Source organism: Paroedura picta, chromosome 3 (genome assembly GCF_049243985.1).
Source record: "Paroedura picta isolate Pp20150507F chromosome 3, Ppicta_v3.0, whole genome shotgun sequence".
NCBI lineage: Eukaryota > Metazoa > Chordata > Lepidosauria > Squamata > Gekkonidae > Paroedura > Paroedura picta.
Window position 1 is genome coordinate 53298715 of NC_135371.1, and position 919467 is coordinate 54218181.

Consider the following 919467-nt stretch of genomic DNA (forward strand, 5'->3'; position numbering starts at 1 on the left):
CACATTATAAAACCAGCAGTAGGCTCAAGACATTAACAACTCACAAAATTAAACTACTAAATTAAACTACTAAACAAAATTAAACTACTAAATTAAACAATCATTGCATCCTTCTGCAGGAGCATTACATATACCCTTTTATGTCCACTGAAATGAGTAGGCCTGAAAGGCATAATTCTGTTTAGGATTGTGCTGATATATAACATTTTTTTTACAAAGTTCCAAAAGCTGTTTTCAACTAAACAGGTAAACTCAGTAGTCAAACTAATCCAGCCTTTCTTATTTTTTCCCCATTAAGAAATCCCTGAAACATTCATCAGGCCTCAAGAACCTCCCGAAATGGTATGATTGTGCAGAATATGGTTTGGAAGCATAACTGTGTACATGCCCTCCCAGGACCCTTCCCCTCCCCACCCCGTCCAGGACCATCATTAACCATTTTGTGTAGGGCGGATGAATCAATATGAGCATATGGGCTTATAACCTGATAAATATTTAACAATTTTAAAAACTATATTGTTGTTGTTGTTGTTGTTAGGTGTGAAGTCGAGTCCAACCCATCGCGACCCCATGGACAATGATACTCCAGGCCTTCCTGTCCTCTAGCATTCCCTGGAATACATTTAAGTTTGTACCGACTGCTTCAGTGACTCCATCCAGCCATCACATTCTCTGTTGTCCCCTTCTTCTTTTGCCCTCAATTGCTCCCAGCATTAGGCCCTTCTCCAGGGAGTCCTTTCCTCTCATGAGGTGGCCAAAGTATTTGAGTTTCATCTTCAGGATCTGGCCTTCTAAGGAGCAGCTGATCTCTAGGACTGACCGGTTTGTTCGCCTTGCAGTCCAAGGGACTCGCAAGAGTCTTCTCCAGCACCAGAGTTCAAAAGCCTCAATTCTTTGACCCTCGGCCTTCCTTATGGTCCAACTTTCACTGCCATATAATGCAACTGGGAATACCATAGCCTTGACTAGACACACTTTTGTTGGCAGGATGATGTCTCTGCTTTTTAGGATGCTGTCTAGATTTGCCATAGCTTTCCTCCCTAGGAGCAAGCGTCTTTTAATTTCTTTGCTGCAGTCCCCATCTGCAGTGATCTTGGGATCCTGGGATCTTGGAACCCAGGAAAATAAAATCTGTCACTATCTCCATTTCTTCCCCATCTATTTGCCAGGAATTGAGAGGGCCAGATGCTATGATCTTCGTTTTCCTTATGTTGAGTTTCAAACCAACTTTTGCACTCTCCTCCTTCACCCGCATCAAGAGGCTCTTTAGTTCCTCTTCGCTTTCTGACATTAGATTGGTATCATCTGCATATCTGAGGTTGTTGATATTTCTCCCTGCAATCTTGATCCCAATTTGTGACTCATCTAACCTTCCCTTTAAAACTATATATTTAACTAATGAACTCCCAACCATTCAGGAAATCCTTCCAGGGCCTTCAGGCCTGGTTAAGAAAGCTTGATCTACTTCATCCAATAGCATTTCTATCCTCCTCTTCTAACTTTTCAAGCTCTGGGGAAATTTATTCCTGGAAAGGATTTACCTGTGTTAATTGCTGCATGGCTTGGGCTGCTGAAGTGGTAAGGAAGAAAGGAACAAGATCAGCCTTTCTGCTTCTTGCATGACTGAAACTCTTCTTACAGAAGGTAAAGAAAGGAGCTTTCTTCTTCCCATCCCCTCCACTGTATTCACCTGGCCTGTGCATCTATTACAAGGTTTCCCTACCAGTGTACCACAAGAGCCACTCAGATGTATCATGGCATGGGGGATTCCAAGATGGTGGCTATACAGAACTGGCAGCCCCTGCGGCAGCACTGCCGCTTCTTCCCCTGTGGCTGGAGCAAGTTGATCTGATGGGTCTTCTGTTGGGTGTCAGGGCTGTCTTTAGTGGAGGGAGGCATATTTTAATGTTAATGTTAATTTTAATGTTAATGGTTTTTTTTATTTGCACATGGAGCATTGCAGGCGAAATGTGGTGGGTGAGACAATGGAGACTGGGTTTTATGTGTATTTTATTTATTTCTTAAATTTATATGCATATTTTATTTTATTTTAAAATTGTATTTGTATATGGGAAGTGACAGGGGACATGGCCAGCTGACATCACTCCTGTGGTACCTCGAAGTCTGAAAAATATTTCAGGTGCACCTCAATGGTCAAAAGGTTGGAAAAGGCTGCTAGATTAGCAACTGCAAGCCCCTTGATCCCAGGGAAATTTATTCTTGGGTTGGAAAGAATTGCATGTCTTCAGAGAGCTCTATGAGGGAGGAAAGGGTGGGAGACCTCACTATCCATGTGCCTACACATCACAGGGGTTAAATGACTTGCATGTGCTAATATATGCAACTCATATATGCAACTACTGTATGTCATCTCTCTGTGATAGATCAGTATTGTATGTGTAGAAAAGCTAGCTGTGTTTAAAATTACAGGATCTTCCCCCCTCCCTTGGGAACTCGACCCAGGCACAGTTCAAAGGAGCCAAAATAACCTTTTGGTCTTCAAGGAAAGGGTAAGTGTAGGAACTACAGGGCACTAAGGAAGGGGGAGGCCTCTGTCCCCAACCTTGGAGGAAGGACTGTAGCAATGTCAAGACTGTGCCCTGTATACCCAGGTCAACAAAGCATTCTGGGAGAGAGCTTTTGTACCACCAGACAGCAGGTGGTCTCCCAGCAGGTGATATCAAGTAATTTAGAATAAGAGGATCCTTTATAATACTAAGAGTGAAGTGTGGATGCCACAGGTAAGATTAACAAGGTGCATACAATCATTTCATGTCTCTAGTCTTTGCCAGTCCTTCTATGTCCCCCATGAAAGGGGTCATAGCCCAAAGTGTTGTGCTCTTATTACACCCTTCTCATTGACCACCAATATGCTCTGGAAGGCTCACAGAGTCAAAAATTCCCTTCCAGCAACTGGCATTTAGAAGCATCTTGCGAAGATGGCGGCAGCATGTTGCTTCTTCCGGCAAGCATCTTAAGATAAGCTGAATTTATCTTTTTATTCTACTTATTCTATTCCACAGACAGAGCTCAGCATAATATCTGTTTATAGCTGGCACAGGGTGGAATTTTGTAAATATTTTCAATTTCTTGAGCCAAGAAGGGAGTGCAAAGGGATAAGACGATTATATCGGCAATGGGAGGCAAGAAACGCCAACGCTCTCCATCAGAGGAGACCAAGTCAGGGAAACAGCTGAAAATGGATTTTTATTTGAAAAACAAGGACTCTGAAGACTTTTTATGTTTGTTCCCCACATCCAGTAGATACTCAGTACTGAGCTCGGAACAAGGAAATGAAACAGAAGGGGTTCGGCATAGAGAGGGCGATGATAGAAGGCAGCCAGCTTCTACAACGCCAAGAGGGTCCTGTGGAGGAATTCCTGAAAGCTCAGAATTCAATAACAAGAGAAATAATTCAAGTAGCTGGGATTTGTTAGCTAAGCAAACTGCTGTGGTCACAGAGACAGTGATAAATTTTATATGAAATTAGACCAAATAAATTTAAATTTGGAAAAGATAAAATCATCATTGAACTCTGTTACTAGTAAGATACTCTCCCAAAAAACTGTGCAAGACGGCCGAGGCTAGGGGCAACAGTGAAGAAGCAACTCCTGATAAAGCTCCAAGAACTTTAAAAGAAAATGCCATCATGGGAAAACACTCCTCTGACTCCAAACAACTTCCAGCTATGCCTTACCCAACATCTAGTAAAAACACTCGGCGTCCTCAGCCTCGAATGATAGCACTACTTATTGGCAATTTAAAAGCAAATGTAGGCAGATGGGGCTGCAGAGAAGAAGTGGCACGCTCCCTAAGTCAGGGCCATTTCGCACGGCTTCAAAATAGCACAATGGTTGCTAATTGAAAACGCTACTAATTTGCCTTAACGCACGACGTCGCAGACAATCTGCAACACTCCTGAAACCAATCAGCAAAAAGCGCTTCGTTGTAGCGCTTTTAGGGGAATCCAGAAAAGTGGATTCACCCTCCGGATAGCGATACACTCCTGCAACCAATCTGCAACACTAGCGCTAAAGACCTGTGCGTTACCATTGTTGCGGGTTCTTCAAAGTCCCTCCTCCTGAGCCTGTCCTCCAAACTTCCGGCAAAGCGATCGCCATTTTTTTTTCTCCGAGCGAGCGGGGATAAACGCACCAGCGAGCCTCTTTCTGTTTAGAGGCTTCCCTGGCTTCAGTCCTTCACCTTTAGTCACTAAGCACAAACCACATAAAAGCCCGTTTGCTGAAATAAAGTCCCTTTATTTTTTACACATTAATTCAGCCGAAAATCGGGCCCGTGAGAGGGGGGGGGATTTTTTTTTTATCACTCGAGGCAGCGTGCCAACGATCATACAATCAAACGACAGCTCACATTAGGCAGCTGGATGGGTCTCTCCGTTGCAACGAATCTACCTAGATTCGTTGCTATGGGTCTGTTTTTTTTTTTTTTAAACCTTTCTTAAAGGGAAAGGGGCTGTTTGGGAGCATGCTAATGGCTGCCCATTGGCTGCTTGACGGCAAGGGGCGGGACGAGCTTGGCAATAGCGCTTCCTTTCTAGCGATTTCTGCCGAGACCGGAAGCCTGTGGGAAACGCTAAAAAACGCAACTGATTCCACTACAAAGGCAGGTATGCATAACGACGAATTCCACTATTTTAAATGGCGATTTTTCATTCCGCAAACAATTTGCAACAAAGATCCCCGTGCGTAAAGGCTCTCAGATTTTGCATAAAAATCATGCTGGTTTGGGGATTGAGAATATGCAATGGTTACCAAGCAAGCCTTTACTTAAGAGAGTAATCATCACCTTTGCCTCTGACAGTCTTTCCTCTCTACTCCTGAGTCGACAAAGGTATTTAAGGAACTTTCATATCTTCCTCACTAGAGTCTTCGTGGATAGTGAATGTCCTCCTCTCTGCAAGCTAAGAACCCCCCGAACTAAGCCAAGAGGTATAATTAAAGGGCCAGCGGCACAAGGAAAAAGAGAGAAGGTGTCAACTGTTCATAAAATGCTACCTGGAAGTAGCAATTACAACAAGAAAGGGGCAGTAACAGGGGCAGGAACAGAAGGTGATTAGACAATGCTTAACAACTAACCAGTGGATTTCAACTTTAAACTCAAGGAAATGCTCCAGAAACCTAAATACATCCCCTATTCAGATCCCAGAAACAAACAATGTTAATCATGGAGAGAACCTAATAAATCCAGACTCCTCCTATGCTTCCAAGGGAGAAAGATCAATTTATTTTAGTTCAATGCCCCCCTTGGAATCAACCTCCTGCTCACTAATGAATGTGAGTTTGAAGAAACCAGAGATAGCCCAACATCTTGGAGAGGTGAAGGCAGGGGCAAACAAGATGAGAATGGAAGGAAAAGACTGTGAAATAAAAATTCAAGAAGTGAAAACTATGGAACCCCTAACTTCACCACAGCAATGATGATGGGATGATTAGCAATGGGATGATTACGAACTGGACTCACGGGTCCTCCATAACATATTTCCCAGCCAAAAGCTCCAAAATCAACTCAATGCCAAATCTCTGGCCCAGGAATTATTAGAGATGGGAAGTATGGATTATGAGGTTTCAATTATGGATTATGAGGTTTCAAAATCAGGAGAAATGCAAGGCCCCTCAAATGGTACAGCTAGAGCTCCCACTTGTCCTCTATTTAAAAAACATCACATGAGGGCAGAGGAATTGAAACCGCCGACAGATATGTCTCTAATCTCCACCACTTATCACACTTCAGATTGCATTGGACCACATATTACCTTGGCGATCTCAGAGGGGATCACAGCACAGGTGGAAGACCCCAAAAATACAGATGATGGCGAGAACAATGGAATTGAGTCAGTAGTGAACCTTCCCCCACCAGAAACAGCCTTCTCTGCATGACTAGTTGAGAGAAAACATACCAAAACTACAAACAACACCTTAGACATCTTATCATGGAATGTTGCAGGGTGGTTCCGTTGCCTTGCTGAGGGCTCGAGTATTCCTTTTTTTAGGAGAAAGTATGACATTATTGCCTTACAGGAGACCTGGACTGATGTGCCCCTAATCCTGAATGGTTATCAGGCCTTCGAATTAGCAGCTCTGCCTGGCTTAGGGCCAGGTAGATTGAAGGGAGGGTTAGGTATTTTAATTTCAACACAATTAAATGTTAAATGCACAGAAGTTGCGCCGCTCAAGCCTTTTGCGATGGCAGTTCATCTTGGTTGGGAGAGAGGGTCTATTCTTTTTATAAATGTTTACTTGCCCCCGGGGAGGAAGAAGAAAGAAGTGAAGGAGGTCTGGGTCAAACTAGAGCGTTACATATCCTATTTGTTATTGGAGCATCCCATGGCTAGAATAGTGCTGGCAGGAGACTTAAATGCACGCTTAGGACCTGATGATCCTTCTCTTGGAAAAAAGTTTCCAGTGTTGCTTGAAGATCCCGAAGATGCATTAGTCTGTTTTCCCCTATCAAGAATTTCTAGGGATCAACATTCGAATTTTGCAGGGTCTTGCCTTATGAGTTTTGCTTTAAAACAAAATCTATACATACTCAATGGCTCGGTACAAGCTGACTATCCAGGGGCCTATACGTACGTGGCAGGCTCCAGATGTAGCACCATAGATTATATCTGCTAGTCTGCTCATCCCTATTAGTACAAGTTAAGAACTTTCAAATTCTTCCCTATTTAGAAGGTGATCATTTCCCTTTTTTTCTGCAGATTTCTAGCCCCTCAACACCACCTCACCTAGAAACACGGTGGCCAATAGAACTCGACGTGTTCTCTAGGACAAGGTGTAGAGTGAAGTGGTCCCCTCATCTACAGTCTTCGGTAAAGGAAGTTCTGGAAAACTATGATCTGCAGCTGTTTAGATCGGCCTGTGCCAATCCTGCAGAAAGTCACGATCCAGTAACAGACCTTGAAGATCTCATCTTAAAGTTGGGGTCCATTTTGTTTAAACCAGCTCAGGAAAGGGATAGCAAAAAAAGGGCTCCAAGATCTCTAAACCTTGGTTCGATAGTGAATGTATGACTGCAAAAAAAAAAAAAAAACCTTACTAAGGCTTATACAAACTTTGTTAAAGCTCTAGGGAACCCAAGTCAGGAAGTCCGGGACAGCTTGCTAACTCATTAAAAAAGCTATAAAAATTAGTTATCCGAAAGAAAAAAGAGTTCACAGGGATGCAGTGGAGAGTCTTAATTCAGGCAACTAGAGACAAAAACCCATCTCATAAAAGCACCTGGGTTCTGTCATGACTTTGGGAGTTCCCAGTGACAGGAGATGAAGAGTGTGCTGGCATCCCAAACTGATTAGTCTCCCCCAGCTCACAAAGAACTTATATCAGTAGAGGTGTCTTCCCAGCCCAAGGAAATTGCTGGTGCACTAACCAATGTCCACTTCTACTTTTTCCTTCTGTTACTCAAACAAGAAGTGCACACATATTATTAATTTACATTCCATCCTGTTTCAGGATCTATTTTGACTTACCCACACTTTGTATCAGTGTAGATTTGGCTCATTTCAACCTAATTAAAGTATATTAATCGTGTTACTCTTTATGCCCATGAAGATTCAGCTGACAATAACCTAATCAAGGTAGTTTCCCCACTTTTTCCCACCAAAGTTTGACAGCCGTCAACTTTACAACAGCCAGTGAGATTCAGATCTTTTATCTTGATCTAGGATTGCAGAAATCCCACCTACCTTGGGGATCTGTCCATAAAAGAAGGATCCCATGCTCCTCAAATCCCTGATCCAGAACTCTGCTATCAGAACACTGGTTTCTTGCTGAGAATTCCTGCTGCACTGTGCAGGCTTTGTCTCCTCAGAAGCTTTTTCTCCTGTGCAGGATGGCTCCTTGCTCTGCTCTTTGGACCTCAGCTGTGTTTGCCCTTGGACCTCTCCAGAACACAAGCCCAGGATTTCAGTTCATATGTCCATTCCCTGAAAAAAATTCCCATTTCCTCTCTCCAATCTTTTATGAGAATGCTATTGATGTGTGCATGTGTGGGTATTGAGGAAATTAGTTCTTATGTGCCCAGTGTAGGTTCTTTACTTATTTTTATTTCTTTTACTCATTCTCTCTCACTTTCTTTCTCAGTATTTTTATTTTAGGGCACCATTATTGTGATCCCCCTCCCCAGTATATATAGGCCAAGGTCCCATATTATTCCTTTCTGGAATCCTTTTTAAAGCTTGCTTATTTATTTATTTATTTATTTATTTACTTACTTATTTATTTATTTATTTATTTATTTATTTACCGCCCTCCTCGGGGCTCAGGGCGGTTTACATAAGGACAAGCAACAATACATAAAACAATCTATAAACATGTGAATAACTTTAATAACTAATGGTTGTAACCGTATAACAATGTAACAGTTTAAGACAATACAACAATGCAACAATACAAACAGGTCCAGAGCATGTTGGTGGAATTCTGAGGGTGGGCAGGGGGGGAGCAGGGGTCTTTCAGTCACCGTTGGTTACGTCTGGTCTCAACCAAATGCCTGGTGGAAGAGCTCCTTTTTGCAGGCCCTGCGGAACTGTTTCCCCTTCTCCAGATCCAGTTTGGGTAACACAAAGCATAATATTCTGTGCATAGAATTCCCAGACTGCTGATCTTTTTTCTTAGTGAGCCCTTCCTCTGCCTAGTAGAGAGTTCTCAAAATCACAGAATCACGTTATCATAGAGTTGGAAGGGGCCATACAGGCCATCTAGTCCAACCCCCTGCTCAACACAGGATCAGCCCAATGCATCCTAAAGCATCCAAGAAAAGTGTGTATCCAGCCTTTGCTTGAAGACTGCCAGTGAGGGGGAGCTCACCACCTCCTTAGGCAGCCTATTCCACTGCTGAACTACTCTGACTGTGAAAATGTTTTTCCTGATCGTTGTACTTGTAGTTTAAAACCATTACTGCGCATCCTTTCCTCTGCAGCCAACAGAAACAGCATCCTGCCCTCCTCCAAGTGACAACCTTTCAAGTACTTAAAGAGGGCTATCATGTCCCCTCTCAACCTCCTTTTCTCCAGGCTGAACATTCCCAAGTCCCTCAACCTATCTTCATAGGGCTTGGTCCCTTGGCCCCAGATCATCCTCGTCGCTCTCCTCTGTACCCTTTCAATTTTATCTACATCCTTCTTGAAGTGAGGCCTCCAGAACCGCACACAGTACTCCAGGTTTTCAAATGTCCAAAATGTGGATAATTGATTGCATAGTTAGAAGAAAAACTCCAATATATGTTCTAAGGTAATATGCTTCTGAAATCAATCAGACTGACTTACAGCGATAGTCCTGATCCAGAGATTCACAATATTAGGACTTGACATGACCAGACAAAAACAAGAAAAACCATGAAACAATTTGGGGTTATAAAGGGCTACAATTTTATTAAATGAGTTTGAATCACTCAAAATTTATTAGATTTGAAATTAGATTGTATTTCAGCATATTATCACACGAACCCCATGTATCTAAGAGAACTGAAATTAAGTATTTGATCCTGCGGTATTTCCTTTCCACTGGACAATCAATTATTTGGAGAACAGTTAAAATGACTGGTCTCCATTGTAACAAAACATCATAACCAACAAAATGCTCAACATGTTTAATTCCATGCTGAATGGTTGCTATTCCCTACTACAATTCTTTTCCTTAGGGGAAATCATCCAGCATTGAGGATACCATTATTAATCTTCTAGGTATAATTTCCTAAGTGGATATTGCTACAGACTATTCTAGATCTTCCTTATTCTATCACATTTATTTTCTACTGGGAAAAAAGGCAAATAGTCACTCAAATAAGCAAAGTTCTGTGCAAGGTAAGGGGAAAGTAAGAAACAGGTATCACATGGATATCAAAAATCAAATTAGGTTGCAAATGTCTGTCACTATTTTTACAGTAATGTTTAAGTTCCCATCCATATTCATTATGCATTCCTAAATAGTTACATACTTCTAGTATCTTTGAGGTCAAAAGACATAGAGGTCTATAGTTTAGGATTACGACTATATGCTTATCCAGTTTTAGTTCCTCATCTAGCGGCATAATCCAAAATTACACTGTAATCATTAAATTATCAGCAAAGCCCAATATGCAATGGTAAGGAGAAAAACATTAATTTTTGAGTATATAAGCTGGCAGTTTCTGAGATGGTTCATATTCATGTGCTTAGAAATCCAGCTTCTGTTTCCTCCCCATATTATATGTATGCTTTTGAATCAAAGCACGATAACAAAATAGAAGTTGCAGTGCAACCATTAATATTATGCATATTTGTGTTTCTCTAGTGTGATAAAACACATGTGCTGACCCACTACTACAATGTGGAGTGCAAATATCCAAATCTGTCATGCTCAGAACCTGCTTGGAAAAGAAGGAATACCCAAGTTTCTTAACAAATTTTCTGGAAGTATCCAAGAGCAAAAGACACAATGTAGAAAGCTCCACAGAAATAAATGGAGAAGTTACAAAAACGCTTTTAGGACACCCAAGCTTTCAAAGTGGTAATCTCCCAATGACATACTTTCAGATGGTCATTATTAAGCCTAATTACCTGGGAAAAGATGAGTGTTCAAGTCCCAGAATCCTGTACTTGACACCTGTTCAAGCTGTGACAAACTGCAAAAAGACAAAGAAATAATATACTTCATTATCTTAAAGTTCCACACAGCTCAAGAAGGCCAGAGAAACCAGGAAACAGGAGTCAAGAAAATGGCAGAAATTATGTGTACTAACCTTGGTCAACAAGTGATGGAGACATTTTCATCAGCCCTGAACTCAATCAGCTGCTGGCTTTCAAGTGATCATGAACATAATATAATTTCTGATAAAAGAATGGTAAGGCAAAGTGGGGAAGGCACTGGCAAACCACCCCGTATTGAGTCTGCCATGAAAACGCTAGAGGACGTCACCCCAAGGGTCAGACATGACTCGGTGCTTGCACAGGGGATACCTGTACCTTTACCTTTTAAGGCAAAGTTAAATACCTAAGTCTGTGTTCCAATTCAGAATACAATTATGTCAGCTATGTCTAAACAACTGAAATCTTCACAGCCATAGGGACTTCCTGCAAATAATTCTGTGTGTTGCATGAGCACAACAGGGATGCCTTTTACTACTCTTCCAAAACACATTTTATCAAAATCAATTTCTGAAACTTGGAATATGATTTAAATTTTTCATGGGATTTCAAGTGTAGGATTGGGCATTGTTTTCTATCTGGATGTTTGCATATGTGTATGTGAACTTGGGTTTAAGTATAATGATTTGCTTTTGCAAATCAGAAATCAATTTTTCATTTTCAGGTATTGCCAAGTATGTTTTTAATAAAGCATTTGACAATTTGAATGAAATTAACAGAATTAAAACAGAAGATAAATTATATTGGTAAAACAATAAATATCAACTGAATACCAAATGACAGAGTAATTGCTTCATTTCAATACTGCATGGCTATTCTTTCTAGGCTTTCAATAATTTCTTAATTTTAAGTATATTTGTGCTGGTCTATGATTTTATATTTTACTTTTTAAACCAGCTTGTGCATATTTTCCAGAGAGGTGGCACATTTTCTAAATGAATAGCAATATTTATGAAATAAGAAGAGTTGGTTCTTATATTCTACTTTTCTCTACCAGGAGTCTCAAAGTGAGTTACAATTGCCTTCTCTTCCCTCTCCCCACAACAGACACCCTGTGAGGTGGGTGAGGCTGAGAGAGCCCTGATATTACTGCTCAGTCAGAACAGCTTTATCAGTGCTGTTGTGATCCCAAGGTCACCCAGCTGGCTGCATGTGGGTGAGCAGGGAATCAAACCCAGCTCACCAGATTAGAAGTCTGCGCTCCTAACCACTACACCAAACTGGCTTTCTAGCTTCATTCTTGAAAAGGGACAAAATAAGTACTAGACTTCTGAAAGGGATTATGCTGATTTCAATGAACTTAACTGTTACAGCGAAAAGATATAAGTATGTTCTCCTTTTGTAAGCTGAACACCTTTCTTCAGACCTGTTCACACTCTAAAATAGAAAGTAGCAGGAGATAATTCTTATTAACCAATACAGAAATGAATGACAAAATGTTCTACCACTAAGCCACAGCCCCAAGCAGGGGCTGTGGCTTAGTGACAGAGCATCTGCTTGGCATTAAGAAACTTCCAGGTGCAATCCCCAGCATTTATATACAAGGATTCAGTTAATAGGTGAGGATAAACACCTGAGATCCTGAAGAGCTGCTGTCAACCCAAATAAACAATACTTACTCTGATGAGATGAAGAGTCTGATTCAATATACATCATCTTCATATATACATATATATTTTTTAATTTTATTATAGGTTGGTTCCTTCATTTGCAACTGGATTTGTTCTCCAAAGACATTGTCATAACTAATTAGTAAGGACCTCCAGAAAGCAAATTTTATTTGTGGAAAAATTCTCTGAAAGGTCTTATAGACTGGCACGGTTGCTGGGTGGGAATAACTGGATTAAAATACACCATGTAGATTTTCAGCAACTTTCATTCTATATATTCTATTACCAAATAAGGTCTGTAAAAGTAAGAATTTAAATAATAATAGATGCCTTTTTTAGAGTTTGACTGTTAAGCTACTTTGGATATCTGAAAAACATAGGGCTTAAAAGACTCTAGCTATTGTGTCTAGTTTCCCACAGGGATTGTGACTTAATATACAATTTGACCTCCTTCCCCCAATAATAATTTCACATTTTGAAAAGTGAAAATGCAACTATCTGCTAAGAATTTGAATTTATGTATTTATTTATAATAATTATGATGGGCTAAGTCCAAAAAGGTAAAATCAAAATGGACAGATAACTGTCATGTTAGCTCAATATCAGTATTACAGCTACTGTGGATGTATGAATACAAATTCATTGCAGTTATTAATGAGAATGATTTTCCCATCAATTCTGTCACTCAGAAAAAAAAACTTTCACTGTGCCTAATGGTTCAATGTAGATTTATTTCATGTATTATCTTCCCAAATGGAATGGATAATTTTGCTACATTCCTTCTTCAAGTTTTGTGATCAGGTGTATTACAATTCCTCCCTCCCTTTCTTTTGTCTAACAAAAGCTTTAATGGCTCAATGCCTTGAGCTATATGACAATTGGAAATTTCTTTTGTAATCTATATTTGTTTCCCAAAGAACAAAAGGAGTACAAAAAAATTACAACATCCAAAGAGGATTTTGATCTGAGAGTAGGAACAAGACCTGCTAGGAGTAGAATCGTAGAAATCCACCATCCATGATAAAATGAAGTGACATCTTAGGCTGGAGTATGAGAGTCATTCAAAAAGAATATGAGAGACTGCATCTATTTTATCAAGGGAGGAAGAGCAAATTGTGCCAGTTTAGGGAAAACGAAATAAGTGGCCTCTCATAACTGAGCAGAGGCTGCTTACAGATGTCTCTTTCCCCATACATTTTATCACCTCTGACTTATACTAACCCCCACCCCTTGGCAAGCCCAATGAAGTTTAGTCATCCGTGTGGTCTCACATGAATTAAATCAAAGACCTTCCTCAGCTGATACACATGTTGTGATTAGTCACCACTTGGAAAATCCACTTGTCCACACTCAACCAAATACGCCCCCCCCCAAACCCTCATATGCCTCCCCACAAGTATCTTTTTCTTGAGATAGTCTGTGTCAAACTCAGAGCACCACCACTGTAATATAATCAATATATGAAAAGTTTTTAATAAAATATTGACCCCAAACCTTCAGTGTGTCAACTCCCAACAATATTTATGACTGTCTTCTATCAAGTATACTAGTGGATAGCGTGTTGTATTGACTGAAAATGGAAATAATGAAGGATGTTATATTCAAGCTTTTATTTTGTTCATGCTGCTTTGTGAATTTATTTTTTTTTCAATTCCACTTGTGCTCCTGCCAGGAGGTATTTATCAGACAGTAAGCAGCAAGAGTAAAGCGGTATCATTTGTTTCAAACTATAAAATAATGTACATCACATGTTTTACTTTTGTGTGTTCTTGTTTTTGAAACCACAAACATTCCAGCATCACACTGTAGGAACAATAGAAAGCATAACCTTTTGCATAGTATTAAATGAACAGAGACAGTAGGTTCTTTATTTACAATTATTTTCTAGATTTTAAAAAATTCATAAAAACAGATGAATAATAACCCCTAATGAATGGATTGCCAAATGTACTGCTATATTGTTCCCCACAAACCTCATGCTTTTAGGTACAGCACGTAGGAAGCAAGCATTGTATGTAATTGCAGTGAATCTCAACATATAGATCATTTTGGTTTTTTGATCCATTATTTCTGTCATAGAGAGGCCAGGCAATAAAGAAAGGAAATATGATGAACAACCTGAAGTTGAAAGGTCATTATATGTCATTTCTTTCTTTCTTAAAAAATAGTCATTTATCATGTACATAATGCACGGTTTCTATTGACAGAAGCCGACGTTTCCTAGGCATCACAGTTTGTGTATATACTATTTCATTTTCTTTTTCTATATATACACAGAATAAAGTGTTTGTTCCTTTTAAACAGTTTTTTTCAAGTTTGCAAAATGTTCCTTACTGGTCATTAAGAAACTGTCTTACAATGTGCACTGCACACACACATAAATGAAATGAAAGCAAGAAAAGTCTTTGTGAAAAAATAAATAAAAAGCAAACCATCCATAATAAGATGTCAAAAACAAAAAAAGCTTCCAGTACTAAGAATGTTATAGTTGCTTGAGTCCAAAGCTACATGCTTCCCCAGTATACAGGCTTTTTTTCTTCTTCTTCCTGAAATGTGGAATCTCAAGTAAAATATAGAACCTCAGTATTACACAAAAGTTAGTCATTTGCAATGCAAAGTGGGCCCTTACTAACATTCTACGAATAAGCTGAACTCAGCTCAGTGGGGTTTTCATGCTAGCTTTCAGAGCTAAGAAACGCCTAACACTGTTTGTAGAACAGAGGATTGTGCAAGCCTGGGAAGGTTTACTGTTCAGCCAGACGTCTGGATCAGAGTGAGCCATGTGGAGCCAAAAGACACTTAAAGCATCTTTTAAAAGTCCAGAAGCTGGCAATTCAAGCTGGCTAGAGCATTACCTGGTTGAATAGTCATGATGAACATTAGTCATTTCAAATTGCAGTTTGGCCAGGAATCTCATCTTGTAGGAAGAGTTTCTGGCTTGGAATAATTCTTCAGGCTGCAGAGTTGTTCCATCTTATTAACCAACTTTAAAACAGTAGATAATAGAACAGCAAGTGAAGTTTTTGAGCTAATTAAAAGGACCCAGACTCCCCCACCTCAAAATTTTCTGGCATCATTGATACTATTAATCAAAATGTCCTTTTGTACTGTACAAGTTTATGGAAAAGATTGTAAGCTGAAAAGTCTTGAAGCAAACCTTGTATTAAATACAAAAGTCATTTATGAAAAAATCTGTGACCCACAAAGTGCTTAGCATTCAAGTGGTTGACCTAAGAGTTATAGATGCTTTTAAGTTACCAGGGCTGTTACCATCTTGAAATTTTTCTTTTTTTTAAAAAAGCACTCATCCAACAGATTTACAGATGTTCACAATGGCTTTTCTTATCAAAAGTACAATACATCGGGGGGAAAGGCAAAATAGGCAATTTGTCTAATATATACTAATGTGACTATAGGAAGACAAGCTTGGTTTAAAAATAATCACACAAAGCACATTTCAGTATACATTTCGTAAAGTTTCATTCAGTTCTACATAGTGCAGAAAATGATATCTTTAAAAAAAAAAGTCAAAGCAACAAACCGTAGTGGTTCTCATCCAAAATGCTAACAGCCCATATATTGCAAGAAATAAATTCCTAACATTCTATTAGAAAAGAATCAGCACACTGTATTTCAATACTAGTTTCATCTTCATACATAGCCAAATATAACTTATTTTTGAGCTGATATTCAGTAACTTCACTGAGCTTTATTTTTTTAAAAAATATATGTTTAAGAAGCCATTGCAGTACACTTAAATAAGGAAATGGCCTAGTCATTGAGTATTGCATCAAAACAAGGTCAAACAATTTGTTAAAAAAGAGAGAAAGAGAGAGCAAAAAACCTGATCATTTAAATTTGTATTTAAAACAAAGGAAGCCATTCTGTTTCATTGCCTTCTCTATGGGATCACAATGCTACATCCAGTATGTTATATTTTGGCTTCTTTTGTTATCTGCTAGCATTATCTACATTTAAAAAAACCCCGAAAACCTAACAGGCAAAATCAGATCACAGTTGTAATAAAACATCCAGGGTGCCATATTACAGAAATTTTCATGGAATTGAGCAATTTGTATATTATCTCGGCAGGAAGTGCTGTCTTAATCCTACAAATAGTTAAGGATATTATCTACAGGTCTGTAAACAAATTACATTCTTTATTTTTAGGACATAAATAAGTTAAAATAGAGCAATTTGAGCAGAAAAGGCAACATGCCAACAAAGAAATATATATATATATATATATATATATATATATATATATATATATATATATATATATATATATATATATATATATATATAATGGATATATACACATGTATAGTTATAATCATGTATATATTTATATGTATATATCTCTCTATATAGTCTCATAAATGCTTATTAGGTTCCTCTGTCCAACTGGTGCAAATCTACTGTGCAAGTTAAGCTTTGCAACTTCAAAAAGTTATTTAAATTAATCTATACAACTGAGTCCATGCCACACAAGCATTAAAATAAAAAAACTCACAGACCAGTGAATTGGATAAATAGCCTCAAAGAAGTCCTTTGCATTTCCTGCTTAAGGAATAAAAAGAAGGGAGAGCTGGAAGTGGACAGTACATTCATGCAGGAGGGCATTGGTATTGTTTTCATTTTGTTTTGTTTTCTGCAGGGCCACAAGAAAGGAATATATAAATCAGCCATTCATTCTTTCCCCCAAATCACCATGATCAATGATTAGTTTTCGTTCCTTTTTTTCAAAGCAGATAGGAGTTCAAACAGCTTCTCAGCCAGCATTGTTTATACATATTTTCTATGTATATATTAATATTTATATAATATTTTTGCAGTGACGTTTTCAGCTAAAGTGATGTCTCCAGGCTATGAATCGGGCTTCCTGGACTCGAAGAGGTAGCTGATTTACTTGTGTCAGTTGTAAGGTTTATTCCACTGTCGATAGCACTGTTGTTCTTGTTCAGCGAAGACGGTGGACTTGGGTTTTGCTTGAGCGCAGGGTCTTCTAGTTCTGTGTCATCAATGAGAGGAATATGGGGCTGGGAATCTTCTATCCTAAATTCAGGATGAGTCATAAAGTTGTGAATGGATGTTCTAGATTCTGGTTTTTCTAAACCTTCATAGAGAGAGCTACGGAATGCCTTCACGACGCGGATCTGAAGTGGGGGGCGGGGGGGGGAGAAACAACAGGAGAAATGTCAGTGCGAGCTGTCCTTGCAAACTCTCATACAGTGATTCTTGGGGAAGGGGGTGAGAAAATGTTGCGTATGGTTACGGCAGAGCAGGCAGCTGTAGTCCATAGTCTCTGGATGCTAAATGCATAAACAAATGGCCCAGTTTTGTGCATTTTGAGTGTCTGAATCAACTGCAATGTTAAAACCGTATGAGTTTAAGGCCATCAGAAAACTGATGGGAAGCATTGTTTAAAGAAAGCGAACATCAGCTCATGAAAGACATCCTAGTAAAAGACAAGCCATGTTAATTCCAATGCAAATGTAGAACCATGCATGTTGATAGTTTTGCCGTGAATAAGTTAGAAAGCTTATTATGTCTTATTTGAAAAGCCTTATTTGTATAGGGAGGAAAAAAAACACAAAACAAATCACACATCTCAAACAAGAAAGCATAAAACAGACACAGTTGGATGGATAGGTATGAGAGACAGACACAGGAGCCAAATGGAAGAACAGAAAATGTGTCTGTTTTTTAAAAGCAAGTCCTAAATGAAGCAGCCAGGAGCACACAAAAAGCCAAGCAAACAAAATATTTAAGCAAAAAACATGCTATTTAGAAAAAAGTCACAACTATCACAAACACAGCTAACTGGCACACAACAACTACACTTGGAAGCCTGGATAATGTGAACATGTATTTGTTGATCAAACTTTTGTTTTTATTTTGCCTTCATGCATATGTGAGGTAAACACTCGAGTATAGACCCACTGTTCTAGCCATTAAAAAAATAAACAGAAAACCTTATTAATAAGCAAGTAACACTAGAAAATCATACAGTGGTTACTGGGTTTCATATAAATGAGTTACAAATAAAACTCCTTAATTTTCTGTGTCTCAAAATTGTGAACATTTTATGCCTCTTCTGCAGTACTTGAATTATGTCCATTTGATTACACCAAGATATTTGTATCCTTTGCTCTTTGAACCACAGAACAAGAGGGAAAGCCAACCAAAGGAGCTCTTCAGTAAGATGTTATGACATCATACTAATTTACTCTGCCCTGCCATTAGGTGCAAGAGCTGAAGAAGGGGCTGCTGGGTCAGGAAAGGGCTGTTAATTTCACCAGCACTGAAATAGGAGAGCATCCTGAGTATATTCTTAAGAGTTTCTCTTAAATGTTACTAGTGAGAAAAGACAGAATTTCTGAAGAGGAGATCCATAGAGAAATAAACAGAATGGCAAATATGTCAACTCTTGGGAGATGTATTGTGACTCAGAATGAATTCTGGGGTTGTTGATCTTTTGTTTGGTTCCTTAATAATGAATGATTAATGCTAATCAGAATGAGATACCACTAGTGCATGCTTGTGGCAGAACTGTTGCAAGTATTCCACTGGCTAGCATGTGTGCTGGTTAGGCCTCATTGGATGGAAACTGTCATGCCTAACATGTCCAAAATTTGTAAATCCTCCTCAAAACAAGATCCTGAACCCCCAAACTCCAAGGTATATTAGAAAAATCTGCAAGAGAATTGCTAAAAATTCTGAAAGAAGTCTCTGTGAATCCATTTCTACCTCGGCAAAAGTAGATTCAATTAGATTTTTTTTTAAGATGGCACAATGGAGCTCTGCCCTTAATGGCCAAGCTAGACCAAATTCATCAGATCTCAGAAGCTAAGCAGAGTTGGCCCTGATTAATATTTTGATGACCATTTTTGCACTGGGAACTTTGCTGCCCTGGCTCCCATATAGGAATACAAATCCAGAGCGAACAAGGTACACCAGGCCAAATGCTCCCCTGTGTGGAAGCAGAAAGAGGCAGGGCAACCTGCCCTGTCTAAGACTCCAGCCTGCAGTCTGGTGTGAAGCCTCCAATGCAGAAGCAGTCGATGGGAGGCCACCAAGGAAATAAAGGGTTGCAACACAGAGATAAGCAATGGCAAATCACCTCTAAACCTCTCTTGCCTTGAAAACTCTTAAGAGGTCATCTTAATTCAGCATGGCTGGATGGCACTTCCTACCACCATAATGGAGAAAGTGATAACAAATGACTTTGAAACTTTTGACAACTTTGCCATATGGCAGCTGTATTAAATGGAGAAGACATTAGCTTTTAACCCCTTGCACTATGATATACCTAGTGTTATGTCCCCACCTCTTTGGGTTTCCAAGGCATTAGTGGTGACTGCTTCATGTTGTTAGGAGTCATCATGCAGTAAGCTCTTAAGTGGCTCTTAGCATCCAGTTCCAGGTGATTAGGTATCACTCTTAGGCTGAAATCCTAAACATGCCTACTTGAACGTGAGTCCCACTAAATATTGGCATTTCCTACTGCTCAAACATGCTTAGAATCAAGTAGTTAGGGACAGCTTCTTAGCAGCCAGAATGGCAATATCGTTATTCGGACAGAAGTTATTATTGCAGAACTGAAACAAGAGTATTGCACTTTAGCAAACATTTCTTCCTCTGCCATAAAATGCAGCCCTCATTTGATAATCTCTTGGGGTTAATTATTGTTAGGAACTGGGGTTTACAAAGTAGAGGCAATGTATTCCCTGACACATACGTAAGTGGTTCACCTCTCTCACCCTGTGCTTTGCAACCAGGTGAGTCTCTTCACAAACCAAATCAGCTACAACAATTGTGCCATTTTATTTAAAAAATCTACTACTATTATTATTATTTATGAAGCACTTCTTTGTAATAGCTGTGGTATCAAATGGGCAGACAGTTTTGACAGGCTGAAACAGCAGCGAGGGTCATATCTTCACACGCTGACCTAGCTTAGTTTCAACTGCCTTAAATGATTTCAGCATGTAGTCAACCCCAACTGTGCATGATGAGGGCATTGTTACTAGGAATCAGGGATAGTTATCTAAACAAAACAAAAAAAGATGTCAAAGTAGCTGTCCATTAGAATTGTAAGCAGCACTGAAACAGTGCAAACAAAACAAAAACAAAGGGTGTGTATGTAAAGTTTTCACTTTCTCTCTCAAAGCCCCTTTCCTGCAACAAGATTTGTTTGCCCTACTCAGTATACACTCCAGTAGGCTCTGCTTTGTGAAATATTTATGATTAAAAAATCCAATCTGTCTTTTTGCTTTGACCACCCCATTGCTGACATGCAGCAGTAAAGAATGCCTTGAACAGGTAGTTAGAGAGCTCAGAAAAGGACAGAGAGAAAGAAAAGCATGCTTCAGAAGGAATGTTCATGGCCTTATGAATTCATTGCTCTGAATATCTAAAACATTCAGCGGTTAAGTCTAACCTTAATCCTGGTTTTACAAGCCTGCATCTTGAATTAAGTTTTGCCAAGTGAATCTGTCAATTTTAGTTCTTAAAGAGACAAAGCACAGTCCAAAAACTAACATCCCAACTCAGAGTGAGATTGTATGTGAGAGAAGGCAACTGTGAAAACTCTGTGCATAAAACTGTGTTTTAGAAGCATAGATCTCCTACATGCATTTCATAGGAAATTTAAAGCATTAATACTTTGACTTTATTTGTTATAAAAGTATTTATATTCTGAGATTCTGACTGGGCTGGAGTTTGCTGAAAACAATCCAATGATTTTCCTCTCTGGCAGGTTAGGCCCAGTTCCATAAGTTTAACCATAGAGCCTATCAGCTCTCTATCATTAACCTATAAAATCCTATGTTTAGGATTATATAGTTTATCAGGAAGGATGTGTCCTCCATTCATATCAGTGTTTCTTCTCATGGATAATCAACCAAGAAATCAGAAAAAGATAATAGGGTCTTCCTAGGGTTGCTGGGCTGAGCTTGGAAACCAGTGGGAATGTTGGGGATGGAGGCATTGGCGGTATCTCAACACCACTTCATGGGGAAATCTGTGATGTAGGAATCTGTGTTCGAGGAAAACCATAGTTTCCAGCCATTCTTAGAAATACCCTACGTAACTAACAGGTTTGCCCCAGAAGTAACTATGATCACCACTGATGTCACTGTTTCCCCCTTCGGAGCAGGAACAGGTCAAGAATGCCAGGAAGAGGCAGCTGTAGACCTCCCCTCCCCTTTGAGAGCCAGTTTGGTGTAGTGGTTAGGAGTGCGGACTTCTAATCTGGCATGCTGGGTTCGATTCTGCACTCCCCCACATGCAACCAGCTGGGTGACCTTGGGCTCGCCACGGCACTGATAAAACTGTTCTGACCGGGCAGTGATATCAGGGCTCTCTCAGCCTCACCCACCCCACAGGGTGTCTGTTGTGGGGAGAGGAATGGGAAGGCGACTGTAAGCTGCTTTGAGCCTCCTTCGGGTAGGGAAAAGCGGCATATAAGAACCAACTCTTCTTCTTCTTTTCAAAGAAAATATATTTGACAATTTGTTATAGTTTTAGAACCATAACTACACTTAGAGTGTGGAAAACAATGTTCCTGCTCAAACCAGCAACAGGATGATGCACATGCAGTTTACCTGTGGAGGTTAAGCTACAATTTGGGGATTCTATGGGTAAGCCTTCTGAGAAAGTGAACAAGCACATGCCATTCTGCGTTACAGTTTATATATATATTTTTAGCTGTCTCTGTCTTTATGTTTTGCTCAGAAATCATCAACATTAAGACCCCCTAGCACTGTTTTAAAGGAAATATATAAATTATGCAAATTAACAAGAGCACTGAACTGAGACTTGTTTGAGTAAAAGTACTAGACTATACATTTCTGACCTAAAGTTTAAAAGGAATCTACATTATTGTTCAAGTGTTAATTTTACTCTTATCATATGTATATATGGTGGACAGACCAGAAATATACTGCAACTACATGGCAATCGTGTAATGGATTGTGTTTATGAATGGACAATGCCAAGGTGTGACAAACAATGAGGTACAGCTCCCTTTTCTCACAGTAATGGATGCAACAGAAAGAATGAACTGTTCTTAACAAAGGACTTTGGGTAGGGTAGGGGACAACACTTCAAGACATTTTGACATAACTTATAAGTTTCCACTTCTTTCTTCTCTGTAGCTGTAATAAAAAGTATTTCCATTTGCCCCACCCTGAAAGTTATTTCATATTTCATAAAGATATTTGCATCAGGCAAAAAAAGAAAAATCTAGTTTTTAGATACTGCAGATTTGGATCACCATTGGAAAAAAAAAAAGAAATCTGATGATGTCTAGAATACCACTCTTAAGTACAATAGCGCCACTTAAATACGTAGTTTTCAGGTCAACAGATGTTAGATAGTAGGTAGCATATGGGCTTATACTCGAATGTTTACCTGGCTTCATATAAGCCAAGTATCTGGAGTTTGGTTCACATTCATGTCAGGCTCAAGGTTAAAGACTCACAACCTCTTTTTATTTCACTCTCTCCTGCTGAACCCTTTTGTCCAGTGATCTCTAGCCCTCTGGGAAAACAAACACATTTAATATTCAGAAAGTAAAGAGTAGGGCACTGCAAAAGCAAATAATTCAATTCTATAGAAATGACAGTAAGGAGATTAGTTTATAAAACAAAGCTTTGCCAAGAGATGCCAACTCTTAGAGTTAACTGATGCTGTTTTTGATTAGGGTTGTGGTTATACAAAGGCAAGTCTGATGCTGAATTACTGGGTCCTGGTTTTCCCCATTCAGAAGTATGTTCAGAATACTGAAAAAATTGAAGGACATCATGTTTTCTGATGTCCTTATATGAATATCTTAGGAGCATTAGCATACAACTCCTGAAATGAGATCACAATATGTATAGCCACCGCAGTTTCTGTGATTAGTGACACCTGGACTGATTCTGCATGAGGAATTTGCTCCTAGATATCCTCTTGTTGCTTGTGGTTTTTAGTGCAGCTTCCACATGACATCAGCAGCAGACCGGAGCTCTCAAGAGGCTGGCATGAGTTTTCCCCAGATTTGCTTCAAGATGAGGAAAATTGCAAAATCATGATTTGCCACTTCTTGCTGCACTGTGATCCAGAAAGCAAACAGGGGCAAGCCTTTGTGAAGGGACAAATGTACAATAGTCCCTGTAGCATTTTGCTCACCCTTGCACCTGCCCTCCCCTCTCCATTTCTGGATTGAGTTTTTTTTTTAAATGATGTGGTCCACATTGCTGCAGGACTGCAAAGCTATGTGCCCTCCATAAAAACAAAATATTATCCTCACTGTGCTGGGTAATTTTGTTATTGGGCAGCCAAAACACATTTCTGCATGTGTTTTCTTGTGGCGGGGTACGAATGGGGAAAGAGGGGGAGAGGCATTTAATGAAGCTGCTCTCTTCCTATTAGCTTGGCATCCATGCTCTGTGTTTTAAATCATTACTGTGAATGCACAATTGGGGTCCAGTTCCCATGGCCAGCCTATCAAAAATGTACTGGGAAATAGAGAGACTATTATGAGAATCCTGAAAAGAGATCTAAGGGGGGAATGTTTCATTGTTGTGGCATGATCCTGTGGTTATGCGAATGTGTTAGTTTAAAAAAAATATTCTAGTGTTTCCCCATAGCAATTAATTTCAGGGCTTAGGAGGGGGGAGTTTGAGTCCTCAAAACAACCATTATGATGGGATCAATAGCTTGTGGTGATTGACAAGCTAAAGAGCAGGGGGAGAAATGCGGGTTGTTCACCCTTGCTGCCTCATTGGCCTATTATGCACGGCCGCCGAAACAGCGATTTCGGGTCACATGAAAAGCGCAGAGGGGGAAGACGCGAAGCAAACTGCTTACGCACGGGATGCAACGGCGGCAAAACCCAGAGTAACTGATTATGCTGCTTCTGGTTGCGCCCTGGTCGCCCGGAAGCTCCGCTTTCTTCCGTGTTTCGCTAACCCGGCTTTTTCAGCAACATGCACCGAATCTGCGGCCAGTTGCAGCCGGTGCCGTGTGTTATCAGTGATTTTAGGCGATGCCATTCCACCCCAAATGCGGACCTTCCCCTCCGTGCATAATGGGCCATTGTGAGGCAAAAAGCCATGAAGAGACAGCAGGCAAACGTGGGAAGAGTCTCTTGCAGGAAGCTTGCAAACCCACGGCTTTCAACTGTGTTACCACACCAGAACCCCCTCAATCCATGGAAACACATGTCCTCTCTACAGACAAATGAATTTATGCAGGCTGCAAGCCGATAGAATTGACATGTGATGTCTATTTGCAGGTTTGTACCGGAAATTATATATTGCAGTGATTTTTCTATTTTTTTCCTCCCACTGGCCTTCTGAGCAGTGATGGGAGTTAGAAACTTGAAGTGGGACAAGCTGGTAGCCTTTAGGTAACCTTGAGGCGTCTGTATGGCCTTCAGTATTTTTCAATTATCTGAACCTATTTTAAAAGGAAAATAAAGCAAATGCAGGAATTGAAGTACTGTTAACGTGACAGCATGGCAGACAAAGGATAATGTGTTGTGTTTAGACTTATGACATAAGGACAAGTTCATATTCTTCCAAACTTACTGTAGTTCCTCTACATTTGGTGGGGATTCTGGGATGATGCATGCTCACACTATTTGCATATATTATGTCTTAAGCATACATGTTACAAAAAGCAGAGAAACAATACCATACAAAAATATAGAATTCCTGAAGTATAATATAAATATACTCTGAAATTAATTCTAACCTTATGGATTAATCCATATACATTTCAAATACAAGAACACTAAAAATAATGTGCAAGTTTAACTAAATGCCAAATGCCCCTTTTATCTATGAAGCTTAGATAAAAGACCAAACACATTTAAACAATTGTCTTCCTCAGTGGTCATAAAATAAATAGCAACACACAGGCTTGAAATATTTCTGTTAAGAATGAATGTCAAGAGTCTTTTTACATTATACTTCAGAATTTTTGTATTTAATTATGGTACTGATTCTCCACAATTCTCTTTTTGAGCTTTGCTTTTTTGTTGTAGTGGCTTCCTTTTTGCTTGATTGCATACCACAGCAGAACAAGCACAATTCTTCAAAAAGGGATTGTCAGAGTCAAGTAAACATTGATATGTATGGGTATTATTCCAGTTATATGCCCACTTGGAACGCAGGCTGCAGAGAGAGCAATATATTCAAAACCAGTTTAATAAAAAAACAAAACAAAATAAATTTTACTCAGCTGTTCATTTCCACTTCTCATACATATATATATATATATCTTTGTATAACCAAACCCTTAACCAAAAAGCTTTACAGAAGTGCCACATTTTTTAAAATTTAGCTCTTAAAATGTTCAAATGTAAACTAATACCTATTTAATTGGATTTTTGAGAACAACATACAGGTTTCTCAGTTTTTAATGTGATAGAATGATAAAAGAGATGATGGGATTGGTAGAAAAAAGACATGTGGGTAGAAGTATATATTAACAATTCTGAGCGTGTAAGTAGAGTTAGCCTCCAATGCCAGCCACAGCACACATAACAATCGCAGTGATGTTAGTTCAAGGGGACAGTGTATGTAGCTTTCATTATTCAATTTCTTGTATGCTGGTCCCTGCCTGCCTTCTGGAAAAAAATTCTGGAGCATCTGATTTGGTGTAGCTTGGAAAAGATCCAACCTTCATTCATTGATTTTAACGAGGTAAATAAGTCAAAACAGAATAAAAATCTCTGATGTGTAATTATTTTGTAAAGTTTAGTGTAATTAACAGAACAATCCTAAACAAAATTTGAGTCCAGTGGCACCATTAAGACCAAAAATGTTTTATTTGAGGTATATATACTTCTTCAGGTACAGTGCCTGTACATGAGAGCTTCTACCTTGAATAAAACCTTGTTGGCATTAAAGGTGCCACTGGATTCAAATTTTGTTCTGTTGCTTCAGACCAACATGGCTATCAACCTGAATCTACAGTCATAAACAAAGTTTAAGTTAAGATCAACTAAGTTTAATTCTGGGTTTCAGCTTTCTTGTGCATGCATAGTCACACACTTTTAAAAGTATGGAGCAAGCAACATATGTGGAGGTGATAGCCTTTGATCTCTAATAGCAGCATTTTGGGTTCTCTTTGTAAAGTACACTGAATTCTAGGGGATTGATTGGCTGTTTTGACAAAGGATTATCATTGGCTGTATTTGGTTGTGACACAGTATACTGATGTAACAGAATTGATTTTTGCTATATATTCCCTGTCGTGTAAGAAGATCATAGTCTGACGAATGGTGCTTGCACTCGAAAGCTCACGCCTTGAATAAATCTTTGTTGGTCTTAAAGGTGCTACTGGACTCTGATTTTATTGCGCTACTTCAGACTAACACAGCTACTCATTTGAATCTACTTTTAAAACCATTCATTTCAATGGCCTTAGAAGAGGATACCCCTGCTTAGGATTGCAGTGATAGGAATCACATAATGATGAATGCAACAACTGTCCTTCATAGAAATTGTAAAAGCAATACGGGTGCCAAGGCAAACAAATTGGCCACCTGACAGTGACTTAGCTTGTAGGGGTATACATTATAAAGAAAAATGTCTTATAATTTTGAGCCAGGCTTTTTTTTTCTGGGGGGGGGGGGTGCTATTGTGATTGCTTATTTTTCACTAGAATTTGAGATTCCAATGTGATTGCTTATTTTTCAATAGGATTGGAAATTCAAATCCATGTAGATTGTCAGGTTTCAGAATTCAGGAACATTGTTTTCAATGGGAAATATGTATCAGGGTCTGAGGCTGCTGTTTGTGAAAGCAATGGCATCAAATTTGCACATGCCACAGTCCTCCCTCTAGACTAAAGACCCCTCATCCAAGTCTCAAGCAGAATGAACAAAAGGCTTCAGTTTTACAGACCCCCTAAAGCTGGTCTCTCTCTCTCTCTCTCTCTCTCTGCAGCTGCACTTCTCTCTACTGCTTCCTAAAGTGAGAGTCAAGCAGCTGTCAGCAGGAGAGCTCCAGCAGGCCACAGTATGGGGGGGGGGGGGGAGCAGTCTACGCTCACTTCGTTTTCTTATTCTTGCAGCAACAGCGACAATATATTTTTTTAAATTTCCACTGAAAACTCTGCCTTCGTTATACTTTAGCGTTGTGGTCTGTTTCCTTTCATAATGTGTAAGTAGGTACCTTCACAGACTTTTATTTCCTATGGGGAATGTTTTGGAGGATCTGGGGCGCCTGTTTTTCAACAATTGACACCAAAGGTAACTCAGGGTGTGACCTGGCCACTAAAGAACCCAAAGGGTGCATTCTACAGTCCCCTGAATAAGGTGCCACTGCGCTCTATTTTCCCAGCATAGTACTTGCAGAGAACAGAAGGGTTCGACCACCACCATAAAGGAAGAGGAAAAGAGAACTTCAGCTGTCTGTGGTCTGTCTCCAAAGGAGATTGGCTGGAAGTATTCTGTGGGGCGGGGGGGGGGGGGAGACTAATGCTTTGGAATTTTATAGAAGCTTTGGGTTAGAATAGGGACACCCACTTTGAGACACCAGTAATCTTATCCCTCAAAAACAAAATCTTAATAGTACAAAAAAGTCCAGTGATTACTCAGGTCCCAAGGTGCTTCATGAAACATCCTAGGCACTGTGATCTTAATATATGTGAAGGACAGGAAAAGTTCAGGTATCAAAAGCAGAAGATTTTGCAAGCTTCCACGTTTTCCCTGCCATCATAACAAGACAAAATACTGGAATTCTGTGCATGGACCTTTTGTGTCTTTACAGTTCTACTAAGAGAGCCAGTTTGGTGTAGTGGTTAGGAGTGCGGACTTCTAATCTGGCATGCCAGGTTCGATTCTGCACTCCCCCACATGCAGCCAGCTGGGTGACCTTGGGCTTGCCACGGCACTGATAAAACTGTTCTGACCGAGCAGTGATATCAGGGCTCTCTCAGCCTCACCCACCACACAGGGTGTCTGTTGTGGGGAGAGGAAAGGGAAGGTGACTGTAAGCCGCTTTGAGCCTCCTTCGGGTAGGGAAAAGCAGCATATAAGAACCAACTCTTCTTCTTCTTCTTCTAAGAACAGATACAGAAAAGTATGAATTTCAATGGGATAGCGTTGCTGGGAGAGGAATCTTAAGCTTTTCCCTTGTGCCGTTTTCTCTGTGAATCATCCTTACAGCTGATAGTTATTCTGATAGAGAAAACATGAACATGTCCACGTTTTCCCTATTGAAGCAAGTAATAAAAACACTAGACTGGTATCTGTTGACACTCAACTGTTGGAATAATTTAGGGATGATGCATAGGAAAATCATTTCCATTATTCCAGTAATTTTTTAGCCCCCCCCCCCGTTTGGAGAAAGAATATACTAGGGCACGGGGCGTGAGCTACCAATCTGTTAATCGAAAGGACTGATAAGCTTGGGTCTTTATTACTTTTATTTACATTTAGCAGCCCATTCCAAACTTGGGGAAACTGATTCCCTGGGGTTGCAGGATCCTTACTGTATAGTAGCCATACAGTTGGCAAACTGCAGTGAAGAGTGGTGAGGCTATGAAATAGCCCTCCTTACATCTTGTTGTTACTAGAGCTGTGCTAATGAAAGAGGGAGGAGAGAGTAAATTTACCCTTATCCCCCATGGCAGGTATCCAGTGCACATCTATTGGCCCACATGGGTCTGCATTTCTAGAAATCAATTTTTCCAGAGCTGGAATATTTATACAAGAAGATCAGTGTATCCACCCTGCTCTTGCAAACATAGTGGATATAGATACCTATTTTGGATAGGGCTGCACTCACTTTGAAGGAACAGGTAGTCAGGGTGGGTGGGTGTTCTTGGACCCAGGTCTACTGCTGGATAAACAGGTGGCAGCTCTTGCTCAGAGTGCCTTTTACCAGCTTTGCCTGGTGAACCAGCTGCAGCCTTTCCTGGGTATTAAAGATCTGGGCACTGGGGTGCATGCCATGGTTATAGCTAGATTTCTGCAGTGCAGTCTACATAGGGCTGCCCTTTTAAAATGCTCAGGAATTTCAGCTGATGCAGCATGCAGCAGCCAGGATGTTGACTGGAGTGGACCACAGGGACTAAAGAATTCCAGCTTTGGCCCATCTACACTGGCTCCTGTTTTGTTTCTGGCTTCAACTAAAGGTGCTGATGTTCCCTCTAAAGTCCTATATGGTTTGGGACTAGTGATCCCTGTCCCCAAGGAAGTCAATTTGACCTCAGCCAAGGCCAGAGCCTTCTCTGTCCTGGCCTCCACCTGTTGAAACGAGCTCTGAGAGATCAGGGCCCTAACAGAACTAAAACAGTTCTGCAGGACCTGCAGAAGGGAGCTTTTCCACCAGGCATTTGGTTGAGGTCGACTCCCAAACCTCCATTCCTTGAACCCATACGATGGATCTGACCAACCATTGGTCTGTTAGATTGTTTACTCAGAATGTTATTTTATCTTTTTATTGTTATTATTATTGTTGTTACGTTTCATTCATTATAATTACCACATTTGATGTGTTGTTCTTGTTTACATTCCATATGAACTGCCCTGAGCCTTAGGAGAGAGTGGTATACAAATGTAATAAATAAATAAATCTGAAGGACTGCCTATCCCCTTAGAAACCTAACTGTTATGGTCATCTTACAAAGTCTTGCTTTAGGTATCCTCTGAGATTAGGTGGGTGGCAACCAGGGAGTGGGACTTTTTGTAGCCATCTTCCACCAGTGTGGTGAAGACTTTTTCATTTCAATGTCCTCAGTGATCCTCTTTTCCTGCTCTTTTCAATTGTTCTTTTTATGAACTTAAATTTTACATATTGTCTGTATATTAACTTGGTTTTAATTGTTCAGAAGAGGTGTTTGTTTGATTTTAATAGTTCTTAGGATGTCTCTTTATTAAACTTTGTAACTCTATTAGCTGTCTTGATGTCCCTGACGGGGGCTGAAGGACAAGATTTTGTAACTAAATAATTTTGTAAATAAATATTTGTAAATAAATACACACTTGGGTGTATTTGTGAATCATTTTGCATCCTACTACATGTATGAGTAGAGGTCTTATCTTGATGGTCTATAGAGAAAAGCATCCTTAGAAAGTTGAGACAATAGTAAAAGTAGTTTGAAAAGTTTTAGGAGAAATATGAGCATACAAACAATTCAGAGATGTGTCATTGAGAGACAGTTTAACTTGTGAAGAGATTGCCATTCAGACCTTAAGGGCAGCTATTGACAAATATGTTAGAAAGAATGAGGATCTGTAAAGAAAAGTGCTTCCAAATCCCCCAACTTTTGCAAATATTCTAGCTAGGTGACTTAATGTAAGGGGTGAGAAAAAGGGATTCAGTGTCTCAATCCTTCCTGAATGACTGCCTCGTAAATTGGCATCTCTGTAATCAGATGCATTAAGAATACACACTCACGCCCAGCTGCCGCAGCAGGTGTGCTGGTAGGAGAGGAAAGAGCATTGGATAACGAAACGTGGCTAGGGCTAGAAATATTGGTTACATCCTGGTTCTGGCTGGTGACGGAGGATTGTCTCCTGAGAGCTCCCTGAAAGGAAGTGCCACTCTTGAAAGTATTGACTACTTCGATCTGCAATGGAGGAAAGAATGAGACAAGTTGCTTGAGGAAAGGATACAAGCTTTGCAACTGACAGGAATAATATTTTTAGTCATTTTCAGCTGCTCATACAAATGAAATTTCAGTTAATGACAGTTACTTTAAAAATGGAGAACCATAGACAAGCAGTTTCTGTGTAGGGCTAGTTATGAAGCACCATCACAACCGTGCCAATTTATTACAGTAGATTCCAAATGGTTATGGTGAGGAGAACAATGTCGCCAGGACTGTGCCATTCAAGGGCTGGGCTGGCCCTGCCTTGTTATGTTCCAGACATTCCTACAGACTAAAGGGTTGGATCTATACTAGAACTAGAATGAATTCATGCAAATGATTTTTGCCACTTCCCCCTCCATACTGCAGTCCCCCTAAACCTACTGAGAAGATACTTTTAAGGGTTCATGAGAACAACATGAGATGTGGTTTACAAAACTGAAGCCAGGTGGCAGAAACTGCTCCCTTGCTTCTTTTTGCGCAAGGCACATAAGAATTTGAGCTTGAGTTGTGAATGGAAATTTCTATGGATTTTTTCCTGGGTTTTTCATTCATGTCACATGCTCCTGACTCATCAGGTGGCCTTAGGGACTGCAGGGGGGAGGCAGTAAAGATCATTTCCACTCGCTTGCTCCATTCACAGTAATACAGAATCCAACCTTGTACATATATTATTTCTTTTGTGTAGATTTTATTCAAAGTGGAAGGGGAAATGCATTCACTTGCAAAGTTTTATAGATATATCATTAAACATTAAAGTAGACTGACAGAACAAAAGTTTTTGATTAATAAATATCTGTAATCATGACTTCATATTAGCTTTTAACAGCATTAAAATAGTAAATTTTGATCCTCTAAGTTTCTTATATAGAACAATGTGAAAGCTTAGAAGTTTTTTTTTTAAAATATGTTTCATCTACAAATAATTTACAACTTTGTCTGTCAGGAACACCAGTCAAAATCTCATTTCCCCCATGTTTAAAATATATATATTTTAAAAATCTGCCAATTTGCTATCCAAAGTCTGCAACCAGAGGCTCCTGCCTCTACTCCCAGAGAGGGGGATTTGCACTCACTATTTGGACTAATCCTTACATGCCATGTTTCTTGGATACAAAGATCAGTAAATACCATGCCACAAATTTTATTATTAGAAATATCAGATATGTTCAGTTGAGAAAGAATAAGAGAAATCTTTCAGAAATCTTTCTGTTTGTTGTTAAGGGTCATTCTAGTCACTATGGCATGCTGACTGCAAGCCAATCACAGAAAAACGTAAAATAAATTTGAATAGAGCCAAATGGTAGTTGTTTAACAATCTAGAAGGAATTAGGTGAATATAAATATAAATATATTAATATTGTAGAAAAAATTACTTCATACAACTAGTCTATGAAATCTCAAGAAAAGAAGATGAGCTGAGTTTTATAATCCACTTTTCTCCAAGTGGTCTCAAAGTTGTTTACCATCTCCTTTTGTCTCTCTACAACAGGCACCTTGTGTGGTAGGTAATGTTGAGAGAGTTTTGAGAGGATTATGCCTGGTCCAAGGTCACCCAGCAGGTTTTATGTTGAGGAGTAGGGGATCAAATCCAGTTTTCCAGCTCAGAGTTTACCACTCTTAGCCACGATACCACACTGGCTCTCTACACATAAATAACCCTATTAGTAGAAATATGAGTAAATCAAGTGTGGTATCATGTCTTTCCACTCATTATTTAAAATGAGGATGTAAACAAACCATAAACTCAACAAACGTTGAGGCTCATGTTGATGTAGTGGTTAGGAGTGTGGACTTCTAATCTGGCGAGCCTGGTTGATTCTCTGTTCCCCCACATGCAGCCAAGCTGGGTGATCTTGGGCTCGCCACAGCACTGATAAAGCTGTTCTGACTGAGCAGTAATATCAGGGCTCTCTCAGCCTCACCTACTTCACAGGGTGTCTGTTGTGGGGAGAGGAAAGGGAAGTGACTGTAAGCCGATTTGAGACTCCTTCTAGTAGAAAAAAGATAGAGAAAACAAACTCTTCTTCTTCTAATCAATTGAATATTGAACCTACAGCCATTTTGTTGTACCATTGAAAGTTGATTATGTGGCTTGTTACAGCAATACTGTGGATTACTCTGAGGAAGGTCTTGGGAACCAGCTGCATGAATTAAGTTGGGATCCTTGCCAGTATCAACTGCATTCAAGGAATCACAAAAAATTATTTATGTTTAATTTGGGCCTCAGCTTCTAGACAGGAGTATTGTAGTACCTTAAAGTGGCACATCTTCAAAAGCTCTACTCCCTCAGTGTTTATGCTGAAGTAAATTTTTGTTAATTTTCAGAGAAAAATAAACAATTTAGGAACCTACAGGAAAACTCAGGGATGTGAGACAGTGAAGAAATGCTCTTTCTCAAAATAACAGCTGCTAGCATATCCAAACCAAAGTATAGGAAGCTACAAGTAGGTGGATTCCCAAGGAGTATTAAAATATAACAGGATAGATGACAACACTTTCTTCTGAAACACAGAGATCCCTCTTGAGGTTGTAGACCTACTAAAATGACCTTGAACAGGAATGCCAAAAGCATTGACTCTTGGCTCCAAATCAAAGTTAGCTCCACATTTTCAAGTCTTCTTCAACAAATTTCCAGCAGGTTGTATTTTAAAGTGCCAGAAGACTCCTGTTTATCTAGGCTGCAAAAGACTTTCTACCCCTCTGTAATCAATAGGCCATAAACTTCCGCTATATAGTATGACAAATCCATACATAAGGCCATGAAAACTTAATTTTGATGAACCCGTATTGGTTCAAATAAATTGCAATCATGTTATTCAGGATACTCGCTTTTTAACATTATGAAATAAGCCTTCTTACATTATAGTTTTTAATACAGAATCAATTCTAAGTAATGTAGAATTGTGGCACACTCTCCAATAGAGACAATGAAAGAGTACTTATGACTCCTGGTTAAGAGCCGACTATGGACATGCCATTCTTAGAAGATACAAATAATTAATCCTAACATTATTTCATGGGATAGAACATATGATAAAGTTTAAACTTCATTAAATCTATCCATTTTTAAAGTGCCAAAAGTATCTTCTTTGGTTTTGTGTTTTTTTCAAGTAAATAGGTACAACATAAGAAGAGATTACAAGAATGACTGCACAAATTAAACCAAATTAAACTAGAAAATAATTAATTAATGCTACATTCATCTATATCAGGCTTTCTCAACCAGAGTTTCATGAAACCCTGGGAGTTCTTGATGGCCCTACAAAGGCTTCCCGAATGGGTGGGAATTAGTTACGTTTTAAAATTTGTTAAACATCTTTTGGGTGATATGACCATATATGGCCATGTTGACTTGCCCTCCCATCCCAAAATGGTCAATGAGTGAGACTGAAGGGGATGGGAATGGGAGGGGCTCCAGTTGGGTGTGTATAAAGCTTTGTTTCCCAATCATATTCTGCATGATAATGCCACTTCTGGGCTTTCTCAAAGCCTGAAGAATGTTTCAGGGATTTCTCAATGGAAGAAAAGCTGAGAAAGGCTGAGCTATATTATGACAGCAATATCAATGCAGTCCTAAGGCATCTACTAAACAAACACACTGTTTAATTCTGTTAGTCTGTAAACTACTTAAGATAGTAATTAAGTTCCATGCTAACATAACAGGGACATATGCTGATAAATCTAGACATTCCGTGTTAGTGTAAACCCAATGTCAGCTTGTAACTTAGTTACTATCCTAAGATAGTGATAAGGACATGCCAGGGTACAGCAGGTTTTAGTCAGAATCTGGATTCCTCCGCTCATGCCTCTTATGGTGCTGGTGTAATATTACCTCAGTTAATATTACCTCAGTTGCAACACAGGCAACGATATACATTCTCCTATTGAACTCAATATTAAGTGAAAACCAAAGTAGTCCTACCATACTTAACACAGCTACCATATGGTTTAGGATAGCAATTAAGTCTGCAATCAATGACAGCTCTTTCTGCCATGATAAGGCATGATGTTATAGCTCTCTGGCATTACGTCGAGCACACTTAGAATTATTTTACTTATTGTACTTATTGTACTTAGAATACACATTTTGATTATCGAAAATCTAAAACAATGAATGTTTTTCATGTTTATCTAACAGTTTTATAAACCTACGCAGTAAAAAATAGAAACAGAAATCAGAACAGCATTAATGTCTAAAACAGTATTTAACATATCAGCCAGCATAAAGAAATGCAACATATACTGTTTCTGCACTAGCAATAACATTCAGATTTGCATTTTTAAATGGCCAGCTTTTCTTTCCATTTCTGCATTAAAATTCACTGGTTCAGGTGCAGTCTTGAATTGCCATCTGACTTACCACATGTTTTGAGAATTCAGGGTTACAGTGATTTTATCATTCAAGTCAGAATCTTATTTGGGGCTGCCCAATGCAGAAATGTGTACATTTCCTTCATGCCTGCCATTTTGAGTTGTTTGGGCATGCCCCTTGCCTTGTCATTTTCTTCTCTTCTTCTCCCCATCCTGTGGGAAAGGTGCCCAAGCAGTGCCTTCTTCCATCAGCTGTGCATCTAACTCCTCCCCCCAAGCCTTCTCAGGAGCATCATCTAATTCACAGATGGCTTGAAAAAAATGGTGCCTGCATGCACCTTTCTTTTAATTGTGCCCCTTCATTCCAGCATTCTGTGTCCTCAGTCACCTCCCCACCTTCCCCCACAAGATACTGTATGTTATTTTGTAAAAACCAGAGTTTATTGTGTTACAACGCTGCTGCATTGTAATGCACAAGACTGCTTTTTTAATAGAAACAGAGAAAGTGGTGGGAGGTTGCTGCTGGGGGCATGACAGTGTGCTTCCAAGTGGATTTGGGCAGGGCAGGCTGGCAGCATCCCCAGACTGCCCAAAATCAGTCTTGCATGTTACAATGCAGCAGTATTGTAATGCAATGATCTAGGTTTTTTAAAAAGATAACATACAGTGTTTCGGCGGAGGCAACTGCGAGCACAGAATGCTGGAATGAAGGGGTGCGATTAAGAAGAAGAAGAAGAAGAAGAAGAAGAGTTGGTTCTTATATGCCGCTTTTCCCTACCCGAAGGAGGCTCAAAGCGGCTTACAGTCGCCTTCCCATTCCTCTCCCCACAACAGACACCCTGTGGGGTGGGTGAGGCTGAGAGAGCGCTGATATCACTGCCCGGTCAGAACAGTTTTATCAGTGCCGTGGCGAGCCCAAGGTCACCCAGCTGGCTGCATGTGGGGGAGCACAGAATCGAACCTGACATGCCAGATTAGAAGTCCGCACTCCTAACCACTACACCAAACTGGCTCTCATGAAGCCCTTAAAAGAAAGGTGCGAGCAGACACCATTTTTCAAAAAAAATTTTTTGTTAAGGGCAAGGGGAACAAAGGATCATGGGAGGCTGCCTCTCCATGTGGAAAACATATGGTGAATTTCAGCTTGGGAAATGAGTGGAGGAAAGCCCAAATGCGGAAAGCAAATTTCAGCTTGCAGCATCCAATCAAAATACAAATTGAAGCTAAGAGATGTTATGTGTCCTAGTGCAGAAACAGAGACATTTTGTGCTTCTCAAAAGATAGCTTCCCAGCAAACATCCAAAATTATATCAACCCTCCTTTTCTATTCCACACTAGAACGGTTCCCTTTTAAATCCCACCAGAATTCCAGCAAAGTTGGTGCCTTCTTTACCCTCTCAGAGAGGCTATTCTATAAAACAAAATAACACTTTATACAAACATATAAGTATTCCTTTAAAGACACAAACAAAAGCTGATGATTTAAGGACAATGCACCCCATTTAGAAAAGCACAGGAAAAGGAACCCATTCTCAAACTCTACTTGATGGAAATGTCTCCCTCATTCTGCAAGATTTATCTGTTATATATTAGTAAAAAAAATCTTACCCTGTTCCACAGTTACTAGGCTATAGCAATATCCCACCCAGGCAAAAGAAATTATGCATAATGCAACAAGGGGGGATTCTTATGGAAAAATCCTCTTTGGAAGCCTTTTGGAAAAGTTCAAAGAAGATGCCTATTCTCCCAAATCCATAGCTTATATCATTAGCAGAATACTTGCTGGTTGTTGTTAATTACAAAACACTGAACATTACTCTCCTCTCTCAGCTGTTTGTAGACAACCCTACAACAAGATTAGAGGACAAGATGGATCCCATTCTCTGCTGGGCTGAAGTCCCACCTCCAAACCTCTAGGAATATTTCCAAACCAGGAGTAGCCAACCTCCAGGTGGGGCCTGGAGAGCTCCTGGAATTACAGCTCATCTGCAGAGTATAAAGATCAGCTGTTTCCCTATCTGTTGCAAGTGGTTAACCCTTGACAAGGCCAGAAGCATGACACTAAAAGTCACAAGGCTCTTGGACCTTGTATCTAAGCCCATAAATCTCAGCCTGTGGCACTCTAGTAGACTAGGAATGGGGCTGGTAAAGGCCCTGAACATCCTTTGGCTGCCACAGCCTATCACAATCCCAGAAGAGGTTGTAATGGAGCAAATATTGCAAGGAAAGCACAGGGTGAGCACATACCCACCTCTTGGGGAAAACACATCACTGCTGACCAGCTAGCCGCTACCTGAGAAGACACTGGCAGCAGCCTGGAAATGAATTATTCCTCCCCAGAGTGACACAGCAGCTTGCATGGCAGCTCAGCTGCAAGCACATCCCCGGCTCCATAAAGGAAGGCCAGCCAGTGTAGCCCAGTGTGCACGGGGCCCACTGTCACTTTTGACTGTGTGCATGGGGCCCTCTGGCACTCCTGACCTTGTCTGAAGCCAGGGGTATGTCACAAAAGTCTGCCCAATGCCCAATGACACATCAAGGAAAAGGATGGAACACCTAGAAAAGATCCTGCCTTCACCCGGCTCTACCTAGACTGCCAGTTGATCAGCCATTGTCATAGGAATGGGGGGAGAAAAGGCAGGGACAGGGTTGATTTATCCATGTAGCATGTCCTATTGGCTCCACATGGTGCCTTCCTCCCATGGATCAGTGTCACAGTGTCTCTCTTCCCCCCTTTCTCCTCTCAAAGGATAGAGTGACACCTCTTACCACTGTGGGGGGCTCCTCTGCCCCCAGTTTGATTGCTCGAGCTGCTATTGTACTCTGCTAGGGCCCTGTGAATCCTTAACCCACTCCTGGGCAGAGACACATCCCTATTATAGATTGGATGCAGGGGGTGGGGTTGGATGGGAGGTATGGCCACAACCCTTTAAATAGGAGACATCCCTCCGAAGAAGTAACTGCTCTTTAATCCCATATTTGGGCACAGAATCACTCTTCCTCCCTACATTTTTCCTCATGAGGAGACAGAATGTACATTTCTCCTCCTACACACACACAGAAACCGATATGAAAAATGAGTCACCTGTGCTTCTCTATCATCACTGAATTAGAATAAGAAAAGAACCTCACTGTTAAGAAATTTAGAAGTACAGAATTATAAACAGATGTTCACTGTCTCAGAAACGGTGACTTCCTTGCAAAGAACTCAAGGACCCTTATGTTTCTCACATTGGTTTAGACATTTATGAAGCAAGTAAAATACAAGTTTGCTATCACAAGGACACAATAAAGTTACTTGGCATTTTTAATAATTCTATAAGATGCGCTTGTATAAATTAGCTAGTAAAAAGAAGCAAGTAGTAACTATATTTTATAAACAAAGTGAACTGATAACTACTTATGTCTACATAAACAGGTCTAAAATTTGTCTTTGGAAGGCATAGTTATCAAAAATATAATGAGCCAATGTCTCAAAATCCACTTTTTCTGTTATCCATCATTTTATTCAATCCCGTTCCTCAGAAATCTCTGCAAAGAAAGTTTAAAGCAATGATGTGCACAGGATGTGCAAATATGGACATAGTGTAGATAGAATAAATCAGAGTCAAGTAGCAGATTTGCCATGGAGGGGCATTCTTCTTCTGTTCACAAGACTCTGAACTTCTAGTTTTCTGGGGACCTGGCAAGAGATGGATGTTTGTCATTTTAGCTGCTGTAGGGACAAACAAGATGATGGAGACAAAATTCCCTGTCTACTGGAAATTCAGGTTGAACCTTGATTTCTTTTAGCCACTGCCTTCACCTATGGTGGAGAAACAGGTGGAGGCAGAAGTGTCCAATCATTTGTACTTCATATTCTTCATAAATGGCTTTATCAAATATATTAGAAATACAAATGGTCTGGAGAGTTGCTCTACCGTCTTCTTCTGTCTTTCCAGGAGTGTTTAAGCTAATGGGAGGTTTCTGTAAATACTCAATTCACAACTATGTTAAGCATTCTAATTTTACATTTTAATTTCTTCATCTGATGAATTGCAGAATTCATACAGGGATTTTCAGTGCACTCCTAATCAGCATTGGTGAGTCCAAATGTTCCATATATATGGTAACTATCCTGTACTGCTTCTTGTTAATTTCATCTCCCCAGACCCCAATGGACAAGTTGAAACTGCTGTCAAAGCTCTTTCTGAATCGATAGCTTATTGATGCCACATGAATACAGAAGGGATAGGTAACAAATGGGAGCAGAATGGGACATGACAGAAACTTACTGGTAGGGAAGGTACCAACAACTCCTACCACAATACTTCTACATCTAAGTAGAAAGGAAATTGAAGAGTATCGGTTAGCAAGAAAACATAATTATTGTTTATTTTGTTTTAAATAGTGAACAAGAGGAATAATTTTCTATGGATCATGAAGATAAAGGTATACAGAAGAACTAAAGGTTATTTCTCAGTCTACAAGAGGAACCGAGAGCAATATGTGCTCCTTGCTGTTTACACTCACCACAACCAGAAAGACATCCTGACAGAAATGTCAACAGACAACACTCCTCCTATAGCCACCAGGGAGAAAATAATTCACATTTAGAGGATGACTCAGGGATCGTAATAACTCCCACCTGAGCATACAATTACAGATTTTCTCTTTTGGAGAGTGCTCCTCAATCACTGTTCTGATCCAAGTTAGGCAATTCAGTATTGAATAACTTACCCAGCAAAAAAGTGGACACTTATTCAGATTTGCAGAGTGATCCCAATCTACCCCATTTTCTTTTGTACATTTCATTTTATGATTTCCAGAACTGAGTATTGATTATATATATATATTCCTTTTGCATTGGCTAGCATTTACATGAAAACCGGCTGTTTCTTTAATTGTAAAACTGAGATCCAATAAACTGAAGCTCATTCCAGACAAGATGGAGGTAGTGTTGGGTTAATGACAATGCTGCTCACTGACTGAAGAATCAGTCTGCCCTGGAATGGGTTACACACTCTCCTTAAAGAAGCGTGTTCATAGCTTGGAGGTGCTGCTAGATCTTGGCCTACAGTTGGAGGCCTAGATCTCATCTGTGGCATTTATCACCTTTTCTCATTTGCAGCTGATATACCACTCTAACTGCTCCTCGAAAACTGTGATCTAGTCACACTGACACATGCTCTTATGACATCTAATTTAGATTACTGTAATGTGCTCTATACGGGACTGCTTTTGAAAACTGACTGAAAACTCATCCAAAATGTGGCAATTAGACTACCATCAGGGACAGGATTGTAGCATCCCAGCACTGAAAGATCTAGCACTAGCTGCCCATTTGTTTATAAGCTCTTCAAAAACCATTTATGCACTGGGAACTTCACTGCCCCAGCTCTCATGCAGGAGCACAAATCGGGGATGGATTAGGTGCACTAGGCCAAATGCTCCCCCGTGTGGGTGTAGGAAGAGGTGGGGCAATCTGCCATGACTAAAACTCCAGCCTGCAGAACAGCATGAAACCTCCAGTGCATAAACGGTCAAAGAGATAGTTCTTCTTCAATGCCCTAAATAGCTTGGATCCAGGGTGCTTGAAGGATCATCTCCTCCCATTTTGTCCAGCCTTCCAGCTAAAACCTTTCCCACAAGCCTTGTATTCGGGCCTTCAGAAGTGAGACAGGTGGTGAGCAGAGGCAGGTTTTTTTTTTTACCTTGCCTGTGAAATGTTATTCCCCCTGAGGCTCACGTAACATCCACACTCCTTTTTTAAGACACCAGGCCAAAATGTTTACCCTGTTTTTTAAACTAAAGGGACTGAACTTTTAACATCATTAAATACTCTGTTGGTCTGAGAAAAGACCCATTTAAAGCTCCTTCATGATATATCTGTTGCTTTATACAACCACTGTCATCACATCCTTTTAGTTTATTTCATTGAATATTGAAAATTTTATATTACTTAAAAATGTTAAAATGTTATCTTCATTCTGGTCTGTGACCATATCAATAAACTTGAGTTGACTTTTTGCTTTATGCTCTCCTGTGTTTTGAATGGTGGGTCATAAATGTTATTCCTTTATGATATTGCATGTTTTTTGTGAGCTACTCAGGCAGGTTCCCTGAAGAAATTTTCCATATATGCTTGCACAGAACACAAAAAAATAATTGGTATTAAACATATATTTTCATGTGACAATGTTGCTCAGTAATACATCACTTGTGCATCTTAAACTTACTTCCATATTCTTTTACATACTCACAAATATATCTCATGCATAATTTTTATCTACATTCATTAGAAAAACAACTACAGACTAGATTTATAATAAATGCCAAAATATCCACTGGAATTCTGATATCAAACTGATACCCAAGTCCTATTCATTTAAACTGAATATATCCATACTACAACACTTGAGCAATTTTTTCTTAGTCTTTAACTCTCAAACATTTTGCTGACAAAGTAAAGAGAGAGATTAAAACAATGTAAAGTTGGTTACAGACATTAAATACCAAAGCTCCGTTTTTTTGGCAATGTAGAAATCTAATCTGTTATTTAAAAAAAAATAATGTTAGGGTTTTTTGAAAGATGTTTTGATACAAAACAGTTTCATTTTCATTTTGCTGTAGACAGTAATACAAGATTACTCTGTTTCTACGCATTTTATAATGTACTATGAAAACACTTATATCACAGTATATCACAGTACTTAAAGTTTTGAAGGAACAAAATGATAGCTCTAACAGTATATGAACAGTTTTTAATATATTTATTTCAAATTCCTAGAAGTCCAGTACTAATCCATTCTGTGTTTGGTCCTTTATGATGTTTCTCCCAAGCCCAATAACCACAGTAGCTTCAGTGCATCCTCCACTGAGGTCCACAGACAGGGGCTGTTCTATTCATATCAGCATTATAGAATTCTCCACATGTGCAATAGCCTGACCATGCAGAACATTACCTCCTCAGGATCTAAATGGAACAACTCTTGCTCTTATCTATCATATCTAAGCCACACAGAACTTTGCATGTGGTTTTTGCTTATACTTCGTATTATTGTCTTTCCAAAATGTAGAACAAATTGCCAGAAACAATCTACTAGCAAATTTATCCCCATCTCTTTGGTACAACATACCTGGGTTTGGATTCTATTAAGCCCTCTGAACCAGAGGATTTGTCCACGTCGAAGTTCTCGCTCTGCATGATCAATTTCTTCCACGTCTTCATTCAGCTCCTCTTCAGGCACCTCTGGCTTTTCTGTGAGCCCTCCTGCTTCCTTTAGAAACTTTAGCCTACTTGTTGGGATGGTTGCAATAACCTGAAAAAGAAGTAAACATTTTAAAAATTAAGAAAATGGACATTGAATGCATAGAAGGAATATGAAAATCAAATTCTTGCTGTAGAACCAATAAATCATGAGTTTAATTTTATTTAAGGCATATACAGTCATTTGTTGAGTAAGTCCTACCAGCCCAAATTCCCTTAAAATCTGAAGGATTCTGCATGGACAGATGATCCATCAGATATTCTAAATAAGAGATTTCTGATGTACTAAAATTTAGATTTCAAGTGTAGGCCAGGAATTGTTTACAGATGCAGTACTGGTCTCCAGGACCTGCATAGTCCTTAACTTCAAGGATCCTTGATCTTGATTAGCAGATGTCTCCAGGAGAAACCAAGATATTATTGGTACCGCTCTAAAAATATTTTCATTTAAGCTTTCTTGTGCTCCACTTATAAGAACAGTAACATCACTCCATGAAGCAGATCAAATTAGTCATAAACAAATCACATTATATTGGTATCTGAGTTGGCACCTGAGGATAATTTTATATTGCTCTAAAAATAGAGTGTAATCCACTGTTCTGTTAACAGAACAGGTATATGATGTTTATTTATTTAGAATTGCATTTATAGCCTGCCACTCCCACACAGGGTGAGTAACCACAATAGCCCACAATAAAATCCCCCTAAAACAATAAAGCCCAATAAAACCCACCATTGGCGGTGATAAATAAAATCCTTCCCCAACTCTACAGGCTTCATTGCTGTGCCTTAGGGGGCATATCAGTAGGGATAGCCCAATGACCTGGCTGGCTCAGGGAGGGGCCCAGATCTTAATTGCACTGGACTCCACCAAAGACCTGGTGGAAGAGCTCCGTTTTACAGGCCTTGCAGGAACTGACTGTCAGGGCCCTCATCTCTCCCGGGAGCTCAGTCCACCAGGTCAGAGCCAGGACTGAAAAAGCCCTGGCCCTGGTTAAGGCCAGGGGTGCTTCCCTCGGGCCAGTTAACTCCAACAGATTTGCACCCACAGAGTGAAGTGCCCTGCGGGGGCGAGAACAAGATAGGTTGTCCTGCAGATATGATGGGCCCAGATTGTGGATGGCCTTAAAGGTTAACGCCAAAACCTTGAATTTGATCTGGGCTGCAACTGGCAGCCAAAACAGGCTGGATATGGGTCTTCCAAGGGGACCCTAGCAGCTGCATTCTAAACTAGCTGTAATTTTTAGGTCAGGGACCAGGGTAGGCCTGCATACAGCAAGTTACAGAAGTCCAATCTGGAGGTGACCGTTGCATGGATGACTGTAGCCAAGGAATCCTTTCACATTGACTAGTGAACAAAGGAAGAACAGTCTCTTCCACCTCATCAGGGTGTGATCAGCCAAAGTCAGCCCTCATGTATATGGCTCCCTACTTGATTGGAGAACACTAACGTGGATGCTAAAAATGCAAACTGGGACACGATTAATGCTTGCTTTGACTAGGGCCTGTTTTTGACAATTTAGAGGCCACCATTCATTTGGCTCACTGGTCCATACATGTGACTAATAGTCCACACAGAATCCATTTCTATGTCTGTTAAGGTTCTGTCTATGTAAAGAAGCAAAAATTACTAGTCACATTATATATTTATTATATGATGTATTAAAAAATTGCCGACAATTGTCAAAGGTGGAAACACTGAAACACATTTGGTCAGTGGCGTTGAGGCACTAATATGTTCATCAGATTCAATATTATCTGAGGCTATGTATAAAGACTTGAGGTGTTTAAACTTACATTGTATTATTAATATAGTAGTTAAGCCCGCTATACCTGAAATACAGCGGGCGCTACGAGGGCTCTCCCCGCCCCCTCCTATTCTAGCTCCTTCTCCTGCTGTGAAGCCGTCTCCCCCCCCATCCCTGCCCAGGCTCTCCCTGCCCCCAACTGGCCCAGCTTCCTGGCTTCGCGGCACACCGACCCAGCTTATTCCCTGGCCGCGAAGCGGTCTCCCCACTTCCCTGCCCAGGCTCTCCCCAACCCCTCCCGACCCAGCTCCTTCCCAGGCAATGAAGCCATCTCCCCCCCTCCCAGGCCAGGCTGTCCCCGCCCCCTCCCAGGCCAGCTTCCTGGCTTCGTGGCTGGGGAAGGAGCTGGGCTGGTGCATCTGGGACATGGCAGCCCAGCTCTTGGGTGGGCTGTGAAGGCCTTTTTTCCTCCCCTCCCGGGCCAGTTTCCTGTGGGCCTACCTCACCTCTCAGCGGCCAGCACAGGAATGGCCGCTGTAGGGCAAAGGTGGGGCATGTGGGGGTGGGTGGGTTGGTTGGCGCTTTGCGCTTCCCAACTGGTCAGTCCTGGAGCAAGGGGCCAATCAACAGCCATGCTGTGCGTGGCTGCTGATTGGCCCCTTGATCCCGGACTGACAAGCAGAGGGCCCAATCAGGAGGCGCCAAGTGAAACGCCTCCCAATTGGGCCCTCCACTTGTCAGTCCCGGGCCAGGGGCCAATCGTTGCTCCCCCATCCCGGACAGCACCCCCCCCACCCCTTACTGTTTTATTTATACTGCTCCACGGAGCGGTTACATATAATGTTATTTTTTATGCCTACATCATTTTAGACACTCTACAGTAGGGTTGTGCATGGCCAAATTAGCCATTCTAAGCTGATGCAGCCAGTGCCACTCTGCGGGGGGGAGACGCAGACTCCATCTGACGCACTGGTGTCCGTGCCTTCCCAACCCCCCCCCCCCCTTCATGGCGCGGCCCTGGCTGCGTCGGCCTGAAACGGCCGATTCATACTCTGCTGCGCACAACCCCACTCTACAGTTCCTCATCGGGCCTACAGATATTTCCCTTTTGTTAACCAAGAAAAGGTCTGCCCCATACTACTTGTGAAAGAGAAATGTCATTATTCAATAGAGGTTGTAAAGCATCAATGATGCATTTAATTGTTTTGAGTTGAGAGCTGCAGGTGACCACTAGTGGTGTTCTGTTATTGTCTCTTTTGGGTCTGTCTTGCAGCAGCTTTTCTGGGTACCATTTTGGCTTTCTTCATCTGTTTCTAGACATCATCAGGTAGAATAGGAAGTTGTTACAATACTCCCTGGGAACAGAAATATTGGCTTCTCATCTCAGTGCACATGCCAAGTCACTCATTTCTCATTTATACCTAGAAACTGAATGTTGTTAGTCTTAAAGGGGCCACTGAACTCAAGCTCAGTTCTCACATCTCTTGGTTATTCCTTTTTTATCTGCCTGCCAATTTGCTGCTATTTACTTACTATATTAAATGTGTTATCCCAATTTTAGCTGTATTTATTGCTTCGTTACTTGTGCATCTTAACGCTATTGAGCCCTTCCTGACAACTAACCCCCGCCCCTCTCACCTATATGTAACATTTATAGAAATCTGTTTCAATGCAACTGAAGGAGTGTACATCTAGTCATGTTAAGTCTCTCAGTTCCTGCTTAAACCCAGAATTAAACTACATGGGACTTGCAAGTGCCCCTGGACTCAAACTTTATTCTCAACAGATCTGCATGCTAATTTACAGCCAACTATTTGTATCTGTATGCTAATTTAGTGCCATTCACAGGTCTTAACTGCCTTAATCCAGTCTCAGCTTTAATCACTCAGTTTCTTACACATATGATTAGCTCTTCCTGGAAATTAACCCTCTCCCCTACCTATATGTAATGGCTGAGGAAATTTTGTTCTGTTGTATATGAAGAAGTGTGCATGCATACAAAAGCTTATACCTTGAATAAAACTTTGTGGGTCTTAAAGGTGCCACTGGATCCAAAATTTACCCTCTTTTGGCTGTTGTGAGTTTTCCAGGCTGTGTGCCCATGGTCTGGTAGTTTTGCCAGTAACTGTGGTTGGCATCCTCAGAGGTAAGACACAGAAAGATGGGAATCTCTCTTTACTCTCTTTCTTTGTCATTGTACTCTGGGGTACCCCTACTGGTACACATAGACCAAAGGTTTCACATTATTCCTTTCTGGAACCCTTTTATAGCTAATTTCCCCTTCTCTGGGTCCAGTTTGGGTTACAATAAGGGATTTGGGATGCCTCCCTCATGTAGATTTCAAACCTGTAACATTTTCAGATATGTGCTTAGTTTACATTATTTCATTTAATATCGATAATAAAATAGGTCAGCGTTTAAAGTTATAAGCAGTTACAAAAAATCTCTAATATAAGAGCATAAATCCTTAATTTAGAAATCTATCATTACCTTTGTAATTTAAGGAGGTGTCTGACACTTACCTGCCCCCACACAAGTTCACCCAGTCCAATAAATACACACCACATCCACTGGTCAAGTTGTAACGGAGAACAGCTAAAAGGTTTTCCACCAAACTGTACAATTACTATCTGTGGAAGGAAAACAGCAAGAGAGAAAATATGCCATTACTTAGCAAAAGAAAGAAAAAGAGGCTTGTCTAAGATTTTTAAAACATTCTGTGGGTGTTAGCACTTTTTCTTAAACATTAATATTTTCCTTAATTATTTTACCCTGATCTCTGCAAGAGATTAGTATGAAAATTGTGTAATGAGTTATGGACAAATGGCCTATATATCCTGATAGTTTTCATTTGGCTGAAGTAACTTGTATCTAAATTCCAAATAAACTAATGATGGAAGTTAGTCATGACAAAATTATTTCCAGCTTCTTTCAGTGTTACTTAGCCATCAACAAAATTAGCTGAATGAGGCCTTCCTTCCTAAGGACAATTCCATATCTACTCTGCAACTATAGTGTGCTAAAGAAAAATGTCAGCATAAAAGCTCTGAATAAAGCCCAGCCATATTTTACTTACTATATTCTGGTTTTGAATGTACTGTAGCTGATAATACTACAATTGTTTTTTTTTTCTGACCACATAATAGTTGTCACTCTAAAATTAGAAGTGACATAATTAATCTGCTCAGAGAGTTTATTCTCTCCGACCTGGGACAAATCATGGGTTAACAAGGAGACTATGGGAACTGATAAGACTGTAAAGTAAGGATGGGACAGACAGACCAGATCTGAGGATACAGAACAATGGAAATAACCAAAATATTCAGGAAATGCTTTGTTAAGGAAATACACCTTCTGAGGAAGGAGAAGAAGGGGTTAAAGATGCAGTACGGGGCGCTGCTTCATCACAGAGAACAGAGTGACAAAAAGAAATGGGAGAAAAATGTAAAATGCATCAGGAAACTAATCTGGGTGGAAAGAATGAAAAACAGAATACAAGTCTGTTTATGGCACATGGAAGGGGGTAGAGTGGATAATAGAATTAGGAGCAGAGACCTGAAGAGCCTTAGGTATAAGTTCCAGAACCTTAGTGCTATCATCAAGTTGAACAGTTGGCGGTGGGGAGTGGAGCATACAAACACTCAAAGAAACACCTTTTCCCTTCGTCTCCCCACAATAGACAACCTGTGAGGGATGTGGGGCTGTGAGAGGTCTGAGAGAACTGGGAATGGGCCACAGTGACCCGGCAGGCCTCAGGTGTCTCAAAGCATTTTCCAATCATCTTCCCTTCCTCTCCCCATAGCAGATTCCCCATGAGGGAGGTGGGGTAGAGAGCCTCAGAGGGAAGCTGGCAACCCTAAGAGGAAGTCTCTCTGTGCACAGCAGTCTTGACCTTAGTAAGGTTTTTTATACTGTTTTTTTATTTGCCAGGCCAAGGTTGAAGAAAGTCAAAACAGTTCCCATGTCTCTCCAGCCATTTACTTGTTCACTATTTACAGTTTCAGGCTGTAAATATTTATTTAGATCTTCCTGCACTTTCCAGACTCACAGGACTGATGCTGGTCTGTCTGTCTGCACCCCAGAATACAAACAGTTGCTGGTGAGGGCTGGCCATAGCCCAGGAGGAATAAACCTGCACCACTCCCTCCCAACTGCAGGCAAAAATGGCTCCTTTGAAGGCTGGATTCTGAGGCATTGTACGATTTTGAAGTCCCACCTCCAAACCTCTAGGAATATTTCCAAACCAGGGGTAGCCAACCTCCAGGTGGGGCCTGGAGAGCTCCTGGAATTACAGCTCATCTGCAGAGTATAAAGATCAGCTCCCCAGGCAGAAAGGGCTACTTTGGACGGGGTTGTGGTAAAAAAGAAACATTTAAGGCCTCCCACACAGGTTGTTGAATTGAAAAACTTGAGGCCTACTGCTCAGGGTTGTTGTGCAGATGAAACAGGAGACAAAAGAACCTCCGCAGTTTCGTCTGCAGAATAACGCTGTGCAGTGGCCTCAAATCTGCAGATAGTTGCAAAGAAGAAATACACATGCCTCGGCCATGTCTAACCCCCGGCCAGAGCAGTATTTTGAGAAGGGGCTTTTCTGTGGCCTCCCGTTCAGCCAACTCTTTGGCAGAAGGGGAAAGTCCCCCCTCAAAAGGAATGCCCACCCCCATGTCCTCAGACTCCCCTGCATTGCTCTCAGTAATGCCTCCCTCCCCTCAGTCAGGGGTTGTCAGAGGTTCCTTCGCAGCAGGCCTGAAGGGAGGGGGGGGGAGAGCACTCATCAGCCTCCTGCCAGCTCTTTCAGGGTTCTGAAGCAAAGTAAAAGAAGTTACAGTTGGACACAACAGTTAGGACAGCCTTGGGGTGAAAAGGGCTGGCATAGCCTGTCGAAGCCTCCGTTCTCATCCCCCTTGGCAGCACTCCTCCTCTCCCTGTGGTGATCAGGGGCAGATTGACAACGATGTCTCCAGATTGCCCCGGACTGGGCTGGGTGGGCAGGCCCTGTCAGAACTTTGGCTTTGTGCCTTCTGACTGGCTGGAACTGGTCTGTCCTGGTGAGGGCCGAATAGCGCCTTCCAATTGGGCCCTCACCTGGGCTGGCCCTGCCCACTCTCCGCCCACTTAGGCCTTAGCCTTTTATGTTTATACAGCGACAGCTGTATAAAGATCATGAACAATGGATCTTTACGCCATTGGTCAGTTTCGGTTTAATTTCTGTAGAAGAACACTTGCATAATTTTATGGTTGGGAGGTCACCGTAACATGAGGAACTTTATTAAAGGGTCGCAGCATTAGGAAGGGTGAGAACCACTGTTCTAAGGCATTCTATAAAGCAAGGCCATGGGAGTATGGATTTGGAGGCCAAAACAGTCCTCTTTTGGACTGGAGGAAACGTCATTTTCAAAAGATCCTTAGGTAGGAAAAAGGGCAAAACAAGCAACCCATCATTTGCCTCTTTTGTTTCAAATAGCCACCTGGCATAAAGAAGACTTGTCCCTGTGCCCAACTTTCTTAATTCCAGTTCAATGCCAGCAGAGTCAGGGCAAGACATATATATAACAATCCTCAGTCTTCCCATTTTTGGTAGGATTGGCATTTTTCCAAAGGCAATTTCTTTCTGTATTCCTTACATTCTGCTGCTTTCCTTGAATGCGGAATCTACCTTTTCTATGAGTAGCTCCAATGCTATAGATATTGGGCTGTGAACTACCATGGGAATCAGCAAGAATATCAATAACAATCTAACAAACAAACAAACAAACCCCAAAGAGGTTCAGAACCATAATTTTGACACACAAATTTTCCAACAAAGAGACACTAAATCCACAAGAAGCCATTTCCCCCACTCTATTGTAATATATTGCAAATGAAACTATACGAAGATAAAAGTCCTGCATAATATTTTTAAAGTCAATGAACAGTTGCCGTTGTCTTTGCTTTTCTTCCTAAGTGACAGAATAACGCATGGCTCATCTCTATGATCAAGATGAAAGGAACCTCAATGTGTATGCTGTGATCAGTGGGAGAAGGGAAACACAAAAGCTCATCCTGATTCTCCCAGCATGAATGTGCCAAAGGCTAGTTCTTTTCAGCAGCAGGAGAGAAGGCTAATCTGTTTCTGGGCTGTACAACTGTACAGGATGCATCTGGGAGCTCACATGATTAAATGTTTCCCCATGCCAAAAGGAAAAAAATCCTTTCTGTAGAAAAACAGCAGATCACAGAGAAAACTTGGCTAGAATCTGTCCTCCTAACATCATCTTCTCTCTCTCTCTCTCTCTCTCTCTCTCTCTCTCTCTCTCTCTCTCTCTGGTATGAGATTCATAAGCCTATAAATTGAGGCTGGAGGAAGCCTAGATGAGATCAGGAGTGCAAGAGGAGAGAAATTAGCTTGACAATGCTGAGAAATCACTGGGATAATCATTCCAGTCCCTCAATGCACCTTCAAAAATGACCATGCACAGAGAGCACAGAAAAGCTGCATATTCCCATTCTGTCCTTGATAATGGTATAGAATTCCAAGCTTACTTATTAATAATATACTTTATGTTATGCTGCCTCACATATCTAGATCTATCTTTAGTACTGTTGGGTCAATAACAAGAATTTCATAAAGGATATGATAGGTGGCAGCACCCTGGCTCAGATATCTGCTAAACTGAAGAAGAAAGGCTACTATTATTATTATTTTATTATTTATTAAATCTCTATACCACTCTTCCCATATGACTCAAGGTGGTGCACATGATAGCAAAATAAAGGTCTCTCCATAATACAAATACATGAAAAGAAGAGATCATGTAAGGGAGGATACAGATAGATCAAATGGAAATGATCAAGAAACCAAACAGTGAAGCAAAAAATCAAAATACCATATTTGTCGGCGTATAAGACGACTGGGCCACCCCCCAACATTTCCACTCAAAATATAGAGTTTGTTACCTCGACGTATAAGACTACCCCCTCTTCCACACACCAAATAAAATGTAAAAGAGCATCGGAAGGGGGGAGGGGAGGAGAGAGGGAGAAAGAGAGAGAGCCATAAAAAAATAAAAGAAAGCAAGAAACTATGCTCGGATTAGTGATTACCTCCCTTCCCCCCAAAAAGGCGAGGGTCATCTCTCTCTCTCAGAGGCGGCACCTCTGTGCATTGAACTGAAACAGCTTAACTGCAAACAGAGAGGGAGCGAGCAAGCGAGCGGAGGGCTGCATGCCGGGCTGGCTGCATATGCTCTCTTCCTGAATGGGGGCGGCTTCAAAACACCAGAAACCGCGGGAGGGGAGCAGAGGCTGGCACTCCCCCCCCAACATCCTCCTCCTTTCCACTCCTTTGCCACTGGCTCACCCGGCTGGCCCATCGGGAGCTCTCTCTCTCTCCCCCCTCCCGCTTCAGAGTATTTTGTGGGAGGGAGGGTTCGTCGCTGCCGCAGTGAGGTGGGGCGTGCACGCAGGCACAAGTTTGGCGGGCCCAGCGAGTTCTGAGCCGAGAGGAGTTCACAAGACAGCAGCAGAGTTGGTGAGCCCAGTGGGGGGGGGGGGGAGCGCAGCCGCTGCCGCCTCGGCGTCCCTTAATTCTGGTCACCTTAAACTATGGGCACCGGGCAAGCATCGGGAGGCCATTATGGGCAGCTATGTCTATCCCAATTGAAGTGCACCCGGCGTATAAGACGACCCCCCACTTAGAGGCATGTTTTTTAGGGGTAAAAAGTCATCTTATACGCCGGCAAATACGGTAGGTGCCTTTAATAGTGGGCATATGATCAATTTTTTTAAAATACTTGTATCACAATTCCTGGCCTGGATAGCCCAGGCTGCTCCATTTGCATCACACTGTGGAAGCTAAATGAGGTTGAACTTGATCAGTATTTTGTTGGGAAATCACTACAGAATACCAGGGTCATTACACAATAGTAGGCAATGCCCCCCCCCCTCATGTTATGCTTGTGCAAAATCTGCTTAAGATACCAGACTCCAAAGAAGACAAATTGGCCTCAACTAGTCTGGGGGAATGCTCTCCCAAGTGAGATCAGGGTCCTGTGGGCCTTAAAACAGTTCTGCAGGGCCTGCAAGACTGAGCTATTCCAACAGGGTTATGGTTGAGGCCTATATCAACTGGCCTCTTGATATAAATAACAAACATCTGTACATACACGCAGTAACCAACACTGACCCATTATGCACGGTGGCAGCTACGCTGGGCTGACGCGGTTTTGCCCCAATATTCCCTGTGTATGCCAGGGGGAGAGTCTCCCCCAGTGCATGCTGCTTACGCTGACACAATGGCCCCATGCATACTATGTGGGGCCGGAAGTGCCGGGAGTGCTCTGCTGCTGTGGCAGCGGTGGCAGGAGGGATCGGGGGCATTGGTCCCCCACTGCACGATGGTGGGGAGCAGCATGCTGCTCTCCCACCATGGTCGGGGTGGGGAACGCCTCTGTCATCTCCGCAGAGCCGCGGAGCTGGCAGGGGCAAGAGGTGTCCTCCAATTATGCACAGGGCTAGCCCTCGCTTGCACCCACAGTGGTTCCCGGCCTACGGAAGAATCTGCATTTTCATAACGCAGGTCTTCCAAGGGCCTGGGTCAGGCCAGGCCTCGATTTTCTCAAAAGCCTGGTCGCCACCATCACGGGCATTCTGGCCTGTGCATAATCGGTTACTGAAGTGCTTTACCACCCCCTCCCTCATACTGGAGTGCTCTGTTGAGTATTTTTAATGTAATGATTATTTTAAAATGTTTAAAAATTTTTAACCATTGTTTTCATATAGGATGTATTGTAACTCACCCTGAACCCCTGGGGAAGGGCAGCATATACATGTGAAAATAAATAAATAAATGGTAAGTCACCTCCGAAAACCTCATGCCTTGAATGCCCTGAAGGGCTGCGACTTGATGGCAATTTTTTAAAAAATCACAATTAATTTAGATATCCATAGAATAGTTCTAGGAGAAAAAGACCTTACATAATACATTGCTGTGTTGGCATGTGTAATTATTACCTGCACACCAAATGTTCCCAGTACAATAGTGCAAAATATAGGATTTCTAAAGATGCCATCAAAAACATTCCTTTCGCCATGGATCTTGCGTGCATTGATTTCATTGAACAGCTGCATCATTACAAAGGTATTGAAGATGATGGTGTAATGCTCAGAAGGCGGAGAGTGGAGTGGGGCATTCCTGCCACTGTCAATCTTGAATATTTTTTCACCTTATAAGAAATAGGAAACAGAACATTAAGCACAACTTGTGTTTCAATTTGCAATCTGTCTATAGCCATACATTCTTTCCAGAGCACAAATAACAGCACCATGTCAACAAATAATGATTCTGATGATTAACAACAAATTTTAAAAACAACTATTTAGGGGAAAGCCCTCTTTGCTAAAATCCTGCCTCTAATTCCAAGCTTTTGCCACAAAAAATAGGAAGAGATTTGAGAGTCCTAAATTGGGTAATAATGTTTTGTCACATGCATGTGCTTTAAATATCACTTCAACTTGTAATACAGCATTTCCTAATTGCCCAAGCCACTGTGCTGTGCTCCCTTTTCTGGCCTTTCATTTATAGCATGGGTCTTAACATGCTGAATAGTCTGCTCAAACATGGCTGGCTTATTATTCAGAAAGTTTTTTCTCCAGCTGGTTGTACAAAATGCTTCGTTTCTCCTCTCCCTTGGGCATATGTAGCTGCCTCGTGCTACAGATGACTGGTCAGCAGAGGGAGCCAGGCCACTGTTCTGGAAATTACAGTGCCCAATGAAAAATTCCAAACCTAACTCAAGTCAATTTTAGCTATCAGTAAGGAAAGACAGTTTATTAGAACAAGTAAATGCTTAAGCTAATAAATTTCTAAGTATGTACCAACAGTGCCTACAAGCCTCAGCTGCCTGGTCTATGGAATGCAGACTATGCAAACATGGGACCTGCTTGGAATACTCTCATTATTAATCAATTGCAGTGAGTATTATTAGCAATTAAAATTCATATTTCAAAGCTCATACCAAAAGCAGTTTGGGATATGCAATAAGCTATTGAAAGTTACACTTCATTTTCAAAAACTCCCAAGACACATGTATAGTAGCTCTCTAGATTACGCTCATATTTAGGACACTAAACACAATTTCTTCTGAAGAGAGATCGTAACTCTAATCTAATATGATCTACTCCAGGAGTGTTGGGAGATGAAAGTTAACTGAGCTTACCAACAAAGAGGAGGGTAAAAATGAGAATGAGCTGGTATACAGCATGGCCCAGAATGTTCTTCATCATAGTGCGTGAGATAAGAGCCTTGTTTCTGCCATATGGTTTCCTGAGCAACAGGGATTCTGTGGGAGGTTCTGTTGCCAGAGCCAGAGAGGCAAAGGTGTCCATAATCAAATTGACCCAGAGCATTTGTACAGCTTTCAATGGAGAATCCTTAAGAGAGAGAATACAGAAAGAAAAATCTCCATGTCAGCATGGCAAAGTGGTTAGGACCATGTTTAGATCTTCAGTTCTCTCACAAAACTCACAGGGTCACTTTGGGTAAGTCACTCTCTCTTAGCCTGCTCCCATAGGGCATTTGTTGTGAAAAGGAGAGAAGAACAATGTTATAAGCTTCCTTTGGTCCCCGCCAGGGAGAAAAGCATGACACACAATCCTGGGCCTGCCACATCCAAAGCCAACCCTCTATTTATTTGACCATATTAAGTGCCCTCCCTCACAACTTAAAACAGGCTTTACTATATTATTAGCAGAAAATGATGTCTAATTGATACATTACAACCTTCACTCAGAGAAATCAGAAAAAAATATTTTTCTTGTCACATCATGTGCTGGGTATAACGGCTGAGAGTCTTATCAGCTAGCATCTCCATGCTGGCACCGCACATCCCTGACAGCAGTCAGATATGAAGGCACTGCCTGGTGATGCGCTCCATCTGACTCTTAATGTATTACTACGTTGGCTCTGAGCAGTAAAGAGAAACAAGCTTGTTACAGCACAACAGACCTTCTACAAAATCTAAAACCCAGCATCCTGGGCAAGCTGGAAGATACTGTTTTGCTAATCAGAATTTGAGACAACCACTAGAAGGAGCTATTTGCTCACTGAATCTGAGAGAAAGAAGGCTGAAGTCATGCACTGCTTCAGAATGGGCCATGCTTTCTTTAAAAAAGAAGAAAAAAAGAACCTAATTCCGATCTAAGTTGAGAATTTGATTTATATAAATCAGATGGGATAAACTCCTCTCCTGGTGCTTTTCTTGCAGTTAGTGCATTGACCAGTTGAGTACATTCTAACATTGAAGACAAGGAAATGAATCTTATTAAAATACATTTATCAATTTATTTAAATAATTGCTTATTTTCAATATCTCCTTGCCAAAGGTTATAATGATTTATCAGCTGAATAAGATTGCATTTGTATTTAAAAGTAGGCATGGTCAAAGACACAAAATGAAGGGAAAGAGTAAAATTTGCAGCCATAAAGGTATAACCAGCACTAGTCTGGGATGATCTTGCGGCTTCTCTTCATTGCCACGGCATAATGGGAGCCCATGATGGATGCTTGTAGTTAAATTGTATTTTGTTTTGTATATGTTTGTGCGCTTAATTTATAAACTGCTTTAAGTATTGCGTGTAGGAGGAAATTCAAGTTAAAATATTTCATTTCAATAATAAATAAAATGAGTCAGCAGACTTGCATACAAACCATCCTAAAGTACATTTTAAAATTCACCTGTTTCTTTGCCTTGGTAATGCTAACCACAGGTAATACTAACCACAATGTTCCTTATTTAAACACAAATACTAATTTAAGTAGTGAAAGTTACATCAGTAGTGAAGCACAACATTGAATGCTGACAAATAATGTTGTTGCGGCTTGAAATAAAGTTGTGTCTTGCATCCAAACCATAACTTACATCCCATTGTACATCCATACTGCAGGCAATAAATGTTCCCTCAGTAAGTCGTTCTGAAGGCAGCCTCATGTGACATGGTGTTTTAATGGGAAGAAACACTCAAAGCCGGAATGTATAACTTGCTGTCTAAACAGGTGCAGCCTATTCCAACACCTCAGGCCTCTGACACATCACTCCCACATCATTGTCTTGCATGTGTTAAACAGGCCTTGAAGCTAGCTGGATTTTTGCCAGGCGGCAATCCTAAGCACAGAATTTGTGCTGCTTTCCTCTTGTTAGCTCAGCACAAGATGCTGATGCTCCTGAAGCAGCATAAGAGACTGTTTACTTCTTCACAGGTTGAGAAGATCAGTTCAGCAGTCCTGTGACAACTTTCCCATTCAGCTTAATTCTGCCACACAAAAGGCTATTTATTATAATGTTAGTGACTACCACAAATGACTCCTGTGCTTGAGATAGCTGTTTAACAGGAACAGCGGCATCATCTTTCAGAAACAGTGCAACTGAGCACATGATAAATGGGCCTGAAGGACAAAGAGATATTGAGAATGAAGGCTAAGCTCTAGGCAGATATTAGGTACTGCACCAACATGCCTGGAGTTTGACTATGACCTGTGAGGCTATTGTTTGTTGCTTCTCCTGAATTACAAAACTTCCAAACATTTTTGCCCTTTCAGTGAGCAACTCGACATCTATACAGTCTTGCAAAGAAAGAGCTCACATGCATACTGACTGACTGACTGAAGAATATTTCTTGCCTTGAAAGCAAATGGAAATTTAAAATTTTTCATGGGAGATTGAAGGAAATGTGTTGAAACAATATGACCATAAACACAATTACATCCTAAATCACTTGTAGTTATCATCTTAGCATGATGTAACTCTAACTAGGGCTGTATGTAGTGGTTTTTCCTCCCCAAACTGATAGCTTAAGTGTTCATCCTTTCCCTCTGTTCTCTTCCCGAGCAAAATCTGTATTTGTAGTTATAAAAAAGTTATCTGTTGTACAAGTGTCAGTGAAACCCAAGGGACCTCCAGTATATGATGAAAAGCCAGTTCCTTACTCTGATCATCTTCTAAATTACAGTCTATAATTGGCAGCCATCACTTTTGGCACAGCAATGCAGTCTCACTGTCTCACAGTGCCAATGGCCCCACGTTGCTAAGGTGCCTCTAATAATTATCCATCATCTACTGCAATACACAGTGCAGTCAAGTGTAAAATCTCATTCTAAAACCAACCCTAAGCATTAAACACACATTAGTTTTGGCACCTGGCAGAATGGAATTTCCACTGCTGCTTGTCTCTCATTCTGATTAGTTCCTAAGAAGTTAGCAAACATGTGTCTGAATATGAATTTCGTCACCTGTTAAAGATGCAAGTCAGTTACATTGCACAAGTAAAAGGTGAGATGCTACTTTAGGCTATTCTCACAGTCTGTGACTCACTAATCAAAGAAGGATCTATTTTTTTGTTTTGGCAGCTAATGGGAATTTTTTTAAATGTGGCCTCCAAGGTAAGGTGTTGATGTTGTGATCCTCCTAGAGTCAACTTTTCACAGATTTGTTTTTTAAAGCCAAACCTTGGAAGATGTTATCAAAGACAGGGATCCTGTTTTTAAAAGATTATCTAAACTTTACCTTGGAAAGCACATTGAAGTGTTAGTTACCAAAGGCTGTGAGGGCATCGTTGTTCTCCTGATGCATAGTCACAGTCCATACTTGGAAAATTCTTTACATTAGAAAGGAGACTTAGGATTCCACATACTGTATTTCTTAGGCGTACACTAGGATGCAGACTCTACATGCACAAATTTCTCTGACTGCAATGGCAATTAACCAACAATAGGATTATGGGAAGTGCATATGTAAGTGCAATATATAGTGTTACGCAGAAATGCAGCTAAACATTTATAATCCCCATAGGTCTGCAAGGATTCTTAATTTAATACTTGACTAGCCTGTACATATTTTAAATGTTATTAATTTTTATTTCAACATACTGTTTTATTAAAATAATAGCATTGTATTATATAAAAGGTAAAGGTAAAGGAATCCCCTGTGCAAGCACCGGGTCATGCCTGACCCTTGGGGTGACGCCCTCTAGTGTTTTCTTGGCAGACTCAATATGGGGTGGTTTGCCAGTGCCTTCCCCAGTCATTACCGTTTACCCCCCAGCAAGCTGGGTACTCATTTTACCGACCTTGGAAGGATGGAAGGCTGAGTCAACCTTGAGCCGGCTGCTGGGATTGAACTCCCAGCCTCATTGGCAGAGCTTTCAGACTGCATGTCTGCTGCCTTACCACTCTGTGCCACAACATACCTAACCTCTATATACCTAAACCCTATGTTTAAGCAAATGACACAACAGAAAATGAATCCCATCAATAAAAGTATATGGCTTCTCTGACGGAATTTTGTGAACATGAAGCACAGAACTATTAATCAAGAGACAAGCAAGATCTGTTACAAATCTACCCTTCCATATCTGATTCTTCCAGTCGTTTGCTTGTCAGTAGTAGTGACAACGGTGTGCGTGAGAAGATCATCACAGGCTCAGTGTGCTCTTGCTTCCTCCCCCTCTCTCATGGTCTTGATTGGCAAGCTCTAGGGAGAACTAAATGCCTGCATGCCTTCTACCTTTGGAAATGTTACAGACTATGCGCTGTAGCCCGTCTGCAACCAATGCCGAGCCAGGCAGATCTGTTCACATATATAATTACAAGCACGCTGCCAGTGTATCTTGGACCTTTCCAAAGGGTAAAGGCAAAATCCTGTGTTTTCTGTGATCTTTCCCTACCAATAACTACTCCGAAATTATAGATAACAGGGCATCAGTTTAGCAAAGCATAGATCACATGTGAATAAGCTTCCCAGAATGCCCAGAACTGTGGCTGCCTTGTTTCTATCTGTGGCTGGTTAAACACATTAGGGCAGTGAACAGGTTTCCCCTTGTATCTGGTTGTATTTTCCTGCAACAATTCACACAAGCAGCTTGAATTTTCCCAGTTCAGAAGAACCACAGACCGCAACTGAACCCAGGCCCCAAGAAGAAATAAATAGTTCTAACCTTTGAACAGTTTGAAAAATTTAGAAGAGTAATTTGGGAGGAGTTCCAGTTGTGTGGCTTCTGATACAGACAGCCTCAAGTTTCACTTGACCATATCATGATGACAAGGTAAACGTATTCTTTACAGTATACTTAATGACTTATTCATTATTTTCCTCATAGACTGAATTTTCCTGTTGCTCCAGGGTGAATGCTTTATGGGAATAGCAGCACTGTTCACAGAAGTTCCACCTCCTGTTTTAGCATGTCGCATCCCAAACTGTTCATATATATACTTTGTCAAATCCATTTTCCCATCTTTCCTATTACTTAATAATTTAGACAGTCCATCCAACTATCAGATGACAATAAATAATTGATATGATAAATAATGATTTATAATAGAATCTGTTTCTGGTCACATTTTAAATCTGATTTGCATTAGATAGCCAGATTCGAGAGGCCCCTTTAAGACCAACATTTTTATTAAAAGTGTAAACTTTTGTGTGCATGCATATTTCTTCGGATAAGCCAGTTACTGAATGTTGAAATGCTGGCACTATGTTTCAGAAATGTGAGGGCAACTGAGTTCATCAGCAATTCCCAAACTCATCTTGAAAAGTTATTCCTGTTTCCCTGTAATATTATCAGATATATTTTTTTAGAGTTCTGATTCAGGGCAAAGACATAAAGGTTCAAGAGCTGCGGTATGTAGTCATGGCCGATACAATGACCTCTGATAATGTCACTCCAGGGGTTGCCATTTTCTGTAATTTCTATACAATTAAAACTAAACAAAAAATCTCCAATGTGGGTGCCACTTTGTGGAATGACCTCCCTGATGAGGGCAGGAAAGCTCTCCTGACTTTCCATATGTTACCCAAAATGGAATTATTAAACAGACTGAGACCATTTCTACACAAGCCAATTTCCTTGGCTCACCCTCTCTTTGCTCGTGGGGTTTATTCATGCTTCCAGACGATGTCACCTCCCTCCCTGAGCTTTCCTGGGGCTGGAGTGACTCTGCCTACTCGTTGTCCTGCGATAAGGGAACGTGGATAAATCCACAGTCCCTTTCTTATTGTGGGAGACAATGAGCAGCAAGTCACAGCAGGGATGTCAGGAAGGGAGAACTCGGGCTGTCCCTTTCCCAACCCTCCTAACTATCCACACCCCTGTCCTTCTCCCCCTGCCTTTTTCAAAGAACATTTGACAGTTCTAGTATAATAAAATTACACCCAGTCCACTTAATGTGTGCATTGCCTAAATCATGTTTAGCTGGAGGGGTAACTGGAGCTGAGGGAGACAGACACATTCTTTCTTTCTTTCTTTCTTTCTTTCTTTCTTTCTTTCTTTCTTTCTTTCTTTCTTTCTTTCTTTCTTTCTTTCTTTCTTTCTTTCTTTCTTTCTTTCTTTCTTTCTTTCTTTCTTTCTTTCTTTCTTTCTTCCATTATTTTTTTAGGGACTGTAGCCTGACCATGTGGGAGGGAGCCAAGGCAGAGAGGTGGCTTGCTTTGCTGCTTTTTCCTTCACCCCACTGCACTACTCTGTATGGAGCCACTCTGCAGAGCTAAGGAAAAGTGGCCGCTTTCTCCTTTGCTTCGCTGCGCTGCTCGCAAATTGAGCTTGCCTGCAAATGGGGGAGAGACACGATAATAATGTTTGGCTAACTTTAAATCATTACATGTTGTTGCGGCTCTGCACTGCTATGCAGATCTTGATTAAAAAAATTTTTTTTTCTATGTTTAGGGAAGTTGGGGGGGGCACTAGGATCTGAGAATACGGCAATGACAGATGATTTTGACTGTTTTGTTCTGCACAGGCAAATATGGCTGTATTGTAACAAAATGGTTGAAATTGTGGCCTACACTACCATATTGCTACCTATCACTGTAAACATGCTCCAGAGCTCAAGGTTGACTCAGCCTTCCATCCTTCCGAGGTCGGTAAAATGAGAACCCAGCTTGTTGGGGGGTAAACGGTAATGACTGGGGAAGGCACTGGCAAACCACCCCGTATTGAGTCTGCCATGAAAACACTAGAGGGCGTCACCCCAAGGGTCAGACATGACTCGGTGCTTGCACAGGGGATACCTTTACCTTTACCTTTTATACCACTTCAAGTATCATGTTTAAAAGCTCATGCTTTGTTTCAGCTTTGTTTGAAATGCCTTCTTGTTTGCTGACTTCGATAGTCTAAACCCTATTATATTGTTCATTGGATGTCCCATCCTGCTGATAATGCTTGACTTATTCTGTGTAATTTGTGTTGTGTATAATGGCATTCCTCATCGCTGGACTGCCACACAGTGGCCAAGTACCCATGGTGTCCAACCTTGGTCTAGGCTTAGCCAAGCCAGACACCAGGCTCTCTTGTCAGCCAGGAACCAGGCCTGGCCAGACCACCATTTTCTGTGCATTTCAGCCTGCCAGAAACCACTGGGTGAAACCTGAATGTCTGCAGTGACCTTGACTTGAACTCGGCTCTCCCCCACCCTAGTTCCATTGTATTGCTGATTAGTGGTCAAGAGAGCCTGTTTGTTTAAAGGCTTCCTTGCCCAGGTTCATTGTCTTTACCTATGATTCATCCATGACACTCTGTCAGGAGGAAGTTTACTCTAGATCAGGGGTGGCCACACTGTGGCTCTTCAGATGTTAATGGACTACAATTCCCATAAGCATTGGCCAATTGGCCATGCTGGCAGGGGCTCATGGGAATTGTAGTCCATTAACATCTGAAGAGCCACAGTTTAGCCACTGCTATTCTAGATAGTCTCTAGCAGCCTCTGGAAGATTCCTATTATGCCACAATGGCCCCTTTTCTCCTGAACCGATATCACCCATCCTGAGACATCACCTAAACCTATTAAGAGCCATCTCCCTTTTGTCTTGTCCCAGGCAAACTCATCATGTGTACATGAAGTTTCCAGAATGTACCACCCAGTGTTGGCAAGCCAAATTGCCACTCTGGACCTTCAGACCCATCCATCCACTGGTCTGTTGTTTTGTCCTTTCTCTGTCTCTGCCTCTTCAAGATCAGTAAATATTTTTCTATTAGCCCACTTCCCTGACTCTATTCACTTCCACTGCTTATTTTCTTCTGTTAGTGTGTTAGTGAGCTTGTTGTATGTAAGTCTAAAGTCCATTTGATTTACTTTTTGTCTATCACAAAGCTTGCTTATTTTTATTAGCTACATGTTGTCTGCCTCAAGTTCTTAAGGAGACAATAATCTTGCCTAATATAGGCATTTTCGATTTTCTAATAGTTACCCACTTCTTGCAAAGCTATTCCGCACATACACTCGCCTCCTGACATGCATTTCAGGTAACAACTGCCTTGAGTCTCAGTAAGAAGGGTGGACTCTAAGCAACCAAACAGATAAACAGATAAATAGATAAACAAACAAACAAATAAATAACATGCAACACAAGGATGAGTCGTGACATTAGGTGCCCTAGAAGTCTCTTGTTTTGGCACTGCAGAGCAGAGTTACCTACTATCAAACAAACAATTAATGCAAATGAATTGGAATGAGGTGGGAGAATATACTAGAAATAAGCTTTGACATTTTTGCCTGCAACGCACCATGGTAGCCAATGCAATGGTTTCTTCCAATTCATCCCTTCAGAATTCTTGTTCAAGCCCGACCAGAAAGGGCTCCTTATATTTGGTAGCAGCCGCAAGAGCCTCCCAGTGCCAATGACTACACGGCCATTGTTCACAGGATTGGCCTCTAGGTACCCACAGTTGATTCTCATTTGTTTAGCAACACACATATTTAGCCTTACCTGGGTAATGCAAGCACCAGTGAAAGCAACGATCACGGCCACCACATTGACTGTGAGCTGGAACTGCAGGAACTTGGAGATACTGTCATAAACATTACGGCCCCACATGACAGCTTTCACAATACTACTGAAATTGTCATCTGTTAGGATAATATCAGACGCTTCTTTCGCCACGTCAGTTCCTGCAATACCCTGAAAAATGTGGAAGTGATGGCAAGGAAAACTTTTTAGTACAGAAAGAGAAAGATATTTAAATCTATTGAGACCAAAGAATAACACCACCTGTGCCCAACTGCTTGTGATCACCCTTGCGTCTCTTCTCCCAAAGCCCCAGCTAACTGTGTAATAATAAGAAAAAGTAGGCCTGAAACAGCAGCAGGTTGAGGGACAATGGAATAGCCTTGCAAAAAAATTGGACATTTTTATTTGCCCCCAACAAAGCATCACATTCAACTTTAAAGTAAAAGTAGGGGACTATTCCTCTTAATCCCAAAGATGAGCATGCTCTCAGATGTACCATCGCAAAGCCAACATCCGCTTTCTTAAGTGCTGGTCCATCATTAGTTCCGTCGCCAGTTACTGCTACAACCTGCCTCTGCTCCACTTGTGTACTGTCAATAATACCTGCAAAATATAGCAACACATTTTAAGTTATTGTGTGGTTTAAATAGGATTTCACAAGCTGGTGCTGCTACTTGCTAATTCAAAGGGATGTAAGCATTACCACAGGTAGACAAATTGTTCGCAATCCCTAAAGTGATATATATATAGGCATGGCATGACCTACAATCTGGTGTTAGGAGCACTGGTTCTCTGCAACTGGTCTCCTGTGGACTGAACTCATTGTTTCTACTATTCAGATAAATGGGTAGTCCTCAAGACATGCTTTTCTTGTTCAGTCTTGCCCTTCCAGTCAGTTTCTTGGTCACAAACATACAGTAGCATACACAAAAATTTCCACAGTAGCAACCGCTGATGAAACAGGTGGAAGCTCATCCTTCGGGTTTCATTTCCATGCTTTCAGCTCTATTCTCTACAAACATGTTGTCCTAAGAAGTGAGTTACCATGAGCTGGATCCTTCAGATCCATTCCGTAAAAGTGGCATTTTCCTGTAGTGCAAGCAACCTTCAGCTGATACAAGAGGTTCTTCTGTAAGTTAGTAAATATGGAACCACAGGAGACAATCCTGTGAGTTTTCAAAAATGTAGGAAGTTGTCCAGATATCAATAATTAGATCTGTAGCTTTGATATTATATATAGAGGTATTACTTATTTTCTTGATTTTTCTCTCTTTCAAAGAACTTCCTGTCCACTAATTCATACAATGCCCACCAGAGGGTATCAATGTGCCAATGAGGTTAGGATCACAAACGGACTGGCATTTTCAGCAAGGTAGATGAAAGGGAGCACTAGGTATTTTCAGTGATAGTCAGAAATATATACCTTTCAAAATGTTTCCTGTGCTTTGCATTATAATAATTATATATCATCACAAAGAGTAGCACATAAAGTTATGTCTAAATAGCAATTTTCTCAGTGAAGGTGGGAGCATGTATGTGTATTTTTATGTGCAGGTAGGTGGTTGGGAAAAATTATCAGAGTGTAACCACCCTGCTTTGGTTTCAAACTATTATTTCTGTGCCACTTTCACAGAACACAGTCACAAATTCTCTCACACAGGGTCAAGGAGATCATTCAACTAACTTTTAAGAGCTCATGTTTGACTCATTACATCCTATGTAGGATGATAGGGAAAGAGAAAGGGCTCTTGAGATCAAAACTTCCTTCTCTTCTCACCCTGGCTGGAGTCTGCAGAATCAAAGTAGATATAACTTAATTGCAGAAAACCAAATTATTAAAAAAGATTCAGAAACCTGACTTTGCCTAGATCCTGCTTGGGCACACAGCATGCACGGGCCAGTTTAATTCATTCGCAATTCTATTTTCTCTGTTCATCTGAGATACCTTTACTCCCTTTCCCATTCAATCATTTCACTTCAGCACTACATTAGTGTTCAGCTGCAGATGTTAAACCTTGCTTGCAAAATGGTTACATACAGATGTGTGCATATAGAAAGCACCCATTAGCACAAAAGAAAGATGAAATTGGAAAGTCTCTTTCCCACTAAGCAGACAGACATAAAAACATTAAAACATTTCAAAATCACACATCACTTAAAATAATGCATAAAATCAGTAAAAACATACAAATCTCAAAAGGTTGTCTTATGACTGTATGTGTGTTTTATGCCTAAAGCACATCTTATGCATCAAAGATAAGAGCCCAGTTTGTCCTACAAACAGTACATTCGGTCAAAACAATTTAATGTTTCAAATAGTTTTGTGTAACTTTCAAGGACACTTGGAATACAAAAGCCAGAGAGCAATAAGAAGTTCTACTTCCAGTACTCAGGCATTTCAGTTCCCTGCACCATGTCCTTACCGCAACTTAAACTGTAGTTATATAAGGCATTCAAGGCTGCATTATTTTTGTCACAATTGTACGCTGCACAATCAATCTTCTTTAAATTCCAGGGTTTGCTGTTCTTTAACTCTACTGACTTTGTCTTCTCTACAAAGATTTTCATCATAATGTCTATCCTTTGAATGAGCAGCCCCAGAGGATTTAGTTACTTTGGTTTAGAAGCTACCAAATGTTTAACTCCTGGAACGAATTTTCCAGAGTTAACTGAGGGAATATGTAGCCCAATCTGAAAGATGCTTTAACTCCATGAACACTTAAGCAAGCTTTCGAATGGTAGAAAAATGACAAGTTGGACTCATAGTATTGTACAACGTACGGGAAGGGAGGCCAGATATTGTATCTGTGGAAAATTTTATGAAGTGCTATATTATAATTGTTAATGTCTAGATCAATGACTATGGACCTTACATACAGAATTTCTTAAACTCTTATGACAGATTGACATTTATTTATTTACTTCTCATATTTATATACCGCCCTCCCCTGTAGCTCAGGGGAGTTTACATGGAACATGGGGGAACTAGGAACATGGGTTATTGATTGGTTGTGGCTGCTTTTCAAGCACCCCATATCAGCCTGTCTAGGATTTTCTGAGAGAGCCTGATTTATCCTTCCTCATTTTTTCATTCTTTACCTGACACTCAGCTGCTGTCAGCATTTCCTTCCCTTTGAAGCACCTTGTGTTCTCATCAGGCTCTTTCTCAAAATAATATTTTTCCAATGTTATAATGTCAATTTTTCTGCATACCTGGGAAGTTTCCAAAGTATGTAGAACCCCTCTTCTAGTCTGTGTGTGGCCCTATTGTTGAGGTCCCATCATCCATACAGTAATCAGCCAGTTGACGGATGATGTGAATCAGCCCTATAAATATGAAGTTAAATGACCCTGGAAGGTAGTATGTATATGAAGTCACAAGAGAACTATATGCATATGAATAATCTAAATTTACCTTTTACCAAAGTGTGCTTATCAGTGGGAGACGAACGAGCAAGGACACGAAGTTTTGGCCAGATCTTGTCAATTCGTTCCTGCTCAATCTGAAAACAATAATGGTGATACATTTGTCAGCCTTTCAGAAACAGCTGTATATTTCAGTGGCTTTTTATAAATTAAAATATTGATCCTGATAGTCCCCCCTTTTCCTCCAGTATTTAACATCCAATAATACCCAAGGATCTTTGCTTTACCTGTTCACAACTATCTTTCTCTCCCCTTGTCACTCATTCTCAGGCATTATTGCTTAAGTAACATTTTTTTTTTCAGACCAAATACATATAAACATGTGCACACATGTGTACACACACACGTTGTGGCACAGATTCAAAACTGATATTATATAAAACATTAATTCCCCCCAAATCCTTACCAAATATTGTATAATGAATATTTGTTAACTAGCTTTTGCACTTGTGCACATAAAACTTTCATCATTAAACACTCTCATGTGAAGGCTAAAGTGAAGGAACCATTTTTGGAAGACAGGACAACTTTTCCATTCCCATGTTTTAGATATTAGGTGATAGTTCCTTAGGAGTACTGAGCTGGATTACACCATGCACTAGAGGGAGGAGACTGTGCAGACAGGTCTTTCTTTCCCCTTCCTTCTCAAGCAGCATTTTGGATGCACTCAAAACCCTCTGTCACAAATCAAGGGACCACATGAACAAAGAGCCACTAGCAAAGAGGGGCAATTTCTCCTTACATCTTGCAGTCCTATATGGCAAATGGCATTTTTGTTCAACAGGCTCCTGCTCTGGCCTTCAAAAGAAACTGTTTATTTATTTATTTAGAAGTGTTTTTATTGTGCATCTCCCGAGACCTGCTTTCAACTAATAAAACAAAGCCATTAAAATACATCCACTGAAACTCCACTAAAATATATCCATTAAAAACAGGCTTATGGTGTTACAACACACCCACTTTAAAGGCCAATACCATTAAACCAAGCCAGAAGATAACAACAACATAAAATACATACTAAGCAGCCTAAAATGATGTAGATTAAATTATCTTTGAGCAACAAGCGGACCATAAAATCTTAGAAAGAGAAACCTCCTTAGTTCTTTCCGTCTCCTTTAATGCTACGGCTTTTTGGCCTTAGCCTTAAGCCAAAAAACTCTTTAGATAAAAGCTTTAATAAAAAATATGATGTTTTAACATAATCCCTAAAAGAAAGACAGGTAGGCCAGCTCATTCCCCCAGGTTGGGGCCAGGACCGAAAAGGCCCTGGCCCAGATTGAGACCAGGCAAACCTTTCTCAGGCTGGGGACCAACAATATTAGCTCCCACAGAGTGAAGCACTCTAGGTGGGGCATAAAGAGCTAAGCAGTCCCTCAGATAAGTGGGGGCCAAGCTGCGAATGGCCTTGAAGGTTAATACCAATACCCTGAACTTTGCTTTGCTTTTGGGCCAAAACTGAAGGTTGTAAGAAGCTTAGTTTCTTTACAGCAGTTTTTCATTTTCCAATTTGCCTTTAATAACCCAACTCAAAAAGAAATAACTTGTTTACCAAGTAACAGTAGTGGTGACTTTAATATAGTAGTGGTAGAAAGTGCAATCAAGTCAGAGTTGACTTATGTCTACTTCACAGGCTTTTCAAGGCAAGGGATGTTCAGAGGTGGTTTGCCATTGCCTGCTCCTATACCATGAAGTGGGATTTCCTTGGTGGTCTCCCATCCAAATACTATCCATGGCTGACCCTGCTAAGCTTCTGAGGGCTGGGCTATCCAGATCTGGGAGCTTCACTATACGTAAGATTTAAAACCATTTTGCTACTTTCTTTTAATTATTTACCTAAAATATCTGTGGATCCACTTTTCATCCAAATAACTGGAACCCAAGACAGATAACATTAAAGCAAACACAACATAACATATTGTAAACTAACAAGATTAAAAACCCACAAAGTCCAATGGCCTTGCAAGAACTTCCCAGGCATGCAGAAGTACTCTTCTAGGGCAGCACTTGACACCACAGAGTTGCCATTGTAGAAATGGCAATCAGAACGAGGCCACTATACAAGATAAACACACTGGATTTCATTCTCCACTGCACAACTGTACAGTATACATCATATAATGGCATCATTTACAGTCCACGGTTTTGTGTTTAGCTTACCTCTCCCTTCTCATTTCGGATCCTTCGGTTGAATTCCTTTCCCTCGATACAGAGGAAGTCTTCTCCAGGATGTATGATTCCACACTTTATGGCAATGGCACGAGCTGTATTGATGTTGTCTCCTGTGACCATGCGGACTGTAATTCCAGCTCGCTGGCACTTTCTTATAGCTTCTGGCACCTAATAAAACAGTGAGTTGGAGTGGAGAGGGAAAGAAATACAAATTAAAACAAGCTGATCACATTCTTATTATAATATTTCCAAACTAGTATTTTGAAATGGTAAAAATAAAACCAGTTTCTAACTTCTCCATTGTGATCTTATAGCAACAACAGAGGCAGTACAATTAGTACAGTCATTCTTTCGGAACAACATCATAGATTTGCAGACAGAATGGTATGATGTCATGCCAGAAAACAACAAATTTTAACCAGCAAAGCCTACTAGCCATGTAAGATTATATCACATGTCAGACTGAAAAGGTCCTTATTATTTACTGATATGTTTATGTTATCTTTTCACCCACTTTTGATACAAAATCCAAAAATTAACACAATGTCAGAACAAAGGTGCATATACACACCTTGCCTGGTTTGATATGCCCCATAAAAAGCACAATCTGGAAATTTTACCAACCCTGCTCAGAAGTATTAGCTGCATTATTATATTGAACAGACTAGGATCAAATTGCTATATTGAAAGCAGGATTGGGAACTAAGGCAAGTAAATGTAGCTCACATATAACAATTGGTCACCAAGTTCTGGAATTCAGTGTGGGAACATACAAGACAGAATGGATGACATATTGACACAGAGTTCTATGGTAATACACTGCACATCTTGTTTTAACACAACATGTTTTTATTCTCAGTTTCTAAATCTCTTAAACTATTTAAAACGTAGGCCTTGGCATGTTAGCAGCATATATAGCTCCTTCCACATGATGTCGCCAACATCCCAACGCTGTCAAGTAGTCAGGTCACAATCTGGCCATTTTTAAATCGCAATTTTGGGAATCCAGAAAACTGGATTTACTATCCTAAATCGGGTGAACCACTGGTGAGCCACCAGTGAGCCACCTGGGATAAGATTGTACGGAGGAGGAAACGCACAATAGTCTCAGCAGCCTTTCCCACCCTCCCCCCTGCCCTCCCCATTTCCTGCTTTGAGTAATTTTTCTTTTTTTTAAATGGCACAGTCCATGTTGCAGCAGGACCACAATCCTACATTATCCAAGGTGAAATAAAATCTTCTTTAAAATGTCCACGGTCTTCTTGGGATCAGGCAGGCAAAATACAGCCCCATTTTTGTTTTCTGGAGGTGGGAAATGAACTGGGAAAGGGGGAGGCAGGCAGTGGGTGATCGAGCAGCTCTCTCTCGATCATTTAGCCATTTATGCACTTTGTTTTTGAGCCCACCATTAGCACAAAAGGTCTTCTTGAGCACCAGGGACAATATGCAGCATCTCAGAACCCACCCAGATAGAAATAAAGTACAAAAAATTACAAATTCCTCCCCAAAGGGGGGAGGGATGTTGTATTGTTCTGGCAATGGGGCAGTGTTGATTTTATTAAAGATGCATCTGTGTCATGGCATTACCACATAGCAATGCAGAAGTGCCTTTAAAAAAAAAGGTAAAGGTATCCCCATGTGCAAGCACCGAGTCATGTCTGACCCTTGGGGTGACGCCCTCTAGCATTTTCATGGCAGACTCAATACAGGGTGGTTTGCCAGTGCCTTCCCCAGTCATTACCATTTTACCCCCCAGCAAGCTGGGTACTCATTTTACCGACCTCGGAAGGATGGAAGGCTGAGTCAACCTTGAGCTGGCTGCTGGGATCGAACTCCCAGTCTCATGGGCAGAGCTTTCAGACTGCATGTCTGCTGCCTTATCACTCTGCACCACATGAGACTCTAGAAGTGCCTTTAAAAACACAATAATTAATTTAGAGAATGGGGGGGGGGGAGAAAGCTTCAGTTCATAAGAGAACTGCTGTGCTGTGATTGGTGGCTTGCTGTGATTGATAAGCCAATGAGGGTAGGGAGAAGTTCAGCTTGTTTTCCCTTGCAGCCGTGTCAGGAGGAAAAAAGCCTAGACGGGCTTTTTTGCCAGCAAGAAGCCACTTGTTTAACCTCTCCATGGAGAAACAGTCTAAGAATACATTATGGAGTACTTGATTAGGTCTCATTAGATTCTCACCCTGCAGTCTGCTTAACAGTCCCCTGTATAATGGTCACCTGCAGGCTCATCTCAATTCCCATGCAACCAATACCTGATTCAAATTGTGACTGTAACACTCATGGAGAAAAGCTTTAGCCTCCCCACAATAGTGCAGCCAAGACTCACTGAGGCCGCATGTTGACACATCGTGGGGGTGGATGCAGAGAGGCGTGTCACCAGCACATGCAGAAGAATGGGCGAGCACAGTGGCAGCACGCTGCCACGACTCTGCAAGGGGTGGGGCCGAAGTGCCTACTTAATGCACCATGTGCTCAGCCACCGCCTCTTTGCCCTGGTTCTTTGGTGAATAATTTCCCTCCCTCTCACTCTGTTTTATGATGTTAGTGTTGGGTTGATCATTGAAGTTCCTGTCACAGCTGCAGGGGTGTGCCATGAGAGAGAACTTGTTGGCAGGGGCCCTGTCTGTGTACAGGAGTCCCTGGAGGTTGGCGGGACTTTCTGAGAGGCGGCACAGCAACAAGGAAGCCACTCGGCTGGGTAGGCTTAAACAGACCCGTTGGGTGGGGGACCTGGAGGTAGCCCACTGAGTTTGGTACCCTTTGGCTCCTCCACAAAAAGGTCTTCTCCCTGGTAAAGCAGGCTGCTGAGAGGCAGAGAGATCTGACTTTCTGGCTGGGAACATGCAGGAGCTCCAGGGTGCCTCTCAGAGCCTGGGGTTGGGAACCAGTCAGCTGACTGGCAGGTCAGGCTCTCTTCTCATTGGTGCCAACCTTGGTTAAGTGTTGAAAATAAAACCTGTGGCCATTTAAAAGCCAGTACATCCGTGTTGCATCTCATTACAGCCCACATGCCCCACTGCAAGTCAATACCATCTTCTTTACCCCAAATGGGAGACCACTATTTGGCTTGCTGAGGATGCAAACAGGTCTGTATCTTGCATTTCTCAACAGGACAACTAGCATACCTCCACCAAAGGTTCAGAAAATGGAGTGGGGAAAAGGCCAAGCCCTTTTCCTGTGAACACATTTTGCTAATTGTTCATGATGCTAATTGGTTAATGTGGGCATGGGAACTGAGGACAACTTGCAAACTTTGTATGACTGCTATCTGGGACTCCACCTGAGTACTCTGTAGTAGTTTAGGAAAGGGGTAGTCAACCTGTGGTCCTCCAGATGTCCATGGACTACAATTCCCATGAGCCCCCTGCCAGCAAATGCTGGCAGGGGGCTCATGGGAATTGTAGTCCATGGACATCTGGAGGACCACAGGTTGACTCCCCTTGGTTTAAGAGACCTGAGAGACTAGATATGTATACACGACAAGTATTCCTAACAAATGGCACTGACATCTACATAGAGGCCCAAAGGACTGGAGCTTCTCAGGAAATGCACTTTAATAGACAGAATGGAGCATTTCATTACTTATAACTTAATGCCATTTCCCTCCCTGCTCCAGACAGATTTATTGCTAGCATTATAGTGAAAAATCAGTTATTTACAAAGGAAACAAGAGATATTTGTTATTTAAATTAACTTACCCTGTCTGAAGACAAATATCAAGGAGAAATATCGAAAACTATTTTATACATTACTAGCTTTTATTTTAAAACAATAAATTGTGTTCATGTTCAGGTCCACCAGGGCTACTTTTTATTCCTTCTATAGTGTGAGGGAGAAAAGCCATCGTTTATGTCACACACACACATACTTAATTACATTCCAGTTTGGCTTTTATTCTTCTTGCATGTAGCAATCACAGGAAACAAATATCTGGCACAAAAGTCATCTGTATCAGAAATAGCTCAGATGGGTCCAGTAGTGGGGAAAATCTTACTGCATGGATGTCACTATGGGTTATTGTAACTTCTGCCTTGCCCTGCCTGCTAATAGGTTGTCATGAGCCAGCCAGCTGGCTGCACCCATGGAGGAATCATTGCTTGTGTGTGTTCCAAAGACTGTTTTGTCAAACACCAGGTGTAGCCTTGAACAAGCATATTTTAAAAACAGAGGAATCTGACCATTGTACAAGTCCATGTGTCTTTGTTGAAAGGACCGATGTATTTCAGTGTTATGTATAGCAGGACCCTGCTCTATAGACTTGCTAAAAAAGGCAGTGGTTCGCCCGCTACTTAAAAAAACATCTCTGGACCCACGACAGCTTTCCAACTACTGCCCGTCTTGCACTTAGCGTTTCTGGGGAAGATGTTTGACAAGGCTGTTGCGGACCAACTAGCAGCATACTTGGAAGAAACTTTGGTCCTGGACCCATCTTAGTCACGTTTCCAGCTTGGCCATGGGGTAGACACAGCGTGGGTCACACTGATGGATAACCTCCATCACCAGTTGGATTGGGGCAGGTCGGTGCTGTTTATATTACTAGACTTTTCAGCAGCATTCAACACAGTCGACCATGAGCTTCCTCACCGATGCCAGGACCAGAGGGATTGCCCTTCAGTGGCTGTCCAGAATCACAGAAAGAGGATAGCACTAGGAGAGAGCTCATTAAGCCACCACCAATTTGCTTGTGGAGTCCCTCAGGGATCAGTTCTCTCTCCAATCTTATTCAATATCATTATGTGCCCTCTTGCTGGTGTGGAGATTTGGGCTAGGTTGCCATCAATATGCCAATGACACCCAGCTCTTCCTCCTGATGGATGGCTGCCCTGACTCTCCCCCAGAAACATTAGCCAGCTGCCTGGAAGCAGTGAAGAGGTGGCTCAAGCAAATTTGTCTTAAGCTCAACCCTTCAGTGACGGAGGTCCTATGGCTGAGTAGGATATGTCCTAGCGAAGAAGAGTGCCTACCCAACCTGGATAGAGTATGGCTATCAGCGGCACACTCCGCCAGGAACCTGGGAGTGATTCTTGATGCTTCCCTCCCTTTGGAGGCTCAGCTCACATTGGTAGTGCAGCTGGCATTTTACTACCCAAGCCAAACTACTGGAGCCCTACTTGGCCCTGGAACACCTAGCCATAGTGATCCACATGACAGTCACCTCTAGATTGGACTTCTGCAACTCGCTCTATGCTGGCATACCCTTATCCTTGATCTGGAAACTGCAACTGGTCCTTAAAGGAGCTGTCAGGGTCCTCACAGCACCTAAAACCATCCTCCAGCAGCTGTGCTGGCTTCTGGTCCAATTCCTGTTCAGGCTTAAGGTTTTGGTTATCACCTTTAAGGACTACATGGTCTGGGCACAGTGTACCTGAGGGATTGCCTCTCTGTCTACACCCCCGAAAGAGCCTTATGCTCTAGCACTTCCAGCTTTCCTCCCAAACACACATAAAAACTCTGGCTTTGCCAAGCCAAAGTGTGCTTCTGATTCAGATCCATTCAGATAATTCTATGCTCTGGTCATGTTGCTCTCTGCCTATACCCTCTTCAGGACTGGTAAATATGATTGCAATCCTTTCCCCCTTTTTTATTTTCCTATCTGCTTGCCTGTTAGCATGTCAGATATGTTTGTCTATTTCTCTTTATTATTTTCTTTCTAATAAAGGTTGTTCATTATTTTACTATAACTATCTGTTGTTGTCTGCCTTGAGGTCTAACAGGTATAATCACCTTGTAAATGTTGGCAAATGAACCATTCGCTATGTTATCAACCTCTTGCAAAACAATTCCCCACTGCTCATAGACACATGTCTTGGACATGTGTGTGCATTTCTGGTAACATCAGCAAATAATATTTTCAGTTCCTTTTTAATAAGTTATCAGAGGAGAAGAGGAAGGATGCAGGAAGAAAACATCCAGGACCACAAACAGCATAATCATTTAGATGGAAACTGAATATCCTTCCCCACTTACAAGCCCATCTTTTAAGTAATTAAACGTTTAAATGTCTGGAAACAAAACAATTTTTATATTAATAAGGTTATACTAGAATCAATACTTTTAATTCTACATCTAATGTATCGATAATATATATTCTTGATTAACAAATTACGTTTTTCCAACAAACAGCATGATGCTCAAAAGGCTGAGTTATCACTACCTATCTATGATATTTGATGCCAGCCTATCCTCTCAGGGTGGCATATAGGGCTCTCTCCTCTTCCCTTTTAACTTCACAAGTCTGAGAGGTGGGCTAGGCTGAGAAATAGAAACTGATTAAAGATTAACCAGAAAGCATCATAGCAGAGTTTAGATTTGAGCCTGGCACTGAAACCCTAAATGTAAGAATGCAACTCTGCTTAGAATTGCACTGTGGGTCTTCTACTTGTAGTTCATTACTATAACCATTATATCACACTGGCTCTGAAAATAGATGCCTTCATTAACTCTCAAATGGTTTTCAGAGGTATCCTACTGACTGAGCCAAATAATTCAAACTGCAAATTACCACTTTATAATAAAATAAAAATCTAATTTTCACTTGAACCATAGGGCTCTCCAACTAAAAATCTAACGAAATGATACTGTGAATCATTTGAAATAACGTATTAGCAATTTTCTATTCAAAAAGGATAATAATTCTATGTAAGCAATAGGTCATTCCAGGGCATACTCGTTTATCTTCAAATCTCAGGTCTTTCATGCATCCAGAAAAAATTTATACCGTATTTGCCGGCATATAAGACAACTTTTTCGCCCTGAAAAACATGCCTCCAAGTGGGGGGGTCGTCTTATATGCCGGGTGCACTTCAGTTGGGATAGACATAGCTGCCCATAGTGGCCTCCCGATGCTCGCCCAGTGCCCATAGTTTAAGGTGACCAGAATTAAGGGACACTGAGGTGGCGGTGGCGGCGTCCCCCCCCCCACTGGGCTCACCAACTCTGCTGCTGTCTTGTATACTCCTCCCGGCTCGGAACTTGCAGGGCCCGCCAAACTTGTGCCTGCGTGCACGCCCCACCTCGCCACGGCAGCGATGGGCCCTCTCTCACACATAAGACTCTGAAGCGGGAGGGGGGAGAGAGAGCTGCCGATGGGCCGGCCGGGTGAGCCAGTGGCAAAGGAGTGGAAAGGAGGAGGATGCTGGGGGGGGAGGTGCCAGCCTCCGCTCCCCTCCCTTCCCTTGGTGTTTTGAAGCCGCCCCCATTCAGGAAGAGAGCACACGCGGCCAGCCTGGCACGCAGGGAATGCTACTTCTTGATCTGCCCTCCGCTCGCTTGCTCGCTCCCTCTTTGTTTGCAGTTAAATAAGCAGAGGAAGCTGTTTCAGTTCAATGCCTCTGAGAGATAGAGAGAGAGTTACACCTCTCCTCTCGCCTTTTTTTGGGGAAGGGGGGTAATCACTAATCCGAGCATAGTTTCTTGCTTTCTTTTCTTTTTTTATGGCTCTCTCTCATTCTCCTTCTCTCCTCCCCCACCCCACCCCCCTTCTGATGCTCTTTTACGTTTTATTTGGTGTGTGGAAGAGGGGATAGTCTTATATGTCAAGTATATAACAAACTCTATATGTTGAGTGGAAATGTTGGGGGGTGGTCTTATACGCCCAGTCGTCTTATACACCAGCAAATACGGTAACTATAATTTAGGTTTTTAAAAAGAGACTCTTTGTTTTATTTCTGCTTTTCCCCTACGGTTCACCCAGCTTGGCTTTACAGTATGTCTTCTCCTGCTGCATTTATCTTCATAACCCACCCACCCCTTCCAAGAATGGCTGGCCCAGGGTCATCCAGTGAGCTTCCATGGCATAGCTGTGATTTGAACCTGGGTCTCTCAGATCCTAGACAAACATTCTAACCATTATAACATGCTGTCTAAGTGCAGGGCTGGCAGAAGTAATCATTAAAATACAATAAGAAAACTTCAAATTTAAACTTTCATTTTAGTGAGTTTCCCTTAATGGGCTGCTTAAAGTACCTATTAACAACATAAATCACTGATATTAAAACAAAGCAAAAACAAAATGGCATTGACATGTGATTTATAAGACTTGAAAGAATTTGTACTCTAATACAAATGGGAAATAGGGAGATTAATATTGCCTACAGGAAGGCACTATTAAGCAAAGGCCCAGTCCTGGGGTTCTTTTTATGCCCCATTTTTCACTACTCAAAGGAGTCCCAAACAGTTTACAAACACCTTTCCCTCCCTCTCCTCACAACAGATACCCCGTAAGGTTGATGGGGCTATCCAACATGCATTTCCTTGGTGTCCAACTCCTAGAAAAAATCAGAACTTTAGATTTCAAGTAATTGATCAGTAAAGCGTTGTATTGACAATATGAGTAAAAACAACTGAGAAATCTTAAAAGACCAACTCTTCAATAGGAGAGGATGGCTGTATCATCCGCATACAAAAACAGGGGTATTGCACGGGAGCCAGCCTTTGGAGGGTGCCTGTTGATCTGATCAAAATTCTGGAGCAATTCAGACAAATACAAATTAAAAAGATGTGGGGCAAAAACGCTGCCTTGTTTCACTCCTTTAGCAACAGGCACTTTGTCAGTTAAGTGGCCCTGAGCAGAATATTTAACTTGACATGCAGTGCCAGTATGGAGTTTCCTGAGTAGAAACAGTAAGCGTGGATCAATATTTAAATGCTTCAGTTTTTCCCAAAGGGCCTCCTTTGGGACTGAGTCAAAGACATTTTTCAGATCCATGAATGCAACAAATAGTTTTTTTTTGTTCCAAGATTCATGTATTTTGTGACTAAAGAAGCTAAAAGCAAACATGATCTAAAGTGGATTTTCCCTTGGAAAAACCAATTTGTTCTGTGCCAATAATTCCTGAGGAATGCACCCATGCACTAAGTTGCCATTCAAGATGTTTTGGATAAAGTTTGCCCACTACAGAAAGTAGACTAATTGGGCAAAAAAATTCAGGAAGGTTCGGATTACCTTTTTAAAAAAATTGGATGATGAATTAATTGAGCCATGAATCTGGAATTATTCCAAAGTGATCTATGAGAGGAAACAGGTTGGCAAGGGGGAGGGACCACCAGGAAGATACATTTTTCATGATCTCAGCAGGAAGGCCACCTGGTCTAGGGGATTTATGTGCTTTTAATTCATCGACTAACTCCATAATTTCATTGGAACTCACCGGAGGCCAGTTGGGGATATTAGATGGTACTGTATCAGAGTTCTTAGTTAGGGCTGTGGTTGGGACATAAAGATAGCACAATAATAATTGGTCCAGATTTGGGGTGTGATATTAGAAGAGGGGCAATCAGACTTAAAGCCAAACCAACCAGCAATCGAATGACAAAAAATATTAGTGTTATTGGATTTTAGGGCTAGTATGGGTTTTCCCATTTTTTTTTTGAAAATACATTTTTTTTGGTCTCAGTAATAACTTGAAAAGACTTTTTCTATGCAAAATAATTTTTCATCAAGTCTGAATCATTAGAGATGTGAGATTCTCTAAAAACAGACCTTAATCTTTTCTTCTCCTTATGACACTCAAGGTCAAACCAAGATGAAGGTCTAGAAGATGGGGAGGAAAAAGGCTTAGCCCATAAAATTCTTGGTGCTCCCATGTGTGTGCCCTATAGTGTGTTGTGTGCTGAGTTTGGCCAACATTTTTTAGAAACCAAGGCTTGGCTGATAATTTTTAAATTTTGGCTTAAAGTACTTTTTAGAGTGGAGTTGCAAAGCTATCTCTTTTATTTACACAATGCAGCTCATGGTTTCTCAGTATTGAATCTAAAATTGTAGAACTTGGATTTTCAATGAATTTTTTCCTTATGTTTAATGAGTCTGAAATCTTCAATATTCTGAAACAAAGATTTGGACCGAACGGTCCAAAATGTTTCCAGCACAACCCTGTGTATGTTCTCCCGCTGCCCTGGGGTCTGATCAAATCATGGGAAAATGGTGAATTATTTTTATAATTTTATTAATCCATCCCTCCGTAGAGCTTTCATGCTGGCAAGAATGAGCTGTCATCCCTTGAACATCCTAGCAACAAGATACCAGCAGATACCAGCACACAACTTAGATTGTGAACTTCATGTGAATCTTCGCAGAAAATTTTGCAATCCTCTACTTTGTCCCAGGGGTTTAGTAAATGATGAAGCTAGTTCCTGCTCAATGATCTCTCTGCACAGACCACATTGTGTGTAGCTGAATTTTTAATGGTTGTTTATCGCGTCAGAACTAAGACATTTTAATCAGCCGATTTTACTCTGTTTTAGTTTATAATATTAGACTATTTTACCCTATTATATTTTTACCCTGCTTGGCTATATTTGCCTCTTATTGTTTTATGCCAATACAGGTTTATTATTATTATTAAATCACATTAGAATTTATAATCAAAACTGCCTTCTTAACCTTATGGAGGGAGCTCAATTTTTTGGGTGGCTGGTAGGTTTTGGATGGTGTCTTTTCTTTATTGTAGGTAGGGAGGCCAGCTTTCTTGGTACTAATTTCCTGGCCTCAGCTGTGGGCCTGGTAGAACAACTGTTCAAGGTCTTCAGGGAAAGCGTTCCACCAGGTTGGAGCCAGGACTGAGTAAGCCCTGGCTCTTGTTGAGGCCAGTTTTACTTAATGCATACTACTTACTATAATGGAATGTCACAAAGGCCAATTCTGCATAGGTGGAAAAGGCTGAGAGGACGCCCATATAGAAGCAGGGCTAATCCCCGCTTCCACATAATGTTGCCACCGAGCTGGCCACCTCCTGAGCCTGGTGTGTGTTAGGTCACTGTTGCCCCATTTTAAGGGAATGTGGATATTTTCTGCATTCCCTTAAGCACTCCATTGGCCAATTGTTCCTAGCCTGGTGGAGGCCTGTGTGGATGGGAAGGAGCCGGGTCTCCCCATCCTATGGAGACCCAAAGAGGGCAAAAAATGCTCCACTTGGCTCTGTGGTGCTTTCTGGCACTACAGGGCCAAATGGTTGTTTTTTGTTTTTGTTGTTGTTTTTTGCAGGAAAGTAACCCCACCATCACCCCTGGACAGCAGAACCTTTCCGCTGCAACTGTGTCCCCCATGGGCAACAAAGAAGCAGCAAAGCAGCATGACTTGCACAGCCACCACCATGTGGATTGGCCCAAAGGTAACATTTCAGAAAACTAAAAAAAATTGAGCGTACCTTCAAGCAAATACACATCCAATTCCAAGGGGGTGGTATAGAAATTTAATAAATAATAATAATTAAAACATTTAAATGAAGGTTTGTAATCTCAGTAATTATTTTTAAAGCAATTTAAATTACCAAAATATAGTTTAACCAAAGAAGAATTTATGTTTACATCTGAAATTACCATACAACATTTCAAATAGCAGCCGGATCAATCTGTGACTGATGCAGGATGCTTAAAGTTGATGAGGCTCTATTTCATCCTGACATGCCAGACACATAATGGAATGGAAAAAATATGTCAGACAGGCCTTTTATAATTACCTAGTGTTTCTTTATAGACTATTACCAGTAATGAGGTCTCGCATCATCATAGCAAGTGTACCCATTCATGTCTTGCAATAAACAAGGTTCTCGGGGGAATATCAATAAACAATGTATCAAAGCAAGTTGTTTGACACTGGGGCTTGAAGAAATACAGAGTGGGGACTATTCATCAGTAACTATTCAATGTATTTAAGGCCACATTGCAGCTTAGTGTTCTCTGAATTGCAAAGAAGACCTTCTACATGTTATGTTGCGACTTCTTGCTTCACATTCTATTTTTAACTGAGGGAGGAAACAAAGGGCCAAGAGATAAGTAAATAATGAACAGTAATATATTTTGAATGGTTCGACATATGAGTGACACAGATTGCATGAAAGTATTAAATGAACTGTGTACGTATTTGAAGGAGGAATTAGAGAGATATAATTGATTCAAAGTGCAAGCACAGATTTTTAAGCCCTATGGAACTACATGAGCTATAGTTCCAGTCACTGAAAGCAAATTGCAATAGTAAAAAAAGGGTCATGTATTAGAAATGATTAGGTACTAGAAATTATTAGGACGAAGATCAAAAGCAGCTAAACACACTTACAGAGGAGTAAATCCTGCTGAACTCAGACTTATTTCTGACTAAAATGCTTAGGCTCATGCCTGTATCCTGCAATGGAAGTGGGTCTCCAAAAAGATTTGTAGAGGGGCATCTCAGTTCCTCTTTTCCCACTATTTCCTCTTTCCCTCCCTGGAAGACCCTGTAGTTTCTCCCCTCTTCTTATGTCTCTTCTTCTCACCCACCAGCCAACCTACTTATAACTGTTCTCCCCCATATTCCTCTTTCTTTCTTTCTTTCTTTCTTTCTTTCTTTCTTTCTTTCTTTCTTTCTTTCTTTCTTTCTTTCTTTCTTTCTTTCTTTCTTTCTCTCTTTCTTTCTTTCTTTCTTTCTTTCCCTAACCTAGCAGCCTATCCCTGGATAACTTCTGGCTGAGTTGATCAGTGACTGTTACCAGGCCAGGCCCAACTGCATGGTTCTAGCTATGGCAGGTCCAAATGTGCAAAAGGAAACCTGCAAGTACCTGCAGTGGTACCTCACTTTCCCCTGTTTACCCTCACCACAGTATTCTCTATTTTCCACCTCCTTATGATCTTCACCTTTCCTTAAATCTTCCTCTCCTTTCCATCTACCCACCAACCAACTTTTATCTGCTGCCATCTTTTATTTTTCATTGACTTCATTTCCATCATTTCCCACAATAGGACCCAAGCCCTCATTCATTTCTTATTCATTTTATCCTCACAGCAAACCTGGGAAGTAGTTTAGAGTTAGAGTGACAGAATGGGGATTTGACCTGAGTCAGATCCTAGTCTGACACTCTAAACTCTAATTGCACTGTTTTTTGTAGGGTGGCTGCCACTGAACAGTACTGAGGAGCTGGGCTTGGGTGAATCGTACAAATTATATGATATCAATTGCTGCCAGACCTTGTTCTAATAAATCCTATGTCAAAGCTCTAGAAAGGGCTCTTTTCCCTCACTCTGGTTTTTATTTACAGAAAACAAGCTTGATAATGCAGTCATGGTTGCCAAGCAACAGCTACCAAGGGGATACATTTCTTAAAGTAACAGGTGCTCATCTTATCATTTTGGGTTCCACCTACCCAGCTACTTTTCCATCTCAATAGTGGGGCAGAACAGAGTTTACTAATTGGGAGTCTGGATACCTAACCAGCAGCTTTGTCACCTCAATAGCAATGGAAGCATGTACTTGGTAGTTACTTCATCTACTCTTCTGTCCACCTGCATTGTCACCACAATGGTGACTGCTCCCCTGCAGTATATTTTGTGAGGGATTTAACCCCTCCTCCATTTTTTTAAAGTCTTAAGAATTTTCTACAAGCCAGGAGAGTTCCCAAGTTTCTCGTTAAATCTTACTTCTGTGTAAATGGCCCTGATATGCAGACAGGACAAATTCTAATGAGAAACTTGTAAAATATGTTGGTTTGTAGGTAGAATGCCAGGCTACTGGGCAAACGATCTCAGCAGTGAGTACATGTAGCAGGAGACAAGACTGAGAAACCCTTCAGAAAACCCCAATTTATATACACAAAGCAGACAATAGGTCTCCCTGCCCATGCATGCAATTGGCCAAATTAGCATTAATTTGTTTAAACTGAATGGTCAATTACATGTCTGCTTAGATCCTGCCTCGGACCTCAAGCTCAGTCCTCAGCAGATCCACATACACAACAAGACCTATTAAAAATTATAAACCAGTAAATTTCCAGGTCCAGATGGTATAAAACCCAAGAGTTCTTAAGGAACTCTAATGTGAGACATGTGATCTACCGACCTATATGTGCAACATCTCACTAAATTCAGCCATTTTACTAGAATACTAGGAATAGTAAATACTATACAAATTTTTAAAAGGAGGCCAGAAGAAAACCAGGACATTACATGCCTAACATCTGTCCCAAGTTAGCCTAACATCTGTCCCAAGCAAATGTGTAGAAACTGTAATCAAAGATGATTAGGCACACAGAAGAACAAAGTCCGCTGAGGGAAAATCAGCTAAGGCTTCTGCAAAGGGAAGTCCTGCCTCACCAATTGTTTGGAGTTCTTTGACAAAGTGAACATGCATGAAGACAACAGTGACAAAGTAGACATTACATATCTGGGCTTTCAAAAGATTTTTTACAAGGTACCTTACCAAAGGCTCCTGAGTGAACTTAGCATTCACGGGATAAGAGGACAGGTTCTTTATGCATTAAAAATTGATTAAATAGCAAAAAGCAAAGAGCAGGAATCAATGCACCGTTACAGGGAAGTAAGCAAAAACTCGATCGTATTGGGACCACTACAATTTAATTTATTCATAAATTATATGGAACTAGGAATGTGCAACACAGTGGACAGGTCTGCAGTTGACAGAAAATTATTCAGAATTGTGAAAAACAAGGATGACTGTGAAAAGCACAAGGAGGATTTCTACAAATCGGGTGTGTGGGTGGCAAATGAATGCTGGTAATGGGAACAAATTTTCGGGAACAAAAAATCTTCATATTATGATGATGGGGGTCTGAACTGACTGAGACTGAGAGGGAAAATGCTCTTTGGGTCATAGTGGATAGTTCAATCAATGTGTCGACCCAGTCTGCTGTACAAGTAAAAAACGCAAACTCTATGTTGCGGATTCTTAGGAAGAGGACTGACAGTAGTAGAACTCAAGGACATTCATTGATGCTTATTTGGCAGTAATTCAAAATGGACAAAAGGAAATACTCCTGTACACAATGAGTAATTAAAATGTGGAATTTGCTGCCAGAGGATGTTATGACTGCCACAAGAACAAACAGCTTCAAAAGGGGAATCCATAGATTCATAGAGAATAGATCTACGTGGGCTACTAGCCATGGTGACTAAAAGGAACATCTACATTCAGAGGCAGTAAACCTCTGAATACCAGCTTCTCAAAAAAACAGTGGTGGATGGTTTCAGCTTCCATATTCCGCTGTTGGCCCTACTCAGGAACCAACTGGCCACTCTGAGAGGCAGGATGTTGGAGTCAATGGACCAGCAGATCTCTTCTTATTCTCTTTTCTGTATTCATAATTTTCCTTATAGAAAATTAATGCATTTATATTTATCAATCTCATAAATATGATACATAGTACAATTTTATATTCTATGTAAATAATTAATGATCCTTTTTATTTGTGTTGTCTGTGCAGTCAAATAGGTTTATGTTTGATGTAAAAAACCAAATACTGCGCAAAATTCATTTCTTCTCAAAATTCACATTTCTTCCAAACCTCTCTAACTAAAAATATATATTCTCATGGTTTCAAAATTTCTAGAAATTTTACCTTTTTAGCAGTTATAAAGGTATTCCATATGTTGTCAAAAATACTCTGCTTTCCCTTATGTTCTTTGATACTGACTTTAGTGGCCCTCCATCATTGCTAGGAAATCAACAATTTAAATTCCTTAAGATATTCAAGGGAATGTCACCCATTATGTCTTATACCAAGTGGTGAGTACGACTCAGGAGTAGGGTTATGTCTCTTCTAAATGTTTACACAACAAATTGTTCCAATGCACAGTCATTTAAGAACCTTTCTATGTTCTTTTATTCTCTTTTTTTGAGGCAAGGATTGTAATTGAGGTGTACACAACCAATAAATAAAGCTGTAATCCTAAACTAGGAACCTGACTTCCATTTCATTTCATTAATTGCTGAGCAAACATGTTGAAGACTGTTTTGCATATAACAAAACGAAAATAATTTTGAAAGGGCTGACAGAATAGTGGTTGCTGAAGGTAAAATTCATGTTACAATGAAATTACTCCAGGGAAAGTTATTGCAAATTAATTCTCAATTAGACTAAAATTGATTTTATACTTAGTGGTGAAATTACTTAGGATCAGGGCTTAAATATAGTATACCTCGGGTCTTACAGGATCTTCTATGCCAACCACACAAATGCAGGTCAGGTCAGTTAAAATATCATTTTCGTTGTCCCATTCTGGCTCAGGATTGTTGGAGAAGTCTCGATATGCAATACATATGGTTCTCAGTCCATCACAAGCCATTGGTTCAATCACCTTCTTTACCATCTCATCCCTGTCACGGGGTCTAAAGATGCGAAGCTCACCTGCTCCATTAAGAATCTTAGAACACCTGGAAAGAAAATATATAATCAACAACTGGATGGCTATAAATAAAAAATACAGATCAAATGTGAGGAATATATGCTATATGTGGTATGAAAAGATTAACTTGAAAATTGATTACCCCTTTAGGCCAAATGATTAATGGAATATCACTTGGCATTTATTAATTTTTTAAAAAGCTATTTGTCATCTATTTACAAAGAAGAATTTGGAGGAAGAACTGCTTTCTGAATGTGTGCTAAAGCAGCCTAGCCCTTCAAAGACTTCAAGGTGCAACGGTTGGATTTGAAGGGCTGGGCTCAGATTTTTGCAGAGCCCCAAGACTTATCCATTGACCCTATGAAGGTGTCAGTCAATAAAACTGTGAACAATTATGGCATTCTTACTCACATAACAACCAATGTAAGTACTATTGAATATTTAGAATATTAAAAGTGCTTTAAATATTATTCATAATAATTCAGTTCTGAGCAAGGTTAACAGAGAACTAAAAAACAAACTTGCCCATTATCTACGAAGAAGTTCTCCTACACAGGACCACTTAAATGAATGGTACCTTTTTAAAGGCACAATAAAACTGTCAAGAGCTACCACTCGATTCACATGAACTTCTGGAGAAGATGGATTTGTCCTTGGAGAACATATGAAGGTTTTATGCTATTTTCTTGCTGAACATTTGAAGACCTTAGTATTTGAGTTTTATTAGTGTAATAATAAGAACTGGAATTTAGTAAGTAACAGCATTTAGTGTAGAAGTGTACATACTTCTTTAGGACAATTTCTGAAGCTCCTTTGCTGTACATTCGGAAGCTACCATCTGGCAATTTAATGACAGTGCTCATTGACTTTCTCACAGAGTTAAATGTGTATACTTTGTACAGCTTCTCTTCAGGGATCTGAGTCCGGATAGGCTGATAATCCTGCTTTAGGTCCAAGACAAACCCCAATAAGCCACATTCTGTCTTGTTGCCAACCTGACGAGGTAGACCACCTTCCTTTTCTGGTGGCTAAGAAAAAAGAAAACTGGATTTCAAAACTTTTCTTATGTCCAGCAGTACAGCATACTGATGTAAATTGTTACATGCAGTTTTATTTTATATTCCTTTTCCCGAGTTTTATTTTGGGGGGTTAAGTAGAAACAGTTTTGTTATGAAAGCCTAGAACTGAATGAAGCACTGGCAAGGAGGGACATATGACCTTTTCCTCCTGTACTGTTTTACCCCACCATTCAAAATTGCTTTCTCCAATTGTTTTTCACCTTGATGGAGATAAAATATTGGAACCTCTGCCCTTTCCTATACACAGAGAAAATCCTGTGTGTGTGTGTGTGTGTGTATGAAAAATTGTGAAAGGGTTCAATAATCCCTTTCCTATGAGATTGTTACTCAAGACTGCACGGAAAGATATTATACGTGTAGCTTATGTCTTAGAGTGCTGTAAAGTTCTTAAGCCATCACAGCTTGAATTAAAAACTTTTGTACCCAAATGCTGTTATTCATCTTGAAGACATGCCTAGAGGTTACTCAGAATTTTGCTAGGCAGCTATGTTCTAGAACAAATGCAATCCAGTTCAAAGCTTGCAAGTGAGTCATTGGACCATTTAGGGTAAGCCATGATTTCTCAGACTCAGTTCCCCATCTGTAACATGGGGACAGCAATAATGGCCCATTGATTTCTTTGTTTCATTGATAGTGCAACTTTCACACTGAGATTCAAGGCAAATAAAATTTAGCAATACAACAGAAGCATGATAAAACATATTAACATTGTAATAAGAATGGCTGCAAACAAGCACTGCAATAAAAACAGTGTGAGAAATGACATAATACATAGAAATACTGGATTGGAAAAATGGGAAAGAACACAGAAAGGCAAGAAATGCATATAATAAACAATGCAATAAATTACCATTCTGGAGGATTGTTTTATGGATTACTGAGATAACATATCAAACGTGCTAGAATACTGCTGAAAGCCAAACCTCATTATTTCTCTCCTTTTGTGACCTTCAGCAAGTTAAGAGTTAATTTAAATCAATGTATTTATCTTACAGTGTTTAAGGGAGATAGTTTACCTGAGAAAATGTGAAGACAGATATAGGGGAGAGTGCTTTGATTTAATCAGTGTAGCACCTATCTGACTACAGGTCAGCTAAAATTGAATCCAGTAGCATTCTGGAGACCAAGAAGGATAGCTTTCAAGAATAAAGCTCCATTTATCAGCTTTGAGTTGGAATGGAGGTCTCTGAGTCCTTATATTGCAGTCAGAAAGTAGAACACGTGTTTGGTGTAGTGGTTAGGAGTGTGGACTTCTAATCTGGCATGCTGGGTTCGATTCTGCACTCTCCCACATGCAGTCAGCTGGGTGACCTTGGGCTCGCCACGGCACTGATAAAATTGCTCTGACCGAGCAGTGATATCAGGGCTCTCTCAGCCTCACCCACCTCACAGGGCGTCTGTTGTGGGGAGAGGAAAGGGAAGGCAACTGTAAGCGGCTTTGAGTTTCCTTCGGGTAGAGAAAAGCGGTATATAAGAACCAACTCTTCTTCTTCAAAGAGGAAACTCGGGATGCAGAGGTAAACCAGAGGGGAAATACTTGGAAGCAGAAAACTAGCATCTGCAATGAGATAAGAATCCTATATTTCTATTCAGCCAGGGAGGGGGGTGGTAGTCTATCATTCTCAACTTGTGAATGAAGTTCAGCAGTCTCACATTGCAGTCAACCCTTGAAATCTCTCTGTTTGGGAACTGTCACTCTTATGTTAGTAATGGAATAACACCGAAGATTAAAATGAATCCTGAGTTCCTTCTTTGGAACACCGCTCCTACCTTCTGACTAGGATATAAGGTCTCAGCAATTTCCATTCTGACTTATATCTAACAAAGGGAGTTTTGACTTTTCAAAGTTTATACCCCCAAAATCCTGTTCATCTCTAAGATTCTACTGGACTGGAATCCAGCAGTTCCACTGCAGATCAACATGGCTACCTTCTTAAATTATAGGTCAATTATCCTTGATAGTTTCTTCTGAAAAATGCTGCCGGAGAAGGAAGAATGAATGCAGAACCAATTGTGCTAGATCAGACCTTCACTAGATTTCACATGGGAGGGGATGATATTTAAAAAGAGGATGGGAAATACTGCAGCAGCTTGAGACAGCAATTTATTTTTGTTCTTATGATAAGGAAAGTTGCTGACAACTTATCTCACTTTGGATTTAGAAAAAATAATTGAAGCTCTGATTGCTGTTAAGGAAACATTCAAAACATGCAAATATGGCAAACCACAATGCAGGAAAACCTTAATATGCATAACCCTGTAGGTAATAATCCCAACATGTTTCAAACCAGCAGGTGAAGTTATTCATCATTTTCTGTTAGCAAGTAACTACTGTACAGCAAATCTGGAAAACTCAACAATGGCCACAGGATTGGAAAAGGTCAGTTTACATTCCAATCCAAAAGAAGGGCAATGCCAAAGAATGTTCAAACTACCGCACCATTGCACTCATTTCTCATGCTAGCAAAGTGATGCTCAAAATTTTACAAGCTAGGCTCCAGCAATATGTGGACTGAGAACTTCCAGAAGTACAGGCAGGATTTCGAAGAGGCAGAGGAACTAGAGATCAAATTGCCAACATATGCTGGATCATGGAGAAAGCTAGGGAGTTCTTAAAGAGATGGGAATACCAGAGCATCTTATTTGTCTCTTGAGAAATTTATATGCAGGTCAAGAAGCAACAGTGAGAACTGAACATGGAATCACTGATGGGTTCAAAATTGAGAAAGGATTCGGCAAGGCTGTATACTGTCGCCTTGCCTATTTAACTTGTATGCGGAGCACATCATGAGAAAGGTGGGATTAGAGGAGTCACAAATTAGGATCAAGATTGCAGGGAGAAATATCAACAACCTCAGATATGCAGATGATACCACTCTAATGGCAAAAAGTGAAGAGGAACTAAAGAGCCTCTTGATGAGGGTGAAGGAGGAGAGTGCAAAAGTTGGCTTGAAACTCAGCATCAAGAAAACAAAGATCATGGCATCCGGCCCTCTCAATTCCTGGCAAATAGATGGGGAAGAAATGGAGATAGTGACAGATTTTATTTTCCTGGGCTCCAAGATCATTGCAGATGGGGACTGCAGCAAAGAAATTCAAAGACACTTGCTCCTGGGGAGTAAAGCTATGGCAAATCTAGACAGCATCCTAAAATTAACTTACCTTTATGTTCCCAACTCTTCTAATTTCTGCCCTTCCCTCCCCATTTCCAGCTATATAGATTTACTTTTACTCCATTTATATCATTTTTTTTTCCACAGTGGGAACCCAAAGAGCTCACCTCATTCTCTTCTCCATTTTATTCTCACAAAAACCCTGTGAGGTATGTCAGGTTGAGATTCGTGCGACTGGCTCCAAGACACCCAGTGAGTTCCCACATCACAATGAGGATTTGAGCCTGAATTCCACAGATCATGGTCCTAAACTGTACCACGTTGGTGTTCATGGGGTGGCTGCTCTTGAGCAATTTGCAACAGCAACTTCCTCCAATTCAAAACATGCAAAAGCCTAAACTCTGGCAGGGGATAATAAAAACTGAGCCACTAAACATGGTTCTGACATAGCCTTGATCAGTACAAAATCTCCTCATATCCCCACATAGACATTACAAGGAAACTCTGTATTATGTTATGCTAGACTATTTAGTTCTGGCTTAAAATAGTCCTTTTATTTAATTGAATGGCTGACAGCACATGGAGAAATATGAACATGGAAGTTTTGAAATAGGCCTTAAAGTCTGCGAGCCCCTTTCACAGTACTGGCACAGTACTGTAACCTTTGCACAGTGCATTAAAGTGAAGAATACAGAGGTGAAAATTAGCCGTGACCCTACTGGTCTTGCAGTGTTTTAGTACATGCAAACTGTGTGCTAAAACTTCCTTTAGTTATGGTCTGTAGTTTGAGATACTCTTGTTTGCATTTTAAACAACGGCTGCTTTAATGCATGTGTGTTAACTCTCTCAGTTAATAAAATAAGAGACTAAATTCTCCATAAATATCTATTATTTATTCTTTAGAATAGGATACTCACTACCTCTAGTCAGTACCATGTCAAGCAATTAGATGATTTACTAAGTGATGATTTACTCTTCTTTGAGAAATCTCCTTTGGTGCTATGTCCTGGATTGACTAGAGCAGGCGTAGTCAACCTGGCAGGGGCTAATGGGAATTGTAGTCCATGAACATCTGGAGGACCACAGATTGACTACCCCTGGACTAGAGGACTCCTAACCTGAAGTATCTAATTCTTCAAGAGTAAAAAGCCATATGAAGAACAAACTGGTGATAATGGTTGCAGCCTCTCAAATGCTGCACTACAATAATTCACCGTTCAAGTTCAAAACCAAAAAGGTTATTTAATCAAATGTTTTTAAAACCACTAAAATCTCTTATTGGTATCCTATAGAAATCAAATCTAAGAAGTTTTCAAGGTATTTCAAAAACAAATGTTGAATGAAGTTCAAACTCGCTGTCAATGGAGGAAAAATGGGCTTCCATGTATGCAAAAGATCATGTGCTTGCATTTCATGCAGCTGCCCCCTCAGTGTGCACTGATCCACAACTTTCTACAACCTTGAATACTAAATAGGTTATTCTCTTTGCAGAAATTTCAGAAGTATTCTATGCGGCTTCTAGCCTCACTTTTTAAAAAAAATCGTTATATTATTTTTCCCACTAAAAAGGAATTTAAGGCAGCTTACATTATATTTATTTATTAAATTAATATACCACCGCTCCCAGCAAGCTGGTTTGCAGCAGTTCACAATAAAACATAACATAAAACACAGTTCAATCCTAAAAACATCATACTATTAAATCCCCAAAATATAACATTCTACATGGCGGTAACAATATAAAATATATACTCCTCAATGACTCAAAGCCCTGTTACCAGGTGACACCAACCAAAGTTGGTGATGAAATAACCATTGCAAAACATAAAAATATATAAAGCTAGAGGCAAAGCCCATTGCACCCAGGAATACAATGGGCAATAGTACAGACACCTGCACTGTGACCTTCTTAGGTTTTAGCCCCCCCCCCCTTGTGTGGTTAAATTCTAATCTCAAGAGCTGGGTTTATTTCCTGACTCCTCCATATACAGCCAACTGAATGCCTGGAAACCTTCAGGAATAATAACTGATTACCAAGGAAGAAGAAGAACTGATCAGGAAGGAAAAGAAAGAGAGGATGGAAGAAAGGGAGGAAAAAGATAGAGAAAGAAAAAGGAGAGAGAGAGAGAGAGAGAGGAATAAAGGAAAGAAAGTGAGGGAGTGAAGGAGAGAGAGGGAGAAAGACGAAGAGAAACAGACTGATGGAAGGAATGAAGGGAGGGAGGAAGCGGAGGGAGAGATGGAGTGAGAAAGAAAGAGGAAGAAAAGACTGAAGGAAGGAATGAAAGAGAGACACAGAGAAAAAGCAGAAAAAGAGAGAAAGAGAGAAAGAGAAACAGAAAGGGAGAAAGAGAAAGCAAGAGTGGAAGTAAGGAAAGATAGAAAAAAGAAGGAATGGAAAGGAGACAGAAAAAGAAGGGAAGGTAGAAAGAAAGAAAGAGGGGAAGAAGGGAAGGGGAGAGGAAAGAGAAATGAAGGGAAAAGATGGTAAAAGGAAGGATGAAAGAGAAAGAAATATAGAATGAGAAAGAAAAAGAGGGGATGAAGGGAAGGAGTGAGAAAGGAATAAAGGAGGGAACAAAGGAGAAAGAGAGATATGGAAGAAGGAAGAAGAAAGTTAGGAGGGAAGGGAGAAAGGAAGGATCAAAGAGAATATAAAAGAGAGAAAGACAGGCCGAAACAGAGAAAGCAAGAGAAACAGAAAGTGAGAAAGGAAGAGTGGGGAGGGAAGGAAGGCATCAGTTCTCCTGGAGAAAACAGCTGGCTCCCCCAAACCCCCCTTCCCATACAGCAGTGTCACCAATTGTCCCCACCTACCTATCCAACACCATATCTTCCAAAGGTCAGGGTGGGCAGGCCATGGAGAGGTGGGCTGCCACCTTCCTGCTCCCACATCTCCCAAACGCTGGGGCAGGCAGGGAAGGCCTCTTTCACACCCCCTCCCACACATCTCACTCCCCCACACCTCCCAATGGCCCCCATGGGGGCTACCTTCCCCCCCCCAAAAAAACCCACATCTGCCAATGGCCAAGCTGCGTGGGGAAGGCCATGGGAGTGGGCTGCTTCCTTCCCACCTTCCCATCTCCCAAAGGGAAGGCTGTGAGGGGGCTCCCTCCTTCCTGCCCCCCCATATCTCCCAGGGAAAGTTGTGGGCAGGTTGCCTCTTTCCCACCCACCCATCCACAACTCCCAAGGGCCAAGCTGAGAGGGGAAGGCCAGGCTGGGAGGGGAAGGCTACTCAGAGGAAGCCCCTCTGAGTAGAGGGATGGTGGGGGGAAGCAAAGAACGTTCTGATTGTTGGCTGCAGGGCCATGGGGAGATGTTGTGAGCTCAGGTCCTGTTAGTGAGGACTCCTTGAAGGAAAAACTTTGGAATTCTATGAGGTAACCATAAATTGGTTGCAATGACGGCAAAAACAAATATTTAATTTGGGGACCTAAACCACAACTGTGTTAGAAAACAGAATTTATTTACTGTGGGGAGTCGACTGAAGATGGCGCCATAAAAAGCTGGACTTCTGTTCAGCTCTTAAGCCATGCTGAGGGTCAGGAGCTTCTGCACCTGGCTGACCTGAGCAGATACGCAAATCTGCTCGCCGGTCGCCCCAGGAACCGGGAATGGCATCCTGAGGGTCCTACAGATCCGTGGGGAGGTAGGGGGACCAAACTCCCCGGATTAATAGCGGCGTGTGCTCAAGGTCACGATGGTGTCCTTGTCGCAAACAACTTTACAAGCTTGAAACGACCAGCTGACCCTACATTCTTCCCAGACCATCTTTTACCAGATTGACAGGAGCGTTGACAGAAGCTGAAAGTCTACAACAGTAAGGATTGAAAGCTTTCTGGCTCTTCCCTTTCTTTTTCCACAAGCTCTTCCCCCCCCCTCCTCAACCAATTTACAAGTGAATTCCCTCTTTCGCCGACTGAGAGACTCCCAGCTAATTATACCCACTAACCAAACAAAGAGAGAGTTCAGTGGGGGTAGCTGACTTGATACGGAGATCGACAAACTGATAATTTGGGATCGCCCGTGCTCCCACGAGACCTCACGAGACTTTCTGTTTTTAATTTGTGACTGCCTGGAACTATGGAGAAATTAACTAAGGCACAGCTTTTCCATTTGTTATTCGAAGGGAACTCAAAGATACTGAAAGCAGTCAATAAGCTGGAAAAGGAAATCCGTGGGATTAAGGGGGAGCTTTTGGACGGAGCTGACGGCCCGGAGAGAGCAGCTGATACAGCTTTGCCAATAATAAATCAAACGAAAACTCAATGTTTGGAAGTTAATCAACAGGAGGGGGAGAGAGCCAGAGATGTAAAAACCCAAAGTACCTTTGAAGAACCTGGGAAAACAGATTCAAGGAAGGAAAGCACCGAAAACCTGGAAGTCTATTCAGAGCAGGAAATGATTTGGATCAGCAAAATAAAAAGAGTCTATTCAAAAGCAACAGCAACCAGGAAGCTATCAGGAGATATTCCTGTGCGACCAGAGGAAGAGATCCAGATTGATAAAGTATTCAGAGCCTACTCAAAGGCGACTGCAAGCAAGAATCAAGTAAGAGATTTCTTTGGCCCTGACAGAAGGACAATCAGAAACACTCTACTATGGAAAAAACACAATTTCATTTTCTGCGACCACCTGAAGGATGAGTTGAACAATGGAGTATTCTCCTGGCTTCCTGTGGGAAAGACAGCAGCAGTAACTTTTAGGACAGGACCAATATATGAAGGGAACTGACTTTATATCATCTAAGACAATAATAGAATATATCCTTATAATAGATTATACTCTCATATGTATCAACAACTACTTTGCTAAGAAAGATGGTAATAACTCCTAGATCAGGATTAATATGCGATGGGAATTGAATATGTATGTCAATATGTATGCTAAAAGAGGATGACAAACCATACTTCATAGGCATTAACAAGACGGCAGTAGTAACTCTTGGGTCAGGGCCAATTCATGAAGGAGACTGACCTAATATCATTTAAGATAATAACAGAATGTATTCTTATAACAGATCATACTCTCATATGTATTAACAATCACTCGGCTAAGAAAAATGGTAAAAACCTCTAGATTAGGAATAATATGTGATGGGAACTGAATATGTATGTTAAAAGAGAAGGCAAACCATATCAGCTGGTCATTTTTTCTTCTCAATTTCTCTGTAAATGCTTTATATAATAATAAATAATAAAATTATATATAAAAAAAAGAATTTATTTACTGTGCAAAATTGCCCAGAATGCAAAGAGAAGGAATGTAAGGAGTTCTGAAGTTCAGCTTTTGTCTAACTGGGTTGTAGAAAACGGTATGTTTGCCTGCCAAACAGTGAATGTCATTATATCCTTAAATACACCAACACACCACAACTACTTGCAGCATTCTCTAAAACCCAAAACAATGTTTCCGTGATCTTCTCTGATGAACCACTACAAAAGACTTGAACAATGAATCAGAGTATCATTTACCAATGGCTAAGTATATCATCCAGGAAACCTTGATTAAAAAGTCCTGATCTCAGAGAAAACATTATTTCCTGGGAATGAAATGCCACAAATTTCAGGACAGATATGAGTTTTCCTTTATCAAGTCACAGAGGCAAGATGACCATTTGGCAACCTGCAAGATAGGCACAAGATAGATGGCTATTTGCATTTCCTGAGATGGATTATAAAAGTTTTGGGGTAATGTGCCTTTATTTGATTGGAGAGAGATGAAAGGCAGCACACGTGGGGGCTTAAAACCAATTTCAGGCTAGGTCAATGTGAAACCTTCCCAGCTAGGGAGGGTCTGACACATTGTGAGAAACAGTTGTGAACTAAGAACCAGGAAACATCTGGAAAATACAGTGATGTCTGCTTCTATTTCAAAGTGCCAGTGGGCTTGTGTCAATTCCACTGAGGAAAATGTCAATGTTATTTTTATTCCTTTCCTTAGCTCAGCAACATTTTGCAGTGTTCTGATATAAGTGTTTTGAGGACTCTTTTGCTCAAGTGAATCAAAATTAATTCAAAATTTTTGGCTTAACATCCAAAAGAAATTCCTGACAGTACAGTGATTTCTCAGTGGAACAGGCTTCCTCAGGTGGGTTCTCCTTCTTTGGAAGTTTCTAAGCAGAGGCTAGATAGCCATCTGACAGAAATGCTGATTGTGTGAACTCAGGCAGATGGTAAGTGGGTGGGGGCAGAAGGGCTTGGCTCTTGTGACCCTTTCTTGCATGTCCAGGAAAATGCTGATTACTACTTTGGGGCCAAAAAACGAATTTCCCCAGAACAGACTGACCAGGGATTCTGGGTTTTTTTTGGGGGGGGGCATCATCTGGACATGGAATTTGGTCACTATGGGTGGGCAGGTAGTTGTGAATTTCCTGCATTCTGCAGCGGGTTGGACTAGATGACCCTGGAGTCCCTTCCAACTGTATGATTCTATGATTCTGGAGGTTTGCCACCCAAACTGCTTGAGATAGTAAATTGCCCTGCTTTCCAATTTGCATGTTGGACACATCTTCTGGTATACCTCATCAAACAGAAATGTAGACGGATGTGATGTCCGATATCTTGCCCACAAAGCATGCCAGAAGATGGAGGGCCCAGCCAGCGGCTTCACTAGACCCTGGGGCCTGGGCAGCCGTAGAGTGACCCACTGGGGCCAGGGCAGCCTCTGTACCAACTGCAAGGAGCTAAGACAGCGGCTGCCCCACCCCCAGGGCATATAAAGTGTTTGTGCCAGCCCCTGGGCAACTGCTGTGCAGCCCGCGGGACCAAGGCAGCAAAAGAGGAGCAGGTAAGAGGGAGGGGAAAGGGAATGAATGAGTGTGCATGCGCATATTGACATGTGTGTGTATACTCGCACGTGTGCATGCGTACTCGCGGTTGTTCATGTGTGTGTGTGACTCACGGGGAAGGAGGAGCAGGTCAGCGGGAGGGGGAAGGGAGTGAATGAGTGTGTGTTTGATTGCTTGGAAGGAGTTGGGAAACCCATAGGTAAACGGGGAAATGGGACGGGTGAAGGGAAGAGTCTCTCTATGCCTTTGCACATGAGAGGGTGCAGAGGGAGCAGAAGGAGGTTGGGAAACCAACAGGTAAGGGGGAAACCAGTGGGGAGGGGAGGGAAAAGTGTCTCTGTATGTCTCTGTGTGCATGTGTTTGTGATGGAGGGAGGGAGCTGACAAAGTCGCTCCAAAGAAGGTATGTGTCTCACATACCCTCTGAGTCAGGACAATTTTTTTTGAGGCCTCACCATTATTGTCCCAGTATTTATTTATTTATCTATCTGTCACATTTATATGTTGCTCCCCCTCCCCATGAAGGCTCAGGGCAGCTCACAACATTATTAAATACAATAGATTAAAATATGTTACTAAAATATTTTAAATATTAAGTTATTCAAATTTCTTAAAGCCCTAGGAGCAGCCACTCTCTCTATTTAGAAAAAAAAAGATTTCCATGCTTTGTTAGTTCTTTTTTATTAACTTCAAATAAATATTTGCTGTTACATCAGTTTAGAATCTTATCTTACTGCCAGTATATAGTGCAAGTTAAAATGTCTGCTTCGATTGGTTCTGGTCCGACTCTCTGGGACAACAGAAAATAACTCTGCTCCATCCTCTATGTCAGGGGTAGTCAACCTGTGGTCCTTCAGATGTTCATGGACTACAATTCCCATGAGCAAACGCTGGCAGGGGCTCATGGGAATTATAGTCCATGGACATCTGGAGGACCACAGGTTGACTACCCCTGCTCTATGTGACAACCCTTCAGTACCTGAGATGAAGTATGCTGCCTGTGGCAAGGTAGAAGGTGAACCTACAGCAGATTGTGTTCCTCCTGGGCAATATGGGAGAAAACACGTGGCCAGAAATTGTAAGACAGGTGATTAATCAGTGGCTTTTATATGCTTTCCTTCTTGGAAGCACAATGGCAGGCAGATCTGCACATAATAATGATTGCAAGCCTCATCCGTTGCCTCCTCCCTTACTCCACAGGATTTTTTTAGGCATTTAAGGTGCCATTAAACTCAAATCTTATACTATTAAGATAATTGTGAATTAGTTTATAATTTATGCAAGTAATCACTGGAGGGGGGATGATACGGTGATATTATTTTTAAGGCACTCGAAGAGTCTCAAAAGCTGATATTTAAATGTTAAGTATTTCTATAATATCTATTAATTATATTGATAACAATTTTCTCTTCTCCCTTTAGGAGAATTCTCTGCAAGAATTTGCACTTATATATTAATATCTATTTTAAAATATAGTCTTCTGAACTAAAACATTAAGCAAATTCTAATTAGTTCTGCAGTGTTCTTTAAGCCAATGAAGTAAGTATCTTTATTTTTTTCAGTTTTGGTTTAGGGATATTAAAATCATGGGAATCTCCTAGAAAAAAACTCAAGCAATGTGTAATATATTTCCAGATGCAGCTCAGGTACAAACACTTAGGCCTATATTCAGTACACATACCCATGCATGTCTCGCCGTGCGTTGCATTTAAAATATTTTTATCTTTTGAATTAAGCTACCGATTGAAAGAATTTCAAGCATTATCTGAACCAGAAAATTGTCTCTCTCCAGGCAGCTGATTTCCAGAGTAAATAACTTTATTCAAAGAAAGCCAGAATTCTAAAACACTGATTCATATATTTAGGCAACAGACATTTTAACATGCTCTATATACTAGCAGTAAGATTCCAAACTGATCTAACAGCAAATATTTATTTGAAGTTAATAAAAAAAGAACTAGCAAAGCATGGGGATCTTTTTCCAAATAGTTTATGAGGGCATGAAGCTTATAATCTATATATGGGGAAAGTATCCATTTAAATTAACCTATTTACATTTTAATAGATTTGGGGATTTCTCCTCCCCCAACTAATTAATTTGAATGAGTGAACAAGTAATGAATGATGGAAGACCTAGCAGCATAAATTTTCAGACCTGTCCTTCTTCTGTATCCCATTATAGCTGAAGCCCTGTAACTGAAGGGATTCTTCCCCCCCCCAAAAAAAACACATGTGTTGTTATACCTCTTTGATCTTGACATATATCCTGAATGTAATCCTTTGTTGTGCTCAGTCATGCCTTGTGTAAAAGACTCTCTGACTCAAGAAAACCTAGTTCTACACTCCACATGCTTCCAAATTTATGTAGCTGAGAGGTTTCCCTTGTGGATTACTAGCTGCTCCAACATTTGAGATCTGTACCTGACAATCTGAACCTCTTCTTGGCTATAAGCTTCCATTTTCTCCTGCCCTTTTGGCCTCTTATTTCACCTTCTTTTAGCAATGTAATACACAATTATCTCATGGTTACTAGTGTGTTTTACTTCTTTAGCTAGGTGTTAAGCTTTCAGTTTCTTTTACCAAAGCAGAAAGCTAGGTTTCATTCTTATGATTACCTAGAGTGTATTTGGTCCAGAGTGGAAAATGGGCCTCTGTGCTACAGACATGTCTCTTCTCAACCATGTGTGATAACAAATGGGCCTACTTAAGCTGCAGATAATTCTCAAAGGAAGCCCTATTTAATTCTGCACCAAAATTAAAGTTCTGTGCACTGCTGCAACCTATTTTTACATGCACAATAAAAAGAGATGGGACTGTGGTGGCAGAATGGATTGTGATATGTCAGACTATACACGGGATATTATATTTTGAATTAAAAAAAAAACTTCTGTAATCTTTACTAGAAGAAACACACCAGTACTACTGTCCAAGTGAGAGCCTTTCTTTTTGATGTGCTATCTCAGGGTGGCTTTTATGTGGGAAAATGATATCCCTTTTGTGGCATTTGGTATAGACAATCTGTTCAATCACCTCAAGACCTCCACCAACTGCATGTACAGTCCAAGTCTCCTTACTTAAAAAGAAACAGATTTTTCAAAAGATGAATCAGATGGCATCCTTCTCTCCTGCTTTATCTGTAGCATTTGCCAATGCAATAATGAGCATTTGATGCTACATCTGAATGCAATCATAAATCCTGGAAAGCAAGCATACATTAAAACTTCCTCAACCCATAGACAGATAAAACTGTGAATCATGGCTATGAGTTATCACCAGAATATGAAAGAGTCATGGTACCTTGTTTAGCAAAAGAAATCTTGGCCTGGAGCACACTAGCAGACCCGGAAAACAGAAGCAATACTAATAACAATACCTGCTGAGCAAATCTAATATCTGCAAATTACAACTGTAGCCCTGAATTGTTGCGTGATAACCAGTGGACAACTGATATGCTGAATACAGGGTATTTTTGTGGGTGTCTTAGTGATCCTGGGGCCAATCTTTACCTGTTCTAGAATATTTGATAAATGACCTATTTCAGTGCAGATGGTTGATATAGGGGTAGAATTTTTCAGAGACGGCCATATTTGATAAATGCCCTGTTTCAGTATAGATGGGAGCTGGTCGATATGGGGGTGGAATTTTTCAGAGAGTCAACATCTGGCAAGGATGCTCAGTGCCATTATTTACTGAAATCAAGGGTGAATATGACACCTGGCACAAAAAAAGGGGAGGTTGCTCACAAAAGCTAAATAATCCTTCTGGACTCCAAAATGTTCTTGTGAATTTTAGGAACCAAACACATTCTCAGTTGAGGCTGCAGTAGGAGTTTGAAATGGAAAGTTTCTTGAAGCTGTTGCCCAGATTGCTCCTTGTCAATATTTCCCACCCTGGGGCAGAAAGCAGACATATGGTTTACCACAGAACTGGGTGGACCAGACGATGGCTAGAAAGATGCTGATGGGAAATTCATAATGAATTTGATACTGCATGCTATATGCCGATGGGAAGACCTTTGAAGTGGTAGTGATAATGGCAAAGAATATTATTTGTCTGAAAATATTGTGTCAGCTAGTCAATAACTAATCTCAGTTGTTCAAGATATTTTGGCATCTGCTGACTCCTAAACCTGAGTCTTTATTCAGAAACAATTAGCTGTGACACTTTTGAATTTTTTTTTTATGTGTGTGTGTGTGCGGATAAAATAACATGACTGTGCTCTGGATGCCAGCTGTAATACGGGCCAGACAGAAAGAATGCTTAATATATCATCTGGTTTGCATATGGAACATTTTGACCCAGTTACTATGATGAATCTTGACAGGATGCTGGGACTCATAAAGGCTATCACTTGTGCCCTAGACCCTTCCTCATCCTAGCTGCTAAAATTATGTAAAGACCATACTAGCAAGCTCCTCAGGACTCTCATAAATCAGTCACACACTCAGGGCCACTTCCCCTAGCTACTTGATGAGGCAGTTATCCACTACTTAAAATCATTCCAACACAAAAATCATCTCGCCAATAATGACCCAGTCTCTAATCTGCCCTTTCCAGACAAAGAAAGAATAGTAACAGACCAACTCCAGGCTTTCTTGGATAACTCATGTGCTCTGGACACTTTACAATTTGGTTTCAGGCAAGGCTATAGGATGGAGCTGGTGACCTCTATCTGAATGTAGACAAAGGCCTTACTTTGTTCTTACTAGATCTACTGGCATGAAACTACAGTGTATCATGTCATTCTGTAGAGATATTTTGAGACTGAAGCAGGTATCAGAGGATGTGCCTTTGAGTGGTTTTAATTGTTCTCATGGATCAGATTTAATGAGTTGCTATTGGGGACCACCTGTGTTCAGTGTGGGAGTTCCCTTGTAGGATTCCACAGGGCCCAATATTATGCTGTATGCTATTCATCCTCTATGTAAAGCCTTTAAGAAAAAGCATTTATAGTTTTGGAACTGGATGCTATCTATTCGTATATGATGCTCAGATCTATATCTTGCTATCCAAATATCCTGGTGATATGAAAGAGGTCTTGAGACAATGCCTAACAGCTGTGGTCAAATGACCCAAAATGAACAAACTGAAACTGAACAAGATGGAAGTGATGCTGTCCGGGAAGCCAGTGCTCTTGATGGGGTTCAGCTGACCCTAGCTGAATCAGTTAAGAGCCAAAGGTTATTGCTGCTGGAGAAGCAAGTTATTGCAACAGCAAAAAAAGCTTTCTTCCAATTCAGTCTGACCCACAAGACATCCCCTTACCTTGACATGGCCAATATGGCCATCTGGATCCATGCCATAGTAACAAGATTAGACTCTCCCTTGAAGTCATCTCAGACTTCAGTTGATGCAGAATGCCAGTGAATTGGCTGCCCATCAGTTACTGGCTATCACATTCAAATCCTTTTATAGTTTTGATTTGTCATATCTGCAAGACCACTTCTCTCCCTATACTACACAATGGCAGCATCGTTCATCTAAGCAGGGCCTTCTGCAGGTGTCAACTTGCAAATAGGAAAGATCAACCAATGCCTGTACGTTCCTTGTTGTGGAATACACCTCATGTGATGGCTTGCCTCAGGAGGTTAGGAAGGCTCCCACTCTTCTGGCCTTCTGTATACTATGCGAAACTGCAACATTTAGGAGGGCTTTTTTATACATGGTTGTATTGTAATGAAATGGTTCAGATGCTTTGGCAAAGGGACAGGGACTGTGAACTATATCACTGAGTACTGACAGTTGCTGTATATTTGTTTCAACTATGTAATTTCTGCATATTTTTACATATCAGGTTTAACTGTTTATGCTTGGTTTTAGCTGTTTCATATTTCTGCATGTTTTCAGATTTCTGCAATCCAAACCCTATTACACTGCTTCTTGAATGCCCCATCCTGTTGATCACTTTGATTTACAGTTGAATCCATCTTGAGTCTCAACAAAAAAAGGCATACTAAATAGTATAAATAGTATAAATAATATCTGAAAATCTGAAATCTCTTATATAATGGTTAAACACAGAGAGAGAGACAAAATAACACAGTCAAACAATACTAGATCCTTGGTTACAAACTCCAATTGTTGGTGTTTTGAATAAATTTTGAAATTTTCAGAACAAAAAGTAATATAGAGTAGAATATGGATAGCTACCTTACAAGTAGTCATAACATATCTTTGGATGCAAGAGTTTCCTGATAATACGGGCGTATGAAAATGTAACCAAAAAGTGAAGCATTAATCTTAATGACTATTAAATATCACAGAATGAACAGCTAAGGGCATACATTTTGTGGCATGCATGTTTGGCATCAAAACATACCATTTTCAACTGTGGCAGTCAAACAAAGACTGCAAATTCACTGAACAACCCAAATTCCTGCTGAATAGGTGTGCCTTCAGCTTGGCAAGCACTGTACATATACAAAAGCACTGCCAATCAATGAGATCAGCAGTCTTCAATGTCTTTAAGTCTACTTCGATGAACAGTGAAATATATGATTTTTAAATATAAAAATAACATTTTAATGAATTATTTATTGGATCTGTGACTTGTTTCATTGCCTATTTAAACCATTGCCTATTGAGTAAGGTGGCCAGTCCTGCCTTTTGGGCATTTGCCCCGTGTCCCGCAGCATTTTCTAATTGTCCCGCAGCGTTCTCCAATTTTTTAAAATTTTGTTTTTATTATTTTTTAATTTTTTTGGCCGCACGCCCAGCAGGCAGCCCAGCAGGCAAGCCAGGCTCAGGAGGCCCCTGCGCAGGTGTCTGGGTTCCGGGACAGTGCTTCTGGGCCGGCTCTGCTGCCACCTGCTCGGGCAGCTTTTCCCGGGCCGCTGCCACTCTGAGGCCAGTCAGGGGGGGAGGGCCTGCCTGCCGCTGTTGCCACCTCTGGTGCTGCCGTCGCCATCACCATCCTTCTGAGGCCAGCCGGGGGGGGGGGGGAGGGCCCGCCTGCTGCTGCCACTGCCGCCCTTCTGAGGCCAGTCGGGGAGGGGGGAGGGGGGGAGGGTCCACCTGCCTTGTGGCCCCGGAAATCTGGTCATGTTACTATTGAGTGGCATAAAGTGCAGCATTGAGGAAGTGAAGCAGAACTCCATCAGGCTACGTGAGAACATGTACATATGAAAAACTCCTTGCACTGCCCTGTCCTGTTAAGAAGGAATATGTATAGTCGTTTCTCCCTGAACAACCACAAAGGAATCTTAAAGCAGTCCATCAAAAACAGTCCATCAAAAACAATTAGCAAACAGGAAGTGAGTAGAACCAGCAGTTGTTCATGTATTCTGACTTTTATATTACACATTAGGATAAGATTGAAAATTTAGCATTAGAAGTTAGTTCTGTAGAACTACACACTGTTATTGCATGGTTCTGGGATTTAGTGCTTGATGGTCATTCTACAGCAATTTATGTTCCTTGGCCTAACGTCTATAGAATATGCAGAAAGCACATAAATAGGTGGTATTATTACTGTGAAGTACAATGGATATCATTTCAACTACATTTGTCCTGGGGGTGGGGGGAGAAATGATAATCAATGGCAATGTAACTGCAGTTTCTGAGTTAGCTGTTTAGACAGGTAACAATCCTATACAGAGTTTCTTATCCAGAAAAATGGAACCTCCCCACATTTGCTGAGGTAACAATAATGCTGAAGGAGAGACAGTCTGAGAGGGAAAGAAACAGAAACCAGTTTTGCTTTGTTAAGCACACAACTTGCTGAGACTTTTACAAGTGTCCTACTGCCCTATCCTTGGCTGATTCTTTATTTACTCTTTTTTTTCTGCTGTTGTTCCTGTTGAATTTAGATCGTTTTGAACCCGAGTCTTTGTGCTTCTCCATCCCCCCCCACCTACGACTTGAAACAGAAACCCATCTGCACTTGAACACAAGGCTGCTCTTCCTAAAGGAGAAAGGAAGCAGGTGGGCAGGCGAGCTGAGCTAGCAGCAGCCTCTCACAGAATGACCAAAACAGACTTCTGTAGAGTCTTCAATCTTCTATCAATTCAGTTTCAGCAAAAATAATCATGAGCTTTGTATCACAGCTTCTATAAACTGCTTTTGCTAATATGCCAAGTGTATTCAGTGGAAAAGTCAACGGGGGTGTGACAGTATCCCTGTTCAGGCAGCATGGAAGAGTAGAGATATGGAAAGGCAGAGAAACAAGCTGGCTCAACCCCCTCCCCTCCCTGATCTGAGGCCTTGCAGGTTCTCCACTGCAGGGAAGATCATGGCAGAGCAAGGACAATGTGGTTTTGATCTAGGGGAGCATCACAGTGGTTTTAATTACTGCAAGCCACCTTAAGTATAGCAGAAAGGGCATGAAAATCTATGAATATATACATTTGAAAATACTGTGAGATCACACATACCTAGACTACAATTTAACACATCTCTCTTAAGTAGAAAAAGTGATGGAGGGTTTCTGTCTCATGCAGACACAATTGCTTGTTTCACAATAAAATTCTAATCTTAATTAGCAACTATGTATACATCATTTTCAGTCTGCACCAAACCGCTATTTCAGTCTATGCTCTGTCTCCCTGCCACAGAAAGAAGGGGAAAAAAGCATTTGATACAAGAAAACCTCAAGTGTATAACCTATTTCACAGCAATATAATTTATTCATAGCTTCTTACATAATACTAAAGATAACATTCTACATGCAGTTTATAGTGCTGAGCTGAAATTGGGTGTTGGGAGAAGGGGGATATTGTTTTTCACAAAACATTTTTTGGCTTTTTCATTATGTGCTCTTTTATCGGTAATTTTTCACACCTCTTTGCAGAGGACTGAAAAACTCTGAGAAAGGGACTATTACAGAAAACAGATATTGTACCCCCACTGTGAAAGGAACTGGGACAGCATTCCATATCCCAATTTTGAGCTGGACCAGGGCTACAGTTTTAGCATGAAGAACTTGTAGGCAGTAAAACCTCCAAGCGAGCAGAGCCTAGTTAGTAGGTACAGATCCTATCTCCCCACCTGCACTTCAGAGTAGAGCAAGGGTCTTCCTCTGCCCAGAATGATTTTATTATGCAGGGAAATCCAATTAGTATTATTACGTCAGGTATAGTGACTGAATGCAGGTAGTGAAGAGAAAAGAGCTATAACAATGACACATCAGTAGCACATAATCAAGCTATTTACAAGGCAAAAATGCAAGAAAATTAGATGAGGTTAGGTGGGGTGAAAGGCTTTTGTTGTTGCTGGAAATGGCATTTTCATAGTGCTAGTGATTGGAAACATAAAATAACTGACTTTAAAAATATTCAGATACACAAATGTATTTTCATCAAACTTTTGTTCTTATTTTGGCTCCCATGGTGATCACCATTGAGTTTTTTATTTTTTTTAAGAACATATAAACATAATATATATAAACAAAGATAATCAAAATGGGTACAATTCTTCTCCTTTCAATGGTCAGGGAGCAAAACCCACTTACCAGAATCTTTGTAGTATAAGCACTGTTGAGAGCAATGGCATTAACCAGCAATTCCAGAGTTTTGGCTGGAATGGAATCTGGACCAGGGATCTCTTTGTAGTGGACATCTGCAACATAGGCTTGCACTACAGTCATTCGATTAGTTGTTAATGTCCCTGTCTTGTCAGAGCAGATAGCTGTAGCATTACCCATAGTCTCACATGCGTCTAAATGACGGACCAAATTGTTGTCTTTCATCATTTTCTGAAGGAAAGAAATATCAAATCTTATTATAGTAAAGAAGGCATTGTGGTAGGCACATAATGACTGCTTGATTTTAAATGTGATATCCATTAGCAATTCCGCTAAATCACATTTGGCTTTCTAAAACATATTCAATCACATCAGACATACATTTCTACATACTTCCTCAAAGAAAGCTATTATGCACTATTTAAAAGGAACACAATTAGATGAGGATTCAGAGAAGAGACAATCAACTAATTTAACTATATAACAGTTTTTACTTGACACCAATGTAAAAAAAAATTGAAATAACAATATGAAATGACAAATGGAAAGATCTAAAAGTTAGTTTGCAGGTTAAATAAGTTACCTTGCTGCCCTCTGCTGGAACACAGATTTCACACAATCTGAGCTATTTTGACAGAAGCTATAAGGACCCCCCCCCCCTTCAAGGATCGCTGCCTTGCTGTGGCAAGGGGGCTTGCGTAGCTCAGTGAAGCTATGAGCTATGCCGTGCAGGGACACCCAAGATGGACAGGTCATAGCAGAGAGCTCTGACAAAAGGTGATCCACTGGAGAAGGAAATGGCAACCCACTCCGGTATCTTTGCCATGAAAACCCAATGAAAAAGTTCAAAAGGCGAAACGATATGATGCTGGAAGATGAGCCCCTCAGGTCGGAAGGTGTCCAATATTCTACTGGGGATGAGCAGACGGATAGTACGAGTAGCGCCAGAATGAATGAAGCGACTGGGCCAAAGCCGAAAGGACGCTTAGTTGTGGAAGTAATTGGTGGCGGAAAGACAGTCCGATGCTGTGAAGATTTTTATTCCATAGGAACCTGGAATGTCAGATCCATGAATCAAGGCAAGCGGGAAGTGGTTAAACAAGAGATGACAAGACTGAACATCAACATTTTAGGAATCAGTAAACTAAAATGGAGAGGAAAGGGTGAATTTAATTCAGATGACCATCAGGTATACTACTGTGGACAAGAATCTTGCTGAAGAAATGGAGTAGTCTTCATAATCAATAAGAGAGTAGGAAAAGCAGTCTTAGGATACAATCCCCAAAATGACAGAATGATCTCAGTTCGAATCCAAGGAAAATCATTCAACATCACAGTAATCCAGGTCTATGCCCCAACCACTGCTGCTGAAGAGGATGAAGTTGATCAGTTCAATGAAGCCCTACAACACCTTCTAGAACAAATGCCAAAAATGATGTGCATATCATCATGGGGGATTGGAAGTACGAAGCCAAAAGATAACTGGGATAACAGGCAAGTTTGGCTTTGGAGTACAAAATGAAGCAGGGCACAGGCTGGTAGAATTTTGTCAAGAGAATACAATGTTCATAGCAAACACTCTTTTCCAAAAACCGAAGAAACGACTCTACACATGGACATCACCAGATGGTCAACACAGAAATCAGACTATGTGCTCTGCAGCCAAAGATGGAGAAGTTCTATACAGTCAGTAAAAACAAGACCAGGAGCTGATTGTGGTTCAGATTATCAGCTTCTTGTTGCAAAATTTAGGCTTAAATTGAAGAAAGTAGGAAAAGCACTAGGCCAGTCAGGTATGAACTAAATCATATCCCCGACAAATATACAGTAGAGGTGACAAATAGATTTAAGGAATTAGATCTGATAGACAGAGTGCCTGAAGAACTATGGATGGAGGTTCGCAACATTGTACAAGAGGTAGGAACTAAAACCATCCCAAAGAAAAAGAAATGCATGAAATCAAAATGGCTGTCTGAGGAAGCTTTACAAATAGCTAAGGAGAGAAGGGAAGTGAAAGGCAAGGGAGAAAGAGAAAGATACACCCAATTGAATGCAGAATTCCAGAGAAAAGCCAGAAGAGATAAGAATGCCTTCTTAAATGAACAGTGCAAACAAATAGAAGAAAACAATAAAATGGGAAGGACCAGAGATCTTTTCAGGAAAATTGGAGATATGAAGAGAACGTTTCATGCAAAGATGGGTATGATAAGGGACCAAAATGGTAAGGACCTCACAGAAGCAGAAGAGATTTTTAAAAGGTGGCAAAATTATACAGAACTATACAAGAGCGATCTTAACATCCCTGATAACCACAATGGGGCAGTTACTGACCTGGAGCCAGACATCCTAGAATGTGAAGTCAAATGGGCCTTAGGAAGTCTGAGCAACAATAAAGCTAGTGGTAGTGACAGCATTCCAGTTGAACTATTCAAAATCTTAAAAGACGATGCAGTACAAGTGCTACACTCAATATGCCAGCAAATTTGGAAGACTCAACAATGGCCACAGGATTGGAAAAGGTCAGTTTATATTCCAATCCCAAAGAAGGGCAATGCCAAAGAATGTTCAAACTACCACACCATTGCACTCATTCTCATGCTAGCAAAGTTATGCTCAAAATTTTACAAGCTAGGCTCCAGCAATATGTGGACCGAGAACTTCCAGAAGTACAGGCAGGATTTCGAAGAGGCAGAGGAACTAGATATCAAATTGCCAACATACGCTGGATCACGGAGAAAGCTAGGGAGTTCCAGAAGAACATTTACTTCTGCTTCATTGATTATGCTAAAGCCTTTGATTGTGTGGAGCACAACAAATTGTGGCTAGTTCTTAAAGAGATGGGAATACCAAAGCATCTTATTTGTCTCTTGAGAAATTTATATGCAGGTCAAGAAGCAACAGTGAGAACTGAACATGGAATCACTGATGGGTTCAAAATTGAGAAAGGAGTTCGGCAAGGCTGTATACTGTCGCCTTGCCTATTTAACTTGTACGCGGAGCACATCATGAGAAAGGCAGGATTAGAGGAGTCACAAATTGGGATCAAGATTGCAGGGAGAAATATCAACAACCTCAGATATGCAGATGATACCACTCTAATGGCAGAAAGTGAAGAGGAACGAAAGAGCCTCTTGATGCGGGTGAAGGAGGAGAGTGCAAAAGTTGGCTTGAAACTCAACATCAAGAAAACTAAGATCATGGCATCCGGCCCTCTCAATTCCTGGCAAATAGATGGGGAAGAAATGGAGATAGTGACAGATTTTATTTTCCTGGATTCCAAGATCACTGCAGATGGGGACTGCAGCAAAGAAATGAAAAGACGCTTGCTCCTGGGGAGGAAAGCTATGACAAATCTAGACAGCATCCTAAAAAGCAGAGACATCACCCTGCCAACAAAAGTGCGTTTAGTCAAGGCTATGGTATTCCCAGTTGCAATGTATGGCTATGAAAGTTGGATCATAAGGAAGGCCGAGCATCAAAGAATTGAGGCTTTTGAACTCTGGTGCTGGAGAAGACTCTTGCGAGTCCCTTGGACTGCAAGGCGAACAAACCGGTCAGTCCTAGAGGAGATCAGCCCTGACTGCTCCTTAGAAGGCCAGATCCTGAAGATGAAACTCAAATACTTTGGCCACCTCATGAGAAGTAAGGACTCCCTGGAGAAGAGCCTAATACTGGGAGCGATCGAGGGCAAAAGAAGGGGACGACAGAGAGTGAGGTGGCTGGATGGAGTAACTGAAGCAGTAGGTGCAAACTTAAATGAACTCCAGGGAATGTTATAGGACAGGAAGGCCTGGAGGATCATTGTCCATGGGGTCGCGATGGGTCGGACACGACTTCGCACCTAACAACAACAAATAAGGAACCCCTGCCTATAGCTACAGATTAATAATATTCTACTGTTAATATTGTATGTTACTATTCTATAAAACAAACCCCAACTATGATGAATTGGGGTTGTGGGAGGGTAATAATTCCCTGCCTTGAATAGGTCATATCAACTCAGCTCTGGTAAAACATTAGTTGCTTCCTGTTCATATATTCTTGAACATTAGCAATCCAGCACTGTAGCACAAGTGATAGTATTCATGGGGCCCATAGCACAAGAGCCAGTTTATGGGTTCACAGGGCCTTGGTGAGATGTACAAGTGCAATGCCCCAATATCTAAGGGGTCCTTCACATTTATGTGGCTTGTGGTCCACACACATGGTCAATGAGCGATATGAATGCAATGCACATGAATATCATTTTTTTTCCCGTTTTTTCCCTCTACTCCCTAGCTATCACAGTGTGAATGCTTCCTAACCGTACAGCACTGTGGAGGCCCTGGAACTGTGGGGCCCATAGCATGTGCTACAAGTGCTACTGGGATAAAGTGCTACTGGAAATGATTACTATAGTTCTTGGCTAGATGACAACAAAAGTGAGCATGTAGACCAGAGTGGTACAGTGCAGAACAGGAATATTTTACCTTTCCACAGGAAAATTCAGGGCAATTTGTATTTCCAGAATATGATAAGCTCATAGAAGCTTGAACAGGTTAATCCCAAATTTTATTTAACTGATGGCCAGCTGCTCAACACTCTATGGTTTCTGAAGAGCAACAAAGCACACTCAATCACTATCAGACCACTTTTTGGAAGAAGAGGTTATTACTTTTTTTGTTTAAATTACTGCCGGAAACCACCGACTGTCTCCAAGTGTGCCTGATTCTTTGTCAGACCCTGGGGAGATGTACTATATGAGGGGGGGGGGATATTCTCACCTTTCTTTTCAGCAATATTAGGCATGTGAAGGATTTCAAGATTTAAAGAAAAATTACACTGACTCATCCACTGGCAAACTAAATTATATTAAAGAAGTGTTTCTTTTTGACTTACCTTTACAGAGTAAGCAAGGGAAATAGTGACAGCAAGAGGAAGTCCTTCTGGGACAGCAACTACAAGCACAGTCACACCAATGATGAAGAATTTCACAAAATACTGAACATAGACTGGAGTGCATTCAGGCAGCCATTGCTTATCCTGGACTACAAAGTTGTCAATACAAAAGTATAGTACTAAAATAATGACTGTGATGGCAGACATCACCAAACCTGAAACAGAAAAAAATCTGTTGTTGAGAGCAAATTAAAAAGATATTGTGAGGCAAAAACAATTACTTTTTTACAAAAAGTAAAACTGGTGATATTTAATGTCTCCATTAATGATCTGGAGGGGCTGAGCAGTGCAGCAACCAAACTGGCAGATGATACTAAATTATTCAGAATGGTAGAAACCACAGCAAATTGTACAGGAGCTAGTGTTGTGTAGTGGTTAAGAGCGGCAGCTTCTAATCCAGCGAGCTGGGTTTGATTCCCTGCTCTTCCACATACAGCCAGCTGGGTGGCTAGTCACATCCCTGATACTGCTGTTCTCAAAAAGGAGTGATATCAGGGCACTCTAAGCCCCACCTACCTCACAGTGTGCCTGTTGTGGGCAGAGGAAGGGAAGGTGATTGTAAGCTACTTTGAGACCATTTCTGCACTGGGAACTTCACTGCCCTGGCTCCTGTGCGGGAACACAAATCTGGGGCAGACAAGATACACTGGAACAAATGCTCCCCGTACAGGAGCAGGAAGATGCAGGGCAATCTGCCCCAGGTCAAACTCCAGCTTGCAGCCGACTGTGAAGCCTCCAGTGTGGAAACAGCAAGATACAAATCCAGCAAGGTACAAATCCAGCTCTTTTTCTTTCTAAATTGGGTAAGGAGTAGCTTTCTAAATTTAGTAAGTGGCCAACTATGTGGCAAAAATGTTTAAATCATAGAATCATAGAGTTGGAAGGGGCCATACGGGCCATCTAGTCCAACCCCCTGCTCTATGCAGGATCAGGCCAAAGCATCCCAAAGCAAATTACAATTAATGTGCATAATTGTAAGAGAATGCATATTGGAACCAAAAATTTAAAATATATGCTGGAGTGGTATGAGAAGGCTGTGGAGAGCACAGTGCACAGTGGCAGTGAAAAGGCAAACTCCACACTAGGGCTGAATCTGCACGGAGTTTTTATTCCAATCCCAGGTCGATTCCGTCCCTGCCGTCTCCACTGAATACGAATTCTACTTTGATTTTCTGATTTAAATTTTTCCTCTGCAACAAGCATAACTGATCTGGAGTGACTATACCTTTCCCCTGCAATATCCTAGAGTGGATATAACCCTCAATATTTGAAAAAGCAGCATGAGAAAGCATTCAGTTCTTTGCTTGCTGCTGAGCCTCTGATGTTGTAGAAAAGCCCTGATTTGCCAGGGCTTCCATTCAAAGGCTTCCTCATTCTGAGGTTTAAAGTTTGCCGTAAAGGGGAAGCCCTAACTTCCCTCAGCAGAGATTTGCCTCTTGGTTTTTTTCTCCCTCCTCTCTTGTCTCCAATCCTTTCCCCAACCCCCCTTCAAGAAAAGAAAGAAAGAGGCTCCTGCTGCACTTGGCTCTCCCCTCCCCTTCTGAGCTTCCCTAACCACATGCAGAACACTTTTCTGTTTCAATGGGGAGTGGGAGGGAGAGGAAGACCTGAGTTCAAATCGATCTGAATTCAGCAGGATCTGCAACGGAATAAACAAAGTAAGTGCAGAATCAGCCCAGGAATGATTAGGAATGAAAATCAAGTGGCCAATATTATAGCACCCTTGTGTAAAGCTATCTTGTATCCTAATTTGAAAAAATGTGTGTAGACTTGGTTAGTATTTCTCAAAAATGTCACTGCAGAACTGTAAAAAAACAAAAACAAAGGAGGGCAACCAAGACGATTAGGGGGTTGGAGCATCTTTCCTATAAAGGAAGGCTGTAGAGACAGGGACACGTTAGTCTAGGGCTGAGGGAATATATGATAGAGGTTTATAAACTTATAAACGGGGTGGAGAAAGTTTATAGAAGGAGCTTTTCCTCTCTTTCCCATAATACTAGAACGCAAGGAAGCAGATTCACAACAAAAGGGAATACTTCTTTATGTAATGAGTAATTCAATGGGAATTCACTGCCAGAGGAGAGAGTAATGGCTATGGGCACAGATAGTTTTAAAAGGGGTTAGACAGAATCATGGAAGAGAGGTCCATCAGTGGATCCTAGGCATGATGTCTGAAGGGACTTCCATGTCCAAAGATCTCTGAATACCAATGGGGGGAGGCAGCAGCTGGGGAGGGCTATGGCCTCTATTCCCCCTTTGACTATGAGGGCAATTGGTTGACTGCTGTGTGAATCAGGATGCTGGACTAGATCCTGGACCACTAGTCTGATTCAGCAGGCTCTTCTTATGTTCTTGTATATATATATACACAAGTTCACTGTCACTGTCCCTCTATCCCAACAATACTATTAGTCCTGGAAGGGGAAAAGGAGGATGACTTCCAGGGATCATAACAATGTGAAAGGTTTTGATCAGCTATGGTTAAAATCGTCTCCCCTGCATCTCTGCCTCTAATTGAATCAAGACACAGCATGTGTCTCTGTATCACAAGTCATAGGCATTACTTTGAGGGGTTCTGGTGCATTTTTCTCCTGTATTTCACCGTATCATATCATATATAATAAATACTGTATGGAACACATCCATTGTTAAGCACATTTGTCTAAGTTATACAGATCTCATTGCCAATAAAGGTGAACTCTCTCAAGTGTGCTTCTCCTAGGCTTTTATGCCACATGTAAACCATACCTGCTTTGCCAATCTGGACAGCCAATTTTGTCAGCTTTCCCTGGAGGACCGATTTCTCTTTCTTGTGCATGTTAGCTTTCCTCTTGTCTTTGTCATCTCCTTCTCCCCCTTCTGCACTCTTCAGTGGCTGCATCTCCATTGCAGCCGCACCATCCTGTTGTTTGGCTGGCAGAGCAGGGGGAAAAATGTTATTTAAGAACTTTAATTTGCTGTCACTTTAAAATTTAGAATTTAGAAAACGGGATTTCTGGATAATTACAGTCTTAATTTCATTGGTACTTTTTTTTTGAGGTCTTGTAATCCTTTGAAACAATAACATGGATTATTTTGGACAGGATTCTAAACACCTGCAGAGTCTTCACAGCAGAAAGGACTCAGGAAATAGCACAGAAAGACCAGCGTTGGTGTCTCCATTTGCAAGGTAATAGTTTGTAGTAGTTATTGTTTTGTTTTGTTTTTTTACAAGTAAGGTTTCAATTTCCACTCTGCCATGGTAGCTTTGCGGGTGACCCAGGGCCAGTCAAACACTCTCAGCCTAACCTACCATACAAGGCTCTCCATTGGGGAGAAAGATATGGTATAAATGAAGTAAAATGCTTAAAGCAGAACAGAGAAGAAACAGAAGGCAAGAAATAAACTCGCCTCTGCCTACGACCAGTTTTAACCATTTCTGCTGCCAGCAGACCTATGCAATCAAGAAGAAAAAAACATGGATTTCTTGTAAATAAAGTCCAATCTGAAAATGAAATCCAATGGCAATGGCAAATCATGTCTAATTAATGAACATAAACTTATCAGCAGCTTACCTTATTCAATGTATTAAATATCAACAATATTATAATTTGTATGGCAAAGCTCCCAATCTCCAAAGTCAGTAAGGCATATCACTTTGGCATCAGCTCCAAAGTTATGGGGAATTTGCCATAAAATTATATTTTTGATATTTAATACATTGAATAAGGTCAGCTGCTGATGAGATTCTGCTCATTAATTAGACATTATTAATTTATGAAAAGCCCAATTTATTACCGTGTTGTAATTCTAATATTCATAAATACTGCCTTGCTTCAGGTTTGTAATTTGCAACCACTGATGAAGATTAGGAAAGTGGGATAAATAATACCTGGGGCTCTGTTTTAGTTGCTGATACATTGGGCAAGTTACTGTTGATATATTGAATAAGGAGGACCACAGTTAATAATAATAAAACCATTGAGAGGACATTACAATTGCCATTGGATTTCGTTTTTAGATTTATTTATTTATTTATTTCTTCAATTTGTATCCCACCACTCCCCAATGGGCTCGTGGTGGGTAACATGGTCTTAAAACCCCATTAAAACACCCCCATTAAAAGACTTAAAAACCCATAACATGGCGGATAATCTTCCAACCTACTTCCCCATCCCAACTAGAGGCGCTGAGAGCATGGGGCGGCATGTCCACAGGCCCACAACCTCCCTTCGCTGGGGGGGTAGCCAATCTCCTCCATTGGTCCCAGCCTCAACCATAAACCTGGCGGAAGAGCTCCATTTTGCAGGCCCTGCGGAAAGATGTCGAATCCCGCAGGGCCCGCAGCTCACCTGGGAGCTCATTCCACCAGGTAGGGGCCAGGACCGAAAAGGCCCTGGCCCTGGTCGAGGCTAGGCGTGCTTCCCTTGGGCCGGGAATGACCAATAGGTTTTCCCCCACAGAGCGTAAGGCCCTGCGGGGAACATAGGGCGGTAGGCGGTCCCGCAGGTATGTGGAGCCCAACCCACGTATAACCTTGAAGGTTAGAACCAGCACCTTGAACTGAATCCAGGCAGCAATGGGCAACCAATGCAGCTGCCTCAGCACAGGCTGGATGTGGGCCTTCCAAGGTGTCCCAGTGAGGACCCTAGCAGCCGCATTCTGCACTAGCTAAAATTTCCGGATCAAGGACAAGGGTAGGCCCACGTAGAGAGAGTTACAGTAATCTATTCTGGAGGTGATCACTGGATCACTGTGGCCAAGTGTTCAGGGGGACAGTTAGGGCGCTAGTAGCTGGGCCTGCTGAAGATGGAAGAATGCCTGGCCCGCTACTCTTTTGACTTGTGCCTCCATAGTCAGGGGGGTATCATAGTCACCCCCAAATTCCTGGCTTGGGGCGCGATGGTACGTTGCACTCCTGCCAAGGTGGGTAAGCGCGCTTTCTGATCCTGCCCCCTACTACCCAGATTGGACCTATTCAATTGAAGCAAGTCTGTCTACGAGGAAAATGGCTAATTAAAATTAGTCTGGGAAGGTTGTGGAGGAGTTATGCCCTCCTGTTCCTTCATACTCTGCCCACCCGGACTGGGTTCAGGCCCCAATTGCACTTCAGTAATTCACTTTCGTAGACCCTGTAATCCATCCACAATGCTGTCCTAAACAGATACATAGCCATCTATACCTCCAAAAGAGTTAGGTTGACACTGCTAATCAATTTATAAATTATGTGATAGTAGAAAAATAGCACTCAAAAGTATCCCTGTTGCTATGATCAAAAGAACTGACAAAGCACTGAGGCAAGGGAAAGGCCAGTGTTGAAATACTGGCTGCGTTCAATACTACGAGTTCCTCACATTTTCCACACCCCTCTCTCACATACTCCTTAGCAAAATGATGATGTACTAATAATAAGAAAGATTCTACAAGAACACAATGTATTGCAAACTTCCCCTGTGTAATCTCCATTGTAATGGATGGGAGTATGGTGCTGCACAACTCATGTTAATGGGGTTGCTCAGGAGACATGTTCAGTGAACTCTGCTCACAGTATATTACGGAGTTTACTGGACAAGTTCAAAAGTGCACTATTATAGCTGTTCCCTGAAGGCTACTTAAAAACCAATCAATTTCACTTTTCCCAAGCAGAACTGAAAGTGTTATTTCCAATATTGTGCCATCTAACTGAAAGCGTAAGTGCTTATTTTTTGTATTCTCTGCTGTTCATGTATCTATGTATTTCAGAAATAAATGAAGATGTGTTCAGATTTTCAATAGCACTCACATTCTTTCTGCAAAGCAAAACATGTCAAAACACTGCCATTAGACAACTGAAGTTAACACACACACACACAAAAAGGGAAAATAGGGGGGGGGGAAGACTGATATTATTTAGGAGAATAAAGAATCCATCCTGATCTATAATTTGCAGAGGAAATAAATATAGTTATATTTAACAGAAGACAGAAATATGTTTAGTAGCTAATCCCCAATTGTAGTCCAAATATTGTGTCTCTGTGGGAGAGAACCACACTTGCCGCTTTTACTGCAGCCATCCTCACAAGGCGCTGATAATAGTCAAGATGGCTGCAAATGAAAAATCATTGTGTATGTTCCATTGTGCCATAGCTGCACCACAGACTTTGAAAAAATCTCCGGCTAGGTGTTCATTTCTCCTCTGCATGTTCACATAACTTCCTATATTTCAACTTATGTAGGTTAAAGTTGCACAGTAAACTGCATTTTAAAAAATGCCTTCATAATCATAAAATGGTGGATCGTGGAAGACAAAGTGGTAGAGAATGGAAAACACAGGGCAAGTTGCAACTCCTACGCTGGCATTGGGTTGCTATGGTCCTCAGAGAAGGCATAATACAGAAGATGAGAAGCAGGTCTGTAAACACAATCAATGTCCTGAAATTTTCATGATGGTGTAATGGGTTGAAACATGTTGGAAAACATGGTGAAACCATATGTTGAAACCATTATGGCCTGATACTCCAGTTTTAGCAAGATAGACAATGTATGCACATAACATCTCTCTCAGGGGAATATATTTATATTCCATACAAATATATATGTATATACACAGAAACAGATGATCTGCAAGGACTCGGAATGGGGGAAATTTCCTCTTTGCTTCCCTCAGAGCCTACATAACCTATCCGCTTTTCCTGATTCCTTTTCTTCTTCACATCCATCAACCAAGCTACCTAGATGAGCCATTGAACCTGTGGTAGCAAATTGTATGGTGTCTGTTGCTGGCCCTGGACCTGATGAGTCCTCTCTTGAAGACCAAATCAGTCCTGAAAAGAACTTTGCCCCCTCTCCCTATCTTTTACTCACACAAACGAAATTTTGAAGGTTCACACTACTTTTGCGGTTGCCTAATAACATTCATTGAAGACAGGTGCTGCTTCTGTTCCGGGATTTTAAACCCATGCACCCCCCTCTATTAAAAAAAAAGATTTTAGATTTTTCTGCAAACCTGGAATATTTTTTCAGTTTGTAGACAGAACTGTCATGTCTGTTCATAGCTCCAGTCTCTAGATTCAAGTATCCACAGATTTGTTCACGTGAATTAAATATATCAATGATATGGAACAACAAAACAGATTCCAATGGGAAATGATGCTCTCTATTGGACTGTTTCTTCTACTATAGAAATGTACAGCACTTACTGTTGTTTTCAAGCAACATATTCCACAGACTCCAAAGTTATTATCTGTTGAACTAAATTCAAGCACATTTTAAAAATCTGCCTAATAGGAAAGAAGATTACCTTTGTTCTGGCTGTTCTCCATATTTCCATCCTGCATTTTGCCTATATGATAAAAAGTGTAGCAGACAACAAAGAACAGACAGTAAAAAATCAGTACAAAGAGACAGAATGTGACAGGGGGAGGGGGGTGTTAAATAAAATAAAAAGGGCCAAAATGTCATGAGCATGTTCTAAATAAAGTTAATGGCAAATCATTATGGAGTATTTATATGCATGAAAACAATTCCTGATCATAAATTCACAACCCAGTTTATCAGTTTACTACTGAAGTCTACTCTGTTACACAAATAATAATAATAATAATTTATTATACTTGTTACCAACCCTTTCTCTATAGACTCAGGGTGGATTACATCAAACAACACGACACAATAAAAAATACAAAATTTACAAAAATATAGTTTAGAATAAATAATTAAAATCATAACAGCTAAAACAGTTTTTCCCTTCAGTGTCTACTTCTTCTCTTTCGGTGGTGGGAGAGGGAGAGGGCAGAGAGATTTTAACAGTCTCAGATGAATGGACGGGGCTTTGATAGGGCCAATAGTTTGCAAATATTGAACTTCAAATAAATACATCCTATATAGACTTGCCTGCTATGAAATACCTGGTTATTGCTTAAGATCCTTCAATGAGTCAAAGTGCACACCCTTCTTTATCAACACGCTTATGTAAGAATTTATTAGCTATTTTCAAAGTATCCCAAGCAGTACACAATAAAATTGGTTGAAACCAAATATAACAGTAAACAAACAAGAAGGGAAGCAAATAGAAGCAACTGACAAAACAAAATAGAGCAATCAGAGAGTTATCTAAAAATAAAAAGATATAACCAATCTATAAAATCTGGACATCAATTCAAATCAATTAATTCAAGTCAATTCAAGCCAAATTAATTCAAGCCACTCTTCTATGGCTATACTATTTTTAAAACATTACTCAGTTAAAGATAAGCAATATTTTTCATTTTCTGTTACAATAAATGGAGGTGGGGGATGAGGAGTCATGGTGGTAATGAAGGAATAATCAACCAGGAAACTGAGCTATAGAAATATAGGATTAAGTGAATAGAAATTTACTTTTGGAACTCATAAATTCAAAGTATCGCACCCTATCATAATTTAATACTATAAAATGCTAAGTTCCAGACTGAGAGTTCAGCTAGCTAAAACCAAGATCCTAGAAGCATAAACGCTCCATGTCAATTGTTCTATTGAGTTGAATTTTGATTCTGTGCAGGGAATATTTTGGATGTTTACCGCATGGAGGTCAGTGTGCCAGGCTGCAGCCTCCTGTTTGAGCCAGGGCAGCTTGCCCCAGCTATTTCTGTTCCAACACAGGGGAGCCTTTTGGCAGCTGGACCCAGTCTGCCCAGGCTTTGTGCTCCCACAAGAATAGGTGGGGCAATGAGGTTCCGCCACACTATGGGGCAATGGGGAAAGCTTTGGTTTGTTGGTTTATGAACGTGGTATTGGGTGGGGATTCGATATAATGTTCCTAAACAAAAATTTGCCTAAATAATTTTTAAAAATGCACAGCACCACGGAGCTGCCTGGGGCATTTTACATCCCTTCCGGGATGCCGTAGTAAGGGAGGAGCCAGGCTTGGATGGCCCGACTCCACGGCCCAGGCCTGGTATAGGTCCCTTTGCTACACAGGGCCAAAAGCGAGGCATAGCCTGACTCAGGCAACAGAGGACCTAAATTGGGCTATTCCTGAAATAGTTCCAAGTCATTGCCGATGGCAAGCAAAACCAGGAATCTGCCCCAAAGCCAGAGCACAGGATGCTGATTACAGCCACAAGCAATCACCCCCTCCCCAGCAGTAGCTAAACCAGCTAGTTCCTACCAAATCACAGCCCTTCAGCACTAAAACCTCACACAGGATGCTCTACAGGAAGCATAGGAGAGAGCAAAGTCCATGCCATGGGGACAATGTGTATCATGTGGTATCAGGTACCACAAACTGTTCTGACCGGACAGTGATATCAGCGCTCTCTCAGCCTCACCCACCCCACAGGGTGTCTGTTGTGGGGAGAGGAATGGGAAGGTGACTGTAAGCCGCTTTGAGCCTCCTTCGGGTAGGGAAAAGCGGCATATAAGAACCAACTCTTCTTCTTCCTCTTCATCTTTGGAGGCTCAACCTGAAGGGGCAACCACATATTGACAAAGTAGGCAGAGATGGGAATCTAGCTGCCCCAGCTCAGGATTCTATATATGCCTGCTCCATCCCTTCACTTGAACCCAGGTGGGGCTTCAACAATTCTAAGTCCCACACCCAAGGTCAGCGATATCGGCACATGAAAGGACCTGAGACAGGCCCACCCAGCACTATGTTCTATGTCATGCCAGGTCCCCAGTGGCTGGCATGGCATCTGTGCTATTTGCCATAATTGCAGGTGTTTTTGTTTAGCATCTGTGCATGTGATGAGTCAGCAGGGAGACCTAGGTGCATGATAGTGGAATTCCAGTACTTCTGCTTAGTCTCCAGTTCCAGCCCAGTTCCTGGAGCATCCTGGAGCACCCTGTTTCCCTATGGCCCCTGGAAGTAGTGCTCACACCCTTTCTTGCCCTATCTGTTCTCCCAACTATGAGTGCCCCTTAGGGCTGCCCCTTCACACATCCAACAGTATGGGCTCTTAGTCAGGGACACCCATGCTGGGATATCTGTTGTCGGTCTTTCCAATATCACTACACTTTGGATTTATTCAGCTACAGAATATAGCAGAGGTCCATAGGAACGGCATGATAGATGGTCCAAAGTTGCGTGTGGCTTCAGTAGCATGGTGTGTGTGTGTGTGTGGTGGGGGGGGGATTCTGGATCTAGAGTTTTTTTTCCAGATTTCTGATCTTTTTCAGGGCCATTATTCCTTATGGGAAAGACTGAGGGTGTTGCTTTTGAATATATGGTTGTTTTTAAAGGATTTCAGGTTGGGGGAGTTGTTTTTAGAAGAAACAGGCACCAAAACTGCAGTGGAGCTTCTGGTGTCAGTTCTTTAAATAACCCTCAAGTTTCAAGTTGATGGACCAAGAGGTCCAATTTTATGGGCTCATGAACAGGGTGCCCTGAGCCATTTGTCATGACTCACCATTCAGCTCAGTCAGCCTCTCCAGTGCCTCAAGACACATCAAGCCAATGATGAGTTTGGTGATGACTCAGAAGCAGATGAGGAATGCCTTGACCCATTGACTGAGAGAATGCCTGGGTTGCAAACCCTGCCCGGAGCTTACAGCTGAAGCTGTCAAGAAGCACAAACTTTTCTCAGGAATTAAATCCGCCTCTGAGGAGGAAGGAATATCTACACCAACATTGCTAGAGCATCAAAGGAAAAAGAGGCAAAGGCAGAAGAGAATGCAACATTAAGTGCTCACACCTGGAAAAACTGCTGGCTCCTTTTAAAGGACAAGAAACAAGTGGATAGGGATGGGCTGCTACAGTCTCATAAATACTGAGTGGTTACAGCCTGCTCTTCATTGGCAACAGCTTTAATTCCAACTCCCTGGTTTTCTCTGTGACTCCATGGATCAGCCTTTCTTCCTGACTCCTTGTGCTTCCATGTTCATTCCAGACCTTACATCACCTCTTGGACTCACTCTAAATTCTGGCACCTTGTGCTATGACTTGTTCTCGCCTTAGCTATGTTTATTGGGCTCATCTTATATCCTGACTCCTCGTGCTTTGACCTTTTAATCTGAACAGACAATAACTCTTGGAACATTGATTCTTGGCATTGGTGCCTTGGGACTTGACCACAGTTGGGATTGCCCTCCAAACCCAGGTGTCAGGGGCCTTACTGGGACTTACTGGCACTGGGCCTGTTGCCTTGGCCATGAACGACAACACTGTTCTCCATTATTTCTTGGGGAAAGAGACCTGCAAGCTGCTTCCCTGGCAAAAAGCCATGCCTGTAAGTAGCAATCATTGAGAACAAGCAGCAGGTCCAATTAAACCACTGTATGGATTGACAGTCCCAACACAAACACAAGCCAATGTGTCAATCCAAACAGAACCAAAATCAAACTAGAGAAACTCTGAAGTGGAAGCTGAAGTGAAGGAGAGCATTTTTTCAGCAGAACCAGTTTCAATGTACAGAATACCCAGAAGAATGAGGAACACTCTGTTAATGCAAGCAAGAGATGACTAATGTCAAACGAAAGAATCTCTGCAATACAAACTGAAATGGGGACATTTTTACAAGCCTAGCACAGTCAGTTGTAGTGCACAGAATGCCACTGTCAAAATTCAACCTCAGGAGGACTAATGTCAAAGCAAAGAATCTCTGCGGTACAAACTGAAGAGCAGGACATTTTTTTTCAAGGCCAGAACAACCTACTATAGTGTACAGAATGCCCAGCAAAACCAGAGCCACATGGCTGGTCAAGCTTAACAGGATATGTGCAGTATAAACTGCAGGGGGAATGGAGTATTTTTACAAGCCTAGCACAACCAGTTGTGGTGTACAAGATGCACAGAACCCATAGCCATTGTGGCAGTTGAAATTTAATGTATCTCACTCTGGATCAGGACTGAAATATCAAATCGGACTAAGGAGTATTAAAAACAATTATTGTTAGAGCATTTTCAAACTATATCAGCCCATCAAATGAGAAACATATTTCTATTTATTTCTGTCTGTGTAAAGCCACTCAAATGTTTTAACAGAATCTAAAAAATAGTATACCAAATGTTGAATTTTAACACATCTGCCTAGAAAAATCTATCGCTAAACATGCTGTTGCAAAATTCACCAAATAAACATAGAAATTCTGAATCAGGCTCTCAGAAATCCGGTCAATGACAATTAAAAGTTGTTTGGTGGATTTGTATTGATGAGAACATAGAGTATCAACATATCATAGGCACATAATGTAATTATGTATTAGTTTTGAGAGGATACTTGAGCATATCTGTAACAGTTTATGCTGTATAAATAAAAGGGTAAGGGATAGGTGGGTGGAGACTGGGCAGGGTCTGTCCGGACTTTGGGCCAATTGGGATGCACGCACTACATTCCAATTGGCACAACATCTAGACAGGCTCCCCCCCCCCCAGCCCAGCCAAAGGCAATCTGGTGACATTGCCCAAGCCGCTGAGGGAGACAGAAGTACATGGGCCTCCTGGGTGAGGGAAGGGGACAATCACAGAGCGTCTGCCCCTGACTGCTCCTGGGAGAGGTCAGTAGGGGTGCCAAGGGGGGGGGGATGAAGGCTTGGACAGGCCATGCTAGCCCCTTTCGCCCGAGGACTGTCTTAACTGTCGTGTCCAACAACTTCCCTTACTTTACCACAGACCACTGACAGAGCTGGCAGGTGGCTGGTGAGTCTTCTCCTCCTCCTTCCCTTCAGACCTGTTGTGAAGGAAGCCTCTAACAGTTCCTGACTGAGGGGAGGGAGGCGTTCTAAGAGCAATGCAGAAGAGTCTGTGGAGGGTACTTGTACTTTCCTTTTGAGGGGGGAAGCTTTCCCCTTCTGCCATATAGTTGGTAGACAGGGAGACCATAGAAAAGCCCCTTCTCACTTAAAGTACTGCTGTGGCTGGCCTCGCTGCTGGAAGGAAGAAACAGCCAAGCCATGTGTATTTCTTATTTGTGACTCTATGCAGATTTGAGGCCTACTGCACAGGGTTGTTGTGCAGACAAAACTGGATGCCGCTGCAGAGGTCCTTTTGTCTCCTGTTTCATCTGCACAACAACCCTGTGCAGTAGGCCTCAAGTGTTTCAACTCCACAACAACCTGCATGGTAGGCCTTAAATGTGACCCTACATTTCCCCCTCGGTATCCAGTAGTGAATATAAGCCTTGATATTTGAAAAACCACCACCAGTAAGTTAAGATTTCTACTTTATGTGAACTAACTTACTGCTCTGTACCTGCAATGCTGATGTAGCAAAGCAGTCTTCCCTCATTGGCCAGGGTGTCAGTTCAAAAACTTCCTGGTTCCCATTTGCAAGGCTTCTCTCCCTGTTTTAAAGTGACTGTGCTCCAAAAGCCCACACTTCTCTCAGCAGATATTTGCCTCGTTCTCGGGGAGGCTGCTGCTGGCTTGTGCATTAAAGGAGAAGAAATAAAGCACTAGTGCTGGCTGGACTTCATCTGACCCCCCCCCCCCCAACCAGTTCAAGAAAGGTAGTTCAGCTTCATGACCACCACTCCCCTCCCCACTCTGAGCTTCCCCAATCAAGTGCAGATGGCTTTTTGTTTCAATTTGGGAGGTGGGGTGAGGAAGGAGAAAGACCTGGGTTCAAATCGATCTGAATTCAGTAGGATCAACAGCAGAAAAAAAAGTAAGTGCATAATCAGCCCTGGATTGCATCATATATAAGTATGATAAATAAATAAATAAATAAATAAATAAATAAATATTCATCATTCATCACCCTATAGTACATTGTACATTGAGGGAAGGACAGAGCTCTAAAGAAGAGTACCTACAGGTTACTAGGCACTGTAGATCAATCATAAGAAAGGCCAAAGCTGAGAGTGAGCTAAGATTGGTCAGGGAAGCCCATTGTAACAAGAAAAGATTTTTCAGTTATGTGAGGAGCAAACGTAAAGTAAAGGAGGCAATAGGCCCACTGTTGGGTGCGGATGGACAAACTCTAACGGAAGATGCAGAGAATGTTATTCCGATTTTCAAAAAAGGGAGGAAGGATGACCCGGGAAACTACAGACCAGTGAGTCTGACCTCTGTTGTGGGGAAGATAATGGAACAGATATTAAAGGGAGCGATCTGCAAACATCTGGAGGACAATTTGGTGATCCAAGGAAGTCAGCATGGATTTGTCTCCAACAGGTCCTGCCAGACCAACCTGGTTTCCTTTTTTGACCAAGTAACAGGTTTGCTGGATCGTGGAAATTCGGTTGATGTCATTTACTTGGAATTTAGTAAAGCTTTTGACAAGGTTCCCCATGATGTTCTGATGGATAAATTGAAGGACTGCAATCTGGATTTTCAGATAGTCAGGTGGATAGGGAATTGGTTAGAGAACCGCACTCAAAGAGTTGTTGTCAATGGTGTTTCATCAGACTGGAGAGAGGTGAGTAGCGGGGTACCTCAGGGTTCGGTGCTCGGCCCGGTACTTTTTAACAGAAGGGATACGCTTCTAGGTAGCACTGTGTGTGAACGAGACCTTGGGGTACTTGTGGATTGTAAACTAAACATGAGCAGGCAGTGTGATGCAGCGGTAAAAAAGGCAAATGCCATTTTGGGCTGTATCAACAGAGGCATCACATCAAAATCACAAGATGTCATAGTCCAATTGTATACGGCACTGGTCAGACCACACCTGGAGTACTGTGTGCAGTTCTGGAGGCATCACTTCAAGAAGGACGTAGATAAAATTGAAAGGGTACAGAGGAGAGCGATGAAGATGATCTGGGGCCAAGGGACCAAGCCCTATGAAGATAGGTTGAGGGACTTGGGAATGTTCAGCCTGGAGAAAAGGAGGTTGAGAGGGGACATGATAGCCCTCTTTAAGTATTTGAAAGGTTGTCACTTGGAGGAGGGCAGGATGCTGTTTCTGCTGGCTGCAGAGGAGAGGACACGCAGTAATGGGTTTAAACTTCAAGTACAACGATTTAGGCTAGATATCAGGAAAAAGTTTTTCACAGTCAGAGTAGTTCAGCAGTGGAATAGGCTGCCTAAGGAGGTGGTGAGCTCCCCCTCACTGGAAGTCTTCAAGCAAAGGTTGGATACACACTTTTCTTGGATGCTTTAGGATGCTTAGGGCTAATCCTGCGTTGAGCAGGGGGTTGGACTAGATGGCCTGTATGGCCCCTTCCAACTCTATGATTCTATACTAAATCTTGTGATGTAAGCAAGGCTGAGGAATAATGGGTCTCTAAGGTCCACCATGTGAACATCATGGTGGAGTGTAAATTTGAATCCAGTCACTAGTCCTAGTCTGACACTTTACTAAACACCATAGTGGCATGTTCTAAATGACTAAGTATATGCACGAAAAGAGTTAATATTCAGAACTTTCACAAACAAATACTAGTTCATTCAGTTATATTATTGTTCCCATAGGGCAATGTGCCTTGACACAGGATAGCTGTTTTTTCTCAAACTAGCTTTGCCAGGTATAGCCTAGCAAATGGGAGGAGTCAGAGGATGGAGACAAGGAAGACACTATCAGCAATATGGTGATGTCACCTGAGGAAAATCAAGAAGTGACACCACACCACTCTAGGAATCACTGGAATGCTATGGTAAAACCATATTGTTTCTGGCAATTCCTAGAGATGCCTGGCATTTGCCTGATGGTGATTTAAATTTTTTTTTCTCCTGCCATGGCCTAAGTGGTGCCTGGAAGAGGAAGTTGCCAGTGAGAGGTCTCCTGCCATAGTAGGAGACTTGACACTCCCCAAACCTATATTTGTGTTGTGTTTTAAAAAAACATGCACTAGACATATAATATTTGGTCTTGGAAGACTGTAGTTAACTGGATTTTTAAAAAATGAACCACTATGTTCTTCTAAAATAAAACAGGAATCCAATGACAGCTTAAGAAGTAAAATAATGTGCCTTCAAGTCTCATGGCAACTCTAGCCAAAGGCCATTCAGGGCGAGAGATGAGCAGAGATGGTTTGCCATTGTCTTCCTACCTGTAGCAATTCAAGTCTTCCTTGGTGGTCTCCCATCCAAGTACTGATCAATCCTACTTCACTCAGGAGTCCTGATGAGCTCCAGCCAAATTGGGCTATTCAGATTGCTAACGGCATTTTAAGGACAACCAAAATTTAATCCAGTAAAAGCTTCCATGACTCAGACTCACTTCTTCTGATGCATAAAGTGTTCATCCATTAAGCAGGTGTTGTTTTGCTATAGGATACTCTGACTCACTATGCCTCCCTTTCCGATTCTAAAGCAGAAGAATCTTAAATCTCTTTAAATACAGCAGCACTGGTGATCTTTTGTTCTGAAAACATTAAATTATGCATTTTTTTCAAAGCATCCCAGATCACTTATAGTTTACAAATCTTCACATGTACATGTTTTAGAGCATGAGATTTTTGCACTAGATACATTTTTATAGCTTTCACAATACTATCTTATATCAACTCCATACAACATAGAGATTTTGAGATTTTTGTCTATAATGCTCACTGAGTCTTGATGCACCTTAAATATTTAACACCTACTGGATGGTATTTGAGTAGTATTAACATCTATTTGTTTCCACATACATTAGTTTTGCTATATTTCACTAGAAGATTACTTTGGTCTTTGTGGCATTTTTCAGTCAAACCTTTCCCATTTTGAAGCCATGCATCCTGTTATCAGTCCTCCAAGCAACTGTACAGAAGTGGGAAAATCTGCCAAAATGTGCAGGTGTTCTTTGACCAGACTGGACCTCAAAACAGGCACAATATGGATTGTACTCCAGGAATTAATGCCATAGCCAGCATAAAAAAACAGTTCTTTTTTAGGCCAGACATCTTTCAGCATCCTCATTTTTCCTGGTGTAAGAAGTAGACTATAAAAATGGCATCATTAACTGTTTATGTGTATGGGAAATATAACAAACAAACATGGTGTCAATGTAGTCAGAACTGACTCACAGCTGATAGGGGATTAGCTGTCAGTCAGGTTCTTGTCCACCCTACCCACTGAGCATAATAGCAGGGGACATGAGAAGAAGCAGACTCAAAAGTAGAAGTTGCAAATGGGAGATATCTTCTCTCTAATCCAGACTGGAAGGAAAGATCCAGTGTTTTTAATCACTGCATTGCTAAAAGGAGAGCTCATTTCTTCCCCACTATTGCTTCAAGCTAGGCAAGGACAAATGCAATGTTTTTAATCTCTGCATTTCAAAAGACAGAGTTTCTTCCTTCTCTCTCTTCCATGTCGGGTGTGCAGAGAAGCAATGCTTCTGAACATCCCACTAAAAAAATAAGAAAAGCAAAGCTTCCTCAGTACCAGATCAGAAGCCAGCAGCCAGATTATCCTTTATCAGTCTGTTATCAGCTTCTGATCATTGCAAGTAGTCTGTTCCTGTGAAGAAACATGAATAGACTGAACGGGAAGGCTAAACAGCTCATCAATTAATTGGCTGCCTGAGCAAAGAGAAGGAAACAAAACTCACAGGAGTTCAAGCATCTCTAGGCAATTTTCCCTTGTCCTCAACCCCCATCAAGTTGGCCTCCAGAATTCTTAGGCATTTAAGCTTTTTCTTAAAGCAGAAATTGGGTGTTATTGTCTAAGATAATAATTCTTATGTAGGGGCTGATAAGAATAGCTTTTCTCTTACTCACTAGTACCATCTCTAAGCATAATTATGCCAATAGAAGTTTACTCACTGGCATAATGAAAAATGAGCTCTCCTGAGATAAATGGCACATATTTACAGGCAGTTGCTTTGGACATGGAAACAGTAATGGAATTTGAGAAAGGTGTTTTATCTTGTTTTAATTGTTTTTTTAACTACTGTTGTTATTTCTTTTTTATTCTCATTTTAATCATCATGTATTACTCACCATGTTGTTAGCAGCTCTGAGCCGCCTTGTTGGGAGGGATGGTCCCAGAAATCCAAATAATAAATAAAATTTAAGATTACACAATAGATACTAATTTGAGGCTTGATAGTTTAAAACAATGATTTGACATATAGTCTGAACAGGCAAATGAATGATTTTTACTCCTTGGATCCAACTTAAGAGATACTGAGTATAAATGTATATTCAGGAGACTACAAGGATATGGTTGGCTTGCCTCTAGAGACCTATGTCTCACCTGTAAAGCTACTTAATTAATTAGATTTATTAACTGCTCCTCTCTGCATCCAGACTCAGGGTGGTATACAACATACATTTCACCAAGAGTAATACAGTTTTGACAATGGACATATCTAACTATACAGCTATGGTAATAAACAATAAAACAATAACATTCTATCTGGATGTCCCATCTTATATCTAATTCTAGGAGTCATAGAGTACTCTGGAGTAGCGGTTCCCAACCTTTTTAAGGGTGGCGAAGAGCCGGCAGCCCAGGTGTCGCGCATGCGCGTTAGCGTCCCTGGTGGTGAAAACGCGCATGCGCGGCAGCTCCGAGAATGCGCGTTTGTGCCCGCCGGCATGCCGGCGGCCGCGCCTACCTCTTCCCCCCTAACAAAAAGCTAGCCGGGCCGCGAGTGAAGCAGCTGCTTTGGTGGCCGCTTCTCTCGCGGCCTGGTGAGCTTCTCGCTGTGTGTGGGGGGGAGGCAGGCGTGGTAGCCCGTCACCAAGGCCTTTGTGGCCCAGTAGCAGGCTGAAGACCGGGGGTTAACAACCCCCGCTCTGGAGGATATTATTGAACATATAATAGTAAAATAAAATATTTCTTGCTAACTGGGCCACAATACAGATAGGAGTGGTGAGACTGATTTATGAGTAGCTCAGGCCAATTAGCTCTAGTTACAGACTTCATAATAAGTAGAAAAGTAACATAGAAGGCTGGAAGGAGAAAGATTCTGTGGCAGACCAAGCAGCCTATCTTTACAGAATGAATCCAGAACCAGAGAAACCGTTCAAGTAATAAATGATGCCTGCTAAGATTTTCAGGCAAGGTGCCATTGAAGAATAATTTCCTGTGACAGTTAATATGGGGAAAGGTCTGGGAGTATTATGAGGACAAAGCTAAAGGGATTTCCCCCTTAAGCACTCTTTTATCACTTTCAATGTAAGCTGTGGAAAAGACCAGGTGGCCACAGCTAGATCTATGAGACTGAGCACCGAAGCTGGTAGGAGAATGAAGCTGTGTCACAAGAGGTTTTGAATTTTGAATATTCAGGAGAAACACAGCCCTTTTACTATTCCCTTTTGACACAGTAGGAAAAATTCATATGTAGGCTCCTTTGCAGGGGATGGTGGCAGGAGCCCTAACATCACACCTGTCCATTTACCTCTTATATTAATATATATATAATCTTCCAGAGCTCACCTTGCTTTTCACCTTAGAATTTTTCTGCTATCCATGTTTACTACTTATTTAAGTACAAAGAACAAAACATAAAAGGAAGAAGAAAGATGATAACAGCCAAAGGGATCTGTGTTTTATAATGGTGTACTGGACACGACAAGCTACACTCAAATAATGCTTTATGCAAATAACTGTAAAGACAGAAATTATGCTGTAATGCAGTTGTCCCCAAACTTTTTATCACCGGGGACTGGTCAATGCTTGACAATTTTACTGAGGCCCGGGGGGGGGGGTAGTCTTTTGCCGAGGGACGTCGCTGCCTCCACCTGAGCCCCTGCTCCACTTGCTTTCCCGCCGGCACCCCTGACTTCCCACCACCTGTTGGGGGCACTGCCAGCAGCAGCTATGCAGTGCCATGCTGAGGGGGAGCCCCAGCTATGGCAGCCGCTGGAGAGCACCAAAGGTGAGCCAGCGGCAGAGTAGCAGGGCAGCCCCCGAGGCAGAAGCCAGGGAGGCGGACGAGGAGGAGCCGCGGCCCAGTACCGACTGATCCACGGTCCGGTCCCGGTCCCAGTCCCTGGACCGGGGGTTGGGGACCACTGCTGTAGTGTATACTTAGCACCCCCAGAGTCCTGACTTTCAAGACAGAAATTAGTTGATCAGAAACTGTCCAAAACTAAACATACTTCATGAAACACATTGTTATAAATTCTGTGATGCAAACCTCTTTTAAAGTCTTAGTAATGCTTTTTTTAAGGCCATATTGAGAAGCTTTTCTGGATCGACAGCAGTCTTTTCCCCATAGACAATGAAAGCACCTTAGCAAGCATTCTTTGTTTATACAAGATCTTTTGAACATTAGAACATTGTGGTCTCTCAGACTATTTTCAATCCATGTAGCTCATATGTGAATTTTGAAATTTCAGAACATTCTGATAGCCGTATGATTCAGAAGGGGAAGTGGTTAGGGATGTGGTATAATGATAACAGCGTCTTTTAAGCATTGTTTCTGAAAGAGGGTAAACACCGATTTTTCCCATGTCACAGTGCTGAAAACACTTCTTTGTAATGCAGAGATGTCAGCGTGTTTTTGGTCTCCTCCCCTTTTCTGTTCACAGTCCTTCATCTACCAATGGGAGCTCTGCCTTTGTCAGCGATCTCATGAACATGCCATTTGCCCTGGCAACTGAGCCATATGTAAATTAGTAGAAATTACCCTGTGGTATTTATGGCAGTGACTACAAAGCTATACCTCTGATCAGTGACAGGGGCACAAGTCCCCAAAACGCAAATTCCAAGGGGGAGGCAAGAGAAGGCTTAGAGCACAGCCACAATTTTAAAAGGTGGGGACGGGGAGGGAAGGCACACGGCACAGCTGCAGAGCAGACGAACTCAAAATTTAAAGGGACAAAACCTGCTCCCTCCCTTGTGCTGAGTCAAGAATTCTCAGTGAAAACTATGGGAAACACAGTGGATCTGCAACCGCATTCAGCATCTCTTATTGTCCTAGGAAGGTGAGGGGGGGGGGGGGATTTGTTCTTGGTTTGCTGTATCCCTCCCAGTGCTTTGGCATTAAGGTGCCCTCAAATTTCCTGATACCTCCTGCCTGCTGGAGGGGGGATTTGTGTTTTCACTGATCTAGAAAGGTGCCTTACTCACAAGGTGACTGTGTCTTGAATAACAAGAATGCCCATTGGAAACCATGGGAGATGCTGGAAGACCCGTTTGAAATAAGGGGCAGCAAGAATGCCAAGTGACTTGCATGGGCTCCATTGAAATGTATTATAGTAGGAAAACCGTTGCAAAGAAAGCATGGAAAGGATTATCCATTACACTCAGATAAACTACTCTGGAATGGCAGGGCACATGGTGGAATGACAGCCACTGGGAGAACCACACGGGATGGTCGCAGGGGCGAGGGAGGGGTGGGAGCTGAAGATGGCAACATTGGGGGATGTACTAAAACTAATGAGAAACCATGGAGACACTGGAAGACCCATTGGGAGGGGCTAGGCAGATACAACGACTCAGATTTTCTGTGATGTAGAACTGCTTTGGACGTTGTATTTGATAATTTCCTGCAGAATGCAGAACCACAAACATTTTAAAATACAATGGAGTATATTTAAAACGTTTAAATTTAAAACATTGCAATTTAAAACAGTTTTTATTTGGGAATGCAGAATATGCCCAGGTTTGGTGAGCCTAAAAGCAGTTTAGATTTGCTTGCCTCAAAAAGCAGCCGTCTTGCCTATGGTAAAACTGCCTTTTGAAGTTAATGGGAATTTGCAACTTGACATGAATTTCCAGCACAGAAGTTGTAACACAACAGCTGCTCAAAAGCAAAGTTTAAAAACCGCACAGTAAATTGTTTGCATAAAACTAAGCAGTTATTTGGCTTCTGGCTAGATTTGAGCTTGGCTTACATTCCTGGTTAGGTTTCTTTCTTACCTCCTTGAGTACTGTTTACATTGTCCTTATTCCCAAAGGCAGTGGTCCCCAACCTTTTTATCACTGAGGACCGGTCAACGCTTGACAATTTTACTGAGGCCCGGGGGGGGGGGTAGTCTTTTGCCAAGGGATGTTGCTGCTGACGCCTGAGCCCCTGCTCCACTCACTTTCCTGCCGGTGCCCCTGGCTTCCCGCTGCCCGCTGGGGGGCGCTGCCAGCAGGAGCTGCGCAGTGCCATGCCGAGGGGGAGCCCCAGCCATGGTGGCCACTAGAGAGCATCAAAGGTGAGCCAGCAGCAGAATGGCAGGGCAGCCCCCAAGGCAGCAGCCGGGGAGGAGGACAAGGAGGAGCCGTGGCCCAGTACCGACTGATCCACAGACCGGTCCCAGTCCCCGGACCGGGGGTTGGGGACCACTGCTTAAAGGCACCACATTCACTGGGGAGTTCTCATGCAGAAGCCCCATTGCAACAAACAGAAGCTGTGAAAGAACACGTTACACTCTTATAGGGTTCCTGGCTCATTCTGCCAGGGCTTATGCAGCAAAGCTCTCCCAATGTATCAATGTGTCAGACTGGCAGATAACATTTTCATTCTGCTGAATAAGAAACATCCACAGGCATGTCGGCCTCCATGACTCCAGAAAATACAATATTTCAGAGTTGGGAGATGAGGCTAAGTTGTATGTGTATAAATATATTGTAAGTAATAACATAAGCATAATACAACATCCCTATTTTATCACTGTTAATGGTGCTCACAAGAAATCATTATATAGATCCTAGAAGCATGAAAATTAATGTAACAGCTGTTATAGTACTTTACAACACAAGAGTCCTATCCAGACATGAACCACCCACATAGATGTACTACAAATGTATCTCCTTAAGAGGTATTTTATAGAATGGGCATGCCAAGAAATGGAGTGAAGAAACTGGCCTAAGACACATCCAATGTTTCAAAACAGAACTTATAATTTGGAAATAGATGAATCCATATCCAAGCACATGCACAAGAGGACATGGAAACATTTTGCTGCTTAATGTGAATCTGCTGCTTTGGTCAGCACTGACTGGGAAGGGGACAGGATGTGGGAAAGCAGCACACCAGCACTACACTGATACTGGTTGGTTTTAAGCCAGATTCCTGACCCCAGCAGAATTGTTTCCCAAAGCTACATGGAGACCATGAATGCTTATGAGAGTGCCACACTGGAAGAGTAGAATGAAAAACGTTTAAAATCATGCTTTCTTTGAAAGATACATGAAAAAGCATGGCAGCAACAGTTTGACACTGAAAACCTTGTGAGTATGCATGTGTGTGTGAGAGAGAGGGAATGGATTTAACTTAATGAACTCGTAAATCACTTATGATCGTTTTAAACAATGAGGTGGTTTTTTAAATCCTTAATCCTGCTTGTTTTCTCCCCATTTTTGCTTCAATGAGAAATGAAGATTTGACTGGCTAGTAAGACAATTTGTGGCGCCTCTTATAAGCTGCGGTAAAATAAGAGCTCTCACAAGAGAATCGCATGCACATACGACATCTGTGCAGTTCAAAAGAGAAATAGGGAAGCTTATATAGTCAGGAGAAAAATCCATCAAATAAAAACAAGCTAGGTGTTCTTAACGTACCATTGACTAAGCTGGCATTTGCATTATCAGTGGCATTTGCACCTGCTGCCCCATCTGTAGTTGAAGGAGGGTGGAAGGAAGGATGGGAAGAATCTACTGAGTAATAATGAATAAAAGAAAAAAGGATAAATCATAATAATATGAACAATTTCACATGACAGAAACAATAACATTTATGGACTAATATGGCTTTTGTGGGGGTTTCTCTGAAACAACTGTTTTAAATTAAGTAACGGAATGTCTAAAAATGAATGTTATTACAAGAATGTTACAAAAGTGGTAAACAAAAAACTCATACATGAAATATTATAAAAGGAAATGTGAAAGACATTTAACAGAGTTAACAGAGTTGGTGAGAACTAATTTTACACAGTACTATGTACTTCTGAATCTGTGCTCCTCTATGCAGGCATTTTAATTTTTTTTTAAGTAGGCATTTTAATTGAAGAAAAAATTAGGATTAAGTAACTGCACTTTCAAAAACCATCTTAGTTTAAAAAAAAACAATCCACATATCACTATTTCTAGAATGAAACTACTTTATGTATGCATCTAAAAAGTGCCTATTTAATAACCATTTTCCACATCTGGTGCTCTGCAATAAATTCAGTTCAAGGTCTACAAAATATTTTTTGTTACCAATATGCTGTTTTTCTTTGGATGGTGACAGAAAAGAAAATCACAATGTTAATTGTCAGTTTTCCTCATAAAAGGGAATAGGTCAGTCAAGGCGTTCCTTAAAATCAGAAGGAAGCAAATATTCCCAGCAGATTTTTATGTTGATTGAGCTCATCTGGGCCAGAGCTGAGTGAACAGTCCACAACAAATAATAAATCTGAAGTCTTTTTTTGTTGTTGCTATTTTGGCATTTATTAATTTATCCAGCACAAAACATTTCAAGCTGATTCTGAACTGAACATTCCAAACACTTTAGAGGGCTTTTTTCCCCCTTCAAATTTTGGAATTTAGGTTTTGGAGAAAATAGTTCAGTTTACTAACCTCAGTTCCAAACTGACATGATATGGTATAGCTAATTGATGGTATAAATTGACATGGTATGTTATAACTAACTGAAACCCTTAATTTAATATGTGTAAGAAAGCATGCAAATGTATATGATTCTTCTACCTGTCTGAAAGCCATGTGTTTATAGCAAAAGAATATAGGGGATAGAGTTCATTGCAGTTTGGGAAACTGATCCAAATCAAAAGATTTATACAAATAATTCTATGTGCCCAATGAAGTGGATCAAGATGAATAGCCCAGTTTGTCTGTAGCAGTAGAAAACAGAAAGAGTTTGGTAGCACCTTATAGACTATCAACATTTGTGACAGCTTTGGTTAGTCAGATACAGCTAGAATGTGAGTCTATCTGTACTAATGCGTTGGAAAGTAGAGTGATTTCAGTTGCCAAATGACAATAGCAGGCTTGATTGGATTAGGTGCAATGTGCAGAGGGGTGGAATGGGGTAAAGACATCAGCATTAATAATGAGACAGCGAACTTTGCTCTCATAGACCTATTATGCATGGCAGCAGTCACGCTGGGCTGCCGCTGTGCCATTGCAGCAGGGTGGGATGCCCCATTGTTCCCCACGTATGCACGGGGGAGGGCTTCCCCCAGTGTACGCGGCCTGCCCTGCCATAACGGCTGCATGCGCACAATGTGGGTCTAGAAGCGTCGGGTATGCTTTGTGACAGTGGTAGGGGCAGTGGGGGGGAGTGGGGTGCAGGGGGCCCCCACCACACTATGGCAGGGGAGTGGCATGCCACTCCCCCGCCTAGGTGGGGGTGGGGAATACCCCATCCAGCTCCATGATTCCACGAACCTGGCAGGGGTGAGTGGGGTCCCTGCGGGGATGCAATAAGTTGGGGGAAGACAGGGACACAAAGGCCTGGCTCTTCAATTACGCACAGGGCTGGCTGATCCTAGGCCCCAATGGAGCCTGTGGCATCTCAGGGAATGAAGAATATTCCATATTCCCTTACCACAGGGCATCTGCGGGCATGAGTCGGGCCAGGGCTTGGTAGTCGGGCCCGGGATGGTAGTGACATTGGGCATAATTGGGATAAGCCATGTAGTCCTGTCACCACCAGCCCAGGCATTCCGCCCCGTCCATAATCGGTCATATAGATTCTAGAAATACCATAACTGGACCCAGCAACACCAGAAGTACCATCTCAGGTTCATACTCCTGCTCATCCTCTAATGTGATTTATGTCATCATGTTTCAGCAATGCCCTTCCTATATAGGAAAAACAGGCCAGTCCCTACAATAAAGAATAAATGCACACAAGTCTGACATTAGAAACCACAGCATTAAAACCCGGGGGGGGGGGGGGGATTTTTAACTTTCTAGGACATTCAGTTGTTGACCTAAGAGTAGCGGTTCTCTTGCTAAGGAATTTCAAAGGGAGATTTTTGAATTGCAACTGATAATGAAGCTCAAGATAATGCAATCTCCGGGACTGTATTAAGACCTAGGTTTCGTGATACATTACCAATGTTGATTTCTCCACACCTACACACCCAATCAAGCCTATTATTTTTATTTACCTGCTATTGTCATTCAGCATCTGAAATCAAGATTCTTGGCTTCTTGAGATTCTTGGGCTTACAGTATGACCTGGATGGCAGACTGAATGCTTCCTGCTTCCATGAAAAGAGCAATGCAGACTAGATTAACAGCCAAAGGGCTCTTTGAGACAAATTTAGTTAAAAGAGAGATACAGAGATAGCTCACGCATTCCTCTAATGACTGCTTTCTCTATTCAGGTGACAAGAAATTGATGTTTCTTGCAACTGAGACAGAGGTGGGAATTTTAATTTAACTCCACTCTGTGTTTGCATACTCAAAATTGTATACTCAAAAATGATTGATGAGGAATGGACTTGATTGATGGACAGAGATTTTATCTGTAAGGATAACACATTGCTATGGTGTGAATCTTTTTTCTCTGACTCTAAATGGAGACATGTTTATAGACTAACTTGTGGAAAGTGAAGAAGTCCAGTTTTTTGAGATTACTGGGAAATCTTGTTCTTTAACAAGAAACTATTTTGTTGCATTTTGTTTGAGTTTGTTTTACTTACAAAATCAGATGGAACTGATGAGGGATTTAAGGTTTGAAAGAAAGTAAAATGTCTGGGTATTACATTGTCAAATATGAATTGTATGTTATTTCAGAATAATTATGTAAAGGTTTTGAATTAATTGAAAAAAGACATGATGAAATAGAAAAAAATACACCAATCACCGCTGGGTAGAATTTCAGTGATAAAAATGAATGTGCTTTCCAAAATGTTATTTTTATTTCAGACAATACCTGTTTTGATCTTTGATGTATCATTCAAACAAAGGCAGAAAGGTGTATCTAAATTTGTCTGGGAAAGTAAAAAACCAAAAGTAAAACTTAAATTTTTGCAAGATCCAAAGGAATGAGATGATTTGGGTTTACTTAACTGTATTTTGTGGTCAGCCTCAGACAACCTTTACTAGCATACATGTTTTGTGGTCTGCTGTTTAGTTTGGATGAAAGACTGTGATGAATTGAAGAATAAATGGCTATTGGACTTCAAAGATTTGATCTGATATTTGGATGGCACATGTGTCTTTGGTATGACAAAACAAAGATTAATACAGAATTTAAAAATAATTTTTTAGATGTGCCATTTAAAAAATATGGAACAAAAATAAATGCAGGTTATGGGCAAAACCACCATTATGAATTTCTACACAAGGTTTCTGCAGGAGATAAATTATGTTTAAAAATAAATTGTTAACATATGTTGCTATACTGGACTTTTCACAAGGAAACTAAAATGAAGACACGAGAAAACTTGATAGATGAAGAATACTCTTGTCAATGGTTCCTTTATGTACAATTATTAGAAAGATTTAAGGCAGATAAAAAGCACATGGTTTTTACCAATAAGATTGTTTTGGAAATACAATTATGTACAGATTATGAACATATCACACCTAAGATATGTAAAATTTGGTTGAAATTTGAGACAGAAGAATCTGTGAAAGAATGTATAGTAAAATGGGCAAAAATGTTGGATATGATATATCAATGGAACAATGGGGGGAAATGTGGATGAAGAGTCTCATTATATTTACATTAAACCCTAATCTCAAGGAGAACTTTTATAAAATTATGTATCTATGATACTAGTTGCCTGAAAAGTTATCAACAAAGTATAAAAATATACCCACTACTTGTTGAAAATGTGATCAACACGAAGGGGCATTTTTCATCTTTGGTGGACATGTAGGAAGGGAATTTTTAAATATACAAATACATGATTTAATCCAGAAGATATTAAAGACTGAGATACACAAACATTTATTTTGAGATTAATGGAATTTGGAAAAAGGGAACTTTTATTCTCTATATAGCTACAACAATGAGACTGTTATATATTTGTTTGTTTATTTATTTGTCATATTTATAACCACCGCTCACCAATTAAACTCACAGCATTTTTTAAATAAAACAACAAAAACCAGTATAACCAAAAAAAACCCCTTAAAATGTTAAACTTGAACAATAAACATTAAAAGATGGCGATACAGTGTTCTAACCCCCCACCCTCTCCCTCTGTCCAACTAGGGGCCAAAAACTCTCATTGGGAGTGAGGGTCTGGATTTAGCCTCTATTAAGGGATCCACCAATGTTCAAAAATGGAAAAGCTCATTATTACCTATGACTGAAAAATGGTTGCTAAAGATGGTTGAACTGGCTGAAGGGGCCAAACTTACTGCTTTAATTAAAGAAACTAGAACAGCAGCAATTTTGACAGTTGGAAGCCTTTTATGGACTTTCTGCATGACACAAACCAAAATGAAATGATCGTCTATGGTTTGGGGACTAAGGGGAAAACGATGAAAGTATAGAAAAAAGAGTTATCTTAAATTTTTATATATATTATCATAGTGTAACTGAAAGCAATAATCATCACTGATAGCATTGGAAGCCTCTCTAAATCTCTTCTGTTTTTTCTTTTTATCTCTTACTTCTTTGTTTTTTGTAACTTTTTTCTTTCCTATGTTGTATTTTTAAAAACTCTGGATAAAAGTTTTATAAAAATATTAAAATATTTTCCCTCTCCAGGGTATAAGGACAGATGTACTCATATTCTGGAGATTCTGAGAACTGAGAACGGTAATGACTGCGGAAGGCACTGGCAAACCACCCCGTATTGAGTCTGCCATGAAAACGCTAGAGGGCGTCACTCCAAGGGACAGACATGATCCAGTGCTTGCACAGGGGATACCTTTACCTTTATAGGTACCACAAAATTTGGTTTGCCAGTGCCTTCCCCAGTCATTACTGTTTACTCCCCAGCAAGCTGGATACTCATTTTACCGACCTCGGAAGGATGGAAGGCTGTCAGCCTCATGGGCAGACAGCTTGAGACAGCATTTCTGCTGCCTTACCACCCTGCGCCACAAGAGGCTCTTACCTTTACCTTTAAAGGTAAAGGTAAAGGTAAAGGTATCCCCTGTGCAAGCACCGAGTCATGTCTGACCCTTGGGGTGACGCCCTCCAGCGTTTTCATGGCAGACTCAATACGGGGTGGTTTGCCAGTGCCTTCCCCAGTCATGACCGTTTACCCCCCAGCAAGCTGGGTACTCATTTTACCGACCTCGGAAGGATGGAAGGCTGAGTCAACCTTGAGCCGGCTGCTGGGATTGAACTCCCAGCCTCATGGGCAAAGCTTTCAGACGGCTGCCTTATCACTCTGCGCCACAAGAGGCTCTACCTTTACCTTTACATTACTCATATTCTAGCTGTATCTGAAGAAGTGAGCAGGGACTCACAAAAGCTCATAACCTGCCACAAATTTTGTTAGTCTTTAAGGTGCCATTGGACTCTTGCTCTTTTTGATGTGCTCAGTGGGACTTCAGATATGAATTTTCACAACCACCATATCAGAATCAGAAATCATTTATGAAGCACAGAGGAGTTAAAAGGAAAATGTTCAAAGGAAAAATCCCACTGCATTTGCTCAGGCCCTTGGACATGCTTAAAGTAGTTCTCTGAATCCAGTTCAATTTATTGTACATTTAAAATTCCCTGTAGCACCAAAGAGATTATAATGACACTGTTCTGTTTGGTGAAACTGATTTTCAGTATATATTTGGATATTCACAGTAATCATTGCAGATTGTATTAAAACATGTGATATACTGTAACTTTGCAACCAAACTTGAAATGCACTGTTCTGAAGAATTTAAAGCAGTATAGACAGAATGACCTCACATAATAGGGGTCATACACAACCCAATCAGAATTTCCCTTATAGTTTCAATTATACCGAATACACTTTTTTTTTGTTTTTGGCTTTTTGACCATTCACTCAGGTCTAATATGCAGAACCATTTGCGGGAGAATTCCAGTTAAAAGCTTCAACCTTTTCTTTCTTACTCTACCTGGAAGCTGATGTCCATCCTCCCTTTTCATACCTGTACAATGATTTTTACAAAATGTTAATGAAGGAGAAAGGTATACACCTAGAGAAGGCTAACATGCAAACAGGTATAACTTTTAGGGTTTCAGAAAACTTCAGGCAGACATACAATAAATGTATGCTGCTAGTGCCAAGAACTCAGGGATATAATCCAGTGAGCTTTGTTGCTGCATCATTGAACCTCATGATGGAATCCTATATAAGCCCTATTTGAGGGAACAGAGAAGGCACAAGGAATGGGACTTGGGAAACTGCAGTTCCATGAAATCTGTCTTAAACCATACGAGACTTACTAGAATGATTGTGTAGCAGAAATTTTAAAAAGCATTTTGTTAGATGCTTAGTTGGATGTGTAATGTTATTTTATGGAAGTTATATGACAAATGCAACCCCTTTTTACTTAGTTGACAATTCAGACAGGCAGGTTGCCCCTTTTTAAACCAAAAATATGGAGGAAGAATGAACTAAATATTTTTTTTCAAGAAACAAGATATATTTACAGAGTTAAGAGCATGATTTTCTAACAGAAAAGCAGGCACAAACTGTAGGCAGTGATGTGCTGTCTAAAAGTAGGCAGCCAGTGTTTTTTTTTAAATTCACACAATATTGGCCTAAATTAAATTAACAGTAACTATAACACTTTGAGTCACCCATTGCTGATACCCTGTACAATAGATTTTAATCCCCAGTGATCATATCAGAGTCATTTTTCAGCAAGAAACAGAGAAAAGTAGCCTGAATGCAACCGCCACAGCTTCAGTCAAACCCAGAGCTCAATATATATTGATGGATGTAGAAAATATCGTAAAAAACCTATTCATCATGTCTAAAATCAAATGGGCTGTGGCTTAGTGGCAGAGCATATACTTGGTATGTGGAAGGCTCCAGATCCAGTTCTCAGAATCTCCAGTTAAAAGGATCAGGTAATATGTAAGGCCTCAGGCTAAGACACTGGGGAGCTGCTGCCAGTTTGAGTAGGCAGTGCTGACTCTGATGGATCAAGGCTCTGATTCAGTACAAGGCAGCATTGTGTGTGTCTGTGCGATGTCCTATAGAAAAACTATACTGACCATACATTCTAGACATCCCCTTTTTACACTGTCCATATTAAAAACCTCTGAAAATGAATCTGGCTAGGAGAGAAATGGGACATGTGTTTTTTAAAGTTCCACTATGAATCACTACATATTAAACTTGTCTACAATAATGAAATATGTGCAAAGGTTTGACATAATTTCACGTGAGGAAAGAAATATTCCATGTGTTTTTCTACTCTATACATGATTTTATAACAAACCTGTGTTCAATTGTATACATATAGTAGAATCCCAATTAGGGTTGAGCGATTTGGCCCGAATGGTGTCCAAATCGGTCGAATCGAGCTCGATTTGAGCACAATCAATTCAGGACGGTCCAAATCAACTTCAATCAGCATCTGAATTGCCCGAATCAATTTGATGGGAACCAACATCAGTCTAGAGAGTCGGTCCCATAGGATATAATAGGATGGGGGCACCCTCTTTGGAAGCCCCTAGGATTAGACACCTTGGTCCAATATTCTTGAAAATTGGAGGTGAGGGGAGTCACAGAAGACCCTCCTGGAGCTACCCTATAAGTTTGAAGGGTGTAACTTACACTCCTCCCCCCAGCCTCTGGGAAAGGCGGGGAAGCAGGATTTCCAATGCAACTCAATGGTGCCATTGACTTCCGTTGGCTCTGAATCGATTTGGACAATTTGGCTGAATACAAATCGATCTGAATTGATCAAATCTGAAACTGAATTGGTCCAAATCGGCTTCATCCAAATCTGAATCGGTCCGAATCAGCTTCATTCGAATCTGAATCAGTCCAAATCGGCTTCATTCAAATCTGAATCCCAAGTACGCGTGGGGGATGGAATCCTTTGGTGCATGCTGACCACCCCAATGTTGTGTGTGCGCACACACAATGCCAGGACCGGAAGAGCCAATTGTGCCATGCAGCAGCAGCAAGGGGAGCATTGGGGTCCCATCACACAATGGGAGTGGGATGACAGACCACCCCATTTGGCTCTGCGGTGCCATGAAGCTGTCTGTGGCGGTCTGTGTCCCTGCAGAAACACTGTAGGTTGGTGGAGGAGCCAAGTCCTGCTCTTCCATTATGCATGGGTCCAGCCCAGTAGGGCCACTGATGGTGACCATAGCAACACAGGGAACACAGAAGTATCCGTGTTTCCTTACTGTGGGCCATCAGAGGCTCTGGGCCAGGGCTGGGAGGCGGCCAGGATGGTGGTGACAATGTGCATAATTGGGAATTGGCCCCACTGCCCCTTTGCCACCAGCCTGGACTTTCTACCCCCATGCATAACTGGTCCCAGTGAAGTATGTTTTATAAAGGAAACAAACATTTTAATTTATTTAAATGAGACATACAGGAAGACGGCTTGAAAGAATTGTGAAGAAAGATTTAAGGATGTATATGACAAAGTCTATTATTGATTCTCCAGTACTTGTAATCTAGGAAGATTTTATTTTCTCCAGGCTTTGTCATTTATTACTAGTTCAAAAGGCTTGAGTACTACGCACATGGAAACCATGTAGGAGCCACCTGAGATCAGAGCGGCTTTCTAACCAATAAAGATTTCTCATAGTTAACATCTGACCCTGCTGATGGACATCCTGATGGCATCTGGGTTTTGACCACTGTGTAACCCAGAGTTTTGGACTGGATGGGCCTGATTCAACATGGCTTTGGTTATCTTCAATCAGATCACCTGTAGGCAGTGGGCTAGATCCTAAGACTATCTTCCTCTAAGACTATCTTCCTCTGAAAAAGACTCTTTCCTCTGGAGCATGATTCCTATTCTAGTATAAGGACATTGTGGGATCCAACCCAGTGTGTACAAGTTCCTCATCAACTACAAAATTAGACATTATTAGCAAACATTTAATAAATATTGTTTGCTGTCTAGCCTTAAGTAGAATGCCTGTTTAAATATAACTGGTGGAAGAAAAGAATGGTATAATTTTAAGATGTGTGTGTGTGTGTGTGTGTGTGTGTGTGTGTATAATGAAAATGTGATTCTACAAAATAGATCTGCTTGAGTGGTTAGACTGAAGCTGAGTCAGGCACAACTTTTCTCTTCCTTCTTCACAAATTACAAGGTGTAAACTGTTGGAAATATATATACTCTTGAGTCTGTGGTTCTTCCAGGTCAGAACGTGTAAATTCAAGTGCTTTTTTGAAAGCTACATTCTCAATGCTGATCTTTGTAAGGAAAGATTGAGGACTTGTGGTTGAACTTGTACCTTTCTTATCCTTCTTCTCCTCTTCTTCTCCACCAGCACCTAATAGAGTGAAGATGATCCCTGTCTGAGAATTAACTCCCACAGCAGTAACAAGCATTCTTCCTGAGCCTTCCATAACATGGGTACCTAAAAAATGTAAAATACAGACATCAGTAATTTGCATTTTAGTAATTAGTATTTTATTTGGTACAAATGGTACAAAGGATTTAAAAGAATAGTTGAGCGACAAATTGGTATTTTAAGGCTATGACCTAATCTTCAGTTAAAAATTGCTTAATATCATGGAAATCAACATGCCTAAACATGCCAAACTGTTCACTAGTTTGTGGCCTACCTTTTCAAAATGGTAACTGATATAGTAGCTAACAGCGCAAGCTGTGAATCAAGAAATCCACATTTCAAATATAATCTCAGACAAGGATTCATATGGGAGGCATTCAGAGGCCATGATAAACCATAGATAGATTATTGAATAAGCCAAAGTAAGATGAATGATAATAATTAAACACAGTCTGCTTGGAAATCCTGGTTTTTACTGCTTCTAGTCAGAAGCAAGGGAAGCAGGAACAGTGATGCAACTGAATTTTTAAAAATTTAGATTTCAAAAAAGACAAACACCCAGCGTTGAATTGCATATCAGTATTAGGATCTGGGGAATTGGATTATACCTACAATTTGCATGCAAACTTGATACTGTTGCCAAATTGCCTACACTGTGTTCAACCTGAGAGCTAGACTCTGACCACGTTGCACTTGCTGAACCCAAACCTCCTCTCACCAGCGCTCCAGGCTGGTCTTCCCTGTACCTCTGATGTTCCGGAACAGATTGAGAGATTATGTCTGAGGGTGAGGAAAGAGAAACCAACTGCTGAGATGTTTTAAAATACCAGAGATCAATAACACCTTCTTAAAATTTAGATCTGAACATCCATGTATCAATTAAGGCAGTCAGTTAAATTATTTCAATTGTGAGTTTTCATTCCATAAAAAAGTACACATTATATACCTAAACAGAAAGAAGTGCAAGAAAATAACTCTCCTCCTATACTATAGCTTGTAAGAAACTGGACATTATATGAACATCCAATTGCCATGTTTGATTGAAACTGTATCTATATAGCAGAGCACTGTCACTCCTAAAGGGAACAGACAGGTATCCCTGAGAAACTCACACAGAAGACATGGTGTTGTGATCAGTCTCTACTGTTTGGTTGTCTCCAGATATATCATGATAGTTCTCTTTTCAATTTTCATTAATGCTACATCATAATTTGCATGGACCTGTCTTCTGCACTGGTTTAATTTCTTTTTTCTTTTTCTTTTTTGCCTAAAACCGCAGCATAAAGTATCATTTACTTCAGATTAATTAACCATGAGGATTAGAAACATTATTTGTTTGTTTATTTATTTATTTATTTATTTATTTATTTATTTATTTATTTATTTATTTATTTATTTATTATATGTATATACCGCCCTCCCCGAGAGCTCAGGGCGGTTTACAGAAAACAGGAAAAGATACAGAAAAATTACTTTATCACCTATATGGAGTGGAAAGACCATATGACCCCCAATGTTTTCTCACTATAAATATTCTCTCTTTTTGTCAATTATGCATAATTTAACCTCCTGCTGCTATAATCTCTGCTACTATCTAAATTTATCCTTCAGGCTCTTTTCCTAGTATGTCACCTTTGTTGTCCCATTACCATACTAAACTCAGCAACAGGTAGAGAGATGTCACACATTTTGAAATACCTTGTTACGGTTTGCTAGGTGTCCTAGACCTTTGTTATCTTTGAGAGATTTTGGGGGAATCAGGTTCTAGCCATTTTTTTCTCCATGGATCTAATTCTATGAGCTTCTGTACCAAGTCAGAAGTTTAGAGTGTCCTCTCTCCATGTGAACACTTTTGTTTAGCTGCAGAACATCACCTAAGATTACACATTTAAGGCACGGGCATACTGCAACCTTTCTTCTACTGATGAGTCATTTTATGTATATTTATTATGTCATAGAGAAAAACTATGATTTCCAAAATTAAGTTTCCTAAAATAGAGAGCAGGTATATGCAAAGTGACGGGGTGGGGGTGGGGTAATAGTTCTTGTTTTTTGTGACCCTAAGCAGAGGCCATAATAGCAAGTAAACATAAATTCCTACATGTGAAGGAATTATTATATACCTAAACATGTGAACATGTGTGCAGGTAAAATAATCATTGTGACAAAACCACTACCAAATACCTAAAATACATTAAAATCAAGGATGTATTCAAGCAAATATTATCTTCATGTTCTGTGAAATCAAAAGAACACAGAGCCTCTTAGGCTGGAAGCTTGCTCTTATGCTCTTTTTGTTTAGCACAAAGTGTGCACCGACAGAGAACCAAGAGTGAGTTTGAGTTGTTTTTCTCCAGGCAATGACTGACCTGATTCCTTAATATAGCTGCCTTTTTATTTTAGAAAACTAATAAAGACTGTATAACCACAAGGTTCTTTGCTTCTAAACATACTATTATGTCTTTATTTCAGGTCCATGCTTTGTTCTGGTGTGGCTATACAGGTCTGGATTAAATGAAGTACTAAATCCAGAACTATACATTAAATCTGTTTCAGAAGTGGTGAACCTAGGACTGTGCTGTATCTAGAGTTGCCAGGGCCTCTAGCCACCATCTCTAGGAGGTTTTTGGGCAGGGCCTGGGAAAGGTCACAAGTGACCTGGAAGTGAGGTTACTTCCAGACACCACCTAGGCAACCCCCCCCCCATTTTCATAGTTAATGAAACATAAAGATTAGAGGGGTTCTTAGCTCAAAAGTTACATCACTTCTGGTTCAGTTGTTCTTCCTCTCCTTCCTCTACTGCATAGGGCATGATTGAGGATATACTGATTTGGGAAACCTTTGATCTATTTCTATGCTTGGATTATACCTACAATTTCCAAAGGTTAAATGGGAGAGGGATTTTTATCAATTCCCTCCATCTATGTAGAGTAGCCAGCTGAACACTGGCAATTGGCAAGAGGTTTAGTGGATGGGGCATGCAGATTGGTGTCATGAATATGCTGGGATGTCTCTTATGGCACAAACATGGAATTCATGTCATCATATCAGGACAATGCCTGCTTCTCCCCCCATTTATATTTCACTGTTCTAGTAAGTGGTGGCAAACACTAGGCCCATGTTCCGTTCACCCTATAATCACAAAAGCCCCAAATTCCTCTGTATTATTCCTTCCTCAGAAGTTCTTTCTTTTGAGTAACCAGGATGCTAAATCATGGTTTAATTTTGGTATAGAATATTAGTTGCTGGTAAAAAGTCAATTAATCATCATCATCATTATTGTTTTATTTATTCCCCACCACTCCCAAGACTGGCTCATGGCGGGTTACAGACATCCAATTTTAAAAATCCCATTAAAACCCCATTAAAATGGACAACATATCACAATAAAACAGACAACATGGCAGAGTATTTCCAACTACCCAATCCCCCACCCCTACCTCTGGAGGGAAGGAAAGAGTGTCAAGATAACACTGATTCCTGCTTGACACTAGGGGGGCCCAGTCACTGCCTCTGGCCTCAACCACAGACCTGGTGGAAGAGTGCCGTTTTGCAGGCCCACTATGATAGCCACTGTTATCATAGGAGAGGCTGCCTTGAGAGAGAGGATTTGTTCATCTCACTCTTACTGGCTATTCTACTTCTACACAGTGCATTTTTTGTCTTTGTGAATGAAGTAGGGGAAATTAAAAGGACAATATTTGTCATGCCAACCACATGCTGTTGATTTTGCAGGCCTAGGAAGCCATTCTGTTTGTCAAGAGCTTCTTGTGATAGGTGAGTTACTGTACACAGAAAGTTCATGTTGAACCAGACTAATGGCTGCAGCTTTCCAGCATAATATAGCAGTTAGTGCATCAGACTAGAACCTGGGAGGACTGTTGTGGAATCTTAGGCGAGACTCTTAACTCAAACCTATCTCATGAGATTGTTGCAAAGACAAAATGGGGAAGAAGATGTAAATTGTGTTGAAAGCCCAGAAAGCCCTAAATAAATCACTAACTGTAATTTCAGGCAGAAAGTGGTCTTTCCCAGTATCTGTAAACTGAGTTTCACTTGCTGGAAACATCAGAGATCAACCCTGGTTTCTAATGCAAGTAATCTCTCGCTTCCTCACTAATTTTGGATTCCGTATGCTCACCATGTCTGATCACTCCAACAGTATGGGGATTTTTTAAAATATAAAATTGATAGTGTAGCCCAAAACACTTTGAATGAATGCAGTCCTGACATGCTGATGTGAATGGAAAAACTCAATTGATTCTAATGGTTGTGGATGGTGCCTTAGGCAGCAATTGTAAGTACATTTACTTGGGAACAAGTTGTTCTGAAATGAATGGAATAAATGTGTTTGGGCTTGTGATGTAAGCCTTATCAGATAAAGAACAGAATGGAAGGTATGATTATTAGTCTTCTTTATTTTCCTCCTCGTTATCACAATACAGAATAAACTAGTTATTAAATGCTTTATAAAATGTAAACATTAATTAATATAACTATAAAATTACATTACTCCATAAAAACACTAAAGCCCTATTTAATGTACTCTTAATTAATTGATAAAAGGCTAACAATAACATTGTGATTTGATTTTTTATTATTATTTATATTTCGTTTTATATCCCACTGGTCCCAGCAAGCTGGCTAATTGCAAGTCACACTAAAAACCCCAATAAAACATACAATATTACCTCATTAAAAAAAAAAAACCTATGATAGTGACAGTCCCAAATCCCATAGCGCTAGTTATTGTCCGGTCTCAGGGGGAACCACGAGTGACAGCCCATCACTCACAGCGATGGTCAGCTGGTGGGGACTACCAAATTCTAGATCTTTCTTATGGTACAGAGTCCACTTTATCAGAGATATGAAGTACTGCAATTCTGGTTCCCTATTGATTTGTTGATATTGTGTATATAAAATTTTGGATGATAATATTGTGAAATTATTTACTTATATTTTTATTTATACAGTGCTACTAGCAACCTTGCAACAGCCATAGATATCTGATGATTTGGAAAGATTTGTGAAGAGTAAGTAATGACACATTCATAAAGGTTTTTGTATATACATATGCCTTTTTTGTATTATCCTTGTAAGATATTGTGTAGTTTATTTTTATAACTGCCACTGAGGAAAGCATTGATATATAATCAGTACATGCTTTGACAATTTTTTACTTTTCCACCTGTTATTGACAATTGTTTACCCTGTAAGAAGTATATACCCAGAAGTAAAGGTACAAGATTTGCACTATACAAGCCTGTCAATCAATTTCTTCGCTTCTTGGTTGCATGCTCCACTGACAAGTCATTCTCATTTTGCTAATACTTCAGTATCAAGTCTACAACCCAGCCTCTCTCTTTTTTACCATCGAAAAACTCCTCAAACATTCTTCAGGCTTTGAGAAACCCCAGAAGTAGTGGATCATACAGAATATAGTTGGGAAGCATCTCTGTGTACACACCCACCCAGGGCCCCTTCCCTTCCCACCCCCAGAGCCATTTTAAGAGGGGGGGGGGCAGGTTGACATGACCATATATATATAAATAATTAACTCCCACTCATTCAGGAAACCCTTTCAAGGTCATCAAGAAACCTCATGGTTTCATGAAATCCTGGTTGAGAAAGCCTGCTATAACCATATAGCCCTCCCCCTATTTTATTTTCTAAAGTTTCATACATATGGAGTTTGATACATATGGAAACAAAACATATCCTTTTGTCAGGTTATTAAATGCACAGATGGTGTCGCAAAAATACTATTAAAAACATCAGCAGTGTTACTTATCATTAATTTACATTTTCTACTTTCTATTAAGTCTAACAAAACAACTAGCTATGGAGATGGTTTTCTCCTGGAGTACATTTATCCTGCATACCCCCCTGCCCCAACAAAAGAGTTTTTTTTTAGGGACTATTAGGGACTCCATTTGTATCACTTTGTAACTATTCTTAGCTATCGAAGTATTAAATTACAAACTTGCTTTTCATCTCCAGTATATGAGCCAGAAATCACCAAACCAGGAGAGCAGCTAAAGAGGGCATTTCATCCATCCTAATGATTTGTGCCAAGAAACAGATCACAACAGGAAGAATATGAAAATAAAAAAGCAACCTAATACATCTCAATGCACCTGCCTCTGACAGGCATATGAAACTGTAGGTTTAAAAAATCAGTAAGCCTGAATTTCCCAATTTATGTTGCCTTAAAATATCTATGGTCAAAAAAAGTAGATGTAACACCAGAAATTTCTGCAACAAGACAACAACATATCTTGCAGCTGTTATCTATTATAATCTATATCCTTCCACATTATCAGCACAAATTTACAGCAACTTTGGCAGGTCTGAATTCAGGCTGCCCACCTGAATCTGCTTTCCTAGAATTAGTTCTGTTTCATTTTTGAATTGTCACTTAGGCTGATAAAAAATGTCATACTATGTCATATTATTCTACAAATTCCTGTTCAGTGATCATTCACTCAGAGAAAAAGGTACAGACAAAAAAATATTCTTTTTGCCATTAGTGTCAACTCCTGGAATGTTTCAGGCAATCCTGCATGAAGAGTTTAGTCAGTACTCCATATTTAAAATACTGCTTAGACTTAAATAAAGCTATACTAGTGAGGGAAGGAAGAAGGAAAGAATTATATTATTATGATAACATGGAGTTTGTATTTAGCTGGAATGATCATTCGCCACTGACAGACTTTGGAATTTAAAAATTTTATATATATACTAAAGATTCTCATTGCTTTATTTTGCAACAAGCATCCATTCTTTTCTGAGTGAATATGGGATATTGGAGCATCACAAAAAGGCCCTGACTTTAAAGATTAATGACACATTTTATATTGGTGATCTACCAACTTATTGAAATAATTTCAGGCTATTGTTCACATTTTTACTCTTCTTATTCTCCAAGAAGCCCAAAGCAGCACATGTGATTTTTGTTTCTCCTGGTCTGTAATTATAGCTTTGAGGACAAACCAATTTGCCCACAAACCACCTCTATTGTAATAAACTGGAAGCTTGATAAACAAGGAAACTTTCAATCTGAAAACAGTCATAACTTCACTCTTTACTTCACCATGAAAGAAATTAAGCAATTGATAATAAAACAGAGAAAATCTCTTTAGGAGACAAAATATTGAATTGAATTCACCTTACCAGAAAGCAACATTGGATCTTTGTCAACAGATTTGCGGACTTGATCTGACTCTCCAGTTAATGAGCTTTCATCTATCTTAAGGTCATTTCCTTGAATAAATATCCCATCAGCAGGTAGAAGGTCACCTATTTAAAAAAAATCAAATTGTGAAAAAATAATATGGATTTAAGCCACAATGCAAGAATTTTAATTTTTACAGTAATCATGAACATATAAATCTCAAAACATCTGTACACCGCCCGTGGCGCCGCGGGCGCCACGGACTAAATAAAATAGTAAGGGGTTCTGGGGCGGGATGTGTCCGGGATGAGGAAGGGTCCGGATTGGACCCTTCCTCATGACAGACAATCAGAGGGACCAATCGGCAGGCGCGAAGCGCCTGCCGATTGGTCCCTCTGATTCCCAGCCTCAGTAACTGCGAGCCGCGCGCAGCGCGGCTCGCAGTTGCTCCCGGCCTGACGAGTCAGGCCGGCCCCTGAGGGAGCCCCCGGCAAGACTCCAGCCGCCGAGACTCCAGCCGCCGAGAGGGAACCACGGCCGGGCCGCGCCCACGCAGCCCGATCCGCGGGCGCGGCTCACGGGTGCGGCCCGATCCGCGGGCGCGGCCGGGCGGTCCGATCCGCGGGCGCGGCCGGGCGCGGCCCGATCCGCGGGCGCGGCCGGGCGCGGCCCCGCGGGCGCGGCCGGGCGTGGCCCCGCGGGCGCGGCCGGGCGCGGCCTGATCCGCGGCCGTGGCCTCCTGGAAGCAGCGGAAAGAACCAACCCCCCCCCCAGCCGCAGAAGATCAAATAAACGCACAGGACCCGCCGCAGCCCAGCACACCACGCCTGGGACTCCCCACCAAAAACCAGGAGACGCCGAGGAGCCGCCACCCGCCTCCTCTTTCAGGTACCCTGTCCCTTGCTCTGTCCCTCGCCTGCCCCTCCCTCTGGTCCCTGCCTGCTAGCGCCCATTGTCTTCTGGATACAATGGGCTTTTTTACTAGTATTATAATAATTAATATAAAATTAGATCCATTTAACACATTTGACCCAAAGAAGCAATCCTAACCTTCCCAGGGTCCTGCAATATCAATCATCTGCCAGCTTGCACTTTAGTAAACATATACTTGAGTATGTAAACTTATACTCAAGGAAAATTAAAGCTGTTCATAAGCTTTATAAGCTTATGTTCATAAGCAGAAAAATATATTTTATGAGCCACTCCTCAGTAAATTAGACAAGTATGACATTTTACCTATTACAAATCCTCCTAAGGATTTCCACAAAATGTTCCAGGTTTAGTTTTCTAACATCTTTATTCCATATATTATTGCTACAATACTGGTGATACATGATCCAATTCCAATGGTTTTATCCATGATTTGGAATTAGAGTTGCCAACCTCCAATCATGGCTGGAGATCTCCTGCTATTGCAACTGATATCCAGATGACAGAGATCGGTTTGCCAGGAGAAATGGCTCATTTGGAAGGTGGACTATATCCTATTATATCCTATTGAAATCCCTCCTCTTCCAAGACTTCACACTCACCAGGTTCCATCCCAAAAATCTCCAATTATTTCTCAACCTGGAGCTGGCAACCCTATTTGGAATGCAGTCATGTGCCCTAATCAAGATTTGTGTGAGGTCATATGGGGTCATTGCTGGTGGAGGTCAGTCTAAGCAAGAAAAGTAATCTGTATAGAACAGCTCTAACTATTGATACAAATAGGAAACTGCTCCAATTGTTGAAGTGTACTGTGTCTTCATCAGACAATCAACCATCTATAAACTCTGTGAACTCTTTGTATTAGTTTTAACAATGCTAGACAATGTCTGTGAGTTATTTACATATACATAACTAAAATAAAGTAAAACGTAATCCTACATCCCTACATCAGTACTACCTATCTTTTTACACAATGGAACTGAATCACTGGAATGTCATCACAAATAAATTAGCTAGTATGTATTCTTTTTCTCAGTGTTGTCCTTCACTATTTCAGATTACATTGTCACTTCTTCACTGCTATAATGGTTATTCCCTGTTGCATTATTCAACAAGCCACTAAAGCAGGTCTGGGGATGCAGAGACATATTTTCAAGAATGTATGCAGGCAAACAAAAAAACTTACCATATTTTATCTGTGCAATGTCACCAACTACTATTTCTGCTACTGGGATCTGAATAACCTGTCCACCCCGGATGACAGTAAACTTCTGTTCTTGCTCAATACGACTTTGAAGTCCACGAAATTGCTTCTCTTTGCTCCAGTCATTAAAGGCAGTGACCAGTACCACGCAAATAACAGAGAGCAGGATGGCAGCACCTTCAATCCAGCCAGCCTCTGCCTCCCCCTCATCTTCACCTCCTGCTGATGAGGCAGCACAATCTTTGGGACAAAAAAGTAGATTGATTTTAATTTTTGTTTTTATACATTTTTATTTAGTTAAAAACAACATAACACAATACCTGCTACATTGCTGTGAATATGTTCCTGCTGTTTAAAATGGCGCTGTAGGAAACAATCATGTTGCATTACTTCCCCTTGCTAGTGCTTAAATCCAAAAGTATGGACTGGTTCTGAAATCCCTTCCCACTTGAAAGTTGCAGTTCTGCTTTTAGCCTTCAGGATGCCTCCCCTCCCCCTTGTGTTCTTATTCAACAACAAGGTCTAGTTTGTGGGATGCACATGAGGGGCAGGCTTTTAATCATACAGCTAAGAAAGCTGACCGCCAGGATGGCAGGGGTCCATTGACAAGGAGCAGTATCACTACTTAGCCTGATCTTGACCAGTGGAAGTTTGCTTACACCATTTGGAAGTCCCTTTGGTTGGCCCAATTATTCCAGTAGAGCTGTTGCCTACCTCCAGATACCCCTCCCCCTCTCAGAATGAAGAGTACAATATGTGAGACTAGTAATCAAGCCTGCTGCGACTAATGCAGCGGCCGCTAGGGCAGGCAGCCCCGGCATTCGCGTGGAGTGCGGCTGCTGGGGGCTGCCTCGGCCGACGGCCTGACGCGTCGGAGGCGCTTTGCGCCTCCCGACGCGTCAGGGCGCCGGCAAGGAAGCACTGTCATTTATATGACTTCTAATTCATTGTCTCTTCACACTTCCTCTTCCCTCTGAGTTAATGAAACTCTGACAGTCAAGTGACAACAAAAAGACCAATCAGAAGATTTCTAATTACTGTCAACCATCATCATTTCTATATAGTGAGCAGCCTTTGACTAGCTAATATCTGCCAGTTAAAGCGGTTCCTCAGTGAAACAGGCTTCCTTGGGAGGTGGTGGGTATTCCTTCTTTAGAAAATTTAAGCAGAGGCTCTATAGACATCTGGCAGAAATGCTGATTCTGTGAATTTAGGTAGATTGGGGGTGGGTGGCCAGAAGGGATTGTGTTGGTGCTTGGCTCTTGTAGTCCTTTCTTGCATGCCCAGGGAAATGCCGATCACCACTTTGGAGTGAGGAGGCAAATTTCTTCCAGGACAGACTGGCCAGGGATTCTGTGTTGTTGTTTTGTTTTTTGTTTTGTTTTTTTTGAAGCATCATCATCTGGGCATGGAGCTGGGAGTCACAGGGAGTGGGCAGGTAGCTGTGAGTTTCCTGCATTTTGTAGGGGATTGGACTATATGAGCCTGGAGGTCACTTCCAATTCTATGATTTTATGATACTGCAACTCACTTCCAGGAGCCATGTTGTCAATTACTATCAACTAAGAAAGCTCCATGACTATCTGTGTGCTATCCCAAAAAATACAACTCCAGCATCAATTTCAAGGCATGAAAAACCAGCTAACCACAAGTCCTGCTGGGCAACCACCTTCCCCAGTTCTGGAACATAGGGAATGGATTAAAATGGTATTCAGAAGACTGATAGATGGAAAGCCACATACTAAGTTATCTTATTAACATTTTGTTTAAGTATATAATATTCTGTTATTTCAAAAATATATTCTCCCTGAATTGTGTAAGCCTTGTACCAGGTAAGATATTCTGACACATGAAAAAACTAAACACACACTATTTGTTTTGGAGAATTTGGATCTGGTAGTATGCAAGATAGCACAATGCAAAAAAAGAACAAAACAAAACTCCTTAAATTCAAAATCAGTGCCTGAAGGAACAAGTAGACAAGGTCCCCAGGGACAACTCAAGAATGCTGCAGCCATTTAATCTTAGGATTACTATTACTTTAAAAATGTTGTGGGAGCCTGATTCTGCTTAAGAACAAGGCATGGGGGAGGGGAGGTTCTGGAAAAATGGCATGTAGTGAATCAGGAGCCCTTCCTTTCTCTTGTGCTGTGGTCCTGAGCAGGTCCCATAGCATTTATAAGTAATAAAAATACTGAGATAAAATGGCTACAGCATTCCTAGTTGTCTCTGGAATTCCTACTGTCAAGTTGTGCCCTGAGGCTACAAGGTTAGTCATATTTTTTTCCTTGTTACTGAAAGAAAGATCAAATCATACACCTGTCTAAGGGTATTTTCACGTTTTCATTTGCTCTGTGTTAACTAGTTAGGGAATATATGTGCCATAATGTCAAATTAATATATTCTCAATATACAGTAGATTACTGGTTATTCAGTACTGGAAGTCCTATTTCTAGTGGATTGTGCTACCTATTAGTGAACACATTTCATTGTCATAATTCAAATTAATCTTTTGTTTGGTTTTCCTTTTTTCTATATTTGTGGTGCCTGTTTACATAACCTCTTTGGTACCTAATATTTTTATTTTAATCCAGTTTTTATCTATAGCTGTTTTCACTCTGTGTGAAGCAATATAAAAATGGTGGTTTTCTACAGCATTTTATATCCATTTGTGCTCTTGATGGCCCAGGCTAAGCATAGTTGGCCCTGATTAGCATTTTGATAGGAGATCACCAAAGAATCCAGGGCTGCTATACAGAGGAAGACAATGGCAAACCACTTTCATTTGTCTTTTGACTTGAAAATCCATCATGTCAGCTGTGATTTGGTGGCACTTTACACTCATGAGTCATCTCTGAAATGCCTTTTCTGTTTCAAGATGGGCTCCTTTTTCTAGTACCGCACATATTAAAAAATTGGTCCAACTTTTGTGAGACAGTAAAATATAGCAGAAATATGTATCAGGTTTTTTTTTTAAAGGAGGGAGAAGAACCAACTGGAAATGGGCAGGAAAACAAAAATGGTTGCATATACAGACTAGTCACAGACATTTGAAACCATACTCTCCAGACCAGGGATTCCCAACCAAGGGTCCGCGGGAGCTCCAGAGAGGGCCTGAGGTTTTTCTCCTCCTGCCTTAATGAACTTGGAAACAAGCTAGGGAATTGGCTGCCTTTGCCTAGGGGGCTCAAAGTAAAAATCAAAGTGGTGTGTTATGCGGGGTCCGGGTTGTCTTCTCAGCACCTGCCCTTAATTCTGGCCTACATGAGGCAGTGATGATAGTAGTAGTAAAGGCGGGGGGGGAGTGCAAGGGGGGCAAAGGGTGCGGGTTATTATAACATCACTTCTGGGGGCATTGCAGGGAGGCATGGCCAGCTGACATCACTTCTGGAGGTCCTCAAAGTCTGAAAATTCAGCCCCATGGCTGAAAAAGGCTGCTGCAGACAATGAGAAATGAAGAGAACACTTAAGAATTGGAGGGAATTATTTAACCCCTCAATTTAACACCTTTTTGTGAATGGTAAAAAAAAAAATCTGTTTACACTCGGCAGACAAAACAGTTGTGACTAATGTTTTCTTTTTTTTAAGTAGCAGCCAGCAGCCAAAACTATTTACACAGGCTGTGTGGAAAGTGCCTTCACCACAAGTAAATAGTCTTTCAACACATAGACTCTTCTACCCCAAAGATCACTTATCAAAAAACCCCAAAACAAAAACATTTCCCTCCCCTTCACATAAGCAACAACCATTTGCTAATGATAAGGAGAGTGGCTTTGCTAATGAATAACTGTATCATGAACAGGAAGGCAAGAGGCTTCTGAGTCATACATGATTCCTGTTTACTGCACAAGTAGTTGCAACCAAGCGGTCCTGAATTTGAGTAGGATTCAAATCCTTTTCCATTTCCATTAAACTACTTAAAAGCTACATTTCCAACATTGTTTAAAAATAATTACAAAAACTACTTTTGAACTATTTAATGTGAAAAACAGAAAGGCTAATATCCACTCAAGTACACATTCATAGTGTGTGGCCAATGAAATAAAATTGAAGATACAATCTCCAAAGCTTTCAGCGGGTGCAACATTTATCTGGTACAGTGGAGATTTTCAAAGGTCCCTCCAATTTAATGATTGGGCTGAAGGTTTAAACAAAAAATTTCATTTAAAATGTATATTTTGTGGTGATGGAACATTACAGTTGCCCCAAGACCTAACCATTTGCAGCTATTCCTTTCTTCATTGTCAAGAGTTTTGAGTTTCAGATGAAGGAATGAGGTTTAAAGAAAGCAAAAAGGCTTTAAGAACTAGGAAAGATTGGGTTACTCATGTATAGCCATAATAGCTCCACAAAACTTCTTATGTTTTTTGGTTAGTAGTTATTATTGTACATCTCTTAATCTTGTCTTTTGTTTTATATTTTAACAGCTTTATTGCTTTTATGGCTTTATTGCTTTTATGGCTCATTTTATCCTTATAAAATAGTCAACAACAGTTAATGCTTTTAAATTTTGACATTTATGGCGGAGAAGTTTTAAGTTTTATTGTTGATGCATTTTTAACCTTTTAATGTATTACCTTCCCTTTTACAAACTGCTATTGTATAGTAGTGCATCTAAAATTTTGGTCTAAATGACCGTAAATAAAGATTGGATTGAAAAAGGCTCTATCATGGTTGAAAAATAATTGATGTAGGAAACTGAAGACCTCCATGCCAAGGATGGTTCAGATGAGACTTTTGGTGTACAGGAACATGAATGAATTCTATAGATCAGATCCCATCCCAAACTAACACTAATATGGCTTGTTCACTGGGCTGAAATATAATCTACTGTACTTCCAAGGAACAATTCACCAGGGCTTTCACTTAAAACAAATTTATTCCCACAGTAGCATATCCTGTTCCCATCCAACACTAACTTGTGATTGTTCTTTATATTATCCAGCTTACTGTTTTCTACGTTGGCTGCTGTGCTGGTGGTGGTGGTGTACTCTTCCTTAACTGCAGCTAGTTTGCTTTCTTTCCAACACCCACTTAGATGCTGGGATGAAAGTGCTGAGACTACAAAGAAGAATGGAGGGCTGCTGAAGAGGATGGATCCATCCACCAATCCGGGGCACTGCTGGTACACAGAGGCAGATCAGCATGATCCACTGCTTGCATCCCTAAGACCCATTATGCACGGGGATTTTAGCGCACATTCGGGGTGGAATGGCGGCGACTAAAATCACCGATAACGCACGGAGCCGGATGCAACCGGCCGCAGCTTCGGTGCATGCCGCCGAAAAAGCCGCGTCAGTGAAACGCGGAAGAAAGCGCAGCTTCCGGATGACCGGGGCGCAACCAGAAGCGGCGCCCGGATCGCCGCGTGCATAATCGGTTACCCTGGGTTTTGCCGCCGTCGCACCCCGCCCCGTGCATAACCGGTGTGCGTCGCGTCTTCCTACCTCACTGCCACGCACATAGTCCAACATCTGCCAGTGAAACATAAACTGATCTCCCTTTAAAGAGTTAAAACCACTGTGAAATGAATGGAATGAGGCCAAACTGACATAATTAAGAACAAATCATATTAAACTGACTAAATATTTCCATGGTGCTGCCTAATATATTGGTACAACCTTGAGACTGCTTCACTTAAAAAAAAGATTTTGAATGGTGCCAATGATGTCGGTGAATTTCATAATATATATCCTGATACTATCAAACTCAAAATGATAATTTACAGATTCCATATACTGCTGTATTGACACTGTATTGACACTGATGACTAGGCATATTTAATCTAACCAATTTCATAACAAAGGAGCCATAGTCATCAGCTACAAATGGATTCAAGCTGTGGCCTTCCAGGATTTGGACTGGAATCTTGTTCCATGAACCAATATTTTGCAGTTAAAATATCCAGGAGCCTTGCATTACCTTACAGAGTCATAACATTTTATTGTAGCATAACCTAATCCAGATCATGCTTCTTTAGATTCTATGACCATTTACATACTGGAGGTTTCATGCAGGGCTGCAGGCTGGAGTTTTAGTCATGGCAGGTTGCCCCACCTCTTCCTGCACCCACACGGGGGAGAATTTGGCCTAGTGCTCCTCATCCGCCCCCGATTTGTGCTCCTGCATGGGAGCTGGGGCAATGAAGTTCCCAGTGCATAAACGATCTATGAATGCATCATCACTAGCATCTCAAGAGGGTAATGAAAACAAGTCTTGTTTATTTTTGTTGCAATGGACGATGATGATATTATCCATTCAGTCGTGTCCGACCCTTGGCGATTCAATAGGAAAGTTTTCGAACATTGCGACCTGTTTATTACCTATCCAGGTAAAGGCTTACATGTTAAGAATCAAGCTGCAAAGCACTTTGTTGGCAACCACACCTGGGATCAGGCTCCTCCAGCCACACAAGGCTCCTCTGGAAAGAGTGAATACTAGAACTCAATACCTTAATTCTGACAAGACTGTATTACATCTGCACAGGAGAACACAAGATGAACCCTACTGGATGCATTTAATTTATGACCGTGTATTCTATTTGGCCCAGTCACCAGCCAGGTGCCCTAGGAAGCCCACAAACAGGTTATCAAGGCAAGAGCTCCCTCCTGCTGTTGCTCTCCTAGTTACCATGAGGTTTTCTTTGTGTTCCTGTGGTTTGCAGTGCTGCAACAGAGACTGATGGTAAAGAGAGACAATATTCTAGTGAATGTAAAAAGGCTTGAGGCATAGTTTGTCTTTCAACACTATGCTGTGTATTGGAGGGGGAACTCAATATAAGGGAGCAGACCAGGATATAAGGAGGAATCACAGAACTATCCAAGCCTTTTGTTTCCATTATATTACTGCTGCTTCAGAATTTAAAAAGTGAAAGGACAGTGAGATCCAGGAGATCCTGCAGATAATATTCGCACAGATATGTTAGTTATTATCCCTGAACCTTCCTGCTGCTTGCCACTCACTGCCTGCGGCTGAAGACATAGTTAACTGCCACCCCCCACCCTCCAAACAGCATTGTTACAAAAAAATGCCTTAAGAGAAGATTTCTAGAGGGTAGGTATTGCAGAATATATTTGAAAAAAGGAATACATAAGATGTGAAAACATACAGCAACACACGGCAAAAGCTGTGTAGTCAAAGATGCTTCTAATTCCAGATATATCTCAGCCACAGAACAACTGTATCTTATCTGCCTGCATCTTCTGTCTTGTATACTTCTTACCACAGTGATAGTCACTAACAGCACAATCCTAAACACAGTTAATGGTTTTAGAAGAGTGGCGCCGTTTAGGATTGTACTGTAAAATTGTCCACTTCACTACAGCATTTAAATACATTTCAGAAAAGGCTACTGGACTGGACTGAGCAAACACGCATTTTAAACATATTGCTTTAAATACATTTCAAGCCATTCAAAGTGTCTTAATACTGTTGAGTGATTGATCGGTCATGTGACCAATTTAGCAACATGAAAATCATGAGTGCTAGGACTGAACACTATTGCTTCAGGGGGAAAAATAACACTGTTTAATTCTCACATGTAACTATAACAGTTTGGTGTTACTTAAAAATAATTTTTTCCTTTGATTACAATTGAGAAAGAGAAGTAGATATTAAATGTTTTTTTTAATATTTCTTAGTCAGCCTGCCTATCTGCCTGTCTTTCTTTGTGTGTATAGATATAACGAAATCTCACATATGTGATTTGGCCTGCATGCATATTGAACATAATATAATTCAATATTTGGTGTAAATTAATCTAATTGTTTGATAACTAGTAATGTCCATCAGTTTAGCAGGAAAAATTCAAAAATTAATTTCACATTTGATCTTATCAATTTTAAGCATTTGTTTCCTGGGTGAAATATGTTTGCTTATAGAGCATGTAAGACTCTCCCTAGCCAGTACCATATAATTAATTCCTTTGAATGACCCACACCCTTTGGACCAAGAAATCTGCAAGTTCCGCAGAATAGCCCGAGATTTGCACAAAAATATATATAAAAGTTAGGTATTAAAATAAACTCCAAACCAGATGCTGCTGAAAAAACCCTTTAAAAACCTTTACCGTAGTCTTGTCTAGCAATAGAGCATGCCACTGAAAAGGTGTATGTTTGTTTTAAAGATAGGGATTAACTGATAGGCTGGGCATACATTGGCCAACTAGGTGAATTGGGGAGAGGGGCTGAAAACAGACATTAGACCACTTTGGAGGGAGGGTAGCAAGTGGGAGAAGCCACAAGATGGAAGAATAAAGCAAGGGATGGAAAAGGAAATGGGATGTCTTCACCACAGCCAGTTCTCACAGGTCCCTCACTTATTCTCTACCATTTCTATTAAGAATAGAAATTAAGAACAGACATTCTAAATGCACTTAATTCACCAATTCACTTAATGAGGTAAAAGTAAAGTGCAAGCACCGAGTCATGTCTGACCTTTGGGGTGACGCCCTCTAGCGTTTTCTTGGCAGACTCAATACAGGGTGGTTTGCCATTCCCTTCCCCAGTCATTACCATTTTACCCCCCAGCAAGCTGGGTACTCATTTTACCGACCTTGGAAGGATGGAAGGCTGAGTCAACCTTGAGCCAACTGTTGGGATCGAACTCCCAACCTTATGGGCAGAAAGCTTCAGACAGCATATCGCTGCCTTACCACCCTGCGTCACAAGAGGCTCTTAATTCACTCAATAGAAATTCTTCATTCACTGATAAAATAGCCCTTAACTACACCATAACTACAATCCATAACCCGCGTGAACAGACTGGATGCTGGATTAGATGCAGCAATGTTTTTATCCAGCAGAATTCTTATGTTTTTATCATATACAAAAGGTAAACACAGAGTCATATTCCAGGAGTTCCATACGCAGATCTCCAGCATCACATTTAACCTAGTCCTAGGAGTAACTGCTAAAGTGAAAGGGCCTGAGAGTGAAACTCTCTTCTGCAAATTACTCTTTGGCAAGATGTCAAATATCATTGCAAAAGATGTAACTAAAACTCTGGTATATGAGTTCAGCAAACATAAAAAAGGGTATGGAAAAGGTCACAGTTACAGAAATATTCTGAAAGAATCAAGGATCACCCTTCAGTTACTCAAACATAACAAAAGAATGGCTGCACATCCCAAATGCTCAGAGAAGTTGAAAGACACAGTACACTATCACGACGGCACAATAATGGACTTCACATTCACTGAAGCTCAGCCTCGTTTCTCTTGCAGCCTCTTTACTCCAGAAGCAGCAACAGCATGAAAGGCAGAACTGGAGGTTGGAGGAGGTAATAAGCGATCACTTTTTCAAGTGCTCTGCTTCAGCATAGACACAGAAGTGAATGAAAATTCACAGCACATTCACCCAGTCCTAATAAAAGCAAGGCTATTAAGCCTGCAAGTGTTTGAAGTGTCACATCTTCAGCATCCAGCCACTACATAAAAGCTCTCCCTACTGGTCTCGTTCCACAGGAACAGTTACATCAAAGAAGCTCAGGAGATGCCACTGTCCCAATTTGACAAGTGACATGTTGGACGTTACTTTAACTGGGAATCAAGGCCAACATTACTGTAGTATACATATCAGCACAGTAGGCCTCACTAGTATCACTTTCACTTTTGAATATGAGTTACCATTTTTATGTAGAGTGTAATATTTTACTTTGCATGTGATTGTTGCCCCTACTTGGAGATACACAAATGGAGCACAGCCAGGTATCTGAATGTGTGCTTTGCAAGCTGAAAGTCTTAAGTGCAAACTCTAGGCTCTCTAGTTAAGGTCCATTAACCTCGGAACATTCAGCCAGCACAAGAAGGCAGCACTGATTAGACAGGTTAAAAGTTTCATTCAGTATGTCACCTCCACATGCATATTAACTATTTGCCATTGAGACAATGAGCATGCCTGGTATTTTTATAGAAGAACACAGGCAAAACTTGAGTTAACACTAATTTTGGAATTCATCCATACTGAGGAGTATTTTGAATAACTAAATTTTATCCAGGGCAGAGTCTGCACTTTCTTTATTCCATTGTCAATCCTGTTGAATTCAGATCGCTTTGAACTCGGGTCTTCTTCTCCCCCCGTCCTCCCCATTGAAACAGGAAAGTCTTCTGCACGTGGTTAGGGAGGCTCAGAAGGTGGGGGGGGGGGCCAAGCCTCTTTCTTTCTTTTCTTGAAGGGGGGGTGGGAGAGAGGAGCCAGGCAGGGAGTCTCTTTCTTTTCTTGGAGGGGTGGGGGAGAGGATCGAAAAAGGCAGAGAAGGGAGGAAAAATCCAGGACCCAGAGAAATTGAGAGAAATTAGGGGCTTCTCCTTTAAGGCAAGTGTGTCACATGACCAGGTTTAGCCTATCAGAGGTTCTCTACCACGGAGCTTTCTTTCCCATCTGGATATTGAGGATTAACAGCACTCTGAGATATCGCACAATAAAGGTAGTGTCACTCCGGATCAATCCTTCTTGCTGCAGAAGGAAAATTTAAGTCGCCCAAAATCCAAACGGAAATCGCATTCTGTGTAGAGGGCAGGGACTGAATCGATCTGGGGTTGGAATAAAAGCTCCGTGCAGTTTACACCCAGGAGTGGAGTGATACACTGATTGCAAGTGGATTACTAACAAATTTAGGACTTTTCCACACATTTGATGCACTCCCGCTTTTCTTGGGACTCGGCCTATAAACATTGTTACTGCTCTGGGCTGGGTTCTTCCATATGTCTGCTCTCCATCTCTAATTTCATAGTTGTGGAGTCAGTTTTTTTTCTTCTGTTTATCCCTTCGATAATAAGGATTTTCATGGAATGGTTCTGTCATCAGTGATGTCATTAGTGGCATCACACAACCTTCCCATTTAAAAAAAAGACACTAAAATATTATATCTCTGGAGCATTGTAACAAGACTTAGTAGGTTCTCTGAATTCCCAGATTTTGTTGGGTTTTTTGAAAATTAATAAAATTAATGTCATTGAAAAAAATTTAACAATTAAAATTTTCCTGCAGGCATTTCTTCATGAGGAAAAGGCAAATTGGGAATTCAGAGAACCTGTTAAGTCTATTGTTACAATGCTCTAGCGGTCTATTGAAATTTTAGTACCATTTTTTAAAAGGACAAAGAAATCACTTGTCTGCAGGGAGGATGCTACAGTCCAATCATCAAAAAGTGGGCTGGAAGGGGATGAGAGTGTGCAGGACAAATAAAACCACCAGAAACATTATGTATGAGGGGAAAGCTGACTCAAAACTGATTTCCATAAAATAGTCAGGGTAAAAGAGGTTGCAAAAGAATCCCCCACCTCACCGAAAGAGGGAGGGAAAGAAAAAAAACCTGAAGTAACAAAGAGACAAAAGATGAGCGAGGAAACTGGTGGATAAACTAAAGCAGTATTGGGCTGGAACTGAAGGAAAAACTTCATGAGGAAAAAGCATATATTTAGGGATGAAAATTAAAATCAGTCTGCAATGTAGTCAGCATAATGCGTGCCACCTTCCACTAAACAGAACTGGGTTTTTCTGTGTATATGGTGTCCTTCAGCACTTACGGCTGCTAAATGGATATCATAAATCCAGAATTGTTTCTATCACTATGTTAAAAATAGCTTTTAATATGATTTATAAAGTTACATGTAAATTGCTTTTAACTGTTACCAACTCTTTTGAATGCAGGTAGGTAAAAACATAAATAGGACTGCAATCTAGGAAATATTACCCATTTTGAGGACAAGATATTTTCAAGATCCAGACAGTGACAGAAAAAGCTGCCCCCACTGTAGAAACAACAGTGGATGGATCCACACAAGGACAGCATCTGTACATCTGTCTCAATGGATCACTCACTGCTTCCAGTGCGGGAAATGGAACTCTCATGTGCATGGGCAATATCAGCAATGATTGTGTTGGATAAATCACACATATGGCCACAATGCAATGCGCAAGCATGTTGGCTATCACAAAAAGCACCAGATGGGCTACATATGTACAGCATCATCCACTAATGTACAGCATCATCCACTTTTTCTTTCTACACTAAAAGCTAAACTAGACATTTGCCTTTTTTAGAGCAGGGTTCTCCAGCATGGTGCCTGCCACCCACCCACCCTGAGTTCTTAGAAATTAAGGGCAATTTCCCATCAGTCTTCCCCACAGACCAATGCTATACTGATGCTTCAAAATCAATTTCAGCAGCAGTCAGTGCACAGGCAATCATGACATAAGCTGGTGCCTGCCTTAACTATTACCTTTCCACCCCATCTGACATGGGGGAAAACCCATGATTCCTTTGCACAAGAGAGATTCCCTTTTTCGAGTTTCCTCTCTCTATTTTTAAATCCTTCTTCTGAATCCCCTCTTAGGTTTTGTGTGAATGTGGTTTCTCTCCACTGTTTGTGGGGAGGTGCAAATGCAAATGTTCACCTTCGCTGGGGGATGGGAAGGGCTGCCGCATTCTGCGCATGAGGCCACGTTCCTTGGACGCCTCCTCAGCAGGGGCTGGTAAGGGTGGTCAGGTATCTGTGGAGGAGGCAGACATGCCTCTCAGCCCCTGCAAGTGGTGAGGAGGCAGGGCAGGTCCACAGGCTCTCCACAGAAGAGACAGCTGGCATTTTCATCAGCCACAAGCAGGGAGGAGGCAGTGGACACTAGTGTGGGCTCCATGGAGAAGGCAGCCAGTCACACAGTGTCCCCACTGTAGAAACAACAGTGGGAGGTGGGGGTGTGGGGAAGAGTCTCTGACTGGCTCTCGGTGAGAGAGGGCCCTCCCAGTGACAGTCAATCAGAGCCCCTCGATGCTTCTTGATGGCATTCCAGCTTCTCTGAGTGACCCTCAGTGGGGGGAAGACCCTCCTCCCAAAGGATAATCAGAGGTCAGGCAGGTCATTGGAAGCATGGTTACAATTGAGTAGTTGATGTTCATAGTGTCATAACGATAGCATCTTTTTATTTAAAAAGTGGTTTCCCTGTCCTAAACTGAAATTATTCTGAAAAGCACAATGGGACTTACTGGAGATTTGGGGAGGAGAGGATGTCAGCAGGGTATAATACCAGAGTCCATCTTCTAATGCTGGTATTCTCTTTAGTCTGGGGAGAAGTTGTAATTTCAGGATATTTCCTGGCCCTATCTGTAGGTTAGCAACTTTAACTTCTAACTAACCTTGATTGGAATGCAGAACTGAAATTCTCAAAGCACCTAAGTGGAATTTCTGTTGAAATTATCATTCTGAAGTGATGGTATAGAATGAATGAATGAATGAATGAATGAATGAATGAATGAATGAATGAATGAATGAATGAATGAATGAATGAACGAACAAGCAAATAAACAAACAAGCAGAGTTATTTCATTCTAAGCCCATTGACTTCAACAAAGTGTGTCACTCTGGCTGAGAATAGCTCTGTAACTATACTTTATACTGGTCTGTAGATTGTCATAAGTAGTTTAATATATTAATTATGTTGACTTCTAGAAATCACCAATTTCTAATGTAATAATGCCCAACTAAGCATCATTAGACGTCTCTCTAATTTCAAACAAATGCCCACAATTTTCACTTCATAAAATTCTATAACTCTTTATATTCAAATAGATGAAGGGGAAAAATGGTTTTTAAATCTATGCAAATAGTCAATTGAAATAGATGCAAATGAATTCTAGTGCAACATTTTTGTCAGAATAGGCATAATAGTGCCTGCTGTAAAAGGTAACTTAAAATGTTTATGTAAAATGTGGGGAAATGAATACTTTATAATATATTTCAGCAGTTTGTTATCAGATGGGAGAGAGATTGGGAATGGCATGCATATTCTCCTGAGGGATGTTTTTCTTCACACAGAGTACTGAGCAGGTCATTAGCACACAAAATAAATTCCACTCTCATTATGAAGGAAAATGGATAATGAATCTTATTAGTATGTATACAAAGGTATTAGGAAAGGAGTTATTTCACAGATGGGAAGGGGACCAGAGAATAAATGACCTGTAAAAACATAGCCAAGACGTTAAAATATGGAACATAATCTCTGAGCTGTATTTATTTATGTATCTACAAGGGAGTTAATGTTATTTCATATAACGTATTTTAAGAAGATCTATTCCCCCTGAGATGAATTGGAGAAACATAACAGTCAGTTTAAACATAGAAGTATAATATTCTAAAATCTCAAATCAAATGTCCCACTGAAACTACGATTTATTCACAAGTAAACATTTTAGGATTGTACCCTGTTAAAATAACAGCCTCTTTCAACAAATCATGGATTGTTTTGATTGAGTTTTGCATGTAATGGAAGAAGGGAAGAAGAGAGGTGTCTGACATACCATGGAGGATAAATGCATAGATCTGTAAATAGATTGGCAACACTGTCAGATTTGAGAGCCATGGGAAAGATAAATAAATGTAAACGCCCCCCTCCTTTTCCACAAGGAATCATACTATCACACCCATATGTCCTGTAGTCCAGGAATCACAACTGGACCCAGGGAAGCATGTCTGACTTCAACCAGGGCCAGATCATTCTCTGTTCTGGCCCCCACCTGGGGGAATGATTTCCAAGAAGTCTGGGCTCTGTTGGAGCTTGCCTTGTGAAAGGGCAATCCTACATTGACTAACCTAAGGGTTACAGTTGATATGTTAACGTTTCAGCCATTAATATTATTGTTGACTGGCAGGGGAGCAGTAAAACATGGCCACAGCTTTATTGTTGCCCTCCACAAGTAGGGCTGTCCCAGCACAAGATGGGAGCCCTCAAACCCTCAGGTGTCTGGCTGCTCAATGCTAAAATACAAGGGTGCCCTGGGACCGCACCGTTCCCAGCCGTGAGAGCAGGTCCCTTGCCCCTGGAGTCCCTTCCCAGAGAAGTGATCCACTTGGGGGGCCAACAGGCACTTATCTCATTTGGCTATCCCATGGGTTGCTTGATAGCGAGCCCCTGGCCTCCAAGCCAGCCAGCCACGCTTGTTGCCAGTCTCTTAATGAAACCCCCTCCTCAGGGAGTCCAGTAAGCAAACTGGACTCCTTGCCAATTGGCTCCCTCTCGTGCCCTACACTGCAGCTGTGATATGAACTTGCAAACTGTAATTATGAACTTAAAACAATATAAACCTATTCAACATCCAAACTAGGTAATAATACAATCCCACATTAACTGATAACAACAAGTGTGGGAAGGAGGGAAGCTGCTCCAGCTCTCCTGGACAGAGAGGCTGGGCCCGGACCACATGACAGTTTTTATACATGCCTGTGGGCCCACCTCTCACCCCAGGCACTGCGCACATTCCTGCCAAGGCCCAGATGCACCACATTTCTTCTGGCTGGCCTCCCACAGTGTCAAGCAGCGGTCCCTGGTGAGACGCAGCCACTCATTATCTCCGGATATTATTACTGTTCCTGCTATTGCTAATATTATTACTTGATGCAGTTATTTGGAGCTATACTGTACATGTTTTTTATGGTTTCCATGTTCTTTGTAAGCACCCTGAGCCTCAAGGGAAGAGTGGTATATAAATATAAGAAATAATTAATTAATTAATTAATTAAACTGTCCTTAGAAATTCTAGAGCACAGTCACTGTAGATATTGCTAGATTTTTCGAGGCTCAAATATCAATAAGATTAACATATTGTGTTAAAGATTTAAAAAATAGCTAGCAATAAGCCCATCCACTGGGGGTTATATCAAACAGACATATATGACTTTTGACTTTTTGAAGGACAATATAGTAAGGTGTGTGCTAATATGAAGTAGGAACTGGGAGACGCTGCTCCTCCCATGATCCAATTTTCCATGGAAACTTCTGGGGTGACTTCTGTTTCTCAGTCTCTTAGCAAAATATTCCACAGGGCTCTTGTGAAGACAAGTGGTGGCGGGACTTACCCCAGCCACCCGTTGGCCGGGAAGGGGCCGGCGTGAACGGAGCGGCTCGCTCCTGTGGTGCCGGCAGCACAAGCAGTGTGACGAGGGAGGGCGGTTTAGCCTAGCTAGGCTCCGCCCTCCTGCTTCCCTCCACTCGCAGCTGGGACAGGCAAGTGGCTGGACGGTTGCAGCCTTGCTCCGGAGCAAGTAGAACAGGCGGTAGGCCTTGGGCGGCGGGAAGCGATCCGTGGGGGGGGGTTAGGAATAGGAGTGGCTGCCATCACTCAGTTGCTCGCCAGCGCAGCGGGGATCCGGGAGCGGGCCGGGCCTAGCGAGCGCGCACACACATTAAAAAAAAATTAGGGCTTCCAATGGGGCAGACCAGCCGCGCATAAGAACAGCGTGGGGTCAGGTATATGGCCCCTAAGAGCAGGCCCTGGGGTGGCAAGGCCACCAGGAAGTCTGCGGCTGGGTGCACCAGAACGGCCGGGGGTATTGGGCCCACAGAAGGGCAAAGCGGCATGCCCTCAGAGGGCCGTCGACCACAACGCCGGGCCAGTGCATCTAAGGGCCGGGAGGCCTGGTTGCTGGTCGTGCCCACTCCTCGGGGGGTGGGGAATAGCGACCCCGGCAGCATTAGGCCAGGCACATCCAGGGACAAAATAGCTCCTACCAGGCAAAGGAGGGATGCAAGCCCTGGCGGGGGTAAGGAAAGTAGAAGGTCTCGGTCCCTTGGGGTTAAACAGCCTCCAGCAGGCGTCAGGCCCCGCGAGGCAGAGCCGGTCGGACGGCGCCGGGCCAGCTTCAGCATGCAATGGAGCTCCAGGATGCGGGCGCTAATTAGTAGTTCTGAAGAGGAATCCAATGGCGGAGATATTTCTCCTGTCGAGCGGCCAGCGCCTAGAGGGCACCATAGATCTAGGTAGCCTCCATCCAGGTCATCAGCCAGGTCTACAGAACCGGGACCCAGCAGGGTTCGACGCAGGGCCAGCTGGGGCAATGCAGAGCACAGCCATTCTTCCTCCGGCAGTGCTGACTGCTCCAATACTCGGGGGTCTAACTGCTCATCATCACGGGAGGGGGACAGGATGGAGGCACAAGACAGGTCTCCTCGGGACAGCGCATCCTACTGGCAGGGTTATGTGCAGACCTTGGAGCATTTTTCGGAGTCTAAGACCAGATGCCAGGAGCCTTCTCGATCCAACTCCTCATAAGGGTCCAGCACAAGTGATAACTTATCTGTTTGAGTCTCAAAACAAAGGGGACGAAAGCACGGAGCCGGGCGCTCGAAGCACCAGGGAGCTTCCAGCCACAAACGCAGATGCTGCGCGAGTAACAGCCTTTTGTCGGGTGAGACCTCTTCTGGGGAAGAGGAGACAGACATCCGGCATGAGGGCTGGTATTGGTTGGAGGGGTCATATGTGCTAGGGATACCGGCATGGATGGACGCTAGGCGTTCCAAATCAAAACACCTTCTAGATGAGGCTGGGATCCGTGAAAAGGATAGGCGTCCACCTATAAAATTTAAGGCGCCCAAAGCGCCACCTGGGGTGCACCTCAGGCCAAAGATCCATGAGAGGGCCTTGGAGGGCTATTTCGTGGATCTATTTGCATTGATCCGGGGACGGGGTGATGGCGGTGACACGGGCAGCCATAGAGATAAGAAAAGGCAAAAAGAATCCACCACATCCGAAAGAACTTTCGAGAACTGGATGAGAGGCTTTACTGAATATCTAGCCCTCATCGTGGGTTCCTATCCAGAGAGGGCCTGGCATCTAGTTCGCTATGAGGCCCACATTCTGGAGGCGCGTAACCAAGCAGGCAATGACGCCGCTATGGCTTACGAAAGGGTTTTCAGGGAAATGGCATCCCAGAACCCTGATACCAGGTGGGACCTAAAGGACACGGACCTATGGATGGTTTACGTGGGGCCCAGTGTGCACAGACCCTCAGACAGAAGTCGCTCAGGGGGTTCCGGGAGGCGTTCAGTAGGACTGCCTTGCTGGGAGTTTAATAATGAAGGCTGCTGACGCAGACGTTGCAGATTCGAACATAAGTACAAGTCGTGTGGCGGGGGTCATCCCCTCCCTTCTTGCACAAAACCAAGCTCACAGGCGCCCTTTCGAGGGGCCCGGCCTACCGGGAAGAAAGACGGAGGGTTGGGGACAGCCATTTCCAACTATAACAAAGCTGCATAAGGCAGGAACTGACCCACTCCGCTGCTTGGCCCTGACACTGGTAAGTTCGCCAGAATTGGCTAAATGGTTGTTACACTACCCAGATAGGGCAGCAGCAGAATACATTATGCAGGGTTTTTCAGATGGTTTTTGGATCCCGTATATGGGGCCGCGGGTTGCCACCCAGTGCGACAATTTGAAATCGTCACGTGCCATGCCGGAAGTAGTGGCCAAGAAACTTGAGAAAGAGTGCAGGGAGGGAAGGATGGCCGGTCCATTCGACAGGCAGCCCCTGCCACATCTCCGGGTGTCCCCGCTGAGGGTGGTGCCAAAAAAGGAGCATGGTGAGTTTCGATTAATTCACCACTTATCATATCCCAGAGGGTCATCGGTTAATGACGGCATCAATCATGAACTTTGCACCATGCGCTACGCCCCCTTCGACCACGCGGTTGCATTGGTGAGTGCGGGCAGGGGGCCCTCATGGCCAAATGCGACATACAGTCTGCGTTTCGGTTGTTGCCCATGTACCCGGGAGACTTTGAACTGCTAGGCTTGCAATTTCAAGATCAATGGTACGTGGACAAGGCCATGCCCATGGGATGCTCCATAGCTTGCGCAGCATTCGAGACGTTCAGCAAGTTTCTGGAATGGGCAGTTCAGCAGCAGGGGGGCTTCACGGAGGTCACTCATTATTTCGATGACTTTTTTTCACGGGGCTACGTAATTCGGAAGCCTGAGCATCTCGCTTAGCCACTTTTCAAGCCCTGGCAGCCACTTTGGGGGTTCCTCTAGCTGCCAACAAGACCGAGGGGCCCGTCACATGTTTATCATATTTGGGGATAGAAATGGACTCCATACAGGGGATGTCCAGGTTACCCGCTGACAAGATACGAGCTCTGCAGCGGTTATTGTCAGACATGGTCGGGCGCTCAAAATGCACATTGAAAGAGATGCAGCGGTTGCTGGGGCATCTCAACTTCGCATGTAAGGTTATCACGCCAGGCCGAGCATTCTGTGCCCGCCTCGCACACGCCATGTCAGGTGTTAAGCTTCCGCACCAACACATCTGCGTCTCAAGGCACATAAAAAGTGACCTGCAAGTGTGGTTAGACTTTTTGGAGTCTTTTAACGGCGTGGAGATATGGCAATCACCGCTGTCCTTAGCTGACTGTCTGCAGGTTCATTCCGATGCCTCTGGAGCCTTGGGCTTCAAGGTGTTTTATGAGAAACGCTGGTGTGCAAAGCGGTGGCCAAAGGCATGGGGGGAGGAGGTCTGGCGGGATCTCACATTTTTGGAGTTGTTCCCCATCGTGATCGCAGTATCAATTTGGGCCAGTTTGTTTGCCAACAAAAGGGTCACCTTCTGGTGTGACAACCAGGGGGTGATTCATGTGGTAAATAAGCAGACGTCTCGCTCGCCGCAAGTCATGAACCTAGTGCGTAAGTTTGTCCTTATATGCCTCCGTTTAAACGTTACGTTCAGGGCATCTCATGTTTCCGGCATTCACTACGAGGTGGCCGATGCCCTCTCTCATTTTCAGGATGAGACGTTTCGGCAGTTGGCCCCCAGAGCGAACCAGGACCCGGACGAATTTCCGGAAGACCTCTGGGAACTTGGTGGCGCTTGATCCTGCAAGGCGTGATAGGATCCCTGGCTCCCTCCACTATGCATTCCTCAGTGGTTGTCCTTCTTTAAATTATATTATATATATGTGGCCTTTGGCTCTCAGGTTTGGGGAGGTCTGTTCAAAAGACTCTTTTGAACAGACCTCCCCAAACCTGAGAGCCAAAGGCCACATATATATAATATAATTTAAAGAAGGACAACCACTGAGGAAAACAAAATTGAAAACGGTTTAATCTAGAGGCCGTTCTGGTTGTGCTTATACACATAAAAATATAAGAAGAGATAAGAAACGTTTATTTGTATTTATTGTTAAATTGTTTAATATAGCCCGGGATAGGTTCTTCTTCTTCTGTTATAATAATTTTGAACCGTCCCTTTCTTTTCGTGGTCCCTCCACTATGTAAGCATATGAGGGAGCAGCCCAAAGTTTCACGTCATTTGCGGCGACGTTGGGCCATCAGTGGCCCATGAATGAAAGACTTTTGCTTCAATTTTTGGCCCATCTGCGGGTTCGAGGTTTATCCCCCAAAACCATGAGAGTTACGCTAGCCGGGCTATCTTTTCACAGCCAGTTGAGAGGGGGCTGGGACCTGGGTCCTCTATTTTGGCACGCAGGGCCATACAAGGCTGTGGGAGGGCCTCTCCAGCAGTCTCAGATGCCAGGCGGCCCATTACGAAAGCATTACTGGCCCGGCTTTTGCAATCCCTGCCTAGGGTATGTTTTGATACTTAAGAGGTGTTTCTGGCTGGGGCCGCTTTCACCATGGCTTTCTTTGGAGCCTTTCGCTGAAGCGAATTGGTGGCTCCTTCTAAAAAAGGTGTAGGTAAGGCACATTTCATGATGGGTGACATCCACGTCACCTCGGCGGGCCTGCAGGTCATGCTTTGCAGATCCAAAATGGATCAGGCGGGACGCGGCACAGCTGTGTTCATCCCTCCATTGCCTGAACGGGAGATATGCCCGGTGATATGGGTTTCCAGGTATTTAATGCTCCGGCCTGATGGGGAGGGGGCCTTCTTTATCCACAAGAATCAGGAGTGCCTCTCTAGGTGTCAGTTGTCATGCATTTTAAAAACTTGCATAAGCGCAGTGGGAATGAAAGCCGAATTGTTTGGCACCCACTCCTTCCGCATTGGGGCAGCCACACAGGCACATCAGGATGGAGCCGGGCAATCCCAGATCATGCATTTGGGGAGGTTGCGTTCGGGGGGGTTTCGACGGTACATCCGCCCTGATATGACTGACTAACTTGTCCCCTGTCTTAGGGTTATGCTTGCCGGAAAAGATGGTGTTCATTGTGGGGCACAGCGTCGTTTACTGGGCCGGCAAATACGCGGCAGAATCCGGCTGGAATGTACATCTTGGTCTGGAAGAGCATATCCCATGCATCTGGAGGGGTCATCGTGGCATGAAATGGTGCTCCTTGTTCAACATAACATCCAAGGCGGTGCATCGGTGGGGTCCACCCGTTATCATGGTTATTGAGCTCGACGAAAATGACATTCCAGAAACATCAGGATGCCGTTTGATTCAGCTGATGCCTGACAATTTGCATACGCTACGTTATCGGCTGCCTAAAACGTTTATTCTTTGGTCGACATTGTTGAGTCGGTGAAGTTGGCGAAGTGTTAAGAAGGCTTAGATCGTAAATTGAGCAAAGAACAAAGTTAATTGTTCTGTTATTAAAGTGGTTGAGAATTTGGGAGGTGGGATCATACATCACCCCGATATAGACTGGCAGGTGGCGGCGTTATACAGCCCAGATGGGGTGCACCTGTCTGACTGGGGTCACGATCTTTGGCTACAAGATGTCAGGTGGGCCATCATTTCTGCTCTGCAGGATTTAGAGTTGACGGGAACATTAACTCATTCTGTGGCGGGGTAGGCATACAGCAATAAGCCTGTTATGGGGAGCCGGTGTGCGATCGGCCTCCCCAAGGGGGTCGGGGCCCCCATAAATGGGGGCGGTCAGTAAAAAGCTAGGGCATGCCCAGCGGGGTATGCCTCTGTAGCTTGTTTGATGACCAGATGGTCCTGGGGGTAACCAAGGAGGTTCGCGCCCTATGGCCCCCCCATCTGGACCATCTCCCTAGTAGGAGTCCAATAGACGGAGTAACGTAATCCCCAGCGGGGGTGTGTTGATGAACTCTGATGGGTGTGGACTCTGGGGAGGCAGTGCGTTCACTGCTTAGGTCAGGCTCATACTGGGTGCTGCGCCAACCCTCCAGCGGGAGTTGTTTCAATAAACGCCGTGGCCAGTTATTTGCCAAAGATGCTGAGTCGCGTATTATTCACGCCGAAGTGGCCCTATACCGGCCAAAAGGGAAAGGAGAACCAAGTGTACTTGTCTGAGATCCTTGGACAAAGAGTAGAATAAAAATACTAAGCAGGTGGAAACATACACAATAAAAATTGGGATTATACACAAAGAAAATAAGGTTTGTGGAAGAGACAATAATATATTATTTCAGAATTTACTAATGTTATCGCTAGCTAGGAATGGAATAAGCCAGGAAGGGGAGGAGCCTTTAGATGCAGAAGGGTGCAGTATATGTGGAAAGCAGAAGAGGAAAGAAATAGTGCCCTTCCAGGAAGCTTGAACCTTAATCATAGGCTTTTAACACATATTCTTGTATAAGAATTATTTCAGGGCTGTGTTATCAAATGGGGAATTCATTTTGGACCCTCATCTTTGAAGCTCGTGCTCAGAGTGTTTAACAGGAGACTTCCTGAGTCACCAATAAGAGAAAAGAGATGGATTTTGGGGGTGGAAAGCTGTGAAGGAGAGTAAAACAAATTATTGGGACTTTAAAAGATCATTGTTGTGTTGTATTCTAGAATTTTGTTATATGATAGGATGTTCAGTGAAAAGCCAAAATATTTTATACTCTTTGAATTGTTGCATTCCAAGTTCTGTCCCACAGGACCCACAAATTGTGGTTACACTAGCTTCAGCTGATACACTGCTAATATGCTTCCCGCATTGTGTAACTCTTGCCAGTAAGCACAGAACACATATGAATAGGGGTGGGTACATCATGTAAGCACCCAACATTTCCACTGAAATATAAGTTGAACTGAAAAACAAAATGTTACACTGAGACAATTTCCTCAAACATTTAGGGGAAAACATACAAAATTAGAGACATCAGAACAGCACATAAATATTACATTGCTTCCTGGAATATTTATTTATTTATTTGAATGTTTATGCTGCTTCTCCCGAGGTTACCGGCTTGTGACAACTTCCAATATTCATTACAAATACAATAAAATATAATTCAACCAGTTAAAACATTATAAAATACATAATAAAAGCCTGTTAACAGTCAGCAGCAACCCCATACTTCTATAGCTCAGATAGCTGATTTACCATTTGGGTGCTGCAATTTGGCGAGGGGAATCCCTAGGTGTTCCTGGCCCCACCCAGCCTCAACCATACATCTGGAGGAAGAGCTTCATCGTACAACTCTATCAGGGTCCTGAGATCCTCCGGAAGCTCATCCACCAGGTGGGGGTCAGGACCAGAAAGGCCCTGACCCTGATCGAGGCCAGGGAACCAAGGCTGAAATTAATAGGATTCAATAAATAGAAATAGTTTTACCTTCACCTCCCTCTCCAGGAGGATGATAAAATGAGAGCCCAAGAGATATGATGGCTGCGATTTCCAAGATGATAAGAGTCACATCCTGTAATGCTTCCCAGACTAACTGTAGGAAAGTTTTTGGCTTCTTTGGAGGTATAAAGTTTTTCCCAAAAATTAGCTTTCTTTTATCTAAGTCAGCATCAGTGCCAGGTAATCCTAGAAATAAGGAAACATAAATGGTTTAATAGTGACTGCCAAGCATATTAGCCTCAACATTACTGCATTTTCAAAACAAAACTTCAAATTTCATTTCTAGTGTGTTGGACTTTTCTTCTTGGGAAAACCAGATGTGGGCAACCTATTAAAAAAGAGACTTTTTGTATGTTTATTGAAACACTGGCTATGACTGATTCCATATTTTTCTAAAAGATTACTTTTACTGAATTATACAATGATCTTACAGAAAGAGTAATACAACTATAAATAGAAAATAAAATTGTTTAGCATTGGAAAATGCTGAAACAACAATGACAACAACAAAACACTGATTAAGCAAGCAGGTTTATGCCATAAAAATGAAATCAATCTACATGATGAAGGAGACAAAGTCACTGGGTATGTTAAATAGCAAAAAGGCTATCCTTATTTGACATGCTCTTTTTAAACATTCAAAATGATTCATTCTCACATATCACACTGTGAAATACATTGTTATTATCTCACTGACAGATGAGGAACTGACTAAAAATGTTCTGTACCAAAAAATATTCAGAACATTTTTGACTGGAAAAGGGCCTAAGTGAACACTGTTTGCCCCAGAATAAGATCTCTATACAGCCCATGGTGCAGAAAAATAACAGTTCAGGGCCTGCTTCAGTTAAATTTACAATGTAGGGGGATACAATTCCCCCTCCTTACAGTTTTGGCAATCAAAATCCCCAGCACCTGATTTTTATCAGACCAGAAGGGGGGAAATAACAACCGAGGACTGTGTGAAGCGGTATTATTTGTTTTGCACAGATTTCTTATGCAAGATATTTTTTTAAAATCTAACTTCCAGTCTACAAGATTCTCCCCTGGCTATGTCAGCATGCTCTTCCATGTATGAAATCTTTCATCTCCAGCTTTGTTGAATCTCATCAACCTTTTCCAATTTTCCTACTGTATAGGAAGGGTTGCCAATTTTCAGATGAGGCCCAGAAAACGTCAGAATCACAACTAATCTCAGGTGATAAATATCAGTTCCCCTCCAGAAAATGCCTGCTTTGGAGAATGGACTACGTGGCATTATAACCTGCTGAAGTCTCTTACCCCACCCCAAAAAAACCTTGCACTCCCCAGACTCCAGCCTCAAATCTCCAGGATTTTCCAAGCTCTGAATTGGCAACCGTAAGTCAGTGGTACATTCTGATAACAGCAGAAATACTGCCTCTCCCTGCACAGCTAGCCCATCTTGTTAAACTCCCTTCTAATCTTCCGAATGCCAAATTATGCAGCAGTGAAGGTATAAAATAGATTAAGAGAATAAAATTACTGCAGCATTCAAAAACTGTATGTTTCTTAACTTCTCTGGTGGTCCCTCTTGCATATGCCAGCCTTTCCTGAGAGCAGTTTAATAAGTAATGGAGGTAGTAGGGCAGAGAAGGTATCATTGCCACATAACCTTGTGAGATATTTCCATGCTCCTCTCCCAAACACGAATGCACTTTCCTCTCACATTACATAGACATTTAGCACTACTTGCCCATACCTTACCATCACATTGTGCCTAGACTCAGACTCTCAAGCCCATCCTGTACTTCAAATACAACTCCCTAGTCAAAAGGAGGCAAAAGAAGTGGTGACCATTTAACAATGATATTAAATGATAAAAGAGTTGGTTTTAATATCTCTTTTATTAATATTGAACTTCCAAGATAACAACATCTGCTCACAAAAAGCAAGACCTGATATGATGGATAGAGTCCACCTGCCAAAGCAGCCATTTTCAGTCAGCTGGCTGGGTGTGTGTGGTTAATAAATATAATAAAATATAATAATACATTTTCTCCACAGCAGTTTAACACCTGTGGTATGGAGATCAGTTGTAATTCTAAATGACCTCACCTGGAAGCTGACAATCCCAACGTATCCTAATACAGATGTATTAAACATACATATGAATTTGAAATATCATGATTACTCTAATGATTTAAAGCAGTTCCTTTAGTCTTTGATGCCAGGGAGTGCACTGGAATTGCCCCTTTCAGTTCTGCTACTGCACTCTCCCCCATACTGTCGTTTTAGTCCAGAAACAAAAGCCATAACATAATTAAGTATCTGTCACAAACCGTTCATGGCATAGTGAACAAATAAGCCCTCTGAATCAGCTTCATTTTCCATGCTACACAAGGTGGGGAGGGAGAGAACAATCAGAGACAACTCCATACTAGCAAATCTGGGTAAACCCAAACAGCAGTGACTTCTTGTGGCATTATATTCAATGCGTTAAGACAGCATTCCTCTTCCCTCATAGATGGAAAAACACGAGCAGCTGCTAGAAAGCACAATGTGTTTTAAAGCTGTTTAGGAACATGATTTGAAAATGATGTGTATGGATTTTTGCCCGAAAGCATAACTGAGTAAATATATGCTGTTATTTTTTTTTAAGGAAATGCTTATATCATCAATCTTAACTAAAAGACACTGCAGAGCACTAAACAACAGAATGGGTTATTCTGCAGCACTGACATGAGGTCATGACCCCTCGAAGGTAATAAAAGAATGGTGGGGCTTACAGGAATGCATAGATACGTTCAGTGAAAATGGAAGAGTGGTGACTGTCACTGAGACAAAGAGTACATTATAACAGCGCAAGAAGAGAGCAGTCACCACAGTCTAACTAAGATACTATAAACAGAGACTGATGCAGAGCTCCTGTGCATCAATATTCATCCCTTCAAAATCATCAGATTTTACAAGTGACCATACATCTGTTATTCATCCCCATCAAAAGTAGTAACGAGGGGTGTGAATTCAGCATGGTGTGGTCCTTAAGAATGAGGGCTTCTGTTCTGGAGAGCTGGGTTTTATTACAGCTAGCTGGGTGACCTTGGGCTAGTTACAATTCTCTTCAAATTATTTTCACAGAGCAGTTCTGTTAGGGCTCTTTCAACCCCACCTACCTCACAGGATGTCTGTTGTGGGGAGAGGAAGGGAAATATATTTGTAAGCCGCTTTGGGACTCCTTCATGTAGTGAAAAGTGGTGTATAAAAAAACAGCTTTTCTTCTTTTCCTAAACCAAGCCAAAGAAAACCCCAAAATACCTTACTAGTAAAGTTAATACTGTACTTGTATGTTGATGGTATTATTTAAGTGAATTAAAGGTTCTCTCATCTGATGAAATACCAGCATAGCTGAACCTGAATAAAATAATTTGTTCCAATTTTTATTGGAGGATAATCAGCTCTACCAGTCAGCTGGGGCAGTGGGACTTCACTGTTGCACATAGATCCTAAAGACAGATTCTCCTGTGGTGCACTCATCCACATGCAGCCTGCTGAGTAACCTTGGACTCACCACAGCACTGATAGAGCTGTCCTGGAGTGATATCAGGGCTATCTCAGCCTCACCTACCTCACAGGGGGAAATAAATTGTTATTCCTTACAATTTCTGTACGCTCTTTACTTTGCCAGTTCACCATTAAGTGGGAGTAGTCCACATCCACTCTTTTTTACTAGGCTTTCTTCCTTTCTAATAATGCTCACCCTCTTTATCCTCCTGCTCTGTAGCTTGGGGTATAAATCTCTTTATTTAACACTTAATGCATCCAATGAAATTAACTGTGGATAATGAAAGCTTCTGTCCCAATACATCTGTTAGTTTTTAACTGTTACAACACTCAAGGGTATCCCCCCCCCAATGAAAGCAGGGAACCTGCTAAGTCTATTGTTACAACACTCCAGTGATACAACAATATTCTGGTGTGTTTTTATTTTAAAAAGTAAAATTACCATTCATCTTTACAGAGGAGGGAGGAGAGGGAGTGGTCTGACTGCCACAATTCAATAATTAAAAAGTAGTCTGGAGGTGGTTGGGCGTGTGCAGGACAAATAACACTGACAGAAACATTATGCACAAGGGGGGGGGGGAAACAACTCTATCAGAAAAAGATGGGGGTAAAAGTGGCCTCAAAAGGAACAGAAAATAACCCGGAGGAAAACACACAAAAGAAGTGAAATCTTCAAGCCCAAAAATGTGTGTAGAAATCAGGAGATATACCAAAGCCGTATGGAGCCAAAGGTGCTGAAAAAGTCACCTGTAGATAAGCATTCTCTCCCTCTCCCCAGTGAACCAGAGGGCTGCTCTGAGAGCAGAATGGAACTTAAGGAAACCAAATGCATCATACTGAGCAAAGGGTGGGGCGTTAAGGTGTGATGTGATAACAGCATAGTGTTGGATGAACCTATTAGGTGCCGTCTTTCTTTTCTTAGTTACCAGTCACATTCATTTAATCACATTCATTTAAGGCATTGCCTTCTTTTGCAATTCACTGTCATCCCACCCCTTCTTTCTCCTTCTATTATTCTGTGGCACAATCTTTCAAGTAACAGCAAATACAGACAACTTTTAAAAATTGCTGGTGCAATGCAACAGGCTGCCCAGAGATTCTCCTGAGCTCAGGGATACAGTGACAACATCTCTTAACATGAACCGTCATTATTCATTTACAGCTTCAGTGTCACTGAGGGATAAACATTATTTATTAATGCAGTCCTTTAAGCCTAACTCAGCATCATCTATAAAGAAGCCGATGCCTGAATACAAATTCATAAACATTTAGAGAATATTGCAGATATTCTGCCCCAGACTGATTACAGCCCTTGGGATTAAACACATTTATGGGGAATAGGTCCATTCATGTCTAAGCCCCAATGATTAAATGGAACCTCTATGCTGAGAGACTACAGCCTTTGGAATATCCGTACTGGAGGATCTCCAGGCCTTCTCTTCTGGGACAACTTCTGATATCATCTGACTGACACACTATAAAATAGGACACAGGATGAGATGGATCATTAGTCTGATCCCACATTCCTGGGCTCATTTTGTTAATGATGGAAACCTTCCCTCACACCCAGAAAGTTTTCTAAGTAACTTCAATATAAGAAGCAAATTCACATGTGCTATCCTTTGCGTGCGCGCACACACACGCACACACACACACTTTATTATTTAATAGAACACTCAATGCATGGCTGGCAGTCTTCTGCACCTCTTGACACACACTGATCTCTGGTCTGAGATAATAGCCCCTGGTGCTTGACTACCACAGCAGGTTGTAAATCTCACTGAAATCAATGACATGTCTGTGTAACTGAGTGTTGGATTGCAGACATAATAATTGTTAATAAAGTGGAAGTGCTTTTATGTTTTAATTGCTCTGATACCTAGTGTGTTCATTTTCAGTTGTCAAGTCAGACAAATTGTCAGTTTACTATTGTCATGGGAAACACATTCTCTGATCCATCAACCCAGAGTTGTCTATAAACACAGCTGTGACATTTTTCTTTGCGCATCTTTAGATTTGCCCTCACTTGGAAGGTGGTCTTATTGAAACCAACTCTTATTTTTAACATATAAAAAGTTGTTAGCACTCCTAAAGTAATTTAGGCCTCAGGCCACCTCAGAAAATAGAAAAAAGGGCAAATAAAAGCACCCTCCCCACACACACACACACACACACACACACACATGTATGCACATCTCTTTCATACTCAGAGAAGAGATGCCATAAGGCCAAGAGAAGGAAAGAATCAGCTTGAAGGAGGAAACTACTGCTAAAATTTATTATAATGCGAAATGAGGTTTCCAAAAAGCTTAGCCTAAAAGCAAATAATTTTGGCTACCTAAGATCACTTCAGATTTCAGCCACAAGAAATTGTCAGCCTTTGTGGTAACAAAAAAAAATTATTGAAGACATAAAGGGATTTTCTTAAACTAAATGTCTAACAATTCCAAGAGAACAAGCTAGTCTCTTTCCTGAATTCATTATATGGACAAAAAATTCATCCCCTGAATTCCAACGCATCTGTAAGCCAATAGTCAATTGGAGTACTGATACAATCATAGGTTACAATAAGCTTTGTCTCAGAAAAACATCAGTCAAAGACATAAATGTTTCTTCTATCCAGAAAATAGCAGATAAAACAATTGTTTCACTCCATAGGACCTGCCGTCCCCCTTATAAATAGGAAATATTGTATATACAAAGTTTGAGTCCAGTGGCACATTTAAGACCAACAAAATTTTATTCAAGGTATAAGGTTTTGGGTACAAGCATACTTCAGATATCCGAAGAAGTGTACAGGCACACAAAAGCTGATACTTTAAAAGTACCACTAGCCTCAAACTTCGTTCTTCAGCCACCCACTCCATATCAGGCTTTTCCATTTAACCTACCCTCACCATTGAAATGACAGCACACATTCGTCAAGATGGTAGCTATGGTGCAATTAATCCCTGTTTGGGAGAGCCAGCTTGATGTAGCGGTTAGGAGCGCAGACTTCTAATCTGGTGAGTCGGGTTTGATTACCCACTCCTCCACATGCAGCCAGCTGGGTGACCTTGGGCTTGCAACAGCACTGGAGAGGAAAGGGAACGTGATCGTAAGCCACTTTGAGACTCCTCCTGGTAGAAAAAAGTGGCATATAAGAACTAATTCCTCCTTCTCCTCCTCCTCCTCGGTCATCTATCTAATCTCTGTCTTTCTCCCACTATAGTGCATAGTCCTCACATTCTTTCACCCCATCGGTCTGACACTGCTCCCGGATACGCACAGAATCATAGAGTTGGAAGGGGCCATAGAGGCCATCTAGTCTAATCCCCTGCTCAACGCAGGATCATCCCAAAGCATCCTAAAGCATCCAAGAAAAGTGTGTATCCAACCTTTGTTTGAAGACTGCCAGTGAGGGGGAGCTCACCACCTCCTTAGGCAGCCTAATCCACTGCTGAACTACTCTGACTGTGAAAATTTTTTCCTGATATCTAGCATATATATCATTGTACTTGTAGTTTAAACCCATTACTGTGCGTCTTTTCCTCTGCAGTCAACGGAAACAGCATCCTGCCCTCCTCCAAGTGACAACCTTTCAACTATTTAAAGAGGGCTATCATGTCCCCTCTCAACTTCCTTTTCTCCAGGCTGAACATACCCAAGTCCCTCAACCTATCTTCATAGGGCTTGGTCCCTTGGCCCCAGATCATCCTCATCGCTCTCCTCTATACCCTTTCAATTTTATCTATGTCCTTCTTGAAGTGAGGCCTCCAGAACTGCACACAGTACTCCAGGTGTGGTCTGGACCAGTGCCGTATACTATGACATCTTGTGATTTTGATGTGATGCCCCTGTTGATACAGCCCAAAATGGCATTCGCCTTTTTTTACCGCTGCATCACACTGCCTGCTCATGTTTAGTTTACAATCCACAAGTACCCCAAGGTCTCGTTCACACACAGTGTTACCTAGAAGCGTATCCCCCATCCAGTAGGCATGCTTTTCATTTTTCTGACCCAGATGCAGAACTTTACACTTATCTTTATTAAATTGCATCTTGTTCTCATTTGCCCATTTTTCCATTGTGTTCAGATCTCGTTGAACTCTATCTTCCGAAGTATTTGCCAGTCCTCCCAATTTGGTGTCATCTGCAAACTTGATGAGTAGTCCCTCCACCCCCTCATCTAGATCATTAATAAATATGTTAAAAAGTACCGGACTGAGCCCCGAGCCCTGAGGTACCCTGCTACTCAACTCCCTCCAGTCTGATGAAACACCATTGACAATAACTCTTTGAGTGCAGTTCTCTAACCAATTCCCTATCCACCTAACTATCTGAAAATCCAGATTGCAGTTCTTCAATTTATCCATAAGAACATCATGGGGAACCTTATCAAAAGCTTTACTAAAATCCAAGTAAACAACATCAACCAAATTTCCTTGGTCAAAAAAGGAGACCAGGTTGGTCTGACAGGACCTGTTGGAGACAAATCCATGTTGACTTCCTTGGATCACCAAATTGTCCTCCAGATTAGTGATCCCCAACCTGTGGGCTCCGGACCACATGTGCTCCGACTAATTGGAGGTGGGCCCCAAAGGACACCTTCCCCCCTCCGGCCCTTTACTTCATCCCCCCCGGCCCTTTACAACACACTTCGGGTGTCATTGTTTCCCATCACTCCCAGATGGGACTATCTCGTTGCAGAGAAACAAGCTCAGGGTTCCCATTGATTTGTCATTGTCATGAGATAAAATTTCCATGAAAATAAAATGTTCCTTATGTTCATTGTTGTGGCGTGTCTGTATCTTATTTTGAAGGGATGTTTAAACATTACCATAGCGATCAGAGAGCGTTAGGGCAGTAGTTGAGAGTAGAGGAGTAAACTACCCACCCCACCGGGCCTCAGTAAAAGGCGTTGAGTGGTCCCCGGCGTTGAGTGGTCCCCAGTCATAAAAAGGTTGGGGACCACTGCTCCAGATGTTTGCAGATCGCTCCCTTTAATATCTGCTCCATTATCTTCCCCCCAACAGAGGTCAGACTCACTGGTCTGTAGTTTCCCGGGTCATCCTTCCTCCTTTTTTTGAAGATCGGAATAACGTTTGGTCTCTTCCAGTCCTCCAGGATATCTCCAGTCCTTAAAGAGGTCCCGAAGATGATGGACAAGGGTTCTGCAAGTTCTTCAGAAAGTTCTTTGAGCACTCTCGGGTGCATTTCACCCAGCCCAGGGGATTTGAACTCATCCAGTGCAGCTAAATGCCTTTCAACAACCTCCCTGTCCATGTCAACCTGCCACCCAGACACTATCCCTTGGCTACTGCCATCTCTAGATGTGCCTAAACCCTTTGACCGGTGGGAAAAAAACAGATGTAAAATAGGCACTGAGCCTTTCTGCTTTCTCTGCATCCTCCGTTAGAGTTTGTCCATTTGCACCCAACAGTGGGCCCATTGCCTCCTTTACTTTACGTTTGCTCCTCACATAACTGAAAAATCTTTTCTTGTTACAATGGGCTTCCCTGGCCAATCTTAGCTCACTCTCAGCTTTGGCCTTTCTGATGATTGATCTACAGTGCTTAGTAACCTGTAGGTACTCTTCTTTAGAGCTCTGTCCTTCCCTCCATTTCCTGAACATCTCCCTTTCTTTCCTCTTGAAGTTCTCCGTTCATCCAAATAGGCTTCTTAGAGCTCCTGTAGTGTTTTCATCTTTCTGGGATAATCATGGATTGAGCATGCAATAGCTCTTGTTTGAGTAGCACCCACCCTTAACATGCTCCCTTCCCTTCCAACATTCTCATCCATGGTATGACACTCAGCATGTCTCTGAGTTTATTAAAGTTTGCCCTACGAAAATCCAACATCCGCGTCTGGCTACAAGCTTCCTTGCCCCCCCCATCTCAAAAGGAATTGGTCACTTCCCCCTAGGGTCCCCACCTCCTTCACCCCATCTACCAACTCTTGCCTGTTGGTCAGTATTAAGTCCAGTATGGCTGAATCTCTTGTGGGTTCATCTACCATTTGATAAACGAAATTTTCAGCCAGGCAGGTCAGAAAGTTGCATGACTGAATTTTCAGCCAGGCAGGTCAGAAAGTAGCATGATTCTCCCTTTGTCTTTCCCAAAGCCCTTTTCTATATCCCCTGCTTCCCTGGATCCTGTTTTCCGCATTCTATTTCTCAATGTCTGCAGCATAATTCTTCCTTAGATCCCCAAGTCTTCTTCTGAACAGTATCTGTCTTATCTTTCCCTCTCTCATTTAGCTTTCTTTTGGTCATGTTCTTCTGATACATGCACAAATCTGTACAACTCTCTCATGGACTAGCTATGGGTAAGACATAATGGAGCATCTTAATTATCAAAGATTTTAGCAATTGCTGAATTAGGACTTCCCAAAATAGATATCTGAAGTATTTTAACTTAACAAAAGTTTTGATTACCAACTGTCTTGCAAATCTGCTTTCTGTCTTGCTTTCAATCTATCACCTTATATAGGACCCCTATAAAAAGAGTTCTGGATCCATTCCAGTCCAGTTTCCGACTAGGCCATGGGTTGGTAACAGCTTTTGTTGCTCTGACAGATGATCTCCAAAGACAGCTGGATCCAGGCAGACTGGTGCTGCTAGTGCTTCTAGATCTCACAACAATGTTTGCTCTTATAGCTCATTAGCTTCTGGCTTACAGCCTTACTGACATGGGGATATGAAGGTCAGCCTTACAGTGGCTGGTCTCCTTTCCTTAGAATCAGAGAGTCACTACTGGGGAAAATCAATCACACAGCTGCCAACTCCAGTGTGGAGTATCACAGGGCATGATTCTCTCCCTGATACTATTCAACATTTTTATATACATTCTTGTCTGGTTTGTCCAGCGGTTCGGACTTGGGTGTCAGCAATGTGCAAATATCAGCCAGCTCTACCTGTTAATGAGCAGCCAGGCATATACCCCGCCCAATTCCTTGAACAAGTGTCTGGGAGATGGGAAAGCTGCCTGAAGCTTAACCCCCTGAAGAGGTTAAGGTACAATGAAGTACAAGAGAAGGGGCACAAGATATGGTCACACTCAAACCCCTTCCAACTTCCATCCCATCCCTTGGGTGACTGAGGTGGAGGCTAGGGTTAAAAAGTTACCTCTGACAATGATGCTGTGCAATGTCAGGTCTATCAAAAACAAAAACACAACTCTGCAAGTGTACTTTGCAGAGCACAAAGTAGACCTTGCAGGTGTGATAGAAACCTGTGTCAGGGAAGGAGAAACTTCCCTGTCACCCTTAAAGAACTAGCCCCTGCTGGATTCTACATCCTTCAGTTATGGATTGCGGGGCAGGGAGGAGGGGTAGGAATCTTAATCCAGGAAGATTACTCCTTCAGGGCACTTCCCATGCTGTCAATATCAGGAACTGAATGTATGAAAAAGAATGACAGCTGTGCTACTTTTGACACCTGTGCCTCCATAGAGAGGTAGTTGTCTAGGATCATACCCAAATTTCTGACAGAGTGAGCCACTGTGCCCATCCAGGTTGGACAATTGTGCTTTCTCGCTTCGATCTTTTCTCCCCAGCCACAGGACCTCTGTCTTTCAAGTGTTTGAGCTTCAGATGATTTTGCTTGAGCCATCCCATCATTGCTTCCAGGTATCTGGCTAAATATTCTGGAGATGACTCCAGGTGGCCATCCATCAGGAGGAAGAGCTGGGTACCATCTACATATTGACTTCGCAACTAACAACAACGCATTCCTTGCCATGACGAGGGGAGGAGCTAGCCTATTGCAGAGGCATGACGATTGGTCTACAGAATTCCCTACAAAAGAAGCCCAACTCAGAGGCAATCACAGACATGTTGTCAGACAAAAGCACAGAAATAACTTCTGTTGTGTCCAGATTTGCTTGGAGAGCAATCAAAACAAGGAAGACCTGGGTGGATTCGGAGCAACTTAGATAGAGATAGTCTCAATTGCTTGAGATAATGCTTGTGAGTTTTACAACCAGAATGATTCTTATAGCTGGAATGTTTTTATCTTTTATAATATTTTAGTTATCAATGATTTTTTTATCTTGTTAATGCCAGATGTTTTTATGTACCTTGTAATTTGACTACTGGTCTAGTACCGTAATAATAAAGACTTGACTGGAAGAGTAGTTCAGCAGTGGAATAGGCTGCTTAAGGAGGTGGTGAACTCCCCCTCACTGGCAGTCTTCAAACAAAGGTTGGATACACACATCTACATATTGATAGCACCCAAGCCTTAACCTCCACACAAAATAGCTCAGCAGGCATCTTTCCATTTTTGCCAGTCTAAGCTACCTGAACCCAAAAGACCTAGCCACCGTGATCTATATGACAGTCACCTCCAGGCTAGATTACTGTAAATTTTATGTGGGCCTATCGTTGCCCCTGACACAGAAATTAAAACTGGTCCAGAATGTGCTTCCCTGCCAAGAGCCCACATTTTGCCTGTTCTCCAGCAGCTACACTGGTTGCTGATTGGTTTTAACTTTCACGGCCTTACGGGGTCTGTGAGCTGCTATCTTAAGGACTGCCTCTCTGAGTATACCCCCCAAAGAACACACCACTCTGCTAATGCCAACTTGTTTGTGATCCCCAGCCCCAGAGAAGTGTGCCTGGTTTCAACCTGATGGAACGAATTGCCAGCCGAGATCTAGGCCTTTATGGAACTCTCAAAGTTCAGAAGGGCCTGTAAAATGGCACTCTTCCACTAGTGATATGGTTGAGGCGAAGGCCAACACTCATCAACATCTGAATGGACCCCACCCCCACCCCCTCTCTTCTCCATCTAAGCCTGGGTTGAAACTTCTGGTCAATCTGCCCCCAGGTTTTAGTGATGGTGCATGCTCTTGTTTTTGTTTTTAATTGATTCTTTTAAATGTGCATGTGTTTATTTTATCTATGAACTTTTAACTGTTGTTAGGACTATTGTTAGAGAGGGGCAATCTAGAAATAAAAATATAACAATAACAATAATGTCAATATTTAAAGGAATATATCATACTATTTGTTTATTAGATTTTTATACCACCCTTCCATAAGGCTCAGGGCAGATCTGCAATCTGTGATTACAAAGGTTCATGTGTCAATGGCCACACACATGTTATTTCCCAGGATCTCAGGGTATCTGGACTTTATTGCATTTTGATTATCAGCATTCATTGAATTAATTAAAACTTACAGTTTACTGTAAATTATAAAAATTGGGTGGAAACATAACATCAGCCAGCACTGAAAGGATAAAACAAGTTAATTTTATTCCATTTAATTAACCTCTCTTAGACATTCTTCTTCACAAACACAACTCCTTAAGATTGACAGAGAATACTATTTAAATGTCCCATGGTCCTAAATCTTACATATGTCAGGCTGCTTCTCATCTCTTTAGCTTGTCCTTGAGAAAGATCTGTTCAGTGGTGACTCATCCATTTCTAGCATTCATTTGGCAGTCATAAAATTGAGGCCATAAAAATAATCATACAGGGGACTCTCTGTGTCAGGGGCAGTTTGGGGATTCTGACAACAATAACCACAAAAGATGGGTGAAGCAAGGACTGATAAATCAAAAAACTATGGGAGTTCCATTTTTTTTCTCAAACATGAAATGAATTTTCATTTAATTTTAAATATCAGAATGCCAGAAACATTATGATGCTATTTCTTTTATTAATATCATGCCTTTCTCCTGAATGACCCATAATGGCTTGCATTGTTTTCCTTTTCTACATTTTATTCTCATAACAACAACCCTGCTACCATGGCAGAGTTGGTTTGCACTTAGGTCTCCCAGATCTTAGACTTAAGCACTGAAAGAATACACGGCTTTGTACTTTCGTAATTTCTTGCTCATTTTGTTCTTTCCCCATTCCTGTTCTTCTTATCACTCAGCTCCCTTGTTCTATCCTCAAAATAGCCTCCTGCTCAGCTGAATTCCTGTTTTCCCTTGGCCATCATTTCTGTCTTGTCCCCAATTGGCTACTGTGCTAAAGCTCTCTAACTCACAGCTTTATGTCTGATCTTCATGCTTCTTGCCTGACCCATAAAATTTCATTCTATTTGGGTTCCAAGATTTCAGTATCCAGGCTTTCCCCACTGTTGCATCATGCTAAACTATTCAGTGACTCCTCTCTTTCCATGACAGCATCGAAGTGTCAGAATGAGGAAGTTTCTGCACAAACATGCTCTAAACCAGTGGTCCCCAACCTTTTTATCACCGGGGACCACTCAACGCCAGGGACCACTCACCGGGGACCACTCAACTCCTTTTACTGAGGCCCGGCGGGTGGGGGGGGTAGTTTACTCCTCTACTCTCAACCACTGCCCTAACGCTCTCTGATCGCTATGGTAATGTTTAAACATCCCTTCAAAATAAGATACAGACACGCCACAACAATGAACATAAGGAACATTTTATTTTCATGGAAATTTTATCTCATGACAATGACAAATCAATGGGAACCCTGAGCTTGTTTCTCTGCAATGAGATAGTCCCATCTGGGAGTGATGGGAGACAATGACACCTGAACTGTGTTGTAAAGGGCCAGGGGGGATGAAGTAAAGGGCCAGGGGGGGGAGAAGGCATCCTTCGGGGCCCACCTCCAATTAGTCGAAGGACCACATGTGGTCCGTTGCCCACAGGTTGGGGATCGCTACTCTAAACTACACTTAAAATTCTTACACCCTTACTGCAAGCATATAACATAATACTAGAAGACAACATTGTAGATGGTATCCTCTGTGACTACACTGGTCTTTATAAACTAGCAAGACAAAAAGTTGTTATGCTTGCATTTGTTTTTTTTCCTAGTTGCTCAGTTTAACATAGTCTGGTCTGAAAATAATCTGTTTGGCTTATTCCTGGCTCCTTTACTGTGAGGCTTTCCTGCTATCATGTACAGGGTTGCAAAAACAGAACAGAATCTTTTCAACTGTGGCATGCCATTGACCACAGATGATTTCCATACAACACAGTCAATTGGCTGAAATAACCAGAAGAGAAAATTAACTGTCCTTTTGCAAAAACTACTGACATCACAGCTAAAGACATTCCTCCAAGAGCATAATATACTTGAGCGGTTGTAATTTCATCCATCTAAAAGAAACCATATAGGACGTAACATCCTAATAATGCAAGGATATATCTGTGACCATTGGTAGTGTCAATGAATGGTGTTCATTTTCTAGGAGTAATTTCAGACACACAATAAAAAAAACTCACCACAGCAGTCAAGGTCAAGCTGACCTGCACTAGAGCTGAACAATGAGCAACGAAGAAGCTGTTTACATTGTGCTTTTCAAAGGTTCCCTCCATTGCCTTTTATGGTTTTTATTTGCATAATTTCTGGGTCAAAACTTATTTACTCTTTGGTAGGTCTTGCGGTTACATAGTCTCATTCTGTCTATGGTATGTAGGCTTTATTGTTAGTTCTTACCAGTTTAGGTCACAGGCAGCCACATTTTAAAAAACTTCTGAGCCACAAATAAAAATCTTCAGAGGTCTCATAATCACAAGATTTACAGATGGCATGTTTTTGTTGTTAAAATAACTCAGTGTCTCCTCTCAGCAAATCCACAATGCACCAAATTTTAGAAATAATGATTTTAGATAAACTGAAAGGGTTGGAGAAAGAGGAAAACTGGAGAGTTGATTTAATTCATGAGGGGAGATGGAGGTATAAAGAAACACAGCAGAACTTCCAGTTATGAAACAGACTGTGAAAAATTAAGTAATGCAAATCTGAATGAATAAGACTAAATGACCCTTTTCCTGGATGTTTGGTAGCCAAGCAGGAGAGCAACCTGCTACTGCTTACATACTCCTGGGGAAGTAACAATGGATCAACTGGATTGACCAATAAAATTTTTATGATCTATTCTATAGCACTTGGTTCCCTTCCTGAAGCTGCATTCCTATACAATCTTGTTAGGAGTAAAGGCCATTGTGCACAGTTGGCCTAACTTCTCAGTATATGTGTACAAGAGAGGACTGTAATCCTAACTCTAAGTGTACATGCATAGGTTAATGTTAGAATTATAAGAGCTGCTGAAATAATAAAAGATTTCACTGCTTGAATAAATATGCATATGATCAGACAATGTCCATCTATTTCCTCTCTTAGCAGAGCTGATCTGCTTTGCAAGGAGCAAACATGGGATTTAGAGCAAGCTTGGCCCTTGAGAAGAAGCCAGGAAAGAAGGTTAAGCAAGCAGAACTGAGTGAAGAGGGCAAACATGGTAGGGAATTCTGTCCTATTTGTGGAAGTGTTGACTGTACAAGACTAATAAAGGGAAGCAGTACCAAGCAAAAGCACACTATCATTGATCTGGCTTCTCTATTCACCTCACCACACCCTTCCCACTTCAGCCTAGTGATAGCTAAAAGGAGGGAGAACTATGTGGGATTGTGGCCTACCCAGTTTAGTGTAGTGGTTAGGAGTGCGGACTTCTAATCTGGCATGCCAGGTTCGATTCTGCACTCCCCCAGCTTGGGTGACCTTGGGCTCACCACGGCACTGATAAAACCGTTCTGACTGAGCAGTGATATCACAGCTCTTTTAGCCTCACCCACCTCACAGGGTGTCTGTTGTGGGGAGAGGAAAGGGAAGGCGACTGTAAGCCACTTTGAGCCCCCTTCAGGTAGAGAAAAGCAGCATATAAGAACCAACTCTTCTTTTCTTCATGGGACATACCAAATCATGGTTTGTAAAAAGATGGGACAGCACAAGAATGAATGGCTACTGCAGAGGATAGAAAAAAAGCCAATAATTGCATGAGGGGCAAGAAAAGCCACCTCAGTGCTATGGGACCTACAATATATGGTTGCCTACAAGATGCATTTTACTTACCAAAGGGCAGTATGCAGTTCCCAAACTACACTCTCCCTGGTGTCGGTGAACAGGCCCTTGGAGAGTGTCATGAGCCTTTAAGTAGACTTCCCTTAGGGCATAGCACACTGTGGTGGAGAGTACAATTAATCTAATTGGAGAGGTCAAATAATCAAATGATTCATTTTTTTCAGCAGCAGCAAACCTAACTGTCTGGCTTTAAGGTCAAACATAATGCTATACATGTTTTTCTTGGCTGGCAAGAAGAAGCTTACCTGATTTTTCCATAATGAAACTGCTTGTCAGCATTAGATTCCCTAAGTAACAAGGCAAATTCAATGTAAGTGACAAACCGCTTTCTTTAAATTGCTGGGCAGCCTACTAGACCTGAATCCTGTAAACGGCTCAAGATAGTTCTGCCATATTATCTTAGACTACATCCTTCAGCCTATAGGCTCTTCCTTCAGGCTACAGCAGAAGTACTTGGGCATCAAAGCTTGTGGATTTTATAAAGTCTTACATTAAGATCTTGGATTAGAGACAGGCAAATCCTCCCAAATTCACCTCAAAATTGGTTTAATAGTTATTTGCAAGTGGGAAAATAAGCTCTTTTCCCCAAAGGTCAGTTCTCAAACTCCCTCCTCCTCTGTCCAGTACTTTCCTTCAGAAAGCATGATTTCACCTCCTCTACAGCAGCCTAAAATGCCCCTCAAAATATTGCTCCCGAGGGAAATCAGAGCACCAAGAACAGCACATAGGAACAGTCAAAGGTCTGCAACAAGAGGCAGGAACTGGCAAAATTCACCCACCCCTTGGGTCAGTGGACATTTCCCAATGGACACAGATATATCCATGAATATGTCCAATCTCCTTTAAAAGTTGTCTATGCCTGTGGACAGTACTGCCTCTGGTAGCAAATTCCACATATGATGAACTTAATGGCTCATTTTCACAACAGGAATCCATATTTTGCTATATCTGAATGCAATTAAGTGCTTATTTAATCTGTATTTGATTCTCACAGATCGAATTCTAAATTTCTACCTACCATATTTTTGTGTTCAAATTAAAATTTTTATCATACATCATAATTAATTTTTCTGGTGGAAATCCTCTCTCACTTTAAACGTTTGATTTCTTCTGGGAAACATATGCTATTCAATATTAAATATTTGAAATAAAATGCTGAAGAGGCAATTGAGCTTAATTATTTAGTTTCTGACACCTAGCCATCTTTATAAAATGCAGTGTCTCACTGCAGATCTAAAAGATTTCTCTATAAATAAGCCATGATCTTTGAAGCCATAACACTTAAAAAAAATACTGTTTTATGCAAAGCACAGAAAGTACTTCTGTACTTCAAAAAGCATATGACAAAACAATGATAGGATGTATAACCAAAGCACTCCTCATTAAAATTGGTGCCTAAAGTAAAGATGAGGGATTCAAACCTCTGGCAGAATTCAATGGCATTCTTCGATAATAATTTGAGCACCAGTAATTAAAAGACAATTACAGCAACATTAAGACAATTTGTACTTATTTACCACATACCTGTCCTATCATTAATATAAACTGAATGTGTTCTGAGGTAATGATATAAACCTCCTGAGAGGAGAGACTAATTATGCAGAGTATATAATAGGATGCTGTTGGGTTAATTTTTGTAAACAGGTATGCTGGTGAACTAGACAGAATTTACAGCTTAAGTAACCGTTACTTCAGGAGATTTGTTCTATTATATGGAAATTTGGGGGCCTGTCTTTCAACTCAGCAGATATCCATCTTTAACTAAAGCGTTTCAGAGAGGTGAGTCCTTTCCAGTACCATGTGTAGTACCTGGGATGCTTGTGTATTTGTTTAACAGCATCTCCAGTTCACACCCATGTAGGCTGATCAACACCAACCCTTCTGTGTAATCTGTGTAATCAGGAGCTCCCCAATTGTTCTCCATGTCACAGGACACTTGTAGAAAATGGTGGTGCAGTTGCTGGAATAGGGCCAGTGACACCTGGACTCAAATCGCCACTTGCCCTGCAAATGGGCCAGTCATTCTATCTCAGCCTAAGCCAGGGGTTCAGGAGGTGTTTAGCAGCCTTTCCCCTTCTGCATTAATGGATTCAGCCACAAGCTAGGGAACCATCCACTGACATTGCTTCCCCTTCCCTCTGCCAAATGTGAGTTCTCCTGTGGTTCCTACTTTCATCTTAAACCACTTGCTGTCTCTCCTTCTTCAGTCCTCCTTGAGTCTGCCTGTTAATGTGGGCAGTGATGTCACTTATGGTGACACGTCACCTCTGGGTGGTATGGCAAAGAGAGGCATGGCCACCTGACTTGCCTGCAGCAATGAATAGGCATTCAATCGTGTAGGCAAAGCCAAAAATAATTTTTTCCCACAGTTTAAACACAAAGCATGCCTCTCTAATGTCCCCCCCCCAAAAAAATGAATAATTAGATTAATTTTAAAAATATTCAAGACTTATGATTCCATAATGGATGGCTTTCAAAAAGTACTATGCATCTAATCATTTAAAAAAACAACAACAACAGTGTACCAATCTCAGATTAGGAACATACCATACGATATCTAAAAGATGGAACCCCTTAGTAAAGAGACTGGATGAAGAGGGATATTTTGGCCCAGAACCTAAAAGAAGATGCTAGGCAAGCCTCAAGGAGGAAGGTCTTCCAAAGGCAATATGTCACCACCCAAAAATCCCTGTTTTTGGTCACTACACACCTTACAGGTGGGGGCACTGATAGCAAAGCTTGAGAAAGAATATCTGCTGGCTAGACAAATGGGAAGAGATGGTCCTTCTCAAGCCATTTGTGGCCTTACTGGTCATCAATTATCAGTACTCTGAATTGTATCTGGAAACAATACAGATTTTTGTGCAGATCAGGAGAGGTGCTGGCTGGCTCCCTGGTCCCTGCACTACCCCTGCAGTGTGCAGAGAAAAGAGATCAATGTCCTAAAGTTATCTTGCAAAATGCTATTGGTGTGTCTATTGTGTTTCTGTACAAATAATGCACTATTTTTGTTTACTAAATAATTTGTTTTCAACTTCTGTTTTTTCCTTTATCTCACATGGCAAATATTAAGATACCTATCTTTAAACCACTTGGGGAGTGATATCATATTTGGTTAAGGCTCTTGTGGGCGGAGAGTGGGTGGGGCTGGTACAGGTGAGGGCCCAATCGGAAGGCGCCCTCACCTGGACAGGCCAGAGTTCTAGCCAATCGGGAGGTGCAAAGCGTTGTGAGGCTGGAAGTGTTGTGAGGCGCTGCCATCACTTTGGTGCCTAGAGGCAGCGGATGTGCTCTGTGGGCCACGGGGAAGCCGGGGCCTTGGCAGGGGGCAAGAAGCCGGGATGGCTTACCCGTGGCCACCGAGCACACCTCAGGGCAACTAGCCATGGGCCAAAAAACAGGGGACAGTGCAGCATAATGTCTTCCATATGGTAACAGTCATACTGATCAACCAGACACCAGGAACACCATAGCATAGGGCCCTCAATGCCCTTTGTGAGGGAACAAAGAACTCAGATTCCCCTCCATTTCTGCAGCAACCATCAGGATCTTACACCGACAGAGAAGAATGAGTCTCAGTGAGGGGAACAATGCTAGCTGGATTCAGGCACCAAAGAACTTATTTATCCATCTTATGGCAAGGGCCTCCAGAGGACATCAAACTGCCTGCCTCCTCCTTGGTTGCCTTGGGAACTCTCATGGAGATAGCTCTGGAGTGAGACTACCCCTCCCTGGGCTCCCTATAAGAAATTCCTTTGTGAGGGAAAACTCCATCTACCCTAACTGAAGACTTCCTATTCCTGTTTTCATTGGTGAGCCACAGCCAGCAGGAGGAACATCTGAACCACCCACAACTCTCCCTGCCAGTTGGGGAAACCAAAATCACGTGTGTTGGAATGGAGTCTTCAGTGTTTGCCACTACCACAACTACCAAGAAGATGCATCTCAACTCTAACTCTGTACTGTTGTCCCCCCCACCCCATGCTTGTTGTCCTATGTCCCTAATTTGAGAAAGCACCATGGTGGTCAGCCATGAGGCATATAGAGGCCTCTGGCTGCTTAGGGTTAAGTCCAGGGACTTACGGTCCTATTTTAAATCATATAGTCTCAAATGATGGCAGTCTCTTGATGTGGCAGGGTAATTTGAAGTGATTGACTTTCATAAACAAATTGACCTACAGGACAAAAATATTAAATCTGTACTACATGTACATAACACAGAGACTGGTTTCCTTGATGTGATGGTGAACAAGGACAATGGTAAGTGACACACAAGTCTATAAAAGAAATCTGCAGATGAAAAATCTCTCCTAAAGCATGACAGCTAAAATTCCAAACCATTTGAAGACCATTTAGGCTTACAGGTAGATGATCAGACTGAGGTGAAACTGTGCTGAATTTGATGATTTTTATAGAAGAGGTTTCATTTCTAGTTGACAATTTAATTGTGGGGATCTCCGCAAGTTCTGCAATCAGTCTATTCCAAAGCCATCTTAGAGATAACTTCAAGAAACATTTACAGCCTTTTAACCATGTTAGTGTCAGTCTTCAGAAAAGCAACTATAGGAACCTATGGATGAAAAAATACCAGTTCTCTCTTTTAAGAGAACATTTAATCTGAGATATCAACTGACACAGAGTAATACCTTTTCTAACTGTGACTTTATCAGGAACTAGTCTTGCCCTCCATTTTTTCCTGTGGAATTTGCATGTATTGTAAGTATACCTTTAGTATGAACGTTTTTATAAAACCTATAGATAACAAAAAAAAACTCAATAATTTTGTCTTTTTCGTATCTTTTAGCTGGTGACTGGTAGAGCAGTGCGGCTGGTATATTTTGAATTTTACTACATACACCTCCAAATCTGATAATTTTTATTATCAAGGGTCCATGCTATAAGTAGTAGATTAAGAAAACATTGAGGAAAGTATATATTGTTTAACATAACTGCCTTTAAAACTGCCTTTAAAATCTGCCTTTGAAAACGAGGTGCTCCTCTAGTCAATCATTTTATAATAGTACTAGCAGTAGAGCCCACTGTCTAAAAAATACAGTGGGCCCTAGGGGAGGGTTTACTTCCCCTCCCCCCCATGTAGCAAAACGCTCTCCAGGCCCCGGGGCTTGGAGAGCGTTTTAAGGCGGCGTACAGGTTTTAAAATGCTCTCCAAGCCCCGGGGAAGGCGATCCGCGCGGATCGCCTTCCCTGGGGCTTGAGGAGTGTTTTGCTACATGGGGGGGAGGGGAAGCAGTTGGCCAACCAATTGGTTGTTGGCCGGGCAAGCAGCCAATCGGCAGCTTGGGGGTAGACTGACCAGCGGAGGAGCCAATAATGGCCGCTGTGGAGCGAAGGAAAGAGAATAGATAGTCAAAACGATAAATTGTTATTTAGAAAGGAAGCTGAATAGATTTAGAGATTGAAAACCTTGGTTCCTCATGGGTTAAATGAAGGACTAGATTTTTTTTGCAATCAGCATAAACAACAAACCTGCTGCATTCTGCATTTTTTCTCTCTGAGCTTGGCAGCTGTGGGGAATATGCTGTAGCCAATTGTCCCTCCAACTCTCGGCAGGGGGAAGAACTAGCCTACCACAAGAGATGGGAAGTTGTAGAGGGATCCACCCCCTCTTTAGGCTGAGGATAGACTGGTCTTGGGTCCAGGCAGGTAAGGACCTGGGCAGTGGAAAACAGGATGCTGGGGGTGAACACTGAACCCCATCTCCTTTTTTTGAGTTACTGACATAAAATGAGAGGGCAAGCAGCCTGTCTGGCAAGGAAGTGGCCTGGTTGAAAAGAGCCCAAGCATGATCATGACATTCTGTATTCTAAGTAGCACACGCTTAAGGACCACAAATGTAGCATTAAATGTCCACAAGGCCATTTTTGGCCACATTGCCCCAAGGCAGCATTAGATAGTCTTATAAAAAGCAGTATGCAGCATTAGGGAAACATAGATAATTGCGTGTTTAAAATAAAGATTTCATTGAAGGTATTATGATGATGACTGGGGAAATTGTTCAAAAAGTAATAAGGCTGTCTTACTACCCATACAAAGAGAATCTTTGCCATTTTTCTGCCAAGATTCACAGCAGTCACAGATACATTTAGCTCATTTGAGAATTCATCACCACAGTACAGCTGTTTTCTCAGCCAGAGAAAAGCATCAACCTCCTGGGGAGCCTTAATTAAATAAAAGGCAATTTTAGAAGGCGGGAGGAGTATTGTTAAGTCACCAGCTTTACTATTTGTATGCCATTTTCCATTTACTGCCTTTGCTGTGATTATCTTCACAAATTACATCTCAAACAAAAAAGCCAAAAGCAGCTATAGTACATCTTTTTTTAAATTGCTTGGTTTTTGAACTGGTCCTTTATAGAACAGGGTTAACAGGTTGTGTTATTCTGGGTTACAAATTCCATTGTACACAGTACCAGCAAGTGACCTCAGAGGCCCACTGGCCTGAAACTACCCTTGCTCACACAACTCCCATCTGTGCCCCCTGCGCCCTGCCCAAAGACAAAGTAGCTAATCCTCCTTGCTACTCCAGGGTTCCATGTTCTATGTGACCTGCATAACACAAGAAAATTCATAATGATTTTTCCATAATCCCTCGTTTGATCTCTTATGTTATTCACAGATCACTATAAATGTATGTGGTAACTGTGACTGCTATCTGCCAAAGAAAACAAGACAACTTATTATTTACTTCTTCATCTATTCTGGTAAGACAGAGGAGAAAACTAAAACAAGCATCTACAGCTTTACTGGTCTATCCAAAATCGAAAAAAGGATTGGAATCTGAATAATGCCTTTCATATTAGGACCAATCACATGGACAAAAAAGATTAGGTAAACTTTTGAATTCACTATAATTCTTCATCAGGCTGGATTTTGCAAAATTTACAAAGACAGAAAGGTAGAAAGCAGATTCTTCAGTCTAAGGCAGGGATCGCCAACCCCCGGGTTGCGGCCCGGTACCAGGCCGTGAAAGCCTCGTTACCGGGCCACGGGGGGGGGGGGGGGAGGTGCCTCGGCCGCCAAAGCTGCTTAAAATACAATCAGTTGGGTTGTCTGGAGTTCCCTCCCACCATGCTGAAGCCATTTATAAAACAACTGGGAGCGATTTCCTTCCAGGATTCACAAACTGGGAAAGTGGTGCTTTATAAGGAGGGGGGGAGGAGCTCACCCCAGCCTTCATGCTTTGCAGCAGCAGGAGCAGAATTGCTGTAATTAAACCTTCCCGAGGTTGATTCACAGCCAGGACTGCGGGGGAGGGGGAGCAGGAAGGAGAGAGAGGAGCCCATAACAATCGCGAAGCAGGTTTCAAAGAGGGAGTGAAGCGCTTTTAATCCCGCCGGATAGCCAAGCGTCACTTTCTCTGGCAGCGGCAGAAGCCAAAAGAGTGCAGAAGATTTTGGGTTCTTTTTTTCAAGGGGGGAGGGAGGGAGGAGGGGGGAGGAGGGGAGAGGAAGGGAGGGGGGATGATGTGCCTCAACGCCGAGGTTGATTCACAGCCAGGATTGCGGGGGGGGGGGGGGGGAGAAGCAGGAAGGCGAGAGAGGAGCCCATAATAATTGTGCAGTGGCAGAAGCCAAAAGAGTGCAGGGGATTTTGGGGTGGTTTATTTTTTTAGCTGGGCTTGGAAGAGGAAGAGCCATCAGTTCCCTGCTTTGCTTCCTGCCTCCTGCTACACTTCAGCAGAGCTGACTCCGTGAAACTTTGCAATCTGCAGCCGCTTCCCGCTGTAGGTCCTTCAAGGGGGGAGGGGAGGGGAGGGGAGGGGAAGGGACGGGAGGGGAGGGAGGATGTGCCCCAGGCAAGCCAGCCGCCGCACACCAGTCTCATGAAGGTGAGAGGAGGCAGCAATGCAATGGCTGGGCAGTGGGGAGACGGCAGAGGAGAGCTGCGAGGCCTTTTTGGGGGGGTGGGGAAGGCGAGGGACGGAGGCATGGCAGACGGTGCGCAAATGTGCATGCACGGAAGCTCTGCGCATGCGCATTTGCGCTGCAGCTCCGTGCATGCGTGGTGCCTGGGCCTCCCTCTTCCCTCTCCCTCACAGACCGGTCCCCAGCTGTTAAAAGGTTGGGGGCCACTGGTGTAAGGTTTCATACATCATCTGAGGGATACCAGCAGGTATTTGACTGCTTGTTAGCATGATGTCATCTTAGATGCTTTCTTCTGTATTGTTTCTAGCTCTGTGATGTCCTTTTTGAGATATTATACAAACAGTATCTTTATACAGCTGTTAGTGTATAAACATTAAAGGCTAAGGCCTAAGTGGGCGGAGAGTGGGTGGGGCCGGTCCGGGTGAGGGCCCAATCGGAAGGCGTTAAGAGCCTTCCAATTGGGCCTTCACCAGGACAGACCAGAGTTCCAGCCAGTCAGGAGGCACAAAGCCAAAGTTCTGACAGGGCCAAAGTTTTGACAGGGACCACCCAACCAACCAGGCCAGGGGCAATCTGGGGACATTGCTGCCAATCTGCCCCTGACGACCACAGGGAGAGGAGGTCAGTATGGCTGCCAAGAGGGCTCAGAACAGAGGCTTGGACAGGCTATGCCAGCCCTTTTCGCCCCAAGGCTGCCCTAACTGTCATGCCCAACTGTAACTTCCTTCACTTTGCCTTAGAACCCTGACAAAGTTGGCAGGAGGCTGGTGAGTACTCTCCACCCTTCCCTCCGCCCTCTCTTCAGGCCTGCTGTGAAGGAACCTCAGACAGCCCCTGACTGAGGGGAGGGAGGCTTTTCCGAGAACAATGCAGGGAAGTCTGAGGACATGGGGGTGGACATTCCTTTTGAAGGGGAGGGGGGACGTTCCCCTTCTGCCAAACAGTTGGTTGACAGGGAGGCCAAAGAAAAGCCCCTTCTCACTTAAAATACTGCTCTGGCCGGGCGTTAGACACAGCCAAGCCATGTGTATTTCTTCTTTGCAACTCTCTGCAGATTTGAGGCTACTACACAGTGTTATTCTGCAGACAAAACTGGATGCTGTTGAGGAGGTTCCTTTGTCTTCTGTTTCATCTGCACAACAACCCTGTGCAGTAGGCCTCAAGTCTTTCAATTCAACAACAACCTGTGTGGGAGGCCTTAAATGTTTCTTCTCTACCACAACCCTGTCCAAAGCCCCTTCTGCCTGGGGAGCTGATCTTTATACTCTGCAGATAAGCTGCAGGTTGGCTACCCCTGAGTTGGAAATATTCCTGGAGGTTTGGAGGTGGGACTTCAAAATCGTACAGTGTCTCAAAGGAGCCATTTTTGCCTGCAGTTGGGAGGGAGTGGTTCAGGTGTGTCCCTCCTGGGCTATGACCAGCCCTTACCAGTAACTGTTTGTATTCTGGGGTGCAGACAGACAGACCAGCATCAGTGCCGTGAGTCTGGAAAGTGCAGGAAGATCTAAATAAATATTTACAGCCTGAAACTGTAAATCATGAACAAGTAAATGGCTGGAGAGACATGGAAACTAAAGTGACTTTTTAAAACCATGGCCTGGCAAATAAAAAGCCAGTATAAAAACCAGTATAAAAAAAAAAAAAAAAAGGTCAAGACTGCTGTGCACAGAGATACTTCCTCTTAGAGTTGCCAGCTTCCATGTGAGGCTCTCTACCCCCACCTCCCTCATGGGGAGTCTGCTATGGGGAGAGGAAGGGAAGAGGATTGGAAAATGCTTTGAGACACCTGAGGCCTGCTGGGTCACTGTGGCCCATTCCCAATTCTCTCAAACCCCTCGCAGCCCCACATCCATCACAGGTTGTGTATTGTGTGGAGACGAAGGGAAAAGATGTTTGCAAACAGCTTTGAGACTCCTTTGGGTAGTAAACAACAGGGTACAAAAATCCAGTTCTTCTTCTAAGGAGCAACCATGAAAGAAGCATGTGGCCACATAACATTTTATCAACGAAAATGAAAAAATGGAAAAGAAGGAACAGGGTGGACTGTGTACTGTGACTACCCAATGTGTATTAGGGCAGGGGGCATTTCGGTGTTTGTGGCCTAATTCACACAAGAAGGGAAATGATGCAGAACTGGGAGGAATTGGTTTCCATGTAATCTCCCCCTAAGAAGCATCTCCAGTCTGATTTTCCCTTCACACATCTGAAGACATGGCTGTGGAAAGCCCATCTGTAACCACTATGCCACAATTCCCAAAGGTCAGTCCTCTGCCACACTCCAGAAACATTACAAACCACAGGTTCTTGACACCTGTATCTCAACACCCATGCCCTCATTTGCTACCACAACCTCCCCCACAACACACACATTCAACCCCATGCCCTTACAGACTGGACAACTCCTCCCCTTCCTCTTCCCACTGCCAAGCTCTAGCCCCCATTGTATTCTCAGATACAATGGGCTTTGCCCCTAGTTTCAGATAAGACTAAAGCATAGATCTATACAAAGATATTATAATATTGTCCATTTTCTTTTTAATCACTTTCCTAACACAGAGTTTGCCTTTTCTTTTTTACTGCTGCAGCACATTGGGTTGACAGTTTCATTGACCTATCTACTATACTATACTATAGTATATGGTACTACTGGGTGATTACCAAAAAAAAATGAAGTTGATAGCCTTGACAATCACTCATGGGCAAACCATGGGAGCCATTATTCACAATGATCTAACTGCTCATATGGTCATTTCAAATTCATTTCAAAAATTTTACTTGTTTTGTTCAATTTTTATCTCCTGTTTCAATAGGAAACATTTCCAATTTTACGATTTCCAGCTTCTAACTAAGATAGAAGTTTTTAGGGACTGTAATCCATAGTGCCAACTCTAAGAACCTCCCTACATGCTTGCCTATTGGTTGCCAAATATCTCACTCCGACCCCTCTATCACTGTAAGTAGACAGGCAGAGTTGCTCAGGAGGCAGACAAAGATATTTGGCACTCCCAGAAGTAGGCAATGTTACACACTGGGCAGCATTTGGCCAGAGAAAGATATCTGGCATGCCAAGAAAGCAAGCAGCAGTATTATACACCACCAGTGGGCAGCCAGGCAGAATTAAAAAGGGGACACAAAGGGATACTAGGAACACAGAATGCTAAATGATTGAATGGAAACAACTGGCATTTGGCACTCCCAAGAAGACAAAGAACAAAACAGAGATTGCAGAGATGGCATTTGAGAACCCCTGCCTTGAACATTGCGCATATTTTGCTCATGGTATACGACATGCTATCTGGATGCTTGGCAGAAATTACTTCAATTAGTGTGTGTGTTCGTGCACACACATGCACTCTAAAGCAGTGGTCCCCAACCTTTTTATCACTGGGGACCACTCAATGCCAGGGACCACTCACCGGGGACCACTCAACGCCTTTTACTGAGGCCCGGCGGGTGGGGGGGTAGTTTACTCCTCTATTCTCAACCACTGCCCTAACGCTCTCTGATCGCTATTGGTAATGTTTAAACATCCCTTCAAAATAAGATACAGACACGCCACAACAATAAACATAAGGAACATTTTATTTTCATGGAAATTTTAACTCATAACAATGACAAGTCAATGGGAACCCTGACCTTGTTTCTCTGCAACAAGACAGTTTGAATCCAGTGGAACCTTTAGGACTAATGAAGTATCTGAAACTGCTGGGGGTGGGGCTCTTTCAGCATGTGAAATGGTGCATGGAGAGGGGAAATGCACCATGGGCTTGATCAGGATCCAGCCTTGTGACATTTTGGAATGGCTGAATAAATCTCTAGAATGGCTTCAGTATCCATGGGTCAGACCTGTGGATGCTGTAAAACCTTGTTTGGCCCTAAATTGGCAATCTCTACCAATTTCCCTGATCCACCATCATTTTGTGGAGGTGGGCTGCAATGTGAAGATGAAGCGGGGACGTTTCATTATGCTGATGGAGAACTTTGGTCTGGATCAAATCCCATACAACAACAATAAAGCCCCTTTATTATCGTGTCATTTTCCTACATTTTATAAAATCCACAATGATAACATCAGAGTCTATGCATGATGAAAGGCACAGAAAAATCTCAAAAGCAAACTATTCATCTGACCCCAAAGGCTTGCATTTAAAGCCAGGATAAACCACCCCAGTGGTACATGTAGCAGCTAATGTGGTACATGTAGCAGCTCAATGTACTAAGAATCTTTGATTTTGTCTCCATAAACCACAATGTGTCAATGTGTGATGGTATGGTAATTGCTGTTTCCCAAAGTGAAATGCAAAGGCTGTAATGGTATTGCTTCTGCTGTTGACGATCTTTTAAAAATGCCAAAGGTACAATAAGGATTATAGTCATCAAGGAACTAACATGCTTTTCAGACACATCCTCACCCAGTTCCAATTGCCTTTGAGTTCAGGGCTTCTCCTCAGGGAGGGGCCGGGAAGGGAGGTAGCCGGCAAGCAAACGAGCGCTCCTTAATTGCTGGGACTCCAGGTGGGCGGGGAAGCTGAGGTGGCGCTTCTGCTCAGCCAGACTAGCTTGCTGGGGCCGGGAAGGGAGGCAGCCATCGCCAAGCAAGTGAGCGCAGGCGCGGAGCTCTGCCAGATCGTGGATGAAGTAAAGGGCCGGGGGGGGGGGGGGAGAGAAGGCATCCTCTGCGGCCCACCTGCAGTTAGTCTGCGGACCACATGTGGTCCGCAGCCCACAGGTTGGGGATCGCTACTCTAAAGGATGTTACCAAATTCTGTCACAATGCTAATTTGCTTTGAAAATTCAGATTTCTTTTATAGTTTCTCCACACTCAAGATGAAATTGCTGGAAAATAGGGGTGTGTATTACAAACCTTACAAGCCAATATATACATGAAAAATCACTGGTTTGGGTTGTTACAGTGATTTTTCAGAACAGAAAAACAAATCTGGAATTCTTGGGAATTATGAATCCCTGGAACAATCTATTTTATTCTGAACAGCAATGCAGTATATGCTCATGTTTTTCTTTGATTCTACTCATTTCTCAGCAATGTCATTTCTCCCTAACAACTGGACACTTGCATAGGAGCAAGAGAGAATGCTCTCAGATAATCACCTCTGGAGACACAAAGCCACAAAGAGTGTCAACACACCTTGCATTCCCCCCTTTGTAGAGGCAAAGTCCTTTTTTCTTCTGCTATGAAGGCTGGAACCACCTTGTTCAGGGGCTCATTGGACCCCTTGATCCCATACAGTTGAAAACTTGGGATTCTTTAGTGGACTGGCAGGATTAGCTACTTGGGAATTTTCATATCATTTTGTTGAAAATCAGACAATCCAGCCTTCTCTCTCGAGTCTATACTATACTATACTATACTATACTATACTATACTATACTATACTATACTATACTATACTATACTATACTATAATATAATAATGTCAAGGCTACTTCATCCCTCTTAATCCCAATTTGGTAAAATAAATCAAAAAACAAACCAAAACTATGCATAAAATTATTGTCCATTGGTCATTGTAAGAGTAGGGAAATGCAGAGAGGATTTTTGGGGAGTAAATTCTAGTGCCATTTTCTGCCAAAAAGAATTAGTAGAGAAAAGTGTGTCTGCTTTGAGAGGGGTATGAAAAATCAAACCCCTTGTTTCAATTCATTTGAAACTTGGGAGATCCTTAGAGAGAGGAAGGACTATGGTCTACACAAATTTGGCACCATTCTTTCTATTGGTAGTTGCCCCAGACCCTTCAATAGATTGCCCATTGAAAATAATGGACATCTACATCCCAAACAGAGCCTCTTGTGGCGCAGAGTGGTAAGGCAGCCGCCTGAAAGCTTTGCTCATGAGGTTGGGAGTTCGATCCCAGCAGCCGGCTCAAGGTTGACTCAGCCTTCCATCCTTCCGAGGTCGGTAAAATGAGTACCCAGCTTGCTGCTGGGGGGTAAACGGTCATGACTGGGGAAGGCACTGGCAAACCACCCCGTATTGAGTCTGCCATGAAAACGCTAGAGGGGGCGTCACCCCAAGGGTCAGACATGACTCGGTGCTTGCACAGGGGATACCTTTACCTTTACCTTTTTACATCCCAAACAAATTTGAATCCCAAATCAGCAATATCTTACAGTAAATTAAGTGCTCAAGGTAATATGCACCCCCAGAAATAAAATTATACAGAAAATCACAGTATCAAAACCTGATAGAAAACAATGCTTGCTTTTGCATGTTGCATTTAAATGATATATAAACTGTATAAAAATAGCATATACTGAATATTTGTATAAAAGGAAAAAAATGAAAACAAGAAATTCACCAAAGAAAATACAAATTAGGGAATTGATTTTACTGATTGTTCACAACAATTAAAATATTTTGAACTTGTTTGGTTTTACTTATACACTTCTTAGATGACATTTTAAGAAGCAGACTATAAATCTTTCCTTGCTTCTGCTAATTTCCTTGTGGTAAAAATCTCTGTACAATTTGTTGGGATATTAAGATGTTCAGCTTTCAGTGGTAAATTAACATTTGGTACAGTACAGTACGGATCTTTATTATGGCCATAGACCAACAGAGTGAAAGTTAGCCATCAATCAGTTACAAAACATAATACAGCTAAAAGCATCAATTTGTTAATCATATAAAATAATATAAAATAGTTTAGACCATAAACCTACTAAAAGCATAAATTAGATACATATAGAAAATTATTCTGATCACAGCTCTCTGAATCAATTTGTTGGGATATTAAGATTTTCAGCTTTCAGTAGTAAATTAACATTTGGTAAATAGCTGTCTGTATTCCTTTCACCCCATATTTGTTCACTTGCCAGGTTTGAACAGTATAAATTAGAAATAGATTGTTATAAACAAATCATGAGCCAAGCGCTTGGCATAGTCATCAGCATACTTTCTCATGCCAACTCTCTGCCTTCCTCAAGTACAACAATACAAATTGTTAATGAGTTGATGCAAAAAGCAAAGAATAAAGAATACAACTAACAATCAATATATATGTTTTTTCAATGGATTTAAACACTGGCTTGGAGCTCCGTTAAAACCCTGGAACCGTTTCTGTCTCAGTATTCATACTGGAAACAGAATAATAGAATAACAGAGTTGGAAGGGACCTCATGGGTCATCTAGTCCAGGGGTAGTCAACCTGTGGCCCTCCAGATGTTCATGGGGTTTACTGGCAGGGACTAATGGGAATTGTACTCCATGAACATCTGGAGGACCACACATTGACTGCCCCTGATCTAGTCCAACCCCCCTCACTATGCAGGACACTCACAACCCATCACTTACTTCAGGGAGGGCGGTATATAAATCTAAATAAATAAATAAATAATAAATAAATTTATGCCAATAAAGGTAATCTGAATCTGAATCTGAACCCTATCACTCATCCACTGTAACCTGCCACCCCCTTAAGCCTTCACAGAATCAGCCTCTCCGTCAGATGACTATACACTCTCTGTTTAAAAATTTCCAAAGACGGAAAACCCACTACCTCCCGAGGAAGCCTGTTCCACTGAGAAACCACTCTGTCAGGAACTTCTTCCGGATGTTGAGATGGAATTTCTTTTGAATTAATTTCATCCCATTGGTTCTGGTCCGTCCCTCCAGGGCAAGAGAAAACAACTCTGCTCCATCCTCTATATGGCAGAAATTTAATTTAACAAAATTAAGAAAAAAGGTGTGACAAAATTGGAATAGTTAAGATTCTTCCTGATCATTTATTTTTGATGTTTAATATTACTATAATGAGTACAAAGAAGACTCAAATGAAATGAAATTTTATTCTGCACTGTTATAAAACGAGTAAGAATGAAGTTCTGCATAAACTCTTTCTTTTCATCTTGGCTATCTTGGCTATACTATATAACAGGTGCTCTAAACAGGTGGTGTTTTATATAAACACAATATTTTTCTACTCAGGAATGGTTTTGGAATAATTCCTACAAAGATTATATACATGGAAAACACAGGGCTGGAAATGAAAACACAAGAAAGGTCTGTGAATAGGACAGAAGACTCCTAGTAGGATCTCTTAGAAATGCTTCCTGATGCAAAATCAATACATATGTTCAGTTTTTAACAAGTTTCTCCATATGTATTTCTCCAAAGAAATCATGTCCAATCATGTGTGGCATAACGGTTTCAGCATTACAGTAGGATCGTTTGAATTCCTACCCTGCCCCACTCTTAGTCCAACCTAGCTCAAAAGGTTTTTGTAAGGGGGGACCTAATAACCCTACAGGCATGGGAGGTGGGAGCCGTCGAATCGCTGATCTCCTTCCTCCAGGGTCGTGGACAGAGGGTAGTAATAGGAGAGTTTCCAACCACCATCAGCTCACATGTGGAGTCCCACAAGGAGCAGTCCTCTCTCCTATTTTATTTACCCTGCCATGGACACCTTGGGCCAGTCACACCCTCAGCCTAATCTACTTCACAGGGTTTGTGTAAAAACTAAATGGAGGAGAGGAGAACAATGTAAGCCACTTTGGTTCCCCATTCAGGTTGATGCTTTGAGAACAATGATGCCAATTGCAAACAGATAAACGCTAAGTGCATAACAGCCCTAGTATCCTAATTGTAGAAACAATAAGAAATAGACTTTGGATCATTGACACTGCAATTCCAGGAGACAGTAGAATAGAAAAGAAAGGAGAAGACCATAAGAACCCTCAGAATTAGAGCGCCTCCCAGAGAAGAAGGTTACCAGTGTGCCCATTGTCATTGGAGCCTACGGAGCAATGCCTAGAGGTCTCAAGAAATACCTGGACATTTGGGGCACTAAACAAAAAAAAATGATTTCACACCAGAAGATCCTGTTGCTTGGAGGAGCAAGATTCATCTGAAGAAGTTTTCATGTCCAAGTTTTGTTTTTGTAACTATAAATATATAGGCTTTAATTTTCCTCTTCTTTTCGTACTAGGTTTATTGCAGTAGGTTTATTATGACAGCCAGCTTGGTGTAGTGGTTAAGAGTGGCAGGTTCTAATCTGACTAGCCTGGTTTGATTCCCCACTCCTCCACAGGCAGCCAGCTGGGTGACCTTGGACTAGTCACTGTTAGAAGCTGTTTTCACAGAGTGGTTTCTCACAGAGCTCTCTCAGCCTCACCTACCTCACAGGGCGCCTGTTGTGGGGAGAGGAAGAAGAAGGTTATTGTTAGCTGCTTTGAGACTCCTTAAGGCAGTGAAAATTCAGGTACAAAAACCAACTCTTCTTCTTCTTGTTCTTCTTTGTCTTCTTTCCTGTATTGCTAGCAGCATCCTAGCACCACATCTACATTGTTGCTCTTTCTTTTATGGATCATTTTCAGACTACAGGGATCAGTTCCCCTGGAGAAAATGGGTGGTTTGGTTGGCGGACATTGTATCCCACTGAGGTCCCCATCCATCCCAAGACATGGAACCTCCAGGAGTTTTCCAATCTGGATATGGACACCCAGTCACACTCTTAGTCCAACCTAGCTCAAAAGGTTTTTGTAAGGGGGGACCTAATAACCCTACAGGCATGGGAGGTGGGAGCCGTCGAATGGCTGATCTCCTTCCTCCAGGGTCGTGGACAGAGGGTAGTAATAGGAGAGTTTCCAACCACCATCAGCTCCTACAGTCCTACAAGGAGCAGTCCTCTCTCCTATTTTATTTAACATCTTGATGCGCCTTCTTGCTCAGCTGGTGTGGAGGCTTGGGCACCAATACACAGATGACACCCAGCTCTTCCTCCTGATGGATGACCACACTGATCCCCCCCCCCCAGAATGCTTAGCCAGATGCCTGGAAGCAGTGACAATGTGGCTCAAGCAGAGTCATCTGAAGCTCAACTCTTCAAAGATGGAGGTCTTGTGGCTGAGTAGGAAGGGACCAAGTGAGGAAGCGTGCTTGTCCTACCTGGATGGAGTGTGGCTAGCAGCATCCCATTCCAGCAGAAATCTAGGTCTGATCCTTAACGCCTTCCTCTCCATGGAGGCACAGGTCACGAGAGTAGCATGGCAGGCTTTCTACCACCTACACAAAGCCAAGCTACTAGCGCTCTACTTGGCACCAGAACACCTAGCCACAGTGATCCATGTGATAGTCACCTCTAAACTGGACTACTGCAACTCACTCTATGCAGGCCTACCCTTATCCTTGATCTGGAAACTACAACTGGTGCAGAACGATGCAGCCAGGATTCTCACTAATATACCTTGGAGATCTCATATTCGGCCTTTACTCAAACAGCTCAGCTGGCTCCCAACTGAATTCCAGATCAGGCTTAAGGTTTTGGTTCTCACCTTCAAGGTCATACGTGGTCTGGGCCCAGTGTGCCTGAGAGACTGTCTCTCTGCCTACACCATCAAAAGAGCACTACGCTCCGCCAAAACCAACTGGCTAGTGATCCCTGGCCCCAAAGAAGCACGTTGGTCCTCAACAAGGGACAGAACTTTCTCTGTCCAGGCCCCCACCTGGTGGAACAAGCTGCCTGAAGAGATCAGGGCCCTGCCTGAACTCCCATAATTTTGCTGAGCTCCTCCACCAGGTATTCACTTGAATCCGACCGACCCAACAACATCTGCTGGTCCCCCCCTCAGACACTCCCTCCATGTCCAGAAACATCCTGATCTCCCTGGGGGTTGTTGTTCTACTTGAGTTGTTGTTCTAGTTGAAGCCACTGTTAGTTTATTGTTGATATGTTATTTATGACTGTGTTATGCATTTAGACTGTTCTATGTACTACTCTTGCAATGTTTTCTGTGAATTGCTCTGAGCCGTATGAAAGGGCAGTATAAAAATCTAATGGATGGATGGATGGATGGATGGATGGATGGATGGATGGATGGATAGATGGATAGATGGATAGATGGATAGATGGATAGATGGATAGATGATAGATAGATAGATAGATAGATAGATAGATAGATAGATAGATAGATAGATAGATAGATAGATAGATAGATAGATAGATAGATAGATAGATAGATAGATAGATAGATAGATAGATAGATAGATAGAAGAAACCAACATTATATCATTGCCCTCTAAATAAATAAATATTTTCCTAGCCCGCACTTCTAATACAGCTCAGGACAGGAAACAACATCATTAAAAATAATGACAAGTTAAAACACATTATTGTCTAATTTCCCCCAACTAATTACATAGTAGATGAGGTAGGGGTTCTACGAAACAGATCTTTTTGAAGGCATCCAAAAATATTTAATCCTACCCTTACTATCCCATTACATCAGATATTCACCTTTGTCCTCTCATAATAGTGACACTCTAGTTAAATTTTTGCTAAGGGATAAAGACTCACTTATTTCCAACATGGTAGCAACATTTCTTTACATCTCTACTAGAATAAGATCAAAAAGAATGTCCAAACTATAATAATGGATAGGTAAATGCCACCTTACCACTTGGGTCATGGATTTGAGCTTTATTTCCCCTTCTTCTTTACATGTTATAGCTCTTCCCCCCCTACCTACAATATCATTATATTTGATTCCAACAGTGCATTGTTTTAAACATTGTTTTATTACCTTAATATTTTTATGTACCATCATATTTATTTACTTCTATCATTGATTGTTGCAGTTTCTGCAGATGTATCTTTTATATGGGTCAATTGACCGAATAAACACACTGACTGACTGACTGACTGACTGACTGACTGACTGACTGACTGACAATTGATCTACAGACGATCAAGATCAGTTCCCCTGGATAAAATGGCTGCTCTGAAAGATGGACTCAATGCCACTAGCATGATATCCCATTGAAGCCCCCAAGCCCTTCCCAGGATCAACCCCCAAAATCCCAGGGACTTTGCAACTCAAAGCTGGCAACCATATTTCTGATTCTAAGAAGACACACATACTTACAGTAATTTATAAGAAGGTCTGTATGTGGGGGAACTAAAAATTTATTGAATATTCCTTAGGCAGAGGCTTAGATCTACAGAAGCCTTTCCATAGAAATGGCGGGGCAATTTTCAATGATGCTCCTCTCCCACATACAGAAAACCCATCCACAGAAATCATATTGTGGATCCAAGCAAGAAATATGTAGATCGCATATATATTGTAACCTCTGTAACAATTCATGCAGTAAATGTGTAAAAGCAAATCTGTCATCTCACAATAAAAAATTAATAGTACTTATAAAGATGTCAATAAAAATATCAAAGACTTTATCACTGATTACTTCAATTGCACAAAGCCATACTACACATTGTAAACTTCCTCTGAGTGATAGTTTCTAACAAGTAACTGAGATTTCATTTCATTATCAATATATTTACTGCAGATAAGGGATACAACTTCCATAAAACATAATGGACTAGTGAAACTGTTTAATTCCTTGTTCATCTTGTCAGAACCCTGCATCAACACAGTTTGAGCCGACTGAAAGTCTTATTAGAAGAATGCCCAGAACAATGCTTGAACATTAACACAAGCGCACCGCAGCCTCCTCTGGTGTGTATGGCTTGCAAGTACCAGAGTCTCTCCTCTCCCTTTAACATAAAGGAAAATGCTTGCAGTATGTAGGCCAAAGCTGCCTCCCCAACCCATATACAAGGCTGTTAATTATTCAAGACTTCCTTTTCTCCAGGCATCCTTTTCAAAGTCTAACATCGCACAGATCTGATAGCAGTCATCTCAGCCCCCTCAGGTACACTCATCTATAATTTATCATTTAGACTTTCGGTTGACTGCAGATTTACACTGACAATGAGGAGCATTTATCAACTTCCTCGTCTTGAACAAAAGCACTAGGCAGAAAGAGCACACACAAACACACACATCTTGTGTCTCCGCATACCTGACCACCCATATACTGAGAGCAAAAGGTGCTCAGTGCACTCAGTATTAAAAAATGGTGAGCTTTTTAAAAGTATGGAATTAAAGACCATTGCTGTTTAGGGCAAATGAGCTTCGCTATCTCTTCAGAATACATAGCGACCTCTGGTTACTACAATAGGTGACCACATACAGAGTTACAGGGCTGTCCTAAGTAGGCCTCCACCTTTCTAAGAGTAATCAGTGGGCTTAAAAGGTAAAGGTATCCCCTGTGCAAGCACCGGGTTATGTCTGACCCTTGGGGTGATGCCCTCTAGCGTTTTCCTGGCAGACTCAATACAGGGTGGTTTGCCAGTGCCTTCCCCAGTCATTACCGTTTACCCCCCAGCAAGCTGGGTACTCATTTTACCGACCTCGGAAGGATGGAAGGCTGAGTCAACCTTGAGCCGGCTGCTGGGATTGAACTCCCAGCCTCATGGGCAGAGCTTCAGACTGCAAATCTGCTGTTTTACCACTCTGCGCCACAAGAGGCTCTTAATCAGTGGGCTTAGAAAGGTGAAATTCTGCTTAGGAGGACGTGCTGTTACCAAGCAGGTAATGAATTGAACTAGCTGTCCCACAAATTTTGTTGGTCTAAAAGGTGCTAGTAGACTAAATCTAGCTATTCTATGTACTGTCAGGAACTTATAGTGAACACCATACCCTGGTTCTGAAATCAAGCCATAAGAATTTTAATCATTGTTTTTAATGTTTTAACTTTTATTGATTACTGAAAGGATGTATATTTATGAGTTCTTGAGAACTGCCCCGAGGTGACCATGCACATGTATAAAAATCTCAAAATAAATAAATATCAATCAATCCATAAGGTCCATTCAGCACAAGTTTAATTAGCGATTGTCTTACCTTTCATGGATGCTTTTAAAAAAAATTATGCACGACATCGTGCACAATTCGCCAACTCCTCGCCAAGCTCCTGCTACATCGTTCTGTTTGTAGCAGGAGCTGGGAAATTCAGAAAAGTGGATTATCTCCAAAAAAAGCGTGTGCCTGCTGCGAGCAAGCAGCAGCACACCCGCCAAACACACGTGCGTTGTAAAAACAGCGCTAGTTGCCCTCCAATTCAACACAACTTCAGTCCCGCCTCCTTCCCTACTTCCGGGAGACGGGACTGCCTAATTTTAAAAAAACGGAGGCAACACGGAGGCATTTATGCAGCTTGCCCTAGCAATCTTGCTGAAAAACCACTCCCCCTTTCATAGTGGCTGAAAGCATTCCCCTCCAAATGTCCTGTGCTTGAACTGTGATTTTAATTTAAAAATTTACTTTTTACATATGTGTAAATGCATAAGCATAGGCGCGATCACTAGCATAAATAGGGCTTGAAGAGCCCTATGCACATTTGAATCCTTGTTTATGCATTTATACGTGTAAATTTTTTAAAAAAAATAAATGAAAGGGTTAAGTTGGAGGCTCCAGAACATCATGACATTTGGTTGGTTCGCCAGCTTTGATAGAGAAAGGTGGGATTAATCGCTATATAAAACAGGTGCCTTGCTCTACCCACCGGCCAAACCGGAAGCTGAAGAATAGCGGGGGGGAAAGGCTGCATGCAAAACAAAGGTAGGACGCTTTTTTTTTTTTTAGCGGTAGCCCATTCAGTGGGAATAACGCGAGTTGGAGCTGGTTGCAGAATTCCCCTAAGAATTTGGAGACATTTTTAAAAGATGCTTGCCAGGACAGGTAACAGCCCCAAGGAGTGGCCCCAGCACCACCATCCAGGTCACCTTGATCACCTCACCTGCCTTCCCCCATGAAAGAGGGAGGGAAGAAAAGCAGGTGATTGTTAGATCCACTGCACCAGGATCTTCTCCTTCTCTCCAGTTCTGCAGTGGGAGCAGCACCGTGCCTGGCCTTCCTTCCCCCACCTCACCAACAGAAAGAAGGGGGGGGGAGACAGCAGGTGGCTTCCAACATCACCCCACTCTTTCCCTTTGGCTTTGTAGAAGCTCAAGATATGGAGGTTTGCCCATCCTGCTTTCCCCCAAACCTGCTACACCCCCACCACAGAACAGCGGGAAGAAGACTAAGAAACTGGCAGCTCCATGGCAGTTCCTCCCTCCTATTTTGTCACAAATTGGAGCACAACATTCCTTCCTCTGCTCTGTCCCCATGAAGGATGGAGGTAGGAAGAACAGGTAGCCACCAGCACTGCCATCCTCTCTCCCTCCCTCCCGTTTCAATATGGCTTTGGGACTTGGAGTGAGCCTTGATGGAATTAGCTCCCAAAGAAGCTGCGGGCCCTGCGAGAGCTTTTGGCATTCCTCAGGGCCAGCAAAATGGAGTTCTTCAGCCAGGTTTATACTTGAAGCCGGCATGGCAAAAGATCTGTTGGGCTCCCCAGTGTTTAGAGGTGTAAGCAAGATAGCATTGTACCACCTATGATCCCTCTTCCTACCCCTCAGTTAGTTGTTAGTGGGGTAGTGGTGGTTATAGATTAAATTCTGCCATGTTCTAACCTTTTGTGGGGTTTGTTACTGCATGTTTTATGTCCAGAGGGTTTTAATGGGGTTTTATAGGGTTTTTAACAGACTGATTATCACCCACCATGAGCCGGTTCTGGGAGGGGCAGGGAATAATTTAAAGAAATAAATAAGTAATTAAAATACAATAAATAAGTAAATAAATAAATGAAATAAGCTGCAGCCGGTCCTACCTGGCTGCACTGCTCCTTTTGCAGCTACCATGCTTGCAACGTGGCATTACCCTTTATAACAATTCAGGAAATACAACAGGCACATTAATCTGTTCCTCACAGAATTGGCATATTCGGAGGTGGGTCAGCTGCCAGGACCCCAAACATCTGATGAAGCCCATTGCCACTATCCCCACCTACACAGTTCCTCACCCCCTATCTGTACTTGTACTCCCAAAGGCCCAGGATCATTGAGGAAGGACACATGGGTGCACAGTGATGGCATTCTGGTGGCAATGCTGGCAGCACTCCAAGCAGCAAACACTGAACAATACTTTTGAAAAAAGCATGTCCAGGTGGTGAAGGCAACTGAGAATAGGCCATGCGATCTACAAGCAGGAGGAGGACACATGAGAAGAGGGGAGATGCAGATGTTGGGGGAGAAAGAAGAGCAGGGCCTGGTGGTGGGCGGATGGGGACCTATATGCATCCTCCTCCTAGGGGCCCCCAATGCCTGGAACCGGCCCTGTCTGTGAGGGTCATTCAATCAAATCCAGTTCTAGCTCATTCTAACACTACTGTATGGATGTATGGTTTACTATATTATCAATTAATCACGACAATTGAGGCTATAAAATGGAAATGTGAAGAAACTGTAAACAGCTGGCCTCTAAATTGACACATCAAAGGTTTTTCTAGGCCATTTCTGTATAGACAGAATGCTTAAAAACTACAGCTGTTAAACCAGGCACAGCATTTTCAGCATTCCTTGTCTTCGTGCTCTTCAACCAGTTGGGGTTTGTTTCCATACACTCATTTCCTTTGGCCTTCAGAAATGTAAACTCTGCATCCTAATATTTGCATTCATTTCAAGCCTAAGAGCTTCTTGTTATGTATTCTGAACCACCCTATGTGAACATCCTTATTTTCTGGAAGAACAGCTTACATTTCTCAGAGCATCAGCATTTTGGTGTATCCCTAGTAGGCTTTTCTTGTGAGATGCACGGAGGACTTTGAAAAACTGAACATTCTAAACAACACTTTCCTAGTCACTTTCTTGTAATTTAAATTACTGTATAATTATCTAAGCTGTTCATACACCTTACATTTGATCCTGAGTATTTATTCTTACATGATGGTTTTTAACATTTAAATTTTTGCACCTTCATAACGGGGTATGGTTCTGTCATGTCCTAACAATGCCAGAACATCACATTGATGTTTTAGCCCAGATGTGTGTTTGTGTGTTTAAGAGCCCTTTCTTGGATTACAGATTATTGCTATAGTTGAAACTCTAAGCATCTGCGTGTTCCACTGTTTCCTATTCTTTGGCTAACATGCTGAAAACTAGAGAACAGTTTTAACAGTGAGTTTTGGAAATACAGCTTGTTACAGAAACTACAAGTACTTTGGGTCATTTGCAGAGTTGGCAGTTAAAGAATTAAAGCAACTGATCTTACAAAATGTAGTAGGAACCTTTCAAACAGACAGTGCTGTAGACAGCAGCAGCCACACTGCCTTCATTAACCTGGGAAAATAACAGTACCAGAATTTCCTCCTACCCAATTCCAAAAGTTGTCAGTTACTACCTCTTATGTGCAAGGACTAGTCTCATATAGTCTCTTAGACTTAGAGCACCTGCTTCCTCCATCATTATTTGCAGATGAGCCTAAGCAGCTACAAAGAAAAGTGGGGAAAATTGGGGTAAAAACCCAAATAAGCAGCAATTGGTGACTGGTGATCAATGGTAAGGGAGAGAGGGAGAGCTCCATCTAGTCCAGTGGTCCCCAACCCGGGCCGGGGACAGGTACCGGTCCGTGGATCAGTTGGTACCGGGCCGCGGCTTGTCGTCCTCCCCGGCTGCTGCCTTGGGGGCTGACCTACCACTCTGCCGCCGGCTCACCTTTGGTGCTCTCCAGCAGCTGCCATGGCTGGGGCTCCCCCTCAGCATGGCACTGCACAGCTGCTGCTGGCAGCGGCCCCCAGCAGGCGGCGGGAAGTCAGGGGTGCCGGCAGGAAAGCAAGTGGAGCAGGGGTTCAGATAGCAACGGTGACGTCCCTTGGCAAAAGACTACCCCCCCGGGCCTCAGTAAAATTGTCAAGCGTTGACCGGTCCTCGGTGATAAAAAGGTTGGGGACCACTGATCTAGTCTACTATTGTAAACTTGGAGGAACACCCATTCTCCCAGGTCTCAGTAGGTCCTTCTTTTACCTGAGGTGTCACCTGAGGTGTCAATAATTGAGTCTTCTTGATTACTGAGTCTTCCTAGAGTTCATACAGGCTGGTGGTTCTGCCTACAGAAGGTCCTGTCCAGATGAGGGAAGCTGTCTGGAGAGGCAGTCTTACAGATATGAGGATCCAATTTTGTATGTTATAGCTAATGCCATCAATTGAACCCAGTAACTGATGGGCTGATGGTGAAGTGACTACAAGATGGGGCTAAGATGCATATTATGCCTAGTTCCTGATAATAACCCTGCTGCATCATTCTTCACTAGCTGGAGTCTCCAAGCTAACTAGGGGGGGAGACCAATGTAGAGGTCACAATAGTAGCCTAGTCTTGATGTTACTGGGGCATTGATCCAAGTGAATAAGACAAGGTAGGGGAACATCTTCCATACTAAACCAATTTGGTAAAAAACTTTTTTGCATATGCATTATCGTGCTTCTCCAGAAGTAATGTCGATTCCAGTCTAAACCCTAAGCTCTGAACTGAGTCAGTGAAGGTCAGCTCAACCCTACTGAAGGTGGAAAAGCATAATGGCCTTCATAGTTTCTGCCTTCCTAAATAGTATTCCCTCTGCCTTGTCAGGATTTTATTTCAATTTATTCACTCAGCCATTTAACAACAGCAGACAGGCAGTGATTCAGGACCTATAGTGCATCACTAGGAGCTTTGACTAAGGAGATATAAAGCTGGATGTCATCATATTTATCACAGCCAACCCACAAATGGCATAAGACTTGTCCTAAAGGCTTTATAAACAGATTGAATAGAATAGAAATAGGGTGAATAGAATGAGGATAGGACTGAGCTCCACAGTAGCGATCCCCAACCTGTGGGCCGCGGACCACATGTGGTCCTTCGACTAATTGGAGGTGGACCCCGAAGGACACCTTCTCCCCCCCGCCCCGGCCCTTTACTTCATCCCCCCCAGCCCTTTACAACACACTTCATTGTTGTGGCGTGTCTGTATTATTTTGAAGGGATGTTTAAACATTACCATAGCTATCAGAGAGCGTTAGGGCAGTGGTTGAGAGTAGAGGAATAAACTACCCCCCCCCCACCGGGCCTCAGTGGTCCCCGGTGATAAAAAGGTTGGGGACTACTGATCCACAGAACCCTTTGAGTCCAATCCATGAGAAATTATTTGAACCAGTTCAATGCACATACTGATACCTACTTCTGCCTCCAAAAACAATATGGTATGGTCCCGATTAGTCCAGTAGGGGAAACAAAGAAACATAGCCTTTGTCGGCATTCAGATGGAGGTCACCAATCAAAGCCAATAGAGCTGTTCTGTCTGATATCCTGGCCTGAAGCCAGACTGAGCTACCCAAGAAAGACTTGGAGCTGGTCAGCTAACTGCTCTTTCAGTCTCTTCTCCCAGAAATGGTAGACTGGAGAATAGGTGATAATTGGCCACAGCATTTTTCTGTATGGATGGGTTCTAAAGAAGTGGATGGACAGCCACCTCTTTGAGTGGCTGAGGGAAGATGCTCTGAGCTAGACATTTAAGATGCTGATGTGGTCCTTATATGATTTAAGCAGTCAGGATGGGCAAGGGTACAGAGCACAAAGAGTTGCCTTCACAGATCCTAGGATTCTGTCAATATTCACCATCGTAACTGGATAAATATATTCCTTAAACAGACCAGACATTTTATTATCCATTCCTTCTGACTGACCTATCTTACAACGAGGATCTGGATTAGCATGTATTTGCAAAATTTTATCAAATTATATCACAACTAATTATTTCTGAACCAGGCTCTGATATAACAGGTGCCAAAATGCCTTAAACCAGTGACCCACAACCTTTTTCAGGTTGTGGACCACTGCCAATGGATGAGAGGAGAGGGCGACCCGAGGCCCCGTGCATGCGCGGCAGCCCCACGCAAACGCGCATGTGCAGACCTGCCATCCATGTGTGTTTGCACCTGACGGGGCCGCAAGTGCACACATGCGGCAGTTTCGCGCATGTGTGCATGCGCGGGGGCCTCTGCACATGTGCATTTGCGCTTCCAGCAGGGCGCAAATGCACGTGTGCGGCGGCTCTGTGCATGAGCACATGCGTGAAACTGATACATGCGTGCGTTTGCCGCCCAGTGGGGCAGAAACACGTATGCGCAGCAGGTCCGCACATATGCGTTTGCGCCGCTGGCATGCCAGCGGCCGCGCTTCCCTCTCCCCGCCTCCTGCAGCAAGAAGCTTGCCAGGCCACAAGCTAATCGGCCGCTTTGGCGACCGCTTTGCTCGCGGCCTGGTGAGCTTCTCGCTACAGGGGAGAGGGAGCTGCGGCCCGGTGCGAAGCTCTCGTGGCCCGGCACCGGGCCACAGATCCAGGGCTTGGGGACCACTGCCTTAAACAATCAGAATGGGTCATGATAGTAGAGAAGCAACATTTCTGGCACTGTTAGTAGAGAAGCAACATTTCTGTTGCCATCAGTGCTTCATAGGTCTTACAATGGGCCCTAGAGTAGTCATTCACAATCTTTTTGGGGCCATGGCCCTTTTAGGAGCTCTTCTCAGTTTCCAGGGTCTCATGCAATGAGCAAGGCTTTACAAAGCCTAAGTTAAGTGTGAAATAATTATACTCAATGTGCCTTGTCTTATATATACGTGAGCCAAATTTCTAGAGCATTTGATCAAAAAAAGCATGTGCGTTCATTTTTTTTTTCTTGACTATGTTAATTCAAGCACACACAAAGGAATGTTATGGCTTCTTTTTCCCCACCTTGATGAAGGTCAAACTTTCTAACAATTAATGACATCATATGTGACAAAAAGGATATTTAATCGGCTCAGTTACCAGAGCCCCCCATAAATCCTTTGGCTTTCTTTCTCATATTTTTCAGTCTGTGCCCTCCTTCAAATTTGCCGGGGCCGCCCAGGAGACCATATGGCCCCTATTGAGAATGGCTGCTCTACCGCATGTTCTGTCAGGTTCACTATGAGTGCTCTGTAAGTGTGTAGTTTTAGATATCTCCTGAGTCCTGGCTCTCTTCAGGATGTCCAGCTTCATATTAAAAGAGAGTGCTAAGTTACAGCAGCAAGACAGAAGATTTCAACAAGAAGCAACTCTGATGATAACTTCAAGGAGTTTCACATTCCAAACCCTCACCACAACTTCAATAGAACATAGTTTGAAATCCTAAAATCCCCTGGAGCATCCTGGAATCCAGTAGATCCATAAGCCACTGTGGGCTGACCATTTTAATTTGGCCCCCTTCCCAGTGTGGTGTTCGGGCCAGTCTTGTCTTGAATAGATAGTGGTAAGTTCATGGTTCAGGATGAATTGCCAATTTTCCATTGTATACAATACCACTAACTTCTGAATATGTGTGGCTAGGACTGAATTATCAGATTGAATAATTCAAGTGTGTAGCTCAGAAAATATTTTCCAGAAACACAGAAGCAGCTTTACCTGTCTGTTTCTTTGCTGCCTTCCTAGGTCTTTACTCTAAAGTTGTGAAACCCTGTACCAAACCAAGAAACAAAGTACTAAATCAGATAAACACATTTGGTAATGCCTTTGTGTTAAAGCTGTGTACTAGAATTTAGAAGAAGAGAGTTAAATTACCAGCTCTGACATAGACTCCATGTGTGCCCATGGCCAGGTCATTTGGTAACTCACCATGCTACTAAATTAAAAATACTAAGTGGAGATAATATCAGACTCTGCCTCGTGGCTGTTGTAAAAATAGAAGCACTATAAAAAGGATGACATCAAATGCATTATTTAAACAGATTAGTGCAAAATGTAATATGTGTTTCTGTGTCCCCATACATCTTGAATTTGCAAAACTGATGGTAGATTTGGAATTTTGGCATTACTTTAAATCAAGTCAACATTGATGTTATTTTATTTGAAATCAGATTCTTTCAAATAACAAGACTGTTTCAAGTTTCTCAGGTTTAGCATGCCATGCACACTGGCTCTCAAGATAAATTTTGAGATTATCTCATGGGGGAGTCTACCCTACCATGGAAGTTCATTGACTATTTGTGCACAGCTTATGAATACTTGTTGAGTGAATAAAACAAAATATCTCATTTCTTGCGAGAAGAAGAAGAAGAAGAAGAAAAGTTGGTTCTTATATGCCACTTTTCTCTACCCGAAGGAGGCTCAAAGCGGCTTACAGTCACCTTCCCTTTCCTCTCCCCACAACAGACACCCTGTGAGGTGGGTGAGGCTGAGAGAGCCTTGATATCACTGCTCGGTCAGAACAGTTTTATCAGTGCTGTGGCGAGCCCAAGCTCACCCATCTGGCTGCATGTGGGGGAGTGCAGAATCGAACCCGGCATGCCAGATTAGAAGTCCACACTCCTAACCACTACACCAAACTGGCTCTCATGGAACACGAGATAGTTCAAAGGGTTTAAACTGTGTTGGAGGGAACTTAGCATGGACTCTTCAATTAGAAGAGGCTGTGACTCTGTGGTACAAGATTAGGTTTGAATGTAAAAAGACTAAGATTAAATAGACCTTGGGCTGATGACACAGCAAACAGATTTCTTGGCATGAGGGTATGGAAAGACCCATCACCGAAAATATCACATGAACTACGTAAGTAATCAACTCAATATAATTTACATGCCCCAATGAGTAACAGTGGACCATCCACCTTGAAGGATAGTCTCTCTTCAACAGGCTGCCACAAAAGAGTTCTGAGTATGGTCTAGAGCAGCCAATCTCTCTCTCTCTTTTGCCACAGCCCTTTTAGGAGCTCTTCTCAGGTTCCAGGCCCCCTGCAGTGGACCGGCCACTTTCACAATGAGCTAGGCTTTAAAAAAAGACCTAAGCTAAGGTGAACTAGTAACAATACTCAACGTACTTTGTCTTATATATACACGTGACGGATTTCTAGAACATTCAACTAAGAGAAGCATGCGCATTCATCCCCCCCAAATGCATTAATTTAAACCTACACAAAGGAACAGATTACATGATTTCTTTTTCTTTCCCTTGATGAAGGTCAAACTTGCTAGCAGTTAATGATGTCATATGTGACAAAAAAGGTATTTCATTCACCAGCCATTTATTGTAAATGCCTCTTGGTAATTCTCAGTAGAAGTACAAAGTTTATTTATGTGAGGAACAGAGATTAGCTTTTTGTCACATGTTTATAGTGGCATAGCATCTTAACACTGCGGCGCCACGGACTAAATAAAACAGTAAGGCGTTCTGAGGCGGGATGTGTCCGGGATGAGGAAGGGTCCATATTGGACCCTTCCTCCGGACAGACAATCGGGGGGACCAACCGGCAGGCGCAAAGCGCCTGCCGATTGGTCCCTCCAATTCCTAGCCCCGAGCAACTGCGAGACGCGCGCAGTGCGGCTCGCAGTTGCTTCTTTGCCGGCGGCCTGATGCCCCCGGCGCCGCCAACTGCCAATGCCACAACTACATATCCCCCCCCCCCAGTGCAGCCAGCCACAAGATGACAGGAATACAAGCTTTGCGACCGCAGCCCCGACGGAGCAACCCAGAAGTCGCCGCCGCCAAGTTCCGGAAAACCAAGTTCTGGAAAAAAAGGTACGCACCGCCCTCATGGCACAAACCGCCTCCCAAACTGCCCCCTCCAACTTCGCTCGATTGCGGCTGCCCGCCGCCATTACCTGCCTCGCCATCGCCAGGGCAGGTCGCCGCCTGCCCGCCACAAAGTGAGGGCCCAGCCCCTGCAGCCGTGGCACCAGCTCCGCCTGCGGCCACGCCTCCACACAGAATGGCTTGCTGCCGGCCTGTACAGCCGGGAGTGGGCCGCAGCGCGACCCGCCGCTGCCAAACGGCCTCCTATCGCCGTCGCTGCCGCCCGCCCAGCCACACAACGAGGGCTCAGCTGCTGCGCCCGTGGCGCCGGCACCGTCGGCAGCCGCGCCTTCACATGCAATGGCTCGCCCCCGGCCTGCACAGCTGGGAGCGGCCCATACTGCAAACCGCCACCGCCAGACGCCCTCCCATCACCGTGCCCCACCCGCGCACAGCTCAGCTGGCCCGCTGGCCCAAGCTGCCACGAGCGGCCGGCTGACCCCTGTGCTGGAGCGGCGGTGCAATCCAACACACCTACCCGACGCCCGAAACTCGCCACCGGGACCCACAGCTGGGAGCGCCCCGTGGCCCCACCCGCTGCCGCATGACGCTCCCGCATCGGCGCAGCCTCTGTGCTGCACCACCGCCACCACCCACCCCGCGCACTTGACGCCCGAAGCTCGCCCAGCCGCGCCTACAGCCAATAGCAGTCTCCTCACTATAGGCCGCCTGCCGACAGTTCCTGCCTCACGGCCACTAAATATGGTAGGCCGCGGGGCGGGGGGCCCACGACGCGCCGCCACCTCACAGGATGCCCGCCACCCATCCTCCAATACATTCTCTCGCCCTGCAGCAACTCCAACCTCGACAGCCCTGCTAGGGCCCGCTGTATTCCGATTACAGCGGGCTTATTTTCTAGTCACTAATAAAATAGAAGAAGTTAGTTTCAAAAACAAGGAAACATTCATCTCAGCTGTCATAAAACCCACCATGCAAAGCAGCAATTATCCTCAGGGGAAATGATCTGTTATTTGGAGATCACTTGTAACTTTGGGAGATCTCCAGGCACCACCAGTAGATTGGCAATCCTAGCAAGACCTGAGAATATATTGTCCCAGGGTAAGAAACAGCTACCAGGGTAAGAGGAAACCTGGGAAGAAAAGAATCCTCATCCAGGCTGTGCATAGTTCTTACACTGGATCCAGGTACAGTAGATCTCAGCTAGGGATGTCAGCCTCCAGGTGGGACCTGGGGATCCCCTGGAATTCCAGCTCAGACTACAGAAATCAGTTTACCTGAAGAAAACGGCTGCTTTGGAGGGTAGATTTTGTGGCATTGGACCCAGTTCTCTCCTGCTTGAATATCTGAATCCTTTGTTTAAACAGCTTTCCTCCAGTCATCTTCTGTCAGCAGAGCTTTAAGAAGAAATTCTGTGAGTTGAAATGGGAGGAACCAATGAGGGAGTGCAGCAGATTCAGCTCTTCCCTTCATTCCTTTTCCGTTGAATTCAACAAGGCCACCACAGATCAGACAAATGAGCAGAAAGCCACTTTGTCCTCCAGGGTCAGTTAAAAAAAATAAATATATTTTTTAAAAATTAAATCCCAGCAACTGGAGTAACCCTTCTGGGGCTCTGGAGTAACCTTGGGGTTACTGGTAATCCTGTTTGGGAATGACTTCCCTAACTATGTGACTATCTAAGAAAAGGCCTCAGAAATCCATGCAGTTTTTTCTTTTTCTGAGGACTGCAATTATTACAGTAAAGGTCTGTAATAATTGCAGTCCTCAGAAAAAAAAACTGTATGAATTTCTGGGGCCTTTTCTTAGAAATTCACATAGTTTAACTATCATTGTTTAACTATCCAGCATCTAATAGAGAAATATACCTCTACTAGTTCTGCCTCACTATATGCTGTCTTTGTAGACTTCAAAGCAGCATTTGACTCTATTTCCAGAGCTCGTCTCTGGGAAAAGCTAGAGTCCACTTCAATTGATCGAAGGCTTCTGATTCTCATTAGATCTTTATACCAGAACACGGCTCTTAGAGTAAGATGTAGCAAACAAGGACATTTAACTGACCCAATTAATACCTTCAAAATGTCAAGCAAGACTGTGTCTTAGCTCTTGCACTTTTCAACTTCTATATAAATGATTTGATCCAAGTGTTTCGAGATTCAGACTTGCATCCCCCAATATTAGCTGGTTGCCCAATCCCTATACTGCTTTATGCCAATGATGTAGTTCTTCTTTCAAGAACCCCCATAGGGATTAGGTGAATGCTCAAAAAACTTGCCCAACATTGTAAAAAAGAACACCTTGAAATTAACTACCAGAAGACCAAGGCCATGGCATTTGGCAAACATCCAAAATCTAGAACAGGGATGCTCAATGGGTACAAAATTGAACAAGTAACCAAATTTAAATATTTAGGTGTATATATTCAAGCCTCTGGAGCAAAGAGCATCCATTATTCATATACATCAGAACTATGGCAACGATCAGCAAATATCAAATTTCAATATATTCAATACCTACCGGTATTCTTTATACTAGCAGCCCTGAAACTATACTCTGCTAAATCTCTAGCCCAACTCACGGTGCATTTTTGGGTGCTCCAATATCAGATACTATCAAGCTTGAATTCCTTTGAGTACTCCTCCAACTTCCATGCTGTGTAACCAACTCCATGGTGCGTCTGGAAACAGGAATGTTAATGGTCCAAGACAAAATCTGCCTGTCAGCAACAGGAATGTGGCTGAAATTAATACATAACCCACAGAGTATAGTTTCTTTAACCCTGAATGACAACTTCCAATCTTCTTGGAGTAAGGCCGTTCACAGAGGAATCCAAAGTCTGGGCTTCTCCATACAGTTGTTATCCAAATTAGCTCATGATCAAGCTGCATCATTAGTTAAGTAGCGGATACAAGACAATCGACGTCAACTGGACCTGAGTAAAGCTCCAACTTTTTTGGCCCCAGTTAAAACAAGATATGTTTTGGCCCCTGCCACTTATCTGTCTCAGCTGGTAATAAGTAAGCAAAGAAGAACATTTACCCTTGCAAGATGCTTCGTCTTGCCTTTCGCTCTTGTAGAGGGTCGCTATAAGAACATTCCCCTTACACTAAGACAATGTTTTTGTGGGAGTGGCGAAATTGACACAAGAGAGCATTTATTGTTCCACTGCACTGCTTATGTAGATATTTGTAGCAACTTGATTGAACCACTCCTTAAAAAGTTGCCAGAACATCATGATGTAGATCGAGCAAAGAGGCTGCTAAGTGATGAGTCCCCCCAGGTGACAACTCAGCTTGCTAAGTTTTGTGCTGCCACCATAAAAATCCGATGCTCTAAAGTAGCATAAACTTCATGCAACTTGGTCTGAACGACTGTAATAAAGTTTGTACTGAAAAGTAAAGGTCTTTTTCCACTTTATGTCCATCACACCTTTTCCTTCCTGCTTCCCAGACAGATATAAATATGCAATTATAATGGATATTCATCTGGAACCTGCACTTGGTGGAGATGTTTAGGAAACATTTTCCATAATGTGTGGCATAACCCTACGTATATTCAGCTTTTAGGCTATAAAATCTCACTAAAACATAAATTTCCATTATCTGCTAGTGCAGATAATAAAGAGAAGGTCTACCTGAATAGCATGTATAGACAATCTCTCAACTCAAATGCCCAAATCAATTTGTTAAAGGGATGAAAGGGCTACTGTTCATCGTGTAGCTCAAGAAAATAAAACACTCAATATGTGCTATCAGCCTCACGTGCTTTCTGCTTCAGAAACCACTCACATCAAAGGTAGGATGGGAAGTAGCTGGTTATGGTAAATCTCAGTTAATAAAACTGAGTAATCCTTATCATTCATCAGCAAATAAAATGGAAGACACATCACTTTCAAATAATAAATATTTTCAAATAATAAATATAATCAAATATTTTAATTTAATATTACATTTTTAGGCCACTGTTCCTGGATTGCCAGCTCGCAGTGGCTAACAAGAGTAAAACAGCAACAATAAAAACATAAAAACTCCACTCACCTGCAGTTTATAATCAAAGCCAAAAACCTCCCCCCTGCTTCCCTCAGTGTACCCAGCCTTCAGAAATGATGTTATAGGGAAGTCTCTGAGGAGGGGCAAGATCGTCTATCTGCCTGGCCTCAACTAAAACCCTGGCAGAAGAGCTCCATCTTGCAGGTCCTTAGCTCTTCCAGGATCTCATTCCACTAGTCAGTAGCCAGGGCAGAAAAGGCCCTGGCCCTGGTCGAGGCCAGACAATCCTCCTGTGGGCCCCGGATCACCAGTTTATTCAAACCCACAGAGCAAAGAGCCCTGCAGTGGGCATAAAAAGAGTCACAAAAGGGAAAGAAAAATCTCACCTCTGAGAGAGGGAAGTGTAGGGGGTGCATATAAGCTTACTGAACTTTCTCAAATGAAGCATTTCCTGCCAACTTCAATTTCAGATATTGAAAAGATAGTGGCGGGGGGGTGGGGGTCACAGGATGCTTGTAGATGTACTTTCACATGGATTGTGGGGAGTGGGGAATCAACCTCTAGGCAGAACTACACTTACGCAAATAGAAAAATGGGTGACTTCATCCTTTTCTTGCTGCAGGACTCTAGCCCTCCAGTCCATCTGAGATTGATGCAACGCTCCCACCCCTTACACACTATTGCTATGGGTGGGAGTAAATATTGGTTTGAAACAAGTTACAGCATAATCATTAAGATGATATTAATATACAAAATGGCTTCACAAAACTTCTGAGATTTATCACAAGTCTGTGATATGATATGAGCCCCCGGGGAGGGCGGTATATAAATATAAAAATAAATAAATAAATAAATAAATAAATAAAATGAAGACGAGTTGGTTTTTATACCCCACTTTTCACTACCCAAAGGAGTCTCAAAGCGGTTTACGATCGCCTTCCCTTCCCTTTTCCCAAAACAGACATCCTGTGAGGTAGGTGAGGCTGAGAGAGCCCTGATATTACTGCTTGGTCAGAACAGCTTGATCAGGACTGTGATGAGCCCAAAGTCACCCAGCTGGCTGCATGTGGGGGAGCGGGGAATCAAACCCAGCTCGCAAAATTAGAAGTCTGCCCTCCTAACCACTGCAGCAAGCTGGCAAGTAGATGAGACTATATAATATTGAGATTTGTATAGTATTTATTTGAAATCCTGAAAGTGGGGTGGAATCCAGACCAACTGGCTTCTTGATATGCTCAGTACCTACAGATAAGGAATTTAACTTGTAACATTCAAAGATATGATCACAAGAAATTTAATGTTTTTTAGAAATCTCTTGATTGATTATAAAACATGGATACTGATGAATTCAAAGGTGCATAAACAAATGTATTTCTTAATGAAACTGTTATTATGTTTTTGAGAAATACACTACAGCAGTGGTTCTCAAGGTGGGGGTGGGGACCCCTTTGGGGATCGAATGACCCTTTCACAGGGGTTGCGGCAGGGCAAGCAGCTTGGCCGGGAGGGCACCATCTACACAACAGACTTGTGGGGTAGATCGAGATACAGCGTTCATCTATCTGGAGCAGCGGAAAAGAGCGAGATCAGCATGGTGGGACAAGAGGCAGATCTGAACTGAGAAACCCTGGGAAAAAACCAATTTATATACAATCAGGAACATTGGATCTTCATGCCATCGGTCAGTTTCAGTTTAATTTCTGTGAAAGAACACTTGCATAATTTGATGTTTGGGGGTTACCACAACATGAGGAACTGTATTAAAGGGTTGCAGCATTAGGAAGGTTGAGAACCACTGCACTACAGCATGACACTACAGCAGGGATCTGTTTGCCCCAGCCCTTTCTGTTTAAATAAAGCATGAAGTAGGATTGGTGAAATGAGTCAGCCAAAAGGGAAGCACAATGGGAGGGGCATAAAAGCTTGCTGCACCCTTTCCACCCAGGCCCACTGCTGACCCACGCCCACACCCTGTGAATATTGCAGGATCAGTCACCTATTATTGGGCCAAGCAGGATTTTCATGATGGGCGGGGGGGGGGGGTGTCAGTCTCACAATATGACTAGGAAAGCATTTAAATTAAAAAGGTCATTCACTGTTTAGGCCATATCTAGTTCTGCCAAAGATACAGCAGATAGATCACAACAGGTAAATGATGATCTACAACAATTCTAAGGCCCCAGGCATGATGGAGGATGCAGCCAGAACAGCCCATCACTAACCTTATGATGACGTGGGTTTGGGAAGAAATACTTTAGTGCTGAGTAAATAGCTTTTGAAATCCAGTGGTAGCCTTATGGGGAGGGGGAGGGAGAAAGGGATCGGCACCTCTTGGCACATTTTGTGCAGAGGAAGGTAAACAAGACCAGTGGAAGTTGCTGGCCAAGTCTGCACAGCAAATACAGAAATCATTAGACTGCCTAGAGCAGGCAACCCTTTAAAATAAGTTAGCATATTTAATAATTATGTAGATCTGTTATTTAGATAAAACTAGTTAATCCTACGCTGTTCCGTCATGTTCTTATTTGGAGAGAGAAGAAGCAAACACTGGGATTACATTTATAGAAGAGGACCTACTTAATAAATGACAGACACATCTCTAACTATTGTCAACTACGCCCCTGTAAGAAATATTTTTAAAATGCATGGACTGAAGACTACTACATTTTTGCATGGTAATTTTTGCAAGGGATTTTTCTAGTAATGTTAAGAATTGTTAAGAACATGGAACTAGAGAAAATAGAGACATGTTTATACTGTTGCACAATTTCTCTAATTTTATAATCAAAGTTTTTGTTTCATTGTATATGTGTTGGAAAGAATAATGACAACTGCTCACAAATATGTGAAAAACCAAAAAGGAGGAAAATCTATCACCTCCCTCTGCAAACACATTTTGTAATGTCTGCAGACATTTGGGAGCAGATAGCAAAGGTTTCTTATTTTCCTTAAAAGGAATAAGAAGGTGGAGGGTGTGTGAATACAGTTTGTCAACACTTTCATGATTGCATGGACACTGCTGGCTGGACAGCCAATAGCTGTTCAACAGCCTTATTATGCAATTCCGTATTCTGGTGATGAAACTTACATTATAGAATATATTTCTTAGATTACTTTATTAATATAAATATTCTCATTCTTAACCAAAGTATTTTTTTTCCAGAGCTAAACTGCCGAAATAATTTACTCATTAATTAGTAGTAGTTTTTGTTACTAATACATCTGGCATGGGCAAGAATGAGACAAATGCCTGCAATTAAAAAGAAAACCACTTTTGGAGCATTAGTTTCATACCTTATGTGCAAAATTATTAGCTGCCAAGAAATGATGTTTATCAATAGTCCAAGATGACAACAATTAATAACTGTTAAGTGCTGCTCATAGTGTAACTCATGGGAAGGTTTACTTGGCCTATAATGCTAGGAATTTTTGGCATTCAATACACTTCCTCCATTCCTGAATAGAATAATTTGCCTACATTCTCAACTGTTACTAAAAAAACCCTGAGTGGCCTTAAACCTGCAAGAAAAAACCCAAAAGCGAGTGATATTATAGAATCATAGAATCATAGAATCATAGAGTTGGAAGGGGCCATACAGGCCATCTAGTCCAACCTCCTGCTCAACGCAGGATCAGCCCTAAGCATCCTAAAGCATCCAAGAAAAGTGTGCATCCAACCTTTGCTTGAAGACTGCCAGTGAGGGGAGCTCACCACCTCCTTAGGCAGCCTATTCCACTGTTGAACTACTCTGACTGTGAACATTTTTTTTCCTGATATCTAGCCTATATCGTTGTACTTGAAGTTTAAACCCATTACTGCGTGTCCTCTCCTCTGCAGCCAACAGAAACAGCATCCTGCCCTCCTCCAAGTGGCAACCTTTCAAATACTTAAAGAGGGCTATCATGTCCCCTCTCAATTATATAGTTATGAACTTATCATAAATAACAGGATTGGACTTTCAATATCCTATTAGCATAGAGTCCATAATCCAGAGAATCCTAACTTCAATTAAATAACATACAGAAAGGGGTATCCAAGGATACCTCATGTAATGCTGCTAAGTAAGAAATCATTAGCGAATGACTTGTGCTTTCTACAGCTGCTTTCATAGAGGGGCAAAAAAACTCCCACAACTTTGCCTCTGCCACAGCTACAGCAGCAAGCAACATGGGGACAGACAGGTACAGCATCTACATATCCATGTTCCCATGCCACTCACGGCTGTTGCCCCATCCCTATGATCCAGTTCTTTCCCTGTTTACTATCACACCATTACATAAGCTCAGATACAAAAATAAGCATTTGTAGAAACCCCCTGCAGGCTGCAAATGCCCCCTATCTTTTCAATTTCTCTATTTTGTTCTGTAATGCTGCAGCACAGCAGGGAATTGGGGGGGGGGGGGAATTCCTTAAAGGGTTAAAGAGGGAATTAGCACATGCTAGTGAGCTGCCACATATCATTTCAAAAGCAGAGCTTAGTGCTACCTGCCCTCAAGTAACTACAGATGGGTGGATTCACAGCTGCCTTTACCACCCCCAGAATGCCAGAAATGATAAAATCTATCTCTCTGGATTAAAAAAAATAATGGTATATTTTAAGGGTTTTTACAAACATTATTCATTTTGCTAAGACTGTTAACTGTGTTTCATCTCCATGCTGATCATATTTTGAATTCATTTATATGCCATATATTGAGAGACCCTTGCATCACTTTGAAATCAGGTTCAGGCCTCACTTTGTCCCAATTTCTCCGCTCCCTCCCTATTATTATTATTATTATTTATGATTATAATTATAATAATGTATAGTTTACAAAACTTATGCTACAATATAAAAGGTAACACACCAAACATTTCCTCAGCTATGTTATCAGTCTTGCTGCGAATGACAACATAACTGGACAAAGATACGGAGATGCCAGGAAGCAGTAATTAAAGGTTCTGTAAAGAATTCTTGTCAATCAGAGACATGATAATTCAGAAGGTGGGTGGATCAGATGAAACAAGTTAAAGATGTTCAGGTCTGTGATGTTCCAAAGGAAGGGATTCCTCTGATTATTTACAGGATTACAGGATTCCTTTCCTCACCTAATTGAGGAGCTAGGTGTTAGCCTTTATGTAATCTGTTCTTTCCAATATAAGGTTGTCAACTGCACGTTGGGAAATACCTGGAGATTTTGGGGTGGAGCCTGAGGAGGGCGTGGTTTGGGGAGGGTCTTTCGTGGGGTATAATGCCATATAGTCCACCATCAAAAGAAATTATTTTCTCCGGGTTAACTGACCTGCTCCTGGAGACCAGTTGTAATAGCAGATCTCCAGCCACCACCTGGAGGTTGGCAACATTCCTACTCTTGAGATGTCTGGGTTTTGCTGCTGTATCTACTCTGTAATTTCAGTGGGAGCACTCATGACGGTTGGAAACAGACTCAGGTTAGCTGTCCAGCCAAGCATATGAAAACTTTGGAATAACGTGGGTCTTGGGTATGCTGAGTAGGCAGGATTCAGTGTTTCAACAAACATGAGCCCTTTTCATTTTATTTATCTTAACTGAGATAGAACCTTTGCTTTCCGATTGAATGGGATGCTTGAGAAGAACAGAGAGGATATCTGGCCCTCACATAGCCATCCTTCGGTCATAACTCTTTACATGCAATTGCTACTGGCAACAGAGGGCTTTTGCTCTAAGCAGGTAATTTAATAATCAAGTAGCCACACTTTCAAACATTGCATTAGCATACTGTCTGTATCTCATTACTTCTCCATTTTAACCATCGCAGCTGCTAAGCATGGAATGCACAGGAGTGGAGGGGGGAGCTAAATAAGAAAATGCAAGAGAAATGTTGCTACTATTGTGCTACAAACAGAAATAGATTTGTCTTTTCAGTCATTTAACACTGTTAGACACATCAGTACTGATAGCAGCAGCAGCAGGTCTTCTGGAAAACTGGAACAATGTGCAGAACTGTCAGCATCTCATCATAAAACATGCCACACTTTGATGTCACCGTTAAACAGGATTAACATCAGGAATTAAAAATAACATCTCTGTTCAGAGGGGAGGGAAACCTGATTTGCCCTTAAGAGGCCTCTGCGTGTCGCTAATTCTAAAACAGTTGTCCATGCTAAGAAAAGCTATTTTTAATCATTTCAAACACTTGCAGGCATTACTTTACAGATCTGAGGCTGAATCAGAGAAGCTTACAGTCTCATAAAATGGCTTTTTAACATTCCTATGCCATAGGTGTTGTTAGACCCTTATGCCACTTTCCATCTTTTATTGCAGCATTTAACCATAACTGGGTATGTGAAAGCCTGTGTGTGAAAGTAAAATATATGAATGCTTTCTAATCCACTAATGCAGGATAAGATAGTGTTTTTTTCCAGTTCTGCTATCTGATATTTCACAGGTAAACAGGACATTCCAGACACATGAGAGCCAAAGGCATGAATAGACCATTCAAACAAAATACAAACAGCTAATCTCTCTGTACACAGACTCATTAAAGTCAACACAGCTATACTTAAGAAAGGACAAAGTTACAACCGTGTACTTTCTTCCTCATGCAATATCTTATGAGAGCACAGTTATATAGCATCATTCATTTGGATAGGTACCATTTAGTTGCCTGAGTGTATGGTATGTATAGTATATGATTGTTTAAAAACACATACTAATAAATCCATACTGGGAGTTCAATATAATCATCAACAAGGGAACTTTCTTAGGATGAACTGTTGCATAACTACATCCAGCCTCACTTGTGCTTCTGTGTCAATCATGCTATTTAACATTATTGGCGGGTAGGAGGCCAATTTGGGCGAAGGAAGATGCAACACAATTAGTTGGCGTAAAATGGCCAGAGCTTTATTGTTACACAACCATGAACATAGGGTTGAGGCAACAAGGGTATGAGCCTAAAACTAGGCAGTTCGCTGACTGCACGATACGTATCACCCAAAAGAAGGAGCCCATTGATTACCCTGCTGGGATACGGATCTCCTCCTTGGGTTATCCTAAAACTAGGGAGATGATCCCTGTGGAGGGCCAAAGGGCGTGAACCTCCTTGGTTACGTCCAGAGCCATTTGGTCATGAAACGAGCTCACAAGCCTACCCCGCTGGATCTGCATGCGGCTCGTTAACACCATCCCCTTAAGGAGGCCCCTACTTCCCGCAGGGAGGCCAATCGCACACCGGCTCCCATCAAAATAGGTTCATACTCTTGTGCACAAATACAACATCAACAATAGAACCCAACGAAAAAACTGGGAGGGTGGGTGGGTTGCTTGCCCGCTCTCAGGCGAAGAGGCGAGAAGGGAACCAAGCAGCGTCCTAAACGGACATTCCCAGCCCCACCTCCTCAGATCCGTGCGCTGAAGCCGTGCGCACCCGAGGAACCCGCGCTGACGCTGCCAACATCGCCTCCTCCCTCCCTCCATGCTGCTAAAAGACAGCACGGGTGAGTCCGTGGTGCCCATTGCCTTTTTCAGTGGACATTACATTAATCTAATGAACGTCCTGGATACATAGGAAAGCTGCCATTTTGTTCATTTTTAAGTACACGCCAACATGGCTTAAACACTATACTTGAGTTTCATGTAGAGAGATTAATCAGAAGTTCTAAAAGTTCCCTTCCAGGTCAGCAACTGAAAACCTATGAGATAAAATATTATTTTTGTGGTATGGATGCTTTATTGTTTTGGACTACAGCCATACCTGTCTACTCTCCCAATGACTACCTTGCATTTAGTCTTTCTCAAAAAGAGAAATGATTCATACAAAGCCAAACTTCCCTTAATTGACTCTGCTCAGAGTCTTTCCCCAGAGTCATTAGCCTTTTGAAGAAAAATGTGTGGGTGGGTCTTGGGAAATCTACAGTCCCTTGAAACAAATATATTTCATCCCAAACACTGCATGCCTGTGTTTTTCTTATTCTTTCCTCCCATGCTAGTTCCCCTGCCCCTAGAGCCAGAGTATTTTGGTCTGAACTGTGTAGCAAGGCACGCTGTTCTTTAGTCTGCTTCAAATGTAAACAATTAAATCAAAGAGCAGGTCACCTCTCTCAGAATATGTTTGTACATGGATAACTTGCAAACTCAGGAGGTTAATAAAACAATGGAACAAAAGGACAACTCGTCTCTGTACTTCACTTTCAGCATTCAAGGCATATATCAAGACCAACACATATGAAACAACGCAGTACATAGTGCACTAACTGTGACTATTCTTGGGGGTGGGGGGAAGGTAAGAGAAAAGACATGCATGATTTCTAGGCACTGAAAATTATGGATTTTCACGGTGCCAGTTTTTGAAACAGCCTTTCTATTTTATGGCTAGAGCTGGTTCTATTTTCCTCCCTTTCAAAAACATCCCAATTTATACTCAGTAGGGAATTTAATAAAAGTCAAGAAATGTGTGTTCCACAGTACATCAGAAATCCTGGTTAAATGTTACTTCCAGCCCAATTTTGCTGAGATGACTATTTGGGCCTGTTCAGAAAGCAGCTTCCACCACAGGCAATTGGTCTCTAGCACAAATGGAAGGAGAAGAAACGACAATTACAAAGTACTGATGAATTCAGGGATTTCATGCAATGGCTGCTATTTTCCTTTGTGCCAGTGGTAGTGATGCAGTATGCTGTCTGAACCAGCAGAGATCCTCACCATCGCTGTGCTGCTTACTAGTGAAGCACATGCTTGGGACAAAAATGCAACACAAACAGTTTCCTCTTCCATTAAGCCCTGCAGTGGCTACTAGAGCAATTAACTGTTCATAACTCTCTGTCTCCAGTGCAGGATTACCAAAGGGGAAAGGAATTCCCTTTCCTACCAGCAAGTGCTAGAAAAGAGCAGTGGACATAGAGAGAGCCCAGTCAGCTCTGGATAAGTGAACAGTAGCTGATTGGCTAGTCATTCTGGTTGATGTGTAAATAAAGAGGTAAAACTGACAAGAGGTTTCAAACCCGATCAATTTAACTTCTACATGAACAGAATTCTCCTGACTCACTGCTGAGATGGGGAGAAGCCTTGGGAGTTTTATGCAATTGTTTTTGTCTTTTACTCAAGCCTTATGCAATGTGTAACCATTTTTTTCCCATATGCAGCTTGGTCAAAGTTTTACAAAACCAGCAGCTAACACTTTTTTCTCCTCAACGAAAAATAGATCTGGTAGAACTGAGGGTTAATGATACTTGCCTACACTAGTAGAATGACAACGTCTGCATAAGAATCAAATATGCTATCTTACTACAGTGTCCTGACGTATCAGATACTGTGACAATATGTATGAAGCACTGTGAGTCCCAAATGCTGTATTAATAGTAAGCATTATTGTGTTTTAAGATTTCCGAGCAAGATGAGAAATCCAAAGATAAGCACAATCCAATACTCACTGAATATGAAACATGCCGCCCACCTAAATGGCACCAGAAGTCTGCTTTTTAAAAGCTTTCCATTTTTAAAACATTACACACGCAGAAGCAAGTAAGGTAATAACTGAGCAGGAAGAAACCATTCCACATCATCACATAAATAAATCAACATTCTCATTAGAACTTCTGACTGTCTCATGTAACAAGGTAAGAGGCTCTTGGTAGTTTTTCCTTTCCTACATTCCCATTTCTGTTCTGGAAAGAAAAACAAGTTTATTAAAGAAAACTAATTGGTGTACAGTCTACTATTGTCAAAGAAAAGATGAGCCAGATTATATTTAAAAGCCCAATGAAGAAATTCTGAATGTAGTACTAGGCTGTACTACAACAGTGTGTCCACAAGAAAGTCAGGGGTAACAGATATAAGAATATGAAAGAGAAAAAAACACCTAAGGCCTCCAATTCATATGGAGCTTGGTTTCCTTTTAAAGGATATTCTTGCCCATAAAACAAACAATAGAAATTTGGCAGATGTCACCTCCATATGCCAGGACCAAAAAGGAATTCTCCTGTTAAAATAGAAGAATAATCTCCTTTACTAATGTAAATATACTAATTGCAAATATACAGAATTCAGCAAATTTGCCATGATAATGTTTTAATTTTTATGCAGGGTTTTATCTTTTATGTAACCTGTCGGGAGATGGCTTGCTGATAGTGGTGGGGGAGAAATCCAACTAATAAATAAATAACTTCTAAGAAATTTCAGAATTGAAGTTAACATTTTGATTGTGAAATCCTTTTTATCCCCAAATTTGAATGATTTAAGGTTGGCTTGTTTGTAACGCATTTATTCTCATAGTCTTCCATTAAAGGTAAAGGTAAAGGTAAGGTATCCCTTGTGCAAGCACCGGGTCATGTCTGACCCTTGGGCTGATGCCCTCTCGCGTTTTCATGGCAGACTCAATACGGGGTGGTTTGCCAGTGCCTTCCCGAGTCATTACCGTTTACCCCCCAGCGAGCTGGGTACTCATTTTATTGACCTCGGAAAGATGGAAGGCTGAGTCAACCTTGAGCTGGCTGCTGGGATTAAATTCCCAGCCTCATGGGCAGATCTTCAGACTGCATGTCTGCTGCCTTACCACACTGCGCCACAAGAGGCTTTTAGTCTTCCATTATGGGCTCATAATTACTGTAAATTATATAATTGTATGTTATCTATCAAATTACAAGGGGTATATCAAATGATATAAGAAAAATAATACTGCCTGCCAACTGTCAAATGCTGTATACTATTGCATGTCAATGATCACATATTTTGAAATATGACATACCAGTAATATCAGGGCTTTCTCAGCCTCAAGTACCTCACAGGGTGTCTGTTGTGGGGAAAGGAAAGGGAAGGCAACTGTAAGTCGCTTTGAGACTCCCTCAGGTAGAGAAAAGTGGCATATAAGAACCAACTCTTCTTCTTGAGGAGTTTTTAATCCTCCTAGGAACCCCCTGGAAACGTATTAGGAAATCACCCCAATAAATGTACCACTGGAGACTTTGCCCACTAGTATCTCCTTGTAAAGGTGGATATTTGGTATCCTCTACAACCACAGTTGGAAGTGATGAGGCTGAATATTGTATAAACTAAGAATATATAGCCCAGAATCTTTAAACCGCTCCTCTGGAGTGGATTAAATAATCGGTTAAGGGCACCTAAGGAGGGCCCTATCCGTGATGAGGAAGGGTGCCAATAGACCCCTTCCTCATGACTGACAATCGGATGGCCCAATCGGCAGGGGCTTTGTGCCTGCCGATCGGGCCCTCCGATTGTCAGTCTGGTGGCAAGGGACCAATCGCGAGCTGCGCGCAGCCCTTGCCGCCGGCCTGACGAATCGGGAGGCGCTTCGCACATCCGCCGCGTTCAGCCGAACTCCGCCATTTCTTCCCTCGCTGCCAAGACGAGCGGCGGCCTCCCCAAGTGACAGCCTGCGCCAGCGCAGACACGTGGCCCCAGAAGCCTGTGATCACAGGGGCCAGCTCTCGCCCACCGCTATCAGCGCCAGAGCCGCCAGGGGACCGCTGCCGCCCACTCTGTGCCGAGGCACATTTGTCCTCATGTGACAAATGATGTTCATGTTCAATTCAGCAAAGTGCAAGGTGATGCACTTTAGATCAAAAATATCTCAACTTGTAGACACTCCAAGGGAAATAAATTGTGGGAATATAGTAGTTCAATAAAAATGTTGACTTGGTGTGTAATTACAGTAAGAAAGCCAAATTCCAGGATGGGTACTATCTGGAAAAGCATTTAAAACAACCACTACTGGAAGGGTTTCCTAAATGGGTGGGAGTTCATATATATATATATATATATATATATATGTGTGTGTGTGTGTGTGTGTGTGTGTGTGTGTGTATACATATACATATACATATACATATACATATACATATATGTTTACCTGGTTCCCCCCTTCCCCCAAAAAATGGCCAATGATGGGCCTGGAAGGGATGGGAGGGTGTCCTGGATGGGCATGTATGTAGCTATGCTTCCCAACCATATTCTACACAATTGTGCCACTTGTAGGGTTTCTTGAAGCCTGAAGAATGTTTCAGGGGTTTCTCAATGGTAAAAAAGTTGAGAAAGGCTGGGTTAGCTGAAGAAAACATATCTTGTCTATATTAAAGTAGCTAGATTGATTGCCAGGCTCTTACAGGTATGTGGAACACATACCTGCTCCAGAGCTCTTTAATCCATCCCTCCTTCATGTCCCCTTATCCCTCCCTCCCTCTCACAAACACACACAAGCACACACATACAAACCCCTTCCTTCTCCCCTCTCTCTTCTTCCCCGACCTACTCCCTGGTCCCTCCCCTCCAGACATACATACACATCACACACACACAAACATACACAAAGAGTCCTCCCCCCTCCCTCCTTACCTCTTCTCCCAGCGGGGCCCTGGCCTCCTTCGGCCTGGAGAACAGTACTTTGGCCTGCGTTGGTGTTGCGGCCTGCATGCTGGTCTCCAAAGGTCTGGAGGGCATCTGCCACATCCCGGGAGCCACATATCCTCTGGGGCGGCGCCTTAGCCTTGGCAAGCCCCGAGGCCTCTGCCCAGGCCCCCAGAGGCCCCCAGGGTAGCGCCTCTGCCTTGGCAAGCCACACAGCCTCTGGCCCAGCCTCCAGAGACCTGCCTACCACCCAAACTCCATGCTTCCTCCCCCCCTCTCCTCAGCTTTGCAGTGGCAGTGACCAGCTCAGCTTTTGTGCTGCCTCACCAAGTCCTATTGCTGGGTGGGGTGCTGGTGGCCCGCCCACCCTCTGTGTGGCCACGCCCATCCACTGCACTGCTCCATGAAGGCCTAGGCCTCCCCAGGCAGTGCAGCCGTGGCCCGGCTTCTTCCCCAAATGGCCCGCATTGCCCCAGACTCTTCTGGCATACTCCCTGGGGCAGGCCTATGGACATCAGATCTGTATCCATTTCGATCCCAGGGGCCGCATCAGAAGATGTTTCCCACATCAAAAATGAGGTAGAAATGCACTAAATGAATTATAAATAAATCTCATTCAGATTTTTAAAATACATAGACTTTACAATTATCTACCATTCCCCACTGGAATTTGTAGTCCTTATCGTTTTCTGCCTTCTTCAGCCTTGTTTTCTTCTTGTAAATGTTGGAAAAGGGCACCTGGATTTGTACCTTGTATTTAATGGTTATAATTAACATTTTATTTGTCTATTATATAAGGCATTGAGGAACTAAAAACAATTTAAAAAATCTTGCAGCATTATTCTATTTTCTTGTGATCTATACTTCAACGTTTAATATGATCTCTGTGCATACATTGTTATTATACTGTTTGATTTATTACTTGGATTACATCAGTCTTTCTTATATATAGTAGTGCTTGAATATGTGCCAGTTCTATTCACAATATGCTCATTGGCTGCCAAAAGAGAACCAAGAATTCACCTATCAGTTTTGCTGTTCACGAACTGTTAGATTCTCTTGATCAGGCTACTTTTTAGGACAGTGGATTTTCAGGACAGGACATTCTCACGTAGCTCAATGGTTATCTTACTTTTCCTCTTCCACAAAGACCTATAGCCACTATGCATGGTAGCCAATTGTTGAAACAAACAGTAAGAGAGTATATTCTTTAGTCAGTGTTATTAATAAACTGATGTAAGTCAGCATAATCAAAATTATTTCCCACATGAGCATTTTTACACAGCCTTACGGGCATAGTTTCCCTCTCCCATACTATGAACTGTATGTGTATGGTCTAAGGCAGTGATTCTCAACCTTCCTAATGCCACGACCCCCCAACCATAAGCAATGGCATGAAGATCCATTGTTCATGATAAATTGTTGCCCCCCCTGGGGTTTCTCAGTTCCATTCTGCTTCTTGTCCCACCATGTTGATCTTGCTCTTTTCCACTGCTCCAGACAGACAAATGCTCTATCTTGATCTACCCTGCAAAGCTGTTGTGTGAATGGCGCCCCCCAGCCAAGCTGCTTGCACTGCCGCAACCCCTGTGAAAGGATCATTCGACTCCCAAAGGGGACCTGACCCCCAGGTTGACAACCACTGGTCTAAGGGGGAAAGCAGATGCAAAGCCAATAACAAGGAAAGGAAATAAGCCTTTCATCTCTTTGAGGTGAACAGTGGGCAATCAGATTGGAAGTGTGATGGACAGGTTAGGTTCCATCTTTCCCTAATAGCGACCAATGATTTCTGATGGAATGTTGGTAAGAGACTGACAGTTGAAAAATCGTTCATTCAGTTAGAGTCAGAACTGGCTGAGGGATGAAGTGTTTTGTTTGAGCCAGTGTGTAGCAGAACAGCAGCCTGCTGCTGATTGGATGTAACAAAGAGCTGTGGTTCAAAAGTTTAAGTGCAGAGAAATCATCTGCGTCACTATAATGCTGTTTTTAAGCCATAAATAAAAGTTAACTCTTTGTGCATTTAATGCTGTGGGCTGCATGTATATGGTCTAAGGGAAAACAAATACTGTTTGAGTATTTGGCTGAGATCTGTTGAGTAAGATCTCAGCCTATATGAATATACATTAGGATATGAGTGAATTGTGACATGTGTGTCTAAAACAGCATTTCAGTCCCAATCCCAATAACTCTGTGAAGTATCTGATTGAGGGCAGACTGTTATAGAGGACTGACTACCTTGTCTGGTAGCATTACTCAATATGTGAAAGGATCCAGATACAAGGTTCAAGATGGGTGCTGAACTATGACTGCCTGACTTACCTACAACATTGAACATGTGTGACAAAGGCTGTGGAAGGTGGTAGGGTGAGTAATGTGGGAATCAAAGGAAGTCTGGCATATGGGAGAACATGGATGTTCAACAGAGTATGCTAGATTATCAAATTTGTTTACCACAAAGTCTGAGGCACTCATAATTATTTAAGGCACATTCAGAATTTGATTTACAACACTGTTATGCCACAAAGATTAATAGTACATACGAGATTCAATACCCTAACTTCCAATGAAGATCATTTTAACTACTTGCTATAGCAGACTAACTTGAATCTGAATAGCCTGTTATGTTAAGCAGGTTTGTTTGTTTGTTTATGTTTTATAGAGCCTTCCCTACGGCTCTAGGTGGTTTACATAAAACATATAGAACATTTATGTTTCTTCATTGTTGCCTCGACTGTAAATAATGCAATACAGAATTCTTCTAAAACTGGGCTACAACTGTGTTAACTGCCATAATATTATGCAACTGAAAATCTGTAGCAGTGGATTTCCTACATACATCAACACTGGATATTTTCATGTAGCACTGAACATTATACTCAGTACACAGCATGTTGTGGTGTAGTGGTAAGATGCTGAACTGGAATCTGGAAGATCTGGGTTCAAATGTCCACTTGACCATTAAGGTCATTGGGTGATCTTAGGCCACTTACACTTTCTCAATCTAATCTCCCTCATGGGATTATAGTGAGTGTAAAATAGGGAAAGGAGAACCAAGTTTGCCACTTTTGAGCTTTTTGGAAGAAGACTGAGATTTGAGTTAAAATCCCTGCTGGTATGAGTATAAAAATATATTTTATAGTACAATCCTGCATCTCTGCCATTGCATAAAATTCATATGTAACACATAGATTTCCCTTATACTCAAGTCATGCACTGTTATTTACAGTGATGACGTCAATATAATATACAAAATAGGTACTTCAGTTTTGAAAGTTTAAGATATTAATTACATTTTAATAATGATTTAGTCAGTAGCATTACTCACAAAAATCTTAATGATATATTATTAAAAATATTCTTTTTAAGGCTTCAATTCTATTTATAGCTGAAGAATAAATTTAATAAGATTTTTGTTTTAAGTGGATGTACATAAAATAAGGAGATTTATATCAATTCAATTCACATTGTGCATTATTATTAAAGTTGCCATTTCTATAGTACTTCAGAAAACCAATAACTTCTACAGTTTCACAGCCTACCCTCTAAGCAAATGACATTGATTCATGCACATTTCCTTTTTATTCCTCTTATATTGCTTTCCTAAACACATGTAAGTGGAATGAAGTTTCACTACAACTAGATATACATGTTCTCAGTCATAACTCTTGCTAGAATTGCCAAATTACCAACAGCGTCATTAACACCACAAAAATATAATATAATCTCTATGATGTCTGAATAAAGGGTTACAAAACAAAACAAAAATTGTTTGAAGATCACAGTGTATAGAGGCAGCATTATTATTTGTTCTGCTTTTCTACTTTGTCAGTCAAGCAGTTTGTCAAATGAATAACAAAGTAATTTAACATCAATAAAACAAATTGATGGATTCAGTATCAAAAAACTAAAATGAAAAGGTCATAATTATGTTTTTTGTGCTGACCTTAAATAAAATATAACTTACATTGTGCGCCTTGCCTTTAAATGGGACACTCCAGATAGAGTGTCCAAAGGTGTTTATAGAGAATGGTTCTTGTTGGGCTTCACATCTCAAACTACAGTGCAGTGTTTCAAGTATCTAAAGCAAATTCAGCTACCGAGATAGAGGTGACAGGCAAAAAACCAAACAAACAAACCATGATGGCTGGAGAGTAACAAGAAAACAAGAAAACACTGAACAAAATAATAAACTATGAGATAATTTAATAGAATCTCTGCATGAGTTGTTTCTCATACATTCCTCTCAAAATAAATGTGCTTTAACAATCAAATTAGCATATTTAACAACTTTATAAGAGCAGCACTATTTTTGTACTCTCACTCTGCACAAGCTTTCACAGCTTCCATCTTTGTCTCATTCTACTTCTCTATCTTTCTTGAAAGGGCTTTTCATAGCTCTCTGGACATTTAAAAAAACAACAACATTGTATGAACTTTGCTTCACGTGGGATCCCAGCACTGAAGCCTATACAAAGGAAAGGCATACCTTCTGTTGGCGATGTCTTCAAGTGTCTGCAGAGGCTCTCTGTGTCTCCATAGGTCTCTTTAATTTTGACCACTGCTTCTGTTCCTCGAAGTTCCATGAGAGAACGCAGGTCTTCAAGTGTGCACCCAAACTCTCCTGCATGGTTGGCCTCATTTCTTTGGTTCTTTGAATAAAAATCGCTATTTGTCATGTCACCCATTGCTGCCGATGGTATTGCTCAGCTCACTTGAAAATGTGTGAGGGTGGAAGCACAAGGTCCAGCCTAGACTGTAAAAGGAATCCACTTTATGCCTCCAGAAATCAAAGCTGAGAAAACAGCTAATGGCTGAAGCGTCTCTAACCACGTCGTATTCCACAGGGTGGATGCCTTCAAGGTTGTAGGCCAGTTCCAGTCCATTCACTGTTTCCCATTATGTTGCACCCCAGCTGTTGGCATCTACATGGTCATCTTTCCCTTCAGACCTTAAGGAACAAATACAAAGGATGTATTAGAAGACTAAGGGTTCACCATTTATCCCCATGTCTACAGTCAGTGGAGCTTTCTTACAGGAGCCTTAACAGAGAAGGTTTCACAGCAACCCAGAAAAGGTGTTGCAAAGTACTAGCCTGAGCTGGCTCCAGAAATTGTCACCCAGCTAGCTGTGTCACCCACGAGGCTCCTTCCAGCTTCAGTAGCAACTGCAGCAACCCTTACTTTAATCAAGCCCCAAGAGCACCGGCTAAATGAGATGGCTCATGAATATGAATAAGTAACCCATTAGTCCAACAGCCTCCGTGTGACTCTGGTAGGGCTCTTGTGCATACTGCTCTATCAATCTTTCAACTGACAGGAACACAAAAAATACCCCATAAAGGCTATAATGTAATAAAAAATTGAATGCTATTACTTATGCTTTCATCCATGATAGACACTATTTTTCAGTACAAGAAAAGTGAAATTGAAAAAGGGAGGCATTTTCATTTCCAATTTTGAATATATATTTTTAAAAAAACTAAGTTTTGCAGCTTTGACATCCTATGACAATAACTACAAACTTAGGTAGAAATCTAAAAACGCCTGAATGCTTTAGGTTAAACAGTGCATCCTCTGTGTCATAGAAACCGGAAAAGTTGCTCTCCTTCAGCACCACCTGTTATCTGACTCACTAGCACATTCGATACCCTCAGTGTGAGAGCAGAATATTCATTGCAAATTCCAAATAGCCAAAGAAATGTATCCCTTGACAGGGCTTTAACATGCAAGATTCAGACAAAAACATAAATCATGAGAGAAAGAAAAAAATTACATAACCTATTTTAAAATTCTGTTTCTTAGACAGAGACACCAATGAGCTTTCTATAAATCTGCTGAAGCCAGCTATTATAATTTCTACTGAGAGTTTAACTGAGATCAAGTGGTTCAGTTTTGCTTAGAGCGGGTTAGCTTGATAACCCCATAAACCTTTCAACAGTTTTCCCATTTTACATAGTTCAAATGCTGACCCAGACTCCTAGATAATGAAGGATAAAATCAAAGCATCAGACATCAGGGCATCTTGGTTAAAGAAAGCATCTAGGGACGTGTCACAGCCCACTGGGTTAATTTCTGTAACTAATATTGGCATCCTGGCCCAATTAAACAGATTTCTGTAGAAATTTTACTGGTTGAACAGAAAAACTGTACACATGCACTGGTTTACTTTCACTGATACCTGAATGTTATTGCACTGTCTAATGAGTTTTCTAATTAAGCAGCTTCACTTTCAAACTCCCTTCAAACTGCTGACAGTACTGAGGGTCTTTATCTTATTATACACACATCCTTCCTGTGCTCTTACCATTTACACTGATTGCCAGTGGATCACTAGATCCAGTTCAAAGTTTGGACATTGACCTTTGAAGCCCTTAACAGTCTGGGACCACCATATTTATTTTATTATTTACTTATTTATTTATTATATTTATATATTTGAGTGATTGTTTCTAATTATTATACCCCCAGGAGGGAGTTGTGCTCCCCAAATGGGAATATGCTAGTAGTCCATGGCCCGAGGTAGTTGCACTTATTGCCAATCAAGACCAGGACCTTTTCTGCTCTGAGTTGGTGCAATAAAAAGAATATTTTTCTTACAGGCCTGTAAAACGAAGCTGTTCAACCAGGAATTTGGTTGACAATGGGGGCCAAAATGCTGTTACCACCCTCCCATGGCTAACTCCACTCCTTTCCTTTAAAACTTAATTGCTAGTCCCATGGAGTTGGAGCCATCTGTAAAAAATGGAATGTTGAGTAAGGTAGCGATCCCCAACCTATGGGCTGCGGACCACATGTGGTCCTTTGACTAACTGGAGGTGGGCCGCGAAGGATGCCTTCTCCCCCCACCCGGCCCTTTACTTCATCCACAATCCGGCAGGCGCACATGGGACTATCTTGTTGCAGAGAAACAAGGTCAGGGTTCCCATTGATTTGTCATTGTCATGAGTTAAAATGTCCATGAAAATAAAATGTTCCTTATGTTCATTGTTGTGGCGTGTCTGTATCTTATTTTGAAGGGATGTTTAAATATTACCATAGCGACCAGAGTCAGAGAGCGTTAGGCCAGTGGGCCTCAGTAAAATTGTCAAGCGTTGAGTGATTCCCGGTGATGAAAAGGTTGGGGACTACTGGAGTAAGGTTTTAGATATTTTATTATTTTGTTTGATTGACTGTGGATGCTTTAGCTATAAACAGCACCATGGCTGTCTTAACTTGTCATGAAGAGCAGAATATAATTTTAAGAAATAAATAAATAATAGTTTATTATTTTAATGGGTATTTTTGCATGGAAAGTTAAAATGTAGGAATGGACAAGACTGTATGAACTATAATGGAGCAGGTGTTTAAAATAGCATGAGAATCTAGAATATTTTTGTTGCCAGAGTAATTAATACTTCAAAATTAAGTAGATTTGGATACAGTTGTTGGTAAAGCTGTCTGCAATTTCAGAACAATTTCAGATTTCAAGCTGACTAGTGACCAGTTCAGCTCCAGCCCTAGAAGGACTATGACAGGAATCATCTCCTCAGATAGTAGCATTCACAATGCTTTGAAGTTGTTCTATTATTTGTTTCTACCACAAATGTCAGTGCGAAACTGGAATATTGCTATATTATGGGTTGAGAGGAGAAACAAAAGTCTATTCCTTTCACCAATAAGGATCTATTGAGATATGAAGCCTCCAGCAGCCATTTGGAATCTGAGTAGTTTCTTTAAATGCATTCCTGATTTTCTTAAATCTGCTAATGTCAACAAACCATGTAAAGACTCAAAGCTATAAATTTCTTATAGAATATTTTTCTGCAGAATCTTGACACGTACAGCATTCTCAAGCAAGACCTCTTTCTTTGACTCACACTTCCATTATTTGGAGTATTTGTTCCAGCTCTTGTAAATACCGGCGTTGCTCGTCAACCAATGCAACTAAATAATTTGCCTCTTTAAGATTGTGTTCAACCTTAAATTAAATATTAACACAAAAGCAGATTGTCTAATTGCAAAACTATATAAGACTTATTGGGAATCACTTAATGGCAAACCCCAAGGAAATAACATCTCTTGTGTTTTTGGAAGACAGATTGTAAAATACAGAAAGCAATGAGCATGACTAGCATTATCCACTGATAATGTAGCCTTATAATCCCATGGAACAAGATATGCAAGTTTCATTCGATCCTGAAATCTCTTTTATGAAAAGACTAGGAACCCTGCCAAGGTGCCTAGCAGTTTGCTGTGACTGAAACAAACACTATCCTAGACTCTTGCTCAGTGATTAGTACAATTGCTTCATATAAGAAAGGGAATTTAAAACAAGGGGCCAGAATCTCAAAACTCCAACAGAGCAATGGCATCATAGAATACAATTTTTAAAGAAATTAAAACATAATTACCCTCATTTACTTCATATACATAAGGACTAGAATTATTTCTGATTGCCTAAGTGAGCTTTGAAGCTTGGATCCATTATTGAAGTGTTAGAACATCTTTACTTTGGGTTGGCACGAGTAGACATGTTAAACTGAGGACTGGGAAGTGTAATTTGGCTAATTAAAATCTTATTTGGACTGCATATGTTTTCAGCTTGCTAAATTTGTAGGCTAGCATCCAAACAAAAATAAAATAGATTTGTTGAAACTTCCTGTTGTTGTAGTTGTTTTCCAAACAGCAGCTTTCCATGTTGCAGTGTAATTAATTTTAAAACTACAGGGAGTTTTAAAAGCAGTTTGCACTATGTTTTGTAGTGTGGGATTTAATTGAAAAAATGATGAGCATTCAACTTTACTAATGCAAGGCTAAGCTGCTCTTTTGAATAGAGTCATATTTATAATTTTGTTTTGCTTATACTTTCCTTCATCCATGGAAATAAAAGTCAAATAAATAACAAAAGACTAGTCCAGAATGCTTTGAATCCGTTAGTATATGAAGCTCAGAGAAGTTTTATATGTTACTAGAAATAGAGCTCGCTGTAACTAAGACAGCGGGCGCTAGGGGGGTGCGGGATTGTTGCATGGAGGGCTCGGAGGGCAGGCGGGGTGCAGGCAGCGACGGGGTGAGTGGTGGTGGCCTACCTGAGTTGGGGACGTCCGGGGGAAGACGGCGCGGGCCATCTGGTGGCGTCGTGGGAGGCGAGGAGGCAGGCAGCGGGCTTGGCGCAGGTGGGCCAGGGCTTGCGGCCAAGGTTCGGGCGGCGTGTGGGCGGGTTAGGCGTCGCATGGGCCGGCAGCGGGCTTCTTGTCGTGGCGCGGCGGGCGTGGCCAGGCTCTGGAAGCCGGCGGGAAGTACAGGGCAGTGGCAGGGGGCCGCGGGGCGACAGGCGCGGACGGTGGGTGAGCGGCCTGGTGAGGGCGGCGGGGAGCGTGCTGTTGTGTGGTGGGCGGAAGAATGGCGGCGGTGAGGGTGCGGCAAGCGCAGGCAAGGGGGGGCAGATCGGGAGGCGCTTTGCGGCTCCCAATTCGTCAGTCCGGCGGCAAGGGACCAATCACGAGCCGTGCTGCGGGTGGCTCACGATTGGTCCCTTGCCGCCGGACTGACAATCGGAGGGGCGAATCGGCAGGCGCAAAGCGCCTGCCGATTGGGCCCTCCAATTGTCAGTCATGAGGAAAGGGCCTATCAGCACCCTTCCTCATCACGGACGGGGCCCTCCTTAGGTGCCCTTAGCCGATTATTTAATCCGCTCCGCAGGAGCGGTTTAAAGATCATTACATTACAGTTTATGCTGTTTCCTGAACAGTCAGTGTTCTGGCTCCAGAAAGTACTGAATGTTCTTTAAAGAAGCCACACTGAGAATTTCTTCATGTGCCCCATTGTATTTTACCAATTTGTAACATATGATTTCTGGAAAAGCACTATAATATTCTTGCAGCATCCATTTCAGAATATTTGGGCACAAACTAGGTATGTAACAGCCAAACCACTTTGGTTTCGATGAAGTATCTGATCAGCTGTTTAACATTTTATTTCAAGACTCCCTGATCTGAAATTTAAAACAGTTTTCCAAGGACTAACTGTAATTTAGCACATCATCCTTCGTTTAAATACTATTCTAGAAAGATAGATCTGACAGTTTCTAGCAATAGGTAAGCAGCACATTTTTTTCACCTACAGTAAACAATTTGGTTGTGTATGCTTAAAATCTATGGGGATTCTGCACATAGGGATGCTTGAGTAAGCACCTGCACATAGGGATGCTTGAGTAAGCACCTTTCCTGTCACAAGCAGGGATTGGGTTTTTGAGCTCGAATCTTTTGTTGGATTGCCTTCTAGAAATACACAGAGCACATAAGCCCCTCCTGTCATCACCACCTCACCACATTCTACCACCAATTTTTTAAAGAATAAAACAAGTAATATAAAAACAGTGCTATTTTTCTTTATATTAACTTATTTGCAGCCATTTGCCCATGCACATTTTCACACAGTTCCAGGCCAGTCAAAGTTGCCCACTCTCTAGTTATTTAATTACCTGATCCAGTCAAAAGCTGCCAAAAGCTTTTGACTGGAATTGACACTCCATCACTGCACCTACTATGCATCCACAAAAAATTTTTGACACGCTTTTAAGAGCTATAAAGATGCAGGACAAGATGATCCAAGGATTGTCCCATGACTGCTGCATTTAGTATGCTCATCATTAAGTTCTTAGCATCACTACCTGTAAATCAGAACTGGCCTGCCTCAAATGGACAAAACACACCAATTCTGAGAAGTACATAGATGTGATTACACACGTTGACAGTGGGGAAAAAACTTCACAAATACCAAAGCTTTTATTTAACTTTTAAGAGATTATTTCAAATGTAGATATGCAAAAAAAAAAAAACAGAAAAGAGGAACCCAAATGATCATGAGGTTGACCCATCTTCCCTAAAATAAAAGGCTAAAGAACTTTTTTTTTTAGGAAAAAAAAAGGCATGATGACATGATAAAGATTTATAAATTAGTTATACTGTTGGAAAAGTTGGATAAAGAGGACTTTTTCTCCTTCTTCCATAAAAGTGTAACTCAACAGGAACCCAGTGACACTGATGAGCAACAATTTTCATACATCTTCACACAGTACATCTAAGGCTGTGCGGGGCGGCGTCCGAATCAGTCGTTCCAGGCTGACGCAGAGGGGAGGCACGGGTGGCGTGCTGAATTATGCACCAGCACCCACACCTTCCCCCCCACACACACACGGTGTGGCAATGGCTGCCCCAGCCTGGAACGGCCAATTTGGATGCTGCCGCGCACAACCCTAGTAAATACTGTACTATTCTTAATGCAGGATTCAGTTCAACAAGGTGTAGTGGTGGCTACTATCGCAGGTGCTTTGGAAGTAGGTTAAACTAATTCATAGATAATTCTTAGGGCACAATGGCTAAGTAAGTCCATATTTAGAGACAATGTACTTCTCAGTGCAAGTTGATGGGAAAGACTTTGGACTCCATACTTTGCTTACATACCTTGTGGCAATGAAGCTGACTGGAAAACAGAATCCTGGACTAACTGGACCAGTAGTCTAATCCAGAAAAACTTTCCTTATGTTCTTATTTTAAAGGTGCCTCCAGACAAGCCTTGTATATAGGACATAACTGCATAAAGAGCTGTCAGGGAATGCTGACTCTGCCTGTCCCGCTGATGCCTGGTCTGGGAGAAGGGAGGTGCTAACACTAGTCTTAGGGTCCAGCAAGTGGGTCCTTTAAGGACTCATCTGACTCTTACTCAGATGGTGAAGGGGGGGGGGTCACAATGGCAGTTTGCCTTCCATGAGGCAGCCTGTTGCTGTGCTGGACTGAACCTTCAAGACCATCAAGTAACAATATGCTTAGCTGCTCACGATTTTAAAAGGGTGGCGCCACTGCCCACCCTCCCACAAGACACAATGCACATAGAGAGGGATCATAAAAGACCACATCGTTCCCTCCTCCTTCACAACTGAACATGCTATCCCCATCACACACACACATATTCAGAATGGTCCTGGTCATGGGAACAAAGTCTTCATATGTAAAGCCTGTGCATGTGATGTGGCCATGTGTAATAAATCTGCAAGGTAGTAGGCAATGCCAACATTCTCACTCCTGCTACCTTGTACAGAGACAACAGCCCTGGACATACATGGGCTAGGCAGGGTTCAGTGACAGTGACGACTCCTTATAGGGGGAGGGGCCCTGTGTTAGATCTGGGTCCTTCCGCAAAGCCCGGTCATCAGGCTCACTGTGTGCTCTGAGGCAATGGTCCCCAACCTTTTTATCACCGGGGACCACTCAACGCCTTTTACTGAGGCCCGGTGGGGGGGTAGTTTACTCCTCTACTCTCAACCACTGCCCTAGCGCTCTCTGATCGCTATGGTAATGTTTAAACATCCCTTCAAAATAAGATACAGACATGCCACAACAATGAAGTGTGTTGTAAAGGGCTGGGGGGGATGAAGTAAAGGACCGGGGGGGGGGGGAGAGAAGGCGTCCTTCGGGGCCCACCTCCAATTAGTCGAAGGACCACATGTGGTCCACGGCCCACAGGTTGGGGATTGCTACCCTGAGGCACCAGTCAGAAGCCTGTGGAGCGGGGGGAGGGTTACTGTTGCCGCCGTAGGTGGCTGAATTGGTTATTTTAACAGATTGTAAGGGCATTCTGTTGTGGGTTTTTACCTGCCAAGAGTCCTTGCGTGAAAGTGGTGGGCTATAAATGAAATGAATAAATCATAACTCTGTCATACCCATTCACAGCTCCAGTCACAGAATATAAGTATCTTCAGATCTGGTCAACTTGGCTATAAGTATATAGATTTATCCAAGCCAATGTACCGTATATACTTGCATATAAGCCGAGTTTTCCAGCACAGTTTTTAGCACTTTAAAAACCTCCTTGGCTTATATGCGGGTAATTGATTAACAACCTGCCCCCAGCCAGCCAATTGCAGCATTGAATCTGCAACCTAAGCTCTTTGCAAGTGAGCTAGTGGTCTCCAGTTAACCTTTGCCTTCTGCAAAGATCTTAAAAACCAAGCACTTTGCAAGTGAGCTAATTGCTTCCAGCTAACCATTGCCTTCTGCAAATATCTTGAAAGCTTACTCTGGCAGCTTGTAGGATATCAAAGGTTTAACTGAGGGATACTGATATTTTCCCCCTTCTTTTCCTAATCACTTCTTCCAAACTATTCTTTTGGTTACTCTGGGTAAGGTGGGTTGTGGGGGTGCTTTGGGATTTACTGTTTTTTCAGTGTTTCTTCTTTTATCTGAGGGGCAGTATTGTTTGCCTTTTCTTCTTGGGGTTGTGCTTCTTTTAAAAGTTGATTTTTATAGTTCTTTCTTTCAGTTTTCAGTTTTACAGTTCTTTCTTTCTGTGTTTTGTTCTGGGGGGCACTGTAGCCCACAGTTTGGTAGCTGTTCTACTTGTTGTAGTAGGTTGCCAACTTTGGGTACTATTGTTCTGCTCTGGTTTGCTGGCCTGGGGGGCACTGTTTGGTTCTTCTGCCAGAGCTATTCTCACACAGCAGTTCTGTCAGTGCTCTCTCAGGGTGTCTGGCAAAAAGAGAGGAAGGGAAGGCAATTGTAAGCCGCTTTGAGACTCCTTTGCTTAGTGAAAAGCAGGGTACAAAAACCAGCAGCTATTCATCCGCTTGACTTTTCTGTATTTGTTGGGAGACTGGATGGGAGAGCCTGTGATGATGGAGCATGGATTAAGTGCTTAAGCTACCCTGTAAATTTACCAGTAGCCTGCTGCATTTCCCACCCTCGGCTTATATGCGAGTCAATAAGTTTGCCCAGATTTTAAGTGCCTTGGCTTATATGCGGGTCGGTTTATATGCGAGTATATACAGCACATGGAATGAAAGTATTTCTTTATTAGTGATTATTACAGACTGATGTCTTTCAGATGGTTGCCTCTCAGTTGTTGCCTGAGAAGGTTTCCAGTCCTCCTTTCCCTGAGAATAACCTTGGCAATTCAAAATGATAGATTACTGGCTGAGCTTTTCAGCAAAGAGACAAAGTAATAAAAACATACACCAAGAGAACAAGGTCCTCCTGCCATGCTAAAAGGCCTTTTGAATCTCTGTCAGAAACTGAAACTGCTCACAGTAGGCTAATAAGTAAAGCGAGTTGAATGCAGAGCCTGCAGATGTAAGTTTTTGGATGGCTACAGAATAGAGGGGGGAAGAGCTTCCAACCTTTATACCAAAGAACATCAGGTCTATGTGACTTGTTTTTAATTGCAGTTATGGTTTTAAGTGAAGAAAAAAGAAATTCCACAACTATATAAATATATCTCAAAGTTATCACTGAATGATGATTCAATTTAATCTCAGTTAAAAGTACTGAATGTCTTTTTGGCTCCCCGTATGCATAGCTATGCATATTTATCATATTAGGACATTTGTAGCTGTACATCTTTTTAATTCTCAGGTAATAAAGAATTCCTAGAAGGGATGCTAATAAACATAAATTGGAAATAAATAAAAATGTGGGGGGGCTGAAGACTGTAAGATCCTAAAAAGAACTCTGATTTGACCTAACATTTCAAAGTGGAGAGCCAGCTTCGTGTAGTGGTTAGGAGTGTGGACTTTGGGCTCGCCACGGCACTGATAAAGCTGTTCTGACCAAGCAGTGATATCAGGGCTCTGTCAGCCTCACCCACCTCACCGGGTGTCTGTTGTGGGGAGAGGAAAGGGAAGATGATTGTAAGCCGCTTTGAGAGACTCCTTTGGGTAGAGAAGAGCGGCATATAAGAACCAACTCTTCTTCTAGTACTCAGGCAAAAATGGGGGTGGGGAACATGGTCAGCCTCTATCGAAGTAATGTCATGATGCCACCTGATGAAAAATGGAAGTGAACCTACACCCTAGGAACCCTAGGAATCACTGGGAAATTTACAGCTCATTACCAGGTGATATATCAGTTCCCCAGCAGAAAATAGCTGCTTTGGTAGATGGACTCCATAGCATTATACTCCTCCTCGCCCCAAATCCTACCCACTCCCAACTCCACTCCCAAGATCTCCAGGTATTTTCTAACACAGAGCTGGCAACCTATTCAGAAACGTTGCATCAGGTGGGCCAGAGGCACAAATACAAACTGCCAAAGCCAAGAGAATGTACTGTAGAAGCTGAAAGCTACAAAAACTCTTGGCAGGCACAAGGCCCAGAAAGGCATGGCATTCTTTTGGCAGAACTTTCAATGGAATTCTTTTTTTCAATTAGAGCTATTAACCAGCACAGTATCGTGTAAATCTCAGGAGAGAAATATGGAAATACAAAATCAGCACTGCCAAGTACAATTCTCTTGCGTTTTGAGAAGTTAGATGGTTTTGGAACATCTTATTTGCTTACTCTTTCAACACTTCGAGATCCTGGCACAAATTAAAGCAATTCTATAGTTTTACAATGCAACTAGCCCAATACATTTAGAACAATATGTTTAGGAATACATAACAAATTATAGATACAAAGCCTAAGCCAATGATTTTGGTATACTAGATACATTCCTCCCTAATGCTGAAAATGCTAGAGATGTTGCAGCTGATCATTTGAACCGGCACAGGCCAAGGATAAAATGATTGAATGGGCAGACCAGATGGGGAAACTGAGACAGAAAAAAAATTATAATCAATGTGGAAAAACTCGGATCAACAATATGTGAAAAATCCCTAAAATAAAAATGGGAATGAAATAAAATTGACTGTGTTATAAGAGCATATGCTAGGCTGCATGAAATCAATATATCGGAAAGTGATACCATCACTTTCATCAAGTTTGGCGCATAGGTGTAAGGTTGATTAGAACATACAAACAAATAAGTAAATAAATTATATATATGTATGTGGATCAGAAAATTTCACTCTGATCCAACTTCAGAAGTACAAAGAGCCAATAGTCACTGGCAAACTGTCTTAAAGATTCAATCTAACATCTTAAAGATCTTTTTAAAAAATTATAATACCATTACTGTTTTTTCTCTTTTTAAATTGTCTTAATTTTTAATTCCATGTATTTGAATTTTGGTCTGAATGATCGTAAATAAATATTGATTGATATAAATTAGCGCTGAGGTAATCTAAAGTCACGACTTCACACTTAACAACAACAAAAATTCTGGTACCTGAAGCAGTATTTGGGATTTTGAGGAACACTAGTACCCAGGTCCTATATATTTCTTGAGGTATTTCAGAATGTTTTTGTTGTTGTTGTTAGGTACGAAGTCGTGTCCGACCCATCGCAACCCCATGGAAAATGATCCTCCAGGCCTTCCTGTCCTCTACCATTCCCCGGAGTCCATTTAAGTTTGCACATATTGCTTCAGTGACTCCATCCAGCCACATCATTCTCTGTCGTCCCCTTCTTCTTTTGCTCTCAATCGCTCCCAGCATTAGGCTCTTCTCCAGGGAGTCCTTCCTTCTCATGAGGTGGCCAAACTATTTGAGTTTCATCTTCAGGATCTGGCCTTCTAAGAGCAGGCAGGGCTGATCTCCTCTAGGACTGACCGGTTTGTTCGCCTTGGAGTTCAAGGGACTCACCAGAGTTCAAAAGCCTCAATTCTTTGATGCTCCGCCTTCCTTATGGTCCAACTTTCACAGCCATACATTGCAACGGGGAATACCATAGCCTTGACTAAATGCACTTTTGTCTAGGATGCTGTCTAGATTTGCCATAGCTTTCCTCCCCAGGAGGAAGCGTCTTTTAATTTCTTGGCTGCAGTCCCCATCTGAAATGATCTTGGAGCCCAGGAAAATAATATCTGTCACTATCTCCATTTCTTCCCCATCTATTTGCCAAGAATTCAGAGGGACGGATGACATGATCTTTGTTTTCTTGATGCCAACTTTTGCACTCTACTCCTTCACCCGCATCAACAGGCTCTTTAGTTCCTCTTCACTTTCTGCCATTAGAGTGGTATCATCTGCATATCTGAGGTTATTGATATTTCTCCCTGCAATCTTGATCCCAATTTGTGACTCCTCTAATCCCGCCTTTCTCATGATGTGCTCCGCATACAAGTTAAATAGGCAAGGCGACAATATACAGCCTTGCCGAATTCCTTTCACAATTTTGAACCAATCAGTGATTCCATGCTCGGTTCTCACTGTTGCTTCTTGGCCTGCATATAGGTTTCTCAAGAGTCAAATAAGATGCTCTGGTATTCCCATCTCTTTAAGAACTTGCCACAATTTGTTGTGCTCCACACAATCAAAGGCTTTAGCATAGTCAATGAAGCAGAAATAGATGTTCTTCTGGAAATCCCTAGCTTTCTTCATGATCCAGCATATGTTGGCAATTTGATAACTAGTTCCTCTGCCTCTTCGAAATCCTGCCTGTACTTCTGGAAGTTCTCAGTCCACATATTGCTGGAGCCTAGCTTGTAGGATTTTGAGCATAATTTTGCTAACATGAGAAATGAGTTTGAACATTCTTTAGCATTGCCCTTCTTTGGGATTGGAAAGTAAACTGAACTTTTCCAATCCTGTGGCCATTGCTGAGTTTTCCAAATTTGCTGGCATATTGAGTGTAGCACTTTTACTGCATCGTCTTTTAAGATTTTGAATAGTTCAATTGGAATGCTGTCACCACCACTAGCTTTATTGTTGCTCAGACTTTCTAAGGCCCATTTGACTTCACAGTCCAGGATGTCTGGCTCCAGGTCAGTAACTACCCCATCATGTTTATCAGGGATGTTAAGCTTGCTCTTGTATAGTTCCTCTGTATAATTTTGCCACCTTTTTAAAATCTCTTCTGCTTCTGTGAGGTCCCTACCATTTTGGTCCCTTATCATACCCATCTTTGCATGCAACGTTATCTTCATATCTCCAATTTTCTTGAAAAGATCTCTGGTCCTCCTCATTCTATTGTTTTCTTCTATTTGTTTATACTGTTCATTTAAGAAGGCATTCTTATCTCTTCTAGCTTTTCTCTTGAATTCTGCGTTCAATTGGGTGTATCTTTCCCTTTCTCTTTCGTCTTCCCTTCTCTCCTTAGCTATTTGTAAAGCTTCCTCAGACAGCCATTTTGATTTCTTGCATTCCTTTTTCTTTGGGATGGTTTTAGTTGCTACCTCTTGTACAATGTTGCGAACCTCCGTCCATAGTTCTTCAGGCACTCTATCAGATATTATTCCTTAAATCTATTTGTTACTTCTACTGTATATTTGTCGGGGATATGGTTTAGTTCATACCTGAGTGGCCTAGTGCTTTCCCCTGCTTTCTTCAATTTAAGCCTAAATTTTGCAACAAGAAGCTGATGATCTGAACCACAATCAGCTCCTGGTCTTGTTTTTACTGACTGTATAGAACTTCTCCATCTTTGGCTGCAGAGCACATAGTCAATCTGATTTCTGTGCTGACCGCCTGGTGATGTCCATGTGTATAGTCATCTCTTGGGTTGTTGGAAAAGAGTGTTTGCTATGACCATTGTATTCTCTTGACAAAATTCTACCAGCCTGTACCCTGCTTCATTTTGTACTCCAAGGCCAAACTTGCCTGTTATCCCGGTTATCTTTTGGCTTCCTACTTTAGCATTCCAATCCCCCATGATAATAGCACATCATTTTTTGGTGTTGCTTCTAGAAGGTGTTGTAGGGCTTCATAGAACTGGTCAACTTCATCCTCTTCAGCAGCAATGGTTGGGGCATAGACCTGGATTACTGTGATGTTGAATGGTTTGAACTGATATCATTCTGTCATTTTGGGAATTGTATCCTAAGACTGCTTTTCCTACACTCTTATTGATTATGATGGCTACTCCATTTCTTCTGCGCGATTCTTGTCCACAGTAGTATACCTGATGGTCATCTGAATTAAATTCACCCATTCCTGTCCATTTTAGTTCACTGATTCCTAACATGTCGATGTTCAGTCTTGTCATTTCTTGTTTAACTACGTCCAGCTTGCCTTGATTCATGGATCTGACGTTCCAGGTTCCTATGGAATAAAAATCTTTACAGCATCGGACTGTTTTTCTGCCACCTGTTACCTCCACAACTTATCGTCCTTTTGGCTTTGGCCCAGTCGCTTCATTCATTCTGGAGCTACTCGTACTAGCCGTCTGCTCATCCCCAGTAGCATATTGGACACCTTCCGACCTGAGGGGCTCATCTTCCGGCGTCATATCGTTTTGCCTTCTGGAACTGTCCATTGGGTTTTCATGACAAAAATACTGGAGTGGTTTGCCATTTCCTTCTCCAGTGGATCACCTTTTGTCAGAGCTCTCTGCTATGATCTGTCCATCTTGGGTGGCCCTGCATGGCATAGCTCATAGCTTCACTGAGCTACGCAAGCTCCCTTGCCACAGCAAGGCAGCGATCCTTGAAAGGGGTTGGAATATTTAGGGTTGGCATTTAAGAATCTCTTAGCTATCCTCCCGCTTAACAGTTTTCCCAGGCAACAGGAAAGAAGAGAAGGATGCAAATAGGATGTCTGGAGGGACCTTGTTAAGGGGCCTGAAGAATTGGTCTCCTTGGTCCAATTTGCTTGAAAGCTTGAAGTTCTTTAGTAGATAGGCAGCACTAACTCTCCTGCAATTGTAATGTCATTAGTCTGGAACAGCCACTCCAGCTCCTCAAAGTCTGCATAGGCAATCATGAAATCCACATCAATCCAATATCTTGGGAAAACCTCAACTCAAATCAGTCCTGAGAGAACTGGATACCATTGAATTCCCCTTTCTGAAATACAAGTTTGACATATAACATTTTTCAGGTGTGCATCCCTAGCTGGGCCAGGCTGAAAATCCTGGTAGGTGAGGAAAGAACCAAAGAATGATGATTCTATGCATATTCTTCATATTTTATGTAAACCACCCTGAGCCTCATGGGAGGGTGGTATAGAAATATTAAAAAATCACTGAACAGCAGCCATTATTGATTCAAGGTTGAATGAGCATAAGGAATGTAGGGCAGCTCCCCCATCAGTAATGCAAAGCTCATCTTAGGAGGGAGTCAATTAGAGTGTCAATTTCCCCATGGACCTTCCTGATAATTTGATTTTAACAAATGACCCAGATCTCCAAGACAATAAGCAATGGACCAATTCCAACAATTTTCTTTGTAACCCACAGACTTAAAGGTTTTCTGTCTTTCCATTATCATCTCAAGTGTCCAACTATAGATACTTATCTATTTAATGTTCAGCTCTCCCCAAGAGAACATTTTTTATACCTTCAATGCAAAAAGAGAAGATTTTCCTCTACAATAAATTAGTTTTCAAACTAGCTCATTTCCAGAGAGATTGATTCAATCTCACATTGTAATGCTGATATCCTTTCCCCACCTCACTCTTAGAAGAAGTATATAAAATGTTACCCCTCAGTCACAGTTTTTGCAGTCCATTTGGACTCCTCCAATTACCTTATGGACTCCTCATGATTTACTTTCTGTTCCTTCTACTGCCCCCAAAGCAACTCTGGCTGCAACTTCTTCCCACCTGATTAATTTCAAGCCTCCAAAGCTGCCTCTTCACCAGGCTGGCATTCCCCCCTTCTCTCCTAGACCAGGCTTGTATACTTTGGTTTTTCCCTGTAGGCATGTAGTTTATTAGGAAACAGTTTTGACTGTTTTCTAATGCATTTTTCCTTTCTATATATTTCTATTTTACCTTGTAAACCACTTTAACAGAAAATAAATAGTCTTAAAAGTATATTAAATAAAAACTATTTTGTATAAGAAAATGTATCCCCCTTGGTCTTTTCAGTATTGTCTGAATCTGGATCTCAGTATATATTGGGTTATGATCTCAGATACATATATTTAATACCCCTGAAATAACATGTGCCAGCATGGAGATGTCTTTGCACATTATGGGACTTCCCTGTGGGTAACAATTTAGGCAATCAAGTGATCAGCATGCAATACTTCAGGAAATTAAGATATTCTAGCTACCTTTCTCTGCTCAGCACAAGTGTTCTGCCCTTACAAGAACACTAATGATACCAACATTTGCCTGAGGCTTGGAGTCACTACTACCCAGCAAGTCACCTGGTTTACCTCTCTACTTCAGATATCTATTTAAGCCAAGGCTTGCCCTACAGTGCATACCAAGGGCTCTCAGCTTGAGGCCTCGAATTTAATTAGCACAACCAGGCAGCAGCCTTTCACCTTCAAGCTAGATAATGCTATTAGCTCCCCCCCCCAGCAGCAGTATTTCTGTGGGGGGGTGGTGGAAAGGAGACTGACCTATGAGCCTTGTGTTCCGTCATATTGCTGGTTGTAGGCAGGTGGCTGCTCTTTTAGAGAGAGTGTTTTCTAACTATATTTAAGTGCTGCATGAGCAATGGGTACACCACGAAATGGGGGCAGTTATGTAATGCCTCATAAAACGTTGCAGGTCCCCTATTTCTACAAGTCTATCCCTCAAACCTCTTTCATGAATGCTAAAATAATCTAAAAGAATTTTTAAAAGAAAAAAAATCACTTTACTGAGGTACTGGTTGCTTTCTAAAAAAATACCCAGGAACAGCAGCCTGTATAATATACTGAGTTTGTCAGTATTTTTCAGGAAACGGGTGGTAGTTGTATTTTTTAAGCAACCTTTGACAAACTTCTGAAGCTTTCTATTTTTATTTGGGTGCATTCAAATTACCAATAGCATATAACAAAATGCTGTTACAAGCCCACTGATGTAAGGTATAATTTTCCCTCAAGCACATTATTTTAACCATTATCTCTGAAGAACAAGAGACAGCAACATACCTCAGCTGGTGAGACGAACAGACAGTCCAGTCCTGGAAAACCTCACCATGATCCATTAAGTTATGAAATCATCAATACAAATGTCTCTATCAAAAACTATATGCATGCATGAAAAATAAGATGGCTGTTGGCTTACACACTCTTCTCAGATGACACTCTTCCTTCTGGTTGTTTAGCTTATATCCCTTAATGAAGCAATTAAGTTACTGAGCTGAAGCTGATTTTTAAAATATATGGTTTGCCACACATCTATTACAATTAGTCTTTTTCCATATTTCATCGCAGTGTGAATGGTTTGTACATAAATAGTTTGTACACAACAGTCTCATTTTGTCTCACTCTCCAAGAGTTGGGACCATTAAAAAACAAACCCTATGCGGTGGTTAAGAAAGATGGAAGGCCATTTTTACAGGGTTGCCACATTTTGAAAAGCAAAAAAGGGACATATTTCCCAACAAACTACTTTGAACAAGTGATCACTATGACAATACTCCATTTTAAATACCCTTGCTATTTAAGCTGTGATAACTCTAGTAGGAGTTAACTCTAGGATAACTCTACTAGGAATATTCCTAACCTTACAACCCAAAAAGAGTTATTTTTAAAGAGCCTAAAAGAAGACAGACACGAAAAAAGAGGGTATGCCCTAAATAAGATAAGACTCCACTTTATGCTTGAAATCAGGTTCATTTAACTGAACTATTTTATACCAAGTATCATTTCAACAGGGTCTACTGGATCATGAAATCAGGTTACATTTGCAATTAGGACCTTAATTTTTTAAGCTTCTCTCCTGATTCTATGTTTTCAAAGCAAAAGGTTATGAGCAATTACGATATCTAAAACTCCACATAAAGATCTACTTTGTAAAAGTCATATATCCACTTTTGCATTTACAAATTCCCAAACTTGTGATGTAAGCATGAAGAAATGTGGATATCACTGTTCAGATAAAGAAGCAGGATACAAACCTGCCCGACTTTGTGTGGGCATGCTGAAACCACTGAAAGCAAGCTTCATCCTAAACACTCCATATGAAGTTGACTGCTGTAAACTTAAGGAGGTTGATATGCTCCTGTTGGAATAACTTGACTGGACCTAATTATGTCATTAGATGTCTCAATACTTGTTTTAAATTGGACTCTACCCTAAGAAATTACATATTTAACATCTGTTGGATAGTTTAACTGAACCCAGTTGCAAAACATTTCCACTGAATACAATGGCCCAAGGCTACCTCCAGTGAATGTAATGCCAAGAAGGGATGTGAGACTGGGATTCCCTAAAATTAGTCCAAAACCCTAGGCATTACAACATTCATCACTTAAGTGTCTGTACAGTAGCTGGCCCCAAAAAGGTTTTCATGGTTGCAGAAAATAGTATCCTATGATTCTGCAAATAATCAGGCATGAATTTTATTAATGCCAAGAAGAACATCTAGCTATTTTCAAAATGTACGATATTTTCCCACTCTCTGCCATCAAAGACATGGTATTTCCAAGGTCGCCATCAAACAGATCTTCAAAGATAGTTAGATCGAGGCCAGTCAACACTGCTGTTCTTCCTAGACTTGACATACTCCATGGACTATTAACTCTAGCCAATGTGGGAATTCAAGACAGCCTTAAATGGCAACTATCATTTCCCCAAGGCTGGGGACAAAGGGAAGGGAGTACCCCAGCAACAAGCTCTTGCATGTGGAGTTCTGCTGAGAGCGATTCTCTCCCCAATGTTATTTAATATCTACATGCACCCCCTTGCCCAACTGATCCGTGATTTCAGTTTGGGTTATCATCTGTACACTGATGACACCCAGTTATTTCAATTGATGAGAGACCATCCATCTATCACCTTGAAGAGGTGCTTGGAGGCCATGGTGGACTGGCTCAAGAGAGTGGGCTAAAGTTAAATCCAGCTAAGACAGAGGTTCTCTGGCTGGGACAGCATGCTGAGATACAGTGCAACTTCCAGCTCTTGATGGAGATCTACAACCACCATCAGAAGCCTTAGTGTGGTCCTGGATGCATTCCTATGGAAGTCCAGGTCACAAATGATGCCTATCAGGCATTCTACCACTTCTGCCAGGCATGATAACTTGCACCATATCTGTTGGCAACTGACCTAGACATGATGATCCATGCATGGGTTACCTCCAGACTAGAGTGCTATAACTCACTCCATGCAAAGCTACCCTTGAAGCTGATTTGGAAGCCGATATGGATGGTTTGCTGGAGAGTTAACCAGATAATAAATACTATATTGAGGAAGGTGGTCCAGAACAGATCAAATGTGTGGAACTTCTATCTAGACACCCTGCTGCTTGCCCTACACAAGACACCACAATCCTCAACTGGATACTTCCCTTTCGGACTGGTCTACGGGTGGAAACCTAAAGGTAAATTAGACTATATGGGTGATCAGAGAGTGGATTCATTATCCCAGCCAGGGCATCAACCAGCAATCTACCTAAGAATCTATGGAAGCAACTTGCCAAGGTATGACAGGAAGCTCAGGCTAATCTAGAAAAGGCACAAGTGGCCGAGAAATGCCAATATGATATAGGGATTTTAAAAAGGGCTTTCCATGGTGAATATTTGGTCCTTGTTGGCAAGCAGGCACTAGCCCAAACAAGAGGGACCGGATGGGGACCTCTTCCTACTGTCAGATACTTGGGCCCCTGGCTTACAAGGTAAGAGGTCACTACGGGAGGAAAGGAAAGAGACAACTACATGTCAATGATCTCAAAGAACACCAGACTCAGGAGACAGAAGATCATTGTTGGCCATAACTTGCCTTAAATCAGTGGTCCCAAACCCCCGGTCCTGGGGACTGGGATCGGTCCGTGGATCAATTGGTACCGGGCCGCAACTCCTCCTCGTCCTCCTCCAAGGCTGCTGCCTTGGGGGCTGCCTTGCCACTCTTTGGTGTTCTCCGGCGGCCGCAGTGGCTGAGGCTCCCCCTCGGCATGGCACTGCGCAGCTCCTGCTAGTGGCGCCCCCCAGTGGGCGGTGGGAAGTTAGGGGCGCCAGAGAGAAAACAAGCAGAGCAGGAGCTCAGGCGGCAGCGATGTCCCTCTGCAAAAGACTACCCCCCCTCCAGGCCTCAGTAAAACTGTCAAATGTTGACCGGTCCCTGGTGATAAAAAGGTTGGGGACCACTGCCTTAGATGATCAAGGCCCAGAAGGGAAAATGCTGATCTTGGATGAACAGCTGATGGAGAAGCAGAGGTGAGATATCCAGTGGATGCTGGGGCAGTGCCTGGAAGCCTTCTTGTTATGGGCCAGGAAGACCTCAGTTGTGGTACATCATATATCCACTGAGGGAGGTGGGAGGACACACAGTGGCCTCACAGGAGAAAGATTGAAAGAATGGAGTGATAGATGCAGTATGGAGCCACAGAGGGAGGGTTTGGGGAGGCATAAAGAGGCTCAAAACCCCAGGCCAGGAAGGAATGCACAGCTGTCAGAGAAAGAGCAACTATGAAACAGAGAGAAAGAGGCAATGGTCAATCTGTGACTGGGAAAGGAGACAATGGGCCAAGTTAACACCTCCTCCATAGACATCTGAGGCTGAGTGAGCACTTGAGCAAGGGGAGATTCCAAAATGGCAGCAGGCACCAAGGGCATACAAAGAATAAGAAGCCTTCATAGAATCATAGAATAATAGAGTTGGAAGGTACCTCAAGGGTCATCTAATCCTACCCCCGGCACTATGCAGAACACTCACATCCCAACAGCTCATCTATCGAAACCTGCCACCCCCTTGCCTTCACAAAATCAGCCTCTCCGTCAGATGGCTATCTAACCTCTGTTTAAAAATTTCCAAAGATGGAGAACTCACCACCTCCCAAGGAAGCCTGAGAAACCGCTCTAACTATCAAGAACTTCTTCTGGATGTTTAGATGGAATTTCTTTTGAATTAATTTCATCCTATTCTTTCTGGTCTGTCCCTCTGGGGCAAGAGAGAACAATTCTGTTCCATCCTCCATATGGCACCCTTTTAAATACTTGATGATGGTTATCAGAGCTCCTCTCAGTCGTCTTCTCTCTAGGCTAAACAGACCAAGCTCCCCCAACCTTTCTTCATATGTCTTGTTCCCCAAACCCCTCTTTGTTACCCTGTCTTTGTTACCCTGCCCTGGACACATTCCAGTTTGTCAACATCCCGCTTCAATTGAGGTGGCCAAAACACAGTACTCCAAGTGAGGCTGAACCAGAGCAGAGTAAAACGGTACCTTCACCTCCCGTGATCTGGACACGAAACTCCGTTTGATACAGCCCAAAATCCCATTTGCCATTTTAGCCACTCACTGCTGACTCATGTTCAATGTATGGCCTACAAAGACTCCTAGATCTTTTTCGCACACGCTACTGCCAAGACAAGTCTCCCCCATCTTATATTGGTATATTTGGTTTTTCCTACATAAATGTAGAACTTTACATTTGTCCCTATTGAACTTCATTTATTCAGTTTAGCCCACTTCTCGAGCCTCAAGATTATCCTGTATTCTGTTGCTGTATTTAGTTGTGTTTGCTACCCCTCCCAGTTTAGTAGCCTCTGCAAATTTAATAAATATCCCCTCTAATCCCTCATCCAAATCTTTAAACCGCTCCTGCCGAGTGGATTAAATAAAAGGGTAAGGGCTGTTGGGGAGGAGTTAGGCCCTGTCCAGGATAAAAACTCGGAGGAGCGAATCAGGAGTCGCGAAGCGGCTCCTGATTCGCTCCTCTGAGTGGCACTCCAGGGCCAAGTGGCCTCCCTATTGGCCACTTGGCCCGACGACTCTCCAGTCCTCCCGAGCCGCCATCCTAGCCGGATGGCTGCCAGGGAGGAGGCTCGCCCCATGCAGCTGGACTCGGGGAAATTTACTTTCCCTCCGCCCAGTGACTGCCTTTCCACGGACCACTTCCCCCCTTGCCGGACTCTCACCGACCGTCGGCGCCGCCACCGCGACCAGCACCCGTGCTCGCCGTCCTCTCCGCGACCTTCGGCACTGCCGCCGTGGCCAGCCACCACGCTCACCGCTTCCACGCTTCCCAGCCTCTCCCCGACCTTCGCCGCCGCCGCGCCCAGCCTCCACACTCGCCATGCTCTCCCCAACCTTCGGCGGTGCCGCCGTGCCACCAAGCTGCAAGATGGCCACCGAGACAACGAGCCCGCCTCAGAAGCGCTCTGCAGCAAGTAGCGCCTCGAGACCTCACCGGGCGGCCTCAAAATGGCCGTGCATGCAAGGAGACTGCCGTGCAGCCACTCCGCCGCCAGTGCCGCGCCGAGGCCTCGCCGGCTGCAGCGGACCACATGGCTACCCGATGCACACCTCGCCTCCTTCATGCCGCCGGTACCCTGCCGAAGACATCCAACAAGCCTGCCCACGTAAGTACGACCTCACTAAACTGCCCCAGGTCCGCAGCACCACCAGCCCGGTCCATGCCCATCTTCCGCCCATTTTTATAAATGGGCTTTACATCTAGTCATTTATAAATATGTTGAACAACACAGGCCCCAGGACAGATCCTTGGGGTACTCCACTTGTCACTCTTTTCCAAGAAGATGCTGAACCATTAACAAGTACCCTCTGGGTACAATTTGTCAACCAGTTATTGATCCACCTGACAGAATTAGGATCCATACTACATTTTTCCAACTTGTCAACAAGAATATCATGTGGAACCTTATCAAAAGCTTTACTGAAATCCAGATAAACTATGCCCACGGCACTTCCCTGATCCAGCAAGGTAGTCACTTTCTCGAAAAAAGAGATTCCCGTCCCCCATGTTGTGTTACGTTTTTGCCACATTGATCACTATTTCCCTCACAAGAGAAGACCAAGGAGAAATAAGAGTTAAGGAGTTCAGCCCTGTCTTCATCATCTGTTATAATTTCATTTTCTTGTCCTCGCAGTGGTCCTATGGTGTCCCTATTCTTTTTCTTGCTTGAAATATAACTATTCTTGCTTTGACATTTCTCTTTAATCTGGAGATGAGTTCTAATTTCAGGAGTTCCCCACGTCCTACCTGGGGACTGGCATCCCTATTTACCTTGGTTGTATCATGCTCACTAAAAATCCAGCAACATGAGAAATTGGCACTTTTTTGTTTTTTCTACAGCTACCATTCAGTATTTTGATTCCATTTGTCCCCCCAGTAGGGATTCAAAGCAGCAAATATTATCTCTTCCATTTTATCTTCAGAACACATCTGTGAGAGAGTTTTGGCTGGGAGTATCTGCCCCAAGGTGTGTGGGAACAAGTTTCATGGCGGGGGAAGGGGAAGGGGATGTGAAGCTGGGTTCCCTATAGCTCAGTCCAATATTCTAAGAACCAAGCAAGCAATCGTATTTAATTAATTTCCTGTTTTCCCAACTGGGTTGATTGTTTTCTGTGACATAGTTTCAAACTCATTAATCAAACCAGATCAAGATTTAAATCTTGATAACTGACAGATATTACATCACAATATTTTTAGCACATAGTTCTCAGTGAATGCTGATGGCAGCACATTGTTGAAATTACAGGTTTAAATTCTTGTGGATGCCTTCTGAAGTCTATTTGCATGTGTAATGCAACATTCATCACTCCAAGGGAATGTGGCTATGGAGAAAGTAACACAGGCGCAGCAAATGCATTTACATAGGTGGTATTTTCCATTGTTGGCAAACCACACTAACTTGTTTAAGCATGCTGACTTAGGCTGCAGCTGACCTCAAAGAAAGCAATATTAGACTCAACTGGGAAACCGTAAAACTCAGATTCCTGACAAAGAGAGCTGTAACAATCTTATGCCTTGAAACTCTTGTTGGTCGCTAAGGGGCTACTGGAATTAAATCTGTCATAAAACTCAGAGGTTTCTGTGATGGCAAACATTAGGTCATCCAATCTTATCTCTGCTTCAGTAAAATAATCCAACTTCACAATTGATTTTCCAGTGATCTCCCATGGATGGCACTCAGAAGGATTTTTCAAACAAGTTTGCAGAGGCATAATCTTTATACTAGGCACAAACAGAGCTTCACCTCACCTCCATTTTCAAAACAGTTTCTATAACCTGAGATATTGTCATTTGCCAAAAAGGTTGATGCATTATACACATGTCACAAACTAGGCATATTCAGAAATGGTTAATGTTTACCGCCCCCCCCCAAATGATTTTGATATAATTTCAGACCATATCCATTATTCTACTTCAATGTTCAATAAAAATGTTTATTTTCTCAAAACTCATTTATTTATTTATTTATTGTATTTATATCGCCCTCCCCTGAGGCTCGGGGGGGTTTTCATGAAAACACAGAAAACTGTACATGGAACTCAGCTTCTCACATATCAATAACAATAATATTAAACTATAACAGAGATAACAGAATATAATGCTGCAAACAGGTCCAGAGCTGAACGCAAAGGTGGATCACTGGGAGGGAGGCAGCAGGGGCCCTGTTGATGTTGCTGGTCACCTGGGCCTATTCTGCACACAATAGATAATGCACTGTAGAAGTAGATTTTCCTGTTCCGCACAGGAAAATCCAGCTGCCAAAGCACATTGAAAGTGCATTATCCTATGTGTGCGGAATGGGCCCTGGTCTCAACCAATTGCCTGGTGGAAGAGCTCCCTTTTGCAGGCCATGTGGAACTGTTTTAGTTCTGTCAGGGCCCTGATGTAAAAAAAACAATCACTGCCAGTAGCATTATATTAAAGTTGACGGAAGACTAAATCATCATTTGAAGAACAGCAGAATAATTAAATACCAGGGAAACTATCTTCAAGTCTCAGCCCATACTTCCACTTTGCTGGATGTCTACTGTACATTGAGATCAGTGTTTACCATCTTGTTGGTCAGGTCCCAAAAGTTGGTTCCAAAGCCTCTGAATGTGGGCCAGTCAAGCTCTAACCCTGGAAACAGTATCTTCCATGTCATACATCGATATTTTTCTGTATTGTATGTATATTTGGCTAAGAAAAATATATCCTGATGGTTATTAGAATGTGTTTCTTAGAATATAAGAGAGTATTGAATGAGCAAGGGAAAAGGAGAGGGTGGTCAAAGGCTGGAATGTACTCTCCATGTGGACAGGCTGTGAATGTCAGAATGCCATTGATGGGGTTCATGGAGTTGGGGGAAGCTGTACCCTTTGTATGATAGTTAGCCATTGTAGAAAATAGAATGTTAATCTCGGACAAAGCTTGTAGTTTGCCTAGGGTGATAAAAAAACATGGGCCAATCCTGGGCAAACCAAGAAAATTTGGACTTGTGGGTTGCACAGATGCTAGCTTCCAAATGGAACCTGGGGATCTCCTGGAATTACAGCTCATTCCAGATGATAGAGTCCAATTCCCTGGAGAAAAGGCATGCTTTGGTGGATGGACATCATCCCATTGAGGGTAAGTGATTCCCTGCCCTCAGCCAGCATTTCCAACCACTGCTCTTATTTATCATTGGTTTTATAAACTGCCCCTACTCTCAAGGAAGCTAAAGGCAGTTCACATTACACATTATACGTACATTAAATAAAATATCCCATCGGCTGATGCTGTGATGGAAAACCCAGCAGTCTCTAGGAACTGGCTGAAAAATCTATGATAGTCATAGAGTTCAGCAATTCCTACAGAGGAATTGCCAAAACTCTATGGCTTTACCGTAGCTTTTCAGACACTTCCTAAATAGGCATGAAATCATCCAACTGTATCTAGAAGTGACACTACCAGCCAGCAGTTGCCACTCCCTCTCCCTGCCCCCACATCTTCATGGGTTGTCTGGCCAGACTACACAACCCTACTTATAGGCTATTAACCCACTGCAGACAGACAGGGAATAAGTGGAGCCTATACCAGCAGCTGGAATAATCAAGGAATAGTGTTATTTATTTTATAGTAACAGACTGATAGTGTCCAGGGGCAAAGCTCACACTAAATCATAGTGCAGGCAACTGATTCAGGCCTCCTCTATACATCTTTGTATTCCAGCTAAGGTCACCCTGTCTCTGAACGGTCGAATTGTATACCACCCAGGATCATCCTTGCCAAGCATTTACTGATGCTTGAGGAAAGGATGTGATGTCCATGAGATCCTTTGGGTCAAGGACAATAGCAATCCCTCAACGAGTTCCTGTTCCAGTCCCATGAAGGCACCATAGCCCACTTCTGGCCTAAGGAATTGCCCCTTCTTATCTCAACTATTGCCTCAGGGTGACTACATCTAAACCTTGTATACAACTTTTCATGCACTGATATTGCCATCTCAAAGAGATGAAGGGCAGCAGGCTGATTATTTAAATAAGCCTGCACCTACCTACTCTCATGTAGTGTGTTTCTATGCACTGGTGTTGTAATGCCTAACAGGCTCTTTCTGCAAGCCGCCAGCAAACCCTACCTCTCCCATCCACCCTAACTGGGGGAATGTTTGGGAAGCATTTTCCTTACAGGCACTTTGGCATTACTACCTTTAACATGCATTTGTTTCCCTTGCCTCTTTATTGCCCCACCCACCAAAATCAGCTACATCACTAATTGGGCTAAAACGGTAAGATCAGCAATCACTAGGATAGCAAGTAGAATGGCCAAGAAATACTGTTTGGATGGAAACTATGTTCTATTAAAACTTATGCTGCGGGTTTAGTAACTTCTTCAATGGATGCCTGGAAATGTCAAGAAAATATTAGCATGATCAGTGAACGCACGCTGTAATTAGGTTCTTGTGTAACACATCAGAGTTAACACATGCAGCACCACATTCATCAATATTATCCCATAGGTATTACAACACTAAAGGCAAACAGTTCCCTTTCTTGTTATCTAACAGAATGAGCATCAACATCTAATTTTTTTAACCACAGTTGTGGAATTCTCCCCTTTACTGGAATGTAACGACTTCAGGAACATAAAACATCCTAGCATATTACATACTGTTTTTTACAGCAAAGACTAACTCTGTAAAGTCATAATGCCTAACAGTGATGGAGATTTAAAACAAAATGATAAAACATAAATCTTTAAAGAGTAGCTAATCTTAGAAGTCACACCACATATAAAACAATACAGGTCCAATGAAGCCAAAGCTAAACATATTAAGCATATTCTCAACGTGAATGAAAATAATGGTACTTGAAAGTATCTGACTTTGGGTTGATTGTGCCCCAGTACTTTGAATGCGCTTCAGCAAGACGTGTTCATTGTGTTTGACAAACATGCTATACAGACAGACCTTTACATTCTAGGTGTGCCAGATTTATTCTGACAGAACTGCTGTGCCATGAACAGGACTGTGACAGGCAGAAATTCAACAGGAGATTTTTTCCTATCATTTACATACAAAGAAATGTTGGACTCATTGATTTCAAAAAGCATCACCTAAATGTTGCATGTATTTTAGCCTGCTATTCCATAAAGACTTTAAGGTAATGACACTCCATTAGTTCAAGGTAGAAAGAATATCACTTGACTTAGAGAGACAAATGCTAACTTGATGAACCATCAGGAAAAATATGTTTAACAACAATATAACTTTCTATAGGAAGTTACTAAGAAATATGGATGCCAGGTTCCCATTTGGGGTAGGATATGCTCTGTAAGTGATGTCAGTGTGCTCCAAGAATTGTGGGAACTCTACAGTATAACCATAGAGTTTCTGGTGATTCTAGAGCAGACTGAGGTCCCTTCCAGGTTATCTGCAGAAGTGACATAGTGCCATAGGCCACAGTGCCCCCAAGTCCCTGTTTAATCAGGCTTCTATCAACCAATCTTTAATGAAAAGCAAGAATGAAACCATCTATAAGTCAAATTATTTATGCATTTTTCATACAAAATTAAAACTGTATTCTGTTAAAGCAATTCCACTTTATACTACAGTGCACTTTATATTAATATGCTATTAAGTGGCATAAATGTTGTCCTAAATGTTATTTACACATATCATGAAGGCAGCAGAATAGGGGAGCAACAAAAATCCAACATCTACTGGAGAATAATTTAATACTCATAATTTCTGATGTGTTTAAGTCTTTTGAATAATTTGCCAAGGTATCTCAGAAAAACCCAGCCTCAGGCCACTAAGAAATTACAGCAGGGAAAAACAATGGGGAAATCCCATACCGCTGTTCAAACTGTCCCCTGCTTGAACCAATGTTCTTAGGAGCTGGAACTACCCCAATTCTCTTCCCTACTCCTCCCAACCTTTGACCTCTTGTTCTTTACATTCTGCCCATTCTGGAGCTCATATCACTCACAGCAGGCCAGGCTTTTTTTCTTAATTTACAAGCCATATTTTTTTGCTTACCTAAGAAGCCCCTTGAGTAAGCACTGTCATAGCTGCTCTCATCATCCACACAAGGCCAGCCAATCTACCACTGAGGTTAATTTTAAGATTTAAAATAAAACGTAATGACTTGTGCGATCTGGGCATAAAGTTGCAGTAATTTCCACATGCACCGTATATATTATAGGAAGAGCCTCTTTTGTTTTTTTAAACAGATTTATTACTTTTCCATGCTTCCTGTGATACAGACCTAGGATTTGTTCATCCCGTTGATAGAACCTGAAATACAATGGAACACCAACCAATGTATGGGCTTGTTACTATGCTTATAGACTAACAAGGAACGTAGGTAATATGCACTTAATCCCAGTAATTTTCCATATGTTAAACTACACAGAAATCTAACAGGAATCTCAAGTAATGATGTATATACTGGCAGTTGACCCTATGGCATGCCCTATGTATGGTGGCAAGCCCATATACCACACAATACTATACTGCCAACCATAGGCCATCAGTCGTCTCTCTGGCTTGCCCTTTTAGTCATAAAACAGAAATGGTTTTGTAGTCATTAACTAATACACTTTAGCTGTCATGTCTTTGTTCCATCAGGACTACCTTCTACTAATCACCTTCTAATAATCACATCATTCAACACTGTTTGCTCACGACTACTGTGTTGTATTTCCTCATTATATTTTATAACTCCTGCCAAATGCATGCTGAAGTCCTTTCAGCTTTGTTCTTGGAACAGCACTGATGTCTGCATTGAGCTTGCCTTTGTTGCTGTAGCCCATAAATTGCTCAATAATGATCTCAACATTATCTGCAGCTATTTGCTATAATGACAACATATGGGAATCACCGAGGCTCCCAGAGAGGGAACTGAGATGCCACATGCATGACATTTCATGCTACAAAATTACCAATTAAATTCCAACGAAGTCACTTAGATCTTAGTGCTGGATCACTAGTTGTAAACAACAAACTAAAAACAATTGAAACTCCCCTAAGTTTTGAGAAGATTCACAGTGGTTTTCATAAATTGAATAAATAAATAATATTCTTGTCTTTCTCCTCAACTATTGTTTCTTTATAAAGGGTACTACTCTAAAAGTGATATTCTGGGAACAAATGGGAGAACAATGATATTGAGTTGAGTGAGCAGATTTATCATAAACAATTGACCTAATTGCTCAAACACTACCAAATATTTCATCGTTAAATTTCAAATTTTGGAAGAAGCAACACATGCAAATACGCTTACAAAAACACACAAAAATATTCTGCCTAATCTACACTGAATAACAGTACAAAAAGATCACTAACAACACAGAGATTCAAGTCTATCTAGACCAGTGGTTCTCAACATTCTCAATGCTGCAACCCTTTAACCAGTGGTGACCCCCAGCCGTAAAATTATGCAAGTGTTCTTTCACAGAAATTAAACTAAAACTGACCAATGGCGTAAAGATCCATTGTTCATGATTGTATGTAAATTGGTTTTTTTCTGGGGTTTCTCAGTTCAGTTCTGCCTCTTGTCCTGCCAAGCTGCGCTGCCACCTGGAACACCTGGTAGGGGACTGCGCTGCGCTGGAGGCACTGCTGGAGCGGCTGACAGCCAAACACGGGTGCCTGCAGGAGGAGCAGCAACAGTGGCAGCCCCCACCCAAGCTGCTCACCCTGCCGCAACCCCTGTGAAAGGGTCATTTGACCCCCAAAGGGGTACCAACCCCCAGGTTGAAAACCACTGATCTAGACTGCATTGGCATGTTTCTGTAAATAAAAAATGATATGTTACAAATTGACACTTTCTTGCTAATAAAACAAACCCTTTTATCACTGGCACTGCTTGGTGACCAACAATGAATGCTAATAGTTTCCTAGCTAGGACTATCACAGCCATGTGCTGGAGCTAAAGTGAGACTAATCTAAGATTAGAAGGAGGGAGGATGTTTGAATTTTGGCAGAAATAACACTCGATTTCTAAGATACATACACCTTTAGAACCAACACATGTTTGTCCACTTCCACCTGTGAAGTGATAAATAAATGGGACAAAATGCCACGGTGTTTTAGGTTGCTTTGGGGGCACTGGTCAGTGACTTGAGCTAGAAAGTGAGGCTCTTTCCTCTTGTGCTGTAGGGATGGTAGTGCCTTATACCTCTTGGACAGGTATGGCTGCAGCTTCAGCCAGCCAATCACTGGGGGGTTGGCTGGAAGCAGTGGAGTTTTGGTTGATCTGGGAGTAAAGTCTTCCCTTTGGTCCACCTCTCCTTTTTAAACCTGTGCTTCTGCTGTACGGACATTCAGTCAGTTCTACTTGCAGTTTGGAGTCTTGTAGCACAGGTTCCCATGATATTCTGTTCTACTTTGATTTACTTTATATTTTCAGGCAGTTTGGGACATTGGACCAGATCCATTGGGAAGGGAGGCCTCCTTGTGTGCTGCCTCTCCCATTTTAGAGATCCCCTTAGAGAGGTTGGGGGATACATCCATGTAGCAGCATGCCCAGCTTGAGGGCTATCACTCTGTTCTAGTTCGCAACAGAGCCATGTAGAAGCTTGAGCCCATATGGCAGTGGTCCCCAACCTTTTTATCACTGGGAACCGATTAACACTTGACAATTTTACTGAGGCCTGGGGGGGTAGTCTTTTGCCAAGGGATGTCGCCGCCTGAGCCCCTGCTCCACTTGCTTTCCCGCTGGTGCCCCTGACTTCCCGCCACCTGCTGGTGGGTGCTCCCAGCAGCAGCTGCGCAGTGCCATGCCGAGGGGGAGCCCCAGCCATGGTGGCTGCCGGAGAGCACCAAAGGTGAGCCGGCGGCAGAGTGGCAGCGCAGCCCCTGAGGCAGCAGCCGGGGAGGAGGACGAGGAAGAGCAGTGGCCCGGTACCGACTGATCCACGGATCAGTATAAGTCACCGGACCGGCGGTTGGGGACCGCTGCCATATGGGACTTGCTATTCCAGGTTTTCCCCAACAGTCAGTCACCCGATGCCTGGATCCATGTCCCATGCCAATGGTCATAAACAATAAAGCAGTGGCCTGTATTAATCCAACTGGTTTCTGGGTTAACTTTCCTCTCCTTTTCAACCACTCGCTCCATTCTACCCTTAGGACCACGAAAATGATCCTGGAAAGTCTGACACAAAAACCGTCTCTTGGACAATCTGAGCAAGTAGAGAGCATAGAACAATGTGTTACTGAGATGCTTCAAAAATCAGGCCCCCTAGAGTCTTCTCTAATGACACATATTCTCTAATGAATCTGAAAGCTACAACTTTACATGCAGGTAAGGTTGCCTGGAGAAAGATATCACTGTCCCTTGAATAGAGACTTAATTAGATGTTATTTCCTCCCATGCCATGAAAAGCTTCAACTGAAAAGCTCTATTTAAAGGGACAGGATTATTGTTGCTTTCCTAAACCAGGGAGAAACATATAGTTTGCATAAGGAAAGCCACAAGAGACCAGAGCAGGTTCATAAGGTTGTAACTATGCTGACCCAGATGGTTTCAGCTTTGCAAAAGCTTACTTTCAAGTAGCCTTCTGTGACTGCCTCCCTTCACCCTGAAACTCCTGCTCTCTGTTTGAAGTAATGGGAGCAACAAACAAATGAGCCTACCTGCTGCTTGAGGAGCCCAGTTTAGAAAACTTCCATTAAAGAGGCTAAATTTGAAGGTGAGTATAGTAGGTCTCTCAGATGTTTCCTACAACGTATTTCTTTCCAAAACAATTGTTCTTAAAGCTGATCTAGTTATGAGTTTGTTTCGTATTTTATCTGTGTTATCATTATCTCCTGTTTAATGGGTGGCTTTTTAATTCTATTATTTTATGGGTGAAAGCTGTCTTGAATTATACAGAAAAATTGACAGGATAAATAAATATGTAGCTGGGAGTAAACCCAAGTACATGATAAGACTTCTTTCTAAGTAGAACTGCTCAGAGTAAACCCAAGTACATGATAAGACTTCTTTCTAAGTAGAACTGCTCAGAATTACTCTCAGTGGTAGCAAGTAAATTAAGATGACCAGATGGTCCCAGTTTTGGAGGGACATCTGGGGGTATCTGGCAAATTGTACTTATGTTGAAATTAAAAAATATATATTACAATACTATTTTTGCATTCTATGCGTTCTATGAAACTTTTTGTTGTTCCATATAGACCAAATTTTAAATCAAGAACCCCCACCCCAGTCAATGGTGTCCCGCTTTACCAAGGTTAAAATCTGGTCACCTTAAAGTAAATTGATTACCAGCCTGTTAACTGATAACAAATCACAGGAATGAGGTGTGTTTCTCTAATTGTTCAGGGAGCCCTGCTTCAACTGGCTCTGAATTCTTTTCCCTCCTAACTCCAAGTTCAAGCAATTCTCCTAACTTTCCTATTTGCTTTTAAGTGGCAGTTTCATTTATTTATTTTTAATCAACTACAATGCGTTCCTTTATGTCAAGTGTTAAGAAATACTTTCTCCTGCTCAGAAATTTTAATCAAGAGGCATTATCTGTATAGTTTCTGTTTCCTTCCCAGTGGCAAATAATTCAAATGTTAACCCTTCTTTTGGAAATCAGTGGGGTTGAAAGGATCCTTCCTCTTTCAGGGCTAGTCTGTGCTCAGAATAAAAGAAACCATTTTAAGCAACATTATTTTAATAAAGCCAACATATGTGGGTCCCCCGTTACATATTTCCAGGGGTATTATTTTGCATGCACTCACCTGTGACTTAGGACTGACTTCTGAACCAATATCTATGAAAGTTAACAGGTTTAGAAGTTTAAGATTGTGCTGTCAGTCTAGTTCTATATTTTAAAATCCTGATATATAGGCAAGCTGTTAAATAACCCAATTCATGTATTTTGATAAACTGCAGTTCATGCTAGACCAAGAAGCACAATCTGAGCTTGGTGCATGAGGGGGAAAGGAAGAAAATGTGTTAGCCCTGGAACATCATGGCAGCCCAAGAAATTGCAGGTCTTATGAAAATCCACTGTGTACTCAATCTCAAAAACAAGGGTTTGTGATCCTATATGATTAGTGCCAGACATCTCAAAACATAAAATCATCATACCTACAAGTTAGCTGTGATCTTTCTTATACAAGTTCTTCTCTATCTGACCTTGAAAACTATCATACATACACCTGGGGATTCAAACTAATTGTCTTGAACACTGGATTACACAGTAATACTGGGTCATTACAATTAATGACAATTAATATACTCCATGATTATGAACTTGAAAGAAGATTGTGTTCTAGTATTTAACTGAATTTTTTAAAACCTGAAATTCTAAACATATTTACATTGAAACAGATTCCAATGTTTTAGTGGAATTTAATATAAAATGAATGCATTAAAAACCAACCTTGCTAAGGCTTGAGAAGTAGATTTTATAAATAGTTTGTTTGTATTTGTTCTCATTTTGTAGAGGACAGAAACAGCAATGAAAGACAATTAGCTACTTTAAATTCTGGAAAAGGCAAACTTTTAAACTGAATAAAAAACTTTTGCCAACTGGCCTGGTAAAAGATGTCCTGCCTCTTTAATCGAAGCTTAACAGGCTGTTGTTTACTTCGATGCCATAAAAAGCTTCACATTAAATCTCTGTTAGAGGGACTGGACATTTTCCTACAGGCCAGTCGCCGGTCCTAATATCTCTTTATACACCAACAGTAGCATGGTCCATATTGTGATCACTTTTAGGGAAACTCACCAAAAGACAAACAAGAAAACACTGACTTCTATTAAAACAGTAAGAATCTTGTTTTTAAAAATGTAGCGCTACTTAAAAGTTCACAGAAGGATTTTTGTTTTTAAATTGTATGTATTCAAAATATGGATTTTGAGGATGCTTCTTGTTTTGAAAGTGGAATATAAATTTATTTTAACCCTTTCTGTTCCCGTTTTCAATCTGCAGTAACAGGCACTAGGCTCTCTACAGGTAACTTTAATTAATTTAAACAGTATATAATAGTCCTAGTATAGTCTAGTAGAAATGACATTCTTCTGTTCTATAATTTATTCCTTAAAATGCAGATTCAAGGAAATCTTTGAACACTGTCTACACTCCAAGCATCCCTCAACCTGGGCACCAGTTACACATATACACAACAATATATAGGGTCATTGCTTAAACTTAAAGCTACTTAAGATGCAGTTGTACTTCACTTCCTTTGGTGTTCTTTCTTTGGCTAGACATCACAGTTACCCTAACATGTTACCAATTCTCTTTTCTCAGGTGAGCCTGAAATCCTGCCCTAAAAACTGTAGACCACAAAGTGACCAGATGGTTACTGAAGCAACAGATCATTTGTGAAATCAGTTGAGACAGATGAACAACATGGATTCTTTAAATCACAGCAGTGACTTACCTCCAAATGTATCTTCCAAAGGCAGAGATACTTTCTGTGTTATGAGGCACACCTTTACTTATTTGGAACAAGAGAGCTTTATCTCCACCCCTTCTAATTTTTTTTAACTGTTCACTGCCCCGAGAACAAAAGGTAGGCAGTGAAGCAGCAGCACACAGAAACAAAGGAATTTTTCTTGATGTAAGATACAGAGAAAAATATTTCTGGATACATAGTGTGTGGCTGGCTCAGTGAGATGTCTTTCTTTCCTTTTTTCTGCACTCCAGGTCTCTTATGCTCTCAAATCTAGACAGTTTGCATAATCTTTAGCAGCTACAGTATGTATGGTACAACACTGGACTACCCAATGCAGGAAACACTGGGACCCTTCTGTGATGCTCCGTAAGATGAACATCTCATTAAGGTGAGCACAGTCTTTGCTGTAGCTGTGGGACCCTCTGAATTCAGACTACATAGGTTAAAAGGCCACACTATAATTCTGAAGAATATAATGAAATGGAGAACAAATTAGAAATATTTAGAAGGTGCTCCTGTAAACGTTTCGCAGAAGTCTACTCCCTTGGGAAAATGCCATTGACTCAATAGTTTCGGCCTCATCATATATAACAAAAGAATCTACCCAGTCAAGGATGCTATGAACAAGAACATGCTGCCATGTTGGAGCCAACTCCAGGCAAGTGATGAACAGAGGTGGCTTGTCATTGCATCCTCTGCATAGCAACCTCAGTCTTCCTTGGTGGCCTCCCATGTAAGTAGTGACTATGGCCAACCCCGCTTAACTCTCAAACTCTGATGAGTTCAAGCTAAGCCTGACTATTCAAGCAACCTAAATAAAACCTGTTACTATTTAATGAATAGAAAAAAAGCATAGAGGTATTTTTACCAGCCAGTGATCCCAGACATATTTGTGAAAAATCACAGAAGACAAACCAGAGATTTGCTTCCCAAGGCATGGGCCAGAATCCAAAAAATAACACATGCTCTGAGACTTTTCAGGGCCACTCTTCTTAATGCAAACCATTTTGCTCGCCCACACCCACCCAATACCACCACCCTCCAGATTTGAGGACTTTCTGGAGTGGCATTTAATTTAGCATGAAAGAGAAAATGCAAAGACGTCAGCTGCTTCCATATGCATGCAAAGAAGTTATTTACATGTGCCCCTGCAGAACCTGGTGATGAGGCACATGTAAATATTGCTTCTATATCTGGCTAATGCAAGGCCTATATGCCAAACCCACTCAGCACAGTATTATCGCATGTGGTGACGTGCCTATATGAGAATCATTCCAGGGAATAACAGCCCCAGACAAGGAAGCTGTTTGATATTTCATATTTACTGTGAAATTGTTGGGACTAATTTGGACGCATGGAATTTTTTAATCATGCCCAGTGGTGTAATAGTTTTAATTAGTATTGTAATACATAATTATCACTGTGTACAAGGGTATTCTTTTATAATACAGAAGGCATTCTTACTTCTTACATAACCATATGTTAACATAATCTTTTGCATAAACTGAATAGGTAGCTCCACAAGCTGTTAACTCAATTTCCTCTTTGTAATTACACTAGACCTGCCCCCCTCCCAATTTGCAATCCCATTCAACAAATTGTAAAACTGCTTCAATCGTGTATGTTTACTTACAGAAACATTCTCACATGCTGGCATTCCCAGGAAGACAGCAGATTGATTTTATCAATTTTCATGGTACACTATGAGAAACTGTATGGTGGGGGGAGTAATGCCTTCACTGATACAACTCTCTCCTAACATGATATTATAAGCTCTTAGGAGCCTGCACAAACTATTGTCACTATATCTTCATACCTCTTTTAGGTGTTTCACAGTACTCTGATGACAATGTGCACGTTCACTTGGCCCCTCATCACCACTGGACAAACGCAAACTATTAGCCCTCATGGGGCCCCGTCTTGTTCCACCCAATAAGCTGAATGGCTTAAGCTACCTTTCCATCCATTTCTCAAAAACAGGATGCTTACTGTATAACAGCTCAAGCTCCTTATAGCATCTGAGGATTCTATTAGTTGTACATTTGTACAGTCTTGTGATATGCAGGATTAGGCATACTCTTTATCAGGGGGGGCACTCTGTTTTTAGTATGCCTATATAGTAAAAAATTTCAAAGCTTCTTTTTATCAGGATGACTTGGCAATTTCAACAACACATTTGAAAAAGTTAAATAACTGTAACCTCTATTTTCTGCACCATTCATCTAATAAAGCTTCATTGCTTTCATAAAAGAACCCTATTCATTATGAACATTTATGTCTTCCCGTGAGCGTGGATTAGACATAGATTGGGTTTTAAAACAAGAAACCTAGAAACCCCAGAAGTAGTTTTGTGTTCATTAGTAACTTGTCAAAAACAGAATTTTAATTATTGGCCAAGCTCCAGAACCTAATTATGGTAGGGGGAGGAGGGGAAATGGGTTAACTCTACTTTACAAGAAATTTAAAGTTCATCTTCATAGGAGGCAATTTTAAAAACTTGTGGTAAGAGGGAGACAAAACTACAGAACTTTAGAAATACTAGAAATCTCATGGAAGCGACATCAGAGGATGAAAACAAAATGCATGGATGAACCTAAACTTCAAGTTCTGAAAGGAATTTTTGTTTAAGCATAACATTTTCAATGTATACCAGTCTTCTAATAGTGATTTTTTTAAAGGAGTGGTAGGGTCACAGCTGAGTCCTGAAGTAAGTAGACAATAAGAATAATTTACTATAGTTGCAGCCTAATTGCCACTGGCAGTCTCAGATCCTTAACACAATGGAACTTTCTAGCTGTATCCCCTCATCTCCCTCAGGTATGAGGTGTGCAGTCAACAGAAGAAAATATCTCCCTTGTTTCTGCTCCCAGAGGAGTGCTGCATTTCACTCATAAACATTTTGCATCCCTAGAAGTATTTAATATATTGATGCAATCAAAAGGACTATGCATACATCCTTCATATATATTGTAACTATTTTGCAGCAGTGACATTTCAAGAGAACCTCCATATTGCACTATAGTCAATCCTAATTTTAAGTAGTTTTGAAAGTTGACACATATCCCACCATTGAAAATATGCTATTGATTCCCTAATTTTCTCTTTTGCAAATAGTTTGCATCAAATTCCCAAATTACTTATTCCTGTTCATATTATTTTAAAGAGTAGTTGCAAAACCGTAGAAATATCTGAAAAATTCATATATGCACATGAAACATGCATGCAACCAGTTTAGATTGTGAACTACAATAGAGAGAAAAAGTTTCCAAAGCAGCAGTTTAATTACACTAATGTTATCACAGTAAAAGTAATTATGTTTTAATGGGTATGTACTGTGTTTACCCCATCACAGTATGAAAGAGCATCTATCATTGAAATAAGCAACTGAATTCCATTTTAATACAGCTCTTAACATCTGTACAATTGAATACTTGCAACCATGATGTTAAATAAAGTCACAGTTTCCATAAACATAGCTGTAGCTAAAACTGCAGCAATATTCTTCCTATAAGCTCTGCAGTTAAACAGCTCTTTAATGCAACAAAGATATTATAAATAGAAATCAAAATCAAAAACTAGCATAAAATGATTATATTAATTTTATTTAATGTGCCCATTCTCTACTTTCAGGAAATAGAAATTTTATATTGTGGTGCTTAAAAGAAGAACATGTGAATATTGTTCTAAAAATCCATCCTATCCACAAACACGGGAAATATTTTAGAAGTTCCAGTTATCAAAAAATGAGGATTTATAAAAATGTTGTTATCATCCATAATGCAAGATGGGAATTTCAAATTGCTGTTGTTTACTTTCAGTCGAAATGTGGTATAGAAGGGAGTTGTTCCCCAAAAGGCTCTGGAGACTTCAGGCATATTCACCATTTGTCTTACCTAAAAGGGTCGCCAGTTAATTATGCCATTCCAATTATGCCACAAATACTGCTCAGTTAAATATACCTTTGATCATGTGGTGGGCTTGGTCAAGGCCTGCAGCCCTAGGACACTCATTGCCACATGTGATATACAGTCAGCTTTCCTCCTGCTCCCAGTCCACTCCAAGGATTTCTGTCTATTGGGTTTTAAATGCCAGGATTCTTGGTATGTGGACAAGGCTAAGCCTATGGAATGCACAGCCTTTGAGACCTTTACCTTTCAGGAATTTCCCATGAAAGTCAGGGCTAACACCCCCCATAGCACACACTACTTGAACTATATCATTTTAGTCAGACCAGCTGGTAGCTTTGCCCATTGGGAACACCTGGCAGTATTTCAGGCCCTGATAGGGGAGTTGAGGGTTCTTCTGGTCCATCATAAGACTGAGGTTTATGAGTCTGAGTCTGACCAAGGGTCCCAGATAACTTATTTGGGCATCCAACTGAATTCTATGGATGGGACTTCCTACTTGCCAGAGTACAAGCTTTTAGCACTGCAGTCTCTTATCACACTGACCTTGGCATGCACCAAATGTAAACTGAAGTCTGCATTGTGGTCACACTGAGCATTGCCTTCTGTATGCACCTGGCATGAGCCATGGTGCGCACCTCCATGCCCAACATCACAAGTGAATAACCAAGGGAATAAAAGAAGACCTCAAGGTATGGCTGCCTTTCTTTCAGAGTGTAATGGGTTCACCATTTGACAAAAACCACTTTGAGCAACAGCATCCAAATTCAATCTGATACAGCAGGATTTGGGGTGTATTACAACAGCAGTTGGTGTTCTAGACAGTGACCTGCTTCTGGGGCAGAAGAGTAGAACCTTACTTTCCTAGAATTATTTCCAATGCTCATGGTGACTGTTATCTGGCAGGATCAGTCCAGGAACAAGAGGTTCAGGTTCTGGTGAGACAACCAGGTGGTTGTAAGGGTAGTAAATAAGCAGATGTCATGAGTAGAGTTGGTTATGCACCTTGTATGCAGGTTTGTTCTTGTATACCTGTTTGATAATATAACATTTTCAGCTCACCCCATAGCAGGCATTAATAACAGCACTGTAGATGCCTTGTCTAGCCTTCAGGAGGGCAGGTTTTATATACTGGCACCACAGGTGAACAGCTATCCATACCAATTTTCCAAGGAGCTCTGGGAACTTGGGAATATGCCACGATGCAGGGTGTATTTCAATCAGTTGTCCTTTCTACCTTTCATTCCTACTCTTCAGCAACCTTGGCCTTCTTCGCAGGTGTGGGGGGTCCAGATGCCTGGTCAATATCAAAGGAGCTGGTCTTCCAGTATATGGCCCACTTGCAAGAGCAGAGCCTTGCACTCAGAACCATCAAGGGTCACATGGCCACCAGTTCATTCTTTAGCAAGGTCTATAACTTTGCTGACCTATGCAGCAGCTTCACAGCTTAAAAGGCAGTGGAAAGGTTGAGGAGACTCTCCCCCAGAGCACCATACTCACAGAGGCCTCTGACATGGCTTGTGCAGAAATTGTGCTGCTTTCTATACAAGGCTGTTCTCATTGAAGCAGCATTCACGCTAACCTTTTGGAGGCCCTGAGCATCAGGGAACTAGTGGTAAACTCTAAAAGGGGCACAGTCGACCATTGCCCTGGGACGCAAGAAGTTTCATCCAGGAGGGAAGGAATTCCCCTGACCATCAGGAGGTCTAAGACCAACCAGCAGGCATGAGGGACTCAATTTCAGCTAAGCCCATAGGTGGGGAGTCCTGTGCCCAATGCAGGCCACAAAGGCTTTTCTACAAGTGTTGCTCCACAGGCCAGGCCTACCCCTCACAAGATATCCATTTGCTGGTGTTCTGTGGTGTGGCATAACAGTATTTGGCCTTCTTCTAAGAGACTGCAAGCCCATTCCTTTTGAATTGGGACAGTGATCACGGCTACCAAATTAGGGGATTGCAGCCATCATGCATTCAGGCCATTGGGTGATGGTGCTCTGAAACATACAGAACATACATCTGGTTTTACCTGGCTACTGATTTTTAATTGTGACCTATTCAATGTAGGGTGCTAGGACAAGTCAGTTTGGATCTGCAGGCATAGTACTGTGCACTGGGCAGAATCTGCACAGTTGCATCTGGATGCAGCAGGAACTTTGGCCTGGAAGATGTGTTGCAGATCATTTGGTTCAGCTCCAGAGGAATGAGATGGGACATCCTACTAACTATTATATGGCCTCATATGTGGCACCACCAACCCCTGGACTTGCTGGTGATACAACTGAGCAGAAATTACTTAGGAGTCCACATGGGTATTGGCTTGGCATGCCAGGTCAAGGTAAATCTGTGAGTGTTAAGGGGGGAGACTCCAGCAACAGCCATCTTCTGGTCTGATTGGCTGGAGCAGCACCCTTGGCAAGGAGCTGGGGTTCATCAACTGGCAATCAAGTTAGTCAATACCAGGATTTGTTTGCCCCTTACTGTACCAAGGCTTTTTATAGCAGTAACCAATAAAGTTATGGCAAAATTAATTTCAAAACTGAGTTGTGTGTGTTACTGAACTACTGCTGCAGGAGGGGTCCCTTGTCTTCATTGCTATCTCCCTTCCCCTAGGTATTCGGCCATTGTAGCAACCTAAAATAAAGGTGTGTTATATTCCTGAAAAACAAAAGGCAAGTGAAGTAATGCCCAGTTTGTGTCATGTGATTTGATGGCAGCTATATTAGCTGAATAGAATCCTAATTATATATCATGTATGCCCACAATGGTGAGCCCACCATATATGGCCAGATAACTCTATCCTTCTTCCACATACACTGACTCAGCAGCAACATAAAAGGAGAATGACAGAACATTAAAGGAGAAGTTTGACAGAACTTGAAAGTAATCATTTTATAATATCATGGAATATAATACATTATATACATGCTGCACAGTAATTCTCCTGCACACTAATAGACATTGCCCTTGTTGAAAAAGACAGTACAAGCGGGCCTCTGTACCAGGACAAAGTTCAAGTGTTGCTTGCTTTATCCTGTATACATCATAGGACCATTCAGAGGTATAAAGAACTACTTTGTCTGCTGTTGAAGAAAGCAGCTGTTATAAACAGCTATTCCTTGGTGCTTATTACACCGTGATGGACAAAACATTAATGAATATCAGAAACATTTACCACACATGCATTCATATATTTGGGGACCATCCCAGCCAAGTGAACCAGCTTGATGGGCTCCATGTTTAATAGGCCCATGAAAAATTAATAATAATGATAATGATAATAATGATAATAATAACAATGATAATAATAATAATTTTTAAAAAGCAGGATTGAACACAGAAAGTTCAGAACCAATTCCACATCTGCTACACATCACTACTGTCTTCTGTCTCAATAAAACAAACACATCCATTGGTTTATGACAAAAACACACATGGAAATGTACAGAATGTTATGGAAACAATCAGAAAAAAGCTAGAGTATGAAGTGAATACATGCTGAGGTTAATCAAAGACAAAATGGCACTGTGACCTTCAAAAGTACACAAAGTGGAGAGTCAGTTCAAACGCAAGTCTCCTGTACTTATGAACAGCGAGTGCTTGAAAGAACATCAAACTCACTTGATAAGGATGTACACCGGCTTGCATTTCATTTGAAATAAATGTCACTGATTACTTATTCCAGGTAATCATTTCTAATACAATATCAATGTATCTGATTCTCAATGTGGCCAACACTGTGTCTACTTAAATCTGGATTGGAAAACTTTTCTTTTCTTTTTTTTAAGTCACAACCACCAAAAAACACTTAGGGGTGTAACCCTCCAACATGACAGAAGCAATGTCTGCAGCCAGGGAAATCAAAGACAAAACACTGTGGGATGGTTAAATAAGCTGCAAATCCTTAAATAAGTCCTTAAATAAGGACTTGCAGGGTTCTATGATTTATTAAGGAAAATCTATACTAATGATGTCACCAACATTCACAATTATTACCTGCTTCAGTATATAAAACGGCCAGCTTATTATACTCAGCTGTACTACAAATCAAACCCTGCTTTCCGCATAAACTTATTTCTGTATGGAACATAAAAAAATAAGATCCTATACCTGTGCAGTAACCATTCAGACAGCAAGATGCCAAGAAAGAGGCATTTCTAGAGATGCATACAAGTAAAAGCCTGGAAACCAATGAGGGCCCTGGAAAGGGCTCCATCCCCCTAACCATGCCTACCCAACAGAAGGGGAAAGAAGCAAAAGATTATTCTCTCGCCATCACCAAAGTGAGCCTGCTACCCTAGGCCCAACTTTGTATGGAGCAGTCGTTTTGCTTGTAGTGGTGGTGGCTCACCCATCTTGCACAGTCTGGGAGCAGCTGGCTCACTCACCTCAGCTCACCTGTCCCATCCCAGGCCTGGATAGCCCAGTTGCCCATGGCAGCAGCTATTCCACCCCACATGGGGAAAGGGCCACCAGGAGCTGAAAAAAGCACTGGCTTATGTTAGTGGCCCCAGTGGGGGCAGCCTCATAGCATTTTTCCTGGTAGCCTTAATAGCCAACCTACCCCAAATGCATACACATGATTACTGTTATCACTTTTTGCTCAATTAAAGTGCCATTAAGTACTGTGAATGTCATAAGAGCATGAAACCTACAAGAAAATGCCATGCTTCATGACAGACAGATTAGTCATTTCACCAGTGCTTAAGATTATAAAATCAGATTACATATTGGTATCCCTCATGATATATAGGTAATTTACAGCATGTGATTTCGTATCATAGTGTTTGAAAAAATACATTTTCATACTCCTCTGTTTGTCAACATAGTCATTGAATAAAGAGTTTTAATACATGAGCTACAGAAATTAATAGGGAAATGCAATCATAACATATTTGTAAAAGTATTTAGAGCCTCTTGTGGCGCAGAGTGGTAAGGCAGCCATCTGAAAGCTTTGCCCATGAGGCTGGGAGTTCAATCCCAGCAGCCGGCTCAAGGTTGACTCAGCCTTCCATCCTTCCGAGGTCGGTAAAATGAGTACCCAGCTTGCTGCTGGGGGGTAAATGGTAATGACTGGGGAAGGCACTGGCAAACCATCCCGTATTGAGTCTGCCATGAAAACGCTGGAGAGCGTCACCCCAAGGGTCAGACATGACTCGGTGCTTGCACAGGGGATACCTTTACCTTTAAGAGTATTTAGAAACATGCACAAGTTGAGAGAGAACAACCCTTGCTTCCCTGCTAGGAGCCCTGATTACCTCCCATGGCTACTGCTGCAAGAGAGAGAAATCTGCACCTGCCGGTGTCCCCTGGGTCCTAGCATCCATTGCATTCCTGGTTGCAATGGGCTTTCTTGCTATCTTATCTGTAATATCACCAGAAATTAGCAAAGCATGTTGAATGATCCCATGTCATTTTCTGAGATTTTTAAGCTGTATGTTTTAAAATATTAGAAGCTAAGAAGCTCCAGACAGTGTCACTTAAAGAAAGCAATACTTGTGGAAGGTTTTCCATTCTATCAGTTCTTACAAAAAAAAAAAAAAAAGTTAACTGTTTCCAAACAGTGCAGTCTTCCTTTTCAGTGCTGGAGTGCGAATATGACTTAAGGATTGCAGAGACTGCCAAATGGCATCTGTTTCAACATGGTGAAGCTTTACTGCCAGCACACACAAAAGCCTAGAGAGAGGGATTCATAGATCTGACATATAAAAGAATAATATAATTCAATTGATGTAATGCTGAAATCAAATTAAATGGAGTTTGATCAGAATTTCTAGACCTCTACAATAAAATCAGAGTCCAGTAGCACCTTTAAGTAGACCTTTACAAAACCTAATATATATTTGTTAGTATATTTGCTCTGAAAATATTTTTATAGTCAAATTGCTCCTCCTTTTTTCCTCCTTAGTATTCAGTTTCTAGTTTACTGGAAATAACCTGGAGAAAAATGGAGGGAGGTCTGTAGATTTTATTGGCTGGATTAGCTAGAACAGGCCTCAACCAAGCACCATTTTGCAGGCCCTGCATAGCAGAGGTAGTTCCATCAGAGCCTGGGTCTCAATTGGCAGCTCATTCCACAAGGCTGGGGTCACAGCCAAAAAGGTCAGATGCACTTCCATCAAACCAGGAACCACCAACATCTTGGTACCAGAAGATCTTTAAGTTCTTTGGGGGCGTACTGAGAGACTCTCTGGTCCCAGACTGTATATAACCTTGAAGGTTAAGTGCAAAACCTTAAATTTGATCTGGAATTAAACCAGCAACTAATTAGGCTCCTGGAGGGTAAATAGTATATGGGCTCTCCATGGTGTCCTTTTGAGGACCTGAATAGTTGCATTTTGTACCAGCTGCACTTTCCAGGTCAAGTCTAAGGGGACGCTGGTGTAGGCTGTGTGCCAATTGATCCCCATACTTGGCTAAATATTGGAATCTCTGCACTCCTTTAAGACTATTTGGTAAAAATATTGTTTGAAATCAATTTGTAATTGAATGATATGATTAACTAAGATTCAGAGTCACTGAGGAATACAGATTATATTGTTGAAAACAAGCTTAAAAGAAGCCGGGGCTCGTTTTGACTCAGCTTTGCCTTTAATAAATACCATAGAACTCTTTGAAGACACAGCTATTGTCAGCTTGGTTTATTTTATTTTCTGGCTCTAGGGGTGGAAAAATGCCTGGCATGCTACATTCATGATATCAGCCTCCATTGTAAGGGAGGCATTGAAGACCACTCCCAAATTCCTGATGGAGTGTGAACTTGTCAACTGCACTCTATAAAGTTGGGGAAGATACACTTCCTCTTCTGGCCTTTTCCTCCCTAATCCCGGGACCTCCATCTTCTTGGGGTTAAGTTCCAGACAGCTCTGCTGGAGTGATTCTGTCACAGCCTCCAGACACCAGGCTAATGAATCCAGGGGTGTATCTGGCTGGCTGCTCATTAGCAGATAGAGCTGGATGTCATCTGCATACTGGTGGCACCCAAGCTCATACCTCCAGGCCTGCTATGCAAGAAGGTGCATGAAGATGTTGAATAACACTGGGGAGAGAACTGCATCCTGGAAAACACTGCAAAGGAACTCAAAGCAATATGATTGCTTCTTCCCAACCGCTACTCTCTGTCCTTGACTTTGAAGGAAGGATAGCAGCAGTAAGGCTAGTCCCTATATCCTCATGTCAATGAGGTGGTGAACTAACAGATTAGTGTCTGCTAGGTCAAACACTGCTGCGAGGTCTAACAACATAAGCAGTGCTGACCCACCATGGTCCAGCTGTCTCTGGAGGTCATCCGTCAGGACAATCAGAGTTGTATCCATTTCCTGGCCAGACTGGGCTGGAATGGATCCAGGACTGATGCTTCATCTAGGTATGTTTGTAGTTAATCTGCAGCTACCTGTTCAGACCATCTTCCCCAGAAACATCAGATGTAAGACAGGGCAGTAGCTGGTGGAGTCTCATGGATCTTGTAAAGGATTCTTCAGTACAGGTCAAACAACTGCATCCCTTAGGCTAGTGGTCCCAAATCCCTGGTCCGGGGACCGGGACCAGTCCGTGGATCAGTTGGTACCAGGCCACGGATCCTCCTCGTCCTCCTCCCCGGCTACTGCCTTGGGGGCTGCCCTGCCACTCTGCCGCCGGCTCACCTTTGGTGCTTTCCAGCGGCCACCATGGCTGGGGCTCCCCGTCAGCATCGCACTGCACAGCTGATGCTGGCAGCACCCCCCAGCGGGCAGTGGGAAGTCAGGGGCACCAGCGGGAAAGCAAGTGGAGCAGGGGCTCAGGCGGCGACGTCTCTTGGTAAAAGACTACCCCACCTCCGGGCCTCAGTAAAATTGTCAAGCGTTGACCGGTCCCCGGTGATAAAAAGGTTGGGGACCACTGCCTTAGGCTCCCCAGAATGTCCTTGAAGACATTCCCTGTTAGTCTCTATTTACTATTTGTAGAGATAATGTAATTCTGTTGTACAAATTTTGTGTTGTACAAAAACAGTTATAGAGGCTGTAGCTGACTCACCTTCCATTATATGGAGAATTGTTATGGCTTATGCTGTACGTTTAGGCCACTTTTAGAATATATGACCCAAAAAGGTATTTTAGTGTCTGGGACATCCAGCCCTGACAGGAGGCAGCACCAGGAAGGACAATATGCAGGAGGCAGTGTTGAGGCAGTGAGGTAGAGTTATGACACAGCAGTAGCAGCGGGACAGTTTGACACAAAGGGAGTTCTTGTGAAAAAATGGAGTTGGACTCACACATCCACCAATGTTTGAGAAGAACTACACTGGCCCAAAGCTTGACTGCATGCCATTAATGTACCTCCCTTTTCCTTGCCTGCACACCAAGAAATGTGCCAAGAAATGCTTGTCAACACCACTTCCTTATGTAGGTCAGCATATGTATTCAAATTATGATGTTCAAGAGTGTTACCTCATGAGGCACGTGAAATAGTGCATGGTGTCTGATTTGATCAGTTTCCTATATGGAGATTAGGTTATGGTGCACCTCAGTCAACTGAAAAATACTGAGATCACATTAATCCTGCCTCCCTCTTTGCTAGAGCCTAATCTAAATAAACCTGGCCTAAATAGGGTTGCCAACCTCCAGGTGGTACCTGGGGACCTCCCACTGTTATAATTCATCTTCAGATGACCAAGATCAGTTCCCCAGAAGAAAATGCCTGAAGCATTGATAGCACTGTACCCGGCTGAGGTCCCTCCCCTCCCCAAACCTCACCCTCTCCAGGCTCCACCCCCATGCATTTCTCAATCCAGAGCTAGCAACCCTAGGGCTAGAAAATAGCCCCCCCCCAACAACTGCAGCATGAAACAGGTGACAATTTGGGAGGAGTATAAAAAAAATTACTTGGCTCTGAATTTATCACTTAATTCTACACAGCTTTTGAAGGGAAGGATGGCAGATAAATGCACTCCAATAGCACCCCAAAGTGAGGAGACAATTTAAAACCTACAAATGCCAAAATTGATTGTTCAGGAGGATCTCCAGGGAACAACAGGATGCTGGCTAATTAACTTTCCAAATTAATCCTCAGTTCTAACCCTGAACATGAGACAATCGCAGTGCACAAAGCTTTGGAAGATTATCAAATGCCAAGCTTCTACAATAATATTTAAACAAATTTACCTTGATTATTTTCATAATCAACCATCTAACTAGAATTTAAAACTGAGGTGTCATCTTTAATGTCAGTTAGGGTTACCAGGCATGGCATGGCAATCAGCAGATGGGGAGGACAGGAATATGGGGGTACTTTCATTGGTGGCATTGTGATTCCAATCTGGAAGTGACATCCATTGTCTCTAGTAGAATCATAGAGTGTCCAGCTCCTAGAAAGGGCTGATGTTATTTCTAGGTATTTCCCAGAAGTGATGTCACAGGGCGGGGCTGATACCTATTTGTTGCTTATTTGTGTCCTGCTGCCCTCAGAGAGAGAGCAGGAAACAGGAGCTGGGAACAGGGAATCTCCCATCCACAGGACAGGCTTGGCAGTCCTAATGTCTGTTAATAAATTTCTCCCCGTTTCTTAAATAAGTGTTTGACATACATTAAAATGTGCTATTATTCCATTCCAGTATTGGGAACTATCTTTTTTTCCCCTTCCTTTTTTAATTGTTATAATATGTATAAAACTAGCCTCGAAGCCCACTTAAGTCTTAAATGCAGTGGGCGCTAGCAGCTGAAAAGGGGGTGGTAGGAGGCCACTGGAGGCGTAGAGTGGCCTCCTGCCCCCTCACCCACCTTCGAGCCTTGAAGGTGGTGGTGCAGAGGTTTGTCAGTGTTGGTGCTGGCAGGAAACATGGGCAGCTGCCACCTTATCTGTAACCCAGCAGCCTGCCCGGTGTGTCCTTGGCGGTGGCAGCCCCTCTGAGGGCCCTTCATGGGCGGTGGCTCCGGATTGTGTGCGGCGGTGCTAGCAACCCTGCATAGGGGCTGACCCAATCAGGGTGCAGCCAGCGAGATTTGAGCTTGGATACGTGCTGGGGGCCAGACAGGCTCCACCCCCTGGCCAGTTTCTATAATATTAAGAGGACCCATGGATAAGGATGATTGCTTCTACACAAGGATTTTTCTACACATGGATGCTGGGATACCTATGTTATTTGGGGGGGGGGGGAGGATCCACATGACTTTGTGCTCATTCTGAGCACGGCTCATGGATGTCCTAGATTTTCCTCTTTGAGCCTCAACAAAGATGGCTTTGATCCCGCTCACTGGGAAAAGAACAAGGCAGCTGCAGGCAGGGCACCATTTGCATCACCAGTACAGAATGGAAGAAGCTAAGCTCCCCCTTTAAAATGGCAAAACTCTGCTCTGCACATCTTCTCCCTCATTAGCCATTTAAGGGGCTTTCTTGTTTCCTCCCCTCAGTGTTGTTTCATACTGTGATTCAGCTGGGAAGAGGGGAGTGGTTGGAGGTCACAGAGGCTGGGTGTGTGATTGTTGGCTGACTGGTGCTTCTGTGCCAATTCAACAGAAGGAAAGGGGGTGTCAGCAACAAATGGAGCAGGGATAGGACAGGGAGATGTCATTCCAACCCATGCCACTCACAGCTGCTTCTGCAGGAGGCTTCCTTCCCATGTGATAGCAGCCTAAGATATTTTTACATTTGAGCTCTTTTGAAAAAGTTAAATTTAGTATGTTAAAAAAAAAATCAGCTCCCAAGCCCTCAGACAGCTGACTTCACTACAAAAGAGAAAGGATTTTTTTACAGATTCTGTCAATCTTCCTAGCTATTCCATCTTAATTATTAAGTACGCTCAAATCTAATGCACACTCATATGAGGAGGCCATCTTGGTGTACACACAGTTGATTGATTTGTTTGGTCCCTTGGCTAAGCCTGTTGCCTCCTCCTGTTCTAGACCTTCATCTTGGTTTGACTCAGAATGTCAAAAGGAGAAGAAAAGATTGAGGTCTCTTTTTAGAAAATCTCGCATCTCTAATGACTCAGACTTGTTGAAAAATTATTTTGCACAGAAAAAGTCTTTTCAAGTTATTACTGAGACAAAAAAGGTTGCTTTTTTTTTTTGAAAAAATATGCTCAAATACTCTATGTTCAGATTGCAATTTGCACCTTTGAATACCTGGAAAATTTCAGGAGTTTTTCCAAATGTTCAAAAATGTCTCGAGTCAGCAGCAAGAATTGTTTTCACAAGGCTTTTCATCAGCCTTCCTCTCCCCAAAATAATGTTCTGCTGGAATAAGAAAATTAACTTACAAAACAGATTGTTTTTTGATTACTGATGAGCGCCTTTTCCCAAACTAATCACTGAAGACTGAATTACCTGGGACCTTTGCAAGGCAGAAGCACTTGCCTGGGGGACTTTGCATTCAAATAGGGCTGCATTTAAACTGGGCTGTTGTGGAGGCTTACTCCCCAGCAAGTATGCATCGAATTGTGGGTTTTGGTAGCAATCCTAATGAAGTCTACTGAGAACTAAATCCCACTGAACCTATTAAGGTTTAGTTCCAGGATAGTGTGCTCAGCGTTGTGTCTTCAGTGCATTAGTCAGTAGGAACACAGTCCTACAAAGTACTTGAAATAAATTGATGAAGAGTTCCTTAGCCTTGGGGGGGGGGGTCTTTTTAGAAATATGGAGCAATTCTTTAAAAGAAAAGAAGGATTCCTGGCTGTGACGAACAAAGAGTAAGGAGACTTGGAAAAATGCCACTGACTGGTGAATGCCACCAAATGTACCGGCGCAAAAGCTGCACATAGAACGTAATTTAGCTTCTTTTAAATGAGATATATCATGATGACCTAAGATAAGTAATGAAGCATGCGTAATCCACAGTTTTCCAGCCAGCTGAATGTTCCAAAGGCAAAGCTACAATACTTATCATTTTGCATTGGGAGCAAATCTTTGCAGTGATCAGGCTCAATGGAACAAAAATAGGTACTTTTGATTTTTTTCCCCTTTTTTCTTTTTTTCCACAGCTATCAGCATCGTTATCGATTATGCCTCTCAAGGCAACTTGGGCTAACTTGAGGGTTCGTTGTCAAATATGTCTAGGTTGCACCACTTCAGAATACTAGTCAAGGAGTCATACTGTTATATTCTACTACACATAAAGCAACTATACATCTACAGAAAACTAACCTGTCAGGGACAGGCTAGACTCACACCTTGTCATTACAGATGTTTCTATCTATGTCTGGGGTCCCCAGTATGGTGATTGCCAACACCTTTCCTAGCACCCACCTACTGTTTTTAGGAATGTGGATGGGATTTCTCCCTAGCAGTGCCTCTGACTAGTCACTAGAGATTTGATTGGCTGTGCAGTTTCAGTTGCAGCCACCAGCACAGTGTTGTCAATCCTCTTTCCAAGTGTATCTTTTTAAACCCTTTCTCCTCTGCACTTGGGCTTCCTCTGTGTCTGTGGCTCCACTTCCTGCAGCAGATATTTGGTGGTTAGCCTCACGTCCTGGCAGCCATTTAGTAGTTGAGCTCGCCATGTTGTATCAGAATTCCAAAAGCACCCACAGGCTCAAAAAGGTTCAAGATCCTTGGGCTGCATAGAAAAAAAAGTTTTGCTTGCAACAGCATTCGTTTGAGATTCTGCCTTCAGTCTAAAATAATTCAGACCTAATACAGTGTTATCACCCCTGTGAGGACTGACCTTCTAGGAGGAAGAGATGGTTTTTATACCCCACTTTTCTCAACCAGGAGTCTCAAATCAGTTTATAATTGCCTTCCCTTCCTCTCCCCACAAAGGGTAGGTGGGGCCGAGAGAGCTCTGACAGGACTGCGAGAGCAGCACTATCAGGGATATGATGAGTACAAGGTCACCCAGCTGGCTGCATGTAGAATCAAACATGGCTCATTAGATTAGAAACCACTGCACTTAACCACTACACCAGTGGTTCTCAAGATGGGGGTCGCAACCTCTCGAGGGGTTATTCAGCCCTTTCCCGGGGGCACGACGGCATGGCGCTGGCCTCCTCCGCATCACCTTGGAGCTCACCAAGGCTGCAGGGAGGAGGCCAGCACCGTGACAAGCAGGAGCGGCAGCAGGATCAGCATGGCACTGGCTTCTTCCACACCACCTCAGGTATCTGCCTGTCAGGCCTTTAAACATAGGATTCTGCGCATCACTGAAGATGCTGCTATGGCTGTAGCATCCAAGGTGGCATCTGCAGTAAAGGCTGCTGCCTTAACTAACCTATTTAAGCCCTCCATAACTCTGGGGCTGGTATCCAGTATAAGCTGCATTACCTTTTTAGCCCACGCCATGCCCATTCTTGACATTATTGATAAAGTATTACAGGCCCTGATACTCATTGCCATATCCTCGTAAGCTATTTTAAGGGAGGCATCTGCTTTTCTCTCAAATAAGTTTCTAAGGCAGTCTTTTTCAACCAGGGTTTCCTTGACAACCCTGGAAGGGTTTTCTGAATATTTGGTTAATGTCAACCTCCCATGACCGCTCCCAAAATGGCCAATAATAGGCCTGGAGGGGGCTGGAAGAGAAGGAGCCCTGGCAGAGTATGTACAAAGTTATACTTCTCAACCATATTCTGCACAATCTTGCCACTTCCAGGGTTTCTCAAAGCCTGAAGAATGTTTCAAGGGTTTTTCCATGGTAAGAAAGTTGAGAAAGGCTGCTCTAAGGAACTCTTGCTCATCCTCAGAGATAGATTCAAATGAGTAGCCGTGTTGGTCTGAAGTAGCACAATAAAATCAGAGTTCAGTAGCACCTTTAAGACCAACAAGGATTTATTCAAGGCGTGAGCTTTCGAGTGCAAGAACTGTTTGTCAGACTAAGAACTGACCATCATAACAGAAGGAATATATAAGCAAAAGTTAATCCTGTTACTGGCTTTGACAGTTTTATTTCTGATATGTCTTTATGAACTACAAATGAGTTCGAAGGGTTTGATTGGCTGGTTTGGCAGGTAGTTATCATGTGGCTGTGTTTGGATGCTGTGACACAGTTTACTAATGTAACAGGATTAACTTTTGCTTATATATTCCTACTGTTATGATGGTCAGTTCTTAGTCTGACAAACAGTGCTTGCACTTGAAAGCTCATGCCTTGAATAAATCTTTGTTGGTCTTAGAGGTGCTACTGAACTCTGATTTTATCATCCTCAGAGAGAAGATCTTGCGATTGAAGTGCAGTAACAGCAGCATCCACCAGAGGGACTTGGAGGGTTTCCTTCCCATAATCTTGCAGTGTATATAGCCTCTTATTAAATGAAGGATACTGTTTGCTAACAAGAGTCTTTTTCCATTCATCATCTTTTCAAAAAAACTCAAGAAGAGGGAATTTGTTAAGCACTCCTATGTGTTTTGGGAAGTATTCCTCTTTCCCTTTAGGGGCCTTTGCCTTTCTAGATTCAGAGGTTACACTCTTTGGTAGAGGATCTTGTTTTACATCCAGTACTGCTAGGGCTCTAAGTAGCATTTATAGTCATCTGCTGATGGATGGTTCTGGTACTTGAATTTCTTCTTCGATTTCTTCATCTGTATGAAATTCCCCCTCCTCCCTCTCATTAAACTCCTCCGAGAATCACCTCTTAGGGAGTCACTTCTATATATTTTGGGGCTGCCTTTGTTAAAAAAAAGTGCCCCGTCCTCCCCCAGAATATTGCCACTGTCTGTCTTCGAGTAGGGAGGGAGTGGAGAGAGGGAGGGGAAATGGGATTACCTGTCCCTGTGAAGAGGTTACCCATGCTGAACTAGCTGTTTGATCTGCTGACTAATGGAGTTGTTAAGAAATTTAAGGAACACTGGTGTCATCTGGAATGGGGGAGGTACATTACCCATCTGGAAGTACTGGGAACATTCTTACTGTTGGCAATCCTCTACCTGTCCTTGAGCGACGTGGGCTTGGATCGCATCAGGAATGGCAGAGGCTGTAAAATGGCCACTGAACCTAGGTGTCTCGGCAGGCATCAGCTTTTCACGCTCTTTTGCTGCGCCCTTGTTGGATGGAGAGACCCGAGACAATCCACTGCCCACTGATCCTGCCACCTGCTCTAGCATGGATGAGACTGGGGTGCCTGAGAGATCAGCTCATCAATGAACTCATTCTGAAATGTCCCATCTGCCATTTTAGGGGTCTTCTCCTTCTTAATCAAAAAAGGAAGAAGGAAAGCTAGAAGAAGTTCAGAAGAAGGAGTGAAAGGTATTAAAATCAATGTAGTAGAGAAGGGTAGTAGTAGACAAAAAATAGCCAACACTGCAAATAGATTCTAACTAGCTGCTATAAAGGCAGGAAAGGAAGGACACATCATCAAAAAAGGAAGCAAAAGAAGAGCTTTGTTCTGCCCCACTGGAGATGAGTGGGAAATAACCCACTAAGGTATCCTCCACTCTGGGTAGGAATGAATGGATTTATGATATGTTGAACCCATGGTAAAGCCATTGTACAATTGCTTCACCACTGCTTAGCTCACAAGCCAGTCTCTCTCATATTAAATCTATTTCAATCTAGAAATTATATATGTGAAAGCAAATATGAGCTGAGTTACAAGAATATATTTTGGTATCTCACTGGTCATATGCACCAATCCCACCCAACTGTGGGACGGGCTTTGAAGGGGCCAGGGCAGCTCCCCCACCCCCGCTGAAGCCTCCCCTGCCCACCCCCCTCTCCCGCGAGTCCCCAGCTTCAGCGTGGCCCTTGGAGGCCACACCAAGGGCCGCACCAAAGCCTCCCCCAGCTGCCCCCTCCCCCATGAGTCCCCGGTTTCGGTGCAGCCCTCGGAGCAGGCCCTCAGGAAGCCTTCCCTGGCCACTCCACTCCCCAGTGTTCCCCCGGCTTCTGTGCGGGCCTCAAAGCTGCGAGGCCGGCACAGAAGGCTCCGCTGGCCGGGTGCCTACTTGGCGTGTCCCCGGCAGTTGAGGGAAGGTGGGGAACATTGTGGTATGTGTGTGGGGGCATGCCGCACCCACCTCCCAATTGGCCCCTTGGCCCCAGACTGACAAGCGGCTTCACACCTTCCAATTGGCCCTTCCGCTTGTCAGTCCAGGGCCAAGGGACCATTCGTTGCCCCCGCATCCCAGATTGAGTCCACCCCCACACCCCTTAGCCTTTTATTTATACCGCGGAACGCGGTTTACAGATGAAACTTAGACAATAGCAATTTTTCTCATAGTACGTTACATACAAAACAACAGTTTCCAGTATGCATTTTCAGATGGTTCAATGTCTGCATAAATAACAAAATAAGACACCAAAATAATCACTTGGATTAGCATGAAAGCACCTAAAGCATTTCCCACTGAACCATTCATTTAATACAATAAAGACTAAGTTCTATTTCAAGCACAAATGGATGAAAGGGTTAGAAACAGAAAGGGTTAGAAAGTTAGAAATAGCAGACTGGGATATATCACTGACCACTATTTTTGAGATAATAGCTCTTAGGAGTGAATATAAGCTTTCATGAATACTCCAACAACTTCACCTGCCAGATGTGTTCCAACTATCGGGAAGACTGAAATGTTGTTTAGCAGACTTTAAGAATCACTCAACCACTAGTAGGAAGGGTAAACAAATAAGGATTTTTCTCATAAATTAGTTAGAACATTTTAATGCATACATTTTCATAACACTACATTGATAGAAACTATTTACCTTAACAGCGGATGAGCCTGACTGTAAAATCACCCCCCAAAATGTTATACTTAATTTTTACTACTGTGCATATTGATCACATATCGATATGTACTACTGTACATATCGATTAATACATATATATTGATGTGTATTAATAATATAATAACATAATGTAAAACTGAATTATTTAAGTGAGCTGTTCTACTCAGGCAATAAGGAAGCACTGTACAAAATGATTCACAATGTTACTTAGACAAATTATGAAGGACAAATTATGAGAGAAACATCCAATGCCCCAAACCTAACGAGGCAGGGTGGGTGGGTGAGAAGCTTCCCGCTATGGCTTCATGGAGGAAAGAGACTGAGCTTGTGCATGCCATGCCTTTTAAGGGTGATGCTAGCTCATGTCTCCACTCTCCTGCCCTCAGAAGATGGCAGCAAGCGCCAGAAAGCTGCACAATGCAGGGCCCATCAGGCTCATGTATTGGCACTATGCGGCCTCTCTTTAGCCTGCTCCTCCACCTCAGCAATTTAGCAGCCTGGCAGTAAGAGCGTGGCCATCATTTATAATTTAAAAGTGTAATAGATACATATAAGCCTTCATGATCTAGATAACTCATCGTAGCCCAATCTTGGTAAATCTTGGAAGCTAAGCAGGATTGGCCCTATTTAGAGTTTGGAAGAGAAACCACCCGGAAAGTCCATGGTTGCTATACAGAGAGGCAATGGCAAACTCCTTCTAGTCTCTGGCCTTGAAAACCCTACGTGGTTGCCATAAGTCTGCTGCAATTATACAATGCAGTCCCTCTTCTCAGGAAGCATATTCACTAGCTTTAAGCACTCTTACAGTGACAGAACAAAATCCAAATCTGTCTGTCATAATTAACACCAGCAGCCAGGAATTCGGGGGTGATCTTTGATGTCTCCCTGTCGATGAAGGCTCAGATCATGAAAGTATCCCAGATGGCATTTTTTCCACCTACACCAAGTATAACTACTAGCACCCTACCTGTCCTCAGAACACTTGGCCACAGTGACCCATGCAATGGTCACTTCTAGATTAAACTTCTGTAACTCGCTCTATGTGGGCCTACCCTTGTCCTTGACCTGGAAACTGCAACTGGTACAAAATGTAGCTGCTAGGGTCCTCACTAGGTCATCTTGGAGGGCCCATATTTAGCCAGTACTGCAGCAGTTGCACTGGTTGCTGGTTTGCTTCCAGATCAAGTTTAAGGTTTTGGTTTTAACCTTTAATGTGGCCTGGGTCCTATCTATCTGAGGGACCGCTTATCTGCCTATTCCTCCCCCCCCCTGCCGCCGCCGCCACCACAGAGCTCTTTGTTCTGTGGGTAGGAATCTGCTTGTTGTCCTGGGCCCCTGGGAAATTCACTTGGCCTCAACCTGATGGAATGTGCTCCCAGATGAACTAAGGGCTCTGATGGAGCTCTCTGGGTTCCAGAGGGCCGGTAAGATGGAGTTCCTCCACCAGGCATTTGGTTGAGGCCAGGACGGAGACCAGTTACCAATCTGAGGATCCCACCTTGCCTTTTTTACAATCTGGGCTGTCCAAGTTAATATCACCCAGGTTCATCTATGTAAGAATAAAAAACTGAGAATCAGCAGGGTTATGGGCCCAGGAGGGAGTAAGTAATTTGATTATGCCATCATCAACTGCAATAAGGGATTTTTATGTTTTTTTATTCTGTATTTTTACTGTTTTATAGTTTGTAAACCACCATGAGACAGCTGATGCCAACAGTGATCTTCTAGAAATCAAATTCTAAGACAAACACAATATATCCGTTTAGCTTTTTGTTATAAGATTATTCTTCTAGTTGCACTGCCATCTTCATAGTCCATCTTCAATTACAGCATCTACTATGATGTTCCTGGCCTGTTTGACAGAGCTTCTGCCATTAAAGTTGCACAAACTCCATTTGGGGGACTAGCAAAGTAGTCACTTGTAATTGCTAGGTGTATATGTCTTCATTTAATCCTGCCCGCTCCAAACAGTGAGGCAATTAAACGAGTTCCAAGTAGAAAGCATTTGTGTACTTTAATTGTTTGTCTTCCTGAGACTCTCAACTTAAACATTAATCAATTTGCTAGCAAGCGGAAGCACTGTTGTTCAGTTCTTGGGCGTAAGTCAATTCATCATTTGTCCCATTTTAGGAGGGACAGACGCATGAACTTGTTACCAAAGCTTAGATTTTTTAAAAAGGCAGCACAGGTAGCTCTTCATCTTTTTCTCTTTGATCTGGAAATGAAATGATACCTACATAAATCACATGGGCTTTTGGGGTGATCTTGAAACCACACTCTAAATGCTATCTTGGACTTTTTGACATACTCTGGGGGGAAATGTTTCAGATATATAAATTGTGGGCCCTGTTCTAGCCAACCAATGATGAAAGGTGTCTGCCTAAGTAATTTCACATGTTTCTGCTTTCATATTTCCCCCGCTTGCTGTTTTATCTTTAATAAATAATTTCTATTTAATATGAGCTATGTGGGAGAAATAAGTTTTGCGCCCAGGAATGATCCTGCCTGGTTGTATGCTTGCCAGTTTGTAAAGTTTTGTATACAGAGCTGCCTTATCTTCTTGATATAAATAAAGATACGATTCTGTTCGCAGTAAGGGCAAAGAATTGGGAGCAATTAATTGTCCTTCCAGCAGACAAAACCATTGTGCAAGTTTGGACTGAGTGTCTTTTTTCCCACGTAAATGCAGTGAGAACTTTAAAGCTGGTACAAAGGGAGATAAAAAATCCATTATATCCACAACTTAAATGAGTACATTAATTAGCTAGTTACTGTGTAATTTGGCATTTATGAAACAAGAACTAGAGATACATGTTAATTCACCTGGTTCAATTTCTGACGTGGATATTGTTGTTCTGCTGGTTTGCGCAAGTATCTTAAACCCTCCCTGTGCCCAATTTTACTTTCATTTCCCTGTGTACAAAAATGTACTAACAGCTTGAAGTACAATCTCTTACACACTGTGAGTACAAAAGGAAAAAAGGAAAAAACGAGATGTGCAACAACTTGGACAAGCAGCCTACATAGCGTGCAAAAACAAGCTTCTCCTCCCCCTGAAGCCCCTTTACTTCAGACATGAAAATGAAGTTTTAAAATCCAGTAAAAGGGGCTTCTAAATCTCAAAATCTCTCAGGCTGCTCCTTTTATATATATATCCTTTGCAACAGAAATGAGATAACAGCAACAGTGAAAAAATACTGCCAGTTGAGAAGTCAGGAAGAACACTTTTATTTGCAGACTAGCAGCAAAGCCCATTATAAAAAATGGTCTTTGAAAGGGGAGAAGGGCCAAGGGAAAGGGAACCCCCCACCCTGAAGCTCACCTTAGGAGGTCTTGGGTAGCGGAGAGCAGGGGGTGGGTGCAATGGAGGAGGAGAGTGGCCTCCCTGACAGGCGTGCAGGAAAAGAGGTTGGCCCTGGAAGGCCTGGCGCCGCGTGTGTCATGAGGAGCAAGGCCTTCCTGGGGCAAGGACGCTGCAGACGCCCTCCCCCCCCACCGGGTGCACCGGCAGAGAGCGCCCCATCTCCCCCTCTATGAGGCCCCGGGTGTGTTTTCCAGGCTGCCGGGAAGTGCTCCCTCTCCCCCACGGACCGAACACTCCCCTGCGGCCTGGAAAGCGCTCCCCAGGCTTCAAGGAAGCACACCCTCCACCCCCATCCCCCCACTGGCCCCAGGTGTACTTTCCAGGCTGCAGGGAAGCATTCCCTCTCTCCCAACTCCCACCCCCGGCAGCCGGTCCTCTTTCCTGGGGCTCTGGACGTGGAGTGGCAGAGTCATAGATGTGCCTGGCTTTAACAGCCAGGCACGTCTGTGAGGCAAGGGGTGAGGGCTCAGTGAGGGAGGGCAAGAGCTGGAGCAGGGCCAATCAGGGTGCAGCCAGCTGCACCCTGATTGGCCCTAGAGAGGCCAGACCATTCGTCCCTCAAGGCTGTTTCACAATTATTTATAGTCACCAAATGGATAAGATATGATTTGAAAACTCCTGGGCCATCTGATCATCCGCAAGAATTTCTATGACTGTCTGAAAGCATTGGGTAGAAAAGCTTAAAACCCCATTCCAATAGAAGAGACTTCTGTCAATATTTCACTGTCAATTTGGACCCAGTGCAACCATTAGCTCTCTCTTTCTGACAAAGCTGAAATGCCATTTGGATCTTTGCATTTTTATTTATCTCCCAACACAATTTTAACATTTTTACACAACTGTAAACTTTCTAAAAGAGGAATTGTACTACAACCTAACACCCCTAATTAGAGTAGAGGTTAGCTACCAGCTACTAGGGATGGTTGCAATAGTAGCATACTGACTCCAAAGATAATCACTTCTTTACCCAATTTACATCACCTTTCAAAAAAGCAGATCATGTATCTTTAAAGATTTTAGTGTACTAGACAGACTCCATGTATTGTCCACAGATTTTTGGGTTTCTAGCATGCAAGTACAGGATTAAAATAAGGTGGTTTGAAAAATGCCAGTAGATTTATTTTCAGTGCACATACTTAGAAATGTGCCTGTAGTTGACTAAGATAATACTTGCAAACTGCCTAGTCCTAAAACATACTTGAGCAAGATCTAGTGAACCACAAGGGCTCCAGTGCAAGGGTGTAGTATACTCACACTCCAATGTTTATTATCAAACAGCTCGACAGGAAAGGACCCTGCCTCAGGATTCTGTGGGCTTCCTGCCAGCCATCATACCTGGGTATTTATGATCTATACATACAGTAAAGATCTGGAGTCTGCTATTACCTAAATGCTGCTAAATTGTTATTTATGTGTTATACTGTTAATATTGATATTTATTGTATTGTTTTTAATTCAGTATTAATTCTTAACCAAGGGCTTTTCCACATGCCAAATAGTAAAATGCTTACCTGTTGAAGATGCTAGATTTTGGGGATTTTGCATGATGTTCCCAACATCCAGCGTCCAGGCAGCAAACAGCTGGCTACATCCTCCATTTTAAAGCATTTACTGGGAAATCGCATAAAGTAGATTTCCCAACCTAAAAAATGCAAGCTACAGGAGAGCAACCAGCAGACCACATTCTAAAGAAATATATGAAGGTAAAGAAGCGCTATCTCCACCATCAATGCCCTGCCCTTACACCCACCTATCCCCCCCCTTCTCTCAAGGATGTTTTTTTTTAAGCAAACTGCCTGGAGCAAAAATAGGCATTCAAGCATGCAAGCAAAGCAAAAAATAATTATTTCCCAAGTTGTCACACAAAGCACGCTCCCTTAAAGTTTCTCCCCAACCATCAGGAATGATTCCTCCCCCTCCCCCTGAATCAAAGGACTCAAATCATGAAAGGCCTGATCTGGCTACCTGGGCTTTGGCTCCCATGAAAGTCTACAGCACCATACACTATAACGGGAATTTTGGAATGCCCACCATTCCTGGAGCCTGGGGGGATGGGGGTTTGAGGTACAGCCTCCAAACTTAAAGGTTGGTTGCAGAAAGCGCTTCCCAGACTCCTTTCCAAATTCCATAATGATTGGTCCAAGGGGTCCACTTCTAGGGGCTCCCGAAAATGGTGCCCCATCCCCCCCACTATACCCTATGGAGAGTCTGTCTTATAAGATACTAGGGGCAAAGCCTGTTGTATCCAGGAATACAATGGGTGGTAGAGCTTGGCAGTGGGAAGAGGAAGGGGAGGAGTTGTCCAGTCTGTAAGGGCGTGGGGTTGAATGTGTGTGTTGTGTGGGAGGTTCTGGTGTGGAATGGGTGTGGAAATGGGTGTGGAAATGAGTGTGGAAATATGGGCATCAAGAACCTGTGGTGTGGAATGTTCGTTGATTGTGGGAGAGCACTGACATTTGGGAATTGTGGCATAGTGGTTATAGATGAACTTTCCAGAGTCATGTCTTCAGATATGTGAAGGAAAAATTAGACTGGAGACTCTTCTTAGGGGGAGATTACATGGCAACCAATTCCTCCCAGTTCTGCATTCAACCTCATTTCCCTTCTTTTGTGAATTAGGTCACAGACACCAAAAATATCCCCCTGCCCTAATACACATGGGGGAGTCAAAGCACACAGGTGTCCACCCTGCTCCTTCTGTCTCCATTTTTTCACTGTTGATAAAATGTTATGTGGCAACATGGTTCTTTCATGGTTGCTTCTTAGAAGAACTGGATTTTTATACCCTGTTGTTTACAACCTAAAGGAGTCTCAAAGCGATTTACAAACAGCTTTTCCCTTCGTCCCCCAAAATAGACAACCTGTGAGGGATGTGGGGTTGTGAGAGGTCTGAGAGAACTGGGAATAGGCCGCAGTGACCCAGTAGGCCTCAGGTGTCTCAAAAGAGTTTCCAGTCGTCTTCCCTTCCTCTCCCCATAGCAGACTCCCCTTGAGGGAGGTGGAATAGAGACCCTCACATGGAGGTCTCTCTGTGCACAGCAGTCTTTAGTAAGGTTTTTTATACTGGTTTTTTATTTGCCAAGCCAAGATTGAAAAATTAACTTCAGTTCCCATCTCTCTCCAGCCATTTACTTGTTCACTATTTACAATTTCAGGCTGTAAATATTCTTTATTTAGATCTTCCTGCACTTTCCAGACTTACAAGATTGACGCTGGTCTGTCTGTTTGCGCCCCAGAATACAAACAGTTGCTGGTAAGGGCTAGCCATAGCCCATAGCCCAGGAGGAACACATCTGCACCACTCCCTCCCAACTGCAGCCTGGAAGCCTCTATCATAGTATCTAGATCGCTGCTCATCTCTAGATTATAAAGATCAGCTCTGCAGACAAAAATGGCTCCTTTGAAGGCTGGACTCTGAGGCATTGTACAATTTTGAAGTCCCACCTCCAAACCCCCAGGAATATTTCCAACCCAGGGGTAGCTAACCTCCAGGTGGGGCCTAGAGAGCTCCTGGAATTACATCTCATCTGCAGAGTACAAAGATCAGCTCCCCACGCAGAAAGGGCTACTTTGGACAGGGTTGTGGTGGAGAAAAAACATTTAAGGCCTCCCATATAGGTTGTTGTTGAATTGAAAGACTTGAGGCTTACTGCACAGGGTTGTTGTGCAGATGAAACAGGAGACAAAACGACCTCCACAACAGCATCCAGTTTTGTCTGCAGAATAATCCCTGTGGTGGTCAGGGGTAGACTGGCAGTGATGTCTCCAGATTGGCCCTGGCTGGGCTGGGTGGGTGAGCCCTGTGAGAACTGAGCGTGGCCTGTCTGAGGTAGGGCCCGCCCACTCTCCACCCACTTAGGCCTTAGCAAAATATTATATAACAGTTCCTGCTGTTACATATAGTGGAGGGATGGGGGCAGCCTTTTTGGGAGCCCCTAGATGTGGACTCCTTAGACAAATCATTCCCAAATTTGGAGTGGTGTCAGGGAGGAGCCTCTCGGATTTACCCTGAAAGTTTGGATGCTCTACCTCAAACCCCAGGCCCCATTATAGAATATGGAGGAAGGGGATTGGCTGCCTGGATTGATTGAGAGGCAGAAGAGATTCACATAAGGTGTTACTCTCTTCCGCCAAGTGTGAAATGGCAGCAGACAAGGCGAAACAGCAGAAAAGTTGAGGAATGGCTTGGAAGCGAGGTAACAGTGCTTTGCCATTCAGTTGGCAAAACACTATTTTTACTCATGTGCAGAAATGCCCCGATTATATGCACTGCCCTGAGCCATTTGGAAGGGCAGTATAGAAATGTTATTATTGATCTGTAAACCGCTCCGCGGGAGCGGTAATGAATAAAGCAGTAAGGGCAATGTGGGAGGAGTTAGGGCGGGGTGAGTCCGGGATAAAAACTTGAAGGGACCAATCGGGAGCTGCGAGCGGCTCCCGATTGCTCCCTTCAACTGTCAGTCTGGGTCCAAGCCCTGACAGCACATAAGCCAATTGGGAGTCTGGAAAGACAACAAAGGATCCAATCAGACGCAAGCAGTTTCCACCTCCCTCCCAACTGCCGACCGTTGCCGCTGTGAGACCCTGCAACAAGACCGGCTGCCGCTGCTCTAACTACAGCACCGGACATCTGCCATACAGTATGTTGAAGCCATGGCCTCGAACGGAAGGGGGGCGGTCGGTGGAGCCTTCTGTGGAGAGAGGGAAAGGGCTTGCCAGTGTTGGCCGCTGCTTCGGGTTTGCGGGGCGGCGGCGCAAGTGTTTCTCTTGCGAGGGGGGTGGGGGGAGGCAAACGAGCCTTCAGCTGCACCTGGAGCAGGCCTGCCTACTCCGAGCACATGGCTGAAGCCTCGGGCTTGCGGGGCGAGTGTTTCTCTTGCGAGGGGGGCGGGGGGAGGCAAACAAGCCTTCAGCTGCACCTGGAGCAGGCCTGCCTGCTCCGAGCACATGGCTGAAGCCTCGGGCTTACGAGGGGGGCGGGGGGGTGGCAAACGAGCCTTCAGCTGCACTTGGAGCAGGCCTGCCTGCTCCGAGCACATAGCTGAAGCCTCGGGCTTGCGGGGAGCCGGGGCGAGCGTTTCTCTTGCGAGGGGGGCGGCCTGCCTGCTCCGAGCACATGGCTTATGAAGCCTCAGGCTTGCGAGGGGGCGGGGGAGGCAAACGCTGCCTCAACCCTCTGCATTGTGTTGTGCACCTCCTCCAGACACACTCCTTGGTGAGTTTCAATCCCTCCCTATCCCAATCCTACAATCCATGCCTCCCCCATTCCTACAGTAACCCCCTCACCCACCTACCCTCCACACTTATGCCTTCCCTCCTCTATACTCAGCCACCCACAGTTTGGTGTAGTAGTTAGGAGTGCAGACCGAGCATTGATATCAGGGCTCTCTCAACCTCACACACCCCACAGGATGTCTGTTGTGGGGAGAGGAAAGGGAAGGTGACTGTAAACCGCTTTGAGCCTCCTTTGGGTAAGGAAAAGCGGCATATAAGAACCAACTCTTCTTCTTCTTCTCCTTCTTCTCCTCCACCTCCTTCTCCTCCCAGACGCCACCTCATGCATCCCCCTTCTGTCTCCATCCCACAGCTCCCTGGGTGCCTGCCAGCCACTCCTGCTACTGTCCAGTCTCCCAACACTCCTGATCCCAGGACTCTTCCAGCTACTACACTCCCCCTGAAACGGGGGCTCTGCATCCTCCCAACCCAACAGTTGGTGTGTGCTGCTACCTGCCAGTCCCTGTTCTCACTTATGCATTACCTCCTTTATGCTCTACCTCCCCTTCCTACGCCCAGACCCCACCTCTACCCCCTTCTGTCTCAATCCCACAGCTCCCTGCATGCCTGCCATCCTCTCCAGCTACTGTCCAGTCTCCCAACACTCCTGATTCCAGGACTCTTCCAGCTACTACACTCACCCTGAAACAGGGGCTCTGCATCCTCCCAACCCACATCTACACTTTCTAGAGCCCGTTGTATTTAAACGTACAACGGGCTTTAAATCTAGCAATAATAATAATCAGTAAACATTATAAAGTTGCACCAACTCACTTCCTACCTGATTGGCCCTCCATTGGGGAATGCTGTCCATATGGAGAGAGCACTGTGTCAATGAGGGTCAATCAGTTCAAACTGTACCCTGCTAAAGAAGGCCAGTCAGGTCAAATTGCATACAGACAGACAGCCTCTACCCTGGGAATGTTTACTCTTAAAAAATAAGTTTTATTATTAGTAGAGGAAAAGGTGATACATTACATATAGAAAAAACAGAAATACAGGAAATCTCCCCAACAGAAATTTGGGAGTATTGGTTCACTATTGTTTATCCTTAAATGTATTTACTGAGAAAATCAGGTAATAATGCCATTGTTCTTGGAAATCTTGCATTGATCTTGCATTGACCTGACTAGTTAGTTTGGCCATTTTTTGCGAGATCTGTGAGCTTGTCCATCTAGGCTAATATCAAATCCGAGGTCGACAATTTCCATTCCCTTGCCAGGGTTGTTCTAGCTGCAGTCATAGCATAAAAAAGGAAAGTCTCTGCTTGACATGGCAACTTTTCTGGATAAAAGCTCAACAACATATTCTCTGGTTTTAAAGGAAACTTAAACTTAAGCATTAACTGTAATATCATATGCATTCTTGCCCAGAATTTAACTATTATTTCACAGTAGGATCTAAGATTCATTCTGATATTGCCCTCAATATAGCCGCATGAGAATAAAGTTTTAAGTTTGGTATTCCTTGGTCTCCTCTTTTCTTTTCATCTTGTAAAATTTTGAAGGCAATTCTTGGTCCTTTATTTTCCCAAATAAATGTGTTTACTACACTTTGCCATTTATGTATAACAGAGTCTTTAATTTGTAGAGGTAAAACTTGGAACAAGAAATTGAATTTGGGTAATATGTTCATTTTGACAGTAGCCATTGACAGTAGACCAGGATAAATTCAGCTTAGATCAAATAATATATAAATAGAGGTCTCAGGATTAATCAAAACACAAACAACATCATCAGTATAACTTTTCATTTTAAATTCATCTTCCTCTACTTTTAACCCTGTTAGAATTTTATTATGCCTGATTGTGTTAGCCAACATTTCTAAAACCAAATTAATTAATAGAGAGAGTAGACAACCTTGTATCCTACCTTTAGAGATTTGAACATTGTCAAGTGTAAGCATGTCATTAACCAAGATTCTTGCAGTTTGGAAAGCATAAATTTGCTGAATTAATGATAAAAACCTTTCTCCACAATCCAGTGTCAGCAAAGTAGCATGTAAAAAATTCCAAGAAACATTATTGAATGCTTTTTTTGCATCTAAGAACATGAAGGCCGCACCTTGGTGATTTCTATATATATAGACCATTGCATTTACCACAAAATGTATGTTATTCTTCATGAACCTCTTTGGAATAAAAGTAGCTTGATCATCATGTACAACCGCTCCTATATACTTCTTTATCCTCTCCAATAAAATCTTAGCAAAAATTTTGTAATCCACATTAAGAAGAGAGATGGATGGGAAAATGGGTCATTCCATGATTCTGGCAATTTATATTGTGGATTTTCAAGAACACCATTTCATAATTGAAGACGAATTGGGGAAACAACACATGACAGTTTCTTGGAATAGAAAGCTGAGAGCCCGTCTAGTCCAGGAGCTTTCGCCAATTTCATTGTTGCTATGGCTTCAGTTATTTCCTGGGTAGATTTTTTTTGGTTCAAAATTTTATAATGCTTCTCTGGAAAAAAAATTATTGGAATGATCTTTAAATATGTATTTATTTTCTTAGAGTTTTATACCGCCATCCCATACAGCCCAGGGCAGTTTGCATGGGAACATTGTGGGATACATGGAACATTATACATTAATAACAGTAACAACAATATATCAATAACAATTCCAACAGTAAATATAAGTTTAACAGGTTACCACAATTAACTCATTGAACAATTTCAATAGAACAACTTTAACAAAGCCTCTAGGGAGGTCAGAAATGTTCAGATTATGGAGGGTATGATTTGAGAGGGACCGCCGGATGTTTCTAGATCATATTAACCTCAGTCGAATGCCTCGTGGAAGAACTCCCTTTTGCAGGCTCTATGGAATTTTGGGAGTTTGGGCAAGGCCCTGATCTCTTCAGGGAGCTTGTTCCACCAGGTGGGGATAAAGACCAAGAAGGCTCTGGCCCTTGTTGAAGTCCAACGTGCTTCTCTAGGGAGAGGGATCCACAGCCAGTTGGGGGTGGCAGGGCATAAGACTCTTTGAGGGGTATAGGCAGGGAGGCAGTCTCTCAGGTACATTGGCCTAGACCACATATGGCCTTGAAGATGATTAGCAGAACCTTAAGCCTGATCCAGAATTCAATAGGGAGCCAGTTGAGTTGTTGGAGTATCGGCCAGATGTGGGATCTCCATGGTGTATTTGTGAAGATCCTGGCCACCGCAATCTGAACCAACTGTAGTTTCCAGATCAAGAATAAGGGTAGGCTTGTGTAGAGCGAGTTGCAGAAATCCAGTCTAGAGGTGACTGTCGCATGGATCACTATGGCTAGGTGTTCTGGGGCTAAGTAGGGCACTAGTAGCTTGGTTTGGTGTAGGTGGTAGAAGGCCTGCTGCGCTACTTTCATGACCTGCGCCTCCATTGAGAAGGAGGCATTGAGGATCACACCCAGGTTTCTGGCGGAGCAAGCTACTGCTAGTCACACTCCATCCAGGCTGGGCAAGTACACTTCCTTGCTTGGTCCCTTCTCACCCAGCCACAGGGCCTCCATCACTGAAGGGCTGAGCTTCAGAAAACCCTACTTGAGCCACTTTGTCACTGCTTCCAAGCATCTGGCTAAGGATTCTGGGGGAGAGTCAGGGTGGTCATCCATCAGGAGGAAGAGCCATTCAAGTTCTTTTTCAATACTTTGGTGATGTCTCTTCCCTTGATAAAGGTCTTGAAAGAAATTAAGTAAACATCTTTGTATTTCCTCCTGTGAGGTATGTTCCTTGCCTTGATACTTTAACCATGTGATCGTCTGCTTTTGAATATTTTTTTGGATCTTATATGCCAACCAACTTCCAGGTTTGTCTGCAAATTCAAAATATTTCTGTCTGAGTTATCTAATTTTCCTCATTTCATCCATTTTGATAAATTCTCTCTTCATTCTCAATAATTTGATTTGGTTTCCAATTCGCTTTGATTGATGAAGCTGATGTTGTTGCTCTAATTGTGCAAGTGATGTCCGAATTTGGTTTAATTCTTGTTCGTTCTTTTTCTGAAGTGTAGTATTCATCTGTATTAAGTTGCCTCCAATAAAGGCCTTACTCGCATCCCAAACTGTTGATAGTTGTACTTTTGGAGTTAGGTTGATCTGTTTGACATTTTTGGGCTCTTACTTCATCTTCTAATAAGTAATCATTCATCCTCCATATCATACCTGATCTTTAATAATTTAGTTCCAAAAATAAAGGGTTATGATCTGCAAACGTATTTGGTAGAATGTCCATTGTCATACAAGAGTATAAGAAGAACGGTTTAATAATTAAACCAAACAGAGAGAAACAGACCTATCCACGGGCAATATAATAAATATATTCATAAAAGAAAGAAAAGTGTCCTATTTTTGTAGTTTTCCTTGTTTCTTTATTCTGTAGGACTTCTGTCAAAACGGAATCCAGGTAATATCCGTTTTCAGTGAGAGTCTTTCATCAGTGACAAGTCCTGAACATTAAATAAGAATTATTATTACAATATCAAATGAAATTATAATAATAAATGCAATAAGTAAAGAGAGCTCCCTACCTATGAGTCTTAGGTATATTTATCAATAAGTATTGAGAATTAAAACATGCAAGTATACTACAAGTAGTATATTAATCATTATTAACCTTAAGTCTAAAGTATATTATACTGTTGATTCATATCATACTTTACCTTATATATATTAATAGTATAATACTGGCCACAGGCTAACATAGGTATGGGGATACCAGTCTGTATTGACACGTTCCCAACTGACTAAATTGCTACCAAAATTTATACAAACTAAATTATTCCAGGTGTGGGTCTTGTTAACAACAAGTCTCTTGGATAATCACCCTGAAACTAGTACAAGAAGCATGTCAGTTCTAGTGCTGTGTTTAAATCATGAGGTTGCAGGGTGTCCATGGAAAAAATATAGAAGGATTCCCGTTGTAAAAGCTTCTTTTGTACATCAATCTTCTGGTATCTGTGGCTGGTGACACGTTCAATGCCGAAGAATCGTAATTCATATGCTGTGTGCTGAAATTCCATGCGGTGGCTGACGATTGGAGCTTCGAGGTTTGAGTTTCTTACTTTGGACTGATGCTCTTGAAATCTAATTCTTATGGACCACATGGCAAAATAGTCTGATTTGCTTTTGTCTGGCATGCATGCCAGGGGGTTGTTTTTCCAAGTTCTAGTTTCTCTCTCTCTCTCTCTCTCTCTCTCTCTCTCTCTCTCTCTCTTTTGGTCTCATGGACTTAGAACTGAACTATACCATTGATGCCTGACAGTACATGATATAACATGCTGGATGCCAGAATTCTCAAAATATGCAGTGGCCTATCAATTCAAGGGAGACTTGGTCTTCCTCCAGAAAGTAAAGGATAAACTTTTCCACTTTCCAGGGTAGAGTCTGCACTTACTTTGTTTATTCCATTGTGGATCCTGCTGAATCTAGATTGATTTGAACTCGGGTCATCTTCCCCCCACCCCCCATTGAAACTGAAAAGTATTCTGCACATGGTTATGGAAGCTCAGAAGGGGAGGGGAGAGCCAAGTGCAGTAGGAGCATATTTCTTTCTTTTCTTGAACGGGGTGGGGGGAGAATTCGAGACAGCAGAGGAAGATGAAAAAAAAACAAGAGGCAAATCTCTACTGAGAGTTTAGGCTTCTGGAGCTTCTGAGAAAAGTTAGGGCTTCTCCTTTAAGGTAAGTTAGGGCTTCCCCTTTAAATCCTGGAAACCAGGAACTGACACCCTGGCCAATCAGGGCATCTCTACCACGGAATTTAGAAACAAATTCGAAACACGCAGAGCTCTGCATGCTTTCTCATGCTTTCTCAATCCGATTCTTCAAATACTGAGGGTTATATCCACTCCAGGATATTGCAGGATAAAGGTAGAGTCACTCCGGATCAATCATGCTTGTTGCAGAGGGAAAATTTATATTGGACAAAATCAAAATGGAAACGCATTCAGTGGAGATGGGAGGGACTGAGATTGGAATAAAAGCTCCGTGCAGACTACACCCAGATCAATATGCTAATCTACTCACTGGCTGGAGGTGAAGCCAGATGGAACTCAGTTCTTTGGGGATAGTTTGCTTCACTAGCATAACTTTCAGGGTGTCCTAAAGCAATGGTCCCCAACCTTTTTATCACCGGGGACCGGTCAATGCTTAACAATTTTACTGAGGCCCGGGGGGGGGGTAGTTTTTTGCCAAGGGACGTCGCTGCTGCCTGAGACCCTGCTCCACTTGCTTCCCCGTCAGCACCCCTGACATCCTGCCGTCCACTGGGAGGGGTGCATGCCGAGGGGGAGCCCTAGCCATTGCAGCCGCTGGAGAGCACCAAAGGTGAGCTGGCAGCAAAGTGGCAGGGCAATCCCCAAGGCAGCAGCTGGGGAGGAGGACGAGCCACGGCCCGGTACCAACCGATCCATGTACCGGTCCTGGTTTCCAGACCGGGGGTTGGGGACCACTGTCCTAAAGGATTCTGTTTTATCATTTATCTGCTTTTGACTAATTCCTTCAATCTGGATACATTATTTTCTACCCAATCATTAATTTCTTGTTTATAACTATAAATTGAAATATACATGAATCAGATATGTATAGAATGGATAAGAATTCTTTTAGAGGTTAGAAGCATTGCTACTGCTGCCAAAGGTAATGTTTTATATTGCAACCTGGCTAAAAACACTCAGTGATATTAAATATTTAGATACAATTTATAAAATGAAAATAACACTGACAAAACATGTGCACATCTGTCCGTCTATACCCAGTAAGCTGGTATGTCTCATAGGAGACATTGGGAAAAAAAGAGAATCTTACTGCTGAAGCTGAAATCACAAGATCAGAAAGTACAGACAGATCAAGATGGGTAGTTAGTTTATCTGTAGCAGCAGAAAATAGCAAGAGTCTAGCAGCACCTTAAAGGATATAAGCTTTCATGAGTCACTGTTCAATTCTTTACATACAGACAGTGAATCATACCAAACGTACAGTGCTGATCAAAGGGGCAGTGATATGAATTTTTTTTACACCAGCCCAAATGGAATTCCTTTTCAGGTCTCAGAATGAATTCCATACAATTGCAGGTGCATTGGATAATTTTGGCCCACTAATCAGGATCTGAAACCATAATTAAGCCCTGGTTAAAAAATGACACAATATGTGCCTGACCCAACACATATGGCGGTGGGGGGGAGGGGAGAGACTCACATTCAAAGCATTATGTTGGTCTATTTGGCTTGGGAGTACTGTGAGAGAGGAGAAGGGGCTTCAGGCTTCTCACATGCTGTTTTCATCAAGAGAAACAGCCACAAGGGAGGGGGCTCCTTGGTGTTTCCTTGGACTCAACATGCCCATAACTGGATATTGCATTAGTTATATTATGGCAATAACTCCCAACAGATTTTTTACTGTGTGGTCAAAAAATTAGGTGAATTATTAGCTCTGTTGCAAAGATAGTGCAATTACCCATTAACATATGGTTGATCCATAAATCCTGAGCTTTCATTAGACCAAAGAGTAGTCACTCACATTATTAAAGAAAAGGTACCAGGCTCCAAAGAAGAAAAATAAACTCAAACCATTGTAGTAGAGACTGAGTAACAAATCAAAGTGAGATCCATATTTTCAGTGCAGTCCTAAAGGAGTTGCACTCTTCTTAAGTCCAAACCATGCATCTAAAAGGGCATATCTCTTTTTAGGATTGCACTGGCAGGGCAATCTGGTGGGTAAGGTATGCAATTTTATGCAAACCCAGGATCAAATCCACTCTGAATTTTGAAATTCACTGACAACAGTGGCAAGTCACCACTTCTCAGGTAAGACTATAGGATTATATAATAAGAATAAAATGAGATAAACCAAAGAATACAACTGAATTCCTGAGAGGAAGGGCTGGTTACAAGTAAAACAAAGAAATAATTAAACCAAATTCCTAGTGCCAAGGTGCACCTAGTTTTCTTTTTCACATAATTAAGTACAATTAAATAAATTAAGTCAACACTAGACATGTATCAAACCATTCTCAATTTCTCATATTTTTTCTGTCATTCAGTTAAGTTTGATGAGAAATATTAACCATGTCTATCAATCCTATTTTTACCCCACACTGGCTCGCTTAAGGTAGAGTATATAACTCTTTCCTCTTCTACATAGTATTTATTTTATGTTCATGTCAGTAAAAGTTGCATTTTGCAGCAGTATCAGTTTTATGAGTAACACCAGGTCAATCAACAACAAATCCTGGACTTTGCGGGATTACTTTGCAAGGCACAAGGTACACCTGGCATGCGTGACTGAGACCTGGGCATGGGAGAGTGAAACAGTCACCCTGAAAGATCTGGCCTCTCCTGGGTTCTTGGTCCTCCACCAGTTTCAACCCCATGGAAGGGGAGGGGGTGGCCATCCTGGTTCAGGAGGCTTACTCTTACAGTGCTCTCCCAGCACCATCAATCCCAGTGGTGGAATATGTCAGCCTAGGGTGGGAATCAGTCGACAACTTGGCCATATGGTTGGTTTACCATGTGGCCAATGCTCCTCCAGATGCCCTGTTGGGCCTGCTAGAGGAGGCAGCCACCTGGATGGTGCGGTTTCCCAGGCTTTTAATCATGGGTAACTTCAGTGTCCATGCAGATTCACCATCTCCAGGACCATCTCTGCTGGCCATGGCAACACTGGGGTTCTTGCAGTTAGTAGCCGGTCCCACCCATCAGGCTGGCCATACCCTTGATTTGGTCTTTGGCACAGGGGTAGAGGTGGATCTGGTGGTGAGTAGCATCATCCCATAGTCAGACCACCATGCCCTGAAGGTCCAGCTGAGTGTACCACCCCTCTCTGTTTGGGCAATGGGCGTCTTTTAGCCCACCCATGGAGACTTATGGAGCCTGAAGGATTTCTGAATGCTTTGCGGGACCTGATGCCCTCCAGTAACTCACTGGCAACCTTGATGGAGGACTGGCAGTCCTGTCTTTTGGCTGCTATTGATGTGTTCAGTCCTCAGCCCCCTCTCCGCCCTCACCTCAAACATGCTCCATGGTATACACAGGAGCTTCGTGAGGGGAAGAGGGAGGTGAGACGTCTAGAGGGAGTGTGGCGGAAAACTCATGACAAAGCGGCAAGAACATCCTTCTGCATGCTTATGAAGACATATGAGATAGTAGTGAAGATGGCAAAATGCGAGTTTTATTCCAATGAAATTGTATCCACTAGCTCTCGCTCAGCACAATTATTTAAGGTAGTTTAGACTATTAAGAGAAGTGGACAAGTTGCTGGGCTCAGTGAGGGCTACCACTTGTCCCCTGGATCCCTATTCATCATGGTTGCTCAAATCAGGTGACCAAAGCATAGGAGGCCCTTTGAGGGATATTGTTAACCTCTCTTTGTCATCTGGAGAATCCCCCAAACAGCTTAAGGGGGCAGTGGTTTACCCTCTTCTGAAAAAAAAAACTATTGCTGGATCCATGGGACCCACCCACTGCCCAGTCCTGTATTTAGCGTTTCTGGGTAAGTTAGTTGAGCGGGCAGCCACAGACCAACTCCTGGCATTCTTGGAGGAAGCTTCAGTACTGCACCCATACCAGTCAGGCTTCCATTGTGACCACAGAATGGAGACTGTGCTGGTTGCCTTGATAGATGATCTCCAGCGCCAGCTGGATCAGAGCGGTTTGGGAATCCTCATGTTTATAGATCTTTCAGCCGCTTTTGATGTGGTCAATCATGAGTAGTTAGCTCACTGCCTCACCGGGACAGGGATTAGGAAGACGACCTTACAATGGCTAGTCTCCTTCCTCCAGAACTGGACACAGAGGGTGGCAGTGGGGGAGCAGCTATCACACCCCTTTGTGTTCCCTTGTGGAGTGCCGGAGGGGGCCATACTCTCCCCTATATTATTTAATACCAATATGTGCCCTCTGGCACAGCTGGACTGGAGCTTTGGGCTAGGTTGTCACCAGTATGCAGATGACACCCAGCTCTACCTCCTAATGGACAGACGGAATCGCCCCTAGATATATTTACCAGATGCTTGGAAGAGGTTTCTAGATGGCTCAGGCAAAGTCTCCTGAAACTCAACCCCTCCAAGAAAGAGGTCCTGTGGCTGGGTAGAAGGGGTCTGGATCAGGAAGCCATTTACCCATCCTGGAGGGAGTGAAGCTTATAGCTGTACCTACCACCAGGAATTTAGGGATGATTTCTGATGCCCCCCTTTCTATCAAATAGAAGTAAAAAGACTCAAGCTGGCAATGGTAAAGTGATTTAATATTCAAAACAATTTCACAATATTCAAAACAATTTCAAAATGGATTCCCAATAGTCCATTTTTGATATCTTCATCAGTGATATTTTCAATATTGTAATAACTCAATGTTCTCTAACAGTGTTTTTATGATTGTTGGAAATAACTTAGTCTCTTATAATGTTATGTAGTTCAATCCCAAATTGGTCGCATAATATCCAAATTTGCCGGGGTCAATATTAATAGACCCCTACAAATTTGGATATTATTTGAATTTGTTTAGGTTCTTTATCCTCGATGGTGTTTCCATCTCATCTGCAAGGGCTTGAAATCTGGTGCTGAGCTCCAATGGCTCTGAGTGCTGTTGCACTCAACGCCTTCAGGCTTGTGTTACAGCAGTGAAGGGAAGCTCCATAGGGAAGTCAACACGCCCATTCTCCTTTGGATTGTTCTCCTCCACATGCAGGTTTCTACTGCTCCTGTCAATGAAATCATCTCCTTGCTTGATTTCATGCGATATTTTAATCCAGGCCCCTAATTTTCTCCACCTTGTTTTCAGGGAGGAAAACAAACATGGCACACTCCTTGCAGGTGACTGGATGTCTTCCTTTACTCTAGATTCCTAACTATAATTTTTATCTTCAGGATAAAGTACCTAGGGTGATCCGCAGACAAATCCCCAAGCAATGAGCTGCAGGACAAGAGTCTTTTGGATCTTGCCCTTCGGCTTATGTCTCTGGCAAGGAGGAGCATTTAACTCACAAGGTCACAGCCCAGCACAGGGCAGGGCTTGTAATCCCTCTGTTGCTCACCACCCACAGCACACACTTGCTCAATCAGGCACAGACAATAGCTCTTAACAATATTTAACACAACAAAGCACACTAGTAGGCTACAAAAACACCCACTTACCCACAAATAAGCCCCTTACCATGCTTCAAATCTCCACATGTTCCTTCCCTTCTCCTCAGCTGCTCAGCTCATCACAATAACATACAAGGGTTCCATATAGACATTTTAGTTTTTAAGATGCCTCCAGAAATAAAAGCCAGGCAAAATTACATAAGACCAGGCAAAATTACATAAGAACAGTGCAGGGTTTTTTTTGAGAACTCATTACAAACCTGAATGTTGGGCTGGGAGTATAAAGAATGTTCCAGGCCATGGTTTTGAGACCCCTTGTCTGTGTCCTGTGTCTGTATCCTGTGTAGAATGCGCCCAATGCCTGTGTATATGTGGACATCCATCTGTGGAGGACCTGCCCCACTACGTTTTGGCTTGTCCCCTCTACTCCGAACCCAGGGGCAAATTCCTTGCCAAGTTATTACCAAACTCACACCCTATTTCTGATTTTAACAAAGTCACCTATCTGTTATCAGATGTCAACCCCTATATCTCATATAGGGTGGCAGTTTCACTCTGGCTGCCAGGAAGATCCAAGCTAATGCATTTTTACAGGAGCCTTCACCTTGCTACACCATTTTATCCCTTTTATTGTAATATAGTAGTCCATGTTTACAATTTTATGTACACAATATGGGAGAAATATTGTTTTATTTATATTTGTGCCATATTGTTTTAATTGTGTTTTGTAACGGCCTTTGGCTACATACAATAAATGTTATCGTATCGTGTAGAATGCACTGAAGACGTAATGGGCAATAGGTGGAGCTGGTATCAAGTTGTACTTTTGCAATTTGGATTGAAGATGGATGATGGCTGCCTCCAATTATAAATATAAAGACCAGTCATTAAAAAAGAACCCTAAGAATTGCATGGCTCAAGAGTGCCACCTAGAGCATCTGGAATCTTGGACCCCTAATGTTTACATTAGAATGACACATTCATTCATCCCATTCCGCACTGGGCCATCTGGGTAAAGGGTTTTTTTGTGACAAGACAAACTCATTGGGATATCTGTCATGGAAGTTCAGAGTCATTACTGTTATTTTAGTAATTTTCTGATTGGTCATATTTTCATTCTACCTTTCTCATACGACAGAGAATGAGGTGCCTGGATGGAGTCACTGAAGCAGATGGTGCAAACTTAAATGGACTTCGAGGAATGGCAGAGGACAGGAAGGCCTGGAGGATCATTGTCCATGGGGTCGCGATGGGTCAGACACGACTTCGCACCTAACAACAACAACCTTTCTCATGGGGACAATGCAGATGACTCTAAGACCAGATTCTATTGACAATAAATACCTGGGTGTTTGCGATTTCTCCAACTTCAACTGAAGTTGGGATCCACAGGTTAGATAAGGGCTAAAGACTCCTCCATCTTGCTACTGCAACTGTTCATATGTTTTGAGCAACCTACTACACCCTAGGTAAAGTGTAACTAGCTGAGTTAGTCTGACTTCGCTGCTTTACCTTGTAAGTCTATGTGCTGTTAAACTGTGTGCTGTTCCTTTAAGTTTTGCTTAGTCTGTTTTTCACTCCTCATACACTTCTTTCTTTTATAATAAACGTTTTTGTATAAAGTTTTTTTTTCTTCATTTCAGTACACTATCCTTCTCTGAGATATCACTTCCCTATATGATTGTTTTTATTTTTAGACTTATATACTGCCCCTCCCAGCCAGCTAGCTTGGGACAGTTTACAATAGATAAAAATACAATTTAAGACTAGAACAAACTAACCTCACCCAACCCACCCACCCCCCCATGCAATGGCTGGAAGCACTACCTCCCACCATAAGGTGGAGTGGTTCAAGGGAGGAACCCAGTTGATGTTCAGCCACCAGAACTAAACCTAATGTCTGGTGGAAGAGCTCCATCTTGTGGGCCATGCAGAACTGCAAGAGATTCGTCAGGACCCTCAGCTCTTCTGGGAGCTCATAACACCAGGTCAGGGCCAGGACCAAAAAGGCCCTGGCCCTGGTGGAGACTAAGTGGACCTCTCTTGGGCCAGGGAACACTAGCCTGTTTAGATTCACAGAAGAATCTCTGTTAGGGGCATAAGGAGATAGGCAGTCCTTCAGGTATGCTGGATACAGCTCATGTATGGTCCTAAGGTCAAAACCAGAACCTTAAACTTCATCTGGAACACAACTGGCAACCAATACAGCTGCCACAGCACTGGCTGGATATGGGCCTTCCATGATGTTCCAGTGAAGACCCTCACAGCCTTATTTTGTACCAGATAAGGGCAGGGCAGGGCAGCATACAGTGAGTTATAGAAGTGTAGCCTGGAGGTGACTATCACATGGATCATCATCACATGGATCACCACTGGGGCCAGTTGGGGTGGTAGTAGCCTCGCTTGGAACAGGTGGAAAAATTTCAGCTTGTCCACCTTCATGACCTGAGCCTCCATGAAAAGAGAGGCATCAAAGGTCACCCCTAAATTCCTTGCTTAGAGTGCTATCTCCAACTACACCCCATCCAGGCTAGGGAGGCATGCTTCCTGATCCAGCTCCTTCCTCCCCAGCCACAGGACTTCTGTCTTGGAAGGGTTGAGTTTCAGATGGCTCTGCTTGAGCCATATCATCACTGCTTCCAAACAACTGGCAAATGTATCTGGGGAAGAGTTGGGCCATCCATCCATTAGGAGATAGTGCTGGGTGTCATTTGGTATATTGATAGAAACCCAGTTCAAAGCTCTGGACCAACTGGGGCTGAGGGTGCATGTAGATGTTGAATAGGGAGAGAGAACTGACCCTTGCAGGACACCACATGAAAGTTGGTGACTGCACGGATGCACCCTACCACAGAGACCCTCTGTGTTCAGTTCTGGAGAAAGGAGCTCAGACGTTACAAGGCTATTCCCTGTACTCCAGACCCAGTGAGGCGATGGGCTAACAATTCGTGGCCAACAACATAAAATGCTGCTGACAGATCTAGCAAAATGAGGAGCACTGACCTGCCTCTATCCAGCTGGCACCAGAGAAAATCCATAAGGGTGACCAGGACTGTGTCCCCCCATGACTCGGTGGAGCACAGAAGTCTTCTCCAAGTATGCCAGGAGCTGGTCCTCAGCAGCCCTCTCAACCACCTTCCCCCGAAATTCAAGATGTGACACAGAGCAACAGTTGATTGTGTCCTGCAAATCCAGTGATGGTTTTTTCAGTAGGGGTGGACCACTGCCTCTTTCAGTGCCTCTGGAAACTCAATGTTAGGGAGAGCTTAACAATGTCAATGAGATTGCACACACTTGGATCCCCTCCTGTTCAGAGGGCTGTCTGGTGGTTCTCCCATCAGCTAAAACCTAGACCTACCAAACCCACATCTTCAGGGATAGGGAACTGATCCTTAGGGGATTAATAGAAAAGTATTGTCAACTAAGAGCTGCAAACCACTGTCAATCATGGACAGTGAGAAAAGTTCTTACAAAGGAGACCTGATAGACTGAAACCCATATAGTCTCCCCAACTACCACCAGATGATGATAGTGAATGACCTTCACTGCTCTCCCCAACGAGCAGTGACAAACTGCTGCTATCTAGTCCGTTGGACTATTCCCCCTCACAGTTCATCCATGCCCGATTGCAGGGAAGCTGAGTCCATGGAGCAGGCATACAGCCTCATTGCAAAATCTCCCTCCATACCATTCACTGCTCACTCACTCCGACCCTCTGTTGCACCCATGCAGAGAGCCTAGAGTCCAAGGCAACTCCCAGTCTGGGAGGAGATGGAAAACCCTCCACTAGATCTGGAGCATCCGCAGGGCACTCAATGACAATCAGAGGGAGGCTGGGAATATCTTCCTCAGTCACACAAACTCTGGTCTAGCAAACTCTGGTGCGGAATTCCACTGCAGCCTAGCTATAAAAATCTCATTGGTTCTCCCTCCTTCAGCTCCCTCTGTTCTGTCTCCGGTAAGTGCGGACACCAAAGAAAGCTTCACACACACATTGGCTGAGAGTCTTGTTAACCACAGGGTATGTCAGAAAGAGTGGAACCGCGGGGGAGGACTAAAAAAGTTCTGGGGTGGATTTTAGGGTTGCTTGATCAGCTCTGGAAGAATGCGGCCTCTGTATCAAGCAGAGACTGGGCCTGGGGTGAATGGCATCCTGGCACACAGCCTGCCATCCAACTGTATATTCACTGGCAAGACTGCAAGTCCAAGGAGGCCTCCTGAGCAGGCTTCTCCCCCAACCTTCAGCAGACGCGTTGTAATTTATGCAAGTCTTCCAGTCCACAAACCAGTCCAACTGTATGGACATTGCTTAGTTTTCTATAAGGTATTCTCCAGGGTTTACACCCTGTTATTTCTTTATTGGTCAGTCTTTCACTGGTCAGTCTAAATATTCTTAGGGGATCCTTTCCATAAAGCCTTAATCTCCCAGTGAAGAAAGGTACCTTTCCCTCTTTCACTATACTATAGCCATTAATTCCAAATTGTAGATCACAAGTTACTGGTGTGTTCTAAATCAGTCATATGCTGTATGAATAATTAAAACATTTATTGTGGTATAAGCAACTAGAGATTTATTGTGGTGAATACTTATGTCACATTTATATTTATTAGTCTTTCAGATGCTTTGGCTACAATCCACTACAGAGTTAAATATGCTCAAACCCGTTTGATTTGATGGGATTAATTCAGTGTTGAAGTGTGGCCTTTGTTCTTATCACAAATTAATTTCTTACAGTGATGGTCTAGAAAATGATTATTTTATTATGAAGGAATATTTGGGAGTCTATCTTCTGTGTGTTCATGGCAAATGACTTGATTTAGTGATTTTTATGTGAAGTAGAGCCCAGTTTACTGGATATTATTCCCAAATCCGTCCACTGCAAATCTGATTTATCAGAAAATTGTATAAAACTACTTCTCCCAAAAAAGTTCATCACTAAATATAGCAGAATACAAGAACACCATTCACATATGTAAAGTTAATATTGTATTTATCTTTCAAAATAATCCATTTTTGTGTTTTAAAATTTTAAATGCAGTTGCTAGGGTCCTCACTGGCACATCTTGGAGGGCCCATATCCAGCCTGTGCTGAGGCAACTGCACTGGTTGCCAGTTGTGGCCTGGATCAGGTTCAAGGTTCTGGTTTTGATCTTTAAGGCCCTTCGCAGTCTGGGACCCACATATCTGAGGGATTGCCTTCACCCTATGCCTCCCACAGGGCTTTGAACTCTGTGGGTACCAATTTGTTGGTCGTTCCTGGCCCCATAGAAGTATGCCTGGCTTCGAAAAGAGCTAGGGCCTTTCTGGTCCTGGCCCCTACCTGGTAGAATGAGTTCTTGGAAGAGCTGCGAGCCCTTTCAGCTTTCCGCAGAATGGAGCTCTTCTGCCTGGTTTACAGTTGAGGCCAGTGCCAAGGAAAATCTGAAGAGCCACTCCAAAGAAAATACGCTGCCACGCTGGTTCTATCATCGGCATGACCTGTGTCGTACTCACTCACTGCCCTGGCTGACAGCATCCCTCTGTTAGGAAGGGATTAGCTTTTTTCCACAGTCTGTACTATATTGTATTGTATTGTTGATATTTTAAGGAGATGAGTTTTAATGGTATTTTAATGGGAATGGCAGGTAATAAATCAAATAATACTTATAATAATAATAATACTAATAATTAATCCAATCTTCAAAAGTGATTTACAAAGACTAGGAACTGAAATTATCACCATCCCTTCAAGATCTGCTCAGATTCAAATGCAGGACTTTCTTAATTTCTTTAAGTTTTTCCATTTTGGGACACACTGAGGGTGATATAACTAATTTCCAAAAGACCATGTTGGTCATCTAAAAACTGTATAGTGTATAAGTCCAACTCTGTTTGACCAGAGGGCTGACCTCATCAAGACAGTTGGCTGGGAATGAGCCATTTAAACATAGTACTAAATCAATGTCAAGCTCAAAGAACTGCCAAAGCCTAACTAATCCTCCATAGTGAACACTTCACTTCCCATTAGAAAAATCACATATACAGCAATCAGGTTTTCAGAAAGCTGTCTAACTGAATTGGCGAAGTTCCTGGACATTTACGAAAAGGCATATTTTTAATGTCAGTATTTTATAGTAAGTGCTTGCTTCAACACAAGCTGTGGCTAAAATCCTAAGCAAACTTATTAAAGAGTCTCATTGAATTCAATGGGATTTACTTCTGAGTATACATGCTTAGTCAATTAATATTCTCCATTGTGAATATGCAGGAGCAAGCCTCTGTGTGATTGCCTGGTCATCTACAGGGCCATTTTTACGGAAGACATGACTGTTGCTGACCAGAAGGAAGGACACTTCCTCTAGATGGTGGGTATAGTAATATGCTTAAATGGCCTCTGCAGTTATCTGGTTGGCACAGGATAGAATCAGCTGCACTATATTAAGTAGTACACAATCTAAGGTTGCCAACTCCAGATTTGGAAATCTCTGGATATTTGAGGGTGGTGTTAGCAATCAGACCCTTCCTCTCATTGAGGGGCAATTTATAGATATTGAAAACTATAACTACCATTCCTCTTATATCATTTCAAATATCACAAACCACACACTGCTTGGCCCAAACTATCACTGAAATGGATGTCAGCCAGAGACAAGTCTGGACATGTAGTTTAGTAGTGTGGGGAAATTAGCTGACCTGCTAATAACCTCCTTTCCACCTAGAGAGCCAGCTTGGTGTAGTGGTTAGGAGTGTGCACTTCTAATTTGGAGAGCCGGGTTCGATTCTGCACTCCCCCACATGCAGCCAACTGGGTGTCCTTGGGCTCACCACGGCGCTGATAAACCTGTTCTGACCAAGCAGTAATATTAGGGCTCTCTCAGCCTCACCCACCTCACACAGTTGTGGGGAATGGAAAGGGAAGGGGACTGTAAGCCGCTTTGAGACTCCTTTGGGTAGAGAAAAGCGGCATATAAGAACCAACTCTTCTTCTTCTTCTTCTTCTTCTTCTTCTTCTTCTTCTTCTTCTTCTTCTTCTTCTTCTTCTTCTTCTTCTTCTTCTTCTTCTTCTTCTTCTTCTTCTTCTTCTTCTTCTTCTTCTTCTTCTTCTTCTTCTTCTTCTTCAGATGCCAGACCCCTGCTGGGACTGGGGGAACCCCCCTCTGTGCTTTAGAAGGACTTGTATACTTATTTAAATAAATAATCAAATACTATAATTCCAGGAGATCTCCCGACCCCATCTGAAGCCTGGCAACTCTAACCTGGTCTCTTTGTATCTGCCTATGCATTCAGTGAACTCATAAGACTATCATGTCCATTGGGCTCTGTTTACCCAGTTAAGTGATTCAGGCACCTCTAATGTGCAAGTTCCTTAGAATCAGAGTCCACAACAACACAAATATAAAGTAATCTATATAATCCAGTATCAATTTCATATCACACACACAGTGTATTGATATTACAGAAATTTAATTTGATTTAGAATCATAGAATCATAGAGTTGGAAAGGTCCTCCTGGGTCATCTAGTCCACATTCCTGCACTGTGCAGGACATTCACAACCCTATTGCTAATCCATTGTAATTTGACACCCCCTTGAACCTTCACAGAATCAACTTCTCTGTCAGATGGCTATCCAGCCTCTGTTTAAGAACTTTCCAAAGATGGAGAACCCACCGCATCCCGAGGAAGCCTGTTCCAATGAGAAACTGCTCTATTTGTGAGTCACTGCGAGCTGACAGGTCATAGAATCATAGAACAATAGAGTTGGAAGGGAGCTCCTGGGTCATCGAGTCCAACCCACTGAATTTTGCAGGACACTCACAACCCTATCGCTCATCCAATGTATGATGGCTTTCCAACCTCTGTTTAAAAATTTCCAAAGATGGAGAACCCACCACCTCCTGAGAAAGCCTGTTCCACTGAGAAACCACTTTAACTGTCAGGAACTTCTTCCAGATGTTTAGATGAAATTTATTTTGAAATTTCTTTTTAAAAGGGTATATATTACAATATATGATTGGGGGGGGGGGGTGGCACGGTACAGCCATGTCTCATCAGACCTTGGAAGCTAAGCAAGGTCGCTCCTTGGAAGGGAGACCATCTGCAGAAGAAGGCAATGGCAAACTACCTCTGCTTCTCACTTGTCTTGAAACCCCCTGCTGGAGTCACCATAAGTTGATTGTGACCTGATGGAACTTGATATGCACGCATCTGATTTTTCAGCAAATATGAAACTTCTATTGTATCAACACATTACCAATACTTTCTTATATCATAAATAACAGGATCTCAACATGTACCCATCCATCTTCCATAAATTTGTATAAAAATTTAAAATATCATTATTTTGTTGTTATAATGTGAAATAAGCAGAAGTCTTGGGAGGAACCATATTTTGAAAAGATACCAAGGTCTTTTACCAAAAGGGACCAAATTGTGCTGCTAACATTCTTTTATCTTCATTCCCACAGTCTCTTGCTTCTACCCCCAGATGGAATTTCTGTATCACTCAAAGAAACAGAACAGGCCAACAATAGAAAACATTATTAGCTCTCCTTGGAAAACAAGGAAACAGTAAAGCGATCTTTAAAAATATGAAGGCTTAGAATCCACTCCCTGAGATAAAACATAATACAAGAATAAAATCTCTTATCTGCTTTAGAACAAGAGTGGATGAATGTAACATTATACATGTATATTTCAGAATATTTGATACACAACAGCTTTCTAGGTTATCTGCATTTTGGTCACTCTCTTTCTGTCCCTTTGCCATTATAAAGTTAAGTTTTTTTAAAGTTACACACTTTTTATAGAATCAGACAAATTTGTAGCTCAGTGGTAGAGTACATATATGGTTTGCCTAAGACCAAGATTGAGTCCCTGGTACCTCCATGTCAAGGATCCCAGGTAGAAGGTGTACAGAAAGACCTTTCTCTGCCAGTCTGAAGAGATAATTCTGAGCTGGATAGATGAGAAATAGTCTGACTGAGCATAAGGCAGCTCCATGTGTTCATATGATTTATTTATTTATATTCATATTCCACACACTCACCCATTTCTGAATCCCAAACCCTCTTAAATTCTAAACAAAAATAAAATTAATAATCTATGAAACAGTTGTCAACTAAATATGGTGGAAAACAAGACACAGTTGTACCCTATGAAACTTCCCGAGTAATTACAGCATTTTCAACTAGTATAGGAGGAACAGTCTACCATTAACAGAAAAATTATGATATTTTGAAGATAAGAGATTTGACACTTCAAACTGGCATAGTACTACTAGTCCCACTAAAATCCCAATGTGCACAGCAAGATGCATATCATATCTCTTTGAAAGCATTATAAGACTCTGAAAGAACCCAGATGGTTATGTTTAAAGAAGCAGTGCCATGTGAAAATACAGTACATAATTACTTTGCACATATGATACAAATCTATTTTCCTATCTTCAGTCTTTTGATGAGGAATTTTCTAAGGCTGTAATGAAATTGGTTGGCTAGAAATATGCATTTATCATGTAATGATTAGGAAAGCTTTATCTGTTGGGAAGCAATACATTCCAAAGCATGAATAACAAATTAAGAAGTTCCAGAAATCCAGTTCTTAAAATTTCAAAGCAGCAATTTTTAAATTATGGACAGGGATAATGGTACAGGGACTTATGCTAGTTTTTTAAAAATTTGGAATGCCCCTTATAAGAGACAGTTGAACTGAAATATTCAAGTAATTCTATAGATAGCTGCAATGATTATACATAATATCTTTTCAATGATAAAGCAAATTAAAGATTTGAGTTGCTTTCCCTCCATATTCATGGTCTCATACAAGTATCACAGAGTTACCAACCTCTAGGTATGGGGGTTGTCCCAGAATTACAACTGACCTTCAGACTATAAAGATCAGTTCTCCTGAGGAGGCTGAAGTTGGTTCCCAGATCCTTAATTCAACCTCCTATTCTCCTGAAGGAAAAGGCTGTTTCAGAGGATCACTCTCCTATGGTATCACATCACTGCTGAATTCACCCTCTTTCACAAACTCCATCCCACCCCTCCAAACTGTCTCTCCAGGAATTCCCAAGCCAGAGTTGATGATGCTACTGCAGCAACGAGTGGTAAACTTTAAGCAACCCAGCAAACAACCTGACAGTAGGTTTGCCATCCTCCGGACAGAGCCTGAAGATCTCCTGGAATTACTACTGTTCTTCAAACTACAGAAATTATTTCCCCTGGAGAAAATAGCTCATTTGGAGAATGTACTCTATGGCAGGGGTCCTCAACCCCTGGTCCGCGGCTCGGTGCCGGGCCGCAAAGGCCATGGTACCGGGCCGCAAGCGGCCGCGCCTTCCTCCCCCCGCGCAGCGAGAGGGGGGGAAGAAGCAGGCACGGCCGCTGGCACGCCAGTGACGCAAACGCGCACGCGCGGAGCTGCTGCGCATGCGTGTTTGCACCCCCTGCTGGCGAAAATGTGCACGCGCGGCAGCTCTGCGCATGCGTGTTAGCACCACCTAGTGGCGAAAACGCGCATGCGCGACAACTGTGCGTGCACGTTTGCAAGCGGCGGCGGAGGCCGGGCCACCGGCTCTCTCTCACCTTCGGAGGCGGTCCCCGACTACTAGAAGGTTGGGGACCGCTGCTCTATGGCATTATATCCCCACAGAGGCCCCTCCCCTGTCCAAGCCCTGCCTTCCCCCAGGGTCCATCCCCATAATCTCCAGAGTTTCATAAACCAGAGTTGGCAACCCAATCTGACAGGTAAACCCTATATGCATCCCTTTGTCCAGCTGGTCTAGAGTTTGGGGTTGGTGATGGATGCTGATGATTCCTAGATATTTCTGTTGATGGATAGCCGTCCATGAACATCCACAGACACTTTGCTCTGGAGGCCGTGGTGGAATGGCTTAAGTGGAGACAGCTGAAGTTAAATCCAGCTAAAACAGAGGTTCTGTGACTGGGCTGACATATGGAGCAGCTACTGCAACCACTGTCAAAAGACTTGGCATGATTTTGGATGCCACCTTATCTATGGTGGCTCAGGTTACAAATGTTGCATCCTGGGTGTTTTTTCACCTATGCCAGACATGGCAGCTTGCACCATACCTGATGATGTCCAACCAAGTCAGAATGATCCAATCCATGCAATTAGACTTGTGTAACCTGCTCTACATAGGGCTGCCCTTGAGGATGTTCTGGAAACTCCGAATGTAGCAACTCAGTTCCTAACAACAGTTCCGTGGAGAACACGTATTATACCAGTGCTGTCCCAGAAGCACTGGCACCAGATTGGAGAGAGGATGGAATTCAAGTTTTTGACTTCGACATACAAGGCCCTAAACTGTCTGGAAGCCCTGCATCTTCAGGACTACCTCCACCCTTATACCCCCAAAGAGCATTAAGATCAGACAGTTTAAATCTGCTCAGGGTCCCTGGCCCCTGAAAAATAAAATTGATCTCGACCAGGGCCAGGGCCTTTTCAGCCTTGGCTCCAGCTGGGTAAATACACAATACCAAGCTAGTGTATTTACTTATCAATCCAAAATTTATAAATCCTGTTAATATAAGGTGAACAGATTGTGAGGGACTTAAGGAGAGACACCAGGGGGGCGACGTGGAGGGCAGCTCCTACTCAGTGGCGGCGGGGGGGGGGGTGACGGTGAGGAGGGGCGGCTCCTACTCAGCGGCGGGGGGTGGCGGCGGGGGGGTGGCGGGGGGGTGGCTCCTGCTCGGCAGTTGTGGTGAGAGTGCTCTCCTCATGACCCCTCCACTCCCAGCTTGCTTACCTGCTGGCTAGTGGCTTCAGGGAAGGGTGAGTGGAGGCCGCGCCAGGCCCCGTGCCAGACTGCCTCAGCGAAGCCGGGAGCAGGGCCGAGGCAGCTGCCCGGCCGCCTGCCCCATCCGGGCTGGCCCGCTGCGCAGCTCCGCCACCACAGCTAGGCGCCGTTGTAGGACTATTTAAGCAACATGGCAGGACGCGGGGCGAGTGGCCTGGAGGTGGGGCAGTCCTGCCAGAAATGGGACAGATGGGCACCTTATGATAATACCATAAATTAAAGTTGCCAATCCCCACCGGAGACTGGGTATTCCCACTGCCAATCAGCTAGTCATTGAGAGAAACTTGCTGGTAGTGGGAGAGGCCTAGAGCAACATAATAGTGGTGATGTCACTTCTGGCATGCACCAGAAGTAACATCATTGCATTGCAGGTGATGGAAGACATTCTGTTATTTGGGCAAAACCAGGAAGGAAGGCATATAAATTTGATTATAGATAAATAAATAAATAAATGGATGGTAAAATCATCTTCAGCCCTAGAGTTTTTGCCCAAATACCAGAGTGCCTAGCATCACCAGCAATGTGATGATGTCACTGTTGGTTTGTACCCGTACATAATTTACTCCCTATGGCCCAGATGTCAAACTTGTGTTCTATGATAGAGAGGTACATTCTATTTTCCCCTAGGAAAACTGTGCATAGGATTGCAGGCTAAGATGTTTAGCTATTACATTAATATTCATATAACTCATCAGCACACATCACAAACAAACATTTTCTATTTCTTCTGTAAGCATCAGCAGCTTACTAAAGTGTACGCTATATTCTGTCAATATGAAATTCTGACACATACAAGGCTATTTGCTCTGTATCTGATTTGCCTGTTAACCTTTCAGCTGCATAGACTCTTACAGCTGGCCCAATATTTGAGTGCTCATCCATCATTTCAGATTGGAGAAAGGATTCCTGTCTCAAAGAAATTTAACGGGAAAGGTCAGCAAAGAAAAAGCACCATGTATGACTCATAGCTTCTTTCTAAATCAGCTCTACAGCCAAAGTAGCAAAGTGCTGTGGAGTCCCTGGAGTCCTTGGATGTCCTTATTTATTCGTGGGTTTTTTAAAAGCATTTATAGCCCAAATTCAGCTATCTTCATTCTTGAGACAGATTACAATAAATTATTTTTATAGGAAGAGCATGTTACAACTCTGCTGGTTTCCAGTCTGGTTTCTACCTACCTGGGGCAAATGGGTGGGTGGGAATGGTGACATGGGGGCTGGGGACAGGGCCTCCTCAGAGAACCAGCCCCCCTCTCTGGCAACAACATCCTGCACCCCTACTGAGGGGTGGCAGCAGAGGGGCTGGCTGCCTCAGACTGAAAGTCCCTCAGTTCATCCCCACCATTAGGATGGTGGGACAAGAGACTGGTGACTATCTGGGGCAGCCCATACTGACTCCCACACCAGAGGGAAGGCCATGGGGGTTCATGCCAGATGGCTGTCAGATGTCACTCTGTGCAATGCAAGCAGCCTCTGCATCAAACCTCAGGCCTGTGGTATTGGGGGGCCAGACCATCTGCAATCGGAGCATCCGCCACCAAGCCATCCTCTGCCTGCCAGAGCAGGTGTCACTGGGAGAGGGCTAGTCGGGGTCACAGCTACTACCCAGTGCACCCCCATTAAATATGAGCCCCAGATGCCATATACACCAATTACGCTATTGCTCTTTTGCACCAATGGTGTGTGTGCTTTAGGAGAGCTGCATACTTGTTTTTCTGGCAGTGCTGCTGGCTCAGGTGTGGGGCTCGTGGGACCTGTGTTTCAGGTTGTTCGTTAGTTACATTTGGACTCAAATTGATAGAGCCAGATTCCTCATCTTCTGAGGACTCCTCCTGTGCCAAGGGCTGACTCATGACACTTGGGTTTTCATTGCCAGCAGTAACATGCTGACTACATGACATTATAACACCATCAGGTTAGATATATATCATTGTAATTCAAACTAAGGGCCATTCCGCACCAGGAGCTATGTAGCAAATTGATTGCAGAACGAAAAAACGCCATTTTAAATAGTGGAATTCGTCGTTATGCATACCTGCCTTTGTAGTGGAATCCAATTGCGTTTCTATCATTTCCCACAGGTTTCCGGTCTCGGCAAAAATCGCTAGCCAGGAAGCGATATTGCCGAGCTTTGTCCCGCCCCTGGCTGTCAAGCAACCAATGGGCGGCCGTTATCATGCTCCCAAAAAGCCCCTTTCCCTTTAAGGAAGGTTTAAAAAAAACACACACACACACACGTTGCAACGAATCTGCGTTGATTCGTTGCAACAGAGATATCCATCTAGCTAGCAGGTGGTGTTTGAGCTGCCATTTCATCATTGCCGCGCTCCCCCCGAGTGAAAAAAAAAATCACCCCCCCCGCACGGGTGCGATTTTGGGCCGAAAATAGAGTAAAAAATAAAGGGAAAATAAACCAGCAAACGGGGTTGTGTGTTGCTTGGTGCTTGGTGACTTTAAACAGATCTGGGGAGGGACTGCAGCCAGGGAATCCTCGCTGGGTAAACGAAGGCTCGCCGGTGTGTTGATCTCTGCTCACTCTGAGAAAAAAAAATGGCGATCGCTTCGCCGGAAGATCAGAGGAGAGAGCTAGGGGGAGGGACTCTGCAGAAACTGCAACAATGGTAACGCACAGAACTTTCCTGCTAGCGTTGCAGATTGGTTGCAAGAGTGTAGCGCTTTCCGGAGGGTGAATCCACTTTTTGGGATTTCCCTGAAAGCGCTACAATGAAGCGCTTTTTGCGGATCAGTTTCAGGAGTGTTGCAGATTGTCAATGATGTTGTGCATAACAGCAAAACAGTAGCAATTTCAATTTGCAACCATTGTGCAATTTTGAACGAGTGCGGAATGGCCCTAAGTGCTGGTCCAGAGGCTGCTACTCCACCTTACATCCCTTTCAGTGATGACAGCTTATCTGAAAGATAATCACCACACAGTAGTTAGAGAGTGAGACTAGCATTTGGAGAACCCTATGTTCAAATCCCTGTTCTTTCAGGGACATTTGCTGAGTGATCTTGGGCCACTTACTCTGTCACATGCTGTTTGCTTTAAGAATAAAATGAAGAGCCATGGCGTGCACTACTTTGGTTCCCCCCTAAGGAGGAAAGTGAACTAGAAATATCTAAATAAAGAAATAAGAGTTTGAACAAGAAGTATTTTTGCTATCTAAGTCAAAGATATGAACAGGAACCAACCAAGCCTTCACCCTCTTCTGTATGTGATGGGAACAACTGAGAAAAACTGTAAGAAACTACTTCACATGCTTTGCATATAGGTTTATATTCATGTGCCAAATTTGTTCTTTTTTGTGCTCAAATTATGAATCATAGAATCATAGAATCATAGAGTTGGAAGGGGCCATACAGGCCATCTAGTCCAACCCCCTGCTCAACGCAGGATTAGCCCTAAGCATCCTAAAGCATGATTAATGCTTAATGATGTATTATCAGCATTTGATTGATGGGTTGGCTCTGGCAACCCATTCATGCCAGGATGTTTTCCACTTTTCCTCCATCAACAACCGTTTCTGATCTTGGGAAAGTTAATGCCTGGAATTGTGGGACCCTCACAAGTAAATGGGCTGCAATGGGAAGGGGAAATTGGAGAAATTGCTCCCTTCTTCCACCAATAAATGTAATTTCTTGTCCCTATTTTACAAAGAAGACAGAACGTCCACTGATGCACTTTGTCTAATTTCCTAGCAGATAATATTCCTGTTTAAAACTGAACATTTTCAGATCTACCCCCTTTTCTGACAAGACTGCTCTGTGAGAAAAGTAATATCAGGGCTGTGACTAGCTCGAGGTCACCCAATTGGCTGCATGTGGAAGAGCAGGAAATAAACATGGCTCACCACCACTCTTAACCATGATGCCAAGCTAGCTCCTTAAGTTTCCAAAAGCATACATTTACCTATTTTTTTCAATGTAGTACACTACCTAAGTCACACCACTGACCTGGCTTCTACTGGTGAGGAAGAGATATTATAGTGATGGTCTTTCCGCACCACACACACAAAGAAATAACCATTGTAAGAATGCTATAAAATTACCTAAAGTAATATTATCTAAGATGATATTTTCTCCATCTGAATAAGTGTTCATAATTGTTCCTATTATTAAAAATAAATTAGAGAAGGAATCTTATAATGCTGCTTGTATTTCAGTTTGCTCTCACTCATAATCATGTCTGATTCATTCATTTGAGGAAACCTACAATATTCTTACAAAGCTCTAGTCAATTCAAGGTCACAAAGAAGATCAAAAGGGGAAAAACAGCCTCAAATTATTATGCTACTCTCTCTCAAACTCAACCACATCCTCAGCATGAATCCAACAGAGACCAAAATTGCTAACTGCAACCTGCAAGTGGCCTTTGAGTGTTCACAGACTAAATAATAAAGAGAAATGACGAAAGTGTTCAAATGGGATGCACCTGCGCAAGCAGGTATTACTGTTCATTGTTCAAATGAAAAGATGTAGAAGGAAGAAAATTAGCTCAAATTTATAGCATTATACCATGGTAAAGCTTTAATTTCATCACAGGAAAAAGGATTCTGACTACGGTATTGTCTTAGAAAGGGCAAATTCTAATATTCCAATCAAAGCTAAAAATTGTGCTATTTGTACAGCTTACGGGAATACATACAGACAAACCATTATTATGGGAATACACACACAATCGCAAATCCATCCATCCATCCATCCATCCATCCATCCATACATCCATCCATACATACATACATACATACATACATACATACATACATACACGCGCGCGCACATACACACACATTTCTAAGTGTATTTAAATCTATAACTATCATTAGCCCCAATAATGGTTTGTGTCAGCAATGACACGTCAAGTAAAACTTGCCCTGATTAGCCTTCAGTGGGGGCCATACCCCCAAGTAGAAGAGGGCGCTCCTCCACTTAGGGTTAATCATGAGTCTTTCCTACGCCCATCCATCTCCTTCATGCCCATTCCAGGCAGTCAGCAGGGAAAGAGAACAGCAGGGAAAGAGAAAGAGTGAGGAGAGGAGGAGGGCCCACTATACTCCACAATGCCTCAGGTATAACTCTGCACCTCGGGGGCCAGTTTGCCTGGCTGCACCACCATATTCTGAAACAGGCCTCCATCCCGACCGATAACAGGGGGAGGGTGGCTGGTCACATCCCATACCAGCACAGGCAGAGAGGTGGTGCTGGCAGCCTAGCTCACGTGGGTTTTCCCCCCCGTGCTCTTCCACACCACAGTTCACTGGAAAGCTGGAGGAGGTGGGACAATCACATTTCATGGTACTATGGGCACAGTACCAGCCCTATCAGGCACTGGGGGGCAGGAGGGCTCCCCAGTGCCATGAATGCAGGGCCAGCCCTGGCAGCCTGGCTTGCCTGGCTAGGCTGCTGCACTCTGGAGCAGGCCTGCTGCCCACCAGGGAATATGACAAGGGGAGCCAGTTGCCCCCCCCTGCCTCCAAGCAGCTGTGTTCTCCAGAGGAATTGATGCCTGGAGATCAGCTGTGATTCCTGAAGATCTCCAGGCCCCTACCAGGAAATTGGAAACCCAGCTGGAAAATGAGTAGGGAATCAAACCTGGCTCTTGAGATTAGAGTCCACCACACTTTAACCACTACACTATGCTGGAGCACAATGATATAGAGCAGCGGTTCTCAGCCTGGGGTTGTGACCCCAGGGGAGTCGATCAACCCTTTTCTCAGGTGTTGTCGACGCAAAGGGGGTTGCAGCATTAGGAAAGTTGAGAACCCCCGTTATAGAGTCTGCCCTCCAAAGTATCCATTTTCTCAAGAGAAAGTGATCTTTGTGGCCTGGAGTTGTACTGTAATTCCAGGGGATCCCTAGGTCCCACCTGGAGGCTGGTATCTCTAAGTTAGAACAAAGCAGAAAAGTCTTTAGGGAAATTAAAATAAAGGCAGATTAAACATATGGCATCTAGGTTGTCATTTAGATGAAGCCTTGAATAGATGGGTTGAGGGGAGTAAAGTCACAAAAGTTGAAGAACTGAAGCAAGTTCTTCAGGCAAATTCCCTCACAGGTTTCCTGAGGGATATAAAACTAAAAACAATGGCTGAAGCCACCACTTCATTAGATGAGACTGAGGGGGGCATGGGGGGTCCTTTTTTTCTGCCTCCCATCAAGAAAAATAAACTTTGGGTCACCTTAGGAAAAATCATCTAACACCAACCTTGCAAGCCAGGACACTCCCCCACAAAATAGCCAGGGAGTGATAGTGTGTTATCACCATCAGCAAGAGGGACATATAAGAGTTTATTATCCAAAATTAGAGGAGGGGATCCCAAACAGAAATCTGAAAAGGGCTGAGACAACCACAGAAACCATAGAAACTCCAGTGACAGACTCTGAACCACAGGACGCACAAACAGGCAGACGAGCAATGGTCAAGCAAGTCTGGGAAATGCAGGAAAATCTAAATAAGGAATATTTAGAGCTTGTAACTATAAATGGTGAACAAGTAACAAGTAACTGGCTGGAGAAACACAGTGGCTGAAGTCACTTTGCTCAAGACAAGTCCTGGTATATAAAAATAAGAAAGGTCCTATGACATCAAAGGCTCAGAATTTCAAGTGGAGTTAGCTGAACTCACTATCAAATACAAGGCTAGCACCCATTGTATTTCAGAATGCAATGAGCTTTACTACGTGTGCGTCTCTGTGTCTGTGTGTGTGTCACAGCTGCAGTAGTACTAGATACCTAACAAATCAGAGGAATGCCTATGCTTTTATTTTTACCTTTAGTGTTATTGTTGTAGTTGCTGCTGCTGTTGCCAACATTGCATCGTAATACCTTTAAAACTGGCATTATATTATCTCGATAATTTATGACAGTCAATAATCTTGCTGCTGTATTATGTATAATTTGAAATTTACAAATAGTCTTCAAAATCAACTGCACACTAATCACATTATGATAATCTAACCCAGATGTGAGCAGAGAATGGATTGCTGTGACCGAGTTAAAACCACACATGGTTAAAACCACACATGGAACAGCAAATAAAACTAGCAAAAGGCACAGTGCAAAAAACAGCAGATCTGGGTCACCAACTGTAGACACAGATTTAGTATATCCTTAAACTATGAACCTGGTTCTTCAGGGAACTGCAAATTCATCCAAAACAGGTTGCTTCCTAGGTTAGCTGCATTACTGATCACCTGTACTTCAGTCTGGACCTGATCACTAAATCGGATATGAGGCAGTCTGTGAATCTCCATTTCCCTTTTAAAAGTTATAGGTGTGCAGAGATGAACAGATAGATTATTTTTTTCAACTCCTTTACAGTTTCATGGACCCTTCCCCTCATTATGCTATTAGCAGGTGGAAGGAAAAAATGTGAGATTTTAAAAGAATTCACTTTTTTTCTTTAAAATGTTCATAATAACGCAAAGGCAAGATGCAGGTTACAATTAACAAAATTATGCAAGGACTGATGATGATATATAAAGCCCTAACTTTTCTCCAGAGTGTCCTGACCTGAATTTAACTTTTAAAGGTAAGTGGAGAAAATCCACAATCTCCGTCATGTCTGTTTGTGCCCTGTGAGTTTCCATCTACTGGCCCTCATCCAGATGATTAGTGTTTCCAGATACTCATTCAGGACAGTCATTGACCCACTTGATTCTGTTGACAGGAAGAAACAGAGCTGGGTGTCATCAGCATATTGTTGACATCTCACTCATAATGAATAATAAGCGCTAGTAACTGAAACCACAGAAGGATGTAAGCTATGGTTTATCAGGCAAGGCCTGAAGATGGATTTTCACATTCATCCCATTACACATAGCCATTTCTTTGTAAGGATGCTGCCATGGAAATCATGCCACTTGGAGGTTTGCCACAGCTCTTTTGTATTTAATCTTGTTATTAGAGTCAGCATGCTGTAGTGGTTAGTGTATTGGACTAAGATGTGGGAAGTTCAGATCCTCCCTCTACCATGAAGCATGCTGAGTGACCTTGAGCAGCTCCCTCACTCACAACCTAACCTACCAACCTCAGCATAAAACAGAAGATGGAAGGGTGATATTTATCACTGCGTGAGCTCCTCAGAAGTCTGCTACACCTCAGCCATTGCACACAGCTGGTGTGAAAACTGTCAGCTTCTGAGTAGCCCCTAGAGGTACTTCTTCAGTGACAGTAGGGTTGTAGTGGGGATACCCCTGACCTAGATTGCTCAAGTTATCCCAATCTCATCCAGAGTTAAGTTAAGCAGGATCAGCACTGACTAGTATTGGGATGGGAGATGGCCATGGAAAACCAGGGTTGCTGTGCAGATGCAGGCAATGGAAAACCACATCCGAACATCTCTTGTCTTGAAAACCCTACAAGGTTTCCACAAGTCTGCTGTGACTTGACAGGAAAAGAGGGAGGGCACTGTTGTGACTGACAAGAATGCTGATAAAAGGAGACTTCACTGAATACATGAAGCTGCCTTATATTGAATCAGACCATTGACCCACCAATGGTCTGATTCAATATCTCTCTACTCAGACTGTCAGCAGTTCTCCAGGGCCTCAGGTTGAGGTCTTTGACATTACCTGATCCTTTTAACTGAAGGAGTCAGAGAATGAACCTGGGACCTTCTGCATGCCAAGCAGATGTCCCACCAATGTCACAGCCCTCACTGCAGCTATGCTGTTTGTAGTAAGCTCAAACTGAAAAGCTAAATCAGTACAGGTGGCCAACAAATGTTTTAAAACTAACTACAATAGAAGCAAATATCCTGTTCATATGATATACCTCTACAGCCCAGTCCTACTAGCTACCATTGCTACTGAAAAGAAGCAACCAACTAAAAAGGCCAGTCCTAAAGATGTGTATTTTGCGGTAAATAAACTGCAATTAAATGGGATTAAGTGAGAAGACTAATTTGCTGTCTTTCATCTTAGAAAACAGTGGTCTGTATCCTACCACCAATGTATGAGAGGTGCGCAGAGTTCTTTGGCATATCCGGCAGCAACTTTCAACACCCACAAAAGTCAGACCAGGGACTGCAGGATCCACATGGAGGAATAACCCTGCAAGTCAGTGAAGAAGGCCAAGGGAATGAAACTTCCCCTTTTGTTCTCTCCAATCAGCTTATTCATTTATTTACTCTGCTGACAGAAAGCGCAAGGAGCCGTTTCCTCATCTTAACTGCTGCCACTAATCCCACAACTAGGGGCATGTCTTTATTTACCCTTCATTTTGGAATAGCTGTTAAAATAGTTTCTCTATTCAGTAGGGATGGCCTATTACACGTTTTCCTTGGGGCTGCAATTAATATCCCTCCCTGCAGAAATCCCCCACTGGGGATTCCTGTAGCATATGATCAAAAGCTTCTGAATATTCTTGTAAGCATTTCCCCAGCTGTACACCTGATCTCTAACAGTCTAAAGAGGGTTTCTGACCTTAGTCACAAAGTCTTCTTTTCAACATTGCCACACAATTATGCAGCAGTAAAAGTCTTCACTGTCGGCTCAGCTGAAAACTTAAGCATGGCTATTGTTCCCTTAATTCACAAACAACAAAAAGTGATGGAGACTAGGAACTATCTTGATACTCCCAGGCATGCAACCTGATTATGTACCTAAAAAGAACAGCTGCATTTCCTCATGGCGAGCAAATTATATATTATTCTATGAGAATGGCCATAAGGCAGAATTATTTTCATGCCGAAGGCGCTGTCTCTGGCATTACCAATTAGGTGGCAGCACGTGAAAGTCCTCAGCTAGAGACCTTGAAGTTCTGCTGCACTGGAGCAAAAGTACTGGGCTAGATATTCCAATAGTCTGACTCAGCAGCATTCTTCAAACACCCTATGTAGGTAGAAGCCAACATGTATAAAACAGGAATGGAAACTAGAATGCTAACTCTACTCTGCCTGCATGTGACACCACAATGTGATCATGGGACCAGAGTGTATGCAGACTGTAGACATAGGGTTCACCATTTGATTAAGAATGCTGTTTTGATTAACATTCCCAATAACTACCAAAGTTTCCAGAAATGGTCATTGGCAGAAGGTGAAGCCAACCCATTGGGTTATAAGTAGGGATGGCCCTTTTGCCTACCTGTCATCTGAAGACTGTGTTATGCACTGATACTTAATAAATGGTACCAGAAGAAAAATGTGTAATTGTAATATTATGTGCATAATGCATAATGAAATACCCAATGTTCCAGAATGATATTGGAAATCCAGGATTCTTAGTGAAACAAAACTACCCTCCCCAAAGAAATATATGTAGTTTTCAGCTCCAGATATTATAGTACTAACAAACAGCATGTGCTCATGTCCTTCCTTGATTTTAGTGATTTCCTGAGCAAGGGCATTTTCCCATTCCAATCAGATCCTTGAAAGGGAGGAACAACGAGTACTTTCATCCAATCACTTTTGGAGACAAGACACAGAGATGCCATTTCCTTTCCTTTCCTTGTTTGAGGGGGAAGAGCCCTTTTGCTCTCCGAAGACTGGATAAACAGAGTTGGAGCAGGATATAGTAAAATTAATGACGTCAGTTGGTAGCAATGGGAGATGCCTTAAAGACCACTAGATTTAATAGAAGCCAGGGATGTCAATTGACTTGCATAGGTTCTCTTCAAATACATTAAAGCAGTGGTCTGCAACCTTTCGGCTGTCGCGGACCGCTGTGACGGAGTGGGGGGAGAGGGCGGCCCGGAGCCCCGAGCACGTGCAGCAACCTCACGCACTGCGCACGTGCGTTTGCGGTCCCACTGGATGCAAATATGTATACACGGCAAGTCCACACATGCGTGTTTGCGCCACCAGCATGCCGGCAACCGCAGCTCCCTCTCCCTGCCCCTCCAGGCCGCCAGCAAATCAGCCGCCAAAGTGGCCGATTAACTTGCGGCCCGGCAAGTTTCTCTTCCCCCCCTCCTGAAGCAAGAAGCTTGCCGGGCCGCAAGCTAATCGGCCACTTTGGCGGCCGATTTGCTCGCGGCCTAGCGAGCTTCTCGCTGTGGGGGGGGGGCGGGAAGAAGGAGCCACGGCCCAGCACCGAGGCCTTCACAGCCCAGCACCGGGCTGGATCCCAGGGGTTGAGGACCACTGCATTAAAGGAAACAGAAGTTGTATCAGGCTGATTCTACATGGGCGGAAAATGGCAAGAAGGGGGTTATACAGAAGCAGGACAAATCCCCACTTCCACATGATGCAGCTGCTGGGCAGGCACTCGGCCCAGTCTAAGGGAACATGAGAGAATCTGTGGTGGTCCCTTAGCCTGCTGCAGGAGCCAACAGAGCCTGTCCCACAGTAGGCCCATGTGGACAGAAAAGAGCTGGTCCTTCTAGGCCTGGCTCCTCCCTGCCCTACAGTGGCCCAAAGGGGGCAATAAATGCCCCAGTCAGCTTCACAATGGTTTTTCGCACTGTGGCATGGACTGGGGCTCTTTTTTATTATTTTGCAGGATGCTGGGATTGTATTCCATGCAATCACAACTTCCTTGAAATTTAGAAAAATCCCTCCCCCCCAGCACGGTGGAACCATTCTGCCACCGCTATGTTTCCTAGGAGGACATATTCCAGCATCAGAGCAGATATGGCACTGAAATGTGTCTCCCGTAGGGACACAGAAAGCTGTGGAGCATAAAGCTCCAATCGCCACATTGCTAGCGGGACAGCATGGCTGCTGCCGTGCAGAATGAACCTCAGAAATGCAGAATGGATTCAGAAAGACTTGCCTTGGGCCTGGAATGACACTCCTGAGGCTGGAATCATTAGTCTGGACCCAGATAAAATGCTCTGGCCTAGAGGCTGTCATTCCATTCTTGGGGCTGTCATTCCAATCCCAGTGCATTTTATCCAAGTCCAGTTACTTCCATTCTACTCTGGAGGTCGTCATTTCAGGTTATGTTTACAGTTCTTGTAACGTTCTACATTTTAATTGAAATTTTGTAAGCTGTAATATATTTCAATGGAGCCTATTAAAATCTATAAGCATTCCTGGCTCCCATTATATTCAATGAAACTTCAGGCCTCTCTCATTGTTCCCCACAGGCATTCCTACAAGTCATTTTAGTACATCCCAATAATGGCAGACCAAAAGAAAGAGATGGGGAGAGGTACAAAGGAAACCACAAAAAAGCTGCAAGAAGAAAGAGTGGCAAGGGTAAGACATATAGCCGGCCAATCTCTGAAAGAGTAGGAAAAAGCAGACAAGATTTTTGTAATATCATGATCTGTGGAGCATTCCTGCTAAACTTCCACCCAGCTCCCATTTTAGGAATCAGTGGGGAGATCTGTGTTGAGAGTCCTCTACTTAGGAGTCTGTAGTCCAGGGGTAGTCAATATGTGGTCCTCCAGATTCCATGGACTACAATTCCCATGAGCCCCTGCCAGCATTTGTTCATGGGAATTGTAGTCCATGAACATCTGGAGGACCACAGGTTGACTACCCCTGCTGTAATCTCTTAAAAATTCAGGGGGAGAGGTTAGATTAAAGAGAGCAGTATATTCTGTGCGATCTGGGTTATAAATGGCTGCCCCTGACATAATATATGTTGAATAGTGGGTTCAATAAGCTGCAGAATCATCCATGTGCCAAAAATAATCTCTTTATTAGATCACACACAACTGAACTAAAACAGCCCACAATCTGAACTTATATATACAGCTCAGGGGTTCCTGCCAAAGCCTGTGATTGACCCTAAATGGAGCCCCCTGATTGGGTCATTGCAACAACCTGGGAGCTAGCCAATGGTAATTACACATCTTTGATGCTAGCGCTAGGATCCAAGTTCCCAATCTCTGCAGCACCATATACACAACAATATATATTCCCGATTGAAAATTACATTACCTAACTCCAAAACAACATGGTTTTGAATCCCAAAATGGAGATGTCATACCCAGCAATAAGAATCATAGTAAAAATCACACACACACCCAGCCTGGTTCCAAAGTTATAAAGAATTTTTTCTCGACAAATATCATCTTAACCCCCGCCCGCGGTGCCACGAGCGCCGCAGACTAAATAAAGCCGGAAGGGCTTGGGGGGAGGAGTTAGGGCAGGCTCTGTCCAGGATGAGGAAGGGTGCCGATTGGCCCCTTCCTCTGGACAGACCATTGGAGGGGCCTCTCCGATTGCCGCCCCGCCGCCAAGGGAGCAATTGCGAGCTGCATGCAGCGCGGCTCACAGTTGCTGCCTTGCTGGCGGCCTGACGCATCGGGAGGCGTGAAGCGCCTCCGACGCGTCAGGCTGCCGGCATGTGGGACATGGCGGCCTGCTGACTCGCCGGCCGTGCGCTGCCCCGCTAGCGCCCGCTGTATTGGAAGTACAGCGGGATTGATTACTAGTCCCTAAATATTAGAACACTAAGTGAAGCATTTTCTGTACCAAAAGTCATGCTTTCAATAATAGCTAGTGTTCCCTCTAAACTGTCTGTGTGAACAGCCAATCATTAACACAGGAAACCCCATTTAGCAGCAACCTGGAATCACACAAGGTCTTGCAATGCTCCTTGCCCATTTTAAGATAACAGCAATTATAGTCTGTTCAGTATGTGAACTGTTCTCTCAGTAGCAGGAAAAAGGGAACTTTGGTAATGGCTATACCTGTCACGTGTAACTAAAATACATGGCTACAGATTACTGCTAAGGCTATTGGTTGTTTATAATGTGTTCCTCTGTGTGGCAATGACTATTGCGTTTCTAACATGACATAACATTATCCAACTAAGGGGAGGGGGGAATAAGAGAGCAGAGTGTGGAGGGGTCATTTCTTGGCTGAATCTGTCCGCAGTATCAACAGTTGTGCAGCTCAAAAGGCAGGCCTATGCCACTATGACGAGAAGGAGGCAAAAGTAAAACAAAGAAAATTAAGCCTAATAGCAACTCTGTCAGGATCTGCCATTATCATATCCCGTTTGAGTAGCTTCTTCTGCTTTATGGGTTGTATAATACAGGAGAGTCCTTGTGGACTTCCTTCAGCAGCCTCCTGAGACCTCATAAAATGCTACTGTGAAGAGAAGGGAACAAAATGATATCACCACTCTTTATGGCTGTTCCACTAGGAAGGTTCCCATCAATGGAAGAGCCAATGCTTCATGACATTTTGTCTACAGGCTTTCCAGGGATTCAAGCTTCAACCTTAGGAGGCTGTTGGAGAAGTAGGAAATTGGAAGTATCCATGGCTATGGGCGATTCTGTACCGGTGGCACCACTCCGGGCTGCCACCAGTGCATTGCTACATAGCTGTATGTTCCGCAGCATACAGTGTCCACATGGGGGACACGTTTCAGCTGAACATCCAGTGTCCCACTGAAAAGAGAACCCCTGGGAAATGCAGTGGTGGCACGTAGGTTCTTTCCCACGGGTGGGGGGGAGTGTTATAGTTTGCTAGATGGTGGGATTGCATAGAATAGCGATCCCCAACCTGTGGGCCGTGGACCACATGTGGTCCTTCGACTAATTGGAGGTGGGCCCCGAAGGACGCCTTCTCCCCACCCCCCTGGCCCTTTACATCATCCCCCCCAGCCCTTTACAACACACTTCATTGTTGTGGCGTGTCTGTATCTTATTTTGAAGGGATGTTTAAACATAACCATAGCGATCAGAGAGCGTTAGGGCAGTGGTTGAGAGTAGAGGAGTAAACTACCCGCCCCCGGGCCTCAGTAAAAGGCGTTGAGTGGTCCCCGGTGAGTGGTCCCTGGTGCTGAGTGGTCCCCGGTGATAAAAAGGTTGGGGACCACTGCTTTACAACACACTTCATTGTTGTGGCGAGTCTGTATCTTATTTTGAAGGGATGTTTAAGCATTACCATAGCGATCAGAGAGCGTTAGGGCAGTGGTTGAGAGTAGAGGAGTAAACTACCCCCCCACCAGGCCTCAGTAAAAGGCGTTGAGTGGTCCCCAGTGAGTGGTCCCTGGCGTTGAGTGGTCCCCGGTGATAAAAAGGTTGGGGACCACTGGCATAGAACAATCTCACCATCCTGCAAACTCAATGAACAATGGCCTGGTTCACCCTGGGGTGCCATGAAGGTCCACGAAGCCACCCAGGGCATTGTTTGTCCCCTGTAGGCCTCCATAGGGTGGGCCTCCTTCCCATCCTGATGAACCTACCGCAGACCAGGCCCTGTTGGCCCCTGCAGTGCCAAAAGGGAACACACAAGAAACAAGTGTTCCCTCAGCGCAGGGCTTCTGAGGCCAGATTTGCACCAGGCCCAGGAGGGTGGCAGCCTGGTAGAGGCATCATATGAACACAGGGATTAGCCCTGGGTCCATATAGACTCCACCCCTGCCTTTACCACCTGTGCAGAATCAGCCTCTTACTGCCCTCTGATTTAGCCCACTGGATCAAAACAGTTTGGTATATTCCAATTATTTTTCAGCAGACTAAATGTGCCTTTTCCAAGAACACTTTCCTCTCAATAAGACCTATAGCAGGGGTAGTCAACCTGTGGTCCTCCAGATGTTCATGGACTACAATTCCCATGAGCCCCTGCCAGCAAATGCTGGCAGGGGCTCATGGGAATTGTAGTCCATGGACATCTGGAGGTCCACAGGTTGACTACCCCTGACCTACAGGACTTACTTTTGAGTATATCTGACTAGGCATGTACCCTTAGTTAATGATGTTTTGTAATATTATGTGGAAATAAATTGTAGCCACAGGCCAAAGCAGTTTATCAGCAATATTCCAAATGTGGCGGCTTTTTCTTAAAAAATTGGTTGAGGATTCCTGCTTTAATTTTCTTCCCTGCAGACATTTTAATACTAGAAAATGTTAAATACAGTATGCCAAATTATCTGTATAAACCAGAATACATTAATAATATAATTCCATGGCTCTCTTGTGTAAATGCATCTGCCAGTATTCTAATGTTGAGTCACTGTGAAATATGTTCCTATAAATAATATTTGCTTTATTTGCAAAATGAGAATATTAGTTACCTCCTTTTATTCCAGTGCATCTTTCTAAATTTGCTATGGCGACAAAATTGTTAACTACAATGATGTGGCATGCATCCCCCCCACTTTCTTTACGGATAATGCTACCTGACATAGCTACTCTTTGCCAATATATTGGTTCTTTGCCTGCTTTGGATTTTCTCTCATGAAAAACATGTAAATTAGCTCAGAAGGTACTTCTTTAGCAGTCCAGCTTGAATGCATCCAGATGGGAGCAAAATAAAAGAGGGTATGCTCTCCTATTATATTGCTCCATTGGAAGCGCCTTCCTATGCTGTTCACCTTCAAGGAACCAAGAAAGTAGTGACATAAAAGGAAGTAGTTGCCTTTCCTTCCTTCCTTCATTTTTTTATAGTCTGCCTTCATCACTGAGATGCAAGGTGGATTACATAATATCATTCAAATTAGTCAACAGGCTGGGACATCTGGTTAACACTGCAATAGGGTTTCTTAATTAAAAGAGACTCTTGTGGCGCAGAGTGGTAAGGCAGCAGACATGCAGTCTGAAGCTGCCCATGAGGCTGGGAGTTCAATCCCAGCAGCCGGCTCAAGGTTGACTCAGCCTTCCATCCTTCCAAAGTTGGTAAAATGAGTGCCCAGCTTGCTGGGGGGTAAACGGTAATCACTGGGGAAGGCACTGGCAAACCACCCCGTATTGAGTCTGCCATGAAAATGCTAGAGGGCGTCACCCCAAGGGTCAGACATGACCTGGTACTTGCACAAGGGATACATTTACCTTTAGGGTTTGGACTATGGAAACCTTTTTTTACAAAACCCAACCCCCAGAAATATAAAAACACAGCTGAAGCAACCCTGAAACCAAGCATAAGATTTAAACACGACAGTCTGAACATACTTAACAGTGATAGGCAGCAATGCAATGAGCCATAGTCCCTATCCCTTCACCAATGAAGATTTCTGAACAATCTCAAAGTACTCAAACCAACTGTGAATACCATCAGCTAAACCAAGCACGTTCTTTGAGTTTGTCGTCTAATCCTATGAGTCACTGCACCAAAATAGCAATTTAGCATGAGGCACAGTAGGCATCAACAGTGTAAGCTAACCCAGCACTCTGCATATAGACCATTGTGGGTTTCCACTCATAACTTGAAAATTAAACAGCCTTTACTGAGAAATGACTCCACAAACAGGAGTATAAAGGAAAATACACAGCAATGTAGACTGAATCATGGACAGGTATTTGTCAGGTAAGAGGTCAGTTTTGGAGGAAAGAAGATGCGACTCAATATTCTTGGCATTTAAATGGCCACAGCTTTAATAAACACCCAAACAGAGGGTTGAGGCAACAAGAGAATGAGCCCGACCTATGCAGTCCGCTGACTGCAGTGCCCTCATGCAAACCCACAAGGAGCTCATCATTTTTGCCGCTGGGTCTCACGTTTGGATTTGCCTAATCATGGAAGACAACCCAGGTCGGAGGGCCAAAGGGCGCAAACCTCCTTGGTTACCTCCCGAGCCATCTGGTCATGAACGGGGTACCCAAGCCTACCCCGTCAGGTCTCCTTAGAGCTTGTTACCACCAACCCATTTAAGGAGGCCCCAGTAACTGCGAGGAGGCCGATCGCACACCGGATCCCCTCAAAACAGGCTCATTCCCTTGTGCAAAATACGCTGCACAAAATACAACAATAAACCACAAATACTGGAGGGTGGGTGGGACGCTTGCTTACACTGCCAGTGAAGAGGCGGGGAGAAGACAGGCAGCGTCCTAAGAGGACGCTCCAAGCCCTGCCTCCAACGGTGTGAGTGCTGCCAATGCAGTGCACCTCACAACGGGCGGTGGTGTGGCCACCGGAATCGCTGCTTCTTTCCCCCGCCCTCCACGCGCCAAAAGGCACCAATTATTGAGAAGAGCTGTAGTTGAGTTAACAAACTTTACCCCAACCCAAGAACTTTTCTCCACCGTCCATCTTTATGGGACTGCAGTTCATGAAATAATATTCCAAATCTAAGGCTGACATATTTGGCCAGATCAAGGCTCTGAGCAAATTTGATATGCTTATCCTTTTGGTCTCCAGGCCACATCACATCCTTTTTCAGGGCATGTCAGGAATCATTGTCAGACACATAATTTCTCAAACTCTTAGTGCATTAAACGTATAATTATCTTGGACACCAAGGGAAGCATAAACATTTGTAAACAATGTTCCATAGCTCTGAGACAGCCATTTGATAGCCAGGTCATACTGCTACCCGTAAGGATGGAGTGGGTGCACAGTAGGAGTGGAGGAGGATTAAAGGCCTTAATTAGTTCCTCGTGCTATAAATGAAGGAAAATCTTCTGAATATTTTTCTTACATTCTTATAAAAGGAAAAGGGAAGGAAACTTGACGTTGTACATGTGGGGTCATAATTCAAAACACACTAAACAAAATTTCTATTACAATCCATGAAAGTCACTTTAATGTAATGTCTAATATCAACAGCCCGATTCATAGGAGCTTCTTAAACACCTTACTAATTTTCCAAAGTTCAAAATTACACATGTGTTAGGAAGCTTTTCTTCAAATTAAGGCTACTCCTACAATGCGCTCCTACAATGCTGTTGTCCTTATAAATACACCATCTATGCATAAATACCATTTCTAACCATGAGCATCTAAATAAAAGTGGTATGGGATCCTAGGAGGAGTTTGGTGTTAAGGGTTATGGGCCAATCAGATCCATCATTGGTGCCTGTAGGCCTCTGGCCGTCCACCCACTGGCTGCTCAATCAGATTAGAACTCCTGCCACTAACAGTCTTCCCACAATTCTGACCCTTCTTTGCAGTCTCTGGTCCCTTAAACGCCTCTCTTGCAAGGGGTGCCTGGGAGCTCTTCGGCTTCACCCTCCTAAGGCAATGGCTCCTGCCTACAGAGCTTAGGGAAGCCAGCCTGTGTCTTCTCTGAGGGGGACAACCTGCTCCACTACCACCTCAACCACCACCTTCCCGCTCTAATGGACCCTAGGGCACACCAGACACTAGGCCATCCCTCCTGCCTGCCTTACATGGAAGCCACCAGCACCACCAACTCTGAAGCATGCCTGCAGGCTGAGAAAAGCAGACACCCCCAACCAAAACCACAAAGAGAGGGGAGGGTCAAGGAGAAACGCCAGGGAGAGGGGAAAGCCCCCTAGAATTACAGCTTCAGAATAAAAAGTTCAGTTCCCCTAGGGATAATGGATACTCTGAAGGGAGAACTCTCTGGTACTATAATTGGGGATGCCAGTGTCCAGGGGGGACCTGGGAACCCCCTAGAATTACAGCTCCAGACTAAAGAGATCAGTTCCCCTAGAGAAAATGGATGTTTGAAGGGTAAACTCTCTGGTACTGTAATTGGGGATGCCAGCCTGCTGCTTACTTAGCCCTCCTCTGCAAAGTCCTGGGCAAGTGGAAGGCAGCTTGAAAATGTTTTCCACCTGCGAGCAAGGCTGCCCTTGGTGTTTGTTTCCTTGCTCATGTCTGATGGGGCTTACTGATGGGAGAGGTTAGGATTTCCACTCCATGCTGCCCAGAACCCAGCCCTTCTTGCAGGCCATTCTTCCCAATTTCCTTCCATTACACAGGAAAAAGAAGAGTGCTTCCTATCCTTGCCTTGGGAACTTGCTGGTATCGTGTGGTATCTAACCCACGGCTTAGAATGAAGTCTGTCCCAGGATTATTTTGGGGTGCATCCTTGCCCCAGTGTCCTCCTGGTTGTTCTAGGGCCAAACTGTGGCACTCCAGATTTCTGTGGACTACAGTTCCCATGAGCCCCTGCCAGCCACTTCCAACAGTTAAGGAACAGTGGCCTCTAAATTGGAGAGCTCTCTCAGTCCCACCTCCCTCACAGGGTGTCTGTTATGGGGTGAGGAATGCCTTCTCCCCCTCTTATCCACACACACACAGAAACCAACTCAACTCCCACTTGCAACCCCCCCCCCCAAAAAAAAACCCTTTCCCAACCAAGCTCACTTGCAACACAGCTAACGCAGCCAGGCCCCGGACTCCTGTCTCCAACCAAATGCTGCCATGGCCTCCAAGACAGGCACTTTGGCAGCTGCATGCTGCCCTCCCTGCCCTGCTTTTCCACTCTCTGCAAAAGTCCTCCCCACCACCCTCTGCCACCCAGCCCCCTCGAAGCCAGCAACCACTCCCATACAACGTTCCCTACTACACTTTCTTCACACCCATGTCACCACTACCACACCTCGATGTGCCACCACTACCACCACAATCTCCATACACAAAACACCCCTTCATCCTCATGCCCTTGCATGTGAGAAAACCCTCTTCCCATCACCAAGCTCTAGTGCCCATTGTATTGCTGGATACAGCGAGCTTTACCCCTAGTCTATGTATAAAGTAAATGCAATGATATATCAATAAAGCTACTTGAAACTAAACCTAGTTCTTTCAAATTAGTCATGTTCAGACAGCCATAGAGTCAGTTCATGCCCTATTCTCCAATCACAATTAGGGAGCAAACCACTCAGTTCAGAACTATCCCAGCAAATTTAGTTGCTGGACTGGGCAACAGAAGTCACAAGCTGTAAAAACCAAACAGCTAATCAGGAACTCATCTTCATTGTAACTGTGGAATTCTGTTAGAAGAAGAATTGGGTTTTATATGCTGCTTTTCTCTACCAGGAGTCTCAAAGTGGCTTACAATCACCTTCCCTTTCCTCTCCCCACAACAGACACCCGCACGTGAGACTGAGAGAGCCCTGGTATCACTGCTCGGTCAGAACAGCTCTATCAGGCTGTGATAAACCCAAGGTCACCCAGCTGGTTGTATGTGGAGTAGCAGGGAATTAAACCCGTTTCACCAGATTAGAAGCCACCACTCCTAACCATTGTACAAAAGCTGGCTTTTAAGGTATGTTTGCTGCAAAGATCTCAGCAGGTCTATCCATATCTGTAGTGTCTAGTTTAATTTATTTCATCCAGAAACTCCAACTGGTCTAAAATACTGCTTCACGGATCCTTACTCCATGGAGGGCCCACAAACAACCAGTGCCTACTGCATTGTACTGGCTCCCAATTTGAGAATGAATCAGATCAATCAAGCTTGCTTTTCATCTTCAAATCTCTAAATGATCTGGGACACTTGTATCTTTGGAATACTACCTCTTCCATTACAACTCCCCCTCAAAAAAAAGAGGACTATGATCTAGTGCCCAAAACCTACTTAACATCTCTGGCCCCAAAGAGATCAAAGTGGCCTCAACCAGAGGCCTTCTCAGCCCTAGCTCCAGCCTGGTTGACTGCTGTGCCAAGTGAGTTCAGGGCCCTGCAGGACCACAGACAGTTCCATGGGGCTGGTAAGACAGAACTGTTCTGCCAGGCCTATGGCTGAGGCCTAATAACTAACATTTGATGTTACAGACCTCTCTACCCACATCTGCCAAACTATATTCCTTAGGAAGGTCTATATCTTGCCCCCCTCATCCCATGATAGGAATTTTTTTTGGACAATATTATTTAATTTACCTGGAAATTTTAATTCAAATATTGTATCTTATAAATTTATGACATTTTAACTGACTTGTGATATACCCTGAGTCTACTGATAGAGTGCAAAATAAAAGTTGAAAGAACCAATGAGTAAAAATAATTGGCGGCGGGACTTACCCCAGCCGCCCGTTGGCCGGGAAGGGGCCGGCATGAACGGAGCAGCTTGCTCCTGTGGTGCCGGCGGCGCACTCGCGCTGCATGTGGCAGCGCAAGCGACGTGACGAGGGAGGGCGGTTTAGCCTAGCTAGGCTCCGCCCTCCTGCTTCCCGCCACTCGCGGCTGGGGCAGACAAGCGTCCCACCCTCCCTCCCTATTTATGTTTTACGTTTGCTTGTTGTTTCGTCACGGTGGGTAGGCATACAGGAATGAGCCTGTTATGGGGAGCCGGTGTGCAATCGGCCTCCCCAAGGGGGTCGGGACCCCCATAAATGGGGGCGGTCAGTAACAAGCTAGGGCATGCCCAGCGGGGTATGCCTCCGTAGCTTGTTTGATGACCAGATGGTCCTGGGGGTAATCAAGGAGGTTCGCGCCCTTTGGCCCCCCATCTGGACCATCTCCCTAGTAGAAGTCCAATAGACAGAGTTATGTAATCCCCAGCGGGGGTGTGTGGATGAACTCTGATGGGTGTGGACTCTGGGGAGGCAGTGCGTGCACTGGTTAGGTCAGGCTCATCCTGGGTGCTGTGCCAACCATCCAGCGGGAATGTTTTAATAAATGCCGTGGCCAGTTATTTGTCAAAGATGCCGAGTCGCATATTATTCACGCCGAAGTGGCCCTATACCGGCCAATGCGATTCAATCACTTACCATACTTCACTTAATAATTTGTTTGCATCTGTACATTTGTAACAGTTGTAGACATTATTACCATAAATATACATACAACAATCAAAATATGAATAGTTCCTGTTTTTAGCCTGTCTGCAAATGTTCCACTATAAGCATGCCATGTTGCCTTTCAATCCTCTTCTATATATCAGATAAAAATATATTTATTTGTGAATGACTGAGATTATACAATACATTGCTAAAATAAGGCAAGATTATTAGTATTGTTTTTTTTCATTTTACATTTTAGTTTAATAATAGAAATATAAAATAGATGCAAAAAGAGAAAAAGAGATATATAACTAACCATATTCCTCAAAAATTATTTTACACTGCAACAAATGTGTGTGTGTGTGTATGTATATGTATGTATATATATGTATGTATGTATGTATGTATGTAGATGTAGATGTAGATGTAGATGTAGATGTACACACACACACACATATATATATATACATACACAAACATACATACACAGTTAATTTATAGAATTAACTATACAATTCTAATCATAGCTACATATTACACAATTCTACATATTAACTATAAAACTTAATATACACAGTCTAAAAAGAAATCTATGATATAACTCACAATAAAAAAGATTAAAATAAAAATATAATTCACACTCAAATACTCTATACATTCATATTCAAATATTGATCTCATTCTGCTTTTGCATTGTAACTCATTTGCTATATGTTTATATACTATTTTAAATTGCTTATTCTGAATTTGTAGCTTTCAAAATAAATGCTCAAACTAGGTCTATTTTTCAGATATGTCATTAATTTCACCATCACTACATAACTGAGCAATTTATTTTTCCAGTCTTTTAAGCTTGGACAGACACAGATTTCTGCCATTTTCACCATATATTCAAAAACTGCTTACAATACTTTTGGTAATTTTAGGCAATATTTCTAGTAATAACATATTCTTGTCTTCTATAGTAATAAATTCTGCATATTCCCATATATTTCCTTCAAATGTTTTTTTTTGCTTTTTTAAAGGGTGCCACATATGTTCCATATATTTATTGCAATTCCCAACGTTTTCTTTTGTAGTTTTTATCTAATTTCTCAATGTTCTTTGAAGAACATTTTATAACAATTTTATCTTAATGTATTGCTGGCTGTGACCTTAATTTCTTTTTCCCATATCAGTTCCCATTGTTGCACATTGTTGTCTCTAAAGTCCTGCATCCATTTAATCATATATTCTGCACGGCTCCTGATTCGCCCCTCCAAGTTTTTATCCCGGACAGGGCCCACCATATCTCCTCCCCGTTACCCTTTAGCCTTTTATTTAAAGATCTTATCATTACAACCTTCTATTGGGGACATAAGCAGAAAGTCTGCTGGGTTCAATAATCTCTGATGTGAAAACTATATTCTCAATCATTCATCTCTGTGTGACTTTTGTCTTATGTTGGTATCATTTTGCTTGATTTCTTTAACCATAAAGATGCAGATCTTCATCTAGGTCTGCTGATTCAATTTTCATTATTCTTTGTTTTGAGTCTTTAATCCAATCATCAATCTAGACCAAACCTGCCATTTAATAGTATAATTTTATATCTGGAAATTCAGTTTCTTTATGCCTTGTAGCCACCTTTGCCTGTGCACTGTAGGGCAAATCAGGATCTTTCCAGAATCATGGTTACTACAGTGTCCAAATCATTCAGTCTGCCCACTCTTAATGATAGCTGCACAGTTCCTAGGATCTTTTGTAGATCAGGTATGTACTTGGCCAGGTAATAAGAAACTCAATCAATCATTACCCGATAAGATACCTTTTCATTTTCATCTAAGAACTTAGATATATTCAACTGTGCCCTGATCTGGATAACCCAGACTAGGCCACTCTCAGCAAATCTGGGAGGCCAAGGAGGGACTTGCAGGGTTCAATTGTGTAGTCATGTTGGTCTGAAATAGCAGAACAAAGTCTGAGTCCAGTGGCACCTTTAAGACCAACAAAATTTCATTCAAGGTATAAACTTCAGATTGTTTCTGAAGCAATGCGCATGCACACAATAGCTTATCTTTAACCGCTCCTGTGGAGCAGATTAAATAAAGCAGTAAGGGCCCCGAGGGCAGGCCCTGTCCGGGATGAGGAAGGGTGCCGATAGGCCCCTTCCTCTGGACTGACAATCGGAGGGCTCAATCTAGTTTTTAATGTTATTGTTATGAACTTGTTATTATTATTATAATGTTATTACTGTTACTGTTACCTGTTACCATATGCTAATTGTATCTTTTCCTGTTTTCTGTAAACCGCCCTGAGTCCTCGGGGAGGGATGTATATAAATATAATAAATAAATAAATAAAAGAAACAAATAAAGATTTTCAGAGTATAAGCTTTCAAGAGTCAAAGCTCCCTTTTGCCAGGTACAGGTTGAAATGGAGATCTCTGGATTGTTATATGTTGCAAAGAAGTAACTCAGGATGTAAAATACAATGCATGCTGCAATCAGTGTGATTACAGCAGAGGGGAAATGCTAGGGGGAAGAAACACCCATTATCTGTAGGGAGATAAGAATCCTATGACCCTATTCAGTTCTGGTAGTTCTGAATTTGTAAATGAACTCAGGTTCTAGAGTCCTGTATTTATCAGCAATTTGTGTTAATTTATGTCCATCTTGTACTAATATGTGAATTATTTAACAGATTTTTACTGTGATGAAGTTTGACATTTTCATACTGAACAATTAATAGGCTTTTACAACTTTAATCTTGTTTCCAAGGATGTGTCAAAACTGCACATGGCAATTATCCTCAAACTAACTTTTAGTGTAATTTTGTTTAACACACAATCACATAGTCATCAGCGCAAATTGCATTTTTTTTAATGCAGTTTGCGCACATACACACATCCTTTATTGGCATATAAAACTATATGAAGTTTTTATTTTAAATATGGGCTTTTATGACACCTAGACTAAAGAATGTAACAGGTATTTTGCACAAGTGACCAAGGTGGGTATGTGTATTTTGTCTAGCAGCTTCTCATTTCTCCTTCTGCATGGATCACAGCTGGATAGCTTTGGCTGCTGGGCTACAGTTGCAAGAAGAAACTTAAACTCATCATGGATATTTGTTTAGAAAATAGGGAATGGCTTCCAGAGAATCTTGGCCACATTCTCAAGCACCATCATGCATAGATAAGGACGTGTCCAATGTTTTGTTCTGAATTCACTTGCATTGACTGTATACACAGAGACCGTTTCTGCACGGAGGTGCAAACCTCCGGTTCTCTCATGGACTGAATCTTTCCCCCTCCCCGAGCCCCAAAATTTAGTTTTATTTTTTTAAGGCACTTCTACGTTGCTATGCAGTGATGCCACAACCCAGAAGCATTTTAATTTTAAAATTAACACTTCTGTGTTGCTATGGAGAAACACCAAAATGATAAAGCATTCTCTCCCCCCTTTTTGGGGGGGGGGGATCCATGGTGTTTTGGACTCTGTTTATGTCTGGGTAGATTTCTGAGAGGCTGGAAATGGTAACTGGACCCTGAAGAGTGATTTTGTGTAAACAGTGGTCTTAAAAACAAAGAACACACATGCCTGGCTGATCTGGAGAGGGCTGTTTCTTCACGCATCCCTCCCCCCTTTCTCTGTTCATTCCCCACTGCCAGAAAACACAAACCCCACTGTGCTTTTCCTTCCCCGATCCCAAAAAGACTATTGAGACTTTACAGAAGATTTTATTTTACCTTTGATAAAGTAGCTTTGCAGTCCCACAGCAATTTAAAAAAATTACTGAAGCAGGAAATGAAGAGGGGGCGGCAATGCTACAGAGACTATTGCACCCTTCCCCCTCCATAAAGGCTTGCCCTGGTTGCTCCCTGATGAGAAATGCAATAGGAGGTGGCAAACCCAGTTTTGGTGATTTCCCTCAACTCAAGGCAAATCTGGCCCAAACACGAGCCAGCCCCTAGACAGCCTCAGGATGCAGACGACATCATGTGGAGGGGGCTCTAAATCCCACCAGCAACTGGAGGCTGTCCAGAGGCAGATTCCTCATGTGGAAACAGCCATAATATATTGAATGATTCCCTGGATATCAGATTCTCAACTTACACAAGTGTGTGCAATCAAAAGAGAAGATACCAGAACCACAGGGTATTAAGAAAACTCCTCATGTGAGATTTTACATCACAGACAAGAAATTTAGTACCTTTTATTACATATTTGTGTAAAGAAAAGGTAACATGTCTTCAAAGAAGAACCTGAAAATGTAATCAGCCCTGGGAAAATTTCAGATAATTTGCTTTCATATTCAATTAAGCTTTCAGTGGTTTGTGAAGTTTATGATGAAGCACTGTTTATCTGGGTGTATATGATACAGCAAAGAGGTGAGAGAACTTGCTAGCTGTGAAGTTCACATATATGAGAAGAAGGCTCACTGATTTTAGTGCAGGGAACCAGGTGGAAGCCATTAGGAATCTAGCCAACCCAGGAGGAACCAAGAAGAGCTGGTGAGAAACAGAGAGAGAAATGGCAGCAAAGGTAAAGAGAGGAACAGTTAAAGACTTTTGCAAGTCATATCTGCAGCCAAAACTGTGAAATACTCTTTTGTTTATGGGCTGGATAAGTGTTTTCCCTACTGGAAAACAATTAGCCATTTATTTTGTGGTAATTGGTGTCCTGTATGTTTGCACTTAATAACCCATTCATTGTCTTATCATGTGGCTTGTCTTGTTTAAATGGCAAGACTGAAATAAAAGAAAGGACTATCTTGTGCTAATGCTTACTAGTCGGATACTGTAAACTTGGTGGCACCCAAGAAAACACTTTTGTTTACTTCATTTATACTTAACTTTTCTCCCCAATGGGAGCTCAAAGCAACTTACATCACTCTCCACTCCTCAGTTTTATCCTCACAACAAGCTTATGCATTAGGTTAATCAGAAGATGTGTGACTAGCCCAAATACATCCTGCAAGCTTCCAGGGCATTGTGGGGATCTGAATTTGAGTCTCCTAGATCATGGCCCAGCTCTAGAACCACTACATCACATTGGCTCTTATTTGCCATCTATTTGCCATGTATGGAACTTAAAAACTTTATTTCACAATTTTTTTACATGCCGATTTTCCCCCTGACCAGAATATGAATTGCAGTTCTGATTAGGAATGTGCATTTGGATATATAAATCAAATGAACAAAAAAATAAATATTTTGAGTCTGAATATAAACCTGAAGAATAACTTTTCTATATTTTTCTAATACATTCAGGTATCCAGACTCTTGGGACTATTGAGAATGTCAGTATCCACCAACTGAATATTTTCAGAAATATTTGGGAAAATGCAGGAAGCAGTTTAAGGATCCCAGGATTATTCCCCCCCCCCATTTTACAGGTTTCCAGGGCAATGAGGGTGGAGCAGGTCTCTCAGACACTTTAGATATATAATATTGAGGAATATTAGGATTCTCTGTCAAATCACAAACCTTCATGATTCTCTGAGCATCAACAAAGAACTAAAAAACAGGCATGCAGCTTGACTTCATTTCAGGGAAGTGACCTCTCCCCGCCCTCTCTGTCTTATCAGGTCTGGCTGACTTCCTTGGTACTCATTTAGCAGGATGATTTGGCATTAGTTCTATGGCCACAGTGGCCCTGGATTCTGTTATTTCACAGTGGCTATATTGGGTTTGCAACAGTGTCCTTTGTTTTAGTTGGTTTGGCTTGAATGCTTTGGTCTGACATTGGTTATATTGGGCTTGCCATACTGGCCCATGATTCTACTGAGATTCTATGGTTTCACCATGACTCCATTTGACTTATTGGTTCTCTTCAGTTTTGGAGACTTTGAGTCACTAGTTGTTCTTGTGTGTTTGACTTTTGGTTTAATTGCTGTGGAGAAAGTATGGAGTTTTCCCCCATAGAAAACAATGAAGACAAGTAGTGAGGCTGTAGAATTTGTTCTTGTGACTGTAGAACTGGACCCCTTAACCAGTTCATTTGTTACTTGAGGGCATTAAAAGACCTGTGGCTTTGAGGAAGCATCTTAAAATGAGAGCCAAACTATGCAGGATGCTGCACTTCTGGAAGTGGAAGTCCAGACAGGTTCTATGGACTTAAAAGCAGCCATGGGGAACATTCACCATTGTGCCATTTCCTTGATAGCAAATCCACCTGGGGTGCCTTGAATTCTAGCAGAGGTAAAACATGAATAAGTGTTCTAGCCTAAACAACTGAAGGGAATTCTTATTTTGGAAAAGGGGATTGGATGGAAAGAACTCAAAAAGGCCCTGGCTCTGGTCGAGGCCAGGTGCGCTTCTCTGGGCCTGGGAATGACCAATAAATTCGTACCTGCAGAGCGTAAGGCCTTCGGGGGACATAGGGTGACAGGCAGTCCCTCAGATACACCGGGCCCAGACCACGTAAGGCCTTAAAGGTCAAAACCAAAACCTTGAACTGGATCTGGAGAATAACCGGCAACCAGTGCAGCTGCCTCAGCACAGGCTGGATGTGGGCCCTCCAAGGTGTACCTGTGAGGACCCTAGCAGCTGCATTCTGCACCAGTTGCAGCTTCCGGATCAATCACAAGGGAAGGCTAGCATAGAGTGAGCTACAGAAATCTATTCTGGAGGTGACTGTCGCATGGATCACTGTGGCCAGGTGTTCGGATGACATGTAGGGCGCTAGTAGCCAAGCTTGGCACAGATGGAAAAAAGCCTGGTCGGCTACCTTCTTGATCTGAGCCTCGAGTGTTAAGGAGGCATCAATAGTCACCCCCAAATTCCTGGTCTGAGGTGCGATTTTAAGTTGCATCCCTGCCAGGGAGGGTAAACGCACTTTTGAATGGATGTTTTGAATGGGTTCAATTTCTCATGGATCTGACACAAAGAGTTACTAGTTGTCATCAACATGAGACTTATCTTGTGCACAATTCTACCCTTATGCTTATCATTCTCTCTATGCCTCCCTTATGTTTTTCAATCTCTATGTCTCCGTTGGTCCCTTAGGACAAAACATTTGTACCTTTGGGTAAGGATAGGCACACACAAGTTCACAACCCAAAATTCATAATGAATTTTGCCCAGTTCATGCCCCCAAACATTTCCTGGATTTTGTCTGGGTCAGTTTGGGGTTTAAACCCAGCCAAAGAGTAGAACTGACAGCCATTTCACTGATCAGTTTTGTTTCCTACTGGTTTGAAGCAGGAGGGAGCCAAATTGATCAGTAGCAGCCATTTAAACCATTCACTTTGAAGCACAGGGAAGTGAAACAGAGCACTGAAATGTCTTGTAGCTTTGAAGTGAGGGGAGCAAAATGGACCTCTGATGGCTGCCAGTCATTTAAACCTAAGAGCTAATGGGTGTCCCACCAACCTGTTAGGTTTCAATGCCATTTCAGCAGTTCATTTACATTCTCACTAATCTGAAGCGGGGGTTAGGGGGCAGAGTGAAATTAACAGATTAAGTGGCTGCCAACCATTTCAGTGGTCCATTTAGCTCTCCCCCCCCCTTCCCGCTTCCAAATGGCCTAGCCCACAGACTGGCCCAAACTGGCTTTTTTGTTTGGGGGGTTTTGGTTGGGTTCAAGGATTCGGTTTGGGAACACCTTGAACCTTGAACCAGAATTTTCCTGTTTGTGCCCATCCCTAGTTTTGGGGTTGGTTGTCATCAGTATGCTCACATTACCCGACTCTAAATAACATTATTCAAATTTCTTGTGGTGCTGTGGAGGTTCTCAATAGCTGCCTCAGTGTTGTGGTTAAATGGCCAAGAGTGAACAGATTGAAACTAAATTCTGTAAACACAGACATAAAGCTGGCTGAGAAGGCGGAGATCTTGAAGGACATTGTTCATTTGGCAGTCAATGCATAAAATGAAATAATGTATTGTAGCTATTTTCTACCTTACACCAATCAAAAAATTACCCAACAGGGGGCTTAGAACAGAACCTTTTAAAATCATGTGTACATAACATTCAACAAGAAAGCTTCTGTTTGTCTGCTTTCATTTTTTATTCACTTGGGGCTTCATTTCTTTTGGCTATTATTTATTTTCAGTTTTTTTCCTCCATTATAAAACCTATATAAAAATAAAATCCTGCAAACGAAAATACATAAAATGCCTGCATATTAGTAGATAAGGAATAACTAATCATATAAATGCTCCAATTTATCTGAGATTTGCATTATTTATTGTATAAACAGCCATTTGCTCAATAGCCTTTGGCAAGTAAGAATTCTGCTGTTGAGGACAAGAAGCTTATGAAAATACAAAAAGAGCTAGGTTTTCCTTTTCCTCTTGATGGTTGATATACCACAAATAATGAACATATGGAAAAGCATTTGTTTACAAGCCTAACATTTTCAAATCTAACAACCAGGGTTTGCAATGCAAAGTGTTTTGTTAAAAGCAAATACAGAGAAATTGCTACAAAATAATAGCATTTCAGTGTTCAGTTTATTCATGTAAAAGCAGAGTATTATATAATGAAGGTACTCATACATATTCAGAGATGAAACCTGATCAAACATAGTTGATACCTAAGCAAATTGTATTATGAGAATCACTTACTTTCAACAATATTCCACACATTCAGGAAACAAATGCAGATGAACAGCTCATTATTAGGTTCATTGTTAGACATATAACATACTGACAGCTATGTAACATGGCGACTGTATAGCACAGTGGCACAGCAGTTGATTTCAACAGACATTTTTGCAGGTATAGCTTTGCTTAGACTGGTACTGCAAGAGCATGAGCTGCAAATTAGTATGCCCCTAGTTCCTGATCGGCTAAGAACTCACTTAAGTCCTTACGTAAACCATTCTCTCTTAACCTCAGTTCTTCAGTATGAAAATATAAATAACTATCATACAAAGTTGTTGTATGGAGTATAATTAGGGGTGCCAGCTTTGAATTGGGGAAAAATCTGGAGATTTTGGGGATGAAGCCGGGGGAGGGAGAAGCCTGGGGAGGGGAGCCCCCAGCAGTGCATAAAGCGATAGAGCAGTGGTCCCCAACCTTTTTATCACCGGGGACCAGTCAACGCTTGACAATTTTATTGAGGCCCGCAGGGAGTAGTCTTTTGCCGAGGGACGTTGCCGCCGCCTGAGCCCCTGCTCCATTTGCTTTCCCGACGGTGCCCCTGACTTCCCGCCGTCCATTGGGGGGTGCTGCCAGCAGCAGCTGCACAGTGCCACGCCAAGGGAGAGCCCTAGCCATAGCAGCCATTGGAGAGCACCAAAGGTGAGCTGGTGGCAGAGTGGCAAGGCAGCCCCCAAGGCAGCAACTGGGGAAGAGGACAAGGAGGAACCGCGGCCCAGTACCGACTGATCCACAGTCCGGTACCGATTCCCGGACCGGGGGTTGGGAACCACTGAGACAGAGGACGCATTCCAAAGCAGCCACTTGCTCCAGCGGAACTGATCTTGGTTGCATGAAGATAGTGGGCAGTCTGCAGGTGCTATCTGAAGACTGGCAACCCCAAAGATGATAATAATAATAATAATTGTGTGTTTGTTTGTGTGTGTGTGTGTGTGTGTGAACTGCACTGAACACTCAAAGGAAACACTCAATGGGAAGTAGCACTATGTATTATGAAAATAGAGTCAAATAGCACCTTTAAGACCAACAACAAATCTTTGTTGGTCTTAAAGGTGCTATTGGGCTCTATTTTTGTTATTATGAAATAATTTACAATACTGGCAACATAAAAATGGCACAATCCAATCCAACCAAGAGGTCAGTATGCTTAAACTGAATGAAAAACCTGTGTCTAGGCTGAGGCTAGGGGTACCATCTCTGGGTTGGGAAATACCTGGGGATTTTGAGGGTGGAGTCTGAGGAGGGCAGGATTAAGGGAGGAAAGTGTATTCAATGGGGTATAATGCCACAAGCTCCACCTTTCAATGTAGCCATTATCTCCAGATGACCGGACCTCTGTCTCCTGGATGTATCAATTATTTATTTATTGTATGTAATATAGCCAGGAGAGGCTAAGATTAACTGGCTGCCAAACAAGAGACAGGAGGGGGTTTCCCATTGCCTCCCCCGGCATGACAGCCCTGGTATTCCTTGAAGGTCATCCTTCCAAGTACTAACCAGGGCAGGCCTTGCTTGGTTTCCGAGATCTGATGGGAGCAGGCTTGTGTTAGCGATCCAATTCAGGTTGTCACCTGGAGATCATTTATGAGTGTCCTGCATAGTGCAGCGTGTTGGACTAGATGACCCAGAGTGAGTTACAGAAATCTATTCGAAGTGACTGTCACATGGATCACTGTGGCCAGGTTTCACCTAGTCCCTTCCAACTCTATTATTCTATGATTCCATGAGTTGTAGTAGTGGGAGATCTCCAGCTACCTCCTGGAGGCTGGAAACCCTAGTTGAAGTTCACATGTTTTCTCATATTAACCACAGATTTCAATTCATATGTGAACCAGGTTGGACAAGTGGTTAAGACCAGCATACTCTAATCTGGAAAGCTGGATTTGATTCCCTGTTCCTCAGCATGCAGCCAGCTGGGAGACCTTGGGCTAGTCACAGTCCTGTTAGAACTATTCTCACAGAGCAGGGCTGAGCTTTTTCAGCCTCACATACCTCACAGAGTCTCTTCTGGAGAGAGGAAGGGAAGGTGATTGAAAGCCACTTTGACTCCTCCAGGTAGTGAAAAGTGGGGTATAAAAACAATTCTTCATGTGTAAAACTTTGCTCTAGGTAGAATTCTTCATTCACAATCTATTTTAGAATGTGTTACAGAACTTTAAGATTTATAAATTTTCAATATGATTTTAACAATCAGTAGTGAACGTTAGTTGTAATGTTATCCTTTGAAATTCAATAGTGACATAAATTCTAGAATTATTAAACATCCAGTCACTGTTGAGGCTAATCACCAGATGAATTTTGACAAATTCTACTAAGATGAATATAGTTGTGCAAGGAATACAGAAGGAAAACAAGGCAACTGAACAGAAGTTAGATTATATTTTTCCCACTGGTAAACGCTGTAAAATCTGAAACTGAAAACAGACAATATTTACCTGAGAATTAATAAGAATTTAAAATAATGAACTGGTGGACATCATTAAAATCAGGCTTCTTATCAGACAGCTATAATGGATTCTGATACAAAGCTATTTTTTTAAAAAAAAGGATCCTAAGGAATCTGGACAATTATAGCTCTGACTATTTCAGGTAAATTGGCAGATAGATTTATGAAAAATGTTACACCAAGGAGATGAAAAACCTTGCGGAGTACAAGTAGGCATGGGTTTTACAAAAGGAAGTGATGTGTTACTACAGAACTCTTTGGATGTCTCATATATAGAGATGATATATTTGACTATGCCTTGGACCCTGTGTTTCCATTTCACTAATGGCAGACTTTTCCTGTGCAGCAAGGAACCTGCCTCCTTGCTATAAAGGAAAGCTATATTGTAGGATTCAATATATTATGTTTCTGCACTTCCAGAAAGCTAGTGACCAAAAGCCTCTCCAGAGACTCCTGAGTGCTTTCAGCACTCTTGGAACAAAAGAACCTAAGTGTCCTCTTATAGATTTGTAACTGGTTAAACATGGAAGGCTTAAGGCATGAATAAATGGACAGTTATCTCAGGGAGTCCTGCAAGCATCTATAACGGAACTGGGACAATTTAACATTCATAAATGATTCGAACAAAAACATGAGAAAACTGAGTAAACACAGTGACATTGCTTATCAGTAGGTTCTGAACGGAAAACTAAAAATAGGATGCTGTATTTTCAAGTTTTTTAGAGAAAAACCTTGCATTGCTAATGATGACACCAAAGCTCATTCTCACTCAATAGAATTACAAATGGGGAAAGAGACATGGGAAGCCAAACTGATAAGATTACTTTAATAGAAACAGACTGTTTCCGCAGTTGCAATTTGCCAGCACATTCTCACTGCATGGAATTCTAAATGCAGACTCTGAATTTGTGTCTGGCATTCTGCATGTGTAGTTTTCATTTAAGGTGCAACTTAAATATGGGAGCTACAAGGATCAGCCTATCTGGGCGACTGTGGCTGGGCACCAGAATGTGCCTTCCACTGGCTTGTTCTTGCATGTCCTCCTGGACGCTGCCGCCACCACTGTTGCCATCAGGGGAAAAGGTGAGCAGGCACCTGGGGTTCAGACAAGGGCAACAAAGGACAGCAGAGTTTGGTGGCATGCCTTGTCCCTCAGTGCAGCTCTCGGACTGCCACCTATTGCTTGGGCCAAGCAAGCAGGACAGAAAAGTGAGTGTGGCAGCAATAATGAGCTCACACTGTAACACAATCAAAATAAAGAAAAAATTGAAAATGCATCCCCCCTACAAGCCAGCTTGGTGTAGCCGTTAAGAGTGCTGGCTTCTAATCTAGAGCCAGGTTTGATTTCCCGCTCCTCCATATGCAGCCAGCTGGGTGACCTTGGGCTCGCCACAGCACTGATAACGCTGTTCTGACCGAGCAGTGATATCAGGGCTCTCTCAGCCTCACCCACCTCACAGAGTGTCTGTTGTGGGGAGAGGAAAGGGAAGGTGAATGTAAGCCGCTTTGAGCCTCCTTCGGGGAGAGAAAAGCAGCATATAAGAACAAACTCTTCTTCGATTCCCATGACACTCAAATCACCCAAGCAAGGGGGGGGAGGGTTCTTGCACTGATGTGTGCTCAGTCACCATGCATGTAGGAAGACAAAGCACACTGGCCGTCATTACCCAATGTTTTCCTGCATGAAATTTATGAAGTGCCCTGTGGCACCTTAAATCATAGGCTGTGTTTAGATGCTGAAGGGGGAGATGGGGGAGGCAGGGCTGTGCATAGAGTTGGGTTTCAGCTTTCTGGAATGTCCCTAGAAAGCTGGTGCTTATGCTACTGCAGATTACCACTGTAAAGCGATCATGTTCAAAAAATTTAAAAGACAGAGGGGAGGGGAAGGGCAAGGAGGTGAGGTAGACTATTGGTTGGAGCTGATACATCACCATTTGAGGCAAGAAGTGGGGGAGAAAGCCAACTCAACTCTCAAACTTCCTCACTGTGTAAGCATGAATTCCCTCCAAGGGGAGGGGGAGGAGTCCAGTTTTACAAGCATTCTTAACATGCAAGGTAAAAAGGGAGTGCAGTCAGATATGCACATGAATAGTGAGATTTCAGTGTAAAATGATTGTGACTCCATGAACATAACAGCAGCCACTGCACCATTTTTGCAGGTGTAGGAATGGTCTCGTAGTTTGATTTACAAAAAATGTGTAGGTTTGAATCAACAGGAAAAGTTTGAGTCCACTGGCACCTTAAAGACCAATGAAGTTTTATTTGAGGTCTAAGCTTTCATGTGTATGTACACTTATTCAGATACCTTAAGAACTGTACATGCACATAAGTTTATACCTTGAATACAACTTTATAAAAATCACATTGATACATATGGAAAAATGCCCACTTGCTATTAAGAAGAAGAAGAATTGGGTTTTATATGCTGCTTTTCTCTACCCGGAGTTTCAAAGTAGCTTACATTTGCATTCCCTTTCCTTTCCCCACAACAGATCAGTCATGGTGCTCCCAGCCTGGTGTAGAGAGCCAGCTTGGTGTAGCGGTTAGAAGTGTGGACTGCTAATCTGGCGAGCCGGGTTTTATTCCCCGCTACCCCACATGCAATTAGAAACTAGACTTGGATTGAAGAAAGATTTCAAAGGGGATGAAATAGGGGGATATGTATTCAAACACGCTGGTATGTTTATTCTTTTTTTCTACTTCGTTCTTTTCTGTTCACTATTATAAAAATAAATAATTTTTTTAAAAAGATCACTCATGGTGGTCTATCGATTCTCTTTAGAGACAGGCTATTGAATCTGCATTGTCCATTTTCAGTCCCTAACACAGCACAGCTTTTCAGTACTTACAAGGAAAAAAACTGACAAAGCAAGTCTTGATGACTGCTTCCATATCAGTTCTTGGACAGGGATCAAATTTCATTACAACAATTATGCTATCTGTTCTGGTTTAGCCCTAGTGAAAGGACACTGTGTTTGGAAGGGGAAGAGTTGTTAGTGTGTTTCTTTAATTCACAAAAATCTTGTATAAGGCTTAGACCATTTCCGCATGAAGAATCTGCCTCTGGACAGCCTCCGGTTGCTGGCAGGTTTTAGATCCCCCTCCACATGACGTCATCTGCATCCCTGGACATCCCAAGGCTGTTCGGGGGCTGGCTCAAGATTTGCCACAAGACAGGTGAAATCGCCAAAACTGGATTTGCCACCTCCTGTTGTGCTTCTCATGTGGAGGAGGGAAGGTTGCGATAATCTCTGTAGCATTGTCCTGCCCTCGCACCTTCTCTCCCCTCTCCATTTCCTGCTCCAATAATTTAAAAAAAAAGCCTTGGTGGGCATTGCTGCGAGACTGCAAAGCTACTTTGTCAAAGGTAAAATAAAATCTTCTGTAAAGTCTCCATGCTCTTTTGGGGATCAGGCAGGCAAAACACAGTCCCGTTTTATGGCAGTGGGGAATGAATGGAGAAAGAGGGGGGGGGGCATGATGAAGCAGCCCTCACCTGATCAGCCAGGTGTCCGTGCACTTTGTTTTTAAGCCCACTGTTTATACAAAATCACTCTTCGGAGTCCTATTACCATTTATAGCTTCTTACAATTCTACCCAGACATAGATAGAGTCCGAAACACCATGAATCCCAAAAGAGGGGGGGGGGGGTGCTTTATCATTCTAGCATTTCTCCATAGCAGCATGGAAGTGTTATTTTTTTATTTAAAATGCTTCTGTGTTGTGTTACCGCATAGCAATACGGAAGTGCCTTTAAAAAAATAATAATTTGGGGGCTTGAGGGGGAAGAAAGTTTGAGTCCCCAAGAGAAAGGCTGTGCTGTGAATGGTGGCTTGCTGTGATTGACAAGCTGAGGAGCAGGGGGAGAAATTTGGCTTGTTTTCCCTTGCAGCCTCATCAGGAGACAAAAAGCTGAAACAAGAAAGAGGGAAAACTCAGGAGGGGTCTCCTGTGAAAAGACTTGCAAACACGCAATTTACAACTGCACATTTGTAAGCAGGAGGTAGCGCAAGTTTTGCGCCTCCGTGTGGAATCGGTCTTATTATTAGACACTTAGCTGATTCTTCAATTTGTCCAATTGAAGAAAAATAAAAACATTATATATTTGTAGGAATGCACCACACATTTCATGCTTTTGTATTTCAGAATCCATATTAGTCAATGACTTTCAAGTTATTCTTATATCTTTATTACATTTTGACTAATATTGTTTAACAACCTCTTGACAAACAGATTAATAATCACGCAGTACACACAATTTTAATAGTCTATAGGTACTACCAATGTACATAGCATATCACACCATACATAGTTCACAATACAGCAACTAACACACAATTGTGTATTCTAATAAATAAAGGAAAGGGTGTAAAAACATCCTCTCTAATCATCCAATACTGAAAATGTATCCTACCATCAGTCACTAATAGGTATATTTTTAGAACCTGCCAAATCAATAATAATTCAAGCAAACGAAAGGAAAGAAACAGAAAAAATGCTCTCACATAAAATGAAAGACTCAAATAAGGAAAGAACAATGAGTCCAAAGCTGATTTTTGCACATCAACAAACTGGGTTCCTGCCTGACAATTTGGATCAGATGCATTCTTAAATAAATTAGGTTTTACTGGTAATGTTGTCCTAACTGAATAGAAGAGGCAGAAAAACATCTTTAAACCATCCCGCAGCGCGGGGCGCCGCAGACTAAATAATTCAGTAAGGGCTGTCGGGGAGGAGTCTGGGATAAAAACTCGGAGGGGGCAATCAGGAGCCACGAAGCAGCTCCTGTTTGGCCCCTCCGAGTGCCAATCCAGGGCCAGCAGCCAATGGGGAGGTGCGCTCCCATTGGCTACTTCGCCCGGCCGCCAGAGACCACGCCGCCAGTCCTCCAGCCGGCCTGCTCCTCCTCCTCCCCCCACAGCCATCGACACCGGTGAATTGGGGCCCACACCGCCTTCTCCTGGCCGTGGGAGTGGCCTCCGCTCGCCCTCCCAGTTTGGTGTAGAGCCAGTTTGGTGTAGTGGTTAGGAGTGCGGACTTCTAATCTGGCATGCCGTGTTCGATTCTGCGCTCCCCCACATGCAACCAGCTGGGTGACCTTGGGTTCGCCACGGCACTGATAAAACTGTTCTGACCGAGCAGTGATATCAGGGCTCTCTCAGCCACACCCACCCCACAGGGTGTCTGTTGTGGGGAGAGGAATGGGAAGGCAACTGTAAGCCGCTTTGAGCCTCCTTCGGGTAGGGAAAAGCGGCATATAAGAACCAACTCTTCTTCTTCTTCTCCCCTCGGAACACGCCCCTGCCGCCGCCTCCCCCCGTCGTCCCCGCCTCGCCCACTGCGAGGCCGCTCCTGCACCCAGCAGAAGCCCCGGCTATGCTCCGGGGGGGTGGGGTTGGGTCCCTCTCTGCCTTCTCCCAACCGCAGGAGAAGCGCTGCGGGAGAAGCGCCGGCCAGGGTCTGCCCTCGGGTGGGGGCCTTCCTGCCTTCTCCCATCTGCAGCCGCGCCCTTGCTGCGTCTTGGACGGGGCGAGGCCGCTCCTGCGACTGGGAGAAGCCCCATCTACTGTCGGTCTCTGGTCGCCGGCTGTCAGCCTTCTCCCAGCTGCAGGACCTGCGGCCGGGAGAAGCCCCGGCAATTCTCTGCCCTCTGAGGGCCGCTCTCCGCCCGCCCCCCAGGAAGCCTTTGCCCTGCGAAGGCTTCCCCAGGGCCGCCGGCCTAGCGCCCATTTTATTTTAATTTAAAATAGGCTTTAGTCCTAGTTCAAGAATAAAAACATAAAACAATTAATTTCATAATATGGGCCAAATGTCAGCTCAGTATATCCTCCCATCTCTTCTTGTAAATTAAATTCCACAAATAACACCTACAGTGCCAAAGCAGACTTGAAATAGCCCATCACAATTGGGAATGTGTGAAGTTAAGCCTCCTAAATAGGATAACTTGCACACAACTGTACTCAGAACCACCACACCATTGTTTTAAAACCCTGAGAATGCTTGGAGACAGAATTATGAGGTAGCCAGATTTTCAGATGACATTCAATATGAATAAAGCTCCATCACATTATGATGAGTTTGTTTGTTTGTTTGTTTGTTTTATGTGCCTTGTTTACTGCTGCTCCCAGCATAGCTGGCTTAGGGCAGTTTTCAACACTCCATATAAAACAGTACATTTATTAGTTCATAAAAATACACTACAATTAAATTACATCATTTTAAAACACAGCAATAAAACTGTTACTACAATTAAAACCATAAGATTGGCTCAGAGCTAATGTTCTTTCTCAGTGCTGTCAGCTAATTCTCAGATTTCAGGATTTCAGCGAGGGGAGGAACCTAAGTGATATTGTTGTGGAGGTTCATTGGACCCAACCAAATGCCTGATGGAAGAGCTCCATTTTTCAGGTCCTCTGGGACCGAGTTAGTTCCGACAGGGCTCTCAGGGCTCTCAGCATTTCCAGAAGCTCATTCCACCAGGTAGGGTCCATGTAGGGTCCAGGACCAAGAAGGCTCTGGCCCTGGTTGATGCCAGACATACCTCTCTTGGACCAGGGATGACCAGCCTGTTGGAATTGACCAACAGTCCCTCAGATATGCTGGGCTCAGACTGTATATGGCCTTAAAGGTTAATACCAACACCCTGAATCAGATCCAGAATTCAACTGGGAGCCAGTGCAGCTGATGACTGGATGGATGTGGGTCCTCCAAGGTGTTCTTGTGAAGATGTGCTGCTACATTCTGAACCATCTGCAATTTCTTGATCAAGGTCAAGGGTAAGCCCATGCAGAGTGAGTTACAGAAATCCAATCTGGAGGTAACCATCACATGGATCACTGTGGCCAGGTTGTCTGCTAGTAGCTTCACCAGGCAGAGTTGGAAAAGTGCTACCTTTGAGAACTGTTCATCCATCGTAAGGGAGACACTGAAGATCTCATCCAGATTCCTAGCAGATTGTGCAGCTGACAGTTGCACACCGTCTAGGTGTCAAACACTATCATGACGTCAAGCAACTGAGCATCGCCAACCCACCTCAATCCAGCTGTCATCAAAATTAATTCATCTCGGCGACCAAAGCCACCTCCACCCCATGGACAGGATGGAAACTGGCCTGGAATAGGTCAAAGACTGAATCTATCTAACGCTCTCCTTAATGAAGGCTGAGGGGACTCCAGTTCCATTACTGCACCAAGCATGGAAGGAAGATCATAGCAGAGGATCGAGACAACTAATTTGCAGTTGATTATTATTTAGGGTAGTGGTCCCCAACCACCGGGCCGCGGCTCCCTCTCCCCGCCCCCCCCGCAGTAAAAAACTTCCCAGGCCGCAAGCTTGCGGCCCGGCAAGCTTCTTACTGTGGGAGGGGGGGAGGGGGAAGCAGGGCCACGCATGGCGTGGCCGGGCAATCGCCCCCCCTGCTGCTGCCGGTCCCCAGCCTCAAAAAGGTTGGGGACCACTGATTTAGGGCACCTTCATGAGGACGGTGAGAGATCAAATTACCCTAAATAATTGTGCTTAGCATGAGTTGGTAGACATGATACACACTGCATAAAACTCATGTTTAGCAATCTTCACCACCATTGCATAAGCTCTCATAAGCATCCTATAAAATATTCCTGAAGCTTCACCATGAGCCTCCCTCCAGACTTGCTCTTGCCATCTCTGTTCCCTTTTCCTGTCCTGTAGTTTTAAGACTGCACTCCTCCACTCACTAATAATTGGTTCATTTAGTTTCCACTTCCCTCTAACTCGCACCATTCCTTCATATCCTCTTATTCTCCCAACTTTAAATCTTGTCTATTCTGTTGAGCCTCTTTATTGAGCAACTACTTACTTGACTAACAGCCACAAATCTTCAAACACTTATTCATTCCTCTATGATTAGTTCCTCCTGTACTTTTCTACCCCCTCATTTGATTGGATCCCACTTCAACAGTATATCAACTTTCTGAAATTCTCCAGTAAAGGGGACCTAGGGTCATGGTGATAAGCTCATCAACAGAGGGAAAGTATATAGGAGACCCATGACTGGATCTCTTGCTGTGAGCAAGATTTAGATCAGGGATGAGATGCTGAAAAAGAAGTTAACCCTTTCACTCATGCCTGGTTTCACTAAGAACCCCCCCCCAAATTAAGATATATCTATTTTGCCAGCCTCTTTAAGAGCTTTTTGAGGCACAGAAGGCAGCAGAAATGTTGTCTGGAAGTCCTGCCCATGAGGCTGGGAGTTCAATCCCAGCAGCCGGCTCAAGGTTGACTCAGCCTTTCATCCTCCCGAGGTCGGTAAAATGAGTACCCAGCTTGCTGGGGGGTAAACGGTAATGACTGGGGAAGGCACTGGCAAACCACCCCGTATTGAGTCTGCCATGAAAACGCTAGAGGGCGTCATCCCAAAGGTCAGACACGGCCCAGTGCTTGCACAAGGGATACCTTTACCTTTACCTATTTTGCCAGCCTTACAGCAGATTTATAACAAAAAGAACTGAAGGTGAAAAGATTAAACGCCCCCTTTCCACAGCTTCAATTCAAATCACCCCTTAACACCCCCATAGCTGCCTTTGAAAGATAAAATCCATGGCAGAAGATCCCATCACAGCCTCTAACGGAATATATAGTTTGTTCCTCTGTGTACCGTCATGGTAAAAAAGGCAATTTCCCTGTTAGAAGAATTATTAGGGGAAGGACTGAGAATAAAAGGTCCATTGTCATAGTGCCATCACATAAACCCAGGTGCAAATGTTATTACTCTACAGTAGCCCTATTTCAGAACACTACTGAACTTGAAAAAATGAAGGAAAATAAAAGTAAATGTTCTAGGGAAGGATTAGTTTTCTTTTAGAGAAAAGGCTGTTAGCATGAAGGCTCTTATTTAAGAAGAATAGCTGACTAATGAGAGACTTGATGAGAGTTTATAAAATTATGCACAGATATGAAGAAAGTGATACAAAGACTTTTTTTCTCTGTTTTGTAACGCTAAAACTAGGGGTCACCCAATGAAATAGACTGGTGGCAGAATCAGAACAGGAAAAATAACATCTTCACACAACAAACAATTAACTGAAGGAATTTTCTGCTACGATGTGAGTTCATTGTACAGCATTCACTTAGACAGCTTTAAAATGCGATTAGACATATATGAAGAGGTGATAAACCATGATAGCTAAATGAATCATCCTTGTTCAGAAGCAGTGCGCCTCTGAATATCTGCTGCTGGAGGACAAACAGCGCCTTCACAGACTGCTTGCAGAATCTTGGAAACAATTCGGTAGCCATCGTTAGACAGAGGATGAAAGGGTTTTACAGATCGTTGATCTGATTCAGCAGGGCTCTTCTTGTGGTGTTAGAATTCAGGATCTTAAGGTGGAACACTACCTCTTCTGGACTACAAATGTTGACAGATATATACTCTAGACTAGAGGTAGAAATAGTTCCAAACTAAGTTAAAAACTCTACTTAGAAACAGCCAGTCAGAGTTCCCTTCTCACTATGCTGCTGTACTATAAATTTGCAGATACTTCTTTTTTGCACACCTATAAGTTTATTAGATTGCTGTTCAACCAATGGTAATTAACATTTTTTATATATAAAGCAGATGTAAGTTAATTTATATATACATATTACAAAATTGATTTACTCAACCCTAAACATATATCCAGTAATCCAAGCTGAAGTCTGTTACCAGTAAGATAATGCAGTATGGCCTTGTGGCAAGGTATGCATGAATGAGGTTTTCTACTACAAAATATTTATTTATGATTCAATTCAATTTATGAATATGATCGCCCCTCCTCAGTCTTCTTTCACTTTATCAATCTGCTGAAGTATGTTAGGTTGAGAAAAAAATTATGGGCACAAAGCAACGTACCAAGGTTCATGTGTAAATCATAGAATCATAGAATCATAGAGTTGGAAGGGACCTCATGGGTCATCTAGTCCAACCCCCTGCACTATGCAGCACATCAACCCAGGGTTATCAGCCCAGAAATCCCCAGCTTAAAGCCCTGTCCACCCACTCGCCCGCCTACACATAACCAGTGTATCCCCCAGCCTTTCCTGCAGCACTGCAAGGCAACCCGGGATACTTCAGAAATTAAACTCCGGTTGTACCCTGATCTTGTTGAACAGCTTTAGGGAAGTCACTGGAGGGGAGTGGGGATTCACCATCAGTAAAATGGCAGCAATGGCAGTTTCTTCTAATGATTAATGAAGACCATGCTGCTTTATGACATAGTATTGGTACAGAAAAGCTAATTTTATTTCCACAGCACTTACTACTGATAGACAGCAGAAGATCCAATGATATCGCTCAGTTAATTTTTTTAATTCATTGACCGTTTATGCACTGGGAACTTCACTGCCCCAGCTCCTGTGCAGAAGCACAAATCAGGGGCGGACGACATGCACCAGGCCAAATGCTCCCCCATGTGGATGCAGGAAGAGGTGGGACAACTGGCCACGACTAAAACCTCAGCCTGCAGCCTGGCATGAAACCTCCAGTGCATAAACGGTCATTGTGTGCCGGTAATAAGCATAGGTTCATCAGGGTATTATGATTTCTTGAGCTTATTTATGTCTCCGGTGTCAGACAATGAATTAACTAGTATAAGAAGAATATTTCTTTTCCAGGACCCAAGTACTCTGCCTACAATAGTTACCCATGAAGTAGAAGTCACGCAATACTGTTGCAGTTTAAAGTAAAAAAAAATGCTATATCCAGTTACGGACAAATGGAGCTCTTGTGTGAAAGAAGGAGCAATTGTACAAGGGTAAATTTTTAATTGTATTGCATATAATATTATACAGCACCAGTGTAACATTAGAGTAAGAGGCCTTAAGACAGCTCTAATATTCACAGGGGGCAAAGACACTGTGAACTGAAAACACCAGGAGCCAGAAATTTGTATTTATAAATCTAGGGTCACCTGTTTATATTCCTCATTTGCACCTTTTTATCTGAAATTCAAAGCAAACTACATAATATAGAAAAGAATTTGATCAGACAGACATCCAAGTATACTTGCTAAATACTTTTACCTTGAAAAACTAACAATGAAATATTTGGAGACTGACAGCTGTAGCCTAGCCCTGTCTTAAAAGTAAACCCTATTTTAGTTCTCTGTACTACACAATCATTGTTAGCACTGCAGTCTGCAACCTACCTTTAAAAAATCCTTTTAAAAATGTGTTGTACTTCTGAAATACGGTTCATCCTTAGGGAGCTGAAGCCCTCTGAATCTTTTTCTAGAACTTTAACCCTATATGAGGATCTGCATTTAATGTTGGATTAACCTCAACATCTGGTCAATGTGACTGGGCTGCCCTGCAAACAGGCCAAATTTTCAAAAAAATATTCCATTTACTATATAGCTTATCTACCTAAGATGCCTGCTTTCACAGCAAACAGAGAATAAAAATTCAGGCAATTAAATGGGCCTGTAAGCAATATTATTTTGTGGTTCTAATCTTACATCATCCTGAAACATGCTGAAAAAGCTACCCCCCTTTACCTACCTATAGGCCTAATCTGAATAGCCCAGGCTAGCCAATCTTGACTGACCCTCGAAGCTAATCAGCATTGATCTTGTTTAGTATATGGATCAGAGACCACCTTTGAATACTTCTTGCCTTGCAAACCCTATGGGGTTGTCATAAATTAGCTGTGACTTGACAGCAATGACAATAACACCTACAACAATGCTTTATATTTGGGTGAAACATTTGTTTACCCTAATAATTCTGTCCACTTTCAAGTTTTTATTCTTATCATAAATGCAGACTTAATTTTCTAAATGTGTTTTTTTCTTTCAAAGTACCCACTCTTCATGTGCGCATGAAAATTTCACCCTCCGTGTACTATGTAACTAAATATCTTGAGTCTTCCTTGTGTCAGCTAATGATTATATAGTACATTCAGGTGGGTAGCCATGTTGGTCTGAAGCAGGGAAAAAAGTTGGAGACCAGTGGCACCCTTAAGATTAACAATGTTTTGTTCAAGCTTCTGTGCTCACTTTGGTCCTAAAGGTGCCACTGGACTCAAATGTTGTTCAATTAAATAGTATTTAAACATTATCTAGCGCTTTAGAGTGATCATATGTATAGTGAAAATTATAATAAATTCCAAGCAAATACTAAACATAGCTAAGTGTTTGGCTTCAGAAGACTCTGCAGCAGTCCTGCAGGCAAGTGAAGTATTATGGTTCTCAATTTATAAACGGGAAACTAAGACTGAGATCATTGTGGCTTGCTAAGGCCATCTACTGAATTCATTGCAGAGATAAGACTCTCCGTTTTTGCGCACTTGTTCTTAGCCACTATGCTGCACCTACTAACATTCAGATAGCACAGTAGCCCGTATCCATTAATTAGAGCTCAGGGACTGCACTTAACTTTGTCACTGAAGCCTACCTTTGAAGATAATTAAGAAAGTATTTCCAAAATAATTGCTGCATGGCCTTGTCCATGTTTTACTTGAAAGTAATTTTCCTACGTTCAACAGGGCTTGCTTTTAGAGAACTGAACTCATGCAACCCAATATCAAATAAGATCCACTAAGTTCCTTTAGATTTACTCCCATGGTAACTATCCACAGGATTGCAGCATTAGTTTTCTGAAGTTTTCCATAGGATTTTTTTTCTTTTATAAAGGAATTGAGAAGAAATTAGTTTAGCAACTAGTCATTTTCAGTCTGCTTTTTTCTTTTCAATGCCCTGGCAATCAAGGTACAGTTGTAACTAACATGTTTGCCTGTTCTTAAAAGAGAATCTGAGAAACTTCCATTGGTAGTTCAAAACAGCATTCCTTGCCGGTTAAAGAAAAAAAAATGAGATTATGCAACTTTCATTGCAAGGTACCATGGTAGGATTAATCAGTTGTCACCTCGTATCTGAGCACTAGCACAAGGCTATGTATGGGCAAATGTATTCAGATTTAGCAAAAGATATATCTGTGTCATTTTACTTAATATACAAATATATCAGGTCCTTCGTTTTTACTGCAGTGAAATGAGCCTTACACCAAGGTTGGAATGTACTTGCAAGGTCACATCTTAGTAACGTCCCATCAGACTATGAAATAATTATATCCATTCCCAGACTAAGAGCCACTTACAAACATAAAGATAAAGCTGAAGCAAAATGAGGTAGATTTTTTTTTCAATTATTTGATAGGAAAAATGTCAAAAGAGGTGATAACTGGAGAGGAGCTTTGGGGAGAAGTAAATCCTGCCATAATTTGGCAGTATAATTTCACAATATATATTTAAATTTCAAAAAACATTTCATAGGTAACTTGGGGAAGAAATCACATTTCTAAACATTTTTCTAGAGAAATGTTGAATATGGGACAAATGCAGTACTAAAATGATTATTTTCCCCTGCAAGTGCTCTTATAAGCACTAGTGTACTACATCTTACCAAGCCTTTCCTAACCTTAAGGGGGAGGAATGAAACTACATTCAAACACTGCTCTAATGTTCATGCATCAAACATATTCTAGAATATGCACATATACACATAAGCTACAAAAGATGCCAACCATTTTCCATTCATGCAGAAGGGAGAAATGACTCTCTCTCTCTCTCTCTCTCTCTCTCTCTCTTGTGGAAATGTAAGTATATTTAACTGTGATGTACTGGGTCAGCATTGATTCTCCACAGGAATACATGCACAACAAAAATATAATGATGCTGCATTACTATGAATAACCTCCCTTGAACCCTGAGGTTCTTGTGCTATTTGCAAACCCTATTTGTTTTAGCAGCACTTCAGGGCAAAACTGCAACACTTTCTTTGCAGGTAGCCATTCAGACCAAAATGAGAGGGATGTGAACACAGTGAAAACTGAATGTGATCAAAGACCAGCTGGATCCCCAAGTATTTGCAAGCAAGGTGGGAGAGAGATGTCTTTTTACAAATGAAATGCTGGTCCCAGGAACTACATGCACCACAGAAATGTGGGTATTTCAAAGCATATACATAAGCTCTCTGTACATCAGAAGCAGTATGATCACTATTAGATTATATAGTATCTCATTTTGCATATATTCACCACTGCACAAATCTTTTCTGGAAGGAAATTCCGAGCGTTACACATATAGCCACCTCTGGTATTGTTTACTATCCTAATCACTATAATGCTGACTTTAGCTTTTAATAACATAAGCAAGGGCATATAATCAAAAGGTCACATTTATGATAAGCCTTTGCTGCCATACAGCTTTCGAATTCATGCATGTGCCTGCTATCTGTGAAAATCCGTTTATATTACTTAATAATAGTGTTTAATTGTCTAGTTTTTTCTTTTTTTTTTTCCGGGGGGGGGCATCATTATCCTAGCTTTACTAGATGGTGAGGCACTAAACATGCAATGCTAACTCTTCAGTGGTTTCAGGATCACATAAAGTTATCAATCTCTTAAATCCAAGACAGCAATGTGCAATGTAAAAGCAACTGGCTAAGTTTGCACAGGACAACTTGAAAATCAGAGTCACTGACTGCTCCCATCAGACAGATGTGTCACTTCTTAAACCAGAGATCAAATGGCGAGGCTCTCTCTTTATATAATGAGGAAAACCTCCTCTGCTCTGGTGATGTTTGATGAATCAATATATTGTGTAGGAAACACAGAAAGCTTTTGCCACAAAGCGTTGTTCGGCATATTTCACTTGGTAACTTTCAGCTGATTTGCAATAGTAATACTTTAGAAAATAGTTTTATACAGGAAGCATTCCAATAACCTTTTAATATATATATATATATGTTTTAAAAAGCACAGCGGTGCATCGTGACTTACAAAGATGCAACAATTTTATAAGTCAGCACTGCCCTGACTTTGAAACTAGCTGGTAAACGTGTAATAAATTAACCCAGGCTTTATTTCTTAATAAATTGTATACAACCTTTATGCAATATACAGTTGACACTACCTAAGGCTCAAACTTATACTGGAAATATAGATATTTGCAGCTTCCTTTTAGCAGGGTGTGCATACTTAAAAAAAAAGAAACTCTACATTTAATTTAGCAATCGGCATTTTAAAAAAAACAATATCACCTACATTTTTTCACAACCAAAAATAAAATCTAAGTTTACAAATTACTGCTTTGACTTTCGAATGCAGAGCACTGCAACCCATCAGTTTCTTTAAAACCTCGGTAGTTTGCCTCTGACTGCAATAGCAACCTTTAAGCGGTACAGTTTCTTCCTCTAAAATACATGACACGGAAGTTGCATTACCTTTGCACAGACACATGAACTAAAAGATAATGCATCGCTCAGTCCTCCAAATCCCCACACCATTTTCTCAGCATTTTCTGCATTTATGGGATGCAAATTGCTAAATAAACAATCTCTGAAAAAGGGGGGGACGCTCTCTTTAACTATCTCTGCCTCTCTATATTTCCATGCTTCGAATGCAGCTACTTACTTGGCTAAGATATCATCACAAATCCAAAATTATTTCAATTACCACACCGGAGTAATCACTGTTCGGCATCTGTAAGGGATTGATAAACTGAGCTACATTACAGGAGTCCCTCTGCAGACTGTACCATCCAGACCAAGCAGGTGGGGGGAAGGAGCGGATATTTCCGACCGAGCATCTTGCTAAAGGAGAGAGAGCCAGCGCAGGGAATGTTTATGGCTTGCCATTGCGGAGAGCCGGAGGAGGAGAACAAACAGCGACTGTGGCACGGGAAGAAAGGCTTTCTCTGGCGAAGAAAATGGACTGAACCACCATGTTGTTGTTTGTGGTTTTAATACTTCCCTTGGGATAATGACAAAAACGGAAGATGGCAAACTACCAGGAATATGCCACTTATGGGAGAAACCTTCAAGGACAAGGACTGTCAAGTTCTATCACTATCATTGCGTGGGGGGGGAGCGTGTTGATGGAGCGGATGGGAGGGAAGGTGGGAGGGAAGAGTGAGTGAAGGGGAGAAGCCAATTCAGTACTGCATCTCTACAGAAGTGATACCTAGACTGCAGAGGCTCTTGATCTTAGTCTTGACTGTGAATCTGTATTGTGCCCTAAACAGTTTTCTTTTGATTTCAGGTGCCACCTCATTTTGCTAAGAGAGAGGACGCATTTAATTTACACATTTTAGACTCAAACAAATTTACATCATTTCATAACCAAACAATCTCACAATTTGTGTGTGCACACATGCAGGCGCTCTGAGACAAATACTGCATGGTTTTGCCTATATTATTTGTTAGCTGAAAGTGCCTTTCACACCATCCACAGAGAAAGAATTTATTGGGAAAGGATTTACAGCCAGAGCACTGCTGCTCATTACATTATCCTATCCGGCAAAAGCAACTGTACATATTTTGTACAAGGTCTTACAGAACGTGTCATCAAAACACAATATATCAAATATTAATTGGACACTTTTGTGATGGTAAGTTATCAGTTTTGTCTGACTTGCTTGCTACAATGAATTCTACCCAAGTATTTCAAAAGCTACCTTCAAACCTCAAGAACTTGTCTAGAGAACTTTTATTTAAAATTGTGAGAGTGGATTATTTTCTTTATGTCAACTTGAATTTAAATTGTGTCATATTTATGTTCTAGACATACAGAACCTGTTAATAACTCACATCCTGATATAGTACAACATGTAAATATTTTATTTTCTATGCATAGGTAACATGAGTGAAAAAATTGTGGGCAACATTAAAAGCCATTATTTGATAATATGTAGTATTTCAGCTAGTTTTAGGACCTCTGACACCCCCATGTTCAGAAGCAAGGAAAGAAACAAGTTTTGAAATAAGTACAAAATACAAAGCTTGTGTCTTTAAATATGTAAAATATTACTACAATCCAAGTCTGAAATTTCTTATTGACAGCAGTGCTTCGTGACCCGGCTGCATTTTGGAGAGAGCAGGGAACTGCTACCAAGCATACCTCCCTGAGCCCTAATAGGAGTAGCTGTACAGATGCTCTGTCATCCTTGCTTACTTGCTGCTCAGAATATCAATTCAGTCAGTTAAACCAAAGTCTGCACTGCAGTGCACCAAAATGGAAGCTTTTTTAAAAATAAAATAAATGCTTAACATCTCTGATGAAGAAATTTCTCACCTTTGCCAGTCAGTTAACAGGAAAAGGCAAGACTCTAAATGCAGATTTTTTTAAAAAAAGAGAGAGAGAATTCTGCATGTATAAATCAAAAACTCAATGAACACATGCTTGTTGTGACATCATATGCACTGACATTGTACTACGTTTCAACCATATCATATATGTGGTCCCTGCTAAGAAAATATTTGATTTGGACAGTGAATGATAATACTCAGCCTGCAGATTAATGCTTCAAATTAAAGTCAAATCAAAAGCAATATCAATTGCGGATGGATGTCCTAAGGAGGTCAAAATATGTAACTGCCAGCCACCCCAGCTGCTGTGCTACATTGCAAATGTGGGTGTGTAGCGTTTCCATTCCTCTAAAGGCTGAGTAGAACATTCATGCTGCATCACTGTCGCAGATCTGCGCTACGCACGCATTCTTATGATAATAAACACGATACATTAGAGGTTTAAATCATTTTCTGAAAGGCAGTAGAAAGTCTGGTTAGTCCAACCAGATGCCAGTCTTCCCCTTCTCGTTGAATTTCCAAAAATGCTGTTTGTGATACTGCTCTGCAGTAGCTGCAGTTGCCTCACTGAAACTTAGAAACTGCATTGATTCCTGGGTTCCTGTGCTGAACAGCAGGAAAAGAAAACCTTTAGATAAGTTTTGCAGCGCTGAAATTAATTACTGAAGAGAGATTCCAAGAAAACTGTTTCCACACAAGTATTCCCAGTGCTCATTTACTGTGGGGCCTTCAAGATGGTGTCGCATATAATGTGATGATCAAGCTATTAACCCTGTTGCTATTCTCATAAGCTGGGGTGGGGGCTAGCTCCCAGAGCTATGCGCAAGTGGAAGTGTTACTTTCATCTTAATGCCATGAGTCATTGTACAATCACCTGGGTAACAGGGGCCAGCTAGCATTACCAAAGCACACCTTCTCAAGTGAGAAGATAGCATATGTCCGCTTTGCGTAGGCTAAGCCATGGGTATTCCTGCAGATTCATGGCTGCAGGATTTTGCAGCAGTAAAGATGGTCAAGTTCACTTTGCTGCTTCCTTTAAGGGTTCCTAACTTACAAAGTCTTCAGATACTCCTTTGTATCTACTGCCAAAAGCCGGAATGAAGTGCACTATCTGACAGGTTGATAGGAAGGATGCAGCAATCATAAAAATTAGTAGGAACTTGTTTGCTGCAGGATTTTCTATTTAATTACATGAAGCAAAGCCCATGGCATTCGCCTTGAGAAGCTGACTAAGCGAAAATACACATAGACGGGAAATTATAGATACTTGTCAAACTGTGTTTTGATCTCAAAGCTACAAACAAAAATACAGATTTGTCTCAGAACTAAAATTGTATTTTCTTTTATGTTTTTCAAACCAGGGTTTATAATGGATAAAAATACTTACAATGAATCTCATACCAATGCAATTCAGAATGCTGAATCCCTGAATGGAAACTAGTTTTTTCCCCCACATTGGGACATTTCAGTAGGAGAATGATAGGACAATTATCTTTCCTCAGTCCCTGTTGGCATGTTCAGGTTCTTTAAATTACAGTTTCTTCTTTTCCTCTATGTAGACTGAATCAGTGTGGATATAGAATAGAAAGGATACTTTCTCTTGCTTGTGTGCTGCTACTTTCCCCATAATACCTTCCTAAGCAGGATTATACTCTCAATTGATTTAGAAGAGTGTGACTCTCTTTAGGATAGCGCTACCAATTTTCTTCTCCCGAGCCATTTAAAACAATGTATTGCTTAACAGGTTCAGGGATAAGTGGAAAACAAAGAGCAGGGCAAGGAACATCTTTCACAAGACTGTGGGGCAATTTTGAGCCATCTACTCAGAAGCCTAACTTTATTAACTGAAACATACTCATAGGAAGATGTTTTTAGGATTGCAATCTCTGTTTTGTTCTGATGCCCTTACTCTGTGGATAAGATCCTGCACAAAATTTCATGGATTTATGTAGAAGAATGTATTCCTTCCAGCTTGCCTTAAAAATCATCTCTGGGGATTGGGAGACCTTCATGAACAAAATACTCTGTGGAATAGTCCACAACATGTGCACAACACCGCCTTAATTGTTGTGCGCATGCATGCACACACATGTTTCCAGCGCTCCACTGGCTCCTTCTGCAGCTGCCTAGTCTGCCCAGAGGGTTGTGCCGGCACCTGCCGAGGAATGCGCCAAAACGCTTCACTCAGTTCTTTCAGAGCTGGCAAGAAAGCGACCCCCTCCCCACCCAGTCGCCCCATCCCACCCAGCTCTGTCCAGCAAGCATGCTCTGCAGCAGGGCCACTGAGGAGCTCCCCGTGGTTAAAAGAAGGGAGAAAGGAGAGAAGCGGTGATCCAAGGGAGTAAGAAGCACACCCAGCGAGCAATGTGGACATGATGGTGGCAGCAGCACCAGCCCCCTCCCCCGGGCAGGGCCCTCGTCCCCCTTCAGTCACCACCTGCGGAGGGTCACCCATGGCCACAGCTGGAGGGGCAGTGGAAGCGCCTTTGCAGAGCTAGCTGGCAGCTCCTCCGGCTGGGTCCCCGCTGGGCTTTGGTGCCAAAATTGGGGTCACAGCGAAGAAAAGTTTGAGAACCACTGTTCTAGATGGTTTGTGCTCATGCAGGAGAAGCAGGAGCAATTTCAGCCAATTTTTGTAGTGTGCATTTTGCTCATGAAGGTTCTCCACCTTCACATAAGTTTTTGTGCAAACAGAAGGTTACTGGGAGAAGGGGCAGAGGAGGAGAGCTTCATTCCAACAACTCCCAGCATAAGATTTTCTATAGGATTCAATCTTGTACTACTATGTACATGCACTTTAGCTCATATACTCCTGGCCCTGCCTTTCCTTTTTCTCGAGCACCTTATGCCATACGGTTCTGAAAACATTATTTCATATGTATTTCACATTAACATAAACACTTGAAGTCTTGTGGGGGGTCACAAAAATAAAAGAATTCACTTGAATGAAATATGCTGCCTTTAATCCATACTCTTTACTAGATAGGACTGATCCAAAACGATACCTTTGCTCTGTTATTTGCCTGATACATAGCAACATCAGAGTTGCTCACAGAATGACCAGTCACAAATGTCATGCCTTCCTAGATAATCCTTGTGACAGCACCTAACTTTAGCCTGTGAATAATTCTTGTGGATGTGGTCTGAAGACACATGAAATCCAAGCAGCTTTGAGAGACTTCCTGGGAACCCTTAATTGAAATGAACCATGCAAAAATACTTGAAAACTCTGGAAGGTAGAACTGAGTGTTATCACTCTTGACATTTAAAAAATGGGCACTTTTCCACAAATGTTAAAATCCAGGAGTAGGACAGGAGTTCAAGAAGGCTATGAAGATGTCCTTCCCTATTCTGTTCATATCCATGAGTCCTATAAACTGCATAATAGGGACGGATTGCTCTTGCCATGTGCATGATGGGGCTGATTTCCATAAATGCCATGAGGATACCAGTTGCCACTGGCATCAGTTCCATAGTCTGCTTTCCTGAACTCATGAATTACAATGCAGGATCTCATAGGGTTAGGATGGAAAGCACTATAAATGCTGGAAGAGCGCATGGTCCATTAAATGGACCAGAGAGTATAAGCAGCTTATTTATTCATTCAAGCTCATTAGTTATTGATAATAATGTTTCAATGAAAAAAAATTGAAAAGCAAGAACATTATTCTTTTTAAAATTATCAATATGTAAGTGGCAATAAACAATTTTTCTTTCCAATATCATGGTATAAATGATATAAAATATTTTCAAGAAGGACTAGATTCACTCAAGTTAGATAAGCCTCAGTTGAGGCGAACTGTTCCAACTTTCTATTATCTGCTACACATAATTATTTATTTATTTAGATTTGTATACCACCCTTCCCCCCTTCAAGGATCGCTGCCTTGCCATGGCAAGGGGGCTTGCGTAGCTCAGTGAAGCTATGAGCTATACTGTGCAGGGACACCCAAGACGGACAGGTCATAGCTGAGAGCTCTGACAAAAGGTGATCCACTGGAGAAGGAAATGGCAAACCACTCCAGTATCTTGGTCAAACAAGGGATGACAAGACTGAACATCGACATTTAGAAATCAGTGAACTAAAATAGACAGGAATGGGTGAATTTAATTCAGATGACCATCAGGTATACTACTGTGGGCAAGAATTTCTCAGAAGAAATGGAGTAGCCTTCATAATTAATAAAAGAGTAGGATCAATGTTGGGGGTCAAAACAAATGCTACACAAACTGAGAACTTCAGAGATACTTGTTGTTGTTGTTGTTATGTGCGAAGTTGTGTCCGACCCATCGCGACCCCATGGACAATGATCCTCCAGGCCTTCCTGTCCTCTACCATTCCCCGGAGTCCATTTAAGTTTGCACCTACTGCTTCAGTGACTCCATCCAGCCACCTCATTCTCTGTCATCCCCTTCTTCTTTTGCCCTCGATCGCTCCCAGCATTAGGCTCTTCTCGAGGGAGTCCTTCCTTCTCATGAGGTGGCCAAAGTATTTGAGTTTCATCTTCAGGATCTGGCCTTCTAAAGAGCAGTCAGGGTTGATCTCCTCTAGGACTGACCGGTTTGTTCGCCTTGCAGTCCAAGGGACTCGCAAGAGTCTTCTCCAGCACCATCAGAGATACTACCAAACACCTTTGCAGACCACAACCCATTATAAATAGAGTTATGTGTGAAAAGAGTCGGAATAAGAAGGTGGAAAATGAATAATTATCTTCTGGAGGACCCAAAGGTCCAGCAGATTTGTGAAGCAAGTCTACAAGAGTTCTTCCAACTAAATGCCACCCCAGACTCTTCATTGGCCACGGTGTGGGATGCCAGCAAAACATATGAGAGGCATACTTTTGCGACTTAACACTACAAAAAGAAAAAGAAAGGAAAAGACTCTGAGTGAAATAAAAGTAAAACTGCAACAGACAGAAAGGCAACACCAAAAACATCAAACTAGAGGATTAGCAAAACAAATAAAATTATTAAGAATACAGAGAGACAACCTAGAGGCGGAGGAAATGAGGAAGAAACTTGACTATCTCAAACAAAAAAACTTTGAATGGGCAGATAAATCAGGGAGATGGCTAGCTCAAAGACTGGGGAAGAGCTACCAGAAGCATAGTATCACAAAGTTATCACATGAAGGCCTGAATTATAATAATGAAGCAGAAATTCATTCATGTCTTACCCAATTTTTTCAGAACATATATACAAAAAAGGAACAAAATATAGACCCTGGAACATTCTACCAAAAAATATCAATGAGCAAATTTACAGATCATCACAGAAAAATTCTCAATCAAAGAATTACAATGTAAGAAATAAATGATGCAATAATGGCAACAAAAGCTCAAAAAGCCCCAGGGCTGGATGGATTGAGTGCAATATATTATAAGAAGTTGAGCCATGTTTTCTCTCCACACTTACTTCAACTATTGAATGAGATTATAGACAATCCTGGAAAATCCCTCCCAAAATCATGGCAACAGGCCTCAATAACACTTATTCATAAAGAAGGAGGAGATACGAACTCACCCAACTCGTATAGACCAATTTCTCTGCTAAACGTGGACTATAAAATTTTGGCAAAAATCTTAGCAGAAAGACTGAAAAAAATGTATTGGAGACGTTATACACCAAGATCAAACTGGATTTATGCCAAGAAGACTAATGAGGAACAACATAAGATTCGTTTTGAATGTGGCAGACTATGTGCGTAAAGAAAAGTTGCAGGCTGCTTTCATATTCTTGGATGCGGAGAAAGCTTTTGACAACGTTAGTTGGGACTTCCTGTTTGAAACACTGAAAGCAACCGATTGTGGTGGTACTTTCCTGGAATTTATCAGACAAATATACTCTGAACAAGAAGCTAGAATTTTAATAAATGGAATGCTCACAAAACAATCCATCAAAATAGGTAAAGGCACAAGACAAGGATGCCCACTGTTATTCAATCTGGTACTAGAAATGCTGACAACCAAGATAAGAGCTACAGAGGAGATCATGGGAATCAAAATCGATGATCAGGAATTTAAATTAAAATGTCATGCTGATGATGTAGTTTGTACTGTTATGAACCCAAAAGCGTCAATTCCTCCTCTCCTGGAACTACTGAAAGACTTTGGGCATTATTCAGGGTACAGAATAAATAAGGATAAAACAAAAATTATTTTACAGGGAACCACAGATCTTGATGTGCAAAATATCAACCAAAAAACCGGATGTGAGACAAATCCCAAATGGGTGAAATATCTGGGAATCTACCTAGACAAAGACTTCCAAGAACTCTTCACTGGTAACTATGAAAGACTATGGAAGACTATGCAACTGGATATCAAAAGATGGAACGAGTCAAAACTGTCCTGGTCGGCTCGAATGGCCACGGTCAAGATGAACTTGTTGCCCAAATTTAACTTTTTGTTCCAAATGTTACCAATAGTGATCCAGGAGAAAACGCTAAGAAAATGGCAATCAGTGATCAATAAATTTATTTGGAGTGGAAAAAGGCCAAGAGTTGCTTTTAAAATACTTCAAGATGTGAAGGAGAGAGGAGGCCAAGGTGTTCCTAATCTAAAACTACACAAAGACGCAGCAGCACTTACATACATAGTGGACTGGATTCGGGAACCGCATTCAAGAGAATTGGTATTTGAAAGAAAAACCATGGGTAACAGTTTCCATGAAAGACTATGGCCAGCAGGAAAACAAAAACAAAAAGCAGTAGCAAACACCTGGATTAGTGGGCTCTTGAACGTATGGTCAAGATATAATAAGAGACTATCCCCAGCACCATCAATATTGAAATCGCCAATTGAGGCATATTTTGGGAAAGCTCAACAGAAAAGGCTGACTTGTCTCCAGTACAAAGACTTAATATCAAAGACCGGCAAGTTCAAGGATATACAAACAATAAAGAAAGAAGGAGTAGAAATTCAATGGTTAGAGTACAACCAACTAATATCTAGATTTAAAGCAGAGTTTCAGCAACCGTTAAATCTAGAGGCTCCAATACCAGAGTTTGAAAATTTAGTAATCCAAGATAAACCACATTTACAGGGCCAAATATATAAATTGTTATTAAGGTATGAGACAGAAATGGAACGTGTTAAGCCATGTATAATCAAATGGATGCAAAATATTGAGACTAATGTGATAATGGAACAATGGGAGCTAGTATGGTCTAGAATACCAAAATATACTAATAGTCAAATACTTAAAGAAAATTGGTATAAAATGTTTTACAGGTGGTATGTAACACCAAAAGTGATCGCTAAAATTGCCAAAAATTGTAACAACAAATGTTGGAAAATAGGCTCTTTTTTTCATATGTGGTGGAGATGTGAAAAAGTTTATAAGTTCTGGGCAAAAATACATACTATTATGCAGAAAATGTGGGGTCTTAGATTTCCTATGAAAGCTGAAGCTATGTTATTAAGTGTTCCTCCGCAGTGCCTCCCAACCGACACACAAAGTATATTCTTCTATGCGACAACGGCAACAAGACTAGAATTGGCCAAGAAATGGAAAACGCAAGAACTACCCTCGATAGAAGACTGGCTGAATAAATTAGCTGATTTTGCCAAGATGGCTAAACTGACACTGATAGTCAATGGAAGAACAGAAGAGGCCTTTCGAGAACAATGGGGCCCTTACCTGAACTATTTAAGAAAATAATACAAAAGGGGATTGAAATGGGGAACTAAATGTATTAAATGAAGAGCATAACCTTTCTTTTTTCTGTACTAACAATGTAGATTGCATGTATTTCATTATCTTTAATCCTGGAAAATAAAAATAAAAATCTTATATAAAAAAAAAAAGAGTAGGAAAAGCAGTATTGGGATACAATCCCCAAAATGACAAAATGATCTCAGTTCGAATCCAAGGCAAACCATTCAACGTCACAGTAATACAGTTTATGCCCCAATCATTGCTGCTGAAGAGGATGAAGTTCAGTTCTATGAAGCCCTACAATACCTTCTAGAAGCAATGCCAAAAAATGAAGTGCTTATCATCATGGGGTATTTGGAATGCTAAAGTAGGAAGCCAAAAGATAACCGGGATAACAGGCAAGTTTGGCCTTGGAGTACAAAATGAAGCAGGGCACAGGCTGGTAGAATTTTGTCAAGAGAATACAATGGTCATAGCAAACACTCTTTTCCAACAACCCAAGAGACGACTCTACACATGGTCATCACCAGATGGTCAACACAGAAATCAGATTGACTATGTGCTCTGCAGCCAAAGATGGAGAAGTTCTATATAGTCAGTAAAAACAAGACCAGGAGCCGATTGTGGTTCAGATCATTAGCTTCTTGTAGCAAAATTTAGGTTCAAATTGAAGAAAGTAGGGAAAAGCACTCAAGTATGAACTAAATTATATCCCTGACAAATATACAGTAGAGGTGACAAATAGATTTAAGTAATTACATCTAATAGACAGAGTGCCTGAAGAACTATGGACGGGGGTTCACAACATTGTACAAGAGGTAGCAACTAAAACCATCCCAAAGAAAAAGAGGAAGCTGTCTGAGGAAGCTTTACAAATAGCTGAGGAGAGAAGGGAAGTGAAAGGCAAGGGAGAAAGAAAAAGATACACCCAATTGAATGCAGAATTCCAGAGAATAGCTAGAAGAGAAAAGAATGCCTTCTTAAATGAACAGTTCAAACAAAAAGAAGAAAACAATAGAATAGGGAGGACCAGAGATCTCTTGCCTATTTAACTTGTATGCGGAGCACATCATGAGAAAGGCGGGGTTAGATGAGTCACAAATTGGGATTAAGATTGCAGGGAGAAATATCAACATCCTCAGATATGCAGATGATACCACTCTAATGGCAGAAAGTGAAGAGGAACTAAAGAGCTTCTTGATGTGGGTGAAGGAAGAGAGTACAAATGTTGGCTTGAAACTCAACATCAAGAAAACTAAGATGATGGCATCCGGCCCTCTCAATTCCTGGCAAATAGATGGGGAAGAAATCGAGATAGTGACAGTTTTTATTTTCCTGGGCTCCAAGATCACTGCAGATGGGGACTGCAGCAAGAAATTAAAAGATGCTTGCTCCTGAGGAGGAAAGCTATGGCAAATCTAGATAGCATCCTAAAAAGCAGAGACATCACCCTGCCAACAAAAGTGTGTCTAGTCAAGACTATGGTCTTCCCAGTTGCAATGTATGGCTGTGAAAGTTGGACCATAAGGAAGGCCGAGGGTCAAAGAATTGAGGCTTTTGAACTCTGGTGCTGGAGAAGACTCTTGCGAGTCCCTTGGACTACAAGGCGTACAAATTGGTCAGTCCTAGAGGAGATCAGCCCTGACTGCTCCTTAGAAGGCCAGATCCTGAAGATGAAACTCAAATACTTTGGCCACCTCATGAGAAGGAAGGACTCACTGGAGAAGAGCCTAATGCTGGGAGCGATTGAGGGCAAAAAAAGAAGGGGACGACAGAGAATGAAGTGGCTGGATGGAGTCACTGAAGCTGTTGGTCCAAACTTAAATGGACTCCAGGGAATGGTAGAGGACAGGAGGGTCTGTAGGATCATTGTCCATGGGGTTGCAATGGGTCAGACATGACTTCGCACCTAACAACAACAATAACGACCCTTCTATATGGCTCTGGGAGGTTTACATTGTAGAACATTTACATAGAACATATAACAATATAACAAATAACAATCATGATATAACATGCTAACCAGAACAGCATTTCAATAGAATAACATTGACAATCCCTGGGTAGGTTTGACCTCTCATTCTTAGGGGGGGGGGGAGGGAGAAGCATGTAGATGTTTTGAGTTGGTTGGCCTCAAGCAAATGCCTGGTGGAAGAGCTCCCTTCTGCAGGTGCTGCGGAATTGTGGAAGTTTGGGCAGGACCCTGATCTCTTTAGGAAGCTTGTTCCACCAGGTAGGGGCCAGGACCGAAAAGGATCTGGCCCTTGTTGAGGTGTGACCTGCTTCTTTGGGGCCAGGGATCTGTGGCCAGTTGGAGGTGGTGAAGTGTAAAGCTCTTTTGGTGGTATAGGCAAGGAAAAACACTGGGTGCAGACCACGTATAGCCTTAAGGGTGATTACCAAAACCTTAAGCTTAATCCGGAATTCTACATATGGAATTGCTTGAAATTTTCATTTTACACTTTGCAATTTTATGCCAATAAAGGTATTCTGATTCTGAATCCGGAATTCAACTGGGAGCCAGTCAAGTTGTTGGAGTACTGGCCGAATGTGGGATGTCCATGGTGTCTTAGTGAAAACGATGGCCGTGGCATCCGTAGTTTCCGGATCAGGGGTAGACTTGCATAGAGTGAGTTGCAGAAGTCCAGTCTAGAGCGTTGCATGGATCACTGTGGCTAGGTGCTCTGGGTCCAGGTAGGGCACTAGTAGTTTGGCTTGGTGGAGGTGTTAAAATGCCAGCCACGCTATCTTTGTGACCTGGACTTCCATTGTAAGAGAAGCATCCAGGATCACACCCAGGTTCCTGACAGAGTGAGTTGCTAGGAGCTGCACACCGTCCAGGGTTGTCAGGCGCGCTTCCTCCCATGGTCCCTTCCTACCCAACTGCAGGACCTCCATCTTTGCATGGTTGAGCTTCAGGCGACTCTGCTTTGTCCAATTCATCACTGCTTCCAGGCATCTCATTAAGGAATCTGGGGGAGAGTCCGGGCGGTCACACCAGTATTGGTGGCAACCCAGCTCAAACCTCTGCACCAGCTGAGCAAGAGGGTGCATGAAGATATTAAATAGGATAGACGAGAGGACTGCTCCTTGTGGGACCCCACATGTGTGCTGGTGACAGGTAGATACTCTCTCTCCTATTGTTGTATTTCTGGTAAGGACTTGGAGGAGAAACGTATCTCATGGCTTAAGTATCACTCAGCACTGAACACCCACTCAGGGTGGCTGTCCCACCCCTGAGTGCCTCCTCCTCCAATCAGTTTACTTGTCTGTCCAGCAGTCAGCCAGTCACCTTCTGTCCCCCACCGCTGGTCACTCCTTCCACTTCCATCTGAAGCTCAGAGGCTGCAGATCCCTGCTGCACAAGAGATGGCCCTGCCAGTGAGTTCCCTTCCTAAGGGCCTCCAGCATGCAGCCTTTCCAGGTCCTAGGGGGAGGGAGAGGCCATCCACAGAGTTCTTCCACCCCACTCCCCCAATCTAGCACCCATTGTATTCCTGAATACAACGGGCTTTCCCCCTAGTTTTATATATTCTCTGTATGTAAAATAAATGCAATTAAATATATATATATTTAAAAATAGAACATTTATATGCTGCCTCTCCAGAGACATGTTGGAAACTTGTTGGAATAAAAAACACTAGTACTCTGATTCATTAAATGTCTGTATCTATATGCTACTTATATGTTCACACTCTTGAGGCAAGAAAAAGTTCTAACGTGCCAATTTGCATTGGAAAAATGGCACAATGGAAAAAGGAAGCTTTATTCAAGGTATAAGCCTTTGTGTGCTGCTTCAGACCAACTCAGCTACCTATCATAATAGAAAAAGGGTTAGATGTCCTCCTTCATCTCGATTAAAAACAGGGATCCCATGGCTACGTTTCCTTTTAAAAATCTCCCATATAATATGCCATTTGGCCTTATATTCCTACTATAATTATATGAATCACTAGTCATTAAGCTTGTTATTCCTGTAAAGTCCCAGTATCTGTTAAATATGTTCATTATGTTGTATACTAATTAATGTATACGAATTCATGGCCCACCCTCTACCTATATGTAACTCCCATTTCATTGTATCTGAGGAAGTTTGCTGTGCACACAAAAACTTATACCTTGAATAAAATTTTGTTGCTCTTAAAGTTGTCACTGGACTCAAACTTTGTTCTACTGCTTCAGACCAACACAGCTCTTCACCTGAATCTAGTAGATAAGAAAAAGAAAATGTAAAATAGACCAGATTATTACATTGCCTGTTCATTGTTCATCACCTTCTGTGCCTGAGTATGTGACTAGCATGCTTCCATGAATAAATCCATTCCAGCTGAAAATCAGTTCCTGTCTGTTATTTTACAGGTTACTGGGATCTTAAGCTGGCTGTTTATTAACATTTCATAGTGAGTTTGTGGCCAAAGAGATGAAATTCCAGGGTCTATTCTTTATAACACTGCTTCATCAGCCAACAGAAATTAAAGAAAAAGGTTGTGGATATCCAGTGGCTCGTGACATATCCCTGTTCCATCTTGCACCTTGTAAATGATCATGCTAACTCAGTGAAGCAAAGCTTTCAAAGCAGTAACAATTTTTAAAAACCTTAAAGCAATGATATCAAAGCATGATTACATCAAGCAACCCATAGATGGACAGAGCAAGCCTGTAGCCAGAAATTTCTTGTTGGGATGGGATTGTTTGTTTGTTTGTTTTTGTTTTGTTTTTTTAAGGATGGAATGAAGGGACCAATCTCCACTGAAGAGATTGGAAAGGGGAAGGTTGTATAAGTCTGGCTGGCTGGCTAGCTGGATGACTTGCTGCAGGAGAGGCAAACAGTGGAAGCTGAGCGGTATGCTTTCAAAGCAAAGCTTTGTAGCCCAGAGCACTGTCTAAGAGAGACATCACTGCAGGGAAGAGGCACTGTCCAGCCAGCCAATGCACTGCAGTAGAGAGGAAGCCCCCCTACATGGAAGGGGATGAAGGTCTAGGCTCTTCCTACACCAAGAGGAAAGCTGATTGGTGGAGCAGGGCTTGTTTGGCATGGGGCATTGCCCTGTCAGCCCCCCAGTGGCTACAGGCCTGAGACAGTGACAGTTAAAATAGCAGCATCAGCAATCTGATTTAGCAGGTTAAGTATAAATTCCAAACATTTGGCAAGAAGGAAGCTAATTCCATACTGTGCACTTACTATCAAAAGGACACTGTTCCTTGTGAATCCCAGTCTTGGATAGAATTCAGAGGAAGGCTTCACTAGCATATCTTGGTGAATATGATAGTTCATATGGGAGAAGACTGTGACCACAGGTACTGCAAACTCTGTCTCCAGATTTTTAAATGCTGGGGAAATCTTTTTAAGGATCTTTTAATGTGTCTAATTTGCCTCATGTGGTGGGCATCCAGGCTTGCAGTAGAGCAGAAAGGCTGGGACCATCAGGCAAACATCTCTTCTAAATGCAACCAATTCTTATTTGAATTCCTCTGAAATAAACTAAGAATTAATGTGGCAGCACACCGGTAGTGCCCAATAATTCTGTATTGATGATGATGATCGAATCATAGAATCATAGAATCATAGAGTTGGAAGGGGCCATACAGGCCATCTAGTCCAACCCCCTGCTCAACGCAGGATCAGCCCTAAGCATCCTAAAGCATCCAAGAAAAGTGTGTATCCAACCTTTGCTTGAAGACTAGCGCCTGTTGTGTTCCTTAATACAATGTGCTTTCCCTCTAGTTGGGTATAATCAAGGATTGATCTAAGGGTATCCAGGGGCCTGGGGAGCTGGATTTTTTTTAGGAAGAAGCACCAAGTTTTCAGCCTAGCTGCTGGAGCCTCTCCTCAACCACCCCTCCAAGTTTCAAAAAAATTAGAGCAGGGAATTCAATTCTCTGGGCCTCAAAGAAGGTTCCCCCATCCTCTAAAGGTAAAGGTATCCCCTGTGCAAGCACTGAGTCATGTCTGACCCTTGGGATGATGCCCTCCAGCGTTTTCATGGCAAACTCATAGAATCATAGAATCATAGAGTTGGAAGGGGCCATACAGGCCATCTAGTCCAACCCCCTACTCAATGCAGGATTAGCCCTAAGCATCCTAAAGCATCCAAGAAAAGTGTGTATCCAACCTTTGCTTGAAGACTGCCAGTGAGGGGGAGCTCACCACCTCCTTAGGCAGCCTATTCCACTGCTGAACTACTCTGACTGTGAACATTTTTTTCCTGATATCTAGCCTATATTGTTGTACTTGAAGTTTAAGCCCATTACTGCATGTCCTCTCCTCTGCAACCAACGGAAACAACATCCTGCCCTCCTCCAAGTGACAACCTTTCAAATACTTAAAGAGGGCTATCATGTCCCCTCTCAACCTCCTTTTCTCCAGGCTGAACATTCCCAAGTCTCTCAATCCATCTTCATAGGACTTGGTCCCTTGGACCCAGATCATCTTCGTCGCTCTCTTCTGTACCCTTTCAATTTTATCTATGTCCTTCTTGAAGTGAGGCCTCCAGAACTCCAGGTGTGGTTTGACCAGTGCCGTATACAATGGGACTATGACATCTTGTGATTTTGATGTGATGCCCCTGTTGATACAGCCCAAAATGGCATTCGCCTTTTTTTACCGCCGCATCACACTGCCTGCTCCTGTTTAGTTTACAATCCACAAGTACCCCAAGGTCTTGTTCACACACAGTGTTACCTAGAAGCGTATCCCCCATCCAGTAGGCATTCTTTTCATTTTTCTGACCCAGATGCAGAACTTTACACTTATCTTTATTAAATTGCATCTTGTTCTCATTTGCCCATTTTTCCATTGTGTTCAGATCTCGTTGAACTCTGTCTCTATCTTCCGGAGTATTTGCCAGTCCTCCCAATTTGGTGTCATCTGCAAACTTGATGAGTAGTCCCTCCACCCCCTCATCTAGATCATTAATAAATACATTAAAAAGTACCAGGCCGAGCACCGAGCCCTGAAGTACCCCGCTGATGATGAGGTACCCCGCTGATGATGATGTTAGCCATTCAGTTGAGTCGAATTCTTGGTGATCCTATTTCTAATACTGTATTGCAAGCTTTAAACGAGCTTGTTTTACAGATGACCTGATTGTTTTATTAATTCTTTGCATTTAATATCTTGTTCTCCTTCTCACAGGTTCAATGGAAGGGTAACTAATTATGATAAAAAGTGGACTCTATGTTCAGTCTGCTAATCTTCTTATAAGCAGGATGTCAGAATGCTATATTTCTGCAATTTATTTTGACTCTGTTTGATGTGTAGATCTAGTTTGATGCGTAGATGCAGAGAGTTTATTGCACCTACCTTCCTTTCCTTCCTTCCCTTCCTTCTCCCATTCACACTTTTCCCCCTCTCCCAATCCCTCTTCCAAGTCTCTGGAACGCAGCACTGCAGCCACGAGCAGCTCACTGTCTGCCTGGTCGTTTCCCTTTGAAGAGCTCCTGCATTTCTCAAGGGGTTCTCACATGAGGAGGTGCAGGGGAAGTGGTTATATGCTGTGCTGGTTCTATTGTACCCTAGTTCTGACAAGGTACTTGTTGAGTTCACCTGCTTGTTTCAAAATAAATGCAACCTTTTGCACCAAGTCAAGGGCTGTTTTTTTTTTAATCAACATAATAAACTTGACACAGACAAACACAACTGCTTTCTCAAGTTCATTTTTCTTATTGTATCATGTTCACCATTCCTCCCTCATTTTCAGCTTTGAAGCATCCCAAACTGCTTCATACATGACTCTTTCTGAATTTTAAATTTAAACTTTAATCTAACTTTAACTTAAATTTAACTTTAGTTTAATTTAAATTTCTTTTGACTATTTCATTTAATTCTACTATTATGGATGCAAACGTCTAATAGAACAAATAATATATTAATATAGATAATGCATACTGTGGTACTAGCAAGGGAGAAACATTGAGAGCCATGATTGGTATTTATAGAGAGATAAGAATCCTATGTCTCTATTTAGCCTAAAGGGAGGGGGTGTCCATTGTTCTAAATTTGTAAATGGAACCATTCAAAACAAACCATTCACAACAAACCATTCACAAATTCAGAACAATGGCCACCCACCCCCACCCTTGTCCTGGATGAAGAGGGACATAGGATTTGTATCTCACTACAAATGCTAATTTCTTTTCCCTAAATATTTCTTCACTGCTCTAATCAACTAATTACATTTTGCATTGTGCCTTTTCATTCTTTTCAACACAGCACCTTTCTCACCATTGGACGGATATAAGAGTTCAGGGATCTCGATTCCTACTTGAATCTGTTGAAGGGAACTCTAGAAAGCTTATGCTCCCACAATATCGTTGGCCTCTATGGTGCTACTCAACTTGAATCTAGATCTTCTAGTACAGGACAGCATAGCCATCTTCCTGAAATTAAACTCAGTAGAAGTCATTTCATAGTAAATATGCCTAGGTGTGCAACCTTAGTTACTAGCACTTCCATTTCAATGTGTTTTTGTGGCTGGGTTTTCCTGTGCGAAACAGGAAGGTGTACTTCTAAAGTCTATTGAAATAGCATTATCCAATGTGTGCAGAATGGGTCTTTATAAGTATAATTCTAAATACTACATCATTGTTTTTTCCTTAATAAATAAATTACTAGTGTGTGGTTTCATTCCTCAGTAAACTTGAAATATCTTGTCTAATTATTCTGCTAATCTCTGTCATGTATATGGCTAGCCATAAACATGATGTGTCCTGGACTGCTAAAAGGCGACTAATACATGCTCTTGGTTTTCAGATCCACTCTTAATAAAGAAAATTGCATTTGTAGGAATGATAGCAGTGTCTAAACTCCAACGTGAATAACTCTGAGGATTTATGATATGCCAATCATATCAGTAAAGTCTTGTGTTTTTTTTCCAAATAGTTGATAAAATAGTAAATCAGACTGTACTATGTTAGGTGGCAGGTAAGGAATCATATGATTAAATCCTCCTTCATACAAAGTAGTGTCTGCATTTCAGTCCCCTAACGTCTAGTTTTTTATATGTTCAGATATTTTTTAATGGAGGAGCATTCAGATAATTAACCCCCCTTTTAAATTAACTAATTTCTAAGTAATTAATTTAAAAGTATAAGAAAGTATTCTAACTGAGTATACCACCAAAAGACTTGCTCCTTTTTTAACCGTTATATATATGCATATTCAATGAATGGACATAGAACACAGTAGATATAATTTCCTGTCTCCTCCTCCAATGGCCATACATTGCCATATTTAGAAACAAGCAAAAATAAAGTTTATGACTCCATGGAGAAATCTATGTGCATAAACTTGTAAACATGTAAAGGGCTTACTGCAGATATTCAGATGCATGGACACTGGAGGCACAACCATGTGTGTTCCCTCTACACACATAGTGAATCCACATATAGATTATTTGCATCCAGTTGTGGTCATGGATAGTTTCATTCTTGTTGGAATATATTCCCTTCACACCCTGACTCATACAACCGCAGTATTTCATACCATGCTTTATTGTTAATGGCACAGTGCCCTCTCTGCTGGTCTCCAGCCAGAGCAACATTTGTGGCAATACCAACAGTTTAAATGTACACTATCATCAGATGGAATGAGGTTTACAAATGAGGTTTACAAATGGTTTTAATGGCTAATGCATCCTGGAAATGATACTATATGTGCTGCCAGCATATTAAAGTCATCAAATATACAATGCAATCTAGACTGAACTTTGTTTATCTCTTCCTACATCTTGCATAGTTTCTGCACTGAACAAGCTCATGACGTGGCAATAGCCATTCTAAAATAGAGAGTTACAGTGCAATTATAAGCAGAGTTACACCCTTTAAGTCCATTTTAATCAGTGGGTTTAGACAGTGTTTTTTTTTTAACATTGCTGCTATATAAGGTAGTACTGATGTCCACAAATTCCCTCCTCCCTCTGCAGATCCATCACACACGCACACACCCCGCCTGGGTTTAGAAGAATATAACTCTTCTTAGGATTGCACTTCTAGAGTCCCTAGCAGTAAGTCACTTTGCAGAATAAAATCATCTACGCTGTTGAAAAGCTCAGAAAGAATCAAAGGATAGTGCAAAATAAGTAAAATCCTGAAGGCCAAACAAGATGTGATGTTTTCCCTTGAGCTGGGACTGGTTCCCTCCACCCAGTACTCATACTCTTACAGATAATAGCTGCTGGGAAATAAGTTCCCAATCACCACAGGAGTCCAATTTAGACCAGGACCATAGTATGTAGGGAACTGCATCATTGAGGGACCGCTTCTGTGAGTATGTCCCCCAAAGAACTCTTCACTCAGCAAACACCAACCTGCTAGAAGTCCCCTGCTCCAAAAAAGTACAGCTGGCCTTAACCCTGGCTGCAGCCTGGTGGAATGAACTGCCAACAGAGATCCAGGCTCTTGTGGAACTGGAAAAATTATGTAAAATGGTGCTCTTTCACCAGGCACACTGTTGAGGCCAATGCTAACACTTGGGAACATCAATGAATGAGCTCCCCTGACTGTACTTTTGCCCCATGCACCTGAACCTGGAGATTGTTATTTAATCTGGATCTACTGATCCCAGGTTCAGGGGGAGTTTTTGTGATGGAGTGGTTTGCCTCTTGTTAGGATTTTTAAGCAATTTGCAATGGGTTTTCATATTTTAAAGAATATTTATATTGGATTTCAATGATGTTAGCTGCTCCAAGACCATTGTTGGAGAAGGGTAGCGTAATAATATCAAAACCAACAAAATAAACAAACAAACAGGGTTGCCAGCTCTGGGATGGGGCTGGAGACATTGGGGATGGATCCAGGAGTAGGTGGGATTGGGGTATAATGGAGCATAATGCTATGGAGTCCAACCTCCAAATCAGACATTTTCTCCAGGGGAACTGATCTCTTGTCACCAAGACCCATTATGCATGGGCTAAAATGCCCACACTGGGCAGGGCAGTAGGGAAAATTCCTGATTATGAATACCCCCGCCGCTAGCGCGGACATGGCCCAACCCAGGGCTACAGAATGCCCGCATTATGCGAATGCAGGACCTTCCGCAGCTTCTGGAATACTGTGGGTGCCTGCAGGGGCTGGTGCGGGCTGGTGCGGTGCATAATTGACATCGTGGGCCTTTCAGCCTGCCCGGCCCCAACCTACCGTCTTCCTGTAGGGACACTGCATGCCCCTGCGGGCTCCGCGGAGCCTGCAGGGATATCCCCCTGCCCCCACCATATCTTGTGGAGGGGGCCTGGCTCCCTGGTTCCCCCACCTCTCCCCCCCCCCAGCTGCTGCCATTTACCCTGCCTGGCAGTGTCCCAGGCTTCCTGGTCCTGGCGCAGGAAGTGCATACATGGGGAATGGTGGGGCATCCTGCCCTGCCACAATGGCATGGCGCAGTGCAGAGTAGCTGCCACCATGCCTAATGGGCTCTAGAGATGAGCTGTAACACCAGGGATCTCCAGGTCCCACCTGGGAATCGGAATCCCTAGTGGGGGGCATTACTTGCTAGCAAATTCTGGGCATGCACCCAGCACCATTTGAGGCTAGAACAGCACAGGCTGATGGATGAAGCCACTTGTCCTCCTGTCTATGGTCCTGATTTCAATCCGGTCCCTACAACCCTTGATAATTTAGTTCCCAACAGCTGCTGTCAAAGAGTATGAGAGTCAGTTTGCGGGGAATCCACTTATAACTTCTGGGAAAACTTCTAGTTAGTACCTGAGCTAGTAGTCAGGGACCACTAGAGGTATTTCAATCAATCAATCAATCAAATACCTTTATTGGCATAATCATAATAAAACATTTATACAAAAGACAAAGTGGTTCAGATCCCTGGTCACTTGGAGAAAATCCCATGAAGGAATTTTCCAATGCCTTTGGTTATTTGAGGGTTATGATCCGATAAAAGAAAGTGCCCTATTGTTGCAGGACTGTGAATCTTGCTTGCCCCCACAAGAGGAAATATGTACCATTCTCTGAGATGGCTGTGTCACAAAAGAGGAGAATGTGCTCCACTGTCTCGGGTTTCTTTGCAGGACATGGACAGAGTCTGTCAGTATATTGGATTTTTGCGTACCAACCTTTAGTCACTGCTGTTGGTAGGAGGTTCAGCCTTGCTAGCATAAAAAATGGCTTCAAGGAAGGCGATTTTAAAGATGTGAAGTACTCCGGGATCCTTCTTGCTGGGGGATAGATTTCAAAAAAGATGGGAGAGCATGTTCTATGTGCTCCAGCGATAGTGTTCTGATAGTCAATATCTAGGATTCATTGCCTGATGATATTGTAAGCTTGGTTCTCTTCAAGGTTTTCTAAAAACTCAATAGACAGGCCTATAGACTTTAGTTTGTTGTTAAGCTTCACAAACCAGGGTGATATAAACTTATCAGACAGCATAAGGTAGAAGAGACTCCCAGCTTGGGCTCTAAAGTTCAGGCGGAGCCAGTATTTAAAGATACGGAGCCAGGCTAGAGTGGTCAGTTGGGTAACGCCGGTCTCCAAGTATATTGTGAGGGCAGAGATGCATTTGGGGAGGCCCAATAAATGGCGAAGTAAGGCTGATTGCAGCCTCTCTACTCCTGCAGGGAGGTCTATGCCCCATACTGGTATACCTTAGAAGAGTTTTGAAATCAGCATGGTTTGAAAGATCTTAATAGCAGCAGGGAAGTTTTGACCTCCCTTAGTAAAATAGAATCTCGCTATTGCATTTGCCTTGAAATTTGTGCAGGTTGATATTTGGTTCCAATGTAGGGCCCATTTCAGAGAGTGGTGAAAGTGGTGAACTTGTTCGATGGAATGTTCATTTATTTTGCACTTGGTGAGCTTCCTGGATTTGGAAAATACAACTATTTTAGATTTATATCGTGAATGCCATTAAAGGTTTTGTATTGTATTGTATTGTTGATTTGGTGAAGTTGATCCGGAGTTGATTTTGATTGCGGTAGTTTGAGAAGACTTGGAGAAGGGTTTTTAGGCCAACCTTGGTACAAGAGAGGAGGACCACATCATCCATGTACAAGAGGAGGGGGACCGGAGAGCTTCCTAGCATTGGAGCGTGGCAACGGATTCCATTACAGGTATTTTTGTAATGGTAGTAGGATTGTAGCAAATGGAGCTGGGCAGAAGGATTCTGTCGTAAAGGGAGTAGGGTTGTAGTTTATTGCTCTCTCTCTCTCTCTTTTTCTTTTTTCTTTTGCTGAATATACTGTTTTATTTTTACAGCATTGTTTGTAATCCAGTTGCTGCATTGTTATACTATTTTATTTATTATATTGTTTTCCTAATTTATTAATGACTATGTCTTGTAACTAACAACAACCACGTCAAAGCATTCAAATCCACTTCTCACATTAAAAGAGGGAGCAAAAACTAAACAGAAGAGTGCTCCTGTACTTTCTGCTGCTTTCTTATACTGTTGCTGTTGTTAGGTGCGAAGTCGTGTCCAACCCATCGTGACCCCATGGACAGTGATCCTCCAGGCCTTCCTGTACTCTACCATTCTCCGGAGTCCATTTAAGTTTGCACCCACTGCTTCAGTGACTCCATCCAGCCACCTCATTCTCTGTCGTCCCCTTCTTCTTTTGCCCTCAATTCCTCCCAGCATTAGGCTCTTCTCCAGGGAGTCCTTCCTTCTCATGAGGTGGCCAAAGTATTTGAGTTTCATCTTCAGGATCTGGCCTTCTAAGGAGCAGTCAGGGCTGATCTCCTCTAGGACTGACCAGTTTGTTCACCTTGCAGTCCAAGAGACTCACAAAAGTCTTCTCCAGCACCGGAGTTCAAAAGCCTCAATTCTGTGATGCTTGGCCTTCTTATATTAATTATATATTAATTGTGATGGGGGGAAATAACCTTGTGGTATTGTTTCCTTAACTCAGCTAGTTACATAAAAACAAAATATTGAGGGGGAAACCCTGAAGATACATTATTGAATGCCTCTACGTACTATTTAAATGTTTTGCCTTGCAGGTGAATACCTGTCGCCACAAAGACACACAGACAACTGTTCCTTGGTGTTTAAATAGGCCACAAATTTATTGTAACACATAACCAAGCGTTGGAGAGCATGGGGGTGAAGGAACCAGCCATCTCGTGGCCCACCGGCCACAAGGAAGCCAATCATTACTCCAACAGGCATGCCCAGGGCCCTCCGGCATCCTGCCGGGCTCCCCGAGCCCCCAATGGCCTGTTGGGGGTCCAGGGAGGTGACCCCCATTTTGAGAACTTGTTGAGGCGTGAACCTCTGCCAAGTTCCCTAGTCACCCGGAAATGCGGGTTTTGCCGGCAAGGCTCCTCCTCCATGAGGGATGGCCGCCCGGCACCGCTTACACACAGCCTCTTATGGAGGCCCCCTTTCTATAGCAGGCCCGCATGCAGGCTGGGCCTGCTCCCATATGGTTCCTCCCCCATGCCCAAATCCCGCAAGTTGTGACAATTAATCCAACCGAACAAAATGTTAATTCATTCTTATTCTTGTACTTACTTTAACAACATTGCAATTACAAACTTTTTCAATACCAGTATTCCTATTACTTTTTTAACAATCGTAGTAATAGGGAGGGAGGGTGGGCAACCTCAACGGCAGGGAAGAGGGAAAGAGACTTGCGCCTCTTTTCCCTCTCCCTAAATGGGCAACGCAGGCTAGCCTGGGAGGAGAGGCTTGAACTCCCTCCCTCCCAGGCCTTCCCCAGCAACCCAGCCCCCAAAGGATCATGGGACTTGAAGTCCCAGGCAGCCTCTTCATGGCGAGGGCTTCCCCGCGGCGGCAAATGCGCCCAAGGTAAGTCCCAATCGCCCTTAGCAGAAAACAGATGAATTCCTCTTTACTATTCTTGCCACAAAAATATGTTATTCTGTATAAATAACATTGAACTGCAGAATAAAAACAAGATAGTAACTACTAGATCAAACCAAGAGGCCTACTGGTACAAAATTCTGTTTCCATCAGTGACTACTCAGAGCTATATTGCCTCTGGAGAGTCCATTTAGCTGTTATAGCTAATTGTCTCTGATGGGCCTATCCACATGACATTTTCCAAACTCTAGCCATCTAAGCTAGTTTCTTCACAATATTTTGAGACTATATATTTTGCAAATTAATTACATATTTTTAAAGAAGTACTTTTATTTTATAAGTCTACCCATTATCAACACTGGGTGACATAAGTTTTAGTATTATAAGAGAAAGACAGATTTTCATTCTATTGATGTCACATCATTCTTAATTTTATGAGGTTCTCATCTGCTTCTTAATAGAGATGTTCGAACCTTTTGATCATTTTTGTTGTCCCTTTCTGTGCCTTTTGCAAACAGTACTAAGACAAGACTAAGTACTAGAACAAGAGTACTCAGTTTTAGGATTTGGGCAGGATCCCTGGAGACTTGTGGCCTACCACCTGTTTGTATGATTCTAGCCCTTTCTGATTACTTCTGGCAATGGATAGCTAGGTCTGAAAGTATGCAATGCCTCCATAAGAGAGGGGATAGTTGACTAAGCCTTGAACAGGCTGTGATGCATCCATTTCTAAAGAAGCCTATGCTGGATCTAAAAGATCTATTTAACTATCAACCAGTTTCCAATGTTCCATTTTTTAACAAGAAGAAGAAGAAGAGTTGGTTCTTATATGCTGCTTTTCTCTACCCAAAGGAGGCTCAAAGCGGCTTACAGCCACTTTACCCTTCCTCTCCCCACAACAGACACCCTGTGAGGTTGGTGAGGCTGAGAGAGCCCTGATATCACTGCTCGATCAGAACAGTTTTATCAGTGCCGTGGCGAGCCCAAGGTCACCCAGCTGGCTGCATGTGGGGGAGTGCAGAATCAAACCTGGCATGCCAGATTAGAAGTCTGCACTCCTAACCACTACCCCAAACTGAATTAGTAGTACCTGGACAACTTCAAGCCTTCTTGGATGTGATAATTGTTTGAATCCTTCTCAATCTGATTTTAGGCCTGGTAATAGGACTGAAACCGCCTTGGTGGATCTTGGTGGACCATCACCCTGATGGATGGTCTGAAAATGAACATAAAAAAGGAAGTGTGATTCTGCTGATTCTCCTGGAACTCAGAAGCTTTTGATAAGATCCAGCATGGTATCTTTTTGGAGTGTCTTTTATTCTGAGGGGTTCCAGTCCCACTTGGAGACTAGATATCAGAAGGTGGTACTGGAGAATTTCTGCTCAGTTCCTTGGCCTGTGGTCTTTAACATTCTACATGAAACTGCTGGGTCAAGTCATACAGAGGTTTTGGCTAAATGGTCAACAATAAGTAGTGACCTCCAACTGTATCTTATACTTTCATACTCTGGTCCATACTCTGGGGATGCTCCTGAATCCAGTGCTACTGCTGTTAAAGCAGGTGGCAGCTATGGCCATAAGTTTCTTTTACCAGCTTTGACTGCTTAGCCAGCTGTGACCTTTTCTGGGAAAAAAATTCTGGCCATTGTGGTACATGCCCTGGTTACAGCTAGATTTGATTACTTCTACGTGCTGTGCTATACACAGGGCTGCCATCAATTGGTGCAGAATGCTACAACCAGGGTGTTGACTTGAGTGAGTCATATGGACCTTGACATTCCAGTCTTGGCCCACATCCATTGGCTCCCAGTTTGTTTCCAGGAGCAATTCAAGATGCTGGCCCTGACCTTTAAGCCTTATATGGCTTAGAACCAATAAACCCTTTTATGAATCTAACTAAACCCTATTGTCCTTTCTGAAAGCCTGTAGGGGTGTCACTGCCTTCTGAGATTAGGCAAGCAGCAACTTGGGAGAGGGCATTCTAGGTAGTGGCCCCAAAACTCTGGAACTCTCTCCGCATGGAGACTTGGCTCTTCCCTTCTGTTTCTATCTTCTACCAGTGGGCAAAGACTTCTTTGTTTCATCTGGCATTCTCTCAGTGATCCCTTCTTCTTGCCCTGTGTTTTAATTGATATTTTAATGTGTGTGTGTGTGTATGGCTTTGCAGTAACTTTTGTGCCTACTAGCCAAATTAGTTTGCTTAATATCTAAGTTCTGTTAAAAATGCACCTAGTGTCTCAGTTTAGCATGGATGTTCTGTAATCAGATCAAGGAATGAGAAGAGGTGGAAGAAGGAGTAAGCAAATGAGAGCCTGCATTGAGACAGCAAAATGGAAAATCTCTCTGAGGATGTGAGTGCGTTTATAATGTTCCTTGCTGTCTGCTGTATCCCCCTGCTGCTAATTTCTTAAGCAGAACTGAACCATCACTAATTTATAGGAAGGATCCATGTTAATACTATTGCTGCCATTTTGGATGAGCAGACATTCAGGCAGGGAATCTAATGTGGCCAATGAGTGATATTAATGCACAAAATGTGGTGATTTACATTGAAATAATAAAGCTTGTCATATCACTAACACAGGTTTATAAAGTACTAAGGATCTTGTGAATATTCTTTCTGCTTCCTCACTAGGGCAGAAGAAGGCTGTCGTTTTGTGGTATTAATTTGTTTTTTAATGTTAAGCTAATCCACTATGACCTCTTCTACATCTGTTCCACCCTTTATGTATAGTATGGACTTTTAAACAATCAAGGCTGCCAGAACTGTACTTTATGCTTGCATGGAGAACAATGAAGACTGAACAAAGCTCTTACATGCAATCACAATACAAATGTTAAACAAAATAATAGTATTCAGAAGTAATGAGACTGCTGCAGTAAAGCCCATTGTTAACATTCTCTTGTTGTGTTGAACAATATGGAATTCTAAGTCTTTGTCCTACAGTAAATACTACATAAATATGGAGCACAACTTTCTCAATGAGAAAGCATCCAGTTTTCTGGTCTATTTAAGAACAAAAAACAGACCTAGTGAAAAGCTTAAGTAGATTATTTGGAAGGGATATAAGCTTTCAGAAACGGTATTTCAAATGAGCCAGCATGTTGTAGTAGTAAAGAATGCTGGGCCAGTATCTGGCGGATCTGGGTTGAATCCCCTCTCATGCCATAGAAGCACACTGGTTGACACACTTGGGTCAGCCACACTCTTGGCCAAAGCTACCTGAGAAGGTTGCTGTGAAGATAAAATGGAGGAGAGGAGAATTATACAAGTCTCTTTGAGTCCTCTTTGGAGAGAAAGGCAGGATACAAATGAAGACAATAAAATAAATGCAACCTAAGGCATGCTGACTCAGAGATATATTCCATTTAGGGTTGTCAATCTCCAGGCAATGGTTTAGATTTCTCCTTGAATTATAACTGATCTCCAGATGAGATCTTTTGTCCTAGAGAAAATGGCTACTTTGAAGGGTTGCATACTAAGCAAATAAACATTTAGAAAATAATTTGATTGGTTCCTGAGGATCAGGAAATGAGTGGAGAGAGTTAGCAAACCAGAATGACCTTTCCTTTCTGCTGTCAATCTTCCTCATCTGTAGTGTTACCAGAATGAGACTGTTACTATATGGGAGGCATTGTGCTGCGCTGCTGGCTGATATTGGGTTCAGGACTGGTTAGAATCATAGAATCACAGAATAATAGAGTTGGAAGGGACCTCATGGATTATCTAGTCCAGTGGTCCCCAACATTTTTTCGGCTGGGGACCGGCAGGGCAACTGCCCCGCCTGCACATCGCGCATGCGCGGCACGGCCCTGATTCCCTCTCCCCCCCCTCCCGCAGTAAGAAGCTTCCCGGGCCGCAAGCTTGCGGCCTGGGACGTTTTTTACTGCGGGGGGGGGGCGGGGAGAGGGAACCGTGGCCCGGCGCCATGGCCTTCGCGGCCCGGCACTGGGCCGTGGACCGCAGGTTGGAGACCACTGATCTAGTCCAAACCCCTGCACTATGCAGGACACTCGCATCCCAATCACTCATCTACTGTAGCCTGCCACCCCCTTGCCTTCACAGAATCAGCCTCTCTGTCAGATGGCTATCCAGCCTCTATTTAAAAAATTTCCAAAGATGGAGAACCCACAACCTCCCGAGGAAGACTGTTCCACTGAGAAACTGTTCTGTCAGGAACATCTTCCGGATGTTTAGACAGAATTTCTTTTGAATTAATTTAATCACATGGGGGCTGTCTGGCCTGCTTCCACCTGTCCACTCTGGATTTTCACTACTGCACGGTAGCCAGTGGACAGGAGGTTTCCACTTCCTGCCATTCATTGAGGTCGTCAATCATTGTGACATGTCGAGAACTCCCCAATCACCTTCCAGTGCCATTCCAGCACCCTTCTCCAAGTCCAATATAATTTTTTTTAAATCACCAGGAATGCATTGTAACACAAAACCATTTCAGCATACACAAGGGGATTTAAAAATAGGTAATCACCCCCCCCCACACACACAGATTGTCCCAGAATTCACTAAAACCAAGAAAACCGAATGTGTGTGTGTGGAAGGGGTGCTATTTAGTTACCTTAGGATTCTGTTGTAATGCAATCAGACATTTTTTAAAGATGTGAGGGTACATGATGGAAGTAACACTTGGAGGAGAGGGCAGGGGGAAGGAGCAATGGGCTGACTGGGTATAGCCTGGATTTTGGAGGGTGGACTCCATAGTATTAGACTTCATTGAGGTCTCTCCCCGCAGCAAATGCCACCTACTCCTTATTCACCCCCAAAATCTCCATGTATTTCCCAACCAAGAACTGGCAAACCTAGATGTAATGATGTTAAAGTATCACTTTTAAAATTATTTTTTTCCTGCCATCTCTTCAAGCAGGTAATGGGACTTGCTAGGGGGAGCCCTGAGCCTCAGGAAAGGGCACTAAATAAATAAATAAATAAATAAATAAATAAATAAATAAATAAACAAACAAACAAACAAACAAACAAACAAACAAATAAATAACAGGATGCCGGGCAAGTCTACGCTTCTACCTCTGATTAGACTTGTATGTTTCTTTTTGTTATTAATTCCAGCAATGAATTAATAATAAAAAGTCTATGCATATAAGGATTGTATACATGTGTAATCTATTCCAATACAGAAGGAAATGAGTCAGATACAATTGATATCACGTATTGAAAAGTGCCTTTTTATCAAATACTAGTAAAAAAGCCCATTGTATAAGAAATACAATGGGCGCTAGCAGGCGGAGGCAGGGCGAGGGACTGGCGAGGGTAGGGTGAGGGAAGGTTGCTTACCCGTAAGAGGCCTTTTGCGAGGGCGGGTGGCGGCGGCGCGGCATCCTTTCTTGGCGGGGGTGCTATGGTCCTGTGTGCCGGCCCGCTGTGCTGTGGCTGTCCTGGTGCTGTGGGCTGCGGTGGCGGCAGGTCCTTGGCGGTGTCTTCTGTCCGGCGACCATTTTTGTTTCCGGGGGTGTCTTCGCAGCGGTGTCTTCTTTCTGGCGGTGTCTTCTTTCAGGCTGGTGGGGGCTCCCAAGGGCGGCGGCTTGACACATCAGGCCGCCAGCAAGAGAGCAACTGCGAGCTGCGCAGAGTGCGGCTCGCAGTTGCTCCCTTGTCGGCAGGGCGGGAATTGGCCCAGCCGATGGTCTGTCCGGAGGAAGGAGCCAATCGACACCCTTCCTCATCCCGGACAGAGCCCGCCCTAACTCCTCCCATAAAGCCCTTACGGCTTTATTTAGTCCGCGGCGCCTGTGGCGCCACGGGCTGTGTTAAGATAGTTTCTATCCCTTGGGTGCTGCGTTCCCTGAATCGTCCTGAAGCAATTTACTGTTTCTTTTTGGGCTTGCTTCCACACACCCAAGTTTTTCAGTGCTTTGAATATTATTTGACTTATGACTCATTCGTTTCTTCGTTTCTTAGTTTCTTCAGAAACCATTTTTAAAATTTAATCCCCTTTATCCGTATTTCTTGACTGGTTAGTCTTCGTTATAAAATATTTCATGTGAGAGTGTGTTGCCTTCATGCTTCCTTGTTCAAGAATCATAGAGTTGGAAGGGATCTCCAGGGTCATCTAGTTTACCCTCTGCACAATGAAGGGACTCACAACTACCTGCCTAGCCACAGTGATGCCAATTTCATGCCCAAGTGATTCCCCCCCCCAAAAAAAATCTCCAGAATCCAGCGTGGCTTAGAAGAAATTAACCTACCAACCCACAATGGCGATCAGCAATTCTCTTGGCATGCAAGGAAGAGCCACAAGAGACAAACATTGGCATATCCCTTCCTGCCTTAGAAAGGTTGCAGACCACTGTTCTAAATGACAGCCCTTTAAGTATTTGAAGATGGTTATCATATCACCTCTTTTCTCTCCAAGCTAAGAATACCAAGCTCCTTCAACCTTTCCTCATACAACTGGATCTCCAAACCCCTCACCTTCTTCATAGCCTTCCTCTGGACACACTCCAGTTTCTCTAGATCTTTTTTTCAGTTGTGATGCCCAAAACTGAGCACAGTACTCCAAGTGAGGTCTTACCAGAGTGGAGTAAAGCAGTAACATCACCTTGCATGATCTGGACACTATACTTCTTTTAATACAGCCCCAATTCCCATTTCCCTTTTTAGCCACCGAGTCACACTACTAACTCATCAGTATATCCTTAGCTTTATCATATTCAACTGAAGAATGAATCTGACTCTAAGTGCATAAAGACTTTGATTAGAGACACTTCTTTTGCACACAGTCACTTCTGATATTCACAATGGTTTACTAACACAATTTCTCTCCTCCCCCTGTATTTACAGTTGAATGTTATTGAAAAGCTAGTTAGCAACCACTTTCAGTTGCATCATTTCCCTGATATAAGGTCCCCCGGTGCAACTATCACCAATGGGAGCAAAAGACATACAACCTTATCTTCATGCACAAATAAAGATGGAAGCATATCTATAAGGCCTTGGAGGAGGAGCATGTCTCATGGCTTAAGTGCCAGTCAGCACTTAAGACCCACTAAGGGCGGCTGTTTCGCCCCTGAGTGCCTCCTCCACCTTGCCTGTCTGTCCAGCAGCCAGCCAATCACCTTCCGTCCCCCACCCCTGACCATCCCCTCCTCCTTCCACTTCCCTTCAAGGCTTAGAGGCTGCAGATCCCTGCTACATGATAGCTGCCCCTGCCGCTGAGTTGCGTAACTGCTGCCTGCAGCCTTTCCAGGTCCTGGGGGCGGGGGGGGATGCTCTCCGCAGAGTTCTTCCACTTCACCCCTCCTAATCTAGCACCTGTTGTATTCCTGAATGCAAGGGGCTTGGCCCCTAGTATTCTAATAAAATTTAGTATGCAGCCAAGGGAAGGCAATATTTGCCCCATCCTGTACTTTTACTTGGATGCTTTCAGAATTTTTTTAGCTGCCAGGCAGGAGCTGGGATATTTAAAAAACGCTAAAAGTTACTAGATAGATGGATGTGGTGGTCATGATTTAGTGCCTCACACTCTTGTACTTTTGAACATTCTTGAACATCCAGCAAAAGGGATGAGGGTGTTTGACACCTCAGTGTTCTCAGGTACATGTATGCCTAAATTGCAAAGGAATTTTAATGTCCTCTATATAGGGATGCTTTGTGCTTTCTGACTGAAGTTTGGAATTGATGAACCCTTACAAAAGAGTGCCTCCTCCTCCTTCATCTTATTATTGCAAATGCCTCCCCATGTGCAATAATAAAATTACATAGGGTTAGATCCAGCCAGCTTTTTAGTAAATCTCTCTTCCTGCTATAGTACTCCCATGTGGCCTTTCTCCAGGCAGGTCCTATGATCTCTAGCATAGCTTTTTTGGTGATCACGAAGACCATATCTTGCCTTTTTCACCATTGGATCATGAACATTTTAAAAATGACAGCAAACCCCTAGAACTAGTGAGATCAAGACCCTCACTCCTAATGAGAGAGTTCCTGATATACAAGTTAAAAATCTAAGAAATAATAAATAACCAGTGTTTTCTATAATCTTAGTAATTCTTTAATGTTTTGTCTGTGGATAAAAAGAGATCCTTGAGCTCAGGATCAGAATCTGGGATCCTGAACCCTTGCTAGGGATTTGCTGGTCCCAGGGTTATAGGTAAACATGGACAGACCTTATGGACAAATCATGGGCCCCTGTTAACAACCAATGGTGTGTCTTGGCAGGAAGTTCAAGAACGTATATAAGTTCAACAGTTCTGAATATCTGTGTTCAATGTTTTCTAGTAAAGTTGTTGGTTGTTGGAGCTGAGTGTCCATGTCTTGCTAAACCCACAGCTTTAATATTTAGGATGCCTTGCTAAAAGAGGTTTGGCCAACTAACTCCCTTCCTTTAATTAGGAAACTTATTAAAACTATATTTTTTCAGGAAAGTTTTTATAATCAAACTGCTTTATCAGAGTGGACTGTTTTAATAGTCTATGCTGTTTACATTTATTTGTTCTTATTTTATTATTTCATTTAATAATTATTTTGTACAGTTTTAGTCTATTTCTTGTAAATTGTTGTATGTCCTTTTTACTATTGAAGCAAGTTAGGAAATAATTATAAATATAATTAAATAATTACATTATTAACTGTAAAATTATAATAATTTGTCACCATTATATGCGCGTTATAAATGGTGATATGCTATAATTCTGCCATGATGGTATAGAAAATCCTGGAATCCTGGCCATTTCTTTCTAAAACTCACAACGGTTTCAGCATAGTTGCATGAAACTCAACTTCCTGCTCCAGACTGGAGCACCTCTGGTATATTTTGGTCAATGCTGTTAGGACGAGGAATGTGCTATTTATCTGTGAGTTTTTGTTATTTTCTAGTAAGTTCCTCTGTCCATACCAACTCTTCATATTCTTTTTAAAAACTTTAAAATAAGATTTCTTTCAGGTTTTCTTTTATTGTCTTCCCATTGAAAACTTGCTCCTTTCTCTGCCACCTCTTTGGGTAAAAGATTCCAGTTTTCCAGTGCTTGTATAAACAAGCAAGCTAATTGCCTATGTAAGTCTAATTCATGTTCATGTGTTTTTTTTTGGGGGGGGGAGTTAAACGCTGCAATGTCATGGAATTGGCAAACTCAATCAATAGACATTCCTAATGAGGATTGCCACCTCCTTATAGCTGACTGCAGAGGATGGGGGATGCACATTTCAGGAGCAGGGACGAGTGTGAAAATTAATGTGGCTTGCTGATATAATGTGGAAGTGATGTCAACGATGTCAGGGGACAATGTTCTGGCTTTTGAGCAAAAGCTCTTTGGTATAATTAGCTGATATCCATCGAGTTCTCCCCTAAACCAGAGTGTCGCCACTGACATACCTGCATTGTTTAGGGTGACATGAGCGCATCATGTTTAATTCCTGCTTCTTCCCTTTCCATACCTGGTAAGTGCCCCCGGTTTCTGAGAGTTCTAAAATGGGGGGAGAGGCTCCAAACCAGAGGAACCCTAGGACCCAACTGGGGACTGGCAAACCTATTCCTAATCCATAGCTCAGCCACTTCAGTCCTCTAGTGCTCATATGAACATGTATATAGCATGAATTGAAGTAGTTGAAATATAGCCCATTTAAACAATTTCCCCATAATACAGATATATTATATTACTAGGGGCAAAGCCTGTTGTATTCAAGAATACAACGGGTGCTAGAGCTTGGCAGTGGGAAGAGGAAGGGGAGGAGTTGTCCAGTCTGTAAGGGCATGGGGTTGAATGTGTGTGTTGTGTGGGACGCTGTGGTGGCGTGGTGGCAAATGAGGGCATGGGTGTGGAGATATGGGTGTCAAGAACCTGTGGTGTGGAATGTTCATTGAGTGTGGGAGAGGACTGACCTTTGGGAATTGTGGCATAGTGGTTACAGATGAGCTTTCCAGAGCCATGTCTTCAGATATGTGAAGGGAAAATCAGACTGGAGACTCTTCTTAGGGGGAGATTACATGGCAACCAATTCCGCCCAGTTCTGCATCATTTCCCTTCTTGTGTGAATTAGGCCACAGACACTGAAATGTCTCCCTGCCCTAATACACATGGGGTAGTCACAGTACACAGGTGTCCACCCTGTTCCTTCTTTTCCATTTTTTCACTGTTGATAAAATGTTATGTGCCCACATGCTTCTTTCATGGTTGCTCCCTAGAAGAAAAACTCGATTTTTGTACCCTGTTGTTTACTACCCAAAGGAGTCTCAAAGCGGTTTGCAAACACCTTTTCCCTTCGTCTCCCCACAACAGACAACCTGTGATGGATGTGGGGCTTTGAGAGAAATGAGAGAACTGGGAATGGGCCACAGTGACCCAGCAGGCCTCAGATGTCTCAAAGCATTTTCCAATCGTCTTCCCTTCCTCTCCCCATAGCAGACTCCCCATGAGGGAGGTGGGGTAGAGAGCCTCACAGGGAAGCTGGCAACCCTAAGAGGAAGTCTCTCTGTGCACAGCAGTACTGACCTTAGTAAGGTTTTTATACTAGTTTTTTATTTACCAGGCCAAGGTTGAAGAAAGTCAAGACAGTTCCCATGTCTCTCCAGCCATTTACTTGTTCACTATTTACAGTTTCAGGCTGTAAATATTTATTTAGATCTTCCTGCACTTTCCAGACTCACAGGACTGATTCTGGCCTGTCTGTCTGCACCCCATAATGCAAACAGTTGCTGGTAAGGGCAGGCCATAGCCCATAGCTCAGGAGGGACACACCTGCACCACTCCCTTCCAACTGTGGGCAAAAATGGCTCCTTTGAAGGCTGGACTCTGAAGCACTGTATGATTTTGAAGTCCCACCTCCAAACCTCCAGGAATATTTCCAACCCAGGGGTAGCCAACCTCCAGGTGGAGCCTGGAGAGCTCCTGGAATTACAGCTCACCTGCAGAGTATAAAGATCAGCTCCCGAGGCAGAAAGGGCTACTTTCGACAGGGTGGTGATGGAGAAGAAACATCTAAGGCCTCGCACACAGGTTGTTGTTGTTGAACTGAAAGACTTGAGACCTACTGCACAGGGTTGTTGTGCAGATGAAACAGGAAACAAAAGAACCTCCTCAGAATGTGGCTGCTTGGCACACCAAGCAGAGCTGAGTCCTAGGCAGCTAGGGAGAGAAACTCATCCTGGACCCCAGATCGCATCCCTGTATATGATGTTGACCAGCGGTGGGCAAACTGTGGCCCTCCAGATGTCCATGGACTACAATTCCCATGAGCCCCTTCCAGCAAATAGAGTGTGGGAGAGGACTGACCTTTGGGAATTGTGATATATGCTGGCAGGGGCTCATGGGAATTGTAGTCCATGGACATCTGGAGGGCCACAGTTTGCCCACCCCTGATGCTGACGTTTGAAATTAGACATCAATGTAGTAAAACAGTGCTGTTGTGAGGGGAAATAAATAGTTTTACAATCCACCAAGTAAAGCATTTCAGCATTTAGATTTAGTACAGTACTCTTAATGCTACTATAAAGGCATTATGCCAGTGAAACATATGAAAAAAGCATAATATTTACAGTGTATGTGTGGTGGAGAACATTCCTCATTGCTTGCTGTTTCATTTTTTATATAGATAGAACCAAACTTGATTGACCCATGTAACAAAACACACAAAAACAGCTTTTTGAAGCAATTGCTATGAGAATGAAATGAGTAATGACTGTGGCCAAAGAAATATGAGTCACAGTTCAACTGAAGTTAAGCTCTTTTGTCCCATTGATTTCAACTGACCTAGGCAAATTCTGCTCTTACAGTCAATGGAACTTGAATTTACTTACATTCATTGCATCATGCCTGTACTTTGTTGCCATGGATAAATATGTAACCTATCATTAGGATTTTGTTTTCATATTGCTATTTTGTTGGTATACCATGATACAGTTGGGTATCTGTGTTGGTCTCAAGCAGCAGAACAAATTCTGAAACCAAAAAAGTTTCCTTCAAGGTATGAGCTTTCGTGTGCACACATACGTCTTCTGATACATTCTTCAGGACATTGTATCTATGGAAGTGTACATGCACACGAAAGTTCATACCTTGAATAAAACTTTGTTGGTCTTAAAGATCCCCCTAGACTCAAAATTTGTTCCACCACGATAAAAATCCTGGTATATATTTGATAGTTTTGAAAATCATATCATTCCTTCTCAAACTATTTCATTTATCCTAAGCATGTTGAAACAATTAGAAGAACAGTTGATTTTTATACCTCAGTGCCCAAGGAGTCTCAAAGTGGCTTACAGTCACCTTCCCTTTCCTCTCCCCACAACAGACACCCTGTGAAATGGGTAAGGCTAAGAGAGTCCTGATATTACTGCTCGGTCAGAACACCGCTATCAGTGCTGTGGCGAGCCCAAGGTCACCCAGCTGGCTGCATGTGAAGGAGTGGGAATCAAACCAGGCTCACCAAATTAGAAGCTGCCACTCTTAACCACTACATCATGCTGGTGGTATGCTGTGATTGCAATGTAGAAGCAGTTGTCAATATGTTATTTATTAATTGGAGTTTTGTAACACATCTCTGAGCCTCTTGTGGCGCAGAGTGGTAAGGCAGCTGTCTGAAAGCTTTGCCCATGAGGCTGGGAGTTCAATCCCAGCAGCTGGCTCAAGGTTGACTCAGCCTTCCATCCTTCCGAGGTCGGTAAAATGAGTACCCAGCTTGCTGCTGGGGGGTAAATGGTAATGACTGGGGAAGGCACTGGCAAACCACCCCGTATTGAGTCTGCCATGAAAATGCCAGAGGGCGTCACCCCAAGGGTCAGACATGACTCGGTGCTTGCACAGGGGATACCTTTACTTTAACACATCTCTCCTTTGTTCTTGCTATGCTGTGAATGGTAGGTTGGATACTATGTACTGCAAATGCAAAAGTGGAAAAAAGAGTTAGACACAGTTCTTTCCCCTGCTGACCCCCCCCCCCCCCCCGCATGTATTTCGTTCATAAGTGTTCCCTAACTTCCAATATTGAATTCAGGGGTTAGGGGGTTGCTATTTGTTTGTTTAATTTGTAGGCCTCCCTTCCCTGCAGCAGGCTCAGGACAGTTAATAACATAACATTCAGGGAAAGCAGGAAAGATCCACCACCAACTTCTGGGTCATAGATCCAATTCTTCATTTTATTCATGTCCGTCCTGTTGACTGATTTCCTTATAGAATGCCTGCTCCCCTCTTGTGCAAGGCCAGCAATGGAACACTTATTGTGTCCCATTATCCAGAAATGTATGATAATTTTTCTTCCACCTCATATTGTGATATGAATACAGAGCTGTGGAGACTTCCGTAAAGATAAAATCCTATTTTGTATTATTGTGCAAAATAAGAATTTTATTTCAAAATGTAGACATGAATGCAACAACAAAAAAAAGGATAGGGAGAACTGCAACTTTGTAACATGTTTGCTAGCTTTCCTTCCACTAGAAACCACAAAATGCATATTCTAAATTGGACAAAGGTTGCTAGGCTATATGACTTTTTGAAAGGATTAGGAAAATTCATGGAGAGCAGATACAGATCATCCGCCAGGACTATCAACGTTGCTTCATTTCTATAACTAGGGCTGATTCTGCTCTTGCTTTGTTTTTTCCATGGTCAATCCTGCTGAATTCAGATAGATTTGAACCCAAGTCTTCCTCCTTCCTCCCCCCTGCCCCTGAATTGAAACAGAGTGTTCTGCACTTGACTGGGGAAGCTCGGAGTGGGGAGGGGAGCCAAGTGCAGCGGGAAGCTCTTTCTTTCTTTTCCTGAATGAGGAAGGGGGAGAGCATTGGAGACAGCAGCCTCACAGAGGAGGAGGGGGAAATAAATCCAAGAGGCTATGTCTTGGGAGGGAAGCCTTTCAACTGAAAACCAGGAAGTCTTTGAACTGATGCCCTGGCCAGTCAGGGAAGACTGCTTTGCTACGTCAGCATTGTAGGCAGAGGTAGGAAGTTAATCTGCAAAACACAAGACATTTACACTTAAACTGGGGGCTTTAAAAGCCAGGTCTTTTAATATAGTGATTTATATCTGCTCCTGGATAATGTGGGGAAAAGGTAGGGTCACCATGGATCAATCATGGATGTTGCAGAGGGAAAATTTAAAAGGCCGAAAATAAAAAAAAATTGAATACAGTGCAGAAGGTAGGGGTTTTTTTTCTGGCTGGGAGAGGATAAAAAGCAAAGTGCAGACTCGACCCATTTTGGAAGTATGACTCATCCATATGAGTCTGCAGTTCCTCTGCGACCCATTCAATATGTTTTCATAGAGATGGTGAATATTATTTACTCTCTCACTGTTGCTGTTGGGTGTTTTGATGTGAAATTTTAAAATTAGCTTTTGTTTCAATAATGCCTGACTTCGAAAGCCATAGTGGAAAAGTCATATTGTTGAAACGTGGGATATAAATATTTCAGGTAAATATGTAAATGGAGAGAAGGTTGCATACCATTCTAAAGTCTGCAAGTAATTCCTGCTTAATCCCCCCTCCCCAGAAACAAAAATTGACTTTCCTCTAATGAAATACTGAGGACACTGAATAAGAAATCCAAGGCTCAGCCCAGTTGGTCCTAACCAGTCCAGAGAGACACAAACCATCACAAAACCCTGGATCCAAATCCTCAGAGGTAAGCAGCCAAAGTGACTAAGCAACTGTGACACATCTGGCTCCAATTCTACCCATTAGCAAGATAACCTCTTAATACATATACATGTGCTCAATATTAAACACAATTGACTAACATCTACATAAACAATTGTTAAATTTTAACTTTATATTTAAATTCAAGGCCTTGAAAAATAAGTCAGACTTGCTAAACAAATTACTCTGGACTCAAATCCTAGCAAAAAGAGACAGGCAAGATAATATGCTAGTTTTTGCCTCAATTGTATCTTCTTAGTCCCATCTATAATCCTGTAAAGAGCCACCAAAGCCCAGCAATTGGTGGGGGGAAGGATTACAAGAACATTAGGTCTTCCCTGTTCTGTTGATTGTCGATTTAAGTACAAATATAGTGCTGGGAGTGATTGAGGTCAAAAGAAGAAGGGGACGACAGAGAATGAGGTGGCTGGATGGAGTCACTGAAGCAGTAGGCGCAAACTTAAATGGACTCTGGGGAATGGTAGAGGACAGGAAGGCCTGGAGGATCATTGTCCATGGGGTCGCGATGGGTCGGACACGACTTCGCACCTAACACCAACAACAACATAGTGCTTTGGGATGGACACTTCATGTTTTTCTTGAACTGAACTCCAGTGCACAAAAGCTTATGCTAGAATCAGTTTTGCTAATTTTTAAGGTGTCACTAGATTTCTGTTTTAAGAGTCTCTTGTAGCGCAGAGTGGTAAGGCAGCAGAAATGCTGCCTGAAGCTGTCTGCCCACGAGGCTGGGAGTTCAATCCCAGCAGCCAGCTCAAGGTTGACTCAGCCTTCCATCCTTCCGAGGTCGGTAAAATGAGTACCCAGCTTGCTGGGGGGTAAACGGTAATGACTGGGGAAGGCACTGGCAAACCACCCTGTATTGAGTCTGCCAAGAAAACGCTAGAGGGCGTCACCCCAAGGGTCAGACATGACTCGGTGCTTGCACAGGGGATACCTTTACCTTTACCTTAGTTTTCTGTTTTATTGCAGCTATAATTATTAAAAATGCTGGGTGGCAGCAGTAGCTGCAGAGTCCCATTACATAATCCTACCTTCATGCAATCTTTAAAAAAATGCTGCCCCCTCCCCCACATGCAGTAGAACCTTTCCACCCTGGCTGCGTTGCGGGGATGCAGACATCCGGGGCAGCCAGTATGCACTGAGGTAAACGGTCCCCCTTGGGGACACGAAGTGGCAGGACATATTGCCCCATGCAACGAACCAGCAGCGGCCCAGAATGGCACTGATGGTGTGGAATCAGTACAAGTTTTTAGTACACTAAATATGGAATATGATAATTAAGAACAATTAGTACTCTTGTGTCCACTTTGGTTTTAATGATTATTGAGTTGCTAAAAAATTAGTTTCTGACCCTCAGCCCAATTAGCCCAATAACAAAGGAATGGTTGCATGCACCAAAACTGTCATTATTCACAAGGGATATTCTCTAATCTCTTGTATCTGTTCATAGTACAGAGCTGACCCTATTTTGCCTTCCAGGGAGAAGGTGAAATGATGTTAGTGTGCATGCAGTAGAACTATGTAGAGTACAGCTATCAGTTTGGGATTTCAGTTTCCACGCAGGAGTAAACTACTTACTTGTTTGTTTGTTTTTTTAAAATTATGCTGCCAGTCCTTTTCCACTCTAGCAGGGACCAAAAGATGGTAAACAAAAAAACCCATCATTTTTTACAATTAGAAACACAGCTAAAATTATTAAAGAATTCAGTTAAAAGCACATAAACAAACAACACTAGAAGGAAGGCCAGTATTCCCTATTGGAGATAGGCTAAAAAGGTAAAGGTATCCCCTGTGCAAGCACCGAGTCATGTCTGACCCTTGGGGTGACGCCCTCCAGCGTTTTCATGGCAGACTCAATACGGGGTGGTTTGCCAGTGCCTTCCCCAGTCATTACCGTTTACCCCCCAGCAAGCAAGCTGGGTACTCATTTTACCGACCTCGGAAGGATGGAAGGCTGAGTCAACCTTGAGCCGGCTGCTGGGATTGAACTCCCAGCCTCATGGGCAAAGCTTTCAGACGGCTGCCTTACCACTCTGCGCCACAAGAGGCTCTTGGAAGGAGATAGGCTAGACAAAGTAAAAAAAAAACATCACCTACTGGTGAAAGACACCAATAGGGGGAGACAGAGGAATCTCCTTGGAGAGGGAGTTCCAAAGTTTTAAACCTCTGAATTGTGGCAAATGAATATGGATTCTAGTGCACATCCCTACAAATGCATGTGCATGGACCAAAAATGCCAATCACTGCATTAATTACATATCCAGATAGTTAATGGAGCTGGATATCTTTGGAAATGGCATCTGTTCTATGAATGAGATTAAGCATTATATTGAACAGTTTACTAATGATGTGACAGTTTACGTGATGATGTGACATTAAGCTATATCCTGCCCCACCCCAGCACCTGGATGGAAGGTGGGACTCTCCACGGGACTCACCACGCCAACACCCATGTTATACCTCCCCACAAGGATACAGGACCCACACCCAGCAGCCCACATCACCACCTCCTGCCAGATGACTGCCTGGGCCCCTAAGCCCTGCCTACTGCTCCTGGGACTGGCTGAACCTTGGGACATCATGGGCAGTTTGGGGGATACTGAGCCATGGAGAGCAGTTCCTGGGGCAGGAGTAGGCACACCTGTGAAAACATGAGCCTAGCAAGTCTTGGGCAGAGATTCTGTGGAACCCGGCCAACACAGAGGATAGGGACAGGGTTTTTGAGTTCTGGGGAGGCGGGATGGTGGGAGGGTGGATGGGAACGGGGGAGATATAACAGGAAGGAGGAGAGAAGGAAAGGGGTTGGATGCTTGGTGGAGAAAGGAGAGCCGAAGAACAAGGAAAGAGACGGACAAATAGATAGAAGAGAAGGATCAGAGGATAAATGGAGAGGCGTAGATGAAGAAGAGCAGAGTTAGGAGAGCAGGAGAAGACAGTTAAGAACAAAAGATGACCCAGACTGGTAGACTGATAGCGGTATATGGAACCAAATCTGGAAATGGACCCTGCCCTAGAGCCTGAGGGGGAGGAAGAGGATTCAGCCAACCCCTCCCCAACACCCATTTGGCATCCTCCGCAAGGGGGAGCCAACCCTCAGCTGTTAGGTTAGGCACTAGGGGTAGCCCTTGTTGCCGGGTCAGGGAAGGGCACCCACAGTTATATGTATCTTTTCCTCAATGAGATTTTCTTCCTAATGAAAAAAAGTGCAGGAGGGAAGATCTGTAAATTTAAACTGAAACATGTGTGGGGTGAATAATTATTTCTGGTTATTTTTCTGCTCAAAATTATTCTCCTTCATGCAGGGACAAAATACAAGAACATTCACCACTTTAAATTATTTTCATATATCATTCCAGTGATTTATGTATGTACATTTTAAAGCCATATGACATACATTGCCAAATTAAATTTAAAAATTGCACTTGCAGCTTATCATCACAGCCCCCTTTTTTGTACATATAGCTAAAATATCCACATTATAGCAGAGGGAAATAGGCGGTAGGTGCTTCATAACCATATAGACTACTTCATATCAGTAAACAAAATATTGCTGAGTGTAAAACTGATACAAAATATTTATATTAATTATCCCCACCAAAATTTGGACTTTTCCAGATGGAAATATTTCTTAATTGCTAAAGGAATTAGCAGGCATTTAACCTTGCAGAATTTGTTCCCATTTCAGAAATTTACTAGCATAATTATTACATTGTTTACTTCACTATCTGCAGAAAAGGCAACACTTGTACCTTCGCTTATTCCTGCTGAATTCTGGCAGCATTTGCAGACAATCAACAATTTAGGAAGTACTAGCCATGTAAAATTCAGGAACATTTTTTTTTGCCAGTACTAGCAAAGAAAATCTTACATATCAAACAGTGAGAGTCCATAAGTTTCACAGTACGAAAGTTCATAAAACTCACCAAGAGATTGCAAATTGGTGTGCAGTGTATATTTTTGTTCTCTTGATTTCCACCACTGAGATCATTAGTATAGAATGCTTAAAGCAATGCTAACTGAACTTCCTCTTGACCGATTAGACTATATATTTGCAGTAAGATTTCTGTTGTGCACAAAAAGTGTACACTTCATTTCATTTGTAATCCTTAGCACTGTAAACTGTAACCAGTAAAGTAGGTTTGTCTGCCAAAACCATGGCATGCCCATCTATCCAGTGTAGCAGCCTGTTTCTTATATTTGCATCACTATGTCCAGAACCTAGAGATGTGAGACCTCCTAAGCAATGTGTGAGATCTGACAGAGGGAACTGGGCAGACCTAACTAATGTTTCCAGAGCAGTGCCAATATTTCCAGGCTATTGTACCTCCTGCCTTCTCCTTGCTATGACATTATTGCTTTTTCACAAGGAGCAAATGTGAGAAGCAAAGGTACAGCAGCTTCCAGCTCTTTTGTGATGAATAGCAAACACTCCTTTACAGTACGCAACTGTAGTATAGGTTCTTAATCTTATCTAACCTTTCCCATTTCCAAGACCACAAGCCAGTCAGTTAAATCATCTGTTTTTGTGTATACATTCCTCAAGGCCAGTACAAATCATACATTGGTGTTTTATTTATATCCTGAGTGCACTAATTGTTTTTTAACCAAAATGGATTCCCAATGGAGGCTTACAGTATATGACGAAACAAAATAAGATTAGAAAAACAATTCAAACAATTCAACCTTCCAAGCAACTCCACTGTAAAATGTAAATATCCATATAAACTCTTACTAATCAAAGGCCCTCTGGAACAGATAGGTCTTTGAACCCACATCTAGGAGGTCCCAAGAACATGGTCACACTCAATTCCTGTTGGAAAGTATTCTACAGGCAGCAGTAGAAACATTTCCTTGGGCTCAGCCAGCCATATACACAGGGTTATTTCACTTAAGCACATCTCAAATCCTGGATGAGCCAATATGGTTGGATATAGTTACGAGTCTTGCTGGATCAGACCAGCGGTCCATCTAGTCCACCATCTTCTCTCACAGTAGCCAATCACTTCCTCTGAATGGCTAACAGGGCACAGAGGCAAAGGCCTTCCCCTTCTCCTAGCACTGGGATTCAGAGGCTTAGTGTCTCTGAATGTGGACATTCCCCTTGGTCACCGAGCTAGTAGTTATTAATAGACATCTTCCATTAATCAATCTAATTTTCTTTTAAAGCTGTTTAGGCACTGACTGATGAAATAAACTGAATTAATATGGTCTCCATGGCACATTCCAGTAAGAACTCACACTGCTGTACTACTAATAGCAATACCGCACATTGAAAAAAATAGTGTTATGTCAGCACAATAGCGTAACGCTAAAAAATAACCTGCCTCCGGCCATTTCTCACCTTCTGGTTCTCTCGCTTACCTTCTCGTGCTTCTTGGCACTTCTCATGCCTGCTTGGAATGGCGGAAGAGAGCAATGTGCCTTATCTACGACTCTCCTCTGCCTGGCAATCAAGCCAGGCAGCCAATCAGCTTTTTCATATTTTAAGAGCCCACAATGCCAGCCTTTTTGTTTTAAGTAAAACTTCTCTGTTGAGATGCCTATGCATCTAATTATAGATGTATGGGGCTTTTAAAAATGCCACCCCTTTTGCAATCATGACCCTTGAAGCTTTTAAATCAATCAATCAATCATTTCCTTGGCATGTGGCTTGCTGGTTGCTCTCCTCTGCTTGCACTACGCATTTTTGGGAATATATTTTATGCAATTCCCCAACTAGCGTATTAAAATGGTGGATGTACCTACCGGTTTGCTGCTGGGATGCTGGATGTTGACAACATCATGAGAAACATTAAAAATATGGCATCTGCAAAAGGTAATCCTTTCACTATATTTTTTGGGTACAGAATGGCCCTAAGTGTAGTTTGATCCATTTTCAAATGTAACTCCACACATAGTGTATAATAATTATCTAGACTGGATGGCACTGAAGCCTATGAGGCTGCAGTGAGGTTGACTTTCTCCAAGACTGGGCATCCATCATGACATTCTGGGTAACTTCTGAACCTTTTGGTCAATGAAAAAAGTGTCCATAGTGTTCTGCATACCAGAACTCTCAGGGGAAGTGCAATCCCATCCAGAACTTGAACTTTGCTTTCTGGATCAGCCAGTGCTCCCTACCACAGCATTTCTGGTTTGTTTGCACTAGGTTTTAATTTGCTAACTTTGTCCAGACCACTTGAATCTGCCGAAATCTGTAGAGTATTAAAATTTGAAGCCAACTTCCTGTATAACTTGGAAAAGGTTCAGTCTACATCAAGCTTTCTGCTGTTCTTTTTACTAAATGTCAACTGATCATGTCATGTCATCTTCTTGTAAGCTTTGCCTGTAAAGATCATGACTGGCACATAGAAATATAAACAAGAGAGATCTATCTCATCACTTTAGCTCTTTATGACCCTGCCCCACAATTTTTCTAGTTTTATATTTGATTAACTTTCTGCCTGTGATTTTAATTCTACCTGTGCAGCAATTTCGATTACACCCATTTCTATGTGCAGGATTTTATAGCTGGAATTTTCTCCAGGAATAACTACATAAGCTACTTTTCTAGTACCGTTCAAACCCATTTTTCCCTATAAAGGCTTTGAAACAATCCCATTATTCTCATTTCCAACTGAAACATAGTATGAAAATGGTCAACTGAATGTTCTCACAATAAGCCATCACACTGCTAGCTTAAGTGTTCCACCCTTTATAGAAGAGCCTTCCTCTTGTGTTTATGTCACTCTATAGCAATGTGCATGTTTTGCTGGAATATGCAAAATCTGTAATATGTAGGATTCAAAAGAATATGAAGGCAGACATCAGGCAACTATTTAGCATAGTTAGCATAGTTAGCTAGCTCAGAAACTTTCTGATATTTTTCAAATAATATCTGCAAAGGAGGGAAAGATTGTGTCCATGTTCTGCGAACTGTCCTGATTCAATCTCACATATTATTTTAGATTGTGAACTTCATGTGAGTCTTCGCAGAAAACTTCTGGATCTTCGGCTTTGTCTCAGAGGTCTAGTAAATGATGGGGCTACACTCTGGTCTCTGCTTGGTGATCTTTTTGCAGAGACCACATTGTGTGTAGCTGAATTTTTGATGGCTGTTTATCGAATTAGAATTAATATGTTTTAATCAGCTGATTTTACTGGTCTATAATATTAGCTTATTTTATTCTATTATAGTTTTGCCCTGCTTGGCTGTACTTGCCTCTTATTGTTATGGTTTATAGATAGATAGATAGATAGATAGATAGATAGATAGATAGATAGATAGATAGATAGATAGATAGATAGATAGATAGATAGATAGATAGATAGATAGATAGATAGACAGACAGACAGACAGACAGACAGACAGACAGATTCTTCGTTAATCCACACAAGTGTAATTTTCTCGGAATTTTTTGTCCTCAATAACATTTTTTTAGTTCCTCACACGTTTCCAATTTCTCTGTAATCGCAACAAAGTACTGCACTCTTTTTCGCGCTTCTGCTCACCCCTTAACATTAATCAAACAGAGCAATCAATGAACGGAAGAATGAATCCCCGTCCCGAAAACCCCTTTAACCTTTAAAGTTAAATCTCTTTCCTCTATCTTGTCTACACAGAGCATGGATGGCTTGGGAAGGCTTGGCTTCCCGCATTGCTTTGCTGCCGTGGATGGGACCCACATTCCCATTAGAGCACCAGAGAGAAGCATCAAGGAGTATGGCAGCATCAAGGAAAAGACTTTTGCTCTGTTCTTCTCCAAGACACTGTGGACTATGCTGGGAGGTTCATTGATGCTGAGGTTGGATGGACTGGGAGGAGTCCAACCTGAGGGCTGTCATGGACAAAGGGGTTTTTGTTCCAGGCAACCCCACTGTCACCATAGAGGGGGTGACTACCAGCACTGATATTAGGTGATGGAGCTTATCCATTGCGCAAATGGATTTTAACTCCGTACAAGCGGCCAAGGACAGATGTGCAGAGCTACTACAACCTTAGACACTCCCATGCACGCAATGTTGTGGAGCGTGCCTTTGGCCGATTGAAGTCTCTTGTCCATTGTTTAATGGCACGGCTCCATTTACATATTGTTAACGTAACCCCACTGATCATAGCCTGTGTGATCCTACACAACATCTGTGAGGAGAAGGGTCACCACATTCCCATGTTTTTGAGGAGCCTGAACCGATAGTGCTGGAAGACACAGCACCTATCCCTCAAAGCAGGAAAAAAAGGATTTATAATGAGGGATGAGGAGTCAGGGATGCCATTGCCACTTTTCTGTACAGGAATAGGGAGAGGTTTTGACACATCTGTTTTGTCACAGTTGTTTCCAAGTTACTTTATTTGTTTGGAATTGTTTGCACGGTGATGTTTTCTTCTTATTTCATGCCTGTCTATTCCTACTAAGTAAACTAATAAATGTGCTAGTCTCTGGTTCTAATGCATGTCGCTGCATCCCATTGCACCCTGTGGCTATGATCCCTTTAATATAGACTGCCCTGGTTGCTCCACGAGGTCCCCCATCCTGTTCATTGTCTCCACACTCCCACTGAGTATCTCGTTTGTGGACATAAAGACTTCCCTCAAGAGTCTCCTTTCCTCCAGCTCCATCTGTGTCCACTTATGGTCCCAGCCTAGCGTTGCCTCCTTGAAGGCATGTGAGCATATCATGTCCTCCTCTGCCTGCTCAAGGAGGTGCAGACCAACATTGGTCAAGATTCTTTCTCATTGGAGTCTCTCCTCCGCAGACATGGTCCCTCTATGCACCTGTACAGCTGGGTCCTCACACAGTGGGCTGGCTGCCCCCACCTCTGTGCACTCCTCCTCTGACTGTTCCTCTGTTAATAGAGAGAGAGTGTAAGAAGGATGTTAATTAGTAGGCATGAGCATTTCCCCACCCCTCAAGACCTAAGAAAAAAACCCTTCCATTGTAATTAACAGCGAAAAAAGAGGAAGAGATGTCCCACATAAATAAGCATGGTTGCATGTCTGGGCTGCACACTTACCTGCTCCCATCTCCCTTGCCATTTGGGAAAGCAGCCTTCTGTGCCCCCTTCCCCATTCTTCCTGGGTGCTCGGGATGTAATCTGTATAAACAAAAGCAGAAATCATTATGTAAATACAGGAATCTTTTCAGTGGGTGGTTTGAAACTTACCACATTTCAGTTGCAGCAACCTTCTACTGTGTCCAGGTCCAGGCAGGTCCTCCTGCACAAATGATAAAGCACACAGAACCACCCACAGTCCCTTTTGCTCACAACTTTCTTTTGAATACCCACCTAGATTAGTCGAGGCCCCGGAATCACTATCCTTGTCTCCTCCAATACCTGTAGATTCTAATGGACAGGCTGGAGTGTCTGGAAGCTGTGTTTCTATGGAAAGGGAAAAAAAGATAAGATCGGTATGAACCCCCCCCCCCCCCACCACCACCACCACAGCCTGGAACTTTTTTCCCCCAGGAGTCCTGCGTGCTTGGAAAAGCATGCTCGAGATCCCCACAAGCCAAAAATTGGTGGCTTTAGCCCTCCCAATGGTTAATGAAAGCACAGAATAATTCAAGATGGGCAGGGTCCAGGGTGGCAACGAATACACATTTAAACGAATGCCAACTGTCAACGCAAAAAGCAAAACTGTTTCAGCCAGGCATCCCGAGAAATAAGCTTACCGGAGGCAAGGGGTGTCTGCTGGAAAATTGTTTCCTCCTCTCCTGGAATTATCGTCAGCAGGTCCACTATGATGAGGTCTGCTCCCCGACAATGTTTCTCTGGAGGGGCCCACTGGATCCTTCCGGTGGATGGCCCCTCTCCTGGGTCATCATGCAGTGAATGCTCTGTGACCAAAGCAGCAAGGCGCTTGACTACCTTCAAGCTTCTGCCCACTCGCTTTGGCCTCCCATCTCCATCTCCCTCCCCGTAAAGTTCACGCTGCACTTCAAAGTACAGGCAGGTCATTTTTGCCACCCCAGATTGCCTGTTTTGATTCATGCAAACCACTCAGCTGTGATGGCAGCCAGACCTATGAGGGGGTGAAGTCCATACAAGAACATTCTCATGCCACTCACAGCCCTGTTAATTTTGTCACACTAAGCCCCTACGTTCTGGAAAAACTATTTAGGTGATATATTCACGTACTCTTCATGTAATAAAAGATTAAATAAATTTGTTATTTGTGATGGATACATGTGTTCTCGCCAAAATCAAGAGAGGTGGCATAATGGGGAATGTATTGTGGCAAGGGAGTTTGGAGAAAAATAAACAATGGTAATCAAACTGTATTAAATGTTTTAATTAACTGTGTTTTTTTGGCAATCAAACTGTATTAAGCGGTGGCCTCAGCAGAAGCATCGTCTTTGTGTATTCGTTTCTTTACGCTTTTTATCGGAAAAGAATGGCAGTCCCAAGCCAAAGAAGCCTCATGCTCGCTTATTCGTTGCTTTTCGCTGTTTATAGACAAAACAATGGCGATCCCATCTTCCAGAAGCCCAGGGGTGGGATCAAGGGAAGGATATACTTTGTGCCGATATTTTGAGACCGCACATATCTTTTGCTGATTTGCTGCAGATTGTGTTCAGAAGTTGTGCGCTTTTTTGGGGGGAAATCCACTTTTTGTGATTCCCCTAGAAGCGCTACAAAAATACGAGGGCCATTCCGCACAGATTCTTTGTAGCAGGAGTGTGGCAAATTGCAATTGCTACAAAAATGCGGTTATATGTCGTACACAATCTGCCACACTCCTGAAATCAATCCGCAAAAAGCACTTCGTTGTAGCGCTTTCAGGGAAATCCCCAAAAGTGGATTCACCCTCCGGAAATCGCTACACTCTTGCAACTAATCTGCAACACTAGCAGAAAAGTTCTCTGTGTTACCATTGTTGCGGTTTCAGCAAAATCCCTTCCCCTGGCTCTCTCCTCTGATCTTCCGGCGAAGCGATCGCCATTTTTCTTTCTCAGAGCGAATGGAGAGCAACGAACCGGCGAGCCTTCATTCACCCAGCGAGGCTTCCTCGGCTGCAGTCCCTCTGTTTTAAGTCACCAAGCACCACACAGCCCCGTCTGCTGGTTTATTTTCCCTTTATTTTCCCCTTTACTTTTGGCCGAAAATCACGCCCGTGCACGGGGGGGGGGGTGTGTGTATATTTTTTACACTCGGGGGGAGCGTGGCAATGATGAAATGGCAGCTCACACGCCACCTGCTAGTTAGATGGGTCTCTCCGTTGCAACAAATCAACGCAGATTCGTTGCAACATGTGTGTGTGTGTTTTTTAAACCTGCCTTAAAGGGAAAGGGGCTTTTTGGGAGCATGATAACGGCTGCCCATTGGCTGTTCATTTGATTGACGGCCAGGGGCGGGACACAGCTCGGCAATTATCACTTCCTGGATAGCGATTTTTGCAGAAACCGAAAACCTGTGGGAAATGATAGAAACACAACTGGATTCCACTACAAAGGCAGGTATGCATAACGATGAATTTCACTATTTAAAATGCTGTTTTTCATTCCGAAACCAATTTGCAACATTGATCCTGGTGTGGAATTGCCCCGAAAGTTGCGGGAGTATAGCAGGAGTTTGGTGGTTTGTGGGCGACGTCATGCAGAACATTTTTTAAAAAGCATTTACGAACAATAAGACTTTGGCTACATTTAAGTCATGTGGAATGGCCCTAACTATCTAACTTGTTCTGCATTCATTCAGTCTGTTTTGAAGGTAAGAAGGGAGAAAGTATGCTCAAAAGAGCAGAAGTCTCCAAATGCCAATCATGACATAGGGGGACAAGTTCCTCATCTATCTATGCTAAATGCTGGAGTCCCAGCTACCTGTGGTTCCATTGGAAATTCTTCATGGGTGGGGAGAGCCAGCAGGGGCTATGGCAGCCACAAGCAAGGTGAGGTGGACCACGTGGGCAGCTGGGGGCTTGGCAGCTGCAAACAGCACAAAAGTCAGGTGCATCCCCTTCCAGAATGGCTGCAATGAGGGCAATATGGGGAGGGATCACCAGGAGGAAAACATGCTATGCCACCAGATCAGCTCACCTGGCCATGTGGGTTCCTAGTCTAACTATGCTAAATATACATTTCCTCCAGTGCCTCTGGTAAAATATTCTTCATATGCTCTTGAAGCATGCACACTCCAGGTCTTGCATATTCTAAGCAGCTGTAGTAGATTACCACCTATTTGGAATTAGAGTAACTGTAGGAGAGTTTTATTCATGTTTATTTTCATTTTACTTGGATCATTACACATCCTTGAGTTGTTCTTTCTTTAGCATGACAATTTCACTTTTCTTCCCGGGTTGTCCAAATCTTAATTGCAAAGTTTAAATGGATATAAATTAGTGATGAACAGCTCCTCTCTGATAATTCACAACTGACTCAGTAATTTTACATGTTTTTAAAATAACCTTTGAGAGCAGAAGCTCACCTTTCCTCCCAAGAGTTCTATTCTAATTCATTATGTTGATTCTACATTGTCGTATTTCCTTATTGTTTTCAACTCTACCTCAAGAATACATCTTTAATTTCCATTCAAGTCCTTGACATTAGTCATACTTGAGAAGAGCTATACAAATGCCCACAAAAGGTGATTTTAAGTTTCTGGGAAACTATATGCAAGTGCAGGGAAAGCAGCAAATCTTGAAAAAATTAAGTATTAGTTTACTTAATTGCAGCTTCCTACCAGGACTGCTGCCACAGGCCAGTTTGGTGTGGTGGTTAGGAGTGCGGACTTTTAATCTGGCATGCCAGGTTCGATTCTGCACTCCTCCACATGCAGCCAGCTGGGTGACCTTGGGCTTGCCACGGCACTGATAAAACTGTTCTGATGGAGCAGTGGTATCAGGGCTCTCTCAGCCTCACTCACCTCACAGGGTGTCTGTTGTGGGGAGAGGAATGGGAAGGCGACTGTAAGCCTCCTTCGGGTATAGAAAAGTGACATATAAGAACCAATTCTTCTTCTTCTTCTTCAGCCCAAGCTGAAATTGTGGCAGCTCCTCCCAAACAAATATTCCTTTCAATCTTCCTGCTATGAACAGTAATAGGCAAAACAAATACATAGTCTTCAGAAGTGGGGCACTTTCTGCAACTTCCTTGCCGAGGGGCCCTGTAGCCAGCCATCCAAGTCTTCCTCCTCTGTCTGGGACTGTCTGGGACCTTCCTAGCCATTCTTTCTCTCTCTGTATTTCATTCCTCAGTCTGTTTCCCCTGCAGCTGCTATGGGGAGGTCAATGGGGTGGTGATGATTTTAAACGGCAATAGCAAGCCACCCCAGGACAGCTTCCCCAACTGCTCCATAGTTAAGACTGATTATGTTTCCAGTTCATTCCTCAGCAACACATTTCAACAAATCCATTTCACAGATAGCAAGATTAAAAAAAAACTTATGAGTCTTATGGGCCTCTTATGCACGGGCCAGAAGGCCCGCGCTGGTGGCAGGAGCACTTCGGTTAAAATCACCGATAACGCTCGCTGCTGCCACCACCGCAGGAGCCTCCGGGCCCAGGGCTACGGAAGACCCGCGGTAAGCAACTGCGGGATCTTCCGCAGCTTCCTGGGTGAGCTGGGGCTGCAGTCGGCCAGCGCTGTGCATAATTGCCAGCACCGGGCTTGTCGGCCCGCCCAGCCCTGACCCTATGGTGTCTCTTAAAGCAGTGGTCCCCAACCTATTTACAGTTGAGGACTGCCTCCGGGGAAGAGCCGGCGGCCCGGGTGCCATGCATGCATGTTTTCGCCAGCATGAGGTACTAACGCACATGAGCAGCAGCTCCACGCATGTGTGTTTGTGTCCGCTGGCGTGCCGGCAGCCGCGCCTGCCTCTTCCCCACTTCACTCATGGCTGGGTGAGCTTCTTGCTGTGGGGGGGGGGGAGAGGCAGGCGCAGCTGCCACCGGCCCATTACCAAGGCCTTCGCAGCCCAGTAACAGGCCGCAGACTGGGGGTTGACAGCCCCCACCTTAAGGGACACTGCATGCCCCTGCGGGCTCTGTGGAGACATGGAGCTGGGAGGGACGACCCCCTCACCCCACTAGTATGTGTGGAGGATGCCTGGCTCCCCCCACCTCTCCCACTGCTTCCCTTACCTCCGCCGGCAGGGATCCGGCCCTCCTGGCCCTGGCATAAAGCGTGCGATCTTGCACTATGCTGGGGCAACCCAGCATGCCCTGCTCCCATACATACATGGGAAACGGCGGGGCATTGTGCCCTGCTGCAATGGCATGGCGCCAGTGCGGGGAAGCTGATGCCGTGCATAAAGGGCCATGGTGCTCCAACTCACCCTGGCCAGGAGGTACTGACTCAGATAGTCTCTATCCATTCATTTATATTTCATGGGTGCAGAAGTTCTTGCTTAAGTGTGAAAGTTTCTATCAAATACTGGCATTTACTTTGAAAGAACTTCCCCACTCTCAGTGACACTCATATGAGTATGTTAGCATTGTCAAAACTAGGATTTAAAATATTTCTACAGTAGTGAAAGAAAAATTCCTTGTTAAATAACTGCACTTTGTCACCAAGTGCATATAGTAAAAATGTTGTCCATGGAAACTCACAGTGTTGTATCCCATAATCCCCATGCTTTATTATTTTTATTGTTTACTTAGCTTGCCTTTCTCGCTGAGACCTATGGCAGATTACACAGTGTAAGTCATCCAACAAACAATGAAAATGACTAGGATCACAAAAACTAGAAACAATGCAAAAAACAAACAAAAACAAAAAAACCCTATTTGACATAGGTTGTCATGGACTAACCCAGAATGGAATTACAAAATTTTAAAACAATGCAATAAGAGCAATAAAATTCATACAAAAACCTAGAATGTGTGTGTGTGTGTGTGTGGGGGGCATCCTGATCCATGAAGTGGAAGGTAGAACAAAGGCAGCATGTGTTGTTTTTACTCATTTTGACCCATTATGCATGGGCCAGAATGTCCGAATGGTAGCAACAGGGCTTCGGGGGAAATCCTCGATTATGCTTGACTTCACTGCCATCAAGGGCCTATCCCAACCCAAGCCTTCGGAAGACCCGCGTTAACAGAACGTGAATTCTTCTGGAGTCCTGGGTCCCCCAAGGGCGCAGGTGAGGGCTAGGTCGGGCTAGCCCCGTGCATAATTAGAGGAGCTGGGCTTTTGGTCCCGCTGCAACAGCACGGTGTAGCTGCCACTGTACATAATGGGTCTACCAGGGTATTCAACTTCACTTCATTACCACCTTTCCCAGACTTGTGCCCAGGATATATTCAATGTGCTTGCTTCTGAATGGAAGATAAAACTTGAACATGCAGGAAAGTTATTCTTTTTTACCACCAATTTCTGCTGAATAGATGGATGACTCAAAGCTGATCCAAATATGGCTTATTAAGATTCTAACCTTCCCCCACTGATTTGAGGTGATGCTTTAGGGATTTTTTAAAATGTAGCATAGTTTATAAATAAGTTGGTACTTAATTCTGAAAGAGGAAAGACCTGCCAATACCATGAACTTTATGATTTTGGAATAAACCCACATAAGCAAGGATTTTAGTAGTACATGCAGCCTCAGCTTTGTGTAGTTTCATTTTTCTTGCTGTGTGGCATAATATTATGGTTTAGCTCTCAAGAACTGACTTTGTACTCACATTCTCCAGCCTTCCTATTTCTATCCTTTCTTCAGCACCCTGTGTAACATCCCCATGACTGTTTATGCACTGGGAACTTTGCTGCCCCAGCTCCCATGCAGGAGCACAAATCGGGGGCAGATGAGGCACACCAGGCCAAATGCTCCCCCGGGTGGGTGTAAGAAGAGGTGGGGCAATTTGCCCCAACTAAAACTCCAGCCTGCAGCCTGGCATGAAACCTCCAGTGCGTAAACGGTCCATGAGATATCACAGGTTGTTAAAAGAAGGCATCGCCTTACCGAGGCCGCCAGTTGACGGGCGGTGAAGCTGGCGCCAGGGAAGAGGCGCGAAGAAGTGACGTCGGGCCGTCTGCGGAGGCGGACGGCATCAAGCGCGTGGCGCGTTCGTGGTGAGGCGGGGATAAATAGCGCCACGTGCGCGGCCCTGCCTCACTTGGCCGGGGAGAGCTGCTGGCGACGGAAGGCTTTTTGTGCTTCTGTTGTCTGCAGCAGGCCAACGGCGGAGTGCGGGAAGCGGCGAGTGGCGTTGTAGGCTCGCGCTTCCTTATCGCGGCGGCGCTGACTGGGCGCGTGCGCCGGGAGGCAGCGATTTTTCGTCGAGGAGCGTGAGCGGGTCGCCCCCCCCCCTGTTTCGTTCGCCGGTTGGGGCCCGGGCTGGGGATAATACCAGTGGCATTCGCGGGCTCGCCCCCCCCCTCCCCCCCATAGTAAAAAAAAAAAAAAAAAAAAACCCCAACGGGACAGAAGCAGCTCCCGGGGGGCTAGTATGGCGCCAAAAAAGAAGAGTAAGGTGGGGGGCAGAGGGGATAGTCCCTCCGGGCAAGTTATGCCCGCGGAGAGTCTGGGGGGCGGGGGAACGGAGGGCAGGCCTGGGCCCACTCGACGAGCCAGCGCCCTGAGGGCAAGAGCGGTGTGGGCCGCGGCAGTCCCTTCCACTCGACGGGCCATGGGTCCCGAGGCCCACAAGGAGCAAAGGGGGCGGGAATCGTCCCAGGAAAGGGGCCGCGCCCGCAATAGATCCGGCGGCCAGCGCAGAAGAGGAGGCGAGGGGGCCTCTTTCAGGGGGTCCAGCACCCCATCTCAGCAGCGGAGACGGCAGGGCTCGTCTTCAGGGAGTGCCAGTGGTTCTGCCAGATGCTCTCACAGTCAGGCAGCTGCTGGGAGAGGGAGTGGGGGCAGGGGCCTTGAGACTCCGGGAGGTCCCTTGGAAGAGGACGGCCCATCCACTAGTGGGGCCAGGCAACAGCGGAAAGCCGGCGGGCTAACTGGGCATCCCAGGGGCCGGCAGCGGGCTGGGCCGGTGCAGCATGGCCATGAGGAGACGTCTAGGGACAGCAGCCAGTCATCCAGCCTCAGTGGGAAATCCAAAAGGAGAGACAGTGCACCTGGGGACCCAGCTGCGTTTTGGCAAGGGTATGCCCAGGCCATGGCGCAGCGGGCCGGGCGTAAGCGGGGCAGGGCTGGTGGCCAGGCATCAAGCTCCACAGGCAGGAGTAGCAGAGAGGCCAGCTCGGATCAGGCGCGGACGGGGGCCTCGGTCTCCCGGGCAAGAGACCGGCACCGGAGGCGGCGGCCACGCCGTTGCCACAAGCGAGGGTGTGATGGGCATAGCTCGTCGTCCTCGGGTGAGTTTTCTTCAGAGGATTCAGGGCATGGCACGCACAAGGACGGCTGGTATTGGCTGGAGGGGGCGTTCACGCCAGGTCTTCCCTCATGGCTGCATAGGCGGCGGGCCATGGCAAGCCGGCAGTTGGAAGCCAGAGGGGTGGTGGGCGAAGCCAGGGCTCCTCCTCAGCACTACACTGATGCGGAGGCTCCTCCTGGTATCCATTTGCCGCGCAAACTGCGTGAGCGGGCTCTGGAAGGCTATTTCATAGATGTGTTCGCATTTATAAGGCAGCCTAACAAAAAAGGGGACACTGGAAAACGCAAGGATGCCAGGAGGAGGGAGGTGCCAAGATGGGAACGCACTTTTCCCAACTGGTTACGGGGATTTACGGAATATGCCTCCCTCATCAGTGCGGCATACCCAGAGCGTGGGTGGCACCTGGGCCGATACCTAGCCCACGTGCTGGAGGCTCGGGAGCTCGGGGGAGATGAGGCCGCCATGGAGTACGACCGGTGCTTCAGGGAAATGGCCTCTCACAATCCCCGGGCCCGCTGGGACCTAAAACACCAGGACACATGGTTGGTGAAGGTGGGCCCGAACATGAGGCCCCAGCGTGAGAGGGAATGGAGACCGGGCCCAGCCCGGCGAGAGAGGGCACTGGCATGCTGGGACTATAATCGTACCATCTGCACTCGCAAGCCGTGCCGCTACGCACATATGTGCGAGAAGTGCGGTGGGGCCCACACAGGTTTGGGGTGCAACAAGGATGGTGGTAATCAGCAGCCCTTTCGAGGGGCCCGATCCTTCGCACGGAAGGAGGGAGGGTCGGGAACCCCAGGACCTTCTGCCAACCCCAGGACGGCATGAAACCAGCAAGACGCTGGCGCTCACCCTCGCCCCTACCCCAGTGCAGTTGGCGGCTTTGCGGCCGTGGCTGCTGCGATACCCGGACCGGGAGGCAGCAGGGTACCTGCTTGCAGGATTTGAGGTAGGTTTTCGCATTCCCTACACAGGTGCGAGGGTGGCTACAGTTAGTGGGAATCTAAAATCGGCTACGCAAATGCCAGAGGTGGTGAAGGACAAATTAAAAAAGGAGTGCTTGGCGGGCAGGATTGCAGGCCCCTTTCCCTACCCGCCCTTGCATAATCTGCGAGTATCTCCCATTGGAGTGGTGCCTAAGAAGGCAGAGGGGCAATTCCGCCTCATCCACCATTTGTCTTATCCCAAGGGGAACTCGGTGAACGACCACATTGACCCTGGATTTTGCACAGTTAAGTATGCCTCTTTTGACCACGCAATAGCGATCGTTAGGTCGTGTGGACAGGGGGCCTTGATGGCAAAATGTGATGTGCAGTCGGCCTTCCGCCTGCTGCCAGTTCACCCGGAGGATTTCTGCCTGCTGGGCATGAAATTTCAAAATGCCTGGTATGTGGATAAGGCAATGCCCATGGGCTGCGCTGTTGCATGCGCAGCCTTTGAGGCCTTCAGCACCTTTTTGGAATGGGTGGTAAAGCAAAAAGGGGGGTTCGTGCAGATCACTCATTACCTAGATGATTATTTCCTGGCAGGGCCGCAGGGTTCAACGGCCTGCGCGGATCGGCTTCAGGTATTCCAGGAGGTGGCGGAGGCACTAGGAGTTCCTTTGGCGAGGGACAAGACGGAGGGCCCGGCTACAAGTCTAACTTTTCTTGGCATCTCTTTAGACTCAGTACGGGGTTCTTCCAGCCTTCCGCAGGACAAGTTGGCCACTTTAGAACGCTTGCTGAGGGACATGGCAGAGCGCCAGAAGTGCAGGCTGAGGGACATGCAGGTGCTCCTAGGTCATCTGAACTTTGTGTGCAAGGTGGTGGCCCCAGGTAGGGCATTTTGCGCTCGCATGGCCAGATCCATGGCCGGAGTGCGGGCTCGGCACCATCACATTAGGATTTCAGCGGCCCTGAGGGCTGACATGGCTGTATGGCAGGAGTTCCTCGCAAATTTCAATGGGGTAGCCATTTGGCAGACTCCACTGGCACTAGACAATGAGCTTCAGGTGCACTCGGATGCAGCAGGGGGCATGGGTTTTGGCGTGTATTACGAGAATCGCTGGTGTGCAGGTAAGTGGCCCGAGGGCTGGGGAGCGGAGGTACGGCGAGACCTCACTTTCCTGGAATTGTTCCCCATTCTGGTGGCTGTAACCCTGTGGCAAGGCAACTTCGCGAACCACAGGGTCAATTTTTGGTGTGATAATCAGGCAGTAGTGTTCATCGTCAACAAGCAGACTTCCAGGTCCGAACGGGTAATGAAGCTGGTACGCAGATTGGTACTCACTTGCCTCAGGGCAAACATTACGTTCAGGGCCCGGCATGTGGCGGGGATATGTAATGAGGCCGCAGACGCTTTATCTCGTTCGCAGATCACCCGTTTTCGGCAGTTAGCCCCCAGGGCGAACCCGGACCCGGAGGAGATCCCGCAGGGGTTATGGAACCTTGGCGTCGAGTGATACTGGAAGGGGTCATGTGCTCATTGGCGGCAGCCACTCGTCGGGCCTACAAAGGGGCAGCGGAAGCATTTGTACAGTTCGCCAGACAAGCTGGGGCTCAGTCCCCATGGCCGATGGAGGAGTCCCTGGTTCTGCGATACTTGGCCCGACAGCAGGAGAGGGGTTTGGCCCCTAGGACCTTGAGGGTCCAGTTGGCGGGCCTGTCTTTTTTCAGCAAAACTTTAGGGGGTTGGGATCCCGGGTCCTCATTCCTGGCAAGAAGAGCCATACAGGGGTGGTTGAGGGTGAACCCTCCCCACCTGGACCGGCGGCGCCCCATCACCAAAAAATTACTGGGGAAGTTGGTGGGGGCATTGGGGCACGTTTGCCTCTCTTCATATGAAGAACTCCTACTGAGGGCTGCCTTTACGATGGCTTTTTATGGTGCCTTTAGGTGTAGTGAAATGCTATCACCCTCCAGAGCGGAGATGGGGGGTGCGACTGTAGCCATTGATGATGTATGGGTGTTCCACGATGCTGTCAGGATACAGCTGCGGCGGTCCAAGACGGACCAGTCTGGAAAAGGGGTTTGGGTTAATGTACGACAAGCCCCTGTGGGGGAGCCGTGCCCAGTGGCATCCCTAAGAGCGTATTTGGAGGCACGACCGAAGGTTGGTGGGGCATTGTTCATTCACAGGAATGGGACGTATCTTTCGAGGTTTCAGTTTACAGCCATCCTCAGGCTTTGTATCAAGCGTATGGGGTTGGAGGCTAACCATTTTGGGACCCACTCTTTTCGTATAGGAGCCGCCACGCAGGCCTATGCGGATGGGGCGACACCTCAGGAGATAATGGGGGTGGGGCGCTGGAAGTCAGAAGTGTACAAAACATACCTGCGCCCTTAAAGAAAATGGCTAACATGTGCGTTGTTCCAGGGCTCTCAGCACCACCATTGGAAGTCCTCATTGTGGGTCACAGTTACGTCTTCCGTGCCGGCTTATATGCAGCGTGTTCTGGCTGGGGGCCTCACCTGGGACTCGGTGATCGCATTCACCTTCGATGGACCGGATGCCGGGGGAAGAAGTGGAAGGCGTTGCTGGAGGTGGTGTCGGAGCAGGTGTATCAAGCTGGTGCACCTGCGGCTCTGATAATTCATTTAGGGGGGAATGATATCCCCAAGTTAAAAAGTTTACAGTTGGTTAACGATATTACTGCTGACTTAACGGTCCTTCGGCAACGTTTGCCCAGGACTAAGTTGTTTTGGTCAGTTATTGTTGAACGCAGGAAGTGGCGGCATGCGTTAGCTCCAAAGCGGCTGAATTTATCGGCCAGAAAAGTCAATAAGATGGTGTCCAGATTCATTGAGGGCTGGGGAGGGACGGTCATCAGGCATCCAGACTTGGATCGTGACCTGGAAGCATTGTATCGCCAAGATGGCGTACACTTATCCGAATGGGGCACAGACCTGTGGCTGTACAGCATAAGGGCAGCGGTCTGCGCCTGGTTGGAGGACAAGAGTGTTGGGCGGGAACAGGACCTCGATAGGCCCTGTTCTAGTGGCGGAACGGCATAGGGGGAACCTGAGTTTTGGAGGGAGTACGGAGTGTGCCCGACTCCCAGATTGGGGCCTCCTAAGAGGCGGCTGGGCGTGAACACCTGACCCTTGGGAAAGGCTTGGGGTTCATGCAGCCGGGTGGCCTGAGGTTGGACCAACGGGGGTGTGCGCCTCCTGCGGTACCTTGGGTGGGTACACTTCCCAGGTAGGGGCCCTATGGGCCAGGAACCTTTGCTCCTGGTGGGGAGAAGGAAAGGGATTCCTGAATGTGCCCATAGGGAAAATAAGCAGGATGTGTGTGGTCGGCTGACCACAGGGCAGGTTTTTCCCCTATGCCTTCACCAACACTCTTAGGTGGAATAAAAGCTGTGGCCGATGTTGCCAGTACAAAAGTTATGGTGTCAAGCATCTTTCCTGGGGCCCAGGATGCTCACATGCCTGTCAAAAGAAGGCATCGCCTTACCGAGGCCGCCAGTTGACGGGCGGTGAAGCTGGCGCCAGGGAAGAGGCGCGAAGAAGTGACGTCGGGCCGTCTGCGGAGGCGGACGGCATCAAGCGCGTGGCGCGTTCGTGGTGAGGCGGGGGATAAATAGCGCCACGTGCGCGGCCCTGCCTCACTTGGCCGGGGAGAGCTGCTGGCGACGGAAGGCTTTCCCTCCCTCCCTCCCTTAGTTCAGTTATTATTGTTTGCAGTTACATATATCTGTTTGAACGGGTTGCAAAAAAAAAAAAAAAGAAGAGAAAAGAAAGTGTTTTGCATAGTTGTCACAGCTGGCGGAACGGCATAGGGGGAACCTGAGTTTTGGAGGGAGTACGGAGTGTGCCCGACTCCCAGATTGGGGCCTCCTAAGAGGCGGCTGGGCGTGAACACCTGACCCTTGGGAAAGGCTTGGGGTTCATGCAGCCGGGTGGCCTGAGGTTGGACCAACGGGGGTGTGCGCCTCCTGCGGTACCTTGGGTGGGTACACTTCCCAGGTAGGGGCCCTATGGGCCAGGAACCTTTGCTCCTGGTGGGGAGAAGGAAAGGGATTCCTGAATGTGCCCATAGGGAAAATAAGCAGGATGTGTGTGGTCGGCTGACCACAGGGCAGGTTTTTCCCCTATGCCTTCACCAACACTCTTAGGTGGAATAAAAGCTGTGGCCGATGTTGCCAGTACAAAAGTTATGGTGTCAAGCGTCTTTCCTGGGGCCCAGGATGCTCACATGCCTGTCAAATCACTTTTCTCTGCAAGCAATCATAAAGCAAATCTTTGATGTGGAATTTTGACTTGTTGGTCTTTGACCATCTGTCTATCCATCTATCCATCTGTCCATCTATCCATCTATCCATCTGTCTGTCTATATCAGTGTTTGTATGAAGACCAGCACTGAAGTGATTCTAATACCAGACTCTAGCATGTGCTGTAATTTGCTCTTCAAACCACAACTTGTCCAAGCAAGCATGAAGGCTTTCAATGTACTAAGTCTACTTAGCTGGCATATTTCAGCTGAAAGAAATTGGAAGAAGCAGAGTGAAGAGATGAAAGACAACAGAGACAAGCCCATTAATTCATCCTCTATACGAGATGTGTTTTTTTTCTAGTAGCCTGCAAGAAGCAGCAGGATGTCTGGAGATAAACAACAGCTACACAGGAGTTCCATTTGCTTTCACTGAGCATCTTGTCATCGTGCAGTCATCCTGAATTTTGTTTATGCATTCAATGGGTGTGCACGGGCAAGCTTGGGCCTACTGAAGCACAGAAATTACTATTGCCCCAATTGAATTGGGGACCACATTGACATTGGGTTCTACCATCAGTGGCACTGCATACATCAAATCTGTATAACATAGAACTGAGAAATGAAAGGGCTTTATAAAAAGTGAACATTACATTGCAGGAGACATATATATTCAATCATAATTTCACAATTGTAAGAAGAGAAAAATTAAACATCAGTTGCAATATTTTATCATTCAAAGAAGAACAATTTAGCAAAGCCCCCTTCTGTATAAAAATGTTAATGCTTGATCGCACCCAAAAATCACATTCAAGAATTATTTTGTGCACCATTTTTCAACAAATGTACTTAAGTGTAGAATGTCAACACATTCTCAACAGAGGTTGGATAAAAAGAAGTTGGTACATATATCAGGGTCTGTATCACACAAATGTTATTTTGTTTTCTGTGCTACCTCAAGATGGATTGACGGGGGGGGGGGGAATGCTTTTTCTGTTGTGAATCCTGCATCTCCTGCAAGGTAGCAGATTGTTTCCCTGAGGGTTTCAGAATCATAGCAAGGTGAACAGTTCTACAGCAATGAGACTCAAGTGACATCTAGCTGTGGTGTGAAAACGGCAATCATACCATAGTTGGAAGAATGTTGTCATCTGGAAAAGGAACCAGAAGCTAAACAGAGAAAATTCAAGCCAGTGGGAACCTGATAATGGATTATGTACTGTCTTAATCTAAACATGTAAATTGTTACTTATGACCACATCTAAAGGACACTTAAATAAAATGAAAAGTCTTACACAGGCAGTCAGTTGTAATAGCTGCCATGTCCCTCCATCGACCTAACAGCCTCTCTTCTGCAAGGTTCAAATTCAGATAGTAGCTGCTGGTCTACAAATCTCTCTGTGTGAGCGGGAAAACAATACGACCTTCTAACTGCATCAAAACCCCGACATCTGGCAAGTCTAGTTTTAATTTATATCGCAGTGATTAGTCAGGTTTAAAGAAGGAAAACAAACACATAAGTTCATGTTGCAGTAATTCCTGTACAACCTTTTGGGTAGCTTATCTCAGCCAGCTTCATAGCTGGCAAATGCTACACCAATTTGTGTTGAGCTGAGCTGCAGAACCCTGCTACAGTTCCCATTACTATCAAAATAATACCGTGCCAAGGATCTCAATTAGCCACTCCTAGCAGCATGGATTATTATTAAAGCACATAAGCGAGAATTCCATTCCACTTTCTTTCCAAACAGATTCCTGAAGATTTTTGACATGATAATTGCAGTAGAAACAAAGCTGTGTTTGCTGTGACATCAACTCATACAAGCAGCTGCTGCTTTGTTGGCATCAACATGAGACACAGCAACTGGCGTCCGCGCTGAGGACCAAACTGTATGTGTGCAGTCTTTCACCCAATGTCTTTCACCCAAATACCTCAGAAGTCAATTCTCCCATTTCAGTCTTCTGCTGTACAGCCTAGAGGCTGCATAGGGGCTTATGTTCACATTGCTGTGTTCTCAATAATTTTCATTATGTACGTATAATACCAGAGAGAGAGAGAGAGAGAGAGAGAGAGAGAGAGAGAGAGAGAGAGAGGGAAATTGCAAATATGCAGTGGATTAGGGGGAAAAAACTGAGTCAAGTGAAGGAGCCAATGTAAGCACATGCCCGGTGAGACAGTTTAATTTTTGAAAAATAAAATAACAAAGAGAAATTGTGTGCCCTCCAGTATGGTAGGAGTATAAACAGGGATTTTGTCAGATACCAGTATGTCAACCAGGCTTTGTCCAGGAAGGAAAGGATGTTTTATCCATAAATGGAGACTACTGAATTCTCAGCTGAAGTTATACCCTTCTAAATTCTTTGAAGTCATGGATCTAGAAGGATGTAACTCAGTATAGGACTGCACTGTGTAATTATTGACAGGACATGCTGCAAAATGCGAACAAGCAGAGTAATGGATCAATGGCTATAATGAGGCATATTCCAGGATGTCTGTCGACATTAGAACCGCTGTCAAACAGAATGGCTTTCTCTCCCTCAGTGATAATCTCCCCCTAGAACTCTACCATTCAACTGAAGATTGCTGCTGTCAGTTGAGTGTGTTGATCACCTATGGAAGGAAAGCCTGCTTCAGTTCAATTCCTCTCAACAACAAGCTATCAGTACTGCTAATAACCAAACTTGTAATAACAAAAGTGCAGGAATCTCTTTTGTATTCTATCTTGAAGTATTGAAAGCATCTTTCCTTACTCATGCATGCTTGATTTTGGAAAACAATGAGGATGCGGAATTATTTATTGAGTACAACAACTATGTTCAAATGCATATAATAAAACAACCCTCTTGATATAATTTTTTGCATTATTTTCATGGCATGGCTTGACTGCTCGGATAGATATGGTATAGCTACTGCAAGGGGCAGCCTTGATACATCACATGTTTGTGTAGGAAATATCCACATCACAGTAGAAGCATATTTGGACCAGACACAAATCAATAAAATAGGAACATTGAGATATCAAGATTTGCTCACTCCAGAGGGGGATCTTAAGGAATATGCCCAGCTAGTCAAAGAAAATAAAAACCTAGATTGGCTAATGCATAGGAAGCTAGTTTCAAGAATGAAGGCAGCCTTAAACCAACAAGATAAACACCTATGTTCCTACACTGAATTTGAAATGCAAATAAAAAAAATAAGCCACATCGTCTAAGCCGGATATACAAGTGCCTATTGAAGTTGGATACAGAAGACGAACAGGTGAAGAACTGCATGATCAAATGGATGCAGAACTTTGGGCACACAATCCAATATGAGGAATGGGAACAATTATGGTCTAAGACTCTAAAGTTAACCAAATCCCAATACCTAAGAGAGGGCTGGTATAAAATATTCTATAGGTGGTACATCACCCCAAAAAATATAAACAAAATCTCCCAAAAAACAGACGGCAAATGTTGGAGATAAGATCGAAGCTATTGGATCTTATTATCACATGTGGTGGACCTGTGAAATCATTCAAAAATTCTGGATCAGTCCACACCAAGATGCAGAACATCATGAAACACAAATTTCCAATGTTCACCGAATCTATGTTATTATGCTTTATACCACCAAATATACCAAAATGTTTAAGAGAACTGTTTTTTTACGCAACAGTGGTGGCTATGTTGGTAATAGCACAGAGATGGAAACAACCACTGATGCCTGAAATAGAGATATGGATAAGCAAGCTAGAAGATCTTGTTTCAACAGCCAAATTAACAAGCCTGCTCCACAGAGAATCCCAAAATAACTTTCTTCAACATTGGAAAGGCTTCTTGGCCTTCAGAGAAAAATAATCATATTTTGGTGCAATGAAGGATCAAGCTCAGGCCAAAAATAATACAATCAAAAACATTCATAAATATTTTTATCTTTAATCTTCATGTATTACTAATTAATAAATAAAGCCATTAATAAAAACAAAATGAAACAAAATGAATATAATAAAAGAATAAATAAAAAGAATAATTTATTCCTTTTGTGGTGGTAAAAATTTATTTATCAAATTTTCTTCCTCTATGGAAATGGGCTCAGCATTGGCTGAAGGGCTGGTCAGCCTGACCTCTAAATGAATCAATCCTGCTTTGCCTTTCTCTCTCCTTTTCTTTTCAAAATATTGGAGACTATTTCCCATGATAAAGATGGAACAAGAAGGCATATGGATCAGACAATATTATAATAGCTTCGTGATTCGTGAGGAAGTAAAGGTCTTCTAGCCACCTTTTCCATAGAGCGGAAAGAAGAATGATCAATATCTGTATCCAGATCAGAGAAGATTAGACCTGAAAAAAATCCCTATGTAATGAGATCAGGAAGAAACATATTTGGACAATAATATTATAATGGCGGGGGTATTTCAAAATTTGTAATTTGAGGAAATAACGTATATCTTATTTGTACAATTCTTAAAAAACAAATACAAAAAGTTAAATCCTGAAATACTCATATCACTTATAATGATATCACATATTGCTATTCTGGTTGAGCAGTCCTGTCAGAGCTTACAAGGGAGTTTACAGACAGAAGAGGAAGGCATTTTTGGCAGGAATAGTTTGGCTCAAAAAAGGTAAGAAAAGTTGCCTCTGTTTCTATTAAACAGTTATGACGTCCTACATAGATAATGAATTATGTGAAGAAAAGAGTTTTAGTTTTTTCTGCTTCACTGCCAGAGTTTACCCATAGTGAACTTGATTGGCTGGCCAAAAGGAAGTCCTACATAACACTAGGAAAGTCATTTTTGAATGAACTACTAGAAGAAGTGACATCTATTCGTTTAAGAGAGTTTAAAAGAAGATTAGACTATTTTCATGGAGGATGACTAGTTCATGACTGGCTGCTAACTGTGAGCACTAGAGAGAACATCCACGTTCAGAGGCAGGATACTCCTGAATCCCATTTGTTGGTAGCAACTGTGTGGGATAAGCTGTTTCTTTTATTTGTTGCTGATTGGATTCCCAGAACCATCAGGCTGGCAAGTGTAGTAAATAGGACACTGGAGTATAAAGACTTCTAGTAGGATCCAGAAAGCCTCTGATTTTATCTTATGAAAGGTTTAGGGCAGTGGTCCCCAACCTTTTTATCACCAGGGACCACTCAATGCCGGGGACCACTCACCAGGGACCACTCAATGCCTTTTACTGAGGCCCAGTGGGGGGATAGTTTACTCCTCTACTCTCAACCACTGCCCTAATGCTCTCTGATCGCTATTGTAATGTTTAAACATCCCTTCAAAATAAGATACAGACAAGCCATAACAATGAACATAAGGACAATGACAAATCAATGGGAACCCTGAGCTTGTTTCTGTGCAACGAGATAGTCCCATCTGGGAGTGATGGGAGACAATGACACCTGAAGTGTGTTGTAAAGGGCCGGGGGGGGGGGGGAAAGGCATCCTTCGGGGCCCACCTCCAATTAGTTGAAGGACCACATGTGGTCCGCAGCCCACAGGTTGGGGACCGCTAGTTTAGGGTATGTAGTTATATCCTCATTTTTACAGAAGGATTTAAAAATATAATCCAGTGATTCCTCTGCTTCGTTTGCAGCTTTAAGTATGCTACTGAATTGTAAAAGTATGTGGACAGTTTTTCAAGGATGAAGATAAGGCACTCTGTGCATGCTCAGAAGTATTTCCTCCCACAACTTTGATAAAAACATACTATTGGGTGAAGCCCCCATGAAGGCAAAAATTCTAGTTATATAGAATTGCATTATTGCAATAAGTGTTTAAATATCTGTTTTACCTGCATATCTATACAGCCTTAGAAATTCAGTGCAGATATCAAGCAGAAACCATTGTGAACTAAATTAACTGTAGTTAAATCTATTGTGACAAAACCAAAAAGGAATCTGCTTCACCATAAAAATGCATATTGTAGTTTAAGCTTTCATTATTAGAAACTATTTGATGAGATGCATGAAGTGAATTCTCAATTTATATATTTAACATCACTTATGTAAAAACTATCTTTAACTACTCAGCAGTAAAAAAAAAAAAACAGTAAGGACTCTCTGGGAGGAGTTGGTCTGAGATAGGGAAGGGCGACGATTCACCTCCTGCCCCCAAACTGACCAGTGGAGAGCCCAATTGGCTGGTGTGAAGCACCAGCCAATTAGGCCCTCCACTGGTCAGAACGCCACCCGAACCACCCACCTCCTGACGTAGCCCGCCTTCGGCTGCTGCCCGCCATTTCAAGCTGGCCAGCCGCCGAGGCAGGTAGCCAGCCACCCGGCCTACCCTCCCATGTGGCCCAGGAAGTGCCACGGATGTTGCGTGCCTATGAAGCCACCCCTCGCCTCCCCCCAACTCCTTGCCACCCCTCCCCGACACACTTGGTAACCCTGGAGACTGACATTTATTTCTATTTCAAATTGATATAGCATAGGTAACCACATTATGTAAAATAAATATTTAAATTAATTTTTTATACTTGCCTCTGAGACTGGTATTGGACATAACATTTGTGACTACATTATTTGCAATATGAAAAGCAGAATCTCCTGCATAATTAAATAAAGCCTCGTTTTAAAAAATGCTTCATATTGTCATCTATGCTCCATAATATCGATTACGTAGAACAAGGTACTATCCTCTTCAACGGTATATCTTCCATGATAGCCCAACATCAACATGGTGTGCCATAAATAGCACTCCCGCTTATGCTGCTTTCGGGCTACCTGAATCTAATAGCGTCCACTTGTCATTGCAATCGATAAGACTGTACTCATACATTTTTAATAGCCAAAGTTACACAATCCTAAAACCACTTCCTCCAGTACAATCACGTTGTAATCATTGAGTAGGTTGTTTGAGAATTGCTTTACCCTGTTCATTTAGCTTATGTTGTCAAAAATAACTAGCATTACCTCACAATAGTACAATACCTTATTTCCATGTGCCTGAAAATTTAGTTCATTACTATGTTGATCTTACACCATTAATCTAAGGCAGAACTGCAGTTCAAATGCACAGGCACTAAATGGTTTGAAAAGGTTAATCATGCCATGCAAAAATCTAAAACCTTTTAATGACAAATTGAATATCAAGAAACAATAAAAAGAAAATATTTGTATGTGTCATTAAGAATACTATAGCCTCATCAAGGACTGATTTTGTAATTCCTGGATTTTCACCTGGAATAATTCACTATAAATGAACTGTTAAAAATATCCGTTAGTCATTGATTGCATATCTATACAGCCTTAGAAATTCAGTTCAGACATCATGCAGAAACCATTATTAACTAAACTAACTATAGTTAGAATATAGTTAGCCAGTCCACTATGACTAGTGAGGATTTATTAAATCAGGATCTGAAGCTAGGATATGAAGTTAGTTTATTACCTACACGTTTATGTGATGCCTGAATTAAGACATCTTGGTTTAATCCTACTTTGATCCTGCCATGTTTTCTGAACTAATGCCCTCCCAGGCTACAGAGAGATGGAAATGAAGCCAGCATTTGTTAAATCAAACTAGAATTTCAATGATTATCTGCAAGCTGGATTCATTTTTCTTTTTCTTCCTGCATGATATCAGAACTGAGCCATGCTTTAAGTTTTTTTTCAGTTTTAAATGCCTTCCCTTTAAAAATCTAATGAAAGAAATAAGATGCTCTGTGATGTGGGCCAGAACACCATTCTCAAAAAGAAAGACTTCATTTTCAGTAAGCAAGCCATTACCATTAGTTTGACAGATTTCATTTCACTATCAGTCAGATGTTTATTTTCAAAGATTACTTAGACTGCTCTATAAGACTGAAAACTTTATACAACTCACAGTGCTGGTTTATCCTTAGAAAAACAAATGAGCTTCATAAATGGGAACTGGAGTCACATCACCAATTTCTTCTGCAGTAAATCAATCTTGTTGTCAAAGCTGGGGGGAAAGCAACAACAAAGACTCTCAAGATAAAGACCAAACACAAAGTAGAAGAACAGTAGCAATCTATAAATGTGCTATAATGTGCAGCATGAAATAGAAGGGCAATGCAATTAGTAAGTTTCTAGTCATATTATCAACAATTTTTCTCCCAGTATCTGAGGACTCAATTGCCTTAAGCACAAGAAATTATTCAATCTTGATCACTTTAAGATACAATATATACACATCTCTGAGCATTCAGGTATTTTACTAAAAATGTTTTTCACACACACAAACATACAATCTTTGTAGTTATTGGAGCCTCTAGATAGATATGCCATGGGTTGTATCCAACCACCTTTTCTGCTGGTGAAAACAGTAGGATTCCCTTTGACCATTAAAAAGACCATGCTGAGGATAACGGAACCCCCTTGAACAAAAATCTCACTGGATTCAACCAAATTCCATTTCTGTTGTTGTTTTTCAGTTCTTTTCTAGAAAAAGAACACTCAGGAATCTATTCATTCAATCAGTCCAATATATGTAGCTTTTATTGTATTAGTCAGATAATGATTTCTCTTTTTTATGTGCTATCTTGTATTAAAATTCACATTTAGCACAAACATCAGGGAGACTGGCACTAAATCCTGACCATGTTTACTCAAAAATAATTCTCAATCAGGCTTATACTTTAGAAAGCATGGTTAGAATTACAGCCTATATAATTTTGAAATCTCAAGGAGTCATGTTTCTGCTGCCAAAAAAGGACAGCCCTGTGTCTCCTCTTAGTTCAGTCTCCTGGTAATATGTACAAACAGAAAACACATGATGATTATCACACTGCTCAACTTAATTGGTGACTGCTTGTGAGAAGCCACTAGTTCAAGAAGCTGTATGTCTCTTCTGACTTCTAGTTCCAGCCTGTTCTTCAGCTCAGTTGAAGCCTTATACCTGAAGCCTTACACTTGTTTACATATCAGGTATGGTGTATTTCACACTTCTCCTGTTCCAAGTTCCATGTGGCCATTACAGATTATATTTCTTTTTCTAATGGAGCAAACTGAAGACTTTGTAATAAATTGTTTATCTACAAATGTAGGTGGAACAAATGATGAGGAACAAGAGGAAGCAGCAAACATCAAGATGACCTCAGGGCTAGTATCAAGGCTGTAGCATATGATACAGTATCCTTGACAGTAAATATTAGCAATGGTCATGAACCAGTTCACATACCAAAATTTAGTGCCTTCCCTGAATTTTTCCAGACTTTAATCCAATTGTTTGGGCCATTTAAGCCTAACAGCTGAGCAGGGTCAGTCCACCAGGAAGCAGGGAGAAGTAAAGTGGATTGATGTAATGGCTTGCAGCCATTTAAACCTAATGGCATGGCTACAAGCCACATAACCCACCCATTTCACTCCCCCCTGGCTTCCATTTCATTCCCCACCCTGCTGTTAGAGTGAAATAACTGCAAGCCATTCCACCAGTCCATTTTGCTTCCCCCAACTTGGGAGAGGAAGGTAACACAATTGAAATGTCTGCCAGTCATTTAAATCTAATAGACAGGTGGGTCCACCCATCAGCTGTTAGGTTTAAATTGCTGCAAACCATTAAACAAATCAATTTTTCTCCCCTTTGCTTTGAACTGGGGGGGGGGAGAGAAATGGTTACTCTTTCATTTTCTCAACCATGTTTCCACAGCCAGGAGTAAGGGGAATGCAAACTGGCTGGTTCAGTTTGAGAGAAATTCTGGCTTGGTTTGGAGTTTGGCTCAGGGGCTAAACTGGAATTTTTAGATTTGTGGCCACTCTAGTAAATATTAAGTAGAAGTGGTGGTGGCAGCAACATCAATACAACTTCCTCAATATACCTTACACCATCTCTGAGTAGTTTTTCCACCAATAGTCTTGGCAAATTCAATCATGCAAATTGGTTTTTCTCCTTCTCTCCTTGTAAATGGGTGTGAAAACTTCCAGATGGTTTGAGACAAATAGTTTCTTGCTATATCTAATTGCCCATTAATCAGTGTCCATTTCCCCCACCAATTAGCAAATTCTACCATGAACCAAAGGAGATCTCTTTTTTTTTTTTTTAACAAAATTGGAATATAGAACAACTTGGATTAAAACAACAGGAATGAAAATTTCTCTGGCCCCACAAACAATATAAATCCATCTACAGTCTATATACAACCAATTCCTTTTCTAATCTTTCTTTCCTATTGTCTTCAGAACCTCCATGCTTCTATGCTTAAAGTGTGAGTGTCAAGTTATATTTCAGTTTCTAAGAGTATCAATATCATATTCAAAAGCAAGAACAAGCTGCACCAATAACAGTCTATGATCCAATAGCTCAATGTATTCAGTTCAGTTCAAACTTTATTATTGTCTTGAACCTCGATTCATGCCATCCAGGGCTTCTTCCATTCCTGCATTTTCTCACACCTTCCTGCCTTCCCTGGCCGGCTCCGGCCAAGGCCATAAAGCAATAAACCTGTCCTCTGGGATCCTTACTCCCTTCCATTCCCAGTGGGAGAGGCTCCATGCGAATGTATCAATCTTACTGTAAGTGTCCTTGCGGAGACAACTCAAAGTCTCAACAATGAGCCAACTGTTTGATAAGGTTCCGGGCCATCTGGCGGCTTGGGAACCCACTCTCCCCTGCCACCCTTTTCACTCTCCCGCCGAAATACCTTCGCCCCCCTCCCTTATTTGGTGAGCCCTATAACTACCCCACCTATCCCCCTTGTACTTTGTTATTATCAAGATCTGATTCCTGACAATTATAGTCATTCAGACCAATGTGATGAATTGCACACTCCTGCTATTTACATATTGAATAAAAAAACAATACATTTTGTTTATAAAGGAATTTTGATCAAGCTTCATTGCCAATGCACACCACAAGGTGGCAAGATTGTAAAAATAAAGATTTTAAAAGATTAGAAGTATATACTAATAATGACAGTATCTGAATTTTAAAATATCACTGCACAGTGCGTAAAAATATAGCAAGGAAGTGGGCTATCTAGGTCAGAGTGACCATGTTCTCTTGGAGTTTGAGATCCTAAGTATAGCCAGACATGTATTTTAGACTCTAAGAGAGCTGATTTTAGTAAATTAAGGGAAGTACTGAGGGCAATTTCATGGTCAGATATACTAAAAGACAAGAGAGCAAATGATGGATGGGAATATCTTAAATATGAAATACTGAAGACACAATATCAAACAGTTCCAATGAAGCGGAGGAATGGAAGATGTCAAAAGAAGCCAAGATGGATGACTAAAGAACTCCTAAATGAGTTAAGATTTAAAAAGAAAATTTACATGAAATAGCAAAGGAAGAAATCACCAAGGAGCAACTTTTAAAAATAGCCAGGAAATGTAGGGAGAACATTTAAAAAGTGAAGGTTGGGAATGAGCAAAATGAAAAATAAGGAAGTGGCAGGTTTCTTATGTGGAGACAATGGTGTCAGGATAACAGGGGTAACAAGGCAGAAGTGTTTAATACCTTCTTTATTTGTGTTTTGTCATAATGAAAAAGATATTCAACTGAGAAAATGAAGTAGAGAATATTGGGGAAGGGATAAATTATATAATTGATAAAGATGTTGTACAGAAATATTTTGCTACTTTACATGAAATTAAATCTCCAGGATATGATACATTACAAGAATATTGAAAGAACTGGCAGAGGAAATCTCAGAATCTTTAACACTTAACTTTGAGAAGTCCTGGAGAACGTGAAGTTCCAATGGACTGAAAGAGGGTAAATGTGTTACCCATTAAAAAAAAAAAGATTCAACTACTGTCCAGTCATTCTAACATCGATACCAGGAAAGGTTTTGAAACAGATTATTAAACAGGTAGTGTGTAAACACTTAGAGAATAATGTGGTGCTTAATAAAAATCTCAGGGATAAGTCCTGTCAGACTAATCTTTATTAGTCTTTAGTTCAGCAGTGAAAAAGGCCGCCTAAGGAGGTTAGTTCAGCAGTGGAATAGGCTGCCTAAGGAGGTGGTGAGCTCCCCCTCACTGGCAGTCTTCAAGCAAAGGTTGGATACACACTTTTCTTGGATGCTTTGGGCTGATCCTGCGTTGAGCGAGGGGTTGGACTAGATAGCCTGTGTGGCCCCTTCCAGCTCTATGATTCTGTGATTCTGTGATTTTTTAAAAATATAATGACAGGAAATGTGATGGGTATAGCACATTTTGATTTTACTAAGGCCCCCAATGATATTCTGGATTTTAGTAAGGTCCCCAATGACATGCTTGTGATAAAGTTCGTTAAAAAAAAAAAGAATGAATAGGATCATAATCAAATGGATTTGTAACTGGCTGGCTCATCATCCAAAGGGTGCTCATCAATGGCTCATCTTCCTCTTGGAGAGAGGTGACCAGTGGTGTACCCCAGGATTCTGTTGTTTAACACCTTCATTAATGATGTAGGTACATTAGTGGCTACATTAATCAAATTTGGTGGGGTGGCTAATACCCTAGAGGAAAGGGCTAGTATTCAAGGGATCTGGATAGATTGGAAAATTGGGTCATAGCCAACAAAATTAATTTGAATAGGGAGAAGAGTAAAGTATTACGTTTGGGTAATACAAATGTGATAGATAACCACAATATAGGAGATACATGGCTTGATAGTAATAGTAATACATGTGAAAGGGACTTAGGAATCCTGGTGGACAATCAGTTGAATATGAGCCAACAGTGTGCTATGGCAGCTAAGAAGGCTAATGCACTGCTAAAAGCATAGAATCTAGAGCAAGGGAAATTAAAATACCAATCTATTTTGTATTAGTTAGACTTTATTTGGAATCTTGTGTCTAGTTCTGAGTGCTGCAGTTCAAAAAGGGTATTGACAAGTTGAAATGTGTTCAGAAAAGGGTGACTAGGATGGTTGAAGGGCTGGAATCCATGCCTTATGAGGAGTGGTTGAGAGAGTTGTGTATGTGTAGCCTCGAGAAGGGGAAGACAAGGGGTGATATGATAGCTTTTTTAAATACATGTTAAAGAGGGGGCAGCTTGTTTAGCACAGCTTTAGAGAAAAGAACTAGGAGCAATGGGTTCAAATTACAGGAAAGGAGGTTCCATTTAAATATTAGAAAGTGTTCTCTCACATTGAGGGCAGTTTGTAGATCAAATTTGCTGCCTTGGGGGGTGGTAAAATCTCTTTGGTTGGAAGTTTTTATGAGGAGATTGGATGAGCACCTGTCAGGAGTTTGTGTTTTTTTAAGTCCCCCAAAAGGTAGGAGGCTGGACTGGATGGCCCTTTGTGGTCTCATCCAGCTCTGTGTGATTCTGATTCTCAGTATCTTTCCTAATAAGCCCCAAAATAGAGTGTGCTTTTTTCACTGCTGCTGCACACTAGGCATTTTTCTGCAATTACGACATGTCGAGGTGCTTTCACTGCACTGGGTTCTAAGGGTAGACTCCAAATTTGCACCTGGCATACTGCATCTGTGGTTTTCTCCTGTCACTGGTCAAGACTCCAATCATAACATGAGTTTTGCATTTTCATTGGGACAGTGGGCAGTCCCACCTCCCGTCATGCCTCCCCCCTTTTTCAGGGGTCTGTGTATGTGCAATAACACAGTCACACCATAACTCAATTAAAATGTCAGCCACAGTAATTTAGCATGTTGTGAGTCCCCATGCTTGAAGTGCAGTTTTGCGTTTTGGTTGCTTTTTGTTCTGTTCCAGCATGAGGCAAAACTTATCATAACCCTCCCATCCATGGATTCCTGTGGCACTCGAATCACCCAAGCGGGTGTTCTTGTGTTTATCTCAGACTGTTCAAAACTGATTCTGATTAATATATATTTAAAGTTGGGATTTTTTAAAAACTCTAGTGAACCTAACCTTACCATTATCTACGTTGAACTTCATTTGCCATGCCGCCATGCCATGAAAAGCCTCCTGTGGGTCTTCACAATTCACTTTGGTTTTTACCATTTTGACTAATGTGTTATCATCTCTAATCATTTGGATCCTCTTTGGATCCTTTTAAAAATAGTTGTGATATTTGCTACTTCAAGTCCTCTGTTAAATTAATAATACTGGTTAACAGATAGCTTTGTTCAATTTTAGATTGAGGCCAGGGGGAGGAAGATCTTGGGTCCCTCCAGATTGAGCCAGGTCATCAGCTTTACCCCCCCCCCCGGTGGAGACCACCATCTGGAAGATGGGTTTAGTTTTTTTTGCCACTTGGTAAACTGATTATTGTGGGGGGGGGGGGTAAAGGGTTTTAATGGAGTTGTAGTCAGAAACAATTGTTTGCAACCCACCACAAGCTGTTTTTCAGGAGTCATGGGCTAAAAGTTGAAAGATTAATAGGTGATAGAAAGATAGACAGACAGATAAAAAATAGTTGCATTTTAAAAAGAAGCTTCATGTGTATGCTATTTGATCCTGGAGACTAAATTAGCTTTCAGTTTGCCTAGTGGTCATAGAACTTCATCCTCTGTCACTTCAATTTGACCCAGCTCTTCAAACACCTTGCTCAAAGCATTATCTCCAAGGTGAGTACCGGCCCACCACTTCCCACAAATCAAAAAAGTATTATGCTTCTCTGTCATCTCACCATCTTCCTTATATAATCTTTTCATTCTTTTGCCAACAGCCCAACTGCCTCCCTAGCCAGTTTCCTGCTCCTGATATATTTAAAAAAAAAAATATTGGTCTTAACATTCTTGGCAATCTGTTCGTCAAATTCTATTTTGGCTTGCTTTATTGTCAATTTACTTTTGGTTTGCCAGGACCTAGGTTCCTTTCTGTGCGCCTCATTTGGTCAAGCTTCCCACTTCTTTAACTTGAATAGTTAACCACACTGGCATTCTTTTAGACTTGGTGGAATTTTCCTGACTTGAGATATATGTTGTGTCTTGCCCTCAGTCAATGTAGTTTTAAATAATTTCCAGGCATCCTAGAGGGATTTGACTTTCTTAATTCTCCCTTTTAACATCCTTCTGATTAGTTCCCTAATTCTTGCAAAGTTTTCATTTAAACTTTAAGGGTACCTTTCCAAGCTGAACTTAATCGCATTGTGCTCACTATTCCTAATCAGTGCTACAACACTTGCTTCTTAAAACAGGTTTCAAGGCCCCGTCAAAACCAACTGAAGAGTTGTTATAGCTCTTGTTGGCTCCACGAGGAACTGTTCTAATGCAGTCAGTTATGATTTATGGTATCTAAAAACCCCATCTCTACTGCATGACTCAAACATACATTTGACAAAGAAATAATTTAAAGCACTCCCTGTCCACTTTCACAGAAGATTGTGTCTTGCTTTTCAAACTGCCAGTCATTGTATCAAATGTATAATGATACTGATCCAAATCACAGGTTCATTGTAATGACTACAAAGTTTCATGTGGTTAATGCTGCAAAGACTCAGGACCAATATATAAATACAATTATTAAAAGTTTTGAAAGACTTGCAACTTTACATAGTGATTCTGACTAATGTCTACTAGAAAAGGATGATAATATTGTTAATAAATCCCCATTGCAGCAATTAAACACAAACACATACATGAGTGATAGCATAGTAATATTAATGTGCCAGGATTACATTTCAGCATGACTATTACAATGGAGTGGAGTCTGAAGGATTATGATGGGGCAGAAAGAGGCCCTACTTGAAAACCAATGTGTATTTAGTCCCAAACAATGGCATAAAATTGCACATGCAAAAAAAAAAAGTTGAATAAATAGGGATGGGCATGAATCAGGCAAATGTAGTTCAGTTTGCTTCATGGTTCCTGGTTCGTGAACCACAAACCCTCACAAACCTTTAGGAGTTAGATTAATTGGTTCCGTTTGTGATGTAGTAGAATAGCCGCCCCTCACCCAACATGCTAGAGGCACCAAACTTGCAGAAGATCTCCAGCTGACTCTCCTCTACCTGGATTTACAGGGTCTGGTTTACATCACACAAAAGAAGGTGCCCCGCCCTCCATTGTTTCCAATGTAGTTTCCAATGGACGGGAAAACAGCAAAACAGCAAGGACAATAGAGGCTCAACATAACAGAATAAAAGTCTCAGAGAATCTCTTCAGTAGAAACTGAAGGTGGTGGAGGGGTATTTTTGAAAGACAACAGCACCAGTACAATGTGCTTGACAGAATCAGTGTCAATGTGGCAGTGAAAACCTGATTAAGGTCAAGTTGGTAAATTGCGGTATGGATCCTGATTCTGTCAGAAGGATCAATAACTGGTTGACAGATCTTACCCAAAGGGTGCTTATTAATGGTTCAGCATCCTCTTGGAGAAGAGTGACAAGTGGAGTGGCCCAAGGATCTGTCCTGGGGCCTGTGTTGTTCAACATGGTATTTATTAAATTTGCCGTTGATACTAAACTGGGAGGGGTAGCAAACACAACAGAAGGCAGAATCAAAATGCAGGATAATCTTTTTAAATATATCAATACAGGATGATCTTGATAGGCTCGAGAAATGAGCTAAACTGAATAAAATGAAATTCAATAGAGAAAAATATAAAGTCCTGCATTAAGGTAGGAAAAACCATATACACCAATATAAGATGGGGGAGACTTGGCAGTAGCATGTGCGAAAAGGATCTAGGAGTCTTAGTGATCATACCTTGAACATGTCAGCAGTATGACTCAATGGCTAAGAAGGCAAATGGGATTTTGGGCTGTATCAAATGGAATATGATGTCTAGATCGTGGGAGGTGCTGGTATCACTTTGCTCTGGTTTGGCCTCACTTTGAGTACTGTGTTCAGCTTTGGGCACCACAGTTGAAGAGGGATGTAGACAAACTGGAGCATGTCCATCGTAGGGCAACAAAGATGGTGAGGGGTTTGGAGACCAAGGCATATGAGGAAAGGTAGGGGGAGCTTGGTCTGTTTAGCCTGGAGAGGAGATGACTGAGAGGGGATCTGATAACCATCTTCAATATTTAAAAGGCTGCTTTATAGAGGATAGAGCAGAGATGTTCTCTCTTGCTCCGGAGGGACAGACCAGAACCAATGGGATGAAATTAATTCAAAAGAACTTCCGTCTAAACATCCGGAAGAAGTTCCTTTCAGTTAGAGTAGTTTCTCAGTGGAATAGGCTTCCTCGGGAGGTGGTGGATTCTCCATCTTTGGAAATTTTTAAACAGTCTGGATAGCCATTTGATGGAGAGGGTGATTCTGTGATGGTTCAAGGGAGTGACAGGTTATAGTGAATGAGCGATAGGGTTGTGAGTGTCCTGCATTGTGTGGGGATTGGACTAGATGACCCAGGAGGTCCCTTTCAACTCTATGATTCTACAAGTTAGACAATCTCTTCAGTAGAAACTGATAGGGGGCATTTTGCAAGTCTAGCAGTGGCACTGCAATACACAGAGTGCTCAGTAATACCAGTACAATCAAAAAGTACCCAACAGAATGCATTGCCATTGTTGCAATGCCAGCTCAACATAAGTGTTGTTTATCACAGAATCATACCACAAGCAAGGGGAAGGGGGCCACAAACCCGGAAGAACCAGTGCAATAGAGCTCAGACAACTGAGAGCACGTGGAAAGAACTACTGGGGAGAGTTGCTGCTGACCAGGTGAGGCTATTGTTCTGCCTGGGTGAGGTGATTGCTGGGTAATTGTTGGGAGGCTTAAAAAGGGCTGCTCCTCACCAGAGGCGAGAGCCGAAGGGCGAGAGACAAAGGGCTCTTGGCCTGTGGCTCTTAACCTGGGGTTCTTGGCCGAGCAATTAGAATCAGTAGATTATATTTCCCTAGTACTTCCACTGCCTAGACATTACAATGGACCTCCAGGACACTCATCCCATCATCTGCAGTGAGTGTGACATGATTGCCTTCCTCCCAGAAGACAAGATGGACTACAGCTGCCCCAAGTGTAAGCTGGTAAGACTTTTGGAGGAAAAGATTAGAGGACTAGAAAACAGAATTATTACTCTGACCCAAAGTAAGAAAGGGGAGGAGTTCATAGTCCAGAGCTCTGCAACATGGAATAAAGAGAATACAACCAGTCCTGAAGAGGACAAGGAGATTGACCACAATAGGGAGCCTCTGCAGGCAGTTCGGAAAAAGACTGAACGGCGAAGGGCGAGACAGTTCTCGGGGCCTTTGGTGCTCCAGAATAGATTTCAGGCCTTTGCAGAGGAGGTGCAAGGGTCAACAAGGGAAGAGGTCCCAAAACAAACTCTAAGACAAAGGGAAGAGGCCACGGGGACAGAAGGAAATGGAGTTGAGAAGAAAAAAAAAAAGGAGACTACTGGTAATTGGAGACTCCCTGCTAAGAGGAATGGATCGCCATGTGGCTGGGCCCGACCCCCTAACCCGAGAGGTGTGTTGCTTGCCAGGGGCGAAAATTAAAGATGTTTCAGAAAGGCTGCCCAAACTCCTCAAATCTACAGATCGCTACCCATTTGTGATGGTCCATGTGGGAACGAATGACATGTCCCTGAATACCATCGCTCCTATTAAAAAAGACTATCAAGATCTGGGGAGGAAGCTCAAGCAAATGGGGGCACAAGTGGTATTCTCTTCAATCTTGCCTGTCAAGGGAAGAGGAATGCATCGGGAGAGGAAGATAATGGAGGTGAATCACTGGCTGCATAGTTGGTGCTGGCAGGAGAGATTTGGTTTCTGGGACCATGGGATAGGCTTTCTTGAGGAAGGCCTACTAGCACCTGATGGACTGCACTTATCGAAACTGGGGAAGAATGTGTTTGGCAGGAACCTGGGGAGATTCATCAGGAGAGCTTTAAATTAAAGCCACTAGGGGAAGGAGACGATCAACATAGGGAGTGTATGGAAGGAAAACGATCGGAGGCAGCCCAACCGGCAAGGCCAGCTCATAGGGAACCAAAAGTAAAAGGATTCAGTTGTCTTTATACTAACGCCCGAAGCATGGGCAATAAAAAGGAAGAGCTGGAACTTCTTATGCTGATGGAAAGGTATGATCTAGTAGGCATTACAGAAACTTGGTGGAATGATTCTCATGACTGGAATGTAATGGTGGATGGATATGAACTGTTCAGAAAAAACAGAATAGATCGAAGAGGTGGAGGAGTGGCACTGTATGTGAGGAAAGGGCTTACCTGTCAGGAAATGCTAGTGAAGGAGAGCATATCTGCAGTGGAAAGCATCTGGGTGAAAATAAGCGAGGGGAAAACAAACAGTGTGGTGGTTGGTGTCTGCTACTGACCGCCTGACCAACGAGAGGATGTGGATGCTGCACTTTGTGAGCAGCTTGAGAAAATATCCAAACGGCAGGACCTTGTCATCATCCCAGATGTGTGCTGGGAAACTAACTCTGCGAAGCGTCCTCAGTCATGCAAGTTTCTGACCTGCCTGGCTGACAATTTCATTTATCAAATGGTAGATGAACCCACAAGAGGTTCAGCCATACTGGACTTAATACTGACCAACAGGCAAGAGTTGGTGGATGAGGTGAAGGAGGTGGGGACCCTAGGGGGAAGTGACCATGTCCTCATAGAATTCCTTTTGAGATGGGGAGCCAAGGAAGCTTGTAGCCAGACGCGGATGTTGGATTTTCGTAGGGCAAACTTTAATAAACTCAGAGACATGATGAGTGTCATACCATGGACGAGAATGCTGGAAGGGAAGGGAGCATGTGAAGGGTGGGCGCTACTCAAACAAGAGCTATTGCATGCTCAATCAATGACTATTCCAGAAATACGAAAACACTGCAGGAGCTCTAAGAAGCCTATTTGGATGAACAGAGAACTTCAAGAGGAACTAAGAAAGAAAAGGAAAATGTTCAGGAAATGGAAGGAAGGACAGAGCTCTAAAGAAGAGTACCTACAGGTTACTAGGAACTGTAGATCAATCATCAGAAAGTCCAAAGCTGAGAGTGAGCTAAGATTGGCCAGGGAAGCCCATTGTAACAAGAAAAGATTTTTCAGTTATGTGAGGAGCAAACGTAAAGTCAAGGAGGCAATAGGCCCACTGTTGGGTGCAAATGGACAAACTCTAACGAAAGATGCAGAGAAAGCAGAAAGGCTTAGTGCCTATTTTACATCAGTTTTTTCCCACAGGTCAAAGTGTTTAGGCACATCTAGAGATGGCTGTAGCCAAAGGATAGTGTATGGGTGGCAGGTTAACATGGATAGAGAGGTTGTCGAGAGGCATTTAGCTGCACTGGATGAGTTCAAATCCCCTGGTCCAGATGAAATGCACCCGAGAGTACTCAAAGAACTTTCCAGAGAACTTGCACAGCCCTTGTCCATCATCTTTGGAACCTCTTTAAGGACTGGAGATGTCCCGGAGGACTGGAAAAGAGCAAACGTTATTCTGATCTACAAAAAAGGGAGGAAGGATGACCCAGGAAACTACAGACCAGTGAGTCTGACCTCTGTTGTGGGGAAGATAATGGAGCAGATATTAAAGGGAGCGATCTGCAAACATCTGGAGGACAATTTGGTGATCCAAGGAAGTCAGCATGGATTTGTCTCCAACAGGTCCTGCCAGACCAACCTAGTTTCTTTTTTTGACCAAGTAACAGGTTTGCTGGATCGGGGAAATTCGGTTGATGTCATTTACTTGGATTTTAGTAAAGCTTTTGACAAGGTTCCCCATGATGTTCTGATGGATAACTTGAAGGACTGCAATCTGGATTTTCAGATAGTTAGGTGGATAGGGAATTGGTTAGAGAACCGCACTCAAAGAGTTGTTGTCAATGGTGTTTCATCAGACTGGAGAGAGGTGAGTAGCGGGATACCTCAGGGCTCGGTGCTCGGCCCGATACTTTTTAACATATTTATTAATGATCTAGATGAGGGGGTGGAGGGACTACTCATCAAGTTTGCAGATGACACCAAATTGGGAGGACTGGCAAATACTCCGGAAGATAGAGACAGAGTTCAACGAGATCTGAACACAATGGAAAAATGGGCAAATGAGAACAAGATGCAATTTAATAAAGATAAGTGTAAAGTTCTGCATCTGGGTCAGAATAATGAAAAGCATGCCTACTGGATGGGGGATACGCTTCTAGGTAGCACTGTGTGTGAACAAGACCTTGGGGTACTTGTGGATTGTAAACTAAACATGAGCAGGCAGTGTGATGCAGCGGTAAAAAAGGCAAATGCCATTTTGGGCTGTATCAACAGAGGCATCACATCAAAATCACAAGATGTCATAGTCCCATTGTATACGGCACTGGTCAGACCACACCTGGAGTACTGTGTGCAGTTCTGGAAGCCTCACTTCAAGAAGGACATCGATAAAATTGAAAGGGTACAGAGGAGAGCGACGAAGATGATCTGGGGCCAAGGGACCAAGCCCTATGAAGATAGGTTGAGGGACTTGGGAATGTTCAGCCTGGAGAAAAGGAGGTTGAGAGGGGACATGATAGCCCTCTTTAAGTATTTGAAAGGTTGTCACTTGGAGGAGGGCAGGATGCTGTTTCTGCTGGCTGCAGAGGAGAGGACACGCAGTAATGGGTTTAAACTTCAAGTACAACGATATAGGCTAGATATCAGGAAAAAGTTTTTCACAGTCAGAATAGTTCAGCAGTGGAATAGGCTGCCTAAGGAGGTGGTGAGCTCCCCCTCACTGGAAGTCTTCAAGCAAAGGTTGGATACACACTTTTCTTGGATGCTTTAGGATGCTTAGGGCTAATCCTGCGTTGAGCAGGGGGTTGGACTAGATGGCCTGTATGGCCCCTTCCAACTCTATGATTCTATGATTCTATGATTCTATGAATATATTAGCACGTAGTAGAACCCATTACCATTAAGGCAATGCCAACTCAACAGGATTGGAATGTTTACAAGCCTATCACAACCAGTTCAGGTGGTGTTTGATATTAGACCACGGTATAGTGTTATTCTTTCTTATTAAGAGATGTATAGAACCTAAGGCTTAGAGGGGCCAATTATTTGCCACATGCATTGATTTAAATATGGCATTTGACACTATTCCAAGGGAGAGGATATGGTCCAAATTAGCAAACCTGGGAATCGACCAATATCTTTTGCATTAAAACAACTTATAGTGATAACACATGCCAAGTTTAGTACACTACAGAAGGGAACTAAACATCTAAAATCCCAATTGACATTGGACTGAAATTGACATCTTGCCCTACATCTGTTCAATCTCTTCCTTAGCGATTCACCTATTTATTTATTTATTTATTTATTCTATTTATATATTGCCCTCTTTGGATGCTCAGGGTAGATTGGGAAGGTAAATGGGCACCGTTCCCAAATAAATAAAAGATCAACCCCATTATTGCTTTATGTAGATGACACTGTTATCCTTTCAAGATCTATAGTAAGATTAATTCATTATTTAAAACAATTTATTCACTACTGTATTGAACATCAACTTAGAATAAACTATGAAAAAAACAAAATGATGGTCTTTGTGAAGATAAGATATAAATATCACTGGTAGGTGAAAGGAAATCAGATTAAGCAAATGAATAATTTTAAATACTTAGGCATACATTTCTTCTTTAATAATAGATGGACATGGCACAGAAGGGAAGTTATGAGAACTGGTCAAATTTTTCCTTCAGAAGGGGAATAAAAACTTGTCTGCAGTACTTAAAGTATTCAAAACTAAATTAACCCCCCAGTTCCTTTTTGGAAGCCTGGCCTGCATTGAAGCTTTTACCAATCAGATGGAAAACTTACCATTTTCCTTCATTAGGCAATTACCAATTGTATACTAAATAGAACTCTCATAGCAGACCTTGGACAACAGAAACTAGAAACAGGAGCATAGTTGCACACTTCTGGATAATGGTACACTTCTGGATAATGGTTCGAATACATTTCAACCCATAATCCTATTGCTTGTTACCAGGGTTGTTGAGGGACCCAGGGTTCCCCAAAGGATTTGATAAATAGTCCTTCAGAAACTATATCATGGGGCTAGATATTTCCTTTCTGGTTACACAGGTGGAACATAAAGTTAGGAAGCAAATAGATGCTTAGTCCTTAGCCTCAAACAACCGTAAGTGTATGCTCTCTGTGGCACTGGAGTGCATTGCTACCATATTTACTAATATTACATGATTCATCAACTAAAAGGGCCTATCTTAAGGCATGATTTAACATCTTTCCCTCAAACTCCCTTAGAGGAAAGATGGTGTTTTCATGGATGTAGAGTGCCAGATATTCTGGACCATATACTATTTGACTGTGGGAAATTCTCAAAATGTTGTCAGCCCCTCTCAGATTAATTTAAGAAATACAATTTGGGTGTAGATGTGAAACTTGCCACAAGCAAGGTATTGAATGAGAACTCAACCCATATTGTGAAGAGTAAGAAGAAAGGATAAAGAATAGGAAGAGAAACAGATTCTACTAAAAAGAATAGGAAAGGGCTTATATTAACATTTAATTTATAAGAACAGCAACACTAAGCTTATAATCAAAATGGAAACAAAAGAAACATGAAGAAAAAGATGGAACATCCAGCCACATCATTCTGTTCTTTACAAAATTTCAAGTTCATAGGTGAAACTGTGGTGAACCTATTAATTAGAAATGTTAGGTATTGCGACAGTTAATTAGGATGTCATTTTTGTATTTCAAAATTCTTTCATATACAACTCCATTATTTATCAAGACTATTACTTCTGAAACTTATGACAAAACTGAATATTTTATAGTTCAATGGTATCGTAGATACCACTAAAAATAATTAAGCCACATGGCTCTGTCTTCCCCTTGTCTTGGCAAATACCAGATAATCAACATTTTCTAATATTACTGGGTTAAATTCCAGTTCACTGGATGCACTCATCGAAACTGATACTAGAACTATTCACAACCATTTTGCAAAACTAGGACAAGTATTTACTACGGAGAATTAACAAATAAATCAAAAGCTCCAGAAACAGTTTAACACTTGATAAGAAGCCTATTCCACTGAACAACTGAATAGGCCCATTATTACTGTGCCAATTTAAAACTGGTCTCCTAATGCAAACTTATCTGCAAGAGAGGAAGGGAAAAAAAGAATTACAGAGAGTATTAATAGCAGTCACTAAAAGAACACTGCAGAATTCAATGAATGAAAACACTGGCTTTTCCCCCTCTGTGACTTCTGAAATAGCATGCAAACTTGAGGGAATAAAAATAGAAAAGGGAGTTTTCTCTGGCAAATTAACTGAAGTCATCCAACTGAATGCTTTGGTCCTGAAGGCTTTAAAAATAACATATTTGTCCTTTTGTAGTTTACTCTGAACTGATGCCAGACAGAAAAATGAGAGTTTTGTGCCCAAACGAAAAACATGTAATGTATAAGAATGCTTTTTGAAACCACTCAACCTAGCAAGGAGAAGCCATGGTGGCACAAACTATTTGCTCTGATTTCATGGCTCTTCAGAGTAAAAAAAGGAAGCATGTAATGACAAAAACCTCAAGAGCCCTAATCACTTGATTTTAATTGATGCTATTCTCTTCTGGCTTTCTCTTAGCAATACTATGTAAGACAATTTTTCCAAGAAACAAACAAACCTGGCAAACCAAACTTAAGAATTTTATTTTGAAATCTGAGGACATATTCCATGCTTAATGCTGAGGATGCCCAGATTAGAAAACATGCCCATATTCTTTCTCTTCTCAGATGAATAGCATTTAAACGTTCAGATAAATAGTAGCATCCACTCCTCCTCACCAGGTGTTATGAAGAAGACTGGAAAAAGAGGACAGTTGTTCTGTTTCAACAGGGCAAGCAGAAAGCTGAGATATTGGGTGATGGTGGCTTGTTGCTGTGGGGCAAAATGTTGACATCAAAGCACTTATGAAAAGCTTCCCATATGTCACAGATTTTATGTAAAGTATTCCTTTGTATAAATGTTCTATATCCCCAGGATATCAACTCTAAAAGTTCTATTTCACAGCAATCAATATTAAATGGAGAGTTGGATTTCCAAGTCTGCAAAACCAGTCTCTTAGCAACTAAGGCTGTGCATTGAATCCAAGCCATTTGCATCTTATTTAGGGCCACAGAACTGGCATGCAAACAAGTACCAAATGAACAAAGGAGAAATCACAAATTGTGCCTAGAGAGAGATTAATTCTTTGCTTGACATTTTCTTCCCAACCAGAAATTACCACACAGCTTCAATGCATGTGTGTGAGATGCACATTTTAACTCCACACATATCTGACAGTTTGACCAGCTGGGAAGGAATCACTTGAGTGTGCAGTAATACCTTTTGCTGTATTAGCCTTAAAATTAGTGTAGAGGGAACTAGTGATTTATTGCATTGCTTTTAGATTATAGATCACATAATCTGTCATTCCATTTGGAGTCTATATAAAGAATATCTTTTCCCTTAAATGGCATTATAATGAGATTATTGTCCAGAGAAAACATTTCCCCCCCCCCCCCCAAAATTAACTGATACAGGTATTTCAGAAATGCCACGAGCTTTGAATCAATCCAAAGAAATTAAGAGATCTTTAAACTAAGTATATTGATATGATTATCTATTAAGCAACTGATATTTAGACTGTAAAATAGTGAAGAACCATAGTAACTTTTCTGATTTAGTAATAATGAGCATGTAACATTTTCTCTCTTAATCCATTTTGCGATAGAAATTTTGAGTGTTAAATGGAAATAGTTCAGTGATTCACAGTTGGGTTTAAATTCCAGTTTATGTTGCGACAGTAGTAAAAAATCTTTGGCAGGGACCTTTTAAGTAGTTTTGCCCACAAGTGAGTGTGACTAACAGACCTTCTGTATGATCCTTTTGTTTGAGAATACTGCTCACAGTGAGATTTAAAAAGTTAGATGGTCCAAAAGAGTGGAAGGAGGATTTAAATCAGTTGTTAAATCCTAAAAGTTAATTTGCCCAAAAACTCTTTGTTCCTAAGGCTCCCCCATCACCTCTGTTAATTGTGCTTTACAGCAGCAATGTATTGTTCAGCACAGCTCACCTAAGAATTACATTAAATCATGGTTTGATGAAGAATGCCAAATTATAAACATATTGCCTATATCATACCAGTAATGTACCCATCCTTCCATCTAGTTATCATAATCTGAAAAAAAAATTCAAAGTTGCCTATTTTTTAAAAGTTTTAATGAAACAAAAAATGGGATCTACTGATAAATGCTTCTTTAATCAACAACAGCAAGCAATTTAAGACCAACAAAGATTTATTCAAGGTATGAGCTTTCATTATTATTTTTATTATTATTATTTAATTTTTAGACCGCCCTTCTCCAAATAGGTCTCAGGGTAGTTTACAACATAAACAGTTAAAACAATAAAAGCCCCATAAAAGCCCCAATTAACATCAACAACAAGTTACATATAACATATAAGCGGCGGTGGTCACAATTCTGATCTTAGTTACCCGACTTCCCCCCAAGTTCAGCCTGGTGGGGAGAATAATATTCAGAAGAGGGTGGCACCAATACAATAGATCTAACAATGATCTTGATGTTAGAGATCTCAATATTGGAGAGGATCCTCTGATGGATTAGTGGGAGAGCTGCCCTGGCCTCAACCATATGCCTGGTGGAAGAGCTCTGTCTTACAGGCCCTGCGGAAAGCTGGTAGATCCCGCAGAGCCCTTAGCTCTTCTGGGAGCTCATTCCACCAGGTTGGGGCCAGGACTGAAAAGGCCCTGGCCCAGGTCAAGGCCAGGCGAACATCCTGTGGGCCTGGGACAACCAGTAAATTCATACCCGCAGAGCGGAGTGCCCTGCAGGGGGCATAAGCAACCAAGCAGTCCTGCAAGTAGATGGGACCCAGGCTGCATATATCCTTAAAGGTCAATACTAATACCTTGAATCTGATTCGGAAACAGACTGGTAACCAGTGCAGATGATGAAGCACCGGCTGAATGTGGGCCCTCACTGTGTTCTAGTGAGGAACCTGGTAGCCACATTTTGGACCAGCTGTAACTTCTGAGTCAAAGACAAGGGAAGGCCCGCGTAGAGCGAGTTACAGAAGTCTAATCTGGAAGTGACCATTGCATGATTCACTGTGGCCAGGTGTTCCGACGACAGGTAGGGCGCTAGTAGCCGGGCTTGGTGAAGATGGAAAAATGCCGTCCGAGCTACATTGGTGACCTGAGCCTCCATAGAAAGGGAGGCATCAAATGTCACCCCCAAATTCCTGGTAACTGGTGCAGGTGTTAATTGCACCTCATTCAGGCATGGGAGGCGCGCTTCCTGGTCCTGCCCTCTTCTGCCCAGCCACAGGACCTCCGTCTTGGAGGGGTTGAGTTTCAGGCGACTCTGCCTGAGCCATCCAGCTACCGCTTCCAAACAGCTGGCAAATGTATCCGGGTTGGAGTCCAGCCAGCCGTCCATTAGGAAGTAGAGCTGGGTGTCATCCGCATATTGGTGGCATCCCAGCCCATAGCCCCGGACCAGCTGGGCTAGAGGGCGTATATAGATGTTAAAAATTGTGGGGGAGAGTACCGCCCACTGCGGAACCCCACAAGGGAGCTCATGTGCACAATTCCTTAGACAAAATGGAACAAGGATCATGAGAGCACATATATAAATATAAGGTAAATTAGTGGCAACATAGCATCCAAATTATGCCATATGGTAATTCTTTGCTAAGACTGCTTAGCTGTTTTAGCAAAGAATTATCATATGACCTATTATGGCATAATTTTGATACTATGACAGAGTTTACTAATTTGCCACTAATTTATCTTTTATGTACTCTCATGATCCTTGAATAAATCTTTGTTGGTCTTAAAGGTGCTATTGGATTCAATTTTTGTTGCAATACAGAATAGGGTATATTATAACTACCCTTCCTCTAAATTCTAGGTGCCATTCCAGTTCTCAGCAAAACATTGCTTTACAAATTATTTAATAGAATCCGCATCTGGATTAGCACTTTCAATCATTCTGTGGAACAATTTCAGGCGTTCTTTTTGCACTGTATTTTTTGGGTGAGGTGGAATTGTATTGGGTACATGGCTATATTCTGGAGGCAGGGCACCGCCTCCTAGAGACCAGAGCTTGGCTCTCTACTCTGAAATTCTGGCTTTATCATTTCAAGGAAGAATTCCCTAGCTATATTTAGTACATGTTGTCTGACTCCTTTACAAGTACCTGATTTTGCTGAGTAAAGTGAAACATTCAATTGATCGGTATTCCATTTGATTCTCTCCTCATGTTAGGAAATAGCAAGCCTTTAGGCTATTGAGACAGAAGCTTTTGGGCATTGGAAAATGATCTCTGTATTTTTAGGAAATAGGATATGTTCTCCAATGGCATTTGGTATTATGCCTGAACAGAGAGTTTTAGACTCCTATTTCTTACATTTTTATCAAATATGATTAGCTTTTATGCTTGCTAGGATCAATGCCTGCCCTACAGTGATCCTAGTTGGGAGATTCTAAAATGCTACCTATTCTCAAAGACTCTGTATATATAAAGTTGGAAGCCCCAAATCTGTTGCTCATGTACTACTGTACTATCATTTCTGTAATCTATCCACTTGTGTGTAAGATGAAAGGGTACTCAAAGGAGAGACCTGTGTTTATAGATTGATATCTATTATATCAATCTATCAAGGTATTTGCTAACTGCTAAGAGTATCCAGGTATTTAAGACAAAGCAACGTGAAGAGGAATTTCACTCTATGTAATGTTTAATTACATTCTTCTTTTTCCTCCTGTTATATTTTAATCTATGCCAATAAAAGTATTAATGATTGGCTGAAAAGTAGACTGACCTGGGATGTAAAATCCACTTTACTTTCAGATAGTTGTATCTTTGTTGTTGTTGTTAGGTGCGAAGTCATGTCCGACCAATCGCGACCCCATGGACAATGATCCTCCAGGCCTTCCTGTCTTCTACCATTCCCCGGAGTCCATTTAAGTTCACACCCACTGCTTCAGTGATTCCATCCAACCACCTCATTCCGTGTCGTCCCCTTCTTCTTTTGCCCTCAATCGCTCCTAGCATTAGGCTCTTCTCCAGGGTCTTTCCTTCTCATGAGGGCTGATCTCCTCTAGGGCCTCTTCTGCATGATGGAAAAGCTGATGAAAACTCATGAAATACATTGTTGTTTTTCTGATCTCTGCACAAGAAAGAGAATTTACTCCGCAAAACTGATTTTGAACTGCCTCTTCGGTACTTTAAGCGTCTTTTGTTTCTGAAAGAGGCTTTTCACCGATTCATTTCTCTCAGCCGCACTATTAGTCCTGCAGAGAAGCTCCTTTGGTTATGCAGATTAGTGACTGCATTAGAGAACAAAGCGAAGTTGGCAAAACTACAGGGAGCAGGGCTATGAATTAATTGTTCAATGTAGAGAGCATTGCAATGTAGTTTTTCAACAGACTATATTCAATGCAGAATTATTGTAGTATAATAAAGTGTTCTAAACTGGTTGTTTTTTAAACTGTTTTATTTGGCTCCATGCAGAGTACCTCCAGGACTAACTGGTTTGTTCGCCTTGCAGTCCAAGGGACTCACAAGACTCTTCTCCAGCACCAGAGTTCAAAAGCCTCAGTTCTTTGACGTTCGGCCTTCCTTATGCTCCAACATTCACAGCCATACATTGTAACTGGGAAGACCATAGCCTTGACTACATGCACTTTCGTTGGCAGGGTGATGTCTCTACTTTTTAGGATGCTATCTAGATTTGCCATAGCTTTCCTCCCCAGGAGCAAGCATTTTTTAATTTCTTTGCTGCAGTCCCCATCTACAGTAATCTTGGAGCCCAGGAAAATAAAATCTGTCACTACCTCCATTTCTTCCCCATCTATTTGCCAGGAATTGAGAGGGCCGGATGCCATGATCTTCATTTTCTTGATATTGAATTTCAAGTCAACATTTGTACTCTCCTCCGTCACCCACATCAAGAGGTTCTTTAGTTCCTCTTCACTTTCTGCCATTAGAGTGGTATCATCTGCATATTTGAGGTTGTTGATAATTCTCCCTGAAATCTTAATCCCAATTTGTGACTCATCTAACCCTGCCTTTGTCATGATGTGCTCCACATACAAGTTAAATAGCAAGGCGACAGTATACAGCCTTGCCGAACTTCTTTCTCAATTTTGAACCAATCAGTAATTCCATGTCCAGTTCTCACGGTTACTTCTTGACCTGCATATAGGTTTCTCAAGAGACAGATAAGATGTTCTGTTATTCCCATCTCTTTAAGAACATGCCACACAATAAAAGAACATCCACACAATAAAAGCTTTAGCATAGTCAGTGAAGCAGAAGTAGATGTTCTTCTGGAACTCCCTAGCTTTCTCTATGATCCAGCGTATGTTGGCAATCTGATCTCTAATTCCTCTGCCTCTTCGAAATCCTGCCTGTACTTCTGGACGTTCTCAGTCCACGTATTGCTGGAGCCTAGCTTGTAGGACTTTGAGCATAACTTTGCTAGCATGAGAAATGAGTGCAATGGTGTGGTAGTTTGAATATTCTTTGGCGTTGCCCTTCTTTGGGACTGGAATGTAAACTGACCTTTTCCAATCCTGTGGCCATTGCTGAGTTTTCCAAATTTGCTGGCATATTGAGTGTAGCACTTTTACTGCATTGTCTTTTAAGATTTTGAATAGTTCAACTAGAATGCTGTCACCTCCACTAGCTTTATTGTTGCTCAGACTTTTTAAGGCCCATTTGACTTCACATTCCAGGATGTCTGGCTCCAGGTCAGTAACTACCCCCTCGTGGTTATCAGGGATATTAACCTTGCTCTTGTATAATTCTTCTGTATCATTTTGCCACCTTTTACAAATTTCTTCTGCTTCTGTTAGGTCCCTGCCATTTTGGTCCTTTATCATAGCCATCTTTGCATGAAATGTTCTCTTCATGTCTCCCATTTTTTTGAAGAGATCTCTGATCCTCCCTATTCTATTGTTTTCTTCTATTTGTTTGCACTGTTCATTTAAGAAGGCATTCTTATCTCTTCTAGCCATTCTCTGGAATTCAGTATTCAGTTGGGTGTATCTTTCTCTTTCTCCCTTGCCTTTCACTTCTCTTGTCTCTTCAGCTATTTGTAAAGCTTCCTCAGACAGCCATTTTGCTTTCTTACAATTCTTTTTCTTTGGGATGGTTTTAGTTGCTACCTCTTGTACAATGTAGCGAACCTCCATCCATAGTTCTTCTGGCACTCTGTCTATCAGATCTAATTCCTTAAATCTATTTCTCACCTCTACTGTATATTTGTTAGGGATATAATTTAATTCCCTAGTGGCCTAGGGTTTTCCCTATTTTCTTCTATTTGAGCCTAAATTTGAGTTGTATCTTACAAAGTGAAATTCTAGATATTTTATCAGCCTATAAAGATGCATGTAGTGCCAACATATTTTGTAGTATTAATTAGCTAAAATAAATCACATGTCACAGAAAAATCATTTTAATAGCATTAATTGCTATATTATGTATAATCTAAGGTCAGTCAATGTTCCAAATCAATTTTTATTTTAGATAGAGCTGGCTCTAGATGTATTGTAATTATATGATTAATATGTTTATAGTTCCACACATTTAGGTATTTCATTTTATTTCATATTACTATTATTCTGCTCAATAGCCTTCATGGCATATGTGTGTGGATGCATAGGTGGGGACAAAGCGGGAGAGAGAGAGACATGATTTTGTGCTGTTATTGTCTCAAATAACAACAATAAGCTGAACTGATGAAAGTCTAATGGGCTTAGACTAGAGTTACTCTGTATAGATTTGTCCTGATACTTATATTGTTAATTATGATGGGGATCTAGGAATGAAAAGGCCCATCTGCACCTTCCCTATCAAAACTTCATATGGGCTTTTAAAAAAAGATAGACCAGTAAGACATGATGTCGTTAATTCTGGATTTTGGAGCAAACTTTAAGTACTGATTTGTAAGAAATATTACCCAATGACTGTCTATACCTATGGTAAAAAAACAACACTCTGGACTTGTTAATTAAGGAGATAATCTATTATATATAGTATCAGCTGCTCAGAAGATTAACAGATATCAGATCCAGATTTAGTTTTTCTCTTTTTGTTTGCTCTGACCAATTTGGATTTATGAGAGGAGTTCTAGGTTGTGAGGAGTATAGTATTTTTCAGGTTTGGATATATTGAACCTGTAAAATATCAGTGTTTGCCAGTATCCCTAAATCGCAATACCAGTATGGTATTCAGATTCAGGATTTTTCAAAAATCTCAATTTTTCTGGCTCCATTATATCTATGTGGGCCATTGCAGTCATCATAAAATATAATAAAATGCAATTAAATTGTGGGAGGAGTTCTGTGACTGACTCAATGCCTACTTGATTGGTTGTCCATCCAATGAGCAGCCAATCGGGTAGGTTGTCTTGCCCCTAGCTGCCTCCCCCTACAACTTCTTTCACCAGGAAGAAGTGCTGGACCACTCTACTGGCCTGCCTGCACGAGGTAGGCCAGCCAGACAACAGGAGCTTGGAAGGATGGCCTGGGATGACGGTCAGCTGAAGCCTCACTGCCAGCTGGGGAGAGGAAGGCCCCACCAATGCTGTGCCATGAAGCCTCCTCAACACCTGCCTGTCAGCCTCCATGTGGCTCGAGCCTGCCTCCAAGATGCATGCTTGGAGCATCTGCGCAGGCCAGGCAGGGTCTTCCCATGGCCTCCTGGTCCAGTGCAGGGCTGAGGCCGCCAGACCCCTCCCTGCTGTCTGCTTGCAAGCCGAGAGGCAGTGGCAGGCCACTGTATCTGCATGGGACTGGGAAGCAGCTGTGTTCCTGGACAGCGCAGCCACACTGCCCCTCAACCCATGGGGAGGTAGGGAGGCAGGCAACAGGGAGGGCTTTGGCTGCCTGGTCATTTCGCTGTGGGCTGAGGGGCAGGGAGGCTGTGTCAGCTGGGAACACAACCATTTCCCTGCTCTGCGCATACACAGTGGGCCACGACCACCTCCCAGCCACCTCCCCAATCGCCTAGCGCCTGTTGTATTCCTTAATACAATGTGCTTTCCCTCTAGTTAGGTATAATCAAGGGTGATCTAAGGGTATCCAGGGGCCTGGGGAGCTGGGTTTTTTTTAGGAAGAAGCACCAAGTTTTCATCCTAGCTGCTGGAGCCTCTCCTCAACCAACCCTCCAATTTTCAAAAAAATTAGAGCAGGGAATCCAATTCTCTGGGCCCCCAAAGAAGGTTCCCCCATCCTCTAAAGGTAAAGGTATCCCCTGTGCAAGCACTGAGTCATGTCTGACCCTTGGGATGACACCCTCCAGTGTTTTCATGGCAGACTCAATACAGGGTGGCCTTGCCAGTGCCTTCGCCAGTCGTTACCGTTTTACCCCCCAGCAAGTTGGGTACTCATTTTACCAACCTCGGAAGGATGGAAGGCTGAGTCAACCTTAAGCGGGCAGCTGGGATCGAACTCCCAGCCTCATGGATAGACAGCTTCTGGCAGCATTTCTGCCGCTTACCACTCTGCGGCACAAGAGGCCCCCCCATCCTCTACTGATCCCTTAAAATGTCTTCAGCAAGCTGAAAGAGAACTCCAAAGGCATTTAACAGGCTCACAGTCCTTTTAAATGCCTTCTCCAAGCATCAAGCTCACCTGGAAGGGACTGTTTAAAGGGACTGTGGCATCTTTGGTTTGAACCAACATGTCTGGAAATACACACATGGGAAATTAAATGTTTTACTTCTTGATCACAATTTGAAAAGAAAAATTAACTGCACAACACATAACCTTACCAATGATTAATTTAATCCTGTGGTGACTAAAAGATCAGAACTCCTTGTTATCCAACTGTGTCAGCTCTAGCACTTCAGAGCTAGGCATGCTGATAGCTTGTTTTCACCAACTGTGCAGAAGAAATGGATGTTTTATCTTGGTGGTGATTAACAGAAGGACTTATAATACATCTGTCACTCCTAAACTTAAAGAGGGCTTCACTTGAATTTGCAACAGGTCTTGACAATTTGAATTTGTTCCATGAATAAGTTTTATATGCACTGAAATGTTACTGACAAAGGGCATGAATGGTGGTTAGCATTACAAAATTGGACGGACTTCATAAAATGTCATTGGGATTAACATGCCTTAATTGGTCATGCCTTGACTATTTTGTTTTGTTTGGTATTATTCTTTAGGATAGGTTTGGTGTAGAGGTTAGGAGTGCGGACTTCTAATCTAGCGAGCTCGGTTTGATTCAGCACTCCCCCACGTGTGGCCAGTTGGGTGACCTTGTGCTCACCACAGCGCTGATAAAGCTGTTCTGTCTAAGCAGTAATATCAGGACTCTCTCAGCCTCACCCACCTCATGGGGTGTCTGTTGCTGGGAGGGGAAAGGGAAAGTGACTGTAAGCTGCTTTGAGATTCCTTTGAGTAGAAAAAAGCGGCATATAAGAACCAATTCTACTTCTTCAAAAAGGTAGAAGAAGAGGGCATACAGAAGTCCAGCAGTATAGGCTCCCAGGGGTGATGGTTTCGGGGTCTAAGCCAATGAGGTCTTGAACTTGAAATCTGATGATGGTGTCCCCTGTCTGGTGGTGGTGTCCATCTGCCACTGCTTACATATGCAAATGTAACTGGCTTTCTAAATATAGGTGCATAATCACCTATATTTAGAAAGCCAGTGAATTGTAGTGGTTAAGAGTGTCAGATTACTTTCTGGGAGACCCTGGTTTGCATCTCTGCTCTATCACAAAAGCCATCAACTGATGAAAGAAGATGATTTTAGTCTGTTTTTTTTCTAGTCTTCACCAAAGCGCTGTCCAGTAACAACCACTTTTAGTATTTTCAATATATTTCAATAAAGTAATATAACAATTAGGATCACTTGGTGTTTACTGTTTAAAATATATTCCAAGGTTTATTAGAATTTTTGTGAGGGTTAGTGATCTTAATTGTCATCATATTACTACCATTTTTATTATGTATCATAGGAGTTCATAACTTTATAGTTATTTTTGTTATATTACTTTGTCATACCGTCTTTGTCACTGAGGAAAACACTTAGAAAGCAGTTGTTACCGGACAGCGCTTTGGGGAAGACTACAAATAAATTAGAAATAAGAAAACACAGACTAAAATCATCTTCTTTCATCACTTGATGGATTCACTTTTATTGTATTCTACTCAGTACCTGTTCAGGATTCTTTGTGACTTGTGTATATTTACTGATCAAGCTACTTGATTGTTTTTTCTGCCATCTAAACTTGCTGGGTGATCAGGCTAACCTACCTCAGATGGTTGTTGTGCAGACAAAAAAGAGGATAGGTGAATGATGTAAACCACTTTGGGTCCCTGTTAGAATAAAAAGTGGGGTACAAATAAGTAAATTTATTGTTTTGCTGTAATATTCAAAGAAGAAATCAGATCTTAAAATGATATTTTAAAATGGATCTTCTTGACTGATTTTAAATACACAGAGAAAGGGGGACAAACTTGATAAATTCATTATTAGGAATAACATTTGATTTCATTTTATTCACATCTGTTTCAAAGCTATTCTTTCTAAAACTATGGAGAGGCAGAAATCTCAGGAATGGACCCAGAAAAAATGTCATAGATCAAAAATGCCTTTTAACAGCAATAAGATATGTGCACTGACATAATACATATTTTGTATCCTTATTAATCAAGAAGTTTATTATTCATATTATTTGCACATCCTATAATTAAGTTCCCATGAACCAATATGAAATTGTATTAACATAATATATATTACAATCAAGATTCTGAATGAATGAATGAATGAATGAATGAATGAATGAATGAAAACTTTTGACCTGATAAATCCTACAAATTCAGCGTTGTATGCTAAAAGACAGTGGATAGAGAAGTCAAAGGTTGTTTTTAAATATCTGGAACCAAATTCCTTGCATATCTTTAACCGTCCTGCGGCGCGGGGCGCCGCGGACTAAATAATTGAGTAAGGGCAAGTTGGGAGGAGTTAGGGCGGGCTCTGTCCGGGATAAAAACTCGGTGGAGCGAATCAGGAGCTGTAAAATGGGCTTTAGATCTAGTCTTTAATAATACTGTATTTTAAGAACTATCTGAATATAGAGTAGTACACAACTGAGGAAATCTGACTGCAAGGTCTTAAGTCAAAGTAAAACCACTAAAATAATAATAGAGGAAGATCCAACTACTGTCCCGGGATTGATCCAGTACTTATTTTTATTACAATCATAGATCAAACAGCAATAACGCAGCCAACCAAGTCAGCAACATATAACAAGAAATATGTACATACAGAAAAAAATCATAGCCTCTTTATAAACTAAATGTCCTGTTACATAAATAATTAATGAAAAAATAACTAGGTGCTTCCTCATTAAACAAGCCGAAGCACAAAATTTAGCCATCTTAAGTGGTTTCACGTGAATGATTATAAAAGAAAAGGCGTCTAATGGAAAATTGGAAAGAACTGGGGTGTTGCATTAGGAATGGATGTCCTTACAAAATAAACAATACAAAGAAAAGCTTTTTTTTATACCCTGCTTTTCTCTACCCCAAGGAGTCTCAAAGCGACTTACAATTGCCCTTCTCCCCACAAAAGGTATCTTGTGAGATGAGGTGGGACTGAGAGAGCTCTGAGAGAATCGTGAATGACCCAAGGTCACCCAGCAGGATTAATGTGGAGGAATGGGGAATCAAGCCCATTTCTCCAAATTAGAGGCTGCCGCTGTTTAACACTATGGCCCATTCTGCACGGCCGCCGAAACGGCGATTTCGGGTCACATGGAAAACGCGGAGGGGGAAGACGCGATGCATACTGGTTATGTACGGGGCGGGGCGCGACGGCAGCAAAACCCAGAGTAACCGATTATGCATGCGGCGATCCGGGCGCCGCTTCTGGTTGCGCCCCGGTTACCCGGAAGCTGCGCTTTCTTCCGCGTTTCACTGACGCGGCTTTTTCGGCGGCATGCACCGAAGCTGCGGCCGGTTGCAGCCGGCTCCGTGCGTTATCGGTGATTTTAGTCGCCGCCATTCCACCCCGAATGTGCGCTAAAACCCCCGTGCATAATGGGTCTGAGTCATATCTACTGCTCTTAAGCACTACACTGTGCTGTTTATCTGATTCAACCATGTTCCATTGGCAAGGACAAACATGCTGAGAATAGAGAGTATGTGAATATCTCCCTACCGGAAAAGCTGAAGGTAAGACATTAAGGGGAACATTTGATCCATGACTGAGAACTTTACTGTTACAACACTGCCAATGTCATTACCATCTATGAAGGAGAAAAGAAGGCGATATGAACCCATCTCTTGGGATTTTTGGCTGTTTGCCTGGTGGGGTGCTGGCTTCAGGTAACTCTAATTGACATTTGTAGGCCGTTTAAAGTGGTTGTGATGCAGCTTACTTTGATTTCCACAAACAAAACATCCAGCTTCTACCTTCCAGATTGGATGAGGAACAGAATACCTTGAATGGAGATCCTTTTTATGCAGCCATCACCAGCTACAGAAGCAGGAGAGTTGGCCCTCTAGTGCAGACATGTCAAATTCATTTGTTATGAGAGCAGGATCCAATATAAATGTCACTTTGCTGGGCTTGGCCATGTGTGTCATAAACAGTATTGCGCAGACCCAGAGACATTTTACCACTGACCATGACCCACATCCTTCTTCAGCACCCAACTAACCATCCTTTGCTTGACATGCATGAGAAATGTTGCACCGCACAGAGCTATTGCCTAAGTGTAACAAGCAGAGACTCTCGTGGTCCTTTAAAGACTAACACACTGGCAGGAGCTCATGGGAATTGTAGTCCATGGACATCTTGAGGGCCGCAGTTTGACTACCCCTGAGCTAGAGCATGTTGCCACAGACGTGGCAGCCAAAGACAGGTGGCCAAGTGGCATCAACCAGGGGAACCTAACAAGCCCTGCCTTAAAGAAACTGCAGAGCTCGACAGGCTTTGGATAGGGGAGGGAGGTGAGAGAGTGGCACAATCCCATACCTCCATCTGTCAAAGTCCCAAATTCAAAGACCAGGATCTCCATACTATTTTGAGCCAGCGGCCAATTTATATTATTACTTGTTATTGAGGATTTGCCACTGAGGAAACGATAATACAAAGCGAATTTTGTCTGGAAAACCGTTCTGGCTGACGTCCATGGAATGAAGTAAACTGAAAGTAAACTCAAGAAAGGACATTATTTAGAAACATTGTTTACTATTGTTTAATGCTATAAGGATAGGTCTTCTCTTCTTGTTTTGAGTTATCTGAGACCATCCTGTGTTTTTCCTAAAGTCCCAAATTCAGCAATAAACTAGAACCATAAGGGTAATCACGATGCTGCCTAGCACCACAAGCAATTTTCAAGTGCTGCCATTTTCAAAAAATACCAGTTCCATTTTAATTTGTTCCTTTTGTTCCATAGCATCACCCAAGGCCTAAAATGTGGCTACTCACATGCAAGTGCAGAGATATTCCGCACCTGTCTCTATCATCTACAAACTCCGCTTCCATTCAAACTGTTACATAAGGCAGTGTTTGTATGCAGAGAGCTCAGGGACTGTGAATGCATTTCAGCTTTGCCTCTTACCCTCCCTGTGCTGCCAAGGGAGGGAGGCAGGAGAGGAGTCATGCACATTTGGGTCAGCAGGTTAGCAGGCTCTGTTCACTCAACTCAGCAGTACCCCCCTGCCCCCGGACCATCAACATTGGGCTTTACTTTCTCACTCAGGCTGCTATTCACAGCATAACCAGTTCAGCCAGTTTTTCTATTCACATGCTAACATAATCAGGCATGTTTGGTAAGCCATCAAGTAGCTTTCCACAGGTACCTATGCCCATAGGCCCCTTCCCCAGCCTGCCTGCAAATGGGAAACTGCTTAGCTGGGCTTTGGAAGGTGAAATTCTGCCTGCCACACATGAACAGCCAGCCATCTTTCCAACAGACCAGGTGGTGCAAGCAGCAGCCCAATATACTCTGGCTGAAGGAGCAGGTGGTGGCAGCAGGAAGTGTCCCAACCTTGGCCAAGGGCAGCAGGCAGTCCCCAAGAGAACTGGCTGCAGAGAGCCCATGGCCAAACTAGCCCAACTTCCCCATATGGCTGCAAAGTTCTTGTTGGGCAGCCCTTGGAGATCTGGGGGAAGACCCTGGGGAGTCCCCACATCTAGGGAAGGGAGGGATCTCAGTAGGGGGACATAATATCCTAATATAGGCTTTTCTGACCCACATTCAGATTGTTGTTCCCCCACTTTCTCGTGAGCCATATAAGAGCCCTGGTCAGGCTGGTTCTGGCCTCCAGGCCATATGTTTGACATGTCTGCTTTATCCTTCCATATGGACATTTAGTGGATTGGTGCATTGGCAGGACACTAGTTTTATTTTTCATCAGATTCAACAATATGTCTGGCCTAGGCAGGTAGGGCAAATTCTATTCAGGTGGTGTAGGGACATGGAGGAATAGCAGCAGGGTGAGTATTAGGTGGCAATGCCAAGTAGGAAAGCCTATTCTGCCAGTTTAATCCCTGTTTCATCCAAAACTCCCTGGTTCCACCAGAATGACCTTGATGACAGCTGAGTCAGAGATCTGTGAAAATTAAAACATCTCTTCTTAAGGATATGATGATTGAAATGATAGTCCTTGATTCTTTCACTGAAACCTGAGGGCCAATTTTAACTCAGACTGTTCCTGCTTTGATGCTGCTGCTTTTATTTTATTGCAAGCCATCCTGACAGCCCCTCAAGGCACAGAATGGCATAATTATTTTTGCAAAAGAATAAATACTACTGTGATCTGGTGATCTAGAATCAACTACAGTGCTCTTGTTGGAATATTTCTGGTCAGCTTGCCTTAAACCCAGGGTACAGCTTTTTGAAAGGCTACCTTCTCCTGGGTGTAAACTGCACAGAGCTTTTATTCCAACCCCAGATTGATTCAGTCCCTGCCCTCTACACAGAATGCGATTTTCATTTGGATTTTGGGCAATTTAAATTTTCCTTCTGCAGCAAGAAGGATTGATCCGGAGTGACCCTACCTTTATTGTGCAATATCTTAGAGTGCTTTTAATGCTCAGTATCCGGATTGGGAAAGAAAGCTCCATGGTAGAGAACCTCTGATAGGCCACACCTGGTCATGTGACAAACTTGCCTTAAAGGAGAATCCCCTAATTTCTCTCAACTTCTGTCGGTCCTGGATTTTTCCTCCCTCCTCTTCCTTTTTCGATCTTCTCCCCCACCCCTCCAAGAAAAGAAAGAGGCTCCCTGCCTGGCTCCTCTCCCTCACCTTCAAGAAAAGAAAGAAAGAGGCTTGGTCCCCCCCTACCCTAACCACGTGCAGAAGACTTTCCTGTTTCAATGGGGAGGGGAGGGGAGGGGGGGAGAGGAAGATCCAAGTTCAAAGTGATCTGAATTCAACAGGATTGACAATGGAATAAAGAAAGTAAGTGCAGACTCTGCCCTGGACTGAGTTGGGGGAAGAAGTGGAATAATAAGTAGCTTGGATATCGTAACCTATCCAGCATGAGTATCTTATCTAATCCTGAAGTCTGAAAGGGAAATGTTTGCAAGATGTTAGTTTCCTATGCAGATTCCTCATTCCTATCTATTTCTTGCTTACCATAAAAGCAATGTTCAAATGTTTGTTCTATTGAAAGGTAAGAAAACAAGCATAGCTACTGCAGTGTTTGATGCCAAGCCAGTTCATACAGCAGGCAGGTAAGATTGCAGGAAAGAGATCTTATTAAGTATGTTGAAGCTTGAATTACCATTCTGAGACTCTGCTGTTAATAGGCTTGAAACTGTATACTGCCTTTCTACCTATATCCTCCTGTGTCACATCAAGCTGTTCTCTACTGAAGTTTGACACTATTTGCATAGTTTCAAACTACTATGAGGCATTCTAGAAGAAGAAATTACCTCTAAGGGAAGAAAGGACCATCCTTTGTTTGTACTTTCTACTTATGTAACAGTACTGACCTTTGCATTTATTGTTCAGAAAGTCAGCAAGTTCATGCCTCCGAGGCACCTTCTGTTTCATGAGGATCATTCCGTGGGAGATGAGCAAACCTAGAGGGATGCGGAGGGGGAGCGCCTGCCCCTGCTGACCCAAGGCAGGGGAAGGTGCTGTGATGCAATGAAAATGCTTTGCTTTTCTCCATGATTAAAACATTTACAACTTTAAAATAACTTTGTCTTTAAATAACAAAGAAACAAGGCTATTTGATCAAGACTCTGCTTCCAGTTAAAGCAAAACAATCTAAAATACTGCTCATTTTACTAAGGTTTTGTAGCTTAGTTCCTGTAGATCACATTACCAGTGTTTGCAAATACTTTTGCCACTTGCATACATTTTTAGATGCTCCAAGATGCTAAGGCAGGAGCCAAAATTAGAAGGCAGCAGAACTTAAATCTTCCCACACCTACAATACTGGTTCCAAGCTTCCCTCCCCTCAGTGTGGGAGAAATTGGTTCATAGATGGGGAAACTGACTGTGAGGAAGGAATTTGCAGGGAAGAATCAGCAAAAATGGGGAAGTTAAGGCCCATTCCGCACAAGGATCAATGTGGCAGATTGCTTGCAGAAAGAAATAAAGGTAAAGGTAAAGGTATCCCCTGTGCAAGCACCGAGTCATGTCTGACCCTTGGGGTGACGCCCTCCAGCGTTTTCATGGCAGACTCAATACGGGGTGGTTTGCCAGTGCCTTCCCCAGTCATGACCGTTTACCCCCCAGCAAGCTGGGTACTCATTTTACCGACCTCGGAAGGATGGAAGGCTGAGTCAAACTTGAGTCGGCTGCTGGGATTGAACTCCCAGCCTTATGGGCAAAGCTTTCAGACGGCTGCCTTACCACTCTGAGCCACAGGAGGCTCTTTTGCAGAAAGAAATAACGGAATTTAAAATAGTGGAATTCGGCGTAACGCATACCTGCCTTTGTAGTGGAATCCAGTTGCGTTTCAATCATTTCCCACAGGTTTCCGGTCTCGCCAAAAATCGCTAGAAAGGAAGCGATTTTTTTCGTGCTTTGTCCCACCCCTGGCCATCAATCAAACGAACAGCCAATGGGCGGTTGTTATCATGCTCCTGAGAAGCCCCTTTCCCTTTAAGAACAGTTAAAAAAGAAAAAGAAAAACACACGTTTCAACGAATATGCCTTGATTCCTTGATTCCTTGCTTCCTCCTAACGTAGAGACCCATCTAGCTGGCAGCTGGTGTGTGAGCTGCCGATACATCGTTGCCATGCTCCCCCGAGTGAAAAAAAAATCCCCCCTCGTGCATGGGCGCGATTTTTGGCCGAAAATAAAGGGAACTTGCAAACGGGGCTGTGTTGTGCTTGGTGACTTGAGGGGAGCTTTAAAGCAACTCTGTGGAGGGACTGTAGCCGGAGAAGCCTCGCTAGGTGAATGAAGGCTCGCCGGCTCATTGCTCTCCGCTCGCTCTGAGAAAAAAAAATGGCAATCGCTTCACCAGAAGTTCAGAGGAGAGAGCCAGGGGGAGGGACTTTGCTGAAACCACAACAATGTTAACGCACAGGTCTTTTTCGCTAGTGTTGCTGATCGCTTGCAAGAGTGTAGCGCTTTTTGGAGGGTGAATCCACTTTTCTGGATTCCCCTTTAAGCGCTACAACGAATCGATTTTTGCGAATCGGTTTCAGGAGTGTGGCAGATTGTGTGCGACGTTGTGCATAACTGCAAATTAGTAGCATTTACAATTTGCCACACTCCTGCTACATTGAACTTGTGCGGAATGGGCCCATGTATTCTCTGCATATCTGTGAATTGTGACCTTCCCATCAATATTCTCAATAGCAACTGAAACTGGACTTCTTCAATGTCTTGCAAAGACTAAAGTGGGCCTACTCAAGCACCGCTACATCTCCAAACCCACTCCCTCCCCCCATCCCGATTCTAAATTCAGGAGAAGCAGCATCTATCTACATTTGATAAATGAACAAAAGTAAGTCATACTAGAATTTGCCACTCATTGAGATCTGGGAATGCCTAAAGGTACATAGTTACAATCTTCACTGCATATCAGAAATAGAAAGAGGGGAAGTTATCTGGCTTATTATATATATTATATAAGTAAACCTTTCAAAGCCAAAAATAATTTCATATAAAAACAAGCCTGAAGTCACAGCTGTTTTCGAACACTACATCAATTGAAAGCATGAATACAAAATGTGCCACAAGCTCCTGGAAAAATTATGAATTGAGATTAAACCATATATACAAGCTTCAGAAACATGTATCAGCAAGATTTCATCATAAGAATTTTGAATGTATGTGGGCCAGTAAAAGTAAAGAAAAATATTGTTCCTATTATTATTATTTTCATGCTTATTGGCATGAACATTATGGAAATACACTTCTCTCTTTTTTAAATAAAATTCATTGTTTTGTCTCTAGCATACATAATAATAGGATGCCAATCTCTTTACATTATCCTTAGCCCATTATGGAAGATTCATGCTCTGTTGCTAGTCTCCCCTATTCCACAGTAAGCTGACAACAAATTTAGAGAGTAATGCTGCTGCCTAAACATAAACAAAATTAACAAGCAAGCACAATGCTCATTATCAACAAGTTTTCCTTGTAACTAAAGAACATACTCTGTAAGACATTTTATTTGATGCCTATTGTTGACTAAAGTTGAGGTAAGGGTCTTTAGTGGGCATGAAGAAATCCATTTTGTCTTTGGAGGTTTGAAATAAGCAAAACCATCACTCAGAGTTTTAAAAGGTTTTTTTCTCCTCTATGGGCAGAGAATGGGCTGGTAGAGAGGAGCGAAATCAGTTCAATTGCTTTCTGGACTTGCCTCAGCCCACCTTGATGCAAATGAAAATGGGGTAGTCAACCCCCTCCCTTCAAGCAGATGACAGAGATTTGGAGGAGTTAAATACTATAGAGACTTCAGGAAAAACCTCCTTGATCCAGCCTGACCAAATCAGTGGGCAGGGAAAAGAAAGATGATAAAACTCCTGAAAGCAAGGAGGAAGTGCTTTTTGGTGCTAGTCCATGAGAGCAGACAGAGCTCTTAACTGAAGACTGGAGAAAGCAGCCATTAGCTTGTGTAAGCCTGGACAGCTGAAGTAAACTTCACAGTAATGAAAATTCTGCAGAGATCTGCAGCTTAAGGAACCTGTCCTATATTTTAACATCTGATAGGGACAGAGGAACAGCATTTTATAAGAAGAAGAGTTGGTTCTTATAGGCCGCTTTTCTCTACCACAACGGTTCTCAACTTGGGGGTTGGGACCCCTTTGGGGGTCAAATGATCCATTCACAGGGGTTGCGGCAGGGCAAACAGCTTGGCTGGGGGGGGGCACGATCCACACAACAGTCTTGAGAGGCAGATCAAGATAGAGCGTTAGTCTGTCTGGAGCAGCGGAAAAGAGTGAAATCGGCATGGTGGGACAAGAGGCAGAACTGAACTGAGAAACTCCGGAAAAAAACAATTTATATACAATCATGAACAATGGATCTTCATGCCATTGGTCAGTTTTGGTTTAATTTCTGTGAAAGAATACTTGCATAGTTTTATGGTTGGTGTTCACCACACATGAGGAACTGTATTAAAGGGTCACAGCATTAGGAAAGTTGAGAACCACTGCTCTACCAGTGGCTTACAAAGTGGCTTATAATCGCCTTCCCTTTCCTCTTTCCACAACAGACACCCTGTGAGGTAGGTGAGAGAGCCCTGATATTACTACTCAGTCTGAACAACTTTATCAGTGCTGTGGCGAGCCTAAGGTCATCCAGCTGGCTGCATGTGGGGGAGTGGGGAATCGAACTCTACTCACCAGATTAGAAGTCCGTGCTCCTAACCACTACACCAAACTGGCTTCGTCAATTTCTCTAAAGGTGTTGGGAAAACCTTGGAGCAAAGGGTAGAACTGGGACTACAGGCTGGAGTGGGCCTGCTTTGTCACAGGCTAATACATTCAAAAGAACAATATCTCCATAACATTTTAACAAGCTTGAGTAACTATCATGCCAATTAGATTAATCCTTTACATAAAGTATGGTAAAACAATTATAGTGTTTTCTAAAGACAATTGTATACAATATTGTTTTGAAATACAGTGACAAATAGTAAGGTTAGCCAAGTCTTAAAAAGTGACATACATTTTTCTTCAGGAATGAGTGAAAATAAATGGCCTTTTTGTTCAAATTACATCAAAATTCTTTTCACAATATTCATTTTCCCCTTTTATTGCTTTGTTGCTGAGTAAATATAGCATGATTGGTATAGCATGCTTACAATTTAAAAAGTTCTAGTGAATTTTCTGTATTATATACCAGACTTTGTAGCCGAGCACAAAAGTAGCAAAGGTACTCACTAACATCAAGGTTTGAGAAACTGCATGCTCAGGGGATTCCCTCACTGTGCAAACAATTAGTCATTTGTAAATGTGGCTATTTAGCTGATTCCAAACTATAGCCTCTTTCGGTATTATAGAACTATGAGGTCCCCTGCCCTTCAATTATTCCATTTAACTTCAGCAGCACATTTTTTTCTTTTGGGAAATGCATCTCTTTCTGTAAATTAAGCACTGTCTGTTTTCTTCTGATTATCAGCTCAGACCATATCCAGAGTCCCAGACACATTCTGCCTCTGTTGATGGCTGGTATAAGGGAGGGAATGAAGGTGACATTCTAAGCTTCTGGTGGGGTTGGAGAAATTTGAGAGGACTGCTCTGTGAGAACAGCTCTGACAGAACTGTGACTAGCCCAAGGTCACCCAGATCGCTGCATGTGAATGAATGGGGATTAGATTAGAAACTGCTGCTCTTAACCATTACACCAAGGTGGCATGAACCAGGTCATAAACCTTTGTGATGAAATTTGGCTGGTTCATGGTTCATGAACTGAAGTTTGCAAATTGCAGTCCAGTCACAATCATTCACAATATTTTTACGAAATTAATGGAGTTTCATGGGGAGCAAAAAGTAGGGGTTTAACCCCCTGCTTTCCTCTCTCTGTGAAAGCAACCCAAACAGTGGAATGGTAGTAGAAGGTTGCTTCTGGATGCTCAGCTGTTTGGTTCAGATACAGCTGAGATGTAGGGACAACCTGCTCCCACACCTCAGTTGTTTTGAGCTCTAAACAACTGAGAGTGCTCCTGAAGTTCAGCTGTTTAAAGGGACTTCCTTGGGCAACCAGTCCCTGGGTCTCACTGCTTATGAAAGCTCCTTTAAACAGCTGAGTTGCATGTAGCAAACTGCTCAGTGTGGCTCAGCTCTTTAAAGGGGCTTTATTTGGCAGCTATCCTCAAGGACTGGCTGTTCAAGAAAGTCTTTTTGTACAGCTGAGCCACATGACCAATTTGCTCCATGTGGCTCAGCTGTTTAAAGGGTTTTTCCTGGTTCCATTTAAATCAAACAGCCGAGCAGCAGAGCAACCCTAAAAGTGGCAGCAAGCAGTCATGAACCCATACTAACCAGTTCAGTTCGTGACCAAACCTCCCAGTTCATTTATTTTAATGATCTGGTTAGTAGTCCTCTTGTGGATTAAAAACTGGCTAAATAACAGGAAACATAAAGTGAGTATAAATGAGCAGTTTGCACAGTAAAATGTTCTAAGTATTGGGCCACTCAGGGCTTGGTACTAAGTCTGGTGCACTTTTACTTGTTCATTAATTATTTGGATCTCAGGGTATCCAATGAAGTGGCTAAATTGGCAAATGGCACTAAATTGTTCAGAGTGGTGAGAATCAGGGAGGACTCTGAGGTGCTCCAGAGGAATCTGTTGAGACTGGGCAGGTTATTGTCATAATGGAAATGATGCTTTAGGATGGTTAGGGCTGATCCTGCGTTGAGCAGGGGGTTGGACTAGATGGCCTGTATGGCTCCTTCCAACTCTATGATTCTATGAAATGAAGTTCAGCATAGGCAAGTACAAAGTAATGCACACTGTAGTAAAAAATCCTAAATTAGAAAGGGATTGAAAACAATGCAGCCAGCATCATAAAGCTCCTACATAAATCAATGGTGTAGTCTCATGTGGAATACTGCATACCATCCTGGTCACTGGACCTCAAAAAAGATATTATAGCGTTGGAAAAGGTTCAGAAAACAGGACCTAAAATGATTAAGTAGATGGAACACCAACCCTATGAAGAAAGGTTAAAGAGTTCAGGGATTTTTAGCCTGGAGAAATAATGATTGAGGGTTGCCATGATAGAGGTTTACAAAAATAGGGCAGAGGGGGAAAAAAACTTTAATCCCTTTCTCACAATACAACAACTCGTCACTCAATGAAATTAATGAGCAGTAGGCTTAGAACAGAAGAAACTTCTTCACCCAAATAGTAATTACAACATGGAATTCAGTGCCACAGATAGTGGCAGCAGCCACAGGCATGGACAGCATCAAGAAAGGATTGAATAAATGTGGTTAATGGTCCATTGGTTGCTATTAGCCACAAGGCATAGAAGGAATACTCTGTTGCTTTGCTCTGTTTTCTTGGTACTTGGGAGCCAACAGCGGGAGGGCTCCTGGAGAACTGACCCTGCTGGCAGACCTCCTGACGGCACCTGGGTTGGACTGGATGACCCATTGGCGTGATCCATGATTTCCCATATGTTCTTATGATATCCTCAAGAAGTTTCACATTCAGAGTTCCCAAACAACTTCAACAGAGCAGTTGTTCAGCATCCTAAAATCCCCCAAAGGATCCTGGAATGACCACTTTCTTCCCTGCACTGTCAGAATCATATTCACCTTTTCCTTAAGTTGACAGTAATCAGACCAAAAGCCAAGATGTAACCTTTTCCATGTACTGGTCCACCACAACTCAAAAGATGGACATGGAAGCCAAAGAAGCCACAAAATTCTGGCAGTCATCCACAACAAAGAAATGCTAGTGAAGAAAAGCTGTTTTTTATATCCTGCTTTTCACTATTCGAAGGAGTCCTAAAGTGGCTTACAAACACCTTTCCCTTCCACTCTCCACAACGGACATCCTATGAATTATGTGGGGCTGAGAAAGCTCTAAGAGATCTGCTCTGTAAGAACAACTCTAAGAGAACTGTGACAAGCCCAAAATCACCCAGTTGGCTACATGTGAAGGAGTGGGGAAACAAATCTGGTCATCCAGATTAAAGCCTGCCAGTTTTAACTACTACACCATGCTGGTTTGATAGGTGTCTTCCAAGATAAGCCTGAGAGCAGCTTTGCCAGTTCAGGATGTACGCCCAGTGTAGAACTAGGTTGCCAGTAAATAGCAGAATGCCCAGTTTATTCATGAAACCCAAAAGAGAGAACAGTCAAGTTAGTGTGGGGTCTTAGATTTCCTATGCAAGCTGCATCTGTATTATTAAATATATCTCCACAGTGACTCCCAGTCTAAACTAAAAGCATAACTAAAAGGAGGCACCTAATGGAGGAGGTGTAAACGTAACCAATGAAGACTTTATTTTACCATTTTTTGTATTAACAACTTATACTGTTTCTTTTTTTATAGAAGACTGGGGAAGGGAAAGGTGAAGCAATGCTTGAAATCTTTTTTATTTTGCTTCTGTACAACTAAGTAGGCCTCTTTTCCTCTGGTTCTGGAGAAGACTCTTGCGAGTCCCTTGGACTGCAAGGCGAACAAACCGGTCAGTCCTAGAGGAGATCAGCCCGGACTGCTCCTTAGAAGGCCAGATCCTGAAGATGAAACTCAAATACTTTGGCCACCTCATGAGAAGGAAGGACTCCCTGGAGAAGAGCCTAGTGCTGGGAGCGATTGAGGGCAAAAGAAGAAGGGGACGACAGAGAATGAGGTGGCTGGATGTAGTAACTGAAGCAGTAGGTACAAACTTAAATGGACTCCAGGGAATGGTAGAGGACAGGAAGGCTTGGAGGATCATTGTCCATGGGGTCGCGATGATTCGGACATGACTTTGCACCTAACAACAACAAAATTATACCCACAGAATGATTATGCAATAAATAAAATGCATTTTATATAAGGAAAGACAATATTCATGTTTATATAGCCATACAGATAATTGTGTAATAAGCACATATATAAATACTCTGAGTAGAGAGTATATATATATATATGCATCCATATAATGGTGTATAGGGATGTGCATTTGGATATTTCCAGCCTGAACATATATCCTAAAAATGCATTACTGGTATTCAGGACCTCATTACTGGCACTCCAAGAATCCTGACTATCTCTACAGATACCTAAATAAATCCCCAAAAGTAGTTTTGCTACATTTGTGTACCCATAGTGATATTTGCGTGTTTTTTGTAAAATACAAGTAATGGGGTCCTGAATATTAACATTTTATTTCCATTTCAATAAAGCATTTTAAGGCTCCCATATGCACATGCATGTGCATGCACACACTCACAAACACACCAATCATCCTTAGAACATGGATCATAGTCAATATTGTCTACTCAGCCTGGCAGAGGCTCTCTAAGATTTTAGGCAGAGGTCGATCACCCCTGGTCTTTTTAACTGGAGGGACTGAACCTGGAGCTGGTTTGCCTGCAATAGGATTCGTATTAAAACATTATTTCAAGGTTTTTAGGGTTTTTTGGCTTTGCGTCAGGGGGGATTGTAGTTGAGAGAAAGGCTTTGGTTTCTTCTGGGACTTTTAAAAGCCAGTTTCCTTGGTTTTGCTTTATATTGTTTTTAAAAGGGATTAAACAGTTTGCATTGTTTTTGGTACAGGGAAGGGAGTGTTCCAAGTTCGGTTCTTTAGTTTGACATTGGTTGTGGTGGGCTTGTTGGTTCTGTTCTGTTTGCATTTGGCGACTTTTGGCACATGCTAAGTCTTGTGTGCTTGGGTATTAGGTTCTTTGACCTGGAGAAAGCATGGGACACTTCTTTCTTAGGAAACCACAGAGAGAAGTAGGATGAGTGGTAGAATTTTGTTCAGAAGCCCACAGAGCTGAACCCCTTGATCCAATTCACATAAAATCTGTGGGTCTGTAGTGGACAGGAAAACTTGAAATTATGCAAATTTGGTATCATTTGTTTGAAAAACAATTGCTCCAACCCCCCAGAGTCTCCCCATAAAGAAAAACAGACCCTGGAAAATTAAGAGTTGCCTAAAAGAACAAACTCTAAAACCCAATATCAAAATGGACACACATAATCTGAAATAACAATATGGAAATCATTTCTTAAATCTAAATTTAAAAACCTTTATTTTTTCCAGCTGTACACCCCCAGGTATGTATTTATGATCTGAATAACAATGAATATAATTAGTATTTTTCTGAGATGCTTTAGGCAACATGAAACGATTTGCCATTACACTGTATTTTCCCACCAGTGCTTACAACATCAATATTGCAGCATTACTGGTGGAAAACGCCTTCAGGTTCAATACATATTCAGACTGTCAGAACTGATTTCTTCGCTCAGTGAGCTAGCATTCTTCATTTGTTTCCCATTATTACTATTTACTATTCTCTAGTGATATCATCTGAGATAATGCATGTTTAGGCTGTCAGTTAGAGAAGGGTTTCTTGTATACAAATGCAAACATTTGCTCAATTTAAAATATTTATGTACAAGTTGGGAAACAGCAAAGAGTCGTCAGGGTCACTTCATTCATACCTATATTGTTTTCCCTACACTATGTCATTTTCTCCTCTGGCAACACTATATCCTCTCCCTTTTCACTGCTTCCTTCTCTGTTTCCTATTTACCAACCAACCTTTCATTTATTTGTCCACCTGCCCCGTCTAAGCCCTGGATTTGTACATAGAATTGGTTTTCAAATTATTTTTTTCCTAAAATGATATTTATCAGATCCATCAGAAAAATATGTCAGAGGGCTGTGGTCTACATGAAAATCCAGGTACGTTTTAACCACTTTCCATGCTTCATGAGGGTGGATATTTGTATATAATGCTTTTACATCCATAGTGACCAACATACAATTCTTAGGGAGAACTGATTTTTCCACCAAATTAGTGAAATGGGTAGAATCAAAATTCCAGGTACATTAGGGATGGTACTACATAGCCCCTTGTTTTGAAATCAAATTCTGCCCCAAGCCTCCATGAACAACAATTCTAATAAACCTACTACCCTGAATTATGAATTAACAGGTCTATAGAATTTACTATCATATAATTGTCTCTTCACTTCAGAAACACATTCACGTTTATTTAAAACTAGAGGCAAAGCCCATTATATCCAAGAATACAACGGACGCTAGAGCTTGGCAGTGGGAAGAGGAAGGGGAGGAGTTGTCCAGTCTGTAAGGGCATGGGGTTGAATGTGTGTGTTGTGTGGGAGGTTGTGGTGGTGTGGTGGCAAATAAGGGCATAGGTGTGGAGAGATGGGTGTCAAGGACCTGTGGCTTGGAATGTTCATTGAGTGTGGGAGAGGACTGACCTTTGGGAATTATGGCATAGTGGTTACAGATGAGCTATCCACAGCCTTGTTCTTCAGATATGCGAAGGGAAAATCAGACTGGAGACTCTTCTTAGGGGGAGATTACATGGCAATCAATTCCTCCCAGTCCTGCGTCAATTCCCTTCTTCTGTGAATTAGGCCAGTGGTCCCCAACCTTTCTGAGGCTGGGGACCGGCAGGGCATCGGGCCGCGCCCGCGCGGACTGCACCCGCAGGCCGGGCCCCCGCGGGCCACGCCGGCGCATCGGGCCGTGCCTGCAGGCCGCGCGACCCGGCCCTGATTCCCTCTCCCTGCCCTCCCACAGTAAGAAGCTTCCCGGGCCGCAAGCTTGCGGCCTGGGAAGTTTTTTACTGCGGGGGGGGGGGCGGGGAGAGGGAGCCGCGGCCCGGCACCATGGCCTTCGCGGCCCGGCACCGGGCCGCAGCCCACAGGTTGGGGACCACTGAATTAGGCTACAAATACCGAAATGTCCCCCTGCCCTAATATACATGGGGTAGTCAAAGTACACAGGTGTCCACCCTATTCCTTCTGTCTCCGTTTTTTCACTATTGATAAAATGTTATGTGCCCACATGCTTCTTTCATGGTTGCTCCCTAGAAGAAAAACTGGATTTTTGTACCCTGTTGTTTACTACCCAAAGGAGTCTCAAAGCGGTTTACAGACACCTTTTCCCTTCGTCTACCCACAACAGATAACCTGTGAGGGATGTGAGGCTGTGAGAGGTCTGAGAGAACTGGGACTGGGCTGCAGTAACCCAGCAGGCCTCAGGTGTCTCAAAGCATTTTCCAATCATCTTCCCTTTCCTCTCCCCATAGCAGACTCCCCTTGAGGAAGGTGGGTTAGAGAGCCTCACATGGAAGCTGGCAACCCTAAGAGGAAGTCTTTCTGTGCACAGCAGTATTGACCTTAGTAAGGTTTTGTATACTAGTTTTTTATTTGCCAGGCCAAGGTTGAAAAAAGTCAAGACAGTTCCCATGTCTCTCCAGCCATTTACTTGTTCACTATTTACAGTTTCAGGCTGTAAATATTTATTTAGATCTTCCTGCACTTTCCAGACTCACAGGACTGATGCTGGTCTGTCTGTCTGCGCCCCAGAAAACAAACAGTTGCTGGTAAGGGGTGGTCAAATCCCATAGCCCAGGAGGGACCCACCTGCACCACTCCCTCCCAACTGCAGGCAAAAATGGCTCCTTTGAAGGCTGGACTCTGAAGCACTGTATGATTTTGAAGTCCCACCTCCAAACCTCCAGCAATATTTCCAACCCAGGGGTAGCCAACCTCCAGGTGGAGCCTGGAGAGCTCCTGGAATTACAGTTCATCTGCAGAGTATAAAGATCAGCTCCCCAGGCAGAAAGGGCCACTTTAGACAGGGTTGTGGTGGATAAGAAACATTTAAGGCCTCCCACACAGGTTGTTGTTGAATTGAAAGACTTGAGACCTACTGCACACGGTTGTTGTGCAGATGAAACAAGAGACAAAAGAACCTCAACAACAGCATCCAGTTTTGTCTGCAGAATAACACTGTGCAGTTGCTTCAAATCTGCAGAGAGTTGTAAAGAAGAAATACCCATGGCTTGGGTGTGTCTAACCCTCAGCCAGAGCAGTATTTTAAGTGAGAAGGGGCTTTTTTGTGGCCTCCCTGTCAGCTAATTGTTTGGCAGAAAGGGACAGTCCCCCCCCCTCAAAAGGAAGGCCCACACCCATTGCCTCAGACTCCCCTGCATTGCTCTCAGAAATGCCTCCCTCCCCTCAGTCAGGGGCTGTGAGAGGCTCCTTTGCAGCAGGGAGGGAAGAGGTAGCGCACTCCTGCCAGCTCTGTCAGAGTTCTGAGGCAAAGTGAAGGAAGTTACAGTTAGACACGGCCGTTAGAATAGCATTGGGGTGAAAAGGGCTGGCACAGCCTGTTCAAGCCTCTGTTCTCATCCCCCTTGGCAGCCCTACTGATCTCCTCTCCCTGTGGTGGTCAGGGGCAGATTGGCAGCGATGACTCCAGATTGCCCCTGGCTGGGCAATCTAGGTGGGTGGGCCCTGTCAGAACTTTGGGCTTCACATTGCCCGACTGGCTAGAACTCTAGTCTGTCCTGGTGAGAGTTCAATTGGAAGGCGCTTTGCGCCTTCCGTTTGGGCCCTCACCCGGACTGGCCCCACCCACTCTCCACCCACTTAGGCCTTAGCCTTTTATGTGTATACAATGACAGCTGTATAAAGATGACCAACCTTATCAGTTGGTTTTATCACAATCTCAGGATCAATTCTCAGTGTTCAAAGCTAAAAATTCAGCTTTAGTCAAACTATAATTACAATTCTTATGTTTTTGTTCCATAATTTTTGTATCTGTAAATACAACTTTCAAATGTAAAAAATCGTACTTCAAAACTTCAAAATCGTACAGTGCTTCAGAGTCCAGCCTTCAAAGGAGCCATTTGGGACAACAAAAGTGGATTTTATTCTCAATTTCCTCTGATTTAGAAATGAGCATACATTAGCAAATATTCTTCTTAATTAGAGAAAGGTTTCTTTCTTAATTAGTATACAAATGCAAACTGAGTGGCCTAGTGCTTTTCTCTGATTTCTTCAATTTGTGCCTAAATTTTGCTACAAGAAGCTGAAGTCGTGGCATAGGGGGAAAAAACCTCCGCTTGATGCATGAGCTTCTCTGGACAGACACTTAACAACATATACTCAGGTTTCATGGGAAATCTTACATTAAGTAGAGACTCTGATAAAGAATTAATTTTAGACCAGAATTTGATAACCTTGCTACACTTCCACTACATATATAAGAAAAAGTCAGGTTTAACATTACATTTCCAAAAAATATCATTTCTGTTATTTGGTATTTTGCTTATAACATTGGGAGTAATATACCAATGGTAGAACATTTTGTATCAGTTCTCTCATAAGGATTAACATTTAGTAAATTTTGGTAACTTAAGCCATAATCTTTCCCATACCCCCAATGGGAAATTACATTCAAAATTCTGCATCCATTTAATCATACACTCTTTGACATGCTCGATTTCTGTATCATATTTCAACAGGAGTTTACACGGATGTCTGTAGCCAGGATTTTGGTAACTTCAAGGCTGCTATTGCATCACTGATTTCTTGGGTTGAGACTTTTTGATTCAGAATTCTAGTGTAGTCTTTAGAACATTTCTTAATTGGAATGTTTTCCAGATATTTTAACTCTTCTTCAGACCCCTGGGGTTTATCATCAGTTTGGTAGAGGTGTTAAAAGAATTCAGCAAGGCACTTTTGAGTCTCTTTCTCTGATACATAATCCGTTCCCCTATATATTGATCATGAAATGAACTTTTTCTGAGAATTATTTTGTAGCTTGTAAGCCAGCCACTTGCTAGGTTTGTCTGCATGTTCAAAGTCCTTTTGTTTGTCCTTTGATTTTGATGTAGTCCCTTTTCATCCTTAAAAGCTTAATTTAGACTGAAAAGGTTGGTGTTGCTGTTCCAACTGATCTAGAGATTCTCAAATTTTGCTTAGTTTTTGTTGCTTCTTCCTTCTAGTCACTATGTTAATAGATTTTCTCTCATATAGGCCTTACTCACATCCCATATCGTTGAAAGATGTATGTCAGTCGTTAGATTAATCTGAAAAAATTCTTGGACACATTTCAAAGTTTGTTTTCATCTTCTAAAAGATAATCTTTCATTCTCTATCTTCTCATGCCTGCTCTTTGAGAATTAATCTCTAGTAGTAAGGGGTTATGATCTGCAAATGTGTTAGGTAAGATTTCAGTGTTGGCTACCTTTGGCAACAATGACTTCAAAATCCAGCATTGATCAGTTCTGGAATAGGAGCCATGATGATGTGAATAGAATGTAAATTTGTGGACTTTAGGGTTAAATTCTCTCCAAATATCTATCAGGCACAGATATTTTACCTTTGTATTATTTTTGATTGGAAGCTAAAATAGATACTGTCATGTATTTTGCAGACTTGAGTGTGAAGAAATATTTAAATTTGTGGAAAAGAGATATTAGTTTTTAAAAGGTATATATAAGAGATGTTTTTTTGAGGTTTTGTTTATAATTTATTACTGAGTCAATTTTTATTTATGTATACATAGTCACTGAAGTCCTTCAAACAGATATTCATCTAGGGACTCGTTTTGACTGTTTGCTGAGATTGCTACATTTCATTTGAAATAAACTGTTTAGCCATCATTAGTTTCTTTGATTTTCTCCTGTACTTTGACTGATGGGTCATCCCCTACTATCATATTGAACAGTAGCAATCAGCCAATCATGCAAGTAATGTGACATTGTGTTACTTGGTTGCTAGTGGGCTTTGCCCAGGTGAGTCCTCCCTGAAAGGCCAAAACACATCTGGAAAGGGACTTCCCACCTCCTTTTTACTGTCAGAACCCAAGGATGAAAGGGTTGGCAGTTCTGTTGTGGTTGCTTATCTATGGCTCCTGAGGGCATTCATTTCTTAAAGCTACAGGCATAGTTTCTGTTCTTTGGGGGAGTTCTTCAGTCTTTTCTTGGATGTCAGGTTTTTCTGCCTTTTCTTCCTGTGTTTCTGCCCCTAATCTGAGTTTTCCTCTGAAGGCTATTAGCCCTATCTGTCATCTGAGAACAATGATTCTTTTTCTTACTTTAGAAACTAGATAGCTCTTCTTGGCTACGAATTCCAGAAATGCTATCTTTGACATTCTACTGATCTGCTGAACAGCTATATTGTAAAGCAGTGGTCTTCAACCCCCGGTCCTAAGACCGGTACTAGTCCATGGATCAGTCGGTACTGGGCCATGGCCCCTCCTCATCCTACTCCCCGGCTGCTGCCTTGGGAGCTGCCACTCTGCCGCCAGCTCACCTTTGGTGCTCTCCAGCTGCCGCCATGGCTGGAGCTCCCCTGCTGCGTGGCACTGCGCAGCTGCTGCTGGAAGTGCCTCCCAGCGGGTTGCAGGAAGTCAGGGGCACCAGCGGGAAAGCAAGTGGAGCAGGGGCTCAGGTGGCGGCGACGACCCCTGGCAAAAGACTACCCCCCGCCGGGCCTCAGTAAAATTATCAAGCGTTGACCGGTCCCCAGTGATAAAAAGGTTGGGGACCACTGTTCTAAAGGATGACCTAGTCCTGTTTAGACACATTTCTATATAAGGGACATGTTCTCTGTCTCTCCTTTGTTATTCTAATAACTGCTGACATTTGTCCTCCCACACTGTACCTTCCACCCCTCCCCTCTTTCCCTCATCAGTGCACCATTGCCACCGGCTTTCTAATTTTCCATCTTTAAAATGTTGTTTTTTTAAAGTTGTGTTAGTATGCCTCACAAAAAGACATGCAGAATGCTGAACTAGTTTTGCCAAGGAACCCTTGCCAGGGAACAACTTTTAAAAATGTCAAATGTTGCCAAATAAGAAAAGCAACATTCAAATCCACAAACCCTAGGGAAACAAGGCAGCAGAAGGGAGGGAATGGGGTTGACAAATGGGGCAAGTGATAGCCCAAAGCAAGAATGATTTTGGGAAGCCAAAAGACTTTGGGAAGGTATAAAAGAAGAGTTATAATTGTGGGTAGACAGAAAAGACAAGCAGTTTTCAAAGACATAGATCCTTGGGAAAATGAGGTGGCAGTGGGGGAGATATGGGTTCGATAGAGAGGCAAGTGATGGTCCAAAGCCTTTGCCTTTGTACATGCACTGATTTCATGGGCGCACAACAGAATTTCTTGGCAGCCTGAAAGAAAGGGACTATTAGATGATAAATGGACATTTTCCATCAGATCCATTGATCCTAAAAATATAAGTTCTCTAAAAAATTGTACAAAAATAAGTTCTCATATTTATTTATCCTACTGGCTGCTTTATGTATTTTATAATTGTACATTAAGAATGCAGTGCTAAGTGGATAGACTTCACCCAAGCTTGTACAAAAGAGAAAGGAAACTTTAAATGCCTAGCAGTACTGAAGGAGAGTACTAAACATATGTCAAGATGGCTATTCAACCCTAAATAAATCTAGTAGAATATCTCCTTACAATTTCAAAAAACACGCCCTGCCTCAAACTGACCAATAAGGAGAGACCCAACTACACAGCACAAAAGAAGAAAAACAATGTTGCAACAGTATCCACTTTTTCTCATTGGGGTGCAAAATACATACTTCATTACTCCCAAGAGAAAATCAGATTTTTTTAAAAAAGGGCAGAGTGCAGGCATACAATTTGAATGATAACAACTTGGCTTCTCTGATAATGGGAAGTTGTAATTACATAAAGGACCCTTCTGACTGCCAAGTAGATGCTCTGCTACTGAGTCATAGCCCCTCCTCATATTAACACCCCAATTCTTAACATGTTTATTTGCACAAAGGGAGTATGTTCCATTAATTTCAGAGGAGTATTTTTCCAAGCTAGTTTGCTTAGGATTGCAACCATTTGCCTCCATACAGAGATACATGGACAGAGCAGTCTGAGGTTCAGCCATACTGGACTTAATACTGACCAACAGGCAAGAGTTGGTGGATGAGGTGAAGGAGATGGAAGTGACCATGTCCTCATAGAATTCTTTTTGAGATGGGGAGCCAAGGAAGCTTGTAGCCAGATGCGGATGTTGGATTTTCGTAGGGCAAACTTTAATAAACTCAGAGACATGATGAGTGTCATACAATGGACGAGAATGCTGGAAGGGAAGGGAGCATGTGAAGGGTGGGCGCTACTCAAACAAGAGCTATTGCATGCTCAATCAATGACTATCCCAGAAAGACGAAAACACTGCAGGAGCTCTAAGAAGCCTATTTGGATGAACAGAGAACTTCAAGAGGAACTAAGAAAGAAAAGGAAAATGTTCAGGAAATGGAGGGAACGACAGAGCTCTAAAGAAGAGTACCTACAGGTTACTAGGCACTGTAGATCAATCATCAGAAAGGCCAAAGCTGAGAGTGAGCTAAGATTGGCCAGGGAAGCCCATTGTAACAAGAAAAGATTTTTCAGTTATGTGAGGAGCAAACGTAAAGTAAAGGAGGCAATAGGCCCACTGTTGGGTGCGGATGGACAAACTCTAACGAAAGATGCAGAGAAAGCAGAAAGGCTTAGTGCCTATTTTACATCTGTTTTTTCCCACAGGTCAAAGTGTTTAGGCACATCTAGAGATGGCCGTAGCCAAAGGATAGTGTCTGGGTGGCAGGTTAACATGGATAGAGAGGTTGTCGAGAGGCATTTAGCTGCACTGGATGAGTTCAAATCCCCTGGTCCGGATGAAATGCACCTGAGAGTACTCAAAGAACTTTCTAGAGAACTTGCACAGCCCTTGTCCATCATCTTTGGAACCTCTTTAAGGACTGGAGATGTCCCGGAGGACTGGAAAAGAGCAAACGTTATTCCGATCTTCAAAAAAGGGAAGAAGGATGACCCAGGAAACTGCAGACCAGTGAGTCTGACCTCTGTTGTGGGGAAGATAATGGAGCAGATATTAAAGGGAGCGATCTGCAAACATCTGGAGGACAATTTGGTGATCCAAGGAAGTCAGCATGGATTTGTCTCCAACAGGTCCCGCCAGACCAACCTAGTTTCCTTTTTTGACCAAGTAACAGGTTTGCTGGATCGGGGAAATTCGGTTGATGTCATTTACTTGGATTTTAGTAAAGCTTTTGACAAGGTTCCCCATGATGTTCTGATGGATAAGTTGAAGGACTGCAATCTGGATTTTCAGATAGTTAGGTGGATAGGGAATTGGTTAGAGAACCGCACTCAAAGAGTTGTTGTCAATGGTGTTTCATCAGACTGGAGAGAGGTGAGTAGCGGGGTACCCCAGGGCTCGGTGCTCGGCCCGGTACTTTTTAACATATTTATTAATGATCTAGATGAGGGGGTGGAGGGACTACTCATCAAGTTTGCAGATGACACCAAATTGGGAGGACTGGCAAATACTCCGGAAGATAGAGACAGAGTTCAACGAGATCTGAACACAATGGAAAAATGGGCAAATGAGAACAAGATGCAATTTAATAAAGATAAGTGTAAAGTTCTGCATCTGGGTCAGAAAAATGAAAAGCATGCCTACTGGATGGGGGATACGCTTCTAGGTAGCACTGTGTGTGAACGAGACCTTGGGGTACTTGTGGACTGTAAACTAAACATGAGCAGGCAGTGTGATGCAGCGGTAAAAAAGGCAAATGCCATTTTGGGCTGTATCAACAGGGGCATCACATCAAAATCACAAGATGTCATAGTCCCATTGTATACGGCACTGGTCAGACCACACCTGGAGTACTGTGTGCAGTTCTGGAGGCCTCACTTCAAGGACGTTGATAAAATTGAAAGGGTACAGAGGAGAGCGACGAAGATGATCTGGGGCCAAGTCTGTAAGGGCATGGGGCTGAATGTGTGTGTTGTGTGGGAGGTTGTGGTGGCATGGTGACAAATGAGGGCATGGGTGTGGATAGATGGGTGTTAAGAACCTGTGGTTTGGAATGTTCGTTGAGTGTGGGAGAAGACTGACCTTTGGGAATTGTGGCATAGTGGTTACAGATGAGCTTCCCAGAGCCATGTCTTCAGATATATGAAGGGAAAATCAGACTGGAGACTCTTCTTAGGGGGAGATTACATGGAAACCAATTCCTCCAAGTTCTGCATTCAATGTCATTTCCCTTAGGCCACAGATACCGAAATGTTCCCCTGCCCTAATACACATGTGGTAGTCACAGTACACAGATATCCGCCCTGCTCCTTCTGTCTCCAAAGATCAGACTGTCTCCGCCCACCTAGGCCTTAGCTCTTTATTTTATACAGCGAAGCTGTTCCAGATTGAGTGCACGTACTGCCCAACAATGTGGGTGTCTGATTGGCCCTCACTGGGGGACATGCCTCCAGTAGGGATAGGACACTCCCACACTGAGGGCCAATCAGAGCCTCTTCCCTGCCTCCGTTCTCCTCCTTCTCTTCTTCCTCTGTGCTTCTTCCCAGCACATGGCATGAGGAGGAAGTGGGGTTAGCTGGGGGAGGCTGTCTGGGTATGCTCCGCCATGGCTACGCCACACTCCCAGGCCTCCTGCCAGCTGGTAGAGACCATCTAGATTTGATCTGCCATGCTGGTCTGGGAAGCCCACCTTGCTTGCTGGAGTGGCCTGTTCTGCAGGACCCCTTCCACCATTCTACAGCCCATTTTAAAAATGGGCTTTCCTCTGCAGGAATACATACACAAAATTTCCAATAAACTTTAAGCCTCAAATTCCAGACCAGAAACACAAAGAAAGCTGGAGAGAGGTTGCACCCATGAATACCAAACAATGTGTTAAACAAAAAGACTAATGACATATTCATTAATATCTGTAAAGATATGCAGTTTCTAGTCTTTAGGACAGAGATGTACACAGAATTTGTTTAGGCACTTGCTCGGAGAAACCTCAAATTAATTGAATAGTGGAGCACAGTGACTTAACGTTTGGGAGGACATAGACTTAGTCATCCTTGCGTTACATGGGTGAATAAACAGTGTCCCATATCTGCACATATATGAATGGGCAGACATGCATAATTAGGACCTCAAAACTGGCTTTTTAAGCAGAGACAGCCCTTTTACTTCAAGAGATCTGACCAACACAAAATATCTGTAATGATCACATAACAGAGGACTCAAATTATATTACGAGCCCACCCCAAATTGGTAAGCAACAATGTGACTGAGGTAAATACACTGTGCATGGAAATTCTAATCAGGGAGAAGGCAATGAAAACCAGTCAGTTTTAATGGCCTGTCTATCATGCATATATCTTCTGGTAGGGTTGCCAATTGTAGGTTGGGAAATTTCTGGATATTTGGGGGCTGAACTTTGGAGGTGGGAGGGTATGGTACCATAAAATCCACCTTTCAAAGCAGCCATTTTCTCCAGGGAAACTGATCTTTGTAGTCTGGAAATGAGTTGCAATTCTGGGAGATCTCCAGACCTCCATCTGGAGCTTGGCAACCCTATTAGTTGTCCATCTTCTACCTATGCCCTTGGCATCCTGAATATGTACTTCACCTGTAGGCATCTGGGTTCTTAGTTTCCTTAGAACCCTAATTTCTTCAGGCCCCAGCGAAACAGCCCATTTTCCATAGTGGAATTGGACTGGAGTAATTGTCCTTGAACTTGTATAGAAGACAATTACCCTGACCCAAATTTGCAAATCCAGCATGGCTCTTCTTACATTTTTGTGAAGCTCCTTTCAACATTATTATTCTAGTCATAGCACTACTTCTAAATCTATTGATTTTAATTTTAATAATTATTTTTAAAATAAAATTATTTTTTCTACTTTATATATTTAAAAAATCTTTCTATTCTTCCTCTCCCCAAGCATTTGTAATTTTAGGGTGACTCACTGAATTTTCATTTCTTTAAAGGCATGTGTAGGAGTGTAAGCACTCATGTATTATGAGGGAAGATGACATTATAATCCCATCAAGCTACTACTTTGAGAATAAAATGTACCCATTCTTTTTGTTTCATGCTGAGAGTACACAGTGAATATTTTCTTTTACCCTAACACACAAAAATAGCAGTTAATATGGATAATTTTAATAGAGTAAATTTAGCTATTTAGAGTAGAGAGATTTTGAATATAGCACTATTTCCAGTGCATTTTTATGTAAGATGATGACATGAATGTAACCAAATTCCATCAACCCATGGGAGCTCAGTTTGCTTTCTCATTCTTAAATAGTTTGTGTTTCTCATATATCCTAGATGTCCTTGTTTTTATAAGATTTGTTGCATCATCCAGCTTTAACATGAAACTAATTTTGATTTTTATCAAAAATTTATTAAACTTGATTTTTATATGATAGCTTCAGCCATACATATTTATCTATGTATGTATATATTTATTTTTTAGACTTCTATACCACCCCCTCATGTCATGACTGGTCACCTTAGGGCAGTTTACAACAAATTTGGTACAATTCATATAAAAACCAAGATATATAAATTATCATTAGAAGCAATATGAATTTTTAATCATATAAATTTTTAAAAATAATTATTAAAATAATGTAATAATTTGTTTAAATAAATTATTAAAATAAAGTAATAATTTATTGATATAAATTATTAAAGTAATTTAATAATTTATTTAAAATAAATTATTGGAGATAATTATTTTAATAATTATATTATATTTCATAATTTATATACTAAATTTGTATAAATTAGTTAAATGATTATTAAAATTAATTTAATAATTTATTGAAATAGATTATAAAAATAATCTTGAATGAGTCAGAGTACTAATTTCATGTTTACAAAATGAAAACAATCATGGCTTGTCTTGCAGGGTTGTTGTGGAAATAATGAGGAAAGGAAATGTTGAAACTCCCCTGGAGCATTCAGGGTAAATTATCAGTAAATCTAAATAAACAATATGCCACGATAAATGCAGATTAGTAGGACCCAAGTCTGCTCAACTGATTCACTCCATCTCAAGCTTCAAGCAGACTTCTTTAGGGTTGCCAGCTCCAGGTTGGGAAATTCCTGGAGATTTGGAGGTTGTGGAAGGCAAATCTTGGGGGAAGGATAGAGCTGAGCAGAATTGTGATGCCATAAAGTCCACTCTCCAAAGTTGCCCTTGCCCCCATACAGAGGTTGACAATCCTAGGCTGTTCCTTTCTATTACTTTTGGCAGACTGAAAAGGTATCTTTCCTACAGGTAGAAAATTTGAAAATGCCATTAAACATTAAAAAAAATGGATAGGCTATTATACTTTCTCTAGAATGTTGACAAATGACTATATTGACAAAAGGAACAAGTTCCTGTTGAACAGAACACACAATGGTTCAACTATTTCTATTTCCTTTTAGGACAAATAAGTATCTGTCCATGGGAAATGTCTTTATTGTATATTTAACAAAATACATCCACATAATAGATTTTTTCCATTTGCCTTTCTCACTCTACCCCACTGAGGCTCCTGAAATTATGTTCCTTGCATCTGCAGTGGGAGGAGGAGTTTGACAAAACTTATACCCCCTTTCAAAGAGAGAAGTGCATGGAATACAAATAATTGCATCTTTGCCTTTGAAGATGCATTTTGGGGGGGGGGGTGTTAGTGTGAGTGCTGGGACTTTTGAACTTAGCTTGGTCCTGAATCCCTTCAGAAAAATAGAGCTGCAGAGTAACAGACCATATTGAAAGTATGCAGTTATTTATACCTTTGTGGATGGGGCACAAATACAAACTCACAGTGCTTTGAAGTTTAAAAGAGAGTATCTGTACTGGAAAGATTATTTACAAATATATATATATCATATTCATCTGCTTTAGGGAGTGGATTCTGTGTTATTGTATCCCAATGTGGTCCCTGACCTCAAATATTCAGGAGTTTCCCAACCCGGTTCTGATAGCCCTCTCCTCACATCCCCCACTAGTGGTCAAAGGGAGAACTCACAACACTATCTTTAACTCCATAAAAGGTCAGTATTTTGAGCTGCTGTATATTTTTGAAATGTTATATTTTTTCTGGTATAATTGCATACATGGTCAGGTTGCATACATGTCTGATATACTGCTTGCCATTTTCAATTGATCTGTTTTTTTCTGTTTATTATTGGACACTACCAGAATACCCTTCACTTTGCAGGTTCTAAAAGAGACAAATCACCTGACTGACAACATGAAAGCAAGGCATAGTAACCTGTTTATGTTTTTTGGAAACCAACAAAGCAGCATTTATGAGGTAAACAGACTGGCACTGTGCCTACTGAATGATGTGGAAATATATCATGCAACAATGTCCAGGAGTCCAGGATGCATACGTTTTGCTCCTCTAAGCCATCAATTGCTACTAAAAATTTTCCCATCATGCCACCAAGCAATAATATTGCTTTGACATTTTCTCCCCTCCCCTTTATTTCCACTCTCACAAAATACTTTTGTAATTGTCTTCTGGCTGTTGTTACCCAAAGATGCAGTGTCCTAATTGGTTGGGGAAAATGAGCTTTAAAGGAAACAAAGCAAGAGGGGGTAACTGAGATTCTCTACCTATGAAAACAGGAATTGTTCTTTCAAGATAACTCTTGAAATAAACCAGGCTAGGTGCATGTAAAAGGGCTTTTAGAAAGAAAAATAATAGGTAAAAGCACAGAAACACATTGAAAACACATACATGCCTGGCAAAGAGGAAATCAGGTGAAGAGATAGCAATTTTATGTGAGGCTCATAGATACCAGTCTGAAAGACAGAGGTCCATGATGGCAACAACAAAATGATCAGTGTTTCACAGGAAGAAAAGAAAGCTTACATGCATGAGAAGGTCTACATACAAGAAGGGGGGCGTAGAGGATCCAAGAACACATGCATGCTGCTATGAAGTAGAACGCCATATCTTATAGAGCAAAATGCTCCCTGGGGCTAGCTGACATATTCGTTCCAAAGACAATGACTTGATGGGTTTTACAAAAGTAGCTAATGGTCTGGGACTTTAGATGTAAATAGTGCTTGATGAAACTGAGAAAAGCTACCAGGTTTGGTTAATAATATTAATTTTTGCTTAGTTAGGGGAAATGGGTGACATGAAGTGAGGCTGGGTATTGAAGAAATTAATCCATAGATTTCTGGGAGACCCATTGTCCTAATTATACATCTTTCTGGGGTGGGAAGGAGGTCATTAGTGGGATCATTAGTGGGTCAGCCCCTCTCTCCAACATTTCTAAGCTACATATCCAGGCTTGTCTCTGGCTGACAGCCATTTTACTGTCATTTCAGGGCAGGCAGTATGTTGTTGGTGATATTTGAAATGCTATTAGCCCTGCTCCTTACAGACATAAACTGTTCTATCATGTATAGTGTTGCTAGGTTCTGTGTTGCAGCCATGAAAAGTCGAGGGAAGTTGACTAAAACTGACACAGAGAGCTGTGATTAGAACAATTCCCTGTATTTCCAACCAGTTTTAATTTATATTTTAGCAGATTTATGGTCTAAGCTGTTTTTTATTTTGTTATTTTATTTTATGAATAAATCCATGTTTTTGGCTATATTATTTTTTTGTAACTGCAAAACTGCTAATTTTGACTTTGCTGGTCTGTAACCATAATAAAGATGTCTGTCTGAAATGCTATTAGAGGAAGAAGAAGAAGAGTGGGTTCTTATATGCCAGTTTTCTCTACCAGAAGGAGTCTCAAAGCAGCTTACAGTCGCCTTCCCTTTCCTCTCCCCACAACAGACACCCTGTGAGGTGGGTGAGGCTGAGACAGAACTGATATTACTGCTTGGTCAGAACAGCTTTATCAGTGCTGTGGCGAGCCCAAGGATATTTATCATTTTCTATTTATAAACCGCCCCTCAATGAGAGGAGGGATCTGACTGCTAACACTGTCAACCATTTTCCCTTGTCTTTTATTTTGAATTTTTCTCCACCTGGCATTTGTATATCTGCCCCCCATTTCTATAAAGGTAGTACTCAGCTCCTTCTCATACACATTAGGCAGCAGAAAGAACAATCTCTTAGAATTGATATCTATGAGTGTTAGCTGAAGAGTGGTATATCAAGCGATGTAATTAAAATGGAAAACAGAATGGCAATTTATCGTATTCCCTTCTGTCTAAATAAACAAAAAGGGACAGGCATATAAAAGGGCAAAAATCAACTTCATTTTATTTGTTTATTAAACAGCATGTAGCAGCCAAAGCTTTAAAATGATTTAATTAATTCTGCTCCTGATGCTCCTTTCTGACTCAAGACAGGCTATTATATTTTCCAAGTTACTTAATATTCAGGAAAAAATGCAGTCTGTTGCAGAACAAGAGGAAATCCTCAGGAGGTCTTTCAAATGGACAGAATCTTCTCTAGACATTCAATGTTGCAATTAAATATAGTTCTCCACACAAACACATGAGCATTTAGCTAGCACAGCAAAATGGGAAGATCAGTAACAGAGGTTTAAACAAAGTGTTAGTCCAATTCACATATACAGCAATCCATTAAGATTGTATTCATAAGACAACAATAGATTCATTTCCAGAACATATAGGCTGCATCTCTAACTATGGGGAAAGACCAAGACAAACAGCCCAGATGGAATCTAGAAGATGTATGGGCTCAAGGCAAGGCAACACTGAAACACACAAAGGAAGCAAAAACTGAAGTTGCTGACCAGCCTTCCTGTTGCAGGTTCCTCCTACTGTTTTTGGTAGGATCTGCTGGGAGACTAGAGCCAAAGTATCCAAGGAAGTTAAATAGTTGTAGGTGAGCCTGCATTTCAAAGTAAGGCCAGAATAAGAAGGAATATCTGGCAGTAGCCCACATGAATATTAATTCATTCCAAAAAGAGAGGTTGGAGTGGTAGGTTTGTAAGTGCATAGTGAATTCATGTATTACCACTATACAGGGAAAAGTATCTTGAGTTTGGACTTGTGCTGCTTCCATCAAAACTTCTTTCCTAGGCAAACTGAGGATACCCTTAAATCCTGAAAAACTCCTGGTGGTTCTGGGTACAGACTCAGTTCGAAAAAGAATGTGGTACACCTAATGAAACAACTATTACTCCAAATAAGCTTTAAGTTATTGTGGATGGAACTAGGCTGGATATGGGGGTTAGCAAGATAGCATACTGGGCAAGAGTTTGCATCCCAAGCTCAGTTGCTCATAGTCCAGCCACCAAATTTCCTAAATTGCTTCTTTTGTATTCAGATTCCCATGTTACAAAAGTACCCCGGACATTCTGGGAAAGTAGTTTCTATATTCCTCCTCAGCTTTATTTACCTCTTTCTCCTCAGCCTCCCTCCCATTCCAACTCTCAGTGCCGTTTTCTTGTGAGCGTGTTCCCACATTCCAGGTGGCATGTCCTGAGCTAACCAGCCTCACCCTTTTCAGCCTTATGGGCTTCCTCCTTCAAACACCCGGGGCATGTAGCAACTAGGGCCTCTATTTTTCTTCGTTCAGAGGGTTAGTTAGATGTCTTATGCCAGGGGTAGTCAACCTGTGGTCCTCCAGATGTCCAAGGACTACACTTCTCATGAGCCCCTGCCAGCAAATACTAGCAGGGGCTCATGGGAATTGTAGTCCATGGAAATCTGGAGGACCACAGGTTGACTACCCTTGTCTTATGCTATGAATGGATAAGCACGAATGTTCTGCCTACACAATTAAGAACTTTGCCTTTTGCAAGATTCCAAGTCATAAAAAGTCATACAATTCCAAGTCATACAATGTGCGTCCCTGGTGGTGCTCTGAATGAATGAACAGTCTTATAATTTCTCTCTTTTTTTTTACTCAAGCCCTATCCACTCTGCAACTTACATGCCACTAGTAGAGATACTGTTACCTTCTACCCTCTGTGCAGCAAACAAACATTAAGGGCATCTTTGAAACCTGTGCCTATTTTGTTATGATCAGGTAGTCACCCTTCACTGTCACTTTTTTCTTTTTAACATATTGAAGATGTATCCTCTTCTTTTTGAAATTCTTGCTAAAGTGATTGTGCATGCTGTGCTGACCTGTTAGCTACAATACTGTAACCTCTCGCTGGCTTATCCTTCTCTGCACTCTCCAAATAACTCTGCTAAATGTGTTAATTTTTCATCACAATAATTATGTCTTCTTCTTGATATAAGCCCCCATAATTGTTCACAGTCTCATTTTGCATAAGATATTTTTCACTTTTATAGCATACTGAAGAGTTGGAGATGAGAGCTGGACCAGGCAACAATAGGGACAAGGAGACAGAGGGAAACTTAGGGCACTTCCGCACATTGAAAAACTAGTGTTACATCAGTGAAATAGCATAATGCTAAAAAATGTCATGCCTCCCGCCATTACTCACCTTCTGGCTCTCTCGCATTTATCTACTGCCTTCTCACACTTCTTAGTATTCTGCATGGCTGCTTGAAATGGCAGAAGAGAGCAACACGCTTTACACACAACTCTTCTCTGCCTGTCAATCAAGCCAAGTAGCCAATCACATTTCTCCATATTTTAAAGGGCCCGTGATGGGAGCTAATTTTTTAAAAGTAAAACTTCTCCATTGAAACACCTATGCATCTAATCATAGTGCTTTTTATAATGCCACCCTTTATGGATTCATGAGCCTTGAATCTTTAAAAAATTAATCTTGTTCCTGATTTGTGTTTGTGGGGGAGGATTTTAGAGAGGTATGCTTTATGTTTTCACTGGGGGAATTTTTTTTTTACTTTGCCTAGATCAACGGTCCCCAACCTTTTTATTGTTGAGGACCACCTCCGGGGGTGGGGAACAGCCGGCGGCCCGGGCGCCATGCATGCGCGTTTTTGCTACCAGTGGGACATGCCAGCGGCCGCACCTGCCTCTTCCCCCCCCTCGCAGAAAGAAGCTAACCGGGCCACTTTGGTGGCCGCTTCACTCATGGCCTGGTGAGCTTCTCACTGTGGGGGGGGGGGAGAGGCAGGCATGGCCGGCGGCAGCCCATTAATGAGGCCTTCACGGCCCACTACTGGGCCGTGGACCGGGGGTTGATTACCCCCAGCCTAGATGATTTAATGCCTATTTGTTTCTCCAAGCAGTTTGCTTAAAAAGCAACAACCTGTCCCTGGGAGAAGGAAGAGGGAGGTGGGTGTGCGGGCAGGAATTGGAGGCAGAGATAACGCTTCTTCAACTCCACACATTTCCTTAGTGTGTGGGTTGCTGGTTGCTCTCCTCTAGCTGGCACTTTTTAGTTCGGGGAATCCATTTTATACGATTCCCCAGCTAATGCTTTAAAATGGAGGCTGTAGCTACTGGTTTGCTGCTTGGACACCAGATGTTGGCAACATCGTGGAAAATGCCAAAAATATGACATCTGCAGAAGGTGAGTATTTCACTATATTTATTGGGTGCAGAATGGCCCTCACAGCTGCCTCTCTCCCTGATTATATGTCTTCTCCATATACCTCTTGATTACAGTATTTATATGTCTTCCCCATACTTGGTTTGTTTAGCCCAGAGAGAAGAGGTGATATGATAGCAATCTTCAAGTACTTGAAAGGCTATCATATAGAGGATGGAGCCCAGTTGTTTTCTGCTGACCCAAAGGGTCGCAACAAAACCAATGGGTTGATGTTAATTCAAAAGAATTTTTAACCAAACATCTAGAAAAAGTTCCTGAAAGTTAGAGCAGTTCATTCACGGAACAGGCTTGATGGCCATCTGACAGAAATGCTGATTCTGTAAACTTAGGCAGATTCTGAGTGGGTGGGCAGGAAGAGTTGTCTTAGTGCTTGGCTCTTGTGGCCCTTTCTTGCATGCCCAGGGAAATCCCAGTCACCACTTTGGGGTCATGAGCTGGATTTCTTCCAGGTCAGACTGGCCAGGAATTCTTGTTTTCTTAGGGAAGGGGCATCATCTGGGCATGAAATTGGGGTCATGTGGGTGTGCACTGTATTGTTTCCTGTATTGTGCAGCAGGTTGTAATAGATGACCCCAGGGGTCACTTGCAGCTCTATGATTGTAAGACTACAGTAAATTCTATTCTGACATTTATTGGACTTGTGGTCAATTCAGTTTGGCTACTCAAGAAGAGCCATTTAAACCCAACAGCTGACCAGTGTGAGGTCCACCAGTCAATTGTTAGGTTTAAATGACGGTGAGCCATTAAACCCTTTAGTTTCACTCCCTCCTCTCAAAGTAGGGGGAAGCAAAACACCTGATTGGCAGACTTACTGAGCTGTTAGGTTTAAATGGCTGCAAGCCATTAAACCCTTTGCTTTCACTACCTCATTTTTGTTGGGATATTGCTATTGATTCTACTCCTTTATGCATTAGTATACCCTGTGGAGGCATTAAAATATCCTGCTGTCAGAACTGGTGTTGTATAATAAAGTTGAATAGTTTGCTGAGTCAACAGTTTAAATGTCTTAAAAGCAAAATGAATCTCATGTAACTGGAAGTTATTATTATTATAGTACTTTCCTCAAATTCCAACAGGAAAGTTGTGACTAGTGGGAGTTCACAGGGGGTGGCTTTATGAATATCATTTTATAGTTCTTGGTGCAAACTACTGTGGAACATGCATGAGAAAAAGTGAGGTATAAGATGAATGCCACATAGCAATCAAGGGGAAAAGAGAGATATAAGAGTCAGGACTCCTACATACCTCTGAGGGTATGTAGGAATTAAACAAAAGTAAATTAAGATGCTTTCATTTCAACTGCTGGCCTGCTTCCTCTTCTGACTCAGGTCAGTTGGACTAGATACAGTGATGCCTCTGCAATGACCATAGAGCTGGGCTCTTAGACATCTAAGCTTGTATCCTGGCAATATTAACAGCACACCCTTGGCAGTAAATAAGCACTGACAGTAGCAGTTTTTAAATGGTAGCCAGCAGTCACCTTCACATGCTGCCAATTCTTGTGCAATATGTAACACCTCAGTTCAACAAACTGCCCCCTTCTTGGTGTTATCTCTGCATTATGCTTTGTACCACTGCCCATTTATTCCCTGGATCTTCACCAGCATTTTAAGCAATCTTGGGGGGGAAATCTGAATGTGTATATTGAGTTTGGGTCCATAAATTTCCATAATTACCAGCAATAAAAAAAGATGCAGTTCTATAAGACTGGGTAAGGAACACAGTCCTTTCAGCTTCTTTCTGGTGCTTCCTTTAACTCTTCCAAAAAATATTCCTCAACACCATAGTACCTAATGTTTCATCAACAGGCCTGTTCTACTCATTTGTAGGGAGTCATTGCTGTAAAATGTCTGTGTGGAAAGCAAGCTCATATAGTGGCCAAGGTAGCCTTCCATCAACTGCATCTGGTTTACAAACTCACCCTTCTTATATTCAGGTAATCTGACCAGAAGATGACAACATTGCTGTAACTGGACACATGGGACAGCGCTTTCACAGGCCCACCATGGAGAACAGCTAGCCAGCTATTATACAGGGCTAGAATTTGTTTCTACCATGAGCCATAAGGAAAGGAGGAATCTAAATAGCAGAACAAAACAATGGCTGATGAGCCCATCAATTCCTGATCCCAGCAGTTCCCACAAAGCATTGCACTCTTCTGTTCATGCAAAGCAAAGACAGTGTGTATTCAGCAGACAAAAATAACTTTTGAAATGTAAATTGACTATATATATAGGAGCGTTTCACTATACAGATTAAGAAACAAAGAACATGGAATTTTTTTTTCAATTTCAGTTCCACATTTCATTCTTCTGACCAGCATACTGCAGTGGATATACATCTCTGCTGAGCAACCCACTACAGAAACATCAATCCTTGCTATGGGAGACTTTACAGCTAATTCAAAACCTATCAAGTGTGGAAAGATTAAAGGAAGAAGCCCTAGCTGAAAAGAAGAGGGTGACAGCAATAAAGCAGAAATGCAACATAAGAATTATTTAATAGGTAGAAGATTCCCAATAGAGTAAAATGAATTGCTGGGTTACTAGGGAGGCGTAAAAGGAGCTGTGAGGAAATATTTAGAAAACAGTGACTCTTAAGAAATGGCTTTTATTTATTGTATTTCATTCACATTCTTGTGAGAGTCATTATTCAGTGCATTTTAATTTCACAACATGCAATAACCCTTTTCAGATTAACTAGCAGGCGGGCAGTTGGGCTAGTGATAATGCTACGCATTATTTATATTGGCAAGCAGGCCACAGCTTTATTAATTCACATCAACAATGTGTTGGCTAAAAAGGGGCAGGACCCTAAACTTCTCCTGGGTCATCCAACCCTTCAGCTACTCTAATGGTGCCCTGGGTATCCCATCCCAGACCTGTGCTGGGCCACAGGATCCCTTGCCATAGAGTCTACCTTTCTGAAGGTAGCTGGAATGCTTCAGGAGTCATGGATCTCCCTCAGCCCATTCCAGACTACCTGACCTTGAGTGTTTGGACCTACCTGTCTGGGTTGGCTGCCCTCAAGGCTGATGCCTCTTCCTGAGGCTCCCCAATTGAGGGAGTACCATCACTCTCCCTTTTCTCTTTTCAGGCCTGTTTAGGCTCCTTTCCCTTGTCCCCCACCAGCTGTGACAAGTCAAACAAGAGTCACATAAAATTCCCAATGTAAACTCTCAAATAACATTAACTGTGAAAAACCCAAAACACAGGGTGGGAGGGTGGGATGCAGCTTCGCCAGGCTAATGGGGAGGAAAGAAGACGCCTGCGAGCATGTGGCACTATATAAGTGCCATGCCTTGCTCCTCCCTCCCCCCAGCTTCTGACGCTGCACCTCCATGCTGTGCATGCCCAGCCCTGCTGGGAAATGCGTCCCAAAGCGTGCCATCCCCTTCCGCCCCCGCCACACCGCTTCATTAATGGCGGCCGCAGTAAGTCGCGGCTGGGTTTAATCGAAAATCTGTGAACACACAAAGAGGAGGCAGAATTGTAGTCCCTACAGATGTAATTCATTGGGCGCTAATAATGTGTCTGTCTACATGAATGGTCAATGGGTCAGATCCAAAGCACTGCCAGCAGTGTGAAGCTGACATACTAGGACTTCCACACATCCCCCAGAGAGTCCCCTGAAATTTTGCTCCTGGATATCATGAACAGAAAGGTGGACAAAGGCAGGATCTTCAACTGAAGCAAGAAATTAATGAAAACTGCTCTCCCCTGCCAACAGAATTGCTTTTCTCAGCTAAACTGCTAGTACATGGGACCCAACCCAACATGTGCAGATTGCAAGAGGAGCTCAGTAGGTGCAATCCAACCCATCCACGACCCATTATGCACGGGCATTTTAACGCACACTCGGGGTGGAATGGCGGCGACTAAAATCACGGATAACGCACGGAGCCGGCTGCAACCGGCTGCAGCTTCGGTGCATGCCGCCGAAAAAGCCGCGTCAGTGAAACGCGGAAGAAAGCGCAGCTTCCGGGTGAGCGGGGCGCAACCAGAAGCGGCGCCTGGATCGGCGCGTGCATAATTGGTTACTCTGGGTTTTGCCGCCGTCGCGCCCCGCCCCGTGCATAACCGGTATGCGTCGCGTCTTCCCCCTCCGCGTTTTCCACGTGACCCGAAATCGCCGTTTCGGCGGCCGTGCATAATGGGCCTATCAAACACAAATTGTGTATGGATCTTGAAATGTCAGGAAAGGACTTGAGTAAATAGGATTCAAAAGGCCACCAATGCCAAAAGGAATTTGAATTCTGCACACTGAAATCCAGTGTTCCAAAGAATTTACCGTGCTGATTCAATAACAGTGAAATTTGAGGGACTTGGGAATGTTCAGCCTGGAGGAAAGGAGGTTGAGAGGGGACACGATAGCCCTCTTTAAGTATTTGAAAGGTTGTCACTTGGGGGAGGGCAGGATGCTGTTTCTGTTGGCTGCAGAGGAGAGGACACGCAGTAATGGGTTTAAACTACAAGTACAACGATATAGGCTAGATATCAGGAAAAAGTTTTTCACAGTCAGAGTAGTTCAGCAGTGGAATAGGCTGCTGAAGGAGGTGGTGAGCTCCCCCTCACTGGCAGTCTTCAAGCAAAGGTTGGATACACACTTTTCTTGGATGCTTTAGGATGCTTTGGGCTGATCCTGCGTTGAGCAGGGGGTTGGACTAGATGGCCTGTATGGCCCCTTCCAACTCTATGATTCTATGATTCTAAAAGGAAATGAAAGAAGCAGGAAATACTTCAAAACAAGTGCTGGTAAATAAAGGAGGCAAAGAAACAGTGTATTCTTGGATGATTCTGCAGCATAATTCTTACGGGATTTGTTTCTTTCTAGCTGTTTGCAACAAGAACTGACCCATACACACTACTTCACAAGCTTTGTGATTGCATGTAAGTACACAGTTGCTGCAAGCACCATTTAAAGTTTTACAGATGATGGAAACAGTACTGCATGTCTGAATTAAGGATTTACAGAATTGTTTGTGTCAGCCTTCCACTCTCAGTTTCAAAAACTATAAGTTGCAAGCATTCAGATGTGTATGTGCTACACTACACTGCTACAGTAATATCTGAAGTTATGTGGTAAATCACAAAAAATGATTTCCCTTTCTTGTAGTGCTGCAAATCGGGGCGCAAACAGGAACAAGCCCGTCTGAAGGGAGAAATCTCCCCATTCCATTTCCAGATTGAATTTTTTTAAATGAAGTTTCTGAACACTTTTCAAGGCCAGCCCCAATTAAAGTGCATGGTAGTAACCTAACCTAGGCATAAATATCTTCTGATACTACTTCTCATGGGCAAAAAATGCAAAGAAGGTAACATCATCAGTAACCCGAGGTTCATCCAACCTATGATGGGTTACATCTCTCCATTTGAGTATTCCTTGCATATAACTCAAAAAGTTCATATCTGAAGCCAAGGTTTCATAATTTGGATCCAAATCACCTTTATCTTTTGTGAAAGTAAAACCAGCTTCAACAGTAAAGTTTATGAGTCCTGGATCTGGTGACACATATGGGTTAGAATAGGGATGCTATTCCCCAAATGGAACCTGGGGATCCTCTGGAATTACATTTTATTTCCAGACTAAATAAATCAGTTCCCCTTGGAAAAATGGCTGCTTTGTTTGGTGGACTCCATAGCCTGAGGTCCTTCTGAGGTCCTTCCCCACCCCAAATTCTGCCCTTCCCTGGCTCTACCCCCAAAGTTTCCAGGTATTTTCCAACCAAAGTTGACAACTTTAGGTTAGAATTTATAGTTCAGATGCCAAAGAATCTCCTACCTTCACTTCTTAATTTCCCTTATATTCTCATGGAAGGACAATTTTATGACAAACTTTTGTTGAGACGAAAGTGTATTTTCATTCTTTTTGAGTGGCTTCTTACCCAAAATGCACGTGTGTGTAAAGCACCATCAATTCGCAGTCAACTTCCAGCAATCCCAGCGAGAGCCTTTCAAGGCAAGTGAAAACCAGAGATGATTTTCCATTACCTTCCTCAGAAAGCTTTCCTTGGTGGTTTCCCTTTCAAGTACCACCTCTGCTTAGCTTCCAAGATTTGAAGAAATCAGGCTATACCATGCTGTATTCTCTCCCTCTCCCCTAAAATACCACATGGGAAACTCTGATTACAAATCCAGATTTTAATATGTTTATTTATCTTGTTCACTAAAGACAAGATAAATAATAAATGCTGAACTTTACCTACCTGTGATCAAATTAATCACAAATGTCAATGGCTTGTGCGAAATGGAATTTACTTATTATAAAATTTAGCTATGCTTTCATTACTGGGCCATGAAATATATTTACAACACTCTGTGAGGTAGTGCAATGCAGCTTCCATGTAAATCAGTGGGAGCTATGTGCTCATATCAATCATTTAATCTATCCCTTGCAGCTTTCTTTATTAGTATTACAGTTTTAGAATTGCATACATATTTTGTGCTGTGTTACTGATATTTGATTTTTATGATAACAGCAGTAAAGCAAATTACCAGTTAGCATCTGAACATTTACTGGGTGACCCATATAGCATGATAGCATTTCATTGTAAATGGGCAATCTATTTATGCAGCTGAGTTGACAATGAAACAAGTCAGTTGGAACAACTTAAAAAGAAATCAGACTTTGTTTATAATAATGAAATGGCATAAACTATATGTTAAGTACTACCTATGGAAACTTTAGGAGCTGGGAACAAACTAAAGGAAGAGAAGAGAGTTGTAAAGTGAACTCATTAATTTCTTGTACCATGGGAAAATATATTATGGGGGGAAATCCTAGAGGCAGGATGTCAAAGGATGTCCCTTATACAGGCTGTTTGTCATATAAGAGTAGCTATAATTTTGATGACAATCAACAGCTGGAGTTTGGCATGTAAAGATTTTGCACTGCTGATATGTGATGTTGTAAAGCTCCCAAAATTTCAGCCTAGAACCACTTAATCTGACTTCAGTTCTTAGCCAATTACTCAAAATAGCTTCATAAATTTAAATACTAGAATAAGTGCTGTGACACTTCTGAGGAAAAGGGTGAGGAACGGCTGGCTTCTATTTCCTGGATCCCAGAATTGCTCACAGGAACAGCCATTTTCGTTCTTCAAGGCTGGCAGACTATGAAGCTGGCACTCAACTCTGCCCTCAGCTTCCAGAACTGGACAGTCTGCCACTTCTGGCCATGTTGAGTCATGGCACTCTGCTTCAGACTCCATGCCTACAGTTTCAGAAGAGAGGTTCTTTTACCATCTTTTTACCATTCCTTGCTGGGGAAGGCCACTATTGCCACTACTGCCTAATGCTTCACAGGACTAACTACTTGGCAAGTGGCTCCAGCTCCTCTTCTTCTGTTGCCGCTCTCCTCCAGCAGAGATGGAAAGTGGCCCTTTCTCAGGGACCATCTATAGAGCTGCCTACTGGTAAGTTGACAGGCCACCATGTAGATCATAGGACATCTGGGTTATCCTATCAGACTACTGATCCTCTACACCCACAGGTTCCTGGTTTCACCACAAATGCCACCCTATTTGTAGTCTGTCTTCCATCTGAGGATCCTAACAGAAAAAGAGAGAACCTGTCCCAGGCAATCAAAATCAGTTAAAAATATATTTATACAATCTCTGTTTTAATGATAAATGAAACAACCAGAACGGACTCTAGATTTTTTTTCCATTTTCAAAGTAGACCTTTCATCGGTGGTTGTTTCCTCCTATGATTATGAAACTTATCCTAGAAGTCTTTAATATTTCAACCAACTCATGTAGTAATCAAAATTTTATTCATATAATACCGATCTTCAGCTCGCAGGTATGGGAGAGCTTTATCCAGATACCACTCCCCTGAGGATGGCAATAAATTCTTTTTGATTCTATAATGTCTTCCAATAAAAATGTTGCTTCAGTCTCAAGGCAGCTGTAGGTCCTAATGACTTGTAAAGTCTGAAGGTCTGATGGACCTACAGGTATTGGGTCTCATAATCTCCTGCCCCATAAGTGTGTTATGGTTCCAATTCCACCCCTGTCCTTTTCAAGGACTCCAGTTGCCTTTTCATGGGACATGCTTCCATGTCATAGGAGGGAACATTGCAGTCATTAAAGTAACACATTGGATACTTGTCCTGCTTCTTATTTCTAATTCTGATGCTTATTTCTAGTTTAGAGAATAATGTTTGGAGAATAATGTTTCAACCCATTATCTAAGCTATTATCATAATTACTGTGTTCAGTGTTTCTAAATTATTCTTTTGATGTTGATATCATGATTGTTAGGATTATTTTATCTGTTTTTACACTGTTAGAAAACAGTTAGATATATGTTTCCAACCTTACTGGCTCTATGTACACTGCCCCAAGTCACCATAGTGAGGGGCGATATATAAATTGAATGAATGAATAAATAAATCAATTTTCAATGCAGACAGAGAGGATACATGCACAAGCATGGGCTTACTTTATGCATCCTCAAGGTCCAGAGCTGAGAAGTTGGAAAGTTGCAAGTGAATCTTCAGGATGAACAGCTGCTCAACTGACAATGTCAACCATCTGGGAGAAACACTTCACTCTGTACATTTGTTGGAAGGCACCAGAGGAGTCTCTGAGACAGAAGACAGCGGTCTGTCCAGACCATCTGTTTCCTGGCTCAGTAGTTCAGCAGACTGGCAAATCACAACTTCTAGGGTCAGAGATGTAGTCCCTCCCCACTGTAGAAATGCCTGGCTCATGCACCTCACATTCCCTGATGGCCTTCATGCCCATAGACATCTCAGGAATTGCTGTGGAGGAGACCTTGCCCAAAAGGGGAGACAGGGAGAACAGCAGAGCTGCTTTTGTCCTCTTGGCCGACATGCATTCCACCCACCAACAGAGCTCATCTCTCCAGTATATAAGCTGACTGGTCCACTCAGCGAGGCTGCCCTTGATGCACAGATCACCTCCAGCCTGTCTTCCTGCCTTTCCTTGGAAGGACTGCTAGGCTCTGGATGAACCAGAGGAGGAGAGTCCAGTCTCTCATCTAGTTTCTCCAACATACTCTGGATCCTTGGAGTGAGCTACAGAGCTGGAGCATTCTCATCCCCCAGGCTTACAGATCAGTCTGTTCCTCCTTCTGCTGCCATGTCATAACAACTGGAAGAGTGGCAACCTGAGCATCAAACCCCTTCAGACATCTCTACAAGCAGTGCTCCAGCAGCAGACTCAATGAAGAGGGACTTGCAAAGCCTTTTCACCACACCACCCTAGCCAGAGGACAGTTGAAGGGGTTGTGGAGCAGGCCTCTATAAAGGTAGGAGAAAAGCTGAAGTTCTCCTCTAACTCTTCATCTTACTACTCTTCCATTGATAATCTCCCCCATGGCCCTGCTGCACTCCTCTCCTGCCACTCATTCTGTTCCCCCTGTAGTCTGACTACTTCACCAAAGTAAGCTAACTGAAGCATAACCTACCTGACTCACTAATCTGCTTGCTTTTTTTCAAAATCTGCACAACCTAAGTTTGTATTTTGTAAAGCTACCACTATTCTTACTTCATTGGAATTTTGTGAAAAACCTGGTTCTGACTTTCTAGCCTAAATGATGGTTAATGTTTTGATAACTAACCTGGAGACGGAATTAGGAACTTGTTTTAAAAGCCAGGTCCTTTTCATTCAGCCTGTTGCTGCTGGAGTGTTGCCTGCAAAGTTCCTGTAGGTGTTGGCACTGGGCAAACATCTCCTGCTCAGTCTGCCACCTTTTAGTCTTCTGGGTTTTCAGAAGGGAGCTGTTTAATTTTTAGGGGAGGGGGGATCAGCCTATTTTTGTTCCCAAATTAAGTAGTCCCCTTCTGAATACCTGGAAGCCTAAAAGGTCAGCCTAAAACACTGTTCTTTCAACCCTCTGGCTTCATTTGCTTTGGAGCTCAAAGTGACATCAGCCTAATAATTTTTTAAAAACTTAATCTATGCTCCAATTATCCTTTGAAATACCACTTGGCTGCTTCTTAATTACCTAGCATGAGCCTATTAAGAGAGGACCCCTGTGCTGAAAGTTATTTTGTGCTTTTTAAGCCCTCATGTACACTTAAGTGTTATTAAAACCTAACAAGAAATATCCCTTAGAACAGTGGTCCCCAACCCCCGGGCTGCGGCTCCCTCTTCCCGCCCCCCCCCACACACAGCGAGAAGCTCGCCAGGCTGCGAGCAAATAGGCTGCCAAAGCAGACGATCAGCTTGCGGCCCGGCAAGCTTCTTGCTTTGGGAGGGGGCGGGAAGAGAAGCTTGCCGGGCCGCAAGCTAATCGGCTGCTTTGGTGGCCGATTTCCTTGCGGCCCGGAGGGGCGGGGAGAGGGAGCCGCGGCCGCAGCCGGCACAAACTCGCATGCGCGGACTTGCCGCGCATGCGCGTTTGCGTCCGGCGGGGCGCAAACACGCACACACGGCAAGTCCACGCATGCACGTTTGTGCCGGGGCTGCCGCGCACGCGCAGGGCCCCAGGTCACCCTCTCCCCGCACCCCGGCGCAGCGGTCCGCAGCCTGACAAAGGTTGCGGACCACTGCCTTAGAACAACAGAATTGTTCAAAACCAATGGAAACACCTCCCGAAACTCCACTAAACTAGTCCCCCAAGAACACTGGAACCAGGAAGGAACCAGAAAGGATAAATGTTTTAAAACAGCTAAACCTAACTAATTCTTTAAAAACTAGAGCAAAATAGCCAAAACAGATCTCAGGAGCAAAAGAACAGCACACAAGCTTTTCTAAAACTAAAAACTGACAAACCCAAAGCCAAATAAATTATCCTTTTAAAGAAAGCAAGCTAAGGTTCCCTACCATAACATGCCAGGAAGAACACAAGTATGCTAAAGAAAAAAAAGCCTAGAAATGAAGGACAAAGAAAGAGACCTAGGCGGAGTCTGCACTTACTTTGTTTATTCCATTGTCAATCCTGTTGAATTCAGATCGCTTTGAACTCGGATCTTCCTCTCCCCCCCCCCTCCCCATTGAAACAGGAAAGTGTTCTGCACGTGGTTAGGGAGGCTCAGAAGGGGGGGAGCCAAGCCTCTTTCTTTCTTTTCTTGAAGGGGGGGAGGGAGAGGAGCCAAGCAGGGAGCCTCTTGAGGATCGAAAAAGGCAGAGAAGGGAGAAAAAAATCCAGGACAAATAGAAGTTGAGTGAAATTAGAGGCTTCTCCTTTAAGGCAACTTTATCACATGGCCACCTGTGGCCAATCACGGGTCCTCTACCACAGAGGAGAGCCCAGATTCAAAACAGCCTTTAAATATTGAGCATTAAAAGCACTCCAAGATATCGCACAATAAAGGTAGGGTCACTCCGGATCAATCCTTCTTGCTGCAGAAGGAAATTTTAAATCGCCCTAAATCCAAATGGAAATCGCCTTCTGTGTAGGTGTAGAATGTAGGTGTTAAGGTTTGCAAATCTGAGTCATCCATCATCTCTGATCTTGTAAATATAGGAACAGATAGCCAAAAGCTGCATCTGTCTCTGTTTCACCCACATGGAGACCTAAAGCACATGGAACAATAGTTGTGTTACTCTTAATAGTAAAAATAAGGTCTTAGGCAATTTTTCTGTCAGGATGAGAAACTGTAAAAATATAAACACAAGATACAATTGTCTGCCTCTAGGAAGTGACACTACCATGTGTGGGGGAAGCCTGTGTTTTTCCAGAGATATGGAAACGTGTCAGAAATTTCAAGCTTTAACATACCTAGACATCTTGCATGTTAGGATGCTCCACGACAAATTATATGTTATTGGGAGATGTATAGGTACACAAAGGGGGTAGAGGTTGCATTAAAGAGAAAGATACAGGGTGGGGTACTCTGTCATTTAAAACCCTTGAGTCATATTTTTAAGGTTCCACTAGACTCCAGCAATATTCAGGTGAATTGAAGGGCTTTTCTACACATGATATAAAGTGAAATGCTTACCTTGTGAAGATGCTATTCTGGCCACTCCACATGATGCTGCCAACCTCCCACAACTGGCCAGCAAACTGCTTGCTACATCTGCCTTTTTAAAGTGCTAGCTGAGGAATCACATCAAGTGGATTCACCAAACTAAAAGCGCTTTCCCCCAGTGGGTAACCAGCAGGCCACCAGCAAAAGAAAGGTATGGAGGTGAGGAAGTGCTACATCCGCTTCCAATGTCCTGCCCTTGCACTCACCTCCCTCTTCCTTCTTCTGGGGGTGGGGGCGGGAAGTGCTTTTTAAAAATGGGGAACTCCCTGGAGCAACAAATAGGCGGACACCTGCCTCAGCTGAGATTGTCTGCACCTCTATGAAGATTCAGATAGGTGTCTATTTAAAAAAAACGTGATCGCTGGAAGTTCATCTGTCTATCAGCTATGCCGGGAGGGAATTGGCTGGCCAAGTGATTGACACTGGTAGGCAGGCCAAAGCACAACAAGACTAAAGCAGGAAAAGTAGCCAGGAAAACCTGCGAGACAGCTCAAGAAGTGTGGAGTGCCAGTAAGTCGTGATTATTTCTCATGCTTTGCAATACAGAAGGCTTCATGCTACAATGCCCATTGTGAGGAAAAACCCAAAGTCTTAGTCAGGATGGGCTGATATGCCTATGTAGCAAACAATGGAAAGTATTAAGACTGGTGATCATAGGCAGTAATACACAGGAACATATTGCAAAGTAAGGACCTGAAAATGACCAGAACATTAATTTTATGGTCACTGGTTAAATACTTAGATGTCGTCATACATAGACGTGGTTTGGCAGGGGAGCAGCTTCCAACAATCTTAACACTTCTATAATGAGCTGAGAAAGTCAGACACAGAAATTTCCAGTTTTATACATTGGTAAAAAGGTTGCCTGGCAATGAATGGGGAAACCTTTTTGACATAGCCAGAACTGTGGAACTACGAATAAAATGTAGCAAGCAAAAGTTCAGTATTCATGGCAGCTACTCCCCCTCCTTTTCCTTAGGTTCAACTACACCATAGAATAGTTCGGCATTGTTAAGACATTTTCAGAAGCTCAGGAAAATTAATGCTCTACAGTAAAGATAAAGAGAAAAACTGTTGTCTTTAAATAGATGAAACTAAGGGATAAGTACAACAGCCTTTCCTCCTCCCTTCACTGAGTTGTGAAGGACTGTTTTATGGATGGAATGAAGAAACACTGACATAAGCATTTGGGGGTCATCTCACAGATTTTCTGGTTTTCCATCTGTTCACCTGCCCTTCCGTCCCTCCCACAGTGTTTCTCCATAGTATTTGGGTTGTTAAGATTCCTCCATGCTGTGAGAGCTGAGGGGACCATATGGCCCTAACTATCTGGCTTAACATTTTGACAAGCTGCCATATTTGGAATAGAATCTGTCTTAACACTGTAATGCTCCAATAACCCTTTCATCTTGTTTTCAGAAACACAGTGTTAAAATTCATAATACAGAAGTTGGTGTGTTACATTCAGAAAAGGTAACCTTTAAGTAACCCCCATTTCAATGTCATATTCATACTTTGCATATAAATAGAATGCCATCTATATTCCCATTATGGCTGCTAGGGTAGATTGAGGATTGCTCATATTGTTTTCATTACTTTTTAAAATTTCATAAAAGGTCTAATTGCACGAGGAGCAGATTATGTCCACTTCCATGATATATATTGGATATGTTTCACCAAACTGGCGAAAAGTAATAGAAGAATAGGTCCTTTGAAACTGAACAAAGTTATTCAATTTTTATTGAAAAACCACCCTGCTCTGGAAGCCCCCAACATATCTTATATATATAAATCAAATAATAAATAATAAATAATAAATCTATAACATATGCAACCATCTCAAACTCTGAAGTGAGCAATGACTCATAAAGGCTTATACTCTGCCACAAATTTTGTTAGTTTCTAAAGTAAGACTGAACTCTTGTTCTTTTCTACATCTCAAACTGTTTAAAAGTAAAATGAAACAAATCAGGGTACTCAGAAGTGAATTGGCCATTTAACTTATCTTGGAAAGCCATTGGCTGCCAGGTGCAAGCAGACCTCAGCTGTACCACTGCCACAGGGGCTAATTGGCTCAGATAGTTCAGCTACAGTGATGACTAATGTCAGCTAACCAGTTGCCTCTCCCAGTCCAATCACCAGTTCATGAAGGTACAAGCAGAGGGAGTAAGTCCATGCCCACTGTCAGCTTTGCTGGTTGATTCTGAACCAAATAAATGTGGATGTCCTGCAGTTTGACTTGATCCTTAACATATTCTAATTCACCAGTCTTTCTGAATATACCTGTAACTGGTAAATAAGCATACTGGAGACAGAAGTACAAATAGAATCATAGATAAAGAGTTGGAAGGGGCCATACAGGCCACCTTAGTCCAACTCCCCTTTCAATGCAGGATCTGCCTAAAGAAGGGATTCCCAACCAGGGGTCCTGGGAGTCGATGGCTTTTCACCTTGTGCTAAATGGACAAGCTAGGGAACTGGCTGCCTCTATCCAGAGGGCTCGGTGGGTGTAAAAATAAAGTCTGTGTGTGTGTGTGTGGGGGGGGGAGTTGATTGTAGAATGATTTGAGGGGTCCAGGCTGTCTTCTCAGCTCCTGCCCTTCTTTCCAGCCTACATACGGTAACGCCACCATAGTAGTAGTAAAAGTGGGAGGAGGGAGTGAAAGAAGGGCAAAGGGTTTGGATGGCTATGCTACTTTCAAAGGAATGGCAGGGAGGTGTGGCTAGCTGACATCACTTCCTGTAGCCCTTGAAACCTGAAAATTTGACCTTCCTGGTCAAAAGGTTGGAAAAGGATGGTCCCCAACCTTTTTATCACCGGGGACCATTCAACGCCAGGGACCACTCACCGGGGACCACTCAACGCCTTTTACTGAGGCCTGGTGGGGGGGGGGTAGTTTACTCCTCTACTCTCAACCACTGCCCTAATGCTCTCTGATCACTATGGTAATGTTTAAACATCCCTTCAAAATAAGATACAGACACGCCACAACAATGAACATAAGGAACATTTTATTTTCATGGAAATTTTAACTCATGACAATGACAAATCAGTGGGAACCCTGAGCTTGTTTCTCTGCAACGAGATAGTCCCATCTGGGAGTGATGGGAGACAATGACACCCGAAGTGTGTTGTAAAGGGCCGGGGGGGTGAAGTAAAGGGCCGGGGGGGGGGTGGGAGAAGGCGTCCTTCGCGGCCCACCTCCAATTAGTTGAAGGAGCACATGTGGTCCACGACCCACAGGTTGGGGATCGCTAGTCTAAAGTATCATGATAAGTATCTGTTCATGACCTTTCTAAGTCCAGATCCTGTAACAATGCATAACATTAAAAACCAAAGAAGATATAAAGGCAAAAGAGATTTTTGTCTTATGTAGTGACAGCACATGGTATAAATTATAAACAGCTATGTGTTATGGAATAGTTTATTTTATAGAATAGTTTATTTTCTTTATTTGAAAGTGTCCAGGCTATTCAAGTAAGAGATATTTGTTGTTGTTGTTGTTGTTAGGTGCAAAGTCATGTCCGACCCATTGTGACCCCATGGACAATGATCCTCCAGGCCTTCCTGTCCTCCATCATTCCCCGGAGTCCATTTAAGTTTGCACCTACTGCTTCCGTGACTCCATCCAGCCACCTCATTCTCTGTCGTCCCCTTCTTCTTTTGCCCTCAATCGCTCCCAGCATTAGGCTCTTCTCCAAGGTGTCCTTCCTTCTCATGAGGTGGCCAAAGTATTTGAGTTTCATATTCAGGATCTGGCCTTCTAAGGAGCAGTCAGGGCTGATCTCCTCTAGGACTCTTCTCCAGCACCAGAGTTCAAAAGCCTCAATTCTTTGATGCTCAGCCTTCCTTATGGTCCAACTTTCACAGCCATACAACTGGGAATACTATAGCCTTGACTAAACGCACTTTTGTTGGCAGGGTGATGTCTCTGCTTTTTAGGATGCTGTCTAGATTTGCCATAGCTTTCCTCCCCAGGAGCAAGCGTCTTTTAATTTCTTTGCTGCAGTCCCCATCTGCAGTGATCTTGGAGCCCAGGAAAATAAAATCTGTCACTATCTCCATTTCTTCCCCATCTATTTGCCAGGAATTGAGAGGGCTGGATGCCATGATCTTCGTGTTCTTGATGTTCAGTTTCAAGCCAATTTTTGCACTCTCCTCCTTCACCCGCATTAACAGGCTCTATTTCCTCTTCACTTTCTGCCCTTAGAGTGGTATCACCTGCATATCTGAGGTTGTTGATATTTCTTCCTGAAATCTTGATCCCAATTTGTGATTCCTCTAACCCCGCCTTTCTCATGATGTGCTCCGCATACGTTAAATAGGCTATGCAGCCTTGCCAAACTCCTTTCTCAATTTTGAACCAATCAGTGATTCTATGCTCGGTTCTCACTGTTGCTTCTTGACCTGCATATAGGTTTCTCAAGAGACAAATAAGATGCTCTGGTATTCCCATCTCTTCAAGAACTTGCCACAATTTGTTGTGCTCCACACAATCAAAGGCTTTAGCATAGTCAATGAAGCAGCAGTAGATGTTCTTCTGGAATTCCCTAGCTTTCTCCATGATCCAGCATATGTTGGCAATTTGATCTCTAGTTCCTCTGCCTCTTTGAAATCCTGCCTGTACTTCTGGAAGTTCTTGGTCCACATATTGCTGCCTGTTATCCCAATAATCTTTTGGCTTCCTGCTTTAGCATTCCAATCCCCCATGATGATCAGCACATCATTTTTTGGCGTTGCTTCTAGAAGGTGTTGTAGGGCTTCATAGAACTGGTCAACTTCATCCTCTTCAGCAGCTGTGGTTGGGGCATAGACCTGTATTACTGTGATGTTGAATGGTTTGCCTTGGATTCGAACTGAGATTATTCTGTCATTTGGGGGATTGTATCCCAAAACTGCTTTTCCTATTCTTTTATTGATTATGAAGGCTACTCCATTCCTTCTGAGAGATTCTTGCCCACAGTAGTATACCTAATAATCATCTGAATTAAATTCACCCATTCCTGTCCATTTTAGTTCACTGATTCTTAAAATGTCGATGTTCAGTCTTGTCAACTCTTGTTTAACCACGTCCAGATTGCTTTGATTCATGGATCTGACGTTCCAGGGTCCTATGGAATAAAAATCTTTACATCATCGGACTGTCTTTTCACCTCCAGTTACCTCCACAACTGAGCGTCCTTTCAGCTTTGGCTCAGTCGCTTCATTCATTCTGGAGCTATTCGTACTAGCTGTTTGCTCATCCCCAATAGCATATTGGACACCTTCCAACCTGAGAGGCTCATCTTCCAGCGTCATATTGTTTTGCCTTTTGGAACTGTCCATAGAGTTTTCATGGCAAAGATACTGGAGTGGTTTGCCATTTCCTTCTCCAATGGTTCACCTTTTGTCAGAGCTCTCAGCTATGACCTGTCCATCTTGGGTGGCCCTGCACGGCATAGCTCATAGCTTGACTGAGCTATGCAAGCCCCCTTGCCATGGCAAGGCAGCGATCCTTGAAGGGGGGTAAGTGATATGGAAAGACCAAATCCTGAATATATTATATACATCAATTGAAGAGAGTTCTTCAAGGGTACATCTAATTGAAATGGCATTACAGCAAATTAAAACTGAGGAAAATGACTTCAGATAATTACAATCTCCATACCACATAAACCAGATAATTCATAATTCAGATGGTGACATATTGCACTTGGTTGAGCTTCAAAAACAACAATTTTAGGAAAATAAATTAAAGTTAAAATGGCAGTTAATATTTTTCTCAGCAAAATGTAGTTTGTTGTTATAGTGGGTTAGTATACCTTCAGAACATGGGTGGCACAGAACTGTAAAATGACAGGTACTGTCCTAGGGAAAGACAAAAGAGCACAGCAAACAACAAGGCATTCCTCCAGCATACCTCTGATATATGCTATATCTCTAAGATGTGCCAACAGAGTGCTCTGGCCATGTAGTAGCATGGTAAAGCCACACAGTAATATCTAATCCATGCACTGTGTTGGGTGGGAAAGAGGTGGGCCCAGGGGTGTGGCTGGAGTTAGCTCTCTAATGAGCCCCAATCTGGGGGGTGGGGGAATCCAGAAACTGGGAAAAACAATTATACCATCAAAACAACAGTGTTATTGATAGGCATCCATATAATGAAAAAAACCAAGTGGCCCCACCCAAAAGCTCTGCCAACAACAGCCACACACTGACAAGTGAACAGCTACCCCCATTCCCTTGCACAAACCTAGGTACTGCTCTGACAATGCCAGCTTCCTCACCTGAGGCTAGTGTTATGTGGGGAGGAGGTCAGTTTGAGCCAGGCCTATCCAGCATCATATCCCATGTCATGAAATGTGGCATTGTTCCAGGAAGTGTACCTGGGGGTCCTGCCTGTGATGAGTGGAAGGGATGGTGGGAGGCCCATATTGGGCTGCTAGTACTCTCCTTTGTCAGGATGCCCCCTCACCCTAAACAGGGTACAACTGTGGTTTGAGGTGCATGGCAGCTGCTCCACTGTACTCTCTGGATCAGGTGGCCAAGCAACCATAGGACAGATTGCCTTGCAGAATTAGGACCTAAGCAGCAGGATATTGTTAAGATTAATTTCAGTTTATTAGCCTCCTTCCAGCCCCACACTGCCTCCAAACACCAGTTCAGTTTTCTACACACTTTCTGGCATTTGTTGGTGGTATTATTATTATTATTATTATTATTATTATTATTATTATTATTATTATTATTATTAAACTTGTTACTCGCCTCTCCCCAGAGGCTCAAGGCAAGTTACAACAATAAAAACCCCAATAAAAACCCCATACATTAAAATCACAACAACAAAACATAATACAGTAAACCAAGATGCAGCAAAACATATAAACCTAACCCACCCCCAATATCCAACTAACGGGGGGGGGGGAGAATGAGTGCAAGTTGGTCTTAGCTACTGCTGCTATAATTAGTATGGTGTTATGGTGCTATGGGGGGGCTAGATCGACCTTGTGGCCCAGCTTCAACCACTGACCTGGCGAAAGAGCTCCGTTTTACAGGCCCTGCGGAATGTTGAAAGCACCCGCAGGGCCTGCAGCTCCTCTGGGAGTTCATTCCACCAGGTCAGGGCCAGGACTGAAAAAGCCCTGGCCCTGGTCGAGGCCAGGTGCACTTCTCTGGGGCCGGGAATGACCAGCAAATTCATACCCGCAGAGCATAAAGCCTTGCCAGGGGCATAGAGCAACTGGCAGTCCCTCAGATACACCAGGCCCAGACCGCGTAAGGCCTTATAGGTCAGAACCAGATCCTTGAACCAGATCCGGAAAATAACCGGTAACCAGTGCAGCTGCCTCAGCACAGGCTGGATGTGGGCCCTCCAAGGTGTACCTGTGAGGACCCTAGCAGCCCCATTCTGCACCAGGTGAAGCTTCCGGATCAAGCACAAGGGCAGGCCAGCATAGAGTGAGTTACAGAAATCTATTCTGGAGGTGACCATCGCATGGATCACTGTGGCCAAGTGTTCAGTTGATAGGTAGAGTGCTAGTAGCCGAACTTGGTGCAGATGGAAAAGCGCCTGGCTGGCTACCTTATTGACCTCAGCCTCAAGTGTTAAGGAGACATCAATAGTCACCCCCAAATTTCTGGCTTGGGGCGTGATCTTAAGTTGCGTCTCAGCAAGAGGGGGTAGACGCGCTTTGTCACCTGGTCCCCTATGTCCCAACCACAGGACCTCCATCTTGGAGGGGTTGAGTTTCAGGCGACTCTGCTTGAGCTATTCAGCCACTGCTTTCAAACATCTAGCAAATGGATCCGGGGGAGAGTCCAAGCAGCTGTCCATTAGGAGATAGAGCTGGGTGTCATCAGCATACTGATGGCAGCCCAGCCCAAAGCTCCTTACCAGCTGGGCCAGAGGGTGCATGAAGATGTTAAACAACGTCGGGGAGAGTACTGAACCCTGTGGGACCCCACAAGGGAGTCGATAAGGGCTAGACAACTTCTACCCAACTCCCAACCTCTGGATCTGGTTCTGGAGGATGGAGCGTATCCAGCTAAGAGCTCTGCCCCTTATCCCCATCCCGACAAGGCGGTGTGCTAGTAACTCATGGTCAATCATGTCAAACACAGCTGACAGATCTAATAAAATGAGCACAGCAGAGCAGCCTCGATTGTCTAGTAAGGTGACCAACACCATTGCCACCCTGTGGCCAGGTCGAAAGCCAGACTGATATGGATCAAGCGCCGAAGTTTCTTCCAGGTATGCCAGGAGCTGGTCCGCTGGGACCCGTTCCACTGCCTTTCCCAGAAATGCTAGATTCGCAACTGGTCGGTACCTCGCTGTGTCCCGTGGGTCCAGCAATGGTTTTTTTAGTAGTGGGCAAACTACCACCTCTTTAAGCAGCTCAGGGAACTCCCTAGATTGGAGGGAGCAGTTAATGTTCCTGAGCTGATCCACTATCTGGCTCCCCCCCCTTAAGGAGCCAAGATGGACAGGGGTCCAGAGGACATGTGGTCGCCTAACCTTCCCCAGCAACCTGTCCATTTCTGGGAAAGAGAGCCACCTGAAGCCATCAAACACAACCTCCAAAGATGGCCAACAGGCCGTTCATTTGCTGTACCAGTTCATTTGCTGTACCAATTGTGGCCAAAAGGTCGCAGCGGAACAACAAGACATTGTCTGCAAAATAGCTCGCAAACGCCTCACAGCTGAATTCCAATCGACTAATGTTTTGGCGCCCCTTTTCGAGGATGGTAAGAGTCCAAACTTCCCTAAATAACTGAGCTGGGCGAGAGTTAGCGGATGCAATTTCTGCAGCAAAGTTATCCCGCTTTGCTGCTTTCACTGCCATCTCATACGTCTTCATAAGCGTGCGATAAGATGTTCTTGTAGCCTTGTCATGAGATTTCCGCCACACTTGCTCTAGTCATCGCACTTCCCTCTTCTTCTCACGGAGTGCCCCAGTATAACGAGGCGCCCACTTAAGTCGAAGGCAGAGAGGACATCTAGGAGCAATCTCATCAATGGCAGCTGGCAGGTGGGACTGCCAGTCTTCCACCAGAGCCACCAGTGAGTTGCCAGGAGGCATCAGGTCCTGAAGAACATTCCAGAAACCAATTGGATCCACAAGTCTCCACAGGTGGGCAAAAATATGCCCACCGCCCAACTGGGGAGGGGGTGGAATCATGACCCGGGCCTGCAGGGCATAGTGGTCTGACCATGGTAAGGCTTGAGCCGCTTCCAGAACCACATCTAACCCGGCCCTGAAAATCAAGTCAAGGGTGTGGCCAGCTTGATGAGTAGGCCCAGCAACAAATTGCGAGAGCCCCAGTGTTGCCATGGATGACACTAGGTCTGCGCCAAGTCCTGAGGATGGCGCACCCGCATGGACATTGAAGTCCCCCAATATTATAAGTCTGGGAAACTGCAGAGCCTAGGCGGCCGCTGCCTTCAACAGGCTTGGCAGGACATATGGTGGCGCATTGGGTGGACGGTATACCAACCAGATGACCAAGCTCTCAACGGAGTCCCACCCAATGACGACACACTCCACTGATTTCCAGACCAGGAGAGCCCTCTAGGAGAAAGCCTCCCGGACCACTATCGCCACATCCCTCCCCTACTATGGGACCGAGATTGGTGAAGGATGGAGAAGCCAGGTGGGGCTAGTTCTTTCAAAGCAACAGTTTCACCGTCGCGCACCCACGTTTCCATCACACAACCAAAGTCAGCCCCAGACTCTGCAAAAAACTGCTGCAGAGTCGAGGCATTGTTGCTGATCGACCTTGTATTGCACAAGACCAATGTCGGCTCCCTTTCTTTAGCCTCCACCTCTGCGTGTCTGGGCATGGGCTAGAGGTTAGAAGGGCCAGAGGGCTGAAGTAGAAGATAGAACTGAGTGTTATCCACATATTGAAGACAGACCAGCTCATATCTCAAGATTACTTCATCCAATGGTTTCATGTAAATGCTGAAAACCATGGTGGACATTTCAGCTATTTTACATGATCAGTTTGTTTATTTCACATGGAAGTTATTTCAGAGTAATGGCTTCCCACATGAAAATGAAGTTACTCATTGATTAATAAAACCTCCACTTCAAAAATTAATTCATGACTAGATAAACAGAGACAATTTGTGTGTTATTTCACAGTAACCTGTGTTAGAATCACTATTGTCTTTCATAGTAATATGACTTAAAGTCATACTCATCCTCTTTCCTCCCACACAAGCAACTGGTAAACTGCTGCCTTTTTTCATTATCAACATCTCAAAGATCTAAATGTCCCTTCTCCACCTCCTATACAGCATAATCATACTATGTCACCACTTACATAGAGTGGTGTAACTGAGTCTATATTGATTTTATCTTTTGCCATATTCTACTTCCAATGATTCAGTTAAGAATGTTAACATATCTACTAAACACATTTTTATCTCTTGTTACTGTGTTCACACCATTCCTCTTCTTGACACTTTCTCTTGGCTCCTTCTGACAATGTACATCAACTTTAAGTTTCTATTTCTTCCTCACATTTGAAAGTTTCTACCACATTCCTTCTGGTTACATCTCAGAAGTTGTGAAATTAAAAAAACACTGTCACTAGTCTCTTAAATACTAGTTTTATCTAATTTCTTAATGATAATAATAATCAGTGTAGTTACACTTGTCCAAACAAAACCAATAGCTGGTAATTGCTTTCACAAATAACTCAGCATGCCGGTCCCAAGCCCAGGTAAATTGGGAGGGCTTAAATTGGGAGGGTACCTTGTTTTTAAGAAGTTGCCAAGAAAATCCCAAGGTACAGCTCTCAAATGATTTTGATATGGTAGCCAGTGGTGAGCCCCTCAGGCCAGAAGTATCCAACAAGTGACTGAGGAACAGCAAAGACCTCCAGCAAGTAGCCCTTGATTTTATGACGTACCTGGGGCAAATCCAGAAGGAACCCCAGGTGCTCATGCTGTGACTGATGAAAGCAAGGGTCTGCACCAAATAGCAACTTGGAATGTTAGAGGTTTGACTCAAGGAAAATTAGAAATTGTCAGAAGGGAAATGGTCAAGTTGAATATTGACCTTCTTGGCATCACAAAATTACCTTGGACAGGTGATTGTTTCTTTCCATCAGAGGATTTCACCATCTACTATTTAGGACACAACTCCATAAGAAGGAATGGCATGGCTTTCATTGCAAGCAAAAAAATTGCTTGAGCAGTGGTAAGCATTCTGACTATCAATGATCAAATCATGACAATCCAAATTTGTGCAGCTGTCCTAGTATTCCAACAACTGATGCAACAGAGGCAGAAACTGAAGACTTTTATTTATTATATAAATATATTAAAGGTAAAAAGGTAAAGGTATCCCCTGTGCAAGCACCGGGTCATGTCTGACCCTTGGGGTGATGACCTCCAGCATTTTCATGGCAGACTCAATATGGGGTGGTTTGCCAGTGCCTTCCCCAGTCATTACCATTTACCCCCCAGCAGCAAGCTGGGTACTCATTTTACCGACCTCAGAAGGATGGAAGGCTGAGTCAACCTTGAGCCGGCTGCTGGGATCGAACTCCCAACCTCATGGGCAGACAGCTTCAGACAGCATGTTGCTGCCTTACCACTCTGCGCCACAAGAGGCTCTTATAAATATATTATATAAATTATATATATTATATTAAAGGTAAAGGTAAAGGTATCCCCTGTGCAAGCACTGAGTCATGTCTGACCCTTGGGGTGACGCCCTCTAGCGTTTTCATGGCAGACTCAATACAGGGTGGTTTGCCAGTGCCTTCCCCAGTCATGACCATTTACCCCCCAGCAAGCTGGGTACTCATTTTACCGACCTCGGAAGGATGGAAGGCTGAGTCAACCTTGAGCCGGCTGCTGGGATTGAACTCCCAGCCTCATGGGCAAAGTTTTCAGACGGCTGCCTTACCACTCTGCACCACAAGAGGCTCATATATATTATATTAAAATTATATAAATATATATAATAACAATAGGCCTCATTTCTCATGCTAATAAGATCCTGCTTAAAATCATACAACAACTCATAGCAACAACCATTGAAAGAGAGTTACCAGATGTTCAAACTGGCTTTCAACAGGGGTGTGGCTCTCATGACCACATAGCAAATTTATGCTGGATTTTGAAAAAGTCAAAGGAATATCAGAAGGATGTCTACATCTACTTTATTGACTACAAGAAAGCTTTTGATTGTGTGGATCACAAGAAATTGTGGGAATCCTTGCAAAATTTTGGGAAGCCACCATTTGGTGACCAAATACACCATTTGGTGACCAAGTACACCATTTGGTGACCAAGAAGCCACTGTACATACATCATTTGGTGGCACTGACTGGTTCATACTAAAGAAAGGAGTGCACTAAGGTTATATTCTTCCCCCTTTCCTACTTAACTTGTATGCTGAGATAGTTATGAGAAAGACTGAACTCAAAGAATCAAACACTAGAATTAAGATTGGATGAAGGAATATAAATAACCTCCAGTATGCTGATAACACAACCCTCCTATCACAAACTAAGGAAAGCCTAGAACAGTTGATTACAAAGGTCAATGAAGTAGGCAAGAAATGGTACGGCCTTTTCTTAAACACCAAAAATACAAAAAATAATGACCACTGTAAAAAAAACAGACATGTTACAATAACAATTGATGGTGAAGAGATCAAATGCATTCAAGAATTCATTTTTCTAGGATAACAAATTGATGAGACTGGAAATAAAACATTGGATTGCTCTGGGTCACTCAGCAATAACAAGCTTGAACTGAACATGGAAAAGCAAGGACAAAAGCATGACTAGTGAATAGGGTTGGGCACTTCGGCACCCAAAGCATCCAGTCTCTCCTGGCATAGCCAGCGCTGCGCCGTGGGGGGGGGGAGGCATTGCCTTCGGAGCGCCAGCGGGCACACACACACAGGCGCGGAACTCCATGCCTGCATGTGTGCACCTGCTAGTGCGCTGATGCCCGCACCTCCCCTCTCCCTCACAGCGCGGTGCTGGCGGTGCTGGGAGATACTGGCCACTTCGGGCGCTGAAGTGCCCAACCCTACCACCAAACGAGTTTAGTTAGATTGATCATTTCCAATAGCCATTTATGGTTGTGAAAGTTGGACGATGAAAGCAATCAGACAAGAGAAGAATCGATTTGTTTGAACTCTGGTGTTGGAGAAGGATTCTGTGAGTACCATAGATGGAAAAAGTCACAAATAAGGAAATGCTACAGTGCGTAAAGCCTGATCTATCACTGGAAGGCAAAATCATGAAACTGCAGTTCACTTACTCTGGCCATATCATGCAATCCAACTCATTGGAGAAAGCAATTATGCTAGGACTGGTCAGTGGAAAAAGGAAAACAGGCTGATAAAGAATGCAGTGATTAGATACGATCAAAATGGACACTGGCCAGAAGATTACAGAAATGAAAGAAACAGTAAAAGATAGGAAATTGTGGCAGCAGTTGTGCTATCTGATCACCAAGAGTCGGACTAAATTGAATGGTTAACATCATCATCCTCACTTTCACAAATATCTTGCACAAGTGGGATCCAAGTTGGGATATGGGAATCGTAACTTGGTGTAAGCTGTGAGCATGGCCAATCAATCAATCAATTATTAACTGTCATTGACCAATAGATTCAAATCAGGTCAGTCCTCTACATTAAAATGCACAAGGGTGTGCATGGTCATTTAAGTATATTTTTACTTAAATAAGTGCTCTAGCAAATGTGAAAATCTTCCATTGAATCCAAGTCCCACACCCCAGAAAACTAAGCCACATGCAAACATGGAGCTGGTGGTTTCTTTGACTCTTTTTGTATTCTCTTGTTGATGAAGTGACAAGCCACTTTCCACTTTAAAATGCAGCTAGCTTCTTTGACTAAGAGAAGCTTCACAGGAAACTTCTAAGGCACCTCCAGGTATGAGAAGCTCTTCCATATACAGAAAATAATATCATACTATGGAACCACCTTGAAATAAGTCATATAGTTTGTATCCTTGGCATCATAGTTAGTTCAAAAGGAGTGAGCAGAAGACATGGCACAGAACCTACAACTATTATGATCTAACTTGCTATGCAGAAATCTGATTTTATAGTTTAGAACTTCCTTTGAGAATTGTTTTGTCTTTGAGCAAAAAAAAAAAAGGTTTTTCTTTGCTGAGCATCTACTACCTCTTTTTGTATTTAAAATTATTCTCCTTTTCAAAACTGTTTCAGATAAATTGGCAAGATTAAATGAATTATCCTTTCAGTCTCAAATTGAGTAGTAGCCTAGTAAAGTTTGTTTGGTTTTGCATTCCAGCAGTGTAATGAGAAACAAAAAGGACAAGCATGAATTAAAATGGCAGTATTACATTCCATTGCTTGTCACATCCCATAACGATTTGCATAAAGAACTGAGAATGCTACCATTTATATGTCTAATTAAAATTATTTTGAGTAAAACTAATTGTATTCTTCCAGATAGACTTGCAATAATAGTTCTATCAGTAGAAATGTGGATTGGAGAAGACATAGACATAATGCTCTCCTTTTTTTATTTCACTTTTCAAGGTTTACACCAGAGACCCCCCCACACACACACACACACACTAGCTGATATTCAGTGTCTCTACTGCTTGAATCTATATCTTCCTTTCCCTTCCTGACTTCTCTTTGGTGCCTTGCTATCTCTATCTCTATCACTGTTGTTTTTCTCATCTCAATTCCCTTCTGGAATTGCAGTCTCTTCTGGACTGCAGAGTTTGCAGTCATGCCACTACAATATTATAGGAGCCCAAATAATTTCCTCCATCTCTGCCTACTTAACTTTATTTCAGCCTTGATTCTCTTATTGTTTCTATTTCCTGTTAAAGATTCAACCTCATGAAAATGATGTGATTAGGTCTTGCACCCTTATTGGCAGCTGGAAGTTAAATCAAGGAACTACACTAAATATGACTATTAATTACCCTGACCATGTCTCATGTGGAATTTTCAATGCCTGATTGAACTTCAAGTGAACCAGAGAAGAAGATTAAAAGATCATGACTGGCCCTAAAATCTTGGCCTTCTCTCTCCCTCCTTGCAATCTTTATCTTGTCAGGCAGGCAAAGCTGTTTACCATCTAGAAGCTTCAGAGAAGAAGGTCAATGACTAGCAAATACAGTGTTACTATTCCTGACAGGCACTCTGGCACAAATTCAGTACATCAGTATAAGAAAGTGAATGACACTACAGCAGTCAAATGTTTCAGTTCCATATGTAATAGCAATGCTGAATTCAGTAGTATTAATAAATGTTAAGAGTCAATTCACACTTAATATGGCAAACAAATTATCACGTCTCCCTGCCAAACTCACTGGGGACGCCTGCAGTGGCAAAGGAGAAATTCCAGTTTATTGTTGGTGTGAATAAGTCTCTCACTATTGTGGAAAAAGAGTTGGTTTTTATATCCCACTTTTCACTACCAGAAGGAGTCTCAAAGCGGCTTACAATCACCTTCCCTTCCTCTCCCCACAACAGACACTCTGTGAGGTGGGTGACGCTGAGAGCTCTGACAGGACTGCTAAATCAGAACAGCACAGCACTATCAGGGCTGTGGCTGGCCCAAGGTCACCCCGGTGGCTGCATGTGAAGGGGAGGGCTATCCAACTCAGCCCGCCAGATTAGAATCTTCCACTCTTAATCAAATTGAGAGAAAAGTCCCATGTACTTGCAGAATGTACCTGCAACATTATGCACATATTAATTTATTAATACTACATATTAATTTATTGACAAGGAGATTACAAATTGCTCAAGAGTTACTTGGTACGGCAGCCTTTTCTTTCCAAGTCACAGTTGTCCTGAGTGAGTTGTGTTTCTGTGCTTGCACTTGTTCAAGATATATGTTGAGACATTAGAAAATAAGTAAAATTCAACATGGAAAATTGCCATAGTAGTTGAACATTGGCACCAGCATATCTAGTATACAAAACTCAATAACGAACTGAAGCCTTGGTATGTCTTGGGTATAGTTGTGGAATGAAATGTAGTTGAACAATGTTTGACCTACAGTTTGGTGCAGGTGTGGTTCTTTTCCATTAATACTCATCCAAATGAACCATAATCCAATGACAAGAAGCCCTTAAACCCAGTAGCTGTTCTTGGTTTAAAGTTCCAAGAACTGACGTATAATAGTATCTAAACTCAACTGTAAAGAAAATATTTCACACTGTTTATATAACAGCGCACAAACATTATTTTTTGAATAAAATACGTGAAACATGAATTCACCATAGACTCAGCATCCATGTATGAATTCCCAAAGGTTATAGCACTTTCCATAACCATTAAGGTTGAACACTACAGTAGTACTAGATATTTTGATGTAACTGGCTAGGAAAATATAAGTGCCAACCTAATCAGAGTTGCATCCTTTTAAGTCCATTGACATCAGTGGATATAAAAGGGTGTAACTGTTTAGAAATGCGCCATAAATATCTCATCTGCTTTCTAAGTGATTTCACTGATAACAAGCAATGACATCAAAACCATGAAACAGATAGAGACAGGAAACTTACCATTAATTCAATAGTAAAATGGTTGCTTGATGTTTCATACAGTGGTACACAGATTCTAAAAAGACAAAATTGTTGATAACTTTGAAAATCGTTGTTTTTAATTATATGAATTTCACTGCAAAAGAAACAGATATGTTCAGAACAGACTCAAAGGTACTCCAGGTCTTAAATGTAAAAAGGCATTTCATATGACAACTGCAGCTTAACTGTTTGGCTGGATTTGGGTTGTGTACCTTGCTGTATTTCATCCTGAACAATATTGTGCAGATACAAGGGGACACACACACACACAAACACATGTCAGTAATGCAGCAGAGGGTTAAGAGAGGACCCCATTTTAAAAGGCCACAGCAGGATACAATCCCCCTTGGAACATGACAATAAGTGTTCATGCCCTGCCAAGGTCTAGTGACTTCTGGGCAACACAAGGTCCTACTCTGGACCTAGTCCAGAGAATCGATTTAACTTTGTGTATGTCCAGGAATTTAATCCATTTACCCAAGATTGCTTCTGGAATGGATTATGAGGAATTTGTCAAATCCCTAACTGAGAGTGACAAATAGATTATATCATGCCATATAGAATTGTAATTACTATAATTATCTTAAGCTGCATTTAAATGCATGCATTTACAGAATTATAATTGCTATAATTATCTAAAGCTGCATTTAAATGCATGCATTTACAGCTGTACTTTTTTCTTTATGTATTTGTTGGTAACTTCCACCTTTGATATCCTAAGAGACATGGTTGTATAAGACATCAGTGTAAACATATCTCATAGTATAGGGCAGGAGTTTCTATAGGTTGGGTCTTGCACAAGAATTACATGACCATAGATATTCCAGTCTTTCCTCTCCTGCAGCAGTTCATTCTGAAAGTTTCCTTCCAAGACCACAGGATATGAGTGGAGTAATAGCCATGCTGCTCAGTGGAACTGCACTGAGGGGCAAGGACAGTGTGGAATTGCCCTGTTGCTGTTGCTGCTCCATTGTTCGAAGAGGGAGGCAGAGACATTTCATCTTGTCCCCCCCCCCTCCCGCAATGTAGCTCACTCAATCCATATGGTTCAAGTGACTCTCATAACAATCAGTTTCCCCAGGTTCAGAAACAGCTGCTGTGAGGTAAAGAAAAGAAAAAGCTGCAATCCTAGTTCTCTGTAGTAATGTGCATTTGTAATGTGTTCTGTGCTGTGGTGCTTCCAGACAGGAGACAAGCAGAATCTTGCACTAAATATTTAGGAAGTGATGTAAAAAATATGTTTCCACCTTCTTTTACTGAATTGGACTTCTTGGACTGTGAATCAATTTTCAGCTTTTTATCTGACATATATAAATAATATTCTTATTACATATTATTTAAGTCTCTTAGGCCCATCATGCACGGAGTGGAAGGTCCGCATTCAGGGTGGAATAGCAATGGCTAAAATCACCAATTATGCACGCCGCAGGCGGCAACCAGGCGCAGAGTCAATGTATGCCGCCGAAAAAGCCGCGTTAGCAAGATGCGGAAGAAAGTTGAGTTTCCCGGGGTCAGGGCGCAACCAGAAGTGGCTCCGGAGTAGCCACATGCATAATCGCTCTGGCTTTTGCTGCCATTGTGTTCCGTCCCGTGCGTAAGTGGTTTGCTTCGCTTCTTCCTCCTCCGCGTTCTCCATGCCGCCGTTTCAGCAGCCGTGCATAATAGGCCATACAGAGCTTTTAAAAGTATAAATGCTTGAAGTCATTCAGGTGCCAAGCAATAGAGCTCAAAAGAACAATTTGAAATAAAGCCAAGTTGAGATACTGCAAGGCACAGAACCATTGTTGACTTTTTATGATGATAATGTCCTAGTACTTGGTTTGGGAAACCTTCAGCAAATGCTTCATTTTCAAATATTAGGACATTATCACAGTTCCAGTTTGTTATCTGATTTCTCACAACATCCAAATTAATTTAGGCCAATAATTTAAAAGAAGAAATCTTCAGGGACTATTAGAATTGTTGTGCTTCAGTTACTAGATTAAAATATGTTTAAACTTTTATTGCAAAAGTTCAGAATGCCTTCCAGCACCTAAAAGCAGTTGGCAGAAAACATGAATAATTACATATATATTAGTGATCAGACAGCTAGAAAAAAACTATAGATATTGATTTTATTTAAACTATTTTGATTACTATAAAGACTTGCAGAATTCCAAGAAAAGTTATGGTGTAATTCCTGATAAACAATAAAGATGTTGATTTGGATTCTCATATCAAAATAACAGCAGTGCATTGTAATATGATGGTGATCTTCCATAGAGAAAAATGTTCAGCATACAAATAGCCTTATTATGGGGAAAGAAGGAATAATAGCTGATTGGAAATTGAGAGCAGAAGAAGACTGATTATATTGAAATGGAAAGCTGACAAACAAATACAACACTAATACTGGATTCTTATTTTATCTGCTCTCTGTTTGGCATGATGGGTCTTTTTAAAAAAGTTATTAGAATGACCATCCTTCTACTGGAATATTCAAGGTGATTTGAACATTTTATGATGTACAAGTAATTTCTACGTGTAATCAGAACATCTGAATCTGAACCTGTACAAAAGAAGGCTGGGCTGCAGATATTCTAAAAAGTCTAGACACCCAAACACAAACATACAGACTGTCTTGTGCTAATAAAGCTACACTATTTGAGCCCCATCTCAGTGCCCATCAAACCCTGGCATGTGTACCAAACAGACCACTTGGGTTGGTGCTGTTGAGCCTTAGTTTGCTCCCAGTGTGTCCAGCCAAGTACACTAGGTATGGGCAATTTGGTTCAGTTAAGCTGGAAAGTACCTGAATCAATGCTGATTCTGGTTCTTTTCAGCCATATCCAAGCTGAAATGCCCACCCTTGCAATATAAACAGTCTGAATGAGCCTTAACCTAATCACAATTTGGTGGTTTGGATCAGAGTAGCTGCAGGAGTCTCTCCTCAAACGAACCCCTATGTTTCAAAAAGACAGGGGATCCAATTCTAATGTCACCCAACAAGGGTGCCACCATCCGATCTCCATTATATCCTATAGTGGGGGGAAAGACAAGAACATGGAATCACTTTTCTCCACCATAGGAAATAATGGAGGTCAGATGGGGGAATTGAAACACCAAGAAATATTTTCCTCCTCAACTAGTGAAAGAAAATCATAGGAACCAGCCTAATAAGTGAAACAGCCATTTTTCATCTAGTATGGCTCTGATGAGATTCCTTTGCTACATAAAGATATGGTTATTCACCTGTGGTTTGGGTTATTATTATGTTTATTATTCAAGTGGGTAGCCATGTTGGTCTGAAGAAGCACAACAAAATCAAAGTCCAGTGGCACCTTTAAGACCAACAAAGAATTTATTCAAAGCGTGAGCTTTCGAGTGCAAGCACTCTTTTTCAGACATAGGCCCATTATGCATGGAGGAGAAGGTCCGCATTCAGGGTGGAATGGCTTCGCCTAAAATCACCGATAACACACGGCGCTGGCTGCAACCAGCCGCAGATTCAGTGCATGCCGCCAAAAAAGCCGCGTTAGCGAAATGTGGAAGAAAGCGGAGCTTCCGGGCGACCAGGGCGCAACCAGAAGCGGTGCCGATGTCGCCATGTGCATAATCGGTTACTCTGGGTTTTGCCGCCGTTGCGTTCCGTCCCGTACGTAAGCAGTTTGCTTCGCTCCTTCCCCCTCCGCGTTTTCCATGTGACCCGAAATCGCTGTTTCGGCGGCCGTGCATAATAGGCCTATGAGAAAACAGCAGAACACCACATATAGCTCTCAGCTCAAGACAGTACAACGCATCATCAGGGACTTACAACCTCTACTGGATAATGACAGTCCTCTTTCCCAAGCACTGGGGGATAAACCTTTTATTTCACATAGACAGCCCCCCAATCTCAAACAAATCCTCACTCACAACAATGCAGCATCGAATGTGAATATGGACACTGGTACTAGAGGTGGCAACAAACCCAGAAGCTAACTTTGCTGCCACAAACGCTTCAATGCTACAATTACTGAACCTAACAACAACACCTACCACATCAAAGGCTTGTTTTAATTGCTCATCTTCCAACATTGTATATGCTATCAAATGTCAACAATGCCCCTCTGTTCTCTACATAGGGCAAACAGGTCAAACCCTCCAACAAAGGATTAATGGACACAGGTCTGACATCAAAAACCACAGAACTAAAAAACCTGTAGGGGAACACTTCAACCTTCCAGGACATTCTATAAGGTAGCGATCCCCAACCTGTGGGCCACGGACCACATGTGGTCCTTCGACTAATTGGAGGTGGGCCCCAAAGGACGCCTTCTCCCCCCCCCGGCCCTTTACTTCATCCCCCCCGGCCCTTTACAACACACTTTGGGTGTGATTGTCTCCCATCACTCCCAGATGGGACTATCTCGTTGCAGAGAAACAAGTTCAGGGTTCTCATTGATTTGTCATTGTCATAAGTTAAAATTTCCATGAAAATAAAATGTTCCTTATGTTCATTGTTGTGGCGTGTCTGTATCTTATTTTGAAGGGATGTTTAAACATTACCATAGCGATCAGAGAGCGTTAGGGCAGTGGTTGAGAGTAGAGGAGTAAACTACCCCCCCACCGGGCCTCAGTAAAAGGCGTTGAGTGGTCCCCAGTGAGTGGTCCCCGGCATTGAGTGGTCCCCGGTGATAAAAACGTTGGGGACCACTGCTCTAAGGGACCTGAAAGTATCTGTTTTATTGCAAAGGAACTTCAAGAACAGGCTAGAAAGGAAGATTGCAGAAATGTAAGTTATTACAACACTCAAAACAATGGCATACGCTGGACTCAACAAGGACATAGATTTTTTTTATCTCACTGTGCATGCTAACCTTGTTTAACTTGTGTATCCACATTCCTCATAATTTATTTTATTTGGGACAATGTGACTGTAAGGTGATGTTAATAATAATTTTGAATTTAATTCTCTGGTCTCAGGACAGTTGCCAACACAGCTTTTCACTTGCATGAATGTTTCACACTTGGGTGGAAAGAGATGGGGCAAGCAACAATGGTAAAGTGTAAGCCATTAATCACTGACATAGACAGTTTTATTTCTCCTATGTTTTTGTGAACTACAACTGAATTCAAGGGGGGGTGATTGTTTTAGCAAATAATTATCATATGGCTGTATTTGGATGTTGTGACACAGTTTACTATTTAACAGAATTAACTTTTGCTTTATATTCCCACTGTCATGATGGAAGTTCATAGTCTGAGGAAGAGTGCTTGTACTTGAAAGCTCACGCCTTGAATAAATCTTTGTTAGTCTTAAAGGTGCCACTGGACTCTGAGTTTGTTATGTGTATTATTATTAGGCTAGGGGCAAAGCCTGTTGTATCCAAGAATACAATGGGCGCTAGAGCTTGGCAGTGGGGAGAGGAAGGGGAGGAGTTGTCCAGTCTGTAAGGGCATGGGGTTGAATGTGTGTGTTGTGTGGGAGGTTGTGGTGGCGTGGTGGCAAATGAGGGTATGGGTGTGGAGATATGGGTGTCAAGAACCTGTGGTGTGGAATGTTCATTGAGTGTGGGAGAGGACTGACCTTTGGCAATTTTGGCATAGTGGTTACAGATGAGCTTTCCAGAGCCATGTCCTCAGATATGTGAAGGGAAAATCAGACTGGAGACTCTTCTTAGGGGAAGATTACATGGCAACCAATTCCTCCCAGTTCTGCGTCATTTCCCTTCTTGTGTGAATTAGGCCACATTCACCGAAATGCCCCTCTGCCCTAATACACATGGGGTAGTCACAGTACACAGGTATCCACCCTATTCCTTCTGTCTCCCATGTTTTCACTGTTGGTAAAATGTTATCTGCCCACATGCTTCTTTCATGGTTGCTCCTTAGAAGAATGGATTTTTGTACCCTATTGCTTACTACCCAAAGGAGTCTCAAAGTGGTTTACAAACACCTTTTCCATTTGTCTCTCCACAATAGTCAACCTGTACGGTATGTGGGGTTGTGAGAGAACTGAGAGAACTGGGAATGGGCCGCAGTGACCCAGCAGGCCTCAGGTGTCTCAAAGCATTTTGCAATCGTCTTCCCTTTCTCTCCCCATAGCAGACTCCACATGAGGGAGGTGGGGTAGCGAGCCTCACAGGGAAGCTGGCAACCCTAAGAGGAAGACTGTCTGTGCACAGCAGTCTTGACCTTAGTAAGGTTTTTTATACTGCTTTTTTATTTGCCAGGCCAAGGTTATTTGCCAGGCCAATAAGTCATTTCCATATGTGTCTCCAGCCATTTACTTGTTCACTATTTACAGTTTCAGGCTGTAAATATTTATTTAGATCTTCCTGCATTTTCCAGACTCACAGGACTGATGTTGGTCTGCCTGTCTGCGCCCCAGAATACAAACAGTTGCTGGTAAGGGCTGGCCATAACCCATAGGCCAGGAGTGACACTCCTGCACCACTCCTTACCAACTGCAGGCAAAAATGGCTCATTTGAAGGCTGGACACTGAGGCATTGTATGATTTTGAAGTCCCACCTCCAAACCTCCAGGAATATTTCCAACCCAGGGGTAGCCAACCTACAGGTGTGGCCTGGAGAGCTCCTGGAATTACAGCTCACCCGCAGAGTATAAAGATCAGCTCCCCAGGCAGAAAGGGCTAGTTTGGATAGGGTTGTGGTAGAGAAGAAACATTTAAGGCCTCCCACACAGGTTGTTGTTGAATTGAAAGACTTGAGGCCTACTGCACAGGGTTGTTGTGCAGATGAAACAGGAGACAAAAGAGACAGTTTCCTCTGCAGAATAACGCTGTGCAGTGGCCTCAAATCTGCAGAGAGTTGCAAAGAAGAAAGACACATGGCTTAGCTGTGTCTAACATCTGGGCAGAGCAGTATTTTAAGTGAGAAGGGGCTTTTCTGTGGCCTCCCTGTCAGCCAACTGTTTGGCAGAAGGGGAAAGTTCCCCCCCCCTCAAAAGGAAGGCCCTCAGACTCTCCTGTGTTGCTCTTAGAAAGGCCTCCCTCCCCTCAGTCAGGGGCTGTTAGAGGCTCCTTCGCAGCAGGGCTGGAGGGGGGGGAGGAGGGGGAGCACTCTGCAGCCTCCTACCAGCTCTGTCAGGGTTCTGAGGCAATTTGCAGTTGGACATGACACTTGGGGCAAAAAGGGCTGGCACAGCCTGTCCAAGCCTCTGTTCTCATCCCCTTTGGCAGCCCTGTTGACCTCCTCTCCCTGCGGTGGTCAGGAGCAGACTGGCAGCCAGACTGGGCTGGGTGAATGGAATTTTGGTCTGTCCTGGTGAGGGGCCAATAGGAAGGCGCTTTGCGCACCTCCCCATTGGCTGCTTGGCCCTGGATGGACACTCGGAGGGCCCAATCAGGAGCCGCTTTGTGGCTCCTGATTGGGGGCTCTGAGTTTTTATCCTGGACAGGGCCCGCCCTAACTCCTCCCCAGGTGGCCTTACTCTTTTATTTAATAGGAGTGGTTAAAGACAAGCGATCCAGCTCTTCTAGGAGCTCATTCCACCAGGTAAGGTCCAGGACCGAAAAGGCCCTGGCCCTGGTTGAGGCCAGGCACTCATCCAGTGGGCTGGGGACAATCAGCAGATTAGTACCCACCTGCAGAGGGAAAAGGAAGACAGGCAGTCCCTCAGATATGTGGGGCCCAGACCACGGATGTTTCACAATATTAGTCGGTGCAAATGATAATTAATATTAAACCAGTTAAGAACCAGTTTGGTATAGTGGTTAGGAGTGTGGACTTCTACTGCGGCATGCTGGGTTTGATTCTGCACTCCCCCACATGCAGCTAGCTGGGTGACCTTGGACTCACCACGGCACTGATAAAACTGTTCTGACTGAGCAGTCATATCAAGGCTCTCTCAGCTTCACCCACCTCAAAGAGTTTCTGTTGTGGAGAGTGGAAATGGAAGGTGACTGTAAGCCGCTTTGAGACTCCTTCGGGTAGAGAAAGGTGGCATAGAAGAACCAACTCTTTCTTCTTCTTACAACAGTTAAAAACAGCCAAACAATTGGTGATGTAAGAGTTTCAATTCCCAGCTCAGAATCAGATAGGGAGCTGTCTGACTTGCCACTGGGGGAGGCCCTTCAGTTGGTTTGTTTGCTTGTCCGTGCTGTTTTCAACCATTGGGCCAGTGGAAGAGGTCTGTCTTGCATTTCCTACAGAAGCGTGATAGTTCTGTTGGGCCCTGATGTTCTTGGGGGGCTCATTCCACCAGGCCGGGACCAGGGCCAAAAAAGCCAGTTGGGCTTCTCTGGGGCTGGGGATTGTTAGATGTTTTGCAGATGCTGAATACAGCACCTTCCAGGCAACATATTCAGATAGGGGGTACCTCAGATATGCTGGGCCCAAACCACATATGACCTTGAAGGTTTGAACCAAAACCTTGAAGTGAACTCAGGACTCCACTGGGAACCAACATAGCTGCTGCAAGACTGGTGCAATGTGGGCACATATTAGATGTCTCATATTTAATTGCAATGTTTGCACTTTGAAATCCACCTTGAGTCTTAGTGGATAAGGTGGGCAATAACTATAGTAAATGAAATACAAGTAATGGGATGGAGTTTCCTAGAACTGGGTTCTTCTTAAATCCTTACTAGGAGCGAGAAATTGACTCAACATAAACATTATTGTAATATCTGGGGCAATAAGACCTGAACACTTATTCTTGAGGGTCCCCTGGAAATGCAGTACACACTCTTAAAAATTTGCTTACATGACTAAGTCATACAATCATAGAGTTGGAAGAGATCTCAAGGTTATCTAGTTCAACTCCCTGCCCACCCACAGCAACCCCAATTCCATGCCCAGATGATGCCCCTCCCCCCCCCCGCCAGTCTGACCTGGAAGAAATTTACCTCCTGATTCCATAGAGAGATGTAGACAAACTGGAGTGTGTCCAGAGGAGGGCAACAAAGATGGTGAAGGGTTTGGAGACCAAGATGTATGAGGTAAGTTTGAGGGAGCTTGGTCTTTTTAGCCTGGAGATGAGACGACTGAGAGGGGATCTGATAACAATCTTCAAGTATGTAAACACTATATGCTCCATATAGTGGATGGAGCAGAGTTGTTCTTTCTTGCCCCAGAGGGACAGACCAGAACCAATGGGATGAAATTAATGCAAAAGAAATTCCGTCTAAACTTCCGGAAGACGTTCCTGACAGAGTGGTTTCTCAGTGGAACAGGCTTCCTCAGGAGGTGGTGGGTTCTCCATCTTTGGAAATTTTTAAACAGAGGCTAGATAGCCATCTGACAGAGAGACTGATTCTGTGAAGATTCAAGGGGGTGGCAGGTTACAGTGGATGAGCGATAGGGTTGTGAGTGTCCTGCATAGTGCAGGGGGTTGGACTAGATAAGTGGCCCACAGGTTGGGGATTGCTAGACTAGATGAACCAGGATGACCCTTCTAACTCTATGATTCTACGATTCTAGATGACCTAGGAGGTCCCTTCCAACTCTATGATTTTATGATTATATGGCCATTGGCATTTCTCTGGGCATGCAAGAAAGGACCATAAGAAAAAGGGTAATGAGGAGCCATGTGTTTCCTCCAGCCCATCTCTCTGATTCTTCTTTCTATGGTTGATGAACATTTTCCATGAGATTGACTTTTCATTTTAATTCTCATGGCTTTATTATTTCTGCTTCTAACAGAAAATCTTTTCTGTTTTAGTTAGCTATTGCTCTATATTTGAAATAGGTAATATTTACTTGCCATTTTAAGGCATTTGAGATTTCCAATAAAATGTTTAAGATTTCAGTACTAGTAATTATAGCTTTACAAAACAAAGCTGACAGCTGCCGTGTTACTGTAATATGTCAAAGAGACTGCCAGCACAGGCCTCTCAGAGGCTGTGGTGCATCTTCTGTCATCTCTCATCTGCTGATGAATTTGAAAAGCTGTAAGTGCCAAGTTTTCTCATTCTATTACATGAGTCAAGGGGGTTGTTAGGAAAAACAGTTGTGTCTAAGAAGACATATATCCAGAAATACGAGTTGGCTCTGGTGAACAAGCACAAAGTTAGCAACACACTGGTTAGCAGCAGAATAATTGGGTAATTTGGGGGCAAACTACTACATAGCAAATATTGATTGTCACTTGGGCTAATGAAGAATACACAATAGAAAAGCTATCTAAATTCTAGGACAGTTAAGTCCAGGATCAAATCACATAGTTCAGAAAACTAGTATCCTCAGCAGAGTCAAGTCTATAGAAGTCAAGTTGCACTGTTATAAATATCCTTATCCATGGTTCCTCTTAATATTTGTGAAACTGGCCAGGGGCTGGAGTGTGTTTGGGGTGTCTGAGTTGGAATAGGGCTAATCAGGCCCCTAGAGTTCACGTCCTCCCTCGCTGGCCGCTTACTCTTCAACTCACACATGCCACGAACACAGGAGGACAGACAGCACCGCCGCCACCCATCAGCCTGCCCAGCGCTCCAAGGGGTTCTCCAAGGGGTTCTCTGCGGCGCTCCACAGGGCTCTCAAGCATTGCAGGAATGTGGATGCCACCTCCTCCCTCCCAAAGCCCCACAGCTGCCTCCGTCCCACCATGCAGGACTCTGCAGAGGGCCAGAGATGGATCTGGGAATGGCCGCCTTCTTCCCCCACTCACCCAACATTCCATGGCCACCTGCACACTCTTTGTGCTGCCGCCACTGTTGAAAAGGGCTGGAGCCCATTGTATTTGGCATAGGGGCTTATCTGCTAGTCCAGTATAAAAGGTATGTTCAACAAAGCAAGGCTCTTCATACCATAGGAGAACTCTTGACAATACCAGAGCAGATCTACAGGGCCCAGCCTGTAAGTTAGCATTTAGATAATAAACAAAAGCATTAGCATATTGAATATTATTGAATTATCATGAAAGAATTTTGTTTTTTCATATAGAGCTTTGGGATGTCCGTGAGAGGAAATAATGGGTGTCCTCCAGACCTTGCTCACTGTTATGAGCAACTGTGTTGTTTCTTCTGGCTTTCTCAGGCTTATAGTTCAAGAGTTACACTAAGAGTATAGCTCTTAGAATCGTACTTTTGGTCTGCTACTGCTAATATTTTAGTGTTTTAGATGGTAATAATGTTGAATATTATTGGATTAGTGATTTTAAATTGCTGTTAATTTATAACTGCTATAGAAGATCCTTGCAAGACCAAAATTAGATCTCATTACAACTCTACTAAGGGAATTAGACATTTTTTTCCTAGGCAGTTGATCACCCTATATAAGCCTCCTAAAATGCACCAATATTGGTTTTGGAGTATTTTTTAAAATCAGCCAGAATAACATACTGGAAAATGGTGTTGTGGTGTAGTGGTTAGGAGTGCCTACTTCTAATCTGGTGAGCCCCGCTCCCCCACATGCAGCCAGCTTGGTGACCTTAGGTTCGCCACAGCATTGATAAAGCTGTTCTGACAGAGCAGTGGTATCAGCTTCACCTACCTCACAGAATATCTGTTGTGAGGAGAAGAAAGGGAAGGTGATTGTAAGCTGTTATGAGAGAAAAGAGGCATATAAGAACTAATTCTTCTATTTGTGTCTGCAAAGGAAAATTGATCCAGGAAATATTGAAATATTATTGTTGTCCACAGGATGGTGCAAGCAACGAACTTCATGAAAGACCATTTACCTCCCCACAGGGACTTAACCTGTGGGAATTAAAACCCCAAAATAAGAACAAATTTATTGGTTAATAGTGGGAAATGATTGAAACAGACTGTTTCCTCCACACAAATGTCTTCCACACAAACAGATATTTCTAAGGGTTACATTTTAATACCAAAATATATATTGAAATTGATTTAGGAGAGTAAATAGTCCCAAAATCCAACATTGATTTTTTTCCCCCTTAGCTTTTAGCAAGGGGAAAATGTTGCATTTAAAATGATAAATATTCATACCGGTTCTATTAGTTTTTAATTATTCTTTTGTGAAATTATAGTAAAAGTGATGATTTTTTAAAAATCAGTTTAATGATGATAGCAAACCATAATATAATTAGAACAAATAAGTGAAAAAGCTGACACTCACGTACTTTTGAATTACAGATTTTCCAACCACCAAGGTCTGATAGATCCTACAATTCATCTATAGCTATTCTAGTCATTAAATTGGCAGCACAAGTAAAATACATTATATAGCATTTCTGAATTTCAAAAATAAGCAGCAGTTATAAATGTAGACCTCTGGAAATGGTCCTTTTCCAGTGATACAATTAGCCTCTTGGCACACCTATCTAAAATGTGTTTAAATGAAGTTTAAATGTTTACATGAAATCTAAAATGAAGAGTTTTTTAAAAACTTGATCAGGGCCATAGCCTTTCTCCTCCCCCTTTTCCCCTCTTTAAAGACATTTGGAGTGACACCCCTTTCCACTATGGGGGTTCCCTCTGCCTCCAGTCTGGCTGCTCCCATTGCAATTCTACTCTGCTAGGGCCCCACAAATCCTTAAACCACTCCTGTTCTTTATTCCAATGCTTAGCATTAAGAAATCAAGTTTCCTTTTTACACATTTCTCACGCTCTTGATAAATAAGCAGGAAAAAGAAGAACTATGGCCATGAGCCCAACTCAAACAAGAAGCAGGCCAGGGGTTCCCCTTCCACACACACACACATACAGTGAGGTACTGGCCATTCTAATTTACAGTGAAATCATGATGTTTATAGTTTGGTATGAACATGATCTCATAAAGCATTGTTTAAATTCATGAAAGCTACTTGGCCATCTGCAAACAGGAAGAAGAAACCACAAGAATGTTTTATTGCATACATGAGTTCATTTACCGTTTTTTTTTCATTGTTTGTGATGTTTTAGGAATCAAGAAAACATTCAAATGTGTCATGTTATTGGAAATGACAAAGCAGAATATAATGTAACCAGGAGGAAAATGAGGTTTGAATCTACAATAAATAATGGAAGGATATCCTTTAGTGAAGTTATTTTCTATCCCAAAGGGATTGATGACTCCTAAATAGGATGCAGATACAATTAGTCTAGATAAAGACCGTATCCTAAACAACAAATAAGTCTGCATTCCTTTGATACCTAAGAATTCTCCCTAATGTTCATGGTATTTACTTAAATGTGAACCTAGAGATTATTTTCTTCCTCTTGAGAATCACAGCTGTATAAAGATAATATCTAGTGCCTTTAATGGAGCTATAATGAGATGCTACTTGCCAGGTGATATGATTTACGCCCATGCTCTGGAAAGGATTAGCTGCCTATTTTTATACATTATTTCTGTTAAAAGGACTGGACACGTTTCTCCAGGCCATCTGGAAATTTAAGATTTATGGCCCAGGTGCTTGGTATGTTTGTAGAAGGTAAACTGTAAAGAGTGCTTTCACTTTGAGGACATACTTTACTAATTTACTGCTTCAGAATTTTCATATTGAAACACAGCAGTGCTTGAAGGTCCAGATTTTGGAGCAGAAGTAGGGATGGGCACAAACTGGAAAAATGTAGTTGGTTTGGCTTGTGGTTGCTGGCATACCATATTCATGAACCTCACAACTTTTTAACAGGCTCATGAATTGGTTTGGTTCATGAGTTTAGTGAGGCAATAGAACACTCCCCCACCACCACCATGTGCTAGAGACACCAAACTTGCAGGGGAACTTCAACTTCTACCTGTGATTTTGACTAACGCAGGTTCAGGCATGTATAGAATAGATCCTGTGCAAGCTAGAGACATAAAGTTACATAGGACTTCCCCAGATGCTCCTCTACATGCCCTCTGAGTTGTTGCTTTGAAGTTATGTAAACAATTTGATTGAACAGAGACAGTCAGTCTGCAAACGTCTCCACTCATGAACCAGATCAATCTCCTAGAAAAGCTATAAAATTGAGGAAACTTTGTGCCAGTTGATCTGCCACAAACTTGACTTCACAAGCCCCAAAACTGGCCAAAATTCAAAAGCTGATTCCTTTAGCAGAAATACTGATTGAAGAAAGTGATTGTCTGAGATGACATCATTAACAAACATGTTTAAATCTTAAACCTGACCATTTTCTAAGAAGAAAATATAGAAGTTATTGAATTGTTGGCAAATAACCCAATATTAAAGCCATGGCTATGCATTTTTTAAAAATGTTTCACAGATTGAATACACAAGGAAAGGAGAATCCATGGAAATTACCTACCCCACATACACACCTAAACACTTTTCTACTATTCTTATGCAGCTAAAGAAAAGTATCTAACAAATGGACCAGCAAGACACTGTGCATAAAAGAATTCAAATCATCACCAAGTGATTTCTGTGTTTCCTGACTAAAAAGAAACCCCGTTTTTGTCTTTTACTCTGCAAATCACTAAGGGCAACCTACCACCAGCACCATTTTAAATCTGGATGTTTGTAGGAGCGTTATTTATTCTGTTGCCATTTTGATCTAAAGCAGAAGAGCAGGTTTTAAGGCCAACAACTCTCCCCACCAGTAATCACCACTGAGCTTACTGGCAGACATGCTTAGGATCAGTGCAAACCCTGCATCCTTCAACACAGAGCATGTAGCAGAACCAGCTGGATCAAAGAAACATAAAATGAACAAAGGCTGTCTCCAGTTGTGCCTTTAAGACCAACAAAATTTTATTCAAGGTAGAAGTTTCTGTGTGCATGCACATATCTTCAGTTAGGAAAAAATTGTTCACTTTTCAGCACGAGAGAGGTACTTTTGAATGAAGTTAAATCCTTCCTTTTTTATTTTGTAATCTCATGAGGAGGGGAAGATGATATATCTACGTATTCACAGAAACTGCAATGGAACTTCTAGGAACATAGGGGAAGAAAGATAAGGAAAAACAAATTCAGGGGATAGAGTTGTCATCCACTCCTAATCAGATTCTACTTCACTCTTTACTATTCATTTTACTACACTTTGTTTTGCTGATTTAGAGGGAAACATGAACAAAAGCACACTTTAAGGAAATTCTTCAACACAAAGAGTGATCATACAAAGAAATACCTTGTGGGGGCATTTGTCCTGCCCCTAACCCCAGGATTTAAGCATATCACTTTTGTTCAGTCCCTAGATGCAAAGAGGCCATTAGTACTTACTGCTGGACTAGAGAGATGAGCACTATTTATTTATTTAGATTTAAATAAATCTAAATAAATAAATGAGGGAAGTGAGTTGAGACAGCAGCACCTGAAAGAAGATGCTTGCTCACAAGGAAACCTCCAGGCTGCTGGCTTCTCAAGCCCATGGCTTCTAGCAGTGAGGAAGGCATCTGGCTTTTTGGTGATCAATTTGGGTCTCTCGTTATTGATCCCCAAGACAGTGCAGATCAGAAATGTGTCTCTCTCTGTGTGTGTACTGCGCTGTCTCCAAAGCAGGAAGGAGCTGCTGGGGGCTGGGAAGGCATACAAAGAGTATGCATTAGAGGAATGAAGGCTGGTGCCTCTGGAATCTCCTATGCACAGCAACAACAAGGCTTAGACCCCCCCCCCCCCCATTCACTCATCCAGTCAGGAGCTGGAGGCAGTCAGGCAGGATAGGCTATCTGTTTGTATTGTCCCCTATCAGCCACTATACTACAGCCCTGCTGGCTTCCTTTCTCTTCCTCCCTTCGACACTGGGAGGCAAGTGGCCTCATATTGCTGCAATCCTATGGGAGGGAGGAGCAGGGGAAATTTCAGGGTGGACCTGCTTATGATGGTGGGTGGAGTAGGTTGCCATCCTCCAGGCTTCAGTAAACCAGGACCCTGAAGTCTGGTCTTTCAAGCATCATTGCTTTCTTGATATGAAAATGCTGTAGTAGCAATGTGTTCTGTTCCTGCTTCTAAATATATCTGAAGAGTGCAGAAATGTATTACATTAATTAGATCGCAGATGACTTTACAAACATTGGGGGAAACATCAGATTAAAGCATAAAACTATTTTAATGAGCAGAAGTTTATTAATGCAGAATAAAAATTCTGACATACCACTCAGTTGCACTTTCTCATTTTTTAGTGAAATCAACAAAACAATCTAACAGCAGTCAAGGTAACAATTTTACATACTGGTAGGGTTACCAGGCCCCTAAAGGGGGCAGTACTCCAGTAACTGGCAGGATAAAATACAGTTTAAAAAATCAGTTTTCATGAAAGAAACCCAAAAGTGATGTCCTATCTCTCTTGGAATCACCAAAAATACTATTGTTTTACCATAGGGAGACTTTACATTCAGCCTTTCTCCAGAAGATATCTAAAATTGTCACAGCCATGGTTCTGCCACTCCTTGTCCCTTCTTCCCCCAGACTCCCAAAAGTTACGAGGCCCTAGCTGACAACCCTACTTACTGCATGGGTAAATAATTTCTGTAAAATGTAAAGAAAGGAAGTTGCCTCATTTAAACTGATGTAATATAAAACTAGCAATCTGGAAAGAGGGATTGAGAAAAAGAGCTACAATTGAAAAGATACAGTGACATCCTTATCATCTAACCAGGCATCCTGGGACTATTTGGGGGAAGGAGAATCAGACATTGGGGTGACCCTTTATAATATGCAAAACTCTATTCATCCATAGAATTTTTGGCAAATCCTATGGTGATGCACCATCAAAGTCTTGACCACTTCTGGTTTTCACCCTTTGTCCCCTGACATTTATCCCTCTGGCCTTTGAGGCACCAGTATGACCATTTATGCACTGGAGGTTTCATGCCTGGCTGCAAGCTGGAGTTTTGATTGTAGCAGGTTGCCCCAGCTCTTCCTGCACCCGCACAGAGGGGCTTTTGGCCCGATGTGCTTCATCTGCCCCTGATTTGTGCTCCTGCATGGGAGCTGGGGCAGTGAAGTTCCTAGTGCGTAAAGGGTCTATGCAATGCACAGGATCACCAGGACATTTCCTATCACAGAGGGAGACTTGGCATTGCTATCTTGAATTGACTGCTAAATTATAAAAACAATTCCACACAAGCATACATTTCCTCTAATGCTTACCAAATAAATCATTAAAATATAACTGGACTATTTCATTCAATAATATTCACCTCATAGAATATACAGAAACAATGTCCTGTGGGGGAAAATATTTGTATTTGTTTATTTGCACATCCCAAATTTTGAATATATCTGGATATGCCCAGGCAAGCGCAGAAGCAAATGAGGATATATGAAGATGAGAAGTTGTGGTTTGGGAATTTTGTTAACTTTCACAGTTAATTGGATGACATAAACTCAGAAAAGATGTTTTGATGAAAAATGGATTTTACTTCTGACATTATTAAAAACCCAATTGCCTACTTGAAATGCATCATAATAAAAGGAACGAAGCTAAAATATGCTTGATCTTTCAAGATTAAATCAGTAAAAGATAATTATGTATATGCATTGAACAACTCAAAAACATCACTAAAGTTAAAGCTCTTTTAAAGATATTTGTTAGCATGGTGCTTTGGGAAATCAATATGCACTGTTTAGATATATACTGTATTTGCCGGCATATAAAACGACTGGGCATATAAGACGACCCCCCAACATTTCCACTCAAAATATAGAGTTTGTTACATTACATTACAGTACTATGGGCCCCTATGGGCAGCTATGTCTATCCCAACTGAAGTGCACCCGGCCTATAGGACCACACCCCCCCACTTGGAGGCATGTTTTTCAGGGGGGGAAAGTAGTCTTATACGCCAGCAAATACAGTATATATCTAAGTATGTATGTTTTTACTCAATAGAATAGACTAAGGACACTGAATTAGGTACTTTATTATTGATTGGTCCAGGTTAGTGATCCATGACCTACTGTTAGTTGTTGCTGTTGTACAGTTTTTTCTTTGAAAAACACATTTATTTACTACAATGTTATGCAAGTTAAGCTCTGATTAGAAGTGGAATTTATCTGCAATTGTAGCAAACTGGACAACCCTCCCCCCACCCCCGGAGAATTTATGGCTTTGAGAACCAGCACATTAATAAATAGGTGGTTTATCTATTCTACCCTTTCTTGAAATAACTCGGAGAAGCACACACGGTTCTTAACTCCCCAAATTATTCTTATAACAACCCTAAGTTCTGCTGAGTTCAAATGACTGGCCAAAAGCTCTCCAGTGAAATTCATGGCAGGCCAACAGACCAATCCTTCCTTTGTTATTTATTCTTTCCATGTTCATCTTTTATGTTCTTTGCGCATTGTTTCTGCTTCTATTGTTTTTAAGCTATTAATGAAAGTTTCAATATTACAGTAATTATTTTGAGGATTTAAAATGTTTATATTCTATATAGGAGCAAAACAGTCATAGAATTCAAATAATTTGCACCACCAAGATATTACTGAAAGTACTTCATGTAAATACTTAGAGCTGAATCCAAAGAACAAGAAGTGGAGATCTGCTCAGCTAACACATCCTTACTACTTCCTCCCAGCTTGTGTAGCTTCCTGTGCCTCTCAAAAGCTGCTGTTGAGAATCAGGGGCCCCTATGGAATCATGTAGGCAGAAATGTTGACGGCTATCGCTTAAAAGAAAAATCAACACAAACAGCAGAAGCCTCCTCTCCTCATATAGTCAATGGAGCATAATGCCAACACAACTGTTTTTTTTCCTGATTAGTTTAGCCAAAGTGGCATCTGTAGAATTAGAGATTTCCCATTTCTTCAGAATAGCTAGACATGGTACTAATGGATGTCTGTGACACTAATCCAGCCTTTCTCAACTTTTTTATTGTTGAGAAACCCCTGAAACATTTTTCAGGCTTTGAGAACCCCCAGAAGTTGTGCAACCATGCAGAATGTGCTGAGAAGCATAGCTGTGCATGTACCCACTTGGGGTCCCTCCCCTTCCCACTCCCTCTAGGACCATATTTGGCCATTGGGAGGGGAATTGGCATGGCTATATATAGTCATATCACCTGATGAATGTTTAACAAATTTTTAAAAATATGTAAAAATTAATTCATTCCCACCCATACAGGGACATCAAGATTCCATGAAATCCTGGCTGAGAAAGCTGCACTAATGAGTGTCTTTGACACTTTGGGATCAGATCAGGAGAGCTGGAGAGGCATAACACTCAGGCATCTCAGTCAAACTATCCCTCAGTGACATTAGAACAGTAGTCCCCAACCTTTTTCTGGCTGGGGACCGGCGGGGCAACTTCCCCGCCCGCGCAGCATGCATGCGCGGGCAGGGCCGCGCAGCGTGCATGCGCGATGCGTGGCCGAAATCGTGCATGCGCGGCACTTTTGCCCATGCATGAAAGTGCCGGGCATGCACGATTTCGGCTGCACACCGCGCATCGCGCATGCGCAGCCCTGATTCCCTCTCCCCCGCCTCCCGCAGTAAGAAGCTTCCCGGGCCGCAAGCTTGTAGCCCGTGGAAGTTTTTTACTGCGGGGGGGGGCGGGCAGAGGGAACCGCGACCCGGCTCCCTGGACCGCAGGTTGGGGACCACTGCATTAGAAGACCTGAAATAGTGGATTGATAGTCCAGCCCTAAGCAAAATCATATCCCTTCATCCACTGACTTCAATTATACCTGTCAAGGGCCAACAAGGTGATCTAACAGATGTCAAGGAAGAGGATAGTATACTTATGACACACAATATGTGTAGCTTTTTAAAAGCTTTCTAAAAAGATGCAACTGTCACACCAAAATCCAGCACACTATGGGAGAAGGCTGAATCATATACTACTTGAAATAACTGTAGGGTTAGGTGGACTAAAGTGCTCAGGCTTTCCTTAGTTCCATTGCTCCTTCAAGCATTAATTGATTTTATTATCTCTATTTCTCCCTCCTCCCTTCGGATTAACTTCCTTCTCTTTTGTTCCCCTTCTCCTTCCTTCTAGCTTTCCTTTATTTATTTTCATTCCGCCTTTGAGATTTATTTGCAGAGAGTAAGACGAGACAGGGAGATATTGTACTTGGTTCCACTTTCTGTGGCAGACATTTTGGATTTGGCCCCACCTCTTACTGTACCAACTGTTTTCAAAATACGAATGGTGCTTACAGGCTCAAAAAGTCTGTGGATTTTCTCATTGCAGGCTCTCTTTACAATTTCTTTGCTGGAAAAAAGTAATGTTTGGGTAGCAGCAATGGTTCCTGAGATGTTAAAATCTATTACTTCTCTTTTCCAAAAGAAAATATATAGTATTCTTCTATTTTTCTAAATCCTTTTGTTTTCTGCAACTCAATTATGTCTCATTTGCCAAGAAAAATCTCACTTTACACCATTTTGTTATATACAGTTTGGCAAACTAAAAGCTGCCAAAGAGTATAATCATCTTGGTGAAATATGTGCCCTTTAGAGACAAATAGGGCAATAAAGCACACATTTAATGCCGCATGCATGAAATTATGTCAGCAGTTCTCAAATGGTATGTCAGGACCTGAGAGTGAATCACAGGTCTCTTGTGGGTGGGTTGCCAGGCTACCAACAGTGGGTGTTGGGAACATTGTGACATCAGGTGCTAAGAAGGGTAATGTTCAAGTTTTAAACTGGAATTAACATAAAAACAAAACACCATTGGACAGTCAATTGAGTGAAAGATTTGGCAAATCCAAGTGCATTTGACATTAGATTTAAATCCATGACAAATATATTATGTTGATGTGTGTGTATATAACTACAATATAATTACTTTTATTTTAGTAGTATTTCATTTTTCAATAATATTCTATAAACTACTTCCATGCAAATAAACTGACTTTGATTGCAATGTCTTGGTACATATATACTGCTAGACTGTTTATCTGGCCACAAACCAGTAAATTAAATATTATAGATCTGGAAAGAGCAAAGAGTAAAGTGTGCATCTGGTACATGATTATTTTAAAATTCAGAGTATGGATTTTACCATCATGTATCTCTTGTGGCGCAGTAAGGAGCCTCTTGTGGCGCATAGTGGTAAGGCAGCCGTCTGAAAGCTTTGCCCATGAGGCTGGGAGTTCGATCCCAGCAGCCGGCTCAAGGTTGACTCAGCCTTCCATCCTTCCGAGGTCGGTAAAATGAGTACCCAGCTTGCTGGGGGGTAAATGGTCATGACTGGGGAAGGCACTGGCAAACCACCCCGTATTGAGTCTGCCATGAAAACGCTGGAGGGCGTCACCCCAAGGGTCAGACATGACTCGGTGCTTGCACAGGGGATACCTTTACCTTTACCTTTATCTCTTGTGGCACAGAGTGGTAAGGCAGCAGACATGCAGTCTGAAAGCTCTGCCCATGAGGCTGGGAGTTTGATCCCAGTAGCCGGCTCAAGGTTGACTCAGCCTTCCATCCTTCTGAGGTCGGTAAAATGAGTACCCAGCTTGCTGGAGGGTAAACGGTAATGACTGGGGAAGGCACTGGCAAACCACCCCGTATTAAGTCTGCCATGAAAACGCTAGAGGGCGTCACCCCAAGGGTCAGACATGACCCAGTGCTTGCACAGGGGATACCTTTACCTTTACCTTTATCAAGATTTCAAAACATATTATTTTAGAGGTGAAGTTTTAATAAATAAAAACAAACAAAATGTCAATTCCTGAAGATTTAAGATTTGAAGTAAGTGTAGAATGGCATGAAATGCTCTCTAGTTCAGTTTAGAAATGACCTAAAATACCACCTTTTCATCCATATATTATTAATAAGCAGAACTTTAAAAAACATCATATTTAACATCTTATTAAAATTTTGTTATTTACTTAGTTCATTTCTATGTCATCTTTAGCCTTATATAGGGCTAAAGCTGCTCCCAGAGCAGCTCAGATTATGAAGAGCATAAAATAATTTCATAAAAATATTTAAAACATTCCATATTGAAACCAAAAGATTTCCTATGGGATTCAATGGACTTGGAAGAAGAATACAAACTTTATTTTCTAAGCAACTTGAGTTTTCCTCTATGGTTCATCTTTTATAATTCCTAATGACAGGATGTGAACATCTGCTCTTTGTTAACTCCAGGGAATAATGTTATATAAGCAAACTTATGGTGATCAAAAAATGTTAAATTACCCTATATACTCGTGTATATGTCTAGTTTTTCAGCACCTTTTTTCACACTGAAAAAGCCCTCCTCGGCTTATATGCGGGTATATACAGTAATTGAAATAAAAAGCCTTTTCCAGCCAGCCAATTGTTGTACTGCCTTTTGCAAATGTGTACTGCAAGCTGAGCTTGCTCTGACATGTGTTTCTTTTAAAAGTTGATTTTTACACTTCTTTCTTTCAGTGTTCAGTTATACAGTATTGTTTTGAGGGGGCACTGCAGTTAGAGTTGTCCATTCACTCAGTCTGGTAGCTGTTGTACTTGTTGTAGTAGGTTGCCAACTTTGGGTACTGTTGTTCTGCTCTGGTTTGCTGGTCTGGGGGGCACTGTTTGGTTCTCCTACCAGAGCTGTTCTCACAGAGCCATTCTGTCAGAGCTCTCTCAGCATGTCTGGCATCAAGAGAGGAAGGGAAAGCAATTGTAAGTCACTATGAGACTCCTTTGGTTAGTGAAAAGCAGGATACAAAAATCAGCAGCTATTCATCCTCTTGACTTTTCTGTATTTGTTGGGAGGGAGGCTGGAAGGGAGAGCCTGTGATGATGGAGCATTTCCCACCCTTGACTTATATGTGAGTCAATAAGTTTGCCCAAATTTTGTGGTAAAATTAGGTGACTCATCTTATATGCAGGTCGGCTTATATATGAGTATATACGGTATCCTATTTCATGACTATTAACATCATGAGTTGGAGTCAATCAGCTTTTCCATTAGATGTCACCAGATTCCCCTTATCACTGCAGCCCCCATCCTGTGTGACTCTTCTCTTCATGTATCCTCTGATGGGGTGCTGTTAAATTGAGCACCTTCCTTCTTCTTTTGCCAACAGAAAACCTGGTAGAATCCAACAAATTATTTTGGGGAAATGAAGAGAATAGAAAAAATGTGAAATGTTCAGTCACCTATGAAATACTCATGGATACATTTTTAAGTTCCTTTCTTTCCCTTGGGAATAGGGCTGCCATCTTTCAGGTAGTAGCTAGAAATCTCTTATGATTCAATTGATCTCCAGGCAATAGAGATCAGCTGACATGGAGAAAATGAACACTTTGGAAAGTGGACTTTATGACATTATATTCAGTCCCTCCCCTCTCCCAACCCTATTCTCCTCAGGCTCCATACCCAAACTCTCTAGGCATTTCCCAATCTGGAGTTGGTAACCCTACTTGGGAAACGAGCTCATATCTAAGCAGGATGCCAGAAAAGTCTGGGCAATATGAAATTTTATGTATCTGTATTTATATACCACCCTCCCTTACAGCTCAGGGTGATTTACAGAAAATGTTAAATGAGTAGCAGTGTACAGAATAAGTTTGATAACTGTGACAACAATCTTAACATTAACAATTATAACGTAACTTTTCATGTTCAGGTAACTATATCAGCATTCTTAATGTCATCAACAGTCATAGCATGTCATAACATGTTCAGGTGGCATTTTGTCCTCAATCCCATAAAGTGCACTTGTCTGGATAAGGGGGGGGGGAGAGAGTGGGGCCCCAATAGGTGTTGTCACTGGCCTTGGTCAAATGCTTGGTGGAACATCTCTATTTTGCAGGCCCTGAGGAACTGGGATCGCTTCAGATGATTCTGCTTGAGCCATCTTATCACTGCTTCCAGACATCTGGCTAAAGATTCTGAGTGTGAATCTGGGCAGTCAGCCATCAGGAGGCAGAGCTCGGTGTCATCAGCATATTGATAGCACTCAAGCCGGAACATCCCCACCAGTTGAGCAAGAGGGAGCATTAAGATGTTAAATAATGTTGGAGAGAAGACTGCTGCTTGCAAAACTCCACAAATGAATTGCAATGGTTCGATTGTCCATCTCCAATTGTTACTTCATAGAAAAAAGATCAACTGTTTGAGGGCTGTCCCTCATATCCTGGTATCGGTGAGACAGCAAGCTAGGAGCTCATAGTCGACTAGGTCAAGCACTGCTATAAGGTCAAGTAATAAGAGCAGCGCTGACTCACCTCTGTCCAGCTAGTGGAAGAGGTCATCCGTTAGGGCGACCGGCATTGTTTCCACTCCATGGCCAGGCCAGAAATATGATTGGGATGGATCTAGGACTGAAGCTTCATCCAGGAATGCTGATATCTGATCTATGGCAGCCCTTTCTACCATTTCCCTCAGAAACGCTAGATATGAGACAGGTCGGTAGTTAGCAGGTTCCCATAGATCCAGGGATGGCTTTTCTGCAAACCCCCTACCTCTTAGTCAAATTGTGATACCTTCCTGTGATAGCTGCCTACATGCTTCAGCTTATCAATCAATAACATAGATTTAACCAATAGTTTTAACCATCTACATAGTTTAAAATATAGCTCTAATGGCAGTATAGAAATGTATTAGTATGGTAGGAGAGAATGTGCTGAATACTCAAGCATATTGTTCTGCCCCACCTCCTATCTGAAGGAATCTGTAGCAACCAAACCTCATTTGCAAATAACTCCCTCTCCTGTATGACAGTTTACGCACTGGGAACTTCGATGCCCCAGCTCCCATGCAGGCACACAAATCAGGGGCGGATGAGGCTCACCGGGCCAAATGCTCCCCGTGCGGGTGCAGGAAGAAGTGGGGCAACCTGCCACGACTAAAACTCCAGCCTGTAGCACAGCATGAAACCTCCAGTGCGTAAACAGTCTATGTTAATTAAAAAGTTGCCCATTTTACAGTTTTGGGGGGTTTTGTGACAATATTAACTAGTATTGAGTCCTGGCACCTTTTTTAGGACTCAAGTCGTGCTCTGGCAACTGCTTTAGGACTCAAGTCCTGAGAGAGAAACTTGTAGAAATAGACAAAACACATATGTGTGTATTAGCACATTTTAAAATTAAAAACACTGTCCTTTTATAAACAGTGTCACATTATATATCAGTGTCACATTAACAGCACATTTAATAGCATACGAATGTTAAAATCAGGCAATCCTAATCTGATAGGATTTCTCTTTCAGAGCTCTTCCTGCATCATCAATCCCAGGAATTGAATGTGTAGGCCTTGGGTGGGACTCAACGAAGAATGTGGCCATCTGGCTGGTGTATCACATACCGAATGCACCTCCAGATGCCCCGACAGCCCTGCTAGAGGAGACAGTGGCCTGGACATTACAGCTTCCCAGACTCTTAATTCTGGGGGACTTTAATGTCCATGCTCTAGAAATGGACAGGACCTGTTGTCAGCCATGATGACACTAGGACTCCTGTAATTTATTGTTGGTCCTACCCATTAGGCAGGCCATACACTGGACCTCATTTTCAGTGTGGGTTTGAATGTGGATCTGGTTTTGGCTGAGCCCGTGCCATGGTTAGACCACTATGCCCTAAAGGCCCTGCTAAGGCTGCCACCCCCTTCTCAGTTGGGCAACAAGCAGATTTTCATTTGTCCACAGAGACTTATGGATTCAATTGGTTTCCTGAATGCTCTGCAGGACCCAGTGCCTCCCGGCACTTCTCTAAATGGTCTGGCCAGTGACTGGCATGACAGAATGCTGGTCATCACTGATGAGACAGCCCCCCCCCCGACGTTCTCTCCACCCCCATCTCAAGTAGCCCCCTTAGTACAGCAAGGAGATCTGTGAGAAGAAATGAAAACTGAGATGACTAGAGTGAGGCTGGAGGAAGACTTGGGATGGTACAATTATTTAGGATATTTTGATCTCACCCCACCCTAGAGGAAGGGCATCAAAATAATAACCAATTGGACGTCACTTTGCAGACAAAATCTCAATATTCCAACACAACCTTCTCCCAACATAAGAGACAGAAAGTGAACCAGAGGCCCCTTGGCCATCTTTAGAGAGTACGTTGAGTAACTTCAGATGACTCATGCTGACCAAAGTGGACAAGATGCTAAAGGAAGTGAAGCCAACCACTTGCTTCTTATAGCTAAAAACAACAGATAAAAGAGCAATGGCCCTCCTCCAGGAGATAATCAACCTCTCCCTTTCAATAGGAGAATTCCCAGAGGGGTTAAAAGAGGCAGTGGTTCACCCTCTGCTCAAAAAAAAAAAAAAACATCTCTGAACCCCCAACAGCCTTCCAACTACTGCCCTGTCTCACACTTGGCGTTTCTGGGGAAGATGCTTGAAAAGTTGTGGACCAACTACCAGCATATTGGAAGAAGCTTCAGACCTAGACCCATCCCAGTCAGGCTTCTGGCCTGGCCATGGGGTAGAGACAACACTAGTTACCCTGACGGATCCCCTCCATCCCCAGTTGGACAGGGTGGGTCAGCACTGCTTGTGTTATTAGACTCCTCAGCAGTGTTCAAACTATCACTATCCTGAATGCTCTAGGCCAGCCTGTCTCAACATTTTTACTATTTTTCAGAAACCCTAGAAGTAACATGATTGTGAAGAATATGGTTGGATAGCATAGTCCCTCCCAATATGGTTGGATAGCATAGTCCCTGGATAGCATAGTCCCTCCCCTTCCATCCCCTCCAGTCATGATTTTGGAAGTGGTGGGTGGGTTGATAGGACCATATATAGTGATATCACCTGATAAATGCCTAACAAATTTTAAAAATATATACAAAATTAATTAACCTCACCCATTCAGGAAATCTAGGGCTGTCAAGAAACCCCAGTGTTTGAGAAAGCCTGATCTAGGCCAATGACCAAGGAGGGTTGGAAAGCTGAAAATATACCATCATCTGGCACATACCTCAAATATAGGCAAGAAAATCCCTATGTAATATCTACATTGCCTCTATGTTCTATATGGTTGATGTCAGCATGAATGAAATCCTGGAGTAAAATCTCAGAAACATGAATGGGCTTGGGATTGGGATGCCCTCTAGGCAAAAATGAGCACATATAAATTAAGGCATGAATTGCTAGCATTTGTCATGTCTTTGCCTGTTTAATGTTCTTTGTAATCAAAAAAATCTTATTATCCTCTCAAACATAGTCAGCTTTCTGTCTGACATGCGAAAGAAGGGGGAAGTTCTATTGCCTCTTGACAGCCTCCAAGAACTGCTCACTCTTGAAGGGTTGGCACCTGGTATTAGGTTGATGTGATTTTTACTAAAGAATCCCCCTTCCAGTAATATTTGAGATAGTAGTTAGAATTTCAGGCTAGGATCTGGGAAACCCATGCTTGAATAGCCTCTCACCTGAGGAAGCTTATTGGTTGGGTCAGTTATCTTGTGTCAGTTGCACCCTTCCATCTTATCCTTACTGTGAAGATAAGATGGAAGACAGGAAAATGATAGGGAATGGGATAGTATGGGGAGGAGATACAGGGGAAAGTGAGGTGCTCCTTAAGGTACTTGTTGGTTTCCTACTACACAAGTGGGCTGGGTCAACACTGGAGACTAGCACTGCACAAAATAGTTTTCCCATGGAGAGAATGCCAATGAGAACAAACGATGGAAAGCTGAAGGCAAAGGTAGGTTGGCTAGTGAGGAGAGAATGAAGCAGGGAAAGAGGAGAGGCTGCAGGGGATTTCAGAGAAGGAACAAAGGAAATGGTGGGGGAAAGGAAATTAGATGCCCCTACAGGTCCTTGTGAGTTCCTTAATTTTTATATCTAATTCTCAACATGATCTAACTGCAGATATTTAATTCCTTAATCCAGACCAGGTAGAGAGTAGACATATATTTTTACAAAGTTAAGAGAACCCCAGATTTGCAGAAACATGTTAAACACTTTTTAAAAAGAGACAAGGGGTTTAAATACCCCCCCCCAAACAGAAGAGCACTTTCTGTTGCACAGACAGTGCACCTTCCTCAGCTGTGGCAGGCATAAATCAGACTGTGGAGGTGAAGGAGAGCTATTTCCCTTGAGCAAGGTATGTGGAAGAGGAGGAGACAGAGCGGCAGGCTGGCAGGGGAGGAATAGAGGAGAGTGAGAGCTGCCACTACTGCTACCCTTTTCCACCCACAGGCGAGGTAGTGATGATATAGCCAGACTGGGAACCATGATTGTCTAAACCACCAGCCCCACCATCTCCAGCCTCTCCTGCATAAGCAAGCAAGGAAGAGCCCAGGAACCTATTCCCCACCACGCACACCCCACTGCTGAGTTAGCAATGCTACAACAATATGGAAAGAAGAGTGGGAACTGCCACTGTTCACTTGAGACAACTCATGTCAGTCCTTCCACCACTACCTCTCCTTTGCAGGAGGGCAGCAGAGGACAAAGAACCGCTGCTGCTGCTGCTGCTGCCCCCCCCCCCCATGTGAGCCAGCCGCAGGAGGGAGAAGCAAGAACAGACGTGCAGGTAGGTGGGCTGGCAGGCACAAAGCTGGCCTGTCAAGTAAGTGGAGAGGGGAAACTGCAAGTCTCTCGGGTCCCTGCTTGTCAGTAGATCTGATATCTGATTCTCAACATGGCTTGTTTGCAGATAATGGAAAGGAGCATTTGCAAATACAGTAAGTTATGAACAGCTGGCATAAGGTTTTGTGAACTTCTCCCCAACCTTTACCCACTTTCATCACCAAATGTTCTGGTCCTGGAAGTTAAGAATATATTTTATCTTCCAATAAACTCAATGGGACACCTAAATACTGCATTTGGCTAAATTATATCATTGTTGTTCTTAGGTGCGAAGTCGTGTCCGACCCATCACGACCCCATGGACAATGATCCTCCAGGCCTTCCTGTCCTCTACCATTCCTGGCTAAATTATACCCAGTATTAATAAAAATAGGTCTTATAAGTGGCCACATTGACCACATGGATTACTAGCATGATTGTACTTTTTGTTTTTTATTCCTGTTTCTAGTGTACATCAGAGCAACCCAGCTGAGGTCCCTTTCTGTTTGATCTAGTTAGCAGCACTGTGAGCAAACCAGCTACAACCCAAATTCTTATCCTGTCATTATTTATTATGCTATTAGAATGATAAAATGCTTTCATATAATTATTTTTGGGGATCTGAATGTTTTGCACACTCAGGATTATAAATGATTCAAACAGAAATGCTTACATTCATCTTCAGTTTTCTCAAATGTTGAGAATTCAGTGGCATTATTCATGTCCCCAGATATTCTTATAGATTTTTAAAGGGGGAAAAAACTATAATATCTGAATTACAAAACAGACTATAAAAGGATCACCTCAGGCAGATTTTCCTGAAAGAACATTACAGCTGGTGAGATGGTTGGCAGCTCTGTGCTTTCAGCCTTAACAGAATACTTGACGACAATGTTGATACACAAATAGCATATGCTTTAGATGTGGCATATTGCTTAATTGGCAAGAGGCAGACCTGGTTTTGCTTCACTCTATCCTTAGACAGACAGCATACTAAGATTTTTGCAGATATATAGATTAATGTCACCAGAATGTTCTTAATTAGAAAAAATGACAGGGCAGTCCTAAGTAGAGTTACACCATTAAATGTCCATTGATTTCAATGGACAGAAGTTACACTTCAGCATGGTTGTTGATACAGATTTGTCTAGTGACATGTGATGTAGGTATCCTGATGAATACATTCCATCTCTCATGTGAATAAGTGTTGATTTTAAAAGAGCTGGTTTAGTAATGTAGAACTAGAAGAGGCTTCTTGCCACTTTTTTGTGTATGTTAGATTAGTGGGAATATCCATGAAAAGTACATATACTATAGTTCCACATTTGTCATTGAAACATCCTCAAGAATTGTTTCTGTACTCAGTCAGAATTTATTTATTCATGAAATAGGTGATAAATATTGGTAAATGTTTGCTAACAGAAGAGGCAATTTTCACTAGTGCCCCCTTACAACTGCACACCAGTTTACCCCATGCCATTTCTGAGAATCCCTGATTCCCTGAAGCAGCAGTTCAGAGAGCTCAGAGAACTGGGGGCGGGGCGGGGAGGTCAGGAGAAAAGTTTTGTTCTATTGTCAGAAGTGGCTTATGTTAGTGGAAAATTGCCACTGGACTTAACCCAAAAAGCAAAGCACCATAATCACTATTTATGAAAGGATTTGCTATCCTCCTGTTGTCCAGTACATAGCAACTGCTGAGTGGGTAGTATCATCATTATGTAGTTTCTAGATGATGATGAAATACAACAGAGCATGCTGTGTTTTTGGGGCAAAAAATGTGAGACATCACATCCAGAAATAATAAAATTCCATACATAATACTATCATATAAATTAGAGCATTCAGGGTACCAGATAAGTATTTATTTGTTTGTTTGTTTGGATTTTTATATCGCCCATTCTTTACAGCTCTGGGCTGTATGTATACCCCAATCTCTGTATACAACATGTATACCACAAGTATACCCCAGTCTGTGGCCACAGTGGCCCCCATACTAGCCTATGAAACTGGAATCAATAGATCTCCAAACATGCATTAGTTACAATATAAAGCAAATAATACAATCAGTTGCCAATACATGAGCAATGAACCACACAAATATGATGAATTTTAATGAACAATATAAAAAACTGAATACCTGAATACAGCAGACTAAAGCCAGCAGAGTAAAAGCATGTCAAATGCTTCAAAACAACTGATAAAAGCATAGTCACTTATATCTGCAAAGCTAAAAGCCAACTGACCGGTTTAAATGAAAAACTCGATTATGAAAACACAACCAATAGTGAAAATAGCTCCTTTAATAATGCCAGTGGAGGGCATCATTTTGAATACATTTCTTTCATTACTAACAACAAGAGTTACATAACTTTGGAATGAGTTAATTCTAAACTCCTTTAAACAGTAATATAGCTTTTGATCTTCCTTATCAGTAAGGTTGCCATTCAGCCACTCTGGCTGTGCATCATTACTTTAGGTCCATGACTCTGTATAAGAAGAGTCTTACATCAGGTCACTCACCTACAGTGTTTTTCAGGTTTTCTCCTAGCATCTTAGTTTGAATGGCTGACATACATACCAGCAAATCTGCTACTAGTTCAGCTTTCAAGCCATACGCCACAAACAAACTCCAGCATGTTCATATCAAGAATGAGCTTGAAATCCTTTGTTTTACATTATGGCCACCAGGTTTATGGGTCCAGCCAGCAAGGGCTAAGGGGAATATACCAGGAGCAGGAATAGAAAACCAGGAAGTAAACATGACATCCCTGCATCACCCATAATTGTCGTAGCATATTGTGGATGTTGGGGGCAACATTCTGGTTTGTGGATAAAATCTCTATGGTAAGAGATTACTATAGAATTTTGCACCAAAACTTGAGGGTCACCCCCTGACATCACCAACGTCTTCCCTCGTTGCTCCTGATAAGTACCGCCAGTTTCTGAGAATCCTAAAATTGGGGGAGGGGCAGCGCTCCAATGGATCCCCACGCTCCAACTGGGGATTGGCAACCTGAATTTGTATACTCCTTCCACATCCTATTGCTCTAAAGCAACATTTTTCCCTTTCACATTTTTCAGAACTGATGGATAAGCAGTAAATACATTATTGCTTAAATTTTCATTCAGAAAGAAAGAATGCAACAGAGACTTGATTATGAATTTATATGTCATTTCACAAAAATGTAAAGATGACAAGAATCTTGGTTTTGAGGGAAAAGAAAAGTTTATCTGATGCAACCACCTTTTGTATTCTGAAAACATTTTTAAAATTTTGATTGACTTTGGTAGTTCTCATGTTTAGGAAAAAATGTGAAACATAAGTAGTGGTATTTATTATTTCCTAAACTATATCTTCTGATTCTTGGCAATGCTCATTGCTCTTGAGGACACTAAATAAGATTTTAGAAGCATAACAATAAAACAATGGTGTCCCCATCAAGCATCAAACGTTGATTATAATTCTGTTTCCTGTCTCAGCTGCCAAGTATGCATATCAAGTAAAAAATGAGTTCCAGTAAAAATTTAAATTGCAATCTGCTTATTCTAAAAGTGCTTAAGAACCTCCGCTAGAACAAAAAGTACCATAATTATAATTATATCTCCTGATTCTTAGGATAGGCCCACATCAGACAGTATTATTTAGCCCACCTTCGCTAACAGGCTTGGGAGAGGGGGTTTCACTATTCAGGCAAGCAGGCAAGCACTTTCAATGCTGGAAAGCCTGTGAAGCCATTATTAAGATCCTGTCTCACACTACTGTTATCTTCATGATGTGCTAATGATATAGTGTTAGAGGAAAGAGGGGAAACTTAGTTTTTAAGTGTGGCATTAAAGGTGAATTTCATACATCACAGAGATTAAATGTAGGCATAAAAATAATTCTTTTCTAGCATGCAATCTGGTTATGAAATATTTATTTATAGCAGTAATCCAGGGCAGTAACCTTTACAAAAGATAACTCTGTTGCCAACTGCTGGTGAGCACACAATGAGTAAGAAAATGCAGACTCAGTCACAGATAAAGAAAAGGCGTCAAATGTTTCCCATATAGATATTACTTGGATGCCTTGGCATTTACTGAAATATGGCTTGTCAGAAAGAATTGTGGAATTTTGCCCCTAGCAAGATGTCACCCTCATGTCAGAATTACATCACATTTTCTGTACTAACTTAGCATTTCCAGTGCTTGGTAGCTTGACCCAGCTTCTTTCCAAGTCATATATCTGATGAAGAATTACAAGGTATTCCCAGGGTACTACAAGGAGCACTTTCTGCTTTAAATTGTTATGACAGTATATCAAATAGGATATTTTGGTTTGTGGACAGAATTTAGAGCATGTTTTATAGGAGGCTGCTAAAATTAGGAACATGCAAACCACATGAAGTAGGGAAGGTGGAAAGGTATAACCCAATCTCATTAGATCTCAGAAGCTAAGGAGGGTCAGACTACAAAGATCAGTTCCCTTGGAGAAAATGGTAGCTTTGGAGGGTGGATAATACTAGCTGTTAAGCCTGCTTTAAAAGCTTCTTGCACTCCCGCAGTTGGTGATGGCTAGCCCAGTTTTAAAGTGGGCAGTGCCGCATCGCCATCTGCTCTGCACTCAGTTTGCCTTCCATAGGTAGGCCAGCAGAGCAACTGGCTGTTCTTCTGGCTGGAAGAAGCAAGAGAGAGAGGAGGTCAGGGGCAGGGCATCCCCTACCTGATTGATCCTCCAGGGTGAGTGACACCCCGGAGAGCCAAGGAGGAGGTGGAGGTGGTCAGAGACAATACACAGCCTGCCTGATTGGTCCTCTGGGGCAAGTGACAACCCCGAGGTCAATCAGATAGGCTTTGAGTCATCTGGATATAATCCTTTTTCAACTTTATAATGTTTTATTATGATACTAGAGGCAAAGCCCATTGTATGTCTAAATACAATGGGTGCTAGCCTTTCCCCGCAGGGAGCTGCGGCTGGCCCCAGCTCACTCACCAGCCGCCTGGCGTTGAACTGCTGCTGCTCCAGCTCGGTGAGGACTCATGAGAGAGCGTAGATTTCTGCGTGCTGCGGCAGCTTGAGCTCCTGCTAGGTAGCGCTCTGGTTGGCCTTGTCCCCACAGCTGCCAGGCGGCTCCCGGGGCTTGGGCGGCGGCTTATGGGGGCGATTCGCGCCCTGGCGAAGGTAGCAAGGCTGCCGGGCGACTCCCGGGCCTCGGGCGGCGGTGGCGTGTTCTGGGCACGATTGCCGCCCTGGGGAAGGGAGTGAGGCTGCCGGGCGGCTCCCAGGCCTCGGGCGTCATCGTCGTCGTCGTCTTCTGGCCGCGATTGGTGCCCTGGGGAAGGGAGCGAGGCTGCCGGGCGGCTCCCGGGCCTCGGGCGTTATCGTCGTCTTCTGGCCGCGACCGGTGCCCTGGGGAAGGGAGCGAGGCTGCCGGGCAGCTCCTGGGCCTCAGGCGGCAGCTTCTGGCGGCGATTTGCAGTTGTTGTGTTGCCGGCAGCCTGACGTGTTCGGAGGCGCTTTGTGCCTCTCGGCGCGTCAGGCCGCCGGGCAGGTAGCCTTCGGCAGCCGCATGGAGCGCGGCTGCCGGGAGCTCCCTTGCCAGTGGTCTGACGCGTCAGAGGCGCTTTGCGCCTCCCGACGCGTCAGCCCGCCAGCAAGAGAGCAACTGCGAGCCACGCTCCGCGCGGCTCTCAGTTGCTCCCTTCAGCAGGGTGGGAATCGGCCGGGCCAATGGTCTGTCCGGAGGAAGGGGCCAATCGGCACCCTTCCTCATCCTGGACAGAGCCCCCCCTAACTCCTCCCACAAAGCCCTTACGGCTTTATTTAGTCCGCGGCACCCGCTGCTGAGATTCCTGCTGAGATTCCTCTGCTTTTCAAATGCTACCCTTCTCAGGTGTTGCCCTCAATTTCTCAAGCCAAAATTGGCAAGCCTTTTTACCATTAAATATCACAAATTGCTTTTACACCCTATCTTAGTTTCAGAAACAGTTTGCCAAGAAATGATTACTTCGACAACACTGGAAGGATACTATTCAGCTAACAGCTGGTCTGACGTTAACAGGCATTAATCATTATGTTTTAGTGTTTTAAGTTTGAATTGTATTGTAGGAATTATTTTGAGTTGTTTTTACAGTGGACTATGTTGGAATCTGCCCTGAGCCAGCCATGCTCAGGTCCAGAATAAAATTGACATGTTAATAGGATTACATCTATATTACATCTATAAAATTTTGCATGTATTTTCTCAGTTGACCTGGAAAATGAAACATAATTTTAACCTAATTCTGCCTGAAAGAAGTTTTACCATAACTATTCTATATCCAGTGCTAGAGCACATGTTAATGTTGTTTCTGAAATATAGAATTAATCAGTCATTAAACTCTTGTCACTGACGTTATCATTTTGTCCTTTCGTTCAAAGTGCTGGTTCAATAGTTTCAATACAGTCTTGGTTGGAAGGCTCTTTTCAAACAGCACAGGACAGATATTCTTGCCGCTTAGTAGTCATGGCTGTTTTTGTATGAGTTGATAGTAGGATTGACTCACATGATAAACAACTGTTTGCCAGCAAACTAACCATTTCCTGTTCAGAGCATTGCTGAAGGGAAAAAGAAATCCAGCGCTTTTCCTGGAAGTCCTCAGCAGACACCCTGTCGAGATACCAGCACAACTTCCACAGTAAGGTTATATAGCTTTGTTAAAGTCCTGAAGAACTGAAACATTTCTCCATATAAATCCATGCATCCAGGAGGAAATTCAAATGTTACATTCATTTACCACATGTTTTCAAACTCCTCTGATACCTCCATTTTTTAAATTTCTGTGAATGTTAATTCATAGTTTATTTGTGGGGAAATCTAGCATTCATTTTTCCTCCCAGTCGTGTTCCGTGTTTTTACCTTACCTACAATCTTTTCCTTCCCCATCATCATTTCCCCTTTTCTTAAAAAATAATTAATTGTGTTACAAAGTGGTTAGTCAACAACTAAGACAAGAGATACTTCAAAAAGCAGATTTGTTTCTTAGAATGTACCCCCTCCTCCCTTTCTTAAGTTCTTGGCACTGAGGAAAAGGCAGTGAAGAAGGAAAAAAATATGCGTTTTGGGCTTCTGCTCCTCATTTTCTCTCTCCTGAATCACTTCAAGCTGCAGAGCTGCTTCCCTGAGCATCCATAAGAGGGATACCTCAGCAACTGTTTCATTGCTTTGTGTGCCATTCTCTCCACACGATGCCCACCCTAATGAGGAAGGAAGAACAGTTTGGGGAGGATAAGAAATTCCCAGTGAGTTGCTGGGAATGAGCAGCATACACGGTTGTTTGTTGCTGTGAGGTGGTTGCACTGGCGTTATAGTTGAGAATGGGAGAGGACGGCGAAAGTGCCCCTCAAGAGAGGCAGGAAGTGGCAAGCATGGCAGGGCATTTGTGTGAGAGGGCAGCACCCTCCTGTACCAGCCACTCGTCCTTTCTTGGTCAACTTGTCACTAGAGCAAGAAAGGGTAGAGAAGCAAAACAGGGGTAGGAAGAAAGCAGCCCCCTTGTTTTCTCTTCCCACCCCTTTATTTCCAAAATCCCTTTCCCTCCCTGCTATGAGCTATAGGTAACATTAATAGGATTGCTCTTTACTGCTTCTCATTTAATGGGCAGATAATTTTCTTGCTGAGCAATTTATTTTCCTTAATTATTCAGTCATCCAGCTCTTCCTCCTGATGGATGACTACTCAGTTCCCCCCCCCCAGAAAAATTAGCCAGATACCTGGAAGCAGTGACAATGTGGCTCAAGCAGAGTTGTCTGAAGCTCAACCCTTCAAAGATGGAGGTCCTGTGGCTGGGTAGGAAGGGACCAAGCGAGGAAACATGCTTACTCAACCTGCATGCGTGTGTCAACTGGCGTGCCAGCGCCCACACCTCCCCCCCCAGCATGGCACTGGCTGCGCATCGCACAACCCTAGTCATGAGAGTAGTGTGGCAGGCCTTCTACCATCTATGCCAAGCTACTAGCACCCTACTTGGCACCAGAACACCTAGCCACAGTGATCCATGTGACAGTCACCTCTAGACTGGACTTCTGCAACTCGTTCTATGCGGGCCTACCCTTATCCTTGATCCAGGAACTACAATTAGTTCAGAATGCTGTGGCCAGGAATCTCACCAATACATCATGGAGATCTCACATCCGGCCTATACTTCAACAACTTAGTTGGCTCCCAATCGAATTCCAGCTCAGGCTTAAGGTTTTGGCTCTTATCTTCATATGCCATCTGGGCCCAGTGAACCTGAGAGACTGTTTCTCTGCCTATACCCCCCCCCCCAAAAGAGCACTATGCTCTGCCACCGCCCACTGGCTGGTGATCCCTGGCCCCAAAGAAGTAAGTCGGTCCTCAACTAGGGCCAGAGCTTTTTCTGTCCTGGCCAACACCTGGTAGAACAAGCTCCCTAAAATTCCCCAGGGCCTACAACAGGGAGCTGCTCCACCAGGCATTCCCCTGAGACTGACCAACCCAACAACATCTACAGGTCCCCCCACCCCAGACAACTCCTCCATAGCATACACCAGTCTGACCTCTAGGCCTTTATCTAAGTTATTATTCATATTATATTATTGTTGACTTAATTCATTGATATTATGTTAATTTAAACCACTGTTGGATTATTGTTGACTAGTAATTAAGCCCGCTGTACAAAAAATACAGCAGGCGCTAGCTGTTCCCAACCGCCCTGGCAGCGCTGCCCGGGTGGGTAGGAAGGGCAGGGCCCCCCCAACCCCCCCCCCCGCCATGGAAAAAGGCTCCCCAGGGCCCAGGGAGGCCGATCAGCAGCTCTGCGAACCAGCGATCGCCCTGCCCGGGCCCTGGAGAGGATTTTTCCTCCCCCCCCGTCCTGGGAAAAGGCTCCCCCACCATTGCCGCCGCCTCCTCTGCCGTCCCCAGCCCACCGCCTACCTCTGTTCTTGGCGGCAAGCCAGCAAATGGTGGTAGTCGGCCAAATGCGGCCGAGGTTGGAGGGGAGTGCTGGAGTGCCACTTGGAGGGGCAAATCAGGAGCCGCTTTGGTACTCCTGATTCACCCCTCCAAGTTTTTATCCCGGTCAGGGCCTGCGCTAACTCCTCCCCAGGAGCCCTTAGTCTTTTATTTAATCCATTCTGCAGGAGCGGTTAAAGATGTTATTTTGACTATGTTCTATGCTTAAGTTGTTCCATGTAATACCCACAATGTCATATGTAAACCACTCTGAGAGGTATAAAAATCTGGGAGGGTAGTATAAAAATCAAATGAATGAATGAATGAATGAATGAATGAATGAATGAATGAATGAATGAATATTCTCTATTTCCCTATATAGGAAGTTCTTAGAAAAGAGGTCACAATTTTGTTTGTTTTAGTTTTGATCTGCAAGGTGAGGGAAGCAACAGCTGATCTCTCTCTAAGTACACGTGGTAAAAAGGAAATCTTTCTTATTATTAATCTTTCTTCTTCTTCTTCTTCTTCTTCTTCTTCTTATTATTATTATTATTATTATTATTATTATTATTATTATTATTATTAATCTTTCTTCTTATTATATACTACCCCTCCTGGTATGTAGCTGCTTCTGATGGTTTACACCATTAAAATTAATAATACATTAAATATTTAAAACAAGTTAAAACGACATCAACCTGTATCAACTAAAAAACCCTTATTTTCTGTACCCCCCCCCTTTCCAGGGGTGAGTTAGTTCTGGAGATGGCCCATTTGATGATATCATTAGTCATCTTCTGGTTCCAACCAAAAGCCTGGTGGAAGAGCTCCATTTTGTAGGACCCTTGGAACTGAGAAAGTTCCTGAAAGGTTCGCAGCTCTTCTGAGAGCTTGTTCCATCAGGTAGAGTTGATGTTTGGTCTGGTTGAGGCCAAACATATTTCACTAGGGCCGCGGATAACTAGCCAGTTGAAATTGGCTAAGCTCCTCAGGAGGGTATAAACAGGCAAACCTTCAGGTATGTTGGGCTCAGACCGTGTACGGCCTTAAAAGTCAATACTAGAGCTTTGAACTTGATCCAGAATGAACTTGATGATGGGAGGCTGAATCTGAAGCAAATGAGGAATGTAAGTCATGGCTTACATCCTATATCTGAAGCCCTGCTGAGTAATGCATGGAGCTACACTGAAATGTCACATGGGAATTAAAATCAAACTGAAAGACATTCTACAGAAATGGTGCAAGTCTTTTGCACTTTTATCCATTACCCTGCATACTTCTGAAAAAGCAGCCCAGATTTTCTGCAATTATCTAACAGCTTCTGGAAAGGGTATCAGAATCCCCTCCTCTGCATCAGTGACATTTAATGATCTAAGTTTCCAGTCTTGATAGGCAGCTTTATATCCTCTGTATAGCAAGTCTAGAATTTTTCAGATATTTATAAATTTATTTTTTGGATTTTAGCTCACCCTTCCCTGGGGGCTCAGGGTAGGTTACAACAGTGGTCCCCAACTTTTTTATCACCGGGGACCGGTCAATACTTGACAATTTTACTGAGGCCCAGTGAGGGGTAGTCTTTTGCTGAGGGACAATGCTGCTGCCTGAGCCCCTGCTCTGCTTGCTTTCCTGCCAGCACCCCTGACTTCCTGCCACCCACTAGGGGGCTCTGCCACCAGCAGCTGCACAGTGCCACGCCAAGGGGGAGCCCCAATCATGGCGGCTGCTGGAGAGCACCAAAGGTGAGCAGAGCAGCCCTTGAGGCAGCCAGGAAGGAGGTCAAGGAGGAGCCGCGGACTGGTACCGACTGATCCACAGACCGGTACCGGTCCCTGGACCGGGGGTTGGGGATAACTGTGTTACAACAACACTAATATACATTTAATAATCCATCAAAATGCATATAAAATCTTACATCTTTAAACAGCACCACGGCGCAGAGCGCCGCGGACTGAATAAAGCAGTAAGGGCTGTGTGGGAGGAGTTAGGGCGGGCCCTGTCCGGGATAAAAACTCAGAAGGGCCAATCAGGAGCCGCAAAGCGGCTCCTGATTGGCCCCTCTGAGTGTCCATCCCGCCCCAAGCAGCCAATGGGGAGCCGCGCGAAGCGCAGTTCCCCATTGGCTGCTTCACCCGCCCAGGGAATCTGCCCAGCTGCTCCAGACAGCCACGGGTGTGGGGTGGGCCTCGGGTGGGGGGTGGGCTGGGCAGCCTTCTGCCAGAGAGCCATGGGTGGGGAGAAGGCTCGAGAGAGCCACGGGTGGGGGGGTAGGCCTTCTCCCAGGCCATCTAGCGCCCATTTCATTTGCATGTGAAATGGGCTTTAAATCTAGTTATATCATAAATATGAATTATAATAATAAATAAAATATAATTATATATAACATTATAGCAATATAAAAAATATCACATTTTTTGCCTGGTTCTGATTCCTGTCTGAGGAGAGAGGAGGGGGCAATGTGTAAGACTGTCAATAGCATGACTTAATGGAATGAAGAAGGGAGGCCAGCTGAAATCAGATATACCCTAAGCCTCAACCATAGGCCTGGCAGAACAATTCTGTCTTAAAGCCCCTGCAGAACTGCTTAAAGTCCCTCAGGGCCCAATCTCACTTGTAGAGTTTTATAGCAGGGCTGAAAAGGCCCTGGTTGAGGCCAGTTTGGTTTCTTTGGGGCCAAGGATCTTTAGCGAATTGCTAGTTCTAGATGCTCTTTGGGGGCCATAATGGGAGAGGTAGATATGGTGGTCCCAGACCATTTAGGACTTTAAATGTTAACCAAACCCTGAACTTAATTCAGTTTTAAATCTTGGACCAATGCAGTTGGGAGAGCACAGGTTGGATATATGCTCTCCATTGGGACCCATGCTGCTGCATTCTGGACTTGTGGAAGTTTCTAGAAGAAATTCAAGGTTATCCCTACATTGAACAAATTACAGTAATAATGCATGGAGGTGACCATTGCATGGATCACAGTGGCTAGGTCAGATGTTGGTAGGTAAGATGCCAATTGCCTGACAAAGATGGTAGAAGCTTAAAACATAAGAATATACTTTGAATAAGAGTTAGTCAACAATTAGGTATTTGAGAAAACATTTTTCAGAAATGCTCATTATAACATCTTTTAATATTTTTTCAGGATTTTTTTACCACCTGGCAAGTCCTAATGTTATATCTTTTCTCTTGCATATGTGCATTTTATATTACTTGTCCACTCAGGAAGACCCTTGGGGTCAAAATGCACCTGGTCTTTGTTCCTCGTTTCATGTGTTATTGTTGATTGTATTACACAGTATATATAACTGAGATTTTATCAATGTGTTTAACTTTTTATTATGTGCATGTAATTATAATAAAGATTTGTATTTTAAACAAAACCTTTTTTTGCAGCTCAACATTTAGGTTCCTAAGTTATCTTGTCAGATTGGGTTTTTCTTTCCATTTTTGGTTATTTACAAAAACCAACTCTTTCCTTCTACCCTGAAGGAGAAAGACTTTTGGATTAATATTGCAACTCCCCCTCCCCCCCGCAACTTTTTTTCTGTGATTGATGAAGGAGCAAGAGACCGGTTATAGCTAGCTCTTTGAGGATGACAGTTTTGCCCTTTTTTACCCAGGTCTTGATCACACATGCTAAGTACATATTTTGCTCTGCAAAAGAATTCTGCAAAGCAGTGATCTTATTATTTATGGACCTAGCATTGTACAACAACAAGGTCAGAGAAATAATGTCCTAGCCCCACCATCTTCATGTCTTGGGATGGGACAAAGATTAGAAAGGGTGTGAGCATATCTTGCATCCCTTCATTTAAACCACATCTCCCACCGACATATTTGCCCTGTCCCCCCATAATAGGAATCCCAACCCCTCACTAGCCTTCCTGCTAGGTCAGCAGCATTCTGCAAAAATTGAAGCTTCCAAAGACTTTTTTCAAAAGTATCACCATATAGAGTGCATTTCAATAATCTAATCTTATCCATGGTTCCTCTTAACATTTGCAAAACTACCTGGGGATGGAGTGTGTCCGGGGTGTCTGAGTTGGAATATGGGCCAATCAGGGTGCCACACCCTGATTGGGTCGGCCATGACAGGTTACGCCCTCTGAGCCTGGCCGCTCGCCACTCCACCACCTTCACCACAGACACGCCTGCCTACCAAAGCCAGCACCTCTGCGACCCTCAGCCACTCCACCTGGCAGCCTGCAGTGGCAAAGCACGGCTGCTGCTCGTGGTACCAATGAGGGACCAACTGAGGAAGCGCCACTGAACATGCTGCTGTGCTGCTGTTGACTAGCCACCCACGACGGCCACTGACGAGGAGGGGCAGGCAGCAGCAGCCGCCCCATGGCAGCAAGTGCAGCCATGAGGCACTCCTCATGCACATGAAGCCTGCCTCTGAGGCAACAAGAACAGTGCGCCGGCAAATATGCCCCTGAGCCGCCGCCACACACTGCGCTCACTGAGGAGGAGGAGAAGGAGGCTGCCCCACACCCACCAAATCCCAGGCTGTGTCACCACCTCCACTCTCAGTGGAGTGGCGGCCACCACCACCACCAGCCACATGGTGGGCCCCCGCCACCTTCCAGGTATGCCGGCAACCAGATGCGGCCCGCCACCACCGCAGCCGATGCGACCCCACCCAGCCACCTTCCACCCTGGGAGGTAGCTGCGGAGCTGAAACCACTCTCCGCAGCTCTGGCAGCCTGTCTCCCACCCGCTCAACTCCTTGCCACTAGCGCCCGCTGCATTTAGACTGCAGTGGGCTTGGATACTAGTCTAGCTATAATCTGCATATGCAGGATGATGGCCAGCTCTTCCAGGAAAGGCTGCAGCTGGTTAACCAGTCAAAATTGGTAAAAGGAACTGCTGGATACAGCTGCTACCTAAGTCCTAGGTCCAAGAAAAGCTCCAGACTGTGGAGCTTTAAGGGCAATATTGTAGGTGACACATTCTGTTTCAGACCATCTTCATCAGTATCACTTTTATTGTGTGGATTAAGCTTCAATTTATTAGCCCATGTTCACACCCAAAGTGGCTCCAGATGACTCCCATTCCCAGCCTGGAAAGGCAGTCCTATTGGATACTATGACCAAAGGTACCAAAAGCCTATAAGAGGTCCATGAGACTCAACAGTCATACTCCCTCTGCCCCTCTCCACGTTTAGGTCATCCACTGGGGCAACTAATGCCGTTTCAGTCTCCTGGAAAGGATCCAAACAATGCATTCAGGAACGCCTAAAGTTGCCCAGTCATCACTTGTTCTATCACCTTACTCAGTAATGGAACATTTGAGTCTAATTGACTGTTAGTAAAATATCCTGGGTCTTTGGTAGGTGTTTTTTAAAATTTAGAAATAGGTAACCCACAACCTATTTCAAGGCTTGGGTGACCACCACCCTCTCCCAAAAAGGCATTAGCTACCTTTGAGACCCAGTCATTCAGCCTCCCCCTGCCTCCCCGACAACAGGTTTAAGTAGCCAGGAAGGCCAAGGGACGTCCTTCCCCCCCCACACACACATTGTTGTGTTTACCTAAATACACCATACCATAATGATGACAACTGTAGATGGTAAGCTCCTTGGATCATGAACTAACACATCCTTGTGCTTTATATAGGTATGTTAATGTTACATTATAACTAGTAAAATTTGCTCAAATCACTACCACCACCACCACCAACAACAACAACAACAACAAAATAAAGTGAAATAAAGTTTGAGCATACTTTGGGAACAACAATTTTTTTTCTGGATACAAACTTATGTGTTACTTCAGGGAGTAATACATCAGTCATGCAATTCAGTTTCCCGCTTCCTTTTTTAAAAATGTGTTTGTTTGTTTGTTTATTGCCTGCTGCTCCCTGAAGTCTCATAGTGGGTTACAAGCATCTGATAAAAACCCCAATAAAATCCCCTTAAAAAGAGATAAAACAGATTTCTTACATAAAAATATATGATACGGTTGTAAATTCATCCCAACTCTAACAATACACTAGGGGGAGGGGAAGGGGGAGGAGGAAGAGGAAGAGTGTGTAGATGGAATTCACTACTGCCGCTTCTATAGGAGGACCCCCAATCTACCTGGCCACCCAGCCTCAGCCATAGACCTGCCAGGCCCTGCAGAATGCATTTTGCAGGCCCAGCGGAATGCTGAAAGCTCCCACAGGGCCTGCAACTCCTCCGGGAGTTCATTCCACCAGGTCGGGGCCAGGACCGAGAAGGCCCTGGTCCTGGTTGAGACCAAGCATGCTTCCCTGGAATCAGGAGTGACCAAAAGATTCGCACCCCCAGGGAGTAAGGCCCTGCTTGGGGCATACGGCGACAGGCAGGCTCGCATATGGCATTGAAGGTCAAAACCAAAACCTTGAACTGGATCAGTAACAGAACTGGAAAGCAATTCTGCTGCCTCAGCACCAGCTGGATATGGGCCCTCCAAGGTGTTCCAGTGAGGACCCTAGCAGCTGCATTTTGGACCAGCTGCAATTTCTTGGTCAAGCCCAAAGGCAGGTCTTCTCTCACTATGTCCCCCCTCAACCCTTTCTTGATGATCTGAGTACCTGCCGTAATATCATATGATATTTTATGGATATAGGGATTTTGCAGTTCAGTGGGAGAAATTGGAGACTAACAGAGATAGTGCTTCTCACTGGTGCTAGTAGATCATTAGAGCCAAGCTATTATATTTCGTTTCCAGTTAAATTCTGAAGCAAGTTTATATATATAAGACATTAACTCTCCTGCCAGTATGCTATAGCAAGATACATATGTCCTCAGAGGACTAAGTGACTATACATATCAAAGCATAGCTACAGCTATTTCTCATTTGCCTATCTGATGTCACAGTGCCTGCAAGCAATTAATGGAGCTGGAAATATTTTCATAAAAATTTTCATGCTACTGAGGTGGAATGTAAGCTACATATTATTTTACTAGATGCTAGAATGACTTTAAACAATGATTTATGTCTTATATAGTTATATAATATCTTTCTAGGAAATGAAAGTGCTAAGCCAAAAACAAAGTATACAAGATTTTCTTTTGTTATTATTGAGTAATGCTGCAATTTCTGTTGCTTTGTTAGCCCACTCAGCATTTCTGACGTTTCAAAAGAACTTTTTTATAATTTGCATACCTGATCAACCAAAAGCAAGTCTGTTCCACAGTGTACTTGCTAGGACATGGAAACTGATTTGTTTTTTTTTAAAGCTCAATCTTTATTTTAAGTTCAGTAATATACATTCTTAAACTAGAAACGGCATCCTTTAAAGCTGACATGTTCATCATGAATGCTTTCTCTTAAAGCCATTATAGTTTTGAAGTATTCCACTAGTCTGATAATAGATTTATTCTGAGTTAGGTGCTTGGAGGAAAAGAGATATTCTGTTCAAGTGTGTCTCAACATTATCATGCTCCACCTGGCCTTGGGCCTTTAAAACTGTAAATGGATGATCCTCCTTCAGGAGATAAAATACTACCGATAATGTTAAATGAAAGGATGGATAGGTGATAGCTCTTCTTTCCTAAGGGCTATTTGAAGATATGGAACAATTTATAACACTTTTCTTTAGTTGGCTCCAGAGTCTGTATTCCTTTTTGCAGTTCCTTAATTTAATGAAAGGAGGACAATGAGAAATTCCAGCAGATTCAAGAGAGGTGTAAGTTCCAGTCTTAACAACACTGAATTTAAGTAGATGATGTTCCCAGTTTAAGACCTACTCTATAGCAATGATAAAACATCACTTCACCATCATTACATTTGCTCTATATAATTAAGTGCTAGTATTCCAAATAGTTAAGGGATTATTGTCCTGATATCTGAGGGGAATATCTAAAGGTAGTCTATTAGGATATTTTTGTAAATCATTTTGCATGTAAAATCACCTGCACATTTTTTATTCCATATTAGAAACATTGGAACATTCAGTGTCCATTTTTGATGAATACTTTTCAGTTTGTACAGACTATGCATGTGGAAAATGGAGACTGGTAAGACTGAAAACTTACAAGCTAGCTAGACCTTTTGTGGCTTCTTAAACAGGCCTCAGGGAAATTTATACATGGATAGCGGGGAATGGCTCCCTGAGAAAAGGCCTGGTTCTCAACACACACCAAACTCTACTGCAATAATGCCTGAACAAAATTTCCCATGATGCAACTGATTTTAAGAGATTTACATCAGTTTCCAATATACCAGTATTTCTGGTTAATACAAATTGGTAGGGGATCAGGTAATTTAGTGTCCATTCTAGTTTTAACACTAAATGTTTCTTGGAGACTCTTATGGATAGGGCAAAGGCATCTCTGCAGTTACATCCAGGGCCGGATTTTCCTATAGGCTAATTAGGCTTCAGCCTAGGGCCTCAAGATCAAGAGGGGCCTATAGTCCACATTTTTTATAAAGGTTAGTACCAATCACAACATGTTTCATTTAACATATTGATATATATCACAGTAATGAGGTATTTTATTATCTCTCATGTAATTTACAAACTTAAAAATGGGAGGTGAAAGGGCCACATAAGTGGAATAGCCTAGGGCCTCTTTTCATGTATATCTGACCCTGGTTGCATCTATGTATTAGCTTATTTCTGAAGATGAAACTCAAATACTTTGGCCACCTCATGAGAAGGAAGGACTCCCTGGAGAAGAGCCTAATGCTGGGAGCGATCGAGGGCAAAAGAAGAAGGGGACGACAGAGAATGAGGTGGCTGGATGGAGTCACTGAAGCAATAGGTGCAAACTTAAATGGACTCCGGGGAATGGTAGAGGGCAGGAAGACCTGGAGGATCATTGTCCATGGGGTCGTGATGGGTTGGACACGACTTCGCACCTAACAACAACAATTAGCTTATTTATTTATTTTATTTATTATTAGATTTCTTTCCTGCCACTTTCGGCATGCTGGCTCGTGGCAGGTTACACTTTAAAACCCACATCAATAGTCCCCAATAAAAATCCCATTAAAATACATTTCACAATACAGCAGTAAAAACCACTCCTTCCTCTTAACAGTACACCTGCTGCTAGGGCAACAGAGGGGCTATGCAGCCAGTTGCTGACATGATGTTCCAAAGGCAAATGGTGCGTCTTCCTGAGCAGTGCCACGACCAGATCTTCTTCCTGCACCAGCCTCAACCATAGACCTGGCAGAAGAGCTTTGTCTTACAGGCCCTGTGGAAAGCTGGTGGCTCCCACAGGGCCCGTAGCTCTTCTGGGAGCTCATTCCAACAGGTAGGGGCCAAGATCAAAAATGCCTTAGCCTTGGTCGAGCACAGGTAAGCTTCCTTGGGGCCAGGAACAACCAATAAGTTGGTACCCACACAGCGCAAAGCCCTGCGAGGTGCATAGGGCAACAGGCAGTCCCTCAGGCATGTGGGTCCCAAACTGTGAAGGGCCTTAAAGGTTAAAACCCAAATCTTGAACCTGATCTGGTCCGCAACCAGCAATCAATGCAGCTGCCTCAACACAGGCAGAATATTGGCCCTCCAAGTTGTCCCTGTGAGGACCCCAGCAGCCGCATTTTGCACCAGCTGTAATTTCCGGGTCAGGGACAAGGGCATGTCTGCATAGAGCAAGTTACAGAAATCAATTCTGGAGGTGACCATCACCATGGCTAGATGCTCAGAAGATATATAGGGTGCTGGTAGCCTCATCTGACAAAGGTGGAAAGATGCCTGGTGGGCTTCTTTCCTGACCTGTGCCTCCATGGTCAGCAAGGCATCCAAGGTTCCTCCGAAGTTCCTGGCCTGGGGTGCAGTAATTAGTTTCATCCCAACCAGAATGGGTAAGTGCATTTCCTGTTCTGCCCTCTTCCTACCATAGGACCTCCATCTTGGAGGGGTTAAGTATTAGGCAACTCTGCTCAAGCCATCCAGCCACGGCTTCCAAACATCTGGCAAATGGTTCCAGGGGGCAGTCTGGGTGGCCGTTCATAAGGACATAGAGCTGCGGGTCATTGACATATTGATGACAGCCCAGCTTGAAGCTCCATACAAGCTGGGCCAGAGAGTGCACAAAGATGTTAAAAAGAGTGGGGGAGAGCACTGCCCCCTGCGGGACTCTAGGAGTGTGACAACTCATTCCCCACTGCCACCCTCTGAGTCCAGTTCTGGAGAAAGGAGTGTAGTCAGCCAAGGGCTGTACCCTGTATCCCTGTCCCAGTGAGGTGGTGGACCAATAACCCGTGGTCCACCACATCAAAGGCAGACAACAGATCTAACATTACAAGAATGGCCGACCCACCCTAACCTGGATGGCCCCAGAAGTCATCGGTCAGGGCAACCAGCACTGTCTTCATCCTGTGGCCAGGATGGAAGCCAGACGTTTCATCCAAGAGCCGGTTTCATCCAAGTATGTCAGGAGCTGGTCTGCAGTGGCACTTTCAACTTCCCTACCCAGAAACGCAAGATTCTGGCTAAGTTCAGCTATGATTTTTTGAGGAGCGGGTGAACCGCTGCCCCCTTCAGCAGCTCAGGGAACTCCCTCGTAGATAGGGAGATTGATAATATCCCTGAGCTGACCTCCTATCCACTGGCCACTCCCTTTGAGCAGCCAAGACAGGCAGGGATCAAGGGAGCACGTGGATGTCCTCACCAACCCCAGCAGCTTGTCCACTTTGGGTATTGAGAGCCATCTGAAGCCATCAAACATCACCTCTAAAGGCATCCAACACACTTCCAGATCCCTTTCTGTATCAACTGCAGTCTCTTCTGGAGAAGTGTGTCTTGGTCATAATTTGGTAACATTCAGACAGAAACTACCAAAATGCAAGGTTGCCATTTAAAGCATCTCAGAAACTTCAACTGGACCAAAACAGGCATATTTCTGTTATACTTTCATTGGCTCCCAGTTAATTTCCAGGTCTATTAAAAATGCTACCATTAGCCCCAGAATACTATATGTTTTGCAACCAGAGTATTTCAAGGATTGCCTAACTACATGTTGAAATCATCTAGAGAGGCCTTGCTCCATATTTCACCATCTTCCGATATTCAACATGTATAAGTTTTTTTTTTAATGATGATGGAATTGTTCTGGGAGATACAGGCCCATTGCAGAATAATGTGGCATTCCATTTGATATTAAAACAACACTTGATTTCTTTTACCAACAAATATCACGAAACAAACATGTATTTAACTATTTCAAGAACAAGAAGCTAGCTGAGAAACCAGCAGGAACTTTGGTATCAAACCTGTAAAAGGAATACTGAACCTGGTAAATTACAGATAATCTAATGAACTCTTTTCACCAACATCCACTATAGAACAGCCTTTCTCAACTTTCTTATCACTGAAAACCCCCTGAAACTTTCTTCAGGATTTGAAAAGCCCCAGTAGTAGTGCAATCATGCAGCATATAGTTGGGAAGCTCCTCCCTTCCCACCCCTCCAGGCCTATCATTGGCCATTTTGGGAAGGGGAGATTGAGTTATATCACCCAATAAATATTTAACAAATTTAAAAATATATTATTATTATTGTTATTGTTGTTGTTATTATTATTATTATTATTATTATTATTATTATTATTATTATTATTATTATTTTGGGACCATCAAGAAATCCCAGGGTTTCACAAAACCCTGGTAAAGAAAGCCTGCTATAGAAGATGCAACCACAACTGAATAATTATTTTCAGGACAAGCATCTGGGGACTTATGTCAAGATGACAAAGAATAGTTTTAGAACTAATTGAAAAATTACAAATTAAAAAATAACAAGGGCAAGACAGCATTCACCTGAGAGCTATTAAATAATGCAATTGTGACATTGCTAATCTTATAACGAAAGGATACAATTTATCATTCAAATTATTCTCCCTAGATAGCCAGCATGCCACCACTTTTTAAAAGGGGAACCAGGAGGGGTCCAGATAATAATAAACCTGTTAGCCTAAATTCTATCTCATATCAGTTGGGACAAAGTATTAATAAAGCTAGAATAATGGTTTATCACATAGAACACACCTTGCTGAGGTCAAATAAATTTGGCTCCTGCAAAGGGAAGTTTAGCCTCACATAACTTTTGAAAGTATTGTCACCTCTTAGCATAGCCCCCGACCAGGAACCCTATGTATCACAAACAGAGCAACACTCCCAAGTTCCTTCTCTGCAAATTATTTACAATGATTCCCAATAGAATGCATATTCCCTTTAATTAATGGAACTTGCTGTCCCTTCCCAAGATAAGAGTCCTTTTCTTTAGCTCTGATCATTGTTTCTTCTAGATCTCCATGTCACCCAACCCACTGTCCTCAGCATTCTTTCCCTCCTTCCTGGGGGTTCTACCTTCAATAGGCTTTGGTTAGAGGACCCTAAGGCTACCTTCTGCTTCCAGTTTGTTAGTACCAGGATGGGCAGGCTATCCTAGAGCCATTCTTTTGCTATTCTCTGGTGATACCTTTCAGTATCACTTGATGCTCCAGCCCTCCTTGTGCCTCTGGATCCCCCATTGGCCCTACCAGAGGTCTCTGACACCTGTTTTGGGTTCCACCAGCTTTCGTCTCCATTGCCACTTTCACTGGACCACAGTCTACCACAACACTCATCCTCTGCTGCCTCAAACAGCCACTGTTTTGGGCTTCTGGGGATGGCTTGCTGATCACTAATATTAACAAGTGTTTAGATAAGGCGATCGGGTATATACTAGCACTTCCAATAAGTTTTTGAAAAAAAAACCACTGTAAACTTAGTAGTCACTGGATAGATGACTCAGTTTATAGATAACTATAATATCTAACATATTCTTAAGCAATGAAACTTAAACCAAGTATGTTAATGACACAAAATTATTATGCATGGTGAAACCCTGATTGTGAAGAACTTTAGAAGGTTCTTTGTAAACTGGGTGCATGGGCGTCAGGCCGTCGACCCAGGGAGCCCCCGGCAGTCGCGCGAAGCGCGGCTGCCGGGGGTTCCCTGCCTGGCGGCCTGACGCGGCGAGAGGCGCGAAGCGCCTCTCGCCGCGTCAGGCTGCCGCCAACAAAAGAAGCTCGCCGACGACGACGACCAGCCCGCCGACGACCAGCCCGCCAACAAAAGAAGCTCGCCCCCGCCGACAGCCCGCCGCCGCCGACCAGCCCACCGCCGCCGCAGCCGACTACAGTAAGGAACTAGCGCCCGCTGCATTCCCCTGCAGCGGGCTTGATTACTAGTAAAACATAATACAATTAATACAAAAGTTAAGACAAGAATGGTGGCAAAATTCAATATAACTAACCCAGTTCCACACCCACTAAGAAGGGAAAGGGAGGGGGCAGATGACAGATGCAACTGTCACATTTGTGAGTGGGGCTAGATCTTCTCGCTGCCTGGCATCACCTGAAAGCCTGGCGTAAGAACTCCATCTTGCAGGCCCTGCAGAATGATGACAATTCCCGCAGGGCCCGCAGCTCTTCTGGGAGCTCATTCCACCAGGTTAGGGCCAGGACTGAAAAGGCCCTGGCCCTGGTGGAGGGCAGGTGAGCTTCCTTGGGACCAGGAATGACCAATAGGTTAGCCCCTGCAGAGCGTAAGGCCCTACGGGGGGCATAGGGCGATAGGCAGTCCCTCATATACACTGGGCCCAGACCACGGATGGGCTTGAAGGTCAAAACCAAAACCTTGAACCTGATCCGGAAGATAACCGGTAGCCAATGCAGCTGCCTCAGCACTGGCTGGATATGTACCCTCCAAGGTGTAGCCGTGAGGATCCTAACAGCCGCATTTTGGACCAGTTGCAGTTTCCAGGTCAAGCCCAAGGGCAGGCCAGTGTAGAGCGAGTTACAGAAATCTAATCTGGAGGTGACTGTCGCATGTATCACTGTGGCCAAGTGTTCAGAGGACAGATGGCGCTAGTAACTGAGCCTGGCGGAGATGGAAAAATGCCTGGCCAGCTACCTGTTTGACCTGTGCCTCGAGTGTTAGTGAGGCATCCATGGTCACCCCCAGTTTTCTGGCCTGAGACGTGATCTTAAGTTGCGTCCCGGCCAGAGAGGGCAAGCGCGCTTCCTGGTCTGCTCCCCTACGGCCCAACCACAGGACCTCTGTCTTGGATTCATATATACCACTTTTCTCTACCTGATGGAGTCTCAAAGTGGCTTACCTTTCCCTTTCTTCCCTTTCCTCTCCCCATAACAGACACCGTGTGAGGTGGGTGAGGCTGAGAGAGCCCTGAGATCACTGCTCTGTCAGAACAGCTTTATCAGCACCATAGCAAGCCCAAGGTCACCTAGCTGGCTGCATGTGGGGGAGTACAGAATTGAACCTTGCGCGCCAGATTAGAAGTCCACACTCCTAACCACTACACCAAAAGGGGGATAAATAGCAGTATCTGTTTTGCGCAGTTTATGAGGTGATTAAGCCCTTCAGGAATCCAAGGTATACAACAAATACTGTTTAAAATAAGGTTTATAGCTTTATTTAAGAAATAAGACACAGACCAACACTAAGCAATCACATGTCACATGTGGCAGGGGAAAAATGAGATGGGAATTGGCAAAGGTTTGTAGTGGAAAGAGGGTCAGCAAAAATTATACAATTACCGTATTTGCCGGCGTATAAGACAACTGGGCGTATAAGATGACTGGGCGTATAAGACGACCCCCCAACATTTCCACTCAAAATATAGAGTTTGTTACATTACATTACAGTACTATGGGCCACTATAGGCAGCTATGTCAATCCCAACTGAAGTGCACCTGGCGTATAGGACGACCCCCCCCCCACTTGGAGGCATGTTTTTCAGGGGGGAAAAGTAGTCTTATACGCCAGCAAATACTGTACTTATTTGAGAAATTGTGAACATAGATGGATTCAAAGCAACGCACCCGTTTTGCTTTGAATGCTCACACCTGTTCTCACATCCTTTTAATATAATTCTAGAATTGTTCACATTATCTACTAAAAAAGTGTAAATATTACTTTCCTTTCCAGTAGAATTGTGATTTACACAGGTCTCCCATTGATGCCTTTTGTCCCCTGCCTTTTGTCAATGGAGCAGCAGGGGAGCTATGTTATTAACAGACCCAAGGATGTCATTTCCTGTTTTGGAACAAGACGTTAGGTAATGAGGGTCTAGGAATATAAAAGATTTATGAGAATCATGACATTACTTCCTGTTCCAAAACAGGAAGTAACATCTCAGAAATCCCTCCTACATTAATATTCCTGGAGAGTGCTAGCCAAGAGCTGACATACCTACTTTCCAGAATATATGGAAATGTAGTCTTCAACTCCCAATTCCCAGAAATAAGTTAAGTATTTAAAGGCATTTTCTGCTTCCACACCCTCTGTCTCTTGCGTTCTCTCTCTCTCTCTCTCTCTCTCTCTCACACACACACACACACACACAAACACACAGAGCAAGAGAGAAAAAGAGGCCAAGTAGATTACAACATATAAAGGGACATTGTGCTACCTTGTGGGGCATCTATAGATGGGGTCAGTTTGAATCTAATTACTGTTATCTCTAGTTTAGCTGAAGGCTATTCAGTTAAATGGGGTGACCCACTTTAAATTGCCATGTTTATTATATATAATACAAGCAGTGGCCCTTGTCATTTTGCAAATCTGGTCAGGACTCACGTTGCTCTAGTTGCCTACGTCAATACATACAGTGCCAGCCTCATATTAGTGAGAGTATGAGAGTCATATTCATAAAGAATATTTTATATTGATGTGTTTTATGTAATTTATACTCCTCCATTTGACTGCACTTGTAACGATGAAGAGCAAATTTGCCCTCAGAACCTGCTTTTCATTTTAGCTAGAGATGAAAGAAAATGTTGCCCTGAAAAGGAAGAATTAATTTTTCATGCAGAAACAGTTCAGCTATTCAGAATCCTTAACTTATATGGCTTTTATTTAGGTGACATTTTGGACTGGTTTTGCTAGTACATTATTGTCTTTTGTAACTATGGAACTATGGAACTTCCTTGAACTTGGTAAAGCATCTTAATTTTATCCAAAGTAAAGCTATTTTGAAATATGTAAAGGTATCCCCAGTGCAAGCACTGGGTCATGTCTGACCCTTGGGGTGACGCCCTCTAGCGTTTTCATGGCAGACTCAATACGGGGTGGTTTGCCAGTGCCTTCCCCAGTCATTACCGTTTACCCCCCAGCAACCTGAGTACTCATTTTACCGACCTCGAAAGGATGGAAGGCTGAGTCGACTTTGAGCCGACTGGTGGGATTGAACTCCCAACCTCATGGACAGACAGCTTCAGACAGCATGTCTTACCACTCTGCGCCACAAGAGGCTTTTTTTGAAATATGTAATGAAGGACAAATCTTGTGTTCTTCAATTCTATATCTACTCAGAAATCTATTGAACATCAAAGTTTTTAACAACAGAATTTATTCTATAAGGAATATAATTCCACTAAAACAGTATAATCCTTACTTACCTCATCAGTTATTAAACCACCCTAGATTTCACAGGGAACAGCATGCCAAAAGTAAAGTATGGCCTCTATAGCCACCACTGTTCACTACCCACATTTCTCTATATTTTAGAAGCTAATCAAAGAAATTGAATAGGTTTTCATAGCTGTTAAAAGTATCTATCACATTATTTTTATCTTCCTATCAAAGTATCAAAGTGGTGTGTTATCATGTTATCCTTACAGCATCCTGTTGAGGTGAGTCAGATTTACACACCCACTCAGGCCCAATGTCACCCACAGAGCTTTACAGCAGTGAGGCAGATTTGAATTTGGGTCACCTCTTTCCTACTACATTGGTTCTAATATATAACCAATACCTAAAAATGTTGAACTAGGCTCGACTATAACCAGCACTATAGAAATAGATTAAGTCCTAAGGAACAAACAAATAAAAAGGTAGTGCTATCACGGCAATATCCTACGGAAAGCAATGTTCCCCATTAACATTTGTATGCTTATCTAGCAAGCATTTCCACAAAAAAATCTTATTCTTTACCCAGTTGATCACATATCTTTTCTTTGAAGTGTTAGATAGATGCTTATATTGACACTGGAAGTGTTTGCCCTCTGTTGAGGTTTATTTTTTAAGTGTTCATATTATTCAAGAGGAAATACACGATTACTTCCGGCTAAGATGTCGTTCTGAGAGGATTGCAGGGCATCTGCTCTGCTATCTCTGAAGCCTGACAGGGGTCAATCGCGCAAGCAATTGGCAGAAAAGAGGAGGGGTACGCAAACCCCACCTCACCTTTCTACCCAGGAAGTTCTTGGGGCCGTCTCCAATCCTTTAGGGAGTATATCTCCCTGGATTATAGGCTGTCAGCGTTCCAGGTCCAGAGGATGACTGCCATATTCTATCTCAGACTTTCTTTTCTCTCTTTAATCTTAAAGCATCTGCTTCAACCCTACACGACGATTTACTGCAAATGAACGTTGTGAACTGAGGGGAGGACATCGGCTGAGTTCCAAAACATCATTTACTGCAAGTATCTCTCGGGTTTTTTTTCTCCGTCTCTCTTCCTGCATCAAAGCCCTTTGTTTCCCCCCTCCTTTTATTCTGCTCTGCCCGAAGCCACCTCGTTATAATGCAGGCCAATTCTCCTAACTAAGCAGAAGAAGGACTCAAATCAACTCAAATTAATTGGCAAAAGCTCTTACTGCAATTGTTTTGGTTTTCGGAGATAAGAGATAAGAGCTGTGAATGGGAAGATCTCACGAGAACTCTGGCTCATCTAATAGAGAAACAAACCCAAGATTTCAAAACATTTACAGAAGGATTGGTCAAAAATATCTTCAAGGAGATCCAAGATGGCAAGGAAGAAGTCTCCAACAGGAATGATGGATTAATAACAGTGGCTGATGACAGCTCTAAACAAGGTGGAAAACCAACAGTAGAAGAGAAATCTGAAATTCTGGAAATGGAAAAGGGGATGTCGGAGTTCTGCAGCCCAGATAAGGACATCCTTTTTAAAAAGACATACAGCCATCTCAAAGCAACAGTGTACAAAAAGCAATCAAAAGATATATGGATCTGTAGTGAAAGTAACCGATTTAAAGGAGCTCTTTGGGGGAAAAATTGTATTGATACTGGAGTACAGGAGGTGCAACGGCCTCAAGATTTATCGATGCATATTCTGCGGGAAAGAGTACAACTGCACTTTCTACGCCAAAGGCCAATGGGACAGAATATAAGTCTACGGGAACGACAAGATGTAGCAAGCCTCGAGATGAGACCCCCTTAAGAAGACCGAAAGCTCATATTGTTCTATGTTTAAAGTTAAGCATTTAATCCAAACCTGGAAACTTACTATTCTCTGTATTAATAACATATACTGTATTCTATATTTCTACTTTTATGAAAAAGGGGAAGCAGTGTTTTTTCTCTCTTGTTTCTTTTCTTTTGTAGGCATATAGGTAATATAATCATTAGTGTTGGAAATATAAAACGGGGTTTTCCCCCCCTTATTTTTTATTTTTTCTTTATTAGTATATTGTTATAGGGCCAAAGCTCACACTGATCTGCAGAAAACGTTTAATGTTAAGCTCTCAACTTAAATCTGAAAATATACCTGTCAGGATGGCTCTTAGAATGGGTCAAGTATAAATTGTTTTGTAGATGTATTTGTATTAAGGATAAGGAGAAGCTATGAAATCCTCTTGTAATTTTTTTTTTGTACATTTTTAAGGCAAAGCCCTACTTTCTTTTCCCTTCATTAGAGTATTGATACAGGGCCAAAACTCATACTGTTCTACAAGAAATGTTTAATGTTAAGCATCTAACTTAAACCTAGAAATATCTGTCAGGATAGCTCTTAGATTGTATCAAGCAGTTAACGTGAGGTCTACGATCTCTCAAGTAGGTTGATTATTAACAGCTTCTCTTTTGTATATCTAAATAGGCCTTTTTTAAAAATGTAGTGGAAATGTGGATGGCTCTTAGTCTCAGTTTTGGGCAAAAGTTTATATCATTGTGTAGTTAATGTGGGGTCATACATTTTCAAATGATGATTATATTTTATATTTTACTGTTCTTTGTATTAATAACTCGTATTGCATCCTATATTTCTATCTTTATGAAAATAAAAAAACTTGTATATAAAACAAGAGGAAATACACTATTTAAAATAAATAGCAGGAGGACAGTTATGTAATGTTACATATCTCTATCTTACCAACTCTTATACTTTCTGATAGAAAATTATTACACTATGACCACAGTGGCTTTTTTCTCATTTGGATTTGTGTAGAAATTATTTCTTTGTCCTCTTCTTTATTTCTATCACCATATGGTGCTTGATTGATCTGACGGCTGAGCCACGCCCTCTTACAACATATATACCACAACAAATACATAAACATGTGTCTATAAGTAGGCTTCCCAGAACCATATTTTTAAATCCAAACTTGGCCCCTTGATATGGATCCAAAAAGCAAGACAACTGGGGCACAAAGGGGAAGTCCAGGTTTCCAGGGAAAAACAACTTTTCAAAGGCTCCAAACATGGTGTCTGTGATGTGCACACACATTTGGAAGGAAAAAGAAAACAATATTTGATATTCATTTTGGGCTATTGTAGCAATGAACCAACATTGCTTTTCCCTCACCAGATTGTACAGGGATTAGAAGAATGGGAGTGGGGAAAGTATGTAAAAGCAGAGGGGTCAGGAGAGATTATGAGAAAATACAGTGGAGGAGGACTGGGCAAGGGGGGGCGGGTACAGCGAGGAAGGAATGTGTAACTGAAGAAAAAGCAAAAATCAGGGAGAAATTGAAAAAAGCAGATGAAAATGAAAGCAAGAATGTGGTAGAGACTGCAGAGGTAGTGGGAAAGAAGAAATAAGATTTCCCCACCATGGGTTCTTGCAGGTTCCCTCTAGTGCAGGGGTAGTCAACCTGTGGTCCTCCAGTTGTTCATGGACTACAATTCCCATGAGCCCCTGCCAGTGTTTGCTGGCAGGGGCTTGTGGGAATTGTAGTCCATGAACATCTGGAGGACCACAGGTTGACTACCCCTGCTCTAGTGCATCATAATTTCCCTGCAGGCTGAGTTAGAGTGTCATGCTAAGCAAAATTACAACCCTATACATCCATTATGCACTTTGAAACTACTAGCCATGTCCAAGGTTTCTATGAGCAGAGCTTCTAGAGATGATCCAGGATTTGGGGGATCATCTTGAATTAAAGTGTTCATGGGATTCCTTAACTGGAAGAGGCAAACTTCTGAAATTTCTCTTACAGTGATTTTCTTGAAAGGTCTAAGCAATGGGGGAATAGCAGCACTGTAGGTTGGAGGGCCTTGGCAAACATCTACCCTTACCACCCTCCAGAGCTTGACTTGTTTGTTTCCCAAAGCAAGCACATTGTTGTTGTTGTTATGTGCGAAGTCGTGTCCGACCCATCGCGACCCCATGGACAATGATCCTCCAGGCCTTCCTGTCCTCTACCATTCCCCGGAGTCCATTTAAGTTTGCACCTACTGCTTCAGTGACTCCATCCAGCCACCTCATTCTCTGTCGTCCCCTTCTTCTTTTGCCCTCGATCGCTCCCAGCATTAGGCTCTTCTCCAGGGAGTCTTTCCTTCTCATGAGGTGGCCAAAGTATTTGAGTTTCATCTTCAGGATCTGGCCTTCTAAAGAGCAGTCAGGGTTGATCTCCTCTAGGATTGACCGGTTTGTTCACCTTGCAGTCCAAGGGACTCGCAAGAGTCTTCTCCAGCACCAGAGTTCAAAAGCCTCAATTCTTTGACGCTCGGCCTTCCTTATGGTCCAACTTTCACAGCCATACATTGCAACTGGGAATACCATAGCCTTGACTAAACGCACTTTTGTTGGCAGGGTGATGTCTCTGCTTTTTAGGATGCTGTCTAGATTTGCCATAGCTTTCCTCCCCAGGAGCAAGCGTCTTTTAATTTCTTTGCTGCAGTCCCCATCTGCAGTGATCTTGGAGCCCAGGAAAACAAAATCTGTCACTATCTCCATTTCTTCCCCATCTATTTGCCAGGAATTGAGAGGGCCGGATGCCATGATCTTTGTTTTCTTGATGTTGAGTTTCAAGCCAACTTTTGCACTCTCCTCCTTCACCCGCATCAACAGGCTCTTTAGTTCCTCTTCACTTTCTGCCATTAGAGTGGTATCATCTGCATATCTGAGGTTGTTGATATTTCTCCCTGCAATCTTGATCCCAATTTGTGACTCCTCTAATCCCGCCTTTCTCATGATGTGCTCCGCATACAAGTTAAATAGGCAAGGCGACAGTATACAGCCTTGCCGAACTCCTTTCTCAATTTTGAACCAGTCAGTGATTCCATGTTCAGTTCTCACTGTTGCTTCTTGACCTGCATATAAATTTCTCAAGAGACAAATAAGATGCTCTGGTATTCTCATCTCTTTAAGAACTTGCCACAATTTGTTGTGTTCCACACAATCAAAGGCTTTAGCATAGTCAATGAAGCAGAAGTAGACGTTCTTCTGGTACTCCCTAGCTTTCTCCATGATCCAGCGTATGTTGGCAATTTGATCTCTAGTTCCTCTGCCTCTTCGAAATCCTGCCTGTACTTCTGGAAGTTCTCGGTCCACATATTGCTGGAGCCTAGCTTGTAGGATTTTGAGCATAACTTTGCTAGCATGAGAAATTAGTGCAATGGTGCGGTAGTTTGAACATTCTTTGGCATTGCCCTTCTTTGGAATTGGAATGTAAACTGACCTTTTCCAATCCTGTGGCCATTGTTGAGTTTTCCAAATTTGCTGGCATATTGAGTGTAGCACTTTTACTGCATCGTCCTTTAAGATTTTGAATAGTTCAACTGGAATGCTGTCACCACCACTAGCTTTATTGTTACTCAGACTTCCTAAGGCCCATTTGACTTCACATTCCAGGATGTCTGGCTCCAGGTCAGTCACTACCCCATTGTGGTCATCAGGGATGTTAAGCTCGCTCTTGTATAGTTCTTCTGTATAATTTTGCCACCTTTGTTTAATCTCTTCTGCTTCTGTGAGGTCCCTACCATTTTGGTCCCTTATCATACCCATCTTTGCATGAAACGTTCTCTTCATATCTCCAATTTTCTTGAAAAGATCTCTGGTCCTCCCGATTCTATTGTTTTCTTCTATTTGTTTGCACTGTTCATTTAAGAAGGCATTCTTATCTCTTCTAGCTTTTCTCTGGAATTCTGCATTCAGTTGGGTGTATCTTTCTCTTTCTCCCTTGCCTTTCACTTCCCTTCTCTCCTTAGCTATTTGTAAAGCTTCCTCAGACAGCCATTTTGATTTCTTGCATTTCTTTTTCTTTGGGATGGTTTTAGTTGCTACCTCTTGTACAATGTTGCAAACCTCCATCCATAGTTCTTCAGGCACTCTGTCTATCAGATCTAATTCCTTAAATCTATTTGTCACCTCCACTGTGTATTCGTCGGGGATATGATTTAGTTCATACCTGAGTGGCCTAGTGCTTTTCCCTACTTTCTTCAATTTAAGCCTAAATTTTGCAACAAGAAGCTCATGATCTGAACCACAATCAGCTCCTGGTCTTGTTTTTATTGACTGGATAGAACTTTTCCATCTTTGGCTGCAGAGCACATAGTCAATCTGATTTCTGTGTTGACCGTCTGGTGATGTCCATGTGTAGAGTCGTCTCTTGGGTTGCTGGAAAAGAGTGTTTGCTATGACCATTGTATTCTCTTGACAAAATTCTACCAGCCTGTGCCCTGCTTCATTTTGTACTCCAAGGCCAAACTTGCCTGTTATCCCGGTTATCTTTTGGCTTCCTACTTTAGCATTCCAATCCCCCATGATGATAAGCACATCATTTTTGGGCGTTGCTTCTAGAAGGTGTTGTAGGGCTTCATAGAACTGATCAACTTCATCCTCTTCAGCAGCAGTGGTTGGGGCGTAGACCTGGATCACTGTGATGTTGAATGGTTTGCCTTGGATTCGAACTGAGATCATTCTGTCATTTTGGGGATTGTATCCCAAGACTGCTTTTCCTACTCTCTTATTGATTATGAAGGCTACTCCATTTCTTCTGCGAGATTCTTGTCCACAGTAGTATACCTGATGGTCATCTGAATTAAATTCACCCATTCCTGTCCATTTTAGTTCACTGATTCCTAAAATGTCGATGTTCAGTCTTGTCATTTCTTGTTTAACCACGTCCAGCTTGCCTTGATTCATGGATCTGACGTTCCAGGTTCCTATGGAATAAAAATCTTTACAGCATCGGACTGTCTTTTCGCCACCAGTTACTTCCACAACTGAGCGTCCTTTCGGCTTTGGCCCAGCCGCTTCATTCATTCTGGCGCTACTCGTACTAGCCGTCTGCTCATCCCCAGTAGCATATTGGACACCTTCCGACCTGAGGGGCTCATCTTCCAGCGTCATATCGTTATGCCTATTGGAACTGTCCATAGAGTTTTCATGGCAAAGATACTGGAGTGGTTTGCCATTTCCTTCTCCAGTGGATCACCTTTTGTCAGAGCTCTCAGCTATGACCTGTCCGTCTTGGGTGGCCCTGCACGGCATAGCTCATAGCTTCACTGAACTACGCAAGCCCCCTTGCCACAACAAGGCAGCGATCCTTGAAGGGGGAAAAGCAAGCACATAGAATGTGAAAAATTCACGCGTACTTAAACTTGACAGTATGAGTTTATAGCTACAGAAACGTGGCTGTTATCTTACTGAGCTGGGCATATAGAAATGTGTAAAGATACATATATATCATATATACTTGTAAGTAACATCAGTGCACTAGCAACAGTCATGTTTGATATATAAACAGTAGAGATATACAAAATACTGCTGTTGTTATAAGTCTGCCACAAAATTCAACTAAAATTGAGAAAATCCATTGGCCAGATTTTTGTATGGTTAATTCCTGTGAAGGAATATGCTTTATTCCATGTTCCATAAAGCATTCCAAAGTATGCTTTGTTTCAATGAACAATGCCATCAAGTTGAAAGACAGTACAAACAGCATTCTAAAAGAGGCTTTCTAATGACAGTAATCGCTGCTGTCTTTGGCTGTTCCTTTTCTGCAGCAAAATTCTCATATGTGCTGACATCAACTAAGCCCATGTACATTTGAGGCTTTTTGTTATCACAGTCAGAGGCAGCACTGAACAATGATTTCTCAAAATCCGTGAGACAAACAGAAAAATATTTGCTATGCCATGCCAGTGAACAGAAACTCACAAATTGTGCTCAGTCACTATATGTTCACAGTAGGCTTTACATGTGTATAATATTTACAATCATCAAACGTAATATACCTGTACCCTCCTTTTGTACTTTATAGGCTCTTCAAATCTAACCTGACTTAGAGGCATTCACAAGCCAACAGTCTTTGTCTGCTACATGAATGGTATGGATTTCCAAATGATGTTTCTGATTGATTGAGGAAGGATGCATAGATGAAGAGGGTAGAGCTGATGATGGTTAAGTCCAATAGTCTTCTTCTTGTATCCTTATGTTTTCAGTGTAGATATTTTGTTAAATGTACATTGTTACATGTATGTATGTATGTATGTATGTATGTATGTATGTATGTATGTATACACACACACACATACATGCACTCTTCAGGTCCTCATGTATAGACTTTCCCAAAATTATAGGAAGAAATCTGTGTAAAAACTATAAAATCATACACTCCTCTACATTTTACTCTATTTTTTAAAAAACTACCTAGCTCATGTCCTTCAGAATTTTCTTAATGAAGAATAATTATACTGATTATAAATGTCATAATAGAAGTGAACCCTAACCTAAAAACTGGTTCAGATAGGTTTTTATTGAACTAAAATTACACCCAAACCTAAAATGTCTAATCTGATTGAACCTGAACCAGAACTGAATGGCTTCTCTCTGTTCCAGCTGTATTTGGAGAAATTATATATTAAGTCCTGGCTAAATTTTCCAGTAATGGAAGAAGCTTCCATCAGTGTATCAGAAATTTCCTTCCTGTCCTCCACTGGGTCACTGATCTCACCAAAATGGTATTCTCGAGGTACATGGGACTCATGAACAGCATGCGAAAAAAGTCAGAGGTCTGTGGTAGGTTAAGAATCAACAGAAAATTTAGTTAAGATCCAACAATAGGAGCAAAAGTGACAGGAAGGTAGGGTTGCCAACTTTTAGGTCGGGGTTGAAGTTCTCCCAGAATCACAACTGATTTCTAGACAACAGAAATCAATTACCATGGAGAAAATGCCAGATTCAGAGGCTAAACTCTATGGTATAAGAGAATTTACTAGATACTGTTTCCGCATCTATGGTATACCATAAAGTCTAGGAAAAGTTGAAGCCTTTCCTCAGGTACTGTCCACAAATCTCCAAAAAATTTCCAAGTCAGAGTAATCCCATCAACAAACTCTTGTCCAACATCAAAATTTCATTGTGGAAGATTATTGTTTTTCCATTGTTGGTACTATATTTTCTCCTTGCCACATCCCACCATATCTAAACAAACTAAGGAGGTTTTCCCCCTTTCTTTCTTTGCTACATTTGACTCTTTATGCACGGCAGCAGCCACACTGAGCTGCTGCTGGGCATTGCGCTGGGGTTGGATGCCCCAGCGATTCCCGTGTACCCACGAGGGCGGAATTCCCTGGAGTATGTGGGCTGCCCCGGCGTAGCATACAACATGCACAACGCCAGGGCTGGAAAGCCCGACATGCTGCCTGCAAGCAGCAACAGAGAGGAGGTGAGTGGGAGGAGCGGGGAAGTGGGGCCCCCATTGCACAATGACAGAGAGCGGCATGCCACTCTCCCAACAAGGTGGGGTGGGGGGACTCCCCGGTTGGCTCCGCAGCTCCACAGAGCTGACAGGGGCATGCAGGGTCCCTTCAGGGATACTGTAGGCTGAGGGAAGGGCCGGGCCAAAAGGGCCTCTTCCGTTTATGCATGGGGCTGGCCCAACCCCGCCCCCGATGGCACTCGCAGCATCCCAGGGAATGCAGAAGATTCCGCATTCCTTATCGTGTATTTTCTAGGGCACTGTGCCAGACCAGGGCTGGGATGGTGGCAGTGGAGTGCATAATCGGGGCTGCTCTGCTGCCGCCATCCCAGATTTCCAGCCCCATGTATAATCGGTCTCTGTGAACCACAGAGTACATAGCACTGTGAGAAATAATTTTGTATAGTGGAGGGGAGCATCAAAAAACTATTCCTATGAACATTTCTCTGTTATTATTAAGGAAAAAAGTTACTTTCTAATAATTGCAAGACACTTAAACATCGAATCAAAGGCTACTAAACATTTGCTTCATGTTCCCGGTATTTTTTTCCTTCTTGGGGATAAAAATTATTTTTAAATGTCTACTCCTGTTTTTGCTCAACTAACTCTTCATTGTTGATTATTTAAAAGGCTCTGGATACCATTTCATATTGTGCTATTCATCTTGAAGTCTGTTCTAAATGCAGTCATAATGATAACTTTCCTTAGAAGCGGTTAACACTGCTCTCTTGAGCTCTGAAAGGATTCGTCTTGCAATAAAAATATCTCCTCATTTTTCTTTTATATATAAGCGTTTATTTCAAAGACAGTTAGCTAATTTTCATAACTGAATTGGATATATTGCAATTTACTTCAGTGCTGTGTAAGATTTGGGGGGGAGTGATAAATGGAACATAATTACACTTTCCTCCCTTTGCATATCATAAATCACTCATCTTTCTGACAGCATTAAATAATCTATTTAAACGTCACACAATTATACTATAATATGTACTTCAGTTTAAGGTTTAAATGGAGTTGATCAATTTTGGGGTGATAAAAGAGTTTGCATCTTAATCTGATAAAATTTGAGGCATAACCTCCAAATCTTGCAAAATAGTCAACCTGCTTTCAATTGCTCTTCTAGAAAATATCCTGTGAGATCAGCCCTAAAATGATTTTTAAAATGTATTGTATTTATTTATATCTCACCTTTCAGTTCCAAAGAAAACCTAAGGTGGCTAACCAATATGAAATACTGTATTATAATATAGACATCAAATAATTCACTATTAGTTAAGAGCATTCATGTTTGCTTGCTTATTTGTTTTACAGGCAGTTAGCAGAGGGGTGGGGCTGGGGAAGTGAAAAAGCTCAGACCGATTCCACATGAGGAGTTTGCCCTAGGACAGCCTCTCATTGCTTACAGGTTTTAGTGCTGCTTCCACATGACGTCAGCATCAATCTGTGGCTATGCAAAGGCTGGCATGAGTTTTAGGCAGCTTTGCTTCGAGATGAGGGAAATCACAAAATCACAATTTGCCACTTCTTGTCACATTTCTAATTGGGGTGCAAACAGGGGCAAGCCTGTCTGAAGGGAGAAATGTGCAACGGTACTGTTGTACCTGTCCTGGCACCTGTCTTCCCCTCCCCATTTCTGGATTGAAATTTTTTTAAAATGGCATGGTCCGTGTTACTGCAGGAACGCAAAGCTATGTGCCCTCAGTAGAAATAAAAATGTTCATGGTAATATTGGGATCAGGCAGCTAAAACACATTCCTGTTTATGTTTTCTGGCAGTGGGGTATGAATGGGGAAAGAAGGGTGTCTGTGATCAAGCAGCCCTCTTCCTATTAGCTTGGCATCCATGCTCTGTGTTTTAAATCATTATCATGAACACACAATTATTAGGATCCAGTTACCTTGGCCAGCCTATCACAAATATACCTGAACATAAAGAGAGACCATTATACAAAGAATCCCCACAAGGGATCTAATGTTTTACTGTTGTGGCATGTTCCCATAGCAACAAAGAAGTGTTGTTGTTGTTGTTGTTGTTGTTGTTGTTGTTGTTGTTATTTTGGGGCTCAGGGGGGATGGAAGTTTGAGTCCCCACAACAACCACTGTGAAGGGATTGGTGGCTTGTGTTGATTAACAACCCAAGGAGCAGGGGGAGAAGTTGGGGCTGTTTATGCTTTCGGATTCCCAGCCACCTCATCTGGAGGCTAAAAGCCATGACAAGGCAACAGGAAAATGTGGGAGGGGTCAGCAGGCAGGGAGCATGCAGTCACGTGGTTTCCAAATGTGTGTTTGCAAGCAGGAGGTGGTGCACATTTTATGCCACCATGCAGAATTGGTCTCAGCCTAGACTGGATGGTCTCTCCAGCAAAAGACAGCATCTCCAGGTTACACCTCCTTTAAAAAATATCAACAGTCATACAGTGAGTCTGGGCAGCTTCAGCCTAGGAAACTGGGATTGTTCTACCATAAAACTAATTTAATCCCACATGCTGGTTAATGCACATTCAATGTACTTTTTAACTGGATTTACTGGATGAAACAGCAAAATCACTAGCAAACTATTATTAAAACACATTGAAAGTGGATTGACATGACAGTGCATTATTCAATTTGTTTGAAAGCCCCCTATGTTTGGCTCAGTATAAGTAGATATTAGAGAAATCCATTCATTGTTCTGACCAAATGCTCTATTCAGATTTGTGAAGGCCAAAAGGATGGGTTCTGTAAAGTAACTTTCCGTGCAATATAGTTCAAGTTGTGATTCTGAAGGCAGCATGAACAGAAGGAAGGCAATAAGAAACAGCATCGAATACTATTTCATAGTTGAGATAATTTCTAAGTCTGTCAAAGTATATGAATATATGTACAGTTTCCAGGTAGCCAGAAAGCCATGCCTAAAATACTGTCCATGGCCAGAGATCTAAGCACCCACCAGGGGCTGCATGGACCTTAGAATTCCCAATCTTGCGGGGGGAAAGCCCTATCCCTAATTAGACCAGCTTACCCAAAATCACAGAAGCCAGCGGGAAACCGCAGGCCAAACATTAAGGGAGGGGTGGAGAGACAAAAGTGGCTGCAAATGGCAGAACCAAAGATGAGGCAGTGGGCATAGTCAAGGCTGGCTCTGGTGTCTGAAGACAACCAATATAGAGGTCACACAGCAGCTGTGCAGAAGGACAGGCATCACTGAAAGAGAAACCAATCACCAGTACACAATGACCCATGGACAAAGCAAAGAGGAACACAATTAGGCAGGCCAAGAGTGCACAACCCAGGGGAAGGGGAATGTGGGAAAGTGGAGCATGGCAGATTAAGGGAAGCCATGTTTAGAACAGGGAGGTAAGCTGAGAAGAGGAGGTGGTGGGACTACCCAGGAAGCTCAGGCATAAAGGAGGGTCTTTAGCACAAACTGGGGAAGAAGAGGGCTGTAGAAGTTCAAGGGAAAAAAGGACCCAGCCAAGGAACTGGGTGGACAGTTGCCTCTGGGTGACTCCTTTCCATTCTGAGGCTTGCAGAGCTTCCCTCCAGGGTTTTGCACAACAGTGGAAGGTAGCATCAATCCACAGTCATCCTCATGGCATGACAAGGTGGTGGAAAATGCAGGCAGAGACCCCCACTTAGGATGGCCCCATCCAAGTTTGCTGACTCCAGCAGGGTGGTCCAGCACCCAGGATATTCTTCATCCACTGAAACTGCTGACTTTTGCCCAGTCATTGGAAAGCTTGGAAGTTACAGGCAACATGCTGTATCTGGGAGAGAGGATACCAGAAGCTACAATGGATGTAGCATAATTTGGGCAATGGTTAGCAGATCACCAGTTGCAGGAACTAAATGAGGTAACACAGTGGCAATTGGAGGCCCAGCCAAAATATTTTCAAGAGAGTCTACAAGTTATAGAGGCTTGCTGAACTTCACCACGCTGAACAGGGGCCTTGGGGAGCTCAGGGGCTGCTATTGGGCTGGGCATGCCCCTTGGTTAGGAAGAGATGATGATATAGAAGCATATCCTGAGACGTTCAAAAGGACTGCAAAGGTCACACAGTGGCCTAGAGATCTATGGTCCTTTATCCTGAGACCCTACTTACTGGGGGAGGCATGAGCTGCCTTAAAGGTATTGGTAAAGCTAATGCTGCAGTTTACCTTGAAAGCTGCAGTATTAGATAGGCATGAGGTCACCTCAGAAACCCAGCATCAGAACTTTAGGGCTATGATATATAAACTAACAGCATAGCTTTAGCTGCATCTCTCAAAGATGCAGCTACAAGAGAGTTGGCAGATAGTAGTGCAGGTGGTGCTTGAGCAACTACTTCAAATACTGCCACCCCAGGCAGATGGAAAACCTCATGCAAGTGTTGACAGTTTAGGTGTGCCCTTCCTTGCTACTAGTGTAGGTTCAAGTGGCAGGCAGCTGACTTCAAGCCTTACGGGACAGTTGGAGCTTGATTTCAAAGATTCAGTCAGCCCCAACAATTTGTCATTAGTGAGAATATCATCAATTGCTTGTTTCCATGGGCATGTACAGCATTGCCCTGTATTCTATGTCAACCTGCTAAGTTGCACTAACCCAGGTCAAAACTCTCCCATATCTCCTGCTATTAGAACAGGATGCTCTGGATTTCATGACCGTCTTGCTTGGACTGACATTCCTGATTCATGGAGAGGCTTCACCAACAGAAGAGGATAGAGGAGATGTCGGGGAAAGATGAGGCTGAGTCCCAATTCAAAAGCCCCTTGGTTGGTAATCCTCGGTTTTTGTGTGCACAAAAAGATGATCCAACACTGGAGACATTGCGGTAGCAGTGAAAGGGGCTAGTCAAAGATGGGCAGCAAAGCCAAAGGTTTCCCAGGGTGATTCAGGAATGGATAGTCTGGCATAGAAACAAGAACATTACACCTACCAGTTACTAATGAGATATTCAGACCATTCCTGGGCTGGGCATCACGGAACTCACAAAACTTCTGAATATTGAAACATTCCCTTCCATTTGCCAAAACTACATAGACAGCCTCCCTCCATGCTCTCATCTTCCTTTGCATGTTCACTCCACAGAAACTGGAGGTCTGAAAACGGTGGAACTGTTGCTTACATGGCTAATTCACACTAAAGGCTGAAGTTTTATTTTGTATATTGATCACAAAATCACAATACATTTCAACAGATGTTACTGACACTAGTATTAAAAGCCTTGTATATAGTTTTCTTCTGTATTTTCAGTCCTACTGCTTCCTGAGCATATTTCAGTAGTGAGCCCTTGTATTGTTTCTTAATGCATAAATATCCACCTAGAAGTTCATTGAGCTTTGCAATCCTTTTCTTTGGAATGGGAGTGGGCATAGTGGGCTAAAACACTGTCTTAAAAAAGGAGCAAAAACATATCACTTTTTGTATCAAGGGATTAACTATTTTGCAATGCAATAATTGTGTTCACCACAAACAGTAATTTGCCAAATACACCTATTAAAGAGTCACCATACCAATCATTCTATCTTGGCCAGACACCTGTAGTGAGACAACATTTACTAGTTTCTTTCTGCATCTGCAATTTTTATGTAAAGAAAGACCATCTTCTAAGTTCAACCAATGTCTTGCTATGGGGGAGGTACATGAAATAAGATTGTGCTGCTTTGATCCCCATAGTTGAATCACAGTTTAACTAAGAGAGACTCATGGGAAAAACTATGTTTAAAAAGGAAAGGTGAGGATGGGTTTTATTGACTATTCTGTGAGATGGCTCATAGTGTTTTCAACTTGTTTAATTGAGCTTTATTTTCTCTAAACTTATTTTTTTTAACTTCTCATGGTAAAAACTAGCACATGTTCAGAATGAAGATATCTTACGTCAAATGCATGCTTGCACTGTCTGATATCCCTGTGAGCTTTGGAGGTGGAGCAAGTATTGGAGATCATGGTGTGATGTGTCAATGTCACATCAGGATGAAAATCCAGATGACAGCATCATACCAAACAATGTTCCGGATTTTCTCCAAAACTCTAAGGTAATAACTTACAGAGTGTCAGCTGATGTTTTGACATCACGTCCAGGTTTTCATCCAGATGTGACTGTTTTTCACATTTATATGCAACATAAGACGTTATTGCCACCCCCACCCCCACCCTATATTTCTCCTGCTAGCCCAAACACAGGGATGGATAGAAACGCCCATTTGGAGGTGGACAGAAAAGCCCACTCAGTGTGGGCAAATGTCAGCCTGCATTGGATGAAATTCATATAAATGGGAGATTATTTTTAATTAAACAATTTTACCAATCAGGTACCCAAAAATATGCAGTAACAATACACAATAGGGTACACAATAGGTGCAATGTAGTCTTATAGAATAAGATATCCAATGAACAACGCAATACTATAAAACAACAAACTGTCTAGGATACAGTATATTTTAGCGGGATAAGCAGGCTTTCTCAACCAGGGTTTTGTGAAACCCTGAGTTACTTCCTCCAAAATGGCCAATGATGAGCCTGGAGAGGGTGGGGAGTGGTCCTGGGAGGGGGTGTACACAGCTATGCTTCCCAACCATATCTTGTATCATCATGCCACTTTTGGGGTTTCTCGAAGCCTGAAGAATTTTTCAGGGATTTCTGAATGGTAAAAATGTTGAGAAAGACTGTAGTACAGTAAGTATAATTACAAGTGCATAAGACAATGCAGTAAAAGCAAGGTAATACCTAGAATAATCATTGCATTAGACTACAATCCTAGTTCATTATGAAGATGGCCTCTTGGAAAATTACAATCTGTTATCGTTCTAAACACTTCATAAAAATGCCTCTCTGAAGACTACAGCATCTGCTAAAATTCCCAGTATTTTATTTTGTTATGACAAATGAAGGGGTTTTAAAACAAAACCCAAAACCTCTACATTCATCATGCTGTGGCAGCTTGACATTTTTTTTAAATTGCCTTTTTAACTATGTTTTCCCTGAGTAGTGAGGAGCAGCGTAGATGACAACATCAGCACTGTGTTAAATAGTTTAAAATGCTGGTAAGAGGATACATTCCGTATACTTGTACCATGGATTCATGTACTTCTGGAGCTGGCAGACAAAAGCAAAATATCCAGATTTTGAAGATTCAACCAGCTGGATGGTGAAGCAATCATTCAGATTGTATATTAACTGGCACAGGCAGAAAGCCAACGACAAATTATGCACAAATCCTGGCACCACAGCCAAATGTGATGCATAAGGCAGAAAGATTGAGAGCACTAAACTACTTAATAAAAAGACTGGGGGGGGCAGCAAATATGCTAAACCTCAAGGCATTCTACTTTCATATTGTTCCTCATGAGAGTGAAGCAACAGAGGGACCAAATAATAAAACTATATAAAACAGTACAGCTGACATTTGCCAACAGCAAAGCTAGCAACCAGTAGGAGTTGGGGATGGAGACCATCAGTGACAGCATGATGCCACTTCTAGGGGGAAAAAGAGACATCAGTCCTCTCAAGCAATTGCCAATAACCATATAGCTTTACCGTAAAGTTTCTGATGATTTGTAGAGAAGTATGACATCACTTCTGGGTTTTCTGCAGAAATGGTACCCTGCCATTGACCCAATGGTCATTAAAAAAAAATCTTTTTCCTGCTGTTGTTCCAAGTGATAGCAGGAAACAAGGGGTGGGAATTCCCCACTGTCACAAGGGGACTGGCAACACTAGCCAGTAGACCAAAGAAAAAGCAAGTTATAAGTATTTTAATGCATAATAGAAACATCTGGTTTATATAGATTTATGTAGGGGTGCCTTTGAACACAATTTGGAAACTGCTGCTTGTTTGGAAAGTGTCAGCCTGATTATTCTCCTAGGTTCTTGACAACAACATATCCAGTTTTACATCAGTTACATTGACTGCCAGTTTGTTTCTGATTTCGTTTAAAGCCCTAAAAAACTGTAGGATCCACATATCTAAAGTATTGCCTTCTACTATTGTTGTTAGGTGCGAAGTCGTGTCCGACCAATGGCGACCCCATGGACAATGATCCTCCAGGCCTTCCTGTCCTCTACTATTCCTCGAAGTCCATTTAAGTTTGCACCTACTGCTTCAGCGACTGCCTTCTACTATATGTCCCTGTAAATTAACTGCATTGATCCTGTGTGGCCCTTTACAATTTGATGTTATTATTTGAGGGGGATGTGTGTTTTCGGATGTTTTCATTCCAATTTGTAAGTTCCCTTGAGCCATGGGGACAGGCAGGATCTAAATAGGTAAATACATAAATAAAGTAACACCTGGTTCAAACATAGTGGATACTAAACAGTATTTTTAAAAATGTCCAAAATCAAAAGAAAATGCTGTTATCAAGACTCCTCAAGATATTTAAACTAGTTGCTTACATTTAACCCTCCATAATCCATGTACTGCACTGCATTGACAGACCTGTTTTTTTCTTGAGGTAACACCTGTCTGAAACTCAAGTACAGATTTCATTTCCAAATTTTACTAAAAACATTTGGGGGGGGGATTTACAAGCATATCCTTGTGCAAGCAGACCAGGAGCCAGACTAGTATCCTATTTCCAGCAGTGGCCAAGCCAGAGGTGTTTGGGAAGCCTAGAAGCAAATAATAAAGGCAGGAGTCTTCTGCAATAAAACATTAGCTCTTATGACTAATGGCACTCCATAGGCTTATGCTGCATTCATTGGTCTAATTTACTTCTCTTTTACATCCCTGAACTACAACTTATGACAGAATCAGTAAATTATTTTACTTTGGGTCTTGTACATTTGATTTCATTGTGAATGTACACTAAATCAGGGTTAAGGTGGATAGACAGATAGTTGTGATTTTCTTGCATTATGCAGAGGGTTGGACTAGATGAACCTGGAGTCCTTTCCAATTCCATTGGACTCTATGATGATGATGAAGAAGAAGAGTTAGTTCTTATATGCCGCTTTTCTCTATCCAAAGGAGGCTCAAAGCAGCTTACAGTCACCTTCCCTTTCCTCTCCCCACAACAGAGACCCTGTGAGGTGGGTGAGGCTGAGAGAGCCCTGATATCACTGCTCAGTCAAAACAGCTTTATCAGTGCCGTGTGGAGCCCAAGGTCACCCAGCTGGTTGCATGTGGGGGAGTGCAGAATCAAACCCAGCTTGCCAGATTACAAGTCCGCACTCCTAACCACTACACCAAACTGATGCCAATGTTATAAAGATGCAACATTTTTCTCTATCACTTCTCCACACCCATTCACAAACTTATAAACCTCTCAAATCCCTTTTATAATATTGTCTTCTAGTGCATTGATTCAATGTAATTTATGTAATTATGATTTTGTATACTACGTTGAACATGTCAGCACAAAGGCAACAGGTAAACAAACAAAAGTTTACCTAGATAATTTATCAGCTGCCATCAGTCTCTGCTCATTTGCTCTAAACTAGTGCATGAACTCTGTGAAAAAGCAAAATAATAGGGACTGGGTCTTCAGAACATGCATGTAATTAATTTCTTTTAAGCTTAATAATTTTAAGGCAGAACTGTGTTCTCAGACTATAAACAAAAATAAAGTTGTACATTATCCTAAATCTGACTGTGTTCTCAGTCCACAGCACACATGGAAATTATTCAGTTATGCTTTGCTAGAACTATCACATATCTGCTGATCCCTAAAAATGCTGAAGATATTTTTAAAAGAATGACAGATCTTGATGATAGCACAATAGTACAAGACATCTGAGAGCAAACTGCATTTAAAGCACCAAAATATATTCAATCTTCTTTAGCTCAGTCATGCTGTATGCAAGAAAACAATTTAGAAATCTGATCTTATGAAGAAGCATGGATTAGTCCTCCCATCATTGATTTGAATAAGAAAGGACATATCATAATAAATTGTTATCATCATCATTATGAATTGTCACAGACAGATATTTGACTGCAGTTGTGGGGAGGGAAGTCACCCAGCCAGCAACTGGGGCCTGGAGGGAGGGGGTCCCAGCCCTGGGCTTGCCACCATGTGGGAAGAGGGTGCGAGGTCGGGCGGCCAGCAGGCAGGAGCTGGGAGGGAAGGGAAAGTGAGCCCTAGCCTAGGCACCATGGAGGGGGGAGCTGCCATAGGAAGGCAGGGCTAAGAGCCCGGGAGGGAGGAGGACCCGCAACATGAAGCCTCGCCACCAGCCGGCTGCCCACACATGACCCCAACCTGCCTCCAAGCACTCAAACAGCCTTCGGGGCCGGGCCGGCCCTTGCCTGCTACCAGGAGGGTGTTTTGGGGGAAAGCCCCAGCCTCACCCATGCCACCTTCAAACTTCCCACTCAGATGGCTGTGCTGGCGGGAGGGGGCTAACAGCCCAGGCTTCACCGGCACTGTCTTTGAGCTCCCCCACATGCAACCAGCTGGGTGATCTTGGGCTCGCCACGGCAGTGATAAAGCTGATCTCACCAGCCAGTAATATCAGGGCTCTCTCAGCCTCATCTACATATCCTAACGCCCTTTGTATTCTGGGGTACAACAGGCTTTGCCCCTAGTAATTCAATAAAACAAATAAACATACAGCACCAGAACCAGAATGGGGCTAAGGATCATTACTAGGGGTATGCCAAGCAAAACACTGGTGGAAAAGACAGCTACTCCAGAATAGTGTCAGTAGTATCGGAAGGCATAGGTGAGAGTTATTCTTATGGAATTATCCTTAAAGATAAGAGTGGATTACAGACACATTGCAAAACTATTCCTATTTTTTATTCATTCAATATTAGAAGATATGCATTCAAAGAAAAGCGACAACTAGCCCTTGCTCCTTAAAAGAGAACTTGTAATATGCATATCTTTGCAAACACACATTTGTTGTACTCACACATCACACTAGGTGAACAGTTAAAACATCTGAGGCATACATGAAAAATAATGTGTGAAATGAGCCCAAGACTACTTGGTTTGTTTCAAGCTTATTTTAACATATGGTGAATTGAACAGGTGGAGATAATCTCTCATTCAGTTTATTTACAGTCAAATGCACCATTCTCTCTATTCTTCACAGAAGAGCAATCACCACCAACACCTCTAACACCTACCCATAGTTCATTCTGTCAAAATTTAATGAACTGGTAATACTTCTATCGTCTGCTATTAACACAAAGCTTTCCAGCATTTGGTAGCAATAAATCCTGTTTCCACTGGAAAGGTCTGCTAGAGGACACCAAAACTTTTGAGATTTGTTCAATATATTACATGAGAGGGAGAAAGAGAGAGAGAAAGAACAGTTCTGTGTATATAATGGTAGGTAGTACTGAGTAGGAGAGTCCAAAATAAATTTGTAAAAAGTGCAAGTTTACAATTAAAAAGTTGGAAAAAAACCCATATTTCCACATTACACATTTTTCTGAGAAACAGGAGCGACAGCAGCCAGAAATGAAGGTATTATGTTCAGTATTTAAAATCAAATATTAAGCTATCTATTCAATTCATGTTCTAGGAGCATCAGTGTCACTTGACGTGTGTGTGTGGTGCCTTCACATTGCAGCCAGAGACTTTCAAGGCAAGTGAGAAGAAGTGGTCTAGCATTGGCTTCCTCTGGCGGCCTCTGCTCCAAGTATTGACCCAGATTAGCTTCCAAGAAGAGATCAGGCAGTACCATGCAGCCTTCCCTCCCTCAGTTGTCATGTCAGTAATTACTTTTATTACTTGTATATATTATTTACTTCCATTTCTATTTTTACATACACACTTCCTAGTAGTTAACCATGGCTAAGTGTTGAAAGTGAATCCTGACAAGACAGTTGCTGATCAGTTGGCTCCCAAATTTAATGGGGTTCATCAGACTCTTGTTGACTCACTTAAGAGTATGGTGGTTATACCAGATTCAACATTATTGCTGGAGAAGCCAATTACAAAAAAATGCTTTCTCCCATCTGAGTTTACTCTAGAGGATGGATCTTGACCCAGCCAATCTGACCGTATGGATCTATGCCAGGGTAACCTCCAAGGCCACACTATTATAACCTACTGTATAGGTCTGGCCATGAAGGAAACTCCAGCTGGTGAAGAATGCTGCAGTTCAATTAATTTCAGGAGCTAGGAGGAGCATTCATCTTTATTCTGCTGTTGTTCCACTGGTTACCAATTAGTTTATGGGCTCAGTTCAAGGTTGACACTCTTCTCACTTTTTCTTTTTAAAACTGATAAGCTAGTCTCAAAGATTGGCACATATTTCAAGGCATATCAGAATCTCCTCGCACTTATAGGCTGTCAGTCAAACCAATGACATGGGAAAATTCAATAATAATATTTGCTTTCTGGGATATATAATACAATATGTACATTAGGCCTTTGTACATTCTAATTAAAAACAAGTCCTGTAAGAGAAAAGACAATGAACAGACATATTGACTATGTACATGCAGAACATGAAATAGTAAGGGGAAAGCTTTGTTTATCACCTTTCCTCTGCCTGCCACTGATATAGTCATTTAGGTAGCCTCCTCACCACCATCACCACCACCACTGGCTTCTGAAGCAAGTATGCCAATAAACTAATTATAGGACTTTTCTCCTAGAAAAAAATAAAGAATTCTTAATATAGCATTTAATCCTGCAATAGATCTGGTAGCACAATGTAAAAGATTAGCTGCAACTCAAACAGAACAACATTTATTTCTATCAGGATACAAAGTCAGCAGGGGAAAGGTGGAACATAAGCTAACACATAAACCATCATATTCACATTAAAATATAACTGCAAACTTCAAATAACTGCGAGGGGCCAGTGGCAAAGGAGCCATGGCAATGATAGCCTCCACGCTGCCCTGACTGTGGTGTGCCTGTGTGCACCATGTGCACAGGTGCACAACAGTGGACGGCCATTGCCATGGCTCCTCCACCACCACCCACCACCCCGCCTGCCGCAGCTGCCTACTGCTAGCTACCATCGCCCGCTGCCACTTCCGGCCCCTGTCACATTCCCCTGAAGGTACAGGCTGGGACCACCCCGGCTTTCTCTGTGGGGGAAGAGGCTTCCCCAGGCAGGCCCAGCCTGTACCTGGGTGATAGCAGCCAGAAGCAGCAGCAGGCGGCAGCAGGCAACAGCAGCAGGTGGCAGGCAGCAGGCAGTAGCGGTGGGTGGCCAGCAGTGGAGTAGCCATTGCAATGGCTGCATCCACGCCACCTCCACTGTTGTGTGCCTGTGAGTGCATGTGCACACCAACCCCACCACCACCGGGGTGGCCATGAGCAAGCGGTTGAGACCCGCTGCTGTAAGGAAATAGTCTGACTTCAATTCATTATTGTAATACAATTCACATGGTGTTTACTGACACAATCCCAGAAGACTTTCTATACACTCATTTCCCCCTTTTCCTTTTACACACTATTTTTACATCAGTCTCCCAACTATATTGATATACTAGTTTCAGATGACAACATAGGACAGCCAATACAAGACAAACCTTTTATTTTTTCCTCACTAAGTATTGCAGTAACAACAAACAAGGCTTTCATGCTTCTTGCAATTCAACAGGAGAATCTTAAAAGCTTGTAGCCCATAAGGATAGCTGGCAAGAAACTGGTACCACTTCCAGATTGTGTATCTGAATAGAAGGGGAAAAGGTTAATGCAGATGAAATTGGACAGATGCTCATTCCTTATAATAGCTATTTTTGTTGGGCTTGAATACATCTTAAGGTTCTCCCTAATAAACAGACAACACACTGCCATTTGTAGACCGGGGTATCCAGGATGACTTTAAAAGCAGAAGAAAAGTGAGTTGGCGAAGGCAGTTACAGAAGGGAAATAGTGAATAGGAAAGGGTACCTCTTCTCACTGCTCTACTGAGGGGTTCATAAATTTGTGCATGCTATATATCTATAGTCCAAAGTGACTATTTAAAAGGATTTGAAGAAAACAATAGGTCTATCTACAGCTATGTACTCTGGATATTCAGAGGGAATATACATCTTTGTTTGTTTGTTTGTTTATATACCACCCTCCCCAAAGGCTCAGGATGGTTTATATGAAACAGGAATGTTACAGGTAACTCCATTTGTAATAATAATGTGGTGATAACAATAACATTAACATAGAAATAACAATAACAATATTATAGAATGGTGGAACACTAGGAAGAGCATTGAATTCATCTCATACTGAAGCCCAGTGAGTTGGGTAGATCTGTAGTGGTTGTTGTAGACTGGAGGAATGGGAGCCAATGGGAAGCGGTGGTTCAGGTAGACCTCAACCAAATGCCTGGCAGAGGAGCTCCCTTTTGCAGGCCCTGCAGAACTGTTCAAGTTCCATCAGGGCGCTGATCTCCTCCTAGAGGAGCTCATTCCACCAGATGGGGGCCAGGACGGAGAAAGCTCTGGCCCTGGTTGAGGTCAAGCGGGCTTTTGGGGGGCCAGGGAGTGCCAGGAGGTATGCAAGGCTCTTTGAAGGGTGTAGGCAGAGAGGTGATACTTCAGGTACACTACCATTGTGATCTGAGCCTCCATTGAAAGGGAGACATCAAGAATCACTCCAAGGTTCCTGGCAGAGTGGGCCACTGATAGCTGCATTCTATCCAGTTTGGGTAGGCACGCTTCCTTGCTTGGACCTTTCCTGCCCAGCCATAGGACTGCCATTTTTGAAAGGTTGAGCTTCAGATGACTCTGCTTAAACCTCCCCGTCACTGCTTCCAGACAGCTGGCTAATGTTTCTGGGGGAGAGTCAGGGCAGCCATCCATCAGGAGGAAGAGCTAGGTGTCATCAGCATATTTTCATGGGGGGGGGAGTTTAGGGGCCAATGGGAAGTGATGGAATTCAGGTTGGCCTCAACCAAATGCCTGGTGGAAGAGTTCCCTTTTGCAAGCCCTGCAGTACTGCGGAATTCCACTAAGGCTCTGATCTCCTCCGGGAGCTTGTTCCACCAGGTGGGGGCCAGGACAGAAAACACTCTGGCCCATGGGTGTAGGCAGAGAGGTGATCCCTTAGGTACACTGGGCCCAGACCATGGATGGCCTTTAAAAGCCCAGTGCAGATAAGAGCTTAGTTGAAAAGCAAAAATACTTACTTATTGACAACATATTATCTGAATTTAGTATGATTACAAAGTTACTTGGTTTTTATTATTGGTTCACTTCATACATAACACTCCCAATTCCATCTTTTCCCCTCCAGTTTAAATAAAATGCCTTCTCGGGAGCAATACAAATTAAAAGACAGTTTGGGAGAAATGGTGCCTCCTTGCATCTTTGTTTTATGTGAGCCACTTCAGGCAAGGATCCTGTGCAATCAATTTCCTCTTCCTCTCCCCCTCCCATATAATGCATGTTATTATTATTATTATTTTTTTAAAAAAATAGTCATTACAAAGAAGAAAGCCATGGGATGCTGCTGGATGGAATTAATAATGTACGTAAGATCCCTGCCTGAAACTGACCACAGCTTCATTTCCCTTCATGAAATTGGTGAAGAGTGTTCTGTTGAATGTTTACTCTTGTTGGAGGGGGAGACAGGGAGGCGGTGTGTGTGCATCATGCTTGTGCTACTTTGGAACTGTATTTTAATGCAACCCTGTTCAAAATCTTTTTAAAATACAGTGGGAAGTGGAGGAGGGTGGGCAAAGAAACAGTAATAATTGGATCTCAAATGTTATCATTTTGAGGTGGGAAACAGTGGAGGGAGTCAATGCAACTTTTGAGCCTTTAGCTTACTGCGAATTCCCTCCCAGGGGAGGGGGCGGGACTCATGTTTTCTCAGGATTCACAAAATGCACAACAAATAGGGAACACGCTTGGTGCTATGCCTGAATCAGGAGGTTTTAGTGTGAAAATAATGAAATTCCGCAAAGCTTCCATGAAGTTTTTAGTCACTGCAGAAAAGCTCCCTGTGTGCCCTAATATGGCTATGTATAACTTCTGGAACATAAATATATCCCCCATCCATGGACTGTGGTTTCTGCTATTTCTGTCGTTCCAAGTAGGGACCAAGCCCTATGAAGATAGGTTGAGGGACCTGGTAATGTTCAGCCTGGAGAAAAGGAGGTTGAGAGGGGACATGATAGCCCTCTTTAAGTATTTGAAAGGTTGTCACTTGGAGGAGGGCAGGATGCTGTTTCTGTTGGCTGCAGAGGAGAGGACACGCAGTAATGGGTTTAAATTTCAAGTACAACGATATAGGCTAGACATCAGGAAAAAATTTTCACAGACAGACTAGTTCAGCAGTGGAATAGGCTGCCTAAGGAGGTGGTGAGCTCCCCCTCACTGGCAGTCTTCAAGCAAAGGCTGGATACACACTTTTTTTGGATGCTTTAGGATGGTTAGGACTGATCCTGCATTGAGCAGGGGGTTGGACTAGATGGCCTGTATGGCCCCTTCCAACTCTATGATTCTATGATTCTATTATTCTAAGTAGGCCATATTAACAGAAAGTTGATCAAGTCACTGTTGGGTTATCTTTCATGCTTCCTTTAATAGTTATTAAATGATCAGTGTATGCTCATCCCTGAAACTGAACATTGTGAAGCAAGTTTTGCATAAATCAAATAGTTTTCACTACCAGTTTTTAACAAAATTATAGATGCTGCTATATTGTTTGGAAACAGTCATACACAACTGATGCCCCACTAAGACTCTCCATCAGAGTCTTGGTAACTGTCCTGATTTTGTTGTTGCCAAGAACTGCAAAAAAGCAAGTTGTCAAACACCCAGAAATTAATAAAACTTGCCTTCATGGTGGCCTGGCCTGCTGTAAAAAGTCTAAGGTAATTAGTGAACTTATAAGTCTCTTATGTTCAATATGTAAATATGGCATTAACAAAAATTACTTTAATAACAATTGCCTATCTGCTTTCTCCCTCTGTCCATAACCTATAAATCCATATAAATGCATTAAAATATTGGTATTGCTGTGTCAACTTTTGGCTACAGTTCTTTTCTTGCTCAAGGTGACCAGGATCAATGTCCCAGATGAAGGCTAAGGCACATATCAAATTTTCCAATAAAGAATCTGGAAATATGAATTTAATGTGAAAACATCCCAAGTCTCAAAAATATGTAGCTAAAATTATATCTCAAATCATACTTTCAATTACTTGGTGGGATAATAAATGTCTGTCTGGATGCTAGAAAGTCCCCCATAACTGCAGTGATTTTCATCTGTCTAGCACTCCATAAAAGCAGAGGGAGAAACCTGTCATGCCCATTGCTCCTTCTGCCCGCTGTGTTTGAGCTCAAGCAGGTGTTTCTTGAATCATCATGCTTTGTCAATTCCCACTCCCCATACACTTCAGTAATGGTAACATTTTTTGCATTTTAACTGATGTATGAATTTGCTTCGCATTCCAGGAGGTCAAATTAAAGTCAATCATTTATACAAATCATAGAGAAAGCACAGGGAGCTGACTGAATCTTAATGAAAATGAAAGGTTGTGTAGGCAGGAGGAGCTGAAATGTTTTCCCTTGCCTTGCTTCTTTCCTCCGAACATAGAAATTGGTACACCATGTACCTTTTCCCTCTGTCCTGGAATCTAAAAGTATTTTCCATATTAAAAAATAATGACTATAGTATAAAATCTACCTCTTTTTTATTTCAAAAGCAAAGTTGCAATTGGCTTTAATGGTGCTGGATTACACCCATCGTTTGCATTTGCCATTCTTAATGGTAGTACTTCACACACTGCATTATATACTATGCTACAAAAACTATGCTTTCAAAATAACGCACACAGGGAATTCAAGTTCCTTAATATAACAATAAAAATCACTTGAAAGTGCAATTTAAGGACGGCACATACAAAAAAAGAACAAGTAAAACAATAGAAAAAATAAAACAAAAATATAAAATAAGCAAGAAAAACAAAAACTTAGAAGCTTTGCATGTAAAAATGAATGTCAAGCAAATCACTGGAATAAGGGGAAACTTTGAAGATTCTGCCATCACAATATCATATCTTTGACTTCCACATTATCATTTTCAATCCCATATTTCCAATCACTGTCAATTTGGAAACCAATTACATTGCAATCCTGGAAGTGATGAATTAAAGTGTTCTGGGTTATGTTTAACTTGGGTTTATGTTTACTGGGTTATGTTTTACTCCAGAAGTAATGGAGTTGTTCTAATGAAATGTAGCACAGCCAGTCAAGGACTGTAATGCTCAGTCTGAACAAATAAAATAAATCAGACTTCATGGAAAGCCTATCAGTATAACCATCAGTCACTTTTCAGTCTGAATTATAGATAGTGATGGGAAGGAAATGGAGAGCTTTTATGGAAGTGTCCAGGAAGAAATTGAGCACACACAACCCACCAAGATGTGCTAATAATTATAGCTGACTGTGATGTAACGATTGGAAACAAAGTAGAACAAAATACTGTTAGAAAATTTGGGATTGGAGCATAGAATAAAGCAGGCAAGTGACTCACAGAATTCTGTGAAGACAATAAATTGCATTCACTTTGTACCTCTTCTCCAAAGGCCAACTAGTTTTCTCTCTCTTATTTTTGTGATTTGAATAATTAGAATGTAATGCTACCTATAGTATAGGATCATTAAGTAATATGATATAAACTGGCAGGAAATACTGAAACAAAGTCATAGGCATTTGAGACCACAATGAATTATGAAGGGCTATGTGTGTGGCTTAACTAGTCTTGTCCAATTAATATTCACTTGGTCACTATTTATCTTGAAGCATCCAATGATGGAAGTTCCCTGACTAAATTTGGCATTGTTACTGAAATTTCATGTAAATATGTGCCATGACTTTTAAATCTGTATTATTGATTGTACAAAATGAGATAAGGATCATCCCAATAAAGATAATGGCTGTCTTGGCTCCTCAAAAGGGGTGGGCAGCAGATAGGAGGTTAGCTGAGGGATATCATCAATCTCTCCCTGTCTACCAGGGAGTTCCCTGAGATGCTAAAGGGGGCAGTGGTTTGCCCTTTCCTGAAGAAATCATTGCTGGACCTGCAGGACTCAGCCAGCTACCACCCAGTTTCACATCTCATGTTCCTGGGGAAGGTAGTTGAAAGGGACAGAGCAGACCAGCTCCTGGCATTCTTGGATGAAACTTCAGCTCTTGATCCATATCAGTCTGGCTTCTATCCTGGGCACGGGGTGGAGATTGTGCCAGTCACCCTGATGGATGACCTCCATCACCAGCTGGATTGGGGAGGGTCAGCCATGCTAGTTTTATTAGATGTGGTCTACCATGAGCCATTGACCCACCACCTTGCCTGGACAGGGATACAGTCCCTCACTGGTTACAATTCTTTCTCCATAACCAGACCCAGAGGGTGGCTGTGGGGGATGAGTTGTCATGCTCTTATCAACTCCCTTGTGGAGTTCCTCAGGGCATGGTGCTCTCCCCGCACTTTTCAAAATCTTTATGCCCCCTCTGGCCCAGCTGGTACAGAGTTTTGGGCTGGGTTGACATCAATATGCTGATGACACCGAGCTCTATCTCCTCCTGGATGGCTACCTGGACTCCCACCCCCGGAAACATTTGCCAGTTGTTTGGAAGCCATGGCTGAATGGCTTGAGCAGAGTCACCTGAAACTCAACCCCTCTAAGACAGAGGTCCTGTGACTGGGAGGTAGGAGGGCAGGACAGGAAGCGCACTTACCCACCTTGTCCAGGATGCAACTTTATACTGCACCCCAGGCCAGGAATTTGGGAGTGAACATAGATGCCTCACTAACCTTGGAGGCACAGGTCAAGAAAGTAGCCTGCCAGGTGTTTTTTCACTTTCTCCAGGCATGGCTACTAGTGCCCTACCCGTCCTCCGAACACCTGGCCATGGTGATCCATGCAATGGTTACCTCCAGAATAGATTTCTGCAACAAAGTTTATTATAACATGAATGCTTCCGCATCTTTTAAAGAAATGGTTCCCCCCCCCTTATTAAGTGTATTGCCATAGTTTTCAGTTTCACCTGTGTGTAAACCTGGAACAGTAGCTAGCAAGATTCCAATATATTTTTTCTTGTCCTTTCCAGTTTCTTCCAGTAGCTGTGAAGTAATTAGACCTTGAAACAGTAATTTGGGTTAGGCTCTTATCAAACTCAGAGGCAGGAGGTGGGAAGACCTCTAGTAAAGGGTGATGTCTCTGTTGTACAGACACCCAAGAGATCTTTGGGGGTTGGGAGCCAGGAGACTTTGTGCAAGGTGAATGGGAGATCAAATGGAAATGTCATGTAATGCAAAATGAGGCTTCTGCCCTTTTCTGGTTGTAACCAGCAGTTGGCCTATTCTACAGCTGAACAAAGTTTTTTCCTTCTCACCCTTGGTGTATTCACTGAGCATTAGGTTACCAAGTCCTGAAACCTGTCTGATATAAAATTACATCAGCACTGTCACAATAGTGTACTCTCTATTTACATTTCAGTGCTTTATACAATTGTGTTTTGTGCTGTTTTATTGCTTACCTCAGCACATGAAGCTACCTAAGAACAAGGAACATCATTATTTTATTGAACAAAATTCAAGTCCATTGGCCGCTTTAAGACCAACAAAGCTTTATTTACAATACATTTCATGCACATTCAGACTTCTTCAGATACAGTGAAATGGAAGTTACCAGTCCAAACATATAGGCAGAAGGTTAGCAACAGACTAGCATACAACATAATGAAATTTACCAGAGGAAAGGACAAAACTGGAATAACAAGATTAATTTATATGATCATTTGTTTGAATTTAATTGTGGGGCTAACATACTGAAGCAAATAAATGCATTGGAGATTGATGTGTACATGTACCCTTAATTGTGAATGCTGAGAGTAATTAACTGACATCCTGTTGTTACTACACTCCATTCAGGATCTCAGTTAATTACTCTCAGCTTTCCACAATTAAGAAGGGTATATTTGCACATCAAACTTCAATAAGTATTGCCTAAGCAACTCAGGTAATCCAAAATCTCAATAGTGCAGGTGAATTGTGAAAAGAAGTGGATGGGTGAGGCAAAAGAAGGAAAGAAAAAAGAGTTAGCAGAGGTTAAATATGCAAACATAGCTCTGGTTGCTTAAAGAATAAATAACTCTATTGAGAAAAGAAACAACTTTGTAATGCTGTTCTTCATCTGAAGGCAAACAGGAAGACAGTGTTCTTAAAGGGGCAGGAAATCTCCAACTGAACCAATCAGGACCCTGGAGGAGATTATTTGAAAAAAAAAAACCTGGAAGTTCTTGATCTAAATATGCTAACTATGTCTCTCCTCCAGTGCCCTTTTTTAGGATACTCTTCATGCACGCTATTGAATCATGCACATTACAAATTTTCATATTTTAACAGAAAGAAGGGGGCAAATGTGAAGAATGGAAGAAAAATGAGAAAAACTGATGAAATGTGAACTGCAGGAAATTGTGAAAGCAGGAAAAGCAGAAAAGCTGCAAGGTGGGGAGGAAGGTTGGGAGGGAAGTGGCAGATGAGATGAGGTTGTTGAGAGTGATGGAACGAATCAGGAATATGAACTGTGGAAGGAAGGACAAAAAGGATTATTGAGGAGGATGATCATGGGGATGATCATGATGATCATGGGGAGGACTGAGGTTTCCCCGGAGTCCTCAGCGGTCTCTCGCTTGTAACTTTATGATACATAGTAAATTGGTTTACCTTAAAATCACTAATCTTTCCTGAACACAGTAGATTTCTTCTTACCATTTCAACTGTCAAGTGTTTTTATATAAACTAAGACTCAGTAAATAAATGCTATCAAGTTTTCTTAAGTTATTATGTCATCAGTTATTCCAGATCATCAGTTATTCCAGATCATTTGTGCATTTTTATCAAGCATCCAAAGTTCCTTTAAGATTTTTTTGTCCTGAAGGGTTTATAATTTATGGTTAAAGCACTCTCTGTGAGCAAACTCTCTAGCCCAAGAAGCACAGCAAATGTATTATTAGCTGCAGTGAATATACAATTATCAGTGTTAAATATGATTTCTTTTCTCCATAAACACTGGTGGTGAAAGTTATTTGTATATTACACAGAAATAAAAGGAGTGAGAAAAGTAATTTAAATGGGTGAGAAAATTCCAAGAATTCTAGGCGTAGTCAAAGATTGCTCAGCATCACAAAATAGGAGTCAGCCAACAAGCGAAGACATTGATCTACAGAGTATTAGCTCTGTTCAGCTGATGTATTTATAGTGACATTCTGATACCAACATCATTGACTTGATGGATTGACTAGCATCCCTGTACCAATATTTACAGAGGTATATCAAATATATCTTGAAGTTTTGTGGCAATTTGGGTCCATGACACTCTATAGTAAATTTTCATTTAGTGGTTAATCAACATAATACTGAGCACACTGGCTTCATTACTACAACAATTTAACACATATTTAGTGTCTATACATTTACACTGTGCATCTTAAATTACAGATGAGAGATAATCCCTACCCAAAGTTTACTTCTGTTCAGAATACTCTTTCTGAAGGATAACAAATATCCTATCAGCATAGCTGTGTTCATCTAGGGTTGTCAATCTGGGTTGGAACCTGTGAAGGATGGATGTTACCAACCCTATGTTCATAATACTTGCAATTCACTTATATCTGGGGTTACCAACCTCCAGGTGTGGCCTGGAGTCCTCCCAGATTTAGCACAGAATTCCAGATTACATAGTGGGATACATGTGAATCAATCCACAATATGACACCTCCCACAATATGTGTGAGAGAATGTGGATTGAGTGATCTTGCCAAGAAAAAGGATGTAATTGGGTGGAATTCCAAAACATGGCTCCCCTATATTCCAAAGTACTGTTAATTTGTTCCTGCCTGATGCAATTTCTGAATACAACACAATCCAAAATCAATGAAGTTTCAGCTGCCTGTCTCTGTCTGTCTCCCTTTCTGACACAAAGGCAAGTGTAGGGATTCATTTCACATCAGTGTATAGGTCATCAGCTTCTAAAAGTGACTGACTGATGGCCTTGGCATCAATAAGACATTATAACTCCTTTAAACACATGCATACTAAAGGTTAAAACCAAGGATGTGCATTCAGCTATACCTGAACTGAACATATACCTTATTGGTGTTTGGGAATATCAGAAAATAATTTTTTTTTCTCAATATGTTGCTGTTGTTGTTGTCAGCCATTCAGTTGAGTCCAACTTTTGATGATCCCATGGCACAGCTGCTGCCATGATCCCCAATCCCACAATGCTTCCCTCAGCCATGCAGTGTTCTGGCCAATGTCCATCCCGATCACATCCAACCACTTTGCCCTCTGTTGGCCTTGTTTACTTTTTCCACAATCTTAGCATAATAGCTTTCTCCACTGAGTTAGATTGTGTGGTATGGCCAAAGTTAGTGAGCTGATTTTGTGATTTTGACTACCAGTGATATATTAGACTTTATGCACTGTAATATTTCCTTGTTTGTGATTTTTGCTGTCCATGTAACCCAGCCATGCACACCTGAGCATTCTGGTTCTAAGCTCAGGTAGATGAAGAAGGTTAAGGAAAGACTTGGCAACCAACCTTATAAGAAAAAATGCCAAGAAAATCCTAAGGTAATGCTCTCAAACAATTGTTTCATTATCCCGGGAGGAAAAACACCAAATTATTTGTACACTCCTGGCTAAAACTTCTGAATAATGAAAAATTCTCTTGAAAGGTGCACAAACAAAAAAATATTATTCAGATGATATTTTGGTTTAGTAGGAGTAGAAGAATTGATTTTATATGCTACTTTTCTCTACCTGAAGGAGTCTCAAAACAGTTTACAATCATCTTCCCTTTTCTCTCCCCACAACAGATACCCTGCAAGGTAGGTGAGGCTGAGAGAGCCCTGATATTACTGCTTGGTCAGAACAACTTTATTAGTGTTGTGGTGAGCCCGTCACCTATCTGGCTGCATGTGGAGGAGTGGGGAATCAAACCCGGCTCACCAAATTAGAAGTCGGTGCTCCTAACTACTACACCAAACTGTCTCTCTCTTTAGCACTTAATTCTTTGAAGTTTATAAATAGATCCAGTTTAAAACATATGCTGATAGGAGCCATGTTCCACTGATAATATTTGCTCTTTCTTTCTTTCTTTCTTTCTTTCTTTCTTTCTTTCTTTCTTTCTTTCTTTCTTTCTTTCTTTCTTTCTTTCTTTCTTTCTTTCTTTCTTTCTCTCTCTCTCTCTCTTCTTTCTTTCTTTCTTTCTTTCTTTCTTTCTTTTTAAGGAATGGTTACATAACTGATCATTTTAAAAGGTCTTCTACCATACAGTCATTCCTAATGTAGTGATAATCTTACTTAAGATCTACAAATGCCTTCAAAGTTCTTTTAGAGAAATAAAAAGAAAATAAAATATTTACAAGGTATCCTTTTCACCTCTGTGAATTTTTAATTACCGAAGAATTTAATGTGTGCCTGAAAGTACTGCCTGATAAATGATCACTCCCAACTACAAAGCCTCTCAAGTATCATCATCTACTAAAATTTCATGGAATCACCAGCTTTTGTTCACAGCCGAAAACACTAGATTTAAGCATCACCTGGTTTAGGTGCATACATTGGGTTGATTGCCCTCTAAATTGATTCAGGAGTTTAGAATATCCACTTTAAAAAACCCTTTTCCCCTTAACACTTAATAGGCAGTAAAAATGTCTGTGGACAATTCTATTTCTTACTGAGCATTAATTTTTAAGGAAAAAACCTTCTGATGTCTAGCATGTTATGTCCTCTGATGTTACAGAATACTATTGTTGGCTACTTTGATGTTTCAACAAAGAAGGCAGATTTCTATTCCTTAAAAAAACCCTTAGCATTAAAATATGATAAATATTTTCCCTATTATGTTTTCATAACAAGATATGATTTTTTAAAAAATCATTGTTAATTTAAGATAATTTAGATTTTGGATATGGGTAGACTAGAAAACAGCAAAAGAAAATTAATATAAAACCATTGGATTTACACAGAGTTAAATATTTCTACTTCATTATCAGTACTCCGTTATCAGTGATGATATCATGTAAATGTCACAGAAAACATTGTTTTGGGGGGGGGGGAACTGTTCCGGCATTTGATCAATCAAAACAGCATGGCAGCAAATATGGAGACAAACATTTTTCAGCAATTCACCACAGAATAGTTGGCAATACGTATATTCTTTCTTGAACAACAAAATAATACTCATTGCTATAAAGAACTCATTTGAATTCTTTCTGGATAATGGGATACATAAATTGTTTTGCAGAAACACTCCCATGATGTTAACAAGAATATCAGATTGTCTTCTGCATTAAACATGTAAATATTTCATAATGATATACTTTTTCAACCCAATGACTGGAGCTATTATAGAGGCAATAGATCATATTAGCTGCTATCTCTCATCCTTTTCTCTCCAGCACTCATCTCTAAATATTTTTAATGAAACGTTTTTACCCAACCTCAATGTCATTTTCAGCCAGATTATAGAGGTATGCAAAGAATAGTACATTATTTTGTTATAACATACCAAAAATAACCAGGCCTTATAGACAGATAATATTTACAAGACCCTTTCTGCTGATTTATAGTCTAACTAGGGGCAAAGCCCGTTGTCTCCAAGAATACAACGGGCGCTAGAGCTTGGCAGTGGGAAGAGGAAGGGGACGAGTTGTCCAGTCTGTAAGGGCATGGGGTTGTCATGTGTGTTGTGTGGGAGGTTGTGGTGGCATGGTGGCAAATGAGGCCATGGGTGTGGAGATATGGGTGTCAAGAACCTGTGGTGTGGAATGTTCGTTGAGTGTGGGAGAGGACTGACCTTTGGGAATTGTGGCATAGTGGTTACAGATGAGCTTTCCAGAGCCATGTCCTCAGATATGTGAAGGGAAAATCAGACTGGAGACTCTTCTTAGGGGAAGATTACATGGCAACCAATTCCCCCCAGTTCTGCGTCATTTCCCTTCTTGTGTGAATTAGGCCACATTCACCGAAATGCCCCTCTGCCCTAATACACATAGGGTAGTCACAGTACACAGGTGTCCACCCTGTTCCTTCTGTCTCCCATATTTTCACTGTTGGTAAAATGTTATGTGCCCACATGCTTCTTTCATGGTTGCTCCTTAGAAGAACGGATTTTTGTACCCTATTGCTTACTACCCAAAGGAGTCTCAAAGCGGTTTACAAACACCTTTTCCATTTGTCATACCTGTGAGGTATGTAGGGTTGTGAGAGATCTGAGAGAACTGGGAATGGGCCGCAGTGACCCAGCAGGCCTCAGGTGTCTCAAAGCATTTTCCAATTGTCTTCCCCTTCTCTCCCCATAGCAGACTCCCCATGAGGGAGGTGGGGTAGCGAGCCTCACAGGGAAGCTGGCAACCCTAAGAGGAAGACTGTCTGCGCACAGCAGTCTTGACCTTAGCAAGGTTTTTAATACTGCTTTTTTATTTGCCAGGCCAAGGTTATTTGCCAGTTACTATTTCAGTGACGATGTGTCTCCAGACATTTACTTGGTCTCTATTTAGTTACAGGCTGTAAATATTTATTTAGATCTTCCTGCACTTTCCAGACTCACATCACTGATGCTGGTCTGCCTGTCTGCGCCCCAGAATACAAACAGTTGCTGATAAGGGCTGGCCATAACCCCTAGGCCAGGAGGGACACTCCTGCACCACTCCCTACCAACTGCAGGCAAAAATGGCTCATTTGAAGGCTGGACTCTGAGGCATTGAACGATTTTGAAGTCCCACCTCCAAACCTCCTGGAATATTTCCAACCCAGGGGTAGCCAACCTACAGGTGTGGCCTGGAGAGCTCCTGGAATTACAGCTCACCTGCAGAGTATAAAGATCATCTCCCCAGGCAGAAAGGGCTACTTTGGACATGGGTTGTGGTAGAGAAGAAACATTTAAGGCTTCCCACACAGGTTGTTGTTGAATTGAAAGACTTGAGGCCTACTGCACAGGGTTGTTGTGCAGATGAAACAGGAGACAAAAGAGCCAGCTTCCTCTGCAGAATAACGTTGTGCAGTGGCCTCAAATCTGCAGAGAGTTGCAAAGAAGAAAGACACATGGCTTGGCTGTGTCTAACCCCCAGCCAGAGTAGTATTTTAAGTGAGAAGGGGCTTTTCTGTGGCCTCCCTGTCAGGCAACTGTTTGGCAGAAGGGGAAAGTCCCCCCCCCTCAAAAGGAAGGCCCTCAGTCTCCTCGAAAGCGCCTCCCTCCCCCCAGTTAGGGCCTGTCATAGGCCTGAAGGGGGGGGAGCACTCTGCAGCCTCCTGCCAGCTCTGTCATGGTTCTGAGGCAATTTACAATTGGACTTGACAGTTAGGACAGCCTTGGGGCGAAAAGAGCTGGCGCAGCCTGTCCAAGCCTCTCTTCTCATCCCCCTTGGTAGCCCTACTGACCTCCTCTCCTTTTGGTGGTCAGGAGCAGACTGGCAGCGAGACTGGGCTGGGTGAATGGAATTTTGGTCTGTCCTGGTGAGGAGCCAATAGGAAGGCACTTTGTGCGCCTCCCCATTGGCTGCTTGGCCCTGGATGGACACTCGGAGGGCCCAATCAGGAGCCGCTTTGCGGCTCCTGATTGGGCCCTCTGAGTTTTTATCCTGGACAGGGCCCGCCCTAACTCCTCCCCAGGTGGCCTTACTCTTTTATTTAATAGGACCCTGTCCTATTTAAAGATTAAACTAATAGTGAGGTTCACTATCAAATCACTTTCCAGAGGTAGGCATGACACAGCATATGCATATGCTGCTGGAAACAGGAACCTTGTGTCATGCTTGACCATGGCATTTAATAATATCGGTCCTCAACCCATACCAGTTGGACTTCCATCCTGGCCATGAGGTGGAGATAGTGTTGGTCACCTTGGTGGATGATCTCCAGTGCCAGCTGGATCGGGGCGGTTCAGCCATACTTGTGATGCTTGATCTGTCAGCCCATGGTCAAACATGAGTTTTTTGCCCACCGCCTTGATGGCGCTAGAATTCAAGGACAGCCCTTCAATTTCTGTGCTCCTTCCTCCAGAACTGGACACAGAGGGTGGCTGTGGGAGAGGAACTGTTACACCCCTATCGACTTCCTTGTGGGGTCCCTCAGGGCACTATTCTCTCTCCCATGCTATTCACATCCTTTTGTACCCTCTGGCACAGTTGGTCTAGAGCTACAGACTGGGTTGTCACCAGTATGCGGATAACATCCAGTCTCCTCATGGACGGCCACCCGGACTCCTCCCAGATATAATTGCCACATGTTTGGAAGCCATTGCTGGATGATTAGTGCAGAGTCACCTGAAAAACAGCCCCTTCAAGACAGAGGTCTTGTGACTAGACAGGCAACAGGACAGGAAGCAGGTTTGTCCACTTTAGCTGGAAGGCAGTTCAACATCTTCGCAAAAAATTTGGGTGTCATTCTGGATGCCTCTTTATGTACAGAGGCCCATGTCATGAGAGTAGCCTGTTTTTCTGTGTGCAACAGGCAAGGCTACTAGTGCCCTACTTGTTCTTGGACTACTTGACCACTATGATCCATGCAATGGTCACCTCTAGATTGGATTTCTGAAACTCACTCTATACTGGCCTACCCTTGTCCTTGATCCAGAAACTCCAGTTGGTACAGGACTCAGCTGCTATAGTCCTCACAAATACACCTTGAAGGGCCCATATCCAGCCTGTGCTGAGGCAGCTGCATTCATTGCCAGTCATGGTCCAGATCACATTCAAGGTTTTGATTTTGACCTCTAAGGCCATTTGTGGCCTTAGAGACTGTTTGTCTACTTATGCCCCACGCAGAGCACCTTGCTTTGTGGATGCTAATCTGTTGGAGGTCCCTGGTCCTAAGGAAGTATGCCTGGCTCCAAGCTGGTGGAATGAGCTCCCAGGAGAGCTGAGGGTCCTGTCAGAGCTGTCACAGTTCCACAGGGCCTGTAAAATGGAGCTCTTCCACTAGGTCTTTGGTTCAGGCTACTGCTAAGAACAACATGTTCCCTCCTCTGGCTTGGTTTGCTATTCCATCTAGAGAGGTCTGCACGGGGAACTAAGGAACTTTTGTCACCAATCTTGTGGCTTGTAGGGGGTCTTACAACCATAGGGCTAAATGTGGTTTTATATAGGAGTTTTTAGGGGGGGGTATGTTCGTAAGCCACCATGAGTCTCTGGAAAGTGGCAGGATATAAGTTCAATGAATAATAAAAACAACAACAATATAAAAATTATATATGGTCATATGATGTTCTGAGTCATCCCCCCCCCAAAAAAAAAAGTTGGCCAGGAAGTGGGAAAGTATATGATGTTCTCTTCCAGTTTAGTTTCTTCTGGATCTGTTGCTACATCCCAGTTTTGACAAAATGTATAATTGTGTTTAACCGTTACTTTTCCTTTTTAGATGGTGATTCTGAATGTTGTCCAGATGCCATCCTAAGCAGAGGTGAATCCATCTAAGACCATTGAATACAATGGGTTTAGAAGGGATCATTTAAGATGGCATTTATTGCAAATAAGAAAGACTGTCAATTTCAAGCAGGAACTGACATTTAAGAATCTAAAGCTTTATAAAAATATAGACACCAGGGGAGTTCAAACACAAGGTCTGAATTACTTTTTTAGCCACATTTTTAGAGATAAATGTTTGTTAAAGTATTTTTTAGTATGAAGCAAAAATTACATTGCAGATCACAAGTTTTAAAACCATTTCCTAACGTCTATATAAAATCATTTTGCTTAGTACAATTTTAGATATAGGATGAAATCAGGGCCCAGTGTACCTGAGGGATTGCCTCCCTGCCTATGCCCCCAAAAGAGCTTTACGCTCCGCCGCCACCAACTGGCTACTGATCCCTGGCCCAAAAGAAGTTCGCCTGGCCTCGACCAGGGCCAGAACATTCTCTGTCCTGGCCCCCACCTGGTGGAATGAGCTCCCGGAGGAGATCATGGCCTTGATGGGACTAAAACAGTTCTGCAGGGCCTGCAAAAGGAGCTCTTCCACGAGGCATTTGGCTGAGGCCAGGCCAACCAACCAACATCTGCAGGGCCCCTCCCTCCAAAAACCCACTAAGACTCCTAGACCTGTTCGAGTTACCACTGTTTGTTATAATGTTGTACTGTTATGTTATACTGTTACCCGGTTATACCAGTTAATAATATGAATGTTATTATATGTATGGTTTTATGTATAGTTTCAGTTATATGTAAACCGCTCTGAGTCTTCAGGGAGGGCGGTATAAAAATACGAATAAATAAATAAATAAATGAATAAATGAATGAATGAATGAATAAAATAATTCAAAAGAAATTCCATCTCAACATCCAGAAGAAGTTCCTGGCAGTTAGAGCAGTTTCTCAGTGGAACAGGCTTCCTCAGGAGGTGGTGGGTTCTCCATCTTTGGAAATTTTTAAACAGAGTCTGGATAGCCATCTGACAGAGAGGCTGATTCTGTGAAGGCTTAAGGGGATGGTAGGTTACAGTGGATGAGCAATGGGTTTGTAGGTATCCTGAATGGTGCAGAGGGTTGGACTAGATGACCCATGAGGTCCCTTTCAGTTTTAATTGAGTCCCCCAAATATTATTTGATTTACAGAAAATAACTATATTGGATAGCAGTATTTAATTTATCAATTATTTGTTCTAGATATCCAGTATGATCACCACTTTGTATGATTACATATGCATCCTTTAATCATAAGTTCTTTTGAGTGCCCCCAAAAGTATGTTGTGGACAAACTTGTTGACGCTAAATAGAAATATTTTGTATTAAGTATGTATGTATTTCATATTTTTAGATAACTGACAATGGAAGATTCTCCCCCACTGAATTAGAGTTAAAATAACCTCCACGCTGTCCTGAAAGAGCTTAAGAAGTGGACCAGCAGAACATACAACAGAGTGCTGAATTGTTTTAATTGCATATCATTGATCAGCCAATGCTTTGTTGTTTTTACTGTGAAAAAGAAAAGTTATATGTAGGTCAGTCTGCCTATTGATTATTGCCTTGTAACTAATTGGTTTATTGATCTACATTTATATTTATATTATATTTTCAGATTTTGCATTATTCCATTTAACCATTTCTCCTTAGCGGTTTATATCCCTTAGCAGTTAACAGTCAGTCCAGTTCTCTATGTTTATATGGGCTTGGGCATATTAGCTGAGGCAGAATAGTGAAATCAACAAATAAGGCAGAAATATCGAGGTCTGTTCATCTTATCAAAAGACAAATGAAGAGGGAGGTGACTAGGCAGCCTTGCCTCCTACTGCCACCTCACTCTTGGTGCTGGAATAGGACCTTACTGCAATGCACCGAGAACCATAATTTTTTGCCAGTGCACCAGTATGAGAAGCTGATGATGATGACAACTACAATATTAAACTTTCCTGGTGATGTAACATCACCAATATGGCATTATGGTTTGAGGAGACTGTTACACTGAAGAAGCAGGCTGTAATTTATAGCATATTCACTTAGAAATAAATCTCTTTTTTTAGGGGGGGGGAGGATAATATGAAGTCCAGCTTTAAAGGATGGTGGTAGTAACCATGCTGGCTTGATATCTTGCACATAGGCCTATCACAACAGCATATACTTTGAATTACCAGGATTTTATTTTTAATTAACTCTCTGACAAACTAGATAGGTTTTCATGTACGTACTCTGATGTTCAGTCACATGCCATGTCTGTTTTCTATATGAAATCTGTCTTCTATAAATTAACATTAAATCTAAAAATGGCAAGATTTGACTATCAGATGCCTAAAATGACAGAGTTAGATAGGACAGTACTCAAGCTAGCAAAGACTGTAAATGTTATTAGTTAATGTAAATACAACACTGAAAGTTAGTATTTGAAGATTGAAGATGAAGCAGGAAATGAGAAGAATTTCTTATTTGATCACAGTAGTCAAAAGTGGGTAAGGCTGTGTGTGAAAGCCTATGGTTCATTACTGAAATCAGATATTCTTTATATTCTCATGCTTTTATAATATGCAGCATTTCATCAAACACTGACAAAGTTCTACATCTCTTGGCGCAATTATTCACTTGAAGGCTTTGGTGAACCTTTAGACTTAAAGTTTCCTATACAACACTAAAGACAAGGCTTTTACCTCACAAAACTCTCCACAGAATCTTTGTTTATATTACTGTTGGTAAGTGAATCCCTGTAGTCTGCCAAGAAAGGAAACATTGCTTTAACAGCACTTTGAGGGGACACTGTTAATAAGGACATTTAGATAGTGTTTATAATGGGAAGAAAGGAAATAATGTTAGCATTGAATAATAACAGTTTTAAATTCTTACAGTTCAAATTTTGGAATAAATTCTGCAATGTCCCCTCAGTAGTGTCTGATTATAGCACTTCCATCAAAGAAAAACCACTTGGTCCCATTATTTTTTCATATGAATGATTCTATATGTTTGGGAAGGTTTAATAAAAAGGAATGTGTTTCCCTTTATCTAATATTCTAAAAATACGGTTTCCCTAATTAGGTCATTTGCATGACAAATTGATTCTGCATTTCCAGAAACATCTCTTAAACTGTTAGAAGTGTTCTATATGCAGATGAATAATGCTCACTAAAATTTGTGCTTATGACAGCTTCATTTGATTTTTGCTGGCATGTGCCTTAAGTATAAGATAAGAATCACAGCTTGTCCGTCGTTCATATATTAATGAACTGAAAGCTGCAGATAAAAAACATCATACAGTACAGTACAATACAATAACTTGCTAATGCATGTGCTACCTTTATATATGAAAGAATTAAATCTCTGGTATATCATTTTATGATCAACATTAAGCATTAATTCATACCGTTATTCACAATCCAGTCTGTTTCTATTATATACATACAATGTTAATTTAGCATACCAAATGCTTATATAAGGCAATTGGTATATTTATATCTGGCAGAATTAAGTCTCTATCTCTAGTATATCTTTCTATGATCAACATTACAGATTAATTTGTACTGTCTGTTTTATATCAATCTATTTCTGGGATATACAAACTATTATAATTTTGCATACTTACAAAAATAAGAGGAAGAAGGAAAACTCCCTATCAAACACTAAAAGATGGTATCTGAAGAAGAACACTGAAGATGTCATGTACTGCATCAGAGATCCCAAAAATTCAGGCAAACTCAGAACTTCAAGGAATTGATTCTGAAGTTTATTTCAGTAAATAGAACTTACAGGGACATGGCATCTCAGGAAGACCCCAAGATGCTTTGAACAAAGAACTCAAAATTCAAAGAACACTTTATAAAGAGACACCCCCACACACACACCTCCAGCAATAGAATATTCAGTTCACATGGTTCATACAGCATAAGGCTCATCTTCAAAGAAATGCAGATTTCAACCTGTGAACAAAAATCTAAACATGCTGAGGCTCCAAGGTCATCAAACGGGGGTGGGATACAGGAATATTCCAGTGAAGAGGCCCCTGGGACTTTGAGCAAGCTGACCTGAAAAGCATCATGGAAGGGAACTAGGGAGTTACCTGACAGAAGAAAACACAGGCCAAGAAAGTTCAACTGTGTGGCAACTAAGAAGTAGCTAGTAACTGTGAGCTCCTCTCCCAGCAGTGAAAAAGAAACTGAGGGGAAGGGGTGTCCCAACTGAGGAACGTATGCCAGCAGGAAAGCTGGCACATGTGTGTCTCCTTCAGTTCTGGGGCACCCCCTTTAGATCTTCAGCTAGTAGGAAAAGTGCTCTGTGGCCAGCCTGCGCTAAGTGCAGTCTCAGTGTGGGGCTGCACAGGAAGAGGGAAGATGAAGTGGGATTCTGATCCTCCCATATCATTTTCTGAATATTTTCAAAGTAATGACAATGTTCAATGACCAGTAATATTAATGAAGAGACTCTTAAGAAACATAAAAGCCACAGCTAACTTAGCACTACTAAATCTTTGGACTATCTTGTCGCAGGGCTTAATGCTTAAACATCTCTCTGCTGACTCTGCACATTTCTGCCATGATTCTACTAATTCATACATGTAACCAATCACTAAATTCAGCCACTGTACCAGAAGAATGTACAATAGCAAATGTGACACAATTTTTTTAAGACTCAGAGGTGAACCAGGAAATTACATACCAGACAGCCTAACATCTGTCCCATCTTTGAAAATGCTAGAATTCAAGGGCATCCAATAAAGCAGTAGGTGCAGAATGATCAGCAGGGATCAAAAGGCAGCGATTAAAATGTGGAATTTGCTCCCAGAGGTAGGGATGGCCACAAGAATAAAGAGCTTTCAAAGAGGATTAGATAGATTTATAGAGGATATAAGTCTATCAATGGCTACTATCCATGGTGACTGAGGTGAACGTCCAGATTCAGTGGCAATAAACCTCTGAATCCCAGAACCAGGAGCCAACATCAAGGGAAGAACTTTGCCTCTATGCCCTGCTGCTGGCCATCCAGAGGAACTGTGTGAGACAGGATGCTGGATGAGATGCACTATTGGTCTGACTCGGCAGAGTTCTTCTTACGTTCTTATTCTGGGAGAGGAGAAATTTTTCTCTTTATCAGCTCTCTCCGTCCCATGCATAATTTTATAAACCTCTATCATGTCCCCTTTGTTTATCCTGGATTCAGGGAAGTCAAAGGTGCAAACAATGACCTTTTCCCAGACACAAGTCAAGGCCAAATAAGAGTCACAAGTAAGAGGTTTAAAAAACCAACAGTTAAAATCTGTTGTTTTAAGAAAATGTAGCAAATTTCTTGAAAACAAGGGAAAATGTTTAAGTCAACAGGTAAATATAGCTTGTGCAGATAACAGATAGACTTGTATGGCAGGATTGCATGATAGGCTTGTTTTCTGTTACAGCATTTTGACAAATATAAAATGGCTATCCACATAAGAAACACCCACATGTAATAATTGAGTCACATATCCCTGCTCTTCATTTTCTATCTCTGGCATCAGCTGGTGTGACTTGCATGTGTGAAAGAACCATCACGGATCACACAGATCACAGCCCTCTAGCAGAGTACTTTTTCAGAGTACTTTTCACAAGTTCTGTACAAATCATCAGCTTGAGTCATCAAGAGTCGAGAAACCCAGTGATGTGAATACTTATGCAAACTGCCCTATGATACTGAAGAGGAAAAGTGAGGATGATTTTATTGCTACAAAAGAAGTATAAAAGTTGTCAGAAGGACAGACAAGAACAGTATTCACGTTTTTGAGTTCTCTTTTGTGACGCTTTCTCAATACAATCAATAAAAGCTAGAAAGGTCATAAAAGGTATACCTTTTGTTTACAAGTATGTGCCTTTTACACATAAACACTTACTGTTAGCCCTAAGGTGTGTACGTGAAACAAGCAAAGGTTTTATAGTCCTCCTGACTGATATGAAAGACCATTTACTGAAAGAAATTATGTTATTTATGTTCAGTTTACACTGTATTAAACTCTGATACCCCCTGGTGGTAAAAATTCAGAATAGCAAAATTGAACCAATTTACGGTACTCTGCTACCACCTACCTCATCCAAATCCAAGTGCGAGGTTAGTATATATATTCCCCTCAACCTTCTACTCTTCATTGATCAATACATTTTTGGATTTCTGAAATGGATCCCTATGCCCATAAAGTCGATGGTAAAAGGGGTATCTGATCACAAAGCTCATAAGGCACTAACCACAAATGATCCTCTTCTTTAATGTTCCTCAAGTGGTAAATCAGATCCAGAAATTCTCAACAGGGATCAGATATTAATTTATAGATCTTTTTATGGGTCTTTAAAATGATTAAAGAATCTGAAAAGTAGTGTAGAACCATGTGTATGATTGCCTCTTAAAAACCCTCCCTGATTATTATTTAAATTAAATATGTATATGCCTATCTTTTACCTAAAGAAGTGAGTAACAAAACAAAACACATTAACAATCAAGTAATCAATCACTAAATCAACTAAAATGAAATTAAAAATAGAGACAGCCAGTAAGAATCATACAAAACCTAATAGCTATGGCACAGATAGATGTTTGGTTAATAAAGTGAAAACTTTTTCCTCCACCTCCCATTTGTATGTTCATCACTCTATGTTTGCTAATCAAATTACAAGTAAAGCAATTCTTATCCCTTCATCTTCAAGCTGGGAAATATCCTGCCTTCTGAATAAAGGAGCAATCCTTAACAGGTGCATTCAGTAGTAAGTCCCATTTTGTTCTCTGGGGATTACTGGTAGAAGTATTGTTAGGATTGTAGTCTACCTGTCATGCAGTAACATTGTACTCTAGCAACCCTAGTTGAGTGTGAAGAGGTTATTACTCACATCCATTCAAGTGCCATGCTTCTTGTGACAGCCAGTTCGATAAGATCAGTATATAAATGTAAATAATAAATAATAAATGTAATAAATTTAAGCTACAGCAGCTGCACTGCAGAGTGCAGGGGAAGAAAGGCTGCCTTTTTTTATGTGGGACACATCTGGCGCAACTCTGGGACAGAAATTGATACAGACATGACATCCGTAGCCCCGCCCCAGGGAGCATGCCAGAAGAGGCTAGGGCAAATGGTTTAACCGTGTTATGATATTTGAAAATTTTTAAAAATCAACCGTCTACTTTCATTTTACATTGTTCATTTCAAATGCCAGGTAAATAAAGAGGAAAGTTTATTCAACTTCTATTTTTATCAGTGATATTTGATATCCCTTGATATTTGCATGCTTAAAGAAGAAGGGTTTTTATACCCCGCTTTTTACTACCTGAAGGAGTCTGAAAGTGGCTTACAGTCGCCTTCCCTTCCTCTCCCCACAACAGAAACTCTGTGAGGTAGGTGAGGCTGAGAGAGCTCTGACAAGACTGCTGGGTCAGAACAGTACTATCAGGGCTATGACTAGTGCAAGGTCACCCAACTGACTGCATGCAGAGGAGCAAGGAATCAAACCTTGCTCTCCAGATTAGAGGCCATCATTTTAATTAATGTTTAATCAAACAAAAGTCTCCATAGTTTTCTCTTGTGGCGATGTAAAAACCAAATCTTCATAAGGGAAAAAGCTGCTAAAGACTTACTTTTAAAATGACAGCTGGGAACAGAACGAACCTGCTTTACCTGGCACCTGCTTGGCATGTAGAAGGTCCCAGGTTCAATCCCTAGTATCTCCAGTTCAAAAGATCAGGGAGCAGTTGTTGGGGGGGGGGAAGCTCTGTGTGAATCCCTGAAGAACCACTGAGTAGACAATACACACTTTGCAGGAGCAGTATAAGCAGTCTGATTCAGTATAAGGCAGTCTCATATGCATACAGTTAAAATGGTATGCTGATATGATGATTTTATAGTGCTGATTTTTAAAAAGTAAAATTGCAAAAGTCCTGGTGGCTCAGACGATAGTGAGTGGCCATGTCTGGAAGATTGGGGAAGAGAAACTGTGAAGAAATCTGCCACAGGGAAACCTACAAAAACCCTATGTAGAAGTCACCCATGTTGAATGTGGGGAAAGGGCTATCTCCAAAGAAAGGGCTTACCTCAGGCACCAAAACCTGCTGGGCCAGCCCAGCTTCATTAAACAGAAGACACTAATATGCTTTTGGAATTATTAGAAGTGGTTACATCTTCTTTTGAATGCTCAGTTGAATGCTCAAAAAATGATGTTTTGATAAACATCATGAATCTTCATGCAAGCAACACAAGCAAAGCCTTTTTCATGAACTTAGATGATTTTGCAGTCAAGTGTAATATAAATTAGAAGTAGCTATTTAGAGGAGAAACAGTGATGGAAGGAAGGAAGAATAACTTCCAACCATGACTTTTAAAAAAAGCATGGGAACATGAGACTTGTTACAAGTGGAATGGAAAATGATAGGCAGGGACAGCTTCCATTTTTTCTTCATCTTAGGGAATCTCAAAGATATTCTCCTGCTTTCCAATGTGTCTGCATTGTAGCTCTCCCACTTATATTTCCACCCTTTTCCCAAGAAGCCCAGGACATTTACACCAGTACCTCAGTCTCACTGTTACTTTCACATCCTATACATGAGACTGGCCCCAAATTACCAGCTCCATGGGCAGGGTCTCTCAGTCCTTTAGGCCACTACATTTCCAGGGGCATTTTCTCTTACTTCAGTCCTATCTCCTTTTCCAACTGTATCTAAGCATGAAGTACGTTATATAGTGAAGTCCTTTGAGTACCACCAATTTTGCTGAGTTTGAAAGTAGTACAGATAGTCACTGTTCTACTCTGTCCTGAACTTTCTCACCAAAAACTGCTGCAGCACCACTTATGAGGAGGCAACAGAACTTCCCACCATTTCCAGGCATTTTACCGTAGTTTACAGAGTCAGGAATAGCCCTCTGCTCCTACCAGCTGAGCTCTTAGTAATCAACATGATAATCAGATGCTGTCCTCCAGTTTGTTTTTTTAAAGCTCTGTTTTATTCAAGTTTCAGTATATTCAAGGATTTTGGCTTCAGAGCCCTGTAAATATATGTCTGATTGCTAATTCCTTGCTATATATGCTTGATTGCTAATAACAACTTATACATATTTTATAAGTACATCTGCAAAAGAGTTTGCCTCCATTGTGGGCAATGCACACTTCTTTGCTTCACCCCAGCAGTGTTGGATAAATCAATCTATTTTATAATTGATTAGTCTCTCAATATCACCTATTAAACAGTCCAAATGCAGTAAAATAAATATGTTTATTATTATGAAGAACTCAATTATTTTGGATAAAATAAGATTTAGTATTAGCATTTTATTAGTATTCTCTGCAGTTTTTCATTTCCAAAACATCACATCAGATATAGGAGACATAATTTGTGTTGGCTAGACCACTGGTCTGCTGCAATGGGCAGTTTTTATACAGATGTGGCTTGATTCTGGTCTATGCTTCTTTTCCCCATCAGACCATGTTTATTGGAGGAGACAACTTGACTGAGACTCTAGATCTGCAGTCCTGGTAAAATTACATTCACTTGTAAAATATTGTCAATTGAATGTCTATTATTTGACCATGGTCAAATGCTCCCTGAAGCCAAGACTGTCACTGAGTAGGTGGCAGCTTTCCTCTTTTTTATTTTATTATAGTGTCATTGTGAGCAAGGCCAAAGGGTGAGGGATGCTTGCCTTCTAGCTTCAGGGCAAACTTAGGAACATGTGAGGCTGGCAGTCATTCTCTTTGGTCTGAAACAAAGAAAGCTCTTTCCCAGCATCTGCTTCCTGAGATGACAAGGGCTGAAGCTGGGGATCTTTTTTGTGTAAAACATGTTCTGCCACACAGACACTGCCCCTGCCCTTAGCAGCATAGCAAAAACTTCTGCTGTAACTACAGGCATGTCCAGACAGAAAGAATTTGTCTGCTGCCCACTTAGATTACTACACCTGTATTTAAAAACAGGCGTTTGTTTTTAATAGCTGCTATTACTTTAGTTCTCTTTTAACCTTTTAAAAGCGAAATTGTAAGCAGTGCTTGTTTTTCCAAAATGGCTCCTTCTCAAATAAATTGTTGCTCACATTGTTAAAAGTTATAACCCAGTTTCTATGATCAATGTGGACAAGATCCTAAGACCCCTGGAAGCCACTACTTGTACTCTTTTTGTGCTTGTACCTTTCTTGCCCACACACAATGTTAAAAGGTAGTTGCCTGAAGTTAAATCCCTTGAAAATTGAGGTCTTGTGGCTGGAGAGGAAAGGTCCAGAATAGGAAATGCATCTCCCGAGCCTGTTTGGAGTGCAATTTACACCTGCACACATGGCCAGGAATTTAGGAATTATTTTTGATGCCTCCTTATCCATGGTGACTCAAGTCATGAGAGTAGCAAAGCTAGCATTTTCCTACATTCCCCAAGCTAACCTACTAGTGCTCTACATGTCTCTGGAACACCTAGACACAGTGATCCATCAGATGCTCACCTCTAGACTAGATTTCTGTAAGTCGCTGTATATGGTCCTGCCCAAGGGACTAATCTGGAAATTACAACTGGGCCACAATGCTGCTGTGAGAGTCCTCACTAGGATATCATGGAAGACCCACATAAGATCAATACTTCAGCAATTACATTGGCTCCCAGTTGAGTTCCAGATTCAGTTCAAGGTGCTGGTGCTAAACCTCAAGGCCATATGTGGTCTGGGATCTGCATATCTAAGGGACTACCTCCCTGGATTTTTATTTTCCTGGGCTCCAAGATCACTGCAGATGGGGACTGCAGGAAAGAAATTAAAAGACGCTTGCTCCTGGGGAGGAAAGCTATGGCAAATCTAGACAGCATCCTAAAAATCAGAGACATCACCCTGCCAACAAAAGTGCGTCTAGTCAAGGCTATGTTCTTCCCAGTTGCAATGTATGGCTGTGAAAGTTGGACCATAAGGAAGGCTGAGCATCAAAGAACTGAGGCTTTTGAACTCTGGTGCTGGAGAAGACTCTTGCGAGTCCCTTGGACTGCAAGGTGAACAAACCGGTCAGTCCTAGAGGAGATCAGCCCTGACTGAAGGCCAGATCCTGAAGATGAAACTCAAATACTTTGGCCACCTCATGAGAAGGAAAGACTCCTTGGAGAAGAGCCTAATGCCGGGAGCGACCGAGGGCAAAAGAAGAAGGGGACGACAGAGAATGAGGTGGCTGGATGGAGTCACTGAAGCAGTTGGTGCAAATTTAAATAGACTCTGGGGAATGGTAGAGGAAAGGAAGTCCTGGAAGATCATTGTCCATGGGGTCACGATGGGTCGGACACCACTTCACAGCTAACAACAACAACACCTCCCTGAATATGTGCCCTGGATAGAACCAGGTCCAGGGCCTTTTCACCTCCGGCTCCAGCCTGGTGGAATGAGCTTCTGGACAACATCAGGGCCCTGACTGGGCTAACCTAGTTCCTTGGGGCATACAAGACATTTCCTCACAGGTTATCTGTGTGGAATATATATAAATATAATTAATAATAAATAAATAAACAAACAAACAAGAAAGACAGAGCTCTCTTGCCAGGCATATGGTTAAAGCCAAATACCTAGGAGATCGATAACTTCATATGGACCCCACTGCCAACTGTGCCGACTTTGAGGTTCTCTTCCTACTATTCAGGTGACAACTGATACTAACTCTATTCTTAGACTAAGTCAAAGAACAATTTTGCTGCCAGCTTCTACTGATTTTAATCTATTTAATGTACTATTAATGTATCCATGATACGGTTTTAATATATACTTTATGTGTACATCATTGTGAGCCACCTCAAAATGACTGGCTCAAAGAGGAGATGTATAAATATAAACATAAATAAAATATAAATAAATAAACATGGACAGAAACTCTGGGATCAGGTCCTACAACATCCCAAGATGGGTTGTTCAGGTGGGTGGGAAATACCTGGAGGCTTTGGGGGTGCTGGGAGTGAGCAGGGTTCGGGTCACGGAGGGACAGTGGAGTATAATGCAATGAAATCCATCCTCCAAAGCAGCCATTTTCTCCAGAGGAACTGATCTCTGTTGCCTGGAGATGAGCTAGAATTCCAGGGGATCTCCAGGGCTCACCAGGAAGCTGGCATCCCTACTCTGTCCCTATTACCCATATTCATCCTGACAGCACAATAACTACCAACCCCTGCCATTCCATCTCAAGGCCATCCAAATCCATCTTCCAATGTTATATATGCCATCAGATGTCAACAATGCCCTTCTATACTCTGCACTGGCCCAACAGGTCAGTCCCTATGCAAAAGAATAAAAGAAAATAAATCTGACATTAGTAACTGCAATATTCAAAAAACAGTGGCAGAATATTTTAATCTTCCAGGTCATTCCATCGCTGACCTAAGACTGGCAGTCCTCTAACACGGAAATCTCAAGGGGAAATTATGACATGAGATTGATGAATCTGAGTTACTGTAATTCACAAATTCAGAACCCTGGCTCAATAGTTTGAAATTGTAGGTAGATCTCTCTGATTTAACATATCTCTATATATAATTTCTCTAAGTATGAAATCCAATTTGTTGTATGTTGGTTTTGTGTATTTTACTTGAAGAGTTGGAACTTTTTACTACCCAAAGAAATCACGAGTTACAATCATGAATTATACTTTAAAACTATATGAATTACATTTTTAGTAATGGTGCTCCCTAATTTTGTTACATATTTAGAATCATAGAATCATAGAATCATAGAGTTGGTAGGGGCCATACAGGCCCTCTAGTCCAACCTCCTGCTCAACACAGGATCAGCCCAAAGCATCCTAAAGCATCCAAGAAAAGTGTGTATCCAACCTTTGCTTGAAGTCTGCCAGTGAGGGGGAGCTCACCACCTCCTTAGGCAGCCTATTCCACTGCTGAACTACTCTGACTGTGAAAAATTTTTCCTGATATCTAGCCTATATCGTTGTACTTGTAGTTTAAACCCATTACTGCGTGTCTTTTCCTCTGCAGCCAACGGAAACAGCATCCTGCCCTCCTCCAAGTGACAACCTTTCAAATACTTAAAGAGGGCTATCATGTCCCCTCTCAACCTCCTTTTCTCCAGCCTGAACATTCCCAAGTCCCTCAACCTATCTTCATAGGGCTTGGTCCCTTGGCCCCAGATCATCCTCGTCGCTCTCCTCTGTACCCTTTCAATTTTATCTACGTCCTTCTTGAAGTGAGGCCTCCAGAACTGCACACAGTACTCCAGGTGTGGTCTGACCGGTGCCGTATACAATGGGACTATGACATCTTGTGATTTTAATGGGATGTCCCTGTTGATACAGCTCAAAATGGCATTTGCCTTTTTTACCGCTGCATCACACTGCCTGCTCATGTTTAGTTTACAATCCACAAGTACCCCAAGGTCTCGTTCACACACAGTGTTACCTAGAAGTGTATCCCCCATCCAGTAGGCATGCTTTTCATTTTTTCTGATCCAGATGCAGAACTTTACACTTATCTTTATTAAATTGTATCTTGTTCTCATTTGCCCATTTTTCCATTGTGTTCAGATCTCGTTGAACTCTGTCTCTATCTTCTGGAGTATTTGCCAGTCCTCCCAATTTGGTGTCACCTGCAAACTTGATGAGGAGTCCCTCCATCCCCTCATCTAGATCATTAATAAATATGTTAAAAAGTACCGGACCGAGCACCGAGCCCTGAGGTACCCCGCTACTCACCTCCCTCCAGTCTGATGAAACACCATTGACAACAACTCTTTGAGTGCGGTTCTCTAACTCATTACCTATCCACCTAATTATCTGAAAATCCAGATTGCAGTCCTTCAATTTATCCATCAGAACATCATGGGGAACCTTATCAAAAACTTTACTAAAATCCAAGTAAACGACATCAACCGAATTTAGACGATCCAGCAAACCTGCTACTCGGTCAAAAAAGGAAACCAGGTTGGTCTGGCAGGACCTGTTGGAGACAAATCCATGCTGACTTCCTTGGATCACCAAATTGTCCTCCAGATGTTTGCAGATCGCTCCCTTTAATATCTGCTCCATTATCTTTCCCACAACAGAGGTCAGACTCACTGGTCTGTAGTTTCCCGGGTCATCCTTCCTCCCTTTTTTAAAGATCTGAATAATGTTTGCTCTTTTCTCCAGGACATCTCCAGTCCTTAAAGAGGTCCTGAAGATGATGGACAAAAGTTCTGCAAGTTCTCCGGAACTTGCATTGTTCATTCTATGCATTTTACATATGATTTTAATTGTGTGATCCAGGATTCTCAGTGAGAAAGGCAGATAATAAATAAAATAAACAAAATACTCACTGCATCAACTGAAACATACGCAGATTTTCTTTCAGATCCATGCTTTGATTGCACAGCATTTTCTGACATCCCGAATTCCTTTCTAAAGTCAGCTTGCAATCTTCTAAAACAGTCTTTTTGCAGCCCACGCTCTCTGATTCGCAGCATTCTCTAATCTCTAATTAAGGACTCTGATGTCCAGTGTTTCATGTCTGACTTATCAATTTCTGATTATTAAGGAATTCTTCCATAAATTCCCCATCCTACTGCACTTGGGTCCAGTTCCTTGCATAAGCTTGATTGTTCCTGGTCATGTACTACTCCACAAAGATTCTTACAATTAATTAAAAATACACGTTTCCCTCTGTCTTAGTTTTGACTTTAAGATCTGGTACATGCAAAAAAAGTCTCTCTCTCTTGTAATCCTTATTTTTTCAGTACTCTAGCTTTCATATATTTGTACGCCAGTGTTTTCTACAATTCTGTCTAAGATTTTTGGGGGTTGGGTCTTTTTTCTGGTCGTAATTTCTGGAATTTTTAACCAGCTTTTTCTTATCCACTTCTAGCCTCATATAATATTTTTTTTGGAAGAAAAGGAAATAAAAAGAAATCTTATTTAGAGTGTTACACATTATTGAAAACTTTTTACTGGTTGCTATCTAATCGTTTTCCTATTCTAGATCTACCAAATTGCCAAGATTTTGACCTGTCCAAATTAGAGTGCTAAAATATACAGTTGTTGTTGTTAGGTGCGAAGTCATGTCCGACCCATCGCGACCCCATGGACAATGATCCTCCAGGCCCTCCTGTCCTCCACCATTCCCCGGAGTCAATTTAAGCTTACACCTACTGCTTCAGTGACTCCATCCAGCCACCTCATTATCTGTTGTCCCCTTCTTCTTTTGCCCTCGATCGCTCCCAGCATTAGGCTCTTCTCCAGGGAGTCCTTCCTTCTCATGAGGTGGCCAAAATATTTGAGTTTCATCTTCAGGATCTGGCCTTCTAAGGAGCAGTCAGGGCTGATCTCCTCTAGGACTGACTGGATTGTTCGCCTTGCAGTCCAAGGGACTTGCAAGAGTCTTCTCCAGCACCAGAGTTCAAAAGCCTCAATTCTTTGACGCTCGGCCTTCCTTATGGTCCAACTTTCGCAGCCATACATTGCAACTGGGAATACCATAGCCTTGAATAAACGCACTTTTGTTGGCAGGGTGATGTCTCTGCTTTTTAGGATGCTGTCTAGATTTGCCATAGCTTTCCTCCCCAGGAGCAAGCGTCTTTTAATTTCTTTGCTGCAGTCCCCATCTGCAGTGATCTTGGAGCCCAGGAAAATAAAATCTGTCACTATCTCCATTTCTTCCCCATCTATTTGCCAGGAATTGAGAGGGCCGGATGCCATGATCTTTGTTTTCTTGATGTTGAGTTTCAAGCCAACTTTTGCACTCTCCTCCTTCCCCTGCATCAACAGGCTCTTTAATTCCTCTTCACTTTCTGCCATTAGAGTGGTATCATCTGCATATCTGAGGTTGTTGATTTCTCCCTGCTATCTTGATCCCAATTTGTGACTCCTCTAATCCCACCTTTCTCATGATGTGCTCTGCATACAAGTTAAATAGACAAGGCGACAGTATACAGCCTTGCCGAACTCCTTTCTCAATTTTGAACCAATCAGTGATTCCATGTTCAGTTCTCACTGTTGCTTCTTGACCTGCATATAAATTTCTCAAGCAAAAAATAAGATGCTCTGGTATTCCCATCTCTTTAAGAACTTGCCACAATTTGTTGTGCTTCACACAATCAAAGGCTTTAGCATAGTCAATGAAGCAGAAGTAGATGTTCTTCTGGAACTCCCTAGCTTTCTCCATGATCCAGCGTATGTTAGCAATTTGCTCTCTAGTTCCTCTGCCTCTTCGAAATCCTGCCTGTACTTCTGGAATTTCTTGGTCCACATATTGCTGGAGCCTAGCTTGTAGGATTTTGAGCATAACTTTGCTAGCATGAGAAATGAGTGCAATGGTGCAGTAGTTTGAACATTCTTTGGCATTGCCCTTCTTTGGGATTGGAATGTAAACTGACCTTTTCCAATCCTGTGGCCATTGTTGAGTTTTCCAAATTTGCTGGCATATTGAGTGTAGCACTTTTACTGCATTGTCTTTTAAGATTTTGAATAGTTCAACTGGAATGCTGTCACCAGCACTAGCTTTATTGTTGCTCAGACTTCCTAAGGCCCATTTGACTTCACATTACAGGAAGTCTGGCTCCAGGTCAGTAACTACCCCATTGTGGTCATCAGGGATGTTAAGTTTGCTCTTGTATAGTTCTTCTGTATAATTTTGCCACCTTTTTAAAATCTCTTCTGCTTCTGTGAGGTCCCTACCATTTTGGTCCCTTATCATACCCATCTTTGCATGAAGTGTTCTCTTCCTTTCTCCAATTTTCTTGAAAAAATCTCTGGTCCTCCCCATTCTATTGTTTTCTTCTATTTGTTTGCATTCTTATCTCTTCTAGCTTTTCTCTGGAATTCTGCATTCAATTGGGTGTATCTTTCTCTTTCTCCCTTGCCTTTCACTTCCCTTCTCTCCTTAGCTATTTGTAAAGCTTCTTCAGACAGCCATTTTGATTTCTTGCATTTCTTTTTCTTTGGGATGGTTTTAGTTGCTACCTCTTGTACAATGTTGCCAACCTCCGTCCATAGTTCTTCAGGCACTCTGTCTATCATATCTAATTCCTTAAATCTATTTGTCACCTCTACTGTATATTCGTCGGGTATATTTAGTTCATACCTGAGTGGCCTAGTGCTTTTCCCTACTTTATTTAATTTAAGCCTAAATTTTGCAACAAGAAGCTGATGATCTGAACCACTATCAGCTCCTGGTCTTGTTTTTATTGACTGTATAGAACTTCTCCATCTTTGGCTGCAGAGCACATAGTCAATCTGATTTCTGTGTTGACCGTCTGTTGATGTCCACGTGTAGAGTCGTCTCTTGGGTTGTTGGAAAAGAGTGTTTGCTATGACCATTGTATTCTCTTGACAAAATTCTACCAGCCTGTGCCCTGCTTCATTTTGTACTCCAAGGCCAAACTTGCCTGTTATCCCGGTTATCTTTTGGCTTCCTACTTTAGCATTCCAATCCCCCATGATGATAAGCACATCATTTTTTGGCGTTGCTTCTAGAAGGTGTTGTAGGGCTTCATAGAACTGATCAGCTTCATCCTCTTCAGCAGCAGTGGTTGGGGCATAGGCCTGGATTACTGTGATGTTGAATGGTTTGCCTTGGATTCGATCTGAGATCATTCTGTCATTTTGGGGATTGTATCCCAAGACTACTTTTCCTATTCTCTTATTGATTATGAAGGCTACTCCATTTCTTCTGCGAGATTCTTGTCCACGGTAGTATACCTGATGGTCATCTGAATTAAATTCACCCATTCCTGTCCATTTTAGTTCACTGATTCCTAAAATGTCGATGTTCAGTCTTGTAATTTCTTGTTTAACCACGTCCAGCTTGCCTTGATTCATGGATCTGACATTCCAGGTTCCTATGGAATAAAAATCTTTACAGCATCGGACTGTCTTTCCGCCACCAGTTACTTCCACAACTGAGCGTCCTTTCGGCTTTGGCCCAGCCGCTTCATTCATTCTGGCGCTACTCGTACTAGCCTCCTCATCCCCAGTAGCATATTGGACACCTTCCGACCTGAGGGGCTCATCTTCTAGCATCGTATCGTTTTGCCTTTTGAACTTGTCCATAGGGTTTTCATGGCAAAGATACTGGAGTGGTTTGCCATTTCCTTCTCCAGTGGATCACCTTTTGTCAGAGCTCTCAGCTATGACCTGTCCGTCTTGGGTGGCCCTGCATGGCATAGCTCATAGCTTCACTGAGCTACGCAAGCCCCCTTGCCACGGCAAGGCAGCGATCCTTGAAGGGGGAAAATATACAGTAATATATGTTAATAGAAACATATATGTTAATAGTGTAAATATTTGATATTCTGGGAATCACAATAAAGAGAAAACTCTGTCCAGGTATAGTGAATTAAACCTTTGGCTCCCAACCTTTTATGGATGGTGACACAAAAGTTCAAATTTATTTGGTACAGGTAGAAAAGCCCATTAAAAAATGGGCCTTGGAAGGCCATTGGGCCACCTCCAGAGGTGCCGGTTGGGTCACGAAGGGCACTCACCACATCTGTGACATGATGAGAGCCCTTTGCAGACCAAGCTGGGAGGGAAAGCCCCCTCCCACCAGCCACGCACCTTGGGAGTTGCTGGTTGGGGTGCAAAGAGCTCTCACTATGCCTGGGACACGGCGAGAGCCCTTTGCAGGCCAAGCAGCATTGGAAACCCCCCCCCCCGGGCGTGCACCTCTGGAGCTGGCGGTTGGCAGCCGGGCTGAGCCTCGGAAAAGGGCACGAGCCATCGAAGCACCCTCCTCACTGGCCAGGAACCTTCTGGCTGTGAGGCTGGACAAGTGGCTTGCACTCAGCTCATGGAGGCAGACGCTCCAGGGGCTGGGTCAGAGCTGGCTGGACCGGCGGTTCCAGTATCCCAGACAGGGTCCAGACACCACCCGGACAGGGCCGCCCAGATAGCCCATTCAGAATTATTAAGAGGAACTTATGGCAAGGATGGCACTCTATTGATTTACGGGTTTTGTGAATTTTGAACTATAGGTTTTTGACAGAAGTGTTTTTATCCATTTTAACTGCAACTTTCCCCATTTTATAACCATCACATAAATCTAAGTTATCCAAGCAAAATTTTACTTAACCTACCTGTTAATATTATTGAATTTGGAAGTATTTATTGCACTTCTATAAGTTATTCACAAGTCAGGGAGTTAATTGTGCTCTTACATTCATGTATCTGATTGCAACTTCATGAATAAAGAAATCATAAACTAAACAATAGGATCCAGTTGAACCTTGAAAACTACATTATCTATTTATTATTTGACTATTTAAAATTTAATTTTAAAAAAGCATCAAGAATTAATGAATCTCTCCCACTCCCCATCAGAATGCACAGTCCTGTGCAGAAGCAACACACAGAAACGGGGTGGGGTAGGATTTTTGTCCCAACAGCTGCCACCACATTACAGTTTATATAGAGACTGGGAAAGCAAAACATAGAAAAAGTTTAGGATTCACTAGTGTTGCTCAATATTTAACTGAAAGCTTTCAGACCTGAAGCTCTTCTCTCTTATAACTGTTCTCCCCCACCACCACCACCATTCCATTTAACTTCAGTGGGATATTTCTAATTTTAGAAAGATTCTAAGCATCTTCTGTTTTCTTTTGGTCATCAGACCAGTTGATCCAATCCAGAGTCCTCACATTCTGTCTCTGTCAATGGTTGGTGTGAGGGCAAGAAAGAAGCTGACATTTTAAGCTTCTGAGATACGGGATTGGAGAGTTAATCCAAGAGATCCTTCCTTAATTGAAAAAATATTCATATGAGAGAAAAGTACAATAAGTTCATTCAATTTCTCCACAAGTGCTACCACACATCATAGTCCTCATCCAAACGTTCCTGTGAAAGCTCATTCCTTTGGCCATTTGTTGCAACTGCAATGGCAGGTTCAGCCTTTTCTTTAAAGTGCCTTAGTGGCTGCTGAGTAATACCTAGGCAGCATTACCATCAACAGAAAGTAGGACGAAGAGTGTGATCAAAGACAAAACGCGGGTATGATGGAGCTGACTGCCGTGCTGGGAGGAGAAAGGGAGGAGCATTAGCCCCCATAAGCCTACAAGAGCCTACAATCCACCTCCACAGGTTTCATGACCCTCTGGGGTCTTGACCCACAGGTTGCAACTAATGGCCAAAGAAATATGAATGTATGACTGTTAGAAACAAAAGACTGACCCAGAAGAACTCTTGCTCTCATCCAGTTTTCTCACCTAAATATACTCTTGCAAGTCAAGATCCTATTCCCAAGTAAAGGATTCATTAGTGGCAGCTCCTGCCTTTGTAATGACCCTCCCCTTTGCCTGGCACTTAACTTAATGTTCTGGAATAGGTAAAAATATTTACTTTTAACACTGAATTTTACCTGAGGATTTCCATCAGGGTTTTCTGCTGTTTCAGTGATATATTTCTTGCTTCAAAAATTTTCTATGGACACTAATTTACTTGATAATATAAGGGGAAAAAAGCAGAAGACAGATGAGAATTTATTTGGTTAATATTATGGACAGCTTGGAAAATTTGTCTAACATAATACAGGAAAAAAACTTAAATGCAATTCAGGGGTTAATATGAGTCCACATAAACCACTGTATATGATTCAAGGAAATGGTGTGGAAGATTCAACAAGGAAATAACATTATTTTGTGGTCATTATTATACATTTTAATCACATGTATTAATAACCCTGATTGACTCCTAATAATCTTTTTTTTTTACACTTGTGCCTAAGTACTTTCTTATCTGTATTGTGTTGATGCAACATACTTTAATGAAAATGGCTATGTGTTCAAAAAGAGAAAGAGAGGAAACAGATGAATCAAATTAACTGCTGGTGCATTTACATTTTAAGCTTCCCTTACCAACCCAAGAATGATTACATTTTATGCATCACAAAAGCCAAGCAAACTGAACCTCTTAGCTATAAAAACTGCTGCACTTTTTTCTTAAAGATTTGTTGCCAACAACAACCAAGCATCACATGAATGAAAGTCTGAATATTTCACTCATGTGATTCTGTTTCTATGCAGGCTAAACCTCTCTTTTCTATTTTGCATGACTCCACAAGCTTTCTTGAGGTTTAAGAACTAATCCTATTTCACCAAAACATTTTTGTTTGCTTCAAATCCAAAGCGAGGCTCCCCCCTCTTCCATTTTGTACTCATTGGCAAGGATCAACTTTGGGATTTTTTTTTCATTCACTGTGCAAAGTAATGCTGAAAAATAGATTTACACTAAGACAATTCCATGCTGAGTTCCTACTATTTAAAAATCTGCCATGGTTTATTTGATACCTTTGAATGAACCTGTTCTCTGTATATAGTGAACAGTTAATTTTTAGAACATTTACAGAGCAGTTTTAAGCAGTGTCACACCCTTCTAAGTTCATTAAAATTAATGGACTTAGAATGGTTTAACTCTGTTTAGAAATGCACTATTAGAGTTTGATATTAATAATTCTATGAAGTCTATGTACAAACAACATTTTATAGAACAATTCACAATCTAGTTACATTTGGCATTGTAGCTTTGTTCATTTCTCTCTTTCATACTTGCTAGTAAAACATACTTGTCTGGGATTCGTATCTGAGTGATTAAAATAAAAGCTCTAATTATGTGCTAGGTTGTCACCTTCTGAGACTAAAACCTTTGCTATGGATCTCCCTCTCCTGTTTACTCTACGCATCTCACTTTTTTCTCTATTGAATGTAAGGGTACTAAAGTCCTTGTTGTTACCTGCCCTGAGCCCACTGGGAAGGGTGGGCTATAAAAATGAGGTTGTTGTTTTTGTTGTTAGTTCTAGATTAGGTAGGGTGCCAAAAATTCATCAGCTAGGCCTTTACTCTGCCAAAAAGTGTGAAATTTTCCATATAACTTATATTCAAAAATAATGTTGTTTGAGCTCTTCTTTTTAAATGTCACAGACATAATTCATATCAGTGTTTGTAGCATTACACTGAAGTTCTATGAACTGTGGTGTTAAATGGTTTAAAACTTTTTACACAGCAGAGACCATAAAAAGCAGACTAATATCTTGGTTGCCTAGCCACTTCCTGCGTCATATCTGGTTGTCTTTATCTTCTGATGCCCAGTATCAGTAGATGTTAATCCCAATGGGCCATCATCTTGTGTACTGTTCCTTGAGTAACCTCCTTGGGTGAAATGAGAGCAAGGATATGTGGCTGTACTTTTCAAAAAATCAGATGGCATCAGCATTTTACAGCCTTCTTAGATCCCCCTCCCCCAGTTTCCTGGGAAACAGGAATAAGTGGAGAAAATGCATCCTAAGGAGGAATCATATCTAATTAACGGATCCATACCTTCCCATACCTAATTAACAGATCCTACTTGGCCAAGGTCAGGGGCATTAAAGAGTTGCCTAGCTGAACCTAACAGCCAGTTCTCATGTACTGCTCTGGATGCATTGTTTTGCCAAAGCATGTTTGCCAACTCCAAGTTGGGACATTCCTGGAGATAGGGGAGTAGAGTTTAGGAAGGATAGGATTTGGAGAAGATAAGTACTTCAGTGGGGTATAATTTTATAGAGTCCACCCTCCGAAGAAATCATGTTCTCCAGAAGAACTGATATTTGTAAACCAGAGATCACTTGTAATTCCAGGAGATTTCTAGTCTGACACTATGATATGAAAGCTTTGGAATTGGATTAGTCCTCCATCACAGATCCTGGACCAGACTCCTGGACTCTCTCCTAGATTAGTATAGTCTGGTTTTATTGGTTATTATTGTGATTAGTCTTATTGGTTAGGTTTTCCATCTTGCTTTTTTGGTTTCTGCTTATTGTTTTTCCGATTTCCACTAAATACACCTCAGGAATTAGGAGACCCAACTTTCCTAGTTACAGCTACTCGATAGTGGTAAATACTGCCACAGAACAGTCCTGGACTTTCCTCCAGATTACTTTTCCTTGTCCTATATTCAGAGGCAACAAAAAAAACCCTTTAAGTATCAGTGCTAGGAGACATCATCAGTGGAAAGACTTTGTCTGTCTTCCAAGGCAACTGGTTGGCCATTGAGTGATACAGTATACTGGACTAGGGGCAACCACTGGTATAATTTGTCATGCATCTTTTAGGTTCACATATAGGGCATGAAGAGTCTTTCCCCATATTTTGACCCCAAGAACTGGTATTCGGTAGCATAATGCCTCTGAACATGGAAGTTCTATTAATGGTCTGGCTATTTCCATGAGAAATGCGGGATTAGAGGAGTCACAAATTGGGATCAAGATTGCAGAGAGAAATATCAACAACCTCAGATATGCAGATGATACCACTCTAATGGCAGAAAGTGAAGAGGAACTAAAGAGCCTGTTGATGTGGGTGAAGGAGGAGAGTGCAAAAGTTGGCTTGAAACTCAACATCAAGAAAACAAAGATCATGGCATCCGGCCCTCTCAATTCATGGCAAATAGATGGGGAAGAAATGGAGATAGTGACAGATTTTATTTTCCTGGGCTCCAAGGTCACTGCAGATGGGGACTGCAGCAAAGAAATTAAAAGATGCTTGCTCCTGGGGAGGAAAGCTATGGCAAATCTAGACAGCATCCTAAAAAGCAGAGACATCACCCTGCCAACAAAAGTGCGTTTATTCAAGGCTATGGTATTCCCAGTTGCAATGTATGGCTGCGAAAGTTGGACCATAAGGAAGGCCGAGCGTCAAAGAATTGAGGCTTTTGAACTCTGGTGCTGGAGAAGACTCTTGCGAGTCCCTTGGACTGCAAGGCAAACAAACTGGTCAGTCCTAGAGGAGATCAGCCCTGACTGCTCTTTAGAAGGCCAGATCCTGAAGATGAAACTCAAATACTTTGGCCACCTCATGAGAAGGAAGGACTCACTGGAGAAGAGCCTAATGCTGGGAGCGATCGAAGGCAAAAGAAGAAGGGGATGACAAAGAATGAGGTGGCTGGATGGAGTCACTGAAGCAGTAGGTGCAAACTTGAATGGACTCCGGGGAATGGTGGCGGACAGGAGGGCCTGGAGGATCATTGTCCATGGGGTCGCGATGGGTCGGACACGACTTCGCACATAACAACAACAAATTTCCATGAAGATGTTTTCTCTGTCTGTCCATTGTGTTCCAAGAGGAGGTGAGAAATAATTTCCTTGTCCACTGTTTCTATGCTGTGCATAATTTTTCAAGCATGAGCCTTACTAATCTTTCCTCGAAACTAAAAAACTCCAAATCTGAATTTATCCTTATATTAAATGTTCTCCAGCTGTTAATCTGTTCATTTGCCCTTATATGCCATTTCCTCAGCTGTACAGTATCATTTTTGAAATAGGGCAGGCATCTGCAGGCACCACTTTTGGAATTATGAAAGGAGGTATGAGTGCCAGTTAGGGTTGCCAAGTCTCTCCTGGCAACCAGTGAAGAATGGAGGGACTTACCAGGAGTGAGAGGGAGGCTCAGTTGACACTGCCGTGATGTGTTTACATGGCTTCCACCATGACTCAGAAGTGACATCACCACAGAGTGACATCAGGGCGATTCTCTGGTATTTGGGCAAAAGCTCCATGAGTAAATTTGACTTCTACCATCGAGATTTTGCTCAAATAGCACAGCGTTTCCATAAATTCATTCAATAAACTGAAGATTTTAAACTTCTCAATCTGTGGTATGTAAATGAATGACATGGAAAGACTTCACTATCGTTGAAAATACAAGCCATCATACCAAGAAAATGGATGTGTTTAATGCAATTGCTGCCTCTCTTTCCCTGCCCTTAAACCCCAACTGTGCTAAAATTAATTGAGCAACTTTTTTGTTAACTGAAAAGTAATTATTCATTGTTATTTCATTTGGCACCCCAAGAAAGGCAGACAGATTTACACAGTTGGCACAAATAGATTCAGAAAGTTGGCATTTCATAGAACGAAAGGAAAGGCTGCATGACAGAGAAGACAGAGGGGAGTACTTACCAGAACAGACATAGAAGTTGGCACTTTAGCAACCACAAGAATTTGGGATGCTATATTTTGATAAGTTCAGGTAGAGATAAAGACTTTTCCTTACCCTAATATTTGTCCTTGACTCTCAAAAACAAGCCCTTTGGTCTTTGCCTTCCCTGCCTGACATACAGGGAATACTGATAAAATTGTTGCTTCTGTCTTCCACAGTATGCAGCACTACCTGACCCCAGAAGTTAAGTGAAGCATTTGCACGTGTCAGTGACTGGTGCAATCTTAACTTTGAAGGTGTAGGAAATAAATAAAGGCCCAAATCAGTTAAAGCCCTTGGTTATTACAACAGAAGGAGCTGTAAATATCTAACTGGAGAAACCCAGGCACATTTTGGACCTGCTTAAGACCGTTTATGCACTGGGCACTTCACTGCCCTGGTTCTCGTGCAGGAGCACAAATCGTGGGCAGATGAGGTGCACTGGGCCAAATGCTCCCCCGTGTGGGTGTAGGAAGAGGTGGGGCAACCTGCCATGACTAAAACTCCAGCCTGCAGCCCAGCATGAAACCTCCAGTGCATAAACCGTCTAAGTGATGATCACCAGCCATAATCAGGAAGTTAATTACCAAAGGGCTGCTGAGCTGCTTGAGACACACTCATTCCTGTTTGTTGGTTTCTTTTCCAAAACACCATTCACATTCACATTATATTTGGCTTTTTGTGCAAGCACTTCCTTCACAAACAGCCCAATGACGTTCTCTTCTTCCCACCCTTGCTGTCACTGCATGCTGCTGCTCTGCAGCAAATAGTTTAAACAATGAACAAAACATAGAGACCTATAAATCACACTGTACAGTGCCATTTCAAAAACACCTACTGTGTGGTGTTCATCTAAGTTGTTAATGACAGCAATGTTAGTAATAGCAACAGTCCTGGATCTGTTTGGATTGGCAGCATTTTGCATCTGCACAGCTTCATAAAGCCCTGTGAAAGTTCACCACTCATTATCTTTCCTTGTTTTTTCAGTTGCTTGCCATATTAAAACAAGAATCCTAAAATTTAAAATTCCAAAACAACATAAAAGAAGATTTAACAGCAAACATCTTGGGCAATTATCTAGTGTACAATCAAAGGTTCATGAATGACTCCACCCTGGAAAAACCTTCAAGGCAACTGACTGCATCATGCACGAGGGATGCTGGGGTTGGCTGCTTTAATGTGCTTAATGTTTCCGATTTTAAAAATGTAGGACAGTCAGGAGTAATTCTAAGAGTCAAAGAAGGTGACAGATCATTTAGCAAAAAATAAGTTAGCAAACATAGCTGCATAGCTCAGAATTAGTATGGCAACTGCCTGAGTCCTTCATTACTGAGGCAAACAGATCTGGGATCAGATCATGTATGATAGTAACAGTTGAAAACAGTATGTTCAGTTGGAAAACATCCCAGCAAGGTTTTCAGCCAATGTTGAGTAGAATGTGCTTTTTCTTGTGACAAGGGATATGTTATAATATCCTATAACCCCGATGACTCTAGACAGCAATATGTTATTGTGGGATCATTTTATTTAGCTACACATGCAGTGTGATTTTTGTGGCTGTTTTCTGTTAGCCAAGGTATTGATGTCCAAGTCAAGGTTTGTGACAGACATGTGTAAAATGTTAGCCTTGTCATCTGTAAGCCTTGAACTACACTTCAATTTCACAATTTTCATCTTGGAAAAGATTTGTTTACAGATGATGTGGTGCCAAAGACTGTTAACATGTCTGCTGAAAATTTCTTTAGGTTGATAAATATATCAGGTAGACCAGAATAGAAATCTAGCAGACTATTTTGTTTGTAAATGTCTCTGAGATGATCACTGGCTTGCAAATCAATTAGTTCCATCTGAAAAAAAAAGTTACTTGCATCTTCTGGTGCTACTTCAAATAGATTCTAAAACATTCTTATTTCCTTTCCAACCTTATGGTAATCAGTGAATCTGTTCTAAAATTCCACCTGCAATAGGCGCAGTGATTTGATGTGACTTACAACACTGAATTGTAAATTTAAATCCTTCTCAAATTTTAGTTCATTGCAGTTTGAAAAGTTTGAAAAGTTACCTTGACTAACTTGCTTCACAAAAATGTTTTATTTATTTTATTTATTCATAATTTCACTTGTATACTGCCACTCCCAGCAAGCTGGCTCGTGGCAGTTATGCAGCCGCATTTTGCACCAGTTGCATTTTCTGGGTCAGAGACAAGGGTAAGCCCATGTAGAACGAGTTACAGAAGTCTAACCTGGAAGTGACCATTGCATGGATCACAGTGGCTAGGTGTTCCCAGGACAGGTAGGGTGCTAGTAGCCATCTGGACTACATTTGTGACCTGAATCTCCATGGATAGCGAGGAATCCAAGATCACCCCCAAATTCCTGGCTAGGTTAGTACAGATGTCAGTTGTACCCCATCCAGGCATGGAAGTTGTGCTTCCGACCCAGCCAGAGGACCTCTGTTTTGGAGGGGCTGAGTTTCAGCCAGCTCTTCCTGACCAATCCAGCCACTGCTTCCAAACAACTGGCAAATGACTGGGGGGATATCTGGCCAGCTAGCCATCAGGAGATACATCTGGGTGTCATCTGCATACTGCTGACAGCCTAGCGCATATCTCCGTAGCAACAGGGCAAGAGGGCACATATAGATGTTGAAAAGTGTAGGGAGACCACTGCTCCCTGTAGCATGCTGTATGGCAGTGCAAAGGAGTCAGATAAACTCCCCACCACCACCACAACAACCCTCTGCAACCTGTTCTTAAGGAAGGAAGTCAGCCACTTTAGTTTTTCTTCAAAAGCTTTCAATTCAGTATACATGTCACACACAAGCACTCCTTTCTCCTGCAACTTTAGATTCAGTGTGTTTAGATGTTCTGTGATATCCGTTAAGAAAGCCAAATCAAAAAGTGCTTCTTGACCTTTTCCTTTCTACTTAAGAAAAACATCAATTTCATGAAAAAATTTTAAAAGTTTGAGGACTTTGTCTCTTGCTAAGCCACCTGACTTCTGCATGGTACAATACACCCCCATATTCTGCATCTATCTCTGAGATAAAATTTTGAAAATCACGATGAGCAAGGCCATGATGCCTGATGTAATTAATGCTCAATACAACAATATGCATCCCACTTTCCCACTGAAGAAGGCTTGCTGATGGACGATGCAATGAAATTGCATGGAAAGTGTACCATTTAATTTCAATATCTCTTCACTGATTTTTGCAATACACCAGTTTTACTCCCCACCATATTTTTTGTACCAGCTGTTGTGACGCGTTTCAGTTTATCCCAACTCAGACCAAGATTTTCTACTAATTCACACACTATCAAGAATATATGTTTTCTGCAGTTGTGGTGCCTTTCAAACTCTACAATTCACACAACTCTTCTGTAATTCTGAAACTGGAATATATCCCTCTGATAAAAATTAGTAGCTGAGCAGTGTCTATAATGTCATTGTTCTCATCTAATGCCAAAGAAAAAAAATTAATTTTTTTGCCTTGACAACCAATGGCATGCAGCTTTTCTCCTAGTTTTTCAACATGCTTGGTGATTGTAGATGCAGATAAACTGACACAACTAACACAACTTCTCAGGGCACATTTCCTCCATTACTTTAACCATGCACTTTTTAACAGATTCTCCATCAAAGAATGAACTACCACTCTCAGCAATACATTTAACAACTTGATAGCTGGTCCTCACAGTAGACAGGTTCTCTTCAACATGCATTCTAAAACTATTTTGCAGCAAAAACATTGATTTTTAAAGAGAGTTTATATTGTCCACTTGCATCTCTCCTTGATATATTGAGTAGCTCTTGTGACAGGATTCAAAGTGCCTTTTAATATTGTACTCTTTTAATACTGAGACAGTTTCAAGACATATCAGGCAAACTGTTTTATCCTTATTTAAAACAAAGAAGTACTCAGCAGTCCATTTGTCATTAAAAACATGGTGCTCTTCTGCGATTTTTCATTTCTTTGAAACAGAACTTCTTTTGTAGACATTTGATAGGATTTTTAGCAGAGCATCAGTTGCAGAGTTTCAATGTTATCTTTGAATAAATAAAAATATGAGTAGTATAATTTTAGTGGCATAACTCCTCCCTTTCCTATTAAATCCACTCCACTGTAGCTGCTATTAGCTGGGTATTTTCAATTTGACCATGGCAAAGAAGACAAGAGATTCCCGCTCCCCCTATCCACTACAGTTCTTAGAAGCACTGGGCTATATACACAGGCTAGGAACAATTTTAAAAAATGGATTGTGAATTTAGCATACCAGATGGTAAAGTTGCAATCCTAAGTACATTGAATACTATGAGATTTATTTCTTAATAAACACAGTCCCTTGAAGTTTCAATATACACCTGCTAATACATTTTAATTTAATACGTTAAAAATTGGGAGCCCTCCAAAGAAGGGCAAGTTGACAGACAGAGTGAATGAGGGCAGCCTTCCACCTGGAACAGAGGATAAGATATTAAGTTGGTTTAAATTATATGCAGGGTACACATTCACATCACTTGTGATGTGCCAGCCAAGCCTCAATCATGAGAAATAAAATGGCAGCCAGAGGGAGGAGAACTTGTCTGGAGGAAGATGTGAGAAGGGGAATGCCATAAACTTCCCTACTAAGAGAGTCTCAAGGAGTCACTCACCAGCTCCTGTGATCACACATGTATAAGAAGACTCCTAACTGGAGTGAGGAAGGAAGGAGAGGCAGAAGCAAGCAATGCCAGAAGTCAGAGCAACCAGCTCTTGCTGTGGAAGGAAGAATAATTTTGCTTGCAACAGCAACCTCACCAATAATTTTGGAAGCCACTTGCTTTGATGGGTGGAGCCTCTATAAATGTTCAGTATGCAAAACACTTCATATTCTTTTTTTAGCAAAAATACCAGGCCTTTTATTGTCCCTTTCCTGCCTTTTTTTTTTGCAAAAGTAGACCTGACATCTCCTGAAAACCATTCATACAGCAACTTTACTTTTCTTATATATACATGCATAGCTTCAAAAAGGTAATTCACGGAGAGGGATGGGGTTAAAAAGCTGAGCCGTATAGATGCCTGAGCTTTGCTGACTAGCAAAGCAACTAGAATGGCCAAAATGCTATTATGGAGGATAAAAACAAGAGAGGACTGACAGAAGGAACCATGGAGACACAAACAAACTATGTTGCTATTGTGTTTTTTGCAAGAAAGGGACAGGATGAACAGCAGTAGATGGTGCCTCTTCAGGCAGGAAGAACAGTTTGAGTCTGAGGAAAAATGCCCTCAGGGTGATAGCAGCAGACAAGCAGGCTGGAGAAAGAGGTTGGGGGTTGTGTGCAGCCCGCAGGCCTCATGTTGGGGATCCCTGCTCTAGGATATCTGTGATCTTTGAGATATGAGGGTAGAGTGTTGATATTGTCCTCATACCACTCAGCCTCCATTAACATGGTTTCAGCATGCTTTGGTAGATAGAATAGAACTGCAGCAATAAGGCTATAAAAGTCAGCTAACATGGTACTAATGGTAAAACAGAATGAAGGCAATCATTTGGAAATTAGATTGCAAGGCATGAACTATTTCTGTACTATACTGTCAGAATAGTATAGAACAGAAATTAGCTAGAATACACAGATACTGGTATTTTCCACAGTGCAAGAAAAAACGGCTGAGGAAAGTTATTTCATAAGGGAAAATACCATGGCAGAAAGTAGGCAAACCAGAGTTCGGTTCATTACTGTTCCCCAGCTGGACATCAGCTGATAATCCAAATGAGATGCCTGGTCAAATTTGACTTGGGAATGATGGGTCCACTGAGATTATTTAGGAGTTATTCTGGATCAACCTTTCCTTTGTGGCCCTAGGATTCTGGCTCATTAGGAGCTCCCACACTTTTAGAAAAAAATGAATTAGCAGGTCCATGTGGCTGCTTTAAAGATTTAGCCTGGATCACTAGCAGAGGTTGTTCAACCTTTTATTCCCATGTATTGTTCCCAGTTATCTCCTGCAGTTGCAATTAACTCCATAAAAGAAAAATGCAGGGACAGCATGTGGGGCTGCTATCACATATCGCCTGCATTAAAACAAACAATAAGGTAACTAGTGGGCTTCTTTAGCATGTTCAATAAACGGAGCCACATCACTGAGTAAACCATGCTTTGAGTGACAGATGTATAATTTGCCAAAGGATCTAGATATGACTACAATAGAAGGGAGGGCTTTGTGCAATATCTACTGAATACTTTGTTTCCAAAATGTTGTTTGAAAAAAAGTTTCTTCTACAGTAGCTTTTCTAAAATCACAAAAATGGGGAAACCACTCTGGCTCCGGGAAGCCTTGTATGAGATATCTATAGTGCTGATTTGACAAAAGCAGAAACAAAAATAGTAGTTAAACTTTTCTACTTTGCATTGGATTACTTGCATATGCTCTCCTAGAAAAGTAAAAGACTCTAATTACAAATAGTCCTGTTACAAAACAGGTCATCCAAAATACAGAAGTGACAATGTTGGAACATCAGCTATGTGTATTTTAAAAACAAATGAACAGTGATATCATGTTTTGATAATGCTGTTTAAATTTTCTCCTAAGAGTAAATGCTCCTTCCAAGGAGTGAAAAGAGAAAAGCAAAGGAAAATGCCTTCTCTAAGACCGTTTATGCACTGGGAACTTCACAGCCCCTACTCACGTGCAAGAGCACAAATCAGGGGCGGATGAGGCACACCCGGCCAAACGCTCCCCCGTGGGTGTGCACGAAGAGGTGGGGCAACCTGCCATGACTAAAACGCCAGCCTGCAGCTCGGCATGAAACCTCCAGTGCGTAAATGGTCTAAAAGTGTCTTGTGGTTTTTTTTCTAGCTCAAGAGCAATAAATATTGGCACTGAACTTTCCAAGTAAAATATATAGGGTGAATACCAGAGGTTCAGGCAAAAATCATCAGGATAGTATATCTTCTTTGGGAAACAAGAATAGTTGACAAATCCAGTAACTTGATGCCCTTAATATCCTCTTCTACCGTCTGTGTTTGTCAGATTGATTTTTGAAATGCCTTGTTAGAAGTCTGCTAATAGAGAAATAGCTTCAATCCTCACTTTCTTTACAAATGACAAAACATCTGTAATGATTACCGTAATGAAAGAGTTGCTTCAAGGATATTTCATGGTGTGTGGAAGCAGGCTTCTCCGCTAATCCCTGGCTACATGGAAAGCCTCAGGGGCAAGAGAGTGCTACAGTATAGTTTTCTTTACAGATCCAACAGCTGGGTCTGCATTCATGAACATTTTTTTAAAGCTTAATATTCAGCCTATCAGTTGTTTATGACATGGAACATGGAAAATGGATTCAGTCCCCCCTAACATTCAGACTTTTCTGCTAAAAAGCTAGTGAGTTTCCTTATCTGTTTGTTATATCATGTTTTTTCTACAGTTGTCTCCCAAAGGAGTTTAAATCAGTTAGATGGGTAGTCATGTAGCAAAATAAGACAAAACAGAAGTCCACTGGCACCTTAAAGACTAGTATTTATTTCATCATGAGCTCTCATGTATTGGAATTCACCAAAGAAGGGGCCACTGACTGGACTTCTTTTCTATCAAGTAGCCCAACAGCAGTTGTATGTAGGAATTTTCCCTTCAGATATTCCCATACTGTTTTCTAATTTGAACTTAATTTATACATAATTTCACTTATTTTCACAGGTAATGTATATATATATAATTGCTATTTCATAAAGGATCATGTGCCAACATAATTAGATACATCATTGGAAGGATTCTGGACAGTCTTTATTGCTATAAGGACAGAGAAGCCTGGGTCTTTGTATGCAATTACACTAGCTAAGAAGCATGCAAGACATTACAGATGTAAGCTTGATGAAACTATTACAAAATAATCATAAATTTTAATGTAGTATCCCATGCTTTGTAATTCATATGCCAGAGTAAAAGGAGGAAAGAAGACAAAGCCACTGATAGGCAAACGAATAAGTACTATTTTTAGGAAGACTGCCATATAAAGTTAATATTGAATTTAACAGTCATTGTTTAAAATTCTTGAAACACAATCTAATCATTTTGGAGTGCATGGTATGATTATCATAATAAATGAGTGATGAAACACTGAAAGAATAATTCTAGGACTGTAACCTTCTAGAATAAGCTGCTGCTGGGAGATAACTCACATTTGCCTTGATGTTGTCTCATCTATGCAAGCCTAAGCAGAATTATACTCTTCTAAGCCTATTAACTACAGTGGACTTACAAGGGTATAACTGCTTACAATGGTTCTGCATGACAACTAGCAACAAAGGCCATATGGAAACTGTCTTAAGTCCTTGAGGAATAGCTATGTAGTCTACCCAAAACTCTCAAAATGCCCAGCCCACCATGTCAAATATACCAATGGATTCATTGGAAAATTAGTGAAGAACGACAAAGAGCAAATTTCTAGGGTATGACTCCATTAAGACCCATTATGCATGGGGGGAATAACGCACATTCGGGGTGGAATGGCGGCGACTAAAATCACCGATAACGCATGGAGCCGGCTGCAACCGGCCGCAGCTTTGGTGCATGCAGCCGAAAAAGCCACGTCAGTGAAACGCGGAAGAAAGCGCAGCTTCCGGGTGACTGGGGCGCAACCAGAAGCGGCGCCCGGATCGCCGCGTGCATAATCGGTTATTCTGGGTTTTGCCGCCATCGCACCCCGTCCCGTGCATAACCGGTGTGCGTCACGTCTTCCCCCTCCGCGTTTTCCATGTGACCCGAAATCGCCGTTTCGGCGGCCGTGCATAATGGGCCTAAGAGGCCCACCTCTCATAATGACATAAGAGCTGTTACAGCCAATATTGTTGATACAGGGATTTGAAGACAAAACAAGTTTTGGAACTCATCTGAGCAGTTGCCAGCTACTTAGGAGCTGTCCTTGGTCCTGAGGGTTTTGACCTATTTTTCCATTTTCTGACATTATTTTGGTGCTTACCCTCTAACAAAGTATCTCCATTCCCGTGTATGGGGTTTGTGCTTAAGGACTGCACAATGCCCTTTGAAATAAAAACTTTGCATGCCTTAAAAACAACAAGGAATGGTGCCCTCCATAGTTTTTCAGGCGTACTGTTCCAAAGCAGCAGTCTTGCCACTGAAAAGGCTCATGCCTGAGATGATGTGGAGCATATCAGTTTAAGAAAGAGCACTATAGGAAGAGAATCAGTTAAATAATGTAACTGGAGGATGCAGATGGCTATGTGTGAGGGTACTAGGCCATTAAGACCATTCCATATATTATGCTATTGATACAATGGCAAAGCTTGAACGTTTAATTTATCAGTACTTGTACTCAAAATATTGAATATGAAGTGTATTCTCACTAATCATTCACAGCACATTTAATATCAAAGTCTTTTGCCATTTTTCTTCTACATTGGCCTTTTGGAATGATGAGTAGGTGCTAGGATAAAATGAATATGATTCGTGTTAAGAATGAGATCCATTGCAAACTTAAATCTTCTTTGTTGTGTTTAAATAAATATTATGTGAAACAGCATTTGAATCTTTGTATAAAATGTTTGAACAATGTTTTGAACACCAGCAGTGAAGAAAATCAAAACTATTTTTAATTAAGTGGCAAACAAACTGTAATGTAAATCATTGCTTTGAAGCAATTTGAATTCAGTGGTTTAAATCTTTTTTAAGTCAACTAAACTGTATATGTTTACTGTATAGAGTTTATTTGTGTACAATTGTTTAAATATGAAACATCATTCTGATTATTAAATAACTTAACAACATCCTTTGCAGAAGGAAGCATTTATAACATTACAATCCTCATATAATTTTTGAAATTCAGTTGAATAAGCAGGGGATTTGCAAGGACTTTCTGGGCCATCTCTTTTTCTCATCTCATACTATTTCTCTTTCCCTTCCCTGTAAGCTCCCCACTTCCTACTTCTATCTCTCCTTCTCAACCACTTTCCAGCCTACCTTTATCTGTTCCTTCAGTTTTTCTTCTTTACCTCCTCCTGGCAGCCTCTCCTTAAGAGGCTGTGTGCTTAGGTCCACCAGGCTAAGCTATGTCCAATTTTGTTGTATCAGCTGGACCAAGGCTGGGCCTATTTGTGCAGTAGGGAACATGCAAAGATTTGTGGGGGTACGAAGGACTGCACTTTTTAAAGCTTTGAAGTGCTGTGTAAATACTTAACAGAGACCAATTATGCACAGCGGCAACTACTCCACCCTGCCACCACCAGTGCAGGCATTCTCGACCGTGCATAATGGGTCTGAGTCAGACAACCTTGAGTGACAAGCTGTTCCAAGAGATCTGGTTAGCATCAGCAGAGCAGAGAAAGACTTCTGAACTGGATGCTGAGGAGAGATGCATTCTGATTTCAGCCCCAGTGAAAAGAGTCAAGTACTGATAATTTTGGAATTCAGTTTAACATAGACAGGAGAACTGAGGAAAGTTGGGTAGTTAAATGGTGACAACCCCACTCTATTTGGTTGAAAGAAAGGGAATAAATCTAGTGAGAGGAAAACTTTCCTACACAGGCAGTTATGGAGTTAGCTCTGAAGACTACAGAGATCCCTGATCTGGTGTGGCTTGAAACTGCCTTTAGAGACCTTAAAAGATTCAGTTAAAAATATAAGACAAGTACTGGGATTTCAAGAGAAGTTGTTTGGGTACTGGAAAGAGTGTACCAGCTGTCTTAACAAAAGTAGTATACTGAAATGTTTGGGAAAAGCACTGGAACAAAAGTTTGTCAACATAAAGATTTAAATAATAATGAAAAGCTTAAGAAACTCTCATTAGCCTGAAACATAAGACCTAAAGTATGTTCATGTACTGGTTTTACCTCAGAAATCTCAACCTCTGATTTCACTCAATCTTTCCCCTGTATGTTAAATAAAATATTTTGTAATTTTTGAATTTTAAAACATCTTAAATTTAAGTTGTTTAAATTGAAGCAGGTTTCTGAACATTCCCTCAGATTCCTAGGCTGAGCCAACAGGGTAGAATAGCCAAAGTTCTTCAGCAAAGAAGGAAATACATTACTAGGGCAGATAAGTCAGTAACAGGGGAAAAATAGAGGGAAAAAGGACAAAACAGCCCTCTCCCTGCCTTTTACTAACAGAAACCAAAAATTGAAGGCTGGCAATACTGTTGTAGTTGCCTAGCAAGGGCCATAATGGTCACTGAAAGGACATTAATTTTTAAAGCTCTGAGCACTGTTTCTGTTATTTTGAAGGATTTTAAAATCCAATGTAATTTTTACATTTTCTTATTTTGCTGCAAACATGGGACTGTCCCAGATTTGTAGAAAGATCTGTCTTGTCTGTTCATGGCCCCAGTGTCCATGGTGAGAATTAGTTATATGTACTGATCTAATTTTGCTTACTGCAAATAAACAAACAAACAAACAAACAGTGCCTAATAGCCAGAGGGGAGAAAGGCAACATGGTGAAGGCCAACCTCATCAGAGTACAGAAGCTCTGATGAGAGTATTTGGGTGGAAAACCACCAGGGAAAACTCTGCAGAGAAAGGCTACTGCAATCCACCTCTGCTTCTCACTTGCCTAGAAAGGCCCTTAATTAGTAATTTGTGGATTTATTATTATTATTATTATTATTATTATTATTATTATTATTATTATTATTATTATTATTATTATCTATAAGCATATTGTTAATATTTATTTCCCGCCACTCCCCGTAGGCTTGTGGCGGGTCACAGTAGTCTTATCCCCATTAAAATACCCATTAAAAGACTTTAAAAACAATCCCAACATGGCGGAAGCTCTCATTATTCCTATCCCCTGCTATCAGAGCGGCAGGGAGGGTGGGGAGGAGATATAACTTACTAAGTCCGGGGGGGGGGGGAATGCTGGCACTCATTCGCTGACCCCAGCCTCAACCAAAAACCTGGCGGAAGAGCTCCGTCTTGCAGGCCCTGTGGAAAGCTGGTAAATCCCACAGGGCCCGCAACTCACCTGGGAGCTTATTCCACCAGGTAGGGGCCAGGACCGAAAAGGCCCTGGCCCTGGTCGAGGCCCGGCGCGCTTCTCTAGGGCCAGGAACGATCAGGAGGTTCTCCCCCGCCGAGCGCAGAGCCCTGCGGGGGATATAGGGCGGTAGGCGGTCCCTCAGGTATGTGGGTCCCAACCCACGTATAGCCTTAAAGGTCAAAACCAGAACCTTGAACCTGATATATATATATTAAAATATATATATTAAAATAAATACATTTTAAAATATATAATATATAATTTTTAAAAAGATGGAAAAGCAAGAAGGCACAGACCCAAGAAGGGGGGGGGGAGATGTCATCTTCAACTGAAAACAGTTGGAAATAATAACAGGATTGTGAAATCAAAACAACAATAATGAAGGACGCAATAACAAACCCATATAAAACCTAGTGATGAAACAATATCTTTCTTCCTGCAGCCCACCACCTGCGAATCTGCAGTGACAACCATCCTAAGCACTATATAAATCTGAGTCATGCATATTTCCAAATACAATGTGCAGTACGGCACTATATCTTTCTGGCTTCCTGCTGTGCATATTCAGAACAGAGGTATTTTATTGGTGGGAAGCTCATGGGAGGTTATGTACAAACAGGAGAGAAGTGGAACAAACACTTCTATAAGCATATTGTTAACACTTCTCTGCTCCATTTCAGATTATCTAACTCTCACACAGGTATCAAAGGGGAATTTCTAGTCCTCTAACGAAGAGAAGGTAGATAATGCACCCTACACAAATATGCAAGGGCATGAAGTCTGCATGAAGTCTGCATGAAGGGCATCTAACTGTGACTGCTGCAATTGTGTTCCTATGCACCCACATGCACTTACTCTTTGCTTTACCTTAACAACCTTCCCTCCTTTAACAGTTGCTAAGGGTTAGTATAAATAGTGCACAAAGGAGAGTTTTACTTTAGTACTCTGTAATGATACCATGCTGGCATAACCCTGTGCCTTGCAAGTGGAATATATAAGGAGCACAACTGCAGCCTTGTATAGCTATCAGTCATTCCTCTCTGATCTGTGCTACTGCAACCAAACATCTGCTAACCAAAACCTGTTGCCTTCCAGGATCAGCCCCAACAGACAGTGCAGACACAGTTTCAATGCAGCTCCCTACAAAAGACTGGCCTTCTCAGAGGTCCAGAGGACCCTCAGTCATAATCAAAATGTGATGCTCCTATATAGCCATAATAAAAATGAAAAATGATGACCTATGATATATACAAAACCAATTGTCAATACTTGTCAAATGCAAAAAGTTAACTTTTGAGTGTTAATTTTGAGTCACTTTTTGATCTTCAGACCCCCCAGTTTATCCTGATGAGTAAGCATTGACTGAGTGGTTATGCCACTGCAACCAACAGGGGTATCCCACTATGTAGAGACAGAGGAAGGAACTATGGAACCTGCCAAAGAACCATGTGCAAATCTTTTTGCTGCTACTACAGAATCTTTACATCTGCAGGCAGCTCTCCAATGAGGTAGCGGCCAGAATAGACTCCCTTCACAGGGCCATTTATGGGACATCAAACACTAAATCAACCATCTGCTGGACCTACAGCATGACCAATGGCTGCAGTGAATACTGGGCTTCCAGCTGCCCAACTGTAAGGTTGCCAGCTCTCTTGTTCTAACTTAGCTCCTGCATCATGGCAAGCTGCATAACAAACAGCTGTATAACTGAGCACATTTATCTCTCTCTATAGTGATAAGAAACAGCCTACTTGTGATCCGCAAGTCTTTCAGTGCAGTGGATCACTGTCTGGCTGTATTACTATGTTATTAGATTGACAGACAGAGATCAGTTCATACTTCTTGCTTGCCACTTACCTTAGCTGTCTTCAGCATGTAACATAGTCTGTAAGGGGGCTATGGGGTAGGTGGGCTGATGCTTGCAGTTATATTCTTGCAAGAGGAAAGGAAAGCATCCTCCAGTAGCATACCTTCTCCCAGATCACTATTGCCATGTGCTGGTTTGGAAAGGAGGTCTTGAAGGACATTGTTCTCATTTTTGGTGGTGTTCAACCCTTGTTGACTCAGTTAAAAGCCTAAAGGTCATTATAGATCCAGTTTTATTACTGGTGAAGCAAGTTAATGCAGCTGCAAAAACAAGCTTTCTACCAGCTCAGCCTAGCCCAAAAGATGGCCCTTTACCTTTGACGCAGCTGACCTGGCCACCTGGATCCATACCATAGTAATATCAGACTAGACCACTGTAATACAATGATCTCTCCTCAGAAACTCCAACTGGTTCAAAGTGCCATGGCTCAGTATTATTAGGAGTTAGATGAAACATTTATATTTCTCCCTTTGTGCAGACACCACTGGTCACCCATCTATTAGAAGAAGAAGAGTTGGTTCTTATATGCCACTTTTTTCTACCAGAAGGAGCCTCAAAGCAGCTTACAATTATCTTTCCTCGCCCCACAACACCCTGTGAGGTAGGTGAGTCTGAGAGAGCCCTGATATCCACAAATGTGCTTTCTCCTGTGTGGCTTCCACCATGGAATGGCTTGCCTGTATCTCAGCTTTCTGCAAACTATACAAAACTAAACTATTGACGAAGGCTTTCATGTACAGGTAATAGGGTTGCACTGTACAAAATAGTTCTGCTCACATAAACTATTAGTAGCTGAGGTCTATGCTGTAGTGTGTAGCTTATTGTAATTTCTATACTGCTGAATGTATCATGTGGATACTTATGCCATGCTTCAGTTTTTTTCTGGTGGTTCCAGATATCTAAAATCCTAATGCAATGATTACTGACTATTTTGTTGATTATACAGACTTAGAATCATAGAATCATAGAGTTGGAAGGTATCTCCAGGGTCATCTAGTCCAACCCCTGCAGAATTCAGACTTATTATGCATAATTCGCTTTGAGACCCTGTGAGAAAAGCAGACTATTAATAACATAAACAAATTAACAAATAAATAAGCCATATAGCCTGCATGTTGAGGAGGACAGATACAGACACAGAACAAAGGTTGCTGTGATGAATGAGAGACAAGGCTGATCAAAATGATACCCTAATGCAGCAGGGAGAAGGTGCATGGGAAATTGCTGACCAGAATGATGGGTGTGTGGGGCATCCAGGCAGCATGAGCAGCACATCCTCAGATATCATGTCTGATAGTACATAATTTCCACCATACCTAGGATTCCTTTTTGTACCTGCTAGTTACATACTTGACTTGAATCACCAACTTTGGGCTTGCTAGACTTGTGCCTCTGTACTGTGCTATGCCTTTCTCTACAGTGTTCTCGTTACATGTGGCCAGAGGAAATCTAATGTACTCTTTGATGTCTTGTCCCTGGTTGGGTGAGTGGATAAAGAACTATGTGTTACGGATGGTAGCTTGGACCGTTCATTTTCTTTTATTCACTGTTACCAAAAAGCTGAGTTTTATCTTCTTACCTGCTTACCTAATCAATGCCTGATACATTGTTGCCTTTCCCTATTAAACTGTTGGAGGGTTGACTTGTACCTTTGAATGTGCAGTGATGTGTTCCCGTGTTGCTGCCCCAGTGTCTACATTCCCCTTGCATGATGAAACACCCCCATACAACCCCAAACATAAACCCTTTGGGAAGAGTACTGGATGATTTCGTGATATTTCTCTACTAGGTGAGCTACAGAAGCATAGGGGTGCTGTGGCTGGATTGACTGTGCTTCCTGTCCGACATGTTGGCCTAGCAAAGGGGAACTTATCTGGAGGAAATGAGTCAAATCCAGATCTTCCAACTTCACAGGGGTATAGTCACTCCACAGCTCCTCCCATACACACCATGGGTTCTTTCCAGTAAGGCAACTGCTTCTCTTTAATTCTTCCCTTGTTAAATTCTACATGTGGACAGCAGTAGCCTGGTATGGAAATAGGGAGGGTGTGGTCACACCAACAGCTCACTGTGGTTGGCAAGTTCTGTCTGCCAGTCACAGAGAGGTTGTTGGCAAGCCTCTCCATAATTTGGTGTGTTACAATAAGGTTGGTGTGACTCAGATGCAAGTGCTGTGCTACCTGCCCCTCGGAAAGTAATTTTTCTTTCACATTCATCAGCTTGGCAAGTGTACAACAATTAGCACCATGCCAGCAACTTGCCAGAGTTGAGAGTTTAGGATAGGGCTGTTAGAAATATACCTCAGTTTTGGGCCAACTCTACATAGCAAAAAGCAAATCCTTGTCGTACTAGAAGCACTATCATTATGTCACCTGAACTGTGCAAATCATTCAGCCATCCTGACTTCAAAAATCTTGTTACTTTTCCACTCTCTGATTCATGTATAAAATAGAAGGAATGTGTGGCTATTCAGCCTGTAGGAGTTTGACCTTATTTCATATCTGTATGTGTGTCACATTTACATGAGTGATTTTAAGCTTGAATAGTGAAACTTGCTGTCAAATCTGCTAAAAACTATTAATTAGTTACTGCTTTTATTGTTGGTTTTTTGCTGAGAATTATAATGTTGAATCTGAACAAAAGTATTGCATTATGTTGGTATATTTGCTTTATTAGTCATACAGCAAAATTCCCAAGATTTGAAGGTTTTTATAAATCAGAATTTTAAAGCATCAATATTTATGCAGTATTGTAATATATAATACAGGGGATTTAAGTACTAAACAATTAAATATTGTATCAAGAAAGAAATACTACATTTGTGTAAATATAACTACTTATTTCACAAACAAAATGTTCCACACATTCAATAGAAATCGCATTGCTGAAACCTCATTGGTAAATCATGTCTTCATAGGTTAGTTGGGGTCAGAAATAAACACTAGCACAAAAATATCAATTTCTATAAAAGAGAATTTGTACATTCATTAAAGTATGTTCATTTATGAATGAGATCATCATTTTCATTTTGAACCTGGGCTGGACAGTAGGCAGTAAAGATACAGTGCAGGACTAAAGAGAAACTTTCTACTTGCAATATGGCTATCTGTTTATTTGTTCAGGTGAGGCAACAGCATAATTTGAAAGTTATTTATAATTCTTGCATCCCAAATATCTCCCAGGAAACTAGAGCCCCACATGGAAAAGTGCTATTTTAGCTTCCTAACAACCCTGTGAGGTTGGTTGTGGGAGAAAGAATGACAGGTGCAGGGTCACCTACTGAGTTATGAATCAATGTTGGCCTAGTCCAAGTCCAGTTATACCATACCGGCAGCATTCCATCAGTTTTATTTATTGTAAAAATGAACTACTTCGTAATACACAGACATTGGTTTGATTCCTCAGTGGCCACTTTTACATTCTTTGTTTATTGCATACAACTGTGCTATGAAATAAGGAACAGAATGTTATGTTTCCATGACAAAGTTTAACTTTGTTCTTGATCAAGCAAGCAAGAGATAGTCCATGTGTGCAGTTGGTTTTCTTACACTGGTTGAACTGTGGGTAAAAGGCAAAACTCTTGAATTATTTTTTAAAGTATTTATAAAGTATTTTACTCCTGTGTTCACCCTTAGTCTCTGAAACGACTTTATTTGCCACATGCACAGTTTACCTTAAATCAACAACAGTCAAATAGATGCTGGAGGCTGGGGGGTGGGGGTGGAGGTAGGATCTGTGTTACCATCTGGAAATTCTCTGTCATGGATTCTTGCCGTTATCCACATCCAGGACACTTAGTGTTCATCTAATGCTTGAAAAATTAATAGCAGCCTTGAACTGGCTACAGCTAAATATATCCAAGGAGAAGTTCATCCCTCCCTTTCCCCAAAAGGCAGAAGATTCGTGACAGGCAAAGACTTGACATGGCCCTTATCATTTCTTGTAGTGCAACTTGTTCCATACACATTTTCTCTCTCTCTCTCTTTTTCACACAGGCACACATCTGCAGGTGAGTCTGTCAAACTCCATATCCCTAGGACTGGACATGCATTTTCAGGCTCATCCCGTTCCTTCAGAAGCAGGTCCCCAGCAGGGGCGACTAACAAGCTCCGGGTTGCAGCCAAGGTCTCCCAGAGCTGCTGGCTCCCAGCACAGAGCTTGGGACGTGCTCCTGGCCCCCTTGCCCATCCTTGCAGCCCAATAGCCCCATCCCCTCTCGGCGGCGTCCTTTGCTTTCGGGCGCCACCGCCGCCAGTCACGCTGCCCCGCAAAGGCCAGCCCCAGCCCCCCGCCCGAAATCCCGCCGAGCACCTCAAGGTCACCTTATGACAAAAGCCAGCCGCCGCCGCGGCGGCAGCACCTGCCAGGAGAGACCTGCGGCAAAGCCTCCCAGCCAGAGCGACCCGCAACAGGAGGCGAGACGAGAGGAGACGAGAGGCTCTCTCTGCGCTCTGGAGAAAGCGCGCCGGTGGCGAGCAGCACACACACACACACACACACACACACACACACGACTGGCAAAAGAAATTCCTCTCCGACAGTAGGCGCAAAGGAGAAAGCGGGAAGTTCCTTTCCTTACCTGACCCGGCGACAGAGGGAAGCGCGCCCCAGAAGTGAAGCTGCTGCTTTGGCCGCTGCCGCGCTGACTGGCTCGAGGCGAGAGGGCGCGCGGATGCTGCTGCTGGTGCCGGGGCCGGGGCCGGGGCCGCCGCTGCTGCAGCTGTTGCTAAGTCACTTCAGCGGACAAAAGGAGCCGCTCTTCTCCTCAGAGGCGGCGGCGGCGGCGCCCGGGGATTCCACTAGCGCGCACGACGCCTTTTGCGGCTGCTCCAAGCTCTCCCCCTGCTGCTGCACTCCTCTTCCTGCGCCCTGGCATGCCCCTGCCAGTCTTGAGCGGCGGCCGTGGGGGTCGGAAAGTAGCTGGAGCGCTCTGCCTTTCTCGGGCTCCTCACTAAAATGCCCGCCCCGGCTGCGCTGGGAAGGACAGCTAGAGCCCTTGGCGGCTCTTGGGAAAGCCAGGAGGCATTCAGCCCCCAGCGCCAGGGTCTGAAGGGATAATGAAGGGGAGAACCTAAGAACATCTCCTGTGCCACACTCTTATAGCCATGCCACAGCTCATGAGAAGGGGAAAGTCAGAGGCTGAGGCTTTCAGGAAATGTTCCTTGAGAAATTGGGCATTTCTTTGCAACAGACCAGGAAAGATGCTGAGGACGCAGGAGCAGCATCTAGCCGTAGTGTGTGCAGAGAGAACTCTTGACAACTCCTTTAGGCCACAAGCAACAAGAACCTGATTCTGACCCTGTATTTAGCACTAACTGTGTACTAAGCAGTGCACAGCACTACAGGCAGCCTCCTTAACCTTGCTGAAATGGGAAAGCAGAAGAAAGCACTATGGTTCCTTAATACATTGTCAGTCACACAGAGGGATGCCGTGGTTTCTTCCAGGTGCCATCCGCCCTCATCAGCTACTTCCTCTATCCCTGTCCATCTGTTTGGAGACAATGTTTTGACCACCAGAATGCATCTCAGGCAAAGAACCCATGAAAATGGCATATACTGTTCAGCGTTTAATCAAAGCAGTTGCCCCAGGGCTGGGTGGCCCCAGTGGGTGGCAGGTCCCCAGGTCACTGGTTCACAGGCCTTAATGTCCAGTCTGCTCCTGTAACCAGTCACAAAAAGTAAATGTCAGCAGAGTCAGGCACCATTAAATGTGACTAGGCAGTGGCACTTTGCGTCAGTGCTCACACAATAATAAAATGGACATAAGCTAGAGTACGGGCAGAGTGCTTTACTGTCAATAATGAGTCACTGCATGAATTCTCTGCACTGTGGAGTTCAGGGCCATGGTTTCTAGGGTGCACAAAATGATATAAGGACAGCTTCAGGCCCTTTAGTTTTGGAAATTGATGAAAGGAAAGGCTAAACTGGGACAACTTTGTGCAGAATCTGTCACATTAGCTCTGAGTTGACTGTCTGAAAAATAACAGAAAGAAAATAATGTTGCTTGGTCATCTGATTTCATCAGAGGCCCATCTAACATGTTCAAGTCTACCATTACATTAGATTTGTTACTTTTATTTAGATATGCAAAGATGTTCTGTTGACCAAGGTGGATTCTTCTTCATAGATGCCCCCTCTCGATTGTATACCTCCACCTCGCATGCTATTTCAGCATTTGATGGGGACATTTGGGGCTGCAGCAGGACAGGGGAGGTAAGGGTGGGAAACCTTTTTGTTAGCAGAAACATTCAGCAGGATCTGATTTGTTTTTTTGGTTTTTTTTTTACCTTAATTTCATTCAGAAACTCAAAATAAATAAGACAATAGGTGTCTGGTTTTCTTAGCTTGCTAGACATAACTACTGCCATTTAATAGTGACCCAGTTACATTGTGTGAACCAGCAAAAAAATACCAGCCTCACAGGTATGTTGTTCAATCATAATTGGATATATATGCAGTCTACGCATTGATTAGTCTGCCACATGGTTCCCATGAGGTACACTCCTACAAAGTGAGTGTACATTCTGTCATGTCTTCCTGAAGCCTGTAAAATTCCTAATTTAAATGGTAATGTATTATCACCTGACTGAGTACATTTCATCCAAGAATAAAGAAACTGAAGCTATAAATTCTGGAAAAGACAAACAGATACTGGTAGTACTTCGCTGAAGCAGCTTGCGAGGACTGTAGAATCTTTCTGTACAATCTGATGGGGGTTAGTAAGTATCTTTTCCTATACCACTTTTCCCCTACCTGTTTTTTAACTAAATATTTGTAATAGTCCAAAATATCTGTTAATAGTCCAAAACTACCTGTTTTCATACTTAGTAATAATACACAGCCAAGAAAACATTAGCAGCATCAAGTCCTAAATAATCCTTTATTGTTTACATTTTAGATGTTACATTTTCTATTTCTAGATAACAAAATACATTGTTTCAACAAAGATCAGTTTGAATGTACTGAAATTGCAATAGTATTTTACACAATAAATTGATTAAATTGTTTGATTATCTGCTTTTCTTGGATGGGCTTTGTGGTCAGATTAGCAAGAGGAACCCAAAACCTTTGGTGGGACAGACAAAGAAGTCACTAAAGTACCCTTTTGCTGGAGTTTATTTGTTTTGCATCCAAGTGGTCCTGGCAAGAGATATTCTAGCTATATTTGTACATCTCTATATATTCTTTATTTCTTTGAAGACAAATATTTCAGACCTTTATTTGGGGTCATTTCCCCCCCCCCCCAATATTGGTATTCCCATTCACCTCAATGGGAATCCAACTCAGATAAGATATAATTTCTGTATTTTCCATCCAGTTGAAATTATTTTTTGAAAAAAAAATGCCACTCACTTAAAGGATCCTCCAACTCAGATTTGAGACAGATAAGAGAAAGGTTGTCAGATTTGTAGCTAATTAAATGTCATTAACATTTCAAGCTGTATTATCTTTGTCTTCTATACATTTGGGATGAAATTCTTGAGAATTATAGTTCTTTTCTGTCCACAGTTCTTCAAGTGCCCCATATATGATCCATCCCAGAGATCAGTGCAAGTTCAGGACAGCACTTGCCATTCCCAGCTCAATATTTGTGAAAAAAAGTTAATATCACCTCATTTAATAAATCACATGTTCAATAATAATGGTACTGCTATCAGGGCTATCAACCTCATAGAAGAATCCCTTTTGGGTACATTTTATTTTGATTAACCTTAGAAAAAAATTGCCATACATAACAAAGTACATATTTTTCATCCTTCTCTTACCATGAAAATCTTTTGTTTACAAATTGATTGTGTCTATTTTGACCCTGCTAGCAATCTAAAGCAGATTTTCCTCATCTTTCCCAGTAGCTCCCAGAAACCAACGCTGGGGTTTTTGGAACTTTTATACCTGTTTTTCTAAAAATTTCTGTTAGTGAAAGGCTTACTCTGCTGAGCTTCCTTCACTGGTGAAAGAGAAAAGTCACCAGACAGCCCCTCCATATTGCAACCCTTCCTTGCCAAGTGCCATTATATCCATGAGGGTCTTTTCAGGAATCACAAGGACTATTGGAGAAAGAAGCTCTACTTCTGCCAACACATTGCCCTTGCAGTTTGTAGTATCCAATCCAATAATTAGTAGCTTCTGTACAATCTCAATTGAAAATTTGACCCAGTAGCAATATCATCTGCATTATTATCATGAGCATTATTCTACTTGGAATGCAGATGTAGAGGAAGTTTTTTTAAAGTTTCTAAATTTGACCTTTACTCACAAAGAAAAAAACATGTCTTGCTGTTAGATTATTTACTTGTGCTGGGATCCTGGGCTACCAATATTTCATAGAACTCCCTTTTCATTCTGTATTACCCCTGATGCAGCATCAAGGCAAAGGAAATATAGCTAGAGCCAGTTCTCACTGCAGCAAGTGTATGTATAGAAGCACGTCCTGTGTGCTCCCAGATGTCCTTGAAAGAGCATCAGTTCAACTTACTCCAATAAAGTTGACCTCAGCCGCCATCTGGTGTAACCAAGACATCACACCATCTAAATGGTAACCTAGCCAATGACCTTGCAATGGTCCTCAGGTACAGAGATAAGAGGGACTCAAAATTACTGATTGATTTCTCTCCAAAATAAATCTGGCACCTCCTTGGCAAGTAGCCACATGCTACAAAACAATTTGTGAAACCTGACATAAAAGTTGATGATCTTGCACCAAAAACCACTTATTCAGGAACTGTGCAAAACAAAACCCCATAGAAATGCCACACCAGGTGGAAAAGTCCTTCCTCAAAAGTGGTGATTTGCAAACACAGAAAACTGGCACGAAATCCATTTCGATTTATTTTAAAAGAGAGATATTGAACAGTCACTCAACACCCAAGTTTGCTGCTCTCTCTCTCTCTCTCTCTCTCTCTCTCTCTCTCTCTCTCTCTCTCTAAAACTGGCAAAAAGGGAGAAAGAATGAAAGAGGGTTTTTATGCTTTTCACAGATCATTCACAGATGCAGAGAGGGGAAGGAGAAAACCTTCATATACAGTTTATATACATGCATCAAGCTCATGATACAAAGTCTTTTTTTGGATGTCAAGCAATGGATGTCAAGCAATAAAGTATGTATGCATCTTTTGCAAATTGGAACTGTCAGAATTACTAAGCCATATTGCTTTTGCTTAGAAAAAAGATGCTTGCATCCTAAATAGCACAAACAGAATTGCTTTTGAAAAAGGCAAGTCCCTTGCTTCTTCCTTCTACCTGCAGCATTTTGTGTTCCCTGAAATTATGCTCCTGGGGGGGGGGAGGTCACAGGACCCCAAAGACCTCACTTTAAGAGATGCAAAGTGTAAATCTACAGTGGGAAAGGGGAACGGTAGAAATCACCAAGTTTTCCTCTGCCAATGGAAATGCCATTCTATTAGTGGAACTGCTGTGACACTAACAGAAGAACAATTCAGGGCCACAAGCCAGATAAATTAACTTATATGGATATAACAAATGTGTATATCATTGTGACAAGAAAGAACAGAATATTTAGAATGTATAGAAATCAGCAGAAGACAATTGCTGTATGAAACAATAAAAATGTACAAGACTGAGGGAAATATTTACTCCCAATACCGCTGGATATATTCTTGATCATCCGTTGCCATTATTTTTATTAATTTATTCTGTTTATATACCGCCCTCCCAGCAAGCCAGATCAGGGCGGCGAACATCATACAATCAGTAACAAAATTAGGTTAAAACTGCTCATAACATATTAAAACATTTAAACAGCATCTATAACCAATAGCAGCATCATATTGTTGTTCCTCACATGATCTCTATCAATGGATCTTTTCCAGATTAGTGTGTTTCTGTGGGGGCATATATTGGGGGGGGGGCATTAGATGTTATCAACATCCCTTCTTCATACTCCTCATCCACCAAACCCTTTTAATTGTTATCATTCCTTCCTCATGTGTACTTGATATGGATCTATCGAAATCTGAAATATTTGATTGTGGAACCAGCCTATTTGTATGTGTGGAGGGGTCACATGTGAAGATAATGGTTTTAAATTTTAATTGTTTATTTTTAGCCCTAAAGGTATATGGATCAAAATACAAATTAAAACCTAGGTAAAATTGCCAGTCATGTTGCTAAAGGTAATCAGGGTATTAATGTGTTGTAAAATAAGTGGTTTTATAAAATCAGCAGATCTACAAAAACTGCTCCAAATTAAAATTGTCTTTCTATACCTACTTTAGAATTACTGTTAACTAATCAGACAAATTATACTACAAACACTATTTCCCTAGTGGGGGGGATCAGAAAATAGCTTATATGTGACAGATATAGGCCACTGACTTAATGGACTATTGGAAGGAACTCAAAGGCTACACTGAGGCTGGTCATAAGGGAACCTGCATAAATCATCACATTCTAAATAAACTGTCAGTCATTTCTTTGCCTTGTATAGTAGTCTCTATAGAAAGCACTAATTTAGGAGGCAGATGTAGTTGGAATGCTCAGCAAAAGTAGCAGCAGAAATATCATAACAATGGAAAAAAATTAGTTAGTCCATTACATGGGATACAGAAATAGCACTTACTGTGGCAATTCCCAAACTGTTTGCCAAGGCATAACAGTGTGCTGGCTAAAGAGCTGAGGCAACAATGTAAGATGCTTCTGCCACATTATGAAGATCAGGGAGAGGAAGCCCCATACAGCTTTGTCCCTCTTTTCTTTTCCAGTGCAAGGAAAGCAACAATGTCACAAGAAAGGGAACAAGGACACACCAAGATTCCTTGATGTATCTTTCAGGCACATGATAATTTAAGCAGCATTGCTAATTGTCTAGAAAGCACACCATCCTGGACGAATGGTACAAGGTCAGAATGCCAGGAAAAATAGGTTATTTTGGTGATCCTGTCTGTTCAAGAAGGAGATCTATTGTCCTGTTCATTCTTTTCAGGAAAAAAGCATGACTGCATGGGGGGGGGGGGTGTCATTCCTCAGTTTAGTATAGCATGCAAATTTTTGCACCGCAGTGTTTTTAGAATGATCTGTTACCAGATAACACATTATATACTTAACCCACTTCATGAGGGCTTTCTGATTAAAATTTAAATCTCATAGAAACTTGTCCAAAACCATTTGGCTCAGCAGGATACATAAAAAATTTAATCTATATAAACTGTAAATAAAAACCCTTCTTTGGTGGAATTGTTGGTGTCAAGAGATTTAAGAGTAAGCTATTCAGTGCCTCCAGAAGAATATCAATAATACTAAAGCTAAGTCATTATTTCAAATAGCCTTGAAATAACAGAACAGCTTCACACATTTTTCAACTTCTAACCAGAAATATTTTTTTACAAAAGTTACATTATTGAAACAGAATCAGTGTATATATTCTAAAGCCGATATTATTCCTGATAAGTTGTTTTTTTGCTGACTCAGATGTTAATGCAGCTACAATCTGCTTTAATGCATCTACAACCTGGAGGAAGGCAGGCTATAAATCTAATTAAAATAATAATAAAAATAACTGAAGATGGTGATAAACCGCGAAACACTGATTTATTATGTAGAATAGAGGGAGGAGGCAGACAAAGGAACTAAAAGAGGCAATATTACTCATGACAGTGTTATGCATATGGCATTTGTCTCACAATGACTTTGGCCACACGTTTTGTAGACTTTGTGAAACATTACAGACTTGGAATCCTGATAACTATGAACACAAGTAGGCTAACTGGTATAGACCAGGGATTCATCTTTCAAACAATCTTCAAAAACTATCACCTATCTCTGCCCAAGCTGTAGTTAACAGGCAGTCCAATCCTATGGACATTTTGGGGGGGAGGTACATGCACCTCTCTGCAATGCACAGACCAAATAACAGGCATGCCAAGGTTCATAACAACTCTGGCAACATTCGCCAATCAGGCAGTAGCTCCTGATGACTTATTTAGGAATGGCACATACAGACATAGCCAACCATTGCCTAAGAATATGGCCACTGACTCTCAATGCCCATTGCCCCCATGGAGAACAACTGGACAACTCCTACTAACAACCCATGGTTTGCACGCCCCACCCATATCCCACATGCAGAGCAATAAGGCAACCTCAACAGAGAGACATGGTCTATGTACTCCTAAAGGATAAGGGTGCCCACGTGGTGAACAGAATGCACACCTACCCCCCTGGCAGCTCTATGACTAGCAACAAAAGTGATTTCCACACAAAGCCATTCCTGCTTCAAGCCTCACTCACCCCTTCCCCTGAAAAAGAAGTAAAGGAGGAAAACAAGACAGAGGCTGGGCTCTAACCCACAGCACCCACACCCAAGACCAGGAACCTAAGCATCAGGCCAAGAAGACAGTTGCCAAGGAGGTGTGTCATCAAGTATTAGGCATCCCTCTACAACACAATACCACTGCCAGCCATATGGGTATGGCTGCAGAACATTGCAAAGAGCACAGCTTAGTGGAAAGGCATTGAGATAGTGTGCCCCAGGTTTCAGGTTCAAGAGGCTGAAAGCAGGCGAAAGTTTTAGAGCTGACATTTTTGCTCCAGTGAACCACTAATGAGGGCTGATGGGTCGCCCTGCACATCCATCCTTTTGGCTGATATGCTTCTTCACAATTCTCCTATTTTGTACCCTTGTGCCCCATCCACCCTCATGCCCCCCTCCCCCCTTGCACTTGTATCAACAGCCTACATGGCTTATCAGATGCCAGCAGGGCTGGGAGGGGGGAAATAGACCTTGCTAGAATAGGTACATCAGCCCTTGGACTACCCACCAGCCCACCTCTAGCACAAGCTGCGTACAGCTGTCAGCAGAATGTGTGAGTGGGAAAGGGTTAGGGACTGCAGAGGGGTGGGGACAAGCCAGTCTGTTGCAGCTTTGTGAAGAAGTGAGCTGCAGTGCAGAAAAGCTCACAGTGAACTACGTGGCATCAGTCTTTAAGATGTCAAAGCCCAACCCATCTGATATATGAAGAAGCCCAATGGGAAAATCATAGAAAGGGAGAGGAGGAGTTGGGGCAGAATAGTGTGGCATGAAGGGAGTGGGCAGAGAACAAGTTCCAGCCACTCAACTAAAAAGGACATAATTTTAGGCAACTCCAGAATGTACTGAACAGCAACAAGGATGCAGCAACATTTTAACCTGTTCTTTGCTGGCTGCTCCTGGAAAATTAGCAGTATTTCACAAAAGTGGATTGTCTAAAAGGTTAAGGATAAGGAATTTTACAAATATTATGAGATAAAAAGATAAAAATCCACTGAATCTTACAGATAGTAATGCTTATTATAGTTAACATTGATTTTATTTTCAAATACAAATGGATTAATTAACCAGGTAAAGCATCACAGTTAACGGCACATTGACCTTTGTTCAAGTATACCACCATGCACATATTAATTGATTGTACATATATTCAGGTTTATAATGAAGCTAACTAGATGAGGTTCTCTAAATTGTAAAAAAAATGCATATGTTAAACTTTCAACTCAATCCATTTCAGGGAGGGGACAGAGTAATTGGTAATAATTTCAGCCTTGTTCACGTTTCAGGGTCTTGGAGAATTTAGTTCATTAGAGCCTGCCTACATGTTTCACTAATAGTGGTTTTTCTCTCTTTCCAGTGTTAAAAAACTGCATAGGATGCTTGTACAGTTATAGTGCATAAAACATTATTGATGGCATCTCAGAAGACTCATGCTTCAGTGTGCAAAACTGAAGCACTATCTGTCCTATTTTTCACATGTCCTATTTTTCACATTTTCTGTCCTATTTTTCACATCACACCTTTGGAAAACACTCCCATTGTAAAAAAATTGTTTTAGGTTTTTTAAAGCATATACAAATTGAAGACAAATTCTTTTGTATGTAAAAGAGGTTCTCCCTACATGTATGCAACAAGGATGTGGAGTCCCTATTATTGACGTAGAGAGTACTTAAGAGACATCTAGGAATGGTATATGGTAGAAACAAACAGAAGAGATTAATGTGATAGCACATTCTGTTATGCAAGACAAAACAGAGAAGGAACAAAACTCCAGCTGTGTTATATTCTTGCCAGATACCATATTAGGAAAAAGGTTGATTTATTGCACAGGACAGCATTGTACTGATAAGGTAAACCAGCAAAGCAACTGACATAAACTGTTCTATAAAACTTTGAAAAAACTTGATATCCACATTATTTTAACCATCAGATTACACAACTTCTTATTAAAGTTACTCCAAAATTATTGCAGAGTTCTATAATTATAACAGTGCTTTAATATTCTTTTTACGTTATAATTGCACTGAAATGTGAATGTTAAATTAAATCAAATGATATTTTTACAACTGGAGTAAAATTCTCAGTATTGGGCATATATGACAGGGCTTTACTTATCTCCTTTTCCTTAAACTTTTCACTGATTTGATTGTTACAAAAAGAAACAGTGGGTTATTGGAGCAAAACTGATGTTAAGTGCCATACAAATTGCACAGTACACTTGATGTTCTTCTTAACCTTCCAAAAGTACACTAGAGTAAGTATAGCTTAAACAGTAAATAGGATTTAAAACTTTGAAACCCACTATCATTCAAATGTTAGTTCTGAGAGAAACTTTGTAAAGAAGCATTGACTGATCTGGCTATGCTGAAAGTAAAAGTGTGCTAAGAATTTTCCAGTGGAAAACAGATTGGTCAAAATAGGCACAAAACTAACCTTCCTTTCTCCAAAAATGGCAACAAAGTTATCACTGGACCACATCAGATTCTCTGACTAGTTTCTAGCATTGTTTTATGCAAGGTAAAGTTAAAACACCATTGACTGATTCCTCTAAATGTATGTGCACAAACACAAGCACAACATTGGTGCTATTTTTAACATTGTCCTTTGTGTATGAGCTATGTTGCAGACACAGAGTGATGGTTTTGACAAGGTGTTGGATTTAAACAAGAGAGACCAGGTTTTCCTCACTATCAAATGAAAGATAATGTGTGACCTTGGGTCAGTCACTGTCTTGCAATCTGAAATAACTCATCATCATTGCAAACATTAAATGAGTGCAAACTCCTTCCCTGAGTGAGTCTTTAAATGTCTTTAAACCAGACAGAAATTTAATCTACCCCAAATAAGATTTTGCCACATTGTGGTTTGATGAAATTGTAGCCTTCTTACTAACTGTACCCTGCTTGTCAATTCCATAGAAATTCCCTACAAAGCATTTCACATTTTGTGTCTCTCATTTCAAAGTCCAGGTATCTAGCTGAAAGTGCCTGTTTGTCCTTTCATCTCCCAAATAAGGGTACTGTGAGGGAGATGTCCGCATATAGAAACACTCAAAGAAGTTTCCTTTAGTTCTCAGAGTTATGGCAAAGGAGCTACAGCTGCACACTATCAAGGTTACAGTTTAGGTCTGTTTGGTTTTACATTCTAAAAACCAATAAAAGCATGAAATGGGAGAGTCTAATGGACTCAGACTGCAGACAGAAGTTTCTTTCATGTTTATTGGGAATGGCCATACTTTCAACTATACAGACCAAAATTAATCCATGCATAAATTTTGGATACTGCAATTGTACTGCCAGCAAAACCGTATCTTTCTTAGGAGAAACAAATGTAAACAACACATTTCAAGATTCCTGTCAATCATTTAATCCATATGGGTGCACTAGAATGTATCTCTGAATGTCTTGTTCCTTCTCTTTATGCTGTCGGTAACCCTTTTTCAAAAGTATCACCTGTGCCCCTTCTGCCACAGCAGCCACCGCCACCACCACATGATTCCATGATGCTCTGTCAAGGATGAGATTGAAATAAAGCTTCAAAGCAGTTGACAAGCCAAAATCAAGCACCAATCAGGTATTTTATGTGTTAGTATGAGTTGATATAGGAAACTACCTTAAATCAAGTGAGCATTCCCAATTCTCACTAACAGCAGCTTTCCACAATCTTAGAGCATAGAAAGGTGCTCCTGAGAGTCTTTGGAAATGCAAGGGATTTGAACAAGGGGATCTCTGCAAAGCATGTGCTCTGCCTCTGAGGAACAGCCCTTGTTGCTAACCTTCTCTAGCAGAGTTAGATGATTAGCAAAAGGCAATGAAGAAAGCCTCTTGCCATTATATCACTCAATAAGCTTCAGCAAGAGGTTTGGAGGGAGGGGGAAGAATGATAGCTCAGTAATGAAGCACATGCTTGGCATGCAAAAAGTCTCAGGTTCTATCCCTGGCATTTCAAACCCAGATGATAATGAGCATGAAGGTAGTCATGAATGTGGAGAGAGAGAGGAAGAAGAATCTGGCCAAGGAAAGAATCTAGCAGGAAAAGAGGGCTGTTTAATTTTTGATCCAAATCCATTTTCTGATACTCTCTCCCAAAAAAAGTTGTCAGTTGTCCCTTTGCCTACCTTTGCTATTCCTTTTTATGCTCTTCCTGTCATGAAGAACAAGGCCTATGTCATAGAGTCTTCTCTGGGGCTGAAGGGAAGCCTGGTCATTGAAAATCACATTTCAGAAGGGTTGAAGGGCTTTGCAGTCCAATTCATCAGAGTTCCAGTATGTGAAAATGTTTGCCCCATTCAGGCATTTTCATCAAGAGTTTCATCAAAGTCACATTCAGACAAGAACTTCTGGCAAGCTTCTAACTTACTTTGTTAGACTCGAAGTCTATTGCTGGGTAATCACAGTGACAAACAATAGAGGACCATTGTCTGAGAAATATCTTCCTTGTGTCTCATCTGCTCAATACCTTTCCTCTTCACAAAATTATGTGAATGCAGCTCAAATTTAATGGTTATGGCAGGCAGCCTTTACAATGGATATACTGAGGAGTTGGGAGGGAGACATGTAAAAAATCACTTTGCCAGACTACTTGGGGGACAATGCCATCATGAGTACAAGCTGCTTCAATTTTATCTCATGAGCTGTACCATGACTTCCTTGATGGGAACAATGTGTAAACATAATTTTAATTTAAATGCGAGGAAGCCTTGTAGCTGTTTTCTGCCATTTAAATCTGACCATTGTGTTTTATCATTTTATTTACTTCATTTTAGTCCATCTTTCTCCACAGTGAAAATGTAGAGATGCTTATACTATTATCCTGTCCTCCATTTTGCCCTCACCACCCTGCAAGAAAGGTTAAACTGAGAGTGTTTAACCTGGCCACAACAAGCTTTCATGGCAGAGTGGGGATCTGAACTGGGTCTCCAGGATCCTAGTTTGATGCTCTAACTACTATACAACACTGTCTCTTTTTGTATCTGCCTTACATTGTTTGGTGAAGATTATGTCACTCTTATCAGGAGGACATGGAGACATATAAGAGCCCTTCAGTTTTCACTATCACAGTTGATGTCACAAAAAGCAACATTGATAAGGTGATTCCACAAGGAGCAGATTTCAGGTCAAATGCCTGTGATGAAGAAATGAATTGGTCTATTGAGGCTATCTCAAGTTTTCAGAAACAGTGATTAAGCTACACTTTCTAGCGTCTGTTGTTGCCACAGTAACCCATGCCAAAATCCTAATGAGATTACTGTAATGTGCAGTAAATAGGGTTGCTTTCAAAAGGTCTTTGGAAACTTCCATTAGTTTCAAATACAATGAAAGGGTTGTTAAGACGCCTTGAGCCATGGAAAAGTGGAGTGCAGCTATTTTAATAGATAAAATAAAGACAGCATAATTCTTCATTAGTTCCATTTATTTCAGAGTATACTTTTTATGTGAATTTTTAAGATTCTAGAATACTTCTTCAATGTGAACATCTTAAGATCACCATCAAAGGCTCTCCTCTGGGTTCACTAGTGCTCAAATGGAAGCAGCTATATCCATGTACACATCTACATGGGCCAGATGCAAAACAGATGGCCTGCACAGAGAATGCTCTTTCCTGTGAGTATATCAGTCTGAACCAGGGGTGGAGCCTCATGGTATTTGCAGTCCATGGATATCTGGAGAGCCACAGTTTGGCCACCCCTGGTCTAAGCACTAAGAAAGGAGATGATCAATAGTAGCAGTAAAGACAACTGAGAGAGGAGAGAAATTCCTGCCCTTGTTAGCAACTATCTGTGGCCAACAGGGCATCTCCATGATCAATCACCTTAAGTCTATTAGGGAAAGCACTGAACAAAAGTATATGGCTGCTAATTAGCATGTACAGGCTACCAATGTCAGGGAAGGTGGCTACACAAGAATCATATTTGTATTTCCTGTCTCGGTCACCATTTCCTGACTATTATTTGTAACAAGAGGATTTTCCCCTTTCCTCTCAGATAATTTCCCTTCTGTGGTGATTGACAGTTACCACTAAAAATGTGCTCCACTAGCTGTCACTGAAGAATATCGTAAGGAAAAAATGAGCATATTGATCAATAAACTTGTAGCTACTGACATGCAGGGTAGGACACACCAGATGCAATCCTTAAAAAGCTTCCAAGACTTGTGTCTTATTAATAGCTCTGTCAGAACATCTGATAAGATAAAGAGTGCTATAATGGTGAATCTCAATAGGAAAATGCAAATCAGAAGTGGCAGGTAATCTTTAATCTCACTTTTGTATGGTTATACAAAATATAGTACACAGTAGAAAGAGTTTACAGCAGGCACTTAAGCTCCCCACACTCCTAAGTAAGACAGCTCATCCTCAAATTGTGATCCTTGCTTCTATGGAATTCCTTGGTTTTGCCCCATTCTTTCTTAATATAATCCACAGAAATTTATTCTGAACCAATGTAACTTTCAGAAAATAATATTTTTGTTCAGATAGAATTGTACTTCTATCCCATTTTTCCACAAGACTGTATTTAGAGAGGCATTTACAAACAACATATACAGGAATCTAAAAACAGCAGTATTAATAAAAGTAGTATAAGGCTAAACTATTTAAAATGTAATCTATAAAACTAACACCAACCAACCCAAAAATAAATAAAGTAAAACCTGATAAAGCCTGTAATAAAAGACCAGCATCACTGTCTGTTCTATCCAGAGAACCATGAATGGGGATCCAGTCACAGAATGGGTCTGTGTTGCGTTTGCCTTCTTGCTCCCATTCCCTCTATTCCCTGAAAATTACTCCCAATGACATTCTGTCCAACCGTGCAAGACTGGCAATAGGTAGTTTTGCCAGATCTTCCTTACACCTGTGGCCCCCCACTTCAGTCCTACCCCTGAAGCTTCCTACTCACACAACTCCTTTTAGCAAGAATGGAAGGATGCCAAACATCTATGGCATGTGGCAATCCACTCCGTTTCTTTGGATCCAAGCTTTTGCTTCCCGTCCGAATGAGATTTCCTCCTCACCAGTTTTGATTCTTGTTTGTTTTGTTCCATTGGGTTCCACTCCTTAGGGTTAGTATACATATCATTGTGTTCTACAAATAGACTAGAAATCAAATTCTGCAAAGGGCCCGACAGGTATTTTCAAATGCACAGGCTCACTGCATTTGGTGGATCTGTCTGGTTCATATGGGAACATCACAGGAAAACAAAGAGAAATCCACAGACATTTCACAAATATGCACATGTATGTGTGGGGAGGAGACTGGTAGTAAAAAGAGAACATTATAGTTTAACTATGAAGTTCTGGCTTAAATATGGTAGCCCACAGAAGGAAAGTGTGATAATTTTGTAATTTGAAAGTATAGAACTCAGTAGCAGACTCTGCTGGTTGCAAAGTGCTTCACTAGGCTGGCATCTGCAAACTATGGCTGCAGAGTCAAACATGACTCAGTACTGAACCCAATATGGTTCTTTAGAAAAGAAAATGAAAGCTTTCAGTGTCAGGTATATTGGGGATATAGGTGGGATGCTAGAATAACCAGTATGTGAATGGCAGACAAAGGTAATTATGGGTCTAAGTGGCTTCTTAGTGGTGTTTTACAGAAAAGGAAATAAGAGGGGTGAATAGCTGCCAGTAATCCAAGGGCAAACTGTGCATATATTCATGCACTAAAACAATCAATGCAGGGTGCTCTTGTGCATGTTCATTATTTAATATGAGAACTCACAGGCATCTCTTGCTAATAAAGGATTCACAGAAATTAGTGTTTGCACTGGGGAAACTTTATGGATTATTAATCATATCAATCATTAGTAAAGGTCTTACACCAGTAAACTTTCTTATACTGCCTTTTTGACATCATTTGGCTCTTTAGTTATAAAAGGTTGCTTTCGGGTTATGAATGATAGGACTAGAGGAGATAGAAGAATTTCCAAAAAGGCAAATCTGGAGCAATTATAGCATTGGCAGTTTCATGGTAGCTTTGAGACTCCTTTGAGTATTGAGGAGTGGGGTATAAAAATAAACTCTTCTTCAGTTTCCCCACTACCCAATTTACCCCATATCCATTGCCTCTCTGTTTCCCTGCTGCCTTCCTAGCCAGTGACTCTGAAAATATAAATTTAAAAATCACACATGCAATTTTTACAATTGACTAAACAGGGGGGAAACGGTTTGATACATTGTGGAAATTATTTTATTTCAAAAATGATTCATTATAACTAAGAAAATGATGTATTTCAAATTGATCTAGTGCGTTTTGTCCCATTCTTCTTTCAGGGAGGTCAGAGCAGTGTACATTGTTTTCCCTTCTTCGTTTTATCTTGTAACCCTGAAAGGCTGAGAAAGAGAGATTGAGAGACAGTAAGTTTCATGCCAGAGAAGAATTTTGAAGTTTTGTTTTCAGATCCTAGTCCAACACTGTAACCATTACAATATACTGGCACAGCTAGCTGTGTAAAGATAAGCTTTTCATGACATAAGCAACTCCTTCTTCTGAAATTTTGAGCTAGTAGAGCTGCTATCACACATATTAACATAGTGTCCAAACCAACTCAGAGCCCTAGCCAAAAAACATACTAACCAGGAACTAATAATCCCAGGATTCTGGAAGTTCCGAAGTTCTGGCTGTTTGTGAAACAGTAGTCTTCCATTTCTGTGAACAACTCCAGCAGTTTTCCCAGTCTCCTTTAAGGTAACCATTAGTGCCACTTTTTGTTGGACTGTCCCACCTTTGGCAAAATAGTCCCGCGTCCCATCAGGTACTTAGAAAGTCCCGTGCCCAGCTGCAAAGTGAGCTCCCTGCATGGCTCTGCCCAGCCTGGCCGCCCGGCCTTCACCAAGCTCAAGTGGTGCCCCCATGCCACATACCACACCTGCCTGGACTCCGCCTTCTTCGTGGGACCTGCGAGGGAAGTGAAGGTGCACGGCAGCATGTGCAACTTCAGCCTGGAGGCAAGCGAGCAAACGAGGTGAGCCGGGGAAGTGAGCGAGCGGGGCAAGCAAGCAAACAAGGTGAGTGGGCGGGGCAAGCAAGCAAAGGAGGAGAGCCAGGGAAGAGAGTGGGTGGGGCAAGCAAGCAAACGAGGTGAATCGGGGAAGGGGCAGGGTTTGTCTTCTCGGCCGCCACACTAAAGTTCCTCCCTGGCTGCCTTCTTTTTGGAGCTCGTGGCCTAACTACAAGGCACAAACTAACTACAAGGCATAAACAACAAGATAGATCCAGGTAGGGCTAAGCAAAATAAAAAGAAATGGAAGGAAGGTCACTTGTTAGTTAACTTACAATCCTTCAACATCTGGTGCAGCCTCAGAGGGAGGCTTACCGTTGCATAGCGAACCTCTCCCCCGGACTGTATTTACAAGGACCATCCTCCTTCATCATTCACACAAAGAATTTTCTTTTTTGTCTGTCTCTCTGAACCCCAAGCAAAGGAACAGCTCCCCTTTTTAGATCCTCCTCCCACATGGACTGATAGGGCATTGGCCAATCTGGGCACTAGGAGCTGGAGTTCAAGCCTGCCAGAAGCAGGACAGTCAACTGAGGGATGTTAACCCATCAAGGAGATGGCATGTTTTTTCCTTTGGGTTGTAAACTATGCTGTCTACCCAGTGAAGTGTATCTTTCCCATGCTGTGCCAGTCTTTGAGATGCCATGTACCCTGCCCATCACCATAACTGTCACATCATCGCTGCCATCTGCCCCTCATCTCACAAAGCACCTTTTAAGCAACGACAGCAATCTACAAAAAAAAAATCACTTGAGTGAGAAATATGCCAAAGAATAAAATAATACTATACATAAGTTTTTAAAATGTTTTATATTTGTTAATTGTACTTAATTGTTAATTGTTGAAATGTAAAAAATTACAATACTATTTTTGCGTTCTATGAGAAATTTTGTTGCCCCCTGGTCAATGGTGTCCCTCTTTACCAATCTTAAAATCTGGTCATCTTAGTCTCCTTCTCATCCTGTTCCTTTATATAAAACTAGCAAGAAAGCCCATTGCAACCAGGAATGCAATGGGCGCTAGGACCCAGGGGACACCAGGAGGTGCTTTTTTTTTTCTGCTGCGTGGAGCTGTGAAAGGCTCCTACAGGGTTTTTTTTTTCTGCTGCTTGGAGCTGGGAAAGGCTCCTGCAGGGTTTTTTTTCTGCTGCTTGGATCTGCGAAAGGCTCCTACAGGGTTTTTTTTTCTGCTGCGTGGAGCTGGGAAAGGCTCCTACAGGGTTTTTTTTTTCTGCTGCGTGGAGCTGGGAAAGGCTCCTACAGGGTTTTTTTTTCCTGCTGCGTGGAGCTGGGAAAGGCTCCTACAGGGTTTTTTTTTTTCTGCTGCGTGGAGCTGGGAAAGGCTCCTACAGGGTTTTTTTTTCTGCTGCGTGGAGCTGGGAAAGGCTCCTACAGGGTTTTTTTTTTTCTGCTGCGTGGAGCTGGGAAAGGCTCCTACAGGGTTTTTTTTTTTTCTGCTGCGTGGAGCTGGGAAAGGCTCCTACAGGGTTTTTTTTTCTGCTGCGTGGAGCTGGGAAAGGCTCCTACAGGGTTTTTTTTTTCTGCTGCGTGGAGCTGGGAAAGGCTCCTACAGGGTTTTTTTTTTCTGCTGCTTGGAGCTGGGAAAGGCTCCTACAGGGTTTTTCTTTTCTGCTGCGTGGAGCTGGGAAAGGCTCCTACAGGGTTTTTCTTTTCTGCTGCGTGGAGCTGGGAAAGGCTCCTACAGGGTTTTTCTTTTCTGCTGCGTGGAGCTGGGAAAGGCTCCTACAGGGTTTTTTTTTTCTGCTGCGTGGAGCTGGGAAAGGCTCCTACAGGGTTTTTTTTTTCTGCTGCCTCTCGTGGGCGTGCCGGCTTGGAGCTCCTACAGGGGTTTTTTTTTCTGCTGCTTGGATCTGCGAAAGGCTCCTACAGAGTTAATTTTTTTCTGCTGCCTCTCGTCGGCGCGTCGGCTTGGAGCTCCTACAGGGGTTTTTTTTTCTGCTGCTTGGAGCTGGGAAAGGCTCCTTCAGGGTTTTTTTTTCTGCTGCTTGGATCTGCGAAAGGCTCCTACAGGGTTTTTTTTTCTGCTGCCTCTCGTCGGCGCGCCGGCTTGGAGCTCCTACAGGGGTTTTTTTTTCTGCTGCCTCTCGTCGCGCTAGCGGCGAAAGGCTCCTCCGGGGGTGTTTCTTTTTTCTCTGCAGCTTCTCGGCGGCTGGAGTCTTGTGTTGTGTTTGCGGCGGGGGCTTCCTTGGGGCGGCAGAAGGCTTCCCTTCCCCCCCCAACCTATCCCCCCCCCCCCCGAGGCTCTCTGGAGCCTTCTGCCGCCGGCCGCAGCGGGCTCACAGCGTCGTAGACGCTGTGAGCCCGCTGCGGCCGGCGGCAGAAGGCTTCCCTTCCCCCCACCCACCCATCCACCCCCCCCCCACCCATCCACCCCCCCCAGGCTCTCTGGAGCCTTCTCTCGGCCGGCGGAGCGGGCTCGCAGCGTCCACAACGCTGCGAGGCCGCTCCGCCGGCCGAGAGAAGGCTTCCCGGCCCACCCCCCAGCCGAGGCTCTCACCAGGCGGGCCGCCATTTTCCGAGCGAGTGAAGCAGGCAATGGGGAGCCGCGCTTCGCGCGGCTCCCCATTGTCTGCTTGGGGCGGGATTGACACTCGGAGGGGCCAATCAGGAGCCGCTTCGCGGCTCCTGATTGGCCCCCCCCCGAGTTTTTATCCCGGACCGGTCCCGCCCTAACTCCTCCCCACTACCCCTTACTCCTTTATACAGTCCGTGGCGCCCGTGGCGCCACGGGCTGTTTACAGATTATTCATTAACAAGGAAAGGTTGGGGGGGGTTAGGAATTTAGTCATTTTAAAGTTCTGATTAATGGAAGAGCTGTATTACTTGACTGGGCTGAAGACAGGATTAGATCTTTAAGCTGTAAATTCACAAGTTAATATTTTAAAATGTCAACTTGAGAAGTAATGAGAGTTACTCCTTAGCCTCAGATATAAACCCCAATGTAATTAGCTTATTATACCAGCCTCTATCATTCACTTCCTAAACAGACAGAGACATCAGAAAGAAATGGGAAAGTTACCAGGCCGAACACTAACCAAAGTAAAATAACAGTAATCACCTTCCAATAATTATATAGACGCTAATTGTAAGTTGCAACATTACTGCTTTCTTAATGCCAGGGTGACATGGTAAAAAAAATCTTAATCAAAATGAAAACTTTTTCAAATGTCCAAAAGTTTTAAATGGAATTCTCCTAAGCAATTTATCCTGGAACAGAAAGATGGGGTAAGCAAAAGAAAAAGAAAAAGTAATAAACCAGGCTCAGTGAGTTTCCCCTGACTTATCTATAGATAGACAAAGAAGTGAACATATATTTAAACACTACTGAAGAACAATGATTTCCCCCAACAAGAATGCAATATTGCATCTGCCCAAAGTTCATATAAGATATACCCTACATACAACTAGTGTTGTATATTTGAGTCCAGATGCACTTTAAAGATCAACAAAGTTTAATTTTGGTTATAAGCTTTCATAAACATGCACACTTCTTCATGGGAACTAAAGCTTATATCCAGAATTAAAATTGTTTTATCTTAAAAGAGCCATTGGACTCAGACTTTGTTCTATTGCTTCAGAACAACATGGCTACTCACCTGAATCTATACAAATAGTGTGTCAAGCATGTAGTGGCTAAGAGCAGCAGACTCTAATATGGACAACTTAATTTAATTCCCACAACTTAGTTTGATTCCCCACTCCTTCACATGAAGCCTGCTGGATGACCTTGGGCCAGTCATAGTTCTCTGAACTCTTTTAGCCCCACCTACCTCACAAGATAACTGTTATGGAGGGAGAAAGGAATGGCGATTGAAACATCTTAGAGTAGAGAAAAGTGGAGTCTAAAAAGCAAATCTTCTTCAGCTGCAGGGTCAGCACTTATATGGGCTGGTTTCCTCTAGAGCAGGGGTTATCAACCCGCGGCCCGGTGCCCGGTGCCGGTCCACAAAGGCCACAGTACCGGGCCGCCGGCAGCCGCGCCTGCCTCCCCCCGCGCGCAGCGAGAAGGAAGGGAAGAGGCAGGCGCAGCCGCCGGCACGCCGGAGACGCAAACAAGCATGCCCACAGTTGCCGCGCATGCGTGTAGCACCCCCTGGTGGCAAAAACGCACACAGGCGGCAACTGCGTGCATGCACGGTACCACCACCTGGTGGCAAAAATGTGCATGCGCAGCAACTGCGCATGCGTGTTTTCGCAGCACCCGGGCCATTGGCTCTCCCCTCACCACGGAGGCGGTCCCTGACCTGAGAAAGGTTGGGGACTGCTACTCTAGAGGAGAGAGGACTCGAGTCCTGTGGCTTTGAAAAAAAATAGTGTTTGCTTTATTCACAAATTTACAAGTACAGCATGGTGGAGGTACAAAAGCACACCTACAGGACAGCAGAGTTTCTGTCTCACACCAACTCTCCAGAAAGAGAGTGGGGAGAAAGATCCTGCATGCACACGTACCCAAGTGCTTCTGCCAGCAGAGTCTGTCTCTGCTGTCTGTCCATGAGAATCACCTAACACTTAAGGTCCATTCAGGAGATTAAGATCAATTACCATTCCTTTTGCCATGAAGGCTCATCCTGTCCTCAGTAATCAGACCCCAAGCCAACAGGCAAGAAGGGGGTGGAGGGATGGGGCACCGTCTTTGGGAGCCCCTAGAGGTGGACCCCTTGGATCAATTATTTTGAAATTTGTAGGGGAGTCAGTGAAGAGCCTCCTGGAGCTACCCTGAAAGTTTGGAGGCTGTACCTTAAACCCCACCCCACCCCGGCCCCGGGAAAGGCAAGAATGCTGACATTCCCATTATAGTCTATGGTGCCATTGACTTCCATGGGCGCCAAAGCCAAAGTGGCCATGCCCTTTGATAAATGAGTAAATTAATATCATTCCTGATTTGAGGGGGGGGGGAGAAAACTTTTGACAGGCACATTTTGTCAAATTAAATAATCTTTTATTTCTGGCATCGCCTACATGCGTGTCCACCTATTTGTTGCTTCAGGAAGTTTGCCATTTTTTAAAAAGTAATTCCCCTCCCCAGGAACAAGGAAGAGGGAGGCGGGAGTGAGGGTAGGATGCTGCAGATGACTTGAGCCTCCATACCTCCCTTCTGCTGGTTGTCTGCTGGTTGCTCTCTGGTCCCTAGAGCTTTTTAGGGTGGTGAATCCACTTTTTTAGATTCCCAGAGGAGCACCTTAAAATGGAGGATGCAGGGAGCAGTCAGCAGGCTAGATGCTGGATGAGGGCAGCATCATATGAAGATGCTGGAATACTCAGCTTACATTTGACTGGCATGATGCTACATATAAGGGTGCGGAAATCCCCTTATATGGGGTTAGATGTCTATTAGCCATATTTCAAAAAATCTTACCTGACCTTGTGACTAAACCATGCAACTTGAATATATTTCCTCACTTGAAACTAGAAGGTAGTTTCAGCCTGCTCAGCCTGGAGAAAAGGAGGTTGAGAGGGGACATGATAGCCCTCTTTAAGTATTTGAAAGGTTGTCACTTGGAGGAGGGCAGGATGCTGTTTCTGTTGGCTGCAGAGCAGAGGACATGCAGTAATGGGTTTAAACTTCAAGTACAACGATATAGGCTAGATATCAGGAAAAAATTTTTCACAGTCAGAGTAGTTCAGCAGTGGAATAGGCTACCTAAGGAGGTGGTGAGCTCCCCCTCACTGGCAGTCTTCAAACAAAGGTTGGATACACACTTTTCTTGGATGCTTTAGGATGCTTAGGGCTGATCCTGCATTGAGCAGGGGGTTGGACTAGATGGCCTCTATGACCCCTTCCAACTCTATGATTCTATGATTCTAAGGTAGACAAATGTAAAAAAAAAATTCAGAATGGATCAAGGAAAATTTTTTAAAAATTACAGATTTGTTGGCTTAATGATCTATGAGAATACTATGTGCTTGCCGGTGTCTTTTCTTACACCCAATTACTTCTTTTCTAAAGTATTTCTTCCTCAAAACAAAGACTCAATCCTAATTTTTCTTTATCTGACTGGAAAAGTAGGTGCTACAGAAGATGTGGGTTCAACAATTCCTGAACCCACCATTTTCATAATCTGAAATAGGGACCACGGACATTTCTATTGGCACTCCCCTCCCACCATTGCCTGTGCTGCTTGACAGGAACAACCATTCCACCAAAGCAGAGTTCTTCCAACTGCTCAGCTCAACACCTCGTCTCCTCAAATCCGCAAAGGAAATTAGATCTAGTGCTGCCTGTAGGCATAACTACATGTGCAGGATCGTGGGTGTGTAACAGAACTCCCAGCAAGAAGTACATTGAGACAACTACCTTAGAATGTGCTCATCTGTTCAGTGCCTTCCCCCCCCCTCAATTGTAAAAAAAGCTTTTTTGTCCTAGGAAGGCCACATGGCGCCAGAGAAAAAAGGATAAAATAAAAAACCCTTTCCGCTGGGGAAAGAAGGGTTGAAGGGAAACTAGAAGCTCCCCGATGTATAGCTGACTGCATGTTGGGTCACACACTCATAACCCTACATATGTTAGGCGTATCATGTAATTTGGCCCTGTGGTGCAGCTTGTCTGGGGAGACGATTCCGTCAAAGGCTGAATTCTTCTAGCTGCTCAGTTCTTCCCCCCTGGTTACTGCTTTTGTATTGTTAGTGCACTATGATTTTAGATTGCCGTTCATTTTTTTATAAGCCACTTTGAGACCTTTTTTGCAGGATAAAAACAGGAAATACATACATACATACATACATACATACATACATACATACATACATACATACATACATACATACAGCTGACCAAACATCTATAACTTCTGGCCACACAGAGTCACTGCAGACTGAGACCCACTGCAGCACCTTACTGCAGCTTGGAGTCTTAGGGACTAATTTTAATTTACTCAGTAGGTAAATCTCAAAACGAGGATATCCACAAAATCACCAAGACTGGAGGGGAATGCAGAAACACTTAAGTGGTGTCACTCTCAATTTGTGAACTTGTCCATACCAAACGCCTGAGCTTACAGCCTGTCACAGTTGCTGCTTCTCACTATCCCAAGCTCACTCACTTGCTCACTCTTAGATTTCCATAGGCAGTCTTCCAAATGTGCTGAGGAACGGATGGTTCCCTCTTGAAATCCAACGAAGACCACAGGTGATGCCTACGTGTATCCAGCTATTCCTCTGTGGTATTGTTTACTTTCGCGGCTATGTAGTATTCCCTATACTTTGCTACAGTTGCACTCTACCTAGGGTGTGTCTCTTCCTCACCATTTCCATGGAACGAAGACTGAAACTAGGATCACTTGTGTACTGTGTTTGTGTTGTCCCATTGAGGTATAGTTCCCTATAGCAGGGGTAGTCAACCTGCAAGCGTTTGCTGGCAGGGGCTCATGGGAATTGTAGTCCATGGACATCTGGAGGACCGCAGGTTGACTACCTCTGCCCTATAGCAATCCCCTGTGGCTCAGGGCAGTTTACATTGCATTTTGTGGTGCAGTACAAGGAACATCATCATTTTGAACATATAATAATTGAGAACATATAATACCTCTGATAGCAGAGTTCATAACAATAAAATAACCAAAAGTAATTCCAGGTCTTCTAACAGTAATATGGTGCCTGCAGATTGTCACTCCACCTTCACTCCATTGAATCCAATTCTCTTATTGATATGTTCTGCATACAAATTGGAGAAATATGGAGATAAAATCCATCCTTGTCTTACACTTTTGCCAACTGGAAACCATTCCATTTCTCCATATTCTGTCCTCACCATGACTTTTTATCTGGAGTATAGGCTGCCCATCAAAACAGTCATATGCTGTAGCACAACCAATTCCTTTAAAATCAGTAATTGCCTTTCATGATCCACATAGTCAAAAGCGTTGTTGTAGTGCATGAAGCACAAGCTGATTTTCTTCTGAAATTCTTTTGTATGCTCCAGTAACCATTGTAAATGCGTTGAATATTGTCAAGCATCAGGTCACTTGCCCTTTGCAAACTGCTACCTTCCATGCACGGGCCACGTGCAGGACATCTCCAAGAGAAATTTTGATGAGTGGGGATGGTAATGCTAAGGATTTTGTAGCAGTAGCCACCATAATGGCTCTTTTAATGTTCAAGCACGGCCAGGAGCAAACTTCTACCAAGAAGGCTTGCAGGGCCTGCAAAATGGAGCTCTTCCACCAAGTCTATAGTTGAGGCCAGGGCAAAGAGAAGATCTATGCCTCCCAAAAGGAGGAATTCTCCACTACATTCCATCTGTGATGGTCAGCTCTTTCCCTGGTCCCCAGTAGGGGTAGGTGGGGGGGTTGGTTGCCACTATGTTTTTTCTGGTAGACTGTGTTTTTAACTACTGATTTTAGGGGATTTTAGGAGATTTTTTAGGGGATTCCATTTACCATTTTATCTGTAACCCATCACGAGCCAGCTTTGACAAGAGTGGTGAGCAATAAATTCAACAACAACAACAACAACAACAATAATAATAAAACAGACTAAAATGATTCCCCCCCCCAAGTGGGGTGCAGATTGGTGATGCAAGTTTATGAGGACAGAGTAGCTGCTCGTCCTCAAAGTCCAAATTAGTTCTTAGGGGGAAATGGAATTGCCAGCCTAGCCGGCTGCATATTTTGAACATGAAAATCAGAGCATCTGCTAGGAAGAGCTTGGTGCAGGTGAACTGATGAAACAATGTAACTGCCTGCCATGTCATTTGCAACTTGAGCCTCAGCATTATGCAATTGGTGAAAGAAAAACTAGCTCTGAACAATGGAAAGATTTTTTTCTCCCCATGATAATTACCTTCTGCAGTGCTGGCCATCAACCGCAACCTGAGAGGAGAGAGATACTGACACAGTAACATTACCTATTTTGAGAAATAGCATCGGGCTGCAGAGAAGAGAATGGAAGCCGCATCCCCTTTGCATGGTGCTTTCCTAAAGTGACATTTTAAAAGAATGGAGAACTGTCTCGGGCTATCTGTGTCAAGCAGCAAACAGAACACAGGATGGGTATTCAGCCCCACAGATCTAAAATGTAATTCGCCTACCATTTTTACCATAGTGCCTAGGAGTAGGACTTGCCTCAGAAAAATCGATGCAGCAAATCCAGTTTCAGATTTCATCATTATTATAGCATAATTTTGTAAAGCTTCATGGTGCTAGTACTTTTCCAGATACTGTAAAGAGTTCTTAACAAATTTATTTAAATTATTATGATTTCCCAGAAATGTCTGCCTCCTCTTTCCCTTCCAAACACTTAGAAAAACTTAAGAAAGCACATCAAATTGCATTCTATGTATAGGGCAGAGGCTCACAGCTGACTACACAAACAACATTAACACCCTCCCCGAATTAACAAAACAGATGCCACAGAATGACAAAGTGCAGCATGAGCATTAATTGGAATTAGGATGGTGGAGAAATAAAGGGGTAGAAAAACAAGCACTCGTGACTGCTGCAAAGAGCTCTCCATAGGCACTGCTGCCTGCATAGGTACAGTTGTTCACTCCTACAGGTATCAATAATGGGCTTCACCAAGAGCAAGAACTGACTAATTGATTATGATGTATGGGTACATTAAGTACTGCTGCCAGCTCATATAAATTATAACAGCTGAGGGACTGGAATCTTTATGTTCTTCTCCAAGCTTAGTGCTTCCCAACTATTTGCAGAAACCAAACATAAAATATCCAGAATATCCTCACTACAGAAAGACCGCAAAGCAAATTGTTCAGGGGCGGAATCTGTACCCCTGGGGAAGGAGACGAGACAGGCACCAGAGAAGGAAATGGGCAGCAAAACTCTAGGGAGCTGGTTGCTAATAGTGCTGGGGTATCCTTCACTCAGTACGAAGGGAGAGGCAGTCGTGCCCCTTCTTCCTCTAGCTGTGGCAGAGAGGAAACACGTGGCAATGGGAAGGAAATGGCCAACAGTAGCACTGGTTGAGGCTGGAGGCTGGGCCAGCAGCCCATCCCCATGCCAAGGGTAAGGCAGAAAGGTGGTGAGAAATGACCATTGAACAAATCCTACCCAGGGGGAGGGGGATTGGAGAGTCTTGAGGCTTCCCGCCCCAAGGGGGTAGGCTTAAGAAGCTGGTGCTAGGCAGGACAGGGAGGAAGAATGCAGGTGAGACCCAGAGGCACAGGGAGAATGACTGGGCTACTGCAAGCAGGAGAGAGGGAACACGGTGCTCATAGCCCCCCCTCCCCCCAGTTGTGCTATCTGAGGCCAGAGCTGAACCAGCTTGCTAAAAATCATGTCCAAGAGAACCCTGCCTCCCCAAGATTGGACCCAAAGTCCCCAGGATCTGCCACTAATATATATTATGGCATCCATTTAATGATGCTCTGCTTACTCAAAGTTACATCAGTGGCAGAATGGTCATTTGACTGCTCCCTCTCCAGTTTGCTGGGTTTTCTACTAGCTACAGGATGCATTCATAAAGAAAGGGGTCATCATTCTTTGAAAACCCACTCACCCCGTTCTTATCACATGTACCCAGTCCTCTTTGGAACTTGGCATGGGAAAATGGCTCTGCTAGGTTGTAGGAAAGCTCAGTTTTCTGCACAGCTGTACTGACTGGGTGCTCCCAGCCCCTATCACGAATCCCTGACACTAGAACAGAATTTTGCAGTACTTTAAAACATGACTTATTTTCTCAAGCAGCACATTGAAAAATTTAAAAAATGAGAGCCTTCAGGAACATGATAGGAATAGTAAGACTAGCACCTGAATCAGCAGTATGATTGTCGGCAAATACAGTCAGCCACAGTAAGGTTTATTCTACAGTTTAAAAAACATCTTTTAACAATTTTTAAAACTGTACTACACAGCAATAGACTTCCCCCTGCAAAGTTTGTCACAGCATAATAAACAGTGACCTGCCTGCACACTGAAGGAGTCAGATGACAGATTCTCTGTGGATTCAGCACTCATATCTTCTTATCTAATAATTCAGATCTCAGTATGAAAATTGCCTTTGTGAATCAGAAACCTTCCCTATATTCATTAATTAGTTTACTGTATTTCTATTCCACTTGCTCTTGTTGTTCAAAGTAGCTTACAATAAAATCAAACAGATGAAAGCTAACCAGAACTTGGTTTATTAACAATAGCAGTAAAATCAAGACTGCCCGACTAAAAATGACCACCTTAACTGCTGTCTGAATGGGATGAGAGAAGAACAACCCACTCTATTTCACTCCGGAAAGCATGTTTGTCCTAAGATCACAGGAGGGCTTATATCCTTTAAGAAGGGAAGAAAGCGGAGCTTTTTGTGAGAAGCTCCAACTGGACTGGATTCATAGAAAATCATTCTTCCATAAATGCTTTCTCTTTTTGCAGCAAAAAAGCAACATTATTGCTTCATAGTGGTTCTCATTTTTTTTATATGTAAGTTGCTGAGGGAAAACTATTTGCCATGCAAATGCCCTAATTCCTTCATGAATATTTTCAGAGGTCATAGCCCATCAAGTACCAACTGGACTCCCAGCAATTAATCTGTAAGATTTTTCTATTGCTATCATTTAAAATCCATGAGAAAACTGGGAACAAAGTGAAAAACTATGACTATTTCTACAGAATTCCCTGATCTCCATACCAAATACAAGCATAATAGAATATGTACTTAGAGAAGGTTTTATGTGAACATTAATTGCACCTACGAGGAATTTCAATTCTTATCTTCTGCAGACACCCATGACCACTAATTAGGATCCTGGGTAGAGAACGATGGAGATTAATTGTGACCATAATACAGTAAAATAAGATTTTTTTTTACCATTTATATAAACGCGTTAATTATATTGGTTATGCAAACATTTTTTTTAATGGGGGAGAAAGCATGAGATAACTGGAGGCGCTCCCTCTCCAGTCACTGAACAGCTGAAGAACAAAATTAGCACCAAAGACAGACTGCTGTGTTGAAGTTGTTTCCTTATTTATTCAGCATAAATATTTTGAAATATTTTGAAAAAGCGATGATCTTATAAACCAAGGATCCAGGGAAGTTGGTTAAAAGTTAGTCCGCTATTACAAAGAAGCACATAGTGCTTTAAAAGCCTTTTCGTCAATGTTACATGCTGATCTCATGCCAACCCACATAAATAATGACATAAAAGGAGACACAGAGAAGATGAATTGGTTGGTTTCCTTTCTGCTCTGCCAATATGACAACACACTCTCTCTCTACATATATATATCTAATGTCGGCTGCAGGCTCAATAACTTCAAAGTGACTGAAGTATCAACAAAATTTATACTTGTGGCAAACAAAGCTCAGCGGCTATAACCCGATGGAATTTCTACACTTAGTCAAGAGGTTCCCATCTCCCTGGAAGACAGGAGGATTGAACCAGCGTTTTTTATGAGTCCTTGGTAAATTTAATTCAGTATCCAAGCAGTTACTTAAAATACAAGGTCTCTAGAGAGAACCTGGTTGTTCTGAGGACTGACCACATCTGAATTGTCACCCTGCAAAATGGGGAGACTTGCAGAGATTTGAAAGCAAGTAGATCCCCCTCTTCTGTTTGGGACTTGGCTCTACAGCAGTTGCAGAAGTCAACACATTTCCCTCTGTGTTTTCAGGATACTTTTAAGAATGGATGCAACATACAACGGAATACATGCAAGCAAACTGCAAGTTATATTAAAGGTAAAGGTAAAGCTATCCCCTGTGCAAGCACTGAGTCATGTCTGACCCTTGGGGTGATACCCTCTAGCGTTTTCATGGCAGACTCAATATGGGGTGGTTTGCCAGTGCCTTCCCCAGTCATTACCATTTACCCCCCAGCAAGCTGGGTACTCATTTACCAACCTCGGAAGGATGATTCAACCTTGAGCCAGCTGCTGGGATCGAACTCCCAACGTCATGGACAGACAGCTTCAGATAGCATTTCTGCCACTTACCACTCTGCGCCACAAGAGACAAGTTGTATTACTTGCTACATAATTTGTTGATGGGATTGTAGAATCATTAAAGTTGGAAAGGGCCATACAAGACGTCTAGTCCAACCCCCTGCTCAATGAAAGATCAGCCTAGAACATCCTTGATAAGTAACTGTTCAGCCGTTGCTTAAAGACCGCCAGTGAGGGGAGCTCACTACCTCCTTAGGCATCCAATTCCACTGCTGAATTATTCTGGCTGTGAATTCCCCCCCCCTGCCCCCGATATCTAGGTGATACCATTCTACATGTAGTTTAAACCCATTACTACGGGTTCTATCCTCTACTGTCAACAGGAGCCACTTCCTGTCATCCTTTGACAACCTTTCAAAGACTTAAAGAGAGCAATCATGTCCCCTCTCAACCTCCTTTTATCCAGGCTGAACATTCCCAAGTCCCTCAGCTTTTCCTCTTAGGGCTTGGTCCTCATTAGGTTATTTTTCCTCATTAGGTTTTTAAAAAAGAAAATAAACAAGTTTCCAACTCTACTTGAACAGGTGGAAGAGGAAGAAACCATATTTTGCTTTACTGTAATTTAAAAGATTAATAATTCAAGATTCTGCAGCTAGAAAAGGCAGCATTTTGGGTTTTGGTGCATTTTGGGTTCATTTCTCCATATTGAGCATATTTGAAAATATTTGTATTGTTGCTAGGAGGGTCTTCTTCAGAGCCCCAGCTGGAAGTGCCCCTGTCTTCTGAGATTAAGCAGGTGGGATAACACGGAAAAGGGCCTTCTTAGTAGTGACACCAAACCGCTGGAATCTCTGGAGATCTGTCTGTCCTCTTCTGTTGCCACCTTCTGCCAGCAAGTGAAGGTTTTTACTTGTTTCATTTTGTACTCCCTCAGTAATCTTTCCTTCCTGCTCAGAGTTTTAATTACTGCTTTTATTTTTTATGTATTTTAGCTCTGGTTTTAATTGTTTTAATGATGGGTTGGGGATGTTCTTAATTGGTTTAAAGTGTGGTTTTATTGTTGGTTGCTGTGGTGGCCCTTATGAGGGCAAAAGGGCAGGTTATAAATTTTGTAAAAAACATTTTTTAGGAAGACAGGCTGCTCATGGCCAGATAATCAGACAGACTGTGACAATAAGAGACTTGCCAGCACTCAGAGGTTTTGTGTAGTATTCAGTATTTGGGTTTTTTCCCCCTTTGGGCTGAGAAATTATTATAATATGCACCTTCTTTGTGTGTGGTCATGATTACAGAAGTTTGATTGTCCTGCAGGAAATATATTTCCAGAGCAACTAATATCAAGCCACTTAAGACCAATTTATATACTGAGTTGTCCTGGATTGGGGCAGAGTGGCAATCCTATCTATGCACACTTACTTGGGACCCACTGGACTCTCTTTGAGACTTACTTCTGTGTAAGCAGGTATAGGATGCATTACACAAATGCTGCTCCAGTTGCTGCTTCCCTTCCTCCAAATCAAAACTTCTCTCCTTCCCCCTCTTTCCCCTCATTGCCAGACATATCCCTGCCTCTTTTATCTTTGTAATTCGTACAGGTACAATACAAAAATTTGCTTTGGTGTTCCTTGCCCTTTCTTAAAGCTTAAGGTTCTTTCTCAAACAGCAGAGGGCTTGTTCAGCAGAGCTAAGCTCTGCTAGGCTCCTGGACGCAGTGAGTATTTCAATGAGACGAGAAGGATGGGGCGCCGTATGATTGCATCAGTTAAAAAGTGAACAGGAAAGGTCACAGGCTTGTTGCCAGAACTGAAAGCTTAAAAATGCTTACGACAACAAGGACATTCTTAGTACTCAAGTTTGTTTCCCTCGACTGTCTCACTGGCTGAGGAGAAGAAAAGAGAAACCTATCAAAATGGAAAATGCTAGCAATGGCACAAGGGATCCCATTAACATAGCAAACAGTTCTGGAGCTGCTAATTGCAGCCCATAATTCCTAAGGAATCTCTCGGCTTCTCAGGCACCTAGTCTGAGTCACAATGTAGGTGAACACACAGATGACCCTTGCAAAAATGAGAAATAGGCTAAATTAAGGTGGGAAGAAGCTTTCCATATTTCAAGGGAGTCTGTGAGACAAGATCACGCAAAAAATAATTACATTCTTTCCTGGGGGAATAAACTCCCTAAATGGAAAAGGATATAAAACTGTTTAACACAGAAGGAACATTGATAGCAGCTAATAAAGTAACAGCTTTGAGGATGTGATTGTGAAGAAATGTCAGGTCACAGAATGACTTGTCTTTGGAAAGTTGAAATATGGCTTTGTTTGTAATCTGTTAGAGGCATAAATAGAAACCTCCAACCCATGCAATCCATGTTTGCAATTGAGCCTGGAGAGAGAAGTTTACCTGAGTTGCAGATGTATATACTCCAGGGAGCTGGGGAAATTGTGTGAGGGTGGGGGGGGGAGGACATATTCATGAGCACACAAGCAATTCTAAGTAATTGAATAGTATCCAACTAATTGAAGAATATGCAACTAAAATCAATACTGTGATACATACTGTGATACATATACTTGAGAACATATATATGTGCCTCCCATATATTTATATTTATACATTTATAAAAAAGAAAGGACTTAAACATAGTGTTCTTCTTAGTGTCCAAATGGGATGTCTTCTGAATGTTTACTTCTTTAACAATAAGCTATAAATATGCATGCAAAACTGTCCAGGACTTGGCCTCTGAACTTTTTGGTGACTGTTAGTAGGACTATTTAGATTTTTATAACCTGCTTTCCTCCTCAAAGGGGACCTAAAGCAGCTTATAACATTGTTCGCCCCTTTGTTATTTTATTCTCACAACAACCATCTGAGGCAGGAGAGGTGAAGAGATTGTACCAAGATTACCCAGTGAGGTTTCATTGCCAAGTGGGAATTGGAATCTGAGTTTCCTAGAACCTGGGCAGAGTCTGCACTTACCGTCTTTATTCCATTGTCAATCCTGTTGAATTCAGATCGCTTTGAACTCAGGTCTTCCTCTCCCCCCCCCTCCATTGAAACAATAAAGTCTTCTGCACATGGTTAGGGTAGTTCAGAAGGGGGGGGCAAGCCTCTTTCTTTCTTTTCTTGAAGGGGGGGGGGAGAAGATCAAAAAAGGCAGAGGAGGGAGGGAAAATCCAGGACCAACAGAAGTTGAGAAAAATTAGGGGCTTCTCCTTTAAGGCAAGTTTGCCACATGACCAAGTGTGGCCTATCAGAGGTTCTCTACCACGGAGCTTGGTTTCCCAATCCGGATATTGAGCATTAAAAGCACTCTAAGATATCGCACAATAAAAGTAAGGTCACTCTGGATCAATCCTTCTTGCTGCAGAAGGAAAATTTAAAACACCCGAAATCCAAACGGAAATCGCATTCTGTGTAGAGGGCAGGGACTGAATCGATCTGGGGTTGGAATAAAAGCTCAGTGCAGTTTACACCCTAGTCTCACACTCCAATGAATTTAAGAGTCATTTATTTTATGGACATTGAAGACATTAAAAATAATAAATTATGAGTGATGCTGCTGCAATTCTCACCAACTGGTAAAGAAAATGAGAACGGTTAATCTCAGAAATTTGCAGAATCTTTCCTACACCTCCTTCCATACGCATTATGAAGCCACAACCTAGAACTGGAATAACTGAGTGACAGACTCCTCTCTGAATTCAAAGAAGAGATAAACATGCTCGGGCCAATTTAGTATTCATTAAGCAAGCATCAGCTCATGAAGGCTTATTGTGCACTGTTATGCATCTTGTTTTAAGACCATGAAAAAATTAATTTTTAGAGTCCTTCTAATGGAAAAGTTCTAGAAGCTGCCCTTTCTCTTAACAATAATCAGAACAGTTTTAGATGAGGAATGATTAGCGCTTAAAAATTGTCCAGGGCAACTGAGATAACAAGCCCAGCAGTTATTACTGACATGTCCTAACATGTCAACAGAAGAGTACCTGTTTGTTATCAGCCCCAAACCCTGAGAAATCAAGGAGTCAATGAACAGTAAGTAAGATGACAGTAGAAGGCTTTTGGTCAGTCTATCACTAATGCTTCTGTCTGCCACTAGTCACAAAAACTTGTGCATCATATAGAATTGCTCATGCTTTCTGGGCATCTGAAGAGCCTGGAATATTAACCCTGCTGAAGATCCTGAGTTGCTTATATCGTAACATCTGTAAAGAATCCAGGTCAAATGGTCAGTGTGGCTTTTTGTTTACCGCACAAAAAAGTAAGCATAAAGCTCTAACTCTCCCACACCTTATCTTACTGTTCCAAAGCTGTTTCTGCTGACAGCCTAGGCAACTAAGGCAGCTAAGGGCAATGGCAACATGGGCAAGCGAGTGAGGAACTTTCTCAACCCTGGAGAGGCCACCAGAGGCAGACTTAACTCAACGAGGGGGAAAGGGGGACATAGCCAGCCATTTGCATCCCACCCACAGCCATGACGTTTCTACATAGATCATATGTCAGAATCCAGTCCTCACAACTTATTTTGTTTGTTATTTGTAGGCCATCTTTCTCACTGGGACTCAAGGAAGATTAACTCATTATCAACCATGTGGGACATTCAATAAATAATGAAATAGGATCTGGGTTGAAGAACCAACCAGAATTCTAAAAAACAGTACTAAATCAAAGTGCAATTGTTAACATGATACATTAAGACTGATTACACATGTGGCCATGTGCACCGGGCCACCACCGATTCCTAGCAGTGGGGCACCATTTCACATGTACACACAGGGGACAAAATTCCCCAGCGCATATGCACACACAACTCCGGAGTGGCTAGTGTCAGCTGTGCCTCAGAGTGGCAGTAGCATGGTGGGCGGGGGGGGCAGCAGGGGCATGTTTGGTGTAGCCAGTTTGGTGTAGTAGTTAGGAGTGTGGATTTCTAATCTGGCATGCCAGGTTTGATTCTGCTCCCCCCCACATACAGCCAGCTGGGTGACCTTGGGCTCGCTACAACACTGATAAAACTGTTCTGACCGAACAGTGATATCAGGGTTCTCTCAGCCTCACCTACCTCACAGGGATTCTGTTGCGGGGAGAGGAAAGGGAAGGCGACTCTAAGCTGCTTTGAGCCTCCTTCGGGTAGAGAAAAGCAGACTATAAGAACCAACTCTTCTTCTTCATTGTGGTCCCACTGTATGATGATGGAACAGTGGCATGCCACTATCCCACCATTGTGGGAGATGTACCAATGCCCTGTTCAGCTCTGCAACACCATGAAGCCATACAGGTTGTTTCGTGTCCCTACAGGGACATGGGGGGAGCCAAACAGCAAAGGCTTGGCTCTTCCCTTGTGCTGTTCTGGCTGGGTCTCTGCTGGCCACCACAATGAGGCAGGGAACACAGAAGAATCCGCGTTCTCTTGACACGGGTCATCAGAGGCCCTGATGTGGGCCAGGGCTAGGAGGTGGCCTTGATAGCAATGGCATTATATGTAAGCAGAGATTAGCCCTGCTGGCATGTAGGCGCTGGTCTTCCTTTTCTGGTCCATGCATAATTGGTCTAAATGATGCAAAGTTAACAACAGTATCCAATCCACAGCAAAATATACTTAGACCACAGTATCCAATAATTTATCCACATAAATTCGACCATGCTCGAACTCCTAACCTCCGCCCCATCTCTCGGGCCACTAGGGTGGAGGCAAAGGTGAACAACCCACCTCCGACACTGATGCTGTGCAACGCCAGGTCCATCAACAACAAAGCCTCCACTCTGCAAGCGTATTTTGCAGAGCAGGGGGTAGACCTGGCGTGATGGAAACCTGGACCAGGGACGGCGAAACAGTCGCCCTTAAAGAGCTAACCCCTGCTGGGTTCTCCGTCCACCATCAGTCATGGACTGTGGGGCGGGGAGGGGGTGTGGCAATCCTAATCCATGACAACATCTCCTTCAGGGCTCTCTCTGCGCTGAAAATTCCCAGGAATTGAATGTGTTGGCCTTGGGTGGGGTACAAATGAGAGTGTGGCCATCTGGCTGGTGTATCGCGCGCCCAATTCACCACCAGATGCCATGCCAGCCCTGCTAGAGGCGGCGGCCGCCTGGACATTAGAGTCTCCTAGACTATTAATCCTGGGAAACTTTAATGTCCATGCGGAATTGCCACTCTCTGGCAATGGGCTGGACCTGGTGTCATCCATGGCGACACTAGGGCTCTCGCAATTTGTTGTTGGCCCTACCCACCAGGCAGGTCACACCCTGGATCTGATTTTCGGTGCAGTGCTGAGAGTGGATCTGGTTACAGTTACTGCCGTGCCATGGTCGGACCACTATACCCTGAAGACCCGGCTTAGACTGCCACCTCCCCCTCACTTGGGCACCAAACAAATTTCAGCTCGCCCACGGAGACTTATGGATCCGATTGGATTCCTGAATGCTCTGTGGGACCCAATGCCTCCCGGCACTTCTCTAGATGGACTGGTCAGCGACTGGCATGACAGATTGCTGGCCACCATTGATGAGATAGCTCCCAGATGTCCTCTCCGTCCCCGTCTCAAGCAGGCCCCATGGTACACTGAGGAGCTCCACGAGAAGAAACGGGAACTGAGACGACTAGAGCGAGTTTGGAAGACTTGCGATGAAGAATCGAGAGCATCTTATAGAACGCAGTTAAGAGCCTATGAGATGGCGGTGAAGTCAGCGAAATGAAACTTTTACTCGACTAGCATCGTGTCTGCGCACTCACGCCCAGCACAACTATTTAGAGCAGTCCGATCTCTCACCGCCCTCAATGAAGGGTGCCAAAATAATAGCCAATTGGACATTATCTGTGAGGCATTCGTGAGTCACTTCGCAGACAAAATCTCGACTCTCCACCATGACCGCCCTCCAACTTTGGACACAGAAAGTGAACTGGAGGCTCCTTGGCCGACTTTGGAGAGAACAATGAGTTACTTCAGATGACTCTCATTAGATGAAGTGGACAGGATGCTAGCAACAACGAGGCCAACCACTTGTTGGCCAACCTCTAGACCCGTGGCTCCTAAAAACAACAGACCTAAGAATAGGAGCTCCCCTCTGGGAAATAATCAACCTCTCCCTTTCAGCAGGAGAATTCCCGGAGGGATTAAAAGAGGCAGTGGTATGCCCGTTGCTCAAAAAACCATCCTTGGCTCTGCAGGAGCCTGACAACTACCGCCCCGCTCGCATCTGGTGTTTCTGGGGAAGTTGGTTGAAAGGACTGCTGCGGGCCAAATGTCAGCATTCCTGGAAGAAACTTCAGCCCTTGACCCATTTCAGTCGGGCTTCCAGCCTGGCCATGGGGTGGAGACAGCACTAGTCACCCTGACGGATGACCTCCGCCGCCAACTGGACTGAGGTGGGTCAGCGCTGCTGATACTATTAGACCTGTTGGCAGCGCTTGACACAGTCGACCATGAGCTCCTAGCTCACCGCCTTGCCGATGCTGGGATACGGGGGACAGCCCTTAAATGGCTGATCTCCTTCCTCCAGGGTCGCGGACAGAGGGTAGCAATAGGAGAGAGAGTATCTAGCCGTCACCAGCTAACATGTGGAGTCCCACGGAGCAGTCCTTTCTCCTATCCTATTTAATATCTTCATGCGCCCTCTTGCTCAGCTGGTGCGGAGGTTTGGGCTGGGTTGCCACCAATACACAGATGACACCCAGCTCTTCCTCATAATGGATGACTGCCCTGACTCCCCCCCCCCAGAATCTTTAGCCAGATGCCTGGAAGCAGTGACAAAATGGATAGCTCAATCCTGCAAAGACAGAGGTCCTGTGTTTGGGTAGGAAGGGACTGTGGGAGGAAGTATGCCTGCCCACCCTGGACAATGTACAGCTCCTAGCGACTCACTCCACCAGGAACCTGGGCGTGATCCTGGATACTTCCCTTACAATGGAAGCCCAGGTCACAAAAGTAGCACGGCTGGCATTTTACCACCTCCACCAAGCAAACTACTAGCGCCCTACCTGGAACCAGAGCACCTAGCCACAGTGATCCATGCGATGGTCACCTCCAGACTGGACTTCTGCAACTCGCTCTACGCAAGTCTACCCTTATCCTTGATCCGGAAACTATAACTGGTGCAGAATGCCACGGCCAGGATTCTCACTAAGACATCATGGAGATCTCATATCCGTCCGGTACTCCAAGAACTCAGTTGGCTCCCAGTTGAATTCTGGATTAAGCTTAAGGTTTTGGTAATCACCTTTAAGGCCATACATGGTCTGGGCCCAGTGTATCTGAGAGACCGTCTGCCTGCCTATACCCCCAGAAGAGCTCTACGCTCCACCACCTCCAACTGGCTAGGGATCCCTGGCCCTAAAGAGGCACGTTGGGCCTCAATAAGGGCCAGGGCCTTTTCAGTCCTGGCCCCCACCTGGTGGAATGCGCTCCCTGAAGAGATCAGGGCCCTGCCGGAACTTCCACAATTCCACAGGGCCTGCAAAAAGGAGCTCTTCCACCAGGCATTTGGTGGGGCCGACTGAGCCATAATACCTACAGGTGCCCCCAGACTGAGGGACCGAACCTACTGAGGGATTGTCAAGTTATTGTTGAAGTGCCCTTCTAATTGTTCCAGTTGATGTGTTGTTGTTATTGTTATACTATTATATTGATTTTGATAGTGTTCTATGTGAATGTTCAAAAATATTTTATGTGAACCGCCCAGAGCCGTAGGGAAGGGCGGTATCTGTACACAGCCCGTGGCGCCACGGGCGCCACGGACTGTATAAAGGAGTAAGGGGTGGTGGGGAGGAGTTAGGGCGGGACCGGTCCGGGATAAAAACTCGGAGGGGTCCAATCAGGAGCCGCGAAGCGGCTCCTGATTGGCCCCTCCAAATGTCCATCCCGGCCCAAGCAGGCAATGGGGAGCCGCGCGAAGCGCGGCTCCCCATTCCCTGCTTCACTGGCAAGGGAGCACCCGCCAGCCGCGCATAGCGCGGCTGGCGGGTGCTCCCTGCCTGGCGGACTGACGCGGCTGCCGGGGACTCCCGTCCATTCTTCCGACGGACCTCTCAAAATGGCCGCCGCCCCGACAGCCAGCAGCCGCCTCCGCCGCCGCCAGCTGGCCGCCGCCGAAAATGGCCGCCGCAACCTTTCGCAGCTCCAAGCCGAGAGCCAGCAGAAAAAAAACCCTATAGGAGCCTTTCGCAGCTCCAAGCCGAGAGCCAGCAGAAAAAAAACCCTGTAGGAGCCTTTCGCAGCTCCAAGCCGAGAGCCAGCAGAAAAAAAAACCCTGTAGGAGCCTTTCGCAGCTCCAAGCCGAGAGCCAGCAGAAAAAAAAACCCTGTAGGAGCCTTTCGCACCTCCAAGCCGAGAGCCAGCAGAAAAAAACCCTGTAGGAGCCTTTCGCAGCTCCAAGCCGAGAGCCAGCAGAAAGAAAAACCCTGTAGGAGCCTTTCGCAGCTCCAAGCCGAGAGCCAGCAGAAAAAAAAACCCTGTAGGAGCCTTTCGCAGCTCCAAGCCGAGAGCCAGCAGAAAAAAAAACCCTGTAGGAGCCTTTCGCAGCTCCAAGCCGAGAGCCAGCAGAAAAAAAACCCTGTAGGAGCCTTTCGCAGCTCCAAGCCGAGAGCCAGCAGAAAAAAAAACCCTGTAGGAGCCTTTCGCAGCTCCAAGCCGAGAGCCAGCAGAAAAAAAAACCCTGTAGGAGCCTTTCGCACCTCCAAGCCGAGAGCCAGCAGAAAAAAAAACCCTGTAGGAGCCTTTCGCACCTCCAAGCCGAGAGCCAGCAGAAAGAAAAACCCTGTAGGAGCCTTAAGCAGCTCCAAGCCGAGAGCCAGCAGAAAAAAAAACCCTGTAGGAGCCTTTCGCAGCTCCAAGCCGAGAGCCAGCAGAAAGAAAAACCCTGTAGGAGCCTTTCGCAGCTCCAAGCCGAGAGCCAGCAGGAAAAAAAACCCTGTAGGAGCCTTTCGCACCTCCAAGCCGAGAGCCAGCAGAAAAAAAAACCCTGTAGAAGCCTTTCGCACCTCCAAGCCGAGAGCCAGCAGAAAAAAAAACCCTGTAGGAGCCTTTCGCAGCTCCAAGCCGAGAGCCAGCAGAAAAAAAAACCCTGTAGGAGCCTTTCGCACCTCCAAGCCGAGAGCCAGCAGAAAAAAAAACCCTGTAGGAGCCTTTCGCACCTCCAAGCCGAGAGCCAGCAGAAAGAAAAACCCTGTAGGAGCCTTTCGCAGCTCCAAGCCGAGAGCCAGCAGAAAAAAAAACCCTGTAGGAGCCTTTCGCCGAGCCAGCAGAAAAAAAAACCCTGTAGGAGCCTTTCGCAGCTCCAAGCCGAGAGCCAGCAGAAAAAAAAACCCTGTAGGAGCCTTTCGCACCTCCAAGCCGAGAGCCAGCAGAAAGAAAAACCCTGTAGGAGCCTTTCGCACCTCCAAGCCGAGAGCCAGCAGAAAAAAAAACCCTGTAGGAGCCTTTCGCAGCTCCAAGCCGAGAGCCAGCAGAAAGAAAAACCCTGTAGGAGCCTTTCGCACCTCCAAGCCGAGAGCCAGCAGAAAAAAAAACCCTGTAGGAGCCTTTCGCACCTCCAAGCCGAGAGCCAGCAGAAAGAAAAACCCTGTAGGAGCCTTTCGCAGCTCCAAGCCGAGAGCCAGCAGAAAAAAAAACCCTGTAGGAGCCTTTCGCAGCTCCAAGCCGAGAGCCAGCAGAAAGAAAAACCCTGTAGGAGCCTTTCGCAGCTCCAAGCCGAGAGCCAGCAGAAAGAAAAACCCTGTAGGAGCCTTTCGCAGCTCCAAGCCGAGAGCCAGCAGAAAGAAAAACCCTGTAGGAGCCTTTCGCAGCTCCAAGCCGAGAGCCAGCAGAAAGAAAAACCCTGTAGGAGCCTTTCGCAGCTCCAAGCCGAGAGCCAGCAGAAAGAAAAACCCTGTAGGAGCCTTTCGCACCTCCAAGCCGAGAGCCAGCAGAAAAAAAAACCCTGTAGGAGCCTTTCGCAGCTCCAAGCCGAGAGCCAGCAGAAAGAAAAACCCTGTAGGAGCCTTTCGCACCTCCAAGCCGAGAGCCAGCAGAAAGAAAAACCCTGTAGGAGCCTTTCGCAGCTCCAAGCCGAGAGCCAGCAGAAAGAAAAACCCTGTAGGAGCCTTTCGCAGCTCCAAGCCGAGAGCCAGCAGAAAGAAAAACCCTGTAGGAGCCTTTCGCAGCTCCAAGCCGAGAGCCAGCAGAAAGAAAAACCCTGTAGGAGCCTTTCGCAGCTCCAAGCCGAGAGCCAGCAGAAAGAAAAACCCTGTAGGAGCCTTTCGCAGCTCCAAGCCGAGAGCCAGCAGAAAGAAAAACCCTGTAGGAGCCTTTCGCAGCTCCAAGCCGAGAGCCAGCAGAAAAAAAAACCCTGTAGGAGCCTTTCGCAGCTCCAAGCCGAGAGCCAGCAGAAAGAAAAACCCTGTAGGAGCCTTTCGCACCTCCAAGCCGAGAGCCAGCAGAAAGAAAAACCCTGTAGGAGCCTTTCGCAGCTCCAAGCCGAGAGCCAGCAGAAAGAAAAACCCTGTAGGAGCCTTTCGCAGCTCCAAGCCGAGAGCCAGCAGAAAGAAAAACCCTGTAGGAGCCTTTCGCAGCTCCAAGCCGAGAGCCAGCAGAAAAAAAAACCCTGTAGGAGCCTTTCGCAGCTCCAAGCCGAGAGCCAGCAGAAATACATTAACCCTTTAGGAGCCTTTCGCAGCTCCAAGCCGAGAGGCAGCAGAAAAAAAACAACCCTGGAGGAGCCTTTTGCCGCTTCAAGCCGGCGCCCTGGGAGCCCCGGCAGCCGCCCACAGCGCAGCTGCTGGGTGCTCCCTGCCCTCATGGCCCCAGAACACAATGCAGCCGCCGGGAAAGCCGCAGAAGAACAAAAAAATGCAGAGGAGCCGCCACAGCCCAGCGCACCACACCTGGGACTCCCCGGCAAAAACTACGAGACGCCGAGGAGCCGCTGCCCGCCTCCTCTTTCAGGTAGCCTGTCCCTTGCTCTGTCCCTCGCCTGCCGCTCGCTCTGGTCCCCACCTGCTAGCGCCCATTGTCTTCTTCATACAATGGGCTTTTTTACTAGTAAATAAATAAACAAATAAATAAATAAACAAACAAACAAACAAACAAATAAATAGTATAAAAATAATTTTATAAATCCTTTTGCAACATGGTGCAACTCTATTTATGTAGAAAAATCCATTCAAAATTATTTCTGTACATTTTTGGCAATAATTTTGTAATTCTGAGGACCCTTTCACTCCTGTAGAGTGTGATTTCAGGAGACAAAAAAAAAAAGATTGAGAGAACAAAAGGAACAAAAGAAAGGCGCAGGAACAGAATTGATGTGGACATTATTTATCATGAAAGGTTGGAATGAAGGAGCTTGCCTGAGTGAAATAAATTGGACTGAATTGCTTTTAGACCCAGGAGGAAGAAAAGCCAGGGATAGGAGACCAACTCTTCACTTGTGACATTTTACAAATCAGAGGTAACCATCATGATTAGAAACCAGAGAAATACCCCAAGCTCCTGGCAAGCCAGAGCACAAAAATCTTATCTTGTATTTCTCTTTGGATGACTGGCAAGGAAGAAAGCAGACAAGGCAGAGAATGTTGTCACTTAGTCCCTATGTCCTTCAGCACAGGAGGACAGGCAGAGCTGTTTTTAAAGATTCCCCTTTTATAGCTTGTAGCCAAGAATTGTAGAATGAGAGGCAGCATGTTTCGCCCAGAGAGCCTTGCTAAAGGAAAGGGTCCAATTGTTAGCAGAATGTTAGCAGAATCTGGTTCTTGGCAAAGAAAGGCGGCCTTTGGCTTCCTTGAAAGATGATCTCCCAGGCCGTGATGCCACTTGAAACAAGAGCCTTTCAGCCTAGCGGTTCTCTCCCGTTAGCACACTGACGGACAATGGGAAGCACCTTCGAGTTCCACCTGAAGACTGGCAAGGTTTGTCTCTGGCACACAGGGCCTCACAATATGCTGAGATTAAAATGCGGACTCAAGTAGATCTGCTCAAGCCTTTGATGGAAGGTCAACCATATAACTGAAGTGAATAAGAGCACTCACAAGGCCTCTGCAAGTCAGATGAGAAGCAGCACTAAAGGAATTGCAGGAATTGTGAATTGTTGCTACCTTCTAGTCTCCTGCCTGCTGATTTCCACTCCCACCACACAATGCAGTTGAACATAAGGCCTCCGAAGCTTGGTGTGAAATATAGTTTGTATTCATCAATCAGTTCTCAGAAAGAGCTGGTTTTTGTGCCTTTCCTAATTTTCCTACACACCCAACAGCCCCTTCTAATCCCAGAATTGCAGTTACTGCAGACTCTTCCTCTCTCCTCCTCACAGCTGTCTACCAACCTACAAGGCTATACGGGTCCTGTGGATCCAGAAATTAACTTTTTGGGGACCCAAAGAGGTTGCTAGGAGATGAAAGTAAGGGAAGAGCCACAATCTTTGTGTGAATTTGTGGATCTGACAGAAATTCAGTTTGTGGTTGGGGCAATAGGCCACTTGTTTGTCAAGGAAGACTCATAAGGAGACTTGACAAGTATTACATGGATTTTTATTATTCTTACTTCAAAGCCCACAAGTGCTATGTGAGAGCCAGCTTGGTATAGTTTGGTGCAGTGGTTAAGAGCGACAGCCTCTAATCTTGAGCTTCAGGTTTGATTCCCCACTCCTCCACATGCAGCCTTCTGGGTGATCCAGAGCCAGTCACAGTTCTCTCAGAGCTCTCACCTGCTTCACAGGGTGTCAGTTATGGGGACAGGAAGGGAAGACAATTGTAAGTCTTTTGGGCAATGCCATGTTCTCTTTAAGCATGCATGGAAATTAGGAATAACAAATCAAAATCGTAGAAATGTAAATAAACCGAACAAGATGTCCTGAATTTTTGATATGTACCAGAAAAGCAACATTAATTTGCAGCTAAACTCTGACTGAAGTTCATTTCTGCAAGCTTTCTTTAAACTTGTCAGATGGAAGGGGCAGCAAAGGTACAGAGCGACTCTGCAGATATATGGGACATGTAGCACACTGTCAAACGATATAGTGCTGCCCCTGAGAGGCGTTTTTGTACCCAGCATTCACCACACACCCCAATAACCGTTAGCTCCAGAAGTACTCTCATTTCAAATAAGCAGGAGTTCAGCTTCCCTGAGCCATTCCAACTATCAGACCTTATACTGGTAGGAACTGGGAAATGACTTACACGCAGATGATGGTATGATGTTAAAAGGTGAGCATGGGGGTGTGGGGAGACAGGCAAAGATTCTAATCTAAACCCAGGCTTCTCTCCCCTCTTTTGCCACATGCCTGGGGGCAAAAGAAAAAAATTGCTGAAGAACCTTCTCATTTGCCAGTCTCCTTACCACTTATGCCACACAACCTGCCTGCTTTCAAAAGAAGAAGAAGAAGAAGAAGAAGAAGAAGAGTTGGTTCTTATATGCCGCTTTTCCCTACCCGAAGGAGGCTCAAAGCGGCTTACAGTCACCTTCCCATTCCTCTCCCCACAACAGACACCCTGTGGGGTGGGTGAGGCTGAGAGAGCCCTGATATCACTGCCCGGTCAGAACAGTTTTATCAGTGCCGTGGCGAGCCCAAGGTCACCCAGCTGGTTGCATGTGGGGGAGCGCAGAATCGAACCTGGCATGCCAGATTAGAAGTCCACACTCCTAACCACTACACCAAAGGAGAAGTTATTGGACTGCCATCTCCCAAGGAAGCCCCAACCCACAGAGCGATGGTTTGCTGGTGAAGGTATGGAGCCAGCAGAGGAGGACAAAGGCCGGTGCATAGATTAGAAGGCAACTGGGCTGTCTTGTGCATGCTCTGAGGAGATATTCCGGCCTTGGAATCAAGTGGAGGAGTGAAGGTGAAAAGGAGCACCACCACACAAACACCTCCAATGCTGCTGTAGATCTGAACAGGTTTGGAGCTGGGAGGCAGAGTGAGTGTTGGGGAGGGTGGGGAATGCAACCTCCTTTCTCCATCCCCCCACCCCCCATCTCAGCTCATGAAGGAAAGGGGGTCATAGGAAGACAAAAAACACCCCTTGGAGGTTTCAGAAACAGCCTCTCCATCAGGCCTTCCCCTCAGCCCCACTGCTTCTGTGGGAAATGCAGGAGGGATGAGAACTGGAGTGGGGTGGGAGAGCCAGGTTCAGACCCTCCTCCACCTCCTGATCCAAGACTCTGTTGTCTGGGTCATCCAGGACCAGCTACTCAACCTGGACCACCTCATAGGGTTGGTGGGGATGGGGATGGGGATGGGGTGGTGAGTCCAGTGTGCTTCCTCAAGGTTCTTAAGAGGTACAAGGAGGAAGAGAGGAAATAAAGAACAAACAAAGAAACAAAAACAGACTGTAACCGTGCTCAGCTGCTGAGGCTGGGTATATGACAAGGTGCTAAAATCTAGCTTGTTCACTAGCAAGGAAGATGATTTGTCTCCTAAAAATGCTATATGTACAAAACATAACTAATGTAGTAGCCCTCCCCTTTATGGTATCCCTTTTAGGAAAAAACTAGTTTTGCATGTGATTAAATATATTTATTCAGGCTTTTGTGGGTTCCCTAGTAAATCATTTGCATTCCCTCCTAGGAATCAATTGCTTTTATTTGTATTATGAGGGAAAATAATATTGTTAATTAGCTTTTACTGTGTCATTTATAAAATTTTATATATAAGGTTCAGTCCTCGTCACATCTCTGCTCTATGGTGTTTTGTTCTTTTCTAAACAACGACCACCTTCTGAGTCTGTAGTTGCAATTCTCCATAGCTTTTACTGCCATCATATTTACTACTTGATCTATATTAATGAAGACCAGGTGTTTCTTTTGACTGGGATCAGCAATTTAAAACTGTAATGACCATCTCAGAGATGAGCTGACCCTAACAGCTGGATCTTGATGAATCTGAGAATTTCATCTCTCCCAGGAAGAGCGTGTATGAAGCTCTGCTGTGACAGTTCAAGGCCCCAACAACCTTGTTGCCCTCTTGGATACCACAATTATGTTATTCCACTTCCCACCCCTATTGCTTAGAACAGTGTACTCAGTTCTCCCATCACCCAATTTCGTCTTTTAGAATAATAGAATTGGAAGGTACCTCCACGGCCATCTAGTCCAACCCCTTGTATAATGCAGGAAATTCACAACTACCTGTCCACCCACAGTGACCCCAATTCCATGCCCAGATGATGCCCTCCCAAACCAAAATCCCTGGCCAGTCTGCCCAGGAGGAAATTCACCTCCCAACCCCAAAGTGGCGACTGGCCTTTCCCTGGGCATGTAAGAAAGAGCCACATTGACAGAATCCCTTCTGCCCAATCACAGAATCAGCATCACTATCAGATGGATATCTAGTCTCTGCTTTAAAACTTCCAAAGGAGAACCTACCACCTCCCAAGGAAGCCTGTTCCACTACAGAACTGTTCTATCAGGAACTTCTTCCAGATGTATAGCTGAATTAATTTCGTCCCACTGGTTCTGGTCCAACCTGCTGGGGCAACAGAAGCAAACCCCAGTGCAGTTTAAGTTGAAAAAGTGCCAGGTCCAATGAGCTTTAAAACAGATTGATTTAAACCTCTCTGGTTGTATTTTGGTATTCCATTCACTATTATATTTCCATGGCATACACTGCCAAACTGGGATGGCCAAACTGTGGCTCTCCAGATGTAGTCCAGGGACATTTAGAGAGCCACAGTTTTGCCATATAATCACAAGATCAACTCAGGCCTCTGTCCAGCCTTGCCTTTCCATGCTAGCTAGCTTCATGGTACTGATGAAATATAACTTCTGCTTTCCTCCTCTCTCATCCTGTTTTTTTTAATTCTTAAGCCATGGCAACCACTGGTACTACTCTATGCATCTAGCAGGCTGTATTCTGGGCAGGAGCCACAAAGTGTTCAAACATTCAAGGCTGTTGGTTGCTTATTTCAAACAGTGGCTTCTGTGAGCATTTTTTGCTAGCCCTGCAGAGCACTGCGGTATGTCTCCCCCCGATCAGGTACATTGCTATCCACAACATAATGTATAGAAATACAACCCACTCATGTGTGGTTTAAGTGACTTGTACCTTGTTGAACAACATATTGTTGGTGCTCATAGTACAGCATATCCTAAACTTCACACAGGATAAGTACTTTGGAGCTACTCTAGATAGTTACACTCTACTAAGTGGAGTATTGGACTAGAATCTGGGAGGTAAAGGTAAAGGTATCCCCTGTGCAAGCACCGAGTCATATCTGACCCTTGGGGTGACGCCCTCCAGCGTTTTCATGGCAGACTTAATACGGGGTGGTTTGCCAGTGCCTTCCCCAGTCATTACCGTTTACCCCCCAGCAAGCTTGGTACTCATTTTACCGACCTCGGAAGGATGGAAGGCTAAGTCAACCTTGAGCCGGCTGCTGGGATTGAACTCCCAGCCTCATGGGCAAAGCTTTCAGACGGCTGCCTTACCACTCTGCGCCACAGGAGGCTCTAGAATCTGGGAGACCCAAGTTCAAATTCTGCCATGGGAGCTTGTTTGAGGGTCTTTGGGCCACTCACATACTCCTAGCCTACCTCACAGAGTTGTTCTGAGGATAAAATGGAAAACAATGTGAGCCACTTTGGGTCCAGATCTGGGAGACAGGCAAAGTACAAGTGAAGTCAAATAAAAAATAACAAAATTTGATCTGAGAAATGTTTCAGTGTTGTGGGGGGAGGGGGGCACCTCTATCATTTTGTTTACTTTTAGAGCCATGTCCCTTCTAACATTTAAGAAATCGTATTTTACTTCTCAGTCAAGAGAAACAGATTATGGTAGAAAGCATTAAATGAAGCAGATGTTTTATTTTTCATTTGCAGGACATGCCAGTTGCTTATCTAGAGTAAAAATCTAGGAAGCCCAATTTGGATGTATTTTATACTGAAAACTAATTGAGAGATAAGTTAGAATCAGTCCATTTAAGGTATTTCTTTCTGCAGGGTAAATCCTTTGACATCATCATATATACTTGAATAAGAAAGATAATTTGTTACACATTATCTTATTATTTTCTGGAAACACTGGCATTTTAGACCCATGTCCTCTGAGGCCAAATTTGTAATGCAAAATCCTACCTTGTCTTCACAAACTTTCTACAGATGGTGCAGCTCTTATAACTGCTCTCTTCTTGAAAGTTATCATTAAAATGATTCCACATCTCATTATTAAGGAAGTTACACTGTACTCTTCCATTGCTTATATTATTACTATAGAGAAGTACATAAAAGTCATCAGCAAGAGATGAGCAGTTCCTTATTCATAAGTGGTATAACCCTGGATGTTTTTGATGTGCAAGAATGGATTGCAGCAGAAAATAAAAAACAATTTGCTATCTATACAAATATACTCTCCATATACCAACCAGAGGCCCCTCTCACTACCAACTGCACCCAGCAGAAGCAAAGGATGACTCCTGATCTGGGTATAATCTCAGAAAGAACTGAACCACGGTGCAGTTGCAGTTACACAGTTATGGAATTGTAAAGTTATAACATTCTACTGCTTAATGAATCTTCACTGTAAATTACCCTGAGCCAGAAAGGAGGGCAGTATATAAATATAATAAACGAAATAATCTAACCTATGTACTAATTAAACCAACTTTCAGACCCAAGTACAATTGACACAACTAAAGTATTCAGCAAAGCAACATACTAAATTGGAACAAACCACTTAACTACACTTCTCAATTGGGATGCCACCTGTAGCTTGGGAAATACCTGGAGATTTTTGGAGCAGAGGCTGAGAAAGGTGTAGTTTGGGAAGGAGAGGGAGTTCAGTGGCATAGAATCCACCTTCCAAAGTTACCATTTACTACAGAGGAATTGATTTCGCTCACCTGGGCGGAGTCTGCACTTACTTTGATTATTCCATTGTCAATCCTGTTGAATTCAGATCGATTTGAACTCTGGTCTTCCTGTCTCCCCTCCCCCCATTGAAACAGGAAAGTGTTCTGCACGTGGTTAGGGTAGTTCAGAAGGGGGGGAGCCAAGCCTCTTTCTTCCTTTTTTTGAAGGGGGGGCGGGAGAGGAGCTAAGCAGGGAGCATCTTTCTTTTCTTGGAGGGGGGGGAGAGAGGATCGAAGAAGGCAGAGGAGGGAGAAAAAATTCAAGACTGACAGAAGTTTAGGGGCTTCTCCTTTAAGGCAAGCTTGTCACATGGCCACCTTTGGCCAATCAGGGTGTCTCTACCACAGAGGTTCAAAGCAGCCTTTCTCAATCCGAATCTTGAAATATTGAGCATTAAAAGCACCCTAAGATATCGCACAATAAAGGTAGGGTCACTCCGGATCAATCCTTGTTGCAGAAGGAAAATTTAAATTGCCCCAAATCAAAACGGAAATCGCATTCTGTGTAGACGGCAGGGACTGAATCAAAACACCCTGGAAATCAGTGGTAATATCGAGATCTCAAACCACCATCTGGACACTGGCAACCCTACTTAACACCTATGAACTCCCCATCTCTCTGGTATTCACTGTATCATTCTCTTAAATTTTTAAAATTAAAATGCTACCAAACCAAGAAAGACAGAATACTCTACTCTAGATAAAGTGATTTATTGATCAAAATTATGGATGTTACAGAATGTCAATACTTCATGAATAGCCAATCAGCAATGCCGAACAAACACCAAGCTGAATTAGGTATAAATTGAACGTAACACAATATGAATAATGAACACTCCATGCAGGAACAGCAACATTTGAAAAACTAACCATTGTCTTTCAATAAAAGGTCACACAGAGAATAGTATTACTGAGGTACTCATCCTGATTTACTTTCAGGCAACTAACTGCATAGATCTCTATATATCTGAGACTGGGCATTACTGCATAGCTTACACAACATCTTAGAACGTCAAGGAATTTCACTGTATTTCAAAACTAAAAGCAGCATATTACACATGCACTTGTAGAAACATGTTCTGTGCAGTACTGCTGTTCAGCTAGTACCACACACCATTTTTGAATTCTTCATAATCCTATTCCAATCGCAAATCAGTTTACTCCGTGAAAAAAGTTTCAATGGCTGCATTTATTTAAATGTTGTGCTCATTATTCAGCTGTCGTCGGTGCAACATGAACATACAGAGTCTTTGTATTTAGAGCATTCATGGAGCTCTCTTGCGTTATCTCTGGAAGAAAAGATAATATGGAATATTAGTAGCAATAGTATTAGGCTGTGACCATCTCCACATAAAAAAAGAAGCTTGATCGGTTAACACTTATAAGAATTTTCAGCCAAATAAAAGATGAATTTAGACTTGAAAACCCTCAAAAGACAATTTTATTTATGATATATAGAAAAATCAGATTGAGAACTCCTATGTACATAATAGTGACAGATTTTATTTTCCTGGGCTCCCAGATCACTGCAGATGGGGACTGCAAAGAAATTAAAAGACGTTTGCTCCTGGGGAGGAAAGCTATGGCAAATCTAGACAGCATCCTAAAAAGCAGAGACATCACCCTGCCAACAAAAGTGCGTTTAGTCAAGGCTATGGTCTTCCCAGTTGCAATGTATGGCTGTGAAAGTTGGACCATAAGGAAGGCCGAGCGTCAAAGAATTGAGGCTTTTGAACTCTGGTGCTGGAGAAGACTCTTGCGAGTCCCTTGGACGGCAAGGCGAACAAACCGGTCAGTCCTAGAGGAGATCAGCCCTGACTGCTCCTTAGAAGGCCATATCCTGAAGATGAAGCTCAAATACTTTGGCCACCTCATGAGAAGGAAGAACTCCCTGGAGAAGAGCCTAATGCTGGGAGCGATTAAGGGCAAAAGAAGAAGGGGACGACAGAGAATGAGGTGGCTGGATGGAGTAACTGTAGCGGTAGGTGCGAGCTTAAATGGACTCCGGGGAATGGTAGAGGACAGGAAGGCCTGGAAGATCATTGTCCATGGGGTCACAATGGGTCGGACACAACTTCGCACCTAACAACAACAACAACATGTACATCTAAAGGAAAGTCCCCTACTTTTCAAAAGCCTGTTTGGTGCAGTGAACAACACTATCTCAGAGTCATAACAAGTTCTTTCCAATTATAAGGAATTCAGAAGGAGACATGCAGGGAAAGGGCACTGCATTCATTACCGACCCAACTAATCTATTACCTGAATGTGTTAGCTGCTGTACAATGACTACTTCCTACTCCAATCTGGTAATCATGTGAGTGGGACACTAGACATGGCTACTTTCTGTTCCAGCCTCACTGGACCGCAATGACAGAGTGGCATATGGTAAATTACTCTGCTTGAAAGGAAGTAATTATGGGACTAAGCAACAATGCTCTTTGGGTAACAGATACATTGAGCCAAGCTTTCATCTTCCAGATCCCGTTTTTATTTCACACCATTCTTCTAACCACACGGTAGGCGGGAGAGCATAATAAGCGAGGGTTTGTTTTCTGATCTTGACTGTCTGAAATACCATCTTAACATTTGTGTTTGGATCTATGACGTCATGGCTCTCGGAGTGCTTTGGCTTTAAGTCTTCTGAACAGCACACAGTTTTTAGCAACACATGAATTTTAATTGTTACCAATATTTAAAAATCAACTGAATCAGTTTCTCATACTGCTGCCTGCCTTTACTGACACCCATAAAAAAGAGGGCGGGGGGACCAAGCACACTGGTTGAAATAATTTTTTCTTAAACCCAAACATATTTTAGGCTACCTAGTCAAGGCAACTTAAAATAATTAACTAGTAAATCTGCTAAATTAAAAAAATGAAACAATCTTTGTGGTGTGACTAATCTCCAAAGTTAATACAAATAAACCTCGGAACTTAAATTAAAAAATAATCACTACTCTAGAAACTTTTTTAGGGTTGAAGAGCTGAATAGTTATTTTATGTATGCATTCTGGAATTACCTCAGTGATTTTACAAACTAGAACCTGGCCTGAAACTGGGATGTAGCAATGACCATTCTGGGAACACTATCATATTCTCATTGTAGACTTTTAGAGACAATATGAAAGGAATGGGGGTGCCTGCAGCAGCCTCTAGTAGTCAACATTCAGTTAGTTGAATTCTCAGTTATCGCTTTAGTGCTCCGCACAGAGAGCCCCAGTCACAAAAACAATTGGAGCATGCAGCCAAACAGATGGCCATAAGTAGCAGATAAAATGGGCATGAGGGGAAGGAATCATAAAATTTCCTCCTGAAAGTATTAACTGAGAGCATTCGGTATATTTTTTTTACCAGCCAATGCAATTTGTATTCAGTCTTTATGCTACATGAAATTATACACAAAAATCTGAACTATTACTAGAATTTTTGTTTTTAGCAGGATTGTCAAAGCTAGAAGACATACAGAGCCAAACTATGAGTGAAAGTTGATGTGCAAAAAGGAATATCAGCAGTCTTACTTTTAAAAGTTTATTAAATCAAATTATTGCACCCGTGTTAGCTTCCTTGTAGAGTTCCTCCGGGTGCAGTGCTCTCCCCCACCTTTTTCAACATCTTCATGCTTCCTCTGCTCAACTGGTCTGGAATTTTGGGCTGGGTTGCCATCAGTATGCTACTGACACCCAGCTCTATCTACTCATGGACGGCCGCCTGGACTCCCCCCCCCCCGGATCCATTTGCCAGATGTTTGGAAGCTGTTGCTCGAGCAGAGTCACCTGAAACTCAACCCCTCCATGACAGAGGTCCTATGGCTGGGTAGGAAGGGGACAGACCAGGAAGCATGTTTGCTTACCCTGCCTGGGACACAACTGGTCACCGCACCGCAGGCCAGGAATCTTGGTGTGACCTTGGATGCCTCACTATCCATGGAGGCACCGGTCAAGAAGGTAGCCCACCAGGCATTTTTCCATCTTTGCCAGGCGAGGCTACTAGCACCCTATCTGTCCTCCAAGCATCTGGCTATGGTGATCCATGCGATGGTCACCTCCAGTATTGATTTCTGTAACTCACTCTATGCTGGCCTGCCCTTGTCTCTGACCTGGAATTTGCAGCTGGTGCAGAATGCAGCTGCTAGGGTCCTCACAGGAACATCTTGGAGGGCCCATATCCAGCCTGTGCTGAGGCAGCTATATTGGTTGTCAGTTGTGGCCCAGATCAGGTTCAAGGTTTTGGTACTGACCTTTAAGGCCTTATGCGGTCTGGGACCCATGTACCTGCAAGACCGCCTGTCGCCCTATGCCCCCCCCCCGCAGGGCCTTGTGCTCTGCAGGTTCCAACTTACTGGTCATCCCCGGCCCCAAGGAGGCTCACCTGGCTTCAACTAGGACCAGGGCCTTTTCGGTACTGGCCCCTACCTGGTGGAATTAGCTCCCAGAAGAGCTGTGGGCCCTGCAGGAGCTTTTGGCTTTTTGCAGAGCCTGAAAAACGAACCTCTTCTACCAGGTCTATGGCTGAGGCCAGGGCAAAGAGAAGATCTGTGCCCTCGCCCAAAAGGAGGAGGGGAGGTACTCCACCCATGTTCTATATCTATGGTGGCCAGCTCTTCTCCCTGGTCTCCAGAAGGGATAGGTGGGAGGTTGGTTTGCTGTCGTGTTCTTGTCAGATTGTATTTTATTAACTATTGTGTTTTAGGGGCCTTTCTAGGGGATTGTATTTATTTATTTTATCTTGTAACCCGCCACAAGCCAGCTCTGCTGAGAGTGGTGGGCAATAAATTCAAATAATAATAACAACAACAACAAATGAGAAAGAAGTACAAAAAGCGGGGGGGGGGGCATTTTACCCATTTATTCCCCCATCTCTTCATTTGTTTTTACAGCCACAAGCTGCAGTTATCTTTTATTAATTTATTTTATTTATATTTCTTGACTGCCACTCTGCCTGGCCGGCTCATGGCAGTTTACATAAAACATTAAAATCACATGAAACCCCATAAAGCCTCAATATGTAAACTCAGCAAAAAATCTAGCACAACGATCTACAGCATCCCCCATGCCATCACTTCAACCATACCACAGCAGTCACCTTTGCCCCGGAGAATGTTCACTGGCAGTGTCTGGCCTAGAGGGCGATAGAGGGAGGGACACAATATTCCTTTTGCCTGTCTTTTATTTTATCACATATTGTCCACAGAATACAGAATCCTAATAAAGACCGTTTATGCACTGGAGGTTTCATGCTGGGCTGCAGGCTGGAGTTTTAGTTGTGGCAGGTTGCCCCACCTCTTCCTGCACCCACACAGGGGAGTATTTTGCCCGGTGCACCTCATCCGCCCCGATTTGTGCTCCTGCATGGGAGCTGGGGCAGTGAATTTCCCAGTGCGTAAACGGTCAAAGACATCCCACAACACTTTTAGGACTATATTGAACTAAGATAGTTATAAAGAGTACAATTACATCAACCACCACAATCCTAAGAACCTTACCAATGGTTGGTGGCAGTTTACAAAAAAATCTCTCTACCCCACAAAACAGTTATTAAAACCCCTAGTACAGTCATCAAGACCCTGTTAAAAGTTACAAGCAGACAGATCCTAATACATACAGAAGACCTTTGTACCACCTGTGCCTCAGAGCTGGTCCTTTTCTAATTGACTACTTTATGCTTGACACTAAAAATAGAGGGATGGGAATACAGTGAAACAGACTTTCATCATAACCTTTTGCCATGCAATATGAATTGCTGGTGAAAGACCAAGTGCAAAAACAAGGTATATCCATGTGATCATGGACAGTATAACCAACAGATTTACAAGCCATCTAGACATGATTTATAGATTGGTCACAAGGGCCTACTATTGTTCTGCTCCAGTTATCAAAATGGATTGAGGAGGAAAATAACTTAACTTTGCACTAGGTTGCTGACTTTCCTGAAAATCTAAAAAGGTGATAGATAATATAAAGCCCTGCATTAAGCACAAATCACAGTTCTACACTAAAATGCAACTCCGTGCAATAGTACAAACCAGGAATTTTAATCACCCCAGTAATTTATTTAACATTTGGTAACTTGCATTAGGCAAACAGTTCAAACTTTTAGATACATAAGATGTTAGCTGCCACTGACAGAAAGTGAACGGAAAGCTACTGCAAGTACATACCTAAAGACAGGATTTGAGCAAGTTGGTTCTTAATAAGGAAATTCAAAGACTGTGGCTAACAGTATACCTTTGTGAAGCTGCATAAAAAAAGCATAGCTGCAAAAAAATCTGCATTGCGATACAAGCCCAATTGCTTCATAAAGCAAAGCAGGCTATGCTGACATTTATTGCATCGTGCTTTAATGAGCTCTGTCATCCTGGGTAGACAACATCCATAATAGGTAATTTAAATCATTCTGTTCCTTATGTTATCCCAAAAGCGCCTGGAGGGGGCAGGGAATAATCCACTGTGAACAGCAGTTTGATCCATTGATTCGCTAGCCTCATGCCTGGAAGGAGATTGAGCTGTGCCTACTGATTTCTATTAAGCTAACCTCCAGCAATGTGCATCGAATTCACAGGGATTAAAAACTCAGTCTATAACAGACACTCACACAATTTGATAAATCCTTAACTTGATAAATCCTGGCAACCTCATATACTTAGGTTCAAGAGAGATAATAAGCATGAATATGGACCACATTTCTGACAATAGTAATATATCTAATTATATCATTGCCTTTCAAGCACCTTAAAGAATTTTAATATCAGTTGGAAATAAATTAACAGAACTTGAAAGTGGAATAAAACCGTTGTGATGCAGAACTTGAATTCCATGTACTATCCATTTTTTTTTTACATAGGATTGTTTGAGGACATTACAAGATTGTTTTTCAGAAGGTGTGCTGTGAATCTTTTCATTTACTATGATGGTACAACCTATATATTTTATAGCCATGTGTAGACCCCACAGATCCACAGATAGGAGTTACACTGACACAAAACAGATTTTTCTATAAACCCCCCCCCCCCCCCCGTTTTAAAGAAAAATCTGAAAAGTTGAAAAATATGTTGAGGGATTAAATTCTCCCCACTTTTTTTTAACACACACAGAAAATGCACTTACCTCCACTCTACCAGGTGAAACTGGGAGCTGATCTGGGCCTAGCAGTAGTGGCAGACAATGCTGGGCGCCACTCCACGCTCCCAACAGTTCCCTGACACTATCACTGCTGAGGCTGGGCTTCAATATGAAGGTGTAGGGCCTGGGCCTGCACCAGAATTGGGCAAAGGGGGGGGGGGATCTGGGATTCTCCTCCATGAGTCTTAAGGGCCCTCCACTTGTTGCAGAACTAGCTTGGTGTAGTGGTTAGGAGCATGAATTTATAATCCAGCAAGCCAGGTTTGATTCCCTACTCCTCCTCCACATGCAGCCAGCTGGGTGACCTTGGGCTTGCCACAGCACTGATAGAGCTGTTCTGACCGAGCAGTAATATATGGGCTCTCTCAGCCTCATCTACCTCACAGGGTGTCTGTTGTGGGGAGGAGAAAGGGAAGGCAAATGTAAGCTGCTTTGAGACTCCTTCGGGTAGAGAAAAGCGGCATATAAGAACTAACCTTCTTCTTCAAAGCTATTAACTATTTTTTCATGAAATAATTAATCAAAAGAGAGAATATGCAAAAACAGCTAACATCAAGATGGTATAATAATGCCCATGCATAACTGGAAAAAAATGATGACCAATCAAAATGAGCAGCATTTTAGAAGCAAGTCAGAAGCAAGATGAATGTCTTGTGTTCATTTTCTTAAAATATATTATCATTATTATTGATTATTTATTGGATTTATCCATCACCACGCCCAAAATCAGTCTGACTCATGGTGGTTTATAATCTTTAACCGCTCCTGCGGTTAAATAAAAGGGTAAGGCCACCTGGGGAGGAGTTAGGGCGGGCCCTGTCCAGGATAAAAACTCAGAGGGCCCAATCAGGGCCAAGCAGCCAATGGGGAGGCACGCAAAGTGCCTTCCTATTTGCCCCTCACCAGGATAGACCAAAATTCCATTCACCCAGCCCAGTCTGGCCGCCAGTCTGCTCCTGACCACCAAAGGGAGAGGAGGTCAGTAGGGCTGCCAAGGGGGATGAGAACAGAGGCTGCGCCAGCCCTGAAAGCCAGTTTGGTGTAGTGGTTAGGAGCGTGGACTTCTAATCTGGCATGCCGGGTTCAATTCTGCGCTCCCCCACATGCAACCAACTGGGTGACCTTGGGCTCGCCACGGCACTGATAAAACTGTTCTGACCGAGCAGTGATATCAGGGCTCTCTCAGCCTCACCCACCCCACAGGGTGTCTGTTGTGGGGAGAGGAATGGGAAGGCGACGGTAAGCCGCTTTGAGCCTCCTTCGGGTAGAGAAAAGCGGCATATAAGAACCAATTCTTCTTCTTCTCTTCTCTTCTTTTCTTCTTCTCTTCTTCTCCTTTTCTTCTTCCCTTCTTCTCCTTCTTCTCCTCCTTCTTCTTTTCGCCCCAAGGCTGCCCTAACTGTCATGTTCAACTGTAACTTTGCCTCAGAACCCTGACAGAGCTGGCAGGAGGCTGCAGAGTGCTCCCCTCCCCCTCCCTTCAGGCCTGCTGCGAAGGAGCCTCTGACAGCCCCTGACTGAGGGGAGGGAGGCCTTTCCAAGAGCAACGCAGGGGAGCCTGAGGGCACTCCTTTTGAGGGGGGGGACTTTCCCCTTCTGCCAAACAGTTGGCTGACAGGGAGGCCACAGAAAAGCCCCTTTTCACTTAAAATATTGCTCTGGCCAGGGGTTAGACACAGCCAAGCCATGTGTCTTTCTTCTTTGCAACTCTCTGCAGGTTTGAGGCCACTGCACATCGTTATTCTGCAGATGAAACTGTTTTTTTTTTGTCTCCTGTTTCATCTGCACAACAACCTTGTGCAGTAGGCCTCAACATTCAACCCCATGCCCTTACAGACTGGACAACTCCTCCCCTTCCTCTTCCCACTGACAAGCTCTAGCGCCCGTTGTATTCTTGGCGACAACGGGCTTTGCCCCTAGTAAAAAAATAGAACTCCATAAAACAAAAATGACAAAAGTGCTCAATAGCGGGTAAAATAATCTATAACCCTACCCCTACCACAACAGCAGCCTGGAATGCAAGGGCACACCAGTCCCCGATATCCACCATCGTCCTTGGGAGAGGCACCTCTACCTAGTTGACCAAAGGGTGTGCCTCTACAGGGCTCTTCAGGAGCCTATATAGGGTGACCTATATACACAGGTATAAGGCAATTAATTTTTTTAAAATTATTTTTATCATTCCACATTTAAGACACGGGATTGTATCCTGAATACTTCTAAAAAATCAAACATAAGATATCTTCCTAAAAATTTTTGTCAGTATATTTCTGAAACTATCTTGTGATTCTCTCTAAAATGTTATTTTAGTAAGTGTTCAGTGATTCAAACCAAGTTATGACTAACGTCAGCAAAGTTCCCAAACGCTCACTTTGATTTAAAACTAGATTTTAATAGCCTTAACTTAAGACAACCAATACAAATCAGCATGCTAAATCAATTATTTTATGTTACAGCAGTTAAGAAAATTCCAAAACAAGGCCTTTTAAAATATTAAGGGATTTCATACTGAAGCTACAGCACATAAAATAGTGCTTTACTTTATTTTCATGATTGATCTGCCAGGTTGGTGATCCAACATTAAGCCAAACTATGTGTTCAGTTCAGCCTTTTCAAGAGGTCTTAGCATTAGGCACACAAGCTTTGCAACATTAACTTAAGTTTTTTTTAAGGCAAATAAGTCTAAGATTTTTTCTTCAATGAGACGTATTTCAAATAACCAATATCCATTTACTGTACATCTTACTGTTTGTCAATTATTTTACAAAGTCATTTCACTGAGCCAACTCTTAAGGCATCATCAGGGAACATTTGTTGTAATGAACTTTTTTCCCTGTTCTGTTGCATTGATGGGAGTTGAAAATAAACTTAGTTGGAACAATAACCACCACAAAGCAATATCAGTTCTTCAAGTCATCAGGATTTTAAGTACTGCCTCATTTTTCATTTTCACAGGTTGCTATATGTTGTTCATGTCTTTTCTAAATGTTTTACATTTAATGTTAACAGCTGTTTCTATTTCAAATGCTTCTAAATGCTAGAGATCATATCAACTTTATTAGAGAAAGGTATTTTACACAGTAACTTGATATTGGGAAACCTCAGATAACTTATATTTTCAGTTCTTCACTTTGGGTTTCAATGACAGCAGACTCAAATGAAAATATTTTAAGAGCAGTATTCACTGGACTTTACCAAGAGCACATGATACTGGGAAAAGAACTTACACTGTACGGCATTCCTCCTTAACAGGTGGGCTTTACTCATATGGACCTATTTCTCACTTAGGTACACTTTCCAACATTACAGTTTCAGATTTGTTCAACCAACAGTTTTAGCATTTTGACGAATTTCATATTATGCAACCAATGGATACAACTATCTTCTTGAATCAGAAGAAGTTTAAAGTACAAGACAATCTCATGTTTTGTTTGTGCAAAATATTGACTGTGTGCTGGTAGGATCCTCTTGCCTTTTGTGTAAAGCACTTTAACTTTTCAACATCTGTTATAAATTGTTAATTCAAAATACAACAAAGTACTATAAATCCATTCCAGGCAGAACAGTATTTCTTTTCAAATTTCAGATACAATGTTTTTGTTAACAATTTTGACTTACTGTTCTAGACTATAGCACTGATAAGCAACTTGCTATTTCTAAACCATGCTCGGTGAATGTAGCTTAGTGGCTCCTTCCCATGATATCTTTGTACATTTGTTTCTCCTTTTGATACATGTAAAAACCTTGAAAATATCCTTGCTTAACATCACAATTAGTTCTGGTCTCCAGCTTCAGGTTTGTAACTTAGCTTTCTAATTTAAAATCTTACAGAAATTTATATTACAGTATTTGCTGGCGTATAAGACTACTTCCCCCCCCTGAAAAACATGCCTCCAAGTGGGGGGGGTCATCTTATACGCCGGGTGCACTTCAGTTGGGATAGACATAGTTGCCCATAGTGGCCCATAGTACTGTATTTTGAGTGGAAATGTTGAGGGGTCGTCTTATACGCCCAGTCGTCTTATATGCCAGCAAATACGTTATATTCAAAATTTGGTACTGAGGACCTTAAATGAGACCAATGAAGAACACTGAATAGAAATAACTCATGTAGAATGTTAGCCAATACCACTTTCAAAACTTAGGTCATTCTACTATTACTCCAGGTTTTGTGTTGGGGCACAAACATAAAATGAATTCTTGATTCACGGAAAATTGCATCAGACAGTATAGCTATCCAACAATTCTTTCCTCAGAAAGGTTTCCATACTGGACATGTTCAGAGACAATTCTAGGAATGTGTTGGATGCACATGATCCCCTGATACTCGAGGCAATGGTTATAACCATGCTTACAATTTTAAAAACTATAACAAGGGTGAGTTTAACTTAGTACCTGCTAATCATCTTAGTCTATCAAATAAGAAAACCAGTTAAAGAGTGTTTCCTTTTAACAAACACAAATAAGTTAGTGGGAATTTGTAATATTAGTGATGTATTCCTGGCTATATAGCTGGTATATAATTTCAGTAACAGAAGAGAGAAGGCAACAACACAATATGCTTAAATTCAAATGGGTAGCCATGTTGGTCTGAAGTAGCACCGCAAAATTTGAGTCCAATAGCACCTTTAAGACCAACAAAGATTTATTCAAGGAGTGACCTTTCATGCGCATGCACACTTCCTCAGGTTCTATTTTGTCTGAGGAAGTGTGCATGCACACGAAAGCTCATGCCCTGAATAAATCTTTGTTGAACTTAAAGGTGCTATTGGACTCAATTTTTGTTGTAACACAATATGCTGTTTAGGTCAGCAAGAAACACAATGAATCTACCCTGCAATTTTGACACCAAAGAATAACTGTGTATGTTCTTACCCTCTGTTAGTGCTTCATCCAGGAACAATTTTAGCCTCCGGCTTCTAAGCCCAAACACTTTTCCTGTTTCATATAGAAGCCCTTGAAAGCTTAGTCCATTCTGACCAACAGGATTTTCCATGAGAAGTGTTCCCACAACTCCTTTCAGACACTCTACGGAAGACAAGTTATTCTGATTCTTAGTAAGGCAAAGAAAAATGTAGAGTTTGACTTCTACAAGTATGGATTTCTTGCAAAAATTCAATTCCTGCCTCAGTTCCTAACATTCATCGTTCTACACCCTAACCAGCATTTCAATTTCAGACAGCAATGATTTATTATGCAGATATCTTTGCACAGAACAGTCTAGAACACCATAATAATCTGCATAAATTAAATTGTAACAAACATACACATAACTTTGTTAGTTTCTGATGATATGATAAGATAGTCAGATGGAACACTTCCCTTTTTCATACAACCATAGATTCTGTACATGACTGCTGTAAAATGTAACATGTTGTCCCTCCTGTACATCTTTAGCTAGCATCTGTTCATGTCAGCTATGTCCTCAGATACAAAACAGAAGCCAAGATAAGGGTATCCCAAAGAATCTCTAGTATTAGCAATTTCCTCACCTCCTGCTATATTGTCAGATCCTGTCTACCAACCTTCTGTCACTCAGTACTTCCTACATTAATACAGAGGTGTACACACACACACACACACCAATTACATATTTCATAGCTCCAGCTATCTGGTGGTCGTGAAAATCCTGAATATTTTCAGGATTATTCAGGCTCAGTCATTTTGGTTGCCATAAAAAAGCAAAAATATATATCTTTCCATATAATAAAAAGCATTCCAAGACCCCCAACCACTCACTTCTTAAAACAGGAGGCAAATGATCCTGAGTATGGGCATTCTGTCAGTAGGAAAAAGGCAGTCCTAGAGATCTGTCCTGCAACCACTGATGTGACCAGACTGCCTTTTTCTGATTGGTAGAATATGCTACACTCAGAGAGTAACTGCTTCCTTCCCACCTGTTACTGCAGCCAGATGGGTTAGAAGATGCAGCTGACACTGCTCATGGCAAGGGACTGCTGAATGGTGTCATGCTGCCTGCCAAGACTGTTCAGCCACAAGAAAGCCTCAGCCCTTGTGCATCTCTAGTGGTTGCCCATCCTAGGATGTGGCCTCTGCAAAGCACCCTGGCCCTTCCACACCCACTCCCCCTTCCTGACATGTATGGGGGGGGCTAGGGGGCATACCCACCTATTCCACCAACCCCGAGAGCTGCCTGCTTGTGTCCTCTCACCAGGCAGCCAGGCCTTGGACCTGGGTGGCACATCCACATCAAGGAGCCAACCTGGGGGCTCAGATACATGTATTCCCCCCCCACTGACCAAAAAGAGTTGTCTTTTATACCCCACTTTTCACTGCCCAAAGGAGTTTCAAAGCAGTTACAATTGCCTTCCCTTCCTCTCCACACAACAGAGGTAGGTAGGGCCGAGAGAGGCAGGTGGGGCCAAGAGAGCCCTGACAGGACTGCTACGTGACTGCTACCACTCTGGCATCACCAAGCCTTGGCCAGCACAGGGACAGCCCCAGTGCTGGCTGCCTCAGTATGTCTGCTGACTATCTTCACTTCTGGCCTGATGGGGAAATTGCCCCAGTTTTCTAGAGCCTGTTGCATTACTTGAAAAATACCAATAAGGTTTTTTTTTGGCTCAGGTTAATTGAATACACAACTAAAAAGCATATACATGGGATACTCCTATATAATAATAAGAGAAATCGATTACTTAGTAACAAGAGGATGCAATGAAAAATGAAGTCTCACCTTTCCAAATCAACTTAGTCAGATTTCAAAACAAGTCCCAAGATTTATAAATTGCAAATTGATTGATGTCTGTAGACATTACCTTGTGGTTCTGCATTCACTAGCTGTAAATTTATATACTGACAAAGGAAACCATCAGGACTTCTCAAAGCTGGAGCTGACCCTGAAGTTACATGAAGCGTCTTTCCGCTGAGGCTCAACAAGTCAGTGTGGTTTTTCAATTCTGAAAAGACAGAAAAGGTAAGTCAGGCCTTTACAAGCACGCACACACACACACACGCACATACACCTTCTCACCTCACGATATTAAATTGTACATAACAAAGGATATATTTTCCTTTCTAGGATGCCTATAGTTACTGGAAGGATAGTATAAGTTACATGAAACATGTGTGTAACTAATACTCCAGCAACATTTTAGAAGTACCCATTTAAAAGATGAAGAAAAAAAAATTAAGATACGAAAATAGCCAGACTTGTCTTCTTTCAGTAGAGAGAGGCCATACAAACAGATAAATAATTTAGAATGTTAATTCAATGGGCCTGAGTAAATGTGATCTGGCTGAATATTCAGCTCAAAATGCTGAGTGGACATGCAGAATCCTTCCCAGTGACCCTCATCACTAAATAATGATATAGTAGATTCAGCTATACCGCTTTATACTCACAAAGCCTGATGAGCATATTACTCATATGAGTTCGAGGGCTCCTCCTCCCCCCCATCTCAGGCTAATGGCAAATGCATCTTAACTGAATCAAGACAGCAACACAACTCAAGAGCATATAGGCAGGCAAAAAAATAGCTTTAATTAACAGAAGAAAAGCAGGGATTTTCTGTAAACTGGTAATTTTCTCCTACAACAATACATCCTTAATTCTCTTATGAGTTTATAATATTAGGATAAAGCAAATATAATGCTGAACAACTTGCAGGTTTCTTTTGCCTTACAATGCACATTTATGTGAAGATCATCAACATCCTGTAGGCACTGCAAATTTTAGTTCTATGCTCATTAATCCCAAAATTGAACATGTAATTTGCACAGCTTTTAAAGATTATCTTTTCTATATTAACAGACAACAAGACTTTACAAGCAACATTTTTTCTTGACATTATATTATTATGCTAAATATGTTCTCTGGACACTATACTGGAGTAACTTTGGACTTCTGATGTGCTCCCCAAAATACAGATCCCAACTTTTGCACTTTTTTGCAGCTCTGAATGGCAGTTCCTTGCATTTGATACCTCTTTTGCTTTAAAGATAGCTTTTTTGTAGTGCCAGCAATATCACCACAATATCACCAATCATATTTGGCTGTGACAAGGTCACAGAGGATAAACAAAGCTAATTGAAAACCAGGGGAATGCTTCATCAATATATTCTCCTCTACAAATTAGCTTTGTTTTCCCTCTATTACATCTTCACATAGCTAATGATGCATTTTGCCTCATGATGGTTTCATGGTTACTAGGGGGATTTAAAAAATGGTGCTGAAGCTTCGGTTGTGAGCCACATGAAACACTGACACAAGAATACTAGGTATGAAGGGATGTAATTCCTGAATGCATGTTTGCATGTGGTGTGGAGGAGGGGTAGTTATTAGCCATAATTAAAGGTGGGTTGATTTTCTTAGGAGATACATTTTCAAGGAAACCACAATTATTATAAGAAGTTACACAAGTTTTGTTACATATCAAATATCTGTAAAGAGAGTAAGTTTTAACTGTATTCTTTAGAAGAGAGAGGCAAATAGCTCTGCAACAACTTCTGTGGAAGTATTTGCCATTTCATATTATGGTGTTTTTCCCATTCTTTATTATTTTTGTTCCAAGGTTTATAACTAGCAACTAGCTATCTAGAGTTTGTAAAACATTCTTAATAGCAGCTATTTCCTAAACTAAATTAAATTCTGTGCTAAACGATGGACAAATATTGTTTTAATAATTAGACTGCATCAGTCATTTTAACTCCTTTGTGTCGTATCTGGTTAAATTGGTCCATCCGCGCCCCCAATACTTAAGAATTAAGGGTAGAACAATGAAGGTTAAACAATAAGGTGTTCTTAGATATCTTTAAGCCTTCATAAGCAAATGTTTTAAAATGGCAACAGCAAAAAAACAGCATTATGATTGTTTCAATGTGCAAATCATATGCATTCTGATTTGATCAGAGGTCTAGGTAGCCAGATTTATTTATTTATTTAAACCCCCCTCGCCGCACGGCTCAGGGCAATTTTCATAGAACATGGGGGAGCATAAAGATAAATACATTATATTTCAGAATAACATCAAATGAACAACAGTAATAACAATGGTTTCATAGCAACTCAAAACTAATGGTAGTAATGTTAACAATTTAATGATTACTCCAAAGGTTGGTCAGTTCAGGCAAGAGGAGTTCTGGGGGACTCAGTAAATGGAATTGATTTTGTCAACCTCAACCAAATGCCTAGCAGAAGAGCTTCATTTTGTAGGCCCTGCACAACTGTGCTAGCTCTGGCAGGGCCCTGATTTCTTCTGGGAGCTCATTCCACCAGATGGAGGCCAGGACAGAGAAAAATCTGGCCCTGGTTGAGGGCAGTCCCTCAGGTACGCTAGGCCCAGATTGTATATGGCCTTAAAGGTGTTTACCAAGACCTTAAGTCTGATCTGGGATTCAATTGGTAGCCAGTGCAGTTGTTGGAGGGTGGGCCAGAGGTAGGACATCCATGGTGTTCCTGTGAGGGCCCTGGATGCCGCAGAAGATCAAAGTTAAGGTCTGTGTAGAGCAAGTTGCAGAAATCAAGTCTAGAGGCGATGATCACAAGGATAATGACTCTAGGGGTATTATATCTGAATATGATTGAATTTCCAGGGAACCATCATGCAAATAGAATCGTCATACAATCTAGAGTTGTTCAGAACCAATTTTAAATATATGTCTAGTCAGACGTTTAGTAAAGAGAAGGTCCAAGACAACGCAAACTATGTTTTTAAAAATGTCACACACACACACGTTTCCCAAACACACACATACTGTGTCGTTTTAGTCATTTTCATAACCAACCTGTTTTTCCACTGAAAACAGCTAGCTGTGAATTTTCCAGACCAAAAATGCATGCGATAGCATTAACAAGTTTGCTGAAGTCTAATTTATGATCTCCCTTAGGATTTTCCAACAGCACCATCCCATCTGGGGAGGAGGGGGGAAATAAAGAAACCAATCACGTTATACTAAGACAACAAAAAATGGTTGCATTTTACCAGAAAATTATCAACAATGTAAATCAGAATGCACAGTTCTCCCTTTTCCCCAGGAATTAATTTACCATTCTAGCTTCATCTAAAATTACATCAACAAAAAGGCTGTCTAAAATATCATTATGATAATGATACTACAGAGGATAAGATTCATGGAGGCTGATCGTCTTTTGAAATAGGTCTTTAAAAATAACCAAACATGGCCAGATCACAAGATATGTGACATGGTATCATGGATGTTTTAAGATTCACTTTCCCTGAACCATTGCCTCACCTTGAATGACACAGCATAGCACTTTAGAAACTGGTTGTGATCTGGAACATTAGCTTTTCCACATGGGGGGGGGGGGGGAGAAACGCTCACTAGAACATCCAAACCCATCATATGAAGCTAAGCAGTTTTCTAGATTCTAGCCACATTAAAAAAATAACTCTCAATTTGGACATTACATTTTAAAAGTTTATGTTAGTCAGACCTATTCTTTAACATCCTGACTTTTTTGTTCCCAGTTGCGGATGCTGGCCATTAGCACACCCTGCAAAGAGCCACAGTATGCTGAGCCATAAATATTTAACTTGTTTTAATACATTTGTTGTGTACTACAGTTTTAAAATGATCAAAGCAAGTAAACAACAACCAGCCAGTGCCTTCCAAACTATGTTTATTTGCTTATCTTCCCTCTTCCTGCAATATGTAACCATCTCTTTTACAGTCTTCCATCAAGATAGAATTTAAATGCAGTTGGCAGCTTCCAGTGACCTTTGGCATCTGACAGACTGGAAACTAGCTGCCTTCAATAGGACCAGAAATGGTACCAGGCATATTTTCTGTAATTTATTGACATAATTTATGGATACCAGCAAGTTTTACAAGTGGTATGAAAAGGTATAGCCATCACCCCAAAGTCATGCCTGATGTATCACATAGCAGCCTCTCCCTATAAAAGGAGCAGTGGAATAACAAATCAACTTGAAAATAGACTTATACATTTGTACCTTGTTCTTTATCATTAGCACAGATGTTCAGAATGACATAAGCACACGCTGGCTCACTACGGCGATGTAAAGCACCCTTTGCAAGAGTAATTTCCAGTTCAGACCCCTTCAGCTAAACAAACAACAGTTGTGTTTTGTTAAATTATTATTCTAAGAAAGCAAACAAAATGTATTTCATAACCATCACAATTTGGGACACTGTCAGGAATTCTAGCCTATTAGCAATATTCATAGACATTAACAACTACTTGATAGTAGACAACTATGGAGAGCATTTGCCAAGGATAACCAGATAAATTCAAAATATGCCCTAGGTGTCTTACAAAGTAAGCCCCTTTTAAATCTCTTCCTGCACCAGTGAGGTGGACTAAACCAGAATTAGCTCCTTGCTTTTGGAAAGAAGTGGATGCCAGAAATGACATCAGTGGGTGCCATGGCACCTGCAGGCACTACATTGAGCATCACTGTCACGGGCCACAGAAAAACAGCAGCGTATCAATATCACAGGAACTGATGTCTCCTTTCCTAAGCAGAAGAAAACTGATGATTTATTGAATTTTCCAACTAGTAACAACATTAGCGAGGGAAAAGCTAACTATTTCAAAGACACTCCCAGAGGAAAATACTCTTGATTCACTCATAAGCTATGCACTGGATAACATAGTGGATTCTGCTAATGCTACTCCAGCAGGAAGAACAATGGAAGAAAATAATAGGATGATTGCTCAAGATTCTCAAACTAATTTACAGACAGACATTCCTGTAATTAATTGTAGCCCAAATTATAATTTATTTTCATTAGAAGCATTATTAATTTCTGGAACTGTCAAAGAAAACTGGGATCTTGGAGTCTATGGCTAATAGTATTGATAAACTGCACTCAGTGTTTGCAAGGGAGGTTGTAAACCGACATGCCTCTCTGAAGAACCAAGAGCATGCTCTACAGATGCTCTACAGAATACGTTTTGAATCCCTGGTCTGTTTTAACTAAAATGTAAGCCTTTCTAAGAAATAACTGAAATTTACATTTTATTTTTTAAAAGCTAAATACTCTCATTTTTCAGCTTTTCTAGAAGTATGCTGAAACACTGTCTCAGTTAAAACCTAATTAATAGTGTCGAAAAGAAAAAAAATCATGATCCTAGTGACATGTAACCTAAAACATTAAACTTAAGTTAAATGTTTTTGGCTGCCCCAGAATCCTAAACTCCATGGCTGGCATTGTTCTATTAATTCTATAAAACCATATAGAAATTCAAATTAATAATCTGAATTAACAATGAAGCAACAGGAACATCATCAACACTTCTCAAATTTGCATCATTTTAATTGCATTCACAAATTACTAATCAAACATACTCTATGGGCATCAAATAATTCAGAATTCTCATGTTTAGGGTTGAAGTACAAAGAGGCTGACTTAGCTATTGACATATTAGGGTCATCAATAGATATTTGTTTTTCTTTGATCTTATGAAGTTTTTAAAAATAAAACAGACTGCCTATCTTCTTGCAGATAATCCAACAGAATGCATTATTCTGTACAAGAAGTCTGTTTTATCAACATGAGAGCACAAAATGCATAATTCTTTTTAATTTCATGTATTGATACTCTGCTTTATTCAGCACTCAAGAAATTAAATTATGTGTAGTTTCTGAGCCACCCACGGTTGGATCCCATGACTAGTGATGGGCACAAACCAGAAAATTCCAGTTTGCTTTGAGGTGTTCCCAAACAAAGCACACAAACCCAAATGACCCAGAAGCCCTGAGGTAATCAGCTGGGTTTGTTAGAAACATGGGGGAAGCAAAATGGAATGCTGAAGTGGTTGTTGGCCATTTTAGGGAGCCACTTCATTCTCTCATGCTTGGAAGCTGGAGCAAAATCAATGTCTCCAAAAGGTTTCCAAGTTCACACTTGGGAAAATATGAGACAACACCATAACTTGCATATAATGTTTATGAGCCAAGTGATCAATATCATTTCCTCCCCTACAACACATACGCAATAGGGAAAGCAAGGAAATGGTGCAAATGGGGCTTGGAAACAATAAGCTATGTAGGAAGATACAGATATACTAGAAATACGGGATGTCCAGAATCAGGAAAGGTGCTTATGAGTGTGCATGCTATTATCACATTTATCAATTTTTAGAGATGGTTCCCATAGCCGGAGTGATCCAAGCCCTCTGAATTTAAAGAACTATTTAAAATTATGGCATGAGAGTTCTGAAGATGGAAACTTGTGGGGAAAAGGCTTATCTGCATTATTGCTGCGATTTCCCTTTAAACTGATCCATCAACAGGACTTTTCATGTTCTCTGACTGGCGGCTGAAATGGACATCTAAAGGGTGCAGATTTGAATTTTCAGACTGAAACATAAAAACAGCTCATGGGCAAATAGAAGAATTTACCAGTCTAACACTTGAGAGCACTGGTTTGAACTAATTCTACTGCAAATACAAAAAATAATCTACACTATGACTAAAGAGGGCTTAGACCACTAGGTGATACATAAAGCTATGCATGCTGGTTTTGCAATAACAGTTGGAGGATTCCACTGACTTTTTGAACCTCAAAACTAGTTATATAATATGAACATCTGAAATAGATATAGTCACTCTGGTCCAATAAACATTTAATGTGGACAATACATTATTCAGTTGATGGCCTAGGTGAATATTCTCCAAAGGATTCGTATTTGTTCGTACCTGGGTTTTCTCTTGAATAAGCACTTCTGTTGAGGGAGGCAATGGGTATGCCTTCAGGGCTGCCTTTATCGTTGCGAAAATGAAATCTGTATGTTCCTTAATCACTGTATCAAGATAATCTCCTTCTGGATGTGCTCGATAGTATACCGTAATCTCATCAGTAGGAACTAGATTCCGCTGTAACAAAAATCAGCAACTGCAATGAACAGTCATAGTTAAGTGCTGCATCCAGAAAGCAAAACCTATTTTGGACATTACCAGACCAAAGTTAATGTCTAAAAATAGTAAAGCAAAGGTATTTTTAAAAAATCATGCAAGCCAAAAGGAATAATTGCATATTATATTACAACTTTACTCTCTTAGCTAACAATACATTCTACAAAATGTTTCAGAGAACAAAAATAATTGAGCTTCATATGTGCAAGTTCTTTTTTGTAGAAAAAAACGTAATTATGCTGTTGATAAGCAAAAATTATTGCAAGATTAAGGATATTAACAGAATTAATTGAATTTTTGTTCTGAATCTGTGGCTGTTCCTGACTGAGACCAAAGTGTATTTATAGATATTTCTGTCTTAACACAAAGAGAAGTCACCTTCACACACAATTACCTGTGTCATGCTCATTTTTATTCTCCGTTCTATTCTCTTTTTATAGCCATCTGTTCAGTCTCTATATCATAGTTAATACTTTTCTTTCAATACTTTCCTGTTATGTTTAAAGCATTGATTTCTTCTGTTTCTTCACAGACACACTGTTATTAAGATCTGCTTAATGATTTTGTTTTGCAATACTGCAGCTGATTGCACAAGAGCCATATATGATCTTACAAGCTGGGGGGTAGTGGTGGAGGGAGACCAATAGCACAAACTAGGATGAAAAGAAAAGTCTCTCTCCAATTTGTCATACTATATAAAATACTCTCATTGGAAATCACACACACAATTCTCAACAGAACTACAGTCACTACAAATGACTTCTGAACCTCATGCAACTTCCCAAAGCAGGTTCTGGAAAGGTATGGGAGTCTAATGCTCAAAATAACCCCCAAAGTAGTCCTTTTGATCACAGCTGTAGTTTCATACATATTTGTAAAACTTTAACTTAAAAGGGATGGATCCACAGAGGCAGAGCAACCTTGACCCCACCCACAATGTTGAGGCTACTGGAGTCCTTAGATTGGCTGACCTTCTTCCGAAGTTTCTGGATACGATTTATTACTTCACGTGCCACACCTTCATCAACCATAGACTGATCAGGAGTAACATCCAAAAGAACCAAAACCTTGAGAGAGAGTGGAATACATACAAGCAAATGCTAAAAACAATGTAATAAATACAATCCAGGTTGTACAATTAGGTGTTATATCATGTATTGTATATGTATAAAAGGCTCACTCATGGATGCCAAGGGAAATCATTTCTGAAAAGCCGTAACTAACACTTTTGGTAAAATGTATCCCTTTTTTCTTGTGCAGTGTTGCAGTATAGGGCAATAAGGACACAATGGTCAAAAACAATGTCTACTCCCTTGCCACAAGGTCATTTTTCATCTCTTCCAGTGCCACAGAGCAAACTGCTAACGTGAAGCTTCATCTCTGTTGTTGTTTTTTTCAACCTAGTGTGGCCAATGATAATGAAGATGCCAAGGCACTAAAAGCCTTTAGGACTTAGTGCAAGACAACACAATCCACTTAACTCTGAAGTAGCTGTATTTAACCATTATGAGCAGGACTCAGAAAAGCAATATGCCTGCATTCCCTACAATTATGTAGAAGAAGAGCTGGTTCTTATATGCCGCTTTTTTCTACCCAAATGAGTCTCAACGCGGCTTATATTCACCTTCCCTTTCCTCTATGAGCAGGACACTGCTTAGGCGATCTATTTCAAAGATTTATCACATTTTCAAACTTCCTAAGTGGCTTCATATGGCTACAACAATGGAGCAAGACGCAATTAAAGTTTAAAGTACATTTACTATAACTCACTTCTACCATGAACTATACAAATTTGTTTTTCTAAAGAAAAAGCAGCAGGGGAGGGGATGGAAGGAGGAATGCACATCCCATGGCTGGCATCTCACCACAGATCTCATCTCTTTCTCAGTGCTCTAGCTGCACTGAGGACAAAGTTGGCACTGTGGGCAGCTGTACTAGGCAAAAACAGAGGAGGGATGGTTTGTCAGGCAGAGTAGCCTCACCCTCCTGATTTGCTAAGAGGGCTCCTTCCCCCAATTTGGGTGGGCTGGTTGTTGGTACTGCCTTCCTATGGGTCTGAGAAAGGCCTGAGAAGGGTGTGCTAAGAGCCTCTCCTGCAACTTAAAATGAATGAGAGGAAGATAATAATGCTGATAATTCCCGCAGGGCCCTCAGCTCTTTTTTTTAATGATTTTTTTATTCATAGTCACTATATTTGATACCTGAGAGTCAGAATGTGCTTCAAAGTGGGCAGATCCTTCAACAGCCTGGTCAAAGGTATACATCAGACGGAGATCTTCCTCATGCAGTTCATGTCCTTCCACAACAATGGTGCCTGGTTTATTTAAATTGCTAAGTTAGTACATGCATCCTGAACTGAAACAGCAGCAAGGTTTGAGGATTTTACACACTATTACTAGCTCTATAAATTATGCTCCGTAATGTTTCTGCTTTCAACAGAGGTCTGTATATTTCAACATTTTAGCATACCCACCACTACATTAAAGTGTATAATGAAGATGCTGCAGAGCATGAAACCTATGACTTACTGTGGTATGGCTCTACTCACTTCCTTCTTTTAAATGAAATGCCGGTGAATGCTCTATATATGGAGACTGCTTGTGGAACTAGAGAGCCCACAGACCAGACTGATATCCCCCAGCATAGATAACTTGAATGGACAAAATAAAAACTCTAAAAATAGACCATTAAAGCAGAGAAGCAACAGGAGTCTTACAATTAAGACCAGGAGGTTTATCAAAACAGATCAGCCACACAGAACAAGACTCCACATAGTTTCTACAACATGCTCTGAATATAGAAAATATTTGGTTAGATCACAAGATTTGGTTGAGATTGTTTCATCTTATACTGCTCTTTGTGCCACAATCCTCTCCCCATGCTTAAGGTCCCTGGGGAGGGTGATGCTAAGTCTGTTTGAAATTTTTCTTTTATGCTTTGCAATTTTATGCCAATAAAGGTACTCTGAATCTGAATCTGCTAAGTCTAATAATGATGGAAGGAGTGTTGAAAGGAAAACCAGAAGTCATTACAAACCAGGTTCTGACACTTACACAGCTTGGCCCCCATTCATAAGGAGTTCTCCCACAGGTCCCTTCCCATCCCCACCGATCTTAGCAAGCAGTTTCCAAGAAGACATGTTTGTGCCCCAGAAATTGAGGCTACCAGACACATTGCTCAGGGAATCAATCAGGGCACCACATTTCCTACATGCACCAAATTTCCTACATGCCCTGATGGCCTTAGATGCTGCTTTTCCATCATTTCAATGGACTCAAAGATTTAAAAAGATGCCCACTGCATGCCAAACCTGCTGCCAGGCTAGGTAAGAGAAGGAGCCTTTAGACCCCACCACACTCCATGGGGTGCTGGGGAATGGGGCAGGGCATCAAATTAGTATAATGCCAATTAAAAAAATTAAATTGGAGGTCATTCTGAATTGTGGGGTGGAGAACCCTATACTATAGTGCTTCCTTAACTCATCTCCAACTTGATCAGTTTTTTTCTGAGATACTGACCAAAGTTTTTTTACCAAGATTGAAACATTTATGGCATTTAAAGAACAACCAAATTAAAGTACAGAAGATTTAAACATTTTCTGCTTCTGACATTAAAGCTTCTTTTAAAGAAGTATCGTTTCTGAGTAGGCACTTCTGAAAAACTGGGGAACCTTCAGAGAATTGATCTAACCCTTCTCCGCTTTGCAATTATTCTCCAATATGTTTACAGAACCTATAAACACTTGACAGTATTGTAACTAGAGAAATGGCTTTTAAATTCTCTGCAATTTGTCATTAGGCTATAAAATATGGCCAAGCAGCTAAACCCAATTGCCTTGCACAGTTCAATGTGAAGTTATTGTGTGTCACTTTTCCAGTCATCACTACCACATTTCTCTGACAGAAGACACATCCTATATAGATACTGGCCTGTCTTTTGGAAGTCTTCCAGCTGCTCACTTGTCAGTTCCTTGATAGCAGCCATAACAGATTTAAAGGCACCTTTCAGGCGCTTCCCAAGCACCATGTGATCAGGTTCTGCTCTGAGTCGAATGCCATACTTATCTTTATCAGTCGATAAAGTCACTTGACGGACATTAAGCTCCTGAACATTGGGGGTGGGTGGGTGGGGATAAACAGATTTATAGAAATAATGAGCAACAAATGACCTGTTTTATATTTAAAGACTGAACTGCAAAATACTTGATAGAATATACAACAACAAAAAATACGTCAACTACATTGGTTTAAGTACATAACACAGATTTTCTGCACATACAGAATCATGTACTCCTTTATCACTGGGGTGGATCCCCCTTCTATTTCATTCAGCTCTCGGCACATCATCCACACTCTGCTATTAAATCAGGTATCTTCTGTACAACTTAAGCAATGGCCAAAGAGTAACCTTTTGGCTACACCTACCCACCTAAAGAGTTACTACTTCCATTAATGGCAGATATTCCTTTATAAGTAAACATTGCTAACTATCTTTAAACTGCACGTGGCGCCGCGGGCACCACAGACTAAATAAAAGAGTAAGGGCTGGTGGGGAGGAGTTAGGGCGGGCTCTGTCCGGGATAAAAACTTGGAGGAGCGAATCAGGAGCCGCGAAGCGGCTCCTGATTCGCTCCTCTGAGTGGCAATCCAGGGCCAAGTGGCCAATTGGGAGGCGCACCTCCCTATTGGCTACTTGGCCCGTCCCGAGAACATCCGCCCGCGAACTCCACACTCCTCCCGACCGCCATCCTTGACGGAGGGCAGCCGGCTAGGAGCCTTGCCCCACAGCGCTGGCCTCCGGGGAACACACTTCCCCTCGGCACAGTGCCTGCCCTGCCCTGCCTACGCACCTGCGGACGCCCCCCCAAGCCCTTCTCACTCCCACCCCGACCGTCCGTTCCCGCCCGCCAAAGCCCCCGCCCTGCCCAGCCCGCTCGACTAGCACCATGCCCACCACCCGCTGCCCGCGCCCTTCACACACCCACCCCACCACTTGCCCATCCGCGCTTGGCCGCCTTTCCCCCGAATTCCGCGCTGCCGCCACCGCCCGAACCCTTCCACGTACACGCCTGCACGGCCTTCAAAGCCCCTGCGAACACCGAAGACGACGAGCCAAAATGGCGGCACTACCTCCCAGAACGCTGCGCCGCCAACCACGCCGCCTCCACGCTCCCTGCCACCTTTGCGTCCCCTGGTCAGAGAGAAGACGGCGATTGCAAATGGTGCCGCTACCTTCCGAAGCGCTGCGCCACCACCCACGCCGCCTCCACACTTCCTGCTGCCTTCGCCCCCCCCACAGGCACGCCTCACCCACGCCCGACTCACCAACGCCCGCTAAACGCCGTGCCTGCGCCTCGCCGACCCTCAGGAGCCGCCACCGCTGCCGTATGCTGCGCCGATTTCCCGGGATCCGCCAACAGCCACGGTAAGACCTCCCACGCTCCCTTTCTGCCGCCCCACGGACGCCGCCCCCAGCCTCCTCACCCACACCACGCCATCGAGCCGTAGGGGGAAGTCTGCGCCAGTCCGCAGTGGGGGAGGCCGCTGCCATCTAGCGCCCATTTTATTTAGGAATAAAATGGGCTTTAAATCTAGTTGCTCATAATGCAGATGTCATAATAAACCAGTGGTCTTTTTAAACTGCATTGTGTAAGCAACTCTACTAAGTCTACAGGATAATAATTAGTCCCAGCTATAGAAATTAATACAAACTAGTTCATAAATCAACCAACAAACCCTATTTGGATGGACCATGTGCATTCAGACATCACATCTAAGCAGGATTGGACCAAACAGTGAAATGTTTCTCTCCAGTGAAATGTTTTGTTCCCCAGTATACATATTACAGTATAATAGAATCCAGCCTGATAAAATAGGCTACCTTTCTATTTTGCACCCAAAAATGTGTTCCAGCATACTTCTACAGTGTCCCATAGATCTTGCAACCTGAGAAACCTGTTGTCTGTCAGAACTAATATGTACGTATGCAATATTATAAAGAGATCAATGTCTTTTACGAGGCACAGACTTATTAGAATTCAATTACAGAAAGCCACACAAAGAGTTACTTTATCTGTCAGGGCATACACTGTTAATTTCTAGAATGTCATAAAGGTCTGAATTGGCTCTGCTTCCTAGACAGAGGAACAGTTTGCAATCAGCCCTCTACAGCAATGCTTAGCCAAAAGCAATTTTCCTGTACAGACCAGCCGAAACAGCTTACATGTTTTCTTCCCAGCTGTCTGTTTTCTAGAAAGGATACACAAGAACTATTTATTTTCTTTCATTTATAACTTAATGAATCAAAATGTTTCCACAATAGGCTTTAGGAAGAAGAAGCATGTCAGTAGGCAAGTTACAGAGGAGGTTCAGCTCATATTTTTCACTAGCTGCATTCCAGGGGGAAGCATTACACTCTCTACACGTACAATCTTTCCATAAGTAGCTCTGCAAAACTCCCAGAACTATTTTTTTCGTTCCACCAATGTCAAAGAAACCCAGGGGGGGAGGAGAAAATAAGATCCTTGCATGTCCCCAACTTATAAACTTCTAATCATTTCTATGAAAACAGAACAGGATATGCTTGCAATTCAGCAGAATTTTAGCTCAGGCCCTGTTTTTTAAAGAAATGGGATTGCAAAATAAACTTGCCAGCGACACATTAGCTGGGTACTTGAAGGTTTTTAAAAACTGCTCTACTGTAGAGGTTGTCTTTTTTTTAATGCCCTCATTATTTACGATAAATAGTTCTATGGTATATAGGTCACCCAATTAAATAGTAATGTCTTTCTCAGATGGCAGAAAAGGGTGTTTGTCAATTGAAGATCTAAAAGGGCGTCCCCCCCACTTTCTGTTCAGTATAGCATTCTGCCATTAAGCAGAAGTGGTGTGGCAGGCTGGTACTCATTGACATTTTCATTTTTTGAGCTTTTCTACTTGAGTTTTGCTTTACACTCTTCATCACGATATACATGGTTGCCATTTGTATCAAAATGTGATTGGCTGCTGACTCTGGAGCAACTTTTTGAACAGCCATACTGAACTTGCTGAATACCTCCTTTCATTACCTTGACCTATTCTAAGCACTTAGCAACTAAGCAGCGAAGGAAGGAGCTGCAAGACCTCAGTGTCCATAGTTGTCATTATTCCATATAGCTTGCATCATTAGGCTCTCATACTGCCCAAATTGCCAAATGTACGTTGCCAACTTGACAACAGCCAGAAGGTGAATAAAAAACAGCTTTGGGTAAGAATGTAAGGACACAAGAAGAGCTTTGCTGGGTCAGACCAAACACCCATCTGGTCCAGCATTCTGCACTCAGAGTGGCCATCCAGCTACCTCTAGGAAGCCCACAAACAGGAAGACTTCATCAGCATCATCCTGCCTGAGTTTCCCTGGTTAGTAGCCACCGAGAGCCCAGTCATCCAGGAATCTGTCCACTCCCTTTTTAAAGCCTTCCAAGTTGCTAGCTATGAGCTCAACCTGTGGCAGCAATTTCCACAGCTTAACTATATGCTGTGTGATTAAATATTTTTGTTTGTCCTGAAACTCCCTCCCTTTAGCTTTAGCAGATGACCCTGCCCACACTCTTGATGTCATTCATAATTTCATAAACCTCTATCATGTCTCCCCTTACTTGCCTTCTTTATAAACAGCCCTAAGCATTTTAACTGATCCTGAGAGTGCAGCTGGTCAATATCCTTATTTCAGTGTGATGACCAGAACTCTACAAAATCTTCCAACTGTGGTCTGGACATAAGGGCAGTATAACAACAGCAGTTTGATTCTCTATTCCTGCTCTAATTATGGCTAGCATAGAATTTGCATTTTTCACAGCAGCCACACCGTAGGTCAACATTTTCTCTAAACTATCCACTACCACTCCCTTTCTTGCTCTGCTGCTGAGAGCTCAGATTTCATCAGTGTATATGGGATGTTGGGATTATTTGCCCCAATATGTGTGGCTTTATACCTGCTCACATTGAATATCATTTGCCATCTGAGTGCCCGTTTCCCCAGTTTGAAGAGTTCCTTTGGGAGCTCTGTGCAACCTGTTTTTTTGTCTTAACCACCTTAAAATAATTTGATGTTAATTGCAAACTTGGCCACCTCACTATTCAACCCTAACTCCAGGTCATTGAACAGTGTCAGTCCCAATACAGATCCCTGAGGGACCTGCTGTTCACACCCCTCCACTGCAGAAACTGACCATTTATTCCTACTCTCTGTTTTTTTAGTCAATTTCCAATCCATCGAGGATCTGGAATCAGATAAGGCAGTGGTCCCCAACCCCCGGTCCGGGGACCAGTCCCGGTTCGTGGATCAGTCAGTACTGGGCCACGGCTCCTCCTTGTCCTCCCCAGCTGCTGCCTCAGGGCTTGCCCTGCCACTCTGCCGTCGGCTCACCTTTGGTGCTCTCTGGCAACCGCCATGGCTGGGGCTCCCCCTTGGCCTGTCATTGAGCAGTTGCTGCTGGCAGGGCCCCCCAGCGGGCGGCGGGAAGTCAGGGGTGCCGGTGGGAAAGCAAGTGGTGGCAGCCCTCAGCAAAAGACTACTCCCCTCCCCAGGCCTCAGTAAAATTGTCAAGTGTTGACCGGTCCCCAGTGATAAAAAGGTTGGGGACCACTGAGATAAGGTATGAGCAATGCCTTCTACACTTTCCATCTTACCTCTAGTATGTACTTTTCCAAGGACCTGATATCTTCCAGTGCCTGGAGATCATGATGGATGACCACTATCTCTTTCAGTGGATACTGAAATTAAAATACAACAACATTAGTCTGGAAAAAGGAAACCAAGAGCTAGAGTAAAATGCAACCTTGGCCATTTAAAGTTTTCTCTCAGTTCATCTTTTGGATCATATTGATTCACTCATGACATTCTCTGGCAGAGTCAATACGTGCTTATAGTATATCAATATAAAATAAATTAAAGACTACCTTACCTTTACTGGAATGGTTTTTCTATCTCTGATTACCCGTCCAAGTTCAATAACAGATTGCATTCGGGAAACAGCACTTTCTATATTTTTGTCAATCAGATCCTCCCTAGATTTATAAGGAAGAAAATATTTCAACTCTTGAGTGCATTAACTGAGACAAAGTCTTTAAAGTTGCAATCTCTTTAAAACTTGACTGAATAGACAACGCTTGCATGAACACTCCTGCAAACCCAACTTCCAAGAATACAGTTCTGACCATGTAAAAACTTAATTTGAAGTCAAGTGCAGATCAACTGATTGTGTGACAGCAGACAATGCACAGCTAAGTGCTAATCTTGCCCCGCACAGTTAATGGAGTAGAAATGGAGTAGAAACCACCCAGAGCCTCAGGGGAGGGCAGTATACAAATGTAATAAATACATAAATGACACCAAACGAAAGCAAAAACCACTGCCATCCAAAATATTAATTTTTTAACAGAATGGCAATCCTGAGAGCCACTGTGATATGGCTGTTTTAATGTCAGACCAGGATCTGAAAGTCCCACATTCAAATTCCTACTCTGCCATAGATGCTTTCTGGTTGACCTTGGACTAGATGCATACAGGGTCCTAACCTCACAGGGGTCATTCTATTTCCCATGAAAGCTTCATTTATATTCCTATACTAACCATGACTAAAAAATATCAGCCTGCTACTAAATAGAGCCATTAGATGACAGCAAAAATTGAAGGAGGAAACTGGAAATCTGGAAATCTGCCCCCCAAATTTTCTGAATAATACAGAGTAGGAAAAATAACAGATTTGAAAAGTTCATATCATATATCCTTTGGTGGCATATAAAACATTAAAACACTCATCAAATAAAATTCAAAAAATATAAATATAACTAGATAATACTTAATAGGTTAATTTGGGAATAAAAATAATATTAAGAAGAACAACTCATGCCATGATCTTCTGTTCGCGCAACATTATGGCACACTGAAAAATTTAACCACATTATCAATAGTATCTGGACTGCAGTCATTCAAAAGGGACAAAATCGTAAAGGTGTAGGAAAATCCTTTCTTGTTTACTAAAAGTGGATTTAAATATTTAAAACGAATATTTATATAACAACGACAATAGAAAAAATATGCAATATAGTTTTGATACTTTGCTCCACAAGGACAGTGTCTGTCTGAATATGGAATTTTTTAGAATCTCTCTGACAGAATTGCTGATGGCTACACTTTAAATCTAGCAAGAGAAAAAACTCTGTGTTGATGTGGCATACTTAAATAATTCAAGTTAAAAGCCATATGATCTACATTTAATGATATTCCCCATTTTAAAGGAGAACAGGTTTTATTTGCCGCACTAAGTTTTTGAAATTCGCTATCCAAAAATCTGTGCTTTATTACTCAAAATGCCTCTGCTGCTGATAACATACACAACGAGTCCAAGGATAAACACAGCATTTTAATTTTGTACTCAATATAGGCTAACCAGTTGATTCATTACATGCTGGGTATTAAGTGTAAATAAATATAACAACAAAGCAAGTGAGTTTACTACAACAAAAACAGAATGATTTACTCTTAAAATAAATTACATTCTTCTTAAGCATCATTAATTGGAAGGAACAAGATTGCACCTGGGACCTAGCAAATTAAGTTACATTCCTATAAATAAATTAAGATCTTTCTAAGATGCTTCAGACAATACCAGTCCAAGGGTATGCCAGTGTGCGTACTGCATTGAAAACAGGCACATTTCTATGCTGCAAAATATCCACAGACACTTCATCTATCTTCCTCTGGAAAAGTCACATGAATTATTAGAAAAAAATTCTTCTAGCTTTCTTGATTAACAATGATTTTGAAGTGGAAAGCACTCAAAATGATGAACGAAAGGTTCTGCATTCACAATTCCACAGGTCACCACGAGAAACATTCAGAGTACAGCAGATCTTTTATGAAGAAGCGTTGGTATCCTGGTACTCTATCCAGACCAGCTGAAACTATAGCATTGTCAGAACAACAACAACAAACCAGCATCCAAATAGACTCTTTTAATAATCAGAATCAGGACAAGATTCACCCTTCAAACAAATTAGCATACCCTTTGAACAGCTGATGCCATCCTATTTTCCCACAACTACTCCTTCATAAAATCTTGTACACTAATTTCTGAAGAGTTCTGTCTGAGTTAGATCTTTTCTGGTAGATACACTGACCATTCTTTTCTGCCTACAATTCAGCATCAGGTATGGGTTATTAGGAAAGCATACAGCCATGCAAAAATACATGGGTACAGTTTTGTTTTGATCTTCATGTAAGAACTTCTTTCTTTGTGTAAAACAGAATGAAAGGGGGACACAGCAGATTTACCAGAAGCAGAAAACTATGGATAAGAACAGCAATGCATGCCTGTAAAGTTCTAGATGGCTAGCCATGTTAGTCTGCTTGCAGCAGTAGAAAAGTGCAAGAGTCCAGTAGCACCTTAAAAGACTAACAAAATTTGTAGCAGAATATGAGCTTTTGTGAGTCACTGAAGAAGTGAGCAGTGACTCATGAAAGCTAATATCCTGCCACAGATCTTGTTAGTCTTTTAAGGTGCTACTGGACTCTTGCTCTTTTCTACTGTGAAGTTCTATTTCCTTGTAATTCAGGAAAACTACTCTTCTTTGGGCTTAACTTACCTTAAACAAATACTCTTACCTTTGCAAATGGATGTGAAAATTGAAAACTAAAAATTAGTCCTATTCATTACCCTGACACATCATCACTACATCTTTTGTCACTCCCGGAACTTCTTTATTTATTTATCTATTTTATTTATCATACTTATATACCGCCCTCCCCGGAGGCTCAGGGCGGTTTACATCATAACAGAGAACGATACATAAAACAGTCTGTAACATGTATAACTGATAACTAATAATTGTAACCAAAATAACAGCACAATATAACGGTATAACAATATAGTACTACAAACAGGTCCAGGGCTTATTGATGGGATTCTGAGGGGGGTGGTTTATTGATTGAATTCTGAGGGGGGGTGGGGGGGAGCAGGGGCCCTTGGTCGCTGTTGATTACGTCTGGTCTCAGCCAAATGCCTGGTGGAGGAGCTCCTTTTTGCAGGCCCTGCGGAACTGTTTAAGCTCCGTCAGGGCCCTGATCTCTTCTGGGAGCTCGTTCCACCACGTAGGAGCCAGAACAGAGAATGCTCTGGCCCTGGTCGAGACCAGACGGACTTCTTTAGGGCCAGGGATCCTTAGCTGGTTGGTGGTAGTAGAGCGCAGAGCTCTTTTGGGGGCATAGGCGGGAAGGCGGTCCCTCAGGTACACTGGGCTCTGACCGCGTATGGTCTGATCCGGAATTCAACTGGTAACCATTGCAGCTGGTGGAGAATAGGCCGGATATGAGACCTCCACGGTGTTGCTGTGAGGATCCTGGCTGCTGCATTTTGAACCAGTTGTAGTTTCCGGGTCAGGGCTAAGGGCAGGCCTGCGTAGAGCGAGTTACAAAAGTCCAGTCTAGAGGTGACCGTCGCATGGATCACTGTGGCTAGGTGTTCCGGGGCCAGGTAGGGCGCTAGTAGTTTGGCTTGGCGGAGATGGTAGAATGCCAGCCGCGCTACCTTTGTGATCTGGGCCTCCATTGTGAGGGAGGCGTCCAGAATCACGCCTAGGTTCCTGGCGGAGTGAGCCGTAGAGAGCTGCACGCCATCCAGGGTAGGCAGGTGCGCTTCCTCGCATGGGCCCTTCCTACCTAGCCACAGGACCTCCGTCTTTGAAGGATTGAGCTTCAGACGACTCTGCTTGAGCCATCTCGTCACTGCTTCCAGGCAGCTGGCTAATGCTTCTGGGGGAGAGTCAGGGCGGCCATCCATCAGGAGGAAGAGCTGGGTGTCATCTGCATATTGGTGGCAACCCAGCCCAAACTTCCGTACCAGTTGTGCGAGAGGGCGCATGAAGATGTTGAATAGGATAGGGGAGAGGACCGCTCCTTGTGGGACTCCACAAGTAAGTTGCCGGCGGTCTGATGTTTTCTCTCCTATTGCAACCCTCTGTCCACGATCCTGAAGGAAGGAGATCAGCCATTGAAGGGCTGTCCCTTGTATTCCAGCATCGATGAGGCGGCGAGCTAGAAGCTCGTGATCGACTGTGTCGAACGCCGCTGAGATTACAAACCTGTTGCTTTAAAAGCAAAGTATCTCTGATATTTCCTTGAGCACAATCTAGGTTTTTCAACATAGATATAGTAGCATATCAAGTGAAAACAAGGAACATACATATTTTTAAGTAACCTCTCCTAAATACTACACACATATTATATCATATTCTTACAGTAACGTGACAATGTTTTTTCCTAGTATTCAGGAGTTTTTCCTGAAAAACTCACATACAATCTTCCATGAAGTCAGTATGTTTATTTTTCAGCATACATAACTGTTAGGAAACCTGCACCATCAGTCATATATGAAGAGGCCTTAGAATATTACTTCAGGTGGCAATCTATTTTAATATCTATGTTGCAAAACACCCCCTCCCCCCATTCTACATTAGTTCACAGATGGCTATAAAGGAGTGTTTTATGCAGACTTCATGGAACTTTGGGAGATTACAGTACATTATTCTAAAGTATTCTACATTTAGAGTTCTTCAAGAGAATGCAATACACCCAGAGGGATTACCTGAAGTGACACCTATATTTATATCTCATCTTTACTCTAGTGAGCTCAAGGCAGGGGATGGCTGGAGAAAGTGGCCTTATGTAGTCAGGCTAAATCACCCAAGGATCATGAACACTTACCTTTCTGACAATTGGCTGTTGTCCCTCTATACAACTATACCAGTTTACTAATTTATTCCAAGCTTCAGTAGGAACCAACACATAATCCAGTTCATCAATTAGGTGCTCTTTCAAAGTTTGAGCTTCTGAATCTGCAAATAGGCCAGAGTGGCCTATTTAAGTGGAAGGATTGGATAAATATTATCTGAACAAATAATCTCTGGCAGATTTACTGATGTATGTAGTCTAAACTAGTTCTTCTGAGCATATAAACTCACCTGATGGTGATCAGGACTACCACTATTCATCAATGGAGAATTTGTTAAGAAGCACAAAATGTTATAAAGTGCCCAAGAGTTTTGACTGATCACACTTCAATGAATGGCTATCCATTATAGATCAACAGAGTCTCTTACCTAACTTGAGGAAGCATGAGGTAGTGAATACTATCTGTGTTCTTCTCCTGAACAGAGGCTGGATCAATCAGTGTCTTCAAATTCTGGTACATCAGTTCAGTGATAAATGGAGTGTAAGGTGCCTGAAATGACAATTCTGTATTATCTCATTATTCATATGCATGTCCTGTTTTTCAATTCATTATAAATAATAATAATAAAATTGCTAAATGCTTTTGTATATCCTATTACTCAAGTACATTGCCTAGAATTCAAGTTTTCCTTCACATTTTCTTACAAAATTACAATATTAATAAAAAGGTAAAGGTAAAGGTATCCCAGGTGCAAGCACCGAGTCATGTCTGACCCTTGGGGTGACGCCCTCTAGCGTTTTCATGGCAGACTCAATATGGGGTGGTTTGCCAGTGCCTTCCCCAGTCATTACCGTTTACCCCCCAGCAAGCTGGGTACTCATTTTACTGGCCTCGAAAGGATGGAAGGCTGAGTCAACCTTACAATATTAATATTTTACATTAAAAAGTATAATTTAGATGCAGACCAGGTAATACATAAAATGAAGAATATGGGAACTCCATAATTACTTTAGGAGTTAAAGCAGTCAGATTATGTTTGCACCATCTAATGTTTGTATCTTAAGTACAAAAAGTTTCCTTCCTCATTATTTCATCATCTCACAGCCATTCTAAACCCGAAGTGCTGATGGAGGGTCCTGATAACCAAACCGATGAAATACCGTTTTTGTCATGTGTGATATCATTAATTTCTAGAAAGTTTGAACTAGAAATCAATGGAAAGGAAAAGTAATCATGAAATCCATTCTTTTGTGTGTGTTTGAATTTAATATATTCAAGAAAAAAATGAACACTCATGCTTCTCTTGGTCAAATAGTTTTATTTCATGCAGCCTTTTAAGAAGTTTTTCCAGTGTGTCTGAATGTTCAATTTTTCCTGGTTTTCATTAATAAATGATTTTTGTCTATCCATGTTGTGTTGTATCCTTGTTTGACAGAGAGCCTGGGACCTGAGAAAAGCTTTTAAAAGGGCCGTGGGCCAAAAAAGGTTGAGAATGGCTGGTCTAACATGTAGGCACTGAAGCACATTTCAGTAACAACAAAGTCCCGGGATAATTCAAGCCTCTCAATGACATAACTGCAGACCAAATGAGTGAAATGATACAAATAGGTGTCATGCTTAGAATCTTAGGATGTATATTGTTTATGGGGCTTTGGAATTTAGACACCAATGACTGATTTAAAAAAAAAAATCACTATTTGAGCAATTATATAATATCACTTCCAGAGAAATGATATCAGTCAGTTCTAGCAATCACTGTAAACTCTATGGTTTTATCACAGAGTTTCCAGTGATAAGAGGCATTTCCAGGTTTTTCCTTGATAGAGCCTCTTTCCCAGGCTGATGCTGGTTGCCTAGAAATCACTTTTACTATATACTGGGTAATGGCAACCTGATCTGGAAAAGAAGAAGGATTTGTCAGCAGAGTGAACAGTTTCGGAGCCTTTTCTGTCAATGGACATTAGGCATTTTCTTTTTCTCTCATAAACGATGCAGAAACTCCAGAGTATCACTGTTATCCTGACTACAGGCAAGTCAGTCACTGAGGATTAAGACACTGCAAGTGTATTTATCAATACAAGCCTTTGAGGATCAAATTGTGGAATTGTCCACAAGGCTGAATATTGCAAGTCCATAGCCAGAGCTTTTTCTAAACATTCTGTGCCAAGGTAACAGGCATTCTGACAGAAGACAAGCTCATTTCTAAGAACTGTATACATTCTGCAAATTAAGAAGCATATTTTACTATATGCATAATTTATTTTTTTTATTAGTTTGCATTATTTATGCTGGTTTCACTTATAGGGCAGAGAAAGGAGGTAAGGCAGTGAATACCTACCACTACCCACTTAATTCTATCACTTTTGAGATGTCAGTCAGCCATCAGCCAGGCACTGCCAAGGATGCTTTCACAATTATAAGGGATAGAAACATTTTTAAATGAAAGCTATGGCTGTTGGGACACCAAATCTTGCCCAATTCCTACAGTCTTCAAGAAGGCCTCTGTTTTCCAATGAAGCATCCATTAATTTTATAGGACAAGAAAGCTTCTGAAATTAAACATAGAAGAGAATTAATAAAAGGACAGTTATAAATCAAAAACAGTTCTGCCTTACCATAAGTCTGCACATAGAGAACAGAACACTGAATAAGGTTTCTAAGGCCATGATGCAATCCTCAACGCCACTTTCACCCTAAGCGATCATGCAGAAAAAGAGATCACAATTAGCTTCATTTTTAGCCCATGTTTGGATAATATATGCTTACAGAAGAACAACATGGCACTGCGTTTCAAATGATATACAAATTATTTGTATTCCAAAACAAATAATTGCACATTCCCAACCCCAACTTTCATGTATATAAACTGCAAGAATGATCATCCTACCTTTAACCTCCTCCGATTCATTCTGACATACCAATTGGTAAGGATGTCCACAAACTTTACTAGCCGAGGAACCACTGTATAGAGCCTGTAGGCTGAAGATGAAAAACGAACACTGAAATTCCCCTCAACCTTCTGACCACTGTTTTCCATATTTAAAGTGACTATTCAGACAATAGTTAAACACAATAAATCCAAGATGGCTTGATTCACTTGTAATGTTAATCCATGAGTAGGGTCAATTCGGGAATATTTGCAGGAGGGGTGGATGGCATGATCCTAAGGCTGAGTAGCAACTTGCAAAAACATGGTTACAAGGAGTCAGCATTATTATCTTCACCAGATCACGGTCAAATGTTATTAATGTAAAGCATTTATATCAATGATCCGTTTGCTTCACAGGATAACTTATTCACTTATTCAGATATTGTATGTATGCCCCATCTCTTCCTCAAGGTACATCCTCAAAGACACCCGCAACATTCTCTCCCCCATCATTTTCACCAATATTTTAACAGTGCTTGATTTGTGATTTCCTCCCTGTCTTATACTAGCATTACTATTTTAATTCTATTTCCTTATAAAACACATTGAGCGTTTTATTGGGTCATAAGAGGATAAAACTAACCAAATAAAAGACAGCCACAGACTTCTCAGGTTAGATTACCTACACTGATGGACCCATGGTATAAGGACAGTTTCATGACTGTCCATGCAAAATGCTCTTAATATCTTTAGATCACTTTATTACAACAACTTGAGTTATAGGCACACACCTGCCATTTCTGCTTTAAAGAACTGAATGAGTGACTGCGTGAAGGAGAGGATCCACTTATCCATGATGTTGTTGTTTTCTCTAACTGTGTTCTCATTGAAAAGGAACTCCTTTCCTTCTTCCTGCAAACAGGGACAGAGGTATCAATGGGCATTACAGCTTTAGAGCAAAACAAAGATTCCTCAACTGAAGTTAGGGAGTATTAATATCTGTAGCACATCCACCCAATGAGAACATTAAGATGTGTCTGCTATTATGCAGCAACTTAACTGAAAACACACACTTGCAGCAGTTCTTGGGAACCAATAGCAAACATATGCATGAGAAGTGTTCTTACATATATGGGGGGAGGGCGTAAAAAGTGAATGCTCTTCTGAAGGAGATTGGCTTAAGGATTTTCTCATCTACTAAAAAAGAATAGCATTCAGTATAGTACCAATAGTTCAAATTGCCTGGCAAGCACAGTAACATTATATAGCGATAATTTCAACTGCTTTAATAAAATTAGATAACTTGAAAAATGCTTCAGTCAGAGATAGCTGCTTTCAGGGTACTCATCTAAAGACCTCTTATTTGGACTTTGCTGCCATTAGCAGTGGTAGGAAGCACTTCACTTCAGCCCTATGGAATATAGTATTATGCAAATCATTCAACTGACTGTAATTTCAAAGCAAGCTTAAAAGGCTGTATACAACTTGGAGCTATTTTGCCATGATGCTTGGCTTTAATGTTTACCTCTTATATGAACAGAGCAAGTCTCTCTCTCTTTCCCAGGCATCAGCTGTCAAATGCTATATACGGCTCTCACTTATTTAAGCCATGCTGAGCCATGTTTCTATATCAATTCTAAATAAATCCTTTTATTTGTGTAATTGCATAAGTTCTCAGTTACACAAATGCATCTTGGAGGCATAGGTCCACTCTACCAACAGAATGTAATGGAATCATCAGAACAATATGCAAGCACCAAACCTTAGCTTGGTTATTTCAAAAGGACAGAATGAAGTTGTTGAGTTTTAGGGCAATCTGAAGAAGAGGATTATCACTGCCTCGGGAGTCTCAGAAATAGCTGATTAATTAGGAAGCTCTCCTTGCAGAGGTGAGTGCTAAAAATGTAAACCAATTTCCATTACTATTTACTGAAGTCTGCTGCCTTTATTGCTGCTAACAGCCAAGTCTCAGAAGTTATTTTTAAAAACCCAGTGTGGTCTATTCAAATTACCACTCTCTTATTGGATGTACTCAGTCTTTCAAGGTGCCACTTGACTTGCTGTTTTTATTTCACCTGTATCAACAAATCTGCTAAAGACAGACTTCTCTTGAAATACCCCACAGTTCCTATGTAACCCAACATAGCTGTTTCACAGAAAACCATTTGGCCGTAATCATTGAGATAACAGGTCAAGATTTAAGAGCTGACTGTCAAGAGGTTGCCAAGAACATCTAGTAAAAATTAAAAGGTATTGCAGATAAGCTGCCACCTTCGATTTAAAATCGTTTACCCTTGTTGCTATCAAACGAAATATTGGACTTACTGTGAGAGTTTCTACTCATCAGTGGCATGGACAGTATCCTGAAATGTTTTACACCCCCTACTCACTGCATAGGCAGGGCTATGCAAATGTGTTTTTTTGCAGTGCTTTCATATCCACTTAAGGGATGAACCTCAGTTCATACAAATTTCAAGCGGAGGTGAATTTCCTTGTATTTATGAAGAAAACAGCATTCCACATATATAGTTCCTGTCCCAGAATTCCTTTTTTCCCCATGGAAAGGAAGGAATACCTTCCATTTCCACTGAAGAAAAAGAAACGCTCACAATAAGTCCATTGCTTCATTCTCCATCAGTGGAAGAAGATAGCCTGAAATGGGATGTTGAAAAGCAGTGTTAACCAGAGTGGACAAATTACAAAGACCTTTATGTGTTTAATTTATTGTGCCTTGAAGCTTTCTCAACTAAGGTTTTGTGAAACCCTGAGGTGTCTTGACAGCCTTGGAAAGGTATCCCAAATGGGTGTGAGTTAATTGATTTTTAATAGATTTACTGGGTGATATGACTATGACCCATTATGCATGGGTCAGAATGCCCACACTGGCGGTGGCAGGGCATCAGGGAAAATCCCTGATTATGCATGCCTCCGCCGCCAGAGCGGGCATGGCCCAGCCCAGGGCCACGGAAGGCCCACGTTATGCAAATGCGGGAACACCCGCAGCTTCCAGGATACCGCAGATGCCTGCAGGGGCTGGGGCGGGCCGACACTGTGCATAACTGACAGTGCCGGGCCTATCGGACCGACCGGCCCCGACCTACGGTGTCCCTGTAGGGACACCACAGAACCCTGCTGGCTCCGCAGAGCCGGCAGGAGCATCCCCCTGATCCTGCCATAGTGTATGGAGGGGGCTTGGCCCCCCACTCTCCCCTGGCCCCTCCTCACCCCCCCCCCCCGCTGCTGCCACTTACCCTGCCCGGCAGTGCACCGGGCTTCTTGGCCCCGACGCACAGCGTTTGTGCGTACTATGCCGGGACAGCCCTTACGCCTCGCCTCCGTGCGTACAAGGGAACGGTGGGGCATCCTGCCCCGCTGCAACAACATGGCAGCAGCACGGAGTAGCAGCTGCTGTGTATAATGGGTCAAAATGTGACCTGATATGACTATATGTGACTATATGCTGACCTGTTCCCCCTCCCAAAATGGCCAATGATGGGCCTAGAGGGGGTGGGAAGGGGAGGGACCCCAAATCGGCGCATACACAGCTACGCTTCCCAAACGTATTCTGCACGGTCGTATCCCTTATGGGTGTTCTCGAAGCCTAAATAATGTTTTAGTGGTTTCTCAATGGTAAAAAAAGTTGAGAAAAGCTGGTATAAGTAAATGTCTAGATTGCTGCCCGGGAAATTTCTGCAATAGGAACACTGGTGGAAAAGGCTGCTGTGATGGCTGTTGCCCTGTGGTGTTGGTGATGCCCCTGGGAACAGATAAGTGCTATAGATCATAGGCTAAGATTCACCTAGTAAAGGTTGACTTGGATACTTTAATCCCAGTGGAAGTGGAGTTGAGACACAGAGTTTGTAGTTTAGGAGGACCGTGCACTCTATGAACATCTTTAGTGCCTATCATACATTCATTTTGTTCCATTCCTTCTGCTTGAGGTATACTGGCAAGGGCAGAAAGGTCATAGGAAGATATCCTTTTCTTTATGGAATGAAAGAGGAATCTGTCACAAAGATCATTGAGTCTCTTTGGAAGGAGTATAATTCATGCCTTACGGAAGAGTGGAAAGTTCTGAGACATGTTTTGCTGATATGACAGCCACCAGGAAGGCTACCTTGAATGAGCGGGGTTCAACCAAAACCTGATGTAATGCTTGAATAACTTTGCTTAAATCCAAAGAAGGAAAAAAAAGGGTTATCTAGAGAGAGAGAGAACCCACGCCTCACAGGAATCATTTCTTTGTTCTCTGTCCTGAGGAATGAAGAGAAGTCTGTCATTTGTCATATGAGATTGCTGGGGTGAAGTCCCTGAGAGATGCCTTCATGGAGAAATCAGAGAACCTTCCTGATTACAGCTGATGAGGAGCACCACCTACTGAATATTTCCCATGTTGCATCATAGATCTTGTTGGCTGAAGTCTTTCCAGATTCCTGCATGGCAGCTACTGCCTCAGGAGGGTATACACTACCCTGCAGGACTCACCTTTCAACCTCAAGACAGTGAGCCGAAGCCAGCCTGGGTTGGGATATAGAAGATCTTTTAGGAATGGCTCAGAATCTTGTTGTTCTTTCTAGTTCCCTTGCTGAAATTGCCTCCCCACCCCTTTGCAAATAGCTGTGGAAGTTCATGCAATCCAAAACAAGGCAGTGCATGGACAGTGGTGTGGACCTTACCCAGATGTGGAAGCACTGCAAAAGATAATTCTATAACCCTGCTTGTAGAGCAAGTAAGTCGGCTACCCCATTTCAGGAGACCTATCTCCACTTAGATTCTTATCAAGTACAATCCTTATAATTTTAATGCACATTTGTTACCATTTGTATGCAAAACATATGTTATAATGTGCTTACAGAACTTTAAATATTTAATTTTTACTGGTGGTAAAGACTTTAGTAGATAGGCTACCAAAAAGACAATATAGCACTCTTTATCTTCCAGAAAGATAATACCTCATGTTTTAAAACAGTTAAAATGGAGGAGGGGGGATAAATATAATTTGATATAAATAGAAAATATCTGTGATCACTAGCTCTTTACAATGATTTTGTACTTTCAAATTAGCAGTGTTTTGAAACTGATCAGAAGCTAAACATAGTTAAAAAAGGACAAGGCAAAAGATGCCAGAGAGGAGATTTTGGAGGATATCAGAATTCTTTATACCTAGTTAGAATGACTTTCAAAAACAGGCATTTCAAAATACACCAATTAATTAATACACCTACAGAAATCAATAATCCAGTGGGCTCAATCAGGATAAAAAGGATTCATAAGGCAAGGGACAGAAAACGAAATGCTAATGCTTCTAACCGTATACTCAAGATGTACTCCAATTATGCAGGTTCAGAGTTCTTTCCCTTTCTACTTTATTCTGATTGCAGTCAAATGACTCCACTATAATTTTTTCTCCTAAATACTCTCTCTGTAGTTCTACCATTAAGTACGTGAACAGTTTCCTTATGACTTTTTTTAGAAATGCAGAGTCTGCATTGATGCAGCCTCATTTCACAGAATGCATGGAGGTAGTTTAAAGCAAATGAATGAAGTTATGAAAACATTTTGGAAGTTATGATAGTTGGTTTCATTAAAGGATATTACTCACTTCTCTTTACCCAATCGTCCTGCCCCACCCACCCCCCAGCCATTTCTACAGCATAACCATAGCTCCAATTTATTTTCAAACTGCATTGATTAATTTACATATAGTATCTGGGAACACCTTCAGTCAGAATGGTAGACTATGCATAGTGATATAAAAACATAAATTGACCTGCATGCTGACCCTGAGTTGAAATGCCATAATAAAAAAAACAGCAAAGCATAATTTTCTGTGGTTGAGTTTCAAGGCTTTGTACCTTTAGTTGCAAAATGACAACATTCTGAATGAGGAAGCGATATGCGTTGTACCACGGCAAGAAAACATCCTTCAGCACATCTCTTACTCCTTCTTCCTTAAACCTCAGGTTTTCTGCTCTTACCACAGGAGAATTGATGAGGTACAGCCTACAAGAGCACACAAATACAGCAGTGTATTATAAAGTGTTCTTACAAATAGAACAAGTTATCAATGTGGTATATTGGTTAAGAGTGTTCAACTAGGAATTTAGGAGACACAGGCTCAAATCTCCACTCTGCCATGGGGGCTTGCTGGGTAACCTTGGGCTAGTCACATGCTCTCAAGGCTGTTGGGAGGATAAAATGGAAGCAAGCAGAATAACATAAGCCCCTCTCGGCCCCCACTGGGGAGAAAGGTGGGGATATAAATGAAGTTAATAAATAAGCCATATTTAACATGCAAATCTTAATTTTGTTAAATGCTTGACCCCAAATTATGCTGAAACCCTAAACATTTTGTTCAATACAAGTGCCTGCCTCTCTTTTGAGACAGTTTGAAGCGGTCATCGCCATCGCAGGTAATTACTAGAAACAGGTTTTACAGTTGTGATAACTTCATTTTGAAATTAGAATGCACTTGTATTGCCAGATTTGTTACCCTACTGGTACCATCAGGATTTTAAGTGAAATTTGTCCTTTTTTCTACTCCCATTCTGTTTAATTACTTGCCTTTTCCCTCCTCATCTTCTCATTAGTTACTGGTTTTTAATTATTCCTTTTAATATTTCTACTATAGCCTGCTAATTTTAATGTTCCTTAATATCTGAAATGTTTTTGTCATATATTTTCAGTTGGATTATATTTTTTTTGTTATTGCTGCAATTTTAGCTGTTTTTATTATGTTAGATATCCCAGGAATGAATTATTTGGTCAGCAGATGGGATACAAATGTTAATTTAAAAATTGGTATTATGTATTCTAATCATAATTGCAATCTCCCTTTCTCAACAACATAATAAGTATTAGCATGTGTAACATCATTCCTTTCCCCCTGCCCCCTTCTATATCAAGCTAATAAATGGAACATAGAAAACACCTGTTTCTAAAGAAGAATTATGTTCTCTAGTTTGCTTCATCCACTGTTCCTTTCAAATAATTGTTTCATCTTTTCACATGGACAGATGGCTTTCTTAAGTTTAACTGCATTATGCATAATGAATAATTACATCTTACTTAAAACACCAAACAATTCAACCTATAGACTAAAACAACAACCATCACGAAGTTGACAAAATACTACAGAAACAGTGCAAAGCTCAGTGGGCTAAATACCTGCTTTCAGGAACAAAATGCCAATCATTAACAAACAATCTCCGAACGTCCCTTGTCTGGCTGCCGGACAATCCTCTGATCTCCTGGCTACACTATACATGTCATATGTAGAATAATACATAATACAGAATCTACAATCTTGAGAATACTGCACTCAAATACAGTAATACAGGAGCTACTTTGTGCATTGCAAGAATCATAGGCTTGAATCCACTAGAAGCTTCCAGTGATGGAAGGGATGTCCATCAGTGGAATGACCCCCCTCCCCCTCCCCCCCAATTCCTGTGGCAGCCTAAAATGCTTCCTCAAATATTGCTCCTGGGGGAATTCTGAACTGGGAAGGAAAGACGAGAGATGGCTTTTTTATACTCCACTTCTCACTACCCAAAGGAGTCCCAAAGCAGCTTACAAACACTTTCCCTTTCCTCTTCCCACAACAGACACCCTGTGAGCTTCTTGCATTCTGCAAGGGGTTGGACTAGATGATATCAGTTGATTCTATGAAGGCCTGAAGAAGTGGGCATCAAAATAAAGTACAACACAACTTAGATGAAAAATAGGAATGCAAAATAGCATGTTGAAAATTTTTTAACCAATGATCCAAGAGACCACAAGGAAATAAACAGCAAATAGGCAGCACACCATGACCAAATCCATATGTGATTCCAAGGAGCACAAAGCAAGCTAACACCATGCTAGCTGCCCCAATTCTAAGCAGCTTAAATGTGTAACTGTTCAAAAGCAGTGCATTTACCAATATGCTGAGAGGGATATTTGTATGTAGTACTTAATCAAAATTTGCATAAGAGGGGGAAAAAACTTTCCATAGAAGCAAAATTAGCTTAGTACAGACAAAAGAAAACCCACAAGAAAGTCAGAAGTAGCTTAGTCTATAAATGGAACACATCAAGTGCCTGACATCAAGCACTTCAGATAAGTTCAGACAACTGAACTGGAACACTCTCTCCTTAAATGAACCCAGAATTCTGTGTGTGGGAGTATGCATAAATAAGACATTACTGTACTCATATCAGATAGGCAGAAGGCAAAAATAAATTCAATTCTTCAAAAAAAATGGGCATAATAATGAACACTCTTGAGATTTTGGCATTTACACCTAGGCAAGGAAGATTTTGGCATTTACACCTAGGCAAGGAAGAAAATAAATACACTCAAGACTGCAGTATTTTATCCTGAAACTAGAAATCAAGCCCACTGCAGACAAAATACAGCAGGTGCTAGTGGTTGGGGAGGAAGAATGAAGTCCAGGAAGGTAGGAGAGGGAAGGAGGGATGGGAGTGAGAAAGGAGGGCAAGGGGTGGGTGAAGAGATGGGTAGAAGGCAGAAAGGAAGGAAGGGAGAAAGCTAGAAAGGCATAAGGCAGAAAGACAGGAAGGGGTAAAAAGAGCAAGTGAGAGGGAGAGAGAGAGAGAGACAGGAAGTAGATAGAGAATTAGAGGAAGTCCAGAAGGAAGGAAGAAGGAAGGAAGGCACGCAGGGAGGTAGGTGGAATGGGGTGGGGAAGGGGGGGAAGGAGGGTGGTGTATGAAGGGTCTGCAGGGTGTTTGGGGGGGAGTCGCAAGGGGGGGCAGTTGGGAGGGGGGGTGGGGGGAGAGCGTGGGGTAGAGAGGGGAGGGTGCATAGGTGTTTGGGGTGGGGGAAGCGTCTGCGGGTTGGGGGCCTGGAGGCAGAAGGGGGTGGTGGGTGGGTGGCTGAGTGTGTGGGGTGGGTGAATGTGCAGTGGAGGGGGGTGGGAGTGACTCGCGGGGGGGTGTCGGAAGCATGTGGTGGGTGGGTGAATGTTCGGAGGGGGGAACGCAGCGGAGACTTGGGGGGTGGGCAGTGGAAGCGAGCGTTGGGTGGGTGGCTCGGCAGTTGGGGGCGGTGGAGCAGCAGCGGAGCAGTGGCAGGTGGGGGGACGTCATCAGAAGACCGTAGTGTGTGTGCAGGGCACATCTTTGATGCGGTGGCCCTGCTCCTTTCCCGGTGGCAAAGCATCTTCTCCCATCCCCCGCACCATGCAGTCCAGGGCGGGCCAAGCAGCTCCTGATTGGCCGCTTGGCCCGAGAGTGACAAGCGTTTTTATCACGGATGTGCCCCGCCCATTTCTCCACTCACAATGCCCTTATTGCTTTATTTAATCCACTCCGCAGGAGCAGTTACAGATAAATATATTGAAAAGGAACTGTTAATTAAGTGAGAGGGAATTAAGAGAGAAAACTCCAGCTAACATTTCAAGGTATTCGTACCAGAAAGTTTTCAAATTCCTTACGGCCTAGTTCTTCAGGAAGAATAAATTAAGGGAGACCTCGAGACAGTCATCCTAATCTACTTTACACAGTTCTTGAGAGGACTGAATGGGAAGGGTGGAACAACAACTGACAAAAAATGCAGATGGATTGATTGATCAGTGTTTAGCTTGTAAAGCTCTATTCTATCATTAATTTTGAAATCAATTTTTCATCCAATTTCAATACAATACTCCTATTGTATTTTTCATTCATTAATTCATTCATTCACATTTATATACCGTCCTCCCCAAAGGCTCAGGGCAGTTAACATAGAATTGAAAAACTATACAGGAAACATTACATATAATTAACTATAACATTAATATTATTAACTGATAATAACAGAGTAACCGTATAGCATTAAACAATAATAATACAAACAGGTCCAGGAGTCTTGGTGGATTTCTGGGGGGAGGGAGAGGGAGGCAGGGTCCCCGCTGATGTTGTTGATTGATTGTGCCTGGTGGAGGAGCTCTCTTTTGCAGGGTCCTGATCACTTCTGGGAGCTCATTCCACCAGGTGGGGGCCAGGACAGAGAAGGGCCAGGACAGAGAATGAGAGTGCCAATTCATGTTTATGGAACATCACTGCTCTGAGCCATATCCTTTCTAGCATTTTATACATATAGTCACCGGCAGACTTTGTAGCATAAGGTTTTAATGGCATATGGAGACAAATTGCTCATATGTGATTTGAAGGTTGAAGCATTGTGAAAAGTTTGAACAATGCAGGCTTCATTATAAGACATTCCCCCAAAGAAATTACAATTACTTTCACATGGAAGTAGCAAACCTTCCCTCAAAGCCTCTCATTTGTGCAAACTAGATATCTCACAACAGGCAGGTTCATGCAGACATACTATCTGCCTTGCATGCTTGAGAGACAACCTTCCTATCTCTGGATAACTGACACATGGGCATAACATTTGCATAGCACTTCTACGCACAGACATATATATGCACGCATGCAATCCATGTAACTGGTATAATCACATGAAATCTGGGTATTAATTTTGTTGGGAGGGGTATATAAGTGTTATACATTCATCATACTTTTGTGTGAACACCTGGTAAACCAACAATCAGGACGGACTTTCCTGGACAAGAGCACAATCATGTTTTTCCACCATGTACAAATTGGTCAATGAGCCTTGTCCTGCTCACTGTACGATCCCAATCCCATTCCTCCTCATTACAACCTTTCCCAATATAACTTGACATAATCTGTTCTGCTACCTCAAACTTCTTCCACCACATACTGCTGCATCTCTAGACTAAGTCTAATTCATAATCTCACCAAGATGTCTCACCGTTCCACAATCCTTTCCCTTTCGCACAGCACAAAGTAATTGCACTTTTTAAAAAGTTATCTGAAATACAGGAGTGGGGGAATAAAACATGTATGCCAATGCTGAAGAGCAGCAGCACATGAACAAACCAAAACAAGATGCAAAAGGTATTCTGAAGTGGTGGACCCCTGAACGTTAAATGTAAAAAAGGAAGAAATATTATGGATTCTGACCTCAATGCATCAGCCCCATATGAGTTTACAATTTTGACTGGATCAGGGTAATTCTTCTTTCGTTTGCTCATCTTTTGCCCGTCACTAGGAAGAGATAAATCATGGACACTATGACACTATATACAAGCATATATTACCAACAGAATTCTCATAATTAATTATTCTTGAAAAATAAGTGCTCTATTTTTATGACTGAAGAAGCAGGCCCTTGGCAGCAATACAACGGCAATATAAAGAACAATGGTGAAGGCAGAGATAGCAGAATAGATTTCCTTCCCATAGTTAACATTTAAAAGCAATCCCAAGCCTTATGAAATAATTACTGCATTCTAGTTCCCCCCCCCCCCTTCATTCTAGAGAGCTGAACATAGCTCTTTTCTGAAGGGGTTGAACCCTTCACATTAAAATTGCTGTGGTGATTCCTCTAGATTTCTTACTGGTGCAATGTCCAGCTTCCCCTGTCAAGGTCATATACTTTCTAGGACCTCAACAATGCAGTTAAAGCAAGAACTATGCTCGAAAGCTTAACATTTGCAGCACACAGATTCATCTACAGCACAAATTTGGGAAGCAGCAAAATATTATACTTGCCTGGCAAGAACTAGGCCATTTACAATGACATTCTTGAAAGGAGGCTTCCCAAAAAGAGCTGAAGATAACACTAGCAAAGTGTAAAACCTGAAAAACAAAGCAATAATTAGCAGCTCACTCAGGCCACATTTCACACTACCTAATACCAAAGCAACATACTTTCAGCTCTTCCATGCTTTTTACACTTTAATTAAACAGAACTGGATCATTCTAGTACCCTGGGAACAAAACAAACAAACAAACAAAAAGGACAGGAACACAAAAATGCCTTGTCTAAAAATCTGTTCTTGTATTATTTCCCCAATTACTAGTTTCTTATAACTACATTATTATGCAACAGTACAGAACTACGGTGTCAAAGGAATACTCTAACTGTGCCAAACAAAACCGAACATAAATAATGCAGTATTTCTATTTTTTTATAGTAGCCATCCCTACCAATGTTTATATAACATCTGCATACCTTGCTTTAAAATGTTACTAGATCCTCTTCAGTGCAAAGGCAAGAATGCGAAAATAGTCACACAAGCACAAATATATTCAATATCACACTTGAAATCCTTGTTATCTAAACAGCAATAGGCACTTTTCATACTCTATCCTGTACTCTATACTGAATTAAATCTAATGAACAGCAATGTTGGTGGTTTGCATTGGGGTTTTTTCCCAATACATAATTTCATTTTTTAAATGCAGTAGTAGAGAAAAATAATTCTGATAGTTAACACTTTTTTCCTTATATAAACTTTGGGAATTACAACTATAAGCAGATTGTGCAAGCTGGGATCCATGAAGGCTATATGGGGAGAGAGGAGTAAAATGCTTGGCATTTTTTTGTTCTACCAATTCAGCTATTCTCTTTTAGAGCACTGTGGACTCTTACAGACTAGGGCAGGCCAATATCCTCAGCTTGCTACCTCTCCCCCCCCCCCCCCCTATATCTTTTACTGACTGTCAAATGCTCTCCACATTAACTAACACTGCATGCTTGGTGCTCATGAGTGGGTGTATTAAAATGAGGGAAAGGGCAATAGAAAAGCATCAATGATAAAGTTAGCCATAAAATCATGTGTCTCTTGGCGATCTTATGGATCAACCGATGACACTTTTTCAATCTTGTACTACTTCTTTTAGTTGTATAATGCTGTAGGGCTGGTATTCATTTTGATTGTATCTATCCACCATGTTCTTTGTCAGCCTGGTTTCCTTTTTCCACTGACCAGTCCTAGCATAATTGCTCTCTCCACTGAGTTGGACTGCATGATATGGCCAAAGTAAGTGAGCCGGAGTTTCATGATTTTGCCTTACTTTATGTGCTCTAGGATTTCCCTGTTTGTGACTTTTGCATCAATAAGGTACAGTAAGTCACCAAAATAATTCAGCTTTTCTTGATTAGCTGTCAACAGGTAAAATGGAAAAAGGAAAGCACCTAACACAGAATGCTTGCTGAAATTAAGCAGCCTTGGCCCTGAAAAAGTGAGAAACATCATAAGAATCACATGTATGCTGCAAAACAAAGTTCAAGAACTGTCAAGTTCTTAACCTGCTTTGTGAAAGCCAAAAATCCAATGTTTTGTTATCCAGGACAAAGGGATCCAGTCCCTCCAGAGCATCAGCCTTCCTGACTAGCATTACTTCAGTCTTCTCTAGATTCAATTCATATTTAACCTCCTAACCATAGCTTCAAAGTACTAGTGCAGAAACAAAACAGATGAATCTGAAGATTGTGATAATGAAACACAGAGCTGGGCATCATCTGCATATGACCCTCAACCCTGCTGCTCTGGACAATTTCAATCAGCGACACGGGAAAAAATCCTTGAATTCAGAAAGTGGAAATAGCTGCACTAATCCCATTCCCTTTCCTCTCTGCCATCCTAACTATCCTCAATTCCTGGCCTCTCTATACTACACAACTGTCTATTTCAATTTCACATCTGCATTCTGAACAACACTGAGCACATAATAGTTCTACTAAGAACATTCATACTTTCAAGCTTTTCATATTAATGGCATCTGTGAAACTTCATTAGCAGAGATAATATGGTGGCCGAATGCTGCTTGGCTAAATTAAGATCATTCAGGCTGACAAAGGCTCTACACTGTATAAGGTCATGACAAAATAGTTACCATCCTCTGGTTTGATCAATGCCTTCAGCAATGAAATCAGCAGGAAAAGCATCTTCAAATTCTCTCCTGTTCTCAAATGGATAATGGACCTGAGCATAAGGCATGCTTCCACTCTCAAACCAACAGTCAAAAACTTCTGAAATGCGACGTAGCACACCTTTGCCACAGACTGAAGGAATCGTTACGTGATCAACACTAAAGGGGAAAAAATTCATTCCGACAACATAGTTTAGACAATGAATTTCAGTTGCACAAGCAGAAAATTAGCATTATGCAACCCATAATGTAAAGACTACTGGGTATTGTAAACATTCTATACAACAGCTGTCCCTTGCTGGTCAGAGGACCGGTCCCGGTCCGTCAATCAGTTGGTACTGAGCCCAGCTCCTCCCCATCCACCTCCCCGGCTGCTGCCTCAGGGGCTGCCCTGCCACTCTGCCACCGGCTCATCTTTGGTGCTCTCCGGCGGCCGCCATGGCTGGTGCTCACCCTTGGCGTGGCACTGCACAGCTGCTGCTGGCAGTGTCCCCCAGTGGGCAGCGGGAAGTCAGGGGTGCCGGTGGGAAACAAGCGGAGCAGGGGCTCAGGTGGTGGCCATGTCCCTCAGCAAAAGACTACCCCCCCCCAGCCTCAGTAAAATTGTCAAGTGTTGACCGGTCCCCGGTGATAAAAACGTTGGGGACCACTGCTATACAAGATACTCTGCAACATGTTTTACACACTGAGTTACTGTAGGTTGCTCTCCATCCAACCACAAATGAATAACCAACCCAACAACCGTCAACATCTTGACGGAGAAGGAGCGTTGTAGGTAGAGATAAATGGAGATAAATGGAGAGATAAATGGAGCAAGAAATGGTTAACTTCCCAGTAAATTACTTGGCATAGATAGGTACTACAATCTAAAAGTTAAAGACTTCAAAGTCAGAATTTGCCTTCCATGCAGGGTGACGCTAAATTTCCCTCTTGCACTCTAGACTCTCCTGAACGCAAAAATATAAACGTGCTATAATCATGGAGCCCAACCTGTGGTTTTTGCCAAAGGGACATCAGTGGTGGTAGGTCTGACCATACCTTTTTCTCACAGCAGGACTTTTAAAAGCTATTTCCTAGCATGACAAAGGGAAAATGTAGTATGGAGAATGGGTGCAGTATAGCATGAGAAACTGGGAGATCCAGGTTCAAATCCCCACTCTGCCATGTACATCAGTGAGTGATCCCGAGCCAATCATATAGTCTCAGCCTAACCTACCTCACAGAGTTGTGAGTATATGGAGATAACCCCTCTGAGCTTCTTTGAGAAAAGGCGGGATAACAATGAGATAACATATACTACATTAATTAGAAGGCTAGCCTATACAGCTAGCACAGCAAACTAGTCAGCATGAAAAAATTCTGAAGAGATAGCATATCTATTCTGATGATACCACCCCACATTATATCCCTTCCCTTTTCTCAAGGAGAAACCAAATAAATGGATACCTTTTCACACACTTTACTAGGAAGAAAGTTTAACTATCTATCAGTTCACACTGGTCTGGGCAAACAGCGCTTCCTAGATTCTAAAATGTATGATTTAAAAATAGAATCAGTCTGGACAAGAAGTCCTAGCTATTATAAAATTATAACACATTCTGACGGGCATTTGTCATAATCACTAACCTTTCCCTGTGGAGATCAGTGACTTTCACTCCTGACAGCTCTTCCAGCTCTGCTAGAGACCCAATGCAGACCACCTGTATTGAAAAGATGATATTAAAAAGTATTTATTAAGTTTAAACAATGCTGCAATGTCACTGACAGCTCATAGCTAGTGCATACAATTGCAAAGTCTCAATGGATGCTGCATTTTTAACTAGCCAACTTCAACTACAATTTTTAACTTTCAACATGAAGATAAAATCTTTTCCAGAATCAAACTACATAGACAATGGGGCGAGGAGAGAATCTTCCTGAAGGCCTAACAAGCCCAGAGCAATAAACGCATTTACAGCTTGATCCTAAGTATGTATACTATCATTCAGAATTTAGTTCGCATATACAATTAAATTCCAAAAATATGCCAAGGAGTACAAAAGCACAAGTAGCTTAATTTTCAACAAAGAAAACTGCAATTATACCCAATAGTAAACCTGCTGAAACCTGCTGTACTGTTATCTTAGCATAATCTCAGTGCTCCCACAGATAGCATTTACTTTTTCAATTGGAAAAATAAGGACATGTATTTTAAGTAACACCTTTTATTAACAATCTTTCTACTAATTCCCAAAATAAGAGAAGTATTTCACAAAATTTCCATTGGGGAAAAAAATGAAAGAAGTTCTCAGGCACACATGTGAAACATTTTGAGTGGATAAAACCTTGTCTTAAACATTCAATTTTTTGAAGAAAATTATTTAATTTTTTAGAGTTCACCAAAATTTCTAACTTAATCACTGGAAAAAATTAAATAAGTCCTCCAAAGTTCTTTTAAATTCCATTTTCTTTCTGGCATTCACATTTCCAGCTCCAGAGATTTAATGACTACTGCTATTTAATTAGGCTTTTGCTGCTGTAATTCTGTGTTCATCAAAAGATGATGCGCACATATGTAATAACTATTAAAAATAGGTAACGTCCCTATTAGCTGGACCCAAGCCTGACAATGAAAATTAAATTGCAGTCCCTTTGCAATATCTCTCTGTAAAACATCCCTAACAAGTGTTCATCCAACCACTGTTTGAAGACTGCCAATGAAGGGAAGTTCACTACCAGAGATGGGCACAAACTGGTTCGGGAACGTAAAACAAACACATTCGGGAACGTAAAACAAAAATTTGGCCTGTTCATCCCCCCCCCCCCTCTGGCCCCAGGTTCAGAGAAAGCACCTCCCCAGAACCTTTCCTGGACCTTTTGGACAGTTGTGTTTGAGGCATTTAAAACCTCGGTTTTGCTTCCCCTATTCCAAATGGAGGGAAGCAAAACAGAAGCCTTAAATGCCTCCCAGCCATTTTAGGGATCAATTTCACTCCAGCTGGAGGGAGCGAAATCAATCCCTAAAATGGCCTGCAATCATTTAAAACCTGTTTTGCTTCCTTCTAATAATAAATATTGTGGAATTTCCCCATAATTCAGAACCCTATAAGGAGGTGAAATATGAGTTGTTAGACCTCTTCTTTCCATGCAGAATTCCCAATCAGATTCCACTGCTCTTGCTTAGAAGTTGAAAGACCAACAAGAAGATGTAATTGGCCGCTTTAACACTAAGTAATCAGGACTCACAAAGCAAGCATTCATCTTACTAGGTCACTGCAACTTGCATCCTACTAAAAGAGATTTAAATTGTATTCTTAATGTGTTTCACTGGAGATTCTCACCCATGAAAGCAGAAAATGAACTGAGGGTTGAAAGGTTTTCTTGTTCAAATGATGTTCTTTCTTACCTCTTCAAAATCATCACTGACCCATAATGGGATAGGTGTCCCCCAGTATCTGTTTCGTGAAATAGCCCAGTCCCGTGCATCCCTCAACCAATTTCCAAATCGCTTTTCTCTCACAAAGTCAGGAACCCTAAATTTTTAAAAAAATAAACAAAATTAACAGGAATTGATGGGTATGCACAGCTTTTATACATCAGATTATTTTCCATTTACTTCCCCAGGGTGATTAACGGGCTTGAGCATTGCCATTCTCATGCAACTTCCACCCAGCTGTCTTACCATGGTTAAGGTATGTCTGAAACAACCAGGGCTGTTAATATTGGCAAAGATTAAGCACAGGAAGTATACTTATAGATCACAGATCATTGGTCTATGAAAGTCATTACTGTCTACTCTGACAGTCAGCAGTCACACCACCTGCTACTGGAGGCTTTTTAACCGGAGATGCTGGGGACTAACAGTGGAACTTCTTCATGCAAAGCACATGTACTTAGCTATGGTCATGCCACAGATTCACAAAGGCTTGCACAGACAAAGTAGTAAGATTTTAGAAAGGTAAAAAGTTATTGATTCTCAGAATAATTAATATGGGGATTCCTGCTGATGCAGCAGTTTTAGAGGATTATTTTCAATATCTCCTGTCATTAGCTAAAATATAATGCACTTGGAGAATAGCAGAATTAAGCTTCCTTATGCCTTGTCATCATTTAGCACAGCTTATTTTTTTAAAGAGTCAGGAATGAGCCAGATACAGGAATAATGGGGTAACAGAAGAAAAATCATATGGCAGATTTCTGCAAAAGAGAAATCCTTTCTGACAGTTTAGTTGTCTTTTATAAACTCCTGAAGCAGAGTAGCCTATGTTATGCATGTATTGTTCTTTTTTTTCTGGGCTGTATCAAACGGAGTATCATGTCCGGATCATGGGAGGTGATGGTACCGCTTTCCTCTGCTCTGATTCAGCCTCACTTGGAGTACTGTGTTCAGTTTGGGGCACCCCAGTTGAAGAGGGATGTAGACAAATTGGTGTGTGTCCAGAGGAGGGCAACAAAGATAGTGAGGGGTTTGGAGACCAAGATGTATGAGGAAAGGTTGGGGGAGCTTGGTCTGTTTAGCCTGAAGAAGAGATGACTGAGAGGGGATCTGATAACCATCTTCAAGTATTTAAAAGGCTGCCATATAAAGGATGGAGCAGACTTTCCCCAAAGGGATGGACCAGAACCAATGGGATGAAATTAATGCAAAAGAAATTCCATCTAAACTTCCAGAAGAAGTTCCTGACAGAGCGGTTTCTCAGTGGAACAGGCTTCCTCGGGAGGTGGTGGGTTCTCCATCTTTGGAAATCTTAAAACAGAGGCTGGATAGCTATCTGACAGAGAGGCTGATTCTGTGAAGGTTCAAGGGGGTGGCAGGTTACAGTGGATGAGTGATAGGGATGTAGAGTGTCCTGCATAGTGCAGGGGGTTGGGCTAGATGACCCAGGAAGTCCTTTTCCAACTCTATGATTCTCTGAAATCTATTAAAGAATTATATGCATGTAGACAGCATGGAACATGAACATCCATTTCATGGGTGTGCATTATCTTTCATTTAAAAAATAAAAATGCATCTGAAAGGAAAGGAAGAGACCTTATGCCATAGCACAGTGGTTAAGAACTTAAAGTATTAACCCAAGGATACCGAACCAAAGGTCCATGGACCCCCTAGGGTCTTGTGAGAACTCCAGAGGGGGTCTGCGGCCTCTCCTTTCCTGCCTTAATGGACTCAGCCACAATCCAGGGAACCAGCAACTTCCATTGCTCTTCTTCCCTCCACTCTTGAGCATGAGTGATTTCGTTTATGGCTTCTGTGCCTGGGAGGAGGTGGAGCCCGTATGCCTACTCCTGCTTTAAACCATCTTTTCTGTCCCTCCTCAGTCCTCCTTCAGCCTGTCAATGCAGATGGTAATGCAGCTTCCAGTGACATGTCACTTCTGGGGGGCATGGCAGGGAAGCATGGCCAGCTGACACCATTTCTGGGGTTTCTTGAAGCCTCCACGGTAAAAAGGTTGAAAAAGATTATATTAATCTGAAACCTTTGTTTCAAATCAGTTCAGCCTTGGGCTACTTACTTCCTGACTATAAGTTACACATCTCATAGCATGATAAATTATTTCACATTTTTGGGACTATTCAAAGCATTTGAATCATTCAATAACTGTCTCTTTTTGAGCCCAGTATTATATCACAACTCACCCTTAGGGGAACATACAGAAGCTGAAATATATTAGCTTGCTTAGCTAATATTTATTTATTACATTTATTAACCACCAGTCTCAGGCCAGCCAGCTCACAATTATTTACGAGTAAAATATATAGTACAATAAAATAGGCTAATACAACAATTCAATAAAATAAAACTTCTAAGCACAAAAACCCACCCTTCAGAATCTCTGGCTCCACAGCTCATATTGACCTAATGCCTCAAGATAGGTTCTTGGAGGAGGGACCCAATAAGATCTTCCTAGCTTCAACCAAATGACTGGCTGAAGAGCTCCATCTTGTAGGCCCTGCAGAACTGATTTAGTTCCAGCAGCACCTAAAGCTCTTCCAGGAGATCATTCCACCAGGTTCGGCCTAGGACTAAAAAGGTCCTGGACCCAGTCAAGGCCAGCCATGCCTCACACAGACCAAGGATCATCAACATATTGAATTCGCAGAGCAGAGAGCTCTGTGGGGGGGGGCATAAGAAGTTAGACAGTCCCTCAGATTCACTGGGCCCAGACATTGAATGGCCTTAAAGGTTGAAACCAAAACATTGAGCCTGATCCAGAATTCCACTGGCAAACAATGCAGCTGTATATGGGCTCTCCAAGGTGTTCTTGAGAGAACCCTAGCAGCTACAGTTTGTGCCAGCTGGAGTTTCCAGGTCAGAGACAAAGCCAAGACAGCGTAGAGCAAGTTACAGAAGTCTAACCAGGAGGTGACTGTCGCATGGATATATTATTGAAGAAGAAGAGTTGGTTCTTATATGCCGCTTTTCTCTACCCAAAGTAGTCTCAAATCGGCTTACATTTGCCTTCCCTTTCCTCTCCCCACAATAGACACCCTGTGAGGTGGGTGAGGCTGAGAGAGCCCTGATATTACTGCTCAGTCAGAACAGCTTTATCAGTGCTGTGGCGAGCCCAAGGTCACCCAGCTGGCTGCATGGGGGGGGGGCATGGAAACATATGGCTTGCCAGATTAGAAGTCCACACTTCTAACCACTCCACCAAATATTCTGAGTTCAGAGGTTCTGTAACTTCCTTGATTCCAGGTCAGTCCCTGTTCTAAATAAGCATTCAGTTAGCATTAAGAACTGTGATCATGTCTATGAAGTAGCATACAACTACTACACTGCTATGGGAAAGGGGTGACTGTTTGCATTTCTTTCATTTATCCTCATTATTTATCATGTGCCCATCTACAGTCAATGGGATTCCAGCTCGTGCCCAAATTCATCCTTTAAAGACTGCAACCTCAATGCACATATTCTGCTTTTGTGCATTATGCAAACACCCAGACAAGTTTTACTCCTTCTGCATTTGTGTAATATTCCTCAGTAAGTATAGAACACATTGTTTACCCAATGTAAAGTTAATTGTTTCAGAAGAAATGATGGATTAGTGAGATTACTACTACTCCTCAAACTCTTTTCTCCCTGTTCAAACATATATGTACTAAATTGATCCTGAAGTTAATATGACATTCCACCAAGAACATTTCTTCATCCAAGTCAGTTAAACAGAAACATTGTGCAGATTTAACTACAAGCTTTAGGATATAAAAAGACTATAATTTTTTCTTTTCTTTTTAAAATAACACTGTTATTTTTAATTTTCAGAAAGTATATGTAATGATACGTTGTACTCCCAGTGTAACTTTTGTTTAAATAAATCTAGAAAAATCCTGCAGGTAAGCATTCAGATAGCATTAGTTCTGTAGCTCTGAAAGAATGTAATTGCCTTTAAAAGTTTCAGAGTTTGAGCTTATTACTGTTACACTCTTTGTGCTGACCTTACAAGACCCTATCTAACCACAAGGGGAAAACCAAATTAAGATAAAGCAGCATTTGAACAGTTCACTAATGTGGAAAATGAACTTTGAAACCTTGCAGTTTGATACAATAGCTTTCTACTTTGAAATGCTTGTGGATGGTACCCATAGCTTAATGGAGATTTAAAAAAAAAACACTACATCTTGAACAACAGATTCTAACAAGAGATCCACAAATCCAATGGGGCAAACAACCAATTTTATTTATCTTCAAGCATTTCCATTTATTTTTGAAACTGAACATTTTTATCAGGACAGTTAAATAAAGTGGGAAGACCCATTTGCAGCCTCAAAATGCCAAAAAGATTCATTGTAACTTTATTGTTTGGGTCACATTGGAGTTTAATATCACAATATAAAAGAAATCGGCAGAACTATCTTGGACAGTCTCACACCCTTTTAAGCCCACTGACGTCAATAAACTTAGAAGAGTGCAACTATTTTGGACTACACTCTTAGGTTGGCCTTAATATAAACTAGATGTGTGAATTATAGCATAGAAGGGTCCTGTTAGCCACAGAAACATTTCCTTAAGGAGACATGAAATTGCATAAGGCCCTGAGGCCCAGAGACAGCTGCGTGCAGAAAGGCGCTATTGTACCAACAATAAGCAGTCAGTTTACCAGTTAAGGTACCGATTAAACCATGCCGATTCATAAATATTGTTCCAACCCCTGAAACTGAAATACTGTATGCCTATCATTCAGGAGTAGCTTGAAACTCAAAATCTAATCAGTAGATTAGTAGTGTCCAATTGCCTGGTTTTATTTTCCTGAGCAAGGAGGAGGACAGCAATTAGAGAGAGTGTCAGAACAGTTAGCCAATGAACTGCATCCCCCCCTTATTCTTCTGCAGACAGAGTTCCCTGTTTGTATCTATAATTGTGCATTGTGCCTACATGAACTACTTTTGTCCTTGGGTGTTGGGCCTTCTAGAAAGGAGCATATACTGTTTGTAGCTGAAGGAAAACAGAACAAACTGAAGGTGAACAGAGGCAAAGAAATGGCATTGGGGTGGGGAGAAAAAACATAAGGCTCTCCAACCACGGAACAAAATAAAAATGCACACAAACATGGGAGATGCAAGAGAGACCCGTAATGATAAAAGAGCAGTTAATTTCTCTACGTAAAAAAACAATACTGATCTAGAAGAGATCTCTGGGCTCTTTTCACTGTATTTAGAAGGCAGCAGGACAGAGGGACCCAAGCAGGCACTTCTTGTTATGAGAACAAGAGGTTATGAAGTCTTTTTGTAAACAGAACTGCAGTATACAGGTATATGGAACTAACCTTAGTCATGCTTTATCATTCAAAGCATGTTTTCCATATTTTCTTGACAAACTCCAATATTGAAAGTGTGAGATGACAGTACTATAGTACAGTGAGGTATAACATGATGAAGGAGGTACAGTATACTTCTGCTCTCTCAAGCACTCTGTTAATGCCTGCTGAAGGTGTTTGTGTGAGTAGTTAACCTTTCTAATAGGTGACTTAGTTCTGAAAAAAGATTATATGTCATTAGTTAGTAAAAGGATACAATATACCATGTAATTTATTAATGGAAATAACTACAATATCCATAAGGATATTTATTTACCGTATTTGCCAGTGTATAAGACGACTGGGCGTATAAGATAACCCCCCAACATTTCTCCTCAAAATATAGAGTTTGTTACATTACATTACAGTACTATGGGCCACTATGTCTATCCCAACTGAAGTGCACTTGGCGTATAGGACGACCCCACCACTTGGAGGCATGTTTTTCAGGGGGGGAAAGTAGTCTTATACACCGGCAAATACTGTATTTACATTTATATACCGCCCTCCCTTGCAGCTCAGGGCAGTTTACAATGAAGATTCATAGCACTAATACAGAGAAAACATCATGATCACGAATTTATAACATTTCTAACAGCAGAACATTAAACCTTTTCACTGTGTAACTGTTAGCTGCACAACTGTAATTCAACTCTTTTTGAGAGCACAGCTGGGTCAGGAGTCAAGCTGTGTATCTGCTGGGCACAGCTGGTAGTGGGTGGCTCTAGTGGGTGGAGTTGTTTCATTGGCCTCAACCAAAAGGTTGCTGGAATTATGAATTGTAATCCACTCACAGCAGCAAGGACACTTCCAACTTTTCATATACATATCTATGTTGAAAATAATGACTTATAACCAATAGATACTTTTACCATAAAATTACTATCAGAAAATGGAGGACAAATATGTAGTCACTGAAATGTCCCAACAGATTGGGTATATTTCACTGAGAGATGGGAATAAATTTCAGAAACATTGCAAAATTACTTTGTAAATTAGATCAAAGGCATCTCAACTGGTCTTCGGAAACTCTTAGGGTTGCCCACCCTTCTTCACACTTTGCTCTATTCTTCTAAGTCCAGGTCCAGATCTCTACACAAGAAACTGCACATAGCTACCAAGTAAGAAAGCTCAGCTTGCTTCTAGTCACCCACATGACCTTGCTAGCTGCTAACCTTTGTCAACCTTTGCCACTTTGCCCAGTTTTGTACTGGTCCATAGATCACTAGAAGGTTGTTCTTAAATTGTCATCTGTTCCAGGTAAAAAATGAATCTGTATATCAAATATTTTTGTTGTATAAAATAATTATGTGTTTGATACATTTAATTTTTTAGAAGCCCCTACCTACCCAACATTTGAACTTCCCAGGAAAGGAGGGGGGAACACCTAACCCCTCAAACTCCAGAGTTGTCACACCTACTTATATACACTTTGTAAAAAATATTTTAATTGTTTCAAAAATTGGGACAATTTCATACTGTTCTGTTTGGCAGGGAGGATTTGTTATTGTTAATATATAAGGTATAATTCTGGCAACAAAGGGTTTTTTTAAATTAGAAAAGAGCCGATCACATTTAATACTCCTACACAGTGAAAAGCCTAGATGAGAAAAGATACTCATTCCCATCTAGACTATTGAGAACACACACCATTAAAACTCTGCCAAAAAGAAGTGGAATGCATTAGATGATATACATCCAGTAATCATGCATATTCTCTCATCACAGATTTCTATCTTCCCACAACACATTTGTATTTCCACATCATAGATTTGCATGAATAGCTTGGGTTCACTATGCAACAGAAAGTATCTGGTGCCATCTTCCTTTTTTTAATATAATTTAATTTATACCCTGCTACTTCCAAACCGAATCATGGCAGCTAACAATAGATTTAAAAACCCGATAAAATCCCCCCTAAAAGAACAAAAATACAAACAACCAATAACAATAAAACCCAGAAAAATTGGCAGCGGATTAAAAACCCAACCCCAGCCCTGCTCACAGAGAACACAAAGACACCACAGGGGGTTAATAGGGGGTATGTTGACCTTACTTGGTCAGGAAGGGGGAGCCCAGATCGTAACAGCCCTGGCCTCAACTACAGACCTGGTGGAAGAGCTCTGTCTTGAAGGCCCTGCGGATCTGCGAGAGCTCTATCATGAAGTTAGATCTTTGGATCTTTCCATTTTGAACATTGGTAACAGTATCCAATTCATGTAGTACCCAAAGTTTCTGCTGGATCACAGTTAATATGGCAGTCAGACAATACCCACATCTTTATCTTTAAACGTCCCACGGCGCTGCGGGCACCGCGGACTAAATAAAAGAGTAAGGGGTTGTGGGGAGGAGTTAGGGCGGGACCGGTCCGGGATAAAAACTCGGAGGGGTCCAATCAGGAGCCGCAAAGCCCAGCAGCCTCCCTCCCTTCGCCAGGCCGCCAATCGGCCCCAAAAGCAGCTGCCGCCGCCGCCGGAGGCCTGGGAGACGCCCGGCAGCCGCAGGAAGAAGCCCAACCAGCGCCACGCCCTGAAACGACTCATCACCACCTGGAGCAGCACCAGCTCGACGCCAGGCGCCCAGTGAGTGAGCTGGGGCCAGCAGCGCTCCGCGCGGCTGCCAGGGGCTCCCTGCGGCGAGAGGCTAGCGCCCATTGTATTTAGACATACAATGGGCTTTTTTACTAGTACTAAATGATTCCAATAAAAAGTAGCACAAAATACTTGGATTTCAATACCAAAACACATAAAGCATTGCAAATATATATTGGAAACAGCCCCCTCATACTTTCAGATTATTACTGACCATCATATCACAGAATCAATATGGTTAGAGATATTTCTAATAGGAAAATCAATTTCAAATCCCCATTCTGGTTGAGTGGCCTTGTGATAATGGTTGAGTGGTTGAGTGGCCTTGTGATAACACAGCCTAACCTACCTCACAGGGTTGTTACTGTGAAGATAAGATGAAGGAGAGAATTATGCAAGCCGCCTTGGGGCCCCTTTAGGGAGAAAGGTGGGATATCATTGAAGTAAATAAACTAACCTTCAGTACTACTGTGGGATGAGTTCATATTTCTTTCTTAGACGCATACTGAAGTTAAAGTGATTGCCACGTCAGCATAACATTGTGCTCTCAGCAAAAGTAAAGCTCTTGATTTATGGCTTAACAACATCATTATAGGATTACAGCAGTTTCTATTTTCTTGTCATTTTCACAACACTTTGACAGATCTCATACTAGAATCCATGATAAAGATTTAAGCTTCGTGCCTGCATGCCCTGAAATATTGAGAAGCCTTACGGTGCTTTCATCTACAAGAGAATACAATTTCGCTACCACTATCAAGTGTCTTTGTTTCTTGGGAGGGTTGTTATATACCAAACATTAATAGTAAATATTTGGTTGGCTATAAAAGTAAGCACTCCCCAAATTATGTTTTATATTTAAAAGAAGAGTTGGTTTTTATACCCTTGCTTTTCACTGCCAGAAGGAGTCTCAAAGCAGCTTACCATTGCCTTCCCTTCCTCTTCCCAAAACACCCTGTGAGGTAGGTGGGCTGAGAGAGCTCAGAGAGGAACTGTGACTGGCCCAAGCTCACCCAGTTGGCTGCATGTGGAGGAGCAAGGAATCAAACACGGCTCACCAGATTGGAAGCCACTGCTCTTAACCACCACCAAGAACCAAGCTGGTTCTTATTCATTTTACAAAAATTTCAATATCATACAACATTGTTCACCACAGTAAATTTATGTCAAGCATTTATGCAGCAGCTTGCATCACCTAAACAGCCTAAGGGAGCAGGAAAAGAAGAACATCAGAATGACTCAATAAAGGTAGACATGGCTTTCAGTTTGCAAGACCCGAGTGTGGCTGTCAGTGATAGGAGGTTCTGGAGATCATTTTAGTCACCATAAGTTGGGAGTAACTTGACTAAAAGTAACACACACAAAGTTCTGTCAGATTCAGTTAACTGGTGGCTAACTGAACCTGGGTATTGCTAAGCACAGGCTACTAAGGTTGTGAGCTTCAGCTGCCGAAGCAGCCATTCCAGCCCAAATCAGCCAGCATCGTGACCACTTGGTGCACGCACCCAGGTGCAGAGCTCTGTGCCTGTGTGCAGGTGCCGGGTTGCGTGCTGCCACCAGTGCCGGGCTGGAATGGCCACTTCGGCAGCCAAAGCACACAACCCTACACGCTACTGCTGGATAAAAAAGTAGTAGCTGTTGCTGAAAGTGCCTTTTACCAGCTTCAACTGGTTAGCTAGCTGCACAAGATCTTTCGTGGGCAAGGGAGACAACGCCATGATGGCACATGACCTGGTAACATCTAGATTCCATAACTGAAATATGCTCCATGTGAGACTGCTCTTGAGCAGTGTAAGGTTTTATTCCAAACCAGGGGAGGGAAACTCAACCCAAACAGCCCCCTTGTGAGTCCTTTAGGATGGTGAGAGCAGACATAAACACACAGAAACCAAGTGTGTGTAGAAACGCTGTTCTTGGTAAATTTTCAGAAAATTGCACTGGTGCGGAATTCTGCAGTAAGGATGCTGACTGGAATGGGTCTTAAGGACCATATCATCACTCAAGTTTTGGTTCATCTACACTGACTACCAATTAGTTTGGGGTCACAATTCAAAATGCTAATGCAGATCTTTAAAGTCCTACATGGTGCAGTGGTCCCCAACCCCCAGCACGGAGAACGGGACCGGTCCGTGGATCAGTTAGTACTGAGCCACAGCTCCTCCTCGTCCTCCTCCCCAGCTGCTGCCTCAGGGGCTGCCTTGCCACTCCGCTGCCGGCTCACCTTTGGTGCTCTCCAGTGGCCACCATGGGTGGGGCTCCCCCTCGGCATGGCACTACGCAACTGCTGCTGCTGGCAGCACCCCCAGCAGGCAGCAGGAAGTCAGGGGCGCCAGGGCTCCGGCAGCGACATCCCTCAGCAAAAGACTGCCCCCTCCCCCGGGCCTCAGTAAAATTGTGAAGTGTTGACTGGTCCACGGTGATAAAAAGGTTGGGGACTACTGGTTTATAGGATCAACATAACTTAAGGACAGCCTCCTTCCATACGAACCTACCCAAGCATCCCAGTCATCTTTGGGGTGCTTTTGTTTTGGGTGCTTCCATGTTCTGACTGCTAGGCACCTGATTATGAAATTGTGGAAACCCATCCCCATTGGCTCTTTCTATCACTGTTTTCTACCAGTGGGTAAAGACTTTAATTTCATCTGGCATTTTCTCAATGACCCCCACAAGGGAGAAATCTGGCTGAGGCACCTTAATTTAAACTGGTTATGGCTTCAGAGATTAGTCTGTATTTTCCCTAATGCACAAACAGGCTTTTACTGACTAACCACTAGGCTAAATCCACTCACACACACAGGATCCCACCCACACCAGCCTGCCCTTTCCCAAAAGTGAAACTAAATGGCACAAGATCTTTTAAAGTGGGATCTAACATGGTCTAAATTGGGACTGTTCAGTGCAGAAACGCATGCATTCAGGTTTTTCACTGTGCTGCCATTTGGGATGTTTGGCCATGCCCCTTTCCTTCTCACCAGTCATTTAAACCTAACTGTTGACGGACAGACCTTCATCTGGCACAGGAGACTTACAGTAGTTTACAAAACAAATCTCTTCAAACAATGTATCAGTAAGCAACACTAATACCACACAGAATAACAATAAAATCACACAAAAAGTATCTACTAAGAAAAAAATAAGACCCTGACCTGGATAGCCCAGTCTAGCTTGATCACATCAGATATCAGAAGCTAAGCAGGGTTGGCCCTGGCTAGTATTTGGATGGGCAACCTCCAAGAATTATCAGGGTTGTAAGATGGAGACAGGCAATGACAAACTACCTCTGAACATATCTTGCCTTGAAACTCTATGGTAACCTTTCTCAACTTTTTTTATTGTTGATAAATCCCTGAAACATAATTCAGGCTTCAAGAACAACCAGAAGTGGCATGATTGTGGAGAATATGGTTGGGAAGCATAGTTAACTACATGCCTACCCGGGGGGGGGGGCTCCCTATTCCCACTCCCTCTAGGCCCATCTTTGGCCATTGGGGGAAGCAGGCTGACATCATATATGGTTGTATCACCTGATAAATATTTTAACACATTTTAAAAACATACAAAAATATTAATTCCCACCCATTCAAGTTCCCCTAGTTGAGAAAGCCTGCTCTATGGGGTTACCAGTCAGCTGTGACTTGATAATTCTTTCCCTCACCAAGAAAGACACAAATGCAAGAAAAATCATGGAGCTTTTCCAAACAAATTTCTTCATGCATTTCTTAATTTTATTTAAATGTACATACCACCATCTAGTTCTGTAATCCTGTTATGCATTTCTTAGTGGGGTGGAGGAGTGGTTAAAGGAAAGACCAATCTATATTCTAAATTATGAAAGTCATAAAGTTTGTTGTTCATTTTAAATTAAACAGAACTTTCTTGAAGGAAACATTCCAGCATTTCAATTCCACACCTCTGGACCATTTGTGGAAACCTGAACATATTTGTTCCTGAGATTAAGGAGAAAATCTCTCTAAGTTCTATTCTCTGAAAACAGCAGGTAGGTAAACTATATTTAATGGTGATTGTGCTTGCCACTCTAGAGTTGATAGACTCTGATTCCCCTCCTTCCCAATCAACATTTCCATTTACTTGTTCACAATGCACACATGCAGCAGTGGCATCCTCCCTATTCTTATGAACTTTTGATTAAGCATTGCAACAGAGGGTAATACTTATTTAGAAAGTATGTGCCATCTCATCAGAACTTGTTCCACAGTAGTTTAGTGGCATCATATACTCATATTCCCTCAACTGTGTACTAAATGTAATGTGACACACATATGACATACATAGGGGCAGAATGTACATAAACCAACTCCCAGTGCATATTGAGCCAACACTGGTTGGTATTTCCAGAATGCAAACTGTGAATTCATCTGACATACACCAAGAGAAAAAATGTCAATTACTAATCTTACTTCTATAGACTTCAACAAATAAATGTTTTCTGGAAGCTCACCAAATCTATATAATTGATCTTTCAATTAATGAGAAGACTGTTAGGTTTTACACTAAGTACAAGCAGAATACAGGAGAAAGAAACATTGGACTCACCTGAAGGTTTCTTCTCTCCAGTGAGGCGAAGTCATCCAGAGTGCTTAGGTCACGCCTCTGCTTGCCTAAGGAGGGCAATTGTAATGCAAATTTCTTGCAGCCACTTAGCTGGTGACCAGAGCCTGACCTTCCAGTTGTTCCCAAGCCCTGCTGCTTTCTCATATAATGAAAGGCTGTTCATTCTTTGCTGTTTATGCTTTGTTTGCCAATATTGTTTTATTATTATTGTATTATCATCATCATCATCATTTTGCATGTGTGTGTGTGAATGTGCACTCTATCCCTTGGGTGGGATGGGGATGACTTTGCCCCACTGGAGAGAAGAAACTTTCAGGTGAGTCCAATGTTTTGTTCTTCTACAGTGGGGCCAAAGTCAACCAGAGTGGTTAACAGTACCCAAGCTGTGCCTGGGGTGGGAGACAATATGTCGCATTCACTCTAGAGTTATTTGTTGCAGGACACAATGGCCAAAGTTCTCCTCCAGAGAGACCAATTGGTCTATGCAGCAGTGTCTCATGAAGGTGGAGAAAAAGACCATGTAGCCGCATGGCAGATCTCCACCACGAGTGCACTGATGGAGAAGGTCACAGATGACGCTGCGATGCATGTGCTGCGCCATGATCTTCACTGGAGAAATCTTGCCCCGGACCTCATAAGCTTTGATAATGCACTGTTTGACCCAATAGGCGATGGTGGACGAAGAAACTTTCCGATCACTGTTAGTCCTGCCATGAGAAATGAATGCTTCCAAGCCTCGGAAACCTGCCGTTCTATGAAAGCAGATGTGCAGGGCTCATCGCGCATCCAGTTTATGCTGTTCCCTCTCCCCTTATGTCCGCAGTTTGGGGCAAACGCAGGGAGGACCACACCAGCTGTTCATGGTGAAAGTGTGAAGAAACGTTTGGAATAAAGCAAGGATCCATCCACAATATAACTGCATCCTTTCTGAAGACACAGAGTACTTTCCTGGATGATAAGGCAGCCAAATCAGAGATCCACTTGGCTGAGGTGGTGACCGCGAGAAGAGTCACCTTCCATGACAAGTAAAGTTCGGTCTGATGGATGGGCTCAAAAGAAGGCTTGGTTAAGGCACAAAGAACCATAGGTACTGTCATGTTGGGAACCTACGCTGGATCGGGAAATCCGGCTGCTTGACCCCTTTGAGAAACATCTGTATGCTGTTGTCATCGGGGAAGTTGGAACGGTTGAGGCCCAAGTTAGGATTCAGAGCTGCCACCTTAGGGTGTTAGCCCTCAGGCCATGCTGCTTCCTGTCATACAGGAAGGCTATCATGTCCTTGTAAGACGGGCAAGTTGGTATCAGGCCTGTGTTGGGAGGCCCATGCCATGAAGGTGCACCAAGTATGGTTGCGGATGCGTCTGAGGGATGGTCTCCTTGCTCGCAACATGATGTCCACTATCTCCTGGCAATGGAAGTGAGAGATTTTCCAGTGCCTGGAACAGCCCAATCAGAGTTTAGGATATCATCAAAGCTAACTGGGAATGGATGGACTGTGTGGGCAGGAACAACCATGGGTATGCAACCCCTGACATCCAAATTAGCTGAAGCCTTTGACCAACGTTTTTCTCAGACTCCCATCCCATACTTCATGGTAGACATGACCTTCGGCAGATGGCATTGCAGGTATTCTTCCTGGAAGAGCCTGGTGGATGTGGCTGGGATATCAATGGGCTCATCTCCTGAGAGATCCGAACCCCCCATTCTGAAAAAGCCTCAGCTAGGGTAGCTGCAGAACATGTCACACTGAGGGAGCATGTTCTGCATCTGTGCTGGGGAGGGCTGACCCATGCGCGCCTGTATAGGTTTGGCTGGACCTCCCTGAATTTCTATGAGGCAGGCGTTCTGCTCAGAAATATCAATGGCATAGTATTCTGAATCCGTCCATTCCTGTTCCCTGCGGCCCCTAGGTGGCATGCGGAATGGGTGGGTACACACCCCATGAGCGCCCCGCCCCTGGCTGTCTCCCTAGCTCTCCTGGGCAGAACCTTGCTCCATTAAAGGAAGCCCAGGAACAATTGTTCCTTGTCCTTGTCCCCGTCCCCTTTTTTCTGGTGGCCAGAGGACCTGTGGTGTGCCTGAGCATGCTTCACCCTTAAGAGGAAGGGCCCGCAGCAGACCTTGGCAGATAGTAGAAGTCACACAAACACCCCCCCCCCCAATTGGGACTCAGCTCAGAGATGGAATTGTACAAGTAGGGGGAAGAAGTTGCCATGTTTGGGGGTCACATGGGCGGCATAATTTTGGAAGCCTGGGAGCCCCCCCCCCGGGCAATGCGACTGTGGCTATGTACTGGAGACTTGTTCCCAGAGCTCCAGGATGCCCCGGTTGCCCTTAAGATGCCCTTGTCCCCGGGAGTCCGGAAAGCCGGTCTGTGACCGCTCGTCGGCCCAGCACACTTCCAGCAGCATTTCTCAGGTGGTTCCTCAGCTGAGCAGTCCTGCAGCTGTTTAGTGTGGCCCCCAGGCGGACTGGAGAACTTACAGCCACAGCTGGAGTCTTGCTTCCACTTCGTTGTAGGCTTTGGGGCCACTTTGCAGGATCCAGTGCCTTTTGGTGCAGCTCAACCTTTCTCCTTCACAGGAGCCCTTTTGTTCTTTACTCTCGGCCTTCCATCCTGCCAGGGTTGGGGAATCTGCCACTGCCTGCTGTGCCTCAAACATAGGTCTGGCAGAGGAGTGGAGGCTCGGAGCTCAGTGCCACTCCTCAGGGTCTTGGCCAGCCACCTCTGACCCCTATCGCTGTTCTTCTCCCGCACTGTGGTCAGTCCCAGCTCCAGCCGTCTGCGGGTAAGTGGGAGCCATGGAGAAAGAACTCTAGCAATTTTCTCAGAACTGCAGTTGAGAGGAAGTTGCTTGTAGTAGAAAAATATCCTCTTTTCATAGCTGTTTTTGTTTGTAGATCCAATGGATTCTATTGATCAAGAGCAGAGCTTGGGATCTCCTACCTAGGCAACAGGGCAATCTAAACTGGAATGTCAGGGTCTGGTCACCAGCTAGGTAGCTGCAGGAAATTTGCATTACAATTGCTCTACCTAGGCGAGCAGAGGCGTGACCTAACCACTCTGGATGACTTCAGCCCCACTGTAGAACTTTTAACCTTCACCGTGTATCCAGATTCATTCCCCTTCTGTCCCCTACCCCCCTTGTAGAACTTAGCTAGTAAGCTTTCGTATTAAAACCAATGTTCAAAACATGCCATGTAACTCTGTGATGGGTTTCCAGTCAATTACTAACAGATAAACTGTTGCTAGGTTCTTAAAATATGCCAGTTCAAAAATACTTTAGTATCAAGTTCTCTCATTAAAAAACTAATTAGAAAGCCAATTAGATTATCAAATTTGCCACTCTAGTTCATCAGAAGTAATGTCTATAAGGAGGAGAGAGTATTCCTAAGGGGCATCTCGTCCTAGCAGTCAGCAATGATTCTAAAAGGCAAAGACCAATTAGAAAGGTCACTACAGTCTAAAATGCATTTAATGCCCCTATTTTAGAACTCTGCAAATCCCACAAGAACTCTGACCAAACATGGTACCTCTATGACCTAAACCTGCCTCCAGAGAAACCAGATTTCTCAATATTTTCACCTTTCTCCATTCTGAACAAGTGCCACAAGTTCACAACTCTCACGTCAAAAAAGCGTTCTCATATAAAGTAACACTTTTTAAACTCTTTTTTATTGTGACTGCCTGAAAAAGAACAAAAGGTAGCAGGCAGCAGAAGAGTTAGATTCAAGTCCAGTAGCATCTCATAGGCCAACCTTTTCTGGTTGTAACCTTTGGAGAGTCAAAGCTCTCTTCCTCAGACAGTTGTGACTCCCAGAAGCTTAACATCTTGTTGTCCTCTAAGATGCTACTGGACTCAAATCTAGCGGTAATAAAAAAATTGTAGCTCTCACAGCTGCAGACTTTAGAACAGTGCAGCCTCTAAGTACAGTTACTGTAGTCTAATTCCACTGAAATCAATGGGTAAACTGGAGTAATTTCTAGACAGAATTGCACTTGAAGGGCCACCTCTTCCGATACAAGTTAATCTACTATATAAGATCTTCCCTCACAAACTCTATTCTCTGTACCTTCATAGGTGAAATGGGTGGAGACGAGAAGCAAGGCTTTTTCCCCTGTGAAATGCCCTTCCACTTCAATTTGCATGAATGACTAACCCAGTTTATGATAGGCACCAAAATGTTTCTTTTTACCTAAGCTCATTAAGTGATGGGTTTAATTTGCACCATTTTTACATTTTGCTTCTAGACTGAGAACTATTTTATAAAATTCATTTTCAACTGCTCAGTGTTTTACTTTTAGAAATTGTTTTACTGCTCTGGCTGTGTTTTTAATTGTTTACTAATTGGTTTGAGGTTTATGTTTTGTTACATTTTACTTTGTAAGCTAGCTAAAGTAGATTCACTGGAGAGGTAAAATAAAAATTTTCTGGTTTTTTTTAAGCATGCACATTAGTTCCCATTTAATACAATGAGATTTATTTCTGAGCAAAGACACATGAGATCAGTCTGTAAGAAAAAGTTCCCACTATATAGTAGTTGGTAAAAATTATATTATTAATTAATAGACATCATAAACATTACTTAAGTTATTTTTTGAATCAAGTGTTCATCTTTAAACCGCCCGTGGCGCCGCGGGTGCCACGGACTAAATAAAAGGCTAAGGGGTTCTAGGGCGGGATGTATCCATGATGAGGAAGGGTCCGGATTCGACCCTTCCTCTGGACAGACACTCGGAGGGACCAATCGGCAGGCGCACAGCGCCTGCCGATTGGTCCCTCCGATTCCCAGCCCCAGCAACTGCGAGCCGCGCACAGCGCGGCTCGCAGTTGGTCCTTGCCGGTGGCCTAACGCGGCGGCAGGCGCAAAGTGCCTCCCGAGGCCTCAGGCCGTCGCCAACGGTGTCCGAGCTGCCTTTCCGCAGCCGCGCCCCCGAGCCCCAGCGGCAGCGGCAGCAGCAGCAGCGGCGGCCCCCAAGGCAGCCAACGCCCGGAGAAAAACAGCAGGAAAGTGTCCGCTTCAGGCCACCGCCAACGGAGTCCGCCCTGCTTTCCCGTGCCCGGACCCTCGAGCCCCAGCAGCACCGACGAACGCATCCCCCAAGGCAGCCAACGGCCGACAAAAAACAGCGGCAAAGCCTTGGGGGAGGGCCTGGCCAGCAGCCGCCTCTACGAGGCTGCGTTTCCTCCGTGCTGGCCGGCCTCCTCACCCACGGTCCTCCACCTACACCCATGGCGCTGCTTAAAGCCGCCCACAATGCGGTCCGGACTGCCTTCCCGCAGCTGGACCCCCGAGCCCCAACCGCGGCGGCAGCAGCGTCGTCCCCGAAGCCAGCCAGCAGCCGCGGGACAGCCGGAGCCCGAGCTGCCTTCCAGCAGCGGCGTCTGCGAAGCCAGCCAGCAGCTGCAGAACAGCCGGAGTCCAAGCTGCCTTCTTGCAGCCGGACACCCGAGCCCCAGGAGCAGCAGCAGCGCCATTCCCCGAGCCAGCCAGCAGACGAAAAGAAGCCTCAGGGAGGGGGCTGGCCAGCAGCCGGCTCTCCGGGGCCGCCTCTCCTCCGTGCTGCCCGGCCTCCTTGCACACACCCGGGCTGTTCACGGACAGGACCAGCGCGAAGCCGGTGTGTGGGCCTGCGGTTCTGTCTCAGCTTCAGAGGGAGGAGCGCGGGGCCGCATTTCAGGGGAGCCTCTGGGACACGGGGTGGGCGGGTGGCGGCGTGTCCCTTACCCTTCCCCCTTCTCCCCTTTCAAACCCCATTTTTATAAATGGGCTTTGAAGCTGGTTTAGTGATAATTGGTCAACACCATAAAGAAGAGGGAAGGGAACTGAGATAATTACTTTTCATATGTAGATTTCAAGCATTTGGACAAATTTCTTCACTTCTTAATTTGATATAGCACATGATAAAAACATGATCACTCTTCAATTCACAATTAGGAACCCAATGAGACAGGTGAGTAAGTTGTTCATAGCACTAAAAGCAGCCAAGCAGGAATAACATCTTTGCACTCAAGTGCAACCTTTGTCTTTCTTACTACTTCTGTAATTTTTCCCTCCTGATATTGAAGCCCCAAAGGAGAGGGGGAGCTAAGATTTTCAAGGGAGGCTATTTGCAAGGAAGAACTGAAAAGCAGGATAAAGTTTAACATCTCTCAGTCACAGTCTCCCCTGCAACTGCCATCTGTGTTTACTTTATGAGGAAAGACATCCTCCTAAGATTTAGTGCCATCCTTAACTACACCTAGCTAGAACCTGCTCTTGATCCCAACTGACATTTAAATACAGAGCACAATGCCATCCTATCACGTACCATTTAAAACCCACTTTTAAAAGGAACACAGAGTCAAAATATATGTCAAATAAAGCTATGAACATTTTATCTGCAAATGCCACCCAGTAAGAAAAAAAACACAACTGGAAGCCAGGTAATTAAATGCTCATTGTCTACCCATTCTTTGCAGACACATCATTTGCTTTTACAGAGTATGACCTGTCATTTGCATAATATATACTTTTAAGCCATTTAAAAGCATTGAGTCAAATTCAATTAACAGAGAAGACAAATACTTCAATCCAACAGCTATTTTCCTAATAATGGCATTAGCAATTTCCAGTACCAAAACAGCACTTGCTGTACAGAATTTCTTTATTTAAAAAATATGTTGTATATGTACATATTATGTTCACTGCCCAGAGATACAGCTGGTATACAAATCAAATAATCAGTCAAATAAATAAATAATAAATAATGGCAACTGAGCATTTGCTTACTCAAAGTCCTGCCAGTTATATTGGAAGCAGTTCAGGAAACTACATAAAAGACATACTTAAATGCAGCTTTCATCACACGTGTGTCATCACTTCTACATGAAGTGCCAGTGCAAATGGCTTTAAAGAAACCGATGTCTCATTATCTACTTCCTTGTCCAAAGAGCCACACTTAGTAAACATCTTTCCTGGCAATCCTCTTAGGAAGCTTTCCCAACATATTTTGAGCACCACTGCTCTAAAACAGTAAGGTGGAGAAATAATGGCTGTGTGAATGGTTGTATTAGTAACCATTCAATGTCAAGAAAAAATAATATTAAACCCAAAACCATAAGCCCCAACTGCAATTTCTGGCACCAGTCCAAAAGGTCACACAGAAAAGGAAATTTTTGCACTTAGGCTGAATTTAGGGAACAATTAATTTAGTTCTATAATGCCACAAAATGAAAGATGGCTAAACAGTAGGCATTACTCTATGCATAAGAAAAAAGAACTCTCTTGCTTTTCAGAACACTCTGTGCCGTAAGATCAAAAGAGAAACCATCCATGCTCCTGGTGAAATGCCATAATTTTTTTAATGGTGGTACAGGTTCCTTTGCTTAAGACTATCCTAGTGAAATTCAAGCATTCTTCTGATATTCCTACTGAACAGCCTGTATTAAACTAACCTTATTTTCAAAGTATTCTCAAATCACATCTCTACAGATTCAACTAAGGAGCACAACCTGTAAACCGCTCCTGAGGAGCAGTAGAAGTAAAACAGTAAGGGGTAGGTGGGAGGAGAAAGAGGCGGAGCCAGTCCGTGATAAAAACTCAGAGCGGCCAATCTGAGTGTCCCTCTGCCCCCAATTCCCCCACCCCCCCAATGTGGCCCACCTTCCCCCACGGTGGCCATTCCCCCGCTGGCCACTGAGAGAGAAGGTGGCCCAGCAGGCCCTGGCTTCCGCCCGGAGCTGACCTATCCCTGGACCCAGCCGAAGCCCCGAGTTTGCCTGCGAGCCCGCCAGGGGCTTCAGCCGGGCCCAGGCACAGTCCCTCAGGCTGCAAAAAGGCCAGAGGAGCCTGGTCGCAGCCTTCTGGCGGCCCCAGGGAAGCTGTCCCTGGCCCCAGCAGAAGCCTGGGCGACTCTGCAGAGCTGCCCACTGGCGCAGCCTTCTGCCAGGCCCAGGGGCAGGCTCACTGCGTCTACAATGTGGCGAACCTGCCCCTAGCCCCGGCAGAAGGCCACGGGAAGTTCCGCACCTGTCCGGAGGCTTCTGCCGGGCCCTGGGACAATGGCAGCGACGCAGCGAAGCTGCCCTAGCGCCTGCTGGAAGCTGCCCAGCTGGACACTGGCTTCTGCCGGGCCCAGGCACAGCCCCGCCGTGTCGTAGATGGGGCAGCCTCAAGAGCCGGCCGACACGGCGCCCTTCTGCCAGACCAACTGACAGCCTCATCATCGACATGGAGGGGCTGTTCCTGGGCCCGGAGTAGCTTGTGTGGCGGCCCGGCGACCCAGCCTTCTACCCAGACCATGGACAGCCTTGCCGCCCGCAGACCATCAGGTAAGCTGCCGGGGGAGGGGGGCCCTCCTCTGTCTTTTCCCCTTGCCCCTTCTCCCCTTTCATGGCCCATTTTTATAAATGGGCTTTGAAACTAGTACCTACATATTTCAGAAGCAAAGTTTCAGAGGGTAGCCATGTAGGTCTGCAGTAGAAGAGATCGATTTGAATCCAGTAGCACCTTAGAGACCAAGATTTTTATACTGAGAGTTGTATCTGTCAAAGGGAACTTTGACTATGGAGAGCTTACTGTGATTCTCCGGATGACCATGAACTACAATTCCCATGAGCCTCTCATGGGAATTGTAGTCCATAGACATCTGGAGAGCTACGGTTTGGCCACCCTTGGCTTACACCCTGAAAATTTTGACTGGACTCAAATCTAGTTGTTTTGGAAGCCATATAACTGTATCCACATACTTGTTACCATTGAAATAAAGCAGAAGTGGGGGAGAAATCGTTTTAATTATTGACCTGCAGCTATGAACTACTAAAGGAACAGATGAGATTACCAGTAGCACTGGGCATTATTTTCCAGCAGCTTGTCCACCATATGCTCAACACGAACAAACCAGCTTGGCACTGCTTTGTATATTAGAGGAGTATCTGACCTGCAGGAGAGGGAAGCAAACAAACATTAGCCACAGTACTTAGTTATCACAGCAAACTTTAAGCACTGACTCTGATTTCAGACAATTCTATCTAAAAGCTCCTCCTTTAGAAATCAAAAGAAAAATGGATTTTAATGGATAATTAACACAGCGCCACTGCTATTCAGCTTGGTCCCAACTTGTCTGATCAAACATAACCCTTTTATTTCCCAACAACCTCTCACACTACAGCTAAAAGGTCGGCCTTTCCTAATTCCTTCCCAAAGAACCATTTGGGACAAATACCCCATTTAGGTAATAAAGGTGGAAAAAATACTAAGGTGGCATTCCCATGAGTAGGACAAGGAATGTAGGTTACACCAAGTCAAGGAAACTCTGGTTACATTCATTTTCAGCTTCAACGGTGGTACAGGCCTTTAAAATACCATATGCTGTACACATAGGAATATGTATAATGTATAATGAGGATATGTATAAAGGATATGTATAAAGTATAATGAGGAGACAGACAAGGGAAGTACTACCCTACCCACTGTAGAAGCCAAGCAGCGCAAATAAATTGATAAAATATTGATATCATTTACAAAAATGAAAGAAGAGCTAAGAGACAGGAACCTATACAGAAAATACTTAGGAGAGCTACAAATGTAAATAACAAATGGAGCAGGAAAATTTAGTATGAGAATATGATAGTTGACTCCTACTAACAAATTATTAATGTGAACAAGGCTCAAGAGTCCCTGCAGTTTCAAAGCAAAACATGCAGTAACAGCACCACTAATACCCTAATCATGCCAGAACTGCTGCTTTAATAAGCTAAGAAAATAATCGGTGTTTCAGCAAAAAAAGAGGAAGAAAAAATTGGAAAGAGGTTTCTATTAAAAGTGAGAAGCCTTTTATTTAAACATCACTTGGCAACTAAGAGATTCATTGAGTTGCGCACCAAATAAAGAGACTCAAGACAGTTGCATGAGCATAATTTATGTTCCTTGAACATCTCCCTGAATGTTTATATTGCCCCATAATAAATATTAAATTAAAAGGCTTAATAATGCATGAAAGAAACTCAGTTTTCACTGTCAACCCCTTACCCTTACGCACATGCTGGGGCTCTGCCTGATCAAGGACTCCCAAGGGTGAAGTAGTTGAAAACTTAGTAAGCTTTTCAGATATAAGCTTCTGAAAAGCTGCAGTATATTTTTCTCAACATTAAGCAACAATTAAAATTCATCATACGGAACACAGGGGCATGAATTTGTTTATTGGTTAAATTAAATAAAGAGTACATTATTATAGTTCTTACAACAAAGAGCAAAACACAGTAGTTAATATTACTTAACAAATGGCAGGTCTGCAAGAAATCATGATGGGGAGGAAGGATAATCCCTGTTTATTTCTCTCCGTGATTCATCTGGCTTTTTAAACAGTCATAAAAACAGAGGTAGTAACTTGTGGCGGGTGAGAGCACCATCCCATTGACCACAATTCCTCCTGACTGTCCAACATGCACACATGCACTATGATCATCTAAAGCTGTAAAAGGAGCTGTCTTGTTAACAGCTAAAATGTTTGATCAGTTAAGATCCAAGGAAAGTTCTTTGGTTCCTAATTAACACCTTCGAAATAACTGTGGAAAGAGCATCTCAAGTGTATAAAGAAGAGGGGGGAATGAGGAAGAGTAGACAGACGGGACGCAAGACCAGTCTCCTTTGCATCCTACTGTATACTTCAAGATGAAGGGGAACTTCTTCATCCTAATGGACACCAAACAAACAAAACTTGTATCTGCATTCTTATCTTCACAGTGCCAGAATTTTATTACATTTTATATACATTTATATACCGCCCTCCCTTGTGGCTCAGGATGGTTTACAATGAAGATTCACTGTTTCTGATGGCATTATACAGGCAAATCCTGACCTTGATGGCTTAGGGCAGCCCAATCTCATAAGCTAAGAAAGGTCAGTCCTGGTTAGTATTTGAATGGGAGACCAAGACGAGTCCTGAGACAGGCTGTAGCAAACCTCCTCTGTGAGTATCTTGCCTTGAAAATCCTCCTGGGGAGTGGAGTAGTCATATGTTGGCTGCTGCTTGATTCATTTCAAAGGTAATGTTTTACCTTCATACATGGATTTTATTCTCAGGTATTTTTCTGTTTCCTGGCAGTCTTACTATATTTAACCAGGGTTCAGCCAAAAGGAACCAGAAAATAATGGAACTGATAGTGAATTTTTCCAGTCAGCAAATTAAAGTAGATTGTGCACCAGACAATATTTATTCTGACAGATTTTTCTGTCTACAATTTTAACACAAATCATCAATGGCTTGAGGGCAACTTTGATTCTATATAAGCAAGTCATGCAAACAATACGTCCTCTGGAAAAGATTAGTTTTAGGATTTACTTGACTATTAAACATAAATATTTAAAATATAAATTCATGGTTAAGGAATATTTAAATTTACAGACAAGAAAAAGATCAAAATAAAATGGAAGAAGTTTGTCTCTTTTATACAATGTAGCTTATCTTTATCCATTGTTGCTCCTCTATATATTTATGAAACAGCCTAGGGGGTGGGATGTGTCTGGCTGTCCAAGTTAGAATAGGGCCAATCAGGGTGCAGCCAGCTTCGCCCTGATTGGATCTGCCCCTGCAGCTCCTGCCCTCCGTCCCTGGACTCTAGCCTCTTTGCTCTCAGACACCTCAGTGCCTGGAGCCAGCAACAGGTAAGGAGAGAAGGCCCTGGGCAAAGGGTCGTGGTGGAGAGCTTGCTAACGAGGGCCTCTTGGCCTGCTAGGCTGGGCCTGCTGACAAGGGCCTCCTGGCCTGCTGACTACCTGCTAAGGAGCTCTGTCCCGGCCCTGATAACAAGCTGCCCAGTCCCCACCCACCCCACTTGATCTGGCTGCATGCTGCAGCCCAAAGCCAACTTAAGCTGCCCGGCCAGGGGCCAGGGGAGGGGGCCATTTCAAGGCCCGTTCTTACGAATGGGCTTTGAAGCTAGTACTGGCATATTCACTGCTATTTTCTTCTGACCTTGAGTGCTTATTTATTCCAATTCTTTTAGTAACATTAAATGCTACTTCTTAACTAACAGAGGCCCATGTTAGTTTTAATCATACGGGGCAGACCCATTTCTCTACAAGTTGACTTGGAACAGAAGACCAGGATATGATCCAGATAACAAAGCTAAACAACAGATTAGCCTGACATGAGTGAGTCACAAGCAGGAGAATTTTCTCCTCGTCCTCAGGTTCTCCTGCATCTCCTCACTTGCAATTTGATGTGAATTAGTAACCACAAGTTTTGGGTTCCTCTCCTAACCTGACCCACAAACTATGATTAGGCTACAATTTGCAATTCTGGCTTGAAGAAAACCATATATCATAGTTCACTGATTTGGGGGGAAAAGTGGGGACTGCTATTTGTCAACCACAGTCATGATTTGTACAATAGTCTGAGGGAAAAAAGAGAAAAGGGAGAGTTAAAAGGAAACTCTAGGGAACCCCTGCAAGCCTAAATCAGTGGTTTTCAACCTTCCTAATGCTGCGACCCTTTAATGCAGTCCCTCATGTTGTAGTGACCCCCAAACATAAACTTATGCAAGTGTTCTTTTACAGAAATTAAACCGAAACTGACCTGAAAATCCATTGTTCATGATTGTATATAAATTGGTTATAATCGGCGGGTGCCTTCAGGAGGAGTGGCAACAGTGATAGCGCCCCCCCCCCCCGGCCAAGCTGCTTGCCCTGCCACAAACCCTGTGAAAGGGTCAATCGACCCCCAGGTTGAGAACCACTGGCCTAAATTCACTCATGATACCATTCAAATCTGAGTCACTGCATGATATTCTGAAATTATACAGAACAATGTAAAGCAATGCTATTATTGCATGGTCAAGCCATTTCTTAATGTTAATATCTTTAGGCAGAAGCCGAATAAGGATTCCAGGCCAATCATAAAATGATGTAAAAAGATATTAAGCTATAGATTAACTAGGACTCAACCAACTAAAGAACATATTGTTTATTAATCACATTCCTTAAAAACAGGTTTAATTTGCTTATTCCTATTAGAGTTATGCAATAGTTAAATGTTAGAAAAGGGAATGGACCCAATATGAACCAGGAGGTTGTTTATGAACTCAACCGGTTCATAGCAGTTTGTGAACCCTGCTTCTGCTTCCCACCACTTTTCATGGGCAGCAGAAAACAGTTTTCCCATCAAAACTGGCAGGAAACCAAAAGCAGGGGTTTAGATGGCTTTGAATAATTTAAACCCCTGCTTTCTGCTCCCCACCAGACAGTGTATAAACCAGTGTCTTAAAATTTGTGGTAGATCTTCAGTTCACAAACTGCCAAAATTCATCATGAACTTATGCACATGAGCCAACTCATGCCTATCAGCATTAGATACAAACTTACATTTCAATTTTTAAAAGCTACCACTCATTTCCTTTGTTTATGGTTAGGGAAAAGGTGGAAATGATGTATATATTAAAAACAATTAACTTAAAAGAGTAAAAAAGGAATATCTTAATTTTTTTCCCATCCTGACAATATACAAGAACCAAATTGTTAACTTGCTGGCCCCTCCAATTAACACTTTTACTCAATCAACTAAAGCTTTTGCTGATTAAATATATTAAAGATTGTAGCCATAACATGAAAAGGAGAAGAAGTCGGCTTTTATATCCTGCTTTTGACTACGCGAAGGAGTCTCAAAGCAGCTTACAGTCACCTTCCCTTCCCAAAACTACCATATAGTTGCTTATTTGCTGTGAGTTGTGAGGAATGAAATAATGGAATCAGATATTGGATTGTGAAAATAGAGCTAATACATTTTTAACCACATTTCTTAATTATATGGGTTTTCTTCTCCTGAGCAGTATAGAAGAATGATTAAAGTATGGCATTTCTATTTCAGGAAAACATTACCAGACCAAATTGTACTCTCTTCAAATATCTATTGTGTTCTCCTTACCTCCAGCAAAAAGGATAGCTATGCTTGAAGGTGCTAGTGTGGATCAGTCTACCACGCTCTTTTAGGGTCTTGATAATGTTTTTATCTGCATCCTAGACAAAGTAAAAAATGTTTGAAAAGAAATATCGAGTCATATAAAATCAATTATCCAGGTAGGATGCTAGAGAAAAAGAAGTCACCATGGCATAGATATTGTAACTGTACAATTACTGAAGAAACACTTTTAAAACTTTTAAACCCTGTATGTGCCAGGCTACATCTGCAACACAGAGCTCTCTATACAGTATTCAAAAAGTGGCTTCCTTCATCCAAATCTGTCTGCTACCATCATGGTCTGAACAAGTTCCTGTTGCTCAGACACATTCCCTGTCTGTTTTTCTTCAAAAACACTGGCTACCTGGTATCCAGTGAGACTTGAAGGAAAATTCCATCTTTTCAGCCCTAATCCCTTACCTCTGAAATTCTCAACACAAGGTGTCCACTGGAAGGCAAAGGCCAAAGGACACTGGGAAATCTGACTGTGAAAGACTAAGGGTAAATACAGAAACCAGCATTGCTGTTCTTTAAAAGGTCATCTTGGGCAGGGGTCCCCAACCCCCGGTCCGCGGCCCGGTACACTTTCCAACCAGAAGAAGGTTGGGGACCGCTAATCTTGGGGCTACACATTGGGCTGTTATTTCTCAAAACAGTGTGAATGGAAACTTGTGAAGTTGCTATCACAATTATGACAGCACAGTAGACTGTACTCAAAACCAGACAACGGAAATGCTGGTCATATAGTCCTGTCATCTGGACTATAAACTCATTAAAAAACAATTAACATTTCCATTCACAGAAATGATATGATGGCTAACTGTCCTAATTTGGAATTGGCCACAACCTTATCAATCTATAATAAAGCTGCATAAGAGATTGAAATCTAGGAACACAGTCTTCACTGGCAGTCTTCAAGCAAAGGTTGGATACACACTTTTCTTGGATGCTTTAGGATGCTTTGGGCTAATCCTGCGTTGAGCAGGGGGTTGGACTAGATGGCCTGTATGGCCCCTTCCAACTCTATGATTCTATGATTCTATAACACAGAATGAAATCAGCTAAAATACGTTAAAAGGACCCACAAACCAAGTTCACTCTTCACTATAACGTTAACCCACCCAAAGATATTCTTGAGACACTAACATAAAGTAGTCAACAGCACCTCTGCAAAACAGTCCTAACATTCTTGAAGCTCACTTCTTTGTTTTACACATTTAATAGAAGTGTGCAGTTTTAAATATTTTTCTAAAGCTGATCACAGAATTATAAACTGTACAAAAACATAGTTTTTGAATGTCAACATTTGGCGGTGTTTTTTTTTTAAATAAATAAAGGCACAAAATTTTTCAGTTATTTGTGCAAATGAAATTGAAGGGGGGATTTTTTTAGTCTCTGAATAGTATTTTTCCAGTTTTCTCAAGAGAACCAACCTTCACATACTGTCCAGCAAAGTCTGTCACTTCTGCTGTGAAGCAGCCTGAGGCATCCACAGGACAAACTGGCACTGAATCTTTCTGAATAATATTAAAATCCATGCACACTCTGTAGTCATCCTAAAAGAATGGAGGAAAAAAGCTTGAGAAATCTAAATGCTCTTTTTTCAATTTTCATGACAACATGCTAAGTTCAAAACAGGACAAAAGCATTTTGCTTTTGAAGATTCATTGATGAAACGTAATAAACTTGCACTTTGCATATTTTCACACACTGAAAAACCTTGCTTCTTCAGATTATTAAGATGTCGTCAAATTTCCTGTCACACTAATAGTGGGTTCAAACAGACATTTTTTTCACTTGATGACAACAGCATCAATGGGTGATCTGCATGTGTAAATGAGTTATCATAGATCAAACACAAGGGACAGAACTTTCATTATCTCTGCATATTACTTCAGGGCCAATACTATTCATTGGTATCCTCACTCAACTGCAAACCAAATAGTGAGCAATCAAGTGATGCATGTGTATGTGTGAACCACCTTGGAGACGCTTTCAAGTTATCCTAAACATTTCATTTTTTGAGTGATCACACATACAAAATATATTCAGGATTCCAGGTCTATGCATACCCCAGCACAATTCTAAGAAATACATACTTACATATAAGATCTGAATTCAGTGAAGTGGGCATAGGATTACAACCTAAAACCCCCATAACACAATTTGTCTTTTTTGCTAGAATCAAACTTTTAAAGTTTTTTTCTATTAAATAAAGCAATAAATACTTTTTGTACACATTACATCATCACATAGCAATTACCAAATAATAGTTACGCAGTAGAGACATAACCTACTTGGGCATCTTTTAATCTTACGGGGTAAGTATACTGGATAAAAGAATCCCAACATGATGCTAGTGTGCATTTATTTATTTTTTACAAAAACTTACTTTCACAAAAATATAATTTCCATATATCAAAACCCAATTTTACTGATAATCTAGTACATATACTTATTATCCACTTTTTAATGAAGGCAGCAGGAGCCATAGCAGGTAATTAGGGCTCCTTCTTAGGAGGGAAGCAAGGCTGGTCAGCAGCTTGGGGCAGCTCTCTCTGTGTCTCTCTCTGCCTTCCTCGCAGCAGGAGTAACAGGAAGGAATGAGGGTTTGTGTTGGGTCTGGCAGGGCTCTGTGTGTGTCTCTCTGACTCTGGCGTGTCTGAGAGGAACGTGGCTAGGGTCCAGAGAGGGAGGGCGGGAACTATAGGGGCAGAGCCAATGCTGACTGCACCCTGATTGGCCCTCTTCCAACTTGGACAGCCGGACACATTCCAGGCCCCAGGCTGTTTCACAAATATATAGAGGAACCATGGATAAGGATTTATATTTTAAAAAATCAGAGGCTACAGGGAAAAGCCACTACTTATGTATCTGTAGAAAATTTTCCAGAGAGATTCAATTTATTGTTATACATTTTATTCTGTGGTATTAGATCAAAATTATATATCCTACAAGAGATTCTGTGCATCTCATATTGAACATGTAAGATCAAGACAAGTAACCATTCTATTAAGCTCCTGACTTGGTCTTCGGTTGGGACCAACTGAGAGAAATTGTTTTGCACGGCCATCTTTATGACTGCTGATTTTATGATGAATGTATTGTTTTAATGGGATTTTATGCCTTATATTGTTTTATGGTTTTATTTTGTAAGCAGTTTCAAAGTGACTTTGTTGAGAGAGGCAGGGTATAAATTCAAAAATAAATAAATAAAAGAATTATCTTTCAAATTAGTGCAAATTGCACTCACTGAATAAACTCTCATTCTTTAACAAATGCTTATTCTTTTAGAATTATAGAATTGTAATTTTATTTATATATGTTGTGTTATGTTATGTCGCATGGAAAGTGGATGATCCAAGAATACAGTGTTATTTATGTGATATGTTCCTGATATTAACCCAATAAGGATTTTGAATATATATAATCACTTGAAAAATATCTCCCACATGAAAAAGATATAAACATCTTTAACACTTACAGCACCAAAGTAAGGAGCTTGATGTACAACCCCTGTACCTTCTTCTTCCTTCACATAGCTGTCAGTCACTACTGTAAAAGCACCATTTTCTTTGCACTGAAAGTAATGTAATTTTGAGAGTACAATATGAAAATCATGACAAGTTAGAAATACTAGTAATATGAAATGCCAAAAAATAATGTTATAAAAAGCGTTCATTAGAAATACCACCATGAGTCATGTAAAACATGACACAGCTAGAAATCAGAAGTTAGATCAACCTGATGCTACAATATTGAGGAAAAGGCTTCCCAATGAGAGAATTTAAAGAAAAGTTAAAAAGTAGAGATTTACTCGCATACAAGCCGAGTTTTTCAGCCCTTTAAGCTGAAAAAGTCCCCCTCGGCTTATATGCGGGTATAAAAAAACAGCTGCCACACAAGACAGGAGGGTGGGGGTGGGAGACAAGTATACTTAACTGAAGAGGCAGGAAGAAGTAGAGATGCAGCAAGCCTGGAAGGGAAAGAACAGTCTCTGCCTCCCCCCTCACTGCCATAACAAGGCTAGCACGAGGCCCTTGACCCATACCGGTCTGGCTTCCGACCTGACCACGGGGTGGAGACCGCTCTGGTTACCCTGATGGATGATATCCGGCGCCACCTGGACAGAGGTGGTTCCGCCATACTCGTGGTCTTCGATCCGTCAGCCGCATTTGATGTGACCACAAGATATTGGCACACCGCCTCGCTGGAACCGGAACAAGAGGGACTGCGCTACAATGGCTGGTCTCCTTTCTCCGGAACCGGACACAGAGGGTTGCAGCGGGGGATAAGTTATCGGAACCCTGCGAGCTCCCATGTGGGGTTCCACAGGGGGCAATACTCTCCCCCACACTTTTCAACATCTATATGCGCCCTCTAGCCCACCTGGTCCGGGGCTGTGGGCTGGGATGTCACCAATATGCGGATAACACCCAGCTCTACTTCCTAATGAACAGCTGGCCGGACTCCCCCCTGAATACATTTGCCAGCTGTTCAGAAGCAGTGGCTGGATAGCTCAGGCAGAGTTGCCTGAAACTCAACCCCTCCAAGACGGAGGTCCTGTGGCTGGGTAGAAGAGTGCAATTAACACCTGCACCAATAGCCAGGAATTTGGGCGTGACCTTTGATGCTTCCCTTTCCGTGGAGGCTCAGGTCACGAAAGTAGCCCGGATGGCGTTTTTCCATCTTCGCCAAGCCAGACTACTAGCCCCCTACCTATCCTCAGATCACTTAGCCACAGTGATCCATACAATGATCTCCTCCAGACTAGACTACTGTAACTCATTCTACGCGTGCCTGCCCTTGTCTTTGACCCAGAAGTTACAATTGGTACAATATGCGGCTGCTAGGGTCCTCACTAGAACACCTTGGAGGGCCCACATTCAGCCGGTACTCCAACATCTGCACTGGTTGCCAATTTGTTTCCAGATCAAGTTCAAGGTTTTGGTTTTAAGTAAGGCTACATGTGGCCTGGGTCCTGCCTACCTATGGGACTGCTTGGTTGCTTATAACCCCCGCAGGGCTCTTCGCTCTGCGGTGCAAATCTACTGGTGGTTCTGGGCCCTCGGGATGTTCGCCTGGCCTCGACCCCAGCCAGGGCTTTTTCGGCTCTAGCCCCAACCTGGTGGAATGAGCTCCGACAGGCATATGGTTGAGGCCAGGGCGGGTGGTCCCAACATTAGATCTGGGTTCATCTGAGTGATCTGATTGCCTCACTCCCATATTAGCAACCTGATGTCCCTCGGCTAACGTGGGGTGGTTTGGGGGGGGGGGTTAGTGGGGTTAGTTAGTGCTCGCCTGTTGCATAACGTTGATAGTGTGGATTGGTTTTAATGGTTTTAACTATGGGTTTTATTTCCATTTTTATCTTGTAAACTGCCGTGAGCCTAAGGGAACGGCAGTATAAAAGTTTAATTAATAAATAAATAAAATAAATGTTGCTGCTACTGAAGGAAGCTCTGAAGCCTCTGTCTCAGAGGGTGAACAGAGAACAGAAGGAGGAAACGCCCCTAGAGGAAGGAATTGAAAGTGGAGGAAACAGGGCACCGGGCTAAGAAGGGAACGAGCACATGATTGGAGATAAAAAGACAAGAGGGGACAGAGGGAAAGAGGGAGGAGGAGGGTGGGAAGAAAAGGGAAAAAAAAGATCCTGCCCAAAATGGGAAGGGGGGAAGGAGAAAAAGCCACTATCTAAATACCACCCTCGGCTTATATGTGAATCGATAAGTTTCCAGCATTTCGTGGTGAAATTAAGTGCCTCAACTTATATGCAAGTATCTACAGTATATCTGAAGTTGAAATTCATATAGTTCCTCATGTTCTTAACCAGTTATACCACTTAACATATTTTTACTGCTCAGGAGTAAATAGCTAGCAAGGAGGATACTAAGCACAGAAGCAAGAATATTAAGAGCAGATCACGTATTTGAAGGCTAAGGTTGGAACATTAGGTACTTTATCTGAAAGTAAGTAAAAAAAGCCAAGTGCAGCTGGTTGGATTCCATTAAGTGCAGAAATAGTTTGAAGACACAGACCTTCCCTGCCTTGTCATTTCTCTGAGCAGGGCAATAAATAACTCAGGGGAGGCCAAACTGTGGCTCTCCAGATGTCCATGGACTACAATTCCCATGAGCTCCTACCAACATACCTTGACATAACCTGAAAAGCCTCTTCTGAGGGTTCTCCTGAACAAAATGAATTGGGCACAGAACGATGAACTGATGGGAGAATCAAAGGAGATTCCACACACTCTTTTGATCTAGCAAAACAAGCTTTGGAACCAGCCTTTCTCAACTTTTTTACCATTTTACCATTTACCCCTGAAACATTCTTCAGGCTTCAAGAAACTCCAGAGAGCCAGCACCAGGTAATCCAGGGAGCTGTGGGTGGCCATCCAAGTTCTGCCGTGTTCCACACCAAACACACAGCTCTCGCCAGCCTCATGGCCACTGACAACAGGGGCAATGCTGAGTGCCATGTTCTGTACCAGCCCTGACACTCTCTCTGCCCTCCAGCCAATGATAGCAGGTGGAGAGATGAGGGAATACTCCATGCCACTGTCCCCGGCATTCTGGACACTGGAGGAGCTGGGGGGCCAGTTGGTCCTCTCATCATTTTTAAAACAGGCTTTAATACTAGCTGTAAATAAAACATGACAAGAATATACATGCAGATATTCATATTTTACTGAGATATACATATTTTACTGAGACAACTATTACTTACCTTAATAAAATACTCAAAAAGAGGTTTATACTTCTTCCCTTTAAGACTAATGCCAGGAAACCTGAAATATATATTTAAAGTGTGTTAACATTTCTTATTAATGTTCTTTATAAATTGCATTTTTACCATACGAGTATTCAAATACATGTATATTATCAAATCACAATAAAATAGGTATTAAATACAGAAGTACATAAAACTGCATACAAACATCCTTATCCACATGTGCCTTATATATTTCGGAAACTGCCCGGGGGGTGATGTCTGTCCCCCCTGGACAGTGTCCGAGCTGGAGTCTGGCCGCATCCTGATTGGGCCGGTCCTTAAATGCCTTACCCTCCCTCCAGACAGCAGCAGTGGCTGCAGGAAGCCGGCGGCAAGAGACAGCCGCTGCTAGAGCCACACACCCCCGACAGATGAAGCCACCACACAGAGGGAGGGAAAGCATGGAGGCGCACTGAGGGAGCTGGACCAGGGAGGCAAGCCAGGGAGGCAAGAAGAGGGATGCCCAACAGAGGCAGCCGCAGCGCGGAGGCATGCTCATAGAGTCGAAGCAGGGATGTGAGTCAGGGACATGGACACAGGATGCCCGACAGCGGGAAGATGAGCCTGGAGGCATGCTGAGGAACCCGAAACATGGAGCCAAGGCAGCAACACAGACAGAGGGATGTCCAACAGAGGAAGGTGGAGCACCGAGGCATACTGAGGGAGACAAAGTGCAGGGCCCAGACAGGGACGTGAGCAGCTGGACGCCTGACAAAGGGAAGTGTGTCAGGATCAGCTCCTGCTCTCTGCCATGTTTAGTTTCAGTGAACCTAAGAGACTCCATATTGGTGTGCTTTGTCCTTGCTATACTTTCCCATGTAACCAAAATGCTTATGACTCTGTAGTGTCCCTTTGATTCCCCCCTCCTTTGATCCCATAGCTTTCACACTGCATAGTCTCCCTGCTGTGATACATTGTTGCCCATGTTCCTGTAAACATCTTATCTGCTAGCCGGAGGCGCCAGCCTGACCAAGGCCGTGCTAACTCTGGAACCTTGGCAGGACACCTGGGATGGCACCTGGGTGAGAGAATGACCCCTTCCCCTTGGGAACGGTTCAGGTTTCGGCGGGAGAATTGTATTGATAACTGCTTGCATCCCTGATATCGAACAGTCTTGACATCGAATGTTAAAGAGTTCAGATCTACTTCCAATTAAAGCTTTCTTTCTATAGAAGTTTGCTTGTGAGTTTTGTCTGCTCTTGACATGGAGGCAGACAGAGAGAGGCAAAGCAAGGAGCCCAGACAGAGAGGCGCACAGCGGGACAGCTGACAGAGGCAGAACACAGGGACCCGCCAGCAGTGGCAGCACCAGAGAGAGGGAACTACCAATGCTGTCCCCGCCAATGAGGTTGCCGATGCTGACCCCGCCATTTCCAACCGCCCAGCCTGCCAACCACATGCTGCCCTGAGAACAGCGTGCCACAGAGGAGGAGGTGGACCCGCCACCCCCAGCCAAGTTATTCCCCCCACCCCTGCCCTGGCCCCACAAGCCACACGCCCCTCCATTGGCCTCCCTCCCCACCACCCCCTCCCACTAGCGCCCACTGCATTTATGCCTGCAACGGGCTTACTGGCTCTTCAGAAATAATCCCGAAGGAGAGGATAACAGAACTAGACATATACATTATCTCCAAAAAGCATATAAATATAAGAATATCATATTTATTTATGTTTAGAACATTTTATTAGTCACCTTTCTATTTCTACCTTGTGGAATTCAAGGCAGCTTACATTAAAAAATAAAAACACATAAAAAGACAACTAGGGAGCCAATAAATTAAAGTTAAATTACTAAAATGCATTCCTGAGTAAAACTGTCTTTAACTGCTTCCTGAAGACTGAAAGAAGGCAAGGCACACCTCGCTAAAAAGGTTGTTCCATAAACTGCAACCAAAAAGGTTCTCTCTTGTTTAGCCAGCCAATTAGCTTTTTTGGTGAAACTGGTGGCTGCAGCGTGGCTCACAGAGCTTTTGATCAGCTGGGCAGTGCATGGGTGGGTAAATCGTAGATAGATTTCCTGCAACTAACTGAGATCCTGAAGTAGAATTTTTAGCCAAATGTGCATTGAGAAGATTTAATTTTGGTTAACGCACAAGCTTCTACATCATTGGTAAACAGACAGCATTCAACTGCAAGAGTGAGGTGAGGGATAACAGAGGAGGAAAATGCACATGCACCCAGTAACAAGCTGGTTCCTACTTATTTTTCTGCTTCTATATGAAAATACTGCCCTTAAATCCTTTTATGAGGGCAGGGGATTAAAATGTTGGAAAATTCTCAATTGATGCTACTATAAAATTCTTATTACCAGTTTCAAATTATAAGAAACTAGTAATCAAGCCCGCTGCAGGGGAATGCAGCGGGCGCTAGGTCCTGACCTGAGTCGTCGGCGGGCTGGTCCGCGGCGAGCTTCAATCGTTGGCGGCAGGCTGACGCGGCGAGAGGCGCTTTGCGCCTCTCACCGCGCCAGCCCGCCAGGCAGGGAGCCCTCGGCAGCCACGCTTCGCCGCGCTCCCTGGGTCGGTGGCCTCTCGCCGCGTCAGGCCGGGAGGAACTGCGAGCCGCGCTGCGGCTCACAGTTCCTAGAGCTGGGAATCGGAGGGACCAATTGGTCCCTCCGATTGTCTGTCGTGAGGAAGGGTCCAATCCGGACCCTTCCTCATCACGGACACATCCCGCCTCGGCAGGCCTTACCGAATTATTTAGTCCGTGGCGCCTGTGGAGCCACGGGCGGTTAAAAGATATACTAGAAATTAAGCCCACTGTAGTTAAAATACAGCGGGCGCTAGCGGCCCTCCTATCAAGGTCTCTTTGCCCTCCTCGCCCCCCGCAGGGAAGGCTTGACCCCCCCGGGGAAAAAGCGTCCCCAGGGCACGGGCAGTGCGAGCGCCGGTTCTGCAAGCTGGTGATCACACTCCCCAGGCCCTGGGAAGGCTTGAAGCCCCCCCGGGGAAAAAGCATCCCCAGGGCACAGGGAGTGCGAGCCCCCCCTCGAGACGGCTGGGAAGGCTCCTGCCCACCCGGGCCAGGCAATGGGGGGCTGCAGGCCTACCTTCCCTCTCAGCGGCCAGCAGAGGAATGGCCGCCGTGGGGCGAACGCTTGCCCTCGTGGGGGGTGGGGGCAGGTTGGGAGGCGCTTCACGCTTCCCAATTGGTCGTTGCTAGGCCAAACAGCCAATCAGCAGCCGTGCTGCACATGGGTGCTGATTGGCGGTTTGGGGCTGGACTGACAAGTGTTTGTCAGTTCAGGGGAAGGGGCCAATGGGCACTTTTCCTCGTCCTTCAATGTTTGATGGCTTCAGGCGGCTCTCTTCAAGAAACCATCTCTGGACCCGCATGACCCTGCAAGCTACTGCTCAGTAGCACATTTAGTGTTCCTGGGTAAGGTGGTGGAAAGGGCTGCGGCGGACCAGCTCCTAGCGTTCCTGGAAGATACTTCGGCGCTTGATCCATACCAGTCTGGCTTACGCCCTGGTCATGGGGCTGAGACGGTGTTGGTCTCCTTGTTGGATGATCTCTGTTGCCAAGCTTAACCGAGGCGACTCCGCTGTGCTAGTTTTTAGATCTGTTGGCCACGTTTGACATGGTTGATCACAAGCTGCTAGCGAGCCGCCTCGCCGGTACAGGGATAAGGGGTACAGCGGTACGCTGGATACACTCCTTCCTCCAAAACCGGACACAGAGGGTAGCTGTGGGAGAGGAAGTATCGGGCGCTTACCAGCACCCTTGTTGGGTCCCATAGGGCTCGGTGCTCTCTTCTACATTATTTAACATTTTTATGCACCCTCTAGCTCAATGGTACGGAGTTATGGGCTGGGCTGCCATCAGTATGTTGATGACACCCAGCTCTTTCTCATCATGGATGGCCACCCGGACTCTCCCCCAGACCCATTTGCCAGATGTTTGGAAGCCGTAGCTGGATGGCTCAAGCAGAGTCGCCTGAAACTCAACCCCTCCAAGACGGAGGTCCTATGGTTGGGTTGTAGGGGGGCAAGATCAGGAAGCGCGCTTACCCTCTCTGGCCGGGACGCAACTTAATAACGCGTCTCAGGCCAGGAAACTGGGGGTGACTACTGATGCCTCACTAACACTCGAGGCACAGGTTAAGCAGGTAGCTGGCCAGGCATTTTTCTATCTTCGACAGGCTCGGCTACTAGCGCCCTATCTGTCCTCCGAACACCTGGCCACACTGATCCATGCGACAGTCACCTCCAGATTAGATTTCTGTAACTCGCTCTACACTGGCCTGCCTTTGGGCTTGATCCGGAAACTGCAACTTGTCCAAAATGCGGCTAGTCCTCACAGCTACACCATGGAGGGCACATATCCAGCCAGTTCTGAGGCAGCTGCACTGGTTACCGGTTGCTTTCCAGATCAGGTTCAAGGTTTTGGTTTTGACCTTCAAGGCCATCCGTGGTCTAGGCCCAGCATATATGAGGGACCGCCTTTCGCCCTATATCCCCCGCAGGGCTTTACGCTCTGCGGGGGCTAATCTATTGGTCGTTCCCAGCCCCAAGGAAGCCCACCTGGCCTCGACCAGGGCCAGGGCCTTCTTGGTCCTGGCCCCAACCTGGTGGAATGAGCTCCCGGAAGAGCTGAGGGGCCTGCGGGAATTACCAGCATTCCGCAGGGCCTGTAAGACGGAACTCTTCCGCCAGGCTTATGGTTGAGGCCGGGCGGTAAGGAAGATCAGCCCCCCTCTCACAAACTGGTGGTAGGGAGTGTCAACCCCCTGTAGTTGAGGGTGCGGAGATTAGACGAGCAAGATTATGCCATCATTGTTGTTACTGTGACCAATTGGTTACTAACTACTGTAATTTTATTGTTATCCTATGGATTTTAGGGGATGGGGTTATGTAAGCTGCCTCGAGCCTTCAGGGGAGGCGGGATATAAATACAATAATAATAATAATAATAATAATAATAATAATAATAATAATAATAATAATAATAATAATAATAATAATAATAATAATAATAATCCCGGACAGGGCCCACCCTCAGGGCCATTACTCTTTTATTTTATCCGCTCCGCAGGAGCGGTTAAAGATATGTCATTCAAATAGGACAAGGCATTGACAACTGCCATAAAGGCAGTTTTACATCAACGTAAAATTTTGCAACTATGATGCATTGCAAAGGCAAATAATTCTATAAGATTTGAACTCCAAATCCAACCAATATTTCAATTTCAGCCAGAGAGTTAAGCTCTTATATAGAATATATATATAGAATATACCTGGAGCAGGAGCACTTTGCCCTGCAGGCAAAGTGGTCCCTGGCCCTAAGGGATTTCTCCTGGAACTGGTATTCAGAGGTTTACTGCCTCTGAACATGAAGATTCCCTTCAGTCACCATGGCCAGTAGCTGCTGATAAACCTCTCCTCTATTATTTTCTTCTACACTGTTGTCCACTCATTCAATTTAGGAGGAACTCCTGGATCTTTGGTTTTCACAATCCTGAATAATTTTGAAATCTGCAGACCTGGCCACTATACTACACATCCCTAATTCACTATCATTTATGAACAAATTAAATAGTATCAGCCTCAATACTCTTGTATCAATCCTATTGCTTACTTCCCTCCATTGTGAGAACTCTCAATTTAATTCTTTTCTTTGCTTCCTGTCATTAAACCAATTTTGTCAAAAAACCTTTTGAAAGTCCAAGTATATAATATCTACCAGGTCACAATTATCTACATGCTGGTTCACTTCCTCACAGAATTCAAAAAGATAGTAAGGTAGGACTTCCCTTTGCAGAAAGCATGATTTCTCTTCAACACCCTTTGCACAAGGCATGATTTTCCCTTAGCAGGCTTTGTTCTTCTATGGTGTTTCTAATAATTCCACCTTTGATTACTGTTTCTACTAATTTACCTGGGACAGATGTTAGGCTAACTGGCCTGTAATTTTCAGGTTTCCCTCTAAACCCTTAAAAAATTCAGTGTAACATTTGCTACTTTCTTGCCTTCTACCTGAATTCTTTTATCCCCCACCCGCCCCTCATCACCTCAATTTGATTCAGTTTCTGACTTGCTTCCTGAAAAGTGGCTGTAGCTTGTTCACAGAAGCAAAACATTCATTGATCTTTTCTGCCTTCTTCCTGTCTTCCTTTATCAATACATTTATTCCTTAGTTATCCAAAGGCCCAAATGTTTCTCAAGCTGATTCCCTGCACTGGATATATTTAAAGAAATTTTTATTTTGTCTTGGTGCTTTTAGTAACTTTCTTCTCACATTCTTTTTTTGCCACCTACACCAACCAATATCAAATCCTTAACTGACTGAAGTCCACAGAAGCACTTTACTGTAAGCCATCTTACCAAAACCCAAAGATTTTCAGGTTCCCTTACCTCTTGCAAATTATTATTAGAAGATATGAAAGCCAGACACTGTGCACCATAGTGCACCAATTCATCTACTTGCCTGTCAAGTACTGAATATTCTTTTTCAGATTTGTAGAGGAATACCAGCCTAGCTTCCATCAAAATAAGGATTTTTCCTGAATTTTTATCTGAAAAAACAAACAAACTTTTTTGCACCCTCAGATAAACAGATAGGAACACACAGAATTACTTAATTTTATTTTAATGAAAAAGCCCAAAGATGTATTACCAGGAATGTAATTATATCAGAAGTAGTACTTATATCAACTATAGTTTGCATCAACAAGAATCAATTCTGAAATGTATAGTAGCATAACCTCTCAGGCTGGTTTATATGTAATATCAAACCATGATTTGGTACTACATGAACGAGCCTTTAAAAGAAGCATAGGGTTTGCTCACATAATTTTGTCATCCTTTCCCTTCTCCGCTCATGCAACAAAAAGACAATCGTAACTTTCTGTTGCGTTCAAACAAGAAAGTAAAGGCTTTCTGCCAACTGCAAAATCAAGTTACCAAACTCAGGAGCAAGTCAGAATTTCAAATACTTGTTTTCAGAGCCAGTGCATGTCACACTTGCCAGTGTAGATGTAACATCAACTGCCAAAGGAAAAAGAGGAGAAAATACGGACAAACTGTAACCCGCCATGAGCCAGTCATGAGAGTGGCAGGCAATAAGTCCAAATAAAAAATAAAGAAGTAAATAACAATACTTAACCAAAAAAATTTGAATCAAGAAACACTAAAAAGGTTCAAGAAATATGAACATGCAGCCTAATATTATAGGTGTAATACATCTATATCACTGTAGACCCTGGTTAGGTGCAGGTATGCTACAATGGTGACTCCATATGCACCTGAAAATTATTATGGGCTCAAATCCATAATACTAAACCATAGCTGCAGTTACATTTGTAAAGGCTCTGTTCAGGCATGGTGCTAAAACATAGGCTAAAAAGTTTAACCATAGACATATCCAAAAAAAAGTGTTAAACCATGGGTTTGTGATTGTGCAGCAAACCAGAATAAGCAGCTGTGATTGGCGAAATCCCACAAGCAGTGGGATCTTGCATTACTTCTGAGCTGACAAAAATGAATTATGGAAGCCACTCCACCTCTGAAGGATGCTGCACATACAACTGAGTGCTGAGCAGATGAAAGTGGAAGAACACAAGTGGTTCTTGCCCTTGGTTCTCTTAGATAACTTTGCCCTTAGAAATGGCTCCCTCTACAGCAGAGCTCTCATGTAAGTAAACTGATTAGAGCTTATGGTGCAGCTTCACAGAGCTCTCAGGTCAGATCATAGCACAAGATTAAAATGAGACAAACAGAAATAATTAATACATGTTTGTTTATAAGCTAAATGAATACCTGCAAGAATAAATACAGGCTTCCTCCATAAAAGTAGACTGAATTCAGAACAGCCCAAAAGCCTCATCATTTCTGCCTATCAAGTCTGAAACCTTTTGACTAGTTCCAAATTCAAGTATGATGTTTAAAAATATATCTTTTATAGCCTTTTTTCCAAAAATACTCATGTTTGAGCATTTGCCACCCCCGTTTTTCATGTTTCCTGGTAATATAGTGACATTCTCAACTATTTCACCCTAAATATCTATTCCTCCCTTCATAATATGGGATTAATAGGGAACTAACGTTTCCAGTAATCAGAAACTCAGCAATTTCAAGGCCACAATTATGTATCAACTGGAAAATGGAAAATGTGTTTGCATTACATAGAGCAATGTTCAGTGGGAGAGAACAGGGTACTTTCCTTTAGGTCAGCTACTGAACAATGGCACAACCCAGAAGTTTGGTACCATGGTGAAAGAATAAACAGTATGTCCAAAATCAGCTGATGACACGCTATTGCTGGTATCCCCAAGATAGTATGTGGTTGCCTGCAAATCAGAAGTACGCATAATGCTCTGCCAAGTGATATCAGGGCCTTCCAGGACTATATTCCAGAGGGCCTGCAAGATGGAGCTTTTCCATCAAGCCCGTGGCTGAAGCCAGGAAATTAACACCATTTAAGAAACATCTTGAAGAAATGTGCCCTGACCAAGCCCCTTCCAGCAGAAGGATTTAACTATGTGGAGAGACAGCTTTTAACTCATTTAATTTTATTTTAAAACCTAAATTAGATTTATTTAAGTAATATTTTATGTTCATATTTTTTTTGGAATATTGTATTGAAAGTTTTGATTGAAGCCCTAAGCCTGCCAGGGAAAGAGAGGCTATAAGACTAGAGTTATTATTATTATTACTATTAGTATAACTCATATTTTGCTTAAGGCAGCAACAGACGGACAGATTCAGTGACTAGCTGCCAGAGCCAGGGCTTTTTCTGCAGTGGCTCTTGTATTATCACACTGCCTTTCTGCCTGAATGCATCAGAAAGGCTCCTATGTTATTGCCATTCTGTTACCATCATGAGGCAGCCCTTCCAAATGAGTATTTTTTGATGGCGCAGGAATAATCTCCTATTGTCTGTTCTCAAATATATTCATAGATTATAATTATTTCATTTGATAGGTACTTAAAACAACATTCTAACTCAATCTTGAGTCTGTGTAGAAAAACACATTAAATAACCACACTATGGTAAGCACAATCCATGATTTGGCATGATGCCTGAACTGGACCCAAAAAAGGACTGTATCTTTATAAGAGAACATTGCCCAAGTCTGTAACACTGAACGTGACAGACAATGAATGGAAAAACCATGATTTCCTATTAAAGATATTTTCCTGTTATCTTTCTAACATTAGAAGGCAGCTTGGATCATTCTAGATATGTAAATCAGAGGGCAAACCAATTAGATAAACCGTCATGAATGAAAATGAAAGCTACAACATTTTCAAGGAAAGCACTTATTAAGCGTGCTTCCCCACCCCCACACCTTTGTAATATTTATTATGACAACAACATGAAGTTAGTTTTCAATAATAATTTTTTAATGAAGACAATAGAACAAATGTGCCAAGTTAATTCAGATTTGGACTTAGCTACTTGCCCATTTGCTAGGAGCAAACAACGTCTGCCAGCCAAGACATCAGTCATGATGTCTTGGAATTAGGACAGTAAAAATCTTTTATGGACTAGTTAGAATGTTGTATATGGCAAGACCAAGTTAAACTGATAGTCACCTTTACTTTTATAATTAAAGGTAAAGGTATCCCCTGTGCAAGCACCAAGTCATGACTGACCCTTGGGGTGACACCCTCCAGCGTTTTCATGACAGATTCAATACGGGGTGGTCTGTCAGTGCCTTCCCCAGTCATTTCCGTTTATCCCCCAGCAGCAAGCTGGGTACTCATTTTACCGACCTCGGAAGGATGGAAGGCTGAGTCAACCTTGAGCCGGCTGCTGGGCTTGAACTTCCAGCCTCATGAGCAGAGCTTTCAGACTGCATGTCTGCTGCCTTACCACTCTGCGCCACAAGAGGCTCTTACTTTTATAATTAGTTCTGCCTTTAAGAACTATGCAGTAGAAAGAAGCAGCACAGCTAAAGTAAATAATCAGCTAGATCTACAAAAGCTATTCAATGGCCTTTACTCACTAATCTGTATATGTTATTAAAGGTAAAGGTATCCCCTGTGCAAGCGCTGGGTCATGTCTGACCCTTGGGGTGATGCCCTCTAGCGTTTTCAAGGCAGATTCAATACGGGGTGGTTTGCCAGTGCCTTCCCCAGTCATTACCGTTTACCCCTCAGCAAGCTGGGTAATTTGACCGACCTCGGAAGGATAGAAGGCTGAGTCAACCTTGAGCTGGCTGCTGGGATCGAACTCCCAGCCTCATGGGCAGAGCTTTCAGACTGCATGTCTGCCGCCTTACCACTCTGCGCCACAAGAGGCTCTGTATATGACATTAGATCTACAAAATCATTCCGTAATGGTAAGAAATCTAAACAGCAATGACCATTTCTCTCAAAGTGCACAGCCATCTCTGCAGCAAACATATCATACTCAAGGGGTCTACTGCAGTCTCTGTTTTTACTTAAACTTTCTGCAAAATAGGTATGTAATTTCTTTCACATTTTTCCACGTTAGCATACGTAATCACACTTCTGTCACCTTAAAATCAAATAGCTCCTATAAGCTTAGAGAAATCATGGTGTCTGTTTGCTGCCTTATACAGATCATGAATAAATGCAGGTTTATAGATATCATGAGTGCCCACTGTGCATGCAAGTAATGAAATGAGCTACCAGTGCAATAATGTCTCCCAAAGCCAAACGAACCTATGTCAGCAGCACCAAAATTCTTCTCCAGTGGTTTAGAAGTGGGCGTGGGCCAAAACTGGAACATTTTTACACTCTGCAGGATTCAATTTCAGCCCTGCCTCTCTAGTTAAAACACATAGTGGATAATAAGAAAGATCCTAGAGGGCTGCTTCAACACAGGTTGGACAATACTGACCCTGACAGATTAGTGTTCCAGATAGCTTCATGTGTACCAGGTATACCATGTGTGTGACAGAGTGCTATTTGGTTTATGACTGCCCTGCTTTTAAAGCTGAGCATGAAGCTGCCTTATGCAGCAGTCAAAAGAATTGCCCTGTCTACAAGCAACACAAGTTATCCAGGATAAGAGCAATAGCTACCCTTAATTCTATTTCTCAGAGCAAAGCACATGCTCTACCACTGAATAATAGCCCCTACACTTTAGTAATAATGCCTGTAAAATATGACTACTAGCCTAGAGCAATGGTCCCCAACCCCCGGTCCGGAGACCGGTACAGGTCCATAGATCAGTCGGTACCTGGCCACGGCTCCTCCTCGTCCTCCTCCCTGGCTGCTGCCTCAGAGGCTGCCATCCCACTCTGCTGCTGGCTCACCTTTGGTGCTCTCCAGCAGCCACCATGGCCGGGGCTCCCCCTCGGCATGGCACTGCACAGCTGCTGCTGGCAGTGTCCCCCTGCAGGCAGCAGGTAGTCAGGGGCGCTGGCAAGAAAGCAAGTGGAGCAGGGGCTCAGGCGGCAGCGACGTCCCTCGGCAAAAGACTACCCCCCCCGGGCCTCAGTAAAATTGTCAAGCGTTGACCGGTCCCCGGTGATAAAAAGGTTGGGGAACATTGGCCTAGAGAGAAGACTGCTGTTTGGGTTCAGTCTAGTGATACTGAAAATGCTGGAAGTCAGAAACTGAGTATGATGTATGTGCATACACCAGAACTATGTATGTCATATCATGATTTGCACTTGCCTTTCACCTTCACGTATTGCAATTCTGGATTAACACAGAGGGCCAAGTTGCTAGGCAAAGTCCAAGGGGTTGTTGTCCAAGCAACAAGTGAGATGCTTTCATCTTCTTCAAGTGGGAAGCTAACAATGACTGAAGGGTCTTGAACATCCTTAAGACAAAACAGCAGAAGGGGGAAAGTCACACACGGAAAATTGACTTATTTAAGGCATCAGTGAATAAATACCAAAAGCAAAACAAAAAACTATGGCTAGCAACATTCTCATCACTTAGAGCTAAGCATGACTCATACAATGGCAACAACGTAGTAACAAATACACTCACATTATCTTCCTGAACACCTTAACTTCTACCAACAGCTAGAATGAGCAAATAGACAGAAGCTATTCATCTTAGTACACAGCCATTTGAAACAGATATTTGAGATTCCCTAAGGATTTATATAAACGTCAAGGTTGGGAGCAAAACATCCCGCTTATCTACTTTAGCATTTCTCAGGCAGAGCCAACGCAGCTATGTGCTAACAGCAAGGAGACTGCATACAGCCACAGCAATTCATACCGATTGTAATCAGATCCAAAACTTTGCTTAAGGCCAGTGCAATCCAGATGGGCATACAACAACCAATTTCCAGTTGCAAAATAAATGACAATTCCCTTTGAACAGAGCTGCTACCAATTTCATCTGCTTTGAGTCTAGAGTCAACGTGAGTCTGAGCTCATAAAGGTAATGTACATGTTTACCTCAGTATTCCTATCGCAATCACCTGCATGAGACACTTATTTATAACTGTACTTGTTTTCCACCCTTTCTTTTTAGACTCAGGGTGGAGTACATCATAACAGAACTTAAAAAAATAAATATATATAAATAGTTACTACAATAATAATATTACAATATGTATCAAGGTAAAGGTATCCCCTGTGCAAGCAGCAAATCATGTCTGACCCTTGGGGTGACGCCCTCTAGCGTTTTCATGGCAGACTCAATACGGGGTGGTTTTCCATTCCCTTTCCATTCCCTTCCCCAACAATAAGTATAAAACAATCTAAAAGAAATCATTAATTGCCTAACTTGGACAGGGGAGAGGGAAGAGGGGAAATCCTATGAGCCCAAGATGGTGTATAACTGGGGGCTCTGACAGGGAGGCCAGCATAATTCAATGGTATTTTAGGCCTCACCACAGGCCTGAAGGAACAGCTCTGTTTTACATGCCCTTCAGAACCATTCAAGGTTGTTTCTCATTTCACGATGCACAACTTTCCTGAGAAAAAGCAGCCTCCTCACCCCTACTGAGGACCTCTTCTTATGTGATCCCTGCTAGGCATGTGAGACAGCACTCTTCTGTGAGGCTACCCACCACTAGACACCCTCTACCGGGCTAATCAGACTGGAAGGATCTAAAATGGGGAGGGAGCCAAGGAGGAGGAGGGGGGCCTGAATCATTCATTACCATTCAGACATGACCTCAGCCATAAGATCGGCAAAACAATGCAGTTCTGCAGGCCCTGCAGAACTTTGACAGGTCCATCAGGGCCTGGATTTCAATTGGCAATTCATTCCATCAGGTCGAGCCAGGAACAAAAAAGCTCTGGCTATGGTTGAGGTCCAGCAAACCTTTGGGACCAGGGATTACCAGCAAGTTGGCATTTACAGAGCACAATATTCTCCAGGGAACATACTGCATACAAGCAACAACTTCCAAATAATGAATAATCCAGGTGAGTTGATAGTCATGTGCTGGATGTAGCACTAATCAAATTCTTGGCCAGACCCTCTAAAATGTTATTTTATATTCATACAGACTTGCAGGAGGCATCTCATTTCCCCCCTCCTCCAGAATTTCCTCTTTGTCTTGCCTGAAAGCCCCATAACCTTATTTTCCTGCTTCCTCCTCTCCTTCTGTGGTTGTCAACCTCCAGGTGGGGCCTAGAGATCTTCTGGAATCATAAGGGATCTCCCAACTACAAAAATCAACTCCTCCTTAGAGCCAACTCCAGGTTAGTAAATTCTTGAAGATTTAGGGATGGAACTTTGGGGGAGAGAGCTTTGTAGAGGGAAGAGCTTTGTATATCTGCAAGATATAATGCCATAGAATCCAGCCTCTCAAATAAGTCATTTCCTCTGTCATCTGGAGATCAGTTGTAATTCCAGGTGATCTCCATCCCACATCTGGAAGTTGAAACCCAAGATCTTGTGAAGAAAACAGCTGCTCTGGAGAATACATGTGGCACAATTACTTTCTCAGGTCCATCCCCTCCTCAAATCCCAACCTCCGCAGGCTCCATTCCTCAAATTACCAGGGATTTCCAAATCTGGGGTTGCTAACCTTCTCACTCAAAAGCCAGCCTACTTTTATCTGCTCTTCTGTCTTAAGCTTCTCCTTCCACTCTGCACCCTGGCAGCCTCTACCTAGGAAAAATCGATCTCAGCTGTGTGGCCACTGGGCCAGGCCCACTCACATGGTAGAAAACCCTGAGGGAGCTATTGAATGGCACATCAACATTACCTTGTATCTCTCTCCCCACACTATTTCCTCTTTCTCTCCTCCTTGCAACCACTATATCTTCTCTTTCCCTGACTCATTTTCTCCTTCATAGCCATTCATCAACCTACATTTTATCTACCATTTTCAGCTTTTATTATTTATTTACTTCACTGATCCCCACGTTTCTTCATGGGGGGGATCAAAGCAGTTTACATTATTCTCCTCTCCTCCTTTCTGTTGGCACAACAGCCCTGTGAAGTAATTATGCTGTGACTAGTCCAAAATCACCCAGTAAACTTCCAAAGCAAGATGGAGATTCAAACCTGGGTCTCCCAGACCTTACTCTGCAGCTCTAACCACTATACAACGCTGGCTTTCATAGGGTTCCTGCTGCTGAACAGTAGCAAACACCCAGGCCTAGCTGCTGCCAGGCCTAGAGTAGTCAACCTCCAGGTGGGAAATCTCCCATAATTACACAGATCTGTCCTCCTGGAGAAAATGACTACTTCGGAGTCTAGACAAGCATTATATATGGTGGAAACATATCCTTCATTGTTCTTTCAATTAATCAGTTATTCACTAAGACAATCACAGACATAATGTGATGCCTCTTAACTAATTTTAGACACGCCCTGATGTCTTTATCAGAATTCTGTTGTCAAATAAAAGGTAGATGCAGAAAATGGTACAGATTCAAGACTGCAATGATTAGCCCTGCCTTTATATGCAAATACATTCCAGAACACCCAGAAGCCTTCACCTCCCCCGACAAGATTACTGAACTATTCCAAACAGAAGCACAATATACATGTAAGTTTCATGTACAAGCATACGCACCTTATAATTCTGGTGAGACTCAAAGTTAGAAAGGGGCGTGTTGCATGCAGTTGAAAAAGGCATGACTTTAACTCCTCTATACACCAGCCCTTTGTCATACAGCTGTTTGAAAACCCACCTGAAAAAAAATATAATGTATTCATTAAAATAGAACAGGAAGTTTGTTAGAACTGAAGAACTTTTTACTAAAGAGACTTTGAAAACACAAGTAACCACGCCATTAATCAGTATGCGTAGAAATTAAACACAACCTCTATCCAAAACCAGTTTTTCCCCCTGGTGGAGGCAGCTTGGTGCAGCGGTTGAGAGAGGCTGCCTCTAATCCGGAAACCTGGGTTACATTCCCTGCTCCTCCATATGCAGCCAGCTGGATGACCTTGGGCTAATCACAGTCCTGTTAGAGCTCTTCTCAGAGCAGATCTATCAGAGTTCTCTGCCCTATCCACCTCACAGAGTGGCTGTTGTGGGGAGAGGAAGGGAAGGTGACTGTAAGATGCTTTGTGACTCCTTTGTGTAGTAAAAAGCAGGGTATAAAAACAACTCTTCTATATTGTGAATATTTTTGCAAATGGATCTTAGAATTCCATGCAAGATAAAGCACTTCCATCACAGAAGAGTACGTACAGCAGCAACAGTTGATTTTTATAAAACTTTTATTCAAGATCTCAAAATACAGCATAGAAAAAAAAAGGAAAAATAGTACCAAAGAAGAAAAAGAAGACAAAGGGGCTTACAGCTGTACCTATGATGATTATAAATCAAGCTGTTATCTGTTACACTATGATAGTATATAAAAAGGTAAAGGTAAAGGTATCCCCTGTGCAAACACCGGGTCATGTCTGACCCTTAGGGTGACGCCCTCCAGCGTTTTCATGGCAGACTCAATACAGGGTGGTTTGCCAGTGCCTTCCCCAGTCATTACCATTTACCCCCCAGCAAGCTGGGTACTGGCGCAGAGTGGTAAGGCAGCAGACATGCAGCCTGAAAGCTCTGCTCATGAGGCTGGGAGTTCAAGCCCAGCAGCCGGCTCAAGGTTGACTCAGCCTTGCATCATTCCGAGGTCAGTAAAATGATAGTATATAAAGGAATTTAAAAGCCACTCTTTTTATGTACTCTTGTATTTCACCCCTTAGTCCTCTATAAACTATCATTACATTTTTTTCGTATCACACCAAAAGTCCATAAACGTTTTCCAAATAGCTATAAATACTGTAGTTGTCTCTTCTGTAACTAAAACAGCAACAAATGTTCATCAATCGCAGGTAGTAATAAGCTGTCCCATTTTTCAGCACATACCTTGCTGCTGTAATTATAAGGAGAAATAAAGTTCATTTTTTTCACATTTTTCTTCCATTAATTCTAAAAGGATTGCTTCTAGTTTAACTTGTATGTCAGTCTTTAGTATTTTCTGGATTAAAGCATGCATTTGCTTTTGTTTGTTTTTTTCAACTGCCTTCCTACAGATCCGCCAGAGATTTAAAAGATTTCCATTCATGTTGCTTACATTTCCATCAAGTGTCAAGACATATTTCTGTACATTTTTGTTAACCTTTTGGGTGACAAACATTAATGATACATCATTTTCTAAATGTTCTTAATCTTAGAGCTTAATGTAATCAAAAACCCTTTGTCCACATATTTTCCCATTGTTCCATTTGTATATTATTGTCCAACATGTTATTGTCCATTTAACCATACATTCTTTCAGATTTTTCCTGTCCCAAATTTCAATAATTTTAATATATCGTGGCAATAAGATACTCATCATTTGTACATAATTGTATTTCAAAAACGGCCTGAACTTGGATAAAACCATGTTCTTTTTATCTGCCTTAAATCTTTCTAATTGTTATGTATAGAACCATTGACAGGAATAACCTTCAGCTATCAAGTTTTCTCTTGTTTTATTTTACAAAAATCCCTCTGTGAGAAATCTAGTATATCACAATGTGTCCCAATCTTTAAATATTCTCTTCTGTAAAAATCCATAAAGGTGTTTTTGTACATATCTAGCAGCAACCATTCAGATGTAGAAACAAATAAATCATTGCTTCCCAGAAATGCTTTACCATCTCACAAACAAAAACACCCCTAAACAGCTCTCTGTGAGCATGCCTTTGAACAGAATATTCTGGCACCCAACAAAAAATCATGAAACTCCTGACTCTGGTGCCTATTCCTCATCCATGCAGTTACATGGCTGTTCTGGCCAATCACTTCCTTCATTCTTCAACCCTACCATTTCATACACATTATCGGTACAGCTTCCTTCATCCATAAGCCCAAATCTTCCAAAGCAGTAGAACCATGCACATCAAGGTGATCTATTACCTATTGCCGCAATAAAAATGCTGCCAGGTAAGCATCCTGGGTCACTTAAAACTAAATTCCCAAGAGGGCCTTGCACGAAGTCATTAAGCCTTCACTTTCCAAATGCCTTCATGGAAAAAAAAAGTTAAGAACACACAGCAGAATGGCTTTTAACTGTCGGTGTACATTAAAAAGAAGCATTTAGTTATTAAAAGAAGTACAAGGGTACAGAACAGCATGTAATCCTTGCCACGAGATCAGAGCCTTCAAAAGCTTTTTACAGGTGTAAGTCCATTTCTACAGCCAATTTTTCTAATAGAAAGTTTTTACTAGAACAGAAATCAAGTTCCTTTATGAACATGTAGATTAAAAAAAAACAGACTCAGAGGAGTGAAGATGGTAAGCTGAATTCAAGGACAACTATTCCCTCTTGTGGAATTTTCTTCAAATGCAGGTTGTTATAGTTGTTTTTCTGTCAGAATCTAAACTGCGTAACATCATTAGAATGAAGCAACCCAGCAATGCAAGAATAGGTAACTATCTGCTACTAGAGAATAAGAAATTTACTACAGGTCTATCTTCCAGACATAAAAAGTATAAGATACCTAGCAGCTGCAGAAACTATCTATGCTGCATTTGATCATTTCCAAGCCACTAAAATTCAGCTAGGCAGCAACAACCACAATACTGATACAGCACTTTAGCACCTCTAAACAAAATATCACACTATATAGAAGAAGTGCAGGGGAGGCAAGCATTATTGACCATTCCCTTCTGTGGCATCCTTGGTAAAGGTGAGATCTATTGCCAGAAAGGTTACCTTATCCAAGCATTCCAACAAGCCCTGATCACAAATGACGTCCTCCCCAGAAGGCATAGAATGTTCAAAACAACTGAGTGCCAATTGGAGGGGGGGGCTGACGAGATGGCACAATAGGAAACTGGCTCACTCAAGATTCTCTAACAATGCACAAGAGGTGAATACTCACATAAGGTAAAGGTAAAGGTATCCCCTGTGCAAGCACCAGGTCATGTCTGACCCTTGGGGTGACGCCCTCTAGCGTTTTCATGGCAGACTCAATACGGGGTGGTTTGCCAGTGCCTTCCCCAGTCATGACCGTTTACCCCCCAGCAAGCTGGGTACTCATTTTACCGACCTCGGAAGGATGGAAGGCTGAGTCAACCTTGAGCCGGCTGCTGGGATTGAACTCCCAGCCTTATGGGCAAAGCTTTCAGACAGCTGCCTTACCACTCTGCGCCACAAGAGGCTCTTATGAATACTCACATACACGAGAACAATTTCTAGACATCAACAAAAAAAAAAAATTTAAAACACCTTCCTCTAGACTTGGTGCCACTTTAAGACTCAATTAGAACCTCTGCAGCCAGTATTATATAGGACCTACACTTCAGCTTTTAACAGTTGAATTTCAAGGGGAGGAAACATGGAAGATATACATCAAACCTCAAGTTAAGCTTTCCTGTATTATAGGGAGAAAGGGTCTCCAAACACTTCTCCCAGAGTAATTACTCACAGATCCTCAACATATTTTGTTTAAGGCTAAAAAGTGGAAAATGCATGAGCTACCGTAAATAGAAGACTGGCTGAGCAAATTGGCAGATCTCGCCAAGATGGCTAAATTGACATTAATGGTTAATGGAAAATCAGAAGAAGCCTTCCAGGAACAATGGGGTCCTTAACTGAACTATCTAAAAAAGTAAACCAGAAGGGAAAAGAGCGGGTTCTAATATGCTTAGATTCTAAACAATTGCTTCACTAATGTTTATTATATGTATCTATGTTATTTCTATCTTTTTGGAAAAATAAAAATTATATATATTAAAAAACCCTATTTTGTTTAATAAGCAGCTTCTGCTGCTGAGGCAGAATAACTGCAAACCAAGGCTGGCATACAAAGAGCCACTCCAACAATGTTAAATGGGGATCTGAGTTATTCCTTGAACATCAGACAACCAGACAACATTTGGGGAGGTCCTTCAGTTCCTCAAGAAATTTTCCAATGTAATCGGGAGCAGGGGAAGGATATGGGGAGATAAAAGAAATTCAGCTCAAAAACACAGTCAATATCCATTCTTGTATATAAACAACTGCTGCAGTTGTTTGAATTCTGGTTCAAGTTCTCTATTATAAGTACTTCTTTTGTACTCCGAAAAACTTGGTCTCCAAGGTGTTACTGGTCTCAAATCTAGCTCTTCTACTGCATAACAACATGGCTCCCCCCTCCCCAATAAATACCATCACCAGAACAGCAGTTATTCCTAAAATAGCAAAAAAAAACCCAAAAATTTTCTAAATGTTAGATTCTGGGGACCTCCAAAAAAAAAGTACAGGAGCACTAGAGGTCTCAAAAACTGGGGGAGGAGGAAAGAATCACTGTAATAACCATGCAACCTCCAACTATGAACACTGGATTATTTTTAAAATGCAATTCATAAATAATGACTGTATACTCATAATGCATTTTATTACATTGCACATTGTAACTTTGAATAATCTAATATTGCTAATGATCTATGCTTTATGTGAATGCTTTATTAAACATTTTTTACCCCAATTTTCCTTGTGGTTCAAGAGAACTTTACAGATTCAATGCTCAAGTGCAATATATTATATGATTATCTGTACATGCTCCAGTATTTATTTATAATAAAAATAGAGGGTGTGTTTTATTTTGAGTTTCTATAATGTCCTTGTTCAAGTTTCCTGTGCTTTCAGAGGTTTGTCTGGGAATGACTGATGTCTTCATAGTGTGAGTGCCTCTAAAACATCTGCCTGACTACTCTTGGGAACAGACTGCAACACTAGATGTTCCGTTTGGAAATACATAATTTCTCCATTGCTATATTTATAGGACAGAAATAAAAAGTGAATTGCAGTAGCAGTTAGTAAAGTTATAAAGGAATTCAACAAAGGGACTGAAAAACTAAACACCTCCGCTATTGAAAGCCCAATGATGCCACCTGCCAGATGGGATGCAAATTAAATCAGAATCTTTTATTTGTTTTTCTATACCACATCTATCACTCAGCAGCAGCATCCACATAAGGAAGTTTTTCTAATTCAGGTGTCTTCATCCACTGCTTTACTAAACAAGCAGAAAGTCTCATGACACTGAATTTCTCTTCATCTTACAGACACAGCCAAGCGTGAAAAAGCAGTTCTCCACTAAGCTGCCTCCTTTTCGTTGCCTTTGTCCCCTAGTCACTAAAAGCACAATACACTGGTAACACAACAGGTTTCATAGATAGTGTGAACTCTGTAGCAAATGTCTTTTGTTTTACTGTTTGGATGCCTAAGAATGTAGAGAATGCAACTTGACTACCCCACTCATCTTTATAATACAGATGAGAATAAGAATCCCTGACAATTGCTGCAAAAATTTGGGAAGTCACGGCAGCTTTATACACAACCTAAATGTCATTATTGCCACCAGAAAGCTGCTGGTACGGTGGCTAACATCTCTGTGACTGATATTTAGAGAAATTCTGCCCCTAAGCAGAGGCTGGGGACAAATACAAGAAATAAATGCTACTTTCACACTGCCTTATGGGTTTCCTGGAGGACCTTTACCAGACTAGACCAAAACCAATCTTACTGTGTGACTCAATTTGTAAAAATTATAATGAGATTTTAAAGTGCCTGTCTATTTTTAGAACTAAAGTATAATGTACTTCCAAAAAGAGAAAGGCACTTTAAAATGACATTTAGATTCACACATTTTGTTTTTGCACATTTCTTCCTACTGGCTATAACTTTACAGACCAGAAGAAACTCAGATTATCAGACAATTCTGTTGGCAGCTCACTGTAAAGGTAAAGGTATCTCCTGTGCCAGCCCCGGGTCATGTCTGACCCTTGGGGTGACGCCCTCTAGCGTTTTCGTGGAAGACTCAATACGGGGTGGTTTGCCAGTGCCTTTCCCAGTCAATACCGTTTACCCCCCAGCAAGCTGGGTACTCATTTGACCGACCTCATAAGGATGGAAGACTGAGTCAACCTTGAGCCGGCTGCTGGGATTGAACTCCCAGCCTCACGGGCAGAGCTTTCAGACTGCATGTCTGGTGCCTTACCACTCTGTGCCACAAGAGGCTCTTATATCTGTTTTTGCACATTTCTTCCTACTGGCTATAACTTTACAGACCAGAAGAAACTCAGATTATCAGACAATTCTGTTGGCAGTTCACCGTACCAATCCATTAATCATTTGAATTCAGGGATTCCCACTGGTAAAATGGAAGTGACTGCTGAACACAAAAAAGGCCCTATTATGGTTTATTGGTCCTTGAGCAAACTACATCTGTGAGCTTCAGTAATCTCCATTTTCAAAATGGAACTAATGCATTTTAGATTGCACACTAAAATAATAAACACTTCTGGACAAAAGGTGTTTTAACTCCTGCCTGCAGCATGTTTGTAATTAGGATTATGATTGGACTACCACCTGACCCATGATTACCTATCAAATTATATTCCTGGCCTTCTGAAGACTACCACACCTCTCTGCTGAGCACTTGTGCACAGCAGCATCCTCATTTTCATTTCTGAAATTCTGGAAGGTATACACTTTCCAAGAAGCCCTCATGAATTATAGCAGGCATGCGTATTGCTGGACAGTTGCAGCCGGCAGTACAAATCAAAAGTAAATTCAAAAAGTGAACTTACCACACAGATTCCATGAACTCTGGGTACAGTGTTTTATAGTCATTGTCAAAGTCAATCCACCGGCCAAGCCTCGTAACACTGGCCTATGAAGAAACAAAATGTCACTTCAAAAACGGCATCATAAAAACAACAAATCATTAATTATTTAGTTTTATAATAAGGCAGAGCAAAGGGAGGTTATACTCTGGCATGCAGGTTTAGGAAAGTCAGTCCTTTGCCTTTTTCACAAATCAGAAGTCCTTGATTTGGGAGAGCTACAGCAATATAAATATAGTCCACAAGCTATGTACAGTTTGAAAAATCCATAACAGAAATGTATTGGACTTAATTATACATTGGGGCAAAAGTCATTGTAAAATGGCATCATTGCCCAGAGCTGATAAAAAGGGAACCAGATAACACTACTAGGGAAATCTGCATTTCCGAGCTCTACTTAATTCATAGAATCATAGAGTTGGAAGGGACATCCAGGGTCATCTAGTCCAAACCACTGCAAAATACAAGAACTCGCAACTAGCTGCCCACCCAAAGTGACCCCAATTTCAAGGCCAAATTATTCTTCTCCCTCCCCCCCCAACCATCACAAATCTCCAGAATCCAGGCTGGCCTGGGGGAAATTTACCTACCATCCAACATCAGCAATCAGCGATTCCCTGGGTATGCAAGGAAAGGTCACAGGAGGCAAACACTGGCACATCCCTTCCTGCCCACCCACTCACAATCTCCCTAAATTCATAAAATCAGCGTTTCTGTCAGATGACTATCTAGCCTCTGCTTAAAAACTTCCAGAATCAGAACTCACCACCTCCTGAGGAAGCCTGTTCCACTGAGGAACTGCTCTAACTGTAAGGAACTTCTTCTGGATGTTTAGCCAAAAATTCTTTTGAATTAATGTAAACCGATTGGTTCTGGTCCAACCCTCTGGGGCAACTGAAAACAACTCTCTATCTTCTATATCAGTGGTCCCCAACCTTTTTATCACTGGGGACCGGTCAACACTTGACAATTTTACTGAGGCCGGGGGGGGGTAGTCTTTTGCTGAGGGACGTTGCTGCCGCCTGAGCCCCTGCTCCACTTGCTTTCCTGCCGGCGCCCCGGACTTCCCACCACCCTCAGGGCAGTGCTGCTAACAGCAGCTGCGCAATGCCATGCCAAGAGAGGAGTACAAGGAGGAGCCGCGGACCAGGACCAGTCCCCGGACTGGGGGTTCGGGACCACTGTTCTATATGACACCCTTTCAGGTATTTGAATATGGTTATCATATCACCTCTTAGTTATCTTCTCTCCAGGCTAAACAGACCAAGCTCCCTCAACCTTTCCTCATACAACTTGGTCTCCAAACCCCCACCATCTTTGTAGCCCTCCTGATATGCTCTAGTTTCTTTCTTTCATAATTTAATTTATATCCCACCTCTCTTGACAAAATCATCTCAAGGCAGCTTGCAGAATAAAATATAAAACATTATAACCCCCACAACAGTTAATATTATCCCCCAATGGCGGAATAAAACAACCCTTCTCACTATTCCAGTCAGCTCTGTCCACCTACAACTGCATTCATCTGCTGATATCACTCGAAGCCTCAGATCTACCACCCCAAGCAATACAGCTTAGCTTTGGGCGGGACCTCCAGTTTGTAACTCCGGGCTCTCCCCCCAGCCCCAACCAAATGCCTGGCAGAAGAGCTCCATCTTGCAGGCCCTGCAGAACCTTGATAGCTCCATCAGGGCTCTTAGCTCTTCTGGGATCTCATTCCAACAGGTGGTCGAGGCCAGGCGGATATCCTGAGGGCCCGGGACAATCAGCAGATTCATACTCACAGAGTAAAGAGCCCTGTGGGGGGCATAAGCAGATAAACAGTCCCTCAGATAGATAGGACCCAAGCCGTGTACAGCCTTGAAGGTCAAAACCAAAACCTTGAACTTGATCAGGAAGCAAACCAGTAACCATTGCAGTTGCCTCAGCACAGGCTGAATGTGGACCCTCCAAGATGTGAGGAGCCTTGCAACCATATTCTGTACCAGTTGCAGTTTCCAGGTCAGGGACAAGAGTATGCCTGCATAGAATGAGTAGTTGTTGTTAGGTGCAAAGTCGTGTCCGACCCATTGCGACCCCATGGACAGTGATCCTCCGGGCCTTCCTGCCCACTACCATTACTCAAAGTCCATTTAAGTTTGCACCGACTGCTTCAGTGACTCCATCCAGCCACCTCATTCTCTGTCGTCTCCTTCTTCTTTTGCCCTCAATTGCACCCTGAATCAGGCTTTTCTCCAGTCGTTCCTTCTCATGAGGTGGCCAAAGTATTTGAGTTTCATCTTCAGGATCTGGCCTTCTAAGGAGCAGTTTGGGCTGATCTCCTCTAGGACTGACCGGTTTGTTCGCCTTGCAGTCCAAGGGACTCGCAAGAGTCTTCTCCAGCACCAGAGTTCAAAAGCCTCAATTCTTTGACGCTCGGTCTAATCTACACCTTTCTTCAGTTGTGGTGCCCAAAACTGTGACGTCTAACCACAGTCAGGTCCAAGTGAGGTCTAACCAAAGCAGAGTAAAGTGGTAGCATCACCTCACATGACCTGGACACTATACTTCTTTTAATACAGCCCAAAATCCCATTTGCCTTTTCCGCTACCAAATCATACTGCTGACTCATGTTCAGTGCATGGTCTACTAAGAACCCCCAGATCCTTTTCACACCCATCCTATAGTTATCCAAGAAATAAATAAATAAAATTTGATTTTTCCTACCTGATTGCAGAACTTTTCATTTTTCACTATTAAAATTCATTTTAGCTCCGTTTTCCACCCTGTCAAGATATGCTTACAACGCCTTCCAGTTTAGTATCATCTGCAAATTTAATAAGTACCCCCTCTATTCCTTCATCCAAATCGTGTATGAATATGATGAATAACATAAGGCCCAGGACAGATCCCTGATGCACTCCATCTTTACTCCTCTCCAAGAAGCTGCCCAATCATTTACAAGCTCTTTGGGTGCGATCTGTCAACCAGTTCTAGATCCACCTAACAGTACTAGGATCCATAACACATTTTACCAACTTGCCAATAAGACTATCATAGAGAACCTTATCAAAAGCCTTACTGAAATCAAGGTAAACTGTTCACAGCATTCCTGATTCCTAGTATTTACAATTGAGTCCCAACAATAGTAAACCCTGAACATGCATATTATGTGTCAACTGGATTGTCTGCCGCTATCCTTACCATTGTTCTCCCTAATATTTGTGAAAGGGCCGTGTGGGCGGAGCGCTGTCTGGGTCACACTTCTGCCCACATGGGCCAATCTGGCCTGGGCTGGCCTCTGGAGCACCTGCTTCCAGAAGCTGGCCGCATGCAACGCAGCCAGCTTCATGGCCAGACGCTGTCTGGCCACTGAGAACACCACTACTCCACAGCCCTGCCTTGGCTGCGGGCCCACCACCCCCGCAGCAACCCAGCTGCCTCCAGAGATGTCGGCCCACCCTCCACCAGGGCTACAGGTTCGCCAGCTGCGCGCCTCGATGCCCGGCTGCCTGGCCCAAGCTACCAGCCACCACTCCAGGTAGGGCTGAAGCCCGCTCCTCTGTTGGGGCCCTCTGCTAGCGCCCATTGTATTCCTGGATGCAACGTGCTATTTTCCTAATATATTCATTAAATGTTTGGTATTTGGAAAGGACTAGCAAAGGTGTATTAATTGCACTTAAAAATAGTGAGATTTGTTTTTTCACAGCATCACGCTGTTTCATATCATGTGGTAAATCATTTTTCAGAAGGGGAATGTGACATGGCACAGGATGCCCAAGATGTTGCAAATTATTGGATCTTGACCAATAGCCACAATATGTCCAGGAGCATAGAGGAAGGAATATCTCTGTTGCAAAAGATCTGGTGGCTGAGATTCAGTCCAAACCTAGTGGGTTATAAAATAGCTTTCACTTACTTTCCATTCTTGTGAATATCTCATCACAATCCCTCTGCAATTGTTGTTATATTCAGCAATTCCCATTTTTGCCACATCTTCAGGACCTTTGATACCTAGTGCTTTGTCAATTTCATATTCCTACAAAGAGCAAACAGTGTTATAATGCTTACAAATAGCTTATATTTCAGTTACAGCCTTAGTAACTGAAATAAGTCATTTTTAACCACAAGGAAACAGTACACCCAGCTTAGGCTTTCTTTGTCAAAGAATGAGCCACTTTACAAAGTCTATCCTAAAAAGGGGATCTACTTTTTGCCACGAGGCAGATGTTCTGGTATAAACACTTTTGTGCGTGTGTGCGTGTGTGGCCTTTAAGGTGGTCTATTCCTTCCTGACAATGGAAAGGGAAAGAAAGAAGGATACAGGAGTTAAAAACCTACAATCAGTAGAAAACAGGAACAAACAAGATTGACAGAAGAGATGATAGAACAGTGCAGCTCACAGGGGGGGAAAGTCAGCACAAGAAAAAGGAGAAACCTTTACTAACACATATGTCAGAGATGGACACTATTCAAAGTGTAAAATGAGTATAGAAAGTGGTTCTATAGATCTCGATCATGTGGCAGGCCCACAACAGAACTAACTAAAAACCAGAAATGTAAGCAAATGTAAAAAAAAAAATAGTTTTTTAGCATCATTGCTACCATTTCATCTTCAAATTCTGATTGATCTAAGTTGTTCTCAGCTGAAGTACCTAAATTAATACCCTTGAAAGAATACAGTTCAGTCCAACATGGTGGGATTCTTGCTAGATTATCTGAGGTTAAAACCTCTGATCTGGGCCAAGCAGGATGCATGGTTGAAAGCAGTTCAGATCGTCACAGGAGTCAGAAAATATACAGACTCTGACAGGGTCTGGATGGTACCAGGATGCTGACTTGTCCAATGGTTTGCAATATTTTTTGGTTTATTCCATCTGAAATTGTGGACAGGGTCCTTGGAAGTTTGATGCCTACCACCTGCTTATCTGACCCTTGCTCTTCCTGGTCTATTAAATCTGCTGGGGGGGAGGGGTGTTACTGGGTTTAAGATAAATAATCCTTCATTCACAGAAGGACTGATCACCCCAGCCTTGAAACAGGGTGCAGTGCATCCTAAAAAAGCCTACCCTCAGAAGATTTCAGTTATTATCAATCAGTCACCAAAGCTCCATTTTTGAGCAGGTAAACCCAATCTGAGTTTAGGCCTAGTTATGGGACTGAAACAGCCTTAGTCACCCTGGTACCTTATGGATCACCTATCTGAGCTGGGATTGGGAGGCACCATTTTACAGTGGTTCTGGTCATACCTGGAAGATAGGTGAGAAAGGTGAAAAAGGGGTGCTTTGAGAGTAATGTGCAGCCCATTGGGATTTAGCTTAGTGTCCCACAAGGTTCCATCTTGGCTCCTATGCTCTTTAACAGTTACATGAAATGACTGGCTGAGATCGTCACCAACTCATGGATGACACTCAGCTCTATCTCACACTTCTGGCTGATTGAAAGGAGGCTGTAGAAACCCTGAACCAGTGCCTGGAGAGTTTTGGAGTGGATATAGACTAATAAACTGAAGCTTAATCCTGACAAGAAAGAAGTGCTACTGGTGGGTGAACTGGGATTTAAGGTGTCATCCATTCTGGATGGGGGAGCAATCCCCTTGAAGGCACAGGTCCATCAACTGGTGTGTTCCTGGACCCAGACTTACTGGGTAAGCAGGCAACAGCTATGGCTAGGAATGCTTTATATCAGCTTTGACTGGTTAGCCCGCTATGGCCATTCCTGGGTTTTCTGAGGGTAGGCGAGCAGCAACCCAGGAGAGGACCTTCTTGATTGTGGCACCAGAGCTCTGGAATATCTGTCCCCTTCTATTATCATCCTCAACCAACGAATGAAGACTTCATTGTTTCATTTGGCATTCCCTCAGTGATCCCTCCCTTCCACACCAACATTTTAATTGTTCTTTTCATGGCTTTGTATATATTTTAACTCTGTTTTGTCTTTGTTTTAATTATGTTGGTTTACGAGTGATAGTAATGGTTTTAAGGTTCAATTTTATCATGTATGTTTTAAATTGTTACCCACTTTAGTAGCCCTTGTAAGAACAGACTGGTGAAATATAAATTTTGTAAACTAATAAAATAAACAAGAATATACACTCCCTGACTGATCCTGACAAGATCCTTGGAGGGGAGAAATTACAGTAGATCCATGCCTTTCTTGGCTGGTGAAATCTTGCCAGGGTAAGTCTCTGAACAAGATTATTAAATTCATTCACTGTATATTTTTAAAAAGAAACACTGAAGGAAGTTGTGGTAGAAGCTTTTATTGAAGAAACTTTGCCTGGATTGAGAATTTTTATTTTTTAATAATATGAAATCATTATCCCAACACGGCATTATAGCAATGCCTATAATCAAATAGCTGAATTTGTATATCCATATTTTAAAACCATAAATAGAGCTCTACTTTGGGGGTCATGAACCCCCAGGCCGCAGCCCGCTGCCGGGCTGCAAAAGCCTCAGCAGCGGGCCGCAGGGACTGCGCCTCCCTCTCTCCACCCCCCACAGTGAGAAGCTTGCCAGGCCACAAGCAAATCGGCCTCTGAACTGGCTGATTAGCTCGCAGCCTGGCAAGCTTCTTGCTGTGGGGGGGGAGGTGCAGCTGCCAGCATACCGGCAGGCGCAAATGTGAATGCGGAGAGCTGCCGTGCATGCATGTTTGTGCCCGCTGGGGGCGCAAAGGCATGTGTGCGACAGTTTCACACATGCATGCATGCACAGAACTGTCATGCATGCGTGTTTGCACCCCGCCGGGAGCACAAACGTGCATGCACTGCAGCTCCGCACATGCACGCATGCAGGACACTGTCACAGGTGCGCATTCGCTGCGCATGCGAGGTGCCCTGGGCCGCTCTCTCCCCCCACCCCTCCTAGCGGTCCGCAACCGGAAAAGGTTGTGGGCCACTGCTCTACATTACATATAGGGATCAACATATAACTTAATATTCAAAGAACTAGATCCAAACTATACCAATGTAAATATAAGAAAATATTTAGCATACCACTGGCAAACCATGGCAATCCCAACCAAATCTTCTCTCTACATGAAAGCCACTCTGATGAGCATATCTAGTTACTATGTCTTTAATGGTTCCTGCGAGTATGTGTCCGTAATGTGGAAGGCCTGTGGCAAATGGAGGACCATCATAGAATGTAAACCTGCAGATCAGGAGGGGAAAACACTGTCTCAAAACAAGAAAAGGTGGTTACATTTATTCTCTATTACTCAAGTGAGGCTGTATACGGTGACAAGTAAAATCTTCCAAATGCTGTTCTACCAAGGGTCTTTCCACAGTTATTTTACACAATCATTTCGTTAACCGGAAGGTCAGCTCTAACACCATCACTGCATAAACCTATATACACTCACTCCTTTCTTTAAAAATAGACTTGTATCATAATGCTACCTAAAAACAAAGCTGCAGAATAAAAAACAGCAATTTGTATTCTACTATTAAACTTGGAAAAGTCTAAAAGCCTCCAAAAGATAGAAAGAGTTCAAAGGAACAGCCACTTCTGTGGGAGAAAGACCAATGGGAATGGGAGGATAGGAGCCAGAAGCAGTTGCTTTTTCATAGAAAAGGAGAGGAGAGAACTAGACCCATCTTACCTAGGCCTGTTTTTTGACTGTTTCAGGCATTCTTGAAAACAATTAAGCGTGTTCCAGATCTGCAATATTTTCTCTTCCTCCTGTGGAAAATTTATGTTTTCCGCAACTTGTTGAACCATTGCTTTCCTATGTAAATCAAAGCAAAAAAAGAAATATAAACATGATCAGAGTCATTTTGTCACAAGGCATATATTATGCAACACAGTGCCTTCACCTGCACATATCACCTAATACAGTGACCTTCACCCCATGCTTGAGTACAGGCCTCAATTCACTGCAGCCCAGCATTCCCCTTGAAAAGAACTCAGGTTACTCCAAAACACGTCACTACATACCATGTTTGTACCAGTTTCCCAAGAGCTAATTATTTAAAGGGAATGATGGAGAACCTAGAACTGGCAGTTACTATCTAAAGTTTGTTATTACTACTGTGCTGACAAAAATGTGATAAGAATTTGGAGAGCCTGACGTTACCCCAGTTTTACTAGTATATAGATCCTCTCATTCCATTACAGTAAGTACTGAAAAATGAATTCCCAGTTTTCCATACAACTTCGGATATGTCTGTGCCCAGTAACTTTCTGTTGTAGTGATTTGTCTTGCTTTACCCCTAGATATCTCAATTTTGCTTCTTAGAGCAGAGGTTAGAAATTTTTTTTTGTTAAAAAACAGATGAGCTAAACATGTACACAGTCAAATACATGCTATTATTATACTGACAAGTGGAGTACCCCAAGGATCTGTCCTGGGGCCTGTGTTGTTCAACATATTTATAAATGATTTGGATGAGGGATTAGAGGGAATACTTATTAAATTTGCAGATGATATAAACTGGGAGGGGTAGCAAGCACAACCGAAGACAGCAACAGAATACAGGATGATCTTGATAGGCTCGAGAAGTGGGCTAAAATGAATAAAATGAAGTTCAATAGGGACAAATGAAAAGTTCTGCATTTAGGCAGGAAAAACCAAATACACCAATATAAGATGGGGGAGACTTGTCTTGGCAGTAGCATGTGCGAAAAGGATCTAGGAGTCTTAGTAGATCATACATTGAACATGAGTCAGCAGTGTGACTCAGTGGTTAAAAAGGCAAATGGGATTTGGGGCTGTATCAAACGGAGTATTGTGTCCAGATCACGCTGTACTCTGCTCTGGTTCGGCCTCGGAGTACTGTGTTCAGTTTTGGGCACACCAATTGAAGAGGGATGTTGACAAACTGGAACTTGTCCAGAGGAGGGCAACAAAGATGGTGAGGGGTTTGGAGACCAAGACATATGAAGAAAGGTTGGGGGAGCTTGGTCTGATTAGCCTAGAGAGGAGATGACTGAGAGGGGATCTGGTAACTATTTTCAAGTATTTAAAAGGGTGCCATATGGAGGATGGAGCAGAATTGTTCTCTCTTGCCCCAGAGGGACAGACCAGAATGAATGGGAAATTCCATCTAAACATCCGGAAGAAGTTCCTGACAGAGCGGTTTATCAGTGGAACAGGCTTCCTCGGGATGTGGTGGGTTCTCCATCTTTGGAAATTTTTAAACAGAGGCTAGATAGCCATCTAACGGAGAGGCTGATTCTTTGAAGGCAAAGGGGTGGAAGGTTACAGTAGATGAACGATTGGGATGTGAGTGCAGGGGGTTGGACTAGATGACCCATGAGGTCCCTTCCAACTCTATTATTCTATGATTCTATGTAAATATTTGTCTTCATAAAACAGAGGTATACAGTGGTAATGAAGTGTAACAATGACCGGGCTATGGAGGCTACACAAAATCAGACTCCAAGCATATGTCAGAGTATTACTTTTTGCCCATTTTTAATAACTGAAACACTGTATTGAGACAACAGTGACCAGTAACCACAGGGCACATGCTTATGTACAATGCAAAGATTTTCCTAAAATCATCACTGAAAAGTTGAAGCAGACTTATAGTTCAAAGAAGAAAAATGGCTTGTGGGGTTTCCAGTATATTTGTTAAAAGTTTACACTTCTCAGAAAAGAGTTCAGAAAAGAACACTAACAAGTAAACACAAGACAGTGTTTAATATTGCTTTAAAACTCTTTAAGCTCATTAAAAGACAGCTGGGTAATGTCTACAATGTATACACTAGATCTACTTAAGGAATAGAGAGAACAATTGTATGCCAAAGGCCTCCCAACATCTGGAAGTAGCACTACTTACCTGATTGTAGGAAAGATTACTAAAAAAAACATGTAAGTGCATTAAATGCTATTAAACACTGCATGGGTGCTATTATATACATTTATTCAGCTCATTTATAACCCCCACCCCTTTCCTCTATGGAATGGCAGAGGGAGCCATTTTCAGCACAAGGTAAGCTTTTTTTTTAAGGGATTGATTCACAGCTGGAACAGAGACTTGAACCCAAGCCGTTGAGAGCCTGATACTTTACTTTCCCAACACCATGTTACAACTGTTCACACGCTCCTTCTTCCTTCCTATCAGTACTAGTAAGAAGAGGAACTGACTTTTGTACCCTGGTTTTCACTACCCTGTATACTGTTTTTGTAAAACAGCTTACAATTGCCTCCCCTTCTTCTCCCCACAATAGACACCTTGTGAGGTAGGAGACACTGAGAACGCTCTGAGATCTGTGACTGGCCCAAAGCAAGAATCTACAACAGGGTTTAAGAAGGGGCACATTAAGATAACTGCTGCTTTTGCCTGTGCTCAAGGTCAATAAAACTAATTTAAAGTTTAAAAGTCTTTCCTGCACAATCTCCCCAATATAGAAGCACAGTCAATAGCATATGACACTAGCACATATGGTTGGCTGTTAATAGTTTAATTTATATTCGATGAGTTTCATTTAATCCCAATACCATCTTATCTATACACACATTCTAAATCAGGTTACTTGAAATATACAGGATTTTATACTTAAACATAACACTGAAATATTGAACAAAAACAAGCAGCTTGAAACCTCCTTAAACACATTACCTTTTAAATATGCACTTTCTATTTGATGGGTGATCGATTTCTTTTTTCGCTCCACTGAGAACTCCGTCTTGCAGGAAAGGCTGGCTAGCTAGCTACAAGCCAGGAACTGCACCGCACCGCCATTCCCATACAACACAACTACTCTACCACCTGAGACGGGAAGCCGCCGAACAAATTCCAAGGGAAAGATCCCCGAGCTGGTAGGCGGTGACGAGGAGAGAAAGTTTCCCCCTGTGAAACTCACCCCCGCCCTGCCCCTCCCAAGCAGACCTACTCATTTGCCACTCACCCGCCAGCAGGCCCAGCAGGCGCAGCACCCGACCGGCTAAAAATGATGCAACCTGAAAGCAAGGGAAAGCATGACAGGAAGTCGAGGAAGCAAGAGAGAGAGACATACACGCCTTCGTAGCAAAGCTCCTTAGCTCTCCGTACATTGGCTGCAAACAAGGCGGCCTCCAATTGGGCAGGAAGGTGTCCCGGCAACCGGCGATTTTGGCCACGCCGACAAAACCGGAGAAAGAAATGGAGACGGGCGCATTGCGCAGACGCGAAGATTGCCGCTGGCTTGTGCCGTGGTGCAGCTTCTGGCGCATAAGGCGCTTCTGCGGTTTCTCCCTAAAGCGTTAGAGGGAGAAGTCTTTTGTCTGAGGATGGGGTTTTCTGCTTGGGTTTGACGCCATGTTCTTGTTCGAGAGCTCATAGGACACTACAGAGGAATTCATTCTTTTATCGCTGCATCATTAAGTTAACCGTTTAAAAAAAAAAGCAAGGAGGCGAGCATATATAGTGCGGTGTATGTGTTGGGAGTAAATTATTTTTGAAAATCCCGCAAATGCTAGCAGAAGAATCTCCAACACTGACCTCCGTATTGCGGCTGTGGGGCAAAGAGAAACTAAAAAGGTACCTGAAGAAGCGTGCTGTGCACACGAAAGCTCACGCCATGAATATAATTTTGCTGGTCTTAAAGGTGTCACTAGACTCAAACTTTGTCAAGGAGTATTGTGTTCATGTATAGTACAGCTATAGATGTGTGAGAGAGGTTTACTAGTGATGCCAGGTTCCACCTGGGGACGCGTTGGTTTTACAGCTCATCCCCAGGTGACAGGAAATGGATGTTTTGGAGGTCCCTCCAGCCCCCTTCTTGCTCACACCTGGCTTCACCCCAAAAATCTCCAGGTATTCCCCAACACAGTGCTGGCAACCTTATTTAGAGCAGCCCTGCAATGTTTTTCAGAGTTCTCATTTCCAACTGGTGCAGAAAGCAAGGGTAAAGCTTAATTATTTTAGAGCTGCTTATAAAGTCTGCTGTAGCTATTTCCATATGAAGGGAACTCAGAAAGGCAACCTTACACTTCTCTTAAGCTTTTGGGACAGGACTAAGGGAGTGTGTTTTGCAATAACCAGGGGTGAGGTGGCCATTACAACCATCAGGTGTCAGGATTTCCACCAGAGCCAGTTTGGTGTAGTGGTTAGGAGTGCGGACTTCTAATCTGGCGAGCCGGGTTTGATTCTGCGCTCCCCCACATGCATCCAGCTGGGTGACCTTGGGCTCGCCACAGCACTGATAAAATTGTTCTGACCGAGCAGTGATATCAGGGCTCTCTCAGCCTCACCTACCCCACGGGGTGTCTGTTGTGGGGAGAGGAATGTGAAGGCGACTGTAAGCCGCTTTGAGCCTCCTTCGGGTAGGGAAAAGCGGCATATAAGAACCAACTCTTCTTCTTCTTCTTCTTATAAGAGGATGGAGACTGGGAAGGTTTGTAATAAAGCCTTTATCACAGAATTTTTATTGAATTGTCTGTATAGTCTTCAGTAAAATATGTCATGGGTACAGAGCTCCACTACTACACAACACAAAAGAGGCATGTTACCAAGCTACAGGTAAAGTAGAACAATTATATAATAGGGTAGACAGTTACTTCAAGTAAGCTCTTTTTTTGCTAAAGATCCTCACAGCAACACCTCAGAGGTCTCATGTCCAGCCCATCCTTCAGCAGCTGCGCTGGCTCCTGGTTGAATTCCAGATCAGGCTTAAGGTTTTGGTTATCACCTTTAAGGCCATGCGCGGTTGGGGCCCAGTATACCTGAGGGATCGCCTCTCCCCCTACACCCCTGAAAGAGCCATGAGCTCTACTACCTCCAACCTCCTGGTGGTCTCTGGCCCCAAGGAAGCCCGCTTTACCTCAACCAGGGCCAGAGCTTTCTCCATTCTGGCCCCCACCTAGTGGAACAAGCTCCCAGAGGAGATCAAGGCCCTGACAGAACCCAAACATTTCTGCCGGGCCTGCAAAGGAGAGCTCCTCCGCCAGGCATTTGGTTGAGGTCGACCCAAACTATCGCTTCCAATTGTCCCCAAGCCCTCCCCCCTCCTACTACGACTGCTACCAATCTGCCGAACCCTGAGGCTCTTTTACAGTTCCATCATTCTCTAATGTTATTGTTGTTATCGTGTTAAGGTTATTACTGTTATAATGTTATTGCTGTTATCACATGTTGTTACCATATGTTATCTATCTTTTTCCTGTTCCCTGTCAACCGCCCTGAGCCTCTAGGGCAGTGGTCCCCAACCCGCGGGCCGCGGCCCGGTGCCGGGCCGCAAAGGCCTTGGCGCTGGGCCGCAGCTCCTTCTTCCCTCCCCCCAGAAGCGAGAAGCTCGCCAGGCCGCGAGCAAATCGGCCGCCAAAGCGGCCGATTAGCTCGCGGCCTGGCAAGCTTCTTGTTTCAGGAGGGGAGGGGAGAGAAGCTTGCCAAGCCACAAGCTAATCGGCCGCTTTAGCGGCCGATTTGCTGGCGGCCCGGAGGGGCAGGGAGGGGGAGCCCCGGCCGCCGGCATGGCGGCGGCACAAACACACATGCGCGTTTGCGCTGGGGCTGCTGCGCGTGCGCGGACCCCCGGGCCGCCCTCTCCCCCCACTCCGCCACAGAGGTCCGCAGCGGCCGAAAGCTTGTGGACCGCTGCTCTAGGGAGGGCGGTATATAAATATAAATATAAATATATAAATTGTTTCTGCTAAAATAACATTGAAAACAGCACACAAAAATATATCTTGGACAAAGAACTCCTTTTAGAAATAAACTGTTCAGTCTCGTTTCCACTTCAATAATTCATCTGGCCACTATGATTGAACGACTTACTTTGACTGTAAGATCTTCCTTGGAGGCAATGGGTGCAGTCTGTTTACTCCTGAGGTGTCTCACCTATGTCAACATCATGGAATCTAGATGAACTGGTTCACAGATTATAAGAGATTCTTTTTCTTCTTGCCTTTAAAAAACTGTGGAACATACATTTATCAGCCAAGGTCTACAAGATAATGATGCCTAAGAATGGTTATAAATGTCCCTATGTATTTTCCAAAGAGACAGACCCCCTTGCTGATGGTGATTACATGATCTGATATGATTGATGTAGTATATGATATGATTGATGTGGTATAATTATTAGTAGATATAAAGTTATTACAATAAATACAGGTGTAAATACATTTACTCAAATAATCCAAGAGCAAGCCTTGAAACCATCACAATATCACTTTCTACTAAAATCTGTTCTGAAAATTGCTCCATTCATTTAATTAGATTTTTGACCACAGAACAACTTTGTTTGCCAACCCATCAGGAACTGACATTTTCAATAATTCTAGGTGGCACTACTGCTAGGAAGAAAGAAATTGTTTGTTTAAGTATTATAAACTGGGTCAACATTTTAATTGAGCTTTCCACAATATCCCCAGAATCTCTTTCAATTTCAGTCTGTTAGTTCATAACCCCATAGGCATATATTTAAAAAATTAGGATTTTTTTGTTCCAGTATGCTATGCATCTCCTAACACTTATCTACATTGAACTTCATTTGCCAAATGGTGGCACATTCACCTGATTTAGAGAGAATCGTGTAGCTTTTCACAACCCAGGAGAGACTAAGGGCAGAGTGAGACAGAAACTACCCATGTTCGTTTTTTAATTCCCCATTGAAGCGTAGTGTCTGCTGAAGTGAAATAATTTTTTGCTGAAGTTATTGTGGGAGTAAATGTTTTAAAAGGAGGGGAAAACACACCTTAACAAATGACAGTTCCATTCTTAATGTTAGAAACATGATATATAATCACATCTTGCGGTACTTCACTTGGGAGATGGCATTGATGCAGTTGCTTCTCCACGATAGCACTATCCACGATACTTAAATCCACAAGCTGGAACCATGAACAGAGTTACTTATAATTTGCCTTCCTCACTGGGACATGAGGTGGATTATATAGAATAAATCAGTAGAATAAAGAGGATGGAACTTCCAATGCACAGTGCTATACGACATGACTTGTAGAAAACTGAATACAACCAGAGGTGAAGCAAAGCATAAGTATTGACGTGTTAATTAAATGTAAAAACAACATGATAGCAATGACATTACAATAACAGATTATGCAAATTATTCACAGTGGCATAGTTTATGGGAAATAAAGGTAGATTGGCTGGGGAGTGGAATGGAGACAAATAGGCAGGAAAAGTTTAGAGGTTATGGGGTTTTCAGGAAAGGAAAACAGGAAATACTAGGGGAGGGAGAAATAGTTCTTAGGGAACTCCAATGCGAGATAGCTCATCTACTAATCCGTATATGGAACCTTGTTACACATAAGGAAATATTAATTAGTTAATTAACTTTATTTAAATCGTGCTGTTATCCTCAGCAGCAGCTTGAATTTGGTTCCTTTTCTCCTCTTTGTGCTCACAACTTCCCTGTGAGGTAGGTTAGGCTGAGAATGAATTACTGGTCCAAGATCACTCAACAAATTTACAAAATAAGAGTGGGGATTTGAACCTGGGTCTCCCAGATCCTAGTCCAAAGTCTAACAACTATTTGTTGTTAGGTGCGAAGTCGTGTCCAACCCATCGAGACCCCATGGACAATGATCCTCCAGGCCTTCCTGTGCTCTACCATTCCCCGGAGTCCATATGTAACCTATCATTACGCTAAATTTAGCCAATGCACCAGAAGACTGGAGAGTATCAAATATTACACCAACTTTTACAACGTGGACCAGAAGGGAGCCAGGACATCTGTCCCAGGCATATTAGCAGAAGCTGGAATCAGTGATAAAATTATTAAGTACACAGAAGAACAAAGCCTTCTGAGGGAATATCAGCATGGTTTCCATAAAGGGATGTCTTAACTCACCAAACATTTTGAGTTCTTTGAGGAAGTGAATAAGCATGTGGATAGCAGTGACCAGGTAGACATTATATACTAGGACTTCCAAGACTTTTGATGCTATAAAAAATTGTGCCCCCCAACATTTCTCACCTTCTTGCTCTCCTGCTTTCTTTTACTGCTTTTTGGCACTTGCCTGAAATGGTGGAGGAGAGGGATGTGCTATACACACGTCTCTCCCTCCACTTGTCAATCTTGCCAAGCAGCCAATCACCTTTTTCCCCGTTTTAAAAGGACCGCAATGCAAGCGTGTGTTTTTTAGGGATCACAATGCATGCATGTGTTTTTTTTTAGTGAAACATCTCCGGTGGTATGCATATGCATCTAATCATAGATGCATAGTGCTTATTTTAATGCAACCCCCCCCCCAAGCCTTGAAGCTTAAGAAAAGGAATTTTTCCCACAATGGGGCAAGGGGTCTGAGAAGCATGCTTTTGTGTGTCAACTGGTGGGGGAATAGGGGGTTTTTTTGCCCTGCCTGGATGAAGCAACACATATTTGTTGCTCCAGGCTGTTTGCTACCAAAAAAAGCCCCCTTCCGGGAGAAGCGAGAGGGAGGCAGGTATGAGGGCAGGCACTGGAGTCGGAGATCGCACTACTTTGGCTACTTTGGTCACAAACATTTATTTTGCTTGTGGTTGCTAGTTGCTCTCCTCCTGCTTGTGCTACATAGTTGGGGGAATCCAGTTTTGTGGATTCCCCAACTAGCACTTTAAAATGGAGCTGCCGGTTTGCTGCTGGGACGCTGGATGCGGACGAAGTCGTTTCAAACATCAAAAAAAAAAAAGCGTCTGCAAAAGGTAAGCCTTTCACTTTATTTCCTGGTTGCGGAATGGCTCCATATCTTCTTCTTTTTATCCTTTAGCTGATGATTGGTGAAGCAGGTCGCCTTCTCAAATGTGAACATTTGCTTATTACAGCCAAATGTGGCCTAAATCCTGCTTGTTCTTCTCTACTAATCCGTTCGCGATGTTCCCTTAGCCTTGATTGTATTATCTTCATGAATACTTTGCTAATAACTGACAAGAGGCTGATGCCACAGTAATTTTTACATTCTCGTTCGTCACCTTATAGTACCATATGGGCACTTTGCAATTAAGTCCCCAAAAGTATTAGTTTAAAAGTGGATCTTTTTTCAAAATGCTGGATAAGTAGTGCTTCTGTACCTCAGTGCAACATTCATTCACTTTGAATTAAAGACCTGTAGAGGGCAGTATTTCTCCACTTTGGAAAAGGTAGAGCTTTTGAATGTACTGTCAGGAAACACATTTGTATAGGCGTTTCCCACTCTGTATGCATGTTCATGCATACACATTCATATGTGCTTAGGAAATGATTTTGTAGAATTACTGGTCATGAGAAGATAAGATTAACTGGGAAAGAGTGATGCTAGGGAAAGCTGAAGGCAGTAGGAAAAGGAAAGATTCAACATGAGATGGATTGACAATAAAGTAAACAACAGCATTCCATTTGCAAGGCCTGACCAAGACTGTTAACAATAGGACATTTTGGAGGTCATTAATTCATAGGGTCACCATGACACCACACACCATACACATGCTGGCAATATAAAAATAAACTTGTATGTATATTTGGTGGATCTGTCCCATGTCTGAGTTGTTTTGTTTAAAAGTAAATAACACAGTTCGATAATTTACTATATTGTAGATACTCCCTATCTTGTTTTTATTCATAATTAACCAAGGAAACATACCACTAATTTACATTTATGATTATTAAAATACTGTTGTGTTACTTTACTTTTAACGACAAACGTGCTGCCAAAATGGTTTACAACCTTCATGACAGGGTAGCAAAAGCATGGGTGAAATTCAGTACAAACTAAAAATAAAATGTATTTTAATGTACTGTTTTATTTATTTATACCTCACCTTTCTTCCCAGTCAGAACAGAACCTTCTCTTCCCACTTTATCCTCCCAAAAATTTGTTCAGTAGCTTGGGCTAAGAGCGTGATCCTACTCTGACACTACCTCTCTCTGATAAAAAATACCTCTCAGTTAAAAAAAAAAAAGGTCTACTATTCTTATCCAGTAGTTTATGTTGTCTTAGGGCACATACTTCCAAGAAAAGAGAAGTTTTCATTATCATCGTAAATACTGAAAGGTTGGTGTGTAGCACATTTCTCAGGGAAAGGCATTCCATAACCCCAGTTCAACGACTATGAAGGCCCTATCACATATGGTGAGTCATCAGATCTTTTGGGACTTCAGCTTATGACTTTCTTAGCAAATGCTGTCGAAGGCAAATATTCTTTGCTGTTGTTAGGTGCAAAGTCGTGTCCGACCCATCATGACCCAATGAACAATGATCCTCCAGGCCTTCCTGTCCTCTACCATTCCCCGGAGTCTATTTAAGTTTGCACCTACTGCTTCAGTGACTCCATCCAGCCACAGGATCTGGCCTTCTAAGGAGCAGTCAGGGCTGATCCCCTCTAGGACTGACCGGTTTGTTTGCCTTGCAGTCCAAGGGACTCACAGAGTCTTCTCCAGCACCAGAGTTGAAAAGCCTCAATTCTTTGACGCTCAGCCTTCCTTATGGTCCAACTTTCACAGCCATACATTGCCACCAGGAATACCATAGCCTTGACTAAACACACTTTTGTTGTCAGGGTGATGTCTCTGCTTTTTAGGATGCTGTCTAGATTTGCCATAGCTTTCCTTCCCAGGAGCAAGCGTCTTTTAATTTCTTTGCTGCAGTCCCCATCTGCAGTGATCTTGGAGCCCAGGAAAATAAAATCTATCACTACCTCCATTTCTTCCCCATCTATTTGCCAGGAATTGAGAGGGCCGGATGCCATGATCTTTGTTTTCTTGATGTTGAGTTTCAAGCCAACTTTTGCACTCTCCTCCTTCACCCACATCAACAGGCTCTTTAGTTCCTCTTCACTTTCTGTCATTAGAGTGGTATCATATGCATATCTGAGGTTGTTGATATTTCTCCCTGCAATCTTGATCCCAATTTGTGACTCCTCTAATCCCGCCTTTTTCATGATGTGCTCCGTATGCAAGTTAAATAGGCAAGGCAACAGCATACAGCCTTGCCGAACTCCTTTCTCAATTTTGAACCAATCAGTGATTCCATGTTCAGTTCTCACTGTTGCTTCTTGGCCTGCATATAAGTTTCTCAAGAGACAAATAAGATGCTCTGGTATTCCCAACTCTTTAAGAACTTGCCACAATTTGTTGTGCTCCACACAATCAAAGGCTTTAGCATAGACAATGAAGCAGAAGTAGATGTTCTTCTGGAACTCCCTAGCTTTCTCCATGATCCAGCGTATGTTGGCAATTTGATCTCTAGTTCCTCTGCCTCTTCGAAATCCTGCCTGTACCTCTGGAAGTTCTCGGTCCACGTATTGCTGGAGCCTAGGTTGTAAAATTTTACGCATAACTTTGCTAGCAAATATTCTAGCCCATATAATTTAGGGCTTTAAAGGTCAAGTACTCTTAATCATGTTCTGAAATGAACTGATAACCGATTAAGTCTGAACACAATAAGTATGATATGATCACTGTGGTTGACTCCAGACAAAGACCAACCAGTTGCATTTCAGATTTAATTGAGGTTTCAAGAACTTTTCCAGGTTGCCCTGTCATTGAGCACATTGCCACATTGTAATCTCAAAGTTACTGGGCTGTATGTGATTGTGGCCAGATTGTTCCAGAAAAAAACACAATATTCTAATTTAAACTGGTAAAATGCAGTCTTAACCACTACTAAACAGCTAAGGTCCAAGCTGGGTCAAAAAGTTCATACAAACTGTGGCTCTGAATCTACAGGGGGAGGACAACCCCATTCAAAGCAGGGTAGATGCCAGATCCTAGCACCTCTGTTTTGTTTGGATTAAGCTTCTATTTCCATCATCCAAGCCATCACTGCCTTTTGAGATTAATTCGGCCTCCTCAAGAGTTAATGAAAATATCTTAAGCCTATGTATCTGGGGGACCCTCTGTGTCCCCCAGAAAGCACTTCATTTGTCAAATGCTAATCTCTTGGTGATCCCTGCTCTAAAGACATTCACCTGGCCTTGACCAGAGCCAGGACCTTTTCAGCCCCGCCTCCAGCCTGGTGACATGAGTTGCCATATGATATTAGTTGCCTGTGTGAGCTAACACAGTTCTATGGGGTCTGTAGGACCATTTATGCACTGGAGGTTTCATGCCAGGCTGCAGGCTGGAGTTTTAGTTGTGGCAGGCTGCTCCACCTCTTCCTGCACCCACACGGGGGAGCATTTGGCCCAGTGCGCCTCATCGGACCCCGATTTTTGCTCCTGCACAGGAGCTGGGGCAGTAAAGTTCCCAGTGCATAAACGGTCTAAGATGGCACTCTTCTACCATGCCGACGGTTGCGGCCATGGTGGACTGATATCATGGGGTCTTCCCTGCTTCTTTGAGTCCAGGCATGTACACCCTTACAGCCAGCTCCTGCAGCCCAGACTGAAGGTGACTAGGATGGGGGATGAGCCTTTAGGAGTTCTTAATTTTTTAGGATTTTTAAAATCTGTTTATGAATATGTTTTTAATATATTAATGTAAACCCACTGAACTTGCTTGCAGAGAAAGGAGTGGTCTATAAACCAAATATTCAAGATTAATATATTTATAAATGCAGAATGGAAAAGTAAAGTAGCATGCATGTGTAACCAACAGACATTATATCACAACAAAAGCAAACTGTATTTTTAGATTGGCAAGTTTATTGGCGTAATAAGGTTCTTATATCAACCATAATGCAAAATGTTATCATACTATTCATTCTATAATAAAAATTGACAAGAAAAACATTCCATATACCTTCATGTTCATATGTTTGCATATGACTAGGTTTGTCATAAATACTGTCAACTGATGAATGAAAAATTATTTTCTTAAACATGTTTGTTGTGTGCTATAGTTGTTAGACTTTGGACTGGGATCTGGGAGACCCAGGTTCAAATCCCCACTCTTATTTTGTAAATTTGTTGAGTGATCTTGGGCCAGTAATTCATTCTCAGCCTAACCTACCTCACAGGGAAGTTGTAAGCACAAAGAGGAGAAAAGGAACCAAATTCAAGCTGCTGCTGAGGATAACAGCAAGGTTTAAATAAAGTTAATTAACTAATTAATATTTCCTTATGTGTTTTCTACAAGTCTCTGTTGAATCCATATTTGGCATATGTCTGAAGGTATTCTAGAAGTGGCAGGTGCCAGGTGTACGGGAAACCTTTACCAAGCTGAGAATAACTACAATACAATTTATAGTTCTCCACATAATGCATTTTTTGGAACACCTGGGATGCATCATTTTGTGGAGTAATAGGATATATGCTAATGTATAGATTACCTGAAAACATTGCTCCCAAGAGTTTCACAGAATTGTCAGAACGTAGATTTTCTTTGATTCCTCAGTCTTCAAGACTCCTCGAGTTCAGGAGTGTGAACAATCTGCATTATTTACATAGTGTTAGGATTGTTCCATTTCTGTTTTCAATTTCATCTTGAAATGCATTATTTGAGGTCTTAAAAGGGAGATGCCAGGATAGTAACCCACTTGGAGCTAAGTCAAGCCTCCCTACAGAAGACCTGAGCCGTAATCTTGATTAAGATCACCATCCATAGTCTCGTTCCTGTGTATCCGAGAGACTGCCTTTCTATCTATACCCTCCGAAGTGTGCTACACTCTGCTAATATGAACCAGCTGGTGGGCCCCAGCCCCAAGGAGATATGTCTGGTCTCGACCAGACCCAGGACATTTTCTATCCTGGCCCTCACCTGGTGGAATGAGTTACTGGAACATATTCAGGCTCTGCTGGACCTAGCACTATTCTGCAGGGCCTGCAAGATGGAGTTCTTTCACCAAGCATTTGGTTGGGGCAGTGATATGTAACATCTCTTGGGCTCCAACTAGCCATCTAGCCACCATCCACTATCTATGACAAGACACCTAGATCGGTGGTCCCCAACCCCCAGTCCAGAGACCAGTTCTGGTCCGTGGATCAGTCAGTACCAGGCCGGGTTCCTCCTCGTCCTCCTCCCCAGCTGCTGCCTCGGGGGCTGCCTTGCCACTCTGCTGATGGCTCACCTTTGGTGTTTTCCAGCGGCTGCCATGGCCGGGGCTCCCCCTCGGCATGGCACTGTGCAGCTGCTGCTGACAGCGCCCCCCCAGAGGGGCGAGAAGACAGGGGTGCCGGCGGGAAAGCAAGTGGAGCAGGGGCTCAGGCGGCAGTGACAGCCCTCAGCAAAAGACTACCCTCAGTAAAATTGTTAAGTGTTGACCGGTCCCCGGTGATAAAAAGGTTGGGGACCACTGACCTAGACCATATTCTGGCATGGGTGAAACCAGAAGAGGTCTGGAAATTGGGCTGCTATCATAGACACCTTAAACTTGAATGTCATTATTTGTTTTAAACTGTTTTAATTTTTAAATTTAATTCTAAATCTTTATTTTTAACTGTATTACTGTATTTGTATGTGTGGTTGTGTGGGTACATATATGCGGAAAGGTGGTAAAAATCAATCAAATAAATAAAGTAGAAATATACTGTGGTGACTTGCAGAAGACGGGGAAAGAATTTTGACGATGCTCAGAGGGTGCCTTTTCTTTCAGCACTCAGTTTTGGCATTGGAAAACAGAGGTCCTCATTAAGCCCCTGCATCAATTTCATTCCCACCGCTGTCAACTTTATTATCTCCTTTGATATATGAACAAACACTGAAATTCTGTTTTAAATAAATAATAAGATAATAAACTTGGTGCAGTGGTTGGGAGCGCAGACTTCTAATCTGGAGAGCCGGGTTTGATTCTGCACTTCCCCACATGCAACCAGCTGAGTTACCTTGGTCTTGCCACAGCAATGGTAAAGCTGTTCTGACCGAGCAGTAATATCACACCTACCTCATAGGGTGTCTGTTGTGGGGAGAGGAAAGGAAAGGCGATTTAAGAGAAAAGCGGCATATAAGAACCAACTCTTCTTCTTCTATCTCGTCCTTCCTCATGGATCAGAGCAGGTAACCACATGGGTTAAAACACTCCGATTATTTAAAATCTGTCTACATATTAAAACCTCTATATACATTAAATCAGATCCATTCAGCAGAACTGGGTGAGGCGGGTATTCCCTCTATTTTGAAGAATCAATATCACTCCTGTTTTGCCTAGCAAAAATTGCATTTCTTCTTCAAATTAATGTTTTCATTTCATGCTCATATGGTAGAGCAGATAATAAAAAAGCATGCCCCCTGAGGAATTAGTTAAGAAACCTGAAGAGCTGTGGGGAGGGAGTCTATTTTATTGCCACCAGGGAAGGGGTTCTATCTGGTTTTATTATTTTTCTGGGGATTTTACTGTGAGGTAATGATGTTGCCCGCCATAAGCAACTTTGTGGGAATGCCGGGCTACAAATTGAATAATTAAATTGACCATTGGAGTTAAGCAAGGCTGTATTCTGGCCCCCTTGTTGTTTAATTTATTCATTAATGATTTAGCGTTAAAACTGGAACCTATTAATGGTCATCCCCCAAAACTTGGTTCCCAGCATATTCCTTTGTTGTTGTATGCTGACGATACTACAATACTTTCATACACAAGGGTTGGCTTACAACGATACTTATCCACCTTTTACCAATATTGCCAAGATAATAAGTTAGTAATTAATTATGGTAAAACAAAAGTTTTGGTTTTCTCTAAGAGCTGGCATGCAATGACTTGGTCTATTGGAGGCACTTCAATAGAACAAGTCAAAACATTTAAGTATCTAGGTGTTACCTTCCAGTATAACCAGAAATGGAGCTCCCACTGCCAACGAGCTATCAATCTGGCCAAATCCTCATCTTCCTTGATAAAACAGTTCTTTTTCTCTGCGAAAGGTAACCAATTTATCCCTGCAGCAATTAAAATTTTTAATGCCAAAGTAATGTCCCAGCTCCTGTTTGGATGCCCCTTATGGGTTCCTGCCTTTAATAAATCTATTGATGGTGTTCAATCTGCTTTCTATAGGCAAATTGCAGGGGTTCCCAACTGTGTCTCCTACCATGCCATTTGCGCAGAATTTGGCCAAATTAGGGTAGAGACAAGGGCCTAGATAGCTACTTTTAAATTCTGGGTCAGACTGTTTTTTAGAATAGAAACTGGCAGCCTTTTAACTTGTCTAAAAAGTGACCCTCTTAAATTTCAATGGTTCCAGGCTATTGAACAAAAATTAGTCTCCATTGGCATCGATCTGAACTCCCTACTACCTCTGGAAGAAAAATGTATCTTCCGGATTATTAAACAGAGAATATTAGATCATGAGCAGCAGGAACTCATACCTACCCAGCCTCGAGTCTGCTCACCAGCATTCTTTGGCATCATTATGCAGAGAAATATTATGCCTACATATTTCCATCTCCTTGATGTCCCACCCCTGAGAAGAGCTTTTCTCCTGGCACGAATGAATGCTTTCCCCTCAAAGGTCTTAGAGGGAAGATTCCACCACATCCCATACCATGCGAGACTCTGTCCGAGTGGTTCTGGCTGCCCTGACTCTGTCTCACACATTTTGTTAGATTGCCCCTTATATGAGCAGTGTCGGGATGACAGTTTTGTTGCTTTGCTGGGAAAGAAGCCTTCTGTAAGTAAATCTATGACCTTGCAATTTCTGCTCTCTGACAAAGACCCAGAGATAACCATTTTAGTTGCCAGAGTTTTAACTAAGATGCTTTTATAATATGCTGCCTACCTTGTATTTTATCTTTTATAGTTTATTTAATCATTTTAAGATCTGTTTGGTTATGTAGCCCCATTTTATTATTTTGTTGAAATTTTAAACCCTATTTTTAAATGTCTTATACATTTTATGCCAATAAAAGGTTACTGACTGACTAATGACTGACGAATAAATTAAAACGAGAGCAGTGGAAGCAGTTGTTTTGACATTTATAAAAATGCTAAAGTACCACTTAGAATCCCAGACAGTTTCTGCACAAGGAATCTACCTCTGGACAGCCTCTGATTACTGGCAGGTTTTAGGGACCATTCCATGTTGCCTGTATCCCGAGGCTGTCCAGGGGCTGGCTAGAGTTTTGGCCAGATCTGCCATTCCCTCAGGATGAGGGAAATCGCAAAAAGTGGATTCGCCACTTTTTATCTTGCAACCCATTGGTGAGCAACCAGAGGCAAGCCCATATGGAGAGGGAAAGCCACGATCATCTCTGTAGTGTCTTCCCACCCTCGCACCCACTCTCCTCTCTCCATTTCCTGCTCCAAATTTTTTTTTTATTGGTGTGGTCCATGAGGCAGCATGACTGCAAAGCTAAATTATCAAAGGTAAAATAAAATCTTCTTTAAGTGCCCATGGTGTTTTTGGGATCAGGCAGGCAAACTACAGTCCCATTTGTGTTTTTTGGAGTGGGGAATGAAAGGGGAAAGAGGGTGGTGGTAGGTGATCAAGCAGCCTTCTCTTGATCATCCAAACATGCATGTTCCTTGTTTTAAAAGCTACCGTTTGCACAAAATGATTCTGGGCTCCTGTTTCCCATGTTTAGCTTCTCAAACATCAGGCAGGCAAGACACAGTTTCATTTGTTTTTTCTGGAAATGGGGAATGAACGGGGAAAGAGGGGAGAAACAGCCTTCTCTCGATCATCCAGGGATGCATACTCCTCCTTTTAAAGGCTACCTATGCTGCCCTAGCTGCCCACACCCGGTAGCAGCTGCCTCGGTGAGGCAGCCAGCCCAGATGGAGATAACGTTCAGTCAAAGTCACCGGGAGTTAATAAGGACAAGGTAGAGCCAGGCAAAGAGCGGTCAAACAGTCCAAAGGTCCGAGTCCAGAAAATCCAAGAGTTAACCAAGCCAAAGCACTTTACCAAAAGCCGTCGTCAAGTCCGAAGCCAGGGGGTCAAGAATTAAGCAGCAGGTCACGATAGCAGAGCCGGTCCAGGGGGTAGTCTCATAAATTGCTTCCACACTGGCTAGCTGTTTCTGTCTCCCTAAATGCAGCCCATCTAATGAGCTGCACCTGCAGGATGACTCAGCCCTCCTCTCCCGGCGTGAGTCCAGCTGAACCCCATTGCTTCTGACAGCTCGCCTGCAATCTCTGGCTCCTTCTGCGTTCTGTCAGCCCCACCCTTTGGCTTCGTCTGAGATGTACAACCACTTCTTCTGAATCTGAGTCTGAGGTAGACTCCTGTTGAGGTCTGTTATCTGCCAGCTGCCGGGAACATCCCTCCCCCGGGTCCATCTCATTACTCAGATCTGGCTGGGCTGTTGACTCTAGTTGCTCCGGCAACCCCGGGGAGCAGCAGGGGTGTGACACTACCATTCACACACAAGCACCTTTTGAGCTCCAGTTACCATTTCTAACTTCTCACAAATCCACACAGACATAAATAGAGTCCAACACACCATGAATCCCAAAAATGGGGAGGGGGGTGCTGTATCATGGAAGTGTTACTTTTTTAATTAAAAATACATCTGTGTTGTGGCATTACTGCATAGCAACATGGAAGAGCCTTTAAAAAAATAATTTCGGGGCTCGGGGAAGGGAGAAAGTTTCAGTCCATGAGAGAAATGCTGTGCTGTGTTTGGTGGTTTGCTGTGATAGACAAGCCAAGGAGACGGAGGAGAAGTTTGTTTTGCTTTCCCTTGCAACCTTGTTGGGAGGCAAAAAGCCGCAATGGGGCAGAGGGAAAATGTGGGAAGGGTCTCCCGTGAGGAGGACTGCAAATGCAAGGTTGTTATGTTGTTGTTAGGTGCAAAGTCGTGTCCGACCCATCGCGACCCCATGGACAATGATCCTTCAGGCCCTCCTGTCCTCTACCATTCCCCGGAGTCCATTTTAAGTTTGCACCGACTGCTTCAGGGACTCCATCCAGCCACCTCATTCTCTGTCATCCCCTTCTTCTTTTGCCCTCAAATCGCTCCCAGCATTAGGCTCTTCTCCAGGGAGTCCTTCCTTCTCATGAGGTGGCCAAAGTATTTGAGTTTCATCTTCAGGATCTGGCCTTCTAAGGAGCAGGCAGGGCTGATCTCCTCTAGGACTGACCGGTTTGTTTGCCTTGCAGTCCAAGGGACTCGCAGGAGTCTTCTCCAGCACCAGAGTTGAAAAGCCTCAATTCTTTGACGCTCGGCCTTCCTTATGGTCCAACTTTCACAGCCATACATTGCAACTGGGAATACCATAGCCTTGTCTAAATGCACTTTTGTTGTCAGGGTGATGTCTTTTAGGATGCTGTCTAGATTTGCCATAGCTTTCCTCCCCAGGAGCAAGCGTCTTTTAATTTCTTTGCTGCAGTCCTCATCTGCAGTGATCTTGGAGCCCAGGAAAATAAAATCTGTCACTATCTCCATTTCTTCCCCATCTATTTGCCAGGAATTGAGAGGGCCGGATGCCATGATCTTTGTTTTCTTGATGTTGAGGTTCAAACCAACTTTTGCACTCTCCTCCTTCACCCGCATCAACAGGCTCTTTAGTTCCTCTTCACTTTCTGCCATTAGAGTGATATCATCTGCATATCTGAGGTTGTTGATATTTCTCCCTGCAATCTTGATCCCAATTTGTGACCCCTCTAATCCCGCCTTTCTCATGATGTGCTCCGCATGCAAGTTAAATAGGCAAGGTAAAATGTTGAGCATAACTTTGCTAGCATGAGAAATGAGTGCAATGGTGCCGTAGTTTGAACATTCTTTGGCATTACCCTTCTTTGGGATTGGAATGTAAACTGATCTTTTCCAATCCTGTGGCCATTGTTGAGTTTTCCAAATCTGCTAGTATATTGAGTGTAGCACTTTTACTGCACCGTCTTTTAAGATTTTGAATAGTTCAACTAATGCAAGGTTTACCATCCTGCATTTGCAAGCAGGAGGCCAATTCGGTTTTAGCCATGCGGAAACGGTCCAAGTGTGTACTGCATAGGCATGAGGATCAAAGGTTTTATCTTCAGATCACAATACAGTCAGGTTGCGTTATCTGAACACCCATCCGAACTATTCAACTTGCTATGGCTTCATAACTTTTCACAGAGGTGAGATTTCAGTGCAATCAATCAGTAGCTTTTACAAAGTACATTCCCATGGAGGGTAGTGACACTGACTTCTGTTCATGTCACCACTTTCTATGGTGACAAAAATTACATCTGGTAGCAACTAGAGCTTAATTAGAGCTGAGTGTCACATCAGTGCTCATCACTGGAACACTTACCAAATGTCAAGCCCTTGCAATTAACTGTGTGAACTACCTTTTTTTAAAACATTGTACATAGAATTAAATTTCTATCTATGGCCAAGTCATAGCCATCAAGTGATGAATGTGTAATGGTAAACTAGCCCTGAATAACTACCAATGGAATCAGGAGGAATGTCTAATTAAATAAGAACTGCCCCTGAATAATACCCATAGAAGTTGCCTGCGTCTATGACATCATTGCTGGAAGCACAGGCTTGCAAACAATAGTCCAGAAAGCAGACAATTCAAATCCTGCGAGGCCAAAACACACCCAGCCATGGTCCATCTTTATCTGAGGTATCAGGGATAGTACAAACACTCTATTAGAGTCATTATATTATACCGAGTGTACAGAGTACCACTAGAATACAAACTCACAGAGACAATTGTCACTTTTCCCACAACTGGAAATTTAACACAACTGAAATCATTAACCCTATAGAAGAATGTTTTCATTGCAAATGCAAACTTCTAATTTTGATGATAGCTCAGGTGTGATCATAAACTATCATGAATACGTGTGCAATATTAAATGATAGTATGATTCTTGTAACTTTTCTAGCTAATAACTCCCTAGGGATTATTATACAAATTGCTTCTTTTTCAAAGCCTGAATACAATTCTTCACAGATCATCCTTTCTTCTGAAATTATTTTGCATTCATCTGTAATTTTGTTGATGTCCAGAACTAAACTAGAAAATGATTAGTAACAGGTTGTATCTTTTCAGCCAATAGAAAGGTGTTGCAGTTCACGTGTCCATGAAATGAAAAACAGGAAGAGGTCACAAGATATGAGCCAGCTTAGTGAGTCAATAGCTCCTGAGTTCTAAATCAGTCTTTCAGTTACTTTTGTTTGGCCTCTAGCAAGACACTTCTTTCTCATATGTAGAACTATTATAAAGTGTATTTACAATAGCTGTCTCAGCTGGATCTGTGAGTATTACCTAGCAGATGATTCAAAGCAACCAACAAAAACATCACAAAGTAATGAGCAGGCTTACAGGACTACTAGAACTCTTTTTCAGACTTGATGTTAAGCAACAAAAAAGGACCATGGAAGAAAAAACAATTTTGTTAGTCACTGTAGGAAGCACAAGTCTTTAGATTCAGTCTTACCATGCAGCAGATTCAGCAGAGGCATTATAGTACAATCCTTAACACAGTTACTCCCTTCTAACTCCATTGATTTCAGGGGACTTACAAGGGTGCTTTGTTTAAGATGGCACTGCTAGACCATGCTAGGTGTCAAAATACTCTCAGGGTACACTAAAGAATACTCAGGGCCTTTTCGCACAGGGATCTTTGTTGCAAATTGTTTGCGGAATGAAAAATCGCCATTTAAAATAGTGGAATTCGTCGTTATGCATACCTGCCTTTGTAGTGGAATCAGTTGCGTTTTTTAGCGTTTCCCACAGGCTTCCGGTCTCGGCAGAAATCGCTAGAAAGGAAGCGCTATTGCCAAGCTCGTCCCGCCCCTGGCCGTCAAGCAGCCAATGGGCAGCCGTTAGCATGCTCCCAAACAGCCCCTTTCCCTTTAAGAAAGGTTTAAAAAAAAAAAAAAACCCATAGCAACGAATCTAGGTAGATTCCTTGCTATGGAGAGACCCATCCAGCTGCCTAATGTGAGCTGTCGTTTGATTGTATGATCGTTTGCACGCTGCCTCGAGTGATAAAAAAAAATTCCCCCCCCCCTCTCACGGTTTTCGGCTGAATTTATTTGTAAAAAATAAAGGGACTTTATTTCAGCAAATGGGCTTTTCAGTGGTTTGTGCTTAGTGACTAAAGGTGAAGGACTGAAGCCAGGGAAGCCTCTAAACAGAAAGAGGCTCGCCGGTGCATTTATCCCCGCTCGCTCGGAGAAAAAAAAATGGCGATCGCTTCGCCGGAAGTTTGGAGGAGAGAGCCAGGGGGAGGGACTTTGAAGAACCAGCAACAATGGTAACGCACAGGTCTTTAGCGCTACTGTTGCAGATTGGTTGCAGGAGTGTATCGCTATCCGGAGGGTGAATCCACTTTTCTGGATTCCCCTGAAAGCGCCACAACGAAGCGCTTTTTGCTGATTGGTTTCAGGATTGTTGCAGATTGTCTACGACGTCGTGGGTTATGGCAAATTAGTAGCGTTTCCAAATAGCAACCATTCTGCTACTTTGAAGCCGTGCGAAATGGCCCTCAGTTAAAGACACTATAGTTTCTCTCCCTTTAAAACACTGCAGGCTATTTCAATATATCTTCAGCACAGATCTGACCCAGGCTGGTTCTGCACTCACTTTCTTTTCCTATTGTCGATCTTGCTGAATTCAGATTGAACTCAATACGGATCTAATACCTTTGTTTTTCCTGAACTGAAATAGACATTGCGTTCTATACTTAATTGTCTGGCTGCTCTCTCCTTCCCTCTTGAAGGGGAGCAGTGGTTGCAAAGCTCCAGCCAGCATTGAAGAAGCACAAGGCTGGAGAGGGGGTTATTTTCTGCTGTATGTCTCCTCTACAGCCAAAGCAGCGGGAGGGGGGTGGAAATGGAGGACAAGGCATCTTGGGGTTTTTTTCTGCGCAAGCAAGTAGGGGGGTATGAGGGGGGGAAGACAATCTAAAAGGCAAATCTTGGCACATAGAAGTGTCGGCTTGTCACTTTAGAAGTGATGGCAAAAATAAGTCTTGCGAGGGAATGGCAACCGGGAACCGGGCAGTCTTTGAACTGACACCCTGACCAATCAGTGACAGACTACTGCACTATGTCAGCGTTGGTGGTGCGGAGGAGGGGGAGGAAGGCTATCCAGCAAAACGCAGAGGTCTACACTTAATACTGGGGCTTTCAGAGCAGTTTTCTCAAATGCAGTGAATTATATCTGCTCCTGGATATCACAGGGGAAAGGTAGTGTCACTATGGATCAATCATAGACATTGCAGAGGGAAAATTTAAAGTGCTAAATATCATACTGGAAATCAAATAAGGTGTAGAGTTTTTTTTTTTTAATTCGGGGTCACTAGGGGAAAAAAACAGTGCAGATCCAGCCCTGGTTAGCTTGTGGAAGTTGGAACCCATCAGATCTCAGTAGTTAAGTAGGGTTGGCCCTGGCTTATCCTTGGAAGAGTGATGTCCAAGGAATACCACAGTCATGACATGGGGACAGGCAATGGCAAATCACTTCCACACATTTCTTATCTGGCAGCCAGACAATTTTAGGATCTCCTGGATATATTACATACATGACGAAGAAAAACAAACAAATAGCAAAAAAAGGGGGGGAATCCTCTTCCTTTTGCACCATTTGCTTCTTTTTCTTTGTTTTGCCTTGGTACAGCCCCTGTTTCTTTTTATATAATACACACGGGCCATACAATCAATCAAGCTCTAACTTGATTATACAGGCCCCTGTATGGGAGAAATAAGTAAGCACCATAGTCCTTATTTATACAAAGAATCAAGAGAAGCCAGATTGAGTAGTGTCAGCCAGAGTTTATGTGGATGGCAAATCTGATTAAGAGTTCTCATGAACTCGAAAGCTTGTTCAATACCAGATGATGTTTGTTAATATAAAGGTATTGAATAAGTCTGAATTACCTAATGATTGCTTTTGAGTTTTGCTTCTCCTCTGCACAATTAGACATTGTTCATCATGCAGAATTTGGCTAACAATAATTGCAAAACTAGATTTGACTTTCTGCATTTAATCTAAGGTTTAAACTGGTCTTCTGTGACAAGAGATACCTGTAGGTATTGGCACTGGACGCTTTGAGATCTGCTTAAGTGAAATTCCTTGATAAAAATTTGATGGCTCTTGGTATAACCAGATTTCATGAAAAATTAGGAGAAACACAAGATTTATGTTCCAGTTTAGAAATGTACTATTGACCAGATTATGATCATGTTGTGTTTGCTCCTCTCAACATCCAAAAGATGTTTCTTCATATGCATATGCATATTATTTGGCCATTCCTTTATTTTGGCAAGATTATGCTGATCCTCAAATTCACCAAGGTAGGTTTTTGGATACCCTGAATTTTGATCAATTCTGTCAGTTCCCTTTAGATAAGATTCATACCTCTTTTCATATTCTTGTTTGGCTACTTTGAATTATTAAACTTTGTAATACCCCCCCCCCAAAAAAATATTTTGTATCTTGCTATTTTCCCCAGTCCTTTTATCAAGCCAGCCTTTTCCAACTTCTTGACTGTAGTGGAGCCCCTGAAATACAGTTTCAATTTTCAAGGACCCCCCAGAAGTGATGTCAGCTGGCCACACCTCCCTGTCACACTTTCTGAAAGGGACAGGTCACCAGACAAGACATCACCATCCACACCCTTCGCCCTCATTTTGCTCCTCCCCACACCTTTGCTACTACAGCATATCTGCCTCATGTTGACTTGAAAGAATGGCAGGAGCTGAGAAGACAGTCCAGATCCCCCGCCCCCATAACAACACAACCAATTCTCCCCCCTTTGCTTTTTACACCCATGGCATATCCACCAATCCCTCTGGGGTGGAAGCAACCAGTACTGTAGTTTGTGGCAAAATCCATTAAGGTAGGAGGGGAAAGGCCATGGATCTCCTCCAGAGCTCCCAGGGACCCCCAGTTTGGGAATCCAAATGGACCCCTGTTTGGGAATCCTTGGTTTAAGCTATACCAATATAGCTATTTCTGCTGTCTCACGGAGCTTTGATGTGAGCAAATAAATATTTGCTTTTAATTAAGCCATGGGCCTACCTGCAATTTATGTTCCTTTAATTTTAAGTACTTAGGATTTTGTGTATAAACCATTGTCACTTATTACATAAGTAACAATTTACCTTGGACTGCAAGGCAAACAAATCGGTCAGTCCTAGAGGAGATCAGCCCTGACTGCTCCTTAGAAGGCCAGATCCTGAAGATGAAACTCAAATACTTTGGCCACCTCATGAGAAGGAAGGACTCCCTGGAGAAGAGCCTAATGCTGGGAGCGATCGAGGGCAAAAGAAGAAGGGGACGACAGAGAATGAGGTGGCTGGATGGAGTCACTGAAGCAGTCGGTGCGAATTTAAATGGACTCCGGGGAATGGTAGAGGACAGGAAGGCCTGGAGGATCATTCATCAGACTGGGGAGAGGTGAGTAGCGGGGTACCTCAGGGCTCGGTGCTCAGCCCGGTACTTTTTAACATATTTATTAATTATCTAGATGAGGGGGTGGAGGGACTCCTCATCAAGTTTGCAGATGACATCAAATTGGGAGGACTGGCAAATACTCCAGAAGATAGAGACAGAGTTCAACGAGATCTGAACACAATGGAAAAATGGGCAAATGAGAACAAGATGCAATTTAATAAATATAAGTGTAAAGTTCTGCATCTGGGTCAGAAAAATGAAAAGCATGCCTACTGGATGGGGGATACGCTTCTAGGTAACACTGTGTGTGAATGAGACCTTGGGGTACTTGTGGATTGTAAACTAAACATGAGCAGGCAGTGTGATGCAGCAGTAAAAAAGGCGAATGCCATTTTGGGCTGTATCAACAGGGGCATCACATCAAAATCATAAGATGTCATAGTCCCATTGTATACGGCACTGGTCAGATCACACCTGGAGTACTGTGTGCAGTTCTGGAGGCCTCACTTCAAGAAGGACGTAGATAAAATTGATAGGGTGCAGAGGAGAGCGATGAAGATGATCTGGGGCCAAGGGACCAAGCCCTATGAAGATAGGTTGAGGAACTTGGGAATGTTCAGCCTGGAGAAAAGGAGGTTGAGAGGGGACATGATAGCCCTCTTTAAGTATTTGAAAGGTTGTCAGTTGGAGGAGGGCAGGATGCTTTTTCTGTTGGCTGCAGAGGAGAGGACACGCAGTAATGGGTTTAAACTTCAAGTACAACGATATAGGCTAGATATCAGGAAAAAAAATTTCACAGTTAGTTCAGCAGTGGAATAGGCTGCCTAAGGAGGTGGTGAACTCCCCCTCACTGGCAGTCTTCAAGCAAAAGTTGGATACACACTTTTCTTGGATGCTTAGGGCTGATTCTGCGTTGAGCAGGGGGTTGGACTAGATGGCCTGTATGGCCCCTTCCAACTCTATGATTCTATGATTCTATGATCATTGTCCATGGGGTCGCAATGGGTCGGACACGATTTCGCACCTAACAACAACAACAATTTACCTCTGACAATTTGGACTATTAAATATTACAGGGATAGAAAGAATACTTAGATATTCTAGGGAAAAGTCCTAAACACAGATATATGTGAGCTGAGTACCATCAAGCTGCTTCAAAACCTATGGAGACCCTGAATAGCAAATCTAATCAGAAGTCCAATGTTATTCAGTGGGGCTTATCCCCACTGAATCCATTCAATATTGTTGTGCAATTGTCTACCTCCTAGATCTACACACATGCACTCCCAGTATCATTTGATTCTTCCCAACCTTGCTTTGGTATTATCAGGTTTACCAACTGTGTGGTTGAGGTGCGGAATTCCAGACATCCAGTCCACGTTGGTGTCATTTCCCCTCATGCCCAACATCCCCCCCACACTAATAATTCCCCCCGCCCGATGTTTTAAATGTGTCAGTAGACTGGCTGTAGGCAAAATAAATAATATCTTTTAACATTAATTCTGAATTGGTTTTATGTATTGTATTGTACAAACATTATACATTATTGCTGTTCATCATCTTGAGATGGCCAGTCTGAGAGGGGCAGTATATTCATCAAACTATAAATAAAATAAATAACACTGTATTGTTATAGCTACAAATGTGTGTTCTTTTTTTAAACTGGCAAAAGGCCACTGTTGATGTGGAGGCAAGGAAATGGCAGGCATAAGAGAATTCTGAAGGAATAATGGGAAATGCTCCTGTGCTTTGTAGCAGATTTATATTATTTACCATACAGTGTTTATGTAATATAGCCAGGATATGATGTCCCCACATCATGACCCTGGTACTGCCTTTGGTCACCCTTCCAAGTGCTAGCCAGGGCCAGCCCTGCTTAGCTTCTGATATCTGATAGGATCAGGCTTGCCTGGGCTGTCCAGGTGAGGTAGCAGAATTAATGTACAACAGGAGCACATCATTGTGTAGAAGCAGCCTCAGTTCTCAGGGAAAGATCATCTGTATAGCATTTCAATCATACCTATCTATCATACATCTGTAAAGCACTCGGGGAGCAGTATAAATAAAGGAGTAAGGGGTTAGTGGGAGGAGAAAGGGGTGGGGTGACTCCAGGATAAAAACTTGAGGGGCCAATCGGAAGGCGCACAGCACCTTCCAATTAGCCACTCCATTGTCAGTCCAGAGCCAAGGGGTCAATCGGAAGGCACGCAGCACGCGCCTTCCGATTAGTCCCTTGGCCCAGGAATGACAACAGAGTGGACCCGCCACCCCCACCCCACTCACCAGAAAGCCAGAGTTAGCCTCGCCAGCCAGCGGTCATAACCTGCCACCTGGAGGCCAGCCCCAAGGCCATTACTCACCTGGGGAGGGCGCCCCAATGGCCATCAACATCCCTGCGAGGACTGCCAGCCGCAGCGGGCCGTGCAGCTGCCTCCTCGGCTGAGGAAGATACCACTGTAGGAAGCAGCAGCCTGGCCCCAGGGGCACAGGTCACTGGCCTGCCCCGCACAATGCTGCAAGAGGCTGCTTCGACGGTGACGGCGCAGGTGGCCATGGGGGAACTCACACACGCTTTGCGCGCCGTCGACAGCCCCCCAGCAAGCGACAGCTGCCTCGCCGCAAAGAGACTAGTCTGCGGGGGAGCACCAGCCTGACGAAGGTCTGCTGAGCAGCCCACAGTAAGGGGCGGAGGGGGCCGGGGGCCATTGCGAAAAGAGGGTGCCGGGGGCCGGCCTACCCTGGGTCCATAGGGCGCCCCCACCGCCTCCGCAGCCCTAGAACAGCCCTTCCTTTCCTTCCTTCCTTCCTTGCTCCCTTCCTCCCTTCTCCCTTCCTTCTTTCCTTCCTTCAAACCCAAGTCTTCCAAGCATTCCACTCCACCCTAACACCATGCTAGCGCCCGTTATATTTTCGGCCACAACGGGCTTAACCTACTAGTAAATATTATAAAATGTCACAGAATTCAAATGAAGTAAAAGGGATATCCCATGTACGATCTGTTTAAAAGACAAGGTTTAAAGAGGATCTCAATCAAATGATATTGCAGGAGTAGGGGAGAGTGCTTCCTAGAAATGGAAGTACTGGTCTAGTTTTGTACTTTTCTGGATTCACATTAGCTGCTTCCAGGTATACAAGTATTTGGAGACTCTAAAAAGTTATTTCTCAGTGTTTAAAACAGTATTTTCAAAGGCACATTGATCCTGAAGGACACTGACTAGCAATGATCTAGGATAGGATGAAGATGATGATGATGTGATGATGATGTTAGCCACTCAGTCGAGCTCAATTTGGCAATCCTATGACTTAACTGCCGCCACAATTTCCAATCCCACACTGCTTCTTTTAGCTGTGTAATGTTCTAGCCAGTGTCCATTTTGATCGTATCTAACCTTCTTGTATTTTGTCAGCCTGGTTTCCTTTTACCACTGACCAATCATAACATAATTGCTTTCTCCAATGAGTTGTATTGCATTATACGGCCAAAGTAAGTGAGCTAGAGCAGTGGTCCCCAACCCGCGGCCTGCGGCCTGGTGTCGGGCCGCAAAAGCCTCGGCGCCGGGCCACAGCTCCTTCTTCCCTCTCCCCCCCGAAGTGAGAAGCTCGCCAGGCCGCGAGCAAATCGGCCACCAAAGCGGCCGATTAGCTTGCGGCCCGGCAAGCTTCTCGCTTCGGGAGGGGAGGGAAGAGAAGCTTGCCAAGCCGCAAGCTAATCGGCCGCTTTAGCTTTAGCGGCCAATTTACTCGCGACCCTGAGGGGCCGGGAGGGAGAGCTGCGGCCGCCGGCATGGCAGCGGCGCAAACACGCTTGCGCGGACTGCCGCGCACGCGCGTTTCCGCCCCTGCTGGGCGCAAACGTGCGTGCGCGGCAGTCCACACACGTGCGTTTGCGCTGGGGCTACCGCGCGTGCACGGGCCCCCAGGCCGCCCTCTCCCCCCCACTACGCTGCAACAGTCCGCAGCAAGCGAAAGCTTGCGGACCACTGAGCTACAGTGTTGTGATTTTGCCTACCAGTGATAGATGAGGCTTGATATGCTATAGTATTTTCTTGTTCATGACTTTTGCTGTCAATGGAACCTGCAGAAGCCTTCTCTAACACCAGAGTTCAAACAAATCAATTCTTCTCTTATCTGATTTTCTTCATTGTTCAGCTTTCACAACCATAAGTAGCTAGTGGAAATATGATAGATCTAACTAATCTACATTTGGCAGTCAGGTTCATGTCCTTGCTTTTCCAATGGCCACTGCCTGATGTCCTGCCACTGCACCAGTGATCTTAACAGTCCCTCAGCAATTCAGTTGCTTGAGTTGGGAACCAGCTCTGTGTGACAAAAAGTTCCACTATTCAGCATACACGACAATGGTTGTCTACCCATTTAATTTCCCATCTGTCAGAATCTTAAATTAGGGCTTCAGGGAAATGGCGCTATTAAAACGAATGGGCTTTAAGTGGAAAAGAGGGTAGAACAAATAAAAATGTAAAAATACAGAAATAAAATTATTAAAATTCCATTCAGAAAACAAAAACATGAAATGTCGATCTTTTTAGACATTTTATATCAGGTGATCCTGTTATCTGGGGGTAGATGGGCAGCAATCTGAGAAAGGCCCTTCTCAGTCATGGCACCAGAAACATGGAATTTCATCCCCAGGGAGATTTGACTATCCACCTTGATGAATGTCTTCCACCAACAGATGAAGACTTTTCTGTTTCACTCAGTGGTCCCTTACTTTCCTTCTTGTTTTTTTTTTTTTTTTTTGATTTCTGGTTTTAAACATGCAGACTTTTTAAAATTAATTTTTATCAGCATTTTAATTGTTCGCCATCCTGAAGGTTTGGGCAAAAAGGAAGGATACAAATGTTTTGAGTAAAATAAATAAATCATGATTAAAAAATCAGAATGACAGCAGAATCACACCAATTTGATTTTTAGACTCTGTTGTGCAAGAACTTTAACAAAAGGAGGTTGTTGTCATGTATAAAATTGCCATGCCGAAACTCTTCCCACCACTTAGGTGTTAAATATGCTAAATATAAACAAGCGATATGAACTTATAGAGAACTGCTTTAAACTGTGGCTTGCAATCATGCAGTCTTTCAGTGCTCCAAGTCCATGATACAGAACAAGCAGAAAGACCTTCACTTATGTGATTACTAAGATCACCGTGATCTTTGATCAAACTAACCACTACAACCTAGTTCTCTCTCTGTCCTCTGAAATCTCCCTTTGGGGCAATTTAACTCGTTTGTTCATTTTTTAGGCATGGGGGTGTGTGAGTGTGTTTGTGCAACAATTGCTCCACGTGACGCTATGAAACAAGGGCCGCAGAACAGGGCGCGCGCACGTCCCTTCCGATTCGCTTTGCCTCTTGTAGCTATCCAAGTCGGAAGCCGTTTGACAAATAGGAAGGCGGTTGGCCAGCCTCTTCCTAACTCTTCGGCGACACCTCAATGCCATCTTCATAACTGGTCATTTTACTTTTGAGAAGGAAAATATGTGTGTAGTCTTTTAGCATACTAATATTTTTAAAGGTAAAATTCCTCTGCTCATTAGTAGTGAGAACTTCTTGGCTGACTGCTTGGCTCTATAAAATCAGAGTCTAGTTGAAACTGAGCCGTCCCTGATATTATCGTCTGTATTCTTCCTGTTGAAGATTGATTTCTCCGTCTGTAAAGGGGACCGGTTCTTCAAGGAGGTTGTGTTTTGGGACGGAAAAAGAGCATGTGGTGCGTCTCAAAACAGAAGCGCCAAACAAATATGTCCACCATTAAAAAAAAGAAATCCACCATTTTCTCTTCCCAGCAAACACGATGGCGGAACGTTCCTCTAGCTGCTGCTTCTGCCAGCTACTTCTAAGTCCACTCCTACTTGTTAAGAGGCAATAAGTGGGAATACAGTAAATCAGTAAGATTTGTTGCAGGACGTTGAAATTCCACTTTGCAAAACAGCAGTCTTTTTTGCGAGGCAAAGGTCTTCAGATCCTGTGTTCCTTCTCCTCGTTGCCAAGAGGAATATACGAACTTCCGAGAGTTCCTTCGCCTCTGCCCGTTTCTACATCTCCCTCCGAGCCATTGTACACCCCCCCCCTCCAAACATTTGTTTGGCTTCAGTAGTCTGTTAAGCACTTTACGTAGATGATCTGGAAGAACAGTCACTAGGAAGAAATCTATGCGTAGGTCTCGTTTGCGCATAGCAGTTCAAGAGACTTACTTGCGGGGAAATTTGGGACTACCCAATCAGTATACAGACAAAGGTGGGAAATGAGTACATAAAAACGACGGCAACGGCTGCTTTGGCCATCTGTGTGACGCCGTGTGCTTTTCTTTTCCTCCACTTACATAGCTGCAATTATAATAATTGATTTATGGGAAAGGTCCACCCCTCTAGAAAGGCCGATTTTGGACTGCTCCAAGTCTTATATATACGAGGGCGAGGCGAAGCGCTGAGAAGGTGTAAGGGGTGTAATGAACGTGGCTGGTCGGGAGGACGGCGCGGGCGAGGCGAGTGACGTTTTGCTTGTCCCCCTCTCGGTGACTTCGGCGCAGGGACCTCCTTTCCTTTACCCAGTCCTCGCGGAGAGGGCATAAGTAACTGAGCGGCATTGAACGTGCCAGCGAGAGAAGGGCCGAGCCAAGGTACGCTGAGCCGCCGCAGCGTGAAGCTGGGCAAAGGCAAGCTGCCCCTCAGCCTGCAGCCCCTCTGCCGGGCTATGCGCTGTAAAAAAGCCCTGGTCAAGAAAAAAACGCCGCGGATAGTGAAGAGGTAGGGCGAGCCACGAAAGCCCCGCTGACGGTGGGCGTCTTCTGCACGCGAGAGAGCGCGACCTGCGGGCGACCAGGGCGCGAGGAGGAGAAGGACGAGGCTGCACCGCTTCTGCCGCCTTGGGGCCGCCAAGACTATGTGAGAGGGGGGCCCCCCTGACGATGCTGAGAAGGAAGGAGCTGCTCGTGTGCGGCAAGGGGGGCTTGGGCGCCGGCGGCTGGGAGGCCAGCCCAGCGGGGCGAGACGAAGAGGTGCCGGAAGGGGCGTGCCACCGGGGGCAGCCGCTGAAGGACAGCCAGCCCCGCAGGGTCGGCGGCGGCGGCAGTAGCTGCCGGAGGCCCGGGTGGCACCACAGGAGGTGGGGGAGGACGCCCAGCCTCTCTCGGGCGCACAGCCGCCAGCACTACCAGCAGCAGCAGGCCGCGGCCTGGCCCCGCTGCTCCCGCCCCACGCGGCCCCGCCTGCTGCTCTCCCTGCGGCCGGTCAACCTGATGGGCAAGCGGGCGCCGGGCATGCGGGCGCCCCGCAACACCAACCAGTTCCTGATGCGAGAAAAGTACCAGCTGATGCACCTGCGGTCGGACTCGGTGGGCAACGAGAGCGGCGGCTCAGACTGCGAGATGGACCCGCTGGACATGGACTCCTACTTGGGCGTGCTGGAGAACGCGCGCGGGGCGCTTCTGGACGGCCCGGCCGGCGAGGACTCCCCGCCCGCCGCCGCCGCCCTCCCCTCGCCGCCGCCCCGGCCGCGCGGCTTCGGCGCCTGCTTGGAGGGCGTGCTCCAGGAGGACAGCCTGCAGTATTTCCCCTCCGAGGACGACGTCATCGAGAGCGAGCTCTTCATGGAGCGGGACTTCCAGGAGTTTTGCAGCCGCATCGCCTGAGCGGCCGCGCGGAGATATTGTTGGAAGGGGCGGGGCGGGGCGGGGGAAACCTTGCCGACGCTGTGCCGCCTTACCGATTCGCCGTAACTGTTTGCCCGAGGAAATCGCGGGACCCAAACTCCCCTTTGGAATAAGGGGAAGCTACAGGGGAGTCGCCATGAATGTCGCTTCAGAATATTCATAACGCCACCTGTATCTGCCACCTCTGCCCCACAGATGGGGTAGATACCTGACGGCCAAGCGGTAACTTGGCATGGGGGTTGGGGCAAATAAATACTTGCCTGCATCAGCCTACCCGGCCTTAAGAATTGTACCCATGAATCAAGTGCAGATATAGGATGACCTGATCGTTTGTATCCGCACCATAGTTACATCCTTGTCTGTTACCAATCCAGTGGATCCCTCATGGGTTTCTTCTCCCCTGCTGGAGGGGAGGGCAAGAACTGTGGGTGGTGGAATCAGGAGAGTTTGGAAAACCTTTTTTTTATAAAGATGGAGTAGAATAATGTAATAATAAGGTAATGATTGTATTGAGGAAAGACTTGAACCTGATTAACGGTAAACAAGAAGGCATATGTTAATGCACACTTTGGAATAGGAGGGAAGGGGTGAAGATCCTCCCCCCTCCCACTTGATTTGGTTTAGCTTGCTAGTTCTGATACATGCTGAATGTGCAACTTTTATGGTATGTATGGTCAGAACAGCTTGCTGTGATTTGTATTCGGACTTGGTGCATACCAAACAGCTTCTGTGTAAGGCTCAATGTAGTCTATGGATATTTTCTTAATTTTTTGTTAAATGATGACATAGCAAGACAGGTTGTTGCTACACCCTTCCCCTTAACTTTCAACTCCCATCAGTGGAAAAAGTGGGAGTGATTAAGAGAGGAAGCAGCTCTGTATTGGGGCATTAAAAAAAAACATTTCCCTGTTACCTGTTTGAATTTTTGTCAAATGGGGCCAGGCTATTTAATATGCAAAATATTGATTGTAAGAACAGTGCATTTTTGTAATAAAATCAAATGTATTGGGAATTGCTTGTTCTCATTCACTGTGTGTTAGAAGATGGAAAGAAGTAATGTGTGCTTGGGTGGAAAGCTATCAAATATGTATTTGGTTTAAAGAGGAAGATGAGAAGCTTGTGAAAAATTAGTAAACTAAGCAAAAAACTAAAGCTTCTGAGAAATCATACCATGAGACTTGGGGACATTACAGTTCATCCATTTGCTTTATAGCTCTCTGTTGTCTATGAAATAACATTTAAAATGAACAGTCTGTATAGTGGCAAAATGGAAGCTTGCATATATGTATGCACATCACACAAACTGAAAAATGTGGCTGATAATGTAGACTGATTACCTACCACTCACAAGAAAAAGAGACAAAAGAAGGTGTTACATATACTCAATATACAGTGATCTGTAGCAGTGATCTACAGTCTTTCCAGGCCTGGACTCTCCTATCTGTAAAGAGTCATGTGACAGGGGCCAGAGTTATCTATGATGTCAGGGCAGCAGACTAACAGTACTATCAGTCTTGATTGTAAGATGGGGGGGGACTGCAACACTGAGGGCTAGGAGATGTAACACAGCAATGAAGAAGCCAAGACTAAGGGCATGAATGGAAATTCTCAGTGACCTCATTTTGCAATCCTGCATCTGTCAAAATGCATTCAAAGAGATACAGGAATAGTGGGTTCCAATAACAGCATAGAGCAGTGGTTCTCAACCTGGGGGTCAGGACCCCTTTGGGGGTCGAACGACCCCTTTCACAGGAGTCATGACAGGGCGAGCAGCTTGGCAAGGGGGGCGCTGTCACTGTTGCCATTTCTCCTGAAGGCACCCACCAATTTATATACAATTTATAACCAATTTATATACATGAACAATGGATCTTCATGCCATTGGTCTGTTTTGGTTTAATTTCTACAAAAGAACACTTGCATAATTTTATGGTTGGGGGTCACCACAACATGAGGAACTGTATTAAAGGGTTGAGAACCACTGGCTTAGAGGCAGAGCAATAAATGGTTAGAGTGATGAACGCATCTCAAAACCAGATTCAAGACCTCATTTGTCATGGAAACTATGGCTGTTTTGTGGACACACGTAGCCTCACGCACTCATGGGGAGGAGAATGTCATAAACCCCATTGGGGAGAAAAGTGTATAAACTATCATTTCAAAAGGCAGTACTATATTCAGACTGCCACCCAACTCAGTGTTGAAAGCTACTCATGTTGAGTGAGCAAAGATGGTGGAGAGGAGGGAAAAGTTGCTGTATAAAGGTAAAGATACTGTGCAAGTACCGAGTCATGTCTGACCCTTGGGGTGACGCCCTCCAGCGTTTTCATGGCAGACTCAATACGGGGTGGTTTGCCAGTGCCTTCCCCAGTCATTACCGTTTACCCCCCAGCAGCAAGCTGGGTACTCATTTTACCGACCTCGGAAGGATGGAAGGCTGAGTCAACCTTGAGCCGGCTGCTGGGATTGAACTCCCAGCCTCATGGGCAAAGCTTTCAGACAGCTGCCTTACCACTCTGCACCACAAGAGGCTCTCACAAGTTGCTGTATACAATACAATAATGTATACAATATTAGCATGGGATGTAATGTTACAGCTCAGAATGCACATATCCTCATTCGGGTTTATCCTGCTGCAAGTTCTGAATAGCGTTGATGAAATGGAAGGATAAAAAATAAGCCAGCAATCCAACATCTAAATTAATATTGTAGAGGAGAATGTACTCCTTCAGCAATTCGCACACATGGTATACTCCACAGCCTGTACTAGAGAACACAAAGAACTCTAGGACATCTTGCAGAGAAAGAAAGTATATTGCCAATATGGAGTTCCTTATGCAACTTCCCTATCTGTCAGACTTCAGCAGCTGCAAGCACAAATGAAAGATCTTGCAATGTAACAGACCTCTATTTGTTTAATATTTTTAAAATAGTATTGCTTATTACAGGAAAAGGTAGTTTTGAACCCATAAACTGGCTTATATGAGTCCTGTTCACAAGTTACAACACAATCTATATACATAATACACTAGATTTTTCTTTATACGTGTCTTTAGTAATTCTCATTGTATTTAAAACACGTACAGCGGTTCCATTTGTAAAGTGAACTCATGTTTGCTTTTTTGTACAAACAGATGTACAGGTGTTCACTGTGACATGAATAGGGCTATTGAGTCAGACCATTGGTTTATATCAATATTGTCCAGCTGGCTGAAGCTCACCAGGGTGTTTTACCTACTGCCAGCTTGGTATAGTGGTTAAGAGCAACGGCCTTTAATCCTGAGAGCTGGGATTGACTCCACTCCTCCACATGCAGCAAACTGGGTCACGTTGGGGTAGTCACAGTCCTATTTGAGATGTTCTCACACAGCAGTTCTGCCTGAGTTCTCTCTGCCCCACCCACCTCACAGAGGAGAGGAAGGGAAGGTAATTGTAAGCTGTTTCAAGACTCCTTTGGTTAGTGAAAAGAAGGGTATTAAAAACAACTTTGTTCTTCTTTCAAATACTCAGCATCTTCAGAGCCTCTTTTTCAATTTTTAGATTTTGAAAGGGAATGCAAATTAGAAACAGAGCTGCCAATTTGCAAATAATATGGAAGAAAAGTATTTGTTAGCTTTGAGGGATTGCAGCAAAGCAAGAAATAAATCAAGATTTGTTCATTGTTACTAAAGATTAACAGAACTATCACACCCATTTCACCTTGCCCCAAATGGTATAAACAGCCAGGGTGATGTAGTGGTTAGAGTGCATGAGTAGGATTTGGGAGACCCAGGTTTGGCACAGAAGCTCACTGGTTGACCTTGGCCTGGTCTCATATTCTGAGCCTAGCCTACTTCACAAGATTGTTTTGAGAAATGGAGAACAACATAAGCTGCTTTGAGTCTCCACTGAGAAGAAAAGTAGGGTATGTGAAGTTAATGGTGCACCTCCATGACCGTTTATGCACTGGGAACTTCACTGCCCCAGCAACTGTGCAGGAGCACAAATCGGGGGCAGATGAGACACACTGGGCCAAATGCTCCTCCATGTGAGTGCAGGAAAAGATAGGACAACCTGCCACAACTAAAACTAAAGCTTGCAAACCATCATGAAACCTCCAGTGCATAAACGGTCCATGAGAGACCTCTTACATAATGCTATTTTCTGGATTGTTTAACATATCATGCCTCATATTTTTTGCTTTCTTTCATATTTTTGTAATCCTGGTCCAATTGTGGTCCTTATTAGATGTCACCTCCCATTGACTGCACTGGTTTACACTGCATAATCCATCTGGACTCTAAGTGAGAAAGGTGAACTATAAATGAAGTAAATACATAAAATTAAACATTTTTAATTGCCCATACAGGAAGCATGGTGTAGTACAACTCTGTAGAGTACTTAAAATGTAAATCTCTAGTGTACAGAAATCATACATGTCTGAAGACAAATACAATAATCATGAGCATTGGCTGGAGTGGCTAACAAGAAAGGCAAGTTGCCTGTTTGGTTTAATGTCTTCTTGACAGATTCAGTATATGATCCCTATGTCTCATTTTACAGCTTTTTGGGGAAATAATGTCTTAGTCTGAAGAAGAGTGCTTGAACTTGAAAGCTCATGCCTTGAATAAATCTTTGTTGAACTTAAAGGACTCTGATTTTATTTCCCTACCCCCGGGATCTCTAACTAAAACTGGTAACTAACTATCTGTGCCCTGCCAGAAAGAAAGAGAGAAGAAACTCCCCTTGCTGTGGAAGGCAATGTATTACTATCACAATGCCAACAGCATGCTGCATGGTATATCACTTTAAATTTCAGATAAGACCTTGAGACAGCATTGCGTGGGCAGGAACTTTCTTTATGCCTGCTCATGCCTGCCACTGTTCTTATTATTCCTTCAGCGCTGATTGCCAATCTGAGTGCCAAAGAATACTGTTGTGGGAGCTAACAGCTAAATTCATAAAAGCCAGTCATTTAAATAATTCTGAATAAAACCAAACCACTTGGGCAAGCTTTCATGTTTGCCGTTTTCAAAACTGCACTTCATCTAGTAACCCTAAAGCATACTAATCCCACTTGAAGCATACTATTGCTCAGAATACACATGTGCTGGCTTTGGCTCTCTTTAATTTCAGGTTCCTGATTTTGTAATTACACGGTGACAAAATTGTCTTCCTTATAGATTTGATGCTGAAACTGGATTATCTGCAGAACAAATGCTTCACCCATCTCACACCACTTTTCAGTCTTTCAAGAGGCTTATTTACACAATCGGGCTTGCTTGCATAATAAGCAATTCTGTTCCATATTGCTTCTGTCATTCCAACATAGAGGAAGACATCTCAAGATGGTAAAGGCTGTACTGAATATCTGTACAATCAAAATGTTGGCAGAGGTCAAATGGTTTGCAAGGGTCTTCTAGAAATTTGTAATGTCTTCTAATCCAGTGGTTCTCTTGGATGCATACCCCTAGTCAGGATGCAGAAGTAGGCTCAGTGGGACACAGGATTTTCAGAGCAATGTCTAGGGCCCATTCCGCACAAGGACCAATGTTGCCAATTGGTTCCTGAAAGCGGAAACGCTATTTTAATAGTGCAATTTGGCATTATGCATACCTGCCTTTGTAGTGGAATCCAGTGGCGTTTCAATCATTTCCCACAGGTTTCCAGTCTCGCAAAAATCGCTATACAGGAAGCAATTTTTTCTGTGCTTTGTCCCGCCCCTGGCCGTCAATCAAACGAACAGCCAATGGGCAGCTGTTATCATGCTCCTGAAAACCCCCTTTCCCTTTAAGAACAGGGTTTAAAAAAAAAAAGAAAAACACACATTGCAACGAATATGCCTTGATTCCTTGATTCCTCCAAACGTAGAGACCCATCTAGCTGGCAGCTGGCGTGTGAGCTGGCGAGTCATTGTTACCACGCTCCCCCGAGTGAAAAGAAAAATCCCCCCCCCCAGTGCACGGGCTCGATTTTCGGCCAAAAATAAAAGGAACTTGCAAACGGGGCTGTGTTGTGCTTGGTGACTTAGGGAAGCCTTAAAGCACTTCTGTGGAGGGACTGTAGCTGGAGAAGCCTTGCTGAGTGAATGAAGGCTTGCCAGTTCGTTGCTTTCTGCTCGCTCCGAGAAAAAAAATGGCGATCGCTTTGCCGGAAGTTTGGAGGAGAGAGCCAGGGGGAGGGACTTGGCTGGAACCACAACAATGGGAACGCACAGGTCTTTTTCGCTAGTGTTGCAGATTGCTTGCAAGAGTGTAGTGCTTTTCGGAGGGTGAATCCACTTTTCCCTATTTCCCTTTAAGCGCTACAACGAATCGCTTTTTGCAGGACTGTTTCAGGAGTGTGGCAGATTGTGTGCGACGTCGTGCATAACTGCAAATTAGTAGCATTTACAATTTGGAAGCCTTTTGCAACATTGAAGTCGTGTAGAATGGACCTAAGAATTCACCTCTCAGTAATACCAGAGATCTGGCTACAGTAGTCCTGGCTTTGATTATATTCAGGTTAGCTTCCTGTAACACCCTCTATATAGAACTGTCTTTGAAAACAGACCGAAATCTTCAGTTGGTTCAAATGCAGCAGCCCAGGCTACTGTTGGGGGTGAGGTGCAAGGACTGTTACCACCCCAGTGCTGAGAGATCTGCACTGGCTGCCCATTTCCAGGAAAATTCAAAGTGCTGGTCCTTACTACCAGCTTGATGCCAGGGTAACTGAAGCACCACCATATTGTCCAGCCTGCCATTTAAAATCTGTTTCACAAACCCTGTTCTCCGTGCTTCCACAGAGGTGGAGTGGGTGGTAACCAGAGACTGGGCTTTCTCAGTAGAGGCACCTGTGGAATGCCCTGCCCCTTGAGGCTCTCCTGATGCCTATGTTACTTCTTATAGGTGCCAGGCCAAAATATTTCTGTTCCTCCAGACTTCATGGGGGCTTTGTTTCTTTGTTTGCAGTCAAGTCACATCGGACATGGCGACCCCACGGGGTTTTCAAGGTAAGAGGTGTTCGGAGGAAGTTGTCTTTTGCCTGCCTCCACATCACAGCTCAAAGATTTCTTGGTGGAATCCCATTCTTGATTCTGCATGAAAAGTGGGGACTATAAATAAATATTTTAAGGGTGACGTATCATTACTATTGTTTCCCTGTTTCATTTTGTCTTTCCTGCAACTTTCCGTGCCAAACACAAGGCAATATGACAAAATTATGTTACAGAACCCAGACTGTATTCCCAGTCCTTGCGCTGGAGTGCCAGGCTCCTTCCAATCATCATCCAGGCGGATCTGCCATCTTACTCAGCCTCTTCTTTGGAGATTACTGCTTCTGTCCCTGATCCCTGAAACTTCTTTGTACAGATCCTCATCTTGTGGGGCTGCCGCATCCATTTTAAACCAACAAAATAAAGGAAACAACATCTCTCTCTCTAAAAGATGCCTTCAGTACCTCATTAAATATTCTGGCAAAAAAAAGGCAGCTATTTCTGAAATGTTTGCAATGGCTTCCCACCACACATACCCTGCCTCAGTGAGACTGCTCCATAGAATGGGAATGGCAGCTCAGAAGGTGAGGCCCTGGTCTGTAGAGTTGCCAGGAGAGTTAAGGGTGGGGACCTGGGGAAGGCATGATGCTCTCCACATTGCTAACTTACTTGTGAGAAAAATATGGAAGTTATGTAGGGTATCTTTATCAGGGCCAGTTTATCCATGTAGCAGATGTAGCACATGCTATGGGCCTCATGCTTCCAGGGGCCCTGCATAGTGCCTTCCTCCCATGAATCAGGCTCATAGTCTCTCTTCCCCCCCTCCCCCTTTTCCCTCTTTAGGAGTACGTGGAGTGACACCTCTTTCCACTGCTGGTGGCCCTTCCACCCCCAGTCAGGCTGTTCCTGCTACAATTGTACTCTGCTAGGGCCTCACTGGCTCTAGTGGTAGGAGCCCTGTAAACCCTTAAACCACTTCTGATATTTATGTATCACCATAGAGTTTCTGGCAATTCCTCCATCAACAATATATCATTTATGGGTTTCCTAGAAGGTCATAGAAGCATAGCTGACATCACTATTTAAAAAAATATCCCTGTGTTGCTCAGAGTGGTGGCAGGCAACTAGGGCTGCCAGCAAGAAGACTAGCAGCCTTAGCCTGATGCCAGACCAGCAGCCTTATGTGACAGAAACATAGTATGTGACAGCCTAAGGACCAATGAGTGTAGGGACAAATGGAAGGAGATAGTCCTGTAGATATGCAAAAACTTATTTCTGTACCTTGTAAAGCATTTGAACAACCATCCTTTCTGTTCAAAACACAGCCATTGTTCTGGCACAATACACATACCTCTGAAAAATGTAGTATATCTAAATAGAGCTACAAGTTTTATTAAAAATAATCTCTAAAAGAAATTAAATGCTGCAATGTGTACTGAAGTACATCATATTGAAAAAGTTTAAAAATCAATGGAACCTTTTAATTAGCTGGTTTTGCTTCACAGATTTTGTTATATTGATCAAGCAGAAGAGCCTTCATCTTTAAGAATGCTAACAGTATTCAAACAAAAATAGCAACAGTAGATCCAAATGTAGTGACTTGCATTGAACACTTTATAGCACATTGCACAACGCATCCATCATCTGAGACAGGTGGCTAGCTTTCCACAAACTTCTTAACTCCTCTATTTTTAGACACTCATGATGACTTTGCAAGACTCACACTGGTCTACATGGACAGATAGCTTAACTCAATGAACTGTACTTTTTCTTTTCCTGATGCTGATCATTTCACAGAAGGAAACCATATGGTCTGTCATACTTAAAAAAAAAACTTTTTAAAAACCCTCACTGTCCTCCCTACCTCATCACAATTAGTCTCTCCTAGTCCAGGCATATTACATATCACAACAACCCAAAAAACAGTTTTTATACTTCAAAAGCTAAAGTTTCTGTTATTTTGTAAAAAAATGTCATTCAGCAGATATAATTTCACTGAAAATGAAGGAAAACATCTTTACATTTCCTGAAACTCCCCCTCAGCAGGCTGACATTTTAAAATAATGCATTTTTAAAAATATGAGCCATGAAGGAAGGGTTGTGTGTGTGTGTGTGTGTGTGTGTTTGAACATCATATTATACAGAGAAAAGGGAGTAGTGGAACAGGGGGTTGTAGAGGGCTCAGGAGGCTGTGGGGAAAGCTGAGAGACACAGCATAGAACCTGCATATAGCACAAGCAGAGAGTAGAGATGGTATAGAACAAATGATGTTGAAATCAATTGAAAATCAAATTAATAAGAGAAAAAAATCATGAAAAAGCCAGGAAATGCTTTTATTATCACTGAGCAATAACACACTGGAAATGTGTCCATATTAATATAACACCTCATTTTAGCAAATACCTCTTTATTTCTTGTTGCAAATACTGGTCCCTCCCTTCTTTTTAATGTGTAACAGATGTTAGAAATGACCCTAGGGTTGGGAAATTCCTGGAGAGTTGGTTGGGTGGAACCTGGAGAGGGTGGAGTTTGAACAGGGGAGGGATTTTACCAGAATATATTGTTTTACAGTCCACACTTCACAGCTGCTCTCCAGCAGAACTAATCTCTGTAGTCTGGAGGTTTGTAATTCTGAGAGATATCCAGGTCCCACCTGGTGGTTGGCAACCCTAAACAGCCCCAAGTGTAATGGTACTTTAACAAGACAGTAAGTTGTGATAGATGTATACAAAATGATCAGCAATAGCTTGTATATCAGCAAATGATTCGCATATCTCTACATTTTTTTTGTTTAGTTATAGTCTACCTTTGTATTAAGAGCCTCTTGTGGCACAGAGTGGTAAGGCAGCAGACATGCAGTCTGAAAGCTCTGCCCATGAGGCTGGGAGTTCAATCCCAGCAGCCGGCTCAAGGTTGACTCAGCCTTCCATCCTTCAGAGGTCGGTAAAATGAGTACCCAGCTTGCTGGGGGGTAAACGGTAATGACCGGGGAAGGCACTCGAAAACCACCCTGTATTGAGTCTGCCAAGAAAATGCTGGAGGTCATCACCCCAAGGGTCAGACATGACTCGGTGCACAGAAGGGATTTGTGTTGTTTGTACACTGCCCCAAGATGACTTCATTGAAAGGGGACAGGATATAAATTGAAACATAAATAAATAAAAATTGCTGTGACATAGGCCCATTGTGCACGGCCGCCGAAACGGCAATTTCAGGTCACATGGAAAACGCAGAGGGAGAAAAATCGAAGCAAACCGCTTATGCACGGGACGGGACGCAACGGCGGCAAAACCCAGAGTAACCGATTATGCATGCGGCGACCCCAGCCCCGCATCTGGTTGCAACCCGGTCACCCAGAAGCTGTGCTTTCTTCCACGTTTCTCTACCGCGGCTTTTTCGGTGGCATGCACCGAATCTGTGGCCGGTTGCAGCCAGCTCCGTGCGTTATCGGTGATTTTAGTCGTCGCCATTCCACCCCGAATGCGCGCTAGCCCCCCCCCCCCCGCCCCGTGTATAATGGGCCATAAAGATGCACGCATAAGAATCACTTGGAATTAATTTAGGTGATAAAATGGGTCAGCCGAATTACACAAGTGTACAAAGAATAAGGTAAAATATGTACGGAAATTATTAGCCCTTTGTTTGGGCAGTCACATACAACTAGGTTAAATCACCTCCTCTCTGACAGGAACCATCCGAAGACACGTTGTATAGCTAGATTTTGTGCTCAAGTTTGTAAGATTAGAAGCTCTGTATTTTTATTTGTTTGTTTGTTTGTTTATTTTATTGCACTTGTATACCGCCCTCCCCTGAGACTCAGGGCGGTTCACATGGAACATAAAGAACAATACATTAAACTCAGTTTTGTGTCAAGTAAAATATAGCAATAGTAATAACAATAACAACAACAGATAACAACTATTTAACAGAACAATCCAACAGGTCCATGGTTCAATTCAGGTACATGGATTCCAGTGGTGTTACTGGTTCCAGTCGACCTGAACCACATGCCTGGTGGAAGAGCTCCCTTTTGCAGGTCCTGAGGAACTGTTTAAAGTTCCATTAGGAACCTGATCTCCTCCAAGAGTTCATTCTACCAGGACAGAGAAGGCTCTGGACCTGGTTGAGGTCAAAGTGGGCTTCTTTTGGATCAGGGATCACTAGCCAGTTAGAGGTGGCAGAGCACAAAGCTCTTTGAAGGGTGTAGGCAGTAGGGCCTCAGGTATACTGGGCTCTAAATTTAGGAAGAATGAAATTTTATAATCTGGAAAAAAATCCTTTTATATAATTTTTTATTAATTCTAAAATATTGCTTATGTAATACGTACAGGTTTTAAAATTTTAAACTACAACTGTTACTATTTTCGTACTGATAGATTCAAATGGGCAGCCATGTTGGTCTGAAGTAGCACAATAAAATCAGAGTCCAGTAGCACCTTTAAGACCAACAAAGATTTATTCAGGGCGTGAGCTTTCGAGTGCAAGCACTCTTGTTGGTCTTAAAGGTGCTACTGGACTCTGATTTTATTTTCGTACTGTCAATGATTGTAATAAATTGAATTTCAACATTTCAAAAGTCAATTTTTCAGGACATTGTTTCTTGGTCTCTTATGTTTTAGTAATTCAGCATAAAAATAACCTAAAAGCTTTCATAATTGAACTGGTCTTAGAAGGGAAAAGGGAGATTCTTTTTTTTTTAAATAGTGTGGTTAGATCTTAAGGAATACGGAAACTCTTGTTAAGGAGTTTTATCATAGCTCTGTCAAACTTCAGATATTATAAGAAAACATTAGTCTGCACCCTCCCGGTATATGTGAAATTTTATCTGAGGGATAAAATCATCCAGCCTATTTAAATGCATGCCACAATCAAACTGACAACTAAATTTCTGAGAAATCTTTCTCCCAGCCAGTAAATTGTGTCGACACAGCATTCAGACAGGTCACTGGAACTGGCACTGACAGTCTAATACCAGAATTTATCTTTTCTTCTGTATATCCCATTCTCTCTCAAGGCACATTACGGCTTTTGCCTCAGAATTAGCAAAGTAATATCTACATAGCACTTTAGTATTTGCTATAAAGGTAAGAGGTCGTTTCCACTTATCTAATTGCTTCATCTTCATTAACTGTAGTCACCAAGTTTAATAGTTTCTCATTACAGTAGCAGATGTGTTTAAGTGACAATTAAACAGGAATGAAATGTTATGAACTTGGCTTCTATTTTACAGTTATTTGATGCCACAATATGTTCACTCATTACGGATTCTTTTTTACCCACATTTTCTCCAATGATTATGATGCAAGTTGTCTTTGGTGTTACTTCTGATTTCAGATGCTGTCAATAAAACAAGCATCAGGCCCTGCAACATGTAGTGGAAACTGCAAGGGCCATCCAAAATAGCACAATGGTTACAAATTGAAATCGCTACTGTTTTGCTGTTATGCACAACGTCGTTGACAATCTGCAACACTCCTGAAACCGATCCGCAAAAAGCGCTTCGTTGTAGCGCTTTCAGGGAAATCCCAAAAAGTGGATTCACCCTCCGGAAAGCGCTACACTCTTGCAACCAATCTGCAACACTAGCGGGAAAGTTCTGTGTGTTACCATTGTTGCGGTTTCTGCAAAGTCCCTCCCCCTAGCTCTCTCCTCTGATCTTCCGGCGAAGCGATCGCCATTTTTTTTTCTCCGAGCGAGCGGAGATCAACGCACCGGCGAGCCTTCGTTTACCCAGCGAGGCTTCCCTGGCTGCAGAGCTGTTTAAAGTCACCAAGCACAAAACAACACACAGCCCCGTTTGCTGGTTGATTTTCCCTTTATTTTTCACTGTATTTTCGGCCGAAAATCGTACCCATGCCGGGGGGGGGGGGTTTCACTCGGGGGGAGTGTGGCAACGATGAAACGGCAGCTCAAACACCATCTGCTAGCTAGATGGGTCTCTCCGTTGAAGAAGAAGAAGAAGAGTTGGTTCTTATATGCTGCTTTTCCCTACTCGAAGGAGGCTCAAAGGGGCTTACAGTCGCCTTCCCATTCCTCTCCCCACAACAGACAGCCTGTGGGGTGGGTGAGGCTGAGAGAGCCCTGATATCACTGCCCGGTCAGAACAATTTTATCAGTGCCGTGGCGAGCCCCAGGTCAGCCAGCTGGTTGCATGTGGGGGAGCGCAGAATCGAACCTGGCATGCCAGATTAGAAGTCCGCACTCCTAACCACTACACCAAACTGGCTCAACGCAGATTCGTTGCAACGTGTGTGTGTGTGTTTTTTTTAACTTCCTTAAAGGGAAAGGGGCTTTGGGGGATTATGATAACGGCCACCCATTGGCTGCTTGACGGCAAGGGGCTGGACGAGCTCAGCAATATCGCTTCCTGGCTAGCGATTTTTGCCGAGACCGGAAATCTGTGGGAAACGATAGAAACGCAACTGGATTCCACTACAAAGCCAGGTACGCATAACAACGAATTCCACAATTTAAAATGGCGTTTTTTCGTCCTGCAGCCAATTTGCCACATAGATCCTTGTGCGGAATGGCCCCAAGACTTGGGCTGCCATTAGAGTTTTGAATTCAGGATCTCCATTTGTGTGCATGAATAACTGCAAATTCAACTTTTGTGATTTGGACTACTTGCACCAGCTTCTAAGAAAGAACTGACGAGAATAGCACCAATGCTCCCCTCTTATTCCCCCTCCCCCTATTGAGAGGAGCAATTCACATCTGAGCAGAATACAACTGCAATGATCTTAAAATGCGGGCAGCGGGCAGTGTGAGACCCCCTCATGGCTCCAGAGTCGGACTTCCTGTGTTAATGAGCATCCACTCATGTGAATAGTTTAAGAGTATGCACTGGACAGCACCAATTCTATTGTTTCCTTACAGCTGAATCAGCAAAGAGAAAGAAAAGATATATCTGTATATTTTAAAATATCTGTATAAACCCAGTAGTGCTAAAAGGCTGTTGCAAACAAGAAATACCCAGGGCCATTCTGCACAGCGTTAATGGTGCTGAAGTCTTACCATTGTGTAACGCTATTTTTTAAACATTACACACAACATCATACACAATCTGCAACACTCCTGCAAAAATCGCTTCGTTGTAGTGCTTTTTGGGGAATCCTCAAAAGTAGTAAAAGGTAAAGGTATCCCCTGTGCAAGCACCGAGTCATGTCTGACCCTTGGGGTGATGCCCTCTAGCGTTTTCATGGCAGACTCAATACGTGGTGGTTTGCCATTCCCTTCCCCAGTCATTACCGTTTACCCCCCAGCAAGCTGGGTACTCATTTTACCGACCTCAGAAGGATGGAAGGCTGAGTCAACCTTGAGCTGGCTGCTGGGATTGAACTTCCAGCCTCATGGGCAGAGTTTCAGACAGCATGTCTGCTGCCTTACCACTCTGTGCCACAAGAGGCTCATCCACAAAAGTGGATTCCCCCTTTAAAAAACCGCTAGACTCCTGAGAACAACCTGCAACACATCCAAAAAAGACATGTGCGTTCTCAATATAGCGGTAGCAAGCATGTCCCTCCCTAAGCTCTCGCACCCAAGCTTCCTGTGTCACGATTGCCATTTCCCCCCCCCCTCTTAAACCAGCAAAAGCAACGAATAAGCGACACTTCTTTGGCTGAAATCCCTCCACAAGCAATTGTCTGTAAAGTTTCCAAGCACAATACAGCCCCCTGTTAGACACTGCCTGTAGTTTTTTAAACTTTAAGAGTATGTAAACGATTAAGCGCCAGCTCCTACACCAGTAAAAAAGGACTTTCTGATACATCGAATGAACAAATGTGTTGCTACAGGTGTTTTCGGGTTTTTTAAAAACAGATTTTAAGGGGAAGCATGAACACAATGATTGACGACCAGGGACGGTAGGAAGCGCAGAAAAATATTGCCTTTGTTGTGATTTCGGTGAGACCAGAAACTTGTGCGTTACGAAAACAGCGCTAGTGGGAGAGCCTTTTTTCGATAGAAAGGGCTGTGTGCGTTGCCGAGACCTGCCGCTATTGATTCCAGCGCTTTTCAGTAGCGCACAGATTTAGCAACATTGCCCGTTGTGTGGAATGGCCCCCACTTTGTATCTTGGGGGTTCTACTTCAATTGGGAAATTTCTCTGTTTCTTATTCTTTAACCCAGTGATCCAAAATATGGTGTTTGTTTGCTTTGGCATATCTTTGCCAAAGCAAAGAGGGAGTCCTAGATTCCCTCCATCTCTTTGGAGAAGCAGATGTTTCAGAACATCACAGAAGGCACATGGAATGCAACCTGTTACAAAGCAGAGGACAAAGGACAGGAATGAAGGAAAGAAGACGCATCAGAGATGAACTAGGAACAATGAAGTGCTCTTCCAATTGCTAGAGGGACTAATTCAGCAACAACAAAAAAACGTAAGTGAATGCGGGCCAATACAATCTGTGGGCATATTTTTGGAAAAGGGAATTTGATTTTTGCTCTTGCACTATTACTCTAAGTAAAAATGGTTCCCCTGAGGTTGCTTTTAGACGTGGTATTAAAAAAGCACAATTCATGTATCTCCATACCATATCTTAATGCATCCCAGGGAAGTTATTTCCAATTAGGGAAACCACACTGAGAAGAAGCATTAGCCCCCTTCTTCCCCAGCATCATGGACTCAATCCAGACGAGGCACCCCTAAGGCTCCTTTTTGCACTTACATTGCATGTCTGTACATCTGGTTACAGATCCAGAACATCCTATGTTATTAGCCCCCCTATGGCAACAGTAAACCAAAATATATACCTTAACAAGGAAACATCCTGTTAGAAAGCTATTGGAAAATCAGATGTTGTCATTATCATAGAATAATGATGTTGCTAGTATAGTCCAATGAATTACATATCTAGAAAATAGTATGTATAAGCTCTCAAGCCAAGACTAATACATGAATTATATTTTGGTAAGTCTAGTGACTATCAGGTTTCAAAAATATCCTCCTAGAGTTAACTACATTGTAGTGCTATTTATCATCATCTGCAACTATCATCCAAGAGTAAATGTCAAAGTATCCACCTTGAGAAATGTCATATTCAATATGGATTTTATATGTAAAAATAACACAGGGAATATATTCCCTGTCATGTAAGGAATTCATAGTCTGATGAAGAGTGCTTGCACTCGAAAGCTCATGCCCTGAATAAATCTTTGTTGGTCTTAAAGGTGCTACTGGACTCTGATTTTATTGTGCTACTTCAGACCAAAATGGCTACCCATTTGAATCTATATGTAAAAATGTTAAGATTCTGTTGGTGTATTTTTAGTGTCAAGGGGGTAAAGCATTTGAAACAATACAGAAGTGGTATGGAAATGTTGGTATGTGAGAGATTTAAAGAATACTTTTCTTTTATTCCCACAGAGCACTCTCAGATCTGCAATATGCTGAAGAGGTTGGCCAGGGCAACAGTTCCCGTGCTGCTACTGTTATGATAAGCAGCATGTATGCCATACGGCTGCTGCTTCAGTGACGCTAGTACTGCCACTGATACAGGAGAAGATGAATGCACATTAATGGCACAGAGTGCTTATGTATACATAGAACCGATTAAATTTATCAGCTTTCTTCATGTGGAAACTGGCACTTGGCCTGGAACTTTGGAACAATTATCAGACTAATATCTGCCAGGTGGTCAACCCTAATTATGCACAAAGCTTTCTCATCAGCTAGCCTTCATGTTCAAAATAGTGTTCGCAGGTACAGCTATACTTCTCTGATGCTTTCCTAAAATCTTTGGCAGGTTGGAGAACATGTAGTCTCTCTTCTAAAAATAGAAACATGCAGGGAACCTCCCTGTTTTATTAACTGGTGCTATTTATTATTCAGTACTGCTGGAGCTTGAAGGAACTCCTGAAGAGAAACCTGGCAGGTGGGCATTTTTTTATTAAGAGAAGTTCTGAACCACTGTAGGGGCTCACATATGTTACATAGAATATTAAATTTCATAGAATATTAAGGGCCATTCCGCACAAAGGGCAATGTGGCTAAATCTGTGCGCTGCTGAAAAGCGCTGCAGGCAAAAGCGGCAGATCGCGGTAACGCACACAGCCGTTTCTAGCGAGAAAAGGCTCTCCCACTAGCGCTGTTCTCATAACGCACAAGCTTCCGGTCTCACCGAAATCGCAATAGGGGAGGCAATATTTTTCCACGCTTCCTCCCACCCCTTAACAGCCAATTAACTGTTGTGTTCATGTTTCCCTTTAAGAACTCTTTTTTAAAAACCCGAAAACACCTGTAGCAATGCATATTCGTTCCTTCAATGTATCAGAAAGACCTTTTCCGCAGGCATAGGAGCTGGCGCTTAATCGTTTACAGGCTCCTCAAGTTAAAATAAAAATCTCCCCCCCCATGGGCGAGATTTGTGGCCGAAATTATGGGCAGTGTCGAACAAGGGGCTGTATTGTGCTTGGGAACTTGAAAGACACTTGCAGTAGGGAGCTTTGTTTAACTTTTAATCATTTCTGTGGAGGGACTTTAGCCGGAGAAGCCTCTGAGTAGCCTCGCTCGTTTGTTGCTTTCCCCGTCTAAGGAAAAAAATGGTGATCGCTTCGCCGGAATTTCGGCGGTGAGAGCGAGGGAGGGACTTTCTTTCTACCGCTACATTGAGAACGCACATGCCTTTTGCTGATGTGTTGCAGCTTGTGCGCAGAAGTGTAGTGGTTTTCTCAGGGGGAATCCACTTTTCCCGATTTTCCAAAAAGCGCTACAATGAAGCGCTTTTTGCAGGAGTGTTGCAGGAGTGTTGCAGATTGGGTGCGACATCATGTGGAACCTTGAATTAGTAGCGTTTACCAAAGGTAAGACTTCTGCTACATTAAAGTCATGCGGAATGGCCCTAAATCTTGGGTTTGCCGTTTTAATTTCTGTCTCCCTACAAAGAAAGGTACTGGGTAGTCTCTACTTACCTGAGGAGAAATCTTCATTTCCAGTTCATTGGACTCCAAACATCATATGGTATTTTTTTTTTCAGAGTACCAGCAGAGAGTGTCCCAAGGTCACAACAAAGGATAACATATCCACGAACACAAGCAGGTTCTGCACCATTCTAAACCTGTTCAACCAGTTTTTTGCAAATTGTCATACTAGCTTACAATAATGTAGTAATGATACAGTGGCTATATTATGAAAGTGATATCATCATTAATAATTATGGACAGACCCTGTATCTTGCTAAGCCTTGTGCCTTTTGACAATAATTCATGATGAATGAATGTTCTTTTTAAGTGTACTAAGTATCTTTAGTCAAGACACAGCTAAAACCCTTATCTTTCCCATAAAACACTGAGCTTAAAAAGGCTCCCTTCATGAGTCTATTCTTTAACTGCATTATCAGCCCTTGTGTTGTGGACCATAATAATACACATTACAGGAAGTCTTTATGTTTCTGAGAGCTACTTAATTTTTTGAAGTCCCTTGGTGAATACTAATTCCAAAATGGCAGCTCAGTAGGTGGAACCAGTCCCAAAATGGAAGCTTATGCAAAAAGAGAGAGCGAGAGGGAGAGCAGAATATTACACACCAGGATATATCCGCATTCCCTTGCCACAGGGCAGGCGAGGGCAACATCCTCCTGAAGCAGAAATTAGTCCTACGACCAGATGAGCACTGCGCCAGGCTGAATTCCTGGTGCAGAAAAGGTCCAGGTCACAAATGCCCTGGTAGGGAAGCTACCTTCTCCCTCCACTCCATCTGTAAGATAGTTTCAAAGGATAGCTGTGTTGGTTTATGGTAGAATTGCTGGATTCCAATGTAGTAAAACCTTAGAGATGAACAAGAGTTTGGGGAGTATGAACTTTTGAGATCCAAAGTTCCCATCAAAGCCCTCCGTCAAGAACTGCTGCAGGGGGCTTTGATGATCAAGAGTTCATCTAGCTACCCTCTCTCTGTAACTTACCCTGCTGGGGGGAAGGCTGCATTTAGCCCTTTGTTTTCCCTGGAAGAAGCAAATAGCAGCTTTGAACAATCAATAGCACATTCCTTTTCAATCTAGAGCTTTTCTACAATAAACATATGGCAATGCATTGGCTACACATCGTTAGTATCAGCATACCAAAAGAAACTGGGGGAGAGCATTTAAATATAAATGTCAAGGAAGAGGAGAGCAGGTGAGAAAGGATACTGGTGTCTTTGTTTCCCCTTCCAGAGTAAAGGTCTGTGCCACCTTCTCCTTTGCATGAAAAAAAAAGAGGCGAGGAGCTGCCATAGCTTTAAAGGAAAGCAGCAGTGAAGGAGGAGTGGAGAGCTACTTTAATTGCTTGGAGAGTGACTGGTATGTCCCAAGGATAGATTCAAATGAGAGCTGTGTTGGTCTGAAATAGCACCTTAAAGACAAACAAAGATTGAATAAATCTTTGGTGCTATTGGGCTCTGATTTTATTGTGGTATGTCCCAAGTGACTTGCTTCCCATCCCAGGTATATGCTATTACAGTATAAGCTTTGCTTCCACTCTCAAATACATCTTTATTTATTTATTATTTAAAACATCTACATGCCCACCCTTCTCACAGGCAACTGAGAGACAAGGCAAGTCACAAAATAAAGCCACTTAGCACCACAGAATACAAAAACACCAAACAAAAACAGCCAACAAACCTATCAAGTTACATATAGAAGTATTGCCCCCAAATCCTGTGACACCACAAACTGGCCCCCAAGGCCTCCTGAAGTGTTTAAAAGACTGCTGAAATCTCTATTAATTCATCTCACAGAGCATTCCACAAGGCTGGGGAAGCTGCTGAGAAAGTCTGTGATTGGACTGCAGCAGAAAGTGTTTTGACGGGTTGAGAGGGGACAACCAGCAGGTTGCTAGTTGCATTTATGGGTTCCCCCTGGGAAATATGGTCCTTCAAGTATGTGGACTATAGAAGCACAAGAGCCTTGAACTGTATCTTTGGACTCTTTTTAAGTACAAATCTCTATCTTCAGAGTTATCTGAAACCTTGCAGTGCCTACCATGTTGCCTTCCTCTGCTTTAAAGCTTGTTCCTTTCCACAGGTTTTGCCTTGCAATTTTCAAAGCAGCTGGAGAGAATTCAGCTACTGTGCCTATCTCCTGCTCCACCATTTCATCCACTCACTTTTTCTGCCTGATGTTGCAAGAGATGCATGGATGAAGAGATAGATATCTGTGGGCTGAGGCAACTGCATGAGTCTTCTTTCTCATGGAACTGACAACGTGCAAGAAAGGCTTATGCAACTGGCTTTGCCCAAGTGGATGTGTCATCATACATCTGCCCTGCAGCCAGGGCTGATTTATCCATTAGGCACAGTAGGCACAGTGCCTAGGGCCCACAATACCTTTAGGAGCCTACTACAATGTTTTAATTTTTCTCAAAATCAGTGGGGGGGGGACCTCAATATTTAGGGTAGAAGAAAATGTTTTTTCTCACATAAGGAAAAAATGAAATGTTTACGGAATCTATTAAATTTTATCTAAAACAGAAAAAAGTTGCAGTATTTAAAATTATGTTAAAAATATTGATATCATTGTGTTGGCAGGTGCCCACAAATGCATAAGTACCTAATGCCCATGGTACTTTTCCCCTTCCCACACAGATACACCAATTTCATATCAGTGAACAATGAACAATGTTCTTTGTTTGTTTTAGTAAATACTAGCAGAGTACCTGCCAGCAAGAACTTACATTAGGCATCCCACAGGGGAGTGCTATACACTCTCCCCCCCCCTGCCGCCTGTCACACCTGGCAGGCAGCCAATCACCTTTCCCCCTGTTTTAAAGGGGCAGCGCTGAAAGCATTTTTTTTTAAGTGAAACTTCTCCATTGGGACACCTATGCATCTAATCATAGATGCATGGTGCTTATTTTAATGCCACCCCCCAGCCTTGAAGCACAAGAAAAGTAATTTTTTGCCCAATTTTTTTTGGGGAGGGGGTCTGAGAGGCATGCTTTGTGCATCAACTGGTGGGGAAATTTTTTTTGGTCTGCTAAGCTAAAGCAACATGTATTCATTGCTTCAGGCAGTTTGCTACAAAAAAAAAAAAAACGGCCCTGTTCCAGGTAGAAGAGAGAGGGAGGCAGGCTCAAGGGCAGGTGCTGGAGATGGAGATTGCATTACTTTCCCCACTTTGGTTACACACATTTCCTTGGTGTGTGGCTTGCTGGTTGCTCTCCTCCCACTCGCACTACATTGTTGGAGGAATCCAGTTTTGTGGATTTCCCTATTATCACTTTAAAATGGAGGATGTAGCTGCCAGTTTGAAGCTGGATGTTTGCAACATCATGCAAAACAACAAAACTATGGTGTTTGCATAAGATGAGTATTTCACTATATTTACCAGGTGCAGAATGGCCCTAACTCTTAATTGAAGCTATGAGGGAAGACAAGGAACTAAGGTTGTCTCTTTTTGTGGAAAAGACTTCACTTGTATAAAATTTACAGATGTTGAGCTTTGACCTCAAAATGTCATAGATATCATAGCCTTTTAACTCCAGTGTTCACATTGGGGTGAGGGGAGTGTTTCAGAGTCTGATATCCATTCAACACATTGCATCTAGTTAAAGGCTCATATATCCTATGAGACAAATGTTTGCCATTCTGTGTCTTGTCTGAAAATTTGCCATATCTGAACAAAGGCATTCAAAGAAGCTCCCATCTGGGTATGCTACTAACCATTTTACTAACCATTTAAATTTTTCCAGCAGGTACTGCAAGTTGCACATGATACATCCCTACAAACAATAGAAGTTGCGACATCTTGAACTGGCTGGCCAGGAGTGGCTGTATATAAGCCTAATAATAAGTCTTTGTATATGTTCCCCTACAATAAAGAAGAAGAGTTGGTTCTTATATGCCTCTTTTCCCTACCCGAAGGAGGCTCAAAGCACCTTACAGTCGCCTTCCCTGTCCTCTCCCCACAACAGACAACCTGTGAGGTGGGTGAGGCTGAGAGAGCCCTGATATTACTGCTCAGTCAGAACTGCCTTATCAGTGCTGTGGCGAGCCCAAGGACACCCAGATGGTTGCATGTGGGGGAGCGCAGAATCGAACCTGGCATGCCAGATTAGAAGTCCGCACTCCTAACCACTCACCACTACACCAAACTGGCTCTCAAACATAGATTGATGTGTTGTCTACTTGCCTTCCCTTTCTTCTCCCCACAACAGACACCCTATGAGGTAGGTGAGGCTGAAAGAGCCCTGATATTACTGTTCGGTCGGTCAGAACAGCTTTATCAGTGCTGTGTTGAGCCCAAGGTCACCCAGCTGGTTGCATGTGGGGGATCGGGAAATCAAACCCAGCTCGCCAGATTAGAAGTCCGCACTCCTAACCACTACACCAAGCTGGCTCTCAGAATTGGAAAGCACCTCCAAGGTCATCAAGTCCAACCCCCTGTGGAATGCAGGAAATTTACAACTACCTGCCCTCCCCCAGTGGCCCCAATTCCATGTCCAGATGATGCCCCCCCCCCAAAAAAACCCCCAGAATCCCTGGTTAGTCTGGTCTGGAAGAAATTCACCTTCTGACCCCAAAGTGGCAATCAGCTTTTCCCTGGGCATTAACAAATAATCTACAAAAGTAATACACAGAAATAGTAGTTAAGTGAAGTCTGGGAAGGAAGTATGTGCATGATTAAAAACAAGCTTTCTGTCAAAGCCCCCTCGCCCCACAAGAAGGCTTGGAGAGAAGATCAAAAGCAAAATGCACAAGACTGAGGAGAGCCCAGTGAGCTACCACCCCAGTGAGCTACCACCAGCCCCTCTAAGCTAACTCCCAGCTGAGAGAAGGGACAAATTCTTCAGCAGTACTGGGGGTTAATCTAGATGTCAGCCCTGCAGTGTAGGGCACTTGCAACTTGATAGCTGTAGCCAAAATAGGCGAATGTAGAATAAATAAAGGAGCATAAAGTTTATTAAAAGAAATGTACAGAAGTATACAACTGTGGGAGTAGTGCAAAGCAGGGAAGAAAATAACAGCTAATCACCTTAGAATACTCATTCAGGCTTTAGTCTTCTGCCCCAGATGTCATTTGGTCAGGCTGAAGATATAGCATCCAGCTATCACTCCAAAATTCAAGAAGCGGAAGTTCTAGTCACACAAACAAGCCCACAACCTACAGTCAAATGGGAACGAAGAAGGAAGGACAAAACAAAAGGAGGATCAGACTAGTATGAATGGTCTTGCTTTTTGCCAGACTTCCTGCAGCTGCCTTGATCCTGCTTGGCCAAACAGGTGTGTTGCTAAGACACGTGACTGCATACTCCTGCAACTAGTCTGTGCTCACAGTCAAGCAGCGTTCCCTGCCCAGAGTTCCCTGTGCTAATGAGATGGAATGTGAGCATAAAGCAAAAAAGTGTCCCCCACAAAACTCCCTCTTGGTCTCCGGCCTTGGACCTCCCAGGCCCATGATTGTACTTGCACCTGTGTCTGACTCCATCTCATCCTTTCGCTCTAGAAACTGCAAGTCAGCATGGTATTAATTTACCAGAGAGATGAGCTTTCAGAAACTTGACTAGGCTCCAAGCCTGAACCAACATTTGAAAGGCTAAGAAACAGATGAGGCCAGTTTCTTAGCACTTACCCAGACATTATTCCTGTCTAACAGCTACAGAACTGCTGCATCAGTGTTGGTTTAGGATCCCTTTCAGATGAAAATGTAAGGCAGAAGAAAATGATAGAGGGATGAGGTTATTTAGGCTATGTTTTCCAGACAGCATGTGGTCAAAGGAGGTCCAGTACAGGTACCTCAGATAAAGTAGATCAGATGACATCCTTAAGTAAACACCCAGCTATCTCTTGGTCAGGAGGACAGTAGTCACGTGCCTCATCTTACCTGATGCCTAGTCAAACTGCAGCCCTCCAGATGTCCATGGACTACAATTTTGGGAATTTGGGAATTGTAATCCATGGACATCTGGAGGGCCACAGTTTGACTACCCCTGCTTTGATTCAGAAATATGCATTTAACACTAGTTTAATCCTATATTATCAGCCTAGATATTTGTTTAGTGAACTATAGTTCAGTACTATAGTGGTATTTGTAAACTGTGGTCTTTGAAAAAAGGAACAGAAAGAAAAACCCTGTTCTTAGAAGTTGCTGTTGTAGATTATTAACTTGGACTTAAACGTGGCTGTATTTCGGACCCCCTCCCCCTTTTTTTAAATTGAAAGTCTCTTAGCTGCACTTAAAGTCACCAGCAAAATAAAATTAAAAATTGGGTGTCAAGCATAGAATGTGATGTCACTCTCAGGGAAACTTGGAAATGGTGCCATGCCTATCTATGAAACAAGAGTTTGTGGAAAAGACTTCACTTGTATAAAATTGTAAACTTCCCAGAATGGGAGGAGGGGAGAGTGTAGCCAAGTTTGGCTATCTTCCCAGCACAAGACAGATAGCATAGAGAAATGGAACATGCGAGATCAGGCACCATTCTTGGCATGCCATATCATCTGGAATAAAGAAGAATTATTTGTTGATTTTCAGTAGCCTTGCTGTCAGTTTTCTTTGGCTTTCTACCAATCAGAAACAAACTGACGCAATGTAGAAACTCACACGTGCGTAGTTAACTAGGGTTAAACCTTAGATTATGCCATTACTTCATAACTAATCACTATAAGATACCGGGGTGTGTGTGTGTGTGTGGAATAGAATGTTTAAAGCAAAGGGTTTCTCTTCCCTGCATCAAAGAAAATTGTTTTTTGTCTGAATGTAAAAGGACTTTTTCTTCTTTTTGCTAGCAAAATAATTTAAAACACTTTTGCTACTCAAGTGGTCTCTCCTCTTGCTTCTCAATTTGCATGGGAGGGCAGGGGGCACAGTCTTACCTAACTTACAGGGCTATTGTGTGGATAAAATATAAATTAAGCCATTTTATATCCCCATGGAGGCGGGGGAGGGGGAATTGGAGTATAAATGAAGCAAGTAAATCAATGTGATACCAGAAAAAGTCAGTGACTATAGGAACTGAAAAAGCATACATAAATAAGCAACACTGTATGCAGGCTTTTTGCCTTGTGGAATCTGAGAGTTCTTTTTTTTTTAATTGTTACTGTACATTTAATTAAGTAATCAGTCCATTTTTAAGTTGGTGGTTTGTATCTTCCAATTAGATTTGCATTAAGATCTGTTTCATCTGCCTGTTCTCAGAAGTTTAAAAGTGTTGACATTCCAGCTCATAATAAGGTCTATGTACACAAAGGAGCAGACAAAGAACTTCAACTCTAGGCCAAAGGTACATTATTACACTTTTTTGGTTAAATGTTTTCTGACCATTTAACTGGGATTTTTTTTAAAAAAAGAAGCTTACTTCAGTAAACTTTCTTAAATTTAAGTGAGAACATAAAGAGAAGAATTGCTAGGAGACCCAAGACAACAACATTCTAGCATTTTTCTTTATTGCTCAGCCCCAGTTTGGCCTGGGGGCAGGGCATAGAGGAAGCATCCAAACCCTTCTTCTCATACCACTGTCCCAACTTAAATTGCCCAGAAAAACCGCTATTTACCTCACTGCTGAAAACACAGGCCATTTTCAAACTGCCGTTGAATTCTGTTTTAGTAATTGGTTGCCAATGGATTTTTTCTGTCATGTCAGACAGACCCATTTTAGTGACTGGCTGCTCGCAGAATTTATTTACCTGTTTATACAAATCTGCTTGCGTCAGGTTACCAAAGCATGGTTGAGCCACTTTTGTGGAAAACCGCTTTCTTACATTTTCTACCCCTTCGTTGTACTTCTGAATTACTATGGTATGCTGTTTATAATGTCCATACTACTTCCTAGAATGTTGCTTCCCCCCTACCCTTTCTCACCACACAATCTTCCATGGGCTTTTTCTTTTAATGTTCTCAGTTGAGAGCTATAGCATTAAACCAATATGGCATTTCAGCGCTATAGCAGCACCATTGAGATTTTATTCATTGAGATGAATAACATAATGTAATGGGAAACTGGAATTTAATTCTCTGCTCTGATGACAGGAGACATAACCCTGCACAGTATTCCACAACTGGGAATGCATCTGTGTATTTGTTACTAATCTTGAAATTTTTATTTCCTTTACTATATTTTTCCCTACCAGAGTTGAACCCAGACTAAGGATTACCTTATAAACTTGCTACTCATGTAAGAATCTTGTACCTGTTAAACATATTCATTATGCTGTGTACTAACCCATGGCCCACCCTCTCGCAATCTATGTGGCCTTGTAAATCTCATCATTGTGTTGGAGGAAGTCTGCTGTGCACACAATAGCTTCTATACAAATAAAACTTTGTTGGTCTTAAAGGTGCCACTGTACTCAAACTTTGTTCTATTTCTTCATACCAACACGGCTGCCCACCTGAATCTGGACCAGATACCCATGTACCCATATACCATGTCGACTCATCCACCCCATCCAAGATGGCCAATGATGGGCCTAGAGAGGTCCCCTGAGTAGGTGTGTACAGAGCTATGCTTCCCAACCATACTCTGCACAATCACACCACATCTGGTCTAAACTGGTCTATGGTAGGAAGGCCCACAGGTCATTTTAGGTGAACAGGTTCTATAGCAGGCTCTTCACCTGACTTGCCGAAAAGCAGCTGGAATTTATGACTGGTCTATCAAAGAATACTCTGGTATGTCTCAGAATATGCAAAAATTTCTGGCCCTACCAGAAGCTTCTGGCCTCCATACTTGGTTTTGTCTTTGGACTTGTTCTTGGTTCTGTCCTTATATGAAGCTGTGGTAGGCTCAGCATTGGTCCATCTAGTCTAGCTCAGTAATATTTAGCAATTTCTCTCCAGGTTTTTCCTAAGCACTTCCTACTGAGATCCCTTTAGTTGAACCTGTGACTGCAGTCATGTGCTTCACTACTAAATCTTAACCTTTTCACAAAGAAAAGCCAGGAGGAAAGGCACTATGGTATAGACCAATCTTGTCAGATCTTGGAAGGTAAACAGTACTTGGAAGAGAGACCACCAAAGATTCTCACTAGAGAAGGCAATGGCGTTTAAACACCTCCGCTCTGCATTTGCCTTGAAAGCTCCGTGGTCATCCTGTCTGTCGCTTAATGGCACTGTACACACACATATATCTTTGTGTATGTGGACTAGTAGAGACTGAGGGCTCCAAGACAGGACCTGATATCATGGACTCTTAAAGACTATTCTCTAGCATGCAGGATCCAGCCTGCTATTGGACACATAAATGGACCTATCAGAGGCCTCCACTTAGGGCCAATCACAAGCCTTGGTGGGAACCTCTAAAATGTATATAATTTCATGGTGTTTGATGTTCTGTGTTCAGTTGTTGCTGTTCAGTAAAACAGCTGGTTGTTTTGGAAAAGATTGACTCATAGTCACTACTGAACCCACTACTTAATATATCTATCTTCTAGCTAGCTAGCTAGCTATCTGGAGGGAAGGCAGCCTGATCTTGGAAGCTACAATTGCTGGGGTTGCCATAAATCGGTTGCAACTTGAAGTCACATATGTACTCCTGCAACAGGGCAAAAGCTGGCAACCTCCATTTCTCCAAACAGCAGCAACAGCAGCAGCCCAGCCAGGACACTTTCCCCATGTGCCAATTTTTATCTTTATCTTTCAAGACCACCAGTCTGATCACCAAAACAACATCCTGAATTTTCACCTGAAGGAAGGAAGCTTTGGGAACTGGCAGATGTGCTCTTTCAGATAGAGAAAGATAAGGAAGAGGAGCTCACTCTGCTGCTGGGTCCCATCAAGAGTCCCTGCTATCTTTTTCTTTTTTTACTGAAGCTGATCTTCATCTGTTCCAGCAGCAGCAGCTGACCAGGCAGAAACGCCTGGCCAAGCAAACAACAACTTCTTTAAAAGACACAGTTGCTGAAGAGGATGCATTGATGTGGGACAACTGCCGGACTCCGGTAGTCGGCCAGGGCACAGCTTCCATACAGACTGATTTAAGATAGATCCTACCGTGTGGTTGTGACCTGCACCTTGGCTAGGAACTGAGCAGCAAGGAGGTATGAAATGGAGCACTGCATCAAAATGTAAAGAGTATCTATATATCTTTTTGATCAAAAGGAGGTGGGTGGAATCGTCAGAAGTATTTTGCAGACCTACACAAGACAATACTTGCAGACAGCTTTCCACAGCAACACTCTTCATACTGGTTGGAAAAAGGAATGGCATGGGGACACATTAAAATGAACCCATGGAAAGTGTCCTCAAGCATCCTTTTATGCTGCATTTTGTAAGATGCATAATCATCTATTCCACCCTTCTATTCTACCCTTCTCTCCAAAATGACATATATAGCTCTTTCATCTTTCATTTTATCTTCACAAAAACCCTGAGGGTGAAAACATTATGCTCCTCAAGTTACCCAGCAAGCTTCATGGCTGTGTATAGATCTGAACCCAGATCTCCTATTCTAGGCTAATATTTTAATCACTACCATATTAAGGGCAATTCCGAACAACGGGCAATTTTGCTACGTCTGAGCGCTATTGAAAAGCGCTGGAAGCAAAAGCGGCAGGTCTCAGTAACACACACAGCCGGTTCAATCGGAAAAAAAAGGCTCTCCCACTAGTGCTGTTCTCGTAACGCACAAGTTTACGGTCTCGCCGAAATCCAAACAAAGGAGGCGATATTTTTCCGTGCTTCCTCCCACCCCTGGCCGTCAATCAAACAGAGCAGCCAATTAACTGTTGTGTTCGTGCTTCCCTTTAAAAACTGTTTTTAAAAAAACCCCAAACACAAGTAGCAACGCATATTCGTTCATTCAATGTATCAGAAAGACTTTTTTCAGTGGCATAGGAGATGGCGCTTAATCGTTTACACACTCTTAAAGTAAAAATGAACCCCCTCCCCCCCCCCCCGTGCTATTTCTGGCTGAAATTATGGGCAGTGTCGAACAGGGGGCTGTAGTGTGCTTGGAAACTTTACAGACAATTGCTTGTGTAAATAGCGTTACACATTGGTAACACTTTTGGCAACATTAGCACTGAGTGGAATGGACCTAAATATAAACAACATTTCCCCATGGACAGAACCCTGTCATAATGGTTTCCAGATAGTACATTTACATTTAGAAATTAGAACTCATTGCTTTTGATATTTTAGTTCCCATATAAATGACCCCTTTTGGGGCAGGACCCATTTGACTTAATACTTTTTTAAAAGTGCTTGGATATTCTTTCATCTGTATGACATGGGACTTGCTGGAAAAATAATACACAAGCAGACTTTCAGAAAAACCTTTGCCCTTCTCCACAGCATAATGCTGGAAGCAACAAGGAATGCATCTTACAATTATTTCTGCAGTTTAAGAAGGAGGGAGTGGGGTCGCCAGCTCTGGGGTGGGAAATACCTGGACATTTTGAGAGTGGAGCCTGAGGGGGACGGGGTTTGGGGAGGGGAGGGACTTCAATGGGGTGTAGAGTCATAAAGGCCACTTTTCAAAGTAGCCATTTTCTCCAGGTGAATCGATCAGTTCTAATAGCGGAAGAGCTGGCGACCCTGGGGGATAATGCCAACTGTGAATTTTGAGAACAGTTACAGACAGTCCATATCTAGAACGTACGCATTTCTAACAGCTGCTTTTCCTAGAGCAGAGTAGCATTAGGAAAGGGCAGTTTTCTCAGAGGAGGAGGGGTGAGTAAGAGACAGGAGGAAAACCATTTAACCCTTTCCAGCTTTCTCTTTCTCTCCAGACAAAATTACCACTTCCAGACTGCTCCAGATATATATAAAGGAGATGGCCTTCATTTTTCTGAAAAGCGTGGGGCATAGATTATATCTAGCTATTTGGTTGAATGGGCGTGTGTTTACAACCAGGATGACTAAGAATAACAAGGGGAAATTAGTGCCTCAAATGTTTCCACTTGCCAGGGTCTGGTGGTGGGAAGGACTCTGAGGGCTTTTACTGCTCAGGACAAGTTTAGACTGTCTGAAAACGTGTAGCAGCCAGATGCTTACATTTTTCTTCTGCAACAGCAGAGTGGCACTATGCTGCTTTCCACATGATTTTGAGCCAGTTACAAGTTGCAGTTTCCTTCAATATTTATTTTATACATTTTGCCAGGGGGAAAAGAGATGTATATTCTGGTGCTATTGGTGAGAGGAAAAACCTCAAAGCCTGGAACCGTTTCTGTTAAGATGCATAATGTCCTCTTGCTCTGCCTGTTTCTACAGCAACTGAGAAATGGGCTCGTGTATTTATCAGATCAAACCTCTTTTGAAAAGAAAAAAGGTTGCTTGATCATTATTTTTTAAGTGCAGGAAAAGAGGCTGAAGGAAGAGATTGCTTCAAAGAGTGTACTCAGCTGGAACCAGCAAGCAGTCATAGTAAAAGCTGTGTCTGTGTTGCTGAGTGATGCCCTGGAAAACAGAAGGATGGTTTAAAAAAAAATCAAAACCACACTGCCTTTTCTGAATGACACATACAGGGGAGAACTGCTATTGAATATTGGAAACCTGACAGCATTCCTGCTGCTTCTTCTGTACTGGCTACCTTTCAAAAGGCATCTGTTTTTAGTATGAAGTACATAGCCAGATAATAAATGTTTGGCAAATATTCTAGAGAAGAGGTCCCCAACCACCGGGCCGGGCCGTGAAGGCCCTGGCACCGGGCCGCAGCTCCCTCTTCCCGCCCCCCCCCCCTGCAGTAAAAAATTTCCCAGGCCGCAAACTTGCGGCCCGGGAAGCTTCTTACTGTGGGAGGGGGGAAGAGGGAAGCAGGGCCACGCACACAAATTGTGCATGCATGGCCCAAATCGCGCATGCGTGGCACCTTTGCGCAGGCACACGTGCACACAAGTGCCGCGCATGCACTATTTGGGCCGTGCATGGCGCATGTGTGGCATGCGTGGCCGGGCAATTGCCCTCCCTGCTACCGCCGGTCCCCAGCCTCAAAAAGGTTGGGGACCACTGTTCTAGAGTTTTCACAAAGTTAGATAATTTACTATTAATGCTTTGAAGATATTAGAAATGTAGGCAAGGCAGCCCCTACCTTCTTAAGTTGGTTGCCAGTCAAATGGGAGAAAAACACTAACCTGGCTGATGGGACCAGTTGCCAGATATTTTTGATGTGGGACACATCTTCTGATGCAGCCCCTGGGATGGAAATGGGTACGGACTGATGTCTGTAGCCCCACCCCAGAGAGAATGCCAGAAGAGGCTGGGGCAGCTGTGGGGCACATGGCAGGTGGCCAGCTGGGGCAGTGTGGGTCATTGTGGGAAGAGGCTAGGCCACCGCCATGCTGCCCAGGGAGGCCTGGGCAGTCACAGGGCAGTTCAACAGCTGGGTTCAACACCACACCTGGCAGTTCAACACCCCACCTGGCCAGGGGACAACGCAAGGTGGCCCAGAGGTTGGGCAGGACAGCACCGCTGAAAAGGTGAGGAGGGGTGGGGAGCCAGAAATTTGGCCTGATCTTTTGGTCAAAGCTGGATGTCCCCCCCCCAAATAAATGCCAGCACCAGTTTTCATTGAGAGGGTATGCTGTATGTTCTGTTAGCAAAGTTTAGATATGTGAAGAGATGCAGCACCAAAACTGCTTAAAAGTTAAAATAACTTCATGAAGAAGAGTTAGTTCTTAAGCGGCATATTAGAAATAACTGTTCTTCTCTTCTTCTTCTTCTTATATGTGTCAAAACAGAGGGCCATTCTGCACCAGGATCTATGTAGCAAATTGGTTGCGGAACGAAAAAACGCCATTTTAAATAGTGGAATTCGTCGTTTTGCATACCTGCCTTTGTAGTGGAATCCAGTTGCGTTTCTATCGTTTCCCACAGGTTTCTGGTCTTGGCAAAAATCGCTAGCCAAGAAGCGATATTGCCGAGCTTTGTCCCGCCCCTGGCTGTCAATCAAACGAGCAGCCAATGGGCGGCCGTTATCATGCTCCCAAAAAGCCCCTTTCCCTTTAAGGAAGGTTTTAAAAAGACACACACACAAACACACGTTGCAACGAATCTGCGTTGATTCGTTGCAACGGAGAGATCCATCTAGCTAGCAGGTGGTGGCTGTGTGTTGTTTGGTGCTTGGTGACTTTAAACAGCTCTGGGGAGGGACTGCAGCTAGGGAAGCCTCGCTGGATAAACGAAGGCTCGCCAGTGCGTTGATCTCCGCTCGCTCCGAGAAAAAAAAATGGCGATCGCTTAGCCGGAAGATCAGAGGAGAGAGCCAGGGGGAGGGACTTTGCAGAAACCGCAACAATGGTAACGCACAGAACTTTCCCGCTAGTGTTGCTGATTGGTTGCAAGACTGTAGCGCTTTCTGGAGGGTGAATCCACTTTTGGGGATTTCCCTGAAAGCGCTACAACGAAGCACTTTTTGCGGATCGGTTTCAGGAGTGTTGCAGATTGTCAACGACGTTGTGCATAACAGCAAATCAGTAGCGAATTCAATTTGCAACCATTGTGCAATTTTGAACGAGTGCGGAATGGCCCAGAAAGTAACACCAGGTGCCCACAGGGCCTACATTCCAAATATAGATAACATGCTCAGCACTGGCCTTGGAGAGAGACTCCTAACCACTACACCAATCTGGTATAGAAGAGAAATAACTATGTATGGAAAGAAGAGAAACCTAACTAACTGTTCTGTTCTGCATTCAGTCCGTTGTTCTGGAGGCGAGCAGGGATGAAGTATGCTCAAAGGATCAGAAAGTGTCAGCACACAGATTATTGGAATAATATCAGGATGTTCCTGATCAGTGTTAATACACATCTCCTTTGACACCTCTGTAGGACACTCTTTATAATCTGTACAATGATGCACATGCAGATCTTGCATATTCCAACATATTCAACACATGCATAACCTGGGGGCCAGCTCAAAATGGACACTGGAAGATGCCCCATGGGAATTAGCTCACTAAGACTAGGAAAACTGTGGGTAGGAGTGGAGAAATAAAAGAGCTAACTCCCTGCATGGTATCAGAGCTGTTATTAATACACCAAGCATCTTTTTTCTATGGTTGTTGAATTCAACCCTGATGTAATATTTCACATATCTATAAACTGCTTTGGGAGCGATATAAATAAAGCAGTAAGGGGGGTTGGGGTGGGCCGAGTCCGGGCTGGGGAAGGGTGGCCATTAGCCCTTAGTCCTGGATTGACAAGCGGAGGGGCCAATCGGGAGGCACGAAGCCTGCAAAGTGGCTTTCCCTTCCCCAAAGCCTGTGAAGTGGCAGGGAGGGGGCCAGGGGCTAAAGGCTTGGGGGAGGCCAAATGAGCATGGTTGCTGCGTTGGAGACACCGCGCCCTGCTCCTTTGCCTTCCTCCAAGCCTGCGAAGCGGCAGGGGGGGGCGGGGGCTAAAGCTTCGGGGAGGGCAAAGGAGCACAGCCGCCACGTCGGAGATGCCGCGCCCGTGCTCCTTTGCCTTCCCCCAAGCCTGTGAAGCAGCAGGGAGGGGGCCGGGGGCCAACGCCTTTGGCTGGGGCAAGCCGGGAACCCGGCCGGGAGGGGGCCGGGGGGAGAGGCTGCTAGCGCCCGCTGTATTTAGCCTACAGCGGGCTTAACTTCTAGTTGTTATATATAAGACTGCAAGGTGCATGTATATACTAGGCAACCCTGTTTCTTGACCACAGGCTTTCTCAACCAGGGTTTCGTGAAACCCTGGGATTTCTTGATATCCCTGGAAGGGTTTCTTGAATGTGTGGGGATTAATTAATTTTTAATATATTTTTAAAATGTGTTAAACGTTTAGCGGGTGATATGAACATATATGGTCATGCTGACTCACATACCGCTCCCTAGATGGCCAATGATGGGCCTGGAGGGAGTTGTGAAGGGAAGGGGCCCTAGGTGGGCATGCACACAGCTATATTTCCCAGCCAAATTCTGCATGATCACACAACTTCTGGGGTTTCTCAAAGCCTGAAGAATGTATCTGGGGGTTCTTAATGGTAAAAAGATTGTGAAAGGCTGGTCTACCACCATTGCATCCACACAGAGTAGACCTGCAGAGGTTTAGTCAGGACCTTCTTGGGAGCTAGTCAACAGGAGAAAATAGACTACTCTGCAAGTGCTTCCCTGAAAGAGACTTGGTTGCCTGTGCCTTGAAGTGATGCTTCCGCCCTGAAGAAACCTACTCTGAACCAAAGAGAGTTAACCATCTACTGCCCAGTGTCAAATGCACCATTCTTAAGCAAGGTAATTGAACAAGTGGTGTCTAGGCTATTTCAGGGATTCCAACCTGCAGGAAGGATCTATTCCAATCTGGTTTCAGTCCTTTTTATGAAACTGACACAACCTTGGTCACCCTAGTGGATGACCTGTACCAGATGATGGATAGGGTGCATGACACTATTAATACCCCTGGGCTTCTCAGCAGCCTTCCATGGAATTAATCATAGTCTCCTTCGGGAGCATCTTAAAAAAAAAAAAATAAGAAAAAGGCCAATGGATCAGACCAGACCATCTAGTCCTCCATCCTGTCTCATCCAGTGACCAACCAGTTCCTCTGAAAGGTCAATACAGGGCACAGAGGGCCTGATGTTACCTTCTGAAACAGGGATTCAGAGGCTGACAGCCTCAACATTTGAAGGTTCCTTTAATCACCATGGCTAGTAGCTACCAATAGCTAACCTCCATTAATCTGCCTAATCCTTTTAAAAAACTGTCTCTGCCCACAACCATCACATGCTCTGGCAGCAAAATCCATATTTTAATAATTCGCTGTTTAAATAAATATTTTCCTTTGCCCATCCTGAATATACTGCCATCACTTCTGCAGCACACTTGGTCAGCACTTTCATTAAGCTATCTGCTATGACGCCAAAATCTTTTTTCTCTCTATCGCAGCAAGTTCAGACCCATTAACTTGAACTTGAGATTTTGCTTGTATTAATGTGCATCACCTTACATTTACCAACACTGAACTTCATCTGCCACATTGTTGCCCGCTAGCCCAATTCCCAGATAATTCCTTCATAGGCATTATTCACCATTGTGAATGATTTTTTGTCATCTGCAGACTTGACTGCTACACTGTTCCCTCTTTGTTCCATATCATTTATGAACAAATTAAATAGTACAGGCACTAATACTGATCTTTGTGAGACTCTTCCATTATGAGAACTGTCCATTTAGTCCTATCATTTGCTTCCTGTCATGTAACCAGATTTTAAGCCATAAGAGAACCTGTCCACTTATCCCATGATTGCTGAGTTTACTCAAGAGTCTTTGGTGAGATATCTTGTCAACAGCCTTTTGAAAGTTGCAGTGTATGATGTCTCCTGGATCACTGGATTGTATTCTTGTTCACTTCCTCAAATATCTCCAAAAGGATGGTAAGCTAGGATTTTCCTTTGCAGAAGTCATGCTGATTTTCCCTCAAGAGTCTTTGTAGCTCTAGTTGCCTAATAATTTTAATCAAAGATAGAATTAACAATTCTATCTTTGATTATAATTTCTACTAATTTTCATGGGACATACATTAGGCTAATTGGCCTATAATTTCCTGTTATCTCCAGACCCACTTTAAGAATAGTGTAACATTTGCTATTATTCTCCAGTCATGTAGTACAGTGTCTGAATTTAGTGATAAGTTACACATATGGGTGAACAGATGTACAACTGCACATTTGATTCCCAAAGAACTCTTGGATGTATGCCACCAGGATCTGGGGACTTAAAAAAATCCACCAAAATGTCTAGAACTTCATCTCTCATCATCTCAATTTATTCTTCAGATTATCTTCCTGAAAATAATTGCAGTAGTGTAAATTCACACCTGATACTTTCCACAGTGAATACAGAAGCAAAAAATTCATTGAGTTTCTTTGCCATCTTCCCATTTTCCTTTGGCAATCAATTTATTCCTTGGTCATCGAAAGGCCTGACTGCTTCACTGGCTGTTTTCCTATCCCAGCTCTATTTAAATAAATATTTATGTTTGTCTTGATGCTTTTAGTAAGCTGCTTCTCAAAAAAAATTGGCTGCCTAATTAGTGACTTACAGATCTCTTGCCAGAGTCTGTGTCTCTTCTGTCCAATATGATGGAGCGGACCTTCCACCTTTTAAAAGAAGACTATTTGCTTTTTATAGTTTCCTTGATTTGCATAGTTAACCATGCAAGCATTCTTTTAGCTAGCCAGTGCCTTTCCTGGAGAACACATTCTATCTGGGCTTCAATTCATGTGATTTTAAATAGCTTCCAAACACACACTCTAGGGATCTGACTCTCTTGAGTTTCCCTTTCAGCTTCCTTTTAATTATTTTCATCATTTTTGTAAAGTTCCCTCTTTGGAATCAACTGTTATAGTTGTGGGCTTTAGGGATAAATTTCCACTGGTAGGTATGCTGAAGTTAAAAGCATTGTGATCACCACATTTAGATTAGATTACTGCAGTATGCTCTACATGAACCTGTCCTTGAAGACTATCCAGAAGCAACAATTAGTACAGAATGCAGCAGTCAGAGTGGAATAGATCATTAGGAACCATATCACTCTATTCTTGTTCCACATATACTGGTTCCCAGTTTCCTTCTTGGCCTGTTCAAGGTGCAGGTGTCAATCCCTTAAAACCCATATGGCCTCAGACAAGCATGACTGAAGGACTGCTTACTTCCATATGAACCTACCCCCAACTTACCATGCATGTCAGCTCTGGGTTCCAAGGTGAGGTCACACACCTCTCTCCACAGCCTGCAGCTTTGGAGATGCTATCCCAAATGTCTGTGGGAACTGGAATTTGCATGTGGGGGGGGGGCACAGACAATCTTCTGCTGGGCCTTGGCCCCTCCCTATTCATGCCCTCCCATGTGGCAGCTGTGCTTTGGCCCATAGGGGGTACTCTTTGGCAATTTCTTCAACTTTTTGGGGGGCTATTATTGGGAAAGCATATGACTCTGTGGCTAGAACTCCCTCCCTCATGGAACACCCAACAGCCTTCAGTTGTAGATGGCTGCTGTAGGTGGTTGTGTGGCAATTTCTGGCTTTACTGGTCACTGGGTGGCCTGGGGCCTCTGCCACACACATGGCCTCATGTGTGTAGTGCTTGCTCCCCCATCAGATGATCTGTGGCCTTTGGCAGCCACTCTCATGTGGGAATGACACAGCTTACCAGTGATCTCTGGCTTGAACCTCCAGCCTGACTCTGCCGTGGATGAACTGGTAGCTCCTGCCATACAGAGGCATCTCTGACTTATTGAGCTTTGCTTGGCCTGGGTGCCATTGAGCATGGGGGCCTTGCACCTGGGCCTCCCGCCATACTTCCACCACCATTAGCATTAGTTCAACTTGTCTTCACAGTCCCCTTCCATTGTCACTTTGGGGAGCTTACAACTCCCAGCCACTTCACATTTTTCAAATAACATCCAGCCACTTTGCATTTCAAAGAGGTTTTTTCGCTATCCCCTGGAACAGAACCCTATCCACAACCTTTCATTTTCATTTAATGAACACCTAACATGAAAGAAAGTTCTGAGGAATCCAACTTTGCTCACTACTTTGTGACACTTTTAACTCGGTATTACACTACAGCTTTGTGAAAGTGTCATTTCTACTCACAGCAGGTGAATTAGGCTTGTGTCTCCAAACTACTAGCCATCAGGCAGACACCAGAGTTTTCAGGTCATAAAGCCCCTCAGGATAGTGATGAAGGATTCTCACGGAAAACACAGGAGGGAAAGGGAGAGGGTGAAGACCAGGGCAAAGATACACACAGCACCTCAAACCTGAGAACAGGAGGCCACTCAATTGCTGTGCCGTGGCTTTAATATTTTTAGAGTGATGGTAATAAAGGAGTTAGAGTCACAAGTTCTGTCTCATGTGACTGTTGCTACGGAAACAGGGTTCAATTGTGGGCGGTGGGGTGGAGCAAGTTTCAGAGGGCACAAAATAGCTCTCCCCAGCCTGCATTGCCTGTGCTGTCAGTGAAAAACTCTGCTCCCTTTCCCATAAATGTAGTCAAGTTATATTTACATTGTTGCTTTCTCATTTTGGCACTCAAGTGTTAGTTACATGTGAAAAAATCTTTCAAGTTTCTTTAGGGAGGAGGCAGTACAAGAGCTGTTTACAGAACAGTTGATGATTTTGGCTGTTCCTTCCTCTCTGCTCTAAGCGGGCAACTCAAGTTCTGGCTAAGCTGACGGAGGCATCTAGTTTCCACACTGGCTGGCTCAAATCAGCCAATGGGTGATTCTGTGAAGGGAAGAGGATGTGTTCCAATTGGCACAGATCCAGATACTGAGACACAGCACTAATCCCATTGGATGAATGAAGGGAGGAGTGTAGTACTGGAGCCAATGAAAAGAAGGGGCCAAAGCTGTCATCTGCATATACACTCTCTCCTTCCCCTCCCGCTGAAGGCCAACAAATCATGTTGCTTTTAGTACTTGAAAACTTAGCTCCTATGACAGGGTGTTGGTCTTTACAGGAGGGGGAAGGGGGGAAGTAACAGAAAGAGACTTGGCTCTTTGCTAGAGCTGTGCTTGGCAAACATTTCTTAAATTGTGAATTAAAAAATCACATGGAATACCCATAATTATTTCACAGGTATATTTTGACAGGAAGAATATATTTCCTTTGCCTTTTCACAATCTTCACAACATATTTAATGTTTTAAAATCGTAGCTAAATGCCATTAAAGTGTACATACACATTTTAAAAATGTAATCCTTCCTGTCTTTTTGCTGTCAAGTTGCAGCCAATTTATAGTAAACTTGCAGAGTTTCCCAAAAAAAAGAGACAATCAATGGTGATTTGCCATTGCCAGCTTCTGCTTAGTGGCCTTGGGCTTCCTTGGCAATCTCCCATCCAAATACTAACCCGGGCTGACCCTGGCTGGCTTCAGAGATCTGATGAAATTGGGCCAGCCTGTCCTGTCCAGGTCAGAACATCTGTGTGCTTTGCCTTGGCTGTTACAAGTTTGTCACTTGTTTTGTTTGCTATTTGTTTATTTAGGTTTCCAACCAGGATTTCTGGATTTTGAGGGGTATGGCTATAAGTGTGTTTTATTTATTAGTCATATTAATATGCATGGCTGAATTAAACCTCCATGTTCAGGATTGAGAAATCACAAGGGCTGTTGTAATTACAAGCCTGCATGATTGCTTCCTATTTAGGAATTGCACAGTATTTACACAGATCTGGCGGCTGTTGGACTGAGTTTCAGCCAGGAAAGCTTATTACATATATACTTTTACATACATTCAAGTAAGGAAGCTACGGCTATTTTTGATTAGCACTAGCAAACATAATTAAATCTCAAGGATGAAATGCCATGCAGAGCTACATAGAGAAATGCTGAGGAACTTGTCACACAATGGTGTGGCTTGCTTTTGCATTGGGCATGCATGCTTCTATTCACAATTCTAAGTGTGATTACAAATAAAAATCCTGACTAGAAAACTTCAGACACAGGTTAACATCTCTAATTTGGATTTTTTTTTAAAAGGTCTGGAATTGTTCTAGAATACAACCAACAACTGCTGAAAGGGAATCAAGAAATACCAAAGATACTTATGTGCTACAATTTCATCCTAAGCCCCACTAGACCAACATTTCATTAACCATCTCTCTATACCTAATAACCCCCTTCAAGGATCGCTGCCTTGTTGTGGCAAGGGGGCTTGCGTAGTTCAGTGAAGCTATGAGCTATGCCGTGCAGGGCCACCCAAGACGGACAGGTCATAGCTGAGAGCTCTGACAAAAGGTGATCCACTGGAGAAGGCAATGGCAAACCACTCCAGTATCTTTGCCATGAAAACTCTATGGACAGTTCCAATAGGCATAACGATATGACGCTGGAAGATGAGCCCCTCAGGTCGGAAGGTGTCCAATATGCTACTGGGGATGAGCAGACGGCTAGTACGAGTAGCGCCAGAATGAATGAAGCGGCTGGGCCAAAGCCGAAAGGACGCTCAGTTGTGGAAGTAACTGGTGGCGAAAAGACAGTCCGATGCTGTAAAGATTTTTATTCCATAGGAACCTGGAACGTCAGATCCATGAATCAAGGCAAGCTGGACGTGGTTAAACAAGAAATGAGAAGACTGAACATCGACATTTTAGGAATCAGTGAACTAAAATGGACAGGAATGGGTGAATTTAATTCAGATGAGCATCAGGTATACTACTGTGGACAAGAATCTCGCAGAAGAAATGGAGTAGCATTCATAATCAATAAGAGAGTAGGAAAAGCACTCTTGGGATACAATCCCCAAAATGACAGAATGATCTCAGTTCGAATCCAAGGCAAACCATTCAACATCACAGTGATCCAGGTCTACGCCCCAACCACTGCTGCTGAAGAGGATGAGGTTGATCAGTTCTATGAAGCCCTACAACACCTTCTAGAAGCAACGCCCAAAAATGATGTGCTTATCATCATGGGGGATTGGAATGCTAAAGTAGGAAGCCAAAAGATAACCGGGATAACAGGCAAGTTTGGCCTTGGAGTACAAAATGAAGCAGGGCACAGGCTGGTAGAATTTTGTCAAGAGAATACAATGGTCATAGCAAACACTCTTTTCCAGCAACCCAAGAGACGACTCTACACATGGACATCACCAGACGGTCAACACAGAAATCAGATTGACTATGTGCTCTGCAGCCAAAGATGGAAAAGTTCTATCCAGTCAATAAAAACAAGACCAGGAGCTGATTGTGGTTCAGATCATGAGCTTCTTGTTGCAAAATTTAGGCTTAAATTGAAGAAAGTAGGGAAAAGCACTAGGCCACTCAGGTATGAACTAAATCATATCCCTGACGAATACACAGTGGAGGTGACAAATAGATTTAAGGAATTAGATCTGATAGATAGAGTGCCTGAAGAACTATGGACGGAGGTTCGCAACATTGTACAAGAGGTAGCAACTAAAACCATCCCAAAGAAAAAGAAATGCAAGAAATCAAAATGGCTGTCTGAGGAAGCTTTACAAATAGCTAAGGAGAGAAGGGAAGTGAAAGGCAAGGGAGAAAGAGAAAGATACACCCAATTGAATGCAGAATTCCAGAGAAAAGCTAGAAGAGATAAGAATGCCTTCTTAAATGAACAGTGCAAACAAATAGAAGAAAACAATGGAATGGGGAGGACCAGAGATCTTTTCAAGAAAATTGGAGATATGAAGAGAACGTTTCATGCAAAGATGGGTATGATAAGGGACCAAAATGGTAGGGACCTCACAGAAGCAGAAGAGATCAAACAAAGGTGGCAAAATTATACAGAAGAACTATACAAGAGCGAGCTTAACATCCCTGATGACCACAATGGGGTAGTTACTGACCTGGAGCCAGACATCCTGGAATGTGAAGTCAAATGGGCCTTAGGAAGTCTGAGCAACAATAAAGCTAGTGGTAGTGACAGCATTCCAGTTGAACTATTCAAAATCTTAAAGGACGATGCAGTAAAAGTGCTACACTCAATATGCCACCAAATTTGGAAAACTCAACAATGGCCACAGGATTGGAAAAGGTCAGTTTACATTCCAATCCCAAAGAAGGGCAATGCCAAAGAATGTTCAAACTACCGCACCATCGCACTAATTTCTCATGCTAGCAAAGTTATGCTCAAAATCCTACAAGCTAGGCTCCAGCAATATGTGGACCGAGAACTTCCAGAAGTACAGGCAGGATTTCGAAGAGGCAGAGGAACTAGAGATCAAATTGCCAACATACGCTGGATCATGGAGAAAGCTAGGGAGTACCAGAAGAACGTCTACTTCTGCTTCATTGACTATGCTAAAGCCTTTGATTGTGTGGAGCACAACAAATTGTGGCAAGTTCTTAAAGAGATGGGAATACCAGAGCATCTTATTTGTCTCTTGAGAAATTTATATGCAGGTCAAGAAGCAACAGTGAGAACTGAACATGGAATCACTGACTGGTTCAAAATTGAGAAAGGAGTTCGGCAAGGCTGTATACTGTCGCCTTGCCTATTTAACTTGTATGCAGAGCACATCATGAGAAATGTGGGATTAGAGGAGTCACAAATTGGGATCAAGATTGCAGGGAGAAATATCAACAACCTCAGATATGCAGATGATACCACTCTAATGGCAGAAAGTGAAGAGGAACTAAAGAGCCTGTTGATGCGGGTGAAGGAGGAGAGTGCCAAAGTTGGCTTGAAACTCAACATCAAGAAAACAAAGATCATGGCATCTGGCCCTCTCAATTCCTGGCAAATAGAAGGGGAAGAAATGGAGATAGTGACAGATTTTATTTTCCTGGGCTCCAAGATCACTGCAGATGGGGACTGCAGCAAAGAAATTAAAAGACGCTTGCTCCTGGGGAGGAAAGCTATGGCAAATCTAGACTGCATCCTAAAAAGCAGAGACATCACCCTGCCAACAAAAGTGCGTTTAGTCAAGGCTATGGTCTTCCCAGTTGCAATGTATGGCTGCGAAAGTTGGACCATAAGGAAGGCCGAGCGTCAAAGAATTGAGGCTTTTGAACTCTGGTGCTGGAGAAGACTTTTGCGAGTCCCTTGGACTGCAAGGCAAACAAACCGGTCAGTCCTAGAGGAGATCAGCCCTGACTGCTCTTTAGAAGGCCAGATCCTGAAGATGAAACTCAAATACTTTCGCCACCTCATGAGAAGGAAGGACTCACTGGAGAAGAGCCTAATGCTGGGAGCGATCGAAGGCAAAAGAAGAAGGGGATGACAAAGAATGAGGTGGCTGGATGGAGTCACTGAAGCAGTAGGTGCAAACTTGAATGGACTCCGGGGAATGGTGGAGGACAGGAGGGCCTGGAGGATCATTGTCCATGGGGTCGCGATGGGTCGGACACGACTTCGCACATAACAACAACAAATACCTAATAAATCTAATAGTAATAGTAATAAGTACCTACCCTAACATTTCTCACAGGGCTGTTGCAGGAAGACGAGCTACTTTGAGTCCCAGTTCTGGAAAAAGGCGGGGCATAGATGAAACAAATAAGTAAATATAGATGAAGGTGTGGGGCATGAAAAACAGGCAGATGAAATATTGATTGGTGGGTGGGAAACAGAGAAGGGAAAGGTGAGGAGGATGGCATCATGCAGCTGGGCATAGCTGTCTGGTAGCTGGAATCACACAGAGCTTTCCCGTGGAGAGGCTGCCATGGTAATGCAGAAGGAAAAGCTGAAGAGATGGATAAAATCTCAACACTTCACCACAACCTCCCTCCAACTTTGGAGACAGAAAGTGAACTAGAGGCCCCTGGGCAATCTCTGGATTGGGTAACTTCAGATGACTCACGCTGACCAAAGTGGACATGATGCTAAAGGCAGCAAAGACAAACACTTGCTCCTTAGACCCATGCCTATCATGGCTACTAAAAACAACTGATAGAAGAATAGTAGCCCCCCTCCGGGAGATAATCAATCTCTCCCTCTCAACAGGAGAATTCCCGGAAGGGCTAAAAGAGGCAGTGGTTAACCTGCTGCTCAAAAAATCTTTGGACCTGTGATAGCCTTCCAACTACTGCTCCATCTTGCACTTAGCATTTCTGGGAAAGTTGCTTGAAAAGGCTGTTGTGGACGAACTGTCAGCATAATTGGAAGAAGCTTTGATCCATCCCAGTCAGGTTTCCAGCCTGGCGATGGGGTAGAGACAGTGCTAGTCACCCTGATGGACAACCACCATCACCAGTTGGACCAGGGCAGGTCGGCGCTGCTTGTATTATTAGACCTCTACCTCACCACCTTACCGATGCCGGAATCAGAGTAACTGCCCTTCAGTGGCTGATCTTCTTCCTCCGGGATAGCGGACACAGGGTAGCACTAGGAGAGAACACATCAAGCCATCACCATCTGGCATGTGGATTCCTTCAAGGGGCAGTTCCCTCTCCAATTCTATTCAATATCTTTATGCACCCTCTTGCTCAACTGGTGCGGTTTGGGCTGGGTTGCCACCAATATGCAGATGACACCCAGCTCTTCCTCCTGATGGGTGGCCGCCCTGACTCTTCCCCAGAAACATTAGCCAGCTGCCTGGAAGAGTGACAGGATGGCTCTGAAGCTCAAAAGATGGAGGTCCTGTGGCTGGGCAGGAAGGACCCAAGAGAGGAAGCGTGTTTACCCACCACCCTATTAGCTATCAATGGCCCACTGCACCAGGAACCTGAGCGTGATTCTTGATGCCTCCCTCTCAATGAAGGCTCAAGTTATGACGGTAGCACAGCTGGCATTCTACCACCACCAAGCCAAATTACTAGCACCTTACTTGGCTTCGGAACACCTAGCCACAGTGATCCATGCAACGGTTACCTCTAAGCTGGACTTCTGCAACTCGTTCTATGCAGGCCTGCCCTTGACTTTGATCAAGAAACTGCAACTAGTCCATAATGCAGCCGCCAGGGTCCTCACAGCAACACCTCGGAGGTCCCACATTCAGCTCATCCTCCCACAGCGCGCTGGCTTTGTTGAATTCTGGATCAGATTTAAGGTTCTGGTTATCAACTTTTAGGCCATGAGTGGTCTGGGCCCAGTGTACCTCTCTGTTTACACTCCCCAAAGAGCCTTACACTCTCACTGGTGATCCCTTTGCCCCAGAGAAGCTTGCTTGAACTCAACCAGCGCCAGAGCTTTCTCTGTTCTGGCCCCCACCTGGTGGAACAAACTCCCAGAGGAGGTCAGGGCCCTGACAGACCTTGAATAGTTCTCCAGGGCCTGGAAAGGAGCTTCTCCACCAGGCATTTGGTTGAGGTCGACCTGTACCACCACTTCCCAAGGGCCCTTCTCCTGAGTCTCCCTCCTATGGCACCCATCATAATTCCGCCCAACCCACTGGGCTATCAGTATGAGTTAAAGTTTCCCACATTTTTCTACTGTTCCATGTTGCTTGTTGTTTCACTTCACTCATTATTGTTAATCTAGGTTATCTGTATTGTTCTGTTTTATGTGAACTGCCCTGAGCCTTCGAGGAGGGTGGTATATAAATATAATAATAAATAAATAAAATAGATTGGTAGGTGTGTGAAAAGGTCAGAAAGACAGGGAAGAGACTTATGGAAGCTTAAAAGAAAGGAAAAGAAGAAATAGCGGGGGAGAGGAAAATGAAATATTCCTGTAAAGCACTTGCAGGTCTCCTGCTCACACACCCATACCTCTCAACATGATCCCCTCTGTAGAGAGTTAAATTTAGAGTTTGGGCCTTGTACCTATGATAGATCTTTCTACAAACCTGAAAAAGAAAGCCCCAGGTTTGCAGAAAAGTCTGAATTGTTTTTTTTAAGTACATTTGGGATTAATTCCCCCTCAAAAAATTCCACCCACTTTAGACAGGGGAAGGATCAATGCCTTTTCTAAGGCTGTTTTGGTCTCTGAAGGAAGATTCATTGAGTCCAGTGTCACCAGCAATCACCAGGTGACTTGATACTACCCAACTTGCATGCTTACCCAGGCCCTGCTGCTTACTACAGTTCAACAGCAGCCACCCCACTAAAGTCAGTATAGTGGACTGCTTTGAGTTAGTAAACCCAGGTTTGAATCTCCACTGTGCCACTGAAGTTCACTGGGACTTCTGCGTGGGGGAGGGGGGGAGGCCAGGCTGGTGCTTGTATGGCAGCAGTGCTAATCACCGCTTCCACATGACATCAGTGCCAGCCCAGCCCGGCCCCAGCCCACTTTAGGCCTTCCGTTGCCCCATGGGAAGGGAACACAGATATTTCTGCGTTCCTTTTTTTCCTGCAGGCACCAAGCCCATGTGGTTGGAGAAGATTGTGGCTCCTCCCTGCCTACAGCATAACTGAGAGCAGTTTAATGCAATACTGGGGCAGTTGGAAGGAAGAATGAGTAGTTAGATCAGGGGTAGTCAAACTGCGGCCCTCCAGATGTCCATTGACTACAATTCCCAGAAGCCCCTGCCAGCATTTGCTGGCAGGAGCTTCTGGGAATTGTAGTCCATGGACATCTGGAGGGCCGCAGTTTGACTACACCTGAGTTAGATGAAGACTCCCATTTGGGTCAAGAAAAGGGGATAGATCTTCTAGAGCAGTGGTTCTTAACCTGGTACCCCTTTGGGGGTTGAATGACCCTTTCACAGGGGTTGCGGGCAGGGCAAACAGCTGGCTGGGAGGGAGGCGCCATCCACACAACAGCCTTGCAGGGTAGATTGAGATAAAGCATTTGTCTGTCTGGAGCAGCAGAAAAGAGCGAGATTGACATGGTGGGACAAGAGGCAGAACTGAACTGAGAAACACCGGGGGGGGGGGGAATTATTTACAATCAGGTACAATGGGTCTTCACGTCATTGGTCAGTATAGGTTTAATTTATGTGAAAGAACACTTGCATAAATTTATGGCTGGGGTTCATCACAACACGAGAACTGTATTAAAGGGTTGCGGTATTAGGAAGGTTGAGAACCACTGTTCTAGAGAGAGAATTTCCCTATCCGATCAAAACAAGAAGATGACTGAAGAGTAGTGAAATCCCTGATCTGGTGTGGTTAAGACTCCCTTTTGAAACTAGAAGGATCAGTAGATTTCAAAAGTACTGGTGTATTTAGTTTGGATCCCAACCTTCTAAAAACCAAGAGTCAGTGAATGCTCAAAGAAAGTTCACTGGTACATTGAGGAAGCTTTGAAACAAAAGCCTCACATCTTAAAGATTGAGTTACTGCAAAAATTACTTAAAACATGAAGTCTGTATGTGTACTGATTTACCTCAGAATTCCTTATTAAGTCACCCCAGAAATTTTACTCATGATTTCAGCTGACCTTCCCCTTCCATGTTGAAAGAAGTATTTTGCTATTTTTCAGTTTCAAAAAGCTATTTCTCTAAGTTGAAGGACAATCTCATTTGATACCTGGCCTGAGCCAGAAACAAAATATCAGACTGTGACAGGGTGGGACAGCCATAGTTTCTTTGGGGAAGAAGAAATCAAATCACTAGGAGGGCTCAGTCAGATGAAGGGGCAAAGGAGAGAAAATCTTGTCTCTGAGCGAGGGAAGTGAAGGAAGTGTGTCATACCCGCCTCACAGGGTTGTTGTGAGGATAAAATGGAAGGCAGAATGTTGTAAGCTGCTTTGGGGCCTCCTGTGGGAAAAGGTGAGCATAATTTAAATAAATAACATCACTGAAATGGGGTAGATAAAAGGTAGATTAATTTGTTGATGGGCAGGTAGAAGCAGCAGGGGAAAGTGAAAATATGTAAGTTGGCTACTAGGAAAGAGAAGACATTTTGTAGGGTGAGGGATACAGGAGAAACTGAGTGCCACCCACAAGTCCTTGTGATTTCCCCACCATGTAA

At 42.6% G+C, this 919467-nt stretch overlaps 2 protein-coding genes, 1 long non-coding RNA gene and 1 other non-coding gene across 25 annotated transcripts; all 4 read right to left on the bottom strand.

Annotated features, from left to right (window-relative positions):
• Positions 1-15703: 15703 nt before the first annotated feature.
• ATP2B2 (ATPase plasma membrane Ca2+ transporting 2) lies at positions 15704-673803 on the bottom strand. 20 transcript variants are annotated; one of them, XR_013229055.1, is made up of 28 exons: positions 673448-673803; positions 538058-538112; positions 448470-448568; positions 243942-244403; positions 175629-175826; positions 152367-152624; positions 150250-150375; positions 143017-143142; positions 139692-139724; positions 133254-133349; positions 117271-117312; positions 112761-112925; positions 109953-110167; positions 105063-105305; positions 85416-85657; positions 84423-84657; positions 68502-68681; positions 66334-66421; positions 63415-63521; positions 62898-63089; positions 54360-54573; positions 53155-53366; positions 46686-46793; positions 42285-42467; positions 39679-39727; positions 30660-30831; positions 22745-22800; positions 17274-17411 (listed from the first exon to the last, which is right to left on the bottom strand). XR_013229055.1 is itself a non-coding variant. In XM_077325707.1 (27 exons), the coding sequence occupies exons 4-26, from the start codon at positions 244138-244140 to the stop codon at positions 22793-22795; spliced, it is 3642 nt and encodes a 1213-aa protein (XP_077181822.1). In that variant the 5' UTR covers positions 244141-244403; positions 448470-448568; positions 538058-538112; positions 673448-673801; the 3' UTR covers positions 17274-17411; positions 22745-22792. The 20 variants fall into 20 exon arrangements, 18 of the variants coding, with proteins under 18 accessions (XP_077181830.1, XP_077181815.1, XP_077181811.1 ...); XM_077325707.1 differs by lacking the exon at positions 39679-39727 and having other exon boundaries at positions 673448-673801; XR_013229056.1 differs by lacking the exon at positions 22745-22800 and having other exon boundaries at positions 17295-17411.
• Positions 673804-722490: 48687 nt separating this feature from the next.
• IARS1 (isoleucyl-tRNA synthetase 1) lies at positions 722491-842688 on the bottom strand. Of its 3 annotated transcripts, none has more exons than XM_077325717.1 (34): positions 842533-842688; positions 839279-839404; positions 838671-838827; positions 835590-835709; positions 831656-831738; positions 824663-824780; positions 821341-821488; positions 816176-816263; positions 809702-809762; positions 806457-806552; positions 804406-804528; positions 802940-803031; positions 797858-797956; positions 776482-776608; positions 774723-774796; positions 773061-773255; positions 770931-771017; positions 770340-770423; positions 765216-765363; positions 760152-760272; positions 759379-759470; positions 759107-759184; positions 756919-757040; positions 751725-751827; positions 751450-751533; positions 746710-746884; positions 744982-745094; positions 743752-743847; positions 742565-742741; positions 739853-739964; positions 738663-738788; positions 735695-735835; positions 733791-733943; positions 722491-723084 (listed from the first exon to the last, which is right to left on the bottom strand). In XM_077325717.1, the coding sequence occupies exons 2-34, from the start codon at positions 839395-839397 to the stop codon at positions 723005-723007; spliced, it is 3792 nt and encodes a 1263-aa protein (XP_077181832.1). In that variant the 5' UTR covers positions 839398-839404; positions 842533-842688; the 3' UTR covers positions 722491-723004. The 3 variants fall into 3 exon arrangements, with proteins under 3 accessions (XP_077181832.1, XP_077181833.1, XP_077181831.1); XM_077325718.1 differs by having other exon boundaries at positions 842641-842659; XM_077325716.1 differs by lacking the exon at positions 842533-842688 and adding an exon at positions 842244-842508.
• LOC143834626 (small nucleolar RNA SNORA84) lies at positions 841013-841144 on the bottom strand. Its single transcript, XR_013229873.1, has one exon. It is a non-coding gene; the product is annotated as a small nucleolar RNA SNORA84 (small nucleolar RNA).
• A 48807-nt stretch (positions 842689-891495) lies between the features above and the next one.
• On the bottom strand, positions 891496-909943 carry LOC143831111 (uncharacterized). The gene is made up of 3 exons (XR_013228722.1): positions 909802-909943; positions 895300-895428; positions 891496-891676 (listed from the first exon to the last, which is right to left on the bottom strand). It is a non-coding gene; the product is annotated as an uncharacterized LOC143831111 (long non-coding RNA).
• Between the last annotated feature and the right edge of the window lie 9524 nt (positions 909944-919467).

Bases quoted from the DNA above. Each gene is read 5' to 3' on its own strand.
- ATP2B2 (XM_077325715.1), bottom strand. From the start codon at position 244,140: ATGGGTGACATGACAAATAGCGATTTTTATTCAAAGAACCAAAGAAAT. The intron at 139,725-143,016 runs GTACAAGTTCAA...ATCATTGTACAG, and splicing joins GGAGAAGAAGGATAAGAAAG to GTATGAAAAGGGAGGATGGA. The intron at 63,522-66,333 runs GTAAATTTAGAT...TATATTTTGCAG, and splicing joins TAAGCACACTTTGGTAAAAG to GTATTATTGACAGTACACAA.
- IARS1 (XM_077325717.1), bottom strand. From the start codon at position 839,397: ATGGTTCAACAAGTTGCGGAAAACATAAATTTTCCACAGGAGGAAGAG. The intron at 816,264-821,340 runs GCAAGTGCAAAT...TTGTTTTTTCAG, and splicing joins GCAATACGTGAAGGTGAAAG to ATAAAAATTCAGGAAAAATC. The intron at 723,085-733,790 runs GTAAGAACATAC...CTTTTCTTCCAG, and splicing joins GGATGAAGCACTAACAGAGG to AGATAACGCAAGAGAGCTCC.